Source organism: Scyliorhinus torazame, chromosome X, assembly GCF_047496885.1.
Source record: "Scyliorhinus torazame isolate Kashiwa2021f chromosome X, sScyTor2.1, whole genome shotgun sequence".
In the NCBI taxonomy this organism is placed as follows: domain Eukaryota; kingdom Metazoa; phylum Chordata; class Chondrichthyes; order Carcharhiniformes; family Scyliorhinidae; genus Scyliorhinus; species Scyliorhinus torazame.
This window is the reverse complement of record NC_092738.1, coordinates 35,973,070-37,126,502: the sequence shown is the minus strand read 5'-3', so window position 1 is coordinate 37,126,502 and position 1,153,433 is coordinate 35,973,070. Positions and strand designations below refer to the sequence as shown.

The 1,153,433-nt window shown below is 51.4% G+C and overlaps 4 protein-coding genes and 2 long non-coding RNA genes across 12 annotated transcripts; 3 read left to right on the top strand and 3 right to left on the bottom strand.

Moving 5' to 3' along the window:
• Nucleotides 1-49,244: 49,244 nt before the first annotated feature.
• On the bottom strand, nucleotides 49,245-221,845 carry LOC140405531 (sterol O-acyltransferase 2-like). 2 transcript variants are annotated; one of them, XM_072494088.1, is made up of 16 exons: nucleotides 221,580-221,845; nucleotides 200,900-200,989; nucleotides 199,748-199,806; nucleotides 143,845-143,981; nucleotides 141,376-141,435; nucleotides 124,048-124,155; nucleotides 107,651-107,933; nucleotides 99,353-99,428; nucleotides 81,302-81,386; nucleotides 77,933-77,978; nucleotides 64,942-65,071; nucleotides 58,562-58,659; nucleotides 57,078-57,176; nucleotides 52,194-52,329; nucleotides 51,696-51,841; nucleotides 49,245-49,454 (listed from the first exon to the last, which is right to left on the bottom strand). In XM_072494088.1, exons 2-16 carry the CDS (start codon nucleotides 200,979-200,981, stop codon nucleotides 49,398-49,400), a joined length of 1,602 nt encoding a protein of 533 aa, XP_072350189.1. In that variant the 5' UTR covers nucleotides 200,982-200,989; nucleotides 221,580-221,845; the 3' UTR covers nucleotides 49,245-49,397. The 2 variants fall into 2 exon arrangements, with proteins under 2 accessions (XP_072350189.1, XP_072350188.1); XM_072494087.1 differs by having other exon boundaries at nucleotides 221,584-221,844.
• Nucleotides 221,846-236,937: 15,092 nt separating this feature from the next.
• igfbp6b (insulin-like growth factor binding protein 6b) lies at nucleotides 236,938-253,378 on the bottom strand. 2 transcript variants are annotated; one of them, XM_072494089.1, is made up of 4 exons: nucleotides 253,048-253,378; nucleotides 249,757-249,953; nucleotides 245,723-245,842; nucleotides 236,938-238,682 (listed from the first exon to the last, which is right to left on the bottom strand). In XM_072494089.1, the coding sequence occupies exons 1-4, from the start codon at nucleotides 253,376-253,378 to the stop codon at nucleotides 238,545-238,547; spliced, it is 786 nt and encodes a 261-aa protein (XP_072350190.1). In that variant the 3' UTR covers nucleotides 236,938-238,544. The 2 variants fall into 2 exon arrangements, with proteins under 2 accessions (XP_072350190.1, XP_072350191.1); XM_072494090.1 differs by lacking the exon at nucleotides 245,723-245,842.
• LOC140405533 (uncharacterized) lies at nucleotides 253,339-273,385 on the top strand. Its single transcript, XR_011938631.1, has 2 exons — nucleotides 253,339-253,479; nucleotides 273,052-273,385. It is a non-coding gene; the product is annotated as an uncharacterized lncRNA (long non-coding RNA).
• A 24,676-nt stretch (nucleotides 273,386-298,061) lies between these two features.
• spryd3 (SPRY domain containing 3) lies at nucleotides 298,062-770,456 on the top strand. Of its 2 annotated transcripts, XM_072494085.1 has the most exons (11): nucleotides 298,062-298,180; nucleotides 306,592-306,735; nucleotides 307,510-307,585; nucleotides 312,600-312,724; nucleotides 318,880-319,015; nucleotides 333,004-333,192; nucleotides 425,504-425,653; nucleotides 706,134-706,191; nucleotides 750,973-751,092; nucleotides 767,112-767,251; nucleotides 770,098-770,456. In XM_072494085.1, exons 2-11 carry the CDS (start codon nucleotides 306,608-306,610, stop codon nucleotides 770,230-770,232), a joined length of 1,257 nt encoding a protein of 418 aa, XP_072350186.1. In that variant the 5' UTR covers nucleotides 298,062-298,180; nucleotides 306,592-306,607; the 3' UTR covers nucleotides 770,233-770,456. The 2 variants fall into 2 exon arrangements, with proteins under 2 accessions (XP_072350186.1, XP_072350187.1); XM_072494086.1 differs by lacking the exon at nucleotides 750,973-751,092.
• Nucleotides 770,457-781,527: 11,071 nt separating this feature from the next.
• On the bottom strand, nucleotides 781,528-969,129 carry LOC140405525 (calcitonin gene-related peptide type 1 receptor-like). Of its 4 annotated transcripts, none has more exons than XM_072494077.1 (14): nucleotides 968,627-969,129; nucleotides 955,483-955,571; nucleotides 937,868-937,967; nucleotides 932,315-932,465; nucleotides 928,908-929,018; nucleotides 926,125-926,237; nucleotides 914,382-914,473; nucleotides 875,247-875,373; nucleotides 821,219-821,372; nucleotides 789,443-789,503; nucleotides 788,101-788,167; nucleotides 786,434-786,652; nucleotides 785,386-785,427; nucleotides 781,528-783,893 (listed from the first exon to the last, which is right to left on the bottom strand). In XM_072494077.1, the coding sequence occupies exons 3-14, from the start codon at nucleotides 937,928-937,930 to the stop codon at nucleotides 783,687-783,689; spliced, it is 1,407 nt and encodes a 468-aa protein (XP_072350178.1). In that variant the 5' UTR covers nucleotides 937,931-937,967; nucleotides 955,483-955,571; nucleotides 968,627-969,129; the 3' UTR covers nucleotides 781,528-783,686. The 4 variants fall into 4 exon arrangements, with proteins under 4 accessions (XP_072350178.1, XP_072350179.1, XP_072350180.1 ...); XM_072494078.1 differs by having other exon boundaries at nucleotides 955,489-955,571; XM_072494079.1 differs by having other exon boundaries at nucleotides 968,705-969,129.
• Nucleotides 969,130-1,057,046: 87,917 nt separating this feature from the next.
• LOC140405527 (uncharacterized) lies at nucleotides 1,057,047-1,149,707 on the top strand. Its single transcript, XR_011938629.1, has 3 exons — nucleotides 1,057,047-1,057,148; nucleotides 1,062,726-1,062,748; nucleotides 1,149,438-1,149,707. It is a non-coding gene; the product is annotated as an uncharacterized lncRNA (long non-coding RNA).
• Nucleotides 1,149,708-1,153,433: the final 3,726 nt, after the last annotated feature.

The window sequence follows — 1,153,433 nt, the reverse complement described above, 5'->3', positions numbered from 1 at the left end:
TGTGTTAACCTCGTGCTCATTCTTCTCAGTAAATTACATCATTCGGATGCATAATGGCCTCTCCAATCAACGTTTTACTGCACGCACTTGGAGATATGTGAAGTTATTACACTCTCTGTCTCTTTGTCTCTCTGTCTCTTTCTCTCTACATTTTCTCCCTCTTTCTTTCTGTTTTTTTATCTCTCTCTGTCTCTTCTTTTCTCCATCTTTCTCTCTCTCTACCTCTCTCCCTCCAGGTCTCTCTCACACACACACAGACAGATACTCACACACGTAGAGACACACATAGAGGGACACAGTCACACACATGAATACATGTACACTCTTATGATGCATCATGAGATGGTCATGTGTTAACATTAGTATGGTCATACAGATTACATTGCACAAAAATATGACAACATCTAACATGAGCTGTTTGTTTAAATAACTGGAAATAATATCCTAAATAATTACTGAGTTGTCACACAGGAGACTTCACTCAATTAAATATTCAAAACACTTTGAATGATTGATGAAGCACAATTCAGAGCCTGTGCAACGAACGTCAATCAGTATAATCCCTTTTGAAGGAAAATTCACCAACCAGCAAATGGTTTGATTTATGCGAATTGATCCCGATTCCCGGAAAGTGATGAAACTGACAGATTTTCCAGGGCACTTTGATGTTCAATGGGATTATCCTGGGTATGGAGAGATTGTCTTATGAGCAAAGGTTGAGATTCGACACTTTGGGATTTAGCAGAATGAGGGCTGATCACATTGAAACATGTCAGATTTTTAAAGGGGCTGACAGGGTAAATGCTGAGAGGATATTTCCCCTCGTGGGAGAGACGGCGCGATCGACCGGCCACACTGCGGTGGAAAAGCAGCGTGCCGCGGCACAACGTGCCTGGTAAATGACGGGAGACTCAGTCCCGGGATCTACCCTGCTCGTTAAGCCTTGCGAGATCTAACGCGATCTCACCACACATCACAATGTGAAGCCCATTCATTGTGGGTGGCATCACTTTGTGGCAAATCTGCATATTCGAGTTGGGATCTATCCCCTCGCCTCGGAGACCTCGGGCGAACGCTGTCCTGTGTTGGTCTCCACAAACAGGGACCAGACAGAACGGCACTCATGGGGGTTCTCCAAGGGGATCGGAGACCTCCAGGTGTATCCTCTCTGGGCAGGGTGGTGCCCTGGCACTGCTGGTGCCACCTGGGCACCCTGGCACAGTGTCACCTGGTTGCCAGGCTGGCACACTGTAGCCATCTGGGGTGGCCAGGTCCCGAATACAAAATGGACACCCGCAAAGACTGCAGGGAAAATTGGACAATGCTAAGAAACCAGCAGGTGCAAGGTCTGTCTGTTGATTAGAACCTTAAGCTCTCAGACAGGACAGAAACTGCCAAACAATTTACATACTAATGAGCCATCTCCGGGGACAAAACATTTAGATACACAATGTTAGGACAGACTCCCCGGCGCCAGAAGAAGCTAAGACAAAGCTGACTGACAGTCACCAGGACACGCCCAGCGATCAGGGAACCACCCCTCTATGGAGGAAGATCGATACCGATGATTGGGAAAGACCCAATTAATTGAGGCCAAGTTCGAGGCCCGTCCAAAAGAGCGCGAAGCCCTTTTCAGTATAAGAGGAATCACCCAAGGGAGAACGCCCTCCTTTGGCTTTGGCTCTCAGCGAAGAGAGAGACCAGCCTAGCAGCTACAGCAGACCAAGTAAGTTCCAAGTCAACGCACGCTACGAGATAGACGCTCCTAGTTGCTACTCTGTAAACAGCTCAACCCAGCAGCCTCAGAACCGAGCAACGGCCATTGTTCCTCTGACTGAGTGGGCGCCCAAAGCTAAGTATAGGCTTTAGTAATAGTGGTAGTTTAGTTTGTAGAGTTTATGCATGAGTAGATTTGACTGTGTGTAAATAAATGAGCATTGCTTTGGAACTTACTAACTGGTGTATCGAGTCATTGATCAGTATTCGGTTCTGAACCTTGTGGCGGTGTCGAAAGATACCCGGCGACTCTTGAGCAAACGTAATTAAACAGCCAAATTAAGAAACAACAGCCAAAGTTAGCAACAACACTGCCAAGGTGCCCAGGTTGGCAGGGCCACTGCCAAGGTGCCAGGCTGACATATCTTTGTGGCGGTGATTGGGAAGGGGGGTGCCCTGCGTGTGTGAGGGGGGCCCAGGCGGACCCTATTTCAGTGAGGTGGGGCCATGTGTTCCCCGCTAAGGCCTGGATCTAATCGGAGTCAGGTTAGATAGCGTTGTGTTTCTTGGCACTGCGAAACATACTGCCAAATGCGCTAGCTTTGGGACATTGTCCCCATTTGGTTAAATCATGCCCATATTCTCAGACTAAAGGGGAGCTAATTTAAGACTGAGATGAGGAGGAATTGCTTCCTGGAGTGTTGTGAATCTTTGGAACTCCTTGTCACAGAGAGCAGTGGGGACAGAGTCCGTGTGTATGTTTAAGGCTGAGATAGATTCCCGATCAGTCAGGGAATCAAGGGTTACGGGGAAAAGGCAGGAAAGTGGGCGTGAGGAATGTCGGATCAGCCATGATCCGATTGAATTGTGGAGCAGGCTCGAGGGGCCGAATGGCCTCCTCCTGTTCCTATTTCTTATGGGATGAGTGTATTTGTGTTGGATCTAAGGAAGCAACCGTAATTTGGAGCGTAAAGGATACAAAGGTTTATTTAAACATTGAATGAAAACTCTATACACCTCCTCTCCCCGAAGAGACTCCTGCAACCGGCCCAAACCCGGGCCAGGGGCTTTATGTCCAGGTTTGGTCCCTGCTAATGAGGGAGCTCTGTCCCCTCAGTGGGGTAACTCGTATTCCTCGAAAGTCACGGGGTACCTAATCGGCCTGGTATCGTGGCTGTCATGTAGGCTATAACATTCCTCCCCCCACCAAGTCTGAGCATGGATCCACTGAAAAAGGGGCATGGGGGAGGACCTCCGTACTTTATAGCTCGACCATCATATCCCCGGCATCACCCGGAGGCGGCATCTCCATCTCGGAGTCTGAATCACCAGCATCGGGCATCTCAACGTCAAAAACCTCATCAGATTGCGGTGAGAGTGATGGCGGCAGCAGTGGTGGTGGTGGCATCCCCAAGGGCTGTGTGGGGCCCTCCAAAAGGGCGTCACCTAATACGGATGTTCGGCTGCGGAGATGGTCCAAGTGCCTGTTGGACCCCTGGCTCCGTACACGAAACCGGTACAATACATCTTTGAAAGTTGCCACTCAAGTGGATAGAGCTGTGAAGAAGGCCTATGGTGTGCTCGCGTTCATTAACAGAGGGATTGAATTTAAGAGCCGTGAGGTGATGATGCAGCTGTACAAAACTTTGGTAAGGCCACATTTGGAGTACTGTGTACAGTTCTGGTCGCCTCATTTTAGGAAGGATGTGGAAGCTTTGGAAAAGGTGCAAAGAAGATTTACCAGGATGTTGCCTGGAATGGAGAGTAGGTCTTACGAGGAAAGGTTGAGGGTGCTAGGCCTTTTCTCATTAGAACGGAGAAGGATGAGGGGCGACTTGATAGAGGTTTATAAGATGATCAGGGGAATAGATAGAGTAGACAGTCAGAGACTTTTTCCCCGGGTGGAACAAACCATTACAAGGGGACATAAATTTAAGGTGAAAGGTGGAAGATATAGGAGGGATATCAGAGGTAGGTTCTTTACCCAGAGAGTAGTGGGGGCATGGAATGCACTGCCTGTGGAAGTAGTTGAGTCGGAAACATTAGGGACCTTCAAGCAGCTATTGGATAGGTACATGGATTACGGTTAAATGATATAGTGTAGATTTATTTGTTCTCAAGGGCAGCACGGTAGCATTGTGGATAGCACAATTGCTTCACAGCTCCAGGGTCCCAGGTTCGATTCCGGCTTGGGTCACTGACTGTGCGGAGTCTGCACGTCCTCCCCGTGTCTGCGTGGGTTTCCTCCGGGTGCTCCGGTTTCCTCCCACAATCCAAAGATGTGCAGGTTAGGTGAATTGGCCAATGATAAATTGCCCTTAATGTCCAAATTGCCCTTGGTGTTGGGTGAAGGTGTTGAGTTTGGGTAGGGTGCTCTTTCCAAGAGCCGGTGCAGACTCAAAGGGCCGAATGGCCTCCTTCTGCACTGTAAATTCAATGATAATCTATGATTAATCTAGGACAAAGGTTCGGCACAACATCGTGGGCCGAAGGGCCTGTTCTGTGCTGTATTTTCTATGTTCTATGTTCTAATACCGGCCCCATCTGTCGGACAACGGTGCCCGTGACCCACATCGGCCCATCACCAAACCTTTGTACATGGACTGCGTCCTCTGGTGCAAAATGGAGAGCAGCGTACATCCGCCAGGCCCATGTTCTAACCGGTCCTGACCGCGGCCAATATTCCCGCCGAATAGCGTGAGACTGAGACGGGTCCAGAGTCGACAACCCATAATTAGCTCTGCCAGCACCATGCCTGTGGTAGCGTGGGGCATAGAGCAGTAACTGAAGGGAAAACGCGCTCAACACGTGTCGAGGGACCCTGTCATCTGTTTGCACATTCCATCCTCGTCGCCAGCATTTGGTCCAAGGAAGTGACTACACGGGAGCGTAAAGGATACAAAGGTTTATTTAAACTATGAATGAAAATTCTGTACACCACATTCCCCGAAGAGACTCCCACGACCAGCCCAAACCCGAGCCGGGCTTTTTATGTCCCGGTTTGTTCCCCGCAAGTGAGGGAGCTCTGCTCCATCAGCTGGGTAATTCCTTGCGAGACATGGGGACCTAATGGGCCCGGTCTTGTGGCTCTCATATAGGTTATAATAGTTTGCTTTTATGCAACTAATATTGGCACGCTTCCAGTCTTGAATATTAACAGGATTATTATTATTCGTTGAGGCTGCTTCCAGGCCTCAAGCTCATGGTTAATAAAACTAAGGCAAGCAGTATGGAACAGCACTGATAAGGAGCGATCAGACATGCCACCTGGTTTGGACTGGTCACCAGATCTGGGGGAGTGATCACTGGGGCTTGGGACTGAGTGATGGGTTTGGGGCAGTGATCATCAAATGTGTGGAACTGAGGAACTTGTGTTCAAGGATGGGACTGAGTACCAGGCCCGGGGGAGTTGAGCGACGAATGTGATCTGGTGAAAGTGCAGAAATGTATCTGAGTATCTGCTCTGGGCGAGTGGGACTGAAAACTGGACCTGTGTAAATGTCACTAACCACCGACCATGGGGAATGAGGCATTTGATTTGATTTGATTTATTGTCACATGTACCGAAGTACAGTGAAAAGTATTTTTCTGCGGCTGAGGAACGTACACAGTGCGTACATAGTGGACACAAGAATAATCAACAGAGAACATTGACAAATGGTACATCGAGAAACAGTGATTGGTTACAGTGCGGAACAAGGGGCCAAACAAAGCAAATACATGAGCAAGAGCAGCATAGGGTGTCGTGAATAGTGCTCTTACAGGGAACAGATCAGTCCGAGGGGGAGTCGTTGAGGAGTCTTGTAGCTGTGGGGAAGAAGCTGTTCCTGTGTCTGGATGTGCGGGTCTTCCGACTTCTGTACCTTCTGCCTGATGGAAGGGTCTGGAAGAGGGCAATGCCTGGGTGGGAGGGGTCTCTGATAATGCTGTCTGCCTTCCTGAGGCAGCGGGTGTATACAGAATCAATGTGCAGATGGCAAGCTTGTGTGATGCATTGGGCTGAGTTCACTACAGTCTTTAGTTTCTTGCGATCTTGGACCGAGCAGTTGCCATACCAGGCTGTGATGCAGCTGGATAGGATGCTCTCTATCGCACATCTGTAGAAGTTTGTGAGAGTCGATGCAGACATGCCGAATTTCTTTAGCTTCCGTAGGAAGTAGAGACGTTGTTGGGCTTTCTTGACTGTTGCATCAACGTGAGTGGACCAGGACAGACTGTTGGTGATGGTGACCCCCAGGAACATAAAGCTATCGACCATCTCCACTTCGGAGCCATTGATGTAGACGGGAGTGTGTGTCGTGCTGCGCTTCCTGAAGTCGATGATCAGTTCCTTGGTCTTTCCAACATTTAGAGAGAAGTTGTTTTCGGTACATCGCAACCAAGTGATTTATCTCCCCCTGTAGTCTGATTCGTCGTTGTTTGAGATACGACCCACCACAGTCGTATCATTCGCAAACTTATGGATTGAGTTGGAGTAGTGGTGGAAATGGGGCTGGTCAGCATGTCTGGGAGCTAAAGGTCCTCATACTGACCCCTGCCAAGTCCTGCTGTACACACCCCTCCAGCCTGAATCAAAACATTCCTATCACACAATCGATCTCGTATCCACACTTCTACTCTTCCTTCAGTTAATTTGCCAGAAATCCTTTAACACGGCATTTTATCAAGTGTCTTTTTGGAAATCCATGCACGTCACATCAGCAGGGTTACCTCATCAAAAACTCAAACAAGCTTGTTTCACTTTGATTTCCCTGAACAAATCCCTGTTCCCATTCCTCAATGAACCCATATTTGTACAAGCGACTGCTAGCTCTGTCTCAAACTGCCCTTTCTAAAGGTTCCCCCACCACCCATGTTGAACTGATTGGCCAAGAGTAGTATCGTGACGGGTACAGGCTTGGAGGGCTGAAGGGCCTGTTCCTGTGCTGTATTGTTCTTTGTTCTTTGTTCCTGTTAATAATAATCTTTATTGTCACAAGTAGGCTTACATTAACACTGCAATGAGGTTACAGTGAAAAGCCCCTCGTCGCCACATTCCGGCGCCTGTTCGGGTCACAGAGGGAGAATTCAGAATGTCCAATTCACCCAACAGCACGTCTTTCGGGACTTGTGGGAGGAAACCGGAGCACCCGGAGGAAATCCACGCAGACACGGGGAGAACATGCAGACTCCTCACGGACAGTGACCCAAGCCGGGAATCGAACCCGGGACCCTGGCGCTGTGAAGCAACCGTGCTAACCACTATGCTACCGTGCCGCCCACTGTGCTCACTGATTTTAACCTTACACCCTTGTTTGATCAAGTGCGCAACATCCTCAATCATCTGGATCAAGCCCTGCATCTATGAAGGATTGGAAGATTATGGGCAGGGCATCTACAGTTTCCACCTTTAATTAACTCGATGCATCTCATTCGGCTCTGGTCTCTTACAAAACCTAAATTTAATACCTCCTCTTTTTTCCATTTTAGCTCATCCATTGTCTCAACAACCTCCTCCGCCAATGTGACTTGGCAAACATCTTCTTTCTGGGTAAGGTACACATTTAGCACCTCAGCCATAACCTCCGTTTCAATGCATAGATCCCCATTACATCGCTAACTTGCCCCAATCTCCCTTTTGCCACCCTTGTATTAATTATATGCCACGAGAATACTTTTTAATCCCCTTCTATGTTAGCTGCTAGTCTCTACTCATACTCTCTCATTGCTGCTTTTATTTGTTTGTTGATTCACTTCCCCGCTGAACCTTTGTTATTCAGCATGTTTGTCAATTGTATGTTCCGCCTGCCATCTTTCATCTGCACCCTGTTTTTCTGTTTCATTTTGCTCTCTAATCCTTTCGACATCTAGGTATGTCTGCCTTGTTTAGCCAACCTTTCTCCCTCATGGGACTATGTATCTTAACTAGACCCAAACTACACTCTGTTTAAAGGCAGCTCATTGTTCCATTATAGTCTTGCCTGCTTTAGACTCAGGTGTCCACACTGGGTAAGAATAAAGAACTTTGGTTTATTTCCAGTTAAGTTATACACAACTCCAAGTGGCTCCCTACTGAGCCTCTCCTCGGTTGACCTTACTGGCTGACCTTTTATACATAGCGGAATGGAATTTCCCCGCCCCTTAGCGGGGGAGCTCGTACTCCGTGAGAACCACTGGAAGATAATAATCCCCATCCCGTACGTCCCGTGCGGGATATGATACCTACAATTCTTTGATCACAATTTCCATGGGCCAGTTCCATTCTCACCCCATTGAATTTGATCCTCCACCAATGAGCAATTTCACCCTGGATTGTTCCTTAGAACATGTAGAACATCGAACATACAGTGCAGTTGGAGGCCGTTCGGCCCACTGAGTCTGCACCGACCCACTTCCACCCTAACGCTGTAACCCAATAACCCCTCCTAACCTTTTTTGGTCACTAAGGGTAATATAGCATGGCCAATCCACCTAACCTGCACATCTTTCGGGACTGTGGGAGGAAACCGGAGCACCAGGAGGAAACCCACGCACACACGGGGAGAACGTGCAGACTCCGCACAGACAGTGGCCCAGCGGGGAATCGAACCTGGGACCCTGGCGCTGTGAAGCAATTGTGCTAACCACTGTGCTACCATGCTGCCCTTGTCCCTTTACATAGCTCATCTAATCGTTAGGTTGCCACGATCATGGTCCTTTATTTGGTCCCCTACTGACACCTGACCCACTTGGCGCACCTCATTCCCCAGAACCAGATCCAATATGCAGAAGCCCCATTCCTGTGTTAACAAATAATCTAGCCCTTCACTGATGATCGTGGGCGGGATTCTCCGGTTTCCCAGTCGCGTGTTTCTCGGCGGCGCGCCATTCGCTGGCGGCGGGAATCTCTACTCCCGTCGCTTGTCAACGGGATTTCCCATGAAGCCACCCCCACACCGGCGGGAAACCCGTGGAAGTGCACTGCCGGCAGGGAATGGAATCCCAAAGCCCGGGGCCAGTATTGTTCTAGTTCCTTACGTGCTCAGACATCCTGTCCTCATCAAGGCCTGTTATTACAAAGTGTCTGTCACCAATCACCGTCAGCCCCCTGAATATCACTCCAACCCACGTGACTGTCAGTTGTTATTTTGTTTGTCCATGTTTTGTTCCACTTCCTGCCATTATTCTATAGGTGCATCGATATTCTGCTGCATGTTTTAGTTGATTCGGTTTATTGCTCTCACAGTTGTCATCCCTTACCTGCTCTATGTCTTTCTGATTTGTGATTGATTTGTTTTTGAGTGTATTGGAGTGACTGTATCATTCAAGGATTCAAAATATTTATTTGCTAATTTATGTTGGCAGCCTCTGTGATTTCTGTCATATTCCCACATGTATTTAAATTGATTTCAGCACATTTCACCCTGGCCTTATAATTGTGACAGACTGATAAGGTGAACATAGAACATAGAACATACAGTACAGAAGGAGGCCATTTGGCCCATCGAGTCTGCACCAACCCACTTAAGTCCTCACTTCCACCCTATCCCCGTAACCCAATAACCCCTCCTAACCTTTTTTGGACACTTCCGCCAATTGATCATGGCTAATCCACCTCGCCTGCACGTCTTTGGACTGTGGGAGGAAACCGGAGCACCCGGAGGAAACCCACGCAGACACGGGGAGAACGTGCAGACTCCACACAGACAGTGACCCAGCGGGGAATCGAACCTGGAACCCTGCCGCTGTGAAGCCACAGAGCTATCCACTTGTGCTACCGTGCCGCCCTTGTTCTGTGAAACCGCCTCTTTTCACAGTATTACACAACACTAATTTCAGTCTCACTAAAACTGACAAAACTCTGTTTTCCTTTGTGTCAGGCTAGTTATTTAATAATTTCTCTTCTTTGATAGGTAATATAATGGCAATTGCATTTCTATCTCGAGGAAAGTGTGGCCTCTCCAAGTGTATCACTTGCTACCTGATGGCTATTGCAGACCTATTGGTGGTTCTCACCAGTGTGTTGCTGAATTCAATGATCGCTGTTTATTTCCCGGACAGCTTCCTGTCCATTACTCCAGTGTGTGCTCTGAAAAACAGAGCTTAAGACAGTTCCGTCTGGTTCACGGGCGCTTTCATCTTTGATCGATGTGTGGAGATTTGCTGCCTGAAGCTGAAAAATTAACCTTGCACCAAACAAATGGCAGCTGCCGTTTTGGGGATGGTGTGCATACTGCGCTGTTTAAGAAACATCCCTTGGTACTTTGTATTAGAACCTCTGTATACTATTAACAATGTACTGTTGTACTGCAGATTCAAATCTAGCTTTTACACAGGATCTCCATAGGATAACATTTTCCCACCTTTCCAATATTTTAACCCCTTTATTGCCATTGATATTCATTTTCCTGCTGAATGCCCTCACCTTGATGTCTATTATACTGGCTAATCAAGTCTAGAGGGGTCTCCATAGCAAAAAATGTGGTGAATATGACAATGATCCCGAGATGGAGAATCGAAGAAAATCCATTATTTTACTTCTTACTGTATCAGGAAGTTTCATATTCTTGTGGATGACATTTACTGTACATTATATATATTTTCGAATTATCAGCCCTTACAGTTACACAGGATATAATGATCCTCTGTTCATCCTTCAAGAAGCCGGGTATTTGCTACTCCTTTTAAGTTGCTGCACCAACACCTGTATTTATGCAGTGATTCAGAACAAGTTCAGAGAGGAGATCAAAGAGGCATTGAAATATCCGTTTAGGATCCCTTTCATTAACAAAAATAGTATTTCAGTTCTTGATGTTATTGTTGCGTTAGGAAGATAAGGAGCTGGTTTCTCCAGTCCCCGAGCGGTATGTTTCTCAGCCGCATTCCCATTGTGACCTCCCCACACCACCGGGAAACCCATTAAACTGGAGTGACCATGATCAATTGCCCCTCAGTGTCCAAAGATGTGCAGGTTAGATGGATTGGCCATGTTAAATTGTCCCTTAGTGTCCAAAGATGTACAGGTTTGGTGGATTGACCATGATCAATTGCCCCTCAGTGTCCAAAGATGTGCAGGTTAGGTGGATTGGCCGTGATCAATTGCCCCTCAGTGTCCAAAGATGTGCAGGTTAGGTGGATTGGCCATGATAAATTGTCCCTTAGTGTCCAAAGATGTACAGGTTAGGTGGATAGGCCATGTTAAATTGTCCCTTAGTGTCCAAAGATGTGCAGGTTAGGTGGATTGGCCATGATAAATTGTCCCTTAGTGACCAAAGATGTGCAAGTTAGGTGGATTGGCCATGTTAAATTGCCCCTTAGTGTCCAAAGATGTGCAAGTTAGGTGGATTGGCCATGTTAAATTGTCCCTTAGTCTCCAAAGATGTGCAGGTTAGGTGGTTTGGCCATGTTAAATTGTCCCTTAGTGTCCAAAGATGTGCAGGTTAGGTGGATTGGCCATGTTAAATTGTCCCTTAGTGTCCAAAGATGTGCAGGTTAGGTGGATTGGCCATGATAAATTGTCCCTTAGTGTCCAAAGATGTGCAAGTTAGGTGGATTGGCCATGTTAAATTGTCCCTTAGTGTCCAAAGATGTGCAGGTTAGGTGGATTGGCCGTGTTAAATTGTCCCTCAGTGTCCAAAGATGTGCAGGTTAGGTGGATTGGCCATGATAAATTGTCCCTTAGTGTCCAAAGATGTGCAGGTTAGGTGGATTGGCCATGATAAATTGTCCCTTAGTGTCCAAAGATGTACAGGTTAGGTGGATTGGCCATGTTAAATTGTCCCTTAGTGTCCAAAGATGTGCAGGTTAGGTGGATTGGGCATGTTAAATTGTCCCTTAGTGTCCAAAGATGTGCAGGTTAGGTGGATTGGCCGTGTTAAATTGGCCCTTAGTGTCCAAAGATGTACAGGTTAGGTGGATTGGCCATGTTAAATTGTCCCTTAGTGTCCAAAGATGTGCAGGTTGGGTGGATTGGCCATGATAAATTGTCCTTAGTGTCCAAAGATGTACAGGTTAGGTGGATTGGCTATGCTAAATTGTCCCTTAGTGTCCAAAGATGTGCAGGTTAGGTGGATTGGCCATGTTAAATTGTCCCTTAGTGTCCAAAGATGTGCAGGTTAGGTGGATTGGCCATGTTAAATTGTCCCTTAGTGTCCAAAGATGTGCAGGTGAGGTGGATTGGCTATGATCAATGCGCGGGGGATAGGCTGGGGGAGTGGGCCGAGGTACGATGCTCTTTCAGGGGGTCGGTACAGACTCGATGGGCCAAGTAGCCTCTCTCTGCACTGCAGGGATTCTATGGAAGCCCAAAAGCTGTACATTTGTCACAATGATCACAAACAGACAGACAATATCACTTCTGCCATCAGTGTCACAGCCATTCTGATTTGGAGTTCTGTGGCATTGCTGTGTTTGAGTGTCACACTTCAGCTTTGACCTGTGCACACAGATCCATATTGCGCCAGCAGGACGGGCACTGAAGAAGTTGCACATTTCTTGCAGATGCATGGCACTTAATGTTGATACTTCCATGGTAAATGCTGTCCAGAAAATTGGATTGCACCTGTATTCCCTTCAAGGAGGAAGACTTTGAAGCAATGTAAGGCAGCGAAGCTCTATTTGAAGCACCCCCAGCCCCGACCCGACCCCCCCTTGTCGGGTTCAATACCGTGCGTTGAGAGCTTGTCACCGAGGAATGTGATCTCAGTTACTCCAAATTGGTGCATTTGCTTGTTGAGCCTCAGCCCATTTCTCCTGACGCTCATTAGAACGTTAAGCAACCTCATATTGTGCTCTTCTATGGTTGAGCCCCAAACGGTAATATCACCCATGTACACACGTACACCTTCGATGCCTTTGATTATGTGCTCTATGGCACGGTGAAAATTTTCTGATGTCGAAATTATGCCAACTGGCATTCTCAGAAAGCAGTACCATCTAAATGGCATATTAAAAGTGCAGTATTTTGTACTTTGTTCCTCTAGCTTTAGTCGCCAGAAACCCTGAGATGCGTCAAGTTTCGTAAAGAATTGTGCACCAGCCATCTCAGATGTAATTTCCTCACGCTTTGGTATTTGGTAATGTTTTCTTTTGATATTCTCGTTAAGGTCTTTAGGATCCATGCGTATACGAATATCGCCATTCTTTTTCTTCACACAAACCAGGGAGTTTGCCCAGTCGGTAGGTTCTTCTATCTTTCTGATTACTTTTAATTTTGTCATTCTTTCTGGCTCCTTTTTGAGGTGCTCCCGTAGAGCTGCAGGTACTTTTCTGGGTGCCTGTGTCACAGGTTTTGCATCCGCTTTGAGTTGTATTGTGCAGGTGAATGGTAGTGTTCCAAAACTGTGAACACGTCGCTGAATTTGCTGATAATGTTCTCTGAATCGTTGGAGTGTTGATCCAATTTGTTGTGGATGCTGCACACCAACTGCACTAGACGTAATTCTTCACAGGACTGATCACCTAATAATGAATCCAAGCTCTTAGATACAATATAGAATGGGACTGAATAAACTATGTTCTTCACCACCACACTCAGGTCACAAGCACCATAACATTTAATGCTCGAACCATTATAATCTCTCAGAGATATTTTGTGATTTCTTCCAATCGGCTAAATTTTTAGATTTTTAAAATCAGTCATGCTGATTAAATTGGCTTTGGTACCAGTGTCTAACTTGAATCGTGATGTGGAGATGCCGGCGTTGGACTGGGGTGAGCACAGTACGAAGTCTTACAACACCAGGTTAAAGTCCAACAGGTTTGTTTCGATGTCACTAGCTTTCGGAGCGCTGCTCCTTCCTCAGGTGAATGAAGAGGTCTGTTCCAGAAACACATATATAGACAAATTCAAAGATGCCAAACAATGCTTGGAATGCGAGCATTAGCAGGTGATTAAATCTTTACAGATCCAGAGATGGGGTAACCCCAGGTTAAAGAGGTGTGAATTGTATCAAGCCAGGACAGTTGGTAGGGTTTCGCAGGCCTTGAATCGGACCACTGTACCGTTCACTTCAAGTGGTAGCAGCCATTTGTCCTCATCAACCTCACTTACTTTAAATGGAGTATCAGTTTTCATTTTTTTAAACGCTGGAGAATTTTTTTGATGTCTCCAAAAAATTATTGCTCCAACAAGCAATGATGTTTTACACTGGAGGCTGTGTCTTCCACCGTGCTGACTGATCTGGGGTTGAGCTTAGAGTAACAATTCTGAGAAAAGTGATTTTTTTCCTTTGCATCTGGAACAAAACTTGCCAAACGCTGGACACGGCCGTAATTTGTGCCTTTGACCACATCTTTTACACAGAGATACTTTGTCCCGATTTTAACCTGTTTGTTGGTGTGCGAGGAGCTGCAGGAACTTTCTCGCCTTTTGAAGCTTCCCGCGTTTTGGAAAAAGGGCAGCAACCAGAGTGCTTTCCTCCAAGAAGACGAATTACTGAGAAACATTTTAGAGTGCTGTGCTGCTAGCTCGTGAGCCTGACAAATCTTAACTGTTTGTTCCAAGACAGCTCTGATTCCCTCTGAAACCGTTCCCTCAGCTTATTTTCATTCACACCAAACACAATCTGGTCCCGAATCAGGGAAGATCCCACCGCAGAAAAATTACAGGTTTTAGCTTTTAACTTTAAATCAGCGATGGGATGATCTATGGACTCCCTTGTATTCTGTAAACGTTATCTAAACACATAGCATTCATAAATTTCATTTTTTCTGGGGCTGCAATGGGCATCACATCTTCAAATTACTTTGTTAGAATTTTTAGACTCCGCCCCAGTGAAGACTCCACCCCCAGTGAAGACTCCATCCCAGTGAAGACTCCGCCCCAGTGAAGACTCCGCCCCAGTGAAGACTCCACCCCAGTGAAGACTCCGCTGCAGTGACGACTCAACCCCCAGTGCAGTCTCCACCCCAATGATGACTCCGCCCCAGTGAAGACTCCACCACAGTGAAGATTCCACCCCAGTGAAGATTCCGCCCCACTGAAGACTCCGCACCCAGTGAAGACTCCACCCCAGTGAAGACTCCACCCCAGTGAAGACTCCACCCCAGTGAAGACTCCACCCCAGTGAAGACTCTGCCCCCAGTTACGACTCCATACCAGTGAAGACTCCATCCCAGTGAAGACTCAACCCCAGTGAAGACTCCGCCCCAGTGAAGACTCCACCCCAGTGAAGACCTACCCCAGTGAAGACTCCACCCCAGTGAAGACTCCGCCCCCAGTGAAGACTCCACCCCAGTGAAGACTCCGCCCCAGTGAAGAATCCATCCCAGTGAAGACTCCGCCCCAGTGAAGATTCCGCCCCAGTGAAGACTCTGCCCCAGTGAAGACTCCGCCTCAGTGAAGACTACGCACCCAGTGAAGACACCACCCCAATGAAGACTCCACCCCCAGTGAAGACTGCACCCCAGTGAAGTCTCCACCCCAGTGAAGACTCCGCCCCAGTGAAGACTCCATCCCAGTGAAGACTCCATCCCAGTGAAGACTCCACCCCAGTGAAGACTCCACCCCAGTGAAGACTCCATCCCAGTGAAGACTCCGCCCCAGTGAAGATTCCGCCCCAGTGAAGACTCCGCCCCAGTGAAGACTCCGCCCCAGTGAAGACTCCGCCCAGTGAAGACTCCACCCCAGTGAAGACTCCACCCCAGTGAAGACTCCGCCCCAGTGAAGACTCCATCCCAGTGAAGACTCAACCCCAGTGAAGACTCCGCCCCCAGTGAAGACTCCAACCCAGTGAAGACTCCAACCCAGTGAAGACTCCACCCCAGTGAAGACTCCGCCCCCAGTGAAGACTCTGCCCCCAGTGAGGACTCCGCCCCCAGTGAAGACTCCGCCCCCAATGAAGACTCCACCCCAATGAAGACTCCACCCCCAGTGAAGACTTCATACCCAGCGAAGACTCCATCCCAGTGAAGAGTCCACCCCAGTGAAGACTCCGCTCCAGTGATGACTCCACCGCAGTGAAGACTCCACCCCAGTGAAGACTCCACCCCCAGTGAAGACTTCATCCCCAGCGAAGATTCCATCCCAGTGAAGACTCCACCCCAGTGAAGACTCCGCCCCAGTGAAGACTCAACCCCAGTGAAGACTCCACCCCAGTGCAGACTTCATCCCCAGTGAAGACTCCACCCCAGTGAAGACTCCGCCCCAGTGAAGGCACCACCCCAGTGAAGACTCCGCCCCAGTGAAGGCACCACCCCAATGAAGACTCCACCCCCAGTGAAGACTGCACCCCAGTGAAGTCTCCACCCCAGTGAAGACTCCGCCCCAGTGAAGACTCCATCCCAGTGAAGACTCCATCCCAGTGAAGACTCCACCCTAGTGAAGACTCCACCCCAGTGAAGACTCCATCCCAGTGAAGACTCCGCCCCAGTGAAGATTCCGCCCCAGTGAAGACTCCGCCCCAGTGAAGACTCCGCCCAGTGAAGACTCCACCCCAGTGAAGACTCCACCCCAGTGAAGACTCCGCCCCAGTGAAGACTCCATCCCAGTGAAGACTCCACCCCAGTGAAGACTCCGCCCCCAGTGAAGCCTCCACCCCAGTGAAGACTCCAACCCAGTGAAGACTCCACCCCAGTGAAGACTCCGCCCCCAGTGAAGACTCTGCCCCCAGTGAAGACTCCGCCCCCAGTGAAGACTCCGCCCCCAATGAAGACTCCACCCCAGTGAAGACTCCACCCCCAGTGAAGACTTCATACCCAGCGAAGACTCCATCCCAGTGAAGAGTCCACCCCAGTGAAGACTCCGCTCCAGTGATGACTCCACCGCAGTGAAGACTCCACCCCCAGTGAAGACTCCACCCCCAGTGAAGACTTCATCCCCAGCGAAGATTCCATCCCAGTGAAGACTCCACCCCAGTGAAGACTCCGCCCCAGTGAAGACTCAACCCCAGTGAAGACTCCACCCCAGTGCAGACTTCATCCCCAGTGAAGACTCCACCCCAGTGAAGACTCCGCCCCAGTGAAGGCACCACCCCAGTGAAGACTTCACCCCAGTGAAGACTCCACCCCCAGTGAAGACTCCACCCCCAGTGAAGACTCCACCCCAGGGAAGACCCTGCCCCAGTGAAGACTCCACCCCCAGTGAAGACTCCACCCCAGTGAAGACTCCATCCCAGTGAAGACTCCACCCCCCAGTGAAGACTCCATCCCAGTGAAGACTCTGCCCCAGTGAAGACTCCGCCCCAGTGAACACTCAACCCCAGCAAAGACTCCATCCCAGCGAAGACACCGCCCCAGTGAAGACTCCGCCCCAGTGAAGACTCCATCTCCAGTGAAGACTCCGCCCCAGTGGAGACTCCACCCCCAGTGAAGACTCCGCCCCAGTGAAGACTCCGCCCCAGTGAAGACTCCACCCCAGTGAAGACTCCACCCCCAGTGAAGACTCCATCCCAGTGAAGACTCCGCCCCAGTGAAGACTCCACCCCAGTGAAGACTCCACCCCAGTGAAGACTCCACCCCCAGTGAAGACTCCACCCCAGTGAAGACTCCACCCCCAGTGAAGACTCCATCCCAGTGAAGACTCCGCCCCAGTGAAGACTCCACCCCAGTGAAGACTCCACCCCCAGTGAAGACTCCATCCCAGTGTAGACTCCGTCCCAGTGAAGACTCCGCCCCAGGGATGAGTAAACATAGTGACAACAGGAGCGGGCATGCAAGACGCACGTTCGTGAAGAAGGCCCTGAGTTCAGAGGCAAGCTGACCGGACAAGGCTGAGCTCCGCCTAGAGTCTTCCCCGACGGTGCACCCTGGCCAAGCCCAACTGCACGGGTAGTGTCAGAGTCTCAGATAGACAACATAGTATTAATAAGTTAGTTCCAGTGTTTAGAATCGTTGTGAATAGAGTTTGGATAATAAGGTTCAGCAATAACATCCGGTTGAACCTCAAATCCACTCTTGTCATTCGTTTCCTTCATGAGTAAGGGCAGCTGGGTAAACGGGGTTTAAGACAATTGGTCAAAGTGTCCAACGTTTTCAGACAATGTTGAACACTTTGTCAAGCAGCGACAGTAGAGAATCCCTCCTCCAGCGAACGGCGCGGCAAGATTCTCCGTCCTCGCTCACAGTTGTATCGGGGGGGGGGACCCGCAACAGAGAATTCAGCCCTGAACAAAGTTCACTGGACACTTAAGATTATCTGATATTATCTCTCTCTCTCTATCTGTTTCCCTCTCTCTCTATCTGTCTCCCTCTCTCCCTCTCTCTCTCTGTCTCTCTCTCCCCCTCTCTCTTCCTCACACATAAATGTACAATGGGTGGGATTCTCCACTCCCCCAGCGGTGCCTCAGTGGCACACCGTGAATCTATTTTCCCGCTGCTTGTCAATGAGATTTCCCAATGTAACCATCCCATGCTGCCGGGAAACGCGTGGGTGGGGGTGCGATGCCGGCGGGAAAAGTGGATGACAACGATGGGAGAGTTGTGACCAATATATAGACATGCACACACTTATATACACATATAAAGATACATACATAGGTACACACAGAGAAACAGAACAGTATGTTCACATCGAGATTGTGTAAGTTACACAACTGCCTAAAACATGACGACATCCATCATAGGCTGTTTGTTCAAATAACTGTAAATAATATCCCAAATGGTCGCCTAATTGTGTCGCATGAGGCTTCACTCAAGTATATATTAGATACTCTTCCAATAATTGATTAGGTCCTTGTCAGAGTCACTGTGTCTCGTATGAACAGAAGCCATTGTACCTGCCAGGAATGCATGAACCAGTTAATGGTCTTGTGTATGCAATTTGTTATCCTGTTCTTGCAGCTCTCGGTATTCCAGGTAAGTGGTGATGGTGCAGATTGTTCATTACCCAGACACGTGTTAAACTGATGTTTGGTCTTCCTAATGTAACAATATGTGTATTGTAAGGAATACAAAGGGTTAACAATAAGGTAACAATACTTCTCACCACCAGATGGGGGCTAAGGATCAGTGATATAAATATCATGTGACTTCTGGGATTCTGGGAGATGGCTGAAAGGCCAGGTCTCCAACTTCGGGGGCTTTGAGTCCCTCCAAGCTAATAGTATCCGTCTCCGGGCTACCGGGGAAGCAAAGGGCAGAACGTCTGCCTCTTTCTCCTCCTGGATTCCCGGATCTTCCGACACCCCAAAAATCGCCACCTCTGGACCCAGTGCCACCCTTGTTTTTATAACCTTGGACATGACATCCGCAAACCCCTGCCAAAATCCCCTAAGCTTTGGACATGCCCAGAACATGTGGACATGGTTCGCTGGTCCTCCCGCACATTTTGTGCACCTATCTTCCACCCCAAAGAATCTGCTCATCTGGGCACCTGTCATGTGAGCCCGGTCACAACCTTAGTACTCCGAAATGTTAACAGGAGAAAGTGTTGTGAAAACAAACAACATGGCTGACGCCCTTGAAGCTGTGGCGCACTTGAAAAAACTGTGCGCAACAGACGGCGGCCATTTCGCGAATGACGCAACCGGCAAACTTTGCGGCCACGCAGTGAAAAAATACCCAGCCTTCGGGAAAGTGTGCGTGACGTGTCGCAGGCAGAATCACTTTGCTGCGCAGTGCCGCACGGTTACGAAAACATCTCCGTTTACTCAAAGAAGTTTATTGAGTGAAAAGAAAACTGTTCAGAGTGTTCGTAAAGATAATAATGCATGACAAGTGAGCAAACCTGACATCGTTCCAGACATGTACAACCTGGAAGATACATTCTTTGGAGGAATTGTAGAAAAGATTGAAGCTACTTCAAATTGTTTTTCAACACGGCAAAATCTGAAACAAATCTCCACAGTGCACAACACAGATGACTGGACAATTCCATTGACAGTGAATGGAACGGACATTTTATTGAAGTTAGCCACAGGTGCTCATACGAATCTTATAAACAAATTAAGTCAACAACTTACCATTCATGACACTGACTGTCAACTATGTGATTATAATGGTAATGGAATCAATACATGGGGTACATGCGATCTAACAGTGCAACATAAAGACGCAAGGATGCATTTGAAGTTTGAAATAGTAGTTCCCAAAAGATCATCACCACTCGGTGTGCAGGCATGTGAGTCATTGCGATTCGTGGAAAGAATTCACAGTGTTGACCAGATTTCAGTCCATGCACACGATGAAACTGATGCTATCATTGAAATATTTCCAAATGTCTTTCAAGGGTGGCTATACTTCCATTCCAGTATAAGATTCAGTTAAACGAGAATGCCAATCTGGTGATTCACCACCGAGGAGGATTCCAGCTCCAATTCGAGAACGCCTAAAACAGGAACTCAACCGCATGCAGCTGATCCGAATCATCACGAAAGTGATAGAGCCAGCGACTGGGTCAGTTCAATGGTATGCAGAAAGAAACCGAATGGAGATCTCAGAATCTGTATTGATCCAAAAGACCTCAATCAGAATGTTAAAAGGGAACATTATCCCATCCCATCACTGGTGACCAGTGGTATCCCGCAGGGATGTGGGGCAAAATTCTCCAATATCGGCGCGATGCCTGTCGCGCCGCCCCAAAGGTGCGGAATGCTCCGTATCTTTGGGGGCCGAGCCCCAACCTTAAGGGGCTCGGCCTGCGCCGGACAGATTTCCGCCCCGCCAGCTGGCGGAAAAGGCCTTTGGTGCCCCGCCAGCTGGCGCGGAAATGACATCTCGGGGCGGCGCATGCGCGGGAGCGTCAGCGGCCGCTGACAGTTTCCCGCACATGCACAGTGGAGGGAGTCTCTTCCGCCTCCGCCATGGTGGAGACCGTGGCGAAGGCGGAAGGGAAAGAGTGCCCCCACGGCACAGGCCCGCCCGCGGGTCGGTGGGCCCCGATCGCGGGCCAGGCCACCATGGGGGCACCCCCCGGGGCCAGATCGCCCCACGCCCCCCCCCCCAGGTCCCCGGAGCCCGCCCGCGCCGCCTTGTCCCGCCGGTAAGGTAGGTGGTTTAATCTACGCCGGCGGGACAGGCATTTTAGCGGCGGGACTTCGGCCCATCCGGGCCGGAGAATCACCGGGGGGGGGGCCCGCCAACCGGCGCGGCGCGATTCCCGCCCCCGCCGAATCTCCGGTGCCGGAGAATTCGGCAACCGGCGGGGGCGGGATTCACGCCAGCCCCCGGCGATTCTCCGACCCGGCGGGGGGTCGGAGAATCTCGCCCCTGTTCTGGGACCTCTGCTGTTTGTGGTTTTTATAAATGACTTGGATGAGGAAGTGGAAGGGTGGGTTAGTAAGTTTGCCGATGACACGAAGGTTGGGGGAGTTGTAGATGGTGTTGAGGGCTGTTGCAGGTTACAACAGGACATTGACAGGATGCAGAGCTGGGCTGAGAAGTGGCAGATGGAGTTCAACCGAGATAAATGTGAAGTGATTCATTTTGGAAGGTCGAATTTAAATGCTGAATACAGGGTTAAAGGCAGGACTCTTGGAAGTGTGGAGGAACAGAGGGATCTTGGGGTCCACGTACATAGATCCCTCAAAGTTGCCACCCAGGTTGATAGGGTTGTTAAGAAGGCGTATGGTGTGTTTGCTTTCATTAACAGGGGGATTGAGTTTAAGAGCCGCGAGGTTTTGCTGCAGCTTTTGAAAACCCTGGTTCGACCACACTTGGAATATTGTCCAGTTCTGGTCGCCTCATTATAGGAAGGATGTGGATGCTTTGGAGAGGGTACAGAGGAGATTTACCAGGATGATGCCTGGACTGGAGGGCATGTTTTATGAAGAAAGGTTGAGGGAGCTAGGGCTTTTCTCACTGGAGCGAAGAAGGCAGAGAGGTGACTTGATAGAGGTGTACAAGGTGATGTGAGGCATGGATAGAGTGGATAGCCAGAGACTTTTCCCCAGGGTGGAAATGGCTGTCACGAGGGGACATAATTTTAAGGTGATTGGAGGAAGGTATAGGGGAGATGTCAGAGGTCGGTTCTTTACACAGAGAGTGGTGGGTGTGTGGAATGCACTGCCAGCAGAGGTGGTGGAGTCAGAGTCATTCGGGACATTTAAGCGACTCTTAGACAGGCACACGGACAGCAGCAAATTGAAGGGGTGTAGGTTAGATTGATCTTAGATTAGGATAAATGGTCGGCACAACATTGTGGGCTGAAGGGCCTGTACTGTGCTGTACTGTTCTATGTTCGATGTTCAAAGCATGAAGGAGTTACCAGTGAGATGGTGAATGCAAAACGTTTTTCCAAACTAGATGCCTCAAAAGCTTTCTGGCAGTTAAAACTGGACGGTTCCAGTCAGAAGTTATGCATATTCAATACTCCCTATGGTCGATATTGCTTCAATAGAATGCTCTTTGGAATTATATCTGCCTTGGAGATATTCCATCGTGCAATGGAGCAAATGACTGAAGGAATTGAAGGTGTGCGAGTTTACGTAGACGATATAATTATATGGTCAGCGACCCGTGACGAGCATAATGCAAAACTTCTACAGATACTACAGCGAGCAGACAAATTTGATTTGAAACTCAACCGGATCAAATGCCAATTTGGGATATCTAAGTTTGCATTCTTGGGAGATCAAATCTCTGCGTAAGGTGTACAACCTGATGATGAGAAGATTGCAGCTCTAAACAGGATGTCCAAACCCAAGGATAAGAAAGCAATCCTCAGTTTGCTCGGTGTTGTTGATTTCCTCGGGAAACTTATTGCAAACTTCTCTTCTAGAACGACAGCATTGAGACAACTCATGAAGGAGAATGTTCGATTCTCCTTGACAGCTGAATGAGTGGTCTGATTTGAAAACTGCACTGACCACTGCACTAGTGTTATCATTCTTCAGCCTGATGAAGGATACAAAAATCTCTGGTGAGACCAGTAAGGATGGCATTAAAGTGGTGTTGCTTCAGAGAAATTCTGAGGAGCATTGGCGACCTGTTACTTACGCTTCCAGAGTGATGACGCCAACAGAACAGAGATACGCTCAGATAGAGAAGGAATGTTTATGTCCTCTAACAGGCATTGAAAAATTCCATGACTATGTCCACGGATTACCACCGTTCACAGTAGAGACTGATCATTGTCCATTGGTACATATCATAAAGAAGAATCTAAATGAACATAGAACATACAGTGCAGAAGGAGGCCATTCGGCCCATCGAGTCTGCACCAACCCACTTAAGCCCTCACTTCCACCCTATCCCCGTAACCCAATGACCCCTTCTAACCTTTTTTTGGACACAAAGGGCAATTTAGCATGGCCAATCCACCTAACCTGCACATCTATGGACTGTGGGAGGAAACCGGAGCACCCGGAGGAAACCCACGCAGACACGGGGAGAACGTGCGTACTCCACACAGACAGTGACCCAGCGGGGAATCGAACCTGGGACCCTGGCGCTGTGAAGCAACAGTGCTAACCACTGTGCTACCATGAATAAATATATTACAAACTTCTAACACTAACTAAGTATCCTTGAGCCAGGGCAGCACGGTGGCGCAGTGGTTAGCACTGCTGCCTCACGGCGCCGAGGTCCCAGGTTCGATCCCGGCTCTGGGTCACTGTCCGTGTGGAGTTTGCACATTCTCCCCATGATTGCGTGGGTTTCACCCCCACAACCCAAAGATGTGCAGGGGAGGTGGATTGGCCACGCTAAATTGCCCCTTAATTGGAAAAAATGAATTTGGTGCTCTAAATTTATTTTTAAAAAGTATTCTTGAGCTACTGCAAAATACACTTATTCACCAACCCAACTTACTCCGAGGCACAGGGTCACGTGGTAGGTTTACACTGCCACCTGCTGGTCGGAGGTCGTGTGTATTATTATATACAAGATTGTTTATGCATATCATCACATCCCCTTTCCTTTGGAAATGTAGTTATCTACATTCATAACTCAATTTTTAACAATGCAATATGATATGCATAAATCTTTAGAGCATTTAACTATTTACAGTCCATCACAAATTCAGTCTCTCAGGTTTGCCTTGTTGATCTTCTGAGTGGTGGTTGAATTTGTGAAATGACGTCATGTTCTTTTGTGGTTGTGGATGTTGCTTGTTGTTCTTCTTGTATTGGTGTGTCTGTATCTTGTTGTTGTGGCTGGGGGCTGTTGTCTATGTTGAACTGTATCTTCTTCAGCTGTCTGAGGATTACTCACCACTTCTTCTTGCAGTTACATTACAACAGGTTTCCGAACTTTCAGCCGAGCTCTTCTGTTTCTCCTTAAGTGTTGATTAGATATGAATTAAGCCTTTTGTCGTGTTCTTCCCGTGTTGATCCCCAGATGATCATATCATCAACACAAACTCTGACTCCTCGAACCCCCCCGTGGCTGCGCATGCGCACGGTGACGACCTGCAGCGACCGCGCTGTACAACATGGCGCCGGCCGTGCGCAGACACGACCTGCCAGATAGTGCCCCCCGACACCCCCTCGCCACCCCCCCACCAGGCCCCCAGCCCTCGCCGAAGCCCCCCCCCCCCCCCCGGCCAGCAGCACGGCTCCCGCCCAACTATTGCCGGCGCTGGACACAGTCTGCAGCCGCCACGCCGGGTTCCTGACCGCTGAGACCACACGTCAACCGCGCGGCCGGGAACTCGCCCCATCAGAGGCAGAGCATCGGGGGAGGGGCTTCAGGTGATGGCCTGAGGCCGTCCCAACGGCGTGCAGCACTGCTCAATGATGCCTTTGTGGAGAGGGCGGAGTATCCGAAGACAGGCGCCGCCCCCGATTTAGTCGTAAACAGGGATTCTCCGCCCGAACGCCGATTACCATATCGGCGTGGGGGAACGGAGAATCCTGCCCAATATCTTCCGAAAGGTGTGGTGAAAGTACACAGCTTTGGGCATTCTTTGCCTAATTGAAGCTACCAGAAGCCTTGTGATGCATCTAACGTCCAGCTCCGTTTCCCAGGATATTGACAGTGGGGGATTCAGTGAAGGTAATGTCATTCAACATCACATGGGAATTCCACCCCCATTCCTAGGTTGATAATGTTTCCCAATAAACTGAATAACAGGCGGAGCTTAGATCTGTATGGCACCATCTGTTTTGCGCTATTGGCCAACTCAAATTTCAATCATCTTTTTATTTACAGGAATGCCAAAAAATGTGTTTTTTCCCATAAGACTGGCTAATTATATACTTGTTTGTTTTTGACAGGCAACATAATCGCGATTGTGATTCTTACCCGAGGGAAGTGTGGTCTCTCCAAATGCATCACTTGCTACTTGGTGGCAATGGCTGTAGCAGATCTATTAGTCGTTCTCACTAGTGTGGTGTTAAATCGCATAATTACTGTCTACTTCCCAGGCAGCTTTCTATCCATTACCCCAGTGTGTGCTCTGAAGTCCTCACTGGTTTACGCTGCCAAAGACAGTTCCGTCTGGTTAACGGTCGCATTCACCATTGATCGATATGTGGCGATTTGCTGCCAGAAGCTTAAATACAAATGTTGCACCAAAGAAGTGGCAGCTGGGGTTGTGGTGACAGTGTTTGTGCTGAGCTGTTTACGGAATATTCCCTGGTACTTTGCAATGGAGCCGTTGTATCTAAATAACAATGTACCCTGGTCCTGCAACATCAAATCAAACTTTTACACTGAAACTCCATGGATAGCATTTTCATACCTTACCCATGCATTAACCCCAATTGTCCCGTTAATTTTAATTGTGCTGTTAAATACCCTCACCGTGAGGTCTATTGTGGTGGCAAATCGAGTCCGGAGAGCTTTGTGCGACAAGAAATATGGCAAAGATGATCCCGAGATGGAGAATCGAAGAAAATCCATTATTTTACTTCTTACTGTATCAGGAAGTTTCATATTCTTGTGGATGACATTTACTGTACATTACATATATTTTCGAATTATCAGCCCTTACAGTTACACAGGATATAATGATCCTCTGTTCATCCTTCAAGAAGCCGGGTATTTGCTACTCCTTTTAAGTTGCTGCACCAACACCTGTATTTATGCAGTGATTCAGAACAAGTTCAGAGAGGAGATCAAAGAGGCATTGAAATATCCGTTTAGGATCCTTTTAAAAATGTTCAAGGGGGAGTCGGTGGTGTAGTGGTAATGCCAACGGGCTCGTAATCCACAGGGCTCGTAATCCACAGGGCTCGTAATCCACAGGGCCTGGCTAATGCACTGGGGACGTAAGGGCGATTAAATTCAATCAATGAAATCTGGGATTGAAAGCTCGTCTCAGTCCTAGTAACCATGAAACTCTCATCGAATGTTCTCAAAGCCCATCCGATTCACTACTGTCTTTTAGTGAAGGAAATCTGCCATCCTTAACCAGTCTGGCCTACAAGTGACTCCAGATCCCACCACAATGATGTTGACTCTTAACTGTCCCCTGAAATGTCCGAGCGAACCAGTCAGTTCAAAGGCAATTAGGGATGGGCAACAAATGCTGGCCCAGTCAACGAAGCCCACATCCCTGAGAATACTACATTAAGGAAATGTGACATTTGTGTTCAAATTGTTGCTACCATTGAAATTTGGTATTCTTGTGTCTGTGCTGATGAGTGCAAGGTGGAAAGCTTCGGCAGCATGTCTCTTTTCCCAGAAATACATTAAAAGACCAAGTTCATTCCTTGTCCCTGGTTGGTGGCCTGCTGTGGGCGGTGGAGGTTGGGAGGTACATTAAATATAAACAATTGACCGCCAGTTGTACAAAGCGGCCATTTCCTTTCCTGTCAAATTAAGTGAAATAAAAATTCGGCAGGTTGTCCCATGGGAGGTGAATTCTATATCGACCAGATCACACAACCATACAGAGATATTATCACATAAGCGTTGGCATTAATTGGCACAGGGCAGTGTATGTGCCATGTCAATGCACGCTGGGTGGTCTTCACTGCATTGCATTTATGTAACCTGAATCTTTCAACTGTTAGTCTACACTGCTTGTAAGCCAACATGTACAGGGCGCTACACAATGTTAGTTCAGGGCTGCACGGTTGCATAGTGGTTAGCACTGTGGCTTCACAGCGCCAGGGTCCCGGGTTCGATTCCCCGCTGGGTCAGTGTCTGTGCGGAGTCTGCACGTTCTCCCCGTATCTGCGTGGGTTTCCTCCGGGTGCTCCGGTTTCCTCCCACAATCCAAAGATGTGCAGGTTAGGTGGATTGGCCGCGCTAAATTGTCCCTTAATGTTCAAAAAGGTTAGGAGAGGTTATTGGGTTATGGGGATAGGGTGGAAGTGAGGGCTTAAGTGGGCCGGTGCAGACTCGATGGGCCGAATGGCCTTCTTCTGCACTGTATGTTCTATGTTCTACGTTGTTGAGTAAAGTCAAGAGTTCTGCTTCTTTCCCAAACACCTTTATTTTTCCTTGAACACACGCCACACAAAACTCACCCCAAGTGCCACCTGCAACCCCTTTACATATCAGTGGATACTTAACACCAATTTGACATGTAATTGGAATGTCTCTTAACCCATTCCTTAACAGTCTCCCCTTCCTTGGAGAAAAAAAATAATAACTTGGTAAATATGGGTTTCCCCCAGAAAACAAAATTACAAGAAACTTAAAAACACACACAAATTCCTACCCTCCCCCTCCCCCCCCCACACCCTCACTTTTTTTTTCTTTAATTCATTTCTGGAAGGAAACAAAACAGTCACAGAAACAGGCGCCCTTCGTTAATAATGTCCAAAAGTCTCTGTGAACTCGCCCTTCTCTACGTAAAACAATCAGATAACTGATAGCTATTGTCGACCAAGTTAATTTTTGCTATCTCCCCTTTGTCCAGCATCTGCTTCAAACTGGCGATGTCTATCCTTAACCTGTTCACCTGTTCCCATTCACACTTCTTGTAGAGTGCACATTTTCCCACAGGGATTTATTGTCAATGTGACACTCAGTGGGTATGTTCCCCAAATCCCCTAATCCCAAAATGTCTGTCAATATCTGAGATATATAAAGGGCCATATCCACCGCCTCTACAAGGCTTAAAGTCTCAGCAGCCAAAGTGCTTTTGACCACTCTCCTTATTTTCTTTGTTTCCCACACAAGTGGGCAACATTTACCATTGTTCCCCATAAGAAAAATTATAAAATCTCCTGCGCTTGAAACCCCATCACATAAATTTGGATGGGACGCATCACTATAAACTATGAGTTTCAAGTGCCTAAGATCACCTAAAACCGGGAACCTCAAAACACACTCCTGCATTTTTAGTTTGACCAATGCTTTATTTGCTCTCATTATGTCTTCCACTTTGGGATCATTCATTTTTGTACTCAACTCTAAGACATCAAAACTCACGTCCGGTCTAGTCTGTCTACCTTACCAATTCAGTTGCCCAATTAAACTACGCAGTTGCTCTTTATCCACCTTTTAAGCCATTGCGTCTTTTTGTGAAAACCCGGCCACGACTAATTGCTATTGGGCTGATGCTTTCCAAATAAGATTGCTGACGTGAAGTTGCCCCTAACTCATTCTGTCCAATTTTCAGTCCAATATATTTAAATGCACCGGAAGCCTGACTTCCAACCCGGAATTCTTTCCTCAAATCAGAGATTACAATAGCTTCGAAATCACTAGTCCCACTCCACAAAAAATCATCGACATGCATCATAAAGATGCCAGAAAGATTTCCTTTATAGTGCCAGTAAAACATTGTCAGATCTGCTTTCAACTGGCAACAGCCTAACTTTAACAAAACTGACTTTACTAAAGATACCAGACTCTAGATGCATCATTTAATCCGTATACATATTTGTTCAACTTCCAGAGTACCCCTTCTGTGTTAGCTGCCTCTTTAGGAGGACGGAGAAAAATGTCTCTCTGAAGCTGATGCCCCTGTAAAAAGGCAGCTTTTATATCTATAGATTTGCATTCCCATGCCTTTGTGGCTAATAGAGCCAAGAAGATCTTTAAAATAACCTTTCCTGTCATAGGTGAATCCACCTTAAATCCTGATCTTCTAAGTTTTCTTCAAATCCCTTGCCACAAGCCTGGCCTTGGCCTTATATGTTCCATCCGGACGAACCTATTCTGTGCAAATCCATCTGTGGGATAGAGCTCTTTGTCCCCTATCCGCTACTTCCGTGTATACCCTAAATTCAATCCAACTATGCTGTTCTTGCTGTTTGGCATCTTTGATAACTTTTTCATCTAATTTATTTGAAGCCACCAAAATCTCACGTGCATGTGGGCTTCTACTCCTATTAGTATTCGTAGTCTTACTCATGTTCTGAGATCTTGACAAACTACGTCCCTTATCCCATCTTGTATCTTGTTCTGTACTGCTACTGTTTGATCTTGCACTCCTGCTGTGGGATGTCCTTTCAATAGTTCTCGATCTTTTCCTGTGAACCTGATCCAACTTACTTTCTGAACTGGCACTGCGTTTCTGTGCCCTCCATTTTTTAACTTTGTGTTCCCAATCAATTGTCTTGACTCCCTCCCCTGAATGCTGAACATTCAACCAACGTTGATACTTTCCAGTGGCCTTCCCTGCTCGACTAATAACGGTTGCATCCTTCCATTGACTAGACCCTTCAGGCAAAATGTCACTTTTGTACCAACTTTTGGCAGTTGTCCTTTCGTAAAAATGGCCTGTTCTATTTCATCAGAAGTATTGTGTTCCTCTACAGAAACCATGTCTGTATCAGGTAACTGATCCTCATAGTTCTGTAACAAGTGCGTACCAGTTGACCCTGGTTCCTCATCATGTCTGTCTGCTCTTTCTAAGTTTGAAAGCTTGTAATCTGTACCCATTATCCTTGATGAATGGACCCTAACAGTTTGTTTGCCATGTTGCAGAAAAAATGTTTTGCCATCTATGCCTATGATCTTCCCTGGGCCTTTCCATTCATTAAAATTGCCTCTCTTTTAGTATACATGTCTCCTTGCTGAAAAACGGTATTTGATGGCCGTACATTATGCCTTAAAGCTCTGTGAATTCTTTCAGAGACTTCTGCTTCCAAAAAAGCTTTTCTACTGCTATTTAATGCATTTAAATGCTCAGCAATGGCAGAGCTAATTGTAGTACCTTCCCAAGTTGGAGACTGGTCATCCAAAATGGATGGAATTTTAGGATTTCTACCAAACACTAATTAATACGGACTGTAACCCCCAACCACCTGCAACAAATTATTTGCATGTACCGCCCATGCTAAGACTGAATTTAACTTGCAATTTGGTCTATCTGCCAAAGTTTTCCAGAGCATGTCATCTATTACAGCATGCTTTCTTTCACACACACCATTACTAAATGGGCTTTCCATAGCCGTATTCATAACTGTGATATTCACATTTTCACACATATCCTTAAAATCATTAGCAAATCCCCCCCCCCCCATTGTCTGTAAGGAATTTTGCCGGTGGGACCATTCCTGTCCCTATCCATTTTTCCAAGATCTGATCCAGAATTACTCTCTTTTCTTTACTTCGTACAATGGTTGATTGGCTAAATCTGGTCACTAAATCTACAAAATGTAAAATAAATATGTTGTTAGCTTGATCCCAAATCTTAAGGTCCATGGCCACAATGTCGTTAAAATCCCTGGCCAAAGGTAGGGTTACTATCGGTCGTGCTGGTGTCCTTCTGTACTTCCTCCAAACCTCACAGCAGTCACTAACCTGTTCCATCAGTTTAGTATGGTCTTCATCCCTTACCCCTGCATCCTTTAATACATTTTTCAGCCTCCGAGGAGATGGATCAGCAAATTGCCTATGTGGCTTTCATACAACAAACTTTTCATCAGCTAAAGTCCCATTTTCAACTGCCATTAACACATCCTTAACAACTGCACCTGAAATATTATTTGTCAATAATGGAATACAATAGTGTCCCGACTGTGTAAATTACAAGTCCACCGTCTTTCCAAAAACTGTTGCCTTACCCTGTTCCATATCCAGTTTCATGTGTGCTTTCTTCATCGACGGTCTGCTCAGAAGTAAAGATACAACATCCGTGCTAATGAAATGATTCACTCCGGCAATATTGCAAGGGATCGCCACTCTTTTCAGCGACTTATCATCCCCAAACCTGAAACTTGTGGAACTTTCAAATTCCTTAACCTTGTTACGATTTTCAGCATTCAAAGAGTCCAGATAACATTTTAACCAGTCAATTCCACACACAGTAGATGTGCAGCCACTGTCCAATACAGCACAGTTGAAGGATTCTGCAATGAACACCCTCATTACCGCCGTAAAACTGCTTGTCAATAGGACAATGCCTTCTTTCTGGTCACTATCTTTTTCCTCTTCAGACTTTTCCGTGTCATGTGTCGCTTCAAACACTCTATTATAACGAGTTGGACAGTTGAAAGCATAATGGTATTGAGAGTCACATCGAAAACATCGATTTATCATGCCCCGTGCATTTCTGGGGTTCATCTTCCTATTTCCATTCTCCAAGAGCCGGTGCAGACTCGATGGGCTGAATGGCTTCCTTCTGCTCTGTAAATTCTATGATAAACCTATGATGTCCCTCCTCCTGTTATAAGTTTTAAATGGGTTCCTGTCCTCATGATTTCCGGGTCCCCATTTCCACCCATACTCTCGTAACCTGTTTGTAGCCGAACGATCTCGCCATCCTGTCAGTAGTGTATCTTCCACAGTCTGCTTTATTGCAGACTGACCCATTTGTGACATGAGAGCCGTAGGAATTGAATATTTCCCCAGAAACCTTTTTAAGGCATCTATCATCTGATCGAATAAGTTATCATTATCCGCAAACCTAACTCCTGTCAAAACCAGGAGCCTATCCATATTGGTCGTTCTAGCACAGTCTAGTAACTTAAATGCCAACACAAACTGTGGAAATTCCAGGCGGTGTTTGTGCAGCCTTCTGTATAGTCTGCTGAATTCCATTATATAGTCCTCAATAGAGATAGCCTCTGTTTTCCGGAATCTAGCAAATTCTGACCAGGCTTCATACGCACTTAACAAGTCATCGTTTTGATAAATCTTATCCATAAACTGTAGTAGAGTCTGCAGACCTGCTTCTGAGTCTCTTCCAATTCCAGCTCAGAAAACACTTTGCTTTGGATTTTACTCTCATAAGGTAGAGAAAGAGCCAATAACATACCTTGTTTCCTCTTTCCCAAGGCAGTTACCTGAGTACACTTAACAACTTCACTCCTCCATTGGTCGTATGATCCTATTTCAGAAGATAATGGCGGATAGTCATATCCAGACATCTTTATTCTATGGTTCAGCAATATTTTTTTTTCTTCTCACTTACCCTTGGTTGATGCAGAATTTCTTTTTCTTCTGGAAAAGTTGTATCTTTCAAACCCTTTACCTTTGACCAACGACCATCCTCTGCTACCACTGTACGCCTCTGGCTGCTATTGAATAAAGAGTTCTGCTTCTTTCCCAAACACCTATATTTTTCCGAGAACACACTCCATACAAAACTCTATCACCACCCCAAGTGTCACCTGCAACCCCTTTACATATCAGTGTCAATTATTGGATACTGAACATCAATTTGACATTTAACTGGAATGTCTCTTAACCCATTCCCAACACACATGAATCTCCCATCCTGAAGGTCCACCCAATATTGGGCCTCATTTAGATTAGAACAACGGGCGCAGATCAATTGCAAATTGTTCTATTGCCGTCAGTGGAGGCCCCTGTTGTAAGGTCAAGTGTGATGAGGAGGGAGGGGTGGCTGGGAGAGGGGGAGGGCGATGAGGCGAGTGGTCACTGGAAGAGGGGACGACAGAGATTGAGCAGGGCGGGGAAATCAGTCTGATTGATGCAGGAATGGTCATGAATTGCATGTGAGCAAGACGCCCGCCTTACCGGGATGCAACATCACCCGCGTACAGAACCAGTCCGCTGGGGCAGATGGATATTGATGGCAGCCATATTGCATTGGCAAGAGGCACAGTGGCTCAGAATCTCTATTCTGTACAGTTCACTACCCCAAGGGGAGCCAAAGCCTCATTATTAACCTGTGAGGAGAAGGCATTGATTTGAATGATAATGTAGAGTCGTTGTTCTATAACCGAAAGCAAATGTCAAATTTAGCAAAAAGGCATTTCGGCAGCAGTGAAATGCGGGCAGGGAAATAACAAGTTTACACACAAGAGAAGGAAGAATGAAGATGTGAGAGAAGAGAATTTGAATCGATTCCCATTGTGGGCACCCCACAGCGCTGGAAAACCCACAGGCGTGGGTGCATTGCCAGCGCAACCGAGAATCCCGCCGAAGGAGAATCCCGCCGACGGAGAATCCCGCCGATGGAGAATCCCGCCGATATATCTGCCGTTGGCCTGTAACCATGAATATCTTTGCTGAGCAAAAATCTATCTATCTCAGATGTAAAATTAACAACTATTCCAGCTTCAACTGCTGTGTGTGGGAGAGTTCCAAACCTCTACCACACTTTGAGTGAAGAAGTTCTTCCAACATCTCTCCTGAATACTGGACACTTGGAAAATAATGGTAGGAATGGGGAGAGTCGACAGGGATTTCTATAGGGAAGTTATGTTTAACAAAGTTATGTTATGTTATGTTAGGAGGGGTTACTGAGTTACGGGGATAGGGTAGAAGTGAGGGCTTAAGTGGGTCGGTGCAGACTCGATGGGCCAAATGGCCTCCTTCTGCACTGTATGTTCTATGGTCTATGGTCTAAACCAGTCTTTTTTAGGATGTAACCAACAGAATAGAGAAGGGGGAAGTAATATATTTGCATTTTCAGAACGTTTTTACAAGGTCCCACATGTGGAGCCCCTCCCCTAATGATGTTCAGCCCATCCCCCAATGATGTAGAGCCCCTCCCCCAATGATGTTCAGCCCATCCCCCAATGATGTAGAGCCCCTCCCCCAATGATGTAGAGCCCCTCCACAAATGATGGACAGCCATCCCCCAATGATGCACAGCCCATCCCCCAATGATGTACAGCCCCTCCCCCAATGGTGTATGGCTCTCCCAGAATGATGTAGAGCCCCTCCCCCAATGATGTAGAGCCCCTGCCCAATGGTGTAGAGCCCCTCCCCCAATGATATACAGTCCCTCCCCCATGATGTACAGCCCCTCCCCCAATGGTGTATGGCTCTCCCCCAATGATGTAGAGCCCCTCCCCCAATAATGTAGAGCCCCTCCCCCAATGATGTAGAGCCCCTCCCCCAATGATATACAGTCCCTCCCCCATGATGTACAGCCCTTCCCCCAATGGTGTATGGCTCTCCCAGAATGATGTAGAGCTCCTCCCACAATGATGTAGAGCCCTTCCCCAATAATGTAGAGCTCCTCCCCCAATAATGTAGAATCCTTCCCTAAATGATGTGGAGCTCCTCCTTCAATGATGTAGAGCCCCTCCCCCAATGATGGTGAGCCACGCCCCAATGACATCAAACCCCACCCCAATGCCATTGCGTCCCACCCCCGTGATGTCAAACCCCACCCCAATGCCATTGCGTCCCACCCCCGTGATGTCAAGCCCTGCCCCAATGCCATTGAGCCCCACCCAATGGCATCTAGAACTGTCCCAATGATGTTGAGCCCCGCACAATGACATCAAGCCCCGCCCCAATGATGTCGAGCAAAAATGTGGAAGATCGAATACAATCCAGAGAAATTCCAATGATGTACGTGGGATTAATACTGCAGTGTAATTAGAGCTCAGTGATATATCTGGGGTTAATACTGCAGTGTAATAGAGTTGCAGTGTTCTCTCTGGGAGAAATACTGCAGTGTAATAGAGTTCAGTGATATATCTGGGATTAATACTGCAGTGTAATAGAGTTCAGTGATATATCTGGGATTAATGCTGCAGTGTAATAGCGTTCAGTGTTATATCTGGGAGTAATACTGCAGTGTAATAGAGCTCAATGCTATATCTGGGAGTAATACTGCAGTGTAATAGAGTTCAGTGATATATCTGGGAGTAATACTGCAGTGTAATAGAGTTCAGTGTTATATCTGGGATTAATGCTGCAGTGTAAGAGTTCAGTGTTATATCTGGGAGTAATACTGCAGTGTAATAGAGCTCAATGCTATATCTGGGAGTAATACTGCAGTGTAATAGAGCTCAATGCTATATCTGGGAGTAATACTGCAGTGTAATAGAGTTCAGTGATATATCTGGGGTTAATACTGCAGTGTAATAGAGCTCAGTGTCATATCTGGGAGTAATACTGCAGTGTAATAGAGCTCAGTGTTATATCTGGGAGTAATACTGCAGTGTAATAGAGTTCAGTGCTGTATCTGGGAGTAATACTGCAGTGTAATAGAGCTCAGTGCTATATCTTGGAGTAATACTGCAGTGTAATAGAGCTCAGTGTTATATCTGGGAGTAATACTGCAGTGTAATAGAGTTCAGTGTTATACCTGGGAGTAATACTGCAGTGTAATAGAGTTCAGTGTTATATTTGGGAGTAATACTGCAGTGTAATAGAGTTCAGTGTTATACCTGGGAGTAATACTGCAGTGTAATCGAGTTCAGTGCTGTATCTGGGGGCAATACTGCAGTGTAATAGAGTTCAGTGCTGTATCTGGGAGTAATACTGCAGTGTAATTGAGTTCAGTGTTATATCTGGGAGTAATACTGCAGTGTAATAGAGTTCAGTGTTATAACTGGGAGTAATACTGCAGTGTAATAGAGTTCAGTGCTGTATCTGGGGGTAATACTGCAGTGTAATAGAGTTCAGTGTTATATCTGGGAGTAATACTGCAGTGTAATAGAGTTCAGTGCTGTATCTGGGAGTAATACTGCAGTGTAATAGAGCTCAATGCTATATCTGGGAGTAATACTGCAGTGTAATAGAGTTGCAGTGTTATATCTGGGAGAAATACTGCAGTGTAATAGAGTTCAGTGATATATCTGGGATTAATACTGCAGTGTAATAGCGTTCAGTGTTATATCTGGGAGTAATACTGCAGTGTAATAGAGCTCAATGCTATATCTGGGAGTAATACTGCAGTGTAATAGAGTTCAGTGATATATCTGGGGTTAATACTGCAGTGTAATAGAGCTCAGTGTCATATCTGGGAGTAATACTGCAGTGTAATAGAGCTCAGTGTTATATCTGGGAGTAATACTGCAGTGTAATAGAGTTCAGTGCTGTATCTGGGAGTAATACTGCAGTGTAATAGAGCTCAGTGCTATATCTTGGAGTAATACTGCAGTGTAATAGAGCTCAGTGTTATATCTGGGAGTAATACTGCAGTGTAATAGAGTTCAGTGTTATACCTGGGAGTAATACTGCAGTGTAATAGAGTTCAGTGTTATATTTGGGAGTAATACTGCAGTGTAATAGAGTTCAGTGTTATACCTGGGAGTAATACTGCAGTGTAATCGAGTTCAGTGCTGTATCTGGGGGCAATACTGCAGTGTAATAGAGTTCAGTGCTGTATCTGGGAGTAATACTGCAGTGTAATTGAGTTCAGTGTTATATCTGGGAGTAATACTGCAGTGTAATAGAGTTCAGTGTTATAACTGGGAGTAATACTGCAGTGTAATAGAGTTCTGTGTTATATCTGGGAGTAATACTGCAGTGTAATAGAGCTCAGTGTCATATCTGGGAGTAATACTGCAGTGTAATAGAGTTCAGTGCTGTATCTGGGGGTAATACTGCAGTGTAATAGAGTTCAGTGCTGTATCTGGGAGTAATTCTGCAGTGTAATAGAGTTCAGTGCTGTATCTGGGAGTAATAATGCAGTGTAAAGGAGCTCAGTGTTATATCTGGGAGTAATACTGCAGTGTAATAGAGCTCAGTGTTATATCTTGGAGTAATACTGCACTATAATAGAGTTCTGTGTTATATCTGGGAGTAATACTGCAGTGTAATAGAGCTCAGTGTCATATCTGGGAGTAATACTGCAGTGTAATAGAGTTCAGTGTTATACCTGGGAGTAATACTGCAGTGTAATAGAGCCTGGTGTTATATCTTGGAGTAATACTGCAGTGAAATAGAGTTCAGTGTTATACCTGGGAGTAATACTGCAGTGTAATAGAGTTCAGTGTTATATCTGGGAGTAATAATGCAGTGTAATAGAGTTCATAGCTGTATCTGGGAGTAATACTGCAGTGTAATAGAGTTCAGTGCTGTATCTGGGAGTAATACTGCAGTGTAATTGAGTTCAGTGTTATATCTGGGAGTAATACTGCAGTGCAATAGAGTTCAGTGTTGTATCTGGGAGTAATACTGCTGTGTAATAGAGCTTAGTGTAATATCTGGGAGTAATACTGCAGTGTAATGGAGCTCAGTGCTGTATCTGGGAGTAATACTGCAGTGTAATAGAGTTCAGTGCTGTATCTGGGAGTAATACTGCAGTGTAATAGAGCTTAGTGCTGTATCTGGAGGTAATACTGCAGTGTAATAGAGTTCAGTGTTATATCTGGGAGTGATACCGCAGTGTAATAGAGCTCAGTGTTATATCTGGGAGTGATACCGCAGTGTAATAGAGCTCAGTGTTATATCTGGGAGTAATACTGCAGTGTAATAGAGCTCGGTGTTATATCTTGGAGTAATACTGCAGTATAATAGAGTTCTGTGTTATATCTGGGAGTAATACTGCAGTGTAATAGAGCTCAGTGTCATATCTGGGAGTAATACTGCAGTGTAATATAGCTCGGTGTTATATCTGGGAGTAATACTGCAGTGTAATAGAGTTCAGTGTTATATCTGGGAGTAATACTGCAGTGCAATAGAGCTCAGTGTCATAACTGGGAATAATACTGCAGTGTAATAGAGTTCAGTGTTATATCTGGGATTAATACTGCAGTGTAATAGAGTTCGGTGTTATGTCTGGGATTAATACTGCAGTGTAATAGAGTTCAGTGTTATATCTGGGAGTAATACTGCAGTGTAATAGAGCTTAGTGTCATATCTGGGAGTAATACTGCAGTGTAATAGAGCTCAGTGTAATATCTGGGAGTAATCCTGCAGTGTAATAGAGTTCAGTGTTATATATGGGATTAATACTGCAGTGTAATAGAGTTCAGTGTGATATCTGGGAGTAATACTGCAGTGTAATAGAGCTCAGTGCTGTATCTGGAGGTAATACTGCAGTGTAATAGAGTTCAGTGTTATATCTGGGAGTGATACCGCAGTGGAATAGAGCTCAGTGTTATATCTGGGAGTAATACTGCAGTGTAATAGAGCTCAGTGTCATATCTGGGAGTAATACTGCAGTGTAATAGAGCTCAGTGTTATATCTGGGAGTAATACTGCAGTATAATAGAGTTCAGTGTTATATCTGGGGGTAATACTAAAGTGTAATCGAGTTCAGTGTTATATCTGGGAGTAATACTGCAGTGTAATAGAGTTCAGTGTTATATCTGGGATTAATACTGCAGTGTAATAGAGTTCAGTGTGATATCTGGGAGTAATACTGCAGTGTAATAAAGTTCAGTGTTATATCTGGGAGTAATACTGCAGTGTAATAGAGCTCAGTGCTGTATATGGAGGTAATACTGCAGTGTAATAGAGTTCAGTGTTATATCTGGGAGTGATACCGCAGTGTAATAGAGCTCAGTGTTATAACTGGGAGTAATACTGCAGTGTAATAGAGTTCAGTGCTGTATCTGGGGGTAATACTGCAGTGTAATAGAGTTCAGTGCTGTATCTGGGAGTAATTCTGCAGTGTAATAGAGTTCAGTGCTGTATCTGGGAGTAATACTGCAGTGTAATAGAGCTCAGTGTTATATCTGGGAGTAATACTGCAGTGTAATAGAGCTCGGTGTTATATCTTGGAGTAATACTGCACTATAATAGAGTTCTGTGTTATATCTGGGAGTAATACTGCAGTGTAATAGAGCTCAGTGTCATATCTGGGAGTAATACTGCAGTGTAATAGAGCTCAGTGTTATACCTGGGAGTAATACTGCAGTGTAATAGAGTTCAGTGTTATATCTGGGAGTAATACTGCAGTGTAATAGAGCTCAGTGTCATATCTGGGAGTAATACTGCAGTGTAATAGAGTTCAGTGTTATACCTGGGAGTAATACTGCAGTGTAATAGAGCTTGGTGTTATATCTTGGAGTAATACTGCAGTGAAATAGAGTTCAGTGTTATACCTGGGAGTAATACTGCAGTGTAATAGAGTTCAGTGTTATATCTGGGAATAATAATGCAGTGTAATAGAGTTCATAGCTGTATCTGGGAGTAATACTGCAGTGTAATAGAGTTCAGTGCTGTATCTGGGAGTAATACTGCAGTGTAATTGAGTTCAGTGTTATATCTGGGAGTAATACTGCAGTGTAATAGAGTTCAGTGTTATATCTGGGAGTAATACTGCTGTGTAATAGAGCTTAGTGTAATATCTGGGAGTAATACTGCAGTGTAATGGAGCTCAGTGCTGTACCTGGGAGTAATACTGCAGTGTAATAGAGTTCAGTGCTGTATCTGGGAGTAATACTGCAGTGTAATAGAGCTTAGTGCTGTATCTGGAGGTAATACTGCAGTGTAATAGAGTTCAGTGTTATATCTGGGAGTGATACCGCAGTGTAATAGAGCTCAGTGTTATATCTGGGAGTAATACTGCAGTGTAATAGAGCTCGGTGTTATATCTTGGAGTAATACTGCAGTATAATAGAGTTCTGTGTTATATCTGGGAGTAATACTGCAGTGTAATAGAGCTCAGTGTCATATCTGGGAGTAATACTGCAGTGTAATAGAGCTCGGTGTTATATCTGGGAGTAATACTGCAGTGTAATAGAGTTCAGTGTTATATCTGGGAGTAATACTGCAGTGCAATAGAGCTCAGTGTCATAACTGGGAATAATACTGCAGTGTAATAGAGTTCAGTGTTATATCTGGGATTAAGACTGCAGTGTAATAGAGTTCGGTGTTATGTCTGGGATTAATACTGCAGTGTAATAGAGTTCAGTGTTATATCTGGGAGTAATCCTGCAGTGTAATAGAGTTCAGTGTTATATCTGGGATTAATATTGCAGTGTAATAGAGTTCATTGTGATATCTGGGAGTAATACTGCAGTGTAATAGAGCTCAGTGCTGTATCTGGAGGTAATACTGCAGTGTAATAGAGTTCAGTGTTATATCTGGGAGTGATACCGCAGTGTAATAGAGCTCAGTGTTATATCTGGGAGTAATACTGCAGTGTAATAGAGCTCAGTGTCATATCTGGGAGTAATACTGCAGTGTAATAGAGCTCAGTGTTATATCTGGGAGTAATACTGCAGTGTAATAGAGTTCAGTGTTATATCTGGGGGTAATACTAAAGTGTAATCGAGTTCAGTGTTATATCTGGGAGTAATACTGCAGTGTAATAGAGTTCAGTGTTATATCTGGGATTAATACTGCAGTGTAATAGAGCTCAGTGTGATATCTGGGAGTAATACTGCAGTGTAATAAAGTTCAGTGTTATATCTGGGAGTAATACTGCAGTGTAATAGAGCTCAGTGCTGTATATGGAGGTAATACTGCAGTGTAATAGAGTTCAGTGTTATATCTGGGAGTGATACCGCAGTGTAATAGAGCTCAGTGTCATATCTGGGAGTAATACTGCAGTGTAATAGTGCTCAGTGTTATATCTGGGAGTAATACTGCAGTGTAATAGAGTTCAGTGTTATATCTGGGGGTAATACTGCAGTGTAATAGAATTCAGTGTTATATCTGGGAGTAATGCTGCAGTGTAATAGAGTTCAGTGTTATATCTGGGAGTAATACTGCAGTGTAATAGAGTTCAGTGTTATATCTGGGAGTAATACTGCAGTGTAATAGAGTTCAGTGTTATATCTGGGAGTAATACTGCAGTGTAATAGAGCTCAGTGCTGTATCTGGGAGTGATACCGCAGTGTAATAGAGCTCAGTGTCATATCTGGGAGTAATACTGCAGTGTAATAGAGGTCAGTGCTGTATCTGGGAGTAATACTGCAGTGTAATAGAGTTCAGTGTTATATCTGGGAGTAATACTGCAGTGTAATAGAGCTCAGTGTTATATCTGGGAGTAATACTGCAGTGTAATAGAGTTCAGTGTTATATCTGGGAGTAATACTGCAGTGTAATAGAGTTCAGTGCTATATCTTGGAGTAATACTGCAGTGTAATAGAGCTCAGTGTCATATCTGGGAGTAATACTGCAGTGTAATAGAGCTCAGTGCTGTATCTGGGAGTAACACTGCAGTGTAATAGAGCTCAGTGTTATATCTGGGAGTAATACTGCAGTGTAATAAAGTTCAGTGTTATATCTGGGAGTAATACTGCAGTGTAATAGAGCTCAGTGCTGTATATGGAGGTAATACTGCAGTGTAATAGAGTTCAGTGTTATATCTGGGAGTGATACCGCAGTGTAATAGAGCTCAGTGTCATATCTGGGAGTAATACTGCAGTGTAATAGAGCTCAGTGTTATATCTGGGAGTAATACTGCAGTGTAATAGAGTTCAGTGTTATATCTGGGGGTAATACTGCAGTGTAATAGAGTTCAGTGTTATATCTGGGAGTAATGCTGCAGTGTAATAGAGTTCAGTGTTATATCTGGGAGTAATACTGCAGTGTAATAGAGCTTAGTGTCATATCTGGGAGTAATACTGCAGTGTAATAGAGCTCAGTGTAATATCTGGGAGTAATCCTGCAGTGTAATAGAGTTCAGTGTTATATCTGGGATTAATATTGCAGTGTAATAGAGTTCATTGTGATATCTGGGAGTAATGCTGCAGTGTAATAGAGCTCAGTGCTGTATCTGGAGGTAATACTGCAGTGTAATAGAGTTCAGTGTTATATCTGGGAGTGATACCGCAGTGTAATAGAGCTCAGTGTTATATCTGGGAGTAATACTGCAGTGTAATAGAGCTCAGTGTCATATCTGGGAGTAATACTGCAGTGTAATAGAGCTCAGTGTTATATCTGGGAGTAATACTGCAGTGTAATAGAGTTCAGTGTTATATCTGGGGGTAATACTAAAGTGTAATCGAGTTCAGTGTTATATCTGGGAGTAATACTGCAGTGTAATAGAGTTCAGTGTTATATCTGGGATTAATACTGCAGTGTAATAGAGCTCAGTGTGATATCTGGGAGTAATACTGCAGTGTAATAAAGTTCAGTGTTATATCTGGGAGTAATACTGCAGTGTAATAGAGCTCAGTGCTGTATATGGAGGTAATACTGCAGTGTAATAGAGTTCAGTGTTATATCTGGGAGTGATACCGCAGTGTAATAGAGCTCAGTGTCATATCTGGGAGTAATACTGCAGTGTAATAGTGCTCAGTGTTATATCTGGGAGTAATACTGCAGTGTAATAGAGTTCAGTGTTATATCTGGGGGTAATACTGCAGTGTAATAGAGTTCAGTGTTATATCTGGGAGTAATGCTGCAGTGTAATAGAGTTCAGTGTAATATCTGGGAGTAATACTGCAGTGTAATAGAGTTCAGTGTTATATCTGGGAGTAATACTGCAGTGTAATAGAGTTCAGTTTTATATCTGGGAGTAATACTGCAGTGTAATAGAGCTCAGTGCTGTATCTGGGAGTGATACCGCAGTGTAATAGAGCTCAGTGTCATATCTGGGAGTAATACTGCAGTGTAATAGAGGTCAGTGCTGTATCTGGGAGTAATACTGCAGTGTAATAGAGTTCAGTGTTATATCTGGGAGTAATACTGCAGTGTAATAGAGCTCAGTGTTATATCTGGGAGTAATACTGCAGTGTAATAGAGTTCAGTGTTATATCTGGGAGTAATACTGCAGTGTAATAGAGTTCAGTGCTATATCTTGGAGTAATACTGCAGTGTAATAGAGCTCAGTGTCATATCTGAGGGTAATACTGCAGTGTAATAGAGCTCAGTGCTGTATCTGGGAGTAACACTGCAGTGTAATAGAGCTCAGTGTTATATCTGGGAGTAATACTGCAGTGTAATAAAGTTCAGTGTTATATCTGGGAGTAATACTGCAGTGTAATAGAGCTCAGTGCTGTATATGGAGGTAATACTGCAGTGTAATAGAGTTCAGTGTTATATCTGGGAGTGATACCGCAGTGTAATAGAGCTCGGTGTCATATCTGGGAGTAATACTGCAGTGTAATAGAGCTCAGTGTTATATCTGGGAGTAATACTGCAGTGTAATAGAGTTCAGTGTTATATCTGGGGGTAATACTGCAGTGTAATAGAGTTCAGTGTTATATCTGGGAGTAATGCTGCAGTGTAATAGAGTTCAGTGTTATATCTGGGAGTAATACTGCAGTGTAATAGAGTTCAGTGTTATATCTGGGAGTAATACTGCAGTGTAATAGAGTTCAGTTTTATATCTGGGAGTAATACTGCAGTGTAATAGAGCTCAGTGCTGTATCTGGGAGTGATACCGCAGTGTAATAGAGCTCAGTGTCATATCTGGGAGTAATACTGCAGTGTAATAGAGGTCAGTGCTGTATCTGGGAGTAATACTGCAGTGTAATAGAGTTCAGTGTTATATCTGGGAGTAATACTGCAGTGTAATAGAGCTCAGTGTTATATCTGGGAGTAATACTGCAGTGTAATAGAGTTCAGTGTTATATCTGGGAGTAATACTGCAGTGTAATAGAGTTCAGTGTTATATCTGGGGGTAATACTGCAGTGTAATAGAGTTCAGTGCTATGTCTTGGAGTAATACTGCAGTGTAATAGAGCTCAGTGTCATATCTGGGAGTAATACTGCAGTGTAATAGAGCTCAGTGCTGTATCTGGGAGTAACACTGCAGTGTAATAGAGCTCAGTGTTATATCTGGGAGTAATACTGCAGTGTAATAGAGTTCAGTGTTATATCTGGGAGTAATACTGCAGTGTAATAGAGTTCAGTGTTATATCTGGGAGTAATACTGCAGTGTATTAGAGTTCAGTGTTATATCTGGGAGTAATACTGCAGTGTAATAGAGTTCAGTGTTATATCTGGGAGTAATACTGCAGTGTAATAGAGTTCAGTGTTATAGCTGGGAGTAATACTGCAGTGTAATAGAGCTCAGTGTCATATCTGGGAGTAATACTGCAGTGTAATAGAGCTCAGTGTTATATCTGGGAGTAATACTGCAGTGTAATAGAGTTCAGTGTTATATCTGGGGGTAATACTAAAGTGTAATCGAGTTCAGTGTTATATCTGGGAGTAATACTGCAGTGTAATAGAGTTCAGTGTTATATCTGGGATTAATACTGCAGTGTAATAGAGCTCAGTGTGATATCTGGGAGTAATACTGCAGTGTAATAAAGTTCAGTGTTATATCTGGGAGTAATACTGCAGTGTAATAGAGCTCAGTGCTGTATATGGAGGTAATACTGCAGTGTAATAGAGTTCAGTGTTATATCTGGGAGTGATACCGCAGTGTAATAGAGCTCAGTGTCATATCTGGGAGTAATACTGCAGTGTAATAGTGCTCAGTGTTATATCTGGGAGTAATACTGCAGTGTAATAGAGTTCAGTGTTATATCTGGGGGTAATACTGCAGTGTAATAGAATTCAGTGTTATATCTGGGAGTAATGCTGCAGTGTAATAGAGTTCAGTGTTATATCTGGGAGTAATACTGCAGTGTAATAGAGTTCAGTGTTATATCTGGGAGTAATACTGCAGTGTAATAGAGTTCAGTTTTATATCTGGGAGTAATACTGCAGTGTAATAGAGCTCAGTGCTGTATCTGGGAGTGATACCGCAGTGTAATAGAGCTCAGTGTCATATCTGGGAGTAATACTGCAGTGTAATAGAGGTCAGTGCTGTATCTGGGAGTAATACTGCAGTGTAATAGAGTTCAATGTTATATCTGGGAGTAATACTGCAGTGTAATAGAGCTCAGTGTTATATCTGGGAGTAATACTGCAGTGTAATAGAGTTCAGTGTTATATCTGGGAGTAATACTGCAGTGTAATAGAGTTCAGTGCTATATCTTGGAGTAATACTGCAGTGTAATAGAGCTCAGTGTCATATCTGGGAGTAATACTGCAGTGTAATAGAGCTCAGTGCTGTATCTGGGAGTAACACTGCAGTGTAATAGAGCTCAGTGTTATATCTGGGAGTAATACTGCAGTGTAATAAAGTTCAGTGTTATATCTGGGAGTAATACTGCAGTGTAATAGAGCTCAGTGCTGTATATGGAGGTAATACTGCAGTGTAATAGAGTTCAGTGTTATATCTGGGAGTGATACCGCAGTGTAATAGAGCTCAGTGTCATATCTGGGAGTAATACTGCAGTGTAATAGAGCTCAGTGTTATATCTGGGAGTAATACTGCAGTGTAATAGAGTTCAGTGTTATATCTGGGGGTAATACTGCAGTGTAATAGAGTTCAGTGTTATATCTGGGAGTAATGCTGCAGTGTAATAGAGTTCAGTGTTATATCTGGGAGTAATACTGCAGTGTAATAGAGCTTAGTGTCATATCTGGGAGTAATACTGCAGTGTAATAGAGCTCAGTGTAATATCTGGGAGTAATCCTGCAGTGTAATAGAGTTCAGTGTTATATCTGGGGGTAATACTAAAGTGTAATCGAGTTCAGTGTTATATCTGGGAGTAATACTGCAGTGTAATAGAGTTCAGTGTTATATCTGGGATTAATACTGCAGTGTAATAGAGCTCAGTGTGATATCTGGGAGTAATACTGCAGTGTAATAAAGTTCAGTGTTATATCTGGGAGTAATACTGCAGTGTAATAGAGCTCAGTACTGTATATGGAGGTAATACTGCAGTGTAATAGAGTTCAGTGTTATATCTGGGAGTGATACCGCAGTGTAATAGAGCTCAGTGTCATATCTGGGAGTAATACTGCAGTGTAATAGTGCTCAGTGTTATATCTGGGAGTAATACTGCAGTGTAATAGAGTTCAGTGTTATATCTGGGGGTAATACTGCAGTGTAATAGAGTTCAGTGTTATATCTGGGAGTAATGCTGCAGTGTAATAGAGTTCAGTGTTATATCTGGGAGTAATACTGCAGTGTAATAGAGTTCAGTGTTATATCTGGGAGTAATACTGCAGTGTAATAGAGTTCAGTTTTATATCTGGGAGTAATACTGCAGTGTAATAGAGCTCAGTGCTGTATCTGGGAGTGATACCGCAGTGTAATAGAGCTCAGTGTCATATCTGGGAGTAATACTGCAGTGTAATAGAGGTCAGTGCTGTATCTGGGAGTAATACTGCAGTGTAATAGAGTTCAGTGTTATATCTGGGAGTAATACTGCAGTGTAATAGAGCTCAGTGTTATATCTGGGAGTAATACTGCAGTGTAATAGAGTTCAGTGTTATATCTGGGAGTAATACTGCAGTGTAATAGAGTTCAGTGCTATATCTTGGAGTAATACTGCAGTGTAATAGAGCTCAGTGTCATATCTGAGGGTAATACTGCAGTGTAATAGAGTTCAGTTTTATATCTGGGAGTAATACTGCAGTGTAATAGAGCTCAGTGCTGTATCTGGGAGTGATACCGCAGTGTAATAGAGCTCAGTGTCATATCTGGGAGTAATACTGCAGTGTAATAGAGGTCAGTGCTGTATCTGGGAGTAATACTGCAGTGTAATAGAGTTCAGTGTTATATCTGGGAGTAATACTGCAGTGTAATAGAGCTCAGTGTTATATCTGGGAGTAATACTGCAGTGTAATAGAGTTCAGTGTTATATCTGGGAGTAATACTGCAGTGTAATAGAGTTCAGTGTTATATCTGGGGGTAATACTGCAGTGTAATAGAGTTCAGTGCTATGTCTTGGAGTAATACCGCAGTGTAATAGAGCTCAGTGTCATATCTGGGAGTAATACTGCAGTGTAATAGAGCTCAGTGCTGTATCTGGGAGTAACACTGCAGTGTAATAGAGCTCAGTGTTATATCTGGGAGTAATACTGCAGTGTAATAGAGTTCAGTGTTATATCTGGGAGTAATACTGCAGTGTAATAGAGTTCAGTGTTATATCTGGGAGTAATACTGCAGTGTATTAGAGTTCAGTGTTATATCTGGGAGTAATACTGCAGTGTAATAGAGTTCAGTGTTATATCTGGGAGTAATACTGCAGTGTAATAGAGTTCAGTGTTATATCTGGGAGTAATACTGCAGTGTAATAGAGTTCAGTGTTATATCTGGGAGTAATACTGCAGTGTAATAGAGTTCAGTGTTATATCTGGGATTAATACTGCAGTGTAATAGAGTTCAGTGTTATATCTGGGATTAATACTGCAGTGTAATAGAGTTCAGTGTTATACCTGGGAGTAATACTGCAGTGTAATAGAGTTCAGTGTTATATCTGGGAGTAATACTGCAGTGTAATAGAGTTCAGTGCTGTATCTGGGATTAATACTGCAGTGTAATAGAGTTCAGTGTTATATCTGGGATTAATACTGCAGTGTAATAGAGTTCAGTGTTATATCTGGGAGTAATACTGCAGTGTAATAGAGTTCAGTGTTATATCTGGGATTAATACTGCAGTGTAATAGAGTTCAGTGTTATATCTGGGATTAATACTGCAGTGTAATAGAGTTCAGTGTTATATCTGGGAGTAATACTGCAGTGTAATAGAGTTCAGTGTTATATCTGGGATTAATACTGCAGTGTAATAGAGTTCACTGTTATATCTGGGATTAATACTTCAGTGTAATAGAGTTCAGTGTTATATCTGGGAGTAATACTGCAGTGTAATAGAGTTCAGTGTTATATCTGGGAGTAATACTGCAGTGTAATAGAGTTCAGTGTTATATCTGGGATTAATACTGCAGTGTAATAGAGTTCAGTGTTATATCTGGGAGTAATACTGCAGTGTAATAGAGATCAGTGTTATATCTGGGAGTAATACTGCAGTGTAATAGAGTTCAGTGTTATATCTGGGATTAATACTGCAGTGTAATAGAGTTCAGTGTTATATCTGGGAGTAATACTGCAGTGTAATAGAGCTCAGTGTTATATCTGGGATTAATACTGCAGTGTAATAGAGTTCAGTGTTATATCTGGGATTAATACTGCAGTGTAATAGAGTTCAGTGTTATATCTGGGAGTAATACTGCAGTGTAATAGAGTTCAGTGTTATATCTGGGAGTAATACTGCAGTGTAATAGAGTTCAGTGTTATATCTGGGATTAATACTGCAGTGTAATAGAGTTCAGTGTTATATCTGGGAGTAATACTGCAGTGTAATGGAGTTCAGTGTTATATCTGGGAGTAATACTGCAGTGTAATAGAGTTCAGTGTTATATCTGGGAGTAATACTGCAGTGTAATGGAGTTCAGTGTTATATCTGGGAGTAATACTGCAGTGTAATAGAGTTCAGTGTTATATCTGGGAGTAATACTGCAGTGTAATAGAGTTCAGTGTTATATCTGGGATTAATACTGCAGTGTAATAGAGTTCAGTGTTATATCTGGGAGTAATACTGCAGTGTAATGGAGTTCAGTGTTATATCTGGGAGTAATACTGCAGTGTAATAGAGCTCAGTGGCCTACCTCGGACGGACAGTGGAATTAAGAGAGTTTGGCATTTTGGTTGAATTCTGCTGTGTGGAAGATTGCAGTGTTCGGAATGTTCCGCAGTTTTGTGGTGGTGTTCACGTTCCCGAGGGACACATTTGCAGCGTTGTCTTGAACAGGTTAAAGATGGTTTCATGCTGAAATTTGGTCAGATGTTAGGATGTGGTGTATTTTGAGTGATTAGCAGTAGCCTGCCTCAAGGTGGTCATGTGTTGTCTCTGATGTGTGATGTGAACACTGCTGCCTGTTATTGATTCTGCTCCTCTGGCATTCGTGCTTGTCTAGATGGATCTTTTCATGCTCTACGTGTGCCTCATGCTCTGTTGAAAAGTTTAATTTATAAGCTTCCCAATGGACATTCCCATGCTTTCTTGCCCCGTTACATTCCTTGCCTGCCACCCCACTCCTGCAGGAATGCAGGAGGGATTTTTTACCTCTGAATTATAATCGATGATCGACAGCATGGTAGCACAGTGGTTAGCACTGTTGCTTCACAGCGCCAGGGTCCCAGAGGCAGCACGGTAGCATTGTGGGTAGCACAATTGCTTCACAGCTCCAGGGTCCCCGGTTCGATTCCGGCTTGGGTCACTGTCTGTGCGGAGTCTGCACGTTCTCCCCGTGTCTGCGTGGGTTTCCTCCGGGTGCTCCGGTTTCCTCCCACAGTCCAAAGACGTGCAGGTTAGGTGGATTGGCCATGGATCGATGCACGTGGATAGGGCGGGAGTGGGCCTGGGTAGGGTGCTCTTCGGAGGATCGGTGCAGACGCGATGGGCCGATTGGCCTCCTTTTGCACTGTCGGGATTCTAAGGTCCTATGGACTAAAAACTCCATTCCCCAGAAATCTTTGCTTTGTCCTTTCCTAAGCATCAACAGGCAAACTAAAGCTGATGTTGTCACTTTGGGTGCTTGCTCGCTCTTCATGCCTGTTTCACTGACGGAAGGTCATCGCCCTGAAACGTTAACTCTGTTTCTCTCTCCACATAGGCTGCAGGACCAGCTGCGTATTGCCAGCATTTTCGGTTTCTTCAGTGTGAATTTATAACTGAAAAGCTCAACGCAAAAATCTACTTCTCCAAAATCATCAAATGGTTGAAATAAAAGCTTTGAGATTCAAGCCCCAGTTTTCTTCAAAGCCTTTTGGGAAAAGTAAAATATCTCACGGGATGAGGGAATGTACCATTCCACTATAACAGCAGTATTCCCAAATACTTCTAGTTCCTAATAACAAACAGCCTGCAGTTCAATCAGGAAACAGGCTGACCCAGGACCACTCCCGAGCAAACGGACAAATAGACACTGCAAAATGCTGCAGGTGAAGCGAGTAATTTATTGGCATAAATAACACAGCACAGTCTCACTGAATCAGAATTACACACAGAAACACTGTCACTCTTCACTCACATTGATCCAATTGGTGATACACAAAGATTTCACGGTAAACGGCATGCTCAGGCACCGCCTTAGGCTTCTAACCGACAAGACCATGACCGTGGTGTCACCAGCTCCCAGAAGGTTCTCTGAATCAAAGGAGAAAACAAATTCAACATCAAGGACCAAGGGGTGCGCATGTGTGTGCGCGAGCTAGTTTGAGTGTGTGTACGCAAGCTAGTTTGAGTGTGTGTATGCGAGCTAGTTTGAGTGTGTGTGCGTGAGCTAGTTTGAGTTTGTGTATGCGAGCTAGTTTGAGTGCATTTGCAAGCTAATTTGAGTGTGTGTGCGAGCTAGTTTGAGTGTGTGTATGCGAGCTAGTTTGAGTTTGTGTATGCGAGCTAGTTTGAGTGTGTATGCAAGCTAATTTGAGTGTGTGTGCGAGCTAGTTTGAGTGTGTGTATGCGAGCTAGTTTGAGTGTGTATGCAAGCTAATTTGAGTGTGTGTACGCAAGCTAGTTTGAGTGTGTGTATGCGAGCTAGTTTGAGTGTGTGCGCGAGCTAGTTTGAGTGTGTGTATGCGAGCTAGTTTGAGTGTGTGTATGCGAGCTAGTTTGAGTGTGTGTGCGTGAGCTAGTTTGAGTTTGTGTATGCGAGCTAGTTTGAGTGCGTATGCAAGCTAATTTGAGTGTGTGTGCGAGCTAGTTTGAGTGTGTGTATGCTAGCTAGTTTGAGTTTGTGTATGCGAGCTAGTTTGAGTGCGTATGCAAGCTAATTTGAGTGTGTGTGCGTGAGCTAGTTTGAGTTTGTGTATGCGAGCTAGTTTGAGTGCGTATGCAAGCTAATTTGAGTGTGTGTGAGAGCTAGTTTGAGTGTGTGTATGCGAGCTAGTTTGAGTTTGTGTATGCGAGCTAGTTTGAGTGTGTATGCAAGCTAATTTGAGTGGTGTGCGAGCTAGTTTGAGTGTGTGTATGCGAGCTAGTTTGAGTTTGTGTATGCGAGCTAGTTTGAGTTTGTGTATGCGAGCTAGTTTGAGTGCGTATGCAAGCTAATTTGAGTGTGTGTGCGTGAGCTAGTTTGAGTTTGTGTATGCGAGCTAGTTTGAGTGCGTATGCAAGCTAATTTGAGTGTGTGTGCGAGCTAGTTTGAGTGTGTGTATGCGAGCTAGTTTGAGTGTGTGTGCGTGAGCTAGTTTGAGTTTGTGTATGCGAGCTAGTTTGAGTGTGTGTGCGTGAGCTAGTTTGAGTTTGTGTATGCGAGCTAGTTTGAGTGCGTATGCAAGCTAATTTGAGTGTGTGTGCGAGCTAGTTTGAGTGTGTGTATGCGAGCTAGTTTGAGTTTGTGTATGCGAGCTAGTTTGAGTGTGTATGCAAGCTAATTTGAGTGGTGTGCGAGCTAGTTTGAGTGTGTGTATGCGAGCTAGTTTGAGTTTGTGTATGCGAGCTAGTTTGAGTTTGTGTATGCGAGCTAGTTTGAGTGCGTATGCAAGCTAATTTGAGTGTGTGTGCGTGAGCTAGTTTGAGTTTGTGTATGCGAGCTAGTTTGAGTGCGTATGCAAGCTAATTTGAGTGTGTGTGCGAGCTAGTTTGAGTGTGTGTATGCGAGCTAGTTTGAGTGTGTGTGCGTGAGCTAGTTTGAGTATGCGAGCTAGTTTGAGTGCGTATCCAAGCTAATTTGAGTGTGTGTGCGAGCTAGTTTGAGTGTGTGTATGCGAGCTAGTTTGAGTTTGTGTATGCGAGCTAGTTTGAATGTGTATGCAAGCTAATTTGAGTGTGTGTGCGAGCTAGTTTGAGTGTGTGTATGCGAGCTAGTTTGAGTTTGTGTATGCGAGCTAGTTTGAGTGCGTATGCAAGCTACTTGAGTGGGTGTATGCGAGCTAGTTTGAGTGTGTGTATGCGAGCTAGTTTGAGTGTGTGTATGCGAGCTAGTTTGAGTGTGTGTATGCGAGCTAGTTTGAGTGTGTGTATGCGAGCTAGTTTGAGTGTGTGTATGCGAGCTAGTTTGAGTGGGTGTATGCGAGCTAGTTTGAGTGTGTGTATGCGAGCTAGTTTGAGTGTGTGTATGCGAGCTAGTTTGAGTGTGTGTATGCGAGCTAGTTTGAGTGGGTGTATGCGAGCTAGTTTGAGTGTGTGTATGCAAGCTAATTTGAGTGTGTATGAGTGTGAGCTCATTTGAGAGAGAGTCACTCACTTTCATGCATGTGCATGCGCACAGACACTCACTCATACACACACTGATTCATGCGCACAAGAGACAGCGAGAGCGCGTGTAAGAGTGTGTGCGCGTGAGAGGGATGAGACTCTTGCGCGTGCAGAGAGAGAGAGTGAGAAAGAGACAGCGTGTGTGTACGAGTGAGTGAGTACAGGCGAGATTGGTTGTCAGACACTCACCTCTCTGATGGGACAGTGGATCTGAGCATACCATTCCTGGCAGTACAGACACACCTGGATACCCTGACCAATGAATAGGAAAACCCACATCATAATATTCCAGACAGGGCTCGTTCTCTTGTCATTGAAAACAAAGTTGAAAAATACTGGGGGGGGAAAAAGGACATTTATTGTCACGAAGGTGATAGACACAATACACAGAGCATATTTAAGGTGGCCATTCGGCCCATCTTAGTTCATTCATCCACAAAGAAGGCCCCTGCATTTGCTCCAATTCTTATCTAATTGCTCCAGAAATGGTTGTAGGATTAAAAGGGATAAATTGCCCCTTAGTGTCCAAAGATGTGCAGTTTAGACAGGGTTAGGGGCATAGGGTGGGGGCGTGGGCCTAGGTAGGGTACTCTTTCAGAAGGTCGGTGCAGACTCGATGGGCTGAATAGCCTCCTTCTGTACTGTCGGAAATCTATGATTCAATGAAAACCCGTGTGTATCACTTACCTCCAAAGATGGCAAAGAGGCAGAACATAACCGGGTAGAAGTAGCCCAGGCAAAGTGTGAGGACATACTCGTGAACAACTGCCGACAGAATGAAGACTGAAAGCATTGCAGCCACACGGAACCTCCGCCCAGATATCTGCAAGAAGACAGGAGCAACGGAATGTGTTACACTGCCCGCCAATGACATCAATGCTCAGCGGTTTGTTGAATTGTGTGGAAACACCCACTTTAGAAATGCTGTAAGTGTGTAAAAGCTCAAACAGTGTGAGACGGAGCCACGCGGGTCTGGAAGATTCCAGGCTAAAAGGCCTGACTCAGCCAGAATGCAGTCAGCGCAGTTACAACTAATCGCCACATTCAGGCCGAGAGAGCCGCCAACAGCAGCTGGCCTTCACGTCACTGTCCATTCACTCTGTTCCAGCGTGTGTAGCTGGTGAGGACAGAATCCGATTTGGTTACAATACACAATGGAACCACAGTACTTAAGATTGGCCTTATTGACAATCCTGTAAACAAGGCCCAATGTTCACCGTGCAAGCTTGCCGCTGAAACAGGGCCGCGCCAAAGCTATCCTGCAGGAGAACGGATACCCTGATCAGGTGATCAGATATTTGCTCGCTCAGTGTCACGCAAACTCATGAATGGGTCATAAAGCTGTCAGCTTCGGTAAAAATGTTGACCTCAAGTTACCCTGGTTGAGTAAGGTATCTCAAACGTGAAGTCGAAGAGGTGAAGTCAGCCACTTTTCTCCACCAGCAGGGTGCTATGTCAAACCGAAAAGACATTCTGTCTAGCTCACAAATAAGTCATTGTGGTATATCAATTTCAATGTCAGTGTGATGCCAGCTATGTAAACCGTATCTTCCAATAATAAGAGTCAGAAGGTGTAGAGGGGACATGAGGAAGAATATTTTTACGCAGAGGGCAGTGGGAGTCTGGAATTCGCTGCCCGAGTTGGTGGTGGAGTCAGAGACCCTAAACTCTTTTAAACAGTACCTGGATCTGCAATGTAAGTGCTGTAAAATACAGGGTTAGGGATCGGGTTCAGGAAGGTGGGATTAGAAACGACACCTGTGTCCTGTGTGTGTGAAGTGGTGTGTATGAACCTGTGTGTGTGTGTGTGTGTGTGTGTGTGAATCTAGGTGCGTGTGAATTGGTGTGTGTGTGTGTGAATTGGTGTGTGTGTGTGCGTGTGAATCAGTGTGTGTGTGTGTGTGTGAGAATCGGTGTGTGCGTGAATCGGTGTGTGTGTGAATCGGTGTGTGCGTGAATCGGTGTGTGTGTGTGTGAATCGGTGTGTGCGTGAATCGGTGTGTGCGTGAATCGGTGGGTGCGTGAATCGGTGTGTGAATCGGTGTGTGTGTGAATCGGTGTGTGTGTGTGTGTGAATCAGTGTGTGTGTGTGTGTGTGAATCGGTGTGGGTGGGTGTGAATCGGTGTGTGCGTGAATCGGTGTGTGGATGAATCGGTGTGTGTGTGTGTGAATCAGTGTGTGTGTGTGTGTGTGTGTGTGTGTGAATCGGTGTGGGTGGGTGTGAATCGGTGTGTGCGTGAATCGGTGTGTGGATGAATCGGTGTGTGCGTCTGTGAATCAGTGTGTGTGTGTGTGTGTGCGTGAATCGGTGTGTGCGTGAATCGGTGTGTGCGTGTGTGAATCGGTGTGTGCGTGTGTGTGTGTGTGTGTGAATCGGTGTGTGCGTGAATCGGTGTGTGCGTGTGTGAATCAGTGTGTGTGCGTGAATCGGTGTGTGCGTGAATCGGTGTGTGCGTGAATCGGTGTGTGCATGTGTGAGTCAGTGTGTGTGTGAATCGGTGTGGGTGGGTGTGAATCGGTGTGTGTGTGAATCGGTGTGTGCGTGAATCGGTGTGTGTATGAATCGGTGTGGGTGTGTGTGAATCGGTGTGTGTGCATGTGAATCAGTGTGTGTTTGTGTGTGTGAATCGGTGTGTGCGTGAATCGGTGTGTGCGCGAATCGGTGTGTGCGTGAATCGGTGTGTGCGTGCGTGAATCGGTGTGTGTGTGTGAGAATCGGTGTGGGTGGGTGTGAATCGGTGTGTGTGTGTGAATCGGTGTGTGTGAGAATCGGTGTGGGTGGGTGTGAATCGGTGTGTGCGTGAATCGATGTGTGCGTGAATCGGTGTGTGCGTGAATTGGTGTGTCTGTGTGTGAATCGGTGTGGGTGGGTGTGAATCGGTGTGTGTGTGTGTGAATTGGTGTGGGTGGGTGTGGATCGGTGTGTGTGTGTGTGAGAATCGGTGTGTGTGTGAATCGGTGTGTGCGTGAATCAGTGTGTGTGTGTGTGTGCGTGAATCGGTGTGTGCGTGAATCGGTGTGTGCGTGAATCGGTGTGTGTGTGTGAATCAGTGAGTGTGTGTGTGTGTGAAGCGGTGTGTGCGTGAATCGGTGTGTGCGTGAATCGGTGTGTGCGTTAATCGGTGTGTGTGTGAATCAGTGTGTGCATGAATCGGTGTGTGTGTGTGTGTGAATCAGTGTGTGTGTGTGTGAATCGGTGTGGGTGGGTGTGAATCGGTGTGTGCATGAATCGGTGTGTGCGTGAATCGGTGTGTGCATCTGTGAATCAGTGTGTGTGTTTGTGCGTGAATCGGTGTGTGCGTGAATCGGTGTGTGCGTGTGTGAATCAGTGTGTGTGTGTGTGTGTGTGTGTGTGTATCGGTGTGTGCGTGAATTGGTGTGTGTGTGAATCGGTGTGTGCGTGAATCGGTGTGTGCGTGAATCGGTGTGTGCGTGAACCGGTGTGTGAGTGTGTGAGTCAGTGTGTGTGTGTGTGTGAATCGGTGTGGGTGGGTGTGAATCGGTGTGTGTGTGAATCGGTGTGTGCGTGAATCGGTGTGTGTGTGAATCAGTGTGTGTGAGAATCGGTGTGGGTGTGTGTGAATTGGTGTGTGTGCGTGTGAATCAGTGTGTGTTTGTGTGTGTGAATCGGTGTGTGCGTGAATCGGTGTGTGCGCGAATCGGTGTGTGCGTGAATCGGTGTGTGCGTGCGTGAATCGGTGTGTGTGGGTGTGAATCGGTGTGGGTGGGTGTGAATCGGTGTGTGTGTGTGAATCGGTGTGGGTGGGTGTGAATCGGTGTGTGCGTGAATCGGTGTGTGCGTGAATCGGTGTGTGCGTGAATTGGTGTGTGTGTGAATCGGTGTGGGTGGGTGTGAATCGGTGTGTGTGTGCGTGAATCGGTGTGGGTGGGTGTGAATCGGTGTGTGTGTGTGTGAATTGGTGTGGGTGGGTGTGAATCGGTGTGGGTGGGTGTGAATCGGTGTGTGTGTGTGAATCGGTGTGTGTGTGAATCGGTGTGTGTGGGTGTGAATCGGTGTGTGTGTACGTGAATCGGTGTATGTGTGTGTGTGTGAATCGGTGTGGGTGGGTGTGAATCGGTGTGTGTGTGTGAATCGGTGTGTGCGGGTGTGAATCGGTGTGTGTGTGTGTGAATCGGTGTGTGTGTGAATCGGTGTGTGTGTGTGTGAATCGGTGTGGGTGGGTGTGAATCGGTGTGTGTGTGAATCGGTGTGGGTGGGTGTGAATCGGTGTGGGTGTGAATCGGTGTGGGTGGGTGTGAATCGGTGTGTGTGTGCGTGAATCGGTGTGTGTGTGTGTGAATCGGTGTGGGTGGGTGTGAATCGGTGTGTGTGTGTGAATCGGTGTGTGCGGGTGTGAATCGGTGTGTGTGTGTGTGAATCGGTGTGTGTGTGTGTGAATCGGTGTGGGTGGGTGTGAATCGGTGTGTGTGTGAATCGGTGTGGGTGGGTGTGAATCGCTGTGGGTGTGAATCGGTGTGGGTGGGTGTGAATCGGTGTGGGTGGGTGTGAATCGGTGTGGGTGGATGTGAATCGTGTGTGTGAATCGGTGTGGGTGGGTGTGAATCGGTGTGGGTGTGAATCGGTGTGGGTGTGTGTGAATCGGTGTGGGTGGGTGTGAATCGGTGTGTGTGTGAATCAGTGTGGGTGGGTGTGAATCGGTGTGTGTGTGAATCGGTGTGGGTGGGTGTGAATCGGTGTGGGTGGGTGTGAATCGGTGTGGATGGGTGTGAATCGGTGTGGGTGGGTGTGAATCGTGTGTGTGAATTGGTGTGGGTGGGTGTGAATCGGTGTGGGTGTGAATCGGTGTGGGTGTGTGTGAATCGGTGTGGGTGGGTGTGAATCGGTGTGGGTGGGTGTGAATCGGTGTGGATGGGTGTGAATCGGTGTGGGTGGGTGTGAATCGGTGTGTGTGTGAATCGGTGTGCGTGGGCGTGAATCGGTGTGGGTAGGTGTGAATCGGTGTGTGTGGGTGTGAATCGGTGTGGGTGTGAATCGGTGTGGGTGTGAATCGGTGTGGGTGTGAATCAGTGTGGGTGGGTGTGAATCGGTGTGGGTGGGTGTGAATCGGTGTGGGTGGGTGTGAATCGGTGTAGGTGGGTGTGAATCAGTGTGGGTGTGTGTGAATCGGTGTGGGTGGGTGTGAATCGGTGTGGGTGGGTGTGAATCGGTGTAGGTGTGTGTGAATCAGTGTGGGTGTGTGTGAATCGGTGTGGGTGGGTGTGAATCGGTGTGGGTGGGTGTGAATCGGTGGAGGTGGGTGTGAATTAGTGTGGGTGTGTGAATCAGGGGCTGGTTTCGCACAGGGCTAAATCGCTGGCTTTGAAAGCAGACCAAGGCAGGCCAGCAGCACGGTTCAATTCCCGTACCAGCCTCCCCGAACAGGCGCCGGAATGTGGCGACTAGGGGCTTTTCACAGTAACTTCATTTGAAGCCTACTTGTGACAATAAGCGATTTTCATTTCATTTCATTTCATTTGAATCTGAATCACAGTGTATTGAGGTTTGTGTTCTGTTTGTGGCTCTCTGTTGCTCCGAGGGGCAGCTGGATGTGCTGGTGTGGTCTTCTTACCCGCAGGAAATCACTGTATGTGTAGCAGTAAAGCCAATCGTGGACCACTACATTCCAGGTCCTGTAGTAGTTAGCGAAGGAGGTTGAATTCCACCAATCCTGGAGCACAAAAAAAGAGAATTCATTACCGGGGATACAGCTGCTGAGGGAATGTCCTTATCAAAACGCGTCTTCCTCAAACCACCGGAGAGATTACATTGATCACCAACTTCAATGTGTGCCGCTGACCTCTGCCACACAGTGGGAGATGGCAAGAGGGGAAAGCTGTTAATTATTGGCCTGATAGCTGGAAGAGGTGACAACAAAGAGTTCCACTGAAGAGTGAGAGGAACATGAAGAAGAGAGGTATTGGAGAAGCATCGTGTGTGAATATGCTGGATCTCCCTCACCATGGTTGGGAGTAGAGTATATATTGAACCTGGGGGGAAAAATATTGCCCAGTGATTTCTTACGGTCTTGGGGAAACTTGGCAATGATGGAAGACGAGTTGGGGCAAGGGCAAAGCGACCCCATTTCCAATAGGGTGCAGAGGATGGAAGTCAATTGAGGAGGGAACCGGATCTCCGAGCTAGACTGGCATTTCAGTGACGGGCACAGCCAGGTTGAAAAAGGAGCAACATTGCCAAGGTGGAAGAATACAATCTGGCAATGGAACAGAGGTGGAGCAAGGCGTCAAGATTCACATTTCTGCTTTGAACACGAGGAGGTGAATGGATTCAATTTGATCACTGGTAAAGCTGGGAGTTGAAAGCCATGGAATGCTGGATTGACTGGTATATTGGATCTACTAGTACACCAGATCTGCTAGTATACAGGATTTTTCATATACGTGACCTACTGGTATACCAGATCTGTCACTGTACAGGATCTGCCTGTATATACGATCTGCCGGTATACACAATCTGCCGGTATACACGATCCGCCGGTATACACGATCCACCAGTATACACAATCTATCGGTACACACAATCTGCTGGTATACCCAATCTGCTAGTATACAGGATTTTTCATACACATGATCTACTGGTATACCATATCAGCCAGTACACAGGATTTGTTGGTATACAGGATCTACTGGTACATCTGCAGGTTCCCCTCCAAGTCACTCACCACCCTGACTGGGAAATATATCGGCCGTTCCTTCACTGTCGCTGGGGCAACATCCTGGAACTCCCTCCCTAACAGCACAGTGGGTGTACCTACACCACAGGGACTGCAGCGGTTCAAGACGGCGGCTCACCACCACCTTCTCAAGGGGCAATTAGGGACGGGCAATAAATGCTGGCCTAGCCAGTGAGGCCCACATCTCATGAAGACATTTTTCAATTTGGTGCACACCAGAATCAATCTGGACATAACCTCTGGCTTCTTCCCTTCACTTTATATCTTTCTCCCCTGCCCCCTCCCCCCACCCCTCACAGGACATTGACCACTGCCCTCGGTCATGTGACCTAGCAGCCATCTTTTATTTTTAGCCCCGTTACCTTGTAGAACATTCTGTCCCCGAAACGTAGCATCTCAGCAAAGGCGTTGAGCCAGCAATGGAGGAAGGCAAAGAAAGTCAGTAGAAGCAGGAAGGTACCTGGAGGAGAGATCAAATCAGGTCAGTCATCAGCCTGCCCAGCAACCCGCCATTTCCGAGCTCTGTAATTAAATTCAAATAACGCAGGCGCGAGATATCCCGAGGTTGTGAAAAGCACGACAGAAATTCAAATCTTTCTCTCTTTTCAAAATACAGCAAATTTACTGAAGCGATATGTCACCTGACTAACATGAGGTAAAATATCGCACATGTTATTGCGGCTGAGATCTCAGAGGCTGGAATACTTGACAACTTGACAAAACTTGCTTCAGATACCAGAGCTATCCACATCCTGGGGGTTACCATTGACCACAAACTGAACTGGACCCAGACACATTAATACTGTGGCTACCAGAGCAGGTCAGAGGCTGGGAATCCTGCTGGGAGTAACTCACCTCCTGACTCCCCAAAGCCTGTCCACCATCTACAAGGCACAAGTCAGGAATGTGATGGAATACTCTCCACTTGCCTGGATGAGTGCAGCTCCAACAACACTCAAGAAGCCCAACACCATCCAGGACAAAGCAGCCACTTGATTGCTCCCCTTCCACAAACATTCACTCCCTCCACCACCGACACACAGTGGCAGCCGTGTGTACCATCTACAAGATGCACTGCAGTAACTCACCAAGGCTCCTTAGGCAGCACCTTCCAAACCCACGACCACTACCATCTAGAAGGACAAGAGCAGCAGATACCTGGGAGTCCCACCACCTGGAGGTTCCCCTCCAAGTCACTCACCATCCTGACTTGGAAATATATCGCCGTTCCTTCACTGTCGCTGGGGCAACATCCTGGAACTCCCTCCCTAACAGCACAGTGGGTGTACCCACACCACATGGACTGCAGCGGTTCAAGATGGCGGCTCACCCCCACCTTCTCGAGGGACAATTAGGGATGGGCAATAAATGTTGGCCTAACCAGCGACGCCCAGATCCCATAAATTTTTTAAACCCTTCGTTCTCAGTGATTCAAATTCTAAAATGCTCTAACTCCCATGATGCAGCAGGTCCAGGGGGACGTTATTTAACAACAGACAGTGGAACTACCGGTATCCGGGTAGTCAAGACTGGAGTCCACCTTTATGGTAAGGTTTTGGTGAGTTCCCCAATTCAAGTAACCCAGGCAGGTGCCCACACCACCAGGCACATCCCCAGTTCCTACCTACACCACATGCCACACACTTGGAAAAGTGCCAGTTCAGGAGAGAATACCAGGGACCTCACCCACCCAAGAACATTAATAAACAGAAGCCATGGACCCCTGTTATAAAAGGGCATTGAGAAAAGTAATAAAAAGAAAGATTTACTTCATATAGTGTCTTACAGGACCACTGGACAGGTGCTTTACGGTCAATGAAGTACGTTTTGTAGTCACTGTTGAAATGTGGGAAATGGCAGCCAATTTGCACACTGGAAGATTTTGCAAATAGGAGAGTGATAACGATCCGATAATCTGTTTTATTATGTTGGTTGAGGAATAAATATTGGCCAGGACAGAATCACACAGCACAGAAGAGACCCTTCTGCCCATCAAGTCTGCACTGACACATGGAAAACACCTGAGCTGCCCACCTAACCCCATTGGCCAGCACTTGGTCCATAGCCTTGAATGCTGTGACGTGCCAAGTGCTCATCCAGGTACGTTTTAAAGGATGTGAGGCATCCCGCCTCTCCCACCCTCCCAGGCCGTGCGTTCCAGACCCTCACCGCCCTCTGGGGAAAAAGGTTAAATCCCCCCAAACCTCCTGCCCCTCACCTTGAACTTGTGTCCTCTCAAACTGACCCTTCAACAGGTCACTGGGGAGAACTCCCCTAATCTTTAAAGAAGGGCCGTGGGATCTTTAATATCCACCCATGAGGGCAGCTGGGGGCTTCGTTGTAACATCTCAACTGGAAAGGGCACCTCCAACGGTGCAGCTGAAGTGAGCCTCACCTCCTGGCTAGGGCAAGCTGAATCGTTGCCCTACCAACAGCCTGTGAGGGCAAAACCTTAGGATTTGGAGGCCTCACCCTAAGCCTCTCGCAACACCCACCCCACATACGGCCAAGCAGACATGACAAGGATAGAAGTGGGCCTGTGATGAATATAGGAATTTCAGATATATTGGACGGGATTCTCTGAACCCGCGCCGTGTCGGAGAATCGCCGGTGACGCGGGAAATTCATCGCGCCCGCGCGGTTGATGCGTCACCAGTCGGGGGCCGCTGAAAGTAGCTCCCGCGGCGATTCTCAGCGGGCGACCAGCCAAATTTCCGCCGGCGTGGTTCACATATGGTACCACCCGTCGGGAGCTCGGACCCGCGGCCGCGGCGAACGTCCTGGTGGGGGGTGCGGGGGGATCTGACTCCAGGGGGGGGCCTCCACTGTGTCCAGGTCCGTGATCGGGGGGCTACCGATTGGCGGGCGCCCGCGATTTGTAGGGGGCCTACCTCCTTCCGCGCGGGCCTGCTGTAGGTCTCCGCCACATTGCTCGGCGTCGGCGCAGAGACAGCCCTCGCGCGCATGTGAGGATCCGCGCCGGCAGTGCAGGGCTGCTTTTGGCACCGACGCTGCGAGCAGCACGGCAGCACCATGCTGGCCCCCTGAGGACCGCTGAATCGCTGGGCCAGGAGGCCCGTTGACACTGGCGTGCACCACTCCGATGTTTACATTGGCGTCAATACTTGGCCGTGATTTTGGAGAATCCCGGCCATTGTATTATAGGTATTTGATGCAGTAAGGGAGCCTGGGATAAAGTGTGTTTGACTGCTGCAGCAATGTTTTTAAAGAATCCTGGTTTGAAAGGTTTTGAGAGCCAGAGGCGCAATTAAAGCATCGTAAAAGCTTGGGCTAATGGAGTTTTTTTTGGATTAAGGGGATTCCCAGTGGAGTTGGTTAGATATATTAGGTTGGATTCTCTGGTCACCGATGCTGAAATCCCGTTCAGCGATCGGCCAGAGAATCACAGTTCCCAACCAAATCGGGGGCATATGGTACCACCCGTCGGGAGCTCGGACCCGCGGCCGCGGCGAACGTCCTGGTGGCGGGTGCGGGGGGATCTGACTCCAGGAGGGGCCTCCACTGCGTCCAGGCCCGTGATCGGGGGGCTACCGATTGGCGGGCGCCCGCGATTTGTAGGGGGCCTACCTCCTTCCGCGCGATCGTCCGCCCCCTCCAAAGCGGCGTAGTTGGAGACTACACCGCGCCACATATCGACGGCCTCAAGACGTTGCCTGAGGCCCATCCCCCGATGCTCCACCCCCAACCGGCCGAGTTCCCGACGCCGTGGGTCTTTCCTGGTCTCACCCGTCGGGCACTCAGCATGGTGGCTGCAAACTCTGTCTAGCGCCGCCACAGTCGGGGGAGGGGCGATTCGCTGGCGGGGGGAACTGCATTAGGGGCTCGGGTCTCTGTGGGGGGTTGGTCAGGGGCGTGCGAGCCTGCCAAAGGGGGGCTCTATTTCGCAGGCCGGGTTCGTGAGCGGCCGCCGCCATGAAGCACGACGTGGACGCTGCAGGCCGCCACCATGCGCATGCGCAGTCACGGACATGGCAATTCTCCGGGCGCTCTACGCTGCCGGCATGCTAGCCGCCAGCAAAACGGGGAATGAGTGGGCATTTTACACCCTCTTTTCTGGTGTAAAATACCACTGTTCCCACGCCAGCGTGGGAACACAGCCCCCGAATTGGAGAATCCAGCCCATTGTGTTTCAACTTGGCAAGATGATGTCATGCTAAATTCGTGTTCAAAAAGGTTGGGGAGGGTGGGGTGTGGGCATGGGTAGGGTGCTCTTTCCAAGAGCCGGTTCATCCTTGAGCCGAATGGCCTCCTTCTGCTCTGTAAATTCTATGCAATAACCTAACCTGCACGTCTTTGGACACTAAGGGACAATTTAACATGGCCAATCCACCTAACCTGCACATCTTTGGACACTAAGGGACAATTTAACATGGCCAATCCGCCTAACCTGCACATCTTTGGACACTAAGGGACAATTTATCCTGGCCAATCCATCTAACCTGTGCACATCTTTGGACACTAAGGGACAATTTAACATGGCCAATCCACCTAACCTGTACATCTTTGGACACTAAGGGACAATTTATCCTGGCCAATCCACCTAACCTGCACATCTTTGGACACTAAGGGACAATTTAACATGGCCAATCCACCTAACCTGTACATCTTTGGACACTAAGGGACAATTTATCATGGCCAATCCACCTAACCTGCACATCTTTGGACACTAAGGGACAATTTAACATGGCCAATCCACCTAACCTGTACATCTTTGGACACTAAGGGACAATTTATCCTGGCCAATCCACCTAACCTGCACATCTTTGGACACTAAGGGACAATTTAACATGGCCAATCCACCTAACCCGCACATCTTTGGACACTAAGGGACAATTTAACATGGCCAATCCACCTAACCCGCACATCTTTGGACACTAAGGGACAATTTAACATGGCCAATCCACCTAACCTGCACATCTTTGGACACTAAGGGACAATTTAACATGGCCAATCCACCTAACCTGCACATCTTTGGACACTAAGGGACAATTTAGCATGGCCAATCCACCTAACCTGCACATCTTTGGACACTAAGGGACAATTTAGCATGGCCAATCCACCTAACCTGTACATCTTTGGACACTAAGGGACAATTTAACATGGCCAATCCACCTAACCTGCACATCTGTGGACACTAAGGGACAATTTAACACGGTCAATCCACCTAACCTGTACATCTTTGGACACTAAGGGACAATTTAGCATGGCCAATCCACCTAACCTGCACATCTTTGGACACTAAGGGACAATTTATCACGGCCAATCCACCTAACCTGCACATCTTTGGACACTAATGGACAATTTAACATGGCCAATCCACCTAACCTGCACATCTTTGGACACTAAGGGACAATTTAACATGCCAATCCACCTAACCTGCACATCTTTGGACACTAAAGGGCAATTTATCACTGCCAATCCACCTAACCTGCACATCTTTGGACATTAAGGGACAATTTAGCACGGCCAATCCACCTAACATGCACATCTTTGGACACTAAGGGACAATTTAACATGGCCAATCCACCTAACCTGCACATCTTTGGACACTGAGGGACAATTTAACATGGCCAATCCACCTAACCTGCACATCTTTGGAGACTAAGGGACAATTTAACATGGCCAATCCACCTAACCTGCACATCTTTGGACACTAAGGGGCAATTTAGCACGGCCAATCCACCTAACCTGCACATCTTTGGACACTAAGGGGCAATTTAGCACGGCCAATCCACCTAACCTGCACATCTTTGGACACTAAGGGACAATTTATCATGGCCAATCCACCTAACCTGCACATCTTTGGACACTAAGGGACAATTTAACATGGCCAATCCACCTATCCCGCACATCTTTGGACACTAAGGGGCAATTTATCACGGCCAATCCACCTAACCTGCACATCTTTGGACACTAAGGGACAATTTATCATGGCCAATCCACCTAACCTGCACATCTTTGAACAGATTAACAACTTTGATGTTGGGATAGAAAGTCACATATCCAATATAGATAAGTGGCATTGTGCACAATTTAGTTAGCATTGTGAAACTACAAAGAGGTATTGATAGATTAAAGTGGAGAAGCAAAACTGGCAAATGGATTGGAATGTGGGACGGTGAGAGGTAATCCACTTAGGACCGAAAAAGGAGAGTACAGGGTATTTTCTAAATGGTGATAAACTCGAAACAGTGGAGGAACAAAGAGACATGCGGGTCCAGGTACACAAATCATCAAAATGTCACAGAGTGCTGAACTCTCCAACGAGAGGACTAGAATACAAGGGGCTGGAAGGAGAGCTTCAGCCCTTCTGCGATCACACCAGGAGTCACTGTGAACAGCTCTGGCCATCACCACCGCAAGTACGACCTATTGAGCTTTGGAGGGAGTGCGGCATAGATTGACCAGAGTGATCCTGGGCCTGCGAGGGTTAAACTACGAGGAGAGGTTACACAAACCCATGTTGTATTGCTCGGAACTCCGAACGTAGGTGGTAATTTCGCCAAAGCTTTGAACATATTGTCGGGGACAGGCAGGGTAGATTGGAAGGAGCAATTTCTGTTAAATGGGGAGTCGAGGACAAGGGACCATCTTCTAAATATTCCAGCCAAACTTTTCAAGAGTGATACTGATAAAGTGCTGGAGACATTTGGAACTCCTGCTAAAGCTGCTCTTTCGCCTGGTCAATCTAAACAGACCCATAGCTTCCCACCACTCGTACCTGGTAACGTTGCATTGAATATCGACAGGACAAGCGTCTTGGTGCTCAACGGCTGCTTGCTCATATTGGTGAACACTGGGATGCACAGCCTGACCAGGATGAAGTAACAATACAAGAGGCAACCGAGAACCTGTGGGCGAAGAAGAGAAATTTCACAGTCCTGCAGATCAAGAGGTTCCGGGTGGAGAATGGGCCGAGCGTCAGCAAACCCTCTCCGCGCATCGCCATTCATTTCACCTTCAAGAGAGAATGATCTGATTTGATTTGATTTATTATCACATGTACCAAAGTACAGTGAAAAGTATTTTTTCTGCGGAGAACATTGACAAATGGTACATCGACAAACAGTGATTGGTTACAGTGCGGAACAAGGGGCCAAACAAAGCAAATTCATGAGCAAGAATAGGTGGATGTCATTCTGCCACTGTCCCCTCACACATACAATCACCTGGCTCACTTCCCACCAACTAAATTCGATTGGAAACACCCTTTCTTGTCGCTCAGGTCGCTATACCCGTGTGACAAAAGGTGAAGTCACACGGGATCAGGGGTGAGCTGGCAAGGTGGATACAGAACTGGCTAAGCCATAGAAGGCAGAGAGTAGCAATGGAAGGGTGCTTTTCGGAATGGAAGGTTGTGACTAGTGGTGTTCCGCAGGGATCAGTGCTGGGGCCTCTGTGATTTGTGGTGTACATAAATGATTTGGAGGAAAATGTTGCCGGTCTGATTAGTAACTTCGCAGATGACACCAAGGTTGGTGGAGCGGCAGATAGTGTTGAGGAGAAAGAGGGCAGCAACGAGGGAAATAGGAGGAATTAGAGACGAAAGGGGAGACACGGTGCGAAGGGCAGGAAAGATAAATGAGGTGTTCAAGACCTTCTATGAGGAACTGTATAGGTCTCAACCCCCAGAGGGAGAGGAGGGGATGCGGCAGTTCCTGGACCAATTGAGGTTCCCGAAAGTGGAGGAGCGGGGGGTGGTAGGCCTGGGGGCACCGATTGGGGTGGACGAGGTTATTAAGGGACTGGGAAGCATGCAAGCAGGGAAGGCCCCAGGACCAGACGGGTTCCCGGTGGAGTATTACAGAAAATATGTGGACTTGTTGGCCCCGTTGATGGTGAGGACGTTCAATGAGGCCAGGAAAGGGGGGACTCTACCCCCGACGATGTCGGAGGCGACGATATCGTTAATTTTGAAGAGGGATAAAGATCCGTTGCAGTGCGGGTCCTATAGACCCATTTCATTGTTGAACGTGGACGCCAAATTGTTGGCAAAGGTACTGGCATCGAGGATAGAGGACTGTGTCCCGGGGGTGGTGCACGAAGATCAGACAGGGTTCGTAAAAGGGAGACAACTGAATGTTAACGTGCGACGACTATTAGGGGTGATAATGATGCCCCCAGTGGAGGGGGAGGCAGAGATAGTGGCGGCAATGGACGCAGAGAAGGCATTTGATAGGGTGGAGTGGGAGTATTTATGGGAAGTGTTAAGGAGGTTTGGGTTTGGGAACGGGTTTATTAGCTGGGTTAGACTTCTTTATGGGGCTCCAACGGCAAGCGTAGTTACAGGTCGACATAGATCGGAGTATTTCCGACTATATAGGGGAACAAGACAGGGATGCCCGCTGTCTCCATTGTTGTTCGCGTTGGCAATTGAACCTCTGGCCATGGCGTTGAGAGACTCCAGGAAATGGAGAGGGGTGATTAGAGGGGGAGAAGAACACCGAGTCTCGTTATATGCGGATGACCTATTGTTATACGTGTCGGACCCAGCGGGGGGAATGATAGAGGTTATGCGAATTTTGAGGGGGTTCGGGGATTTCTCGGGGTATAGGCTAAACATGGGAAAGAGTGAATTATTTGTGATACATCCAGGGGACCAGAGTAGAGAGATAGAAGGCTTGCCTCTAAGGAAAGTGGAAAGAAACTTCCGATACCTGGGGATTCAGATCGCTAGGAGCTGGGGAGCCTTGCACAGACTTAATCTGACACGGTTGGTAGAACAAATGGAGGAGGACTTCAAGAGGTGGGACATGCAGCCTCTATCGCTGGCGGGCAGGGTGCAAGCAATTAAGATGATGGTCCTCCCGAGGTTCTTATTTGTATTTCAATGTCTCCCTATACTAATCACTAAGACCTTTTTTAATAAAATAGACAGGAGCATCACGAGCTTCGTGTGGGCAGGGAAAGTTCCGAGAGTAAGGAGGGGGTTCCTTCAGCGTAGTAGGGACAGAGGAGGATTGGCACTACCGAACTTGGGCGATTACTATTGGGCTGCCAATGTGGCAATGATACGTAAATGGATGATGGAGGGTGAGGGAGCGGCGTGGGAAAGACTGGAGAGAAAGTCCTGTAAAGGGACGAGTTTAGAGGCGCTGGTGACGGCGCCGCTACCGATCTCACCTAAAAAGTTTACCACGAACCCGGTGGTGGCGGCAACATTGAATATCTGGGGACAGTGGAGGCGACAGAGAGGGGTGCGGGGAGCCCTGGTGGGGTCCCCAATCAGGAACAACCATAGGTTCGCCCCAGGAAGAATGGATGGAGGATTTCAGAGCTGGTTCCAGTTGGGAATTAGGAGGGTGGGAGATTTATTTATAGATGGGACTTTTGCGAGCTTGGGAGCATTGGAGGAAAAGTATAAGTTGCCCCGGGGAAATTTCTTGAGATATATGCAGGTGAGGGCATTTACTAGACAACAGGTGAGGGAATTTCCATTGCTCCCGACACAGGGGATACAGGACAGGGTGCTTTCAGGGGTGTGGGTCGGAGAGGGCAAGGTGTCAGAGATTTACCGAGAGATGAGGGAAGAGGGGGAGGAGTCGGTGGGCGAACTAAAAGGAAAGTGGGAAGAAGAACTAGGGGAGGAGATAGAGGAGGGTATGTGGGCTGATGCCCTAAGCAGGGTAAATTCCTCTTCCTCATGCGCCAGGCTTAGCCTGATTCAATTTAAGGTGCTACATAGAGCACACATAACGGGAGCAAGATTGAGCAGGTTCTTTGGAGTGGAGGACAAATGTGGGAGGTGTGGCGGGAGCCCGGCAAACCACGCACATATGTTTTGGGCGTGCCCGGCACTGGAAGGGTATTGGAAGGGAGTGACGGGAGTGATTTCGCGGGTGGTGAAGGCCCGGGTCAAACCAGGCTGGGGGTTAGCTCTATTTGGAGTTGCGGAAGAGCCGGGAGTGCAGGAGGCGAAAGAGGCCGACGTTGTGGCCTTTGCGTCCCTAGTAGCCCGGCGCAGGATCCTACTCATGTGGAAGGAGGCGAAACCCCCCGGACTGGAGGCCTGGGTAAATGATATGGCGGGGTTCATTAAACTGGAGCAGATAAAGTTTGCCCTGAGAGGATCGGCTCAAGGGTTCACCAGGCGGTGGCAGCCATTTCTCGACTACCTAGGGGAACGTTAGAGGGAAGACAGATGACCAGCAGCAGCAACCCAGGGGGAGGGGGGGGGCGGAGGGGGGGTTTAGTTTAGGTCAAAGATAAAGGGGTTTTGTTACTTGTGTATTGTTTAAAATTTCTGTATTGTTATTGTTGCGTTTGCTTTGTAAGAGGGGAAAAATTGTTGTTTGGGAAAAAAATTTCAATAAAACATTTATATAAAAAAAAAAAAGATAGTGTTGAGGATTGTCAGAAGATGCAGCAGGACATAGATAGGTTGGAGACTTGGGCAGAGAAATGGCAAATGGAGTTTAATCCGGACAAATGTGAGGTAATGCATTTTGGTAGGTCTAACATAGAGGGGAAATATACCGGAAATGGCAAAACTCTCAGGAATATAGAAAGTCAGAGAGATCTGGGCGTGCAGGTCCACAGATCTTTGAAAGTGGCAACACAAGTGGACAAGGTAGTCAAGAAAGCAGACGGAATGCTCGCCTTCATTGGACGGGGCATCGAGTATAAAAACTGGCAAGTCAGGCTGCAGTTGGATAGAACCTTGGTAAGGCCCCACTTGGAATATTGCTTGGAATGTTTTGAGGAGGTGTGCGAGGCAGGTTTTTTACACAGAGGGTGGTGAGTGCCTGGAACGCGTTGCCAGGGGAGGTTGTGGAAGCAGATACATTAACGGCGTTCAAAAGGCATCTTGACAAATACATGGACAGGACGGGTATAGAGGGATACGGCACAAGGAAGTGCTGAGGGGTTTGGCCAAGGCTGGTATCATGGCCGGTACAGGCTTGGAGGGCCGAATGGCCTGTTCCTGTGCTGTATTGTTCTTTGTGCTTTATATACACATAATTCACACAGTTACTGGGTTAGCCAACCTCCTATACTCCAGCCATTTTGTTAAAAGTTAATCCAAGCTCGAAGTCTATATCCTGAGTCATCAGTGGGACACGGGTTCAAATCCTTTGGGCAATCAGAACAAATGTACCTCAAGTATTTGGCAAAACCATGGGGGAGTTAAAATCAAACAGGTATGTCCAATCAATACTGTACTTCATCATTCCATGTGATCACTCTGCGATCCATCCATGACTCTGCAATCCTTCCATGACTCTGCAATCCACCCATTACTCTGCAATCCATCCATAACTCTGCAATCCATTCATCACTGTGGAATCCATCCATAACTCTGCAATCCATCCATTACTCTGCAATGCATCCATCACTCTGTCCTCTATCAATCACTCTGAAATCCATCCATCACTCTGCGCTCTATCCATCACTCTGCGCTCTATCCATCACTCTGCGCTCTATCCATCACTCTGCGCTCTATCCATCACTCTGCACTCTATCCATCACTCTGCACTCTATCCATCACTCTGCACTCTATCCATCACTCTGCACTCTATCCATCACTCTGCACTCTATCCATCACTCTGCACTCTATCCATCACTCTGCACTCTATCCATCACTCTGCAATCCATCCATCACCCTGCAATCCATCCATCACTCTGCAATCCATCCATCACTCTGAATCATAGAATCATAGAATTTACAGAGCAGAAGGAGGCCATTCAGCCCATCGAGTCTGCACTGGCTCTTTGAAAGAGCACCCTACCCAAGCCCACACCTCCACCCTATCCCCATAAACCAGTAACCCCACCTTGACTATCCTTGACTCTGCCCTCTATCCATCACTGTACAATCCATCTATCACTCTGCACTCTATCGATCACTCTGCAATCTATCCATCACTCTGCAATCCATCCATCACTCTGAATCTATCCATGACTCTGCGCTCTATCCATCACTGTACAATCCATCTATCACTCTGCACTCTATCGATCACTCTGCAATCTATCCATCACTCTGAATCCATCCATCACTCTGCCCTCTATCCATCATTCTGCAATCCATCCGTCACTCTGCAATCCATCTGTCACTCTGCAATCCATCTGTCACTCTGCAATCCATCCGTCACACTGCACTCTATCCATCACTCTGCAATCCATCCATCACTCTGCCCTCTATCCATCATTCTGCAATCCATCCGTCACTCTGCAATCCATCTGTCACTCTGCAATCCATCTGTCACTCTGCAATCCATCCGTCACACTGCACTCTATCCATCACTCTGCAATCCATCCATCATTCTGCACTCTATCCATCATTCTGCACTCTATCCATCATTCTGCACTCTATCCATCATTCTGCACTCTATCCATCATTCTGCACTCTATCCATCATTCTGCACTCTATCCATCATTCTGCACTCTATCCATCATTCTGCACTCTATCCATCATTCTGCACTCTATCCATCACTCTGCAATCCATCCATCACTCTGAATCCATCCATCACTCTGCAATCCATCCATCACTCTGCAATCCATCCATCACTCTGCAATCCATCCATCACTCTGCAATCCATCGATCACTCTGCAATCTATCCATGACTCTGCAATCTATCCATGACTCTGAATCCATCCATGACTCTGCCCTCTATCCGTCACTCTGCAATCCATCCGTCACTCTGCAATCCATCCGTCACTCTGCAATCCATCCGTCACTCTGCAATCCATCCGTCACTCTGCAATCCATCCGTCACTCTGCAATCCATCCGTCACTCTGCAATCCATCCGTCACTCTGCAATCCATCCGTCACTCTGCAATCCATCCGTCACTCTGCAATCCATCCGTCACTCTGCAATCCATCCGTCACTCTGCAATCCATCCGTCACTCTGCAATCCATCCGTCACTCTGCAATCCATCCGTCACTCTGCAATCCATCCGTCACTCTGCAATCCATCCGTCACTCTGCAATCCATCCGTCACTCGGCAATCCATCCGTCACTCGGCAATCCATCCGTCACTCGGCAATCCATCCGTCACTCGGCAATCCATCCGTCACTCTGCAATCCATCCGTCACTCTGCAATCCATCCGTCACTCTGCAATCCATCCGTCATTCTGCACTCTATCCATCATTCTGCACTCTATCCCTCACTCTGCAATCCATCCCTCACTCTGCAATCCATCCCTCACTCTGCAATCCATCCATCACTCTGCACTCTATCCATCACTCTGCACTCTATCCATCACTCTGCAATCCATCCATCACTCTGCAATCCATCCATCACTCTGCAATCCATCCATCACTCTGAATCCATCCATCACTCTGAATCCATCCATCACTCTGAATCCATCCATCACTCTGAATCCATCCATCACTCTGAATCCATCCATCACTCTGACTCCATCCATCACTCTGACTCCATCCATCACTCTGAATCCATCCATCACTCTGAATCCATCCATCACTCTGAATCCATCCATCACTCTGAATCCATCCATCACTCTGAATCCATCCATCACTCTGAATCCATCCATCACTCTGAATCCATCCATCACTCTGAATCCATCCATCACTCTGAATCCATCCATCACTCTGAATCCATCCATCACTCTGAATCCATCCATCACTCTGTCATCTATCCATCACTCTGCACTCTATCCATCACTCTGCACTCTATCCATCACTCTGCACTCTATCCATCACTCTGCACTCTATCCATCACTCTGCACTCTATCCATCACTCTGCACTCTATCCATCACTCTGCACTCTATCCATCACTCTGCACTCTATCCATCACTCTGCACTCTATCCATCACTCTGCACTCTATCCATCACTCTGCACTCTATCCATCACTCTGCACTCTATCCATCACTCTGCACTCTATCCATCACTCTGCACTCTATCCATCACTCTGCACTCTATCCATCACTCTGCACTCTATCCATCACTCTGCTATCTATCCATCACTCTGAATCCATCCATCACTCTGAATCCATCCATCACTCTGACTCCATCCATCACTCTCACTCCATCCATCACTCTGAATCCATCTATCAATCTGCAATCCATCCATCACTCTGAATCCATCTATCAATCTGCAATCCATCCATCACTCTGAATCCATCCAACACTTTGCAATCCATCCATCCGTCACTCGGAATCCACCCATCACTCTGCACTCTATCCTTTACTCTGCACTCTATCTATCACTCTGCAATCCATCCGTCACTCTGCAATCCGTCCGCCACTCTGCAATCCGTCCGTCACTCTGCAATCCGTCCGTCACTCTGAATCCGTCCGTCACTCTGAATCCGTCCGTCACTCTGAATCCGTCCGTCACTCTGAATCCGTCCGTCACTCTGAATCCGTCCGTCACTCTGAATCCGTCCGTCACTCTGAATCCATCCATCACTCTGAATCCATCCATCACTCTGCCCTCTATCCATCCATCACTTTGCAATCCATCCATCACTCTGCAATCCATCCATCACTCTGTCATCTATCCATCACTCTGCACCCTATCCATCACTCTGAATCCTATCCATCACTCTGCACCCTATCCATCACTCTGCACCCTATCCATCACTCTGCACCCTATCCATCACTCTGCACCCTATCCATCACTCTGCACCCTATCCATCACTCTGCACCCTATCCATCACTCTGCACCCTATCCATCACTCTGCACCCTATCCATCACTCTGCACCCTATCCATCACTCTGCACCCTATCCATCACTCTGCACTCTATCCATCACTCTGCACTCTATCCATCACTTTGAATCCATCCATCACTCTGAATCCATCCATCACTCTGTCCTCTTTCCATCACTCTGCACTCTATCCATCACTCTGCACTCTATCCATCACTCTGCACTCTATCCATCACTCTGCACCCTATCCATCACTCTGCACCCTATCCATCACTCTGCACCCTATCCATCACTCTGCACCCTATCCATCACTCTGCACCCTATCCATCACTCTGCACCCTATCCATCACTCTGCACCCTATCCATCACTCTGCACCCTATCCATCACTCTGCACCCTATCCATCACTCTGCACCCTATCCATCACTCTGCACCCTATCCATCACTCTGCACCCTATCCATCACTCTGCACCCTATCCATCACTCTGCACTCTATCCATCACTCTGCACTCTATCCATCACTCTGCACTCTATCCATCACTCTGCACTCTATCCATCACTCTGAATCTATCCATCACTCTGAATCCATCCATCACTCTGTCCTCTTTCCATCACTCTGTCCTCTATGCATCACTTGGCACTCTATTCATCACTCTGCATTCTATCCATCACTCTCCACTCTATCCATCACTCTCCACTCTATCCATCACTCTCCACTCTATCCATCACTCTGCACTCTATCCATCACTCTGCACTCTATCCATCACTCTGCACTCTATCCATCACTCTGCACTCTATCCATCACTCTGCACTCTATCCATCACTCTGCACTCTATCCATCACTCTGCACTCTATCCATCACTCTGCTATCTATCCATCACTCTGCTATCTATCCATCACTCTGAATCCATCCATCACTCTGAATCCATCCATCACTCTCACTCCATCCATCACTCTCACTCCATCCATCACTCTGAATCCATCTATCAATCTGCAATCCATCCATCACTCTGAATCCATCTATCAATCTGCAATCCATCCATCACTCTGAATCCATCCAACACTTTGCAATCCATCCATCCGTCACTCGGAATCCACCCATCACTCTGCACTCTATCCTTTACTCTGCACTCTATCTATCACTCTGCAATCCATCCGTCACTCTGCAATCCGTCCGTCACTCTGCAATCCGTCAGTCACTCTGAATCCGTCCGTCACTCTGCAATCCGTCCGTCACTCTGCAATCCGTCCGTCACTCTGCAATCCGTCCGTCACTCTGAATCCATCCATCACTCTGAATCCGTCCGTCACTCTGCCCTCTATCCATCCATCACTTTGCAATCCATCCATCACTCTGCAATCCATCCATCACTCTGTCATCTATCCATCACTCTGCACCCTATCCATCACTATGAATCCTATCCATCACTCTGCACCCTATCCATCACTCTGCACCCTATCCATCACTCTGCACCCTATCCATCACTCTGCACCCTATCCATCACTCTGCACTCTATCCATCACTCTGCACTCTATCCATCACTCTGCACTCTATCCATCACTCTGCACTCTATCCATCACTCTGCACTCTATCCATCACTCTGCACTCTATCCATCACTCTGCACTCTATCCATCACCCTGCACTCTATCCATCACCCTGCACTCTATCCATCACCCTGCACTCTATCCATCACTCTGCACTCTATCCATCACTCTGCACGCTATCCATCACGCTGCACTCTATCCATCACGCTGCACTCTATCCATCACGCTGCACTCTATCACTCTGAATCCATCCATCACTCTGAATGTATCCATCACTTTGCAATCCATCCATCACTCTGAATCCATCCATCACTCTGAATCCATCCATCACTCTGCCCTCTATCCATCACTCTGCCCTCTATCCATCACTCTGCCCTCTATCCATCACTCTGCCCTCTATCCATCACTCTGCCCTCTATCCATCACTCTGCACTCTATCCATCACTCTGCACTCTATCCATCACTCTGCACTCTATCCATCACTCTGCACTCTATCCATCACTCTGCACTCTATCCATCACTCTGCACTCTATCCATCACTCTGCACTCTATCCATCACTCTGCACTCTATCCATCACTCTGCACTCTATCCATCACTCTGCACTCTATCCATCACTCTGCACTCTATCCATCACTCTGCACTCTATCCATCACTCTGCACTCTATCCATCACTCTGCACTCTATCCATCACTCTGCACTCTATCCATCACTCTGCACTCTATCCATCACTCTGCACTCTATCCATCACTCTGCACTCTATCCATCACTCTGCACTCTATCCATCACTCTGCACTCTATCCATCACTCTGCACTCTATCCATCACTCTGCACTCTATCCATCACTCTGCACTCTATCCATCACTCTGCACTCTATCCATCACTCTGCACTCTATCCATCACTCTGCACTCTATCCATCACTCTGCACTCTATCCATCACTCTGCACTCTATCCATCACTCTGCACTCTATCCATCACTCTGCACTCTATCCATCACTCTGCACTCTATCCATCACTCTGCACTCTATCCATCACTCTGCACTCTATCCATCACTCTGCACTCTATCCATCACTCTGCACTCTATCCATCACTCTGCACTCTATCCATCACTCTGCACTCTATCCATCACTCTGCACTCTATCCATCACTCTGCACTCTATCCATCACTCTGCACTCTATCCATCACTCTGCACTCTATCCATCACGCTGCACTCTATCCATCACGCTGCACTCTATCCATCACGCTGCACTCTATCCATCACGCTGCACTCTATCACTCTGAATCCATCCATCACTCTGAATGTATCCATCACTTTGCAATCCATCCATCACTCTGAATCCATCCATCACTCTGAATCCATCCATCACTCTGAATCCATCCATCACTCTGCACTCTATCCATCACTCTGCACTCTATCCATCACTCTGCACTCTATCCATCACTCTGCACTCTATCCATCACTCTGCACTCTATCCATCACTCTGCACTCTATCCATCACTCTGCACTCTATCACTCTGAATCCATCCATCACTCTGCATTCCATCCATCACTCTGCAATCCATCCATCACTCTGCAATCCATCCATCACTCTGCAATCCATCCATCACTCTGCAATCCATCCATCACTCTGCCCTCTATCCATCACTCTGCCCTCTATCCATCACTCTGAATCATCCGTCACTCTGCAACCCATCCATCACTCTGCAATCCATCCGTCACTCTGCACTCTATCCATCACTCTGCACCCTATCCATCACTCTGCACTCTATCCATCACTTTGCAATCCATCCATCACTCTGAATCCATCCATCACTCTGAATCTATCCATCACTCTGAATCTATCCATCACTCTGCCCTCTATCCATCACTCTGCCCTCTATCCATCACTCTGCCCTCTATCCATCACTCTGCCCTCTATCCATCACTCTGCCCTCCATCCATCACTCTGAATCCATCCATCACTCTGAATCCATCCATCACTCTGAATCCATCCATCACTCTGTCCTCTTTCCATCACTCTGTCCTCTTTCCATCACTCTGCACTCTATCCATCACTCTGCACTCTATCCATCACTCTGCACTCTATCCATCACTCTGCACTCTATCCATCACTCTGCACTCTATCCATCACTCTGCACTCTATCCATCACTCTGCACTCTATCCATCACTCTGCACTCTATCCATCACTCTGCACTCTATCCATCACTCTGCACTCTATCCATCACTCTGCACTCTATCCATCACTCTGCACTCTATCCATCACTCTGCACTCTATCCATCACTCTGCACTCTATCCATCACTCTGCACTCTATCCATCACTCTGCACTCTATCCATCACTCTGCACTCTATCCATCACTCTGCACTCTATCCATCACTCTGCACTCTATCCATCACTCTGCACTCTATCCATCACTCTGCACTCTATCCATCACTCTGCACTCTATCCATCACTCTGCACTCTATCCATCACTCTGCACTCTATCCATCACTCTGCACTCTATCCATCACTCTGCACTCTATCCATCACTCTGCACTCTATCCATCACTCTGAATCCATCCATCACTCTGAATCCATCCATCACTCTGAATGTATCCATCACTTTGCAATCCATCCATCACTCTGAATCCATCCATCACTCTGAATCCATCCATCACTCTGAATCCATCCATCACTCTGCCCTCTATCCATCACTCTGCCCTCTATCCATCACTCTGCCCTCTATCCATCACTCTGCCCTCTATCCATCACTCTGCACTCTATCACTCTGAATCCATCCATCACTCTGCCACTCTGAATCCATCCATCACTCTGAATCCATCTATCACTCTGCAATCCATCCATCACTCTGCAATCCATCCATCACTCTGCCCTCTATCCATCACTCTGCCCTCTATCCATCACTCTGAATCCATCCGTCACTCTGCAATCCATCCGTCACTCTGCAATCCATCCGTCACTCTGCAATCCATCCGTCACTCTGCAATCCATCCGTCACTCTGCAATCCATCCGTCACTCTGCAATCCATCCGTCACTCCACCCTCTATTCTGCAATCCACCCATCACTCTGAAGTCCATCCATCATACTTGTTACTTCTCCTCTGCTGATATTTCTTTCTGTGGAAATACAGGTTTTCCAATCCGAATGGGTCATTTCATGACAAGGAAACATTTCCAGGGTGATGTGGAGAGTGTGGGAGAGTGGGAGTGGCTGAGTTGCTCTTCGAGAGGGGCAGCACTGAGCTGATGGGCTGAATGGTCTGTTGTGCTATAACCATTCCATACCTTCAGTCACAATGTCTGGCGCCCAATGTCATGTCTGGGGGAATTGGCTGGGAGTTTGGGGCTGTGGAGGGAGTTTGTGGAGCAAAGCCAATCTCTACCCCTTCAAATATATAAATGGAGCTTCCTTGTGGATTGGACAGGGGAGTCAGTGGAACTCCCTTGGGCCTCCCTGTTCAGCTCACTCACTCTTGCACCCATCGCCAGTCGTTCACCTGACCGCATGAGGTATTTAGATTTTAAAATTCCATGTCGTTCTCACCTGAGCAAAATTCAGTGCCACGTACTTCCACCTGATCCTTGGAGTTCTGCAATAAAACGCCCGGAATGAAATTGAAAAGGATGTTTTTCCATTTCAGCTATGCCAATCATAACTCCGACATTTCAAAGAGCTACACAGCCAATGAAGGTGGCAAAGTGGTTAGCACTGCTGCTTCACAGCGCCAGCTGTTTAAAGTAACCAACAGTGTGGCAATCCTGTTACATGGGAACTGAGTGTCAGCTTGGATTTTGTCCTCGTCTTTCTGGAGTGGGTCTGGAGCACACCCAGTCTTCTGTTTCAGAAGCCAGGGTGCTACACACACAGAGGGGGCACTCGATACTTCCTGTGAAAATACAGGCAGGAAGGAGCCAGCTATACTAGCTGGATAGGAATGAAGATCAGTACCACTGATACTGGCATTTTACCAGGGAGATACAATGGGTAGACATGGTATTGAATGATGAGATGAACAATGGGAAAAATGCATTTAAAATGGAAAAAAAATTAGATCATAGAATAGAATTTACAATGCAGAAGGAGACCATTCGGCCCATCAAGTCTGCACCGGCTCTGGGAAAGAGCGCCCCACTTAAGCCCCACACCTCCACCCTATCCCCGTAACTCAGTAACCCCACCTAACCTAAGGGCAATTTATCCTGGCCAATCCACCTAACCTGCACATCTTTGGACTGTGGGAGGAAACCGGAGCCCCCGGAGGAAACCCACGCAGACACGGGGAGGACGTGCAGACTCCGCACAGACAGTGACCCAAGCCGGAATCAAACCTGGGACCCTAGAGCTGTGAAGCAACTGTGCTAACCACTGTGCTACCATGCGGTGTATTGAATGAACTAAACAAACCCAAAATTACAAAACTCCTGGTCCAGATAATAATATAATAATCTTTATTGTCACAAGTAGGCTTACATTAACACTGCAATGAAGTTACTGTGAAAAGCCCCTAGTCGCCACATTCCGGCGCCTGTTCGGGTCACAGAGGGAGAATTCAGAATGTCCAAATTACCTAACAAGCACGTCTTGGGCAGCACGGTAGCACAGTGGTTAGCACTGTGGCTTCAGAGCGCCAGGGTCCCGGGTTCGATTCCCGGCTGGGTCACTGTCTGTGCGGAGTCTGCACGTCCTCCCCGTGTGTGCGTGGGTTTACTCCGGGTGCTCCCGTTTCCTCCCACAGTCCAAAGACGTGCAGGTTAGGTGGATTGGCCGTGATAAATTGTCCCTTTGTGACCAAGAAAAGGTTAGGAGGGGTTATTGGGTTACGGGGATAGAGCGGAAGTGAGGGCTTAGATGGGTCGGTGCAGACTCGATGGGCCGAATGACCTCCTTCTGCACTGTATGTTCTATGTCTTTCGGGACTTGTGGGAGGAAACCAGAGCACCCGGAGGAAACCCAGGCAGACACGGGGAGAACATGCAGACTCCGCACAGACAGTGACCCAAGCCGGGAATCGAACCTGGGACCCTGGAGCTGTGAAACGATAGTGCTAACCACTGTGCTACCATGCTGCCTGATAGATTGCAGATGTGCATTTTGAAAGATTCTGGGGAAGAAATGGCAGAGATATTCGCATTCATATTTATTAATTCATCAGAAAAAGGACTGGCAGATAACTAATGGCATTCCTAACAGAATATGTCCAGGGAATCATAGGGCAGTCAATGTTAGAAAAAATAGCGGAATCTTTACTGAAAGAAAGAATAGAAGGACTTCTAGAAATGAGAAATAGAATGATGATAGTCAGCAGGGATTTCAAAAGAGGAAAGCTTGTTTGTACCAACCTTGTTGAATTTTCTGAGGAGCGAACCGAGAGAGTAGACAATGGTAATGTAGTAGATGACATTTATCTGGATTTTCAAAAGGCCTTTGATAAGGTTCCCCACAGTAGACAAGCGAATAAGGTGAGAGAATGTGGAGCCAGTGAACAAGTGGTGGAATGGAGTGCGAACTAGCTTCAAGACAGAAAGCAGAGTGTAGGAATAAAGGTCTGTTACTCAGAGAGGCAGAAGGTGGGAAGTAGTGATGCACAAGGATCAGTACCAGGTTCATTGCTGTCCACAATTTACATTCACCATTTGGAGTTTGGAATCAAATCTCTAAATTTGTGGGTGACACCAAATTGTGAGGGAGTTGGTCAACACTGACGAAGACTGCAATAAATTACAGGAGGACATTGCAGAACAGGCTAATAATTGACAAGTGAAGTTTAACATACATTTTGGAGGGAAGAATAGGGAGGTCACTTATTACTTGGAAGGTGCAAGTCTAGATGGGGGAGATGAACGAAGGGATTCTCAGATACGAATACACCAATCACTAAAATCACAGGTTAGTGAGGTCATAAAAAAGCAAGCCCAGCATTAACAGAGGGATAGAATTGAAAAGTAGGTGAGTTATAGTCTGTTTTGAAACTTGGTTCGATCACACTTGGAGCACTGTGTACAGTTCTGGTCTCCATGTTATTAAAGGATATCGAGGCACTGGAGGGGGTGCAGAGAACATTGACAAGGATGATCCCAGTAATGTGCGGGTTTACCTGTCAGGAAAGGGTGGACAGGCCAGGTCTTTACTCTCCGGGAGAAAGGAAGACTGAGGGGTGACCTCACAGAGGTGTTTAAAATTCGGAAAGGTTTTTGATGGAGTGGATCCAGAGAGAAGGTTCCCTCTTGTGGGGCAGAGGATCACCAGAGATCATCAATATCAGATAATCACCACGAAATCCAATCGGAGGAACTTGTGACTCCAGCTGCAAACAGGCGTGTGTAAGTGTGTACTTACCCTGTCAGGCAGCTCAGAGTGGAGCATACCTCTGGCAGTCAAATGAGGAAAATGTACTCTGCAGGATGTGACACAGGAGGGGGATCTGGGATACTGGTGGATAAAGGCCTGAAGCCATCGGCAGAGTGCGGTAACTAGAACGCAAATCAGGCTTTGGACTTTATGCCCAGGGGGACGGAGCAGAAACCTCAGGGAGTATCGATTTTGTAGTGAGCTCTTGCCCAGCCTCACCCGGAGTACTGACAACAGCTCTGGGCTCCGTGTCGTGGGAAAGGCAGCAAAGAGAGAGAGCAGCGAAGGACAATGGAACTGAGGTTTGAGGCAAGGCCCCAGGTTACAGGGAGAGGCTCCAGGAATCGGGAATGTTCACACGAGCGAGGAGAATTGAAATCATGAAATGAGAAATTCAGGACGGATTCGGATATGTATCTGTAGGAATATTTAATCAAGGGGATAGGTTCTAGATGGACCATTCCAGGTCAAATCATTCCTGAATCAAGGTCACAGTTGAATTAAAGAGCAGCAGGGAGCGGATCCCCTTTTTCCAATAGGAGAGGAAGGAGAAACACTACATACCTAGGATAAGACTCCCGATAGATGAGCGTGGGACAGAACAGGAAGTAGAGGTAACTCGAGAACTTTTGCACCTGAAGCACTTCCCCTAATAAATAAAAGACAGAGACTTAAATCATGTTTCATTCCACTATTTCAGTAAGTCAGGTTAGTTTCAGACAGAGGTCAAAGGCCATGGGCTGTTGTCTTGAGACAGAGAAGCAGGGTAAGAGGTGAGGGGTGAACACTGGATCAGGGTCAGAGGTGAGGTATGGCCAATGGGTGAACACTGGATCAGGGTCAGAGGTGAGGAATGGCCAATGGGTGAACACTGGATCAGGGTCAGAGGTGAGGAATGGCCAATGGGTGAACACTGGATCAGGGTCAGAGGTGAGGTGTGGCCAATGGGTGAACACTGGATCAGGGTCAGAGGTGAGGAATGGCCAATGGGTGAACACTGGATCAGGGTCAGAGGTGAGGTGTGGCCAATGGGTGAACACTGGATCAGGGTCAGAGGTGAGGAACGGCCAATGGGTGAACACTGGATCAGGGTCAGAGGTGAGGAATGGCCAATGAGTGAACACTGGATCAGGGTCAGAGGTGAGGAATGGCCAATGAGTGAACACTGGATCAGGGTCAGAGGTGAGGAATGGCCAATGGGTGAACACTGGATCAGGGTCAGAGGTGAGGTGTGGACGCTGGGTGAACACTGGATCAGGGTCAGAGGTGAGGAATGGCCAATGGGTGAACACTGGATCAGGGTCAGAGGTGAGGAATGGCCAATGGGTGAACACTGGATATGGGTCAGAGGTGAGGAATGGCCAATGGGTGAACACTGGATCAGGGTCAGAGGTGAGGTATGGCCAATGGGTGAACACTGGATCAGGGTCAGAGGTGAGGAATGGCCAATGACTGAACACTGGATCAGGGTCAGAGGTGAGGAATGGCCAATGGGTGAACACTGGATCAGGGTCAGAGGTGAGGTGTGGACGCTGGGTGAACACTGGATCAGGGTCAGAGGTGAGGAATGGCCAATGGGTGAACACTGGATCAGGGTCAGTGGTGAGGCGTGAACACTGGATCAGGGTCAGAGGTGAGGCGTGAACACTGGATCAAACACTCCCAGGACAGGTACAGCACGGGGTTAGATACAGAGTAAAGCTCCCTCTACACTGTCCCCATCAAACACTCCCAGGACAGGTACAGCACGGGGTTAGATACAGAGTAAAGCTCCCTCTACACTGTCCCCATCAAACACTCCCAGGACAGGTACAGCATGGGGTTAGATACAGAGTAAAGCTCTCTCTACACTGTCCACATCAAATACTCCCAGGACAGGTACAGCACGGGGTTAGATACAGAGTAAAGCTCCCTCTACACTGTCCCCATCAAACACTCCCAGGACAGGTACAGCACGGGGTTAGATACAGAGTAAAGCTCCCTCTACATTGTCCCCATCAAACACTCCCTGGACAGGTACAGCACGGGGTTAGATACAGAGTAAAGCTCCCTCTACACTGTCCCCATCAAACACTCCCAGGACAGGTACAGCACGGGGTTAGATACAGAGTAATGCTCCCTCTACACTGTCCCCATCAAACACTCCCAGGACAGGTACAGCACGGGGTTAGATACAGAGTAAAGCTCCCTCTACACTGTCCCCATCAAACACTCCCAGGACAGGTACAGCACGGGGTTACGTACAGAGTAAAGCTCCCTCTACACTGTCCCCATCAAACACTCCCAGGACAGGTAGAGCACGGTGTTAGATACAGAGTAAAGCTCCCTCTACACTGTCCCCATCAAACACTCCCAGGGCAGGTACAGCACGGGGTTAGGTACAGAGTAAAGCTTCCTGTACACTGTCCCCATCAAACACTCCCAGGACAGGTACAGCACGGGGTTAGATACAGAGTAAAGCTCCCTCTACACTGTCCCCATCAAACACTCCCAGCACAGGTACAGCACGGGGTTAGATACAGAGTAAAGCTCCCTCTACACTGTCCCCATCAAACACTCCCAGGACAGGTACAGCACGGGGTTAGATGCAGAGTAAAGCTCCCTCTACACTGTCCCCATCAAACACTCCCAGGACAGGTACAGCACGGGGTTAGATACAGAGTAAAGCTCCCCCGACACTGTCCCCATCAAACACTCCCAGGACAGGTCCAGCACGGGGTTAGATACAGAGTAAAGCTCCCTCTGCACTGTCCCCATCAAACACACCCAGGACAGGTACAGCATGGGGTTAGGTACAGAGTAAAGCTCCCTCTACACTGTCCCCATCAAACACTCCCAGGACAGGTACAGCACGGGGTTAGATACAGAGTAAAGCTCCCTCTGCACTGTCCCCATCAAACACACCCAGGACAGGTACAGCATGGGGTTAGGTACAGAGTAAAGCTCCCTCTACACTGTCCCCATCAAACACTCCCAGGACAGGTACAGCACGGGGTTAGATACAGAGTAAAGCTCCCTCTACACTGTCCCCAGCAAACACCCCCAGGACAGGTACAGCACGGGGTGAGATACAGAGTAAAGCTCCCTCTACACTGTCCCCATCAAACACTCCCAGGACAGGTACAGCACGGGGTTTGATACAGAGTAAAGCTCCCTCTACACTGTCCCCATCAAACACTCCCTGGACAGGTACAGCACGGGGTTAGATACAGAGTAAAGCTCCCTCTACACTGTCCCCATCAAACACTCCCAGGACAGGCACAGCACGGGGTTAGATACAGAGTAAAGCTCCCTCTACACCGTCCCCATCAAACACTCCCAGGACAGGTACAGCACGGGGTTAGATACAGAGTAAAGCTCCCTCTACACTGTCCCCATCAAACACTCCCAGGACAGGTACAGCACGGGGTTAGATACAGAGTAAAGCTACCTCTACACTGTCCCCATCGAACACTCCCAGGACAGGTACAGCACGGGGTTAGATACAGAGTAAAGCTCCCTCTACACTGTCCCCATCAAACACTCCCAGGACAGGTACAGCACGGGGTTAGATACAGAGTAAAGCTCCCTCTACACTGTCCCCATCAAACACTCCCAGGACAGGTACAGCACGGGGTTAGATACAGAGTAAAGCTCCCTCTACAGTGTCCCCATCAAACACTCCCAGGACTGGTACAGCACGGGGTTAGATACAGAGTAAAGCTCCCTCTACACTGTCCCCATCAAACACTCCCAGGACAGGTACAGCACGGGGTTAGATACAGAGTAAAGCTCCCTCTACACTGTCCCCGTCAAACACTCCCAGGACAGGTACGGCACGGGGTTAGATACAGAGTAAAGCCCCTCTACACTGACCCCATCAAACACTCCCAGGACAGGTACAGCACGGGGTTAGATACAGAGTAAAGCTCCCTCTACGCTGTCCCCGTCAAACACTCCCAGGACAGGTACGGCACGGTGTTAGATACAGAGTAAAGCCCCTCTACACTGACCCCATCAAACACTCCCAGGACAGGTACAGCACGGGGTTAGATACAGAGTAAAGCTCCCTCTACACTGTCCCCATCAAACACTCCCAGGACAGGTACGGCACGGGGTTAGATACAGAGTAAAGCTCCCTCGACACTGTCCCCATCAAACACCCCCAGGACAGGTACAGCACGGGGTGAGATACAGAGTAAAGCTCCCTCTACACTGTCCCCATCAAACACTCCCAGGACAGGTACAGCACGGGGTTTGATACAGAGTAAAGCTCCCTCTACATTGTCCCCATCAAACACTCCCAGGACAGGTACAGCACGGGGTTAGATACAGAGTAAAGCTCCCTCTACACTGTCCCCATCAAACACTCCCAGGGCAGGTACAGCACGGGGTTAGATACAGAGTAAAGCTCCCTCTATACTGTCCCCATCAAACACTCCCAGGACAGGTACAGCACGGGGTTAGATACAGAGTAAAGCTCCCTCTACACTGTCCCCATCAAACACTCCCTGGACAGGTACAGCACGGGGTTAGATACAGAGTAAAGCTCCCTCTACACTGTCCCCATCAAACACTCCCAGGACAGGCACAGCACGGGGTTAGATACAGAGTAAAGCTCCCTCTACACCGTCCCCATCAAACACTCCCAGGACAGGTACAGCACGGGGTTAGATACAGAGTAAAGCTCCCTCTACACTGTCCCCATCAAACACTCCCAGGACAGGTACAGCACGGGGTTAGATACAGAGTAAAGCTACCTCTACACTGTCCCCATCGAACACTCCCAGGACAGGTACAGCACGGGGTTAGATACAGAGTAAAGCTCCCTCTACACTGTCCCCATCAAACACTCCCAGGACAGGTACAGCACGGGGTTAGATACAGAGTAAAGCTCCCTCTACACTGTCCCCATCAAACACTCCCAGGACAGGTACAGCACGGGGTTAGATACAGAGTAAAGCTCCCTCTACAGTGTCCCCATCAAACACTCCCAGGACTGGTACAGCACGGGGTTAGATACAGAGTAAAGCTCCCTCTACACTGTCCCCATCAAACACTCCCAGGACAGGTACAGCACGGGGTTAGATACAGAGTAAAGCTCCCTCTACACTGTCCCCGTCAAACACTCCCAGGACAGGTACGGCACGGGGTTAGATACAGAGTAAAGCCCCTCTACACTGACCCCATCAAACACTCCCAGGACAGGTACAGCACGGGGTTAGATACAGAGTAAAGCTCCCTCTACGCTGTCCCCGTCAAACACTCCCAGGACAGGTACGGCACGGTGTTAGATACAGAGTAAAGCCCCTCTACACTGACCCCATCAAACACTCCCAGGACAGGTACAGCACGGGGTTAGATACAGAGTAAAGCTCCCTCTACACTGTCCCCATCAAACACTCCCAGGACAGGTACGGCACGGGGTTAGATACAGAGTAAAGCTCCCTCGACACTGTCCCCATCAAACACTCCCAGGACAGGTACAGCACGGGGTTAGATACAGAGTAAAGCTCCCTCTACACTGTCCCCAACAAACACTCCCAGGACAGGTACAGCATGGGGTTAGATACAGAGTAAAGCTCCCTCGACACTGGCCCTATCAAACACTCCCAGGACGGGTACAGCACGGGGTTAGATACAGAGTAAAGCTCCCTCTACACTGTCCCCATCAAACACTCCCAGGACAGGTACAGCACGGGGTTAGATACAGATTAAAGCTCCCTCGACACTGTCCCCATCAAACACTCCCAGGACAGGTACAGCACGGGGTTAGATACAGAGTAAAGCTCCCTCTACACTGTCCCCATCAAACACTCCCAGGACAGGTACAGCACGGGGTTAGATACAGAGTAAAGCTCCCTCTACACTGTCCCCATCAAACACTCCCAGGACAGGTACAGCACAGGGTTAGATACAGAGTAAAGCTCCCGCTACACTGTCCCCATCAAACACTCCCAGGACAGGCACAGCACGGGGTTAGATACAGAGTAAAGCTCCCTCTACACTGTCCCCATCAAACACTCCCAGGACAGGTACAGCACGGTGTTAGATACAGAGTAAAGCTCCCTCTACACTGTCCCCATCAAACACTCCCAGGACAGGTACTGCACGGAGTTAGATACAGTGTAAAGCTACCTCTACACTGTCCCAATCAAACACTCCCAGGACAGGTACAGGCCGCGGTTAGATACAGTGTAAAGCTACCTCTACACTGTCCCCATCAAACACTCCCAGGACAGGTACAGCACGGGGTTAGATACACAGTAAAGCTCCCTCTACACTGTCCCCAACAAACACTCCTAGGACAGATACAGCACGGGGTTAGATACACAGTAAAGCTCCCTCTACACTGTCCCCAACAAACACTCCCAGGACAGGTACAGCACAGGGTTAGATACAGAGTAAAGCTCCCTCTACACTGTCCCCATCAAACACTCCCAGGACAGGTACAGCACGGGGTTAGATACAGAGTAAAGCTCCCTCTGCACTTCCCCCATCAAACACTCCCAGGACAGGTCCAGCACGGGGTTAGATACAGAGTAAAGCTCCCTCTTCACGGTCCCCATCAAACACTCCCAGGACAGGTACAGCACGGGGTTAGATACAGAGTAAAGCTCCCTCTGCACTGCCCCCATCAAACACTCCCAGGACAGGTACAGCACGGGGTTAGATACAGAGTAAAGCTCCCTCTACACTGTCCCCATCAAACACTCCCAGGACAGGTACAGCACGGGGTTAGATACAGAGTAAAGCTCCCTCTACACTGTCCCCATCAAACACTCCCAGGACAGGTACAGCACGGGGTTAGATACAGAGTAAAGCTCCCCCTACACTGTCCCCATCAAACACTCCCAGGACAGGTACAGCACGGCGTTAGATACAGAGTAAAGCTCCCCCTACACTGTCCCCATCAAACACTCCCAGGACAGGTACAGCACGGCGTTAGATACAGAGTAAAGCTCCCTCTACACTGTCCCCATCAAACATTCCCAGGACAGGTACAGCACGGGGTTAGATACAGAGTAGAGCTCCCTCTACACTGCCCCCATCAAACACTCCCAGGACAGGTACAGCACGGGGTTAGATACAGAGTAAAGCTCCCTCTACACTGTCCCCATCAAACACTCCCAGGACAGGTACAGCACAGGGTTAGATACAGAGTAAAGCTCCCGCTACACTGTCCCCATCAAACACTCCCAGGACAGGCACAGCACGGGGTTAGATACAGAGTAAAGCTCCCTCTACACTGTCCCCATCAAACACTCCCAGGACAGGTACAGCACGGTGTTAGATACAGAGTAAAGCTCCCTCTACACTGTCCCCATCAAACACTCCCAGGACAGGTACTGCACGGAGTTAGATACAGTGTAAAGCTACCTCTACACTGTCCCAATCAAACACTCCCAGGACAGGTACAGGCCGGGGTTAGATACAGTGTAAAGCTACCTCTACACTGTCCCCATCAAACACTCCCAGGACAGGTACAGCACGGGGTTAGATACACAGTAAAGCTCCCTCTACACTGTCCCCAACAAACACTCCTAGGACAGGTACAGCACGGGGTTAGATACACAGTAAAGCTCCCTCTACACTGTCCCCAACAAACACTCCCAGGACAGGTACAGCACAGGGTTAGATACAGAGTAAAGCTCCCTCTACACTGTCCCCATCAAACACTCCCAGGACAGGTACAGCACGGGGTTAGATACAGAGTAAAGCTCCCTCTGCACTTCCCCCATCAAACACTCCCAGGACAGGTCCAGCACGGGGTTAGATACAGAGTAAAGCTCCCTCTTCACGGTCCCCATCAAACACTCCCAGGACAGGTACAGCACGGGGTTAGATACAGAGTAAAGCTCCCTCTGCACTGCCCCCATCAAACACTCCCAGGACAGGCACAGCACGGGGTTAGATTCAGAGTAAAGCTCCCTCTGCTCTGTCTCCATCAAACACTCCCAGGACAGGTACAGCACGGGGTTAGATACAGAGTAAAGCTCCCTCTACACTGTCCCCATCAAACACTCCCAGGAGAGGTACAGCACGGGGTTAGATACAGAGTAAAGCTCCCCCTACACTGTCCCCATCAAACACTCCCAGGACAGGTACAGCACGGGGTTAGATACAGAGTACAGCTCCCTCTACACTGTCCCCATCAAACCCTCCCAGGACAGGCACAGCACGGGGTTAGATTCAGAGTAAAGCTCCCTCTACACTGTCCCCATCAAACACTCCCAGGACAGGTACAGCACGGGGTTAGATACAGAGTAAAGCTCCCCCTACACTGTCCCCATCAAACACTCCCAGGACAGATACAGCACGGGGTTAGATACAGAGTAAAGCTCCCTCTACACTGTCCCCATCAAACACTCCCAGGACAGGTACAGCACGGGGTTAGATACAGAGTAAAGCTCCCTCTACACTGTCCCCATTAAACACTCCCAGGACAGGTACAACACAGGGTTAGATACAGAGTAAAGCTCCCTCTACACTGTCCCCATCAAACACTCCCAGGACAGGTACAGCACGGGGTTAGATACAGAGTAAAGCTCCCTCTACACTGTCCCCAGCAAACACCCCCAGGACAGGTACAGCACGGGGTGAGATACAGAGTAAAGCTCCCTCTACACTGTCCCCATCAAACACTCCCAGGACAGGTACAGCACGGGGTTTGATACAGAGTAAAGCTCCCTCTACATTGTCCCCATCAAACACTCCCAGGACAGGTACAGCACGGGGTTAGATACAGAGTAAAGCTCCCTCTACACTGTCCCCATCAAACACTCCCAGGGCAGGTACAGCACGGGGTTAGATACAGAGTAAAGCTCCCTCTATACTGTCCCCATCAAACACTCCCAGGACAGGTACAGCACGGGGTTAGATACAGAGTAAAGCTCCCTCTACACTGTCCCCATCAAACACTCCCTGGACAGGTACAGCACGGGGTTAGATACAGAGTAAAGCTCCCTCTACACTGTCCCCATCAAACACTCCCAGGACAGGCACAGCACGGGGTTAGATACAGAGTAAAGCTCCCTCTACACCGTCCCCATCAAACACTCCCAGGACAGGTACAGCACGGGGTTAGATACAGAGTAAAGCTCCCTCTACACTGTCCCCATCAAACACTCCCAGGACAGGTACAGCACGGGGTTAGATACAGAGTAAAGCTACCTCTACACTGTCCCCATCGAACACTCCCAGGACAGGTACAGCACGGGGTTAGATACAGAGTAAAGCTCCCTCTACACTGTCCCCATCAAACACTCCCAGGACAGGTACAGCACGGGGTTAGATACAGAGTAAAGCTCCCTCTACACTGTCCCCATCAAACACTCCCAGGACAGGTACAGCACGGGGTTAGATACAGAGTAAAGCTCCCTCTACAGTGTCCCCATCAAACACTCCCAGGACTGGTACAGCACGGGGTTAGATACAGAGTAAAGCTCCCTCTACACTGTCCCCATCAAACACTCCCAGGACAGGTACAGCACGGGGTTAGATACAGAGTAAAGCTCCCTCTACACTGTCCCCGTCAAACACTCCCAGGACAGGTACGGCACGGGGTTAGATACAGAGTAAAGCCCCTCTACACTGACCCCATCAAACACTCCCAGGACAGGTACAGCACGGGGTTAGATACAGAGTAAAGCTCCCTCTACGCTGTCCCCGTCAAACACTCCCAGGACAGGTACGGCACGGTGTTAGATACAGAGTAAAGCCCCTCTACACTGACCCCATCAAACACTCCCAGGACAGGTACAGCACGGGGTTAGATACAGAGTAAAGCTCCCTCTACACTGTCCCCATCAAACACTCCCAGGACAGGTACGGCACGGGGTTAGATACAGAGTAAAGCTCCCTCGACACTGTCCCCATCAAACACCCCCAGGACAGGTACAGCACGGGGTGAGATACAGAGTAAAGCTCCCTCTACACTGTCCCCATCAAACACTCCCAGGACAGGTACAGCACGGGGTTTGATACAGAGTAAAGCTCCCTCTACATTGTCCCCATCAAACACTCCCAGGACAGGTACAGCACGGGGTTAGATACAGAGTAAAGCTCCCTCTACACTGTCCCCATCAAACACTCCCAGGGCAGGTACAGCACGGGGTTAGATACAGAGTAAAGCTCCCTCTATACTGTCCCCATCAAACACTCCCAGGACAGGTACAGCACGGGGTTAGATACAGAGTAAAGCTCCCTCTACACTGTCCCCATCAAACACTCCCTGGACAGGTACAGCACGGGGTTAGATACAGAGTAAAGCTCCCTCTACACTGTCCCCATCAAACACTCCCAGGACAGGCACAGCACGGGGTTAGATACAGAGTAAAGCTCCCTCTACACCGTCCCCATCAAACACTCCCAGGACAGGTACAGCACGGGGTTAGATACAGAGTAAAGCTCCCTCTACACCGTCCCCATCAAACACTCCCAGGACAGGTACAGCACGGGGTTAGATACAGAGTAAAGCTACCTCTACACTGTCCCCATCGAACACTCCCAGGACAGGTACAGCACGGGGTTAGATACAGAGTAAAGCTCCCTCTACACTGTCCCCATCAAACACTCCCAGGACAGGTACAGCACGGGGTTAGATACAGAGTAAAGCTCCCTCTACACTGTCCCCATCAAACACTCCCAGGACAGGTACAGCACGGGGTTAGATACAGAGTAAAGCTCCCTCTACAGTGTCCCCATCAAACACTCCCAGGACTGGTACAGCACGGGGTTAGATACAGAGTAAAGCTCCCTCTACACTGTCCCCATCAAACACTCCCAGGACAGGTACAGCACGGGGTTAGATACAGAGTAAAGCTCCCTCTACACTGTCCCCGTCAAACACTCCCAGGACAGGTACGGCACGGGGTTAGATACAGAGTAAAGCCCCTCTACACTGACCCCATCAAACACTCCCAGGACAGGTACAGCACGGGGTTAGATACAGAGTAAAGCTCCCTCTACGCTGTCCCCGTCAAACACTCCCAGGACAGGTACGGCACGGTGTTAGATACAGAGTAAAGCCCCTCTACACTGACCCCATCAAACACTCCCAGGACAGGTACAGCACGGGGTTAGATACAGAGTAAAGCTCCCTCTACACTGTCCCCATCAAACACTCCCAGGACAGGTACGGCACGGGGTTAGATACAGAGTAAAGCTCCCTCGACACTGTCCCCATCAAACACTCCCAGGACAGGTACAGCACGGGGTTAGATACAGAGTAAAGCTCCCTCTACACTGTCCCCAACAAACACTCCCAGGACAGGTACAGCATGGGGTTAGATACAGAGTAAAGCTCCCTCGACACTGGCCCTATCAAACACTCCCAGGACGGGTACAGCACGGGGTTAGATACAGAGTAAAGCTCCCTCTACACTGTCCCCATCAAACACTCCCAGGACAGGTACAGCACGGGGTTAGATACAGATTAAAGCTCCCTCGACACTGTCCCCATCAAACACTCCCAGGACAGGTACAGCACGGGGTTAGATACAGAGTAAAGCTCCCTCTACACTGTCCCCATCAAACACTCCCAGGACAGGTACAGCACGGGGTTAGATACAGAGTAAAGCTCCCTCTACACTGTCCCCATCAAACACTCCCAGGACAGGTACAGCACAGGGTTAGATACAGAGTAAAGCTCCCGCTACACTGTCCCCATCAAACACTCCCAGGACAGGCACAGCACGGGGTTAGATACAGAGTAAAGCTCCCTCTACACTGTCCCCATCAAACACTCCCAGGACAGGTACAGCACGGTGTTAGATACAGAGTAAAGCTCCCTCTACACTGTCCCCATCAAACACTCCCAGGACAGGTACTGCACGGAGTTAGATACAGTGTAAAGCTACCTCTACACTGTCCCAATCAAACACTCCCAGGACAGGTACAGGCCGCGGTTAGATACAGTGTAAAGCTACCTCTACACTGTCCCCATCAAACACTCCCAGGACAGGTACAGCACGGGGTTAGATACACAGTAAAGCTCCCTCTACACTGTCCCCAACAAACACTCCTAGGACAGATACAGCACGGGGTTAGATACACAGTAAAGCTCCCTCTACACTGTCCCCAACAAACACTCCCAGGACAGGTACAGCACAGGGTTAGATACAGAGTAAAGCTCCCTCTACACTGTCCCCATCAAACACTCCCAGGACAGGTACAGCACGGGTTTAGATACAGAGTAAAGCTCCCTCTGCACTGCCCCCATCAAACACTCCCAGGACAGGCACAGCACGGGGTTAGATTCAGAGTAAAGCTCCCTCTGCTCTGTCTCCATCAAACACTCCCAGGACAGGCACAGCACGGGGTTAGATACAGAGTAAAGCTCCCTCTACACTGTCCCCATCAAACACTCCCAGGAGAGGTACAGCACGGGGTTAGATACAGAGTAAAGCTCCCCCTACACTGTCCCCATCAAACACTCCCAGGACAGGTACAGCACGGGGTTAGATACAGAGTACAGCTCCCTCTACACTGTCCCCATCAAACCCTCCCAGGACAGGCACAGCACGGGGTTAGATTCAGAGTAAAGCTCCCTCTACACTGTCCCCATCAAACACTCCCAGGACAGGTACAGCACGGGGTTAGATACAGAGTAAAGCTCCCCCTACACTGTCCCCATCAAACACTCCCAGGACAGATACAGCACGGGGTTAGATACAGAGTAAAGCTCCCTCTACACTGTCCCCATCAAACACTCCCAGGACAGGTACAGCACGGGGTTAGATACAGAGTAAAGCTCCCTCTACACTGTCCCCATTAAACACTCCCAGGACAGGTACAACACAGGGTTAGATACAGAGTAAAGCTCCCTCTACACTGTCCCCATCAAACACTCCCAGGACAGGTACAGCACGGTGTTAGATACAGAGTAAAGCTCCCTCTACACTGTCCCCATCAAACACTCCCAGGACAGGTACTGCACGGAGTTAGATACAGTGTAAAGCTACCTCTACACTGTCCCAATCAAACACTCCCAGGACAGGTACAGGCCGGGGTTAGATACAGTGTAAAGCTACCTCTACACTGTCCCCATCAAACACTCCCAGGACAGGTACAGCACGGGGTTAGATACACAGTAAAGCTCCCTCTACACTGTCCCCAACAAACACTCCTAGGACAGGTACAGCACGGGGTTAGATACACAGTAAAGCTCCCTCTACACTGTCCCCAACAAACACTCCCAGGACAGGTACAGCACAGGGTTAGATACAGAGTAAAGCTCCCTCTACACTGTCCCCATCAAACACTCCCAGGACAGGTACAGCACGGGGTTAGATACAGAGTAAAGCTCCCTCTGCACTTCCCCCATCAAACACTCCCAGGACAGGTCCAGCACGGGGTTAGATACAGAGTAAAGCTCCCTCTTCACGGTCCCCATCAAACACTCCCAGGACAGGTACAGCACGGGGTTAGATACAGAGTAAAGCTCCCTCTGCACTGCCCCCATCAAACACTCCCAGGACAGGCACAGCACGGGGTTAGATTCAGAGTAAAGCTCCCTCTGCTCTGTCTCCATCAAACACTCCCAGGACAGGTACAGCACGGGGTTAGATACAGAGTAAAGCTCCCTCTACACTGTCCCCATCAAACACTCCCAGGAGAGGTACAGCACGGGGTTAGATACAGAGTAAAGCTCCCCCTACACTGTCCCCATCAAACACTCCCAGGACAGGTACAGCACGGGGTTAGATACAGAGTACAGCTCCCTCTACACTGTCCCCATCAAACCCTCCCAGGACAGGCACAGCACGGGGTTAGATTCAGAGTAAAGCTCCCTCTACACTGTCCCCATCAAACACTCCCAGGACAGGTACAGCACGGGGTTAGATACAGAGTAAAGCTCCCCCTACACTGTCCCCATCAAACACTCCCAGGACAGATACAGCACGGGGTTAGATACAGAGTAAAGCTCCCTCTACACTGTCCCCATCAAACACTCCCAGGACAGGTACAGCACGGGGTTAGATACAGAGTAAAGCTCCCTCTACACTGTCCCCATTAAACACTCCCAGGACAGGTACAACACAGGGTTAGATACAGAGTAAAGCTCCCTCTACACTGTCCCCATCAAACACTCCCAGGACAGGTACAGCACGGGGTTAGATACAGAGTAAAGCTCCCTCTACACTGTCCCCAGCAAACACCCCCAGGACAGGTACAGCACGGGGTGAGATACAGAGTAAAGCTCCCTCTACACTGTCCCCATCAAACACTCCCAGGACAGGTACAGCACGGGGTTTGATACAGAGTAAAGCTCCCTCTACATTGTCCCCATCAAACACTCCCAGGACAGGTACAGCACGGGGTTAGATACAGAGTAAAGCTCCCTCTACACTGTCCCCATCAAACACTCCCAGGGCAGGTACAGCACGGGGTTAGATACAGAGTAAAGCTCCCTCTATACTGTCCCCATCAAACACTCCCAGGACAGGTACAGCACGGGGTTAGATACAGAGTAAAGCTCCCTCTACACTGTCCCCATCAAACACTCCCTGGACAGGTACAGCACGGGGTTAGATACAGAGTAAAGCTCCCTCTACACTGTCCCCATCAAACACTCCCAGGACAGGCACAGCACGGGGTTAGATACAGAGTAAAGCTCCCTCTACACCGTCCCCATCAAACACTCCCAGGACAGGTACAGCACGGGGTTAGATACAGAGTAAAGCTCCCTCTACACTGTCCCCATCAAACACTCCCAGGACAGGTACAGCACGGGGTTAGATACAGAGTAAAGCTACCTCTACACTGTCCCCATCGAACACTCCCAGGACAGGTACAGCACGGGGTTAGATACAGAGTAAAGCTCCCTCTACACTGTCCCCATCAAACACTCCCAGGACAGGTACAGCACGGGGTTAGATACAGAGTAAAGCTCCCTCTACACTGTCCCCATCAAACACTCCCAGGACAGGTACAGCACGGGGTTAGATACAGAGTAAAGCTCCCTCTACAGTGTCCCCATCAAACACTCCCAGGACTGGTACAGCACGGGGTTAGATACAGAGTAAAGCTCCCTCTACACTGTCCCCATCAAACACTCCCAGGACAGGTACAGCACGGGGTTAGATACAGAGTAAAGCTCCCTCTACACTGTCCCCGTCAAACACTCCCAGGACAGGTACGGCACGGGGTTAGATACAGAGTAAAGCCCCTCTACACTGACCCCATCAAACACTCCCAGGACAGGTACAGCACGGGGTTAGATACAGAGTAAAGCTCCCTCTACGCTGTCCCCGTCAAACACTCCCAGGACAGGTACGGCACGGTGTTAGATACAGAGTAAAGCCCCTCTACACTGACCCCATCAAACACTCCCAGGACAGGTACAGCACGGGGTTAGATACAGAGTAAAGCTCCCTCTACACTGTCCCCATCAAACACTCCCAGGACAGGTACGGCACGGGGTTAGATACAGAGTAAAGCTCCCTCGACACTGTCCCCATCAAACACCCCCAGGACAGGTACAGCACGGGGTGAGATACAGAGTAAAGCTCCCTCTACACTGTCCCCATCAAACACTCCCAGGACAGGTACAGCACGGGGTTTGATACAGAGTAAAGCTCCCTCTACATTGTCCCCATCAAACACTCCCAGGACAGGTACAGCACGGGGTTAGATACAGAGTAAAGCTCCCTCTACACTGTCCCCATCAAACACTCCCAGGGCAGGTACAGCACGGGGTTAGATACAGAGTAAAGCTCCCTCTATACTGTCCCCATCAAACACTCCCAGGACAGGTACAGCACGGGGTTAGATACAGAGTAAAGCTCCCTCTACACTGTCCCCATCAAACACTCCCTGGACAGGTACAGCACGGGGTTAGATACAGAGTAAAGCTCCCTCTACACTGTCCCCATCAAACACTCCCAGGACAGGCACAGCACGGGGTTAGATACAGAGTAAAGCTCCCTCTACACCGTCCCCATCAAACACTCCCAGGACAGGTACAGCACGGGGTTAGATACAGAGTAAAGCTCCCTCTACACCGTCCCCATCAAACACTCCCAGGACAGGTACAGCACGGGGTTAGATACAGAGTAAAGCTACCTCTACACTGTCCCCATCGAACACTCCCAGGACAGGTACAGCACGGGGTTAGATACAGAGTAAAGCTCCCTCTACACTGTCCCCATCAAACACTCCCAGGACAGGTACAGCACGGGGTTAGATACAGAGTAAAGCTCCCTCTACACTGTCCCCATCAAACACTCCCAGGACAGGTACAGCACGGGGTTAGATACAGAGTAAAGCTCCCTCTACAGTGTCCCCATCAAACACTCCCAGGACTGGTACAGCACGGGGTTAGATACAGAGTAAAGCTCCCTCTACACTGTCCCCATCAAACACTCCCAGGACAGGTACAGCACGGGGTTAGATACAGAGTAAAGCTCCCTCTACACTGTCCCCGTCAAACACTCCCAGGACAGGTACGGCACGGGGTTAGATACAGAGTAAAGCCCCTCTACACTGACCCCATCAAACACTCCCAGGACAGGTACAGCACGGGGTTAGATACAGAGTAAAGCTCCCTCTACGCTGTCCCCGTCAAACACTCCCAGGACAGGTACGGCACGGTGTTAGATACAGAGTAAAGCCCCTCTACACTGACCCCATCAAACACTCCCAGGACAGGTACAGCACGGGGTTAGATACAGAGTAAAGCTCCCTCTACACTGTCCCCATCAAACACTCCCAGGACAGGTACGGCACGGGGTTAGATACAGAGTAAAGCTCCCTCGACACTGTCCCCATCAAACACTCCCAGGACAGGTACAGCACGGGGTTAGATACAGAGTAAAGCTCCCTCTACACTGTCCCCAACAAACACTCCCAGGACAGGTACAGCATGGGGTTAGATACAGAGTAAAGCTCCCTCGACACTGGCCCTATCAAACACTCCCAGGACGGGTACAGCACGGGGTTAGATACAGAGTAAAGCTCCCTCTACACTGTCCCCATCAAACACTCCCAGGACAGGTACAGCACGGGGTTAGATACAGATTAAAGCTCCCTCGACACTGTCCCCATCAAACACTCCCAGGACAGGTACAGCACGGGGTTAGATACAGAGTAAAGCTCCCTCTACACTGTCCCCATCAAACACTCCCAGGACAGGTACAGCACGGGGTTAGATACAGAGTAAAGCTCCCTCTACACTGTCCCCATCAAACACTCCCAGGACAGGTACAGCACAGGGTTAGATACAGAGTAAAGCTCCCGCTACACTGTCCCCATCAAACACTCCCAGGACAGGCACAGCACGGGGTTAGATACAGAGTAAAGCTCCCTCTACACTGTCCCCATCAAACACTCCCAGGACAGGTACAGCACGGTGTTAGATACAGAGTAAAGCTCCCTCTACACTGTCCCCATCAAACACTCCCAGGACAGGTACTGCACGGAGTTAGATACAGTGTAAAGCTACCTCTACACTGTCCCAATCAAACACTCCCAGGACAGGTACAGGCCGCGGTTAGATACAGTGTAAAGCTACCTCTACACTGTCCCCATCAAACACTCCCAGGACAGGTACAGCACGGGGTTAGATACACAGTAAAGCTCCCTCTACACTGTCCCCAACAAACACTCCTAGGACAGATACAGCACGGGGTTAGATACACAGTAAAGCTCCCTCTACACTGTCCCCAACAAACACTCCCAGGACAGGTACAGCACAGGGTTAGATACAGAGTAAAGCTCCCTCTACACTGTCCCCATCAAACACTCCCAGGACAGGTACAGCACGGGTTTAGATACAGAGTAAAGCTCCCTCTGCACTGCCCCCATCAAACACTCCCAGGACAGGCACAGCACGGGGTTAGATTCAGAGTAAAGCTCCCTCTGCTCTGTCTCCATCAAACACTCCCAGGACAGGCACAGCACGGGGTTAGATACAGAGTAAAGCTCCCTCTACACTGTCCCCATCAAACACTCCCAGGAGAGGTACAGCACGGGGTTAGATACAGAGTAAAGCTCCCCCTACACTGTCCCCATCAAACACTCCCAGGACAGGTACAGCACGGGGTTAGATACAGAGTACAGCTCCCTCTACACTGTCCCCATCAAACCCTCCCAGGACAGGCACAGCACGGGGTTAGATTCAGAGTAAAGCTCCCTCTACACTGTCCCCATCAAACACTCCCAGGACAGGTACAGCACGGGGTTAGATACAGAGTAAAGCTCCCCCTACACTGTCCCCATCAAACACTCCCAGGACAGATACAGCACGGGGTTAGATACAGAGTAAAGCTCCCTCTACACTGTCCCCATCAAACACTCCCAGGACAGGTACAGCACGGGGTTAGATACAGAGTAAAGCTCCCTCTACACTGTCCCCATTAAACACTCCCAGGACAGGTACAACACAGGGTTAGATACAGAGTAAAGCTCCCTCTACACTGTCCCCATCAAACACTCCCAGGACAGGTACAGCACGGGGTTAGATACAGAGTAAAGCTCCCTCTACACTGTTGAACTCTGTGGGAGGGGATCGCGGTTTCTCGGAAGATCCAGCTCGCTTGCCGGTTCCAGGCGATTGGGGCTGGGATGAGGTTGTTCCCCAGGTGATGGTGATGTACATTCAGTGATGGGGGTCACTGCCCTTTCCTCCCTCACCTTCCTGCACCTTTGCATTCAGCACTTTCGGAACATTTTCTCGAATGAAAGAGTAACTCTTCATCATAAAACGAATCTGTTGAAAAACAAAACCAAGAAATCATTTGTGTGTCACTCAAACTCTGCTTGAACGCTTCTCAATAAAAACCATTCAAGGTGCTGTAAGATCACTGTGTCTCACTTCCATTTGTACACCGTGGCATTTCAGGATTCAGAAGCGGGAGTGGTAATAATTCGACACAGGACGGGGCGTGGGACAGGGAAACACAGGTTCCTTCTCAATGAGCTATTCAGCTTCTTGCTGGGAAATGTTTGGGTCCGACAAACAGATCAGGAATTATCTACTGAAGAGCTGACGGGACAAAGAACTGTGTCAGTCACCAGGTAAGACAGGCATCCAAATATGCCCGTGTCAATAAACGCAAATTACTGTGGATGTTGGAAAACAGGAAATGCTGCAATGAACACAGCTGGTGTGACAGCGTCTGTGGAGAGAGAAACAGAGTTAACGCTTAGAGCCCAATATGAGTGTGTGAGTGAGTGAATGTGGGTGAGTGGGTGTGTGAGTGAGTGTGTACCTGCTATGTGTGTGGGTTTGTGTGGGTGTGTATATCTGTGTGTGTGGGTGTGTGAGTGAGTGTGTGTACCTGCTGTGTGTCTGGGTGTGTGTTGGTGTGTGTATATCTGGCTGTGTGAGTGAGTGAGTGTACCTGCTATGTGTATATCTGGGTGTGTGAGTGAGTGCGTGTACCTGCTATGTGTATATCTGGCTGTGTGAGTGAGTGTACCTGCTGTGTGTCTGGGTGTGTGTTGGTGTGTGTATATCGGGCTGTATGAGTGAGTGCGTGTACCTGCTATGTGTATATCTGGGTGTGTGAGTGAGTGTGTGTACCTGCTATGTGTATATCTGGCTGTGTGAGTGAGTGAATGTACCTGCTATGTGTATATCGGGCTGTGTGAGTGAGTGTACCTGCTGTGTGTGTTGGTGTGTGTATATCTGGCTGTGTGAGTGAGTGAGTGTACCTGCTATGTGTATATCGGGCTGTGTGAGTGAGTGAGTGTACCTGCTGTGTGTCTGGGTGTGTGTTGGTGTGTGTATATCTGGCTGTGTGAGTGAGTGAGTGTACCTGCTGTGTGTCTGGGTGTGTGTTGGTGTGTGTATATCTGGCTGTGTGAGTGAGTGAGTGTACCTGCTGTGTGTCTGGGTGTGTGTATATCTGGCTGTGTGAGTGAGTGCGTGTACCTGCTATGTGTATATCTGGGTGTGTGAGTGAGTGTACCTGCTATGTGTATATCTGGCTGTGTGAGTGAGTGTACCTGCTATGTGTATATCTGGCTGTGTGTGTGAGTGAGTGTACCTGTTATGTGTATATCTGGCTGTGTGAGTGGGTGTAGCTGTATGTGTATATCTGGCTGTGTGTGTGAGTGAGTGTACCTGCTATGTGCCTGGGTGTGTGTTGGTGTGTGTATATCTGGCTGTGTGTGTGAGTGAGTGTACCTGCTATGTGTATATCTGGCTGTGTGTGTGAGTGAGTGTGCCTGCTATGTGCCTGGGTGTGTGTATATCTGGGTGTGTGAGTGAGTGTACCTGCTAAGTGTATATCTGGCTGTGTGAGTGAGTGAGTGTACCTGCTAAGTGTATATCTGGCTGTGTGAGTGAGTGAGTGTACCTGCTATGTGTATATCTGGCTGTGTGAGTGAGTGAGTGTACCTGCTATGTGTATATCTGGCTGAGTGAGTGAGTGCGTGTACCTGCTATGTGTATATCTGGCTGTGTGTGTGAGTGAGTGTACCTGCTATGTGTATATCTGGCTGTGTGTGTGAGTGAGTGTACCTGCTATGTGCCTGGGTGTGTGGCTGTGTGAGTGAGTGAGTGTACCTGCTATGTGTATATCTGGCTGTGTGAGTGAGTGCGTGTACCTGCTATGTGTATATCTGGCTGTGTGAGTGAGTGCGTGTACCTGCTATGTGTATATCTGGCTGTGTGTGTGAGTGAGTGTACCTGCTATGTGCCTGGGTGTGTGGCTGTGTGAGTGAGTGAGTGTACCTGCTATGTGTATATCTGGCTGTGTGAGTGAGTGAGTGTACCTGCTATGTGTATATCTGGCTGTGTGAGTGAGTGAGTGTACCTGCTATGTGCCTGGGTGTGTGGCTGTGTGAGTGAGTGAGTGTACCTGCTGTGTGTATATCTGGCTGTGTGAGTGAGTGAGTGTACCTGCTATGTGCCTGGGTGTGTGAGTGAGTGAGTGTACCTGCTATGTGCCTGGGTGTGTGAGTGAGTGAGTGTACCTGCTATGTGTATATCTGGCTGTGTGAGTGAGTGAGTGTACCTGCTATGTGCCTGGGTGTGTGAGTGAGTGAGTGTACCTGCTATGTGCCTGGGTGTGTGAGTGAGTGAGTGTACCTGCTATGTGTATATCTGGCTGTGTGTGTGTGTGAGTGAGTGTACCTGCTATGTGCCTGGGTGTGTGGCTGTGTGAGTGAGTGAGTGTACCTGCTATGTGTATATCTGGCTGTGTGAGTGAGTGTACCTGCTATGTGCCTGGGTGTGTGTTGGTGTGTGTATATCTGGGTGTGTGAGTGAGTGTACCTACTATGTGTATATCTGGGTGTGTGAGTGAGTGTACCTGCTAAATGTATATCTGGCTGTGTGAGTGAGTGAGTGTACCTGCTATGTGTATATCTGGCTGTGTGAGTGAGTGAGTGTACCTGCTGTGTGTATATCTGGCTGTGTGAGTGTGTGAGTGTACCTGCTATGTGCCTGGGTGTGTGTGTGAGTGAGTGTACCTGCTATGTGTATATCTGGCTGTGTGAGTGAGTGTACCTGCTATGTGTATATCTGGCTGTGTGAGTGAGTGAGTGTACCTGCTGTGTGTATATCTGGCTGTGTGAGTGTGTGAGTGTACCTGCTATGTGCCTGGGTGTGTGTGTGAGTGAGTGTACCTGCTATGTGTATATCTGGCTGTGTGAGTGAGTGAGTGTACCTGCTATGTGCCTGGGTGTGTGAGTGAGTGAGTGTACCTGCTGTGTGTATATCTGGCTGTGTGAGTGAGTGTACCTGCTGTGTGCCTGGGTGTGTGTTGGTGTGTGTATATCTGGGTGTGTGAGTGAGTGTACCTGCTATGTGTATATCTGGCTGTGTGAGTGAGTGTACCTGCTGTGTGCCTGGGTGTGTGTTGGTGTGTGTATATCTGGGTGTGTGAGTGAGTGTACCTGCTATGTGTATATCTGGCTGTGTGAGTGAGTGCGTGTACCTGCTATGTGTATATCTGGGTGTGTGAGTGAGTGTGCCTGCTGTGTGTCTGGGTGTGTGTTAGTGTGTGTATATCTGGCTGTGTGTGTGAGTGAGTGTACCTGCTATGTGCCTGGGTGTGTGGCTGTGTGAGTGAGTGAGTGTACCTGCTATGTGTATATCTGGCTGTGTGAGTGAGTGCGTGTACCTGCTATGTGTATATCTGGCTGTGTGAGTGAGTGAGTGTACCTGCTGTGTGTATATCTGGCTGTGTGAGTGAGTGAGTGTACCTGCTATGTGCCTGGGTGTGTGTTGGTGTGTGTATATCTGGCTGTGTGAGTGAGTGAGTGTACCTGCTATGTGTATATCTGGGTGTGTGAGTGAGTGTGCCTGCTATGTGCCTGGGTGTGTGTTGGTGTGTGTATATCTGGGTGTGTGAGTGAGTGTACCTGCTATGTGTATATCTGGCTGTGTGAGTGAGTGAGTGTACCTGCTGTGTGTCTGGGTGTGTGTTGGTGTGTGTATATCTGGCTGTGTGAGTGAGTGAGTGTACCTGCTGTGTGTATATCTGGCTGTGTGAGTGAGTGTACCTGCTGTGTGTCTGGGTGTGTGTTGGTGTGTGTATATCGGGCTGTGTGAGTGAGTGAGTGTACCTGCTATGTGTATATCTGGCTGTGTGAGTGAGTGCGTGTACCTGCTATGTGTATATCTGGCTGTGTGAGTGAGTGTACCTGCTGTGTGTCTGGGTGTGTGTTGGTGTGTGTATATCTGGCTGTGTGAGTGAGTGAGTGTACCTGCTATGTGTATATCTGGCTGTGTGAGTGAGTGAGTGTACCTGCTATGTGCCTGGGTGTGTGTTGGTGTGTGTATATCTGGCTGTGTGAGTGAGTGAGTGTACCTGCTATGTGTATATCGGGCTGTGTGAGTGAGTGAGTGTACCTGCTATGTGCCTGGGTGTGTGAGTGAGTGCGTGTACCTGCTGTGTGTATATCTGGCTGTGTGAGTGAGTGAGTGTACCTGTTATGTGTATATCTGGCTGTGTGAGTGAGTGTACCTGCTGTGTGTCTGGGTGTGTGTTGGTGTGTGTATATCTGGCTGTGTGAGTGAGTGAGTGTACCTGTTATGTGTATATCTGGCTGTGTGAGTGAGTGCGTGTACCTGCTATGTGTATATCTGGCTGTGTGAGTGAGTGTACCTGCTGTGTGTCTGGGTGTGTGTTGGTGTGTGTATATCTGGGTGTGTGAGTGAGTGAGTGTACCTGCTATGTGTATATCTGGCTGTGTGAGTGAGTGAGTGTACCTGCTATGTGCCTGGGTGTGTGTTGGTGTGTGTATATCTGGCTGTGTGAGTGAGTGAGTGTACCTGCTATGTGCCTGGGTGTGTGTTGGTGTGTGTATATCTGGCTGTGTGAGTGAGTGAGTGTACCTGCTATGTGTATATCGGGCTGTGTGAGTGAGTGAGTGTACCTGCTATGTGCCTGGGTGTGTGAGTGAGTGCGTGTACCTGCTGTGTGTATATCTGGCTGTGTGAGTGAGTGAGTGTACCTGTTATGTGTATATCTGGCTGTGTGAGTGAGTGCGTGTACCTGCTATGTGTATATCTGGGTGTGTGAGTGAGTGAGTGTACCTGCTATGTGTATATCTGGCTGTGTGAGTGAGTGTACCTGCTATGTGTATATCTGGCTGTGTGAGTGAGTGAGTGTACCTGCTATGTGCCTGGGTGTGTGTTGGTGTGTGTATATCTGGCTGTGTGAGTGAGTGTACCTGCTATGTGTATATCTGGCTGTGTGAGTGAGTGCGTGTACCTGCTATGTGTATATCTGGGTGTGTGAGTGAGTGTACCTGCTATGTGTATATCTGGCTGTGTGAGTGAGTGAGTGTACCTGCTATGTGCCTGGGTGTGTGTTGGTGTGTGTATATCTGCCTGTGTGAGTGAGTGAGTGTACCTGCTATGTGCCTGGGAGTGTGTTGGTGTGTGTATATCTGGCTGTGTGAGTGAGTGAGTGTACCTGCTATGTGTATATCGGGCTGTGTGAGTGAGTGAGTGTACCTGCTATGTGCCTGGGTGTGTGAGTGAGTGCGTGTACCTGCTGTGTGTATATCTGGCTGTGTGAGTGAGTGAGTGTACCTGTTATGTGTATATCTGGCTGTGTGAGTGAGTGCGTGTACCTGCTATGTGTATATCTGGGTGTGTGAGTGAGTGAGTGTACCTGCTATGTGTATATCTGGGTGTGTGAGTGAGTGTACCTGCTATGTGTGTATCTGGCTGTGTGAGTGAGTGCGTGTACCTGCTATGTGTATATCTGGGTGTGTGAGTGAGTGTACCTGCTATGTGTATATCTGGCTGTGTGAGTGAGTGAGTGTACCTGCTATGTGCCTGGGTGTGTGGCTGTGTGAGTGAGTGCGTGTACCTGCTATGTGTATATCTGGCTGTGTGAGTGAGTGAGTGTACCTGCTATGTGCCTGGGTGTGTGAGTGAGTGTGTGTACCTGCTATGTGTATATCTGGCTGTGTGAGTGAGTGAGTGTACCTGCTATGTGCCTGGGTGTGTGTTGGTGTGTGTATATCTGCCTGTGTGAGTGAGTGAGTGTACCTGCTATGTGCCTGGGTGTGTGTTGGTGTGTGTATATCTGGCTGTGTGAGTGAGTGAGTGTACCTGCTATGTGTATATCGGGCTGTGTGAGTGAGTGAGTGTACCTGCTATGTGCCTGGGTGTGTGAGTGAGTGCGTGTACCTGCTGTGTGTATATCTGGCTGTGTGAGTGAGTGAGTGTACCAGTTATGTGTATATCTGGCTGTGTGAGTGAGTGCGTGTACCTGCTATGTGTATATCTGGGTGTGTGAGTGAGTGAGTGTACCTGCTATGTGTATATCTGGGTGTGTGAGTGAGTGTACCTGCTATGTGTATATCTGGCTGTGTGAGTGAGTGCGTGTACCTGCTATGTGTATATCTGGGTGTGTGAGTGAGTGTACCTGCTATGTGTATATCTGGCTGTGTGAGTGAGTGCGTGTACCTGCTATGTGTATATCTGGCTGTGTAAGTAAGTGAGTGTACCTGCTATGTGCCTGGGTGTGTGGCTGTGTGAGTGAGTGCGTGTACCTGCTGTGTGTATATCTGGCTGTGTGAGTGAGTGTACCTGCTGTGTGTCTGGGTGTGTGTTGGTGTGTGTATATCTGGGTGTGTGAGTGAGTGAGTGTACCTGCTATGTGTATATCTGGCTGTGTGAGTGAGTGTACCTGCTGTGTGCCTGGGTGTGTGTTGGTGTGTGTATATCTGGGTGTGTGAGTGAGTGAGTGTACCTGCTATGTGTATATCTGGCTGTGTGAGTGAGTGTACCTGCTGTGTGTCTGGGTGTGTGTTGGTGTGTGTATATGGGTGTGTGAGTGAGTGTACCTGCTATGTGTATATCTGGCTGTGTGAGTGAGTGCGTGTACCTGCTATGTGTATATCTGGCTGTGTGAGTGAGTGAGTGTACCTGCTGTGTGTATATCTGGCTGTGTGAGTGAGTGTGTGTACCTGCTGTGTGTATATCTGGCTGTATGAGTGAGTGAGTGTACCTGTTATGTGTATATCTGGCTGTGTGAGTGAGTGTACCTGCTATGTGTATATCTGGCTGTGTGAGTGAGTGTGTGTACCTGCTGTGTGTATATCTGGCTGTATGAGTGAGTGAGTGTACCTGTTATGTGTATATCTGGCTGTGTGAGTGAGTGTACCTGCTATGTGTATATCTGGCTGTGTGAGTGAGTGAGTGTACCTGCTATGTGCCTGGGTGTGTGAGTGAGTGAGTGTACCTGCTATGTGCCTGGGTGTGTGGCTGTGTGAGTGAGTGCGTGTACCTGCTATGTGTATATCTGGCTGTGTGAGTGAGTGAGTGTACCTGCTGTGTGTATATCTGGCTGTGTGAGTGAGTGAGTGTACCTGCTATGTGCCTGGGTGTGTGGCTGTGTGAGTGAGTGTACCTGCTATGTGTATATCTGGCTGTGTGAGTGAGTGTGTGTACCTGCTGTGTGTATATCTGGCTGTATGAGTGAGTGAGTGTACCTGTTATGTGTATATCTGGCTGTGTGAGTGAGTGTACCTGCTATGTGTATATCTGGCTGTGTGAGTGAGTGAGTGTACCTGCTATGTGCCTGGGTGTGTGAGTGAGTGAGTGTACCTGCTATGTGCCTGGGTGTGTGGCTGTGTGAGTGAGTGAGTGTACCTGCTGTGTGTATATCTGGCTGTGTGAGTGAGTGAGTGTACCTGCTATGTGCCTGGGTGTGTGAGTGAGTGAGTGTACCTGCTATGTGCCTGGGTGTGTGGCTGTGTGATTGAGTGAGTGTACCTGCTATGTGTATATCTGGCTGTGTGAGTGAGTGAGTGTACCTGCTCTGTGCCTGGGTGTGTGAGTGAGTGAGTGTACCTGCTGTGTGTATATCTGGCTGTGTGAGTGAGTGTACCTGCTATGTGCCTGGGTGTGTGAGTGAGTGAGTGTACCTGCTGTGTGTATATCTGGCTGTGTGAGTGAGTGAGTGTACCTGCTGTGTGTATATCTGGCTGTGTGAGTGAGTGAGTGTACCTGCTATGTGCCTGGCTGTGATTCAATACACTGAGTGTAGGTTTTTGTGAGACACTAACCCCTGATTTACTGACAAATCTTAAATTGACAAACTACAGGAATTATTAAAAATTCATTCCCAGACGTTGGCTTCGCTGGGCTGGGCCCAGCATCGATTGTCCATCCCGAATCACCCTGGAACCGAGTGGCTCACTGATCCATTTCAGAGGGGTATTTAAGAGACAACCACATTGCTGTGGGTCTGGAGTCACATGTAGGCCAGACCGGGGAAAGACGGCAGATTTCCTCCCCTAAAGGACATGGAACCAGATGGGTTTTTACAACAATCAACAATAGTTGCCATGGTCACCATTACTGAGACTAACTTTCGATTCCAGATTTATTAATTGAGTTTAAATTCCCACCAGCTGCCGTGGGGGGATTTGAACCCATGTCCCCAGAGCATTCGCCTGGGCCCCTGGAAGCCTAGTCCAGTTAGTATTTACAGAGCTGTAAAATGGGGGCTGTACCTGTTCAAGTATCACGATGAATCTTGAGGCTGGAGGCAGGTGGTAATGAATGACAGCGTAGATGGGATAGATTCCGAGGACACACACTTGGCAGAACACAATCAGCAACCCAAGGGCCAGCGTGTAGACACGAGGATATCTAACTTGGTGATAGCAGCTTCCCCACATGTTCAGTGCTTTATATGGGATTATCAGAGTGTACAAGAAGAGGCAACCCCAGACAAACACCACAGACGGAAACCTTCCAAACGCAAAAACCAGCAGGTCAAACTCCAGGATCAAACTGAAATGTAAAAGGAAACAAGTTCGGAGACAGACTCCAAATCTCTTTGATTAACAGAACAGCAGAGGGTGATGTGAGACAGCCAGAGAAAGAGACATAGGCACCTTGCGCCTGAGCACAAATCATTGCAGTGAGTGTCTGACACTCCACAGGCAAGCTGGCTTTACACAGTCATCTGTTCAATCTGTCCAACGGAACTCAAAACACTGGCAAAGGTTTTGCTGCCGGAGGAGGTGGTGGAAGCAGGGACGACAGTGACGTTTAAGGGGCATCTTGACAAATACATGAATAGGATGGGAATAGAGGGATACGGAACCCGGAAGTGTAGAAGATTGTAGTTTAGTCGGGCAGCATGGTCGACACGGGCTTGGAGGGCCGAAGGGCCTGTTCCTGTGCTGTACATTTCTGTGTTCTACAAATAATCTGCTTGATACTCAGAAATCAAATCCTATTGATAAGTCATTCAATATATAAACCAGCCGAAAGATTAGATTCCAGTCTGTATCTCACTCTCGGGTATCTGTTATTCTATATATAAACCACCCTGAACCCCTCGATTAGATTCCAGTCTGTAACTCACTCCCGGGTATCTGTTATTCTATATATAAACCACCCTGAACCCCTCGATTAGATTCCAGTCTGTAACTCACTCCCGGGTATCTGTTATTCGAAATATAAACCACCCTGAACCCCTCGATTAGATTCCAGTCTGTAACTCACTCCCGGGTATCTGTTATTCTATATATAAACCACCCCGAACACCTCGATTAGATTCCAGTCTGTTCCTCACTCCCGGGTATCTGTTATTCAATATATAAACCACCCTGAAACCCTCGATTAGATTCCAGTCTGTAACTCACACCCGGGTTTCTGTTATTCTATATATAACCATCCCAAACCCCTCGATTAGATTCCAGTCTGTAATTCACTCCCGGGTATCTGTTATTCTATATATAAACCACCCTGAACCCCTCGATTAGATTCCAGCCTGTAACTCACTCCCGCGTATCTGTTATTCTATATATAACCACCCCAAACCCCTCGATTAGATTCCAGTCTGTAATTCACTCCCGGGTATCTGTTATTCTATATATAAACCACCCTGAACCCCTCGATTAGATTCCAGCCTGTAACTCACTCCCGCGTATCTGTTATTCTCTATATAAACCACCCTGAACCCCTCGATTAGATTCCAGTCTGTAACTCACTCCCTGTTATCTGTTATTCTATATATAAACCACCCTGAACCCCTCGATTAGATTCCAGTCTGTAACTCACTCCCGGGTATCTGTTATTCTATATATAAACCACCCCGAACCCCTCGATTAGATTCCAGTCTGTAACTCACTCCCGGGTATCTGTTATTCTATATATAAACCACCCCGAACCCCTCGATTAGATTCCAGTCTGTAACTCACTCCCGGGTATCTGTTATTCTAAATATAAACCACCCTGAACCCCTCGATTAGATTCCAGTCTGTAACTCACTCCCGGGTATCTGTTATTCTATATATAAACCACCCCGAACCCCTCGATTAGATTCCAGCCTGTAACTCACTCCCGGGTATCTGTTATTCTATATATAAACCACCCTGAAACCCTCGATTAGATTCCAGTCTGTAACTCACACCCGGGTTTCTGTTATTCTATATATAACCATCCCAAACCCCTCGATTAGATTCCAGTCTGTAATTCACTCCCGGGTATCTGTTATTCTATATATAAACCACCCTGAACCCCTCGATTAGATTCCAGTCTGTAACTCACTCCCGGGTATCTGCTATTCTCTATATAAACCGCCCCGAACCCCTCGATTAGATTCCAGTCTGTAACTCACTCCCGGGTATCTGTTATTCTATATATAAACCACCCTGAACCCCTCGATTAGATTCCAGTTTGTAACTCACTCCCGGGTATCTGTTATTCTATATATAAACCACCCCAAACCCCTCGATTAGATTCCTGTCTGTAACTCAATCCTGGGTGTCTGTTATTCTATATATAAACCACCCCAAACCCCTCGATTAGATTCCAGTCTGTAACTCACTCCCGGGTATCTGTTATTCTATATATAAACCACCCTGAACCCCTCGATTAGATTCCGGTCTGTAACTCACTCCCGGGTATCTGTTATTCTATATATAAACCTCCCCGAACCCCTCGATTAGATTCCAGTCTGTAACTCACTCCCGGGTATCTGTTATTCTATAAATAAACCACCCCGAACCCATTCGATTAGATTCCAGTCTGTAACTCACTCCCGGGTATCTGTTATTCTATATATAAACCACCCGGAACCCCTCGATTAGATTCCAGTCTGTAACTCACTCCCGGGTATCTGTTATTCTATATATAAACCACCCCAAACCCTTCGATTAGATTCCGGTCTGTAACTCACTCCCGGGTATCTGTTATTCTATATATAAACCTCCCCGAACCCCTCGATTAGATTCCAGTCTGTAACTCACTCCCGGGTATCTGTTATTCTATAAATAAACCACCCCGAACCCCTCGATTAGATTCCAGTCTGTAACTCACTCCCGGGTATCTGTTATTCTATATAAAAACCACCCCGAACCCCTCGATTAGATTCCAGTCTGTAACTCACTCCCGGGTATCTGTTATTCCATATATAAACCACCCCGAACCCCTCGATTAGATTCCAGTCTGTAACTCAATCCTGGGTGTCTGTTATTCTATATATAAACCACCCCGAACCCCTCGATCAGATTCCAGTCTGTAACTCAATCCTGGGTGTCTGTTATTCTATATATAAACCACCCCAAACCCCTCGATTAGATTCCAGTCTGTAACTCACTCCCGGGTATCTGTTATTCTATATATAAACCACCCCAAACCCCTCGATTAGATTCCAGTCTGTAACTCACTCCCGGGTATCTGTTATTCTATATAGAACACACCCTGAACCCCTCGATTAGATTCCAGTCTGTAACTTACTCCCGGGTATCTGTTACTCTATATATAAACCATCACGAACCCCTCGATTAGATTCCAGACTGTAACTCACTCCCGGGTATATGTTATTCTATATATAAACCACCCTGAACCCCTCGATTAGATTCCAGTCTGTAACTCACTCCCGGGTATCTGTTATTCTATATATAAACCACCCTGAACCCCTCAATTAGATTCCAGTCTGTAACTCACTCCCGGGTATCTGTTATTCTATATATAAACCACCCCGAACCCCTCGATTAGATTCCAGTCTGTAACTCAATCCTGGGTGTCTGTTATTGTATATATAAACCACCCCGAACCCCTCGATTAGATTCCAGTCTGTAACTCACTCCCGGGTATCTGTTATTCTATATATAAACCACCCCAAACCCCTCGATTAGATTCCAGTCTGTAACTCTCTCCCGGGTATCTGTTATTCTATATATAAACTACCCTGAACCCCTCGATTAGATTCCAGCCTGTAACTCACTACCGGGTATCTGTTATTCTATAAATAAACCATCCCGAACCCCTCGATTAGATTCCAGTCTGTAACTCACTCCCAGTATCTGTTATTCTATAAATAAACCACCCTGAACCCCTCGATTCGATTCCAGTCTGTAACTCACTCCCGGGTATCTGTTATTCTATAAATAAACCATCCCGAACCCCTCGATTAGATTCCAGTCTGTAACTCACTCCCGGTATCTGTTATTCTATAAATAAACCACCCTGAACCCCTCGATTAGATTCCAGTCTGTAACTCACTCCCGGGTATCTGTTATTCTATATATAAACCACCCCGAACCCCTCGATTAGATTCCAGTCTGTAACTCGCTCCCGGGTATCTGTTATTCTATAAATAAACCATCCCGAACCCCTCGATTAGATTCCAGTCTGTAACTCACTCCCGGGTATCTGTTATTCTATATATAAACTACCCTGAACCCCTCGATCAGATTCCAGTCTGTAACTCACTCCCGGGTATCTGTTATTCTATATATAAACCACCCCGAACCCCTCGATTGGATTCCAGTCTGTAACTCACTCCCGGGTATCTGTTATTCTATATAGAACACACCCTGAACCCCTCTATTAGATTCCAGTCTGTAACTCACTCCCGGGTATCCGTTATTCTTTGTATAAACTACCCTGAACCCCTCGATTAGATTCCAGTCTGTAACTCACTCCAGGGTATCTGTTATTCTATATATAAACCACCCCGAACCCCTCGATTAGATTCCGGTCTGTAACTCACTCCCGGGTGTCTGTTATTCTTTATATAAACTACCCTGAACCTCTCGATTAGATTCCAGTCTGTAACTCACTCCCGGGTGTCTGTTATTCTATAAATAAACCACCCCGAACCCCTCGATTAGATTCCAGTCTGTAACTCGCTCCAGGTATCTGTTATTCTATAAATAAACCACCCCGAACCCCTCGATTAGATTCCAGTCTGTAACTCACTCCCGGGTATCTGTTATTCTTGATATAAACCACCCCGAACCCCTCGATTAGATTCCAGTCTGTAACTCACTCCCGGTATCTGTTATTCTATATATAAACCACCCCGAACACCTCGATTAGATTCCAGTCTGTAACTCACTCCCGGTATCTGTTATTCTATATATAAACCACCCCGAACACCTCGATTAGATTCCAGTCTGTAACTCACTCCCGGTACCTGTTATTCTATATATAAACCACCTCGAACCCCTCGATTAGATTCCAGTCTGTAACTCACTCCCGGTATCTGTTATTCTATATATAAACCGCCCGAACCCCTCGATTAGATTCCAGTCTGTAACTCACTCCCGGGTATCTGTTATTCTACATATAAACCACCCCGAACCCCTCGATTAGATTCCAGTCTGTAACTCACTCCCGGGTATCTGTTATTCTATATATAAACCACCCCGAACCCCTCGATTAGATTCCAGTCTGTAACTCACTCCCGGGTATCTGTTATTCTATAAATAAACCATCCCGAACCCCTCGATTAGATTCCAGTCTGTAACTCACTCCCGGGTATCTGTTATTCTATATATAAACTACCCTGAACCCCTCGATCAGATTCCAGTCTGTAACTCACTCCTGGGTATCTGTTATTCTATATATAAACCACCCCGAACCCCTCGATTGGATTCCAGTCTGTAACTCACTCCCGGGTATCTGTTATTCTATATATAAACCACCCTGAACCCCTCGATTAGATTCCAGTCTGTAACTCACTCCCGGGTATCTGTTATTCTATATATAAACCACCCTGAACCCCTCGATTAGATTCCAGTCTGTAACTCACTCCCGGGTATCCGTTATTCTTTATATAAACTACCCTGAACCCCTCGATTAGATTCCAGTCTGTAACTCACTCCCGGGTATCTGTTATTCTATATATAAACCACCCCGAACACCTCGATTAGATTCCAGTCTGTAACTCACTCCCGGTATCTGTTATTCTATATATAAACCACCCCGAACACCTCGATTAGATTCCAGTCTGTAACTCACTCCCGGTATCTGTTATTCTATATATAAACCACCTCGAACCCCTCGATTAGATTCCAGTCTGTAACTCACTCCCGGTATCTGTTATTCTATATATAAACCGCCTGAACCCCTCGATTAGATTCCAGTCTGTAACTCACTCCCGGGTATCTGTTATTCTACATATAAACCACCCCGAACCCCTCGATTAGATTCCAGTCTGTAACTCACTCCCGGGTATCTGTTATTCTATATATAAACCACCCCGAACCCCTCGATTAGATTCCAGTCTGTAACTCACTCCCGGGTATCTGTTATTCTATATATAAACCACCCCGAACCCCTCGATTAGATTCCAGTCTGTAACTCCCTCCCGGGTATCTGTTATTCTATATATAAACCACCCCAAACCCGTCGATTAGATTCCAGTCTGTAACTCACTCCCGGGTAACTGTTATTCTATATATAAACCACCCCGAACCCCTCAATTAGATTCCAGTCTGTAACCCACTCCCGGGTATCTGTTATTCGATATATAAACCACCCCAAACCCCTCGATTAGATTCCAGTCTGTAACTCACTCCCGGGTATCTGTTATTCTATATATAAACCACCCCGAAACCCTCGATTAGATTCCAGTCTGTAACTCACTCCCGGGTATCTGTTATTCTATATATAAACCACCCCGAAACCCTCGATTAGATTCCAGTCTGTAACCCACTCCCGGGTATCTGTTATTCGATATATAAACCACCCCAAACCCCTCGATTAGATTCCAGTCTGTAACTCACTCCCGGGTATCTGTTATTCTATATATAAACCACCCTGAACCCCTCGATTAGATTCCAGTCTGTAACTCACTCCCGGGTATCTGTTATTCTTTTTTTTTTATTAAATATTTTATTGAAAATTTTTGGTCAACCAACACATTACATTGTGCATCCTTTACACAATATTATAACAACACAAATAACAATGACCTATTTTATAAACAAAAAATGAATAAATAATAAATAACAAAAATGAAAACTAGCCCTAATTGGCAACTGCCTTGTCACAAGTAACACTCTCCAAAAATATAATTTAACAGTCCAATATATAATTATCTGTAGCAGCGACCTATACATACTATACAGTATATATTAACAACCCTGAGAGTCCTTCTGGTTCCTCCCCCCCCCCACCACCACCGCACCCCCCCCCCCCCCCCCCCCCGATCCTGGGCTGCTGCTGCTGCCTTCTTTTTCCCATTCCGTCTATCTTTCTGCGAGGTATTCGACGAACGGTTGCCACCGCCTGGTGAACCCTTGAGCCGACCCCCTTAGGACGAACTTAATCCGCTCTAGCTTTATAAACCCCGCCATGTCATTTATCCAGGTCTCCACCCCCGGGGGCTTGGCTTCTTTCCACATTAGCAATATCCTGCGCCGGGCTACTAGGGACGCAAAGGCCAAAACATCGGCCTCTCTCGCCTCCTGCACTCCCGGCTCTTGTGCAACCCCAAATATAGCCAACCCCCAGCTTGGTTCGACCCGGACTCCTACTACTTTTGAAAGCACCTTTGTCACCCCCATCCAAAACCCCTGTAGTGCCGGGCATGACCAAAACATATGGGTATGATTCGCTGGGCTTCTCGAGCACCTCGCACACCTATCCTCCACCCCAAAAAATTTACTGAGCCGTGCTCCAGTCATATGTGCCCTGTGTAATACCTTAAACTGAATCAGGCTTAGCCTGGCACACGAGGACGACGAGTTTACCCTGCTTAGGGCATCTGCCCACAGCCCCTCCTCGATCTCCTCCCCCAGCTCTTCTTCCCATTTCCCTTTTAGTTCATCTACCATAGTCTCCCCTTCGTCCCTCATTTCCCTATATATATCTGACACCTTACCATCCCCCACCCATGTCTTTGAGATCACTCTGTCCTGCGCCTCTTGTGTCGGGAGCTGCGGGAATTCCCTCACCTGTTGCCTCGCAAAAGCCCTCAGTTGCATATACCTGAATGCATTCCCTTGGGGCAACCCATATTTCTCGGTCAGCGCTCCCAGACTCGCGAACTTCCCATCCACAAACAGATCTTTCAGTTGCGTTATTCCTGCTCTTTGCCACATTCCATATCCCCCATCCATTCCCCCCGGGGCAAACCTATGGTTGTTTCTTATCGGGGACCCCCCCAAGGCTCCAGTCTTTCCCCTATGCCGTCTCCACTGTCCCCAAATCTTCAGCGTAGCCACCACCACCGGGCTTGTGGTGTAGTTCCTCGGTGAGAACGGCAATGGGGCTGTCACCATAGCCTGTAGGCTAGTCCCCCTACAGGACGCCCTCTCTAATCTCTTCCACGCCGCTCCCTCCTCCTCTCCCATCCACTTACTCACCATTGAAATATTAGCGGCCCAATAATACTCACTTAGGCTCGGTAGTGCCAGCCCCCCCCTATCCCTGCTACGCTGTAAGAATCCCTTCCTCACTCTCGGGGTCTTCCCGGCCCACACAAAACCCATGATGCTCTTTTCAATCCTTTTAAAAAAAGCCTTCGTGATCACCAACGGGAGGCACTGAAACACAAAGAGGAATCTCGGGAGGACCACCATCTTAACCGCCTGCACCCTCCCTGCCAGTGACAGGGATACCATATCCCATCTCTTAAAATCCTCCTCCATTTGTTCCACCAACCGCGTTAAATTTAACCTGTGCAATGTGCCCCAATTCTTGGCTATCTGGATCCCCAGGTAACGAAAGTCCCCTGTTACCTTCCTCAACGGTAGGTCCTCTATTTCTCTACTCTGCTCCCCTGGATGCACCACAAACAACTCACTTTTCCCCATGTTCAATTTATACCCTGAAAAATCCCCAAACTCCCCAAGTATCCGCATTATTTCTGGCATCCCCTCCGCCGGGTCCGCCACGTATAGTAGCAAATCGTCCGCATACAAAGATACCCGGTGCTCTTCTCCTCCCCTAAGTACTCCCCTCCACTTCTTGGAACCCCTCAACGCTATCGCCAGGGGCTCAATCGCCAGTGCAAACAATAATGGGGACAGAGGGCATCCCTGCCTTGTCCCTCTATGGAGCCGAAAATATGCAGATCCCAGTCCATTCGTGACCACGCTTGCCATCGGGGCCCTATACAACAGCTGCACCCATCTAACATACCCCTCTCCAAAACCAAATCTCCTCAACACCTCCCACAAATAATCCCACTACACTCTATCAAATGCTTTCTCGGCATCCATCGCCACTACTATCTCCGTTTCTCCCTCTGGTGGGGCCATCATCATTACCCCTAACAACCTCCGTATATTCGTGTTCAGCTGTCTCCCCTTCACAAACCCAGTTTGGTCCTCGTGGACCACCCCCGGGACACATTCCTCTATTCTCATTGCCATTACCTTGGCCAGGACCTTGGCATCTACATTTAGGAGGGAAATAGGTCTATCGGACCCGCATTGTAGCGGGTCCTTTTCCTTCTTTAAGAGAAGCGATATCGTTGCTTCAGACATAGTCGGGGGCAGTTGTCCCCTTTCCTTTGCCTCATTAAAGGTCCTCGTCAGTACCGGGGCGAGCAAGTCCACATATTTTCTATAGAATTCGACTGGGAATCCATCCGGTCCCGGGGCCTTTCCCGCCTGCATGCTCCTAATTCCTTTCACCACTTCTTCTACCTCGATCTGTGCTCCCAGTCCCACCCTTTCCTGCTCTTCCACCTTGGGAAATTCCAGCCGATCCAAGAAGCCCATCATTCTCTCCCTCCCATCCGGGGGTTGAGCTTCATATAATTTTTAATAAAATGTCTTGAACACTCCATTCACTCTCTCCGCTCCCCGCTCCATCTCTCCTTCCTCATCCCTCACTCCCCCTATTTCCCTCGCTGCTCCCCTTTTCCTCAATTGGTGTGCCAGCAACCAACTGCAGGCCTTCTCCCCATATTCGTACTGTACACCCTGTGCCTTCCTCCATTGTGCCTCTGCAGTGCCTGTAGTCAGCAAGTCAAATTCTACATGTAGCCTTTGCCTTTCCCTGTACAGTCCCTCCTCCGGTGCTTCCGCATATTGTCTGTCCACCCTCAAAAGTTCTTGCAGCAACCGCTCCCGTTCCTTACTCTCCTGCTTCCCTTTATGTGCCCTTATTGATATCAGTTCCCCTCTAACCACCGCCTTCAACGCCTCCTAGATCACTCCCACCTGGACCTCCCCATTATCATTGAGTTCCAAGTACTTTTCAATGCACCCCCTCACCCTTAGACACACCCCCTCATCTGCCATTAGTCCCATGTCCATTCTCCAGGGTGGGCGCCCTCCTGTTTCCTCCCCTATCTCCAAGTCCACCCAGTGTGGAGCGTGATCCGAAATGGCTATAGCCGTATACTCCGTTCCCCTCACCTTCGGGATCAATGCCCTACCCAGCACAAAAAAGTCTATTCGCGAGTAGACTTTATGGACATAGGAGAAAAACGAGAACTCCTTACTCCTAGGTCTGCTAAATCTCCACGGGTCTACACCTCCCATCTGCTCCATAAAATCTTTAAGTACCTTGGCTGCTGCCGGCCTCCTTCCAGTCCTGGACTTCGACCTATCCAGCCCTGGTTCCAACACCGTATTAAAATCTCCCCCCATTATCAGCTTTCCCATCTCTAGGTCCGGAATGCGTCCTAGCATCCGCCTCATAAAATTGGCATCATCCCAGTTCGGGGCATATACGTTTACCAAAACCACCGTCTCCCCCTGTAGTTTGCCACTCACCATCACGTATCTGCCCCCGTTATCCGCCACTATAGTCTTTGCCTCGAACATTACCCGCTTCCCCACTAATATAGCCACCCCCCTGTTTTTCGCATCTAGCCCCGAATGGAACACCTGCCCCACCCATCCTTTGCGTAGCCTAACCTGGTCTATCAGTTTCAGGTGCGTTTCCTGTAACATAACCACATCTGCCTTAAGTTTCTTAAGGTGTGCGAGTACCCGTGCCCTCTTTATCGGCCCGTTCAGCCCTCTCACGTTCCACGTGATCAGCCGAGTTGGGCGGCTTCCTACCCCCCCCCCCTTGTCGATTAGCCATCACCTTTTTCCAGCTCCTCACCCGGTTCCCACGCAGCTGTATCTCCCCCAGGCGGTGCCCCCCCGCCCATCCTCTCCCATACCAGCTCCCCCCTCTCCCCAGCAGCAGCAACCCAGTAATTCCCCCCTCCCACCCCCCCCCCGCTAGATCCCCCGCTAGCGTAATTACTCCCCCCATGTTGCTCCCAGAAGTCAGCAAACTCTGGCTGACCTCGGCTTCCCCCCGTGACCTCGGCTCGCACCGTGCGACGCCCCCTCCTTCCTGCTTCTCTATTCCCGCCATGATTATCATAGCGCGGGAACCAAGCCCGCGCTTCTCCCTTGGCCCCGCCCCCAATGGCCAACGCCCCATCTCCTCCATCTCCCCTCCTCCCCCCATCACCACCTGTGGGAGAGAGAAAAGTTACCACATCGCAGGATTAGTACATAAAACCCCTCTTTGCCCCCCACATTCGCCCCACCACTTTGTTCGAACATTCTTTTTAATAACCCGCTCATTCCAGTTTTTCTTCCACAATAAAAGTCCACGCTTCATCCGCCGTCTCAAAGTAGTGGTGCCTCCCTTGATATGTGACCCACAGTCTTGCCGGTTGCAGCATTCCAAATTTTATCTTCTTTTTATGAAGCACCGCCTTGGCCCGATTAAAGCTCGCCCTCCTTCTCGCCACCTCCGCACTCCAGTCTTGATAAACGCGGATCACCGCGTTCTCCCATTTACTGCTCCGAGTTTTCTTCGCCCATCTAAGGACCATTTCTCTATCCTTAAAATGGAGGAATCTCACCACTATGGCTCTGGGAATTTCTCCTGCTCTCGGTCCTCGCGCCATCACTTGGTATGCTCCCTCCACCTCCAACGGACCCGCCGGGGCCTCCGCTCCCATTAACGAGTGCAGCATCGTGCTCACATATGCCCCGACGTCCGCTCCCTCCACACCTTCAGGAAGACCAAGAATCCTCAGGTTGTTCCTCCTTGCGTTGTTTTCCAGTGCCTCCAACCTTTCCACACATCGTTTCTGATGTGCCTCATGCATCTCCGTCTTCACCACCAGGCCCTGTATATCGTCCTCATTCTCGGCTGCCTTTGCCTTCACGACCCGAAGCTCCCGCTCCTGGGTCTTTTGTTCCTCCTTTAGCCCTTCGATCGCCTGTAGTATCGGGGCCAACAGCTCTTTCTTCATTTCCTTTTTGATCTCTTCCACACAGCATTTCAAGAACTCTTGTTGTTCAGGGCCCCATGTTAAACTGCCACCTTCCGACGCCATCTTGGTTTTTGCTTGCCTTCCTTGCCGCTGCTCCAAAGGATCCACTGCAATCTGGCCACTCTCTCCTCCTTTTTCCATCCGTATCCAGGGGGGATTCCCTTCTGGTTTACGGCACAGTGTTTTTAGCCGTCAAAATTGCCGTTGGGGCTCCTATCAAGAGCCCAAAAGTCCGTTTCACAGGGAGCTGCCGAAACGTGCGACTCAGCTGGTCATCGCCGCACCCGGAAGTCGGGTATCTGTTATTCTAAAACCACCCCAAAACCCTCGATTAGATTCCAGTCTGTAACTCACTCCCGGGGATCTGTTATTCTAAAACCACCCCAAAACCCTCGATTAGATTCCAGTCTGTAACTCACTCCCGGGTATCTGTTATTCTATATATAAACTACCCTGAACCCCTCGATTAGATTCCAGTCTGTAACCCACTCCCGGGTATCTGTTATTCTATATAAACCACCCCGAACCCCTCGATTAGATTCCAGTCTGTAACTCACTCACAGGTATCTGTTATTCTATATATAAACCACCCCGAACCCCTCGATTAGATTCCAGTCTGTAATTCACTCTCGGGTATCTGTTATTCTATATATAAACCACCCTGAACCCCTCGATTAGATTCCAGTCTGTAACTCACTCCCGGGTATCTGTTATTCTATATATAAACCACCCCGAACCCCTCGATTAGATTCCAGTCTGTAATTCACTCTCGGGTATCTGTTATTCTATATATAAACCACCCTGAACCCCTCGATTAGATTCCAGTCTGTAACTCACTCCCGGGTATCTGTTATTCTATATATAAACCACCCCGAACCCCTCGATTAGATTCCAGTCTGTAACTCAATCCTGGGTGTCTGTTATTCTATATATAAACCACCCCGACCCCTCGATTAGATTCCAGTCTGTAACTCACTCCCGGGTATCTGTTATTCTATATATAAACTACCCTGAACCCCTCGATTAGATTCCAGTCTGTAACTCACTCCCGGGTATCTGTTGTTCTATATATAAACCACCCCAAACCCCTCGATTAGATTCCAGTCTGTAACTCACTCCCGGGTATCTGTTATTCTATATATAAACTACCCTGAACCCCTCGATTAGATTCCAGTCTGTAACTCACTCCCGGGTATCTGTTATTCTATGTATAAACCACCCCGCACCCCTCGATTAGATTCCAGTCTGTTACTCACTCCCGGGTATCTGTTATTCTATATATAAACTACCCTGAACCCCTTGATTAGATTCCATACTGTAACTCACACCCGGGTATCTGTTATTCTATATATAAACCACCCCAAACCCCTCGATTAGATTCCAGTCTGTAACTCAATCCTGGGTGTCTGTTATTCTATATATAAACCACCCCGACCCCTCGATTAGATTCCAGTCTGTAACTCACTCCCGGGTATCTGTTATTCTATATATAAACTACCCTGAACCCCTCGATTAGATTCCAGTCTGTAACTCACTCCTGGGTATCTGTTATTCTATATATAAACCACCCCGACCCCTCGATTTGATTCCAGTCTGTAACTCACTCCTGGGTATCTGTTATTCTAAAACCACCCCAAAACCCTCGATTAGATTCCAGTCTGTAACTCACTCCCGGGTATCTGTTATTCTATATATAAACTACCCTGAACCCCTCGATTAGATTCCAGTCTGTAACTCACTCCCGGGTATCTGTTATTCTATATATAAACCACCCCGACCCCTCGATTAGATTCCAGTCTGTAACTCACTCCCGGGTATCTGTTATTCTAAAACCACCCGAAAACCCTCGATTAGACTCCAGTCTGTAACTCACTCCCAGGTATCTGTTATTCTATATATAAACTACCCAAACCCCTCGATTAGATTCCAGTCTATAACTCACTCCCGGGTATCTGTTATTCTATATATAAACCACCCCGCACCCCTCGATTAGATTCCAGTCTGTAATTCACTCCCGGGTATCTGTTATTCTATATATAAACCACCCCGAACGCCTCGATTAGATTCCAGTCTGTAACTCACTCCCGGGTATCTGTTATTCTATATATAAACTACCCTGAACCCCTCGATTAGATTCCAGTCTGTAACCCACTCCCGGGTATCTGTTATTCTATATATAAACCACCCCGAACCCCTCGATTAGATTCCAGTCTGTAATTCACTCCCGGGTATCTGTTATTCTATATATAAACCACCCCGAACCCTTCGATTAGATTCCAGTCTGTAACTCACTCTCGGGTATCTGTTATTATATATTTAAACCACCCCGAACCCCTCGATTAGATTCCAGTCTGTTACTCACTCCCGGGTATCTGTTATTCTATATATAAACCACCCTGAAGCCCTCGATTCGATTCCAGTCTGTAACTCACTCCCGGGTTTCTGTTATTCTATATATAAACCACCCCGAACCCCTCGATTAGATTCCAGTCTGTAACTCACTCCCGGGTATCTGTTATTCTATATATAAACCACCCCGAACCCCTCGATTAGATTCCAGTCTGTAACTCACTCCCGGGTATCTGTTATTCTATATATAAACCCCCCCCAAACCCCTCGATTAGATTCCAGTCTGTAACTCACTCCCGGGTATCTGTTATTCTATATATAAACCACCCTGAACCCCTCGATTAGATTCCAGTCTGTAACTCACTCCCGGGTATCTGTTATTCTATATATAAACCACCCTGAACCCCTCGATTAGATTCCAGTCTGTAACTCACTCCCAGGTATCTGTTATTCTATATATAAACCACCCCGAACCCTTCAATTAGATTCCAGTCTGTAACTCACTCCCGCGTATCTGTTATTCTATATATAAACCATCCCGAACACCTCGATTAGATTCCAGTCTGTAACTCACTCCCAGGTATCTGTTATTCTATATATAAACCACCCCGAACCGCTCGATTAGATTCCAGTCTGTAACTCACTCACAGGTATCTGTTATTCTATATATAAACCATCCCGAACCCCTCGATTAGATTCCAGTCTGTAACTCACTCCCGGGTATCTGTTATTCTATATATAAACCATCCCGAACACCTCGATTAGATTCCAGTCTGTAACTCACTCCCAGGTATCTGTTATTCTATATATAAACCACCCCGAACCGCTCGATTAGATTCCAGTCTGTAACTCACTCCCAGGTATCTGTTATTCTATATATAAACCACCCCGAACCCCTCGATTAGATTCCAGTCTGTAACTCACTCCCGGGTATCTGTTATTCTATATATAAACCACCCTGAACCCCTCGATTAGATTCCAGTCTGTAACACACTCTCGGGTATCTGTTATTCTATATATAAACCACCCTGAACCCCTCGATTAGATTCCAGTCTGTCACTCACTCCCGGGTATCTGTTAATCTATATATAAACCACCCCAAACCCCTCGATTAGATTCCAGTCTGTAACTCACTCCCGGGTATCTGTTATTCTATAAATAAACCACCCCAAACCCCTCGATTAGATTCCAGTCTGTAACTCACTCCCGGGTATCTGTTATTCTATATATAAACCACCCTGAACCCCTCGATTAGATTCCAGTCTGTAACTCACTCCCAGGTATCTGTTATTCTATATATAAACCACCCCGAACCGCTCGATTAGATTCCAGTCTGTAACTCACTCCCAGGTATCTGTTATTCTATATATAAACCACCCCGAACCCCTCGATTAGATTCCAGTCTGTAACTCACTCCCGGGTATCTGTTATTCTATAAATAAACCACCCCAAACCCCTCGATTAGATTCCAGTCTGTAACTCACTCCCGGGTATCTGTTATTCTATATATAAACCACCCCAAACCCCTCGATGAGATTCCAGTCTGTAACTCACTCCCGGGTATCTGTTATTCTATATATAAACCACCCCGAACCCCTCGATTAGATTCCAGTCTGTAACTCACTCCCGGGTATCTGTTATTCTATAAATAAACCACCCCAAACCCCTCGATGAGATTCCAGTCTGTAACTCACTCCCGGGTATCTGTTATTCTATATATAAACCACCCCAAACCCCTCGATTAGATTCCAGTCTGTAACTCACTCCCGGGTATCTGTTATTCTATAAATAAACCACCCCAAACCCCTCGATTAGATTCCAGTCTGTAACTCACTCCCGGGTATCTGTTATTCTATAAATAAACCACCCCAAACCCCTCGATTAGATCCAGTCTGCAACTCACTCCCAGGTATCTGTTATTCTATATATAAACCATCCCGAACCCCTCGATTAGATTCCAGTCTGTAACTCACTCCCGGGTATGTGTCAGATAAGAGGAAGCGAGGAATAAGGCTGAGTTGAGCTGTGATCGGAAGCGGTGATTCGACCTGCGCACAGTATTCTCACCTGCCTTCATCGATGAATTCTACGGCCATTGTACTCACAACAAAGACAATCAACAGAGCGATGAACATGTGATATATTGTCCGAATGTGGGGACTCTCGAACAATTCACTGGAAAAGAAGAAGCAATCAGCCAGTTTGGGTAAGTTTAAACAAAGAGAAGAATTTTACCCTCAAAAGCAACAGCACTCCCAGTCTGGTATTTAAACAGCTGGATCTAATCAGGATTCAGCACGTAGCCCCCACCCCCTCACCCACACACCCTCACCCACACCCCCTCACCCACACCCCCTCACCCACACCCACACCCCTCACCCACACACCCACTCCCCCTCACCCCCACACCCTCACCCACACCCCCAACCCCTCACCCCCACACCCTCACCCACACCCCCAACCCTTCACCCACACACACACTCCCCCTCACCCCCACACCCTCACCCACACACCACACCCTCACCCACACCCCACCCCCTCACACCCACACCCTCACCCACACCCCCAACCCCTCACCCACACCCCCACTCCCCCTCACCCCCACACCCTCACCCACACCCCACCCCCTCACACCCACACCCTCACCCACACCCCCAACCCCTCACCCACACCCCCACTCCCCCTCACCCCCACACCCTCACCCACACCCCACCCCCTCACCCCCACACCCTCACCCACACCCCAACCCCTCACCCACACACCCACTCCCCCTCACCCCCACACCCTCACCCACACCCCACACCCTCACCCCCACACCCTCACCCACACCCCAACCCCTCACCCACACACCCACTCCCCCTCACCCACACCCTACCCCCTCACCCACACCCCACCCCCTCACCCACCCCCTCACCCACACCCCACCCCCAACCCCTCACCCACACACCCACTCCCCCTCACCCACACCCCACCCCCTCACCCCCACACCCACGCCCCCTCACCCACACCCCACCCGCTCACCCCCACACCCTCACCCACACCCTCACCCACACCCCACACCCTCACCCCCAACCCCTCACCCACACACCCACTCCCCCTCACCCACACCCCACACCCTCATCCCCACACCCACTCCCCCTCACCCACACCCCACCCCCTCACCCTCACCCCCACACCCACTCCCCCTCACCCACACCCCCTCACCCCCACACCCACTCCCACTCACCCCCTCACCCACACCCCTCACCCCCAACCCCTCACCCACACACCCACTCCCCCTCACCCACACCCCACCCCCTCACCCTCACCCCCACACCCACACCCCCTCACCCACACCCCCTCACCCACTCCCACTCACCCACACCCCACCCCCTCACCCCCACACCCTCACCCACACCCCCAAACCCTCACCCACACACCCACTCCCCCTCACACCCTCACCCACACCCCACACCCTCACCCACACCCCACCCCCTCACCCCCACACCCTCACCCACACCCCAACCCCTCACCCACACACCCACTCCCCCTCACCCCCACACCCTCACCCACACCCCCAACCCCTCACCCCCACACCCACACCCACATCCCCAACCCCTCACCCACACACCCACTCCCCCTCACCCCCACACCCTCACCCACACCCTCACCCACACCCCACCCCCTCACCCACACCCCACCCCCTCACCCACACCCTCACCCACACCCCACCCCCTCACCCCCAACCCCTCACCCACACACCCACTCCCCCTCACCCACACCCCACCCCCTCACCCCCACACCCACTCCCCCTCACCCACACCCCACCCCCTCACCCCCACACCCTCACCCACACCATCACCCACACCCCACCCCCTCACCCCCACACCCTCACCCACACCCTCACCCACACCCCACCCGCTCACCCCCAACCCCTCACCCACACACCCACTCCCCCTCACCCACACCCTCACCCCCACACCCACTCCCCCTCACCCCACCCCCTCACCCACACCCCCTCACCCCCACACCCACTCACCCACACCCCACCCCCTCACCCACACCCCCTCATCCCCACACCCACTCCCACTCACCCACACCCCATCCCCTCACCCACACCCCCTCACCCCCACACCCTCTCCCCCTCACCCACACCCCACCCCTCACCCCCACACCCACTCCCCCTCACCCACACCCCACGCCCTCATCCCCACACCCACTCCCCCTCACCCACACCCCACACCCTCGCCCCCACACCCACTCCCCCTCACCCACACCCCACACCCTTGCCCCCACACCCACACCCCCTCACCCACACCCCACACCCTCACCCGCACCCCCTCACCCACACCCTCACCCACACCCCCTCACCCACACCCTCACCTCACGCCCTCACCCCCACACCCACTCCCCCTCACCCACACCCCACACCCTTGCCCCCACACCCACTCCCCCTCACTCCACACCACCCCCTCACCCCCACTCCCCCTCACCCACACCCTACACCCTCACCCACACCCCCTCACCCACACCGTCACCCACATCCCACATCCCCTCACCCACACCCTCACCCCACGCCCTCATCCACAGCCCCTCACCCACACCCCACACCCTCACCCACATCCCCTCACCCACACCCTCACCCCACGCCCTCACCCACACCCCCTCACCCACACCCCCTCACCCCCACCCCCTCACCCCCACTCCCTTACCCCCACTCCCTCACCCCAGCCCGCCCCCTCAGCCACACACCCTCACCCCCACTCCCTCACCCCCACTCCCTCACCCCCAGCACACCCCCTCACCCACAACCCCTCGCCCACACCCCCTCACTCCCACCCCCTCACCCCCTCACCCACACCCCCACACCCTCACCCCATCCTCTCACCCCCACACCCTCACCCCCACACCCTCACTCACACCCCCTCACCCCAACCCCTCTCACCCCCTCACCCACACCCCCACACCCTCACCCCCACCCCACCCTCTCACCCCCACACCCTCACCCCCGCACCCTCACCCACACCCCCTCACCCCAACCCCTCACCCCCACCCTCACAACCAACCCCTTACCCCCCACCTCACCAACAGCCCCACCCTATCCTCACCCCCTCAACCCACCCCTATCACTGCCCCAGCCCCCACCCCATACCCACCCCCTTCCCCCCCCCCCCCCCGACCTCTATCGCCGGAATTAAATTCCCCACCAGCGAGAAAGGAGAACCTTCACATTTACGACTGTATATAATTGGCGAGCACAGAGTGAGGTAGACTTCTTCCATGATTAACAGTAAGTTGCCGCTGCATTGTCCTCTTCGGAGAATCTGTGTATACGGCAGCCGATGCTTCAGACCGATGGTGGCAGTGCAAGTTGTGTGGCGGATGACCGAGGGGGGGGGGGGGAATGGTAGCGGGGAGGGTGGAGCAGTGATGGGGCAAAGGTGGAAAGGACAGTGCAGGCTGCATGGGTCCCCATTAAATACGATGCCCCCTGAGATAAAGGTGGGGCGACAACTTCCGCCAGCCAGTGACAATTGGCAAGCTCCTCACGGAGGCAGATGGAATGAGCAGCCCAGTGCAGAATTGTGCTTACTGAGGGAGAGGTGGTATTTGGAGGGACAGTGCTGAGGGAGAGGAGGATATTTGGAGGGACAGTGCTGAGGGAGAGGTGGTATTTGGAGGGACAGTGCTGAGGGAGAGGAGGATATTTGGAGGGACAGTGCTGAGGGAGAGGAGGATATTTGGAGGGACAGTGCTGAGGGAGAGGTGGTATTTGGAGGGACAGTGCTGAGGGAGAGGAGGATATTTGGAGGGACAATGCTGAGGGAGAGGAGATATTTGGAGGGACAGTGCTGAGGGAGAGGAGGATATTTGGAGGGACAATGCTGAGGGAGGGGAGGATATTTGGAGGGACAGTGCTGAGGGAGAGGTGGTATTTGGAGGGACAGTGCTGAGGGAGAGGAGGATATTTGGAGGGACAGTGCTGAGGGAGAGGAGGATATTTGGAGGGACAATGCTGAGGGAGGGGAGGATATTTGGAGGGACAGTGCTGAGGGAGAGGTGGTATTTGGAGGGACAGTGCTGAGGGAGAGGTGGTATTTGGAGGGACAGTGCTGAGGGAGAGGTGGTATTTGGAGGGACAGTGCTGAGGGAGAGGTGGATATTTGGAGGGACAGTGCTGAGGGAGAGGAGGATATTTGGAGGGACAGTGCTGAGGGAGAGGAGGATATTTGGAGGGACAGTGCTGAGGGAGAGGAGGATATTTGGGGGGACAATGCTGAGGGAGGGGAGGATATTTGGAGGGACAGTGCTGAGGGAGAGGTGGTATTTGGAGGGACAGTGCTGAGGGAGAGGTGGTATTTGGAGGGACAGTGCTGAGGGAGAGGAGGATATTTGGAGGGACAGTGCTGAGGGAGAGGTGGTATTTGGAGGGACAGTGCTGAGGGAGAGGTGGTATTTGGAGGGACAGTGCTGAGGGAGAGGTGGTATTTGGAGGGACAGTGCTGAGGGAGAGGTGGTATTTGGAGGGACAGTGCTGAGGGAGAGGTGGTATTTGGAGGGACAGTGCTGAGGGAGAGGAGGATATTTGGAGGGACAGTGCTGAGGGAGAGGTGGTATTTGGAGGGACAGTGCTGAGGGAGAGGAGGATATTTGGAGGGACAATGCTGAGGGAGAGGAGATATTTGGAGGGACAGTGCTGAGGGAGAGGAGGATATTTGGAGGGACAGTGCTGAGGGAGAGGAGGATATTTGGAGGGACAATGCTGAGGGAGGGGAGGATATTTGGAGGGACAGTGCTGAGGGAGAGGTGGTATTTGGAGGGACAGTGCTGAGGGAGAGGTGGTATTTGGAGGGACAGTGCTGAGGGAGAGGTGGTATTTGGAGGGACAGTGCTGAGGGAGAGGTGGATATTTGGAGGGACAGTGCTGAGGGAGAGGAGGATATTTGGAGGGACAGTGCTGAGGGAGAGGAGGATATTTGGAGGGACAGTGCTGAGGGAGAGGAGGATATTTGGAGGGACAATGCTGAGGGAGGGGAGGATATTTGGAGGGACAGTGCTGAGGGAGAGGTGGTATTTGGAGGGACAGTGCTGAGGGAGAGGTGGTATTTGGAGGGACAGTGCTGAGGGAGAGGTGGTATTTGGAGGGACAGTGCTGAGGGAGAGGTGGTATTTGGAGGGACAGTGCTGAGGGAGAGGTGGTATTTGGAGGGACAGTGCTGAGGGAGAGGTGGTATTTGGAGGGACAGTGCTGAGGGAGAGGTGGTATTTGGAGGGACAGTGCTGAGGGAGAGGTGGATATTTGGAGGGACAGTGCTGAGGGAGAGGTGGTATTTGGAGGGACAGTGCTGAGGGAGAGCAGGATATTTGGAGGGACAGTGCTGAGGGAGAGGAGGATATTTGGAGGGACAGTGCTGAGGGAGAGGTGATATTTGGAGGGACAATGCTGAGGGAGAGGAGATATTTGGAGGGACAGTGCTGAGGGAGAGGTGGTATTTTGAGGGACAGTGCTGAGGGAGAGGAGGATATTTGGAGGGACAGTGCTGAGGGAGAGGTGGTATTTGGAGGGACAGTGCTGAGGGAGAGGAGGATATTTGGAGGGACAATGCTGAGGGAGAGGAGATATTTGGAGGGACAGTGCTGAGGGAGAGGAGGATATTTGGAGGGACAGTGCTGAGGGAGAGGAGGATATTTGGAGGGACAATGCTGAGGGAGGGGAGGATATTTGGAGGGACAGTGCTGAGGGAGAGGTGGTATTTGGAGGGACAGTGCTGAGGGAGAGGTGGTATTTGGAGGGACAGTGCTGAGGGAGAGGTGGTATTTGGAGGGACAGTGCTGAGGGAGAGGTGGATATTTGGAGGGACAGTGCTGAGGGAGAGGTGGTATTTGGAGGGACAGTGCTGAGGGAGAGCAGGATATTTGGAGGGACAGTGCTGAGGGAGAGGAGGATATTTGGAGGGACAGTGCTGAGGGAGAGGTGATATTTGGAGGGACAATGCTGAGGGAGAGGAGATATTTGGAGGGACAGTGCTGAGGGAGAGGTGGTATTTGGAGGGACAGTGCTGAGGGAGAGGTGGTATTTGGAGGGACAGTGCTGAGGGAGAGGAGGATATTTGGAGGGACAGTGCTGAGGGAGAGGTGGTATTTGGAGGGACAGTGCTGAGGGAGAGGAGGATATTTGGAGGGACAGTGCTGAGGGAGAGGAGGATATTTGGAGGGACAGTGCTGAGGGAGAGGAGGATATTTGGAGGGGCAGTGCTGAGGGCGAGGAGGATATTTGGAGGGACAGTGCTGAGGGAGACGAGGATATTTGGAGGGACAGTGTTGAGGGAGGGGAGGATATTTGGAGGGACAGTGCTGAGGGAGACGAGGATATTTGGAGGGACAGTGCTGAGGGAGAGGAGGATATTTGGAGGGACAGTGCTGAGGGAGAGGAGGATATTTGGAGGGGCAGTGCTGAGGGCGAGGAGGATATTTGGAGGGACAATGCTGAGGGAGAGGAGGATATTTGGAGGGACAATGCTGAGGGAGAGCAGGATATTTGGAGGGACAGTGCTGAGGGAGAGGAGATATTTGGAGGGACAGTGCTGAGGGAGAGGTGGTATTTGGAGGGACAGTGCTGAGGGAGAGGTGGTATTTGGAGGGACAGTGCTGAGGGAGAGCAGGATATTTGGAGGGACAGTGCTGAGGGAGAGGAGGATATTTGGAGGGGCAGTGCTGAGGGCGAGGAGGATATTTGGAGGGACAATGCTGAGGGAGAGGAGATATTTGGAGGGACAGTGCTGAGGGAGGGGAGGATATTTGGAGGGACAGTGCTGAGGGAGAGGTGGTATTTGGGGGGACAGTGCTGAGGAAGAGGTGGTATTTGGAGGGACAGTGCTGAGGGAGAGGAGATAATTGGAGGGACAGTGCTGAGGGAGACGAGGATATTTGGAGGGACAGTGCTGAGGGAGAGGTGGTATTTGGAGGGACAGTGCTGAGGGAGAGGAGGATATTTGGAGGGACAATGCTGAGGGAGAGGAGGATATTTGGAGGGACAGTGCTGAGGGAGAGGTGGTATTTGGAGGGACAGTGCTGAGGGAGAGGTGGTATTTGGAGGGACAGTGCTGAGGGAGAGGAGGATATTTGGAGGGACAATGCTGAGGGAGAGGAGGATATTTGGAGGGACAGTGCTGAGGGAGAGGTGGTATTTGGAGGGACAGTGCTGAGGGAGAGGTGGTATTTGGAGGGACAGTGCTGAGGGAGACGAGGATATTTGGAGGGACAGTGCTGAGGGAGAGGTGGTATTTGGAGGGACAGTGCTGAGGGCGAGGAGGATATTTGGAGGGACAATGCTGAGGGAGAGGAGATATTTGGAGGGACAGTGCTGAGGGAGAGGAGCATATTTGGAGGGACAGTGCTGAGGGAGAGGTGGTATTTGGAGGGACAGTGCTGAGGGAGAGGTGGTATTTGGAGGGACAGTGCTGAGGGAGAGGAGGATATTTGGAGGGACAATGCTGAGGGAGAGGAGGATATTTGGAGGGACAGTGCTGAGGGAGAGGTGGTATTTGGAGGGACAGTGCTGAGGGAGAGCAGGATATTTGGAGGGACAGTGCTGAGGGAGAGGAGATAATTGGAGGGACAGTGCTGAGGGAGACGAGGATATTTGGAGGGACAGTGCTGAGGGAGAGGTGGTATTTGGAGGGACAGTGCTGAGGGAGAGGAGATATTTGGAGGGACAGTGCTGAGGGAGACGAGGATATTTGGAGGGACAGTGTTGAGGGAGAGGAGGATATTTGGAGGGACAGTGCTGAGGGAGAGGTGATATTTGGAGGGACAGTGTTGAGGGAGAGGAGGATATTTGGAGGGACAGTGCTGAGGGAGAGGAGGATATTTGGAGGGACAGTGTTGAGCGAGAGGAGGATATTTGGAGGGACAGTGCTGAGGGAGAGGTGGTATTTGGAGGGACAGTGTTGAGCGAGAGGAGGATATTTGGAGGGACAGTGCTGAGGGAGAGGTGGTATTTGGAGGGACAGTGCTGAGGGAGAGGAGGATATTTGGAGGGACAGTGCTGAGGGAGAGGAGATATTTGGAGGGACAGTGCTGAGGGAGAGGAGGATATTTGGAGGGACAGTGCTGAGGGAGAGGTGGTATTTGGAGGGACAGTGTTGAGCGAGAGGAGGATATTTGGAGGGACAGTGCTGAGGGAGAGGTGGTATTTGGAGGGACAGTGCTGAGGGAGAGCAGGATATTTGGAGGGACAGTGCTGAGGGAGAGGAGATATTTGGAGGGACAGTGCTGAGGGAGAGGAGATATTTGGAGGGACAGTGTTGAGGGAGAGGAGGATATTTGGAGGGACAATGCTGAGGGAGAGGAGGATATTTGGAGGGACAGTGCTGAGGGAGAGGTGGTATTTGGAGGGACAGTGCTGAGGGAGAGGTGGTATTTGGAGGGACAGTGCTGAGGGAGAGGAGGATATTTGGAGGGACAATGCTGAGGGAGAGGAGGATATTTGGAGGGACAGTGCTGAGGGAGAGGTGGTATTTGGAGGGACAGTGCTGAGGGAGAGGAGGATATTTGGAGGGACAGTGCTGAGGGAGAGCCGGATATTTGGAGGGACAGTGCTGAGTGAGAGGAGGATATTTGGAGGGACAGTGCTGAGGGAGAGGTGATATTTGGAGGGACAGTGCTGAGGGAGAGGAGGATATTTGGAGGGACAGTGTTGAGCGAGAGGAGGATATTTGGAGGGACAGTGCTGAGGGAGAGGTGGTATTTGGAGGGACAGTGCTGAGGGAGAGGAGGATATTTGGAGGGGCAGTGCTGAGGGAGAGCAGGATATTTGGAGGGACAGTGCTGAGGGAGAGGAGATATTTGGAGGGACAGTGCTGAGGGAGAGGTGATATTTGGAGGGACAGTGCTGAGGGAGAGGTGGTATTTGGAGGGACAGTGCTGAGGGAGAGGAGGATATTTGGAGGGACAGTGCTGAGGGAGAGCAGGATATTTGGAGGGACAGTGCTGAGGGAGAGGAGATATTTGGAGGGACAGTGCTGAGGGAGAGGTGATATTTGGAGGGACAGTGTTGAGGGAGAGGAGGATATTTGGAGGGACAATGCTGAGGGAGAGGAGGATATTTGGAGGGACAGTGCTGAGGGAGAGGTGGTATTTGGAGGGACAGTGCTGAGGGAGAGGTGGTATTTGGAGGGACAGTGCTGAGGGAGAGGAGGATATTTGGAGGGACAATGCTGAGGGAGAGGAGGATATTTGGAGGGACAGTGCTGAGGGAGAGGTGGTATTTGGAGGGACAGTGCTGAGGGAGAGGAGGATATTTGGAGGGACAGTGCTGAGGGAGAGCCGGATATTTGGAGGGACAGTGCTGAGGGAGAGGAGATAATTGGAGGGACAGTGCTGAGGGAGAGGAGATATTTGGAGGGACAGTGCTGAGGGAGACGAGGATATTTGGAGGGACAGTGTTGAGGGAGAGGAGGATATTTGGAGGGACAGTGCTGAGGGAGAGGTGATATTTGGAGGGACAGTGTTGAGGGAGAGGAGGATATTTGGAGGGACAGTGCTGAGGGAGAGGAGGCTATTTGGAGGGACAGTGTTGAGGGAGAGGAGGATATTTGGAGGGACAGTGCTGAGGGAGAGGTGGTATTTGGAGGGACAGTGCTGAGGGAGAGAAGGATATTTGGAGGGACAGTGCTGAGGGAGAGCAGGATATTTGGAGGGACAGTGCTGAGGGAGAGGAGATATTTGGAGGGACAGTGCTGAGGGAGACGAGGATATTTGGAGGGACAGTGTTGAGGGAGAGGAGGATATTTGGAGGGACAGTGCTGAGGGAGAGGTGATATTTGGAGGGACAGTGTTGAGGGAGAGGAGGATATTTGGAGGGACAGTGCTGAGGGAGAGGAGGATATTTGGAGGGACAGTGTTGAGGGAGAGGAGGATATTTGGAGGGACAGTGCTGAGGGAGAGGAGATATTTGGAGGGACAATGCTGAGGGAGAGCAGGATATTTGGAGGGACAATGCTGAGGGAGAGGTGGTATTTGGAGGGACAGTGCTGAGGGAGAGGTGATATTTGGAGGGACAGTGCTGAGGGAGAGGAGGATATTTGGAGGGACAATGCTGAGGGAGAGGAGGATATTTGGAGGGACAGTGCTGAGGGAGAGGTGGTATTTGGAGGGACAGTGCTGAGGGAGAGGTGGTATTTGGAGGGACAGTGCTGAGGGAGAGGAGGATATTTGGAGGGACAATGCTGAGGGAGAGGAGGATATTTGGAGGGACAGTGCTGAGGGAGAGGTGGTATTTGGAGGGACAGTGCTGAGGGAGAGGAGGATATTTGGAGGGACAGTGCTGAGGGAGAGCAGGATATTTGGAGGGACAGTGCTGAGGGAGAGGAGATACTTGGAGGGACAGTGCTGAGGGAGACGAGGATATTTGGAGGGACAGTGCTGAGGGAGAGGTGGTATTTGGAGGGACAGTGCTGAGGGAGAGGAGATATTTGGAGGGACAGTGCTGAGGGAGAGGAGGATATTTGGAGGGACAGTGCTGAGGGAGACGAGGATATTTGGAGGGACAGTGCTGAGAGAGAGGAGGATATTTGGAGGGACAGTGCTGAGGGAGAGGAGGATATTTGGAGGGACAATGCTGAGGGAGAGGAGGATATTTGGAGGGACAGTGCTGAGGGAGAGGTGGTATTTGGAGGGACAGTGCTGAGGGAGAGGTGGTATTTGGAGGGACAGTGCTGAGGGAGAGGAGGATATTTGGAGGGACAATGCTGAGGGAGAGGAGGATATTTGGAGGGACAGTGCTGAGGGAGAGGTGGTATTTGGAGGGACAGTGCTGAGGGAGAGGAGGATATTTGGAGGGACAGTGCTGAGGGAGAGCAGGATATTTGGAGGGACAGTGCTGAGGGAGAGGAGATACTTGGAGGGACAGTGCTGAGGGAGACGAGGATATTTGGAGGGACAGTGCTGAGGGAGAGGTGGTATTTGGAGGGACAGTGCTGAGGGAGAGGAGATATTTGGAGGGACAGTGCTGAGGGAGACGAGGATATTTGGAGGGACACTGTTGAGGGAGAGGAGGATATTTGGAGGGACAGTGCTGAGGGAGAGGTGATATTTGGAGGGACAGTGTTGAGGGAGAGGAGGATATTTGGAGGGACAGTGCTGAGGGAGAGGAGGATATTTGGAGGGACAGTGTTGAGGGAGAGGAGGATATTTGGAGGGACAGTGCTGAGGGAGAGGTGGTATTTGGAGGGACAGTGCTGAGGGAGAGGAGGGTATTTGGAGGGACAGTGCTGAGGGAGAGCAGGATATTTGGAGGGACAGTGCTGAGGGAGAGGAGATATTTGGAGGGACAGTGCTGAGAGAGACGAGGATATTTGGAGGGACAGTGTTGAGGGAGAGGAGGATATTTGGAGGGACAGTGCTGAGGGAGAGGTGATATTTGGAGGGACAGTGTTCAGGGAGAGTAGGATATTTGGAGGGACAGTGCTGAGGGAGAGGAGGATATCTGGAGGGACAGTGTTGAGGGAGAGGAGGATATTTGGAGGGACAGTGTTGAGGGAGAGGAGATATTTGGAGGGACAGTGCTGAGGGAGAGGAGGATATTTGGAGGGACAGTGCTGAGGGCGAGGAGGATATTTGGAGGGACAATGCTGAGGGAGAGGAGATATTTGGAGGGACAGTGTTGAGGGAGACGAGGATATTTGGAGGGACAGTGCTGAGGGAGACGAGGATATTTGGAGGGACAATGCTGAGGGAGAGGAGATATTTGGAGGGACAGTGCTGAGGGAGAGCAGGATATTTGGAGGGACAGTGCTGAGGGAGACGAGGATATTTGGAGGGACAATGCTGAGGGAGAGCAGGATATTTGGAGGGACAGTGCTGAGGGAGAGGTGGTATTTGGAGGGACAGTGCTGAGGGAGAGGAGGATATTTGGAGGGACAGTGCTGAGGGCGAGGAGGATATTTGGAGGGACAGTGTTGAGGGAGAGGAGGATATTTGGAGGGACAGTGCTGAGGGAGAGGTGATATTTGGAGGGACAGTGCTGAGGGAGACGAGGAAAGTTGGAGGGACAGTGCTGAGGGAGAGCAGGATATTTGGAGGGACAGTGTTGAGGGAGAGGAGGATATTTGGAGGGACAGTGCTGAGGGAGAGGAGGATATTTGGAGGGACAGTGCTGAGGGAGAGGTGATATTTGGAGGGACAGTGCTGAGGGAGAGGAGGATATTTGGAGGGACAGTGTTGAGGGAGAGGAGGATATTTGGAGGGACAGTGCTGAGGGAGACGAGGATATTTGGAGGGACAGTGCTGAGGGAGAGCAGGATATTTGGAGGGACAGTGCTGAGGGAGAGCAGGATATTTGGAGGGACAGTGTTGAGGGAGAGGAGGATATTTGGAGGGACAGTGCTGAGGGAGAGGAGGATATTTGGAGGGACAGTGCTGAGGGAGAGCAGGATATTTGGAGGGACAGTGCTGAGGGAGAGGACGATATTTGGAGGGACAGTGCTGAGGGAGAGCAGGATATTTGGAGGGACAGTGCTGAGGGAGAGGAGATATTTGGAGGGACAATGCTGAGGGAGAGCAGGATATTTGGAGGGACAGTGCTGAGGGAGACGAGGATATTTGGAGGGACAGTGTTGAGGGAGAGGAGGATATTTGGAGGGACAGTGTTGAGCGAGAGGAGGATATTTGGAGGGACAGTGCTGAGAGAGACGAGGATATTTGGAGGGACAGTGCTGAGTGAGAGCAGGATATTTGGAGGGACAGTGCTGAGGGAGAGCAGGATATTTGGAGGGACAATGCTGAGGGAGAGGAGATATTTGGAGGGACAGTGCTGAGGGAGAGCAGGATATTTGGAGGGACAGTGCTGAGGGAGAGCAGGATATTTGGAGGGACAATGCTGAGGGAGAGGAGATATTTGGAGGGACAGTGCTGAGGGAGAGGAGATATTTGGAGGGACAATGCTGAGGGAGAGCAGGATATTTGGAGGGACAGTGCTGAGGGAGAGCAGGATATTTGGAGGGACAGTGCTGAGGGAGAGGAGATATTTGGAGGGACAGTGCTGAGGGAGAGGAGATATTTGGAGGGACAATGCTGAGGGAGAGCAGGATATTTGGAGGGACAGTGCTGAGGGAGAGGAGATATTTGGAGGGACAGTGCTGAGGGAGAGCAGGATATTTGGAGGGACAGTGCTGAGGGAGCGGTGATATTTGGAGGGACAGTGTTGAGGGAGAGGAGATATTTGGAGGGACAATGCTGAGGGAGAGCAGGATATTTGGAGGGACAGTGCTGAGGGAGAGCAGGATATTTGGAGGGACAGTGCTGAGGGAGAGGAGATATTTGGAGGGACAGTGCTGAGGGAGAGGAGATATTTGGAGGGACACTGCTGAGGGAGAGCAGGATATTTGGAGGGACAGTGCTGAGGGAGAACAGGATATTTGGAGGGACAGTGCTGAGGGAGAGGAGATATTTGGAGGGACAGTGCTGAGGGAGAGCAGGATATTTGGAGGGACAGTGCTGAGGGAGAGGAGATATTTGGAGGGACAATGCTGAGGGAGAGCAGGATATTTGGAGGGACAGTGCTGAGGGAGAGGTGATATTTGGAGGGTCAATGCTGAGGGAGAGGAGGATATTTGGAGGGACAGTGCTGAGGGAGCGGTGATATTTGGAGGGACAGTGTTGAGGGAGAGGAGATATTTGGAGGGACAATGCTGAGGGAGAGCAGGATATTTGGAGGGACAGTGCTGAGGGAGAGCAGGATATTTGGAGGGACAGTGCTGAGGGAGAGTAGATATTTGGAGGGACAGTGCTGAGGGAGAGGAGATATTTGGAGGGACACTGCTGAGGGAGAGCAGGATATTTGGAGGGACAGTGCTGAGGGAGAGCAGGATATTTGGAGGGACAGTGCTGAGGGAGAGGAGATATTTGGAGGGACAGTGCTGAGGGAGAGCAGGATATTTGGAGGGACAGTGCTGAGGGAGAGGTGATATTTGGAGGGTCAATGCTGAGGGAGAGGAGGATATTTGGAGGGACAGTGCTGAGGGAGAGGAGATATTTGGAGGGACAATGCTGAGGGAGAGCAGGATATTTGGAGGGACAGTGCTGAGGGAGAGGTGATATTTGGAGGGTCAATGCTGAGGGAGAGGAGGATATTTGGAGGGACAGTGCTGAGGGAGAGGAGATATTTGGAGGGACAGTGCTGAGGGAGAGCAGGATATTTGGAGGGACAGTGCTGAGGGAGAGGAGGATATTTGGAGGGACAGTGCTGAGGGAGAGGAGATATTTGGAGGGACAGTGCTGAGGGAGAGCAGGATATTTGGAGGGACAGTGCTGAGGGAGAGGAGATATTTGGAGGGACAGTGCTGAGGGAGAGCAGGATATTTGGAGGGACAGTGCTGAGGGAGAGGAGGATATTTGGAGGGACAGTGCTGAGGGAGAGGAGATATTTGGAGGGACAGTGCTGAGGGAGAGCAGGATATTTGGAGGGACAGTGCTGAGGGAGAGCAGGATATTTGGAGGGACAGTGCTGAGGGAGAGGAGGATATTTGGAGGGACAGTGCTGAGGGAGAGGAGGATATTTGGAGGGACAGTGCTGAGGGAGAGCAGGATATTTGGAGGGACAGTGCTGAGGGAGAGGAGATATTTGGAGGGACAGTGCTGAGGGAGAGCAGGATATTTGGAGGGACAGTGCTGAGGGAGAGGAGGATATTTGGAGGGACAGTGCTGAGGGAGAGGAGATATTTGGAGGGACAGTGCTGAGGGAGAGGTGGTATTTGGAGGGACAGTGCTGAGGGAGAGGAGGATATTTGGAGGGACAGTGCTGAGGGAGAGCATTATATTTGGAGGGACAGTGCTGAGGGAGAGGAGGATATTTGGAGGGACAGTGTTGAGGGAGAGGAGGATATTTGGAGGGACAGTGCTGAGGGAGAGGAGGATATTTGGAGGGACAGTGCTGAGGGAGAGCAGGATATTTGGAGGGACAGTGCTGAGGGAGAGGAGATATTTGGAGTTGAAAAAGACAGAGCTCCCAGGGTGCCGCAGGTTATCGGCAGCAGTGAATCAGTCACGATTACTCGCAATGTTTTTTTGAGCTTTAACTAAACGCGGCGATCGGCCCATGATTGAGGTACGTCCTCTGGCAGAAATCATTCTCCGTTTGCAAAGTACAGGAGAGCGAGCCCTCGAATGTTGGCGATCAAAAGCTGGTGGCGTTTGCACAGCAGACCTGCAAGCGTTTGCGCGGGAAGGGTTTGCGTGAGCTTTCCGACACCTGCCTCCCTCTGTTCACGGGGCAGCGGAACCCAGGAGCAGGAAAACTTCCGGGTGACTGGGGATAGGATGCCTTTCAGTTACTGAGTGATGATGGAATTCCGGACTGTCCACAGGGGCTGGTTTAGCACAGGGCTAAATCGCTGGCTTTGAAAACAGACCAAGGCAGGCCAGCAGCACGGTTCAATTCCCGTACCAGCCTCCCCGAACAGGCGCCGGAATGTGGCGACTAGGGGCTTTTCACAATAACTTCATTTGAAGCCTACTTGTGACAATAAGCGATTATTATTATTACAATTATTATTCTCGGTTGACTCTGGAATTCCGGCAGGCGAGGGTTCCCAGTTCCCGGTTCCCGGGTGACTCTGGAATTCCGGCTGGCGAGGGTTCCCAGTTCCCGGTTCCCGGGTGACTCTGGAATTCCGGCTGGCGAGGGTTCCCGGTTCCCGGGCGACTCTGGAATTCCGGCAGGCGAGGTTTCCCGGTTCCCGGGTGACTCTGGAATTCCGGCAGGCGAGGGTTCCCAGTTCCCGGTTCCCGGGTGACTCTGGAATTCCGGCAGGCGAGGGTTCCCGGTTCCCGGGTGACTCTGGAATTCCGGCAGGCGAGGTTTCCCGGTTCCCGGGTGACTCTGGAATTCCGGCAGGCGAGGGTTCCCGGTTCCCGGGTGACTCAGGAATTCCGACAGGCGAGGTTTCCCGGTTCCCGGGTGACTCTGGAATTCCGACAGGCGAGGTTTCCTGGTTCCCGGTTCCCGGGTGACTCTGGAATTCCGGCAGGCGAGGGTTCCCGGTTCCCTGTTCCCGGGTGACTCTGGAATTCCGGCAGGCGAGGTTTCCCGGTTCCCGGGTGACTCTGGAATTCCGGCAGGCGAGGTTTCACGGTTCCCGGGTGACTCTGGAATTCCGGCAGGCGAGGGTTCCCGGTTCCCGGGTGACTCTGGAATTCCGGCAGGCGAGGTTTCCCGGTTCCCGGGTGACTCTGGAATTCCGGCTGGCGAGGGTTCCCGGTTCCTGGGAGACTCTGGAATTCTGGCAGGCGAGGGTTCCCGGTTCCTGGGAGACTCTGGAATTCCGGCAGGCGAGGGTTCCCGGTTCCCGGGTGACTCTGGAATTCCGGCTGGCGAGGGTTCCCGGTTCCTGGGAGACTCTGGAATTCCGGCAGGCGAGGGTTCCCGGTTCCCGGGTGACTCTGGAATTCCGGCAGACGAGGGTTCCCGGTTCCCGGATCCCGGGTGACTCTGGAATTCCGGCAGGCGAGGGTTCCCGGTTCCCGGGTGACTCTGGAAGTCCGACAGGCGAGGGTTCCCTGTTCCCGGGTGACTCTGGAATTCCGGCAGACGAGGGTTCCCGGTTCCCGGATCCCGGGTGACTCTGGAATTCCGGCAGGCGAGGGTTCCCGGTTCCCGGATCCCAGGTGTCTCTGGAATTCCGGCTGGTGTGGAATGCTGCTCCTTGCGCAGGTTCACGTTGGAATCATCAACATTTCTGTAGGAGAAAGGGAGTTGGGAATGAGAGCACGCCGCTTTGATGCAGCCCGTTGGGAGGAGCTCGGAGAACAGATTGAACTCCCTGCGGCTGGCAGCTATCACGGAGTGTATCAATACCCCACTTCCTGAGAATTCCTTGCCATCCCAACAAGCAGAGAATTCCGGCCAATGTCTTTTCTTTATCCCATACTCCGCCTCCACCCAGGATCATAAGAAGAACATAAACACTAGGAGCAGGAGCTGACCATTCAGCCCCTCGAGTCAATACCATCATGGCCGATGTATCTCAACTCCCACATTACCCCCGTATCCCATGATTCCCTTGGTGTCCAATTGGAATGAACCAGCACAGATTGTGACCACTTGGTTATCCAATCAGCTGTCCTCTCCCAATATCCCTGCAGAGATCCCCCCCCCCCCCCCCTCAAGTCTCTCCAATTCCTTTTTGGCAATAATTTTTAATCCCTCTTCCACTGTGCTTTCAGCCATCACACTCCAACGACCCCAAGCTAAAATAAAAGGCTCATCTCTCTATTGTCCCCACAAGGGAATTGTCAGTGTTCACCATGCAACGTTTGCAGAATTACGCCTCGAATAAGTCAGCAGATAGAGAGATCTCGTACAGGCGGAAAAATGTTTGCAGTTACATCGCTGACAGTAAAAGCAGTCGTACTTACTCAAGCATTGAGCGGCGATTCACAAAGATCTTTCCTTTCTCTGTTGCAAGTTTATCGGGCCTTGGGACAAACACGATGACGTTAACAGTGCAGCCACCTCATCAATAGTCACAATGCGGAGCAGAACGCTCGTGACAGACGGAGAGAGAAAGAAAAGGTGAGTGAGAGGCAGGCAGGGGGAGAGAGAGGAAATAAGATGCATTGAAGGTGTGAAGAGAGACGGGTAAAAAGAGAGAGGCATGGCAAGAGGGAACGTGAAATATGAGAAACGGACAAGTCAATAGACTGAGAGCTGGTGAAAGTGAGGGAGAGTGACACACAGCAGAGGCCACGAGAAAGAGAAAGACAATAAGAGAAAGGCAGAGAGAGAGAGACTGGGACAGAGAGAGGTAGAGAGATACTAGCACACACACTGACAAACACACACACACTAATACACACACGAACACACACACGAACACACACACACTAACACACACACACTGACAAATACACACACACACTGACAAACACACACTGACAAACACACACGAACACACACACGAACACACACACACGAACACACACACACTGACAAACACACACGAACACACACACACGAACACACACACACTGACAAATACACACACACACTGACAAACACACACTAACACACACACACTGACAAACACACACACACACTGACAAACACACACACTGACAAACACACACACACTAACACACACACTGACAAACACACACTGACAAACACACACTGACAAACACACACACACACTGACAAACACACACGAACACACACACACTGACAAACACACACACACTGACAAACACACACACACTGACAAACACACACACACACTGACAAACACACACGAACACACACACGAACACACACACACTGACAAACACACACTAACACACACACACTGACAAACACACACACACACTGACAAACACACATGAACACACACACTAACACACACACACTGACAAACACACACTAACACACACACACTGACAAACACACACACACACTGACAAACACACATGAACACACACACGAACACACACACACTGACAAACACACACACACTGACAAACACACTGACAAACACACACACACGAACACACACACACGAACACACACACACGAACACACACACGAACACACACACACGAACACACACACACTGACACATACACACACACACTGACAAACACACACTAACACACACACACTGACAAACACACACACACACTGACAAACACACACACTGACAAACACACACACACTAACACACACACTGACAAACACACACTGACAAACACACACTGACAAACACACACACACACTGACAAACACACACGAACACACACACACTGACAAACACACACACACTGACAAACACACACACACTGACAAACACACACGAACACACACACGAACACACACACACTGACAAACACACACTAACACACACACACTGACAAACACACACACACACTGACAAACACACATGAACACACACACTAACACACACACACTGACAAACACACACTAACACACACACACTGACAAACACACACACACACTGACAAACACACATGAACACACACACACTGACAAACACACACACACTGACAAACACACACACACTGACAAACACACTGACAAACACACACACACTGACAAACACACTGACAAACACACACACACGAACACACGAACACACACACACTAACACACACACACGAACACACACACACAACCTAACACACACACTAACACACACAACCTAACACACACACACGCACTCGAACACACACTGATGCACAGACTAACACAGACAAACACACTAATACACACACACTAACACACACACACTCTCACACACACACACACATGCACACTTACTTTCACACTCACATACACACTCATACACACTCACACATACACACTCACGCAGATAAAAGTACCGAGGCAGATAGAGACACACAAAGAACAAGCTAAACAGCCAACCGCTGAGTGTTTAACTGGAGTGCAGACACTACACCTGGTTTGACCCCGTTCGGTGCTGCATTTTCTCATCACAAAGACAGGATGAGGATATCCCAGTCCTCGATGGAATGATGGAACGTCACTCCGACAACCTGCAGGGCAGTACGCACCACCCCACATGGGAGGCCGCTGGGGGAGTGATGCCAGTGGCATGACTCCATTTGCTCGCGATGGTGCTGAGATTTGAGGCAGGGTTAAGTCCAGAGCAGATAATCTGCTGGATAGCTCAGTCCGCTACACGAGGAGCAGAGCTGTGCACCAGGAGTTATAGGCACGAGGAACCGGCCAAGCAGTGTATATATCAATCAGCAACAGCTATGTCCTGAGTTTTAACCAGTTTCCCCACAGCAGTGACACCCTCTCAGTAACTCCACAACAACACAAAGCTCTCTGCAAAGAGCTCTCGATACCTGTTCCTGTGTCCTGGATCCTGGCACTTGGTCATTTGTTTACACTCTGATTGGTATGCAATGGATTCCTCTATAGCTTTGTCCAGCAGCTCACTCAGCTGGGCTTTGAACTGGTCCAACAATTCTATTTTCATATCCTGGGGCAGAGACAAAAAAGCGTTTCTGTCAACATGAAGTCAACGTCATTGATCAAATTCAGTCTCAAGGGCTGAGGCCTAGTAACAGGTGGGAACATGTGGGCTAGTCAAGGGCAGCAGCATGGTCCCAATCAGAAGCCCAGTCACAAACAAGTGGCACAGTCAGAACAGCGGCTTAGTCAGGACAGCGGCTTAGTCAGGACAGCGGCTTAGTCAGGACAGCGGCTTAGTCAGGACAGCGGCTTAGTCAGGACAGCGACTTAGTCAGGACAGTGACTTAGTCAGGACAGTGACTTAGTCAGGACAGCAGCTTAGTCAGGACAGCAGCTTAGTCAGAACAGCAGCTTAGTCAGGACAGCAGCTTAGTCAGGACAGCAGCTTAGTCAGGACAGCAACTTAGTCAGGACAGTGACTTAGTCAGGACAGCAGCTTAGTCAGGACAGCAGCTTAGTCAGGACAGCAGCTTAGTCAAGACAGCAGCTTAGTCAGGACAGTGACTTAGTCAGAACAGCAGCTTAGTCAGGACAGCAACTTAGTCAGGACAGTGACTTAGTCAGAACAGCGGCTTAGTCAGGACAGCGGCTTAGTCAGAACAGCAGCTTAGTCAGGACAGCAGCTTAGTCAGAACAGCGGCTTAGTCAGGACAGCAGCTTAGTCAGAACAGCAGCTTAGTCAGGACTGCAGCTTAGTCAGGACAGTGACTTAGTCAGGACAGAGGCTGAGTCAGGACAGTGACTTAGTCAGGACAGCAGCTTAGTCAGGACAGCAGCTTAGTCAGGATAGCAGCTTAGTCAGAACAGCAGCTTAGTCAGAACAGTGACTTGGTCAGAACAGCAGCTTAGTCAGAACAGCAGCTTAGTCAGAACAGCAGCTTAGTCAGAACAGCAGCTTAGTCAGGACAGTGACTTAGTCAGGACAGCAGCTTAGTCAGAACAGCAGCTTAGTCAGGACAGCAACTTAGTCAGGACAGTGACTTAGTCAGAACAGCAGCTTAGTCAGGACAGCAGCTTAGTCAGAACAGCGGCTTAGTCAGGACAGCGGCTTAGTCAGGACAGTGACTTAGTCAGAACAGCAGCCGAGTCAGGACAGTGACTTAGTCAGAACAGCAGCTTAGTCAGAACAGCAGCTTAGTCAGAACAGCAGCTTAGTCAGGACAGTGACTTAGTCAGGACAGCAGCTTAGTCAGAACAGCAGCTTAGTCAGGACAGCAACTTAGTCAGGACAGTGACTTAGTCAGAACAGCAGCTTAGTCAGGACAGCAGCTTAGTCAGAACAGCGGCTTAGTCAGGACAGCGGCTTAGTCAGGACAGTGACTTAGTCAGAACAGCAGCCGAGTCAGGACAGTGACTTAGTCAGAACAGCAGCTTAGTCAGAACAGCAGCTTAGTCAGAACAGCAGCTTAGTCAGGACAGTGACTTAGTCAGGACAGCAGCTTAGTCAGAACAGCAGCTTAGTCAGGACAGCAACTTAGTCAGGACAGTGACTTAGTCAGAACAGCAGCTTAGTCAGGACAGCAGCTTAGTCAGAACAGCGGCTTAGTCAGGACAGCGGCTTAGTCAGGACAGTGACTTAGTCAGAACAGCAGCTTAGTCAGGACAGCAGCTTAGTCAGAACAGCAGCTTAGTCAGGACAGCAGCTTAGTCAGAACAGCAGCTTAGTCAGAACAGCGGCTTAGTCAGGACAGTGACTTAGTCAGGACAGTGACTTAGTCAGGACAGCAGCTTAGTCAGAACAGCGGCTTAGTCAGGACAGCAGCTTAGTCAGAACAGCAGCTTAGTCAGGACAGCAGCTTAGTCAGGACAGTGACTTAGTCAGGACAGTGACTTAGTCAGGACAGCAGCTTAGTCAGAACAGCAGCTTAGTCAGAACAGCAGCTTAGTCAGGACAGCAGCTTAGTCAGGACAGCAGCTTAGTCAGGACAGCAGCTTAGTCAGAACAGCGGCTTAGTCAGAACAGCAGCTTAGTCAGGACAGTGACTTAGTCAGGACAGCGGCTTAGTCAGGACAGCGGCTTAGTCAGGACAGCGGCTGAGTCAGGACAGTGACTTAGTCAGGACAGTGACTTAGTCAGAACAGCAGCTTAGTCAGAACAGCAGCTTAGTCAGGACAGTGACTTGGTCAGGACAGCGACTTAGTCAGGACAGTGACTTAGTCAGAACAGCAGCTTAGTCAGAACAGCAGCTTAGTCAGGACAGCAGCTTAGTCAGAACAGCGGCTTAGTCAGGACAGCGACTTAGTCAGGACAGTGACTTAGTAAGAACAGCAGCTTAGTCAGGACAGCGGCTTAGTCAGGACAGCGGCTTAGTCAGAACAGCAGCTTAGTCAGGACAGCAGCTTAGTCAGAACAGTGACTTAGTCAGGACAGTGACTGTTATAACCTGCCTACTGACGATTGGCTGGGGACTAATGATTATCCCACAATCCTAAGGGAGTATGAACTTCCCCAATGAGGGGGGCGGAGAAACTCCTACTATAAATAAGCTGGCCAGTCCAGGAACCAGGAGGAAGGAGAAGGTAGCAAGGGAAGTTACTGCTACTACTATGTATATATTGTTATAGTAAATAAACTTTATTATTTTGTATCCTTAAAACTCGTGCTGGATTCTTCGGGGCCTTTACAAAAGTGACTTAGTCAGAACAGCGGCTTAGTCAGAACAGCAGCTTAGTCAGGACAGCGGCTTAGTCAGGACAGCGACTTAGTCAGGTCAGCGGCTTAGTCAGGACAGCGGCTTAGTCAGGACAGCGGCTTAGTCAGGACAGCGGCTTAGTCAGGACAGCGGCTTAGTCAGGACAGCGGCTTAGTCAGGACAGCGACTTAGTCAGGACAGCAGCTTAGTCAGGACAGCAGCTTAGTCAGGACAGCAGCTTAGTCAGGACAGTGACTTAGTCAGGACAGCGGCTTAGTCAGGACAGCGGCTTAGTCAGAACAGCGGCTTAGTCAGAACAGCGGCTTAGTCAGAACAGCAGCTTAGTCAGGACAGCAGCTTAGTCAGAACAGTGACTTAGTCAGGACAGTGACTTAGTCAGGACAGCTGCTTAGTCAGAACAGCTGCTTAGTCAGGACAGCAGCTTAGTCAGAACAGCAGCTTAGTCAGAACAGCAGCTTAGTCGGGACAGTGACTTAGTCAGGACAGCAGCTTAGTCAGAACAGCAGCTTAGTCAGAACAGCAGCTTAGTCGGGACAGTGACTTAGTCAGGACAGCAGCTTAGTCAGGACAGCAGCTTAGTCAGGACAGCGGCTTAGTCAGAACAGCAGCTTAGTCAGGACAGCGGCTTAGTCAGAACAGCAGCTTAGTCAGGACAGCAGCTTAGTCAGGACAGCAGCTTAGTCAGAACAGTGACTTAGTCAGGACAGTGACTTAGTCAGAACAGCGGCTTAGTGAGGACAGCTGCTTAGTCAGGACAGTGACTTAGTCAGGACAGCAGCTTAGTCAGGACAGCGACTTAGTCAGGACAGCAGCTTAGTCAGGACAGAGGCTTAGTCAGGACAGCAGCTTAGTCAGGACAGCGACTTAGTCAGGACAGCAGCTTAGTCAGGACAGAGGCTTAGTCAGGACAGAGGCTTAGTCAGGACAGAGGCTTAGTCAGGACAGCAGCTTAGTCAGGACAGCGACTTAGTCACGACAGCGACTTAATCAGGACACCAGCTCAGTCAGGACAGCAGCTTAGTCAGGACAGTGACTTAGTCAGGACAGCAGCTTAGTCAGGACATCTACTTAGTCAGGACAGCAGCTTAGTCAGGACAGCAGCTTAGTCGGGACAGTGACTTAGTCAGGACAGTGACTTAGTCAGGACAGCAGCTTAGTCAGGACAGCAACTTAGTCAGGACAGCAGCTTAGTCGGGACAGTGACTTAGTCAGGACAGCAGCTTAGACAGGACAGCAGCTTAGTCAGGACAGCAGCTTAGTCAGGACAGCAACTTAGTCAGGACAGCAGCTTAGTCGGGACAGTGACTTAGTCAGGACAGCGACTTAATCAGGACAGCGACTTAGTCAGGACAGTGACTAAGTCAGGACAGCAGCTTAGTCAGAACAGTGACTTAGTCAGGACAGCAGCTTAGTCAGGACAGCAGCTTAGTCAGGACAGCAGCTTAGTCAGGACAGCAGCTTAGTCAGGACAGCAGCTTAGTCAGGACAGCAGCTTAGTCAGGACAGTGACTTAGTCAGGACAGCAGCTTAGTCAGGACAGCAGCTTAGTCAGCACAGTGACTGAGTCAGGACAGCAGCTTAGTCAGAACAGTGACTTAGTCAGAACAGTGACTTAGTCAGAACAGTGACTTAGTCAGAACAGTGACTTAGTCAGGACAGCAGCTTAGTCAGGACAGCAGCTTAGTCAGGACAGCAGCTTAGTCAGGACAGTGACTTAGTCAGGACAGCAGCTTAGTCAGGACAGTGACTTAGTCAGAACAGTGACTTAGTCAGGACAGTGACTTAGTCAGGACAGCGACTTAGTCAGGACAGCAGCTTAGTCAGGACAGTGACTTAGTCAGGACAGCAGCTTAGCCAGGACAGCGACTTAGTCAGAACACTGATTTAGTCAGGACAGTGACTTAGTCAGAACAGTGACTTAGTCAGGACAGCAGCTTAGTCAGGACAGTGACTTAGTCAGGACAGCTGCTTCATCAGCACAGTGACTTAGTCGGGACAGTGACTTGTCAGGACAGTGACTTAGTCAGGACAGCGACTTAGTCAGGACAGTGACTTAGTCAGGACAGTGACTTAGTCAGGACAGCGACTTAGTCAGGACAGTGTCTTAGTCAGGACAGTGACTTAGTCAGGACAGTGACTTAGTCAGGACAGTGACTTAGTCAGGACAGCAGCTTAGTCAGGACAGCGGCTTAGTCAGGACAGCGGCTTAGTCAGGACAGCAGCTTAGTCAGGACAGCAGCTTAGTCAGGACAGCAGCTTAGTCAGGACAGCAGCTTAGTCAGGACAGCGGCTTAGTCAGGACAGCGGCTTAGTCAGGACAGCGGCTTAGTCAGGACAGCGGCTTAGTCAGGACAGCAGATTAGTCAGGACAGCAGCTTAGTCAGGACAGCAGATTAGTCAGGACAGTGACTTAGTCAGGACAGCAGCTTAGTCAGGACAGCAGCTTAGTCAGGACAGCTGATTAGTCAGGACAGCGGCTTAGTCAGGACAGCGACTTAATCAGTACACCAGCTCAGTCAGGACAGCAACTTAGTCAGGACAGCAGCTTAGTCAGGACAGCAACTTAGTCAGGACAGCAGCTTAGTCGGGACAGTGACTTAGTCAGGACAGCGACTTAGTCAGGACAGCAGCTTAGTCAGCACAGTGACTGAGTCAGGACAGTGACTTGTCAGGACAGTGACTTGTCAGGACAGTGACTTAGTCAGAACAGTGACTTAGTCAGGACAGCAGCTTAGTCAGGACAGCAGCTTAGTCAGGACAGCAGCTTAGTCAGGACAGTGACTTAGTCAGGACAGCAGCTTAGTCAGGACAGTGACTTAGTCAGGACAGTGACTTAGTCAGGACAGTGACTTAGTCAGGACAGCGACTTAGTCAGGACAGCGGCTGAGTCAGGACAGTGACTTAGTCAGGACAGCAGCTGAGTCAGGACAGTGACTTAGTCAGGACAGTGACTTAGTCAGGACAGCAGCTTAGTCAGGACAGTGACTTAGTCAGGACAGCAGCTTAGTCAGGACAGCGACTTAGTCAGGACAGCAGCTTAGTCAGGACAGCAGCTTACTCAGGACAGAGGCTTAGTCAGGACAGCAGATTAGTCAGGACAGTGACTTAGTCAAGACAGTGACTTAGTCAGGACAGCTGCTTAGTCAGGACAGCAGCTTAGTCAGGACAGCGACTTAGTCACGACAGCGACTTAATCAGGACACCAGCTCAGTCAGGACACCAGCTCAGTCAGGACAGCGACTTAGTCAGGACAGCGATTTAGTCAGGACAGCGACTTAGTCAGGACAGCGACTTAGTCAGGACAGCGACTTAGTCAGGACAGCGACTTAGTCAGGACAGCGGCTTAGTCAGGACAGCGACTTAGTCACGACAGCGACTTAATCAGGACACCAGCTCAGTCAGGACAGCAGTTTAGTCAGGACAGCAGTTTAGTCAGGACAGCGACTTAGTCAGGACAGCAGCTTAGTCAGGACAGCAGCTTAGTCAGGACAGCAGCTTAGTCAGAACAGTGACTTAGTCAGAACAGTGACTTAGTCAGGACAGCAGCTTAGTCAGGACAGCAGCTTAGTCAGGACAGCAGCTTAGTCAGGACAGTGACTTAGTCAGGACAGCAGCTTAGTCAGGACAGTGACTTAGTCAGGACAGTGACTTAGTCAGGACAGCGACTTAGTCAGGACAGCAGCTTAGTCAGGACAGTGACTTAGTCAGGACAGCAGCTTAGACAGGACAGCGACGTAGTCAGAACACTGATTTAGTCAGGACAGTGACTTAGTCAGAACAGTGACTTAGTCAGGACAGCAGCTTAGTCAGAACAGTGACTTAGTCAGAACAGTGACTTAGTCAGGACAGCAGCTTAGTCAGGACAGCAGCTTAGTCAGGACAGCAGCTTAGTCAGGACAGTGACTTAGTCAGGACAGCAGCTTAGTCAGGACAGTGACTTAGTCAGGACAGTGACTTAGTCAGGACAGCGACTTAGTCAGGACAGCAGCTTAGTCAGGACAGTGACTTAGTCAGGACAGCAGCTTAGCCAGGACAGCGACTTAGTCAGAACACTGATTTAGTCAGGACAGTGACTTAGTCAGAACAGTGACTTAGTCAGGACAGCAGCTTAGTCAGGACAGTGACTTAGTCAGGACAGCTGCTTCATCAGCACAGTGACTTAGTCGGGACAGTGACTTGTCAGGACAGTGACTTAGTCAGGACAGCGACTTAGTCAGGACAGTGACTTAGTCAGGACAGTGACTTAGTCAGGACCGTGACTTAGTCAGGACAGTGTCTTAGTCAGGACAGTGTCTTAGTCAGGACAGTGACTTAGTCAGGACAGTGACTTAGTCAGGACAGCAGCTTAGTCAGGACAGTGACTTAGTCAGGACAGCGGCTTAGTCAGGACAGCGGCTTAGTCAGGACAGCAGCTTAGTCAGGACAGCAGCTTAGTCAGGACAGCAGCTGAGTCAGGACAGTGACTTAGTCAGGACAGTGACTTAGTCAGGACAGCAGCTCAGTCAGGACACCAGCTCAGTCAGGACAGCAACTTAGTCAGGACAGCAACTTAGTCAGGACAGCAGCTTAGTCAGGACAGCAGCTTAGTCAGGACAGCAACTTAGTCAGGACAGCAGCTTAGTCGGGACAGTGACTTAGTCAGGACAGCGACTTAGTCAGGACAGCAGCTTAGTCAGCACAGTGACTGAGTCAGGACAGTGACTTGTCAGGACAGTGACTTAGTCAGAACAGCAGCTTAGTCAGGACAGCAGCTTAGTCAGAACAGCGGCTTAGTCAGGACAGCGACTTCGTCAGTACAGTGACTTAGTCAGGACAGCAGCTTAGTCAGGACAGCAGCTTAGTCAGGACAGTGACTTAGTCAGGACAGCAGCTTAGTCAGGACAGTGACTTAGTCAGGACAGTGACTTAGTCAGGACAGTGACTTAGTCAGGACAGCGACTTAGTCAGGACAGCAGCTGAGTCAGGACAGTGACTTATTCAGGACAGCAGCTGAGTCAGGACAGTGACTTAGTCAGGACAGTGACTTAGTCAGGACAGCAGCTTAGTCAGGACAGAGGCTTAGTCAGGACAGCAGATTAGTCAGGACAGCAGATTAGTCAGGACAGTGACTTAGTCAGGACAGCAGCTGAGTCAGGACAGTGACTTAGTCAGGACAGTGACTTAGTCAGGACAGCAGCTTAGTCAGGACAGTGACTTAGTCAGGACAGCAGCTTAGTCAGGACAGCGACTTAGTCAGGACAGCAGCTTAGTCAGGACAGAGGCTTAGTCAGGACAGCAGCTTAGTCAGGACAGCAGCTTAGTCAGGACAGCAGCTTAGTCAGGATAGAGGCTTAGTCAGGACAGAGGCTTAGTCAGGACAGCAGATTAGTCAGGACAGCAGCTTAGTCAGGACAGCGACTTAGTCACGACAGCGACTTAATCAGGACACCAGCTCAGTCAGGACACCAGCTCTGTCAGGACAGCAGCTTAGTCAGGACAGCAACTTAGTCAGGACAGCAGCTTAGTCAGGACAGCAGCTTAGTCGGGACAGCAGCTTAGTCAGGACAGCAGCTTAGTCAGGACAGCAGCTTAGTCAGGACAGCAACTTAGTCAGGACAGCAGCTTAGTCGGGACAGTGACTTAGTCAGGACAGCGACTTAGTCAGGACAGCGACTTAGTCAGGACAGCAGCTTAGTCGGGACAGTGACTTAGTCAGGACAGCAACTTAGTCAGGACAGCAGCTTAGTCGGGACAGCAGCTTAGTCGGGACAGCAGCTTAGTCAGGACAGCAGCTTAGTCAGGACACCAGCTCAGTCAGGACACCAGCTCAGTCAGGACAGCAACTAAGTCAGGACAGTGACTTAGTCAGGACAGCAGCTTAGCCAGGACAGCGACTTAGTCAGAACACTGATTTAGTCAGGACAGTGACTTAGTCAGAACAGTGACTTAGTCAGGACAGCAGCTTAGTCAGGACAGTGACTTAGTCAGGACAGCTGCTTCATCAGCACAGTGACTTAGTCGGGACAGTGACTTGTCAGGACAGTGACTTAGTCAGGACAGCGACTTAGTCAGGACAGTGACTTAGTCAGGACAGTGACTTAGTCAGGACAGTGTCTTAGTCAGGACAGTGTCTTAGTCAGGACAGTGACTTAGTCACGACAGTGACTTAGTCAGGACAGCAGCTTAGTCAGGACAGTGGCTTAGTCAGGACAGAGGCTTAGTCAGAACAGCAGCTTAGTCAGGACAGCAGCTTAGTCAGGACAGCAGATTAGTCAGGACAGTGACTTAGTCAGGACAGCAGATTAGTCAGGACAGCAGATTAGTCAGGACAGTGACTTAGTCAAGACAGTGACTTAGTCAGGACAGCTGCTTAGTCAGGACAGCGGCTTAGTCAGGACAGAGGCTTAGTCAGGACAGCGGCTTAGTCAGGACAGCGGCTTAGTCAGGACAGAGGCTTAGTCAGGACAGCAGATTAATCAGGACAGAGGCTTAGTCAGGACAGTGACTTAGTCAGGACAGCGACTTAGTCACGACAGCGACTTAATCAGGACACCAGCTCAGTCAGGACACCAGCTCAGTCAGGACAGCGACTTAGTCAGGACAGCAGCTTAGTCAGGACAGCAGCTTAGTCAGGACAGCAACTTAGTCAGGACAGCAGCTTAGTCGGGACAGTGACTTAGTCAGGACAGCGACTTAGTCAGGACAGCAGCTTAGTCAGCACAGTGACTGAGTCAGGACAGCAGCTTAGTCAGGACAGTGACTTAGTCAGGACAGTGACTTAGTCAGGACAGTGACTTAGTCAGGACAGCAGCTTAGTCAGGACAGCGACTTAGTCAGGACAGCAGCTTAGTCAGCACAGTGACTGAGTCAGGACAGCAACTTAGTCAGGACAGCTGCTTAGTCAGGACAGCAGCTTAGTCAGGACAGCAGCTTAGTCAGGACAGCAGCTTAGTCAGGACAGCAGCTTAGTCAGGACAGTGACTTAGTCAGGACAGTGACTTAGTCAGGACAGTGACTTAGTCAGGACAGTGACTTAGTCAGGACAGCGACTTAGTCAGGACAGCAGCTGAGTCAGGACAGTGACTTAGTCAGGACAGCAGCTGAGTCAGGACAGTGACTTAGTCAGGACAGTGACTTAGTCAGGACAGCAGCTTAGTCAGGACAGTGACTTAGTCAGGACAGCAGCTTAGTCAGGACAGCGACTTAGTCAGGACAGCAGCTTAGTCAGGACAGCAGCTTAGTCAGGACAGCGACTTAGTCACGACAGCGACTTAATCAGGACACCAGCTCAGTCAGGACACCAGCTCAGTCAGGACAGCGACTTAGTCAGGACAGCGACTTAGTCAGGACAGCGACTTAGTCAGGACAGCGACTTAGTCAGGACAGCGACTTAGTCAGGACAGCAGCTTAGTCAGGACAGCTGCTTAGTCAGGACAGCAGTTTAGTCAGGACAGCAGTTTAGTCAGGACAGCAGCTGAGTCAGGACAGTGACTTAGTCAGGACAGCAGCTTAGTCAGGACAGCAGCTTAGTCAGCACAGTGACTGAGTCAGGACAGCAGCTTAGTCAGAACAGTGACTTAGTCAGAACAGTGACTTAGTCAGGACAGCAGCTTAGTCAGGACAGCAGCTTAGTCAGGACAGTGACTTAGTCAGGACAGCAGCTTAGTCAGGACAGTGACTTAGTCAGGACAGTGACTTAGTCAGGACAGCGACTTAGTCAGGACAGCAGCTTAGTCAGGACAGTGACTTAGTCAGGACAGCAGCTTAGCCAGGACAGCGACTTAGTCAGAACACTGATTTAGTCAGGACAGTGACTTAGTCAGGACAGTGACTTAGTCAGGACAGCAGCTTAGCCAGGACAGCGACTTAGTCAGAACACTGATTTAGTCAGGACAGTGACTTAGTCAGAACAGTGACTTAGTCAGGACAGCAGCTTAGTCAGGACAGTGACTTAGTCAGGACAGCTGCTTCATCAGCACAGTGACTTAGTCGGGACAGTGACTTGTCAGGACAGTGACTTAGTCAGGACAGCGACTTAGTCAGGACAGTGACTTAGTCAGGACAGTGACTTAGTCAGGACAGTGACTTAGTCAGGACAGTGTCTTAGTCAGGACAGTGTCTTAGTCAGGACAGTGACTTAGTCAGGACAGTGACTTAGTCAGGACAGCAGCTTAGTCAGGACAGTGACTTAGTCAGGACAGCGGCTTAGTCAGGACAGCGGCTTAGTCAGGACAGCAGCTTAGTCAGGACAGCAGCTTAGTCAGGACAGCAGCTGAGTCAGGACAGTGACTTAGTCAGGACAGTGACTTAGTCAGGACAGCAGCTCAGTCAGGACACCAGCTCAGTCAGGACAGCAACTTAGTCAGGACAGCAACTTAGTCAGGACAGCAGCTTAGTCAGGACAGCAGCTTAGTCAGGACAGCAACTTAGTCAGGACAGCAGCTTAGTCGGGACAGTGACTTAGTCAGGACAGCGACTTAGTCAGGACAGCAGCTTAGTCAGCACAGTGACTGAGTCAGGACAGTGACTTGTCAGGACAGTGACTTAGTCAGGACAGCAGCTTAGTCGGGACAGTGACTTAGTCAGAACAGCAGCTTAGTCAGGACAGCAGCTTAGTCAGAACAGCGGCTTAGTCAGGACAGCGACTTAGTCAGAACAGTGACTTAGTCAGGACAGCAGCTTAGTCAGGACAGCGGCTTAGTCAGGACAGCAGCTTAGTCAGGACAGTGACTTAGTCAGGACAGCAGCTTAGTCAGGACAGTGACTTAGTCAGGACAGTGACTTAGTCAGGACAGTGACTTAGTCAGGACAGCGACTTAGTCAGGACAGCAGCTGAGTCAGGACAGTGACTTAGTCAGGACAGCAGCTGAGTCAGGACAGTGACTTAGTCAGGACAGTGACTTAGTCAGGACAGCAGCTTAGTCAGGACAGTGACTTAGTCAGGACAGCAGCTTAGTCAGGACAGCAGCTTAGTCAGGACAGAGGCTTAGTCAGGACAGTGACTTAGTCAAGACAGTGACTTAGTCAGGACAGCTGCTTAGTCAGGACAGTGACTTAGTCAGGACAGTGACTTAGTCAGGACAGTGACTTAGTCAGGACAGAGGCTTAGTCAGGACAGCAGCTTAGTCAGGACAGCGACTTAGTCACGACAGCGACTTAATCAGGACACCAGCTCAGTCAGGACACCAGCTCAGTCAGGACAGCGACTTAGTCAGGACAGCGACTTAGTCAGGACAGCGACTTAGTCACGACAGCGACTTAATCAGGACACCAGCTCAGTCAGGACAGCTGCTTAGTCGGGACAGCAGCTTAGTCAGAACAGCAGCTTAGTCAGGACACCAGCTCAGTCAGGACACCAGCTCAGTCAGGACAGCAACTTAGTCAGGACAGCAGCTTAGTCAGGACAGCAGCTTAGTCAGGACAGCAGCTTAGTCAGAACAGCAACTTAGTCAGGACAGCAGCTTAGTCGGGACAGCGACTTAGTCAGGACAGCGACTTAGTCAGGACAGCAGCTTAGTCAGCACAGTGACTGAGTCAGGACAGTGACTTGTCAGGACACTGACTTAGTCAGAACAGTGACTTAGTCAGGACAGCAGCTTAGTCAGGACAGCAGCTTAGTCAGGACAGCAGCTTAGTCAGGACAGTGACTTAGTCAGGACAGCAGCTTAGTCAGCACAGTGACTGAGTCAGGACAGTGACTTGTCAGGACAGTGACTTAGTCAGAACAGCAGCTTAGTCAGGACAGCAGCTTAGTCAGAACAGCGGCTTAGTCAGGACAGCGACTTAGTCAGAACAGTGACTTAGTCAGAACTGCGACTTAGTCAGGACAGCAGCTTAGTCAGGACAGCAGCTTAGTCAGGACAGCAGCTTAGTCAGGACAGTGACTTAGTCAGGACAGCAGCTTAGTCAGGACAGTGACTTAGTCAGGACAGTGACTTAGTCAGGACAGTGACTTAGTCAGGACAGCGACTTAGTCAGGACAGCAGCTGAGTCAGGACAGTGACTTATTCAGGACAGTGACTTAGTCAGGACAGCAGCTTAGTCAGGACAGTGACTTAGTCAGGACAGCAGCTTAGTCAGGACAGCAGCTTAGTCAGGACAGAGGCTTAGTCAGGACAGCAGTTTAGTCAGGACAGTGACTTAGTCAGGACAGTGACTTAGTCAGGACAGCAGCTTAGTCAGGACAGTGACTTAGTCAGGACAGCAGCTTAGTCAGGACAGCAGCTTAGTCAGGACAGCAGCTTAGTCAGGACAGCAGCTTAGTCAGGACAGCAGCTTAGTCAGGACAGCAGCTTAGTCAGGACAGCAGCTTAGTCAGGACAGCAGCTTAGTCAGGACAGAGGCTTAGTCAGGACAGCAGCTTAGTCAGGACAGCAGCTTAGTCAGGACAGCAGCTTAGTCAGGACAGCAGCTTAGTCAGGACAGCAGCTTAGTCAGGACAGCAGCTTAGTCAGGACAGAGGCTTAGTCAGGACAGCAGTTTAGTCAGGACAGCAGATTAGTCAGGACAGTGACTTAGTCAAGACAGTGACTTAGTCAGGACAGCAGCTTAGTCAGGACAGAGGCTTAGTCAGGACAGCAGATTAGTCAGGACAGTGACTTAGTCAAGACAGTGACTTAGTCGGGACAGCTGCTTAGTCAGGACAGCAGCTTAGTCAGGACAGCGACTTAGTCACGACAGCGACTTAATCAGGACACCAGCTCAGTCAGGACACCAGCTCAGTCAGGACAGCGACTTAGTCAGGACAGCGACTTAGTCAGGACAGCGACTTAGTCACGACAGCGACTTAATCAGGACACCAGCTCAGTCAGGACAGCTGCTTAGTCAGGACAGCAGCTTAGTCAGGACAGAGGCTTAGTCAGGACAGTGACTTAGTCAGGACAGCAGCTTAGTCAGGACAGTGACTTAGTCAGGACAGCAGCTTAGTCAGGACAGCGACTTAGTCAGGACAGCAGCTTAGTCAGGACAGAGGCTTAGTCAGGACAGCAGATTAGTCAGGACAGCAGCTTAGTCAGGACAGCGACTTAGTCACGACAGCGACTTAATCAGGACACCAGCTCAGTCAGGACACCAGCTCTGTCAGGACAGCAGCTTAGTCAGGACAGCAACTTAGTCAGGACAGCAGCTTAGTCAGGACAGCAGCTTAGTCGGGACAGCAGCTTAGTCAGGACAGCAGCTTAGTCAGGACAGCAGCTTAGTCAGGACAGCAACTTAGTCAGGACAGCAGCTTAGTCGGGACAGTGACTTAGTCAGGACAGCGACTTAGTCAGGACAGCGACTTAGTCAGGACAGCAGCTTAGTCGGGACAGTGACTTAGTCAGGACAGCAACTTAGTCAGGACAGCAGCTTAGTCGGGACAGCAGCTTAGTCGGGACAGCAGCTTAGTCGGGACAGCAGCTTAGTCAGGACAGCAGCTTAGTCAGGACACCAGCTCAGTCAGGACACCAGCTCAGTCAGGACAGCAACTTAGTCAGGACAGTGACTTAGTCAGGACAGCAGCTTAGCCAGGACAGCGACTTAGTCAGAACACTGATTTAGTCAGGACAGTGACTTAGTCAGAACAGTGACTTAGTCAGGACAGCAGCTTAGTCAGGACAGTGACTTAGTCAGGACAGCTGCTTCATCAGCACAGTGACTTAGTCGGGACAGTGACTTGTCAGGACAGTGACTTAGTCAGGACAGCGACTTAGTCAGGACAGTGACTTAGTCAGGACAGTGACTTAGTCAGGACAGTGTCTTAGTCAGGACAGTGTCTTAGTCAGGACAGTGACTTAGTCACGACAGTGACTTAGTCAGGACAGCAGCTTAGTCAGGACAGTGGCTTAGTCAGGACAGCGGCTTAGTCAGGACAGCGGCTTAGTCAGGACAGCAGCTTAGTCAGGACAGCAGCTTAGTCAGGACAGCAGCTTAGTCAGGACAGTGACTTAGTCAGGACAGCAGCTTAGTCAGGACAGTGACTTAGTCAGGACAGTGACTTAGTCAGGACAGTGACTTAGTCAGGACAGTGACTTAGTCAGGACAGCGACTTAGTCAGGACAGCAGCTGAGTCAGGACAGTGACTTAGTCAGGACAGCAGCTGAGTCAGGACAGTGACTTAGTCAGGACAGTGACTTAGTCAGGACAGCAGCTTAGTCAGGACAGTGACTTAGTCAGGACAGCAGCTTAGTCAGGACAGCGACTTAGTCAGGACAGCAGCTTAGTCAGGACAGCAGCTTACTCAGGACAGAGGCTTAGTCAGGACAGCAGATTAGTCAGGACAGTGACTTAGTCAAGACAGTGACTTAGTCAGGACAGCTGCTTAGTCAGGACAGCAGCTTAGTCAGGACAGCGACTTAGTCACGACAGCGACTTAATCAGGACACCAGCTCAGTCAGGACACCGGCTCAGTCAGGACAGCGACTTAGTCAGGACAGCGACTTAGTCAGGACAGCGACTTAGTCAGGACAGCGACTTAGTCAGGACAGCGACTTAGTCAGGACAGCGGCTTAGTCAGGACAGCGACTTAGTCACGACAGCGACTTAATCAGGACACCAGCTTAGTCAGGACAGCGACTTAGTCAGGACAGCGACTTAGTCAGGACAGCGACTTAGTCAGGACAGCGACTTAGTCAGGACAGCAGCTTAGTCAGGACAGCTGCTTAGTCAGGACAGCAGTTTAGTCAGGACAGCAGTTTAGTCAGGACAGCAGCTGAGTCAGGACAGTGACTTAGTCAGGACAGCAGCTTAGTCAGGACAGCAGCTTAGTCAGCACAGTGACTGAGTCAGGACAGCAGCTTAGTCAGAACAGTGACTTAGTCAGAACAGTGACTTAGTCAGGACAGCAGCTTAGTCAGGACAGCAGCTTAGTCAGGACAGTGACTTAGTCAGGACAGCAGCTTAGTCAGGACAGTGACTTAGTCAGGACAGTGACTTAGTCAGGACAGTGACTTAGTCAGGACAGCGACTTAGTCAGGACAGCAGCTTAGTCAGGACAGTGACTTAGTCAGGACAGCAGCTTAGCCAGGACAGCGACTTAGTCAGAACACTGATTTAGTCAGGACAGTGACTTAGTCAGGACAGTGACTTAGTCAGGACAGCAGCTTAGCCAGGACAGCGACTTAGTCAGAACACTGATTTAGTCAGGACAGTGACTTAGTCAGAACAGTGACTTAGTCAGGACAGCAGCTTAGTCAGGACAGTGACTTAGTCAGGACAGCTGCTTCATCAGCACAGTGACTTAGTCGGGACAGTGACTTGTCAGGACAGTGACTTAGTCAGGACAGCGACTTAGTCAGGACAGTGACTTAGTCAGGACAGTGACTTAGTCAGGACAGTGTCTTAGTCAGGACAGTGTCTTAGTCAGGACAGTGACTTAGTCAGGACAGCAACTTAGTCAGGACAGCAGCTTAGTCAGGACAGCAGCTTAGTCAGGACAGCAACTTAGTCAGGACAGCAGCTTAGTCGGGACAGCAGCTTAGTCAGGACAGCAGCTTAGTCAGGACAGTGACTTAGTCAGGACAGCAGTTTAGTCAGGACAGCAGCTTAGTCAGGACAGCAGCTGAGTCAGGACAGTGACTTAGTCAGGACAGTGACTTAGTCAGGACAGCAGCTGAGTCAGGACAGTGACTTAGTCAGGACAGTGACTTAGTCAGGACAGCAGCTTAGTCAGGACAGCAGCTTAGTCAGGACAGCGACTTAGTCAGGACAGCAGCTTAGTCAGGACAGAGGCTTAGTCAGGACAGCAGATTAGTCAGGACAGCAGCTTAGTCAGGACAGCGACTTAGTCACGACAGCGACTTAATCAGGACACCAGCTCAGTCAGGACACCAGCTCTGTCAGGACAGCAGCTTAGTCAGGACAGTGACTTAGTCAGGACAGCAACTTAGTCAGGACAGCAGCTTAGTCAGGACAGCAGCTTAGTCGGGACAGCAGCTTAGTCAGGACAGCAGCTTAGTCAGGACAGCAGCTTAGTCAGGACAGCAACTTAGTCAGGACAGCAGCTTAGTCGGGACAGTGACTTAGTCAGGACAGCGACTTAGTCAGGACAGCGACTTAGTCAGGACAGCAGCTTAGTCGGGACAGTGACTTAGTCAGGACAGCAACTTAGTCAGGACAGCAGCTTAGTCAGGACAGCAGCTTAGTCGGGACAGCAGCTTAGTCAGAACAGCAGCTTAGTCAGGACACCAGCTCAGTCAGGACACCAGCTCAGTCAGGACAGCAACTTAGTCAGGACAGCAGCTTAGTCAGGACAGCAGCTTAGTCAGGACAGCAGCTTAGTCAGAACAGCAACTTAGTCAGGACAGCAGCTTAGTCGGGACAGCGACTTAGTCAGGACAGCGACTTAGTCAGGACAGCAGCTTAGTCAGCACAGTGACTGAGTCAGGACAGTGACTTGTCAGGACACTGACTTAGTCAGAACAGTGACTTAGTCAGGACAGCAGATTAGTCAGGACAGTGACTTAGTCAAGACAGTGACTTAGTCAGGACAGCAGCTTAGTCAGGACAGAGGCTTAGTCAGGACAGCAGATTAGTCAGGACAGTGACTTAGTCAAGACAGTGACTTAGTCGGGACAGCTGCTTAGTCAGGACAGCTGCTTAGTCAGGACAGCGACTTAGTCACGACAGCGACTTAATCAGGACACCAGCTCAGTCAGGACACCAGCTCAGTCAGGACAGCGACTTAGTCAGGACAGCGACTTAGTCAGGACAGCGACTTAGTCACGACAGCGACTTAATCAGGACACCAGCTCAGTCAGGACAGCTGCTTAGTCAGGACAGCAGCTTAGTCAGGACAGAGGCTTAGTCAGGACAGTGACTTAGTCAGGACAGCAGCTTAGTCAGGACAGTGACTTAGTCAGGACAGCAGCTTAGTCAGGACAGCGACTTAGTCAGGACAGCAGCTTAGTCAGGACAGAGGCTTAGTCAGGACAGCAGATTAGTCAGGACAGCAGCTTAGTCAGGACAGCGACTTAGTCACGACAGCGACTTAATCAGGACACCAGCTCAGTCAGGACACCAGCTCTGTCAGGACAGCAGCTTAGTCAGGACAGCAACTTAGTCAGGACAGCAGCTTAGTCAGGACAGCAGCTTAGTCGGGACAGCAGCTTAGTCAGGACAGCAGCTTAGTCAGGACAGCAGCTTAGTCAGGACAGCAACTTAGTCAGGACAGCAGCTTAGTCGGGACAGTGACTTAGTCAGGACAGCGACTTAGTCAGGACAGCGACTTAGTCAGGACAGCAGCTTAGTCGGGACAGTGACTTAGTCAGGACAGCAACTTAGTCAGGACAGCAGCTTAGTCGGGACAGCAGCTTAGTCGGGACAGCAGCTTAGTCGGGACAGCAGCTTAGTCAGGACAGCAGCTTAGTCAGGACACCAGCTCAGTCAGGACACCAGCTCAGTCAGGACAGCAACTTAGTCAGGACAGTGACTTAGTCAGGACAGCAGCTTAGCCAGGACAGCGACTTAGTCAGAACACTGATTTAGTCAGGACAGTGACTTAGTCAGAACAGTGACTTAGTCAGGACAGCAGCTTAGTCAGGACAGTGACTTAGTCAGGACAGCTGCTTCATCAGCACAGTGACTTAGTCGGGACAGTGACTTGTCAGGACAGTGACTTAGTCAGGACAGCGACTTAGTCAGGACAGTGACTTAGTCAGGACAGTGACTTAGTCAGGACAGTGTCTTAGTCAGGACAGTGTCTTAGTCAGGACAGTGACTTAGTCACGACAGTGACTTAGTCAGGACAGCAGCTTAGTCAGGACAGTGGCTTAGTCAGGACAGCGGCTTAGTCAGGACAGCGGCTTAGTCAGGACAGCGGCTTAGTCAGGACAGCGGCTTAGTCAGGACAGCGGCTTAGTCAGGACAGCGGCTTAGTCAGGACAGCAGCTTAGTCAGGACAGAGGCTTAGTCAGGACAGCAGATTAGTCAGGACAGCAGATTAGTCAGGACAGTGACTTAGTCAGGACAGTGACTTAGTCAGGACAGCAGATTAGTCAGGACAGCAGATTAGTCAGGACAGTGACTTAGTCAAGACAGTGACTTAGTCAGGACAGCTGCTTAGTCAGGACAGCGGCTTAGTCAGGACAGAGGCTTAGTCAGGACAGCGGCTTAGTCAGGACAGCGGCTTAGTCAGGACAGAGGCTTAGTCAGGACAGCAGATTAATCAGGACAGAGGCTTAGTCAGGACAGTGACTTAGTCAGGACAGCGACTTAGTCACGACAGCGACTTAATCAGGACACCAGCTCAGTCAGGACACCAGCTCAGTCAGGACAGCAACTTAGTCAGGACAGCAGCTTAGTCAGGACAGCAGCTTAGTCAGGACAGCAACTTAGTCAGGACAGCAGCTTAGTCGGGACAGTGACTTAGTCAGGACAGCGACTTAGTCAGGACAGCAGCTTAGTCAGCACAGTGACTGAGTCAGGACAGCAGCTTAGTCAGGACAGTGACTTAGTCAGGACAGTGACTTAGTCAGGACAGTGACTTAGTCAGGACAGCAGCTTAGTCAGGACAGCGACTTAGTCAGGACAGCAGCTTAGTCAGCACAGTGACTGAGTCAGGACAGCAACTTAGTCAGGACAGCTGCTTAGTCAGGACAGCAGCTTAGTCAGGACAGCAGCTTAGTCAGGACAGCAGCTTAGTCAGGACAGCAGCTTAGTCAGGACAGTGACTTAGTCAGGACAGTGACTTAGTCAGGACAGTGACTTAGTCAGGACAGTGACTTAGTCAGGACAGCGACTTAGTCAGGACAGCAGCTGAGTCAGGACAGTGACTTAGTCAGGACAGCAGCTGAGTCAGGACAGTGACTTAGTCAGGACAGTGACTTAGTCAGGACAGCAGCTTAGTCAGGACAGTGACTTAGTCAGGACAGCAGCTTAGTCAGGACAGCGACTTAGTCAGGACAGCAGCTTAGTCAGGACAGCAGCTTAGTCAGGACAGCGACTTAGTCACGACAGCGACTTAATCAGGACACCAGCTCAGTCAGGACACCAGCTCAGTCAGGACAGCGACTTAGTCAGGACAGCGACTTAGTCAGGACAGCGACTTAGTCAGGACAGCGACTTAGTCAGGACAGCGACTTAGTCAGGACAGCAGCTTAGTCAGGACAGCTGCTTAGTCAGGACAGCAGTTTAGTCAGGACAGCAGTTTAGTCAGGACAGCAGCTGAGTCAGGACAGTGACTTAGTCAGGACAGCAGCTTAGTCAGGACAGCAGCTTAGTCAGCACAGTGACTGAGTCAGGACAGCAGCTTAGTCAGAACAGTGACTTAGTCAGAACAGTGACTTAGTCAGGACAGCAGCTTAGTCAGGACAGCAGCTTAGTCAGGACAGTGACTTAGTCAGGACAGCAGCTTAGTCAGGACAGTGACTTAGTCAGGACAGTGACTTAGTCAGGACAGCGACTTAGTCAGGACAGCAGCTTAGTCAGGACAGTGACTTAGTCAGGACAGCAGCTTAGCCAGGACAGCGACTTAGTCAGAACACTGATTTAGTCAGGACAGCGACTTAGTCAGAACAGTGACTTAGTCAGGACAGCAGCTTAGTCAGGACAGCGGCTTAGTCAGGACAGCAGCTTAGTCAGGACAGTGACTTAGTCAGGACAGCAGCTTAGTCAGGACAGTGACTTAGTCAGGACAGTGACTTAGTCAGGACAGTGACTTAGTCAGGACAGCGACTTAGTCAGGACAGCAGCTGAGTCAGGACAGTGACTTAGTCAGGACAGCAGCTGAGTCAGGACAGTGACTTAGTCAGGACAGTGACTTAGTCAGGACAGCAGCTTAGTCAGGACAGTGACTTAGTCAGGACAGCAGCTTAGTCAGGACAGCAGCTTAGTCAGGACAGAGGCTTAGTCAGGACAGTGACTTAGTCAAGACAGTGACTTAGTCAGGACAGCTGCTTAGTCAGGACAGTGACTTAGTCAGGACAGTGACTTAGTCAGGACAGTGACTTAGTCAGGACAGAGGCTTAGTCAGGACAGCAGCTTAGTCAGGACAGCGACTTAGTCACGACAGCGACTTAATCAGGACACCAGCTCAGTCAGGACACCAGCTCAGTCAGGACAGCGACTTAGTCAGGACAGCGACTTAGTCAGGACAGCGACTTAGTCACGACAGCGACTTAATCAGGACACCAGCTCAGTCAGGACAGCTGCTTAGTCGGGACAGCAGCTTAGTCAGAACAGCAGCTTAGTCAGGACACCAGCTCAGTCAGGACACCAGCTCAGTCAGGACAGCAACTTAGTCAGGACAGCAGCTTAGTCAGGACAGCAGCTTAGTCAGGACAGCAGCTTAGTCAGAACAGCAACTTAGTCAGGACAGCAGCTTAGTCGGGACAGCGACTTAGTCAGGACAGCGACTTAGTCAGGACAGCAGCTTAGTCAGCACAGTGACTGAGTCAGGACAGTGACTTGTCAGGACACTGACTTAGTCAGAACAGTGACTTAGTCAGGACAGCAGCTTAGTCAGGACAGCAGCTTAGTCAGGACAGCAGCTTAGTCAGGACAGTGACTTAGTCAGGACAGCAGCTTAGTCAGCACAGTGACTGAGTCAGGACAGTGACTTGTCAGGACAGTGACTTAGTCAGAACAGCAGCTTAGTCAGGACAGCAGCTTAGTCAGAACAGCGGCTTAGTCAGGACAGCGACTTAGTCAGAACAGTGACTTAGTCAGAACTGCGACTTAGTCAGGACAGCAGCTTAGTCAGGACAGCAGCTTAGTCAGGACAGCAGCTTAGTCAGGACAGTGACTTAGTCAGGACAGCAGCTTAGTCAGGACAGTGACTTAGTCAGGACAGTGACTTAGTCAGGACAGTGACTTAGTCAGGACAGCGACTTAGTCAGGACAGCAGCTGAGTCAGGACAGTGACTTATTCAGGACAGTGACTTAGTCAGGACAGCAGCTTAGTCAGGACAGTGACTTAGTCAGGACAGCAGCTTAGTCAGGACAGCAGCTTAGTCAGGACAGAGGCTTAGTCAGGACAGCAGTTTAGTCAGGACAGTGACTTAGTCAGGACAGTGACTTAGTCAGGACAGCAGCTTAGTCAGGACAGTGACTTAGTCAGGACAGCAGCTTAGTCAGGACAGCAGCTTAGTCAGGACAGCAGCTTAGTCAGGACAGCAGCTTAGTCAGGACAGCAGCTTAGTCAGGACAGCAGCTTAGTCAGGACAGCAGCTTAGTCAGGACAGCAGCTTAGTCAGGACAGAGGCTTAGTCAGGACAGCAGCTTAGTCAGGACAGCAGCTTAGTCAGGACAGCAGCTTAGTCAGGACAGCAGCTTAGTCAGGACAGCAGCTTAGTCAGGACAGCAGCTTAGTCAGGACAGAGGCTTAGTCAGGACAGCAGTTTAGTCAGGACAGCAGATTAGTCAGGACAGTGACTTAGTCAAGACAGTGACTTAGTCAGGACAGCAGCTTAGTCAGGACAGAGGCTTAGTCAGGACAGCAGATTAGTCAGGACAGTGACTTAGTCAAGACAGTGACTTAGTCGGGACAGCTGCTTAGTCAGGACAGCAGCTTAGTCAGGACAGCGACTTAGTCACGACAGCGACTTAATCAGGACACCAGCTCAGTCAGGACACAAGCTCAGTCAGGACAGCGACTTAGTCAGGACAGCGACTTAGTCAGGACAGCGACTTAGTCAGGACAGCGACTTAGTCACGACAGCGACTTAATCAGGACACCAGCTCAGTCAGGACAGCTGCTTAGTCAGGACAGCAGCTTAGTCAGGACAGAGGCTTAGTCAGGACAGTGACTTAGTCAGGACAGCAGCTTAGTCAGGACAGTGACTTAGTCAGGACAGCAGCTTAGTCAGGACAGCGACTTAGTCAGGACAGCAGCTTAGTCAGGACAGAGGCTTAGTCAGGACAGCAGATTAGTCAGGACAGCAGCTTAGTCAGGACAGCGACTTAGTCACGACAGCGACTTAATCAGGACACCAGCTCAGTCAGGACACCAGCTCTGTCAGGACAGCAGCTTAGTCAGGACAGCAACTTAGTCAGGACAGCAGCTTAGTCAGGACAGCAGCTTAGTCGGGACAGCAGCTTAGTCAGGACAGCAGCTTAGTCAGGACAGCAGCTTAGTCAGGACAGCAACTTAGTCAGGACAGCAGCTTAGTCGGGACAGTGACTTAGTCAGGACAGCGACTTAGTCAGGACAGCGACTTAGTCAGGACAGCAGCTTAGTCGGGACAGTGACTTAGTCAGGACAGCAACTTAGTCAGGACAGCAGCTTAGTCGGGACAGCAGCTTAGTCGGGACAGCAGCTTAGTCGGGACAGCAGCTTAGTCAGGACAGCAGCTTAGTCAGGACACCAGCTCAGTCAGGACACCAGCTCAGTCAGGACAGCAACTTAGTCAGGACAGTGACTTAGTCAGGACAGCAGCTTAGCCAGGACAGCGACTTAGTCAGAACACTGATTTAGTCAGGACAGTGACTTAGTCAGAACAGTGACTTAGTCAGGACAGCAGCTTAGTCAGGACAGTGACTTAGTCAGGACAGCTGCTTCATCAGCACAGTGACTTAGTCGGGACAGTGACTTGTCAGGACAGTGACTTAGTCAGGACAGCGACTTAGTCAGGACAGTGACTTAGTCAGGACAGTGACTTAGTCAGGACAGTGTCTTAGTCAGGACAGTGTCTTAGTCAGGACAGTGACTTAGTCACGACAGTGACTTAGTCAGGACAGCAGCTTAGTCAGGACAGTGGCTTAGTCAGGACAGCGGCTTAGTCAGGACAGCGGCTTAGTCAGGACAGCGGCTTAGTCAGGACAGCGGCTTAGTCAGGACAGCGGCTTAGTCAGGACAGCGGCTTAGTCAGGACAGCAGCTTAGTCAGGACAGAGGCTTAGTCAGGACAGCAGATTAGTCAGGACAGCAGATTAGTCAGGACAGTGACTTAGTCAAGACAGTGACTTAGTCAGGACAGCTGCTTAGTCAGGACAGCGGCTTAGTCAGGACAGCGACTTAGTCACGACAGCGACTTAATCAGGACACCAGCTCAGTCAGGACACCAGCTCAGTCAGGACAGCAACTTAGTCAGGACAGCAGCTTAGTCAGGACAGCAGCTTAGTCAGGACAGCAGCTTAGTCAGGACAGCAACTTAGTCAGGACAGCAGCTTAGTCGGGACAGTGACTTAGTCAGGACAGCGACTTAGTCAGGACAGCAGCTTAGTCAGCACAGTGACTGAGTCAGGACAGTGACTTGTCAGGACAGTGAGTTAGTCAGGACAGCAGCTTAGTCAGGACAGCAGCTTAGTCAGGACAGCAGCTTAGTCAGGACAGTGACTTAGTCAGGACAGCAGCTTAGTCAGGACAGTGACTTAGTCAGGACAGTGACTTAGTCAGGACAGTGACTTAGTCAGGACAGTGACTTAGTCAGGACAGCGACTTAGTCAGGACAGCAGCTGAGTCAGGACAGTGACTTAGTCAGGACAGCAGCTGAGTCAGGACAGTGACTTAGTCAGGACAGTGACTTAGTCAGGACAGCAGCTTAGTCAGGACAGTGACTTAGTCAGGACAGCAGCTTAGTCAGGACAGCGACTTAGTCAGGACAGCAGCTTAGTCAGGACAGCAGCTTACTCAGGACAGAGGCTTAGTCAGGACAGCAGATTAGTCAGGACAGTGACTTAGTCAAGACAGTGACTTAGTCAGGACAGCTGCTTAGTCAGGACAGCAGCTTAGTCAGGACAGCGACTTAGTCACGACAGCGACTTAATCAGGACACCAGCTCAGTCAGGACACCGGCTCAGTCAGGACAGCGACTTAGTCAGGACAGCGACTTAGTCAGGACAGCGACTTAGTCAGGACAGCGACTTAGTCAGGACAGCGACTTAGTCAGGACAGCGGCTTAGTCAGGACAGCGACTTAGTCACGACAGCGACTTAATCAGGACACCAGCTTAGTCAGGACAGCGACTTAGTCAGGACAGCGACTTAGTCAGGACAGCGACTTAGTCAGGACAGCGACTTAGTCAGGACAGCAGCTTAGTCAGGACAGCTGCTTAGTCAGGACAGCAGTTTAGTCAGGACAGCAGTTTAGTCAGGACAGCAGCTGAGTCAGGACAGTGACTTAGTCAGGACAGCAGCTTAGTCAGGACAGCAGCTTAGTCAGCACAGTGACTGAGTCAGGACAGCAGCTTAGTCAGAACAGTGACTTAGTCAGAACAGTGACTTAGTCAGGACAGCAGCTTAGTCAGGACAGCAGCTTAGTCAGGACAGTGACTTAGTCAGGACAGCAGCTTAGTCAGGACAGTGACTTAGTCAGGACAGTGACTTAGTCAGGACAGTGACTTAGTCAGGACAGCGACTTAGTCAGGACAGCAGCTTAGTCAGGACAGTGACTTAGTCAGGACAGCAGCTTAGCCAGGACAGCGACTTAGTCAGAACACTGATTTAGTCAGGACAGTGACTTAGTCAGGACAGTGACTTAGTCAGGACAGCAGCTTAGCCAGGACAGCGACTTAGTCAGAACACTGATTTAGTCAGGACAGTGACTTAGTCAGAACAGTGACTTAGTCAGGACAGCAGCTTAGTCAGGACAGTGACTTAGTCAGGACAGCTGCTTCATCAGCACAGTGACTTAGTCGGGACAGTGACTTGTCAGGACAGTGACTTAGTCAGGACAGCGACTTAGTCAGGACAGTGACTTAGTCAGGACAGTGACTTAGTCAGGACAGTGTCTTAGTCAGGACAGTGTCTTAGTCAGGACAGTGACTTAGTCAGGACAGCAACTTAGTCAGGACAGCAGCTTAGTCAGGACAGCAGCTTAGTCAGGACAGCAACTTAGTCAGGACAGCAGCTTAGTCGGGACAGCAGCTTAGTCAGGACAGCAGCTTAGTCAGGACAGTGACTTAGTCAGGACAGCAGTTTAGTCAGGACAGCAGCTTAGTCAGGACAGCAGCTGAGTCAGGACAGTGACTTAGTCAGGACAGTGACTTAGTCAGGACAGCAGCTGAGTCAGGACAGTGACTTAGTCAGGACAGTGACTTAGTCAGGACAGCAGCTTAGTCAGGACAGCAGCTTAGTCAGGACAGCGACTTAGTCAGGACAGCAGCTTAGTCAGGACAGAGGCTTAGTCAGGACAGCAGATTAGTCAGGACAGCAGCTTAGTCAGGACAGCGACTTAGTCACGACAGCGACTTAATCAGGACACCAGCTCAGTCAGGACACCAGCTCTGTCAGGACAGCAGCTTAGTCAGGACAGTGATTTAGTCAGGACAGCAACTTAGTCAGGACAGCAGCTTAGTCAGGACAGCAGCTTAGTCGGGACAGCAGCTTAGTCAGGACAGCAGCTTAGTCAGGACAGCAGCTTAGTCAGGACAGCAACTTAGTCAGGACAGCAGCTTAGTCGGGACAGTGACTTAGTCAGGACAGCGACTTAGTCAGGACAGCGACTTAGTCAGGACAGCAGCTTAGTCGGGACAGTGACTTAGTCAGGACAGCAACTTAGTCAGGACAGCAGCTTAGTCAGGACAGCAGCTTAGTCGGGACAGCAGCTTAGTCAGAACAGCAGCTTAGTCAGGACACCAGCTCAGTCAGGACACCAGCTCAGTCAGGACAGCAACTTAGTCAGGACAGCAGCTTAGTCAGAACAGTGACTTAGTCAGAACAGTGACTTAGTCAGGACAGCAGCTTAGTCAGGACAGCAGCTTAGTCAGGACAGTGACTTAGTCAGGACAGCAGCTTAGTCAGGACAGTGACTTAGTCAGGACAGTGACTTAGTCAGGACAGTGACTTAGTCAGGACAGCGACTTAGTCAGGACAGCAGCTTAGTCAGGACAGTGACTTAGTCAGGACAGCAGCTTAGCCAGGACAGCGACTTAGTCAGAACACTGATTTAGTCAGGACAGTGACTTAGTCAGGACAGTGACTTAGTCAGGACAGCAGCTTAGCCAGGACAGCGACTTAGTCAGAACACTGATTTAGTCAGGACAGTGACTTAGTCAGAACAGTGACTTAGTCAGGACAGCAGCTTAGTCAGGACAGTGACTTAGTCAGGACAGCTGCTTCATCAGCACAGTGACTTAGTCGGGACAGTGACTTGTCAGGACAGTGACTTAGTCAGGACAGCGACTTAGTCAGGACAGTGACTTAGTCAGGACAGTGACTTAGTCAGGACAGTGTCTTAGTCAGGACAGTGTCTTAGTCAGGACAGTGACTTAGTCAGGACAGCAACTTAGTCAGGACAGCAGCTTAGTCAGGACAGCAGCTTAGTCAGGACAGCAACTTAGTCAGGACAGCAGCTTAGTCGGGACAGCAGCTTAGTCAGGACAGCAGCTTAGTCAGGACAGTGACTTAGTCAGGACAGCAGTTTAGTCAGGACAGCAGCTTAGTCAGGACAGCAGCTGAGTCAGGACAGTGACTTAGTCAGGACAGTGACTTAGTCAGGACAGCAGCTGAGTCAGGACAGTGACTTAGTCAGGACAGTGACTTAGTCAGGACAGCAGCTTAGTCAGGACAGCAGCTTAGTCAGGACAGCGACTTAGTCAGGACAGCAGCTTAGTCAGGACAGAGGCTTAGTCAGGACAGCAGATTAGTCAGGACAGCAGCTTAGTCAGGACAGCGACTTAGTCACGACAGCGACTTAATCAGGACACCAGCTCAGTCAGGACACCAGCTCTGTCAGGACAGCAGCTTAGTCAGGACAGTGACTTAGTCAGGACAGCAACTTAGTCAGGACAGCAGCTTAGTCAGGACAGCAGCTTAGTCGGGACAGCAGCTTAGTCAGGACAGCAGCTTAGTCAGGACAGCAGCTTAGTCAGGACAGCAACTTAGTCAGGACAGCAACTTAGTCAGGACAGCAGCTTAGTCGGGACAGTGACTTAGTCAGGACAGCGACTTAGTCAGGACAGCGACTTAGTCAGGACAGCAGCTTAGTCGGGACAGTGACTTAGTCAGGACAGCAACTTAGTCAGGACAGCAGCTTAGTCAGGACAGCAGCTTAGTCGGGACAGCAGCTTAGTCAGAACAGCAGCTTAGTCAGGACACCAGCTCAGTCAGGACACCAGCTCAGTCAGGACAGCAACTTAGTCAGGACAGCAGCTTAGTCAGGACAGCAGCTTAGTCAGGACAGCAGCTTAGTCAGAACAGCAACTTAGTCAGGACAGCAGCTTAGTCGGGACAGCGACTTAGTCAGGACAGCGACTTAGTCAGGACAGCAGCTTAGTCAGCACAGTGACTGAGTCAGGACAGTGACTTGTCAGGACACTGACTTAGTCAGAACAGTGACTTAGTCAGGACAGCAGATTAGTCAGGACAGTGACTTAGTCAAGACAGTGACTTAGTCAGGACAGCAGCTTAGTCAGGACAGAGGCTTAGTCAGGACAGCAGATTAGTCAGGACAGTGACTTAGTCAAGACAGTGACTTAGTCGGGACAGCTGCTTAGTCAGGACAGCTGCTTAGTCAGGACAGCGACTTAGTCACGACAGCGACTTAATCAGGACACCAGCTCAGTCAGGACACCAGCTCAGTCAGGACAGCGACTTAGTCAGGACAGCGACTTAGTCAGGACAGCGACTTAGTCACGACAGCGACTTAATCAGGACACCAGCTCAGTCAGGACAGCTGCTTAGTCAGGACAGCAGCTTAGTCAGGACAGAGGCTTAGTCAGGACAGTGACTTAGTCAGGACAGCAGCTTAGTCAGGACAGTGACTTAGTCAGGACAGCAGCTTAGTCAGGACAGCGACTTAGTCAGGACAGCAGCTTAGTCAGGACAGAGGCTTAGTCAGGACAGCAGATTAGTCAGGACAGCAGCTTAGTCAGGACAGCGACTTAGTCACGACAGCGACTTAATCAGGACACCAGCTCAGTCAGGACACCAGCTCTGTCAGGACAGCAGCTTAGTCAGGACAGCAACTTAGTCAGGACAGCAGCTTAGTCAGGACAGCAGCTTAGTCGGGACAGCAGCTTAGTCAGGACAGCAGCTTAGTCAGGACAGCAGCTTAGTCAGGACAGCAACTTAGTCAGGACAGCAGCTTAGTCGGGACAGTGACTTAGTCAGGACAGCGACTTAGTCAGGACAGCGACTTAGTCAGGACAGCAGCTTAGTCGGGACAGTGACTTAGTCAGGACAGCAACTTAGTCAGGACAGCAGCTTAGTCGGGACAGCAGCTTAGTCGGGACAGCAGCTTAGTCGGGACAGCAGCTTAGTCAGGACAGCAGCTTAGTCAGGACACCAGCTCAGTCAGGACACCAGCTCAGTCAGGACAGCAACTTAGTCAGGACAGTGACTTAGTCAGGACAGCAGCTTAGCCAGGACAGCGACTTAGTCAGAACACTGATTTAGTCAGGACAGTGACTTAGTCAGAACAGTGACTTAGTCAGGACAGCAGCTTAGTCAGGACAGTGACTTAGTCAGGACAGCTGCTTCATCAGCACAGTGACTTAGTCGGGACAGTGACTTGTCAGGACAGTGACTTAGTCAGGACAGCGACTTAGTCAGGACAGTGACTTAGTCAGGACAGTGACTTAGTCAGGACAGTGTCTTAGTCAGGACAGTGTCTTAGTCAGGACAGTGACTTAGTCACGACAGTGACTTAGTCAGGACAGCAGCTTAGTCAGGACAGTGGCTTAGTCAGGACAGCGGCTTAGTCAGGACAGCGGCTTAGTCAGGACAGCGGCTTAGTCAGGACAGCGGCTTAGTCAGGACAGCGGCTTAGTCAGGACAGCGGCTTAGTCAGGACAGCAGCTTAGTCAGGACAGAGGCTTAGTCAGGACAGCAGATTAGTCAGGACAGCAGATTAGTCAGGACAGTGACTTAGTCAAGACAGTGACTTAGTCAGGACAGCTGCTTAGTCAGGACAGCGGCTTAGTCAGGACAGCGACTTAGTCACGACAGCGACTTAATCAGGACACCAGCTCAGTCAGGACACCAGCTCAGTCAGGACAGCAACTTAGTCAGGACAGCAGCTTAGTCAGGACAGCAGCTTAGTCAGGACAGCAACTTAGTCAGGACAGCAGCTTAGTCGGGACAGTGACTTAGTCAGGACAGCGACTTAGTCAGGACAGCAGCTTAGTCAGCACAGTGACTGAGTCAGGACAGTGACTTGTCAGGACAGTGACTTAGTCAGAACAGTGAGTTAGTCAGGACAGCAGCTTAGTCAGGACAGCAGCTTAGTCAGGACAGCAGCTTAGTCAGGACAGCAGCTTAGTCAGGACAGCGACTTAGTCACGACAGCGACTTAATCAGGACACCAGCTCAGTCAGGACACCAGCTCTGTCAGGACAGCAGCTTAGTCAGGACAGCAACTTAGTCAGGACAGCAGCTTAGTCAGGACAGCAGCTTAGTCGGGACAGCAGCTTAGTCAGGACAGCAGCTTAGTCAGGACAGCAGCTTAGTCAGGACAGCAACTTAGTCAGGACAGCAGCTTAGTCGGGACAGTGACTTAGTCAGGACAGCGACTTAGTCAGGACAGCGACTTAGTCAGGACAGCAGCTTAGTCGGGACAGTGACTTAGTCAGGACAGCAACTTAGTCAGGACAGCAGCTTAGTCGGGACAGCAGCTTAGTCGGGACAGCAGCTTAGTCGGGACAGCAGCTTAGTCAGGACAGCAGCTTAGTCAGGACACCAGCTCAGTCAGGACACCAGCTCAGTCAGGACAGCAACTTAGTCAGGACAGTGACTTAGTCAGGACAGCAGCTTAGCCAGGACAGCGACTTAGTCAGAACACTGATTTAGTCAGGACAGTGACTTAGTCAGAACAGTGACTTAGTCAGGACAGCAGCTTAGTCAGGACAGTGACTTAGTCAGGACAGCTGCTTCATCAGCACAGTGACTTAGTCGGGACAGTGACTTGTCAGGACAGTGACTTAGTCAGGACAGCGACTTAGTCAGGACAGTGACTTAGTCAGGACAGTGTCTTAGTCAGGACAGTGTCTTAGTCAGGACAGTGACTTAGTCACGACAGTGACTTAGTCAGGACAGCAGCTTAGTCAGGACAGTGGCTTAGTCAGGACAGCGGCTTAGTCAGGACAGCGGCTTAGTCAGGACAGCGGCTTAGTCAGGACAGCGGCTTAGTCAGGACAGCGGCTTAGTCAGGACAGCGGCTTAGTCAGGACAGCAGCTTAGTCAGGACAGAGGCTTAGTCAGGACAGCAGATTAGTCAGGACAGCAGATTAGTCAGGACAGTGACTTAGTCAAGACAGTGACTTAGTCAGGACAGCTGCTTAGTCAGGACAGCGGCTTAGTCAGGACAGCGACTTAGTCACGACAGCGACTTAATCAGGACACCAGCTCAGTCAGGACACCAGCTCAGTCAGGACAGCAACTTAGTCAGGACAGCAGCTTAGTCAGGACAGCAGCTTAGTCAGGACAGCAACTTAGTCAGGACAGCAGCTTAGTCGGGACAGTGACTTAGTCAGGACAGCGACTTAGTCAGGACAGCAGCTTAGTCAGCACAGTGACTGAGTCAGGACAGTGACTTGTCAGGACAGTGACTTAGTCAGAACAGTGAGTTAGTCAGGACAGCAGCTTAGTCAGGACAGCAGCTTAGTCAGGACAGCAGCTTAGTCAGGACAGTGACTTAGTCAGGACAGCAGCTTAGTCAGGACAGTGACTTAGTCAGGACAGTGACTTAGTCAGGACAGTGACTTGTCAGGACAGTGACTTAGTCAGAACAGTGAGTTAGTCAGGACAGCAGCTTAGTCAGGACAGCAGCTTAGTCAGGACAGCAGCTTAGTCAGGACAGCAGCTTAGTCAGGACAGCGACTTAGTCACGACAGCGACTTAATCAGGACACCAGCTCAGTCAGGACACCAGCTCTGTCAGGACAGCAGCTTAGTCAGGACAGCAACTTAGTCAGGACAGCAGCTTAGTCAGGACAGCAGCTTAGTCGGGACAGCAGCTTAGTCAGGACAGCAGCTTAGTCAGGACAGCAGCTTAGTCAGGACAGCAACTTAGTCAGGACAGCAGCTTAGTCGGGACAGTGACTTAGTCAGGACAGCGACTTAGTCAGGACAGCGACTTAGTCAGGACAGCAGCTTAGTCGGGACAGTGACTTAGTCAGGACAGCAACTTAGTCAGGACAGCAGCTTAGTCGGGACAGCAGCTTAGTCGGGACAGCAGCTTAGTCGGGACAGCAGCTTAGTCAGGACAGCAGCTTAGTCAGGACACCAGCTCAGTCAGGACACCAGCTCAGTCAGGACAGCAACTTAGTCAGGACAGTGACTTAGTCAGGACAGCAGCTTAGCCAGGACAGCGACTTAGTCAGAACACTGATTTAGTCAGGACAGTGACTTAGTCAGAACAGTGACTTAGTCAGGACAGCAGCTTAGTCAGGACAGTGACTTAGTCAGGACAGCTGCTTCATCAGCACAGTGACTTAGTCGGGACAGTGACTTGTCAGGACAGTGACTTAGTCAGGACAGCGACTTAGTCAGGACAGTGACTTAGTCAGGACAGTGTCTTAGTCAGGACAGTGTCTTAGTCAGGACAGTGACTTAGTCACGACAGTGACTTAGTCAGGACAGCAGCTTAGTCAGGACAGTGGCTTAGTCAGGACAGCGGCTTAGTCAGGACAGCGGCTTAGTCAGGACAGCGGCTTAGTCAGGACAGCGGCTTAGTCAGGACAGCGGCTTAGTCAGGACAGCGGCTTAGTCAGGACAGCAGCTTAGTCAGGACAGAGGCTTAGTCAGGACAGCAGATTAGTCAGGACAGCAGATTAGTCAGGACAGTGACTTAGTCAAGACAGTGACTTAGTCAGGACAGCTGCTTAGTCAGGACAGCGGCTTAGTCAGGACAGCGACTTAGTCACGACAGCGACTTAATCAGGACACCAGCTCAGTCAGGACACCAGCTCAGTCAGGACAGCAACTTAGTCAGGACAGCAGCTTAGTCAGGACAGCAGCTTAGTCAGGACAGCAACTTAGTCAGGACAGCAGCTTAGTCGGGACAGTGACTTAGTCAGGACAGCGACTTAGTCAGGACAGCAGCTTAGTCAGCACAGTGACTGAGTCAGGACAGTGACTTGTCAGGACAGTGACTTAGTCAGAACAGTGAGTTAGTCAGGACAGCAGCTTAGTCAGGACAGCAGCTTAGTCAGGACAGCAGCTTAGTCAGGACAGTGACTTAGTCAGGACAGCAGCTTAGTCAGGACAGTGACTTAGTCAGGACAGTGACTTAGTCAGGACAGTGACTTAGTCAGGACAGTGACTTAGTCAGGACAGCGACTTAGTCAGGACAGCAGCTGAGTCAGGACAGTGACTTAGTCAGGACAGCAGCTGAGTCAGGACAGTGACTTAGTCAGGACAGTGACTTAGTCAGGACAGCAGCTTAGTCAGGACAGTGACTTAGTCAGGACAGCAGCTTAGTCAGGACAGCGACTTAGTCAGGACAGCAGCTTAGTCAGGACAGCAGCTTACTCAGGACAGAGGCTTAGTCAGGACAGCAGATTAGTCAGGACAGTGACTTAGTCAAGACAGTGACTTAGTCAGGACAGCTGCTTAGTCAGGACAGCAGCTTAGTCAGGACAGCGACTTAGTCACGACAGCGACTTAATCAGGACACCAGCTCAGTCAGGACACCGGCTCAGTCAGGACAGCGACTTAGTCAGGACAGCGACTTAGTCAGGACAGCGACTTAGTCAGGACAGCGACTTAGTCAGGACAGCGACTTAGTCAGGACAGCGGCTTAGTCAGGACAGCGACTTAGTCACGACAGCGACTTAATCAGGACACCAGCTTAGTCAGGACAGCGACTTAGTCAGGACAGCGACTTAGTCAGGACAGCGACTTAGTCAGGACAGCTGCTTAGTCAGGACAGCAGTTTAGTCAGGACAGCAGTTTAGTCAGGACAGCAGCTGAGTCAGGACAGTGACTTAGTCAGGACAGCAGCTTAGTCAGGACAGCAGCTTAGTCAGCACAGTGACTGAGTCAGGACAGCAGCTTAGTCAGAACAGTGACTTAGTCAGAACAGTGACTTAGTCAGGACAGCAGCTTAGTCAGGACAGCAGCTTAGTCAGGACAGTGACTTAGTCAGGACAGCAGCTTAGTCAGGACAGTGACTTAGTCAGGACAGTGACTTAGTCAGGACAGCGACTTAGTCAGGACAGCAGCTTAGTCAGGACAGTGACTTAGTCAGGACAGCAGCTTAGCCAGGACAGCGACTTAGTCAGAACACTGATTTAGTCAGGACAGTGACTTAGTCAGAACAGTGACTTAGTCAGGACAGCAGCTTAGTCAGGACAGTGACTTAGTCAGGACAGCTGCTTCATCAGCACAGTGACTTAGTCGGGACAGTGACTTGTCAGGACAGTGACTTAGTCAGGACAGCGACTTAGTCAGGACAGTGACTTAGTCAGGACAGTGACTTAGTCAGGACAGTGTCTTAGTCAGGACAGTGTCTTAGTCAGGACAGTGACTTAGTCAGGACAGCAACTTAGTCAGGACAGCAGCTTAGTCAGGACAGCAGCTTAGTCAGGACAGCAACTTAGTCAGGACAGCAGCTTAGTCGGGACAGCAGCTTAGTCAGGACAGCAGCTTAGTCAGGACAGTGACTTAGTCAGGACAGCAGTTTAGTCAGGACAGCAGCTTAGTCAGGACAGCAGCTGAGTCAGGACAGTGACTTAGTCAGGACAGTGACTTAGTCAGGACAGCAGCTGAGTCAGGACAGTGACTTAGTCAGGACAGTGACTTAGTCAGGACAGCAGCTTAGTCAGGACAGCAGCTTAGTCAGGACAGCGACTTAGTCAGGACAGCAGCTTAGTCAGGACAGAGGCTTAGTCAGGACAGCAGATTAGTCAGGACAGCAGCTTAGTCAGGACAGCGACTTAGTCACGACAGCGACTTAATCAGGACACCAGCTCAGTCAGGACACCAGCTCTGTCAGGACAGCAGCTTAGTCAGGACAGTGACTTAGTCAGGACAGCAACTTAGTCAGGACAGCAGCTTAGTCAGGACAGCAGCTTAGTCGGGACAGCAGCTTAGTCAGGACAGCAGCTTAGTCAGGACAGCAGCTTAGTCAGGACAGCAACTTAGTCAGGACAGCAGCTTAGTCGGGACAGTGACTTAGTCAGGACAGCGACTTAGTCAGGACAGCGACTTAGTCAGGACAGCAGCTTAGTCGGGACAGTGACTTAGTCAGGACAGCAACTTAGTCAGGACAGCAGCTTAGTCAGGACAGCAGCTTAGTCGGGACAGCAGCTTAGTCAGAACAGCAGCTTAGTCAGGACACCAGCTCAGTCAGGACACCAGCTCAGTCAGGACAGCAACTTAGTCAGGACAGCAGCTTAGTCAGGACAGCAGCTTAGTCAGGACAGCAGCTTAGTCAGAACAGCAACTTAGTCAGGACAGCAGCTTAGTCGGGACAGCGACTTAGTCAGGACAGCGACTTAGTCAGGACAGCAGCTTAGTCAGCACAGTGACTGAGTCAGGACAGTGACTTGTCAGGACACTGACTTAGTCAGAACAGTGACTTAGTCAGGACAGCAGCTTAGTCAGGACAGCAGCTTAGTCAGGACAGCAGCTTAGTCAGGACAGTGACTTAGTCAGGACAGCAGCTTAGTCAGGACAGTGACTTAGTCAGGACAGCGACTTAGTCAGGACAGCGACTTAGTCAGGACAGCAGCTTAGTCAGGACAGCGACTGAGTCAGGACAGCAGCTTAGTCAGGACAGCAGCTTAGTCAGAACACTGATTTAGTCAGGACAGTGACTTAGTCAGAACAGTGACTTAGTCAGGACAGCAGCTTAGTCAGGACAGTGACTTAGTCAGGACAGCTGCTTCATCAGCACAGTGACTTAGTCGGGACAGTGACTTGTCAGGACAGTGACTTAGTCAGGACAGCGACTTAGTCAGGACAGTGACTTAGTCAGGACAGTGACTTAGTCAGGACAGTGTCTTAGTCAGGACAGTGACTTAGTCAGGACAGCAGCTTAGTCAGGACAGTGACTTAGTCAGGTCAGCAGCTTAGTCAGGACAGTGACTTAGTCAGGACAGCAGCTTAGTCAGGACAGTGACTTAGTCAGGACAGCAGCTTAGTCAGGACAGCGGCTTAGTCAGGACAGTGACTTAGTCAGGACAGCAGCTTAGTCAGGACAGCGGCTTAGTCAGGACAGTGACTTAGTCAGGACAGCAGCTTAGTCAGGACAGTGACTTAGTCAGGACAGCGACTTAGTCAGGACAGCGACTTAGTCAGGACAGCAGCTTAGTCAGGACAGCGACTGAGTCAGGACAGCAGCTTAGTCAGGACAGCAGCTTAGTCAGAACACTGATTTAGTCAGGACAGTGACTTAGTCAGAACAGTGACTTAGTCAGGACAGCAGCTTAGTCAGGACAGTGACTTAGTCAGGACAGCTGCTTCATCAGCACAGTGACTTAGTCGGGACAGTGACTTGTCAGGACAGCAACTTAGTCAGGACAGCAGCTTAGTCAGGACAGCAGCTTAGTCGGGACAGCAGCTTAGTCAGAACAGCAGCTTAGTCAGGACACCAGCTCAGTCAGGACACCAGCTCAGTCAGGACAGCAACTTAGTCAGGACAGCAGCTTAGTCAGAACAGTGACTTAGTCAGAACAGTGACTTAGTCAGGACAGCAGCTTAGTCAGGACAGCAGCTTAGTCAGGACAGTGACTTAGTCAGGACAGCAGCTTAGTCAGGACAGTGACTTAGTCAGGACAGTGACTTAGTCAGGACAGTGACTTAGTCAGGACAGCGACTTAGTCAGGACAGCAGCTTAGTCAGGACAGTGACTTAGTCAGGACAGCAGCTTAGCCAGGACAGCGACTTAGTCAGAACACTGATTTAGTCAGGACAGTGACTTAGTCAGGACAGTGACTTAGTCAGGACAGCAGCTTAGCCAGGACAGCGACTTAGTCAGAACACTGATTTAGTCAGGACAGTGACTTAGTCAGAACAGTGACTTAGTCAGGACAGCAGCTTAGTCAGGACAGTGACTTAGTCAGGACAGCTGCTTCATCAGCACAGTGACTTAGTCGGGACAGTGACTTGTCAGGACAGTGACTTAGTCAGGACAGCGACTTAGTCAGGACAGTGACTTAGTCAGGACAGTGACTTAGTCAGGACAGTGTCTTAGTCAGGACAGTGTCTTAGTCAGGACAGTGACTTAGTCAGGACAGCAACTTAGTCAGGACAGCAGCTTAGTCAGGACAGCAGCTTAGTCAGGACAGCAACTTAGTCAGGACAGCAGCTTAGTCGGGACAGCAGCTTAGTCAGGACAGCAGCTTAGTCAGGACAGTGACTTAGTCAGGACAGCAGTTTAGTCAGGACAGCAGCTTAGTCAGGACAGCAGCTGAGTCAGGACAGTGACTTAGTCAGGACAGTGACTTAGTCAGGACAGCAGCTGAGTCAGGACAGTGACTTAGTCAGGACAGTGACTTAGTCAGGACAGCAGCTTAGTCAGGACAGCAGCTTAGTCAGGACAGCGACTTAGTCAGGACAGCAGCTTAGTCAGGACAGAGGCTTAGTCAGGACAGCAGATTAGTCAGGACAGCAGCTTAGTCAGGACAGCGACTTAGTCACGACAGCGACTTAATCAGGACACCAGCTCAGTCAGGACACCAGCTCTGTCAGGACAGCAGCTTAGTCAGGACAGTGACTTAGTCAGGACAGCAACTTAGTCAGGACAGCAGCTTAGTCAGGACAGCAGCTTAGTCGGGACAGCAGCTTAGTCAGGACAGCAGCTTAGTCAGGACAGCAGCTTAGTCAGGACAGCAACTTAGTCAGGACAGCAACTTAGTCAGGACAGCAGCTTAGTCGGGACAGTGACTTAGTCAGGACAGCGACTTAGTCAGGACAGCGACTTAGTCAGGACAGCAGCTTAGTCGGGACAGTGACTTAGTCAGGACAGCAACTTAGTCAGGACAGCAGCTTAGTCAGGACAGCAGCTTAGTCGGGACAGCAGCTTAGTCAGAACAGCAGCTTAGTCAGGACACCAGCTCAGTCAGGACACCAGCTCAGTCAGGACAGCAACTTAGTCAGGACAGCAGCTTAGTCAGGACAGCAGCTTAGTCAGGACAGCAGCTTAGTCAGAACAGCAACTTAGTCAGGACAGCAGCTTAGTCGGGACAGCGACTTAGTCAGGACAGCGACTTAGTCAGGACAGCAGCTTAGTCAGCACAGTGACTGAGTCAGGACAGTGACTTGTCAGGACACTGACTTAGTCAGAACAGTGACTTAGTCAGGACAGCAGATTAGTCAGGACAGTGACTTAGTCAAGACAGTGACTTAGTCAGGACAGCAGCTTAGTCAGGACAGAGGCTTAGTCAGGACAGCAGATTAGTCAGGACAGTGACTTAGTCAAGACAGTGACTTAGTCGGGACAGCTGCTTAGTCAGGACAGCTGCTTAGTCAGGACAGCGACTTAGTCACGACAGCGACTTAATCAGGACACCAGCTCAGTCAGGACACCAGCTCAGTCAGGACAGCGACTTAGTCAGGACAGCGACTTAGTCAGGACAGCGACTTAGTCACGACAGCGACTTAATCAGGACACCAGCTCAGTCAGGACAGCTGCTTAGTCAGGACAGCAGCTTAGTCAGGACAGAGGCTTAGTCAGGACAGTGACTTAGTCAGGACAGCAGCTTAGTCAGGACAGTGACTTAGTCAGGACAGCAGCTTAGTCAGGACAGCGACTTAGTCAGGACAGCAGCTTAGTCAGGACAGAGGCTTAGTCAGGACAGCAGATTAGTCAGGACAGCAGCTTAGTCAGGACAGCGACTTAGTCACGACAGCGACTTAATCAGGACACCAGCTCAGTCAGGACACCAGCTCTGTCAGGACAGCAGCTTAGTCAGGACAGCAACTTAGTCAGGACAGCAGCTTAGTCAGGACAGCAGCTTAGTCGGGACAGCAGCTTAGTCAGGACAGCAGCTTAGTCAGGACAGCAGCTTAGTCAGGACAGCAACTTAGTCAGGACAGCAGCTTAGTCGGGACAGTGACTTAGTCAGGACAGCGACTTAGTCAGGACAGCGACTTAGTCAGGACAGCAGCTTAGTCGGGACAGTGACTTAGTCAGGACAGCAACTTAGTCAGGACAGCAGCTTAGTCGGGACAGCAGCTTAGTCGGGACAGCAGCTTAGTCGGGACAGCAGCTTAGTCAGGACAGCAGCTTAGTCAGGACACCAGCTCAGTCAGGACACCAGCTCAGTCAGGACAGCAACTTAGTCAGGACAGTGACTTAGTCAGGACAGCAGCTTAGCCAGGACAGCGACTTAGTCAGAACACTGATTTAGTCAGGACAGTGACTTAGTCAGAACAGTGACTTAGTCAGGACAGCAGCTTAGTCAGGACAGTGACTTAGTCAGGACAGCTGCTTCATCAGCACAGTGACTTAGTCGGGACAGTGACTTGTCAGGACAGTGACTTAGTCAGGACAGCGACTTAGTCAGGACAGTGACTTAGTCAGGACAGTGACTTAGTCAGGACAGTGTCTTAGTCAGGACAGTGTCTTAGTCAGGACAGTGACTTAGTCACGACAGTGACTTAGTCAGGACAGCAGCTTAGTCAGGACAGTGGCTTAGTCAGGACAGCGGCTTAGTCAGGACAGCGGCTTAGTCAGGACAGCGGCTTAGTCAGGACAGCGGCTTAGTCAGGACAGCGGCTTAGTCAGGACAGCGGCTTAGTCAGGACAGCAGCTTAGTCAGGACAGAGGCTTAGTCAGGACAGCAGATTAGTCAGGACAGCAGATTAGTCAGGACAGTGACTTAGTCAAGACAGTGACTTAGTCAGGACAGCTGCTTAGTCAGGACAGCGGCTTAGTCAGGACAGCGACTTAGTCACGACAGCGACTTAATCAGGACACCAGCTCAGTCAGGACACCAGCTCAGTCAGGACAGCAACTTAGTCAGGACAGCAGCTTAGTCAGGACAGCAGCTTAGTCAGGACAGCAACTTAGTCAGGACAGCAGCTTAGTCGGGACAGTGACTTAGTCAGGACAGCGACTTAGTCAGGACAGCAGCTTAGTCAGCACAGTGACTGAGTCAGGACAGTGACTTGTCAGGACAGTGACTTAGTCAGAACAGTGAGTTAGTCAGGACAGCAGCTTAGTCAGGACAGCAGCTTAGTCAGGACAGCAGCTTAGTCAGGACAGCAGCTTAGTCAGGACAGCGACTTAGTCACGACAGCGACTTAATCAGGACACCAGCTCAGTCAGGACACCAGCTCTGTCAGGACAGCAGCTTAGTCAGGACAGCAACTTAGTCAGGACAGCAGCTTAGTCAGGACAGCAGCTTAGTCGGGACAGCAGCTTAGTCAGGACAGCAGCTTAGTCAGGACAGCAGCTTAGTCAGGACAGCAACTTAGTCAGGACAGCAGCTTAGTCGGGACAGTGACTTAGTCAGGACAGCGACTTAGTCAGGACAGCGACTTAGTCAGGACAGCAGCTTAGTCGGGACAGTGACTTAGTCAGGACAGCAACTTAGTCAGGACAGCAGCTTAGTCGGGACAGCAGCTTAGTCGGGACAGCAGCTTAGTCGGGACAGCAGCTTAGTCAGGACAGCAGCTTAGTCAGGACACCAGCTCAGTCAGGACACCAGCTCAGTCAGGACAGCAACTTAGTCAGGACAGTGACTTAGTCAGGACAGCAGCTTAGCCAGGACAGCGACTTAGTCAGAACACTGATTTAGTCAGGACAGTGACTTAGTCAGAACAGTGACTTAGTCAGGACAGCAGCTTAGTCAGGACAGTGACTTAGTCAGGACAGCTGCTTCATCAGCACAGTGACTTAGTCGGGACAGTGACTTGTCAGGACAGTGACTTAGTCAGGACAGCGACTTAGTCAGGACAGTGACTTAGTCAGGACAGTGTCTTAGTCAGGACAGTGTCTTAGTCAGGACAGTGACTTAGTCACGACAGTGACTTAGTCAGGACAGCAGCTTAGTCAGGACAGTGGCTTAGTCAGGACAGCGGCTTAGTCAGGACAGCGGCTTAGTCAGGACAGCGGCTTAGTCAGGACAGCGGCTTAGTCAGGACAGCGGCTTAGTCAGGACAGCGGCTTAGTCAGGACAGCAGCTTAGTCAGGACAGAGGCTTAGTCAGGACAGCAGATTAGTCAGGACAGCAGATTAGTCAGGACAGTGACTTAGTCAAGACAGTGACTTAGTCAGGACAGCTGCTTAGTCAGGACAGCGGCTTAGTCAGGACAGCGACTTAGTCACGACAGCGACTTAATCAGGACACCAGCTCAGTCAGGACACCAGCTCAGTCAGGACAGCAACTTAGTCAGGACAGCAGCTTAGTCAGGACAGCAGCTTAGTCAGGACAGCAACTTAGTCAGGACAGCAGCTTAGTCGGGACAGTGACTTAGTCAGGACAGCGACTTAGTCAGGACAGCAGCTTAGTCAGCACAGTGACTGAGTCAGGACAGTGACTTGTCAGGACAGTGACTTAGTCAGAACAGTGAGTTAGTCAGGACAGCAGCTTAGTCAGGACAGCAGCTTAGTCAGGACAGCAGCTTAGTCAGGACAGTGACTTAGTCAGGACAGCAGCTTAGTCAGGACAGTGACTTAGTCAGGACAGTGACTTAGTCAGGACAGTGACTTGTCAGGACAGTGACTTAGTCAGAACAGTGAGTTAGTCAGGACAGCAGCTTAGTCAGGACAGCAGCTTAGTCAGGACAGCAGCTTAGTCAGGACAGCAGCTTAGTCAGGACAGCGACTTAGTCACGACAGCGACTTAATCAGGACACCAGCTCAGTCAGGACACCAGCTCTGTCAGGACAGCAGCTTAGTCAGGACAGCAACTTAGTCAGGACAGCAGCTTAGTCAGGACAGCAGCTTAGTCGGGACAGCAGCTTAGTCAGGACAGCAGCTTAGTCAGGACAGCAGCTTAGTCAGGACAGCAACTTAGTCAGGACAGCAGCTTAGTCGGGACAGTGACTTAGTCAGGACAGCGACTTAGTCAGGACAGCGACTTAGTCAGGACAGCAGCTTAGTCGGGACAGTGACTTAGTCAGGACAGCAACTTAGTCAGGACAGCAGCTTAGTCGGGACAGCAGCTTAGTCGGGACAGCAGCTTAGTCGGGACAGCAGCTTAGTCAGGACAGCAGCTTAGTCAGGACACCAGCTCAGTCAGGACACCAGCTCAGTCAGGACAGCAACTTAGTCAGGACAGTGACTTAGTCAGGACAGCAGCTTAGCCAGGACAGCGACTTAGTCAGAACACTGATTTAGTCAGGACAGTGACTTAGTCAGAACAGTGACTTAGTCAGGACAGCAGCTTAGTCAGGACAGTGACTTAGTCAGGACAGCTGCTTCATCAGCACAGTGACTTAGTCGGGACAGTGACTTGTCAGGACAGTGACTTAGTCAGGACAGCGACTTAGTCAGGACAGTGACTTAGTCAGGACAGTGTCTTAGTCAGGACAGTGTCTTAGTCAGGACAGTGACTTAGTCACGACAGTGACTTAGTCAGGACAGCAGCTTAGTCAGGACAGTGGCTTAGTCAGGACAGCGGCTTAGTCAGGACAGCGGCTTAGTCAGGACAGCGGCTTAGTCAGGACAGCGGCTTAGTCAGGACAGCGGCTTAGTCAGGACAGCGGCTTAGTCAGGACAGCAGCTTAGTCAGGACAGAGGCTTAGTCAGGACAGCAGATTAGTCAGGACAGCAGATTAGTCAGGACAGTGACTTAGTCAAGACAGTGACTTAGTCAGGACAGCTGCTTAGTCAGGACAGCGGCTTAGTCAGGACAGCGACTTAGTCACGACAGCGACTTAATCAGGACACCAGCTCAGTCAGGACACCAGCTCAGTCAGGACAGCAACTTAGTCAGGACAGCAGCTTAGTCAGGACAGCAGCTTAGTCAGGACAGCAACTTAGTCAGGACAGCAGCTTAGTCGGGACAGTGACTTAGTCAGGACAGCGACTTAGTCAGGACAGCAGCTTAGTCAGCACAGTGACTGAGTCAGGACAGTGACTTGTCAGGACAGTGACTTAGTCAGAACAGTGAGTTAGTCAGGACAGCAGCTTAGTCAGGACAGCAGCTTAGTCAGGACAGCAGCTTAGTCAGGACAGTGACTTAGTCAGGACAGCAGCTTAGTCAGGACAGTGACTTAGTCAGGACAGTGACTTAGTCAGGACAGTGACTTAGTCAGGACAGTGACTTAGTCAGGACAGCGACTTAGTCAGGACAGCAGCTGAGTCAGGACAGTGACTTAGTCAGGACAGCAGCTGAGTCAGGACAGTGACTTAGTCAGGACAGTGACTTAGTCAGGACAGCAGCTTAGTCAGGACAGTGACTTAGTCAGGACAGCAGCTTAGTCAGGACAGCGACTTAGTCAGGACAGCAGCTTAGTCAGGACAGCAGCTTACTCAGGACAGAGGCTTAGTCAGGACAGCAGATTAGTCAGGACAGTGACTTAGTCAAGACAGTGACTTAGTCAGGACAGCTGCTTAGTCAGGACAGCAGCTTAGTCAGGACAGCGACTTAGTCACGACAGCGACTTAATCAGGACACCAGCTCAGTCAGGACACCGGCTCAGTCAGGACAGCGACTTAGTCAGGACAGCGACTTAGTCAGGACAGCGACTTAGTCAGGACAGCGACTTAGTCAGGACAGCGACTTAGTCAGGACAGCGGCTTAGTCAGGACAGCGACTTAGTCACGACAGCGACTTAATCAGGACACCAGCTTAGTCAGGACAGCGACTTAGTCAGGACAGCGACTTAGTCAGGACAGCGACTTAGTCAGGACAGCTGCTTAGTCAGGACAGCAGTTTAGTCAGGACAGCAGTTTAGTCAGGACAGCAGCTGAGTCAGGACAGTGACTTAGTCAGGACAGCAGCTTAGTCAGGACAGCAGCTTAGTCAGCACAGTGACTGAGTCAGGACAGCAGCTTAGTCAGAACAGTGACTTAGTCAGAACAGTGACTTAGTCAGGACAGCAGCTTAGTCAGGACAGCAGCTTAGTCAGGACAGTGACTTAGTCAGGACAGCAGCTTAGTCAGGACAGTGACTTAGTCAGGACAGTGACTTAGTCAGGACAGCGACTTAGTCAGGACAGCAGCTTAGTCAGGACAGTGACTTAGTCAGGACAGCAGCTTAGCCAGGACAGCGACTTAGTCAGAACACTGATTTAGTCAGGACAGTGACTTAGTCAGAACAGTGACTTAGTCAGGACAGCAGCTTAGTCAGGACAGTGACTTAGTCAGGACAGCTGCTTCATCAGCACAGTGACTTAGTCGGGACAGTGACTTGTCAGGACAGTGACTTAGTCAGGACAGCGACTTAGTCAGGACAGTGACTTAGTCAGGACAGTGACTTAGTCAGGACAGTGTCTTAGTCAGGACAGTGTCTTAGTCAGGACAGTGACTTAGTCAGGACAGCAACTTAGTCAGGACAGCAGCTTAGTCAGGACAGCAGCTTAGTCAGGACAGCAACTTAGTCAGGACAGCAGCTTAGTCGGGACAGCAGCTTAGTCAGGACAGCAGCTTAGTCAGGACAGTGACTTAGTCAGGACAGCAGTTTAGTCAGGACAGCAGCTTAGTCAGGACAGCAGCTGAGTCAGGACAGTGACTTAGTCAGGACAGTGACTTAGTCAGGACAGCAGCTGAGTCAGGACAGTGACTTAGTCAGGACAGTGACTTAGTCAGGACAGCAGCTTAGTCAGGACAGCAGCTTAGTCAGGACAGCGACTTAGTCAGGACAGCAGCTTAGTCAGGACAGAGGCTTAGTCAGGACAGCAGATTAGTCAGGACAGCAGCTTAGTCAGGACAGCGACTTAGTCACGACAGCGACTTAATCAGGACACCAGCTCAGTCAGGACACCAGCTCTGTCAGGACAGCAGCTTAGTCAGGACAGTGACTTAGTCAGGACAGCAACTTAGTCAGGACAGCAGCTTAGTCAGGACAGCAGCTTAGTCGGGACAGCAGCTTAGTCAGGACAGCAGCTTAGTCAGGACAGCAGCTTAGTCAGGACAGCAACTTAGTCAGGACAGCAGCTTAGTCGGGACAGTGACTTAGTCAGGACAGCGACTTAGTCAGGACAGCGACTTAGTCAGGACAGCAGCTTAGTCGGGACAGTGACTTAGTCAGGACAGCAACTTAGTCAGGACAGCAGCTTAGTCAGGACAGCAGCTTAGTCGGGACAGCAGCTTAGTCAGAACAGCAGCTTAGTCAGGACACCAGCTCAGTCAGGACACCAGCTCAGTCAGGACAGCAACTTAGTCAGGACAGCAGCTTAGTCAGGACAGCAGCTTAGTCAGGACAGCAGCTTAGTCAGAACAGCAACTTAGTCAGGACAGCAGCTTAGTCGGGACAGCGACTTAGTCAGGACAGCGACTTAGTCAGGACAGCAGCTTAGTCAGCACAGTGACTGAGTCAGGACAGTGACTTGTCAGGACACTGACTTAGTCAGAACAGTGACTTAGTCAGGACAGCAGCTTAGTCAGGACAGCAGCTTAGTCAGGACAGCAGCTTAGTCAGGACAGTGACTTAGTCAGGACAGCAGCTTAGTCAGGACAGTGACTTAGTCAGGACAGCGACTTAGTCAGGACAGCGACTTAGTCAGGACAGCAGCTTAGTCAGGACAGCGACTGAGTCAGGACAGCAGCTTAGTCAGGACAGCAGCTTAGTCAGAACACTGATTTAGTCAGGACAGTGACTTAGTCAGAACAGTGACTTAGTCAGGACAGCAGCTTAGTCAGGACAGTGACTTAGTCAGGACAGCTGCTTCATCAGCACAGTGACTTAGTCGGGACAGTGACTTGTCAGGACAGTGACTTAGTCAGGACAGCGACTTAGTCAGGACAGTGACTTAGTCAGGACAGTGACTTAGTCAGGACAGTGTCTTAGTCAGGACAGTGACTTAGTCAGGACAGCAGCTTAGTCAGGACAGTGACTTAGTCAGGTCAGCAGCTTAGTCAGGACAGTGACTTAGTCAGGACAGCAGCTTAGTCAGGACAGTGACTTAGTCAGGACAGCAGCTTAGTCAGGACAGCGGCTTAGTCAGGACAGTGACTTAGTCAGGACAGCAGCTTAGTCAGGACAGCGGCTTAGTCAGGACAGTGACTTAGTCAGGACAGCAGCTTAGTCAGGACAGTGACTTAGTCAGGACAGCGACTTAGTCAGGACAGCGACTTAGTCAGGACAGCAGCTTAGTCAGGACAGCGACTGAGTCAGGACAGCAGCTTAGTCAGGACAGCAGCTTAGTCAGAACACTGATTTAGTCAGGACAGTGACTTAGTCAGAACAGTGACTTAGTCAGGACAGCAGCTTAGTCAGGACAGTGACTTAGTCAGGACAGCTGCTTCATCAGCACAGTGACTTAGTCGGGACAGTGACTTGTCAGGACAGTGACTTAGTCAGGACAGCGACTTAGTCAGGACAGTGACTTAGTCAGGACAGTGACTTAGTCAGGACAGTGTCTTAGTCAGGACAGTGACTTAGTCAGGACAGCAGCTTAGTCAGGACAGTGACTTAGTCAGGTCAGCAGCTTAGTCAGGACAGTGACTTAGTCAGGACAGCAGCTTAGTCAGGACAGTGACTTAGTCAGGACAGCAGCTTAGTCAGGACAGCGGCTTAGTCAGGACAGCGACTTAGTCAGGACAGCGGCTTAGTCAGGACAGCAGCTTAGTCAGGACAGCGGCTTAGTCAGGACAGCAGCTTAGTCAGGACAGCAGCTTAGTCAGGACAGCAGCTTAGTCAGGACAGTGACTTAGTCAGGACAGTGACTTAGTCAGGACAGTGACTTAGTCAGGACAGCAGCTTAGTCAGGACAGCAGCTTAGTCAGCACAGCAGCTTAGTCAGGACAGAGACTTAGTCAGGACAGCTGCTTAGTCAGGACAGCAGCTTAGTTAGGACGGCGACTTAGTCAGGACGGTGACAGTCAGGATAGCGACAGGGTGGCCTCTTTCTGCGCCATAAACCTTTTACGAATCTGCGACTGAGCCACGGAGGTCTTGTTGCGCAATGGGATAGAGTCCACTATCTCTGAGCCAAAGCAGGTCGAGTATTTCCAACGCACACTAGTGACAGGCGTTAAAGGCAGGAGAGACGTCTGGTCCGCCACGTGATGGAGCCTGTACCATAGGCCCAGACTGCAGTATTTGACACAGCAAATCAGACTGTGCTGGAAATCCATAGAACCCTTACAGTGCATAAGAAGGGTAGCAAGGATAATCCAGGGAACTACAGGCCGGTGAGCCTTACTTCAGTGGTAGGGAAATTACTGGAGAGAATTCTTTGAGCCAGGATCTACTCCCATTTGGAAGCAAATGGACGTATTAGTGAGAGGCAGCATGGTTTTGTGAAGGGGAGGTCGTGTCTCACTAACTTGATAGAGTTTTTCGAGGAGGTCACTAAGATGATTGTTGCAGGTAGGGCAGTGGATGTTGTCTATATGGACTTCAGTAAGGCTTTTGACAAGGTCCCTCATGGTAGACTAGTACAAAAGGTGAAGTCACACGGGATCAGGGGTGAGCTGGCAAGATGAATACAGAACTGGCTAGGTATAGGGGAGGAGAGGGACCAACGCCCGTTGTGGAGGTTGGATGTGGGACTGCTGGCAGACGAGGAAGTGTGTGGGGGTGTATTGAAAGGTATCTGGAGGCCAACGACAACAGGGAGGTGCAGGTGGGAGTAGTATGGGAGGCACTGAAGGCGGTGGTCAGGGGAGAGTTAATCTCCATCAGGGCTCACAGGGTGAAGAGCGAGGGCAGGGAAAGGGAGAGGTTAGTGGGGGAGATTTTAAGGGTGGACAGGAGCTATGCAGAGGCTCCGGATGAGGGGCTACTCTGGGAGAGGCGAAGTCTCCAGACGGAGTTCGACCTGTTGACCACAGGGAAGGCAGAGGCACAGTGGAGGAAGGCACAGGGGGCGATATACGAATATGGGGAGAAGGCGAGCCGGATGCTGGCACATCAGCTCCGTATGAGGATGGCAGTGAGGGAAATAGGCGGAGTCAAGGATGGAAGGGGAACTACGGTGCGGAGTGCGGGGAAAGTGAATGAGGCATTCAAGGCCTTCTACGAGGAGCTGTATAGGTCCCAGCCCCCAGGGGGAAAGGAGGGGATGCGACGATTCTTGGACCAACTGAGGTTCCCGAGGGTGGAGGAGCAGGAGGTGGCTGGTTTGGGGGCGCCAATTGGGGTGGAGGAGCTGGTTAAAGGACTGGGAAGCATGCAGGCAGGGAAGGCCCCGGGACCGGATGCGTTCCCGGTGGAGTTTTATAGGATGTTTGTAGACCTGTTAGCCCCGTTGCTGGTGAGGACTTTCAATGAGGCAAGGAGGGGGGGACCCTGCCCCCGACAATGTCGGAGGCGACGATCTCTTTGATCCTGAAGCGGGATAAGGACCCACTGCAATGTGGGTCGTATAGGCCGATCTCGCTCCTCAACGTAGATGCTAAGTTGCTGGCAAAAGTGTTGGCTACGAGGATCGAGGACTGTGTCCCGGGGGTGATTCACGAGGACCAGACGGGATTTGTAAAGGGCAGGCAACTAAACACCAATGTGCGGAGGCTCCTAAATGTGATTATGATGTCATCGGTGGAGGGAGAGGCGGAGATAGTGGCAGCTATGGACGCGGAGAAGGCCTTTGACCGAGTAGAGTGGGAGTATCTCTGGGAAGTGTTGCGGAGGTTTGAGTTCGGGGGAGGGTTTATTAGCTGGGTTAAGCTCCTTTATAGAGCCCCGGTGGCGAGTGTGGTTACGAATCGGCGGAGGTCGGAGTACTTCCAGCTGTATCGAGGGACGAGGCAGGGGTGCCCCCTGTCCCCCCTGTTGTTTGCATTAGCAATTGAACCTTTGGCCATGGCGTTAAGGGAGTCCAGGAAATGGAGTGGGGTAGTTCGAGGGGGAGAGGAGCATCGAGTGTCGCTGTATGCAGACGACCTGTTGCTGTGGCGGACCCGGTGGAAGGGATGGTTGAGGTAATGCAGATCCTACGGGAGTTTGGAGACTTTTCGGGCTATAAGCTCAATGTGGGAAAGAGTGAGCTCTTTGTGGTGCATCCGGGGGATCAGGGAAGAGGGATAGACGACCTACCGTTGAGGGGGGCGGAAAGGAGCTTTCGATACTTGGGGATCTAGGAGCTGGGGGGCCCTGCACAAACTTAATTTGACCCGGCTGGTGGAGCAGATGGAGGAGGACTTTAAATGATGGGACATGCTGCCACTCTCGCTAGCGGGCAGGGTACAGTCGATTGAAATGGTGGTCCTCCCGAGGTTTCTTTTTGTATTCCAGTGCCTTCCAATTGTGATCACCAAGGCCTTTTTTAAGAGGGTAGGCAGGAGCATTATGGGTTTTGTGTGGGCGAGTAAGACCCCGAGGGTAAGGAGGGGGTTCCTGGAGCGTAGCAGAGATAGAGGAGGGTTGGCGTTGCCGAATCTGGGTGGCTACTATTGGGCAGCCAACGTGGCGATGATCCGTAAGTGGGTGATGGAGGGAGAGGGGGTGACGTGGAAGAGGTTGGAGATGGCGTCCTGTAAAGGAACGGGCCTGGGGGCGCTGGTGACGGCACCGCTGCTGCTCTCGCCGACAAGGTACACCGCGAGTCCGGTGGTGGCGGCAACGCTAAAGATCTGGGGGCAGTGGAGACGGCACAGGGGTGCGATGGGAGCCTCGGTGTAGTCCCCGATCAGAGACAACTATCGGTTTGTCCCGGGGAGGATGGACAGGGGGTTTCGGAGCTGGCATCGGGCAGGGATTAGAAGAATGGGGGACCTGTTCATTGATGGGACGTTTGCGAGCCTAGGGGCGCTGGAGGAGAAGTTTGGTCTACCCCGGGAAACGCTTTCAGGTACATGCAAGTGAGGGCGTTTGTGAGGTGGCAGGTGAGGGAATTCCCGCTGCTCCCGGCACAGGGGATTCAAGACAGGGTGATTTTGGGCGTATGGGTCGGGGAGGGCAAGGTGTCGGCGATGTACCAGGAGATGAAAGTTGAGGGGGAAGCGTTGGTAGAGGAGCTGAAGGGTAAATGGGAGGAGGAGCTGGGGGAGGAGATTGAGGAGGGGCTGTGGGCTGATGCCCTAAGTAGGGTTAATTCCTCTTCTTCGTGTGCCAGGCTCAGCCTGATATAATTTAAGGTGGTCCACAGAGCGCACTTGACGGGGGCGAGGTTGAGTAGGTACTTTGGGGTAGAGGACAGATGTGGAAGGTGCTCGGGGAGCCCGGCGAACCACGTCCATATGTTTTGGTCGTGCCCGGCACTGGAGGGGTTCTGGAGGGGAGTTGCGAGAGCAATATCTCAGGTGGTGAAAGTCCGGGTCAAGCCAAGCTGGGGGCTCGCAATATTTGGAGTAGTGGACGAACCGGGAGTGCAGGAGGCGAAAGAGGCCGGCATTCTGGCCTTTGCGCACCTGGTAGCCCGGCGAAGGATCTTGTTAGTGTGGAAAGATGCGAAGCCCCCCAGTGTGGAAGCCTGGATAAATTATATGGCTGGGTTTATCAAGTTGGAAAGGATAAAATTTGCCTTGAGAGGGTCTGCGCAGGGGTTCTCCAGGCGGTGGAAGTCAAAGAGATCTAGGAGTACAGGTCCACAGGTCACTGAAAGGGGCAACACAGGTGGAGAAGGTAGTCAAGAAGGCATACGGCATGCTTGCCTTCATTGGCCGGGGCATTGAGTATAAGAATTGGCAAGTCATGTTGCAGCTGTATAGAACCTTAGTTAGGCCACACTTGGAGTATAGTGTTCAATTCTGGTCGCCACACTACCAGAAGGATGTGGAGGCTTTAGAGAGGGTGAAGAGATTTACCAGAATGTTGCCTGGTATGGAGGGCATTAGCTATGAGGAGCGATTGAATAAACTCGGTTTGTTCTCACTGGAACGACGGAGATTGAGGGGTGACCTGATAGAGGTCTACAAAATTATGAGGGGCATAGACAGAGTGGATAGTCAGAAGCTTTTCCCCAGGGTAGAGGGGTCAATTACTCGGGGGCATAGGTTTAAGGTGCGAGGGGCAAGGTTTAGAGGAGATGTACGAGGCAAGTTTTTTACACAGAGGGTAGTGGGTGCCTGGAACTCGCTACCGGAGGAGGTGGTGGAAGCAGGGACGATAGTGACATTTAAGGGGCATCTTGACAAATACATGAATAGGATGGGAATAGAGGGATACGGACCCCGGAAGTGTAGAAGATTGTAGTTTAGTCGGGCAGCATGGTCGGCACGGGCTTGGAGGGCCGAAGGGCCTGTTCCTGTGCTGTACATTTATTTGTTCTTTGTTAAGGCCATTCAGCCCATCGAGTCTGCACCAACCTCTGAAAAAGTACCCTATCTGGCCCCACTCCCCCGCCCTATCCCTGTTACCCACACATCTTTGAACTGTGAGAGGAAACCAGCGCACTCGGAGCAAAGCCACGCACACACGGGGAAATCTCTGTAGTCCTGTAGTATCTGACTCACAGTGCACACCAGTATTCACAGAGTCATAGAGTTTTACAGATAGAGGCTGTTTGGCCCATCCTCTCTGTACAGTATCCCCGTCTGAAGTTTCAATGGGAATGTGGGATGATCCCAAAAGAAATTTGGAGCCCAGATCAGAAGGTGTTTTCAGATGAGGAAGGCCTTTCCAAGTTGACCCAATGTGTCCCTGATTGTAACGTCCACCTTCAGCCCTGGCTCCTCCTCTCCTGCCTCTGAGCCAGAAGGTTGTAGGTTCAAGTCCAGGCTGAATCTCCAGTGCGATACTAAGAGGGTGCTGCACCGTCAGGATGCCATCAGAAAGGGCCCCTCCTGCCCTCTCGGCTGGCTGTGAAAGACCCTGTGGCACTATTCTGTGCAAGAGAAGGGGGTATGGGGGGTGGGGTTCTCCTCAGTGTCCTGCCCAATGTTAACCAACATCGCAAACACAGGTGACCTGGCCACATTACTGCTTTGGGATCTTGCTGTGTGAAAACTGGCCTTCCTTGGCCTTCATTGGCAGTACAGCTTTGAAGTGCCTCACAGGTCATCGCAGGAGATATGGAAACGCAAGTTTATTCCGTCTTCTTCCTTTCAATCTTTCTTCCTGAAATCATTCCAGGCCCAGCTCCTCTATCCGAGGAGCCTATTCCCTGATCTCACACCTAAATTTGCTTTTGACTCGTTTCACCCCGTGACGTCCCCCTCTCCCATCTTCTCCATTCATTTAACTATAGTCCTGACAGATTCACAAGGAGACTGGTTGGAAAGGGACGTCCTATACTGCTCAGCGATTATTAATTTAACTCTTTTTTAAAAATCATTCATTTACGGGGCGTGGGTGTCGCTGGTTGGCCCAGCATTTGTTGCCCGTCCCTAATTGCCCCTGGAGAAGGTGGGGGTGAGCCGCCTTCTTGAACCGCTGCAGTCCCTGAGGTGTAGGTACACCCACTGTGCTGTTAGGGAGGGAGTTCCAGGATGTTGCCCCAGCGACAGTGAAGGAACGGCCGATATATTTCCAAGTCAGGGTGGTGAGTGACTTGGAGGGGAACCTCCAGGTGGTGGGGTTCCCAGGTATCTGCTGCTCTTGTCCTTCTAGATGGTAGAGGTCGTGGGTTTGGAAGGTGCTGTCTGAGGAGCCTTGGTGAGTTGCTGCAGTGCATCTTGTAGATGGTACACACGGCTGCCACTGTGCGTCGGTGGTGGAGGGAGTGAATGTTTGTGGAAGGGGAGCAATCAAGTGAGGCTGCTTTGTCCTGGATGGTGTCGGGTTTCTCTCCAACATCACCTCTCAGATGGTCCCCTCCATGTTCCACCAATTGTCAGCAGCCAATGCCACTTGCGTCGGAACTGGTATTGGCTTGAAAAATATGGGCAGGTATATCAGTTAAAGACATGGATGCTGGGATGACATCAGAGCGAGATGTCCTTCCTGTGACTTGCATCCATTTTTCAGGGTCATCAGTCTGCCTCCGTATCACCCGGCAACCCCCTGGAATGCGGCAGTACAGTACGGTCACAGGATGAAGGTGCTGAGGTGAAGAAACCTGCCCAGTTAAACGATTGTTAATCCTCCCTCAGATTTCAAACATGACCTTGAGTTTTGAGAGCTGATAAGCACACTATCTCTCTTTATGAGGACTGAATGCCATCAATCCGTGATGCAGGCCTTGACCCACAGTTACCTGCAAAGCACCTCACAATTTAACCCTTCTTTTCTCAAAGATTGAGGGAGCAGTGCGGTGGCGCAGTGGTTAGCACTGCTGCCTCACAGCGGCCCGTGTTCGATTTCCCCGCTGGGTCATTGTCTGTGCGGAGTCTGCACGTTCTCCCCGTGTCTGCGTGGGTTTCCTCCGGGAGCTCCGGTTTCCTCCCACAAGTCCCGAAAGACGTGCTGTTAGGTGAATTGGACATTCTGAATTCTCCCTCTGTGACCCGAACAGGCGCCGGAATGTGGCGACTAGGGGCTTTTCACAGTAACTTCATTGCACTGTTAATGTAAGCTGACTTGTGACAATAAAGATTCTTATAGTTTTGAATGGGTTTAATTTAGTATTTGTGTGTAAGGAACAGTAAACCTATAGTTAGATTCAGGTTTGACAAAGGGAGTTTTCATTTCAATTCAAACTGTATTTCTATTGTGCTGAGAGAAGGTTTAGCATGAAAATAAATGAAAGTTTGCAGAAGCATAAAGTCGTTGCTTAGCAACTGGGGGGGCTTTAGGGTAGGGAGGCGTTTTGAGTTTAGCTGTAGCTGGATACATAGCAGTTGGGGCTAGCTAGTGAGAGAGAAGGCAGCTCACAACTCTGCTAGACGCAGTTGGTTTCAGAGTGGGGAGTCATCTTTGGAAACTGTACTTGCGAAGCATTTGATTTTTGATAAATGTTTTTTTTCTTGCTGTTGAAAACTAATTTAGTGGTTCTGTCTGTTCCTGCACGTTTTCTAAAGAAGTAAAAGTTATGAGCCAGGGGTCCAATCAGGCTGAAGAATTCACACAGACAGAAAACCAGGAAGTGAAAAAACATGGAATATAATTCAATTTTTAGTCATTCAACAAAAGGCAAAATGAAATCTGGGGCATGCACCTGGGATGGAGGTGGAAGCCGCAATATCATGAACAGACTTTCAACAAAATAAAATATTTTTTTAATGGTAAAAGCATGGGAGCTTTAAATATTATTGCAAGGGAATGCGGCTCCACACTTTGAAAGCGCATTGTGTAAAGAAATTGACATTCATGTTAAACCGCTGATTTTGTGCTGATTCCATCTGTCCAGACTGCTCTGGAGAAGCAGGAATCCCTGACAGTAACTCCTGGATGCCCGCATTTAAGCATGCATGTGTGGATTCCGGAAGTTGCTGTCGGTTGTACACAGTCGTGACGGTGTGCGCTGTCAGTTTCACTGTCATTACAACCACAAATTCCGCCACAAAACTTTCTGTTTTGTTTCAGATTCCAGCATCCGCTGTAATTTGCTTTTATCTTTGTGTTTAATTCTCCACCAATTGCGATACAATTTGCATGGATCTTCCCCCACTTGCTTTGCCACCTATGACAAAAATTCTTATTCACTGGGAGTCTCCCTATTAAATTGAATTGGGATTGCAATATTGCTGGATTTATGACATTAGTATGAATGATTGGTGCGTTAGTCATTCTGGGTGATAATCAATGTTGCAAATTAAGTGGACCTTGATCTTTTTTTGATCAGCAGTCCCAATGTTGCATTAGCTCCATAGATTATGGGTAAAGAATGTTTCAACATTTCATACACCAACCCTGACATTCGCTCATCAACCTCTCAAGGAATGTTTCCAAAAATGTATGGTGACGATATATTGTGACACCAATGGTGAGCGTAACGGTTCAACTAATGTTGTTTGCTAAACTCAGCACGGCAGCAATTGGTGGCTCACTGATATGGGCAGGGAATTGTTCAAATTAAAGCAGCAAATGATTCCTTGCAATTGGCAGTGGGTGCCAGCTCGAGGTGTGCCAACCTGTGCGCCAGGTCCAGGTGTGCCAGCTTGTGTACTAGCTCAAGGTGTGCCAACTTGTGTACTAGCGCAAGGTGTGCTAACTTGTGCGCCAGGTCCAGGTGCGCGAGCTACAGGGGGGCCAGCTGGAGGTGTGGCAACTTGTGCACCAGCTCCAGGTGTGCCAGCTTGTGTACTAGCGCAAGGTGTGCAACTTGTGCGCCAGGTCCCGGTGGGCCAGCTCCAGGTTTCCCAACTCGGGGTGTGCCAACTTGTGCACCAGCCCCAGGTGTCGCAACTTGTGCGCTTTCTCCAGGTGCATCAGCTCCAGATGCGTCAACTCCAGGTGCGGCAGCTCGAGAAGTGCCAGCTCAATGTGTGCCAACGTGTGCACCATCTCAAAGTGTGCCAACTTGTGCTCACCATCTCTTGGTGTGCCAGCTCGATGTGTGCCAACTGCTGCACCATCTCGTGGCGTGCCAGCTTGATGTGTGCCAACTGCTGCACCATCTCGTGGCGTGCCAGCTTGATGTGTGCCAACTGCTGCACCATCTCGTGGCGTGCCAGCTTGATGTGTGCCAACTGCTGCACCATCTCGTGGTGTGCCAGCTTGATGTGTGCCAACTGCTGCACCATCTCTTGGTGTGCCAGCTCGATGTGTGCCAACTGCTGCACCATCTCAAAGTGAGCACCAGCTCAAAGTGAGCCAACTTGTGCACCATCTTGTGGTATGCCAGCTTAATGTGTGCCAACTACTGCACCATCTCAAAGTGAGCGCCAGCTCAATATGTGCCAACTTGTGCACCATCTCAAAGTGAGCGCAGCTCAATGTGTACCAACTTGTGCACCAGCTCGTGGTGTGCCAGCTCAATGTGTGCCAACTGCTGCACCATCTCAAGGTGTGCCAACTTTTGCACCATCACAAAGTGTGCCAACTTGTGCAACATCTCAAGGTGTGCCAACTTTTGCACCATCACAAAGTGTGCCAACTTGTGCAACATCCCAAGGTGTGCCAACTTGTGCATCATCACAAAGTGTGCCAACTTGTGCACCATCTTGTGTTGTGCCAACTTGTGCACCATCTCGTGGAGTGCCAACTTGTGCACCATCACAAAGTGTGCCAACTTGTGCACCAGCTCGATGCGTGCCAGCTCAATGCGTGCCAGCTTGTGCAACATTTCAAAGTGAGCGCCAGCTCAAGGTGTGCCAGCTTGTGCACCATCTCATGGTGTGCCAGCTCGAGCTGTGCCAACTCATGTTCCATTTATGGTTTCCAGCTGAGTGTGTGCCAGCTTGTGTACCAATTTGAGGTGTTCCAGCTCCATGTGTTGTATCAGGAAGTCCTCAGTCCTGTTAATTTAACTGGAAGGAAAGTCCACATCAATCGCCTTGTGATTCTAACAATTCACATCTCCTACCTCAATGTTCCTCTTCCAGGTCATTGGATGGTCAAATTCATTGTCAGAGACGGCTGAACCTTTAAGGAAAGAAAGAAAATGGTCACCCTCCAGCCTTCTTTCCTGCTCTGGTGAATTCATAGAGAAAAGTTCCTTTTAGGTTTCGACTTGCAGGAGTTCAGGCCCAGCCCTTTCCTCTGAAAAACGTTGGGCCCCAGGCTTCATTACCATCCAGCCATTTATCAGAGACACGATTGAGTTGAGAGGTGATTAGGATTGTGGAGAGAGCATAATTGAATTGGGAGAGGGGAGGTGATTGGAATGCTGGGTGACTTAGAGGGGAACCTCCAGGTGGTGGAGTTCCCAGGTATCTGCTGCTCTTGTCCTTCTAGATGGTAGCGGTCGTGGGTTTGGAAGGTGCTGTCTGAGGAACCTTGGTGAGTTGCTGCAGTGCATCTTGTAGATGGTACACACGGCTGTCACTGTGCGTCGGTGGTGGAGGGAGTGAATGTTTGTGGAAGGGGGAGCAATCAAGCGGGGCTGCTTTGTCCTGGATGGTGTTGAGCTTCTTGAGTGTTGTTGGAGCTGCGCTCATCCAGGCAAGTGGGGAGTATTCCATCACACTCCTGACTTGTGCCTTGTAGATGGTGGACAGGCTTTGGGGGGTCAGGAGGTGAGTTACTCTCCGCAGGATTCCCAGCCTCTGACCTGCTCTTGTAGCCACATTATTAATGTGTCTGGGTCCAGTTTACTGTTACTTATTTAACTTAATAATAATACAAAGAACAAAGAACAGTACAGCACAGGAACAGGCCCTTCGGCCCTCCAAGCCCGTGCCGACCATGCTGCCCGACTAAACTACAATCTTCTACATGGGTCCGTATCCCTCTATTCCCATCCTATTCATATATTTGTCAAGATGCCCCTTAAACCTCACTATCATCCCTGCTTCCACCACCTCCTCCGGCAGCGAGTTCCAGGCACCCACTACCCTCTGTGTAAAAAACTTACCTCGTACATCTCCTCTAAACCTTGCCCCTCGCACCTTAAACCTATGCCCCCGAGTAATTGACCCCTCTACCCCGGGGAAAAGTCTATGCCCCTCATAATCTTTATTATTGTCACAAGTAACATTAACCCTGCAATGACGTTACTGTGAAAACCCCTTCTTACCATTTGCTAGGGTGCTTTGCATTGCATTTTCTTTCAATTGTTTCTTTCTTTCTCGCACTTCTGTACACTTCTCCATCCTCATTTGAAGTCCTGAAAATACAGAAGAAAGAAATGCCACGTGAAAGCAGCAGAAGGTGGATGTAGACTGTGTTGTTTGGTATCTTTCATGGTCGCATCTACCCTGTAATATGTGTACTGTCAATGATGTGTCCCATGGGCTGTAGGTACTGTTTACTGAGTGCAGTATACATGGCATGTACTCTGTGCCACATGTACCTTGTGCTCCACACAGAAGGCCCCGTGAGATATTCCTTGATAACCAAAGTGGAAACACAGAGAGAGTTCTGGAAAGGGGGTGCATGGAATTCCTGGCTATGAGGTCGTTAGACTTCTGGGAAATTAGCCAACTTGAGGCTGCTAAGGAGACAGAGTTGAGATACAAGGCGAAACAATGAATTGGGCTGCAACTTAGCACTGCTATGGAGATGGGAGCTTGATAACTAGAAAGGGCAAATAGCAACTAAGTGGGGTATCGGGGTACATCTTGTGGTGTTGCGCACATGGACGCAGAATTGTTCATCTGATTCAGTTATGCAGCACAAGGGAGACGAGAGAAGGCACATTTACCAGGAGCGGTGTGTGTATGTAATAGAGTTAAATGACAGTCAGCAGAAGGCAGCGTTAGAGCAGGGGTTGTGAATTGGGCAGTTTTAGAGCTGCTGTTCCCGTGCTGCCAGGGACGTTAAGACCACTTGGTGGGATTTATGAAAGGAGTAGGACAGTGGAGCCTCGGGGGAATCTGTGCCATCAAGACTGACACGGACCGAGCTGAAGAGACTCCGGAAGGAGTGTGCCAGATGGGTACCATATCTAGGGACCTCAGGACAAATATGGCCTGCTACTGAAAGTGACTCAAAAGCCAAACCCATTGATGCGAAAACTGAGAGAGCCTGCCAAAGATGGAGTTGGAAAGATGGTGAGATTCCACATGATAACACATCTGTGCAGTGAGTAATGGGAGGTGCTTGTAATTTCTTGAGGTATATATTTCTTGGAATGACGAGTTGGAGTAAAATTAATCAAATGCTAAATCATTTGCCTGTTTAAACCTGCTTCATTTCATGTTGATTTTAGGATTTCAGTAAAAGATTTAAGAAGTGAATTCTCCTCCATCGATTCTGATTGTTATTGGGAGATTCTTTATTTTCAGGTTACAATTTTACGCTTGTTACAAAATTGTATAATTTATGCTTTACTGTCTTTCTATATTCGTCTTCCCAAAGTCCATCACTCCTCCACACTGAACTCCGTATTCCTGCCCCGTTTTCCATCATGTCGGGTACCCGAAAGACTAAAACTATCCCCATCCCTTGACTCAAGGTTCAAAATATTTACGAATGGAAGAATTCTGCTCCCGACACCAAAGTCTAGGTTGTTTACAAAAATTGTGAGGAAGAAAGGATCAAAAACTGATTATTGGTAATTACCATTGAAAGCTATTAACAAAATCCACCCATCACCACCCTCTGCTTCCCGTACCAGCCTCCCCGAACAGGCGCCGGAATGTGGCGACTAGGGGCTTTTCACACTAACTTCATTGAAGCCAACTCGTGACAATAAGCGATTTTCATTTCATTTCATTACTGAGCCAATCCTGTGTCTATAAGGTTAGGTGGATTGGCCATGTTAAATTGCCCCTTAGTGTCCAAAGATGTGCAGGTTAGGTGGATGGGCCGTGTTAAATTGCCCCTTAGTGTCCAAAGATGTGCAAGTTAGGTGGATTGGCCTTGTTAAATTGCCCCTTAGTGTCCAAAGATGTGCAGGTTAGGTGGATTGGCCTTGATAAATTGTCCCTTAGTGTCCAAAGATGTGCAGGTTAGGTGGATTGGCCATGTTAAATTGTCCCTTAGAGTCCAAAGATGTGCAGGTTAGGTAGATTGGCCATGTTAAATTGTCCCTTAGTGTCCAAAGATGTACAGGTTAGGTGGATTGGCCATGTTAAATTGCCCCTTAGTGTCCAAAGATGTGCAGGTTAGGTGGATTGGCCATGTTAAATTGTCCCTTAGAGTCCAAAGATGTGCAGGTTAGGTGGATTGGCCATGTTAAATTGTCCCTTAGTGTCCAAAGATGTGCAGGTTAGGTGGATTGGCCGTGTTAAATTGCCCCTTAGTGTCCAAAGATGTGCAGGTTAGGTGGATTGGCCTTGATAAATTGTCCCTTAGTGTCCAAAGATGTGCAGGTTAGGTGGATTGGCCATGTTAAATTGTCCCTTAGTGTCCAAAGATGTGCAGGTTAGGTGGATTGGCCATGTTAAATTGTCCCTTAGTGTCCAAAGATGTGCAGGTTAGGTGGATTGGCCATGCTAAATTGCTCTTAGTGTCCAAAGATGTGCAGGTTAGGTGGATTGGCTATGATAAATTGCCCCTTAGTGTCCAAAGATGTGCAGGTTAGGTGGATTGGCCATGTTAAATTGTCCCTTAGTGTCCAAAGATGTACAGGTTAGGTGGATTGGCCATGATAAATTGTCCCTTAGTGTCCAAAGATGTGCAGGTTAGGTGGATTGGCCGTGTTAAATTGCCCCTTAGTGTCCAAAGATGTGCAGGTTAGGTGGATTGGCCGTGTTAAATTGCCCCTTAGTGTCCAAAGATGTGCAGGTTAGGTGGATTGGCCATGTTAAATTGTCCCTTAGTGTCCAAAGATGTACAGGTTAGGTGGATTGGCCTTGTTAAATTGCCCCTTAGTGTACAAAGATGTGCAGGTTAGGTGGATTGGCCTTGATAAATTGTCCCTTAGTGTCCAAAGATGTGCAGGTTAGGTGGATTGGCCATGTTAAATTGTCCCTTAGTGTCCAAAGATGTGCAGGTTAGGTGGATTGGCCGTGTTAAATTGCCCCTTAGTGTCCAAAGATGTGCAGGTTAGGTGGATTGGCCTTGTTAAATTGCCCCTTAGTGTCCAAAGATGTGCAGGTTAGGTGGATTGGCCTTGATAAATTGTCCCTTAGTGTCCAAAGATGTGCAGGTTAGGTGGATTGGCCATGTTAAATTGTCCCTTAGAGTCCAAAGATGTGCAGGTTAGGTAGATTGGCCATGTTAAATTGTCCCTTAGTGTCCAAAGATGTACAGGTTAGGTGGATTGGCCATGTTAAATTGCCCCTTAGTGTCCAAAGATGTGCAGGTTAGGTAGATTGGCCATGTTAAATTGTCCCTTAGTGTCCAAAGATGTGCAGGTTAGGTGGATTGGCTATGATAAATTGCCCCTTAGTGTCCAAAGATGTGCAGGTTAGGTGGATTGGCCATGTTAAATTGTCCCTTAGTGTCCAAAGATGTACAGGTTAGGTGGATTGGCCATGATAAATTGTCCCTTAGTGTCCAAAGATGTGCAGGTTAGGTGGATTGGCCGTGTTAAATTGCCCCTTAGTGTCCAAAGATGTACAGGTTAGGTGGATTGGCCATGTTAAATTGCCCCTTAGTGTCCAAAGATGTGCAGGTTAGGTAGATTGGCCATGTTAAATTGTCCCTTAGTGTCCAAAGATGTGCAGGTTAGGTGGATTGGCCATGTTAAATTGTCCCTTAGTGTCCAAAGATGTGCAGGTTAGGTGGATTGGCCATGCTAAATTGCTCTTAGTGTCCAAAGATGTGCAGGTTAGGTGGATTGGCTATGATAAATTGCCCCTTAGTGTCCAAAGATGTGCAGGTTAGGTGGATTGGCCATGTTAAATTGTCCCTTAGTGTCCAAAGATGTGCCGGTTAGGTGGATTGGCCGTGTTAAATTGCCCCTTAGTGTCCAAAGATGTACAGGTTAGGTGGATTGGCCATGATAAATTGTCCCTTAGTGTCCAAAGATGTGCCGGTTAGGTGGATTGGCCGTGTTAAATTGCCCCTTAGTGTCCAAAGATGTGCAGGTTAGGTGGATTGGCCGTGTTAAATTGCCCCTTAGTGTCCAAAGATGTGCAGGTTAGGTGGATTGGCCATGTTAAATTGTCCCTTAGTGTCCAAAGATGTACAGGTTAGGTGGATTGGCCTTGATAAATTGTCCCTTAGTGTCCAAAGATGTGCAGGTTAGGTGGATTGGCCATGATAAATTGTCCCTTAGTGTCCAAAGATGTGCAGGTTAGGTGGATTGGCCATGTTAAATTGCCCCTTAGTGTCCAAAGATGTGCAGGTTAGGTGGATTGGCCATGATTAATTGTCCCTTAGTGTCCAAAGATGTACAGGTTAGGTGGATTGGCCTTGATAAATTGTCCCTTAGTGTCCAAAGATGTGCAGGTTAGGTGGATTGGCCATGTTAAATTGTTCCTTAGTGTCCAAAGATGTGCAGGTTAGGTGGATTGGCTATGATAAATTGCCCCTTAGTGTCCAAAGATGTGCAGGTTAGGTGGATTGGCCATGTTAAATTGTCCCTTAGTGTCCAAAGATGTACAGGTTAGGTGGATTGGCCGTGTTAAATTGCCCCTTAGTGTCCAAAGATGTGCAGGTTAGGTGGATTGGCCGTGTTAAATTGCCCCTTAGTGTCCAAAGATGTGCAGGTTAGGTGGATTGGCCATGTTAAATTGTCCCTTCGTGTCCAAAGATGTGCAGGTTAGGTGGATTGACCATGTTAAATTGCCCCTTAGTGTCCAAAGATGTACAGGTTAGGTGGATTGGCCATGTTAAATTGCCCCTTAGTGTCCAAAGATGAGCAGGTTAGGTGGATTGGCCATGTTAAATTGCCCCTTAGTGTCCAAAGATGTACAGGTTAGGTGGATTGGCCATGTTAAATTGCCCCTTAGTGTCTAAAGATGTGCAGGTTAGGTGGATTGGCCATGTTAAATTGTCCCTTCGTGTCCAAAGATGTGCAGGTTAGGTGGATTGACCATGTTAAATTGCCCCTTAGTGTCCAAAGATGTACAGGTTAGGTGGATTGGCCATGTTAAATTGCCCCTTAGTGTCCAAAGATGAGCAGGTTAGGTGGATTGGCCATGTTAAATTGCCCCTTAGTGTCCAAAGATGTACAGGTTAGGTGGATTGGCCATGTTAAATTGCCCCTTAGTGTCCAAAGATGTGCAGGTTAGGTGGATTGGCCATGATAAATTGTCCCTTAGTGTCCAAAGATGTGCAGGTTAGGTGGATTGGCCATGTTAAATTGCCCCTTAGTGTCCAAAGATGTGCAGGTTAGGTGGATTGGCCATGATAAATTGTCCCTTAGTGTCCAAAGATGTACAGGTTAGGTGGATTGGCCTTGATAAATTGCCCCTTAGTGTCCAAAGATGAGCAGGTTAGGTGGATTGGCCATGTTAAATTGCCCCTTAGTGTCCAAAGATGTACAGGTTAGGTGGATTGGCCATGTTAAATTGCCCCTTAGTGTCCAAAGGTGTACAGGTTAGGTGGATTGGCCATGTTAAATTGCCCCTTAGTGTCCAAAGATGTGCAGGTTAGGTGTATTGGCCGTGTTAAATTGCCCCTTCGTGTCCCAAGATGTACAGGTTAGGTGGATTGGCCATGTTAAATTGCCCCTTAGTGTCCAAAGATGTACAGGTTAGGTGGATTGGCCGTGTTAAATTGCCCCTTAGTGTCCAAAGATGTGCAGGTTAGGTGGATTGGCCGTGTTAAATTGCCCCTTAGTGTCCAAAGATGTGCAGGTTAGGTGGATTGGCCATGTTAAATTGTCCCTTAGTGTCCAAAGATGTGCAGGTTAGGTGGATTGGCCATGTTAAATTGCCCCTTAGTGTCCAAAGATGTACAGGTTAGGTGGATTGGCAATGTTAAATTGCCCCTTAGTGTCCAAAGATGAGCAGGTTAGGTGGATTGGCCATGTTAAATTGCCCCTTAGTGTCCAAAGATGTACAGGTTAGGTGGATTGGCCATGTTAAATTGCCCCTTAGTGTCCAAAGATGTACAGGTTAGGTGGATTGGCCGTGTTAAATTGCCCCTTAGTGTCCAAAGATGTGCAGGTTAGGTGTATTGGCCGTGTTAAATTGCCCCTTAGTGTCCAAAGATGTACAGGTTAGGTGGATTGGCCACGATAAATTGTCCCTTAGTGTCCAAAGATGTACAGGTTAGGTGGATTGGCCATGTTAAATTGCCCCTTAGTGTCCAAAGATGAGCAGGTTAGGTGGATTGGCCACGTTAAATTGCCCCTTAGTGTCCAAAGATGTACAGGTTAGGTGGATTGGCCATGTTAAATCGTCCCTTAGTGTCCAAAGATGTGCAGGTTAGGTGGATTGGCCATGTTAAATTGCCCCTTCGTGTCCAAAGATGTACAGGTTAGGTGGATTGGCCATGTTAAATTGGCCCTTAGTGTCCAAAGATGTGCAGGTTAGGTGGATTGGCCACGATAAATTGTCCCTTAGTGTCCAAAGATGTGCAGGTTAGGTGGATTGGCCATGTTAAATTGGCCCTTAGTGTCCAAAGATGTGCAGGTTAGGTGGATTGGCCGTGATAAATTGTCCCTTAGTGTCCAAAAGGTTATGTGGGGTCACGGTGATAGGGCAGGGGGAGTGGGCCTAGGCGGGGTGCTCTTTCAGAGGGTTGGTGCAGACGCAATGGGCCGAATGGCCTCCTTGAGCACGGTTGCAATTCTAGGGTTCTATGGAATACGGATATGAACCTGTGATGCCAACACCACTGAAGCAGAAGAAATCTGTCTTCATCTCCTCGAGGGCCTGCTGTGATACTGACTCCGTAGGACTGGACCTCCGTACCTCCGAGTGGCACTGAGGATAACTCTTCTCACATCGTAGTCTTGCTCGTCTGAGTCTACAGGAGCCAGTGCTGTGAACCGTTCTCAAAAGTAGTTTGCTCCAGAGAGATTATGCACTGTTTGCACTTAACTCCCAGATGTCCTTCACCAAATGGAATTGACTTTGACCTGGAGATAACCATCTGCAGACAGAAGTCCACCTTCCCTGTGCTCCACTTGTATTGAATAGCCAGTGTTGAACAATAGTGATAGATCTGCTCAGAACCAAACACCCAGCTCAAGGTGGGTTTGGCCAGAGCTCTGAATTTGAACATCTGGACTGGGAGCAGGAGTAGGTCACTCAGCCCCTCGAGCCTGCTATCCCATTCAATATGATCACAGCTGATCTGATTGTAACCTCAACCCCACATTCCTGCTGACCCCCCAATAACCTTTCACCCCACTTGTGAATCAAGAATCTAACTGGCTCGGCCTTCAAAGTGTTCAAAGATTCTGCTTCCGCGGCGCTTTGAGGACGAGAGTCCCAGAGACTCACCCCCTCTGAGAGAAAACATTTCTCCCCATCTCCGTTTGAAATGACAGCCCCTTATTTTTAAACAGTGACCCCGAGCTCTAGATTCTCCCACAAGAGGAAACATCCTCTCCACACCCACCCTGTCAACACTCCTCAGGATGTTAAAGGTTCCAATCAAGTCGCCTCCTACTCGTCAAAACTCCAGTGGGTACAAACCCAACCTCTCCAAACTTTCCTCATCAGACAGCCCGCCCATTCCTGGTATCGTCCAGTAAACCGTCTCTGAACTGCTCCTAACGCATTTCCCATCTTTCCTTAGATAAGGAGACCAATACTGTTCACAATACTCCAGATGTGGTCTCACCATGTCCTGTACAACTGAAACATCGCCTCCCTGCTTTTATATTCAATTCCCCTCACAGTAAACAATAACATTCCATTAACTTTCCTAATTACTTGCTGTACCTGCAGACTAACCTTTTGTGATTCATGCACTCGGACCCCCAGATCCCTCTGTATCTCAGAGCTCGGCAATCTCTCACCATTTAGAGAATCAGCTTCTTTTTTATTCTTCCTGCCAAAATGGCCCTTTGAAGTCTCCTTATGTCCGCTTCACAATTTACTTTACTCAATTTGGCCCATCGAGTCTGCACTGACCCTTCAAAAGACCACTCAACTTAGGTCCAATCCCCCCCCCCCCTAACCCTGAAACCCCACCCAACCTTTGGATATTTAGGGGTAAATTAGCATAGCCAATCCATCTAACCTGCCCATCTTTGCACTGTGGGAGGAAACCGGAGCCGGGCCCTGGCGCTGTGAGGCAGCAGTGCTAACCACTGTGCCGCTGTTAGCTAATCAATCTTCTATCCATGCCAATATATTACCCCCCACACCTTGAGCTTTTATTTTATGCAATAACCTTTGATGTGACATCTTATCAAATGCCTTCTGGAAATCTAAGTCCATCCAGTACATCCACCGGTTCCCCTTAATCCACAGTACAGGTGGCTCCTTCAAAGAACTCCAATGGGTTGGTTCAACATGATTTCCCTTTCACAAGACCATGTTGACTCTGCCTGTTTGCCTTGAACTTATCTAAGTACCCTGCGATAACATCTTTAATAATGGCTTCTAATATTTCCATACAACTGATGTTAGAGTAACTGGCCTGTAGGTGCCTACTTTCTGTCTCCCTCCCTTTTTGAATAAATTAGTTACATATATAATTTAAATATGACGAACATTTGACATCCTGGCTGGAATTTCCTGGCTGTTAATGCTGGCGGGATCTTCCGGTCCTCCCAATGGTGCACGGATTTCCCGGAAGCAAGGGGTGCATTCAACGGGAAACCTCATTAACAATGGTGAGAACAGAAGATCCCGCCCCCGGCCAATGGCTGGCTGACTCCACTGCCATGAAACACGCGGTGGATTGCGTGGAAAGCCCTGCCCATTGATCTAAGTTTTGCCAGCACAGTTTGGTTGAGTGCAGTCCGTACATATATTCACAGACAGGGACCTGTCCCTCTGCAAGCAAAAGTAATATGTCCAGGCATTGCACCTTATCTGACTAAACAAAAGCATGGGGGACAATAGCTCCTTGGGGCATTCGATTTGGAAATATCTCGACCAATCAGAGCCGACTTGTCAACCAATCAGCACTCCTTTTCTAATGCACCATTGATTGTTATTCCCTTTGAAACTTGGCATTCTTGCATCTGTCCTGATGGATACAAGATGAAAAGCTTCAACGGATGTCTCTTTTTTTTCAGAAATATTCACAATCCTGTGCTACCGACTGATCATTTGCACACCATCCTGACTTGGAAATATATCGGCCGTTCCTTCACTGTCACTGGGTCAAAATCTTGGAACTCCCTCCCTAACAGCACAGTGGGTGTACCTACACCACATGGGCTGCAGCGTTTCATGAAGGCAGCTCACCCCCACCTTCTCAAGGGCAATTAGGGATGGGTAACAAATACTGGGCCCAGCCCACTTCCCATGAACTCAATAAAAAAATCCCAGGCATCGTTGCAGTGTAAGGTCGGGGCTAATTGTTCTGTCTTAAAGTCTACTATTTCTACGCTGCAATTGATTTCTCCATACTGCGATAATATTAATCTTTAATCTACCTGATAAGCAGAGAAAGTTAATTTAAATTATCACTGGGACTGTGGGGTTTTCGCTACTTCAGTAAACATCATTTTAAAAATGCCAGCTGTAGCCACCTGGGCCGGCCACTTCCCGACTTAAAATGGAGGTCCGCAAAGACTACAGGGAAATTCAGCCAACACAGGCAAAAACTAGCAGGTGCAAAGTCTCCTGTGTATTAGAACTTGCAAAAGCCCAGACAGCACTAAAACTCACAGCCAACTGCATACTAATGAGCGATCCCCGGGAACAATTGGAAACAGTTAAGGTAAACAAGGCCAAGCCAGACTCCTCGGCGCCAGCAGGAGCCAACACAAAGGAAGGCCAACGGACACTCAGGAACCGCCCAGCGATCAGGGAACAGCTCCAGTATTGGAGAAATCAATCCAAGTGATCGGAACCTAGTCCAATCACTTGGAACCAGGTACGGGGTCCGCCCAAAAGGGCGTGAAGCCCCTGGGGACTATAAAATAGAGTCCCCAAGTTCAATTCGTCCTTCTTGGCAGGGTCATTCAGCAACTCGAACCAACCCTTGACCGTGACCTGCCTAGCTGCCGCAACAGCCAAGTAAGTCTCCATTCAACGCTCGCTACGGGATAGGCGCTCCGAGCTACCAGTCCCTACCAGCTTTGAATCCCGCAGACTCAGAATCGAACGAAAGGCCATTTGTTCCCCTGACCTGGTGGGCCAGTTCCAAAGCTAAGTATAGGCCTTTTAGTGTTAGAGATAGTCTAGTAAGTAGAGTTTTATGCATGAGTAGTGATTGACTGTGTATAATAAATGTGTTTTGATTTGAATCTTACTAATTGGTGTGTTGAGTTATTGATCAGTACTTGAACTTGAACCTTGTGGTGGTATCATAAAGATACCTGGCGACTCTCGAGCAAAGGTTATAGAAACAGAGCAAATTAAGTAAAGATACAACGGGCAACATTTAAGAGCCAACCAAAAGTTAGCAACACAGGCCATGCTGACTTATATTTCAGAGAATCTTAATCAGTGGCGAACACGTTCAGAAAATCAGTTCGTTCTGTGCATCTGGACAGAGATCATCCTGTGAATTGAAGCTGGGAAAAAAATGGCCGGGGATGTTACAAAACGAGGATTCACTTGATGAAATAGCAATTCTAGTTAACAAGAGTGAAACTGTTGATAAGATAACAAAGTGAAGGACTATGCTTCTATGATCTTGTGACTATTGTGAAGAAAGGTCTTGTTGATTAAGGGCAGACGATCATAGTTCAGGGACAAATGAATTAAATTCTCCTTGTGTTTTAGTCTGTGTGTGTTGGCCAAGGAAGTTGCATTCGTAACGCTGCCAACCAGGTTGATTATCAACTTGTAAATCCTTCCAACACGCACGGGCGGTAAGAGCGGTAGACATACCTGGTCAGCCATGCGATGGAGCGAATATTGGAGCCTATGCCATCAATCATTGTCCATATCTCCAGCTGCAACATGTGTGTTATGTGACAGCAACTCGGACTCCTTGGGGTAGGGACGGGGTGGGTAAGGGGGGTACGGTTGGCTCAGTTGCCCGGGAGACCAGTGTGCATCAGATTGGTGCCAACAGCATGGGGCCCGATCCCTGTCTTAGGTGGATTCAGGACCTGTCTTCTGGTCCTAACTACTGGAGGTCATGGGTCAGATCGACCTTTGTTCAGATAACTGAAGATCATTTATTTCCCAATTAAGAGGCAATTTAGCGCGGCCAATCCACCTACCCTGCACATCTTTTGGGTTGTGGGGGTGAGACCCACACAGACACGGGGAGAATGTGCAAACTCCACACGGACAGTGACCCAGAGCCGGGATCGAACCTGGGGCCTCAGCGCCGTGAGGCAGCAGTGCTAACCACTGCGCCTCCATGCTGCCCCCCTGAAGAAGATAATTAAGTTGTGCAGAAAAAATTGGATTTTCACCTGGAGGGAGAGCGAGAGACTTTTAAATATTGCCGATTTGGATTCTTAACGGGCAAAGTTGAGCTCAACACTGTCACGTGGTTTGAATGTATAAATAATACCATTGATTTCAGGGATAAATGATCAATAAGATTCCCTTCTCCAGCATGATCACTTCCTGTTCTCTCCACTCGCAGGCCAGGGACTTGTGAAGAATGGGTCTTTACTGGCTCCCTGTAACTGCCAGCCCTCCTCACCCCCACACACAAAACCTTTTCTTTCCACACTTTTTGTAATCGAATCATTTCCAACAACGTTTATCTATCTGAGCCGCATCTCACCACCGAGCCATCTGTAACGGAGCTGAGAGGCACTGAAGCCCATCTCACAGCCAACCACTGTGTGCAGGAGCTAACACTGAGACACACGCAGGCCTTGGCGTCGTCAGTCACAATACCCATTGTCAGACTGACCCGTGACAGCCCTGGAAGGCCGCAGCCTCAGCAGAAGTTGACGGTGACAGGGGTTGGATTACAATGTCCTTCAGTGGTGCCCCCTCCCCCACCCCCTTCCACCCCGGTGCCGATACTCACTGCCCTTGCTCAGTTAAGAGGGTGGGGCATTCGAACATCTGAATTCGGAGCACGAGGAGGCCACTCGGCCCCTCGAGCCTGCTATCCCATTCAATAAGATTGTGCCTGATCTGATTGCAACCTCAACCTCATATTCCAGCCGACCCCCAGTAGCCTTTCACCCGCCCTCCCCCTCGTAAATCAAGAATCTGTCCCCCTCGGCCTTAAAAATAGTCAAAGATTCTGCTTCCGTGGCCTTTTGAGGACGAGAGTTCCAGAAACTCGCCCCCTCTGAGAGAAAACATTTCTCCCCATCTACGTTTGAAATGGACGACCCCGTATTTTTAAACAGTGACCCCCCCCCCCTCATCCTAGACTCCCCCACAAGAGGAAACATCCTCTCCACACCCACCCTGTTGTCATGTTCTTGTGCACTGGCTGGTAGGAATGATGCACTACCGAACATCGAGTTCTTGACAAGTTAAGATAATTTATTATAAATCAAATGCGTGGTAAAAATAACTGGAGCAAATATATTACAAACTATTAACACTGACTAACTATGCTAGAGCTACTGCAAAATATGTCTATCCACCAACACGACTTACTCCCAGCTTCCCGAGGCATATGGTAGGTTTACACTGCCACCTACTGGTCGGCGGTCGTGTACATTATTTTCATTTGGATTTAGATTGGTTTGGTTTGTTTATTGTCATGTGTACCGAGGGACAGTGAAAAGTATTGTTTTACGTGCAGCTCAGACAGATCATTCCGTACATGAAAAGAAAATACATAAAATACATAATGTAAATACATAGGCACAGGCATCGGGTGAAGCTTACGGAGTGTGGTACAATTCAGTAGAGAAGATGTGTGAAGAGATCAGCTCAGTCCATAAGAGGGTCATTTAGGAGTCTGGTGACAGTGGGGGAGAAGCTGTTTTTGAGTCTGTTCGTGCGTGTTCTCAGACTTCTGTATCTCCTGCCCGATGGAAGAAGTTGGAAGAGTGAGTAAGCCGGGTGGGAGGGATCTTTGATTATGCTGCCCGCTTTCCCCAGGCAGCGGGAGATGTAGATGGAGTCAATGGATGGGAGGCAGGTTCGTGAGATGGACTGGGCGGTGTTCACGACTCTCTGAAGTTTCTTGCGGTCCTGGGCCGAGCAGTTGCCATACCAGGCTGTGATGCAGCCCGATAGGCTGCTTTCTATGGTGCATCTGTAAAAGTTGGTCAGGGTTAATGTGGACATGCCGAATTTCCTTAGTTTCCTGAGGAAGTATAGGCGCTGTTGTGCTTTCTTGGTGGTAGCGGCGACGTGGGTGGACCAGGACAGATTTTTGGAGATGTGCACCCCTAGGAATTTGAAACTGCTAACCATCTCCACCTCGGCCCCGTTGATGCTGACAGGGGTGTGTACAGTACTTTGCTTCCTGAAGTCAATGACCAGCTCTTTAGTTTTGCTGGCATTGAGGGAGAGATTGTTGTCGCTACACCTCTCCACTAGGTTCTCTATCTCCCGCCTGTATTCGGACTCGTCGTTATTCGAGATCCGGCCCACTATGGTCGTATCGTCAGCAAACCTGGAGATGGAGTTGGAACCAGGTTTTGCCACGCAGTCGTGTGTGTACAGGGAGTAACCAAGTTTTGCCACGCAGTTGTGTGTGTACAGGGAGTAGAGTAGGGGGTTAAGTACGCAGCCTTGCGGACTTGTTGAGGACTATTGTGGAGGAGGTGTTGTTGTTCATTCTTACTGATTGTGGTCTGTTGGTCAGAAAATCGAGGATCCAGTTGCCGAGTGGGGAGCCAAGTCCTAGGTTTTGGAGCTTTGATATGAACTTGGCTGGGATTATGGTGTTGAAGGCGGAGCTGTAGTCAATAAATAGGAGTCTAATGTAGGAGTCCTTGTTTTCGAGATGCTCTGGGGATGAGTGTAGGGCCAGGGAAATGGTGTCTGATGTGGACCGGTTGCAGCAGTATGCGAATTGCAGTGGATCAAGGCGTTCTGGGAGTATGGAGGTGATGCGCTTCATGATCAACTCTCGAAGCACTTCATTACGACTGAAGTCAGGGCCACTGGTCGGTAGTCATTGAGGCGCATTGCCTGGCTCTTCTTTGGTACCGGTATGATGGTGGAAGCAAGTGGGGACCTCGGAGTGGAGTAGGGACAGGTTAGCGAACACCTCTGCCAGCTGGTCCGCGCAGGCTCTGAGTGCACGACCAGGGATCCCGTCTGGGCCCGTCTCCTTCCGAGGGTTCACTTTCAGGAAGGCCAATCTGACTTCGGAAGCTGTGATGGTGGGTATGGGTGAATTATGGGCTGCTGGGGCACTCGCCAGCGGATTGTTGGTTACCTGCTCGAACCGAGCATAGAATGCATTGAGTTCATCGGGGAGGGGTGTGCTGCTGCCAGAGATACTGCTCGGCTTCGCTTTGTAGCCCGTTATGTTGTTTAGTCCTTGCCACAACCGAGAAGAGTCTGTAACGCTAGTCTGTGACTCCAGCTTGGTCTGAGATTCTCTCTTGGCACCCCTGCTATACACAAGATTGCTTATGCCTATCCTCACACCTGTCAGTACTCCTCAGGATCTTATATGTTTCAATCAAGCAGGATAAACCCAGCCCAGCCAATTACCACCCCATCAGTTTACTATCAATCATCAGTAAAGTGATGGAAGGAGTCATCAACAGTGCCATCAAGCGGCACTTACTCAGCAATAACCTGCTCACGGACACTCAGTTTGGGTTCTGCCAGAGTCACTCAGCTCCTGATCTCGTTACAGCCTTGGTTCAAACATGGACAAAGAGCTGAATGCCAGAGGTGAGGTGAGAGTGACTGCCCTTGACATCAAGGCAGCATTTGACCGAGTGTGGCATCAAGGAGCCCGAGCTAAACTGGAGTCAATGGGAATCAGGGGGAAACTCTCCGCTGGTTGGATCATACCCGGCACAAAGGAAGATGGTTGTGGTGGTTGGAGGTCAATCATCTCAGCTCCAGGACATCACTGCAGGAGTTCCTCAGGGTCGTGTCCTCGGCCCAACCATCTTCAGCTGCTTCATCAATGACCTTCCTTCCATCATAAGGTCAGAAGTGGGGATGTTTGCAGATGACTGCACAAAGTTCAGCGCCATTCGCGACTCCTCAGATACTGAATCAGTCCCTGTCCAAATGCAGCAAGACCCGGACAATATCCAGGCTCGGGGCTGACAAGTTACATTCGCGCCACACAAGTGCCAGACAATGACCATCTCCTACAAGAGAGGATCTAACCATTGTCCCCTTGACATTCAGTGACATTACCATCGCTGAATCCCCCACAGTCCACATCCTGGGGGTTACCATTGATCAGAAACTGAACTGGACCCAGCCACATTAATACTGTGGCTACCAGAGCAGGTCAGAGGCTGGGAATCCTGCGGAGAGTAACTCACCTCCTGACCCCCCAAAGCCTGTCCACCATCTACAAGGCACAAGTCAGGAGTGTGATGGAATACTCCCCACTTGCCTGGATGAGCGCAGCTCCAACAACACTCAAGAAGCTCGACACCATCCAGGACAAAGCAGCCCCGCTTGATTGCTCCCCTTCCACAAACATTCACTCCCTCCACCACCGCCAAACATAAAACATAGAACATACAATGCAGAAGGAGGCCATTCAGCCCATCAAGTCTGCACCGACCCAGCCAAGCCCTCACTTCCACCCCATCCCCGTAACCCAGTAACCCCTCCCAACCTTTTTTGGTCACTAAGGGCAATTTATCATTAATGACCAAAAAAGTGGCAGCCGTGTGCACCATCTACAAGATGCACTGCAGCAACTCTCCAAGGTTCCTTAGGCAGCACCTTCCAAACCCACGGCCACTACCATCTAGAAGGACAAGAGCAGCAGATACCTGGGAACCCCACCACCTGGAGGTTCCCCTCCAAGTCACTCACCATCCTGACTTGGAAATATATCGGCCGTTCCCCTTCAAAACAAGTATACCGTTTTGGATGCTGTTGGGGGGGATGACCTACCGGGGGAAGGCCCTAGCGGCCAGGTCTCTGGCACTGAGTCTGGCTCTGGGGCTCAGAAGGGAAGGGGGAGAATAGAAAAGCAATAGTTGTAGGAGATTCAATGGTTAGGGGAATAGATAGGAGATGCCTGTGGAAGTAGTTGAGTCGGAAACATTAGGGACCTTCAAGCAGCTATTGGATAGGTACATGGATTACGGTTAAATGATATAGTGTAGATTTTTGTTCTTAAGGGCAGCACGGTAGCATTGTGGATAGCACAATTGCTTCACAGCTCCAGGGTCCCAGGTTCGATTCCGGCTTGGGTCACTGACTGTGCGGAGTCTGCACGTCCTCCCCGTGTCTGCGTGGGTTTCCTCCGGGTGCTCCGGTTTCCTCCCACAATCCAAAGATGTGCAGGTTAGGTGAATTGGCCAATGATAAATTGCCCTTAATGTCCAAATTGCCCTTGGTGTTGGGTGAAGGTGTTGAGTTTGGGTAGGGTGCTCTTTCCAAGAGCCGGTGCAGACTCAAAGGGCCGAATGGCCTCCTTCTGCACTGTAAATTCAATGATAATCTATGATTAATCTAGGACAAAGGTTCGGCACAACATCGTGGGCCGAAGGGCCTGTTCTGTGCTGTATTTTCTATGTTCTATGTTCTATGTTCTATTCTGTGGTCGCGAGCGAGACTCCCGGAAGGTATGTTGCCTCCCGGGTGCCAGGGCCAGGGATGTCTCGGATCGTGTCTTCAGGATCCTTAAGGGGGAGGGTGAGCAGCCAGAAGTCGTGGTGCACATTGGTACCAACATTGGTACCAACGACATAGGTAGGAAAAGGGGTGTGGAGGTAATAAACAAGTTTAGGGTGTTAGGCTGGAAGTTAAAAGCCAGGACAGACAGAGTTGTCATCTCTGGTTTGTTGCCGGTGCCACGTGATAGCGAGGCTAGGAATAGGGAGAGAGTGCAGTTGAACACGTGGCTGCAGGAATGGTGTAGGAGGGAGGGCTTCAGGTATTTGGATAATTGGAGCGCATTCTGGGGAAGGTGGGACCTGTACAAGCAGGACGGGTTGCATCTGAACCAGAGGGGCACCAATATCCTGGGAGGGAGGTTTGCTAGTACTCTTCGGGAGGGTTTAAACTAATTTGGCAGGGGAATGGGAACCTGATTTGTAGTCCAGCAACTAAGGTAGCCGATATTCAGGACGCGAAAGCGTGTAATGAGGCAGTGGGGAAGGGAACACTGACAAAGGAGAGTACTTGCAGGCATGGAGATGGGTTGAAGTGTGTATACTTCAACGCAAGAAGCATCAGGAATAAGGTGGGTGAACTTAAGGCATGGATCGGTACTTGGGACTACGATGTGGTGGCCATCACGGAAACTTGGATAGAAGAGGGGCAGAAATGGTTGTTGGAGGTCCCTGGTTATAGATGTTTCAATAAGATTAGGGAGGGTGGTAAAAGAGGTGGGGGGGGTGGCATTATTAATTAGAGATAGTATAACAGCTGCAGAAAGGCAGTTCGAGGAGTATCACCCTATTGAGGTAGTATGGGTTGAAGTCAGAAATAGGAAAGGAGCAGTCACCTTGTTAGGAGTTTTCTATAGGCCCCCCAATAGTAGCAGAGATGTGGAGGAACAGATTGGGAAACAGATTTTGGAAAGGTGCAGAAGTCATAGGGTAGTAGTCATGGGCGACTTTAACTTCCCAAATATTGAGTGGAAACTCTTTAGATCAAATAGTTTGGATGGGGTGGTGTTTGTGCAGTGTGTCCAGGAAGCTTTTCTAACACAGTATGTAGATTGTCCGACCAGAGGAGGGGCAATATTGGATTTAGTACTGGGTAATGAGCCAGGGCAAGTGATAGATTTGTTAGTGGGGGAGCATTTTGGAGATAGTGACCACAATTCTGTGACTTTCACTTTAGTAATGGAGAGGGATAGGTACGTGCAACAGGGCAAGGTTTACAATTGGGGGAAGGGTAAATACGATGTTGTCAGACAAGAATTGAAGTGCATAAGTTGGGAACATAGGCTGGCAGGGAAGGACACAAGTGAAATGTGGAACTTGTTCAAGGAACAGGTGCTACGTGTCCTTGATATGTATGTCCCTGTCAGGCAGGGAAGAGATGGTCGAGTGAGGGAACCATGGTTGACAAGAGAGGTTGAATGTCTTGTTAAGAGGAAAAAGGTGACTTATGTAAGGCTGAGGAAACAAGGTTCAGACAGGGCATTGGAGGGATACAAGATAGCCAGGAGGGAACTGAAGAAAGGGATTAGGAGAGCTAAGAGAGGGCATGAACAATCTTTGGCGGGTAGGATCAAGGAAAACCCCAAGGCCTTTTACACATATGTGAGAAATATGAGAATGACTAGAGCAAGGGTAGGTCCGATCAAGGACAGTAGCGGGAGATTGTGTATTGAGTCTGAAGAGATAGGAGAGGTCTTGAACGAGTACTTTTCTTCTGTATTTACAAATGAGAGGGGCGATATTGTTGGAGAGGACAGTGTGAAACAGATTGGTAAGCTCGAGGAAATACTTGTTAGGAAGGAAGATGTGTTGGGCATTTTGAAAAACTTGAGGATAGACAAGTCCCCCGGGCCTGACGGGATATATCCAAGGATTCTATGGGAAGCAAGAGATGAAATAGCAGAGCCGTTGGCAATGATCTTTTCGTCCTCACTGTCAACAGGGGTGGTACCAGGGGATTGGAGAGTGGCGAATGTCGTGCCCCTGTTCAAAAAAGGGACTAGGGATAACCCTGGGAATTACAGGCCAGTTAGTCTTACTTCAGTGGTAGGCAAAGTAATGGAAAGGGTACTGAAGGATAAGATTTCTGAGCATCTGGAAAGACACTGCTTGATTAGGGATAGTCAGCACGGATTTGTGAGGGGTAGGTCTTGCCTTACAAATCTTATTGAATTCTTTGAGGAGGTGACCAAGCATGTGGATGAAGGTAAAGCAGTGGATGTAGTGTACATGGATTTTAGTAAGGCATTTGATAAAGTTCCCCATGGTAGGCTTATGCAGAAAGTAAGGAGGCATGGGGTAGTGGGAAATTTGGCCAGTTGGATAACGAACTGGCTAACCGATAGAAGTCAGAGAGTGGTGGTGGATGGCAAATATTCAGCCTGGATCCCAGTTACCAGTGGCGTACCGCAGGGATCAGTTCTGGGTCCTCTGCGGTTTGTGATTTTCATTAATGACTTGGGTGAGGGAGTTGAAGGGTGGGTCAGTAAATTTGCAGACGATACGAAGATTGGTGGAGTTGTGGATAGTAAGGAGGGCTGTTGTCGGCTGCAAAGAGACATAGATAGGATGCAGAGCTGGGCTGAGAAGTGGCAGATGGAGTTTAACCCTGAAAAGTGTGAGGTTGTCCATTTTGGAAGGACAAATATGAATGCGGAATACAGGGTTAACGGTAGAGTTCTTGGCAATGTGGAGGAGCAGAGAGATCTTGGGGTCTATGTTCATACATCTTTGAAAGTTGCCACTCAAGTGGATAGAGCTGTGAAGAAGGCCTATGGTGTGCTCGCGTTCATTAACAGAGGGATTGAATTTAAGAGCCGTGAGGTGATGATGCAGCTGTACAAAACTTTGGTAAGGCCACATTTGGAGTATTGTGTACAGTTTTGGTCGCCTCATTTTAGGAAGGATGTGGAAGCTTTGGAAAAGGTGCAAAGAAGATTTACCAGGATGTTGCCTGGAATGGAGAGTATGTCTTACGAGGAAAGGTTGAGGGTGCTAGGCCTTTTCTCATTAGAACGGAGAAGGATGAGGGGCGACTTGATAGAGGTTTATAAGATGATCAGGGGAATAGATAGACAGTCAGAGACTTTTTCCCCGGGTGGAACAAACCATTACAAGGGGAAATAAATTTAAGGTGAAAGGTGGAAGATATAGGAGGGATATCAGAGGTAGGTTCTTTACCCAGAGAGTAGTGGGGGCATGGAATGCACTGCCTGTGGAAGTAGTTGAGTCGGAAACATTAGGGACCTTCAAGCAGCTATTGGATAGGTACATGGATTAAGGTAAAATGATATAGTGTAGATTTATTTATTCTCACGGGCAGCACGGTAGCATTGTGGATAGCACAATTGCTTCACAGCTCCAGGGTCCCAGGTTCGATTCCGGCTTGGGTCACTGTCTGTGCGGAGTCTGCACGTCCTCCCCGTGTCTGCGTGGGTTTCCTCCGGGTGCTCCGGTTTCCTCCCACAGTCCAAAGATGTGCGGGTTAGGTGAATTGGCCAATGATAAATTGCCCTTAATGTCCAAATTGCCCTTGGTGTTGGGTGGAGGTGTTGAGTTTGGGTAAGGTGCTCTTTCCAAGAGCCGGTGCAGACTCAAAGGGCCGAATGGCCTCCTTCTGCACTGTAAATTCAATGATAATCTATGATTAATCTAGGACAAAGGTCCGGCACAACATCGTGGGCTGAAGGGCCTGTTCTGTACTGTATTTGCTATGTTCTATATCGGCCGTTCCTTCACTGTCGCTGGGGCAACATCCTGGAACTCCTTCCCTAACAGCACAGTGGGTGTACCTACACCACAGGGACTGCAGCGGTTCAAGACGGCAGCTCACCCCCACCTTCTCAAGGGGCAATTAGGAACGGGCAATGCTGGTCTAACCAGCGACGCCCACATCACATAAAAATATATAAAAAATAAACCATGTCTAAACTCTAGCCTAACCTCTTCTTGTAAGACAGCACACCCAGTCCAGGTTTTGAGGGAGAGAATCATGTTAGAAACAAGCCTTTTGAAACTATTAAGCAGCTGAATCAGGAGGAGAAAAATCAGACTTATCACTCAACTGTTCTCGTCGAATGCGATTGGATTTTGGGTGTTTGGGTAAGTTGGTTTTTTGACGTACTTACAGAGGTTTCTGCTGACAGCTGACCCTCCCGTCTTTCTGCTGCTCTCTGTGCTTCCTGCTTTATGTTGGGGAATCACACAGATCGTGTTCAGAGAGCACTGTTCTTTGTACTACCTCCCAGAGATAGGCGGCTTGTTGTAATCCTAGAGGAGCTTGTAGCTATGACCTTCCAATCAGAAAGATACGTATGAGCACTTTGGCCTCATTCTTGGGACTATTTTTGTTTAACCCTCTCCTCCCTGATGTGTGGATTTCTTTTAACCACTTTGCGATGTGCAGGCTCGAATTGGCATTGCCAGATCGTTAGAAGAAAGGATTTTCATTGGCATGGCATGTTTCACAATGGAGCAGTCCTGTTGAAGTGGAGTCCCCGTTATAATGGCAGCAATCCAGCAGGGGGAGCTGGCAGTGTCGTGGTCATGTCATTAGACTGTTAATTCAGCAATTTAGGTTAATATTCTGGGAGCGTGTGTTCCAATCCCATTGCAGACTCGATGGGCCGAGTGGCCTAATTCTGCTCCTATGTTTTCTAGTCTACAGCAGCTGATAGAATTTCAATTCAGTGGATACAATCTGTGATTTAAATCTCATCTCAGTAATGGCTCCCTGAAACTAACGTCACTTTCTGTTACCGTGGGAACAAAACTGATAGGTGAAAAGTGATAAAAGGAATGAAACTGGCCGGATCACCCGGCATCGACCCAGGCACCGGAAACAAACCCAGTCCCGTTGATCCTGCAAAGCCCTCCTTAGTAAAGTCTGGGGGCTTGTGCCAAAGTTGGGAGAGCTTCTCACAGACTAGTTAAGGAGCAGCTTGATGCAGTCATACTCACAGAATCACACCGTACAATGTCCCAGACACCACTATCACCATTCCTGGGTGTGTCCTGTCTCACCCGCAGGGCAGACCCAGCAGAGCTGGCGGGCAGCATAGTGGTATACAGTCGGGAGGGAGTTGTCCTGGGAGTCCTCAACATCGACTCTGGACCCCATGAAGTCTCACAGCTTCAGGTTAAACATGGGCAAGGAAACCTCCTGCTGATTGCCACGTACCGGCCACCATCAGCTGATGAATCAGTAATCCTCCATGTTGAACACGACTTGGAGGAAGCACTGAGGGTGGCAAGGGTGCAGAATATGCTCTGGGTGGGGTCAATGTCCATCACCAAGAGTGGCTCGGTAACGCCACCACAGACCGAGCTGGTGAGTCTGGGGCCTGGGGCAAGTGGTAAGGGAAAAACAGACACAACCCTGTCCTCACCAATGCATCCAGTGCGTCTGCCCATGACAATATTGGAGTCACCACTGTTTATGTGAATATGAAGACCCATCTCAATTGCTTTGCATTAACTCAGTGCTGGAAGATTCAGAACAGATCTAGTAGCTTAAACCTAACCTATGACAGGTTGTGGGCCATCAGCACCCCCCACTCGACCATGACCACCCAGCCAGGGGATCACCCCTAGTTCAAAGAAGAGTGCAGGAGAGCGTGGCAGGAGCAACATCAGACAGACCCAAAAATGAGGTGTCACCCTGGTGAAGCTACAACACAGGACTACTTGTGAGCCAAACAGCATAAGCATAAGTCATGCATAGGCTGTAAAGTATTTGAGAGTCATATAGTCTGGCAGCACAGAAAGAGGCCATTCGCCCAATGTGTCTGTGCTGGCCATCAAGCACCCATATTCTAATCCCATCTTGCAGCACTCGGTCTGTAGCCTTGTGTGTTGGGGTGTTTCAAGTGGTCATCGAAATGCTTCTTAAATGTTGTGGTTTGCTGCCTCCACCTCCCTATCAGGCAGCGAGTTCCAGACTCCCAGGTTTTTCCTCAAATTGCCTTCCCCTTACCTTAACTATATGCCCCCTGGATGTTCCATACAATCCCTACAGTGCAGAAGGAGGCCATTCGGCCCATTGAGTCTGCACTGACCCTCTGAAAAAGCATCCTACCAAGGCCCATTCCCCTGCCCTATGCCTGTAACCCCACTTAACCTGCACATCTTTGGACACTAAGGGACAATTTAACACGGCCAATCCACCTAACCTGCACATCTTTGGACACTAAGGGACAATTTAGCATGGCCAATCCACCTAACCTGCACATCTTTGGACACTAAGGGGCAATTTAGCACGGCCAATCCACCTAACCTGTACATCTTTGGACACTGAGGGACAATTTAACATGGCCAATCCACCTAACCTGCGCATCTTTGGACACTAAGGGACAATTTAGCATGGCCAATCCACCTAACCTGCACATCTTTGGACACTAAGAGACAATTTAGCATGGCCAATCCACCTAACCTGCACATCTTTGGACACTAAGGGCAATTTATCACGGCCAATCCACCTAACCTGCGCATCTTTGGACTGTGGGAGGAAACCGGAGCGCCTGGAGGAAACCCACGCAGACAGCCACCCGAGACCAGAGTGGAACCTGGGTCCCTGGCGCTGTGAGGCAGCAGTGCCAACCACTGTGCCGTCCCCTCTACCAAGGGGAAAGGTCTCTTCCTATCTATCTATGCCTGTCATAGTTTGTGATCACTTGAAGTGACCAAAGGTGTAGAAACACGAGTTAATTCATTTCCCTGGCACACCATCTCCTGTCAAACCCACTCAGTCTGTGCTGCCCACTCCTCCCTCTAGCCTACTCCTTACCCTGGAACTCTTTTAAAGGGTTAATGCAGGTGGATTTGCCATTGAATCAGAGGTGCCCTGGATGACAGCACAATCCATTTCATTTTGCGGATTGCACTGCCGCTCATTTGAAATTGTTGTATGTTCCAGTTGGCCATCTTTTGTCGGAATGGAATGTATTTGGAAATGTACAAAAAACATTTTTTGCAAGTACAAATTCCACTTGGCACTAATCTTGAGCTCTGAGCGGTGTCAAGGGCAATGTGTCAACAGATGGAAAGGAGTTAATTATTACTTCTTCGGCAGGCTTTGCTCGATGACAAGAGGACTGGAGTTTCACGGCATCAGAGTTTGTTTGTTTTTTGAGGAATATGTCAAGTTCTGCACTTTGGTAGGAAGAATAAAGAAGCTTAATATTATTTAAATGGAGAGAGATTGCAGAAAGCTGCAGCACAGAGGGACCTGAGGGTCCTCGTGAATACATCACAAACAGCTAGCTTGCAAGTTCAGCAGGTAATTGGGAACGCAAATGGAACGTTGGCCTTTATTTCAAAGGGAATGGAGTGTAAAAGTAGGGAAGTCCTGTTAAAAATGGGCTGCACGGTAGCACAGTGGTTAGCACTGTTCCTTCACAGCGCCAGTGACCTGGGTTTGATTCCCGACTTGGGTCACAGTCTGTGCGGAGTCTGCACGTTCTCCCCGTGTCTGCGTGGGTTTCCTCCGGGTGCTCCGGTTTCCTCCCACAAGTCCCGAAAGACGTGCTGTTAGGTAATTTGGACATTCTGAATTCTCCCTCTGTGTACCCGAACAGGCGCCGGAATGTGGCGACTAGGGGCTTTTCACAGTAACTTCATTGCAGTGTTAGTGTAAGCCAACTTGTGACACTAAAGATTATTATGAAACTGTACAAGGCTCTCGTTGGACTGCACCTGGAATACTGTGAACTGTTTTTTTTCCCTTATCTAAGGAAAGATATACCGGCATTGGAGGCAGCCCAGAGAAGGTTCACTCGGTCGATCCCGGGTATGGAGGGATTTTGTTATGAGGAGAGGTTGAGTAGGTTGGGCCTGTCCTCATTGGAGTTTAGAATAATGAGAGGCGACCTTATTGAGACATATCAGATTCTCAGGGGGCTTGACAGGGTCGATGCTGAGAGGTTGTTTCCCCTTGTCTAGGACCAGAGGGCAGAGTCTCAGAGTGAGGGGTCGCCCATTTCAGACAGAGATGAGGAGGTGGGCAGCACGGTAGCCTTGTGGATAGCACAATTGCTTCACAGCTCGAGGGTCCCAGGTTCGATTCCGGCTTGGGTCACTGTCTGTGCGGAGTCTGCACATCCTCCCCGTGTCTGCGTGGGTTTCCTCCGGGTGCTCCGGTTTCCTCCCACAGTCCAAAGATGTGCGGGTTAGGTGGATTGGCCATGATAAATTGCCCTTCGTGTCCAAAATTGCCCTTAGTGTTGGGTGGGGTTACTGGGTTATGGGGATAGGGCGGAAGTGTTGACCTTGGGTAGGGTGCTCTTTCCAAGAGCCGGTGCAGACTCGATGGGCCGAATGGCCTCCTTCTGCACTGTAAATTCTATGATAATCTATGAATCTCAGAGGGGAGTGAATCTGTGGAATTCTTTACCGCAGAGAGCTGTAGAGGCCGGCTCGGTAAGTATGTTCACGGCTGAGATTGTTAATCAGTGAGGGAATCGAGGGTTATAGGGATAAGAGTGAGGGGATCGAGGGTTATGGGGGTAAGAGTGAGGGGATCGAGGGTGATGGGGATTAGAGTGAGGGGATCGAGGGTTATGGGGATAAGAGTGAGGGGATCGAGGGTTATGGGGATAAGAGTGAGGGGATCGAGGGTTATGGGGATAAGAGTGAGGGGATCGAGGGTTATGGGGATAAGAGTGAGGGGATTGAGGGTTATGGGGATAAGAGTGAGGAGATCGAATGTTATGGGGATAAGAGTGAGGGGATCGAGGGTTATGGGGATAAGAGTGAGGGGATCGAGGGTTATGGGGATAAGAGTGAGGGGATCGAGGGTGATGGGAATAAGAGTGAGGGGATCGAGGGTGATGGGGATAAGAGTGAGGGGATCGAAGGTTATGGGGATAAGAGTGAGGGGATCGAGGGTGATGGGGATAAGAGTGAGGGGATCGAGGGTTATGGGGATAAGAGTGAGGGGATCGAGGGTTATGGGGATGAGTGAGGGGATCGAGGGTTATGGGGATAAGAGTGAGGGGATCGAGGGTTATGGGGATAAGAGTGAGAGGATCGAGGGTTATGGGGGTAAGAGTGAGGGGATCGAGGGTGATGGGGATTAGAGTGAGGGGATCGAGGGTTATGGGGATAAGAGTGAGGGGATCGAGGGTTATGGGGATAAGAGTGAGGGGATCGAGGGTGATGGGGATAAGAGTGAGGGGATCGAGGGTTATGGGGATAAGAGTGAGGGGATCGAGGGTGATGGGGATTAGAGTGAGGGGATCGAGGGTTATGGGGATAAGAGTGAGGGGATCGAAGGTTATGGGGATAACAGTGAGGGAATCGAGGGTTATGGGGATAAGAGTGAGGGGATCGAGGGTTATGGGAATAAGAGTGAGGGGATCGAGGGTCATGGGATAAGAGTGAGGGGATCGAGGGTTATGGGGATGAGAGTGAGTGGATCGTGGGTTCTGAGAATAAGAGTGAGGGGAATCGAGGGTTATGGGGATAAGAGTGAGGGGATCGAGGGTTATGGGGATAAGAGTGAGGGGATCGAGGGTTATGGGGATAAGAGTGAGGGGATCGAGGGTTATGGGGATAAGAGTGAGGGGATCGAGGGTTATGGGGATGAGAGTGAGGGGATCGAGGGTTATGGGGATAAGAGTGAGGGAATCGAGGGTTATGGGGATAAGAGTGAGGGGATCGAGGGTTATGGGGATAAGAGTGAGGAGATCGAATGTTATGGGGATAAGAGTGAGGGGATCGAGGGTTATGGGGATAAGAGTGAGGGGATCGAGGGTTATGGGGATAAGAGTGAGGGGATCGAGGGTGATGGGGATAAGAGTGAGGGGATCGAGGGTGATGGGGATAAGAGTGAGGGGATCGAGGGTTATGGGGATAAGAGTGAGGGGAATCGAGGGTTATGGGGATAAGAGTGAGGGGATCGAGGGTTATGGGGATAAGAGTGAGGGGATCGAGGGTTATGGGGATGAGAGTGAGTGGATCGTGGGTTCTGAGAATAAGAGTGAGGGGAATCGAGGGTTATGGGGATAAGAGTGAGGGGATCGAGGGTTATGGGGATAAGAGTGAGGGGATCGAGGGTTATGGGGATAAGAGTGAGGGGATCGAGGGTTATGGGGATAAGAGTGAGGGGATCGAGGGTTATGGGGATGAGAGTGAGGGGATCGAGGGTTATGGGGATAAGAGTGAGGGAATCGAGGGTTATGGGGATAAGAGTGAGGGGATCGAGGGTTATGGGGATAAGAGTGAGGGGATCGAGGGTTATGGGGATAAGAGTGAGGGGAGCGAGGGTGATGGGAATAAGAGTGAGGGGATCGAGGGTTATGTGGATAAGAGTGAGGGGATCGAGGGTTATGGGAATAAGAGTGAGGGGAATCGAGGGTTATGGGGATAAGAGTGAGGGGATCGAGGGTTATGGGGATAAGAGTGAGGGGATCGAGGGTTATGGGGATAAGAGTGAGGGAATCGAGGGTTATGGGGATAAGAGTGAGGGGATCGAGGGTCATGGGATAAGAGTGAGGGGATCGAGGGTGATGGGGATAAGAGTGAGGGGATCGAGGGTTATGGGGATAAGAGTGAGGGGACCGAGGGTCATGGGATAAGAGTGAGGGGATCGAGGGTGATGGGGATAAGAGTGAGGGGATCGAGGGTTATGGGGATAAGAGTGAGGGAATCGAGGGTGATGGGGATAAGAGTGAGGGGATCGAGGGTTATGGGGATGAGAGTGAGGGGATCGATGGTTATGGGGATAAGAGTGAGGGAATCGAGGGTTATGGGGATAAGAGTGAGGGGATCGAGGGTTATGGGGATAAGAGTGAGGGGATCGAGGGTGATGGGGGTAAGAGTGAGGGGATCGAGGGTTATGGGGATAAGAGTGAGGGGATCGAGGGTCATGGGATGAGAGTGAGGGGATCGAGGGTTATGGGGCTAAGAGTGAGGGGATCGAGGGTTATGGGGATAAGAGTGAGGGAATCGAGGGTTATGGGGATAAGAGTGAGGGGATCGAGGGTCATGGGATAAGAGTGAGGGGATCGAGGGTCATGGGATAAGAGTGAGGGGATCGAGGGTTATGGGGATAAGAGTGAGGGGATCGAGGGTTATGGGGATAAGAGTGAGGGGATCGAGGGTTATGGGGATAAGAGTGAGGGGATCGAGGGTTATGGGGCTAAGAGTGAGGGGATCGAGGGTTATGGGGATAAGAGTGAGGGAATCGAGGGTTATGGGGATAAGAGTGAGGGGATCGAGGGTTATGTGGATAAGAGTGAGGGAATCGAGGGTTATGTGGATAAGAGTGAGGGGATCGAGGGTTATGGGGCTAAGAGTGAGGGGATCGAGGGTTATGGGGATAAGAGTGAGGGAATCGAGGGTGATGGGGATAAGAGTGAGGGGATCGAGGGTTATGGGATAAGGCGGGAAAGTGGAGTTGAGGATTATATCAGATCGGTCATGATCTCATTGAACGGCAGAGCAGACTCGATGGGCCGAGTGGCCTACTTCTGCTCCCATCTCTTATGTTTGAAAATGAGGAACATGGGACTTTGGTTTCCACGGAGACTGAAGGAGCTGGGATTGTTCTCCTTTAACAGAGAAAGTTAAGAGGACATTTAATTCAACAGTAGAAGAGGTTTTGATCAAGTGATTAAGAAGAACCAGTTCCCACTGGCAGGTGATCCCGTGGACACAGGTTTAAGATTATTAGGAAGAGAATCTGTGACGGGGTTGGTGTGGGAGGGAGGAAAAAACTTTTATACGCAACTAATCGTGATATACAAGAACGTAATAGGAAGAGACCATTCGGCCCATCGAGACTGCTCCACCAGTCAATACGATCATGACTGATCTCGGGCTTCAACTCTATTTTCCCGCTCACTCCCCATAATTCCGAGAGACCACAAATCTATCTCGGCCTTAATTATGTTCAATATGAGCACCCAATCCTCTGGGGTGGAGAATTCCAAAGATTCACAACCTTTTGAGCGAAGGAATTTCTCCGCATCTCAGTCCCAAACGGCCGACCTCTTATCCCGAGACTGTGACCCCCGTGTTGTAGATTCCCCAGCCAGGGGGAAACAATCTCTCAGTATCCACCCTGTCAAACCCCAGCCAGGGAGAAACAATCTCTCAGTATCCACCCTGTCAAACCCCAGCCAGGGGGAAACAATCTCTCAGTATCCACCCTGTCAAACCCCAGCCAGGGGGAAACAATCTCTCAGTATCCACCCTGTCAAACCCCAGCCAGGGGGAAACAATCTCTCAGTATCCACCCTGTCAAACCCCAGCCAGGGGGAAACAATCTCTCAGTATCCACCCTGTCAAACCCCAGCCAGGGGGAATCAATCTCTCAGTATCCACCCTGTCAAACCCCAGCCAGGGGGAAACACTCTCTCAGTATCCACCCTGTCACACCCCAGCCAGGAGGAAACAATCTCTCCGTATCCACCCTGTCAAACCCCAGCCAGGAGGAAACAATCTCTCAGTATCCACCCTGTCAAACCCCAGCCAGGGGGAAACAATCTCTCCGTATCCACCCTGTCAAACCCCAGCCAGGAGGAAACAATCTCTCAGTATCCACCCTGTCAAACCCCAGCCAGGAGGAAACAATCTCTCAGTATCCACCCTGTCAAACCCCAGCCAGGGGGAAACAATCTCTCCGTATCCACCCTGTCAAACCCCAGCCAGGGGGACACAATCTCTCAGTATCCACCCTGTCAAACCCCAGCCAGGGGGAAACAATCTCTCTGTATCCACCCTGTCAAACCCCAGCCAGGGGGAAACAATCTCTCAGTATCCACCCTGTCAAACCGCAGCCAGGAGGAAACAATCTCTCAGTATCCACCCTGTCAAACCCCAGCCAGGGGGAAACAATCTCTCAGTATCCACCCTGTCAAACCCCAGCCAGGGGGAAACAATCTCTCTGTATCCACCCTGTCAAACCCCAGCCAGGGGGAAACAATCTCTCAGTATCCACCCCAGCCAGGGGGAAACAATCTCTCTGTATCCACCCTGTCAAACCCCAGCCAGGGGGAAACAATCTCTCAGTATCCACCCTGTCAAACCCCAGCCAGGGGGAAACAATCTCTCAGTATCCACCCTGTCAAACCCCAGCCAGGGGGAAACAATCTCTCCGTATCCACCCTGTCAAACCCCAGCCAGGGGGAAACAATCTCCCCGTATCCACCCTGTCAAACCCCAGCCAGGGGGAAACAATCTCTCAGTATCCACCCTGTCAAACCCCAGTCAGGGGGAAACAATCTCCGTATCCACCCTGTCAAACCCCAGCCTGGGGGAAACAATCTCTCCGTATCCACCCTGTCAAACCCCAGCCAGGGGGCAACAATCTCTCAGTATCCACCCTGTCAAACCCCAGCCAGGGGAAACAATCTCTCAGTATCCACCCTGTCAAACCCCAGCCAGGGGGAAACAATCTCTCAGTATCCACCCTGTCAAACCTCAGCCAGGGAGAAACAATCTCTCAGTATCCACCCTGTCAAACCCCAGCCAGGGGGAAACAATCTCTCAGTATCCACCCTGTCAAACCCCAGCCAGGGGGAAACAATCTCTCAGTATCCACCCTGTCAAACCTCAGCCAGGGAGAAACAATCTCTCAGTATCCACCCTGTCAAACCCCAGCCAGGGGGAAACAATCTCTCAGTATCCACCCTGTCAAACCCCAGCCAGGGGGAAACAATCTCTCAGTATCCACCCTGTCAAACCCCAGCCCGGGGGAAACAATCTCTCAGTATCCACCCTGTCAAACCCCAGCCAGGAGGAAACAATCTCTCAGTATCCACCCTGTCAAACCCCAGCCAGGGGGAAACAATCTCTCAGTATCCACCCTGTCAAACCCCAGCCAGGGGGAAACAATCTCTCAGTATCCACACTGTCAAACCCCAGCCAGGGGGAAACAATCTCTCAGTATCCACCCTGTCAAACCCCAGCCAGGGGGAAACAATCTCTCAGTATCCACCCTGTCAAACCCCAGCCAGGGGAAAACAATCTCTCCGTATCCACCCTGTCAAACCCCTTCAGAATCTTCTATGTTTCAATGGGATCACCTGTCATTGTTCCAAACTCCAGAAATATTGACCCAATTTACTCAGACTCTCATCATAGGACAACCCCTCAGCCCAGTGACCAATCCAATGAATCTTCACTGTCGCACCCCCAATGCCAGTATATCCTTAAATATGGAGACCAAAACTGCACCCAGAATTCCAGATGTGGCCTCACCAAAACCCTGTCCAATTGTAGCAACCCTGTCCAATTGTAGCAAGAGTTATTTCTTCCAGTACTCCAATCCCCTTGGCATAAAGGATAATGTGCCATTTGTCAACCTAATTGCTTGTTGTACCTGCATGTTAACGGGCGGCACGGTAGCCCAGTGGTTAGCACTGTGGCTTCACAGCACCAGGGACCCGAGTTCGACTCCGGCTTGGGTCACAGTCCGTGTGGAGTCTGCACGTTCTCCCTGTGCCTGCGTGGGTTTCCTCTGGGTGCTCCGGTTTCCTCCCACAGTCCAAAGACGTGCAGGTTAGGTAGATTGGCCATGATAAATTGTCCTTAGTGACCAAAAAGGTTAGAACATAGAACATAGAAAATACAGCACAGAACAGGCCCTTCGGCCCACGATGTTGTGCCGAACCTTTGTCCTAGATTAATCATAGATTATCATTGAATTTACAGTGCAGAAGGAGGCCATTCGGCCCTTTGAGTCTGCACCGGCTCTTGGAAAGAGCACCCTACCCAAACTCAACACCTTCACCCAACACCAAGGGCTATTTGGACATTAAGGGCAATTTATCATTTGCCAATTCACCTAACCCACACATCTTTGGATTGTGGGAGGAAACCGGAGCACCCGGAGGAAACCCACGCAGACACGGGGAGGACGTGCAGACTCCGCACAGACAGTGACCCAAGCCGGAATCGAACCTGGGACCCTGGAGCTGTGAAGCAATTGTGCTATCCACAATGCTACCGTGCTGCCCTTGAGAACAAATAAATCTACACTATATCATTTAACCGTAATCCATGTACCTATCCAATAGCTGCTTGAAGGTCCCTAATGTTTCCGACTCAACTATTTCCACAGGCAGTGCATTCCATGCCCCCACTACTCTCTGGGTAAAGAACCTACCTCTGATATCCCTCCTAAATCTTCCACCTTTCACCTTAAATTTATGTCCCCTTGTAATGGTTTGTTCCACCTGGGGAAAAAGTCTCTGACTGTCTACTCTATCTATTCCCCTGATCATCTTATAAACCTCTATCAAGTCGCCCCTCATCCTTCTCCGTTCTAATGAGAAAAGGCCTAGCACCCTCAACCTTTCCTCGTAAGACCTACTCTCCATTCCAGGCAACATCCTGGTAAATCTTCTTTGCACCTTTTCCAAAGCTTCCACATCCTTCCTAAAATGAGGCGACCAGAACTGTACACAGTACTCCAAATGTGGCCTTACCAAAGTTTTGTACAGCTGCATCATCACCTCACGGCTCTTAAATTCAATCCCTCTGTTAATGAACGCGAGCACACCATAGGCCTTCTTCACAGCTCTATCCACTTGAGTGGCAACTTTCAAAGATGTATGAACATAGACCCCAAGATCTCTCTGCTCCTCCACATTGCCAAGAACTCTACCGTTAACCCTGTATTCCGCATTCATATTTGTCCTTCCAAAATGGACACCCTTACACTTTTCAGGGTTAAACTCCATCTGCCACTTCTCAGACCAGCTCTGCATCCTATCTATGTCTCTTTGCAGCCGACAACAGCCCTCCTTACTATCCACAACTCCACCAATCTTCGTATCGTCTGCAAATTTAGTGCCCCACCCTTCAACTCCCTCATCCAAGTCATTAATGAAAATCACAAACAGCAGGGTACCCAGAACTGATCCCTGCGGTACGCCACTGGTAACTGGGATCCAGGCTGAATATTTGCCATCCACCACCACTCTCTGACTTCTATCGGTTAGCCAGTTCGTTATCCAACTGGCCAAATTTCCCACTATCCCATGCCTCCTTACTTTCTGCATAAGCCTACCATGGGGAACTTTATCAAATGCCTTACTAAAATCGATGTACACTACATCCACTGCTTTACCTTCATCCACATGCTTGGTCACCTCCTCAAAGAATTCAATAAGATTTGTAAGGCAAGACCTACCCCTCACAAATCCGTGCTGACTATCCCTAATCAAGCAGTGTCTTTCCAGATGCTCAGAAATCCTATCCTTCAGTACCCTTTCCATTACTTTGCCTACCACCGAAGTAAGACTAACTGGCCTGTAATTCCCAGGGTTATCCCTAGTCCCTTTTTTGAACAGGGGCACGACATTCGCCACTCTCCAATCCCCTGGTACCACCCCTGTTGACAGTGAGGACGAAAAGATCATTGCCAACGGCTCTGCTATTTCATCTCTTGCTTCCCATAGAATCCTTGGATATATCCCGTCAGGCCCGGGGGACTTGTCTATCCTCAAGTTTTTCAAAATGCCCAACACATCTTCCTTCCTAACAAGTATTTCCTCGAGCTTACCAATCTGTTTCACACTGTCCTCTCCAACAATATCGCCCCTCTCATTTGTAAATACAGAAGAAAAGTACTCGTTCAAGACCTCTCCCATCTCTTCAGACTCAATACACAATCTCCCGCTACTGTCCTTGATCGGACCTACCCTCGCTCTAGTCATTCTCATATTTCTCACATATGTGTAAAAGGCCTTGGGGTTTTCCTTGATCCTACCCGCCAAAGATTGTTCATGCCCTCTCTTAGCTCTCCTAATCCCTTTCTTCAGTTCCCTCCTGGCTATCTTGTATCCCTCCAATGCCCTGTCTGAACCTTGTTTCCTCAGCCTTACATAAGTCACCTTTTTCCTCTTAACAAGACATTCAACCTCTCTTGTCAACCATGGTTCCCTCACTCGACCATCTCTTCCCTGCCTGACAGGGACATACATATCAAGGACATGTAGCACCTGTTCCTTGAACAAGTTCCACATTTCACTTGTGTCCTTCCCTGCCAGCCTATGTTCCCAACTTATGCACTTCAATTCTTGTCTGACAACATCGTATTTACCCTTCCCCCAATTGTAAACCTTGCCCTGTTGCACGTACCTATCCCTCTCCATTACTAAATTGAAAGTCACAGAATTGTGGTCACTATCTCCAAAATGCTCCCCCACTAACAAATCTATCACTTGCCCTGTCTCATTACCCAGTACTAAATCCAATATTGCCCCTCCTCTGGTCGGACAATCTACATACTGCGTTAGAAAAGCTTCCTGGACACACTGCACAAACACCACCCCATCCAAACTATTTGATCTAAAGAGTTTCCACTCAATATTTGGGAAGTTAAAGTCGCCCATGACTACTACCCTATGACTTCTGCACCTTTCCAAAATCTGTTTCCCAATCTGTTCCTCCACATCTCTGCTACTATTGGGGGGCCTATAGAAAACTCCTAACAAGATGACTGCTCCTTTCCTATTTCTGACTTCAACCCATACTACCTCAGTAGGCTGATACTCCTCGAACTGCCTTTCTGCAGCTGTTATACTATCTCTAATTAATAATGCCACCCCCCCCACCTCTTTTACCACCCTCCCTAATCTTATTGAAACATCTATAACCAGGGACCTCCAACAACCATTTCTGCCCCTCTTCTATCCAAGTTTCCGTGATGGCCATCACATCGTAGTCCCAAGTACCGATCCATGCCTTAAGTTCACCCACCTTATTCCTGATGCTTCTTGCGTTGAAGTATACACACTTCAACCCATCTCCGTGCCTGCAAGTACTCTCCTTTGTCAGTGTTCCCTTCCCCACTGCCTCATTACACGCTTTGGCGTCCTGAATATCGGCTACCTTAGTTGCTGGACTACAAATCCGGTTCCCATTCCCCTGCCAAATTAGTTTAAACCCTCCCGAAGAGTACTAGAAAACCTCCCTCCCAGGATATTGGTGCCCCTCTGGTTCAGATGCAACCCGTCCTGCTTGTACAGGTCCCACCTTCCCCAGAATGCGCTCCAATTATCCAAATACCTGAAGCCCTCACTCCTACACCATTCCTGCAGCCACGTGTTCAACTGCACTCTCTCCCTATTCCTAGCCTCGCTATCACGTGGCACCGGCAACAAACCAGAGATGACAACTCTGTCTGTCCTGGCTTTTAACTTCCAGCCTAACTCCCTAAACTTGTTTATTACCTCCACACCCCTTTTCCTACCTATGTCGTTGGTACCAATGTGCACCACGACTTCTGGCTGCTCACCCTCCCCCTTAAGGATCCTGAAGACACGATCCGAGACATCCCTGGCACTGGCACCCGGGAGGCAACATACCTTCCGGGAGTCTCGCTCGCGACCACAGAATCTCCTATCTATTCCCCTAACCATTGAATCTCCTACAACTATTGCTTTTCTATTCTCCCCCCTTCCCTTCTGAGCCCCAGAGCCAGACTCAGTGCCAGAGACCTGGCCGCTAGGGCCTTCCCCCGGTAGGTCATCCCCCCCAACAGCATCCAAAATGGTATACTTGTTTTGAAGGGAAACGGCCACGAGGGATCCCTGCACTTTCTGCCTGTTTGTTTTTTTCCCCCTGACTGTAACCCAGCTATTCTTGTCCTGTACCTTGGGTGTGGTTACCTCCTTGTAACTCTTCTCAATCACCCCCTCTGCCTCCCGGATGATCCGAAGTTCATCCAGCTTCAGCTCCAGTTCCCTAACACGGTCTTTGAGGAGCTGAAGTTGGGTGCACTTCCCGCAGGTATAGTCAGTGGGGACACTGGTGGTATCCCTCACCACCCACATCCTACAGGAGGAGCATGTAACTGGCCTAGCCTCCATCCCCTCTTACCTGACAGAATATAGCTGCCCTGTGGACTAACTAGATCTCCGCCCTCCGACCCTGCTCCCAGTCAGCTACACTTTCTGTAAACTCCTGGCTCGGAGGGGTTATCGGGTTACGGGGATAGGGTGGAAGTGAGGGCTTAAGTGGGTCGGGGCAGACTCGATGGGTCGAATGGCCTCCAGCTGCACTGTATGTTCTAAAGTTCTAAAGTAAAGTTAACTCTCATGTTCCTTGCATGAACACAGAGGTCGCTTTGAACATCTGGAAGTCTCCGGAATGAATTGCTTGAAAGGGTCGGTGAGGTAGACGGAACAGCAACTTTCAAAAAGGGGACTGGATACATACTTGAAGAGGGGAAAGGGCAGGGCGAGGGGGGAGTAATTGGATCGCACTTTCCAAGAACCAGCCCAGGCGCAGTGGATCAAATGGTCTCCTTCTACCCCCGTCATTTGACAACGTGTAATAACGAGGACCAACTGTCCCTCCCATTGCCTCGCCTCCGGAGTTTCAAGAGTGTTCGGTGCCAGTCAGGCGCTCCCTCCTTTGATCAGCTCTGAGGAGGGGCCTGGTCAAAATGGCCACCATTTTGCTGCAATCAAGGGCTGTGCGCACCCAAACTACCCCCCCCCCCACAGAGGACAAACGTGACATTCAGAAAAATTAAAAGGTGAGATTTTATTAAATAAGACATTGCAAGGACAAATCCCAAATTTCAAAGCAACACCAATTTATCACAAAGAAGCATTTATTGATTTCAGACATTCTACATTTCACTATTTCTGTTCTTGAAATTTAAATATATAATTGCATCATATTCCCCAGTAAAAAAATACATAGTGCTTATCAAGTCCTCTGGAGTGATGTAAAGTTTCACGGGCTCTGTGCCCACACCAAGTTACATCCACAGAGACATCAAGGGGCAGTGCGTTGCCCAAGAAATATCCTGACCCTGTTAGCCGGGAACGAAGAGTCAAGAGCCAAGATTCTCCCTTCAGAGTCCGACCCGCTACCAGCGAGAAGAAAACGGCCAGTCGCTGGAGCAGGAACGGAGTCCCATCGGTATGAACGGATGGAGAATCCCGGTCTCGATGTTAAATTAAACAATTTCGAAATTGTTTTCTGGGTGTCAAGTGGGAGAGGTGGCAAAACAAAATGGAGGCTACCGAGGTCTGGCGGGCAGCATTGTGCAAGTGGGCAGCCTCCACCTTCACCCTGAACATTCAAGAAGTAAAATTAAACAAAAAGGTTTGAATATATCCGATTTGAAAACGTGCCCGCAAACCGCATGGAGGAGCCAAGTCAAACACTCCAGACCCGCTGGGTTTACGGGGGACAAATGGGTGCTGCCACTCAAGTTATGCGGGCAGACATCTGGGGCCAGACATTTTGGGCCATCGGGACTCCCCATCTCCGGTGGGAGTGCACCCCCGCCCACGGGTTTCCCGGCAGCGTGGGGTGGCTTCAATGGGAATTCCCAGCGAGCAGGCGCACCGCCAGGGATCACGCGGCTGGGGGGATGCACATCCCTGCCCCTGGTTATCGGTTGAAATCAGGCGAGGTTTCCAGATTGCTGCTTCAGCAGCTTACAACCACACCTCCTGCATCCATGAAGTACGTCTGTACTTTCCCCTCTCCCGAAGGTGCTCCACCATCACCACAGCGTGCGAGGGAGCAAAGAGAGCTATGCAACTGAGGGGGGCATCACAATGACAAAATGTGCACTTTCCTGCAGGGGTCACTGGGCAGTGATCAGGTGTTACAGCTGGCCTGCCCGGCTTGGTGCCAATTCAGCTGGCACGACCACCCCACTGAGCTACCAGGGTGTCACCGTTCAATGACGCTGCAGGACCAGACCTAACCCGAGTCTTCTACCAGAAACATCTTCACCAGCAGGACTTCCTCTTTGTTACGACTCGATGTTTGTGCTGGAAAGGGAGCCAAACTGGGGGGGGGGGGGGGGGGGGGGGGAAGCATGGAAGCTATGCCAGTGCGATGTGTTAATGCCAGGCACTGAAGCACATTTGATACGAGTAGGAATCAGAATTAAAGGTTGGATTTCAGAAGACCTTGTTACACGTTTTCTAAGCTTTAAACTAAACTACTTCCAGCATGTGTGATTCCAGGTGAAGCCTGGAGGTCACTGTAGGAATGGACCTCCAGCAAGAGAGCAAGGCTGATTGGAGACATTCTCTTTCTAGTTTAATCTTCTCGTCAGAAACTTCAGGCAGTGCTGCCCTCTGGGGGACAGTAGCCCCGGTACCGATTAATATGCAACCTCTTCCGAGGACGCACTCTGCCCACACGACACAGGCTTTTTCCTGCGCACAGGCCCAGGAAGCGAATGGCCATATTTGTCCACACACCAGCAGTGGCCCCGTTTTCTGCCTCTCGATGGCTTGCACTAGGAAACAGGGAAAACAGCGGCTGTTAACGGAAGGGGGGAAAATACAAAATACTTCAGAAATATTACAGCTAATGTTTGCACCCACAGACAGCAGTGTGACAGCGATCAGTAATGTAGGCCCTGGACCCTCACACGCAATCAGAGCAGTTGTGGACCATTCGGCCCATCGAGCCTGCTTTGCCAGCCAATACCACCATGACTTATCTCGGGGTTCAACTCCACTTTCCCGCCCAGTCCCCATTACCCATAATTCCCAGAGACCATAAATCTATCTCGGCCTTAAATATATCCAACGATGGAGCACCCACAATCCTCTGGGGTGGAGAATTCCAAAGATTCACACCCCTTTGAGCGAAGAAATTTCTCCTCATCTCAGTCCTAAATGATCGTTTTCTTATCCCGAGACTGTGACCCCGTGTTGTAGATTCCCCAGCCAGGGGGAAACAATCTCTCCGTATCCACCCTGTCAAACCCCAGCCAGGGGGAAACAATCTCTCAGTATCCACCCTGTCACACCCCAGCCAGGGGGAAACAATCTCTCAGTATCCACCCTGTCAAACCCCAGCCAGGAGGAAACAATCTCTCAGTATCCACCCTGTCAAACCCCAGGCAGGGGGAAACAATCTCTCAGTATCCACCCTGTCAAACCCCAGCCAGGGGGAACAATCTCTCAGTATCCACCCTGTCAAACCTCAGCCAGGGGAAACAATCTCTCAGTATCCACCCTGTCAAACCTCAGCCAGGGAGAAACAATCTCTCAGTATCCACCCTGTCAAACCCCAGCCAGGGGGAAACAATCTCTCAGTATCCATCCTGTCAAACCCCAGCCAGGGGGAACAATCTCTCAGTATCCACCCTGTCACACCCCAGCCAGGGGGAAACAATCTCTCAGTATCCACCCTGTCAAACCCCAGCCAGGGGGAAACAATCTCTCAGTATCCATCCTGTCAAACCCCAGCCAGGGGGAACAATCTCTCAGTATCCACCCTGTCAAACCCCAGCCAGGGGGAAACAATCTCTCAGTATCCACCCTGTCAAACCCCAGCCAGGGGGAAACAATCTCTCAGTATCCACCCTGTCAAACCCCAGCCAGGGGGAAACAATCTCTCAGTATCCACACTGTCAAACCCCAGCCAGGGGGAAACAATCTCTCAGTATCTACCCTGTCAAACCCCAGCCAGGGGGAAACAATCTCTCCGTATCCACCCTGTCAAACCCCAGCCAGGGGGAAACAATCTCTCAGTATCCACCCTGTCAAACCCCAGCCAGGGGGAAACAATCTCTCCGTATCCACCCTGTCAAACCCCAGCCAGGAGGAAACAATCTCTCAGTATCCACCCTGTCAAACCCCAGCCAGGGGGAAACAATCTCTCAGTATCCACCCTGTCAAACCCCAGCCAGGGGGAAACAATCTCTCAGTATCCACCCTGTCAAACCCCAGCCAGGGGGAAACAATCTCTCAGTATCCACCCTGTCAAACCCCAGCCAGGGAGAAACAATCTCTCAGTATCCACCCTGTCAAATCCCAGCCAGGGGGAAACAATCTCTCCGTATCCACCCTGTCAAACCCCAGCCAGGGGGAAACAATCTCTCAGTATCCACCCTGTCAAACCCCAGCCAGGGGGAAACAATCTCTCAGTATCCACCCTGTCAAACCCCAGCCAGGGGGAAACAATCTCTCCGTATCCACCCAGTCAAACCCCAGCCAGGGGGAAACAATTTCTCAGTATCCACCCTGTCAAACCCCAGCCAGGGAGAAACAATCTCTCCATATCCACCCTGTCAAACCCCAGCTAGGAGGAAACAATCTCTCAGTATCCACCCTGTCAAACCCCAGCCAGGGGAAAACAATCTCTCAGTATCCACCCTGTCAAACCCCAGCCAGTGGGAAACAATCTCTCAGTATCCACCCTGTCAAACCCCAGCCAGGGGGAAACAATCTCTCAGTATCCACCCTGTCAAACCCCAGCCAGTGGGAAACAATCTCTCAGTATCCACCCTGTCAAACCCCAGCCAGGGGGAAACAATCTATCAGTATCCACCCTGTCAAACCCCAGCCAGGGGGAAACAATCTCTCAGTATCCACCCTGTCAAACCACAGCCAGGGGGAAACAATCTCTCAGTATCCACCCTGTCAAACCCCAGCCAGGGGGAAACAATCTCTCAGTATCCACCCTGTCAAACCCCAGCCAGGGGGAAACAATCTCTCAGTATCCACCCTGTCAAACCCCAGCCAGGGGGAAACAATCTCTCAGTATCCACCCTGTCAAACCCCAGCCAGGGGGAAACAATCTCTCAGTATCCACCCTGTCAAACCCCAGCCAGGGGGAAACAATCTCTCAGTATCCACCCTGTCAAACCCCAGCCAGGGGGAAACAATCTCTCAGTAGCCACCCTGTCAAACCACAGCCAGGGGGAAACAATCTCTCAGTATCCACCCTGTCAAACCCCAGCCAGGGGGAAACAATCTCTCAGTATCCACCCTGTCAAACCCCAGCCAGGGGGAAACAATCTCTCAGTATCCACCCTGTCAAACCCCAGCCAGGGGGAAACAATCTCTCAGTATCCACCCTGTCAAACCCCAGCCAGGGGGAAACAATCTCTCAGTATCCACCCTGTCAAACCCCAGCCAGGGGGAAACAATCTCTCAGTATCCACTCTGTCAAACCCCAGCCAGGGGGAAACAATCTCTCCGTATCCACCCTGTCAAAATCCAGCCAGGGGGAAACAATCTCTCAGTATCCACCCTGTCAAACCCCAGCCAGGGGGAAACAATCTCTCAGTATCCACCCTGTCAAACCCCAGCCAGTGGGAAACAATCTCTCAGTATCCACCCTGTCAAACCCCAGCCAGTGGGAAACAATCTCTCAGTATCCACCCTGTCAAACCCCAGCCAGTGGGAAACAATCTCTCAGTATCCACCCTGTCAAACCCCAGCCAGGGGGAAACAATCTCTCAGTATCCACCCTGTCATACCCCAGCCAGGAGGAAACAATCTCTCAGTATCCACCCTGTCAAACCCCAGCCAGGGGGAAACAATCTCTCCGTATCCACCCTGTCAAACCCCAGCCAGGGGGAAACAATCTCTCAGTATCCACCCTGTCAAACCCCAGCCAGGGGGAAACAATCTCTCAGTATCCACCCTGTCAAACCCCAGCCAGGGGGAAACAATCTCTCCGTATCCACCCTGTCAAACCCCAGCCAGGGGGAAACAATCTCTCCGTATCCACCCTGTCAAACCCCAGCCAGGAGGAAACAATCTCTCAGTATCCACCCTGTCAAACCCCAGCCAGGGGGAAACAATCTCTCAGTATCTACCCTCCCAAACCCCAGCCAGGGGGGAAACAATCTCTCCGTATCCACCCTGTCAAACCCCAGCCAGGGGGAAACAATCTCTCAGTATCCACCCTGTCAAACCCCAGCCAGGGGGAAACAATCTCTCAGTATCCACCCTGTCAACCCCCAGCCAGGGGGAAACAATCTCTCAGTATCCACACTGTCAAACCCCAGCCAGGGGGAATCAATCTCTCAGTATCCACACTGTCAAACCCCAGCCAGGGAGAAACAATCTCTCAGTATCCACCCTGTCAAACCCCAGCCAGGGGGAAACAATCTCTCAGTATCCACCCTGTCAAACCCCAGCCAGGGGGAAACAATCTCTCAGTATCCACCCTGTCAAACCCCAGCCAGGGGGAAACAATCTCTCAGTATCCACCCTGTCAAACCCCAGCCAGGGGGAAACAATCTCTCAGTATCCACCCTGTCAAACCCCAGCCAGGGGGAAACAATCTCTCAGTATCCACCCTGTCAAACCCCAGCCAGGGGGAAACAATCTCTCCGTATCCACCCTGTCAAACCCCAGCCAGGGGGAAACAATCTCTCAGTATCCACCCTGTCAAACCCCAGCCAGGGGGAAACAATCTCTCAGTATCCACCCTGTCAAACCCCAGCCAGGGGGAAACAATCTCTCCGTATCCACCCTGTCAAACCCCAGCCAGGGGGAAACAATCTCTCAGTATCCACCCTGTCACACCCCAGCCAGGGAGGAAACAATCTCTCCGTATCCACCCTGTCAAACCCCAGCCAGGGGGAAACAATCTCTCCGTATCCACCCTGTCAAACCCCAGCCAGGGGGAAACAATTTCTCAGTATCCACCCTGTCAAACCCCAGCCAGGGGTAACAATCTCTCAGTATCCACCCTGTCAAACCCCAGCCAGGGGGAAACAATCTCTCAGTATCCACCCTGTCAAACCCCAGCCAGGGGGAAACAATCTCTCAGTATCCACCCTGTCAAACCCCAGCCAGTGGGAAACTATCTCAGTATCCACCCTGTCAAACCCCAGCCAGGGGGAAACAATCTCTCCGTATCCACCCTGTCAAACCCCAGCCAGGGGGAAACAATCTCTCAGTATCCACCCTGTCAAACCCCAGCCAGTGGGAAACTATCTCAGTATCCACCCTGTCAAACCCCAGCCAGGGGGAAACAATCTCTCCGTATCCACCCTGTCAAACCCCAGCCAGGGGGAAACAATCTCTCAGTATCCACCCTGTCAAACCCCAGCCAGTGGGAAACTATCTCAGTATCCACCCTGTCAAACCCCAGCCAGGGGGAAACAATCTCTCCGTATCCACCCTGTCAAACCCCAGCCAGGGGTAACAATCTCTCAGTATCCACCCTGTCAAACCCCAGCCAGGGGGAAACAATCTCTCAGTATCCACCCTGTCAAACCCCAGCCAGGGGGAAACAATCTCTCAGTATCCACCCTGTCAAACCCCAGCCAGTGGGAAACAATCTCTCAGTATCCACCCTGTCAAACCCCAGCCAGTGGGAAACAATCTCTCAGTATCCACCCTGTCAAACCCCAGCCAGTGGGAAACAATCTATCAGTATCCACCCTGTCAAACCCCAGCCAGGGGGAAACAATCTCTCAGTATCCACCCTGTCATACCCCAGCCAGGAGGAAACAATCTCTCAGTATCCACCCTGTCAAACCCCAGCCAGGGGGAAACAATCTCTCAGTATCCACCCTGTCAAACCCCAGCCAGGGGGAAACAATCTCTCAGTATCCACCCTGTCAAACCCCAGCCAGGGGGAAACAATCTCTCCGTATCCACCCTGTCAAACCCCAGCCAGGAGGAAACAATCTCTCCGTATCCACCCTGTCAAACCCCAGCCAGGGGGAAACAATCTCTCAGTATCCACCCTGTCAAACCCCAGCCAGGGGGAAACAATCTCTCAGTATCCACCCTGTCAACCCCCAGCCAGGGGGAAACAATCTCTCAGTATCCACACTGTCAAACCCCAGCCAGGGGGAATCAATCTCTCAGTATCCACACTGTCAAACCCCAGCCAGGGAGAAACAATCTCTCAGTATCCACCCTGTCAAACCCCAGCCAGGGGGAAACAATCTCTCAGTATCCACCCTGTCAAACCCCAGCCAGGGGGAAACAATCTCTCAGTATCCACCATGTCAAACCCCAGCCAGGGGGAAACAATCTCTCAGTATCCACCCTGTCAAACCCCAGCCAGGGGGAAACAATCTCTCAGTATCCACCCTGTCAAACCCCAGCCAGGGGGAAACAATCTCTCAGTATCCACCCTGTCAAACCCCAGCCAGGGGGAAACAATCTCTCCGTATCCACCCTGTCAAACCCCAGCCAGGGGGCAACAATCTCTCAGTATCCACCCTGTCAAACCCCAGCCAGGGGGAAACAATCTCTCAGTACCCACCCTGTCAAACCCCAGCCAGGGGGAAACAATCTCTCAGTATCCACCCTGTCAAACCCCAGCCAGGGGGAAACAATCTCTCCGTATCCACCCTGTCAAACCCCAGCCAGGAGGAAACAATCTCTCAGTATCCACCCAGTCAAACCCCAGCCAGGGGGAAACAATCTCTCAGTATCCACCCTGTCAAACCCCAGCCAGGGGGAAACAATCTCTCAGTATCCACCCTGTCAAACCCCAGTCAGGGGGAAACAATCTCTCAGTATCCACCCTGTCAAACCCCAGCCAGGGGGAAACAATCTCTCCGTATCCACCCTGTCAAACCCCAGCCAGGGGGAAACAATCTCTCAGTATCCACCCTGTCACACCCCAGCCAGGGAGGAAACAATCTCTCCGTATCCACCCTGTCAAACCCCAGCCAGGGGGAAACAATCTCTCCGTATCCACCCTGTCAAACCCCAGCCAGGGGGAAACAATTTCTCAGTATCCACCCTGTCAAACCCCAGCCAGGGGTAACAATCTCTCAGTATCCACCCTGTCAAACCCCAGCCAGGGGGAAACAATCTCTCAGTATCCACCCTGTCAAACCCCAGCCAGGGGGAAACAATCTCTCAGTATCCACCCTGTCAAACCCCAGCCAGTGGGAAACTATCTCAGTATCCACCCTGTCAAACCCCAGCCAGGGGGAAACAATCTCTCCGTATCCACCCTGTCAAACCCCAGCCAGGGGGAAACAATCTCTCAGTATCCACCCTGTCAAACCCCTTCAGAATCTTCCATGTTTCAATGGGATCACATCTCATTGTTCCAAACTCCAGAGAATATCTACCCAATTTACTCCAGGGTGGCCCGCCGACTACCCACACCCCTCACCCTGGCCTGCCCACACTTACCTGGGCTTCGGAGCCTGGTAAGACTGACTGTAGTCCCAACAATGGCCAGCACTCCCAGTGGCACTGCCAGAACTACAGAGCTGCTGGTCATCTAATTGGCTGGCAGCTCTCTCGAGTGGGACTTTCCCGCGAGGAAGTGGGAGTGGGACATCATCCATCTTGAACTACTCAATGCTGCGCCCTTGTTAAATTGTTCCAAGGCAGCATTCAGGAAGGTAGGCGACATATCCTTCCCGCGCCACCCCCACTGCGACCCCAATTGTTTTGCTGATGGGGTAAGGATTATGTCACCCTGTTCAGTCCAGCTCCTGCTGTCTTATTCTCTCTCCCATTACACACATTTCACCATAGGTGGGTGAGGGGTTTCTCATTGTAACTGATTAACTGCGCAAAAGGCGGCGTTAGGATCACTATTTACTTGTTTGCTCCGGTAGAATCCTCTCTTATCACAGTTCGGGATGTAGATGTCCTCTGGGCTGCGGAACAACTCTGGCTTCAGGTCCTGGAGAATAGATTCCATTTCTCGGCGACATGGGCCCTAAGTCCAGACAAAACAACTGGTTCAAATCCAAAGTCAGGTCCGTGACAAAGGCTCATTTGTCCATCAAAGTCCAACCCTCCCACTGCATCCCATTAACCATGAGCTCTTTGCCCCACTGAAGCCTCACAGCTGCCCAGCTACATTTGCAACACCCTCCAGGGAGATTATCTCCACCACACAGTATATAAATCACTGGCTTTGAAAGCAGACCAAGGCAGGCCAGCAGCACGGTTCAATTCCCATACCGGCCTCCCTGAACAGGTGCCGGAATGTGGCGACTAGGGGCTTTTCACAGTAACTTCATTTGAAGCCTACTTGTGACAATAAGCGATTTTCATTTCATTTTCATATTATTCAAAATGGTCACAGTAAAATGCTCTTCACAATGTTTTTGGTCCCTCAACAAGCTATTAATTTTGACTGAATTAAAAATGCATGTGTTTGTCAGAGAATCATACAGCACAGAATAGGCCCTTCTGCCCATCAACAACAACAAAAAATCTGATCTCCACTAATCCCACTTCCCAGACTTGGCCCATGGCCCTGAACGTTACGACATTTCAAGTGTTCATCCAAGTTCTTTTTTAAATAAATTTAATGTGCCTAATTCATTATTTTTTCCAATTAAGAGGCAATTTAGCGTGGCCAATCCACCTACCCTGCACATCTTTGGGTTGTGGGGGTGAGACCCACGCAGACACGGGGAGAATGTGCAAACTCCACACGGACAGTGACCCAGAGCCGGGATCGAACCTGGGACCTCGGCGCCGTGAGGCAGCAGTGCTAACCCACAGTGACACCGTGCCGCCCAATCCAAGTACTTTTTAAAGGTTGTGAGATTTCCTGCCCCTACTACCCTCCCAGGCCGTGCATCCCAGATTCCCACCACCCTCTGGCTGAAAAGGTTTTTACTCAAATCCCCTCTAACCCTCCTGCCTTTCACCTTAAAATTATGCCCCCTCCATATTGATCCTTCAACTAAGGGAAACAGCTGCTTCCTATCCACACCCTGTCCATACCCCTCAACATTTTATACACCTCGATCAGGTCCCCTTGCCGCCTTTTCTACTCCAACCCGAGGTTATCCAGCCTCCCCTCATAGCTCACATGCTCCATCCCGGTGAACCTCCTCTGCACCCTCTCCAGTACAATCGCATCCAACTGTCTGACTGACCTGGAAAGCTTTAACTGCCCCAGGGCAGCATGGTGGCACACAGCTGCCTCACAGCTCCAGGGTCCCAGGTTCGATTCCCGGCTTGGGTCACTCTCTGTGCGGAGTCTGCACGTCCTCCCCGTGTCTGCGTGGGTTTCCTCCGGGTGCTCCGGTTTCCTCCCACAGTCCAAAGACGTGTGGGTTAGGTGGATCGGCCATGATAAATTGCCCTTAGTGTCCAAAAGGTTAGGTGGGGTTACGGGATAAGGTGGGGGGCGTGGACCTAGGTAGGGTGCACTTTCGGAGGGTCAGGTGCAGACTTGCTGGGCCGAATGGCCTCCTTGTGCCCTGTAAATGTGATGATTCTATGACACAGTTCAAGTTTAAGATGGAGACGAGGATAATTTCCTTCTCCGGGCGTTGTTAGTCTGTGGAATTGCCTTCCTCAGAGAGCTGAGGAAGCCAGGTCATTGAATCTATTCAAGGCTGGGTGAGATGGATTTTTGATTGACCAGGACAGTCGAGGATTATAACAGGAGAAATGGAGTTCCATGGGCAACCAGATCAGTTGTGATTTTATCGGATGACGGAGCAGGTCCGAGAATTGAATGGCCCGTTTCCGTCCTCTCCTCCTGACACCCCCATTTCTCAACATCATCACACTCACTGAGAACTTTGTCAAAGGAGACAATCTGGAGCAATTCAATTAACTGGTGGTTTTTGGAGAATATTTGTTCTCACCCTTGGGATTCGTGTTTCTGCATTACACCAACACTATTTCATCAATATATTCGGCCATAACAACGCTCAGGGTTAGTTCCTATCTGCACTTGGGTTATACAGTTGAATCAACGGGGAGAGGGAGATGATTCTGATTTATAAAGGGAACGTTTTTAATAATATAATAATAATCTTTATTGTCACAAGTGCGCTTACATTAACACTGCAAAGAGGTTACTGGGAAAAGCCCCTAGTTGCCACACTCCGGCGCCTGTTCGGGTCACAGAGAGAGAATTCAGAATGTCCAATTCACCCAACAGCACGTCTTTCGTGACATGTGGGAGGAAACCGGAGCACCCGGAGGAAACCCACACAGACACGGGGAGAACGTGCAGACTCCGCACAGACAGTGACCCAAGCCGGGAATCGAACCTGGGACCTTGGAGCTGTGAAGCCACAGTGCTAACCACTGTGCTACCGTGATGCTACCCTTCCACAAACATTCACTCCCTCCACCACCGACGAACAGTAGCAGCCGTGTGTACATCTACAAGATGCACTGCAGCAACTCACCAAGGTTCCTCAGACAGCACCTTCCAAACCCACGACATCTACCATCTAGAAGGACAAGAGCAGCAGATACCTGGGACCCCCACCACCTGGAGGTTCCCCTCCAAGTCACTCACCACCCTGACTTGGAAATATATCGGCCGTTCCTTCACTGTCGCTGGGGCGACATCCTGGAACTCCCTCCTTAACAGCACAGTGGGTGTACCTACACCTCAGGGACTGCAGCGATTCAAGGCGGCGACTCACCACCACCTTCTCAAGGGTAACTAGTGATGGGCAACAAATGCTGGCCTAGTCAGCGACACCCACATCCTGTAAATGAATTTTTAAAAAAACATTGTAAAAGAGACTTTAGTAGGTCAGGAGTGGTGGGTTGAAGAGGAGATTGAAGAGTCAACTTGAACTGATGAAAACACTGGGCCATCCATAGTGGCTCCATTTCACTGGGCACCACTTTCCTGATGCCCATCTTTTGCCCACAACATTTTGCAGAGGGACATAGGGTATGTCTCCTCCCACAAATCCAGTCAGTATCACCTACAGATTCCGGCAAATCAAAGGCTTTCTTCATCGCAAGGTGGTGTCGTACACAGCAATGATTCTGGAGACTCTCACAGGGCCACACTGCCAGAACCTCACTGGATACGTCCAATCACATCAATGAAAATGAGACCCCCACTGTCCCTGCTCACTCATGCTTCTTTAACGCCAAAGGCCACATTGTCCCAGACACGGAGAAACGCCCAGATACGGAGAAAAGCATGCTCGAATTAACAACGAGACTCACATCTACAATATCATTTTGTGCATCGCACTCCAATTGGTTGCCACTTTTTTGCCATTGCAACACTCCAAAAAGGTACATAGAGTGGGTCCCCGTTTTACGCCGCCCTGCTTCAAGTCATTTCGCTTTAAAAGTTGCGCGCAGTTTTATAGGGTTGCTCGTCCCGATTTGCGTCTTCCAAATTCGATTTAACCTTTTGCGTCATTGCGTGCCATTTTGCGGCATGCTGCGCTGCTTTGCATCAAGGAGGTCGGTCTGATGATCCGATCGACGCCGTTCTGAAGCCAGTGCGATCGGAGGCATTCAGCGGTTTTTAAAACCGTGATCATTAAAAAGAAAACTGAGGCAAAGTTCTTAACAAAGAATATCCAAACTCGGGGGGGGGGGGGGGGGGGGGGCGGGGGGGGGGGGGGGGGGGGGGGGGGGGGGGTTGCCTGATTAATTTTGGAGCCCCCCCCCCCCCTTCAGAACATTTCACACTCTCTTTAGTTCTGATGAAGAGACAAAGGACTCGAGACATTAATCTCTCTTTACAGATGCTGCCAGAACCGCTGGGTTTTCTCAGCATCCTCTGTTGTTGCTCTAACTTTAAGTTCTCCTGGACAGGAATTCAATGCACTTTAAACCTGGCTGGAACTCATTCAGTTCCCCATGCTCCCTGCCAATCCCAAACCTGGCACTTACATATTCAGAATCTGCCATAGGCGTGCTGACAGCTGGCAGTTTGGATGGGTTCACTACGGTGGGCTTTGAATGGCGATTTCCACGATGCGGTTTCGCTGCCAAATGCTGGCTAGGATTTGCCAGTCGCATGCCCTGGTTTTTACCACCGTGATCCCTATTTGCCATGGAATATTTCTCCTCACCATCCAGGGGCTTTCCTGCGGGAATAATGAACAGATCAGGTCAGGCCAGGAGTCACTCCTGTCCAATGCAAGGAATATGCAACATTTCCAATTCCATTTAAGCACAATTGCTTCACACAGACCACATCCAACCCGCTCCATACCCCAGTTTACTCCCGTCTCGGAGTATATCACTCAATTGTGACGGAGCCCGAATTGGGTTCAACACTCCGGGGTTGAGGGGGAATAAAAACATTTGGACAATATTGGGCTCGGTTAGCAATTCCACGTTTACACAAATGGTAGCATACCCCGCTGCAGTTGCAATAAAAATCTTTGCAAACAGAACACAAATCATTTCTGTGTCGCACTGAATGAGTTCCACTCTCAGGGCTGCTTTCTTTTGCAGTACCAGCTCTTGTCAGCAGAGGGAACTCAAGTGGATTTCATCTCACAAAAGATGTTCCCCCTCCCCTGCAAACCCGGCAGAGATAACTTATCGGCCCCGAATCCTCTGCGCCCTGGATCACCCAACACGTGGTGTATGCTAGGAGATGCGCATCAGGACGCTGCAGAGGGTCAGACACAACAGCTCCAGGGTCCCAGGTTTGATTCCCGGCCTTGGGTCACTGCCTGTGTGGAGTCTGCACGTTCTCCCCGTGTCTGCGTGGGTTTCCTCCGGGTGCTCCGGTTTCCTCCCACAAGTCCCGAAAGACGTGCTGTTAGGTGAATTGGACATTCTGAATTCTCCCTCTGTGACCCGAACAGGTGCCGGAGTGTGGCGACTAGGGGCTTTTCACAGTAATTTCATTGCAGCTACTTGTGACACTAATAAAGATTATTATTATAAGAACAGCTGAGATAGCTTGGTGGCGCAGTGGTTAGCACTGTTGCCTCACAGCTCCAGGGTCCCAGGTTCGATTCCCGGCTTGGGTCACTGTCTGTGCGGAGTCTGCACGTTCTCCCAGTGTGTGCGTGGGTTTCCTCCGGGTGCTCCGGTTTCCTCCCACAGTCCAAAGATGTGCAGGTTAGGTGGATTGGCCATGATCAATTGCCCCTTAAGTGTCCAAAAAGGTTAGGTGGGGTTACTGGGTTACGGGGATAGGGTGGAGGTGTGGGCTTAGGGTCGGGTGCTCTTTCCAAGGGCCGGTGCAGACTCGATGGGCCAAATGGCCTCCTGCACTGTAAATCCTATGATTCTATGAACCTGAGTATTGCCCCCCACCACCCGCTTGTCCATTCGCTCACCCACACTCAATTCATTCCAAGACTTTTCAACAAAAACGTACCTGATTCAGGCAGCTGTCATATCAAGGAAGCAATCACCCCCGCCCTTGACCCCCACCCTAAGTATGTTGAACTTACCCTGGAGATTCTGCACTGCCCAGTTCTGTTTCAATGGTGATCGGAAGATGCAGCTGAAAATGGTTGGCAGCAAGAGTGCGAGGAATTGCTGGCGCCTGGCATTGCGGCTCTCTGCAAGATCTAGGCCAACGTTTTTTTGATAAGGACGGTTGCCATCTGTATCTGGGAGTGAAGAGGCCCCCACTCCGGAGACTGGAGGGACACAGAACCCAGGCTACCCCTCCAGTGCAGTGCCAAGGGAGTGTTTCAGTGCTTATGGTAACACAACTACTTTAATCTGTCAGAGGTCTGTGCCTGGACACGTTAACATCTGGAACAGCTCCCTCCCAGCGTCCTCACAGTGTTCAGATCACTCCTTATGGAAAGAAAACTTACTTCAGGACTGGAGAATTCCTCACCTCCTTCAATCTCGTCTATGACTATAATCCACAGTTTCAAAGAAAGCCCCCCCCCCCCCCCCCCCAAGCACAATTCTGAACTTGGGATATTCAACCGGGAAGTGCATTGTGGTCAAGCCTTGGGCACCAGTGTTTCATAGCTGTGGGCAGCTGTTCTTATATTTTTTTTAAAATAAATTTAGCGTACCCAATTAATTATTTCCAATTAAGGGACAATTTAGCGTGGCCAATCCACCTACCCTGCACATCTTTGGGTTGTGGGGGCGAAACCCACGCAGACACGGGGAGAATGTGCAAACTCCACACGGACAGTAACCCAGAGCCGGGATCGAACCCGGGACCTCGGCGCCGTGAGGCAGCAGTGCTAACCACTGTGCTACCAAGCTATCTCAGCTGTTCTTATAATAATAATCTTTATTATTGTCACAAGTAGCTGCAATGAAGTTACTGTGAAAAGCCCCTAGTCGTCACATTCCCGGTGCCTGTTCGGGTCACTGAGGGAGAATTCAGAATGTCCAATTCACCTAACAAGCACGTCTTCCGGGACTTGTGGGAGGAAACCGGAGCACCCGGAGGAAACCCACGCAGACACGGGGAGAACGTGCAGACTCCGCACACCCAGTCACCCAAGCCGGGAATCAAACCTGGGACCCTGGTGCTGTGAAGCAACAGTGATAACCACTGTGCTACCGTTGGTACCTTACCATAGAATAGAATCCCTACAGTGCAGGAGGCCACCATTCGGCCCATTGAGTCCACACCAACCCTCTGAATGAGCACCCTATCTATGCTCACTCCCCCAACATTATCCCAGTAACCCCATCTAATCATTGGACACTAAGGACAATTTAACATGGCCAATCCACCTAACCTGCACATCTTTGGACTGTGGGAGGAAACCGGAGCACCCGGAGGAAACCCACACAGACATGGGGAGAGCGTGCAGACTCCACACAGACAGTGACCCGAGGTCAGAATCAAACCCGGATCCCTGGTGCTGCGAGGCAGCAGTGCTAAACAGTGCCTGAGACAGTGTCCACTCGGTGTCAGCTGTATTAGTGAGCATTGCCAGGAGATTGAATAGTGAGCACAGCCAAACTCCCATTCCTTCATTCTCAATTAGTCAATACTGACACACAAATACACACATTGCCGTTCCTGGCTTCATTCATTTCAAAACCTTCAAACATCTTGTACTTCTCTAAACTGGTTCCTCCCCCCCCCCAAAAACTGTCTCAAAGCTTTGGTCATTTTGCAATGATGGAAACCGATCGTGCAACTGTGGAAACTGACTCTGTGGAAATTGACTTGCGCACACATTAACCTCTGGCTATTTGAACACATTCTGCCACAATGCCTGGACTCACCCGTCAGCTGGACCTGGTTCCTCCGCTTGAGGCTGCGGCACATGCCCCGTCCGTGCAGCAGCGCCTGGAGCGGCGCTTTGTCGCCGCTGCGGGGGACGCACCTGAGCCCAGAAGCGCAACTCTCGGTGTAAACTCCGCACGCCGCTCCCTCCGCCAGCGCGCATGTCAGGCAGCAGCCACAGCCGGACTCTCTCACCAGCTCGCAGCCCCTGGGGGGGTGGCAGGCAGACATGGCCCTCTCGTTGCACGGGGCACACTCGATCATCGCCCCCAGTGCACCCAGCTGACTGGGCAGAGCCGAGCAGGCGAGCAGTAAGCAGATCCTCAGCATGGTTTGCAGCAACTTGACTCGCTCCACCACATTGCCCAGCTTGTTGGTCCCCCTCTTTTTAAATAGGCAAGCAGGGCCAGGCCCCGGAACCTGGATAATAGGTAAGTGAGCAGTGAAATGACACAGGGGGTGGGAGGATTACAGGAGCCCCCCTCTTACCCGCCCTGAAAACTTGTCAACAGGGTGCCCAAAGAGGCAGCACCAAAGTTTACTCTTTGCTTTTTAACTTTTCCCATTTGTTTTCAGACACGTGTTATCTGTGCTCTTGGATGAGGATTTTTGTTCATTTCAATGACTGGGATTTTCGGTTCTAAATCACCTTCGTTGATCAGTATTTGAGTATATAAAATAATAGTTTCTTGTAAATAAATACTTATTGCAGATAAGTATAAATAATCCTTATTGATCAGTATTTGAGTATATAAAATAATAGTTTCTTGTAAATAAATACTTATTGCAGATAAGTATAAATAATCCTTATTGATCAGTATTTGAGTATATAAAATAATAGTTTCTTGTAAATAAATACTTATTGCAGATAAGTATAAATAATCCTTATTGATCAGTATTTGAGTATATAAAATAATAGTTTCTTGTAAATAAATACTTATTGCAGATAAGTATAGATAATCCTTATTGGTCAGCATTTGAGTATATAAAATAATATTTCTTGTAAATATATATTTATTGCAGATACGTATAAATAATCCTTATTGATCAGTATTTGAGTATATAAAATAATAGTTTCTTGTAAATAAATACTTATTGCAGATAAGTATAAATAATCCTTATTGATCAGTATTTGAGTATATAAAATAATATTTCTTGTAAATAAATACTTATTGCAGATAGGTATAAATAATCCTTATTGATCAGTATTTGAGTATATAAAATAATAGTTTCTTGCAAATATATACTTATTGCAGATACGTATAAATAGTCCTTACTGATCAGTATTTGAGTATGTAAAATAATATTTCTTGTAAATAAATACTTATTGCAGATAAGTATAGATAATCCTTACTGATCAGTATTTGAGTATATAAAATAATAGTTTCTTGTAAATAAATACTTATTGCAGATAAGTATAAATAATCCTTATTGATCAGTATTTGAGTATATAAAATAATAGTTTCTTGTAAATAAATACTTATTGCAGATACGTATAAATAATCCTTATTGATCAGTATTTGAGTATATAAAATAATATTTCTTGTAAATAAATACTTATTGCAGATAAGTATAAATAATCCTTATTGATCAGTATTTGAGTATATAAAATAATATTTCTTGCAAATAAACACTTATTGCAGATAAGTATAAATAATCCTTATTGATCAGTATTTGAGGATGTAAAGTAATTACTTCTTGTAAATAAATATTTATTGCAGATAGGTATACATATTCCTTATAGATCAGTGTTAGTGAATAGAAATTAAGAGTACCCAATTCTTTTTTCCCAATGAAGGGGCAATTTAGTGTGGCCAATCCACCTACCCTGCACATCTTTGTGTTGTGGGGGTGAGACGCACACAGACACGGGGAGAATGTGTAAACTCCACACGGACAGTGACCCGGGGCCGGGATTGAACCTGGGTCCTCGGCACCATGAGGCAGCAGTGCTAACCACTGCCCCACCAAACTGCCCCCGAGAATATAAAATATTTTTTTCTTGTAAATAAATATTTATTTCAAATAAGTTTAAATATTGCTTATAGATCAGTATTTCAGAATACAATATAATGATTTATTGTAAGTAAATAGTTGTTGCAGATAAGTACAAATATTCCTTATTGGCCAGTATAAGTATTTCTTGTAAATAAATATTTATTGCAGATCAGTGTAAGTATTCCTTATGGGTAAGTATGTGAGAATACAAACATTTGTTAAGTATTTTTTCTTCTTACAACAATCATTTAATGTCAATAAGTTTTTATTTATTCATAACATGTTTTATAGACAGTTATTTCTTATGGATTAGAATTTTCACACATAAGATTATTTAAAATTCATTCTCGGGATGTGAGAGTCCCTCACAAAGTTAGCATTTGTTGCCCACCCCTAGGGGGCGATTCTCCAAAATGGCGACTAAGTGTTTGCGCCGTCATGAACGCCGTCGCGTTTCACAACAGTGCGAAACGGACACGGGGACGACCGATTCTGTCCCCCACAAGGGGCCAGCATGGCGCTGGAGCAGTTCATGCCACTCCAGCCTCCCTTCCCGGTGCCAAATGGGCACCGTGCCAACCCACGCACCCGCAGTTGGGCCACGCCAACCCGCGCATGCGCGGGGACTTCTTCAGCGCCCCGGCCCCTAAGCAACATGGCGCGGGGGTTCTGGGTCCGGAAGCGGAACAAAGTAGGCCCGGGGCGGGGAGAGGCCGGCCCCCCGATCGGTGAGCCCCGATCGCGGGCAGACCCCATCGGAGGCCCCCCCCCCAGTGAAGGAGCGCTTTTCCCTGCCCCACAGGCCGCCCCCCGACCCTTCGCGCACTGTTCCTGCCGGCAGCGACCAGGGGTGAATGGCGCCGGCGGGACTCTGCCGTTTCCGCTCGGCCCGTTCGGGCCGGAGAATCGGCGGCCCCGGCGCGTACAGCGGCCCGCGACCGACGCCGTGCCAAACACGCCGGCGCAAAGAATCGCCCGCCGGCTTCGGGGCGGCGTGGCGCGGTTGCGGCAATTCTCCGGCCCGGCGCGGGTCTCGGAGAATCGCGCCCCTAATTTTCCTTGAGAAAGTGGTGAGCCGCTGCAGTCCCTGTGGTGTAGGTGCACCCACTGTGCTGTTAGGGAGGGAGTTGCAGGATGTTGCCCCAGCGACAGTGAAGGAACGGCGATATATTTCCAAGTCAGGATGGTGAGTGACTTGGAGGGGAACCTCCAGGTGGTGGGGTTCCCAGGTATCTGCTGCTCTTGTCCTTCTAGATGGTAGAGGTCGTGGGTTTGGAAGGTGCTGCCTAAGGAGCCTTGGTGAGTTGCTGCAGTGCATCTTGTAGATGGTACACACGGCTGCCACTGTGCGTCGGTGGTGGAGGGAGTGAATGTTTGTGGAAGGGGAGCAATCAAGCAGGGCTGCTTTGTCCTGGATGGTGTTGAGCCTCTTGAGTGTTGTTGGAGCTGCGCTCATCCAGGCAAGTGGAGCGTGTTCCATCACACTCCTGACTTGTGCCTTGTAGATGGTGGACAGGCTTTGGGGGGTCAGGAGGTGAGTTACTCACCACAGAATAATGCTGATAAGTATTTTTGCGCAGGTAAGTACTTTTCGTAAACCAGTAGTTTTGTAATTTTAAAATGCCGAATAAAATGTTCCATAGCTGCTAGTTTTCATTGTCCTGATGATAGTTAATATGTTATTCATAGAATCATCATAGAATTTACAGTGCAGAAGGAGGCCATTCGGCCCATCGGGTCTGCACCGGCTCTTTGAAAGAGCACCCTACCCAAACCCACACCTCCACCCTATCCCCGTAACCCAGTAACCCCACCCAACACTAAGGGCAATTTTGGACACTAACGGACAATTTAACACGGCCAATCCACCTAACCTGCACATCTTTGGACACTAAGGGGCAATTTAACACGGCCAATCCACCTAACCTGCACATCTTTGGACACTAAGGGGCAATTTATCATGGTCAATCCACCTAACCTGTACATCTTTGGACACTAAGGGACAATTTAACATAGCCAACCCACCTAACCTGCACATCTTTGGACACTAAGGGGCAATTTAACATGGCCAATCCACCTAACCTGCACACCTTTGGACACTAAGGGACAATTTATCATGGCCAATCCACCTAACCTGCACATCTTTGGACTGTGGGAGGAAACCGGAGCACCCGGAGGAAACCCACGCACACACGGGGAGGATGTGCAGACTCCACACAGACAGTGACCCTAGCTGCAAATGTGAACAATAACATGGTAACTATTAAGCCTTGGTGGTGTCTGCCACAAACTCAACTCTGTTCCCAAGCTAGCCCCCCCCCATCCCCCACCCCGGCCCCCCACCACCGCCATTTTAAAATTCTCATCCTTATTTTCAAAGTTCGACCTAACTTTGTAACCTCCCGCAGCACGACACAAATTCCCGGCCACTCCAATTCTGGTCTCTTGAATATCGGCAGTTTCCTTTGACCTGACATTTACAGACATGCCTTCAGTTGCGTTCTCTCTGAGCTCTGGAATTCCACCCCCCCCCCTTCCACCGACTCACCAAACCCTCGACCTCTTCTCCACTCACTCATTCCGAAGCTGCTGAAACCCTACGACTGCGTTCACTCATCTGTGCTGACAGCTCGTCCGTCTGCCCACTCTCAGTGTTTGTCTGCTTACGCTCCTCTGAAGTAAGGTAGGACCTGGTGGCCCATCGAAGGTGCAACAGAAATGCAGGTTGTTGTCACGTCGAAACATACGTAGAAATTAAGAGCAGGAGGATGCCATTCGGCCCTTCGAGCCTGCTCTGCCATTCATTATGATCATGGGAGGAAACCGGAGCACCCGGTGGAAACTCATGCAGACACGGGGAGAACGTGCAGACTCCACACAGACAATGACCCAAGCCGGGAATCGAACCTGGGACCCTGGAGCTGTGAGGCAACAGTGCTAGCCACTGTGCCGCCCTGCCTCCCCCTATTAGGGTGAAATCTAACACCGCGGCTTCCTCCATTAAACTTTTTTGGTCGGACGTGATTCTCCAGTTTTATTTCCTATCCATTATCTGAGTTCCACTGCCCTTTGGGGAGTTGCATTTGGGTAATAAATGCACTCGGTGCCTGGAAGCCATGCAAGGTCCTTGTCATGATATGCACTCATGCACATAATGAGATACAGACAGGCAGTGACAGGCACCCAGTACAGCCAATCAACACACAGGACAGAACACAACCAATCACCAGGCAGAACACTAGAGGGTGGTCTCCCACTATAAAACACATGAGGCATCAGCACTCTGCCTCTTTCCACTGATGACAACTGCAGTGACAGTCAGGGTGTACAAATCATTCAACACCTTCTACGCGTGGCTCAGAGCTAGTCTGGGTCTAGTTAGTTATAGTAAGCACACTGAGATTAGTAGAGTGTCAACCCACAGCGAACTGTGTGCACTGCTTAACAAGTTCAATAAAGGGTATTGAACTAACATCACAACGTGGAGTCTACTTTCAAGTACAACTGCATCCAGTTGCAGTCCGTGTTACCCCAGGGTGAATAACACAACAGTCCTTTTCACACTCCCCGTGGCGTATGAATCCAGCACAGCAAACCGCTGTTGCTCAATAGGCAGAGTATGGTTAAAGAGATCAATTCTTGTCCGCATCTCAATAAGAGAGGAAATAACTGTGATTCTTCAAGGAAAAAAACGGTGCTGATCATAATGTTTCTCATGGAAAGGATACAAACGAGAACCATTTCTCATCGGTATGGTACACGTCTGGTGTGGGCAGAGAATTAGAATTGGTGTGTTGCACCTATGATTGCTAAAAACAGAACATTTCAATGAATGGCTGGACACTAGGAAGCTCAGAGGAACAGAGGGATCTTGTGCTTGTTCACAGATACCTGAATGCAGCAGAACAGGCTAATAGGGTGGTTAAGAAGGGCATACAGGACACTTGCCTTTATCAGTTGTGGCATAGATTGCAAGAGGTTATGTTGGAGCTGTACAGGACTTTGATGAGGCCACAGCTGGAGTACTGGTGCAGTTCTGGTCACCACACTATAGGAAGGATGTGATTGCACTGAAGAGGGTGCAGAGGAGATTCACCGGGATGGAGCATTTGAGCTATGAAGAGAGGCTGGATAGGCTCGGGTTTTCCTTCGAGCAGAGAAGGCTGAGGGTGGACCTGATTGAGGTGGATAAGATTGTGAGCGGTATGGACAGGGTGGATAGGGAACAACTGTTCCCCTTAGTTGAGGGGTCAATAATAAGGGGGCACAATTTTAAGGTGGGGGCAGGAGATTTAGAGGGGATTTGAGGAAAACCTTTTCTCCCAGAGGGTGATGGGAGTTGGAACGCACAGCCTGGAGGGTGGTGGAGACAGGAAACCTCACAGCCTTTGAAACGTTGGTGGATGAGCACTTGAAATGCCATAACGTTCAAGGCAATGGACCAAGTGTTGGGAAGTGGGATCAGTGTCGACCTAAGCCGGGATTCTCTGCTGGGAGATGGCCCCGCTATCGCTGCGAGCGAGGACGGGGAATTTGGCGCTGAACCAAATCTCCCATTCAGTGCAGCGGAACCGGAGAATCCCGCGAATGTGAACGTACAGAGAATCCCGCCTGTCAGTGCAGACTCGATGGGCAGAAGGGCCTTTCTTGGACTGTATGACTCTGGGACTGGGACTCTCAGCTGGGCGAGGAATAAACCTGCAACTTTATTTTGGAAGATTATCTCTTTGTATATTATGAATTTTCATATCCAGGCCACCATTTTATATTTGTAATGTTCCATCTTTAATGGTAGGATTTAGGTGAAGGTACAGTGTCCTCTTGTTCAAAATCCCCCAGTTAACGGTGCAATTCATACAGAGACCCTCAAGCACATTCCACCAGTCACTGGACTCGTGGCAAATCCGTATTTTAATTCTCTCCGGCCACCTTGGTATTGTACCATCTACAGCCGTGTTGGATCATTTGTGCATCAGAACAGCCAACACGACACCTTGACCACCCGGATGCAATGGAAAATGAGTCATCTGGGCTTGCAAACCTCCAGTGGGCACCAGCCTCAAAGAGAGTTTCCGATTTTTTGACTTTGTGAGAAGGAAAGTTTCCAGGCATCATTCCCCAACAACCAAGTTCAACACAGAAACATAGAAATGAATGAGGATCAGGAACCACTCAGTCCCTCCAACCTGCCCCGCAGATTCTGAGGTACTATGCCCTGGTCACGGAGTATTCAACGTAAGATTGAGGAAGACTTATTAAGTTGACCGAGCTCCTTTGACACCTCCGCAAACTATTTTCACTCCAGCAACAAGTGCAAACGGATTTGGAAATTGACTGCGAAACAGATATTTCCCGAAGACTTCAAGCTGATCTGCATTCAATCCTCTAGGTGGCAGTCTACTCCGTTATTCAATCATCTCAGTGAGACTGAAACACTCAACTCAGTGTTTCTTCCACAAGAAGCACTCTCAGCAAAGGCAGCAATACACAATGATCAGAGTGGAGACTGTGTCTGTGATTCTCACACACACAGGAACAGCACAGGGTTAGATTCAGAGTAAAGCTCCCTCTACACTGTCTGCATCAAACACTCCCAGGACAGGTACAGCACGGGGTTAGATACAGAGTAAAGCTCCCTCTACACTGTCCCCATCAAACACACCCAGGACACGTACACCACGGGGTTAGATACAGAGTAAAGCTCCCTCTACACTGTCCCCATCAAACACTCCCAGGTCAGGTACAGCACGGGGTTAGATACAGAGTAAAGCTCCCTCTACACTGTCCCCATCAAACACTCCCAGGACAGGTACAGCACGGGGTTAGATACAGAGTAAAGCTCCCTCTACACTGTCCCCATCAAACACTCCCAGGACAGGTACAGCACGGGGTTAGATACAGAGTAAAGCTCCCTCTGCACTGACCCCATCAAACACTCCCAGGACAGGTACAGCACAGGGTTAGATACAGAGTAAAACTCCCTCCACACTCTCCCCATCAAACACTCCCAGGACAGGTACAGCACGGGGTTAGATACAGAGTAAAGCTCCCTCTACACTGTCCCCATCAAACACTCCCAGGACAGGAACAGCACATGGTTAGATTCAGAGTAAAGCTCCCTCTACACTGTCCCCATCAAACACTCCCAGGACAGGTACAGCATGGGGTTAGATACAGAGTAAAGCTCCCTCGACACTGTCCCAATCAAACACTCCCAGGACAGGTACAGCACGGGGTGAGATACAGAGTAAAGCTCCCTCTCCACTGTCCCCATCAAACACTCCCAGGACAGGTACAGCACGGGGTTAGATACAGAGTAAAGCTCCCTCTACACTGTCCCCATCAAACACTCCCAGGACAGGAACAGCACGGGGTTAGATTCAGAGTAAAGCTCCCTCTACACTGTCCCCATCAAACACTCCCAGGACAGGTACAGCACGGGGTTAGATTCAGAGTAAAGCTCCCTCTACACTGTCCCCATCAAACACTCCCAGGACAGGTACAGCACGGGGTTAGATACAGAGTAAAGCTCCCTCTACACTGTCCCCATCAAACACTCCCAGGACAGGAACAGCACAGGGTTAGATTCAGAGTAAAGCTCCCTCTACACTGTCCCCATCAAACACTCCCAGGACAGGTACAGCACGGGGTTAGATACAGAGTAAAGCTCCCTCTACACTGTCCCCATCAAACACTCCCAGGACAGGTACAGCACGGGGTGAGATACAGAGTAAAGCTCCCTCTACACTGTCCCCATCAAACACTCCCAGGACAGGTACAGCACGGGGTTAGATACAGAGTAAAGCTCCCTCTACACTGTCCCCATCAAACACTCCCAGGACAGGTACAGCACGGGGTTAGATTCAGAGTAAAGCTCCCTCTACACTGTCCCCATCAAACACTCCCAGGACAGGTACAGCACGGGGTTAGATTCAGAGTAAAGCTCCCTCTACACTGTCCCCATCAAACACTCCCAGGACAGGTACAGCACGGGGTTAGATACAGAGTAAAGCTCCCTCTACACTGTCCCCATCAAACACTCCCAGGACAGGTACAGCACAGGGTTAGATACAGAGTAAAGCTCCCTCTACACTGTCCCCATCAAACATTCCCAGGACAGGTACAGCACGGGGTTAGATACAGAGTAAAGCTCCCTCTACACTGTCCCCATCAAACACTCCCAGGACAGGTACAGCACGGGGTTAGATACAGAGTAAAGCTCCCTCTACACTGTCCCCATCAAACACTCCCAGGACAGGTACAGCACGGGGTTAGATTCAGAGTAAAGCTCCCTCTACACTGTCCCCATCAAACACTCCCAGGACAGGTACAGCACGGGGTTAGATTCAGAGTAAAGCTCCCTCTACACTGTCCCCATCAAACACTCCCAGGACAGGTACAGCACGGGGTTAGATTCAGAGTAAAGCTCCCTCTACACTGTCCCCATCAAACACTCCCAGGACAGGTACAGCACGGGGTCAGATACAGAGTAAAGCTCCCTCTACACTGTCCCCATCAAACACTCCCAGGACAGGTACAGCACAGGGTTAGATTCAGAGTAAAGCTCCCTCTACACTGTCCCCATCAAACACTCCCAGGACAGGTACAGCACGGGGTTAGATACAGAGTAAAGCTCCCTCTACACTGTCCCCATCAAACACTCCCAGGACAGGTACAGCACGGGGTTAGATACAGAGTAAAGCTCCCTCTGCACTGACCCCATCAAACACTCCCAGGACAGGTACAGCACAGGGTTAGATACAGAGTAAAACTCCCTCCACACTCTCCCCATCAAACACTCCCAGGACAGGTACAGCACGGGGTTAGATACAGAGTAAAGCTCCCTCTACACTGTCCCCATCAAACACTCCCAGGACAGGAACAGCACATGGTTAGATTCAGAGTAAAGCTCCCTCTACACTGTCCCCATCAAACACTCCCAGGACAGGTACAGCATGGGGTTAGATACAGAGTAAAGCTCCCTCTACACTGTCCCAATCAAACACTCCCAGGACAGGTACAGCACGGGGTTAGATACAGAGTAAAGCTCCCTCTACACTGTCCCCATCAAACACTCCCAGGACAGGAACAGCACAGGGTTAGATTCAGAGTAAAGCTCCCTCTACACTGTCCCCATCAAACACTCCCAGGACAGGTACAGCACGGGGTTAGATACAGAGTAAAGCTCCCTCTACACTGTCCCCATCAAACACTCCCAGGACAGGTACAGCACGGGGTTAGATACAGAGTAAAGCTCCCTCTACACTGTCCCCATCAAACACTCCCAGGACAGGTACAGCACGGGGTTAGATTCAGAGTAAAGCTCCCTCTACACTGTCCCCATCAAACACTCCCAGGACAGGTACAGCACGGGGTTAGATTCAGAGTAAAGCTCCCTCTACACTGTCCCCATCAAACACTCCCAGGACAGGTACAGCACGGGGTTAGATACAGAGTAAAGCTCCCTCTACACTGTCCCCATCAAACACTCCCAGGACAGGTACAGCACAGGGTTAGATACAGAGTAAAGCTCCCTCTACACTGTCCCCATCAAACATTCCCAGGACAGGTACAGCACGGGGTTAGATACAGAGTAAAGCTCCCTCTACACTGTCCCCATCAAACACTCCCAGGACAGGTACAGCACGGGGTTAGATACAGAGTAAAGCTCCCTCTACACTGTCCCCATCAAACACTCCCAGGACAGGTACAGCACGGGGTTAGATTCAGAGTAAAGCTCCCTCTACACTGTCCCCATCAAACACTCCCAGGACAGGTACAGCACGGGGTTAGATTCAGAGTAAAGCTCCCTCTACACTGTCCCCATCAAACACTCCCAGGACAGGTACAGCACGGGGTTAGATACAGAGTAAAGCTCCCTCTACACTGGCCCCATCAAACACTCCCAGGACAGGTACAGCACAGGGTTAGATTCAGAGTAAAGCTCCCTCTACACTGTCCCCATCAAACACTCCCAGGACAGGTACAGCACGGGGTTAGACACAGAGTAAAGCTCCTCTACACTGTCCCCATCAAACACTGCCATTACAGGTACAGCACGGGGTTAGATACAGAGTAAAGCTCCCTCTACACTGTCCCCATCAAACACTCCCAGGACAGGTACAGCACGGGGTTAGATACAGAGTAAAGCTCCCTCTACACTCTCCCCATCAAACACTCCCAGGACGGATACAGCACGGTTTAGATACAGAGTAAAGCTCCCTCTACACTGTCACCATCAAACACTCCCAGGACAGGTACAGCACGGGGTTAGATACAGAGTAAAGCTCCCCCTACACTGTCCCCATCAAACACTCCCAGGACAGGTACAGCACGGGGTTAGATACAGAGTAAAGCTCCCTCTACACTGTCCCCATCAAACACTCCCAGGACAGGTACAGCACGGGGTTAGATACAGAGTAAAGCTCCCTCCGCACTGTCCCCATCAAACACTCCCAAGACAGGTCCAGCATGGGGTTAGATTCAGAGTAAAGCTCCCTCTACACTGTCCCCATCAAACACTCCCAGGACAGGAATAGCACGGGGGTAGATACAGAGTAAAGCTCCCTCTACACTGTCCCCATCAAACACTCCCAGGATAGGTACAGCACGGGGTGAGATACAGAGTAAAGCTCCCTCTACACTGTCCCCATGAAACACTCCCAGGACAGGTACAGCACGGTGTTAGATACAGAGTAAAGCTCCCTCTGCACTGTCCCCATCAAACACTCCCAGTACAGGTACAGCACGGGGTTAGATACAGAGTAAAACTCCCTCTACACTGCCCCATCAAACACTCCCAGTACAGGTACAGCACGGGGTTAGATACAGAGTAAAGCTCCCTCTACACTGTCCCCATCAAACACTCCCAGGACAGGTACAGCACGGGGTTAGATACAGAATAAAGCTCCTTCTACACTGTCCCCATCAAACACTCCCAGGACAGGTACAGCACGGGGTTAGATACAGAGTAAAGCTCCCTCTACACTGTCCCCATCAAACACTCCAAGGACAGGTACAGCACGGGGTTAGATACAGAGCAAATCTCCCTCTACACTGTCCCCATCAAACACTCCCAGGACAGGAACAGCCCGGGCTAGATACAGAGGAAAGCTCCCTCTTCACTGTCCCCATCAAACACTCCCAAGACAGGTCCAGCATGGGGTTAGATACAGAGGAAAGCTCCCTCTACACTGTCCTCGTCAAAAACTCCCAGGACAGGTACAGCACGGGGTTAGATACAGAGTAAAGCTCCCTCCACACTGTCCCCATCAAACGCTCCCAGGACAGGTACAGCACGGGGTTAGATACAGAGTAAAGCTCCCTCTACACTGTACCCATCAAACACCCGCAGGACAGGTACAGCACGGGGATAGGTACAGAGTAAAGCTCCCTCTACCCTGTCTCCATCAACCACTCCCAAGACAGGTACAGCACGGGGTTAGATACAGAGTAAAGCTCCTTCTACACTGTCCCCATCAATCATTCCCAGGACAGGTACAGCACAGGGTTAGATACAGAGTAAAGCTCCTTCTACACTGTCCCCATCAAACACTCCCAGGACAGGTACAGCACGTGGTTAGATACAGAGTGAAGCTCCCTCTACCCTGTCCCCATCAAACACTCCCAGGACAGGTACAGCACGGGGTTAGACACAGAGTAAAGCTCCCTCTACACTGTCCCCATCAAACACTCCCAGGACAGGTACAGCACGGGGTTAGATACAGAGTAAAGCTCCCTCTACACTGTCCCCAACAAACACTCCCAGGACAGGTACAGCACGGGGTTAGATACAGAGTAAAGCTCCCTCTGCACTGCCCTCATCAAACACTCCCAGGACAGGTACAGCACGGGGTTAGATGCAGAGTAAAGCTCCCTCTACACTGTGCCCATCAAACACTCCCAGGACAGGTACATCACGGGGTTAGATACAGAGTAAAGCTCCCTCTACACTGTCCCCATCAAACACTCCCAGGACAGGTACAGCACGGGGTTAGATACAGAGTAAAGCTCCCTCTCCACTGTCCCCATTAAACACTCCCAGGACGGGTTCAGCACGGGGTTAGATACAGACTAAAGCTCCCTCTACACTGTCCCCATCAAACACTCCCAGGACAGGTACAGCACGGGGTTAGATACAGAGTAAAGCTCCCTCTACACTGTCCCCATCAAACACTCCCAGGACAGGTACAGCACGTGGTTAGATACAGAGTAAAGCTCCCTCTACACTGTCCCCAACAAACACTCCCAGGACAGGTACAGCACGGGGTTAGATACACAGTAAAACTCCCTCTACACTGTCCCCAACAAACACTCCCACGACAGGTACTGCACGGGGTTAGATACACAGTAAAGCTCCCTCTACACTGTCCCCATCAAACACTCCCAGGACAGGTACAGCACGTGGTTAGATACAGAGTAAAGCTCCCTCTACACTGTCCCCAACAAACACTCCCAGGACAGGTACAGCACGGGGTTAGATACACAGTAAAACTCCCTCTACACTGACCCCATCAAACACTCCCAGGACAGGTACAGCACGGGGTTAGATACAGAGTAAAGCTCCCTCTACACTGTCCCCATCAATCACTCCCAAGGCAGGTGCAGCACGTGGTTAGATACAGAGTAAAGCTCCCTCTGCACTGCCCCTATCAAACACTCCCAGGACAGGTACAGCACGGGGTTAGATACAGAGTAAAGCTCCCTCTACACTGTCCCCATCAAACACTCCCAGGACAGGTACAGCATGGGGTTAGACACAGAGTAAAGCTCCCTCTACACTGTCCCCATCAAACACTCCCAGGACAGGTACAGCACGGGGTTAGATACAGAGTAAAGCTCCCTCTACACTGTCCCCAACAAACACTCCCAGGACAGGTACAGCACGGGGTTAGATACAGAGTAAAGCTCCCTCTGCACTGCCCCCATCAAACACTCCCAGGACAGGTACAGCACGGGGTTAGATACAGAGTAAAGCTCCCTCTACACTGTGCCCATCAAACACTCCCAGGACAGGTACATCACGGGGTTAGATACAGAGTAAAGCTCCCTCTACACTGTCCCCATCAAACACTCCCAGGACAGGTACAGCACGGGGTTAGATACAGAGTAAAGCTCCCTCTCCACTGTCCCCATTAAACACTCCCAGGACGGGTTCAGCACGGGGTTATATACAGACAAAAGCTACCTCTACACTGTCCCCATCAAACACTCCCAGGACAGGTACAGCACGGGGTTAGATACAGAGTAAAGCTCCCTCTACACTGTCCCCATCAAACACTCCCAGGACAGGTATAGCACGTGGTTAGATACAGAGTAAAGCTCCCTCTACACTGTCCCCAACAAACACTCCCAGGACAGGTACAGCACGGGGTTAGATACACAGTAAAGCTCCCTCTACACTGTCCCCATCAAAGACTCCCAGGACAGGTACAGCACGGGGTTAGATACAGAGTAAAGCTCCCTCTACACTGTCCCCAACAAACACTCCCAGGACAGGTACAGCACGGGGTTAGATACAGAGTAAAGCTCCCTCTACACTGTCCCCATCAAAGACTCCCAGGACAGGGACAGCACGGGGTTAGATACAGAGTAAAGCTCCCTCTACACTGTCCCCAACAAACACTCCCAGGACAGGTACAGCACGGGGTTAGATACAGAGTAAAGCTCCCTCTACACTGTCCCCATTGAACACTCCCAGGACGGGTACAGCACGGGGTTAGATACAGAGTAAAGCTCCCTCTACACTGTCCCCATCAAACACTTCCAGGACAGGTACAGCACGGGGTTAGGTACAGAGTAAAGATCCCTCTACACTGTCCCCATCAAACACTCCCAGGACAGGTACAGCACGGGGTTAGATACAGAGTAAAGCTCCCTCTACACTGTCCCCATCAAACACTCCCATTACAGGTACAGCACGGTGTTAGATACAGAGTAAAGCTCCCTCTACACTGTCCCCATCAAACACTCCCAGGACAGGTACAGCACGGGGTTAGATACAGAGTAAAGCTCCCGCTACACTGTCCCCATCAAACACTCCCAGGGCAGGCACAGCACGGGGTTAGATACAGAGTAAAGCTCCCTCTACACTGTCCTCATCAAACACTCCCAGGACAGGTACAGCACGGTGTTAGATACAGAGTAAAGCTCCCTCTACACTGTCCCCAACAAACACTCCCAGGACAGGTACAGCACAGGGTTAGATACACAGTAAAACTCCCTCTACACTGTCCCCATAAAACACTGCAAGGACAGGTCCTGCACGGGGTTAGATACAGAGCAAATCTCCCTCTACACTGACCCCATCAAACACTCCCAGGACAGGTACAGCACGGGGTTAGATGCAGAGTAAAGCTCCCTCGACACTGTCCCCATCAATCACTCCCAAGGCAGGTGCAGCACGGGGTTAGAAACAGAGTAAAGCTCCCTCTACACTGTCCCCATCAATCACTCCCAAGGCAGGTGCAGCACGTGGTTAGATACAGAGTAAAGCTCCCTCTGCACTGCCCCTATCAAACACTCCCAGGACAGGTACAGCACGGGGTTAGATACAGAGTAAAGCTCCCTCTACACTGTCCCCATCAAACACTCCCAGGACAGGTACAGCATGGGGTTAGACACAGAGTAAAGCTCCCTCTACACTGTCCCCATCAAACACTCCCAGGACAGGTACAGCACGGGGTTAGATACAGAGTAAAGCTCCCTCTACACTGTCCCCAACAAACACTCCCAGGACAGGTACAGCACGGGGTTAGATACAGAGTAAAGCTCCCTCTGCACTGCCCCCATCAAACACTCCCAGGACAGGTACAGCACGGGGTTAGATACAGAGTAAAGCTCCCTCTACACTGTCCCCAACAAACACTCCCAGGACAGGTACAGCACGGGGTTAGATACACAGTAAAGCTCCCTCTACACTGTCCCCATAAAACACTCCAAGGACAGGTCCAGCACGGGGTTAGATACAGAGCAAATCTCCCTCTACACTGACCCCATCAATCACTCCCAGGACAGGTACAGCACGGGGTTAGATGCAGAGTAAAGCTCCCTCTCCACTGTCCCCATCAAACACTCCCAGGACAGGTACAGCACGTGGTTAGATACAGAGTAAAGCTCCCTCTGCACTGTCCCCAACAAACACTCCCAGGACAGGTACAGCACGGGGTTAGATACACAGTAAAGCTCCCTCTACACTGTCCCCAACAAACACTCCCAGGACAGGTACAGCACGGGGTTAGATACACAGTAAAGCTCCCTCTACACTGTCCCCATAAAACACTCCAAGAACAGGTTCAGCACGGGGTTAGATACAGAGCAAATCTCCGTCTACACTGACCCCATCAATCACTCCCAGGACAGGTACAGCACGGGGTTAGATGCAGAGTGAAGCTCCCTCTACACTGTCCCCATCAATCACTCCCAAGGCAGGTGCAGCACGGGGTTAGATACAGAGTAAAGCTCCCTCTACACTGTCCCCATCAATCACTCCCAAGGCAGGTGCAGCACGGGGTTAGATACAGAGTAAAGCTCCCTCTGCACTGCCCCTATCAAACACTCCCAGGACAGGTACAGCACGGGGTTAGATACAGAGTAAAGCTCCCTCTACACTGTCCCAATCAAACACTCCCAAGACAGATACAGCACGGGGTTAGATACAGAGTAAAACTCCCTCTACACTGCCCCCATCAAACACTCCCAGGACAGGTACAGCACCGGGTTAGATACAGAGTAAAGCTCCCTCCACAGTGTCCCCATCAAACACTCCCAGGACAGGTACAGCATGTGGTTAGATACAGAGTGAAGCTCCCTCTACCCTGTCCCCATCAAACACTCCCAGGACAGGTACAGCACGGGGTTAGACACAGAGTAAAGCTCCCTCTACACTGTCCCCATCAAACACTCCCAGGACAGGTACAGCACGGGGTTAGATACAGAGTAAAGCTCCCTCTACACTGTCCCCAACAAACACTCCCAGGACAGGTACAGCACGGGGTTAGATACAGAGTAAAGCTCCCTCTGCACTGCCCCCATCAAACACTCCCAGGACAGGTACAGCACGGGGTTAGATACAGAGTAAAGCTCCCTCTACAGTGTGCCCATCAAACACTCCCAGGACAGGTACATCACGGGGTTAGATACAGAGTAAAGCTCCCTCTACACTGTTCCCATCAAACACTCCCAGGACAGGTACAGCACGGGGTTAGATACAGAGTAAAGCTCCCTCTCCACTGTCCCCATTAAACACTCCCAGGACGGGTTCAGCACGGGGTTATATACAGACTAAAGCTACCTCTACACTGTCCCCATCAAACACTCCCAGGACAGGTACAGCACGGGGTTAGATACAGAGTAAAGCTCCCTCTACACTGCCCCCATCAAACACTCCCAGGACAGGTACAGCACGGGGTTAGATACAGAGTAAAGCTCCCTCTACACTGTCCCCATCAAACACTCCCAAGACAGGTACAACACGGGGTTAGGTACAGAGTACAGCTCCCTCTACACTGTCCCCATCAAACACTCCCAGGACAGGTACAGCACGGTGTTAGATACTGAGTAAAGCTCCCTCTACACTGTCCCCATCAAACACTCCCAGGACAGGTACAGCACGGGTTTAGATACAGAGTAAAGCTCCCTCTGCACTGTCCTCATCAAACACTCCCAGGACAGGCACAGCACGGGGTTAGATACAGAGTAAAGCTCCCTCTACACGTCCCCATCAAACGCTCCCAGGACAGGTACAGCACGGGGTTAGATACAGAGTAAAGCTCCCTCTACACTGTCCCCATCAAACACTCCCAGGACAGGTACAGCACGGAGTTAGATACAGAGTAAAGCTCCCTCTACACTGTCCCCATCCAACACTCCCAGGACAGGTACAGCACGGGGTTAGATACAGAGTAAAGCTCCCTCTACACTGTCCCCATCAAACACTCCCAAGACAGGTACAGCATGGGGTTAGATACAGAGTAAAGCTCCCTCTACACTGTCCCCATCAAACACTCCCAGGACAGGTACAGCATGTGGTTAGATACAGAGTGAAGCTCCCTCTACCCTGTCCCCATCAAACACTCCCAGAACAGGTACAGCACGGGGTTAGACACAGAGTAAAGCTCCCTCTACACTGTCCCCATCAAACACTCCCAGGACAGGTACAGCACGGGGTTAGATACAGAGTAAAGCTCCCTCTACACTGTCCCCAACAAACACTCCCAGGACAGGTACAGCACGGGGTTAGATACAGAGTAAAGCTCCCTCTGCACTGCCCCCATCAAACACTCCCAGGACAGGTACAGCACGGGGTTAGATACAGAGTAAAGCTCCCTCTACACTGTGCCCATCAAACACTCCCAGGACAGGTACATCACGGGGTTAGATACAGAGTAAAGCTCCCTCTACACTGTCCCCATCAAACACTCCCAGGACAGGTACAGCACGGGGTTAGATACAGACTAAAGCTACCTCTACACTGTCCCCATCAAACACTCCCAGGACAGGTACAGCACGGGGTTAGATACAGAGTAAAGCTCCCTCTACACTGTCCCCATCAAACACTCCCAGGACAGGTACAGCACGGGGTTAGATACAGAGTAAAGCTCCCTCTACACTGTCCCCATCAAACACTCCCAAGACAGGTACAACACGGGGTTAGGTACAGAGTACAGCTCCCTCTACACTGTCCCCATCAAACACTCCCAGGACAGGTACAGCACGGTGTTAGATACTGAGTAAAGCTCCCTCTACACTGTCCCCATCAAACACTCCCAGGACAGGTACAGCACGGGTTTAGATACAGAGTAAAGCTCCCTCTGCACTGTCCTCATCAAACACTCCCAGGACAGGCACAGCACGGGGTTAGATACAGAGTAAAGCTCCCTCTACACGTCCCCATCAAACGCTCCCAGGACAGGTACAGCACGGGGTTAGATACAGAGTAAAGCTCCCTCTACACTGTCCCCATCAAACACTCCCAGGACAGGTACAGCACGGAGTTAGATACAGAGTAAAGCTCCCTCTACACTGTCCCCATCCAACACTCCCAGGACAGGTACAGCACGGGGTTAGATACAGAGTAAAGCTCCCTCTACACTGTCCCCATCAAACACTCCCAGGACAGGCACAGCACGGGGTTAGATACAGAGTAAAGCTCCCTCTACACTGTTCCCATCAAACACTCCCAGGATAGGTACAGCACGGGGTTAGATACAGAGTAAAGCTCCCTCTACACTGTCCCCATCAAACACTCCCAGGACAGGTACAGCACGGGGTTAGATACAGAGTAAAGCTCCCTCTACACTGTCCCCATCAAACACTCCCAGGACAGGTACAGCACGGAGTTAGATACAGAGTAAAGCTCCCTCTACACTGTCCCGATCAAACACTCCCAGGACAGGTACAGCACGGGGTTAGATACAGAGTAAAGCTCCCTCTACACTGTCCCCATCAAACACTCCCAGGACAGGTACAGCACGGGGTTAGATACAGAGTAAAGCTCCCTCTACACTGTCCCCATCAAACACTCCCAGGACAGGTACAGCACGGGGTTAGATACAGAGTAAAGCTCCCTCTACACTGTCCCCATCAAACACTCCCAAGAGAGGATGAATCTTTGACTCTGTGCAGGTTCTTTGTTTATGTTTTCCCAAATCATGGTGCATGGGCGCGCAAGTGTTCAGGGCAAATTATGACTTTTGTCCGCTCTGAATTGTGCTTTCTGGTTGAAATGGAAACTGCCATCACGTGGAGACCAGTATTCAGTCCAGCCGTCAATCCATATTGATGCTGTCTTGCTGCAGGTGAACGTGCTTTGTTACGGTTTCAGATTTGTTGGTGTCCATTGAACAACCTTGCCTTTTCCGGTAATAACACGATTTAGCCTAAGAAATTGTATTTCAAACATAAATCGAGTTTGTGTCCTCACTAAGACATGGCGCCATGAAGCCAGCCAGAAGTAACCTTCGTCAGCTTTTTCTATGGAGTTATTTATACTCATTCTTTTCCAGAATCGGAATCCTCCATTGCTACAATCAATCCACTTCTCCTTCTGGTGCGAACTTGTTCCGGAACAGATAGACGAGAACAGACTGCCAGAGGATTCAAACAGCTAAGTCATGGAACTGCAAACCATTAACGTTTTAAGTTAGATCGTCACAACTAAGTCATGGTCATCAGTCGTTTATCAGCACAGAACCAGGCCCTACGGCCCATCATGTCTGCACCTATCTATTCATGTACAAAACTCATTCAGCCAGCCTGCCCCTCCTTTCTACTAGGCTGCACATTGTAACTGAAGGATTTGTTTAACCTGATGAAGAATTAAATATAAATGTCACTGAATTGCTGCTTTAATTTTCTGCCCTTCCATCTGCCTCAGTGAGCATTCTCCTGTTTCAGTCTGATCTTCAAACGGAGATGACTTTGGAGCTAAGGTCCTGTTCCCTCCCTGCCTTTATAGGCACTTACTTTCCAATCGTAGTGATCAACAGGAGGGATGCTGATTGACTCTTCCTCTTCTTAACTCAGGGACCACGAGGAGCGACGGTAGAACCTGACGTCACCCAATTCACCCCAAGGGATAGAACCCGGCAACTTCCAAGGCTGTGAGGTTCAGAAATCCTAGCCGCACTCCCTGAGTGCAGGCCAGTGCAGAATTACTCCTCGTTTCTTCTCAGCTTGAAGTATCAAAGACTTGGCTCTCTGCAATGTAACACAGCGGGAGCCAATACCCACTACAATGGAATCCCTTCCATTGTGTTCTTCTCTACCTTGGATTTCACTAAAACTGAGACACAAACAAAATGGTAGCTTTATTTGTAGTGATTGTATTGGAACACAGATGAAATCATATGCATCTGTATGACCTGACGGATTAGAATCATAGAATCCCTACAGCGCAGGAGCCATTCAGCCCATCGAGTCTGCACCAGCCCTCTGAAATATCACCCTAGCTACGGCCACACACTAGCCCCATAATCCCACCTAACCTGCACATCTTTGGACACTAAGGGACAATTTAACATGGTCAATCCACCTAACCTGTACATCTTTGGTCACTAAGGGACAATTTAACATGGTCAATCCACCTAACCTGTACATCTTTGGACACTAAGGGACAATTTAACATGGCCAATCCACCTAACCTGCACATCTTTGGACACCAAGGGGCAATTTAACACGGCCAATCCACCTAACCTGCACATCTTTGGACACGAAGGGACAATTTAACATGGCCAATCCACCTAACCTGCACATCTTTGGACACTAAGGGACAATTTAACATGGCCAATCCACCTAACCTGCACATCTTTGGACACTAAGGGACAATTTATCATGGCCAATCCACCTAAGCTGCACATCTTTGGACACTAAGGGACAATTTAACATGGCCAATCCACCTAACCTGCACATCTTTGGACACTAAGGGACAATTTATCATGGCCAATCCACCTAACCTGCACATCTTTGGACACTAAGGGACAATTTAGCATGGCCAATTCACCTAACCTGCACATCTTTGGACACTAAGGGACAATTTAACATGGTCAATCCACCTAACCTGCACATCTTTAGACACTAAGGAGCAATTTATCATGGCCAATCCACCTAACCTGTACATCTTTGGACACTAAGGGACAATTTACCATGGCCAATCCACCTGATCTGCACATCTTTGGACACTAAGGGGCAATTTAGCATGGCCAGTCCACCTAACCTGCACATCTTTGGACACGAAGGGACCAGTTATCATGGCCAATCCACCTAAGCTGCACATCTTTGGACACTAAGGGACAATTTAACATGGCCAATCCACCTAACCTGCACATCTTTGGACACTAAGGGACAATTTATCATGGCCAATCCACCTAACCTGCACATCTTTGGACACTAAGGGACAATTTAGCATGGCCAATCCACCTAACCTGTACATCTTTGGACACTGAGGGACTATTTAACATGGCCAATCCACCTAACCTGCACATCTTTGGACACTAAGGGACAATTTAACATGGCCAATCCACCTAACCTGCACATCTTTGGACACTAAGGGACAATTTATCATGGCCAATCCACCTAACCTGCACATCTTTGGACACTAAGGGACAATTTAGCATGCCCAATCCACCTAACCTGTACATCTTTGGACACTAAGGGACAATTTACCATGACCAATCCACCTAATCTGCACATCTTTGGACACTAAGGGGCAATTTAGCATGGCCAATCCACCTAACCTGCACATCTTTGGACACTAAGGGACCAGTTATCATGGCCAATCCACCTAACCTGCACATCTTTGGACACTAAGGGACAATTTAACATGGCCAATCCACCTAAGCTGCACATCTTTGGACACTAAGGGACAATTTAACATGGCCAATCCACCTAACCTGCACATCTTTGGACACTAAGGGACAATTTAACATGGCCAATCCACCTAACCTGCACATCTTTGGACACTAAGGGACAATTTATCATGGCCAATCCACCTAACCTGCACATCTTTGGACACTAAGGGACAATTTAGCATGGCCAATCCACCTAACCTGTACATCTTTGGACACTGAGGGACTATTTAACATGGCCAATCCACCTAACCTGCACATCTTTGGACACTAAGGGACAATTTAACATGGCCAATCCACCTAACCTGCACATCTTTGGACACTAAGGGACAATTTATCATGGCCAATCCACCTAACCTGCACATCTTTGGACACTAAGGGACAATTTAGCATGCCCAATCCACCTAACCTGTACATCTTTGGACACTAAGGGACAATTTACCATGACCAATCCACCTAATCTGCACATCTTTGGACACTAAGGGGCAATTTAGCATGGCCAATCCACCTAACCTGCACATCTTTGGACACTAAGGGACCAGTTATCATGGCCAATCCACCTAACCTGCACATCTTTGGACACTAAGGGACAATTTAACATGGCCAATCCACCTAAGCTGCACATCTTTGGACACTAAGGGACAATTTAACATGGCCAATCCACCTAACCTGCACATCTTTGGACACTAAGGGACAATTTATCATGGCCAATCCACCTAACCTGCACATCTTTGGACACTAAGGGACAATTTAGCATGGCCAATCCACCTAACCTGTACATCTTTGGACACTGAGGGACAATTTAACATGGCCAGTCCACCTAACCTGCACATCTTTGGACACTAAGGGACAATTTAACATGGCCAATCCACCTAACCTGCACAACTTTGGACACTAAGGGACAATTTTCCATGGCCAATCCACCTAACCTGCACATCTTTGGACACTAAGGGACAATTTAACATGGCCAATCCACCTAACCTGCACATCTTTGGACACTAAGGGACAATTTACCATGGCCAATCCACCTAACCTGCACATCTTTGGACACTAAGGGGCAATTTAGCATGGCCAATCCACCTAACCTGCACATCTTTGGACACTAAGGGACAATTTATCATGGCCAATCCACCTAACCTGCACATCTTTGGACACTAAGGGACAATTTAGCATGCCCAATCCACCTAACCTGTACATCTTTGGACACTGAGGGACAATTTAACATGGCCAATCCACCTAACCTGCACATCTTTGGACACTAAGGGACAATTTAACATGGCCAATCCACCTAACCTGCACATCTTTGAACACTAAGGGACAATTTAGCATGGCCAATCCACCTAACCTGCACATCTTTGGACACTAAGGGACAATTTAACATGGCCAATCCACCTAACCTGCACATCTTTGGACACTAAGGGACAATTTACCATGGCCAATCCACCTAACCTGCACATCTTTGGACACTAAGGGGCAATTTCGCATGGCCAATCCACCTAACCCGCACATCTTTGGACACTAAGGGACAATTTAACATGGCCAATCCACCTAACCTGCACATCTTTGGACACTAAGGGACAATTTAGCATGCCTAATCCACCTAACCTGTACATCTTTGGACACTGAGGGACAATTTAACATGGCCAATCCACCTAACCTGCACATCTTTGGACACTAAGGGACAATTTAACATGGCCAATCCACCTAACCTGCACATCTTTGGACACTAAGGGACAATTTAGCATGGCCAATCCACCTAACCTGCACATCTTTGGACACTAAGGGACAATTTAACATGGTCAATCCACCTAACCTGCACATCTTTGGACACTAAGGAGCAATTTATCATGGCCAATCCACCTAACCTGTACATCTTTGGACACTAAGGGACAATTTACCATGGCCAATCCACCTGATCTGCACATCTTTGGACACTAAGGGGCAATTTAGCATGGCCAATCCACCTAACCTGCACATCTTTGGACACTAAGGGACAATTTAACGTGGCCAATCCACCTAACCTGCACATCTTTGGACACTAAGGGACAATTTAACATGGCCAATCCACCTAACTTGCACATCTTTGGACACTAAGGGACAATTTATCATGGCCAATCCACCTAACCTGCACATCTTTGGACACTAAGGGAAAATTTAGCATGGCCAATCCACCTAACCTGTACATCTTTGGACACTGAGGGGCAGTTTAACATGGCCAATCCACCTACCCTGCACATCTTTGGACACTAAGGGACAATTTAACATGGCCAATCCACCTACCCTGCACATCTTTGGACACTAAGGGACAATTTAACATGGCCAATCCACCTACCCTGCACATCTTTGGACACTAAGGGACAATTTAACATGGCCAATCCACCTAACCTGCACATTTTTAGACACTAAGGGACAATTTATCATGGCCAATCCACCTAACCTGCACATCTTTGGACACTAAGGGCAATTTGTCATGGCCAATCCACCTAACCTGCACATCTTTGGACTGTGGGAGGAAACCGGAGCACCCGGAGGAAACCCACGCAGACACGGGGAGAACGTGCAGACTCCGCACAGATAGTCACCCGAGGCTGGAATTGAACCCGGTGCCTAGCGCTGTGAGGCAGCATCTCCATTTTAAATGAACGACCCCTTATTTTTAAACAGTGACCCCGAGTTCTAGATTCTCGCACAAGAGGAAACATCCTCTCCACACACACCCTGTCAACACCCCCCTCAGGATAGTAGTGCGAATGGTACATCCCAACCTGGCGCAATGTGAGCTGTCAAGTCGTCGGGCAAGATTTTTCGGTCATTCCCGTCGGGAGGGGGGTGGGGGGGCGGGGGGGGGGGGGGGGGGGGGGGTATTCCAGTCCCGGTGTGAACAATGGGAAACCCCATTGACAGCAGTGGTACAGGAGGATCCTGCTGTCAGCTAATAGCGGGACACCTCCACTGCCACAAGACACGGCGCAGAGGGAGGAAGGGGCGGCGGGGGGGCCTGCCATTTCTGGAAGAACATAAAAATTCGGTGCAGGAATCAGCCATTCCGCCCCTCAAGCCTGCTCTACCATTCCATACATTCATAGCTGACCTTGTACCTTAATTCCACTTTCCCGTCTGCTCCCCATTTATCTCTCTTTGAGAGATTTATTTATTTATCTTTGAGGCCAAAAATGTATCGATCTCAGTCTTAAATCTATTCAGCGATGGAGCACCCACAACTCTCTGGGATCGGGAATTCCAAAGATTCACAATCCTGTGAGTGAGGAAATCTCTCCTCATCACAGTCAGGACCACTGCACTGAAAGCTTAGCCGCCCAATTCACCCGAAAAAGGAGCACAGTCATGAAGGGTCGAGATTATTATCTTTACTTAGCAACAGTTCAGCAGTCTGTGTATTTTGATCATGTGCAATCAGCAAAATTTTCCACCGTGGATTGAAGTTGACGAGTAGAGGGTGTGCCCCTTCGCCCAGTGAACATTTGAGAGTTTCACTTTTTCCAAAATGTTTCCTTCGCAATGAGGGGCCGATTATTTCAGGAAAGTCTGTTCAAATTGGTGAGGCCTGTCATTTTTCCATTCAAAAGTCCTATGCCAGCCATCCCAATGGGATTTTCCATTTGAATTGTGTACACATCTGGTGACTTCGGCCCAGTGAAGTGATTTTCCCATCAACGTGCCTGCCTTGCAGTTCCGTACACTGGCCACTAGGTGATAACATGGAAGAGGTTTGTTCACCTTCAGCTGGAGATTTTAGTCACACAACTTGTGTTTATGTAGCACCTTTGACATTATAAAACATCCCGAGGTGCTTCCCAGGAGCATAATTAAGCACGGTATGATACTGAGCCATAAAAGAAATATGAGGGGCTGGTGACAAAACACCTGGTCAATGAGGTTGGTTTTAAGCAGTGTCTTAAAGGGGACAAAGTGAGGTCGAGAAAGGGTGGAGAGGTTTCGGGAGGGAATTCCAGAGCGTGAGGTCCAGGCAGCTGAAGACACAGTTGCCAATGCCGGAGCGATTAAAATCAGGAATGAACACGAGGCCGGAATTAGAGAGGCACAGAGATTTCGGAGGGTTGTGAGGCTAGAGGAGATTCCAGAGATAGGGAGGGGGAGAGGACATGGAAGGGTTTGAAAACAAGGGTGAGAATTTTTAAAATTAAGACGTGGATTGACTGGGAGCCCGTGTAGGTCAGCGAGCATAGTGGGTGAGAGGGGAATGGGACTTGATGCTAGTTAGGACACAGGGCAGCAGAGATTTAGATAACCTCAGGTTTACGGAGGATAGAATGTGGGGGGGGGCAGCCAGGAGAGTGAGGGAATAGTCAAGTCTGGAGGTAATAAAGGCATGGATGAGGGTTTCAGCAGCCGATCAGCTGAGGCGAGGGCAGAGTTGAGTGATAACATGGAGGTGGCGGCGAAAGGAGCTGAGTGACCCTGGTGGAATCCAAACTGAGCCTCAGTGAGCAGGTTATTGCTGAGTAAATGCTGCTTGAAAGCACTCTTGATGACTCCTTCCATCACTTTACTGATGATTGAGAGTAGACTGTTAGGGCGGTAATTGGCCTGTATCTTGTGTGCATTATCAGACTGCAAAGCTTTGGAGGACAGCTGATTGTTTTCTAGTCTCCAAAGAGGCCCATCCTACTCACAGGTTTTGTGAGACCCAAGAAAAGGTGTTTGCTGCTCTCTGCACTTCTCTTGAAGCTGACATCGGGAGAAGATCATGACTACCGTGTATCTGCCTACTCTGAAGCCACATTGTACCTCTGGACATATTCTACTGGGTACTTGATGGAACCTCATTAGATTGACACTGGCAAAGGCCTTCCCAGTGATTCTGAGGAACAAGATGGTAGTTGTTGCAATCCCCTCGATTGTATAATGTGATGATGTTTGCGTCATGCGTATTCTGTGGGATAGAGCCTTCTCTCAAACAGAGGAGGAGGTCTTGAAGATATGGAGATAAGTGGGACATTCCCTCAAGGCATTGAGTACAAAAACAGGGAAGTTATGCTGAACCTTTATAAAACTCTGGTTAGGCCACAACTAGAGTATTGTGTCCAGCTCTGGTCACCACACTTTAGGAAGGGTGCGAGGGTCCTCGAGCGGGTGCGGAGGGAGATTTACCAGAATGGTTACAGGGATGAGGGGTTTCAGCCCCAAGTTAGGGTTGGAAAAGCTGGGATTGTTCTCCTTGGAGTGAAGGAGATTGAGGGGAGATTTGACAGAGGTGAATAGAAATTAGATAAGATAGACAACGTGAAGCTGTTCCCGTTAGCTGATGGTACAAGGACTGGGGGAAAACAGATTTCAGGTTTTGGGCAAAATAAACAGTGGGGGACCGGTGGGGGTGGGGGGGGGGACCTTTTTACACCGTGAGTGACAATGAGCTGGAACTCGCTGCCTACGAGGGGTGCGGCAGCAGAGTCGATGAACGATTTCAAAAGGAAATTGGATGGCTGTTTGGGGGAAATAAGAACAAAAGAACAAAGAACAATACAGCACAGGAACAGGTCCTTCAGCCCTCCAAGCCTGTACCAGTCATGATACCAACCTTGGCCTCCATTTGCAATATCCACGATTCTGTGAATGATAGCAGTGATTATCGTGTGAGAGATAGCAGTGGGAATAATAACTGCTCTTCGTGTTTTCCTTATACTGGTTAGAAAATAGCATCTGTTTACAAAGAATGATTTTGTTTCTATTCATTTATTGCGTTGGTTTGTGTATCCGCAATTAAGAAATCTCTCCTGAATCATTTTTGAAGCCCAATGTTTTCGCAAAAACTTGGAAACAGCATAAACAGTGAGCTTTTCTGAGGCACGCTTTTGTTTGTTTGTGGAAACTTATGTCTGGCAAACTCCGAAACTGTTCTGCTCCTGTGCTCCTGGCTCCGGCTGGGAACATGCATCGGGAATCTACACGTCGTCCTTGGCTCAGTGCTGTCGCTTTTCCATATGAGTCAGCAAGTTGTGGGTTCAAGTCCCTCTCCAGAAACCTGAGCACGCAATCGAGGTCGGCACTCCAGCGCAATACTGAGGGGCTTGCCACGGTCTTACAGCTTGGGCAGTTAAACTGGGACCATGGCTGCCCGCTCAGGTGATTGGGAAAGGTCTCATGCCACTATTTAATAATCTTTATTGTCACAAGTAGGCTTACATTAACACTACAATGAAGTTACTGGGAAAAGCCCCTAGTCGCCACATTCCGGCGCCTGTTCGGGTCACAGAGGGAGAATTCAGAATGTCCAATTCACCCAACAAGCACGTCTTTCGGGACTTGTGGGAGAAACCGGAGCACCCAGAGGAAACCCACGCAGACACGGGGAGAACGTGCAGACTCCACACAGACAGTGAACCAAGCCGGGAATTGAACCGGGGTCCCTGGTGCTGTGAAGCAACAGTGCTAACCACTGTGCTACCATACCGGCTCTCTGTGGAAGCCAATACTTATCCCTCCATCAACACGACTAATCCAAATTATCTGAACATCAGGGGTGGAACAGTGGTTAGCACTGCTGTCTCACAGCGCCAGGGACCCGGGTTCGATTCCCAGCTTGGGTCACGGTCTGTGCGGAGTCAGCACGTTCTCCCCGTGTCTGCGTGGGTTTCCTCCGGGTGCTCCGGTTTCTACAGTGCAGAAGGAGCCATTCAGCCCATCGAGTCTGCACCAGCCCTCTGAAATATCACCCTAGCTACACCCACACTCTAGCCCCGTAATCCCACCTAACCTGCACATCTTTGGACACTAAGGGACAATTTATCATGGCCAATCCACCTAACCTGCACATCTTTGGGCACTAAGGGGCAATTTATCATGGCCAATCCACCTAACCTGTACATCTTTGGGCACTAAGGGGCAATTTATCATGGCCAATCCACCTAATCTGTACATCTTTGGACACTAAGGGACAATTTAACATGGCCAATCCACCTAATCTGCACATCTTTGGACACTAAGGGACAATTTACCATGGCCAATCCACCTAACCTGCACATCTTTGGACACTAAGGGACAATTTAACATGGCCAATCCACCTAACCTGCACATCTTTGGACACTAAGGGACAATTTATCATGGCCAATCCACCTAACCTGTACATCTTTGGGCACTAAGGGGCAATTTATCATGGCCAATCCACCTAATCTGTACATCTTTGGACACTAAGGGACAATTTAACATGGCCAATCCACCTAATCTGCACAACTTTGGACACTAAGGGACAATTTACCATGGCCAATCCACCTAACCTGCACATCTTTGGACACTAAGGGACAATTTAGCACGGCCAATCCACCTAATCTGCACATCTTTGGACACTAAGGGACAATTTAACACGGCCAATCCACCTAACCTGCACATCTTTGGACACTAAGGGACAATTTAGCATGGCCAATCCACCTAACCTGATCATCTTTGGATGAGAATATGGTTGATTGTTGGGAAGTATGTTTCCCGAGGTGTTTATTCCGTTTTGATACATGTTTATAATAAAATACCTTTTTAAAAAAAATCTTTGGATGAGAATTGTTTGGGAGTTTTAATCTCTTTTTAAAGTTTCCTATCCAACTTAAATACCCTTCACCAACTTCTTTCTGGTTTCCAGTCATGAGCAGGAGTGCCGCTTTTGTGCAAATGGGAGATTTTCCACACTTGCTGAGCAAATCCCAAATATTTAAATAACTGTTCAAGTGCTGTTTTCAATTTAAATAATACAGCACTCTCCAACTTTGAAAAAGCCGTTTACTTCTTCAAACCTATTATGGAAGGAGGGAAAGGATTCTATTTCTTAGTTTGTGACCAGACCACAAAGGAAGTGGAAAATCTTCCGTTATGCTGTTATATCGCCCTGGGCTCGGCGCAGTCAATTGCAGCCCCATGTGCCCCGGGGTCCCAACACAAGCGAATTCACCAATAATTCTGAGAAAAATACCCGATAATTCCAGTCACCAGGTTTATAAGTTTAAACACGATTACTGTTTATTTATGTCAAGAGCTATCATGAAATATGCAGTAAATCCACCTGATAACGACAAGTTAATACCTATTATCCACTTTTACTGTCCCTACCTCTACCCACACACACAAGACAGACAAACACAGAGGGGTGGAAAGGGGTAAAAAAATAATAAGGATGAAGGTCAAAGGATAAGTCCTTGATTCAAATGGTGCATCTTTAGCACACATTTCTCACAGCACGCTTGCAGATTAGAGTCTTTGGTTTGCAGCTGGTAATGGCCTTTCATTCAGGGTCCCTGTAGTTGAGAAAATGCAGTACCCACAGGCAGCAGGCTTTCTGGAGAGACACCTTATTTCGCATCAAACTGGGGCTTCAGTTCAAGGTTCGCATTCAGGCCTATATCTTTCTGCAGAGAGCATTGGTCAGTTCTGCCTTTCAGGACAGAGAGTTGGTCGGTTCTGTACTCTGCCTGTACGTAGGTTCATCCAGATTGTCTGCCAGTTCAGGAACACAGCCTTCCTGGAGAAAAGCGGAGAGGGGAAGATAGCAGATCCTTTCCTGGAGCTGCCAAGATCGCAACTGAAACCAAACTTAACCCTTGGAGCTCTGAAAAACATTCCAGTGGGATCAGATCCCATCACCACCTGTTACCGGGCAGAGCACAGCCTTTTGGGCCAATTCACTGGCCACCAGCCACATCAAGCAAACTGAGTCCCAGCCAATCTCTATCCTTGGTGCCAGCCAGTCTACAACCCCAGTATGAACCAGCTCAGACTCGCACAGTGACCTCTCCTGCTGCAGAAATCCTCTGCTTGAATTAAAGGCACAGGCCACTTGCCTTAAAGGCACACGTCCATTAATCATCCACAAAACAAAAATGTAATTGCAAAAATAAGGGAATAAACAGGAAGAACCCTTATAAAGTGTTGAACAGCTATTTTAAGAAAGATATCTAAGTCGTGGAGATAGTGTGCAAGAGATTCACCAATATGATCCCAGTTATACGAGGAGAAACTAGAGAAATGAAGGTTTTCATTTGTGGAGATGCTGGTGTTGGACTGGGGTGAGCACAGTACGAAGTCTTACAACACCAGGTTAAAGTCCAACAGGTTTGTTTCAAACACTAGCTTTCGGAGCGCTGCTCCTTCCTCAGGGGAATGAGGAAGCTCTACATACCTCTTCATTCACCTGAGGAAGGAGCAGTGCTCCGAAAGCTAGTGTTTGAAACAAACCTGTTGGACTTTAACCTGGTGGTGTGAGACTTCTTACGGTTTTCATTTGAACAAGGAACTTCGAGGATATCTAACAGAAATAGGCTGGGAGTTTGCTAGCCTTTTCCCACTTCCTTTGTATTAAATGCCATCTTATCATGCAAGCACAGAGATACTTTCAAAACGTGCTGACCAACAAGCCATATCCAAAGTGACAGATGCTATCCAAGCTGTAGCCTAATCTCAGTGTTAGTGTGTGACCATGCAACTCACTGTTCAAATGATCTGATGTGTGATATCTCTTGGAAGATGTCGGTATGCCAAGGATATCAAGAATAATAGTAAGAAGGGTATTTTATTTAAGAAACACATTCGCTGCCCGAAGATTGAATTTTTTCTAGATTTTTATCTGGACAAAATAATTGGTATTTCCTTACGTAGTACCTTCCAAACCAATGATCTCAACTGAGGGACAAGGGCGGCAGATACCTGGGACCCCCACCACCTGGAGGTTCCCCTCCAAGTCACTCACCACCCTGACTGGGAAATATATCGGCCGTTCCTTCACTGTCGCTGGGGCAAAATCCTGGAACTCCCTCCCTAACAGCACAGTGGGTGTACCTACACATCAGGGACTGCAGCGGTTCAAGACGGCAGCTCACCACCACCTTCTCAAGGGGTAATTAGGGATGGGCAATCAATGTTGGACCAGCCATGAAAACCACATCCCATGAAAGATTGAAAAAACATACAAATATGTAACAATCATGTTGTAACAAAAAATAGACAAACAAATTGAGCAGGTAATGGGGAAGTGATGAATGGGATATTAATAAAGGGTATTATTGAATTAAAATTTTTATTTATTCTTTCATGGGTGTGGGTCTCACAGGCGAAGCCAGCATTTCTTACCCATCCCTAATTACCCTTGAAGTGAGCATTTCAAAGAGCAGTTAAGAGTCAACCACATTGCTGTGGGTCTGGAGTCACATGTAGGCCAGACCGGGTAAGGACGGCAGATTTCCTTCCCTAAAGGACATTAGTGAACCAGATGGGGTTTTAAGACAAAACAAAATGATAATTTCACGGGTTCCATTACTGGGACTAGTTTTGTAGTCCAGATTTATTAATTGAATTTATCATAGAATCATAGACTTTACAGTGCAGAAGGAGGCCATTTGGCCCATCAAGTCTGCACCAGCCCTTGGAAGGAGCACCCCACTTAAGCCCACACCTCCACCCTATCCCCGTAACCTCACCAAACCTTTTGGATACAAAGGGCAATTTATCATGGCCAATCCACCTAACCTGCACATCTTTGGACACTAAGGGACAATTTAACATCGCCAATCCACCTAACCTGCACATCTTTGGACACTAAGGGGTAATTTAGCATGGCCAATCCACCTAACCTGCACATCTTTGGACACTAAGGGACAATTTATCATGGCCAATCCACCTAACATGCACATCTTTGGACACTAAGAGACAATTTAACATGGCCAATCCACCTAACCTGTACATCTTTGGACACTAATGGGTAAATTATCATGGCCAATCCACCTAACCTGCACATCTTTGGACACTAAGGGGTAAATTATCATGGCCAATCCACCTAACCTGCACATCTTTGGACTGTGGGAGGAAACCGGAGCAACTGGAGGAAACCCACGCAGACACGGGGAGAACGTGCAGATTCCACACGGACAGATTTGAAGCCATACCCCTAGACTAGAGCCTGGGTTGCTGCATTACTAGTCCAGTGACATTACCACTGTGCCACCCCCCTCCCTAATTCCAAACTACAAACCAATACACCATTCCTGCATTACAGGCACTGAGGTATATATGCACATTTCATCATTTAAGTGTTTAATTGAGGACCTGATCCATGGAGGGAATGGGGCTACATTCCATCCTGCAACTGACGGTGTTGAATTTAGATGGATTTCTGTGTTGTGTGGTTTGCTTTGAGCATGCTGAGGGTTTCGGTTTTGTGACATGAAGGATAATGTTGTACGCCAGGTCACGTACGTCAATCTCATTGTGTGCTTGACATGTCCTTTCAGTCTGGGCAGTCTCTGCATGTGAGGTCAGGGTGTTATCCAGGCACTGCGCGTTCAACCAAGGGATGGATGTAGCCAGTGCTCTCTCACCACATGTCCAACAAACAGAAAGGTGTTTTTGATTTACTTCCCCCTTTATAACGGGTGATGTATTTACCAACCCCTCAGTTTTGTCAGTCTGGGTTCTGAAATGCAGATGGCCTTTGTATAGTTCTCAATGAATTTGGGCTCTGCAGCCCACAGGGTGTCCTCAGAGATATACGAGTTATAAATCTCTTCGAAACTGCCAGGCAGCTTCTTTTTTCAGGAGTTACCGACAGACCTAGATGCAGCCATTTTAAAACATCTTTGTCCAGTTTTAAAAATGTTACAAATATCTACAAGGATATTTTGTAAAAAACTAGAGTGTCAGGTCTTAGTCCCGTTACAGTAGGCAGACTCGATGGGCTGAATGGCCTCCTTCTGCACTGTAAATTCTATGAACTGCAAGCTCCTAAGGCTCCAATGAGAAAGATTCTCTTGACTGGGACTTCAGCTCTGAATTATCTTCTCTCTTTGCACGTTTGCCCACGTTTGTTACAGGTACCAGAAACTCCTCATTCGTCAGACCAGCCAGTCCTCAGGTTACCACAGGTCCTCGAGTAGATGACAGTCAAGAGAGGAACCAGCTTAGCCTCAACATCCAGCTCCGATGCCAGTTGGAGAGATTGTCCATGAGGACCACAGAGCAGAAACTGCAATCCCCAAGCCAGCATGAAAAATGCCATAACTGATGCTGGAACCCAAGTATCAGCCATCCATTGAAGACAGCACACAGTCAAACACTGGCGGTGAGCTGACTAGCAAGTCGCATCCTCACAATAGGAAGAGCCATCTTCTATCCCAGGGCATGGTGAGCCGCACGGAGGAAGAAGAGAAACAAAAGAGAAGATAAGCCCTGAGTTCCTCCGCCCCATAAAGAGTAGGAGAAAGAGTGTGGCTCATCTGAATCTTCACCGTCTTCAGAATCATCCCCTTCATGTACTCATCATCCGAGGAGATATGTGATGAATGTAGGGATTTCATATATATATATATTGCATTTGTATCTGGTGCAGTAATGGTTTTAAAGGCCTGAGTTAGCGTGTGTATATCTGCTGCAGTAATATGTTTTTAAACCCTGGTTTAAAAGACAGGCAGACATTGTGGTTTCAGAAGGTGTAATTAAGATGTTGCAAATGTGGGATCATCATTATTTATGTTTACAATGCCTAATGAGATTCTGTTGTGATTTCTGGGGATTCCCTGGGGAGTAGATAGTTAGAGACTGTTTAAACTTAAGTAGGTAATGGAATTTTGAATGGTTGGTGGGAGGCGCCAGGTCTGGGGCTGGAAGGGCTGCTGAGAAGCAGTTTCTGCAGAAGGTTGTCAGAGATTCTGTATTATTCTTCTGACAGGCTCTCTCTGTTCAAGTAGTGTATCAAAAGATCTCTTCCCAATATTTGGCAAGTAATCCTGTGTTTGTTACTGCTACTTAAAAATGGGTTTTGACCTGTGATGGGTTTTGCTTGATTGGAGAAAAAGGAGGAATCAGTTAGGAGTTAAAGAGTTTCATTTTATTGTTAAGCATTGTTTAACTGGTAATTGTAAATTATATTTCTGTGATGTGAGGGTAGTTTAATACTGGATTAATACTAAAGTTTGTTCAATATACCATATCCCTATTTGTGTGGACTCATTCCTGGAACGAAGTATCCTTTCCTGACAGTTTTACAAATTAAAACAAAGTATTGGGGTTTCTGGCTGGTATCCTAGCAAATGTTGGGGTCTGGAATCGTAATAGGTTTCTAATTCCTCAATATCTTCCTCTGGCAACACATCCCCTCTTTGAAATGCAAGGTTGTGCAGGATACAGCAAACAACAATGGCGCAGGAGACTCTCTATGGTGAATATTGGAGCACCCTGCCTGACATGTCCAAACAGCGGAAACGCATCTTCAGGAGGCCAATCTTTGCTTTATGAAGGACCTTGTGGTTTTTAAAAAATGTATTCATTCATGGGATGTGGTCATCGCGGGCTGGGCCAGCATTCATTGCCCATCCCTGAGCGCAGTTAAGAGTCAACCACATTGCGGTGGATCTGGAGTCACATGTAGGCCAGACCAGGTAAGGACGGCAGATTTCCTTCCCCAAAGGACATTAGTGAACCAGATAGGTTTTTACGACAATTGGCATTGATTTAACGGTCATCTTTAGACTTTTAATTCCAGATTTTAAAAATTGAATTCAAATTTCACCATCTGCCCTGGTGGGATTTGTACCCTGGTCCCCAGAGCCTGACTCTGGGTCACTGGATTACTAGCCCAGCAACAATACCCTTCCGCCACCGCCTCCTCTAATGGTGGAATGTGCTGCATTGTATCTTTCCTCAGGCACACTCTGTGGCCAACAAACTAGAGTCATTAACCATGTCTTTTGGGGCTACGTCTCACTCAGAAACCAAGCCTCTCAGTGTCGAGATTCCTGAGGGCTTCCTTGCAATTAATAAATCTTACTCACAGCTTTTCCAGCAGAGGTCCCTGGCTTACATCAACCTGCTCTGCAGAGAGAGTTAACAGATTCCGGGTTCTGCTTGCATCAGCCTTTTCTGCAGGGAGAGTTAGTTCCCACAGTGGTCTTTTGGTGAGAATTAGCTAGTTATTTCTGGATCAAATAGAGTGGAAAGAAGGGAAGTTTTCTCCCTTAGCTGCCAAAAGCGAAACTGAAAGCTCTTTCGGTCTCTGAACCATTTCAGCGGAAACAGATCCAATCACCACCTGTTACTGGGCAGAGAACCACCTTTTAGGCCAATCCATCGTCCACCAGCCACATCAATTAATCCGGGTCATCACTGATGTCAGTCTAAAATAGCACAGCTATCCGCATCTTCCTGCCTGAACAGCAAAAATAAAAGAAAGGGACAATAAGTGAATAAACAGGAACAAACAGGAAGGACCCTTACAATAAATCCTACCAACTGTCCTGGCTTGATACAATTCACACCTCTTTAACCTGGGGTTACCCCATCTCTGGATCTGTAAAGATTTAATCACCTGCTAATGCTCGCATTCCAAGCATTGTCTGGCATCTTTGAATCTGTCTATATACGTGTTTCTGGAACATACCTCTTCATTCACCTGAGGAAGGAGCAGCGCTCCAAAAGCTAGTGACATCGAAACAAACCTGTTGGACTTTAACCTGGTGTTGTAAGACTTCTTACTGTGCTTACAATAAAGAGAATAGAATAGAACCTAGTCAGTGCAGAAGGAGGCCATTTGGCCCATCTAGTCTGCATCGCCCCTCGGAAAGAGAACCCTATCTAGGCCCACTCCCCCACCCTATCACCATAACCCCACCTAACCTGCACATGTTTGGACACTATAGGGAAATTTAGCATAGCCAATCCACCTAATCTTTGGATTGTGGGAGAAAACCGGAGCACGCGGAGGAAACCTATGCAGCCACGGGGAGAACATGCAAGTTCCACACAGGCAGTTACCCGAGGTCAGAATCGAACCCGGGCCCTGGCGCTGTGAGGCAGCAGTGCTAACCACCGTGCCAACATGCCGGGGCTTCCTGGGGCCTCGCTGGCTCTTGTTCCTCTGGTAATGGCGAGGGGCCCTTCTTCTCCTCATTCTTATCATAGCCATCGACAAGGCAGTGTTGCCTGCAGCCTACATCCTCCACTCCTCATTGTATCTATGAACGGATACAATTGAGAAATCAATAGTAGCTTCCTTTGAATGGTCTCACTCCATCAAGGGCAGCATGGTAGCACAGTGGCTAGCACTGTGGCTTCACAGCTCCAAGGTCCCTGGTTCGATTCCCGGCTTGGGTCGCTGTCTGTGCGGAGTCTGCACGTTCTCCCCGTGTCTGCGTGGGTTTCCTCCGGGTGCTCCGGTTTTCTCCCACAGTCCAAAGATGTGCAGGTAAGGTGGATTGGCCATGTTAATTTACTCCTAAGTGTCCAAAGGTTGGGTGGGTTACTGGGCCTAGGTAGGATGGTCTTTCGAAGGGCTGGTGCAGACTCGTTGGGCCGAATGGTCCTCTCAACCACTGCCCCTGTGGAGGCATGACTCCTATTGTACCTCTCCTCCATAGAATCCCTACAGTGCAGAAGGAGGCCATTCGGCCCAACAGGTCTGCACCGACCCTCCGAAATAACACCTACCTAGCCCACTCTCCCACAAGAGAGGATCTAACCATCGCCCCTTGACATTCAATGCCATTACCATCGCTGAATCCCCCACAATCCACATCCTGGGGGTTACCATTGATCAGAAACTGACTGGACCCAGCCACATTAATACTGTGGCTACCAGGGCAGGTCAGGGCTGGGAATCCTGCGGTGAGTAACTCACCTCCTGACCCCCCTAAAGCCTGTCCACCATCTACATATCGCAAGTTCAACTCCACATTTCCTCCCATCCCCATATCCCATAATTACAGGAGACCAAAACTCTGTCTATCTCGGCCTTAAATCTATTCAGCGATGGAGCACCCACAATCCTCTGGGGTGGAGAATTCCAAAGATTCACAGCCCTTTGAGTGAAGAAATTTCTCCTCATCTCCGTCCTAAATGATTGTTTCCTTATCCCGAGACTGTGACCCCCGCGTTGAAGATTCCCCAGCCGGGGGAAACAATCTCTCAGTATCCACCCTGTCAAACCCCAGCCAGGGGGGAAACAATCTCTCAGTATCCACCCTGTCAAACCCCAGCCAGGGGGAAACAATCTCTCAGTATCCACCCTGTCAAACCCCAGCCAGGGGGAAACAATCTCTCAGTATCCACCCTGTCAAACCCCAGCCAGGGGGAAACAATCTCTCAGTATCCACCCTGTCAAACCCCAGCCCGGGCTAAACAATCTCTCAGTATCCACCCTGTCAAACCCCAGCCAGGGGGAAACAATCTCTCAGTATCCACCCTGTCAAACCCCAGCCAGGGGAAACAATCTCTCAGTATCCACCCTGTCAAACCCCAGCCAGGGGGAAACAATCTCTCAGTATCCACCCTGTCAAACCCCAGCCAGGGGGAAACAATCTCTCAGATCCACCCAGTCAAACCCCAGCCAGGAGGAAACAATCTCTCAGTATCCACCCTGTCAAACCCCCAGTGTTGTAGATTCGACAGCCAGGGGGAACGAATCTCTCTGTATTCACCCTGTCAAACCCCAGCCAGGGGGAAACAATCTCTCAGTATCCACCCTGTCAAACCCCAGCCAGGGGGAAACAATCTCTCAGTATCCACCCTGTTAAACCACTTCAGAATTTTCTATGTTTCAATGTAATCACCTCTCATTATCCTAAACTCCGGAGCTTATCAACCCAATTTACGCAGACTCTCATCATAGGACAACCTCCTCATCCCAGGCACCAATCCAGTGAATCTTCACTATCCCACCCCCAATGCCAGTATATCCTTCCTTAAATATGGAGACCAAAACCGTGCCCAGTATTCCAGATGTGGTCTCACCAAAATCTTGTCCAATTATAGCAAGACTTCTTTATTCGTGTACATCAACCCCCTTGGAATAAAGGCCAACACTTGCCTTTCAAATTGCTTGCGGTACCTGCATGCTACGTTCCTTGTGCAAGCTATACCCCGTAGTTGGGTATCATCTGCAAATTTTGCTATTGAATTATATGTTCGTTAGTGCAAATCATTCACGTCAATTGTGAATAACAGTGGTTCAGCAATGATCCTTGTTGGAACACTGATTTCTACCTTCCTCCAGTCTGTATAACTATCCTTTTCCCTCTAAGATTGTGGTTTTCTTTATTTTTGCCAATTTGCTATCCATTCAGCTATGTGTCACCTGACTCAACCTGCCCTAAGCTTTGTCTTTTGAAATCATGTATTTTAAATCATATTTTTCTGTCTTCTCTCACTTTATCATGTTGATTCCAGTCTTTTCCTTCTTCAGAGATCTCTCGCTATTGAGTATGATTTTCCCGTAAGAAACTCTGTGTCACTGGTCATGGGTTCTGTGGGTCCTTGCGTAGCTGATGAGCCTGGTCCTAGAGTGGCATCTTCGACCGCACACTTGGCGGGTGTTTCCGGAAGGTGGGATCAGTCCTTGGACTCTAGGTATTCCTTTCTCAGGCTCCTTTTCCAGGTCTCCTCTTGCCGTTGGGTGTTCTTGAAGAATTGTGTCCCTTCAATCAGGACGTTCCTCTCAGTCGGTCTCTTCTGAGCAAGGGTTGATGTCTCGGTTGCATTTCTTGAGGTAGGCCTTCAGGGTGTCTTTCCTATCACTGATGTTGAACGAATGGATGGCACAGTGGTTCGCACTGCTGCACATCGCCTGGGACCTGGGTTCAATTCTGAACTTGGGTGACTGTGCGGAGTCTGCACGCTCTCCCCATGTCGGCGTGGGTTTCCTCCGGGTGCTCCGGTTTTCCTCCTGCAGTCCAAAGATGTGCAGGTTAGGTGGATTGACCATGATAAATTGTCCCTCAGTGTCCAAAGATGTGCAGGATAGGTGGATTGGCCATGTTAATTTGTCCCTTAGTGTCCAAAGATGTGCAGGTTAGGTGGATTGGCCATGATAAATTGTCCTTTAGTGTCCAAAGATGTGCAGGTTAGGTGGATTGGCCATGTTAAATTGTCCCTTAGTGTCCAAAGATGTGCAGGTTAGGTGGATTGGCCATGATAAATTGCCCTTAGTGTCCAAAGATGTACAGGTTAGGTGGATTGGCCATGATAAATTGTCCCTTAGTGTCCAAAGATGTCCAGGTTTGGTGGACTGGCCACGATAAATTGTCCTTTAGTGTCCAAAGATGTGCAGGTTAGGTGGATTGGCCATGCTAAATTGTCCCTCAGTGTCCAAAGATGTGCAGGTTAGGTGGATTGGCCATGATAAATGGCCCTTAGTGTCCAAAGATGTACAGGTTGGGTGGATTGGCCATGTTAAATTGTCCCTTAGTGTCCAAAGATGTGCAGGTTAGGTGGATTGGCCATGCTAAATTGTCCCTTAGTGTCCAAAGATGTGCAGGTTAGGTGGATTGACCATGATAAATTGTCCCTCAGTGTCCAAAGATGTGCAGGATAGGTGGATTGGCCATGTTAAATTGTCCCTTAGTGTCCAAAGATGTGCAGGTTAGGTGGATTGGCCATGATAAATTGTCCTTTAGTGTCCAAAGATGTGCAGGTTAGGTGGATTGGCCATGTTAAATTGTCCCTTACTGTCCAAAGATGTGCAGGTTAGGTGGATTGGCCATGATAAATTGCCCTTAGTGTCCAAAGATGTACAGGTTAGGTGGACTGGCCACGATAAATTGTCCTTTAGTGTCCAAAGATGTGCAGGTTAGGTGGATTGGCCATGATAAATTGCCCTTAGTGTCCAAAGATGTACAGGTTGGGTGGATTGGCCATGTTAAATTGTCCCTTAGTGTCCAAAGATGTGCAGGTTAGGTGGATTGGCCATGATAAATTGCCCTTAGTGTCCAAAGATGTACAGGTTGGGTGGATTGGCCATGTTAAATTGTCCCTTAGTGTCCAAAGATGTGCAGGTTAGGTGGATTGGCCATGCTAAATTGCCCTTAGTGTCCAAAGATGTGCAGGTTAGGTGGATTGGCCATGATAAATTGTCCCTTAGTGTCCAAAGATGTGCAGGTTAGGTAGATTGGCCATGTTAAATTGTCCCTTAGTGTCCAAAGATGTGCAGGTTAGGTGGATTGGCCATGTTAAATTGTCCCTTAGTGTCCAAAGATGTGCAGGTTAGGTAGATTGGCCGTGTTAAATTGTCCCTTAGTGTCCAAAGATGTACAGGTTAGGTGGATTGGCCATGTTAAATTGTCCCTTAGTGTCCAAAGATGTGCAGGTTAGGTGGATTGGCCATGATAAATTGTCCCTTAGTGTCCAAAGATGTGCAGGTTAGGTAGATTGGCCATGTTAAATTGTCCCTTAGTGTCCAAAGATGTGCAGGTTAGGTGGATTGGCCATGTTAAATTGTCCCTTAGTGTCCAAAGATGTGCAGGTTAGGTAGATTGGCCGTGTTAAATTGTCCCTTAGTGTCCAAAGATGTACAGGTTAGGTGGATTGGCCATGTTAAATTGTCCCTTAGTGTCCAAAGATGTGCAGGTTAGGTGGATTGGCCATGATAAATTGTCCCTTAGTGTCCAAAGATGTGCAGGTTAGGTAGATTGGCCATGTTAAATTGTCCCTTAGTGTCCAAAGATGTGCAGGTTAGGTGGATTGGCCATGTTAAATTGTCCCTTAGTGTCCAAAGATGTGCAGGTTAGGTGGATTGGCCATGTTAAATTGTCCCTTAGTGTCCAAAGATGTGCAGGTTAGGTGGATTGGCCATGATAAATTGCCCTTAGTGTCCAAAGATGTACAGGTTAGGTGGATTGGCCATGATAAATTGTCCCTTAGTGTCCAAAGATGTCCAGGTTTGGTGGACTGGCCACGATAAATTGTCCTTTAGTGTCCAAAGATGTGCAGGTTAGGTGGATTGGCCATGCTAAATTGTCCCTCAGTGTCCAAAGATGTGCAGGTTAGGTGGATTGGCCATGATAAATGGCCCTTAGTGTCCAAAGATGTACAGGTTGGGTGGATTGGCCATGTTAAATTGTCCCTTAGTGTCCAAAGATGTGCAGGTTAGGTGGATTGGCCATGCTAAATTGTCCCTTAGTGTCCAAAGATGTGCAGGTTAGGTGGATTGACCATGATAAATTGTCCCTCAGTGTCCAAAGATGTGCAGGATAGGTGGATTGGCCATGTTAAATTGTCCCTTAGTGTCCAAAGATGTGCAGGTTAGGTGGATTGGCCATGATAAATTGTCCTTTAGTGTCCAAAGATGTGCAGGTTAGGTGGATTGGCCATGTTAAATTGTCCCTTACTGTCCAAAGATGTGCAGGTTAGGTGGATTGGCCATGATAAATTGCCCTTAGTGTCCAAAGATGTACAGGTTAGGTGGACTGGCCACGATAAATTGTCCTTTAGTGTCCAAAGATGTGCAGGTTAGGTGGATTGGCCATGATAAATTGCCCTTAGTGTCCAAAGATGTACAGGTTGGGTGGATTGGCCATGTTAAATTGTCCCTTAGTGTCCAAAGATGTGCAGGTTAGGTGGATTGGCCATGATAAATTGCCCTTAGTGTCCAAAGATGTACAGGTTGGGTGGATTGGCCATGTTAAATTGTCCCTTAGTGTCCAAAGATGTGCAGGTTAGGTGGATTGGCCATGCTAAATTGCCCTTAGTGTCCAAAGATGTGCAGGTTAGGTGGATTGGCCATGATAAATTGTCCCTTAGTGTCCAAAGATGTGCAGGTTAGGTAGATTGGCCATGTTAAATTGTCCCTTAGTGTCCAAAGATGTGCAGGTTAGGTGGATTGGCCATGTTAAATTGTCCCTTAGTGTCCAAAGATGTGCAGGTTAGGTAGATTGGCCGTGTTAAATTGTCCCTTAGTGTCCAAAGATGTACAGGTTAGGTGGATTGGCCATGTTAAATTGTCCCTTAGTGTCCAAAGATGTGCAGGTTAGGTGGATTGGCCATGATAAATTGTCCCTTAGTGTCCAAAGATGTGCAGGTTAGGTAGATTGGCCATGTTAAATTGTCCCTTAGTGTCCAAAGATGTGCAGGTTAGGTGGATTGGCCATGTTAAATTGTCCCTTAGTGTCCAAAGATGTGCAGGTTAGGTAGATTGGCCGTGTTAAATTGTCCCTTAGTGTCCAAAGATGTACAGGTTAGGTGGATTGGCCATGTTAAATTGTCCCTTAGTGTCCAAAGATGTGCAGGTTAGGTGGATTGGCCATGATAAATTGTCCCTTAGTGTCCAAAGATGTGCAGGTTAGGTAGATTGGCCATGTTAAATTGTCCCTTAGTGTCCAAAGATGTGCAGGTTAGGTGGATTGGCCATGTTAAATTGTCCCTTAGTGTCCAAAGATGTGCAGGTTAGGTGGATTGGCCATGATAAATTGTCCCTTAGTGTCCAAAGATGTGCAGGTTAGGTAGATTGGCCATGTTAAATTGTCCCTTAGTGTCCAAAGATGTGCAGGTTAGGTGGATTGGCCATGATAAATTGTCCCTTAGTGTCCAAAGATGTGCAGGTTAGGTGGATTGGCCATGATAAATTGTCCCTTAGTGTCCAAAGATGTGCAGGTTAGGTAGATTGGCCATGTTAAATTGTCCCATAGTGTCCAAAGATGTGCAGGTTAGGTGGATTGGCCATGTTAAATTGTCCCTTAGTGTCCAAAGATGTGCAGGTTAGGTGGATTGGCCATGATAAATTGTCCCTTAGTGTCCAAAGATGTGTAGGTTAGGTGGATTGGCCATGATAAATTGTCCCTTAGTGTCCAAAGATGTGCAGGTTAGGTGGATTGGCCATGTTAAATTGTCCCTTAGTGTCCAAAGATGTACAGGTTAGGTGGACTGGCCATGTTAAATTGTCCCTTAGTGTCCAAAGATGTGCAGGTTAGGTGGATTGGCCATGTTAAATTGTCCCTTAGTGTCCAAAGATGTACAGGTTAGGTGGACTGGCCATGTTAAATTGTCCCTTAGTGTCCAAAGATGTGCAGGTTAGGTGGATTGGCCATGATAAATTGTCCCTTAGTGTCCAAAGATGTGCAGGTCAGGTGGATTGGCCATGTTAAATTGTCCCTTAGTGTCCAAAGATGTACAGGTTAGGTGGATTGGCCATGTTAAATTGTCCTCAGTGTCCAAAGATGTGCAGGTTAGGTGGATTGGCCATGTTAAATTGTCCCTTAGTGTCCAAAGATGTGCAGGTTAGGTGGATTGGCCATGATAAATTGTCCCTTAGTGTCCAAAGATGTGCAGGTTAGGTGGATTGGCCATGTTAAATTGTCCCTTAGTGTCCAAAGATGTGCAGGTTAGGTGGATTGGCCATGATAAATTGCCCTTAGTGTCCAAAGATGTGCAGGTTAGGTGGATTGGCCATGTTAAATTGTCCCTTAGTGTCCAAAGATGTGCAGGTTAGGTGGATTGGCCATGTTAAATTGTCCCTTATTGTCCAGAAGGTTAGGTGAGGTTATGGGGATCGGGCAGGGGAGGGGTTTTGGGTAGGGTGCTCTTTCAGAGGGTCGGTGCAGACTCGATGGGCTTATAGTTTCTGACTGCTCTCGAGTTTCAAGATTTTGTTCTAACTCCTTTTTTGCAGAGAGGCACCTCATTAGCTGTCTGTCAGGCACCGTCTGAATGGAACATCCCAGATGTTAGTGGTCACTCCCAGCTGCCAGACGTTGCATTCCCAGTGAGGGGGCCTGGACACCGTCCCGTCACCATGCAACTTCACTCCTTCGCTGCGCGCGCACCTTCTGCGCGAGACGTTCACAGCGCGCGACAAAGAACCCCGCCCCCCAATTCTCAAGTCCGATTGGTCCACCGCCATCCCCTCCCCCTTCATACCCCTCCCAGCGCGGATGCCAATTGGCTGAGGGGCGCTGTCAATCGCACATCCCGCGGCGGTGTTTCCGCTTCCGGCAGTCAGGTTGGAGCTGCAGGTGCGTCATCCGCCTGCTGAGCGGCAGAGAGGCTGAGCCGGTGCTGCGCCTTCAGTCGAGGCCAGGTAGGCCGAGCGCTCCACCTGTCCGCGGGGCACCGCCAACTCCTTCTTGTGAGGGCCGCCGGGCCGGGGCTGCGCCGGGGGTGGGGCCCAACTTCCAACTGTCAAATCCACCAGCACAGCATGGCAGCTCAACTCGCAGCAAGTAGAGCCAGTCCCCAACTTGGCAACTCCAGGCCGGCCTGCGGGAGACAGCCAGGCGTGGATGGTGGCTGCAGCCTTCTGTGTCCTGTTAAAGTGTGGCATGACATTGTTAAAGAATGAGACACAATCCTCCCCTTTACACCACCATAGCAGTGCAGAATGAGGCCATTCAGCCCATCGAGTCTGCACTGACCCTCCGAAAGAACACCCTAGCCAGGCCCACTCCCCTGCCCTGTCACTAACCCCAACTAACTCTTTTTGGACACTAAGGGACAATTTATCGTGGCCAATCCACCTAACCTGCACATCTTTGGACACTAAGGGGCATCTTTGGACACTAAGGGACAATTTAGCACGGCCAACCCACCTAACCTGCACATCTTTGGACTGTGGGAGGAAACCGGAGCACCCGGAGGAAACCCACGCAGACACGGAGAGGACGTGCAGACTCCACACAGACAGTGACCCAAACTGGGAATCGGACCTGGGACACTGGTGCTGTGAGGTGGCAGTGCCAATCAAACAGTGCTAATTGAGAGAGTTATCTTTCTCTCTTCTCTCTTTCCCCCCCCCCCCTTGGCCTTCTTCCCTCTTTCCCCCCCCCTTTTTTTTTTAATGTTCACTGAGCATCCATTAAGCATTTCCAGGCCAGATACAGTGCTGCAGACACACTGATTTCTGTATCCCCAGCTTTCCTTCTGACCAGCCCTGGACTCAATCAGCTGATAGTTTCTCTCACAGCATACTGTCTCTTATCTGACTTTGAGCCAGATGGATCAATAAAGTATCGCAGCAATTGCTGCTGACAAGTCAGCCTCGCTCTTGATTGCTATTTTGAGATCACTGACTTGAGCCAAATGACTGAAAATGCAGAGGGCAGCCATACTTCTAAATGGCCCAGTCAGCTAGCCTGTGAATTGAGAGTATTTATTACTCAATGCAGTTTTGTTATGAGTCCAAAGGTTGCCCTGATTCAGGACATCAAACTGTCGGTTGAGAGTGCTGCAAATTATGGAAGATGCTGTCTGTCTGTTTCAATGCTTTGGGGATGTTAATAAACCCAGATGACATTCTTTGAATGGCAGCAGGGAGATTTTGGCCAACATCCATCCCTTGGTTGGCCCCATTCATTTGCCTTGTGAAAATGAACTGCTAAATTCAAATTGACATATGATTGCAAAGTGCTTTGCAGAACCCAAGGGCACGAGAAGGTGCTGCGTAAATACAATAACATTGAAGACATATATCTTCATCACTGTAAATTAAAGCTTTGGAAAATGACTCGGATGAGGGGAATGAAGACGTGGTTAGCTAAATATGCAGATGATACAAAGATAGGTCGGAAAGCATGTTGTGAAAAGGACATGAGGTTGCAGATGGTTGTAGAAAGGTTGATTGAGTGGGCAAAGATCTGGCAGTTGGAGTATAATGTGGGAAATTGTGTCGCTGTTCACTTTGGCAGGAAGAATAAAAAAGCAGAGCATTGCTTAAATGGAGAATGACTGCAGAATTCTGAGGTGTGGAGGGATCTAGGTGTTCTCGTGCATGAGTCACAAAACGTTAATGTGCAGGTGCAGCAAGTAATTAAGAAGGCTGATGGAATGCTATCCTTTACTACTAAAGGAATTGAATATAAAAAGTAAGGATGTCAGGATGCTACCCTGAACTTACCCTGACCACCCAGGGGTCTCCAATGGTCCAGGAGACCCCCCCCCCCCCCCCCCCTGTCCCCGGGTGCCTTTCCGCCTGGTCCACGTTTGTGTGGACCAGTGCTGAACGGCACCCAGCTGCAGCATCACTGGGAAGGCCGGAGAATCGACGAGGCCGGTGGATTTTGGGCAGGTAGGTCTTAAGTAGGTTTACGACCTACTTCCGAGAGCGTCATTTGGTCCCATCCCGTTTGGGTGGAGTTCCGACTCCGATGTCTCGAGGGATTTGGGTGAATCTCGCGAGGCGCGGAGGCTGTCGGGAGACCCACTGGAGGGCTCTCCTGGGATTCCCCGGCCACGTTGTGCTCTCGCTTCAGCGCACCGTGGCAAGAGAATTGCACCCAACATCTTGAATACTGTGTGCAGTTTTGGTCTCATTTAAGGAAGGATGTCAATGCATTGGAGTCCGTTCAGAGGAGGTTGACTAGTTTGATAGCTGGAACGAGCGGGTTGAGGAAAGTTTAGACAGACTGTGTTTGTTTCCACTGGAGTTTAGAAGAGTGAGGGGTTGACTTGATCGAAGTATATAAGATCCTGAACGGTCTCAACAAGGTGGATATGGAAAGGATGTTTCCTCTTGTGGGTGAGTCCAGAACTAGTGGATGCTGTTTTAAAATGAGGAGTCACCCTTTCAGGGCAAAGATGAGGAGAATCTTTTCTCCCAGAGGGCTGTGTGACTCTGGGCCCCTCTGCCTCAGAATACGGTGGAGGCGGGGTCACTGAATATTTTTAATGTGGCGATAGATTCTTGTTGAACGAGGGAATCTGAGGTTATCGGTGGTAGATGGGAATGTAGAACGCAACACAAACCGATCAGACATTGAATGGCAGAGCAGGCTTGAGGGGCTGAATGGCCTATTTCTGCTCCTATTTCCTAAGCTCGTAAAACTTGGTGTGGGAACCCTGACTTTAGTGGCAGCACAAGTGCTCCAACAACTCCTCGAGGGTTTCCCTTTTCGTGCACACAAGCAGCTTCTGGTAGCACTGTCCACTATTTCTTTTGGTTGCTGGCAGAGTGCTTCCACCATCACCAGTATCGAACAGTATGCTTGTACAGATGGTTACGAGACTAGGCAGTACGTGTCTGTTCAAAGACGCTTCATCTCTCTCACAGAGTATTCTAATGAGATCTGCTGCTAGGAGCTGATGAGACAGACAGAGTTATAACTTCCAGTCATTGTCAGATGCCAAAAGACTATCGGGCTGCTCAGAAACTTTAGTTCCAGCTGTGCCCATCTTGTCTGCTCAAGTGTTTGAATTGATTTACGGCTCTGATTATCTCACTGCTCAAGGGAGCGGCTGGACCTTCTACAATTCCTCGTTTGCTTTAGCATTGCTGCGTGTGTATCGGGGACCCGTGTCTTAACTTTAAATCAGAAATTGTTTTTTTTTTTTTTGAGAATTTGTTGAGAAATCTTGGATGAATTTCAAACCTTTTCTTTACTTTTCAAGCTAATCGGCCAGTTTATATATAAGTCCAGAAATCGTATTGATTGTATTTGCTGTATCCCTTTAACTTTTATGTATTAATTTACCTGTACATTAATTGTTTAATTCAGTCTCAAGATATTGGTATTGTTAACTGGGCATTTTCCAAGTATGGGATGGATAAAGAACAAGATGTATACAATCCCATTGGCCATTAATCAACAGATTAACACTAAACTGGAAGTTAAAGGGAGGTATTTGATCAACGGGGCCAAAATACTGAACAAAATCTTGAGAAATAAAGTGGCAAGGTTGTAAGCAATAAAGATAATTTATATTTGGAATAGCTTCCTTCACAACCTCGCGGCATCTGAAAATATTTATTTGTCCAAAGTAGTTTTGAATTGTCGTAACTATTTATTTTTTAAAAAATATTTTTATTCTCCTCATTTTCTACTTTTTCAGCAAATATACAACAAACAAAAGATAACCAACAATAACAAATGCAATAACAATCCCCCAACCAGCATCCCCTTCAACATACAAACTCAAACATCACCCTTTATTCCAAATGCAACGAAACAAGAAGGACCAAAAGAGGATCCATGGTCATCCCATACATGGTAAACAGTACATGGTATCCACCATCATCATACTGGACCTGAACCGCCCCCATCCCATTGTTACCATCGAACCCCTCCCAGAATCCCCCCTTCCACTTCCTCTTGAAAACACCTCAGCCAGTATCGATTTCTCCCCCCCCCCCCCCCCCCCCCCCCCCCCCCGCTGCCGCCGCCGCCGTTTCACACCTAGGCCCATTGAAACCTGCTCACCAGGCTCCAGTGTCCGCAACCCCTCCCCCCACCACCCCTCCGTTCACTAACTAACTTAAGCTTGCTAGTGTGGGGGCCCCTGCCCAGGCCCCCCTCCCCTCCCTCCGCCCAGTCCCAGGAAAACAACCAGCAAAAACATGCCCCCCTCATGCTACCCCGTGAAAATATATATATTATATATACATTCTTCCAACTCCCCTCCCCACAGTCCACGCCCAACCCTCAGACCCATTCCTCACTTCTGCCCCAAGCCTTCCACCTTCACAAATGCCTCCGCTGCCTCCACCATCTCGAAGTAAAAGTCTTTGGAGTTGTAGGTCACCCTCCACTTCGCTGGATACACCACACCAAACTGCACCCCACTGTTATACAATGTCGTCTTCACTCGGCCAAAAGCTGCCCGCCTCCTCGCCAGTTCCACAGTTACGTATTGGTAGATACGTACACCGGCTCCAGCCCACTGCACCTCCCACTTCTGCTTCACCCAACTCAGGACCTTCTCCTTCACGTGGTACCTGCGGGAGCAAATAATCACTGCTCTTGGCAGCACATTCACCTTTTGTTTGGGCCTCATCGACCGATGAGTTCATACCGAGGGATCCTCTCCCTCCCCTACCAACTCCGCCAACATTTTGGCAAAATACTCTGTCGACCTTGGGCCCTCCACCCCCTCGCACAGGCCCACAATCCTCAAATTCTGCCGCCTCGATCGATTTTCCAAACACTCCAATTTTGCTCACGGCTGTTTGCCTCGACCACCCTCTGCAGCTCATCCCCCATCGAAGTGAGCTGATCACTGTGCTGCGACATGGCCTCCTCCACTCCCTTCATCTTCTTACCCTGCTCCCTCACCTCGGTCGATGCCATCGACACAGCCACCTTCACTGGGGCGATTGCCTCCTCCACCAACGCCTTCAACGCCACCGTCATCTCCTTTCTCAGCACCTTCATGTGCTTCGCAAACTGCTTCTCCAACTCCAAAGCCATCACCTCGGTCATCTTCTCTGCCTAAAGCAGTGTAGCCCCACCCAGCCTCCGCCATCTTTCCATCTCCCGGGCTGGCCCTTTCACTCGACGGTGAACCCTCACTTCTTCACAGCAGTTTCCTTCTGATTTTTCAAGTTTCCACCTTCCTTATACCTTCCTACACTTGCTCATCAAAGTGGGATAGATCAACTGGCACAGACCTTGCTGTATCATTGTATGATCCACGTTGGCCAGGATTCCAGTATAACAACCCCACTCCCTTCCAAGCAGCGTCACTGGGAGATTTTTCACCCACTTGAGAGGGCAGTCAGGCCTTGGGTTCATTGTCTCATCCACAAGATGGCCCCTCTGGCAGTGCAGCACTCCCTCAGTCCTGCACTGTCAGCCTGGATCTTGTGCTCTGTTCTCTGAGTGAGGGTTGAATCCAGGGCCTTCTGACTCTGGCAAAAGTGCGGTCAGTCAGCTAAAGCTCCTACCTTAAGGAGATTCAAAGGGCTAAGAGTGAACATGAAAAAGGCTAGTAGATGGAATTATAGGAATTGAGGAGGACAGGACCAACTGGAAGTGAAGTGGAAAATCTGTTGGAAGATGAAGCTATTTCAGGATATCAAATTTTTGTCTACAAGAATAATAGAAAGGCGAGTGTAGGTACTCTGAAGTAGAACATCCTGAGGGGTATTGACAGGGTGGATGTGGAGAGGATGTTTCCTCTTGTGGGAGAATTTAAAACTCGGGGTCACTGTTTAACAATACGGGGTCGCCCATTTAAAACCGATGAGTAGAAATGTTTTCTCTCAGAGGGGGTGAGTCTCTGGAACTCTCGTCCTCAAATGGCAGTAGAAGCAGAATCTTTGAATATTTTGAAGGCCGAGGTGGATGGATTCTTGATTTTTTTTTTTTAAAAGTGGGTGGCAGGAATGTGGGGTTGAGGTTCCAATCAGATCAGCCATGATCTAATTGAATGGCGGAACAGGCTCGAGGGGCCGAGTGGCCTCCTCCTAGTTCGTATGTTGGTACATAACATGCAATATTGGAAAATTAATTAGTCTGGAAACGTTAAATGGATCAGCCACTGGGTCCTTACCACTGCGTGTTGGGCTTAGGAAAGAAGCCAAAAGAGAGAACAGAGACTTTCGTCACAGTTGATAAATCTTTAAATAATGTAGGGGCTGTAACACCTCCATTCAGGAAAGAAAAGGAGAAACTGAATAACGATGGACCAGGCAGTCTAGCACCAGTTTCAGGCAAGCTCTTCAAATCCATAATTCTACATCAAGTTAGAATGTGCATGGGTTCATCATTGCCAGCAGCATGCAATTGGCAAAGGCACATTGCATTTGACAAAATTCATATATACACCCGTTTCGGAAGGTGTGCAATAATCTTTATTGTTGTCACAAGTAGTCTTACATTAACACTGCAATGAAGTTACTGTGAAAATCCCCTCGTCGCCGCATTCCGGAGCCTGTTCGGGTCACAGAGGGAGAATTCAGAATGTCCAATTCACCTAACAGCACGTCTTTCGGGACTTGTGGGAGGAAACCGGAGCACCCGGAGGAAACCCACGCAAACACGGGGAGAACGTGCAGACTCCGCACAGACAGTGACCCAAGCCGGGAATCGAACCTGGGACCCTGGAGCTGTGAAGGAACAGAGCTAACCACTGTGCTACCATGCCGCCCTGGACTTTCAGAAAGTGCTTGTTGAGTTGCTTCAAAGGAGGCTAGCTTTTAAAGCAAAAAAATGAAGCCAATTGTCGTAAGGTTTGAGGTCGCAGCAGTTTCCAAAGGCATTCGTTAAGGTTCCACACAAAAAAGTTAATCGGCAAAACAAGGGCTTATGGAGTTGGGGTCGTATATTAACATGGATAGAGGATTCTTTAACAGATAGAAAACAGATAGATAAATGGGGCTTTTTCACATTGGCAGACAGTGAATAGTGAGAACCACAAGGATCAGTGCTGGAGCCTCAGCTATTTACAATCCACATTAATGACAGATGAAAAGACAGAGAGTAATGTACCTAAGTTTGCTAATGAAACCAAACTAGATGGAATGGTAAGCTGTGTGGAGGACACAGAAAGGCCGCAGAGATATATAGACAGGTTAGGTGAGTGGACAGCAAGATGGCAGATGGAGGACAACACTGGGAAATGTGAAGTTATTCACTTTGGTTATAAGAATAAAAACGCAGAATATTTTTACAAGGTGAGAAACGTGCAAGTGTTGATGTTCAAAGATGTTTGGGATGGAGATGAGCAGAAATTTCTTCACTCAAAAGGTTGTGAATCTTTGGAATTCTCTCCCCCGGAGTATTGTGGATGCTCCATCGTCGGATCTATTTAAGGCTGAGATGGACAGATTTTTGGTGTCTTGGGGAATTATGGGATTTGGGGAGCTAGCAGGAAAATGGAGTTGAAGCCTGAGATCAGCCCACGATCGTATTGACTGGTGGAGCATTCTTGATGGGCCGAATGGTGTACTCCTGTTTCTTGTGTTCTTGGGTAGCATCTTGCACACCCGTAGGCTCCACTGTCTAGAAGGACAAGGGCAGCACGCATTTGGGAACCCCACCACCTGGAGGTTCCCCTCCAAGTCACTCACCACCCTGACTTGGAAATATATCGGCCGTTCCTTCACTGTTGCTGGGTCAAAATCCTGGAACTCCCTCCCTAACAGCACTGTGGGTGTACCTACACCACAGCGGTTCAAGACTGCAGCTCACCACCACCTTCCCAAGGGGCAGTTCGGGGTGGGCAAGAAATATTGGCATAGTCAGCGACATCCAAATCCCTTGAAACAATTTTTAAAAATCTGCATTGTAAGGTTTGTTCATTTTGGTCTTTGTGAAATATAATGGTGGCTGTGGAGAATTTGCCAGCTTGGTCTGCTCAAACCCGGGAAATAGATCCTGTCTTTTACTTAAAATGTTGCTGTAATATCAATCATCTCATTTTATATACAGGAAGATGTTAGAAACCTACTACTGAATAATGATGATGTAAGCATAATTCCGCTGCCTGGTGCAATAACCATTTGCTGTGCTTTAAAAAGCTGAGATGTAGTGAATTTGGGTATGGGATTTGTAAACCGCCAAGATTGATCAATGTACCAATTCGATGATTGCCACACCAATTGTTTAACTGGATTGTTTTCAAAATCCAAGTGTCGCTCCTCTCAACCCAATATCTTGGCTTAGCCTTTCTCGGAATTTGGCCCAGGTTTAAGAACTCCAGATCTCAACATCTCAGCTAATTAGATTGAAAGGATTACGACGGTGAATTTTGTCTCTGAAGATTTCTTTGCTCTGCCAGATCCGCAGTTGCGGCAATGGAGGACTTCAACTTACACTACAGGTTCCTAAATTGGAGGCGGCGAATAAGGGAGATAAGAGAAGTGCGAGCAGTCCGTCATCAAGAGAGGTATAAACGCATTCTTGTCGATGGAGACATACTGAGGTAATGTTTCCCCTTGAATGTGAAAGTTGCTCTAATCTCGGAGAAAAGACTCCGTACCGTGTCGGTCGGGTATTACAATGTTGCTGCAGAACGGCGTGGTGATGATGTGCATGTTATTACAACCAGGGACATACATTTCCCTTTTGTTTGTATCCCTCCCTCTCTGGAAGTGGTTTCATACCAAAAGTCTCTGCCTTTCTTTATCGTGTCCTGCAGACACCGTCTTCTGCTGGGTTTACACGATAGCTGTACTCGGCGATCCAAGTTGGTTAACTTGGGGTGCGCATCGGCAGGCGACTTGCGGGGGGGTTGTTTGAATGCCCATCGGCAGCAAGCAGCGATCCAGCCAGAGGTCTGATCCCATCCCTGCCCATCTCTGGTTTTGGACTTGTAGCCCTGGAGCCAAGAATGGGATACGTTTGCCGCCATAGCACACCCCACTGTGACGTCTGTATCCTATATGTGAGAGGAAAGATGGAGGCTTATTTCTAATCATGTTGTACCTGTGGAAGTGTCCTTTTCTGCAAACTGGTGGGCGCTGCAATTCCATATATTTACCGTTTGCTCCTAAATTATCGGGAAGGGGGGGGGGGGGGAGAAAGTGATCAACATGGTTAAAATCGACAGTGAGGCTGACTGGATGTCAAGGCATTGGTGGACAGTCTCACAGCCGAGGTGTAGATGACCTCTCATTGGCTACAATTGCATTAAAGTGTATGATTTCATCAAAATTTCACGCCAAGCTTCTGGACATTAATCTTTGTGGCATTTCAGTTACCATGGGAACTCAGATGAAGTTGGCTGCTACGTGGCCCCTCGCTCTCTGACCAAGGAGAATAATTATTTTGAGGTGAGTGAATCGTAAGTGAGCTCCATTTTGCTGTGCGTCGCTGGCCTTTTGAAACTGGCGCAGCAAAACGATTGAGGCCACGGCCATTTAAATTCAATCCATGTCACTTGTTTTTGTGGAAAGGTGCACTCTCCTAGGGTGAAGTCGCTGTCCAGGGAGGGTTCTGTGCATGCAAAAAACCCCCATTATTTAACTATTTGTTCTTAAATTTCTAAATAACTGCAGAAAAGCCAATAGAACGTTTAGGTCTTTTGGCAGACCCACGTATCTGGTGTTGGTCAAGTCTAAAATCAGCAGAGATAAAGACCTGGTGGCTCAAATGTACATGTGGAATGCGATGGGAAGAAATGGTTTGAAGTAACCTCAGACTTGAACCACAGTTAAGGCAATAAATTCTTTTTATTTTGAGTAACCGTCAGCAAGTGACATTTGGGGCTTCATCTATCCATTGAAGTTCACTGAACATTTTAATCACTTAGAGAGTATGTTTAAATATTAACATAAAGATTGTTTTGAAAAATCCTCAGAGGCCTTCCCTACACGATGCAAAAGATACGTTTATATTGTTCTGTGGGCAAATTGGGCAGCCAGAAAGACTCCACAAACAGTAAATGAGATAGAATCATAGACTTTACAGTGCAGGAGGCGGCCACTCGGTCCATCGAGTCTGCACCGGCTCTTGGAAAGAGCACCCCACTTAAGGCCACCTCCACCCTATCCCCGTAACCCCATGTAACCTAAGGACAATTTATCATGGCCAATCCACCTAACCTGCACGTCTTTGGACTGTGGGAGGAAACCGGAGCACCCGGAGGAAACCCACGCACACACGGGGAGAATGTGCAGACTCCGCACAGACACTGACCCAGCGGAGAATCGGACCCTGGAGCTGTGAAGCAGCTGTGCTAACTGCTGTGCCACCATGCTTCCCATGAAAGCAGAAAATGCTGGATACACTCAGCACATCAGGCAGCATCTGTGGAGAGGGAACCCGAGTTACTGCACGGCGTTTACAACCCCTCCCGCCAGCGAGATTTTCCGATCCTGTCGGAGTCACTAGACTTTTGAATGACCCTGCCTCCAACACGGACAAGCTGTACAATTCTGTCCAATGCTTCAGGTGGAGGACCATTCATCAGATGGAAAGTTAACTCTCTTTCTCTCTCTGCAGACACCGCCATAACCTACTGAGTATTTCCAGCATTTTCTGCTTTTTATGTTAGATTTCCAGCCCCTGCGGATTTGACTTTGGGTAAATGATTTGATTTTTGGTTGAGGGAGGACTGATTGCCAGACCACCAGAAGGTAAGGTGCCACATCAAAAGTTAAAAGCTCGTGGTGCAGGGGGTAACGTATTGGCATGGATTAAAGATTGGCCGGCTAAAAGGAAGCAGAGAGTAGGCATAAATGGGCCCTTTTCAGGCTGGCAGGATGTGTCACAGGGATTTGTGCTCGGACCCCAACTGTTTACAATTTGTACAAATCACTTGAAAGAAGGGTGGCACAGTGGCACGGCGGTTAGCGCCGCTGCCTCACAGCGCCAGGGACCCGGATTCAATTCTGGCCTTGGATGACTGTCTGTGTAGAGTTTGCATGTTCTCCCTGTGCCTGCGTGGGCTTCCTCCGGGTGCTCCGGTTTCCTCCCACAGTCCAAAGATGTGCAGGTTAGGTGGGTTGGCCGTGTTAAATTGTCCCTTAGTGTCCAAAGATGTGCAGGTTAGGTGGATTGGCCATGTTAAATTGTCCCTTAGTGTCCAAAGACGTACAGGTTAGGTGGATTGGCCATGTTAAATTGTCCCTTAGTGTCCAAAGATGTACAGGTTAGGTGGATTGGCCATGTTAAATTGCCCCTTAGTGTCCAAAGATGTGCAGGTTAGGTGGATTGGCCATGTTAAATTGTCCCTTAGTGTCCAAACATGTGCAGATTGGTGGATTGGCCATGATAAATTGTCCCTTCGTGTCCAAAGATGTGCAGGTTAGGTGGATTGGCCATGTTAAATTTCCCCTTAGTGTCCAAAAGGTTAGGTGGGGCTACGGGGATAGGGCCTGGATAAGGTGCTCTTTCGGAGGGTCGGTGCAGACTTGATGGGTCGAGTGGCCGCCTCCTGCATTGTAGGGATTCTATTCTATGAAGTTAGTTGAACAGGGGGTGCTGCCAACAAATCCATACTGTTTTTCCTTAATGAATCCACATTTGTCCGAGTGACACTGAATTTTGTCTCGTATTATCTTCCACTACCAAGGTTAAACTGGCCTGTAGTTATTTGTCCTTGCACCTTTTTTGAAAAAGGGTGTAACATTTGCAATTCCCTATCCCTGTATCTAAGGGACATTGGAAGATTATGGCCGAAAAGTGCCTCTGCAATTTCTCTATAGCTGAGAAACATGCGGTTGGGAGACCGGAGAATACTTTTTAAAATAAATTTATAGAGTACCCAATTCTTTTTTTTTCCAATTAAGCGACAACTTAGCGTGGCCAACCCACCTACCTTGCACATCTTTGGGTTGTGAGGGTGAGACCCAAGCAGGCACGGGGAGAATGTGCAAACTCCACACGGGCAGTGACCCGGGGCTGGGATTGAAACCGGGTCCTTGGCGCCGTGAGGCAGCAGTGCTAACCACTGTACCACCATGCTGCCCCACGAGACCAGAGAATTCTGCCCGCTATCTCTTACTACATCATCCAGGAAGCTTGGGCGTTGGTTGTCCTACCTTTTCCATTATGGGAATGTACCTCAACTGTACCCAAACTTTCTCCCCTTTAAAGGCAGCCCGTTGCTCTGAATATAGCTTTGCCTGCCAATCTTTTTTTAAACATTTTATTAAGGCATTTATGATTTTATAACAGCAAATACATATGTAAACCTAATTCAGTACATAGCACCGCCCCAACCAACAACCATACCCAGCCAACATGGTTTGCCTGCCAATCTTGTCATTGCAATTTATCTGGGCCAGATCTGTTCTCGCCCTCCAAAATGGGCCTTCCTCCAATTAAGCATTTTTACTTTGGATTGTTCCTTGTCCTCTTCCAGAGCTAACCTAAACAATTCGATACGATGATCACTGTCCCAAGCGGCACTTTGGCATAGCGGTTAACACTTCTGCCTCACTGCGCCGAGGACCCGGGTCACTGTCCATGTGGAGTTTGCACATTCTCCCCGTGTCTGCGTGGGTCTCAACCCCACAACCCAAAAACTGTTCAGGGTCGGTGAATTGGCTACGCTAAATTGGCAAAAAAGAATTGGGTACTCAAAATTTATTTAAAAAACGATGATGACTGTCCCTTAAATGTTTCCTTGACACTTAATTTGCAAGGAAGCTATGGAGAGGTACATGAACCATAAAGTAATGACAATAGGCAATTTTAATTATCTTTAATATAGACTGGGATAGTGAGCATGTAAAGGGAAGAGAGGGGGAAGAGTATTCAGGAAATATTCGGGCAGCATGGTAGCATTGTGGATAGCACAATTGCTTCACAGCTCCAGGGTCCCAGGTTCGATTCCGGCTTGGGTCACTGTCTGTGCGGAGTCTGCACATCCTCCCCGTGTGTGCGTGGGTTTCCTCCGGGTGCTCCGGTTTCCTCCCGCAGTCCAAAGATGTGCCGGTTAGGTGGATTGGCCGTGATAAATTGCCCTTAGTGTCCAAAATTGCCCTTCGTGTTGGGTGGGGTGACTGGGTTATGGGGATAGGGTGGAGGTGTGGACCTTGGGTAGGGTGCTCTTTCCAAGAGCCGGTGCAGACCCGATGGGCCGAATGGCCTCCTTCTGCACTGTAAATTCTATGCTAATCTATGAAGCAGTATGTTTCAAGTCCAACGAGATCTTGTTGGATCTCGTTCTAAGAAATGAGGTGGATCAAGTCAATAAGTCTCAATCGGGGAACATTTAGGGAGCAGTGATCATAGCTCAGGTTTCGGGAGGCGATGGAAACAGACAAGGAGCAACGCAGAGTGAAACCAATTCATTAGGGAAGGGCCAATTTCAGTGGCATGAGAACAGATTTGTCGCAGGTAGATCGGAATCGAGAGTTGGCAGGCAAAACTGTAACAGCTGTGGGCTGCCTTTAAAGTGGAAATATTTTGGGTACAGTCAAGGTACAGTAGTACAAACAAAACACCTCACTGGGTGATTAAAGAGTTCATAAGGAAGATGAACCAGAATGGCTGGTTTGGCACAGTGGGCTAAATCACTGGCTTGTAAAGCAGACCAAGGCCAGCAGCACGTACCAGCCTCCCTGAACAGGTGCCGGAATGTGACGACTAGGGGCTTTTCACAGTAACTTCATTTGAAACCTACTTGTGACAAGCAATTTTTATTCATTTCATTTCAAAAAGGGTGGGAACAGCAGGTGGATAATGCAACCGAGAACCAGGCTGAAGAGAGAAAGTTGACAAGGAAAGTGCAAAATCAAATAGAGAAGCAAAGAGAAGAGATGAGCAGCCAACATGAAATACAAAAGTCTTCTATAGATATATAGTGAAGGGTAAAAGGAGGAGTGAGACCAGAAAAGGTGATTCATGCATTGAGGCAGAGGGCATGGCTTAGGAACTGAATGACTACTTTGCACCTGTCTTTATAAAGGAGAAAGATGCTGCAAAAGTCATGTTAAAGAGGAGCGACTTGAGACACCGGAGGGGCTAAAAATTGATAGAGGAGGCATTAGAAAGGCTGGCTGTACTTAACTTGATAAGCCAAGAGCTCCATCGGCTGTTGGACAAGCAACATCTTGATTTTAATACTCTCATCCTTGTGTTTATCTCCTTATCTCTGTAATCTCCTCCAGCCTCACGATCATCTGAGATTGCTGTGCTCTGGTAATGCTGCAATCCTCAGGTTATAGATACAAATTCCCCCTGTGTGACTGTAGGTCTGTGACAAGTCATTCACAACACTATTAGGCCCACTTAAATCAGCGGATAGGGAGGTGGGATATTGTTGAGAAGTCAGACTGGTGTGAACAAATATGCCAGTTTGTTAATGAAATGGGAACTTTGTTTTTCTCCCGGTAGGTATGTATAGTGGATACTGGTGTAAGAGGCACCATTGCAGTCGGGTTAGTCCCTCAGTATTACAAGCTGGATCACCAACCAGGATGGCTTCCGCACTCTGTCGCATACCACGCAGATGATGGCAAGTGAGTAATGCAGAAGAAAACTTGAGATTGAAAATGATCTGCATAAAATATCTCTGTTCTGTTCTATTGCACTGGATGTTATTAAAGTTCTGATTTTTTTTTCCCCCCCTTTTAGTCGTTTGGTAGTACAGAACTTGGAGTATTAGCTCAGCTGGCTGGACAGCTGGTTTGTGATGCAGAACGAGGCCTACAGCATGGGTTCAATTCCTCGTACCGGCTGAGGTTATTCATGAAGGCCCTGCCTTCTCAACCTTGCCCCTTGTCAGGTTAAATCACCACCAGTCAGCTCCCCCCCCCCCCCCTCAAAGGGAAAAGCAGACTATGGCTTATTTGCCTTTTCGGCAACCTTGTAAATAGGGCCCAAGTCATTTGCTCATTGTACCAGCTTGATGCTGAAATAGGGTGCATTAGAGGTGTCCTGTGGAATAATGTCTATCCTGATCAGATCATCAGATCATTTAGCGCTGAACATCACGTAAACTCATAAACGGGCCTAAGGCCTTGAAAAGAGCTCCGTCTACTTCAACATTACCCTTGGGGGGGGGGGGGGGTGTCAAGGTATCTCAAATTTGAGCAACAGGTGAAGCTAACTGAATGAAATGAAATGAAAATTGCTTATTGTCACAAGTAGGCTTCAATGAAGTTACTGTGAAAAGCTGTTTCACGTTGTTAATATTCGCCACTACCGGGATGAATTTCAGTGCCAGTGTAATGCCAGTAGGTTGTATATCCCAACGACTGGCGGATTGTACCAAACAGCATGTCCCTTCCGCTGTTCGCAACGGGTAAGGTACAGACCATACTCAACCAGCCAGTACTTCCAAAACTCAGAACACCGTGTCCAACAATAGATGTGATTCTGCGACTCGACAGCATTTGCTAAATAATCCTCGATGTGCTTAAAATTACACCGACAACCAATTGAAGAATGTCAGTTGGGCCAGCAATGTGCCGTATTTGGGTGTACTGGAAGTGACACATATTAATACATAAGGCCCGCTGGAATGTGGCGACTAGGGGCTTTTCACAGTAACTTAATTTGAAGCCTACTTGTGACAATAAACGATTTTCATTTCAGTTCATTTCAAGGCCCTGTTCTTTGCAGACAGAAAGAACATGTATACACATTGCTCCTGTTTCAGCTAAAGAAAATTAGCGATAGCCATTAGCTGGTTCATTGGTCAAAGCATTGCCCTGAAGAATCAGAATCAAGTTGCCTGGTTTAAATTTTCAAACAATGCTTGGCAGTTAACTGTCAGTCATCATTAACAACGCCTGTCCCAATTGGAGTACACATGTTAACCAATCAGCACCCTCCTCTCATACCATATTCTTGTGATTGTCCTGATGAGTGCAAGACTCTGGGAGTCCTCAACATCGACTCTGGACCCCATGAAGTCTCCTGGCTTCAGGTTAAACATGGACAATTATCATAGAATTTACAGTGCAGAAGGAGGCCATTCAGCCCATCGAGTCTGCACCAGCTCTTGGAAAGAGCACCCTACCCAAGGTCAACACCTCCACCCGATCCCCATAACCCAGTAACCCCACCCAACACTAAGGGCAATTTTGGACACTAAGGGCAATTTATCACGGCCAATCCACCTAACCTGCACATCTTTGGACTGTGGGAGGAAACCGGAGCACCCGGAGGAAACCCACGCACACACTGGGAGAACATGCAGACTCCGCACAGACAGTGACCCAAGCCGGAATCGAACCTGGGACCCTGGAGCTATGAAGCAATTGTGCTATCCACAATGCTACCGTGCTGCCCCTGGCAAGGAAATCTCCTGCTGATTGCCACGTACCGACCACCAACAGCTGATGAATCTGTACTCCTTCATGTTGAATACCACTTGGAGGAAGCACTGTGGGTGGTAAGGGCACAGAATATGAGCTGGGTGGGGACCTTCAATGTCCATCAAGAGTCGCTCAGTAATACCACCACAGACCGAGCTGGCCAGGTCCTAAACGACATCGCTGCTAGACTGGGACTGCAACAGGTGGTGAGGGAATCAACAAGAGGGAAAAACATACTTGACCTCATCCTCACCAACCTGCCTGCCCACAATAGTATTGGTAAGAGTGACCAATGCACGGTCCTTTAAGCAAAGTTTTGTCTCCACATTGAGGATACCCTCCATTGTGTTGTGTGGCACTACCACCGTGCTAAATGGGATAGACTTCAAAGAGATTTAGCAACTCCAGACTGGGCACCCATGAGGCGCTGTGGGCCATTAGCAGCAGCAGAATTGTATCAACCACAGTCTGTAACCTCATGGCCCGGCATATCCCCCACTCTACCATTACCACCCAGCCAGGTGATCAACCCTGGTTCAATGAAGAGTGCAGGAGAGCATGGCAGGAGCAACATCAGGCATACCCAAAAATGAGGCGTCAATCTGATGCCGTTCCAACACAATCATGGTGCCGAGGGCCCGGGTTCGATCCCGGCCCCGGGTCACTGTCCGTGTGGGGTTTGCACATTCTTTCCGTGTCTGCGTGAGTCTCACCCCCGCAATCCAAAAAGATGTGCAATGTAGATGGATTGGCTAGGCTAGGCTAAATTGCACCTTAATTGGAAAATACAGAATTGGGTACTCTAAATTTATGAAAAGATAAAGAAGTTACAACACCAGACTTTCATAAGCAGCACGTGGTAGGCAGAACTGAGCGATTCCACAACCGGATCTAAGCTCTGCAGTCCTGCCACATCCAGCCGTGAATGGTGGTGGACAATTAAACAGCTCACTGGAGGAGGAGGCTCCACAAATATCCCCATCCTCAATGATGGAGGAGCCCAGCACATCTGTGCAAAAGATAAGGCTGCGGCACTCGCAACAATCCTCAGTCAGAAGTGCCGAGTGGATGATCCATCTCGGTCTCCTCCGGAGGTCCCCAGCATCACAGATGTCAGTCTTCAGCCAATACGATTCATTCCAGGTGATAAAGAAATGACTAAAGGCACAGGATACTGCAAAGGCTGTGGGCCCTGACAATATCCCAGCAATAGTACTGAAGGCAAGCTGTCCAGAACTTGCTGCACCCCTAGCCAAGCTGTTCCAGTATAACTACAACACTGGCATCTACCTGGCAATGTGGAAGATTGCCCAGGTATGTCCTGTACACAAGAAACAGGACAAATTGAACCCAGCCAATTACCACCCTAAGGGGCATCTGGACTCGAAACGTTGGCTCTTTTCTTTCCCTACAGATGCTGCCAGACCTGCTGAGATTTTCCAGCATTTTCTCTTTGGTTTCAGATTCCAGCATCTGCAGTAATTTGCTTTTGCCACCCTATCAGTCTACTCTCCATCATTAGCAAAGTGATGGAATGGGTTATCAACAATGCTATCAAGTGGCGCTTACTCAGCAATAACCTGCTCACTCACAGTCAGTTTGGGTTCCGCCAAGGCAGCATTTGACCGAGTGTGGCATCAAGGAGCCCGAGCTAAACTGGAGTCAATGGGAATCAGGGGGAAAACTCTCCGCTGGTTGGAGTCATACCCGGCACAAAGGAAGATGGTTGTGGTGGTTGGAGGTCAATCATCTCAGCTCCAGGACGTCACTGCAGGAGTTCCTCAGGGTAGTGTCCTCGGCCCAACCATCTTCAGCTGCTTCTGTCATAAGTGTGATCACCCTCACGAGGACCATGGGGATCACTGATTGATCTCCCCGTGGGATTGTAGAATACAAGTTCCCGTGGTGAGCGGGTGGAGGTCCGCCTCGCTTGGGCTCGTTAATGGGTCGTTAATGGGACCTTTAAATGTAGCTCCCAGACCCGGAGCGGCAGTTCCCGATAGTCCTGGGCTGGGACATTTGTTTTGTGAGTCGTGGTCGAGGCTTTATTTTCAGTTTAAAATAAACCAGTCCTTTCACCCTGCGCATCCTGGAATTATTACATTAAGGTCAGAAGTGAGGATGTTCGCTAATGACTGCACAATGTTCAGTACCATTTGCAACTCCTTAGATAATGGAAGTTCATAGAAAGACCTGGACAATATCCAGGTTTGGGCTGACAAGTGGCAAGTAAAAGTCATGCCACACATGTGCCAGACAATGACCATCTCCTACAAGAAAGAATCTAACCACCGCCCCATGACATTCAATGGCATTACCATCATTGAATCCTCCACAATCAACATCCTGGGGGTTACCATTGACCAGGAAATGAACTGGGTAAACTATTTAAATACTGTGGCTGCAAGAACAGGTCACAGGCTGGGTATTTTGTGGGAAATAATTCACCTACACCAAGGCGACCCGACAGCACGTGGACTGCAGTCGTTCAAGAAGGTGGCTCACCACCAACATCCCATGAACAATGACAAAACACTCAATTATGTACATTTTTTAAAAATGTACCCAATTATTTTTTTCCAATTAAGGGGCAATTTAGCATGGCCAATCCACCTAACCTGCACATCTTTGGGTTTTGGGGGAGAATGTGCAAACTCCACACGGACAGTGACCCAGAGCCGGGATCGAACCAGGGACCTCGGTGCCGTGAGGCAGCAGTGCTAACCACTGTGCCACCGTGCCGTCCCCAAATATAATTTCAAGGCCCTATCCTATTCCCCTGTTTGACTCCGAATTCTTGGATGTACCCCATCAGCACTTTGTGCTGCTTTAGCTTAACAACATTTTCTCATACTTTCTTTTAGTTGTAAGATTTTTATCTTGCTTTGAACCAAGTCAGGATTAGCCTTCACGCCAATAACCCTTTCTTTTGTTCATACTGTAGAGAGATCCTGCTCATGTATCCTTGCCAATTTTGGAGTGAAAGGGTTTTTTTCTACTTTTTTTTTTCCAGGTTGTTGTCATATTCCACATTAGTGCAGAGCAATAAAGACTGCTGTTTGTTTGCATTGATCCATCCGGGAGCTGTAACAAGTCACTGACTAGATTATTCAAACATATCCCTCTTATTGATCGGGATTGTCTCTTTATCTGTAGATAAAGCTCTCCATGAAAACGCAGCTTTTGAAAATCGCCTGCACATCATTTCTAAATGTCATACTGTCCTTTCCTCAGCATAAGATATCTTTGTTTGATATTGATGCAAAGATCAAATCAAGAACCGTGCAAAAGGATTTAGTAGGACTCTATAATGTGACTTGTGCTGTACCTGTCCTGGGAGTGTTTGATGGGGGCAGTGTAGAGGGAGCTTTACTCTGTATCTAACCCCGTGCTGTACCTGTCCTGGGAGTGTTTAATGGGGACAGTGCAGGGGGAGCTTTACTCTGTATCTAACCCCATGCTGTACCTGTCCTGGGAGTGTTTGATGGGGACAGGGTAGAGGGAGCTTTACTCTGTATCTAACCCCGTGCTGTACCTGTCCTGGGAGTGTTTGATGGGGACAGTGCAGGGGGAGCTTTACTCTGTATCTAACCCCATGCTGTACCTGTCCTGGGAGTGTTTAATGGGGACAGTGCAGGGGGAGCTTTACTCTGTATCTAACACCGTGCTGTACCTGTCCTGGGAGTGTTTGATGGGGACAGTGCAGAGGGAGCTTTACTCTGTATAACCTGTGGGGAGATTTTTGGTTGCTGGTTATTAATGGTGCGCAAACATGCTCTGTCCTGAAACGGTCAGAATTGATTCAGTTTTGGGGGTGATCCTTGTAGTTTGTCTGGAAAACGGCAAAATTCTAATGTTCGAAAAGCACTTTGCAAGTCTGTTGTTGTCCCCCTCGTGTGGATTTGTTGAAGGCCCATTCTTGTCCAGTTTTGGAGGCTGGCTAGGACTCTGTGGGAAGTGCTGCCTCACAGTAAAGGGTGGAAGTTGTGGTGACCACTGTGGCCTGTGCAGCTATCACCCTGCGACTTTTGATGGGACCCAGGAATAGGGTGGCTGATTTCCCTGCTGAATGGTATCATGCAGATGGATCATCAGACAGAAACAATGAATGAGAAAGATGAAAGAAATGCTTTCCTCCCCACGCTGTCTCTGACAGTATTGCTATACTTATATGAATCTTGTTTTCTTCCCTTCATTAAAAAAAAAACTGTTCGACTTCATTCTTAAATGCTGTTTTTTCAAGAGTCCGGTGCCTTATGTCATGGTTGACGCTTTGACCAGCAATGCGCTCTGTTGTGCAGTAATTTGACCTTTGCTCCTTTTTAATGAGCCTTTTCTATTTCATTCTGTAGGTTATTCAATGGAAATGGAGTGGGCCAGCAGTTTGGACCAAAGTGTTTGGCAGGTGATCGAATTGGCTGTGGCGTCCACCCGGAATCCTTTGACAGAGGAATGGCAACTGTGTTTTTCACCAGAAATGGAAAAGAGGTGGGGGGGGAAGTATACTTTATATCCTAGAGAATGACGTTAAATATACTGAGCCCAGGCATACCAGGACGTTGGTCTACTGACCTGCATGTCCAGTCAGAAATCTGAATCTGACAATTTGTTGATCAACGAGTTTGGGTTGGACAGTATTTGGCTATTAAACGGGGTAAAAACGTGCACAGAGTTGCTTTGCAAATTGGCATTGACGTTGGCAATGAATTTGACACTGCAACGTTTTTTCAGAACTTCTATTCTTGCACACTGCGAACAGGACAAATGAGATGACCCCCTTAAATAACCAAATGGTAAAACCAGAAAATGCTGGCTAAACTCAGCAGGTCTGGCAGCATACAAAATTGTGGAAGCTGTTTCTCTCCACAGATGCTGGCAGACCTGCTGAGTTTATCCAGCATTTTCTGGTTTTATTCCAGCATCCGCAGTATTTTGCCCAATTCTGTACTGAATTGCACTGAAGGTGCGTGTCGATGGGGAGATCTGATTTTACTGATATTGGTATTTGTGATGTATTCGCTCCAGTGGCTGTAATGTGAAGTTTGAGATGATAAGCCATGAAGCAGAATAATCTGACCTGAAGTCATGCTGGTAGTGCTTGGCCTGTTCGATTCGGCTTTGTCCTACAGTATTAGCGAGAGGCAGCACGGTTTTGTGAAGGGAGGTCGTGTCTCACTAACTTGATCGAGGAGGTCACAAAGATGATTGATGCGGGTAGGGCAGTGGATGTTGTCTATATGGACTTCAGTAAGGCCTTTGATAAGGTCCCTCATGGCAGACTGGTACAAAAGGTGAAGTCACACGGGATCAGGGGTGAGCTGGCAAGGTGGATACAGAACTGGCTAGGTCATAGAAGGCAGAGAGTAGCAATGGAAGGATGCTTTTCTAATTGGAGGGCTGTGACCAGTGGTGTTCCACAGGGATCAGTGCTGGGACCGTTGCTGTTTGTAGTATATATAAATGATTTGGAGGAAAATGTAACTGGTCTGATTAGTAAGTTTACAGACGACACAAAGGTTGGTGGAATTGCGGATAGCGACGAGGAATGTCAGAGGATACAGCAGGATTTAGATTGTTTGGAGACTTGGGTGGAGAGATGGCAGGTGGAGTTTAATCCGGACAAATGTGAGGTAATGCATTTTGGAAGGTCTAATACAGGTAGGGAATATACAGTGAATGGTAGAACCCTCAAGAGTATTGACAGTCAGAGAGATCTAGGTGTACAGGTCCACAGGTCACTGAAAGGGGCAACACAGGTGGAGAAGGTAGTCAAGAAGGCATACGGCATGCTTGCCTTCATTGGCCGGGGCATTGAGTATAAGAATTGGCAAGTCATGTTGCTGCTGTATAGAATTTTAGTTAGGCCACACTTGGAGTATAGTGTTCAATTCTGGTCGCCACACTACCAGAAGGATGTGGAGGCTTTAGAGAGGGTGCAGAAGAGATTTACCAGGATGTTGCCTGGTATGGAGGGCATTAGCTATGAGGAGAGGTTGAATAAACTCGGTTTGTTCTCACTGGAACAAAGGAGGTTGAGGGGCGACCTGATAGAGGTCTACAAAATTATGAGGGGCATAGACAGAGTGGATAGTCAGAGGCTTTTCCCCGGGGTAGAGGGGTCAATTACTCGGGGGCGTAGGTTTAAGGTGCGAGGGGCAAGGTTCAGAGGAGATGTGCGAGGCAAGTTTTTTACGCAGAGGGTAGTGGGTGCCTGGAACACGCTGCCGGAGGAGGTGGTGGAAGCAGGGACGATAGTGACGTTTAAGGGGCATCTTGACAAATACATGAATAGGATGGGAATAGATTTTAGTTTAGTCGGGCAGCATGGTCAGCGCAGGCTTGGAGGGCCGAAGGGCCTGTTTCTGTGCTGTACTTTTCTTTGTTCTTTGTAGTCCATAGACTAAAAGACAATAATATTGAGAGAGAGGTTAGCAAAGCATATGGCATGTTGGGCTTCAGAAATAGAGGCATTGAGTACAAAAACAGGGAAGTTATGCTGAACCTTTATAAATCTCTGGTTAGGCCACAACTAGAGTATTGTGTCCAGCTCTGGTCACCGCACTTTAGGAAGGGTGCGAGGGTCCTCGAGTGGGTGTGGAGGGAGATTTGCCAGAATGGTTCCAGGGATGAGGGGTTTTAGCCCCAAGTTAGGGTTGGAAAAGCTGGGATTGTTCTCCTTAGACTGAAGGAGATTGAGGGGAGATTTGACAGCGGTGTACACGATTCTGACAAGCTTCGAGCCGGTAGACAAAGACGGCACGGCAGCACAGTGGTTAGTGCTGGTGCCTCACAGCGTCAGGGACCCGTGTTCGATTCTGACCTTGGGTCACTGTGCGGAGTCTGCACTTCTCCCCGTGTCTGCGTGGGTTTCCTCTGGGTGCTCCGGTTTCCTCCCACAGTCTAAAGATGTGCAGGTTAGGTGGATTGGCCATGATAAATTGCCCTTCGTGTCCAAAAAGGTTAGATGGATTGGCCATGTTAAATTGCCCCTTAATGTCCAAAAGATGTGTGTTGGGTGGGGTTACAGGGATGGGGAGGGGGGGCCTAGGTAGGGTGCTCTTTTGACGGGTCGGTGCAGATTCAATGGGCCGAATAGCCTCCTCCACTGTCCGAATTCTATGATTCTAAAAGCTGTTCCCATTGGCTGATAGTCCAAGGATTAGTGGGGGCCGAGGGCACAAATTTTAGGTTTTGGGCAAGAGACACAAGGGGGATACAGCAGAACTGTTTTACACAGTGAGTGGTCATGACCTGGAACATGCTGCCTACATGGGTAGCCATGATGTGGTGATACCGGCGTTGGACTGGGGTGAGCACAGTAAGAAGTCTTCCAACACCAGGTTAAAGTCCAACAGGTTTGTTTCGAATCTCTAGCTTTCAGAGGTTAGTTCCTTCATCAGGTGCGCTCTGAAAGCTAGTCATTCCAAACAAACCTGTTGGACTTTAATCTGGTGTTGTAAGACTTCTTACTGTGCCTACCCGGGTGGTCGGAGCGGAGAGAAATGATTTTGTAAGGAGATTGGATGGGCACTCGAAGTTGTTGGTGTGGAGCATGAAGACCAACATGGAGCTGTTTGGCGGGATGCGTTGTTTCGGTGCTCTTCAGTCTGTGTAATTTGTGCAAGGGCTACACCGTGGTAAGCTCGATGTTTTTGAAGGTTCGGGCTCCATGGCTCTTGTTCCTGAATCCAGTTATTCAAATTACAAATATCGGAACAGGAGCAGACCAATCACGCCCTGGTCCTGCATGTCCATTCGCTAAGATCATTTATCCTAATTCCATCTCTCCTCCAATATCCCGAATGCCCTTGGCTAGTAAACAATCTATAGATCTTCAATTGAAAATGATCAGTTGACCATCCCAATCCAAATGCAAGCCTTGCAATGTCAAAATAATCTACGGCAAGTACCATCTTGTACCCATGGTTGATGCAACGATTTCTTGTTTCCAAATGCTGTTGTCATAGGAACACAATATTACTGATGTGCCTGTTTTGTCTTGCAAAGGAGGCCTGAAACGTATGACCGATTTATTAAAAAAAAAAAAAATTATTAAAGTTTTTAACACAATTTTTCTCCCTTACAAACAATAACCCCCCCCCCCCCCCGGCGGAGCAAGATATATACATGGCAAAATAGTATATTTACATTGCTTTGTACACTGGCTCTCTCCCGTACGTGCCAGTTTCCCCGACTCTTCATGTTGTCTCTTGCTCATCCACCCCCCCAGGCAGCCCCCCCCCCCCCCCCCCCCCCCCCCCGCCCCAGGTTGCTGCTGCTGCTGACCGACCCTCCTAACGCTCCGCGAGATAGTCTAGGAACGGTTGCCACCGCCTGTAGAACCCCTGCGCAGACCCTCTCAAGGCGAACTTAATCCTCTCCAACTTTATGAACCCAGCCATATCGTTTATCCAGGCCTCCACGCTGGGGGGCTTCGCCTCCTTCCACATTAGCAAGATCCTTCGCTGGGCTACTAGGGACGCAAAGGCCAGAATACCGGCCTCTTTCGCCTCCTGCACTCCCGGCTCGTCCACTACTCCAAATATTGCTAGCCCCCAGCTTGGCTTGACCTGGACTTTCACCACCTGAGATATTGCTCCCGCCACTCCTCTCCAGAACCCATCCAGTGCCGGGCATGACCAAAACATATGGACATGGTTCGCCGGGCTCCCTGAGCACCTTCCACATCTGTCCTCTACCCCAAAGAACCTACTCAACCTCGCCCCCGTCAAGTGAGCTCTGTGAACCACCTTAAATTATATCAAGCTGAGCCTGGCACACGAGGAGGAGGAGGAATTAACCCTACCCAGGGCCTCAGCCCACAGACCTTCCTCGATCTCCTCCCCCAGCTCCTCCTCCCATTTACCCTTCAACTCTTCTACTAGCGCTTCCCCTTCTTCTTTCATCTCCTGGTGTATTGCCGAAACCTTGCCCTCCCCGACCCATGCGCCCGAGATCACCCTGTCTTGAATTTCTTGTGCCGGGATCAATAGGAATTCCACCACCGACTTGTCACCTTACAAAAGCCCTCACCTGCATATATCTAAAGGCATTTCCCGGGGGTAACTCGAGCTTCTCCTCCAGTGCCCCTAGGCTCGCAAACGTCCCGTCGATGAACAGGTCCCCCATTCTTCCAATCCCCGCCCGATGCCAGCTCTGGAACCCCCCGTCCATCTTCCCCGGGACAAACCGATGGTTACCCCTGATCGGGGACCACACCGATGCTCCCATTGCACCCCTGTGCCGTCGCCACTGGCCCCAGATCCTTAGCGTTGCCGCCACCACCGGGCTCGTGGTATACTTTGTCGGCGAGAGCAGCAGCGGTGCCGTCACCAACGCCCCCAGACTCGTTCCTTTGCAGGACGCCATCTCCATCCTCTTCCATGCTGCCCCCTCTCCCTCCATAACCCACTTACGGATCATCGACACATTTGCTGCCCAGTAGTAGCTCCCCAGGTTTGGCAGCGCCAACCCTCCTCGGTCCCTACTGCGTTCCAGGAACCCATCCTTGCCCTCGGGGTCTTATTCGCCCACACAAACCCCATAATACTCCTGCCTACTCTCTTAAAAAAGGCCTTAGTGATCACGATGGGAAGGCACTGAAACACAAACAGAAACCTCAGAAGGACCACCATTTTGACCGATTGCACTCTACCCGCCAGCCACAGCGGTAGCATGTCCCATCTTTTAAAATCCTCCTCCATTTGCTCCACCAACCTCGTCAGATTCCGTTTATGTAGGGCCCCCCAACTCCTGGCTACCTGGATCCCCAGATACCGAAAGCTCCCCTCCGCCCTCCTCAGCGGTAGGTCCCCTATCCCTCTTTCTTGGTCCCCCGCCTGTAATACAAAGAGCTCACTCTTCCCTACATTGAGCTTATAGCCCAAAAACTCCCCAAACTCCCTTCGAGTCTGCATGACCTCCACCATCCCCTCCATTGGATCCGCCACATACAGCAACAGGTCATCCGCGTATAGCGACACCGATGCTCTTCTCCCCCTCGGACCCCGCCCCCCCCTCCATTTATTAGACTCTCTCAATGACATGGCCAATGGTTCATTCGCCAATGCGAACAACAGGGGGGGACAGGGGGCACCCCTGCCTCGTCCCTCGGTACAGCCGAAAGTACTCCGACCTCCGCCGGTTCGTCACCACACTCGCCACCGGGGCTCTGTCAAGGAGCTTAACCCAACTGATAAACCCTACCCCAAACCCAAATCTACGCAGCACCTCCCAGAGGTACTCCCACTCTACTCGGTCAAAGGCCTTCTCCGCGTCCATAGCTGCCACTATCTCCGCTTCTCCCTCCACCGATGGCATCATTATCACGTTTAAGAGCCGCCGCACATTGGTGTTTAGCTGCCTACCCTTTACAAATCCTGTCTGGTCCTCGTGAATCACCCCCGGGACACAGTCCTCGATCCTCGTGGCCAGCACTTTTGCCAGCAACTTTGCATCCACATAAAGGAGCGAGATCGGCCTGTACGATCCACATTGCAGTGGGTCCTTGTCCCGCTTTAGGATCAAAGAAATTGTCGCTTCCGACATTGTCGGAGGTAGGGTCCCCTCCTCTCTTGCCTCATTAAAGGTCCTCACCAGTAGCGGGGCCAACAGGTCTACGTACTTCCTGTAGAACTCCACCGGGAACCCGTCCGGTCCCGGGGCCTTCCCCGCCTGCATGCTCCCCAAACCTTTGTTCAGCTCCTCCAACCCAATTGGCGCCCCCAGACCAGCCACTTCTTGCTCCTCCACCCTCCGGAATCTCAGCTGGTCTAGGAATCGTCTCATACCCTCTTCTCCCGTTGGGGGCTGGGATCTGTACAGCTCTTCATAGAAGGCCTTAAATACCTCGTTTATTTTCGTCGTACTCTGAACCGTGGCTTCCCTTCCATCTTTGACTCCCCCTATTTCCCTCGCTGCCATCCTTTTACGGAGCTGGTGTGCCAGCATCCGACTAGCCTTTTCCCCATACTCGTAGGTCGCCCCCTGCGCTTTCCTCCACTGTGTCTCCGCCTTCCCTGTGGTCAACAGGTCAAACTCCGCCTGGAGCCGTCGTCTTTCCCCAAGTAATCTTTCCTCCGGGGCCTCTGCGTATCTCCTGTCCACTCTCAAAATCTCCCCCACTAACCTCTCCCTTTCCATGCCCTCTGTCTTCTCCCTGTGAGCCCTAATGGAGATTAGCTCTCCCCTGACCAACGCCTCCCATACCACCCCCACCTGCACCTCCCCGTTGTCGTTGGCCTCCAAGTGCCTTTCGATACACCCCCTCACCTTCCCACACACCACCTCATCTGCCAGCAGTCCCACATCCAGCCGCCACAATGGGCGTTGGTCCCTCTCCTCTCCCAGCTCCAGTTCCACCCAGTGCGGGGCATGGTCCGAAACGGCTATGGCCGAATACTCCGTCCCCTCCACCCTCTGGGTGAGCGCCCTGCCCAGAACAAAAAATTTTATCCGGGAGTAGGCTTTGTGTGCATGGGAAAAGAAAGACAATTCCCTGGCCTGCGGCCTTGCAAACTGCTATGGGTCCACTCTCCCCGTCTGATCCATAATCCCCCTAAGTACCTTGGCTGCCGCCGGCCTCTTTCCAGTCCTTGATTTGGAGCGGTCCAGTGCTGGGTCCAACACTGTATTGAAGTCCCCTCCTATTATCAGGCCTCCTATCTCCAGGTCCGGAATGCGCCCCAACATGCGCTTCATGAATCCTGCATCATCCCAGTTCGGGGCGTACACGTTTACCAACACCACCCATGTCCCCTGCAGCCTACCGCTCACCATTACATATCCTTTCGGCCAGTGAAGCAGCAACCCCCCCCCCCCCCCCCCCCCCCCCAGACCCCTGTCTAGCTTTTTTGCTCCCCCATGTCACTCCCGTAAGTAAGCTGACACCTGCAGACCCCGGCTTCCCCCACTATCCCATTGACCTCCCCGTGTGGGAGTTCCCCGTCCCACCTTTCTTCCTGCGCGCGGGAAAAACCAAACCCCGCGCTTTCCAAAGTCCGCTCCGCCCCCTCTGGCGCAGCTCCTGTCGCAGCCTTGTCTCTCTCCCCCAGCCCATGTAACATTTCCTGCGCGTGATTGATCCCCTATATATAACAGCCATCACACATCAAACCCCAAATATCCCCCCCCACCCTCACAAACCCTCAGTTAGAGTCCAACTTTTCGGTTTGTATAAATGTCCACGCCTCTTCAGGCGTTTCGAAGTAGTAGTGTTGGCCCTTGTATGTGACCCACAGTCGCGCTGGCTGCAGCATTCCGAATTTCACTTCTTTCTGGTACAACGCCGCTTTGGCCCGGTTGAAACCCGCTCTCCGCTTTGCAACCTCCGTGCTCCAGTCCGGGTATATTCGGATCTCTGCATTGTCCCACTTACTGCTCCGCTCCTTCTTGGCCCATCTCAGGACCCACTCTCTGTCCGTGAACCGGTGGAACCTCACCACCATCGCTCTTGGCGGCTCATTTGCCCGGGGCCTCCTCGCCAGCACCCGGTGTGCCCCGTCCAACTCCAGCGGCCTCGAAGGGGCCTCCTTGCCCAGCATCGCCCTGAGCATTGTGCTCGCGTATGCCCCGGCATCAGCCCCCTCCACTCCCTCAGGGAGACCCAGGATCCGCAGATTCTTTCTCCTCGACCTGTTCTCCAGGTCTTCGAGTCTTCCCGCCCACCTCCTGTGTAGCGCCTCGTTCTGACCAACTCTTTTTTTTTTGTACGTATGATCGATTTTTGACTATTACATTTTTCAAACAGACAAATAGTTTCAGGAACTTTGCTCCATTTCCTTCTCGCAATGGAAGAAGTTCACTGATTTCCTTAAGGTCCTATCTTGCCAAAGTAAAAATGCAGGAAAGGGAGAGAGCCTGAATATCGCCGAGAGACCGGGCACTGCTGCAGCATTGTGTGACACAGCCGCCCAAGGCGTAGGAGCAATCTCGGCTTCGATTTGCCTACAGCAGAGGAATGAGCGGTCTGACCTCCGCTGAAGGAGCCAGTTGGACAGCCGCTGTCAACTTGGACATGTCGGAGGGAGCTGAATCTTTGCTACTCACACCTAAGCAGAGAGGGGTAATCCCAGAACTGCTTCCTCTTGTAGGCAAGTCTTGTCCATGACTGGAATTATTTGGCTGTGTTGGTAGAATCTCTGACCACCTCCAGCTTCTTGGTTGCGGGTGAAGACCATAAGACGTAGGAGCAGAATTAGGCCACTCGGCCCATCGAGCCTGCTCTGCCAGTCAATCATGGCTGATATTTTCTCATCCCCATTCTCCTGCCTTCTCCCCATAACCCCTGATCCCCTTATTAATCACAAACCTATCGATCTCTGTCTTAAAGACACTCAGTGATTTTGGCCTCCACAGCCTTCTGAGGCAAAGAGTTCCACAGATTCACCACCCTCTGGCTGGAGAAATTCCTCCTCATCTCAGTTTTAAAAGGATCGTCCCTTCAGTCTGAGATGGTGTCCTCTGGTTCTAGTTTCTCCTACAAGTGGAAACAACCTCTCCACGGTCCACTCTATCCAGGGCTATGAAGCTCTCCGTTGAATCGGCATGCATTGCACCTCTGGAAACAGCAGCTCACCGATTTTTTGCATAGGTGAAGGTCTCGATTATATTTTCAAAGGGATGAGTGCAAGTCCTCGATAGTCAAAGCAACGTGGCCCTTTGGGTTTATACATATCTGCCAGCTCACAGGGAGACTGGTTGGTGACCAACCAAAATGGAGAAGGTTTATTTGGGAAGGCAATTGAACACATTTTGTTGGAAACATGCAGAGGTGAAGTTGAGGCGTCGGAGGGAGCGCAGGAACCTCCAACCAGCCCGTTTACCCCAACCCTTCAAGCACCACCTGCATTTGGCAGGTCCTGCATTGATCTTGTCGGCCATTTCAGAACCCTTCAAACCAGAATTGAAGCAAGACTTCCTTGGACCCCGAGGGACTGTCTAAAAGGAGGAGAAGCAGAAGATGACTAGAAGGGGCTTCCATTCGATCAATTTGCAGCTTGCTGATCCACATAAAAATAGCACCATGCAGGTCGATGTCGGGTTTTGTTTTAGAAAATATTTTATTGAGGCATTTATAATTTTAACAATTTTACACAGCACATTTTCAACAAAAAGAAAAACACAACAATATAACCAACAAACCCCCCGCGCACCAAACCCCAGCCAACATGGCTTACACAAACAGTGCCATCTTCCCCAACCACCCCTCCCTTGGTTCTCCTGCCCTTACCCTTACTCGTCTCTCTATGCCAGGTTTTTTGATTCCTTCATTGGTTCGGAGCGTCATTGGCAAGGGCAGCATTTCTTGCCCTCCATAATTGCTCTTGAGAAAGTGGGGGTGAGCTGCCTTCTTGAACCGCTGCAGTCTGGTGTAGGTACACCCACAGTGCTCTTAGGGAGGGAGTTCCAGGATGTTGACCCAGCGACAGTGAATATTTCCCAGTCAGGGTGGTGAGTGACTTGGAGGGGAACTTGCAGGTCGTGGTGTTCCCCATCTAAATTTGCCTTTGTCCTTCTAGCTGGTATAGATCAAAGATTTGGAAGGTGCTGCCGAAGGAGCCTTGGAGAGTTGCTGCAGTGCATCTTGTAGATGGTGCACACGGCTGTCACTGTGCGTCGGTGGTGGAGGGAGTGAATGTTTGTGGAAGGGGAGCAATCAAGCGGGGCTGCTTTGTCCTGGATGGTGTTGAGCTTCTTGAGTGTTGTTGGAGCTGCGCTCATCCAGGCAAGTGGAGAGTATTCCATCACACTCCTGACTTGTGCCTTGTAGATGGTGGACAGGCTTTGGGGGGTCAGGAGGTGAGTTACTCTCCGCAGGATTCCCAGCCTCTGACCTGCTCTGGTAGCCACAGTATTTATATGGCTGACTCCAGTCCTGGGTAAGCCCAGTGATGCTTGAAGTGGTGGATTCAGTGATGGTAATACCACTGAATGTCAAGTCAAGATGGCTAGATTCTCTCTTGTTGGACATGGTCATTGCCTGACACTTTTTGGCATCAATGTTATTTGCTACTTATCAGCCCAAACCTGGATATTGTATATTCATCACCAACAGTCATCACTTCTGACTTTATGCTGGAGGAAAGGTCATTAATGAAGCAGGTGAAGATGGTTGGAGCTAGGACACTACCCTGAGGAACTCCTGCAGTGATGTCCTGGGAGTGTAGAGAGAGCTTTACTCTGTATCGAACCCCATGCTGTACCTGTCCTGGGAGTGTTTGATGGGGACAGTGTAGAGGGAGCTTTACTCTGTATCTAACCCCGTGCTGTACCTGTCCTGGGAGTGTTTGATGGGGACAGTGTAGAGGGAGCTTTACTCTGTAACTTACCCCGTGCTGTACTTGTCCTGGGAGTGTTTGATGGGGACAGTGTAGAGGGAGCTTTACTCTGTATCTAACCCCGTGCTGTACCTGTCCTGGGAGTGTTCGATGGGGACAGTGTTGAGGGAGCTTTACTCTGTATCTAACCCCGTGCTGTACCTGTCCTGGGAGTGTTTGATGGGGACAGTGTAGAGGGAGCTTTACTCTGTATCTAACCCCGTGCTGTACCTGTCCTGGGAGTGTTTGATGGGGACAGTGTAGAGGTAGCTTTATTCTGTATCTAACCCCATGCTGTACCTGTCCTGGGAGTGTTTGATGGGGACAGTGTAGAGGGAGCTTTACTCTGTATCTAACCCCGTGCTGTACCTGTCCTGGGAGTGTTTGATGGGGACAGTGTAGAGGGAGCTTTACTCTGTATCGAACCCCATGCTGTACCTGTCCTGGGGAGTGTTTGATGGGGACAGTGTAGAGGGAGCTTTACTCTGTATCTAACCCCGTGCTGTATCTGTCCTGGGAGTGTTTGATGGGGACAGTGTAGAGGGAGCTTTATTCTGTATCTAACCCCGTGCTGTACTTGTCCTGGGAGTGTTTGATGGGGACAGTGTAGAGAGAGCTTTACTCTGTATCTAACCCCGTGCTGTACCTGTCCTGGGAGTGTTTGATGGGGACAGTGTAGAGGGAGCTTTACTTTGTATCTAACTCCGTAGTGTACCTGTCCTGGGAGTGTTTGATGGAGACAGTGTAGAGGGAGCTTTACTCTGTATCTAACCCTGTGCTGTACCTGTCCTGGGAGTGTTTGATGGGGACAGTGTAGAGGGAGCTTTACTCTGTGTCTAACCCCGTGCTGTACCTGTCCTGGGAGTGTTTGATGGGGACAGGGTAGAGGGAGCTTCACTCTGTATCTAACCCCGTGCTGTACCTGTCCTGGGAGTGTTTGATGTGGACAGTGTGGATGGAGCTTTACTCTGTATCTAACCCCGTGCTGTACCTGTCCTGGGAGTGTTTGATGGGGACAGTGTTGAGGGAGCTTTACTCTGTATCTAACCCCGTGCTGTACCTGTCCTGGGAGTGTTTGATAGGGACAGTGTGGGGGAGCTTTACTCTGTATCTAACCCCGTGCTGTACTGGCCTGGGAGTGTTTGATGGGGAAAGTGTAGAGGGAGCTTTACTCTGTATCTAACCCCGTGCTGTACCTATCCTGGGAGTGTTTGATGTGGGCAGTGTAGAGGGAGCTTTACTCTGTATCTAACCCCGTGCTGTACCTGTCCTGGGAGTGTTTGATGTGGACAGTGTAGAGGGAGCTTTACTGTGTATCTAACCCCGTGCTGTACCTGTCCTGGGAGTATTTGATGGGACAGTGTAGAGGGACTTTACTCTGTATCTAACCCCGTGCTGTATCTGTCCTGGGAGTGTTTGATGGGGACAGTGTAGAGGGAGCTTTACTCTGTATCTAACCCCGTGCTGTACCTGTCCTGGGAGTGTTTGATGGGGACAGTGTAGAGGGAGCTTTACTCTGTATCTAACCCCGTGCTGTACCTGTCTTGGGAGTGTTTGATGGGGACAGTGTAGAGGGAGCTTTACTCTGTATCTAACCCCGTGCTGTACCTGTCCTGGGAGTGTTTGATGGGGACAGTGTAGAGGGAGCTTTACTCTGTATCTAACCCCGTGCTGTACCTGTCCTGGGAGTGTTTGATGGGGACAGTGTAGAGGGAGCTTTACTCTGTATCTAACCCCGTGCTGTACCTGTCCTGGGAGTGTTTGATGGGGACAGTGTAGAGGGAGCTTTACTCTGTATCTAACCCGTGCTGTATCTGTCCTGGGAGTGTTTGATGGGGACAGTGTAGAGGGAGCTTTACTCTGTATCTAACCCGTGCTGTATCTGTCCTGGGAGTGTTTGATGGGGACAGTGTAGAGAGAGCTTTACTCTGTATCTAACCCCGTGCTGTACCTGTCCTGGGAGTGTTTGATGGGGACAGTGTAGAGGGAGCTTTACTCTGTATCTAACCCCGTGCTGTACCTGTCCTGGGAGTGTTTGATGGGGACAGTGTAGAGGGAGCTTTACTCTGTATCTAACCCGTGCTGTATCTGTCCTGGGAGTGTTTGATGGGGACAGTGTAGAGGGAGCTTTACTCTGTATCTAACCCGTGCTGTACCTGTCCTGGGAGTGTTGATGGGGACAGTGTAGAGGGAGATTTACTCTGTATCTAACCCCGTGCTGTACCTGTGCTGGGAGTGTTTGATGGGGACAGTGTAGAGGAAGCTTTACTCTGTCCCACAAGTTTTGTTAAGGTTGTCCATGTCTGGGCGGGTGGGGGGGTGTTTACGTGATGTGAGCGCGGGAGCAGCTGCGTTCCTGCGCGCTCCGTCTCTGCTCATCTTTTAATTTGTTTTTTCACCCTGGTGCTTGGTTTATATGGTTTCTGCTCTGCTGGCCCTTCCTTTGGGGTGGTGCTCTGTTGGCCCCTTCTTCTCTGAGACGGGGTTTCCCCTCTTCCGACTGGGAGCTGATATCCTTCTTAACCTCGGGTTGTGGGTGCTAGTTTAATTCCGCCTCATCTCTGGAGTTCTCTGTTGTTTCTTCCTCTGTTACTCTTCTTTGAAGCTATGATGTAACTCTGTGGTTGTTGACTGTTTCCTGCTTTGGTGCAGACGGATCTTGTATCCCTGAAGGGAACACTTTGGGGGTATTGTCCCCAACCCATCCAGTCTCATTCATTCCGATGTTTGCAACAACGTCTGTCATGTGCTGTACCTGTTGTACACTGATACCTCTGGCTTTTTTCTCTTTCTTTTGTTTTGATGCAATAATTGTTCAAACTTGAAAACTTCAATAAAAATACATTAATAAAAAAAAAAAAAAAAAACATTGCCCACGTCTCTCAACCGAGCTTCTTGTCTTTCCCTAATTCCCACAATGGCGACATGGGTGAAAGATGGGTAAGTGGGGTTAAGGGACAGATCGTTTTATTGAATGGCAGAGCAAGAGACTGAATGCCTACTCCTGTTCTGATGACATGGATCTTCAGTTTACTATTGAATAATGCACCCTTTTTCCTGATTGTAAGTTGGATTGGCATGATTTGATTTAGTCTAGTTGGGATAGTATAACACATTGGTATGAAAGACTGGAACCTTTTCCTTTTTGTATTTGTGCAGGTGGGGTCAGTAGTTATGGCCATGTCTCCAGACGGATTGTTCCCAGCGGTTGGGATGCACTCTCTTGGGGAAGAAGTTCGCATCGACCTTCAGGTTGAATGGGGCCTGGATGACGATGACAGTGTGATGATGGTTGACAGCCATGAAGACGAGTGGGGCCGTTTACATGATGTTAAAGTTTGTGGAACAGTAAGTAACTTTTCCGTGAGTATATTTCACAGGGTTTATCTTTGCAACAGGAAGTATTGAGGAGTAACGTGTTCATAAAATCTGTCAGTGGGGAAAAGGAACGGTGTGTTTTCAGAATGGCGTTGTTAGATAATGGAGCTCATCAGAAGATGCCTCGATATTTAGTTTTCTAAGATTAGATTGACATAAGCCTCATCTTTAAATTCGGAAATGTTCGTTTTTATGAAGTCAGCTATGGAAGAGTGCATGACTTCAGAAGTTTCAACTCCACTCTTGGTGGTGTAGCTTGGTGTTGGGGAGAGGATTGAGTTTATTCCCTGTCGCTATTAATTTGCATTCATCTCAAGTTGCTGATACTAATCTATTGGCCCTGGGAGTTTGGTTTAAGTGCATAGGCACGAGTCAGTTAAGTCCAAACCCTGTTCCACCTTTCATGAGCTCATCTGTGAAGGATCAATTCGTTGTTGCACGGTCCTGGCTTACTTGCCATTCTGTTGGAAGAGACACACGGACCGAACTATTCGATAAGATGTTCTCAGTTTACCCAAATTCTCACTAGGTTAGTGCTACATTGCAGAAGGACTCTTACAGTGCTCAATCCAAGCCCCTCTTCACCCGATTTATCGATGACAATCCCGCCAGCATTCTACATGAAGGATTTTGCACTCACCAAATCCCCCGCTTTACACCGCTGCCCATTCCCCAAACCCCCGCCTGCCCTCCAATGAGAGGTTATATCCTAATAGCTCTTTCTGCTTCATCACTGCTGATCAATATCATGGTTATGGTGTCAAAGAAGATTGACAACATACCAGGCCAGATGTGCACACCCGAAAGTTGTCATATAGAGACACATTTGTACTACAACAGCAAAAAGGCAGAGAGAAAGCAAGACATTCAACTGTGCCAAGTAATGGCTCATTCAAATTAAACACAAGCAGCTCGACAGCAACCCGAGAATACACCATAATTTGGGATCATGGCCTTTTACAAGTACCCATGTCACAGAGTCCAGTGTCCCAATACTGATACCAGACACAAAATGGCAAGAAGCAAATAAACACAAATAGGACAATAATACAGTTTTAGTTCAAAACACAAAACATTAGTATCGACACGGCAAACATATGGACAGGAGTAGGCCTTCCAGTCTCACGTGCCTATTCCTCCATCAGTCAATTAGTTCATGGTTGATGCACTCAAGGAATTTCAATCCAGTACCAGTGTGAAAGGACAGTGTGATAACCCACTGTACCCAGTCCCAGAGTGTGAAAGGACAGTGTGATAACCCACTGTACCCAGTCCCAGAGTGTGAAAGGACAGTGCGATAACCCACTGTACCCAGTCCCAGAGTGTGAAAGGACAGTGTGATAACCCACTGTACCCAGTCCCAGAGTGTGAAAGGACAGTGTGATAACCCACTGTACCCAGTCCCAGTGTGTGAAAGGACAGTGTGATAACCCACTGTACCCAGTCCCAGAGTGTGAAAGGACAGTGTGATAACCCACTGTACCCAGTCCCAGAGTGTGAAAGGACAGTGCGATAACCCACTGTACCCAGTCCCAGAGTGTGAAAGGACAGTGTGATAACCCACTGTACCCAGTCCCAGAGTGTGAAAGGACAGTGTGATAACCCACTGTACCCAGTCCCAGAGTGTGAAAGGACAGTGTGATAACTCACTGTACCCAGTCCCAGAGTGTGAAAGGACAGTGTGATAACCCACTGTACCCAGTCCCAGTGTGTGAAAGGACAGTGTGATAACCCACTGTACCCAGTCCCAGAGTGTGAAAGGACAGTGCGATAACCCACTGTGCCCAGTCCCAGAGTGTGAAAGGACAGTGCGATAACCCACTGTACCCAGTCCCAGAGTGTGAAAGGACAGTGTGATAACCCACTGTGCCCAGTCCCAGAGTGTGAAAGGACAGTGTGATAACCCACTGTACCCAGTCCCAGAGTGTGAAAGGACAGTGTGATAACCCACAGTACCCAGTCCCAGAGTGTGAAAGAACAGTGTGATAACCCACTGTACCCAGTCCCAGCGTGTGAACGGACAGTGTGATAACCCACTGTCCCCAGTCCCAGAGTGTGAAAGGACAGTCTGATAACCCACTGTACCCAGTCCCAGAGTGTGAAAGGACAGTGCGATAACCCACTGTACCCAGTCCCAGAGTGTGAAAGGACAGTGTGACAACCCACTGTACCCAGTCCCAGAGTGTGAAAGGACAGTGTGATAACCCACTGTACCCAGTCCCAGAGTGTGAAAGGACAGTGAGATAACCCACTGTACCCAGTCCCAGAGTGTGAAAGGACAGTGTGATAACCCACTGTGTCCACCCTGTCAACCCCCAGCCAGGTGGAAACAATCTCTCAGTATCCACCCTGTCAAACCCCAGCCAGGGGGAAACAATCTCTCCGTATCCACCCTGTCGACCCCCAACCAGGTGGAAACAATCTCTCAGTATCCACCCTATCAAACCCCAGCCAGGGAGAAACAATCTCTCCGTATCCACCCTGTCGACCCCCAACCAGGTGGAAACAATCTCTCAGTATCCACCCTATCAAACCCCAGCCAGGGAGAAACAATCTCTCAGTATCCACCCTGTCAAACCCCAGCCAGGGGAAAACAATCTCTCCGTATCCACCCTGTCAAACCCCTTCAGAATCTTCTATGTTTCAATGGGATCACCTCTCATTGTTCCAAACTCCAGAAATATTGACCCAATTTACTCAGACTCTCATCATAGGACAACCCTTCAGCCCAGTGACCAATCCAGTGAATCTTCACTGTCCCACCCCCAATGCCAGTATATCCTTAAATATGGAGACCAAAACTGCACCCAGAATTCCAGATGTGGCCTCACCAAAACCCTGTCCAATTGTAGCACGAGTTATTTATTCCTGTACTCCAATCCCCTTGGCATAAAGAATAATGTGCCATTTGTCAACCTAATTGCTTGTTCATTGCTAAGTTTCTGCATTCCTTATGCTCGCACACCCCAGACTCTTTGAACATTAATGAACATTCACACTTGTGAGTTTCTCACATTTGAAATATATATTGTGCTTTTTTATTCTTAGACTCTAGTGAATAGCTTTAAAAATATAACACTTCCCTACATTATGCCCCATCTGCCATCTCGCTGCCCACTCACCTAACCGGTCTATATCTCTCTGCACCCCCTTGTGTCCTCCCCACAGCTTACCGTACCATATCGTTTGGTGTCATTAGCAAACTTAGATACATTACCTGTCTCTTCATCTAAGTCGTTAATGTAGATTGTAAATAATACTAATCTTTATTATTGTCACAAGTAGGCTTACATTAACATTGCAATGAAGCGAGCAGCACGGTGGCGCAGTGGTTAGCACTGCTGCCTCACGGCGCCGAAGTCCCAGGTTCGATCCCGGCTCTGGGTCACTGTCCGTGTGGAGTTTGCACATTTTCCCCGTGTTTGCGTGGGTTTCGCCCCACAACACACAGATGTGCAGGGTAGGTGGATTGGCCATGCTGATTTGTCCCTTAATTGGGAAAAATGAATTGGGTACTCCAAGTTTTCTAAAAGAGGGGGGAAGGGGTGAAAGGGGAAAGTAAAGGTAATCTTTATTGTCACAAGTAGGCTTACATTAACGTTGCAATGAAGTTACTGTGAAAATTCCCTAGTCGCCACATTCCAGCGCCTGTTCGGGTACACGGAGAATTTAGAATGTCCAATTCACCTAACCTGCACATCTTTGGACTGTGGGAGGAAACCGGAGCACCCGGAGGAAACCCACGCAGACACGGGGAGAATGTGCAGACTCTGCACAGACAGTGACCCAAGCCGGGAATCGAACTGGGGACCCTGGCGCTGTGAAGCAACAGTGCTAACCACTGTGCTACTGTGGGGTGCAGTATGGACTGGGACCTCCAAGTTGACCACCGTTTCAAAGCAACTTGTGCTGTGCTGCTGTTGGATGAGTTTTTAAAATCTCACAAGAAATCAATGCTGTAAGCACGAAGAATACCCCGAACTCGTCTTGTATGCCCGTCTCCCAAGAGTGTTTTCTCATCTTGCTGTATTCGTCTGCAGATTCTTCTAGAATCTGCTTTTGATTTTGTCACTAATTGGTTCAGACCATTGAGGCAGTTCACTTTCACTGGGCTCTTTTAACATCAAGTGCTTCGACGCTGCTGAATAATAAGTCCTGCACCTTTGGAAATCGAAGTTTTTTTTTGTTTTTTTTTTGTGACGTGGTGACCGAAACAGGACGCAATATTAAAAAGCAGTGCATTGTAATTTGGCGGAATCTTCTGGTCCTGCGGAAGGCGAGGGCCCACGGTGGGTTCCCCGGTGACAAGATGGGCGAACCACACAAAACGGCAGCAGTAAAGATCTACATTGAGGGCCTGAAATCTTAATTTCCAGCGTTGCCCTTCATAATGAACTTCTGGTCAAAGAGGGGTTGTGGCTGATAATACCTGTAATCTGCGAAAGGAAAGTGGACATGAATAATGTAAAAGCTACGCTAAATTATCACTTCCATGTCTTAGAAAAATAAACAGGTATCAGCTCGCAGAATGCAGGCTTTTACTGCTACTGCATTTTTCGACACATGCCGATGTGCCAATCAAATGCTTAATGGTTTATTAATGACAGATGCGGGGTTATGTCATTTGAAGAACGCATGAAGAGGTTCACACACAGCCATGATTAACTTCGTGGTTTCTGAGTGAGGTAAAGTTTGACCAATGACGCCTTTTTTCAAAGCTGTGTTTATTTTTATGAGAAATTATCGCACGCCCTTGCTTGACGAGTTGTCAGGTTGTATTTGAACGTTGTTGTGGGCTGTCACTTAGTTACAGTAGCTGTGGAGACCAAAGGACAGGTGTGAACATTGATTATACTTAATCCAGAAAGGGAAGGCAAGTATCATTTTGGAAATGGTATCGATCAAAGTTTGAATTCTAAATTTAAAATTTAGAGACAAGGCATATTTATATTTTCATTTAATCTCAAAATATTTACCTTGCATTTACACGTTGCTATAGGGTGGTACACTGTGTTATCGCACTGTCCTTTCACACTCTGGGACTGGGTACAGTGGGTTATCACACTGTCCTTTCACACTCTGGGACTGGGTACAGTGGGTTATCACACTGTCCTTTCACACTCTGGGACTGGGTACAGTGGGTTATCACACTGTCCTTTCACACTCTGGGACTGGGTACAGTGGGTTATCACACTGTCCTTTCACACTCTGGGACTGGGTACAGTGTGTTATCACACTGTCCTTTCACTCTCTGGGACTGGGTACAGTGGGTTATCACACTGTCCTTTCACACTCTGGGACTGGGTACAGTGGGTTATCACACTGTCCTTTCACTCTCTGGGACTGGGTACAGTGGGTTATCACACTGTCCTTTCACACTCGGACTGGGTACAGTGGGTTATCACACTGTCCTTTCACACTCTGGGACTGGGTACAGTGGATTATCACACTGTCCTTTCACACTCTGGGACTGGGTACAGTGGGTTATCACACTGTCCTTTCACACTCTGGGACTGGGTACAGTGGGTTATCACACTGTCCTTTCACACTCTGGGACTGGGTACAGTGGGTTATCACACTGTCCTTTCACACTTGGACTGGGTACAGTGGGTTATCACACTGTCCTTTCACACTCTGGGACTGGGTACAGTGGGTTATCACACTGTCCTTTCACACTCTGGGACTGGGTACAGTGGGTTATCACACTGTCCTTTCACACTCTGGGACTGGGTACAGTGTGTTATCACACTGTCCTTTCACTCTCTGGGACTGGGTACAGTGGGTTATCACACTGTCCTTTCACACTCTGGGACTGGGTACAGTGGGTTATCACACTGTCCTTTCACTCTCTGGGACTGGGTACAGTGGGTTATCACACTGTCCTTTCACACTCGGACTGGGTACAGTGGGTTATCACACTGTCCTTTCACACTCTGGGACTGGGTACAGTGGATTATCACACTGTCCTTTCACACTCTGGGACTGGGTACAGTGGGTTATCACACTGTCCTTTCACACTCTGGGACTGGGTACAGTGGGTTATCACACTGTCCTTTCACACTCTGGGACTGGGTACAGTGGGTTATCACACTGTCCTTTCACACTTGGACTGGGTACAGTGGGTTATCACACTGTCCTTTCACACTCTGGGACTGGGTACAGTGGGTTATCACACTGTCCTTTCACACTCTGGGACTGGGTACAGTGGGTTATCACACTGTCCTTTCACACTCTGGGACTGGGTACAGTGGGTTATCGCACTGTCCTTTCACACTCTGGGACTGGGTACAGTGGGTTATCACACTGTCCTTTCACACTCTGGGACTGGGCACAGTGGGTTATCACACTGTCCTTTCACACTCTGGGACTGGGTACAGTGGGTTATCACACTGTCCTTTCACACTCTGGGACTGGGTACAGTGGGTTATCACAATGTCCTTTCACACTCTGGGACTGGGCACAGTGGGTTATCACACTGTCCTTTCACACCCTGGGACTGGGTACAGTGGGTTATCACACTGTCCTTTCACACTCTGGGACTGGGTACAGTGGGTTATCACACTGTCCTTTCACACTCTGGGACTGGGCACAGTGGGTTATCACACTGTCCTTTCACACTCTGGGACTGGGTACAGTGGGTTATCACACTGTATTTTCACACTGGTACTGGATTGAAATTCCTTGAGTGCATCAACCATGAACTAATTGACTGGTGGAGGAATAGGCACGTGAGACTGGAAGGCCTACTCCTGTCCATATGTTTGCCGTGTCGATACTAATGTTTTGTGTTTTGAACTAAAACTGTATTATTGTCCTATTTGTGTTTATTTGCTTCTTGCCATTTTGTGTCTGGTATCAGTATTGGGACACTGGACTCTGTGACATGGGTACTTGTAAAAGGCCATGATCCCAAATTATGGTGTATTCTCGGGTTGCTGTCGAGCTGCTTGTGTTTAATTTGAATGAGCCATTACTTGGCACAGTTGAATGTCTTGCTTTCTCTCTGCCTTTTTGCTGTTGTAGTACAAATGTGTCTCTATATGACAACTTTCGGGTGTGCACATCTGGCCTGGTATGTTGTCAATCTTCTTTGACACCATAACCATGATATTGATCAGCAGTGATGAAGCAGAAAGAGCTATTAGGATATAACCTCTCATTGGAGGGCAGGCGGGGGTTTGGGGAATGGGCAGCGGTGTAAAGCGGGGGATTTGGTGAGTGCAAAATCCTTCATGTAGAATGCTGGCGGGATTGTCATCGATAAATCGGGTGAAGAGGGGCTTGGATTGAGCACTGTAAGAGTCCTTCTGCAATGTAGCACTAACCTAGTGAGAATTTGGGTAAACTGAGGACATCTTATCGAATAGTTCGGTCCGTGTGTCTCTTCCAACAGAATGGCAAGTAAGCCAGGACTGAATGAAGCTGACAAATATTGAAGACCTGAATTGATTTTGCTGCAAATGAAGAGAACAGCGGGATATGACTCCAGTAAACATTGAGTCTTTCCCTCTGGCCTCAGCAGATTGCTGTGCTTCGTACCAGGTCAAAAGTTGATCACATGAATGGCCTTAAATGGGACACCTCGCCATCTCCCCCTCTTGGTTTCGTTCTCACTCCCTCTCTTGTGTGTTTGCTTTATCTCCGTAATTTCTTGCTGAAAAGAACTTTGTTTGTTGGAAAACAATACACTGATTGCAAAGGGTGAATTCAATATGAGGGGAGGACAAGGAGGGGGGAATATTCTTTGTTTTATGGCGATGAAATGAAATGTCCCAGCGAAGCACCTTGGCAATTAAAACAATGGGTTTCACAGACCTGTGGAATTTGAAGAAATGTGTGGAGGAAAAAGGTTGCTTCTCATTTCTAATCCCTGACCTTTTTGGGAAAAATGTGGAAATCCTTATTTGAGGCTGAAGTAATTGTGTTTCGAAAGGCTGCTAATCTGACCTGGAAATTGAATAGCAATATGGGTTGAGATCAAGATTTCCAGTGATGTAAAATGCTATTCAGAGAAAACGTATGCCTTGTTTACTGCCACCTGGGCTGTAATTAAGACTTGAATGGATTGCTTATGTTATCTGTTCTCGTTTAGGAATGCAGTGTAATTAATTCGGCATCTTTCTGGAGATAACTTGGACAAAATGCTGCAGATTTAATTTTTGTATTCATTCTTGTTACACGATACCGAAGGTAATTGTTCAAGGATTAGTTGTCTTGGTATTAAAATAAATTCATATACTGTATATCTGACCACCAGTGAATGTATTCCCAAGATACTCATCTGGTTAATTGGCCAATTCAATGAACTCTTTCTTGAATATTTTAAAGTCTTGCTTCTCCTCTCTCCCTTCATCGAAGGAGCGAGGTTTGCAATCGAGAGGAAGCAAAATGATTGCCGCTGCCCTGTCCGCTCCCGAAACCCCTGTATATGTGTCCGTTTCAGATATTTCAAATGATCTCTTGAAAGATGCATTGGCTCCACCTCAGCTGCTTCCTGTGGCAAAGCATTCTGTGCCCCAACAATCCTCGAATGAGAATAAACGTTGACCCAACACTGATCCCTGGAGTACAGCCCTTCCAACCCTTCTCCAATCCAAGCAATGCTCATTGACTGGAACCATTTTGCTTCCTGTTTATCGATGAACACCCAATTGATGCTGCTAACTTTGTGATAGATTAAAACTGGACTGATAACTCTCTTGCACTGTCCCTCTCACACAGCGATGGATGTTTCACATGAGTCTACCTGCCATCAGCAGATGGTCACAAACCTTGTGCCACATTTGGAATAATGTGTGCAGAAAGAGGCCATTTGGCCCACTGTCTGTGTGCCGCCTCATTGAAAGACCTATCCAGTTAGACCCAATCCTCTGCTCCAGCCCCATAGCCGTTGGAATGTTCCGATTGCATTTGCTTCCAACACACTTTCCGTTTGTGCTTTCCAGATCATCCTGAATAACATTTGCAAAGTGTGACCAGATTCTATAGAGGGAATCTTGCTCTGCATTCAACCAATGCTGTCCTGGTTCTGGGAGTGTTTGATGGGGACAGTGTAGAGGGAGCTTTACTCTGTATCTAACCCCGTGCTGTACCTGTCCTGGGAGTGTTTGATGGGGACAGTGTAGAGGGAGCTTTACTCTGTATCTAACCCCGTGCTGTACCTGTCCTGGGAGTGTTTGATGGGGACAGTGTAGAGGAAGCTTTACTCTGTATCTAACCCCGTGCTGTACCTGTCCTGGGAGTGTTTGATGGGGACAGTGTAGAGGGAGCTTTACTCTGTATCTAACCCCGTGCTGTACCTGTCCTGGGAGTGTTTGATGGGGACAGTGTAGAGGGAGCTTTACTCTGTATCTAACCCCGTGCTGTACCTGTCCTGGGAGTGTCTGATGGGGACAGTGTAGAGGGAACTTCAGTCTGCCTCTAACCCTGTGCTCTACACTTCCTGGGTGTTCTTCACTGTGACGGTTGGTACCTGCAATGGAAAAGTTACATCTTGGGTACTGACTTCCCACTGTTCGATAAGGAGCGTTCCACTCAGCTTGTTGAACAACCCTTAGTTAATTCCCAGTTTAGTTTTCTGTTTGTGTTGCCTTTTGGGCACCTTTGCAATAGATTAATTTGAATGTGGTTTTGAACTGGCAGCAGGAGAATTGTAACTGCCTTATTTCTGCCCTCAAAGTTCATTGTTTTAAATCCAGGCCATATATTCTCCCCTTCTCTTCGTGCTGTTTTGCATTTGTCCCAGTTTTGGGGGAGCCGAAGCTGGGAAGAATGTTTTCTGTGTTTTATTTGAAGCACCCTTAGTAAAATGGGTTGATGCTTCTGGGATTTGGCAACGCGAAGGGATCTTTCACGTGTCTGCAGGAGGGAGGAAAACTGATTTGAACACACATTAACAATGATTGCATTGATGAAACATGAAAATAGTTGATCACCTGATCGTGTTTTAAAAATAGCTGCCTGTCCTGTTTGCGTTTTTGCTTGTTGCCATGTGAACGTTGTTCTTGGCAGCTTTTAGACCCACGCTGTGTACGTGATGTCCGATTGCCTGATTCCGAACCTTTCACACCCATGGGGGGAGAGATACGATTGTCTGGGGCAATCAAATAATTTTGTACCTTGCAGCTTTGTGTCTTTGCAGAGTTTCACATTTTAGGTGGTGGGGGTGGGGGGGGAAGAAGATGTGTTTTGTGGTCCCAAAATAGATTCTTTTTTTTTTCCTTTTAAAATAAATTTAGAGTACCCAATTCATTTTTTTTCCAATTAAGGGGCAATTTAGCGTGGCCAATCCACCTAGCCTGCACATCTTTGTGTTGGGTGAGACCCACGCAACACGGGGAGAATGTGCAAACTCCACACGGACAGTGACCCAGGGCTGGGATCGATCCCGGTTCCTCGGCACCGTGAGGCAGCAGGGCTAACCCACTGCGCCACCGTGCTGCTCCCTCCCCAAATAGATTCTGCAGCTACTGGCAGCATCCAGTAATGAAGTCGGTTAACATACCAAAGACTAATTTAGACCCATTCCAAAATGTGAAATCTCAAATTAAAAAGCTTGCTCTCCGGGTCCTCACCTCAGTCTGGGGTTTACCAGCAGCTAGACTTGGAGCGGAGCTGAATTGTTCGAGCTTCAGAGCCTAACTGAGATGGAGATGTTGTTGCTTTCTCCCATTGCCTCACCTTCCTGAAGTAGGAGACCTAGAATCATAAAATCCCGACACTGCAGGAGGAGGCCATTCGACCCATTGAGTTGGCACCGACCCTCCAAAAGAGCACCCTAGCAAGACCCACACCTCCACCCTATCCACATAACCTTATCTAACCTTTTGAAACTAAGGAGCAATTTAGCATGGCCAATCCACCTAACCTGCACATCTTTGGACTGTGGGAGGAAACCGGAGCACCCGGAGGAAACTCACGCAGACACGGGGAGAACGGACAAACTCCACATAGACCGTCACCCAAGGTCAGAATCGATGTCTTTGCATCCAGGAGAATGCTTCTGCCTCTCAATATATTTATGTGTAAACTCTTACCACTGTTGAGAGAGGACGAGCCCATGAAGGCTGGTTGACACGCACTGTAGTTCCATACTTTAGTGACCATCTTTCTACTACCAAACAGCCAGCAGTGTCAGAAAGCAGCTCTCCATCCCAATAACTCAGCATTCCATTTCACATGGGAAATGAAGCGGCCCACTGTCCGTGGGATAATGTTAAAGGAAAAGGAGGGGAAGAGATTCCTCAACTGTTCAGGAGAACCTCCTTGACAAGTATGTTTGTGGTCCAACTATGAGTGAGACATTCCTTGGATCTGGTGTTGGCGAATGGCCTGGGGTGGAATTTCCTACTCCTGACCGACACTGGATTCGTGGTGAGCAATTGATTTGGCAGGAGGCAAAACATCTGATTTCCAACGGTGGGATAAACTGTTGCGATTTGGGGGCAGCACGGTAGCCTTGTGGATAGCACAATTGCTTCACAGCGCCAGGGTCCCAGGTTCGATTCTGGCTTGGGTCACTGTCTGTGCGGAGTCTGCACATCCTCCCCGTGTCTGCGTGGGTTTCCTCCCACAGTCCAAAGATGTGCAGCTTAGGTGGATTGGCCGTGCGAAATTGCCCCTAGTGTCCAATAAGGTTAAGTGGGGTTACTGGGTTATGGGGATAGGGTGGAAGTGTGGGCTTGGGTAGGGTGCTCTTTCCAAGAGCTGGTGCAGACTCGATGGGCCGAATGGCCTCCTTCTGCACTGTAAATTCTATGATCTATGATTTTGTTCTCCGGAATGGAAAGGCTGGTTAAAAGCGAATCGAGCATTAACATCTCAGGCACGCTCATTGAAAGACCATCTGGCTGGAATTAAGTCCACTCTCCAAATTAAATTCCTCGCCAGTGAGAAATTAGAACGTTTAGTTTTGCGACTATGTTGAGCACCCGGCAAGCTTCACCTCTTTCACGATGTTGAGGTCAGTGGATGCTGTTCTCTCCTCTTTGGGGACCTCCCATAACTTCGCTCATACTGAGTGCCGGTACCAAACGCTGTGCCAAGGCTTGGCAAGGGTGGCAGACAGAGGCTGGAAGGTGAGGTGTGATAGGGTGGAACCGTGGAGCAAAGACTGAACGGGGAGGCAGGCTTACAGAGGAAGGGTGGGGAGAGTACCTGGGAAGGGTGGAGGGAAAGTGTGTCAAGGGCAGGGGAGGTAAGTGGAAGAGGAGAGAAGAGTGTTGGGGGCAGGGGATGCAGGATGGGTTGGATGTGTCTTGGAGTACGGGGTCAGTGTTGATGACAATGGGGGTCCTGGGGGAGAAATCTCAGGGTACTGGTGGTAGGAGGGGACTGTCAAGAGAGAAGGGTGGGATGCGGTGGGGTGGCAGGTCCAGGGTGAGGGTCTGATAGGCGTAGGTCTCATTGGGTGGGTCACTCAGGGAGTCAAGACCGGTGGCTCAGATAACGGGAGGGGAAGGGTCAGGGTGGGAATGAGGACGGTAACGGGTGTCGCCTCTGAGGGGAGGGGAGGGCATGTGGAGGTGGGTAATGGAGGGAGGTTCAAGGGTGACCGAGGGGAGAGGAATGGTCATGTTGTGTGGGATTGTGGGGTGGGGGGGGGGGGGGGGGGGTGACTGGAGGAAAGTAGGAGGTTGTGGAGTGATATTGAAAGATGATGTGCACCATTTTTCCAAACTGACCTCGACCGGGCAGTTAGACCCCTGGAGGTGGGAGAGAGGGTCTTTTCGGGTGAGTGGAGTTCAAGGTCAGCGGGTGGCTGACTAAAAGTACACCCGAATAATTGTGAGGCAATTGGATATCAAAGATGCTCAATTGTGTTCTCCTCTGTGTGGTGAAGACCACATTGCAGCAGCTTTGTTCCTGACTCAAGTGTCTCATAACATCGAGATCCCAGCAAGGAGGGAGCTGCTGTTTGATTCTGTGCCATTTACCCTCAGCTACAGGGACGGACGGAGGGAGGGAGGTGGATGCCTCCAAGGGGCATGGCTGATAGATGGCAGCAAACTCACGGCTCCAAGCCTTCACCTTCCTGGGTAAAGGGTTATTGCTGACGGGGGATCATGTGATTGGTCTTTCTACGCTGCCATGGCAACGGTCTCTCGAGGCTGGTGGAGACAAGTGGAAATATGTCTGCGTGAGGCTTCGTGCACATGGCTCTCATCACCCTGAGCATTGTCTTGGGGCAGCACGGTGATGCAGTGGTTAGCACTGCTGCCTCACGGCGCCGAGGTCCCAGGTTCGATCCCGGCTCTGGGTCACTGTCCGTGTGGAGTTTGCACATTCTCCCCGTGTCTGCGTGGGTTTCACCCCCACAACCCAAAGATGTGCAGGGTAGCTGGATTGGCCACACTGAATTGCCCTTAATTGGAAACAAAATTAATTTGACACTTTAAATTTGTTTTTTAAAAGCATCGTCTCCATTCGCATGCATGTATAGAGACAGAAGAACATAGGAGAAGGCAATTCTGCCCTTTGAAGCTGCTTCACCATTTAACAAGATCATGAAAGATCTTTTACCTCAAAGCCATCTTCACACACTATCTCCGTATCTGTTGATGTCACTGAGATCTAGAAATCTATCCAGCTCTGCCTTAAACATCCTCGTAAGAAGTCTTACAACACCAGGTTAAAGTCCAACAGGTTTGTTTTGATGTCACTAGCTTTCGGAGTGCTGCTCCTTAGGTGAATGAAGAGGTCTGTTCCAGAAACATATATATAGACAGATTCAAAGATGCCAGACAATGCTTGGAATGCGAGCATTAGCGGGTGATTAAATCTTTACAGATCCAGAGATGGGGTAACCCCAGGTTAAAGAGGTGTGAATTGTCTCAAGCCAGGACAGTTGGTAGGATTTCGCAGGCCAGATGGTGGGGGATGAATGTAATGTGACATGAATCTCAGGTCCCGGTTGAGGCCGCACTCATGTGTGCGGAACTTGGCTATAAGTTTCTGCTCGGCGATTCTGCGTTGTCGCAGGTCCTGAAGGCCGCCTTGGAGAACGCTTACCCGGAGATCAGAGGCTGAATGCCCTTGACTGCTGAAGTGTTCCCCGACTGGAAGGGAACATTCCTGCCTGGTGATTGTTGCGCGATGTCCGTTCATTCGTTGTCGCAGCGTCTGCATGGTCTCGCCAATGTACCACGCTTCGGGACATCCTTTCCTGCAGCGTATGAGGTAGACAACGTTGGCCGAGTCGCACGAGTATGTACCGCGTACCTGGTGGGTGGTATTCTCACGTGTAATGGTGGTATCCATGTCGATGATCTGGCACGTCTTGCAGAGATTGCCATGGCAGGGTTGTGTGGTGTCGTGGTCACTGTTCTGAAGACTGGGTAGTTTGCTGCAAACAATGGTCTGTTTGAGGTTGCGCGGTTGTTTGAAGGCAAGTAGTGGGGGGGGGGGGGGGGGTGTCTCCCCACAATTCCTCCTCATCTCACACAAGCCAGGGGAAACATCTTTCCCATCACCCTGTTGAACCCAAAGAATTTTGTACAATGAAGTCAACTCCTTCTTCTAAACTCCAGGGAGTACAGGCCCAGTCTCCTCGATCCTTCCTCATCGGGAATGATCTGCTGAATGTTCACTGCACTTCCTGTCCAGTATATCCTTCCTTAGGGAAGGAGACCAAAACTGTACGCAATGCTTCAGGTGTGGTCTCACCAAGGCTCTGTACAACTGCAGCAAGGTCTCTTTATTGCTGTACTCAAATCTTCTGGCAATAAAGGCCAACACACCATTTGCCTTCCTAATTGCTTGTTGCACCTACACGTTAGCTTTCAGTGACTTAATGAATGAGGACACACTGGTCCCAATCACTCCCCATTTAACATACTCTGTATTTCTGTCCCCAAGAATTGGGGATATATATAAGTGGCTGGGGGAGCAGGATGGCGAGTGGGTGGTGAAGATCAAAGAGGAATGGGAAGCGGAGTTGGGAATGGAGATCAATTGGGGAGTATGGAGTGAGGCACTGCGAAGGGTAAACGGGACCTCCTCGTGCAAGGATGAGCCTGATACAGTTTAAGGTGGTGCACAGAGTGCATATGACTCGGGCGAGAATGAGTGGGTTCTTTCAGGGGGTAACAGATGAGTGTGAGAGGTGTGGGTGGGGGCCAGCGAATCATGCACACGTACTTTGGGGTTGTAAAAAATTGGGAAGATTCTGGGCGGGGGTGTTCGCGGTCTTAGCCAGGATAGTGGAGGAGGGAGTGGACCCGGACCCTTTGGTGGCGATATTTGGGTTTCAGAGAAGCTGGAGCTCATGGAGAGGAGGAAGGCCGATGTCGTGGCCTTCGCCTCTCTGATTGCACGGCAACGCATTTTGCTGGAGTGGCGGTCGGCATCGCCACCGGGGGCAGCAGCATGGTTGGGTGACCTGTACAACTTCCTGTGGTTAGAGAAGATAAAGTATGAGTTAAGGGGCTCAGCAGGGGTGTTTGAGAAAAGGTGGGGGATGTTTGTGACCGTGTTTGAGTGGCTGTTCATCAAGGTGGGGGAAAGGGAATCTGTACAGACTGTATCATTGATTGTTGGGAAGCATGTTTTCCGGGGAGTTTGTTCGCTGTTACCTGTTTTGATTCATGTTTATGATAAAATATGTTTAAAACATAAATGAACCAGCTGTCCAGTGAAACTGGCCCCCTCACTTGTACAGGGCAGATTGAAGAAGTCATTCATGAGATGTGGGCGTCGCTGGCTAGGCCTCTGCTGCCTTTACATTATGTACAACTTCCCATGGGTGGGGAACACTTGTGTTCGCAACTCTGCCTCAACGGGGAAGAGCTTAACTGAACTATTCATTTGGGGTGGGAATGGCTTGCATCCCGTCTCCCAACATTCTATTTGTTCCATATGGGAGTCTGCTGTGATCTGTGGCTGATTCGAAGGGCCCTGTTGGGAAATTCATACTGCATTTCAAAGGCCTGTCTATGAGCATTTGTTAACACTTACCATGTTACAAACTTTAGCGCCAATGGTTTGTTTGCACCCAGCACTGATATCCCCACTGATGAGCATCCACTAATCTTGTATGTTCACTAGTAGAGTGGCTACGGAGTGATGTTGGGCAGATGGGAATGAAAGATTCCCTGTCCTCCCAATGATAGCTGTATCTACAAAGAGAGGTGCCTGTGTCTCACTTTGACACAGTCACTTGCCTGCAGAATTACACCTTCACTTTGGCTTTCCCTTTAGCCTTCAAGTTTATCTGTTGTCTTTTTAGGTTGTCTATTTACCCGCCCCCACCCCCGCGCCTTCTGTTTTGGCAAAGGCTTCTGACGGATTAAAATGCCTTCTGAGCTTTTGCAGCAGCTTTCACAATTTGTGTCACCTCATTCTCCCATTTCACCGCCTCCCATTGCTTTGTATTGTCAGTAGATTTAAACTGAAATGTTTATTTCTGAACACTTGCGATCCAGAACAATTCTCTGCGGGAATCTGCTTGTCAGTGTTCCCAGACACTGCTTTCTCCAAGGGTTGCCATCTCTTGCTTCCTGTTCCTCAGCCATTGTTACGCCAGCTAGTTCGTTTCGTCATTAATCCCATGATCCTTAAAACATGTAATCACACGAGGAACTTCCATCAGCTGCCCTCTGAAAATTCAGGCGAGAACCCATACTTGTTCATCTGCATCTCAGATAGCACTATGGGGCTCGATGGTAGTTTCAAAAATATTTGGAATATAGGGTGGCGCAGTGGTTATCACTGCTGTCTACACGATGAGGACCCAGGTTCGATCCTGGCTCTGGGTCACTGTCCATGTGGAGTTTGCACATTCTCCCTGTGTCTGTGTGGCTCTCACCTCCACAACCCAAAGATGTGCTGGGTAGGTGAATTGGCCACACTAAATTGCCCCTTAATTGGGAAAAAAACCCTCTTTGGAATACAAGTTGTCTTCATTATAAAATGCTGTTACGTTATTTTGCACGGTGTTTGTGGATAGATTGCGTGCTGGGAAGTATTGACTGCTAAAATGGAGATTTACAGGACCACACCTACTTGGAAACCCTGGCAAAAAGGTGTGGAATTGTTGGCATTCTAATTCCAATTTTCAGTTTGTGCTGTGAACAGTACACTGCCATTGAAGTATGCAGTGCATCCATTTTGTTAATAACCACTGTTCCATTATTGATATCAAATCCCACCATCTCGTGACGTTCCAGTTATTTTGGAGTGGTGGTGCATCTTGTTAAATTGGATCGAATGATTATGGTGACCACAAGCCAGTCTTCACAGCTCCCCAGAACACACTGCTGCAGGAGTCCCCAGACCAACCGCCCAAAACCCCTGCCTGGAGAGGTGTGTGGATTGCAGAGGACACTGAAACACCTCCAAGGTACATCAGTGTTATTCAATTAATAAATCTGGAATTTAAAGCTAATCACAGTGACGGTGAATATGAAACTACCAGATTGTGCCAGTCTTTAGCCAATTCGATTCACCTCCCATGATGCAGAAATTGTTGAAGACACAGGATACTGCAAAGGCTATGGGCCCTGCCAACATCCCAGCTGCAGTACTTGTGCTCCAGAACTTGCCGCACCCCGAGCCAAGCTGTTCTAGTACAGCTACAACACTGGCATCTACCCGGCAATGTGGAAAATTGCTCAGGCGTGTCCTGTACACAAGAAACAGGATAAATCCAACCCAGCCAATTACCACCCTATCAGTCTACTCTCTATCATCAGAAAAGTGATGGAAGGAGTCATCAACAGTGCTATCGAGCGGCACTTACTCAGCAATAACCTGCTCACGGACACTCGGTTTGGGTTCCGCCAGGGTCACTCAGCTCCTGACTTCATTACAGCCTTGGCTCAAACATGGACAAAAGAGCTGAATGCCAGATACGAGGTGAGAGTGACTGTCCTTGGCTAAGAACATAAGAATTAGGAACAGGAGTAGGCCATCTGGCCCCTCGAGCCTGCTCCGCCATTTAATGAGATCATGGCTGATCTTTGTGGACTCAGCTCCACTCTCCGGCCCGTACACCATATCCCCGAATCCCTTTATTCTTTAGAAAGGCATCTATCTTTTTCTTAAAAACGTTTAAAGAAGGAGCCTCAACTGCTTCACTGGGCAAGGAATTCCAGAGATTCACAACCCTTTGGGTGAAGAAGTTCCTCCTACACTCCGTCCTAAATCTACCTCCCCTTATTTTGAGGCTATGCCCCCTAGTTCTACTTTCCCCGACCAGTGGAAACAACCTGCCCGCATCTATCCTATCTATTCCCTTCATAATTTTATATGTCTCAATAAGATCCCCCCCCGCATCCTTCTAAACTCCAATGAGTACAGTCCCTCAACTCTGGGATCAACCTAGTGAATCTCCTCTGCACTCCCTCCAGTGCCAATATGTCCTTTCTCAGGTAAGGAGACCAAAACTGAACACAATACTCCAGATGTGGCCTCACCAACACCTTATACAATTGCAGCATAACCTCCCTAGTCTTGAACTCCATCTCTCTAGCAATGAAAGACAAAACTCGATTAGCCTTCTTAATCACCTGTTGCACCTGCACACCAACTTTTTGCGACTCGTGCACCAGCACACCCAGGTCCCTCTGCACAGCAGCATGTTTTAACATCTTACCGTTTAAATAATAATCCATTCTGCTGTTATTCCTCCCAAAATGGATAGCCTCACACTTGGCAACATTGAATTCCATCTGCCAGACCCTACCCCATTCACCTAACCTATCCAAATCCTTCTGCAGACTTCCGGTATCCTCTGCACTTTTTGCTTTACCACTCATCTTAGTGTCGTCTGCAAACTTTGCCACATTGCACTTGGTCCCCAACTCCAAATCATCTATGTAAATTGTGAACAACTGCGGGCCCAACACTGATCCTTGAGGGACCCCACTAGTTACAGGTTGCCAACCAGAGAAACACCCATTTATCCCCACTCTCTGCTTTCTGTTAGTTAACCAATCCTCTACCCACGCTACCACTTTACCCTCAATGCCATGCATCTTTAGTTTATGCAGCAACCTTTTGTGTGGCACCTTGTCAAAAGCTTTCTGGAAATCCAGATATACCACATCCATTGGCTCCCCGTTATCTACTGCACTGGTAACGGCCTCAAAAAATTCTACCAAATTAGTCAGACACGACCTACCCTTTGTGAACCCATGCTGCGTCTGCCCAATGGGACAATTTCCCTCCAGGTGCCCCGCTGCCTTGATGTTGAGTGTAGCATCAAGGGGCCCTAGCAAAATTAGGGTCAATGGGATTTGGGGGGGGGGGGGGGGGGGGAGCTCTGTTGGTTGGAGTCATACCCGGCACAAAGGAAGATGGTTGGAGGTCAATCATCTCAGCTCCAGGACGTCACTGCAGGAGTTCCTCAGGGTAGTGTCCTCGGCCCAACCATCTTCAGCTGCTTCATCAATGACCTTCCCTCCATTATAGGGTCTGAGGTTTGCTGACTGCACAATGTTCAGTTCCAGGCTCAGCCCCTCAGCCACTGGAGCAGTCTGCCCATATGCAGCAAGACCTGGACAATATTCGGGCTTGGGCTGATAAGTGGCAAGTTACATTACAGCAAGCAACGAGACTGTGATCCAATACGTTTGGGCTGGATTTGAACCTTGGTCACAGAGGTGAAAGGTCACCATCTAACCTATTGCACCTCCAATCCATAGAGTAACGTAGTTTAATGGTCCTTTAAAACTGCAATACCAGCAGGGAAATAGTGTATTAAAATTCATATACGAATATTTGTTTTTTGAAGAGAATATGGTTATATTGATGGACATGCCTATTATGTTATTGGTGAGGGGCCAGTATTTTGGAAGAATCGCTGGGACATGAGTGGTGCTAAAATGCTCAAAGCAGATGTTCAACATGTTCTGTTACCTGGCAACTGGAGATGTTGCCTCGGCCCAATCTGTTAGTATTAAGCAGAACTGGAATGAGCTTGCAGTCCCCTGTGTGAAATGTTAAACTTCCTTCGGAAGGGTTTCGTGTGTCTCTTTTCTGGAGCCCAATACGAGAAACGCAGTGGCAGGGAAGGTGTGACTCGCTCAGTATTTCCAGCAATGATAACATTGTAACCGGCTGCAGGATCAGCCTGGGTTGGTGGGCTTATTTTCTCGGCTGGATTGCACAAGTTTTCAGAGAACCATAGACTTCCTACAGTGCAGAATTTTATTTTATTCGGTCCATCAAGCCTGCACTGGCCCTCTGAAAGAGCACCCCACTTAACCTGCATCTTTGGACACTAAGGGACAATTTAACATGGTCAAATCCATCTAACTTGCACATCTTTGGTCTGTGGGAGGAAACCGGAGCACCCGGAGGAAACCCACGCAGACACGAGAATGGACAAACTCCACACAGATGGTCACCCAAGGTCAGAATCGAACCCGGGTCCCTGGTGCTGTGAGGCAGCAGCGCTAACGACTGTGCTGCCCTTCTGTTGGATACTGTGGTGATCCCAGCTCTCTGATATCTCCTGTAGTTACCTATTAATGTGAGAATCTAGACAGCAATTGATGGGCTATTCAAGATGGAGGTGGTTACAGCCGACTCTAATCTTGTTCTTAATGTCTGTATGTGCTCTTCCATCAGGAGCAACTTAACAGTGAACCTACAATGATTTACTCCACTGGGACACTGCGTCCCTGGCGCTGTGGGGCAGCAATGCCACTGGTGCCACCGTGCCACCCCTTTCAAATAAAGTTGGTCTGCAGTCAGCTTCCTCTGATGATAAAAGTCTTCATTTTTTTGAAAAACATTGACAGTGGGGTGGATGCTCCCAGGGAACGGTAAAAATCGACTGCCTTTCCTTGTATTTTGTTGTGGTGTGGCACAGGCCCCACTAACGACAACAACTTGTATTTATATAGCGCTGTTCGTGAAATACATCCCATGGTGCTTCGCAGGAGAATTGTAAAACAAAATTTGACCCAGCAGGAGAGATGAGGTCAGATGATCCAAACGTTTGTCAAAGAGCTCGATTTTAAATGGCCTCTTAAAGGAGGAAAGCACGGTAGAGAAATGGAGAGGTGTACAGGGGGAGTTCTTAAGCTTGGAGCTCGGGTAACTGAAGATGCAGCCGCCAATGGTGGAATAATTAGAATTGCAAATACGCGACGTTCCTCCAGAATTCGAGGAGCGCAGAGGCCTCGGAGGACTTCGGCTATGGAAGAGATGACCGAGGTAGTGAAGGGAGAGGACATCGATGGATTTCAAAACGAGGATGAGAACTTTATTCATAGAATTTACAGTGCAGAAGGAGGCCATTCGGCCCATTGGATCTGCACCGGCCCTTGGAAAGAGTGCCCCACCCTAGCCACACTGCCACCCTATCCCCGTAATCCAGTAACCCCTCCTAACCTTTTTGGACACTAAGGGGCAATTTAGCATGGCCAGTCCACCCAACAGCACGTCTTTGGACTGTGGGAGGAAACCGGAGCACCCAGAAGAAACCCACGCACACACGGGGAGAATGTGCAGACTCCGCACAGACAGTGACCCAAGCCGGAATCGAACCTGGGACCCTGGAGCTGTGAAGCAACAGTGCTAACCACTGTGCTACCGTGCTGCCCCCGAGTCAAGATGTTGCTTGATTGGGAGCCAAGTCGGGGTATCGGGGAATGGGATTTGCTCCAAGTTGAGACACAGGCAGCAAGGGCGGCATGTGGCGCAGTGGTTAGCACTGGAACTGCGGTGTTGAGGACCCGGGTTCGAATCCCGGCCCTGGGTCACTGTCTGTGTGGAGTTTCCACATTCTCCCCATGACTGTGTGGGTTTCACCCCCACAATCCAAAGATGTGTAGGGGAGGTGGATTGGCCATGCCAAATTGCCCTTAAATGGAAAAATAAAAGAATTGGGTATGCTAAATTAAAAAACAAGATCCAGGCAGCAGAGGTTTGGATTGGGTCCAGTTTGCAGAGGGTAGAGTGTGGGAGATCAGCCATATGGGAGGTTGGAATAATCAGGGCTGGAGTGCTGGTCTCAAAGTCTTAAATGAAAGTGTCCTTCTCAAATGAGTTGGCAATCACAGAACACCCTCGCCATTTAAATTATAATACTGTATGAGACTCATTATATGAAAGTTCTTCACATAAAGCGGTGTTTTAACAATGCCTTGAAGAAAATGAGTCTTTACTGACAGATATCAATGCAATGGGTGTGTTTGCTTCCCACTGTAGCATCTGCCTGTCTGTTCTGGCCAGAAGCTCTGAGAGGGCAGAACAAAGGCTAAACGTGTGGTGTGGGGGGGGGGGGGGGGGGGGGGGAGGAGGAGGAAGGAGAGCATCGAGAAAGCACCATGGGGTGTGAAGACCACACCTGCGGTCACCATCCGTTCTCTCTTGACCATGGCGCCCTGGTCAGTCACTCCCGCATAAAGTTGGCCTGTGTCGCCGTCCCCAGTTTGAGAATCATTGGGCGAGAGTTAACAAAGGCGTGGTTGAGAGTTGTTAGCAGCAGAAGGGCTAAGCATGGAGCAGAGCCGAATGATGTCCTGCAGTTGGATGACAAAAGTGATGATCTTGGCGATGACGCATTGAGGTGTAACATTGAATTGTAACACGAACCCTGATGTGACAGGTATAGTATTTGATTGAATTGAACTACACTCATTAAGTATAAAGAAAACCAACCTGCAAACAACCGTTTATATTTCAAAGCTAAAGATAATGGAAACAAATAGTCCAGCTGATCGTACAGAACTTGGGTATTGCTGAGGAAAGGGACATGCTGTCGAAGCTTTGCATCTTGAATCATCAGAACAGACACAAAATGCCAAATTTCAACGAGAGTAACTAGTTATACTGCATGAGAAAAGGGTGAGAGACCCCCCCCGATATCCTCTGACTGTAGCATTCTCGCAGGTCTCCGTTTAAATCATTTTTTGCTTTCCTATTCTCCCTGCTAAAGTGGACAACCTCCGATTTTCCTACATTGTACTCTGTCTGCTGTGTGTATCCCCGCTCACTTGCCCTAACTGCACTCCTGTCTGCTTTGCCCCTTTGTACGCAGAGGGTAACTGTGTCATGTCATCAGCTGGTAATGATGTGACGTGTAAAGGAACCCCGCTATATATTTGATGGAATGCGCTATGAAAAGGGACACACTTGAATTACCAGCAGCCGGTCAAAGATCCAGGGGAAACCTGATCTTCCTGGTCACCAGTCAAATGTGAGAGGAGTCGGGCAGCTTTAGTCCAGTTGTGAGGGAGCCTGGACTGTTGGCGAAAGCAGTCAATGAGGAAAACGGAAATAAGTTTATGCAAAATGACATAATGGATATACTGTTAAGTGGGGTTGGGCAAGGGTTGTATTTTCATGTGGAATATGCTATATATGCGGATTTTCAATGAATAATAAATGGAGGTTCACTTACCTTTTTGGCCTTATTGCAGTTTGAATAGAGTAATTAAAAGTAATGCTGTGTACAAACTGTTGGATTGGATGACGAGGCGCACGTTTCAGGGTTAGTGGGGAGGTGTTCTGAACTTGCACAGCTGCAAGGAGTTCCTGTATCTTAAGGCTATCAAATCTGCCTGTCATTTTCTACCTGTCAAAAAAGTCAAGAACTGTAATAATTCTCTATATTCCACCCTTCCCCCAAATACTGGGTGTGGTACCGGAATGGATGAAGCATTGTCGTCGTTCAGAGTGTTCAAACTGCAATCCTGGAGAATCGCATTTGTTTTCTTTATTACATGAATTATTTGTGCAAACCATTTGTCTTGAGTGTTGCTTGAACGGGAAGAGGCAAGAAACCTGATGAAGCATGGTACATAGCATTGTGATCCAATAAAACCATCTCGCCTTGTTTAACTGACCCAAGTTCAAGCCAAACTAACCAGTATAAGGCCGCTGGTTCTGGGCAAGCACTGCTGATTCACTTCAGGATTTGTCTCCAGCCCTGTACCATGTAAAGCTAACAATGGTGCCAGTTTTGAAGGTGTTATTTATTGCCACTTGATTGGCTGATCCACTGCCTTTGAGTTCGATATCAAAGAGTTGCTCCCACCTCCAAAATAGATGGTTGATGCAAAGTAATCTTTATTGTTATCACAAGTAGGCTTACATTAACACTGCAATGAAGTTACTGTGACAATCCCCTCGTCGCCACATTCCGGCGCCTGTTCGGGTCACAGAGGGAGAATTCAGAATGTCCAATTCACCCAACAGCACGTCTTTCGGGACTTGTGGGAGGAAACCGGAGCACCCGGAGGAAACCCACGCAGACACGGGGAGAACGTGCAGACTCCTCACGGACAGTGACCCAAGCCGGGAATCAAACCTGGGTCCCTGGCGCTGTGAAGCAACAGTGCTAACCACTGTGCTACCGTGCCGCTCAATAGGGCAGTGAGAGCACAGCGCTTTCAAAAGGCGTTGAATTAAAGGTTTTGTTTTATCCTGGTGGTAGAAGGAATAGCTGACCGGCTAAGTGTGTGAACATAGTTTTGAATAAAATTCAGTGGCCGAAAGTTAATATTTCCATCAATTAGTATCACGTTGCTGACGGGAAGGCAAGACACTGGGATTAGTTGCACGTGCTGTTGGGGGTGGCCTGCAGTTTGAAGGCAGCGAGGTATTCTCCGCTACATTTGGAGGCGATAGCCAGCAAAATGGCTGGAAGGCCACGTGGGGGAGGCTGGTGGAGCTACAATAAGAACCAAGGCAGCTGCGCAGGAAGCCAGAATCGAGTAAGCGAGCATGTCCTTCTGAGGCCCAGTGTGTTTGGATGGTGGGGGGGGGGGGAGATACTTGGAGAGATCTTGCAACTGTTCCGAGGGAGAACTACACCCTTTAAATTGAAATGAAAACTAGCATTGCCGATCTCCAGGACAGTGCCCAGCGAATTAAGTGGGAATTAAGACGAGGTGAGAACGATAAGATGTTGCTTTTTTCTGTTTTAAAAATGTAAATTAAAAAAACTGCTCCGTTTGAAGAAGAAATGAAAATGTGAAACTCACACTTACCCTCAAGAAACTAGATGAAATGTTTCAAAGTCAGAACCCACCACCTGGTGGTAGAGATGCAGAATTGCAAACGTGATGATGAGGTGGTTTCAAGTGGAGGAAAACCCCATCAAGGTGGCAGACTGGCGATGTCCAACAAAAGGAATGTGCAACATACACAATTTTAATATATTACTGGTCGACCTCGCGTGGTCTTGCATGCAGCATGTCAGACAATGTGGTGAAGCTTGATAGCTTTTCACTTTTTTTTAACTTTCTCAGTTCTCTCATCTGCTTTTCTTTTTCCCCTCACCCTTTCAGATGGAATGATGTAATATGGCGGCAAAGAAGCCGCCAGTGGCTGTGGAGTGCATTTGGGTGGGGATTGGAGGGAATAGTTGCTTCTCAGCAAGTTCCTTCCAATCCTCTCCTCTCATTACCCCCCCCCCCCCCCCCCCCCCCCCCCCCTCTCCAATCAGTCACCGTCTTCCCACCAAGCCCCTCTTTCTCTCAAGGTGTCCTCAAGTCTTTAACCTTCCCCTTTTTAACCACCCTAATTACCCATACTTCTTCCCTTTTCAACTACCTGTTTAATTCCTGAATCTTCTCCCCTTTGTTCGTTAATCAACTCACCCCAAACCATTCTTCCACTTCTAGTTGCCCCCATCATTGCCAAGGCAAGTGCAAGAGGACAAAGGGCCCTCAATTCCAATGGGTCTTCCTTTCTCTCTATTAGTGCCCATCTCCCCAGTAGTGTCTTTCCCCCTGTCCTTCTCTCGGTTTAGTCTAATGCACTGACATTTGATGTTTTCTAACTGGCCAAGACACAGGTGACAGTAAATCTAGAAAACAATGGCCTTGTCACGTTCAACTTTCGTACTTGTTACTTCCCTGTTTTTCGCCAATGTACTGTTTTGGGCACCGACTCCCGATTGATTCCATACAGAGTTTTACTTTTGTTTATTTCCCTCCACATCTGCAGTTCTACACCAACTGTTTTTTGGTCTGTCTGGCCTTTACCTTTGGAGATTTCATTTCAAAGACACCGGACTCTGGTTTGGGGGTTTCTGCAGATACAGTGAATCCAGTTCCATTATATTTTCTCCTCTACTCTTTCCTGTCGTGTTTCCCCCCCCACCCGATAGTTCCTCGATCTTGATGGCCTGTGATTGTTCCGAGACACTTATTGACAAATATCCTGTCCGGCTGCATCACAGCCTGGTATGGCAACTGCTCGGCCCAAGACCGCAAGAAACTTCAGAGAGTCGTGAACACAGCCCAGTCCATCACACGAACCTGCCTCCCATCCATTGACTCCATCTACACCTCCCGCTGCCTGGGGAAAGCGGGCATCATAATCAAAGATCCCTCTCACCCGGCTTACTCACTCTTCCAACTTCTTCCATCGGGCAGGAGATGCAAAAGTCTGAGAACGCACACGAAGAGACTCAGAAACAGCTTCTTCCCCACTGTTACTAAAGGTTTCGAGTATAGAAGCAGGGATGTGTTGCTGCAATTGTACAGGGCCTTGGTGAGGCCACACCTGGAGTATTGTGTGCAGTTTTGGTCTCCTTCTCTGAGGAAGGGTGTTTTTGCTCTCGAGGGAGCGCAGCGAAGGTTTACCAGACTGATTCCAGGGATGGCGGGACTGTCATATGAGGAGAGATTGACTAGGTTGGGATTTTTCTCGCTGGAGTTCAGAAGAATGAGGAGGGAATCTCATAGAGATTTATAAAATTCTAACAGGACAAGACAGGATAGATGCAGGGAAGATGTTACCAATGATGGGTGTGTCCAGGACCAGGGGTCACAGTCTGAGGATTCAGGGTCAACCATTTCGGACAGAGATAAGGAGACATTTCTTCACACAAAGAGCGGTGAGCCTGTGGACTTCATTACCACAGGAAGTAGTTGATGCTAAAACTTTGAATATATTCGAGAGGCGGCTGGATACAGCACTTGGGGAGAATGGGATCAAAGGCTATGGGGAGAAAGCAGGATTAGGCTATTGAGTTGGATGATCAGCCATGATGGTGATGAATGGCGGAGCAGGCTCGAAGGGCCAAAAGGCCTCCTCCTGCTCCTATCTTCTATGTGTCTATATTACTAGACTCTTAAACGACCCTCCTATGAACTGACCGGATTAACACTTCACCCGATGCTGGTGTTTATGTAGTTACCTGGTGTTGCCCTATTATGTATTTTTAAAATCTTTTCTTCCCACGTACTTAATGATCTGTTGAGCTGCTCGCAGAAAAATACTTTTCACTGTACCTCGGTACACGTGACAATAAACAAATTCAATCCAATCCAAGTATCTGGAAGATGTTTTCTCTCCATGTTCTCCATCAGGAGAAAAGCAAGAGTTTTACAGTGTTGTTGAAGAGGTGCTGTTTGGGAAAAATCTTTTGGGACTCTACATTTTCTTTTGGAGGAAATGGTGTAGTGGAATTGTCACTGGATTAATAATGCAGAGAGTCGGGGTAATGCACTGGGGCATATCAGATGGTGAAATTTGAATTCAATAAAAGTCTATTGATGACCATGAGAACTCTCAATTGGCGTAACAGGATATCTGGTTCACTAATGTCCTTTCGGGGAGGAAATCTGCCGTCCTTACCCGGTCTGGCCTACATGTGACTCCAGACCCACAGCAATGTGGATGTAATGACTGAGCGAAACACTCCATTTAAGGAGCAGTTAGGGGTGGACAATAAATGCTGGACCAGCCAGCAACGCCCACATCTCATGAGCAAATATAAAAAATGGATGCATTTCTTGTGTTTCTTATTCTTGTTTTGGGAAAGCTTTGTCACTGCTTACTAATGACGCTCCAAGAATTTGTCTGCACCCTCAAAGACAGTAAACCCCTCAGAAGGAGGCTATTCGGCCAATCACGTCCATACTGAAGTCCTGTCTTTCCTGCTCATCTGTCAGTCCTGTTCAGCGTATCTTATTGGTTCTGTGATAGATGGATGGTGCCATTGGTGAAGTCCAAGTCATGTAGTTGGGTAAGTACTCCTCATTGTACACCTGAAGCCCTTTACATTATCAGGCCTGTCACCGAAATAAATAACAGAGGCATCTCTGTCGTACTCCAGCTTCCACATCAAGGGGTTACATAAGAACATAAGAACTAGGAGCAGGAGTATGCCATCTGGCCCCTCGAGCCTGCTCCACCATTCAATGCGATCATGGCTGATCTTTTGTGGACTCAGGTCCACTTTCCGGCCCGGACACCATAACCCTTAATCCCTTTATTCTTCAATCCTGTGAGGATTCCTTTGTATGCTGTTCTGGGTGCGCATGTGATTTTTTTTTTTTCTCTTGGGTTATGCTAATAAATTTCTCTGGTGTTCCATGATGCTGTATCAATTTGCACCAGGCATTTTGGTCGACACTATCAAGTGTCTTTTGAAAGTTTACGAGCGTGAGGGGCGAAAAATAGCAGCTGCTGGAAATCTGAAACAGAAACTAAATGTTGGAGACACTCAGCGGCCCAAAACAAAAATTCCTCAACCAGTGACTGTTTTCCCTGCCTGCTGAATATTTCCAGCATTGTCCTATTGTCCTGGCTTTGTTGCAGGTGGTTTGGGGGGGGGGGGGGGTTGGGGTGCGGTTGGGGGGGGGGGGTGGGAGCTGCTTAAAAATGCAACTGCATTAGCTCTGAAATTGAAGGAGTATTAAATGAAACCGCAAAAAGCAACATTAAACAAAATCATTGGTGCAACTGACTGGAAAGAATTGGTCACAATCCAAATTCAACAACAACAACTTGCATTTATATAGCGGGCAGGATCTTCCCACCCTTCCCCCCCCCGGAGGGATCTTCTGGCCCCACTAAAGGCAGACCCGGGGGGGGGGCAGGAAATCCTGCCCAGTGTCTCTCATGTAGCCTTTGACTGTAGCACAACTCTGGGCATAGATATTAAGTTAGGTGGATTGACCATGCTAAAATTGCCCCTTAGTGTTCAAAGATGTGCAGGTTAAGTGAGGTTATGGAGATAGGGCCTAGATTAATAATAATCTTTTTATTGTCACAAGTAGGCTTATATTAACACCGCAATGAAGTTACAAGAACATAACTAGGAGCAGGAGTAGGCCATCTGGCCCTTCGAGCCTGCTCCGCCATTCAATGAGATCATGGCTGATCTTTTGTGGACTCAGCTCCACTTTCTGGCCCGAACACCATAACCCTTAATCCCTTTATTCTTCAAAAAACTATCTGTCTTTATCTTAAAAACGTTTAAAGAAGAAGCCTCTACTGCTTCACTGAGCAAGGAATTCCATAGATTCACAACCCTTTGGATAAAGAAGTTCCTCCTAAACTCAGTCCTAAATCTACTTCCCCTTATTTTGAGGCTATGCCCCCTAGTTCTGCTTTAACCCGCCAGTGGAAACAACCTGTCCGCATCTATCCTGTATATTCCCTTCATAATTTTATATGTTTCTATAAGATCCCCCCCTCATCCTTCTAAGTTGCAACGAGTACAGCCCCAGTCTACTCAACCTCTCCTTGTAATCCAACCCCCTCAACTCTGGGATTAACCTAGTGAATCTCCTCTGCACACCCTCCAGCACCAATACATCCTTTCTCAGGTAAGGAGACCAAAACTGAACACCATACTCCAACACCGTGTACAGTTGCAGCATAACCGCCCTAGTCTTAAACTCCATCCCTCTTGCAATGAAGGACAAAACTCCATTCGCCTTCTTAATCACCTTTTGCACCTGTAAACCAACTTTTTGCGACTCATGCACTAGGACACCAGGTCCCTCTGCACAGTAGCAGGTTTTAATATTCTATCATTTAGATAATCCCTTTTGTTGTTCTTCCTACCAAAGTGTGATAACCTCACATTTGTCAACATGGTATTCCATCTGCCAGACCCTAGCCCATTCACTTAGCCTATCCAAATCCCTCTGCAGACTTCCAGTATCCTCTGCACTTTTTGCTTCACCACTCATCTCAGTGTCGTCTGCAAAATTGGACACATTGCACTTGGTCCCCAACTCCAAATCATCTATATAAATTGTGGGCCCAGCACTGATCCCTGACGGACACCACTAGCTACTGATTGCCAACCAGAGAAACACCTATTAACCCCCACTCTTTGCTTTCTATTAATTAACCAATCCTCTATCCATGCTACTACTTTACCCTTAATGCCATGCATCTTTATCTTATGCAGCAACCTTTTGTGTGGCACCTTGTCTAAAGCTTTCTGGAAATCCAGATATACCACATCCATTGGCTCCCCATTATCTACCGCACTGGTAATGTCCTCAAAAAATTCCACTAAATTAGTTAGGCACGACCTGCCCTTTATGAACCCATGCTGTGTCTGCCCAATGGGACAATTTCCATCCAGATGCCTCGCTATTTCTTCCTTGATGATAGATTCCAGCATCTTCCCTACTACCGAAGTTAAGCTCACTGGCCTATAATTACCCGCTTTCTGCCTACCTCCTTTTTTAAACAGTGGTGTCACGTTTGCTAATTTTCAATCCGCCGGGGCCACCCCAGAGTCAAGTGAATTTTGGTAAATTATCACTAGTGCATTTGCAATTTCCCTAGCCATCTCTTTTAGCACTCTGGGATGCATTCCATCAGGTCCAGGAGACTTGTCTACCTTTAGCCCCATTAGCTTGCCCATCACTACCTCCTTAGTATTAACAATCCTCTCGAGGTCCTCACCTGTCATAGCCTCATTTCCATCAGTCACTGGCATGTTATTTGTGTCTTCCACTGTGAAGACTGACCCAAAAAGCCTGTTTAGTTCCTCAGCCATTTCCTCATCTCCCATTATTAAATCTCCCTTCTCATCCTCTAAAGGACCAATATTTACCTCAGCCACTCTTTTTTTGTTTTTTTGTTTTATATATTTATAGAAACTTTTACTGTCTGTTTTTATATTCTGAGCAAGTTTACTCTCAATCTATCTTACTCTTTCTAGCTTTTTAGTAGCTTTCTGTTGTCCCCTAAAGATTTCCCAATCCTCTCGCCTCCAACTAATCTTTGCCACTTTGTATGCTTTTTCCTTCAATTTGATACTCTCCCTTATTTCCTTAGATATCCACATTCGATTTTCTCTCTTTCTACCGTCCTTCCTTTTTGTTGGTATAAACATTTGCTGAGCACTGTGAAAAATTGCTTGGAAGGTTCTCCACTGTTCCTCAACTGTTTCACCATAAAGTCTTTGCTCTAAGTCTACCTTAGCTAGTTCTCTCATCCCATTGTAATCTCCTTTGTTTAAGCACAAAACACTAGTGTTTGATTTTACTTTCTCACCCTCCATCTGTATTTTAAATTCCACCATATTGTGATCGCTCCTTCCGAGAGGATCCCTAACCACGAGATCATTAATCAATCCTGTCTCATTCCACAGGACCAGACCTAGGACCGCTTGTTCCCTCGCAGGTTCCATTACATACTGTTCTAGGAAACTATCGCGGATACATTCTATAAACTCCTCAAGGCTGCCTTGACCGACCTGGTAAACCAATTGACATGTAGATTAAAATCCCCCATGATAACTGCTGTATCATTTCTACATGCATCAGTGGGCAGCACGGTAGCATAGTGGTTAGCACAATTGCTTCACAGCTCCAGGGTCCCAGGTTCGATTTCCCGCTGGGTCACTGTCTGTGTGGAGTCTGCACATCCTCCCCGTGTCTGCGTGGGTTTCCTCCGGGTGCTCCGGTTTCTTCCCTCAGTCCAAAGATGTGCAGGTTAGGTGGATTGGCCATGATAAATTGCCCTTCGTGTCCGAAATTGCCTTAGTGTTGGGTGGGATTACTGGGTTATGGGGATGGGGTGGAGGTGTGGGTAGGGTGCTGTTCCCGAGAGCCAATGCAGACTTGATGGGCTGAATGGCCTCCTGCACTGTAAATTCTATGAAATCTAGTTCTTTGTTTATTGCCCATTATTGTGAAGTCACAGGACAGTTGGGTGGTGTCATCGCTTTGATCTTTATTGTCCCAAGTGGGCTTACATTAACACTGCAATGAAGTTACTGTGAAAATCCCCTCGTCGCCACACTCCGCACAGACAGTGACCCAAGCCAGGAATCGAACCTGGGACCCTGGCATTGTGAAGCCACAGTGCTAACCACTGTGCTACCATGCTCTTTCAGAGGGTTGGTGCAGACCCGATGGACTGAATGGCCTCCTTCTGCAGTGTAGGGCTTCTAAGTTCAAGGCCAAGTTTTGAGAACAGACTGAGACCTTTAAGTAAAATCTTCAATGAAGTCATGAAAAGGCACAGGACAGTTGGGTGGTGTCATCGCTTTGATTTTTCATTGTAGTTGGCTATTTAGACATTCCAGTTACTGTTGGGGAAAACGGTACTGCAAAAAGAATATTTCGATAACATTTGAGAACTGTGGTAACTCAGTGGCTGCCCTGGCCTTTTGTGCAAACGCCCGCTTCCTTTGCATCACCATTGCAACTGCTTAGGCTCTCAGCTCTGGAATCCTCACCCTAAACCTTTCCCACCTGTCCTCTCTCCTTGAAGGCGCTCCTTAAAACTTACCTCTTGGAGCTAGTGTTCCATCACTAACCCTAATATCTCCTCCTTTGGCTTTGTGTCACTTTTTGCCAGATTGCCTGAAGTGTTTTCAGGCCTCTCACTCTGTTGAAGGTGCTCTGTAACTGCTCGTCTTGTTTTAAAGTCGTGCCATGAAATTTTGAACAAAGGCCCTGACTGCATTCTCAGTTGAATGTCGGCGGTTTAATCTGAAAGGTAACACCTTTGACAGTGTAGCACTCCCTCAGCACCATCCTAGATTCTGCGCTTAAGTCTCACGAAGTGGGACTTGAACCCACGACTTCATGCCTCAGGCAGGAGTGCCACCAACTCAGCCAGCTGACGCTCCGAAGTCAGATCTGAAAGCTGATAAAGCCAGTCAGCACTGGGAGTTTCTCTGAATTTGTTGACAGTCTCGGGATTAAAATAACTTGAAATATTCTGCAATGCTGCACAACTTGTATGGCTATGTGGAACAATGAAACAAAACAGTACCTGTGCCAAACCAGAGCGCGACAACCTGTTTTGCAGGCCACGGACTTGCAGTGGGCTCACCTATGTCACAGAGGGATCTTCACAGTACTCCTTCTAATCCAGATTAAAGGAGGAAAAGTGGGTGCTTATTGTGAATATCTCCTGAACTCAATCTGTGACTGATCATTTGATTGGATCACTTCATACTTCTCCAGTCTGCTTGTTCATGGGATAATGCATGAGAAAATAGCTTGATGGCTCATTTGTTGGTGGATTCGCCTATAAGCAGTACTTTTCTGGCCCTGTTGAAGATTTTGGACCACTGACTAATCTGCTTTGTTGAGTTCTTTGACTTGACGTGAGACATTGTGAAATCAGCACAGCCCCCTCGTATATTCAGCTTGACAGGTCAATGTATGTCCTTGACTGAGCTTCTATAAACGGACAGGTCGAGACAGGAAAGCCATCATGTTTAATGGAGGAAGATGCGATGATGTGCTGTCATGACATAAAGAAAAGAGTGGGCTGGAAATTAATCTCACGCAGGTGGCGGATAGTTTGAACAAGTCGATCATTTGTACAGTAATTCCAGACATCAAAAGGTGCCCCCCACCATGTGTACAAATCAATGAACAAGCCTGTGTAAAGAAGTCCCTCATGTCTATAGATCAGTGAAGCGGTGTGTAGAAAAGGTTTCCCTTCCCTTCCCGTGGGAGTTGAACTGACTCAATCATTTGATAAAGTGTTTGGATGTTTTGTTTCCAATAAACCGTGCTACTTTCGATCCAATGCTAGTTTGCTTCCGTGTCCAAGCTATGTTTATCATACTGTTAAAATCGAGCTTCTGTTCACATTCTGCAGTTCCCTCGATATCTTGGCAGCTTTCTGAGAGTGCTTTGAGGCACAGTGTGCCATTCCACCATTCGAAAGCGAGCCTCGAGCTAAATGTGGAGCCAAGTGCCGTGATGAATTGAATGAGCAAATATTTTGACAATGGAATGTAACCCTGGGCCCTTTTGGATTGCACTGTCTTTAATCCCATTTGTCCGATCTTTTTGGGGATTGTTTCAGTGCATTCGGGTGCACCGAGAGCTGGTTGTCTAATGATACTGTTCTGCCAGAAGGAGCACAATGGGTGTGGGACAGAGTGCAATACTGCTGTACATTGTGGATATTTAGATAAGTGGAGATTGTAAAGGTGTTTCTGGTATAGATTTCTGACTGTTCCGCCAGGAACTCTGCGACGGCATTTTATTTTTGTCCTTTTCTGGACTGCTGCCATTTTGTACACATTATATTGACCACTTTCAGAAATCAATGTTTCGTTCTATTTCTGGTATCTGGGAGCAACCTTTTGAAAGAAGTTGCAGCTTTCAGTTTGCGTGGAAATGTCTAATATGGGCGGTCGTGTGGTTAGCAGCAACACAGGCAAAATTGCAATGTCCAAGGCAAACCGTACTTTTGTTCTCAGTCAGTTGTAACTTTTTCAAAGTTTTAGCTCTATGGATGGGCTAGTCGACCAAAGCTTTCTGGTGTACAGGGAAGATCAATCGAAAATCAGCTGTTCACCATTAGTGGGTGCGCAATGCGGTGATTTTCCCAAGCCACAAATGCAAGAGTTTTCCCAGTAACTTCATTGCAGTGTTAATGTAAGCCTACTTGCGACACCATTAAAAGATTATTATAATAAATGTGGATGAGGTTTAGGTCCGTGGTGGGCAGGCTGCGGCCCAGGGACCACATCTGGGTTCTGAGTGGGGCCCACGAGACATTTTATTGACCGTTACCCACGCGCAGGGTCGCCACATTCCGCTGATTTCCGTCCGGGTAGTGTTTTTTTCCTGCCGGTGTGACTGAAGTGATTCTCACGTAAAGCGAGGTGTGTGCTGATTGCTCACAACATTGAGTGTGAGAGACTCTGTGTCCAAAGTGGAAATATTTCTATTGTTTTCACCATTTGAAGTTGCTGAGCGTTCTATTAATATATAAATGATGAAGCATTTTCTATAACTCGTTATGAAATATCCGCCGTGTATTAAATGTATTTAATCTTATTCATGGGGTGACGGTCAGTGAACAAGCCTGATTTCAATCTTGCGGCCCATTGAGATGAAGGAGGGTCACTCGTGGCCCACTCACTGGCCGGGGTTACCCATCACTGAGTACACAAACATCAGTGCAGAACATTTGTGCATCTTTTGATGCTATTGGGCAGGATCTCACTGTGACCATTTCTGTTGCTTGTGATTTATGCTAAATGCATACACAATTGTCCAACAAAACCAAAATAAATCTTGTGAACGAAAAGGTGAAATTCCCGGCACATAGGCCATCACAGATATTGAACAGCTCAAAGGATTGGGAATTCCAGTTACATAAATAGACTGGCAAAGCTGTGCTTTTCCTCTTAGCGCGTAGAAGGGTGAGAGATTTGATAGAAATGTTTGAAATCAAGAAGGGTTTGGACGGAACAAACAAAGCAAGATTGTTTCCATTGGTGGAGAGGTTGATAGCCAGAGGCGACAGAGGGAAAGCATTTTTTGTTTTAGATGAGCGCTTGGGATTTGGAATGCCCTGCCTGATTGGGGTGGGGAGGGGGGTAGACCTGCCTGATAGGGGGGGTGGGGTGGACCTGCCTGATAGGGGGGTGGACCTGCCTGATCTTGGGGGGGGGGTGGACCTGCCTGATTTTGGCGGGCGGGCGGTGGACCTGCCTGATTTTGGGGAGGGGCGGTGGACCTGCCTGATAGGGGGGGGGGGGGGAGCTGCCTGACTGGGGGGGGGCGAGCTGCCTGACTGACTGGGGGGGGGGGGGGGTGGACCTGCCTGATTTGGGGGGGGGGGGGGGGCGGTGGACCTGCCTGATAGGGGGTGGGGGGGGCGGTGGACCTGCCTGATAGGGGGGGGGGTGGACCTGCCTGATTTGGGGGGGGGGCGGTGGACCTGCCTGATAGGGGGGGGGGGTGGACCTGCCTGATTTGGGGGGGGGGGGGGGCGATGGACCTGCCTGATTTGGGGGGGGGGGGGCGGTGGACCTGCCTGATTTGGGGGGGGGGGGGGCGGTGGACCTGCCTGATTTGGGGGGGGGGGGGCGGTGGACCTGCCTGATTTGGGGGGGGGGGGCGGTGGACCTGCCTGATTTGGGGGGGGGGCGGTGGACCTGCCTGATTTTGGGGGGGGGGCGGTGGACCTGCCTGATTGGGGGGGGGGCGGTGGACCTGCCTGATTGGGGGGGGGGCGGTGGACCTGCCTGATTTGGGGGGGGGGGGGTGGACCTGCCTGATTTGGGGGGGGGGGGTGGTGGACCTGCCTGATTTGGGGGGGGGGGGTGGACCTGCCTGATTTTGGGGGGGGGGGGTGGACCTGCCTGATTTTGGGGGGGGGGGGTGGACCTGCCTGATTTGGGGGGGGGGGTGGACCTGCCTGATTTGGGGGGGGAGGGGGGGTGGACCTGCCTGATTTGGGGGGGGGGGGCGGTGGACCTGCCTGATTTGGGGGGGGGGGGGGCGGTGGACCTGCCTGATTTGGGGGGGGGGGGGGCGGTGGACCTGCCTGATTTGGGGGGGGGCGGTGGACCTGCCTGATTTTGGGGGGGGGGGGGCGGTGGACCTGCCTGATTGGGGGGGGGGCGGTGGACCTGCCTGATTTGGGGGGGGGGGGGGTGGACCTGCCTGATTTGGGGGGGGGGGGGGTGGTGGACCTGCCTGATTTGGGGGGGGGGGGTGGACCTGCCTGATTTTGGGGGGGGGGGGTGGACCTGCCTGATTTTGGGGGGGGGGGGCGGGTGGACCTGCCTGATTTGGGGGGGGCGGTGGACCTGCCTGATAGGAGGGGGTGGGGGGGGTGGGTGGACCTGCCTGATTTGGGGGGAGAGGGGGGGTGGACCTGCCTGATTTGGGGGGGGGGGGGGGTGGACCTGCCTGATTTGGGGGGGGCGGTGGACCTGAATGATAGGGGGGTGGATACAGATTCACTAGTAGCCTTCAAAGAATTGGATAAATGCTTGTCAGACAAAAGGTTATTGGAAAAAGTGGAGGAGTGGAACTCACTGGATTGCCCTTCAAAGTAGCTGGCGTAGACTCCTCCTTTGTTGCTCTGCTGTGCTATTCACAGCCAATTGAAAAGAGAAGTTGGGAAGAGAAGAGGATTTACGTTGTTTAGAACTTGGACATGTAAAGCAAAAAAGAGCAGTGTGTAGTTGATGAAGGGAAATGATTACATATTGATTACTGTCAAACTGCGATGGTGGTGGCTATTTTAGAAGACGGACAGAATCATAGAATCATAGAATTATAGAAGTTTACAGCATGGAAACAGGCCCTTCGGCCCAACCAGTCCATGCCGCCCAGTTTTTTACCATTAAGCTAGTCCCAGTTGCCCGCACTTGGCCCATAACCCTCTATACCCATCTTACCCATGTAACCATCTAAATGCTTTTTGAAAGACACAATTGTACCCGCTTCTACTACTACCTCTGGCAGCCCATTCCAGACACTCACTACCCTCTGAGTGAAGAAATTGCCCCTCTGGGCCCTTCTGAATCTCTCCCCTCTCACCTTAAACCTATGCCCTCTAGTTTTAGACTCCCCTACCTTTGGGAAAAGATGTTGACTAATCCCAGTTCTTGGGATTGATTTCTTAAGTGCACAGCAACTGGAGAATTTTAAGAAAACATGGGCCTTGTTAATGGATTAAAGAGTGAGATGCGAAATAACGGGAAATATATTAGAGAGTAATTTATTGCTGACTGTAATCCTGACCGGCAGGTGGGGAGGGTCTGGGGTATATTCATTTTTGTGCAATCTTCATACTCCCTCATGCCCTTCTTCAGGGCAATTAGGGATATGCAATACATACTCGCTTAGCCAGCGATGCTCATATCCTGTGAAAGAGTAAAACAAAAACACCCAATAAACATCCCCATAATAGGGGCTGGTTTAGCACACTGGGCTAAACAGCTGGCTTGTAATGCAGAACAAGACCAGCAGTGTGGGTCCAATTCCTGTACCAACTTCTGGTCATAAAAGCAACTATTGACTATCACCCTTTGTTTTCTACCAACGAGTAAATTTTGGATGCAACTTGGCACACGCTCTTTGATCCCGTGCACCCTTCGTTTTCTGACCAGTCTGCCATGTGGAACCTTGTCAAAAGCCTTGCTAAAATCATGCATATGCACTTCATCAAAAATGCGACCCACCTTGTTACCTCCTCAAAAAATGTATTCAAGTTTGTCAGGCACAACCTTCCCGTTGTAAATCCATGCTGTGTGTCCTTGATTAATCTGTGCCTTTCTAAGTGATGATTTGTACCGTCTCTCCGAATGTTTCACCCTGGTTAGGCTGACTGACTTGTAATTACTCAAGTCATTCCTTCCTACCTTCTGAAGCAACAGTGCAATGTTAGCACTCCTCCCCCGCCAGACGTGTAGCCAGAGAGGATGGCAAAACGATAATCAGAGCCTCCACTATTTCCTCCCTTGCTTCTCTGCTGCCTAGGAAATGAGTCTTGTGAATCATTCACTTCCAAACCTCTTGAACCCCTTCCTCGGTTTATCCTATCTAATATTTTATACTCAACATCCTTAACTAAATGCCTGTATCCTCCCTGAAAGGGAGGGAATCAATATCCTCCAATTCCGCAGACCAGACAAGACACTCATTTCCATGTTCACTAGTTTATTTGAGCATTTACAGGGAAGCTGTATCCATACATGGAGTATAAGCTTCTCAACTGACTATGAAACATGATTCTTAGACTGTTATACAGCTTGTCATTCATTTGCATTTACCAATCACAAATTAACATGATTGAGTAATACTTTAATACGGTTACTCCATCAATATTCGTAAGTAAGTAAAGTCGCCACAGTCCCAGATGACCATAAACTTCTTTCCCCTTTTGAGGGGGGAGAGCTGACTGGTGGTGGTTTAACCTGAGGGTCACCACACCTCAGGTGAGGGGCAAGGTTGAGAAGATGGGGCCTTCATGGATAACCTTCATGTATATTCATACACATATACAGTCAGGTGGCATATTAGCACAGTGGTTAGCATTGTTGGTTCACAGTGCCAAGGTCCCAGGTTCGATTCCCGGCCTTGGGTGACTGTCTGTGCGGAGTCTGCACGTTTTCCCCGTGTCTGCGTGGGTTTCCTCCGGGTGCTCCGGTTTCCTCCCACAAGTCCCGAAAGACGTGCTGGTTTGGTGAATTGGACATTCTGAATTCTCCCTCTGTGACCCGAACAGGCGCCGGAATGTGGCGACGAGGGGATTCTCACAGTAACTTCATTGCAGTGTTAATGTAAGCCTACTTGTGACAATAAAGATTGTTACCCTTACTTTCCCCTTTCACCCCCTCCCCCCTCTTTTGTGAAGGCAGATACCAAGCATTAATTGAGAACCATGACCATGCCCTCTGCCGCCACACCTTTTTGGTCTCTAATTGGCCCTACTCTTGGTCATCCTCTTGTCCAGTATGTCTTCCTGAAACGTCTGGGTTTGCTCACTGGTTTTAAGCACTGGTTGGTGGACAGCAATGGTAGATCCTGGGATGAAAATATTGCTTATCAAGTGTGAACTTTTAATGAAGGATGATTTTTTTTTTTGGGTAACTCCTGTTTTATGTGTTTTGGGAAATGTGCAGATCACATTTAATTTGAGAAGTATTTTCTGACTATTCCTGATGTTTTGCCCCTCTTCCAGTCATTTCCCTTATTTTTTACTTGCCCCGGAGCCATTGTACCAGGTTTTGCAGATTTCCTTCTGAACTTATTAATGGACCACTCATCGTCCCGTCTGCTTCGAAGACTTGCTTCACTCACCTGTTTTCTCTTTGACTTCTGGGCAGGATAGAGCTAGGAACAGTAGAAATTGGACCAGGTCATTGGGTCATTTGTACTGTGTAAGAACTTCAAATTACATTGAAAGATTTTGCACTTGCTCGATCTTTTTCCAATATGCATTGTGTCTCAGAATACTCTGCAGCCAGGGTGTGTGTGAGGGTGAGTACCTCCGTGAAGAGGGAGGCAGGAGGCATATAGGATCCAGATGCCATCTCCTCCCGGCTGTTCAGGGTTGTAATTTAAATGATCCCGCATCCTTGCAATACTTGTTTTAATGTTTAGATGCCAGATTGGGAATTGATCTGATTGACCATTTCCAGTGCTTCTTTCAAATGTTGACATAGAAGACGTCAATTATCAGGTTTCATTTTCAGAAAAAGGTCAATACTTTCTCAAACATCTTCCACCCCAATACAAGCTACCGTCTTAAAGTCTTTGGTAGTGATTATGTTCGGAAAGAACAAGGGCGGGATTCTCCGCCTCCTGACGCCAAAATCGTGATCGGCGATCGGGCGGAAAATGGGCTCCGGCGCCGGTTTGATGCCAGTCGGGGGGGGGGCTTCTGCGAGGGCTGGTGGGGGGTGGGCTGTGGGATGGCGGGTCGGGTCCGCGCACGGCCGGCACCATGTTGTACGGCGCGACCGCTGCAGGTCGCCGGCGTGCGCATGCGCGGCCCGGGACCCGGCCATTCTCTGGCCGTTATCGGCGCGGGTAGCGGGGGTTTCACTCGGCGCCGGTCCCGAAATCGGTGAGGGTTTCACACCGATTGTTTGATCGTAAAAGACCACACATGCTCCGCTGGCACCTGGCCACTGACACGGAGAATCCAGCCCCTAATCTTTTGATGGTTGATAATGCTCCATTCTGTTTTGATTCCTCTATATTCACGGTGATGTACTAGCCATTTATGTCACGCTTATAACAGTGCGATGTATTGGCCCTACTTTCAGAGACGTGTCCAATCGAGCTCTCCCTTAATATTTTTCACCTGGTGCCGTGAGCATCTGTTACTTTTGTTTCATTTTCCTTTCGTCGGTTTGATAATCATGTTCTCGGAATAGAATCCAAAATGTAAAACTGAAATTGCTCCCAGAGATTTTCCATTGGCTGGTTGCCCTTTTATTACACTGGGTCATTGGCTGCTAATTCAACCCACCTGCTTGGAGTAAGGAGTGGGGTAAATAACACCAGCACAAAATGACAAACTTATCTTTCCAGTGTAAAAAATTACTAATTCTTCACCCCACCCCGCCCCCCCCCCCCTCCCCTGCTCACATAGTGGCAGCCAACTAGAAAAGTGAATTTTGTTGGCTGTTAAGTAATGTGTGGGATGTAATGATGTGGTCTAGCTTCTAAACATACATCTCAGGGTGTAGATATGTTGATGGGCAGGTTGAGGCCTTGGCACAGGAAACATATGAGACAATAGTAGGGATCTCCTTTCTGTATTTCCACATAAGATCATTAGATAATCACAGATGACTAAGACCATTTGGCACGGTTGATCCACCCAGAATGAGGCTACACTCCGTCCCCATTGTAACATCTAACTGTTTTCTAAATGATGGCACTTTTTTCTCTTCCCCCACCCCCACAAACTCTGCCGTCCATATCTTTACCAAGTTGGGTGGGGGGGGGATGGTGTAGTGGTCATGTCGCTGGACTAGTTAATGTTATCGCGCTGGGGACACGAGCCTGAATCCCACCACGGCAGCTGCTGAAGTTTAAATTCAATTAATAAAATCTGGAATTCAAAGCGAAGCTGAGCAATGGTGAGCGTGAAATGATCATCGATTGACCCTTGACCCCCCCCCCCAAAATCTGGTTCACAAAGGAAATATGCTGTCCCTTATAAAACAACCTGGTCTGGCCTACAATGTGGTTGATTCTTGGCTGCCCTCTTAATGGCCGAGTAAGCCACTCCGTTCAAAGGGAAATTAAGGATGGGCCCAGCCAGCAACACCTTGCATCTCATGAAAGAATAAAGGAAAAAATTAATCAAAAAGCCCCACTCACCCATCACCCCCTGTGCCTCCTGATCTACATTGACTCATTGCGCAGGTGAAGGAGACACAGCCAGAATGGGAATTGGAACTTGGTAATTTGGGCAGTGTGGTAATTCGGCGCGGAGTGGGAGGAGGTGCTGTTTCCCTTTTTGTTCTGTTTCCTTTGTTTGGCTTTGTAACTGGTAATCAGCAGGGAGAGATCCAGAGTGCATTCCGGGAAGCAGAGAGAGACCCAGAGAGCAGCCTGGGAAGGTAGGTGATATAAAATCTTACCCCCAGTTTCGAGCGGCCTTCATTTTCGGGAGCGATAGACAGCTGGGGAGCAGCTTGGGTACAGGTAAGTGATAGATATTCTGAGTGATCCGACTTGGGGGGGGGGGGGGGGGGACTGAAAAGTGACATCACAGGAAAGCTGTGTCCTGATTGGCTGATAGGGAATCTGCACTAAATTAAAAAATGAAACTTTGTTAAACTAATTAAACATAATTAATTCATTACTTAATCATCATTTAGAGGGTATCTATGCCAGTGATCGGAGAGTACTGTATTTCGCTTTTACATTTATAGTAGAATTCTAGTGCTAGGAAACATATAGTTAACAGTAACTTAAAAAAAATGTAAATTTAATTTACCAATTAATTAACGTAATGTCAATTAGAGGGGTGCAGTGTTCTGACTGTGAGATGTGGCAGGTCCGGGAGGCTTCCAGCGTCCCGTATGGCTTCATCTGCAGAAAGTGCACCCGATCGGAGCTCCTCACAGACCGCATGGTTCAGTTGGAGCAGCAGTTGGATGCACTTCGGAGCATGCAGGTGGCGGAAAGCGTCATAGATAGGAGTTATAGAGATGTGGTCACACCCAAGGTGCAGGCAGAGAAATGGGTGACCACTAGAAGGGGCAGGCAGTCAGTGCAGGAATCCCCTGTGGTTGTCCCCCTCTCGAACAGGTATACCCCTTTGGATAATGTTGGGGGGAATAGCCTATCAGGGGAAAACAGCAGCAGCCAGAGCAGTGGCACCACGGCTGGCTCTGATGCTCAGCAGGGAGGGTCAAAGCGCAGAAGAGCAATAGTCCTAGGGGACTCTATAGTCAGGGGCACAGAAAGGCGCTTCTGTGGACGTGAAAGAGACTCCATGATGGTATGTTGCCTCCCTGGTGCCAGGGTCCAGGATGTCTCAGAACGGGTAACGGGCATCCTGAAGGTGGAGGGCAAACAGGCAGAGGTCATGGTACATATTGGTACCAACGACATAGGCAGGAAGGGGGATGAGGTCCTGCAGCAGAAGTTCAGGGAACTAGGCAGAAAGTTAAAAGACAGGACCTCCAGGGTTGTAATCTCGGGATTACTCCCTGTGCCACGTGCCAGTGAGGCTAGAAATAGGAAGATAGAGCAGCTAAACACGTGGCTAAACAGCTGGTGTAGGAGAGTGGGTTTCAGTTATCTGGACCACTGGGATCTCTTCCGGGGCAGGTGTGACCTGTATAAGAAGGACGGGTTGCATCTAAACTGGAGAGGCATAAATATCCTGGCCGTGAGGTTTGCTAGTGTCACACGGAAGGGTTTAAACTAGTATGGCAGGGGGGTGGGCACCGGAGCAATAGGTCAGAAGGTGAAAAAATTGAGGGAGAACTAGGCAATAGGGCCAGTATGGCTCTGAGGAAGAGCAGACAGGGAGATGTTGCTGAAAACAGCGGGACTGGTGGCCTGAAGTGTATATGTTTTAATGCAAGAAGTATAACAGGTAAGGCAGATGAACTTCGAGCTTGGATTAGTACTTGGAACTATGATGTTGTTGCCATTCCAGAGACCTGGTTGAGGGAAGGACAGGATTGGCAGCTAAACATTCCAGGATTTAGATGTTTCAGGCGGAATAGAGGGGGAGGTAAAAGGGGCGGAAGAGTTGTGCTACTGATTAGGGAGAATATCACAGTTGTACTGCGGGAGGACACCTCAGAGGGCAGCGAGGCTATATGGGTAGAGATCAGGAATGAGAAGGGTGCAGTCACAATGTTGGGGGTTTATTACAAGCCACCCAACAGCCAGCGGGAGATAGAGGAGCAGATCGGTACACAGATTTTGGAAAAGAGTAAAAGCAACAGGGTTGTTGTGATGGGAGACTTCAATTTCCCCAATATTGACTGGGACTCACTTAGTGCTAGGGGCTTGGACGGGTCAGAGTTTGCAAGGAACATCCAGGAGAGCTTCTTAAAACAATATGTAGATGGTCCAACTAGGGAAGGGGCTGTACTGGACCTGGTATTGGGAAGTGAGCCTGGCCAGGTGGTAGAAGTTTCAGTAGGGGAGCATTTCGGGAACAGTGACCACAATTCAGTAAGTTTTAAAGTGCTGGTGGACAAGGATAAGAATGTTCCTCGGGTGATTGTGCTAAATTCGGGGAAGGCTAATTATAACAATAGATTGGGGGCGGATGTTTGAGGGTAAATCAACATCTGGCATGTGGGAGGCTTTCAAATTTCACGTTGAAAGGAATTCGGGACCGGCATGTTCCTGTGAGGAAGATGGATTAATATGGCAAATTTCGCGATCCTTGGATAACGAGGGGGATATTGTCGGCCTCGTCAAAAAGAAAAAGGAGGCATTTGTCAGGGCTAGAAGGCTGGGACCAGACTAAACCTGTGTGGAATATAAGGAAAGTAGGAAGGAACTTAAGCAAGGAGTCAGGAGGGCTAAAAGGGGTCACGAAAAGTCATTGGCAAATAGGGTAAAGGAAAACTCCAAGGCTTTTTACACGTACATAAAAAGCAAGAGGGTAGCCATGGAAAGAGAGGAAATTGCTGAGGCCTTGACAGAAATCTTTGGATCCTCACTGTCTTCAGGTGATGTCCCGGAGGACTGGAGAATAGCCAATGTTGTTCCTTTGTTTAAGAAGGGTAGCAAGGATAATCCAGGGAACTATAGGCCGGTGAGCCTTACGTCAGTGGTAGGGAAATTACAGGAGAGAATTCTTCGAGACAGGATCTACTCCCATTTGGAAGCAAGGTGTCGTATTAGCGAGAGGCAGCATGGTTTTGTGAATGGGAGGTCGTGTCTCACTAACTTGATAGAGATTTTCGAGGCGGTCACAAAGATGATTGATGCAGGTAGGGCAGTGGATGTTGTCTATATGGACTTCAGTAAGGCCTTTGACAAGGTCCCTCATCGCAGACTGGTACAAAAGGTGAAGTCACACGGGATCAGGGGTGAGCTGGCAAGGTGGATACAGAATTGGCTAGGTCATAGAAGGCAGAGAGTAGCAATGGAAGGGTGTTTTTCTGATTGGAGGGCTGTGACCAGTGGTGTTCCACAGGGATCAGTGCTGGGATCTTTGCTGTTTGAAGTAGATATAAATGATTTGGAGGAAAATGTAACTGGTCTGATTAGTAAGTTTGCAGACGACACAAAGGTTGGTGGAATTGTGGATAGCGATGAGGACTGTCAGAGGATACAGCAGGATTTACTTGGGCGGAGAAATGGCAGATGGAGTTTAATCCGGACAAATGTGAGGTAATGCATTTTGGAAGGTCTAATGAAGGTCGGGAATATATAGTGAATGGTAGAACCCTCAAGAGTATTGTCAGTGAGAGAGATCTTGGTGTACAGGTCCACAGGTCACTGAAAGGGGCAACACAGGTGGAGAAGGTAGTCAAGAAGGCATTTGGCATGCTTGCCTTCATTGGCCGGGGCATTGAGTATAAGAATTGGCAAGTCATGTTGCAGCTGTATAGAACCTTAGTTAGGCCACACTTGGAGTATAGTGTTCAGTTCTGGTCGCCACACTACCAGAAGGATGTGGAGGCTTTAGAGAGGGTGCAGAAGAGATTTACCAGGAATTTTCCTGGTATGGAGGGCATTAGCTATGACGAGAGGTTGAATAAACTCGGTTTGTTCTCACTGGAACGATGGAGGTTGAGGGGGCGACCTGATGGAGGTCGACAAAATTATGAGGGGCATAGACAGAGTGGATCGTCAAAGGCTTTTTCCCAGGGTAGAGGGGTCAATTACTCAGGGGCGTAGGTTTAAGGTGTGAGGGGCAAGGTTCAGAGGAGATGTGCGAGGCAAGTTTTTTACGCAGAGGGTAGTGGGTGGTTGGAACTCGCTACCGGAGGAGGTGGTGGAAGCAGGGACGATAGTGACGTTTAAGGGGCATCTTGACAAATATATGAATAGGATGGGAATAGAGGGATATGGACTCCGGACGTGTAGAAGATTTTAGTTCATATGGGCAACATGGTTGGCACGGGCTTGGAGGGCCGAAGGGCCTGTTCCTGTGCTGTACTTTGTTCTTTGTTCTTTGACTCCGAGCCTGGCAAAGCTTCAATTTTTAAAATTTTCATCCTTGCATTCAATTCCTCCTATGGTCCCCCCCCCCGCCCTATCTCTTAACCTCCTCCAAGATGATTCACTGGCAAAGAATTGCTCTGAAGTACTGTACCTTAGGTAGGCCAACACGACAATCTGCTTTTTATTTTGGTGTTGCTGGTTGAGGGAAAAACATTGGTCAGCGGCCTAGAAAAACTCCCTGTTCTTCCTAAGGGGGCTTGACAGGGTGGATGTGTCGAGGATGTTTCCTCTTGTGGGAGTCCAGAACTAGGGGTCATGGTTTAAAAATAAGAGGCCACCCATTTAAGAGATGAGGAAATCTTTTTTTCTCTCGGAGGGTGATGAGCCTTTTGAACTCTCTCCCTCAGAAGGCAGTGGAAGCAGAGTCTTGATTGTTTATAAGGCTGAGCTGGATAGATACTTGATTAACAAAAGGGAGTGAAAGGTTATCGGAGGGGAGGGGGGGGGGGGGTCGGCAAGAATGTGGGGTTGAGGTTACAATCCGATCAGCCACGATCTTATTGAACGGCACAGCAGCCTCGATGGGCTGAACGGCCTCTCTCTTCTCCTAATTCAAGTCTTTGTACGTTCTTCTATTTGCAGCGCGGCATCTTTTACATCCACCTGAGTCCTGGGGCGGGCAGACCTCACTGGTTTAACATTTCAGCACTCCCACCGATGCAGCACTCCCTCAGTACTGCCAGTAGAGTATCAATCTAGGTTAGGTTTTCAAGCCTTGGTATGCAGGCATTAAGTCCTTGATGCAAAATGAAATGAGATGAGGTGTTGAAGTATAAAGTATTGCACAGAGGGAGGGAAACTAAGTAATTCACACACTTCACAAAAGGTGTGCAGATGAGGAAGATTTCATAGAATTTACAGTGCAGAAGGAGGCCATTCGGCCCATTGAGTCTGCACCGGCTCTTGGAAAGAGCACCCTACCCAAGGTCCACACCTCCACCCTATCCCCATAACCCAGCAACCCCACCCAACACTATGGGCAATTTTGGACACTAAGGGCAATTTAGCATGGCCAATCCACCTAATCTGCACATCTTTGGACTCTGGGAGGAAACCGGAGCACCCGGAGGAAATCCACGCACACACGGGGAGAACGTGCAGACTCCGCACAGACAGTGACCCAAGCCGGAATCGTACCTGGGACCCTGGAGCTGTGAAGCAATTGTGCTATCCACAATGCTACCGTGCTGCCCCAATTTCAGGCAGATGAAGAAGAAACTGAACTGGACACAGCCATATAAATACTGTGGCTACAAGAGCGGGTCATAGGCTAGGAATCCTGCGGTGAGTAACTCACCTCCTGACTCCTCAAAGCCTGTCCACCATCTACAAGGCACAAGTCAGGAGTGTGATGGAATACTCTCCACTTGCCTGGATGAGTGCAGCTCCAATAACACTCAAGAAGCTCGACACCATCCAGGACAAAGCAGCCACTTGATTGCTCCCCCTTCCACAAACATTCACTCCCTCCACCACCGACGAACAGTAGCAGCTGTGTGTACCATCTACAAGATGCACTGCAGTAACTCACCAAGGCTCCTTGGGCAGCACCTTCCAAACCCACGACCTCTACCATCTAGAAGGACAAGAGCAGCAGATACCTGGGACCCCCACCACCTGGAGGGTCCCCTCCGAGTCACTCACCACCCTGACTTGGAAATATATCGGCCGTTCCTTCACTGTCACTGGGTCAACATCCTGGAACTCCCTCCCTAACAGCACTGTGGGTGTACCTACACCACAGGGACTGCAGCGGTTCAAGAAGGCAGCTCACCCCCACCTTCCCAAGGGGCAATTATAGATGGACAATAAATGCTGACCTTGTAGCGAAGCAGTGAATTTTCAAAAAGTTCTGCTCGGGTTGGAAAGGAATACTGAGCGGGGGGGGGGGGGGGGGGGGGTGTGGAGTGGGTAGGTGGAGGTGTGGGGGGTTACACATTGTATTTTTTCTGTACGGTTCAATTGAATGATTAGATGCGAACTGATGCCTTACTCTGGAGAAACCATGTGAATCATTGGGGATTTTTTTTCCATTTCCAAAAAGCCAGCCGTCCGCTGGTTAGAAAGTGCTTTTTTAGTTAACGTTGTTTGAGTATAAGTGTTTCCAGCTGGTTTTGTGTTCTGGTTGTTAGCCAGTGTATTGTGCTTGGCTAAAGTACTGGACTTGAAGAAAAATGTGGATGGCAGAAAGAGACTATTTGCATGGCTTTAACTAATTAGATTTTAATTCTGACCGGCTGTAGAATGGACACCAGAACTGATGTTTAAATCCGCTATCCGAAGCCATTATAGAAATGTTCAAGACACATATTTTTTTTAGCTCTTTTATATGTTCTCAGCAAGGTATGGGATAAGGAAGAATAACTACTGCCGGGGATCTCGAGCACAGGTTCACATTTCAACTGGAAGCCTTCATCACAATACATTGGAAAAGTTTTTTAAAAAATGTTTTTATTCTCCATTTTCCTTCAAAATGTACACCCCATCCAGAGACCGTAAATGGTAACAAATACAAAATCAATCCCCTTAACAATAACAACAATCCCATCCTCCCACCACCCCAAACAACGGCCCACCCGTCAATATATGCATCCAATAAAACAAACCCTCCCACAGTGGAAACAAAAGAGAAAAAGAAAAAGGAGTCCGGGACCGTTCACTGGCCGGCTTAAACCGGCCAGCGTGGAGGCCCCCGCCCGGGTCCCTTTCCCCCTGGCCCAGCCCTAGGAAAGTCCAGAAATCCCCTTTTAGCACACAAACCCCGCCTACACCCCAAAGAGCCCTCATTTCGAGTGAAAGTCCCATCACATCCCTTGTCCAAATATATACAACATTGGCTCCTTTAGCCCATACAGCCGCACACAGTGAAACAAAAAAGAAGAAAATACAGTCCTGAGGTTACATCGGCACATGGCCATTCCTCAATTTGTCAGTTCTGCCACAGTCCTTCTGCTTTCGCAAACTCCTCCGCTGCTTCCGCCGTTCCAAAATAAAAGTCCCTGAGCTTGTAAGTCACCCTCAGCTTCGCTTGATATACAATGCCGCACTGCACCTTGCTAATGTACAGTGCCCTCTTCACCCGGTTGAAGGCAGCCCGCCTCCTCGCCAGCTCCACCGTAAAGTCCTGGTATACACGGATACCAGCTCCAGCCCACTGCACCACCCGCTTCTGCTTGGCCCAGCACAGGACCTTCTCCTTCGCACTGTGCCTATGGAGCACAGAGTCACTGCCCTTGGCGGCTCACTCGCCTTTGGTACAGGCCTCCACGACCGATGAGCCCGATCCAGCTCATATCAGGAGGGATCCTCCCCCTCCCCCAATAGTTTTGCCAGCATCACGGCAAAATACTCAGTCGGCCTCGGTCCTTCAACTCCTTCGGGCAGCCCCACAATCCTCAATTCTGTCGCCTGGATCTGTTTTCCAGGTCTTCCATTTTTCCTCGCAGATCCTTGTTAATCTCCATCACCTTCCGCATCTCCTTCCCCATCGAGGCAAGTTGATCACCGTGCTGCAATAACGTCTCCTCCACTTCCTTCAGCGCCTCCCCTTGCTCCCGCACCTCCGCCACTGCGCTCGCCACCTCTGTCCTCACCGGGGAAACCGCCTCCTCCACCAGCGCACTCAAAACCTCCTTCATCTCCTTCCTCACCGTCTCCATGCATTTTGTAAACTGCCTTTCGAATTCCGCAGCCATCACCTTAGTTATGTCTTCAGCCGTAAGCAATGCGGCCTCCCCTGGTGCTCCAGCCTCCATTTTCCGTGGTGACCCCGTGGTGACCTTTCCACTCCCCAACGGACCTTCAGCTGTTTTTTTACAGCCGTTTTTTTGCTCACCCTCGATTTTTCTTTACTGTGCCTCCTCTGTGCCTTCCTGCTTTTGCCGCCTCCGTGGACCCTGGGGCCGGGCTTAAAGCCCCGAAAATGCTGTTCCCGAACGGGAGCCCTCCATTGTGCGGCTGCCTCCTGCCCGCCGTCACCGGAAGCCCTCTACATCTGAAAAGTTAAACCTGTTTTTCTCTCTCTCAGCTCCTTGCTCTGATCTCCTGTGCTCCTAGCACTAACTTTTTTCAGGACAAACATTTGGGAGACGGATAGACTCTTATTCAAAGCAGTCTGTGGACCCAGAAATAAATAGGTTTCCAGTACCGTTGGGGTTGCACTGTTCCCTTAGTGAGTACTGTCGATGGCGGCAGCACCTTGTACCGTCAATAAAAAGACAGTTCCGTGTTGTTATGCCATAGTTGACCAGTGCTTTGTAGTAGTTGCCACCGTTCAGATATTGTCTGTAAAAAGGGCGAACGGCATTACCCAGCGACCTGGAGTTTCCACTCGTTAGTGCTGATTCTTTCCGCGCAGTTCGCCTGAAATTAATAGAAGCAGATCAAAGAAACATGATTTTTAGCGCAAATTAGGTTCAGCGCAACGCAAGTTCCACAGTTTTTTGGGTTTTTTTTGCAGTTTACAAAAATTGTGCTCAAAGCTACCCCGGATTGGCTCCATCACCGTCGGGAATTTCCACTCATTGTATCTGTTTCCAGCCTTCGAGGAGGCTCTAAACATGAGGGTTTTTTTGGGGAGAGGGGGGTAAGGGCGTCAATACGCACCTTTAGAAACTGATTACTCTTCATCAATATAACTAGCAAATATAAAAAATATCTTTTTTTAATGTTATTTTTTGAAAAGTTCATTCTAAACCCAGGTTCATGCCAAAGTTTCCATTTGCCAATGTTCAAATGGATTTGAGTGAAAACCAGTGGGGGAGGGGTCCCAGCATGTTTGACCATAATAAACCCTTCACGCAGTGATAATGGTTTTAAGCTCTTCCGTCCATTTTGCCCTCTAATTTCCTACTACTGAGATGCTTTTTGTGTCTTCTCCCATGAAGACAGATTCAGAAGCTTTATTCAAAGTGTCTGCCATTTCCTTGATTCCATTGTGAATTCCCCAGTCTCATCCTGTAAGGTACCAATCTACGCTCATCCTTTATATATACTTGCAGAAGCTTTTGCTGTCTTGTTTTTTTTATTTCTTGTGACTTTCATGATCTATTTTCTTTTTTTTTTGTCTTCCTGCGCTGGTTTCTAAATTGTTCCCAATCTTCACAACATTGTATGCCTTTGTTTTCAATTGTATGCCTTCCCTAAATCGGTTTGCTGCGAATGCTGCATCCTTCTCGTGGAGTCTTGAAAATTATAAAATCACCCCTTCATTGTTTCCATTGATTATCTACCATCTGATATTAAATTCTATTTTCTCAGTCCACTGTAGCCAACCTCTGTCTTCGCATTCTTGTACCGCCTCTGTTTAATACTAGTTTACGACCTATGTTTCTTACATGAGGGTATCGTATTATGATCGCTCTTGCCTGGAGGATCATTTACTGAGAGATCATTAGTCCTGTCTCATTACACATTACCAGCTCTAAAATATCCTGTTTGCTGATTGGTTCAACAGTATATTGTTCTCAGTAACTTTGGCCTGAATGCACTCTCTATGAACTCGTCCTCGAGGCTCTATTTGCCAATTTGATTTCTCCAATCTATATGAAGATTAATGTTTCCCACCAATATTGCAGTACCTTTCTTGTAAGCTTCCATTTTTTCTTAATTTATGAGCTGTCCTACAGTGTAGCCACTGTAAGGGGGCCTATCGGCTACTCTCAATGGTGACTTCTTCCCCTTGCTATTTCTTATCCCCACCCAGCCTCATTCTATATCATGATCTTCTGAGCCAAGATCATTTCTCACTACTGATCTCATCCTTGGTACAAAGAATAGCTTTGGGCAGACTGGAAAATATTTTGCAACTTGAAGAGATGTGCGTCGAATCGGAGCCAAGGACATAGCAAAGGGAATGCCTGGAGAGTGTCGAGCAGATTGGGAAGCCGAACCTCGGGGATGATAATCTCAGGAAACCCCAGCCACATGATCCCAGAGTAAGGGACGGAAGATCTGGGTTCAAAGTCTGGCTTAAAGGGCTGCTTCAGGCACTTGTGGGACATTATAGAGTGGATTTGAGGAAGGTGTGAGGGTATTCCACAAGGATGGCCTGCAGCTGAACAGAAAGGAACCGAATGAGCTGAACACGCAAGAAAGGGAACTGGGAAAATGAGTTCAATCCAAAAGATAAAATCAAGAGTGTAGGAATAGACGAGTTAAATAAAAGAAATGAGAAAACACTCCACCAAAAGTGTTTTCCTGCAAGAGGAATAAAGTAAAGGTGGAAAATCAAATTGATCTGTTATAAGCCGGATAAAGACGAGAGTGAAGGTGAAAATCCCCCAGGGAAAAGGAGTAGATTTAAATACCAACTTTGGGAAGACAAAGAGCCTGTATTGCAAAGACACCGAGTGTGGGAAACAAACGGGGCGTTAGAGCTAATGATGTCACAGGAGCAGATAGGTTGAACAACGTGAACAGAAACTTGGCTTCAGACCGAGCAGGAGTGGAAAGTAAACACATTGGGTGTAATATTTTTAGGAGGGACAGAATAGCTAAGAAATGTGGAGGAGGAGTGGCAGTATTACACACTACAAAGCCCCCAATTGTGGAAGAGATCAGACCGAGCAGGGAGATGAGTGAACAAGAAAAGTATTGTTGTGGGAGGTTTTAATGATTGATTTGGCACAGGGAGGGAGTAAACAAAAGAAAGGGGATGGAATTCCTGCAAAGTGCGCACGACGCCCTCCTTTTGAAAAGTGTCCACAATCTTCCCACCCTGCTGCGCCCAGTGCCGATGCGGTTGCGCCGGGTACATACTAGGAGAGGTCCAAAACGGGTTTTGGCTGGGCGCCGTGCCAATCGCAATGCACCCGACCCGCTACGCCCGGCACGATCTGGAGGGCGTGATCCCGATAATCATATTTTAATGAGGCAAATTTAAATATGCGCAATTCGTTTGAGGCCAGAGTCTCCCAGTAATCACCGGCTGTACCAGCGTAGCCTCACTCCAGCGTGGGTTTGTACTGCTCTTTACAAATGAAGACCAAGGATAATGGCCATGCCGAGGGAATTGGAGGCCTTTGGAGCCCCCTTCCCAGGTGGTTGGGGGACAGGGCAGGGCCCTGGCACTGCCAACCTTGTACACTGGTAGTACAGGTTGACACTGCCAAGGGTTCAAGCGGGGTCATGTCCATGAAAGGGGGTGGTGAAGGGTGCTATGAAGGATGGGCCTGTGAAGGAGGGAGGCCCTAAAGGTGGGGGAACCTCAGCGAACCCATAGTGGGGTATGCTCATTGGGTGTGGGCGATGCCCTGATGTGCACGAGGATGGATGGGTGTGGGGCTGGGTCAGCCTGAAGCCTGGGTGGTGGTTGGTGGGGAGGGGGGGGCTGGTCACGTGGACTTGTAGTGATGGGGGGGGGGGACATGATTACAGACATAGAAAGGGTCGAGTACATGGAGGGATTTGACAGCATGGAGGAGAATTTGAAAATCGATACTTTGATTTTCAGGGAGCCAGTGTAGGTCAGCGAGCATGGGGGGTGCTGGCAGAACAGGACCTGGTGTGAGGTAGGACGCGGGCAGCAGAGATTTGGATGATCACAAGTTTACGTCGGGTACAATGTGGGAGAGTAACCAGGAGTGTTGGGATAATCGAGACTGGAGGTAACAAGGGTTGGATGAGGGTTTCAGAGACCAGGGCGAAGTCGGGCAATATTACAGCGGAAGAAGTAGGTTGCCTTCGAGATGACACGCAAGTGTGGTCAGAACCCCATTTTGGGATCAGATATGACACCAAGGTTGTGAACAGATTGGTTTAATCTTAGTCTGTTGCCATGGCAAGGGATATGGTCGGTTCTTAGGGAATGGAGTTTGGAGCAGGGACTGAAATCAATGGAGTTTGGAACAATGAGAGGTGATCCCATTGAAACATAAGATTCTGAAGGGGTTTGACAGGGTGGATACTGAGAGATTGTTTCTCCCTGGCTGGGGTTTGACAGGGTGGATACGGAGAGATTGTTTTCCCCTGGCTGGGGTTTGACAGGGTGGATACTGAGAGATTGTTTCCCCCTGGCTGGGGTTTGACAGGGTGGATACTGAGAGATTGTTTCCCCCTGGCTGGGGTTTGACAGGGTGGATACGGAGAGATTGTTTCCCCCTAGCTGGGGTTTGACAGGGTGGATACTGAGAGATTGTTTCCCCCTGGCTGGGGTTTGACAGGGTGGATACGGAGAGATTGTTTTCCCCTGGCTGGGGTTTGACAGGGTGGATACTGAGAGATTGTTTCCCCCTGGCTGGGGTTTGACAGGGTGGATACTGCGAGATTGTTTCCCCCTGGCTGGGGTTTGACAGGGTGGATACTGAGAGATTGATTCCCCCTGGCTGGGGTTTGACAGGGTGGATACTGAGAGATTGTTTCCCCCTGGCTGGGGTTTGACAGGGTGGATACTGAGAGATTGTTTCCCCCTGGCTGGGGTTTGACAGGGTGGATACTGAGAGATTGTTTCCCCCTGGCTGGGGTTTGGCAGGGTGGATACTGAGAGATTGTTTCCCCCTGGCTGGGGTTTGACAGGGTGGATACTGAGAGATTGTTTCCCCCTGGCTGGGGTTTGACAGGGTGGATACTGAGAGATTGTTTCTCCCTGGCTGGTGTTTGACAGGGTGGATACTGAGAGATTGTTTCCCCCTGGCTGGGGTTTGACAGGGTGGATACAGAGAGATTGTTTCCCCCTGGCTGGGGTTTGACAGGGTGGATACTGAGAGATTGTTTCCCCCTGGCTGGGGTTTGACAGGGTGGATACTGAGAGTTTGTTTCCCCCTGGCTGGGGTTTGACACGGTGGATACTGAGAGATTGTTTCCCCTTGGCTGGGGTTTGACAGGGTGGATACTGAGAGATTGTTTCTCCCTGGCTGGTGTTTGACAGGGTGGATACTGAGAGATTGTTTCCCCCGGTTGGGGTTTGACACGGTGGATACTGAGAGATTGATTCCCCCTGGCTGGGGAATCTACAACACGGGGGTCACAGTCTCGGGATAACGAAACAATCATTTAGGACTGAGATAAGGAGACATTTCTTCACTCAAAGGGCTGTGAATCTTTGGAATTCCCCACCCAGACGAGTGTGGGTGCTCCATTGTTGAGTAGGTTTAAGGTTGGGTTGGTAGATTTATGGGGTCTTCGGGAATTATGGGAAATTGGGAGCAGACGGGCAAATGGAGTTGAAGCCCGAGATCAGTCATGATCGTGGTGAATGGTGGAGCAGGCCCAATGGGCTGAATGGTCTATTCGTGCTCCTGTTTCTTATGTTCTTTTGTGTTAAATGGGAGACCCCCCATTTTGGAATAGTTTCCCCACGTTTTAGATTCCCGCAGGAGAGGAAGTATCGTCTCAGCATCCATCCTGTTGCGCTCCCTCAGAATCTTGTATGTTTCAATAAGATCACTTCTCCTTCTAAACCCCCCTGAGCCGAGGGCCAATCCTCTCCTCATCAGACAAACTCTTCCCAGGAATCAAACGAGTTGACCAAAGGATGAAGGAGTGGGCCTAACTACGTTGCTCTTCCAAGTTGCCGGCAGAGATTTGGTGGGCTGAATGGCCATGTCCTGTGCCATATTACTTCATTCCATTCAACTCCTTACCATGCAACTTTGATTGCATTCGATGTCGAAAAATATCTCCACAGGGTGTATTGTCATCATGCTTAAGGAACATTGAGGGATAAAATTTCCCCAGTGCCTTGCCATTGGAGGACGACTAGTGTTTAGTCACTGTTCTGCTGAGTTTTCCAGGGCTAGGGCCCAATTGCTGTTCTTTTCCGCCATGGTTAGTGAATAGAGTATAGGCCATGCAGATGGCAGATGCAGGAAGAGCAAATGCTAGCTGGCACACTGTACAAAGTGGGACAAGAGTTTCTGTTGCTGCCCTCTGAACATTGCAGACCATTCATTGGCCTGTCAGTAAGAATTTGGCATGTGTTGGATTTCAGACCTTGCCGAATTCTTAATGTTGGTGGTTTCTAGCCCTGTGTGGAACTTGACTGGTCTGATTTTCACAGCTGATCCAGAATTCCAGAAAGATCCTTGGAAAGGAGCTGTCCAATCTTTGTCAGCTTTTGCTGCGGGAGACTGAATCTCTACCCGCGGCTCCTGACTGCATGTTATTCCAGATTTGGTCCCCATGGCATCATAATATAATGTTTATTGTCACAAGTAGGCTTACATTAACACGGCAATGAAGTTACTGTGAAAAGCCCCTAGTCGCCACATTCCGGTGCCTGTTCGGGTACACGGAGGGAGAATTCAGAATATCCAATTCACCCAACAGCACGTCTTTCGGGACTTGTGGGAGGAAACCGGAGCACCCGGAGGAAACCCACGCAAACACGGGGAGAACGTGCAGACTCCGCACAGACAGTGACCCAAGCCGGGAATTGAACCTGGGACCCTGGCGCTGTGAAGTAACAGTGCTAACCACTGTGCTACCGTGCTGCCCCCAGTGGACCTTTATTTATTTTTTTCCAATTAAGCAGCAATTTAGTGTGGCCAAGCCACCTACCCTGGACATCTTTGGGTTGTGGGGCGAAACCCACGCAGACACGGGGAGAATGTGCAAACTCCACACGGACAGTGACTTAGAGCCGGGATCGAACCCGGGTCCTCGCCGCCGTGAAGCAGCAGTGCTAACCACTGCGCCCCTCTGGACCTTTATGTTTGGAAAATTGATGCTTGGCTCGACAATACATGTATGGATGGCTTAGTGAGAAATAAAAATTGTTCAATTCAAGCAATGCTAGGTTACTTTTTTTTTTTAGAAATATTTTTATTCAAATTTTTACATATTTTCAACAATCCTGACGGAAAAAAGAAAAGCAAAGAACAGAAATAAACATCTTACAACTACATCACAAATTCCCCCAATATACAAACCCCCCCATTAAGCAATAATAAACACAGTAGTAAACAGAAAGTACACCACCCCCCCACCCCCCGGGTTGTTGCTGCTGCTGCTGACCACCTCCTAACGCTCCGCTAGAAAGTCCAGGAACGGTTGCCACCGCCTGAAAAACCCTTGCACAGACCCTCTCAAGGCAAATTTTACCCTCTCCAATTTAATAAACCCCATCATATCGCTGATCCAGGCTTCCACGCTTGGGGGCCTCGCATCCTTCCACTGTAGCAGAATCCTCCGCCGGGCTACCAGGGACGCAAAGGCCAGAATACCGGCCTCTTTCACCTCCTGCACGCCTGGCTCGTCTGATACCCCAAATAGTGCTAACCTCCAGCTCGGCTTAACCCGGGTGTTCACCACCTTAGACACCGTCCTCGCAATACCCCTCCAGAACCCATCCAGTGCCAGGCACGCCCAGAACATGTGGGTGTGATTTGCTGGGCTCCCCCAGCACCTCCCACACCTGTCTTCCACTCCAAAGAACCTGCTCAGCCTCGCCCCTGTAATATGCGCTCTGTGGAGAACCTTACATTGTATCAGGCTAAGCCTGGCGCAAGAGGAGGAAGAATTAACCCTACCCAGGGCGTCCGCCCACGTACCCTCGTCTATCTCCTCCCCAAGCTCCTCCTCCCATTTACCCTTTAGCTCCTCCACTGAGGTCTCCTCGTCCTCCTGCATCTCCTGGTAGATCGCCGAGACCCTGCCCTCTCCAACCCACACCCCCGTGAGCACCTATCCTGGATCCTGAGTGCTAGAAGCAGCGGGAACTCCCTCACCTGCCGTCTTACAAATGCCCTTACCTGCATGTACCTGAAGGCATTTCCGGGGGGAAGCCCGAATTTTTCCCCCAGCGCCCCAAGGCTCGCAAACGTCCCATCCAAAAACAGGTCCCCCATCCTTCTAATTCCTGCCCTGTGCCAGCTCAGGAACCCTCCATCCATTCTCCCTGGGACGAACCAATGGTTCTCCCGGATCGGGGACCAAACCGAAACCTCTACCTCACCCCTGTGGCGCCTCCACTGCCCCCAAATTTTCAAAGTCGCTGCGACCACCGGACTCGTGGTGTACCTAGTCAGCGGGAGCGGCAGCGGTGCTGTCACCAGACTCGTGCCCACACAGGACGCCATCTCCAGCCTCTTCCACGCCGCCCCCTCCCCCTCCATTGCCCACTTGCGTATCATCGCCACATTGGCAGCCCAGTAATACCCACACAGATTAGGCAACGCTAACCCTCCTCTGTCCCTACTCCGCTCCAGAAACACCCTTCTCACCCTCTGTCTTTTTCGCCCACACGAATCCCATGGTGATCCTACTGACCCGCTTTAAAAAGGCCTTGGGGATCAGGATGGGGAGGCACTGGAATATAAAAAGGAAGCTCGGGAGCACCGTCATCTTCACCGACTGTACCCTACCCGCCAAGGAGAGTGGCAGCATATCCCACCTTTTAAACTCCTCCTCCATCTGCCCCACCAGCCTCGTCAAGTTGGGCTTGTGTCAGGCCCCCCAGCTCCTGGCCACCTGGATCCCCAGATACCGAAAACTCCTTTCCGCCCTCTTCAATGGAAGCTCGTCGATCCCCCTTCCCAGTTCCTGGACTCCCTTAGAGCCATAGCCAAAGGCTCAATTGCCAATGCAAATAGCAAGGGGGATAGGGGGCACCCCTGCCTCGTCCCCAGGTACAGCCGAAAGTATTTTGACCTCCTCCGATTCGTGGCCACACTCGCCACTGGGGCTTCGTAAAGTAGCCTAACCCAACTAATGAACCCCTCCCCGAACCCAAACCTCCTCAACATTTCCCAGAGGTACCCCCACTCCACCCTATCGAAGGCCTTCTCCGCGTCCATCGCCGCCACTATCTCCGCTTCCCTCTCCACTGCAGGCATCATGATTACATTAAGGAGCCTCCGCACATTGGTATTCAGCTGCCTTCCCTTAACAAAACCCGTCTGGTCCTCGTGAATCACCCCCGGGACATTGTCCTCAATTCTGGTAGCCAACACCTTCGCTAATAGCTTCGCGTCCACGTTGAGGAGAGAGATTGGCCTATACGACCCACACTGTAATGGGTCCTTGTCCCGCTTCAAGATCAGCGAGATCAGCGCCCTGGACATGGTCGGGGGTAGGGCCCCCCACCTCCCTCGCCTCATTGAAAGTCCTCACTAATAGAGGGCCCAGCAGGTCCATGAACTTACGGTAAAATTCCACCGGGAACCCATCTAGCCCCGGTGCCTTTCCCGCCTGCATACTCCCCAGCCCCTTAGTCAGCTCCTACAGCCCTACCGGTGCCCCAATCCCAGCCACCTGCTCCTCCTCCACCCTCCGGAACCTCAGTCGATCCAAAAATTGATGCAACCCCCCCTCCTCCGTCGGGGGCTCAGACCTATACAGCCCCTCATAAAAGTCTCTAAATACCCTATTAATTCCCACCGCACTCCGCACCGTGTTCCCCCTTTATCCCTAACTCCCCCAATCTTCCTCGCTGCCTCTCGCTTCCGAAGCTGGTGTGCCAACATCCGGCTCGCCTTCTCCCCGTACTCATACACCGCCCCTTACGCTTTCCTCCACTGCACCTCTGCCTTCTTGGTGGTCAACAGGTCGAACTCGGCCTGGAGGCTTCGTCGCTCCTTGAGTAGTCCCTCCTCGGGGACCTCTGCATACCTCCTATCCACCCTTAAAATTTCCCCCACCAATCTCTCCCTCTCTCTCCTCTCCTTCTTCTCCTTGTGGACCCTAGTGGAGATTAGCTCTCCCCTAATCACCGCCTTCAGCACCTCCCAGACCACCCCCACCTGCACCTCCCCATTATCATTAGCCTCTAGATAGCTTTAAATGCACCCCCGGATCTGCCTGCTCACCACCTCATCCACCAGCAAGCCCACATCCAGGCGCCACAGCGGGCGCTGGTCCCTCTCCTCCCCGAGCTCCAGCTCCACCCAATGCGGGGCATGGTCTGAGATGGCTATGGCTGAATACTCCGTGTCCTCCACCCTCGGAATTAGAGCCCTGCTCATAACGAAGAAGTCTATCCGGGAGTAGACTTTATGGACATGGGGAAAAAAAAAAGAAAATTCCCTGGCCCCCGGCCTGACAAACCTCCATGGGTCCACTCCTCCCATCTGGTCCATAAACCCCCTCAGCACCTTGGCCGCCGCCGGCCTCTTTCCCGTCCTGGACCTGGAGCGGTCCAATGCTGGATCCAGTACCGTGTTGAAGTCCCCCCCCCATTATCAAGCTCCCTGCCTCCAGGTCCGGAATCCGGCCCAACGTGCGCCACATAAATCTGGCATCGTCCCAATTCGGGGCATATACATTTACTAATACCACCCGCACCCCCTGCTGTTTACACTCACCATCACATACCTACTCCATTGTCTGCCACGATGTTCAGCGCCTCAAACGACACCTTCCCCACCAAAATCACCACCCCTCGATTCTTTGTGTCCAACCCCGAGTGGAAAACCCGCCCAACCCACCCCTAACCTGATCTGCCACCCTCAAATGCGTCTCCTGGAGCATAACCACATCTGCCTTCAGTCCCTTCAGGTGCGCGAACACACGGGCCCTCTTGACCGGCCCGTTCAGGCCTCTCACATTCCAAGTTATCAGCTGGATCAGGGGGCTTCCCGTCCTCCCGTCCCCCTGCCGATTAGCCATCCCCTTTTCTAGGCCAGCCACGTGCCCGCGCCTCCCGCCCTCTCCATTCCCCCTTGTGGCAGACCCCCGCCCGGACTCTCTCCGAATTCCAGCTCACCTTTGGCCAATGCAGCAGCAACCCAGTCTCTCCCCCCCCCCCCCCCCCCCCAAAAGCTGCGTTGCTCCCCCCCCCCCCCCCCCCAATAGCACTCCCGTAAGTCAGCTGACTCCTGCCACTCCATCGACCCCCCAGTGTTGTAGTTTCTCCCCCCCCCCCGGCCCTGCCCGCTTCCTTCTCTAGCGCGGGAAAAAGCCTGCGCTTTCCAACAAACTGGCCCCGCCCTCTCTAGCGCAGCTCTCTTTTGCGGCCTAATCCCAGCTCCCCCACCTCGGGCCTCCCATCTTCCCTCCACCCAACGGGGCCCCGTCCTTCCAACCACTGACGCCCCCACACTCTCAAAACCCCAACTTCGAACCAATTCACCCTACCCCACCCAGCACCCAAGGAAACAAAACCGAACAGAACATCCCCCAAAGCACAGTAACCACAGTAGCCCCCCGCGACCTCCCCTCACAACCGACCCTCAGTCCGTGTCCAACTTTTCGGCCTGAATAAAGGTCCACGCCTCCTCCGGCGTCTCAAAGTAATGGTGCCGGTCCTTAAACGTGACCCACAGTCGCGCCGGCTGCAGCATTCCGAATTTCACCCCCTTGCGATGCAGAACCGCCTTAGCCCAATTGCACCCGGCCCTCTTCTTGGCCACCTCCGCGCTCCAGCCCTGGTATATACGGACCTCTGCATTCTCACACCTGCTGCTCCGCTCCTTTTTTGCCCATCTTAGGACACACTCCCTGTCCACCAAGCGGTGGAACCGCACCAATACCGCCCGCAGCGGCTCGTTAGACTTGGGCCTCCTCGCCAGGACTCGGTGGGCCCCATCCAGCTCCAGGGGCCTCGGGAAGGCACCCGTGCCCATCAACGTGTTCAGCATCGTGACCACATATGCTCCAGCATCCGACCCCTCCACTCCCTCCGGGAGACCCAGAATCCGCAGGTTATTCCTCCTCGGCCGATTCTCCATGTCCTCGAACTTCTGCCATTTCTTATGCAGCGCCTCGTGCGCCTCCACCTTCACCGCCAGGCCCAATATCTCGTCCTCATTCTCCGAGGCCTTCTGCCGCACCTCCCGGATCGCCGCCCCTTGGGCCTTCTGGGTCTCGACCAGCTTGTCGATCGAAGCCTTCATCGGCTCCAGCAGCTCTGCTTTCAGTTCCGTGAAGCAGCGCTCGAGAAACTCCTGCTGCTCTTGCGACCACTGCGCCCACGCTGCCTGGTCTCCACCCGCCGCCATCTTGGCTTTCCTCCCTTGCACTTTTCGCTGCACCAGAATTACTTTTTTCACCGCTCCACTCCTGGTCCAATCCATACAGTGCCGGGGAAATCGTACTGTCACCTTCCCACACTGGGAACCGTTGAACAAATGCCGCTGGGGGCCCTAAAAAGAGCCCAAAAGTCAGTTTCTGGCGGGAGCTGCCGAACGTGCGACTTAGCTCAGCATAGCCACAACCGGAAGTCGAATGCTAGGTTACTTCTCAGGTGACTTTGTGTAAGGGACATCCCGATCTACTCCAGCACTGCTCCACCATTTTACTCTGTAAATGACTTGTTTTTTCCCCTCTACTTATTCTTTCATCGGATGTGGGCATTACTGACAAGGCCAGCATTGTTGCTCATCCTTAATTGACCCTTGAACCGAGTGGCTTGCTTGGCCATTCCAGAGGGGCAGGTAAAGGTCAACCACATTGCTGTGGGTCTGGAGTCACATAAGGACAGTAGATTTCCTTTCCCTCCCATTCGTGAACCAAATGGGTTCTTACAACAATTGATAAGCGACTTTGAACTCTAGATTTTTAAAGTTGATTTTAAATTCCACCAGCTGTCGTGGGATTTGAACCCGTGTCCCCAGTCCATTGGCCTGCACCTCTGGATTGCTAGTTCAGTGACATTACCACTACACCACCGTGAAATGCGCATTTCGGTAGAGTTTGGTGAACATAGGAAAACTGCTTCCGTGCAGTGGTGCTCATACTATGGTTCCGAGCAACTTGAGACCCTCTTCCTGTCACCTGTGGTCCTGGGCACTTGCTGTCTTGTGGCCGCCCATGTCTAACCTGTGAGAAGAGACACTGGGAGGCCAGTGGCCCTCAACAAAGCTCTGCTGAGTAATCCTGATGTGATGTACAGTATAATTTCATATTGCTCAAAGCAGTGATTGTAGTGTTGGAAAGGGATCTGGTGGGTGGAGCATTTAGAAAATGAAATGTTGTAATCTTCCTGCGTCATAGCTTCACACACAAGCCCGATGGCATTCAAATGTTTGTTGATGTTACGGGACTCCCCTTAATTATATTACAGGGTGGTTCCACGAAGCAGGAGGAAGAACAAGATCTCGAGTAGTTTAAAAAACAAACAAACACCTGCTTATTATTTTGATACTTTACAGTTGAGATAAAGTGAGATTTTAAAATGGTCTTTGTATGTTGCATTTACAGATTTCTTTGATTTGGGTGGGGGGGGGGGGGTAGTTTTGGGGAAAATAATACTACTTCCACTCCCAAATGCATTCTTGCTGTTTTTCAAAATAAAGTGTCATGACTCTGCCTAGCAACAGCAGTAAACAAATGTAACAAAACATGATAGGGTGCGAGATGTCCATCAGCAGGTAGAAATCTGCCTAGAGACAGCAGTGGACAGTATTCAAAAAGTCCCATTGATATCCATCTCTCCCAATAATGAAATGAGAAGGTCGTTCAGATAATAATTAGATGTGAATATCTTGTGATCAGTAGCAGCTCATTCACGATTGGGAACACCCATGAGGTATACATATAGTCAAGGAAGTTGTTGGGGGAAGACAGACGAATATTCAGAAGGCATAATCAAAAAGGAAGAAATGTATAATTGACCAAACCCTGAGAAGCCAGGGAGGCAGTTAACGTCCAGCAGTTTCTGAAAGCAGACAGGCCAGTTTCCAGCCACCAAGCCTGAAAGCTAGTTTTCCAGCTAGCAACCTAGAGGTCACGTTTACACAAAACAAGCCTCTGAGGCTTAGGAGTCAAGGCAGTGCAGAAATCCTTCGTAATGACAGTTTTAAAAATGGATGGGGGGTTTCGGAGCTGGCATCGGGCAGGGATTAGAAGAATGGGGGACCTGTTCATCGATGGGACGTTTGCGAGCCTTGGGGCGCTGGAGGAGAAGTTTGGGCTACCCCCGGGAAACGCTTTTGTGAGGCGGCAGGTGAGGGAATTCCCGCTGCTTCCGGCACACGGGATTCAGGACAGGGTGATTTCGGGTGTATGAGTTGGAGAAGGCAAAGATTCGGCAATTTACCAGGAGCTGAAGGAAGAGGAGGAGGCCTCGGTGGAGGAGTTAAAGGGCAAGTGGGAGGAGGAGCTTGGGGAGGAGATAGATGAGGGTCTGTGGGCTGATGCCCTGAGTAGGGTTAATTCTTCCTCCTCTTGCGCCAGGCTCAGCCTAATACAGTTCAAAGTTACTCACAGAGCACATATGACAGGGGCGAGGTTGTGTAGGTTCTTTGGGGTGGAGGACAGATGTGGGAGGTGCTCAATATGTCTGAAAACGTCTTATAGAATTCCACTGGGTAGCCGTCAGGCCCCGGGGCCTTGCCCGACTGCATGCCCTCCAGCCCCTAGATTATTTCCTCAATCTCAATTGGGGCTCCCAGCCCTTCCACCAGATCCTCATCTAACCTCGGAAACCTCAACTGATCCAAAAACTGCTTCATCCCCTCCACCCCAGCCGGGGGCTCCGACTCATATAATTTACTATAGAAGTCCTGAAACACCTCGTTTACCCCCGCTGGGTCCAGGACAGTATTACCGTCTCTAATCTTCACTTTACCTATCTCCCTGGCCGCCTCTCTTTCCCTGAGCTGGTGCACCAACATTCTGCTTGCCTTTTCCCCGTACTCTTAGATCGCCCCGCTTGCCTTCCTCAACTGTTCCACTGCTTTCCCTGGGGTCAACAGCCCAAACTCCGCCTGTAACCTCCGCCGCTCCCTCAGTAGCCCCGCGTCCGGGGCCTCCGAGTATCTCCTGTCCACCTGGAGTATCTCCTCCACTAACCTATCCCTCTCAGCCCGTTCCACCTTTTCTCTGTGGGCCCGTATCGAGATTAATTCCCCTCTGACCACTGCCTTCAAAGCTTCCCAGACCGTCGCTGCAGAGACCTCCCCCGTATCATTTGTTTCCAGGTAGTTCTGGATGGACTTGTTAACCCGCCCGCAGATCGCTTCGTCCGCTAGCAACCCCACATCCAGTCTCCACAGCGGGCGTTGCCCACTCTCCACACTAACCCGTAGATCCACCCAGTGCGGGGCATGATCCGACACTGCAATTGCCGAATACTCAGTATCCACCAGCTTCGGTATTAGCGCCCTGCTCAGAACAAAAAAGTCAATGCGAGAGTATACCTTGTGAACATGTGAAAAAAAGGAAAACTCCTTCGTCCTCGGCCGTGCAAACCTCCAAGGGTCTACTCTCCCCATCTGTTCCATAAAACCTTCAATTCCTTTGCCGCAGCCGGCCTCCTCCCTGTCCTGGATTTTGACCGGTCCAATTCCGGATCAATGACTGTGTTGAAGTCCCCTCCCATGATCAGGTTATGTGACTCTGTGTCTGGGATCTCACCTAACACCCGCCTCATAAATTCCACGTCGTCCCAATTCGGAGCATATATGTTCACAAGTACCACTCGCACCCCCTCCAGCTTCCCACTCACCATTATGTACCTACCCCGCTTGTCTGACACAATTCTCCCTGCCTCAAATGCCACTCGTTTGCTGATCAAGATCGCTCCTCTCTCTCTCTCTTCCCCCCCGCCCCCCCCCCCCCCCCCCCCCGGTCTTTGAGTCCAGTTCTGAGTGGAACACTTGGCTGACCCACCCCTTTCTCCCACTCGGGCAGTCGCCGTTCCCGACCTCCCATTTGTCCCCTAGTAACAGTTCCTCCCCTGTCAGCAAAGCAGCCCCCCCACCCCCCCAGCAACAACACTAGAAACCCAATCCACCAAGTCAAGCTCCAGCTTTAAAAGAAAAAAAAAATGTATTAAAGTTTTTTACCACACAATTTTTCCCCTTACAAACAATAACCCCCCCCGGTAACAAAATAACATAAAATCGCACTGAGCAAGATATATACATGGCAAAATGGTATATTTACATAGCTTTATACACTGGCTCTCCCGCACGTGCCAGTTTCCCCCGCCCTCCATGTTATCTCCTGCTCATCCATCCCCCCCAAGCAATCCCCCATTCCACCCCCCAGGGTTGCTGCTGCTGCTGACCGATTTTCCTCTAACGCTCCGCGAGATAGTCTAGGAACGGTTGCCACCGCCTGTAGAACCCCTGCGCAGACCCTCTCAAGGCAAACTTGATTCTCTCCAATTTTATGAACCCCGCCATGTCGTTTATCCAGGCCTCCATGCTAGGGTGCTTAGCCTCCTTCCACATTAGCAAGATTCTTCGCCGGGCTACTAGGGACGCAAAGGCCAGAATGCCGGCCTCTTTCGCCTCCTGCACTCCCGGTTCGTCCACTGCTCCAAATATTGCTAGCCCCCAGCTTGGCTTGACCCGGACTTTCACCACCTGAGATATTGCTCCCGCCACTCCTCTCCAGAACCCCTCCAGTGCCGGGCATGACCAAAACATATGGACATGGTTCGCCGGGCTCCCTGAGCACCTCCCGCATCTGTCCTCTACCCCAAAGAACCGTCAAGCTCCAGCTTAACACCTGTTCACCCCCCACTGCGCTTCTGAGAGTCAGCTGACCCATGCTGACTTGATAGCACCTGCCCCTGGCACCAAGCAGTCTGTCTCCCTATTGTTCTCCCCCCCCACATGAATAAACATTTTAAAAGCATCACATTCCCCAGTAAACAAACATCAGAAAAAACTGAAGAAACAGTCACTTTGGAAAAATAGTCACCCAAAAAGCAGAACCAAATTCAACCCCCCCCCCCTAACCAGCTCCCTGCAGGACAAAGCAACCTTTAACCATCCACACAGCCCATTATTTCACATAGCGCTACTTAAACTTATACAACCCAGCACAACAAATCACCGCCACAGTACTTCTCCAAGGCTTCAGTGTCCTTTAATTCACCTCCAGCTTCATTTCTTTAATAAAGGTCCATACTTCGTCTGGCGTTTCAAAGTAGAAGTCCCGTTCCTCATGTGTGACCCACAGACGGGCTGGGTACAGCATCTCTAACTTCACCCCCTTCTTAAAGAGGGTCGTTTTTGCCCGATTAAACCCAGCTCGCCTCTTGGCCAAATCGGCTCCCAGGTCCTGATAAATGCGCAACTCGCAGTTCTCCCACTTGCTGCTCCGTTCTTTCTTGGCCCTCCGCAAAACGTGTTCCTTGTCCATGAGACGGTGAAAATGTACCACCATGGCCCTCGGCGGCTCGTTTGCTCTGGGCTTCCTCGCGAGGGCTCTGTGCGTTCTGTTCAATTCCAGGGGCCGAGGGAACGCCCCAGCCCCCATCAACTTCTCCAACATGTCCGTCACATAAGCCCTGGAATCCGATCCCTCACTGCCTTCAGGGAGGCCAACAATTCTGAGATTCTGCCTCCTGGGCCTGTTCTCCAGGTCCTCCAGCTTCTCCTGCATTCTTTTCTGGCGGTCGTTCATCATCCCCACCTTGGTCTCCAGCACGGTTATATGCTCCTCGTGCTCGGACAACTTTTGTTTGACTTCCTGGATCGCTCTCCCGTGGGTTTCCTGATTCTGCACCACTTGATCAATCGAAGCCTTAATCGGGTCCTCCTTCAGCTCGGCGAAGCAATCCTCAAAAAACTTCACCAGCTGCTCCGTCGACCACTGTGCCGTCTCCCCGCGGCACTTGCCCTCCGCCACGCTGTCCCGTGTTACCAGCTCTGCTTGCGTCTCCCTTATAGGACCTTGTCTTCTCACACGGCCACTTCTGGTCCAATTCTCCATACACCGGAGGGGGATTTCTCCTCACTGTCTCACTCTTCACTGCTTCATCCCATAAAATCCGGAAAAGAACGGGGGAAAAAGGTCCAAATGTCCGTTACAGGCGGGAGCTATCAAATGTGCGACCAACCCCTCCATGGCTGCCACCGGAAGTCCGGCAAGGGGCAAAGTTGAGATGGCGGGGCCTTCATGGATAACCACAGCCTGTACGGGGAATTGAACCCACGCTGTTGGCCTCGCTCTGCATCACGAACCAGCTGTCCGGCCAACTGAGCAAAACCCACTCGAGTAAGCCAGCAATGACACAGATGATGGCTCAGTAGACCATGTGATAGGATATGGGTGGCCGAGTTTAGGGTAAGTTTGAATTTGAGGATGGTGGATGATGAAATGTCGAGTAGGATGGTGTTTACCTGTCGAGTCTCATGGTGACAAAAGCAGATATGAAGATTTGAAGGACAAAGACGAGCAATGTTGTGGAGGGAGAAGTGTGCAGCCTTGCCGATAAACCGAATGCGAGGTTTAAAGCTGAGCTTGGGGTTGATCGGGGCACTGGAATGGTGGGGAGTCTGGTTCAGATGAGTGGTGTCGCTGGGGAGGGCAATGGAATCATTGACAGAGAAGCTCAGCTTGTTGGGGCTGAGGACGATGAATTTGGTTTCTTTCCTCTGTTGCCAGAAGCTTTGACCCATCAAAGTGGATGTTGGGGACGCAATCTTGATGGTGGCAGTTGTGGGATATAGAAAAGTAGATTGTGAAACAAGGCTTGGAATCATCAGTGTAAACGTGAAATCTGACCCAGTGCCAATAAGAGACATGACATACAAGAAAGGAAGGGGGGACTTGGAGTCATTTAACAATATTGGGGAGAATAGACAAGCCATCACTTGAGATGTATTGACTGTATTTCGGTAGATAAGAAGAGGCACGAGGATCATAGAATTTACAGTGCAGAAGGAGGCCATTCGGCCCATCGAGTCTGCATCGGCTCTTGGAAAGAGCACCCTACCCAAGCCCACACCTCCACCCTATCCCTGTAACCCAGTAGCCCCACCCAACACTAAGGGCAATTTAGTGCAAACACTAAGGATGGTTGGATGACACCAAAGAAGTATGAGGGGCTAATGCTGAATTTCATGGCTTTGAGTGCTTTTCAGAGGTCAAGGAGAGATAATCTGCCTTTTGTCAGGACCAAAATCGGATTGTGTTGTCAAATAATTGTCGTGTGAACGATGGGGTAAATGAGCATCCAAGCTTTCATTTTTGTGACCTTATGGGAGTGCGGGGCGCTGCACAAAAAGCTTAAAGATGTTCTTGATCATTTGAATTTTGGGTGTTCTGATTGAGCTGCTGTTGTGTCTCAGATTAGCCCTTTCCAAACCCACTGACTCCAACATTCAAATAGTGAGTAAACGTTCGCATTACGAGGAGTAAATTGCCTGGGCTCAGAGGGCTCTAGGTTTGGGTCAAGTTGCACAGAAATCTCTCCGGTGCTTTTTTGGGCTTACTGGGTTCCTCCATCATGATTCTCAGCTTCCTTAACGTTCAACTGCAGTGGGTGCAAGTGGGTCACAACTTACCCGTGCGATCACTTTGCTTTCCATTCGCTTGCCTCATCGGAAATACGATCAGAGTATTTTCACTAAAACATGAAATTGTTTTACTTTGTACCATGTCCACATGCGCTTCAGCTTATTTTAACGTATAAACAACCTGTCTATATTCACATGCACTGACCTTTAGGATGGGAAGTGTGGATGCAAGAGGAGCAACATGAGTCATCTGATAAGTTTCTGTTGAAACAGCCCGTGACCACAATGGAATTCGAAAGCCCAGTTTCATGCTAGAGAGCTGGAAATTCTTTTGTTTGCGAAATCTTCACACACGAATGAGGATAATGTACTGATCTCTATGCTGAGGGAGGGGAGGACACTAAGGAGGTGGAAGGCAGGGTGGGCAGCGATGAGCAGTCAGGATCAGAGAACATAGAATATACAGGGCAGAAGGAGGCCATTCAGCCCATCGAGTCTGCACCGACCCACTTAATCTCTCACTCCACCCTATCCCCGTAACCCAATAACCCCTCCTAACCTTTTTGGACATTAAGGGCAATTTATCATGGCTAATCCACCAAATGTGCACGTCTTTGGACTGTGGGAGGAAACCGGAGCACCCGGAGGAAACCCACGCAGACACGGGGAGAACGAGCAGACTCCGCACAGACAGTGACCCAGCGGGGAATCTAACCTGGGACCATGCCGCTGTGAAGCCACAGTGCTCTCCACTTGTGCTACCATGCCACTTTCTAATGAAGTACTTCATACCCTGCAGCATCCGATGATCTGTTCCCACTGTTGCATGTAAGGGCACATCCTAGGTCATGTCCTTCGTCTGTCTTGACGTTGTCATCTTAATGTTGGCAGATATCAGGGAAAAAATTACCATTTTTGTTTTGCGTTTCTTAGTTGTAAATTAGTTCTGGTTTTCCTGTACAATTCAGTGCTTGTAGAAAGGAATTTCCTTTGTGTTCTTGCTGGAATTCTCTCAATTGATTTTCTATTTAAGTTATTGGCCATTGGGTTTGTTAAATTGATGTCTCCTTGAATATGCAGCGAGCCGAGGCCTATCTCCGTGGACCTGGCAACATTTGACTCTGGGCCAGCCCAAGATTTAGTTGACTGACCCGCACAATACTTGGCCTACGAACCTTCCATTGCTGTATGACTTTATAGATCCTGTTCTGAGCTCCAAGCAAGATCTTCAGTCAGTCAACACGTTCAGCGGAAGGTGATCCAGACAATAAGATTCTCCTCCCGCCCGGCAGGGGTGGTATCCTGAGGCTCAGTAATACAGAAGCACTCTCCAGGGATGCCAGGGATGTCAATGTTGCTATGGTTGCATAAATATCCCTACAAGAATACTTGGACCAATCAGACACATGGAAGATTTGCCACGTTTACCGCACGTTGTTGATTTATCCAATCAGTCATTTATTCACAAATCTCGATTCAATGTGTGAAACGTGATTTGCCTTTAATTAGCCAGCCTGGCTCTCAATTAACCAAAGCCTTTTGAAACACTCTCAAACTTCACCCTGAACTCTTGAGTTGCCCACAGTTGACAAACTCACTGGTCTATAGCTAGAGGGTTTATCCTTCTCGCCAGACTTGAGCAGTGTGGTTACATTGGCTCCTCTCCAGTCCCACAGCACTTTCTGCATTTTTAAGACGGATTGAAAAAATTGGTGCTCAAGCTTCTGCTATCGCATCTTCGACTTCTTTCAGCAGCCGAAAGGACAGCGATTGGGACCCGATTACTTAGCCTGATTACTTTGCTCTGTTTGAAACTCGGGTCTATTTGTGCTGTTGCCTCTAATCATTGTTCTCTATCCGTAAATGCAACTTTATGACTGAATTTGGTAATTGGTTGGGGAGTAAGGATAAAGGTAATGTTCTCTGATTGGCAGAGCGTGGCAGTTGGTGTTTCCCAGGAGGTACCACAGCACTGGCATTTCACTGTATCAATGGCCTGGATAATTTCTACCTCATGGGTATTGCAGGAGATACATGACGGAATTGCAGAAGTGTTGGTCAGAATGTTTCAAAGCTCTCTTTATTTGTAAACTGTGTCATTAGATTGGATATTTGCTGATGTTACTCTTATTTGAGAAGGGTTGGAGAGAGAAATCAAGTAAACACCTGTCAGTTGTGGGGAAGCTACTAGAATTTGGCATTGGCGATGGAGTGAGTGAGCACCTGGACAAATATGAGCTGATCTGAGCCGAACTTTAAGGGTAAGTCATGTCTGACTAATTTCTTCAGGCAGCAACTACTGAGGTGTGTAAGGGAGTGCCGAGGTGTGTAAGGGAGTGCCGAGGTGTGTAAGGGAGTGCCGAGGTGTGTAAGGGAGTGCCGAGGTGTGTAAGGGAGTGCCGAGGTGTGTAAGGGAGTGCCGAGGTGTGTAAGGGAGTGCCGAGGTGTGTAAGGGAGTGCCGAGGTGTGTAAGGGAGTGCCGAGGTGTGTAAGGGAGTGCCGAGGTGTGTAAGGGAGTGCCGAGGTGTGTAAGGGAGTGCCGAGGTGTGTAAGGGAGTGCCGAGGTGTGTAAGGGAGTGCCACTGGGTGTTATTTGTATGGACTTCCAGATTCAATACTGTCCCACACAGGAGATTACTGGAGAAATTACCACTGAATTGGAGGGTTGCCTTTTGACTTGTGTTGGAAATTGGGCGAGGTAGCAGGCATGAGTCGGGATAAAGGGGAGGTGCTGATGAGCAGGATGTGACAGAATGATGTTCCCCAGGGATCTGTACAGAGACCTCAATCCATCGTCAGATTTACTAATGACCGAGGTGAAGGAATCGAGAGTTGTATATCCAAGTTGGTAGATGAACTAAGTTAGGAGGGACGCAGTAGTCGAGATGGGGCGGAGATCAATTGAGTGGGCAAGCTATGGCGAATGGAGTTTGGTAAAGTGTATCAGTCCACTTTGGACCAAAGAAAGTATTTTTTAAATGTTGAGAAACTAGGGAATGGAGCAAAGTGACTTGGGGGTCCAAGCACCCAAATTATCGAGAGGGATGAGACGGGTAGGTAACGTGAACTTGGTTGGATTCTGTTCTCTTTAGAAGTTGAGGGATTGCACCGAACATACAGTGCAGAAGGAGGCCATTCAGCCCATCGAGTCTGCACCGACCCACTTCAGCCCCACTTCCACCGTATCCCCGTAACCCAATAACCCCTCCTAATCTTTTTTGGACACTAAGGGCAATTTATCATGGCCAATCCACCTCGCCTGCACGTCTTTGGACTGTGGGAGGAAACCGGAGCACCCGGAGGAAACCCACGCAGACACGGGGAGAACGTGCAGACTCCGCACAGACAGTGACCCAGTGGGGATTCGAACCTGGGACCCTGGCACTGTGAAGCCACAGTGCTAACCACTGTGCTACCCGATTATCTAATCAAAGTGCTTAAATTAATAAGATTTTATAGAGTAGATGTGGAAATCCTTGTTTTGATCAGGGTATGAAGGGGTATGGAGCAAAAGTGGCAAAAAGGAGTTGGGGGCACAGACTAGCCATGGCAGAGAATGGCAGGACCTGCCCCTGTGCCCATGTTCACCTTCATTCCAGACTTTCAATATTCCTTTTTATTTTGCTGGACTCGCCAATCTTTCGACTCCCTGTTGGAAGAGTGGAAACTTTGTTCCGCAATCATTTGGCTAGCTGTAATGATCCTAATTTGTCAATATTCTGGATCGAAATCTGCCTGATCCTACAAATGTCATATTAATGAGCGCACCGTGTGAAGCTACAGCCGTTCCTTCTGCATTCCTGCCAGACGGAATAAAGCATTAGCGTCCGCCGGTGCTGCAGTCACAACTTCATTGTGTTTTTTCCTTATTCTTTCATGAGATGTGAGCATCGCTGGTATGGCATCCCTAATTGCCCTTGAGAAGGTGGTGGTGTGCCGCCCTTTGGAACCACTGCAGTGCATCTGGTGTGGGTACTCCCACAGTTGGGAGGGAGTGTTGTCATGACATCAGCTGGTGAGGTTTTTTTTGTTGTCATTCTTCAAGGTCTGAGGGAGTTGGTTTCCTGAAAGTTAATACCTCATTATTCCTGCCTCTGTGGATAAACACTTCATAACGTTCAGACTATAAACCGAAAATAGGAGCATGGGTAGACTATTCGGCCTTTCAAGCCTGCTCTGCCAGTCAATATGATCCTGGCTCATCCCCTACCTCAGCGCCATACTTCAGTGCTCTCCCCATACCCTATGACACTCTTAAGAGTCCAGAAATCGATCTATTTCCTTCAGTGATTCAGCCTCCATAGCCTTTGATGGTAGAGAATTCCACAGGCTCGCCTCCCTTTGAGTGATATACACAGAATTTACAGTGCAGAAGGAGGCCATTCAGCCCATCTAGTCTGCACCGACCCTGGAAAGAGCACCCTACCTAAACCCACACCCCTACCCTCCCCGTAACCCAGTAACCCCACCCAACCTAACCTTTTTGGAAACTAAGGGCAATTTAGCATGACCAATCCACCTAACCTGCTCATCTTTGGACTGTGGGAGGAAACCGGAGCACCCGGAGGAAACCCACGCAGACACGGGGAGAACGTGCAGACTCCACACAGACAGTGACCCAGCGGGGAATCGAACCTGGGACCCTGGAGCTATGAAGCAACTGTGCTAACCACTGTGCTACCGTGCAGCCCTCGAGAGGTTTCTCCTCATCTCAGTCCTAAATGGCCCACCCCATATCCTGCGACTGTGACCCTTTGTTCTAGATCCTTCCAGCCAGGAGAAACATCATCCCTGCATCCAGTCTGTCCAGCCCTGTCAGAATGTTATACATTTCAATGCAACCCCGTCTCGTTCTTCCAAACTCCAGTGAATACAGGCCCAGTCGATCCAATCTCTCCTCGTACCACAATCCTGCCACCCCAGCAATCGGTCTGCTGGACCTTTGCTGCACTCCCTGTATTGCAAGTGTACCCTTTCTCAGATATGGAGACCAAAACTGCGCACAATACTCACCAAGGCCAGAACAGCTGCAGGAAGACATCCTTGCTCCTTGACTTATTGCAATGAAGGCCAATTTCCCATTTGCCTTCCTAACTGCTTGCTGTACCTGTACGCCTGCTCTCAGTGACTGGTGTACAAGGACACCCAGGCCCCTTTGTACGTCAATGTTTCCCAATCTATCACCATTTAAACAATACTCTGCCATTCTGTTTCTCTGTCCGACGTGAATAACTTCACTCTTATCCACGTTAAACTGCATGTGCCATGTATTTGCCCACTTACTCTGGGTTATGTTACTTTTCATATTTATCTTTGTGAAACTTGAATTTAATATGAGCATGCAAATACCGGAGGATTTTGAACCTATGAGTCTTTGAGCTCAAGGCATCACTTTCATTTTGGCACCATAGAATCACTACAGTGCAGAAGGAGGCCATTCGGCCCATCACGTCTGCACAGATCCTCTGAAAGAGCATCCTGCCTAGGCCCGTAACCCAGTAACCCCACCTAATCTTTTCGACACTTAAGGGACAATTTAGGATGTCCAATCCACCTAACCTACACATCTTTGGACTGGGGGTGGAAACCGGAGCACCCGGAGGAAACCCACGCAGACACGGCGAGAAAGTGCAAACTGAACACAGTCCCCCAAAGCTGGAATTGAACCCGGGTCCCTGGCGCTGTGAGGTAGCAGTGCTAACCACACTGCTGCCCCAAGAGTTAGTAACTCTATGACTTTAGTTATGAGGAATGAGGACATAAATTAGGCATATTCTCAATGGAAAAAAGAAAGTTAAAAGGTGATAAAGCAGAGGAAGTTATGCTAAATCTGTCCAGCGCTCTGGTTGGACCACATCTGGAGTACTGTGTACAGTTCTGCGAGCTGCCCTTTCGAAAAGATAAATGAGCCTTGGAGGGAGTGCTATGGCAAAATGTTACCAGATCTCCAAGGGTTAAATTATGAAGACGACATTATGCAAACTAGACCCTTAAAGAAGCTTATGGGATGATGTGATCAGGATTTTAAGGATTTTGAAAGGAATTAAAAGGGTAGAGAGAAACCTTTTCTGATGGTGGGGGTGTCTTGCGACAAGGAAATATAACCTTAAAATCAAAGCCAAGCCATTAGGAGAAAAGTTAGAGAACATTTTGTTCACACCAAGGGCAGTCACGGCGTGAAACCTTTTCACAAATAGCAGTCGATGCTAACTCCACGAATCATTTTAAATCTTGAGCACAGTACGAAGTCTTACAACACCAGGTTAAAGTCCAACAGGTTTGTTTCGATGTCACTAGCTTTCGGAGCGCTGCTCCTTCCTCAGGTGAATGAAGAGGTATGTTCCAGAAACATATATATAGACAAATTCAAAGATGCCAAACAATGCTTGGAATGCGAGCATTAGCAGATGATTAAATCTTTACAGATCCAGAGATGGGGTAACCCCAGGTTAAAGAGGTGTGAATTGTACCAAGCCAGGACAGTTGGTAGGATTTTGCAGGCCAGATGGTGGGGGATGAATGTAATGCGACATGAATCCCAGGTCCCGGTTGAGGCCGCACTCATGTGTGCGGAACTTGGCTATAAGTTTCTGCTCGGCGATTCTGCGTTGTCGCGGGTCCTGAAGGCCGCCTTGGAGAACGCTTACCCGGAGATCAGAGGCTGAATGCCCTTGACTGCTGAAGTGTTCCCCGACTGGAAGGGAACATTCCTGCCTGGTGATTGTCGCGCAATGTCCATTCATTCGTTGTCGCAGCGTCTGCATGGTCTCGCCAATGTACCACGCTTCGGGACATCCTTTCCTGCAGCGTATGAGGTAGACAACGTTGGCCGAGTCGCACGAGTATGTACCGTGTTCCTGGTGGGTGGTGTTCTCACGTGTAATGGTGGTATCCATGTCGATGATCTGGAACGTCTTGCAGAGATTGCCATGGCAGGGTTGTGTGGTATCGTGGTTGCTGTTCTGAAGGCTGGGTAGTTTGCTGCAAACAATGGTTTGTTTGAGGTGCGCGGTTGTTTGAAGGCAAGTAGTGGGGGGGTGGGGATGACCTTGGCAAGATGTTCATCGTCATCAATGACGTGTTGAAGGCTGTGAAGAAGATGACGTAGTTTCTCCGCTCCGGGGAAGTACTGGACGACGAAGGGTATTCTGTCGGTTGTGTCCCATGTTTGTCTTCTGAGGAGGTCGGTGCGGTTTTTCGCTGTGGCGCGTTGGAACTGTCAATCGATGAGTCGAGTGCCATATCCCGTTCGTACGAGGGTATCTTTCAACATCTGTAGGTGACTGTTACGCTCCATCTCGTCTGAGCAGATCCTGTGTATACGGAGAGCTTGTCCATAGGGGATGGCTTCTTTAATGTGTTTAGGGTGGAAGCTGGAGAAGTGGAGCATCGTGAGGTTATCCGTGGGTTTGCGGTAAAGCAAAGTGCTGAGGTGACCGTCCTTGATGGAGTCGTTTGTGATTCTTCGCCGTGGGTCCAAAGGAAAAAAATGTCATCGATGTATCTGGTGTATAACGTCGGTTGAAGGTCCTGTGTGGTGAGTAGGTCTTGTTCAAACTTGTGCATGAAGATGTTGGCATATTGGGGTGCGAATTTGGTCCCCATGGCTGTTCCGTGCGCCTGGATGAAGAACTTGTTGTCGAAGGTGAAGACGTTGTGATCCAGAATGAAGCGGATGAGTTGCAGAATTGTCTCTGGAGATTGGCAGTTGTCGGTGTTGAGTACTGAGGCTGTTGCAGCAATGCCGTCGTCATGGGGGATGCTGGTGTAGCGTGAAGAGACGTCCATTGTGACGAGGAATGTTCCTGGTTCAACTGGTCCATGGTTGCTGAGTTTCTGTAGGAAGTCCATCGTGTTGCGACTGAAGCTGGGCGTACCTTGTACGATGGGTTTCAAGATGCCCTCGATGTAGCCAGAGAGGTTCTCACACAAGGTCCCATTGCCTGAAACGATAGGGCGGCCTGGTGTGTTGGCCTTGTGTATTTTCGGGAGGAAGCAGAGATCTCCAATGCGGGGAGTACGTGGGATGAGAGCACGTAGGGTGCTCTGAAGATCTGGATCCAAGGTCTTGATCAGTCTGTTAAGTTGGCGGATGTGTTCCTTGGTCGGATCTGCGGGTAACTGTCTGTAGTGTTCTTGGTTGTTCAGTTGTCGGTATACTTCTTTGCAGTAGTCCGTTCTGTTCAGTATGACAGTGGCCCCTCCTTTGTCTGCTGGTTTGATGACGATGCTGCGGTTGGTCTTGAGAGCGCGGATGGCATTGCGTTGTGCTTGGGTGACGTTCGGGGCTGTCTTGTGAATGCGACTGGCATTGACGCGACTCCTGACGGCTTTAATTCTTGAGATCACTAAGCTTTACTTGTCAAGGATACTAAAGGTTATGGAGCCACGCTGGGAAAGTGGAGTTGGGGTCTAGACCATGCTTGATCTGATTGAATGGTGACAGAACGTGATCAAGGGCTAAGTGAGCTACGCCTGTTCCCAGTTTTAGTTCTTAACCGTGGAAAAGCATAGACTTCAACGGAGTATGATTGAGATATTGAAAATGATGATTAGATTCCATCCCTGTAGATAGGTTATGGGAGCTAGTGAGGCAGGGAACAGAATAGGGGAGACACGAGTACACGCAAAGTGAATATTTAGGTTAGATGTTAGATAGTACATTTTGCAGAGTCATTGCCTGCTGCGATTTGTCACCAGTGTGTGTGGTAATCATGGATATGGTGCAAGGTATAATGACCAGATATTCTGCTTTTGGGGCTGTGGCTGGCAGATGGATATTGGCCAGGATGACTACCTGCTCCTTTTAAAATAATTTTTACATCTGGTTTTGCACCCCTCAAAGGGTGGCACAGTAGCACATTGGTTAGCACTATTGCTTTACAGCGCCAGGGTCCTCAGTTCGATTCCCGGCTTGAGACTCTGTCTGTGCGGAGTCTGCACGTTCTCCCCGTGTCTGCGTGGGTTTCCTCCGGGTGCTCCGGTTTCCTCCCACAAGTCCCGAAAGACAACCTTGTTAGGTAATTTGGACATTCTGAATTCTCCCTCTGTGACCCGAACAGGCGCCGGAATGTGGCGACTAGGGGCTTTTCACCTTAACTTCATTGCAGTGTTAATGTAAGCCGACTTGTGACAATGAAGATTATTATTACGGAACCGCCTACTGTAGGTGCTGAGATGGCACTCTCCCTTGAGGCTGGGGTGCAGTACAAAAAGCCCATGAGCACTTCCAGTCTGGCCCTCGTACCACGGCTCATTTACAGTGGTAATGGGAAGAAGATCAAGCAATGCTCAAGAAATTAAATCAAAGTAAAAATGTTCAGTGCAGTCACCACGTCTATCTCATTGGATCATGGGTTTATCTCCTGTACGCTGGAGATCAAATACACTTAAAGGATGAGGGTAACCCTAATGGGGGCCGGTACCCTTTCATCTACAGTACCATGGCCTCTATTAAGCACATGTTTTTTGATTACAGAATCATCAAAAAAAAAACAAATGGAAAATACACTTGACCTGTCAACTCGATTCTTTTCTTCTCATTGAGCAGAAAACTATTCCAACCTGGAATCTTTTATTCTTGAAGTCGGGAGGTTCGACATCTCAACGGATGAGCTTGCCAGACCTACAGTTTGCCTGTACAATGTGGCTCTCATTACACACAGGACCTTGTCAAACAGGGCGAACAGTTTTCTTTTCATGTGTTGCGTAGTTACAGTTGGCTGCAGTGTTATGGAAAAATGTAAAAAACAACAAGTTAATAATTTGAGAATCAATGTGCGGAAAGTGTTTGCACAACTCCTCACTAATTAGATGTGGCCACACGTTAACCCATTGGCATCACCAGGAACTCTGATTCAATGGTGCCCGCTCCCTTCACTGGGCAGGACGTGACCAGCGACAGGAGGCAGTGGGATGGTGCAACTGTTTTTTTACTTTTTGCAGGCTGTCACTTTAAAATGAATAATTGTCCCTCTTTTATTCGATCATAGAATGATCCAACCTAAAAATAAATAATTGGGTAACTAAGCGATGCCAATGCTCTTTTCACATGAGACCAGTCTAATCCCACTTCCCCCAGCCCCCCCACCCTTTAATATCCCACCCAGTCTAATCCCGCTCCACCCTCAGTCCCCACCCTTTAATATCCCACCCAGTCTAATCCCACTCTCCTCCTCACTCCCCACACCTTTTAATATCCCACCCAGTCTAATCCCACTCTCCCCTCACTCCCCACACCCTTTAATATCCCACCCAGTCTAATCCCAGTCTCCCCCTCACTCCCCACACCCTTTAATATCCCACCCAGTCTAATCCCACTCTCCCCCTCACTCCCCACACCCTTTAATATCCCACCCAGTCTAATCCCACTCTCCCCCTCACTCCCCACACCCTTTAATATCCCACCCAGTCTAATCCCACTCTCCCCTCACTCCCCGCACCCTTTAATATCCCACCCAGTCTAATCCCACTCTCCTCTCACTCCCCACACCCTTTAATATCCCATCCAGTCTAATCTGGTATGGAGGGCATTAGCTATGAGGAGCGGTTGAATAAACTCGGTTTGTTCTCACTGGAACGAAGGAGGTTGAGGGGAGACCTGATTGAGGTATACAAAATTATGAGGGGCATAGACAGAGTGGATAGTCAGAGGCTTTTCCCCAGGGTAGAGGGGTCAATTACTAGGGGGCATAGGTTTAAGGTGAGAGGGGCAAGGTTTAGAGTAGATGTACGAGGCAAGTTTTTTACGCAGAGGGTAGTGGGTGCCTGGAACTCGCTACCGGAGGAGGTGGTGGAAGCAGGGATGATAGTGACATTTAAGGGGCATCTTGACAAATACATGAATAGGATGGGAATAGAGGGATACGGACCCAGGAAGTGTAGAAGATTGTAGTTTAGTCGGGCAGCATGGTCGACATGGGCTTGGAGGGCCGAAGGGCCTGTTCCTGTGCTGTACATTTCTTTGTTCTTTGTTCACTCCCCTCACTCCCCATAACCTTTAATGTCCCACCCAGTCTAATCCCACTCTCCCCCTCACTCCCCGCACCCTTTAATATCCCACCCAGTCTAATCCCACTCTCCCCCTCACTCCCCACAACCTTTAATATCCCACCCAGTCCAATCCCACTCTCCCCTCACACCCCAAACCCTTTAATATCCCACCCAGTCTAATCCCACTCTCCCCATAAACCTTTAGTATCCCACCCAGTCTAATCCAACTCCCCTCACTCCCCAAACCCTTTAATATCCCACCCAGTGTAATCCCACTCTCCACCCTCACTCCCCACACCCTTTAATGTCCCACCCAGTCTAATCCCACTCTCCCCTCACTCCCCACACCCTTTAATATCCCACCCAGTCTAATCCCACTCTCCCCTCACTCCCCACACCTTTTAATATCCCACCCAGTCTAATCCCACTCTCCCCCTCTCTCCCCGCACCCTTTAATATCCCACCCAGTCTAATCCCACTCTCCCCCTCGCTCCCCACACCCTTTAATATCCCACCCAGTGTAATCCCACTCTCCACCCTCACTCCCCACACCCTTTAATATCCCACCCAGTCTAATCCCACTCTCCCCTCACTCCCCACACCTTTTAATATCCCACCCAGTCTAATCCCACTCTCCCCCTCACTCCCCGCACCCTTTAATATCCCACCCAGACTAATCCCACTCTCCCCCTCACTCCCCGCACCCTTTAATATCCCACCCAGACTAATCCCACTCTCCCCCTTACTCCCCGCACCCTTTAATATCCCACCCAGACTAATCCCACTCTCCCCTCACTTCCAACACCTTTTAATATCCCACCCAGTCTAATCCCACTCTCCCCTCACTCCCCACACCTTTTAATATCCCACCCAGACTAATCCCACTCTCCCCCTCACTCCCCGCTCCCTTTAATATCCCACCCAATCTAATCCCCCTCTCCCCCTCACTCCCCACACCCTTTAATATCCCACCCAGTCGAATCCCACTCTCCCCTCACTCCCCGCACCCTTTAATATCCCACCCAGTCTAATCGCACTCTCCCCCTCACTCTCCACACCCTTTAATATCCCACTCTCCCCCTCACTCCCCACACCCTTTAATATCCCACCCTTTAATATCCCATCCAGTCTAATCCCACTCTCCCCTCACTCCCCGCACCCTTTAATATCCCACCCAGTCTAATCCCACTCTCCCCCATCACTCTCCACACCCTTTAATATCCCGCCCAGTCTAATCCCACTCTCCCCTCACTCCCCACACCCTTTAATATCCCACTCACCCTCTCACTCCCCATAACCTTTAATATCCCACCCAGCCCAATCCAACTCACTCCCCGCATCCTTTAATATCCCACCCAGTCTAACCCCACTACCCCCCCCCTCATTCTCCACACCCTTTAATATCCCACCCAGTCTAATCCCGCTCTCCCTCTCACTCCCCACACCCTGTAATATCCCACCCAGTTTAATCCCACTCTCCCCCTCACTCCCCACACCCTTTAATATCCCACCCAGTCTAATCCCACTCTCCCCCTCACTCCCCTCACACTTTAATATCCCACCCAGTCTAATCCCACTCTCCCCTCACTCCCCACACCCTTTAATATCCCACCCAGTCTAATCCCACTCTCCCCTCACTCCCCACACCCTTTAATATCCCACCCAGTCTAATCCCACTCTCCCCCTCACTCCCCACACCCTTTAATATCCCACCCAGTCTAATCCCACTCTCCCCTCACTCCCCACACCCTTTAATATCCCACCCAGTCTAATCCCACTCTCCCCCTCACTCCCCGCACCCTTTAATATCCCACCCAGTCTAATCCCACTCGCCCCCTCATTCCCCACACCCTTTAATATCCCACCCAGTCTAATCCCATGAAGGGGAGTGAAGTCTGGGGCACTGGCTTTTTGAAGGGCTGAACAGAGGAAAGGGGTCTTGGGACATGAGCTCCGGTAGTTTTGGGGGATGGTGGGGCAGGGAAGGAAAGGTCCCATGGAATCACTGGGTGCGGGCGTGTTTATGGAGGTGGGATGTAGACAAGGCTAATGGAAAAACATTTCAATCATCAGTCGCCCTTTGCAACTGAGACCATGTAGTTTGAGCTCAATTGATATGCTTGGAGTCAGACTCGTCACACTTGTGCCCACTGAAGCAGCACTTATTTTTTTTAAAAAAATTGTGGGACGTGGGCATTGCAGGCTGTGCCAGCATTGAGTGCCCATCCCTAATTGTCCTTGAGAGAGCTGTTAAGAGTCAACCACATTGCTGTGGGTCTGGAGTCATATGTAGGCCAGACCGGGTAAGGACAGCAGATTTCCTTCACTAAAGGACATCAGTAAACCAGATGGGTTTTTCCTGACAATCGACAATGGCTTCATGTTCATCAGAAATCAGGGATCCTATAGCATGATCTGGATTGGTTGGGTGAGTGGGCAAATCAAAGGCAGATACAGTATAATTTGGATAAGTGTGAGGTTATTCACTTTTGAAGCAAAAACAGGAAGGCAGATTACTACCATGATTTGTTATGTTGTAGGTGTAACATAAGTGGCTTCCTTGTGGTGCACTTGACAAAGGAAATGTTCAGACGTGGAGACAACTTCAACACGTTTATTAAACTATTTACACTTCTATTACTCGCGTTCAACACTACTGCTAATCCTACTATAGCTACCCAGACTGACTAACCAGCTGCTGCAATCCACGTGGTGGGTGTAATATTAGACCATAAGACCATAAGACATTGGAGCGGAAGTAAGGCCATTCGGCCCATCGAGTCTACTCCAATCATGGCTGATTTCAACTCCATTTACCCGCTCTCTCTCCATAGCCCTTAATTCCTCGAGAAATCAAGAATTTATCAACTTCTGACTTAAAGACACTCAACGTCCCGGCCTCCACCGCCCTCTGTGGCAATGAATTCCACATACCCACCACTCTCTGGCTGAAGAAATTTCTCCTCATCTCTGTTCTAAAGTGACTCCCTTTTATTCTAAGGCTGTGCCCCCGGGTCCTAGTCTCCCCTGCTAATGGAAACAACTTCCCTACGTCCACCCTATCTAAGCCATTCATTATCTTGAAAGTTTCTATTAGATCTCCCCTCTACCTCCTAAACTCCAATGAATATAATCCCTGGATCCTCAGATGTTCATCGTATGTTAGGCCTACCATTCCTGGGATCATCCGTGTGAATCTCCGCTGGACCCGCTCCAGTGCCAGTATGTCCTTCCTGAGGTGTGGGGCCCAAAATTGCTCACAGTATTCTAAATGGGGCCTAACTAGTGCTTTATAAAGCTTCAGAAGTACATCCCTGCTTTTATATTCCAAGCCTCTTGAGATAAATGACAACATTGCATTTGCTTTCTTAATTACGGACTCAACCTGCAAGTTTACCTTGAGAGAATCCTGGACTAGGACTCCCAAGTCCCTTTGCACTTCAGCATTATGAATTTTGTCACCGTTTAGCAAATAGTCCATGTCTCTATTCTTTTTTCCAAAGTGCAAGACCTCGCACTTGCCCACATTGAATTTCATCAGCCATTTCTTGGACCACTCTCCTAAACTGTCTAAATCTTTCTGCAGCCTCCCCAACTCCTCCATACAACCTGCCCCTCCACCTATCTTTGTATCATCGGCAAACTTAGCCAGAATGCCCCCAGTCCCGTCATCTAGATTGTTAACATATAAAGAACACAGCTGTGGCCCCAACACTGAACCCTGCGGGACACCACTCGTCACCGGTTGCCATTCCGAAAAAGAACCTTTTATCCCAACTCTCTGCCTTCTGCCTGACAGCCAATCGTCAATCCATGTTAGTACCTTGCCTCGAATACCATGGGCCCTTATTTTACTCAGCAGTCTCCCGTGAGGCACCTTATCAAAGGCCTTTTGGAAGTCAAGATAGATAACATCCATTGGCTCTCCTTGGTCTAACCTATTTGTTATCTCTTCAAAGAACTCTAACAGGTTTGTCAGGCACGATCTCCCCTTACTAAATCCATGCTGACTTGTCCTAATCCGACCCTGCACTTCCAAGAATTTAGAAATCTCATCCTTAACAATGGATTCTAGAGTCTTGCCAACAACCGAGGTTAGGCTAATTGGCCTACAATTTTCCATCTTTTTCCTTGTTCCCTTCTTGAACAGGGGGCTTACAACAGCGATTTTCCAATCCTCTGGGACTTTCCCTGACTCCAGTGACGTTTGAAAGATCATAACTAACGCCTCCACTATTTCTTCAGCTATCTCCTTTCGAACTCTAGGATGTAGCCCATCTGGGCCCGGAGATTTATCAATTTTTAGACCTCTTAGTTTCTCCAGCACTTTCTCCTTTGTGATGGCTACCATATTCAACTCTGCCCCCTGACTCTCCTGAATTGTTGAGATATTACTCATGTCTTCTACTGTGAAGACTGACGCAAAGTACTTATTTAGTTCCTCAGCTATTTCCTTGTCTCCCATCACTAGATTACCAGTGTCATTTTGGAGCGGCCCAATGTCTACTTTTGCCTCCCGTTTGTTTTTAATGTATTTAAAGAAACTTTTACACTCATTCCTAATGTTACTGGCTAGCCTACCTTCATATTTGATCCTCTCTTTCCTTATTTCTCTCTTTGTTATCCTCTGTTTGTTTTTGTAGCCTTCCCAATCTTCTGACTTCCCACTTCTCTTTGCCACATTATAGGCTTTCTCTTTTGCTTTGATGCATTCCCTAACTTCCTTTGTCAGCCATGGCTGCCTAATCCCCCCTCTGATAACCTTTCTTTTCTTTGGGATGAACCTCTGTACTGTGTTCTCAATTACTCTCAGAAACTCCTGCCATTGCTGTTCTACTGTCTTTCCCACTAGGCTCTACTCCCAGTCAATTTTCGTCAGTTCCTCCCTCATGCCCCTATAGTTACCTTTATTTAACTGTAACACCTTTACATTCTTTCAAATTGGAGATTGAATTCTACCATATTATGATCACTGCCTCCTAAGTGTTCCCTTACTTTAAGATCTTTAATCAAGTCTGGCTCATTACATAACACTAAGTCCAGAATGGCCTGTTCCCTCGTGGGCTCCATCACAAGCTGTTCCAAAAAGCCCTCCTGTAAACATTCAATGAATTCCCTTTCCTTGGGTCCACTGGCAGCATTATTTACCCAGTCCACCTGCATATTGAAGTCCCCCATGATTCACTGTAACCTTGCCTTTCTGACATGCACTTTCTATTTCGTGGTGCATTATGTGCCCCCGGTCCTGACCACTGTTAGGAGGCCTGTACATAACTCCCATTATGTTTTTTTTGCCTTTGTGGTTCCTCAACTCTACCCACACAGACTCCACATCATCTGACCCTATGTCGTTTAGTGCTATTGATTTAATTTCATTCCGAATTAACAATATTGAATCAACCCTGTGTCTGTACTAACTGTCTCCAGTGGAAAGAGGCAGATCATGTGTGTGGTGTCCTTTATATATGGGTTGGTGTAATGCCCTCCTGTGGTCGTGTCACCCCCTTGTGTATCGTGAATGTCTATTGGTCGTATCCTATCTATCTGATCTATTGGTTGAGTGTGTGTGTGTGATGTCACTGGTGCTCCATCTAGTGTCTAGCTAGCCTACATATATTTACATTGATGCACATCACCACATACCCGAATGGTTGTAAATTGGGAGAGGGGAGTGTGCAGTGGGACCTGGGTGTCCTTGTGCACCAGTCGCTGAAGGTAAGCATGCAGGTGCAGCAGGTGGTAAAGAAGGCTAATGGTATGTTGGCCTTCATTGCGAGAGGTTTCGAGTACAGAAGCAGGGATGTGTTGCTGCAATTGTACAGGGCCTTGGTGAGGCCACACCTGGAGTATTGTGGGCAGTTTTGGTCTCCTTCTCTGAGGAAGGATGTTCTTACTCTCGAGGGAGTGCAGCGAAGGTTTACCAGACTGATTCCAGGGATGGCGGGACTGTCAGATGAGGAGAGATTGACTAGGTTGGGATTGTTCTCGCTGGAGTTCAGAAGAATGAGGGGGGATCTCATAGAGACTTATAAAATTCTAACAGGACCGGACAGGGTAGATGCAGGGAAGATGTTACCAATGATGGGTGTGTCCAGAACCAGGGGTCACAGTCTGAGGATTCCGGGTAAACCATTTTGGACAGAGATAAGGAGACATTTCTTCACACAAAGAGCGGTGAGCCTGTGGAATTCATTACCACAGGAAGTAGTTGATGCTAAAACTTTGAATATATTCGAGAGGCGGCTGGATATAGCACTTGGGGAGAATGGGATCCAAGGCTATGGGGAGAAAGCAGGCTTCGGCTATTGAGTTGGATGATCAGCCATGATGGTGATGAATGGCAGAGCAGGCTCGAAGGGCCAAAAGGCCTCCTCCTGCTCCTATCTTCTATGTATGTATCACTAGACTATTAATTTCCGATATTTTATTGAGTTTGAATTCCATCACCTGCCGTGGTGGGATTGGAACCCGGGTTCCCAAACCATTATCCTGGGTCTCTGGATTTATTAATCTAACGACCATACCACTCTGCCACCGCCTCCTTATGTGTGAGAGTGCCACTGATTGCTGCTCAGTATTTAAACCTTGGTGCATGGACTTGCAAATTCAATGATTGCTATGGTGTGGCTGTACCTCAGGCTGACTGAGCAAGCTACATTATCCCTTCAGAAAGGTGGCCGTGGCACGCTGCCCAAGTATAGTGGTCCCAATCCTTGGCTCTATGCTGAAATGTCTCGTGACAAGTGCCCTACATGGACCAGGTTGAGCACATGGACTTGAGAGTGTAGATCAGGACGAGAGCTCAGGATGCAAACCAGGAAGAAATGGGGTTTGCATTGATCTCTGCTTTTCCACAGGTACAGAGTGCCATCGACTGCACCCGTATGCCACTCAGTTGACAGCTTGCTGCCACGGAGCTCTATGTGAACTGCAGGGGCTGCCACACGCTGAATATTCAGCTGGTCCTCGACCATACCAAATGCATCCTGCAGGTGTATACTCGGTTCCTTTGGAGTGGGCACGATTCCTACATTCTGAGCTGCTCTCCAATCTCTGACCATGGAAGCGACAGGAGTGGCTGCTCGAGGACAGGGGCTACCCGCTGAGGGATGACTGATGGCGCCTGTGCGGAGGTCACTGAGTGTAACCGAGACGAGGTACAACGAGTTGCATGCTCCAATTCTCAATCTGGTCCAGCAGACCATCGGGATGCTGAAGCTGTGGTTCCGGTGCCTGGAGCGGTCTGGTGGAGCCTGTAATACAATCTACAGGGGGTCTCGCGCATCGTTGTTGTCTACTGTGCCCTGCGCAACCAGGAGCTGCAACTGAGAAAGGAACTGCCTGAAGAGAAAATGGAGGAATGGCACTTCCCCAATGAGGGGGACATCGATGGAGATGAGGTTGAGGAAGTCCTTGAGAGCGAGGATGTCGGCCATAAGGCCAATGGCGCTGCCTACGCGAGGAAGACGGACACATTGTCGCAAGAATCATGAAGGACGATGAGAGCATCCAGTGAGAACATCCCATTATCTTCACATGACATCTGTGAGCATTGCTCGCTGTCTCACCGATAAGGCTCCTGTCATGGGGAGGGAGTGGTTGCCCATAGTCCCTACATTGCAGGACGAGGATGACAGCTCACAGTGGGTACAGTGCATCGATCCTCACAGAGCTTCTGTGAATGTCTGGCTGGTGGCAGTTTGCTTGCCCTCAATGACCAGGGCCATATCATGACGATGCAGCGGGGAAAGTTTTACCTCCCCTGATCCTGTGGCACTGTTCGTGATCTGAACCCTTGTGGACGACAGTGTCACTGGAGACGGAAGCTGATGGGATGGGGGACCAACTGCGCCTCAAAGGTGCAGAGAGAGCACGGAGAGAATGGCTGAACTATGATGCCAGCCCAGTACATTATGGCAGACATTCCCATCGAGTTACAGACTTGATGCAGCCTAGCAATCCGAGGCGTGCAGCAGACAGCCCTTCCAGATTTTTCCTACCTTTCTTTTGGAGTTCTAACAACAGAGGTATGACTGAGCCCAGAGGCTCCCCATTGGACCCGAGACTCAGATTCCCATCCTCCAGCAATCCTCTGAGTGCCAGCACTCTGGGTTGTCCATCTGCTGTAGATTAAACAGTGCAATGTGCTCACTGGATTGTGACCCGAGCTTCCACCAGGGTGTGCGTCTCTACACTGGTGGAGGGTATGGGTGAACTCTGTGACGGCTTTTATATTTCAGGATCTGTGAATTCCTCTTCTGTGCTGTCGGGTTATCTGCCGCTTTCCCCACCCAAAATCCGACTAGGCCGATTTCTGAGACTATTCTGTCCAAGGTTATATGTATGATGTGCATGGCTCGGTTGAAATTTGAATGGTTGATTTGAGTTCAGGGTATCTACACATTTGGATCAAAGGTGGAGTTGATGCACAAATTCGCCAAGATCTAATTAAATGGAGAATGTACTTGAATGGTCTCTTCCTGTTCCTGTGTTCTGTGTGGAAGAAAAGTAACACCGAGCATTCCACAGCATAGTGTCGCTAATAGGAATGATTTAACTATACTTCCTATTCACATAATGCTGTCCGTTTAACAGAGAAATGTCCCAAGGCAGTTCACGCAGACATGTTTGGAGAAAAGGGCAGTGAGCCATTAGAAATAGACGAGGAGCGTGAGTTTTGAGGAACTTGTTCAGGAAGGGAATTGAAACGTTCACACCTCCAAAGACGGACAAGTGTTAATTGTATATTAAGTGTTCAATTGTATTTGAGCATTGGGCGGTAACTGGCGATTAACCTGTGTGCCGACTGTGATTGTTGGATTGGAGGAGCACGATAAGTAATGTGTCTCTCTGTCAGTGAAAGCTTGTAAATATGACTCGCTTCCAGTGATATCCTTCACTGCCTAGCCACCTGATTTATAAAGTGAAGACACCAAACTTCCTAAATCATCAACACTGAACAGTGCTTCATGATTCTGCTGGGATTGACAGTCTGCCATCAATTATTAACATTGAAATACTGCTCTTGGGCAGAGCAGAGTAAGATTTCACTAAGGCTGACAGGTCCACCCTCAGTCAGCTTCTCCTGACCTTGTTCATGCTTTTGGTGCAAATGCCTCAAAAGCAGTTAAATTGGATCTATTAAAATTGGCCCTTAATCTAACATGTTTCATCTCTGTGCACGTGTGATGTTTGCCAACTATGCTGTACTGATGGATAGGGCAAGAGAAGTCAATGGTTTCTTATTTTGTCATTCGTATACATTTTAAATGCGTTGCATTCACAAACATTAACTGTATGAAATAGATCCCCCATCCCACTTAAATTGGTGGAAGTCATTTCAACTCTTGTATATTAAAAGGTGAGTTATTCCACTCACATGCTTGACGACTCCAAACTGGGGCCAGAACAGTTTGGGGAGGGGGGTGGCACAGTGGTTAGCACTGCTGCTTCACGACGCTGAGGACCCAGGTTCGATCCTGGCTCCGGGTCACTGTCTGTGTGGAGTTTGCACGTTCTCCCCGTGGCTGCGTAGGTCTCACCCCACAACATCGGGTGTCAGTAGGTGGATTGGTCGCGCTAAAATTGCCCCTTAATTGGAATTTGTTTTTGTTTTTGAAAAGAGCAATTTGGTGGATGGTGACGACCATGACCCTTCAGTGTCGTTAATCTGCATGATCTTCTGTGGGACCCAGCTCCCTCGCCATGAAGTAGGAAGTTCCGACCTACCCACCGAATCACAGTCCATGTTCCCTGAGTCCTCTCTCTGCTTCCTTACACCAGTTTCCCTACTTCCATTGGTATCAATGGAGGGAGACTGCAACAAAATGATTATGGAATTTGAAAAATCCAGACATTATAAATGTCCAGTGGCCTGATATTTCCCTTAGTGATGAACTCTGGGTTAATGCACTGGTCATAACCGGCAAAAACTGTGACAGCACGCGGATTATTTTTTTAAGACTATGCAAAAATGATTTAATTCCAGGCTAATGAAGGTGTATGGGGGAGCCTTCTAATTGCATTGTTTGAATTCAACATAGGTAGGACTACAAGTGGAAGAGCTGTTTTTGTAAGGCAGAACTGTAAATATTGCAAGGTTTGGTAGTACACAAGTATGTAGTGCAAAGGTTATCCAGTTTTGACATTGTTCTGTAGTGCAATCAGTTTCTTTGGTACGTATAACTTGACTGTGAATTTTTCTTTAATTTTGAGATATTATCAGACCGCCGTGATATGAAAACTATGTCCTGATGTGTTTCTGTTACTGTAGGAAATTGGCTGTATTTTAGTGCTTTGTGGTGGTGATGTCTCATTTACAACTTAAATGGAAGTGTGAAAGGCAGTCTTTATGCTACTGCTAATGTTAAATTGAGTGACGGGCCAATTAACTTTTCAAAATATCCTTGTAGATTCATGGAGCTCCATGTTCAGATCAGCTGTACGGTTCCCATAGCCAAACTGGCCTGGCACCATTTGTTACGATTCCAGTTCAGTGTCTTTAAGACAGAGATAGATAGGTTCTTGATTAATAAGGTGATCAGGGGTTATGGGGAGAAGGCAGGAGAATAGGGATGGGAAAAATATCAGCCATGATTGACTGGCGGAGCAGACTCGATGGGCCGAGTGGCCTAATTCTGCTCCTATGTCTTATGGTCTAATGAACTGTTTACAACTGGACGGGGAGATTCCAGAATGGAACCCTGGCTCAAAAGACCATTGTCGGGATTCGGCGACGCCGAAATCGGGAAATGCGATTGGGCAAAGAATCAGTTTTTGACACCGAAATCGTGACCGGCACCAGTTTCACAGCAAATCACGGCAATTATCCAGTGCAGCAACAGTGACGTCAGTGCGTTCCACTTCGCACGTACAGTAAACAGCGTCGGCATATAGTTGCTTGGCAGCTAGAGGTCCTTGTAAGGGGTGGTGTAAAACCTGGAATAGATTCCCTGGCATAGGCGGAGCGGAAGGTCTGTTCAATAGAGTCCTTTGGAAAATGTGGAGTGCGTTTTGGAATGCAACCTGCTCATGGAAAGCCTTATTTTGAGAGAAGGTTTTAAAACATGTTTTTGGGAGTGGAGCTTGGAAACCCTCATGTCCCAATCAGATGTGGGATTCGGAGGCGAAATCCAGAAACACTAACTTGGGTTCAGAATGGGGTGTGTTCGACCACAGCCAATTTGTATTTTAAATGTACTGTTATCCATGTTAATCTTAAAATCGGTGAGTAATTCCTAACCTAAGGGAGGGGCAGGATTCTTGGACTTCTTTGACAGCAAAGCCGGCGCCGCACCGGGACCGGTTCAGCGACTGTGGATGGGCTGGCACCAGCACCACGTGCAACACAATCGATTCCAAGGGCAGCACAGTGGTTAGCACTGTGGCTTCACAGCGCCAGGGTTCGATTCCCCGCTGGGTCACTGTCTGTGTGGAGTCTGCACGTTCTCCCCGTGTGTGCGTGGGTTTCCTCCGGGTGCTCCAGTTTCCCCCCACAGTCCAAAGATGTGCAGGTTAGGTGGATTGGCCATTCTAAATTGTCCCTTAGTGTCCAAAGATGTGCAGGTTAGGTGGATTGGCCGTGTTAAATTGCCCCTTAGTGTCCAAAGATGTACAGGTTAGGTGGATTGGCCATGTTAAATTGTCCCTTAGTGTCCAAAGGTGTGCAGGTTAGGTGGATTGGTCATGGTCAATTGCTCTTAGTGTCCAAAAAAATGTTAGGCGGGATTACTGGGTTACGGGGATGGGTTGGAAGTCTGGGTTTAAATGGGGTGCTCTTTCCAAGGGCTGATGCAGACTTGATGGGCCAAATGGCCTCCTCTGCACTGTAAATTCTATGATGCCGCTTGTAATAGACTGCTAATGCTCATCCTTCAGACTCTCATGTGAAAAATGCCTCCATCAATTGAATAGCATAGAGGAATCGGCAACGTGTGGGATGCTTGAAAGGGGCATTTTAAAAGCTTCCTATTTGAGGCATTTTGTCACAGCAACAAATAAATACGGCCTTAAATAATTGTTTTTGGTTTGCTGACTCTCGACCCCAAGTTAATTTTCATCTTTCTTCCTGCCCTGTCACCACCCTTGGCTTGTTTCTAGCTATTAGAATATGTCGGCAAAGGGAAGAGCATCATGGATGTGGGTTTGGCACAAGCACGACATGCCCTCAGCACCAGGAGCCATTATTTTGAAGTGGAGATCGTTGACCCTGGTGAAAAATGCTACATTGCCTTGGGACTGGCAAGAAAGGTAAGTTGCACATGAAGCACATTGTCCATTTCTTTTCTATTGTGACAAATAGTTATGCGAATGGAGGTGAAGGAGATGTTAGTGCTGGGGACTAGGCCAGCCAGTGTCAATACAAAGCATGGCCAGTTCCTATCGAGTTCCCTTTACGCTGCCCCTATGAATGTGCCTTAACTGCAACCCCCGACCAGCAGCCCGAGGGCTTCAATAGAAATATTTTCCATTTCCCACACCAGCTGTCCTCGTTGCCTTTCTGAGTGATGTGGCCAATTTAGCACAAAAGCATTTCTAAACTAATCCCAGACATGCGACTGACTTCCAATTTAAAGTTCTGCGAAACAAAGGAGAAATGCAACCGGAAATTCTTGGCCCTGCGTTTCCAGTGTGCCACTCCCAGTGCTCACGGAGCTGGGCATTGGCTAGCAATTTTACTGAGGACGGCCATGCTGTAGTATTTGGCAGGCCTACTGTAAGCACAGGTTGAGTTTCTGCCAGTTACCTTCTAACTCTTAAGTCGACCTCTGCCGCTCAAAAAGTGCAATTTTAACAGCACACCGTGTTTCACCCGCAAGTATTTCTCAGCACACCGCCGCATTCTTGTATTGCCAAAAGAGGGCTGGAGTTGATTTGTATGCCTGCTGCTTGCTTCGGGCTTTGCAGCGAGGGAAGTGGCTGCCAAGTTGTCCTGCGTGCCTGAATCATCATCCCAATTCATGACCCACTAACCCCACGCAGAGTCACAGACGGGCATTTGTGAGATACTTAAGGCTGCGATTGACAGATTTGTGGTCTCCAGAGGATCGAGTGATATCAGCAGAGGGCGGGAAAGTGGAGTTGAAGCTCCAGATCAGGGATTAGATATGACTTTGAGGTTATGAACTATCTGATAACTGTTACCAGGGAGAAGAATGGTAGCGAGGAAGCAGATTTTGGAGCGGCGACTGGAAACAATGGCTTCAGCCTTCCCAATGTTTAATCGGAGGAAATGTTCGATTTGCTCCCCTGCCAGGTGGCTCAAGAAGTAAGATTCGGGGAAGGGCTGCTTCAGGCACTTGTGGGACATTATAGAGTGGATTTGAGGAAGGTGTGAGGGTATTCCACAAGGATGGCCTGCAGCTGAACAGAAAGGAACCGAATGAGCTGAACACGCAAGAAAGGGAACTGGGAAAATGAGTTCAATCCAAAAGATAAAATCAAGAGTGTAGGAATAGACGAGTTAAATAAAAGAAATGAGAAAACACTCCACCAAAAGTGTTTTCCTGCAAGAGGAATAAAGTAAAGGTGGAAAATCAAATTGATCTGTTATAAGCCGGATAAAGACGAGAGTGAAGGTGAAAATCCCCCAGGGAAAAGGAGTAGATTTAAATACCAACTTTGGGAAGACAAAGAGCCTGTATTGCAAAGACACCGAGTGTGGGAAACAAACGGGGCGTTAGAGCTAATGATGTCACAGGAGCAGATAGGTTGAACAACGTGAACAGAAACTTGGCTTCAGACCGAGCAGGAGTGGAAAGTAAACACATTGGGTGTAATATTTTTAGGAGGGACAGAATAGCTAAGAAATGTGGAGGGGAAGTGACCGTATTGGTGAAGGTGGGAAAACCTGTGTGCAGAGATTAGGCTCAGACAGAATCGTTATCATTTGAGGTTGATGATAAATCGAATCTGTTGAATTAGTGGAATTGTCCTCCCAACCTTCTAATTGTGGAAGGGAAGAGGAAATCTGTAAACCGAGTCAGGAAACGAGATTATTGCTGGGGGAGATTTTAGTTAGCCTCTGATTGATTGACATGGAGGGGGGGGGGAGTAAACAGAACCAAGGGGATGGGAATGTGCAGGACTCCTTCTTTGAGTCTGATGCCGACAAGGGGAGAGGCAGCGCCCCAAAGGCAACAATAACAGCTTGTAGTTATGTAGTGACTTTGATGTACAGTAATGAAACATTCCGAGGCACTTCATAGGAGCATTCTAAAACAAAACATGGCCACGTAAGGGGTATTAGGACAGATGACCAAAAGCTCCACAAGCCTTTTGGCAAAGCTCCTGCAAAACCAACTTTCATGGGCTGGACACTTAAGTCTGGATGGCCACAAAGTGTCTCCCCCACCAGGTCCAGTTTTCTCAACTCTCAAATGGCCAATGTTCCAGGAGAGGACAAAAGAAAATGCTTCAAAGACGCTCGAGCTCTCCTTCAACTGTGGCAGCATTGACATTACTGGCTGGGAGGAGCTGCTCCCAGTTCAAAATGGCGGCGACTTGTCTATCAAGCTGCTTCACATTCGGAGTCACAACATCTTAATGGTGAGGCAGGGTGCTAGCAGAGGAGGAAGGAAAGGGAAGCAAATCCTTCCGGATCCCACTGCTTCACGGGACATCCTGAACACTTGTGCCCAAAGATCAGTGGATCGGGAATCGGTCTGTTCGGTCACGTGAAGATTCATGGCAGCAACTCGCCACCCTGTGTAGACACCATCCTCAAATCGAGGGGCAGCTGACGGCAACAAAGTGAAGGACTATTAAAAGCTGTACCAACCCTAAGCAGCAATCATATTTCCTCATTCCCCAGCTGAGAGGACAGATCGCTGATCATCTCTCGAGTTCCTCTGTTGTGATAAATTCTTTTGCGGTGTGCAAGAGCAGCCTCCAATTTTAACCTCCTTTCTGTGGGGAAACCCTTGTCCATTGAAGAGATTCGCAGGGAGAAGCCGGAGGGCTAGACAGACAGAAGAGAAAATGCTTCCGAGCCATTCCGAAAGATGGTTGGAGTCAACCAAACTCGGGGAGCCAGAGCGAGAAAGCCAGGGGTAAGGGGGCACATGTTACTCTTCCTCCAGTCCATAAAGACCACTTGAGCAGCTTCTTGACTGACTTGCTACCCATTGCAGTCATAGCAACTCATTTGGCCCTTGAAATATTCCATGGGATTGGAAACAATCAAACCAGTATAGTAATAAATGGATTTTTAAAAACTAGCACGGGCAGATAGGGTGGGGCCTGTTCAACCATCTACTCCGTAATCTGGAGTAGCAAATAAAGCAAAGCTCACTGTGTAATGGTTGATTTGAACTTTTAAACAATAGTTAGTAAAAGAATTCCAAATGGGATATTGTGCAGAATAATAAATTAGTTAAGGAAAATGGACAACTCTGGAGAGTTACACTGTCATACTAAGGGGGAAGTCGTAATTGGGACCTCTTGATTCTAAGCTACATAAACGAGCTCGATACAATTTGCAGAAAGATTCATATCAGTTACTCAATTAAGTGAAGAAATGTCAAACTTAATACCGATTCTCTGAGAGATATTGGGAAGTACGGGTCGGGACAGTCTGCTTCCCCCACTGCAAAGATCGGGAATCGGAATCAGGTAGAGAATCCCACGTGAGGCCAAAAACGGGATTGGCACCGAGTGGGAGACCCAGTCCCCAGTCTCTGGTCCCACCCCTCTGGCTATAGCGGGATTCCCGCCACATGCAAACAGCTCCTTTGCATTAATTTGAATGCAATTAACGGGCTGGAAGCCCAAATCGGGAGATGAGCGCCTCACTTGAGATAGGACATCTGCGTTGCATTGGTCACTTGCCGAACTCCATGTCAGCCAGAGCTCTCTCCTCGGCCTTCCCTCGGCAACTTCCACGGCCCTTTCTTCAAAGGGGGTGTGGACCTGTATCTCGGGCATGCCCCGCCCACCTTCTGACCCTCCCTTCAATTCTGGCCAGCTTTATCCTTGGGGACATAGAAAGGACGTAGTGAGATGTAAATACATCAGTTTTATGGGGGATTTTCTAGCTGGTGGTACATGTGGGCAAGGTGCCTGGCCACAGAGGGTAGGGCACAAGTTGGGGGTTCCTGGAGGGTGGGTTCTGAGGGACACGTTGGTAGATGTGTAGTGTTCCTGCATATAAGGATTTGGGGGCAGATATCAGGGGTCTGGGATGGGAGCGTTGCCAGGATCTCACAGGTGGTTTCTCACCGGAGCTGCTCAGAGGAAGTTGTTCATCTTCTTGCATTGCATGCCGGTCCTTTTGGTGAGACAGCGGACAGCCAGCACTCCCTACATCTGCCACCTCTCGTACAGCCTCCCCGAACAGGCGCCGGAATGTGGCGACTAGGGGCTTTTCACAGTAACTTCATTTGAAGCCTACTTGTGACAATAACATTTCATTTCTTCCCAGGCTTGATTGATAATTGCTGGCTGTGGTCTCTGCCCCATCATGGGAAAGAGGGTGTCCCTCCTCTCCTCAACGGCATCCAACATCCCGTGGATGGCTGCATCCAGGAACCCAGGTGCAGATCCTTTAGCAGCCAACATTTTGGCTGGAATGAGAGTCTGGGGTGAATGGAGCACTCAAAAGCTGGTCCAGCTTGTCAGGCTCACAATGGGATTCCTGATCCCAGCGAATCAATTGCCTGGAGATTGGGGACTCGGGCGGGATGCACGTGAGCAGTGCTCTGACCCATTTGCATAAATGGAATCTCGTCTCCTCGGAAAATGTTGCGATTTTCCGCTGGTGGTAGCACTTAGACTCTGAAACAAAGAGTCACGCCGTCCCGGTCAATTGTACATATTGTACAATGCCACATTGAAATAGAATGAGAATTAGTAAAAGGGTCTTATAAGGGGACTCGTTATTTCAATGTCTAGACAATATGGGAAAGTATTAAACAGCAAAGAGAATATTGGGCTACGTGTTTACTGGTGGAGTTGAGTAAAAGTAAAGTCGCCACAGTCCCAGATGACCATAGGCTGCTTTCCCCTTTGAGGGAGAGAGAGCTGACTGGTGGTGGTTTAACCTGAGGGTCACCACACCTCAGGCGAGGGGCAAGGTTGAGAAGGCGGGGCCCCCATGAATAACCTCAGCTGGTGCGGGGGATTGAACCCACGCTGCTGGTCTCGCTCCGCATCACGGACCAACTGTCCAGCCAACTGAGTTAAACCAACCCAGCTAAACTGGGGGAGTTTAAATCTACAGAGATTATGCTGGGGTTTTACAATGTAATAGGCTCATTTAGAATAATGTGTGCAGTTCGGGTTATCGCACAGATTTATTTGCATTGGAGAGAGCAGCTTGAAGCGTGAACTCCAATGTAAAGAGGAGGAACCGTAATGATGGCTTTGAGAAAGTCAAACTTTGCAATCTGAATAAAGAAGAGTTAACGTAGACAAAATAGTATATGGAATTACATTTCACTTGTGTGGAGGACTGATTTCAGCAAAATAAAACTGACTAGAGTGCCGAATTACTGCCCCACGCCACTAGAACAAGGAAATCATTCATTTTAATTTGTGAAAAGTGAATTTAGTATAGATCGTAACACAGATCTTAGATAATAAGGGTGATCACTTATTACTTGGAATGTGCAAGTCTAGGTGGGGTAGTGAAACAAAAGGATCTTGGAGTACACATGCTTCAGTCACTAAAAGCACAGGTTAGCAAGGCCATTTATAAAAAAAAAAGCAAACCAAACGCTGGGCTTTATTTCCAGAGGCGTAGAATTGAAAAGTAGGGAGTGAAACTAGAGAGTGCTGGAAAAACGCAGCGGGTCTGGCAGCATGTGGAGCGAGAAACAGTTACCGTTTCGAGTCCTTATGAAGAACAGTTATAATGGACTCAATGTTAACTCGGCTTCTCTCTCCACAGATGCTGCCAGACCTGCTGAGTTTTTCCAACACTTTCTGATTTTACTTCCGATCACCAGTGTGGCAGTTATGCTAAATTGTATCGAACCTTGGTTAGAGCACTTAGACGGTACTGTGTGCAGTTCTGGTCACTATTACAGAAGGATATTGTGGCACTGGATGCCAGAAATGTGGGGGTTTACCTGTCAGGAAAGGGTGGACAGGCTGGGTCTTTACTCTCCGGGAGAAGGAAGACTGAGGGGTGACCTCACAGAGGTGTTTAAAATTCGGAAAGGTTTTTGATGGAGTGGATCCAGAGAGAAGGTTCCCTCTTGTGGGGCAGAGGATCACCAGAGATCATCAATATCAGATAATCACCACGAAATCCAATCGGGAATTCAGGAGAAACATCTTCACCCAGAGAGTGGGGAGAATGTGGATCTCACTCCCACAGGGAGTGGTTAATGTGCAGGTTCAGTCGACAGTTCGGAAGGCAAATGCAATGTTAGCATTCATGTCAGAGGGCTAGAATACAAGACCAGGGATGTACTTCTGAGGCTGTATAAGGCTCTGGTCAGACCCCATTTGGAGTATTGTGAGCTGTTTTGGGCTCTGTATCTAAGGAAGGATGTGCTGGGGCCTTGGAAAGGGACCAGAGGAGGTTCACAAGAATGATCCCTGGAATTAAGAGCTTGTTGTATGAGGAACGGTTGAGGACTCTGGGTCTGTACTCATTGGGAGTTTAGAAGGATGAGGGGGGATCTTATTGAAACTTACAGGATACTGCGAGGCCTGGATAGAGTGGATGTGAGAGGATGTTTCCACTTGTAGGAAAAACTAGAAGCAGAGGACACAATCTCAGACTAAAGGGACGATCCTTTAAAACAGAGATGAGGAGGAATGTCTTCAGCCAGAGGGAGGTGAATCTGTGGAACTCTTTGCCGCAGAAGGCTGTGGAGGCCAAATCACTGAGTGTCTTTAAGACAGAGATAGATAGGTTCTTGATTGATAAGGGGATCAGGGGTTATGGGGAGAAGGCAGGAGAATGAGGTTAAGAAAATATCAGCCATGATTGAGTGGCGGAGCAGACTCGATGGGCCGAGTGGCCTGATTCTGCTCCGATGTCTTCTGGCCAAATGGCCTGTTTCTATGTTGTAGATCCCATGTAATCTGATGTACTCCGCGGTAGGGTAGTGGCCTCGTAGGGTTGGGGGGGTTGAACCAGCTGAGGGTGCACTAGAGGGATGAGCTTGGTGCGTTTTGTCTTCTGTTTTTGTCCAAAAGTCGGGAAAAGCTATCACATTGAAAGCTTCGGCAGCTGGTGTGCTTTTACAGCTCTCGTACCCTTGTGCTCAGCTGATTTCCGAGCTAACTCTTCCTTGCGGTCTTGGTCCATTTGAGATCTTCCAACTGGAATGTTTTCTTTTGGCATTCTTTTTGTCGAGCTTTCTTGGTCTGCTCGCTTGCTTGTGCTCAGCTAATAATCGACGTAAGACGGGCGGCACGTTAGCGCAGTGGTTAGCACCGCTGCCTCACGGTGCCAAGTTCCCAGGTTCGATCCTGGCCCTGGGTCACTGTCCGTGTGGAATTTTCACATTCTCCCCGTGTCTGCGTGGGTCTCACCCCCACAACCCAAAGATGTGCAGGGTAGGTGGATTGGCCACGCTAAATTGCCATTGCCCTTAATTGGGGGTGGGGGGTGGGGGAGGGGGATGAATAAATAAATAAAATAATCGATATGGGATGAAAACAAACTCATGGTAATTTTGATGCAGATGTGGCCAGTGGTTTGAATGTGCCAACAGTTGCCAACAGTTGACCTGAAACGGAAGGAGATCAATATTAGTAGAGAAATGGTGCTGGGAAAACTGATGGGATTGAAGGCGGATAAATCCCCAGGGCCTGAGAATCTGCATCCCAGAGTGCTCAAGGAGGTGGCTCTGGAAATAGTGGATGCATTGGTGGTCATCTTCCGGGATTCTATAGACTCTGGAACAGTCCCTGCAGATTGGAGGGTAGCTCACGTCACTCCGATATTCAAAAAGGGAGGTAGAGAGAAAGCAGGGAATTATAGACCAGTAAGCCTAACATCGGTAGTGGGGAAAATGCTTGAATCCATTATCAAGGACTTTATAGTGGAACATTTAGAAAGCAGTGGCAGGATCAGTCAGAGTCAGCATGGATTTATGAAGGGAAAATCATGCTTGACAAATCTGTTGGAATTCTTTGAAGATGTAACCAGTACAGTCGACAAGAGGGAGCCTTGGGTTTCCTCCGGGTGCTCCGGTTTCCTCCCACAAGTCCCGAAAGATGTGCTGTTGGGTGAATTGGACTTTCTGAATTCTCCCTCTGTGACCCGAACAGGCGCTGGAATGTGGCGACTAGGGACGTCATTGCAGTGTTAATGTAAGCCTACTTGTGACAATAATAAAGATGATTATTATTTCTGTATGTGAGCCCTCTGGTCTCTTTCCCAGAACCCATTTAAAATTGTACCCCTTAGTTTATATTGCCTCCTCATTATTCCTTTTAAAATCACTTCATACTCCTCTGTGTTAAATTTGAATTGCTATTTCTCTGGCCCATTTCAGCAGACTTTTTGTATTTGTCTCCCCATCACTAATGTTAGGTTACTGCGTGTATCACTTTCTGAACAGGATATGGAACGTTTATTCCACCCCACTGTTTGCTTAAATGTTCTGCACCCCGACTGCAGCCATGGTCATGATAACAAACTGCGCAAGGTCAGCACCATTCACAAATCCTCAGATACTGAAGCAGTCCTTGCCACATGCAACAATGTCTGGACAATATTCAGGCATTGGCTGATAAATGACAAGTAACAGTGATAGGCAATGAACATTTTCAACCAGAGAGAATCTAACCATTCCTTCACTGTCACTGGGTCAAAATCCTGGAACTCCCTCCCTAACAGCACGGTGGGTGCCCCTACACCACACGGACTGCAGCGGCTCAAGAAGACGGCTCCCCACCACTTTCTCAAGGGGCAATTAGGGATGGGCAATAAATCATAGAATCCCAACAGTGCAGAAGGTGGCCCATCAAGTCTGTACCAACCCTCTGAAAGAGCACCTTACCTAGGTCCACTCCACTGCCCTATCCCTGTAACCACATAACCCCACCTAACCTTTGGACACTAAGGGACAATTTAACATGGCCAATCCACCTAACCTGTACATCTTTGGACAGTAAGGGACAATTTATCATGGCCAATCCACCTAACCTGTACATCTTTGGACACTAAGGGGTAATTTAACATGGCCAATCCACCTAACCTGTACATCTTTGGACAGTAAGGGACAATTTATCATGGCCAATCCACCTAACCTGCACATCTTCGGACAGTAAGGGGTAATTTATCATGGCCAATCCACCTAACCTGTACATCTTTGGACACCTAAGGGACAATTTATCATGGCCAATCCATCTAACCTGCACATCTTCGGACAGTAAGGGACAATTTATCATGGCCAATCCACCTAACCTGCACATCTTTGGACAGTAAGGGGTAATTTAACATGGCCAATCCACCTAACCTGTACATCTTTGGACACTAACGGGTAATTTATCATGGCCAATCCACCTAACCTGTACATCTTTGGACACCGAAGGGACAATTTATCATGGCCAATCCATCTAACCTGCACATCTTCGGACAGTAAGGGACAATTTATCATGGCCAATCCACCTAACCTGCACATCTTTGGACACTAAGGGACAATTTATCAAATTCAATCCACCTAACCTGTACATCTTTGGACTGTGGGAGGAAACCGGAGCACCTGGAGGAAACCCACGCAGACACGGGGAGAACGTGCAGACTTCGCACAGACAGTGATCCAAGCCGGGAATCGAACCTGGGACCCTGGAGCTGTGAAGCAACGGTGCTAACCACTGTGCTACCATGCTGCCTATCCACGTGCCTCGTTTCGAAGGGAGCGAATGTTTCGAGTCTGGATGACTCTGTCAAAGCTGCTTTCAAACAGTCATCCACACTCGAAACGTTCGCTTCCCTTCTCTCTCCACAGATGCTGTCAGACCTCCTGGGATTATCCAGCATTTTCTGTTTTTGCTCCTTATTCTGAACCCTGGGAACTCCACTGCACATTCATCGCAACTCTGCTTTGCATCCAAGTTGCTCCAATCCTCCTTTCTTGGGCTTCAGTTTTGCTCATTATGTGCTACTTTATCAAAAGCCTTTTGGAAGACCATTTGCACATTTTATGTTCATTTATTTGTTCATGGGCTGAGGCAGCGCTGGTTAGGCCAGCATTTGTTACCCATCCCTAATTGCCCTTGAGAAGGTGGGGGTGAGCCGCCGCCTTGAACCGCTGCAGTCCGTGTGGTGTAGGTACACCCACTGTGCTGTTAGGGAGGGAGTTCCAGGTTGTTGCCCCAGCGACAGTGCAGGAACGGCCAATATATTTCCAAGTCAGGATGGTGAGTGACTTGGAGGGGAACCTCCAGGTGGTGGGGTCCCCAGGTATCTGCTGCCCTTGCCTTTTGAGATGGTAGGGGTCGCGGGTTTGAAAGGTGCTGTCGAAAGAGCCTTGGTGAGTTGCTGCAGTGTCCCTTTCACCCTGTCTCTCACCTCATCAAAACACTGTTCGTCATATATGAGTAACCCCAAACAAATCTGTGCTGGCTCACCTTTAGTAGCCCATCTTGTCCAAGTGGCTGCTAATTTTCTCCCAGACTATCACCGTGACTGACGTTAGATGGACAGACCTGTTACTCTGATCATTCTCCTGGTTTTTGACTGAGGGTGTAACGATTGCAATCCTCCAGTCCACTGGCACCCCCCCCCCGTACCCATTAGGATTAGAAATAATTGAGTGGATAATATTCTTTTTTCCTTTGAAAGATCCAAATGACATCAAAATGTTTGTGTTTGCTTGCAGTATAAATGTTTCTGACGTCTGTTTGGATAGTTGTATTTCCAGTAAACAATGATAATACTTTGGATTTAAACAGAAACTGAGTCAGTCGTTGAAGTGTTTCTATTTTTATGTGTGTTGTCTAGAGTAGACACTGATTATGTTAACTTAAAAACATAGAAATAATGGAAATATAAAGATTCAGCAAGTTTTAAAGTTTTTGAATCTCATAATTAGCTGCTTCATCCGATTTGTAAAGCCTTTGGAACTGTTAACTGGGTCGGCTCAATCTGACGCTGACCCTGGCGTATGAGCCGTGTGGGTACATAGGTCACATCAGTTAGGAAAGAAGCACGCAGGCGTGACGTTTTACTTTTCTCCTTGCTGGCGAGGAGAAGCGATGAGATACGCAGACAATCCCGGGATGGGTAGGAGTCCTTGCCACGGAAACTGGCGTTTTACTGAGAGCGTGACTCAACTTATCTCCATGCTCCCTCCTGTGGCCTGGCCTGGAGTTGCCCTGGCCTGTCTTGAGTGGCTCCCCCACGAATCCTCTCCCACGGCCGGTCTTCTCTTCCAATGTTGCTGTGTTTACTTCTCTTTCCTGTACAAGCAATGCTGTTGCAGAAAGTGGCATTGCAACAATGGTCTGCCATTTTTGTACACAGTCGCACTATACCCTGCTTCCTCTCCGGCCCCCAACACTTCCTAATCAGCCTGCTTGTTGACCTGCTGGTCTGGCATTCTGCTCCGAATGACAGGGGCTGCAGAGGTATTCTATTGTCAAAACTAGGTGGTTTTTAAAAATGTTTGGAAGCTTTAAGGTGATTGGTGCAGGATGCCACCAAAGTTAAAACGAGTAGGAGGGAAGATGAGGTAAATCTACAAGCAGCAGCTAGCTGATTTCAAGAGCCTGTGGGAGAAAGGGAAAGTCATGTCAAGGAAGCTTTCAGGCCCTCAGAGAGCCAATGAAGTGAGTTTTATTTCGACATTGTGAGGGGGAAGAACATACAGGATGGTGTCATTTGAAGACTGTGAAGAACCGTGTGGCAAGGTTCAGAGAATGCTGAATTAAATGATGAGGTACATAGAACATAGAATTTACAGTGCAGAAGGAGGCTATTGAGCCCATCGAGTCTGCACCGGCCCTTGGGAAGAGCACCCTACTCGAGGTCAACGCCTCCACCCTATCCCCGTAATCCAGTAACCCCACCTAACCTTTTTGGACACTAAGGGACAATTTATCATGGCCAATCCACCTAACCTGTACATCTTTGGACACTTGGGGATAATTTAACATGGCCAGTCCACCTAACCTGCACATCTTTGGACACTAAGGGACAATTTAACACGGCCAATCCACCTAACCTGCACATCTTTGGACACTAAGGGACAATTTAGCATGGCCAATCCACCTAACCTGCACATCTTTGGACACTAAGGGACAATTTAGCATGGCCAATCCACCTAACCTGCACATCTTTGGACACTAAGGGACAATTTATCATGGCCAATCCACCTAACCTGTACATCTTTGGACACTAAGGGACAATTTAGCATGGCCAATCCACCTAACCTGCACATCTTTGGGTTGTGGGGGTGAAACCCACACAGACACGGGGAGAATGTGCAAACTCCACATGGACAGTGACCCGGGGCTGGGATCGAACCTGGGACCTCGGCGCCCTGAGACATCAGTGCTAACCACTGCGCCACCGTGCTGTCCGACTCATCGAATATTTGAGCGTATCAATACAATGTTCCACAGTTGTAAGTGTTCCTTACATTTCATTCAAAAATAGGTCTGAGGTGCTGGAGAAGGCTCCCCAGAAATGGGACCAGAATCCACGTTTTCAGCAACTGGCAGTTTCCATTGAGAAACAATTCAGTGAAGTGTGAATAGCAATTAGTGTAGGTGTGTGCGGGGCAGATAGGATTAAACGCTTAATCAAAGGTCAGAGCATTCCCGTCACATTACAGGAACAGTGTTTTTCGGATTTAATTTGAGTTCCAGCGGTAGTTGCCTGGCACCATTGAAACACAAGATATCCCTAAAGGTCATTAAATGGATCGGAATATGCAGAAGTGCGGGCGAGACAGTTTGGCATTTTGACGGCAAACACTGCGACTCTGAGCTGGACCAGACTTGGGCACTAAAGCGAGATAAAAGTATCAAAGGCTCAGAGTTCTGGAATGGAGGTCACCGCAACATCTCAATAAAAGAAACAAACTGTTGATAGGGTAAGTGAAGAGGAGGCTGCGAGCCAAGGGGGAAAGAAAATTGGAAATGCAAAAGGAAAAAGAAAATGAGAAATCGCCAGGAACAAACATTGCAGTACTGATCAAAGAAACAACAAAGGAAGGGTTATTTTTGGATAACACTTTGCATATTTTGTGTTTTTAATTTTGTGATTAGTTCTGAAGCTAGTCATGAAAATAATCACTTAATATCATGCCAAATTTCTATTGCATGAGTGACTTTCAGTGTGTAGACATCACGCTTAACCATTTATTGCCTATAATGGAGCTCTTGTTCAGGTTTTCCTATTGCTGTGTCACTGACTGACTATCATAATAATAATTAACACTGCAATGAAGTTACTGTGAAAATCCCCTAGTTGCCACACTCCGGCGCCTGTTCGGGTCACAGAGGGAGAATTCAGAATGTCCAAATTACCAAACAAGCACGTCTTTCGGGACTTGTGGGAGGAAACCGGAGCACCTGGAGGAAACCCACGCAGACACGGGGAGAACGTGCAGACTCCACACAGACCGTGACCCAAGCCGGGAATCGAACCTGGGACCCTGGCGCTGTGAAGCAACAGTGCTAACCACTGTGCTACCGTGCTGCCCATCACAGTCTGGAGAGCACAAAACCCACAATTGCTGGAGAAATCCTCCACTCGGCCTCGTTGAAGACTGCGAGCTTCACTTGCGATTTCCTTATTGGCAGGCATCAAGAGATTATGAACGGAACAAATCTTCCGGATATGCTGTTCCTCAGTTCTGCCATTTTGAGCTTCCTGTTTCAAACAGTAAGTGGCTGGCACGGTGATGTGACCCGTTTCAGCCTTTGTCGAACACTTGGGCTGCAAATGGGTGATGATTGTTTCCAGTGGCAGACCAGAACCCTTTGAAATCAGGGCACGGTCTTTACTATATGCCACGTGAGAGTTATTGTAAATCCTGGTCATGATAAATTACTGCTCGGAGATAGAGTGCACGCGACTGGTCAATTCGGGCAGCTAAAGATATCACGCTGTTTGATCACTTTGTATTGGGGGCACAACTATTCCGACTTGTTCACAGAAACAACGATACCCTACAACACCTGCATGAAAAAACTGGAATCGCCCTGCTCGAAGTTAACGACTCCTTTTTTCAAAATATGCATTGAGCCTCCTTCCAATGGAATTGGTTCTGTTGCTGATCTATTTCAGTCTTCTCTTATTCTTTAGTGCAATCTTCAGTCTTTGTGTATCTTTTGGGATATTATGTGGAAAAAAAGGGGGAGTCACAAAGACCCGTGGAGCCTGTTGTGGCTTCACTAGACCTGGCAACCACTGAAAGGGTGGAATCTTGCATTTTTTGTTTCCTTTGAAGATGGCCCTGCATAATCAATGGAACAAAGCCACTGCCCGCATCCTCCTGAGAAATTCAGACGACGTGTATTCGAGGTCAAGCACCCAGCGCCTGTTATAACTTGTAGCCCAGGTCAAATCGCCTTTGTTTTAATTGATTCCGGTCAAATGGAATTTTCCTTTGTTGCAGCCTGTCTCCCGTTTTGTAAATTGCGACAGAATAATCTTTACTTTGATTTTTGAATTCTTTCATTTTTATGAAACCGACAAGATTCTAATTCTTGTCACAACCATGGAAAATGTGTCATTTGACCGTTGCCAAATGGCGGCACGGTAGCATTGTGGTTAGCACGGTTGCTGCACAGTGCCAGGGTCCCAGGTTCGATTCCCGGCTTGGGTCGCTGTCTGTGCGGAGTCTGCACATCCTCCCCGTGTGTACGTGGGTTTCCTCCGGGTGCTCCGGTTTCCTCCCACAGTCCAAAGATGTGCGGGTTAGGTGGATTGGCCATGATAAATTGTCCCTTAGTGTCCAAAATTGCCCTTAGTGTTGGGTGGAGTTACTGGGTTATGGGGATAGGGTGGAGGTGTTGACCTTGGGTAGGGTGCTCTTTCCAAGAGCCGGTGCAGACTCGATGGGCCGAATGGCCTCCTTCTGCACTGTAAATTCTATGATCCTCGTGCCTCTTCTTATCTACCTAAATACAGTCAATACATCTCAAGTGATGGCTTGTCTATTCTCCCCAATATTGTTAAATGACTCCAAGTCCCCCTTCCTTTCTTGTATGTCATCGTTTCAGGCAATGGGACCCTGTGTGAGAACCTCTCTGGCTACATCGAGGGCATCTTGAAATCCATCGTACAAGGTACGCCCAGCTTCTGTCGCGACATGACGGACTTCCTACAGAAACACAGCACCCATGGACCAGTTGAACCAGGAACATTCCTCGTCACAATGGACGTCTCGGCACTCTACACCAGCATCCCCCATGACGACGGCATTGCTGCAACAGCCTCAGTACTCAACACCGACAACTGCCAATCTCCAGACGCAATTCTGCAACTCATCCGCTTCATTCTGGATCACAACGTCTTCACCTTCGACAACAAATTCTTCTTCCAGACGCACGGAACAGCCATGGGGACCAAATTCGCACCCCAATACGCCAACATCTTCATGCACCAGTTTGAACCAGACCTACTCACCGCACAGGACCTTCAACCGACGTTATACACCAGATACATCAATGACATTTTTTTTCCTTTGGACCCACGGCGAAAAATCACTGAAACGACTACACATCAATAAGTTCCATCCAACCATCAGACTCACCATGGACTACTCCAAAATCAGTTGCATTCTTGGACACACTTGTCTTCATCAAGGACGGTCACCTCAGCACTTCGCTTTACCGCAAACCCACGGATAACCTCACAATGCTCCACTTCTCCAGCTTCCACTCTAAACACATTAAAGAAGCCATCCCCTGTGGACAAGCGCTTCGTTTACACAGGATCTGCTCAGACGAGGAGGAGCGTAACAGACATCTACAGGCGTTGAAAGATGCCCTCGTACAAACGGAATATGGCGCTCAACTCATCGATCGACAGTTCCAACGCGCCGCAGCAAAAAAACGCACCGACCTCCTCAGAAGACAAACATGGGACACAACCGACAGAATACCCTTCGTCGTCCAGTGCTTTCCCGGAGCGGAGAAACTACGACATCTTCTTCACAGCCTTCAATACGTCATCGATGAAGATGAACATCTTGCCAAGGTCATCCCCACACCCCCACTACTTGCCTTCAAACAACCGCGCAACCTCAAACAGACCATTGTTTGCAGCAAACTACCCAGCCTTCAGAACAGTGACCACGACACCACACAACCCTGCCATGGCAATCTCTGCAAGACGTGCCAGATCATCGACATGGATACCACCATTACACGTGAGAACACCACCCACCAGGAACGCGGTACATACTCGTGCGACTCGGCCAACGTTGTCTACCTCATACGCTGCAGGAAAGGATGTCCCGAAGCGTGGTACATTGGCGAGACCATGCAGACGCTGCGACAACGAATGAACGGACGTCGCGCAACAATCATCAGGCAGGAATGTTCCCTTCCAGTCGGGGAACACTTCAGCAGTCAAGGGCATTCAGCCTCTGATCTCCGGGTAAGCGTTCTCCAAGGCGGCCTTCAGGACGCGCGACAACACAGAATCGCCGAGCAGAAACTTATAGCCAAGTTCCGCACACATGAGTGCGGCCTCAACCGGGACCTGGGATTCATGTCACATTACATTCATCCCCCACCATCTGGCCTGCGAAATCCTACCAACTGTCCTGGCTTGGTACAATTCACACCTCTTTAACCTGGGGTTACCCCATCTCTGGATCTGTAAAGATTTAATCACCTGCTAATGCTCACATTCCAAGCATTGTCTGGCATCTTTGAATTTGTCTATATATATGTTTCAGGAACATATCTCTTCATTCACCCGAGGAAGGAGCAGCGCTCCGAAAGCTAGTGACATTGAAACAAACCTGTTGGACTTTAACCTGGTGTTGTAAGACTTCGTACTGTGCTTCCAAAATGGACAGTGGGGGCCAGAAAAGGGGGACAACATTTACATTTTGGAAAATAAAGGCTCAAACAGGTTCAGTGGGACACGTTGGGTGTTAAACTGAGGAGTAAATAAACAGGATGAAACGGGAATGATTGCAAGCAGAGGGAAAATATTGAAGATTTTCCTTTTTAACTTAAACAGTGTTCTTCAATCAGAGGTTTATATTATTGCAGCAATAAAGCTATTCCTGGTGATTGAGTAGATTTATTGGAACTTCAGAAGCTAGGAGCAGGAGTAGGCCATTCAGCCTTTGAGCCTGCTCCGTCGTTCAGCAAAAACATGGCTGATTTTCTGCACTAACTCCACCGTCCCTCACTTCCCCTCTGACTCCGGCTTCCTGCCCGCTCTCGATATCCCCTTAATTCCCTTTCATACAAGAATCTACCTGCCTCTGTCTTCAATATACTCGAGGACTGAGCATCCACAGCTCTCTGAGGTAGATTCACGACCCTTTCAGACCCTTTCTCCTCATCTCAGTCCTAACTGATCGTTTCCTTATCCCGAGACTGTGACTCCGTGTTGTAGATTCCCCAGCCAGGGAGAAACAATCTCTCCGTATCCACCCAGTCAAACCCCAGCCAGGGGGAAACAATCTCTCAGTATCCACCCTGTCAAACCCCAGCCAGGGGGAAACAATCTCTCAGTATCCACCCTGTCAAACCCCAGCCAGGGGGAAACAATCTCTCAGTATCCACCCTGTCAAACCCCAGCCAGGGGGAAACAATCTCTCAGTATCCACCCTGTCAAACCCCAGTCAGGGGGAAACAATCTCTCAGTATCCACCCTGTCAAACCCCAGCCAGGGGGAAACAATCTCTCAGTATCCACCCTGTCAAACCCCAGCCCGGGGGAAACAATCTCTCAGTATCCACCCTGTCAAACCCCAGCCAGGGGGGAAACAATCTCTCAGTATCCACCCTGTCAAACCCCAGCCAGGGGGAAACAATCTCTCAGTATCCACCCTGTCACACCCCAGCCAGGGGGAAACAATATCTCAGTATCCACCCTGTCAAACCCCAGCCAGGGGGAAACAGTCTCTCAGTATCCACCCTGTCAAACCCCAGCCAGGGGGAAACAATCTCTCCGTATCCACCCTGTCAAACCCCAGCCAGGGGGAAACAATCTCTCCGTATCCACCCTGTCAAACCCCAGCCAGGGGGAAACAATCTCTCAGTATCCACCCTGTCAAACCCCAGCCAGGGGGAAACAATCTCTCAGTATCCACCCTGTCAAACCCCAGCCAGGAGGAAACAATCTCTCAGTATCCACCCTGTCAAACCCCAGCCAGGGGGAAACAATCTCTCAGTATCCACCTTGTCAATCCCCAGCCAGGGGGAAACAATCTCTCAGTATCCACCCTGTCAAACCCCAGCCAGGGGGAAACAATCTCTCAGTATCCACCCTGTCAAACCCCAGCCAGGGAGAAACAATCTCTCCGTATCCACCCTGTCACACCCCAGCCAGGGGGAAACAATATCTCAGTGTCCACCTTGTCAATCCCCAGCCAGGGGGAAACAATCTCTCAGTATCCACCCTGTCAAACCCCAGCCAGGGGGAAACAATCTCTCAGTATCCACCCTGTCACACCCCAGCCAGGGGGAAACAATCTCTCAGTATCCACCCTGTCAAACCCCAGCCAGGGGGAAACAATCTCTCAGTATCCACCCTGTCAAACCCCAGCCAGGGGGAAACAATCTCTCCATATCCACCCTGTCAAACCCCAGCCAGGGGGAAACAATCTCTCAGTATCCACCCTGTCAAACCCCAGCCAGGGGGAAACAATCTCTCAGTATCCACCCTGTCAAACCCCAGCCAGGGGGAAACAATCTCTCAGTATCCACCCTGTCAAACCCCAGCCAGGGGGAAACAATCTCTCCGTATCCACCCTGTCAAACCCCAGCCAGGGAGAAACAATCTCTCAGTATCCACCCTGTCAAACCCCAGCCAGGGGAAACAATCTCTCAGTATCCACCCTGTCAAACCCCAGCCAGGGGGAAACAATCTCTCCGTATCCACCCTGTCAAACCCCAGCCAGGGGGAAACAATCTCTCCGTATCCACCCTGTCAAACCCCAGCCAGGGGGAAACAATCTCTCCGTATCCACCCTGTCAAACCCCAGCCAGGGGGAAACAATCTCTCAGTATCCACCCTGTCAAACCCCAGCCAGGGGGAAACAATCTCTCAGTATCCACCCTGTCACACCCCAGCCAGGGGGAAACAATCTCTCCGTATCCACCCTGTCAAACCCCAGCCAGGGGGAAACAATCTCTCAGTATCCACCCTGTCAAACCCCAGCCAGGGGGAAACAATCTCTCAGTATCCACCCTGTCAAACCCCAGCCAGGGGGAAACAATCTCTCAGTATCCACCCTGTCACACCCCAGCCAGGGGGAAACAATCTCTCCGTATCCACCCTGTCAAACCCCAGCCAGGGGGAAACAATCTCTCAGTATCCACCCTGTCACACCCCAGACAGGGGGAAACAATCTCTCAGTATCCACCCTGTCAAACCCCAGCCAGGGTGAAACAATCTCTCAGTATCCACCCTGTCAAACCCCAGCCAGGGGGAAACAATCTCTCAGTATCCACCCTGTCAAACCCCAGCCAGGGGGAAAACAATCTCTCCGTATCCACCCTGTCAAACCCCAGACAGGGGGAAACAATCTCTCAGTATCCACCCTGTCAAACCCCAGCCAGGGGGAAACAATCTCTCCGTATCCACCCTGTCAAACCCCAGCCAGGGGGAAACAATCTCTCAGTATCCACCCTGTCAAACCCCAGCCAGGGGGAAACAATCTCTCAGTAACCTGCCTGTCAAACCCCAGCCAGGGGGAAACAATCTCTCCGTATCCACCCTGTCACACCCCAGCCAGGGGGAAACAATCTCTCCGTATCCACCCTGTCAAACCCCAGCCAGGGGGAAACAATCTCTCAGTATCCACCCTGTCACACCCCAGACAGGGGGAAACAATCTCTCAGTATCCACCCTGTCAAACCCCAGCCAGGGGGAAACAATCTCTCAGTATCCACCCTGTCAAACCCCAGCCAGGGGGAAACAATCTCTCAGTATCCACCCTGTCAAACCCCAGCCAGGGGGAAACAATCTCTCGGTATCCACCCTGTCAAACCCCAGCCAGGGGGGAAACAATCTCTCCGTATCCACCCTGTCAAACCCCAGCCAGGGGGAAACAATCTCTCAGTATCCACCCTGTCAAACCCCAGACCGGGGGAAACAATCTCTCAGTATCCACCCTGTCAAACCCCAGCCAGGGGGAAACAATCTCTCCGTATCCACCCTGTCAAACCCCAGCCAGGGGGAAACAATCTCTCAGTATCCACCCTGTCAAACCCCAGCCAGGGGGAAACAATCTCTCGGTATCCACCCTGTCAAACCCCAGTCAGGGGGAAACAATCTCTCAGTATGCACCCTGTCACACCCCAGCCAGGAGGAAACAATCTCTCAGTATCCACCCTGTCAAACCCCAGCCAGGGGGAAACAATCTCTCCGTATCCACCCTGTCAAACCCCAGCCAGGGGGAAACAATCTCTCGGTATCCACCCTGTCAAACCCCAGCCAGGGGGAAACAATCTCTCAGTACCCACCCTGTCAAACCCCAGCCAGGGGGGAAACAATCTCTCGGTATCCACCCTGTCAAACCCCAGCCAGGGGGAAACAATCTCTCCGTATCCACCCTGTCAAACCCCAGCCAGGGGGAAACAATCTCTCAGTATCCACCCTGTCAAACCCCAGCCAGGGGGAAACAATCTCTCAGTATTTATCCTGTCAAACCCCAGCCAGGGGGAAACAATCTCTCAGTATCCACCCTGTCAGACCCCAGCCAGGGGGAAACAATCTCTCAGTATCCACCCTGTCAAACCCCAGCAAGGGGGAAACAATCTCTCAGTATCCACCCTGTCACACCCCAGCCAGGGGGAAACAATCTCTCCGTATCCACCCTGTCAAACCCCAGCCAGGGGGAAACAATCTCTCAGTATCCACCCTGTCACACCCCAGACAGGGGGAAACAATCTCTCAGTATCCACCCTGTCAAACCCCAGCCAGGGGGAAACAATCTCTCCGTATCCACCCTGTCAAACCCCAGCCAGGGGGAAACAATCTCTCAGTATCCACCCTGTCACACCCCAGACAGGGGGAAACAATCTCTCAGTATCCACCCTGTCAAACCCCAGCCAGGGGGAAACAATCTCTCAGTATCCACCCTGTCAAACCCCAGCCAGGGGGAAACAATCTCTCAGTATCCACCCTGTCAAACCCCAGCCAGGGGGAAACAATCTCTCAGTATCCACCCTGTCAAACCCCAGCCAGGGGGAAACAATCTCTCAGTATCCACCCTGTCAAACCCCAGCCAGGGGGGAAACAATCTCTCCGTATCCACCCTGTCAAACCCCAGCCAGGGGGAAACAATCTCTCAGTATCCACCCTGTCAAACCCCAGACCGGGGGAAACAATCTCTCAGTATCCACCCTGTCAAACCCCAGCCAGGATGAAACAATCTCTCCGTATCCACCCTGTCAAACCCCAGCTAGGGAGAAACAATCTCTCAGTATCCACCCTGTCAAACCCCAGCCAGGGGGAAACAATCTCTCCGTATCCACCCTGTCAAACCCCAGTCAGGGGGAAACAATCTCTCAGTATGCACCCTGTCAAACCCCAGCCAGGGGGAAACAATCTCTCAGTATCCACGCTATCAAACCCCAGCCAGGGGGAAACAATCTCTCCGTATCCACCCTGTCAAACCCCAGACAGGGGGAAACAATCTCTCAGTATCCACCCTGTCAAACCCCAGCCAGGGGGAAACAATCTCTCAGTATCCACCCTGTCAAACCCCAGCCAGGGGGAAACAATCTCTCAGTATCCACCCTGTCAAACCCCAGCCAGGGGTAAACAATCTCTCAGTATCCAGCCTGTCAAACCCCAGCCAGGGGGAAACAATCTCTCAGTATCCACCCTGTCAAACCCCAGCCAGGGGGAAACAATCTCTCAGTACCCACCCTGTCAAACCCCAGCCAGGGGGGAAACAATCTCTCCGTATCCACCCTGTCAAACCCCAGCCAGGGGGAAACAATCTCTCCGTATCCACCCTGTCAAACCCCAGCCAGGGGGAAACAATCAGTATCCACCCTGTCAAACCCCAGCCAGGGGGAAACAATCTCTCAGTATTTATCCTGTCAAACCCCAGCCAGGGGGGAAACAATCTCTCAGTATCCACCCTGTCAGACCCCAGCCAGGGGGAAACAATCTCTCAGTACCCATCCTGTCAAACCCCAGCCAGGGGGAAACAATCTCTCCGTATCCACCCTGTCAAACCCCAGCCAGGGGGAAACAATCTCTCAGTATCCACCCTGTCAAACCCCAGTCAGGGGCAAACAATCTCTCAGTATCCACCCTGTCAAACCCCAGCCAGGGGGAAACAATCTCTCCGTATCCACCCTGTCAAACCCCAGCCAGGGGGAAACAACCTCTCAGTATCCACCCTGTCAAACCCCAGCCAGGGGGAAACAATCTCTCAGTATCCACCCTGTCAAACCCCAGCCAGGGGGAAACAATCTCTCAGTATCCACCCTGTCACACCCCAGCCAGGGAGAAACAATCTCTCAGTATCCACCCTGTCAAACCCCAGCCAGGAGGAAACAATCTCTCAGTATCCACCCTGTCAAACCCCAGCCAGGGGGAAACAATATTTCCGTAACCACCCTGTCAAACCCCAGCCAGGGGGAAACAATCTCTCAGTATCCACCCTGTCAAACCCCAGACAGGGAGAAACAATCTCTCAGTATCCACCCTGTCAAACACCAGCCAGGGGGAAACAATCTCTCCGTATCCACCCTGTCAAACCCCAGTCAGGGGGAAACAATCTCTCAGTATCCACCCTGTCAAACCCCAGACAGGGAGAAACAATCTCTCAGTATCCACCCTGTCAAACACCAGCCAGAGGGAAACAATCTCTCAGTATCCACCCTGTCACACCCCAGGTAGGGGGGAAACAATTTCTCAGTATCCACCCTGTCAAACCCCTTCAGAATCTTCTATGTTTCAATGAGATCACCTGTCAGTGAACCTTCACTGCACTCCTCCAAGGCATGTAGATAGTTCTTTAGATAAGGAGACCAAAGCTGTACACCTGATCCCAGGTGTGGTTCCGCCAACGCCCTGTATAATTGTTGTAAGCCTTAATCTTTTACTACAACCCCTGGTGTAAAAGAAAAAGTTATCATACCATTTGTTTTCTAAATTGCTTGTTGTACCTGCATGTTCACTTTCTGTGATTTCAAGTACAAGAACACCCAGGTCCCTCTGAATGCAAACATTTGCCAGTCATTTCAAAAATGTTTTCTATTTTTTACCTTCCCAAGTTGATAACTTCACACTTCCCTACATTAAACTCCACCTGCCATGTTCCTGCCCATTCACTTAATCTGCCTGTATCCCTTCGTAGCTTCTTTGTGTCCTCCTCGCAGCTTACATTCCCAATTAACTTTGTATCATCAACAAACTTAGATTCATTACACTTAGTCCCCTCGTCCAAGTCATTAATCTAGATTGTAAATACCTGAGTCCCAAGCCCTGATCCTTGTGGTATGCAACTACCAATCTAAAAATTAACGGTTTACTCCTATTTTTAGTTTTCTGTCGATTAACCATTAAATGTACGAGGAACACAGCTGCTCTTCCCTGTAGCTCTGCAATGTTTTTCTCTTCATGCCATGATTAAATCTGCCTCCGCCATTCTCTTTCAAGCAGCATATTCCAGATCTGTGCCACTCGTGCGTAAAATGGTTTTTCCTCATGTTGTCTTTGATTCTTTTGCTAATCACCTTCAATCGGTGCTATCTGGTCCTGAAGACGACAGCCAATGGGAACAGTTTATCTCTCTCTACTCACTCCAGGCACTTCATAATTCCGAACACCTCTAAGAAATGCCCTTTCAACCGTCTCTTCGTCAAGGAGGACAGCACCAGCTTCTCAATTCCTTCCACTAACTGAAATCCCTGGATAATAGAATCATAGAATCCCTACGGTACAGAAGGAGGCCCTCCGACCCTTCAAAAGAGCGCTCCATGTATGTCCACTCGCCCATCCACCCCGCCCTATCCCTGTAACCCCATGACCTAATCTTCACATCCCTGGACACTAAGGGTAATTTATCATGGCTAATCCACCCAACCTGCACATCTTTGGACTGTGGGAGGAAACCGGAGCACCCGGAGGAAACCCACGCACACACGGGGAGAACGTGCAGACTCTGCACAGACAGTGACCCAGCGCGGAATCGAACCTGGGACCTTGGAGCTGTGAAGCAGCAGTGCTGATGCCACCGTGCCACCCCTTTCTTTATCAATTTCCTTAATCTTTCTTAATTTTTTTTGGTCATCCTTTGTTGCAGTTCTCCTCCCAAGTCACTTACCGCCCTGACTGGGAAATATATCGGCCGTTCCTTCACTGTCGCTGGGGCAACACCCTGGAACTCCCTCCCTAACAGCACTGTGGGTGTACCTACACCACAAGGACTGCAGCGTTCAAGAAGGCAGCTCACCCCCACCTTCTCAAGGGGCAATTCGGGATGGGCAATAAATGCTGACCTCGCCAGTGAGGCCCACATCCCATGAATGGATACTTTAAAAATTCCAAAATCCACAAGCTGTCAACTCTATTTGGCAATATTGAGCCTCTCACTTCTCTTGTTAGCCCCAATTTCATCACGTTTCCCAGAATGTTTTTATTACTTAAGAGAATGCATATTTGTTGCAAATTATAAACTAATTCCTTAAATGTTTGCCGTTGTTTATCTACCATCATATCTATTAATCTAGTTTGCCAATTGCCTTTGGGCAACGCATCACTCTTGCCGAAGTAGTTTACTCTGTTCAGATTTGAATACCATAGTTTCAGACTCAACTGAATTACTCTTAACTGTTCACAGATGCTTGTTTTAGCAGTGCATGAGCTTAAAGAAATTAAAACAGCCAGTCAGGGGACACAGTTGACAAATTTCAAATCACGGAGAGACACTAGATTTGCCAGTGTTGCAATGTGAAAGCAGCTGTTTAGAATGAATCTCCACTTGATTCCTACAGCTCTGACAATCCTGTCGACTCTGCAATGTCCTCCTTACTAACATCTGGGGCGTGTGCCAAAATTGAGAGATGTCTCATTGAACAGTCAAGTAACAGCCTGACAGAGCCATACTCATGGGATCATGCCTTACAGATAATGTGCCAGGCACCACCATCACCATTCCTGGGTATGTCCTGTCCCATCATCAGAACAGACCCAGCAGAGGTGGCGGACACAGTGTAAACTTTATTTTACAGTTTTGTTTGCACTTCAGCCCCACCCTCCTGATTTACAGGCACCCGGTACAGAGGGGGCCGGAGAAAGAGGAGGAACTCCTAATGGGCCTGGGCCGGGTCAAACTCGCTATCGACAGGTCCAGGCAGTGGGCGACCGAGGGAGTTGCCTGACCCCAGTGTCTGCCCCTCTACTGCGGCGGCATTCGTGGTCGCGTGTCCCTGGAGAGGGAGAATGCGGTGCCCACGGGCACCATCGAAGCCTTCTGTGCTCGCTGGGCACCTTGGGTGCTGGGATGTATTATCGACCCTATTAATCATGTTTTGGTTTGATGTTTGAAGTTTCATTCGTGATTTGCTTTTTGTTTGAGGGGCTGTTCTTTTACTTTGCCCCTCACTTTATTGTTAGACGTTTTAGTTGTTGTGATATGAAGAGTCTAAAGTTCTGTTCCTTTTTCACAAACACACATTTATTTCATTCCAACAGCCTTTGCACAAAACCCTCACGATACATCACCTGACAGAGGCCACCTGAAGCCCCTTTACCTATCAGTGTCAATTAATGGATACTTAACATAAATGAGACAACTAATTGCAATGTCTCTTAACCCATTACTTAACAGTCTCCCCTTCCTTGGAGAAAGTAATAATAATTAGGCGAAAACAACATTTCAAGAAACTCAAAAACACACATGATTTTCCCCTTTTCTTTTTGTTTGGACGAGAAAGGAAAAAAGTCACAGAAACAAGCACCCTTCATTAACAATATCCAAAAGTTTCTGTGAACTCATCCCTCTTTTCATAAAACAGTCTTACAGTTGATAGCTCCTGTCGACGCCTTTAATTTTTGTTATTTCCCCTCTGTCCAACATTTGCTTCAAACTTGCGATGTCTATCCGTAACCTGTTCTCATTGACACTTTTTGTAGAGTGCACATTTTTTTCCCACACGGATTTATTGTCAATGTGACAGTCAATAGGTATATTACCCAAATCCCCTAATCCCAAAATTTCTGTCAATATCATACTTCGATAAAAGGCCATATCCACCGCCTCTACAAGGCTCAACGTCTCAGCAGCCAAAGTGCTTTTTACCACTCTCCTTATTTTCTTTGTTTCCCACACAAGCGGGCAACATTTACCATTGTTCCCTATAAGAAAAATTATAAAACCTCCTGCGCTTGAAACCCCATCACATAAATTTGCATAGGACGCATCACTATAAACTATTGAGTTTCAAGTGCCTACGGTCACCTAAAACCGGAAACTTCAAAACACACTCCTGCATTTTTGGTTTGGCCAACGCTTTATTTGCTCTTATTATGCCTTCCACTTTGGGATCATTCATTTTTGTACTCAACTCTCAGACATCAAAACTCACGTCCCATCTAGTCTGTCTCCCTAACCAGTTCAGTTGCCCAATTAAACTTCGCAGTTGCTCTTTTTCTATCTTTGAAACCATTGCGTCTTTTTGTGAAACTCGGCCACGACTAATTGCTATTGGGCTGATGCTTTCCAAATAAGATTGCTGACGTAAAGTTGCCCCTAACTTAGTCTGTCCAATTTCCAGTCCAATATATTTAAATGCACCGGAAGCCTGACTTCCAACCCTGAATTCTTTCCTCAAACCAGAGATTACAATAGCTTCAAAATCATTAGTCCCACCCCATAAAAAATCATCGACATGCATCATAAAAATGCCAGAAAGATTTACTTTATACTGCCAGTAAAACATTGCAGGATCTGCTTTCAACTGGCAACAGCCTAACTTTAACAAAACTGACCTTACCGAAAAATACCAGACTCTAATGCATCATTTAATCCATATACACATTTGTTCAACTTCCAGAATACCCCTTCTGTGTTAGCTGCTTCTTTAGGAGGACGGAGAAAAATGTCTCTCTGGAGCGGATGCCCCTGCAAAAAGGCAGCTTTTATATCTATAGATTTGCATTCCCATGCCTTTGTGGCTAATAGAGCCAAGAAGATCTTTAAAATAACCTTTCCTGCTGTAGGTGAATCTACCCTTAAATCCTGATCTTCTAAGTTTTCTTCAAATCCCCTTGCCACAAGCCTGGCCTTTGCCTTATAAGTTCCATCCGGAAGAACCTTTTCCGTGCAAATCCATCTGTGGGATAGAGCTCTTTGTCCCCTATCCGGTACTTCCGTGTATATCCCAAATTCACTCCAACTATGCAATTCTTGCTGTTTAGCTTCTTTGATAACTTTTTCATCTAATTTATTTGAAGCCACCAAAATCTCACGTGCATGTGGGCTTCTACTCCTATTAGTATTCGTAGTCTTACTCATGTTCCGAGATCTTGATAAACTACGTCCCCTCTCCCGCCTGGTATCTCGTTCTGTACTGCTACTGCTTGATCTTTCCCTTCTGCTGTGGGATGTCCTTTCAATAGTTCTCTACCTTTTCCTGCGGACCTGTTCACTATCTGATGTACTATCTGAACTGGCACTGCGTTTCTGTGGCCTCCATTTTTGAACTTCATGTTCCCAATCCATTGCCTTGACTCCTTCCCCTGAATGCTGTACATTCAACCAATGTTTATACTTTCCAGTGGCCTTCCCTGCTCTACTAATAACAGTTGCATCCTTCCATTGACTAGACCCTTCAGGCAAGTATGTCACTTTTGTACCAACTTTTAGCAGTTGCCCTTTTGGAAAAATGGCCTGTTCTAATTCATCAGAAGTGTTGTGTTCCTCCACAGAAACCCTGTCTATATCAGTTAATTAGAACATAGAACATTACAGCGCAGTACAGGCCCTTCGGCCCTCGATGTTGCGCCGACCTGTGAAACCACTCTAAAGCCCATCTACACTATTCCCTTATCGTCCATATGTCTATCCAATGACCATTTGAATACCCTTAGTGTTGGCGAGTCCACTACTGTTGCAGGCAGGGCATTCCACACCCTTACTACTCTCTGAGTAAAGAACCTACCTCTGACATCTGTCTTATATCTATCGCCCCTTAATTTAAAGCTATGTCCCCTCGTGCTAGACATCACCATCCGAGGAAAAAGGCTCTCGCTGTCCACCCTATCCAATCCTCTGATCATCTTGCATGCCTCAATTAAGTCACCTCTTAACCTTCTCTCTAACGAAAACAGCCTCAAGTCCCTCAGCCTTTCCTCATAAGATCTTCCCTTCATACCAGGCAACATTCTGGTAAATCTCCTCTGCACCCTTTCCAATACTTCCACATTCTTCCTATAATGCGGCGACCAGAATTGCACGCAATACTCCAAATGCGGCCGCACCAGAGTTTTGTACAGCTGCAACATGACCTCATGGCTCCGAAACTCAATCCCTCTACCAATAAAAGCTAACACACCGTACGCCTTCTTAACAACCCTCTCAACCTGAGTGGCAACTTTCAGGGATATATGTACATGGACACCGAGATCTGTCTGCTCATCCACACTGCCAAGAATCTTACCATTAGCCCAGTACTCTGTCTTCCTGTTATTCCTTCCAAAATGAATCACCTCACACTTTTCTGCATTAAACTCCATTTGCCACCTCTCAGCCCAGCGCTGCAGCTTATCTATGTCCCTCTGTAACTTGTAACATCCTTCCGCACTGTCCACAACTCCACCGACTTTAGTGTCATCTGCAAATTTACTCACCCATCCTTCTACGCCCTCCTCCATTTATAAAAATGACAAACAGCAGTGGCCCCAAAACAGATCCTTGTGGTACGGCACTAGTAACTGGACTCCAGTCTGAACACTTCCCATCAACCACCACCCTTTTGTCTTCTTCCAGCTAGCCAATTTCTGATCCAAACTGCTAAATCTCCCTGAATCCCATGCTTCTGTATTTTCTGCAGTAGTCTACCGTGGGGAACCTTATCAAACGCTTTACTGAAATCCATATACACCACATCAACTGCTTTACCCTCATCCACCTGTTTGGTCACCTTCTCAAAGAACTCAATAAGGTTTGTGAGGCACGATCTACCCTTCATGAAACCGTGTTGACTATGTCTAATCAAATTATTCCTTTCCAGATGATTATACACCCTATCTCTTATAAACCTTTCCAAGATTTTGCCCACAACAGAAGTAAGGCTCACTGGTCTATAGTTACCGGGGTTGTCTCTACTCCCCTTCTTGAACAAGGGGACAACATTTGCTATCCTCCAGTCTTCTGGCACTATTCCTGTAGACAAAGATGACTTAAAGATCAAAGCCAAAGGCTCAGCAATCTCCTCCCTAGCTTCCCAGAGAATCCTAGGATAAATCCCATCCGGCCCAGGGGACTTATCTATTTTCACCCTTTCCAGAATTGTTAACACCTCCTCCTTATGAACCTCAAGCCCTTCTAGTCTAGTAGCCTGAATCTCAGTATTCTCCTCGACAACATTGTCTTTTTCCTGTGTGAATACTGACGAAAAATATTCATTTAGCACCTCTCCTATCTCCTCGGACTCCAAGCACAACTTCCCACTACTGTCCTCATAGTTCTGTAACACATGCGTACCAGATGACTCTGGTTCCTCGTCATGTCTGTCTGCTCTGTCTAAATTTGAAAATTTGTAATCTGTACCCATTATCCATGATGAATGTACCGATTACCATGTTGCAAAATAATTGTTTTGCCATCTATGCCTATGATCTTCCCTGAGCCTTTCCATTCATTAGAATTGTCTCTCTTATAGTATACCATGCCTCCTTGCTGGAAAACGGCATCTGATGGCCGTACGTTATGTCTTAAAGCTCTGCGAATTCTTTCAGAGACTACTGCTTCCAAAAAAGCTTTTCTACTGCTATGTAATGCATTTAAATGTTCAGCAAAACCAGAGCTAATTGTAGTCCCCTCCCAAGCTGGAGGCTGGTCATCCAAAATGGACGGAATTTTAGGATTTCAACCAAACACTAATGGATAAGGACTATAGCCCCCAACCATCTGCAATGAATTCTTTGCATGTACTGCCCATGAGAAAGCTGAATTTAGCCTGCAATTTGGTAGATCTGCCAAAATTTTCCGAAGCATGTCATCGATGACAGCATGATTTCTTTCACAGACACCATTACTAAATGGGCTTTCTGCAGCCATATTCATAACTCTGATATTCATGTTTTCACACATATCCCTAAACTCATCATTAGCAAATTCTCCCCCATTGTCCGTAAGGAATTTTGCCGGTGGACCCATTCCTGTCCCTATCCATTTTTCCACGATTTGATCCAGAATTACTCTCTTTTCTTTACTTCGTACAATCGTTGATTGACTAAATCTGGTTGCTAAATCTACAAAATGCAAAATAAATATATTATTTGCTTTATCCCAGATCTTAAGGTCCATGGCCACAATGTTGTTAAAATCCCTGGCCAAAGGTAGGGTTACTATTGGTCGTGCTGGTGTCCTTCTGTACTTCCTCCAAACCTCACAGCGGTCACTAACCTGTTCTATCAGTTTAGTATAGTCGTCATCCCTTACCCCTGCATCCTTTAATTACATTTTCAGCCTCCAAGGAGACGGATGTGCAAATTGCCTATGCAGTTTTAATACCACAAGCTTTTTATCAGCTAAAGTCCCATTTTCAACTGTCTTTAACACATCCTTAACCACTCTACTTGAAATATTATTTGTCAGTAATGGAATACAATAGTGTCCCGACTGTGTAAATTGTAAGTCCACCGTCTTTCCAAAAACTGTTGCCTTATCCTTGTTCCATATCCAGTTTCATGTGTGCTTTCTTCATCGACGGTCTGCTCAGAAGCAAAGGTATCTCACTTGATACAACATCCGTGCTAATGAAATGATTCACTCCGGCAATATTGTAAGGGATTACCACTCTTTTCAGCGACTTCAGAGTATTATCATCCCCAAACCTGAAACTTGTGGAACTTTCAAATTCCTTAATCTTGTTACGATTTTCAGCATTCAAAGAGTCCAGATAACATTTTAACCAGTCAATTCCACACACAGTAGATGTGCAGCCACTGTCCAATACAGCACAGTTGAAGGATTCTGCAACCAACACCCTCATTACCGGCGTAAAACCGCTTGTCAATAGGACAATGCCTTCTTTCTGGTCACTATCCTTTTCCTCTTTTGACTCTTCCGTGTCATGTGTCGCTTCAAACAGTCTATCAGAACGAGTTGGACAGTTGAAAGCATAATGGGATTGAGAGTCACATCGAAAATATCGATTTATCATGCCCCGTGCATTTCTGGGGTTCATCTTCCTATTGTAGGTTCGAACTGGATTTCTGTCTTCATAATTTCCTTGTCTCGGTCTCCTTCTATAGTCTTGAGCCCTTTTCGTAGCCATACTATTTCGCCATCCTGTTAGTAGTGTATCTTCCATATTCTGCCTTATTGCAGGCTGACCTATTTGGGTCATCAGAGCCATCGGAATCGAATGTTTCCCCAGAAACCTTTGTAAAGCTTTTGTCATCTGTTCGAATAAGGTATCCTTATCAGTAAACTGAACTCCTGTCAAAACCAGGAGCCTATCCATGTTTCTCACTCTAGCACAGTCAAGTAATTTAAAGGCCAACACAGACTGTGGAAATTCCAGATTGTGTTTCTGCAGCCTTTTATATAGTCTGCCAAATTCCATTATATAGTCTTCCATGGAGGTATCCTCCATTTTCCGGAACTTATCAAAATAACGACCATGCTTCATACGCACTTAACAAGTCCTTTCTTATAAATCTTATCCATATAATGTAATAAAGTCTCCAGACCTTCTTCTGCGTCTAACTCTTCCAATTCCAGCTCAGAAAGCACTTTGTTTCGGAGTTTACTGCCATATGGTAGAGAAAGAGCCAATGCCATACCTTGTTTTCTCTTTCCCAAAGCAGTTACCTTAGTCCACATAACTACTGCACTTCTCCATTGGTCGTACGATTCCCTTTCAGAAAATAAGGGAGGATAGTCATGTCCAGCCATCTTTATCCTCAGTTCAGCCATATATCCCTTTTTTTTTCTTTTCTCACTCACTCCTTGGTTTGATCTGGAAAGTTGTATCTTTCAACCCTTCACATTTACACAGCAACCATCCTCTGCTACCAATTGTTAGACATTTTAGTTGCTGTGATATGAAGAGTCTAAAGTTCTTGTTACTTTTCACCAAACACCATTTATTTTACTTCCACAGCCTCTGCACAAAACTCTTAACAACACCCCACCTGACAGAGGCCACCTGAAGCCCCTTTACATATCAGTGTCAATTAATGGATACTTAACATAAATGAGACAACGAATTGCAATGTTTCTTAACCCATTACTTAACATTTATTTGATTTGGTTTTACTTAGTTACTTGATCCAACTTGAATCAGGTATACAGTCGGGAGGGATTTGCCCTGGGAGTCCTCAAGATTGACTCCAGACCCCATCTAGTCCCATAGCACCAGATCAAACCTGGACAAGGAAACCTCCTGCTGATTACCACGTACCAGCCACCATCAGCTGATGAATCAGTAATCCTCCATGTTGAACACCACTTGGAGGAAGCACTGAGGGTGGAAGGGTGCAGAATATGCTCTGGGTGGGGTCAATGTCCATCACCAAGAGTGGCTCGGTAACGCCACCACAGACCGAGCTGGCTGGGTCCTAAAGGACAGAGCTGCTAGACTGGGACTGCAGCAGGTGGTGAGGGAGCCAACAAGAGGGGAAAACATACTTGATCTCATCCTCACCAACCTGCCTGCTGCAGATGTGTCTGTCCATGAGAGTATCAGTAGAAGTGACCACCGCACAGTCCTTGTGGTGGCAAAGCCCCATCTTCACATTGACGATACCCTCCATCGTGCTGTGTGGCACTACCACCGTGTTAATGGGATTGATTCAGAAAAAAATTCTTGTGGCTGAAAAGGGAAATAATTTTTATCTATATAGCTCCTTTCTTGTAATAAAACATCCTGAGGCACGCCACAGAAGCATTATAAAACAACGTATGGCATCAACCCACATAAACAGATATTGGATCCAGTGACCACAAGCTTGGTCAATGAGGTTGGTTTAACGAGTGTCTAAAAGGAGGAAAGTCCGATAGAGAGGTTTCGGGAGGGCTGAGGCAACTGAAGGCACAATCGCCAATGGGGGAACAATTACATTTGGGAATGCACAAGAGGCCCAAATTAGAGGAGCACTGATAGCTGGGGGGGGTTTGTGGGGCTGGAGGAGATTCCAGAGATGGGGAGGAGGAGAGACCATGGAGGGATTTGTAAACAAGGACGAGAATTTTAAAATCAAGACATTTCTTGACCGGGTGGCAGTGTGGGTCAGTGAGCACATGGGTGCCAGGGGAAAGGGGACTTGATGTGAGTTAAGACACGGGCAGCAGACATTTGGATGACCTCCAGTGTAACGACGGTAGTACGTGGGAGGCCAACCAGGAGGGCATTGGAATACTCAAATCTAGGGATAACAAACACACAAATTAGAGCTTCTGTAGCCGATGAACTGCGAAGAACAAAGTTGACAATGTTACTGAGGTGAAAATAGGCGGTCTTCGTGATGGCACGAATATGAGGTCGGAAGCTCAAATGTGACACCAAGGTTGTGAACAGACTGGCTTAATCTCAGACTGTTGCCATGGACAAAGTTAGGGGACAGAGTTTGGAGCGGGGACTGAAAACAATGGCTTCAGTCTTCCCAGTATTTAATTGGGGGGAATTCCTGCTCATCCGGTACTGGGTGTGGGATAAGCAGTCTGCTCATTTCGAGACAGCGGAGGAGGCGAGAGAGGTGGGGGTGAGGTCGAGCTGGCTGTCCTCAGTGTGAAAACTAACGCTGTGCTTTCCGATGATGTCGCTGAGGGACAGCACGTCGATGTGAAATAGGAGGGGGTCAGCGATAGATCCTTGGGGGGGAGGGAGGGACACCAGAGGTAAGGGTGCAACAGGATGTTATTTGTTGATTTGGGGGGGGGGGGGGGGGGGGTGACAATAAAGAGTACTATTATAATATCCAGACGGAGGGCATTAACTGGAGTTTCAACTGTGGAGTTCCCACAGTCCAAAGACATGCAGGTTAGATGGATTGGATATGCGGAAGCAGCAAACTATAGACAGAACGAAGCAATTCCACAAACGATGAATCACATTCCTGCCACATCCAGTCGTGAATGGTGGTGGACAATGCAGCAACTAGGTGGAGATGGAAGTGCCACAAATATTTCCATCCTCAATGATGGGGGAATCCAGCACATTAATGCAAAACACGAGGCCAAAGAGTTTGAAACCGCTTTCAGCCAGAGTGGATGATCCAACTCGGCCTCCTCCTGAGGTGCCAGTCTTCAGCCAATTTGATTCACTCAATGCAATACCAAGAAACGGCTGATGGTTATGGACCCTGACTGCATGTCGGCTGTAGTACTGAGGACTTGGGTTGCAGAACCAGCAATTCCCCTCGCCAAGCTGTTCCAGTGCAGCAAAAATACTGGCACCTATCCAACCATGTGGAAAATTGCCCAGGTACACACGAAACTGGGCAAATCCAACCTGACAAATCACTGCCTCATCTGTCTAATCTAGATCAGCAGCATCATCGGCAGTTATATAACCAGCTCAGCTGCTACAAGGGCCGTTGGGCGCCTGACTCCATTACAGACACGGACAAAAGAGCTGAACTGGGAGGTGAGAGTACCTGCCGTTGACATCAAGGCCAAATTTGACCCAATGTGGGATAGCACAATTGAGGTCAGTGGGAACCAAGAAGCAAATTCTCCGCTGGTTGGAGTCATACCTGGCACAAAGGAAGATTGAAGGGTGGTTGGAGGCCAATTCTCTCAGTCCTGGGAGATCACTGCACGGGCTCCTCAGGGTAGCGTCCTAGGCCCAGCCATCTTCAGCTACTTCATCAACGACCTTCCCTACATCATAAGGTCAGATGTGGGGGTGGGGGTGTTCACTGATGATTGCACAACGTTTAGCACCATTCGCGACTCCTTATGTTCAAATGCAGCAAGACCTGGACAATATTCGGGCTTGGGCTGAAAAGTAGCAAGTAACATTTGAGCCACATAAGTGCCAGGCAATGACCATCTCTAGCACGAGAGAACTTAACCCTCTCCATTTCAAATTCAATGTCATTACCATCACTGAATCCCCCACCAACCACAACCTGGGGGTTACCATTGATCAGAAACTGAACTGGACCAGCCATATAAATACTGTGGCTACAAGAGCAGGTCAGGGCTGGGAATCCTGTAGTGAGTAACTCACCTCCTGACCCCCCAAAGCCTGTCCACCATCTACAAGGCACAAGTCAGGAGTGTGATGGAATACTCTCCACTTGCCTGGATGAGTGCAGCTCCAACAACACCCGAAGCTCAACATCATCTAGGACAAAGCAGCCCCACTTGATCGGCACCCCCTCCACAGTGGCAGCCGTGTGCACCATCTACAAGATGCACTAGAGTAACTCACCAAGGTTCCTTCGGCAGCACCTTCCAAACCCACGACCTCTACCACCTAGAAGGACAAGGACAGCAGATACCTGGGAACCCCACCACCTGGAGGTTCCCCTCCAAGTCACTCACCACCCTGACTTGGAAATATATTGGCCGTTCCTTCACTATCGCTGGGGCAACATCCTGGAACTCCCTCTCTAACAGCACAGTGGGTGTACCTACACCACATGGACTGCGGCGGCTCAAGAAGGCAGCTCACCCCCACCTTCTCCAGGGGCAATTAGGGACGGGCAACAAATGCTGGGCTAACCAGTGGTGCCCACATCCGATGTAAAAATACAAACTGAACATGCCTGCATTTCAAAATGTTTGCTTCAATTTCTATCTCACCTTCCAGGTACTTACATCACCTTGGAAATGTAACTACTGAAAGCACGGTAATGAAACTCAGACTGAGCTTTGTGTCCGTCAACCCACTTTGACTGGAGATTGATTGGGCTCTTCGCTGGCACCAATACCTGCTTACTTTTGTGAGTCGCATTCATATCATTTAAGCTGCACATTTTTGCTCGAGTGCTTTGTAGACGTGGGGGAAAGCTGGGTGTTTTTCTGACCAGCATGAGGTCTTGAGTGCAGCACACGGATCGTTATCTCGTCGGAGGTTGAAGTAACTTGGTGAGAGCAGCTGTTTTCGGTTCTCATGTTGTGACATTAGTGGTTTAGCTCCTCTGTGTAAAATAACAGTGACGCAGAGGTACGTGGAAAATTCACTTTGCCTGGGGCCAACATCCTGGTTAATGTTCTACCTCTCTCTTCTGGGCTGTGACACAGTAATCCTTTCTCTTAGTCACCCTTCAACGGGCTTGATTGACAGTTTGTGTAACCGTGTGAAGCGCTGTGTGCAGAAATATATTGTATTAATATTCATCAAAATATCAAACCACATTGGCCAGATTATTGACCAGATTTAACAGCGATAATGTTTCAATACTTGTTGACTTTGGATCCTATGGCATACAGTTAAACATCCTCCCTCCCCAATTTTGTGAAGCGTTTCATCAGTATCGATACATTTGGTTCTGGAATATAACGAAATATAATATTTGTCCACAGCCTCATCAATTTTAAAACAGGACGAAGTCTTACAACACCAGGTTAAAGTCCAACAGGTTTGTTTCGATGTCACTAGCTTTCGGAGCGCTGCTCCTTCCTCGGGGGAATGAAGAGGTACCTTTAACCTGGTGTTGTAAGACTTCGTACTGTGCTCTCCCCAGTCCAACGCCGGCAATTTTAAAACAATTTATGAATTTCAGCCTCATTTGACTGCACAAATTGCATTGCGGATTCCAGAATCCATAGCTTTCTTCAATGTTAAAAACAGTTGGGTCACATCCCCCCCCCGTCCCCATCCCCATCACTGAGACACTCCACTCAGTACATCCCCATCCCCCATCACTGAGACACTCCACTCAGTACATCCCCATCACTGAGACACTCCACTCAGTACATCCCCATCACTGAGACACTCCACTCAGTACATCCCCATCCCCATCACTGAGACACTCCACTCAGTACATCCCCATCCCCATCACTGAGACACTCCACTCAGTACATCCCCATCACTGAGACACTCCACTCAGTACATTCCCATCACTGAGACACTCCACTCAGTACATTCCCATCACTGAGACACTCCACTCAGTACATCCCCCATCACTGAGACACTCCACTCAGTACATCCCCCATCACTGAAACACTCCACTCAGGACATCTCCCATCACTGAGACACTCCACTCAGTACATCCCCCATCACTGAGACACTCCACTCAGTCCATCCCTATCCCCATCACTGAGACACTCCACTCAGTACATCCCCCATCCCCATCACTGAGACCCTCCACTCAGTACATCTCCATCACTGAGACACTCCACTCAGTACATCCCCCATCCCCATCACTGAGACACTCCACTCAGTACATCCCCCATCACTGAGACACTCCACTCAGTGTATCCCTCTCACTGTGACACTCCACTCAGTACATCCCATCACTGAGACACTCCACTCAGTACATCCCCATCACTGAGACACTCCACTCAATACATCCCCATCCCCCATCACTGAGACACTCCACTCAGTACATCCCCATCACTGAGACACTCCACTCAGTACATCCCCCATCACTGAGACACTCCACTCAGTACATCCCCCATCACTGAGACACTCCACTCAGTACATCCCCATTACTGTGACACTCCACTCAGTACATCCCCACCACTGAGACACTCCACTCAGTACATCCCCATCACTGAGATACTCCACTCAGTACATCCCCATCACTGAGACACTCCACTCAGTACATCCCCCATCACTGAGACACTCCACTCAGCACATTCCCATCACTGAGACACTCCACTCAGTACATCCCCATCACTGAGACACTCCACTCAGTACATCCCCATTACTGTGACACTCCACTCAGTACATCCCCACCACTGAGACACTCCACTCAGTACATCCCCATCACTGAGATACTCCACTCAGTACATCCCCATCACTGAGACACTCCACTCAGTACATCCCCATCACTGAGACACTCCACTCAGTATATCCCCATCCCCATCACTGAGACACTCCACTCAGTATATCCCCATCCCCATCACTGAGACACTCCACTCAATACATCCCCATCACTGAGACACTCCACTCAGTATATCCCCATCCCCATCACTGAGACACTCCACTCAGTATATCCCCATCCCCATCACTGAGACACTCCACTCAGTACATCCCCCATCACTGAGACACTCCACTCAGTACATCCCCCATACCCATCACTGAGACACTCCACTCAGGACATCCCCCATCACTGAGACACTCCACTCAGTCCATCCCTATCCCCTTCACTGAGACACTCCACTCAGCACATCCCCCATCCCCATCACTGAGACACTCCACTCAGTACATCCCCCATCACTGAGACACTCCACTCAGTACATCCCCCATCACTGAAACACTCCACTCAGTACATCCCCCATCACTGAGACACTCCACTCAGTACATCCCCCATCACTAAGACACTCCACTCAGTACATCCCCAATCACTGCGACACTCCACTCAGTACATCCGCCATCACTGAGACACTCCACTCAGTACATCCCCCATACCCATCACTGAGACACTCCACTCAGGACATCCCCCATCACTGAGACACTCCACTCAGTACATCCCCATCACTGAGACACTCCACTCAATACATCCCCATCCCCCATCACTGAGACACTCCACTCAGTACATCCCCATCACTGAGACACTCCACTCAGTACATCCCCCATCACTGAGACACTCCACTCAGTACATCCCCCATCACTGAGACACTCCACTCTGTACATCCCCATCCCCCATTACTGTGACACTCCATTCAGTACATCCCCACCACTGAGACACTCCACTCAGTACATCCCCATCACTGAGATACTCCACTCAGTACATCCCCATCACTGAGACACTCCACTCAGTACATCCCCCATCACTGAGACACTCCACTCAGCACATTCCCATCACTGAGACACTCCACTCAGTACATCCCCATCACTGAGACACTCCACTCAGTACATCCCCATTACTGTGACACTCCACTCAGTACATCCCCACCACTGAGACACTCCACTCAGTACATCCCCATCACTGAGATACTCCACTCAGTACATCCCCATCACTGAGACACTCCACTCAGTACATCCCCATCACTGAGACACTCCACTCAGTATATCCCCATCCCCATCACTGAGACACTCCACTCAGTATATCCCCATCCCCATCACTGAGACACTCCACTCAGTACATCCCCATCACTGAGACACTCCACTCAGTACATCCCCATCACCGAGACACTCCACTCAGTACATCCCCATCACTGAGACACTCCACTCAGTATATCCCCATCCCCGTCACTGAGACACTCCACTCAGTATATCCCCATCCCCATCACTGAGACACTCCACTCAGTACATCTCCCATCACTGAGACACTCCACTCAGTACATCCCCCATCCCCATCACTGAGACACTCCACTCAGGACATCCCCCATCCCCATCACTGAGACACTCCACTCAGTCCATCCCCATCACTGAGACACTCCACTCACTCCATCCCCATCACTGAGACACTCCACTCAGTACATCCCCCATCCCCATCACTGAGACCCTCCACTCAGTACATCTCCATCACTGAGACACTTCACTCAGTACATCCCCCATCCCCATCACTGAGACACTCCACTCAGTACATCCCCCATCACTGAGACACTCCACTCAGTACATCCCCATCACTGAGACACTCCACTCAGTACATCCCCATCACTGAGACACTCCACTCAGTACATCCCCCATCACTGAGACACTCCACTCAGTACATCCCCCATCACTGAGACACTCCGCTCAGTGTATCCCCATCCCCATCACTGAGACACTCCACTCAGTACATCCCCATCACTGAGACACTCCACTCAGTACATCCCCCATCACTGAGACACTCCACTCAGTACATTCCCATCATTGAGACACTCCACTCAGTACATCCCCATCACTGAGACACTCCACTCAGTATATCCCCATCCCCATCACTGAGACACTCCACTCAGTACATCCCCCATCACTGAGACACTCCACTCAGTACATCCCCCATCACCGAGACACTCCACTCAGTACATCCCCATCCCCATCACTGAGACACTCCACTCAGTACATCCCCATCACTGAGACACTCCACTCAGTACATCCCCCATCACTGAGACACTCCACACAGTACATCCCCCATCACTGAGACACTCCACTCAGTACATCCCCCATCACTGAGACACTCCACTCAGTACATCCCCCATCACTGAGACACTCCACTCAGTACATCCCCCATCACTGAGACACTCCACTCAGTACATCCCCCATCACTGCGACACTCCACTCAGTACATCCCCCATCACTGAGACACTCCACTCAGTACATCCCCCATACCCATCACTGAGACACTCCACTCAGGACATCCCTATCCCCATCACTGAGACACTCCACTCAGTACATCCCCCATCCCCATCACTGAGACCCTCCACTCAGTACATCTCCATCACTGAGACACTCCACTCAGTACATCCCCATCACTGAGACACTCCACTCAGTACATCCCCATCACTGAGACACTCCACTCAGTACATCCCCCATCACTGAGACACTCCACTCAGTACATCCCCCATCACTGAGACACTCCACTCAGTACATCCCCCATCACTGCGACACTCCACTCAGTACATCCCCATCACTGAGACACTACACTCAGTACATCCCCATCACTGAGACACTCCACTCAGTACATCCCCATCCCCATCACTGAGACACTCCACTCAGTACATCCCCCATACCCATCACTGAGACACTCCACTCAGGACATCCCCCATCACTGAGACACTCCACTCAGTACATCCCCCATCACTGAGACACTCCACTCAGTCCATCCCTATCCCCTTCACTGAGACACTCCACTCAGCACATCCCCCATCCCCATCACTGAGACACTCCACTCAGTACATCCCCCATCACTGAGACACTCCACTCAGTACATCCCCCATCACTGAGACACTCCACTCAGTACATCCCCCATCACTGAGACACTCCACTCAGTACATCCCCCATCACTGAGACACTCCACTCAGTACATCCCCCATCACTGCGACACTCCACTCAGTACATCCCCCATCACTGAGACACTCCACTCAGTACATCCCCCATACCCATCACTGAGACACTCCACTCAGGACATCCCCCATCACTGAGACACTCCACTCAGTACATCCCCCATCACTGAGACACTCCACTCAGTGTATCCCTCTCACTGTGACACTCCACTCAGTACATCCCATCACTGAGACACTCCACTCAGTACATCCCCATCACTGAGACACTCCACTCAGTACATCCCCCATCACTGAGGCACTCCACTCAGTACATCCCCCATCACTGAGACACTCCACTCAGTACATCCCCATCACTGAGACACTCCACTCTGTACATCCCCATCCCCCATTACTGTGACACTCCACTCAGTACATCCCCACCACTGAGACACTCCACTCAGTACATCCCCATCACTGAGATACTCCACTCAGTACATGCCCATCACTGAGACACTCCACTCAGTATATCCCCATCCCCATCACTGAGACACTCCACTCAGTACATCCCCATCACTGAGACACTCCACTCAGTACATCCCCCATCACTGAGACCCTCCACTCAGCACATCCCCATCCCCATCACTGAGACACTCCACTCGGTACACCCCCCATCACTGAGACACTCCACTCAGTACATCCCCATTCCCATCACTGAGACACTCCACTCAGTACATCCCCATCACTGAGACACTCCACTCAGTACATCCCCCATCACTGAGGCACTCCACTCAGTACATCCCCCATCACTGAGACACTCCACTCAGTACATCCCCATCACTGAGACACTCCACTCTGTACATCCCCATCCCCCATTACTGTGACACTCCACTCAGTACATCCCCACCACTGAGACACTCCACTCAGTACATCCCCATCACTGAGATAGTCCACTCAGTACATGCCCATCACTGAGACACTCCACTCAGTATATCCCCATCACCATCACTGAGACACTCCACTCAGTACATCCCCATCACTGAGACACTCCACTCAGTACATCCCCCATCACTGAGACCCTCCACTCAGTACATCCCCATCCCCATCACTGAGACACTCCACTCAGTACATCCCCCATACCCATCACTGAGACACTCCACTCAGGACATCCCCCATCACTGAGACACTCCACTCAGTACATCCCCCATCACTGAGACACTCCACTCAGTCCATCCCTATCCCCTTCACTGAGACACTCCACTCAGCACATCCCCCATCCCCATCACTGAGACACTCCACTCAGTACATCCCCCATCACTGAGACACTCCACTCAGTACATCCCCCATCACTGAGACACTCCACTCAGTACATCCCCCATCACTGAGACACTCCACTCAGTACATCCCCCATCACTGAGACACTCCACTCAGTACATCCCCCATCACTGCGACACTCCACTCAGTACATCCCCCATCACTGAGACACTCCACTCAGTACATCCCCCATACCCATCACTGAGACACTCCACTCAGGACATCCCCCATCACTGAGACACTCCACTCAGTACATCCCCCATCACTGAGACACTCCACTCAGTGTATCCCCCTCACTGTGACACTCCACTCAGTACATCCCCATCACTGAGACACTCCACTCAGTACATCCCCCATTACTGAGACACTCCACTCAGTACATCCCCATCACTGAGACACTCCACTCAGTACATCCCCCATCACTGTGACACTCCACTCAGTACATCCCCCATTACTGAGACACTCCACTCAGTACACCCCCATCACTGAGACACTCCACTCAGTACATCCCCCATCACTGAGACACCCCACTCAGTACATCCCCCATCACTGAGACACTCCACTCAGTACATCCCATCGCTGAGACACTCCACTCAGTACATCCCCCATCCCCATCACTGAGACACTCCACTCAGTACATCCCCATCACTGAGACACTCCACTCAGTACATCCCCATCACTGAGACACTCCACTCAGTGTATCCCCCATCACTGTGACACTCCACTCAGTACATCCCCATCACTGAGACACTCCACTCAGTACATCCACCATCACTGAGACACTCTACTCAGTACATCCCCCATCACTGAGACATTCCACTCAGTACATCCCCATCCCCCATCACTGAGACACTCCACTCAGTACATCCCCATCCCCCATCACTGAGACACTCCACTCAGTACATCCCCATCCCCATCACTGAGACACTCCACTCATTACATCCCCATCCCCATCACTGAGACACTCCACTCAGTACATCCCCCATCACCGAGACACTCCACTCAGTACATCCCCATCCCCATCACTGAGACACTCCACTCAGTACATCCCCATCACTGAGACACTCCACTCAGTACATCCCCCATCACTGAGACACTCCACTCAGTACATCCCCATCACTGAGACACTCCACTCAGTACATCCCCCATCACTGAGACACTCCACTCAGTACATCCCCCATCACTGAGACACTCCACTCAGTACATCCCCCATCACTGAGACACTCCACTCAGTACATCCCCCATCCCCATCACTGAGACACTCCACTCAGGACATCTCCCATCACTGAGACACTCCACTCAGTACATCCCCCATCACTGAGACACTCCACTCAGTCCATCCCTATCCCCATCACTGAGACACTCCACTCAGTACATCCCCCATCCCCATCACTGAGACCCTCCACTCAGTACATCTCCATCACTGAGACACTCCACTCAGTACATCCCCCATCCCCATCACTGAGACACTCCACTCAGTACATCCCCCATCACTGAGACACTCCACTCAGTGTATCCCTCTCACTGTGACACTCCACTCAGTACATCCCATCACTGAGACACTCCACTCAGTACATCCCCATCACTGAGACACTCCACTCAGTACATCCCCCATCACTGAGGCACTCCACTCAGTACATCCCCCATCACTGAGACACTCCACTCAGTACATCCCCATCACTGAGACACTCCACTCTGTACATCCCCATCCCCCATTACTGTGACACTCCACTCAGTACATCCCCTCCACTGAGACACTCCACTCAGTACATCCCCATCACTGAGATACTCCACTCAGTACATGCCCATCACTGAGACACTCCACTCAGTATATCCCCATCCCCATCACTGAGACACTCCACTCAGTACATCCCCATCACTGAGACACTCCACTCAGTACATCCCCCATCACTGAGACCCTCCACTCAGCACATCCCCATCCCCATCACTGAGACACTCCACTCAGTACATCCCCCATCACTGAGACACTCCACTCAGTACATCCCCATTCCCATCACTGAGACACTCCACTCAGTACATCCCCATCACTGAGACACTCCACTCAGTACATCCCCATCACTGAGACACTCCACTCAGTACATCCCCATCACTGAGACACTCCACTGAGTACATCCCCATCACTGAGACACTCCACTCAGTACATCCCCATCACTGAGACACTCCACTCAGTATATCCCCATCCCCATCACTGAGACACTCCACTCAGTACATCCCCCATCACTGAGACACTCCACTCAGTACATCCCCGATCGCTGAGACACTCCACTCAGTACATCCCCATCACTGAGACACTCCACTCAGTACATCCCCCATCACTGAGACACTCCACTCAGTACATCCCCCATCACTGAGACACTCCACTCAGTACATCCCCATCACTGAGACACTCCACTCAGTACATCCCCATCACTGAGACACTCCACTCAGTACATCCCCCATCACTGAGACACTCCACTCAGTACATCCCCCATCACCGAGACACTCCACTCAGTACATCCCCATCACTGAGACACTCTATTCAGTACATCCCCATCACTGAGACACTCCACTCAGTACATCCCCCATCACTGAGTCACTCCACTCAGTACATCCCCATCACTGAGACACTCTACTCAGTACATCCCCATCACTGAGACACTCCACTCAGTACATCCCCCATCACTGAGACGCTCCACTCAGTACATCTCCCATCACTGAGACACTCCACTCAGTCCAACCCCATCACTGAGACACTCCACTCAGTACATCCCCATCACTGAGACACTCCACTCAGTACATCCCCATCCCCATCACTGAGACACTCCACTCAGTCCATCCCCATCACTGAGACACTCCACTCACTCCATCCCCATCACTGAGACACTCCACTCAGTACATCCCCCATCCCCATCACCGAGACCCTCCACTCAGTACATCTCCATCACTGAGACACTTCACTCAGTACATCCCCCATCCCCATCACTGAGACACTCCACTCAGTACATCTCCCATCACTGAGACACTCCACTCAGTACATCCCCCATCACTGAGACACTCCACTCAGTACATCCCCCATCACTGAGAGACTCCACTCAGTACATCCCCATCACTGAGACATTCCACTCAGTACATCCCCCATCACTGAGACACTCCACTCAGTACATCCCCATCACTGAGACACTCCACTCTGTACATCCCCATCCCACATCACTGTGACACTCCACTCAGTACATCCCCATCACTGAGACACTCCACTCAGTACATCCCCACCACTGAGACACTCCACTCAGTACATCCCCATCACTGAGATACTCCACTCAGTACATCCCCATCACTGATACACTCCGCTCAGTGTATCCCCATCCCCATCACTGAGACACTCCACTCAGTACATCCCCATCACTGAGACACTCCACTCAGTACATCCCCCATCACTGAGACACTCCACTCAGTACATCCCCATCATTGAGACACTCCACTCAGTACATCCCCATCACTGAGACACTCCACTCAGTATATCCCCATCCCCATCACTGAGACACTCCACTCAGTACATCCCCCATCACTGAGACACTCCACTCAGTACATCCCCCATCACTGAGACACTCCACTCAGTACATCCCCATCACTGAGACACTCCACTCAGTGTATCCCCCATCACTGTGACACTCCACTCAGTACATCCCCATCACTGAGACACTCCACTCAGCACATCCACCATCACTGAGACACTCTACTCAGTACATCCCCCATCACTGAGACATTCCACTCCGTACATCCCCATCCCCCATCACTGAGACACTCCACTCAGTACATCCCCATCCCCCATCACTGAGACACTCCACTCAGTACATCCCCATCCCCATCACTGAGACAATCCACTCAGTACATCCCCACCCCCATCACTGAGACACTCCACTCAGTACATCCCCCATCACCGAGACACTCCACTCAGTACATCCCCATCACTGAGACACTCCACTCAGTACATCCCCCATCACTGTGACACTCCACTCAGTACATTCCCATCACTGAGACACTCCACTCAGTACATCCCCCATCACTGAGACACTCCACTCAGTACATCCCCCATCACTGAGACACTCCACTCAGTACATCCCCCATCCCCATCACTGAGACACTCCACTCAGGACATCTCCCATCACGGAGACACTCCACTCAGTACATCCCCCATCACTGAGACCCTCCACTCAGTCCATCCCTATCCCCATCACTGAGACACTCCACTCAGTACATCCCCATCACTGAGACACTCCACTCAGTACATCTCCATCACTGAGACACTCCACTCAGTACATCCCCCATCCCCATCACTGAGACACTCCACTCAGTACATCCCCATCACTGAGACACTCCACTCACTCCATCCCCATCACTGAGACACTCCACTCAGTACATCCCCCATCCCCATCACTGAGACCCTCCACTCAGTACATCTCCATCACTGAGACACTTCACTCAGTACATCCCCCATCCCCATCACTGAGACACTCCACTCAGTACATCTCCCATCACTGAGACACTCCACTCAGTACATCCCCCATCACTGAGACACTCCACTCAGTACATCCCCCATCACTGAGACACTCCACTCAGTACATCCCCCATCACTGAGACACTCCACTCAGTACATCCCCATCACTGAGACACTCCACTCAGTACATCCCCCATCACTGAGAGACTCCACTCAGTACATCCCCATCACTGAGACATTCCACTCAGTACATCCCCCATCACTGAGACACTCCACTCAGTACATCCCCCATCACTGAGACACTCCACTCAGTACATCCCCCATCCCCATCACTGAGACCCACCACTCAGTACATCTCCATCACTGAGACACTCCACTCAGTACATCCCCCATCCCCATCACTGAGACACTCCACTCAGTCCATCCCCATCACTGAGACTCTCCACTCAGTACATCCCCATCACTGAGACACTGCACTCAGTACATCCCCCATCCCCATCACTGAGACACTCCACTCAGTATATCCCGATCACTGAGACACTCCACTCAGTCCATCCCCATCACTGAGACACTCCACTCAGTACATCCCCATCATTGAGACACTCCACTCAGTACATCCCCCATCACTGAGACACTCCACTCAGTACATCCCCATCACTGAGACACTCCACTCAGTACATCTCCATCACTGAGACGCTCCACTCAGTACATCCCCCATCCCCATCACTGAGACCCTCCACTCAGCACATCTCCATCACTGAGACGCTCCACTCAGTATATCCCCCATCCCCATCACTGAGACACTCCACTCAGTACATCCCCCATCACTGAGACACTCCACTCAGTACATCCCCCATCACTGAGACACTCCACTCAGTGTATCCCCCTCACTGTGACACTCCACTCAGTACATCCCCCATCACTCAGACACTCCATTCAGTACATCCCCATCACTGTGACACTCCACTCAGTCCATCCCCATCCCCCACCACTGAGACACTCCACTCAGTACATCCCCATCACTGAGACACTCCACTCCGTACATCCCCCATCACTGAGACACTCCACTCAGTACATCCCCCATCCCCATCACTGAGACCCTCCACTCAGTACTTCTCCATCACTGAGACACTGCACTCAGTACATCCCCCATCCCCATCACTGAGACACTCCACTCAGTACATCCCCCATCACTGAGACACTCCACTCAGTACACCCCCCATCACTGAGACACTCCACTCAGTACATCCCCCATCACTGAGACACTCCACTCAGTACATCCCCATCACTGAGACACTCCACTCAGTACATCCCCCATCACTGAGACACTCCACTCAGTACATCCCCATCCCCCATCACTGAGACACTCCACTCAGTACATCCCCATCCCCCATCACTGAGACACTCCACTCAGTACATCACCATCACTGAGACAATCCACTCAGTACATCCCCCATCACTGAGACACTCCACTCAGTACATCCCCATCACTGAGACACTCCACTCAGTACATCACCATCACTGAGACAATCCACTCAGTACATCCCCATCACTGAGACACTCCACTCAGTACATCTCCATCACTGAGACACTCCACTCAGTACATCCCCATCTCCATCACTGAGACACTCCACTCAGTACATCCCCATCCCCATCACTGAGACACTCCACTCAGTCCATCCCCATCACTGAGACACTCCACTCAGTCCATCCCCATCACTGAGACACTCCACTCAGTCCATCCCCATCACTGAGACACTCCACTCAGTACATCCCCATCACTGAGACACTCCACTCAGTACATCCCCATCACTGAGACACTCCACTCAGTCCATCCCCATCACTGAGACACTCCACTCAGTACATCCCCATCACTGAGACACTCCGTACATCCCCCATCACCGAGACACTCCACTCAGTACATCCCCATCACTGAGACACTCCACTCAGTACATCCTCATCACTGAGACACTCCACTCAGTACAACCCCATCACTGAGACACTCCACTCAATACATCCCCATCACTGAGACACTCCACTCAGTACATCCCCATCACTGAGACACTCCACTCAGTACATCCCCCATCACTGAGACACTCCACTCAGTACATCCCCATCACTGAGACACTCCACTCAGTACATCCCCCATCACTGAGACACTCCACTCAGCACATCCCCCATCACTGCGACACTCCACTCAGTCCATCCTCATCACTGAGACACTCCACTCAGTACATCCCCATCACTGAGACACTCCACTCAGTACATCCCCCATCACTGAGACACTCCACTCAGTACATCCCCATCACTGAGACACTCCACTCAGTACATCCCCATCACTGAGACACTCCACTCAGTACATCCCCATCACTGAGACATTCCACTCAGTACATCCCCATCACTGAGACATTCCACTCAGTACATCCCCATCACTGAGACACTCCACTCAGTACATCCCCCATCCCCATCACTGAGACATTCCACTCAGTACATCCCCATCACTGAGACATTCCACTCAGTACATCCCCCATCACTGAGACAATCCACTCAGTACATCCCCCATCACTGAGACACTCCACCCAGTACATCCCCATCACTGAGACACTCCACTCAGTACATCCCCATCACTGAGACATTCCACTCAGTACATCCCCATCACTGAGACACTCCACTCAGTACATCCCCCATCACTGAGACACTCCACTCAGTACATCCCCCATCACAGAGACAATCCACTCAGTACATCTCCATCACTGAGACACTCCACTCAGTACATCCCCATCACTGAGACATTCCACTCAGTACATCCCCCATGACTGAGACACTCCACTCAGTACATCCCCATCACTGAGACACTCCACTCAGTACATCCCCATCACTGAGACACTCCACTCAGTACATCCCCCATCACTGAGACACTCCACTCAGTACATCCCCCATCACTGAGACACTCCACTCAGTACATCCCCATCACTGAGACACTCCACTCAGTACATCCCCCATCACTGAGACACTCCACTCAGTACATCCCCATCCCCATCACTGAGACACTCCACTCAGTACATCCCCATCACTGAGGCACTCCATTCAGTACATCCCCATCACTGAGACACTCCACTCAGTACATCCCCCATCACTGAGACACTCCACTCAGTGCATCCCCATCCCCCATCACTGAGACACTCCACTCAGGACATCCCCATCACTGAGACACTCCACTCAGTACATCCCCATCACTGAGACACTCCACTCAGTACATCCCCCATCACTGAGACACTCCACTCAGTACATCCCCATCACTGAGACACTCCACTCAATACATCCCCATCACTGAGACACTCAACTCAGTACATCCCCATCACTGAGACACTCCACTCAGCACATCCCCATCACTGAGACACTCCACTCAGTACATCCCCATCACTGTGACACTCCACTCAGTACATCCCCATCACTGAGACACTCCATTCAGTACATCCCCATCACTGAGATACTCCACTCAGTACATCCCCATCACTGAAACACTCCACTCAGTACATCCCCATCACTGAGACACTCCACTCAGTACATCCCCCATCACTGAGACACTCCACTCAGTACATCCCCCATCACTGAGACACTCCACTCGTTACATCCCCATCACTGAGACACTCCACTCAGTACATCCCCATCCCCATCACTGAGACACTCCACTCAGTACATCCCCATCCCCATCACCGAGTAACTCCACTCAGTACATCCCCATCACTGAGACACTCCACTCAGTACATCCCCATCACTGAGACACTCCACTCAGTACATCCCCATCACTGAGACACTCCACTCAGTACATCCCCATCACTGAGACACTCCACTCAGTACATCCCCATCACTGAGACACTCCACTCAGTACATCCCCATCACTGAGACACTCCACTCAGTACATCCCCATCACTGAGACACTCCACTCAGTACATCCCCATCACTGAGACACTCCACTCAGTACATCCCCATCACTGAGACACTCCACTCAGCACATCCCCCATCACTGAGACACTCCACTCAGTACATCCCCATCCCCATCACTGAGACATTCCACTCAGTACATCTCCATCACTGAGACACTCCACTCAGTACATCCCCATCACTGAGACACTCCACACAGTACATCCCCCAGCACTGAGACACTCCACTCAGTACATCCCCATCACTGAGACACTCCACTCAGTACATCCCCATCCCCATCACTGAGACACTCCACTCAGTACATCCCCATCACTGAGACACTCGACCCAGTACATCCCCCATCACTGAGACACTCCACTCAGCACATCCCCATCACTGAGACATTCCACTCAGTACATCCCCATCACTGAGACACTCCACTCAGTGCATCCCCCATCACTGAGAGACTCCACTAAGTACACCCCCATCCCCATCACTGAGACACTCCACTCAGTACATCCCCCATCACTGAGACACTCCACTCAGTACATTCCCATCCCCCATCACTGAGACACTCCACTCAGTACATCCCCATCACTGAGACACTCACCTCAGTACATCCCCATCCCCATCACTGAGACACTCCACTCAGTACATCCCCATCACTGAGACACTCCACTCAGTACATCCCCATCACTGAGGCACTCCATTCAGTACATCCCCATCACTGAGACACTCCACTCAGCACATCCCCCATCACTGAGAGACTCCACTCAGTACATCCCCCATCACTGAGAGACTCCACTCAGTACATCCCCCATCACTGAGACACTCCACTCAGCACATCCCCCATCACTGAGAGACTCCACTCAGTACATCCCCCATCACTGAGAGACTCCACTCAGTACATCCCCCATCACTGAGACACTCCACTCAGTACATCCCCCATCACTGAGAGACTCCACTCAGTACATCCCCATCAATGTAATTTGTAATAGATATAGGACAGAGGTCAAAGGTTGGTTCTTTACGCCAAGAGTGGTGAGGCCGTGGAATGCCCTACCTGCGGCAGTAGTGAACTCGCCAACATTGTGTGCATTAAACGATTTATTGGATAAGCATATGGATGATAATTGCAAAGTGTAGGTTAGATGGCTTTTGTTTCGGTGCAACATCGTGGGCCGAAGGGCCTGTACTGCGCTGTATCGTTCCATGTTCTATGTTCTATCACTGAGACACTCCACTCAGTACATCCCCATCACTGAGACACTCCACTCAGTACATCCCCATCCCCATCACTGAGACACTCCACTCAGTACATCCCCATCACTGAGACACTCCACTCAGTACATCCCCATCACTGAGACACTCCACTCAGTACATCCCCATCACTGAGACACTCCACTCAGTACATCCCCCATCACTGAGACACTCCACTCAGTACATCCCCCATCACTGAGACACTCCACTCAGTACATCCCCCATCACTGAGACACTCCACTCAGTACATCCCCATCCCCCATTACTGTGACACTCCACTCAGTACATCCCCATCACTGAGACACTCCACTCAGTACATCCCCATCACTGAGACACTCCACTCAGTACATCCCCCATCACTGAGACACTCCACTCAGTACATCCCCATCACTGAGACACTCCACTCAGTACATCTCCATCACTGAGACACTCCACTCAGTCCAGCCCCATCACTGAGACACTCCACTCAGTACATCCCCATCACTGAGACACTCCACTCAGTACATCCCCATCACTGAGACACTCCACTCAGTACATCCCCCATCACTGAGACGCTCCACTCAGTACATCCCCATCACTGAGACACTCCACTCAGTACATCCCCATCACTGAGACACTCCACTCAGTACATCCCCCATCACTGAGACACTCCACTCAGTACATCCCCATCACTGAGACACTCCACTCAGTACATCCCCATCACTGAGACACTCCACTCAGTACATCCCCATCACTGAGACACTCCACTCAGTACATCCCCGATCACTGAGATACTCCACTCAGTACATCCCCATCTCCATTACTGAGACGCTCCACTCAGTACATCCCCATCACTGAGACACTCCACTCAGTACATCCCCATCACTGAGACACTCCGTACATCCCCCATCACTGAGACACTCCACTCGGTCCATCCCCATCACTGAGACACTCCACTCAGTACATCCCCCATCACTGAGACACTCCACTCAGTACATCCCCATCACTGAGACACTCCACTCAGGACATCCCCCATCACTGAGACACTCCACTCAGTACATCCCCCATCACTGAGACACTCCACTCAGTCCATCCCCATCACTGAGACACTCCACTCAGTACATCCCCCATCACTGAGACATTCCACTCAGTACATCCCCATCACTGAGACACTCCAGTCAGTCCATCCCCATCACTGAGACACTCCACTCAGTACATCCCCCATTCCCATCCCTGAGACACTCCACTCAGTACATCCGCATCACTGAGACACTCCACTCAGCACATCCCCCATCACTGAGACACTCCACTCAGTACATCCCCCATCACTGAGAGACTCCACTCAGGACATCCCCATCAATGTAATTTGTAATAGATATTGGACAGAGGTCAGAGGTAGGTTCTTTACGCCAAGAGTGGTGAGGCCGTGGAATGCCTTACCTGCGGCAGTAGTGAACTCGCCAACATTGAGTGCATTAAAAGATTTATTGGATAAGCATATGGATGATAATTGCAAAGTGTAGGTTAGATGGCTTTTCTTTTGGTGCAACATCGTGGGTCGAAGGGCCTGTACTGCGCTGTATCGTTCCATGTTCTATGTTCTATCACTGAGACACTCCACTCAGTACATCCCCATCACTGAGACACTCCACTCAGCACATCCCCCATCACTGAGACACTCCACTCAGTACATCCCCCATCACTGAGACACTCCACTCAGTACATCCCCATCCCCATCACTGAGACACTCCACTCAGTACATCCCCATCACTGAGACACTCCACTCAGTACATCCCCATCACTGAGACACTCCACTCAGTACATCCCCATCACTGAGACACTCCACTCAGTACATCCCCATCACTGAGACACTCCACTCAGTACATCCCCATCACTGAGACACTCCACTCAGTACATCCCCATCCCATCACTGAGACACTCCACTCAGTACATCCCCATCACTGAGACACTCCACTCAATACATCCCCATCCCCATCACTGAGACACTCCACTCAGTACATCCCCCATCCCCATCACTGAGACCCTCCACTCAGTACATCCCCATCACTGAGACACTCCACTCAGTACATCCCCCATGACTGAGTCACTCCACTCAGTACATCCCCCATCACTGAGACACTCCACTCAGTACATCCCCCATCACTGAGACACTCCACTCAGTACATCCCCCATGACTGAGTCACTCCACTCAGTACATCCCCCATGACTGAGTCACTCCACTCAGTACATCCCCCATCACTGAGACACTCCTCTCAGTACATCCCCCATCACTGAGACACTCCACTCGGTACATCCCCCATCACTGAGACACTCTACTCAGTACATCCCCATCACTGAGACACTCCACTCAGTACATCCCCCATGACTGAGTCACTCCACTCAGTACATCCCCCATCACTGAGACACTCCACTCAGTACATCCCCCATCACTGAGACACTCCACTCGGTACATCCCCCATCACTGAGACACTCTACTCAGTACATCCCCATCACTGAGACACTCCACTCAGTACATCCCCATCACTGAGACACTCCACTCAGTCCATCCCCATCACTGAGACACTCCACTCAGTACATCCCCCATCACTGAGACACTCCACTCAGTACATCCCCATCCCCATCACTGAGACACTCCACTCAGTACATCCCCATCACTGAGACACTCCACTCAGTACATCCCCATCACTGAGACACTCCACTCAGTACATCCCCATCACTGAGACACTCCACTCAGTACATCCCCATCACTGAGACACTCCACTCAGTACATCCCCATCCCATCACTGAGACACTCCACTCAGTACATCCCCATCACTGAGACACTCCACTCAATACATCCCCATCCCCATCACTGAGACACTCCACTCAGTACATCCCCCATCCCCATCACTGAGACCCTCCACTCAGTACATCCCCATCACTGAGACACTCCACTCAGTACATCCCCCATGACTGAGTCACTCCACTCAGTACATCCCCCATCACTGAGACACTCCACTCAGTACATCCCCCATCACTGAGACACTCCACTCAGTACATCCCCCATGACTGAGTCACTCCACTCAGTACATCCCCCATGACTGAGTCACTCCACTCAGTACATCCCCCATCACTGAGACACTCCTCTCAGTACATCCCCCATCACTGAGACACTCCACTCGGTACATCCCCCATCACTGAGACACTCTACTCAGTACATCCCCATCACTGAGACACTCCACTCAGTACATCCCCCATGACTGAGTCACTCCACTCAGTACATCCCCCATCACTGAGACACTCCACTCAGTACATCCCCCATCACTGAGACACTCCACTCGGTACATCCCCCATCACTGAGACACTCTACTCAGTACATCCCCATCACTGAGACACTCCACTCAGTACATCCCCATCACTGAGACACTCCACTCAGTCCATCCCCATCACTGAGACATTCCACTCAGTACATCCCCCATCACTGAGACACTCCACTCGGTACATCCCCCATCACTGAGACATTCCACTCAGTACATCCCCATCACTGAGACACTCTACTCAGTACATCCCCATCACTGAGACACTCCACTCAGTACATCCCCCATCACTGAGACATTCCACTCAGTACATCCCCCATCACTGAGGCACTCCACTCAGTACATCCCCATCACTGAGACACTCCACTCAGTACATCCCCCATCACTGAGACACTCCACTCAGTACATCCCCCATGACTGAGTCACTCCACTCAGTACATCCCCCATCACTGAGACACTCCACTCAGTACATCCCCCATCACTGAGACACTCCACTCAGTACATCCCCATCACTGAGACACTCCACTCAGTCCACCTCCATCACTGAGACACTCCACTCAGTACATCCCCATCACTGAGACACTCCACTCAGTACATCCCCATCACTGAGACACTCCACTCAGTACATCCCCATCACTGAGACACTCCACTCAGTACATCCCCATCCCCATCACTGAGACACTCCACTCAGTACATCCCCATCACTGAGACACTCCAGTCAGTACATCCCCATCACTGAGACACTCCACTCAGTACATCCCCATCACTGAGACACTCCACTCAGTACATCCCCATCACTGAGACACTCCACTCAGTACATCCCCATCACTGAGACACTCCACTCAGTACATCCCCATCCCCATCACTGAGACACTCCACTCAGTACATCCCCATCACTGAGACACTCCACTCAGTACATCCCCCATCACTGAGACACTCCACTCAGTACATCCCCCATCACTGAGACATTCCACTCAGTACATCCCTATCACTGAGACACTCCACTCAGTACATCCCCATCACTGAGACACTCCACTCAGTACATCCCCATCCCCATCACTGAGACACTCCACTCAGTACATCCACCATCACTGAGACACTCCACTCAGTACATCCCCATCCCCATCCCTGAGACACTCCACTCAGTACATCCCCATCACTGAGAGACTCCACTCAGTACATCCCCATCCCTGAGACACTCCACTCAGTACTTCCCCATCACTGAGACACTCCACTCAGTACATCCCCCATCACTGAGACACTCCACTCAGTACATCCCCATCACTGAGACACTCCACTCAGTACATCCCCATCCCCATCACTGAGACACTCCACTCAGGACATCCCCATCACTGAGACACTCCACACAGTACATCCCCCAGCACTGAGACACTCCACTCAGTACATTCCCATCCCCTATCACTGAGACACTCCACTCAGTACATCCCCATCACTGAGACACTCCACTCAGTACATCCCCATCACTGAGACACTCCACTCAGTACATCCCCATCCCCATCACTGAGACACTCCACTCAGTACATCCCCATCACTGAGACACTCGACTCCGTACATCCCCATCACTGAGACACTCGACCCAGTACATCCCCCATCACTGAGACACTCCACTCAGCACATCCCCATCACTGAGACATTCCACTCAGTACATCCCCATCACTGAGACACTCCACTCAGTACATCCCCCATCACTGAGAGACTCCACGAAGTACACCCCCATCCCCATCACTGAGACACTCCACTCAGTACATCCCCATCCCCCATCACTGAGACACTCCACTCAGTACATCCCCATCACTGAGACACTCCACTCAGTACATCCCCATCCCCATCACTGAGACACTCCACTCAGTACATCCCCATCACTGAGACACTTCACTCAGTACATCCCCATCACTGAGGCACTCAACTCAGTACATCCCCATCACTGAGACACTCCACTCAGTACATCCCCATCCCCATCACTGAGACACTCCACTCAGTACATCCCCCATCACTGAGACACTCCATTCAGTACATCCCCATCACTGAGACACTCCACTCAGTACATCCCCATCACTGAGACACTCCACTCAGTACATCCCCATCCCCATCACTGAGACACTCCACTCAGTACATCCCCATCCCCATCACTGAGACACTCCACTCAGTACATCCCCCATCACTGAGAGACTCCACTCAGTACATCCCCATCCCTGAGACACTCCACTCAGTACTTCCCCATCACTGAGACACTCCACTCAGTACATCCCCATCACTGAGACACTCCACTCAGTACATCCCCATCCCCATCACTGAGACACTCCACTCAGTACATCCCCCATCACTGAGAGACTCCACTCAGGACATCCCCCATCACTGAGAGACTCCACTCAGTACATCCCCCATCCCCATTACTGAGACACTCCACTCAGTACATCCCCCATCACTGAGAGACTCCACGAAGTACACCCCCATCCCCATCACTGAGACACTCCACTCAGTACATCCCCATCCCCCATCACTGAGACACTCCACTCAGTACATCCCCATCACTGAGACACTCCACTCAGTACATCCCCATCCCCATCACTGAGACACTCCACTCAGTACATCCCCATCACTGAGACACTTCACTCAGTACATCCCCATCACTGAGGCACTCAACTCAGTACATCCCCATCACTGAGACACTCCACTCAGTACATCCCCATCCCCATCACTGAGACACTCCACTCAGGACATCCCCATCACTGAGACACTCCACTCAGTACATCGCCCATCACTGAGACACTCCATTCAGTAAATCCCCATCACTTAGACACTCCACTCAGTACATCCCCCATCACTGAGACACTCCACTCAGTACATCCCCCATCACTGAGACACTCCACTCAGTACATCCCCCATCACTGAGACACTCCACTCAGTACATCCCCATCACTGAGACACTCCACTCAGTACATCCCCCATCACTGAGACACTCCACTCAGTACATCCCCATCTCCATCACTGAGACACTCCACTCAGTACATCCCCATCTCCATCACTGAGACACTCCACTCAGTACATCCCCATCCCCATCACTGAGACACTCCACTCAGTACATCCCCATCACTGAGACACTCCACTCAGTACATCCCCATCTCCATCACTGAGATGCTCCACTCAGTACATCCCCATCACTGAGACACCACTCAGTCCATCCCCATCACTGAGACACTCCACTCAGGACATCCCCCATCACTGAGACACTCCACTCAGTACATCCCCATCACTGAGACACTGCCTACATCCCCCATCACTGAGACACTCCACTCAGGACATCCCCCATCACTGAGACACTCCACTCAGTACATCCCCATCACTGAGACACTCCACTCAGTACATCCCCATCACTGAGACACTCCGTACATCCCCCATCACTGAGACACTCCACTCGGTCCATCCCCATTACTGAGACACTCCACTCAGTACATCCCCCATCACTGAGACACTCCACTCAGTACATCCCCATCACTGAGACACTCCACTCAGGACATCCCCCATCACTGAGACACTCCACTCAGTACATCCCCCATCACTGAGACACTCCACTCAGTCCATCCCCATCACTGAGACACTCCACTCAGGACATCCCCCATCACTGAGACACTCCACTCAGTACATCCCCCATCACTGAGACATTCCACTCAGTACATCCCCATCACTGAGACACTCCACTCAGTACATCCCCATCACTGAGACACTCCAGTCAGTCCATCCCCATCACTGAGACACTCCACTCAGTACATCCCCCATTCCCATCCCTGAGACACTCCACTCAGTACATCCGCATCACTGAGACACTCCACTCAGCACATCCCCCATCACTGAGACACTCCACTCAGTACATCCCCCATCACTGAGACACTCCACTCAGTACATCCCGTCACTGAGACACTCCACTCCGTACATCCCCCATCCCCATCACTGAGACACTCCACTCAGCACATCACCCATCACTGAGACACTCCACTCAGTGCATCCCCCATCACTGAGACACTCCACTCAGTACATCCCCATCACTGAGACACTCCACTCAGTGTATCCCCCTCACTGTGACACTCCACTCAGTACATCCCCCATGACTGAGACACTCCACTCATTACGTCCCCCATAACTGTGACACTCCACTCAGTACATCCCCCATCACTGAGACAATCCACTCAGTACATCCCCATCCCCCATCACTGAGACACTCCACTCAGTACATCCCCATCACTGAGACACTCCACTCAGCACATCCCCATCACTGAGACATTCCACACCCATCACTGAGACACTCCCCTCGTTACATCCCCATCACTGAGACACTCCACTCAGTACATCCCCCATCACTGAGAGACTCCACTCAGGACATCCCCATCACTGAGACACTCCACTCAGGACATCCCCCATCACTGAGACACTCCACTCAGTACATCCCCCATCACTGAGACACTCCACTCAGTCCATCATCATCACTGAGACACTCCACTCAGGACATCCCCCATCACTGAGACACTCCACTCAGTACATCCCCCATCACTGAGACATTCCACTCAGTACATTCCCATCCCCATCACTGAGACACTCCACTCAGTACATCCCCATCACTGAGACACTCCACTCTGTACATCCCCATCCCCCATCACTGAGACAGTCCACTCAGTACATCCCCATCCCCATCACTGAGACACTCCACTCAGTACATCCCCATCACTGAGACACTCCACTCAGTACATCCCCATCCCCATCACTGAGACACTCCACTCAGTACATCCCCATCACTGAGACACTTCACTCAGTACATCCCCATCACTGAGGCACTCAACTCAGTACATCCCCATCACTGAGACACTCCACTCAGTACATCCCCATCACTGAGACACTCCACTCAGTACATCCCCCATCACTGAGACACTCCATTCAGTACATCCCCATCACTGAGACACTCCACTCAGTACATCCCCATCACTGAGACACTCCACTCAGTACATCCCCATCCCCATCACTGAGACACTCCACTCAGTACATCCCCATCCCCATCACTGAGACACTCCACTCAGTACATCCCCCATCACTGAGAGACTCCACTCAGTACATCCCCATCCCTGAGACACTCCACTCAGTACTTCCCCATCACTGAGACACTCCACTCAGTACATCCCCCATCACTGAGACACTCCACTCAGTACATCCCCATCACTGAGACACTCCACTCAGTACATCCCCATCCCCATCACTGAGACACTCCACTCAGTACATCCCCCATCACTGAGAGACTCCACTCAGGACATCCCCCATCACTGAGAGACTCCACTCAGTACATCCCCATCACTGAGACACTCCACTCAGTACATCCCCCATCACTGAGAGACTCCACTCAGTACATCCCCATTACTGAGACACTCCACTCAGTACATCCCCCATCACTGAGATACTCCACTCAGTACATCCCCATCACTGAGAGACTCCACTCAGTACATCCCCCATCACTGAGAGACTCCACTCAGTACATCCCCATCAATGTAATTTGTACTAGATATAGGACAGAGGTCAAAGGTTGGTTTGTTACGCAAAGAGTGGTGAGGCCGTGGAATGCCCTACCTGCGGCAGAAGTGAACTCGCCACCATTGTGTGCATTAAACGATTTATTGGATAAGCATATGGATGATAATTGCAAAGTGTAGGTTAGATGGCTTTTGTTTCGGTGCAACATCGTGGGCCGAAGGGCCTGTACTGCGCTGTATCGTTCCATGTTCTATGTTCTATCACTGAGACACTCCACTCAGTACATCCCCCATCACTGAGACACTCCACTCAGTACATCCCCCATCACTGAGACACTCCACTCAGTACATCCCCATCACTGAGACACTCCACTCAGTACATCCACCATCACTGAGACACTCCACTCAGTACATCCCCATCACTGAGAGACTCCACTCAGTACATCCCCATCCCTGAGACACTCCACTCAGTACTTCCCCATCACTGAGACACTCCACTCAGTACATCCCCCATCACTGAGACACTCCACTCAGTACATCCCCATCACTGAGACACTCCACTCAGTACATCCCCATCCCCATCACTGAGACACTCCACTCAGGACATCCCCATCACTGAGACACTCCACACAGTACATCCCCCAGCACTGAGACACTCCACTCAGTACATCCCCATCCCCATCACTGAGACACTCCACTCAGTACATCCCCATCACTGAGACACTGCCTACATCCCCCATCACTGAGACACTCCACTCAGGACATCCCCCATCACTGAGACACTCCACTCAGTACATCCCCATCACTGAGACACTCCACTCAGTACATCCCCATCACTGAGACACTCCGTACATCCCCCATCACTGAGACACTCCACTCGGTCCATCCCCATCACTGAGACACTCCACTCAGTACATCCCCCATCACTGAGACACTCCACTCAGTACATCCCCATCACTGAGACACTCCACTCAAGACATCCCCCATCACTGAGACACTCCACTCAGTACATCCCCCATCACTGAGACACTCCACTCAGTCCATCCCCATCACTGAGACACTCCACTCAGGACATCCCCCATCACTGAGACACTCCACTCAGTACATCCCCCATCACTGAGACATTCCACTCAGTACATCCCCATCGCTGAGACACTCCACTCAGTACATCCCCATCACTGAGACACTCCAGTCAGTCCAACCCCATCACTGAGACACTCCACTCAGTACATCCCCCATTCCCATCCCTGAGACACTCCACTCAGTACATCCGCATCACTGAGACACTCCACTCAGCACATCCCCCATCACTGAGACACTCCACTCAGTACATCCCCCATCACTGAGACACTCCACTCAGTACATCCCGTCACTGAGACACTCCACTCCGTACATCCCCCATCCCCATCACTGAGACACTCCACTCAGCACATCACCCATCACTGAGACACTCCACTCAGTGCATCCCCCATCACTGAGACACTCCACTCAGTACATCCCCATCACTGAGACACTCCACTCAGTGTATCCCCCTCACTGTGACACTCCACTCAGTACATCCCCCATGACTGAGACACTCCACTCATTACGTCCCCCATAACTGTGACACTCCACTCAGTACATCCCCCATCACTGAGACAATCCACTCAGTACATCCCCATCCCCCATCACTGAGACAGTCCATTCAGTACATCCCCATCACTGAGACACTCAACTCATTACATCCCCCATCACTGAGACACTCCACTCAGCACATCCCCATCACTGAGACATTCCACTCAGTACATACCCATCACTGAGACACTCCCCTCGTTACATCCCCATCACTGAGACACTCCACTCAGTACATCCCCCATCACTGAGAGACTCCACTCAGGACATCCCCATCAATGTAATTTGTAATAGATATTGGACAGAGGTCAGAGGTAGGTTCTTTACGCCAAGAGTGGTGAGGCCGTGGAATGCCTTACCTGCGGCAGTAGTGAACTCGCCAACATTGAGTGCATTAAAAGATTTATTGGATAAGCATATGGATGATAATTGCAAAGTGTAGGTTAGATGGCTTTTCTTTTGGTGCAACATCGTGGGCCGAAGGGCCTGTACTGCGCTGTATCGTTCCATGTTCTATGTTCTATCACTGAGACACTCCACTCAGTACATCCCCATCACTGAGACACTCCACTCAGCACATCCCCCATCACTGAGACACTCCACTCAGTACATCCCCCATCACTGAGACACTCCACTCAGTACATCCCCATCCCCATCACTGAGACACTCCACTCAGTACATCCCCATCACTGAGACACTCCAGTCAGTACATCCCCATCACTGAGACACTCCACTCAGTACATCCCCATCACTGAGACACTCCACTCAGTACATCCCCATCACTGAGACACTCCACTCAGTACTTCCCCATCACTGAGACACTCCACTCAGTACATCCCCCATCACTGAGACACTCCACTCAGTACATCCCCATCACTGAGACACTCCACTCAGTACATCCCCATCCCCATCACTGAGACACTCCACTCAGTACATCCCCATCACTGAGACACTCCACTCAGTACATCCCCATCCCCATCACTGAGACACTCCACTCAGTACATCCCCATCACTGAGACACTCCACTCAGTACATCCCCCATCACTGAGACACTCCACTCAGTACATCCCCCATCACTGAGACACTCCACTCAGTACATCCCCATCACTGAGACACTCCACTCAGTACATCCACCATCACTGAGACACTCCACTCAGTACATCCCCATCACTGAGAGACTCCACTCAGTACATCCCCATCCCTGAGACACTCCACTCAGTACTTCCCCATCACTGAGACACTCCACTCAGTACATCCCCCATCACTGAGACACTCCACTCAGGACATCCCCATCACTGAGACACTCCACACAGTACATCCCCCAGCACTGAGACACTCCACTCAGTACATTCCCATCCCCCATCACTGAGACACTCCACTCAGTACATCCCCATCACTGAGACACTCCACTCAGTACATCCCCATCACTGAGACACTCCACTCAGTACATCCCCATCCCCATCACTGAGACACTCCACTCAGTACATCCCCATCACTGAGACACTCGACTCCGTACATCCCCATCACTGAGACACTCGACCCAGTACATCCGCCATCACTGAGACACTCCACTCAGCACATCCCCATCACTGAGACATTCCACTCAGTACATCCCCATCACTGAGACATTCCACTCAGTACATCCCCCATCACTGAGAGATTCCACTAAGTACACCCCCATCCCCATCACTGAGACACTCCACTCAGTACATCCCCCATCACTGAGAGATTCCACTAAGTACACCCCCATCCCCATCACTGAGACACTCCACTCAGTACATCCCCATCCCCCATCACTGAGACACTCCACTCAGTACATCCCCATCACTGAGACACTCCACTCAGGACATCCCCATCCCCATCACTGAGACACTCCACTCAGTACATCCCCATCACTGAGACACTTCACTCAGTACATCCCCATCACTGAGGCACTCCATTCAGTACATCCCCATCACTGAGACACTCCACTCAGTACATCCCCATCACTGAGACACTCCACTCAGTACATCCCCCATCACTGAGACACTCCACTCAGTACATCCACCATCACTGAGACACTCCACTCAGTACATCCCCCATCACTGAGACACTCCACTCAGTACATCCCCATCCGCCGTCACTGAGACACTCCACTCAGTACAACCCCATCCCCCATCTCTGAGACACTCCACTCAGTACATCCCCATCCCCATCACTGAGACACTCCACTCAGTACATCCCCATCACTGAGACACTCCACTCAGTACATCCCCATCTCCATCACTGAGACACTCCACTCAGTACATCCCCATCCCCATCACTGAGACACTCCACTCAGTACATCCCCATCCCCATCACTGAGACACTCCACTCAGTACATCCCCCATCACTGAGAGACTCCACTCAGTACATCCCCATCCCTGAGACACTCCACTCAGTACTTCCCCATCACTGAGACACTCCACTCAGTACATCCCCCATCACTGAGACACTCCACTCAGTACATCCCCATCACTGAGACACTCCACTCAGTACATCCCCATCACTGAGACACTCCACTCAGTACATCCCCCATCACTGAGACACTCCACTCAGTACATCCCCATCACTGAGACACTCCACTCAGTACATCCCCCATCACTGAGACACTCCACTCAGTACATCCCCCATCACTGAGAGACTCCACTCAGTACATCCCCATCCCCATCACTGAGACACTCCACTCAGTACATCCCCCATCACTGAGAGACTCCACTCAGTACATCCCCATCCCTGAGACACTCCACTCAGTACATCCCCCATCACTGAGAGACTCCACTCAGGACATCCCCCATCACTGAGAGACTCCACTCAGTACATCCCCATCAATGTAATTTGTATTAGATATAGGACAGAGGTCAAAGGTTGGTTCGTTACGCAAAGAGTGGTGAGGCCGTGGAATGCCCTACCTGCGGCAGAAGTGAACTCGCCAACATTGTGTGCATTAAACGATTTATTGGATAAGCATATGGATGATAATTGCAAAGTGTAGGTTAGATGGCTTTTGTTTCGGTGCAACATCGTGGGCCGAAGGGCCTGTACTGCGCTGTATCGTTCCATGGTCTATGTTCTATCACTGAGACACTCCACTCAGTACATCCCCATCACTGAGACACTCCACTCAGTACATCGCCCATCACTGAGACACTCCACTCAGTACATCCCCCATCACTGAGACACTCCACTCAGTACAACCCCATCACTGAGACACTCCACTCAGTACATACCCCATCACTGAGACACTCTACTCAGTACATCCCCCATCACTGAGACACTCCACTCAGTACATCCCCATCACTGAGACACTCCACTCAGTAGATCCCCATCACTGAGACACTCCACTCAGTACATCGCCCATCACTGAGACACTCCATTCAGTAAATCCCCATCACTGAGACACTCCACTCAGTACATCCCCCATCACTGAGACACTCCACTCAGTACATCCCCATCCCCATCACTGAGACACTCCACTCAGGACATCCCCATCACTGAGACACTCCACTCAGTACATCGCCCATCACTGAGACACTCCATTCAGTAAATCCCCATCACTTAGACACTCCACTCAGTACATCTCCATCACTGAGACACTCCACTCAGTACATCCCCCATCACTGAGACACTCCACTCAGTACATCCCCCATCACTGAGACACTCCACTCAGTACATCCCCCATCACTGAGACACTCCACTCAGTACATCCCCATCTCCATCACTGAGACACTCCACTCAGTACATCCCCATCTCCATCACTGAGACACTCCACTCAGTACATCCCCATCCCCATCACTGAGACACTCCACTCAGTACATCCCCATCACTGAGACACTCCACTCAGTACATCCCCATCTCCATCACTGAGATGCTCCACTCAGTACATCCCCATCACTGAGACACCACTCAGTCCATCCCCATCACTGAGACACTCCACTCAGGACATCCCCCATCACTGAGACACTCCACTCAGTACATCCCCATCACTGAGACACTGCCTACATCCCCCATCACTGAGACACTCCACTCGGTACTTCCCCATCCCCATCACTGAGACACTCCACTCAGGACATCCCCCATCACTGAGACACTCCACTCAGTACATCCCCATCACTGAGACACTCCAGTCAGTACATCCCCATCACTGAGACATTCCACTCAGTACATCCCCATCACTGAGACACTCCACTCAGCACATCCCCATCACTGAGACACTCCACTCAGCACATCCCCATCACTGAGACACTCCGCTCAGTACATCCTCACCACTGACAAACTCCACTCAGCACATCCCCCATCACTGAGACACTCCACTCAGTACATTCCCATCATTGAGACACTCCACTCAGTACATCCCCATCACTGAGACACTCCACTCAGTATATCCCCATCCCCATCACTGAGACACTCCACTCAGTACATCCCCCATCACCGAGACACTCCACTCAGTACATCCCCATCCCCATCACTGAGACACTCCACTCAGTACATCCCCATCACTGAGACACTCCACTCAGTACATCACCCATCACTGAGACACTCCACACAGTACATCCCCCATCACTGAGACACTCCACTCAGTACATCCCCCATCACTGAGACACTCCACTCAGTACATCCCCCATCACTGAGACACTCCACTCAGTACATCCCCCATCACTGAGACACTCCACTCCGTACATCCCCATCACTGAGACACTTCGCTCAGTACATCCCCCATCACTGAGACACTCCACTCAGTACATCCCCCATCACTGAGACACTCCACTCAGTACATCCCCATCACTGAGACACTCCACTCAGTACATCCCCATCACTGAGACACTTCGCTCAGTACATCCCCCATCACTGAGACACTCCACTCAATACATCCCCATCACTGAGACACTCCACTCAGTACATCCCCATCACTGAGACACTCGACCCAGTACATCCCCATCACTGAGACACTCCACTCAGCACATCCCCATCACTGAGACATTCCACTCAGTACATCCACATCACTGAGACACTCCACTCAGTACATCCCCCATCACTGAGAGACTCCACTCAGTACATCCCCATCCCCCATCACTGAAACACTCCACTCAGTACATCCCCATCACTGAGACACTCCACTCAGTACATCCCCCATCACTGAGACACTCCACTCAGTACATCCCCATCCCCATCACTGAGACACTCCACTCAGTACATCCCCCATCACTGAGACACTCCACTCAGTACATCCCCATCACTGAGACACTCCACTCAGTACATCCCCATCACTGAGACACTCCACTCAGTACATCCCCATCCCCATCACTGAGACACTCCACTCAGTACATCCCCCATCACTGAGACACTCCACTCAGTACATCCCCATCACTGAGACACTCCACTCAGTACATCCCCATCACTGAGACACTCCACTCAGTACATCCCCATCCCCATCGCTGAGATACTCCACTCAGTACATCCCCATCACTGAGACACTCCACTCAGTACATCCCCATCACTGAGACACTCCACTCAGTACATCCCCATCACTGAGACACTCCACTCAGTACATCCCCATCACTGAGACACTCCACTCAGTACATCCCCATCACTGAGACACTCAACTCAGTACATCCCCATCACTGAGACACTCCACTCAGTACATCCCCATCACTGAGACACACCACTCAGTACATCCCCATCACTGAGACAGTCCACTCAGCACATCCACCATCACTGGGACACTCCACTCAGTACATCCCCATCATTGAGACACTCCACTCAGTACATCCCCCATCACTGAGACACTCCACTCAGTACATCCCATCACTGAGACACTCCACTCAGTACATCCCCATCCCCATCACTGAGACATTCCACTCAGTACACCTCCATCACTGAAACACTCCACTCAGTACATCCCCATCACTGAGACACTCCACTCAGTACATTCCCATCCCCATCACCGAGACACTCCACTCAGTACATCCCCATCACTGAGACACTCCACTCAGTACATCCCCATCACTGAGACACTCCACTCAGTACATCCCCATCACTGAGACACTCCACTCAGTACATCCCCATCACTGAGACACTCCACTCAGTACATCCCCATCACTGAGACACTCCACTCAGTACATCCCCATCACTGAGACACTCCACTCAGTACATCCCCATCACTGAGACACTCCACTCAGTACATCCCCATCACTGAGACACTCCACTCAGTACATCCCCATCCCCATCACTGAGACATTCCACTCAGTACATCTCCATCACTGAGACACTCCACTCAGTACATCCCCATCCCCATCACTGAGACACTCCACTCAGTACATCCCCATCACTGAGACACTCCACTCAGTACATCCCGATCACTGAGACACTCCACTCAGTACATCCCCATCACTGAGACACTCCACTCAGTACATCCCCATCACTGAGACACTCCACTCAGTACATCCCATCACTGAGACACTCCACTCAGTACATCCCCATCCCCATCACTGAGACACTCCACTCAGTACATCCCCATCACTGAGACACTCCACTCAGTACATCCCCCATCACTGAGACACTCCACTCAGTACATCCCCATCACTGAGGCACTCCATTCAGTACATCCCCATCACTGAGACACTCCACTCAGTACATCCCCCATCACTGAGAGACTCCACTCAGTACATCCCCCATCACCGAGAGACTCCACTCAGTACATCCCCATCACTGAGACATTCCACTCAGTACATCCCCATCACTGAGACACTCCACTCAGTACATCCCCATCACTGAGGCACTCCATTCAGTACATCCCCATCACTGAGACACTCCACTCAGTACATCCCCCATCATTGTGACACTCCACTCAGTACATCCCCCATCACTGAGACACTCCACTCAGTACATCCCCATCCCCCATCACTGAGACACTCCACTCAGTACATCCCCATCACTGAGACACTCCACTCAGTACATCCCCCATCACTGAGACACTCCACTCAGTACATCCCCATCACTGAGACACTCCACTCAGTACATCCCCATCACTGAGACACTCAACTCAGTACATCCCCATCACTGAGACACTCCACTCAGCACATCCCCATCACTGAGACACTCCACTCAGTACATCCCCATCACTGTGACACTCCACTCAGTACATCCCCATCACTGAGACAGTCCACTCAGTACATCCCCCATCACTGAGACACTCCACTCAGTACATCCCCCATCACTGAGACACTCCACTCAGTACATCCCCCATCACTGAGACACTCCACTCAGTACATCCCATCACTGAGACACTCCACTCAGTACATCCCCCATCCCCATCACTGAGACAATCCACTCAGTACATCCCCATCACTGAGACACTCCACTCAGTACATCCCCCATCACTGAGACACTCCACTCGTTACATCCCCATCACTGAGACACTCCACTCGTTACATCCCCATCACTGAGACACTCCACTCGTTACATCCCCATCACTGATACACTCCACTCAGTCCATCCCCATCCCCATCACTGAGACACTCCACTCAGTACATCCCCATCCCCATCACTGAGACACTCCACTCAGTACATCCCCCATCACTGAGACACTCCACTCCGTACATCCCCCATCACTGAGACACTCCACTCAGAACATCCCCCATCACTGAGACACTCCACTAAGTACATCCCCATCCGCCGTCACTGAGACACTCCACTCAGTACAACCCCATCCCCCATCTCTGAGACACTCCACTCAGTACATCCCCATCCCCATCACTGAGACACTCCACTCAGTACATCCCCATCACTGAGACACTCCACTCAGTACATCCCCATCACTGAGACACTCCACTCAGTACATCCCCATCACTGAGACACTTCGCTCAGTACATCCCCCATCACTGAGACACTCCACTCAGTACATCCCCCATCACTGAGACACTCCACTCTGTACATCCCCATCACTGAGACACTCAACTCAGTACATCCCCCATCACTGAGACACTCGACCCAGTACATCCCCCATCACTGAGACACTCCACTCAGCACATCCCCATCACTGAGACATTCCACTCAGTACATCCCCATCACTGAGACACTCCACTCAGTACATCCCCCATCACTGAGAGACTCCCCTCAGTACATCCCCATCCCCCATCACTGAGACACTCCACTCAGTACATCCCCATCACTGAGACACTCCACTAAGTACATCCCCATCCGCCGTCACTGTGACACTCCACTCAGTACAACCCCATCCCCCATCACTGAGACACTCCACTCAGTACATCCCCATCCCCATCACTGAGACACTCCACTCAGCACATCCCCATCACTGAGACACTCCACTCAGCACATCCCCATAACTGAGACACTTCGCTCAGTACATCCCCCATCACTGAGACACTCCACTCAGTACATCCCCCATCACTGAGACACTCCACTCAGTACATCCCCCATCACTGAGACACTCCACTCAGTACATCCCCCATCACTGAGACACTCCACTCAGTACATCCCCCATCACTGAGACACTCCACTCAGTACATCCCCCATCACTGAGACACTCCACTCAGTACATCCCCCATCACTGAGACACTCCACTCAGTACATCCCCCATCACTGAGACACTCCACTCAGTACATCCCCATCCCCATCACTGAGACACTCCACTCAGTACATCCCCATCACTGAGACACTCCACTCAGTACATCCCACATCACTGAGACACTCCACTCAGTACATCCCCATCACTGAGACACTCCACTCAGTACATCCCCATCACTGAGACACTCCACTCAGTACATCCCCATCCCCATCACTGAGACACTCCACTCAGGACATCCCCCATCACTGAGACACTCGACTCAGTCCATCCCCCATCACTGAGACACTCCACTCAGGACATCCCCCATCACTGAGACACTCCACTCAGGACATCCCCATCACTGAGACACTCCACTCAGGACATCCCCATCACTGAGACACTCCACTCAGTACATCCCCATCACTGAGACAATCAACTCAGTACATCCCCATCACTGAGACACTCCACTCAGGACATCCCCATCACTGAGACACTCCACTCAGTACATCCCCATCACTGAGACACTCCACTCAGCACATCCCCATCACTGAGACACTCCACTCAGTACATCCCCATCCCCCATCACTGAGACACTCCACTCAGTACATCCCCATCACTGAGACACACCACTCAGTACATCCCCATTACTGAGACAGTCCACTCAGCACATCCACCATCACTGGGACACTCCACTCAGTACATCCCCATCATTGAGACACTCCACTCAGTACATCCCCCATCACTGAGACACTCCACTCAGTACATCCCATCACTGAGACACTCCACTCAGAACATCCCCATCCCCATCACTGAGACATTCCACTCAGTACATCTCCATCACTGAAACACTCCACTCAGTACATCCCCATCACTGAGACACTCCACTCAGTACATCCCCATCCCCATCACTGAGACATTCCACTCAGTACATCTCCATCACTGAGACACTCCACTCAGTACATCCCCATCACTGAGACACTCCACACAGTACATCCCCCAGCACTGAGACACTCCACTCGGTACATTCCCATCCCCCAGCACTGAGACACTCCACTCGGTACATTCCCATCCCCCATCACTGAGACACTCCACTCAGTACATCCCCATCCCCATCACTGAGACACTCCACTCAGTACATCCCCATCACTGAGACACTCGACTCCGTACATCCCCATCACTGAGACACTCAACCCAGTACATCCCCCATCACTGAGACACTCCACTCAGCACATCCCCATCACTGAGACATTCCACTCAGGACATCCCCATCACTGAGACACTCCACTCAGTACATCCCCATCACTGAGACACTCCACTCAGTACATCCCCCATCACTGAGACACTCCACTCAGTACATTCCCATCCCCCATCACTGAGACACTCCACTCAGTACATTCCCATCCCCCATCACTGAGACACTCCACTCAGTACATCCCCATCACTGAGACACTCCACTCAGTACATTCCCATCCCCCATCACTGAGACACTCCACTCAGTACATCCCCATCACTGAGACACTTCACTCAGTACATCCCCATCACTGAGGCACTCCATTCAGTACATCCCCATCACTGAGACACTCCACTCAGCACATCCCCATCACTGAGACACTCCACTCAGCACATCCCCATCACTGAGACACTCCACTCAGTACATCCCCATCACTGAGACACTCCACTCAGTACATCCCCCATCACTGAGACACTCCACTCAGTACATCCCCATCACTGAGACACTCCACTCAGTACATCCCCATCACTGAGACACTCCACTCAGTACATCCCGATCCCCATCACTGAGACACTCCACTCAGTACATCCCCATCACTGAGACACTCCACTCAGTACATCCCCATCTCCATCACTGAGACACTCCACTCAGTACATCCCCATCCCCATCACTGAGACACTCCACTCAGTACATCCCCATCACTGAGACACTCCACTCAGTACATCCCCATCACTGAGACACTCCACTCAGTACATCCCCATCCCCATCACTGAGACACTCCACTCAGTACATCCCCATCACTGAGACATTCCACTCAGTACATCCCCATCACTGAGACACTCCACTCAGTACATCCCCATCACTGAGACACTCCACTCAGTACATCCCCATCACTGAGACACTCCACTCAGTACATCCCCATCCCCATCACTGAGACACTCCACTCAGTACATCTCCATCACTGAGACACTCCACTCAGTACATCCCCATCACTGAGACACTCCACTCAGTACATCCCCATCACTGAGACACTCCACTCAGTACATCCCCATCACTGAGACACTCCACTCAGTACACCCCCATCACTGAGACACTCCACTCAGTGTATCCCCCATCACTGTGACACTCCACTCAGTACATCCCCATCCCCATCACTGAGACACTCCACTCAGTACATCCCCCATCACTGAGACACTCCACTCAGTACATCCCCCATCACTGAGACACTCCACTCAGTACATCCCCATCACTGAGACACTCCACTCAGTACATCCCCATCACTGTGACACTCAACTCAGTACATCCCCCATCACTGAGACACTCCACTCAGTACATCCCCATCACTGAGACACTCCACTCAGTACATCCCCATCACTGAGACACTCCACTCAGTACATCCCCCATCACTGAGACACTCCACTCAGTACATCCCCATCACTGAGACACTCCACTCAGTACATCCCCATCACTGAGACAGTCCACTCAGCACATCCACCATCACTGGGACACTCCACTCAGTACATCCCCATCATTGAGACACTCCACTCAGTACATCCCCCATCACTGAGACACTCCACTCAGTACATCCCATCACTGAGACACTCCACTCAGAACATCCCCATCCCCATCACTGAGACATTCCACTCAGTACATCTCCATCACTGAAACACTCCACTCAGTACATCCCCATCACTGAGACACTCCACTCAGTACATCCCCATCCCCATCACTGAGACATTCCACTCAGTACATCTCCATCACTGAGACACTCCACTCAGTACATCCCCATCACTGAGACACTCCACACAGTACATCCCCCAGCACTGAGACACTCCACTCGGTACATTCCCATCCCCCAGCACTGAGACACTCCACTCGGTACATTCCCATCCCCCATCACTGAGACACTCCACTCAGTACATCCCCATCCCCATCACTGAGACACTCCACTCAGTACATCCCCATCACTGAGACACTCGACTCCGTACATCCCCATCACTGAGACACTCAACCCAGTACATCCCCCATCACTGAGACACTCCACTCAGCACATCCCCATCACTGAGACATTCCACTCAGGACATCCCCATCACTGAGACACTCCACTCAGTACATCCCCATCCCCCATCACTGAGACACTCCACTCAGTACATCCCCATCACTGAGACACTCCACTCAGTACATCCCCCATCACTGAGACACTCCACTCAGTACATTCCCATCCCCCATCACTGAGACACTCCACTCAGTACATCCCCATCACTGAGACACTCCACTCAGTACATTCCCATCCCCCATCACTGAGACACTCCACTCAGTACATCCCCATCACTGAGACACTTCACTCAGTACATCCCCATCACTGAGGCACTCCATTCAGTACATCCCCATCACTGAGACACTCCACTCAGCACATCCCCATCACTGAGACACTCCACTCAGTACATCCCCCATCACTGAGACACTCCACTCAGTTTATCCCCAGCCCCATCACTGAGACACTCCACTCAGTACATCCCCCATCACTGAGACACTCCACTCAGTACATCCCCATCCCCATCACTGAGACACTCCACTCAGTACATCCCCATCACTGAGGCACTCCATTCAGTACATACCCATCACTGAGACACTCCACTCAGTACATCCCCCATCACTGAGACACTCCACTCAGTTTATCCCCAGCCCCATCACTGAGACACTCCACTCAGTACATCCCCATCACTGAGACACTCCACTCAGCACATCCCCATCACTGAGACACTCCACTCAGTACATCCCCCATCACTGAGACACTCCACTCAGTTTATCCCCAGCCCCATCACTGAGACACTCCACTCAGTACATCCCCCATCACTGAGAGACTCCACTCAGTACATCCCCATCAATGTAATTTGTAATAGATATAGGACAGAGGTCAAAGGTTGGTTTGTTACGCAAAGAGTGGTGAGGCCGTGGAATGCCCTACCTGCGGCAGAAGTGAACTCGCCAACATTGTGTGCATTAAACGATTTATTGGATAAGCATATGGATGATAATTGCAAAGTGGAGGTTAGATGGCTTTTGTTTCGGTGCAACATCGTGGGCCGAAGGGCCTGTACTGCGCTGTATCGTTCCATGTTCTATGTTCTATCACTGAGACACTCCACTCAGTACATCGCCCATCACTGAGACACTCCACTCAGTACATCCCCATCACTGAGACACTCCACTCAGTACATCCCCATCACTGAGACACTCCACTCAGTACATCCCCATCACTGAGACACTCCACTCAGTACATCCCCATCACTGAGACACTCCACTCAGTACACCCCCCATCACTGAGACACTCCACTCAGCACATCCCCATCACTGAGACACTCCACTCAGTACATCCCCATCACTGAGACACTCCACTCAGTACATCCCCATCACTGAGACACTCCACTCAGTACATCCCCATCTCCATCACTGAGACACTCCACTCAGTACATCCCCATCCCCATCACTGAGACACTCCACTCAGTACATCCCCATCACTGAGACACTCCACTCAGTACATCCCCATCACTGAGACACTCCACTCAGTACATCCCCATCCCCATCACTGAGACACTCCACTCAGTACATCCCCATCACTGAGACATTCCACTCAGTACATCCCCATCACTGAGACACTCCACTCAGTACATCCCCATCACTGAGACACTCCACTCAGTACATCCCCATCACTGAGACACTCCACTCAGTACATCCCCATCCCCATCACTGAGACACTCCACTCAGTACATCTCCATCACTGAGACACTCCACTCAGTACATCCCCATCACTGAGACACTCCACTCAGTACATCCCCATCACTGAGACACTCCACTCAGTACATCCCCATCACTGAGACACTCCACTCAGTACACCCCCATCACTGAGACACTCCACTCAGTGTATCCCCCATCACTGTGACACTCCACTCAGTACATCCCCATCCCCATCACTGAGACACTCCACTCAGTACATCCCCCATCACTGAGACACTCCACTCAGTACATCCCCCATCACTGAGACACTCCACTCAGTACATCCCCATCACTGAGACACTCCACTCAGTACATCCCCATCACTGTGACACTCAACTCAGTACATCCCCCATCACTGAGACACTCCACTCAGTACATCCCCATCACTGAGACACTCCACTCAGTACATCCCCATCACTGAGACACTCCACTCAGTACATCCCCCATCACTGAGACACTCCACTCAGTACATCCCCATCACTGAGACACTCCACTCAGTACATCCCCATCACTGAGACCCTCCACTCAGCACATCCCCATCTCTGAGACACTCCACTCAGTACATCCCCATCACTGTGACACTCCACTCAGTACACCCCCATCACTGAGACACTCCACTCAGCACATCCCCCATCACTGAGACACTCCACTCAGTACATCCCATCACTGAGACACTCCACTCAGTACATCTCCATCACTGAGACACTCCACACAGTACATCCCCATCACTGAGACACTCCACTCAGTACATCCCCCATCACTGAGACACTCCACTCGTTACATCCCCCATCACTGAGACACTCCACTCAGTACATCCCCCATCACTGAGACACTCCACTCAGTACATCCCCCATCACTGAGACACTCCACTCAGTACATCCCATCACTGAGACACTCCACTCAGTACATCCCCCATCCCCATCACTGAGACAATCCACTCAGTACATCTCCATCACTGAGACACTCCACACAGTACATCCCCATCACTGAGACACTCCACTCAGTACATCCCCCATCACTGAGACACTCCACTCGTTACATCCCCATCACTGAGACACTCCACTCAGTACATCCCCATCCCCATCACTGAGACACTCCACTCAGTACATCCCCATCCCCATCACCGAGACACTCCACTCAGTACATCACCATCACTGAGACATTCCACTCAGTACATCCCCATCACTGAGACACTCCACTCAGTACAACCCCATCACTGAGACACTCCACTCAGTACATCCCCATCACTGAGACACTCCACTCAGTACATCCCCATCACTGAGACACTCCACTCAGTACATCCCCATCACTGAGACACTCGACTCCGTACATCCCCATCACTGAGACACTCAACCCAGTACATCCCCCATCACTGAGACACTCCACTCAGCACATCCCCATCACTGAGACATTCCACTCAGTACATCCCCATCACTGAGACACTCCACTCAGTACATCCCCCATCACTGAGAGACTCCACTAAGTACACCCCCATCCCCATCACTGAGACACTCCACTCAGTACATCCCCCATCACTGAGACACTCCACTCAGTACATTCCCATCCCCCATCACTGAGACACTCCACTCAGTACATCCCCATCACTGAGACACTCCACTCAGTACATCCCCATCCCCATCACTGAGACACTCCACTCAGTACATCCCCATCACTGAGACACTCCACTCAGTACATCCCCATCCCCATCACTGAGGCACTCCATTCAGTACATCCCCATCACTGAGACACGCCACTCAGTACATCCCCCATCACTGAGAGACTCCACTCAGTACATCCCCCATCACTGAGACACTCCACTCAGTACATCCCGATCCCCATCACTGAGACACTCCACTCAGTACATCCCCATCACTGAGGCACTCCACTCAGTACATCCCCATCTCCATCACTGAGACACTCCACTCAGTACATCCCCATCCCCATCACTGAGACACTCCACTCAGTACATCCCCATCACTGAGACACTCCACTCAGTACATCCCCATCTCCATCACTGAGACACTCCACTCAGTACATCCCCATCCCCATCACTGAGACGCTCCACTCAGTACATCCCCATCACTGAGACACTCCACTCAGTGTATCCCCCTCACTGAGACACTCCACTCAGTACATCCCCATCACTGAGACACTCCACTCAGTCCATCCCCATCACTGAGACACTCCACTCAGGACATCCCCCATCACTGAGACACTCCACTCAGTACATCCCCATCACTGAGACACTCCGTACATCCCCCATCACTGAGACACTCCACTCCGTACATCCCCCATCCCCATCACTGAGACACTCCACTCAGTACATCCCCATCACTGAGACACTCCACTCAGTGTATCCCCCTCACTGTGACACTCCACTCAGTACATCCCCCATTACTGAGACACTCCACTCGTTACGTCCCCCATAACTGTGACACTCCACTCAGTACATCCCCCATCACTGAGACACTCCACTCAGTACATCCCCATCACTGAGACACTCCACTCAGTACATCCCCATCACTGAGACACTCCACTCAGTACATCCCCCATCACTGAGACACTCCACTCAGTACATCTCCATCACTGAGACACTCCACTCAGTACATCCCCATCACTGAGACACTCCACTCAGAACAACCCCATCACTGAGACTCTCCACTCAGGACATCCCCATCACTGAGACACTCCACTCAGTACATCCCCATCCCCTTCACCGAGACACTCCACTCAGTACATCCCCATCCCCATCACCGAGACACTCCACTCAGTACATCCCCATCACTGAGACACTCCACTCAGTACGTCCCCATCACTGAGACACTCCACACAGTACATCCCCCAGCACTGAGACACTCCACTCAGTCCATGCCCATCACTGAGACACTCCACTCAGTACATCCCCATCGCTGAGACACTCCACTCAGTACATCCCCATCACTGAGACACTCCACTCAGTACATCCCCCTCCCCATCACCGAGACACTCCATTCAGTACATCCCCATCACTGAGACACTCGACTCCGTACATCCCCATCACTGAGACACTCAACCCAGTACATCCCCCATCACTGAGACACTCCACTCAGCACATCCCCATCACTGAGACATTCCACTCAGTACATCCCCATCACTGAGACACTCCACTCAGTACATCCCCCATCACTGAGAGACTCCACTAAGTACACCCCCATCCCCATCACTGAGACACTCCACTCAGTACATCCCCCATCACTGAGACACTCCACTCAGTACATTCCCATCCCCCATCACTGAGACACTCCACTCAGTACATCCCCATCACTGAGACACTCCACTCAGTACATCCCCATCCCCATCACTGAGACACTCCACTCAGTACATCCCCATCACTGAGACACTCCACTCAGTACATCCCCATCCCCATCACTGAGGCACTCCATTCAGTACATCCCCATCACTGAGACACGCCACTCAGTACATCCCCCATCACTGAGAGACTCCACTCAGTACATCCCCCATCACTGAGACACTCCACTCAGTACATCCCGATCCCCATCACTGAGACACTCCACTCAGTACATCCCCATCACTGAGGCACTCCACTCAGTACATCCCCATCTCCATCACTGCGACACTCCACTCAGTACATCCCCATCCCCATCACTGAGACACTCCACTCAGTACATCCCCATCACTGAGACACTCCACTCAGTACATCCCCATCTCCATCACTGAGACACTCCACTCAGTACATCCCCATCCCCATCACTGAGACGCTCCACTCAGTACATCCCCATCACTGAGACACTGCACTCAGTGTATCCCCCTCACTGAGACACTCCACTCAGTACATCCCCATCACTGAGACACTCCACTCAGTCCATCCCCATCACTGAGACACTCCACTCAGGACATCCCCCATCACTGAGACACTCCACTCAGTACATCCCCATCACTGAGACACTCCGTACATCCCCCATCACTGAGACACTCCACTCCGTACATCCCCCATCCCCATCACTGAGACACTCCACTCAGTACATCCCCATCACTGAGACACTCCACTCAGTGTATCCCCCTCACTGTGACACTCCACTCAGTACATCCCCCATCACTGAGACACTCCACTCAGTACATCCCCATCACTGAGACACTCCACTCAGTACATCCCCATCACTGAGACACTCCACTCAGTACATCCCCCATCACTGAGACACTCCACTCAGTACATCTCCATCACTGAGACACTCCACTCAGTACATCCCCATCACTGAGACACTCCACTCAGAACAACCCCATCACTGAGACTCTCCACTCAGGACATCCCCATCACTGAGACACTCCACTCAGTACATCCCCATCCCCATCACCGAGACACTCCACACAGTACATCCCCATCCCCATCACCGAGACACTCCACTCAGTACATCTCCATCACTGAGACACTCCACTCAGTACGTCCCCATCACTGAGACACTCCACACAGTACATCCCCCAGCACTGAGACACTCCACTCAGTCCATCCCCATCACTGAGACACTCCACTCAGTACATCCCCATCACTGAGACACTCCACTCAGTACATCCCCATCACTGAGACACTCCACTCAGTACATCCCCCTCCCCATCACCGAGACACTCCATTCAGTACATCCCCATCACTGAGACACTCCACTCAGTACATCCCCATCACTGAGAAACTCCACTCAGTACATCCCCATCACTGAGACACTCCACTCAGTACATCCCCATCCCCATCACTGAGACACTCCACTCAGTACATCCCCCATAACTGAGACACTCCACTCAGTACATCCCCCATAACTGAGACACTCCACTCAGTACATCCCCCATAACTGAGACACTCCACTCAGTACATCCCCCATCACTGAGACACTCCACTCAGTACATCCCCATCCCCATCACTGAGACACTCCACTCAGTACATCCCCATCCCTGAGACACTCCACTCAGTACATCCCCCATCACTGAGACACTCCACTCAGTACATTCCCCATCACTGAGACACTCCACTCAGTACATTCCCATCCCCCATCACTGCGACACTCCACTCAGTACATCCCCATCACTGAGACACTCCACTCAGTACACCCCCATCCCCATCACTGAGACACTCCACTCAGTACATCCCCCATCACTGAGACACTCCACTCAGTACATTCCCATCCCCCATCACTGCGACACTCCACTCAGTACATCCCCATCACTGAGACACTCCACTCAGTACATCCCCATCACTGAGATACTCCACTCAGTACATCCCCATCACTGAGACACTCCACTCAGTACATCCCCATCACTGAGACACTCCACTCAGTACATCCCCATCCCCATCACTGAGACACTCCACTCAGTACATCCCCATCACTGAGACACTCCACTCAGTACATCCCCATCACTGAGACACTTCACTCAGTACATTCCCATCCCCCATCACGGAGACACTCCACTCAGTACATCCCCATCACTGAGACACTCCACTCAGTACATCCCCATCACTGAGACACTCCACTCAGTACATCCCCATCCCCATCCCCATCACCGAGACACTCCACTCAGTACGTCCCCATCACTGAGACACTCCACTCAGTACATCCCCATCACTGAGACACTCCACTCAGTACATCCCCATCACTGAGACACTCCACTCAGTATATCCCCATCACTGAGACACTCCACTCAGTACATCCCCATCCCCATCACTGAGACACTCCACTCAGTACATCCCCCATAACTGAGACTCTCCACTCAGTACATCCCCCATCACTGAGACACTCCACTCAGTACATCCCCATCCCCATCACTGAGACACTCCACTCAGTACATCCCCATCACTGAGACACTCGACTCAGTACATCCCCATCACTGAGACACTCGACCCAGTACATCCCCCATCACTGAGACACTCCACTCAGCACATCCCCATCACTGAGACATTCCACTCAGTACATCCCCATCACTGAGACACTCCACTCAGTACATCCCCCATCACTGAGAGACTCCACTAAGTACACCCCCATCCCCATCACTGAGACACTCCACTCAGTACATCCCCCATCACTGAGACACTCCACTCAGTACATTCCCATCCCCCATCACTGAGACACTCCACTCAGTACATCCCCATCACTGAGACACTCCACTCAGTACATCCCCATCCCCATCACTGAGACACTCCACTCAGTACATCCCCATCACTGAGACACTCCACTCAGTACATCCCCATCCCCATCACTGAGACACTCCACTCAGTACATCCCCCATCACTGAGACACTCCACTCAGTACATCCCCATCACTGAGACACTTCACTCAGTACATCCCCATCACTGAGGCACTCCACTCAGTACATCCCCATCACTGAGACACTCCACTCAGTACATCCCCATCACTGAGACACTCCACTCAGTACATCCCCATCCCCATCACTGAGACACTCCACTCAGTACATCCCCATCACTGAGACACTCCACTCAGTACATCCCCCATCACTGAGACACTCCACTCAGTACATCCCCATCACTGAGAAACTCCACTCAGTACATCCCCATCACTGAGACACTCCACTCAGTACATCCCCATCAATGAGACACTCCACTCAGTACATCCCCCATCACTGAGACACTCCACTCAGTACATCCCCATCACTGAGACACTCCACTCAGTACATCCCCATCAATGAGACACTCCACTCAGTACATCCCCCATCACTGAGACACTCCACTCAGTACATCCCCATCACTGAGACACTCCACTCAGTACATCCCCATCACTGAGACACTCCACTCAGTACATCCCCATCACTGAGACACTCCACTAAGTACATCTCCCATCACTGAGACACTCCACTCAGTACATCCCCCATCACTGAGACACTCCACTCAGTACATCCCCATCAATGAGACACTCCACTCAGTACATCCCCCATCACTGAGACACTCCACTCAGTACATCCCCATCAATGAGACACTCCACTCAGTACATCCCCCATCACTGAGACACTCCACTCAGTACATCCCCCATCACTGAGACACTCCACTCAGTACATCCCCCATCACTGAGACACTCCACTCAGTACATCCCCATCACTGAGACACTCCACTCAGTACATCCCCATCACTGAGACACTCCACTCAGTACATACCCATCCCCATCACTGAGACACTCCACTCAGTACATCTCCATCACTGAGACACTCCACTCAGTACATCCCCATCACTGATACAGTCAGCTCAGTACATCCCCATCACTGAGACACTCCACTCCGTACATCCCCCATCACTGAAACACTCCACTCAGTACATCCCCATCACTGAGACACTCAACTCAGTACATCCCCCATCACTGAGACACTCCACTCAGCACATCCCCATCACTGAGACATTCCACTCAGTACATACCCATCACTGAGACACTCCACTCAGCGCATCCTCCATCACTGAGACACTCCACTCAGTGCATCCCCATCCCCATCACTGAGACACTCCACTCAGTACATCCCCCATCACTGAGACACTCCACTCAGTACATCCCCATCACTGAGACACTCCACTCAGTACATCCCCATCACTGAGACACTCAACTCAGTACATTCCCCATCACTGAGACACTCGACTCAGTACATCCCCATCACTGAGACACTCCACTCAGTACATCCCCATCACTGAGACACTCCACACAGTACATCCCCCAGCACTGAGACACTCCACTCAGTACATCCCCCATCACTGAGACACTCCATTCAGTACATTCCCATCCCCCATCACCGAGGCACTCCACTCAGTACATCCCCATCACTGAGACACTCCACTCAGTACATCCCCATCACTGAGACACTCCACTCAGTACATCCCCCATCACTGAGACACTCCACTCAGTACATCCCCCATCACTGAGACACTCCACTCAGTACATCCCCATCCCCATCACTGAGACACTCCACTCAGTACATCCCCCGTCACTGAGACACTCCACTCAGTACATCCCCCATCACTGAGACACTCCACTCAGTACTTCCCCATCAGTGAGACAGTCCACTCAGTACATCCCCATCACTGAGACACTCCACTCAGTACATCCCCCATCACTGAGACACTCCACTCAGTACATCCCCCATCACTGAGACACTCCACTCAGTACATCCCCATCACTGAGACACTCCACTCAGTACATCCCCCATCACTGAGACACTCCACTCAGTACATCCCCATCACTGAGACACTCCACTCAGTACATCCCCCATCACTGAGACACTCCACTCAGTACATCCCCGTCACTGAGACACTCCACTCCGTACATCCCCCACCCCCATCACTGAGACACTCCACTCAGCACATCCCCCATCACTGAGACACTCCACTCAGTACATCCCCCATCACTGAGACACTCCACTCAGTACATCCCCATCACTGAGACACTCCACTCAGTACATTCCCATCCCCCATCACTGAGACACTCCACTCATTACCTCCCCATCACCGAGACACTCCACTCAGTACATCCCCATCCCCATCACTGAGACACTCCACTCAGTACATCCCCCATCACTGAGACACTCCACTCAGTACATCCCCATCACTGAGACACTCGACCCAGTACATCCCCATCACTGAGACACTCGACCCAGTACATCCCCATCACTGTGACACTCCACTCAGTACATCCCCCATCACTGAGACACTCCACTCAGTACATCCCCATCACTGAGACACTCCACTCAGTACATCCCACATTACTGAGACACTCCACTCAGTACATCCCCCATCACTGAGACACTCCACTCAGTACATCCCCATCACTGAGACACTCCACTCAGTACATCCCCATCCCCATCACTGAGACACTCCACTCTGTACATCCCCATCACTGAGACACTCCACTCAGTACATCCCCATCCCCATCACTGAGACACTCCACTCAGTACATCCCCATCACTGAGACACTCAACTCAGTACATCCCCCATCACTGTGACACTCCACTCAGTACATCCCCATCACTGAGACACTCCACTCAGTACATCCCCCATCACTGAGACACTCTACTCAGCACATCCCCATCACTGAGACATTCCACTCAGTACATCCCCCATCACTGTGACACTCCACTCAGTACATCCCCATCACTGAGACACTCCACTCCGTACATCCCCCATCACTGAGACACTCCACTCAGTACATCCCCATCACTGAGACACTCAACTCAGTACATCCCCCATCACTGAGACACTCTACTCAGCACATCCCCATCACTGAGACATTCCACTCAGTACATACCCATCACTGAGACACTCCACTCAGTACATCCCCATCACTGAGACACTCCACTCAGTACATCCCCCATCACTGAGACACTCCGCTCAGTACATCCCCATCACTGAGACACTCCACTCAGTACATCCCCATCACTGAGACACTCCACACAGTACATCCCCCAGCACTGAGACACTCCACTCAGTACATTCCCATCCCCCATCACTGAGGCACTCCACTCAGTACATCCCCATCACTGAGACGCTCCACTCAGTACATCCCCATCACTGAGACACTCCACTCAGTACATCCCCCATCACTGAGACACTCCACTCAGTACATCCCGTCACTGAGACACTCCACTCCGTACATCCCCCACCCCCATCACTGAGACACTCCACTCAGCACATCCCCCATCACTGAGACACTCGACTCAGTACATCCCCATCACTGAGACACTCGACCCAGTACATCCCCCATCACTGAGACACTCCACTCAGTACATCCCCATCACTGAGACACTCCACTCAGTACATCCCACATTACTGAGACACTCCGCTCAGTACATCCCCATCACTGAGACACTCCACTCAGTCCATCCCCATCACTGAGACACGCCACTCAGTACATCCCCCATCACTGAGACACTCCACTCAGGACATCCCCCATCACTGAGACACTCCACTCAGTACATCCCCCATCACTGAGACACTCCACTCAGCACATCCCCATCACTGAGACATTCCACTCAGTACATACCCATCACTGAGACACTCCACTCAGCGCATCCTCCATCACTGAGACACTCCACTCAGTACATCCCCATCACTGAGACACTCAACTCAGTACATTCCCCATCACTGAGACACTCGACTCAGCACATCCCCATCACTGAGACACTCCACTCAGTACATCCCCATCACTGAGACACTCCACTCAGTACATCCCCATCACTGAGACACTCCACTCAGTACATCCCCATCACTGAGACACTCCACTCAGTACATCCCCATCACTGAGACACTCAACTCAGTACATTCCCCATCACTGAGACACTCGACTCAGCACATCCCCATCACTGAGACACTCCACTCAGTACATCCCCATCACTGAGACACTCCACTCAGTACATCCCCATCACTGAGACACTCCACTCAGTACATCCCCCATCACTGAGACACTCCACTCAGTACATCCCCCATCACTGAGACACTCCACTCAGTACATCCCCATCCCCATCACTGAGACACTCCACTCAGTACATCCCCCGTCACTGAGACACTCCACTCAGTACATCCCCCATCACTGAGACACTCCACTCAGTACTTCCCCATCAGTGAGACACTCCACTCAGTACATCCCCATCACTGAGACACTCCACTCAGTACATCCCCCATCACTGAGACACTCCACTCAGTACATCCCCCATCACTGAGACACTCCACTCAGTACATCCCGTCACTGAGACACTCCAATCCGTACATCCCCCACCCCCATCACTGAGACACTCCACTCAGCACATCCCCCATCACTGAGACACTCCACTCAGTACATCCCCCATAACTGAGACACTCCACTCAGTACATCCCCCATCACTGAGACACTCCACTCAGTACATCCCCATCCCCATCACTGAGACACTCGACTCAGTACATCCCCATCCCTGAGACACTCCACTCAGTACATCCCCCATCACTGAGACACTCCACTCAGTACATTCCCCATCACTGAGACACTCCACTCAGTACATTCCCATCCCCCATCACTGCGACACTCCACTCAGTACATCCCCATCACTGAGACACTCCACTCAGTACACCCCCATCCCCATCACTGAGACACTCCACTCAGTACATCCCCCATCACTGAGACACTCCACTCAGTACATTCCCATCCCCCATCACTGCGACACTCCACTCAGTACATCCCCATCACTGAGACACTCCACTCAGTACATCCCCATCACTGAGATACTCCACTCAGTACATCCCCATCACTGAGACACTCCACTCAGTACATCCCCATCACTGAGACACTCCACTCAGTACATCCCCATCCCCATCACTGAGACACTCCACTCAGTACATCCCCATCACTGAGACACTCCACTCAGTACATCCCCATCACTGAGACACTTCACTCAGTACATTCCCATCCCCCATCACGGAGACACTCCACTCAGTACATCCCCATCACTGAGACACTCCACTCAGTACATCCCCATCACTGAGACACTCCACTCAGTACATCCCCATCACTGAGACACTCCACTCAGTACATCCCCATCACTGAGACACTCCACTCAGTACATCCCCATCCCCATCACTGAGACACTCCACTCAGTACATCCCCCATCACTGAGACACTCCACTCAGTACATCCCCATCACTGAGACACTCCACTCAGTACATCCCCATCCCCATCACTGAGACACTCGACTCAGTACATCCCCATCACTGAGACACTCGACCCAGTACATCCCCCATCACTGAGACACTCCACTCAGCACATCCCCATCACTGAGACATTCCACTCAGTACATCCCCATCACTGAGACACTCCACTCAGTACATCCCCCATCACTGAGAGACTCCACTAAGTACACCCCCATCCCCATCACTGAGACACTCCACTCAGTACATCCCCCATCACTGAGACACTCCACTCAGTACATTCCCATCCCCCATCACTGAGACACTCCACTCAGTACATCCCCATCACTGAGACACTCCACTCAGTACATCCCCATCCCCATCACTGAGACACTCCACTCAGTACATCCCCATCACTGAGACACTCCACTCAGTACATCCCCATCCCCATCACTGAGACACTCCACTCAGTACATCCCCCATCACTGAGACACTCCACTCAGTACATCCCCATCACTGAGACACTTCACTCAGTACATCCCCATCACTGAAGCACTCCACTCAGTACATCCCCATCACTGAGACACTCCACTCAGTACATCCCCATCACTGAGACACTCCACTCAGTACATCCCCCATCACTGAGACACTCCACTCAGTACAACCCCATCACTGAGACACTCCACTCAGTACATCCCCATCACTGAGACACTCCACTCAGTACATCCCCATCACTGAGACCCTCCACTCAGTCCATCCCCATCACTGAGACACTCCACTCAGTACATCCCCATCACTGAGACACTCCACTCAGTACATCCCCATCCCCATCACTGAGACACTCCACTCAGTACATCCCCATCACTGAGACACTCCACTCAGTACATCCCCCATCACTGAGACACTCCACTCAGTACATCCCCATCACTGAGAAACTCCACTCAGTACATCCCCATCAATGAGACACTCCACTCAGTACATCCCCCATCACTGAGACACTCCACTCAGTACATCCCCATCACTGAGACACTCCACTCAGTACATCCCCATCACTGAGACACTCCACTCAGTACATCCCCATCACTGAGACACTCCACTAAGTACATCTCCCATCACTGAGACACTCCACTCAGTACATCCCCCATCACTGAGACACTCCACTCAGTACATCCCCATCAATGAGACACTCCACTCAGTACATCCCCCATCACTGAGACACTCCACTCAGTACATCCCCATCAATGAGACACTCCACTCAGTACATCCCCCATCACTGAGACACTCCACTCAGTACATCCCCCATCACTGAGACACTCCACTCAGTACATCCCCCATCACTGAGACACTCCACTCAGTACATCCCTATCACTGAGACACTCCACTCAGTACATCCCCATCACTGAGACACTCCACTCAGTACATACCCATCCCCATCACTGAGACACTCCACTCAGTACATCTCCATCACTGAGACACTCCACTCAGTACATCCCCATCACTGAGACACTCCACTCGGTACATCCCCGTCACTGAGACTCTCCACTCAGTACATCCCCATCACTGAGACACTCCACTCAGTACATTCCCATCACTGAGACACTCCACTCAGTACATCCCCATCACTGAGACACTCCACTCAGTCCATCCCCCATCACTGAGACACTCCACTCGGTACATCCCCGTCACTGAGACTCTCCACTCAGTACATCCCCCATCACTGAGACACTCCACTCAGTCCATCCCTATCCCCATCACTGAGACACTCCACTCAGTACATCCGCATCACTGAGACACTCCACTCGGTACATCCCCGTCACTGAGACTCTCCACTCAGCACATCCCCCATCACTGAGACACTCCACTCAGTACATCCCCATCACTGAGACACTCCACTCAGTACATCCCACATTACTGAGACACTCCACTCAGTACATCCCCCATCACTGAGCCACTCCACTCAGGACATCCCCCATCACTGAGACACTCCAGTCAGTACATCCCCATCACTGAGAAACTCCACTCAGTACGTCCCCATCCCCATCACTGAGACACTCCACTCAGTACATCCCCATCACTGAACACTCCACTCAGTACATCCCCATCACTGATACAGTCAGCTCAGTACATCCCCATCACTGAGACACTCCACTCCGTACATCCCCCATCACTGAAACACTCCACTCAGTACATCCCCATCACTGAGACACTCAACTCAGTACATCCCCCATCACTGAGACACTCCACTCAGCACATCCCCATCACTGAGACATTCCACTCAGTACATACCCATCACTGAGACACTCCACTCAGCGCATCCTCCATCACTGAGACACTCCACTCAGTGCATCCCCATCCCCATCACTGAGACACTCCACTCAGTACATCCCCCATCACTGAGACACTCCACTCAGTACATCCCCATCACTGAGACACTCCACTCAGTACATCCCCATCACTGAGACACTCAACTCAGTACATTCCCCATCACTGAGACACTCGACTCAGTACATCCCCATCACTGAGACACTCCACTCAGTACATCCCCATCACTGAGACACTCCACACAGTACATCCCGCAGCACTGAGACACTCCACTCAGTACATCCCCCATCACTGAGACACTCCATTCAGTACATTCCCATCCCCCATCACCGAGGCCCTCCACTCAGTACATCCCCATCACTGAGACACTCCACTCAGTACATCCCCATCACTGAGACACTCCACTCAGTACATCCCCCATCACTGAGACACTCCACTCAGTACATCCCCCATCACTGAGACACTCCACTCAGTACATCCCCATCCCCATCACTGAGACACTCCACTCAGTACATCCCCCGTCACTGAGACACTCCACTCAGTACATCCCCCATCACTGAGACACTCCACTCAGTACTTCCCCATCAGTGAGACAGTCCACTCAGTACATCCCCATCACTGAGACACTCCACTCAGTACATCCCCCATCACTGAGACACTCCACTCAGTACATCCCCCATCACTGAGACACTCCACTCAGTACATCCCGTCACTGAGACACTCCACTCCGTACATCCCCCACCCCCATCACTGAGACACTCCACTCAGCACATCCCCCATCACTGAGACACTCCACTCAGTACATCCCCCATCACTGAGACACTCCACTCAGTACATCCCCATCACTGAGACACTCCACTCAGTACATTCCCATCCCCCATCACTGAGACACTCCACTCATTACATCCCCATCACCGAGACACTCCACTCAGTACATCCCCATCCCCATCACTGAGACACTCCACTCAGTACATCCCCCATCACTGAGACACTCCACTCAGTACATCCCCATCACTGAGACACTCGACCCAGTACATCCCCATCACTGAGACACTCGACCCAGTACATCCCCATCACTGTGACACTCCACTCAGTACATCCCCCATCACTGAGACACTCCACTCAGTACATCCCCATCACTGAGACACTCCACTCAGTACATCCCACATTACTGAGACACTCCACTCAGTACATCCCCCATCACTGAGACACTCCACTCAGTACATCCCCATCACTGAGACACTCCACTCAGTACATCCCCATCACTGAGACACTCCACTCAGTACATCCCCCATCACTGAGACACTCCACTCAGTACATCCCCATCACTGAGACACTCCGCTCAGTACATCCCCATCACTGAGACACTCCACTCCGTACATCCCCCATCACTGAGACACTCCACTCAGTACATCCGCATCACTGAGACACTCAACTCAGTACATCCCCCATCACTGTGACACTCCACTCAGTACATCCCCATCACTGAGACACTCCACTCAGTACATCCCCCATCACTGAGACACTCTACTCAGCACATCCCCATCACTGAGACATTCCACTCAGTACATCCCCCATCACTGTGACACTCCACTCAGTACATCCCCATCACTGAGACACTCCACTCCGTACATCCCCCATCACTGAGACACTCCACTCAGTACATCCCCATCACTGAGACACTCAACTCAGTACATCCCCCATCACTGAGACACTCTACTCAGCACATCCCCATCACTGAGACATTCCACTCAGTACATACCCATCACTGAGACACTCCACTCAGTACATCCCCATCACTGAGACACTCCACTCAGTACATCCCCCATCACTGAGACACTCCACTCAGTACATCCCCATCACTGAGACACTCCACTCAGTACATCCCCATCACTGAGACACTCCACACAGTACATCCCCCAGCACTGAGACACTCCACTCAGTACATTCCCATCCCCCATCACTGAGGCACTCCACTCAGTACATCCCCATCACTGAGACGCTCCACTCAGTACATCCCCATCACTGAGACACTCCACTCAGTACATCCCCCATCACTGAGACACTCCACTCAGTACATCCCGTCACTGAGACACTCCACTCCGTACATCCCCCACCCCCATCACTGAGACACTCCACTCAGCACATCCCCCATCACTGAGACACTCGACTCAGTACATCCCCATCACTGAGACACTCGACCCAGTACATCCCCCATCACTGAGACACTCCACTCAGTACATCCCCATCACTGAGACACTCCACTCAGTACATCCCACATTACTGAGACACTCCACTCAGTACATCCCCCATAACTGAGACACTCCACTCAGTACATCCCCATCACTGAGACACTCCACTCAGTCCATCCCCATCACTGAGACACGCCACTCAGTACATCCCCCATCACTGAGACACTCCACTCAGGACATCCCCCATCACTGAGACACTCCAGTCAGTACATCCCCATCACTGAGAAACTCCACTCAGTACATCCCCCATCACTGAAACACTCCACTCAGTACATCCCCCATCACTGAGACATTCCACTCAGTACACCCACATCACTGAGACACTCCACTCAGTACATCCCCCATCACCGAGACACTCCACTCAGTCCATCCCCATCACTGATACACTCCGCTCAGTACATCCCCATCACTGAGACACTCCACTCCGTACATCCCCCATCACTGAAACACTCCACTCAGTACATCCCCATCACTGAGACACTCAACTCAGTACATCCCCCATCACTGAGACACTCCACTCAGCACATCCCCATCACTGAGACATTCCACTCAGTACATACCCATCACTGAGACACTCCACTCAGCGCATCCTCCATCACTGAGACACTCCACTCAGTGCATCCCCATCCCCATCACTGAGACACTCCACTCAGTACATCCCCCATCACTGAGACACTCCACTCAGTACATCCCCATCACTGAGACACTCCACTCAGTACATCCCCATCACTGAGACACTCAACTCAGTACATTCCCCATCACTGAGACACTCGACTCAGTACATCCCCATCACTGAGACACTCCACTCAGTACATCCCCATCACTGAGACACTCCACACAGTACATCCCCCAGCACTGAGACACTCCACTCAGTACATCCCCCATCACTGAGACACTCCATTCAGTACATTCCCATCCCCCATCACTGAGGCACTCCACTCAGTACATCCCCATCACTGAGACACTCCACTCAGTACATCCCCATCACTGAGACACTCCACTCAGTACATCCCCCATCACTGAGACACTCCACTCAGTACATCCCGTCACTGAGACACTCCAATCCGTACATCCCCCACCCCCATCACTGAGACACTCCACTCAGCACATCCCCCATCACTGAGACACTCCACTCAGTACATCCCCCATCACTGAGACACTCCACTCAGTACATCCCCATCACTGAGACACTCCACTCAGTACATTCCCATCCCCCATCACTGAGACGCTCCACTCATTACATCCCCATCACCGAGACACTCCACTCAGTACATCCCCATCACTGAGACACTCCACTCAGTACATCCCCCATCACTGAGACACTCCACTCAGTACATCCCCCATCACTGGGACACTCCACTCAGTACATCCCCATCACTGAGACACTCCACTCAGTACATCCCCATCCCCATCACTGAGACACTCCACTCATTACATCCCCATCACCGAGACACTCCACTCAGTACATCCCCATCCCCATCACTGAGACACTCCACTCAGTACATCCCCCATCACTGTGACACTCCACTCAGTACATCCCCCATCACTGAGACACTCCACTCAGTACTTCCCCATCAGTGAGACACTCCACTCAGTACATCCCCATCACTGAGACACTCCACTCAGTACATCCCCATCACTGAGACACTCCACTCAGTACATCCCCCATCACTGAGACACTCGACCCAGTACATCCCATCACTGAGACACTCCACTCAGTACATCCCCCATCACTGAGACACTCGACCCAGTACATCCCCATCACTGAGACACTCCACTCAGTACATCCCCCATCACTGAGACACTCCACTCAGTACATCCCCATCACTGAGACACTCCACTCAATACATCCCCATCACTGAGACACTCCACTCAGTACATCCCCCATCACTGAGACACTCCACTCAGTACATCCCCCATCACTGAGACACTCCACTCAGGACATCCCCCATCACTGAGACACTCCACTCAGTACATCCCCCATCACTGAGACACTCCACTCAGGACATCCCCCATCACTGAGACACTCCACTCAGTACATCCCCATCACTGAGACACTCCACTCAGTACATCCCCATCACTGAGACACTCCACTCAGTACATTCCCATCACTGAGACACTCCACTCAGTACATCCCCATCACTGAGACACTCCACTCAGTACATCCCCATCCCCATCACTGAGACACTCCACTCAGTACATCCCCATCACTGAGACACTCAACTCAGCACATCCCCATCACTGAGACACTCCACTCAGGACATCCCCATCACTGAGACACTCCACTCAGTACATCCCCATCACTGAGACACTCCACTCAGTACATCCCCCATCCCCATCACTGAGACACTCCGCTCAGCACATCCCCCATCTCCATCACTGAGACACTCCACTCAGTACATCCCCCATCTCCATCACTGAGACACTCCACTCAGTACATCCCCCATCCCCACCACTGAGACACTCCACTCAGTACATCCCCCATCACTGAGACACTCCACTCAGTACATCCCCCATCACTGAGACACTCCACTCAGTACATCCCCCATCACTGAGACACTCCACTCAGTACATCCCCATCACTGAGACACTCCACTCAGTACATCCCCCATCACTGAGACACTCCAGTCAGTACATCCCCATCACTGAGACACTCCACTCAGTACATCCCCCATCACTGAGACACTCCACTCAGTCCATCCCCATCACTGAGACACTCCACTCAGTACATCCCCCATCACTGAGACACTCCACTCAGTACATCCCCATCACCGCGACACTCCACTCAGTACATCCCCATCACTGAGACACTCCACTCAGTACATCCACATCACTGAGACATTCCACTCAGTACATCCCCATCACTGAGACACTCCACTCAGTACATCCCCCATCACTGAGACACTCCACTCAGTACATCCCCATCACCGCGACACTCCACTCAGTGCATCCCCATCACTGAGACACTCCACTCAGTACATCCCCATCACTGAGACACTCCACTCAGTACATCCCCCATCACTGAGACACTCCACTCAGTACATCCCCATCACTGAGACACTCCACTCAGTACATCCCCCATCACTGAGACACTCCACTCAGTACATCCCCATCACTGAGACACTCCACTCAGTCCATCCCCATCACCGCGACACTCCACTCAGTACATCCCCATCACTGAGACACTCCACTCAGTACATCCCCATCACTGAGACACTCCACTCAGTACATCCCCCATCACTGTGACACTACACTCAGTACATCCCCATCACTGAGACACTCCACTCAGTACATCCCCCATCACTGAGACACTCCACTCAGTACATCCCCCATCACTGAGACACTCCACTCAGTACATCCCCCATCACTGAGACACTCCATTCAGTACATCCCCATCACTGAGACACTCCACTCAGTCCATCCCCATCGCTGAGACACTCCACTCAGTACATCCCCATCACTGAGACAATCCACTCAGTACATCCCCCATCACTGAGACACTCCACTCAGTACATCCCCATCACTGAGACACTCCACTCAGTACATCCCCATCACTGAGACACTCCACTCAGTACATCCCCATCACTGAGACACTCCACTCAGTACATCCCCATCACTGAGACACTCCACTCAGTACATCCCCATCACTGAGACACTCCACTCAGTACATCCCCCATCACTGAGACACTCCACTCAGTACATCCCCATCACTGAGACAATCCACTCAGTACATCCCCCATCACTGAGACACTCCACTCAGTACATCCCCATCACTGAGACACTCCACTCAGTACATCCCCATCACTGAGACACTCCACTCAGTACATCCCCATCACTGAGACACTCCACTCAGTACATCCCCATCACTGAGACACTCCACTCAGTACATCCCCCATCACTGAGACACTCCACTCAGTACATCCACATCACTGAGACACTCCACTCAGTACATCCCCATCATTGAGACACTCCACTCAGTACACCCCCATCGCTGAGACACTCCACTCAGTACATCCCCATCACTGATACACTCCACTCAGTACATCCCCCATCACTGAGACACTCCACTCAGTCCATCCCCATCACTGAGACACTCCACTCAGTACATCCCCATCACTGAGACACTCCGCACAGTACATCCCCATCACTGAGACACTCCACTCAGTACATCCCCATCCCCATCACTGAGACACTCCACTCAGTACATCCCCATCCCCATCACTGAGACACTCCACTCAGTACATCACCATCACTGAGACACTCCACTCAGTACATCCCCATCACTGAGACACTCCACTCAGTACAACCCCATCACTGAGACACTCCACTCAGTACATCCCCATCACTGATACACTCCACGCAGTACATCCCCAGCACTGAAGCACTCCACTCAGTACATCCCCATCACTGAGACACTCCACTCAGGACATCCCCATCACTGAGACACTCCACTCAGGACATCCCCATCCCCATCACTGAGACACTCCACTCGGTACATCCCCCATCACTGAGACACTCCACTCAGTACATCCCCATCACTGAGACACTCCACTCAGTACATCCCCATCACTGAGACACTCCACTCAGTACATCCCCATCCCCATCACTGAGACACTCCACTCAGTACATCCCCATCACTGAGACACTCCACTCAGTACATCCCCATCCCCATCACTGAGACACTCCACTCAGGACATCCCCATCCCCATCACTGAGACACTCCACTCAGGACATCCCCATCCCCATCACTGAGACACTCCACTCGGTACATCCCCCATCACTGAGACACTCCACTCAGTACATCCCCATCACTGAGACACTCCACTCAGTACATCCCCATCACTGAGACACTCCACTCAGTACATCCCCATCCCCATCACTGAGACACTCCACTCAGTACATCCCCATCACTGAGACACTCCACTCTGTACATCCCCATCCCCCATCACTGAGACAGTCCACTCAGTACATCCCCATCCCCATCACTGAGACACTCCACTCAGTACATCCCCATCACTGAGACACTCCACTCAGTACATCCCCCATCACTGAGACACTCCACTCAGTACATCCCCCATCACTGAGACACTCCACTCAGTACATCCCCCATCACTGAGACACTCCATTCAGTACATCCCCATCACTGAGACACTCCACTCAGTCCATCCCCATCGCTGAGACACTCCACTCAGTACATCCCCATCACTGAGACAATCCACTCAGTACATCCCCCATCACTGAGACACTCCACTCAGTACATCCCCATCACTGAGACACTCCACTCAGTACATCCCCATCACTGAGACACTCCACTCAGTACATCCCCATCACTGAGACACTCCACTCAGTACATCCCCATCACTGAGACACTCCACTCAGTACATCCCCATCACTGAGACACTCCACTCAGTACATCCCCCATCACTGAGACACTCCACTCAGTACATCCCCATCACTGAGACAATCCACTCAGTACATCCCCCATCACTGAGACACTCCACTCAGTACATCCCCATCACTGAGACACTCCACTCAGTACATCCCCATCACTGAGACACTCCACTCAGTACATCCCCATCACTGAGACACTCCACTCAGTACATCCCCATCACTGAGACACTCCACTCAGTACATCCCCCATCACTGAGACACTCCACTCAGTACATCCACATCACTGAGACACTCCACTCAGTACATCCCCATCATTGAGACACTCCACTCAGTACACCCCCATCGCTGAGACACTCCACTCAGTACATCCCCATCACTGATACACTCCACTCAGTACATCCCCCATCACTGAGACACTCCACTCAGTCCATCCCCATCACTGAGACACTCCACTCAGTACATCCCCATCACTGAGACACTCCGCACAGTACATCCCCATCACTGAGACACTCCACTCAGTACATCCCCATCCCCATCACTGAGACACTCCACTCAGTACATCCCCATCCCCATCACTGAGACACTCCACTCAGTACATCACCATCACTGAGACACTCCACTCAGTACATCCCCATCACTGAGACACTCCACTCAGTACAACCCCATCACTGAGACACTCCACTCAGTACATCCCCATCACTGATACACTCCACGCAGTACATCCCCAGCACTGAAGCACTCCACTCAGTACATCCCCATCACTGAGACACTCCACTCAGGACATCCCCATCACTGAGACACTCCACTCAGGACATCCCCATCCCCATCACTGAGACACTCCACTCGGTACATCCCCCATCACTGAGACACTCCACTCAGTACATCCCCATCACTGAGACACTCCACTCAGTACATCCCCATCACTGAGACACTCCACTCAGTACATCCCCATCCCCATCACTGAGACACTCCACTCAGTACATCCCCATCACTGAGACACTCCACTCAGTACATCCCCATCCCCATCACTGAGACACTCCACTCAGGACATCCCCATCCCCATCACTGAGACACTCCACTCAGGACATCCCCATCCCCATCACTGAGACACTCCACTCGGTACATCCCCCATCACTGAGACACTCCACTCAGTACATCCCCATCACTGAGACACTCCACTCAGTACATCCCCATCACTGAGACACTCCACTCAGTACATCCCCATCCCCATCACTGAGACACTCCACTCAGTACATCCCCATCACTGAGACACTCCACTCTGTACATCCCCATCCCCCATCACTGAGACAGTCCACTCAGTACATCCCCATCCCCATCACTGAGACACTCCACTCAGTACATCCCCATCACTGAGACACTCCACTCAGTACATCCCCATCCCCATCACTGAGACACTCCACTCAGTACATCCCCATCCCCCATCACTGAGACACTCCACTCAGTACAGCCCCCATCACTGAGACACTCCACTCAGTACATCCCCATCACTGAGACACTCCACTCAGTACATCCCCACCACTGAGACACTCCACTTAGTACATCCCCATCACTGAGACACTCCACTCAGTACATCCCCATCACTGAGACACTCCACTCAGTACATCCCCATCACTGAGACACTCCAGTCAGTACATCCCCATCACTGAGACACTCCACTCAGTACATCCGCATCACTGAGACACTCCACTCAGTACATCCCCATCCCCATCACTGAGACACTCCAGTCAGTACATCCCCATCACTGAGACACTCCACTCAGTACATCCCCATCACTGAGACACTCCACTCAGTACATCCCCATCCCCATCCCCATCACTGAGACACTCCACTCAGTACATCCCCATCCCCCATCACTGAGACACTCCAGTCAGTACATCCCCATCACTGAGACACTGCACTCAGTACATCCCCATCACTGAGACACTCCACTCAGGACATCCCCATCCCCATCACTGAGACACTCCACTCAGGACATCCCCATCCCCATCACTCAGACACTCCACTCGGTACATCCCCCATCACTGAGACACTCCACTCAGTACATCCCCATCACTGAGACACTCCACTCAGTACATCCGCATCACTGAGATACTCCACTCAGTACATCCCCATCACTCAGACGCTCTACTCAGTGTATCCCCCATCACTGAGACACTCCACTCAGTACATCCCCATCACTGTGACACTCCACTCAGTACATCCCCATCCCCATCACTGAGACACTCCACTCAGTACATCCCCCATCACTGAGACACTCCACTCAGTACATCCCCATCACTGAGACACTCCACTCAGTACATTCCCATCACTGAGACACTCCACTCAGTACATCCCCCATCACTGAGACACTCCACTCAGTACATCCCCATCACTGAGACACTCCACTCAGTACATCCCCATCATTGAGACACTCCACTCAGTACATCCCCATCACTGAGACACTCCACTCAGTACATCCCCCATCACTGAGACACTCCACTCAGTACATCCCCATCACTGAGACACTCCACTCAGTACATCCCCCATCACTGAGACACTCCACTCAGTACATCCCCCATCACTGAGACTCTCCACTCAGTACATCCGCATCACTGAGACACTCCACTCAGTGCATCCCCATCACTCAGACACTCCACTCAGTACATCCCCATCACTGAGACACTCCACTCAGTACATCCCCCTTCCCCATCACTGAGACACTCCACTCAGTGCATCCCCATCACTGAGACACTCCACTCAGTGTATCCCCCATCACTGAGACACTCCACTCAGTACATCCCCATCACTGAGACACTCCACTCAGTACATCCCCATCCCCATCACTGAGACACTCCACTCAGTACATCCCCCATCACTGAGACACTCCACTCAGTACATCCCCATCACTGAGACACTCCACTCAGTACATTCCCATCACTGAGACACTCCACTCAGTACATCCCCCATCACTGAGACACTCCACTCAGTACATCCCCATCACTGAGACACTCCACTCAGTACATACCCATCATTGAGACACTCCACTCAGTACATCCCCCATCACTGAGACACTCCACTCAGTACATCCCCATCACTGAGACACTCCACTCTGTACATCCCCCATCACTGAGACACTCCACTCAGTACATCCCCATCCCCATCACTGAGACACTCCACTCAGTACATCCCCATCACTGAGACACTCCACTCAGTACATCCCCATCCCCATCACTGAGACATTCCACTCAGTACATCCCCATCACTGAGACACTCCACTCAGTACATCCCCATCCCCATCACTGAGACACTCCACTCAGTACATCCCCCATCACTGAGACACTCCACTCAGTACATCCCCATCACTGAGACACTCCACTCAGTACATCCCCCATCACTGAGACACTCCACTCAGTACATCCCCCATCACTGAGACACTCCACTCAGTACATCCCGTCACTGAGACACTCCAATCCGTACATACCCCACCCCCATCACTGAGACACTCCACTCAGTACATCCCCATCACTGAGACACTCCACTCAGTACATCCCCATCACTGAGACACTCCACTCAGTACATCCCCACCACTGAGATACTCCACTCAGTACATCCCCATCACTAAGACACTCCAGTCAGTACATCCCCATCACTGAGACACTCCACTCAGTACATCCCCATCACTGAGACACTCCACTCAGTACATCCCCATCACTGAGACACTCCAGTCAGTACATCCCCATCACTGAGATACTCCACTCAGTACATCCCCATCACTGAGACACTCAACTCAGTACATCCCCCATCACTGAGACACTCCACTCAGCACATCCCCATCACTGAGACATTCCACTCAGTACATACCCATCACTGAGACACTCCACTCAGCGCATCCTCCATCACTGAGACACTCCACTCAGTGCATCCCCATCCCCATCACTGAGACACTCCACTCAGTACATCCCCCATCACTGAGACACTCCACTCAGTACATCCCCATCACTGAGACACTCCACTCAGTACATCCCCATCGCTGAGACACTCATCTCAGTACATTCCCCATCACTGAGACACTCGACTCAGTACATCCCCATCACTGAGACACTCCACTCAGTACATCCCCATCACTGAGACACTCCACACAGTACATCCCCCAGCACTGAGACACTCCACTCAGTACATCCCCCATCACTGAGACACTCCATTCAGTACATTCCCATCCCCCATCACTGAGGCACTCCACTCAGTACATCCCCATCACTGAGACACTCCACTCAGTACATCCCCATCACTGAGACACTCCACTCAGTACATCCCCCATCACTGAGACACTCCACTCAGTACATCCCCATCCCCATCACTGAGACACTCCACTCAGTACATCCCCCGTCACTGAGACACTCCACTCAGTACATCCCCCATCACTGAGACACTCCACTCAGTACTTCCCCATCAGTGAGACACTCCACTCAGTACATCCCCATCACTGAGACACTCCACTCAGTACATCCCCCATCACTGAGACACTCCACTCAGTACATCCCCCATCACTGAGACACTCCACTCAGTACATCCCGTCACTGAGACACTCCAATCCGTACATACCCCACCCCCATCACTGAGACACTCCACTCAGCACATCCCCCATCACTGAGACACTCCACTCAGTACATCCCCCATCACTGAGACACTCCACTCAGTACATCCCCATCACTGAGACACTCCGCTCAGTACATTCCCATCCCCCATCACTGAGACGCTCCACTCATTACATCCCCATCACCGAGACACTCCACTCAGTACATCCCCATCACTGAGACACTCCACTCAGTACATCCCCCATCACTGAGACACTCCACTCAGTACATCCCCCATCACTGAGACACTCCACTCAGTACATCCCCCATCACTGGGACACTCCACTCAGTACATCCCCATCACTGAGACACTCCACTCAGTACATCCCCATCCCCATCACTGAGACACTCCACTCATTACATCCCCATCACCGAGACACTCCACTCAGTACATCCCCATCCCCATCACTGAGACACTCCACTCAGTACATCCCCCATCACTGAGACACTCCACTCAGTACATCCCCCATCACTGAGACACTCCACTCAGTACTTCCCCATCAGTGAGACACTCCACTCAGTACATCCCCATCACTGAGACACTCCACTCAGTACATCCCCATCACTGAGACACTCCACTCAGTACATCCCCCATCACTGAGACACTCGACCCAGTACATCCCATCACTGAGACATTCCACTCAGTACATCCCCCATCACTGAGACACTCGACCCAGTACATCCCCATCACTGAGACACTCCACTCAGTACATCCCCCATCACTGAGACACTCCACTCAGTACATCCCCATCACTGAGACACTCCACTCAATACATCCCCATCACTGAGACACTCCACTCAGTACATCCCCCATCACTGAGACACTCCACTCAGTACATGCCCCATCACTGAGACACTCCACTCAGGACATCCCCCATCACTGAGACACTCCACTCAGTACATCCCCCATCACTGAGACACTCCACTCAGTACATCCCCCATCACTGGGACACTCCACTCAGTACATCCCCATCACTGAGACACTCCACTCAGTACATCCCCATCCCCATCACTGAGACACTCCACTCATTACATCCCCATCACCGAGACACTCCACTCAGTACATCCCCATCCCCATCACTGAGACACTCCACTCAGTACATCCCCCATCACTGAGACACTCCACTCAGTACATCCCCCATCACTGAGACACTCCACTCAGTACTTCCCCATCAGTGAGACACTCCACTCAGTACATCCCCATCACTGAGACACTCCACTCAGTACATCCCCATCACTGAGACACTCCACTCAGTACATCCCCCATCACTGAGACACTCGACCCAGTACATCCCATCACTGAGACATTCCACTCAGTACATCCCCCATCACTGAGACACTCGACCCAGTACATCCCCATCACTGAGACACTCCACTCAGTACATCCCCCATCACTGAGACACTCCACTCAGTACATCCCCATCACTGAGACACTCCACTCAATACATCCCCATCACTGAGACACTCCACTCAGTACATCCCCCATCACTGAGACACTCCACTCAGTACATCCCCCATCACTGAGACACTCCACTCAGGACATCCCCCATCACTGAGACACTCCACTCAGTACATCCCCATCACTGAGACACTCCACTCAGTACATCCCCATCCCCATCACTGAGACACTCCACTCAGTACATCCCCCATCACTGAGACACTCCACTCAGTACATCCCCCATCACTGAGACACTCCACTCAGTACGTCCCCCATCACTGAGACACTCCACTCAGGACATCCCCCATCACTGAGACACTCCACTCAGTACATCCCCCATCACTGAGACACTCCACTCAGGACATCCCCATCACTGAGACACTCCACTCAGTACATCCCCATCACTGAGACACTCCACTCAGTACATCCCCATCCCTGAGACACTCCACTCAGTACATCCCCCATCACTGAGACACTCCACTCAGTACATCCCCATCACTGAGACACTCCACTCAGTACATCCCCATCACTGAGACACTCCACTCAGTACATCCCCATCACTGAGACATTCCACTCAGTACATCCCCATCACTGAGACACTCCACTCAGTACATCCCCATCCCCATCACTGAGACACTCCACTCAGTACATCCCCATCACTGAGACACTCAACTCAGCACATCCCCATCACTGAGACACTCCACTCAGGACATCCCCATCACTGAGACACTCCACTCAGGACATCCCCATCACTGAGACACTCCACTCAGTACATCCCCATCCCCATCACTGAGACACTCCACTCAGTACATCCCCATCACTGAGACACTCCACTCAGTACATCCCCCATCCCCATCACTGAGACACTCCGCTCAGCACATCCCCCATCTCCATCACTGAGACACTCCACTCAGTACATCCCCCATCTCCATCACTGAGACACTCCACTCAGTACATCCCCCATCCCCATCACTGAGACACTCCACTCAGTACATCCCCCATCACTGAGACACTCCACTCAGTACATCCCCCATCACTGAGACACTCCACTCAGTACATCCCCCATCACTGAGACACTCCACTCAGTACATCCCCATCACTGAGACACTCCACTCAGTACATCCCCCATCACTGAGACACTCCACTCAGTACATCCCCATCACTGAGACACTCCACTCAGTACATCCCCATCACTGAGACACTCCACTCAGTACATCCCCATCACTGAGACACTCCACTCAGTACATCCCCCATCACTGAGACACTCCACTCAGTCCATCCCCATCACTGAGACACTCCACTCAGTACATCCCCCATCACTGAGACACTCCACTCAGTACATCCCCATCACCGCGACACTCCACTCAGTACATCCCCATCACTGAGACACTCCACTCAGTACATCCACATCACTGAGACATTCCACTCAGTACATCCCCATCACTGAGACACTCCACTCAGTACATCCCCCATCACTGAGACACTCCACTCAGTACATCCCCATCACTGAGACACTCCACTCAGTACATCCCCATCACTGAGACATTCCACTCAGTACATCCCCATCACTGAGACACTCCACTCAGTACATCCCCATCACTGAGACACTCCACTCAGTACATCCCCATCACTGAGACACTCCACTCAGTACATCCTCATCACTGAGACGCTCCACTCAGTACATCCCCATCACTGAGACACTCCACTCAGTACATCCCCATCACTGAGACACTCCACTCAGTACATCCCCCATCACTGAGACACTCCACTCACTCCATCCCCATCACTGAGATACTCCACTCAGTACATCCCCCATCACTGAGACACTCCACTCAGTACATCCCCATCACCGCGACACTCCACTCAGTACATCCCCATCACTGAGACACTCCACTCAGTACATCCCCATCACTGAGACACTCCACTCAGTACATCCCCCATCACTGAGACACTCCACTCAGTACATCCCCATCACTGAGACACTCCACTCAGTACATCCCCCATCACTGAGACACTCCACTCAGTACATCCCCATCACTGAGACACTCCACTCAGTACATCCCCATCACCGCGACACTCCACTCAGTACATCCCCATCACTGAGACACTCCACTCAGTACATCCCCATCACTGAGACACTCCACTCAGTACATCCCCCATCACTGAGACACTCCACTCAGTACATCCCCATCACCGCGACACTCCACTCAGTACATCCCCATCCCCATCACTGAGACACTCCACTCAGTACATCCCCCATCACTGTGACACTACACTCAGTACATCCCCATCACTGAGACACTCCACTCAGTACATCCCCCATCACTGAGACACTCCACTCAGTACATCCCCCATCACTGAGACACTCCACTCAGTACATCCCCCATCACTGAGACACTCCATTCAGTACATCCCCATCACTGAGAAACTCCACTCAGTACATCCCCATCCCCATCGCTGAGACACTCCACTCAGTACATCCCCATCACTGAGACACTCCACTCAGTACATCCCCATCACTGAGACACTCCACTCAGTACATCCCCCATCACTGAGACATTCCACTCAGTACATCCCCCATCACTGAGACACTCCACTCAGTACATCCCCATCACTGATACACTCCACTCAGTACATCCCCCATCACTGAGACACTCCACTCAGTCCATCCCCATCACTGAGACACTCCACTCAGTACATCCCCATCACTGAGACACTCCGCACAGTACATCCCCATCACTGAGACACTCCACTCAGTACATCCCCATCCCCATCACTGAGACACTCCACTCAGTACATCCCCATCCCCATCACTGAGACACTCCACTCAGTACATCCCCATCACTGAGACACTCCACTCAGTACATCCCCATCACTGAGACACTCCACTCAGTACAACCCCATCACTGAGACACTCCACTCAGTACATCCCCATCACTGATACACTCCACGCAGTACATCCCCATCACTGAAGCACTCCACTCAGTACATCCCCATCACTGAGACACTCCACTCAGGACATCCCCATCACTGAGACACTCCACTCAGGACATCCCCATCCCCATCACTGAGACACTCCACTCAGGACATCCCCATCCCCATCACTGAGACACTCCACTCGGTACATCCCCCATCACTGAGACACTCCACTCAGTACATCCCCATCACTGAGACACTCCACTCAGTACATCCCCATCACTGAGACACTCCACTCAGTACATCCCCATCACTGAGACACTCCACTCAGTACATCCCCATCACTGAGACACTCCACTCAGTACATCCCCATCACTGAGACACTCCACTCAGTACATCCCCATCACTGAGACACTCCACTCAGTACATCCCCATCCCCATCACTGAGACACTCCACTCAGTACATCCCCATCACTGAGACACTCCACTCTGTACATCCCCATCCCCCATCACTGAGACACTCCACTCAGTACATCCCCATCCCCATCACTGAGACACTCCACTCAGTACATCCCCATCCCCATCACTGAGACACTCCACTCAGTACATCCCCATCACTGAGACACTCCACTCAGTACAGCCCCCATCACTGAGACACTCCACTCAGTACAGCCCCCATCACTGAGACACTCCACTCAGTACATCCCCATCACTGAGACACTCCACTCAGTACATCCCCATCCCCATCACTGAGACACTCCACTCAGTACATCCCCATCACTGAGACACTCCACTCTGTACATCCCCATCCCCCATCACTGAGACAGTCCACTCAGTACATCCCCATCCCCATCACTGAGACACTCCACTCAGTACATCCCCATCACTGAGACACTCCACTCAGTACAGCCCCCATCACTGAGACACTCCACTCAGTACATCCCCATCACTGAGACACTCCACTCTGTACATCCCCATCCCCCATCACTGAGACAGTCCTCTCAGTACATCCCCATCCCCATCACTGAGACACTCCACTCAGTACATCCCCATCCCCATCACTGAGACACTCCACTCAGTACATCCCCATCACTGAGACACTCCACTCAGTACAGCCCCCATCACTGAGACACTCCACTCAGTACATCCCCATCACTGAGACACTCCACTCAGTACATCCCCATCACTGAGACACTCCACTCAATACATCCCCATCACTGAGACACTCCAGTCAGTACATCCCCATCACTGAGACACTCCACTCAGTACATCCGCATCACTGAGACACTCCACTCAGTACATCCCCATCCCCATCACTGAGACACTCCAGTCAGTACATCCCCATCACTGAGACACTCCACTCAGTACATCCCCATCACTGAGACACTCCACTCAGTACATCCCCATCACTGAGACACTCCACTCAGGACATCCCCATCCCCATCACTGAGACACTCCACTCAGGACATCCCCATCCCCATCACTGAGACACTCCACTCGGTACATCCCCCATCACTGAGACACTCCACTCAGTACATCCCCATCACTGAGATACTCCACTCAGTACATCCCCATCACTCAGACGCTCTACTCAGTGTATCCCCCATCACTGAGACACTCCACTCAGTACATCCCCATCACTGAGACACTCCACTCAGTACATCTCCATCCCCATCACTGAGACACTCCACTCAGTACATCCCCCATCACTGAGACACTCCACTCAGTACATCCCCATCACTGAGACACTCCACTCAGTACATTCCCATCACTGAGACACTCCACTCAGTACATCCCCCATCACTGAGACACTCCACTCAGTACATCCCCATCACTGAGACACTCCACTCAGTACATCCCCATCATTGAGACACTCCACTCAGTACATCCCCATCACTGAGACACTCCACTCAGTACATCCCCCATCACTGAGACACTCCACTCAGGACATCCCCATCACTGAGACACTCCACTCAGTACATCCCCCATCACTGAGACACTCCACTCAGTACATCCCCCATCACTGAGACACTCCACTCAGTACATCCCCCATCACTGAGACTCTCCACTCAGTACATCCGCATCACTGAGACACTCCACTCAGTGCATCCCCATCACTCAGACACTCCACTCAGTACATCCCCATCACTGAGACACTCCACTCAGTACATCCCCCTTCCCCATCACTGAGACACTCCACTCAGTGCATCCCCATCACTGAGACACTCCACTCAGTGTATCCCCCATCACTGAGACACTCCACTCAGTACATCCCCATCACTGAGACACTCCACTCAGTACATCCCCATCCCCATCACTGAGACACTCCACTCAGTACATCCCCCATCACTGAGACACTCCACTCAGTACATCCCCATCACTGAGACACTCCACTCAGTACATTCCCATCACTGAGACACTCCACTCAGTACATCCCCCATCACTGAGACACTCCACTCAGTACATCCCCATCACTGAGACACTCCACTCAGTACATACCCATCACTGAGACACTCCACTCAGTACATCCCCCATCACTGAGACACTCCACTCAGTACATCCCCACCCCCATCACTGAGACACTCCACTCAGGACATCCCCATCACTGAGACACTCCACTCAGGACATCCCCATCCCCATCACTGAGACACTCCACTCAGGACATCCCCATCACTGAGACACTCCACTCGGTACATCCCCCATCACTGAGACACTCCACTCAGTACATCCCCATCACTGAGACACTCCACTCAGTACATCCCCATCACTGAGACACTCCACTCAGTACATCCCCCATCACTGAGACACTCCACTCGGTACATCCCCATCACTGAGACACTCCACTCTGTACATCCCCATCCCCCATCATTGAGACACTCCACTCAGTACATCCCCATCACTGAGACACTCCACTCAGTACATCCCCATCCCCATCACTGAGACACTCCACTCAGTACATCCCCATCACTGAGTCATTCCACTCAGTACATCCCCATCACTGAGACACTCCACTCAGTACATCCCCATCACTGAGTCATTCCACTCAGTACATCCCCATCACTGAGAAACTCCACTCAGTACATCCCCATCACTGAGACACTCCACTCAGTACAACCCCATCCCCATCACTGAGACTCTCCACTCAGTACATCCCCCATCACTGAGACACTCCACTCAGTACATCCCCATCACTGAGACACTCCACTCAGTACATCCGCATCACTGAGATACTCCACTCAGTACATCCCCCATCACTGAGACACTCCACTCAGTACATCCCCATCACTGCGACACTCCACTCAGTACATCCCCATCACTGAGAAACTCCACTCAGTACATCCCCATCCCCATCGCTGAGACACTCCACTCAGTACATCCCCATCACTGAGACAATCCACTCAGTACATCCCCCATCACTGAGACACTCCACTCAGTATATCCCCATCACTGAGACACTCCACTCAGTACATCCCCATCCCCATCACTGAGACACTCCACTCAGTACATCCCCCATGACTGAGACACTCCACTCAGTACATCCCCATCACTGAGACACTCCACTCAGTACATCCCCTTCCCCATCACTGAGACACTCCACTCGGTACATCCCCATCACTGAGACACTCCACTCAGTACATCCCCACCACTGAGACACTCCACTCAGTACATCCCCATCAATGAGACACTCCACTCAGTACATCCCCATCCCCATCACTGAGACACTCCACTCAGTACATCCCCATCACTAAGACACTCCAGTCAGTACATCCCCATCCCCATCACTGAGACACTCCACTCGGTACATCCGCATCACTGAGAGACTCCACTCAGTACATCCCCATCCCCATCACTGAGACACTCCACTCAGTACATCCCCATCACTGAGACACTCCACTCAGTACATCCGCATCACTGAGAGACTCCACTCAGTACATCCCCATCCCCATCACTGAGACACTCCACTCAGTACATCCCCATCACTGAGACACTCCACTCAGTACATCCCCATCCCCATCACTGAGACACTCCACTCAGTACATCCCCATCACTGAGACACTCCACTCAGTACATCCCCATCCCCATCACTGAGACATTCCACTCAGTACATCCCCATCACTGAGACACTCCACTCAGTACATCCCCATCCCCATCACTGAGACACTCCACTCAGTACATCCCCCATCACTGAGACACTCCACTCAGTACATCCCCATCACTGAGACAATCCACTCAGTACATCCCCATCACTGAGACACTCCACTCAGTACATCCCCACCACTGAGATACTCCACTCAGTACATCCCCATCACTGAGACACTCCACTCAGTACATCCCCATCACTAAGACACTCCAGTCAGTACATCCCCATCACTGAGACACTCCACTCAGTACATCCGCATTACTGAGACACTCCACTCAGTACATCCCCATCCCCATCACTGAGACACTCCACTCAGTACATCCCCCATCACTGAGACACTCCACTCAGTACATCCCCATCACTGAGACACTCCACTCAGTACATCCGCATCACTGAGATACTCCACTCAGGTCATCCCCATTACTCAGACGCTCTGCTCAGCACATCCCCATCACTGAGACACTCCACTCAGTACATCCCCACCACTGCGACACTCCACTCAGTACATCCCCATCACTGAGACACTCCACTCAGTACATCCCCCATCACTGAGACACTCCACTCAGTACATCCCCCATCACTGAGACACTCCACTCAGTACATCCCCCATCACTGAGACTTTCCACTCAGTACATCCGCATCACTGAGACACTCCACTCAGTACATCCCCCTTCCCCACCACTGAGACACTCCACTCAGTACATCCCCATCACTGAGACACTCCACTCAGTACATCCCCCATCACTGAGACACTCCACTCAGTACATCCCCCATCACTGAGACACTCCACTCAGTACATCCCCATCACTGAGACACTCCACTCAGTATATCCCCCATCACTGAGACACTCCACTCAGTACATCCCCCATCACTGAGACACTCCACTCAGTACATCCCCATCACTGAGACACTCCACTCAGTACATCACCCATCACTGAGACTTTCCACTCAGTACATCCGCATCACTGAGACACTCCACTCAGTGCATCCCCATCACTCAGACACTCCACTCAGTACATCCCCATCACTGAGACACTCCACTCAGTACATCCCCCTTCCCCACCACTGAGACACTCCACTCAGTACATCCCCATCACTGAGACACTCCACTCAGTACATCCTCATCACTGAGACACTCCAATCAGTGTATCCCCCATCACTGAGACACTCCACTCAGTACATCCCCATCACTGAGACACTCCACTCAGTACATCCCCCATCACTGAGACACTCCACTCAGTACATCCCCCATCACTGAGACACTCCACTCAGCACAACCCCATCCCCATCACTGAGACACTCCACTCAGTACATCCCCCATCACTGAGACACTCCACTCAGTACATCCCCATTACTGAGACACTCCACTCAGTACATCCCCCATTACTGAGACACTCCACTCAGTACATCCCCCATCACTGAGACACTCCACTCAGTACATCCCCCATCACTGAGACACTCCACTCAGTACATCCCCATCACTGCGACACTCCACTCAGTACATCCGCATCACTGAGACACTCCACTCAGTGCATCCCCATCACTCAGACACTCCACTCAGTACATCCCCATCACTGAGACACTCCACTCAGTACATTCCCCTTCCCCATCACTGAGACACTCCACTCAGTACATCCCCATCACTGCGACACTCCACTCAGTACACCCCCATCACTGAGACACTCCACTCAGTACATCCCCACCACTGAGACACTCCACTCAGTACATCCCCATCACTGAGACACTCCACTCAGTACATCCCCCATCACTGAGACACTCCACTCAGTACATCCCCCATCACTGAGACACTCCACTCAGTACATCCCCCATCACTGAGACTCTCCACTCAGTACATCCGCGTCACTGAGACACTCCACTCAGTGTATCCCCCATCACTGAGACACTCCACTCAGTACATCCCCATCACTGAGTCATTCCACTCAGTACATCCCCATCACTGAGACACTCCACTCAGTACATCCCCCATCACTGAGACACTCCACTCAGTACATCCCCATCACTGAGACACTCCACTCAGTACATCCCCCATCACTGAGACACTCCACTCAGTACATCCCCATCACTGCGACACTCCACTCAGTACATCCCCATCACTGAGACACTCCACTCAGTACATCCCCCATCACTGTGACACTCCACTCAGTACATCCCCATCACTGAGACACTCCACTCAGTACATCCCCCATCACTGAGACACTCCACTCAGTACATCCCCCATCACTGAGACACTCCACTCAGTACATCCCCATCACTGAGACAGTCCACTCAGTACATCCCCATCCCCATCACTGAGACACTCCACTCAGTACATCCCCCATGACTGAGACACTCCACTCAGTACATCCCCATCACTGAGACACTCCACTCAGTACATCCCCATCCCCATCACTGAGACACTCCACTCGGTACATCCCCATCACTGAGACACTCCACTCAGTACATCCCCATCACTGAGACACTCCACTCAGTGTATCCCCCATCACTGAGACACTCCACTCAGTACATCCCCATCACTGAGTCATTCCACTCAGTACATCCCCATCACTGAGACACTCCACTCAGTACATCCCCATCCCCATCACTGAGACACTCCACTCGGTACATCCCCATCACTGAGACACTCCAGTCAGTACATCCCCCCATCACTGAGACAGTCCACTCAGTACATCCCCCATCACTGAAACACCCCCCTCAGTACACCCCCATCCCCATCACTGAGACACTCCACTCAGTACATCCCCCATGACTGAGACACTCCACTCAGTACATCCCCATCACTGAGACACTCCACTCAGTACATCCCCATCCCCATCACTGAGACACTCCACTCGGTACATCCCCATCACTGAGAAACTCCACTCAGTACATCCCCATCACTGAGACACTCCACTCAGTGTATCCCCCATCACTGAGACACTCCACTCAGTACATCCCCATCACTGAGACACTCCGCTCAGTACATCCCCATCACTGAGACACTCCACTCAGTACAACCCCATCACTGAGACACTCCAGTCAGTACATCCCCCCATCACTGAGACAGTCCACTCAGTACATCCCCCATCACTGAGACACCCCACTCAGTACATCCCCCATCACTGAGACACTCCACTCAGTACATCCCCCATCACTGAGACACTCCACTCAGTACATCCCCCATCACTGAGACTCTCTACTCAGTCCATCCCCCATCCCCATCAGTGAGACACTCCACTCAGTACATCCCCATCACTGAGATACTCCACTCAGTACATCCCCCATCACTGAGACACTCCACTCAGTACATCCCCATCACTGAGACACTCCACTCAGTACATCCCCATCACTGAGACACTCCACTCAGTACATCCCCATCACTGAGACACTCCACTCAGTACACCCCCATCACTGAGACACTCCACTCAGTACATCCCCATCACTGAGACACTCCACTCAGTACATCCCCATCACTGAGACACTCCACTCAGTACATCCCCATCACTGAGACACTCCACTCAGTACATCCCCCATCACTGAGACACTCCACTCAGTACATCCCCCATCACTGAGACTCTCTACTCAGTCCATCCCCCATCCCCATCAGTGAGACACTCCACTCAGTACATCCCCATCACTGAGATACTCCACTCAGTACATCCCCCATCACTGAGACACTCCACTCAGTACATCCCCATCACTGAGACACTCCACTCAGTACATCCCCATCACTGAGACACTCCACTCAGTACATCGCCATCACTGAGACACTCCACTCAGTACACCCCCATCACTGAGACACTCCACTCAGTACATCCCCATCACTGAGACACTCCACTCAGTACATCCCCATCACTGAGACACTCCACTCAGTACATCCCCATCACTGAGACACTCCACTCAGTACATCCCCCATCACTGAGACACTCCACTCAGTACATCCCCCATCACTGAGACTCTCTACTCAGTCCATCCCCCATCCCCATCAGTGAGACACTCCACTCAGTACATCCCCATCACTGAGATACTCCACTCAGTACATCCCCCATCACTGAGACACTCCACTCAGTACATCCCCATCACTGAGACACTCCACTCAGTACATCCCCATCACTGAGACACTCCACTCAGTACATCCCCCATCACTGAGACACTCCACTGAGTACATCCCCATCACTGAGACAGTCCACTCAGTACATCCCCATCCCCATCACTGAGACACTCCACTCAGTACATCCCCCATGACTGAGACACTCCACTCAGTACATCCCCATCACTGAGACACTCCACTCAGTACATCCCCATCCCCATCACTGAGACACTCCACTCGGTACATCCCCATCACTGAGACACTCCACTCAGTACATCCCCATCACTGAGACACTCCACTCAGTGTATCCCCCATCACTGAGACACTCCACTCAGTACATCCCCATCACTGAGTCATTCCACTCAGTACATCCCCATCACTGAGACACTCCACTCAGTACATCCCCATCCCCATCACTGAGACACTCCACTCGGTACATCCCCATCACTGAGACACTCCAGTCAGTACATCCCCCCATCACTGAGACAGTCCACTCAGTACATCCCCCATCACTGAAACACCCCCCTCAGTACACCCCCATCCCCATCACTGAGACACTCCACTCAGTACATCCCCCATGACTGAGACACTCCACTCAGTACATCCCCATCACTGAGACACTCCACTCAGTACATCCCCATCCCCATCACTGAGACACTCCACTCGGTACATCCCCATCACTGAGAAACTCCACTCAGTACATCCCCATCACTGAGACACTCCACTCAGTGTATCCCCCATCACTGAGACACTCCACTCAGTACATCCCCATCACTGAGACACTCCGCTCAGTACATCCCCATCACTGAGACACTCCACTCAGTACAACCCCATCACTGAGACACTCCAGTCAGTACATCCCCCCATCACTGAGACAGTCCACTCAGTACATCCCCCATCACTGAGACACCCCACTCAGTACATCCCCCATCACTGAGACACTCCACTCAGTACATCCCCCATCACTGAGACACTCCACTCAGTACATCCCCCATCACTGAGACTCTCTACTCAGTCCATCCCCCATCCCCATCAGTGAGACACTCCACTCAGTACATCCCCATCACTGAGATACTCCACTCAGTACATCCCCCATCACTGAGACACTCCACTCAGTACATCCCCATCACTGAGACACTCCACTCAGTACATCCCCATCACTGAGACACTCCACTCAGTACATCCCCATCACTGAGACACTCCACTCAGTACACCCCCATCACTGAGACACTCCACTCAGTACATCCCCATCACTGAGACACTCCACTCAGTACATCCCCATCACTGAGACACTCCACTCAGTACATCCCCATCACTGAGACACTCCACTCAGTACATCCCCCATCACTGAGACACTCCACTCAGTACATCCCCCATCACTGAGACTCTCTACTCAGTCCATCCCCCATCCCCATCAGTGAGACACTCCACTCAGTACATCCCCATCACTGAGATACTCCACTCAGTACATCCCCCATCACTGAGACACTCCACTCAGTACATCCCCATCACTGAGACACTCCACTCAGTACATCCCCATCACTGAGACACTCCACTCAGTACATCGCCATCACTGAGACACTCCACTCAGTACACCCCCATCACTGAGACACTCCACTCAGTACATCCCCATCACTGAGACACTCCACTCAGTACATCCCCATCACTGAGACACTCCACTCAGTACATCCCCATCACTGAGACACTCCACTCAGTACATCCCCCATCACTGAGACACTCCACTCAGTACATCCCCCATCACTGAGACTCTCTACTCAGTCCATCCCCCATCCCCATCAGTGAGACACTCCACTCAGTACATCCCCATCACTGAGATACTCCACTCAGTACATCCCCCATCACTGAGACACTCCACTCAGTACATCCCCATCACTGAGACACTCCACTCAGTACATCCCCATCACTGAGACACTCCACTCAGTACACCCCCATCACTGAGACACTCCACTCAGTACATCCCCATCACTGAGACACTCCACTCAGTACATCCCCCATCACTGAGACACTCCACTCAGTACATCCCCCATCACCGAGACACTCCACTCAGTACATCCCCATCCCCATCACTGAGACACTCCACTCAGTACGTCCCCATCACTGAGACACTCCACTCAGTACATCCCCATCACTGAGACACTCCACTCAGTACATCCCCCATCACTGAGACACTCCACTCAGTACATCCCCCATCACTGAGACACTCCACTCAGTACATCCCATCACTGAGACACTCCACACAGTACATCCCCCATCACTGAGACACTCCACTCAGTACATCACCCATCACTGAGACACTCCACTCAGTACATCCCCCATCACCGAGACACTCCACTCAGTACATCCCCATCCCCATCACTGACACTCCACTCAGTACATCCCGTCACTGAGACACTCCACTCAGTACATCCCATCACTGAGACACTCCACACAGTACATCCCCCATCACTGAGACACTCCACTCAGTACATCACCCATCACTGAGAGACTCCACTCAGTACATCCCCATCACTGAGACACTCCACTCAGTACATCCCCATCACTGAGACACTCCACTCAGTACATCCCCCATCACTGAGACACTCCACTCAGTACATCCCCATCACTGAGACACTCCACTCAGTGTATCCCCCATCACTGAGACACTCCACTCAGTACATCCCCATCACTGAGTCATTCCACTCAGCACATCCCCATCACTGAGACACTCCACTCAGTACATCCCCATCACTGAGACACTCCAGTCAGTACATCCCCATCACTGAGACACTCCACTCAGTACATCCCCCATCACTGAGACACTCCACTCAGTACATCCCCATCCCCATCACTGAGACACTCCACTCAGTACATCCCCCATCACTGAGAGACTCCACTCAGTACATCCCCATCACTGAGACACTCCACTCAGTACATCCCCATCACTGAGACACTCCAGTCAGTACATCCCCATCACTGAGACACTCCACTCAGTACATCCCCCATCACTGAGACACTCCACTCAGTACATCCCCATCCCCCATCACTGAGACACTCCACTCAGTACATCCCCCATCACTGAGAGACTCCACTCAGTACATCCCCATCACTGAGACACTCCACTCAGTACATCCCCATCACTGAGACACTCCAGTCAGTACATCCCCATCACTGAGACACTCCACTCAGTACATCCCCCATCACTGAGACACTCCACTCAGTACATCCCCATCCCCCATCACTGAGACACTCCACTCAGTACAGCCCCCATCACTGAGACACTCCACTCAGTACATCCCCATCACTGAGACACTCCACTCAGTACATCCCCACCACTGAGACACTCCACTCAGTACATCTCCATCACTGAGACACTCCACTCAGTACATCCCCATCCCCATCACTGAGACACTCCACTCAGTACATCCCCATCACTGAGACACTCCACTCAGTACATCCGCATCACTGAGATACTCCACTCAGGTCATCCCCATCACTGAGACACTCTGCTCAGCACATCCCCATCACTGAGACACTCCACTCAGTACATCCCCACCACTGAGACACTCCACTCAGTACATCCCCATCACTGAGACACTCCACTCAGTACATCCCCCATCACTGAGACACTCCACTCAGTACATCCCCCATCACTGAGACACTCCACTCAGTACATCCCCCATCACTGAGACTCTCCACTCAGTACATCCGCATCACTGAGACACTCCACTCAGTACATCCCCATCACTGAGACACTCCACTCAGTACATCCCCCATCACAGAGACACTCCACTCAGTACATCGCCACCCCCATCACTGAGACACTCCACTCAGTACATCCCCATCACTGAGAAACTCCACTCAGTGCATCCCCATCACTCAGACACTCCACTCAGTACATCCCCATCACTGAGACACTCCACTCAGTACATCCCCCTTCCCCATCACTGAGACACTCCACTCAGTACATCCCCATCACTGAGACACTCCACTCAGTACATCCCCATCACTGAGACACTCCACTCAGTACACCCCCATCACTGAGACACTCCACTCAGTACATCCCCATCACTGAGACACTCCACTCAGTACATCCCCATCACTGAGACACTCCACTCAGTACATCCCCATCACTGAGACACTCCACTCAGTACATCCCCCATCACTGAGACACTCCACTCAGTACATCCCCCATCACTGAGACTCTCTACTCAGTCCATCCCCCATCCCCATCAGTGAGACACTCCACTCAGTACATCCCCATCACTGAGATACTCCACTCAGTACATCCCCCATCACTGAGACACTCCACTCAGTACATCCCCATCACTGAGACACTCCACTCAGTACACCCCCATCACTGAGACACTCCACTCAGTACATCCCCATCACTGAGACACTCCACTCAGTACATCCCCCATCACTGAGACACTCCACTCAGTACATCCCCCATCACCGAGACACTCCACTCAGTACATCCCCATCCCCATCACTGAGACACTCCACTCAGTACGTCCCCATCACTGAGACACTCCACTCAGTACATCCCCATCACTGAGACACTCCACTCAGTACATCCCCCATCACTGAGACACTCCACTCAGTACATCCCCCATCACTGAGACACTCCACTCAGTACATCCCATCACTGAGACACTCCACACAGTACATCCCCCATCACTGAGACACTCCACTCAGTACATCACCCATCACTGAGACACTCCACTCAGTACATCCCCCATCACCGAGACACTCCACTCAGTACATCCCCATCCCCATCACTGACACTCCACTCAGTACATCCCGTCACTGAGACACTCCACTCAGTACATCCCATCACTGAGACACTCCACACAGTACATCCCCCATCACTGAGACACTCCACTCAGTACATCACCCATCACTGAGAGACTCCACTCAGTACATCCCCATCACTGAGACACTCCACTCAGTACATCCCCATCACTGAGACACTCCACTCAGTACATCCCCCATCACTGAGACACTCCACTCAGTACATCCCCATCACTGAGACACTCCACTCAGTGTATCCCCCATCACTGAGACACTCCACTCAGTACATCCCCATCACTGAGTCATTCCACTCAGCACATCCCCATCACTGAGACACTCCACTCAGTACATCCCCATCACTGAGACACTCCAGTCAGTACATCCCCATCACTGAGACACTCCACTCAGTACATCCCCCATCACTGAGACACTCCACTCAGTACATCCCCATCCCCATCACTGAGACACTCCACTCAGTACATCCCCCATCACTGAGAGACTCCACTCAGTACATCCCCATCACTGAGACACTCCACTCAGTACATCCCCATCACTGAGACACTCCAGTCAGTACATCCCCATCACTGAGACACTCCACTCAGTACATCCCCCATCACTGAGACACTCCACTCAGTACATCCCCATCCCCCATCACTGAGACACTCCACTCAGTACATCCCCCATCACTGAGACACTCCACTCAGTACATCCCCATCACTGAGACACTCCACTCAGTACATCCCCATCACTGAGACACTCCAGTCAGTACATCCCCATCACTGAGACACTCCACTCAGTACATCCCCCATCACTGAGACACTCCACTCAGTACATCCCCATCCCCATCACTGAGACACTCCACTCAGTACATCCCCCATCACTGAGAGACTCCACTCAGTACATCCCCATCACTGAGACACTCCACTCAGTACATCCCCATCACTGAGACACTCCAGTCAGTACATCCCCATCACTGAGACACTCCACTCAGTACATCCCCCATCACTGAGACACTCCACTCAGTACATCCCCATCCCCCATTACTGAGACACTCCACTCAGTACATCCCCCATCACTGAGACACTCCACTCAGTACATCCCCATCACTGAGACACTCCACTCAGTACATCCCCCATCACTGAGACACTCCACTCAGTACATCCCCATCCCCCATCACTGAGACACTCCACTCAGTACAGCCCCCATCACTGAGACACTCCACTCAGTACATCCCCATCACTGAGACACTCCACTCAGTACATCCCCACCACTGAGACACTCCACTCAGTACATCTCCATCACTGAGACACTCCACTCAGTACATCCCCATCCCCATCACTGAGACACTCCACTCAGTACATCCCCATCACTGAGACACTCCACTCAGTACATCCGCATCACTGAGATACTCCACTCAGGTCATCCCCATCACTGAGACACTCTGCTCAGCACATCCCCATCACTGAGACACTCCACTCAGTACATCCCCACCACTGAGACACTCCACTCAGTACATCCCCATCACTGAGACACTCCACTCAGTACATCCCCCATCACTGAGACACTCCACTCAGTACATCCCCCATCACTGAGACACTCCACTCAGTACATCCCCCATCACTGAGACTCTCCACTCAGTACATCCGCATCACTGAGACACTCCACTCAGTACATCCCCATCACTGAGACACTCCACTCAGTACATCCCCCATCACAGAGACACTCCACTCAGTACATCGCCACCCCCATCACTGAGACACTCCACTCAGTACATCCCCATCACTGAGAAACTCCACTCAGTGCATCCCCATCACTCAGACACTCCACTCAGTACATCCCCATCACTGAGACACTCCACTCAGTACATCCCCCTTCCCCATCACTGAGACACTCCACTCAGTACATCCCCATCACTGAGACACTCCACTCAGTACATCCCCATCACTGAGACACTCCACTCAGTACACCCCCATCACTGAGACACTCCACTCAGTACATCCCCATCACTGAGACACTCCACTCAGTACATCCCCATCACTGAGACACTCCACTCAGTACATCCCCATCACTGAGACACTCCACTCAGTACATCCCCCATCACTGAGACACTCCACTCAGTACATCCCCCATCACTGAGACTCTCTACTCAGTCCATCCCCCATCCCCATCAGTGAGACACTCCACTCAGTACATCCCCATCACTGAGATACTCCACTCAGTACATCCCCCATCACTGAGACACTCCACTCAGTACATCCCCATCACTGAGACACTCCACTCAGTACATCCCCATCACTGAGACACTCCACTCAGTACATCCCCATCACTCAGACTCTCCACTCAGTACACCCCCATCACTGAGACACTCCACTCAGTTCATCCCCATCACTGAGACACTCCACTCAGTACGTCCCCATCACTGAGACACTCCACTCAGTACATCCCCATCACTGAGACACTCCACTCAGCAGATGCCCCATCACTGAGACACTCCACTCAGTATATCCCCATCACTGAGACACTCCACTCAGTACATCCCCATCACTGAGACACTCCACACAGTACATCCCCCATCACAGAGACATTCCACTCAGTACATCCCGTCACTGAGACACTGCACTCAGTACATCCCCATCACTGAGACACTCCACTCAGTACATCCCCCATCACTGAGACACTCCACTCAGTACATCCCCATCCCCCATCACTGAGACACTCCACTCAGTACAGCCCCCATCACTGAGACACTCCACTCAGTACATCCCCATCACTGAGACACTCCACTCAGTACATCCCCACCACTGAGACACTCCACTCAGTACATCCCCATCAATGAGACACTCCACTCAGTACATCTCCATCACTGAGACACTCCACTCAGTACATCCCCATCCCCATCACTGAGACACTCCACTCAGTACATCCCCATCACTAAGACACTCCAGTCAGTACATCCCCATCACTGAGACACTCCACTCAGTACATCCGCATCACTGAGGCACTCCACTCAGTACATCCCCATCACTGAGACACTCCAGTCAGTACATCCCCATCACTGAGACACTCCACTCAGTACATCCGCATCACTGAGACTCTCTACTCAGTCCATCCCCCATCCCCATCAGTGAGACACTCCACTCAGTATATCCCCATCACTGAGACACTCCACTCAGTACATCCCCATCCCCATCACTGAGACACTCCACTCAGTACATCCCCCATGACTGAGACACTCCACTCAGTACATCCCCATCACTGAGACACTCCACTCAGTACATCCCCATCCCCATCACTGAGACACTCCACTCGGTACATCCCCATCACTGAGACACTCCACTCAGTACATCCCCATCACTGAGACACTCCACTCAGTGTATCCCCCATCACTGAGACACTCCACTCAGTACATCCCCATCACTGAGTCATTCCACTCAGTACATCCCTGTCACTGAGACACTCCACTCAGTACATCCCCATCCCCATCACTGAGACACTGCACTCAGTCCATCCCCATCACTGAGACACTCCACTCAGTACATCCCCATCACTGAGACACTCCGCTCAGTACATCCCCATCACTGAGACACTCCACTCAGTACAACCCCATCACTGAGACACTCCAGTCAGTACATCCCCCCATCACTGAGACAGTCCACTCAGTACATCCCCCATCACTGAGACACCCCACTCAGTACATCCCCCATCACTGAGACACTCCACTCAGTACATCCCCCATCACTGAGACACTCCACTCAGTACATCCCCCATCACTGAGACTCTCTACTCAGTCCATCCCCCATCCCCATCAGTGAGACACTCCACTCAGTACATCCCCATCACTGAGATACTCCACTCAGTACATCCCCCATCACTGAGACACTCCACTCAGTACATCCCCATCACTGAGACACTCCACTCAGTACATCCCCATCACTGAGTCATTCCACTCAGCACATCCCCATCACTGAGACACTCCACTCAGTACATCCCCATCACTGAGACACTCCACTCAGTACATCCCCATCACTGAGACACTCCACTCAGTACATCCCCCATCACTGAGACACTCCACTCAGTACATCCCCCATCACTGAGACTCTCTGCTCAGTCCATCCCCCATCCCCATCAGTGAGACACTCCACTCAGTACATCCCCATCACTGAGATACTCCACTCAGTACATCCCCCATCACTGAGACACTCCACTCAGTACATCCCCATCACTGAGACACTCCACTCAGTACATCCCATCACTGAGACACTCCACACAGTACATCCCCCATCACTGAGACACTCCACTCAGTACATCACCCATCACTGAGACACTCCACTCAGTACATCCCCCATCACTGAGACACTCCACTCAGTACACCCCCATCCCCATCACTGAGACACTCCACTCAGTATGTCCCCATCACTGAGACACTCCACTCAGTACATCCCCATCACTGAGACACTCCACTCAGTACATCCCCCATCACTGAGACACTCCACTCAGTACATCCCCCATCACTGAGACACTCCACTCAGTACATCCCATCACTGAGACACTCCACACAGTACATCCCCCATCACTGAGACACTCCACTCAGTACATCACCCATCACTGAGAGACTCCACTCAGTACATCCCCCATCACCGAGACACTCCACTCAGTACATCCCCATCCCCATCACTGACACTCCACTCAGTACATCCCGTCACTGAGACACTCCACTCAGTACATCCCATCACTGAGACACTCCACACAGTACATTCCCCATCACTGAGACACTCCACTCAGTACATCACCCATCACTGAGAGACTCCACTCAGTACATCCCCATCACTGAGACACTCCACTCAGTACATCCCCATCACTGAGACACTCCACTCAGTACATCCCCCATCACTGAGACACTCCACTCAGTACATCCCCATCACTGAGACACTCCACTCAGTGTATCCCCCATCACTGAGACACTCCACTCAGTACATCCCCATCACTGAGTCATTCCACTCAGCACATCCCCATCACTGAGACACTCCACTCAGTACATCCCCATCACTGAGACACTCCAGTCAGTACATCCCCATCACTGAGACACTCCACTCAGTACATCCCCCATCACTGAGACACTCCACTCAGTACATCCCCATCCCCATCACTGAGACACTCCACTCAGTACATCCCCCATCACTGAGAGACTCCACTCAGTACATCCCCATCACTGAGACACTCCACTCAGTACATCCCCATCACTGAGACACTCCAGTCAGTACATCCCCATCACTGAGACACTCCACTCAGTACATCCCCCATCACTGAGACACTCCACTCAGTACATCCCCATCCCCCATCACTGAGACACTCCACTCAGTACATCCCCCATCACTGAGAGACTCCACTCAGTACATCCCCATCACTGAGACACTCCACTCAGTACATCCCCATCACTGAGACACTCCAGTCAGTACATCCCCATCACTGAGACACTCCACTCAGTACATCCCCCATCACTGAGACACTCCACTCAGTACATCCCCATCCCCCATCACTGAGACACTCCACTCAGTACAGCCCCCATCACTGAGACACTCCACTCAGTACATCCCCATCACTGAGACACTCCACTCAGTACATCCCCACCACTGAGACACTCCACTCAGTACATCTCCATCACTGAGACACTCCACTCAGTACATCCCCATCCCCATCACTGAGACACTCCACTCAGTACATCCCCATCACTGAGACACTCCACTCAGTACATCCGCATCACTGAGATACTCCACTCAGGTCATCCCCATCACTCAGACACTCTGCTCAGCACATCCCCATCACTGAGACACTCCACTCAGTACATCCCCACCACTGAGACACTCCACTCAGTACATCCCCATCACTGAGACACTCCACTCAGTACATCCCCCATCACTGAGACACTCCACTCAGTACATCCCCCATCACTGAGACACTCCACTCAGTACATCCCCCATCACTGAGACTCTCCACTCAGTACATCCGCATCACTGAGACACTCCACTCAGTACATCCCCATCACTGAGACACTCCACTCAGTACATCCCCCATCACAGAGACACTCCACTCAGTACATCGCCACCCCCATCACTGAGACACTCCACTCAGTACATCCCCATCACTGAGAAACTACACTCAGTGCATCCCCATCACTCAGACACTCCACTCAGTACATCCCCATCACTGAGACACTCCACTCAGTACATCCCCCTTCCCCATCACTGAGACACTCCACTCAGTACATCCCCATCACTGAGACACTCCACTCAGTACATCCCCATCACTGAGACACTCCACTCAGTACACCCCCATCACTGAGACACTCCACTCAGTACATCCCCATCACTGAGACACTCCACTCAGTACATCCCCATCACTGAGACACTCCACTCAGTACATCCCCATCACTGAGACACTCCACTCAGTACATCCCCATCACTGAGACACTCCACTCAGTACATCCCCCATCACTGAGACACTCCACTCAGTACATCCCCCATCACTGAGACTCTCTACTCAGTCCATCCCCCATCCCCATCAGTGAGACACTCCACTCAGTACATCCCCATCACTGAGATACTCCACTCTGTACATCCCCCATCACTGAGACACTCCACTCAGTACATCCCCATCACTGAGACACTCCACTCAGTACATCCCCATCACTGAGACACTCCACTCAGTACATCCCCATCACTGAGACTCTCCACTCAGTACACCCCCATCACTGAGACACTCCACTCAGTTCATCCCCATCACTGAGACACTCCACTCAGTACGTCCCCATCACTGAGACACTCCACTCAGTACATCCCCATCACTGAGACACTCCACTCAGTACATCACCATCACAGCGACACTCCACTCAGTACATCCCCATCACTGAGACACTCCACTCAGCAGATGCCCCATCACTGAGACACTCCACTCAGTATATCCCCATCACTGAGACACTCCACTCAGTACATCCCCATCACTGAGACACTCCACACAGTACATCCCCCATCACTGAGACATTCCACTCAGTACATCCCGTCACTGAGACACTGCACTCAGTACATCCCCATCACTGAGACACTCCACTCAGTACATCCCCATCACTGAGACACTCCACTCAGTACATCCCCCATCACTGAGACACTCCACTCAGTACATCCCCATCACTGAGACACTCCACTCAGTGTATCCCCCATCCCTGAGACACTCCACTCAGTACATCCCCATCACTGAGTCATTCCACTCAGCACATCCCCATCACTGAGACACTCCACTCAGTACATCCCCATCACTGAGACACTCCAGTCAGTACATCCCCATCACTGAGACACTCCACTCAGTACATCCCCATCACTGAGACACTCCACTCAGTACATCCCCATCCCATCACTGAGACACTCCACTCAGTACATCCCCCATCACTGAGACACTCCACTCAGTACATCCCCCATCACTGAGAGACTCCACTCAGTACATCCCCATCACTGAGACACTCCACTCAGTACATCCCCATCACTGAGACACTCCAGTCAGTACATCCCCATCACTGAGACACTCCACTCAGTACATCCCCATCACTGAGACACTCCACTCAGTACATCCCCCATCACTGAGACACTCCACTCAGTACATCCCCATCCCCCATCACTGAGACACTCCACTCAGTACATCCCCCATCACTGAGAGACTCCACTCAGTACATCCCCATCAATGAGACACTCCACTCAGTACATCTCCATCACTGAGACACTCCACTCAGTACATCCCCATCCCCATCACTGAGACACTCCACTCAGTACATCCCCATCACTGAGACACTCCACTCAGTACATCCGCATCACTGAGATACTCCACTCAGGTCATCCCCATCACTCAGACACTCCACTCAGTACATCCCCATCACTGAGACACTCCACTCAGTACATCCCCACCACTGAGACACTCCACTCAGTACATCCCCACCACTGAGACACTCCACTCAGTACATCCCCATCACTGAGACACTCCACTCAGTACATCCCCCATCACTGAGACACTCCACTCAGTACATCCCCCATCACTGAGACTCTCCACTCAGTACATCCGCATCACTGAGACACTCCACTCAGTACATCCCCATCACTGAGACACTCCACTCAGTACATCCCCCATCACAGAGACACTCCACTCAGTACATCCCCATCCCCCATCACTGAGACACTCCACTCAGTACATCCCCCATCACTGAGACACTCCACTCAGTACATCCCCCATCACTGAGACTCTCCACTCAGTACATCCGCATCACTGAGACACTCCACTCAGTACATCCCCATCACTGAGACACTCCACTCAGTACATCCCCCATCACAGAGACACTCCACTCAGTACATCGCCACCCCCATCACTGAGACACTCCACTCAGTACATCCCCATCACTGAGAAACTCCACTCAGTGCATCCCCATCACTCAGACACTCCACTCAGTACATCCCCATCACTGAGACACTCCACTCAGTACATCCCCCTTCCCCATCACTGAGACACTCCACTCAGTACATCCCCATCACTGAGACACTCCACTCCGTGTATCCCCCATCACTGAGACACTCCACTCAGTACATCCCCATCACTGAGTCATTCCACTCAGTACATCCCCATCACTGAGACACTCCACTCAGTACATCCCCATCACTGAGACACTCCACTCAGTACATCCCCCATCACTGAGACACTCCACTCAGTACATCCCCCATCACTGAGACACTCCACTCAGTACATCCGCATCACTGAGACACTCCACTCAGTACATCCCCATCACTGCGACACTCCACTCAGTACATCCCCATCACTGAGACACTCCACTCAGTACATCCCCCTTCCCCATCACTGAGACACTCCACTCAGTACATCCCCATCACTGCGACACTCCACTCAGTACACCCCCATCACTGAGACACTCCACTCAGGACATCCCCATCACTGAGACACTCCACTCAGTACATCCCCCATCACTGAGACACTCCACTCAGTCCATCCCCATCACTGAGACACTCCACTCAGTACATCCCCATCCCTGAGACACTCCACTCAGTACATCACCATCACTGAGACACTCCACTCAGTACATCCCCCATCACTGAGACACTCCACTCAGTCCATCCCCATCACTGAGACACTCCACTCAGTACATCCCCATCCCCATCACTGAGACACTCCACTCAGTACATCCCCCATCACAGAGACACTCCACTCAGTACATCGCCACCCCCATCACTGAGACACTCCACTCAGTACATCCCCATCACTGAGAAACTCCACTCAGTGCATCCCCATCACTCAGACACTCCACTCAGTACATCCCCATCACTGAGACACTCCACTCAGTACATCCCCATCACTGAGACACTCCACTCAGTACATCCCCATCACTGAGACACTCCACTCAGTACATCCCCATCACCGCGACACTCCACTCAGTACATCCCCATCACTGAGACACTCCACTCAGTACATCCCCCATCACTGAGACACTCCACTCAGTACATCCCCCATCACTGAGACTCTCTACTCAGTCCATCCCCCATCCCCATCAGTGAGACACTCCACTCAGTACATCCCCATCACTGAGATACTCCACTCAGTACATCCCCCATCACTGAGACACTCCACTCAGTACATCCCCATCACTGAGACACTCCACTCAGTACATCCCCATCACTGAGACACTCCACTCAGTACATCCCCATCACTGAGACTCTCCACTCAGTACACCCCCATCACTGAGACACTCCACTCAGTTCATCCCCATCACTGAGACACTCCACTCAGTACGTCCCCATCACTGAGACACTCCACTCAGTACATCCCCATCACTGAGACACTCCACTCAGTACATCACCATCACTGCGACACTCCACTCAGTACATCACCATCACTGCGACACTCCACTCAGTACATCCCCATCACTGAGACACTCCACTCAGCAGATGCCCCATCACTGAGACACTCCACTCAGTATATCCCCATCACTGAGACACTCCACTCAGTACATCCCCATCACTGAGACACTCCACACAGTACATCCCCCATCACTGAGACATTCCACTCAGTACATCCCGTCACTGAGACACTGCACTCAGTACATCCCCATCACTGAGACACTCCACTCAGTACATCCCCATCACTGAGACACTCCACTCAGTACACCCCCATCACTGAGACACTCCACTCAGTACATCCCCATCACTGAGACATTCCACTCAGTACATCACCATCACTGAGACACTCCACTCAGTACATACCCCATCACTGAGACACTCCACTCAGTACACCCCCATCACTGAGACACTCCACTCAGTACATCCCCATCACTGAGTCACTCCACTCAGTGTATCCCCCATCACTGAGACACTCCACTCAGCACATCCCCATCACTGAGACACTCCACTCAGTACATACCCCATCACTGAGACACTCCACTCAGTACACCCCCATCACTGAGACACTCCACTCAGTACATCCCCATCACTGAGTCACTCCACTCAGTGTATCCCCCATCACTGAGACACTCCACTCAGTACATCCCCATCCCCATCACTGAGACACTCCACTCAGTACATCCCCATCACTGAGACACTCCACTCAGTACATCCCCATCACTGAGACACTCCACTCAGCACATCCCCATCACTGAGACACTCCACTCAGTACATCCCCATCACTGAGACACTCCACTCAGTACATCCCCCATCACTGAGACACTCCACTCAGTACATCACCATCACTGCAACACTCCACTCAGTACATCCCCATCACTGAGTCACTCCACTCAGTGTATCCCCCATCACTGAGACACTCCACTCAGCACATCCCCATCACTGAGACACTCCACTCAGTACATCCCCATCACTGAGACACTCCACTCAGTACATCCCCATCACTGAGACACTCCACTCAGTACATCCCCATCACTGAGACTCTCCACTCAGTACACCCCCATCACTGAGACACTCCACTCAGTTCATCCCCATCACTGAGACACTCCACTCAGTACGTCCCCATCACTGAGACACTCCACTCAGTACATCCCCATCACTGAGACACTCCACTCAGTACATCACCATCACTGCGACACTCCACTCAGTACATCCCCATCACTGAGACACTCCACTCAGCAGATGCCCCATCACTGAGACACTCCACTCAGTATATCCCCATCACTGAGACACTCCACTCAGTACATCCCCATCACTGAGACACTCCACACAGTACATCCCCCATCACTGAGACATTCCACTCAGTACATCCCGTCACTGAGACACTGCACTCAGTACATCCCAATCACTGAGACACTCCACTCAGTACATCCCCATCACTGAGACACTCCACTCAGTACACCCCCATCACTGAGACACTCCACTCAGTACATCCCCATCACTGAGACATTCCACTCAGTACATCACCATCACTGAGACACTCCACTCAGTACATACCCCATCACTGAGACACTCCACTCAGTACACCCCCATCACTGAGACACTCCACTCAGTACATCCCCATCACTGAGTCACTCCACTCAGTGTATCCCCCATCACTGAGACACTCCACTCAGCACATCCCCATCACTGAGACACTCCACTCAGTACATACCCCATCACTGAGACACTCCACTCAGTACACCCCCATCACTGAGACACTCCACTCAGTACATCCCCATCACTGAGTCACTCCACTCAGTGTATCCCCCATCACTGAGACACTCCACTCAGCACATCCCCATCACTGAGACACTCCACTCAGTACATCCCCATCCCCATCACTGAGACACTCCACTCAGTACATCCCCATCACTGAGACACTCCACTCAGTACATCCCCATCACTGAGACACTCCACTCAGCACATCCCCATCACTGAGACACTCCACTCAGTACATCCCCATCACTGAGACACTCCACTCAGTACATCCCCCATCACTGAGACACTCCACTCAGTACATCACCATCACTGCAACACTCCACTCAGTACATCCCCCATCACTGAGACACTCCACTCAGTACATCCCCCATCACTGAGACACTCCACTCAGTAAATCCCCATCACTGAGACACTCCACTCAGTACATCCCCATCACTGAGACACTCCACTCAGTACATCCCCATCACTGAGACACTCCACTCAGTACATCCCCATCACTGAGACACTCCACTCAGTACATCCCCATCACTGAGACACTCCACTCAGTGTATCCCCCATCACTGAGACACTCCACTCAGTACATCCCCCATCACTGAGACACTCCACTCAGTACATCCCCATCACTGAGTCATTCCACTCAGTACATCCCCATCACTGAGACACTCCACTCAGTACATCCCCATCACTGAGTCACTCCACTCAGTACAGCCCCCATCACTGAGACACTCCACTCAGTACATCCCCATCACTGAGACACTCCACTCAGTACATCCCCCATCACTGAGACACTCCACTCAGCAGATCCCCATCACTGAGACACTCCACTCAGTACATCCCCATCACTGAGACACTCCACTCAGTACATCCCCCATCACTGAGACACTCCACTCAGTACATCCCCATCACTGAGACACTCCACTCAGTACAACCCCATCACTGAGAGACTCCACTCAGTACATCCCCATCACTGAGACACTCCACTCAGTACATCCCCCATCACTGAGACACTCCACTCAGTACATCACCATGACTGCGACACTCCACTCAGTACATCCCCCATCACTAAGACACTCCTCTTAGTACATCCCAGATCAGTGAGACACTCCACTCAGTACATCCCCCATCACTGAGACACTCCACTCAGTACATCCCCCATCACTGAGACACTCCACTCAGTAAATCCCCATCACTGAGACACTCCACTCAGTACATCCCCATCACTGAGACACTCCACTCAGTACATCCCCCATCACTGAGACACTCCACTCAGTACATCACCATCACTGCGACACTCCACTCAGTACGTCCCCCATCACTGAGACACTCCTCTTCGTACATCCCAGATCAGTGAGACACTCCACTGAGTACATCCCCCATCACTGAGACACTCCACTCAGTATATCCCCATCCCCATCACTGAGACACTCCACTCAGTACATCCCCACCACTGAGACACTCCACTCAGTACATCCCCCATCACAGAGACACTCCACTCAGTACATCGCCACCCCCATCACTGAGACACTCCACTCAGTACATCCCCATCACTGAGAAACTCCACTCAGTGCATCCCCATCACTCAGACACTCCACTCAGTACATCCCCATCACTGAGACACTCCACTCAGTACATCCCCCTTCCCCATCACTGAGACACTCCACTCAGTACATCCCCATCACTGAGACACTCCACTCCGTGTATCCCCCATCACTGAGACACTCCACTCAGTACATCCCCATCACTGAGACACTCCACTCAGTACATCCCCCATCACTGAGACACTCCACTCAGTACATCCCCCATCACTGAGACACTCCACTCAGTACATCCGCATCACTGAGACACTCCACTCAGTACATCCCCATCACTGCGACACTCCACTCAGTACATCCCCATCACTGAGACACTCCACTCAGTACATCCCCCTTCCCCATCACTGAGACACTCCACTCAGTACATCCCCATCACTGCGACACTCCACTCAGTACACCCCCATCACTGAGACACTCCACTCAGGACATCCCCATCACTGAGACACTCCACTCAGTACATCCCCCATCACTGAGACACTCCACTCAGTCCATCCCCATCACTGAGACACTCCACTCAGTACATCCCCATCCCCATCACTGAGACACTCCACTCAGTACATCCCCATCACTGAGACACTCCACTCAGTCCATCACCATCACTGAGACACTCCACTCAGTACATCCCCCATCACTGAGACACTCCACTCAGTACATCCCCATCACTGAGACATTCCACTCAGTACATCACCATCACTGAGACACTCCACTCAGTACATACCCCATCACTGAGACACTCCACTCAGTACACCCCCATCACTGAGACACTCCACTCAGTACATCCCCATCACTGAGTCACTCCATTCAGTGTATCCCCCATCACTGAGACACTCCACTCAGCACAACCCCATCACTGAGACACTCCACTCAGTACATCCCCATCCCCATCACTGAGACACTCCACTCAGTACATCCCCATCACTGAGACACTCCACTCAGTACATCCCCATCACTGAGACACTCCACTCAGCACATCCCCATCACTGAGACACTCCACTCAGTACATCCCCATCACTGAGACACTCCACTCAGTACATCCCCCATCACTGAGACACTCCACTCAGTACATCACCGTCACTGCAACACTCCACTCAGTACATCCCCCATCACTGAGACACTCCACTCAGTACATCCCCCATCACTGAGACACTCCACTCAGTAAATCCCCATCACTGAGACACTCCACTCAGTACATCCCCATCACTGAGACACTCCACTCAGTACATCCCCATCACTGAGACACTCCACTCAGTACATCCCCATCACTGAGACACTCCACTCAGTACATCCCCATCACTGAGACACTCCACTCAGTGTATCCCCCATCACTGAGACACTCCACTCAGTACATCCCCCATCACTGAGACACTCCACTCAGTCCATCCCCATCACTGAGACACTCCAGTCAATACATCCCCATCACTGAGGCACTCCACTCAGTACATCCCCATCACTGAGACACTCCACTCAGTACATCCCCCATCACTGAGAGACTCCACTCAGTACATCCCCATCACTGAGACACTCCACTCAGTACATCCCCATCACTGAGACACTCCACTCAGTACATCCCCCATCACTGAGACACTCCACTCACTACATCCCCCATCACTGAGACACTCCACTCAGTACATCCCCCGTCACTGAGACACTCCACTCAGCAGATCCCCATCACTGAGACACTCCACTCAGTACATCCCCATCACTGAGACACTCCACTCAGTACATCCCCCATCACTGAGACACTCCACTCAGTACATCCCCATCACTGAGACACTCCACTCAGTACATCCCCCATCACTGAGAGACTCCACTCAGTACATCCCCATCACTGAGACACTGCACTCAGTACATCCCCCATCACTGAGACACTCCACTCAGTACATCACCATGACTGCGACACTCCACTCAGTACATCCCCCATCACTAAGACACTCCTCTTAGTACATCCCAGATCAGTGAGACACTCCACTCAGTACATCCCCCATCACTGAGACACTCCACTCAGTACATCCCCCATCACTGAGACACTCCACTCAGTAAATCCCCATCACTGAGACACTCCACTCAGTACATCCCCATCACTGAGACACTCCACTCAGTACATCCCCCATCACTGAGACACTCCACTCAGTACATCACCATCACTGCGACACTCCACTCAGTACGTCCCCCATCACTGAGACACTCCTCTTCGTACATCCCAGATCAGTGAGACACTCCACTCAGTACATCCCCCATCACTGAGACACTCCACTCAGTATATCCCCATCCCCATCACTGAGACACTCCACTCAGTACATCCCCACCACTGAGACACTCCACTCAGTACATCTCCATCACTGAGACACTCCACTCAGTACATCTCCATCACTGAGACACTCCACTCAGTACATCCCCATCCCCATCACTGAGACACTCCACTCAGTACATCCCCATCACTAAGACACTCCAGTCAGTACATCCCCATCACTGAGACACTCCACTCAGTACATCCGCATCACTGAGGCACTCCACTCAGTACATCCCCCATCACTGAGACACTCCACTCAGTACATCCCCATCACTGAGACACTCCACTCAGTACATCCCCATCACTGAGACACTCCACTCAGTACATCCCCATCACTGAGACACTCCACTCAGTACATCCCCATCCCCATCACTGAGACACTCCACTCAGTACATCTCCATCACTGAGACACTCCACTCAGTACATCTCCATCACTGAGACACTCCAGTCAGTACATCCCCATCACTGAGACACTCCACTCAGTACATCCGCATCACTGAGATACTCCACTCAGGTCATCCCCATCACTGAGACACTCCACTCAGTACATCCCCATCACTGAGACACTCCACTCAGTACATCCCCCATCACTGAGACACTCCACTCAGTACATCCCCCATCACTGAGACACTCCACTCAGTACATCCCCCATCACTGAGACTCTCCACTCAGTACATCCGCATCACTGAGACACTCCACTCAGTACATCCCCATCACTGAGACACTCCACTCAGTGCATCCCCATCACTCAGACACTCCACTCAGTACATCCCCATCACTGAGACACTCCACTCAGTGTATCCCCCATCACTGAGACACTCCACTCTGTACATCCCCATCACTGAGACACTCCACTCAGTACATCCCCCATCACTGAGACACTCCACTCAGTACATCCCCCATCACTGAGACACTCCACTCAGTACATCCCCCATCACTGAGACACTCCACTCAGTACATCCCCCATCACTGAGACACTCCACTCAGTACATCCCCATCACTGCGACACTCCACTCAGTACATCCCCATCACTGAGACACTCCACTCAGTACATCCCCATCACTGAGTCACTCCACTCAGTGTATCCCCCATCACTGAGACACTCCACTCAGCACATCCCCATCACTGAGACACTCCACTCAGTACATACCCCATCACTGAGACACTCCACTCAGTACACCCCCATCACTGAGACACTCCACTCAGTACATCCCCATCACTGAGTCACTCCACTCAGTGTATCCCCCATCACTGAGACACTCCACTCAGCACATCCCCATCACTGAGACACTCCACTCAGTACATCCCCATCCCCATCACTGAGACACTCCACTCAGTACATCCCCATCACTGAGACACTCCACTCAGTACATCCCCATCACTGAGACACTCCACTCAGCACATCCCCATCACTGAGACACTCCACTCAGCACATCCCCATCACTGAGACACTCCACTCAGTACATCCCCATCACTGAGACACTCCACTCAGTACATCCCCCATCACTGAGACACTCCACTCAGTACATCACCATCACTGCAACACTCCACTCAGTACATCCCCCATCACTGAGACACTCCACTCAGTACATCCCCCATCACTGAGACACTCCACTCAGTAAATCCCCATCACTGAGACACTCCACTCAGTACATCCCCATCACTGAGACACTCCACTCAGTACATCCCCATCACTGAGACACTCCACTCAGTACATCCCCATCACTGAGACACTCCACTCAGTACATCCCCATCACTGAGACACTCCACTCAGTGTATCCCCCATCACTGAGACACTCCACTCAGTACATCCCCCATCACTGAGACACTCCACTCAGTACATCCCCATCACTGAGTCATTCCACTCAGTACATCCCCATCACTGAGACACTCCACTCAGTACATCCCCATCACTGAGTCACTCCACTCAGTACAGCCCCCATCACTGAGACACTCCACTCAGTACATCCCCATCACTGAGACACTCCACTCAGTACATCCCCCATCACTGAGACACTCCACTCAGCAGATCCCCATCACTGAGACACTCCACTCAGTACATCCCCATCACTGAGACACTCCACTCAGTACATCCCCCATCACTGAGACACTCCACTCAGTACATCCCCATCACTGAGACACTCCACTCAGTACAACCCCATCACTGAGAGACTCCACTCAGTACATCCCCATCACTGAGACACTCCACTCAGTACATCCCCCATCACTGAGACACTCCACTCAGTACATCACCATGACTGCGACACTCCACTCAGTACATCCCCCATCACTAAGACACTCCTCTTAGTACATCCCAGATCAGTGAGACACTCCACTCAGTACATCCCCCATCACTGAGACACTCCACTCAGTACATCCCCCATCACTGAGACACTCCACTCAGTAAATCCCCATCACTGAGACACTCCACTCAGTACATCCCCATCACTGAGACACTCCACTCAGTACATCCCCCATCACTGAGACACTCCACTCAGTACATCACCATCACTGCGACACTCCACTCAGTACGTCCCCCATCACTGAGACACTCCTCTTCGTACATCCCAGATCAGTGAGACACTCCACTGAGTACATCCCCCATCACTGAGACACTCCACTCAGTATATCCCCATCCCCATCACTGAGACACTCCACTCAGTACATCCCCACCACTGAGACACTCCACTCAGTACATCCCCCATCACAGAGACACTCCACTCAGTACATCGCCACCCCCATCACTGAGACACTCCACTCAGTACATCCCCATCACTGAGAAACTCCACTCAGTGCATCCCCATCACTCAGACACTCCACTCAGTACATCCCCATCACTGAGACACTCCACTCAGTACATCCCCCTTCCCCATCACTGAGACACTCCACTCAGTACATCCCCATCACTGAGACACTCCACTCCGTGTATCCCCCATCACTGAGACACTCCACTCAGTACATCCCCATCACTGAGACACTCCACTCAGTACATCCCCCATCACTGAGACACTCCACTCAGTACATCCCCCATCACTGAGACACTCCACTCAGTACATCCGCATCACTGAGACACTCCACTCAGTACATCCCCATCACTGCGACACTCCACTCAGTACATCCCCATCACTGAGACACTCCACTCAGTACATCCCCCTTCCCCATCACTGAGACACTCCACTCAGTACATCCCCATCACTGCGACACTCCACTCAGTACACCCCCATCACTGAGACACTCCACTCAGGACATCCCCATCACTGAGACACTCCACTCAGTACATCCCCCATCACTGAGACACTCCACTCAGTCCATCCCCATCACTGAGACACTCCACTCAGTACATCCCCATCCCCATCACTGAGACACTCCACTCAGTACATCCCCATCACTGAGACACTCCACTCAGTCCATCACCATCACTGAGACACTCCACTCAGTACATCCCCCATCACTGAGACACTCCACTCAGTACATCCCCATCACTGAGACATTCCACTCAGTACATCACCATCACTGAGACACTCCACTCAGTACATACCCCATCACTGAGACACTCCACTCAGTACACCCCCATCACTGAGACACTCCACTCAGTACATCCCCATCACTGAGTCACTCCATTCAGTGTATCCCCCATCACTGAGACACTCCACTCAGCACATCCCCATCACTGAGACACTCCACTCAGTACATCCCCATCCCCATCACTGAGACACTCCACTCAGTACATCCCCATCACTGAGACACTCCACTCAGTACATCCCCATCACTGAGACACTCCACTCAGCACATCCCCATCACTGAGACACTCCACTCAGTACATCCCCATCACTGAGACACTCCACTCAGTACATCCCCCATCACTGAGACACTCCACTCAGTACATCACCGTCACTGCAACACTCCACTCAGTACATCCCCCATCACTGAGACACTCCACTCAGTACATCCCCCATCACTGAGACACTCCACTCAGTAAATCCCCATCACTGAGACACTCCACTCAGTACATCCCCATCACTGAGACACTCCACTCAGTACATCCCCATCACTGAGACACTCCACTCAGTACATCCCCATCACTGAGACACTCCACTCAGTACATCCCCATCACTGAGACACTCCACTCAGTGTATCCCCCATCACTGAGACACTCCACTCAGTACATCCCCCATCACTGAGACACTCCACTCAGTACATCCCCATCACTGAGTCATTCCACTCAGTACATCCCCATCACTGAGACACTCCACTCAGTACATCCCCATCACTGAGTCACTCCACTCAGTACAGCCCCCATCACTGAGACACTCCACTCAGTACATCCCCATCACTGAGACACTCCACTCAGTCCATCCCCATCACTGAGACACTCCAGTCAATACATCCCCATCACTGAGGCACTCCACTCAGTACATCCCCATCACTGAGACACTCCACTCAGTACATCCCCCATCACTGAGAGACTCCACTCAGTACATCCCCATCACTGAGACACTCCACTCAGTACATCCCCATCACTGAGACACTCCACTCAGTACATCCCCCATCACTGAGACACTCCACTCACTACATCCCCCATCACTGAGACACTCCACTCAGTACATCCCCCGTCACTGAGACACTCCACTCAGCAGATCCCCATCACTGAGACACTCCACTCAGTACATCCCCATCACTGAGACACTCCACTCAGTACATCCCCCATCACTGAGACACTCCACTCAGTACATCCCCATCACTGAGACACTCCACTCAGTACATCCCCCATCACTGAGAGACTCCACTCAGTACATCCCCATCACTGAGACACTGCACTCAGTACATCCCCCATCACTGAGACACTCCACTCAGTACATCACCATGACTGCGACACTCCACTCAGTACATCCCCCATCACTAAGACACTCCTCTTAGTACATCCCAGATCAGTGAGACACTCCACTCAGTACATCCCCCATCACTGAGACACTCCACTCAGTACATCCCCCATCACTGAGACACTCCACTCAGTAAATCCCCATCACTGAGACACTCCACTCAGTACATCCCCATCACTGAGACACTCCACTCAGTACATCCCCCATCACTGAGACACTCCACTCAGTACATCACCATCACTGCGACACTCCACTCAGTACGTCCCCCATCACTGAGACACTCCTCTTCGTACATCCCAGATCAGTGAGACACTCCACTCAGTACATCCCCCATCACTGAGACACTCCACTCAGTATATCCCCATCCCCATCACTGAGACACTCCACTCAGTACATCCCCACCACTGAGACACTCCACTCAGTACATCCCCATCAATGAGACACTCCACTCAGTACATCTCCATCACTGAGACACTCCACTCAGTACATCCCCATCCCCATCACTGAGACACTCCACTCAGTACATCCGCATCACTGAGGCACTCCACTCAGTACATCCCCATCTCCATCACTGAGACACTCCACTCAGTACATCCGCATCACTGAGATACTCCACTCAGGTCATCCCCATCACTCAGACGCTCTGCTCAGCACATCCCCATCACTGAGACACTCCACTCAGTACATCCCCACCACTGAGACACTCCACTCAGTACATCCCCATCACTGAGACACTCCACTCAGTACATCCCCCATCACTGAGACACTCCACTCAGTACATCCCCCATCACTGAGACACTCCACTCAGTACATCCCCCATCACTGAGACTCTCCACTCAGTACATCCGCATCACTGAGACACTCCACTCAGTACATCCCCATCACTGAGACACTCCACTCAGTACATCCCCATCACTGAGACACTCCACTCAGTGCATCCCCATCACTCAGACACTCCACTCAGTACATCCCCATCACTGAGACACTCCACTCAGTGTATCCCCCATCACTGAGACACTCCACTCTGTACATCCCCATCACTGAGACACTCCACTCAGTACATCCCCCATCACTGAGACACTCCACTCAGTACATCCCCCATCACTGAGACACTCCACTCAGTACATCCCCCATCACTGAGACACTCCACTCAGTACATCCCCCATCACTGAGACACTCCACTCAGTACATCCCCATCACTGCGACACTCCACTCAGTACATCCCCATCACTGTGACACTCCACTCAGTACATCCCCATCACTGAGACACTCCACTCAGTACATCCCCATCACTGAGACACTCCACTCAGTACATCCCCCATCACTGAGACACTCCACTCAGCACAACCCCATCCCCATCACTGAGACACTCCACTCAGTACATCCCCCATCACTGAGACACTCCACTCAGTACATCCCCATTACTGCGACACTCCACTCAGTACATCCCCATCACTGAGACACTCCACTCAGTACACCCCCATCACTGAGACACTCCACTCAGTACATCCCCATCACTGAGACACTCCACTCAGTACATCCCCCATCACTGAGACACTCCACTCAGTACATCCCCCATCACTGAGACACTCCACTCAGTACATCTCCATCCCCATCACTGAGACACTCCACTCAGTACATCCCCATCACTGAGACACTCCACTCAGTACATCCCCCATCACTGAGACACTCCACTCAGGACATCCCCATCACTGAGACACTCCACTCAGTACATCCCCCATCACTGAGACACTCCACTCAGTCCATCACCATCACTGAGACACTCCACTCAGTACATCACCATCACTGAGACACTCCACTCAGTACATCCCCCATCACTGAGACACTCCACTCAGTACACCCCCATCACTGAGACACTCCACTCAGTACATCCCCATCACTGAGACACTCCACTCAGTACATCCCCATCACTGAGACACTCCACTCAGTACATCCCCCATCACTGAGACACTCCACTCAGTACATCCCCATCACTGAGACACTCCACTCAGTACATCCCCCATCACTGAGACACTCCACTCAGTACATCACCATCACTGCGACACTCCACTCAATACGTCCCCCATCACTGAGACACTCCACTCAGTACATCCTCCATCACTGAGACACTCCACTCAGTAAATCCCCATCACTGAGACACTCCACTCAGTACATCCCCATCACTGAGACACTCCACTCAGTGTATCACCCCATCACTGAGACACTCCACTCGGTACATCCCCATCACTGAGTCATTCCACTCAGTACATCCCCATCACTGAGACACTCCACTCAGTACATCCCCATCACTGAGACACTCCACTCAGTACATCCCCATCCCCATCACTGAGACACTCCACTCAGTACATCCCCATCACTGAGACACTCCACTCAGTACATCCCCCATCACTGAGACACTCCACTCAGTACATCCCCCATCCCCATCACTGAGACACTCCACTCAGTACATCTCCATCACTGAGACACTCCACTCAGTACATCCCCATCACTGAGACACTCCACTCAGTACATCCCCATCACTGAGATACTCCACTCAGTACATCCCCATCATTGAGACACTCCACTCAGTACATCCCCATCACTGAGACACTCCACTCAGTACATCCCCATCACTGAGACACTCCACTCAGTACATCCCCCATCACTGAGACACTCCACTCAGGACATCCCCATCACTGAGACACTCCACTCAGTACATCCCTCATCACTGAGACACTCCACTCAGTCCATCCCCTTCACTGAGACACTCCACTCAGTACATCACCATCACTGAGACACTCCACTCAGTACATCCCCCATCACTGAGACACTCCACTCAGTACACCCCCATCACTGAGACACTCCACTCAGTACATCCCCATCACTGAGACACTCCACTCAGTACATCCCCCATCACTGAGACACTCCACTCAGTAAATCCCCATCAGTGAGACATTCCACTCAGTACATCCCCATCACTGAGACACTCCACTCAGTACGTCCCCATCACTGAGACACTCCACTCAGTGTATCCCCCATCACTGAGACACTCCACTCAGTACATCCCCCATCACTGAGACACTCCACTCAGTACATCCCCATCCCCATCACTGAGACACTCCACTCAGTACATCCCCATCACTGAGACACTCCACTCAGTACATCCCCATCACTGAGACACTCCACTCAGTACATCCCCCATCACTGAGACACTCCACTCAGTACATCCCCATCACTGAGACACTCCACTCAGTACATCCCCATCACTGAGACACTCCACTCAGTACATCCCCCATCACTGAGACACTCCACTCAGTACATCCCCATCACTGAGACACTCCACTCAGTACATCCCCATCACTGAGACTTTCCACTCAGTACACCCCCATCACTGAGACACTCCACTCAGTACATCCCCCATCACTGAGACACTCCACTCAGTGTATCCCCCATCACTGAGACACTCCACTCAGTACATCCCCATCACTGAGTCACTCCACTCAGTGTATCCCCCATCACTGAGACACTCCACTCAGCACATCCCCATCACTGAGACACTCCACTCAGTACATCCCCATCCCCATCACTGAGACACTCCACTCAGTACATCCCCATCACTGAGACACTCCACTCAGTACATCCCCCATCACTGAGACACTCCACTCAGTACATCCCCATCACTGAGACACTCCACTCAGTACATTCCCATCACTGGGACACTCCACTCAGTACATCCCCATCACTGAGACACTCCACTCAGTACATCACCATCACTGAGACACTCCACTCAGTACATCCCCCATCACTGAGACACTCCACTCAGTACATCCCCCATCACTGAGACACTCCACTCAGTACATCCCCATCTCTGAGACACTCCACTCAGTACATCCCCATCACTGAGACACTCCACTCAGTACATCCCCATCACTGAGACACTCCACTCAGTACATCCCCATCACTGAGACACTCCACTCAGTACATCCCCATCACTGAGACACTCCACTCAGTACATCCCCCATCACTGAGACACTCCACTCAGTACATCCCCATCACTGAGACACTCCACTCAGTACATCCCCTATCACTGAGACACTCCACTCAGTACATCCCCCATCACTGAGACACTCCACTCAGTACATCACCATCACTGCAACACTCCACTCAGTACATCCCCCATCACTGAGACACTCCACTCAGTACATCCCCATCACTGAGACACTCCACTCAGTACATCCCCATCACTGAGACACTCCACTCAGTAAATCCCCATCAGTGAGACACTCCACTCAGTACATCCCCATCACTGAGACACTCCACTCAGTACATCCCCATCACTGAGTCACTCCACTCAGTACATCCCCATCACTGAGACACTCCACTCAGTACATCCCCATCACTGAGACACTCCACTCAGTACATCCCCATCACTGAGACACTCCACTCAGTGTATCCCCCATCACTGAGACACTCCACTCAGTACATCCCCATCACTGAGACACTCCACTCAGTACATCCCCCATCACTGAGACACTCCACTCAGTACATCCCCATCACTGAGACACTCCACTCAGTACATCCCCATCACTGAGACACTCCACTCAGTACATCCCCATCACTGAGACACTCCACTCAGTACATCACCCAGCACTGAGACACTCCACTCAGTCCATCCCCATCACTGAGACACTCCACTCAGGACATCCCCATCACTGAGACTCTCCACTCAGGACATCCCCATCACTGAGTCACTCCACTCAGTCCATCCCCATCACTGAGACACTCCGCTCAGGACATCCCCATCACTGAGTCACTCCACTCAGTCCATCCCCATCACTGAGACACTCCACTCAGTACATCCCCATCACTGAGACACTCCACTCAGTACATCCCCATCACTGAGACACTCCACTCAGTACATCCCCATCACTGAGACACTCCACTCAGTACATCCCCCATCACTGAGACACTCCACTCAGGACGTCCCCATCACTGAGTCACTCCACTCAGTCCATCCCCATCACTGAGACACTCGACTCAGTACATCCCCATCCCCATCACTGAGACACTCCACTCAGTACATCCCCATCACTGAGACACTCCACTCAGTACATCCCCCATCACTGAGACACTCCACTCAGTACATCCCCCATCCCCATCACTGAGACACTCCACTCAGTACATCTCCATCACTGAGACACTCCACTCAGTACATCCCCATCACTGAGACACTCCACTCAGTAAATCCCCATCAGTGAGACACTCCACTCAGTACATCCCCATCACTGAGACACTCCACTCAGTACATCCCCATCACTGAGTCACTCCACTCAGTACATCCCCATCACTGAGACACTCCACTCAGTACATCCCCATCACTGAGACACTCCACTCAGTACATCCCCATCACTGAGACACTCCACTCAGTGTATCCCCCATCACTGAGACACTCCACTCAGTACATCCCCATCACTGAGACACTCCACTCAGTACATCCCCCATCACTGAGACACTCCACTCAGTACATCCCCATCACTGAGACACTCCACTCAGTACATCCCCATCACTGAGACACTCCACTCAGTACATCACCCAGCACTGAGACACTCCACTCAGTCCATCCCCATCACTGAGACACTCCACTCAGGACATCCCCATCACTGAGACACTCCACTCAGGACATCCCCATCACTGAGTCACTCCACTCAGTCCATCCCCATCACTGAGACACTCCGCTCAGGACATCCCCATCACTGAGTCACTCCACTCAGTACATCCCCATCACTGAGACACTCCACTCAGTACATCCCCATCACTGAGACACTCCACTCAGTAAATCCCCATCAGTGAGACACTCCACTCAGTACATCCCCATCACTGAGACACTCCACTCAGTACATCCCCATCACTGAGTCACTCCACTCAGTACATCCCCATCACTGAGACACTCCACTCAGTACATCCCCATCACTGAGACACTCCACTCAGTACATCCCCATCACTGAGACACTCCACTCAGTGTATCCCCCATCACTGAGACACTCCACTCAGTACATCCCCATCACTGAGACACTCCACTCAGTACATCCCCCATCACTGAGACACTCCACTCAGTACATCCCCATCACTGAGACACTCCACTCAGTACATCCCCATCACTGAGACACTCCACTCAGTACATCCCAATCACTGAGACACTCCACTCAGTACATCACCCAGCACTGAGACACTCCACTCAGTCCATCCCCATCACTGAGACACTCCACTCAGGACATCCCCATCACTGAGACACTCCACTCAGGACATCCCCATCACTGAGTCACTCCACTCAGTCCATCCCCATCACTGAGACACTCCACTCAGTACATCCCCATCACTGAGACACTCCAGTCAGTACATCCCCATCACTGAGACACTCCACTCAGTACATCCCCCATCACTGAGACACTCCACTCAGTACATCACCATGACTGCGACACTCCACTCAGTACATCCCCCATCACTGAGACACTCCACTCAGTACATCCCCATCACTGAGACACTCCACTCAGTACATCCCCATCACTGAGACACTCCACTCAGTACATCCCCCATCACTGAGACACTCCACTCAGTACATCCCCATCACTGAGACACTCCACTCAGTACATACCCCCATCACTGAGACACTCCACTCAGTACATCCCCATCACTGAGACACTCCACTCAGTACATCCCCCATCACTGAGACACTCCACTCAGTACATCACCATCACTGCGACACTCCACTCAGTACGTCCCCCATCACAGAGACACTCCTCTTCGTACATCCCAGATCAGTGAGACACTCCACTCAGTACATCCCCCATCACTGAGACACTCCACTCAGTACATCCCCCATCACTGAGACACTCCACTCAGTACATCCCCCATCACTGAGACACTCCACTCAGTAAATCCCCATCACTGAGACACTCCACTCAGTACATCCCCATCACTGAGACACTCCACTCAGTACATCCCCATCACTGGGACACTCCACTCAGTACATCCCCCATCACTGAGACACTCCACTCAGTACATCACCATCACTGCGACACTCCACTCAGGACGTCCCCATCACTGAGACACTCCTCTTCGTACATCCCAGATCAGTGAGACACTCCACTCAGTACATCCCCCATCACTGAGACACTCCACTCAGTACATCCCCCATCACTGAGACACTCCACTCAGTAAATCCCCATCACTGAGACACTCCACTCAGTACATCCCCATCACTGAGACACTCCACTCAGTACATCCCCATCACTGAGACACTCCACTCAGTAAATCCCCATCACTGAGACACTTCACTCAGTACATCCCCATCACTGAGACACTCCACTCAGTACATCCCCATCACTGAGTCATTCCACTCAGTACATCCCCATCACTGAGACACTCCACTCAGTACATCCCCATCACTGAGACACTCCACTCAGTACATCCCCATCCCCATCACTGAGACACTCCACTCTGTACATCCCCATCACTGAGACACTCCACTCAGTACATCCCCATCACTGAGACACTCCACTCAGTACATCCCCCATCACTGAGACACTCCACTCAGTACATCCCCATCACTGAGACACTCCACTCAGTACATCCCCATCACTGAGACACTCCACTCAGTACATCCCCCATCACTGAGACACTCCACTCAGTACATCACCATCACTGCAACACTCCACTCAGTACATCCCCCATCACTGAGACACTCCACTCAGTACATCCCCCATCACTGAGACACTCCACTCAGTAAATCCCCATCAGTGAGACATTCCACTCAGTACATCCCCATCACTGAGACACTCCACTCAGTACATCCCCATCACTGAGACACTCCACTCAGTACATCCCCATCACTGAGACACTCCACTCAGTACATCCCCATCACTGAGACACTCCACTCAGTACATCCCCATCACTGAGACACTCCACTCAGTACATCCCCATCACTGAGACACTCCACTCAGTACATCCCCATCACTGAGACACTCCACTCAGTACATCCCCCATCACTGAGACACTCCACTCAGTACATCCCCCATCACTGAGACACTCCACTCAGGACATCCCCATCACTGAGACACTCCACTCAGTACATCCCCCATCACTGAGACACTCCACTCAGTCCATCACCATCACTGAGACACTCCACTCAGTACATCACCATCACTGAGACACTCCACTCAGTACATCCCCCATCACTGAGACACTCCACTCAGTACACCCCCATCACTGAGACACTCCACTCAGTACATCCCCATCACTGAGACACTCGACTCAGTACATCCGCATCACTGAGACACTCTAGTCAGTACATCCCCCATCACTGAGACACTCCACTCAGTACATCCCCATCACTGAGACACTCCACTCAGTACATCCCCCATCACTGAGACACTCCACTCAGTACATCACCATCACTGAGACACTCCACTCAGTACATCCCCATCACTGAGTCACTCCACTCAGTGTATCCCCCATCACTGAGACACTCCACTCAGTAAATCCCCATCACTGAGACACTCCACTCAGTACATCCCCATCACTGAGACACTCCACTCAGTACATCCCCATCACTGAGACACTCCACTCAGTACATCCCCCATCACTGAGACACTCCACTCAGTACATCACCATCACTGCGACACTCCACTCAATACGTCCCCCATCACTGAGACACTCCACTCAGTACATCCCCCATCACTGAGACACTCCACTCAGTACATCACCATCACTGCGACACTCCACTCAATACGTCCCCCATCACTGAGACACTCCTCTTCGTACATCCCAGATCAGTGAGACACTCCACTCAGTACAACCCCATCACTGAGACACTCCACTCAGTACATCCCCCATCACTGAGACACTCCACTCAGTACATCCTCCATCACTGAGACACTCCACTCAGTAAATCCCCATCACTGAGACACTCCACTCAGTACATCCCCATCACTGAGACACTCCACTCAGTGTATCACCCCATCACTGAGACACTCCACTCGGTACATCCCCATCACTGAGTCATTCCACTCAGTACATCCCCATCACTGAGACACTCCACTCAGTACATCCCCATCACTGAGACACTCCACTCAGTACATCCCCATCACTGAGACACTCCACTCAGTACACCCCCATCCCCATCACTGAGACACTCCACTCAGTACATCCCCATCACTGAGACACTCCACTCAGTACATCCCCCATCACTGAGACACTCCACTCAGTACATCCCCCATCCCCATCACTGAGACACTCCACTCAGTACATCTCCATCACTGAGACACTCCACTCAGTACATCCCCATCACTGAGACACTCCACTCAGTACATCCCCATCACTGAGATACTCCACTCAGTACATCCCCATCATTGAGACACTCCACTCAGTACATCCCCATCACTGAGACACTCCACTCAGTACATCCCCATCACTGAGACACTCCACTCAGTACATCCCCCATCACTGAGACACTCCACTCAGGACATCCCCATCACTGAGACACTCCACTCAGTACATCCCTCATCACTGAGACACTCCACTCAGTCCATCCCCTTCACTGAGACACTCCACTCAGTACATCACCATCACTGAGACACTCCACTCAGTACATCCCCCATCACTGAGACACTCCACTCAGTACACCCCCATCACTGAGACACTCCACTCAGTACATCCCCATCACTGAGACACTCCACTCAGTACATCCCCCATCACTGAGACACTCCACTCAGTAAATCCCCATCAGTGAGACATTCCACTCAGTACATCCCCATCACTGAGACACTCCACTCAGTACGTCCCCATCACTGAGACACTCCACTCAGTGTATCCCCCATCACTGAGACACTCCACTCAGTACATCCCCCATCACTGAGACACTCCACTCAGTACATCCCCATCCCCATCACTGAGACACTCCACTCAGTACATCCCCATCACTGAGACACTCCACTCAGTACATCCCCATCACTGAGACACTCCACTCAGTACATCCCCCATCACTGAGACACTCCACTCAGTACATCCCCATCACTGAGACACTCCACTCAGTACATCCCCATCACTGAGACACTCCACTCAGTACATCCCCCATCACTGAGACACTCCACTCAGTACATCCCCATCACTGAGACACTCCACTCAGTACATCCCCATCACTGAGACTTTCCACTCAGTACACCCCCATCACTGAGACACTCCACTCAGTACATCCCCCATCACTGAGACACTCCACTCAGTGTATCCCCCATCACTGAGACACTCCACTCAGTACAGCCCCATCACTGAGTCACTCCACTCAGTGTATCCCCCATCACTGAGACACTCCACTCAGCACATCCCCATCACTGAGACACTCCACTCAGTACATCCCCATCCCCATCACTGAGACACTCCACTCAGTACATCCCCATCACTGAGACACTCCACTCAGTACATCCCCCATCACTGAGACACTCCACTCAGTACATCCCCATCACTGAGACACTCCACTCAGTACATTCCCATCACTGGGACACTCCACTCAGTACATCCCCATCACTGAGACACTCCACTCAGTACATCACCATCACTGAGACACTCCACTCAGTACATCCCCCATCACTGAGACACTCCACTCAGTACATCCCCCATCACTGAGACACTCCACTCAGTACATCCCCATCTCTGAGACACTCCACTCAGTACATCCCCATCACTGAGACACTCCACTCAGTACATCCCCATCACTGAGACACTCCACTCAGTACATCCCCATCACTGAGACACTCCACTCAGTACATCCCCATCACTGAGACACTCCACTCAGTACATCCCCCATCACTGAGACACTCCACTCAGTACATCCCCATCACTGAGACACTCCACTCAGTACATCCCCTATCACTGAGACACTCCACTCAGTACATCCCCCATCACTGAGACACTCCACTCAGTACATCACCATCACTGCAACACTCCACTCAGTACATCCCCCATCACTGAGACACTCCACTCAGTACATCCCCATCACTGAGACACTCCACTCAGTACATCCCCATCACTGAGACACTCCACTCAGTAAATCCCCATCAGTGAGACACTCCACTCAGTACATCCCCATCACTGAGACACTCCACTCAGTACATCCCCATCACTGAGTCACTCCACTCAGTACATCCCCATCACTGAGACACTCCACTCAGTACATCCCCATCACTGAGACACTCCACTCAGTACATCCCCATCACTGAGACACTCCACTCAGTGTATCCCCCATCACTGAGACACTCCACTCAGTACATCCCCATCACTGAGACACTCCACTCAGTACATCCCCCATCACTGAGACACTCCACTCAGTACATCCCCATCACTGAGACACTCCACTCAGTACATCCCCATCACTGAGACACTCCACTCAGTACATCCCCATCACTGAGACACTCCACTCAGTACATCACCCAGCACTGAGACACTCCACTCAGTCCATCCCCATCACTGAGACACTCCACTCAGGACATCCCCATCACTGAGACTCTCCACTCAGGACATCCCCATCACTGAGTCACTCCACTCAGTCCATCCCCATCACTGAGACACTCCGCTCAGGACATCCCCATCACTGAGTCACTCCACTCAGTCCATCCCCATCACTGAGACACTCCACTCAGTACATCCCCATCACTGAGACACTCCACTCAGTACATCCCCATCACTGAGACACTCCACTCAGTACATCCCCATCACTGAGACACTCCACTCAGTACATCCCCCATCACTGAGACACTCCACTCAGTACATCCCCATCACTGAGACACTCCACTCAGTACATCCCCTATCACTGAGACACTCCACTCAGTACATCCCCCATCACTGAGACACTCCACTCAGTACATCACCATCACTGCAACACTCCACTCAGTACATCCCCCATCACTGAGACACTCCACTCAGTACATCCCCATCACTGAGACACTCCACTCAGTACATCCCCATCACTGAGACACTCCACTCAGTACATCCCCATCACTGAGACACTCCACTCAGTAAATCCCCATCAGTGAGACACTCCACTCAGTACATCCCCATCACTGAGACACTCCACTCAGGACATCCCCATCACTGAGACACTCCACTCAGGACATCCCCATCACTGAGTCACTCCACTCAGTCCATCCCCATCACTGAGACACTCGACTCAGTACATCCCCATCCCCATCACTGAGACACTCCACTCAGTACATCCCCATCACTGAGACACTCCACTCAGTACATCCCCCATCACTGAGACACTGCACTCAGTACATCCCCCATCCCCATCACTGAGACACTCCACTCAGTACATCTCCATCACTGAGACACTCCACTCAGTACATCCCCATCACTGAGACACTCCACTCAGTAAATCCCCATCAGTGAGACACTCCACTCAGTACATCCCCATCACTGAGACACTCCACTCAGTACATCCCCATCACTGAGTCACTCCACTCAGTACATCCCCATCACTGAGACACTCCACTCAGTACATCCCCATCACTGAGACACTCCACTCAGTACATCCCCATCACTGAGACACTCCACTCAGTGTATCCCCCATCACTGAGACACTCCACTCAGTACATCCCCATCACTGAGACACTCCACTCAGTACATCCCCCATCACTGAGACACTCCACTCAGTACATCCCCATCACTGAGACACTCCACTCAGTACATCCCCATCACTGAGACACTCCACTCAGTACATCACCCAGCACTGAGACACTCCACTCAGTCCATCCCCATCACTGAGACACTCCACTCAGGACATCCCCATCACTGAGACACTCCACTCAGGACATCCCCATCACTGAGTCACTCCACTCAGTCCATCCCCATCACTGAGACACTCCGCTCAGGACATCCCCATCACTGAGTCACTCCACTCAGTACATCCCCATCACTGAGACACTCCACTCAGTACATCCCCATCACTGAGACACTCCACTCAGTAAATCCCCATCAGTGAGACACTCCACTCAGTACATCCCCATCACTGAGACACTCCACTCAGTACATCCCCATCACTGAGTCACTCCACTCAGTACATCCCCATCACTGAGACACTCCACTCAGTACATCCCCATCACTGAGACACTCCACTCAGTACATCCCCATCACTGAGACACTCCACTCAGTGCATCCCCCATCACTGAGACACTCCACTCAGTACATCCCCATCACTGAGACACTCCACTCAGTACATCCCCCATCACTGAGACACTCCACTCAGTACATCCCCATCACTGAGACACTCCACTCAGTACATCCCCATCACTGAGACACTCCACTCAGTACATCCCCATCACTGAGACACTCCACTCAGTACATCACCCAGCACTGAGACACTCCACTCAGTCCATCCCCATCACTGAGACACTCCACTCAGGACATCCCCATCACTGAGACACTCCACTCAGGACATCCCCATCACTGAGTCACTCCACTCAGTCCATCCCCATCACTGAGACACTCCGCTCAGGACATCCCCATCACTGAGTCACTCCACTCAGTCCATCCCCATCACTGAGACACTCCACTCAGTACATCCCCATCACTGAGACACTCCAGTCAGTACATCCCCATCACTGAGACACTCCACTCAGTACATCCCCCATCACTGAGACACTCCACTCAGTACATCACCATGACTGCGACACTCCACTCAGTACATCCCCCATCACTGAGACACTCCTCTTAGTACATCCCAGATCAGTGAGACACTCCACTCAGTACATCCCCCATCACTGAGACACTCCACTCAGTACATCCCCCATCACTGAGACACTCCACTCAGTAAATCCCCATCACTGAGACACTCCACTCAGTACATCCCCATCACTGAGACACTCCACTCAGTACATCCCCATCACTGAGACACTCCACTCAGTACATCCCCCATCACTGAGACACTCCACTCAGTACATCACCATCACTGCGACACTCCACTCAGTACGTCCCCCATCACAGAGACACTCCTCTTCGTACATCCCAGATCAGTGAGACACTCCACTCAGTACATCCCCCATCACTGAGACACTCCACTCAGTACATCCCCCATCACTGAGACACTCCACTCAGTACATCCCCCATCACTGAGACACTCCACTCAGTAAATCCCCATCACTGAGACACTCCACTCAGTACATCCCCATCACTGAGACACTCCACTCAGTACATCCCCATCACTGGGACACTCCACTCAGTACATCCCCCATCACTGAGACACTCCACTCAGTACATCACCATCACTGCGACACTCCACTCAGGACGTCCCCCATCACTGAGACACTCCTCTTCGTACATCCCAGATCAGTGAGACACTCCACTCAGTACATCCCCCATCACTGAGACACTCCGCTCAGTACATCCCCCATCACTGAGACACTCCACTCAGTAAATCCCCATCACTGAGACACTCCACTCAGTACATCCCCATCACTGAGACACTCCACTCAGTACATCCCCATCACTGAGACACTCCACTCAGTAAATCCCCATCACTGAGACACTTCACTCAGTACATCCCCATCACTGAGACACTCCACTCAGTACATCCCCATCACTGAGTCATTCCACTCAGTACATCCCCATCACTGAGACACTCCACTCAGTACATCCCCATCACTGAGACACTCCACTCAGTACATCCCCATCCCCATCACTGAGACACTCCACTCTGTACATCCCCATCACTGAGACACTCCACTCAGTACATCCCCATCACTGAGACCCTCCACTCAGTACATCCCCCATCACTGAGACACTCCACTCAGTACATCCCCATCACTGAGACACTCCACTCAGTACATCCCCATCACTGAGACACTCCACTCAGTACATCCCCCATCACTGAGACACTCCACTCAGGACATCCCCATCACTGAGACACTCCACTCAGCACATCCCTCATCACTGAGACACTCCACTCAGTCCATCCCCATCACTGAGACACTCCACTCAGTACATCACCATCACTGAGACACTCCACTCAGTACATCCCCCATCACTGAGACACTCCACTCAGTACACCCCCATCACTGAGACACTCCACTCACTACATCCCCATCACTGAGACACTCCACTCAGTGTATCCCCCATCACTGAGACACTCCACTCAGTACATCCCCATCACTGAGTCATTCCACTCAGCACATCCCCATCACTGAGACACTCCACTCAGTACATCCCCATCCCCATCACTGAGACACTCCACTCAGTACATCCCCATCACTGAGACACTCCACTCAGTACATCCCCATCACTGAGACACTCCACTCAGTACATCCCCCATCACTGAGACACTCCACTCAGTACATCCCCATCACTGAGACACTCCACTCAGTACATCCCCATCACTGAGACACTCCACTCAGTACATCCCCATCACTGAGACACTCCACTCAGTACATCCCCCATCACTGAGACACTCCACTCAGTACATCACCATCACTGCAACACTCCACTCAGTACATCCCCCATCACTGAGACACTCCACTCAGTACATTCCCCCATCACTGAGACACTCCACTCAGTAAATCCCCATCAGTGAGACATTCCACTCAGTACATCCCCATCACTGAGACACTCCACTCAGTACATCCCCATCACTGAGACACTCCACTCAGTACATCCCCATCACTGAGACACTCCACTCAGTACATCCCCATCACTGAGACACTCCACTCAGTACATCCCCATCACTGAGACACTCCACTCAGTACATCCCCATCACTGAGACACTCCACTCAGTACATCCCCATCACTGAGACACTCCACTCAGTACATCCCCCATCACTGAGACACTCCACTCAGTACATCCCCATCACTGAGACACTCCACTCAGTACATCCCCATCACTGAGACACTCCACTCAGTACATCCCATCACTGAGACACTCCACTCAGTCCATCCCCATCACTGAGACACTCCACTCAGGACATCCCCATCACTGAGACACTCCACTCAGGACATCCCCATCACTGAGTCACTCCACTCAGTCCATCCCCATCACTGAGACACTCCACTCAGGACATCCCCATCACTGAGTCACTCCACTCAGTCCATCCCCATCACTGAGACACTCCACTCAGTACATCCCCATCACTGAGACACTCCAGTCAGTACATCCCCATCACTGAGACACTCCACTCAGTACATCCCCCATCACTGAGACACTCCACTCAGTACATCACCATGACTGCGACACTCCACTCAGTACATCCCCCATCACTGAGCCACTCCTCTGAGTACATCCCAGATCAGTGAGACACTCCACTCAGTACATCCCCCATCACTGAGACACTCCACTCAGTACATCCCCCATCACTGAGACACTCCACTCAGTAAATCCCCATCACTGAGACACTCCACTCAGTACATCCCCATCACTGAGACACTCCACTCAGTACATCCCCATCACTGAGACACTCCACTCAGTACATCCCCCATCACTGAGACACTCCACTCAGTACATCCCCCATCACTGAGACACTCCACTCAGTAAATCCCCATCACTGAGACACTCCACTCAGTACATCCCCATCACTGAGTCATTCCACTCAGTACATCCCCATCACTGAGACACTCCACTCAGTACATCCCCATCACTGAGACACTCCACTCAGTACATCCCCCGTCACTGAGACACTCCACTCAGTACATCACCATCACTGCGACACTCCACTCAGTACGTCCCCCATCACTGAGACACTCCTCTTCGTACATCCCAGATCAGTGAGACACTCCACTCAGTACATCCCCCATCACTGAGACACTCCACTCAGTACATCCCCCATCACTGAGACACTCCACTCAGTAAATCCCCATCACTGAGACACTCCACTCAGTACATCCCCATCACTGAGACACTCCACTCAGTACATCCCCATCACTGAGACACTCCACTCAGTAAATCCCCATCACTGAGACACTCCACTCAGTACATCCCCATCACTGAGACACTCCACTCAGTACATCCCCATCACTGAGTCATTCCACTCAGTACATCCCCATCACTGAGACACTCCACTCAGTACATCCCCATCCCCATCACTGAGACACTCCACTCTGTACATCCCCATCACTGAGACACTCCACTCAGTACATCCCCATCACTGAGACCCTCCACTCAGTACATCCCCCATCACTGAGACACTCCACTCAGGACATCCCCATCACTGAGACACTCCACTCAGTACATCCCTCATCACTGAGACAGTCCACTCAGTCCATCCCCATCACTGAGACACTCCACTCAGTACATCACCATCACTGAGACACTCCACTCAGTACATCCCCCATCACTGAGACACTCCACTCAGTACACCCCCATCACTGAGACACTCCACTCACTACATCCCCATCACTGAGACACTCCACTCAGTGTATCCCCCATCACTGAGACACTCCACTCAGTACATCCCCATCACTGAGTCATTCCACTCAGCACATCCCCATCACTGAGACACTCCACTCAGTACATCCCCATCCCCATCACTGAGACACTCCACTCAGTACATCCCCATCACTGAGACACTCCACTCAGTACATCCCCATCCCCATCACTGAGACACTCCACTCAGTACATCCCCATCCCCATCACTGAGACACTCCACTCAGTACATCCCCATCACTGAGACACTCCACTCAGTACATCCCCATCACTGAGACACTCCACTCAGTACATCCCCCATCACTGAGACACTCCACTCAGTACATCCCCATCACTGAGACACTCCACTCAGTACATCCCCATCACTGAGACACTCCACTCAGTACATCACCATCACTGCAACACTCCACTCAGTACATCCCCCATCACTGAGACACTCCACTCAGTACATCCCCCATCACTGAGACACTCCACTCAGTAAATCCCCATCAGTGAGACATTCCACTCAGTGTATCCCCCATCACTGAGACACTCCACTCAGTACATGCCCATCACTGAGTCATTCCACTCAGCACATCCCCATCACTGAGACACTCCACTCAGTACATCCCCATCCCCATCACTGAGACACTCCACTCAGTACATCCCCATCACTGAGACACTCCACTCAGTACATCCCCCATCACTGAGACACTCCACTCAGTACATCCCCATCACTGAGACACTCCACTCAGTACATCCCCATCACTGAGACACTCCACTCAGTACATCCCCCATCACTGAGACACTCCACTCAGTCCATCCCCATCACTGAGACACTCCACTCAGGACATCCCCATCACTGAGACACTCCACTCAGGACATCCCCATCACTGAGTCACTCCACTCAGTCCATCCCCATCACTGAGACACTCCGCTCAGGACATCCCCATCACTGAGTCACTCCACTCAGTACATCCCCATCACTGAGACACTCCACTCAGTACATCCCCATCACTGAGACACTCCACTCAGTAAATCCCCATCAGTGAGACACTCCACTCAGTACATCCCCATCACTGAGACACTCCACTCAGTACATCCCCATCACTGAGTCACTCCACTCAGTACATCCCCATCACTGAGACACTCCACTCAGTACATCCCCATCACTGAGACACTCCACTCAGTACATCCCCATCACTGAGACACTCCACTCAGTGTATCCCCCATCACTGAGACACTCCACTCAGTACATCCCCATCACTGAGACACTCCACTCAGTACATCCCCCATCACTGAGACACTCCACTCAGTACATCCCCATCACTGAGACACTCCACTCAGTACATCCCCATCACTGAGACACTCCACTCAGTACATCCCCATCACTGAGACACTCCACTCAGTACATCACCCAGCACTGAGACACTCCACTCAGTCCATCCCCATCACTGAGACACTCCACTCAGGACATCCCCATCACTGAGACACTCCACTCAGGACATCCCCATCACTGAGTCACTCCACTCAGTCCATCCCCATCACTGAGACACTCCGCTCAGGACATCCCCATCACTGAGTCACTCCACTCAGTCCATCCCCATCACTGAGACACTCCACTCAGTACATCCCCATCACTGAGACACTCCAGTCAGTACATCCCCATCACTGAGACACTCCACTCAGTACATCCCCCATCACTGAGACACTCCACTCAGTACATCACCATGACTGCGACACTCCACTCAGTACATCCCCCATCACTGAGACACTCCTCTTAGTACATCCCAGATCAGTGAGACACTCCACTCAGTACATCCCCCATCACTGAGACACTCCACTCAGTACATCCCCCATCACTGAGACACTCCACTCAGTAAATCCCCATCACTGAGACACTCCACTCAGTACATCCCCATCACTGAGACACTCCACTCAGTACATCCCCATCACTGAGACACTCCACTCAGTACATCCCCCATCACTGAGACACTCCACTCAGTACATCACCATCACTGCGACACTCCACTCAGTACATCCCCATCACTGAGACACTCCACTCAGTACATCACCCAGCACTGAGACACTCCACTCAGTCCATCCCCATCACTGAGACACTCCACTCAGGACATCCCCATCACTGAGACACTCCACTCAGGACATCCCCATCACTGAGTCACTCCACTCAGTCCATCCCCATCACTGAGACACTCCGCTCAGGACATCCCCATCACTGAGTCACTCCACTCAGTACATCCCCATCACTGAGACACTCCACTCAGTACATCCCCATCACTGAGACACTCCACTCAGTAAATCCCCATCAGTGAGACACTCCACTCAGTACATCCCCATCACTGAGACACTCCACTCAGTACATCCCCATCACTGAGTCACTCCACTCAGTACATCCCCATCACTGAGACACTCCACTCAGTACATCCCCATCACTGAGACACTCCACTCAGTACATCCCCATCACTGAGACACTCCACTCAGTGTATCCCCCATCACTGAGACACTCCACTCAGTACATCCCCATCACTGAGACACTCCACTCAGTACATCCCCCATCACTGAGACACTCCACTCAGTACATCCCCATCACTGAGACACTCCACTCAGTACATCCCCATCACTGAGACACTCCACTCAGTACATCCCCATCACTGAGACACTCCACTCAGTACATCACCCAGCACTGAGACACTCCACTCAGTCCATCCCCATCACTGAGACACTCCACTCAGGACATCCCCATCACTGAGACACTCCACTCAGGACATCCCCATCACTGAGTCACTCCACTCAGTCCATCCCCATCACTGAGACACTCCGCTCAGGACATCCCCATCACTGAGTCACTCCACTCAGTCCATCCCCATCACTGAGACACTCCACTCAGTACATCCCCATCACTGAGACACTCCAGTCAGTACATCCCCATCACTGAGACACTCCACTCAGTACATCCCCCATCACTGAGACACTCCACTCAGTACATCACCATGACTGCGACACTCCACTCAGTACATCCCCCATCACTGAGACACTCCTCTTAGTACATCCCAGATCAGTGAGACACTCCACTCAGTACATCCCCCATCACTGAGACACTCCACTCAGTACATCCCCCATCACTGAGACACTCCACTCAGTAAATCCCCATCACTGAGACACTCCACTCAGTACATCCCCATCACTGAGACACTCCACTCAGTACATCCCCATCACTGAGACACTCCACTCAGTACATCCCCCATCACTGAGACACTCCACTCAGTACATCACCATCACTGCGACACTCCACTCAGTACGTCCCCCATCACAGAGACACTCCTCTTCGTACATCCCAGATCAGTGAGACACTCCACTCAGTACATCCCCCATCACTGAGACACTCCACTCAGTACATCCCCCATCACTGAGACACTCCACTCAGTACATCCCCCATCACTGAGACACTCCACTCAGTAAATCCCCATCACTGAGACACTCCACTCAGTACATCCCCATCACTGAGACACTCCACTCAGTACATCCCCATCACTGGGACACTCCACTCAGTACATCCCCCATCACTGAGACACTCCACTCAGTACATCACCATCACTGCGACACTCCACTCAGGACGTCCCCCATCACTGAGACACTCCTCTTCGTACATCCCAGATCAGTGAGACACTCCACTCAGTACATCCCCCATCACTGAGACACTCCGCTCAGTACATCCCCCATCACTGAGACACTCCACTCAGTAAATCCCCATCACTGAGACACTCCACTCAGTACATCCCCATCACTGAGACACTCCACTCAGTACATCCCCATCACTGAGACACTCCACTCAGTAAATCCCCATCACTGAGACACTTCACTCAGTACATCCCCATCACTGAGACACTCCACTCAGTACATCCCCATCACTGAGTCATTCCACTCAGTACATCCCCATCACTGAGACACTCCACTCAGTACATCCCCATCACTGAGACACTCCACTCAGTACATCCCCATCCCCATCACTGAGACACTCCACTCTGTACATCCCCATCACTGAGACACTCCACTCAGTACATCCCCATCACTGAGACCCTCCACTCAGTACATCCCCCATCACTGAGACACTCCACTCAGTACATCCCCATCACTGAGACACTCCACTCAGTACATCCCCATCACTGAGACACTCCACTCAGTACATCCCCCATCACTGAGACACTCCACTCAGGACATCCCCATCACTGAGACACTCCACTCAGCACATCCCTCATCACTGAGACACTCCACTCAGTCCATCCCCATCACTGAGACACTCCACTCAGTACATCACCATCACTGAGACACTCCACTCAGTACATCCCCCATCACTGAGACACTCCACTCAGTACACCCCCATCACTGAGACACTCCACTCACTACATCCCCATCACTGAGACACTCCACTCAGTGTATCCCCCATCACTGAGACACTCCACTCAGTACATCCCCATCACTGAGTCATTCCACTCAGCACATCCCCATCACTGAGACACTCCACTCAGTACATCCCCATCCCCATCACTGAGACACTCCACTCAGTACATCCCCATCACTGAGACACTCCACTCAGTACATCCCCATCACTGAGACACTCCACTCAGTACATCCCCCATCACTGAGACACTCCACTCAGTACATCCCCATCACTGAGACACTCCACTCAGTACATCCCCATCACTGAGACACTCCACTCAGTACATCCCCATCACTGAGACACTCCACTCAGTACATCCCCCATCACTGAGACACTCCACTCAGTACATCACCATCACTGCAACACTCCACTCAGTACATCCCCCATCACTGAGACACTCCACTCAGTACATCCCCCATCACTGAGACACTCCACTCAGTAAATCCCCATCAGTGAGACATTCCACTCAGTACATCCCCATCACTGAGACACTCCACTCAGTACATCCCCATCACTGAGACACTCCACTCAGTACATCCCCATCACTGAGACACTCCACTCAGTACATCCCCATCACTGAGACACTCCACTCAGTACATCCCCATCACTGAGACACTCCACTCAGTACATCCCCATCACTGAGACACTCCACTCAGTACATCCCCATCACTGAGACACTCCACTCAGTACATCCCCCATCACTGAGACACTCCACTCAGTACATCCCCATCACTGAGACACTCCACTCAGTACATCCCCATCACTGAGACACTCCACTCAGTACATCCCATCACTGAGACACTCCACTCAGTCCATCCCCATCACTGAGACACTCCACTCAGGACATCCCCATCACTGAGACACTCCACTCAGGACATCCCCATCACTGAGTCACTCCACTCAGTCCATCCCCATCACTGAGACACTCCACTCAGGACATCCCCATCACTGAGTCACTCCACTCAGTCCATCCCCATCACTGAGACACTCCACTCAGTACATCCCCATCACTGAGACACTCCAGTCAGTACATCCCCATCACTGAGACACTCCACTCAGTACATCCCCCATCACTGAGACACTCCACTCAGTACATCACCATGACTGCGACACTCCACTCAGTACATCCCCCATCACTGAGCCACTCCTCTGAGTACATCCCAGATCAGTGAGACACTCCACTCAGTACATCCCCCATCACTGAGACACTCCACTCAGTACATCCCCCATCACTGAGACACTCCACTCAGTAAATCCCCATCACTGAGACACTCCACTCAGTACATCCCCATCACTGAGACACTCCACTCAGTACATCCCCATCACTGAGACACTCCACTCAGTACATCCCCCATCACTGAGACACTCCACTCAGTACATCCCCCATCACTGAGACACTCCACTCAGTAAATCCCCATCACTGAGACACTCCACTCAGTACATCCCCATCACTGAGACACTCCACTCAGTACATCCCCATCACTGAGCCACTCCACTCAGTAAATCCCCATCACTGAGACACTCCACTCAGTACATCCCCATCACTGAGACACTCCACTCAGTACATCCCCATCACTGAGACACTCCACTCAGTACATCCCCATCACTGAGACACTCCACTCAGTACATCCCCCATCACTGAGACACTCCACTCAGTACATCCCCATCACTGAGACACTCCACTCAGTACATCCCCATCACTGAGACACTCCACTCAGTAAATCCCCATCACTGAGACACTCCACTCAGTACATCCCCATCACTGAGTCATTCCACTCAGTACATCCCCATCACTGAGACACTCCACTCAGTACATCCCCATCACTGAGACACTCCACTCAGTACATCCCCCATCACTGAGACACTCCACTCAGTACATCACCATCACTGCGACACTCCACTCAGTACGTCCCCCATCACTGAGACACTCCTCTTCGTACATCCCAGATCAGTGAGACACTCCACTCAGTACATCCCCCATCACTGAGACACTCCACTCAGTACATCCCCCATCACTGAGACACTCCACTCAGTAAATCCCCATCACTGAGACACTCCACTCAGTACATCCCCATCACTGAGACACTCCACTCAGTACATCCCCATCACTGAGACACTCCACTCAGTAAATCCCCATCACTGAGACACTCCACTCAGTACATCCCCATCACTGAGACACTCCACTCAGTACATCCCCATCACTGAGTCATTCCACTCAGTACATCCCCATCACTGAGACACTCCACTCAGTACATCCCCATCCCCATCACTGAGACACTCCACTCTGTACATCCCCATCACTGAGACACTCCACTCAGTACATCCCCATCACTGAGACCCTCCACTCAGTACATCCCCCATCACTGAGACACTCCACTCAGGACATCCCCATCACTGAGACACTCCACTCAGTACATCCCTCATCACTGAGACAGTCCACTCAGTCCATCCCCATCACTGAGACACTCCACTCAGTACATCACCATCACTGAGACACTCCACTCAGTACATCCCCCATCACTGAGACACTCCACTCAGTACACCCCCATCACTGAGACACTCCACTCACTACATCCCCATCACTGAGACACTCCACTCAGTGTATCCCCCATCACTGAGACACTCCACTCAGTACATCCCCATCACTGAGTCATTCCACTCAGCACATCCCCATCACTGAGACACTCCACTCAGTACATCCCCATCCCCATCACTGAGACACTCCACTCAGTACATCCCCATCACTGAGACACTCCACTCAGTACATCCCCATCCCCATCACTGAGACACTCCACTCAGTACATCCCCATCACTGAGACACTCCACTCAGTACATCCCCATCACTGAGACACTCCACTCAGTACATCCCCCATCACTGAGACACTCCACTCAGTACATCCCCATCACTGAGACACTCCACTCAGTACATCCCCATCACTGAGACACTCCACTCAGTACATCACCATCACTGCAACACTCCACTCAGTACATCCCCCATCACTGAGACACTCCACTCAGTACATCCCCCATCACTGAGACACTCCACTCAGTAAATCCCCATCAGTGAGACATTCCACTCAGTGTATCCCCCATCACTGAGACACTCCACTCAGTACATGCCCATCACTGAGTCATTCCACTCAGCACATCCCCATCACTGAGACACTCCACTCAGTACATCCCCATCCCCATCACTGAGACACTCCACTCAGTACATCCCCATCACTGAGACACTCCACTCAGTACATCCCCCATCACTGAGACACTCCACTCAGTACATCCCCATCACTGAGACACTCCACTCAGTACATCCCCATCACTGAGACACTCCACTCAGTACATCCCCCATCACTGAGACACTCCACTCAGTCCATCCCCATCACTGAGACACTCCACTCAGGACATCCCCATCACTGAGACACTCCACTCAGGACATCCCCATCACTGAGTCACTCCACTCAGTCCATCCCCATCACTGAGACACTCCGCTCAGGACATCCCCATCACTGAGTCACTCCACTCAGTACATCCCCATCACTGAGACACTCCACTCAGTACATCCCCATCACTGAGACACTCCACTCAGTAAATCCCCATCAGTGAGACACTCCACTCAGTACATCCCCATCACTGAGACACTCCACTCAGTACATCCCCATCACTGAGTCACTCCACTCAGTACATCCCCATCACTGAGACACTCCACTCAGTACATCCCCATCACTGAGACACTCCACTCAGTACATCCCCATCACTGAGACACTCCACTCAGTGTATCCCCCATCACTGAGACACTCCACTCAGTACATCCCCATCACTGAGACACTCCACTCAGTACATCCCCCATCACTGAGACACTCCACTCAGTACATCCCCATCACTGAGACACTCCACTCAGTACATCCCCATCACTGAGACACTCCACTCAGTACATCCCCATCACTGAGACACTCCACTCAGTACATCACCCAGCACTGAGACACTCCACTCAGTCCATCCCCATCACTGAGACACTCCACTCAGGACATCCCCATCACTGAGACACTCCACTCAGGACATCCCCATCACTGAGTCACTCCACTCAGTCCATCCCCATCACTGAGACACTCCGCTCAGGACATCCCCATCACTGAGTCACTCCACTCAGTCCATCCCCATCACTGAGACACTCCACTCAGTACATCCCCATCACTGAGACACTCCAGTCAGTACATCCCCATCACTGAGACACTCCACTCAGTACATCCCCCATCACTGAGACACTCCACTCAGTACATCACCATGACTGCGACACTCCACTCAGTACATCCCCCATCACTGAGACACTCCTCTTAGTACATCCCAGATCAGTGAGACACTCCACTCAGTACATCCCCCATCACTGAGACACTCCACTCAGTACATCCCCCATCACTGAGACACTCCACTCAGTAAATCCCCATCACTGAGACACTCCACTCAGTACATCCCCATCACTGAGACACTCCACTCAGTACATCCCCATCACTGAGACACTCCACTCAGTACATCCCCCATCACTGAGACACTCCACTCAGTACATCACCATCACTGCGACACTCCACTCAGTACATCCCCATCACTGAGACACTCCACTCAGTACATCCCCATCACTGAGACACTCCACTCAGTACATCCCCCATCACTGAGACACTCCACTCAGTACATCCCCCATCACTGAGACACTCCACTCAGTACATCCCCCATCACTGAGACACTCCACTCAGTACATCCCCATCACTGAGACACTCCACTCAGTACATCCCCCATCACTGAGACACTCCACTCAGGACATCCCCATCACTGAGACACTCCACTCAGCACATCCCTCATCACTGAGACACTCCACTCAGTCCATCCCCATCACTGAGACACTCCACTCAGTACATCACCATCACTGAGACACTCCACTCAGTACATCCCCCATCACTGAGACACTCCACTCAGTACACCCCCATCACTGAGACACTCCACTCACTACATCCCCATCACTGAGACACTCCACTCAGTGTATCCCCCATCACTGAGACACTCCACTCAGTACATCCCCATCACTGAGTCATTCCACTCAGCACATCCCCATCACTGAGACACTCCACTCAGTACATCCCCATCCCCATCACTGAGACACTCCACTCAGTACATCCCCATCACTGAGACACTCCACTCAGTACATCCCCCATCACTGAGACACTCCACTCAGTACATCCCCATCTCCATCACTGAGACACTCCACTCTGTACATCCCCATCACTTAGACACTCCACTCAGTACATCCCCATCACTGAGACACTCCACTCAGTGTATCCCCCATCACTGAGACACTCCACTCAGCACATCCCCATCACTGAGACACTCCACTCAGTACATCCCCATCCCCATCACTGAGACACTCCACTCAGTACATCCCCCATCACTGAGAGACTCCACTCAGTACATCCCCATCACTGAGACACTCCACTCAGGACATCCCCATCACTGAGACACTCCACTCAGTAAATCCCCATCACTGAGACACTCCACTCAGTACATCCCCATCACTGAGACACTCCACTCAGTACATCCCCATCCCCATCACTGAGACACTCCACTCAGTACATCCCCATCACTGAGACACTCCACTCAGGACATCCCCATCACTGAGACACTCCACTCAGTACATCCCCATCACTGAGACACTCCACTCAGTACATCCCCCATCACTGAGACACTCCACTCAGTACATCCCCATCACTGAGACACTCCACTCAGTACATCCCCATCACTGAGACACTCCACTCAGTACATCCCCATCACTGAGACACTCCACTCAGTACATCCCCCATCACTGAGACACTCCACTCAGTACATCACCATCACTGCAACACTCCACTCAGTACATCCCCCATCACTGAGACACTCCACTCAGTACATCCCCCATCACTGAGACACTCCACTCAGTAAATCCCCATCAGTGAGACATTCCACTCAGTACATCCCCATCACTGAGACACTCCACTCAGTACATCCCCATCACTGAGACACTCCACTCAGTACATCCCCATCACTGAGACACTCCACTCAGTACATCCCCATCACTGAGACACTCCACTCAGTACATCCCCATCACTGAGACACTCCACTCAGTACATCCCCATCACTGAGACACTCCACTCAGTACATCCCCATCACTGAGACACTCCACTCAGTACATCCCCCATCACTGAGACACTCCACTCAGTACATCCCCATCACTGAGACACTCCACTCAGTACATCCCCATCACTGAGACACTCCACTCAGTACATCCCATCACTGAGACACTCCACTCAGTCCATCCCCATCACTGAGACACTCCACTCAGGACATCCCCATCACTGAGACACTCCACTCAGGACATCCCCATCACTGAGTCACTCCACTCAGTCCATCCCCATCACTGAGACACTCCACTCAGGACATCCCCATCACTGAGTCACTCCACTCAGTCCATCCCCATCACTGAGACACTCCACTCAGTACATCCCCATCACTGAGACACTCCAGTCAGTACATCCCCATCACTGAGACACTCCACTCAGTACATCCCCCATCACTGAGACACTCCACTCAGTACATCACCATGACTGCGACACTCCACTCAGTACATCCCCCATCACTGAGCCACTCCTCTGAGTACATCCCAGATCAGTGAGACACTCCACTCAGTACATCCCCCATCACTGAGACACTCCACTCAGTACATCCCCCATCACTGAGACACTCCACTCAGTAAATCCCCATCACTGAGACACTCCACTCAGTACATCCCCATCACTGAGACACTCCACTCAGTACATCCCCATCACTGAGACACTCCACTCAGTGCATCCCCCATCACTGAGACACTCCACTCAGTACATCACCATCACTGCGACACTCCACTCAGTACGTCCCCCATCACTGAGACACTCCTCTTCGTACATCCCAGATCAGTGAGACACTCCACTCAGTACATCCCCCATCACTGAGACACTCCACTCAGTACATCCCCCATCACTGAGACACTCCACTCAGTAAATCCCCATCACTGAGACACTCCAGTCAGTACATCCCCATCACTGAGACACTCCACTCAGTACATCCCCCATCACTGAGACACTCCACTCAGTACATCACCATGACTGCGACACTCCACTCAGTACATCCCCCATCACTGAGACACTCCTCTTAGTACATCCCAGATCAGTGAGACACTCCACTCAGTACATCCCCCATCACTGAGACACTCCACTCAGTACATCCCCCATCACTGAGACACTCCACTCAGTAAATCCCCATCACTGAGACACTCCACTCAGTACATCCCCATCACTGAGACACTCCACTCAGTACATCCCCATCACTGAGACACTCCACTCAGTACATCCCCCATCACTGAGACACTCCACTCAGTACATCACCATCACTGCGACACTCCACTCAGTACGTCCCCCATCACAGAGACACTCCTCTTCGTACATCCCAGATCAGTGAGACACTCCACTCAGTACATCCCCCATCACTGAGACACTCCACTCAGTACATCCCCCATCACTGAGACACTCCACTCAGTACATCCCCCATCACTGAGACACTCCACTCAGTAAATCCCCATCACTGAGACACTCCACTCAGTACATCCCCATCACTGAGACACTCCACTCAGTACATCCCCATCACTGGGACACTCCACTCAGTACATCCCCCATCACTGAGACACTCCACTCAGTACATCACCATCACTGCGACACTCCACTCAGGACGTCCCCCATCACTGAGACACTCCTCTTCGTACATCCCAGATCAGTGAGACACTCCACTCAGTACATCCCCCATCACTGAGACACTCCGCTCAGTACATCCCCCATCACTGAGACACTCCACTCAGTAAATCCCCATCACTGAGACACTCCACTCAGTACATCCCCATCACTGAGACACTCCACTCAGTACATCCCCATCACTGAGACACTCCACTCAGTAAATCCCCATCACTGAGACACTTCACTCAGTACATCCCCATCACTGAGACACTCCACTCAGTACATCCCCATCACTGAGTCATTCCACTCAGTACATCCCCATCACTGAGACACTCCACTCAGTACATCCCCATCACTGAGACACTCCACTCAGTACATCCCCATCCCCATCACTGAGACACTCCACTCTGTACATCCCCATCACTGAGACACTCCACTCAGTACATCCCCATCACTGAGACCCTCCACTCAGTACATCCCCCATCACTGAGACACTCCACTCAGTACATCCCCATCACTGAGACACTCCACTCAGTACATCCCCATCACTGAGACACTCCACTCAGTACATCCCCCATCACTGAGACACTCCACTCAGGACATCCCCATCACTGAGACACTCCACTCAGCACATCCCTCATCACTGAGACACTCCACTCAGTCCATCCCCATCACTGAGACACTCCACTCAGTACATCACCATCACTGAGACACTCCACTCAGTACATCCCCCATCACTGAGACACTCCACTCAGTACACCCCCATCACTGAGACACTCCACTCACTACATCCCCATCACTGAGACACTCCACTCAGTGTATCCCCCATCACTGAGACACTCCACTCAGTACATCCCCATCACTGAGTCATTCCACTCAGCACATCCCCATCACTGAGACACTCCACTCAGTACATCCCCATCCCCATCACTGAGACACTCCACTCAGTACATCCCCATCACTGAGACACTCCACTCAGTACATCCCCATCACTGAGACACTCCACTCAGTACATCCCCCATCACTGAGACACTCCACTCAGTACATCCCCATCACTGAGACACTCCACTCAGTACATCCCCATCACTGAGACACTCCACTCAGTACATCCCCATCACTGAGACACTCCACTCAGTACATCCCCCATCACTGAGACACTCCACTCAGTACATCACCATCACTGCAACACTCCACTCAGTACATCCCCCATCACTGAGACACTCCACTCAGTACATCCCCCATCACTGAGACACTCCACTCAGTAAATCCCCATCAGTGAGACATTCCACTCAGTACATCCCCATCACTGAGACACTCCACTCAGTACATCCCCATCACTGAGACACTCCACTCAGTACATCCCCATCACTGAGACACTCCACTCAGTACATCCCCATCACTGAGACACTCCACTCAGTACATCCCCATCACTGAGACACTCCACTCAGTACATCCCCATCACTGAGACACTCCACTCAGTACATCCCCATCACTGAGACACTCCACTCAGTACATCCCCCATCACTGAGACACTCCACTCAGTACATCCCCATCACTGAGACACTCCACTCAGTACATCCCCATCACTGAGACACTCCACTCAGTACATCCCATCACTGAGACACTCCACTCAGTCCATCCCCATCACTGAGACACTCCACTCAGGACATCCCCATCACTGAGACACTCCACTCAGGACATCCCCATCACTGAGTCACTCCACTCAGTCCATCCCCATCACTGAGACACTCCACTCAGGACATCCCCATCACTGAGTCACTCCACTCAGTCCATCCCCATCACTGAGACACTCCACTCAGTACATCCCCATCACTGAGACACTCCAGTCAGTACATCCCCATCACTGAGACACTCCACTCAGTACATCCCCCATCACTGAGACACTCCACTCAGTACATCACCATGACTGCGACACTCCACTCAGTACATCCCCCATCACTGAGCCACTCCTCTGAGTACATCCCAGATCAGTGAGACACTCCACTCAGTACATCCCCCATCACTGAGACACTCCACTCAGTACATCCCCCATCACTGAGACACTCCACTCAGTAAATCCCCATCACTGAGACACTCCACTCAGTACATCCCCATCACTGAGACACTCCACTCAGTACATCCCCATCACTGAGACACTCCACTCAGTACATCCCCCATCACTGAGACACTCCACTCAGTACATCCCCCATCACTGAGACACTCCACTCAGTAAATCCCCATCACTGAGACACTCCACTCAGTACATCCCCATCACTGAGACACTCCACTCAGTACATCCCCATCACTGAGCCACTCCACTCAGTAAATCCCCATCACTGAGACACTCCACTCAGTACATCCCCATCACTGAGACACTCCACTCAGTACATCCCCATCACTGAGACACTCCACTCAGTACATCCCCCATCACTGAGACACTCCACTCAGTACATCCCCATCACTGAGACACTCCACTCAGTACATCCCCATCACTGAGACACTCCACTCAGTACATCCCCATCACTGAGACACTCCACTCAGTAAATCCCCATCACTGAGACACTCCACTCAGTACATCCCCATCACTGAGTCATTCCACTCAGTACATCCCCATCACTGAGACACTCCACTCAGTACATCCCCATCACTGAGACACTCCACTCAGTACATCCCCCATCACTGAGACACTCCACTCAGTACATCACCATCACTGCGACACTCCACTCAGTACGTCCCCCATCACTGAGACACTCCTCTTCGTACATCCCAGATCAGTGAGACACTCCACTCAGTACATCCCCCATCACTGAGACACTCCACTCAGTACATCCCCCATCACTGAGACACTCCACTCAGTAAATCCCCATCACTGAGACACTCCACTCAGTACATCCCCATCACTGAGACACTCCACTCAGTACATCCCCATCACTGAGACACTCCACTCAGTAAATCCCCATCACTGAGACACTCCACTCAGTACATCCCCATCACTGAGACACTCCACTCAGTACATCCCCATCACTGAGTCATTCCACTCAGTACATCCCCATCACTGAGACACTCCACTCAGTACATCCCCATCCCCATCACTGAGACACTCCACTCTGTACATCCCCATCACTGAGACACTCCACTCAGTACATCCCCATCACTGAGACCCTCCACTCAGTACATCCCCCATCACTGAGACACTCCACTCAGGACATCCCCATCACTGAGACACTCCACTCAGTACATCCCTCATCACTGAGACAGTCCACTCAGTCCATCCCCATCACTGAGACACTCCACTCAGTACATCACCATCACTGAGACACTCCACTCAGTACATCCCCCATCACTGAGACACTCCACTCAGTACACCCCCATCACTGAGACACTCCACTCACTACATCCCCATCACTGAGACACTCCACTCAGTGTATCCCCCATCACTGAGACACTCCACTCAGTACATCCCCATCACTGAGTCATTCCACTCAGCACATCCCCATCACTGAGACACTCCACTCAGTACATCCCCATCCCCATCACTGAGACACTCCACTCAGTACATCCCCATCACTGAGACACTCCACTCAGTACATCCCCATCCCCATCACTGAGACACTCCACTCAGTACATCCCCATCACTGAGACACTCCACTCAGTACATCCCCATCACTGAGACACTCCACTCAGTACATCCCCCATCACTGAGACACTCCACTCAGTACATCCCCATCACTGAGACACTCCACTCAGTACATCCCCATCACTGAGACACTCCACTCAGTACATCACCATCACTGCAACACTCCACTCAGTACATCCCCCATCACTGAGACACTCCACTCAGTACATCCCCCATCACTGAGACACTCCACTCAGTAAATCCCCATCAGTGAGACATTCCACTCAGTGTATCCCCCATCACTGAGACACTCCACTCAGTACATGCCCATCACTGAGTCATTCCACTCAGCACATCCCCATCACTGAGACACTCCACTCAGTACATCCCCATCCCCATCACTGAGACACTCCACTCAGTACATCCCCATCACTGAGACACTCCACTCAGTACATCCCCCATCACTGAGACACTCCACTCAGTACATCCCCATCACTGAGACACTCCACTCAGTACATCCCCATCACTGAGACACTCCACTCAGTACATCCCCCATCACTGAGACACTCCACTCAGTCCATCCCCATCACTGAGACACTCCACTCAGGACATCCCCATCACTGAGACACTCCACTCAGGACATCCCCATCACTGAGTCACTCCACTCAGTCCATCCCCATCACTGAGACACTCCGCTCAGGACATCCCCATCACTGAGTCACTCCACTCAGTACATCCCCATCACTGAGACACTCCACTCAGTACATCCCCATCACTGAGACACTCCACTCAGTAAATCCCCATCAGTGAGACACTCCACTCAGTACATCCCCATCACTGAGACACTCCACTCAGTACATCCCCATCACTGAGTCACTCCACTCAGTACATCCCCATCACTGAGACACTCCACTCAGTACATCCCCATCACTGAGACACTCCACTCAGTACATCCCCATCACTGAGACACTCCACTCAGTGTATCCCCCATCACTGAGACACTCCACTCAGTACATCCCCATCACTGAGACACTCCACTCAGTACATCCCCCATCACTGAGACACTCCACTCAGTACATCCCCATCACTGAGACACTCCACTCAGTACATCCCCATCACTGAGACACTCCACTCAGTACATCCCCATCACTGAGACACTCCACTCAGTACATCACCCAGCACTGAGACACTCCACTCAGTCCATCCCCATCACTGAGACACTCCACTCAGGACATCCCCATCACTGAGACACTCCACTCAGGACATCCCCATCACTGAGTCACTCCACTCAGTCCATCCCCATCACTGAGACACTCCGCTCAGGACATCCCCATCACTGAGTCACTCCACTCAGTCCATCCCCATCACTGAGACACTCCACTCAGTACATCCCCATCACTGAGACACTCCAGTCAGTACATCCCCATCACTGAGACACTCCACTCAGTACATCCCCCATCACTGAGACACTCCACTCAGTACATCACCATGACTGCGACACTCCACTCAGTACATCCCCCATCACTGAGACACTCCTCTTAGTACATCCCAGATCAGTGAGACACTCCACTCAGTACATCCCCCATCACTGAGACACTCCACTCAGTACATCCCCCATCACTGAGACACTCCACTCAGTAAATCCCCATCACTGAGACACTCCACTCAGTACATCCCCATCACTGAGACACTCCACTCAGTACATCCCCATCACTGAGACACTCCACTCAGTACATCCCCCATCACTGAGACACTCCACTCAGTACATCACCATCACTGCGACACTCCACTCAGTACATCCCCATCACTGAGACACTCCACTCAGTACATCCCCATCACTGAGACACTCCACTCAGTACATCCCCCATCACTGAGACACTCCACTCAGTACATCCCCCATCACTGAGACACTCCACTCAGTACATCCCCCATCACTGAGACACTCCACTCAGTAAATCCCCATCACTGAGACACTCCACTCAGTACATCCCCATCACTGGGACACTCCACTCAGTACATCCCCCATCACTGAGACACTCCACTCAGTACATCACCATCACTGCGACACTCCACTCAGGACGTCCCCCATCACTGAGACACTCCTCTTCGTACATCCCAGATCAGTGAGACACTCCACTCAGTACATCCCCCATCACTGAGACACTCCACTCAGTACATCCCCATCACTGAGTCATTCCACTCAGTACATCCCCATCACTGAGACACTCCACTCAGTACATCCCCATCACTGAGACACTCCACTCAGTACATCCCCATCCCCATCACTGAGACACTCCACTCTGTACATCCCCATCACTGAGACACTCCACTCAGTACATCCCCATCACTGAGACCCTCCACTCAGTACATCCCCCATCACTGAGACACTCCACTCAGTACATCCCCATCACTGAGACACTCCACTCAGTACATCCCCATCACTGAGACACTCCACTCAGTACATCCCCCATCACTGAGACACTCCACTCAGGACATCCCCATCACTGAGACACTCCACTCAGCACATCCCTCATCACTGAGACACTCCACTCAGTCCATCCCCATCACTGAGACACTCCACTCAGTACATCACCATCACTGAGACACTCCACTCAGTACATCCCCCATCACTGAGACACTCCACTCAGTACACCCCCATCACTGAGACACTCCACTCACTACATCCCCATCACTGAGACACTCCACTCAGTGTATCCCCCATCACTGAGACACTCCACTCAGTACATCCCCATCACTGAGTCATTCCACTCAGCACATCCCCATCACTGAGACACTCCACTCAGTACATCCCCATCCCCATCACTGAGACACTCCACTCAGTACATCCCCATCACTGAGACACTCCACTCAGCACATCCCCATCACTGAGACACTCCACTCAGTACATCCCCATCCCCATCACTGAGACACTCCACTCAGTACATCCCCCATCACTGAGAGACTCCACTCAGTACATCCCCATCACTGAGACACTCCACTCAGGACATCCCCATCACTGAGACACTCCACTCAGTAAATCCCCATCACTGAGACACTCCACTCAGTACATCCCCATCACTGAGACACTCCACTCAGTACATCCCCATCCCCATCACTGAGACACTCCACTCAGTACATCCCCATCACTGAGACACTCCACTCAGGACATCCCCATCACTGAGACACTCCACTCAGTACATCCCCATCACTGAGACACTCCACTCAGTACATCCCCCATCACTGAGACACTCCACTCAGTACATCCCCATCACTGAGACACTCCACTCAGTACATCCCCATCACTGAGACACTCCACTCAGTACATCCCCATCACTGAGACACTCCACTCAGTACATCCCCCATCACTGAGACACTCCACTCAGTACATCACCATCACTGCAACACTCCACTCAGTACATCCCCCATCACTGAGACACTCCACTCAGTACATCCCCCATCACTGAGACACTCCACTCAGTAAATCCCCATCAGTGAGACATTCCACTCAGTACATCCCCATCACTGAGACACTCCACTCAGTACATCCCCATCACTGAGACACTCCACTCAGTACATCCCCATCACTGAGACACTCCACTCAGTACATCCCCATCACTGAGACACTCCACTCAGTCCATCCCCATCACTGAGACACTCCACTCAGGACATCCCCATCACTGAGTCACTCCACTCAGTCCATCCCCATCACTGAGACACTCCACTCAGTACATCCCCATCACTGAGACACTCCACTCAGTACATCACCATGACTGCGACACTCCACTCAGTACATCCCCCATCACTGAGCCACTCCTCTGAGTACATCCCAGATCAGTGAGACACTCCACTCAGTACATCCCCCATCACTGAGACACTCCACTCAGTACATCCCCCATCACTGAGACACTCCACTCAGTAAATCCCCATCACTGAGACACTCCACTCAGTACATCCCCATCACTGAGACACTCCACTCAGTACATCCCCATCACTGAGACACTCCACTCAGTACATCCCCCATCACTGAGACACTCCACTCAGTACATCACCATCACTGCGACACTCCACTCAGTACGTCCCCCATCACTGAGACACTCCTCTTCGTACATCCCAGATCAGTGAGACACTCCACTCAGTACATCCCCCATCACTGAGACACTCCACTCAGTACATCCCCCATCACTGAGACACTCCACTCAGTAAATCCCCATCACTGAGACACTCCACTCAGTACATCCCCATCACTGAGACACTCCACTCAGTACATCCCCATCACTGAGACACTCCACTCAGTAAATCCCCATCACTGAGACACTCCACTCAGTACATCCCCATCACTGAGACACTCCACTCAGTACATCCCCATCACTGAGACACTCCACTCAGTACATCCCCCATCACTGAGACACTCCACTCAGTACATCCCCATCACTGAGACACTCCACTCAGTACATCCCCATCACTGAGACACTCCACTCAGTACATCCCCATCACTGAGACACTCCACTCAGTAAATCCCCATCACTGAGACACTCCACTCAGTACATCCCCATCACTGAGTCATTCCACTCAGTACATCCCCATCACTGAGACACTCCACTCAGTACATCCCCATCACTGAGACACTCCACTCAGTACATCCCCCATCACTGAGACACTCCACTCAGTACATCACCATCACTGCGACACTCCACTCAGTACGTCCCCCATCACTGAGACACTCCTCTTCGTACATCCCAGATCAGTGAGACACTCCACTCAGTACATCCCCCATCACTGAGACACTCCACTCAGTACATCCCCCATCACTGAGACACTCCACTCAGTAAATCCCCATCACTGAGACACTCCACTCAGTACATCCCCATCACTGAGACACTCCACTCAGTACATCCCCATCACTGAGACACTCCACTCAGTAAATCCCCATCACTGAGACACTCCACTCAGTACATCCCCATCACTGAGACACTCCACTCAGTACATCCCCATCACTGAGTCATTCCACTCAGTACATCCCCATCACTGAGACACTCCACTCAGTACATCCCCATCCCCATCACTGAGACACTCCACTCTGTACATCCCCATCACTGAGACACTCCACTCAGTACATCCCCATCACTGAGACACTCCACTCAGTGTATCCCCCATCACTGAGACACTCCACTCAGCACATCCCCATCACTGAGACACTCCACTCAGTACATCCCCATCCCCATCACTGAGACACTCCACTCAGTACATCCCCATCACTGAGACACTCCACTCAGTACATCCCCATCCCCATCACTGAGACACTCCACTCAGTACATCCCCATCACTGAGACACTCCACTCAGTACATCCCCATCACTGAGACACTCCACTCAGTACATCCCCCATCACTGAGACACTCCACTCAGTACATCCCCATCACTGAGACACTCCACTCAGTACATCCCCATCACTGAGACACTCCACTCAGTACATCACCATCACTGCAACACTCCACTCAGTACATCCCCCATCACTGAGTCATTCCACTCAGCACATCCCCATCACTGAGACACTCCACTCAGTACATCCCCATCCCCATCACTGAGACACTCCACTCAGTACATCCCCATCACTGAGACACTCCACTCAGTACATCCCCATCACTGAGTCATTCCACTCAGCACATCCCCATCACTGAGACACTCCACTCAGTACATCCCCATCCCCATCACTGAGACACTCCACTCAGTACATCCCCATCACTGAGTCATTCCACTCAGCACATCCCCATCACTGAGACACTCCACTCAGTACATCCCCATCCCCATCACTGAGACACTCCACTCAGTACATCCCCATCACTGAGACACTCCACTCAGTACATCCCCATCACTGAGACACTCCACTCAGTACATCCCCCATCACTGAGACACTCCACTCAGTACATCCCCATCACTGAGACACTCCACTCAGTGTATCCCCCATCACTGAGACACTCCACTCAGTACATCCCCATCACTGAGTCATTCCACTCAGCACATCCCCATCACTGAGACACTCCACTCAGTACATCCCCATCCCCATCACTGAGACACTCCACTCAGTACATCCCCATCACTGAGACACTCCACTCAGTACATCCCCATCACTGAGACACTCCACTCAGTACATCCCCCATCACTGAGACACTCCACTCAGTACATCCCCATCACTGAGACACTCCACTCAGTACATCCCCATCACTGAGACACTCCACTCAGTACATCCCCATCACTGAGACACTCCACTCAGTACATCCCCCATCACTGAGACACTCCACTCAGTACATCACCATCACTGCAACACTCCACTCAGTACATCCCCCATCACTGAGACACTCCACTCAGTACATCCCCCATCACTGAGACACTCCACTCAGTAAATCCCCATCAGTGAGACATTCCACTCAGTACATCCCCATCACTGAGACACTCCACTCAGTACATCCCCATCACTGAGACACTCCACTCAGTACATCCCCATCACTGAGACACTCCACTCAGTACATCCCCATCACTGAGACACTCCACTCAGTACATCCCCATCACTGAGACACTCCACTCAGTACATCCCCATCACTGAGACACTCCACTCAGTACATCCCCATCACTGAGACACTCCACTCAGTACATCCCCCATCACTGAGACACTCCACTCAGTACATCCCCATCACTGAGACACTCCACTCAGTACATCCCCATCACTGAGACACTCCACTCAGTACATCCCATCACTGAGACACTCCACTCAGTCCATCCCCATCACTGAGACACTCCACTCAGGACATCCCCATCACTGAGACACTCCACTCAGGACATCCCCATCACTGAGTCACTCCACTCAGTCCATCCCCATCACTGAGACACTCCACTCAGGACATCCCCATCACTGAGTCACTCCACTCAGTCCATCCCCATCACTGAGACACTCCACTCAGTACATCCCCATCACTGAGACACTCCAGTCAGTACATCCCCATCACTGAGACACTCCACTCAGTACATCCCCCATCACTGAGACACTCCACTCAGTACATCACCATGACTGCGACACTCCACTCAGTACATCCCCCATCACTGAGCCACTCCTCTGAGTACATCCCAGATCAGTGAGACACTCCACTCAGTACATCCCCCATCACTGAGACACTCCACTCAGTACATCCCCCATCACTGAGACACTCCACTCAGTAAATCCCCATCACTGAGACACTCCACTCAGTACATCCCCATCACTGAGACACTCCACTCAGTACATCCCCATCACTGAGACACTCCACTCAGTACATCCCCCATCACTGAGACACTCCACTCAGTACATCACCATCACTGCGACACTCCACTCAGTACGTCCCCCATCACTGAGACACTCCTCTTCGTACATCCCAGATCAGTGAGACACTCCACTCAGTACATCCCCCATCACTGAGACACTCCACTCAGTACATCCCCCATCACTGAGACACTCCACTCAGTAAATCCCCATCACTGAGACACTCCACTCAGTACATCCCCATCACTGAGACACTCCACTCAGTACATCCCCATCACTGAGACACTCCACTCAGTAAATCCCCATCACTGAGACACTCCACTCAGTACATCCCCATCACTGAGACACTCCACTCAGTACATCCCCATCACTGAGACACTCCACTCAGTACATCCCCCATCACTGAGACACTCCACTCAGTACATCCCCATCACTGAGACACTCCACTCAGTACATCCCCATCACTGAGACACTCCACTCAGTACATCCCCATCACTGAGACACTCCACTCAGTAAATCCCCATCACTGAGACACTCCACTCAGTACATCCCCATCACTGAGTCATTCCACTCAGTACATCCCCATCACTGAGACACTCCACTCAGTACATCCCCATCACTGAGACACTCCACTCAGTACATCCCCCATCACTGAGACACTCCACTCAGTACATCACCATCACTGCGACACTCCACTCAGTACGTCCCCCATCACTGAGACACTCCTCTTCGTACATCCCAGATCAGTGAGACACTCCACTCAGTACATCCCCCATCACTGAGACACTCCACTCAGTACATCCCCCATCACTGAGACACTCCACTCAGTAAATCCCCATCACTGAGACACTCCACTCAGTACATCCCCATCACTGAGACACTCCACTCAGTACATCCCCATCACTGAGACACTCCACTCAGTAAATCCCCATCACTGAGACACTCCACTCAGTACATCCCCATCACTGAGACACTCCACTCAGTACATCCCCATCACTGAGTCATTCCACTCAGTACATCCCCATCACTGAGACACTCCACTCAGTACATCCCCATCCCCATCACTGAGACACTCCACTCTGTACATCCCCATCACTGAGACACTCCACTCAGTACATCCCCATCACTGAGACACTCCACTCAGTGTATCCCCCATCACTGAGACACTCCACTCAGCACATCCCCATCACTGAGACACTCCACTCAGTACATCCCCATCCCCATCACTGAGACACTCCACTCAGTACATCCCCATCACTGAGACACTCCACTCAGTACATCCCCATCCCCATCACTGAGACACTCCACTCAGTACATCCCCATCACTGAGACACTCCACTCAGTACATCCCCATCACTGAGACACTCCACTCAGTACATCCCCCATCACTGAGACACTCCACTCAGTACATCCCCATCACTGAGACACTCCACTCAGTACATCCCCATCACTGAGACACTCCACTCAGTACATCACCATCACTGCAACACTCCACTCAGTACATCCCCCATCACTGAGACACTCCACTCAGTACATCCCCCATCACTGAGACACTCCACTCAGTAAATCCCCATCAGTGAGACATTCCACTCAGTGTATCCCCCATCACTGAGACACTCCACTCAGTACATGCCCATCACTGAGTCATTCCACTCAGCACATCCCCATCACTGAGACACTCCACTCAGTACATCCCCATCCCCATCACTGAGACACTCCACTCAGTACATCCCCATCACTGAGACACTCCACTCAGTACATCCCCCATCACTGAGACACTCCACTCAGTACATCCCCATCACTGAGACACTCCACTCAGTACATCCCCATCACTGAGACACTCCACTCAGTACATCCCCCATCACTGAGACACTCCACTCAGTACATCACCATCACTGCAACACTCCACTCAGTACATCCCCCATCACTGAGACACTCCACTCAGTACATCCCCCATCACTGAGACACTCCACTCAGTAAATCCCCATCAGTGAGACATTCCACTCAGTACATCCCCCATCACTGAGACACTCCACTCAGTACATCCCCCATCACTGAGACACTCCACTCAGTAAATCCCCATCAGTGAGACATTCCACTCAGTACATCCCCTTCACTGAGACACTCCACTCAGTACATCCCCCATCACTGAGACACTCCACTCAGTACATCCCCATCACTGAGACACTCCACTCAGTACATCCCCATCACTGAGACACTCCACTCAGTACATCCCCCATCACTGAGAAACTCCACTCAGTACATCCACATCCCCATCACTGAGACACTCCACTCAGTACATCCCCATCACTGAGACACTCCACTCAGTACATCCCCCATCACTGAGAAACTCCACTCAGTACATCCACATCCCCATCACTGAGACACTCCACTCAGTACATCCCCATCACTGAGACATTCCACTCAGTACATCCCCCATCACTGAGACACTCCACTCAGCCCATCCCCATCACTGAGACACTCCACTCAGTACATCACCATCACTGAGACACTCCACTCAGTACATCCCCCATCACTGAGACACTCCACTCAGTACACCCCCATCACTGAGACACTCCACTCAGTACATCACCATCACTGCGACACTCCACTCAGTACATCCCCATCACTGAGACACTCCACTCAGTACATCCCCATCACTGAGACACTCCACTCAGTACATCCCCCATCACTGAGACACTCCACTCAGTACATCACCATCACTGCGACACTCCACTCAGTACATCCCCCATCACTGAGACACTCCACTCAGTAAATCCCCATCACTGAGACACTCCACTCAGTACATCACCATGACTGCGACACTCCACTCAGTACATCCCCCATCACTGAGACACTCCTCTTAGTACATCCCAGATCAGTGAGACACTCCACTCAGAACATCCCCCATCACTGAGACACTCCACTCAGTACATCCCCCATCACTGAGACACTCCACTCAGTAAATCCCCATCACTGAGACACTCCACTCAGTACATCCCCATCACTGAGACACTCCACTCAGTACATCCCCCATCACTGCGACACTCCACTCAGTACGTCCCCCATCACTGAGACACTCCTCTTCGTACATCCCAGATCTGTGAGACACTCCACTCAGTCCATCCCCCATCACTGAGACACTCCACTCAGTAAATCCCCATCACTGAGACACTCCACTCAGTACATCCCCATCACTGAGACACTCCACTCAGTACATCCCCATCACTGAGACACTCCACTCAGTACATCCCCCATCCCCATCACTGAGACCCTCCATTCAGTACATCCCCATCACTGAGTCATTCCACTCAGTACATCCCCATCACTGAGTCATTCCACTCAGTACATCCCCATCACTGAGACACTCCACTCAGTACATCCCTCATCACTGAGACACTCCACTCAGTCCATCCCCATCACTGAGACACTCCACTCAGTACATCACCATCACTGAGACACTCCACTCAGTACATCCCCCATCACTGAGACACTCCACTCAGTACACCCCCATCACTGAGACACTCCACTCAGTACATCCCCATCACTGAGACACTCCACTCAGTGTATCCCCCATCACTGAGACACTCCACTCAGTACATCCCCATCCCCATCACTGAGACACTCCACTCAGTACATCCCCATCACTGAGACACTCCACTCAGTACATCCCCCATCACTGAGACACTCCACTCAGTACATCACCATCACTGCAACACTCCACTCAGTACATCCCCCATCACTGAGACACTCCACTCAGTACGTCCCCATCACTGAGACACTCCACTCAGTGTATCCCCCATCACTGAGACACTCCACTCAGTACATCCCCATCACTGACACACTCCACTCAGTACATCCCCATCACTGAGTCACTCCACTCAGTACATCCCCATCACTGAGACACTCCACTCAGTCCATCCCCATCCCCATCACTGAGAGACTCCACTCAGTACATCCCCATCACTGAGACACTCCACTCAGTACATCCCCATCACTGAGACACTCCACTCAGTACATCCCCATCACTGAGACACTCCACTCAGTACATCACCCATCACTGAGACACTCCACTCAGTACATCACCATCACTGCGACACTCCACTCAGTACGTCCCCCATCACTGAGACACTCCACTCAGTACATCCCCCATCACTGAGACACTCCACTCAGTAAATCCCCATCAGTGAGACATTCCACTCAGTACATCCCCATCACTGAGACACTCCACTCAGTACGTCCCCATCCCCATCACTGAGACACTCCACTCATTACATCTCCATCACTGAGACACTCCACTCAGTACATCCCCATCACTGAGACACTCCACTCAGTACATCCCCATCACTGAGTCATTCCACTCAGCACATCCCCATCACTGAGACACTCCACTCAGTGTATCCCCCATCACTGAGACACTCCACTCAGTACATCCCCATCACTGAGTCATTCCACTCAGCACATCCCCATCACTGAGACACTCCACTCAGTACATCCCCATCCCCATCACTGAGACACTCCACTCAGTACATCCCCATCACTGAGACACTCCACTCAGTACATCCCCCATCACTGAGACACTCCACTCAGTACATCCCCATCACTGAGACACTCCACTCAGTACATCCCCATCACTGAGACACTCCACTCAGTACATCCCCCATCACTGAGACACTCCACTCAGTACATCCCCATCCCCATCACTGAGACACTCCACTCAGTACATCCCCATCACTGAGACACTCCACTCAGTACATCCCCCATCACTGAGACACTCCACTCAGTACATCACCATCACTGCAACACTCCACTCAGTACATCCCCCATCACTGAGACACTCCACTCAGTACGTCCCCATCACTGAGACACTCCACTCAGTGTATCCCCCATCACTGAGACACTCCACTCAGTACATCCCCATCACTGACACACTCCACTCAGTACATCCCCATCACTGAGTCACTCCACTCAGTACATCCCCATCACTGAGACACTCCACTCAGTCCATCCCCATCCCCATCACTGAGAGACTCCACTCAGTACATCCCCATCACTGAGACACTCCACTCAGTACATCCCCATCACTGAGACACTCCAATCAGTACATCCCCATCACTGAGACACTCCACTCAGTACATCACCCATCACTGAGACACTCCACTCAGTACATCACCATCACTGCGACACTCCACTCAGTACGTCCCCCATCACTGAGACACTCCACTCAGTACATCCCCCATCACTGAGACACTCCACTCAGTAAATCCCCATCAGTGAGACATTCCACTCAGTACATCCCCATCACTGAGACACTCCACTCAGTACGTCCCCATCCCCATCACTGAGACACTCCACTCATTACATCTCCATCACTGAGACACTCCACTCAGTACATCCCCATCACTGAGACACTCCACTCAGTACATCCCCATCACTGAGTCATTCCACTCAGCACATCCCCATCACTGAGACACTCCACTCAGTGTATCCCCCATCACTGAGACACTCCACTCAGTACATCCCCATCACTGAGTCATTCCACTCAGCACATCCCCATCACTGAGACACTCCACTCAGTACATCCCCATCCCCATCACTGAGACACTCCACTCAGTACATCCCCATCACTGAGACACTCCACTCAGTACATCCCCCATCACTGAGACACTCCACTCAGTACATCCCCATCACTGAGACACTCCACTCAGTACATCCCCATCACTGAGACACTCCACTCAGTACATCCCCCATCACTGAGACACTCCACTCAGTACATCACCATCACTGCAACACTCCACTCAGTACATCCCCCATCACTGAGACACTCCACTCAGTACATCCCCCATCACTGAGACTCTCCACTCAGTAAATCCCCATCAGTGAGACATTCCACTCAGTACATCCCCCATCACTGAGACACTCCACTCAGTACATCCCCCATCACTGAGACACTCCACTCAGTAAATCCCCATCAGTGAGACATTCCACTCAGTACATCCCCTTCACTGAGACACTCCACTCAGTACGTCCCCATCACTGAGACACTCCACTCAGTACATTCCCATCACTGAGACACTCCACTCAGTACATCCCCCATCACTGAGACACTCCACTCAGTACATCCCCATCACTGAGACACTCCACTCAGTACATCCCCATCACTGAGACACTCCACTCAGTACATCCCCATCACTGAGACACTCCACTCAGTACATCACCATGACTGCGACACTCCACTCAGTACATCCCCCATCACTGAGACACTCCTCTTAGTACATCCCAGATCAGTGAGACACTCCACTCAGAACATCCCCCATCACTGAGACACTCCACTCAGTACATCCCCCATCACTGAGACACTCCACTCAGTAAATCCCCATCAGTGAGACATTCCACTCAGTACATCCCCTTCACTGAGACACTCCACTCAGTACGTCCCCATCACTGAGACACTCCACTCAGTACATTCCCATCACTGAGACACTCCACTCAGTACATCCCCCATCACTGAGACACTCCACTCAGTACATCCCCATCACTGAGACACTCCACTCAGTACATCCCCATCACTGAGACACTCCACTCAGTACATCCCCATCACTGAGACACTCCACTCAGTACATCACCATGACTGCGACACTCCACTCAGTACATCCCCCATCACTGAGACACTCCTCTTAGTACATCCCAGATCAGTGAGACACTCCACTCAGAACATCCCCCATCACTGAGACACTCCACTCAGTACATCCCCCATCACTGAGACACTCCACTCAGTAAATCCCCATCACTGAGACACTCCACTCAGTACATCCCCCATCACTGAGACACTCCACTCAGTACATCCCCATCACTGAGACACTCCACTCAGTACATCCCCATCACTGAGACACTCCACTCAGTACATCCCCCATCACTGAGACACTCCACTCAGTACATCACCATCACTGCAACACTCCACTCAGTACATCCCCCATCACTGAGACGCTCCACTCAGTACATCCCCCATCACTGAGACTCTCCACTCAGTAAATCCCCATCAGTGAGACATTCCACTCAGTACATCCCCCATCACTGAGACACTCCACTCAGTACATCCCCCATCACTGAGACACTCCACTCAGTAAATCCCCATCAGTGAGACATTCCACTCAGTACATCCCCTTCACTGAGACACTCCACTCAGTACGTCCCCATCACTGAGACACTCCACTCAGTACATTCCCATCACTGAGACACTCCACTCAGTACATCCCCCATCACTGAGACACTCCACTCAGTACATCCCCATCACTGAGACACTCCACTCAGTACATCCCCATCACTGAGACACTCCACTCAGTACATCCCCATCACTGAGACACTCCACTCAGTACATCACCATGACTGCGACACTCCACTCAGTACATCCCCCATCACTGAGACACTCCTCTTAGTACATCCCAGATCAGTGAGACACTCCACTCAGAACATCCCCCATCACTGAGACACTCCACTCAGTACATCCCCCATCACTGAGACACTCCACTCAGTAAATCCCCATCACTGAGACACTCCACTCAGTACATCCCCATCACTGAGACACTCCACTCAGTACATCCCCCATCACTGCGACACTCCACTCAGTACGTCCCCCATCACTGAGACACTCCTCTTCGTACATCCCAGATCTGTGAGACACTCCACTCAGTCCATCCCCCATCACTGAGACACTCCACTCAGTAAATCCCCATCACTGAGATACTCCACTCAGTACATCCCCATCACTGAGACACTCCACTCAGTACATCCCCATCACTGAGACACTCCACTCAGTACATCCCCCATCCCCATCACTGAGACCCTCCACTCAGTACATCCCCATCACTGAGTCATTCCACTCAGTACATCCCCATCACTGAGTCATTCCACTCAGTACATCCCCATCACTGAGACACTCCACTCAGTACATCCCCCATCACTGAGACACTCCACTCAGTACATCCCCTTCACTGAGACACTCCACTCAGTGTATCCCCCATCACTGAGACACTCCACTCAGTACATCCCCATCCCCATCACTGAGACACTCCACTCAGTACATCCCCATCACTGAGACACTCCACTCAGTACATCCCCCATCACTGAGACACTCCACTCAGTACATCACCATCACTGCAACACTCCACTCAGTACATCCCCCATCACTGAGACACTCCACTCAGTACGTCCCCATCACTGAGACACTCCACTCAGTGTATCCCCCATCACTGAGACACTCCACTCAGTACATCCCCATCACTGAGTCATTCCACTCAGTACATCCCCATCACTGAGACACTCCACTCAGTACATCCCCATCACTGAGTCACTCCACTTAGTACATCCCCATCACTGAGACACTCCACTCAGTCCATCCCCATCCCCATCACTGAGAGACTCCACTCAGTACATCCCCATCACTGAGACACTCCACTCAGTACATCCCCATCACTGAGACACTCCACTCAGTACATCCCCATCACTGAGACACTCCACTCAGTACATCACCCATCACTGAGACACTCCACTCAGTACATCACCATCACTGCGACACTCCACTCAGTACGTCCCCCATCACTGAGACACTCCACTCAGTACATCCCCCATCACTGAGACACTCCACTCAGTACATCCCCCATCACTGAGACACTCCACTCAGTAAATCCCCATCACTGAGACACTCCACTCAGTACATCCCCATCCCCATCACTGAGACACTCCACTCAGTACATCCCCATCACTGAGACACTCCACTCAGTACATCCCCATCACTGAGACCCTCCACTCAGTACATCCCCCATCACTGAGACACTCCACTCAGTACATCCCCATCACTGAGACACTCCACTCAGTACATCCCCATCACTGAGACACTCCACTCAGTACATCCCCCATCACTGAGACACTCCACTCAGTACATCCCCATCCCCATCACTGAGACACTCCACTCAGTACATCCCCCATCACTGAGAGACTCCACTCAGTACATCCCCCATCACTGAGAGACTCCACTCAGTACATCCCCATCACTGAGACACTCCACTCAGGACATCCCCATCACTAAGACACTCCACTCAGTACATCCCCCATCACTGAGACACTCCACTCAGTACATCCCCATCCCCATCACTGAGACACTCCACTCAGTACATCCCCCATCACTGAGAGACTCCACTCAGTACATCCCCATCACTGAGACACTCCACTCAGGACATCCCCATCACTGAGACACTCCACTCAGTAAATCCCCATCACTGAGACACTCCACTCAGTACATCCCCATCACTGAGACACTCCACTCAGTACATCCCCATCCCCATCACTGAGACACTCCACTCAGTACATCCCCATCACTGAGACACTCCACTCAGTACATCCCCATCACTGAGTCACTCCACTCAGTACATCCCCATCACTGAGACACTCCACTCAGTACATCCCCATCACTGAGTCATTCCACTCAGTACATCCCCATCACTGAGACACTCCACTCAGTACATCCCCATCACTGAGTCACTCCACTCAGTACATCCCCATCACTGAGTCATTCCACTCAGTACATCCCCATCACTGAGACACTCCACTCAGTACATCCCCATCACTGAGTCACTCCACTCAGTACATCCCCATCACTGAGACACTCCACTCAGTACATCCCCATCACTGAGACACTCCACTCAGTACATCCCCAGCACTGAGACACTCCACTCAGTCCATCCCCATCACTGAGACACTCCACTCAGTCCATCCCCATCACTGAGACACTCCACTCAGTCCATCCCCATCACTGAGACACTCCACTCAGTACATCCCCATCACTGAGACACTCCACTCAGTACATCCCCATCACTGAGACACTCCACTCAGTACATCCCCATCACTGAGACACTCCACTCAGTACATCCCCCATCACTGAGACACTCCACTCAGTACATCACCATCACTGAGACACTCCACTCAGTACATCCCCATCACTGAGACACTCCACTCAGTACATCCCCCATCACTGAGACACTCCACTCAGTACATCCCCATCACTGAGACACTCCACTCAGTACATCCCCATCACTGAGACACTCCACTCAGTACATCCCCATCACTGAGACACTCCTCTGAGTACATCCCAGATCAGTGAGACACTCCACTCAGTACATCCCCCATCACTGAGACACTCCACTCAGTACATCCCCATCACTGAGACACTCCACTCAGTACATCCCCATCACTGAGACACTCCACTCAGTACATCCCCATCACTGAGACACTCCACTCAGTACATCCCCCATCACTGAGACACTCCACTCAGTACATCCCCCATCACTGAGAGACTCCACTCAGGACATCCCCCATCACTGAGAGACTCCACTCAGGACATCCCCATCACTGAGTCACTCCACTCAGTCCATCCCCATCCCCATCACTGAGACACTCCACTCGGTACATCCCCATCACTGAGACACTCCAGTCAGTACATCCCCATCACTGAGACACTCCACTCAGTACATCCCCCATCACTGCGACACTCCACTCAGTACATCCCCATCACTGAGACACTCCACTCAGTACATCCCCATCACTGAGACACTCCACTCAGTACATCCCCATCACTGAGACACTCCACTCAGTACATCCCCCATCACTGCGACACTCCACTCAGTACATCCCCATCACTGAGACACTCCACTCAGTACATCCCCATCACTGAGACACTCCACTCAGTACATCCCCCATCACTGCGACACTCCACTCAGTACATCCCCATCACTGAGACACTCCACTCAGTACATCCCCCATCACTGAGACACTCCACTCAGTACATCCCCATCACTGAGACACTCCACTCAGTACATCCCCATCACTGAGACACTCCACTCAGTACATCCCATCACTGAGACACTCCACTCAGTCCATCCCCATCACTGAGACACTCCACTCAGGACATCCCCATCACTGAGACACTCCACTCAGGACATCCCCATCACTGAGTCACTCCACTCAGTCCATCCCCATCACTGAGACACTCCACTCAGGACATCCCCATCACTGAGTCACTCCACTCAGTCCATCCCCATCACTGAGACACTCCACTCAGTACATCCCCATCACTGAGACACTCCAGTCAGTACATCCCCATCACTGAGACACTCCACTCAGTACATCCCCCATCACTGAGACACTCCACTCAGTACATCACCATGACTGCGACACTCCACTCAGTACATCCCCCATCACTGAGCCACTCCTCTGAGTACATCCCAGATCAGTGAGACACTCCACTCAGTACATCCCCCATCACTGAGACACTCCACTCAGTACATCCCCCATCACTGAGACACTCCACTCAGTACATCCCCATCACTGAGACACTCCACTCAGTAAATCCCCATCACTGAGACACTCCACTCAGTACATCCCCATCACTGAGACACTCCACTCAGTACATCCCCATCACTGAGACACTCCACTCAGTAAATCCCCATCACTGAGACACTCCACTCAGTACATCCCCATCACTGAGACACTCCACTCAGTACATCCCCATCACTGAGACACTCCACTCAGTACATCCCCCATCACTGAGACACTCCACTCAGTACATCCCCATCACTGAGACACTCCACTCAGTACATCCCCATCACTGAGACACTCCACTCAGTACATCCCCATCACTGAGACACTCCACTCAGTAAATCCCCATCACTGAGACACTCCACTCAGTACATCCCCATCACTGAGTCATTCCACTCAGTACATCCCCATCACTGAGACACTCCACTCAGTACATCCCCATCACTGAGACACTCCACTCAGTACATCCCCCATCACTGAGACACTCCACTCAGTACATCACCATCACTGCGACACTCCACTCAGTACGTCCCCCATCACTGAGACACTCCTCTTCGTACATCCCAGATCAGTGAGACACTCCACTCAGTACATCCCCCATCACTGAGACACTCCACTCAGTACATCCCCCATCACTGAGACACTCCACTCAGTAAATCCCCATCACTGAGACACTCCACTCAGTACATCCCCATCACTGAGACACTCCACTCAGTACATCCCCATCACTGAGACACTCCACTCAGTAAATCCCCATCACTGAGACACTCCACTCAGTACATCCCCATCACTGAGACACTCCACTCAGTACATCCCCATCACTGAGTCATTCCACTCAGTACATCCCCATCACTGAGACACTCCACTCAGTACATCCCCATCCCCATCACTGAGACACTCCACTCTGTACATCCCCATCACTGAGACACTCCACTCAGTACATCCCCATCACTGAGACACTCCACTCAGTGTATCCCCCATCACTGAGACACTCCACTCAGCACATCCCCATCACTGAGACACTCCACTCAGTACATCCCCATCCCCATCACTGAGACACTCCACTCAGTACATCCCCATCACTGAGACACTCCACTCAGTACATCCCCATCCCCATCACTGAGACACTCCACTCAGTACATCCCCATCACTGAGACACTCCACTCAGTACATCCCCATCACTGAGACACTCCACTCAGTACATCCCCCATCACTGAGACACTCCACTCAGTACATCCCCATCACTGAGACACTCCACTCAGTACATCCCCATCACTGAGACACTCCACTCAGTACATCACCATCACTGCAACACTCCACTCAGTACATCCCCCATCACTGAGTCATTCCACTCAGCACATCCCCATCACTGAGACACTCCACTCAGTACATCCCCATCCCCATCACTGAGACACTCCACTCAGTACATCCCCATCACTGAGACACTCCACTCAGTACATCCCCATCACTGAGTCATTCCACTCAGCACATCCCCATCACTGAGACACTCCACTCAGTACATCCCCATCCCCATCACTGAGACACTCCACTCAGTACATCCCCATCACTGAGACACTCCACTCAGTACATCCCCATCACTGAGACACTCCACTCAGTGTATCCCCCATCACTGAGACACTCCACTCAGTACATCCCCATCACTGAGTCATTCCACTCAGCACATCCCCATCACTGAGACACTCCACTCAGTACATCCCCATCCCCATCACTGAGACACTCCACTCAGTACATCCCCATCACTGAGACACTCCACTCAGTACATCCCCATCACTGAGACACTCCACTCAGTACATCCCCCATCACTGAGACACTCCACTCAGTACATCCCCATCACTGAGACACTCCACTCAGTACATCCCCATCACTGAGACACTCCACTCAGTACATCCCCATCACTGAGACACTCCACTCAGTACATCCCCCATCACTGAGACACTCCACTCAGTACATCACCATCACTGCAACACTCCACTCAGTACATCCCCCATCACTGAGACACTCCACTCAGTACATCCCCCATCACTGAGACACTCCACTCAGTAAATCCCCATCAGTGAGACATTCCACTCAGTACATCCCCATCACTGAGACACTCCACTCAGTACATCCCCATCACTGAGACACTCCACTCAGTACATCCCCATCACTGAGACACTCCACTCAGTACATCCCCATCACTGAGACACTCCACTCAGTACATCCCCATCACTGAGACACTCCACTCAGTACATCCCCATCACTGAGACACTCCACTCAGTACATCCCCATCACTGAGACACTCCACTCAGTACATCCCCCATCACTGAGACACTCCACTCAGTACATCCCCATCACTGAGACACTCCACTCAGTACATCCCCATCACTGAGACACTCCACTCAGTACATCCCATCACTGAGACACTCCACTCAGTCCATCCCCATCACTGAGACACTCCACTCAGGACATCCCCATCACTGAGACACTCCACTCAGGACATCCCCATCACTGAGTCACTCCACTCAGTCCATCCCCATCACTGAGACACTCCACTCAGGACATCCCCATCACTGAGTCACTCCACTCAGTCCATCCCCATCACTGAGACACTCCACTCAGTACATCCCCATCACTGAGACACTCCAGTCAGTACATCCCCATCACTGAGACACTCCACTCAGTACATCCCCCATCACTGAGACACTCCACTCAGTACATCACCATGACTGCGACACTCCACTCAGTACATCCCCCATCACTGAGCCACTCCTCTGAGTACATCCCAGATCAGTGAGACACTCCACTCAGTACATCCCCCATCACTGAGACACTCCACTCAGTACATCCCCCATCACTGAGACACTCCACTCAGTAAATCCCCATCACTGAGACACTCCACTCAGTACATCCCCATCACTGAGACACTCCACTCAGTACATCCCCATCACTGAGACACTCCACTCAGTACATCCCCCATCACTGAGACACTCCACTCAGTACATCACCATCACTGCGACACTCCACTCAGTACGTCCCCCATCACTGAGACACTCCTCTTCGTACATCCCAGATCAGTGAGACACTCCACTCAGTACATCCCCCATCACTGAGACACTCCACTCAGTACATCCCCCATCACTGAGACACTCCACTCAGTAAATCCCCATCACTGAGACACTCCACTCAGTACATCCCCATCACTGAGACACTCCACTCAGTACATCCCCATCACTGAGACACTCCACTCAGTAAATCCCCATCACTGAGACACTCCACTCAGTACATCCCCATCACTGAGACACTCCACTCAGTACATCCCCATCACTGAGACACTCCACTCAGTACATCCCCCATCACTGAGACACTCCACTCAGTACATCCCCATCACTGAGACACTCCACTCAGTACATCCCCATCACTGAGACACTCCACTCAGTACATCCCCATCACTGAGACACTCCACTCAGTAAATCCCCATCACTGAGACACTCCACTCAGTACATCCCCATCACTGAGTCATTCCACTCAGTACATCCCCATCACTGAGACACTCCACTCAGTACATCCCCATCACTGAGACACTCCACTCAGTACATCCCCCATCACTGAGACACTCCACTCAGTACATCACCATCACTGCGACACTCCACTCAGTACGTCCCCCATCACTGAGACACTCCTCTTCGTACATCCCAGATCAGTGAGACACTCCACTCAGTACATCCCCCATCACTGAGACACTCCACTCAGTACATCCCCCATCACTGAGACACTCCACTCAGTAAATCCCCATCACTGAGACACTCCACTCAGTACATCCCCATCACTGAGACACTCCACTCAGTACATCCCCATCACTGAGACACTCCACTCAGTAAATCCCCATCACTGAGACACTCCACTCAGTACATCCCCATCACTGAGACACTCCACTCAGTACATCCCCATCACTGAGTCATTCCACTCAGTACATCCCCATCACTGAGACACTCCACTCAGTACATCCCCATCCCCATCACTGAGACACTCCACTCTGTACATCCCCATCACTGAGACACTCCACTCAGTACATCCCCATCACTGAGACACTCCACTCAGTGTATCCCCCATCACTGAGACACTCCACTCAGCACATCCCCATCACTGAGACACTCCACTCAGTACATCCCCATCCCCATCACTGAGACACTCCACTCAGTACATCCCCATCACTGAGACACTCCACTCAGTACATCCCCATCCCCATCACTGAGACACTCCACTCAGTACATCCCCATCACTGAGACACTCCACTCAGTACATCCCCATCACTGAGACACTCCACTCAGTACATCCCCCATCACTGAGACACTCCACTCAGTACATCCCCATCACTGAGACACTCCACTCAGTACATCCCCATCACTGAGACACTCCACTCAGTACATCACCATCACTGCAACACTCCACTCAGTACATCCCCCATCACTGAGACACTCCACTCAGTACATCCCCCATCACTGAGACACTCCACTCAGTAAATCCCCATCAGTGAGACATTCCACTCAGTGTATCCCCCATCACTGAGACACTCCACTCAGTACATGCCCATCACTGAGTCATTCCACTCAGCACATCCCCATCACTGAGACACTCCACTCAGTACATCCCCATCCCCATCACTGAGACACTCCACTCAGTACATCCCCATCACTGAGACACTCCACTCAGTACATCCCCCATCACTGAGACACTCCACTCAGTACATCCCCATCACTGAGACACTCCACTCAGTACATCCCCATCACTGAGACACTCCACTCAGTACATCCCCCATCACTGAGACACTCCACTCAGTACATCACCATCACTGCAACACTCCACTCAGTACATCCCCCATCACTGAGACACTCCACTCAGTACATCCCCCATCACTGAGACACTCCACTCAGTAAATCCCCATCAGTGAGACATTCCACTCAGTACATCCCCCATCACTGAGACACTCCACTCAGTACATCCCCCATCACTGAGACACTCCACTCAGTAAATCCCCATCAGTGAGACATTCCACTCAGTACATCCCCTTCACTGAGACACTCCACTCAGTACATCCCCCATCACTGAGACACTCCACTCAGTACATCCCCATCACTGAGACACTCCACTCAGTACATCCCCATCACTGAGACACTCCACTCAGTACATCCCCCATCACTGAGAAACTCCACTCAGTACATCCACATCCCCATCACTGAGACACTCCACTCAGTACATCCCCATCACTGAGACACTCCACTCAGTACATCCCCCATCACTGAGAAACTCCACTCAGTACATCCACATCCCCATCACTGAGACACTCCACTCAGTACATCCCCATCACTGAGACATTCCACTCAGTACATCCCCCATCACTGAGACACTCCACTCAGCCCATCCCCATCACTGAGACACTCCACTCAGTACATCACCATCACTGAGACACTCCACTCAGTACATCCCCCATCACTGAGACACTCCACTCAGTACACCCCCATCACTGAGACACTCCACTCAGTACATCACCATCACTGCGACACTCCACTCAGTACATCCCCATCACTGAGACACTCCACTCAGTACATCCCCATCACTGAGACACTCCACTCAGTACATCCCCCATCACTGAGACACTCCACTCAGTACATCACCATCACTGCGACACTCCACTCAGTACATCCCCCATCACTGAGACACTCCACTCAGTAAATCCCCATCACTGAGACACTCCACTCAGTACATCACCATGACTGCGACACTCCACTCAGTACATCCCCCATCACTGAGACACTCCTCTTAGTACATCCCAGATCAGTGAGACACTCCACTCAGAACATCCCCCATCACTGAGACACTCCACTCAGTACATCCCCCATCACTGAGACACTCCACTCAGTAAATCCCCATCACTGAGACACTCCACTCAGTACATCCCCATCACTGAGACACTCCACTCAGTACATCCCCCATCACTGCGACACTCCACTCAGTACGTCCCCCATCACTGAGACACTCCTCTTCGTACATCCCAGATCTGTGAGACACTCCACTCAGTCCATCCCCCATCACTGAGACACTCCACTCAGTAAATCCCCATCACTGAGACACTCCACTCAGTACATCCCCATCACTGAGACACTCCACTCAGTACATCCCCATCACTGAGACACTCCACTCAGTACATCCCCCATCCCCATCACTGAGACCCTCCATTCAGTACATCCCCATCACTGAGTCATTCCACTCAGTACATCCCCATCACTGAGTCATTCCACTCAGTACATCCCCATCACTGAGACACTCCACTCAGTACATCCCTCATCACTGAGACACTCCACTCAGTCCATCCCCATCACTGAGACACTCCACTCAGTACATCACCATCACTGAGACACTCCACTCAGTACATCCCCCATCACTGAGACACTCCACTCAGTACACCCCCATCACTGAGACACTCCACTCAGTACATCCCCATCACTGAGACACTCCACTCAGTGTATCCCCCATCACTGAGACACTCCACTCAGTACATCCCCATCCCCATCACTGAGACACTCCACTCAGTACATCCCCATCACTGAGACACTCCACTCAGTACATCCCCCATCACTGAGACACTCCACTCAGTACATCACCATCACTGCAACACTCCACTCAGTACATCCCCCATCACTGAGACACTCCACTCAGTACGTCCCCATCACTGAGACACTCCACTCAGTGTATCCCCCATCACTGAGACACTCCACTCAGTACATCCCCATCACTGACACACTCCACTCAGTACATCCCCATCACTGAGTCACTCCACTCAGTACATCCCCATCACTGAGACACTCCACTCAGTCCATCCCCATCCCCATCACTGAGAGACTCCACTCAGTACATCCCCATCACTGAGACACTCCACTCAGTACATCCCCATCACTGAGACACTCCACTCAGTACATCCCCATCACTGAGACACTCCACTCAGTACATCACCCATCACTGAGACACTCCACTCAGTACATCACCATCACTGCGACACTCCACTCAGTACGTCCCCCATCACTGAGACACTCCACTCAGTACATCCCCCATCACTGAGACACTCCACTCAGTAAATCCCCATCAGTGAGACATTCCACTCAGTACATCCCCATCACTGAGACACTCCACTCAGTACGTCCCCATCCCCATCACTGAGACACTCCACTCATTACATCTCCATCACTGAGACACTCCACTCAGTACATCCCCATCACTGAGACACTCCACTCAGTACATCCCCATCACTGAGTCATTCCACTCAGCACATCCCCATCACTGAGACACTCCACTCAGTGTATCCCCCATCACTGAGACACTCCACTCAGTACATCCCCATCACTGAGTCATTCCACTCAGCACATCCCCATCACTGAGACACTCCACTCAGTACATCCCCATCCCCATCACTGAGACACTCCACTCAGTACATCCCCATCACTGAGACACTCCACTCAGTACATCCCCCATCACTGAGACACTCCACTCAGTACATCCCCATCACTGAGACACTCCACTCAGTACATCCCCATCACTGAGACACTCCACTCAGTACATCCCCCATCACTGAGACACTCCACTCAGTACATCCCCATCCCCATCACTGAGACACTCCACTCAGTACATCCCCATCACTGAGACACTCCACTCAGTACATCCCCCATCACTGAGACACTCCACTCAGTACATCACCATCACTGCAACACTCCACTCAGTACATCCCCCATCACTGAGACACTCCACTCAGTACGTCCCCATCACTGAGACACTCCACTCAGTGTATCCCCCATCACTGAGACACTCCACTCAGTACATCCCCATCACTGACACACTCCACTCAGTACATCCCCATCACTGAGTCACTCCACTCAGTACATCCCCATCACTGAGACACTCCACTCAGTCCATCCCCATCCCCATCACTGAGAGACTCCACTCAGTACATCCCCATCACTGAGACACTCCACTCAGTACATCCCCATCACTGAGACACTCCACTCAGTACATCCCCATCACTGAGACACTCCACTCAGTACATCACCCATCACTGAGACACTCCACTCAGTACATCACCATCACTGCGACACTCCACTCAGTACGTCCCCCATCACTGAGACACTCCACTCAGTACATCCCCCATCACTGAGACACTCCACTCAGTAAATCCCCATCAGTGAGACATTCCACTCAGTACATCCCCATCACTGAGACACTCCACTCAGTACGTCCCCATCCCCATCACTGAGACACTCCACTCATTACATCTCCATCACTGAGACACTCCACTCAGTACATCCCCATCACTGAGACACTCCACTCAGTACATCCCCATCACTGAGTCATTCCACTCAGCACATCCCCATCACTGAGACACTCCACTCAGTGTATCCCCCATCACTGAGACACTCCACTCAGTACATCCCCATCACTGAGTCATTCCACTCAGCACATCCCCATCACTGAGACACTCCACTCAGTACATCCCCATCCCCATCACTGAGACACTCCACTCAGTACATCCCCATCACTGAGACACTCCACTCAGTACATCCCCCATCACTGAGACACTCCACTCAGTACATCCCCATCACTGAGACACTCCACTCAGTACATCCCCATCACTGAGACACTCCACTCAGTACATCCCCCATCACTGAGACACTCCACTCAGTACATCACCATCACTGCAACACTCCACTCAGTACATCCCCCATCACTGAGACACTCCACTCAGTACATCCCCCATCACTGAGACTCTCCACTCAGTAAATCCCCATCAGTGAGACATTCCACTCAGTACATCCCCCATCACTGAGACACTCCACTCAGTACATCCCCCATCACTGAGACACTCCACTCAGTAAATCCCCATCAGTGAGACATTCCACTCAGTACATCCCCTTCACTGAGACACTCCACTCAGTACGTCCCCATCACTGAGACACTCCACTCAGTACATTCCCATCACTGAGACACTCCACTCAGTACATCCCCCATCACTGAGACACTCCACTCAGTACATCCCCATCACTGAGACACTCCACTCAGTACATCCCCATCACTGAGACACTCCACTCAGTACATCCCCCATCACTGAGACACTCCACTCAGCCCATCCCCATCACTGAGACACTCCACTCAGTACATCACCATCACTGAGACACTCCACTCAGTACATCCCCCATCACTGAGACACTCCACTCAGTAAATCCCCATCACTGAGACACTCCACTCAGTACATCACCATGACTGCGACACTCCACTCAGTACATCCCCCATCACTGAGACACTCCTCTTAGTACATCCCAGATCAGTGAGACACTCCACTCAGAACATCCCCCATCACTGAGACACTCCACTCAGTACATCCCCCATCACTGAGACACTCCACTCAGTAAATCCCCATCACTGAGACACTCCACTCAGTACATCCCCATCACTGAGACACTCCACTCAGTACATCCCCCATCACTGCGACACTCCACTCAGTACGTCCCCCATCACTGAGACACTCCTCTTCGTACATCCCAGATCTGTGAGACACTCCACTCAGTCCATCCCCCATCACTGAGACACTCCACTCAGTAAATCCCCATCACTGAGATACTCCACTCAGTACATCCCCATCACTGAGACACTCCACTCAGTACATCCCCATCACTGAGACACTCCACTCAGTACATCCCCCATCCCCATCACTGAGACCCTCCACTCAGTACATCCCCATCACTGAGTCATTCCACTCAGTACATCCCCATCACTGAGTCATTCCACTCAGTACATCCCCATCACTGAGACACTCCACTCAGTACATCCCCCATCACTGAGACACTCCACTCAGTACATCCCCTTCACTGAGACACTCCACTCAGTGTATCCCCCATCACTGAGACACTCCACTCAGTACATCCCCATCCCCATCACTGAGACACTCCACTCAGTACATCCCCATCACTGAGACACTCCACTCAGTACATCCCCCATCACTGAGACACTCCACTCAGTACATCACCATCACTGCAACACTCCACTCAGTACATCCCCCATCACTGAGACACTCCACTCAGTACGTCCCCATCACTGAGACACTCCACTCAGTGTATCCCCCATCACTGAGACACTCCACTCAGTACATCCCCATCACTGAGTCATTCCACTCAGTACATCCCCATCACTGAGACACTCCACTCAGTACATCCCCATCACTGAGTCACTCCACTCAGTACATCCCCATCACTGAGACACTCCACTCAGTCCATCCCCATCCCCATCACTGAGAGACTCCACTCAGTACATCCCCATCACTGAGACACTCCACTCAGTACATCCCCATCACTGAGACACTCCACTCAGTACATCCCCATCACTGAGACACTCCACTCAGTACATCACCCATCACTGAGACACTCCACTCAGTACATCACCATCACTGCGACACTCCACTCAGTACGTCCCCCATCACTGAGACACTCCACTCAGTACATCCCCCATCACTGAGACACTCCACTCAGTACATCCCCCATCACTGAGACACTCCACTCAGTAAATCCCCATCACTGAGACACTCCACTCAGTACATCCCCATCCCCATCACTGAGACACTCCACTCAGTACATCCCCATCACTGAGACACTCCACTCAGTACATCCCCATCACTGAGACCCTCCACTCAGTACATCCCCCATCACTGAGACACTCCACTCAGTACATCCCCATCACTGAGACACTCCACTCAGTACATCCCCATCACTGAGACACTCCACTCAGTACATCCCCCATCACTGAGACACTCCACTCAGTACATCCCCATCCCCATCACTGAGACACTCCACTCAGTACATCCCCCATCACTGAGAGACTCCACTCAGTACATCCCCCATCACTGAGAGACTCCACTCAGTACATCCCCATCACTGAGACACTCCACTCAGGACATCCCCATCACTGAGACACTCCACTCAGTACATCCCCCATCACTGAGACACTCCACTCAGTACATCCCCATCCCCATCACTGAGACACTCCACTCAGTACATCCCCCATCACTGAGAGACTCCACTCAGTACATCCCCATCACTGAGACACTCCACTCAGGACATCCCCATCACTGAGACACTCCACTCAGTAAATCCCCATCACTGAGACACTCCACTCAGTACATCCCCATCACTGAGACACTCCACTCAGTACATCCCCATCCCCATCACTGAGACACTCCACTCAGTACATCCCCATCACTGAGACACTCCACTCAGTACATCCCCATCACTGAGTCACTCCACTCAGTACATCCCCATCACTGAGACACTCCACTCAGTACATCCCCATCACTGAGTCATTCCACTCAGTACATCCCCATCACTGAGACACTCCACTCAGTACATCCCCATCACTGAGTCACTCCACTCAGTACATCCCCATCACTGAGTCATTCCACTCAGTACATCCCCATCACTGAGACACTCCACTCAGTACATCCCCATCACTGAGTCACTCCACTCAGTACATCCCCATCACTGAGACACTCCACTCAGTACATCCCCATCACTGAGACACTCCACTCAGTACATCCCCAGCACTGAGACACTCCACTCAGTCCATCCCCATCACTGAGACACTCCACTCAGTCCATCCCCATCACTGAGACACTCCACTCAGTACATCCCCATCACTGAGACACTCCACTCAGTACATCCCCATCACTGAGACACTCCACTCAGTACATCCCCCATCACTGAGACACTCCACTCAGTACATCACCATCACTGAGACACTCCACTCAGTACATCCCCATCACTGAGACACTCCACTCAGTACATCCCCCATCACTGAGACACTCCACTCAGTACATCCCCATCACTGAGACACTCCACTCAGTACATCCCCATCACTGAGACACTCCACTCAGTACATCCCCATCACTGAGACACTCCTCTGAGTACATCCCAGATCAGTGAGACACTCCACTCAGTACATCCCCCATCACTGAGACACTCCACTCAGTACATCCCCATCACTGAGACACTCCACTCAGTACATCCCCATCACTGAGACACTCCACTCAGTACATCCCCATCACTGAGACACTCCACTCAGTACATCCCCCATCACTGAGACACTCCACTCAGTACATCCCCCATCACTGAGAGACTCCACTCAGGACATCCCCCATCACTGAGAGACTCCACTCAGGACATCCCCATCACTGAGTCACTCCACTCAGTCCATCCCCATCCCCATCACTGAGACACTCCACTCGGTACATCCCCATCACTGAGACACTCCAGTCAGTACATCCCCATCACTGAGACACTCCACTCAGTACATCCCCCATCACTGCGACACTCCACTCAGTACATCCCCATCACTGAGACACTCCACTCAGTACATCCCCATCACTGAGACACTCCACTCAGTACATCCCCATCACTGAGACACTCCACTCAGTACATCCCCCATCACTGCGACACTCCACTCAGTACATCCCCATCACTGAGACACTCCACTCAGTACATCCCCATCACTGAGACACTCCACTCAGTACATCCCCCATCACTGCGACACTCCACTCAGTACATCCCCATCACTGAGACACTCCACTCAGTACATCCCCATCACTGAGACATTCCACTCAGTACATCCCCATCACTGAGACACTCCACTCAGTACATCCCCCATCACTGAGACACTCCACTCAGTACATCCCCCATCACTGAGACACTCCACTCAGTCCATCCCCATCACTGAGACACTCCACTCAGTACATCCCCCATCACTGAGAGACTCCACTCAGGACATCCCCATCACTGAGTCACTCCACTCAGTCCATCCCCATCCCCATCACTGAGACACTCCACTCAGTACATCCCCATCACTGAGACACTCCAGTCAGTACATCCCCATCACTGAGACACTCCACTCAGTACATCCCCCATCACTGAGACACTCCACTCAGTACATCACCATCACTGCAACACTCCACTCAGTACATCCCCCATCACTGAGACACTCCACTCAGTACGTCCCCATCACTGAGACACTCCACTCAGTGTATCCCCCATCACTGAGACACTCCACTCAGTACATCCCCATCACTGAGTCATTCCACTCAGTACATCCCCATCACTGAGACACTCCACTCAGTACATCCCCATCACTGAGTCACTCCACTCAGTACATCCCCATCACTGAGACACTCCACTCAGTCCATCCCCATCCCCATCACTGAGAGACTCCACTCAGTACATCCCCATCACTGAGACACTCCACTCAGTACATCCCCATCACTGAGACACTCCACTCAGTACATCCCCATCACTGAGACACTCCACTCAGTACATCACCCATCACTGAGACACTCCACTCAGTACATCACCATCACTGCGACACTCCACTCAGTACGTCCCCCATCACTGAGACACTCCACTCAGTACATCCCCCATCACTGAGACACTCCACTCAGTACATCCCCCATCACTGAGACACTCCACTCAGTAAATCCCCATCACTGAGACACTCCACTCAGTACATCCCCATCCCCATCACTGAGACACTCCACTCAGTACATCCCCATCACTGAGACACTCCACTCAGTACATCCCCATCACTGAGACCCTCCACTCAGTACATCCCCCATCACTGAGACACTCCACTCAGTACATCCCCATCACTGAGACACTCCACTCAGTACATCCCCATCACTGAGACACTCCACTCAGTACATCCCCCATCACTGAGACACTCCACTCAGTACATCCCCATCCCCATCACTGAGACACTCCACTCAGTACATCCCCCATCACTGAGAGACTCCACTCAGTACATCCCCCATCACTGAGAGACTCCACTCAGTACATCCCCATCACTGAGACACTCCACTCAGGACATCCCCATCACTGAGACACTCCACTCAGTACATCCCCCATCACTGAGACACTCCACTCAGTACATCCCCATCCCCATCACTGAGACACTCCACTCAGTACATCCCCCATCACTGAGAGACTCCACTCAGTACATCCCCATCACTGAGACACTCCACTCAGGACATCCCCATCACTGAGACACTCCACTCAGTAAATCCCCATCACTGAGACACTCCACTCAGTACATCCCCATCACTGAGACACTCCACTCAGTACATCCCCATCCCCATCACTGAGACACTCCACTCAGTACATCCCCATCACTGAGACACTCCACTCAGTACATCCCCATCACTGAGTCACTCCACTCAGTACATCCCCATCACTGAGACACTCCACTCAGTACATCCCCATCACTGAGACACTCCACTCAGTACATCCCCCATCACTGAGACACTCCACTCAGTACATCCCCATCACTGAGACACTCCACTCAGTACATCCCCATCACTGAGACACTCCACTCAGTACATCCCCATCACTGAGACACTCCACTCAGTACATCCCCCATCACTGAGACACTCCACTCAGTACATCCCCCATCACTGAGAGACTCCACTCAGGACATCCCCCATCACTGAGAGACTCCACTCAGGACATCCCCATCACTGAGTCACTCCACTCAGTCCATCCCCATCCCCATCACTGAGACACTCCACTCGGTACATCCCCATCACTGAGACACTCCAGTCAGTACATCCCCATCACTGAGACACTCCACTCAGTACATCCCCCATCACTGCGACACTCCACTCAGTACATCCCCATCACTGAGACACTCCACTCAGTACATCCCCATCACTGAGACACTCCACTCAGTACATCCCCATCACTGAGACACTCCACTCAGTACATCCCCCATCACTGCGACACTCCACTCAGTACATCCCCATCACTGAGACACTCCACTCAGTACATCCCCATCACTGAGACACTCCACTCAGTACATCCCCCATCACTGCGACACTCCACTCAGTACATCCCCATCACTGAGACACTCCACTCAGTACATCCCCATCACTGAGACATTCCACTCAGTACATCCCCATCACTGAGACACTCCACTCAGTGCATCCCCCATCACTGAGACACTCCACTCAGTACATCCCCATCACTGCGACACTCCACTCAGTACATCCCCCATCACTGAGACACTCCACTCAGTACATCACCGTCACTGCGACACTGCACTCAGTACATCCCCCATCACTGAGACACTCCTCTGAGTACATCCCAGATCAGTGAGACACTCCACTCAGTACATCCCCCATCACTGAGACACTCCACTCAGTACATCCCCATCACTGAGACACTCCACTCAGTACATCCCCATCACTGAGACACTCCACTCAGTACATCCCCATCACTGAGACACTCCACTCAGTACATCCCCCATCACTGAGACACTCCACTCAGTACATCCCCCATCACTGAGACACTCCACTCAGTCCATCCCCATCACTGAGACACTCCACTCAGTACATCCCCCATCACTGAGAGACTCCACTCAGGACATCCCCATCACTGAGTCACTCCACTCAGTCCATCCCCATCCCCATCACTGAGACACTCCACTCAGTACATCCCCATCACTGAGACACTCCAGTCAGTACATCCCCATCACTGAGACACTACACTCAGTACATCCCCCATCACTGCGACACTCCACTCAGTACATCCCCATCACTGAGACACTCCACTCAGTACATCCCCATCACTGAGACACTCCACTCAGTACATCCCCCATCACTGAGACACTCCACTCAGTACATCCCCCATCACTGAGACACTCCACTCAGTACATCCCCCATCACTGAGACACTCCACTCAGTAAATCCCCATCACTGAAACACTCCACTCAGTACATCCCCATCACTGAGACACTCCACTCAGTACATCCCCATCACTGAGACACTCCACTCAGTACATCCCCCATCACTGAGACACTCCACTCAGTACATCCCCATCACTGAGACACTCCACTCAGTACGTCCCCCATCACTGAGACACTTCTCTTAGTACATCCCAGATCACTGAGACACTCCACTCAGTACATCCCCCATCACTGAGACACTCCACTCAGTAAATCCCCATCACTGAGACACTCCACTCAGTACATCCCCATCACTGAGACACTCCACTCAGTACATCCCCATCACTGAGACACTCCACTCAGTGTATCACCCTATCACTGAGACACTCCACTCAGTACATCCCCATCACTGAGTCATTCCACTCAGTACATCCCCATCACTGAGACACTCCACTCAGTACATCCCCATCACTGAGACACTCCACTCAGTACATCCCCATCAATGAGACACTCCACTCAGTACATCCCCATCACTGAGACACTCCACTCAGTACATCCCCATCACTGAGACACTCCACTCAGTACATCCCCCATCACTGAGACCCTCCACTCTACATCCCCCATCACTGAGACACTCCACTCAATACATCCCCATCACTGAGACACTCCACTCAGTACATCCCCATCACTGAGACACTCCACTCAGTACATCCCCCATCACTGAGACACTCCACTCAGGACATCCCCATCACTGAGACACTCCACTCAGTACATCCCCCATCACTGAGACACTCCACTCAGTACATCCCCATCACTGAGACACTCCACTCAGTACATCACCATCACTGAGACACTCCACTCAGTACACCCCCATCACTGAGACACTCCACTCAGTACGTCCCCATCACTGAGACACTCCACTCAGTGTATCCCCCATCACTGAGACACTCCACTCAGTACATCCCCATCACTGAGACACTCCACTCAGTACATCCCCATCACTGAGACACTCCACTCAGTACATCCCCCATCACTGAGACACTCCACTCAGTACATCACCATCACTGCAACGCTCCACTCAGTACATCCCCCATCACTGAGACACTCCACTCAGTACATCCCCATCACTGAGACACTCCACTCAGTACATCCCCATCAGTGAGACACTCCACTCAGTACATCCCCCATCACTGAGACACTCCACTCAGTACATCCCCCATCACTGAGACACTCCACTCAGTACATCCCCCATCACTGAGACACTCCACTCAGTACATCCCCATCACTGAGACACTCCACTCAGTGTATCCCCATCACTGAGACACTCCACTCAGTACATCACCATCACTGCAACACTCCACTCAGTACATCCCCCATCACTGAGACACTCCACTCAGTACATCCCACTGAGACACTCCACTCAGTACATCCCCATTACTGAGACACTCCACTCAGTACATCACCATCACTGCAACACTCCACTCAGTACATCCCCCATCACTGAGACACTCCACTCAGTACATCCCCCATCACTGAGACACTCCACTCAGTAAATCCCCATCAGTGAGACATTCCACTCAGTACATCCCCATTACTGAGACACTCCACTCAGTACATCCCCATCCCCATCACTGAGACACTCCACTCAGTACATCCCCATCCCCATCACTGAGACACTCCACTCAGTACATCCCCATCACTGAGTCATTCCACTCAGCACATCCCCATCACTGAGACACTCGACTCAGTACATCCCCATCCCCTTCACTGAGACACTCCACTCAGTACATCCCCATCACTGAGTCATTCCACTCAGCACATCCCCATCACTGAGACACTCCACTCAGTACATCCCCATCACTGAGACATTCCACTCAGTACATCCCCATCACTGAGACACTCCACTCAGTGCATCCCCCATCACTGAGACACTCCACTCAGTACATCCCCATCACTGCGACACTCCACTCAGTACATCCCCCATCACTGAGACACTCCACTCAGTACATCACCGTCACTGCGACACTGCACTCAGTACATCCCCCATCACTGAGACACTCCTCTGAGTACATCCCAGATCAGTGAGACACTCCACTCAGTACATCCCCCATCACTGAGACACTCCACTCAGTACATCCCCATCACTGAGACACTCCACTCAGTACATCCCCATCACTGAGACACTCCACTCAGTACATCCCCATCACTGAGACACTCCACTCAGTACATCCCCCATCACTGAGACACTCCACTCAGTACATCCCCCATCACTGAGACACTCCACTCAGTCCATCCCCATCACTGAGACACTCCACTCAGTACATCCCCCATCACCGAGAGACTCCACTCAGGACATCCCCATCACTGAGTCACTCCACTCAGTCCATCCCCATCCCCATCACTGAGACACTCCACTCAGTACATCCCCATCACTGAGACACTCCAGTCAGTACATCCCCATCACTGAGACACTACACTCAGTACATCCCCCATCACTGCGACACTCCACTCAGTACATCCCCATCACTGAGACACTCCACTCAGTACATCCCCATCACTGAGACACTCCACTCAGTACATCCCCCATCACTGAGACACTCCACTCAGTACATCCCCCATCACTGAGACACTCCACTCAGTACATCCCCCATCACTGAGACACTCCACTCAGTAAATCCCCATCACTGAAACACTCCACTCAGTACATCCCCATCACTGAGACACTCCACTCAGTACATCCCCATCACTGAGACACTCCACTCAGTACATCCCCCATCACTGAGACACTCCACTCAGTACATCCCCATCACTGAGACACTCCACTCAGTACGTCCCCCATCACTGAGACACTTCTCTTAGTACATCCCAGATCACTGAGACACTCCACTCAGTACATCCCCCATCACTGAGACACTCCACTCAGTAAATCCCCATCACTGAGACACTCCACTCAGTACATCCCCATCACTGAGACACTCCACTCAGTACATCCCCATCACTGAGACACTCCACTCAGTGTATCACCCTATCACTGAGACACTCCACTCAGTACATCCCCATCACTGAGTCATTCCACTCAGTACATCCCCATCACTGAGACACTCCACTCAGTACATCCCCATCACTGAGACACTCCACTCAGTACATCCCCATCAATGAGACACTCCACTCAGTACATCCCCATCACTGAGACACTCCACTCAGTACATCCCCATCACTGAGACACTCCACTCAGTACATCCCCCATCACTGAGACCCTCCACTCTACATCCCCCATCACTGAGACACTCCACTCAATACATCCCCATCACTGAGACACTCCACTCAGTACATCCCCATCACTGAGACACTCCACTCAGTACATCCCCCATCACTGAGACACTCCACTCAGGACATCCCCATCACTGAGACACTCCACTCAGTACATCCCCCATCACTGAGACACTCCACTCAGTACATCCCCATCACTGAGACACTCCACTCAGTACATCACCATCACTGAGACACTCCACTCAGTACACCCCCATCACTGAGACACTCCACTCAGTACGTCCCCATCACTGAGACACTCCACTCAGTGTATCCCCCATCACTGAGACACTCCACTCAGTACATCCCCATCACTGAGACACTCCACTCAGTACATCCCCATCACTGAGACACTCCACTCAGTACATCCCCCATCACTGAGACACTCCACTCAGTACATCACCATCACTGCAACGCTCCACTCAGTACATCCCCCATCACTGAGACACTCCACTCAGTACATCCCCATCACTGAGACACTCCACTCAGTACATCCCCATCAGTGAGACACTCCACTCAGTACATCCCCCATCACTGAGACACTCCACTCAGTACATCCCCCATCACTGAGACACTCCACTCAGTACATCCCCCATCACTGAGACACTCCACTCAGTACATCCCCATCACTGAGACACTCCACTCAGTGTATCCCCATCACTGAGACACTCCACTCAGTACATCACCATCACTGCAACACTCCACTCAGTACATCCCCCATCACTGAGTCACTCCACTCAGTACATCCCACTGAGACACTCCACTCAGTACATCCCCATTACTGAGACACTCCACTCAGTACATCACCATCACTGCAACACTCCACTCAGTACATCCCCCATCACTGAGACACTCCACTCAGTACATCCCCCATCACTGAGACACTCCACTCAGTAAATCCCCATCAGTGAGACATTCCACTCAGTACATCCCCATTACTGAGACACTCCACTCAGTACATCCCCATCCCCATCACTGAGACACTCCACTCAGTACATCCCCATCCCCATCACTGAGACACTCCACTCAGTACATCCCCATCACTGAGTCATTCCACTCAGCACATCCCCATCACTGAGACACTCGACTCAGTACATCCCCATCCCCTTCACTGAGACACTCCACTCAGTACATCCCCATCACTGAGTCATTCCACTCAGCACATCCCCATCACTGAGACACTCGACTCAGTACATCCCCATCCCCATCACTGAGACACTCCACTCAGTACATCCCCATCACTGAGACACTCCACTCAGTACATCCCCCATCACTGAGACACTCCACTCAGTACATCCCCATCCCCATCACTGAGACACTCCACTCAGTACATCCCCATCACTGAGACACTCCACTCAGTACATCCCCATCACTGAGACACTCCACTCAGTACATCCCCATCACTGAGACACTCCACTCAGTACATCCCCATCACTGAGACACTCCACTCAGTACATCCCCCATCACTGAGACACTCCACTCAGTACATCCCCATCCCCATCACTGAGACACTCCACTCAGTACATCCCCATCACTGAGACACTCCACTCAGTACATCCCCATCACTGAGACACTCCACTCAGTACATCCCCATCACTGAGACACTCCACTCAGTACATCCCCATCACTGCAACACTCCACTCAGTACATCCCCCATCACTGAGACACTCCACTCAGTACATCCCCCATCACTGAGACAGTCCACTCAGTAAATCCCCATCAGTGAGACATTCCACTCAGTACATCCCCATCACTGAGACACTCCACTCAGTACATCCCCCATCACTGAGACACTCCACTCAGTACATCCCCCATCACTGAGACACTCCACTCAGCACATCCCCCATCACTGAGACACTCCACTCAATACATCCCCATCACTGAGACACTGCACTCAGTACATCCCCATCACTGCAACACTCCACTCAGTACATCCCCCATCACTGAGACACTCCACTCAGTACATCCCCCATCACTGAGACACTCCACTCAGTAAATCCCCATCAGTGAGACATTCCACTCAGTACATCCCCATCACTGAGACACTCCACTCAGTACATCCCCCATCACTGAGACACTCCACTCAGTACATCCCCCATCACTGAGACACTCCACTCAGCACATCCCCCATCACTGAGACACTCCACTCAATACATCCCTATCACTGAGACACTCCACTCAGTACATCCCCATCACTGCGACACTCCACTCAGTACATCCCCATCCCCATCACTGAGACACTGCACTCAGTACATCCCCATCACTGCAACACTCCACTCAGTACATCCCCCATCACTGAGACACTCCACTCAGTACATCCCCCATCACTGAGACACTCCACTCAGTAAATCCCCATCAGTGAGACATTCCACTCAGTACATCCCCATCCCATCACTGAGACACTCCACTCAGTCCATCCCCATCACTGAGACACTCCACTCAGTACATCCCCATCACTGAGACACTGCACTCAGTACATCCCCATCACTGAGACACTCCACTCAGCACATCCCCATCACTGAGACACTCCACTCAGTACATCCCCCATCACTGAGACACTCCACTCAGTACAACCCCCATCACTGAGACACTCCACTCAGTACATCCCCATCACTGAGACACTCCACTCAGTACATTCCCATCACTGAGACACTCCACTCAGTACATCCCCATCACGGAGACACTCCACTCAGTACATCCCCATCACTGAGACACTCCACTCAGTACATCCCCATCACTGAGACACTCCACTCAGTACATCCCCATCACTGAGACACTCCACTCAGTACATCCCCATCACTGAGACACTCCACTCAGTACATCCCCATCACTGAGACACTCCACTCAGTACATCCCCATCACTGAGACACTCCACTCAGTACATCCCCATCACTGAGACACTCCACTCAGTACATCCCCATCACTGAGACACTCCACTCAGTACATCCCCATCATTGAGACACTCCACTCAGTACATCCCCATCACTGCAACACTCCACTCAGTACATCCCCCATCACTGAGACACTCCACTCAGTACATCCCCCATCACTGAGACACTCCACTCAGTACATCCCCATCACTGAGACACTCCACTCAGTACATCCCCATCACTGAGACACTTCACTCAGTCCATCCCCCATCACTGAGACACTCCACTCAGTACATCCCCATCACTGAGACACTCCAGTCAGTACATCCCCATCACTGAGACACTCCACTCAGTACATCCCCCATCACTGAGACACTCCACTCAGTGCATCCCCATCTCTGAGACACTCCACTCAGTACATCCCCATCACTGAGACACTCCACTCAGTACATCCCCATCACTGAGACACTCCACTCAGTACATCCCCATCACTGAGACACTCCACTCAGTACATCCCCCATCACTGAGACACTCCACTCAGTCCATCCCCATCACTGAGACACTCCACTCAGTACACCACCATCACTGAGACACTCCACTCAGTACATCCCCATCACTGAGTCATTCCACTCAGCACATCCCCATCACTGAGACACTCCACTCAGTACATCCCCATCACTGAGACACTCCACTCAGTACATCCCCATCACTGAGACACTCCACTCAGTACATCCCCCATCACTGAGACACTCCACTCAGTACATCCCCATCCCCATCACTGAGACACTCCACTCAGTACATCCCCATCACTGAGACACTCCACTCAGTACATCCCCATCCCCATCACTGAGACACTCCACTCAGTACATCCACATCACTGAGACACTCCACTCAGTACATCCCCATCACTGAGACACTCCACTCAGTACATCCCCATCACTGAGACACTCCACTCAGTACATCCCCCATCACTGAGACACTCCACTCAGGACATCCCCATCACTGAGACACTCCACTCAGTACATCCCCCATCACTGAGACACTCCACTCAGTACATCCCCCATCACTGAGACTCTCCACTCAGCACATCCCCCATCACTGAGACACTCCACTCAGTACATCCCCATCACTGAGACACTCCACTCAGTACATCCCCATCACTGAGACACTCCACTCAGTACATCCCCCATCACTGAGACACTCCACTCAGTACATCCCCATCACTGAGACACTCCACTCAGTACATCCCCATCACTGAGACACTCCACTCAGTACATCCCCCATCACTGAGACACTCCACTCAGTAAATCCCCATCAGTGAGACATTCCACTCAGTACATCCCCATTACTGAGACACTCCACTCAGTACATCCCCATCACTGAGACACTCCACACAGTACATCCCCATCACTGAGACACTCCACTCAGTACATCCCCATCACTGAGACACTCCAGTCAGTACATCCCCATCACTGAGACACTCCACTCAGTACATCCCCATCCCCATCACTGAGACACTCCACTCAGTACATCCCCATCCCCATCACTGAGACACTCCACTCAGTACATCCCCATCACTGAGTCATTCCACTCAGCACATCCCCATCACTGAGACACTCGACTCAGTACATCCCCATCCCCATCACTGAGACACTCCACTCAGTACATCCCCATCACTGAGTCATTCCACTCAGCACATCCCCATCACTGAGACACTCCACTCAGTACATCCCCATCCCCATCACTGAGACACTCCACTCAGTACATCCCCATCACTGAGACACTCCACTCAGTACATCCCCCATCACTGAGACACTCCACTCAGTACATCCCCATCCCCATCACTGAGACACTCCACTCAGTACATCCCCATCACTGAGACACTCCACTCAGTACATCCCCATCACTGAGACACTCCACTCAGTACATCCCCATCACTGAGACACTCCACTCAGTACATCCCCATCACTGAGACACTCCACTCAGTACATCCCCCATCACTGAGACACTCCACTCAGTACATCCCCATCCCCATCACTGAGACACTCCACTCAGTACATCCCCATCACTGAGACACTCCACTCAGTACATCCCCATCACTGAGACACTCCACTCAGTACATCCCCCATCACTGCGACACTCCACTCAGTACATCCCCATCCCCATCACTGAGACACTCCACTCAGTAAATCCCCATCAGTGAGACATTCCACTCAGTACATCCCCATCCCATCACTGAGACACTCCACTCAGTCCATCCCCATCACTGAGACACTCCACTCAGTACATCCCCATCACTGAGACACTGCACTCAGTACATCCCCATCACTGAGACACTCCACTCAGCACATCCCCATCACTGAGACACTCCACTCAGTACATCCCCCATCACTGAGACACTCCACTCAGTACAACCCCCATCACTGAGACACTCCACTCAGTACATCCCCATCACTGAGACACTCCACTCAGTACATCCCCATCACTGAGACACTCCACTCAGTACATTCCCATCACTGAGACACTCCACTCAGTACATCCCCATCACGGAGACACTCCACTCAGTACATCCCCATCACTGAGACACTCCACTCAGTACATCCCCATCACTGAGACACTCCACTCAGTACATCCCCATCACTGAGACACTCCACTCAGTACATCCCCATCACTGAGACACTCCACTCAGTACATCCCCATCACTGAGACACTCCACTCAGTACATCCCCATCACTGAGACACTCCACTCAGTACATCCCCATCACTGAGACACTCCACTCAGTACATCCCCATCACTGAGACACTCCACTCAGTACATCCCCATCATTGAGACACTCCACTCAGTACATCCCCATCACTGCAACACTCCACTCAGTACATCCCCCATCACTGAGACACTCCACTCAGTACATCCCCCATCACTGAGACACTCCACTCAGTACATCCCCATCACTGAGACACTCCACTCAGTACATCCCCATCACTGAGACACTTCACTCAGTACATCCCCCATCACTGAGACACTCCACTCAGTACATCCCCATCACTGAGACACTCCAGTCAGTACATCCCCATCACTGAGACACTCCACTCAGTACATCCCCCATCACTGAGACACTCCACTCAGTGCATCCCCATCTCTGAGACACTCCACTCAGTACATCCCCATCACTGAGACACTCCACTCAGTACATCCCCATCACTGAGACACTCCACTCAGTACATCCCCATCACTGAGACACTCCACTCAGTACATCCCCCATCACTGAGACACTCCACTCAGTCCATCCCCATCACTGAGACACTCCACTCAGTACACCACCATCACTGAGACACTCCACTCAGTACATCCCCATCACTGAGTCATTCCACTCAGCACATCCCCATCACTCAGACACTCGACTCAGTACATCCCCATCCCCATCACTGAGACACTCCACTCAGTACATCCCCATCACTGAGACACTCCACTCAGTACATCCCCCATCACTGAGACACTCCACTCAGTACATCCCCATCCCCATCACTGAGACACTCCACTCAGTACATCCCCATCACTGAGACACTCCACTCAGTACATCCCCATCCCCATCACTGAGACACTCCACTCAGTACATCCACATCACTGAGACACTCCACTCAGTACATCCCCATCACTGAGACACTCCACTCAGTACATCCCCATCACTGAGACACTCCACTCAGTACATCCCCCATCACTGAGACACTCCACTCAGGACATCCCCATCACTGAGACACTCCACTCAGTACATCCCCCATCACTGAGACACTCCACTCAGTACATCCCCATCACTGAGACACTCCACTCAGTACATCCCCCATCACTGAGACACTCCACTCAGTACATCCCCCATCACTGAGACTCTCCACTCAGCACATCCCCCATCACTGAGACACTCCACTCAGTACATCCCCATCACTGAGACACTCCACTCAGTACATCCCCATCACTGAGACACTCCACTCAGTACATCCCCCATCACTGAGACACTCCACTCAGTACATCCCCATCACTGAGACACTCCACTCAGTACATCCCCATCACTGAGACACTCCACTCAGTACATCCCCCATCACTGAGACACTCCACTCAGTACATCCCCATCACTGAGACACTCCACTCAGTACATCCCCATCACTGAGACACTCCACTCAGTACATCCCCCATCACTGAGACACTCCACTCAGTACATCCCCCATCACTGAGACACTCCACTCAGTACATCCCCATCACTGAGACACTCCACTCAGTACATCCCCATCACTGAGACACTCCACTCAGTACATCCCCATCACTGAGACACTCCACTCAGTACATCCCCATCACTGAGACACTCCACTCAGTACATCCCCATCACTGAGACACTCCACTCAGTACATCCCCATCACTGAGACACTCCACTCAGTACATCCCCCATCACTGAGACACTCCACTCAGTACATCCCCATCACTGAGACACTCCACTCAGTACATCCCCATCACTGAGACACTCCACTCAGTACATCCCCATCATTGAGACACTCCACTCAGTACATCCCCATCACTGCAACACTCCACTCAATACATCCCCCATCACTGAGACACTCCACTCAGTACATCCCCCATCACTGAGACACTCCACTCAGTACATCCCCATCACTGAGACACTCCACTCAGTACATCCCCATCACTGAGACACTTCACTCAGTACATCCCCCATCACTGAGACACTCCACTCAGTACATCCCCATCACTGAGACACTCCAGTCAGTACATCCCCATCACTGAGACACTCCACTCAGTACATCCCCCATCACTGAGACACTCCACTCAGTGCATCCCCATCTCTGAGACACTCCACTCAGTACATCCCCATCACTGAGACACTCCACTCAGTACATCCCCATCACTGAGACACTCCACTCAGTACATCCCCATCACTGAGACACTCCACTCAGTACATCCCCCATCACTGAGACACTCCACTCAGTCCATCCCCATCACTGAGACACTCCACTCAGTACACCACCATCACTGAGACACTCCACTCAGTACATCCCCATCACTGAGTCATTCCACTCAGCACATCCCCATCACTCAGACACTCGACTCAGTACATCCCCATCCCCATCACTGAGACACTCCACTCAGTACATCCCCATCACTGAGACACTCCACTCAGTACATCCCCATCCCCATCACTGAGACACTCCACTCAGTACATCCACATCACTGAGACACTCCACTCAGTACATCCCCATCACTGAGACACTCCACTCAGTACATCCCCATCACTGAGACACTCCACTCAGTACATCCCCCATCACTGAGACACTCCACTCAGGACATCCCCATCACTGAGACACTCCACTCAGTACATCCCCCATCACTGAGACACTCCACTCAGTACATCCCCATCACTGAGACACTCCACTCAGTACATCCCCCATCACTGAGACACTCCACTCAGTACATCCCCCATCACTGAGACTCTCCACTCAGCACATCCCCCATCACTGAGACACTCCACTCAGTACATCCCCATCACTGAGACACTCCACTCAGTACATCCCCATCACTGAGACACTCCACTCAGTACATCCCCCATCACTGAGACACTCCACTCAGTGCATCCCCATCACTGAGACACTCCACTCAGTACATCCCCATCACTGAGACACTCCACTCAGTACATCCCCCATCACTGAGACACTCCACTCAGTACATCCCCATCACTGAGACACTCCACTCAGTACATCCCCATCACTGAGACACTCCACTCAGTACATCCCCCATCACTGAGACACTCCACTCAGTACATCCCCCATCACTGAGACACTCCACTCAGTACATCCCCCATCACTGAGACACTCCACTCAGTACATCCCCATCACTGAGACACTCCACTCAGTCCATCCCCCATCACTGAGACACTCCACTCAGTACATCCCCCATCACTGAGACACTCCACTCAGTACATCCCCATCACTGAGACACTCCACTCAGTACATCCCCATCACTGAGACACTCCACTCAGTACATCCCCCATCACTGAGACACTCCACTCAGTACATCCCCATCACTGAGACACTCAACTCCGTACATCCCCATCACTGAGACACTCCACTCAGTACATCCCCATCACTGAGACACTCCACTCAGTACATCCCCATCACTGAGACCCTCCACTCAGTACATCCCCCATCACTGAGACACTCCACTCAGTACATCCCCTATCACTGAGACGCTCCACTCAGTACATCCCCCATCACTGAGACACTCCACTCAGTACATCCCCATCACTGAGACACTCCACTCAGTACATCCCCCATCACTGAGACACTCCACTCAGTACATCCCCCATCACTGAGACACTCCACTCAGTACATCCCCATCACTGAGACACTCCACTCAGTACATCCCCCATCACTGAGACCCTCCACTCAGTACATCCCCCATCACTGAGACACTCCACTCAGTACATCCCCCATCACTGAGACACTCCACTCAGTACATCCCCCATCACTGAGACTCTCCACTCAGCACATCCCCCATCACTGAGACACTCCACTCAGTACATCCCCATCACTGAGACACTCCACTCAGTACATCCCCCATCACTGAGACACTCCACTCAGTACATACCCATCACTGAGACACTCCACTCAGTACATCCCCATCACTGAGACACTCCACTCAGTACATCCCCCATCACTGAGACACTCCACTCAGTACATCCCCATCACTGAGACACTCCACTCAGTACATCCCCATCACTGAGACACTCCACTCAGTACATCCCCCATCACTGAGACACTCCACTCAGTACATCCCCCATCACTGAGACACTCCACTCAGTACATCCCCCATCACTGAGACACTCCACTCAGTACATCCCCATCACTGAGACACTCCGCTCAGTCCATCCCCCATCACTGAGACACTCCACTCAGTACATCCCCCATCACTGAGACACTCCACTCAGTACATCCCCATCACTGAGACACTCCACTCAGTACATCCCCATCACTGAGACACTCCACTCAGTACATCCCCCATCACTGAGACACTCCACTCAGTACATCCCCATCACTGAGACACTCCACTCAGTACATCCCCCATCACTGAGACACTCCACTCAGTACATCCCCCATCACTGAGACACTCCACTCAGTACATCCCCCATCACTGAGACACTCCACTCAGTACATCCCCATCACTGAGACACTCCACTCAGTACATCCCCAATCCCCATCACTGAGACACTCCACTCAGTACATCCCCATCCCCATCACTGAGACACTCCACTCAGTACATCCCCATCCGCATCACTGAGACACTCCATTCAGTACATCCCCATCACAGAGACACTCCACTCAGTACATCCCCATCCCCATCACTGAGACACCCCACTCAGTACATCCCCATCACTGAGACACTCCATTCAGTACATCCCCATCACTGAGACACTCCACTCAGTACATCACCATCCCCATCACTGAGACACTCCACTCAGTACATCCCCATCATTGACACACTCCACTCAGTACATCCCCATCACTGAGACACTCCACTCAGTACATCCCCATCACTGAGACACTCCACTCAGGACATCCCCCATCACTGAGACACTCCACTCAGTTCATCCCCATCCCCATCACTGAGACACTCCACTCAGTACATCCCCATCCCCATCACTGAGACACTCCACTCAGTACATCCCCCATCACTGAGACACTCCACTCAGGACATCCCCATCACTGAGACACTCCACTCAGTACATCCCCCATCACTGAGACACTCCACTCAGTACATCCCCATCCCCATCACTGAGACACTCCACTCAGTACATCCCCATCACTGAGACACTCCATTCAGTACATCCCCATCACTGAGACACTCCACTCAGTACATCCCCATCCCCATCACTGAGACACTCCACTCAGTCCATCCCCATCACTGAGACACTCCACTCAGTACATCCCCCATCACTGAGACCCTCCACTCAGTACACCCCCATCACTGAGACACTCCACTCTGTACATCCCCATCACTGAGACACTCCACTCAGTACATCCCCATCACTGAGACACTCCACTCAGTACATCCCCCAACACTGAGACACTCCACTCAGTACATCCCCCATCACTGAGACACTCCACTCAGTACATCCCCATCACTGAGACACTCCACTCAGTACATACCCCATCACTGAGACACTCCACTCAGTCCATCCCCATCAGTGAGACACTCCACTCAGTACATCCCCATCCCCATCACTGAGACACTCCACTCAGTACATCCCCCATCACTGAGACACTCCACTCAGGACATCCCCATCACTGAGACACTCCACTCAGTACATTCCCATCACTGAGACACTCCACTCAGTACATCACCCCATCACTGAGACACTCCACTCAGTACATCCCCCATCACTGAGACACTCCACTCAGTACATCCCCATCACTGAGACACTCCACTCAGTCCATCCTCATCCCCATCACTGAGACACTCCACTCAGTTCATCCCCCATCACTGAGACATTCCACTCAGTACATCCCCATCACTGAGACACTCCACTCAGTACATCCCCATCACTGAGACACTCCACTCAGTACATCCCCATCCCCATCACTGAGACATTCCACTCAGTACATCCCCCATCACTGAGACACTCCACTCAGTACATCCCCATCACTGAGACACTCCACTCAGTACATCCCCCATCACTGAGACACTCCACTCAGTACATCCCCCATCACTGAGACACTCCACTCAGTACATCCCCATCACTGAGACACTCCACTCAGTACATCCCCATCACTGAGACACTCCACTCAGTACATCCCCCATCACTGAGACACTCCACTCCGTACATCCCCCATCACTGAGAGACTCCACTCAGTCCATCCCCATCACTGAGACACTCCACTCAGTACATCCCCATCACTGAGACACTCCACTCAGTACATCCCCCCATCACTGAGACACTCCACTCAGTTCATCCCCCATCACTGAGACACTCCACTCAGTACTTCCTCATCCCCATCACTGAGACACTCCACTCAGTACATCCCCCATCACTGAGACACTCCACTCAGTACATCCCCCCATCACTGAGACACTCCAGTCAGCACATCCTCCATCACTGAGACACTCCACTCAGTACATCCTCCATCACTGAGACACTCCACTCAGTACATCCCCCATCACTGAGACACTCCACTCAGTACATCCCCATCACTGAGACACTCCACTCAGTACATCCCCCATCACTGAGACAATCCACTCAGTACATCCCCATCCCCATCACTGAGACACTCCACTCAGCACATCCCCATCACTGAGACACTCCACTCAGTACATCCCCATCACTGAGACACTCCACTCAGTACATCCCCATCCCCATCACTGAGACACTCCACTCAGTACATCCCCATCACTGAGACACTCCACTCAGTGTATCCCCCATCACTGAGACACTCCACTCAGTACATCCCCATCACTGAGTCATTCCACTCAGCACTTCCCCATCACTGAGACACTCCACTCAGTACATCCCCATCACTGAGACACTCCACTCAGTACATCCCCATCACTGAGACACTCCACTCAGTACATCCCCATCACTGAGACACTCCACTCAGTACATACCCATCACTGAGACACTCCACTCAGTACATCCCCATCACTGAGACACTCAACTCCGTACATCCCCATCACTGAGACACTCCACTCAGTACATCCCCATCACTGAGACACTCCACTCAGTACATCCCCATCACTGAGACCCTCCACTCAGTACATCCCCCATCACTGAGGCACTCCACTCAGTACATCCCCTATCACTGAGACACTCCACTCAGTACATCCCCCATCACTGAGACACTCCACTCAGTACATCCCCCATCACTGAGACACTCCACTCAGTACATCCCCATCACTGAGACACTCCACTCAGTACATCCCCCATCACTGAGACACTCCACTCAGTACATCCCCCATCACTGAGACACTCCACTCAGTACATCCCCATCACTGAGACACTCCACTCAGTACTTCCCCCATCACTGAGACCCTCCACTCAGTACATCCCCCATCACTGAGACACTCCACTCAGTACATCCCCCATCACTGAGACACTCCACTCAGTACATCCCCCATCACTGAGAGACTCCACTCAGTACATCCCCATCACTGAGACACTCCACTCAGTACATCCCCCATCACTGAGACACTCCACTCAGTACATCCCCCATCACTGAGACACTCCACTCAGTACATCCCCCATCACTGAGACACTCCACTCAGTACTTCCCCCATCACTGAGACACTCCACTCAGTCCATCCTCATCCCCATCACTGAGACACTCCACTCAGTTCATCCCCCATCACTGAGACACTCCACTCAGTACATCCCCATCCCCATCACTGAGACACTCCACTCAGTACATCCCCCATCACTGAGACACTCCACTCAGTACATCCCCCATCACTGAGACACTCCACTCAGTACATCCCATCACTGAGACACTCCACTCAGTACATCCCCATCACTGAGACACTCCACTCAGTACATCCCCCATCACTGAGACAATCCACTCAGTACATCCCCATCCCCATCACTGAGACACTCCACTCAGTACATCCCCATCCCCATCACTGAGACACTCCACTCAGTACATCCCCATCCCCATCACTGAGACACTCCATTCAGTACATCCCCATCACTGAGACACTCCACTCAGTACATCCCCCATCACTGAGACACTCCACTCAGTACATCCCCCATCACTGAGACAATCCACTCAGTACATCCCCCATCACTGAGACAATCCACTCAGTACATCCCCATCACTGAGACACTCCACTCAGTACATCCCCCATCACCGAGACACTCCACTCAGTACATCCCCATCACTGAGACACTCCACTCAGTACATCCCCCATCACTGAGACAATCCACTCAGTACATCCCCATCACTGAGACACTCCACTCAGTACATCCCCCATTACTGAGACAATCCACTCAGTACATCCCCATCACTGAGACACTCCACTCAGTACATCCCCATCACTGAGACACTCCACTCAGTACATCCCCAATCCCCATCACTGAGACACTCCACTCAGTACATCCCCATCCCCATCACTGAGACACTCCACTCAGTACATCCCCATCCGCATCACTGAGACACTCCATTCAGTACATCCCCATCACAGAGACACTCCACTCAGTACATCCCCATCCCCATCACTGAGACACTCCACTCAGTACATCCCCATCACTGAGACACTCCACTCAGTACATCCCCCATCACTGAGACAATCCACTCAGTACATCCCCATCCCTATCACTGAGACACTCCACTCAGTACATCCCCATCCCCATCACTGAGACACTCCACTCAGTACATCCCCATCACTGAGACACTCCATTCAGTACATCCCCATCACTGAGACACTCCACTCAGTACATCACCATCCCCATCACTGAGACACTCCACTCAGTACATCCCCATCATTGACACACTCCACTCAGTACATCCCCATCACTGAGACACTCCACTCAGTACATCCCCATCACTGAGACACTCCACTCAGGACATCCCCCATCACTGAGACACTCCACTCAGTACATCCCCATCCCCATCACTGAGACACTCCACTCAGTACATCCCCATCCCCATCACTGAGACACTCCACTCAGTACATCCCCCATCACTGAGACACTCCACTCAGGACATCCCCATCACTGAGACACTCCACTCAGTACATCCCCCATCACTGAGACACTCCACTCAGTACATCCCCATCCCCATCACTGAGACACTCCACTCAGTACATCCCCATCACTGAGACACTCCATTCAGTACATCCCCATCACTGAGACACTCCACTCAGTACATCCCCATCCCCATCACTGAGACACTCCACTCAGTCCATCCCCATCACTGAGACACTCCACTCAGTACATCCCCCATCACTGAGACCCTCCACTCAGTACACCCCCATCACTGAGACACTCCACTCTGTACATCCCCATCACTGAGACACTCCACTCAGTACATCCCCATCACTGAGACACTCCACTCAGTACATCCCCCAACACTGAGACACTCCACTCAGTACATCCCCCATCACTGAGACACTCCACTCAGTACATCCCCATCACGGAGACACTCCACTCAGTACATACCCCATCACTGAGACACTCCACTCAGTCCATCCCCATCAGTGAGACACTCCACTCAGTACATCCCCATCCCCATCACTGAGACACTCCACTCAGTACATCCCCCATCACTGAGACACTCCACTCAGGACATCCCCATCACTGAGACACTCCACTCAGTACATTCCCATCACTGAGACACTCCACTCAGTACATCACCCCATCACTGAGACACTCCACTCAGTACATCCCCCATCACTGAGACACTCCACTCAGTACATCCCCATCACTGAGACACTCCACTCAGTCCATCCTCATCCCCATCACTGAGAAACTCCACTCAGTTCATCCCCCATCACTGAGACACTCCACTCAGTACATCCCCATCACTGAGACACTCCACTCAGTACATCCACCATCACTGAGACATTCCACTCAGTACATCCCCATCACTGAGACACTCCACTCAGTACATCCCCATCACTGAGACACTCCACTCAGTACATCCCCATCCCCATCACTGAGACATTCCACCCAGTACATCCCCATCACTGAGACACTCCACTCAGTACATCCCCATCACTGAGACACTCCACTCAGTACATCCCCATCACTGAGACATTCCACTCAGTACATCCCCATCACTGAGACACTCCACTCAGTACATCCCCCATCACTGAGACAGTCCACTCAGTACATCCCCATCACTGAGACACTCCACTCAGTACATCCCCATCACTGAGAGACTCCACTCAGTACATCCACCATCACTGTGACACTCCACTCAGTACATCCCCATCACTGTGACACTCCACTCAGTACATCCCCATCACTGAGACACTCCACTCAGTACATCCCCATCACTGAGACACTCCACTCAGTACATCCCCATCACTGAGACACTCCACTCAGTACATCCCCATCCCCATCACTGAGACACTCCACTCAGTCCATCCTCATCCCCATCACTGAGACACTCCACTCAGTACATCCCCCATCACTGAGACACTCCACTCAGTACATCCCCATCACTGAGACACTCCACTCAGTACATCCCCATCACTGAGACACTCCACTCAGTACATCCCCCATCACTGAGACACTCCACTCATTACATCCCCATCACCGAGACACTCCACTCAGTACATCCCCATCACTGAGACACTCCACTCAGTACATCCCCATCCCCATCACTGAGACACTCCACTCAGTACATCCCCCATCACTGAGACACTCCACTCAGTACATCCCCCATCACTGAGACCCTCCACTCAGTACATCCCCATCACTGAGACACTCCACTCAGTACATCCCCATCCCCATCACCGAGACACTCCACTCAGTACATCCCCCATCACTGAGACACTCCACTCAGTACATCCCCCATCACTGAGACACTCCACTCAGTACATCCCCCATCCCCATCACTGTGACACTCCACTCAGTACATCCCCATCCCCATCACTGAGACACTCCACTCAGTCCATCCTCATCCCCATCACTGAGACACTCCACTCAGTACATCCCCATCACTGAGACACTCCACTCAGTACATCCCCATCCCCATCACTGAGACACTCCACTCAGTACATCCCCCATCACTGAGACACTCCACTCAGTACATCCCCATCACTGAGACACTCCACTCAGTACATCCCCATCACTGAGACACTCCACTCAGTACATCCCCCATCACTGAGACACTCCACTCATTACATCCCCATCACCGAGACACTCCACTCAGTACATCCCCATCACTGAGACACTCCACTCAGTACATCCCCATCACTGAGACACTCCACTCAGTCCATCCTCATCCCCATCACTGAGACACTCCACTCAGTACATCCCCCATCACTGAGACACTCCACTCAGTACATCCCCATCACTGAGACACTCCACTCAGTACATCCCCCATCACTGAGACACTCCACTCAGTACATCCCCCATCACTGAGACACTCCACTCAGTACATCCCCCATCACTGAGACACTCCACTCAGTACATCCCCCATCACGGAGACATTCCACTCAGTACATCCCCATCACTGAGACACTCCACTCAGTACATCCCCCATCACTGAGACACTCCACTCAGTACATCCCCATCACTGAGACACTCCACTCAGTACATCCCCCATCACGGAGACACTCCACTCAGTATATCGCCATCACTGAGACACTCCACTCAGTACATCCCCCATCACTGAGACACTCCACTCAGTACATCCCCATCACTGAGACATTCCACTCAGTACATCCCCATCACTGAGACACTCCACTCAGTACATCCCCCATCACTGAGACACTCCACTCAGTACATCCCCCATCACTGAGACACTCCACTCAGTACATCCCCCATCACTGAGACACTCCACTCAGTACATCCCCCATCACTGAGACACTCCACTCAGTACATCCCCATCACTGAGACACTCCACTCAGTACATCCCCATCACTGAGACACTCCACTCAGTACATCCCCATCACTGAGACACTCCACTCAGTACATCCCCATCACTGAGACACTCCACTCAGTACATCCCCCATCTCTGAGACACTCGACTCAGTACATCCCCATCCCCATCACTGAGACACTCCACTCAGTACATCCCCATCCCCATCACTGAGACACTCCACTCAGTACATCCCCATCACTGAGACACTCCACTCAGTACATCCCCATCACTGAGACACTCCACTCAGTACATCCCCATCACTGAGACACTCCACTCAGTGTATCCCCATCACTGAGACACTCCACTCAGTACATCCCCATCACTGAGACACTCCACTCAGTACATCCCCATCACTGAGACACTCCACTCAGTACATCCCCATCACTGAGACACTCCACTCAGTACATCCCCCATCTCTGAGACACTCGACTCAGTACATCCCCATCCCCATCACTGAGACACTCCACTCAGTACATCCCCATCCCCATCACTGAGACACTCCACTCAGTACATCCCCATCACTGAGACACTCCACTCAGTACATCCCCATCACTGAGACACTCCACTCAGTACATCCCCATCACTGAGACACTCCACTCAGTGTATCCCCATCACTGAGACACTCCACTCAGTACATCCCCATCACTGAGACACTCCACTCAGTACATCACCATCACTGAGACACTCCACTCAGTACATCCCCATCACTGAGACACTCCACTCAGTACATCCCCATCACTGAGACACTCCACTCAGTACATCCCCATCACTGAGACACTCCACTCAGTACATCCCCCATCACTGAGACACTCCACTCAGTATATCCCCCATCACTGAGACACTCCACTCAGTACATCCCCATCACTGAGACACTCCACTCAGTACATCCCCCATCACTGAGACACTCCACTCAGTACATCCCCATCACTGAGACACTCCACTCAGTACATCCCCCATCACTGAGACAATCCACTCAGTACATCCCCATCCCCATCACTGAGACACTCCACTCAGCACATCCCCATCACTGAGACACTCCACTCAGTACATCCCCATCACTGAGACACTCCACTCAGTACATCCCCATCCCCATCACTGAGACACTCCACTCAGTACATCCCCATCACTGAGACACTCCACTCAGTGTATCCCCCATCACTGAGACACTCCACTCAGTACATCCCCATCACTGAGTCATTCCACTCAGCACTTCCCCATCACTGAGACACTCCACTCAGTACATCCCCATCACTGAGACACTCCACTCAGTACATCCCCATCACTGAGACACTCCACTCAGTACATCCCCATCACTGAGACACTCCACTCAGTACATACCCATCACTGAGACACTCCACTCAGTACATCCCCATCACTGAGACACTCAACTCCGTACATCCCCATCACTGAGACACTCCACTCAGTACATCCCCATCACTGAGACACTCCACTCAGTACATCCCCATCACTGAGACCCTCCACTCAGTACATCCCCCATCACTGAGGCACTCCACTCAGTACATCCCCTATCACTGAGACACTCCACTCAGTACATCCCCCATCACTGAGACACTCCACTCAGTACATCCCCCATCACTGAGACACTCCACTCAGTACATCCCCATCACTGAGACACTCCACTCAGTACATCCCCCATCACTGAGACACTCCACTCAGTACATCCCCCATCACTGAGACACTCCACTCAGTACATCCCCATCACTGAGACACTCCACTCAGTACTTCCCCCATCACTGAGACCCTCCACTCAGTACATCCCCCATCACTGAGACACTCCACTCAGTACATCCCCCATCACTGAGACACTCCACTCAGTACATCCCCCATCACTGAGAGACTCCACTCAGTACATCCCCATCACTGAGACACTCCACTCAGTACATCCCCCATCACTGAGACACTCCACTCAGTACATCCCCCATCACTGAGACACTCCACTCAGTACATCCCCCATCACTGAGACACTCCACTCAGTACTTCCCCCATCACTGAGACACTCCACTCAGTCCATCCTCATCCCCATCACTGAGACACTCCACTCAGTTCATCCCCCATCACTGAGACACTCCACTCAGTACATCCCCATCCCCATCACTGAGACACTCCACTCAGTACATCCCCCATCACTGAGACACTCCACTCAGTACATCCCCCATCACTGAGACACTCCACTCAGTACATCCCATCACTGAGACACTCCACTCAGTACATCCCCATCACTGAGACACTCCACTCAGTACATCCCCCATCACTGAGACAATCCACTCAGTACATCCCCATCCCCATCACTGAGACACTCCACTCAGTACATCCCCATCCCCATCACTGAGACACTCCACTCAGTACATCCCCATCCCCATCACTGAGACACTCCATTCAGTACATCCCCATCACTGAGACACTCCACTCAGTACATCCCCCATCACTGAGACACTCCACTCAGTACATCCCCCATCACTGAGACAATCCACTCAGTACATCCCCCATCACTGAGACAATCCACTCAGTACATCCCCATCACTGAGACACTCCACTCAGTACATCCCCCATCACCGAGACACTCCACTCAGTACATCCCCATCACTGAGACACTCCACTCAGTACATCCCCCATCACTGAGACAATCCACTCAGTACATCCCCATCACTGAGACACTCCACTCAGTACATCCCCCATTACTGAGACAATCCACTCAGTACATCCCCATCACTGAGACACTCCACTCAGTACATCCCCATCACTGAGACACTCCACTCAGTACATCCCCAATCCCCATCACTGAGACACTCCACTCAGTACATCCCCATCCCCATCACTGAGACACTCCACTCAGTACATCCCCATCCGCATCACTGAGACACTCCATTCAGTACATCCCCATCACAGAGACACTCCACTCAGTACATCCCCATCCCCATCACTGAGACACTCCACTCAGTACATCCCCATCACTGAGACACTCCACTCAGTACATCCCCCATCACTGAGACAATCCACTCAGTACATCCCCATCCCTATCACTGAGACACTCCACTCAGTACATCCCCATCCCCATCACTGAGACACTCCACTCAGTACATCCCCATCACTGAGACACTCCATTCAGTACATCCCCATCACTGAGACACTCCACTCAGTACATCACCATCCCCATCACTGAGACACTCCACTCAGTACATCCCCATCATTGACACACTCCACTCAGTACATCCCCATCACTGAGACACTCCACTCAGTACATCCCCATCACTGAGACACTCCACTCAGGACATCCCCCATCACTGAGACACTCCACTCAGTACATCCCCATCCCCATCACTGAGACACTCCACTCAGTACATCCCCATCCCCATCACTGAGACACTCCACTCAGTACATCCCCCATCACTGAGACACTCCACTCAGGACATCCCCATCACTGAGACACTCCACTCAGTACATCCCCCATCACTGAGACACTCCACTCAGTACATCCCCATCCCCATCACTGAGACACTCCACTCAGTACATCCCCATCACTGAGACACTCCATTCAGTACATCCCCATCACTGAGACACTCCACTCAGTACATCCCCATCCCCATCACTGAGACACTCCACTCAGTCCATCCCCATCACTGAGACACTCCACTCAGTACATCCCCCATCACTGAGACCCTCCACTCAGTACACCCCCATCACTGAGACACTCCACTCTGTACATCCCCATCACTGAGACACTCCACTCAGTACATCCCCATCACTGAGACACTCCACTCAGTACATCCCCCAACACTGAGACACTCCACTCAGTACATCCCCCATCACTGAGACACTCCACTCAGTACATCCCCATCACGGAGACACTCCACTCAGTACATACCCCATCACTGAGACACTCCACTCAGTCCATCCCCATCAGTGAGACACTCCACTCAGTACATCCCCATCCCCATCACTGAGACACTCCACTCAGTACATCCCCCATCACTGAGACACTCCACTCAGGACATCCCCATCACTGAGACACTCCACTCAGTACATTCCCATCACTGAGACACTCCACTCAGTACATCACCCCATCACTGAGACACTCCACTCAGTACATCCCCCATCACTGAGACACTCCACTCAGTACATCCCCATCACTGAGACACTCCACTCAGTCCATCCTCATCCCCATCACTGAGAAACTCCACTCAGTTCATCCCCCATCACTGAGACACTCCACTCAGTACATCCCCATCACTGAGACACTCCACTCAGTACATCCACCATCACTGAGACATTCCACTCAGTACATCCCCATCACTGAGACACTCCACTCAGTACATCCCCATCACTGAGACACTCCACTCAGTACATCCCCATCCCCATCACTGAGACATTCCACCCAGTACATCCCCATCACTGAGACACTCCACTCAGTACATCCCCATCACTGAGACACTCCACTCAGTACATCCCCATCACTGAGACATTCCACTCAGTACATCCCCATCACTGAGACACTCCACTCAGTACATCCCCCATCACTGAGACAGTCCACTCAGTACATCCCCATCACTGAGACACTCCACTCAGTACATCCCCATCACTGAGAGACTCCACTCAGTACATCCACCATCACTGTGACACTCCACTCAGTACATCCCCATCACTGTGACACTCCACTCAGTACATCCCCATCACTGAGACACTCCACTCAGTACATCCCCATCACTGAGACACTCCACTCAGTACATCCCCATCACTGAGACACTCCACTCAGTACATCCCCATCCCCATCACTGAGACACTCCACTCAGTCCATCCTCATCCCCATCACTGAGACACTCCACTCAGTACATCCCCCATCACTGAGACACTCCACTCAGTACATCCCCATCACTGAGACACTCCACTCAGTACATCCCCATCACTGAGACACTCCACTCAGTACATCCCCCATCACTGAGACACTCCACTCATTACATCCCCATCACCGAGACACTCCACTCAGTACATCCCCATCACTGAGACACTCCACTCAGTACATCCCCATCCCCATCACTGAGACACTCCACTCAGTACATCCCCCATCACTGAGACACTCCACTCAGTACATCCCCCATCACTGAGACCCTCCACTCAGTACATCCCCATCACTGAGACACTCCACTCAGTACATCCCCATCCCCATCACCGAGACACTCCACTCAGTACATCCCCCATCACTGAGACACTCCACTCAGTACATCCCCCATCACTGAGACACTCCACTCAGTACATCCCCCATCCCCATCACTGTGACACTCCACTCAGTACATCCCCATCCCCATCACTGAGACACTCCACTCAGTCCATCCTCATCCCCATCACTGAGACACTCCACTCAGTACATCCCCATCACTGAGACACTCCACTCAGTACATCCCCATCCCCATCACTGAGACACTCCACTCAGTACATCCCCCATCACTGAGACACTCCACTCAGTACATCCCCATCACTGAGACACTCCACTCAGTACATCCCCATCACTGAGACACTCCACTCAGTACATCCCCCATCACTGAGACACTCCACTCATTACATCCCCATCACCGAGACACTCCACTCAGTACATCCCCATCACTGAGACACTCCACTCAGTACATCCCCATCACTGAGACACTCCACTCAGTCCATCCTCATCCCCATCACTGAGACACTCCACTCAGTACATCCCCCATCACTGAGACACTCCACTCAGTACATCCCCATCACTGAGACACTCCACTCAGTACATCCCCCATCACTGAGACACTCCACTCAGTACATCCCCCATCACTGAGACACTCCACTCAGTACATCCCCCATCACTGAGACACTCCACTCAGTACATCCCCCATCACGGAGACATTCCACTCAGTACATCCCCATCACTGAGACACTCCACTCAGTACATCCCCCATCACTGAGACACTCCACTCAGTACATCCCCATCACTGAGACACTCCACTCAGTACATCCCCCATCACGGAGACACTCCACTCAGTATATCGCCATCACTGAGACACTCCACTCAGTACATCCCCCATCACTGAGACACTCCACTCAGTACATCCCCATCACTGAGACATTCCACTCAGTACATCCCCATCACTGAGACACTCCACTCAGTACATCCCCCATCACTGAGACACTCCACTCAGTACATCCCCCATCACTGAGACACTCCACTCAGTACATCCCCCATCACTGAGACACTCCACTCAGTACATCCCCCATCACTGAGACACTCCACTCAGTACATCCCCATCACTGAGACACTCCACTCAGTACATCCCCATCACTGAGACACTCCACTCAGTACATCCCCATCACTGAGACACTCCACTCAGTACATCCCCATCACTGAGACACTCCACTCAGTACATCCCCCATCTCTGAGACACTCGACTCAGTACATCCCCATCCCCATCACTGAGACACTCCACTCAGTACATCCCCATCCCCATCACTGAGACACTCCACTCAGTACATCCCCATCACTGAGACACTCCACTCAGTACATCCCCATCACTGAGACACTCCACTCAGTACATCCCCATCACTGAGACACTCCACTCAGTGTATCCCCATCACTGAGACACTCCACTCAGTACATCCCCATCACTGAGACACTCCACTCAGTACATCCCCATCACTGAGACACTCCACTCAGTACATCCCCATCACTGAGACACTCCACTCAGTACATCCCCCATCTCTGAGACACTCGACTCAGTACATCCCCATCCCCATCACTGAGACACTCCACTCAGTACATCCCCATCCCCATCACTGAGACACTCCACTCAGTACATCCCCATCACTGAGACACTCCACTCAGTACATCCCCATCACTGAGACACTCCACTCAGTACATCCCCATCACTGAGACACTCCACTCAGTGTATCCCCATCACTGAGACACTCCACTCAGTACATCCCCATCACTGAGACACTCCACTCAGTACATCACCATCACTGAGACACTCCACTCAGTACATCCCCATCACTGAGACACTCCACTCAGTACATCCCCATCACTGAGACACTCCACTCAGTACATCCCCATCACTGAGACACTCCACTCAGTACATCCCCCATCACTGAGACACTCCACTCAGTATATCCCCCATCACTGAGACACTCCACTCAGTACATCCCCATCACTGAGACACTCCACTCAGTACATCCCCATCACTGAGACACTCCACTCAGTACATCCCCATCACTGAGACACTCCACTCAGTACATCCCCATCACTGAGACACTCCACTCAGTACATCCCCCATCACTGAGACACTCCACTCAGTATATCCCCCATCACTGAGTCACTCCACTCAGTGTATCCCCCATCACCGAGACACTCCACTCAGTACATCCCCCATCACTGAGACACTCCACTCAGTACATCCCCCATCACTGAGACACTCCACTCAGTACATCCCCATCACTGAGACACTCCACTCAGTACATCCCCATCACTGAGACACTCCACTCAGTACATCCCCATCACTGAGACACTCCACTCAGTGTATCCCCATCACTGAGACACTCCACTCAGTACATCCCCATCCCCATCACTGAGACACTCCACTCAGTACATCCCCATCACTGAGACACTCCACTCAGTACATCCCCATCACTGAGACACTCCACTCAGTGTATCCCCATCACTGAGACACTCCACTCAGTACATCCCCATCACTGAGACACTCCACTCAGTACATCCCCATCACTGAGACACTCCAGTCAGTACATCCCCATCACTGAGACACTCCACTCAGTACATCCCCATCACTGAGACACTCCACTCAGTACATCCCCATCACTGAGACACTCCACTCAGTACATCCCCATCACTGAGACACTCAACTCCGTGCATCCCCATCACTGAGACACTCCACTCAGTACATCCCCATCACTGAGACACTCCACTCAGTACATCCCCATCACTGAGACCCTCCACTCAGTACATCCCCCATCACTGAGACACTCCACTCAGTACATCCCCTATCACTGAGACACTCCACTCAGTACATCCCCCATCACTGAGACACTCCACTCAGTACATCCCCCATCACTGAGACACTCCACTCAGTACATCCCCATCACTGAGACACTCCACTCAGTACATCCCCCATCACTGAGACACTCCACTCAGTACATCCCCCATCACTGAGACACTCCACTCAGTACATCCCCATCACTGAGACACTCCACTCAGTACATCCCCCATCACTGAGACCCTCCACTCAGTACATCCCCCATCACTGAGACACTCCACTCAGTACATCCCCCATCACTGAGACACTCCACTCAGTACATCCCCCATCACTGAGAGACTCCACTCAGTACATCCCCATCACTGAGACACTCCACTCAGTACATCCCCCATCACTGAGACACTCCACTCAGTACATCCCCCATCACTGAGACACTCCACTCAGTACATCCCCCATCACTGAGACACTCCACTCAGTACTTCCCCCATCACTGAGACACTCCACTCAGTCCATCCTCATCCCCATCACTGAGACACTCCACTCAGTACATCCCCATCACTGAGACACTCCACTCAGTTCATCCCCCATCACTGAGACACTCCACTCAGTACATCCCCATCCCCATCACTGAGACACTCCACTCAGTACATCCCCCATCACTGAGACACTCCACTCAGTACATCCCCCATCACTGAGACACTCCACTCAGTACATCCCATCACTGAGACACTCCACTCAGTACATCCCCATCACTGAGACACTCCACTCAGTACATCCCCATCACTGAGACACTCCACTCAGTACATCCGCATCACTGAGACACTCCACTCAGTACATCCCCCATCACCTGAGACACTCCACTCAGTACATCCCCATCACTGAGACACTCCACTCAGTACATCCCCCATCACTGAGACAATCCACTCAGTACATCCCCATCCCCATCACTGAGACACTCCACTCAGTACATCCCCATCCCCATCACTGAGACACTCCACTCAGTACATCCCCATCCCCATCACTGAGACACTCCATTCAGTACATCCCCATCACTGAGACACTCCACTCAGTACATCCCCCATCACTGAGACACTCCACTCAGTACATCCCCCATCACTGAGACAATCCACTCAGTACATCCCCCATCACTGAGACAATCCACTCAGTACATCCCCATCACTGAGACACTCCACTCAGTACATCCCCCATCACCGAGACACTCCACTCAGTACATCCCCATCACTGAGACACTCCACTCAGTACATCCCCCATCACTGAGACAATCCACTCAGTACATCCCCATCACTGAGACACTCCACTCAGTACATCCCCCATTACTGAGACAATCCACTCAGTACATCCCCATCACTGAGACACTCCACTCAGTACATCCCCATCACTGAGACACTCCACTCAGTACATCCCCATCACTGAGATACTCCACTCAGTACATCCCCAATCCCCATCACTGAGACACTCCACTCAGTACATCCCCATCCCCATCACTGAGACACTCCACTCAGTACATCCCCATCCGCATCACTGAGACACTCCATTCAGTACATCCCCATCACAGAGACACTCCACTCAGTACATCCCCATCCCCATCACTGAGACACTCCACTCAGTACATCCCCATCACTGAGACACTCCATTCAGTACATCCCCATCACTGAGACACTCCACTCAGTACATCACCATCCCCATCACTGAGACACTCCACTCAGTACATCCCCATCATTGACACACTCCACTCAGTACATCCCCATCACTGAGACACTCCACTCAGTACATCCCCATCACTGAGACACTCCACTCAGGACATCCCCCATCACTGAGACACTCCACTCAGTACATCCCCATCCCCATCACTGAGACACTCCACTCAGTACATCCCCATCCCCATCACTGAGACACTCCACTCAGTACATCCCCCATCACTGAGACACTCCACTCAGGACATCCCCATCACTGAGACACTCCACTCAGTACATCCCCCATCACTGAGACACTCCACTCAGTACATCCCCATCCCCATCACTGAGACACTCCACTCAGTACATCCCCATCACTGAGACACTCCATTCAGTACATCCCCATCACTGAGACACTCCACTCAGTACATCCCCATCCCCATCACTGAGACACTCCACTCAGTCCATCCCCATCACTGAGACACTCCACTCAGTACATCCCCCATCACTGAGACCCTCCACTCAGTACACCCCCATCACTGAGACACTCCACTCTGTACATCCCCATCACTGAGACACTCCACTCAGTACATCCCCATCACTGAGACACTCCACTCAGTACATCCCCCAACACTGAGACACTCCACTCAGTACATCCCCCATCACTGAGACACTCCACTCAGTACATCCCCATCACTGAGACACTCCACTCAGTACATACCCCATCACTGAGACACTCCACTCAGTCCATCCCCATCAGTGAGACACTCCACTCAGTACATCCCCATCCCCATCACTGAGACACTCCACTCAGTACATCCCCCATCACTGAGACACTCCACTCAGGACATCCCCATCACTGAGACACTCCACTCAGTACATTCCCATCACTGAGACACTCCACTCAGTACATCACCCCATCACTGAGACACTCCACTCAGTACATCCCCCATCACTGAGACACTCCACTCAGTACATCCCCATCACTGAGACACTCCACTCAGTCCATCCTCATCCCCATCACTGAGACACTCCACTCAGTTCATCCCCCATCACTGAGACACTCCACTCAGTACATCCCCATCACTGAGACACTCCACTCAGTACATCCACCATCACTGAGACATTCCACTCAGTACATCCCCATCACTGAGACACTCCACTCAGTACATCCCCATCACTGAGACACTCCACTCAGTACATCCCCATCCCCATCACTGAGACATTCCACTCAGTACATCCCCATCACTGAGACACTCCACTCAGTACATCCCCATCACTGAGACACTCCACTCAGTACATCCCCATCACTGAGACATTCCACTCAGTACATCCCCCATCACTGAGACACTCCACTCAGTACATCCCCCATCACTGAGACACTCCACTCAGTACATCCCCCATCACTGAGACACTCCACTCAGTACATCCCCCATCACTGAGACACTCCACTCAGTACATCCCCATCACTGAGACACTCCACTCAGTACATCCCCCATCACTGAGACACTCCACTCAGTACATCCCCCATCACTGAGACACTCCACTCAGTACATCCCCATCACTGAGACACTCCACTCAGTACATCCCCATCACTGAGACACTCCACTCAGTACATCCCCCATCACTGAGACACTCCACTCCGTACATCCCCCATCACTGAGAGACTCCACTCAGTCCATCCCCATCACTGAGACACTCCACTCAGTACATCCCCATCACTGAGACACTCCACTCCGTACATCCCCCATCACTGAGACACTCCACTCAGGACATCCCCATCACTGAGACACTCCACTCAGTACATCCCCATCACTGAGACACTCCACTCAGTACATCCCCCCATCACTGAGACACTCCACTCAGTTCATCCCCCATCACTGAGACACTCCACTCAGTACTTCCTCATCCCCATCACTGAGACACTCCACTCAGTACATCCCCCATCACTGAGACACTCCACTCAGTACATCCCCCCATCACTGAGACACTCCAGTCAGCACATCCTCCATCACTGAGACACTCCACTCAGTACATCCTCCATCACTGAGACACTCCACTCAGTACATCCCCCATCACTGAGACACTCCACTCAGTACATCCCCATCACTGAGACACTCCACTCAGTACATCCCCCATCACTGAGACAATCCACTCAGTACATCCCCATCCCCATCACTGAGACACTCCACTCAGCACATCCCCATCACTGAGACACTCCACTCAGTACATCCCCATCACTGAGACACTCCACTCAGTACATCCCCATCCCCATCACTGAGACACTCCACTCAGTACATCCCCATCACTGAGACACTCCACTCAGTGTATCCCCCATCACTGAGACACTCCACTCAGTACATCCCCATCACTGAGTCATTCCACTCAGCACTTCCCCATCACTGAGACACTCCACTCAGTACATCCCCATCACTGAGACACTCCACTCAGTACATCCCCATCACTGAGACACTCCACTCAGTACATCCCCATCACTGAGACACTCCACTCAGTACATCCCCATCACTGAGACACTCCACTCAGTACATCCCCATCACTGAGACACTCAACTCCGTACATCCCCATCACTGAGACACTCCACTCAGTACATCCCCATCACTGAGACACTCCACTCAGTACATCCCCATCACTGAGACCCTCCACTCAGTACATCCCCCATCACTGAGACACTCCACTCAGTACATCCCCTATCACTGAGACACTCCACTCAGTACATCCCCCATCACTGAGACACTCCACTCAGTACATCCCCCATCACTGAGACACTCCACTCAGTACATCCCCATCACTGAGACACTCCACTCAGTACATCCCCCATCACTGAGACACTCCACTCAGTACATCCCCCATCACTGAGACACTCCACTCAGTACATCCCCATCACTGAGACACTCCACTCAGTACATCCCCCATCACTGAGACCCTCCACTCAGTACATCCCCCATCACTGAGACACTCCACTCAGTACATCCCCCATCACTGAGACACTCCACTCAGTACATCCCCCATCACTGAGAGACTCCACTCAGTACATCCCCATCACTGAGACACTCCACTCAGTACATCCCCCATCACTGAGACACTCCACTCAGTACATCCCCCATCACTGAGACACTCCACTCAGTACATCCCCCATCACTGAGACACTCCACTCAGTACTTCCCCCATCACTGAGACACTCCACTCAGTCCATCCTCATCCCCATCACTGAGACACTCCACTCAGTACATCCCCATCACTGAGACACTCCACTCAGTTCATCCCCCATCACTGAGACACTCCACTCAGTACATCCCCATCCCCATCACTGAGACACTCCACTCAGTACATCCCCCATCACTGAGACACTCCACTCAGTACATCCCCCATCACTGAGACACTCCACTCAGTACATCCCATCACTGAGACACTCCACTCAGTACATCCCCATCACTGAGACACTCCACTCAGTACATCCCCATCACTGAGACACTCCACTCAGTACATCCGCATCACTGAGACACTCCACTCAGTACATCCCCCATCACTGAGACACTCCACTCAGTACATCCCCATCACTGAGACACTCCACTCAGTACATCCCCCATCACTGAGACAATCCACTCAGTACATCCCCATCCCCATCACTGAGACACTCCACTCAGTACATCCCCATCCCCATCACTGAGACACTCCACTCAGTACATCCCCATCCCCATCACTGAGACACTCCATTCAGTACATCCCCATCACTGAGACACTCCACTCAGTACATCCCCCATCACTGAGACACTCCACTCAGTACATCCCCCATCACTGAGACAATCCACTCAGTACATCCCCCATCACTGAGACAATCCACTCAGTACATCCCCATCACTGAGACACTCCACTCAGTACATCCCCCATCACCGAGACACTCCACTCAGTACATCCCCATCACTGAGACACTCCACTCAGTACATCCCCCATCACTGAGACAATCCACTCAGTACATCCCCATCACTGAGACACTCCACTCAGTACATCCCCCATTACTGAGACAATCCACTCAGTACATCCCCATCACTGAGACACTCCACTCAGTACATCCCCATCACTGAGACACTCCACTCAGTACATCCCCAATCCCCATCACTGAGACACTCCACTCAGTACATCCCCATCCCCATCACTGAGACACTCCACTCAGTACATCCCCATCCGCATCACTGAGACACTCCATTCAGTACATCCCCATCACAGAGACACTCCACTCAGTACATCCCCATCCCCATCACTGAGACACTCCACTCAGTACATCCCCATCACTGAGACACTCCACTCAGTACATCCCCCATCACTGAGACAATCCACTCAGTACATCCCCATCCCTATCACTGAGACACTCCACTCAGTACATCCCCATCCCCATCACTGAGACACTCCACTCAGTACATCCCCATCACTGAGACACTCCATTCAGTACATCCCCATCACTGAGACACTCCACTCAGTACATCACCATCCCCATCACTGAGACACTCCACTCAGTACATCCCCATCATTGACACACTCCACTCAGTACATCCCCATCACTGAGACACTCCACTCAGTACATCCCCATCACTGAGACACTCCACTCAGGACATCCCCCATCACTGAGACACTCCACTCAGTACATCCCCATCCCCATCACTGAGACACTCCACTCAGTACATCCCCATCCCCATCACTGAGACACTCCACTCAGTACATCCCCCATCACTGAGACACTCCACTCAGGACATCCCCATCACTGAGACACTCCACTCAGTACATCCCCCATCACTGAGACACTCCACTCAGTACATCCCCATCCCCATCACTGAGACACTCCACTCAGTACATCCCCATCACTGAGACACTCCATTCAGTACATCCCCATCACTGAGACACTCCACTCAGTACATCCCCATCCCCATCACTGAGACACTCCACTCAGTCCATCCCCATCACTGAGACACTCCACTCAGTACATCCCCCATCACTGAGACCCTCCACTCAGTACACCCCCATCACTGAGACACTCCACTCTGTACATCCCCATCACTGAGACACTCCACTCAGTACATCCCCATCACTGAGACACTCCACTCAGTACATCCCCCAACACTGAGACACTCCACTCAGTACATCCCCCATCACTGAGACACTCCACTCAGTACATCCCCATCACTGAGACACTCCACTCAGTACATACCCCATCACTGAGACACTCCACTCAGTCCATCCCCATCAGTGAGACACTCCACTCAGTACATCCCCATCCCCATCACTGAGACACTCCACTCAGTACATCCCCCATCACTGAGACACTCCACTCAGGACATCCCCATCACTGAGACACTCCACTCAGTACATTCCCATCACTGAGACACTCCACTCAGTACATCACCCCATCACTGAGACACTCCACTCAGTACATCCCCCATCACTGAGACACTCCACTCAGTACATCCCCATCACTGAGACACTCCACTCAGTCCATCCTCATCCCCATCACTGAGACACTCCACTCAGTTCATCCCCCATCACTGAGACACTCCACTCAGTACATCCCCATCACTGAGACACTCCACTCAGTACATCCACCATCACTGAGACATTCCACTCAGTACATCCCCATCACTGAGACACTCCACTCAGTACATCCCCATCACTGAGACACTCCACTCAGTACATCCCCATCCCCATCACTGAGACATTCCACTCAGTACATCCCCATCACTGAGACACTCCACTCAGTACATCCCCATCACTGAGACACTCCACTCAGTACATCCCCATCACTGAGACATTCCACTCAGTACATCCCCATCACTGAGACACTCCACTCAGTACATCCCCCATCACTGAGACAGTCCACTCAGTACATCCCCATCACTGAGACACTCCACTCAGTACATCCCCATCACTGAGAGACTCCACTCAGTACATCCACCATCACTGTGACACTCCACTCAGTACATCCCCATCACTGTGACACTCCACTCAGTACATCCCCATCACTGAGACACTCCACTCAGTACATCCCCATCACTGAGACACTCCACTCAGTACATCCCCATCACTGAGACACTCCACTCAGTACATCCCCATCCCCATCACTGAGACACTCCACTCAGTCCATCCTCATCCCCATCACTGAGACACTCCACTCAGTACATCCCCCATCACTGAGACACTCCACTCAGTACATCCCCATCACTGAGACACTCCACTCAGTACATCCCCATCACTGAGACACTCCACTCAGTACATCCCCCATCACTGAGACACTCCACTCATTACATCCCCATCACCGAGACACTCCACTCAGTACATCCCCATCACTGAGACACTCCACTCAGTACATCCCCATCCCCATCACTGAGACACTCCACTCAGTACATCCCCCATCACTGAGACACTCCACTCAGTACATCCCCCATCACTGAGACCCTCCACTCAGTACATCCCCATCACTGAGACACTCCACTCAGTACATCCCCATCCCCATCACCGAGACACTCCACTCAGTACATCCCCCATCACTGAGACACTCCACTCAGTACATCCCCCATCACTGAGACACTCCACTCAGTACATCCCCCATCCCCATCACTGTGACACTCCACTCAGTACATCCCCATCCCCATCACTGAGACACTCCACTCAGTCCATCCTCATCCCCATCACTGAGACACTCCACTCAGTACATCCCCATCACTGAGACACTCCACTCAGTACATCCCCATCCCCATCACTGAGACACTCCACTCAGTACATCCCCCATCACTGAGACACTCCACTCAGTACATCCCCATCACTGAGACACTCCACTCAGTACATCCCCATCACTGAGACACTCCACTCAGTACATCCCCCATCACTGAGACACTCCACTCATTACATCCCCATCACCGAGACACTCCACTCAGTACATCCCCATCACTGAGACACTCCACTCAGTACATCCCCATCACTGAGACACTCCACTCAGTCCATCCTCATCCCCATCACTGAGACACTCCACTCAGTACATCCCCCATCACTGAGACACTCCACTCAGTACATCCCCATCACTGAGACACTCCACTCAGTACATCCCCCATCACTGAGACACTCCACTCAGTACATCCCCCATCACTGAGACACTCCACTCAGTACATCCCCCATCACTGAGACACTCCACTCAGTACATCCCCCATCACGGAGACATTCCACTCAGTACATCCCCATCACTGAGACACTCCACTCAGTACATCCCCCATCACTGAGACACTCCACTCAGTACATCCCCATCACTGAGACACTCCACTCAGTACATCCCCCATCACGGAGACACTCCACTCAGTATATCGCCATCACTGAGACACTCCACTCAGTACATCCCCCATCACTGAGACACTCCACTCAGTACATCCCCATCACTGAGACATTCCACTCAGTACATCCCCATCACTGAGACACTCCACTCAGTACATCCCCCATCACTGAGACACTCCACTCAGTACATCCCCCATCACTGAGACACTCCACTCAGTACATCCCCCATCACTGAGACACTCCACTCAGTACATCCCCCATCACTGAGACACTCCACTCAGTACATCCCCATCACTGAGACACTCCACTCAGTACATCCCCATCACTGAGACACTCCACTCAGTACATCCCCATCACTGAGACACTCCACTCAGTACATCCCCATCACTGAGACACTCCACTCAGTACATCCCCCATCTCTGAGACACTCGACTCAGTACATCCCCATCCCCATCACTGAGACACTCCACTCAGTACATCCCCATCCCCATCACTGAGACACTCCACTCAGTACATCCCCATCACTGAGACACTCCACTCAGTACATCCCCATCACTGAGACACTCCACTCAGTACATCCCCATCACTGAGACACTCCACTCAGTGTATCCCCATCACTGAGACACTCCACTCAGTACATCCCCATCACTGAGACACTCCACTCAGTACATCCCCATCACTGAGACACTCCACTCAGTACATCCCCATCACTGAGACACTCCACTCAGTACATCCCCCATCTCTGAGACACTCGACTCAGTACATCCCCATCCCCATCACTGAGACACTCCACTCAGTACATCCCCATCCCCATCACTGAGACACTCCACTCAGTACATCCCCATCACTGAGACACTCCACTCAGTACATCCCCATCACTGAGACACTCCACTCAGTACATCCCCATCACTGAGACACTCCACTCAGTGTATCCCCATCACTGAGACACTCCACTCAGTACATCCCCATCACTGAGACACTCCACTCAGTACATCACCATCACTGAGACACTCCACTCAGTACATCCCCATCACTGAGACACTCCACTCAGTACATCCCCATCACTGAGACACTCCACTCAGTACATCCCCATCACTGAGACACTCCACTCAGTACATCCCCCATCACTGAGACACTCCACTCAGTATATCCCCCATCACTGAGACACTCCACTCAGTACATCCCCATCACTGAGACACTCCACTCAGTACATCCCCATCACTGAGACACTCCACTCAGTACATCCCCATCACTGAGACACTCCACTCAGTACATCCCCATCACTGAGACACTCCACTCAGTACATCCCCCATCACTGAGACACTCCACTCAGTATATCCCCCATCACTGAGACACTCCACTCAGTGTATCCCCCATCACCGAGACACTCCACTCAGTACATCCCCCATCACTGAGACACTCCACTCAGTACATCCCCCATCACTGAGACACTCCACTCAGTACATCCCCATCACTGAGACACTCCACTCAGTACATCCCCATCACTGAGACACTCCACTCAGTACATCCCCATCACTGAGACACTCCACTCAGTGTATCCCCATCACTGAGACACTCCACTCAGTACATCCCCATCCCCATCACTGAGACACTCCACTCAGTACATCCCCATCACTGAGACACTCCACTCAGTACATCCCCATCACTGAGACACTCCACTCAGTGTATCCCCATCACTGAGACACTCCACTCAGTACATCCCCATCCCCATCACTGAGACACTCCACTCAGTGTATCCCCATCACTGAGACACTCCACTCAGTACATCCCCCATCCCCATCACCGAGACACTCCACTCAGTACATCCCCCATCACTGAGACATCCACTCAGTGGTACCTATTGGAACTTGCTTTACTCACAGATGACAATGGTGTGTTTGTTTGGCCTGCACTTTGAAGTAGAAAGCTCGTGAACGCCAACCCTGAATGGAATAATGTGCACCTGAAAGTGACAGCACCCTGTGAATGTGGGGTACGCAGACTGGAAAGAGTCGCAGTCACTGCGGTCGGTGTCTGGAGAAAGGCTGAGGGATCGTATCTGGGAGAGGGGAGGATAATGGTGACTGGGCGAGGAGAGGCTGGGGCAATTGGAATGCATGTTGTCCCACAAAATGCCTGGGAAGGCAATGAGGAAAATGTTTGAGTGACACCAAATCGCTGGGAGATGGGCGGTCTGGCGGGCCCGGCGTCTCGTGTTACTCAGCATTATGGTGGATTCACATCTGGCTTGCTCAACTAATGAGAGAACTTTTCCATTTGGTCTGCCATGTTTCCACATCTGTATCACATCAGCTCAGCTAAGGTTCACCTTTCAACAGAACTCTAAAGCCTGACATTTCAGAATGGTGTGATTTTCCAGGTTAATTTTAATTGACTCTTCCATCTGTTTTATCCCAAACTCTTGCTCTGTTCTCCTTGCCGCTGACATTCTTTTGGGAAGAGCCAATCGGCTTCCACGCGATTTAAAAGACCCAATTAAATTTGAGCCGTTTTAATGTGTAGGATCCTGAATGGACGTTTCAACCTGTTCTGCCATTCGGTTACATTGGGTTGATCAGCTCCATTTACCTCCCTTTGCTCCATATCCATTAATACCCTTTTCAAACAAAAGGCTTTCCATCCCAGTCATCAAAATTTAAATGAAAATGCTGGGTTCTTTGTTTATGAAGCGTAAAATGGTCAGCTTAAGACAAATTATGGGTAGGCTGGATATTTGGTGGCAAATTCCATTTGACACCAGGAGCCATGTTTAAAGTGGTTCACTATAACTATTGGGCAATGCCAACCAGTGTGGTCCACAGTGTTGTACAGCGTCTGACAGCTGGAAAGGGTGTTCTTGGTTTTTGACCCAGTACCAATGAAGGAACAGTGATACATTTCGAAGTTCGGATGTGAGTGGTTTGGAAGGGAACTTTTGCAGGTGGTGTTATTCGCTGCTGCCCATGTCCTTCGAGGTGGTAGAAATTGTGTGTTTAGAATGTGCTGTCAAAAAAGACTTGGCAAGTTGCTGCAGTGCATCTTGTGGATGGTACATGCTACTGGCACTGTGCATCGGTGGTGGAGGGAGTGAATGTTTAAGTTGGTGGATGAGGTGTTAGTGAAGCGGGGCTGCTTTGTCCTGGATGGTGTTGAGCTTCTTGAGTGTTGTTGGAGCTGCGCCCATCCAGGCAAGAGGAGAGTATTCCATCACACTCCTGACTTGTGCCTTGTAGATGGTGGACAGGCTTTTGGGGGGGGGTGGTCAGGAGGTGAATTACTCTGCGCAGGATTCCCAGCCTCTGACCTGCCCTGGTAGCCACAGGATTTATATTGCTAGTCCAGTTGAGTTTCTGATCAATGGTAACCCCCAGAATGTAGATAATGGGGAATTCAGCAATGGAAACGTCATTGAATGACATGGGGTGACGGTTTGATTTTCTCTTGTTGGAGATGGTCATTGCCTGGCACTTGTGTGGCACAAATGTAACTTGCCACTTGTCAGCCCCAATTCTGGATATTGTCCGGGTCTTGCTGCATTTGGACAGGGACTGCTTCAGTATCTGAGGAGTCGCGAATGGTGCTGAACTTTGTGCAGTCATCCGCAAACATCCCCACTTCTGACCTTATGATGGAAGGAAGGTCATTGATGAAGCAGCTGAAGATGGTTGGGCCGAGGACACGACCCTGAGGAACTCCTGCAGTGATGTCCTGGAGCTGAGATGATTGACCTCCAACCACCACAACCATCTTCCTTTGTGTCAGGTATGACTCCAACCAGCGGAGAGTTTTCCCCCTGGTTCCCATTGACTCCAGTTTAGCTCGGGCTCCTTGATGCCACACTCGGTCAAATGCTGCCTTGATGTCGAGGGTTAAGGTTAGAGTTAGCTAGGTGGTATTCCGTAGAATGTTTCCTTTCCCATGTTTTACTTAACACAGTCTGGAGTCAATGTTGAGGATTCCCAGGACAACTTCTTCTGCCTCTGCGTGTCTGTCCTGCTAGTGGGACAGGGCAAACTAAACATGGTGATGGTGGTGTCCAGGACATTGACAGTAATGTATGTTTCAGTAAGTGTCACTATGTAAGGCTTTTGCTTGATCGGTCTGTGGTACAGCTCTCCCGATTGTGGGTCAAGCCAGATGTTTGTAAGGAGGACTCTGCAGGGTTGACTGTGGCGTTGTTGTTTCCTCGGTTGTTGCCAGGTAGCCTGTCCTGACCTGTCCCTGCCAGCAGTGTACCCAGTATTATACATTGACCAGACTGGGTTGGGTCTGAAGGGTGTGTGTGTGAGTGGGTGGAGGGTTTGTGGGATCGCTGGTGGCTTGGCGTCTATGTTGGCAGGAGGGAAACGGTGGTCTGTAGTGCCTCGCTCAAGTTGACACTTTCAACAACCGCACTGATGAAGTCAGAGTACCTCTGAATTCTGGACAAAAGCCTCGCAGTTATATTAAGCGTGTTGTGTCTGACGAATCCATGCCCAAATCCCAAACTTTGGTTATAGAAAGTAACCGCAAAGTTTCACACTGAATGGTGTCAAGATGTCTATTGAGTAAATGTGGGGCAGGACTTTGCGGCTGTCCTGCCCATGGCAACAACCTCATCGCCAGTTCCCAGACGACGGAGGGTGCAAACCCCAATGAGCAGCGGCGGGGCCGTAAGATCCCGTCGGCAGCCAATGGTGGGCCGCCCGGAAAATCCCGTGAAGTCAATTTGACGTTATTGTGGGGAAGGCATTTATCCCAATTGGCACTTGGCTGGTTGAGTCATGTTCTGCAAGAGTAATTAGAGTCTTTAAGATCACTGAGGTGTTGAGCTGGCGGAACATGAGAAGGATTGGGTTGGTCCCATTTCAGCATTGAGCAGAACAGGAAACCTCAGCACATCCGTGAGAATGAAGACCGAGTCGAGGGTGGACTGCAATGTTTGCAAACCTTGGAGGGAGCTCTGTCGAGACGGAATTAGCCTCAGGACTGACCTGAGCACCTTCACAAGCAAAGCAGCAGAAAATGTTGAGTAAAATTGCCTTCTCGGTGTGAATTGAAGTTCAAACGAATGCCTTGCTATTGTAATTTTGTGTGATGAGAGTTCCAGGAAGGAAGAGATGAATATGGGGTGGCTGTTCCCTCGATGACTTCAACACCATCTGAGACACCGGGATCGGAGAGGAAAAGGAAAGGCCGTGAACTGTTTTTCCATGTCTGTATGTGTGGGAAAAGAATCTTCCAGAAAACAAACCGTCATATGTCTTGGAGTTCATTCTCGTTTCTACAGTTTTAATTTTTAAAACTTGCAGTATTCAGTTGGAAACTTTCAAACCCAATTTTTAAGTCATTTGCTGTCGATGGTTAGGCCACGGGTGCAATGTGTTTGCACCTTGTGCTCCCTGAACCTAGTAGCTGCAGAAGAATTATAGGATTAGAATCCATAGAATCCCTACAGTGCAGAAGGAGGCCATTCGGCCCATCATGCCTGCACCAACCCTCTGGAAGAGCACACTACCCAGGCCCACTCCCCCGCCCTATCCCCATAACCCCACCTAACCTGCACATCTTTGGACACTAAGGGACAATTTATCACGGCCAATCCACCTAACCTGCACATCTTTGGACACTCAGGGACAATTTAACTTGGCCAATCCACCTAACCTGCACATCTTTGGACACTAAGGGACAATTTAACATGGCCAATCCACCTAACCTGCACATCTTTGGACATTAAGGGACAATTTAACATGGCCAATCCATCTAACCTGTACATCTTTGAACACTAAGGGGCAATTTAACACGGCCAATCCATCTAACCTGCACATCTTTTACACTAAGGGACAATTTAGCATGGTCAATCCACGTAACCTGCGCATCTTTGGACTGTGGGAGGAAACCGGAGCACCCGGAGGAAAGCCACGCAGACACTGGGAGAACGTGCAGACTCCGCACAGGCAGTGACCCGAGGCTGGAATCGAACCCGGGTCCTTGCACTGTGAGGTCAGACTTTGTTTCACTGATCATTGCTATGTCATTATACCTCAATACCAGCCACCTGGAATATTCACAAGAACATAGGAAACAGGAGCACGAGTAAACCATTCGGCCCATCGAGCCTGCTCCACAGGTCAATACGATCATGGCTGATCTTGGGCTTCAACTCCACTTTCCCACCCACTCCCCATATCCCATAATTCCCCGAGACCAAACCCAACCTTGCATCTGGGTAGCAGCAATCATAATTAGATCGAATTTTATATTTGCTTTGATGGAGAGAAAAGTGGGCCCACCACTAGTATTTTAAACTTAAATAAGGGCAGTTATGTGGGAATGAAAGCAGAGCCAGTTAAAGCGAAAGAATGTTGGGGGAACATGTCCATAGCGATCCAGTGGCAGACATTTAAAGGGATACTTCAGAATAGACACTCCGATGACAAAATTCTTTAAAAAAAAATTTAGAGTACCCAATTCATTTTTTTTTTCCAATTAAGGGGAAATTTAGCGTGGCCAATCCACCTATCCTGCACATCTTTGGATTGTTGGGGCAAAACCCACGCACACACAGGGAGAACGTGCAAACTCCACACAGACAGTGACCCAGAGCCAGGATCGAACCTGGGACCTCGGCGCCGTGAGGCAGCAGGGCTAACCCACTGCGCCACCGTGCTGCCCCCGATGAGGAAATTCTAAGGAGAGGACCCACCATCCGTGGGCAGCACAGTAGCACTGCTGCCTCACAGCTCCAGGGTCCCGGGTTCGATTCCCCGCTGGGTCACTGTCTGTGCGGAGTCTGCACGTTCTCCCGTGTCTGCGTGGGTTTCCTCCGGGTGCTCCGGTTTCCTCCCACAGTCCAAAGATGTGCAGGTTAGGTGGATTGGTCATGATAAATTGCCCCTCGTGTCCAAAAAGGTTGGGTGGGTTACTCGTTATGGGGATAGGGTGGGGATGTGGGCTTAGGTAGGATGCTCGTTCCAAGGGCTGGTGCAGACCCGATGAGCCGAATGGCCTCCTTCTGCACTGTAAATTCTATGATAACGAGAAGTCACACAAAGACTGGTGGCAGGTCAGAAGATTGGACAGAATAAAGACCAGAAAAGAACGACAAAAAGATTAATAAGGAGGGAAAAATTCAAGTATGAGCCATGAATATAGATTGTAAATAGCCAAGGCCCCAGCACTGAGATCACAGCCTGCCGTTTATTCCAAATCTTTGCTCCCTGTCCGTTAACCAATTCTTTATCCATATTAACATGTCATCCCCAACGCCGTGAGCCCTTCTCTTGTGCTGTTTCTTATTGAATGCCTTTGTAAAATCCAAGATTGCTACATCTACTGGTTCCTGTGTATCCACCCTACTCGTTACATCCTCGCTTGCCACCCACCTGAAGGACACATGAGCTTTGTTCAGAGCACCTTGTGGGCCTTTGTCCTTTCCACTTGCGATCAGTGCCTATTGCAAGGGATAGGTTCTTTACTGACCAGAGACCCCATTCCAAATAGTCCGAGATCTACGTAGCTGGAAAGCCCAGAAACAGGTCTTCATATCAATGCGCTTTAGAAAGGAGCTGACTGGGATCTTTCCCACCTAGATCATTCATTCTTCACTTATTCAATGACCACACTGCTGCTGAAGGGCATTGGAAGGAGGGGATAATGCAGTTTAGATTTGCCAGATTGGACTCTTAAGGGTTAAATTACAGGAAAAGATTATACAAACTAGGTTTGTATTCCCTTGAATTTGGGCGGTTAAGGGATAATTTGGTCACTGTTTCTAGCTATTGGCCGGAATTCTCCGGTTGTTGCGGTTCCCTGTTCTCGCTAACAGCGTACCGCCATCCGCTGGTTTCCTGGAAGCGTGGGGTAGCTTCAATGGGAAATGCTGTTGACGACAGCAGGAGCAGGGAATCCCGCTGCAAGTGATAGGTGCACCATCGAGGAACACTGGGCATGGGGAACAGAGAATCCAGCCCATTAAGCGAATTGGATAGAGCAGACAGAAACTATTTCTGTTGGTTGTCATAGAACTAGGCAGCATGGTCAAAAGATTAGAGCCAAACCTTTGGAGTGAAGTTAGGAACCATTTCTACACACAAAAGGGTGGTAGGAGTTTGGAACTCTTCCAGAAACGGCAATTAATGCTAAATCAATTAACTTTAAAACTGAGATCGATTTTGTTACCTAAAGATAATGAAGAATGTGGGGCAGTTAACTTGCAAATCAGCCATGATCATGAGATACTGTGGAACAGTTGCAAGGGGCTGAATGGCCTCCTCCACTTCCTGTATTGCTATAAAAGTGGGATGCTCTGGTGTAGTGCCAAGAAGCCCCATTTCAGATAGTGTTTGAAATCTACAGACTCATACACATGATCCGCCTTCCTAAAGTGCTGTAAATGGTAGCAGCCAGCTTAACCTCGCCAGTGAATGTTGAACAAGAGGGCATAAGTACAGGATTAAACCTTCCCAGGACTAGAAAAGAACACGTCTCCCAACGAATGGGGGAACAGACAGTGAGCAAAAGCACGGAATAGCTTGTCAGATATTCAACTTTTAGTAGTGGCCTTACTCTTCACGAAACTCATTCAGCTGTTCTCCTTCCTGTTAAATAGTCCATCTGGAAAGGTCCTGAGAATTTGTTGGATGTGTGCCTCCTCCATTTGTCAGTAAAGTATGATCGATTAATATCCTGTAAGTTTGGGCTGATCTAAATCACATCATATAGATGCTTAATCAGTGTCGATGTTACATTGGAATGTACCTTGTATGTATGTTCAGCAAAGTAGGCCTTTTAAATCTTCATCTCCTAGTTAATGGTATTGTCCAGACCCCTCATGCGTTTTCTGTATTCAGCTTGAAGTTTTTCCCTGTACCTGCATGTGTAAATACGTACGTTTTTTCCTTTGTGTGCATGTTCTCGTTTGAACAATTGAACATGCCAATTGCTGTTTAAAATGGAGAAGGGATAGATTGTTAGGGGCTGGTTTAGCACAGTGGGCTAAACAGCTGGCTTGTAATACACAACAAGGCCAGCAGCACGGGTTCAATTCCCGTACCAGCCTCCCCGAACAGGCGCCGGAATGTGGTGACTAGGGGCTTTTCACAGTAACTTCATTGAAGCCCACTCGTGACAATAAGCGATTATTATTATTATTGTCCATCTGTGGTTTATCTGTGGATGGGATTACCTCGATACAGGGAGTCATAGGTCGGTGCAGAAAATTTCCAGTTTGTTTTTGCAGAAGCCCTGGCCTTTAAATTTCAATCTGCAACTTCACATGATCCGATAATAAACAGGCTGGCATTTACTGCTGACTCCTTATTTTGTTGGCCTTCAAAGTCTGGCGAATAAAGTTGAGCTTTTCTTGCTTGTTCAGTCTGTCGGCTCCCAGGATTTGGTGTGTCTGGTCTCCTGGCCTCACTAAAAATACTCAACCTTGGCTGCACTTTCTGCCCTTTGAAAGCTGCGACTGTTTCCTTCCGAGCTGACCTTTCAACCACATGTTCTCACGTTACATCCGTCCTGGGAATTCCCTGTCAATACAGTGACACAGTGAGTCAGTACTGGGCTGAATGAAGAAGTTCAGGATAGTATCGAATTGAAAGAAACACTGGGCGAAATGTTCCGTTTGGGAGACTATGTCCTCTCGCTGGAGGAGAATTGCTACCGATTTACATTCCCCCTGGGAGCGCAACTCCGGAGACAATTCACTATTCCTCACCATGCAAATTTATGCATGGCGAGAAATAGGTGGGATTCCCGCTATCAGGCCACCATTTTGAGCAGACGGCCCGATAGCAAGGTTCCGCAGCTGCAAAGCAGTTCACCATCCCAGATTATCTGGGTGCCCCCCCCTTTTCCCAAAGTACGGGGGTGACCCGACCCCGAAGAATCAGAGATGCCAAAGGAGGCCATTTGGCCTATCGCTTCTGCACCAGCCCCTGGACCCGACTTAAGCCCACTCTATCCCCGTAACCCAGTAACCCCACCTAACCTTTTGGACACTAAGCGACTTAAGCCCACTCTATCCCCGTAACCCAGTAACCCCACCTAACCTTTTGGACACTAAGCGACAATTCAGCATGGCCAATCCACCGAATCTGTACATCTTTGGACTGTGGGAGGAAACCGGAGCACCCGGAGGAAACCCACGCAGACACGGGGAGAACGTGCAGACTCCGCACAGACAGTGACCCAAGCCGGGAATCGAACCTGGGACCCTGGAGCTGTGATGCAGCAGTGCCAACCACTGTGCCAGCCATAATTGGGGGGATTGCCCCCCAGGGGCTCCCTAAATAGAGCGACCCCCCACAGAGGAGCTCGCTAAGTGGAAGGACCCACCACAGGCCCCCCCCCCTTAATGGGGAGACCCCCACAGAGAGCTCCTAACTAAAGGGACTCTTTCTCCCACCACCCCTCTCCCAAAGAAAGACCCCTGTCTGGATGCTAGAGAGCAGTCCAGACCAAGGCAGTGACAGAAATTATAGTTCTTTTTTTTTTATTAAATATTTTATTGAAAATTTTTGGTCAACCAACACAGTACATTGTGCATCCTTTACACAATATTATAACAACACAAATAACAATGACCTATTTTATAAACAAAAAATGAATAAATAATAAATAACAAAAATGAAAACTAGCCCTAATTGGCAACTGCCTTGTCACAAGTAACACTCTCCAAAAATATAATTTAACAGTCCAATATATAATTATCTGTAGCAACGACCTATACATACTATACAGTATATATTAACAACCCTGAGAGTCCTTCTGGTTCCTCCTCTCTCTCTCTCTCTCCCCCCCCCCCCCCTCCTGCACCTCTTGTGTCGGGAGCTGCGGGAATTCCCTCACCTGTTGCCTCGCAAAAGCCCTCAGTTGCATATACCTGAATGCATTCCCTTGGGGCAACCCATATTTCTCGGTCAGCGCTCCCAGACTCGCGAACTTCCCATCCACAAACAGATCTTTCAGTTGCGTTATTCCTGCTCTTTGCCACATTCCATATCCCCCATCCATTCCCCCCGGGGCAAACCTATGGTTGTTTCTTATCGGGGACCCCCCCAAGGCTCCAGTCTTTCCCCTATGCCGTCACCACTGTCCCCAAATCTTCAGCGTAGCCACCACCACCGGGCTTGTGGTGTAGTTCCTCGGTGAGAACGGCAATGGGGCTGTCACCATAGCCTGTAGGCTAGTCCCCCTACAGGACGCCCTCTCTAATCTCTTCCACGCCGCTCCCTCCTCCTCTCCCATCCACTTACTCACCATTGAAATATTAGCGGCCCAATAATACTCTCTTAGGCTCGGTAGTGCCAGCCCCCCCCTATCCCTGCTACGCTGTAAGAATCCCTTCCTCACTCTCGGGGTCTTCCCGGCCCACACAAAACCCATGATGCTCTTTTCAATCCTTTTAAAAAAAAGCCTTCGTAATCACCACCGGGAGGCACTGAAACACAAAGAGGAATCTCGGGAGGACCACCATCTTAACCGCCTGCACCCTCCCTGCCATTGACAGGGATACCATATCCCATCTCTTGAAATCCTCCTCCATCTGTTCCACCAACCGCGTTAAATTTAACCTATGCAATGTGCCCCAATTCTTAGCTATCTGGATCCCCAGGTAACGAAAGTCCCTTGTTACCTTCCTCAACGGTAGGTCCTCTATTTCTCTACTCTGCTCCCCTGGATGCACCACAAACAACTCACTTTTCCCCATGTTCAATTTATACCCTGAAAAATCCCCAAACTCCCCAAGTATCCGCATTATTTCTGGCATCCCCTCCGCCGGGTCCGCCACGTATAGTAGCAAATCGTCCGCATACAAAGATACCCGGTGCTCTTCTCCTCCCCTAAGTACTCCCCTCCACTTCTTGGAACCCCTCAACGCTATCGCCAGGGGCTCAATCGCCAGTGCAAACAATAATGGGGACAGAGGGCATCCCTGCCTTGTCCCTCTATGGAGCCGGAAATATGCAGATCCCCGTCCATTCGTGACCACGCTCGCCACTGGGGCCCTATACAACAGCTGCACCCATCTAACATACCCCTCTCCAAAACCAAATCTCCTCAACACCTCCCACAAATAATCCCACTCCACTCTATCAAATGCTTTCTCGGCATCCATCGCCACTACTATCTCCGTTTCTCCCTCTGGTGGGGCCATCATCATTACCCCTAACAACCTCCGTATATTCGTGTTCAGCTGTCTCCCCTTCACAAACCCAGTTTGGTCCTCGTGGACCACCCCCGGGACACATTCCTCTATTCTCATTGCCATTACCTTGGCCAGGACCTTGGCATCTACATTTAGGAGGGAAATAGGTCTATAGGACCCGCATTGTAGCGGGTCCTTTTCCTTCTTTAAGAGAAGCGATATCGTTGCTTCAGACATAGTCGGGGGCAGTTGTCCCCTTTCCTTTGCCTCATTAAAGGTCCTCGTCAGTACCGGGGCGAGCAAGTCCACATATTTTCTATAGAATTCGACTGGGAATCCATCCGGTCCCGGGGCCTTTCCCGCCTGCATGCTCCTAATTCCTTTCACCACTTCTTCTACCTCGATCTGTGCTCCCAGTCCCACCCTTTCCTGCTCTTCCACCTTGGGAAATTCCAGCCGATCCAAGAAGCCCATCATTCTCTCCCTCCCATCCGGGGGTTGAGCTTCATATAATTTTTTATAAAATGTCTTGAACAATCCATTCACTCTCTCCGCTCCCCGCTCCATCTCTCCTTCCTCATCCCTCACTCCCCCTATTTCCCTCGCTGCTCCCCTTTTCCTCAATTGGTGTGCCAGCAACCTGCTCGCCTTCTCCCCATATTCGTACTGTACACCCTGTGCCTTCCTCCATTGTGCCTCTGCAGTGCCTGTAGTCAGCAAGTCAAATTCTACATGTAGCCTTTGCCTTTCCCTGTACAGTCCCTCCTCCGGTGCTTCCGCATATTGTCTGTCCACCCTCAAAAGTTCTTGCAGCAACCGCTCCCGTTCCTTACTCTCCTGCTTCCCTTTATGTGCCCTTATTGATATCAGCTCCCCTCTAACCACCGCCTTCAACGCCTCCCAGACCACTCCCACCTGGACCTCCCCATTATCATTGAGTTCCAAGTACTTTTCAATGCACCCCCTCACCCTTAGACACACACCCTCATCTGCCATTAATCCCATGTCCATTCTCCGGGGTGGGCGCCCTCCTGTTTCCTCCCCTATCTCCAAGTCCACCCAGTGTGGAGCGTGATCCGAAATGGCTATAGCCGTATACTCCGTTCCCCTCACCTTCGGGATCAATGCCCTACCCAGCACAAAAAAGTCTATTCGCGAGTAGACTTTGTGGACATAGGAGAAAAACGAGAACTCCTTACTCCTAGGTCTGCTAAATCTCCACGGGTCTACACCTCCCATCTGCTCCATAAAATCTTTAAGTACCTTGGCTGCTGCCGGCCTCCTTCCAGTCCTGGACTTCGACCTATCCAGCCCTGGTTCCAACACCGTATTAAAATCTCCCCCCATTATCAGCTTTCCCATCTCTAGGTCCGGAATGCGTCCTAGCATCCGCCTCATAAAATTGGCATCATCCCAGTTCGGGGCATATACGTTTACCAAAACCACCGTCTCCCCCTGTAGTTTGCCACTCACCATCACGTATCTGCCCCCGTTATCCGCCACTATAGTCTTTGCCTCGAACATTACCCGCTTCCCCACTAATATAGCCACCCCCCTGTTTTTCGCATCTAGCCCCGAATGGAACACCTGCCCCACCCATCCTTTGCGTAGCCTAACCTGGTCTATCAGTTTCAGGTGCGTTTCCTGTAACATAACCACATCTGCCTTAAGTTTCTTAAGGTGTGCGAGTACCCGTGCCCTCTTTATCGGCCCGTTCAGCCCTCTCACGTTCCACGTGATCAGCCGAGTTGGGGGGCTTCCGACCCCCCCCCCTTGTCGATTAGCCATCACCTTTTTCCAGCTCCTCACCCGGTTCCCACGCAGCTGTATCTCCCCCAGGCGGTGCCCCCCCGCCCATCCTCTCCCATACCAGCTCCCCCCTCTCCCCAGCAGCAGCAACCCAGTAATTCCCCCCTCCCACCCCCCCCGCTAGATCCCCCGCTAGCGTAATTACTCCCCCCATGTTGCTCCCAGAAGTCAGCAAACTCTGGCTGACCTCGGCTTCCCCCCGTGACCTCGGCTCGCACCGTGCGACGCCCCCTCCTTCCTGCTTCTCTATTCCCGGCATAATTATCATAGCGCGGGAACCAAGCCCGCTCCCTTGGCCCCGCCCCCCATGGCCAACGCCCCATCTCCTCCACCTCCCCTCCTCCCCCCATCACCACCTGTGGGAGAGAGAAAAGTTACCGCATAGCAGGATTAGTACATAAAACCCCTCTTTGCCCCCCACATTCGCCCCACCACTTTGTTCGAACGTTCTTTTTAATAACCCGCTCATTCCAGTTTTTCTTCCACAATAAAAGTCCACGCTTCATCCGCCGTCTCAAAGTAGTGGTGCCTCTCTCGATATGTGACCCACAGTCTTGCCGGTTGCAGCATTCCAAATTTTATCTTCTTTTTATGAAGCACCGCCTTGGCCCGATTAAAGCTCGCCCTCCTTCTCGCCACCTCCGCACTCCAGTCTTGATAAACGCGGATCACCGCGTTCTCCCATTTACTACTCCGAGTTTTCTTCGCCCATCTAAGGACCATTTCTCTATCCTTAAAATGGAGGAATCTCACCACTATGGCTCTGGGAATTTCTCCTGCTCTCGGTCCTCGCGCCATCACTCGGTATGCTCCCTCCACCTCCAACGGACCTGCCGGGGCCTCCGCTCCCATTAACGAGTGCAGCATCGTGCTCACATATGCCCCGACGTCCGCTCCCTCCACACCTTCAGGAAGACCAAGAATCCTCAGGTTGTTCCTCCTTGCGTTGTTTTCCAGTGCCTCCAACCTTTCCACACATCGTTTCTGATGTGCCTCCTGCGTCTCCGTCTTCACCACCAGGCCCTGTATATCGTCCTCATTCTCGGCTGCCTTTGCCTTCACGACCCGAAGCTCCCGCTCCTGGGTCTTTTGTTCCTCCTTTAGCCCTTCGATCGCCTGTAGTATCGGGGCCAACAGCTCTTTCTTCATTTCCTTTTTGATCTCTTCCACACAGCATTTCAAGAACTCTTGTTGTTCAGGGCCCCATGTTAAACTGCCACCTTCCGACGCCATCTTGGTTTTTGCTTGCCTTCCTTGCCGCTGTTCTAAAGGATCCACTGCAATCTGGCCACTTCCCTCTCCTTTTTCCATCCGTATCCAGGGGGGATTCCCTTCTGGTTTACCGCACAGTGTTTTTAGCCGTCAAAATTGCCGTTGGGGCTCCTATCAAGAGCCCAAAAGTCCGTTTCACAGGGAGCTGCCGAAATGTGCGACTCAGCTGGTCATCGCCGCACCCGGCAGAAATTATAGTTCTAACACTTACCTAGAGGTACAGTGTGTCCATTCCTAGAAGGAGAACAGCTGTGACCTGTGTTTAAGCCCCTCAGACCTGCAAGCCATTCATTCAGCTCTGTAGTGGGTTGTGATTGACAGCTTCACAAAACAGCTGCAGCCTTGATTCATTCATCTCCTTTCATGGGTGAGTGACTCTATGTGCTGCAACCCCAATGTTTACAAACGTCAAGCACATCAAAGGGAGGGAAGTATATTCCAATCACTCAAGCATGCTCCCTAGCTTCCAGACAGGTGTCTCTTTTTTAAGGGGGGGTCCTCTAGTTAGAGGGTCTCTGTGGGGGTTCCTTTAGTTAGGGGGTCTCTTTAGGGGGGTGGGGGGGGCTCCTTCAGTTAGGAGGACCCTGGAGGGGATTCCTATTAATGGGGTTCCTGGAGGTCTCCCTATTTAGGGGACCTCTTGGGGGCCTCCCATTTTAGGGGGTCTCTGGCGGGGGCTGGTATAGGTGTGGTGGGCAAGTCGTGTATTGTTGGGGGGGCCCCTCGGATGGACTTTGGGAGTAACTCTACCCCCTTGGCCGAGGACCACCATGTCAGGCTCACGTTTGGTGAGACCCGTAGTAATCCCCACCCACATCATTGCCTGCCCGGAGGACAAGAGAATAGGGTGCCCAGCCTGCTAAATGGATGTAAATGAGCCATTAAGATCAATTTGCATTCCCCTGCCAGCAGCGGGTCGGAGCGTCATGATCGGACCAATGCCCGCTGATGCCAGGCGCCGATCTGATTTTTTGATTCTCCGCCGCATCGGGGACCCCGCTACCGGCGGAGGAGGGCGGCGCCAGCGAACCCAGGCCCTGTACCGATCTGTAAAGGTTAGTAGTCGGTCAGAAGATTGGACAGATTTTAAGAACCAGCAAAAAATTACTTTAAAAAAAATAGAGGGAGAAACAAGAGTTTGATCAAAAACTAGCCAGTAATATAGACGCTGATAGTAAGCGTTTCGGCAAGTATTTCAGCAGGAAAAGAGTAGCTAATATAACACTTCTATTGAAGAAAGCAGGGAGACAGAAAACAGGAAACAACAGGCCTGTTGGTCTAATATCTGTAATCGGGAAACTGCGAGAATCCATTATTAAGGGAATTGTAGCAGGATAATTAGAAAATGGTACTTTGGTCAGGTAGAGTCGATGTGGGGTTTTGAAAGGGAAATCCTGTTTAACCACTATTTGAGTTCTTTTGAGGTAGTAACAAGCAAGGTGGATAAAGGGCACTCTATAGATGTAGTGTACTTGGATTTCCAGAAGCCATCAAAGGTGACTGTACAAGATAAGATTGCATGGTGTAGGGGCTAATATATTGGCATGGATAAAGGATTGGTTAACTAACAGGAAGTGAAGAGTCAGGATAAGTGGGTCTTTTTGGGCTGGTAAACTTTAACCAGTGGAGTGCCACAAGGGTCAGTGCTGGGCCTCAACTATTTACAATCCACATCAATGATTTGGATAAGGGACCTAATGTGCAGTCGCTAAATTTGCCGATGACACCAAGGTAGGTTGTCAAAGAGGAAGTAGACAGTCTGCAAAGGGATATGGACGGGTGAAGTGAGTGGGCAAAAATTTGGCCGATGGAGTATAATGTGGGACAATGTGAACTTGTCCACATTGACAGGAAGAATAGAAGAGCCAGATGTTATTTATATAGAGAGAGATTGCAGAACTCGTTGGTACAGAGGGATCTGGGTGTCCTGGTACATGAATCACAAAACGTTTGTGTGCAGGTACAGCGAGTGATTAGGGAGGTGAATGAAATGTTGGTGTTTGTTGTTGGGGGGGGGGGTATATAAAAGTAGGGGTGTTTTGCTACAGTTATACAGGGCCTTGGTGAGACGCCGGGCAGAATCTTGCGCTCTTGTGAAAACGGGCGTGTAGCTCCTGTGTGGTGCTATGGGGCAGTGCCAGGCCACTGCCTGGGCATGTCCCTCCCCCCCTGGGGCTATACTCACCGTAGCGCCCGCAGCATGTTCCCTTTGACTGCTTCCCGTTTTTCATGTCGGAAGGGGAAAATTCCTTACCTGGAGGAACACATGGTAGGGAAGCCCTTTCGATACATGTACATTTATTTCAACTCATTGGACAGGAATCCCGTTACGTCACCGGCGAGGGACGGGGAAAATCGGAAAACAAGATCTCTCTGGTGAGAATCACGCTTTGTGATTCCCCCGGGATTTTGACTCCACGTCGCCCTTTGCGTTTGCGGCGAACACAAGTGCAAAATGGTGCCCCACATCTGGAGGACTGTGCACAGTTTTGATCTTATTTGGAAAAACAAACCTATAATTGAGTGAGGGGCAACAGAGAAGTTTCACTCGACCCATTTCCTGGGATGAGGGTCTATGAGGAAAGGTTGACCAAGTTGGAGTTCAGAAGAATGAGAGGTGATCTTACTGAGGCATACAAGATCCTGAGGAGGCTTGATAGGGTAGATACCGTGGCAGGGGGGCATTGTTCCTGTCATTGTTAATATATGACCCTGAACTTGGGCAGAGGGTCCTATTGTTGAAATTTGTAGGTGGCACCAAAACTGGGAGCGTACGGGTTAGAGCGCAGTCAGCGAACTCAGGAAGATGTTGATGAATTGGACAGAGAGATATCAGACACAATTCAATGTGGAGGAATAGGAGGAGGGAGAATACACACTAAATAGTAGAACTTTGAAGAAAAGCAGCGATATTTAGTAGTTGAGACACACAGATTTTTAACAGTGGAGGGGTTAAGTTCACGCTGTTTTTAAAAGGCATCGGGAATCCAAGGTTTATTTTAGTGTGAAAGAGTGCAGAGATAGTTTAGTGGAGATGTGGGATTGAACTTTTTGCCCATAAGTGAGTCTATAACCAAAATAATAAAGACTTATTTTATTAATAAGCTGACACACGCCATTTGTGGATGGGCTCTCTTGCCCGAGGACTGTTTGGTCTGGCTCACTTATGGTATAAAAGCTCATCTCTGCTGGCAACCACTTATCCACTAATTTGTTCTTCCAATAAAGCTTGATTGACACCCTGTATGAATCATCAGTGGGTGTTTCCGCATTTCACCTCTGATAATGCAATAGAAATTTAGATTTCACTAACCGCACTATCTGGTGTCCACAATATACCACCTGAATGTTGAGGAGACGCTTAACTTCCCCAGCTGGTTCAGCAAGTCCGTGCACTGCCTACGATGTGCTGCTGAGTCGTCCAGACCACAAGGTTCCTGGTTTCATCCCTAGTTTGTGCCAAGGCAATGAGGCTGGTTAGGGAGAGGGAAAACGCTCCCAGGGCTCCTGCTCCTGCTGACTCACCGCTGTTAGTAACGAGTATTTACATTTCATATCAGCATAATCCGGATAATTAGAAGCTTCAAAATCTGACTTGCTTCACAAACTCCATGTATGCTGAGGGAAGTTGCAGTCTTTGTCCGTTCAATACGTTCCTAGAAAACAAATCAGCTCTCTAGATCAGCTGTCTGATTTGTCTTTGACCAATCTACCTACCTCTGACCATCTTACACCTTCCTTGACCACTTCCCCCACCCTCTCCCTCTGGCGCCCTCCCTCACCCTCTGATCCCTCACCCTCTGATCCCTCACCCTCTGACCCCTTCCCTCCCCCCCTCACCCTCTGGCCTCCTCCCTCCCCCTCTGGCCTCCTCCCTCGCTCTCTCCTCTCCCTCTCTCCCTCCGCTCGCGCGCTCTCTACCCTCCCTCGCGCGCTCTCTACCCTCCCTCGCGCGCTCTCTACCCTCCCTCGCGCGCTCTCTACCCTCCCTCGCGCGCTCTCTACCCTCCCTCGCGCGCTCTCTACCCTCCCTCGCGCGCTCTCTACCCTCCCTCGCGCGCTCTCTACCCTCCCTCGCGCGCTCTCTACCCTCCCTCGCGCGCTCTCTACCCTCCCTCGCGCGCTCTCTACCCTCCCTCGCGCAGCTCTCTACCCTCCCTCGCGCGCTCTCTACCCTCCCTCGCGCGCTCTCCTACCCTCCCTCGCGCGCTCTCTACCCTCCCGCTGAGCGCTCTCTACCCTCCCTCGCGCGCTCTCTACCCTCCCTCGCGCGCTCTCTACCCTCCTCGCGCGCTCTCTATACCCTCCCTCGCGCGCTCTCTACCCTCCCCTCGCGCGCTCTCTACCCTCCCTCGCGCGCTCTCTACCCTCCTCGCGCGCTCTCTACCCTCCCTCGCGCGCTCTCTACCCTCCCTCGCGCGCTCTCTACCCCTCCCTCGCGCGCTCTCTACCCTCCCTCTGCGCGCTCTCTACCCTCCCTCGCGCGCTCTCTACCCTCCCTCGCGCGCTCTCTATACCCTCCCTCGCGCGCTCTCTACCCTCCCTCGCGCGCTCTCTACCCTCCCTCGCGCGCTCTCTACCCTCCCTCGCGCTCTCTACCCTCCCTCGCGCGCTCTCTACCCTCCCTCCGCGCGCTCTCTACCCTCCCTCGCGCGCTCTCTACCCTCCCTCGCGCGCTCTCTACCCTCCCTCGCGCGCGCTCTCTACCCTCCCTCGCGCGCTCTCTACCCTCCCGCGCGCGCTCTCTACCCTCCCGCGCGCGCTCTCTACCTCCCTCGCGCGCTCTCTACCCTCCCTCGCGCGCTCTCTACCCTCCGGGCTCTCTACCCTCCCGCGCGCGCTCTCTACCCTCCCGCGCGCGCTCTCTACCCTCCCCGCGCCGCGCTCTCTACCCTCCCGCGCGCGCTCTCTACCCTCCCTCGCGCGCTCTCTACCTCCCGCGCGCGCTCTCTACCCTCCCTCGCGCGCGCGCTCTCAATCCTCCATCGCGCGCGCTCTCTCTACCCTCCCTCGCGCGCGCGCGCTCTCTACCCTCCCGCGCGCGCTCTCTACCCTCCCCGCGCGCGCTCTCTACCCTCCCTCGCGCGCTCTCTACCCTCCCTCGCGCGCGCGCTCTCAACCCATCCATCGCGCGCGCGCTCTCTCTACCCTCCCTCGCGCGCGCGCCGCTCTCTACCCTCCCTCGCGCGCGCGCGCGCGCTCTCTTCCCTCCCTCTGCGCGCGCGCGCTCTCTACCCTCCTCGCGCGCGCGCGCTCTCTACCCTCCCTCGCGCGCGCGCTCTCTACCCTCCCTCGCGCGCGCGCGCTCTCTACCCTCCCTCGCGCGCGCGCTCTCTACCCTCCCTCGCGCGCGCGCTCTCTACCCTCCCTCGCGCGCGTGCTCTCTGCCCTCCCTCGCGCGCTCTCTACCCTTCCTCGCGCGCTCTCTACCCTCCCTCGCGCGCGCGCTCCTCTACCCCTCCCTCGCGCGCGCGCTCTCTACCCTCCCTCGCGCGCCGAGCGCTCTCTACCCTCCCTCGCGCGCCGCGCTCTCTACCCTCCCTCGCGCGCGCGCTCTCTCCCTCCCCTCGCGCGCTCTCTCCCTCCCTCGCGCGCCCTCTCTCCCTCCCTCGCGCGCCCCATCCCTCCCCCTCCCCTCCTCGCGCGCCCTCTCCCTCCCTCGCGCGCCCTCTCCCTCCCTCGCGCGCCCTCTCCCTCCCTCGCTGCGCCCTCTCCCTCCCTCGCGCGCCCTCTCCCTCCCCTCGCGCGCCCTCTCCCTCCCCTCGCGCGCCCTCTCCCCTCCCTCGCGCGCCCTCTCCCTCCCTCGCCTCGCCGCCCCTCTCCCCTCCCTCGCCGCGCGCCTCTCCCCTCCCTCGCGCGGCGCGCTCCCTCCCTCCCTCGCGCGCCCTCCTCCCCTCCCTCGCGCGCCCTCCCCCCTCCCTCGCGCGCCCTCCCCCTCCCTCGCGCGCCCTCCCCCCTCCCTCGCGCGCCCTCCCCCCTCCCTCGCGCGCCCTCCCCCTCCCTCGCGCGCCCTCCCCCTCCCTCGCGCGCCCTCCCCCTCCCTCGCGCTCCCTCCCCCTCCCTCGCGGCGCCCTCCCCCTCCCTCAGCGCGCCCCTCCCCCTCCCTCGCGCGCCCTCCCCCTCCCTCGCGCGCCCTCCCCCTCCCTCGCGCGCCCTCTCCCTCCCTCGCGCGCCCTCCCCCTCCCTCGCGCGCCCCTCCCCCTCCCCTCGCGCGCCCCTCCCCCTCCCTCGCGCGCCCTCCCCCTCCCTCGCGCGCCCTCCCCCTCGCGCGCCCTCCCCCCTCCCTCGCGCGCCCTCCCCCTCCCTCGCGCGCGCCTCCCCCCTCCCTCGCGCGCCCTCCCCCTCCCTCGCGCGCCCTCCCCCTCCCTCGCGCGCCCCTCCCCCTCCCTCGCGCGCCCTCCCCCTCCCTCGCGCGCCCCTCCCCCTCCCTCGCGCGCTTCTCCCCCTCCCTCGCGCGCCCCCTCCCCCTCCCCTCGCGCGCCCTCCCCCCTCCCTCGCGCGCCCTCCCCCTCCCTCGCGCGCCCCTCCCCCTCCCTCGCGCGCCCTCCCCCTCCCTCGCGCGCCCCTCCCCCCTCCCTCGCGCGCCCCTCCCTCGCGCGCCCTCCCCCTCCCTCGCGCGCCCTCCCCCTCCCTCGCGCGCCCTCCCCCTCCCTCGCGCGCCCTCCCCCTCCCTCGCGCGCCCTCCCCCTCCCTCGCGCGCCCTCTCCCTCCCTCGCGCGCCCTCCCCCTCCCTCGCGCGCTCTCTCCCTCTCCCTCTCCTCCCTCGCGCGCTCTCTCCCTCTCCCTCTCCCTCCCTCGCGCGCCCTCTCCCTCCCTCGCGCGCCCTCTCCCTCCCTCGCGCGCCCTCTCCCTCCCTCGCGCGCCCTCTCCCTCCCTCGCGCGCCCTCTCCCCTCCCTCGCGCGCCCTCACCCCCTCCCTCGCGCGCCCTCCCCCTCCCTCGCGCGCTCTCTCCCTCTCCCTCTCCCTCCCTCGCGCGCTCTCTCCCTCTCCCTCTCCCTCCCTCGCGCGCTCTCTCCCTCTCCCTCCCTCGCGCGCTCTTCTCCCTCTCCCTCCCTCGCAGCGCTCTCTCTCCCTCTCCCTCCCTCGCGCGCTCTCTCCCTCTCCCCCTCCCTCCCTCGCGCGCTCTCTCTCCCTCCCCTCGCGCGCTCTCTCCCTCTCCCTCTCCCTCCCTCGCGCGCTCTCTCCCTCTCCCTCCTTCGCGCGCTCTCTCCCTCCCCTCTCCCTCCCTCTCCCTCCCTCCTCCCTCCCCTCGCGCGCTCTCTCCCTCTCCCTCCCTCGCGCGCTCTCTCCCTCTCCCTCTCCCTCCCTCGCGCGCTCTCTCCCTCTCCCTCCTCGCGCGCTCTCTCCCTCTCCCTCCCTCGCGCGCTCTCTCCCTCTCCCTCCCTCGGCGCGCTCTCTCCCTCTCCCTCTCCCTCCCTCGCGCGCTCTCTCCCTCCCTCGCTCGCGCGTTCTCTTGCGCTCTCTCTCTTGCTCCCTCGCTCCTCCTTGCACTCTCTCTCTGTGATCTCTCCTTTGATCGGTCTCTCCCTTTGTCCACACATTCTCTGCCTCTCTCTCTCTCCCTTGCGCTCTCTCTCTCCTTGGTCTCTCTCGCTCTCTTTATTCCCTTGCCACACTCACTCTCTCCCTCGCACTCTCGCTTTCTCCCTTGCGCTCTCTCTCTCCCTTGCGCGCTCCCTCTCTCACAGCATTCACCTGCCCCAGTCTCTGTTCTGCCTCAGCACAGTTTAGTTGCAGATGAGTCCAATGCACCAGCTATGTAAATGATACAACCATTAATGCAGAGCACATTGTGGTCAATCTGGAAGTGGTTTTGGGGGCTGTGATGGGTTAGGGTTAGGGTTGCCTCATTGTGTAGGTTCATGGAGACAGAGAAGAGTGAGGGATAGAAGTACCTCTTTGTTTTTGGGCCTTTTGGGAAGGAATGAGTCAGAACGGGATCTGATTTTGAGGAAGCCTGTGTGTGCTGGGGCAATATATTGGTATTGTCGGAGGAGAAGTTCACAGGAGCACTGATCAGCGAGAGAGAGACAGACACACACCGCATCGCCTATTGTGGACGATGAGACGTTGCTGGCTTACTGGAAGGGCGAGATCGGTCACACCGTTGTTAACCTTTTACTTGCATTCGGGTTCAAGAATTTCACCGATGGGAGCCCTGTTCAAACCTCAGGCAGGTTTCGGGTGTGGACGGGAAAAAGGCCGAGAAAGGAAATGTGAACTTTGTGGAGGCAGCTTTAGCAAAGGAAGATGTGGGAGTTCCATTTGAGAACAGTGGTGCCAAAAACATTGATGGAGGAGGACAGGGGGTGGAGTCTTCAAAGGTAAGGAGTGGGAGCTGTTGTTAGACTGGGACATGAGAAAAAGCATGCCTTTGAAGAATGAGAGAAAGTGCTCCATTGAAGGGCCTGGAGGTACTGGCAATGGAATTTGACTGCCGTAAATTCCACTAGTGGCGACTGGACCTTGGATAATGACTTTGTGATGTGTGTTTTGCAGCGTGTTGGAGCACGGTTCGCTATGTGTGAATTGAGGTTATCTTTACAGAATATCCCAGTTAAGCTTGAAAGTTTATTTACAATAGGTTTGTGCCAAAGGACAGTTAAACAGACACAACAAAGTCCGGCGAGGAGACAAAGTGGAACCGGCACAGATCAACACAGTACTGCCTGGAATATTCCAAATTCTTTCTCGGCGATACTGCCTATTTCCGAATGATAGCGAGCATTTCAGTACAATGTGCAAAATGCTCCTCTCCCAGCGGCCAAGCTACAATGAATGAGTGCAATTCAGAATCTAGATGGATCGCTCCCCCTAATGGCTCATTAGTGTGGGACGATGCCAGACCCCCAACAACAACTTGTATTTATGTAGCACCTTTAGCGTAATCCGTCCCAAGGCGCCTTTGCAGAGATGTTATTAAACAAAATACAACACCGAGCCACATTAGTGAGATATTAGGTCAAAGAGCCAGGTTGTCAGGACTGCCTTGAAGGAGCAAAGCAAGACCGAGGTGGAGGAAGACCATTCCAGTGCTTGTCCAGTGCAGTCATTCACCTGATGAAGGAGCTACGCTCGAAAGCTAGTGATTCTTAGTGATTCAAAAAACTCCGTTGGACTTTAACCTGCTGTTGTAAGACTTCTTACTGTGCCCACCCAGTCCCAACGCCGGCATCTCCACATCATGGCTGATGGTTAGTCATGGAGCACATCCGAGCCAGAGGCCAATGTCTTCACTTCATGAAGACACAAACGCTAGAGCAGTGGTCAGTCATCAGGAGCAGAAAGCTTGGCTAACGTTAGACTCTGGGACATTGAGGTTCCCCAGCTGTATTGTCTTATTGCTGCTCAAGCTGAGATCAGTTACCTCTGTGTGGAGTGAGAGATGGAACCTGGAGCCATACTCAGCACCTCCCTGAATTGTTCAGGTACCTATTAAGCCAGTAGTGGAAACGGCCTTTGCATGTCCGTTATTTCAGGGATAACTTCTCTGCAAAAAGTGAAAGGCCAACTCGTGGTGAAGCTGAAATGTAAATATTGAGAACTAATAATGTTTATTATTGTCACAGTAGGCTTACATTAACACTGCAATGAAGTTACTGTGAAAATCCCCTCGTCGCCACATTCCGGCGCCTGTTCGGGTCACAGAGGGAGAATTCAGAATGTCCAATCCAACCCAACAGCACGTCTTTCGGGACTTGTGGAGGAAAACCGGAGCACCCGGAGGAAACCCACGCAGACATGGGGAGAACATGCAGGACTCCGCACAGACAGTGACCCAAGCCGGAATCGAACCTGGGACCCTGGAGCTGTGATGCAACCGTGCTAACCACTGTGCTACTGTGCCGTCCTATCCCCGTGCCGCCCTATCCGCCCTTTATCCACTCGCCTCGGACTCGTCTGTGGTCACTAAAAGCATGATCGCAGAGTCCGAGCAATCCTGAAATTCTTACAGGATGCAGGCCTAACATGGGAACGAGAAATGTGAGTTCACCAAACCCATGAGCCAAGTTTCCTGGTCACACAGAACAAGCCACTGGGATCACAGTTGATCCACAAAAAGGAAAGGTTATCCGGGTATTCCCCACAACCCAGAAATGCAATGGACTTCAAAGCTTCCTCGGGATGACCAAACAAGTAGGCAAGTTCCTACCAAATTTCAATGAGGTCTTGAGATAGCTGTTGAGACAGGGTGAACAGTGCTTACGGAATGTGGGCCAGCAGAATGCTTTCAAAAGGATTAAACAACTTTTAATCTCTCCTGAAATCTCGGCACATTCCGACCCAGAATTACTGACCCCACGAGCAGCACCTGCATCATCGGCCAGTCTGGGTCAGTTTTTTATTTCAAGTGCAAAAAAGACAGCAAGAATATACCAGTCTACTCTGCCTCTAGGTCACAAAGAGAATATATTTTCATTCATGGGACGTGTGTGTTGCTGCGAGGCCAAGCATTTATTGCCCCTTGAGAAGGTGGGGGTGCAGCCGCCGCCTTAAACCGCTGCAGTCCGTGTGGTGGTAAGGTACACCCACCGTGCTGTTAGGGAGGGAGTTCCAGGATGTTGCCCCAGCGACAGTGAAGGAACGGCGATACTATTTCCAAGTCAGGATGGTGACGTGACTTGGAGGGGAACCTCCAGGTGGTGGGGTTCCCAGGTATCTGCTGCCCTTGTCCTTCTAGATGGTAGTGGGTTTGGCAGATGCTTTTGAAGGAGCCTTGGTCGGGTTCCTGCATTGCATCTGTAGACGGTGGGCACGACTGCTACTGTGCGTCAGTGGTGGAGGGAGTGAATGTTTGTGGAAGGGGAAGCATCAAATGGGCAGCACGGGTAGCACAGGGGTTAGCACGGTTGCATCACAGCTCCAGGGTCCCAGGTTTGATTCCCGGCTTGGGTCACTGTCTGTGCGGAGTCTGCACGTTCTCCCCGTGTCTGCGTGGGTTTCCTCGGGTGCTCCGGTTTCCTCCCACAAGTCCCGAAAGACGTGCTTGTTAGGTAATTTGGACATTCTGAATTCTCCCTCTGACCCGAACAGGTGCCGGAATGTGGCGACTAGGGGCTTTTCACAGTAACTTCATCGCAGTGTTAATGTAAGCCCACTTGTGACACTAAAGATTATTATAAATGGCTGCTCTGTCCAGGATGGTGTCGAGCTTCTTGAGTGTTGTTGGAGCTGCGCTCATCCAGGCAAGTGGAGAGTATTCCATCACACTCCTGACTTGTGCCTTGTAGATGGTGGACAGGCTTCGGGGAGTCAGGAGGTGAGTTACTCGTGAGAGAAGTAAGAGAGATGTGGAAGGGGGAGAAGCACAAATCTTGTGTCGAGGTCCAATGTGTAAACACTTGCTGTAAATAAAGAGTAATGGGTTAAAAAGACAGTGGAATCAAGCAGCATACTTTGGGAGAGTGGACAATCCCCCAAACGCCTGTGTAGACCCCGACCACACAACAAAACAAATCTCTGAGGAAGGTACCTGAACCCCAGGGCAGACAATGTACAGGAAAGTTCTCCGATCAAGACACTCTTCTAAGAATACCAGATTGTTTCATTTCTCGTCTTGGAATATGCCTCGTGTATAAGTGAGGCACATCACTGAGTATGTAATGGAAGCTGCCTTGGGTAAGAGGATCTACTATATGTCTGAATAATTAGGTTAAAGAGCGATATCCAGAACATTTTGACTAACTGAAAGTTGATAATACAGAACTTGCATGTTGCTGAAGCTTTTACACCTTGCACTTGCCAGGACTCGAGTAAGAATACCGATCGGCACACATTTCTGCTGCAGTACAAATTCTTGTGCTTGTTTGAAATTTGGCATTCTTGTGTTTGTCCCGATCAGGCTAAGACAAAAAAACTCCAGCAACAAAAAACTCCAGCAACATTTTATTTTTCTGACTGTTAATTATAACAGAAAGGGCAGATCACTATTGCGCATGTCGTCACCGTGATGCTGAATAACTAGCATGTGACATACTGCACGCAGGAGGTGTGATTCAGTGTAAAGTGAGAATGGCGTGGTCAAGAAAACGTAGCTGCCAGCTTCAAAAGATGTTTTCCAGCTTGAGGACCAATTGGTAAAGAAACATCTGTGTTACGTTCAGTACGCCAGTTGGTATTTTCCACTGCGGGTGAAGGTAGGGCACGTATAAAGGAACACAAAGATATCACAAAACATAAAAGCTGCTATTGCAGCCCATTCTAAGTCAGTCTGTTGCTGATTTTTGTTTTGCCCAATACAAACCTGGCCATGCAGTCAGTGGGTATGAAAAACGGACATTACTGAACAGTGTCTCTATATTTATTACAAACTCAATAATGTGGTGTCACATCTGCATTGTAGGACATCTGTGCATCTGATAAAATCTCGGCTGCTGAAAATGTTCTGCTGCGCTACATTGCACACGTGTAGTTTCCACCTTCTCACTGTTCCCAGATAGTGTTTAGAATATATGGCCATCTCTGCATTCCAAACAATATTCCTGTCAAGCTCGTAGAAAACAGGATTGAGCTGGTGTGACGTAAGTAAGATGAATGATTGAGGCTCTTGTCTAAATACAATTGGGAACCCGTACCCTTGTGATTAATGATGTGGAGATGCCAGCGTTGGACTGGGGTGGGCACAGTAAGAAGTCTTCCAACAGCAGGTTAAAGTCCAACAGGTTTGTTTAGAATCACTAGGTTTCGGAGCGCTGCTCCTTCCTCAGGTGCGCTCCGAAAGCTAGTCATTCGAGAAATGAAAAGAAAATCGCTTATTGTCACAAGTAGGCTTCAATGAAGTTACTGTGAAAAGCCCCTAGTCGCCACATTCCGGCGCCTGTTTCGGGAGGCGGTACGGGAATTGAACCGTACTGCTGGCCTGCCTGGGTCTGCTTTAAAAGCCAGCGATTTAACCCTGTGCTAAACCAGCCTCTTTCTACACAAACTTGTTTGACTTTAACCTGGTGTTGTAAGACTTCTACTCGTGATTTCTGTCCCAGGAATGAAACCAATCTATGGATGGAATAGATCAGTGTCCCATTTTACAGGGCAATTTCTGAATTTTTCAGGGGATGTGCGCCTTGGGCATCCAAGAAGAATGGCTCATTCTTCATTGTTTGAATTTCAGTTTGGTTTTTGGGTGGGGGGGGGGGGGGGGGGGGAATAAGGGGGAGGAGGAGGAGGAGGACAAAAGTACACCTTGCAAGGGGCCCCCAGAAACAGCCAGCCTTACCTTTGATGAAGGCAGCTTTGGACTTGGCTTTGATTTCAATGATCCGATGCTCTGTTGAGATTTGCACACCGTTTGAGCAAAGGGGTCAGAGGGTGCCTGTGGTAATAGTCAATACCATTGAAGAGTGAGGAGATTGAAGGTAAAAATGAATGATTCGTAAATCATAGAATTTACAGTGCCAGAAGGAGGCCATTCGGCCCATCGAGTCTGCACCGGCTCTTGGAAAGAGCACCCTACCCCAAGGTCAACACCTCCACCCTATCCCCATAAACCCAGTAACCCCCATCTAACCTTTTTGGGACACTAAGGACAATTATATCATTGGCCAATCCACCTAACCTGCACATCTTTGGACTGTGGGAGGAAACCGGATCACCCGGAGGAAACCCACGCACACACGGGGAGAACGTGCAGACTCCGCACAGACAGTGACCCAAGCCGGAATCGAACCTGGGGACCATGGAGCTGTGAAGCAACAGTGCTAACCACTGTGCTACCGTGATGCCCATCAGTCTCCAGGGCATGACCGGCCACTTAAGTGAGAAAGGGACATGGTTTATTCTCTGAATGCTGCTAATGATCTGATTACCGGTGGAGGTAAGTTTGAGGTTGGCAGAGTTGGTGAAAAGGCCAACACCGGGACTGGGACGTAGATTTCACTGGGTCAGGATGGAGCAGAAGGAGCTGAGATTCACACTTTGCTCCCTGGGATGTTTGCTCCTTTCTGTGCTCGTGAACCCTACCTGCTTCTGGCTATTCCACGCATTTCAGACCGCTAATTTTGCAATTAGTTTGTCTTGAGAAGCTGTTTGTTAACGAAAAGATGCCACCACAGTGTTTCCAAAGTTCAAACATGTAATTTATCTGTGTAATTACGTGTGAGACTGTTTTATAATCCGGAGTGCGAGGTGGAACAATACAGCACTGTGCTGGTCTCAGCTACTGAGATTGCACAGGTTCACAAGTGTCTAGCAGCCAGTAGAAAAGATGAAGCTTATCCAATGTACCAGGTTAACATCGTGTCGAGATTAGAACATTCGGTTATTATAAATGAGTAAGTACTTGGCATTGAAGTGCCCCCCCCCCCCCCCCCCCCCCCCCAATCCCAAGGTGTTTTTTTATTTTTTTGACAATAAACTCTAATGTATCCTGTTGACATTCCGTTTGCCTTTCTTTTCGAAAGCTATTGTGCTCCCATCTAAACCAGACGTCACTTCTTCAATACCTCCTCCCCATTCCTCTTGCGACTAATCTCAATTATCGCCCTTTCCTTGTGATGCTGAGCTCTGTGCTGCCCTCCATGTAAATGGAAGGATCCCACTTGCGCCCATTTCTGCGTAGACTTTGGTTGCTATGTCAGACCCAAACCTTTTCCGGGCCCTGTCCTGTTCTCCTCATCCACCTGTTCCCCCCTTCCCAAATAGCATGCCTTTATTCTCCTTGCCACTCAATACCGTTTGTCAATCTTCCTCTGCCCCTGCCAGTATCTCAGGCTAAAGCCCCTCTTGAACAAGCTCACCACCCACCGGAGCACGTTTGCCACACTCCTCATTTAAATGATTTCTACACCTCGTTTCCACCGAGTGCCGCATCGTCATTCACCTCTTCATGCCCTCAAGCCTTGCGTACCTGATCTCAGTCACTCGTGGCCAAACATGGCTCAACCTTGTCAAGGCTTAGCATCCATTTCTGTGTTACCAAAACCTCCAGGGTCATGTTGGGGGGCAAGGACAAATCTAGATTCCTGCTCTTCCTGATTAAGTTGCCAACAGTTTTCTCATGCCCCTCGAACTAGGATTCACTGCCAATAGCGTGAGTGGTAGCTTCTAGCTTGTACATGCCTGCAGCATTGAGGAAGGATAGTGAAATGCTCTCAATGAAAATTGGAAAGATTGGATTTTCATGGCCACCTACTTAAACTTGGCACCTTTGCGACAGACACCATCCAGTGTCCCCACTTGGTGTTTCACAGGTGGTGTCATCCTGTTAATTTAATTTAATAATCTTTATTGTCACAAGTAGGCTTACATTAACACTGCAATGAAGTTACTGTGAAAAGCCCCTAGTCGCCACATTCCGGCGCCTGTTCGGGTCACAGAGGGAGAATTCAGAATGTCCAATTCACCCAACAAGCATGTCTTTCGGGACTTGTGGGAGGAAACCGGAGCACCCGGAGGAAACCCACGCAGACAACGGGGAGAACGTGCAGACTCCGCACAGAGAGTGACCCCAGCGGGGGAATCGAACCCGGTCCCTGGAGCTGTGAAGCAACAGTGCTAACCACTGTGCTACCGTGACATGAAGTTGCGATTCCGATCTTTCACCCTATGCTTCACCCATCGCTTTTGTTCTGTCTCTGCAACATTGACCAAAGTTGTTCTGTCACTGAAACCTTTGCTGTTTGGCACGGCTAACATGAGTCAATCCAATGTCATCCGTATTCACCTTCCATTCTACAACAAAAGTGTCCCAAACACAGATGCTTGTGTCTGATTGTACCATTGCAGCCATTCATAAGAGCTTACACTCTGAACACAGCATCGGGAATACAGTCTAAGGGTTTGAGTCTTTAGAAAACATAGAAAATAGGAACAGGAGGAAGCTATTTATCCCTGCTCCACCATTCATTATGATCATACCTGATGTCACCAACTCAATGAAGGCCAACACACCATTTGGGAATAGAGGGATACGGACCCAGGAAGTGCAGAAGATTGTAGTTTAGTCGGGCAGCATGGTCGGCACGGGCTTGGAGGGCCGAAGGGCCTGTTCCTGTGCTGTACATTTCTTTGTTCTTTGTTTGTTTATTAAAACTTCTTTTAATCCCAGATTTTCTTTTTATTGAATTCAAATTTTGGTGGTGGTGGGATTGGAACCTGGGTCCTCCGAGCATTACCCTGGGTCTCTGGATTACTAATCCAGTGCGAATACCACTACAGCACTGCCTCCCCATATGCCAATCAATCAGCGCACTCTTCCCATGCAATGTAAATTGTTGCTGCCTGGCCAATTGGAATGCTTGCGATTTGGCGTGATGAGTGCAAGATGATCAGCTTCGGCAGCATGTGTCTATTTTTCAGTGCTACTCTCTGTGCTACCAAACATTTAAACCCATAATTCATCTGACAGTCAAATGAGACGTCAAACCCCAGGCCCTGTCACCGTTCTTAGCTAGAAAAGACCCATGGCACTGTTTTGAAAAAGATCAGGGGAGTTCTCCCCAGTATCCTGGTCAATATTTATCCCTCATTTAGATTATTTGATCATTTATCTCATTGCTGTTCGTGGGAGCTTCCTGCGCACAAATTGGCTCCTGCCGTTTCTATATCACAACAGCAGCTACACTTCATCGATTGGGAAAACCCGAGGTTGTGAAAGGTGCTATAGAAATGCAATTCTGTCTTTTCCCCCCTGCAACCGCGAAAGTGGTCCAGAGGAAGTATTTTTGTCAAAAGATAAAATTAATGCAGGGGAGTGCCTGAAAAGAATTCTGTTGTTAAACAACCTGCTTTGGTTTCTAACAGTCAACAAAGAAACCACAGCCGCTCGAATCAAGGGTGTTGTCTCTGTAAGCAGTTCAGAATAGAAAAGGAGCAATAAATCATACCTTGAAATATTGTCACTTCCTGAAATAAAGCTTTGAGAATGCAATCTCCAGTTTTTTTCACAATCCTGTGGACAAAAACAGGGAAACTGTGCGCTGCCCACCGACCCTTGCACCTTGACTTTCTCTTCATGGACAGATTGCATACTGGAGAACTCCACAAACTGCACCTAATGTGCAAAATTACTCGGGATGTCTACCTGTAGTCAACCAAACATCTCTGCTGAAACCAAGACGACTGAGACAGGCTAAAAGCCTTGAAGTGAAAAGGGTAATGCAGGCAATGAAAGGCACAAATGACAACGCACGGACTAAATGTCATCACCATCAAGAAATGAGTATTTCTTCATTAAAAGCCCTTAATATAATACTGAACACAATCAAGTAGCTGCTTGGGGAATGGGAAATTGTCTCGTTGATTCAACAGGCAGTATTCTTCTCAGAATTGCGCAGAGAACCTGGCAGTGTTTGATGGGGACAGTGTAGAGGGAGTTTTACTCTGTATCTAACCCCGTGCTGTACCTGTCCTGGGAGTGTTTGATGGGGACAGTGTAGAGGGAGCTTTACTCTGGATCTAACCCCGTGCTGTACCTGTCCTGGGGGTGTTTGATGGGGGCAGTGTAGAGGGAGTTTTACTCTGTATCTAACCCCGTGCTGTACCTGTCCTGGGAGTGTTTGATGGGGACGGTGTAGAGGGAGCTTTACTCTGTATCTAACCCCGTGCTGTACCTGTCCTGGGGGTGTTTGATGGGGGCAGTGTAGAGGGAGCTTTACTCTGTATCTAACCCCGTGCTGTACCTGTCCTGGGAGTGTTTGATGGGGACAGTGTCGAGGGAGCTTTACTCTGTATCTAACCCCGTGCTGTACCTGTCCTGGGAGTGTTTGATGGGGAAAGTGTAGAGGGAGTTTTACTCTGTATCTAACCCCATGCTGTACCTGTCCTGGGAATATTTGATGGGGACAGTGTAGAGGGAGCTTTACTCTGTATCTAACCCCGTGCTGTACCTGTCCTGGGAGTGTTTGATGGGGACAGTGTAGGGGAGCTTTACTCTGTATCTAACCCCGTGCTGTACCTGTCCTGGGAGTGTTTGATGGGGACAGTGTAGAGGGACCTTTACTCTGTATCTAATCCCGTGCTGTACCTGTCCTGCGAGTGTTTGATGGGGACAGTGTAGAGGGAGCTTTACTCTGTATCTAACCCTGTGCTGTACCTGTCCTGGGAGTGTTTGATGGGGACAGTGTAGAGGGACCTTTACTCTGTATCTAACCCCGTGCTGTACCTGCCCTGGGAGTGTTTGATGGGGACAGTATAGAGGGAGCTTTACTCTGTGTCTAACGCAGTGCTGTACCTGTCCTGGGAGTGTTTGATGGGGACAGTGTCGAGGGAGCTTTACTCTGTATCTAACCCCGTGCTGTAACTGTCCTGGGAGTGTTTGATGGGGACATTGTAAAGGGAGCTTTACTCTGTATCAAACCCCGTGCTGTACCTGTCCTGGGAGTGTTTGATGGGGACAGTGTCGAGGGAGCTTTACTCTGTATCTAACCCCGTGCTGTACCTGTCCTGGGAGTGTTTGATGGGGACATTGTAAAGGGAGCTTTACTCTGTATCAAACCCCGTGCTGTACCTGTCCTGGGAGTGTTTGATGGGGACAGTGTAGAGGGAGCTTTACTCTGTATCTAACCCCATGCTGTACCTGTCCTGGGAGTGTTTGATGGGGACAGTGTAGAGGGAGCTTTACTCTGTATCTAACCCGTGCTGTACCTGTCCTGGGAGTGTTTGATGGGGACAGTGTAGAGGGAGCTTTACTCTGTATCCAACCCCGTGCTGTACCTGTCCTGGGAGTGTTTGATGGGGACAGTGTAGAGGGAGCTTTACTCTGTATCTAACCCCGTGCTGTACCTGTCCTGGGAGTGTTTGATGGGGACAGTGTAGAGGGAGCTTTACCCTGTATCTAACCCCGTGCTGTACCTGTCCTGGGAGTGTTTGATGGGGACAGTGTAGAGGGAGCTTTACTCTGTATCTAACCCCGTGCTGTACCTGTCCTGGGAGTGTTTGATGGGGACAGTGTAGAGGGAGCTTTACTCTGTATCTAACCCCGTGCTGTACCCGTCCCTCTGGGAGTGTTAAATGGGGACAGTGTAGAGGGAGCTTTACTCTGTATCTAACCCCGTGCTGTGCCTGTCCTGGGAGTGTTTGATGGGGACAGTGTAGAGGGAGCTTTACTCTGTATCTAACCCCGTGCTGTGCCTGTCCTGGGAGTGTTTGATGGGGACAGTGTAGAGGGAGCTTTGCTCTGTATCTAACCCCGTGCTGTACCTGTCCTGGGAGTGTTTGATGGGGACAGTGTAGAGGGAGCTTTGCTCTGTATCTAACCCCGTGCTGTACCTGGTGCTGGGTGTCTGGAATGGGAAGCCGCCCGTTCTTCACCACTGACATTTGTAACCTTGACACAAAATAATTATCTGAAGGAATGTGGACATTCCAACATTTGCACAGGTTTTCCTTTCAACCTGAAACTGGCTAAACTGTTGCACAGGAAGCATAAACGATCAATCTCTAAGTAAGCCATTGATTCTTGTTGTAGAACAAGCAAGCTGTGGGGTCTGTCTATTGATGTTCGGAACGTTGTACGACCCTCCACCGAAAAGCCCTCAGCAAAGTATTTGATTCCTTCTCGTTTCCTTTTTTAGGACTACCCAAAAAACCGGCACCCTGGCTGGAGTCGAGGATCAGTGGCCTATCATGCAGGTATGAAACTGAGTCTTAGCATTTCTGGGAGCTGGGCCCAGTGCTCTTCAATATGATTCTCTGTGACTGTGTGAAGACGAGGGCAGGACTGGCCTTTGCCCTCCTGCATTGCTCTATTAACACTGCAGCCTGTTTAGTGCTGGCACAGACCAATTCTGTTCTTCCCAAACACCCTCATCCTCCTGTTAACCTGTCACGTGGCATTGCCTGGAGCACTTTTTGATGCTTTTTTTCTATACCAGTGGGCCACCCCACGTGCTGCAATGAGGCCAAAGAGTGAAAGGGAAAAGGTTCAAGGAGGTAATTGAGAGCTGTGTTAAAGAGGGGACTTTTGATGCATAATGCAACGGATCGAGGTGTGTCGTGTTTGAGTATGCAGGAGGTGAGGGAAGATAAATCGCGAGTGGGCCAGGGAGAGAACTTTAAACAAACATGTATATGATTTAGCACAGTGGGCTAAACAGCTGGCTTGTAATACACAACAAGGTCAGCAGCACGGTTCAATTCCCGTACCAGCCTCCCCGAACAGGTGCCGCAATGTTGCGACTAGGGGCTTTTCACAGTAACTTCATTGAAGCCTACCTGTGACAATAAGCGATTATTATTATGGGGGAACCTGATAGGGGGGCTGCTGGCTCTGGCCTAATGGAGGAGACCTGTTCATCGTTGTATGACCGTTACATGCTTGGAGGGCCGAAGGGGCCTGTTCCTATGCTGTATTGTTTTGGATTGTATCGTGCGAGGTTTGAACATCCTTGTAGTTGAGGTGCATGTGGCTGCAAGTACCACCATCTGGGGGAGCACAATTTCTTTGTACGAAGGGTTGAAATACTTGGATTTGAAGAAGCTGAGCAAGAGTCGCGGTGTGGAGCCCAAAGTGGGGGGCAGGTAGGCTGCCTCGTGACCATGGCAAGACTACACGGCGTATAGAAAGTGTATTTTCTAAAAGCCTGGAGAAAAGAAAAATCCCCCAAACTGGCAGTCCAAAATAATACATTTCAAAGTTCACCATCAGTTTACCACAATGTAAAATAATCCGTTGGAAAATCAGCTTTTCTTTTTGGTGGAGCCCGGAGAGCACCACAGTGCCACCAGCTGTTCACCTGTTGTAATTACAACAGGACCAGTTTGCATCGAGTGTAGAAATGTGGCCACGGGGGATTTATCATGACATCAAATGTGACTAGAGATTTGGTTTTGTGAACAGAAAATGTATGGAAGCTATACCGTTTTTTAACAAGTGTCACTTTCTGGAGACTGTACCATTTCCCTCCAGCGTTTATATGACTAGTAACTGATCTCACTGCGGTTCCACTCCCAGGATTTGCTTGTGTCAGCATCGCTGTCTGCCATCGCTCCTGCCTGCAGCACAATGCAATGAAAATTGGAAGCAGTACAAAGTTCCCTTCGTGTTCCATTCTCTGGGAGTTCCACATTTTTGCATGTGATATATGTTTGCAAAGAGTGCTACCTCCAAAGCAATGTGCTAGCGTTAGTTAGTCAGGCTGCTTGCATTGAATTTAGTCAATAGGACTGTTACTTTTTTTAAATTATAAATTTAGAATACTCAATTCTTGTTTTCCCAATGAAGGGGCAATTTATCGTGGCCAATCCTCCTACTCTGCACATCTTTGGGTTGTGGGGGTGAGACCCACACAGACACGGGGGAGAATGTGAAAACGCCACACGGACAGTGACCCAGAGCCGGGATCAAACCCGGGTCCTCGGCGCAGTGAGGCAGCAGGGCTAACCACTGTGCCTCCGTGCCGCCCCTCGTTTTTAGCATCTTCTCTGCTGTGGATTATTTTATTCCCCACCTTAGACCATCCTTGTGGTCAACTGCCCAACTCCATTTCAAGAGAGCACTTTGTCTTGTCAGTATGAAATGAAATGAAAATGGCTTATTGTCACAAGTAGGCTTCAATGAAGTTACTGTGAAACGCCCCTAGTCGCCACATTCCGGCACCTGTTCGGGGAGGCTGGTACGGGAATTGCACCGTGCTGCTGGCCTGCCTTGGTCTGCTTTCAAGCCAGCGATTTAGCCCAGTGCTAAACCAGCCCCTCATTGTGCCAGAGTTTGAACAGCGTGCGCTGATTATGTTTAGCTCCAGGGTCCAGCCTTTGAAATCGGTCGAGCACCAGACCAGATCTTGTTTTGAAGTTTGAAAATAGCCAGTGAATTTATTTTGCATTTGATAGACAGGCATGTCAGCAACTGTTTGACAAGATAGCCATACTTTTCAAGTGGCGGAATGAAGATTGCAAACCAGAACTAAACTAACTCTTTGTAAATATTTTAAAAATAGTTTTGTAATCCTGTCCAGCTTGACGAACCGTTTGTTTATATTGGGTGAAAGATTTAGTGGAGGTTTATTACAGTGGCTGGGTGTGTCCATTCACTGACATGGAGGGGCTCAACTGTGCTCGGGGCTGCCAAAGAGGGGAGGGGAAGGAAAATATTCATGACTTGGATACGGGCTGTGGGAGGGGTGTAAGCCTGAGTGGAGGGATTCAAACGTGGAGTTGGGACGAAGCTGGGGATGTCTTGGGAGGCGGTCACTTGCCGTGGAGCAGTCAAGAATTTGGTTGGGGGGGGGGGGGTAGTTTGGAAGGACCAGAAGGGTCAAGGATGTTTCCTTTGGGAGGGGTGGGAGCGGCGAGGATGTTGGCGTGATGTTGGCACATTTAAAGCAGCAGTATGCAGGACCTGAGGAAAGGGAGCTGTTAACAATGTCAACTAACACAGAGATCTGGAAGAGAGATTTGGTCAGCAGTTGAGTGGGAATAGGGTCGACGGGGAGCAGGAGGTGGATGTCATGGACAAGAGCTTGGAGCGGGCACAAGGGGAGATGGAGGGAAAAACTAGAAAAGGATGTGGGTTCGGGAGGGGGAAGCTTGACTTGCTTGTCAAAGGGAACCAACTGACAGTTCAGTGCCGTACTGAGGGCATGCTGCACTGTTGGACGTGCCGTCTTTCAGGTAAAGTGTTTTGCCATCTGCACTCTCGGGTGCGTGGAAAAGATGGCACAAACCTTTTCAAAGAAGAACAGGGGCACTCTCTCCAGTGTACTGACCTATATTGCTCTGCCAACCAACATCACTGAAACAGATTATATCTGGTTGTTCACCTCCTGCCGGTAAGACCTCATGGTGCGTAGTTTACAACACTGGCTATACTACAAGAAAATACTTAATTAGCTGTGAAGCACTTTGGGACATGCTGAGATTGTGACAGGCGCTACAGAAATGCGAGTCTGTCCTTTCTTTCTTTGTTTCCTTCCTGAGATTGAGAGAGAAGGAACCGGAAGGAAACACAGAGAAGAAGGGTGCCCTATTGGCTCAACTCTCTCATACTCTTTAAATAATTGAGCGCAGACATCTCCCAAGGAGGGAAATTTTTTTTAAAAGCGAACGTTCCACAGAAACCTTCCCGTTTTCTAGACCACGGTTTAATTCTCCTCCTATAAAGCAGTCAAACTCCCAAGTTTGCTTTTACCGAGAGGTGTGCTCTTGAGGACGAATGCCTGAAACTGTCTTTAGTGACGTGAATCCCTGGTGACAGGGCAGTAATGCTGTCCAAATGAATTACAGCTCAAATAAGGACGAACTTGATCTGACATGCGTTCGCCTTGATTACCAGATGAAACATGTGGAGCTGCTTGAAGTTTCCATAGTGTTTTGTGTGTTAATGAGACTGTCTAATCTGTGCTGGGAGCCCGGACACAGGAGCGCTCTGCTGCCCAGTCTGTTGAATTCTTTTGCAATAGTTGTTGTTGCGACAAGGCTTTTCGTGTTGCACAGAAAGGAAGTGAGAAACCTGTTCCCACCCGCGATGCATCTAACTGGGTCTGTCATTGTTTTCCGCTCGTCTCCATAGTGACCAGGGAAACATTTACTAACCCTTGCAAGCAGCTGAATGTGGACAGATGTGAGGATATATGCAGATGCAATCCTGGCTCTGGGTTTCATTCCGAACTCGCTCACACGCACAATTCCAACTCGAGGAAAAGGGTGTGATGGGGTCTGGGAGCGAAGTTGATGGGTGTGCTGATTGGGAGAATGACGGCGACAATACTAATCTTTATTAGTGTCAGAAGTAGGCTTACATTAACACTGCAACAAAGTTACTGTGAAAAGCTCCTGTCTGCTCCAAAGTCAGAAGATTTAAAGTCAAATAGTTTTGCTGTCAGTCAACACAGCAGCAACATCCTTTAGGATGTTTCAAGCTAAGTCTACGTGATGTTGCCACGCAGCAATAAACCCACGCAGGGGTCACAGACAGGAGGGCGGTCAATTTAACCTGCTCTGGTTCCCCACTCAACCCATCCATAAACTGAAAGTGTTTTTTTTTAATGTCGATTCCCCCCTTTATAAATGGTGTACATTTTCCCCAAACCTTAAATTAGAAAGTGCTCCAATTCTCTGTTGTTGATAATCTGCACAGTAAACTCAAGGTCAGACGAAATAAAAAGGGTGGGTTTATTTTCCCGCATACGCACGCGGGAAGGCATTTTGCAGCACCCACCCCTTTTGCGCTCACAGTAAATGGGGGGTGGGAAGGAAGAGCATTCAGGGTACGGCCACAAGAAAATACAAGTTAGGATTTAACATGCGTCCAGAATCGGGAGTCCACTGGAATGGTCTTTCTGAGGGGAGGTGAGCTGATTGTAGTGACACTTCCACGATTGGAGAAGGCAGATAGAGTGAGTTAGTTTGCAGGCACGGGTTCCGAGGTCCCAGCAGTTGGCAGGTTTCATGAGGGTCAGAGCTGTTTCTGCTGCCACCGTTTTTTTAAATAATCTTTATTGTCACAAGTAACTTACATTAACACTGCAATGAAGTTACTGTGAAAAGCCCCTAGTCGCCACATTCCGGCGCCTGTTCGGGTCACAGAGGGAGAATTCAGAATGTCCAATTCACCTAACAGCACGTCTTTCGGGACTTGTGGGAGGAAACCGGAGCACCCGGAGGAAACCCACGCAGACACGGGGAGAACGTGCAGACTCCGCACAGACAGTGACCCAGCGGGGAATCGAACCTGGGACTCTGGCGCTGTGAAGCCACAGTGCTAACCACTGTGTTAATGTGCCGCCCATGTTATGGTCCACAGCACAGGCTGTTGCCTGGAGTTCTGTTCACATTGAGAGATCAGACGTAACTGCTGGCATTCAGCTCCACCAGACAATATCACGGTGCCGGGATAACTAACCGACACTTTCTTTATCGAAACCGTTGTGTTGGGACGACTAATACTTCGGCCATTAGCACCATGATGGGAGGTTAAGACCTGCAAAGGTTTTCCTTTGTTGGGAGTTGGCTGGACCAGATCCCCCATCCCCGTGGCCGTTGTTACTCAGCTGGAGGTATGTTGTTAGCTCAGCAATTTTCCATTTTTTTAAAAACAGCACAAAACAAACGGCTTACAGTTTGCTGCCTGGCAAACAATTGAGCGCGATCTTTAATAGAACCAGGAAATGTTGGAAACACGCAGCAGGTCTGGCAGCATTGCTGGGGAAAGAGAAACCCAAATGAATAATTCCGGCTCTGTCTTTCTCTCTTCGCAGATGCTGTCTGACCTGCTCAATATTTCCAGCAGGTTCTGTTTGTATTTTTGATTCCCAGTGTCTGCGAGGCTTTGCTTTGTTGTGAATGTTTTGTTCACTTTGCTGTTGTGAGGATGGGGGAAGAGCCCATCTCCAATTATTTACTGGAACAACTGGCCCTAACGCACAGAGAGAAAAATCCATCCAATAGAATGTGATATCTTCCAAGAGGAGGGATAGTAAAGATGAGAAAGGAAGCGGAATGGACACATTGGTTAAAGAATGCAGACTGCTCGGGGGGGGGGGGGGGGGGGGGGGGGAGAGAGATATGGTTGAAATGAAAGATTAAAAAAGGATTTGCTGCATTAATTGGGCAGACCTCCAAACTGTGGCAAACATATTGAAGAGGAGATCAACCTGTAAACAAATGAGGAAGGAAAGAGGACGAAGGGCGAGGGGAACAAGGCTGGGAAATGAAGGGACAATTTAACATGGCCAATCCACCTAACCTGCACATCTTTGGACACTGAGGGACAATTTAACATGGCCAATCCACCTAACCTGCACATCTTTGGGCACTAAGGGACAATTTAACATGGCCAATCCACCTAACCTGCACATCTTTGGACACTGAGGGACAATTTATCATGGCCAATCCACCTAACCTGCACATCTTTGGGCACTAAGGGACAATTTAACATGGTCAATCCACCTAACCTGTACATCTTTGGACACTAAGGGACAATTTAACATGGCCAATCCACCTAACCTGCACATCTTTGGACACAGAGGGACAATTTAACACGGCTAATCCACCTAACCTGTACATCTTTGGACACTAAGGGACAATTTATCATGGCCAATCCACCTAACCTGCACATCTTTGGACACTAAGGGACAATTTATCGTGGCCAATCCACCTAACCTGCACATCTTTGGACACTAAGGGACAATTTAACATGGCCAATCCACCTAACCTGCACATTTTTGGACACTAAGGGACAATTTAACATGGCCAGTCCACCTAACCTGCACATCTTTGGACACTAAGGGACAATTTATCATGGCCAATCCACCTAACCTGCACATCTTTGGAAATTTGTCATTATAAGTGGTGCAAAGTTATTTAAGTTGTCTCCATGGATCAGGTTTCACTCTGAGGTGCTTCAATACAATTGTGTAATATTCACTGGATACATTCAGTGTGAGTCATTCAGCCCGAGGGTTTTCTATTGAGATTCCCTCCCCTCAGTTAACTATGACTGACAGCTCCAGGAGTACCTCATGGTGTCTCATAATCTTGGAGCGTCTTGTGATCTGACTGGGTGGTGCAATCCGATTGCAAAGGAACATTTAAAACGCATTTCGGCACGTATTTGAAGAGAACTCCTTTGCAAGGCTTGTGAAAAGGCTGGAGTTTCGGACTAAATTGGATGGTTCTTTTAAAGATCCGGCAGACGCAAAAGGACTGTTAACTTTGGCAATTTGAGACGTAGAGTTATTTACAAACTAACGGGCGTAATTCTCCACCCGCTCACCATCAGCGCCGGCGGTGGAGACGGGCAGCTCGCGATCGTCCGCTGACGGTATCTTCCATTCTCGCAAAGCCGAGAGCGAAGTACTGGCTGGGTGGATCCCGCCCGCAGGGAGGGCTCGGGTATTCCACACACACAGCAAAACAGCACAGCCCATTGAAACAAAATGGGCTTTGAAGGACCTTTTGATTAGAAAAACATCTCAAAGGCACTTCCAGAGCGTAATCAGACACAGACACCGAAACAAAGAAAGAACAATCAAGACAAGTGACCTAAAGCTGAGACAAAGAATGGATTTGAAGGAGAATCAAAAAGGGGCAGTTTGGAAGTGTTATTTACTTCCATGGTGTGGGACTTCGACCCCAATGGGGAGATGGTGGTGTCGGGTTAATGTTCCTGGAATGAACAGCAAGTTATTGGACCAGTAAATTCAAACAGCGGGACAACTTTTCACCTGTTGGGGCAGGTCAAGCCTCACAAGCCTCATTGAATTCTTTGAGGATGTGACGAGACACATTGATGAAGGTCGGGCAGTGGATGTGGTGTATATGGATTTCAGTAAGGCATTTGATAAAGTTCCCCATGATAGGCTCATTCAGAAAGTTGGGGGGCATGGGATACAGGGAAATTTGGCTGTCTGGGTACAGAATTGGCTGGCCGAGAGAAGACAGCGAGTGGTAGTGGATGGGAAGTATTCCGCCTGGAGGTCGGTGACCAGTGGTGTCCCGCAGGGATCTGTTCTGGGACCCCTGCTCTTTGTGGTTTTTATAAATGACTTGGATGAGGAAGTGGAAGGGTGGGTTAGTAAGTTTGCCGATGACACGAAGGTTGGGGGAGTTGTAGATAGTGTTGAGGGCTGTAGCAGGTTACAGCAGGACATTGACAGGATGCAGAGCTGGGCTGAGAAGTGGCAGATGGAGTTCAACCTCGATAAATGTGAAGTGATTCATTTTGGAAGGTCGAAATTGAATGCTGAATACAGGGTTAAAGGCAGGACTCTTGAAAGTGTGGAGGAACAGAGGGGTCTTGGGGTCCACGTACATAGATCCCTCAAAGTTGCCACCCAGGTTGATAGGGTTGTTAAGAAGGCGTATGGTGTGTTGGCTTTCATTAACAGGGGGATTGAGTTTAAGAGCCGCGAGGTTTTGCTGCAGCTTTATAAAACTCTAGTTAGACCACACTTGGAATATTGTGTCCAGTTCCGGTCGCCTCATTATAGGAAGGATGTGGATGCTTTGGAGAGGGTGCAGAGGAGATTTACCAGGATGCTGCCTGGACTGCAGGGCATGTCTCATGAAGAAAGGGTGTGGGAGCTGGGGCTTTTCTCACTGGAGTGAAGAAGGCAGAGAGGTGACTTGATAGAAATGAAATGAAATGAAAATCGCTTATTGTCACAAGTAGGCTTCAATGAAGTTACTGTGAAAAGCCCCTAGTCGCCACATTCCGGTGCCTGTTTGGGGAGGCTGGTACGGGAATCAAACCGTGCTGCTGGCCTGCATTGGTCTGCTTTAAAAGCCAATGATTTAGCCCAGTGAGCTAAACCAGCCCCTGTGAGATGTACAAGGTGATGTGAGGCATGGATAGAGTGGATAGCCAGAGACTTTTCCCCAGGGTGGAAATGGCTGTCACGAGGGGACATAATTTTAAGGTGATTGGAGGAAGGTATAGGGGAGATGTCAGAGGTTCTTTACACAGAGAGTGGTGGGTGTGTGGAATGCACGGCCAGCAGAGGTGGTGGAGTCAGAGTCATTCGGGACATTTAAGCGACTCTTGGACAGGCACATGGACAGCAGTGATTGAAGGGGTGTAGGTTAGGTTGATCTTAGATTAGGATAATTGGTCGGCACATTGTGGGCCAAAGAGCCTGTACTGTTCTATGTTGTTTGAGAGGCTAATAGGACACAGACTTGAATATGGATTGCAAGGTAGGACAGGTCAATCAAAAGAATTGGAATCCTCGACTATTCCACACATTCGGCATGAGGAGCATGCACTTCAGCCAGTACCAGACACTCCCTCGATTGGCCTGCGCTGGATTCAAACCCTCAATCCAGAGGTGCAGGGACAGCATGTCGCCCGGCACAAGTTTGTACTGTTGTTGGAGGACAGACTCAAAACCAGTAGTCAACTGTGTGTGGGCCATTCTCAGTGATCCAGTCATGGACGTCCCGACACCAGGGATGGGAGCGGGTTGGAAGCCACGCAGATGTTTGCTTTCATGTCCAGAAAGGTTCTGGTGCCAAGAAAGAATAGGTCCAGTGTGAGGAGATTGTCAACAGTACGGCATCACTTAGTTAACCTTTCACTCCAAAAGCAGCTTGGGTTTTGGAAAATGGAGTCCATAATTTCTGAATTTGGTGCCATTGGCAGATCTGATTTGGTGCTGTCCTCAATTGCCAGTGCGGATTCTGTACTGGGTTAACAGCGCTCACCCTCTCCTGTTAACATCAGCATTGTTAATCTCAGCTACTCTTAACGTTGATGTTCACTTCCCAACAGACAGTCTAAATTTAATGCTTCTCTCTGCTAACTGGGTTTTCAAACAGCTGGTTAATCTCTGCATTTGCTTGTGTCAATCAGCACTGAGCAGAGCTGCCGACTCAGCAGGAGGCCATTCAGCCCCTCGAGCCTGTTACACAGGAACAGCAGGAGGCCATTCAGCCCCTCGAGCCTGGTACACAGGAACAGGAGGCCATTCAGCCCCTCGCGCCTGTTACACAGGAACAGGAGGCCATTCAGCCTCTCGAGCCTGTTACACAGGAACAGGAGGCCATTCAGCCCCTCGAGCCTGTTACACAGGAACAGGAGGCCATTCAGCCCCTCGAGCCTGTTACACAGGAACAGGAGGCCATTCAGCCCCTCGCGCCTGTTACACAGGAACAGGAGGCCATTCAGCCTCTCGAGCCTGTTACACAGGAACAGGAGGCCATTCAGCCCCTCGAGCCTGTTACACAGGAACAGGAGGCCATTCAGCCCATCGCGCCTGTTACACAGGAACAGGAGGCCATTCAGCCCCTCGAGCCTGGTACACAGGAACAGGAGGCCATTCAGCCCCTCGAGCCTGTTACACAGGAACAGGAGGCCATTCAGCCCCTCGAGCCTGTTACACAGGAACAGGAGGCCATTCAGCCCCTCGCGCCTGTTACACAGGAACAGGAGGCCATTCAGCCCACTCGAGCATGTTACACAGGAACAGGAGGCCCATTTAGCCCACTCGAGACTGTTACACAGGAACAGGAGGAGGCCCATTCAGCCCCTCGCGCCTGTTACACAGGAACAGGAGGCCATTCAGCCCCTCGCGCCTGTTACACAGGAACAGGAGGCCATTCAGCCCCTCGAGCCTGTTACACAGGAACAGGAGGAGGCCCATTCAGCCCCTCGAGCCTGTTACACAGGAACAGGAGGCCATTCAGCCCCTCGAGCCTGTTACACAGGAACAGGAGGCCATTCAGCCCCTCGAGCCTGTTACACAGGAACAGGAGGCCATTCAGCCCCTCGAGCCTGGTACACAGGAACAGGAGGCCATTCAGCCCCTCGAGCCTGTTACACAGGAACAGGAGGATCCCATTCAGCCCCTCGAGCCTGTTACACAGGAACAGGAGGAGGCCAATTCAGCCCCTCGAGCCTGGTACACAGGAACAGGAGGAGGCCCATTCAGCCCACTCGAGACTGTTACACAGGAACAGGAGGCCATTCAGCCCCTCGAGCCTGTTACACAGGAACAGGAGGCCATTCAGCCCCTTCAGCCTGGTACACAGGAACAGGAGGAGGCCCATTCAGCCCCCTCCTCGAGTCTGTTACACAGGAACAGGAGGATCCCATTCAGCCCCCTCCTCGAGCCTGGTACACAGGAACAGGAGGAGGCCCATTCAGCACACTCGAGCCTGTTACACAGGAACAGGAGGAGGCCCATTCAGCACACTCGAGCCTGTTACACAGGAACAGGAGGAGGCCCATTCAGCCCCTCGAGCCTGTTACACAGGAACAGGAGGAGGCCCATTCAGCCCCTCGAGCCTGTTACACAGGAACAGGAGGCCATTCAGCCCGTCGAGCCTGGTACACAGGAACAGGAGGCCCATTCAGCCCCTCGAGCCTGTTACACAGGAACAGGATGAGGTCATTCAGACCCTCGAGCCTGTTACACAGGAACAGGAGGCCATTCAGCCTCTCGAGCCTGTTACACAGGAACAGGAGGCCATTCAGCCCCTCAAGCCTGGTACACAGGAACAGGAGGCCCATTCAGCCCCTCGAGCCTGTTACACAGGAACAGGATGAGGTCATTCAGACCCTCGAGCCTGTTACACAGGAACAGGAGGCCAATCAGCCTCTCGAGCCTGTTACACAGGAACAGGAGGCCATTCAGCCCCTCGAGCCTGTTACACAGGAACAGGAGGAGGTCATTCAGCCCCTCGGGCCTGTTACACAGGAACAGGAGGCCCTTCAGCCCCTCGAGCCTGTTACACAGGAACAGGAGGAGGCCATTCAGCCCCTTGAGCCTGGTACACAGGAACAGGAGGAGGCCCATTCAGCCCCTCGAGCCTGTTACACAGGAACAGGAGGAGGCCCATTCAGCCCCTCGAGCCTGTTACACAGGAACAGGAGGCCCATTCAGCCCCTCGAGCCTGGTACACAGGAACAGGAGGCCATTCAGCCCCTTGAGCCTGGTACACAGGAACAGGAGGAGGCCCATTCAGCACACTCGAGCCTGTTACACAGGAACAGGAGGAGGCCCATTCAGCCCCTCGAGCCTGTTACACAGGAACAGGAGGAGGCCCATTCAGCCCCTCGAGCCTGTTACACAGGAACAGGAGGCCATTCAGCCCCTCGAGCCTGGTACACAGGAACAGGAGGCCCATTCAGCCCCTCGAGCCTGTTACACAGGAACAGGATGAGGTCATTCAGACCCTCGAGCCTGTTACACAGGAACAGGAGGCCATTCAGCCTCTCGAGCCTGTTACACAGGAACAGGAGGCCATTCAGCCCCTCAAGCCTGGTACACAGGAACAGGAGGCCCATTCAGCCCCTCGAGCCTGTTACACAGGAACAGGATGAGGTCATTCAGACCCTCGAACCTGTTACACAGGAACAGGAGGCCAATCAGCCTCTCGAGCCTGTTACACAGGAACAGGAGGCCATTCAGCCCCTCGAGCCTGTTACACAGGAACAGGAGGAGGTCATTCAGCCCCTCGGGCCTGTTACACAGGAACAGGAGGCCCTTCAGCCCCTCGAGCCTGTTACACAGGAACAGGAGGAGGCCATTCAGCCCCTGGAACCTGGTACACAGGAACAGGAGGCCCATTCAGCCCCTCGAGCCTGTTACACAGGAACAGGAGGAGGCCATTCAGCCCCTCGCGCCTGTTACACAGGAACAGGAGGCCATTCAGCCCCTCGCGCCTGTTACCCAAGAACAGGAGGAGGCCCATTCAGCCCCTCGAGCCTGTTACACAGGAACAGGAGGCCATTCAGCCCCACGAGCCTGGTACACAGGAACAGGAGGCCATTCAGCCCCTCGAGCCTGTTACACAGGAACAGGAGGAGGTCATTCTGCCCCTCGAGCCTGTTACACAGGAACAGGAGGAGGTCATTCAGCCCCTCGAGCCTGTTACACAGGAACAGGAGGCCATTCAGCCCCTCGAGCCTGTTACACAGGAACAGGAGGCCCATTCAGCCCCTCGAGCCTGTTACACAGGAATAGGAGGCCATTCAGCCCCTCGAGACTGTTACACAGGAACAGGACGAGGATCCCATTCAGCCTACTCGAGACTGTTACACAGGAACAGGAGGAGGCCCATTCAGCCCCTCGAGCCTGTTGCACAGGAACAGGAGGCCATTCAGCCCCTCGAGCCTGTTACACAGGAACAGGAGGCCCATTCTGCCCCTCGAGTCTGTTACCCAAGAACAGGAGGAGGCCCATTCAGCCCACTCGAGACTGTTACACAGGAACAGGAGGCCCATTCAGCCCACTCGAGCCTGTTACCCAAGAACAGGAGGAGGCCATTCAGCCCCTCGAGCCTGTTACACAGGAACAGGAGGAGGCCCATTCAGCCCACTCGAGCCTGTTACACAGGAACAGGAGGAGGCCCATTCAGCCCACTCGAGTCTGTTACACAGGAACAGGAGGAGGCCCATTCAGCCCACTCGAGACTGTTACACAGGAACAGGAGGCCCATTCAGCCCACTCGAGCCTGTTACACAGGAACAGGAGGCCCATTCAGCCCCTCGAGCCTGTTACACAGGAGCAGGAGGCCATTCAGCCGCTCGAGCCTGGTACACAGGAACAGGAGGCCCATTCAGCCCCTCGAGCCTGTTACACAGGAACAGGAGGCCATTCAGCCCCTCGAGCCTGTTACACAGGAACAGGAGGCCATTCAGCCCCTCGAGCCTGGTACACAGGAACAGGAGGCCCATTCAGCCCCATCGAGCCTGTTACACAGGAACAGGAGGAGGTTATTCAGCCCCTCGAGCCTGTTACACAGGAACAGGAGGCCCATTCAGCCCCTCGAGCCTGTTACACAGGAACAGGAGGCCCATTCAGCCCCTCGCGCCTGTTACACAGGAACAGGAGGTCATTCAGCCCCTCGCGCCTGTTCGCCAAGAACAGGAGGAGGCCCATTCACCCCCTCAAGCCTGTGACACAGGAACAGGAGGCCATTCGGCCCCTCGAGCCTGGTACACAGGAACAGGAGGCCCATTCAGCCCCTCGAGCCTGTTACACAGGAACAGGAGGCCATTCAGCCCCTCGAGCCTGTTATACAGGAACAGGAGGCCATTCAGCCCCTCGAGCCTGGTACACAGGAACAGGAGGCCCATTCAGCCCCTCGAGCCTGTTACACAGGAACAGGAGGCCATTCAGCCCCTCGAGACTGTTACACAGGAACAGGAGGAGGATCCCATTCAGCCCCTCGAGCCTGTTACACAGGAACAGGAGGCCATTCGGCCCCTCGAGCCTGGTACACAGGAACAGGAGGCCCATTCAGCCCCTCGAGCCTGTTACACAGGAACAGGAGGAGGCCCATTGAGCCCACTCGAGACTGTTCCACAGTAACAGGAGGCCCATTCAGTCCACTCGAGACTGTTACACAGGAACAGGAGGATCCCATTCAGCACCTCGAGTCTGTTACACAGGAACAGGAGGATCCCATTCAGCACCTCGAGTCTGTTACACAGGAACAGGAGGAGGCCCATTCAGCCCACTCGAGAGTGTTTCACAGGAACAGGAGGATCCCATTCAGCCCACTCGAGCCTGTTACACAGGAACAGGAGGCCATTCAGCCCCTCGAGCCTGTTACACAGGAACAGGAGGAGGCCCATTCAGCACACTCGAGTCTGTTACACAGGAACAGGAGGAGGCCCATTCAGCCCCCTGCTCGAGTCTGTTACACAGGAACAGGAGACCCATTCAGCCCACTCGGAACTGTTACACAGTAACAGGAGGAGGCCCATTCAGCCCACTCGAGCCTGTTACACAGGAACAGGAGGAGGCCCATTCAGCCCCTCGAGCCTGTTATACAGGAACAGGAGGCCCATTCAGCCCACTCGAGCATGTTACACAGGAACAGGAGGCCCATTTAGCCCCTCGAGCCTGTTACACAGGAACAGGAGGAGGCCCATTCAGCCCACTCGAGCCTGTTACACAGGAACAGGAGGCCCATTCAGCCCCTCGAGCCTGTTACACAGGAACAGGAGGCCATTCAGCCCCTCGAGCCTGTTACACAGGAACAGGAGGAGGCCCATTCAGCCCACTCGAGACTGTTGCACAGGAACAGGAGGAGGCCCATTCAGCCCCTCGAGCCTGTTACACAGGAACAGGAGGCCCATTCAGCCCCCCGCGCCTGTTACACAGGAACAGGAGGTCATTCAGCCCCTCGCGCCTGTTCGCCAAGAACAGGAGGAGGCCCATTCACCCCCTCGAGCCTGTGACACAGGAACAGGAGGCCATTCAGCCCCTCGAGCCTGTTACACAGGAACAGGAGGCCATTCGGCCCCTCGAGCCTGGTACACAGGAACAGGAGGCCCATTCAGCCCCTTCTCCAGCCTGTTACACAGGAACAGGAGGAGGCCCATTCAGCCCCTCGAGCCTGTTACACAGGAACAGGAGGAGGCCCATTGAGCCCACTCGAGACTGTTCCACAGGAACAGGAGGCCCATTCAGTCCACTCGAGACTGTTACACAGGAACAGGAGGATCCCATTCAGCACCTCGAGTCTGTTACACAGGAACAGGAGGATCCCATTCAGCACCTCGAGTCTGTTACACAGGAACAGGAGGAGGCCCATTCAGCCCACTCGAGAGTGTTTCACAGGAACAGGAGGATCCCATTCAGCCCCTCAAGCCTGTTACACAGGAACAGGAGGCCATTCAGCCCCTCGAGCCTGTTACACAGGAACAGGAGGCCATTCAGCCCCTTGAGCCTGTTACACAGGAACAGGAGGAGGCCCATTCAGCACACTCGAGTCTGTTACACAGGAACAGGAGGAGGCCCATTCAGCCCCCTGCTCGAGCCTGTTAGACAGGAACAGGAGGCCCATTCAGCCCACTCGAGCATGTTACACAGGAACAGGAGGCCCATTTAGCCCACTCGAGACTGTTACACAGGAACAGGAGGCCCATTCAGCCCACTCGAGCATGTTACACAGGAACAGGAGGCCCATTTAGCCCACTCGAGACTGTTACACAGGAACAGGAGGCCCATTCAGCCCCTCGAGCCTGTTACACAGGAACAGGAGGCCCATTCAGCCCCTCGCGCCTGTTACACAGGAACAGGAGGTCATTCAGCCCCTCGCGCCTGTTCGCCAAGAACAGGAGGAGGCCCATTCACCCCCTCGAGCCTGTGACACAGGAACAGGAGGCCATTCAGCCCCTCGAGCCTGTTACACAGGAACAGGAGGCCATTCGGCCCCTCGAGCCTGGTACACAGGAACAGGAGGCCCATTCAGCCCCTCGAGCCTGTTACACAGGAACAGGAGGAGGCCCATTGAGCCCACTCGAGACTGTTCCACAGGAACAGGAGGCCCATTCAGTCCACTCGAGACTGTTACACAGGAACAGGAGGATCCCATTCAGCACCTCGAGTCTGTTACACAGGAACAGGAGGATCCCATTCAGCACCTCGAGTCTGTTACACAGGAACAGGAGGAGGCCCATTCAGCCCACTCGAGAGTGTTTCACAGGAACAGGAGGCCATTCAGCCCCTTGAGCCTGTTACACAGGAACAGGAGGCCATTCAGCCCCTTGAGCCTGTTACACAGGAACAGGAGGAGGCCCATTCAGCACACTCGAGTCTGTTACACAGGAACAGGAGGAGGCCCATTCAGCCCCCTGCTCGAGCCTGTTAGACAGGAACAGGAGGCCCATTCAGCCCACTCGAGCATGTTACACAGGAACAGGAGGCCCATTTAGCCCACTCGAGACTGTTACACAGGAACAGGAGGCCCATTCAGCCCCTCGAGCCTGTTACACAGGAACAGGAGGCCCATTTAGCCCACTCGAGACTGTTACACAGGAACAGGAGGCCCATTCAGCCCCTCGAGCCTGTTAGACAGGAACAGGAGGCCATTCAGCCCACTCGAGCATGTTACACAGGAACAGGAGGCCCATTCAGCCCACTCGAGCATGTTACACAGGAACAGGAGGCCCATTTAGCCCACTCGAGACTGTTACACAGGAACAGGAGGAGGCCCATTCAGCCCCTCGAGCCTGTTACACAGGAACAGGAGGCCATTCAGCCCCTCGAGCCTGTTACACAGGAACAGGAGGCCCATTCAGCCCACTCGAGCCTGTTACACGCGAACAGGAGAAGGTCATTCAGCCCTCTCGAGCATATTACATAGGAGGAGGCTACACAGATCCTTGAGGCTATTGCATTCGGGAGAAGGCAATCCGTTCCCTCGATCATGTTTCGCAGAAACAGGAAAATGCCATTTCACCCCCTCAACCTGTCAGAGGAACAGGAGAAGGCCAGTCAGCCCCTTGAACTTTACTCTGTATCTAACCCCGTGCTGTACCTGTCCTGGGAGTGTTTGATGGGGACAGTGTAGAGGAAGCTTTACTCTGTATCTAACCCTGTGCTGTACCTGTCCTGGGAGTGTTTGATGGGGACCGTGTAGAGGGAGCTTTACTCTGTATCTAACCCCGTGCTGTCCCTGTCCTGGGAGTGTTTGATAGGGCAGTGTAGAGGGAGCTTTACTCTGTATCTTACCCCGTGCTGTACCTGTCCTGGGAGTGTTTGATGGGGACAGTGTAAAGGGAGCTTTACTCTGTATCTAACCCCGTGCTGTACCTGTCCTGGGAGTGTTTGATGGGGACAGTGTCGAGGGAGCTTTACTCTGTATCTAACCCCGTGCTGTACCTGTCCTGGGAATGTTTGATGGGGACGGTGTAGAGGGAGCTTTACTCTGTATCTAACCCCGTGCTGTACCTGTCCTGGGAGTGTTTGATGGGGACAGTGTAGAGGGAGCTTTACTCTGTATCTAACCCCGTGCTGTACCTGTCCTGGGAGTGTTTGATTGGGACAGTGTAGAGGGAGCTTTACTCTGTATCTAACCCCGTGCTGTACCTGTCCTGGGAGTGTTTGATTGGGACAGTGTAGAGGGAGCTTTACTCTGTATCTAGCCCCGTGCTGTACCTGTCCTGGGAGTGTTTGATGGGGACAGTGTAGAGGGAGCTTTACTCTGTATCTAACCCCGTGCTGTACCTGTCCTGGGAGTGTTTGATGGCGACGGTGTAGAGGGAGCTTTACTCTGTATCGAACCCCGTGCTGTACCTGTCCTGGGAGTGTTTGATGGAGACCGTGTAGAGGGAGCTTTACTCTGTATCTAACCCCGTGCTGTATCTGTCCTGAGAGTGTTTGATTGGGACAGTGTAGAGGGAGCTTTACTCTGTATCTAACCCCGTGCTGTACCTGTCCTGGGAGTGTTTGATTGGGACAGTGTAGAGGGAGCTTTACTCTGTATCTAGCCCCGTGCTGTACCTGTCCTGGGAGTGTTTGATGGGGACAGTGTAGAGGGAGCTTTACTCTGTATCTAACACCGTGCTGTACCTGTCCTGGGAGTGTTTGATGGCGACGGTGTAGAGGGAGCTTTACTCTGTATCGAACCCCGTGCTGTACCTGTCCTGGGAGTGTTTGATGGAGACCGTGTAGAGGGAGCTTTACTCTGTATCTAACCCCGTGCTGTATCTGTCCTGAGAGTGTTTGATGGGGAAAGTGTTGAGTGGGGTTATCCAACATACGGCCTGTGCACCAAAGTCCGACGTGCCAAAGGTTTTTATCCAGCCCCCCACTGAGCTCCGTCCAAGCAGTCGGTTGAAAGCCATCCTGCTACCAGGAATTTGGAGGATCAGCCAGCCTCCCGACAATATCCCGGCATCCCTTCTGATAAATGTCCAGGCAACGGGGGCACACTGTAATGTTCGTGGCTGATGTGTTATTCATGGTGGCGGCCAGTTGATAGTGGGAATCCTTGCAGCTGGCGAGTGAGGTATTGAGTAACTTCTCTTCGTTGTGAGAAGCCTTCGACCAGGAGCCGTCATTTGTCGAGGAAATTAAGCTTTCACTGCTGCATGTGGGGTGTGTGGGTTTCTCGCTCCCAGCGACCCGAGAATAACAATTCAACACTTCAAGAAGTGAACGCCAGACCTCTGAACATTCACTTACTCACAAACTTTGTCCAGGACAAAGCAGCCCCGCTTGATTGCTCCCCTTCCACAAACATTCACTCCCTCCACCACCGCCGCACAGTGACAGTCGTGTGCACCATCTACAAGATGCACTGCAGCAACTCACCAAGGTTCCTCAGGCAGCACCTTCCAAACCCACGACCTCTACCATCTAGAAGGACAAGAGCAGCAGATACCTGGGACCCCCACCACCTGGAGGTTCCCCTCCAAGTCACTCACCACCCTGACTTGGAAATATATCGCCGTTCCTTCACTGTCGCTGGGGCAACATCCTGGAACTCCCTCCCTAACAGCACAGTGGGTGTACCTACACCACACGGACTGCAGCGGTTCAAGGAGGCAACTCACCGCCTCCTTCTCAAGGGGCAACTAGGGATGGGCAATAAATGCCCTAACCAGCGACACCCACATCCCGTAAATGAATTTTAAAAACGTTAATGTTTCTCACTCTATCATGGTTTTGTGAGGTTGTGTCTTTTCGAGGAAGTTACGAAGATGATTGATGCAGGTAGGGCAGTGGATGTTGTCTATATGGACTTCAGTAAGGCCTTTGACAAGGTCCCTCATGGTAGACTAGTACAAAAGGTGAAGTCACACGGGATCAGGGGTGAGCTGGCAAGATGGATACAGAACTGGCTAGGCCATAGAAGGCAGAGAGTAGCAATGGAAGGATGCTTTTCTAATTGGAGGGCTGTGACCAGTGGTGTTCCACAGGGATCAGTGCTGGGGCCTTTGCTGTTTGTAGTATATATAAATGATTTGGAGGAAAATGTAACTGGTCTGATTAGTAAGTTTGCAGACGACACAAAGGTTGGTCGAATTGCGGATAGCGATGACGACTGTCGGAGGATACAGCAGGATTTAGATTGTTTGGAGACTTGGGCGGAGAGATGGCAGATGGAGTGTAATCCGGACAAATGTGAGGTAATGCATTTCGGAAGGTCTAATACATGTGGGAAATATACAGGGCGCGATTCTCTGAAATGGAGACAGAGTGTTCACGACGGCGCAAAACGGCCCCTATCGCGACTGATTCTGGGCCCGAAAATGGGCTAGGAGCGACGCCGCTTCATTTACGCGCGCCAGGCGGCGCCGCATACATGACGTCACCCGCGCATGCGTGGTTGCCGTCCTCCCTGAGTCCGCCCCGCAAGAAGATGTCCGATGGATCTTGAGGGGCTGCGGAAGAAAGGAGGTCCTCCTTCACAGAGGCCGGCCCAACGATCGGTGGGATGCCCCCCCCCCCCCCCCCCCCCCCACCCCACCCCCCCGCAGGCCGCCCCCTCAGCGATCCCGCGCTGTTCCCGCCGGCAGCGACCAGGTGTGGACGGCGCCGGGGGGAACCCGCCGTTTTGGGCAGGCCGCTCGGCCCATCCGGCACTGAGAATTGCTGGGGTACCGGAGAATCGCCATTTTGGCTGTCTCTGGCGATTCACTGGACCGCGCCGCGCAAAACGCGATTGTGCCGATCTGGCCGCTTCCGTGAATTCACGGGAGGGGGTCGGACCAGCCTCGCGGGAAAATTTGGCGACCCAGGCGATTCTCTGAAACGGCGCGGGAGCGGAGAATCGCGCCCACAGTATATGGCAGAACCGTTAAGGGTATTGATAGGCAGTGGGATCTGGGTGTACAGGTCCACAGGTCACTGAAAGGGGCAACACAGGTGGAGAAGGTAGTCAAGAAGGCATACGGCATGCTTGCCTTCATTGGCCGGGGCATTGAGTATAAGAATTGGCAAGTCATGTTGCAGCTGTATAGAACCTTAGTTAGGCCACACTTGGAGTATAGTGTTCAATTCTGGTCGCCACACTACCAGAAGGATGTGGAGGCTTTAGAGAGGGTGCAGAAGAGATTTACCAGGATGTTGCCTGGTATGGAGGGCATTAGCTATGAGGAGCGGTTGAATAAACTCGGTTTGTTCTCACTGGAACGAAGGAGGTTGAGGGGAGACCTGATAGAGGTCTGCAAAATTATGAGGGGCATAGACAGAGTGGATAGTCAGAGGCTTTTCCCCAGGGTAGAGGGGTCAATTACTAGGGGGCATAGGTTTAAGGTGCGAGGGGCAAGGTTTAGAGGAGATGTACGAGGCAAAAGAGGGTAGTGGGTGCCTGGAACTCACTGCCGGAGGAGGTGGTGGGAGCAGAGACGATAGTGACATTTAAGGGGCATCTTGACAAATATATGAATAGGATGGGAATAGAGGGATACGGACCCAGGAAGTGTAGAAGATTGTAGTTTAGTCGGGCAGCATGGTCGGCGCAGGCTTGAAGGGCCGAAGGGCCTGTTCCTGTGCTGTACATTTCTTTGTTCTATCGACTTCAAAATTCTTAATTTAAAGTATCAGTATGTACCCGGTATGTCTTTCAAACAGTGGGCACCAAGATGGCGGCTCCATCGATTACAGGCAAGAAAAGCAAAATTGATACTGAACATGAGGTCATTTCTTTCAAAGTTTGTTCCCCGGCCCCTTAAGTGAGAAAAAAGTTGAAATGTGGCCCCTGAACGCGAAAACCCTGTGTGCACAGGGAGCTTGGCAGTGCCTCGATATTACCCATGCTGGATGTGATTTGGGAGTGTTTGATGGTCAGAGTGTTTAATTTGCCAGTATTGAGAATGCCGAAAGTTCAAAACAAATATGTGCGGAACTAACTTCAGCTTCCCCAAAATCTCCTAATTAGGCAGCATTGACTTTCTAGCTCACATCAACAGCAGACAATCATTAAAAAGTTGAAATTGCATGTCAAGTTCTTGAGAACTGCTGCTGTAAATACTGTGTCCAAATGCAGTGGTTCTTCTGGCATCGGTGTTGTTTTCTAGTCAAACTATTTCTAATATGGAGGAGTAGAATTAATTAATCACCAGTTAAGATTGCAGTGGGGGGGGGACTTCCGGGTGCGGCAATGACCAGCTGAGTCGCACGTTTCGGCACCTCCCGTTGGAACGGACTTTTGGGCTCTTGATAGGAGCCCCAACGGCAATTTAAATGGCCAAAATCACTGTGCGGTAAACTAGAAGGGAATCCCCCCGGACACACATGGAAAAAGGAGAGGATAGCGGCCGGATTGCAGAAGATCCTCTGGAGCAGCGGCAAGGAAGCTCGAAGCAAGATGGCGTCGGAAGGTGGCCGTTTGTTATGGGGCCCGGAGCAACAAGAGTTCCTGCGGCGCTGTGTGGAAGAGCTGAAGAAGGAGTTGAAAAAGGAGGTGTTGGCCCCGATATTACAGGCGATTGAAGGGCTAAAGGAGGAGCAGAGGACCCAGGAGCTGGAGCTTCGGGTCGTGAAGGCAAAGGCTGCTGAAAACGAGATGAAATACAGGGCCTGGTGGTGAAGACAGAGACACACGAGGCACAGCACAAAAGGTGTGTGGAGAGGTTGGAAGCACTGGAGAATAATTCGAGGAGGAAGAATTTAAGAGTCCTGGGTCTTCCCGAAGGCGCAGAGGGGGCGGACGTCAGGGCATATGTAAGCACGATGCTTCACTCACTAATGAGATCGGAGGCCCCGACGGGCCCCTTGGAGGTGGAGGGAGCCTATCGAGTTCTGGCGCAAAGACCAAAGGCTGGAGAAATACCTCGAGCTATAGTGGTGAGGTTTCTCCACTACAACGACAGAGAGATGGTCCTAAGATGGGCGAAGAAAACTCGGAGCTGCAGGTGGGAGAACGCGGTGATCCGCGTATACCAGGATTGGAGTGCGGAGGTGGCGAGAAGGAGGGCGAGTTTCAATCGGGCTAAGGCGGTGCTTCACAAAAAGAAGGTTCAATTTGGAATGTTGCAACCGGCGAGACTGTGGGTCACACACCAAGGGAAGCACCACTACTTTGAGACGGCAGAAGAGGCGTGGACATTCTTTTTTTAAAAAGAAATATTTTATTGAAAATTTTTGGTCAACCATCACAGTACATTGTGTATCCTTTACACAATAATATAACAGTATAAATAACAATGACCTGTTTTATAAACAAAGAATAAATAATATACAACAAAAACGAAAACTAAAACTAAATGGCAACTGCCTTGTCTCAGATAAACACTCTCCAGTAATATGGTTTAACAATCCAATATACAATTATTTATAGCAACGACCTATACATATTATACATATATATTAATAACCCTGAGACTCCTTCTGGTTCCTCCCCCTCTTCCTCCCCCTCTTTTCCCCCCCCCCCTGGGCTGCTGCTGCCTTCTTCTTTTCCATTCCCTCTATCTTTCTGTGAGGTTGTCGACGAACGGTTGCCACCGCCTGGTGAACCCTTGAGGCGATCCCCTTAGGACGAACTTAATCTGTTCCAGCTTTATAAACCCTGCCATGTCATTTATCCAGGTCTCCACCCCCGGGGGCTTGGCTTCCTTCCACATCAACAGTATCCTGCGCCGGGCTACTAGGGACGCAAAGGCCAAAACATCGGCCTCTCTCGCCTCCTGCACTCTCGGCTCTTGTGCAACCCCAAATATAGCCAATCCCCAGCTTGGTTCGACCTGGACCCCCACCACCTTCGAAAGCACCTTTGTCACCCCCACCCAAAACCCCTGTAGTGCCGGACATGACCAGTACACGTGGGTGTGATTCGCTGGGCTTCTCGAGCATCTTGCACACCTATCCTCTACCCCCAAAAATTTACTGAGCCGTGCTCCAGTCATATGCGCCCTGTGTAACACCTTAAATTGAATCAGGCTTAGCCTGGCACGCGAGGACGATGAGTTTACCCTACTTAGGGCATCCGCCCACAGCCCCTCCTCAATCTCCTCCCCCAGCCCTTCTTCCCATTTCCCTTTCAGCTCATCTACCATAATCTCCCCCTCGTCCCTCATTTCCCTATATATATCTGACACCTTACCGTCCCCCGCCCATGTCTTTGAGATTACTCTGTCCTGCACCTCATGCGTCGGGAGCTGCGGGAATTCCCTCACCTGCTGCCTCGCAAAAGCCCTCAGTTGCATATACCGGAATGCATTCCCTTGGGGCAACCCATATTTCTCGGTCAGCGCTCCCAGACTTGCGAACTTCCCATCCACAAACAGATCTTTCAGTTGCGTTACTCCTGATCTTTGCCATATTCCAAATCCCCCATCCATTCTCCCCGGGGCAAACCTATGGTTATTTCTTATCGGGGACCCCACCAAGGCTCCCGTCTTTCCCCTATGCCGCCTCAACTGTCCCCAAATTTTCAAAGTCGCCACCACCACCGGGCTTGTGGTGTATTTCTTCGGTGAGAACGGCAATGGGGCCATCACCATAGCTTGTAGGCTAGTCCCCCTACAGGACGCCGTCTCCAATCTCTTCCACGCCGCTCCCTCCTCTTCTCCCATCCACTTACTCACCATTGAGATGTTGGCGGCCCAGTAGTACTCACTTAGGCTCGGTAGTGCCAGCCCCCCCCCTATCCCTACTACGCTGTAAGAATCCCTTCCTCACTCTCGGGGTCTTCCCGGCCCACACAAAACTCATGATACTCTTTTCGATCCTTTTGAAAAAAGCCTTCGTGATCACCACCGGGAGGCACTGAAACACAAAGAGGAATCTCGGGAGGACTACCATTTTAACCGCCTGCACCCTCCCTGCCAGTGACAGGGATACCATGTCCCATCTCTTGAAGTCCTCCTCCATTTGTTCCACCAATCGCGTTAAATTTAACCTATGCAATGTACCCCAATACTTGGCTATCTGGATCCCCAAGTAACGAAAGTCCCTTGTTACCTTCCTCAGCGGAAAGTCCTCTATTTCTCTGCTCTGCTCCCCTGGATGCACCACAAACAACTCACTTTTCCCCATGTTCAGTTTATATCCTGAGAATTCTCCAAACTCCCGAAGTGTCCGCATTATCTCTGGCATCCCCTCCGCCGGGTCCGCTACATATAGCAATAAATCATCCGCATACAGAGATACCCGGTGTTCTTCTCCTCCTCTAAGTACTCCCCTCCACTTCTTGGAACCCCTCAATGCTATTGCCAGGGGCTCAATCGCCAGTGCAAACAGTAATGGGGACAGAGGGCATCCCTGCCTTGTCCCTCTATGGAGCCGAAAGTATGCAGATCCCCGTCCATTCGTGACCACACTCGCCACTGGGGCCCTATACAACAGCTGCACCCATGCAACATACTCATCTCCAAAACCAAATCTCCTCAGCACCTCCCACAAATAATCCCACTCCACTCTATCAAATGCTTTCTCGGCATCCATCGCCACCACTATCTCCGCTTCCCCCTCTGGTGGGGGCATCATCATTACCCCTAGCAGCCTCCGTATATTCGTATTCAGCTGTCTCCCCTTCACAAACCCAGTTTGGTCCTCATGGACCACCCTCGGGACACAATCCTCTATCCTCGTTGCCATTACCTTGGCCAGAATCTTAGCGTCTACATTTAGGAGGGAAATAGGTCTATAGGACCCGCATTGCAGCGGGTCCTTTTCCTTCTTTAGGAGAAGCGATATCGTTGCCTCTGACATAGTCGGGGGCAGCTGTCCCCTTTCCTTTGCCTCATTAAAGGTCCTCATCAGTAGCGGGGCGAGCAAGTCCACATATTTCCTGTAAAATTCAACTGGGAATCCATCCGGTCCCGGGGCCTTCCCCGCCTGCATGCTCCTAATTCCTTTCACTACTTCCTCTATTTCAATCTGTGCTCCCAGTCCCACCCTTTCCTGCTCCTCCACCTTGGGAAATTCCAGCCGGTCCATAAAGCCCATCATTCTCTCCCTCCCATCCGGGGGTTGAGCTTCGTATAATTTTTTATAAAATGCCTTGAACACTCCATTCACTCTCTCCGCTCCCCGCTCCATCTCTCCTTCCTCATCCCTCACTCCCCCTATTTCCCTCGCTGCTCCCCTTTTCCTCAATTGGTGGGCCAGCAACCTGCTCGCCTTCTCCCCATATTCGTACTGTACACCCTGTGCCTTCCTCCACTGTGCCTCTGCAGTACCCGTTGTCAGCAAGTCAAATTCTACGTGTAGCCTTTGCCTTTCCCTGGACAGTCCCTCCTCCGGTGCCTCCGCATATTGCCTGTCCACCCTCAGAAGTTCTTGCAGCAACCGCTCCCGTTCCCTACTCTCCTGCTTTCCTTTATGTGCCCTTATTGATATCAGCTCCCCTCTAACCACTGCCTTCAGCGCCTCCCAGACCACTCCCACCTGGACCTCCCCATTATCATTGAGTTCCAAGTACTTTTCAATGCACCCCCTCACCCTTAGACACACCCCCTCATCTGCCATTAGTCCCATGTCCATTCTCCAGGGTGGGCGCCCTTCTGTTTCCTCCCCTATCTCCAAGTCCACCCAATGTGGAGCGTGATCCGAAATGGCTATAGCCGTATACTCCGTTCCCCTCACCTTCGGGATCAACGCTCTTCCCAAAACAAAAAAGTCTATTCGCGAATAGACTTTGTGGACATAGGAGAAAAACTAAAATTCCTACTCCTAGGTCTGCTAAATCTCCACGGGTCTACTCCTCCCATCTGCTCCATAAAATCTTTAAGCACCTTGGCTGCTGCCGGCCTCCTTCCAGTCCTGGACCTCGACCTGTCCAGCCCTGGTTCCAACACCGTATTGAAATCTCCCCCCATTACCAACTTTCCCATCTCAAGGTCCGGAATGCGTCCTAGCATACGCCTCATAAAATTGGCATCATCCCAGTTCGGGGCATACACGTTTACCATAACCACCGTCTCCCCCTGTCGTTTGCCACTCACCATCACGTATCTGCCCCCGCTATCCGCCACTATAGTCTTTGCCTCAAACATTACCCGCTTCCCCACTAATATAGCCACCCCCCTGTTTTTCGCATCTAGCCCCGAATGGAACACCTGCCCCACCCAACCTTTGCGTAGTCTCACCTGGTCTATCAGTTTCAAGTGCGTTTCCTGTAACATAACCACGTCTGCCTTAAGTTTCTTAAGGTGTGCGAGTACCCGTGCCCTCTTTATCGGCCCGTTCAGCCCTCTCACGTTCCACGTGATCAACCGGGTTGGGGGGCTTTTTACCCCCCCCCCTTGTCGATTAGCCATCCCCTTTTTCCAGCTCTTCACCCGGTTCCCACGCAGCTGTGTCCCCCCCAGGCGGTGCCCCCCCGCCCATCCCACCCCATACCAGCTCCCCCCTCTCCCCAGCAGCAGCAGCCCAATAATTCCCCCCTCCCACCCCCCCCCCCCCCCGCTAGATCCCCCACTAGCGTAGTTACACCCCCCATGTTGCTCCCAGAAGTCAGCAAACTCTGGCCGACCTCGGCTTCCCCCCGTGACCTCGGCTCGCACCGTGCGTCCTGCTTCCCTATTCCCGCCATGATTATCATAGCGCGGGAACCGAGCCCGCGCTTCCCCCTTGGCCCCGCCCCCAATGGCCAACGCCCCATCTCTTCCACCTCCTTTCCTCCCCCCACCACCTCCTGTGGAAGAGCGAAAAGTTACCACATCGCAGGATTAATAACATAAAACTCATCTTTCCCCCCCTTTTTCCCCCCTCTTCGCCCCCCCATACTCGCCCCACCACTTTGTTTCAAACGTTCTTTTTTTAAATAACCCGCTCATTCCAATTTTTCTTCCACGATAAAAGTCCACGCCTCATCCGCCGTCTCAAAGTAGTGGTGCCTCCCTTGATATGTGACCCACAGTCTTGCCGGTTGCAGCATTCCGAATTTTATCTTCTTTTTGTGAAGCACCGCCTTGGCCCGATTAAAGCTCGCCCTCCTTCTCGCCACCTCCGCACTCCAGTCTTGGTATACGCGGATCACCGCGTTCTCCCACTTACTGCTCTGAGTTTTCTTTGCCCATCTAAGGACCATCTCTCTGTCCTTAAAACGGAGGAATCTCACCACTATGGCTCTGGGAATTTCTCCTGCTCTCGGTCCTCGCGCCATCACTCGGTATGCTCCCTCCACCTCCAGCGGACCCGCCGGGGCCTCCGCTCCCATTAACGAGTGCAGCATCGTGCTCACATATGCCCCGACGTCCGCTCCCTCTGCACCTTCAGGAAGACCAAGAATCCTCAGGTTGTTCCTCCTTGCGTTGTTCTCCAGTGCCTCCAGTCTTTCCACACATCGTTTATGTTGTGCCTCGTGCATCGCCGTCTTCACCACCAGGCCCTGTATGTCGTCCTCATTCTCAGCAGCCTTTGCCTTCACGACCCGAAGCTCCCGCTCCTGGGTCTTTTGCTCCTCCTTTAGCCCTTCGATCGCCTGTAATATCGGGGCCAACAGCTCCTTCTTCATTTCCTTTTTGAGTTCTTCCACGCAGCGTTTCAAAAACTCGTGTTGTTCAGGGCCCCATATTAAACTGCCACCTTCCGACGCCATCTTGGTTTTTGCTTGCCTTCCTTGCCGCTGCTCTAAAGGATCCACCGCAATCCGGCCAACTTCCTCTCCTTTTTTCATCCGTATCCAGGGGGGATTCCCTTCTGTTTCACCGCACAGTACTTTTAGCCGTTAAAATTGCCGTTGGGGCTCTTATTAAGAGCCCAAAAGTCCGTTCCACCGGGAGCTGCCGAAACGTGCGACTCAGCTGGTCATCGCCGCACCAGGAAGTCCGAGGCGTGGACATTCATTGTGGACGAGAAGCTGGAATAGTCGGGCAAGAGAAAGAGCTTCTGGGACCAAGTGGTGGGGTGATTATGTGGGGCGAGGAAGGGGAAGGGGGGGGGGGTGATTTTTCAATTTGTTAATCCTTCGACCCTGTAACTTTTCTCTCTTCCCCTCGTTTTGGGGGGGGGGGGGGGGGGGGGGGGGAGTGGAGTATGAGGAACTGTGGGCGCCGGTGGGAAGGAAAGGGGAAGGAGAAGGGAAATGCGCCATTAGGGGCGGGGCCGAGTGGGAAACGCGGGCTTTGCTCCCGCGCTATGGTAATTGTGGCGGGAACAGGGACGCAGGAAGGAGGGGGCCTCGCACAGTGAAGGGCCGAGGGCAAAGGGGGAAGCCGAGGTCAGCCAGAGTTCGCTGACTTCTGGGAGCAACATGGGGGGTGCAACTACGCTAGAGGGGGATCTAGCGGGGGCGGGGGGAGTTAACTGGGTTGCTGCTGCTAAGGAGAAGGGGGAGCTGTTATGGGACGGGGTGGTCGAGACGGGGGGGGCACCGTCGGTGGGATATACAGGTACGTGGGAACCGGGTGAGGAGCTGGGTTAAAAAAAGGGATGGCTAGTCGACAAGGGGGGGGGGGGGGTAAAGAGCCCCCCAACCCGGCTGATCACGTGGAACGTGAGAGGGCTGAACGGGCCGATTAAAAGGGCACGGGTACTCGCACACCTAAAGAAATTAAAGGCAGATGTGGTTATGTTGCAGGAGACGCATCTGAAACTGATAGACCAGATCAGACTACGTAAAGGATGGGTGGGACAGGTGTTTCATTCGGGTTTGGATGCGAAGAATAGGGGTGTGGCTATCTTAGTGGGGAAACGGGTACTGTTTGAGGCAAAGACCGTAGTGGCGGATAGTGAGGGTAGATATGTGATGGTGAGTGGCAGATTGCAAGAGGAGGCGGTGGTTCTGGTCAACGTATACGCCCCAAACTGGGATGATGCAAACTTTAGGAGGCGTATGTTGGGGCGTATCCCGGACCTGGAGGCGGGAAAGTTGGTAATGGGGGGAGACTTCAGTACGGTGCTTGATCCAGGGCTGGACCAGTCGAGGTCCAGGACTGGGAGGAGGCCGGCAGCGGCCAGGGTGCTCAAGGACTTCATGGAGCAGATGGGAGGAGTAGACCCCTGGAGATTTATTAGGCCTAAGAGTAAGGAGTTCTCATTTTTCTCCCATGTTCACAAGGTATATTCACGGATAGACTTTTTTGTCTTGGGAAGGGCATTGATTCCGAAGGTGACATGGACGGAGTATACGGCCATAGCCATTTCGGACCACGCTCCACATTGGGTAGACCTGGAGGTAGGAGAGGAAAAAGAACAGCACCCACTCTGGAGAATGGATATGGGCTTATTGGCGGTTGAGGGGGTATGTCTAAGGGTGAGGGGGTGTATCGAAAGGTACTTGGAGCTTAATGACAACGGGGAGGTTCAGGTGGGAGTGGTCTGGGAGGCGTTGAAGGTGGTGGTCAGAGGGGAACTGATATCCATAAGGGCAAATAAAGGGAAGCAAGAGGGTAAAGAAAGGGAGCGATTGTTGAGAGAACTTCTGAGGGTGGACAGGCAATATGCAGAGGCACCGGAGGAGGGACTGTACAGGGAAAGACAAAGGTGACATGTGGAATTTGACCTGCTGACCACGGGTAAGGCAGAGGCACAGTGGAGGAGGGCACAGGGTGTACAGTATGAGTATGGAGAGAAGGCGAGTCGGCTACTGGCCCACCAATTGAGGAAGAGGGGAGCGGCGAGGGAGATCGGTGGAGGGAGAGATGGAACGGGGAGCGGAGAGAGTGAACGGGATGTTCAAGGCATTCTATGAGAGGCTATATAAGGCTCAGCCCGGAAGGGAAGGAGGGAATGATGTGTTCCCTGGATCAGCTGGAATTCCCGAAGGTGGAGGAGCAGGAGAGGGCGGGACTGGGAGCACAGATTGAGATGGAGGAGGTGGTAAAGGGAATTGGGAGCATGCAGGCGGGGAAGGCCCCGGGACTGGATGGGTTCCCGGTAGAATTTTCTAGAAAATATACGGACCTACTGGCCCCGCTTTTGACGAGAACCTTTAATGAGGCCAGGGAAAGGGGGAAGTTGCCCCCGACTATGTCAGAGGCGACGATATCGCTACTTTTGAAGAAGGAAAAAGACCCGCTGCAGTGTGGGTCCTACAGGCCCATTTCCCTTTTGAACGTAGATGCTAAGCTCCTGGCCAAGGTGATGGCGACGAGGATAGAGGATTGTGTCCCGGGGGTGGTCCACGAGGATCAAATTGGGTTCGTTAAGGGGAGACAGCTGAACACGAACATACGGAGGCTGCTAGGGGTGATGATGATGCCCCCACCAGAGGGGGAGGCGGAGATAGTGGTGGCAATGGACGCCGAGAAAGCATTCGACAGAGTGGAGTGGGACTATCTGTGGGAAGTGTTGAGGAGATTTGGCTTTGGAGAAGGGTTTATTGGATGGGTACAGCTGCTGTATAGGGCCCCGGTGGCAAGTGTGGTCACGAACAGGCAGAGGTCTGACTACTTCCGTCTTTATAGAGGGACGAGGCGGGGTGTCCCCTGTCTCCGTTACTGTTTGCATTGGCAATTGAGCCCCTGGCTATAGCACTGAGGGGCTCCAGGAAGTGGAGAGGAATACTCAGGGGAGGAGAACACCGGGTATCATTGTATGCAGAATGTTGCGGACCCAGTGGAGGGGATGCCTGAGATAATGTGGACACTCAGGGAGTTTGGGGAATTTTCGGGGTAGAAATTGAATCTGGGGAAGAGTGAGTTGTTTGTGGTGCATTCGGGGAGCAGAGCAGGGGAATAGATGATTTACCGCTGAGGAAGGTAACAAGAGATTTCCGGTACTTAGGGATTCAGATAGCCAGGAGTTGGGGAACCTTACATAGGCTTAATCTAACACGATTGGTGGAACAGATGGAGGAGGATTTTAAGAGATGGGACATGGTGCCCCTGTCACTGGTGGGTCGGGTGCAGGCGGTCAAAATGGTAGTCCTCCCGAGATTCCTTTTTGTGTTTCAGTGCCTCCCGGCGATGGTCACGAAGGCTTTTTTCAAGAAAATCGAGAAAAGTGTCATGAGTTTTGTGTGGGTTGGGAAGACCCCGAGAGTGAGGAGGGGGTTTTTGCAGCGTAGCAGGGATAGGGGGGGGACTGGCACTTCCGAACTAAAGTGAGTACTATTGGGCCGCCAATATCTCAATGGTGTGTAAGTGGATGGGAGAAGGGGAGGGAGCGGCGTGGAAGAGATTGGAAATGGCGTCCTGCAAAGGAACCAGCCTACAAGCACTGGCGACGGCGCCGTTGCCGTTCACCCCGAAGAAATACACCACAAGTCCAGTGGTGGTGGCAACACTAAACATTTGGGGGCAGTGGAGACGGCATAGGGGAATGACGGGTGCCTCGGTGTGGTCCCCGATAAGAAATAATCATAGGTTTGTCCCGGGGAGAATAGATGGGGGATTTAGAACATGGCAGAGAGCTGGGGTTGTGCAACTGAGGGATCTGTTCTTAGACGGGACGTTTGCGAGTCTGGGAGCGCTGACCGAGAAATATGGGTTGCCCCAAGGGAATGAATTTCGATACATGCAACTGAGGGCTTTTGCGAGGCAACAGGTGAGGAATACCCGCAGCTCCCGACGCAGGAGGTTCAGGATAGAGTGATCTCAGGGACATGGAGGGGGATGGTAGGGTGTCGGATATATACAGGGAAATGAGAGACGAGGGGGAGATCATGGTGGATGAGCTGAAGGGAAAATGGGAAGAAGAGCTGGGGGAAGAGATTGAAGAGGGGCTGTGGGCAGATGCCCTACGTAGGGTAAACTCGTCGTCCTCGTGCGCCAGGCTAAGCCTGATACAATTCAAGGTTTTGCACAGGGCGCATATGACCGGAGCAAGGCTCAGTAAATTTTTCGGGGTAGAGGATAGGTGTGGGAGATGCTCGAGAAGCCTGGCAAACCACACCCACATGTTTTGGTCATGCCCGGCACTGCAGGGGTTCTGGGTGGGGGTGGTGAATGTGCTTTCAAAGGTGGTGGGGGTCCGGGTCGAGCCAAGCTGGGGGTTGGCTATATTTGGGGTTGAAGAAGAGCCGGGAGTGCAGGAGGCGAGAGAGGCTGATGTTTTGGCCTTTGCGTCCCTAGTAGCCCGGCGAAGGATATTGCTTATGTGAAGGAAGCCAAACCCCCGGGCGTGGAGACCTGGATAAATGACATGGCAGGGTTTATAAAACTAGAACGGATAAAGTTTGCACTAAGGGGTTCGGCGCAAGGGTTCACCAGGCGGTGGCAACCGTTCATTGACTACCTCGCAGAACGATAAAGGAAACGGGAAGGTAACAGCAGCAACGAGGGGCGGGGGGGGGGGGGGGGGGCGGGCGGGTCCTCAGGGGTGTTTATGTATAGATATTTGTACTTGGTTATGTATATTGGATTGTTTGATTTTATTATTTGAGAGAGTTATTATTTTTATTATGGCAGTTGCCATTTAGTATATATAATATTTACTTATTTGTTAAAAAACGGTCGCTGTTATTTATATTGTTTTGTTGCTGTAAAAAGGGTAAAACCTTTGTACTGTTTTGTTTGGCCGAAAAATTTGAATAAAATATATATATATATATTTTTTAAAAGATTGCAGTGTGGGGGGGGGAGCAAGGCAGGAGTGGGAGGGACGAGGGTGAGTGTGGGGGGAGCAAGGCAGGAGTGGGAGGGACGAGGCGGGGCGGGGAGTCGAGCAGTTATTTTCAATATTTATTAGCCTCAGGGGTGGCACGGAAGCACAGTGGTTAGCACTGTTGATTCACATCACCAGAGTCCCAGGTTCGATTCCCGGCTTGGGTCACTGTGCGGAGTCTGCACGTTCTCCCCGTGTCTGCGTGGGTTTCCTCCGGGTGCTCCGGTTTCCTCCCACAAGTCCCGAAAGACGTGCTGTTGGTGAATTGGACATTCTGAATTCTCCCTCTGTGACCCGAACAGGCGCCGGAATGTGGCGACGAGGGGATTTTCACCGTAACTTCATCGCAGTGTTAATGTAAGACTACTTGTGACAATGATTTTAAACAATTTTTAAAGCTTTACATATGTTTTACATTTTGCAGTGCTATTTTTAGTAACGAGAAGAAACTTCCGGAAGGAACTATCTGGGACTATTTTGTCTGTGTTTTAAACAAAAGGTCATTTCGAAGTTCAAGTTGTGTATTTGGCAGATGGACTTCGATATTGCTAAATGCGATTTCGTAGGAAGAATAAGCCGGTCACATCTCTAAACGGGACAGAGGGACAGGGACTTCAGGGTACGGACACCAATCGTTAAAAGTAGCTGCACAGGTTAACGAGGAAAAGGTGATGGCCTAGTGGTATTGTCAGTGGTCTAGTAATCCAGAGAGAGAGAGCCAGGGTAATGGGGTCAAATCCCACCATGGCAGATGGTGACATTTGAATTAAATTTTTTTTTAATCTGAAATTAGAAAGCCACAAAACCATTACCGATTGTTGTAAAAACTGCATCTGGTTCATGAATTAATGAAGGAAATCTGCCGTCCTTACCCGGTCTGGCCTGCATGTGACTCCAGACCCACAGCAATGTGGTTGACTGTTAAATGCCCTCTGAACAAGGGGCAATTAGGGATGGGCAATAACTGCCAGCCTAGCCAACGATGCCCTCATCTAATGAATGAGGGGGAAAAGGCAAATAAAACACTGGTGTTCCTTCCAAGAGGGAAAGGATTAAACCATAAAAAAGATATAAAAATACATTGTAAAAATGATATTGAGGTACTATTGCAAAAGCGACTTGTGGGAAGGACACCAGAACTAAGGGGATGCATCTGTCAGGAGAGCTGAAGCAGGCGGGGGCTTTTCTCTCTCAAAAAGCGAAGGTTATGAAAGGGTAAACGTAGAGGAGATGTTTCCACTCGAGGGTGGGACCAGAACTTCGGAACATTGAAATATAAGATAAGCACAAATCACTCCAATGTGTGAATTCAGGAGAAATCTCTTCACGCAGAGAGTGCTGAGAATCATAGAATCCCTACAGTGCAGGAGTCTGACTGACACTTCGAATGAGCACTTTTACCGAAATCCACCCTGCCCTATCCTCATAACCCCGTAACCCCACCAGCACATCCCTGGACACTAAGGGACAATTTAGCATGGCCAATCCACCTAACCTGCACATCTTTGGACACTAAGGGACAATTTAGCATGGCCAATCCACCTAACCTGCACATCTTTGGACACTAAGGGACAATTTAACACGGCCAATCCACCTAACCAGCACATCTTTGGACACTAAGGGACAATTTATCATGGCCAATCCACCTAACCTGCACATCTTTGGACACTAAGGGACAATTTAGCATGACCAATCCACCTAACCTGCACATCTTTGGGCACTAAGGGACAATTTATCATGGCCAATCCGCCTAACCAGCACATCTTTGGACACTAAGCGACAATTTAACATGGCCAATCCACCTAACCTGCACATCTTTGGACACTAAGGGACAATTTAACACGGCCAATCCACCTAACCAGCACATCTTTGGACACTAAGGGACAATTTATCATGGCCAATCCACCTAACCTGCACATCTTTGGACACTAAGGGACAATTTATCATGGCCAATCCACCTAACCTGCACATCTTTGGACACTAAGGGACAATTTAGCATAGCCAATCCACCTAACCTGCACATCTTTAGACACTAAGGGACAATTTAAGACGGCCAATCCACCTAACCTGCACATCTTTGGACACTAAGGGACAATTTATCATGGCCAATCCACCTAACCTGCACATCTTTGGACACTAAGGGACAATTTAACATGGCCAATCCACCTAACCTGCACATCTTTGGACACTAAGGGACAATTTATCATGGCCAATCCACCTAACCTGCACATCTTTGGACACTAAGGGACAATTTAGCATAGCCAATCCACCTAACCTGCACATCTTTAGACACTAAGGGACAATTTAACATGGCCAATCCACCTAACCTGCACATCTTTGGACACTAAGGGACAATTTATCATGGCCAATCCACCTAACCTGCACATCTTTGGACACTAAGGGACAATTTAACACGGCCAATCCACCTAACCTGCACATCTTTGGACTGTGGGAGGAAACCGGAGCACCCGGAGGAAACCCACGCACACACGGGGAGAACGTGCAAATTCTACACAGACAGTCACCCAAGGCCGGAACTGAACCCGGGTCCCTGGAGCTGTGAGGCAGCAGTGCCAAGCCACTGTGCCACCCCAAATGTGGTAGTTGAAGTGAATCATTATCGATACATTGAAAGGGAAGCTGGATATGTGCACGGGAGATAGGCACTGAAGGATATGTTGATGGGCTTAGATGAAGAGGGTCGTGTGATGCATTTCCAGCAACCTGGATCAGTTGGGCAGAAGAGCATGTTTCTGGGCTATAAATTCTTTGTGTGTTTATTTATTAAAACGATTTGAAGTCCACATAGATTTGTCACGCGGCATTCATTGATACATACAGATAAAAAGAAACGTGTGCGTGTGGATAGCGTGACACTTAACTGGGGTTTGTGGCAGGTGTCTACAGGGTAAGAAAGGAAGTAACAGGATGTACAAGGCTTTGGGTTTCACTGGGATTGAGAGTTGAGGATGTGGCCAAGACGGGCGAGGCAGCTGCCCAAGAACTGCCCAATGTGGACTCTGCTTCAGGATTGGAGAGCTGGGATCTTTTATTGAACATACCTGACTTATGCCAAGTTCTGCATGAAGAATCTGCGAACCACAAAGTCTTTCCATTAACCGATGGCATCTTTCCAGACATTCCAACCTCGTACCCTGTGAGCTCTGCCAAAGGTTCCAAGGAAGATTGAGAAAGAGGAGGCTCCAGTTGCATCCAAGCTGATCCAATTCAGGATGTCAAAGGTGTCAGCTTCCTTTGGTGCCAAAGTTCTCGAGCCCAACAAATTGACCTGAAAGTTTTCCTCTTTCCATGCCCACAGTCACGATGGGTGAGCAGCCAGGAAACACTGGGAAAAGATTGTTTGCCGTGTGCTGGATAAATTCTCCATGTGGGTTCAATTCGGCTTTGCATATTTCCTTGACTTAGGCTGGAGGTAAATAGCTCTAAATAAGGCCATTTGTATTTGCATAGCACCTTTAGAGTAGGAACGTGTCACATTCGAGGTTACGAAGCTGGTGAGAAGGTAAAGGTAAGAATTGTGACGTCGAGGTAGTGCCAGACTGGAAGCCACTGCCCGTCAGTGAACATGTGTGAATGAGACTTGTTTCTCCGTTCCTTCATGCCGGCGGAATTCTCCATTCCTGCTGCAGTGAATGGAGATTTGGCTGAGTGCCAAATTCTCCATCCTCATTGGCAGCAGTAGTGAACAGAGTCTCGCCGGAGAATCCCGCCCATGGTCTGACTTTGGATACGGACAACAGAGTTTTGGATGATAAGTTTTGGAGGGCAGAAGATAGGAGGCAGGCTCGGAGAAGATTGAAATAGTCGAGTTTAAAGGCAACAAAAGGCAGGATTTCAGCAGTGGCCGAGCCGAGGCTGGGGCGACGGGGCAATGGAGGTGGGAGTAAGTGGATTTTGTCTTGGAAAGGATGTGGAGTGAGAAGCTAGGCTTGGGATCAACTCAAATGCAGAAGCTACAAACCGTCTGGTTCAGCCTGAGACAGTTGCTGAGTAAAGGGATGGACTTGGCAGCCAGGGAAGAGCGTTTGTGGTCGGGACCGAATATAATGGGCGCGATCTACCGGCCGCAGTGCGACCAAACAGGCGCTGCCAGGAGTGGCCTCCCCCAACAGCCGGTACACCTCGCGAGATCTACCCAGATCTCGCGCGTTATCACGATCAGGATCCTGCCCACAATGGGCGGGACCAAGCCTTGCATTCCTAAAATTAAATAATCTTTATTGTCACAAGTAGGCTTACATTAACACTGCAATGAAGTTACTGTGAAAATCCCCTAGTCGCCACATTCCGGTGCCTGTTCGGGTCACAGAGGGAGAATTCAGAATTCCCAGCTGGTACGGGAATTGAACTCGATTTGCTGGCCTTGTTCTACATCACAAACTAGTTGTCCAGCCCACTGAGCTAAACCAGCCCCTAAGTAGGTTTAAGACCCGCTTACGGTTGCTGACCCGGAATCTATCAGGCTCCCGGCATCTACCAGCCTCCCAGGGAGACCCCAGCTGGGCTCCGTTCAGTACTGGTCCACACAAGCAGCAGGTGAAATGGCACCTTGTGGACCTCCTGGGCCATCGGAGGACCCTGGGTGGTCAGGGGCAGGGCAGGGTGGCTCTCTGGCCCACCCCCTTGAACATGAGCACCTTGGCACTGCAAAGCCGTCAGGAGCACTGCCAGGGTGGCACTGCCAACAGTCAGGGCCTGAGGGGTCCATGCCAATGAAAGGTGGGTGGAGGAGGGGTATGGAGGTGGTTGGAGGGGAGGGGGTGCAGGGCAGCTACGAAGGGGCCTCCAGACGGTTGGGGGGGAGGGGGGGGTGAAAGGTGGGCTTCCTGGAAGGATGGGAGCATTGAAGGGGGCATGGAAAAGCCTAGCAAACCCATAGCGGGGTGTCATCACTGGGTGGGGGCGGTGGGGGGGGGGTGGGGTAATGCTCATGTATTGTTGGGGGGGGAGGGAAGGATGACATTGCCATGGGGCTGGGGGTGTGGGGGACCCACAAGCTCGATCAGGGCACCCTTTCAAAATGGCGGCCCGATCTCTGAGGAGCTGGTCTGGCCAGCGGGTTCAGCTCCCCAGTGATGAAAATAATTCTAAGTGTGGGCTCGACTGAGGAGAAACTCCCCAGGGCCCAAAAAGTGTGGTTAGATAGCGGTGCGGAACTCGCCGACAGAGCCAGGAGAGAAACCCCCAGCAAAACCCGCCACAAATGACACTTAGGGCAGCACGGTGACACAGTGGTTAGCACTGTGGCCTCATGCACCGAGGTCTCAGGTTCGATCCCGGCCCTGGTTCACTGTCCGTGTGGAGTTTGCACATTCTCCCCGTTCACCCCCACAACCCAAAGATGTGCAGCGTAGGTGGATTGGCCACGCTAAATTGCCCCTTAATTGGAAAAATGAATTGGGTACTCTAAATTTATTTTTAAAAAGAGTTGGGTATCACAGTGTACATGGTGGATCCTGATGTTTTCAGCTGATGTTGCCGAGGGGCAGGATGTCGATGAGGAATATCTTGGGGCTGAGGATAGATCCTTGGACAATTCTGGAGGTAACAGTGCAGGAATGGGGACATAAGCCATTGTAAGAGTTTCTCTAGTTCCGAATGACAATTTAGACTTGGTCCAGGAGGACAGTACCACCCAATTGGACAACAGAACAGAAGCATTCAGGGAGGACGGTGTGGGTAACCTTGTCAAAGTCTGCAGAAGGCCATGTCTGGGATCATTTACCACAGCCATAGTCTTAGAGGATGTAACTTGTGACTTTGATTGCAACTGTTTTCAGTACTGTAGCGGAACAGAAAGTCAAACTTGAAATTGCAGGAAAGAGGGACACAGATTTGAGAAGAGGCAACACATTGAAAGACTTGGGAGAGGAACAGGCGATTGGAGGTGGAGTGGTGGTTTGTGAGGACAGAGGGAAGACATGTATTTTTAAGAGCAGCCATTGCTGATTCAGTCAGGATCCTGGGGCTGACCAAGTAAGACGACTGGAAAAAGTGGGCGTAAACACCCAATCCAGGGCAACGCAATTCTATATGAGGCCTAAATGGAGTATTCCATTATTGGTCACAGGTAACCAATGCCTTTTTAAGGCTTAATATGCATTTTAAAGTTCCATTGGTTAGCATTTTACTCAAGTATTTAACTGATGTGACTTATTAAGTCGAGGGGAAATTGAAAACATCTCGGCTCCTGATTTGAGCAGGAATGTTGGTATTTTCTGTTTTGTTTTTGTAACCGATCCTATTAAAAACTTGTGCTGTTTGTTTTTTCTTTGAATTCCTTCATTTGGACTTGCTTCTGCTTATTGCTTTGCTCGTGCAGTGTCAGTGTTTCCATGACATACAGCACGTAGGTAAGATGTCAGCGGACATGGGATACCAGACAAGTATGCAAAGTTTGGCTCAATAAATGAGAAGTTGCATTGTGGGATTAGATGTAAAGCTGTGGAAATGTGAAGTCCAATAAAAAGCAGCTGTTTCGGAATATGGCTACATTGGAATTGTAAAAATGAGCGTTAATCTTAAATTTGGGGTAAATCAGATATCCTTTTATCCCCCACCAGTGGCTTGGCAGGTCTGGGAATATTTTCCATATTTCCGCAGTCTCTACATCCAGTAACTTGGCTGATTCTCATTGAAGTTCTCTCCACTTTCCCAGCATTGATTTTTGGCAGTGAACGTGACTCAGTAGGCCGACCTGTCACCACGTGTCCACAGGCCCGAGGCTGCGGTTCACTCATGAAGAGTGGTGCCCCTGCTCAGGCAAGGGAAGTCGGCCAAGCTTTCAACTTTTGACTACTCTCCAGTGACCACCCCACCCCTGCTGGGAATTGCAAATGTCTGTGATCATTGGGCGGAAACTGGGGCAGACTTTAACAGGTCGGAGCAACATCCAGGGCCGAAGGGCCTGTACTGCGCTGTTATGTTCCATGTTCTTAACCGTCCCAGTCGTCCTCCCATCGGCATTTGGCTGACGTGTCAGATTCACTGGGGCTGTACCCCAGCAAGGACCTGACTGCTTCAGGGAAGGATGTGAGGAATGGGCAGAGGAACAGCAGAGTGACCGATGATGATGCTGGCCACATAAGCCTGCTGTTTCACCTTCTGAACCTTACATTTGAATTATTTGGTCAGCCTCACTGTGGAAATTAACATGTCGGTAGGGAGGTATCGAGTATTTCATATCATTTCAAAAATGAGAAAAATGTCAAAGGCACCTTTTAGTTGACAAAACCAAATCTCTTTGACTTGCAGATTGTAATGTCAGTGAGTTTCCTGAGTCACGTTCATATGAACAGTCAGAATGAACCTTTTCCCCAGCAAGTGTCTCCAGCTGTTTGAGTTCGAGCTCAGGATTTCTGAGCTTGGCGGGGCAGCTGGTGTCACTGTGGAGCATTAAGGAGGATGAGAGTTTCCTGGGTACATTCCAGGAGGTGCCCAGCCCACCGGCGGTGAGCGGTCAGGATTGTAGAGTAGGACGAGGCAGGAAGCATAGGAGTCTTTTTTGGGAGTGTGTGCTCAGCACTGGAGACTGCTCTGGGGATGGCAATACCTTGAAAGGCGTGCTGTCCAGACCACGGCATCAATGGACAAGGGACTAAACAAGAAAGAACTGCAAAGTGTGGAAATGACTTGGAAGAAGGCTGGATTGATCTGTGCAAAGAAACAAGCTCATTGCAGCAAATAGCCTTTTATAATTGCTGAAATATATGTAAAACATACATGTAACAATGAGCCAGAGCAGCAATGCCTGTGACGTAGCAGCACCAAGCTGGCACCGGAGTGTGGCGACTCTCAGCAAGCTCTCCCCCATAGATCCCCTTCCTACATCACTTATAACCATATTAACCTTTTAAAGCTTAATTCTAAAACTACATTGTGTATTCATTGTATGTCCCATGTTTTTCATGTATGGATCGATCTGTCTGGACTGTACGCAGAATAATACATTTCACTGTACCTCGGTACATGTGACAATAAATCAAATCTAAGCCCAAATGTGTATGTTTAATGGCACCAATCCATGTAATGAAACGCTCGTGTACGAAGGTGCATATACCACAGGATTGCATATAATGCAAGGGCATCAATATCCAACCGTGCATGTATAATTGGCAACAATGCGTGTACATGTAATGCAACAGCATTGATGCACAATCCAACAGTATAATGTATATAATGTAATGACGTTAGTGTGGAAAGGTGTATATAATTGTACCAGTGCATGTAATGCAGCAGTGCGCAACGGTGTATATCTAACAGTACCAATGCATGTAATGTAACAGCACCAATGCACAAAGGTGTATATACAACAGCACCAATGCATGTAATATAATGGCACTAATGCGCAAGTGTAGGTTGTATAACAGCAATCATGCATATAATGTGATGGCACCAATGCATAAAGGTGTATATACAACAGCGCCAATGCATGTAATGGCATCAATACGTAAAGGTACGTATATAACAGCGCAAATGCACGTAATGCAATGGCACCAATGCATAACGGGATAATAGCGGTAACCGCACCAATGCATGTAATGTAATGCACCCATGCAAAAAGGTGTGTATATATAAGAGCGCCAATGCACAAAGGTGTATATATTACAGCACCAATGCATGTAATCCCATCAATACGCAACGGTACGTATGTAACAACCCAACACCAATGCACGTAATGCCATGGCGCCAATGCATAAAGACAAATTTATATAACAGCACCAATGCCAAAAGGGTGTGTATATATAACAGCGCCAACGCACAAAGGTGTATATACAACAGCGCCAATGCATGTAATGGCATCAATACGCAAAGGTAAGTATAGAACAGCGCAAATGCACGTAATGCAATGGCACCAATGCATAACGGAAACAGCGGTAACAGCACCATTGCATGTAATGTAATGGCACCCATGCAAAAAGGTGTGTATATATAACAGCGCCAATGCACAAAGGTGTATATATTACAGCACCAATGCATGTAATCCCCTCAATGCGCAACGGTACGTATGTAACAACCCAACACCAATGCACGTAATGCAATGGCACCAATGCATAAAGGTGTATATATAACAGCGGCGACAGCACAAATGCATGTAATGTAAGGGCACCAATGCACAAAGATGTATATGTAACAGCGCCAATGTACACAGGTGTATATATAACAGCACCAATGCATGTAATGCCATCAATAAGCAAAGGTAAGTATATAACAGCACCAATGCACATACCAATGCATAAAGGTGAATTTATGTAACAACACCAATGCATGTAATGTAAAGGCACCAATGCACAACGGTGTATATATAACCCCGCCAATGCGTGTAATATAATGGTGGCAATGTGCAGAATTGTACATTCGACCGTGTCAATGCATGCAATGGCACCAATGTGGAAAGGTGTACATATAAAACCGTGCCGATGCATGTAATGCATTGACACCAATGCACACAGGTGTATGAGATAATAGTGCAATGCATGTAATGTAACCAATGCATAAAGGTGCATATAGAACAGCACCAATGCATAATAGTGTATATATAACAGCACCAGTGCATGTAATGGAGCCAATGCATAAAGGTGCATACGTAACAGTGCCAATGTGTGTAATGGCACCATTGCGTCAAGGTGTACACCGATACGTGCCAATGCGTGTAATGTAATGGCTGGCGCCAATACTTAAAGGTGTATAGAACAGCACCAATGCATAAAAGTGCACATATAACAGGACCAATGTATGTGATGTAACAGCATCACTATGTGTAGACTAACGGCACCACTACATATGTATAATCGAGCACGGTTCATTCACAAGTATCAAAGCACCAGTGTGAGTAATGGTTTGATTGTGTATGTGGCACTGTGTGATTGAGACAGACAGGCTGTACCTGTGTGAGTGTTGGTGAGATGGCCATTGTGATTAGAAGCAGATGTGTCGAATTGTGTGTGATAATGCTTTTATAAAAGTGATACATTGCCTCAGACTAAAGCTGAGGCCTAACCAATCATTTATAAAGTTATACCATGGACCTCTTGCCTATATTCGATTCCTCTATTCATAAACCCCAGTAACCCTTTTGTTTTCTTGATCACATTATCAACCAGGTGTTCCACCTTTAAGGATTCGGGTATTTGGATACCATGGTCTTGCTGGACACCTCAATTAATTAAGCATTTATACTTTACTGTTTTTCGCCATCAGTCCTCCCAGATTCTTATCACTTCACACTTCTCCACACCAAAAGGAATGTATCTGTGTTTCTGCCCCTTTAACCCTGAAACCAATCGCATTCCTCATCACTATCTACAACATTGCCACGTTTTGTATCATTTACAAACTTTTAAACAAAATTTAGAGTATCCAATTTATTTTTTCCAATTAAGGGGCAATTTAGCGTGGCCAATCCACCTACCCTGCACATCTTTGGGTTGTGGGGGCGAAACCCACGCAGACACAGGGAGAATGTGCAAACTCCACATGGACAGTGACCCAGAGCCGGGATCGAACATGGGACCTCGGTGCTCCGGTTTCCTCCCATGGTCCAAAGATGTGCAGGTTAGGTGGATTGGCCATGTTAAATTGTCCTTAGTGTCCAAAAAGGTTAGGTGGGGTTATGGGGATGGGGTGGAGATGTGGGCTTAGGTAGGGTGCTTTTTCCAAGGGCCGGTGCAGACTCGATGGGCCAAATGGCCTCTTGCTCTGTAAATTCTATGATCATTACCTCTCCTTTCTGCGATGTTCTCTAGCTCCCTCCTTCTGTCAGTTAGTTCAAACCCTCAACCACAGTGCTAGTTAACCAGCGAGTTAACATAGTAAAACATCCCACAGTGTTCTAACAGGAGAGCGAACGGACAAAACTGTGATACTGAGCCACAGGATTTATTAGTGCCAAAAGCTTGAATAAAGACAACTTCTCGAGCTTCCAGGAACTTGGCAGTTGAAGGCATGGCCGCCACTGGTGGAGCTGAGATTTTGGAATGTGATAGAGATCGGGAGGGACCAGACCATGAGGTAGTTGAAAATAGAAATGAGAATTTTAAAAACCAAGTTATTACCAAACCGTATAGATGTGTTAATGGGGGCTATATGGTGGGAGGCTGACCTCACATGCACTGCAGTCAGCAAATTGATAAATAACAAAGGCACGAATGGAAGTGTGGTTTTCTCTGTGTGAGAGCTGCATTATCCACGTTTAGACACGTGTGTGTCAGACATTGCCTGTCTGCATATCAAGCTGCCTATCTGAAAGAGACACATTCCTAATGGTTGGGGAACTTCTCCACATATAATCTATCCCTACAATCCTCCAGGATCTCCATGTTCCTCCTATTCTGACCTCTTGCACACCCCTGACCACAAGTGACCATACCTTCACTTGCCAAGGCATGAAGCCTTGGAATTCCCTCTCGAAACATCTGCCTCTCTCTACCTCTCTCTCTCTTTCTTTAAGGCACAGCTTAAACCTACTCCTTTGGCCAGGCTTTGAGTCACTTGTCCGAATATCTCCTCACCAGGTTTTGTCTGATCACGCTGCCGTGCAGCAACTTGGGATGCGGTTCTATGTCAAAGGGCCAAATGAATGAACGTTGTTGTTGTAATGTGCCTGCGTGAGAGTCCGAGAGGATTCCAGAAAGGATCCATTCAGCCCATTGAGTCCTCGTGCAGGTTCTGCTGTCCCCGTAGAGGTGTGTGTGTGAGAGTGCATGCACACATTGTCAGAGAGAAAGACGGTGTGTGTGTTAGTGTTACTGAATTCTCTGATTTCTTTTCTCAGATGATGGTAAGCTTTTCCAAGGAAGTGGAGTGGGAGATCCCTTTGGCCCTCGCTGCTACAAGGGTGATATCATGGGTTGTGGTATCATGTTTCCTCGAGATTATATTTTAGACAGTGATGGTAAGAACATTGTTAGTAATATATATTACTGTCTGCAAATTGGGCTCAACTGATTCCTGAGTGAGAATGGAGGACTGACAACCCAGGGAGCATTGCAACATTCAATGTTTTTCTTTTTCGAGAGGTCACAGCGCATAAAGAGCCCAGTTGACCCATTTACCTTGCCACTCTCGCTGCAGGGGCTATCCTATTAGTGTCATTACTCTTCACCTTTCCCCATTGCCCACTGTATTGCTGCCCTCTCTGAAAGAGCATTCCTCCGCGCTCCTTCTCCTATAAACCCCACCACACCGGAGCCCAGTGTCAAGCAGGCCCCTTGTGATCAATAACACAACTAATCAGCCACATCAATGGCTTGGCTACGAGAGAGATCAGAGGCTCGGCACTACAGCAAGAGGCTCACCTGAACTCACTTTCTAACAGCATCGTGGAAAAACCTTCATGTGATAGACTCGAGCAGTTGAAGGAGCTGACTCACATCTCAGCCAACTTCTCAAGTGTAACTAGGGAAGGGGATTAATTAGCAACCCTCTCACTGACACCTATCTGTCCACAATGATATTTTCCATAAGGTTCAATTCCCCTGTCCTTCCCCATTCTCCCTGTGCTCTCTCTCTCCTGAAGAGCTCAGTCCCATTCCCCCCGTGCTCTCCTGAAGAGTTCAGTCCCATTCTCTCCGTGCTCTCTCCTGAAGAGCTCCGTCCCATTCTCCCCGTGCTCTCTCTCTTGAAGAGCTCAATCCCATTCTCCCCGTGCTCTCCTGAAGAGCTCCGTCCCATTCTCCCCGTGCTCTCTCTCTTGAAGAGCTCAATCCCATTCTCCCCGTGCTCTCCTGAAGAGTTCAGTCCCATTCTCTCCGTGCTCTCTCCTGAAGAGCTCCGTCCCATCCCCCTGTGCTCTCTCCTGAAGAGCTCAGTCCCATTCCCCCGTGCTCTCCTGAAGAGCTCCGTCCCATCCCCCTGTGCTCTCTCCTGAAGAGCTCAGTCCCATTCCCCCCGTGCTCTCCTGAAGAGTTCAGTCCCATTCTCTCCGTGCTCTCTCCTGAAGAGCTCCGTCCCATTCTCCCTGTGCTCTCTCTCTCCTGAAGAGCTCCGTCCCATCCCCCTGTGCTCTCTCCTGAAGAGCTCAGTCCCAGTCCCCCCGTGCTCTCCTGAAGAGCTCAGTCCCATTCTCTCCGTGCTCTCTCCCCTGAAGAACTCAGTCCCATTCTCCCCGTGCTCTCTCTCTCCTGAAGAGCTCCGTCCCATTCTCTCTCTCTCTCTCTCTCTCTCTCCCCCCCCCCCCCCCCCCCCCCATTCTCTCTCTCCTGATGAGTTCTCCACTTCGCCCCATTTCCTGCCCTTTCCCCAGTTCCGTGTACGTCACCATGCCCTGTTCCTTTACTCTGAAAGAATGTTTGCATTAGTCCATCTTCTGCCTGATTCCACGACCCCTTTTGGATCTTTCTCTTTTGAATATTTATCCACGTCCCTTTTCAAAGCGAGGATAGATTCTGTTTCTCTCGTTCTTTCTGTTTGGACATTCGATTGTGCAGCAGTAGTCAGTATAGTTCTTTGAACCTCCTTTTATTCGATTGGTAATGATACATTATTTCCTCCCACTCACTGACACCAGTGTAAAATGTGTTTGCCCGTTTCTATTGGGAACGTACCTGGTAAGTTTGGCCATGTATATGAAGCTTCTCACCCCCCCCTACGTTCTGTAAATTTGAGCTGATCCACAATTCTGCAACCAGTATCCGAACAAGCTCGCTCGCCACTGACCAACCTTCCTCCTCGTTTCCCAAAGCTTCCAATTAAAATTCTCATCCTTCCTTTAAAGATGCTGCACCTTCCTATTTTACTGACCTACTCTGTGCCTCCCCAATGTCTCCATTCCTTTGATTCTAGCCCACGTGGTCGTGCCCAAGTTGCTGTGTGCGTTTGCTCGCGTGCGTAGTTTGGAGGCGACATAGATTCCACACTCAGAAATTTTCTTCCACCCTCTTCCCCCCCCCCCCTTTAAAGCCTTCCTTAAACCCTCTGTTTTTGACCAAGCTTTTTGATCAGCTATCCTAATTCCTACTTGCATCCGAATTAGGAGAAGGCCACTCGGCCCCTCGAACCTGCTACCCCATTCAGTAGGATCGTTGCTGATCTGATTGTAACCTCAACCCCACATTCCTGCTAACCCCCCCGATAACCTCTTCCCCCCCCCCCGCGTTAATGAAGAATCTATCCACCTCGGCCTTCAAAATATTCGAAGATTCTGCTTTACTGCCTTTTGAAGACGAGAGTTCCAGGGATTCTCCCCCCTCAGAGAAAACATTTCTCCTCACCTCTGAGCGACCCCTCGTTCGAAAGTTCTACTTTTTTGCCTCAATGTCAATTTTCTCTTCTTACACATCTGTGCTGGAATTTGTGATGTTTTTCACTTCTGAAGGGTTATATGAATGCAAGTTATTGTGGTCCTTTTTAACTTTCCTTTGAAGTTCTCCCATCATCCACTGAACTCCAGCTCTTGCGGCATCTTTTTTGTATTCAGTGTCTCGTCCAATCATCTCCTGTTTGAACGATTCCCATTGTTTGCGTAGCTAGGCCTCATCCCTCTTCATCAAATTGAAATGGGCTTCTTGCTGTGAAATATTGTTCCCTCGTGAGGAAACTCTTCATGGCAGCATCGCTTCTGCAGGTCGCCGTCACCAAACCCTCCAATCCAGCATGTGGGGAAGAATAGAACCCAGAATTCCGTACATAGGAACAAGAGCCATTCAGCCCCTCCAGCCTGCTGTACCAGTCAATTAAATCCGATCTGGTCTGTATCTGAACTTCATTCACCCACCTTGGTCCCATAACCCCAGTTATCCTTGCTGAACTAAAATCTCAGTTTTGAAACTTGACCTCCAGCTTCAACAGCTTTTTGTGGGCGCGAGTTCCAGATTTTGTAACACTGTTTCTGGAAGAAGTGCTTCGTGATCCACCCTGAACAGCCGGGCTATAATTTTAAGGTTCTGCTGTTCTCGATCTGGACTAACCCCCATCCCCTGGAAGAAGTAGTTTCTCTCCGCCTACCCTATCAAATTCTTTGATCATCTTAAATGCCTCAATCAGCCCTTCAACTTCCATCCTTAAGGCACTACAGACCCAGTCTGTTCAACCCGTCCTCGTAATTTAACCCTTGTAGCCCCAATACAACTGTGTCAGTCATGGATCAGTTGGTAGCACTCTTGCCCTGAATCATAGAATTTACAGTACAGAAGGAGGCCATTCAGCCCATCGAGTCTACACCAGCCCCTGAAAGAGCACCCCACCTAAGCCCACACCTCCACCCTAACCTGTAACCCAGCAACCCCACCTAACTTTTGGACACTACGGGGCAATTTTAAAAAAAAAACTTTTTTTATAAATTTAGAGTACCCAATTCATTTTTTCAATTAAGGGGCAATTTAGTGTGGCCAAGCCACTGTCCACCGAGCAGGCTGCTTTGGGGTCGGACGGGACCCGAGAGGGCCCGTTCCACCCAGCACAATTTAGCACCCCAGACTTGTTCAATTTCTCAGGGGACTGACCCCCTGCTTCTTAGGTTCTTTGCGGGTTACAGTTTGGAAGGCCCTCTGTCCCAGCCGGTGTCTTTGGGCATCTCTGCCACCACCCCGGACCTGTTTCCGGAGTTAATTTTGAGGCCTTCCAGTGACCAGGTGGCGGGGGCGGAGCAGGCATCTGCACCACCGCCTCCCACTGGCCCGGAGCCCGGGAGGAGCCTGAGGAGATCCCGCCTGTCGATGATCCCGGATCAAGGCAGGCCCTGGGTTGGTTGGTGGGCCCGTGTCGCCCGCCGCACTCCATGTGCTGGAGGATTCGGGCCCGGAGGGCGACTGTCCAAAGGCTGTCAGCTGCCCAGTGTCGGGAGCGCAGGGTGCACGAGACGCTCTGTAGCGGGCTGCGGGTCTCACTCGTGCCTGACACTGAGTCGCCCCTCACCCCCTCTGGGGTACTCCCGGAATCTGGCACATCATAATTGAAGGTCCTTTTGTTTTTCTGCCTCCATAGATAGTTCCGGCAGTGTCCTATTGCCCCCCTCCTGCACCAACACCTCCCTCCCTCCCCACCACCCTCCTTTCCCCTCTCTCCCCACCACCCCCTTCCTTTCCCTTCTGTTGGTACAGAGGCGAGGGTATCTGGTCTCTCCAGCCCAGAGTTTAGTGTGTACCATTTGGTTTGTGTAGAAATGTGTTGTGAACTGTTTTAATAATCAGAGTATTCCCCCCCCCTCCCCGTACATTGGGACTGAGGGGATGGTGCCCTGTTTCTCCAACACACAATTAGTGTTTGTACCGTTTGGCCTTGTACATATTTTTAAATGTTTTAATAAAAAGATATGGCCAATCCAGCTACCCTGCACATCTTTGGGTTGTGGTGGTGAAACCCACGCAGACACGGGGAGAATGTGCAAACGCCACACGGACAGTGACCCAGAGCCGGGATCGAACCTGGGACCTCGGTGCCGTGAGGCAGCAGTGCTAACCACTGCACGCCGTGCTGCCCTACTACGGGGCAATTTAGCGTGACCAAACCACCTAACCCGCACATCTTTGGACTGTGGGAGGAAACCGGAGCACCCAGAGGAAACCCATGCACACACGGGGAGAACGTGCAGACTCCGCAAAGACAGTGACCCAAGCCAGGAATCGAACCTGGGACCCTGGAGCTGTGAGGCAGCAGTGCTAACCACCGTGATAGCGTACCACCCCTCTCAGAAGGTTTTGAGTTCCAGTCCCACCCCAGGACCCGAAGACCAACGTCTAGGCTGGCAATGCAGTGGGAGGGCTGCATTGTCAGAGGTGCCAATTTTTGGATGCGACATTAGAACAAAGAACATAGAGGTCAGAAGGAGGCCATTCAGCCCATCGAGTCTGCACCGACCCACTTAAGCCCTCACTTCCACCCTATCCCCGTAACCCAATAACCCCTCCTAACCTTTTTGGTCACTAAGGGCAATTTATCACGGCCAATCCGCCTAACCTGCACGTCTTTGGACCGTGGGAGGAAACCGGAGCACCCGGAGGAAACCCACGCAGACACGGGGAGAACGTGCAGACTCCGCACAGTCAGAGACCCAGCGGGAATTGAACCTGGGACCCTGGCACTGTGAAGCCACAGTGCTAACCACTGTGCTACCGTGCTGCCCACAAAACGAGGTTGCGTCTACCTTTTCGAGTGGATGTAAAAGATCCCATGGCGCTGTTTTGACAAAGACTAGGGGAATTCTCCCCAATGGCCTGGCCAATATTTATCCTTCAGTTAACATCACTCAATCAGATTATCTGGCCATCATTGTGTTGCTGTGTGTGGGAGCTTGCTTTGCGCAAATTCGCTGCTGTGTTTCCATCATAACAACAGTGACTACATTCCAGAAGTACTCCATTGGCTGGAATCCACTTTGGGATATCATGTGACTTTGCAAGATGCAATATAAACGCAAGTTTCATTTTCTTATATCATTCTGATTAATCTGCGCTCTCTCCTCGACCATGTGACACTTCCTGTGTCCTTACGGTAGGTTCTTTTATCTGAAGATTAGTATCAATATATACAAGTTACAAGACAAGTATACAGGACAATACAAATATGTCTAAAGTTGCGATTCAACAAACACTTACATAGTCTGCTGGTCACATGCTGCTTCACATCCTGGTTCTGCGATGACACATCCACTAATTAAATATTCTCTTTAAGTAACATGGCAACATTCCGCTATTTTCCCCAAAGATAAACTTTGAGTCAGAGTACATGTACATACTATCGGGTGGTTGTGGAAATTATTTGCACAAAAGATTCAGCATCTAAGAGTCTCAACAATGTACAGGTGGTTTACTAATCTTTCCAGATCTCATGACGGTATAACCTTCCTGAGATCTAGGGCGGGATTTTCCTGTCCCAGGACCATGGGCATTGTTGCGGGCAGGATGGGAAAATTGGCTCCCCCAGGTCCGTTGACATTACTGGAAATTCCCAGCCCGCGGCTCGTCACTTTGGTATCATTTGGGGGCTTCTGACCTGCCAGTATCCTGTATCATCCCAGTGCTGATTGTTTCTCGAGTGTTCTTCCACACTTTCACGCTCCAAGTTCATCTTGGAATGATGCAATTAGACTGCTGGGCTGGTATACTGGGCAATTCTCTCAACTGGCTTCTGTTCCTCCTTAACATCACCTCATTCGGTGTGTGCCTCACGGCGCGCGCACTTCTGCGGCAAAGCCAGACTCTCTGGGCGGGGTGTATAACCCAAACATTTTGTCCGTGATGCAGACTAGGCAGTTCCACACCTGCAGGTTAGCCATGTGCAGTCTTCATTTGCCCTTGTTTATCGAGACGTTTCTCTTGTTGTATTTGAACAGGTGATGGCTTGGCAAGGTTTTCTAACTTGCCTCCCAAACATGATTTGCATTGGTGATGGTAAGCCCGTGTCTAAAGATGTTTATTTATTCACTCCTGGGTTGTGGGCATCACTGGCTAGGCCAGCATTTATTGCCCATCCCTAATTCCCTCTGCAGTCCCTGTGGTGTAGGCACACCCACAGTGCTGTTAGGGAGGGAGTTCCAGGATGTTGCACCAGCGACAGTGAAGGAACGGCTGAAATCATAGAATTTACAGTGCAGAAGGAGGCCATTCAGCCCATCGAGTCTGCACCGGCTCTTGGAAGGAGCACCCTACTTAAGCCCACACATCCACCCCATCCCCATAATCCAATAGCCCTACCTAACCTTTTTTCGACACTAAGGTCAATTTAGCATGGCCAATCCACCTAACCTGCACATCTTTGGACTGTGGGAGGAAACCGGATCACCCAGAGGAAACCCACGCACACACGGGGAGAACGTGTAGACTCCGCACAGACAGTGACCCAAGCCGCGAATCGAACCTGGGACCCTGGAGCTGTGAAGCAACTGTGCTAACCACTGTGCTACCATGCCACCCATATATTTCCAAGTCAGGGTGGTGAGTGACTTGGAGGGGAACCTCCAGGTGGTGGGGTCCCCAGGTATCTGCTGCTCTTGTCCTTCTAGATGGTAGAGGTCGTGGGTTTGGAAGGTGCTGCCTAAGGAGCCTTGGTGAGTTACTGCAGTGCTTCTTGTAGATGGTGCACACGGCTGTCACTGTGCGTCGGTGGTGGAGGGAGTGAATGTTTGTGGAAGGGGAGCAACCCCCTGGGCTAGTACACAGTAAATTCCAGCCCCACTTCACCCAGAGTCGCAACACAATTGAAATTAATAAATAATTCTTAGGAAAACACCCAACGTCTTTGGCTCTTAGCGGCCCAATAATTACAGTCACCAGGTTCGTAAATTTAAACACAATTAATTTTATGAATAATTTAAGGGTCCTTCCTGTTTGCTCTTGTTCATTCCCTTATTTTCCCTTTCTTTTATTTTTGCCATTCATTTTTGATGCATAGATTATTTATGGACATGTGTCTTTCATGCAGCCTGTGCCTTTAATTCAAGCAGAAGAAAGCAGTGGTCTGTGCCTTTAATTCAAGCAGAAGAAAGCAGTGGTCTGTGCCTTTAATTCAAGCAGAAGAAAGCAGTGGTCTGTGCCTTTAATTCAAGCAGAAGAAAGCAGTGGCCTGTGCCTTTAATTCAAGCAGAAGAAAGCAGTGGCCTGTGCCTTTAATTCAAGCAGAAGAAAGCAGTGGTCTGTGCCTTTAATTCAATCAGAGGATTTCAGCAGCAGGAGAGGTCACTGTGCGAGTCTGAGCTGGTTCATACTGGAGTTGGCGACTGACCGGCACCAATGACAGTGATTGGCTAGAACTCGGGTTGATTGATTTGGCTGACGGCCAATGAATTGGCCCAAAGGGCTGTGCTCTGCCCGGTAACAGGTGGTGATTGGATATTATTCCATTGGAATACTTTTCAGAGTCCTGAGGTTCCAGTTTCATTTCAGTTTTGATTCTAGCAGCCTGCTGGAGGGATCGAAATAACTCTCTCCAAAAATAGGTCCAACTAAAGGCCACTGTGGGGCTGGCTCTCTCTCCAGCAAGTCTGAGAGTCTGTCTCTTGAGGCTGAAGAGGCCTGAAGTGAAACCACGAGCTGAAAGCAAGGTTTGATGTGAAATAGAGTGTCTCTTCAGAAAGATAGAGGCCTGAAGGCGAACCTCAAGCTTGTTGAATGACCTTGGGGTATCAAGAGGTGAATTATTCGCTGCAGAATTGCCAGCCTGCTCTTGTATTAATATGTCTGGGTCCAGTCAGTTTCTGATCAATGGTAACCCCCAGGATGTTGAATGTGGGGGATTCAGCGATGGTAATGGCATTGAATGTCATGGGGCGGTGGTTAGATTCTCTCTCATTGTGGAGATGGTCATTGCCTGGCACTTGTGTGGTGTGAATGTAACTTGTCAGCCCAAGCCTGGATATTGTCCAGGTCTTGCTGCATTTGGACAGGGACTGCTTCAGTATCTGAGGAGTGGCGAATGGTGCTGAACATTGTGCAGTCATCTGCAAATAACCCCACTTCTGACCTTATAATGGAAGGGAGATCATTGATGAAGCAGCTGAAGATGGTTGGGCCGAGGACACGACCCTGAGGAACTCCTGCAGTGATGTCCTGGAGCTGAGATGATTGACCTCCAACCACCACAACCATCTTCCTTTGTGCCGGGTATGACTCCAACCAGCGGAGAGATTCCCCCTGATTCCCATTGACTCCAGTTTAGCTCGGGCTCCTTGATGCCACACTCGGTCAAATGCTGCCTTGATTCACTCTCACCTCACCTCTGGCATTCAGCTCTTTGTCCATGTTTGAACCAAGGCTGTAACGAGATCAGGAGCGGAGTGACTCTGGCAGAACCCAAACTGAGCATCAGTGAGCAGGTTATTGCTGAGTAAGTGCCGCTTGACAGCACTGTTGATGACTCCTTCCATCACTTTGCTGATGATGGAGAGTAGACTGATAGGGCGGTAATTGGCTGGGTTGGATTTGTCCTGTTTCTTGTAAACAGGACACGCCTGGGCAATTTTCCACATTTCCGGTTAGAGTGCAGGTCTTCACCACACTCAGTGGCTCTCTTGCTACGTGCTGTTCGTCCTTCGCCCTGCCCATGAAGTGGTTTTGCACAGGAACAGTACCCAAGGACACCACTGCCTGACCTTGAAGCAACTCATTGCTACCCTCCAATCAGGTACTCACTGCTGTGCCCGAACAGTGTGTGTGTGTGTGGAGGGAACCCTGACTCCGAGGTTTCAGTGCACACTAATCCCCCACTTTAACTACATATATGTGGCCACACACACACACACACGACAAATATACAGAGGGTAAAATAATAAGTCAAATCTTTGTTTCAGATGGTTGTTTCCAGCACACTGTCCTTCAAACCAGGCTTTCAGGTCAAGATTTCTGTTTTCCAGTCTAATGGTTTTCACTGTAGATTGTTTCAGGTCTCTGCAGTCTCCGAAATACAGCAGCTTTTCCGGGGAAAACACGTGAGAGAGAGAGAGAGAGCAGATCCTTTCCCCTGAGTGTCCACGGACCCGACTCTCTGGAAAACATTCCACTTAAACAGGATCCAATCACCACCTGTTATGGTGCAGAATACGGCCATTTGGCCAATTCATTGGCCACCAGCCAACCAATTGAACCGAGTCCCAGCCCATCTCTCGGGTGCCACAAAGTCTGAGTTTTGCGGTCCATAGCTAGCAGAGTGTTCTATGTTGTAACATTTGAATTCCTCATTTCCCCTGCTCAACTTAAAGGTATGTGTCCGTTCAGCATCATAGATCAAAATGATAATGGCAAAAAAATAAATATAGGAGAAATAAGGGAATCATCAGGAAGGATTCTTACAATGTATACTAGTTACAGGAGAGCTCAACAAACATGTCTAACCTAGAGATTCAACAAACACACACGAACATCTCCACACAAAAAATGCGCACACACAAAACCTCTTGCATACACATAAAAACACCCATACACACACAATCTCTCATTCACACACACACACACACTCTCTCTCTCTCTCTCTCTCTCGCGCACAAACAGCCAAACACTCTCTCTCACACACACTCTCTCTCTCTCTCTCTCTGTCGCGCACAAACAGCCAAACACTCTCTCTCACACACACTCTCTCTCACACATACACTTTCTCTCACACTCACACACACTCCCTCACACTCACACATGCACTCTCTCTTAAACACACACAAACGCCCAAACTCTCTCTCTCGCGCACCCATACTCGCACGGACACTCATAACGCTCACACACGCCCAAACCCCTTCTCGCGTCCTTTCTCGCACACGCCAATACTCTCGCGCGTGCACACAAAGATGCAGACACACAAACTCACACATAAATCTACACACAAACCCACAGATACACGCACACAAACTCACACGTGCACACAAGCCACAACACCCACGCACTCTCACGCAGACAGGCGCACGGAGTTGCACAACACAGACAGGCACGCAGACTCACAACGCAGGCACGCAAACCCACCCGCATAGACTCTCTCAATGCAGGCGGGTGCACGGACTTGCGCACACAAACTCTTGGCACCCACGCACACCCACACAAACACAGGCATGCACTCTGCTTGTCACATGCTGTTTTACATCCTGGTTCCGCGATGACACGTGTACATATTTGCATATTTACTTATTGATATTACAACTGAGCTGTATCTTCTTTCTGAGGTGTAATGCCCCAGAATTGGATGCACTTCCTCCAGCTGGGGGCTCTGCACAGCTTTAGCATAACTTCCACCACCTTTTCATATAATTTGTTCATAAGATGCGAACGTCATTGGCAAATCCTTTGCAAATCCAAAAAATACTTTTCACTGTACCTCGGTACACGTGACAATAAACAAATCCAATCCAAATCCTCTCCTAGATGTTCTTTAGAAGGCGGTGATGAGCTGCCTTTTTGAACCGCTGCAGTCTGTGTGATATAGGTACAGCCACAGTGCTGTTAGGGAGGGAGTTCTCGGATTTTGACCCAGCGACAGTGAAGGTCATTTCCTGATTCATGAGAGTTTTAATCATAATCATGGCTAAAATATCTTATTAAACATTACAACATTCAAGAGCATGCATTAACATAGAAGATGCTTCAGAGGATTTACACCTACTGTTCCCAAAAGTTTCTTTTATACTAGGGATAAAGCATCCACAAATAAGGTTTTCTCTCCCAGCCACATGAAAGATTTTTTAGTTCAATGGTTGCAATTGCAAACTCCGTCGGAATAAATTTCAACGGGTTGTGGTCTGTATGTAAGATTGTCGCTGCTGGATTGCTGGCTAGACATAAGTCTCAATGTTATTCTTTCTCAATGGTCGAATTCTTCTGCTGGTAATGATTTAATTTCTTTGCAAAATATCCCATTGGATTCTCAAGGCCTTGTATGTCTTTTTGCAGTAACACAGCTCCTACACCAATGTCACTCGATTCGGAGACCAGCTTAAATTGGGTGCTGCCAACACCGGGTTTGCCGTCAATGCGGTTTTGAAATGGTTGAATATCCGTGCAGTTAGGGTGCTTGCTCTTCTTTCAGAGCTCTGTGAGTGGTGCTACCACACTGCTAAAGTTTGGCGCAAACTTGCGGTAGAAGTTGCTCCTGCCCAGAAATCTTAAAATCTCTTTTCTGTTGCTGGGTTCGGGGAAATCCCAAATGGGCTGTATGTTTGCATCTCATGGGGCCATTTGGTCATGTCCCACTATGTATCCCAAATATGAAATTTGGTCCTTAACAACTTGCTTTTTTTGCTCGATTCATCACAATATTAGCTGTCAAACAGTTCTTTTAAGTGGTGTAAATGCTTTTCCCAACTCTGGCTGAACACCACTAAATCATCACTGTATATGGCGCAATGACTCGAGCCTTGAATTATTCCGTTTTTGTGAGCCTCTGGGATGTTGCGGGAATGATCTTCATCCCGAATGGCATAGCTTTGAATTGGTAAAATCCTTGGGGTGTCACAAAAGCGAGAGATCTCCTTTGCCCTCTCAGTCAAAGGTACTTGCCAATAAGCCTTTAGCAAGTCTATTTTGGAGATGAATTTCGACCGTCCAACACTTTTGATGCATGCAGTTTTCCAAATGCAAAATAGGAAACGAATCCCTCTGGGCTATGGAATTCACCCGCCTGTGGTCCATACACCAGTCTCTGGCTCCCATCAGGTTTGGACACCATGATGATAAGGAAGCTCCAATCACTAGGACTCAATTTAATAAGGTCATTCTGGAGCTTATACCTAATTCCCTTCTGTACCTGCGATAACTTAGCTGGACTTAACCACACATGTTGTTTGATTGGAACAGTGTCCCCCACATCTACATCAGGCTACTCTAACCCTGTTCTACCCAGTTTATTCCCCCAAATATATTTATAGGACTGCATTTCATTCTGGCTGTTATCTGGGCGATGACTTAACCACGGGTTTAGGTTTCCCAGTACTTCCTCATTGCCCAAATGAATGACACGGAAGTCACTATCAGAATTTGACCCTTTGCTTTGTTACAAACAAGACATCATGCTTGTTCTCATCTTCCCTAACCCAATACTTCTCTAACATCTTAACATAACATACTCTGTGTGATTTGCATCTACCTGGGGTTCGTACCAGATAGTTTACCTTGCTCCATTTCCTTTCAATGGGATATGGTCCACTGCATCTAGCTTTCAAGGGTTCACATACACAGGTAATAACACGAGCACTCCTCTTGCTGTAAAACTATGAGTCTGGGCCTTCCCATCAGCCCTTGCTTTCATCCCTACAGGGCTGTCATTCACTGTTTTCTCACCACCTCACAGGCCCCATTCAGTCTTTCCCTGAAATTTAAGTAGTAGCCTAAAAAGGTAGTCTCTGATTTTATATTTAAGAACTTTTCACAAATCAATTTTGGTGATCCTCTGATGTCTAAATGTTGCTGCAGCCCTCCTCTGTGTTAACTAGCCCCCTTCTCCCTCTCTCGGTGTCAGCTTTGAAGTTTTAAATTGTGCTCACAATTCCTGAATCTAAGTGTAATTAGTGAACGGCAGTAGTCCCAGTCCCAATCCTTCTGGAGGTTTCTGCCTGTAGAGAGTGAAGGACAACACTGACCCGAGGGGGAGAGTTACTTCTCTCCACTCGCCAAACGTCCTTTAGCCAATAGTTTTCTGTCCTTTAGCCAACTTCCAATTCCATTTACTCATATATCTTGTGCGCTAATAGCTACACTAACAACCAATTTAAGATAATCAAACTAGCTCATAACGAAGCTCATTTATGCTTCCTCAAAGTGCCATACATTCATACACAGGCACCCGTTCACTGCAAAAAAAGGAATATGTTCAAGCCTTGCACCTTTTTTTAAATTACCCAGGAGCTTGGGTAGCCCATAGTTCACCATTGCTTTCTTCATGGCAACACCTCCGCCAATCAGCACTTTCTCCTGCAGTATAAATTGTGATTGTTTGAAATTTGGTATTCTTGTGTTTGTCCTGATGAGTCCAAGACAAAAAACTTTGACGACAGTAGACTTTTCAGCAATAGACATTGTTATTAATGCACAGTACTGTTGTATTCCTTTTGTCCAGTGTTGCTAAGAAGTTAGGGTGTGATTTTACATTTTAACAAACTTAGTGCAGTCAATCACCAAGATTATGGTGCTGTGGGGGAGTGGGTATGTCAATGCAGCTGGAAGCTCACGGCCAACATTCAACGTAGCCTGACCTAGCAAGGTCTGTGGGCTGTGTGTGTGGGGCTGCGAGAACCCGGTAAGTCCTGCATAACCCCGGAGCCCCAACCACAGACAAAACACATCCAAATCTTAGTGCATTATTTCTCGGGCTCCTATTTCAAAACCAAACTTGCTAAGAGTTGGAATGTTTTCTGCATTGTTGCCATTAGAATGGGCACATTTTGGGCAGGACAAAAGCTGCCTGATTTTGTCAAATGTCATTTCTTACAAACATAACAGCAGAATTTCCGCTTGAAATAATCTTCATAACTTTATGAACTAATTGGAATAAGCGAGGATTTGCTTTTCTGCTGGCCTGTCGAATCAGACCAGCAGGGCCGCCCTTCCCTTTCAAGGACTAGTTTGAATTGTAACTTGGGAGCAATATAGGCTCACTCCTTATAGAGACTGGTCAATTTATTCAATCTAAGAAATCCTCCATGCAGTTACAGGTAGTATTCAACTTCATGATGATTAGGAATTGATACCCTTTTTCAGCCGTACAATACCGCCGGTTTCGACTTTCCAAGGCCACGCCAGGGAACAGTTAGTCTTTACTAACTGTTTTTCTTTATGTTCCGCCTTTCGCAACCTCAGTAAGGGCAGCTTGCTTCTCAGATACGGTATCGAAGTATCTTTGCCAGTGTAGGCACTTTATATACTGCTGGAAGGCAGTACTGAGGCAAGATCTCCCAAACCTTTTAGTATTCAGGACCCGATCCCCCTCTTTTATAACATTATTCCGATGGTAAAACCGACGTAGAACGTTTCAAGACATTGGGGCGGATGTGGCCAAGTGCCGGGCTGAGTCCAGTGGTGCCAAGGCAGCTCGAGGTACGGTTCAGGATGCTGTACCCAGCCACACTCTGGGTGATTTATGGAAATGGGCAACACTAGGGTGAGGCACAGGGAGTTCCGCAAGAGCAGGCTGGGAAAGCAGCAACAGTAATGGACACGTATGGACCATTAACAATGGCAATGTTCCTTCATTTATTAACTATGGCACGTCCTTTTTTGGGGGGGCGGGGGCCGGGGGGGGGGGGGGGGGGGGGGGAGAAGCTAAGGGGCACCATGACGAGGAAGGGGTAGAGAACAGGACACTTGGGGAGTCGCTCCCGGGGAGGGAACCAACATGCTGGTTGGTGGGGCGACTTCAACTGTGTACAGGGCCCAGAGCTGACAAATCCAGCCTCAAAGCGGGGGAACAAGCAGCCCTGGCGAGGGAACTGCGTGCCTTTATGGAGAAGATGGGGAAATGGACCCATGGAGGTGAAGGGCAAATGTGAATGGTGCCAGGGTGGCCCAGCTAACCACACCCGCATGTTCTAGTCTAGCCCCAGACTCGTTGGGCACTGGACAGCCTTCTTCGAGGTGATGTCCAAAGTTGTGGGGGTGAGGGTGGAGCCATGCTAGCTAGTGGCGATCTTCGGGGTATCGGAGCAGCCAGAGCTCTTTATGGCGAGAGGGGCAGATGCCCTAACCTTTGCTTCCCTTATCATCCGCCAAAGACTCCTGCTCGCCAGGCGATCAGCAGTGCCATCCAAGGCCGCAGACAGGCTGTCCAACTTGGCAGAGTATCTCAAATTGGAAAGAATAAAATAAACCATTTGGAGATTGGAGGAAGGCTTCCACAGCATGTGATATGTGGGGGGAGGAGCGCGCGGAGGAAGGGGAGAGGGAGAGGGGGTGAAGACGCTGAGGCAAACACAGGCCAAGCACAGCAGGGGAGCCAGAGGGGCAAAGGAACGCATGTGGGGGCAACCCCCCCCTCCCTCCGGTATGTTCCAGTCCCGGGGACAGCAGGGACATCAATACGGTTGCAGCAACTGGCTCCCGGGGGGCCTCCCATACCTGTACATAGGTCCATTTGCGTTTGTATACCCATTTTGTCGATTCCCTTTTTCTTTCTTATTGTGTGTTGTCCACAGCAAATGTTACTGTAAATAATTGTAAAACCAATAAAAATATAATTTTTAAATACGTCGAAGGACTGCCTGTGTTTCATTGTAACTTTTGAGTGCTGTTATTTGGCCGAAATGTCATGAAAATAATCACACATCAATCTCAAAAGCTTGACGGAAACGAGTTGAAGCAAAACAGGGTGCACACGGTAGCCACGTTGCACAATAAGTGCCTGTCTTATAGAAATTCATATTCGTGCGGCGTTAACTGATGAACCAGTCCCAGTTTGAGAGCATCCTACAACCTAACTGTTCCCAGTTTATAAAGGCCCCTCTCATCGTTTGAAAGTTTGCCTGCACCTTTCCCTCTGAGTGCTCTGTCCTGACTGATGTCCGTTTCTTCCTCCCAGCCGACAGTGACGACTGTGTTGACGCCGCAGAAGTGAAATCCAAACAGAGGCACGTGAGGAACATCATGTATTTTAATGATGAGGAGGAAGAGGACGAAGGAGAGGAAATGGAACAAGAATATGATGGAAAGAAAGTAACGGTACGGGCGTCTTCACGCCCTCTCCCTATCTCTCTCTCTCCCCTGTGTCCCGCAGTCAGCTCTTCTCTCTGCCTCTGCCGAATGCAGTGTCTAGCAGGCCAGATTGTAATAGAGACAAGTTATGTGAGCTGATGTGCAGTCCTGCTGCTTGTGAATGGAGAACTGGGACTTTTAAACATAACACGCTGGCATTTAGCACCGTTTTGTAAAGTCATCTGTCTCACCTTTTTGGTTCTTTCCAGTGTACATCATTGGTTGAACAAGATCTCTGAGAAATCCTGTATTCCCCTCTTGCAGAGACCTTTTGTGCCCTGACGGTGCTAACACACAATATGCAGCAGGGAACTGGTGGCTGTTGATTCTGCTCCTTCGAGGTTATTTGGGGTACCACCCAAGATGAGTTAGTTGCAATGAGGGAGATGGTTCTGTACATGGACTAAGTTCTGTTATTCTGATCCACTTTTTGAAATGTCAGGAAGTTCCTGTGGAGCCAGGATGGTTATAGATTGAGAGGGGAATGAGCAGCTCAACTTGGGTGTCATTGTACACCAGTCACTGAAGGCATAGGTTAAGGGCCGTGGGGCAAAGTTTAGAGGAGATGTGCGAGGCAGGTTTTTTTACACAGAGGGTGGTGAGTGCCTGGAACGCGTTGCCAGGGGAGGTTGTGGAAGCAGATACATTAACGGCGTTCAAAAGGCATCTTGACAAACACATGGACAGGACGGGTATAGAGGGATACGGCACAAGGAAGTGCTGAGGGTTTTGGCCAAGGGTGGTATCATGGCCGGTACAGGCTTGGAGGGCCGAATGGCCTGTTCCTGTGCTGTATTGTTCTTTGTGCTTTGTAAGCATGCAGGTACAGCAGGCGGTAAAGAAGGCAAATGGCATGCTGGCCTTCATTGCGAGAGGATTCGAGTACAGGAGCAGGGATGTGTTGCTGCAATTGTACAGGGTCTTGGTGAGGCCACACCTGGAGTATTGTGGGCAGTTTTGGTCTCCTTCTCTGAGGATGTTCTTGCTCTCGAGGGAGCGCAGCGAAGGTTTACCAGACTGATTCCAGGAGTGGCAGGACTGACGTATGAGGAGAGATTGAATCAGTTAGGTTTATATTTGCAGGAGTTTAGAAGAATGAGGGGGGATCTCCTCGAAACCGGACAAAGCATAGATTGGATTGGATTTGTTTATTGTCACGTGTACCGAGGTACAGTGTAAAGTATTTTTCTGCGAGCAGATCAAACAGATCATTTAATACATGAAAAGAAAAAGAAAATACATAATAGGGCAACACAACATATACAATGTAACTACATAAGCACTGGCATCGGATGAAGCATACAGGGTGTAGTGTTAATGAGGTCAGTCCATAAGAGGGTCATTTAGGAGTCTGGTGACAGTGGGGAAGAAGCTGTTTTTGAGTCTGTTCGTGCGTGTTCTCAGACTTCTGTATCTCCTGCCCGATGGAAGAAGTTGGAAGAGTGAGTAAGCCGGGTGGGAGGGATCTTTGATTATGCTGCCCGCTTTCCCCAGGCAGCGGGAGGTGTAGATGGAGTCAATGGATGGGAGGCAGGTTCGTGTGATGGACTGGGCGGTGTTCACGACTCTCTGAAGTTTCTTGCGGTCCTGGGCCGAGCAGTTGCCATACCAGGCTGTGATGCAGCCCGATAGGATGCTTTCTGTGGTGCATCTGTAAAAGTTGGTAAGAGTAGATGCAGGAAGGATGTTCCCGATGGTGAGGGTGTCCAGAACCAGGGGTCACAGTCTGAGGATACGGGGTAGACCATTTAGGACACAGATGAAGAGAAATTGCTTCACCCAGACACTTGTGAACCTGTGGAATCCGCTACCACAGGAAGCAGTTGAGGCCAAAACTTTGTATGTTTTCAAGAAGGAATTAGATCTCGCACTTGGGGCGAAGGGGTCAAAGGATATGGGGGGGGGAGGGGGGGAAGTGGGAACATGTTACTGAGTTGGATGATCAGCCATGATGATAGTAAATGATTGACAGAGCAGGCCTGAAGGGCCGAATGGCCTCCTGCTGTTTCAGAGAGTAGACTCAGTACCTCAGTGGTGGACAGATAGGTGTCTGCTTCTGTTGACAGCCATGCTGCTTGAAGGTCGTCCCAGGGTGCAGAGAGTAGCTGCCGCTCACCGACATCAGTGATGAATCGCAGTTTGATAAAGAGGGACTGTCAATCTAATGGAGCGGTAAAAGAGGTGAGGTCAAAGCAGCAAGGGATGATTAGATTCTGTCAAATTGGGGGTTAAAAGCCTGCAAATTGCAGGAGTTGCAGAGTTTGAAAGTCCCTGGGAAGAATAGTGTCGGAGGCAGTGTGGCGAGTCTTGTTATGATCGCAGGAAGATTACACTGAAGTGAGAGGATGTCAGGGCAGAATTGCCTAACAGTCAACCTTGTGTTCTCACCTGTCCTGCGCAGAAGCGGGAAAACCTTGCCTAGCTTTGGGGTGTTGGTCAAGACATAGAGAACGGAGTGAAGTGTTACCCGTTGCTCAGTTAGCAGCACACTCCCCTCTTCGTCACAAAGATGCGCATTCACGTTCCACTCCCGAGAACTTGTGCACAACTTGAGGAGGTGCTGCACTGCCTTGTGCGGAGAGGTAAAACAGACTGACCGCTACCCTGGCCAATATTTATCCTTCAGCCAGCGTCACTGCAGTGGTACCCATTCTGATCGTCGCTTCTGGGACCTTGCTGCCTGGCGATCGGCAGCTGCGTTCCAGTGACTCCACTGTGAAACATTTTGGGGATTTCCTGCGAGGGGTGGTAGGATGTAAATTTCTTTGGAGAGAACAGAACCGTGCACGTTTTCATTTGCCAATCTCTTTCAGGTTTTTTTCACTCGAAACGGAAAGATAATTGGCAGGAAGGAAGCGCCAGTACCATCCGGAGGGTTCTACCCCACCATCGGAATGCTGAGCAACGGCGAGAAGGTTAAAGTCGACTTGCATCCGCTAAGCGGCTGAGCGGTTCATCCACTGCCCTCTGAACACAGCATGTTCGTCTCCCTACTGCCATCTACTGGCTGTGATTGAGCCCCTAACACCACAGCAATATTGACCATTATGTTGGGCCATTTTATGTAACTCTGCGATTCCAATGGCGTATTTAACAAAGTTACATAGGACAAGTGTCTATTTTGATTGTTTTCCTTCGTTATCTGTTAAATCCTGCTTTCAAACACTAAAAATCCGTTGCTGCTTTCAAACCTTTTGCAGTTATTATCACCCAAGTTGAATTGATTACCTCAGCGACACACCCTTGGCATTTGATGAGCCCAGTACCTGAAGCTGCTGTTTATGCGCACAGCCAGAGCTTTTGAACCATCATTGCTCAACACCAAATTAGAAGGTGATCTGAATTTGTTCCCCCCTTGTTTACTGGCTATAAGCTGCTTTCAGAGGGGTGTTTCTGAGGAGTCTCCTGTCCTGTCAGTACAGCTCTCCAGTGTTCTGTAACCAGCAGAATACAAGTTCACTAGGTCTAGATGTGAGCTCCCGTGCTCATCAGCTAAGCACTAAGATGTGAACTCTCCTCTCCCAGCACTTGAGTTCTGTGTAGAGTGCCTTACCCACACTACTAACAAGGCTGCCATTCTGACCCTGATGTTACCATTACAGTCCACCAGCACAAAGTAAGACCAATGATCCAGTTCGGAAATAGCCCCACTAATATCTGCCCCCTTTTTGCTTTGTACCTGCTGCAAATGGAGCATTTCCTGTCCTTCCCTTCTATTCCACCGTCGGTCTGTATTGTTAAAATGTTTCCAGGAGTATGCCGTTTCTCGATTTGTACCTCCTGACGTTTCTTTGGTGCATCTGGACGAGACTGGGGAAGCTGTGGAGCGTTGGTCCGAAGCTTTGTGTTGCTATTGGAGCATGTACATATGGTTAATGTACACTAAGAACACTGTGGGGGGGGGGGGGGGGGGGCTGACTTCTTTGTCACTGAACTCTGGCAATATCAGGGCGGTGTGATCGAGGGGAGGACTTTATGACATGGTTCAGCTGTAGATGTTGCTGTCTATAACTAGGGACCTGTCAGTGAAAGAAAGAGGACAGTGTCTAACGGACGTCAGCATTTCATCAAAACTTGATTGCTCTTCAGACTAAGCTGACTTCAGGTGCTTTTTGAGTCGATTTCCCTCCACACACTTTATTGTCACACACCTCCTAAAGCAAAACCCTCACCCCCCTGATACCTCACAACAGATCAACTTCATGAAGCTTTTGCAACTTCGAAACAAATCGCTCAGTTCTCCAATGTTGAGATGTGCCGAATTCCTACATGTTTGGAAAGGTTTCTTGACGCAGTTCCTGCTTGTGTTCAATTTCCTGCATTTACAAAGGCCTTTGACCCCCTTCGGGTGTAGGTCAGTTTACATCTCAATGCATTGCTGAAGTAGGTCAGCTTGTGACCCTAACACTGACCAGCGGGGGTGGGTGAACAGCAATCTGGAGCAGAGGCCTTGACTGAGGTCTGCCCCCAATTAACCCAGGATGCTGAGGACGATCAATTCATCCACTGTTGTCAGGGTGAGATCAGCAGCAACACCAGGGTCAATGTTTTCCCCCAATACAGAACTTTAATTCTCGAGTTTCATGTTTGAGAAGACAATATTTTACTGAGCGTGGGAAGCATTGGGTGTGGCATTAAAGTGTTTTTCAGACTTGCTGCATGATGTAAAAAGAAACTTCGGAAGAAGTGCATCTCGTCCCTCACGGGCGGAATGCTGGATGGTGAAATGTGGATTAGGAGTGACAGCTATCTTCATTCAGCCGTTATTTGGACTTCCCCTCTTTCCAGCTGCCAAAATGATTTTGATATTCGGGATCTGACCTGACTCAGAGAAGTGTGGCATAGAGAACGTGACTTGCCTTGGAGCAGAGACAGATTAGTTTGAGACAATGCTGGAGGTATTGGGCTATTTTGGAGCATTTCGAAAACGTCCTCTTTTAACTGCTGCGTTACAGATGTGGAGTGAACCCTGCTAAAGACCTCGCCGGCCCACCTCACCTTTTCCCCCCGAATGCCGTTTTGCTATTTTCTGCAGCTTTCTATGTTTTTTCTCTTGCTTGTTTGAGGTGATGATGGCCTGGACCAGTTCTAGCGCCCTGATCATGCTGTGCCCCCCCCCTGTAGTAAGAAGTTTGACACTTTGCATTTGATGTTCGACCCTTCCAGCCAGCAGGCCAAGGAGATGTTTATCCTGCCTGACTCGGAGCTGGATTTGTTGATGCACTGCACTATGTGAACACAAGGTGGCACTGAAGCACCGGCTGTGAATGCTGGTAACGGGACTTTGGGGCGGAAACCATTTCATTTTCTGTCTAATTTTTCAGAGATTTCTGTAACGTGTGTTAAATGGAGGTTCGCTGAAAGAGAATGAAACACTGAGTTCAAAGGAAAAGATGGTTCCAATTTCTCACCCCACACTACCCTACCCTCCCCCCACCTGATCTTTGATATAATTTGAGTGTTGTAAATTGCTTATTGATTGTGGATATTTTTGAGAAACAACTTTAGCATGTGGCAGTATCCTACCAACTCTTTTCTATCAATAGAAAATTGTGCACTATATTATATCAAAGATATGTACATAATTCAGATGTTTATATGCTTTAAATAAAAGATATTTCCATAATTGTCCGTTCTTCTCTCTGATCCCACAGCACTCCGCGCTACTGTGTAAAATGCATCAACGCTGAAGCTATTAGGTTGCATGGCGGCCTGGATTCAACCCGAGAGATCTCGGGGTTCATGTCCACAGATCTCTGAAGGTTGCCACTCAAGTGGATAGAGCCGTGAAGAAGGCCGATAGTGTGTTAGCGTTTATTAACAGGGGGCTTGAGTTTAAGAGCCGCGAGGTTATGCTGCAACTATACATGACCTTGGTGAGACCACATTTGGAGTATTGTGTGCAGTTCTGGTCACCTCACTATAGGAAGGATGTGGAAGCATTGGAAAGGTGCAAAGGAGATTTACCAGGATGCTGCCTGGTTTACAGGATAGGTCTTATGAGGAAAGGTTGTGGGAGCTAGGGCTTTTCTCTTTGGAGCGGAGGAGGGTGAGAGGAGACTTAATAGAGGTTTATAAGATGATGAGGGGGATGGATAGAGTGGACGTTCAGAGACTATTTCCTTGGGTGGATGTAGCTGTTACAAGGGGGCATAACTATAAGGTTCAGGGTGGGAGATATAGGAGGGATGTCCGAGGTAGGTTCTTTACTCAGAGAGTGGTTAGGGTGTGGAATGGACTGCCTGCTGTGATAGTGGAGTCGGACTTTAGGAACTTTCAAGCGGTTATTGGATAGGCACATGGAGCACACCAGAATGACAGGGAGTGGGATAGCTTGATCTTGGTTTTGGACAAGGCTCGGCACAACATCGAGGGCCGAAGGGCCTGTTCTGTGCTGTACTGTTTTAACCCCCCCCCCACTCCAGCCACAGGTCGCAGGCCAGCGTTCCCAGCACTGAGGGAACACTTCATTGTCACAAACGCCATCTTATGGATGAGATGTTAAACTGCTGGCTCTCAGATGGGCGCTAAAGATTCCCATGGCAGTTTTCAAAGGCGAGCAAGTGAATTGTCGCCCACTGTTCCTCCGCCAATGTGAAATCCGGTTTGTGGCATCTTGCTGTGCACAAGTCAGCTGCCGAGTTTCCCGCATTGCAGCATGTGGCTACACTTTCCCGTAAATAAAAGTACCTCATTGGCTGCCGAAACGCCACTCGCCCCTGCGACTGAGTGAGGAGGTGGACGAGCCTCAGTTAATGAGTGAGCGCGAAGGATTTGCATGTCTTTGGGTGAATATTCCATTTTTTTATTGTTAGGTTTGTTTCTTGTGCTTGGTTTAACAGCTTATGCAAGAAGCAGCAATACATTGTAAATCAACAATAGCATAATATAATATATTCACAAAGAGCAGACCGTCAGAATGGCTATTTCCTTGCTGCATCTGGAGCTTGTCTCATTTCAAGGATAGATTCCCTGAGGGGGAGTTTGAAACTAACTTTGCGGGCGGGTGGGGTGTCAGGATGGGCACCAGTATGACCGGTTCGAGCAGAGTAATAAAGCTGCACAGAGAACTGGAGGAGACAAATAGTTCAGAAATAGGAGGGATCAGGAAAATGCGAAGCTGTCTGTATTGGTTTGAGCAGGGGGAAGCATTTTGAGCCAGCTCTGCCATCCAATAACATCAGGGCTGATCTGATTGTGGTGACATCTCCACTTTCCTATCTGTCCTCCCATAACCTCGGACCCCCTCAGAAATCTGTCCGACTGGGCCTTGAATATATATATTTTTTAAAGATATTTTATTCCAAACATATTCAACATAATAACACAACCTTAACATCCAGCAGAGTTTACTTCTTATACATTTTTCCCCCATTCACTTCCTCTTTCCCCCCCCCCCCCCATGACAAACCGCTCCTCAAATATAGTCATCAACAGCCTCCACCAGAGCCCGAAGCCGCCCTCTGACCCCCTCAGGGCAAATGTGATTCTCTCCAACCTGAGAAACTTGTGCCAGTCTCCCAGCTAGGTCGCAACCCCCGGAGGCGTGGCCAAACTCCAATTGAAAATTACCCATCGGCGGGCGGGCAATCAGAGAGGTGAAGGCCACGGCATCGACCGCCTTCCCTTCCACCAGCTCCCGACACCCCTAAGATCGCCACCATCGGGTCCAGCTTCATTTCAGCCCCTACAATCCTCGATAGGGAGCTGAACACCGCCTCCCAAACGCTTTACAACTCCTCAACCCCAGAACATATGGGCATGGTTCACTGGCCCCCCTCCCACACCTCTTGCACCCCCGTCCGCTACCCCCGGAAAAAATATCCCTGACCTGCTGTAACCCCGCCTCCCCCAATCCCCTATACATTCCTCCCACCCACGTGGCGTAAACCTATGATTCCCACACAGAGGAGTCATCACTAACATCTGACCCAGTTTAAAGTGCCTCCTCAGCTGGTTCCATATTGTTCTAGACGACTCCACCACCGGACGCCGTACACTTCCTCGGGGGGAACGGCAGCGAAACCGTCACCAAAGCCCTCAGACTCGTACCCTCGCAGGACTGCTCCTCTAACCTGACCCAATCAGCCCCCAACCCACCCACCATCATTCCCACGTTCGCTGCCCAATAATAATACAATAAATTCAGGAGTGCCAGCCTGCCTCTGCCCTTGTAACAGAGCCCACTTCACCGTCGGCACTTCCCTGCCCACACAGATTCCAAGATTAATGCATTTACCGTCCAAAAAAAGGCCATGGGGAGGCAAGTCGAGAGGGACTGAAACACAAACAGTATGTTCACCTTGACCACCTGCACCCTCCCCACCAATGTCAGGGGCAGCGCATCCCACCTTTTAAGGTTCCCACTTAACCGCCACCAACCGTGCCAAATTCCACCTATGCATCGCGGCCCACTCGTGCGTTACCTGAATCCCCCAAGTACCAGAACCGCTCCCTTGCCACCTTAAACGGCAGTGCCCCCAGGTTCGCCCCCTGCCCCACTGCATTCACCGCGAACACCTCGCTTTGCCCTACATCCAATCTATCGCCGAAAAGGCCCCAAGCCTCTCCAGTGAGCCCATAATTCTGCCCATGCTTTTTAAAGGGTCTGTCACAAACAGCAACATGTCTTCGGCATACAATGTCACCGGGTGCTCCCTGCGCCGCCACTCCCCAATCCCCTGCCACTCAGCCGAGGCCCAAAGTGCCTTCGCCAACACGAACAATAGCGGGGACCCTTGCCTCATCCCCCTGCGCAGCCCAAAGTACCCCAGGTTTTTCTCATCCATTCCAATGGGGGACGCATACAGAAACCGAACCCACGCCACAAGTCTCAGCCCGAACCCAAACCTCCCCAGGAGGATCTACTCACCTGGTCAAAGGCCTTCTCTGTGTCCATCGACACAATCACCTCTGGTACTGCCGCTCCCCCCACCGACACGCGTCATAATTATGTTTAACAACCTTCTAATATTACTAGAGACTCCCCACTCCCCCTTCACAAACACTGGTTTGATCCTCCGAGACCACCTCTGACTCGCCCCTCCAACTTTCTCACCAATACCTTTGTCAGGACTTTCACATCCTTATTCAGCAGCGCGATGGGCCGATAGTAGCCGCACTCCAAAGGATCTTTCCCCTTTTTCGGGATCAGTGAAATCGACGCCTGCCCCTTCTCCACCACCTCATTAAACATGCCCAACAGATGGTCGCAAACTACTTATAAAAATCCGCCGGGAAGCCATCCGGCCCCGGCTCCTAACCTGACTGCATCATGCCAATGCACTCCATCACCTCCCTAGTCAACCCCGTTGTCTTAATCAGCAGTATGGCGATCCACTCGATTTCGAGTCAAACCCTGAGTGCCTCACCCACCTCTTCCTCAACCTCATCTGATCTTTCACCCGGAGGTGTGTCTCCTGCAGGAAAATCACCTCAGCTCTCAAACTTTTCAAGGACTGCTTACCGGCCCATTTCGGCCGCGGACATTCCATGTCACGATTCTCACCGGAAGCTTCTGCCTCCCCTAGAGTTCGCCAGCATCACCCTTAGGCTCCGCCTAAATGTCCTGATAAATTCGGATTTGGTTTCCTTCCCAATCACAATCCCATTGTGTCCTGGCCCACCTCACATTCGTTTCCTTGTCCTGGAACTTGTACATGTGCACACTCACCACCCGCTGCGGCTCCTCCGCTCTTGGCTTCTGCCCCAGGGGCCTACGGGCCTGATCCACCTCTGGGACCTTGTCCAGCACCTTCTCAACTACTAACCTGGCCAGCATCCTCGCGACGTAGCCCATTGCACTCGTTCCCCCCACTCCTTCCGGTAGGCCCACGATCCTCCGATCTTGCCGCCTGGTCAGACACCACCACCTCCACCTCCTGCATCGTTGCCCCCTTGCACCTCCAGGCTCTTCTCCACCCGTTCCAAAGTCCCGCAAAGAGGTGCCACTGCCCCCTCTATCACCTTTGACCAGTCGTTCTGCATTTCTTTACGCTGCTGCTGAAATTCATCCTGAATGAATCCCTCAATCAAAGGCTATGGGGAGAAAGCAGGATTAGGCTATTGAGTTGGATGATCAGCCATGATGGTGATGAATGGCGGAGCAGGCTCGAAGGGCCAAAAGGCCTCCTCCTGCTCCTGTCTTCTATGTATCTATAACTGCTCCATTGGCAACTTTCCAGTCGATGGCGATCCTTCCCCCTCCGCCATTTTTGCAATTGATGCCGTGCCACAAGTCTCCTCCAACTCTTTAGCCAGAGCTCTCGCTGTCTTCTGTCGAGTTTGGCAAGTCGCAGACATATCCATCAGGGGGAGAACTAGTCACTCTCCGCACGACGTTTCCGCCAAAATTCCCCAAAGTTCAGGCAAAATGGACCTAAACCTTCCCGCAGGAGCCACCCTGGGGGGTCGCTCACTCCATGGTCGTCCCCGGCCATGATTATATTCAATGACTCCGCCTCCACTGCTCTCCGGGGGAAGGGAATTCCAAAGACGAACAACCCTCTGAGCAAAATATTATCCTCATCTCCATCTCAAAATAGAAACCTTTTTTTTCTTACGCCCAACACTGGAGAGGGATGATGTAGAACATAGAAAAATACAGCACAGAACAGGCCTTTCGGCCCACGATGTTGTGCCGAACCTTTGTCCTAGATTAATCATAGATTATCATAGAATTTACAGTGCAGAAGGAGGCCATTCGGCCCATCAAGTCTGCACCGGCTCTTGGAAAGAGCACCCTACCCAAAGTCAACACCTCCACCCTATCCCCATAACCCAGTAACCCCACCCAACACTAAGGGCAATTTTGTACACTAAGGGCAATTTAGCATGGCCAATCCACCTAACCTGCACATCTTTGGACTGTGGGAGGAAACCGGAGCACCCGGAGGAAACCCACGCGTACACGGGGAGGACGTGCAGACTCCGCACAGACAGTGATCCAAGCCGGAATTGAACCTGGGACCCTGGAGCTGTGAAGCAATTGTGCTATCCACAATGCTATCGTGCTGCCCTTAAGAACAAATTAACCTACACTATATAATTCTACCGTAATCCATGTACCTATCCAATAGCTGCTTGAAGGTCCCTAATGTTTCCGACTCAACTACTTCCACAGGCAGTGCATTCCATGCCCCCACTACTCTCTGGGTAAAGAACCTACCTCTGACATCCCCCCTATATCTTCCACCATTCACCTTAAATTTATGTCCCCTTGTAATGGTTTGTTCCACCCGGGGAAAAAGTCTCTGACTGTCTATCTATTCCCCTGATCATCTGATAAACCTCTATCAGGTCGCCCCTCATCCTTCTCCGTTCTAATGGGAAAAGGCCTAGCACCCTCAACCTTTCCTCGTAAGATTCTCCATTCCAGGCAACATCCTGGTAAATCTCCTTTGCATCTTTTCCAAAGCTTCCACATCCTTCCTAAAATGAGGCGACCAGAACTGTACACAGCACTCCAAATGTGGCCTTACCAAAGTTTTGTTCAGCTGCATCATCACCCCACGGCTCTTAAATTCAATCCTTCTGTTAATGAACGCTAGCACACCATAGGCCTTCTTCACAGCTCTATCCACTTGAGTGGCAACTTTCAAAGATGTATGAACATAGACCCCAAGATCTCTCTGCTCCTCCACATTGCCAAGAACCCTACCGTTAACCCTGTATTCCGCATTCATATTTGTCCTTCCAAAATGGACAACCTCACACTTTTCAGGGTTAAACTCCATCTACCACTTCTCAGCCCAGCTCTGCATCCTATCTATGTCTCTTTGCAGCCGACAACAGCCCTCCTCACTATCCACAACTCCACCAATCTTCGTATCGTCTGCAAATTTATTGACCCACCCTTCAACTCCCTCATCCAAGTCATTAATGAAAATCACAAACAGCAGAGGAGCCAGAACTGATCCCTGCGGTACGCCACTGGTAACTGGGATCCAGGCTGAATATTTGCCATCCACCACCATTCTCTGACTTCTATCGGTTAGCCAGTTCGTTAACCAACTGGCCAAATTTCCCACTATCCCATGCCTCCTTACTTTCTGCAGAAGCCTACCATGGGGAACCTTATCAAATGCCTTACTAAAATCCATGTACACTACATCCACTGCTTCACCTTCATCCACATGCTTGGTCACCTCCTCAAAGAATTCAATAAGACTTGTAAGGCAAGACCTACCCCTCACAAATCCGTGCTGACTATCCCTAATCAAGCAGTGTCTTTCCAGATGCTCAGAAATCCTATCCTTCAGTACCCTTTCCATTACTTTGCCTAACTGGCCTGTAATTCCCAGGATTATCCCTAGTCCCTTTTTTGAACAGGGGCACGACATTCGCCACTCTCCAATCCCCTGGTACCACCCCTGTTGACAGTGAGGATGAAAAGATCATTGCCAACGGCTCTGCAATTTCATCTCTTGCTTCCCATAGAATCCTTGGATATATCCCGTCAGGCCCGGGGGACTTGTCTATCCTCAAGTTTTTCAAAATGCCCAACACATCTTCCTTCCTAACAAGTATTTCCTCGAGCTTACCAGTCTGTTTCACACTGTCCTCTCCAGCAATATGGCCTCTCTCATTTGTAAATACTGAAGAAAAGTACTCGTGTAGTTGAGGGCTCAAAGACAGAATCAATGTGGTCACAATTAAGGAGCTATAAAAAAGGTTTTATGCTGCTGGTCATCAAATAGTGGGACAGAGGCAGATAGCAAATTTGCAGACAAATGACTGAGAGTCGAGGTTTAAAGAGTAGTGATAATCGGAGACTCCAAATATCTGAATATGGACTGGGATAGTAACAGTGTAAATGGCAAAGAGGCAATAATTCCTGAAATATGTACAAGAGAACTTTCTCGTTCACTGTGTTTCCAGCCCAATGTGGAAGGAAACATTGCTGGAACTAGTTCAGGGAATGAAATGGGGAGTAAGGGAAGTATGATTCAGTGAGAGAGCCTTTGGGAAACAGTGATCATAACATCATCAGGTTTAGATAGTTGCAAAAAAGAACAAGGGGCGGCACGGTGGTTAGCACTGCTGCCTCACAGCGCCAGGGACCCAGGTTCGATTCCGACCTTGGGTGATTGTGTGGAGTTTGCACATTCTTCCTGTGTGCGCGTGGGTTTCCTCCGGGTGCTCCAGTTTCCTCCCACAGTCCAAAAATGTGCAGGTTAGGTGGATTGACCGAGCTAAATTGCCTCTAGGTGGGGTTATGGGGATAGGGTGGGGGAGTGGGCCTAGATAGGGCGCTCTTTCAGAGGGTCGGTGCAGACTCGATGGGCCGAATGGGCTCCTTCTGCACTAGAGATTCTATGATCGGGCAAAAAATAATTAACTGAGGCAGTTTAACTACAGTGAGTTGAAAAAGGATTTGGCCCAGGTGGATTGGAATCAAACATTGGTACGGGAAACAGTAACTGAACAATGGGAGGCCTTCAAAGAGGAGATGGTACGGGTACAGACACATTCCCATGATGGGGGCATCCAAAACAGGAGCTCCCAGGTGACTAAAGATACAGATGAAAATGTGACAAGAAACGGATGCTACTGAGAATTATAAAGGTTCATACGATAAGAGAAGCAAGTTAATTAGAGAAAATAGAGGACATTTTGAAAAGAGAATAAGAAAGGCAAAGAGAAATGATGCGAATACGTTTGTGACTAACATAAAAGAGAATCCAAAACTCTTCGAAACAACAGCAGATGCTGCGAGGGTTTCTCGGACTGTTCACAGCAGCGAGATTCTCTTGCCCCGCTGCACTGAATGGGAGATGTGACTGAGCACCAGATTCTCCGTCCTTGCTCACAGTGTTTAAAGGGCGGACGCGCAACGGAGAATCCCGGCCTGGGGCTGGATTCTCCCAAAATGGGACTATGTCCCCATGCCGGCGTTAAAACGCTGGAGTTTTACTCCAGAGATTGCTGGAATAAAAGTACAGCTAATTCTGAGCCCTGCAGGGAACTAGCAGGGACCCGGTGTAAATCTCGCAGCTTTCGCTGCGGATACGGGCCCATCGCACCTCCGGTCCAGAGTCCACGCATGCGCACGGCGGCGGCCTCCCGCAGCTCCATGGCGGACTGGGACCGCGGAGCCAGACGCAAAAATTAGACCTCCCCGATCGGCCGCGTGCCCAAGCATCTAACCGCACACAAGCACTCCCTGGCCGCCTATAAGGCCAGCCCCCCCCCCCCCCCCCCCCCCCCCCCGATGTCCGATCCCCCCGCCCCCCACCAGGGCAGCTGCGGACTGAGTGGTGTTTCAACTGCTGATCTGAATGTTATGTCCCACCTCCACCACCCTTTCAGGCAGCGAGTTCCAGATCCCCACCCTCTGGGTGAAAGGTCTTTCCTCCAATCTCTAAATCCCCTGCTCCTCACCTTAAATCTATGCCCCCTTGTATTGACTCCTCGACTAAGGGGAACGGTTCCTTCCTATCCCATCTATGTCCCTTATAATTTTGTACACCTCCATCAGGCCCCCCCCCGCTCAGCCTTCTCTGCTCTAAGGAGAATAATCTCAGCCTATCCAGTCTCTCATCACAGCTGAAACGATCCACCCCAGGCAACATCCTGGTGAATCTCCTCTGCACCCCCTCCAGTGCAATCACATCCTTCCTATAATGTGGTGACCAGAACTGCACACAGTACTCCAGCTGTGGCCCAATGAGCGTTTTATACAGCTCCATCTTAACCTCCCTGCTCTTATATTCTCTGCCTCGGCTAATAAAGGGCAATTATCCCATATGCCTTTTTGACCACCTTATCTACCTGTCCTGCTACCTTCAGGGACCTCTGGACTTGAACCCCGAGATCCCACTGGTCCTCTGTAGAACCGAGCATCCTACAGTTCAGTGTCTATTCCCTTGCCTTGTTAATCCTCCCAAAATCCATCACCTCACACTTTTCAGGGTTAAATTCCACTGCTCCGCCCATTTGGCCAACCCGTCTAGATTGCCCTGCAATCTCAGGTTTTCCTGCTCGCTATTTCCAACGCCACCAATGTTTGTGTCATCTGCGAACTTACTGATCATACTCCCCACATTCCCATTCAGACCACTCGCTGTGGCTCCTTTCAGTTTGCAAAGTCACTGAGGCCAGACTGACCGGCATCACAGCTACCAATAATTCCATGGATTATTGTCCCTTACGGTTTCGCAAACAAGACCAACAAAAACTGCCGGAATCAATGCCCTGTTTATAGATCCAGACTCCACGTTGTCGGATTTCACACACCCCTGAAATCTGGGGGGGCTCTTAAATATCGGGGAGAAGCTTCCAGAACAGCAGCAACCAGTATCTGACTCCCGAGTTTCCCCTAAAATATGTCCAAATTGACAAGAGATCACCCCCTGAGAGAAAGGGGCATCAACATATCAGGAAAACATCAGACGGAGGGAGTATTTGCGTCTGAATAGTAAGATTCTGGGCGGTGAGCAGAAATCCCTTGAATCCATTCATTAAAGAGGATACAGGGAGGCCTGAGTAAATAATCTTTTCAATAATTCAGCTGGTACCTGCTAGCTGGCCTGTGCATTCCTAGGAATAGTGTGTTCAAGGCAGGATCACTGTTTACTGGAACTCGAGACAATTAAATGGAAAATATTCAAAGCAAGCTGTCACATTTCCCCACAAAAGGCCAGTTCTGAAGTACACTGAAGCATAACGAGAGATCCCGAGGCCTTGGAATGGTGCCATAAAAATGCACAATCCTTTGTTCTGCCTTGTACGTAACTGGCTCTAGTCCAGCAGTCACTGCCCATAGAACCAGGAAACATAAAGACCAGCTTTGTCACAAGCTCCTCAAGGTATCCAGCAATGAGAGACACGTTTCTCTCGAAGCAGAAATACAAATCAGCATCTAAATGATTCAGTGGCTTCTGAACTCCCAATCTTACAGCCGGTTTAGCTCAGTTGGCTGGCAGCTGGTTTGTGATGCAGAGGGATGTCAACAGCACGGGTTCAATTCCCCGGACCGGCTGAGGGTATTCATGAAGGTCCCGCCTTCTCAACCTCGCCTGAGGTGTGGTGACCCTCGGGTTAAATCACCGCCAGTCAACTCTCCCCCCTCACAGGGGAAAGAAGCCCACGGTCATCTGGGACTGTGGCGACTTTACTTTATTCCTGAACATTTTGGTCACAGGCCTGTCACACAGTTCAGAAGATCGCTCACTGAATGAGTCATGGGGAGAGAGAGCAAACCAACTGCTCAAGCAATGTCTACATATATATTCGCGGCATAAAGACTACACATCAAGTTCCTTGTAACGAGAGCACAGAGAGATTCCTGAGACACAGATTAAGGCACTCTATCAAGGGAAAAGGCTTTTTTTTCTCGATATAGCAGGCACGAAAACGCAGTTTGTAAAGTCTGGGTGGTGTCTCGATAAGGGAGTGTCCCTCACATGGGGACGCCAGGAACTTGCAGTGCTACAAACTCCGAGCAGGTCTTGCCATTGGTGCGGTTGTTATTGATGGACTGTGTGGGGGAGTATTGGTTGACCTCTGTCACAGATGTCACGTTGGAGTGAGAGCCCTCTGCGTTCATTAACTGGTGGCTGTACTGGACTTTGTACTGCGACCACTGCCTCTTAAACACACTTTGCACCTGAAATGAAAAGCACCAGTTAATTTGCGCACATCTCAGAATGGCAGCAATCTCCAACCCTTCCCACTCCGGGATGCCCCCAAACCATCCCTGGGATTCCCATTGGGGTTGCCAACCCTCCCAGGGTTGATCTGGAGTCACCAGGAATTGACGATCAATCTCCAGGCTGTGAGCATCCCTGGAGAGAAATCACCAGGGCATGAAAAAAGATTGTTTTTTTTGTCATTTTCTTTGACCATTTCTCTTTATCAGACATAAAAAATATTGAAAATGAGAGGGGGGTGGGGGGGGGGGGGGCTGGTTTCCTGATGGTCAAGCATCACCCAATTGGGTAATGAGTCTTTTTGCTTTCCAATTGGTGTAGGAATGTCAGTGTGTTACAAGGATGGATAGTGTTGCCCAACTAATGGCTGGAGTGTGAGGGAAAATGCTGTGATAGAACCTCCAGGAATATATTTCCTCACACTTGGCAACCCTAACTTCTTGTTCTATAAATTAAAGCAAGGTTTTATGAGACACAAATCGACACACTGGCATTGAAAAACTGCTGGCGCAAGAAGTGCTGCCTGTGTTCATCAGAAACTGTTCACCACTGGCCAGTTTTTGCAAAAACTCTCTGGGCTGGGTTTTCCTCGGGGAATCCCCAAGTTGGGATGTATTGCGTGGAAACAACGCAAGGGTCTAGCGCAGAGGCCCACCTACACCTCCCCACCCCGAGCTAGAGTTTCCTCCCCCTACCCAACAGAGGAGGTCACTGCTCACTGTCCCACTGGATGAATGAGAATCCGACGACACAGCAGCATATTTCAGGGAAAGATCTCTCTCTGTTTCCTGCTGCTTTTCAGGGATAACAGGCCAAGTTTGAACGATCCGTCTTTGAGATTCAACAGGACAGAATAGGACCATAGAAGCACAACAGTGCAGAAGGAGGCCATTCAGCCCCTCGAGTCTGCACTGACCCTCTGATAGAACACCCTACCCAGGCCCAGCCCCCCCCTCCCCACCCTCTCTCCGTAACCCCACCTAACCTTTGGACACTTAGAGACAATTTAGTATGGCCGATCCACCTAACCTGAACATCTTTGTTCTTCTGCTATTCTTAACAGCAGCTGACACCTACGTCCAGTGGTGGAGATCCTCCCATGAGCCCATGCTGCACAACTGAGCAGTCGCTAAGGAGACACCCAGGCGGGCATCATGCCAGGGTCAGGGACCCAGATCCATTGCAGGATGGCCAGTCTAGTCCCCTGGGTACAGTGGGCACTTGCCTTGGTGTTTTGCCACCGACAGCACAGATTGGGAACTGGGGCACAGAGGTTGGGCATCTCCAATTCCTTCTCATCCGCGGGCAGGAGTTCCCACTGACATTCCTGCCCCAATTCCTGATCAGCAAGCTTGACAGGAGAAACTCCAGACAGACCAGAGCTCCCACCGGAATGGGTGCGGCCCAACACTCAGTATCTGGCACAGATGCAATGGAAGTCAAACTCACCTCTCTGTTGCAGAAGCAGAATATCATTGTCACCGGTATACCCTGTGAAACACAACAGATTATTCTGTCATTTATCTGTGCTGGGAGCGATCAGAACAGGCACATTGTAATTCCCCCCCCAGTTCAACCTTTAGGCCACACCAACAACTCCCATTTTCAGCTATTCTGGCACAACTTCAAGTCAGTGGTCTGCAAGAATGAAGAGTCATTTGTGAGACCCCCAGCCACCAGCTGGTAGCTTTAGACAGCCGGCAATAGAAATGCAGGGCTCCCACGTGTGATTCACAGGACGCTCCCTCTTGGGAGGGGGGGGTCTTGTTTGGGTGTTTCTCCACTGTTGTGCTGTTGCAACGTGGTGTCAAGTCGAGAGCACTCGACAAACCCCGGCACGTCGGTCGGGATAACCACAGGAAAACCTGGGGAAGAGAGCCGGCTGGATGGACAAGTTGCAGAAGGAGCGAGGACGGTCAGAGGCTGATGCACAGTAAGCTCCAAGGTTGAGTCCTAGGTCACCAACTGTTAACTATGAATTGTAATGGTCATTACACACGATCTATTACCTGGGTGTTGAGCTCATGAGGTGTCGCCTCCCCACGCAAACCCACCCCTCCACCCTATCCCCGTAACCCCACCTAACCTTTTTGGACGCGAAGGGACAATTTATCATGGCCAATCCACCTAACCTGCACGTCTTTGGACTGTGGGAGGAAACCGGAGCACCCGGAGGAAACCCACGCAGACACGGGGAGAACGTGCAGACTCCGCACAGCCAGTGACCCGGCGGGGAATCGAACCTGGGACCCTGGAGCTGTGAAGCAACTGTGCTAGCCACTGTGCCACCGTGCTGCCCTTCATTGCTGATGATTGGCTGTATCCCCCAAACTCATTACTCAAATAGTTTGTGAATGGTTGAAGCAGTTTAATCGCAGTTGCATTATCATTGGGAACATTTAAAAAGTAGTAGTAGGATCAAGCCCCCGGCCCTCCCCTGCCCCAGCCCCCAACACAGGAACCTGGCTGTGCATAAGAGGCATTGAAGGCACTTTACCTGATAATGTATGAAGATGTGTATCACATGATCATAAATCTCTCCCGTCAGACGTCCTTCGGGTCTATATGGAAGCAGAACAAACTGGATCCCCATCAGAGGCACAAGGATGAGCGTTGCTCGGACAACCGCCATGTAGGCGTCGGACTGCGCTTGGTGAGTGACCCTCAGTTTGGTGATAAGAACACGAACAATGTTGAGCAGAAAGAACAGATTGACCTGGGGGAACCGACAGTTACAAGAGATGAGGAAACATCAAAGTGAGACCAGGGCTTGCCTCCTCGTCCCCCTCACCCCCTCCTCCCCTCCCCCATTCTCCCCTCACTCCTTCCCATGCCACTGCCTTGTGAGACCCCAAGTGTCATCTCTTTTCAGTAAATCATGCAATTCAGAAGAGTTGTTTGGTCACACAGAACTTGAACATCACTGATGTGTTGCTGAAGTTTTTTGTTTTGGACTCATCAGGACATGCACAAGAATGCCAAATTTCAAACAATTGCAATTATTTACACTACTGCAAAAAAGGGTGCGGATTGGTTGGCAAGTCATTTCTGATTGGCTAAGGCATTACCATGGAGAAAGCAGCCAACAACTAAAGGCTCCCCAAGCTCCCAGGCAATTCAAAAAAGGCACAAGGCCTGATCCCAGTGTGTGAAGGTCTGTCGCTTATAGCATGTGTAACTGGGCCACATTACGAGTTAGACTGACAGCACGGCAGCACAGTGGTTAGCACAATTGCTTCACAGCTCCAGGGTCCCAGGTCGATTCCCGGCTTGGGTCACTGTCTGTGCAGAGTCTGCACATCCTCCCCGTGTGTGCGTGGGTTTCCTCCGGGTGCTCCGGTTTCCTCCCACAGTCCAAAGATGTGCAGGTTACTGGGTTATGGGGATAGGGTGGAGGTGTGGGCTTGGGTAGGGTACTCTTTCCAAGAGGTGGTGCAGACTCGATGGGCCGAATGGCCTCCTTCTGCACTGTAAATTCTATGATTCCTAAATTCTTAGTTAGTGGAGCGCACTCAGGGTTGTTCAGCAAGTGCTGCTCAATTGTGGAATCACATTGAACAGGAAACATTTTGTTTTAGACTTTGCAAGCTCGGGCTGGTTCCTAACGGTATGTCCTCTGCTTATCACAGACAACCAATGGAGCACGCTGTTTGATTCAATCAGCCAAACATTGCCATGTACGGCCAAACTACCTGGCAGTAAAATCCATACACGACGTCGCTCAGTTGTGTGGTCGGCAAAACGTCTTTTTGGACTGACGGCTGCATCCTGTTAGTGGAAAATATCACTTGTGTAGCCACGGCATAGTAACAGCGTGAAACGGCTTGCTTGACCTGTTGCTCAAATGTTTGAGATACTTTGCCTTTCCAGGGTAATTTGAGGTAAACAAGGCACTTTTCATGTCCCAAGGTGGCAGCCTTGGTCCATTAGCGAGTTTGCACAATACACAGGAACCATTATTTGATCAGGATAGCCATTGTCACACAGGATAGCTTTGCCGCGCTCCTTCTGTGTCAAGCTTGCAAGATGAGCAAGCGGCTAGGGCTTTATTTATAAGGTTGCTGATAAAACCAATCTTGTAGCATGTGCAGTGAACATGTCCCTCGGGAACATGTCGTTCCATTCAGCAATATTCAGTTTTTAAAAATGGTATAACATACATACCAGTAAGGCTGCATAGATTGGGCCATGGACAATGCGCAGGAGCTGAGTGTCTGAACTGATCCAGCAACTAGAGAGAAGGAAAGAGCAGATTTACACCCTGGCATAGGTCAATCCCCAACGTTTTTCATCCAGTCACTGCCCAGACACAGCATCAGACCATAAGACATTGGAGCAGAATTAGGCCACTCGGCCCATCGAGTCTGCTCCACCATTCAATCATGGCTGATATTTTCTCATCCCCATTCTCCTGCCTTCTCCCCATAACCCCTGATCCCCTTATTAATCAGGAACCTATCTATCTCTGTCTTAAAGACACTCAGTGATTTGGCCTCCACAGCCTTCTGCGGCAAAGAGTTCCACAGATTCACCTCCCTCTGGCTGAAGAAATTCCTCCTCATCTCTGTTTTAAAGGATCGTCCCTTTAGTCTGAGAAGGTGTCCTCTGGTTCTAGTTTTCCTACAAGTGGAAACATCCTCTCCACGTCCACTATATCCAGGCCTCGCAGTATCCTGTAAGTTTCAATAAGATCCCCCCTCATCTTTCTAAACTCCAACGAGTACAGACCCAGAGTCCTCAAACGTTCCTCATACGACAAGCTCTTCATTCCAGGGATCATTCTTGTGAACCCCTCTGGACCCTTTCCAAGGCCAGCACATCCTTCCTTATATACGGGGCCCAAAACTGCTCACAATACTCCAAATGGGGTCTGACCAGAGCCTTATACAGCCTCAGAAGTACATCCCTGCTCTTGTATTCTAGCTCTCTGACATGAATGCTAACATTGCATTCGCCGCCTTAACTGCCGACTGAACCTGCACGTTAACCTTCGAATCATAGAATTTACAGTGCAGAAGGAGGCCATTTGGCCCAACGAGTCTGCACCGGCCCTTGGAAAGAGCCCCCCACCCAAGCCCACACCTCCCCCCTATCCCCATAACCCCACCCAACCTTTTTTGGACACTAAGGGCAATTTAGCACGGCCAATCCACCTAACCTGCCCATCTTTGGACTGTTTGAGGAACCCGGAGGACCCGGAGGAAACCCACGCAGACACGGGGGAGAAAGTGCAAACTCCGCTCAGGCAGTGACCCAAAGCCGGATTGAACCCGGGTCCCTGGCGCTGTGAGGCAGCAGTGCTAACCACTGTGCCACCGTGCCGTAATCAGTTATTTCTCCTTTCTCACTTTTTCCTTGACTCTTTGCACAGTCTTTTCTCCCTATCCCCATTTTAACTGCTTGCCCATTTTGGGGAAGGTTTGGATATCCTCGGTTTCCCTGGAACTGTGATATCTGACAGTACCAAAACGGAGTTCCCGCTCAGGACAATTAAAGATCTGCTTACTTGTCATTGAAGTATATGCTCCTGGCTACTGTGTGTATGATGGTTGGAACCAATGGGAAGCCTGGAAACAGACAACAATGTGTCAATTCCTGCCCACAATCAGAGAAATCGACAAAATGACACTGGGCCGCAAACAATTTCCTCCAATTATTTAAAGTGTCAAGTGTAGCGCGGAAATGGTGAGACGGTTTCTGCGTAGAGAAATGAAGGACAGGAACCACACGATGTGAAGAGAGGAGCAATTAGCCTCCATTTTACAAATACTGAATTATTGGAAAGGCCATGAGGAGCCATAAGACCACCAGAAATAGGAACAGGAGGAGGCCATTCGGCCCCTCGAGCCTGCTCCACAATTCAATCGGATCATGGCTGATCCGACATTCCTCACGCCCACTTTCCTGCCTTTTCCCCGTAACCCTTGATTCCCTGACTGATCGGGAATCTATCTCAGCCTTAAACATACACACGGACTCTGTCCCCACAGCTCTCGGTGACACGGACTCTGCCCCACAGCTCTCTGTGACAAGGAGTTCCAAAGATTCACAACCCTCCAAGAAGCAATTCCTCCTCATCTCAGTCTTAAATTGGCTCTTTATTCTGGGACTGTGCTCTCTGGTCCTAGACTCTCCCACGAGGGGAAACGTCCTCTCAGCATTTACCCTGTCAGCCCCTTAAGAATCTGATACGTTTCAATGTGATCAGCTCTCATTCTCCTAAATCTCAATCAGTCTGTTTAACCTTTGCTCATAAGACAGTCCCTCCGTACCGGGAATCATCCCAACCTTCTCTGAACCGACTCCAATTAAATAATAGCCGGGATTCTCCATTTAACCCCCCCCCGCGGAAAACGGGTTCGGCACCCGGCCCCCGGCCCCAATCCCATCGTTATGCCCCGATCCCTCGCTGCCAGTGCGCTACCCGCCCCGCGCCAGGGGGAACATGTAAATCGCTGTTAAACATGCGCATGCAGGCAATTAACGGGCTTGAAGCCCCCACCATGATGCTCCGACCTTCTCACGGGAGCTCCAGCGGGTGGGCCAAGCGTAGCCCTGCTGTGGTGGAGCCCGCGGGCAGTCAAGAGGGGTCAGGGTACTGATGAAGTGCCTCTCTGCCACTGCCAGGCTCCAGGGGCAGGTCCCCCAGGAGTCCTGGGGGTTGGATACCCCCCCCCCCCCAACAGACCCCACACCATCAGACCCGCCATCACTCACCCCCATCAGAGTCCTCTGCCTTAAAGCTGACAGCAGTCCAGGCGGTAAAATCACTGCATGTTTACCTACCCTTCCCAAACATCTGCTGCCTCAGACAAAAATGTTCGACGTGGCAGCTGTTACAAGTGTCAGAGGCTTGCTCAAAAGCCAAGTACGCTTGAAAGGGCTTCAAATCCCGACAGCCTTTGAAATGCAAATCTTCCATTCAATTTCACACAGCAATAGATTGCATTAGCCAGTGATTGCCAGTTTTATTGGTCCAGGCACAGGCGCTTGTTGTATTGTTCTCCATTACCTTGCTTTGATGCCAACCACATTGTTTATAGACACTCTTGCTATGATTGACAGCTCCTCGCCACATCAAAAGCAGCTAAGTGGCTTCACCTCTATTTCCCAGCAGACAGCAGTTCTCTGATTTTCGGCGGTGGAGATGAGTAGTGATTCCCCACAGCCTCAGCTGCTGGAGGAGAGAATACTGTGAGCTGGTAGAATCCAGCTTCAAACTGCCCCGCAGCTGGCCGGGTGCATTGCGTATTGTTTAGCGCCTGGCGCAAACTCCGTTTAGGGGCGCTCCCACTATTTTCCTGACATAGCGGGATTTGCGCTGGACACAATGTGGCTGGGGAATCGCCGCCCCCTCTCAAGCCCTGCCCCTTGGCCGTGCCCCTTTGCACCATGGCGGTGCCACCATGGCAGTGCCAACCTGGCTATGTCCCCAACATTCAGAGGGCTCCAATGGCGCCCCCCCCAGCATGGTCAACATGTCTGGTCTCTGTTGATGGTAACCGGCAGTGATTCCAGCCGGCCTCACGGTGCGCTGCCAGGGGGTGGAGAATCCCGGGAGCCGGGAAACCCGGGCGAAAACCCGGAAATACATATTCAAATAAGTTTAAATATTCATTTAGATATGCGAGTCTGGCTCACGCCCCGCAAGGGCAGAAACCAAATTGTGTCCAGTGTGGCGGGCCGGGAGCATAGCACTCCATTCTGCACCCGCGCAAATCCTGTCTGGGTGCCCGCCTGCTATTCTCTGGGAATAGCGGATGGTGCACCGGGCACAACGCAGGGGGAGAATCGCCCCCACAGATTCTGCCAACATGGATTTAAAAATGGAATCCCGGGGTAAAATTCTCCCGAAACGGCGCGATGTCCGCCGACTGGCGCCCAAAACGGCGCAAATCAGTCCGGCATCGCGCCGCCCCAAAGGTGCGGAACGCTCCGCATCTTGGGGGGCCGAGCCCCAACCTTAAGGGACTCGGCCCGCGCCGGACTGATTTCCGCCCCGCCAGCTGGCGGAAAAGGCCTTTGTTGCCCCGCCAGCTGGCGTGGAAATGACATCTCCGGGCGGCGCATGCGCGGGAGCGTTAGTGGCCGCTGACGGCATTCCCGCGCATGCGCAGTGGAGTCTCTTCCGCCTCCGCCATGGTGGAGACCGTGGCGAAGGCGGAAGGAAAAGAGTGCCCCCACGGCACAGGCCCGCCCGCGGATCGGTGGGCCCCGATCGCGGGCCAGGCCACCGTGGGGGCACCCCCCGGGGCCAGGACCCCAGAGCCCGCCTGCGCCGCCTTGTCCCGCCGGTAAGAGAAGTGGTTTAATCTACGCCGGCGGGACAGTCATTCCAGCAGCGGGACTTCGGCCCATCCGGGCCGGACAATCGCGGGCGGGGGGGGGGGGGGGCCGCCAACCGGCGCGGCGCGATTCCCGCCCCCGCCGAATATCCGGTGCCGGAGAATTCGGCAACCGCCGGGGGCGGGATTAACGCCAGCCCCCGGCGATTCTCCAACCCGGCGGGGGGTCGGAGAATCTCGCCCCCGATCTCTCAAGCCCCCCTCCCCCAACACCCCCATTCACAAATAAGAGGGTCGTCAGGCCCCCAGTCCCGATCCCGGCACGGGCAAAATGCCAGCCTGACACCCTGGCAGTGCCAGACTGACACCTGAGTGGCACTGCCAGGGTGCCAGATTGGCAGTGCCAAGATGCCCGGGTGGCACCAGCAGTACCAGGGTGCCGCCGTGCCTGGGGGCCTCTGATCATCTGGAGAATCCCCTCCAGGTACCGTGGCGCCTGGTACCCGTTAGTGGGGACCAGTACTGAATGGTGCCCGGCTGGGTATCCTGGGCAAGGCCGATTGATGTCAGGTGGCCGTTCAGTTAAGTGGGGTTTTTAATGGGACCCGCCCATGGTGGGCAGGATCCAGATCGTGAAGTCTCGTGAGATCTGGATAGAGCTCATGCGGTGCATCAACTGTCGGGAATCCTGCGGGAAGCCTTTCTCGGGATCTACTGGTCGTGTCTCTCACTGGTTCTGTCGATCGCACCTTTAGTCATTTTTTTGGACCTTGGGGAGTTTCGAAGTGTGGGCTTGAAAGGGTACTCTAATCTCAAAGTGAGTTTGAGGACCCCCACACCCCCCCCAACCACAGGCAATGTCACCCTCCACACACATGGTCATTGCCCCACCCCCCCAAGTGAGGACACTCTACTGTGGGGTCACTGAGGGCCTGCACCTTTTCAGGCCTTCCCACCCCCCCCCCCTTTTTGACCTCCACCCTTTAACCCCCCCTACCTTTGTGAGGCCCCGACATACCCGCCCTTCAATCACCGTGCCCTCCCGAAAATCCCTCATCTCCCCTTTTATGGGGAAGGGCCCCCCCCCTCAAACGCTGACCACTGGCAGTGCCACCCTGGTACCCTACCACTACCACCCAGACACCTTGGCAGTACCAAGGTGCCAGAGGGAGAGCCCGGGAGCCACGCTGCTCTGTCCCCGACCACCCAATGGTCTCCAGTGGCCTGGGGAACCCCACCCAGGTGCTGCTACGCCTGGACCATGTTTGTGTGGACCCGTACTAACGGCACTGGGACTAGGCCTCACTGGGGAGGCCGTTAGTTCCCAGGCGCTGGGACAACCCGGCACAATATAGTTAAATCAGCCAGACACTTGAATCTTGCGAGACGTCTCGAGAGTCGCAAATCTCTTGCGATTCAACAGCCTCGTCGCATCACCAAGTTTTGTGGCCTTTAAATTGCATTCAGCACCTCTAACGGCATTCCCTCAGTACTGACTCTCTGACAGTGCAGCACTCCCTCAGTACTGACTCTCTGACAGTGCAGCACTCCCTCAGTACTGACCCTCTGACAGTGCAGCACTCCCTCAGGACTGACCCTCTGACAGTGCGGCACTCCCTCAGTACTGACCCTCTGACAGTGCAACACTCCCTCAGTACTGACCCTCTGACAGTGCGGCACTCCCTCAGTACTGACTCTCTGACAGTGCGGCACTCCCTCAGTACTGATCCTCTGACAGTGCAGCACTCCCTCAGTACTGACCCTCTGACAGTGCAACACTCCCTCAGTACTGACTCTCTGACAGTGCGGCACTCCCTCAGTACTGACCCTCTGACAGTGCAGCACACCCTCAGTACTGACCCTCTGACAGTGCGGCACTCCCTCAGTACTGACCCTCTGACAGTGCGGCACTGCCTCAGTACTGACCCTCTGACAGTGCAGCACTCCCTCCGTACTGACCCTCTGACAGTGCAGCGCTCCCTCAGTACTGACCCTCTGACAGTGCGGCACTCCCTCAGTACTGACCCTCTGACAGTGCAGCACTCCCTCAGTACTGACCCTCTGACAGTGCGGCACTCCCTCAGTACTGACCCTCTGACAGTGCGGCACTGCCTCAGTACTGACCCTCTGACAGTGCAGCACTCCCTCCGTACTGACCCTCTGACAGTGCAGCGCTCCCTCAGTACTGACCCTCTGACAGTGCGGCACTGCCTCAGTACTGACCCTCTGACAGTGCAGCACTCCCTCCGTACTGACCCTCTGACAGTGCGGCACTCCCTCAGTACTGACCCTCTGACAGTGCAGCACTCCCTCCGTACTGACCCTCTGACAGTGCGGCGCTCCCTCAGTACTGACCCTCTGACAGTGCGGCACTCCCTCAGTACTGACCCTCTGACAGTGCGGCACTCCCTCAGTACTGACTCTCTGACAGTGCGGCACTCCCTCAGTACTGACCCTCTGACAGTGCAGCACTCCCTCAGTACTGACCCTCTGACAGTGCAGCACTCCCTCAGTACTGACCCTCTAACAGTGCAGCACTCCCTCTGTACTGACCCTCTGACAGTGCGGCACTCCCTCAGTACTGACCCTCTGACAGTGCGGCACTCCCTCAGTACTGACCCTCTAACGGCATTCCCTCAGTACTGACTCTCTGACAGTGCAGCACTCCCTCAGTACTGACCCTCTGACAGTGCAGCACTCCCTCAGTACTGACCCTCTGACAGTGCGGCACTCCCTCAGTACTGACCCTCTAACAGTGCAGCACTCCCTCAGTACTGACCCTCTGACAGTGCGGCACTCCCTCAGTACTGACCCTCTGACAGTGCGGCACTCCCTCAGTACTGACCCTCTAACAGTGCAGCACTCCCTCAGTACTGACCCTCTGACAGTGCAGCACTCCCTCAGTACTGACCCTCTGACAGTGCGGCACTCCCTCAGTACTGACTCTCTGACAGTGCAGCACTCCCTCAGTACTGACCCTCTGACAGTGCAGCACTCCCTCAGTACTGACCCTCTGACAGTGCAGCACTCCCTCAGGACTGACCCTCTGACAGTGCGGCACTCCCTCAGTACTGACCCTCTGACAGTGCAACACTCCCTCAGTACTGACTCTCTGACAGTGCGGCACTCCCTCAGTACTGACCCTCTGACAGTGCAGCACTCCCTCAGTACTGACCCTCTGACAGTGCGGCACTCCCTCAGTACTGACCCTCTGACAGTGCGGCACTGCCTCAGTACTGACCCTCTGACAGTGCAGCACTCCCTCCGTACTGACCCTCTGACAGTGCAGCGCTCCCTCAGTACTGACCCTCTGACAGTGCGGCACTCCCTCAGTACTGACCCTCTGACAGTGCAGCACTCCCTCAGTACTGACCCTCTGACAGTGCGGCACTCCCTCAGTACTGACCCTCTGACAGTGCGGCACTGCCTCAGTACTGACCCTCTGACAGTGCAGCACTCCCTCCGTACTGACCCTCTGACAGTGCAGCGCTCCCTCAGTACTGACCCTCTGACAGTGCGGCACTGCCTCAGTACTGACCCTCTGACAGTGCAGCACTCCCTCCGTACTGACCCTCTGACAGTGCGGCACTCCCTCAGTACTGACCCTCTGACAGTGCAGCACTCCCTCCGTACTGACCCTCTGACAGTGCGGCGCTCCCTCAGTACTGACCCTCTGACAGTGCGGCACTCCCTCAGTACTGACCCTCTGACAGTGCGGCACTCCCTCAGTACTGACTCTCTGACAGTGCGGCACTCCCTCAGTACTGACCCTCTGACAGTGCAGCACTCCCTCAGTACTGACCCTCTGACAGTGCAGCACTCCCTCAGTACTGACTCTCTGACAGTGCGGCACTGCCTCAGTACTGACCCTCTGACAGTGCGGCACTCCCTCAGTACTGACCCTCTGACAGTGCAGCACTCCCTCAGTACTGACTCTCTGACAGTGCAGCACTCCCTCAGTACTGACCCTCTGACAGTGCGGCACTCCCTCAGTACTGACCCTCTGACAGTGCGGCACTCCCTCAGTACTGACCCTCTGACAGTGCAGCACTCCCTCAGTACTGACTCTCTGACAGTGCAGCACTCCCTCAGTACTGACTCTCTGACAGTGCAGCACTCCCTCAGTACTGACCCTCTGACAGTGCGGCACTCCCTCAGTACTGACCCTCTGACAGTGCGGCACTCCCTCAGTACTGACCCTCTGACAGTGCAGCACTTCCTCAGTACAGACCCTCTGACAGTGCAGCACTCCCTCAGTACTGACCCTCTGACAGTGCGGCACTCCCTCAGTACTGACCCTCTGACAGTGCAGCACTCCCTCAGTACTGACCCTCTGACAGTGCGGCACTCCCTCAGTACTGACCCTCTGACAGTGCAGCACTCTCCCAGTACTGACCCTCTGACAGTGCAGCACTCCCTCAGTACTGACTCTCTGACAGTGCGGCGCTCCCTCAGTACTGACCCTCTGACAGTGCAGCACTCCCTCAGTACTGACCCTCTGACAGTGCGGCACTCCCTCAGTACTGACCCTCTGACAGTGCAGCACTCCCTCAGTACTGACCCTCTGACAGTGCGGAGCTCCCTCAGTACTGACCCTCTGACAGTGCGGAGCTCCCTCAGTACTGACCCTCTGACAGTGCGGCACTCCCTCAGTACTGACCCTCTGACAGTGCGGCACTCCCTCAGTACTGACCCTCTGACAGTGCAGCACTCCCTCAGTACTGACCCTCTGACAGTGCGGCACTCCCTCAGTACTGACCCTCTGACAGTGCAGCACTCCCTCAGTACTGACACTCTGACAGTGCGGCGCTCCCTCAGTACTGACCCTCTGACAGTGCAGCACTCCCTCAGTACTGACCCTCTGACAATGCGGCACTCCCTCAGTACTGACCCTCTGACAGTGCAGCACTCCCTCAGTACTGACCCTCTGACAGTGCGGCACTCCCTCAGTACTGACCCTCTGACAGTGCGGCTCTCCCTCAGTACTGACCCTCTGACAGTGCGGCGCTCCCTCAGTACTGACCCTCTGACAGTGCGGCGCTCCATCAGTACTGACCCTCTGACAGTGCGGCACTCCCTCAGTACTGACCCTCTGACAGTGCGGCACTCCCTCAGTACTGACCCTCTGACAGTGCGGCACTCCCTCAGTACTGACCCTCTGACAGTGCAGCACTCCCTCAGTACTGACCCACTGACAGTGCGGCACTCCCTCAGTACTGACCCTCTGACAGTGCAGCACTCCCTCAGTACTGACCCTCTGACAGTGCAGCACTCCCTCAGTACTGACCCTCTGACAGTGCGGCACTCCCTCAGTACTGACCCTCTGACAGTGCGGCACTCCCTCAGTACTGACCCTCTGACAGTGCGGCACTCCCTCAGTACTGACCCTCTGACAGTGCAGCACTCCCTCAGTACTGACCCTCTGACAGTGCGGCACTCCCTCAGTACTGACCCTCTGACAGTGCGGCACTCCCTCAGTACTGACCCTCTGACAGTGCAGCACTCCCTCACTACTTACTCTCTGACAGTGCGGCACTCCCTCAGTACTGACCCTCTGACAGTGCGGCACTCCCTCAGTACTGACCCTCTGACAGTGCGGCACTCCCTCAGTACTGACCCTCTGACAGTGCAGCACTCCCTCAGTACTGACCCTCTGACAGTGCGGCACTCCCTCAGTACTGACCCTCTGACAGTGCGGCACTCCCTCAGTACTGACCCTCTGACAGTGCAGCACTCCCTCACTACTTACTCTCTGACAGTGCGGCACTCCCTCAGTACTGACCCTCTGACAGTGCGGCACTCCCTCAGTACTGACCCTCTGACAGTGCGGCGCTCCCTCAGTACTGACCCTCTGACAGTGCGGCACTCCCTCAGTACTGACCCTCTGACAGTGCGGCACTCCCTCAGTACTGACCCTCTGACAGTGCGGCACTCCCTCAGTACTGACCCTCTGACAGTGCGGCACTCCCTCAGTACTGACCCTCTGACAGTGCGGCGCTCCCTCAGTACTGACCCTCTGACAGTGCGGCACTCACTCAGTACTGACCCTCTGACAGTGCAGCACTCCCTCAGTACTGACCCTCTGACAGTGCAGCACTCACTCAGTACTGACCCTCTGACAGTGCGGCACTCCCTCAGTACTGACCCTCTGACAGTGCGGCGCTCCCTCAGTACTGACCCTCTGACAGTGCGGCACTCCCTCAGTACTGACCCTCTGACAGTGCAGCACTCCCTCAGTACTGACCCTCTGACAGTGCAGCATTCCCTCAGTACTGACCCTCTGACAGTGCAGCACTCCCTCAGTACTGACCCTCTGACAGTGCGGCGCTCCCTCAGTACTGACCCTCTGACAGTGCGGCACTCCCTCAGTACTGACCCTCTGACAGTGCAGCACTCCCTCAGTACTGACCCTCTGACAGTGCGGCACTCCCTCAGTACTGACCCTCTGACAGTGCAGCACTCCCTCAGTACTGACCCTCTGACAGTGCGGCACTCCCTCAGTACTGACCCTCTGACAGTGCGGCACTCCCTCAGTACTGACCCTCTGACAGTGCGGCACTCCCTCAGTACTGACCCTCTGACAGTGCGGCGCTCCCTCAGTACTGACCCTCTGACAGTGCGGCACTCACTCAGTACTGACCCTCTGACAGTGCAGCACTCCCTCAGTACTGACCCTCTGACAGTGCAGCACTCACTCAGTACTGACCCTCTGACAGTGCGGCACTCCCTCAGTACTGACCCTCTGACAGTGCGGCGCTCCCTCAGTACTGACCCTCTGACAGTGCGGCGCTCCCTCAGTACTGACCCTCTGACAGTGCAGCACTCCCTCAGTACTGACCCTCTGACAGTGCAGCATTCCCTCAGTACTGACCCTCTGACAGTGCGGCACTCCCTCAGTACTGACCCTCTGACAGTGCGGCACTCCCTCAGTACTGACCCTCTGACAGTGCAGCACTCCCTCAGTACTGACCCTCTGACAGTGCAGCACTCCCTCAGTACTGACCCTCTGACAGTGCAGCACTCCCTCAGTACTGACCCTCTGACAGTGCGGCACTCCCTCAGTACTGACCCTCTGACAGTGCGGCACTCCCTCAGTACTGACCCTCTGACAGTGCGGCGCTCCCTCAGTACTGACCCTCTGACCGTGCGGCACTCCCTCAGTACTGACCCTCTGACAGTGCGGCACTCCCTCAGTACTGACCCTCTGACAGTGCGGCACTCCCTCAGTGCTGACACTCTGACAGTGCAGCACTCCCTCAGTACTGACCCTCTGACAGTGCGGCATTCCCTCAGTACTGACCCTGTGACAGTGCGGCACTCCCTCAGTACTGACCCTCTGACAGTGCGGCACTCCCTCAGGACTGACCCTCTGACAGTGCGGCACTCCCTCAGTACTGACCCTCTGACAGTGCGGCACTCCCTCAGTACTGACCCTCTGACAGTGCGGCACTCCCTCAGTACTGACCCTCTGACAGTGCGGCACTCCCTCAGTACTGACCCTCTGACAGTGCGGCACTCCCTCAGTACTGACCCTCTGACAGTGCAGCACTCCCTCACTACTTACTCTCTGACAGTGCGGCACACCCTCAGTACTGACCCTCTGACAGTGCAGCACTCCCTCAGTACTGACCCTCTGACAGTGCAGCACTCCCTCAGTACTGACCCTCTGACAGTGCGGCACTCCCTCAGTACTGACCCTCTGACAGTGCGGCACTCCCTCAGTACTGACCCTCTGACAGTGCGGCACTCCCTCAGTACTGACCCTCTGACAGTGCGGCACTCCCTCAGTACTGACCCTCTGACAGTGCAGCACTCCCTCAGTACTGACCCACTGACAGTGCGGCACTCCCTCAGTACTGACCCTCTGACAGTGCAGCACTCCCTCAGTACTGACCCTCTGACAGTGCAGCACTCCCTCAGTACTGACCCTCTGACAGTGCGGCACTCCCTCAGTACTGACCCTCTGACAGTGCGGCACTCCCTCAGTACTGACCCTCTGACAGTGCGGCACTCCCTCAGTACTGACCCTCTGACAGTGCAGCACTCCCTCAGTACTGACCCTCTGACAGTGCGGCACTCCCTCAGTACTGACCCTCTGACAGTGCGGCACTCCCTCAGTACTGACCCTCTGACAGTGCAGCACTCCCTCACTACTTACTCTCTGACAGTGCGGCACTCCCTCAGTACTGACCCTCTGACAGTGCGGCACTCCCTCAGTACTGACCCTCTGACAGTGCGGCACTCCCTCAGTACTGACCCTCTGACAGTGCAGCACTCCCTCAGTACTGACCCTCTGACAGTGCGGCACTCCCTCAGTACTGACCCTCTGACAGTGCGGCACTCCCTCAGTACTGACCCTCTGACAGTGCAGCATTCCCTCACTACTTACTCTCTGACAGTGCGGCACTCCCTCAGTACTGACCCTCTGACAGTGCGGCACTCCCTCAGTACTGACCCTCTGACAGTGCGGCGCTCCCTCAGTACTGACCCTCTGACAGTGCGGCACTCCCTCAGTACTGACCCTCTGACAGTGCAGCACTCCCTCAGTACTGACCCTCTGACAGTGCGGCACTCCCTCAGTACTGACCCTCTGACAGTGCGGCACTCCCTCAGTACTGACCCTCTGACAGTGCGGCGCTCCCTCAGTACTGACCCTCTGACTGTGCGGCACTCACTCAGTACTGACCCTCTGACAGTGCAGCACTCCCTCAGTACTGACCCTCTGACAGTGCAGCATTCCCTCAGTACTGACCCTCTGACAGTGCAGCACTCCCTCAGTACTGACCCTCTGACAGTGCGGCACTCCCTCAGTACTGACCCTCTGACAGTGCGGCTCTCCCTCAGTACTGACCCTCTGACAGTGCGGCGCTCCCTCAGTACTGACCCTCTGACAGTGCGGCGCTCCATCAGTACTGACCCTCTGACAGTGCAGCACTCCCTCAGTACTGACCCTCTGACAGTGCAGCACTCCCTCAGTACTGACCCTCTGACAGTGCGGCACTCCCTCAGTACTGACCCTCTGACAGTGCGGCACTCCCTCAGTACTGACCCTCTGACAGTGCGGCACTCCCTCAGTACTGACCCTCTGACAGTGCGGCGCTCCCTCAGTACTGACCCTCTGACCGTGCAGCACTCCCTCAGTACTGACCCTCTGACAGTGCGGCACTCCCTCAGTACTGACCCTCTGACAGTGCGGCACTCCCTCAGTGCTGACACTCTGACAGTGCAGCACTCCCTCAGTACTGACCCTCTGACAGTGCGGCATTCCCTCAGTACTGACCCTGTGACAGTGCGGCACTCCCTCAGTACTGACCCTCTGACAGTGCGGCACTCCCTCAGGACTGACCCTCTGACAGTGCGGCACTCCCTCAGTACTGACCCTCTGACAGTGCGGCACTCCCTCAGTACTGACCCTCTGACAGTGCGGCACTCCCTCAGTACTGACCCTCTGACAGTGCGGCACTCCCTCAGTACTGACCCTCTGACAGTGCAGCACTCCCTCACTACTTACTCTCTGACAGTGCGGCACACCCTCAGTACTGACCCTCTGACAGTGCAGCACTCCCTCAGTACTGACCCTCTGACAGTGCGGCACTCCCTCAGTACTGACCCTCTGACAGTGCGGCACTCCCTCAGTACTGACCCTCTGACAGTGCAGCACTCCCTCACTACTTACTCTCTGACAGTGCGGCACTCCCTCAGTACTGACCCTCTGACAGTGCGGCACTCCCTCAGTACTGACCCTCTGACAGTGCGGCGCTCCCTCAGTACTGACCCTCTGACAGTGCGGCACTCCCTCAGTACTGACCCTCTGACAGTGCGGCACTCCCTCAGTACTGACCCTCTGACAGTGCGGCACTCCCTCAGTACTGACCCTCTGACAGTGCGGCACTCCCTCAGTACTGACCCTCTGACAGTGCGGCGCTCCCTCAGTACTGACCCTCTGACAGTGCGGCACTCACTCAGTACTGACCCTCTGACAGTGCAGCACTCCCTCAGTACTGACCCTCTGACAGTGCAGCACTCACTCAGTACTGACCCTCTGACAGTGCGGCACTCCCTCAGTACTGACCCTCTGACAGTGCGGCGCTCCCTCAGTACTGACCCTCTGACAGTGCAGCACTCCCTCAGTACTGACCCTCTGACAGTGCAGCACTCCCTCAGTACTGACCCACTGACAGTGCAGCACTCCCTCAGTACTGACCCTCTGACAGTGCGGCACTCCCTCAGTACTGACCCTCTGACAGTGCAGCACTCACTCAGTACTGACCCTCTGACAGTGCGGCACTCCCTCAGTACTGACCCTCTGACAGTGCGGCGCTCCCTCAGTACTGACCCTCTGACAGTGCAGCACTCCCTCAGTACTGACCCTCTGACAGTGCAGCATTCCCTCAGTACTGACCCTCTGACAGTGCAGCACTCCCTCAGTACTGACCCTCTGACAGTGCGGCGCTCCCTCAGTACTGACCCTCTGACAGTGCGGCACTCCCTCAGTACTGACCCTCTGACAGTGCAGCACTCCCTCAGTACTGACCCTCTGACAGTGCGGCACTCCCTCAGTACTGACCCTCTGACAGTGCAGCACTCCCTCAGTACTGACCCTCTGACAGTGCGGCACTCCCTCAGTACTGACCCTCTGACAGTGCGGCACTCCCTCAGTACTGACCCTCTGACAGTGCGGCACTCCCTCAGTACTGACCCTCTGACAGTGCGGCGCTCCCTCAGTACTGACCCTCTGACAGTGCGGTACTCACTCAGTACTGACCCTCTGACAGTGCAGCACTCCCTCAGTACTGACCCTCTGACAGTGCAGCACTCACTCAGTACTGACCCTCTGACAGTGCGGCACTCCCTCAGTACTGACCCTCTGACAGTGCGGCGCTCCCTCAGTACTGACCCTCTGACAGTGCGGCGCTCCCTCAGTACTGACCCTCTGACAGTGCAGCACTCCCTCAGTACTGACCCTCTGACAGTGCAGCATTCCCTCAGTACTGACCCTCTGACAGTGCGGCACTCCCTCAGTACTGACCCTCTGACAGTGCGGCACTCCCTCAGTACTGACCCTCTGACAGTGCAGCACTCCCTCAGTACTGACCCTCTGACAGTGCAGCACTCCCTCAGTACTGACCCTCTGACAGTGCAGCACTCCCTCAGTACTGACCCTCTGACAGTGCGGCACTCCCTCAGTACTGACCCTCTGACAGTGCGGCACTCCCTCAGTACTGACCCTCTGACAGTGCGGCGCTCCCTCAGTACTGACCCTCTGACCGTGCGGCACTCCCTCAGTACTGACCCTCTGACAGTGCGGCACTCCCTCAGTACTGACCCTCTGACAGTGCGGCACTCCCTCAGTGCTGACACTCTGACAGTGCAGCACTCCCTCAGTACTGACCCTCTGACAGTGCGGCATTCCCTCAGTACTGACCCTGTGACAGTGCGGCACTCCCTCAGTACTGACCCTCTGACAGTGCGGCACTCCCTCAGGACTGACCCTCTGACAGTGCGGCACTCCCTCAGTACTGACCCTCTGACAGTGCGGCACTCCCTCAGTACTGACCCTCTGACAGTGCGGCACTCCCTCAGTACTGACCCTCTGACAGTGCGGCACTCCCTCAGTACTGACCCTCTGACAGTGCAGCACTCCCTCAGTACTGACCCTCTGACAGTGCGGCACTCCCTCAGTACTGACCCTCTGACAGTGCGGCACTCCCTCAGTACTGACCCTCTGACAGTGCAGCACTCCCTCACTACTTACTCTCTGACAGTGCGGCACTCCCTCAGTACTGACCCTCTGACAGTGCGGCACTCCCTCAGTACTGACCCTCTGACAGTGCGGCACTCCCTCAGTACTGACCCTCTGACAGTGCAGCACTCCCTCAGTACTGACCCTCTGACAGTGCGGCACTCCCTCAGTACTGACCCTCTGACAGTGCGGCACTCCCTCAGTACTGACCCTCTGACAGTGCAGCATTCCCTCACTACTTACTCTCTGACAGTGCGGCACTCCCTCAGTACTGACCCTCTGACAGTGCGGCACTCCCTCAGTACTGACCCTCTGACAGTGCGGCGCTCCCTCAGTACTGACCCTCTGACAGTGCGGCACTCCCTCAGTACTGACCCTCTGACAGTGCAGCACTCCCTCAGTACTGACCCTCTGACAGTGCGGCACTCCCTCAGTACTGACCCTCTGACAGTACGGCACTCCCTCAGTACTGACCCTCTGACAGTGCGGCGCTCCCTCAGTACTGACCCTCTGACTGTGCGGCACTCACTCAGTACTGACCCTCTGACAGTGCAGCACTCCCTCAGTACTGACCCTCTGACAGTGCAGCATTCCCTCAGTACTGACCCTCTGACAGTGCAGCACTCCCTCAGTACTGACCCTCTGACAGTGCGGCACTCCCTCAGTACTGACCCTCTGACAGTGCGGCTCTCCCTCAGTACTGACCCTCTGACAGTGCGGCGCTCCCTCAGTACTGACCCTCTGACAGTGCGGCGCTCCATCAGTACTGACCCTCTGACAGTGCAGCACTCCCTCAGTACTGACCCTCTGACAGTGCAGCACTCCCTCAGTACTGACCCTCTGACAGTGCGGCACTCCCTCAGTACTGACCCTCTGACAGTGCGGCACTCCCTCAGTACTGACCCTCTGACAGTGCGGCACTCCCTCAGTACTGACCCTCTGACAGTGCGGCGCTCCCTCAGTACTGACCCTCTGACCGTGCAGCACTCCCTCAGTACTGACCCTCTGACAGTGCGGCACTCCCTCAGTACTGACCCTCTGACAGTGCGGCACTCCCTCAGTGCTGACACTCTGACAGTGCAGCACTCCCTCAGTACTGACCCTCTGACAGTGCGGCATTCCCTCAGTACTGACCCTGTGACAGTGCGGCACTCCCTCAGTACTGACCCTCTGACAGTGCGGCACTCCCTCAGGACTGACCCTCTGACAGTGCGGCACTCCCTCAGTACTGACCCTCTGACAGTGCGGCACTCCCTCAGTACTGACCCTCTGACAGTGCGGCACTCCCTCAGTACTGACCCTCTGACAGTGCGGCACTCCCTCAGTACTGACCCTCTGACAGTGCGGCACACCCTCAGTACTGACCCTCTGACAGTGCAGCACTCCCTCAGTACTGACCCTCTGACAGTGCAGCACTCCCTCAGTACTGACCCTCTGACAGTGCGGCACTCCCTCAGTACTGACCCTCTGACAGTGCGGCACTCCCTCAGTACTGACCCTCTGACAGTGCGGCACTCCCTCAGTACTGACCCTCTGACAGTGCGGCACTCCCTCAGTACTGACCCTCTGACAGTGCAGCACTCCCTCAGTACTGACCCACTGACAGTGCGGCACTCCCTCAGTACTGACCCTCTGACAGTGCAGCACTCCCTCAGTACTGACCCTCTGACAGTGCAGCACTCCCTCAGTACTGAACCTCTGACAGTGCGGCACTCCCTCAGTACTGACCCTCTGACAGTGCGGCACTCCCTCAGTACTGACCCTCTGACAGTGCGGCACTCCCTCAGTACTGACCCTCTGACAGTGCAGCACTCCCTCAGTACTGACCCTCTGACAGTGCGGCACTCCCTCAGTACTGACCCTCTGACAGTGCGGCACTCCCTCAGTACTGACCCTCTGACAGTGCAGCACTCCCTCACTACTTACTCTCTGACAGTGCGGCACTCCCTCAGTACTGACCCTCTGACAGTGCGGCACTCCCTCAGTACTGACCCTCTGACAGTGCGGCACTCCCTCAGTACTGACCCTCTGACAGTGCAGCACTCCCTCAGTACTGACCCTCTGACAGTGCGGCACTCCCTCAGTACTGACCCTCTGACAGTGCGGCACTCCCTCAGTACTGACCCTCTGACAGTGCAGCACTCCCTCACTACTTACTCTCTGACAGTGCGGCACTCCCTCAGTACTGACCCTCTGACAGTGCGGCACTCCCTCAGTACTGACCCTCTGACAGTGCGGCGCTCCCTCAGTACTGACCCTCTGACAGTGCGGCACTCCCTCAGTACTGACCCTCTGACAGTGCAGCACTCCCTCAGTACTGACCCTCTGACAGTGCGGCACTCCCTCAGTACTGACCCTCTGACAGTGCGGCACTCCCTCAGTACTGACCCTCTGACAGTGCGGCGCTCCCTCAGTACTGACCCTCTGACAGTGCGGCACTCACTCAGTACTGACCCTCTGACAGTGCAGCACTCCCTCAGTACTGACCCTCTGACAGTGCAGCACTCACTCAGTACTGACCCTCTGACAGTGCGGCACTCCCTCAGTACTGACCCTCTGACAGTGCGGCGCTCCCTCAGTACTGACCCTCTGACAGTGCGGCACTCCCTCAGTACTGACCCTCTGACAGTGCAGCACTCCCTCAGTACTGACCCTCTGACAGTGCAGCACTCCCTCAGTACTGACCCTCTGACAGTGCGGCACTCCCTCAGTACCGACCCTCTGACAGTGCGACACTCCCTCAGTACTGACCCTCTGACAGTGCGGCGCTCCCTCAGTACTGACCCTCTGACAGTGCGGCGCTCCCTCAGTACTGACCCTCTGACAGTGCGGCACTCCCTCAGTACTGACCCTCTGACAGTGCGGCACTCCCTCAGTACTGAACCTCTGACAGTGCAGCACTCCCTCAGTACTGACCCTCTGTCAGTGCAGCACTCCCTCAGTACTGACCCTCTGACAGTGCAGCACTCCCTCAGTACTGACCCTCTGACAGTGCAGCACTCCCTCAGTACTGACCCACTGACAGTGCGGCACTCCCTCAGTACTGACCCTCTGACAGTGCGGCACTCCCTCAGTACTGACCCTCTGACAGTGCAGCACTCCCTCAGTACTGACCCTCTGACAGTGCGGCACTCCCTCAGTACTGACCCTCTGACAGTGCGGCACTCCCTCAGTACTGACCCTCTGACAGTGCGGCACTCCCTCAGTACTGACCCTCTGACAGTGCAGCACTCCCTCAGTACTGACCCTCTGACAGTGCGGCACTCCCTCAGTACTGACCCTCTGACAGTGCGGCACTCCCTCAGTACTGACCCTCTGACAGTGCAGCACTCCCTCACTACTTACTCTCTGACAGTGCGGCACTCCCTCAGTACTGACCCTCTGACAGTGCGGCACTCCCTCAGTACTGACCCTCTGACAGTGCGGGACTCCCTCAGTACTGACCCTCTGACAGTGCAGCACTCCCTCAGTACTGACCCTCTGACAGTGCGGCACTCACTCAGTACTGACCCTCTGACAGTGCAGCACTCCCTCAGTACTGACCCTCTGACAGTGCAGCACTCACTCAGTACTGACCCTCTGACAGTGCGGCACTCCCTCAGTACTGACCCTCTGACAGTGCGGCGCTCCCTCAGTACTGACCCTCTGACAGTGCGGCACTCCCTCAGTACTGACCCTCTGACAGTGCAGCACTCCCTCAGTACTGACCCTCTGACAGTGCAGCACTCCCTCAGTACTGACCCTCTGACAGTGCGGCACTCCCTCAGTACCGACCCTCTGACAGTGCGACACTCCCTCAGTACTGACCCTCTGACAGTGCGGCGCTCCCTCAGTACCGACCCTCTGACAGTGCGGCGCTCCCTCAGTACTGACCCTCTGACAGTGCGGCACTCCCTCAGTACTGACCCTCTGACAGTGCGGCACTCCCTCAGTACTGAACCTCTGACAGTGCAGCACTCCCTCAGTACTGACCCTCTGTCAGTGCAGCACTCCCTCAGTACTGACCCTCTGACAGTGCAGCACTCCCTCAGTACTGACCCTCTGACAGTGCAGCACTCCCTCAGTACTGACCCACTGACAGTGCGGCACTCCCTCAGTACTGACCCTCTGACAGTGCGGCACTCCCTCAGTACTGACCCTCTGACAGTGCAGCACTCCCTCAGTACTGAACCTCTGACAGTGCGGCACTCCCTCAGTACTGACCCTCTGACAGTGCGGCACTCCCTCAGTACTGACCCTCTGACAGTGCGGCACTCCCTCAGTACTGACCCTCTGACAGTGCAGCACTCCCTCAGTACTGACCCTCTGACAGTGCGGCACTCCCTCAGTACTGACCCTCTGACAGTGCGGCACTCCCTCAGTACTGACCCTCTGACAGTGCAGCACTCCCTCACTACTTACTCTCTGACAGTGCGGCACTCCCTCAGTACTGACCCTCTGACAGTGCGGCACTCCCTCAGTACTGACCCTCTGACAGTGCGGGACTCCCTCAGTACTGACCCTCTGACAGTGCAGCACTCCCTCAGTACTGACCCTCTGACAGTGCGGGACTCCCTCAGTACTGACCCTCTGACAGTGCGGCACTCCCTCAGTACTGACCCTCTGACAGTGCAGCATTCCCTCAGTACTGACCCTCTGACAGTGCGGCACTCCCTCAGTACTGACCCTCTGACAGTGCAGCATTCCCTCACTACTTACTCTCTGACAGTGCGGCACTCCCTCAGTACTGACCCTCTGACAGTGCGGCACTCCCTCAGTACTGACCCTCTGACAGTGCGGCGCTCCCTCAGTACTGACCCTCTGACAGTGCGGCACTCCCTCAGTACTGACCCTCTGACAGTGCAGCACTCCCTCAGTACTGACCCTCTGACAGTGCGGCACTCCCTCAGTACTGACCCTCTGACAGTGCGGCACTCCCTCAGTACTGACCCTCTGACAGTGCGGCACTCCCTCAGTACTGACCCTCTGACAGTGCGGCACTCCCTCAGTACTGACCCTCTGACAGTGCGGGACTCCCTCAGTACTGACCCTCTGACAGTGCAGCACTCCCTCAGTACTGACCCTCTGACAGTGCGGCACTCCCTCAGTACTGACCCTCTGACAGTGCGGCACTCCCTCAGTACTGACCCTCTGACAGTGCAGCACTCCCTCACTACTTACTCTCTGACAGTGCGGCACTCCCTCAGTACTGACCCTCTGACAGTGCGGCACTCCCTCAGTACTGACCCTCTGACAGTGCGGGACTCCCTCAGTACTGACCCTCTGACAGTGCAGCACTCCCTCAGTACTGACCCTCTGACAGTGCGGGACTCCCTCAGTACTGACCCTCTGACAGTGCGGCACTCCCTCAGTACTGACCCTCTGACAGTGCAGCATTCCCTCAGTACTGACCCTCTGACAGTGCGGCACTCCCTCAGTACTGACCCTCTGACAGTGCAGCATTCCCTCACTACTTACTCTCTGACAGTGCGGCACTCCCTCAGTACTGACCCTCTGACAGTGCGGCACTCCCTCAGTACTGACCCTCTGACAGTGCGGCGCTCCCTCAGTACTGACCCTCTGACAGTGCGGCACTCCCTCAGTACTGACCCTCTGACAGTGCAGCACTCCCTCAGTACTGACCCTCTGACAGTGCGGCACTCCCTCAGTACTGACCCTCTGACAGTGCGGCACTCCCTCAGTACTGACCCTCTGACAGTGCGGCGCTCCCTCAGTACTGACCCTCTGACTGTGCGGCACTCACTCAGTACTGACCCTCTGACAGTGCAGCACTCCCTCAGTACTGACCCTCTGACAGTGCAGCATTCCCTCAGTACTGACCCTCTGACAGTGCAGCACTCCCTCAGTACTGACCCTCTGACAGTGCGGCACTCCCTCAGTACTGACCCTCTGACAGTGCGGCTCTCCCTCAGTACTGACCCTCTGACAGTGCGGCGCTCCCTCAGTACTGACCCTCTGACAGTGCGGCGCTCCATCAGTACTGACCCTCTGACAGTGCAGCACTCCCTCAGTACTGACCCTCTGACAGTGCAGCACTCCCTCAGTACTGACCCTCTGACAGTGCGGCACTCCCTCAGTACTGACCCTCTGACAGTGCGGCACTCCCTCAGTACTGACCCTCTGACAGTGCGGCACTCCCTCAGTACTGACCCTCTGACAGTGCGGCGCTCCCTCAGTACTGACCCTCTGACCGTGCAGCACTCCCTCAGTACTGACCCTCTGACAGTGCGGCACTCCCTCAGTACTGACCCTCTGACAGTGCGGCACTCGCTCAGTGCTGACACTCTGACAGTGCAGCACTCCCTCAGTACTGACCCTCTGACAGTGCGGCATTCCCTCAGTACTGACCCTGTGACAGTGCGGCACTCCCTCAGTACTGACCCTCTGACAGTGCGGCACTCCCTCAGGACTGACCCTCTGACAGTGCGGCACTCCCTCAGTACTGACCCTCTGACAGTGCGGCACTCCCTCAGTACTGACCCTCTGACAGTGCGGCACTCCCTCAGTACTGACCCTCTGACAGTGCGGCACTCCCTCAGTACTGACCCTCTGACAGTGCAGCACTCCCTCACTACTTACTCTCTGACAGTGCGGCACACCCTCAGTACTGACCCTCTGACAGTGCAGCACTCCCTCAGTACTGACCCTCTGACAGTGCAGCACTCCCTCAGTACTGACCCTCTGACAGTGCGGCACTCCCTCAGTACTGACCCTCTGACAGTGCGGCACTCCCTCAGTACTGACCCTCTGACAGTGCGGCACTCCCTCAGTACTGACCCTCTGACAGTGCGGCACTCCCTCAGTACTGACCCTCTGACAGTGCAGCACTCCCTCAGTACTGACCCACTGACAGTGCGGCACTCCCTCAGTACTGACCCTCTGACAGTGCAGCACTCCCTCAGTACTGACCCTCTGACAGTGCAGCACTCCCTCAGTACTGAACCTCTGACAGTGCGGCACTCCCTCAGTACTGACCCTCTGACAGTGCGGCACTCCCTCAGTACTGACCCTCTGACAGTGCGGCACTCCCTCAGTACTGACCCTCTGACAGTGCAGCACTCCCTCAGTACTGACCCTCTGACAGTGCGGCACTCCCTCAGTACTGACCCTCTGACAGTGCGGCACTCCCTCAGTACTGACCCTCTGACAGTGCAGCACTCCCTCACTACTTACTCTCTGACAGTGCGGCACTCCCTCAGTACTGACCCTCTGACAGTGCGGCACTCCCTCAGTACTGACCCTCTGACAGTGCGGCACTCCCTCAGTACTGACCCTCTGACAGTGCAGCACTCCCTCAGTACTGACCCTCTGACAGTGCGGCACTCCCTCAGTACTGACCCTCTGACAGTGCGGCACTCCCTCAGTACTGACCCTCTGACAGTGCAGCACTCCCTCACTACTTACTCTCTGACAGTGCGGCACTCCCTCAGTACTGACCCTCTGACAGTGCGGCACTCCCTCAGTACTGACCCTCTGACAGTGCGGCGCTCCCTCAGTACTGACCCTCTGACAGTGCGGCACTCCCTCAGTACTGACCCTCTGACAGTGCAGCACTCCCTCAGTACTGACCCTCTGACAGTGCGGCACTCCCTCAGTACTGACCCTCTGACAGTGCGGCACTCCCTCAGTACTGACCCTCTGACAGTGCGGCGCTCCCTCAGTACTGACCCTCTGACAGTGCGGCACTCACTCAGTACTGACCCTCTGACAGTGCAGCACTCCCTCAGTACTGACCCTCTGACAGTGCAGCACTCACTCAGTACTGACCCTCTGACAGTGCGGCACTCCCTCAGTACTGACCCTCTGACAGTGCGGCGCTCCCTCAGTACTGACCCTCTGACAGTGCGGCACTCCCTCAGTACTGACCCTCTGACAGTGCAGCACTCCCTCAGTACTGACCCTCTGACAGTGCAGCATTCCCTCAGTACTGACCCTCTGACAGTGCAGCACTCCCTCAGTACTGACCCTCTGACAGTGCGGCGCTCCCTCAGTACTGACCCTCTGACAGTGCGGCACTCCCTCAGTACTGACCCTCTGACAGTGCAGCACTCCCTCAGTACTGACCTTCTGACAGTGCAGCACTCCCTCAGTACTGACCCACTGACAGTGCGGCACTCCCTCAGTACTGACCTTCTGACAGTGCAGCACTCCCTCAGTACTGACCCACTGACAGTGCGGCACTCCCTCAGTACTGACCTTCTGACAGTGCAGCACTCCCTCAGTACTGACCCTCTGACAGTGCGGCACTCCCTCAGTACTGACCCTCTGACAGTGCGGCACTCCCTCAGTACTGACCCTCTGACAGTGCAGCATTCCCTCAGTACTGACCCTCTGACAGTGCAACATTCCCTCAGTACTGACCCTCTGACATTGCGGCACTCCCTCAGTACTGACCCTCTGACAGTGCGGCGCTCCCTCAGTACTGACCCTCTGACAGTGCGGCACTCCCTCAGTACTGACCCTCTGACAGTGCGGCACTCCCTCAGTACTGACCCTCTGACAGTGCGGCACTCCCTCAGTACTGACCCTCTGACAGTGCGGCGCTCCCTCAGTACTGACCCTCTGACAGTGCGGCACTCACTCAGTACTGACCCTCTGACAGTGCAGCACTCCCTCAGTACTGACCCTCTGACAGTGCAGCACTCACTCAGTACTGACCCTCTGACAGTGCGGCACTCCCTCAGTACTGACCCTCTGACAGTGCAGCACTTCCTCAGTACTGACCCTCTGACAGTGCGGCACTCCCTCAGTACTGACCCTCTGACAGTGCAGCACTCACTCAGTACTGACCCTCTGACAGTGCAGCACTCCCTCAGTACTGACCCTCTGACAGTGCGGCACTCCCTCAGTACTGACCCTCTGACAGTGCGGCACTCCCTCAGTACCGACCCTCTGACAGTGCGACACTCCCTCAGTACTGACCCTCTGACAGTGCGGCGCTCCCTCAGTACTGACCCTCTGACAGTGCGGCGCTCCCTCAGTACTGACCCTCTGACAGTGCGGCACTCCCTCAGTACTGACCCTCTGACAGTGCGGCGCTCCCTCAGAACTGACCCTCTGACAGTGCGGCACTCCCTCAGTACTGACCCTCTGACAGTGCGGCACTCCCTCAGTACTGAACCTCTGACAGTGCAGCACTCCCTCAGTACTGACCCTCTGTCAGTGCAGCACTCCCTCAGTACTGACCCTCTGACAGTGCAGCACTCCCTCAGTACTGACCCTCTGACAGTGCAGCACTCCCTCAGTACTGACCCTATGACATTGCGGCACTCCCTCAGTACTGACCCTCTGACAGTGCAGCACTCCCTCAGTACTGACCCTATGACATTGCGGCACTCCCTCAGTACTGACCCTCTGACAGTGCGGCACTCCCTCAGTACTGAACCTCAGTACTGACCCTCTGTCAGTGCAGCACTCCCTCAGTACTGACCCTCTGACAGTGCAGCACTCCCTCAGTACTGACCCTCTGACAGTGCAGCACTCCCTCAGTACTGACCCTATGACATTGCGGCACTCCCTCAGTACTGACCCTCTGACAGTGCGGCACTCCCTCAGTACTGACCCTCTGACAGTGCAGCACTCCCTCAGTACTGACCCTCTGACAGTGCAGCACTCCCTCAGTCCTGACCCTCTGACAGTGCAGCACTCCCTCAGTACTGACCCTCTGACAGTGCAGCACTCCCTCAGTACTGACCCTATGACATTGCGGCACTCCCTCAGTACTGACCCTCTGACAGTGCGGCACTCCCTCAGTACTGACCCTCTGACAGTGCAGCACTCCCTCAGTACTGACCCTCTGACAGTGCAGCACTCCCTCAGTCCTGACCCTCTGACAGTGCAGCACTCCCTCAGTACTGACCCTCTGACAGTGCAGCACTCCCTCAGTCCTGACCCTCTGACAGTGCAGCACTCCCTCAGTACTGACCCTCTGACAGTGCAGCACTCCCTCAGTACTGACCCTCTGACAGTGCAGCACTCCCTCAGTACTGACCCTCTGACAGTGCGGCACTCCCTCAGTACTGACCCTCTGACAGTGCAGCACTCACTCAGTTCTGACCCTCTGACAGTGCAGCACTCCCTCAGTACTGACCCTCTGACAGTGCAGCACTCCCTCAGTTCCGCACTGGGAGTGTGAGCCTGGAGTGTTTTGGCGAAGCCTTGGAATGGGATTTGAACCCTCAGCCTCCTGACTCGGAGGTGGGAATGCGACCAACCCAACCGTAGCCAGCGCTTCAATCCCAGAATGGGAATATGTGGGGACGGGCTGGAGGAAGATCGAGGCCTGATTTTCATGCCTGTCGTGGCACATACGCTGAGTGGGCACACGTGCTGAGTGGGCACACGCTGAGTGGGCACACGCTGAGTGGGCACACGCGCTGAGTGGGCACACGCGCTGAGTGGGCACACGCTGAGTGGGCACATGCTGAGTGGGCACACGCTGAGTGGGCACACGTGCTGAGTGGGCACACGTGCTGAGTGGGCACACGCTGAGTGGGCACATGTGCTGAGTGGGCACACGTGCTGAGTGGGCACACGCTGAGTGGGCACACGCTGAGTGGGCACACGCTGAGTGGGCACACGTGCTGAGTGGGCACACGCTGAGTGGGCACACGCTGAGTGGGCACATGCTGAGTGGGCACACGTGCTGAGTGGGCACACGCTGAGTGGGCACACGCTGAGTGGGCACACGCGCTGAGTGGGCACACATGCTGAGTGGGCACGCGCTGGGTGGGCACACGCTGAGTGGGCACACGCGCTGAGTGGGCACATGCGCTGAGTGGGCACACGCGCTGAGTGGGCACACGTGCTGGGTGGGCACACGCTGAGTGGGCACACGTGGTGAGTGGGCACACGCGCTGAGTGGGCACATGCTGAGTGGGCACACGTGCTGAGTGGGCACACGCTGAGTGGGCACACGCGCTGAGTGGGCACACACTGAGTGGGCACACGCTGAGTGGGCAGACGCTGAGTGGGCACACGCGCTGAGTGGGCACACGCTGAGTGGGCAGACGCTGAGTGGGCACACGCGTTGAGTGGGCACGAGCTGAGTGGGCACACGCTGAGTGGGCACACGCTGAGTGGGCACACGCTGAGTGGGCACACGCTGAGTGGGCACACGTGCTGAGTGGGCACACGCTGAGTGGGCACACGCTGAGTGGGCACACGCGCTGAGTGGGCACACGCTGAGTGGGCACACGCTGAGTGGGCACACGCGTTGAGTGGGCACGAGCTGAGTGGGCACACGCTGAGTGGGCACACGCTGAGTGGGCACACGTGCTGAGTGGGCACACGCTGAGTGGGCACACGCTGAGTGGGCACACGCTGAGTGGGCACACGCGCTGAGTGGGCACACGCTGAGTGGGCACACGCTGAGTGGGCACACGCGTTGAGTGGGCACGAGCTGAGTGGGCACACGCTGAGTGGGCACACGCTGAGTGGGCACACGCTGAGTGGGCACGAGCTGAGTGGGCACGCGCTGGGTGGGCACACGCTGAGTGGGCACATGCTGAGTGGCACACGTGCTGAGTGGGAACACGTGCTGAGTGGGCACACACGCTGAGTGGGCACACGCTGAGTGGGCACACGCTGAGTGGGCACACGTGCTGAGTGGGCACACACACTGAGTGGGCACACGCGCTGGGTGGGCACATACGCTGAGTGGGCACATGCGCTGAGTGGGCACACGCGCTGGGTGGGCACACGCGCTGAGTGGGCACACGCACTGAGTGGGCACACGCTGAGTGGGCACACGCGCTGAGTGGGCACATACGCTGAGTGGGCACACGCGCTGAGTGGGCACATACGCTGAGTGGGCACATGCGCTGAGTGGGCACGCACTGAGTGGGCACACGCTGAGTGGGCACACGCGCTGAGTGGGCACACATGCTGAGTGGGCACACGTGCTGAGTGGGCACACGCGCTGAGTGGGCACACGCTGAGTGGGCACACGCTGAGTGGGCACACGCGCTGAGTGGGCACATGCTGAGTGGGCACACGTGCTGAGTGGGCACACGTGCTGTGTGGGCACATGCTGAGTGGGCACATGCGCTGAGTGGGCACACGCTGAGTGGGCACACGCGCTGAGTTGTCACGCGCTGAGTGGGCACACGCTGAGTGGGCACACGCGCTGAGTGGGCACACGCGCTGAGTGGTCACACGCGCTGAGTGGGCACACGCGCTGAGTGGGCACACACGCTGAGTGGGCACACGCGCTGAGTGGGCACATGCTGGGTGGGCACACGCTTAGTGGGCACATGCTGAGTGGGCACACGTGCTGAGTGGGCACACGCGCTGGGTGGGCACACGCGCTGAGTGGGCACACATGCTGAGTGGGCACATACGCTGAGTGGGCACACGCTCTGAGTGGGCACACGTGCTGGGTGGGCACACGCGCTGAGTGGGCACATACGCTGAGTGGGCACACGCGCTGAGTGGGCACATACGCTGAGTGGGCACACGCGCTGAGTGGGCACACGAGCTGAGTGGGCACACGCGCTGAGTGGGCACATACGCTGAGTGGGCACACGCGCTGAGTGGGCACATACGCTGAGTGGGCACACGCGCTGAGTGGGCACACGAGCTGAGTGGGCACACGCGCTGAGTGGGCACATACGCTGAGTGGGCACACGCGCTGAGTGGGCACACGCTGAGTGGGCACATACGCTGAGTGGGCACACGCGCTGAGTGGGCACACGCTGAGTGGGCACACGCGCTGGGTGGGCACACGCTGAGTGGGCACACGCGCTGGGTGGGCACACGTGCTGAGTGGGCACACGCGCTGAGTGAGCATGAAACGCATTCCAGGCCACAAAGCGGCAGTTAACGGCCACTAGCGTGTACTCCGTGAATGGCTGGGCTTTGCTGGCGAGGGTAGGAGGAGGGTGGCACCGAGAAGGAGGGTGCAGGCTGGCATTTCCAATGTGCTCCCTCGGTGGGGGGGGGGGGGGGGGAGGGCAGCCATTGTGGATGTGTCTCAGGGAGCTGCTGACCCGTAAATAATAAATTGCAGTGGAAAAACTATGCAAAGAGGGTGCAGGCAGCACATTCGGGCACAAACCTCACGAGACCCACGGGGACGGCCCGATTAATGTGCCCGAGAGCCTCGTGGAGTATGAGCTCCCTTTTCTGAGGGGGCGGAGGCCCATTTGCGAGATAGTTAACTCAGGACAATAAAAGCTGGCCCAGGCAGGAGTCGAGTTGCGGAATAGTCCCGACTGGGATTGGAACTTGTAAATATGTTTGGTTCTAAACCGTTCGTTTGACTCTCCTTTCCGGACTCCTCTGTGACGACTAAACTGGCGATGAGGATAAAGCAGAACTACAGCCGGCACTGCTCACCATTTGGAGAACAACCGCCTCCCTTCATGAAGGTTCTACCTTCCGCATTGCTCTTTGGCAGATTCAAAGCGGGTGCAGAGGACTGAACTCAGTACGCGGAGCCTTTGTCCTATTTTTTAAAGGCGAGCACTATCATGGGGATGACCACAAGACGATAATTCTCCTGACTGCCTGTGAGGCTCCCGCTTTCAGCGTCATGAAGAGCCTGACATACCCCACGGCCCCAGACTCCAAGACGTTCGAAGAGCTGATGGCACTCATGACAAACCACTCCAACCCCAAGCCGTCAGTTATCGTACAGAGGTACCGATTGAGTATGGCCAAGAGGAGTGCAGCGGACTCCGTTACTGGGTTTCTGGTGCAAATTAGCAGAGTTGTGCGACTATGGGCCATCCCTACCCAAGATGCTATGAGATCTGTATGCAAAGTTAGCGAGCCATGCCTGTCTCCAGCTGGAGCTCCACACCGATTCCAGGCGTTATGTGACCATTAATATCCACTAAGGCCTGTATGAATACAGAAGGTTACCATTTGGGGTGTCAGCTTTCAGTGTGTTCTGGAGAATATTCTGAGAGAGCTACCATGCGTGGCGGTCTATTTGGACAAGGTCATGGTCACCACAGCCTCGGAAAGAGAGCACCTGAGCAACCAGGAGGAAGTCCTCCGCCGGTTTTCCGAGACGTGGGTCTGCCTCAAGAAGGGGAATTGTTTTCTGCACCAAGGAAATGACACACTTGGGGTATTCTGCGGATCGGGACAGACTATACCCGGGAGAGGAGAAGGTGCGGGCGAGTCAGCAAGCCCCCACTCCGGGAAACGTGACAGAGCTATGGTCGTTCTGAAGTCTCGTAAACTGCTGTTGGAAATTTATTCCTGGCCCAGCGACCATCCTTGCCCCAGTGCCCGCAGTGCTGAAGAAGCTCCAAGAGTGGGCGTGGAGAGTGCCTCAGAAGGAGGCCTTTGCCAGCATAAAGCAGCAGCTAACGTCATCCGGATTATTGACACATTCCGAGCCCTCCCAGACTCTTTTGGTGATGTGCGATGCCTCACCTTACGGGACCGGAGCTGTATTTTCCCACCGTAGGGCTGACCAAAGAGAAAGACCGATAGCGCTCACGTCCAGGACATTGGTCACAGGCGAGTGAAATTACACTCGGGGCGAAAAAGGGTTGGCCGTTATATTCACAGTGAAGAAATTTCGCCAGTATGTTTCTGGGTGTTGATTCACCGTGGTGTCGGACCATAAAGCATTGCTCAGGCTTTGGAAAGAGGACGAGGCTGTCCCGCCAATAGCGTCCGCCCAGATTCAGCGATGGGCTCTGTTGCTAGCAGCGTATGAGTACAACTTTGAGCATCGTCCGGGCACAAAAATCACAAACACAGACACGCTCAGCAGGCTCCCGCGGTACTGACCATCCACACTGCCCCGTATCACCCTCCCTCCAACGGGCAGGCCAAGCGAGCGGTACTGACCATCCACACTGCCCCGTATCACCCTCCCTCCAACGGGCAGGCCAAGCGAGCGGTACTGACCATCCACACTGCCCCGTATCACCCTCCCTCCAACGGGCAGGCCAAGCGAGCGGTACTGACCATCCACACTGCCCCGTATCACCCTCCCTCCAACGGGCAGGCCAAGCGAGCGGTACTGACCATCCACACTGCCCCGTATCACCCTCCCTCCAACGGGCAGGCCAAGCGAGCGGTACTGACCATCCACACTGCCCCGTATCACCCTCCCTCCATCGGGCAGGCCAAGCGAGCGGTACTGACCATCCACACTGCCCCGTATCACCCTCCCTCCAACGGGCAGGCCAAGCGAGCGGTACTGACCATCCACACTGCCCCGTATCACCCTCCCTCCAACGGGCAGGCCAAGCGAGCGGTACTGACCATCCACACTGCCCCGTATCACCCTCCCTCCAACGGGCAGGCCAAGCGAGCGGTACTGACCATCCACACTGCCCCGTATCACCCTCCCTCCAACGGGCAGGCCAAGCGAGCGGTACTGACCATCCACACTGCCCCGTATCACCCTCCCTCCATCGGGCAGGCCAAGCGAGCGGTACTGACCATCCACACTGCCCCGTATCACCCTCCCTCCAACGGGCAGGCCAAGCGAGCGGTACTGACCATCCACACTGCCCCGTATCACCCTCCCTCCATCGGGCAGGCCAAGCGAGCGGTACTGACCATCCACACTGCCCCGTATCACCCTCCCTCCAACGGGCAGGCCAAGCGAGCGGTACTGACCATCCACACTGCCCCGTATCACCCTCCCTCCAACGGGCAGGCCAAGCGAGCGGTACTGACCATCCACACTGCCCCGTATCACCCTCCCTCCAACGGGCAGGCCGAGCGAGCGGTACTGACCATCCACACTGCCCCGTATCACCCTCCCTCCAACGGGCAGGCCGAGCGAGCGGTACTGACCATCAAGAGAGGGATAAAGAAACAGACCACGGGCTCCGTGGAGACACAATTGACAGGGTTTTTGTTCAGCTATCAGACCACGCTGTATCTGTGACTGGTATAGCGCTGGTGGAACTGTTGGTGGGTCGGATGCTGAGGCCCCGCCTCAGCCACCCGTTCCCCGATATTGGCGGGACTTGGGGGCCCCGGGGTGTCGCCCCCTGGGGGATGCGAGAGCTGGTGGACTGAGACTCGGAAATGGAGACCCCGGAATCTGTGCTTCCGGCGGTGACCTGGCCAGGGATCAGTACGCCCCAGACGGTCATCGAGGAACCACGGTTCCCGTCGCGCTCTACACCCCCTGACCCAGCCCCACAGCCGCTGGAAGTGCCGTGCGGACAAAGAGGACAGATGTCCTCCTGCTCCACCTTCTTCAGAGGGACTTACAAACTTCAGGGCGGGAGGGGGGGCATGGGGGGGATGTTATAACCCCAATGAGAGCCTTGGGGACGACCCAATTAACCTTCCCGTGTGCCTCGTGGAGCACAAGCTCCCCCACTTTAGGGCAGTACGGTAGCATTGTGGATAGCACAATTGCTTCACAGCTCCAGGGTCCCAGGTTCGATTCCGGCTTGGGTCACTGTCTGTGCGGAGTCTGCACGTCCTCCCCGTGTGTGCGTGGGTTTCCTCCGGGTGCTCCGGTTTCCTCCCACAGTCCAAAGATGTGCGGGTTAGGTGAATTGGCCAATGATCAATTGCCCTTAATGTCCAAATTGCCCTTGGTGTTGGGTGGAGGTGTTGAGTTTGGGTAGGGTGCTCTTTCCAAGAGCCGGTGCAGACTCAAAGGGCCGAATGGCCTCCTTCTGCACTGTAAATTCAATGATAATCTATGATTAATCTAGGACAAAGGTTCGGCACAACATCGTGGGCCGAAGGGCCTGTTCTGTGCTGTATTTTCTATGTTCTAACAGGCGGAGGCCCTTCAGCGGGCGAGTTAACTCAGGACATTAAAGCCGGCCCAGGTAGGGTTCGAGATGCACAGAGCCGCCCTGGCTGCGAATGGTACTTTACTTTTGGCAACAAACCATTCATCTGACTCTCCTTCCCAGACTCCTCTGTGACGACTCAACCAGACATATTTGTGCATTTGATTTCAGCCCGGACAGTCCATGCACCCTGGATCGAGGCGGAAGCTAAAACGTCACAGCTGTGTGGCCAATTCGACCCTCCCGATGCCTGTACAAGCAGACGCGACTCATCAAATCCGTCACTTGCTGCTTAATTCCTCGAAACTTGTCTCTCATTTGTCAGCGATTCCGACTCGCGGACACACCCACTGACAAAAATATCGTGCGACTGCGCAATGACATCAGGACGTGCGCCTGAAATTTACACGTCAAATTCTGGCTTTGGTGGTTTAATCTCCCTGAACAAATGGCGTGCGCCGGTCACAGTGAACAATGTCCGTGCTGATCATCAGTACTGCGTTTCTTACAGTACCTACCCCATCCGAGAATGTAGTACCAGAATATCTTCTGCTCCTCCACAAACACGACCACGATGATCAGCGTGTGCAGGTAAATCCCCTCACAAAGCATCCAGAAGTAATTGCAGCCCGTCAAATACAAGTGCAAGAACAGCAACACTTTACAGCCCACCTGCGGACAGGACACACACACAGACACGTCAGAGGCAGCGGACTGCCCAAAGCACGGCTCGCAAACAGCTCAACCCATTTTCAATCTGGACAGCTCTGAGGCAGACAACACGAACCACTGCCCAGCCCCCAATCAATTCACACACTCACTCGGCCCGGAGAAAACAATACACATTCAATTTCCCCCGCAATGAGAGACTTTTACTCTGTATCTAACCCCGTGCTGTGCCTGTCCTGGGAGTGTTTGATGGGGACTGTGTAGAGGGAGCTTTACTCTGTATCTAACCCCGTGCTGTACCTGTCCTGGGAGTGTTTGATGGGGACAGTGTAGAGGGAGCTTTACTCTGTATCTAACCCCGTGCTGTACCTGTCCTGGGAGTGTTTGATGGGGACAGTGTAGAGGGAGCTTTACCCTGTATCTAACCCCGTGCTGTACCTGTCCTGGGAGTGTTTGATGGGGACAGTGTAGAGGGAGCTTTACTCTGTATCTAACCCCGTGCTGTACCTGTCCTGGGAGTGTTTGATGGGGACAGTGTAGAGGGAGCTTTACTCTGTATCTAACCCCGTGCTGTACCTGTCCTGGGAGTGTTTGATGGGGACAGTGTAGAGGGAGCTTTACCCTGTATCTAACCCCGTGCTGTACCTGTCCTGGGAGTGTTTGATGGGGACAGTGTAGAGGGAGCTTTACTCTGTATCTAACCCCGTGCTGTACCTGTCCTGGGAGTGTTTGATGGGGACAGTGTAGAGGGAGCTTTACTCTGTATCTAACCCCGTGCTGTACCTGTCCTGGGAGTGTTTGATGGGGACAGTGTAGAGAGAGCTTTACTCTGTATCTAACCCCGTGCTGTGCCTGTCCTGGGAGTGTTTGATGGGGACAGTGTAGAGGGAGCTTTACTCTGTATCTAACCCCGTGCTGTACCTGTCCTGGGAGCGTTTGATGGGGACAGTGTAGAGGGAGCTTTACTCTGTATCTAACCCCGTGCTGTACCTGTCCTGGGAGTGTTTGATGGGGACAGTGTAGAGGGAACTTTACTCTGTATCTAACCCCGTGCTGTACCTGTCCTGGGAGTGTTTGATGGGGACAGTGTAGAGGGAGCTTTACTCTGTATCTAACCCCGTGCTGTACCTGTCCTGGGAGTGTTTGATGGGGACAGTGTAGAGAGAGCATTACTCTGTATCTAACCCCGTGCTGTGCCTGTCCTGGGAGTGTTTGATGGGGACAGTGTAGAGGGAGCTTTACTCTGTATCTAACCCCGTGCTGTACCTGTCCTGGGAGTGTTTGATGGGGACAGTGTAGAGGGAGCTTTACTCTGTATCTAACCCTGTGCTGTACCTGTCCGGGGAGTGTTTGTTGGGGACAATGAAGAGGGAGCTTTACTCTGTATCTCACCCCGTGCTGTACCTGTCCTGGGAGTGTTTGATGGGGACAGTGTAGAGGGAGCTTTACTCTGTATCTAACCCCGTGCTGTACCTGTCCTGGGAGCGTTTGATGGGGACAGTGTAGAGGGAGCTTTACTCTGTATCTAACCCCGTGCTGTACCTGTCCTGGGAGTGTTTGATGGGGACAGTGTAGAGGGAACTTTACTCTGTATCTAACCCCGTGCTGTACCTGTCCTGGGAGTGTTTGATGGGGACAGTGTAGAGGGAGCTTTACTCTGTATGTAACCCCGTGCTGTACCTGTCCTGGGAGTGTTTGATGGGGACAGTGTAGAGGGAGCTTTCCTCTGTATCTAACCCCGTGCTGTACCTGTCCTGGGAGCGTTTGATGGGGACAGTGTAGAGGGAGCTTTACTCTGTATCTAACCCCGTGCTGTACCTGTCCTGGGAGTGTTTGATGGGGACAGTGTAGAGGGAACTTTACTCTGTATCTAACCCCGTGCTGTACCTGTCCTGGGAGTGTTTGATGGGGACAGTGTAGAGGGAGCTTTACTCTGTATCTAACCCCGTGCTGTACCTGTCCTGGGAGTGTTTGATGGGGACAGTGTAGAGGGAGCTTTACCCTGTATCTAACCCCGTGCTGTACCTGTCCTGGGAGTGTTTGATGGGGACAGTGTAGAGGGAGCTTTACTCTGTATCTAACCCCGTGCTGTACCTGTCCTGGGAGTGTTTGATGGGGACAGTGTAGAGGGAGCTTTACTCTGTATCTAACCCCGTGCTGTACCTGTCCTGGGAGTGTTTGATGGGGACAGTGTAGAGAGAGCTTTACTCTGTATCTAACCCCGTGCTGTGCCTGTCCTGGGAGTGTTTGATGGGGACAGTGTAGAGGGAGCTTTACTCTGTATCTAACCCCGTGCTGTACCTGTCCTGCGAGTGTTTAATGGGGCCAGTGTAGAGGGAGCTTTACTCTGTATCTAACCCCGTGCTGTACCTGTCCTGGGAGTGTTTGATGGGGACAGTGTAGAGGGAGCTTTACTCTGTATCTATCCCCGTGCTGTACCTGTCCTGGGAGTGTTTGATGGGGACAGTGTAGAGGGGCTTTACTCTGTATCTAATCCCGTGCTGTACCTGCCCTGGGAGTGTTTGATGGGGACAGTGTAGAGGGAGCTTTACTCTGTATCTAACCCCGTGCTGTACCTGTCCTGGGAGTGTTTGACGGAGACAGTGTAGAGGGAGCTTTACTCTGTATCTAACCCCGTGCTGTACCTGTCCTGGGAGTGTTTGATGGGGACAGTGTAGAGGGAGCTTTACTCTGTATCTAACCCCGTGCTGTATCTGTCCTGGGAGTGTTTGATGGGGACAGTGTAGAGGGAGCTTTACTCTGTATCTAACCCCGTGCTGTACCTGTCCTGGGAGTGTTTGATGGGGACAGTGTAGAGGGAGCTTTACTCTGTATCTAACCCTGTGCTGTACCTGTCCGGGGAGTGTTTGTTGGGGACAATGAAGAGGGAGCTTTACTCTGTATCTCACCCCGTGCTGTACCTGTCCTGGCAGTGTTTGATGGGGACAGTGTAGAGGGAGCTTTACTCTGTATCTAACCTCGTGCTGTACCTGTCCTGGGAGTGTTTGATGGGGACAGTGTAGAGGGAACTTTACTCTGTATCTAACCCCGTGCTGTACCTGTCCTGGGAGTGTTTGATGGGGACAGTGTGGAGGGAGCTTTACTCTGTATCTAACCCCGTGCTGTACCTGTCCTGGGGGTGTTTGATGGGGACAATGTAGAGGGAGCTTTACTCTGTATCTAACCCCGTGCTGTACCTGTCCTGGGAGTGTTTAATGGGGCCAGTGTAGAGGGAGCTTTACTCTGTATCTAACCCCGTGCTGTACCTGTCCTGGGAGTGTTTGATGGGGACAGTGTAGAGGGAGCTTTACTCTGTATCTATCCCCGTGCTGTACCTGTCCTGGGAGTGTTTGATGGGGACAGTGTGGAGGGGCTTTACTCTGTATCTAATCCCGTGCTGTACCTGCCCTGGGAGTGTTTGATGGGGACAGTGTAGAGGGAGCTTTACTCTGTATCTAACCCCGTGCTGTATCTGTCCTGGGAGTGTTTGATGGGGACAGTGTAGAGGGAGCTTTACTCTGTATCTAACCCCGTGCTGTACCTGTCCTGGGAGTGTTTGACGGAGACAGTGTAGAGGGAGCTTTACTCTGTATCTAACCCCGTGCTGTACCTGTCCTGGGAGTGTTTGATGGGGACAGTGTAGAGGGAGCTTTACTCTGTATCTAACCCCGTGCTGTACCTGTCCTGGGAGTGTTTGATGGAGACAGTGTAGAGGGAGCTTTACTCTGTATCTAACCCCGTGCTGTACCTGTCCTGGGAGTGTTTGATGGGGACAGTGTCGAGGGAGCTTTACTCTGTATCGAACCCCGTGCTGTACCTGTCCTGGGAGTGTTTGATGGGGACAGTGTAGAGGGAGCTTTACTCTGTATCTATCCCCGTGCTGTACCTGTCCTGGGAGTGTTTGACGGAGACAGTGTAGAGGGAGCTTTACTCTGTATCTAACCCCGTGCTGTACCTGTCCTGGGAGTATTTGATGGGGACAGTGTCGAGGCAGATACTCTGTATCTAATCCCGTGCTGTACCTGTCCTGGGAGTGTTTGATGGGGACAGTGTAGAGGGAGCTTTACTCTGTATCTATCCCCGTGCTGTACCCGTCCTGGGAGTGTTTGACGGAGACAGTGTAGAGGGAGCTTTACTCTGTATCTAACCCCGTGCTGTACCTGTCCTGGGAGTGTTTGATGGGGACAGTGTAGAGGGAGCTTTACTCTGTTTCTAACCCCGTGCTGTACCTGTCCTGGGAGTGTTTGATGGGGACAGTGCAGAGGGAGCTTTACTCTGTATCTAACCCCGTGCTGTACCTGTCCTGGGAGTGTTTGATGGGGACAGTGCAGAGGGAGCTTTACTCTGTATCTAACCCCGTGCTGTACCTCTCCTGGGAGTGTTTGATGGGGACAGTGTAGAGAGAGCTTTACTCTGTATCTCACCCCGTGCTGTACCTGTCCTGGGAGTGTTTGATGGGGACAGTGTAGAGGGAGCTTCACTCTGTATCTAACCCCGTGCTGTACCTGTCCTGGGAGTGTTTTGTGGGGACCGTGTAGAGGGAGCTTTACTCTGTATCTAACCCCGTGCTGTACCTGTCCTGGGAGTGTTTGATGGGGACAGTGTAGAGGGAGCTTTACTCTGTATCTAACCCCGTGCTGTACCTGTCCTGGGAGTGTTTGATGGGGACAGTGTAGAGAGAGCTTTACTCTGTATCTAACCCCGTGCTGTGCCTGTCCTGGGAGTGTTTGATGGGGACAGTGTAGAGGGAGCTTTACTCTGTATCTAACCCCGTGCTGTACCTGTCCTGGGAGCGTTTGATGGGGACAGTGTAGAGGGAGCTTTACTCTGTATCTAACCCCGTGCTGTACCTGTCCTGGGAGTGTTTGATGGGGACAGTGTAGAGGGAACTTTACTCTGTATCTAACCCCGTGCTGTACCTGTCCTGGGAGTGTTTGATGGGGACAGTGTAGAGGGAGCTTTACTCTGTATCTAACCCCGTGCTGTACCTGTCCTGGGAGTGTTTGATGGGGACAGTGTAGAGAGAGCATTACTCTGTATCTAACCCCGTGCTGTGCCTGTCCTGGGAGTGTTTGATGGGGACAGTGTAGAGGGAGCTTTACTCTGTATCTAACCCCGTGCTGTACCTGTCCTGGGAGTGTTTGATGGGGACAGTGTAGAGGGAGCTTTACTCTGTATCTAACCCTGTGCTGTACCTGTCCGGGGAGTGTTTGTTGGGGACAATGAAGAGGGAGCTTTACTCTGTATCTCACCCCGTGCTGTACCTGTCCTGGGAGTGTTTGATGGGGACAGTGTAGAGGGAGCTTTACTCTGTATCTAACCCCGTGCTGTACCTGTCCTGGGAGCGTTTGATGGGGACAGTGTAGAGGGAGCTTTACTCTGTATCTAACCCCGTGCTGTACCTGTCCTGGGAGTGTTTGATGGGGACAGTGTAGAGGGAACTTTACTCTGTATCTAACCCCGTGCTGTACCTGTCCTGGGAGTGTTTGATGGGGACAGTGTAGAGGGAGCTTTACTCTGTATGTAACCCCGTGCTGTACCTGTCCTGGGAGTGTTTGATGGGGACAGTGTAGAGGGAGCTTTCCTCTGTATCTAACCCCGTGCTGTACCTGTCCTGGGAGCGTTTGATGGGGACAGTGTAGAGGGAGCTTTACTCTGTATCTAACCCCGTGCTGTACCTGTCCTGGGAGTGTTTGATGGGGACAGTGTAGAGGGAACTTTACTCTGTATCTAACCCCGTGCTGTACCTGTCCTGGGAGTGTTTGATGGGGACAGTGTAGAGGGAGCTTTACTCTGTATCTAACCCCGTGCTGTACCTGTCCTGGGAGTGTTTGATGGGGACAGTGTAGAGGGAGCTTTACCCTGTATCTAACCCCGTGCTGTACCTGTCCTGGGAGTGTTTGATGGGGACAGTGTAGAGGGAGCTTTACTCTGTATCTAACCCCGTGCTGTACCTGTCCTGGGAGTGTTTGATGGGGACAGTGTAGAGGGAGCTTTACTCTGTATCTAACCCCGTGCTGTACCTGTCCTGGGAGTGTTTGATGGGGACAGTGTAGAGAGAGCTTTACTCTGTATCTAACCCCGTGCTGTGCCTGTCCTGGGAGTGTTTGATGGGGACAGTGTAGAGGGAGCTTTACTCTGTATCTAACCCCGTGCTGTACCTGTCCTGCGAGTGTTTAATGGGGCCAGTGTAGAGGGAGCTTTACTCTGTATCTAACCCCGTGCTGTACCTGTCCTGGGAGTGTTTGATGGGGACAGTGTAGAGGGAGCTTTACTCTGTATCTATCCCCGTGCTGTACCTGTCCTGGGAGTGTTTGATGGGGACAGTGTAGAGGGGCTTTACTCTGTATCTAATCCCGTGCTGTACCTGCCCTGGGAGTGTTTGATGGGGACAGTGTAGAGGGAGCTTTACTCTGTATCTAACCCCGTGCTGTACCTGTCCTGGGAGTGTTTGACGGAGACAGTGTAGAGGGAGCTTTACTCTGTATCTAACCCCGTGCTGTACCTGTCCTGGGAGTGTTTGATGGGGACAGTGTAGAGGGAGCTTTACTCTGTATCTAACCCCGTGCTGTATCTGTCCTGGGAGTGTTTGATGGGGACAGTGTAGAGGGAGCTTTACTCTGTATCTAACCCCGTGCTGTACCTGTCCTGGGAGTGTTTGATGGGGACAGTGTAGAGGGAGCTTTACTCTGTATCTAACCCTGTGCTGTACCTGTCCGGGGAGTGTTTGTTGGGGACAATGAAGAGGGAGCTTTACTCTGTATCTCACCCCGTGCTGTACCTGTCCTGGCAGTGTTTGATGGGGACAGTGTAGAGGGAGCTTTACTCTGTATCTAACCTCGTGCTGTACCTGTCCTGGGAGTGTTTGATGGGGACAGTGTAGAGGGAACTTTACTCTGTATCTAACCCCGTGCTGTACCTGTCCTGGGAGTGTTTGATGGGGACAGTGTGGAGGGAGCTTTACTCTGTATCTAACCCCGTGCTGTACCTGTCCTGGGGGTGTTTGATGGGGACAATGTAGAGGGAGCTTTACTCTGTATCTAACCCCGTGCTGTACCTGTCCTGGGAGTGTTTAATGGGGCCAGTGTAGAGGGAGCTTTACTCTGTATCTAACCCCGTGCTGTACCTGTCCTGGGAGTGTTTGATGGGGACAGTGTAGAGGGAGCTTTACTCTGTATCTATCCCCGTGCTGTACCTGTCCTGGGAGTGTTTGATGGGGACAGTGTGGAGGGGCTTTACTCTGTATCTAATCCCGTGCTGTACCTGCCCTGGGAGTGTTTGATGGGGACAGTGTAGAGGGAGCTTTACTCTGTATCTAACCCCGTGCTGTATCTGTCCTGGGAGTGTTTGATGGGGACAGTGTAGAGGGAGCTTTACTCTGTATCTAACCCCGTGCTGTACCTGTCCTGGGAGTGTTTGACGGAGACAGTGTAGAGGGAGCTTTACTCTGTATCTAACCCCGTGCTGTACCTGTCCTGGGAGTGTTTGATGGGGACAGTGTAGAGGGAGCTTTACTCTGTATCTAACCCCGTGCTGTACCTGTCCTGGGAGTGTTTGATGGAGACAGTGTAGAGGGAGCTTTACTCTGTATCTAACCCCGTGCTGTACCTGTCCTGGGAGTGTTTGATGGGGACAGTGTCGAGGGAGCTTTACTCTGTATCGAACCCCGTGCTGTACCTGTCCTGGGAGTGTTTGATGGGGACAGTGTAGAGGGAGCTTTACTCTGTATCTATCCCCGTGCTGTACCTGTCCTGGGAGTGTTTGACGGAGACAGTGTAGAGGGAGCTTTACTCTGTATCTAACCCCGTGCTGTACCTGTCCTGGGAGTATTTGATGGGGACAGTGTCGAGGCAGATACTCTGTATCTAATCCCGTGCTGTACCTGTCCTGGGAGTGTTTGATGGGGACAGTGTAGAGGGAGCTTTACTCTGTATCTATCCCCGTGCTGTACCCGTCCTGGGAGTGTTTGACGGAGACAGTGTAGAGGGAGCTTTACTCTGTATCTAACCCCGTGCTGTACCTGTCCTGGGAGTGTTTGATGGGGACAGTGTAGAGGGAGCTTTACTCTGTTTCTAACCCCGTGCTGTACCTGTCCTGGGAGTGTTTGATGGGGACAGTGCAGAGGGAGCTTTACTCTGTATCTAACCCCGTGCTGTACCTGTCCTGGGAGTGTTTGATGGGGACAGTGCAGAGGGAGCTTTACTCTGTATCTAACCCCGTGCTGTACCTCTCCTGGGAGTGTTTGATGGGGACAGTGTAGAGAGAGCTTTACTCTGTATCTCACCCCGTGCTGTACCTGTCCTGGGAGTGTTTGATGGGGACAGTGTAGAGGGAGCTTCACTCTGTATCTAACCCCGTGCTGTACCTGTCCTGGGAGTGTTTTGTGGGGACCGTGTAGAGGGAGCTTTACTCTGTATCTAACCCCGTGCTGTACCTGTCCTGGGAGTGTTTGATGGGGACAGTGTAGAGGGAGCTTTACTCTGTATCTAACCCCGTGCTGTACCTGTCCTGGGAGTGTTTGATGGGGACAGTGTAGAGGGAGCTTTACTCTGTATCTAACCCCGTGCTGTACCTGTCCTGGGAGTGTTGATGGGGACAGTGTAGAGGGAGCTTTACTCTGTAGCTAACCCCGTGCTGTACCTGTCCTGGGAGTGTTTGATGGGGACAGTGTAGAGGGAGCTTTACTCTGTATCTAACCCCGTGCTGTACCTGTCCTGGGAGTGTTTGAGGGGGACAGTGTAGAGGGAGCTTTACTCTGTATCTAACCCCGTGCTGTACCTGTCCTGGGAGTGTTTGATGGGGACAGTGTAGAGGGAGCTTTACTCTGTATCTAACCCCGTGCTGTACCTGTCCTGGGAGTGTTTGATGGGGACAGTGTAGAGGGAGCTTTACTCTGTATCTAATCCCGTGCTGTCCCTGTCCTGGGAGTGTTTGACGGAGACAGTGTAGAGGGAGCTTTACTCTGTATCTAACCCCGTGCTGTACCTGTCCTGGGAGCGTTTGACGGAGACAGTGTAGAGGGAGCTTTACTCTGTATCTAACCCCGTGCTGTACCTGTCCTGGGAGTGTTTGATGGGGACAGTGTAGAGGGAGCTTTACTCTGTATCTAACCCCGTGCTGTACCTGTCCTGGGAGTGTTTGATGGGGACAGTGTAGAGGGAGCTTTACTCTGTATCTAACCCCGTGCTGTACCTGTCCTGGGAGTGTTTGATGGGGACAGTGTAGAGGGAGCTTTACTCTGTATCTAACCCCGTGCTGTACCTGTCCTGGGAGTGTTTGATGGGGACAGTGCAGAGGGAGCTTTACTCTGTATCTAACCCCGTGCTGTACCTGTCCTGGGAGTGTTTGATGGGGACAGTGCAGAGGGAGCTTTACTCTGTATCTAACCCCGTGCTGTACCTCTCCTGGGAGTGTTTGATGGGGACAGTGTAGAGAGAGCTTTACTCTGTATCTAACCCCGTGCTGTACCTGTCCTGGGAGTGTTTGATGGGGACAGTGTAGAGGGAGCTTCACTCTGTATCTAACCCCGTGCTGTACCTGTCCTGGGAGTGTTTTGTGGGGACCGTGTAGAGGGAGCTTTACTCTGTATCTAACCCCGTGCTGTACCTGTCCTGGGAGTGTTTGATGGGGACAGTGTAGAGGGAGCTTTACTCTGTATCTAACCCCGTGCTGTACCTGTCCTGGGAGTGTTTGATGGGGACAGTGTAGAGGGAGCTTTACTCTGTATCTAACCCCGTGCTGTACCTGTCCTGGGAGTGTTGATGGGGACAGTGTAGAGGGAGCTTTACTCTGTAGCTAACCCCGTGCTGTACCTGTCCTGGGAGTGTTTGATGGGGACAGTGTAGAGGGAGCTTTACTCTGTATCTAACCCCGTGCTGTACCTGTCCTGGGAGTGTTTGAGGGGGACAGTGTAGAGGGAGCTTTACTCTGTATCTAACCCCGTGCTGTACCTGTCCTGGGAGTGTTTGATGGGGACAGTGTAGAGGGAGCTTTACTCTGTATCTAACCCCGTGCTGTACCTGTCCTGGGAGTGTTTGATGGGGACAGTGTAGAGGGAGCTTTACTCTGTATCTAATCCCGTGCTGTCCCTGTCCTGGGAGTGTTTGATGGGGACAGTGTAGAGGGAGCTTTACTCTGTATCTAACCCCGTGCTGTACCTGTCCTGGGAGCGTTTGACGGAGACAGTGTAGAGGGAGCTTTACTCTGTATCTAACCCCGTGCTGTACCTGTCCTGGGAGTGTTTGATGGGGACAGTGTAGAGGGAGCTTTACTCTGTATCTAACCCCGTGCTGTACCTGTCCTGGGAGTGTTTGATGGGGACAGTGTAGAGGGAGCTTTACTCTGTATCTAACCCCGTGCTGTACCTGTCCTGGGAGTGTTTGATGGGGACAGTGTAGAGGGAGCTTTACTCTGTATCTAACCCTGTGCTGTACCTGTCCGGGGAGTGTTTGTTGGGGACAATGAAGAGGGAGCTTTACTCTGTATCTCACCCCGTGCTGTACCTGTCCTGGGAGTGTTTGATGGGGACAGTGTAGAGGGAGCTTTACTCTGTATCTAACCCCGTGCTGTACCTGTCCTGCGAGTGTTTAATGGGGCCAGTGTAGAGGGAGCTTTACTCTGTATCTAACCCCGTGCTGTACCTGTCCTGGGAGTGTTTGATGGGGACAGTGTAGAGGGAGCTTTACTCTGTATCTATCCCCGTGCTGTACCTGTCCTGGGAGTGTTTGATGGGGACAGTGTAGAGGGGCTTTACTCTGTATCTAATCCCGTGCTGTACCTGCCCTGGGAGTGTTTGATGGGGACAGTGTAGAGGGAGCTTTACTCTGTATCTAACCCCGTGCTGTACCTGTCCTGGGAGTGTTTGACGGAGACAGTGTCGAGGGAGCTTTACTCTGTATCTAACCCCGTGCTGTACCTGTCCTGGGAGTGTTTGATGGGGACAGTGTAGAGGGAGCTTTACTCTGTATCTAACCCCGTGCTGTACCTGTCCTGGGAGTGTTTGATGGAGACAGTGTAGAGGGAGCTTTACTCTGTATCTAACCCCGTGCTGTACCTGTCCTGGGAGTGTTTGATGGGGACAGTGTAGAGGGAGCTTTACTCTGTATCGAACCCCGTGCTGTACCTGTCCTGGGAGTGTTTGATGGGGACAGTGTAGAGGGAGCTTTACTCTGTATCTAACCCTGTGCTGTACCTGTCCGGGGAGTGTTTGTTGGGGACAATGAAGAGGGAGCTTTACTCTGTATCGAACCCCGTGCTGTACCTGTCCTGGGAGTGTTTGATGGGGACAGTGTAGAGGTAGCTTTACTCTGTATCTAACCCCGTGCTGTACCTGTCCTGGGAGTGTTTGATGGGGACAGTGTGGAGGGAGCTTTACTCTGTATCTAACCCCGTGCTGTACCTGTCCTGGGGGTGTTTGATGGGGACAATGTAGAGGGAGCTTTACTCTGTATCTAACCCCGTGCTGTACCTGTCCTGGGAGTGTTTAATGGGGCCAGTGTAGAGGGAGCTTTACTCTGTATCTAACCCCGTGCTGTACCTGTCCTGGGAGTGTTTGACGGAGACAGTGTAGAGGGAGCTTTACTCTGTATCTAACCCCGTGCTGTACCTGTCCTGGGAGTGTTTGATGGGGACAGTGTAGAGGGAGCTTTACTCTGTATCTAACCCCGTGCTGTACCTGTCCTGGGAGTGTTTGATGGAGACAGTGTAGAGGGAGCTTTACTCTGTATCTAACCCCGTGCTGTACCTGTCCTGGGAGTGTTTGATGGGGACAGTGTCGAGGGAGCTTTACTCTGTATCGAACCCCGTGCTGTACCTGTCCTGGGAGTGTTTGATGGGGACAGTGTAGAGGGAGCTTTACTCTGTATCTATCCCCGTGCTGTACCTGTCCTGGGAGTGTTTGACGGAGACAGTGTAGAGGGAGCTTTACTCTGTATCTAACCCCGTGCTGTACCTGTCCTGGGAGTATTTGATGGGGACAGTGTCGAGGCAGATACTCTGTATCTAATCCCGTGCTGTACCTGTCCTGGGAGTGTTTGATGGGGACAGTGTAGAGGGAGCTTTACTCTGTATCTATCCCCGTGCTGTACCCGTCCTGGGAGTGTTTGACGGAGACAGTGTAGAGGGAGCTTTACTCTGTATCTAACCCCGTGCTGTACCTGTCCTGGGAGTGTTTGATGGGGACAGTGTAGAGGGAGCTTTACTCTGTTTCTAACCCCGTGCTGTACCTGTCCTGGGAGTGTTTGATGGGGACAGTGCAGAGGGAGCTTTACTCTGTATCTAACCCCGTGCTGTACCTGTCCTGGGAGTGTTTGATGGGGACAGTGCAGAGGGAGCTTTACTCTGTATCTAACCCCGTGCTGTACCTCTCCTGGGAGTGTTTGATGGGGACAGTGTAGAGAGAGCTTTACTCTGTATCTAACCCCGTGCTGTACCTGTCCTGGGAGTGTTTGATGGGGACAGTGTAGAGGGAGCTTTACTCTGTATCTAACCCCGTGCTGTACCTCTCCTGGGAGTGTTTGATGGGGACAGTGTAGAGAGAGCTTTACTCTGTATCTAACCCCGTGCTGTACCTGTCCTGGGAGTGTTTGATGGGGACAGTGTAGAGGGAGCTTTGCTCTGTATCTATCCCCGTGCTGTACCTGTCCTGGGAGTGTTTGATGGGGACAGTGTAGAGGGGCTTTACTCTGTATCTAATCCCGTGCTGTACCTGCCCTGGGAGTGTTTGATGGGGACAGTGTAGAGGGAGCTTTACTCTGTATCTAACCCCGTGCTGTACCTGTCCTGGGAGTGTTTGACGGAGACAGTGTCGAGGGAGCTTTACTCTGTATCTAACCCCGTGCTGTACCTGTCCTGGGAGTGTTTGATGGGGACAGTGTAGAGGGAGCTTTACTCTGTATCTAACCCCGTGCTGTACCTGTCCTGGGAGTGTTTGATGGAGACAGTGTAGAGGGAGCTTTACTCTGTATCTAACCCCGTGCTGTACCTGTCCTGGGAGTGTTTGATGGGGACAGTGTAGAGGGAGCTTTACTCTGTATCGAACCCCGTGCTGTACCTGTCCTGGGAGTGTTTGATGGGGACAGTGTAGAGGGAGCTTTACTCTGTATCTAACCCTGTGCTGTACCTGTCCGGGGAGTGTTTGTTGGGGACAATGAAGAGGGAGCTTTACTCTGTATCGAACCCCGTGCTGTACCTGTCCTGGGAGTGTTTGATGGGGACAGTGTAGAGGGAGCTTTACTCTGTATCTAACCCCGTGCTGTACCTGTCCTGGGAGTGTTTGATGGGGACAGTGTGGAGGGAGCTTTACTCTGTATCTAACCCCGTGCTGTACCTGTCCTGGGGGTGTTTGATGGGGACAATGTAGAGGGAGCTTTACTCTGTATCTAACCCCGTGCTGTACCTGTCCTGGGAGTGTTTAATGGGGCCAGTGTAGAGGGAGCTTTACTCTGTATCTAACCCCGTGCTGTACCTGTCCTGGGAGTGTTTGACGGAGACAGTGTAGAGGGAGCTTTACTCTGTATCTAACCCCGTGCTGTACCTGTCCTGGGAGTGTTTGATGGGGACAGTGTAGAGGGAGCTTTACTCTGTATCTAACCCCGTGCTGTACCTGTCCTGGGAGTGTTTGATGGAGACAGTGTAGAGGGAGCTTTACTCTGTATCTAACCCCGTGCTGTACCTGTCCTGGGAGTGTTTGATGGGGACAGTGTCGAGGGAGCTTTACTCTGTATCGAACCCCGTGCTGTACCTGTCCTGGGAGTGTTTGATGGGGACAGTGTAGAGGGAGCTTTACTCTGTATCTATCCCCGTGCTGTACCTGTCCTGGGAGTGTTTGACGGAGACAGTGTAGAGGGAGCTTTACTCTGTATCTAACCCCGTGCTGTACCTGTCCTGGGAGTATTTGATGGGGACAGTGTCGAGGCAGATACTCTGTATCTAATCCCGTGCTGTACCTGTCCTGGGAGTGTTTGATGGGGACAGTGTAGAGGGAGCTTTACTCTGTATCTATCCCCGTGCTGTACCCGTCCTGGGAGTGTTTGACGGAGACAGTGTAGAGGGAGCTTTACTCTGTATCTAACCCCGTGCTGTACCTGTCCTGGGAGTGTTTGATGGGGACAGTGTAGAGGGAGCTTTACTCTGTTTCTAACCCCGTGCTGTACCTGTCCTGGGAGTGTTTGATGGGGACAGTGCAGAGGGAGCTTTACTCTGTATCTAACCCCGTGCTGTACCTGTCCTGGGAGTGTTTGATGGGGACAGTGCAGAGGGAGCTTTACTCTGTATCTAACCCCGTGCTGTACCTCTCCTGGGAGTGTTTGATGGGGACAGTGTAGAGAGAGCTTTACTCTGTATCTAACCCCGTGCTGTACCTGTCCTGGGAGTGTTTGATGGGGACAGTGTAGAGGGAGCTTTACTCTGTATCTAACCCCGTGCTGTACCTCTCCTGGGAGTGTTTGATGGGGACAGTGTAGAGAGAGCTTTACTCTGTATCTAACCCCGTGCTGTACCTGTCCTGGGAGTGTTTGATGGGGACAGTGTAGAGGGAGCTTTACTCTGTATCTAACCCCGTGCTGTACCTGTCCTGGGAGTGTTTGATGGGGACAGTGTAGAGGGAGCTTTACTCTGTATCTAACCCCGTGCTGTACCTGTCCTGGGAGTGTTTGATGGGGACAGTGTAGAGGGAGCTTTACTCTGTATCTATCCCCGTGCTGTACCTGTCCTGGGAGTGTTTGATGGGGACAGTGTAGAGGGGCTTTACTCTGTATCTAATCCCGTGCTGTACCTGCCCTGGGAGTGTTTGATGGGGACAGTGTAGAGGGAGCTTTACTCTGTATCTAACCCCGTGCTGTACGTGTCCTGGGAGTGTTTGACGGAGACAGTGTAGAGGGAGCTTTACTCTGTATCTAACCCCGTGCTGTACCTGTCCTGGGAGTGTTTGATGGGGACAGTGTAGAGGGAGCTTTACTCTGTATCTAACCCCGTGCTGTACCTGTCCTGGGAGTGTTTGATGGAGACAGTGTAGAGGGAGCTTTACTCTGTATCTAACCCCGTGCTGTACCTGTCCTGGGAGTGTTTGATGGGGACAGTGTAGAGGGAGCTTTACTCTGTATCGAACCCCGTGCTGTACCTGTCCTGGGAGTGTTTGATGGGGACAGTGTAGAGGGAGCTTTACTCTGTATCTAACCCTGTGCTGTACCTGTCCGGGGAGTGTTTGTTGGGGACAATGAAGAGGGAGCTTTACTCTGTATCTCACCCCGTGCTGTACCTGTCCTGGGAGTGTTTGATGGGGACAGTGTAGAGGGAGCTTTACTCTGTATCTAACCTCGTGCTGTACCTGTCCTGGGAGTGTTTGATGGGGACAGTGTAGAGGGAACTTTACTCTGTATCTAACCCCGTGCTGTACCTGTCCTGGGAGTGTTTGATGGGGACAGTGTGGAGGGAGCTTTACTCTGTATCTAACCCCGTGCTGTACCTGTCCTGGGGGTGTTTGATGGGGACAATGTAGAGGGAGCTTTACTCTGTATCTAACCCCGTGCTGTACTTGTCCTGGGAGTGTTTAATGGGGCCAGTGTAGAGGGAGCTTTACTCTGTATCTAACCCCGTGCTGTACCTGTCCTGGGAGTGTTTGATGGGGACAGTGTAGAGGGAGCTTTACTCTGTATCTATCCCCGTGCTGTACCTGTCCTGGGAGTGTTTGATGGGGACAGTGTGGAGGGGCTTTACTCTGTATCTAATCCCGTGCTGTACCTGCCCTGGGAGTGTTTGATGGGGACAGTGTAGAGGGAGCTTTACTCTGTATCTAACCCCGTGCTGTATCTGTCCTGGGAGTGTTTGATGGGGACAGTGTAGAGGGAGCTTTACTCTGTATCTAACCCCGTGCTGTACCTGTCCTGGGAGTGTTTGACGGAGACAGTGTAGAGGGAGCTTTACTCTGTATCTAACCCCGTGCTGTACCTGTCCTGGGAGTGTTTGATGGGGACAGTGTAGAGGGAGCTTTACTCTGTATCTAACCCCGTGCTGTACCTGTCCTGGGAGTGTTTGATGGAGACAGTGTAGAGGGAGCTTTACTCTGTATCTAACCCCGTGCTGTACCTGTCCTGGGAGTGTTTGATGGGCACAGTGTCGAGGGAGCTTTACTCTGTATCGAACCCCGTGCTGTACCTGTCCTGGGAGTGTTTGATGGGGACAGTGTAGAGGGAGCTTTACTCTGTATCTATCCCCGTGCTGTACCTGTCCTGGGAGTGTTTGACGGAGACAGTGTAGAGGGAGCTTTACTCTGTATCTAACCCCGTGCTGTACCTGTCCTGGGAGTATTTGATGGGGACAGTGTCGAGGCAGATAATCTGTATCTAATCCCGTGCTGTACCTGTCCTGGGAGTGTTTGATGGGGACAGTGTAGAGGGAGCTTTACTCTGTATCTATCCCCGTGCTGTACCCGTCCTGGGAGTGTTTGACGGAGACAGTGTAGAGGGAGCTTTACTCTGTATCTAACCCCGTGCTGTACCTGTCCTGGGAGTGTTTGATGGGGACAGTGTAGAGGGAGCTTTACTCTGTTTCTAACCCCGTGCTGTACCTGTCCTGGGAGTGTTTGATGGGGACAGTGCAGAGGGAGCTTTACTCTGTAACTAACCCCGTGCTGTACCTGTCCTGGGAGTGTTTGATGGGGACAGTGCAGAGGGAGCTTTACTCTGTATCTAACCCCGTGCTGTACCTCTCCTGGGAGTGTTTGATGGGGACAGTGTAGAGAGAGCTTTACTCTGTATCTAACCCCGTGCTGTACCTGTCCTGGGAGTGTTTTGTGGGGACCGTGTAGAGGGAGCTTTACTCTGTATCTAACCCCGTGCTGTAACTGTCCTGGGAGTGTTTGATGGGGACAGTGTAGAGGGAGCTTTACTCTGTATCTAACCCCGTGCTGTACCTGGCCTGGGAGTGTTTGATGGGGACAGTGTAGAGGGAGCTTTACTCTGTATCTAACCCCGTGCTGTACCTGTCCTGGGAGTGTTGATGGGGACAGTGTAGAGGGAGCTTTACTCTGTAGCTAACCCCGTGCTGTACCTGTCCTGGGAGTGTTTGATGGGGACAGTGTAGAGGGAGCTTTACTCTGTATCTAACCCCGTGCTGTACCTGTCCTGGGAGTGTTTGAGGGGGACAGTGTAGAGGGAGCTTTACTCTGTATCTAACCCCGTGCTGTACCTGTCCTGGGAGTGTTTGATGGGGACAGTGTAGAGGGAGCTTTACTCTGTATCTAACCCCGTGCTGTACCTGTCCTGGGAGTGTTTGATGGGGACAGTGTAGAGGGAGCTTTACTCTGTATCTAATCCCGTGCTGTCCCTGTCCTGGGAGTGTTTGACGGAGACAGTGTAGAGGGAGCTTTACTCTGTATCTAACCCCGTGCTGTACCTGTCCTGGGAGCGTTTGACGGAGACAGTGTAGAGGGAGCTTTACTCTGTATCTAACCCCGTGCTGTACCTGTCCTGGGAGTGTTTGATGGGGACAGTGTAGAGGGAGCTTTACTCTGTATCTAACCCCGTGCTGTACCTGTCCTGGGAGTGTTTGATGGGGACAGTGTAGAGGGAGCTTTACTCTGTATCTAACCCCGTGCTGTACCTGTCCTGGGAGTGTTTGATGGGGACAGTGTAGAGGGAGCTTTACTCTGTTTCTAACCACGTGCTGTACCTGTCCTGGGAGTGTTTGATGGGGACAGTGCAGAGGGAGCTTTACTCTGTATCTAACCCCGTGCTGTACCTGTCCTGGGAGTGTTTGATGGGGACAGTGCAGAGGGAGCTTTACTCTGTATCTAACCCCGTGCTGTACCTCTCCTGGGAGTGTTTGATGGGGACAGTGTAGAGAGAGCTTTACTCTGTATCTAACCCCGTGCTGTACCTGTCCTGGGAGTGTTTGATGGGGACAGTGTAGAGGGAGCTTCACTCTGTATCTAACCCCGTGCTGTACCTGTCCTGGGAGTGTTTTGTGGGGACCGTGTAGAGGGAGCTTTACTCTGTATCTAACCCCGTGCTGTACCTGTCCTGGGAGTGTTTGATGGGGACAGTGTAGAGGGAGCTTTACTCTGTATCTAACCCCGTGCTGTACCTGTCCTGGGAGTGTTTGATGGGGACAGTGTAGAGGGAGCTTTACTCTGTATCTAACCCCGTGCTGTACCTGTCCTGGGAGTGTTGATGGGGACAGTGTAGAGGGAGCTTTACTCTGTAGCTAACCCCGTGCTGTACCTGTCCTGGGAGTGTTTGATGGGGACAGTGTAGAGGGAGCTTTACTCTGTATCTAACCCCGTGCTGTACCTGTCCTGGGAGTGTTTGAGGGGGACAGTGTAGAGGGAGCTTTACTCTGTATCTAACCCCGTGCTGTACCTGTCCTGGGAGTGTTTGATGGGGACAGTGTAGAGGGAGCTTTACTCTGTATCTAACCCCGTGCTGTACCTGTCCTGGGAGTGTTTGATGGGGACAGTGTAGAGGGAGCTTTACTCTGTATCTAATCCCGTGCTGTCCCTGTCCTGGGAGTGTTTGATGGGGACAGTGTAGAGGGAGCTTTACTCTGTATCTAACCCCGTGCTGTACCTGTCCTGGGAGCGTTTGACGGAGACAGTGTAGAGGGAGCTTTACTCTGTATCTAACCCCGTGCTGTACCTGTCCTGGGAGTGTTTGATGGGGACAGTGTAGAGGGAGCTTTACTCTGTATCTAACCCCGTGCTGTACCTGTCCTGGGAGTGTTTGATGGGGACAGTGTAGAGGGAGCTTTACTCTGTATCTAACCCCGTGCTGTACCTGTCCTGGGAGTGTTTGATGGGGACAGTGTCGAGGGAGCTTTACTCTGTATCTAACCCCGTGCTGTACCTGTCCTGGGAGTGTTTGATGGGGACAATGTAGAGGGAGCTTTACTCTGTATCTCATCCCGTGCTGTACCTGTCCTGGGAGTGTTTGATGGGGACAGTGTAGAGGGAGCTTTACTCTGTATCTAACCCCGTGCTGTACCTGTCCTGGGAGTGTTTGATGGGGACAGTGTAGAGGGAGCTTTACTCTGTATCTAACCCCGTGCTGTACCTGTCCTGGGAGTGTTTGATGGGGACAGTGTAGAGGGAGCTTTACTCTGTATCTAACCCTGTGCTGTACCAGTTTTGGGAGTGTTTGATGGGGACAGTGTAGAGGGAGCTTTACTCTGTATCTAACCCCGTGCTGTAGCGGTCCTGGGAGTGTTTGAAGGGAACAGTGTCGAGGGAGCTTTACTCTGTACCTAACCCCGTGCTGTACCTGTCCTGGGAGTGTTTGATGGGGACAGTGTAGAGGGAGCTTTACTCTGTATCTAACCCCGTGCTGTACCTGTCCTGGGAGTGTTTGATGGGGACAGTGTAGAGGGAGCTTTACTCTGTATCTAACCTCGTGCTGTACCTGTCCTGGGAGTGTTTGATGGGGACAGTGTAGAGGGAGCTTTACTCTGTATCTAACCCCGTGCTGTACCTGTCCTGGGAGTGTTTGATGGGGGACAGTGTGGAGGGAGCTTTACTCTGTATCTAACCCCGTGCTGTACCTGTCCTGGGGGTGTTTGATGGGGACAGTGTAGAGGGAGCTTTACTCTGTATCTAACCTCGTGCTGTACCTGTCCTGGGAGTGTTTGATGGGGACAGTGTAGAGGGAGCTTTACTCTGTATCTAACCCCGTGCTGTACCTGTCCTGGGAGTGTTTGATGGGTACAGTGTAGAGGGAGCTTTACTCTGTATCTAACCCCGTGCTGTACCTGTCCTGGGAGTGTTTGATGGGGACAGTATGGAGGGAGCTTTACTCTGTATCTAACCCCGTGCTGTACCTGTCCTGGGGGTGTTTGATGGGGACAGTGTAGAGGGAGCTTTACTCTGTATCTAACCTCGTGCTGTACCTGTCCTGGGAGTGTTTGATGGGGACAGTGTAGAGGGAGCTTTACTCTGTATCTAACCCCGTGCTGTACCTGTCCTGGGAGTGTTTGATGGGGACAGTATGGAGGGAGCTTTACTCTGTATCTAACCCCGTGCTGTACCTGTCCTGGGAGTGTTTAATGGGGCCAGTGTAGAGGGAGCTTTACTCTGTATCTAACCCCGTGCTGTACCTGTCCTGGGAGTGTTTGATGGGGACAGTGTAGAGGGAGCTTTACTCTGTATCTATCCCCGTGCAGTACCTGTCCTGGGAGTGTTTGATGGGGACAGTGTAGAGGGGCTTTACTCTGTATCTAATCCCGTGCTGTACCTGCCCTGGGAGTGTTTGATGGGGACAGTGTTGAGGGAGCTTTACTCTGTATCTAACCCCGTGCTGTATCTGTCCTGGGAGTGTTTGATGGGGACAGTGTAGAGGGAGCTTTACTCTGTATCTAACCCCGTGCTGTACCTGTCCTGGGAGTGTTTGATGGGTACAGTGTAGAGGGAGCTTTACTCTGTATCTAACCCCGTGCTGTACCTGTCCTGGGAGTGTTTGATGGGGACAGTATGGAGGGAGCTTTACTCTGTATCTAACCCCGTGCTGTACCTGTCCTGGGGGTGTTTGATGGGGACAGTGTAGAGGGAGCTTTACTCTGTATCTAACCTCGTGCTGTACCTGTCCTGGGAGTGTTTGATGGGGACAGTGTAGAGGGAGCTTTACTCTGTATCTAACCCCGTGCTGTACCTGTCCTGGGAGTGTTTGATGGGGACAGTGTAGAGGGAGCTTTACTCTGTATCTAACCCCGTGCTGTACCTGTCCTGGGAGTGTTTGATGGGGACAGTATGGAGGGAGCTTTACTCTGTATCTAACCCCGTGCTGTACCTGTCCTGGGAGTGTTTAATGGGGCCAGTGTAGAGGGAGCTTTACTCTGTATCTAACCCCGTGCTGTACCTGTCCTGGGAGTGTTTGATGGGGACAGTGTAGAGGGAGCTTTACTCTGTATCTATCCCCGTGCAGTACCTGTCCTGGGAGTGTTTGATGGGGACAGTGTAGAGGGGCTTTACTCTGTATCTAATCCCGTGCTGTACCTGCCCTGGGAGTGTTTGATGGGGACAGTGTAGAGGGAGCTTTACTCTGTATCTAACCCCGTGCTGTATCTGTCCTGGGAGTGTTTGATGGGGACAGTGTAGAGGGAGCTTTACTCTGTATCTAACCCAGTGCTGTCCCTGTCCTGGGAGTGTTTGATGGGGACAGTGTAGAGGGAGCTTTACTCTGTATCTAACCCCGTGCTGTACCTGTCCTGGGAGTGTTTGACGGAGACAGTGTAGAGGGAGCTTTACTCTGTATCTAACCCCGTGCTGTACCTGTCCTGGGAGTGTTTGATGGGGACAGTGTAGAGGGAGCTTTACTCTGTATCTAACCCCGTGCTGTACCTGTCCTGGGAGTGTTTGATGGAGACAGTGTAGAGGGAGCTTTACTCTGTATCTAACACCGTGCTGTACCTGTCCTGGGAGTGTTTGATGGGGACAGTGTAGAGGGAGCTTTACTCTGTATCGAACCCCGTGCTGTACCTGGCCTGGGAGTGTTTGATGGGGACAGTGTAGAGGGAGCTTTACTCTGTATCTATCCCCGTGCTGTACCTGTCCTGGGAGTGTTTGACGGAGACAGTGTAGAGTGAGCTTTACTCTGTATCTAACCCCGTGCTGTACCTGTCCTGGGAGTTTTTGATGGGGACAGTGTAGAGGGAGCTTTACTCTGTTTCTAACCCCGTGCTGTACCTGTCCTGGGAGTGTTTGATGGGGACAGTGCAGAGGGAGCTTTACTCTGTATCTAACCCCGTGCTGTACCTGTCCTGGGAGTGTTTGATGGGGACAGTGTAGAGAGAGCTTTACTCTGTATCTAACCCCGTGCTGTACCTGTCCTGGGAGTGTTTGATGGGGACAGTGTAGAGGGAGCTTCACTCTGTATGTAACCCCGTGCTGTATCTGTCCTGGGAGTGTTTGATGGGGACCGTGTAGAGGGAGCTTTACTCTGTATCTAACCCCGTGCTGTACCTTTCCTGGGAGTGTTTGATGGGGACAGTGTAGAGGGAGCTTTACTCTGTATCTAACCCCGTGCTGTACCTGTCCTGGGAGTGTTGATGGGGACAGTGTAGAGGGAGCTTTACTCTGTAGCTAACCCCGTGCTGTACCTGCCCTGGGAGTGTTTGATGGGGACAGTGTAGAGGGAGCTTTACCCTGTATCTAACCCCGTGCTGTACCTGTCCTGGGAGTGTTTGAGGGGGACAGTGTAGAGGGAGCTTTACTCTGTATCTAACCCCGTGCTGTACCTGTCCTGGGAGTGTTTGATGGGGACAGTGTAGAGGGAGCTTTACTCTGTATCTTACCCCGTGCTGTACCTGTCCTGGGAGTGTTTGATGGGGACAGTGTAGAGGGAGCTTTACTCTGTATCTAACCCCGTGCTGTACCTGTCCTGGGAGTGTTTGATGGGGACAGTGTAGAGGGAGCTTTACTCTGTATCTAACCCCGTGCTGTACCTGTCCTGGGAGTGTTTGATGGGGACAGTGTAGAGGGAGCTTTACTCTGTATCTAACCCCGTGCTGTACCTGTCCTGGGAGTGTTTGATGGGGACAGTGTGGAGGGAGCTTTACTCTGTATCTAACCCCGTGCTGTACCTGTCCTGGGAGTGTTTAATGGGGCCAGTGTAGAGGGAGCTTTACTCTGTATCTAACCCCGTGCTGTACCTGTCCTGGGAGTGTTTGATGGGGACAGTGTAGAGGGAGCTTTACTCTGTATCTATCCCCGTGCAGTACCTGTCCTGGGAGTGTTTGATGGGGACAGTGTAGAGGGGCTTTACTCTGTATCTAATCCCGTGCTGTACCTGCCCTGGGAGTGTTTGATGGGGACAGTGTAGAGGGAGCTTTACTCTGTATCTAACCCCGTGCTGTACCTGTCCTGGGAGCGTTTGATTTGGACAGTGTAGAGGGAGCTTTACTCTGTATCTAACCCCGTGCTGTCCCTGTCCTGGGAGTGTTTGATGGGGACAGTGTAGACGGAGCTTTACTCTGTATCTAACCCCGTGCTGTACCTGTCCTGGGAGCGTTTGATGGGGACAGTGTAGAGGAAGCTTTACTCTGTATCTAACCCCGTGCTGTACCTGTCCTGGGAGCGTTTGATTTGGACAGTGTAGAGGGAGCTTTACTCTGTATCTAACCCCGTGCTGTACCTGTCCTGGGAGTGTTTGATGGAGACAGTGTAGCGGGAGCTTTACTCTGTATCTAACACCGTGCTGTACCTGTCCTGGGAGTGTTTGATGGGGACAGTGTAAAGGGAGCTTTACTCTGTATCGAACCCGTGCTGTACCTGTCCTGGGAGTGTTTGATGGGGACAGTGTAGAGGGAGCTTTACTCTGTATCTATCCCCGTGCTGTACCTGTCCTGGGAGTGTTTGACGGAGACAGTGTAGAGTGAGCTTTACTCTGTATCTAACCCCGTGCTGTACCTGTCCTGGGAGTTTTTGATGGGGACAGTGTAGAGGGAGCTCTACTCTGTTTCTGACCCCGTGCTGTACCTGTCCTGGGAGTGTTTGATGGGGACAGTGCAGAGGGAGCTTTACTCTGTATCTAACCCCGTGCTGTACCTGTCCTGGGAGTGTTTGATGGGGACAGTGTAGAGGGAGCTTTACTCTGTATCTATCCCCGTGCTGTACCTGTCCTGGGAGTGTTTGATGGGGACAGTGTAGAGGGGCTTTACTCTGTATCTAATCCCGTGCTGTACCTGCCCTGGGAGTGTTTGATGGGGACAGTGTAGAGGGAGCTTTACTCTGTATCTAACCCCGTGCTGTACCTGTCCTGGGAGTGTTTGACGGAGACAGTGTCGAGGGAGCTTTACTCTGTATCTAACCCCGTGCTGTACCTGTCCTGGGAGTGTTTGATGGGGACAGTGTAGAGGGAGCTTTACTCTGTATCTAACCCCGTGCTGTACCTGTCCTGGGAGTGTTTGATGGAGACAGTGTAGAGGGAGCTTTACTCTGTATCTAACCCCGTGCTGTACCTGTCCTGGGAGTGTTTGATGGGGACAGTGTAGAGGGAGGTTTACTCTGTATCGAACCCCGTGCTGTACCTGTCCTGGGAGTGTTTGATGGGGACAGTGTAGAGGGAGCTTTACTCTGTATCTAACCCTGTGCTGTACCTGTCCGGGGAGTGTTTGTTGGGGACAATGAAGAGGGAGCTTTACTCTGTATCTCACCCCGTGCTGTACCTGTCCTGGGAGTGTTTGATGGGGACAGTGTAGAGGGAGCTTTACTCTGTATCTAACCCCGTGCTGTACCTGTCCTGGGAGTGTTTGATGGGGACAGTGTGGAGGGAGCTTTACTCTGTATCTAACCCCGTGCTGTACCTGTCCTGGGGGTGTTTGATGGGGACAATGTAGAGGGAGCTTTACTCTGTATCTAACCCCGTGCTGTACCTGTCCTGGGAGTGTTTAATGGGGCCAGTGTAGAGGGAGCTTTACTCTGTATCTAACCCCGTGCTGTACCTGTCCTGGGAGTGTTTGACGGAGACAGTGTCGAGGGAGCTTTACTCTGTATCTAACCCCGTGCTGTACCTGTCCTGGGAGTGTTTGATGGGGACAGTGTAGAGGGAGCTTTACTCTGTATCTAACCCCGTGCTGTACCTGTCCTGGGAGTGTTTGATGGAGACAGTGTAGAGGGAGCTTTACTCTGTATCTAACCCCGTGCTGTACCTGTCCTGGGAGTGTTTGATGGGGACAGTGTCGAGGGAGCTTTACTCTGTATCGAACCCCGTGCTGTACCTGTCCTGGGAGTGTTTGATGGGGACAGTGTAGAGGGAGCTTTACTCTGTATCTATCCCCGTGCTGTACCTGTCCTGGGAGTGTTTGACGGAGACAGTGTAGAGGGAGCTTTACTCTGTATCTAACCCCGTGCTGTACCTGTCCTGGGAGTATTTGATGGGGACAGTGTCGAGGCAGATACTCTGTATCTAATCCCGTGCTGTACCTGTCCTGGGAGTGTTTGATGGGGACAGTGTAGAGGGAGCTTTACTCTGTATCTATCCCCGTGCTGTACCCGTCCTGGGAGTGTTTGACGGAGACAGTGTAGAGGGAGCTTTACTCTGTATCTAACCCCGTGCTGTACCTGTCCTGGGAGTGTTTGATGGGGACAGTGTAGAGGGAGCTTTACTCTGTTTCTAACCCCGTGCTGTACCTGTCCTGGGAGTGTTTGATGGGGACAGTGCAGAGGGAGCTTTACTCTGTATCTAACCCCGTGCTGTACCTGTCCTGGGAGTGTTTGATGGGGACAGTGCAGAGGGAGCTTTACTCTGTATCTAACCCCGTGCTGTACCTCTCCTGGGAGTGTTTGATGGGGACAGTGTAGAGAGAGCTTTACTCTGTATCTAACCCCGTGCTGTACCTGTCCTGGGAGTGTTTGATGGGGACAGTGTAGAGGGAGCTTTACTCTGTATCTAACCCCGTGCTGTACCTCTCCTGGGAGTGTTTGATGGGGACAGTGTAGAGAGAGCTTTACTCTGTATCTAACCCCGTGCTGTACCTGTCCTGGGAGTGTTTGATGGGGACAGTGTAGAGGGAGCTTTACTCTGTATCTAACCCCGTGCTGTACCTGTCCTGGGAGTGTTTGATGGGGACAGTGTAGAGGGAGCTTTACTCTGTATCTAACCCCGTGCTGTACCTGTCCTGGGAGTGTTTGATGGGGACAGTGTAGAGGGAGCTTTACTCTGTATCTATCCCCGTGCTGTACCTGTCCTGGGAGTGTTTGATGGGGACAGTGTAGAGGGGCTTTACTCTGTATCTAATCCCGTGCTGTACCTGCCCTGGGAGTGTTTGATGGGGACAGTGTAGAGGGAGCTTTACTCTGTATCTAACCCCGTGCTGTACGTGTCCTGGGAGTGTTTGACGGAGACAGTGTAGAGGGAGCTTTACTCTGTATCTAACCCCGTGCTGTACCTGTCCTGGGAGTGTTTGATGGGGACAGTGTAGAGGGAGCTTTACTCTGTATCTAACCCCGTGCTGTACCTGTCCTGGGAGTGTTTGATGGAGACAGTGTAGAGGGAGCTTTACTCTGTATCTAACCCCGTGCTGTACCTGTCCTGGGAGTGTTTGATGGGGACAGTGTAGAGGGAGCTTTACTCTGTATCGAACCCCGTGCTGTACCTGTCCTGGGAGTGTTTGATGGGGACAGTGTAGAGGGAGCTTTACTCTGTATCTAACCCTGTGCTGTACCTGTCCGGGGAGTGTTTGTTGGGGACAATGAAGAGGGAGCTTTACTCTGTATCTCACCCCGTGCTGTACCTGTCCTGGGAGTGTTTGATGGGGACAGTGTAGAGGGAGCTTTACTCTGTATCTAACCTCGTGCTGTACCTGTCCTGGGAGTGTTTGATGGGGACAGTGTAGAGGGAACTTTACTCTGTATCTAACCCCGTGCTGTACCTGTCCTGGGAGTGTTTGATGGGGACAGTGTGGAGGGAGCTTTACTCTGTATCTAACCCCGTGCTGTACCTGTCCTGGGGGTGTTTGATGGGGACAATGTAGAGGGAGCTTTACTCTGTATCTAACCCCGTGCTGTACCTGTCCTGGGAGTGTTTAATGGGGCCAGTGTAGAGGGAGCTTTACTCTGTATCTAACCCCGTGCTGTACCTGTCCTGGGAGTGTTTGATGGGGACAGTGTAGAGGGAGCTTTACTCTGTATCTATCCCCGTGCTGTACCTGTCCTGGGAGTGTTTGATGGGGACAGTGTGGAGGGGCTTTACTCTGTATCTAATCCCGTGCTGTACCTGCCCTGGGAGTGTTTGATGGGGACAGTGTAGAGGGAGCTTTACTCTGTATCTAACCCCGTGCTGTATCTGTCCTGGGAGTGTTTGATGGGGACAGTGTAGAGGGAGCTTTACTCTGTATCTAACCCCGTGCTGTACCTGTCCTGGGAGTGTTTGACGGAGACAGTGTAGAGGGAGCTTTACTCTGTATCGAACCCCGTGCTGTACCTGTCCTGGGAGTGTTTGATGGAGACAGTGTAGAGGGAGCTTTACTCTGTATCTAACCCCGTGCTGTACCTGTCCTGGGAGTGTTTGATGGAGACAGTGTAGAGGGAGCTTTACTCTGTATCTAACCCCGTGCTGTACCTGTCCTGGGAGTGTTTGATGGGGACAGTGTCGAGGGAGCTTTACTCTGTATCGAACCCCGTGCCGTACCTGTCCTGGGAGTGTTTGATGGGGACAGTGTAGAGGGAGCTTTACTCTGTATCTATCCCCGTGCTGTACCTGTCCTGGGAGTGTTTGACGGAGACAGTGTAGAGGGAGCTTTACTCTGTATCTAACCCCGTGCTGTACCTGTCCTGGGAGTATTTGATGGGGACAGTGTCGAGGCAGATACTCTGTATCTAATCCCGTGCTGTACCTGTCCTGGGAGTGTTTGATGGGGACAGTGTAGAGGGAGCTTTACTCTGTATCTATCCCCGTGCTGTACCCGTCCTGGGAGTGTTTGACGGAGACAGTGTAGAGGGAGCTTTACTCTGTATCTAACCCCGTGCTGTACCTGTCCTGGGAGTGTTTGATGGGGACAGTGTAGAGGGAGCTTTACTCTGTATCTAACCCCGTGCTGTACCTGTCCTGGGAGTGTTTGATGGGGACAGTGCAGAGGGAGCTTTACTCTGTATCTAACCCCGTGCTGTACCTCTCCTGGGAGTGTTTGATGGGGACAGTGTAGAGAGAGCTTTACTCTGTATCTAACCCCGTGCTGTACCTGTCCTGGGAGTGTTTGATGGGGACAGTGTAGAGGGAGCTTTACTCTGTATCTAACCCCGTGCTGTACCTCTCCTGGGAGTGTTTGATGGGGACAGTGTAGAGAGAGCTTTACTCTGTATCTAACCCCGTGCTGTACCTGTCCTGGGAGTGTTTGATGGGGACAGTGTAGAGGGAGCTTTACTCTGTATCTAACCCCGTGCTGTACCTGTCCTGGGAGTGTTTGATGGGGACAGTGTAGAGGGAGCTTTACTCTGTATCTAACCCCGTGCTGTACCTGTCCTGGGAGTGTTTGATGGGGACAGTGTAGAGGGAGCTTTACTCTGTATCTATCCCCGTGCTGTACCTGTCCTGGGAGTGTTTGATGGGGACAGTGTAGAGGGGCTTTACTCTGTATCTAATCCCATGCTGTACCTGCCCTGGGAGTGTTTGATGGGGACAGTGTAGAGGGAGCTTTACTCTGTATCTAACCCCGTGCTGTACGTGTCCTGGGAGTGTTTGACGGAGACAGTGTAGAGGGAGCTTTACTCTGTATCTAACCCCGTGCTGTACCTGTCCTGGGAGTGTTTGATGGGGACAGTGTAGAGGGAGCTTTACTCTGTATCTAACCCCGTGCTGTACCTGTCCTGGGAGTGTTTGATGGAGACAGTGTAGAGGGAGCTTTACTCTGTATCTAACCCCGTGCTGTACCTGTCCTGGGAGTGTTTGATGGGGACAGTGTAGAGGGAGCTTTACTCTGTATCGAACCCCGTGCTGTACCTGTCCTGGGAGTGTTTGATGGGGACAGTGTAGAGGGAGCTTTACTCTGTATCAAACCCTGTGCTGTACCTGTCCGGGGAGTGTTTGTTGGGGACAATGAAGAGGGAGCTTTACTCTGTATCTCACCCCGTGCTGTACCTGTCCTGGGAGTGTTTGATGGGGACAGTGTAGAGGGAGCTTTACTCTGTATCTAACCTCGTGCTGTACCTGTCCTGGGAGTGTTTGATGGGGACAGTGTAGAGGGAACTTTACTCTGTATCTAACCCCGTGCTGTACCTGTCCTGGGAGTGTTTGATGGGGACAGTGTGGAGGGAGCTTTACTCTGTATCTAACCCCGTGCTGTACCTGTCCTGGGGGTGTTTGATGGGGACAATGTAGAGGGAGCTTTACTCTGTATCTAACCCCGTGCTGTACCTGTCCTGGGAGTGTTTAATGGGGCCAGTGTAGAGGGAGCTTTACTCTGTATCTAACCCCGTGCTGTACCTGTCCTGGGAGTGTTTGATGGGGACAGTGTAGAGGGAGCTTTACTCTGTATCTATCCCCGTGCTGTACCTGTCCTGGGAGTGTTTGATGGGGACAGTGTGGAGGGGCTTTACTCTGTATCTAATCCCGTGCTGTACCTGCCCTGGGAGTGTTTGATGGGGACAGTGTAGAGGGAGCTTTACTCTGTATCTAACCCCGTGCTGTATCTGTCCTGGGAGTGTTTGATGGGGACAGTGTAGAGGGAGCTTTACTCTGTATCTAACCCCGTGCTGTACCTGTCCTGGGAGTGTTTGACGGAGACAGTGTAGAGGGAGCTTTACTCTGTATCTAACCCCGTGCTGTACCTGTCCTGGGAGTGTTTGATGGGGACAGTGTAGAGGGAGCTTTACTCTGTATCTAACCCCGTGCTGTACCTGTCCTGGGAGTGTTTGATGGAGACAGTGTAGAGGGAGCTTTACTCTGTATCTAACCCCGTGCTGTACCTGTCCTGGGAGTGTTTGATGGGCACAGTGTCGAGGGAGCTTTACTCTGTATCGAACCCCGTGCTGTACCTGTCCTGGGAGTGTTTGATGGGGACAGTGTAGAGGGAGCTTTACTCTGTATCTATCCCCGTGCTGTACCTGTCCTGGGAGTGTTTGACGGAGACAGTGTAGAGGGAGCTTTACTCTGTATCTAACCCCGTGCTGTACCTGTCCTGGGAGTATTTGATGGGGACAGTGTCGAGGCAGATAATCTGTATCTAATCCCGTGCTGTACCTGTCCTGGGAGTGTTTGATGGGGACAGTGTAGAGGGAGCTTTACTCTGTATCTATCCCCGTGCTGTACCCGTCCTGGGAGTGTTTGACGGAGACAGTGTAGAGGGAGCTTTACTCTGTATCTAACCCCGTGCTGTACCTGTCCTGGGAGTGTTTGATGGGGACAGTGTAGAGGGAGCTTTACTCTGTTTCTAACCCCGTGCTGTACCTGTCCTGGGAGTGTTTGATGGGGACAGTGCAGAGGGAGCTTTACTCTGTAACTAACCCCGTGCTGTACCTGTCCTGGGAGTGTTTGATGGGGACAGTGCAGAGGGAGCTTTACTCTGTATCTAACCCCGTGCTGTACCTCTCCTGGGAGTGTTTGATGGGGACAGTGTAGAGAGAGCTTTACTCTGTATCTAACCCCGTGCTGTACCTGTCCTGGGAGTGTTTGATGGGACAGTGTAGAGGGAGCTTCACTCTGTATCTAACCCCGTGCTGTACCTGTCCTGGGAGTGTTTTGTGGGGACCGTGTAGAGGGAGCTTTACTCTGTATCTAACCCCGTGCTGTAACTGTCCTGGGAGTGTTTGATGGGGACAGTGTAGAGGGAGCTTTACTCTGTATCTAACCCCGTGCTGTACCTGTCCTGGGAGTGTTTGATGGGGACAGTGTAGAGGGAGCTTTACTCTGTATCTAACCCCGTGCTGTACCTGTCCTGGGAGTGTTGATGGGGACAGTGTAGAGGGAGCTTTACTCTGTAGCTAACCCCGTGCTGTACCTGTCCTGGGAGTGTTTGATGGGGACAGTGTAGAGGGAGCTTTACTCTGTATCTAACCCCGTGCTGTACCTGTCCTGGGAGTGTTTGAGGGGGACAGTGTAGAGGGAGCTTTACTCTGTATCTAACCCCGTGCTGTACCTGTCCTGGGAGTGTTTGATGGGGACAGTGTAGAGGGAGCTTTACTCTGTATCTAACCCCGTGCTGTACCTGTCCTGGGAGTGTTTGATGGGGACAGTGTAGAGGGAGCTTTACTCTGTATCTAATCCCGTGCTGTCCCTGTCCTGGGAGTGTTTGACGGAGACAGTGTAGAGGGAGCTTTACTCTGTATCTAACCCCGTGCTGTACCTGTCCTGGGAGCGTTTGACGGAGACAGTGTAGAGGGAGCTTTACTCTGTATCTAACCCCGTGCTGTACCTGTCCTGGGAGTGTTTGATGGGGACAGTGTAGAGGGAGCTTTACTCTGTATCTAACCCCGTGCTGTACCTGTCCTGGGAGTGTTTGATGGGGACAGTGTAGAGGGAGCTTTACTCTGTATCTAACCCCGTGCTGTACCTGTCCTGGGAGTGTTTGATGGGGACAGTGTAGAGGGAGCTTTACTCTGTTTCTAACCACGTGCTGTACCTGTCCTGGGAGTGTTTGATGGGGACAGTGCAGAGGGAGCTTTACTCTGTATCTAACCCCGTGCTGTACCTGTCCTGGGAGTGTTTGATGGGGACAGTGCAGAGGGAGCTTTACTCTGTATCTAACCCCGTGCTGTACCTCTCCTGGGAGTGTTTGATGGGGACAGTGTAGAGAGAGCTTTACTCTGTATCTAACCCCGTGCTGTACCTGTCCTGGGAGTGTTTGATGGGGACAGTGTAGAGGGAGCTTCACTCTGTATCTAACCCCGTGCTGTACCTGTCCTGGGAGTGTTTTGTGGGGACCGTGTAGAGGGAGCTTTACTCTGTATCTAACCCCGTGCTGTACCTGTCCTGGGAGTGTTTGATGGGGACAGTGTAGAGGGAGCTTTACTCTGTATCTAACCCCGTGCTGTACCTGTCCTGGGAGTGTTTGATGGGGACAGTGTAGAGGGAGCTTTACTCTGTATCTAACCCCGTGCTGTACCTGTCCTGGGAGTGTTGATGGGGACAGTGTAGAGGGAGCTTTACTCTGTAGCTAACCCCGTGCTGTACCTGTCCTGGGAGTGTTTGATGGGGACAGTGTAGAGGGAGCTTTACTCTGTATCTAACCCCGTGCTGTACCTGTCCTGGGAGTGTTTGAGGGGGACAGTGTAGAGGGAGCTTTACTCTGTATCTAACCCCGTGCTGTACCTGTCCTGGGAGTGTTTGATGGGGACAGTGTAGAGGGAGCTTTACTCTGTATCTAACCCCGTGCTGTACCTGTCCTGGGAGTGTTTGATGGGGACAGTGTAGAGGGAGCTTTACTCTGTATCTAATCCCGTGCTGTCCCTGTCCTGGGAGTGTTTGATGGGGACAGTGTAGAGGGAGCTTTACTCTGTATCTAACCCCGTGCTGTACCTGTCCTGGGAGCGTTTGACGGAGACAGTGTAGAGGGAGCTTTACTCTGTATCTAACCCCTTGCTGTACCTGTCCTGGGAGTGTTTGATGGGGACAGTGTAGAGGGAGCTTTACTCTGTATCTAACCCCGTGCTGTACCTGTCCTGGGAGTGTTTGATGGGGACAGTGTAGAGGGAGCTTTACTCTGTATCTAACCCCGTGCTGTACCTGTCCTGGGAGTGTTTGATGGGGACAGTGTCGAGGGAGCTTTACTCTGTATCTAACCCCGTGCTGTACCTGTCCTGGGAGTGTTTGATGGGGACAATGTAGAGGGAGCTTTACTCTGTATCTAATCCCGTGCTGTACCTGTCCTGGGAGTGTTTGATGGGGACAGTGTAGAGGGAGCTTTACTCTGTATCTAACCCCGTGCTGTACCTGTCCTGGGAGTGTTTGATGGGGACAGTGTAGAGGGAGCTTTACTCTGTATCTAACCCCGTGCTGTACCTGTCCTGGGAGTGTTTGATGGGGACAGTGTAGAGGGAGCTTTACTCTGTATCTAACCCTGTGCTGTACCAGTTTTGGGAGTGTTTGATGGGGACAGTGTAGAGGGAGCTTTACTCTGTATCTAACCCCGTGCTGTACCGGTCCTGGGAGTGTTTGAAGGGAACAGTGTCGAGGGAGCTTTACTCTGTACCTAACCCCGTGCTGTACCTGTCCTGGGAGTGTTTGATGGGGACAGTGTAGAGGGAGCTTTACTCTGTATCTAACCCCGTGCTGTACCTGTCCTGGGAGTGTTTGATGGGGACAGTGTAGAGGGAGCTTTACTCTGTATCTAACCTCGTGCTGTACCTGTCCTGGGAGTGTTTGATGGGGACAGTGTAGAGGGAGCTTTACTCTGTATCTAACCCCGTGCTGTACCTGTCCTGGGAGTGTTTGATGGGGGACAGTGTGGAGGGAGCTTTACTCTGTATCTAACCCCGTGCTGTACCTGTCCTGGGGGTGTTTGATGGGGACAGTGTAGAGGGAGCTTTACTCTGTATCTAACCTCGTGCTGTACCTGTCCTGGGAGTGTTTGATGGGGACAGTGTAGAGGGAGCTTTACTCTGTATCTAACCCCGTGCTGTACCTGTCCTGGGAGTGTTTGATGGGTACAGTGTAGAGGGAGCTTTACTCTGTATCTAACCCCGTGCTGTACCTGTCCTGGGAGTGTTTGATGGGGACAGTATGGAGGGAGCTTTACTCTGTATCTAACCCCGTGCTGTACCTGTCCTGGGGGTGTTTGATGGGGACAGTGTAGAGGGAGCTTTACTCTGTATCTAACCTCGTGCTGTACCTGTCCTGGGAGTGTTTGATGGGGACAGTGTAGAGGGAGCTTTACTCTGTATCTAACCCCGTGCTGTACCTGTCCTGGGAGTGTTTGATGGGGACAGTGTAGAGGGAGCTTTACTCTGTATCTAACCCCGTGCTGTACCTGTCCTGGGAGTGTTTGATGGGGACAGTATGGAGGGAGCTTTACTCTGTATCTAACCCCGTGCTGTACCTGTCCTGGGAGTGTTTAATGGGGCCAGTGTAGAGGGAGCTTTACTCTGTATCTAACCCCGTGCTGTACCTGTCCTGGGAGTGTTTGATGGGGACAGTGTAGAGGGAGCTTTACTCTGTATCTATCCCCGTGCAGTACCTGTCCTGGGAGTGTTTGATGGGGACAGTGTAGAGGGGCTTTACTCTGTATCTAATCCCGTGCTGTACCTGCCCTGGGAGTGTTTGATGGGGACAGTGTAGAGGGAGCTTTACTCTGTATCTAACCCCGTGCTGTATCTGTCCTGGGAGTGTTTGATGGGGACAGTGTAGAGGGAGCTTTACTCTGTATCTAACCCCGTGCTGTCCCTGTCCTGGGAGTGTTTGATGGGGACAGTGTAGAGGGAGCTTTACTCTGTATCTAACCCCGTGCTGTACCTGTCCTGGGAGTGTTTGACGGAGACAGTGTAGAGGGAGCTTTACTCTGTATCTAACCCCGTGCTGTACCTGTCCTGGGAGTGTTTGATGGGGACAGTGTAGAGGGAGCTTTACTCTGTATCTAACCCCGTGCTGTACCTGTCCTGGGAGTGTTTGATGGAGACAGTGTAGAGGGAGCTTTACTCTGTATCTAACACCGTGCTGTACCTGTCCTGGGAGTGTTTGATGGGGACAGTGTAGAGGGAGCTTTACTCTGTATCGAACCCCGTGCTGTACCTGGCCTGGGAGTGTTTGATGGGGACAGTGTAGAGGGAGCTTTACTCTGTATCTATCCCCGTGCTGTACCTGTCCTGGGAGTGTTTGACGGAGACAGTGTAGAGTGAGCTTTACTCTGTATCTAACCCCGTGCTGTACCTGTCCTGGGAGTTTTTGATGGGGACAGTGTAGAGGGAGCTTTACTCTGTTTCTAACCCCGTGCTGTACCTGTCCTGGGAGTGTTTGATGGGGACAGTGCAGAGGGAGCTTTACTCTGTATCTAACCCCGTGCTGTACCTGTCCTGGGAGTGTTTGATGGGGACAGTGTAGAGAGAGCTTTACTCTGTATCTAACCCCGTGCTGTACCTGTCCTGGGAGTGTTTGATGGGGACAGTGTAGAGGGAGCTTCACTCTGTATGTAACCCCGTGCTGTATCTGTCCTGGGAGTGTTTGATGGGGACCGTGTAGAGGGAGCTTTACTCTGTATCTAACCCCGTGCTGTACCTTTCCTGGGAGTGTTTGATGGGGACAGTGTAGAGGGAGCTTTACTCTGTATCTAACCCCGTGCTGTACCTGTCCTGGGAGTGTTGATGGGGACAGTGTAGAGGGAGCTTTACTCTGTAGCTAACCCCGTGCTGTACCTGCCCTGGGAGTGTTTGATGGGGACAGTGTAGAGGGAGCTTTACCCTGTATCTAACCCCGTGCTGTACCTGTCCTGGGAGTGTTTGAGGGGGACAGTGTAGAGGGAGCTTTACTCTGTATCTAACCCCGTGCTGTACCTGTCCTGGGAGTGTTTGATGGGGACAGTGTAGAGGGAGCTTTACTCTGTATCTTACCCCGTGCTGTACCTGTCCTGGGAGTGTTTGATGGGGACAGTGTAGAGGGAGCTTTACTCTGTATCTAACCCCGTGCTGTACCTGTCCTGGGAGTGTTTGATGGGGACAGTGTAGAGGGAGCTTTACTCTGTATCTAACCCCGTGCTGTACCTGTCCTGGGAGTGTTTGATGGGGACAGTGTAGAGGGAGCTTTACTCTGTATCTAACCCCGTGCTGTACCTGTCCTGGGAGTGTTTGATGGGGACAGTGTGGAGGGAGCTTTACTCTGTATCTAACCCCGTGCTGTACCTGTCCTGGGAGTGTTTAATGGGGCCAGTGTAGAGGGAGCTTTACTCTGTATCTAACCCCGTGCTGTACCTGTCCTGGGAGTGTTTGATGGGGACAGTGTAGAGGGAGCTTTACTCTGTATCTATCCCCGTGCAGTACCTGTCCTGGGAGTGTTTGATGGGGACAGTGTAGAGGGGCTTTACTCTGTATCTAATCCCGTGCTGTACCTGCCCTGGGAGTGTTTGATGGGGACAATGTAGAGGGAGCTTTACTCTGTATCTAACCCCGTGCTGTACCTGTCCTGGGAGCGTTTGATTTGGACAGTGTAGAGGGAGCTTTACTCTGTATCTAACCCCGTGCTGTCCCTGTCCTGGGAGTGTTTGATGGGGACAGTGTAGACGGAGCTTTACTCTGTATCTAACCCCGTGCTGTACCTGTCCTGGGAGCGTTTGATGGGGACAGTGTAGAGGAAGCTTTACTCTGTATCTAACCCCGTGCTGTACCTGTCCTGGGAGCGTTTGATTTGGACAGTGTAGAGGGAGCTTTACTCTGTATCTAACCCCGTGCTGTACCTGTCCTGGGAGTGTTTGATGGAGACAGTGTAGCGGGAGCTTTACTCTGTATCTAACACCGTGCTGTACCTGTCCTGGGAGTGTTTGATGGGGACAGTGTAAAGGGAGCTTTACTCTGTATCGAACCCGTGCTGTACCTGTCCTGGGAGTGTTTGATGGGGACAGTGTAGAGGGAGCTTTACTCTGTATCAATCCCCGTGCTGTACCTGTCCTGGGAGTGTTTGACGGAGACAGTGTAGAGTGAGCTTTACTCTGTATCTAACCCCGTGCTGTACCTGTCCTGGGAGTTTTTGATGGGGACAGTGTAGAGGGAGCTTTACTCTGTTTCTGACCCCGTGCTGTACCTGTCCTGGGAGTGTTTGATGGGGACAGTGCAGAGGGAGCTTTACTCTGTATCTAACCCCGTGCTGTACCTGTCCTGGTAGTGTTTGATGGGGACAGTGCAGAGGGAGCTTTACGCTGTATCTAACCCCGTGCTGTACCTCTCCTGGGAGTGTTTGATGGGGACAGTGTAGAGAGAGCTTTACTCTGTATCTAACCCCGTGCTGTACCTGTCCTGGGAGTGTTTGATGGGGACAGTGTAGAGGGAGCTTCACTCTGTATGTAACCCCGTGCTGTACCTGTCCTGGGAGTGTTTGATGGGGACCGTGTAGAGGGAGCTTTACTCTGTATCTAACCCCGTTCTGCACCTTTCCTGGGAGTGTTTGATGGGGACAGTGTAGAGGGAGCTTTACTCTGTATCTAACCCCGTGCTGTACCTGTCCTGGGAGTGTTTGATGGGGACAGTGTAGAGGGAGCTTTACTCTGTATCGAACCCCGTGCTGTACCTGTCCTGGGAGTGTTTGATGGGGACAGTGTAGAGGGAGCTTTACTCTGTATCTAACCCCGTGCTGTACCTGTCCTGGGAGTGTTGATGGGAACAGTGTAGAGGGAGCTTTACTCTGTAGCTAACCCCGTGCTGTACCTGTCCTGGGAGTGTTTGATGGGGACAGTGTAGAGGGAGCTTTACTCTGTATCTAACCCCGTGCTGTACCTGTCCTGGGAGCGTTTGATGGGGACAGTGTAGAGGGAGCTTTACTCTGTATCTACCCCCGTGCTGTACCTGTCCTGGGAGTGTTTGATGGGGACAGTGTAGAGGGAGCTTTACTCTGTATCTAACCCCGTGCTGTGCCTGTCCTGGGAGTGTTTGATGGGGACAGTGTAGAGGGAGCTTTACTCTGTATCTAACCCCGTGCTGTACCTGTCCTGGGAGTGTTTGATGGGGACAGTGTAGAGGGAGCTTCACTCTGTATGTAACCCCGTGCTGTACCTGTCCTGGGAGTGTTTGATGGGGACCGTGTAGAGGGAGCTTTACTCTGTATCTAACCCCGTGCTGTACCTTTCCTGGGAGTGTTTGATGGGGACAGTGTAGAGGGAGCTTTACTCTGTATCTAACCCCGTGCTGTACCTGTCCTGGGAGTGTTGATGGGGACAGTGTAGAGGGAGCTTTACTCTGTAGCTAACCCCGTGCTGTACCTGCCCTGGGAGTGTTTGATGGGGACAGTGTAGAGGGAGCTTTACCCTGTATCTAACCCCGTGCTGTACCTGCCCTGGGAGTGTTTGAGGGGGACAGTGTAGAGGGAGCTTTACTCTGTATCTAACCCCGTGCTGTACCTGTCCTGGGAGTGTTTGATGGGGACAGTGTAGAGGGAGCTTTACTCTGTATCTTACCCCGTGCTGTACCTGTCCTGGGAGTGTTTGATGGGGACAGTGTAGAGGGAGCTTTACTCTGTATCTAACCCCGTGCTGTACCTGTCCTGGGAGTGTTTGATGGGGACAGTGTAGAGGGAGCTTTACTCTGTATCTAACCCCGTGCTGTACCTGTCCTGGGAGTGTTTGATGGGGACAGTGTAGAGGGAGCTTTACTCTGTATCTAACCCCGTGCTGTACCTGTCCTGGGAGAGTTTGATGGGGACAGTGTGGAGGGAGCTTTACTCTGTATCTAACCCCGTGCTGTACCTGTCCTGGGAGTGTTTAATGGGGCCAGTGTAGAGGGAGCTTTACTCTGTATCTAACCCCGTGCTGTACCTGTCCTGGGAGTGTTTGATGGGGACAGTGTAGAGGGAGCTTTACTCTGTATCTATCCCCGTGCAGTACCTGTCCTGGGAGTGTTTGATGGGGACAGTGTAGAGGGGCTTTACTCTGTATCTAATCCCGTGCTGTACCTGCCCTGGGAGTGTTTGATGGGGACAGTGTAGAGGGAGCTTTACTCTGTATCTAACCCCGTGCTGTACCTGTCCTGGGAGCGTTTGATTTGGACAGTGTAGAGGGAGCTTTACTCTGTATCTAACCCCGTGCTGTCCCTGTCCTGGGAGTGTTTGATGGGGACAGTGTAGACGGAGCTTTACTCTGTATCTAACCCCGTGCTGTACCTGTCCTGGGAGCGTTTGATGGGGACAGTGTAGAGGAAGCTTTACTCTGTATCTAACCCCGTGCTGTACCTGTCCTGGGAGCGTTTGATTTGGACAGTGTAGAGGGAGCTTTACTCTGTATCTAACCCCGTGCTGTACCTGTCCTGGGAGTGTTTGATGGAGACAGTGTAGCGGGAGCTTTACTCTGTATCTAACACCGTGCTGTACCTGTCCTGGGAGTGTTTGATGGGGACAGTGTAAAGGGAGCTTTACTCTGTATCGAACCCGTGCTGTACCTGTCCTGGGAGTGTTTGATGGGGACAGTGTAGAGGGAGCTTTACTCTGTATCTATCCCCGTGCTGTACCTGTCCTGGGAGTGTTTGACGGAGACAGTGTAGAGTGAGCTTTACTCTGTATCTAACCCCGTGCTGTACCTGTCCTGGGAGTTTTTGATGGGGACAGTGTAGAGGGAGCTTTACTCTGTTTCTGACCCCGTGCTGTACCTGTCCTGGGAGTGTTTGATGGGGACAGTGCAGAGGGAGCTTTATTCTGTATCTAACCCCGTGCTGTACCTGTCCTGGTAGTGTTTGATGGGGACAGTGCAGAGGGAGCTTTACGCTGTATCTAACCCCGTGCTGTACCTCTCCTGGGAGTGTTTGATGGGGACAGTGTAGAGAGAGCTTTACTCTGTATCTAACCCCGTGCTGTACCTGTCCTGGGAGTGTTTGATGGGGACAGTGTAGAGGGAGCTTCACTCTGTATGTAACCCCGTGCTGTACCTGTCCTGGGAGTGTTTGATGGGGACCGTGTAGAGGGAGCTTTACTCTGTATCTAACCCCGTTCTGTACCTTTCCTGGGAGTGTTTGATGGGGACAGTGTAGAGGGAGCTTTACTCTGTATCTAACCCCGTGCTGTACCTGTCCTGGGAGTGTTTGATGGGGACAGTGTAGAGGGAGCTTTACTCTGTATCGAACCCCGTGCTGTACCTGTCCTGGGAGTGTTTGATGGGGACAGTGTAGAGGGAGCTTTACTCTGTATCTAACCCCGTGCTGTACCTGTCCTGGGAGTGTTGATGGGAACAGTGTAGAGGGAGCTTTACTCTGTAGCTAACCCCGTGCTGTACCTGTCCTGGGAGTGTTTGATGGGGACAGTGTAGAGGGAGCTTTACTCTGTATCTAACCCCGTGCTGTACCTGTCCTGGGAGCGTTTGATGGGGACAGTGTAGAGGGAGCTTTACTCTGTATCTACCCCCGTGCTGTACCTGTCCTGGGAGTGTTTGATGGGGACAGTGTAGAGGGAGCTTTACTCTGTATCTAACCCCGTGCTGTGCCTGTCCTGGGAGTGTTTGATGGGGACAGTGTAGAGGGAGCTTTACTCTGTATCTAACCCCGTGCTGTACCTGTCCTGGGAGTGTTTGATGGGGACAGTGTAGAGGGAGCTTTACTCTGTATCTAACCCCGTGCTGTACCTGTCCTGGGAGTGTTTGATGGGGCCAGTGTAGAGGGAGCTTTACTCTTTATCTAACCCCGTGCTGTGCCTGTCCTGGGTGTGTTTGATGGGGACAGTGTAGAGTGAGCTTTACTCTGTATCTAACCCCGTGCTGTACCTGTCCTGGGAGTGTTTGATGGGGACAGTGTAGAGGGAGCTTTACTCTGTATCTAACCCCGTGCTGTACCTGTCCTGGGAGTGTTTGATGGGGCCAGTGTAGAGGGAGCTTTACTCTGTATCTAACCCCGTGCTGTACCTGTCCTGGGAGTGTTTGATGGGGACAGTGTAGAGGGAGCTTTACTCTGTATCTAACCCGGTGCTGTACCTGTCCTGGGAGTGTTTGATGGGGACAGTGTAGTGGGAGCTTTACTCTGTATCTAATCCCGTGCTGTACCTGTCCTGGGAGTGTTTGATGTGGACAGTGTAGAGGGAGCTTTACTCTGTATCTAACCCCGTGCTGTACCTGTCCTGGGAGTGTTTGATGGGGACAGTGTAGAGGGAACTTTACTCTGTATCTAATCCCGTGCTGTACCTGTCCTGGGAGTGTTTGATGGGGGCAGTGTAGAGGGAGCTTTACTCTGTATCTAATCCCGTGCCGTACCTGTCCTGGGAGTGTTTGATGGGGACAGTGTAGAGGGAGCTTTACTCTGTATCTAACCCCGTGCTGTACCTGTCCTGGGAGTGTTTGATGGGGACCGTGCAGAGGGAGCTTTACTCTGTATCTAACCCCGTGCTGTACCTCTCCTGGGAGTGTTTGATGGGGACAGTGTAGAGAGAGCTTTACTCTGTATCTAACCCCGTGCTGTACCTGTCCTGGGAGTGTTTGATGGGGACAGTGTAGAGGGAGCTTCACTCTGTATCTAACCCCGTGCTGTACCTGTCCTGGGAGTGTTTTGTGGGGACCGTGTAGAGGGAGCTTTACTCTGTATCTAACCCCGTGCTGTACCTGTCCTGGAAGTGTTTGATGGGGACAGTGTAGAGGGAGCTTTACTCTGTATCTAACCCCGTGCTGTACCTGTCCTGGGAGTGTTTGATGGGGACAGTGTAGAGGGAGCTTTACTCTGTATCTAACCCCGTGCTGTACCTGTCCTGGGAGTGTTTGATGGGGACAGTGTAGAGGGAGCTTTACTCTGTATCTAATCCCGTGCTGTACCTGTCCTGGGAGTGTTGATGGGGACAGTGTAGAGGGAGCTTTACTCTGTAGCTAACCCCGTGCTGTACCTGTCCTGGGAGTGTTTGATGGGGACAGTGTAGAGGGAGCTTTACTCTGTATCGAACCCCGTGCTGTACCTGTCCTGGGAGTGTTTGATGGGGACAGTGTAGAGGGAGCTTTACTCTTTATCTAACCCCGTGCTGTGCCTGTCCTGGGAGTTTTTGATGGGGACAGTGTTGAGGGAGCTTTACTCTGTATCTAACCCCGTGCTGTACCTGTCCTGGGAGTGTTTGATGGGGACAGTGTAGAGGGAGCTTTACTCTGTATCTAACCCCGTGCTGTACCTGTCCTGGGAGTGTTTGATGGGGACAGTGTAGAGGGAGCTTTACTCTGTATCTAACCCCGTGCTGTACCTGTCCTGGGAGTGTTTGATGGGGACAGTGTGGAGGGAGCTTTACTCTGTATCTAACCCCGTGCTGTACCTGTCCTGGGAGTGTTTAATGGGGCCAGTGTAGAGGGAGCTTTACTCTGTATCTAACCCCGTGCTGTACCTGTCCTGGGAGTGTTTGATGGGGACAGTGTAGAGGGAGCTTTACTCTGTATCTATCCCCGTGCAGTACCTGTCCTGGGAGTGTTTGATGGGGACAGTGTAGAGGGGCTTTACTCTGTATCTAATCCCGTGCTGTACCTGCCCTGGGAGTGTTTGATGGGGACAGTGTAGAGGGAGCTTTACTCTGTATCTAACCCCGTGCTGTATCTGTCCTGGGAGTGTTTGATGGGGATAGTGTAGAGGGAGCTTTACTCTGTATCTAACCCCGTGCTGCCCCTGTCCTGGGAGTGTTTGATGGGGACAGTGTAGAGGGAGCTTTACTCTGTATCTAACCCCGTGCTGTACCTGTCGTGGGAGTGTTTGACGGAGACAGTGTAGAGGGAGCTTTACTCTGTATCTAACCCCGTGCTGTACCTGTCCTGGGACTGTTTGATGGGGACAGTGTAGAGGGAGCTTTACTCTGTATCTAACCCCGTGCTGTACCTGTCCTGGGAGTGTTTGATGGAGACAGTGTAGAGGGAGCTTTACTCTGTATCTAACACCGTGCTGTACCTGTCCTGGGAGTGTTTGATGGGGACAGTGTAGAGGGAGCTTTACTCTGTATCGAACCCCATGCTGTACCTGTCCTGGGAGTGTTTGATGGGGACAGTGTAGAGGGAGCTTTACTCTGTATCTATCCCCGTGCTGTACCTGTCCTGGGAGTGTTTGACGGAGACAGTGTAGAGTGAGCTTTACTCTGTATCTAACCCCGTGCTGTACCTGTCCTGGGAGTTTTTGATGGGGACAGTGTAGAGGGAGCTTTACTCTGTTTCTGACCCCGTGCTGTACCTGTCCTGGGAGTGTTTGATGGGGACAGTGCAGAGGGAGCTTTACTCTGTATCTAACCCCGTGCTGTACCTGTCCTGGGAGTGTTTGATGGGGACAGTGCAGAGGGAGCTTTACTCTGTATCTAACCCCGTGCTGTACCTCTCCTGGGAGTGTTTGATGGGGACAGTGTAGAGAGAGCTTTACTCTGTATCTAACCCCGTGCTGTACCTGTCCTGGGAGTGTTTGATGGGGACAGTGTAGAGGGAGCTTTACTCTGTATCTAACCCCGTGCTGTACCTGTCCTGGGAGTGTTGATGGGAACAGTGTAGAGGGAGCTTTACTCTGTAGCTAACCCCGTGCTGTACCTGTCCTGGGAGTGTTTGATGGGGACAGTGTAGAGGGAGCTTTACTCTGTATCTAACCCCGTGCTGTACCTGTCCTGGGAGCGTTTGATGGGGACAGTGTAGAGGGAGCTTTACTCTGTATCTACCCCCGTGCTGTACCTGTCCTGGGAGTGTTTGATGGGGACAGTGTAGAGGGAGCTTTACTCTGTATCTAACCCCGTGCTGTGCCTGTCCTGGGAGTGTTTGATGGGGACAGTGTAGAGGGAGCTTTACTCTGTATCTAACCCCGTGCTGTACCTGTCCTGGGAGTGTTTGATGGGGACAGTGTAGAGGGAGCTTTACTCTGTATCTAACCCCGTGCTGTACCTGTCCTGGGAGTGTTTGATGGGGCCAGTGTAGAGGGAGCTTTACTCTTTATCTAACCCCGTGCTGTGCCTGTCCTGGGTGTGTTTGATGGGGACAGTGTAGAGTGAGCTTTCCTCTGTATCTAACCCCGTGCTGTACCTGTCCTGGGAGTGTTTGATGGGGACAGTGTAGAGGGAGCTTTACTCTGTATCTAACCCCGTGCTGTACCTGTCCTGGGAGTGTTTGATGGGGCCAGTGTAGAGGGAGCTTTACTCTGTATCTAACCCCGTGCTGTACCTGTCCTGGGAGTGTTTGATGGGGACAGTGTAGAGGGAGCTTTACTCTGTATCTAACCCGGTGCTGTACCTGTCCTGGGAGTGTTTGATGGGGACAGTGTAGTGGGAGCTTTACTCTGTATCTAATCCCGTGCTGTACCTGTCCTGGGAGTGTTTGATGTGGACAGTGTAGAGGGAGCTTTACTCTGTATCTAACCCCGTGCTGTACCTGTCCTGGGAGTGTTTGATGGGGACAGTGTAGAGGGAACTTTACTCTGTATCTAATCCCGTGCTGTACCTGTCCTGGGAGTGTTTGATGGGGGCAGTGTAGAGGGAGCTTTACTCTGTATCTAATCCCGTGCCGTACCTGTCCTGGGAGTGTTTGATGGGGACAGTGTAGAGGGAGCTTTACTCTGTATCTAACCCCGTGCTGTACCTGTCCTGGGAGTGTTTGATGGGGACCGTGCAGAGGGAGCTTTACTCTGTATCTAACCCCGTGCTGTACCTCTCCTGGGAGTGTTTGATGGGGACAGTGTAGAGAGAGCTTTACTCTGTATCTAACCCCGTGCTGTACCTGTCCTGGGAGTGTTTGATGGGGACAGTGTAGAGGGAGCTTCACTCTGTATCTAACCCCGTGCTGTACCTGTCCTGGGAGTGTTTTGTGGGGACCGTGTAGAGGGAGCTTTACTCTGTATCTAACCCCGTGCTGTACCTGTCCTGGAAGTGTTTGATGGGGACAGTGTAGAGGGAGCTTTACTCTGTATCTAACCCCGTGCTGTACCTGTCCTGGGAGTGTTTGATGGGGACAGTGTAGAGGGAGCTTTACTCTGTATCTAACCCCGTGCTGTACCTGTCCTGGGAGTGTTTGATGGGGACAGTGTAGAGGGAGCTTTACTCTGTATCTAATCCCGTGCTGTACCTGTCCTGGGAGTGTTGATGGGGACAGTGTAGAGGGAGCTTTACTCTGTAGCTAACCCCGTGCTGTACCTGTCCTGGGAGTGTTTGATGGGGACAGTGTAGAGGGAGCTTTACTCTGTATCGAACCCCGTGCTGTACCTGTCCTGGGAGTGTTTGATGGGGACAGTGTAGAGGGAGCTTTACTCTTTATCTAACCCCGTGCTGTGCCTGTCCTGGGAGTTTTTGATGGGGACAGTGTAGAGGGAGCTTTACTCTGTATCTAACCCCGTGCTGTACCTGTCCTGGGAGTGTTTGATGGGGACAGTGTAGAGGGAGCTTTACTCTGTATCTAACCCCGTGCTGTACCTGTCCTGGGAGTGTTTGATGGGGACAGTGTAGAGGGAGCTTTACTCTGTATCTAACCCCGTGCTGTACCTGTCCTGGGAGTGTTTGATGGGGACAGTGTGGAGGGAGCTTTACTCTGTATCTAACCCCGTGCTGTACCTGTCCGGGGAGTGTTAAATGGGGCCAGTGTAGAGGGAGCTTTACTCTGTATCTAACCCCGTGCTGTACCTGTCCTGGGAGTGTTTGATGGGGACAGTGTAGAGGGAGCTTTACTCTGTATCTATCCCCGTGCAGTACCTGTCCTGGGAGTGTTTGATGGGGACAGTGTAGAGGGGCTTTACTCTGTATCTAATCCCGTGCTGTACCTGCCCTGGGAGTGTTTGATGGGGACAGTGTAGAGTGAGCTTTGCTCTGTATCTAACCCGGTGCTGTACCTGTCCTGGGAGTGTTTGATGGGGACAGTGTAGTGGGAGCTTTACTCTGTATCTAATCCCGTGCTGTACCTGTCCTGGGAGTGTTTGATGTGGACAGTGTAGAGGGAGCTTTACTCTGTATCTAACCCCGTGCTGTACCTGTCCTGGGAGTGTTTGATGGGGACAGTGTAGAGGGAACTTTACTCTGTATCTAATCCCGTGCTGTACCTGTCCTGGGAGTGTTTGATGGGGGCAGTGTAGAGGGAGCTTTACTCTGTATCTAATCCCGTGCCGTACCTGTCCTGGGAGTGTTTGATGGGGACAGTGTAGAGGGAGCTTTACTCTGTATCTAACCCCGTGCTGTACCTGTCCTGGGAGTGTTTGATGGGGACCGTGCAGAGGGAGCTTTACTCTGTATCTAACCCCGTGCTGTACCTCTCCTGGGAGTGTTTGATGGGGACAGTGTAGAGAGAGCTTTACTCTGTATCTAACCCCGTGCTGTACCTGTCCTGGGAGTGTTTGATGGGGACAGTGTAGAGGGAGCTTCACTCTGTATCTAACCCCGTGCTGTACCTGTCCTGGGAGTGTTTTGTGGGGACCGTGTAGAGGGAGCTTTACTCTGTATCTAACCCCGTGCTGTACCTGTCCTGGAAGTGTTTGATGGGGACAGTGTAGAGGGAGCTTTACTCTGTATCTAACCCCGTGCTGTACCTGTCCTGGGAGTGTTTGATGGGGACAGTGTAGAGGGAGCTTTACTCTGTATCTAACCCCGTGCTGTACCTGTCCTGGGAGTGTTTGATGGGGACAGTGTAGAGGGAGCTTTACTCTGTATCTAATCCCGTGCTGTACCTGTCCTGGGAGTGTTGATGGGGACAGTGTAGAGGGAGCTTTACTCTGTAGCTAACCCCGTGCTGTACCTGTCCTGGGAGTGTTTGATGGGGACAGTGTAGAGGGAGCTTTACTCTGTATCGAACCCCGTGCTGTACCTGTCCTGGGAGTGTTTGATGGGGACAGTGTAGAGGGAGCTTTACTCTTTATCTAACCCCGTGCTGTGCCTGTCCTGGGAGTTTTTGATGGGGACAGTGTAGAGGGAGCTTTACTCTGTATCTAACCCCGTGCTGTACCTGTCCTGGGAGTGTTTGATGGGGACAGTGTAGAGGGAGCTTTACTCTGTATCTAACCCCGTGCTGTACCTGTCCTGGGAGTGTTTGATGGGGACAGTGTAGAGGGAGCTTTACTCTGTATCTAACCCCGTGCTGTACCTGTCCTGGGAGTGTTTGATGGGGACAGTGTGGAGGGAGCTTTACTCTGTATCTAACCCCGTGCTGTACCTGTCCTGGGAGTGTTAAATGGGGCCAGTGTAGAGGGAGCTTTACTCTGTATCTAACCCCGTGCTGTCCCTGTCCTGGGAGTGTTTGATGGGGACAGTGTAGAGGGAGCTTTACTCTGTATCTAACCCCGTGCTGTACCTGTCGTGGGAGTGTTTGACGGAGACAGTGTAGAGGGAGCTTTACTCTGTATCTAACCCCGTGCTGTACCTGTCCTGGGACTGTTTGATGGGGACAGTGTAGAGGGAGCTTTACTCTGTATCTAACCCCGTGCTGTACCTGTCCTGGGAGTGTTTGATGGAGACAGTGTAGAGGGAGATTTACTCTGTATCTAACACCGTGCTGTACCTGTCCTGGGAGTGTTTGATGGGGACAGTGTAGAGGGAGCTTTACTCTGTATCGAACCCCATGCTGTACCTGTCCTGGGAGTGTTTGATGGGGACAGTGTAGAGGGAGCTTTACTCTGTATCTATCCCCGTGCTGTACCTGTCCTGGGAGTGTTTGACGGAGACAGTGTAGAGTGAGCTTTACTCTGTATCTAACCCCGTGCTGTACCTGTCCTGGGAGTTTTTGATGGGGACAGTGTAGAGGGAGCTTTACTCTGTTTCTGACCCCGTGCTGTACCTGTCCTGGGAGTGTTTGATGGGGACAGTGCAGAGGGAGCTTTACTCTGTATCTAACCCCGTGCTGTACCTGTCCTGGGAGTGTTTGATGGGGACAGTGCAGAGGGAGCTTTACTCTGTATCTAACCCCGTGCTGTACCTCTCCTGGGAGTGTTTGATGGGGACAGTGTAGAGAGAGCTTTACTCTGTATCTAACCCCGTGCTGTACTTGTCCTGGGAGTGTTTGATGGGGACAGTGTAGAGGGAGCTTCACTCTGTATCTAACCCCGTGCTGTACCTGTCCTGGGAGTGTTTTGTGGGGACCGTGTAGAGGGAGCTTTACTCTGTATCTAACCCCGTGCTGTACCTGTCCTGGAAGTGTTTGATGGGGACAGTGTAGAGGGAGCTTTACTCTGTATCTAACCCCGTGCTGTACCTGTCCTGGGAGTGTTTGATGGGGACAGTGTAGAGGGAGCTTTACTCTGTATCTAACCCCGTGCTGTACCTGTCCTGGGAGTGTTTGATGGGGACAGTGTAGAGGGAGCTTTACTCTGTATCTAATCCCGTGCTGTACCTGTCCTGGGAGTGTTGATGGGGACAGTGTAGAGGGAGCTTTACTCTGTAGCTAACCCCGTGCTGTACCTGTCCTGGGAGTGTTTGATGGGGACAGTGTAGAGGGAGCTTTACTCTGTATCGAACCCCGTGCTGTACCTGTCCTGGGAGTGTTTGATGGGGACAGTGTAGAGGGAGCTTTACTCTTTATCTAACCCCGTGCTGTGCCTGTCCTGGGAGTTTTTGATGGGGACAGTGTAGAGGGAGCTTTACTCTGTATCTAACCCCGTGCTGTACCTGTCCTGGGAGTGTTTGATGGGGACAGTGTAGAGGGAGCTTTACTCTGTATCTAACCCCGTGCTGTACCTGTCCTGGGAGTGTTTGATGGGGACAGTGTAGAGGGAGCTTTACTCTGTATCTAACCCCGTGCTGTACCTGTCCTGGGAGTGTTTGATGGGGACAGTGTGGAGGGAGCTTTACTCTGTATCTAACCCCGTGCTGTACCTGTCCTGGGAGTGTTTAATGGGGCCAGTGTAGAGGGAGCTTTACTCTGTATCTAACCCCGTGCTGTACCTGTCCTGGGAGTGTTTGATGGGGACAGTGTAGAGGGAGCTTTACTCTGTATCTATCCCCGTGCAGTACCTGTCCTGGGAGTGTTTGATGGGGACAGTGTAGAGGGGCTTTACTCTGTATCTAATCCCGTGCTGTACCTGCCCTGGGAGTGTTTGATGGGGACAGTGTAGAGGGAGCTTTACTCTGTATCTAACCCCGTGCTGTATCTGTCCTGGGAGTGTTTGATGGGGACAGTGTAGAGGGAGCTTTACTCTGTATCTAACCCCGTGCTGTACCTGTCCTGGGACTGTTTGATGGGGACAGTGTAGAGGGAGCTTTACTCTGTATCTAACCCCGTGCTGTACCTGTCCTGGGAGTGTTTGATGGAAACAGTGTAGAGGGAGCTTTACTCTGTATCTAACACCGTGCTGTACCTGTCCTGGGAGTGTTTGATGGGGACAGTGTAGAGGGAGCTTTACTCTGTATCGAAACCCATGCTGTACCTGTCCTGGGAGTGTTTGATGGGGACAGTGCAGAGGGAGCTTTACTCTGTATCTAACCCCGTGCTGTACCTGTCCTGGGAGTGTTTGATGGGGACAGTGCAGAGGGAGCTTTACTCTGTATCTAACCCCGTGCTGTACCTCTCCTGGGAGTGTTTGATGGGGACAGTGTAGAGAGAGCTTTACTCTGTATCTAACCCCGTGCTGTACTTGTCCTGGGAGTGTTTGATGGGGACAGTGTAGAGGGAGCTTCACTCTGTATGTAACCCCGTGCTGTACCTGTCCTGGGAGTGTTTGATGGGGACCGTGTAGAGGGAGCTTTACTCTGTATCTAACCCCGTGCTGTACCTTTCCTGGGAGTGTTTGATGGGGACAGTGTAGAGGGAGCTTTACTCTGTATCTAACCCCGTGCTGTACCTGTCCTGGGAGTGTTTGATGGGGACAGTGTAGAGGGAGCTTTACTCTGTATCGAACCCCGTGCTGTACCTGTCCTGGGAGTGTTTGATGGGGACAGTGTAGAGGGAGCTTTACTCTGTATCTAACCCCGTGCTGTACCTGTCCTGGGAGTGTTGATGGGAACAGTGTAGAGGGAGCTTTACTCTGTAGCTAACCCCGTGCTGTACCTGTCCTGGGAGTGTTTGATGGGGACAGTGTAGAGGGAGCTTTACTCTGTATCTAACCCCGTGCTGTACCTGTCCTGGGAGTGTTTGATGGGGACAGTGTAGAGGGAGCTTTACTCTGTATCTAACCCGGTGCTGTACCTGTCCTGGGAGTGTTTGATGGGGACAGTGTAGAGGGAGCTTTACTCTGTATCTAATCCCGTGCTGTACCTGTCCTGGGAGTGTTTGATGGGGACAGTGTAGAGGGAGCTTTACTCTGTATCTAACCCCGTGCTGTACCTGTCCTGGGGGTGTTTGATGGGGACAGTGTAGAGGGAACTTTACTCTGTACCTAATCCCGTGCTGTACCTGTCCTGGGAGTGTTTGATGGGGGCAGTGTAGAGGGAGCTTTACTCTGTATCTAATCCCGTGCCGTACCTGTCCTGGGAGTGTTTGATGGGGACAGTGTAGAGGGAGCTTTACTCTGTATCTAACCCCGTGCTGTACCTGTCCTGGGAGTGTTTGATGGGGACCGTGCAGAGGGAGCTTTACTCTGTATCTAACCCCGTGCTGTACCTCTCCTGGGAGTGTTTGATGGGGACAGTGTAGAGAGAGCTTTACTCTGTATCTAACCCCGTGCTGTACCTGTCCTGGGAGTGTTTGATGGGGACAGTGTAGAGGGAGCTTCACTCTGTATCTAACCCCGTGCTGTACCTGTCCTGGGAGTGTTTTGTGGGGACCGTGTAGAGGGAGCTTTACTCTGTATCTAACCCCGTGCTGTACCTGTCCTGGAAGTGTTTGATGGGGACAGTGTAGAGGGAGCTTTACTCTGTATCTAACCCCGTGCTGTACCTGTCCTGGGAGTGTTTGATGGGGACAGTGTAGAGGGAGCTTTACTCTGTATCTAACCCCGTGCTGTACCTGTCCTGGGAGTGTTTGATGGGGACAGGGTAGAGGGAGCTTTACTCTGTATCTAACCCCGTGCTGTACCTGTCCTGGGAGTGTTGATGGGGACAGTGTAGAGGGAGCTTTCCTCTGTAGCTAACCCCGTGCTGTACCTGTCCTGGGAGTGTTTGATGGGGACAGTGTAGAGGGAGCTTTACTCTGTATCGAACCCCGTGCTGTACCTGTCCTGGGAGTGTTTGATGGGGACAGTGTAGAGGGAGCTTTACTCTGTATCTAACCCCGTGCTGTACCTGTCCTGGGAGTGTTTGATGGGGACAGTGTAGAGGGAGCTTTACTCTGTATCTAACCCCGTGCTGTACCTGTCCTGTGAGTGTTTGATGGGGACAGTGCAGAGGGAGCTTTACTCTGTATCTAACCCCGTGCTGTACCTCTCCTGGGAGTGTTTGATGGGGACAGTGTAGAGAGAGCTTTACTCTGTATCTAACCCCGTGCTGTACTTGTCCTGGGAGTGTTTGATGGGGACAGTGTAGAGGGAGCTTCACTCTGTATGTAACCCCGTGCTGTACCTGTCCTGGGAGTGTTTGATGGGGACCGTGTAGAGGGAGCTTTACTCTGTATCTAACCCCGTGCTGTACCTTTCCTGGGAGTGTTTGATGGGGACAGTGTAGAGGGAGCTTTACTCTGTATCTAACCCCGTGCTGTACCTGTCCTGGGAGTGTTTGATGGGGACAGTGTAGAGGGAGCTTTACTCTGTATCGAACCCCGTGCTGTACCTGTCCTGGGAGTGTTTGATGGGGACAGTGTAGAGGGAGCTTTACTCTGTATCTAACCCCGTGCTGTACCTGTCCTGGGAGTGTTGATCGGAACAGTGTAGAGGGAGCTTTACTCTGTAGCTAACCCCGTGCTGTACCTGTCCTGGGAGTGTTTGATGGGGACAGTGTAGAGGGAGCTTTACTCTGTATCTAACCCCGTGCTGTACCTGTCCTGGGAGTGTTTGATGGGGACAGTGTAGAGGGAGCTTTACTCTGTATCTAACCCGGTGCTGTACCTGTCCTGGGAGTGTTTGATGGGGACAGTGTAGAGGGAGCTTTACTCTGTATCTAATCCCGTGCTGTACCTGTCCTGGGAGTGTTTGATGGGGACAGTGTAGAGGGAGCTTTACTCTGTATCTAACCCCGTGCTGTACCTGTCCTGGGAGTGTTTGATGGGGACAGTGTAGAGGGAACTTTACTCTGTACCTAATCCCGTGCTGTACCTGTCCTGGGAGTGTTTGATGGGGGCAGTGTAGAGGGAGCTTTTCTCTGTATCTAATCCCGTGCCGTACCTGTCCTGGGAGTGTTTGATGGGGACAGTGTAGAGGGAGCTTTACTCTGTATCTAACCCCGTGCTGTACCTGTCCTGGGAGTGTTTGATGGGGACCGTGCAGAGGGAGCTTTACTCTGTATCTAACCCCGTGCTGTACCTCTCCTGGGAGTGTTTGATGGGGACAGTGTAGAGAGAGCTTTACTCTGTATCTAACCCCGTGCTGTACCTGTCCTGGGAGTGTTTGATGGGGACAGTGTAGAGGGAGCTTCACTCTGTATCTAACCCCGTGCTGTACCTGTCCTGGGAGTGTTTTGTGGGGACCGTGTAGAGGGAGCTTTACTCTGTATCTAACCCCGTGCTGTACCTGTCCTGGAAGTGTTTGATGGGGACAGTGTAGAGGGAGCTTTACTCTGTATCTAACCCCGTGCTGTACCTGTCCTGGGAGTGTTTGATGGGGACAGTGTAGAGGGAGCTTTACTCTGTATCTAACCCCGTGCTGTACCTGTCCTGGGAGTGTTTGATGGGGACAGGGTAGAGGGAGCTTTACTCTGTATCTAACCCCGTGCTGTACCTGTCCTGGGAGTGTTGATGGGGACAGTGTAGAGGGAGCTTTACTCTGTAGCTAACCCCGTGCTGTACCTGTCCTGGGAGTGTTTGATGGGGACAGTGTAGAGGGAGCTTTACTCTGTATCGAACCCCGTGCTGTACCTGTCCTGGGAGTGTTTGATGGGGACAGTGTAGAGGGAGCTTTACTCTGTATCTAACCCCGTGCTGTACCTGTCCTGGGAGTGTTTGATGGGGACAGTGTAGAGGGAGCTTTACTCTGTATCTAACCCCGTGCTGTACCTGTCCTGGGAGTGTTTGATGGGGACAGTGTAGAGGGAGCTTTACTCTCTATCTAACCCCGTGCTGTACCTGTCCTGTGAGTGTTCGATGGGGACAGTGTAGAGGGAGCTTCACTCTGTATCTAACCCCGTGCTGTACCTGTCCTGGGAGTGTTTATGTGGGGACCGTGTAGAGGGAGCTTTACTCTGTATCTAACCCCGTGCTGTACCTGTCCTGGAAGTGTTTGATGGGGACAGTGTAGAGGGAGCTTTACTCTGTATCTAACCCCGTGCTGTACCTGTCCTGGGAGTGTTTGATGGGGACAGTGTAGAGGGAGCTTTACTCTGTATCTAACCCCGTGCTGTACCTGTCCTGGGAGTGTTTGATGGGGACAGTGTAGAGGGAGCTTTACTCTGTATCTAACCCCGTGCTGTACCTGTCCTGGGAGTGTTGATGGGGACAGTGTAGAGGGAGCTTTACTCTGTCGCTAACCCCGTGCTGTACCTGTCCTGGGAGTGTTTGATGGGGACAGTGTAGAGGGAGCTTTACTCTGTATCGAACCCCGTGCTGTACCTGTCCTGGGAGTGTTTGATGGGGACAGTGTAGAGGGAGCTTTACTCTGTATCTAACCCCGTGCTGTACCTGTCCTGGGAGTGTTTGATGGGGACAGTGTAGAGGGAGCTTTACTCTGTATCTATCCCCGTGCTGTACTTGTCCTGGGAGTTTTTGATGGGGACAGTGTAGAGGGAGCTTACTCTGTATCTAACCCCGTGCTGTACCTGTCCTGTGAGTGTTTGATGGGGACAGTGTAGAGGGAGCTTTACTCTGTATCTAACCCCGTGCTGTACCTGTCCTGGGAGTGTTTGATGGGGACAGTGTAGAGGGAGCTTTACTCTGTATCTAACCCCGTGCTGTACCTGTCCTGTGAGTGTTTGATGGGGACAGTGTAGAGGGAGCTTTACTCTGTATCTAACCCCGTGCTGTACCTGTCCTGGGAATGTTTAATGGGGACAGTGTAGAGGGAGCTTTACTCTGTACCTAACCCCGTGCTGTGCCTGTCCTGGGAGTGTTTGATGGTGACAGTGTCGAGGGAGCTTTACTCTGTATCTAACCCCGTGCTGTACCTGTCCTGGGAGTGTTTGATGGGGACAGTGTAGAGGGAGCTTTACTCTGTATCTAACCCCGTGCTGTACCTGTCCTGGGAGTGTTTGATGGGGACAGTGTAGCGGGAGCTTTACTCTGTATCTAACCCCGTGCTGTACCTGTCCTGGGAGTGTTTGATGGGGACAGTGTCGAGGGAGCTTTACTCTGTATCTAATCCCGTGCTGTACCTGTCCTGGGACGGTCTCAGTCCAATTTTGCAGCGAGCTTTCTGCACGTGCCGAATTCTGGAATATTTTTTCACTTCCCTTTGTAAATGTCCCCACAATTGCTTTGCGTCTGAGTGATCCATTGGGTGTTGGAGACGGGCGTTGACTTGACCGTTGGCCTATTGGAACCCTGATGGACCAGGGGCCTGAACAGAGACCTGGTGCTCGCTGTCAATGGCACCCAATGTATCGCAACACAGCTCGCAGTTACCCTGTAACCTTTAACGTTCCTGACAGGGCTGTCATTGCGTTTCAGCGCGGGATTTCAGCGCAAGGTTGGCCGTTTGCGAGAAAGCATTTTGGATTGCTGTGCAAATGTTTCTCCGAGAATGTTGCCCGGTCTGACTGACTACGGCCTGTTGTCTGCACCATTCTCCTCAACTTGCTGTTCCGCTCTTGCCCTGTGACAGGCTAAAGCTGAACACCCCAATTGCCTGTTTACATTTTTTTAGAGGTGCCGTGTGACACTAGTGCCTCGCTCTGAGCGGACATCTCGACGCTGAAATGTCCTTTGAAGCTTGAAGCGGTTCCAACTTACAGGGTTCTGAGCAACCAAATCCTGGTTATTGGCCACTGCTGATAGCCATATGATCGTGACGATGGAGTTGAGGATGTACGATATGAAGAGGCTTTTGTGCAGCGACACCCTCTGGCAGCTGAGACTCCTGTAGGAGGAAACAAGGTTCCGTTTTAGTGTGTGAGAGCCCAAGTCCGCTTGCTGGGTGGAAAGCTGACAATGTGAGCTCTTGGATCACCCAGTGCCACGTGTGAGCAGTCACCAGCCCAGGCTGGGCTTTGGCGTGACACCTTCGCTGGCCAAATAGCCCGCAACACAGGTGTAGAAACGTCCTGATCAGAGCACAGACCAGCCAACGGGTTCTTCATTCAGTGCTGGAATGTAGGCGTCGCAACGGGCATTTATTGCCCGTCCCTAATCGCCCTTGAGCTGAGTGTCTGCCTCGGCCATTTTGGAGGTTTTTAAGAGTCACCCACATTTCTGTGGGTCTGGAGTCACGTGTGGGCCAGACCGGGTAAGGACGGCAGATTTCCTTCCCGAAAGGACATTAGTGAACCAGATGGGTTTTTACGACAATCGAAAATGGTTTTATGGTCATCAAAATGTTTTAAAGTTTCACCAGCTCCTGTGGTGGGATTCGAACCCGGGTTTTCAGAGCATCACCCGGGCTCTCTGGATTAGTAGGTGCAGTGACAATCCCACTGCACCCTCGCTCGCTCACCACGTATTGCCCGTCCCTAATTGCCCCTTGGGAAGGTGGGGGTGAGCTGCCTTCTTGAACCGCTGCAGTCCATGTGGTGTAGGTACACCCACTGTGCTGTTAGGGAGGGAGTTCCAGGATGTTGCCCCAGCGACAGTGAAGGGACGGCCGATATATTTCCCAGTCAGGGTGGTGAGTGACTTGGAGGGGAACCTCCAGGTGGTGGGGGTCCCAGGTATCTGCTGCTCTTGTCCTTCTAGATGGTAGAGGTCGTGGGTTTGGAAGGTGCTGTCTGAGAAGCCTTGGTGAGTTGCTGCAGTGCATCTTGTAGATGGTACACACGGCTGCCACTGTGCGTCGGTGGTGGAGGGAGTGAATGTTTGTGGAAGGGGAGCAATCAAGTCACATAGAAATTTTTTTTTTTTTTACATAGAATTTACAGTGCAGAAGGAGGCCATTCGGCCCATCGAGTCTGCACCAGCTCTTGGAAAGAGCACCCTACCCAAGCCCACACTTCCACCCTATCCCCATAACCCAGTAACCCCACTTTACCTTATTGGACACTAAGGGCAATTTCGCACAGCCAATCCACCTAACCTGCACGTCTTTGGGCACTAAGGGACAATTTAACATGGCCAATCCACCTAACCTGTACATCTTTGGACTGTGGGAGGAAACCGGAGCACCCGGAGGAAACCCACGCACACACGGGGAGGATGTGCAGACTCCGCACAGACAGTGAACCAGCGGGGAATCGAACCCGGGACTTTGGAGCTGTGAAGCAACCGTGCTAACCACTGTGCTACCGTGCTGCTCTAAGTGGGCTGCTTTGTCCTGGATGGTGTTGAGCTTCTTGAGTGTTGTTGGAGCTGCGCTCATCCAGGCAAGTGGGGAGTATTTCCAAACTGATTGGTTAAATGCTGGTGTTGTGCATTGTTTTGGAGCCCAGAGCAGTCCGGACAGCAGCTGCAGGCTCGTATGGCCGGCCTCCCGTTGTCCTTCTCTTCCCTGGGACTTAGCCAAGGGCCCCGCACCTCCCGAAACAGGGAATGCCCCAACTGACAATGGGTGAGCTGCTTCTGGAAGCAAAGTTCCGGTAACGCACCCAGGTGATTGAAAGAAGGTTCACGGCCTATTTTCCTGAGTTGGCCTTGGGCCTTGCTTAGAAGCAAGGTGCAAGGCATGTTTACTTTTTCCTGCCTTTTCTCCCCAATGAGACAGAAACAAGAGGACGGCAGAATTGTTTTTAACACAGTTTCCTGGAATTCTTCTGGTCCTGATCACAAGAAGAATTACGGGAAACGTTCAAAACACAATTGCGCTCACAAGGAGACTGATGAGAATATCGAATTCCCTGCCAAATATCACTGCTCAGGCGCAGAGTCCATTCATTCTGCAAAGGGAATTCGAGAGAGTGACTGGAAACAGAGAAACATGAAAGGGCAAGAGAGTGGAGTTAGACTGGGTGGGATATTAAAGGGTGAGGGGAGTGAGGGGAGAGTGGGATTAGACTGGGTGGGATATTAAAGGGTGTGGGGAGTGAGGGGGGCAGTGGGATTAGACTGGGTGGGATATTAAAGGCTGTGGGGAGTGAGGGGGAGAGTGGGATTAGACTGGGTGGGATATTAAAGGGTGTGGGGAGTGAGGGGGAGAGTGGGATTAGACTGGGTGGGATATTAAAGGGTGCGGGGAGTGAGGGGAGAGTGGGATTAGACTGGGTGGGTTATTAAAGGTTATGGGGAGTGAGGGGGAGAGTGGGATTAGACTGGGTGGGATATTAAAGGCTGTGGGGAGTGAGGGGGAGAGTGGGATTAGACTGGGTGGGATATTAAAGGGTGTGGGGAGTGAGGGGGAGAGTGGGATTAGACTGGGTGGGATATTAAAGGGTGTGGGGAGTGAGGGGGAGAGTGGGATTAGACTGGGTGGGATATTAAAGGGTGCGGGGTGTGAGGGGAGAGTGGGATTAGACTGGGTGGGATATTAAAGGGTGTGGGGAGTGAGGGGGGCAGTGGGATTAGACTGGGTGGGATATTAAAGGCTGTGGGGAGTGAGGGGGAGAGTGGGATTAGACTGGGTGGGATATTAAAGGGTGTGGGGAGTGAGGGGGAGAGTGGGATTAGACTGGGTGGGATATTAAAGGGTGCGGGGAGTGAGGGGAGAGTGGGATTAGACTGGGTGGGTTATTAAAGGTTATGGGGAGTGAGGGGGAGAGTGGGATTAGACTGGGTGGGATATTAAAGGGTGTGGGGAGTGAGGGGAGAGTGGGATTAGACTGGGTGGGATATTAAAGGCTGTGGGGAGTGAGGGGGAGAGTGGGATTAGACTGGGTGGGATATTAAAGGGTGTGGGGAGTGAGGGGAGAGTGGGATTAGACTGGGTGGGATATTAAAGGGTGTGCGGAGTGAGGGGAGAGTGGGATTAGACTGGGTGGGATATTAAAGGGTGTGGGGAGTGAGGGGAGAGTGGGATTAGACTGGGTGGGATATTAAAGGGTGTGGGGAGTGAGGGGAGAGTGGGATTAGACTGGGTGGGATATTAAAGGGTGCGGGGAGTGAGGAGGAGAGTGGGATTAGACTGGGTGGGATATTAACGGGTGCGGGGAGTGAGGGGAGAGTGGGATTAGACTGGGTGGGATATTAAAGGGTGTGGGGAGTGAGGGGAGAGTGGGATTAGACTGGGTGGGATATTAAAGGGTGTGGGGAGTGAGGGGGAGAGTGGGATTAGACTGGGTGGGATATTAAAGGGTGTGGGGAGTGAGGGAAGAGTGGGATTAGACTGGGTGGGATATTAAAGGGTGCGGGGAGTGAGGGGAGAGTGGGATTAGACTGGGTGGGATATTAAAGGGTGTGGGGAGTGAGGGGGAGAGTGGGATTAGACTGGGTGGGATATTAAAGGGTGCGGGGAGTGAGGGGGAGAGTGGGATTAGACTGGGTGGGATATTAAAGGGTGTGGGGAGTGAGGGGAGAGTGGGATTAGACTGGGTGGGATATTAAAGGTTATGGGGAGTGAGGGGGAGAGTGGGATTAGACTGGGTGGGATATTAAAGGGTGTGGGGAGTGAGGGGAGAGTGGGATTAGACTGGGTGGGATATTAAAGGCTGTGGGGAGTGAGGGGGAGAGTGGGATTAGACTGGGTGGGATATTAAAGGGTGTGGGGAGTGAGGGGAGAGTGGGATTAGACTTGGTGGGATATTAAAGGGTGTGGGGAGTGAGGGGAGAGTGGGATTAGACTTGGTGGGATATTAAAGGCTGTGGGGAGTGAGGGGGAGAGTGGGATTAGACTGGGTGGGATATTAAAGGGTGTGGGGAGTGAGGGGAGAGTGGGATTAGACTGGGTGGGATATTAAAGGGTGCGGGGAGTGAGGAGGAGAGTGGGATTAGACTAGGTTGGATATTAACGGGTGCGGGGAGTGAGGGGAGAGTGGGATTAGACTGGGTGGGATATTAAAGGGTGTGGGGAGTGAGGGGAGAGTGGGATGAGACTGGGTGGGATATTAAAGGGTGTGGGGAGTGAGGGGGAGAGTGGGATTAGACTGGGTGGGATATTAAAGGGTGTGGGGAGTGAGGGGAGAGTGGGATTAGACTGGGTGGGATATTAACGGGTGCGGGGAGTGAGGGGAGAGTGGGATTAGAATGGGTGGGATATTAAAGGGTGTGGGGAGTGAGGGGAGAGTGGGATTAGACTGGGTGGGATATTAAAGGGTGTGGGGAGTGAGGGGAGAGTGGGATTAGACTGGGTGGGATATTAAAGGGTGTGGGGAGTGAGGGGAGAGTGGGATTAGACTGGGTGGGATATTAAAGGGTGTGGGGAGTGAGGGGAGAGTGGGATTAGACTGGGTGGGATATTAAAGGGTGTGGGGAGTGAGGGGAGAGTGGGATTAGACTGGGTGAGATATTAACGGGTGCGGGGAGTGAGGGGAGAGTGGGATTAGACGGGGTGGGATATTAAAGGGTGTGGGGAGTGAGGGGGAGAGTGGGATTAGATTGGGTGGGATCTTCAAGGGTGTGGGGAGTGAGGGGAGAGTGGGATTAGACTGGGTGGGATATTAAAGGGTGCGGGGAGTGAGGGGGGAGTGGGATTAGACTGGGTGGGATATTAAAGGGTGCGGGGAGTGAGGGGGAGAGTGGGATTAGACTGGGTGGGATATTAAAGGGTGAGGGGGAGAGTGGGATTAGATTGGGTGGGATCTTCAAGGGTGTGGGGAGTGAGGGGAGAGTGGGATTAGACTGGGTGGGATATTAAAGGGTGTGGGGAGTGAGGGGAGAGTGGGATTAGACTGGGTGGGATATTAAAGGGTGTGGGGAGTGAGGGGAGAGTGGGATTAGACTGGGTGGGATATTAAAGGGTGTGGGGAGTGAGGGGAGAGTGGGATAAAACTGGGTGGGATATTAAAGGGTGTGGGGAGTGAGGGGAGAGTGGGATATTAAAGGGTGTGGGGAGTGAGGGGGAGAGTGGGATTAGACTGGGTGGGATATTAAAGGGTGGGGGGAGTGAGGGGAGAGTGGGATTAGACTGGGTGGTATATTAAAGGGAGCGGGGAGTGAGGGGAGAGTGGGATTAGACAGGGTGGGATATTAAAGGGTGTGGGGAGTGAGGGGGAGAGTGGGATTAGACAGGGTGGGATATTAAAGGGTGCGGGGAGAGAGGGGGAGAGTGGGATCAGACTGGGTGGGGTATTACAGGGTGTGGGGAGCGAGGGGGAGAGTGGGATTAGACTGGGTGGGATATTAAAGGGGGTGGGGAGTGAGGGGGAGAGTGGGATTAGACTGGGTGGGATATTAAAGGGTGCGGGGAGAGAGGGGGAGAGTGGGATCAGACTGGGTGGGATATTACTGGGTATGGGGAGCGAGGGGGAGAGTGGGATTAGACTGGGTGGGATATTAAAGTTTATGGGGAGTGAGGGGAGAGTGGGATTAGACTGGGTGGGATATTAAAGGGTGCGGGGAGTGAGAGAGAGAGTGGGATTAGACTGGATGGGATATTAAAGGGTGCGGGGTGTGAGGGGAGAGTGGGATTAGACTGGGTGGGATATTAAAGTGTGCGGGGAGTGAGGGGGAGAGTGGGATTAGACTGGATGGGATATTAAAGGGTGCGGGGTGTGAGGGGAGAGTGGGATTAGACTGGGTGGGACATTAAAGGATGTGGGGACTGAGGGGAGAGTGGGATTAGACTGGGTGGGATATTAAAGTTTATGGGGAGTGAGGGGAGAGTGGGATTAGACTGGGTGGGATATTAAAGGGTGCGGGGAGTGAGAGAGAGAGTGGGATTAGACTGGATGGGATATTAAAGGGTGCGGGGTGTGAGGGGAGAGTGGGATTAGACTGGGTGGGATATTAAAGGGTGTGGGGAGGGAGGGGAGTGTGGGATTAGACTGGGTTGGATATTAAAGGGTGTGGGGACTGAGGGGAGAGTGGGATTAGAATGGGTGGGATATTAAAGGGAGCGGGGAGTGAGGGGAGAGTAGGATTAGACTGGGTGGGATATTAAAGGGTGTGGGGACTGAGGGGAGAGTGGGATTAGAATGGGTGGTATATTAAAGGGAGCGGGGAGTGAGGGGAGAGTGGGATTAGACAGGGTGGGATATTAAAGGGTGTGGGGAGTGAGGGGGAGAGTGGGATTAGACAGGGTGGGATATTAAAGGGTGCGGGGAGAGAGGGGGAGAGTGGGATCAGACTGGGTGGGATATTACAGGGTGTGGGGAGCGAGGGGGAGAGTGGGATTAGACTGGGTGGGATATTAAAGGGGGTGGGGAGTGAGGGGGAGAGTGGGATTAGACTGGGTGGGATATTAAAGGGTGCGGGGAGAGAGGGGGAGAGTGGGATCAGACTGGGTGCGATATTACTGGGTGTGGGGAGCGAGGGGGAGAGTGGGATTAGACTGGGTGGGATATTAAAGGGAGCGGGGAGTGAGGGGAGAGTGGGATTAGACAGGGTGGGATATTAAAGGGTGTGGGGAGTGAGGGGGAGAGTGGGATTAGACAGGGTGGGATATTAAAGGGTGCGGGGAGAGTGGGATCAGACTGGGTGGGATATTAAAGGGGGTGGGGAGTGAGGGGGAGAGTGGGATTAGACTGGGTGGGATATTAAAGGGTGTGGGGAGTGAGGGGAGGGTGGGATTAGACAGGGTGGGATATTAAAGGGTGTGGGGAGTGAGGGGGAGAGTGGGATTAGGCAGGGTGGGATATTAAAGGGTGCGGGGAGAGAGGGGGAGAGTGGGATTAGAATGGGTGGGATATTAAAGGGAGCGGGGAGTGAGGGGAGAGTGGGATTCGACTGGGTGGGATATTAAAGGGTGTGGGGACTGAGGGGAGAGTGGGATTAGAATGGGTGGTATATTAAAGGGAGCGGGGAGTGAGGGGAGAGTGGGATTAGACAGGGTGGGATATTAAAGGGTGTGGGGAGTGAGGGGGAGAGTGGGATTAGACAGGGTGGGATATTAAAGGGTGCGGGGAGAGAGGGGGAGAGTGGGATCAGACTGGGTGGGATATTACAGGGTGTGGGGAGCGAGGGGGAGAGTGGGATTAGACTGGGTGGGATTTAAAGGGTGTGGGGAGAGAGGGGGAGAGTGGGATCAGACTGGGTGGGATATTACTGGGTGTGGGGAGCGAGGGGGAGAGTGGGATTAGACTGGGTGGGATATTAAAGTTTATGGGGAGTGAGGGGAGAGTGGGATTAGACTGGGTGGGATATTAAAGGGTGCGGGGAGTGAGGGGGAGAGTGGGATTAGACTGGATGGGATATTAAAGGGTGCGGGGAGTGAGGGGAGAGTGGGATTAGACTGGGTGGGATATTAAAGGTTATGGGGAGTGAGGGGGAGAGTGGGATTAGACTGGGTGGGATATTAAAGGGTGTGGGGAGTGAGGGGAGAGTGGGATGAGACTGGGTGGGATATTAAAGGCTGTGGGGAGTGAGGGGGAGAGTGGGATTAGACTGGGTGGGATATTAAAGGGTGTGGGGAGTGAGGGGAGAGTGGGATTAGACTTGGTGGGATATTAAAGGGTGTGGGGAGTGAGGGGAGAGTGGGATTAGACTGGGTGGGATATTAAAGGGTGTGGGGAGTGAGGGGAGAGTGGGATTAGACTGGGTGGGATATTAAAGGGTGTGGGGAGTGAGGGGAGAGTGGGATTAGACTGGGTGGGATATTAAAGGGTGCGGGGAGTGAGGAGGAGAGTGGGATTAGACTGGGTTGGATATTAACGGGTGCGGGGAGTGAGGGGAGAGTGGGATTAGACTGGGTGGGATATTAAAGGGTGAGGGGAGAGTGGGATGAGACTGGGTGGGATATTAAAGGGTGTGGGGAGTGAGGGGGAGAGTGGGATTAGACTGGGTGGGATATTAAAGGGTGTGGGGAGTGAGGGGAGAGTGGGATTAGACTGGGTGGGATATTAACGGGTGCGGGGAGTGAGGGGAGAGTGGGATTAGAATGGGTGGGATATTAAAGGGTGTGGGGAGTGAGGGGAGAGTGGGATTAGACTGGGTGGGATATTAAAGGGTGTGGGGAGTGAGGGGAGAGTGGGATTAGACTGGGTGGGATATTAAAGGGTGTGGGGAGTGAGGGGAGAGTGGGATTAGACTGGGTGGGATATTAAAGGGTGTGGGGAGTGAGGGGAGAGTGGGATTAGACTGGGTGGGATATTAAAGGGTGTGGGGAGTGAGGGGAGAGTGGGATTAGACTGGGTGGGATATTAAAGGGTGTGGGGAGTGAGGGGGAGAGTGGGATTAGACTGGGTGGGATATTAAAGGGTGTGGGGAGTGATGGGAGAGTGGGATTAGACTGGGTGGGATATTAACGGGTGCGGGGAGTGAGGGGAGAGTGGGATTAGACTGGGTGGGATATTAAAGGGTGTGGGGAGTGAGGGGGAGAGTGGGATTAGATTGGGTGGGATCTTCAAGGGTGTGGGGAGTGAGGGGAGAGTGGGATTAGACTGGGTGGGATATTAAAGGGTGCGGGGAGTGAGGGGGAGAGTGGGATTAGACTGGGTGGGATATTAAAGGGTGAGGGGGAGAGTGGGATTAGATTGGGTGGGATATTAAAGGGTGTGGGGAGTGAGGGGAGAGTGGGATAACACTGGGTGGGATATTAAAGGGTGAGGGGAGAGTGGGATTAGACTGGGTGGGATATTGAAGGGTGCGGGGAATGAGGGGGAGAGTGGGATTAGACTGGGTGGGGTATTAAAGGGTGAGGGGAGAGTGGGATTAGACTGTGTGGGATATTAAAGGGTGCGGGGAGTGAGGGGAGAGTGGGATTAAACTGGGTGGGATATTAAAGGGTGCGGGGAGTGAGGGGAGAGTGGGATTAGACTGGGTGGGATATTAATGGGTGTGGGAAGTGAGCGGGAGAGTGGGATTAGACTGGGTGGGATATTAAAGTTTATGGGGAGTGAGGGGAGAGTGGGATTAGACTGGGTGGGATATTAAAGGGTGCGGGGAGTGAGGGGGAGAGTGGGATTAGACTGGGTGGGATATTAAAGGGTGTGGGAAGTGAGCGGGACTGTGGGATTAGACTGGGTGGGATATTAAAGGGCGTGGGGAGTGAGGGAAGAGTGGGATTAGACTGGGTGGGATATTAAAGTTTATGGGGAGTGAGGGGAGAGTGGGATTAGACTGGGTGGGATATTAAAGGGTGCGGGGAGTGAGAGAGAGAGTGGGATTAGACTGGATGGGATATTAAAGGGTGCGGGGTGTGAGGGGAGAGTGGGATTAGACTGGGTGGGATATTAAAGGGTGTGGGGAGGGAGGGGAGGGTGGGATTAGACTGGGTGGGATATTAAAGGATGTGGGGACTGAGGGGAGAGTGGGATTAGAATGGGTGGGATATTAAAGGGAGCGGGGAGTGACGGGAGAGTGGGATTAGACTGGGTGGGATATTAAAGGGTGTGGGGACTGAGGGGAGAGTGGGATTAGAATGGGTGGTATATTAAAGGGAGCGGAGAGTGAGGGAGAGTGGGATTAGACAGGGTGGGATATTAAAGGGTGTGGGGAGTGAGGGGGAGAGTGGGATTAGACAGGGTGGGATATTAAAGGGTGCGGGGAGAGAGGGGGAGAGTGGGATCAGACTGGGTGGGATATTACAGGGTGTGGGGAGCGAGGGGGAGAGTGGGATTAGACAGGGTGGGATATTAAATGGGGTGGGGAGTGAGGGGGAGAGTGGGATTAGACTGGGTGGGATATTAAAGGGTGCGGGGAGAGAGGGGGAGAGTGGGATCAGACTGGGTGGGATATTACTGGGTGTGGGGAGCGAGGGGGAGAGTGGGATTAGACTGGGTGGGATATTAAAGGGAGCGGGGAGTGAGGGGAGAGTGGGATTAGACAGGGTGGGATATTAAAGGGTGTGGGGAGTGAGGGGGAGAGTGGGATTAGACAGGGTGGGATATTAAAGGGTGCGGGGAGAGTGGGATCAGACTGGATGGGATATTAAAGGGTGCGGGGTGTGAGGGGAGAGTGGGATTAGACTGGGTGGGATATTAAAGGGTGTGGGGAGTGAGGGGAGGGTGGGATTAGACTGGGTGGGATATTAAAGGGTGTGGGGAGTGAGGGGAGGGTGGGATTAGACTGGGTGGGATATTAAAGGGTGTGGGGACTGAGGGGAGAGTGTGATTAGAATGGGTGGGATATTAAAGGGAGCGGGGAGTGAGGGGAGAGTGGGATTAGACTGGGTGGGATATTAAAGGGTGTGGGGACTGAGGGGATAGTGGGATTAGACTGGGTGGGATATTAAAGGGTGTGGGGAGTGAGGGGGAGAGTGGGATTAGAATGGGTGGTATATTAAAGGGAGCGGGGAGTGAGGGGAGAGTGGGATTAGACAGGGTGGGATATTAAAGGGTGTGGGGAGTGAGGGGGAGAGTGGGATTAGACAGGGTGGGATATTAAAGGGTGCGGGGAGAGAGGGGGAGAGTGGGATCAGACTGGGTGGGGTATTACAGGGTGTGGGGAGCGAGGGGGAGAGTGGGATTAGACTGGGTGGGATATTAAAGGGGGTGGGGAGTGAGGGGGAGAGTGGGATTAGACTGGGTGGGATATTAAAGGGTGCGGGGAGAGAGGGGGAGAGTGGGATGAGACTGGGTGGGATATTACTCGGTGTGGGGAGCGAGGGGGAGAGTGGGATTAGACTGGGTGGGATATTAAAGTTTATGGGGGGTGAGGGGAGAGTGGGATTAGACTGGGTGGGACATTAAAGGATGTGGGGACTGAGGGGAGAGTGGGATTAGAATGGGTGGGATATTAAAGGGAGCGGGGAGTGAGGGGAGAGTGGGATTAGACTGGGTGGGATATTAAAGGGTGTGGGGACTGAGGGGAGAGTGGGATTATAATGGGTGGTATATTAAAGGGAGCGGGGAGTGAGGGGAGAGTGGGATTAGACTGGGTGGGATATTAAAGGGTGTGGGAAGTGAGCGGGACAGTGGGATTAGACTGGGTGGGATATTAAAGGGAGCGGGGAGTGAGGGGAGAGTAGGATTAGACTGGGTGGGATATTAAAGGGTGTGGGGACTGAGGGGAGAGTGGGATTAGAATGGGTGGTATATTAAAGGGAGCGGGGAGTGAGGGGAGAGTGGGATTAGACAGGGTGGGATATTAAAGGGTGTGGGGAGTGAGGGGGAGAGTGGGATTAGACAGGGTGGGATATTAAAGGGTGCGGGGAGAGAGGGGGAGAGTGGGATCAGACTGGGTGGGATATTACAGGGTGTGGGGAGCGAGGGGGAGAGTGGGATTAGACTTGGTGGGATATTAAAGGGGGTGGGGAGTGAGGGGGAGAGTGGGATTAGACTGGGTGGGATATTAAAGGGTGCGGGGAGAGAGGGGGAGAGTGGGATCAGAATGGGTGCGATATTACTGGGTGTGGGGAGCGAGGGGGAGAGTGGGATTAGACTGGGTGGGATATTAAAGGGAGCGGGGAGTGAGGGGAGAGTGGGATTAGACAGGGTGGGATATTAAAGGGTGTGGGGAGTGAGGGGGAGAGTGGGATTAGACAGGGTGGGATATTAAAGGGTGCGGGGAGAGTGGGATCAGACTGGGTGGGATATTACAGGGTGTGGGGAGCGAGGGGGAGAGTGGGATTAGACTGGGTGGGATATTAAAGGGGGTGGGGAGTGAGGGGGAGAGTGGGATTAGACTGGGTGGGATATTAAAGGGTGTGGGGAGTGAGGGGAGGGTGGGATTTAACAGGGTGGGATATTAAAGGGTGTGGGGAGTGAGGGGGAGAGTGGGATTAGGCAGGGTGGGATATTAAAGGGTGCGGGGAGAGAGGGGGAGAGTGGGATTAGAATGGGTGGGATATTAAAGGGAGCGGGGAGTGAGGGGAGAGTGGGATTAGACTGGGTGGGATATTAAAGGTTGTGGGGACTGAGGGGAGAGTGGGATTAGAATGGGTGGTATATTAAAGGGAGCGGGGAGTGAGGGGAGAGTGGGATTAGACAGGGTGGGATATTAAAGGGTGTGGGGAGTAAGGGGGAGAGTGGGATTAGACAGGGTGGGATATTAAAGGGTGCGGGGAGAGAGGGGGAGAGTGGGATCAGACTGGGTGGGATATTACAGGGTGTGGGGAGCGAGGGGGAGAGTGGGATTAGACTGGGTGGGATATTAAAGGGGGTGGGGAGTGAGGGGGAGAGTGGGATTAGACTGGGTGGGATATTAAAGGGTGTGGGGAGAGAGGGGGAGAGTGGGATCAGACTGGGTGGGATATTACTGGGTGTGGGGAGCGAGGGGGAGAGTGGGATTAGACTGGATGGGATTTTAAAGGGTGCGGGGTGTGAGGGGAGAGTGGGATTAGACTGGGTGGGATATTAAAGGGTGCGGGGAGTGAGGGGGAGAGTGGGATTAGACTGGGTGGGATATTAAAAGGTGTGGGGAGTGAGGGGAGAGTGGGATTAGACTGGGTGGGATATTAAAGGGTGCGGGGAGTGAGGGGGAGAGTGGGATTAGACTGGATGGGATTTTAAAGGGTGCGGGGTGTGAGGGGAGTGTGGGATTAGACTGGGTGGGATATTAAAGGATGTGGGGACTGAGGGGAGAGTGGGATTAGAATGGGTGGGATATTAAAGGGAGCGGGGAGTGAGGGGAGAGTGGGATTAGACTGGGTGGGATATTAAAGGGTGTGGGGACTGAGGGGAGAGTGGGATTAGAATGGGTGGGATATTAAAGGGAGCGGGGAGTGAGGGGGAGAGTGGGATTAGACAGGGTGGGATATTAAAGGGTGCGGGGAGAGTGGGATCAGACTGGGTGGGATATTACAGGGTGTGGGGAGCGAGGGGGAGAGTGGGATTAGACTGGGTGGGATATTAAAGGGTGTGGGGAGTGAGGGGAGAGTGGGATTAGACTGGGTGGGGTATTACAAGATGTGGGGAGTGAGGGGGAGAGTGGGATTAGACTGGGCGGGATATTAAAGGGTGTGGGGAGTGAGGGGGAGAGTAGGATTAGACTGGGTGGGATATTGAAGGGTGTGGGTAGTGAGGGGAGAGTGGGATTAGACTGGGTGGGATATTAAAGGGTGTGGGGAGAGAGGGGGAGAGTGGGATTAGACTGGGTGGGATATTAAAGGGTGTGGGGAGTGAGGGGGAGAGTGGGATTAGACTGGGTGGGATGTTAAAGGGTGAGGGGAGAGTGGGATTAGACTGGGTGGGATATTGAAGGGTGAGGGGAGAGTGGGATTAGACTGGGTGGGATATTAAAGGGTGAGGGGAGAGTGGGATTAGACTGAGTGGGATATTAAAGGGTGTGGAGAGTGAGGGGAGAGTGGGATTAGACTGGGTGGGATATTAAAGGGTGCGGGGAGTGAGGGGAGAGTGGGATTAGACTGGGTGGGATATTAAAGAGTGTGGGGAGTGAGGGGAGAGTGGGATTAGACCGGGTGGGATATTAAAGGGTGTGGGGAGTGTGCGGGAGAGTGGGATTAGACTGGGTGGGATATTAAAGGGTGTGGGGAGTGAGGGGAGAGTGGGATTAGACTGGGTAGGGTATTAAAGGGTGCGGGGAGTGAGGGGGAGAGTGGGATTAGACTGGGTGGGATATTAAAGGGTGAGGGGGAGAGTGGGATTAGATTGGGTGGGATATTAAAGGGTGTGGGGAGTGAGGGGAGAGTGGGATAACACTGGGTGGGATATTAAAGGGTGAGGGGAGAGTGGGATTAGACTGGGTGGGATATTGAAGGGTGCGGGGAATGAGGGGGAGAGTCGGATTAGACTGGGTGGGGTATTAAAGGGTGAGGGGAGAGTGGGATTAGACTGTGTGGGATATTAAAGGGTGCGGGGAGTGAGGGGAGAGTGGGATTAAACTGGGTGGGATATTAAAGGGTGCGGGGAGTGAGGGGAGAGTGGGATTAGACTGGGTGGGATATTAATGGGTGTGGGAAGTGAGCGGGAGAGTGGGATTAGACTGGGTGGGATATTACAGTTTATGGGAAGTGAGGGGAGAGTGGGATTAGACTGGGTGGGATATTAAAGGGTGCGGGGAGTGAGGGGGAGAGTGGGATTAGACTGGGTGGGATATTAAAGGGTGTGGGAAGTGAGCGGGACTGTGGGATTAGACTGGGTGGGATATTAAAGGGCGTGGGGAGTGAGGGAAGAGTGGGATTAGACTGGGTGGGATATTAAAGTTTATGGGGAGTGAGGGGAGAGTGGGATTAGACTGGGTGGGATATTAAAGGGTGCGGGGAGTGAGAGAGAGAGTGGGATTAGACTGGATGGGATATTAAAGGGTGCGGGGTGTGAGGGGAGAGTGGGATTAGACTGGGTGGGATATTAAAGGGTGTGGGGAGGGAGGGGAGGGTGGGATTAGACTGGGTGGGATATTAAAGGGTGTGGGGACTGAGGGGAGAGTGGGATTAGAATGGGTGGGATATTAAAGGGAGCGGGGAGTGACGGGAGAGTGGGATTAGACTGGGTGGGATATTAAAGGGTGTGGGGACTGAGGGGAGAGTGGGATTAGAATGGGTGGTATATTAAAGGGAGCGGAGAGTGAGGGAGAGTGGGATTAGACAGGGTGGGATATTAAAGGGTGTGGGGAGTGAGGGGGAGAGTGGGATTAGACAGGGTGGGATATTAAAGGGTGCGGGGAGAGAGGGGGAGAGTGGGATCAGACTGGGTGGGATATTACAGGGTGTGGGGAGCGAGGGGGAGAGTGGGATTAGACTGGGTGGGATATTAAATGGGGTGGGGAGTGAGGGGGAGAGTGGGATTAGACTGGGTGGGATATTAAAGGGTGCGGGGAGAGAGGGGGAGAGTGGGATCAGACTGGGTGGGATATTACTGGGTGTGGGGAGCGAGGGGGAGAGTGGGATTAGACTGGGTGGGATATTAAAGGGAGCGGGGAGTGAGGGGAGAGTGGGATTAGACAGGGTGGGATATTAAAGGGTGTGGGGAGTGAGGGGGAGAGTGGGATTAGACAGGGTGGGATATTAAAGGGTGCGGGGAGAGTGGGATCAGACTGGATGGGATATTAAAGGGTGCGGGGTGTGAGGGGAGGGTGGGATTAGACTGGGTGGGATATTAAAGGGTGTGGGGAGTGAGGGGAGGGTGGGATTAGACTGGGTGGGATATTAAAGGGTGTGGGGACTGAGGGGAGAGTGTGATTAGAATGGGTGGGATATTAAAGGGAGCGGGGAGTGAGGGGAGAGTGGGATTAGACTGGGTGGGATATTAAAGGGTGTGGGGACTGAGGGGATAGTGGGATTAGACTGGGTGGGATATTAAAGGGTGTGGGGAGTGAGGGGGAGAGTGGGATTAGAATGGGTGGTATATTAAAGGGTGTGGGTACTGAGGGGATAGTGGGATTAGACTGGGTGGGATATTAAAGGGTGTGGGGTGTGAGGGGAGGGTGGGATTAGACTGGGTGGGATATTAAAGGGTGTGGGGACTGAGGGGATAGTGGGATTAGACTGGGTGGGATATTAAAGGGTGTGGGGAGTGAGGGGGAGAGTGGGATTAGAATGGGTGGTATATTAAAGGGAGCGGGGAGTGAGGGGGAGAGTGGGATTAGACAGGGTGGGATATTAAAGGGTGCGGGGAGAGAGGGGGAGAGTGGGATCAGACTGGGTGGGGTATTACAGGGTGTGGGGAGCGAGGGGGAGAGTGGGATTAGACTGGGTGGGATATTAAAGGGGGTGGGGAGTGAGGGGGAGAGTGGGATTAGACTGGGTGGGATATTAAAGGGTGCGGGGAGAGAGGGGGAGAGTGGGATGAGACTGGGTGGGATATTACTCGGTGTGGGGAGCGAGGGGGAGAGTGGGATTAGACTGGGTGGGATATTAAAGTTTATGGGGAGTGAGGGGAGAGTGGGATTAGACTGGGTGGGATATTAAAGTGTGCGGGGTGTGAGGGGAGAGTGGGATTAGACTGGGTGGGACATTAAAGGATGTGGGGACTGAGGGGAGAGTGGGATTAGAATGGGTGGGATATTAAAGGGAGCGGGGAGTGAGGGGAGAGTGGGATTAGACTGGGTGGGATATTAAAGGGTGTGGGGACTGAGGGGAGAGTGGGATTATAATGGGTGGTATATTAAAGGGAGCGGGGAGTGAGGGGAGAGTGGGATTAGACTGGGTGGGATATTAAAGGGTGTGGGAAGTGAGCGGGACAGTGGGATTAGACTGGGTGGGATATTAAAGGGCGTGGGGAGTGAGGGAAGAGTGGGATTAGACTGGGTGGGATATTAAAGGGTGCGGGGAGTGAGGGGAGAGTGGGATTAGACTGGGTGGGATATTAAAGGGTGTGGGGAGTGAGGGGAGAGTGGGATTAGACTGGGTGGGATATTAAAGGGTGCGGGGAGTGAGAGAGAGAGTGGGATTAGACTGGATGGGATATTAAAGGGTGTGGGGTGTGAGGGGAGAGTGGGATTAGACTGGGTGGGATATTAAAGGGTGTGGGGAGGGAGGGGAGGGTGGGATTAGACTGGGTGGGATATTAAAGGGTGTGGGGACTGAGGGGAGAGTGGGATTAGAATGGGTGGGATATTAAAGGGAGCGGGGAGTGAGGGGAGAGTAGGATTAGACTGGGTGGGATATTAAAGGGTGTGGGGACTGAGGGGAGAGTGGGATTAGAATGGGTGGTATATTAAAGGGAGCGGGGAGTGAGGGGAGAGTGGGATTTAACAGGGTGGGATATTAAAGGGTGTGGGGAGTGAGGGGGAGAGTGGGATTAGGCAGGGTGGGATATTAAAGGGTGCGGGGAGAGAGGGGGAGAGTGGGATTAGAATGGGTGGGATATTAAAGGGAGCGGGGAGTGAGGGGAGAGTGGGATTAGACTGGGTGGGATATTAAAGGTTGTGGGGACTGAGGGGAGAGTGGGATTAGAATGGGTGGTATATTAAAGGGAGCGGGGAGTGAGGGGAGAGTGGGATTAGACAGGGTGGGATATTAAAGGGTGTGGGGAGTGAGGGGGAGAGTGGGATTAGACAGGGTGGGATATTAAAGGGTGCGGGGAGAGAGGGGGAGAGTGGGATCAGACTGGGTGGGATATTACAGGGTGTGGGGAGCGAGGGGGAGAGTGGGATTAGACTGGGTGGGATATTAAAGGGGGTGGGGAGTGAGGGGGAGAGTGGGATTAGACTGGGTGGGATATTACTGGGTGTGGGGAGCGAGGGGGAGAGTGGGATTAGACTGGGTGGGATATTAAAGTTTATGGGGAGTGAGGGGAGAGTGGGATTAGACTGGGTGGGATATTAAAGGGTGCGGGGAGTGAGGGGGAGAGTGGGATTAGACTGGATGGGATATTAAAGGGTGCGGGGTGTGAGGGGAGAGTGGGATTAGACTGGGTGGGATATTAAAGGATGTGGGGACTGAGGGGAGAGTGGGATTAGAATGGGTGGGATATTAAAGGGAGCGGGGAGTGAGGGGAGAGTGGGATTAGACTGGGTGGGATATTAAAGGGTGTGGGGACTGAGGGGAGAGTGGGATTAGAATGGGTGGTATATTAAAGGGAGCGGGGAGTGAGGGGGAGAGTGGGATTAGACAGGGTGGGATATTAAAGGGTGCGGGGAGAGTGGGATCAGACTGGGTGGGATATTACAGGGTGTGGGGAGCGAGGGGGAGAGTGGGATTAGACTGGGTGGGATATTAAAGGGGGTGGGGAGTGAGGGGAGAGTGGGATTAGACTGGGTGGGATATTAAAGGGTGCGGGGAGAGAGGGGGAGAGTGGGATCAGACTGGGTGGGATATTACAGGGTGTGGGGAGCGTGGGGGAGAGTGGGATTAGACTGGGTGGGATATTAAAGGGTGTGGGGAGTGAGGGGAGAGTGGGATTAGACTGGGTGGGGTATTACAAGATGTGGGGAGTGAGGGGGAGAGTGGGATTAGACTGGGCGGGATATTAAAGGGTGTGGGGAGTGAGGGGGAGAGTAGGATTAGACTGGGTGGGATATTGAAGGGTGTGGGTAGTGAGGGGAGAGTGGGATTAGACTGGGTGGGATATTAAAGGGTGTGGGGAGTGATGAAGTGAGTGGGATTAGACTGGGTGGGATATTAAAAGGTGTGGGGAGAGAGGGGGAGAGTGGGATTAGACTGGGTGGGATATTAAAGGGTGTGGGGAGTGAGGGGGAGAGTGGGATTAGACTGGGTGGGATATTAAAGGGTGAGGGGAGAGTGGGATTAGACTGGGTGGGATATTGAAGGGTGAGGGGAGAGTGGGATTAGACTGGGTGGGATATTAAAGGGTGAGGGGAGAGTGGGATTAGACTGAGTGGGATATTAAAGGGTGTGGAGAGTGAGGGGAGAGTGGGATTAGACTGGGTGGGATATTAAAGGGTGCGGGGAGTGAGGGGAGAGTGGGATTAGACTGGGTGGGATATTAAAGAGTGTGGGGAGTGAGGGGAGAGTGGGATTAGACCGGGTGGGATATTAAAGGGTGTGGGGAGTGTGCGGGAGAGTGGGATTAGACTGGGTGGGATATTAAAGGGTGTGGGGAGTGAGGGGAGAGTGGGATTAGACTGGGTAGGGTATTAAAGGGTGTGGGGAGTGAGGAAGTGAGTGGGATTACACTGGGTGGGATATTAAAGGGTGTGGGGAGAGTGCATCTAAACCCCCTCAAGAGGCATAAATATCCTGGCTGCGAGGTTTGCTAGTGTCACACGGGAGGGTTTAAACGCGTATGGCAGGGGGGTGTGCACGGGAGCAATTGGTCAGAAGGTGAGAGCATTGAGGGAGAACTAGGGAATAGGGACAGTGTGACTCTGAGGCAGAGCAGACGGGGAGAAGTTGCTGAACACAGCGGGTCTGGTGGCCTGAAGTGCATATGTTTTAATCCAAGAAGTATTACTGGTAAGGCAGATGAATTTAGAGCTTGGATTAGTACTTGGAACTATGATGTTGTTGGCATTACAGAGACCTGGTTGAGGAAAGGGCAGGATTGGCAGCTAAATGTTCCAGGATTTAGATGTTTCAGGCGGGATAGAGGGGGATGTAAAAGGGGAGGCGGAGTTGCGCTACTGGTTCGGGAGACTATCACAGCTGTACTGCGAGAGGACACCTCAGAGGGCAGTGAGGCTATATGGGTAGAGATCAGGAATAAGAAGGGTGCAGTCACAATGTTGGGGGTTTACTACAGGCCTCCCAACAGCCAGCGGGAGATAGAGGAGCAGATAGGTAGACAGATTTTGGAAAAGAGTAAAAACAACAGGGTTGTGGTGACGGGAGACTTCAACTTCCCCAATATTGACTGGGACTCACTTAGTGCCAGGGGCTTAGACGGGGCGGAGTTTGTAAGGAGCATCCAGGAGGGCTTCTTAATACAATATGTAGACAGTCCAACTCGGGAAGGGGCGGTACTGGACCTGGTATTGGGGAATGAGCCCGGCCAGGTGGTAGATGTTTCAGTAGGGGAACATTTCGGTAACAGTGACCACAATTCAGTAAGTTTTAAAGTACTGGTGGACAAGGATAATAGTGGTCCTAGGATGAATGTGCTAAATTGGGGGAAGGCTAATTAAAACAATATTAGGCGGGAACTGAAGAACATAGATTGGGGGCGGATGTTTGAGGGCAAATCAACATCTGACATGTGGGAGGCTTTCAAGTGGCAGTTGAAAGGAATTTAGGACCGGCATGTTCCTGTGAGGAAGAAGGATAAATACGGCAATTTTCGGGAACCTTGGATGACGAGAGATATTGTAGGCCTCGTTAAAAAGAAAAAGGAGGCATTTGTCAGGGCTAAAAGGCTGGGAACAGACGAAGCCTGCGTGGAATATAAGGAAAGTAGGAAGGAACTTAAGCAAGGAGTCAGGAGGGCTAGAAGGGGTCACGAAAAGTCATTGGCAAATAGGGTTAAGGAAAATCCCAAGGCTTTTTACACGTTCATAAAAAGCAAGAGGGTAGCCAGGGAAAGGGTTGGCCCACTGAAGGATAGGCAAGGGAATCTATGTGTGGAGCCAGAGGAAATGGGCGAGGTACTAAATGAATACTTTGCATCAGTATTCACCAAAGAGAAGAAATTGGTAGATGTTGAGTCTGGAGAAGGGTGTGTAGATAGCCTGGGTCACATTGAGATCCAAAAAGACGAGGTGTTGGGTGTCTTAAAAAATATTAAGGTAGATAAGTCCCCAGGGCCTGATGGGATCTACCCCAGAATACTGAAGGAGGCTGGAGACTAAATTGCTGAGGCCTTGACAGAAATCTTTGGATCCTCGCTGTCTTCAGGGGATGTCCTGGAGGACTGGAGAATAGCCAATGTTGTTCCTCTGTTTAAGAAGGGTAGCAAGGATAATCCCGGGAACTACAGGCCGGTGAGTCTTACTTCAGTGGTAGGGAAATTACTGGAGAGAATTCTTCGAGACAGGATCTACTCCCATTTGGAAGCAAATGGACGTATTAGTGAGAGGCAGCACGGTTTTGTGAAGGGGAGGTCGTGTCTCACTAACTTGATAGAGTTTTTCGAGGAGGTCACTAAGATGATTGATGCAGGCAGGGCAGTGGATGTTGTCTATATGGACTTCAGTAAGGCCTTTGACAAGGTCCCTCATGGTAGACTAGTACAAAAGGTGAAGTCACACGGGATCAGGGGTGAGCTGGCAAGGTGGATACAGAACTGGCTAGGCCATAGAAGGCGGAGAGTAGCAATGGAAGGATGCTTTTCTCATTGGAGGGCTATGACCAGTGGTGTTTCACAGGGATCAGTGCTGGGACCTTTGCTCTTCGTAGTATATATAAATGATTTGGAGGAAAATGTAACTGGTCTGATTAGTAAGTTTGCAGACGACACAAAGGTTGGTGGAATTGCGGATAGCGATGAGGACTGTCGGAGGATACAGCAGGATTTAGATTGTTTGGAGACTTGGGCGGAGAGATGGCAGATGGAGTTTAATCCGGACAAATGTGAGGTAATGCATTTTGGAAGGTCTAATGCAGGTAGGGAATATACAGTGAATGGTAGAACCCTCAAGAGTATTGAAAGTCAAAGAGATCTAGGAGTACAGGTCCACAGGTCATTGAAAGGGGCAACACAGGTGGAGAAGGTAGTCAAGAAGGCATACGGCATGCTTGCCTTCATTGGCCGGGGCATTGAGTATAAGAATTGGCAAGTCATGTTGCAGCTGTATAGAACCTTAGTTAGGCCACACTTGGAGTATAGTGTTCAATTCTGGTCGCCACACTACCAGAAGGATGTGGAGGCTTTAGAGAGGGTGCAGAAGAGATTTACCAGAATGTTGCCTGGTATGGAGGGCATTAGCTATGAGGAGCGGTTGAATAAACTCGGTTTGTTCTCACTGGAACGAAGGAGGTTGAGCGGAGACCTGATAGAGGTATACAAAATTATGAGGGGCATAGACAGAGTGGATAGTCAGAGGCTTTTCCCCAGGGTAGAGGGGTCAATTACTAGGGGGCATGGGTTTAAGGTGAGAGGGGCAAGGTTTAGAGTAGATGTACGAGGCAAGTTTTTTACGCAGAGGGCAGTGGGTGCCTGGAACTCGCTACCGGAGGAGGTGGTGGAAGCAGGGACGATAGTGACATTTAAGGGGCATCTTGACAACACATGAATAGGATGGGAATAGAGGGATACGGACCCAGGAAATGTAGAAGATTGTAGTTTAGTCGGGCAGCATGGTCGGCACGGGCTTGGAGGGCCGAAGGGCCTGTTCCTGTGCTGTACATTTCTTTGTTCTTTGTTCTTTGTTCTTGGGTGGGATATTAAAGGGTGTGGGGAGTGAGGGGGAGAGGGGGATTAGACTGGGTGGGATATTAAAGGGTGTGGGGAGTGAGGGGGTGAGTGGGATTATACTGGGTGGGATATTAAAGGGTGCGGGGAGTGAGGGGGTGAGTGGGATTAGACTGGGTGGCATATTAAAGGGTGCGGGGAGTGAGGGGTGTCATGATATTTAGATCAGCATATCATGGTGCAATCAAATACACACTGATAGACATGCAGTAGGACCAACCAACACACACACCAGTGAGAGCACACGCACTATAAAAACAGGGGACACTACAGTTCCCGCTCATTCCCGCAGCAGCCAGCTCAGAGCACCGAGCTCAGAGCCTGCCACTCAGACGTTCACCATGTGCTGAGTGCCTCACCCAGATAGTGACAGGACAGGGTCCACAGATTAGCTGGTAATGCACGTACCCAGGTTAGCAGTGTGCTGTTATAGTTAAGTAGTAAATAAAACAGAGTTGCACCATCTCCAGCCGTGTTGGATCGTTTGTACATCAGAACACCCAACACGACATGATACCAGAAGTGGACGCAAGCCAGCGCCTGTGAGACCTACCTGCAACGTATCAGCAATCCGCCGTCCTGCACCATGGAGAACATCACCCCGCCGCCGCCGCTCCGAATCGCTGGTAATCTTGGCGTAAACTGGAAGCTGTTTAAACAGCGCTTCCAACTCTCCCTCGAGGCCACAGACAGGGAGAATGCATCGGACACCAGGAAAATCGCCCTCCTCCTCTCCACGGCGGGGCAACACGCCATCCACATCTTTAACCCCCTTACATTTACGGACGGCGAGGACAAAACCAAATACAAGGCTGTGCTCCTGAAGTTCGACGAACACGTCAGCGTTGAAGTAAACGAGAGCTTCGAGAGGTACCTGTTCCAGCAGCGCCTGCAGGGTAAGGACGAACCTTTCCAGCCTTACTTAACACACCTCCGCATCCTCGCGCAGTCCTGCGGCTATGGGACCACCTCTGACTCCATGATACGGGACCAGATAGTTTTCGGAGTGATGTCAGACACCCTGCGCCAGCAGCTCCTTCGGGTCAAGCAACTCACCCTGGCGACTGCCGTCGAGACCTGCGTCCTGCATGAGAACGCCACCAGCCGGTACTCACACATCCAGGCGGCCGAAACGGCGCGGCAGGGGCCCCACGAGACGGAGCGGGTCCAGACGATCGAGTACCTCCCGCGCCGGCCATTTTGCGCGCTTTCCGAGGACTCCCGCGCTTGTACGCGCCAAAAGAGGGGACGCTAATGCAGAGGAACGCACTACGCAAGACCGCACCGCGCATGCGCGATGGCGCAACGAACGCACTGCGTCACGACGTGCGGCAACTGTGGCTCCACCCATTTAAAGCGGCAATGTCCTTCCAAAGCGCGACAATGCCTACGCTGTGTCAGGTTGGGTCACTGCGCTGCCTGCTGTCGAGCAGCTCACCCTGCCAACTCGTACCCGTTTAACCAGCCTCGCAGAAACGTTCGGGCAATTCAACCCACGTTCACCGAGTCCGATCCCGACGTCACACAGACCAGTGACACTGAGGACAGGGAGCCCTTCCGCGTTGCTGTCATCAACAAGAACAAGCTGTCCCCGAGTCGAATGCACCAGCCGCTGTCAGTGCACAGCATTGATCCGGACGACGAGTGTTGCGCCAATCTCAGTGGTGCCTCCGCCAATCTCCTCGCATGGTCAGCATTCCAGACCCTGAAGGTTAAACCACCTATTCTGCCATCCAACTGTCAACGCGTTGACTATACTGGCAACGGCATCCCCGCCGCGGGGTTATGCCAGCTCGAAGTGACACACAACTCACGTAAAGCCACACTACCATTCGAAATCGTGGGATCCTCAAAGGACTCTCTGCTGGGCGCACAGGCGTGCAAAATGATCCACCTCGTTCGGCGTGTACATTCTCTCTCTCCAGAAGTCACGTCCGATTTCCCAGATGTAGACTTTAAGGCACAGCTCAACTCGATCCTCACACACAACCAGGATATTTTCGAGGGCATGGGCACACTGCCCTACACGTACAAAATCCGGCTTAAACAGGATGCCACCCCGGTAGTTCACGCACCTCGCAGAGTCCCAGCACCCCTCAAGGACCGCCTCAAGCAGCAGCTGCAGGACCTGCAGGACCAAGGAGTGCTTTCCCGGGTCACGGAGCCGACTCCATGGGTTTGCTTCGTTGGGACATTAAAGGGTGAGGGGAGAGTGGGATTAGACTGGGTGGGATATTAAAGGGTGCGGGGAGTATGGGGAGAGTGGGATTAGACTCGTTGGGACATTAAAGGGTGCGGGGAGTGAGGGGGAGAGTGGGATTAGACTGGGTGGGATATTAAAGGGTGTGCGGAGTGAGGGGAGAGTGGGATTAGACTGGGTGGGATATTAAAGGGTGCGGGGAGTGAGGGGAGAGTGGGATTAGACTGGGTGGGATATTAAAGGGTGTGGGGAGTGAGGGGGAGAGTGGGATTAGACTGGGTGGGATATTAAAGGGTGTGGGGTGTGAGAGAAGAGTGGGATTAGACTGGGTGGTATATTAAAGGGTGTGGGGAGTGAGGGGGAAAGTGCGATTAGACTGGGTGGTGTATTAAAGGGTGCGGGGAGTAAGGGGAGAGTGGGATTAGACTGGGTGAATTATTAAAGGGTGTGGGGAGGGAGGGGAGAGTGGGATTAGATTGGGTGGGATATTAATGGGTGCGGGGAGCGAGGGGAGAGTGGGATTAGACTGGGTAGGATATTAAAGGGTGTGGGGAGTGAGGGGAGAGTGGGATTAGACTGGGTGGTATATTAAAGGCTGCGGGGAGTGAAGGGGAAAGTGCGATTAGACTGGGTGGTATATTAAAGGGTGCGGGGAGTGAGGGGAGAGTGGGATTAGACTGGGTGGGATATTAAAGGGTGCGGGGAGTGACGGGAGAGTGGGATTAGACGGGGTGGGATATTAAAGGGTGCGGGGAGTGAGGGGAGAGTGGGATTAGACTGGGTGGGATATTAAAGGGTGTGGGGAGTGAGGGGAGAGTGGGATTAGACTGGGTGGGATATTAAAGGGTGCGGGGAGTGACGGGAGAGTGGGATTAGACGGGGTGGGATATTAAAGGGTGCGGGGAGTGAGGGGAGAGTGGGATTAGACTGGGTGGGATATTAAAGGGTGTGGGGAGTGAGGGGGAGAGTGGGATTCGTCTGGGTGGGATATTAAAGGGTGTGGGGAGCGAGGGGAGAGTGGGATTAGACTGGGTGGGATATTAAAGGGTGTGGGGAGTGACGGGAGAGTGGGATTAGACTGGGTGGGATATTAAAGGGTGTGGGGAGTGAGGGGGAGAGTGGGATTAGACTGGGTGGGATATTAAAGGCTGCGGGGAGTGAGGGGGAAAGTGCGATTAGACTGGGTGGTATATTAAAGGGTGCGGGGAGTAAGGGGAGAGTGGGATTAGACTGGGTGGGATATTAAAGGGTGCGGCGAGTGACGGGAGAGTGGGATTAGACTGGGTGGGATATTAAAGGATGTGGGGAGTGAGGGGAGAGTGGGATTAGACTGGGTGGGATATTAAAGGGTGTGGGGAGTGAGGGGGAGAGTGGGATTAGTCTGGGTGGGATATTAAAGGGCGTGGGGAGTGAGTGGAGAGTGGGACTAGACTGGGTGGGATATTAAAGGGCGTGGGGAGTGAGGGGAAAGTGGGATTAGACTGGGTGGGACATTAAAGGGTGCGGGGAGTGAGGGGAGAGTGGGATTAGACTGGGTGGGATATTAAAGGGTGAGGGGAGAGTGGTATTAGACTGGGTGGGATATTAAAGGGTGCGGGGAGTGAGGGGAGAGTGGGATTAGACAGGGTGGGATATTAAAGGGTGTGGGGAGTGAGGGTAGAGTGGGATTAGACTGGGTAGGATATTAAAGGGTGCGGGGAGGGAGGGGAGAGTGGGATTAGACTGGGTGGGATATTAAAGGGTGGGGGGAGTGAGGGGAGAGTGGGATTAGACTGGGTGGGATATTAAAGGGTGCGGGGAGTGAGGGGAGAGTGGGATTAGACTGGGTGGGATATAAAGGGTGTGGGGAGTGAGGGGAGAGTGGGATTAGACTGGGTGGGATATTCAAGGGTGCGGGGAGAGAGAGGAGAGTGGGATTAGACTCGTTGGGACATTAAAGGGTGCGGGGAGTGAGGGGGAGAGTGGGATTAGACTGGGTGGGATATTAAAGGGTGTGGGGAGTGAGGGGAGAGTGGGATTAGACTGGGTGGGATATTAAAGGGTGCGGGGAGTGAGGGGAGAGTGGGATTAGACTGGGTGGGATATTAAGGGTTATGGAGAGTGAGGGGGAGAGTGGTATTAGACTGGATGGGATATTAAAGGGTGTGGGGAGTGAGGGGAGAGTGTGATTAGACTGGGTGGGATATTAAAGGGTGTGGCGAGTGAGGGGGAGAGTGGGATTAGACTGGGTGGGATATTAAAGGGTGCGGGGAGTGAGGGGAGAGTGGGATTAGACTGGGTGGGATATTAAAGGGTGTGGGGAGTGAGGGGAGAGTGGGATTAGACTGGGTGGGATATTCAAGGGTGCGGGGAGAGAGAGGAGAGTGGGATTAGACTCGTTGGGACATTAAAGGGTGCGGGGAGTGAGGGGGAGAGTGGGATTAGACTGGGTGGGATATTAAAGGGTGTGGGGAGTGAGGGGAGAGTGGGATTAGACTGGGTGGGATATTAAAGGGTGCGGGGAGTGAGGGGAGAGTGGGATTAGACTGGGTGGGATATTAAGGGTTATGGAGAGTGAGGGGGAGAGTGGTATTAGACTGGATGGGATATTAAAGGGTGTGGGGAGTGAGGGGAGAGTGTGATTAGACTGGCTGGTATATTAAAGGGCGAGGGGAGTGAGGGGAGAGTGGGATTAGACTGGGTAGGATATTAAAGGGTGTGGCGAGTGAGGGGGAGAGTGGGATTAGACTGGGTGGGATATTAAAGGGTGCGGGGAGTGAGGGGAGTGTGGGATTAGGCTGGATGGGATATTAAAGGGTGCGGGGAGTGAGGGGGAGAGTGCGATTAGACTGGGTGGGATATTAACGGGTGTGGGGAGTAGGGGGAGAGTGGGATTAGACTGAATGGGATATTAAAGGGTGTGGGGAGTGAGGGGAGAGTGGGATGGGATTGGTTGGGATATTAAAGGGTGTGGGGGGTGAGGGGAGAGTGGGATTAGACTGGGTGGGATATTAAAGGGTGTGGGGAGTGAGGGGGAGAGTGGGATTAGACTGGGTGGGATATTTAAGGGTGTGGGGTGTGAGGGGAGAGTGGGATTAGACTGGATGGGATATTAAAGTGTGAGGGGGTGAGTGGCATTAGACTTGGTGGGATATTAAAGGGTGCGAGGAGTGAGGGGAGAGTGGGATTAGACTGGGTGGGATATTAAAGGGCGCGGGGAGTGAGGGGAGAGTGGGATTAGACTGGGTGGGATATTAAAGGGTGAGGGGAGAGTGGGATTAGACTGGGTGGGATATTAAAGGGTGCGGGGAGTGAGGGGAGAGTGGGATTAGACTGGGTGGGATATTAAAGGTTATGGGGAGTGAGGGCAGAGTGGGATTAGACTGGGTGGGATATTAAAGGCTGCGGGGAGTGAGGGGAGAGTGGGATTAGACTGGGTGGGATATTAAAGGGTGAGCGGAGAGTGGGATTAGACTGGGTGGGATATTAAAGGGTGTGGAGAGTGAGGGGGAAAGTGGGATTAGACTGGGTGGGATATTAAAGGGTGCGGGGAATGAGGGGAGAGTGGGATTAGACTGGGTGGGATATTAAAGGGTGTGGGGAGTGAGGGGGAGAGTGGGATTAGACTGGGTGGGATATTAAAGGGTGCGGGGAGTGAGGGGAGAGTGGGATTAGACTGGGTGGGATATTAAAGGGTGTGGCGAGTGAGGGGAGAGTGGGATTAGACTGGGTGGGATATTAAAGGGCGTGGGGAGTGAGGGGGAGAGTGGGATTAGACTGGGTGGGATATTAAAGGGTAAGGGGAGAGTGGGATTAGACTCGGTGGGATATTAAAGGCTGCGGGGAGTGAGGGGAGAGTGGGATTAGACTGGGTGAGATATTAAAGGGAGCGGGGAGTGAGGGGAGAGTGGGATTAGACTGGGTGGGATATTAAAGGGTGCGGGGAGTGAGGGGAGAGTGGGATTAAACTGGGTGGGATATTAAAGGCTGCGGGGAGTGAGGGGAGAGTGGGATTAGACTGGGTGGGATATTAAAGGGTGTGGGGAGTGAGGGGAGAGTGGGATTAGACTGGGTGGGATATTAAAGGGTGCGGGGAGTGAGGAGGAGAGTGGGATTAGACTGGGTGGGATATTAAAGGGTGAGCGGAGAGTGGGATTAGACTGGGTGGGATATTAAAGGGTGAGGGGAGAGTGGGATTAGACAGGGTGGGATATTAAAGGGTGTGGGGAGTGAGGGGGTGAGTGGGATCAGACTGGGTGGGATATTAAAGGGTGTGGGGTGTGAGGGAAGAGTGGGATTAGACTGGGTGGTATATTAAAGGGTGTGGGGAGTGAGGGGAGAGTGGGATTAGACTGGGTGGGATATTAAAGGGTGAGCGGAGAGTGGGATTAGACTGGGTGGGATATTAAAGGGTGCGGGGAGTGAGGGGAGAGTGGGATTCGACTGGGTGGGATATTAAAGGGTGCGGGGAGTGAGGGGAGAGTGGGATTAGACTGGGTGGGATATTAAAGGGTGTGGAGAGTGAGGGGGAAAGTGGGATTAGACTGGGTGGGATATTAAAGGGTGCGGGGAGTGAGGGGAGAGTGGGATTAGACTGGGTGGGATATTAAAGGGTGTGGGGAGTGAGGGGGAGAGTGGGATTAGACTGGGTGGGATATTAAAGGGTGCGGGGAGTGAGGGGAGAGTGGGATTAGACTGGGTGGGATATTAAAGGGTGTGGCGAGTGAGGGGAGAGTGGGATTAGACTGGGTGGGATATTAAAGGGCGTGGGGAGTGAGGGGGAGAGTGGGATTAGACTGGGTGGGATATTAAAGGGTGAGCGGAGAGTGGGATTAGACTGGGTGGGATATTAAAGGCTGCGGGGAGTGAGGGGAGAGTGGGATTAGACTGGGTGAGATATTAAAGGGAGCGGGGAGTGAGGGGAGAGTGGGATTAGACTGGGTGAGATATTATAGGGTGAGGGGAGAGTGGGATTAGACTGGGTGGGATATTAAAGGGTGTGGGGAGTGATGGGGAGAGTGGGATTAGACTGGGTGGGATATTAATGGGTGCGGGGAGTGAGGGGAGTGTGGGATTAGACTGGGTGGGATATTAAAGGGTGTGGCGAGTGAGGGGAGAGTGGGATTAGACTGGGTGGGATATTAAAGGGTGCGGGGAGTGAGGGGAGAGTGGGATTAGACTGGGTGGGATATTAAAGGGTGTGGGGAGTGAGGGGGAGAGTGGGATTAGACTGGGTGGGATATTAATGGGTGCGGGGAGTGAGGGGAGAGTGGGATTAGACTGGGTGGGATATTAAAGGGTGTGGCGAGTGAGGGGAGAGTGGGATTAGACTGGGTGGGATATTAAAGGGTGCGGGGAGTGAGGGGAGAGTGGGATTAAACTGGGTGGGATATTAAAGGCTGCGGGGAGTGAGGGGAGAGTGGAATTAGACTGGGTGAGATATTATAGGGTGCAGGGAGTGAGGGGAGAGTGGGATTAGACTGGGTGGGATATTAAAGGGTGTGGGGAGTGAGGGGGTGAGTGGGATCAGACTGGGTGGGATATTAAAGGGTGTGGGGTGTGAGGGAAGAGTGGGATTAGACTGGGTGGGATATTAAAGGGTGTGGGGAGTGAGGAGGAGAGTGGGATTAGACTGGGTGGTATATTAAAGGGTGTGGGGAGTGAGGGGAGAGTGGGATTAGACTGGGTGGGATATTAAAGGGTGAGGGGAGAGTGGGATGAGACTGGGTGGGATATTAAAGGTTATGGGGAGTGAGGGTAGAGTGGGATTGGACTGGGTGGGATATTAAAGTGTGTGGGGAGTGAGGGTGAGTGGGATTAGACTGGGTGGTATATTGAAGGGTGCGGGGAGTGACGGGGAGAGTGGGATTAGACTGGGTGGGATATTAAAGGGTGTGGGGAGTGAGGAGGAGAGTGGGATTAGACTGGGTGGGATATTAAAGGGTGTGGGGAGTGAGGAGGAGAGTGGGATTAGACTGGGTGGTATATTAAAGGGTGTGGGGAGTGAGGGGAGAGTGGGATTAGACTGGGTGGTATATTAAAGGGTGTGGGGAGTGAGGGGAGAGTGGGATTAGACTGGGTGGGATATTAAAGGGTGTGGGGAGTGAGGAGGAGAGTGGGATTAGACTGGGTGGTATATTAAAGGGTGTGGGGAGTGAGGGGAGAGTGGGATTAGACTGGGTGGGATATTAAAGGGTGAGGGGAGAGTGGGATGAGACTGGGTGGGATATTAAAGGTTATGGGGAGTGAGGGTAGAGTGGGATTGGACTGGGTGGGATATTAAAGTGTGTGGGGAGTGAGGGTGAGTGGGATTAGACTGGGTGGTATATTGAAGGGTGCGGGGAGTGACGGGGAGAGTGGGATTAGACTGGGTGGGATATTAAAGGGTGTGGGGAGTGAGGGGAAGAGTGGGATTAGACTGGGTGGGATATTAAAGGGCGTGGGGAGTGAGTGGAGAGTGGGATTAGACTGGGTGGGATATTAAAGGGTGTGGGGAGTGAGGGGAGAGTGGGATTAGACTGGGTGGGATATTAAAGGGTGTGGGGAGTGAGGGGGAGAGTGGGATTAGACTGGGTGGGATATTAAAGGGTGCGAGGAGTGAGGGGAGAGTGGGATTAGACTGGGTGGGATATTAAAGGGTGCGGGGAGTGAGGGGAGAGTGGGATTAGACTGGGTGGGATATTAAAGGGTGCGGGGAGTGAGGGGGAGAGTGCGATTAGACTGGGTGGGATATTAACGGGTGTGGGGAGTAGGGGGAGAGTGGGATTAGACTGGATGGGATATTAAAGGGTGTGGGGAGTGAGGGGAGAGTGGGATGGGATTGGTTGGGATATTAAAGGGTGTGGGGTGTGAGGGGAGAGTGGGATTAGACTGGGTGGGATATTAAAGGGTGTGGGGAGCGAGGGGGAGAGTGGGATTAGACTGGGTGGGATATTTAAGGGTGTGGGGTGTGAGGGGAGAGTGGGATTAGACTGGGTGGGATATTAAAGGGTGCGGGGAGTGAGGGGAGAGTGGGATTAGACTGGGTGGGATATTAAAGGGTGCGAGGAGTGAGGGGAGAGTGGGATTAGACTGGGTGGGATATTAAAGGGCGCGGGGAGTGAGGGGAGAGTGGGATTAGACTGGGTGGGATATTAAAGGGTGAGGGGAGAGTGGGATTAGACTGGGTGGGATATTAAAGGGTGCGGGGAGTGAGGGGAGAGTGGGATTAGTCTGGGTGGGATATTAAAGGTTATGGGGAGTGAGGGCAGAGTGGGATTAGACTGGGTGGGATATTAAAGGCTGCGGGGAGTGAGGGGAGAGTGGGATTAGACTGGGTGGGATATTAAAGGGTGCGGGGAGTGAGGGGAGAGTGGGATTAGACTGGGTGGGATATTAAAGGGTGTGGAGAGTGAGGGGGAAAGTGGGATTAGACTGGGTGGGATATTAAAGGGTGCGGGGAGTGAGGGGAGAGTGGGATTAGACTGGGTGGGATATTAAAGGGTGTGGGGAGTGAGGGGGAGAGTGGGATTAGACTGGGTGGGATATTAAAGGGTGCGGGGAGTGAGGGGAGAGTGGGATTAGACTGGGTGGGATATTAAAGGGTGTGGCGAGTGAGGGGAGAGTGGGATTAGACTGGGTGGGATATTAAAGGGCGTGGGGAGTGAGGGGGAGAGTGGGATTAGACTGGGTGGGATATTAAAGGGTGAGGGGAGAGTGGGATTAGACTGGGTGGGATATTAAAGGCTGCGGGGAGTGAGGGGAGAGTGGGATTAGACTGGGTGAGATATTAAAGGGAGCGGGGAGTGAGGGGAGAGTGGGATTAAACTGGGTGGGATATTAAAGGCTGCGGGGAGTGAGGGGAGAGTGGAATTAGACTGGGTGGGATATTAAAGGGTGTGGGGAGTGAGGGGTGAGTGGGATCAGACTGGGTGGGATATTAAAGGGTGTGGGGTGTGAGGGAAGAGTGGGATTAGACTGGGTGGGATATTAACGGGTGGGGGGAGTGAGGGGAGAGTGGGATTAGACTGGGTGGGATATTAAAGGGTGAGGGGAGAGTGGGATGAGACTGGGTGGGATATTAAAGGGTGTGGGGAGTGAGGGGGAGAGTGGGATTAGACTGGGTGGGATATTAAAGGGTACGGGGAGTGAGGGGAGAGTGGGATTAGACTGGGTGGGATATTAAAGGGTGTAGCGAGTGAGGGGAGAGTGGGAGTAGACTGGGTGGGATATTAAAGTGTGAGGGAGTGAGGAGAGAGTGGGGTTAGACTGGGTGGGATATTAAAGGGTGTGGGGAGTGAGGGGAGAGTGGGATTAGACTGGGTGGGATATTAAAGGGTGTGGGGAGTGAGGGGGAGAGTGGGATTAGACTGGGTGGGATATTAAAGGGTGCGGGGAGTGAGGGGAGAGTGGGATTAGACTGGGTGGGATATTAAAGGCTGCGGGGAGTGAGGGGAGAGTGGGATTAGACTGGGTGAGATATTAAAGGGAGCGGGGAGTGAGGGGAGAGTGGGATTAGACTGGGTGGGATATTAAAGGGTGCGGGGAGTGAGGGGAGAGTGGGATTAAACTGGGTGGGATATTAAAGGGTGCGGGGAGTGAGGGGAGAGTGGGATTAAACTGGGTGGGATATTAAAAGCTGCGGGGAGTGAGGGGAGAGTGGAATTAGACTGGGTGAGATATTATAGGGCGCAGGGAGTGAGGGGAGAGTGGGATTAGACTGGGTGGGATATTAAAGGGTGTGGGGAGTGAGGGGGTGAGTGGGATCAGACTGGGTGGGATATTAAAGGGTGTGGGGTGTGAGGGAAGAGTGGGATTAGACTGGGTGGGATATTAAAGGGTGGGGGGAGTGAGGGGAGAGTGGGATTAGACTGGGTGGGATATTAAAGGGTGTGGGGAGAGTGGGATGAGACTGGGTGGGATATTAAAGGTTATGGGGAGTGAGGCGAGAGTGGGATTGGACTGGGTGGGATATTAAAGTGTGTGGGGAGTGAGGGTGAGTGGGATTAGACTGGGTGGTATATTAAAGGGTGCGGGGAGTGACGGGGAGAGTGGGATTAGACTGGGTGGGATATTAAAGGGTGCGGGGAGTGAGGGGGAGAGTGGGATTAGACTGGGTGGGATATTAAAGGATGTGGGGAGTGAGTGGAGAGTGGGATTAGACTGGGTGGGATATTAAAGGGTGTGGGGAGTGAGGGGAGAGTGGGATTAGACTGGGTGGGATATTAAAGTGTGTGGGGTGTGAGGGGGTGAGTGGGATTAGACTTGGTGGGATATTAAAGGGTGCGAGGAGTGAGGGGAGAGTGGGATTAGACTGGGTGGGATATTAAAGGGTGCGGGGAGTGAGGGGAGAGTGGGATTAGACTGGGTGGGATATTAAAGGGTGCGGGGAGTGAGGGGAGAGTGGGATTAGACTGGGTGGGATATTAAAGGTTATGGGGAGTGAGGGCAGAGTGGGATTAGACTGGGTGGGATATTAAAGGCTGTGGGGAGTGAGGGGAGAGTGGGATTAGACTGGGTGGGATATTAAAGGGTGTGGGGAGTGAGGGGGAGAGTGGGATTAGACTGGGTGGGATATTAAAGGGTACGGGGAGTGAGGGGAGAGTGGGATTAGACTGGGTGGGATATTAAAGGGTGTAGCGAGTGAGGGGAGAGTGGGATTAGACTGGGTGGGATATTAAAGGGTGCGGGGAGTGAGGGGAGAGTGGGATTAGACTGGGTGGGATATTAAAGGCTGCGGGGAGTGAGGGGAGAGTGGGATTAGACTGGGTGAGATATTAAAGGGAGCGGGGAGTGAGGGGAGAGTGGGATTAGACTGGGTGGGATATTAAAGGGTGCGGGGAATGAGGGGAGAGTGGGATTAGACTGGGTGGGATATTAAAGGCTGCGGGGAGTGAGGGGAGAGTGGGATTAGACTGGGTGAGATATTAAAGGGAGCGGGGAGTGAGGGGAGAGTGGGATTAGACTGGTGGGATATTAAAGGGTGCGGGGAATGAGGGGAGAGTGGGATTAAACTGGGTGGGATATTAAAGGCTGCGGGGAGTGAGGGGAGAGTGGAATTAGTCTGCGTGAGATAATATAGGGTGCGGGGAGTGAGGGGAGAGTGAGATTAGACTGCGTGGGATATTAAAGGGTGTGGGGAGTGAGGGGGTGAGTGGGATCAGACTGGGTGGGATATTAAAGGGTGTGGGGTGTGAGGTAAGAGTGGGATTAGACTGGATGGTATATTAAAGGGTGTGGGGAGTGAGGGGAGATTGGGATTAGACTGGGTGGGATATTAAAGGGTGAGGGGAGAATGGGATGAGAGTGGGTGGGATATTAAAGGTTATGGGGAGTGAGGGGAGAGTGGGATTAGACTGGGTGGGATATTAAAGGGTGTGGGGAGTGAGGGGAGAGTGGGATTAGACTGGGTGGTATATTAAAGGGTGCGGGGAGTGACGGGGAGAGTGGGATTAGACTGGGTGGGATATTAAAGGGTGTGGGGAGTGAGGGGAAGAATGGGATTAGACTGGGTGGGATATTAAAGGGCGTGGGGAGTGAGTGGAGAGTGGGATTAGACTGGGTGGGATATTAAAGGGTTTGTGGAGTGAGGGGAGAGTGGGATTAGACTGGGTGGGATATTAAAGGGTGCGCGGAGTGAGGGGGAGAGTGGGATTGGACTGGGTGGGATATTAAAAGCTGTGGGGAGTGAGAGGGCGAGTGGGATTAGACTGGGTGGGATATTAAAGGGTGTGGGGAGTGAGGGGGGAGAGTGGGATTAGACTGGGTGGGATATTAAAGAGTGGGGGGAGTGAGGGGGGAGTGGGATTAGACTGGGTGGGATATTAAAGGGTGTGGGGAGTGAGGGGAGATTGGGAGTAGACTGGGTGGGATATTAAAGGGTGAGGGGAGAATGGGATGAGAGTGGGTCGGATATTAAAGGTTATGGGGAGTGAGGGGAGAGTGGGATTAGACTGGGTGGGATATTAAAGGGTGTGGGAATGAGGGGAAGAGTGGGAGTAGACTGGGTGGGATATTAAAGGGTGTGGGGAGTGAGGGGAGAGTGGGATTAGACTGGGTGGGATATTAAAGGGTGCGGGGAATGACGGGAGAGTGGGATTAGACTGGGTGGGATATTAAAGGGTGTGGGGAGTGAGGGGGAGAGTGGGATTAGACTGGGTGGGATATTAAAGGGTGCGGGGAGTGAGGCGGAGAGTGGGATTAGACTGGGTGGGATATTAAAGGGTGTGGGGAGTGAGGGGGCGAGTGGGATTAGACTGGGTGGGATATTAAAGGGTGTGGGGAGTGAGGGGGAGAGTGGGATTAGACTGGGTGGGATATTAAAGAGTGGGGGGAGTGAGGGGGAGGAGTGGGATTAGACTGGGTGGGATATTAAAGGGTGTGGGGAGTTAGGGGGAGAGTGGGATTAGACTGGGTGGGATTTTAAAGGGTGTGGGAATGAGGGGGAGAGTGGGGTTAGACTGGGTGGGATATTAAAGGGTGTGGGGAGTGAGGGGGGCAGTGGGATTAGTCTGGGTGGGATATTAAAGGGTGCGGGGAGTGAGGGGGCAGTGGGATTAGACTGGGTGGGATATTAAAGATTGTGGGGAGTGAGGGGGAGAGTGGGAATAGACTGGGTGGGATATTAAAGGGTGTGGGGTGTGAGGGGAGAGTGGGATTCACTGGGTGGGATATTAAAGGGTGTGGGGAGTGAGGGGAGAGTGGGATGAGACTGGGTGGGATATTAAGGTTACGGGGAGTGAGGGGAGAGTGGGATTAGACTGGGTGGTATTTTAAAGGGTGCGGGGAGTGAGGGGGAAAGTGCGATTAGAGTGGGTGGTATATTAAAGGGTGCGGGGAGTGAGGGGAGAGTGGGATGAGACTGGGTAGGATATTAAAGGGTGTGGGGAGTGAGGGGAGAGTGGGATTAGACTGGGTGGGATATTAAACGGTGAGGGGGAGAGTGGGATTAAACTGGGTGGAATATTAAAGGGTGTGGGGAGTGAGGGGAGAATGGGATTCGACTGGGTGGGATATTAAAGGCTGAGGGGAGAGTGGGATTAGACTGGGGGGGATATTAAAGGGTGTGGGGAGTGAGGGGGAGAGTGGGATTAGACTGGGTGGGATATTAAAGAGTGGGGGGAGTGAGGGGGGAGTGGGATTAGACTGGGTGGGATATTAAAGGGTGTGGGGAGTGAGGGGGCGAGTGGGATTAGACTGGGTGGGATATTAAAGGGTGTGGGAATGAGGGGGAGAGTGGGGTTAGACTGGGTGGGATATTAAAGGGTGTGGGGAGTGAGGGGGCAGTGGGATTAGACTGGGTGGGATATTAAACGGTGCGGGGAGTGAGGGGGCAGTGGGATTAGACTCTGTGGGATATTAAAGGGTGTGGGGAGTGAGGGGGAGAGTGGGATTAGACTGGGTGGGATATTAAAGGCTGTGGGGAGTGAGGGGAGAGTGGGATTAGACTGGGTGGGATATTATAGGGTGTGGGGCGTGAGGGGGAGAGTGGGATTAGACTGGGTGGGATATTAAAGAGTGCGGGGAGTGAGGGGGGGGAGTGGGATTAGACTGGGTGGGATATTAAAGGGTGTGGGGAGTGAGGGGGAGAGTGGGATTAGACTGGGTGGGATATTAAAGGGTGCGGGGAGTGAGGGGGAGGGTGGGATTAGACTGGGTGGGATATTAAACGCTGTGGGGAGTGAGGGGGAGAGTGGGATTAGACTGGGTGGGATATTAAAGGGTGTGGGGAGTGAGGGGGAGAGTGGGATTAGACTGGGTGGGATATTAAAGAGTGGGGAGAGTGAGGGGGAGAGTGGGATTAGACTGGATGGGATATTAAAGGGTGTGTGGAGTAAGGGGAGAGTGGGATTAGACTGGGTGGGATATTAAAGGGTGTGGGAATGAGGGGAAGAGTGGGAGTATACTGGGTGGGATATTAAAGGGTGTGGGGAGTGAGGGTAGAGTGGGATTAGACTGGGTGGGATATTAAAGGGTGCGGGGAATGAGGGGAGAGTGGGATTAGACTTGGTGGGATATTAAAGGGTGTGGGGAGTGAGGAGGAGAGTAGGATTAGACTGGGTGGGATATTAAAGGGTGTGGGGAGTGAGGGGGAGAGTGGGATTAGACTGGGTGGGATATTAAAGGGTGCGGGGAGTGAGGGGGAGAGTGGGATTAGACTGGGTGGGATATTAAAGGGTGTGGGGAGTGAGGGGAGAGTGGGATTAGACTGGGTGGGATATTAAAGGGTGTGGGGAGTGAGGGGGAGAGTGGGATTAGACTGGCTGGGATATTAAAGGGTATGGGGAGTGAGGAGGAGAGTGGGATTAGACTTGGTGGGATATTAAAGGGTGTGGGGAGTGAGGGGGAGAGTGCGATTAGACTGGGTGGGATATTAAATGGTGTGGGGAGTGAGGGGGAGAGTGGGATTAGACTAGGTGCGATATTAAAGAGTGGGGGGAGTGAGGGGGGAGTGGGATTAGACTGGGTGGGATATTAAAGGCTGTGGGGAGTGAGGTGGAGAGTGGGATTAGACTGGGTGGGATATTAAAGGGTGTGGGGAGTGAGGGGGAGAGTGGGATTAGACTAGGTGCGATATTAATGAGTGGGGGGAGTGAGGGGGAGAGTGGGATTAGACTAGGTGCGATATTAAAGAGTGGGGGGAGTGAGGGGGAGAGTGGGATTAGACTGGGTGGGATATTAAAGTGTGAGGGGAGTGAGGGGGAGAGTGGGATTAGACTGGGAGGGATATTAAAGGCTGTGGGGAGTGAGGGGGAGAGTGGGATTAGACTGGGTGGGATATTAAAGGGTGTGGGGAGTGAGGGGGAGAGTGGGATTAGACTAGGTGCGATATTAAAGAGTGGGGGGAGTGAGGGGGGGAGTGGGATTAGACTGGGTGGGATATTAAAGGGCGTGGGAATGAGGGGGAGAGTGGAGTTAGACTGGGTGGGATATTAAAGGGTGTGGGGAGTGAGGGGGGCAGTGGGATTAGACTGGGTGGGATATTAAAGGGTGCGGGGAATGAGGGGAGAGTGGGATTAGACTGGGTGGGATATTAAAGGTGATGGGGTGTGAGGGGAGAGTGGGATTAGACTGGGTGGGATATTAAAGGGTGTGGGGAGTGAGGGGGAGACTGGGATTAGACTGGGTGGGATATTAAAGGGTGCGGGGAGTGAGGGGAGAGTGGAATAGACTGGGTGGGATATTAAAGGGTGTGGGGAGTGAGGGGAGAGTGGGATTAGACTGGCTGGGACATTAAAAGGTGCGGGGAATGAGGGGAGAGTGGGATTAGACTGGGTGGGGTATTTCACTCCAAATTCCCTCTGAAGGCACTGTTGTTTCCAGATATTTGACAGTGCAGAATCTTTTGTGGACATTCAATTCTGAACAGATCCCTCTGATTGACAGAATTGAAGAAGTGAGGTTAGCAGGGTGACCAGGTATCTGGGCTGAAGGAACATCGTTTCCTCTCACAAATCCAGGGAATTGCTCCTCTGTCATATATCTGGGTTTGTGGGAAAAGTGAGTGTGTGTTTAGCCCATACCCCCCTATTTCTCTTCCTGCTCCAAATAACAAATATGCCAAAAGTCCCACTGGAATACCCATGATGCAACACAGGCAGAGTTCAACCTCTTGGGAGAACAATTTGTGAGAGAAATGCTGCCAAAATAATCCCGAAATCAGAAGCTGGCAATAGATAGCTCTGTCCTCGGGGGGCCCATCATTTCATGTGGGGAACAAGTGGGGGCTGTCCTTTAAATGCAACCATCCAATGAGAACTGAACCCAGTCCAGCTTGGCATCGGCCTGCTGGGAATCATGGGAGGTTGGTCCATCTTCATTCGCCAATCCAAGTGAACCGCCTGCCTGTTTGTGACAAGGGCCTTCTGCCCCCGATGCCTCCGTGATAGCGCACTGCCACGTGGGAAGTACAGAACCTGTGTCAATTATCACAACACGGCTTCACGTGAAGACCAGGAATTGAACTAGGGATTAGTTTGTGTCCTGCCACTGTGACCTACCCAGACTGTTTCTGCCTGGACATTATATTTAACCTACAGGAACAACAGGCCAGGTAAAAAGCCATAGATGACCTGTCCTTGTCCATTCAGAGAGATTGCTCACTGGGCTCCAAATATTTAGGTTCAATGTGTTTTTTCTGGTAGAAATATTTGCAAATGATAAGCTTACTTGAAGTAGAAGAAGACACACAGAGAAAGCAGCAAACACACGATCGAGATTCCATGGCCTGTAATGGCCAAAACATACTGGTTCCACACTGTCTGCAGAGATATAAAGAGTAAAATCCGATAGCCATTGGAATCTTGAGTAGACGATAAAGGTGAAAAAGGCCACCAATTTTTACAGCCACTTGTACATTCATTTGAACAGTTTCAGTCACCCGTCTGCTCTCCTGCATGCAGTATGGGAGTCGAAATAGCTTTCTGTCACACCATCTGAGTTCCAAGTCAGAAGCAAGACACAGATTGGGAGTTTAAGACTGGCCAGTTATCATCCAACTTTCCAAAACGGACATCGGTGTAACAAAAACTGTAATAAAATCTGCTGCTGCAAATCTGGCCAGTTACACTCTAGATTAATAAGATGAAAGTTTCCAGTATCCAGCTCCGTGCTGTACCTGTCCTGGGGGTGTTTGATGGGGACAGTGTAGCGGGAGCTTTACTCTGTATCTAACCCCGTGCTGTACCTGTCCTGGGAGTGTTTGATGGGGACAGTGTAGAGGGAGCTTTACTCTGTATCTAACCCCGTGCTGTACCTGTTCTTGGAGTGTTTGATGGGGACAGTGCAGAGGGAGCTTTACTCTGTATCAAACCCCGTGCTGTACCTGTCCTGGGAGTGTTTGATGGGTACAGTGTAGAGGGAGCTTTACTCTGTACCTAACCCCGTGCTGTACCTGTCCTGGGAGTGTTTGATGGGGACAGTGTAGAGGGAGCTTTACTCTGTATCTAACCCCGTGCTGTACCTGCCCTGGGAGTGTTTGATGGGGACAGTGTAGAGGGAGCTTTACTCTGTATCTAACCCCGTGCTGTACCTGTCCTGGGAGTGTTTGATGGGGACAGAGTAGAGGGAGCTTTACTCTGTACCTAACCCCGTGCTGTACCTGTCCTGGGAGTGTTTGATGGGGACAGTGTAGAGGGAGCTTTACTCTGTATCTAACCCCGTGCTGTACCTGTCCTGGGAGTGTTTGATGGGGACAGTGTAGAGGGAGCTTTACTCTGTATCTAACCCCGTGCTGTACCTGTCCTGGGAGTGTTTGATGGGGACAGAGTAGAGGGAGCTTTACTCTGTACCTAACCCCGTGCTGTACCTGTCCTGGGAGTGTTTGATGGGGACAGTGTAGAGGGAGCTTTACTCTGTATCTAACCCCGTGCTGTACCTGTCCTGGGAGTGTTTGATGGGGACAGTGTAGAGGGAGCTTTACTCTGTATCTAACCCCGTGCTGTACCTGTCCTGGGAGTGTTTGATGGGGACAGTGTAGAGGGAGCTTTACTCTGTATCTAACCCCGTGCTGTGCCTGTCCTGGGAGTGTTTGATGGGGACAGTGTAGAGGGAGCTTTACTCTGTATCTAACCCCGTGCTGTACCTGTCCTGGGAGTGTTTGATGGGGACAATGTAGAGGAGCTTTACTCTGTATCTAACCCCGTGCTGTACCTGTCCTGGGAGTGTTTGATGGGGCCGGGTAGAGGGAGCTTTACTCTGTATCTATCCCCGTGCTGTACCTGTCCTGGGAGTGTTTGATGGGGACAGTGTAGAGGGAGCTTTACTCTGTATCTAACCCCGTGCTGTACCTGTCCTGGGAGTGTTTGATGGGGACAGTGTAGAGGGAGCTTTACTCTGTATCTAACTCCGTGCTGTGCCTGTCCTGAGAGTGTTTGATGGGGACAGTGTAGAGGGAGCTTTACTCTGTATCTAACCCCGTGCTGTACCTGTCCTGGGAGTGTTTGATGGGGACAATGTAGAGGAGCTTTACTCTGTATCTAACCCCGTGCTGTACCTGTCCTGGGAGTGTTTGATGGGGCCGGGTAGAGGGAGCTTTACTCTGTATCTAACCCCGTGCTGTGCCTGTCCTGGGAGTGTTTGATGGGGACAGTGTAGAGGGAGCTTTACTCTGTATCTAACCCCGTGCTGTACCTGTCCTGGGAGTGTTTGATGGGGACAATGTAGAGGAGCTTTACTCTGTATCTAACCCCGTGCTGTACCTGTCCTGGGAGTGTTTGATGGGGCCGGGTAGAGGGAGCTTTACTCTGTATCTAACCCCGTGCTGTACCTGTCCTGGGAGTGTTTGATGGGGACAGTGCAGAGGGAGCTTTACTCTGTATCTAACCCCGTGCTATACCTGTCCTGGGAGTGTTTGATGGGGACAGTGTAGAGGGAGCTTTACTCTGTATCTAACCCCGTGCTGTACCTGTCCTGGGAGTGTTTGATGGGGACAGTGTAGAGGGAGCTTTACTCTGTATCTAATCCCGTGCTGTACCTGTCCTGGGAGTGTTTGATGGGGACAGTGTAGAGGGAGCTTTACTCTGTATCTAACCCCGTGCTGTACCTGTCCTGGGAGTGTTTGATGGGGCCGGGTAGAGGGAGCTTTACTCTGTATCTAACCCCGTGCTGTACCTGTCCTGGGAGTATTTGATGGGGACAGTGTAGAGGGAGCTTTACTCTGCATCTAATCCCGTGCTGTACCTGTCCTGGGAGTGTTTGATGGGGACAGTGTAGAGGGAGCTTTACTCTGTATCTAACCCCGTGCTGTACCTGTCCTGGGAGTGTTTGATGGGGCCGGGCAGAGGGAGCTTTACTCTGTATCTAACCCCGTGCTGTACCTGTCCTGGGAGTGTTTGATGGGGACAGTGCAGAGGGAGCTTTACTCTGTATCTAACCCCGTGCTGTACCTGTCCTGGGAGTGTTTGATGGGGACAGTGTAGAGGGAGCTTTACTCTGTATCTAACCCCGTGCTGTACCTGTCCTGGGTGTGTTTGATGGGGACAGTGTAGAGGGAGCTTCACTCTGTATCTAACCCCATGCTGTACCTGTCCTGGGAGTGCTTGATGGGGACAGTGTAGAGGGAGCTTTACTCTGTATCTAACCCCGTGCTGTACCTGTCCTGGGAGTGTTTGATGGGGCCGGGTAGAGGGAGCTTTACTCTGTATCTAACCCCGTGCTGTACCTGGCCTGGGAGTGTTTGATGGGGACAGTGCAGAGGGAGCTTTACTCTGTATCTAACCCCGTGCTGTACCTGTCCTGGGAGTGTTTGATGGGGACAGTGTAGAGGGAGCTTTACTCTGTATCTAACCCCGTGCTGTACCTGTCCTGGGTGTGTTTGATGGGGACAGTGTAGAGGGAGCTTTACTCTGTATCTAACCCCGTGCTGTACCTGCCCTGGGAGTGTTTGATGGGGACAGTGTAGAGGGAGCTTTACTCTGTATCTAACCCCGTGCTGTACCTGTCCTGGGAGTGTTTGATGGGGACAGAGTAGAGGGAGCTTTACTCTGTACCTAACCCCGTGCTGTACCTGTCCTGGGAGTGTTTGATGGGGACAGTGTAGAGGGAGCTTTACTCTGTATCTAACCCCGTGCTGTACCTGTCCTGGGAGTGTTTGATGGGGACAGTGTAGAGGGAGCTTTACTCTGTATCTAACCCCGTGCTGTACCTGTCCTGGGAGTGTTTGATGGGGACAGTGTAGAGGGAGCTTTACTCTGTATCTAACCCCGTGCTGTGCCTGTCCTGGGAGTGTTTGATGGGGACAGTGTAGAGGGAGCTTTACTCTGTATCTAACCCCGTGCTGTACCTGTCCTGGGAGTGTTTGATGGGGACAATGTAGAGGAGCTTTACTCTGTATCTAACCCCGTGCTGTACCTGTCCTGGGAGTGTTTGATGGGGCCGGGTAGAGGGAGCTTTACTCTGTATCTATCCCCGTGCTGTACCTGTCCTGGGAGTGTTTGATGGGGACAGTGTAGAGGGAGCTTTACTCTGTATCTAACCCCGTGCTGTACCTGTCCTGGGAGTGTTTGATGGGGACAGTGTAGAGGGAGCTTTACTCTGTATCTAACTCCGTGCTGTGCCTGTCCTGAGAGTGTTTGATGGGGACAGTGTAGAGGGAGCTTTACTCTGTATCTAACCCCGTGCTGTACCTGTCCTGGGAGTGTTTGATGGGGACAATGTAGAGGAGCTTTACTCTGTATCTAACCCCGTGCTGTACCTGTCCTGGGAGTGTTTGATGGGGCCGGGTAGAGGGAGCTTTACTCTGTATCTAACCCCGTGCTGTGCCTGTCCTGGGAGTGTTTGATGGGGACAGTGTAGAGGGAGCTTTACTCTGTATCTAACCCCGTGCTGTACCTGTCCTGGGAGTGTTTGATGGGGACAATGTAGAGGAGCTTTACTCTGTATCTAACCCCGTGCTGTACCTGTCCTGGGAGTGTTTGATGGGGCCGGGTAGAGGGAGCTTTACTCTGTATCTAACCCCGTGCTGTACCTGTCCTGGGAGTGTTTGATGGGGACAGTGCAGAGGGAGCTTTACTCTGTATCTAACCCCGTGCTATACCTGTCCTGGGAGTGTTTGATGGGGACAGTGTAGAGGGAGCTTTACTCTGTATCTAACCCCGTGCTGTACCTGTCCTGGGAGTGTTTGATGGGGACAGTGTAGAGGGAGCTTTACTCTGTATCTCATCCCGTGCTGTACCTGTCCTGGGAGTGTTTGATGGGGACAGTGTAGAGGGAGCTTTACTCTGTATCTAACCCCGTGCTGTACCTGTCCTGGGAGTGTTTGATGGGGCCGGGTAGAGGGAGCTTTACTCTGTATCTAACCCCGTGCTGTACCTGTCCTGGGAGTATTTGATGGGGACAGTGTAGAGGGAGCTTTACTCTGCATCTAATCCCGTGCTGTACCTGTCCTGGGAGTGTTTGATGGGGACAGTGTAGAGGGAGCTTTACTCTGTATCTAACCCCGTGCTGTACCTGTCCTGGGAGTATTTGATGGGGCCGGGCAGAGGGAGCTTTACTCTGTATCTAACCCCGTGCTGTACCTGTCCTGGGAGTGTTTGATGGGGACAGTGCAGAGGGAGCTTTACTCTGTATCTAACCCCGTGCTGTACCTGTCCTGGGAGTGTTTGATGGGGACAGTGTAGAGGGAGCTTTACTCTGTATCTAACCCCGTGCTGTACCTGTCCTGGGTGTGTTTGATGGGGACAGTGTAGAGGGAGCTTCACTCTGTATCTAACCCCATGCTGTACCTGTCCTGGGAGTGCTTGATGGGGACAGTGTAGAGGGAGCTTTACTCTGTATCTAACCCCGTGCTGTACCTGTCCTGGGAGTGTTTGATGGGGCCGGGTAGAGGGAGCTTTACTCTGTATCTAACCCCGTGCTGTACCTGGCCTGGGAGTGTTTGATGGGGACAGTGCAGAGGGAGCTTTACTCTGTATCTAACCCCGTGCTGTACCTGTCCTGGGAGTGTTTGATGGGGACAGTGTAGAGGGAGCTTTACTCTGTATCTAACCCCGTGCTGTACCTGTCCTGGGTGTGTTTGATGGGGACAGTGTAGAGGGAGCTTTACTCTGTATCTAACCCCGTGCTGTACCTGTCCTGGGAGTGTTTGATGGGGACAGTGTAGAGGGAGCTTTACTCTGTATCTAACACCGTGCTGTACCTGTCCTGGGAGTGTTTGATGGGGACAGTGTAGAGGGAGCTTTACTCTGTATCTAACCCCGTGCTGTACCTGTCCTGGGAGTGTTTGATGGGGACAGTGTAGAGGGAGCTTTACTCTGTATCTAACCCCGTGCTGTACCTGTCCTGGGAGTGTTTGATGGGGACAGTGTAGAGGGAGCTTTACTCTGTATCTAACCCCGTGCTGTACCTGTCCTGGGAGTGTTTGATGGGGACAGTGTAGAGGGAGCTTTACTCTGTATCTAACCCCGTGCTGTATCTGTCCTGGGAGTGTTTGATGGGGACAGTGTAGAGGGAGCTTTACTCTGTGTCTAATCCTGTGCGGTACCTGTCCTGGGAGTGTTTGATGGGGACAGTGGAGAGGGAGCTTTACTCTGTATCTAACCCTGTGCTGTACCTGTCCTGGGAGTGTTTGATGGGGACAGTGTAGAGGGAGCTTTACTCTGTATCTAACCCCGTGCTGTACCTGTCCTGGGACTGTTTGATGGGGACAGTCGAGAGGGAGCTTTACTCTGTATCTAACCCCGTGCTGTACCTGTCCTGGGAGTGTTGATGGGGACAGTGTAGAGGGAGCTTTACTCTGTATCTAACACCGTGCTGTACCTGTCCTGGGAGTGTTTGATGGGGACAGTGTAGAGGGAGTTTTACTCTGTATCTAACCCTGTGCTGTACCTGTCCTGGGGGTGTTTGATGGGGACAGTGTAGAGGGAGCTTTACTCTGTATCTAACCCCGTGCTGTACCTGTCCTGGGAGTGTTTGATGGGGACAGTGTAGAGGGAGCTTTACTCTGTACCTAACCCCGTGCTGTACCTGTCCTGGGAGTGTTTGATGGGGACAGTGTAGAGGGAGCTTTACTCTGTATCTAACCCCGTGCTGTACCTGTTGTCATGATATTCAAACACACACATCATGATGGACACACTAACAGGCAAATCAGAGTACACAACACCACAACCAATCACAGACAAGAACACCAACCACATAAAAAGCACGAGCACGACACCTGGAGGTCAGTAGGTCTGGGGAGAAGGAAGCATGAAAGAGCTGTTGAAACACCACAAGCAGGGAGCCCCCCACGTGCAGAGTGCAAAGACCAAGTTGTAAATAGTGAGTTTAAATAAACAAGTGTTGTACCATATGCAACTGTGTTGGCTCTTCTGTGTGTTAGAACACCCAACACCACATGGTACAGGAGTGGATCGATACCTGCCTACCAACCTGCCATTCTGGACATGGACCACACCGGCAAACCGCAGCCGATGCAAGTCACGGGGAACCTAGGCACCAACTGGAAGCTCTACAGGCAGCGATTTGACCTGTACATCCGTGCCACCGAAAAACAGAATGTCTCGGATGATTCGAAGATTGCAATGCTCCTCTTCTACGCAGGCCCCCACCCAAATGATGTCTTTAATTCACTGGTGTTCGAGGAAGGCGAAAACCAGGCCAAATATGACACGGTCATCCTCAAAATGGACCAGCACTTTCAAACTGAAGTAAACGAAACTTTCGAAAGATACATCTTTCAGCAACGCCTGCAAGGTAAGGAGGAGCTTTTTCAACCCTTTTTGACGCACCTCCGGATTCTAGCGCAGTCCTGCGGTTACGGCACCACCACAGAGTCCATGATCAGGGACCAGATTGTTTTTGGCGTTGCCTCCAGTGGCCTACGCCAGCAGCTTCTTAAAATAAAGAGCCTCACCTTAGCGTCTGCTGTGGAAGCCTGTGTCCTCCATGAAAATGCGACCTGCCGTTTTGCCCGATTTCAGGCGTCCGAGTTGGCACGGAGGGGGTCCCCAGCCGTCGAATCGGCAAGCCAGGCCGCCCACGACGTTGAACGCATCCAGGCCGTCGATTTCTTCCCGCCCCACGGCCCGGACGACAGCGGCCGCTTCCCGCGCTTTTCGCGGTCTCCCGCGCAGGTGCGCGCCAAGAATAACGGCCACAACGAGGGACGCACTGCGCAGGCGCGCCCACCGCAAGATCGCACTGCGCATGCGCAGTGGCGCAACGAACGCCGTGACGTCATGACGTGCAGCAAGTGTGGAGGTCTACACTTAAAAGGGCAATGTCCTGCAAAATACCAACAGTGCAACAGATGTGCCATGATAGGCCACTACGCAGCCCGCTGTCGTGCGGCTCAACCCATGGATCCGGCGCATCCTCGACAACCTCGCACACGAGTCAGGACCGTCCAGCCCACGCATCAAGACTTCCAGTTAAGTGATGCAGATGACCAGGATGACTTCAGAGTTGCCGTCATTGATGTCAACAAGGTCAATGCCATCAATCCAGACGATGAGTGGTGTGCCACCCTGACGGTCAACCGATCGCGCGTCGCCTTCCGTCTGGACACCGGCGCATCCGCCAACCTGATTGCTTACTCTGCAGTCCAGGCCATGAAGGTCAAACCACTCATCACACCATCCCGGCTTACGATGGTTGACTATAACGGGAACGTTATCCCGTCCGTAGGATCTTGCCAGCTACAGGTGACTCACAAGGGGTACACGGCCACACTCCCCTTCGAAGTTGTGGGCTCATCAAAGGACTCGTTACTGGGCGCACAAGCGTGTAAGGTCCTTCACCTGGTACAGCGCATCATGTCTCTCTCTCCAGATGAGATATCCGACTTCCCGGATGCTGAGTTCCACGCGAATCTCCATTCCCTCCTCGCTCACAACCAGGAGGTTTTTGAAGGCATGGGGACATTGCCACACACGTACAAGATTCGACTCAGACCGGACGCCATCCCTGTCGTTCACGCACCTCGCAGGGTTCCTGCGCCTCTCAAAGACCGCCTCAAGGCACAACTGCAGATTCTTCAGGACCAAGGGGTCCTATCCAAGGTCACGGAGCCCACGCCATGGGTCAGCTCCATGGTCTGTGTAAAGAAGCCCTCTGGCGAGCTCCGTATATGTATAGATCCAAAAGATCTGAACAACAACATCATGCGGGAACACTATCCCATCCCAAAACGAGAAGACCTCACCAGCGAGATGGCGCGAGCCAACATATTCACTAAATTGGATGCGTCCAAAGGATTCTGGCAGATCCAACTGGACCCGGCCAGCCGAAGACTATGCACATTCAACACCCCTTTTGGCAGATTCTGCTACAACCGGATGCCATTCGGCATCATTTCGGCATCTGAAGTATTCCACCGCATTATGGAGCAGATGATGGAAGGCATCGAAGGGGTACGTGTATATGTGGACGATATCATCATTTGGTCCACCACTCCGCAGGAACACATGCATCGTCTTCGACGTGTCTTCACCCGCATACGGCAAAATGGCCTGCGTCTCAACCGTGCGAAGTGTGCTTTCGGCCAGACGGAGCTGAAATTCCTCGGGGACCACATCTCAAGGTCCGGGGTCCGTCCCGATGCAGACAAGGTTAGCGCCATCACAGCCATGCCACGACCGGCTGACAAGAAGGCTGTCTTAAGATTCCTGGGCATGGTCAACTTCCTTGGGAAGTTCATTCCCAACCTGGCTTCTCATACAACAAACATGCGCCATCTCGTAAAAAAATCGACGGAATTCAACTGGCACCAGTCGCATCAGCAGGAATGGGAGGAGCTCAAGCACAAACTGGTCACGGCACCAGTGCTGGCCTTCTTTGACGCGACTCGCCCTACAAAGATCTCAACAGACGCCAGCCAATCTGGTATTGGAGCGGTACTCCTGCAAAAAGACAGCACGTCATCATGGGCCCCGGTTGCGTATGCCTCACGAGCCATGACCCCTACCGAACAGCGCTACGCGCAAATCGAAAAAGAATGCCTGGGCTTGTTAACTGGACTGGACAAGTTCCACGACTATGTGTATGGCCTGCCACGATTCACGGTCGAAACTGACCACCGCCCCCTGGTCAACATCATTAACAAAGACCTGAACGACATGACTCCTCGCCTCCAGCGCATCTTACTCAAACTCAGGAGGTACGATTTTGAACTGATCTACACTCCGGGGAAGGAACTCATAGTGGCGGACACTCTTTCCCGAGCAGTGAGCACACCACCAGATGCGGAGGGGTTCGTGCGTCAAATTGAGGCACACGTGACTCTGACAGCAGCAAATATGCCAGCTGATGATCCTTGTCTGGCCCACATACGCGCAGAGACGGCGACTGACCCTCTGCTGCAGCGAGTGATGCGCCACATGACGGAAGGGTGGCTAAAAGGGCAGTGCCCCCAGTTTTACAATGTGCGAGATGATCTCACCAATATAGACGGGGTCCTTATGAAATCGCATAGGATCGTCATTCCACACAGTGTGCGCCAGATGATTCTTCGTCAACTACACGAAGGCCACCTGGGTGTCGAAAAATGCAGACGAAGGGCCCGGGCGGCGGTATATTGGCCGGGTATTAATGAAGACATAGCCAACATGGTGCTCAACTGCACAACCTGTCAGAGGTTTCAGCCGGCGCAACCTCCGGAAACACTTCTACCACACGAGATGGTGACGTCCCCCTGGGCGAAGGTGGGTGTTGACCTATTTCACGCGCTCGGCAGAGATTACATTGTTATTATAGACTACTTCTCAAACTACCCGGAAGTCATGCCTCTCCATGATCTGACGTCGTCCGCAGTCATTGGGGCCTGCAAGGAAACGTTTGCTCGCCATGGCATTCCAAGGACTGTCATGTCAGACAATGGACCTTGTTTTGCCAGCCGTGAATGGTCGTCCTTTGCCGCAGCATATGGTTTCACTCATGTGACATCCAGCCCTCTGCATCCACAATCGAACGGGAAGGCTGAAAAGGGTGTCCACATTGCAAAGCGGCTCCTGTGCAAGGCGGCTGATGCCGGATCGGACTTTAACCTTGCCTTGCTGGCCTATCGATCGGCCCCGTTATCCACGGGCCTCTCGCCAGCGCAGCTACTAATGGGTCGCTCCCTCAGGACGACGGTACCTTCCGTCCTGGCACCGACAACAGACCATGAGGCGGTTCTTCGGGACATGCAACTGCAGCGTGATCGCCAGAAAGGTCGGTACGACACACGAGCGACGGACCTGCCCCCCCTGTCCTCCGGAGACAAAGTACGCGTCCATCAACCGTATGGTGGCTGGTCAGCACCGGCCGAAGTCCTCCGACAAGTGGCTCCCCGCTCGTTCCTGGTTCGCATGCCGGATGGTTCCGTGCGTCGCCGCAATCGGCGCGCCCTTCGCCGACTTCCACGTTCACAGCCACACAACACGCCAGATCCTCAACAGGCTTCCGAGGATGACTTTGTGGAGCTGCCGCACATCACGCCCTTTCCATCGCCACCCATGGCCATGCCTGCACAGCAGCCGGTGGTTCTTGATCCACCCTTAAGGCGGTCAACCCGAATTCGTCGCAAACCCATTAGAATGGACTTATAATACAGTTCATATGTTTAATAAGTTGGACAATTTTACATGATAACCTGTTGTTGTTTATCGTTCCAGATGTCGTCTGACTGGACAACTGTTCAAAATTTTTTTTCTTCTTCTCTCGTTCGAATTTCTGTTATGTTATGGTACAACTGGATTCATGTGACGCACTCGACATCGCCCCATGTACATAGTTCCGTCATAGACACATGCTGCACACGACACACACACACTCTTAGATGCACTCACGTCACGATCATATTTATTACCACGTAGGCACATATCTTTGTAAAAAGGGGGGATGTCATGATATTCAAACACACACATCATGATGGACACACTAACAGGCAAATCAGAGTACACAACACCACAACCAATCACAGACAAGAACACCAACCACATAAAAAGCACGAGCACGACACCTGGAGGTCAGTAGGTCTGGGGAGAAGGAAGCATGAAAGAGCTGTTGAAACACCACAAGCAGGGAGCCCCCCACGTGCAGAGTGCAAAGACCAAGTTGTAAATAGTGAGTTTAAATAAACAAGTGTTGTACCATATGCAACTGTGTTGGCTCTTCTGTGTGTTAGAACACCCAACACCACACCTGTCCTGGGAGTGTTTGATGGGGACAGTGTAGAGGGAGCTTTACTCTGTATCTAACCCTGTGCTGTAACCCCCCCCCCCCCCACCCCCTCCCTCCCACTCCCGGGACCTATCTCAACTGTGCTCCCAGGACTCAGTTCCAGGCAGGACCCTGCAGTGCCTCTTCTGACCACTGCAGCGCTATGCTGGCTGGGTGGCAGAGCTGTCGATGAAGGGCGGACAGAAGTCCCGTCCGCTGCCAATCAATTTAGCGTGAAATAACGGCCCCAGATTTGATTGGAATCTCTCACCTTGCGATTGTCCCTGGTGTAGGCTGTACACTGCGTGTAGTTTGTCCATGTCCGGTTGCTCTCAGGGTGTTGGAACCACACGCCATTTTCAGAACAGATCTTGCTCACTTTTTCTGACAGGGGAAAGAGAGAGGTGTGGACAGCTTACACAAACAACTGATCTGAGTCACTGTACAGAGCAGAATCTGGGAATATTTTTCAGGCAGTGCTTAGATTCTTGATTAACGATGGGGGTGAAAGGTCATCGGGGGGTCAGCAGGAAGGTGAGGTTGAAGTTACAGTCAGATCAGCCACGATCTTATTCAATGGTGGAGCAGGCTCGAGGGGCCGAATGGCCTCCTCCTGCTCCCAGTCCAGATGTTGGGATGTGCTGTCTGTGGGTTGAAACCGGGTGGAGATGGACGGTATTTTGCTGCGTTAAGACGTGATCAGTCTTTGTGGTGGGAGAGTATACGGGGTTTCGACATTCCGCTCGAGGTCCAATCGGATGCTGAGGTTGTGTTCAGCCTGCTCAGGGATTGGTGGGGTTTGGGCAAAGGTTCCCAGCTTCCTCGGGATGACCGTGTCGCTCTTCCAGGACTGAGAATTCAAATCAAAAAGTAGAAAGTGCTGGAACTGCTCAGCAGATCTGGCAGCGTCCGTGGAGAAAGAAACAAAGTTAATGGGCACGAATCAACGGGAATGAATCTATGTCCGGTTTTGGGCACGTTTAGCAGGGTGTTTCCCGGCGGCACTGCCAGGGTGCCAGGTTGGCATTGCCTGGGCGTCAGGTGCCAGAGGGAGTGCCAGGGTGCCACCTTGCTCTGTCCCTGACCACCCAGGTATCTATAATGGCCGGTGAGGACCCCTCCCTCCCCAGGTGCCATTATGACTGGTCCACTTTTGTGTAAACCAGTACAAAATGGCGCCCTGACGAGGTCTCCCAGGCGCAGTCATTACGTCCCGGGCGCTGTGAGAATCCCGCAAATGCATATTTAAATGAACCGCGTGGATAATTTAAATATGCAGATCTGGGTCCCACCCAGTGAGGGCGAAATCCAGATCGTGATGTCTCCGTTAAATTTCGTGAGGCGTTTTGAGCATCGCAAATCCCGCGAGGGGCCTCTCGCGAGATCAACGGCCTCGTCGCGACACCAAGTCAGGCGTGACAAGGCCATTAAATCACGACCAATATTTCAGCTCAACGATCTTTTGTTATATATTTGTTGTTGCTACAAAGAGGAAGGAATAGAGACATCACGATGGTGAACCCCCCGAAACCCCGCAAACCTCTCTGCTGACATCACTGCGGAACACGTGATGCAACCAATAGTGTTGCTTGAATACATTAACGCCTTTTTTCAGAACCAGGAAGCTTGAGAAATGAAATCGGGTTTAAGCAGGGGAAATGGTGGAGGGTGGAAAACAGAACCAAATGGAAGGTCTGTGATAGGGGGGGAAGACAGGTGAGAAAAATGATGGAAGCGATCATGGTGCAAGGCCGAAGGAAGTGATAATCAGACAAGTAAAGAAACAAAAATGTGTCGAGGAGGTGTAAATGGCAGAACAGCTGCCGTATAAAAGAAAAACAAGAACAATTAGAGTAAAATCAAACCCAGCAAAGAGAAATGGAACAAGATGGCGGTCGAGATTGGGGTCTGAATTCCATCTTAAGTCCAGAGGGCTGTAAAGTGTCAGGGTGAAAGATGAGGTGGTGTCCCTCGAGCTTATATGGAAGCTGACTGGAACAGTGTAAGCAGGCCAAGGACAGAAAGGTCAGAGTGTGAGCAAGGTGGGAAATTTAAATGGCGGGCGACAGGAAGCTCGCAAATGCAGACTGGACAGAGGCGTCCTGCAAAAGTGATCACCCAGTCTGCATTTGGTCTCCACAATGTAGAGGAGATCACACGTGAACAGCGAATGGAAGGAGTGTTTGGGGCAGTGGAGGGTAAGAGAGAAGGTGAAAGGTCAGGTGCTGTGTCGCCACCTGTGCTGGCATGGAAAGGTGCCACAGGGTTGGGAGGGGTTGTCAGGGGTGCTTGAGGAGTGGACCAGTGTCACAGAGGGAATGTTCCCTTCGGACCTCTGAAAGGAAAAAGAGGGGAAGATGGCGGCATCATACTGGAGGTGAGGTAGATAATCCATTGACTCTGGAGGTTGGCGGGGTGGAAGGTGAGAATGAGAGGAACGTTATCACCGTTCTGGGAGAGCGGGGAAGGGGTGAGAACAGAAATGCATGAAATGTGCCACACACAGTGGAGGACCCTGTCAACCACACTGGATGACAATCCTCGGCTGAGGAAAAGGATGACGTTTTGGAAGAACGGATGTGGAAGGCAGACTTATCAGAACAGGCATAGTGAAACTGGACTCCTTACAGGAAGCAGTGTGAGGAAGTGTAGTGACGATAGCTGCGAGAACCCGTGGGCTTGTGGTGAATATTATTCAATAGAAATCGAGGAAGGGATGTGACGAGTGAAAGAATGCTGGAAATGAGAAGCAAAGATGGGTAAATGTTCCAGTTGATGGTTACCCTTGTACATTCGTGATGAGAAATGAGAGTGAAGGAATGTTGTATTATAGTCAAACTTTTCAGGTTGAGTTGAATATTTTCTTTTCATGTTAAAATCTAATTGGCAGTCCTGTGAATTATTTCCTCCACGTTTTCTAAAACAAAGGCAAGCGTTCCGGAATCCTGAGACAGGGTTCAATTCTGGGAGCTCCCCATCCACTTCTAACATCAATTGGGATCGGAACAAATATGTAAGGGGATGGGATGTATAAATGTCTGTTTTTAGACTTACCAGCATGATCAAAGTCTTGAAAGTAATCAGGGCATAGCTGGTTAACCATTGATTTAGAAGGTGCATCTTCCCAGCACAACCATCCGTCCCAGGTACGATTACAGTATGAACCTGTGGGGTATTCAAAGCCAGCGTTATCAAATGACGTCTTTCTGCCAATTGCTCGTCCTAAACTTTCAACCTGCTATGCTGCCCCCTCCCCAAGCCAGGTCATGGAGATCCAGAAGCGTCTCAATATCTCAAGGAACAGGCAGTCACATAAGAACCTTTCAGAGAAACTTGACAGTTGCCCGTGTACTGTGAGTATGAGGATGATTGGGCCTACTTCAGGGATATAGTGCATCGCACAGTGTTGGAGAGCCCTGGGCCCTGCTCTCTCAATCATCAAGTTTGGTTCGAGGAAAACAATGAGGTGATCCAAAAACTGCTGAAGGGGAACATCACCTCGACAGGGATTACCTCTACCATGTCAGACTCAGGTCCTATGGCAAACTGCTGTTCAACTTAAAATCTTAACAGACTGCAAAATTACAGGTAGACCTGGCTCCTCCCATTAATTACATCATCTGTATCCTACTAGGTTCCACGACCTGCTTAGTCCTCAAGAATTATCTACACTCTAAGGAACCATCCAAAATATTAACAATGTTCCATTAGCCCTTTATCTGGTTGGAATGAATGATTACCCCACATTTTACAACACCTTAATTACAGTTTTAGCAGACATACTGCTTGTATGTATTTTAAACCAAGGTTTTTAATAACATGACTACAACAAATATCAAATATAATATCCAGCAACTGCTACATTAATCACATAACCCAGAGCGATGCTGAAGCAGAAATCAGATTAACATCAGCTGGACAGCAAGCACAAAGAGTGCCAGAGATTCTACTGCTGTTCTGAAGTTTGTCTCCGAGCCCCAGTCTACTTCAGCATCAATCCCTCAGTGTCGATGGGTCAGCACTGCTCACAGGAAACGCCCAAATTCAGTCGGCCCGTATCCATCAGTGAAAGAGCAATCACCAGGCTGCCATCAACTGGTCTCTTAACAATCCTCCCACATTGTTCAAAATGAGAAACGCAATTAAACCCCTGCAAAGCTACGAGAGGCGAAGTTATCCCAGCTGAGGTTTACCAGGCTGGAGATCAGTGCCTGCCCAAGTAGCTCGTTGAACCTGCTCAGCCCGTGTGGGAGCGCCGAACCATCCTGAAAGAATACAAAAGATGTCTTCACCTGTGCAGGCAAAATAAGGAACCCACCAATCCAGTGACAACCATCGGGGATTCTCACTCCATCCAATCACCAAATCGTCACCAAAATCCTTCCAAGGCCCTTGTGCGCAGCATCTCGACCAGGATCCATGCCAGGGAGTCAGTAGAACACATTCGGCCCATCGAGTCTGCGCCGACCCACATTAAGCCCTCACTACCATCCTATCTCCTAACCCAATAACCCCTCCTAACCTTTTTGGTCACTAAGGACAATTTATCACGGCCAATCCACCTAACCTGCACGTCTTTGGACTGTGGGAGGAAACCGGAGCACCCGGAGGAAACCCACGCACACACGGGGAGGATGTGCAGACTCCGCACAGACAGTGACCCAAGCCGGAATCGAACCTGGGACCCTGGTGCTGTGAAGCCACAGTGCTAACCACTGTGCTCCCGTGCTGCAGAACCATTTCAGAAATGGTTGAGGAAACACTGATATAACACAACTCCAGGACTGATGGCAACAACAAAAGGTAAATCTCTTCAGCATGGTTGTTGACCTAACCAAGGCCTTTGACACGGCCAGCTGTGAGGAAGGTAATAGAGGGAGTTCAGCTCCCCTGAGGAATTCATCACAATGCTTGTCTAGGTTCTCAGTGTCACACTCCCGCGTGTCCCGGATGATGGTGACTCTTCTGAAATATTCCCAGTGACTGGTGTTAGTGCAAACCCTCCTCAGCTTGTTTATCTCTGCATTGCCCCCCAGGATGGTAATCCTGGCATCAGAAATCCAATATGGGCCAGAAGCTGCTCAATCTGAGATGATTACAGGCAAAAAACAAGGTATCCAAAGACATACTTTGTGATTTTTCAGTTTGTCGATTAGTGTGAACGAGCTGTGGGTTCAGTCTGGACATCATCGACTTCTCTATTGTACGTGATCACTTCAGCCGAACGGTCAGTGTGAAGTGATGAATCAGCCTCCTCCAGGAAAGCCCTACCTCAGGCCCAATGTTCCAGAAGCTGTTAGCGATGGTTAAATTCCTCTTCGCAGCACACTCTCCCCAGAACTGTCTATGTTGTTGATGAGACACATGCAAGGATTTTCCAGCCAAGTGTAGCCTTCGACAGACTTTGAACATCAGTGTGGGAATGAAGAGTAAGTCTGTTCCCAAACTGAAATTCTCCAGCGCAATAGTCCTGCCCATTCTGCTCTCCATGTGAGAGACGTGGGCAGTGCCCCAGACTCCAAGAAAAGCAACAGCTTCCACTTGCGGTGCCTTTCAACTTTTGAACATGAGGTGCCAGGACGAGGCACGCAACACTGAGAGGCTCACCCGAGCTCACACCCACACCATGCCAAACACCCACACCATGCCAAACAGCCACACCATGCCAAACACCCACACCATGCCAAACACCCACACCATGCCAAACACCCACACCATGCCAAACACCCACACCATGCCAAACACCCACACCATGCCAAACACCCACACCATGCCAAACACCCACACCATGCCAAACACCCACACCATGCCAAACACCCACACCATGCCAAACACCCACACCATGCCAAACACCCACACCATGCCAAACACCCACACCATGCCAAACACCCACACCATGCCAAACACCCACACCATGCCAAACACCCACACCATGCCAAACACCCACACCATGCCAAACACCCACACCATGCCAAACACCCACACCATGCCAAACACCCACACCATGCCAAACACCCACACCATGCCAAACACCCACACCATGCCAAACACCCACACCATGCCAAACACCCACACCATGCCAAACACCCACACCATGCCAGACACCCACACCATGCCAGACACCCACACCATGCCAAACACCCACACCATGCCAAACACCCACACCATGCCAAACACCCACACCATGCCAAACACCCACACCATGCCAAACACCCACACCATGCCAAACACCCACACCATGCCAAACACCCACACCATGCCAAACACCCACACCATGCCAAACACCCACACCATGCCAAACACCCACACCATGCCAAACACCCACACCATGCCAAACACCCACACCATGCCAGACATTCAGCCTGTGTATTGGAAAATCTTTTCTGAAGTATTTCAATGTTAAATGTTGGATGTGGGAGTGGTTGCACTGTGCAGGCTGTGTTTGCTCCTGGTGTACATACCTTCTGTATGATATGGTGGGTCACTGATAATTTTTAGGTAGCACTCATATTGAGCCGATATGATTCGAACCCGCGACCCACTGAGTTCCGTGAGCATTATTTCTGTTGTGTATTGAGGAGGCGTCTGGGCTTCGTGCAGGCAACCTGTTGACTGGAAAGATAAAGCATTTACTTGCGACTGAATATATTGACTGTCTTTAGGTAGGATGTCATTTTCAGTGGATTACACAGGAGGTAGGTCCCAGATTCTGTCCACTCTACTTACCCAGTCCATGCTGATGTTTATGTTCCACCTGAACTTCACCCCATCTTTCCCCTCCATTCTGCTCACACTCATATCCTTGTCTAGTTTCCCCTTCTATCCATCCACACTATCCACTTCCACCACTCCCTGTGGGAGTGAGATCCACATTCTCCCCACTCCCTCTGGGTGAAGACATTTCTCCTGAATTCCCGATTGGATTTCGTGGTGATTATCTGATATTGATGATCTCTGGTGATCCTCTGCCCCACAAGAGGGAACCTTCTCTCTGGATCCACTCCATCAAAAACCTTTCCGAATTTTAAACACCTCTGTGAGGTCACCCCTCAGTCTTCCTTTCTCCCGGAGAGTAAAGACCTGGCCTGTCCACCCTTTCCTGACAGGTAAACCCGCACATTACTGGGATCATCCTTGTCAATGTTCTCTGCACCCCCTCCAGTGCCTTGGTATCCTTTAATAACATGGAGACCAGAACTGTACACAGTGCCCCAAGTGTGCTCAAACCAAGTTTCAAAACAGACTATAACTCACCTACTTTTCAATTCTATCCCTCTGTTAATGCTGGGCTTGCTTTTTTATGACCTCACTAACCTGTGATTTTAGTGATTGGTGTATTCGTATCTGAGAATCCCTTCGTTCATCTCCCCCATCTAGACTTGCACCTTCCAAGTAATAAGTGACCTCCCTATTCTTCCCTCCAAAATGTATGTTAAACTTCACTTGTCAATTATTAGCCTGTTCTGCAATGTCCTCCTGTAATTTATTGCAGTCTTCGTCAGTGTTGACCAACTCCCTCACAATTTGGTGTCACCCACAAATTTTGTCTTGAAGCTCGTTCGCACTCGGTTCCACCACTGGCTCCACATTCTCTGACTTTATTCGTTCCTTCTCAAAGGCCTTTTGAAAATCCAGATAAATGACTTCAACTACATTACCATTGTCTACTCTCTCGGTTCGCTCCTCAGGAAATTCAACAAGGTGGGAGAAGCAAGCTTTTTCCTTCGCACCCACACTTTAGCGGTGTCTCGCTGAACACTCTCATCCTGGAGGGTCCCGGCCTGCCCCAGTCCGGCCTTCCCCAGCCCCGGCTTTCCTCAGCCCGGCCTCCCCCAGCCCCGGCCTTCCCCAGCCCCAGCCCCGGCCTCCCCCAGCCCAGGCCTCCCCCAGCCCCGGCCTCCCCCAGCCCAGGCCTTCCCCAGCCCCGGCCTTCCCCAGCCCCAGCCCCGGCCTCCCCCAGCCCAGGCCTTCCCCAGCCCCGGCCTTCCCCAGCCCCAGCCCCGGCCTCCCCCAGCCCAAGCCTCCCCCAGCCCCGGCCTCCCACAGCCCCGGCCTCCCCCAGCCCAGGCCTTCCCCAGCCCCGGCCTTCCCCAGCCCCAGCCCCGGCCTCCCCCAGCCCAGGCCTCCCCCAGCCCAGGCCTCCCCCAGCCCCGGCCGCCCCCAGCCCCGGCCTCCCCCAGCCCAGGCCTTCCCCAGCCCCAGCCTCCCCCAGCCCCGGCCTTCCCCAGCCCCAGCCCCGGCCTCCCCCAGCCCAGGCCTCCCCCAGCCCCGGCCTCCCCCAGCCCCGGCCTCCCCCAGCCCAGGCCTCCCCCAGCCCAGGCCTTCCCCAGCCCCGGCTTTCCTCAGCCCGGCCTTCCCTAGCCCCAGCCCCGGCCTCCCCCAGCCCAGGCCTTCCCCAGCCCCGGCCTTCCCCAGCCCCAGCCCCGGCCTCCCGCAGCCCAGGCCTTCCCAAACCCGGCCTCCCACAGCCCCAGCCCCCCCCGCCCCCCCCCCCCCCCCACCACCACCCCCAGCAAAGGCCTTCCCCAGCCCCGGCCTTTCCCAGCCCTGGCCTTCCCCAACCCCAGCCCCGGCCTGCCCCAGTCCGGCCTCGGCCTTCCCCAGACCCGACCGTCCCCAGCCCCAGCCCCGGTTTTCCCCTAGCCGGACTTCCCAGCCCCAACCTTCCCCGTTCCGGCCTTCCCCAGCCCCCTTTCCCCAGCCCAGGCCTCCCCCAGCCCCCGCCCCAGCCTCACCAGTCCCGGTCTTCCCCAGCCCCAGTATTACCCAGCCCCACTCTTCCCCAGCCCCGGCTTTCCCCAGCCACGGTCTTTCCCAGCCCCGGCCCTCCCCAGCCCCAGGCCCGGCCTTCCCAGCCCCAACCCCAACCTCCCCCAGCCCAGGCCTCCCCAGCCCCGGCTTTCCCCAGCCCGGCCTTCCCCAGCCCCAGCCCCGGCCTCCCCCAGCCCAGGCCTTCCACAGCCCCGGCCTTCCCCAGCCCCGGCCTTCCCCAGCCCCAGCCTCCCCCAGCCCCGGCCTTCCCCAGCCCCAGCCCCGGCCTTCCCCAGCCCCGGCCTTCCCCAGCCCGGCCTTCCCCAGCCCCAGGCCCGGCCTTCCCCAGTCCCAGCCCCGGTTTTCCCCAAGCCGGCCTTCCCAGCCCCGAACTTCCCCGTTCCGGCCTTCCCCAGCCCCATTTCCCCAAGCCGGCCTTCCCAGCCCCGAACTTCCCCGTTCCGGCCTTCCCCAGCCCCCTTTACCCAGCCCGGCCTTCCCCAGCCCCAGCCTCACCAGCCCCGGTCTTCCCCAGACCCAGTATTCCCCAGCCCCACTCTTCCCCAGCCCCGGCCTTCCCCAGCCCGGCCTTCCCCAGCCCCAGGCCCGGCCTTCCCAGCCCCAACCCCAACCTCCCCCAGCCCAGGCCTCCCCCAGCCCAGGCCTCCCCAGCCCCGGCCTTCCCCAGCCCCAGCTTTCCCCAGCCCGGCCTTCCCCAGCCCCAGCCCCGGCCTCCCGCAGCCCAGGCCTCCCCCAGCCCCGGCCTTCCCCAGCCCCAACCCCAGCCTCCCCCAGCCCAGGCCTCCCCCAGCCCCGGCCTTCCCCAGCCCCAGCCCCGGCCTCCCCCAGCCCCGGCATTCCCCAGCCCCAGCCCCGGCCTGCCTCAGTCCGGCCTTCCGCAACCCCGGCCTCCCCCAGCCCCGACTGTCCCCAGCCCCAGCCCCGGGTTTCCCCAAGCCGGCCTTCCCAGCCCCGGCCTTCCCCGTTCCGGCCTTCCCCAGCTCCAGCCCCAGCCCCGGCCTCGCCCAGCCCCGGCCTTCCCCAGCTCCCTTTCCCCAGCCCCAGCCTTCCCCAGTTCGGCCTTCTCCAGCCCCGGCCCCGGCCTTCCCCAGTTCGGCGTTCCCCAGCCCCAGCATTCCCCAGCCCCGGCCTTCCCCAGCCCCGGCCTTCCCCAGCCCCGGCCTTCCGCAGCCCCGGCCTTCCCGAGCCCCGGCCTTCCCCAGCCCCGGCCTTCCCCAGCCCCGGCCTTCCCCAGCCCCGGCCTTCCCCAGCCCCGGCCTTCCGCAGCCCCGGCCTTCCCCAGCCCCGGCCTTCCCCAACCCGGCCTTCCCCAGTTCGGCTTTCCCCAGTCCCGCCTCCCCCAGCCCCAGCCCCGGCCCCAGCCTTCCCCAGCCCCGGCCCCGGCCTTCCCCAGCCCCGGCCTTCCCCAGCCCCGGCCTTCCCCAGCCCCGGCCTTCCCCACCTCGGCCTTCCCGCGCAACATGGCTGACCCACACCGCGGACCGGCCCCCACAATATAGCCCCCGATCGCAAGCCTGGCCATCCTGGATGCACCCCCCCCCCACTCTCCTCCCGGTGACAGATCTCCCCGCCCCCCCCCCACCAGGGTCTGCAGCTGCTACCCCGAGTGCCCGCCGGGTGGAACCATGCCGGCGGGAACACGGCCAGCTGCCGGTGGTGAATCGCCTTGGGGCCCTCTTTCAATGGCCCCCGACCGGCGCCACGTCGACCGCGCGCGTGACTGGCTGCGATGCTCCGGTCCGCGGAGAATCGCGGGAAGGCGGCGGACGCCCAATTCTCCACCCACGCGCCGAGCGCGGAGGCTCGGAGAATGCCGCCACAAGGTCTCCGACACTCGGAGGACAACTGGGGAAGACGCCCAAGCCAGTGTCTGATGGTTAGCCTTCGGAAGCGGTCATGGACAAGTTGGTGAAGATGTGCCCAGAGGCATGGGAACAGAGTGGCACAGCGAGGTGGAGGAGTCTGCCCACCTGCTCTCTGATGTAGTCATGGCATGTGCGTACAATATAGTGTTCAATTCTGGTCGCCACACTACCAGAAGGATGTGGAGGCTTTAGAGAGGGTGCAGAAGAGATTTACCAGAATGTTGCCTGGTATGGAGGGCATTAGCTATGAGGAGCGATTGAATAAACTCGGTTTGTTCTCACTGGAACGAAGGAGGTTGAGGGGCGACCTGATAGAGGTCTACAAAATTATGAGGGGCATAGACAGAGTGGATAGTCAGAGGCTTTTCCCCAGGGTAGAGGGGTCAATTACTAGGGGGCATAGGTTTAAGGTGCGAGGGGCAAGGTTTAGAGTAGATGTACGAGGCAAGTTTTTTACACAGAGGGTAGTGGGTGCCTGGAACTCGCTACCGGAGGAGGTAGTGGAAGCAGGGACGATAGGGACATTTAAGGGGCATCTTGACAAATATATGAATAGGATGGGAATAGAGGGATACGGACCCAGGAAGTGTAGAAGATTGTAGTTTAGTCGGGCAGTATGGTCGGCACGGGCTTGGAGGGCCGAAGGGCCTGTTCCTGTGCTGTACATTTCTTTGTTCTTTGTTCTTTGTACATTCAGGTCTCCATGGCGAGGATGGCGGATGCCATGGAGATCCTAACCCAGCAGTTTCTGCCGAAGATGCACTCAGACCATCGTTGTAGCCACTTCCGCAGTGGCTACGGAAGCAGGGGACGAGGCTCCTTGACCTCTCTCCGGGTGCTCCTTCTCCTCCATGAGTCAGGGACAGGCCCTCGGGCACCCAAAGGGAGGAGTAGCGACAGGCCGACACCCCCGCAGCTTGCACCCAGGACTGTCCAATGGCGTCCAGGTATTCTGAGTCCCATCTGCCTGCGACCCAATCAGCTCCAGCCGCTGGGAACCACTGCACCTGCCCTAGAGCAGGAGACCCAGAGAAGGCCGAGCCCCCAGGCCTCGGGCCTCCACAGGATGTACGCCAGAGACAAGAGGTCAGGGTGGCATTTAAAAATGGCGCCTCGGTCTCTTCCTGCACTGAGCTCGTCAGTGCAGGAAATAAAGTCAGTGTGGCCTCGGCGGAATGTTCCTCACTGAGGCCAAAAAATATCCCAGAGTCCTGATTGACAGTGGGGGGGTTTCTTGGCACTGCAGGAGCAGAGAATCACCCTGCTATTCACACCCAGAACGGGACTCTTTCTTATTCATTAAATCACTTCCTGCATGTTTTGAAAAAAGAGCTGGATATAGCATTAAATGCTTCATGGAAATTGTTTATTTCTCACCTGTGTAAGAATTGCAGCCACGAGGAAGCAGACAGGACAACTTCCCATCGGAATCTCAAACATCCTGGTCAGACTGGGGAGGAGGTCCAGCTTTGGCAATCTGTGAACACAGCACAGAGCTGAGAGTTAGAAACCCCCTCTGACCCTCCAGCATCCTCACTCCCAGCACCACGGCCCCTCTGACCCTCCAGCATCCTCACTCCCAGCACCACAGCCCCTCTGACCCTCCAGCATCCTCACTCCCAGCACCACAGCCCCTCTGACCCTCCAGCATCCTCACTCCCAGCACCACGGCCCCTCTGACCCTCCAGCATCCTCACTCCCAGCACCACGGCCCCTCTGACCCTCCAGCATCCTCACTCCCAGCACCACAGCCCCTCTGACCCTCCAGCATCCTCACTCCCAGCACCACGGCCCCTCTGACCCTCCAGCATCCTCACTCCCAGCACCACAGCCCCTCTGACCCTCCAGCATCCTCACTCCCAGCACCACAGCCCCTCTGACCCTCCAGCATCCTCACTCCCAGCACCACGGCCCCTCTGACCCTCCAGCATCCTCACTCCCAGCACCACGGCCCCTCTGACCCTCCAGCATCCTCACTCCCAGCACCACGGCCCCTCTGACCCTCCACTGAATTGTGGATTCAGGAATCGGGGGTATTGTGGATTCAGGAATCGGGGCATTGTGGATTCAGGAATCAGGGGCATTGTGGATTCAGGAATCGGAGGCATTAGGTGATTCAGGAATCGGGGGCATTGAGGATTCAGGAATCAGGGGCATTGTGGATTCAGGAATCGGAGGCATTAGGTGATTCAGGAATCGGGGGCATTGAGGATTCAGGAATCAGGGGCATTGTGGATTCAGGAATCGGAGGCATTAAGTGATTCAGGAATCAGGGGCATTGTGGATTCAGGAATCAGGGGCATTGTAGATTCAGGAATCAGGGGCATTGTGGATTCAGGAATCGGGGGCATTGAGGATTCAGGAATTGGGGGCATTGAGAATTCAGGAATCAGGGGCACTGTGGATTCAGGAATCGGAGGCATTAGGTGTTTCAGGATTCGGGGGCATTGAGGATTCAGGAATCAGGGGCATTGTGGATTCAGGAATCGGGGTCATTGAGGATTCAGGAATCAGGGACATTGTGGATTCAGGAATCGGGGGCATTGAGGATTCAGGAATCGGGGGCATTAGATGATTCAGGATTCGGGGGCATTGAGGATTCAGGAATCAGGGGCACTGTGGATTCAGGAATCGGAGGCATTAGGTGTTTCAGGATTCGGGGGCATTGAGGATTCAGGAATCAGGGGCATTGTGGATTCAGGAATCGGGGTCATTGAGGATTCAGGAATCAGGGACATTGTGGATTCAGGAATCGGGGGCATTGAGGATTCAGGAATCGGGGGCATTAGATGATTCAGGAATCAGGGGCATTGTGGATTCAGGAATCGGGGGCATTGAGGATTCAGGAATCGGGCGCATTGTGGATTCAGGAATCAGGGGCATTGTGGATTCAGGAATCGGGGACATTGTGGATTCAGGAATCGGGCGCATTGTGGATTCAGGAATCGGGGGCGTTGTGGATTCAGGAATCAGGGGCATTGTGGATTCAGGAATCGGGGGCATTGTGGATTCAGGAATCGGGGGCATTGAGGATTCAGGAATCAGGGGCATTGAGGATGCAGGAAACGGGGGCATTGAGAATTCAGGAATCAGGGGCATTGTGGATTCAGGAATCGGGGGCATTGAGGATTCAGGAATCGGGGGCATTGTGGATTCAGGAATCAGGGGCATTGAGGATTCAGGAATCGGGGGCATAGTGGATTCAGGAATCAGGGGCATTGTGGATTCAGGAATCGGGGGCGTTGTGGATTCAGGAATCGGGGGCATTGTGGATTCAGGAATCAGGGGCATTGAGGATTCAGGAATCGGGGGCATTGAGGATTCAGGAATCAGGGGCATTGTGGATTCAGGAATCGCGGGCATTGAGGATTCAGGAATCAGGGGCATTGAGGATTCAGGAATCGCGGGCATTGAGGTTTCAGGAATCGGGGGCATTGTGGATTCAGGAATCAGTGGCATTGAGGATTCAGGAATCAGGGGCATTGTGGATTCAGGAATCGGGGGCATTGAGGATTCAGGAATCAGGGGCATTGAGGATTCAGGAATCGGGGATATTGAGGGTTCAGGAATCAGGGGCATTGTGGATTCAGGAATCAGGGGCATTGTGGATTCAAGAATCGGGGGCATTGTGGATTCAGGAATCAGGGGCATTGAGGATTCAGGAATCAGGAGCATTGAGGATTCAGGAATCGGGGATATTGAGCGTTCAGGAATCAGGGGCATTGTGTATTCAGGAATCGGGGGCATTGAGGATTCAGGAATCGGGGGCATTGAGGATTCAGGAATCGGGGGTATTGAGGGTTTCGGAATCGGGGGCATTGAGGATTCAGGAATCAGGGGCATTGTGGATTCAGGAATCGGGAGCGTTGTGGATTCAGGAATCAGGGGCATTGTGGATTCTGGAATCAGGGGCATTGTGGATTCCTGAATCAGGGGCATTGTGGATTCAGGAATCAGGGGCATTGAGGATTCAGGAATCAGGGGCATTGTGGATTCAGGAATCAGGGGCATTGTGGATTGAGGAATCGGGGGCGTTGTGGATTCAGGAATCGGGGGCATTGAGGATTCAGGAATCGGGGGCATTGAGGATTCAGGAATCAGGGGCATTGTGGATTCAGGAATCAGGGGCATTGTGGATTCCGGAATCAGGGGCATTGTGGATTCAGGAATCAGGGGCATTGAGGATTCAGGAATCAGGGGCATTGTGGATTCAGGAATCGGGGGCATTGAGGATTCAGGAATCGGGGGCATTGAGGATTCAGGAATCAGGGGCATTGTGGATTCAGGAATCAGGGGCATTGAGGATTCAGGAATCTGGGGCATTGCGGATTCAGGAATCGGGGGCATTGAGGACTCAGGAATCGGGGGCATTGAGCATTCAGGAATCGGGGGCATTGAGGATTTAGGAATCAGGGGCATTGTGGATTCAGGAATCGGGGGTATTGTGGATTCAGGAATCGGGGGCATTGTGGATTCAGGAATCGGGGGCGTTGTGGATTCAGGAATCAGGGGCATTGTGGATTCTGGAATCAGGGGCATTGAGAGTTCAGGAATCAGGGGCATTGAGAATTCAGGAATCAGGGGCATTGAGGATTCAGGAATCAGGGGCATTGTGGATTCAGGAATCTGGGGCGTTGTGGATTCAGGAATCGGGGGTGTTGTGGATTCAGGAATCAGGGGCATTGTGGATTCCTGAATCAGGGGCATTGTGGATTCAGGAATCAGGGGCATTGAGGATTCAGGAATCAGGGGCATTGTGGATTCAGGAATCAGGGGCATTGTGGATTGAGGAATCGGGGGCGTTGTGGATTCAGGAATCGGGGGAATTGAGGATTCAGGAATCGGGGGCATTGAGGATTCAGGAATCAGGGGCATTGTGGATTCAGGAATCAGGGGCATTGAGGATTCAGGAATCTGGGGCATTGCGGATTCAGGAATCGGGGGCATTGAGGACTCAGGAATCGGGGGCATTGAGGATTCAGGAATCGGGGGCATTGAGGATTTAGGAATCAGGGGCATTGTGGATTCAGGAATCGGGGGTATTGTGGATTCAGGAATCGGGGGCGTTGTGGATTCAGGAATCAGGGGCATTGTGGATTCTGGAATCAGGGGCATTGAGGGTTCAGGAATCAGGGGCATTGAGAATTCAGGAATCAGGGGCATTGAGGATTCAGGAATCAGGGGCATTGTGGATTCAGGAATCGGGGGCGTTGTGGATTCAGGAATCAGGGGCATTGTGGATTCTGGAATCAGGGGCATTGAGGGTTCAGGAATCAGGGGCATTGAGAATTCAGGAATCAGGGGCATTGAGGATTCAGGAATCAGGGGCATTGTGGATTCAGGAATCTGGGGCGTTGTGGATTCAGGAATCGGGGGTGTTGTGGATTCAGGAATCAGGGGCATTGTGGATTCCTGAATCAGGGGCATTGTGGATTCAGGAATCAGGGGCATTGAGGATTCAGGAATCAGGGGCATTGTGGATTCAGGAATCAGGGGCATTGTGGATTGAGGAATCGGGGGCGTTGTGGATTCAGGAATCGGGTGCATTGAGGATTCAGGAATCAGGGGCATTGAGGATTCAGGAATCAGGGGCATTGAGGATTCAGGAATCAGGGGCATTGAGGATTCAGGAATCGGAGGCATTGAGGATTCAGGAATCAGGGGCATTGTGGATTCAGGAATTGGAGGCATTGAGGATTCAGGAATCAGGGGCATTGTGGATTCAGGAATCAGGGGCATTGTGGATTCAGGAATCTGGGGCATTGTGGATTCAGGAATCGGGGGCGTTGTGAATTCAGGAATCGGGGGCATTGAGGATTCAGGAATCAGGGGTATTGTGGATTCAGGAATCGGGGTCAATGAGGATTCAGGAATCAGGGGCATTGTGGATTCAGGAATCGGGGGCATTGAGGATTCAGGAATCAGGGGCATTGAGGATTCAGGAATCAGGGGCATTGAGGATTCCGGAATCGTTGGCATTGTGGATTCAAGAATCGGGGGCATTGAGGATTCAGGAATCGGAGGCATTGAGGATTCAGGAATCAGGGGCATTGTGGATTCAGGAATCGCAGGCATTGAGGATTCAGGAATCAGGGGCATTGTGGATTCAGGAATCGGGGGCACTGAGGATTCAGGAATCGGGGGCACTGAGGATTCAAGAATCAGGGGCATTGAGGATTCCGGAATCGTTGGCATTGTGGATTCAATAATCGGGGGCGTTGTGGATTCAGGAATCAGGGGCATTGTGGATTCAGGAATCGTTGGCATTGTGGATTCAGGAATCGGGGGCATTGTGGATTCAGGAATCAGGGGTATTGTGGATTCAGGAATTGGGGGCATTGTGGATTCAGGAATCAGGGGTATTGTGGATTCAGGAATTGGGGGCATTGTGGATTCAGGAATCTGGGGCATTGTGGATTCAGGAATCGGGGGCGTTGTGAATTCAGGAATCGGGGGCATTGAGGATTCAGGAATCAGGGGTATTGTGGATTCAGGAATCGGGGTCATTGAGGATTCAGGAATCAGGGGCATTGTGGATTCAGGAATCGGGGGCATTGAGGATTCAGGAATCAGGGGCATTGAGGATTCAGGAATCAGGGGCATTGAGGATTCCGGAATCGTTGGCATTGTGGATTCTGGAATCAGGGGCATTGTGGATTCAGGAATCAGGGGCATTGTGGATTCAAAAATCGGGGGCATTGAGGATTCAGGAATCGGAGGCATTGAGGATTCAGGAATCAGGGGCATTGTGGATTCAGGAATCGCAGGCATTGAGGATTCAGTAATCAGGGGCATTGTGGATTCAGGAATCGGGGGCACTGAGGATTCAGGAATCAGGGGCATTGAGGATTCCGGAATCGTTGCATTGTGGATTCAATAATCGGGGGCGTTGTGGATTCAGGAATCGGGGGCATTGAGGATTCAGGAATCGGGGGCATTGAGGATTCAGGAATCAGGGGCATTGTGGATTCAGGAATCGGGAGCGTTGTGGATTCAGGAATCAGGGGCATTGTGGATTCTGGAATCAGGGGCATTGTGGATTCCTGAATCAGGGGCATTGTGGATTCAGGAATCAGGGGCATTGAGGATTCAGGAATCAGGGGCATTGTGGATTCAGGAATCAGGGGCATTGTGGATTGAGGAATCGGGGGCGTTGTGGATTCAGGAATCGGGGGCATTGAGGATTCAGGAATCGGGGGCATTGAGGATTCAGGAATCAGGGGCATTGTGGATTCAGGAATCAGGGGCATTGTGGATTCCGGAATCAGGGGCATTGTGGATTCAGGAATCAGGGGCATTGAGGATTCAGGAATCAGGGGCATTGTGGATTCAGGAATCGGGGGCATTGAGGATTCAGGAATCGGGGGCATTGAGGATTCAGGAATCAGGGGCATTGTGGATTCAGGAATCAGGGGCATTGAGGATTCAGGAATCTGGGGCATTGCGGATTCAGGAATCGGGGGCATTGAGGACTCAGGAATCGGGGGCATTGAGCATTCAGGAATCGGGGGCATTGAGGATTTAGGAATCAGGGGCATTGTGGATTCAGGAATCGGGGGTATTGTGGATTCAGGAATCGGGGGCGTTGTGGATTCAGGAATCAGGGGCATTGTGGATTCTGGAATCAGGGGCATTGAGGGTTCAGGAATCAGGGGCATTGAGAATTCAGGAATCAGGGGCATTGAGGATTCAGGAATCAGGGGCATTGTGGATTCAGGAATCGGGGGCGTTGTGGATTCAGGAATCAGGGGCATTGTGGATTCTGGAATCAGGGGCATTGAGAGTTCAGGAATCAGGGGCATTGAGAATTCAGGAATCAGGGGCATTGAGGATTCAGGAATCAGGGGCATTGTGGATTCAGGAATCTGGGGCGTTGTGGATTCAGGAATCGGGGGTGTTGTGGATTCAGGAATCAGGGGCATTGTGGATTCCTGAATCAGGGGCATTGTGGATTCAGGAATCAGGGGCATTGAGGATTCAGGAATCAGGGGCATTGTGGATTCAGGAATCAGGGGCATTGTGGATTGAGGAATCGGGGGCGTTGTGGATTCAGGAATCGGGGGAATTGAGGATTCAGGAATCGGGGGCATTGAGGATTCAGGAATCAGGGGCATTGTGGATTCAGGAATCAGGGGCATTGAGGATTCAGGAATCTGGGGCATTGCGGATTCAGGAATCGGGGGCATTGAGGACTCAGGAATCGGGGGCATTGAGGATTCAGGAATCGGGGGCATTGAGGATTTAGGAATCAGGGGCATTGTGGATTCAGGAATCGGGGGTATTGTGGATTCAGGAATCGGGGGCGTTGTGGATTCAGGAATCAGGGGCATTGTGGATTCTGGAATCAGGGGCATTGAGGGTTCAGGAATCAGGGGCATTGAGAATTCAGGAATCAGGGGCATTGAGGATTCAGGAATCAGGGGCATTGTGGATTCAGGAATCGGGGGCGTTGTGGATTCAGGAATCAGGGGCATTGTGGATTCTGGAATCAGGGGCATTGAGGGTTCAGGAATCAGGGGCATTGAGAATTCAGGAATCAGGGGCATTGAGGATTCAGGAATCAGGGGCATTGTGGATTCAGGAATCTGCGGCGTTGTGGATTCAGGAATCGGGGGTGTTGTGGATTCAGGAATCAGGGGCATTGTGGATTCCTGAATCAGGGGCATTGTGGATTCAGGAATCAGGGGCATTGAGGATTCAGGAATCAGGGGCATTGTGGATTCAGGAATCAGGGGCATTGTGGATTGAGGAATCGGGGGCGTTGTGGATTCAGGAATCGGGTGCATTGAGGATTCAGGAATCAGGGGCATTGAGGATTCAGGAATCAGGGGCATTGAGGATTCAGGAATCAGGGGCATTGAGGATTCAGGAATCGGAGGCATTGAGGATTCAGGAATCAGGGGCATTGTGGATTCAGGAATTGGAGGCATTGAGGATTCAGGAATCAGGGGCATTGTGGATTCAGGAATCAGGGGCATTGTGGATTCAGGAATCTGGGGCATTGTGGATTCAGGAATCGGGGGCGTTGTGAATTCAGGAATCGGGGGCATTGAGGATTCAGGAATCAGGGGTATTGTGGATTCAGGAATCGGGGTCAATGAGGATTCAGGAATCAGGGGCATTGTGGATTCAGGAATCGGGGGCATTGAGGATTCAGGAATCAGGGGCATTGAGGATTCAGGAATCAGGGGCATTGAGGATTCCGGAATCGTTGGCATTGTGGATTCAAGAATCGGGGGCATTGAGGATTCAGGAATCGGAGGCATTGAGGATTCAGGAATCAGGGGCATTGTGGATTCAGGAATCGCAGGCATTGAGGATTCAGGAATCAGGGGCATTGTGGATTCAGGAATCGGGGGCACTGAGGATTCAGGAATCGGGGGCACTGAGGATTCAAGAATCAGGGGCATTGAGGATTCCGGAATCGTTGGCATTGTGGATTCAATAATCGGGGGCGTTGTGGATTCAGGAATCAGGGGCATTGTGGATTCAGGAATCGTTGGCATTGTGGATTCAGGAATCGGGGGCATTGTGGATTCAGGAATCAGGGGTATTGTGGATTCAGGAATTGGGGGCATTGTGGATTCAGGAATCAGGGGTATTGTGGATTCAGGAATTGGGGGCATTGTGGATTCAGGAATCTGGGGCATTGTGGATTCAGGAATCGGGGGCGTTGTGAATTCAGGAATCGGGGGCATTGAGGATTCAGGAATCAGGGGTATTGTGGATTCAGGAATCGGGGTCATTGAGGATTCAGGAATCAGGGGCATTGTGGATTCAGGAATCGGGGGCATTGAGGATTCAGGAATCAGGGGCATTGAGGATTCAGGAATCAGGGGCATTGAGGATTCCGGAATCGTTGGCATTGTGGATTCTGGAATCAGGGGCATTGTGGATTCAGGAATCAGGGGCATTGTGGATTCAAGAATCGGGGGCATTGAGGATTCAGGAATCGGAGGCATTGAGGATTCAGGAATCAGGGGCATTGTGGATTCAGGAATCGCAGGCATTGAGGATTCAGTAATCAGGGGCATTGTGGATTCAGGAATCGGGGGCACTGAGGATTCAGGAATCAGGGGCATTGAGGATTCCGGAATCGTTGCATTGTGGATTCAATAATCGGGGGCGTTGTGGATTCAGGAATCGGGGGCATTGTGGATTCAGGAATCGGGGGCATTGTGCATTCAGGAATCGGGGGCATTGAGGATTCAGGAATCGGGGGCATTGAGGATTCAGGAATCGGGGGGATTGAGGGTTTCGGAATCGGGGGCATTGAGGATTCAGGAATCGGGGGCATTGAGGATTCAGGAATCGGGGGCATTGAGGATTCAGGAATCGGGGGCATTGAGGATTCAGGAATGAGGGGCATTGTGGATTCAGGAATCGGGGGCGTTGTGGATTCAGGAATCAGAGGCATTGTGGATTCTGGAATCAGGGGCATTGAGGGTTCAGGAATCAGGGGCATTGAGAATTCAGGAATCAGGGGCATTGAGGATTCAGGAATCAGGGGCATTGTGGATTCAGGAATCTGGGGCGTTGTGGATTCAGGAATCGGGGGCGTTGTGGATTCAGGAATCAGGGGCATTGTGGATTCCGGAATCAGGGGCATTAAGGGTTCAGGAATCGGGGGCATTGAGGATTCAGGAATCAGGGGCATTGTGGATTCAGGAATCGGAGGCATTGTGGATTCAGGAATCAAGGACATTGTGGATTCAGGAATCGGGGGCATTGAGGATTCAGGAATCAGGGGCAGTGAGGATTCAGGAATCAGGGGCATTGAGGATTCCGGAATCGTTGGCATTGTGGATTCAAGAATCGGGGGCATTGAGGATTCAGGAATCAGGGGCATTGAGGATTCAGGAATCAGGGGCATTGAGGATTCCACAATCGGGGACATTGTGGATTCAGGAATCAGGGGCATTGTGGATTCAGGAATCGGGGGCATTGTGGATTCAGGAATCTGGTGCATTGTGGATTCAGGAATCGGGGGTATTGTGGATTCAGGAATCGGGGGCATTGAGGATTCAGGAATCAGGGGCATTGTGGATTCAGGAATCGGGGGCATTGAGAATTCAGGAATCAGGGTCATTGAGGATTCAGGAATCAGGGGCATTGAGGATTCCGGAATCGTTGGCATTGTGGATTCAAGAATCGGGGGCATTGAGGATTCAGGAATCGGAGGCATTGAGGATTCAGGAATCAGGGGCATTGTGGATTCAGGAATCGCAGGCATTGAGGATTCAGTAATCAGGGGCATTGTGGATTCAGGAATCGGGGGCACTGAGGATTCAGGAATCAGGGGCATTGTGGATTCAGGAATCAGGGGCATTGAGGATTCCGGAATCGTTGGCATTGTGGATTCAATAATCGGGGGCGTTGTGGATTCAGGAATCAGGGGCATTGTGGATTCAGGAATCGGGGGCATTGTGGATTCAGGAATCGGGGGCATTGAGGATTCAGGAATCAGGGGCATTGAGGATTCAGGAATCGGGGGTATTGAGGGTTTCGGAATTGGGGGCATTGAGGATTCAGGAATCGGGGGCGTTGTAGATTCAGGAATCGGGGGCATTGAGGATTCAGGAATCAGGGGCATTGTGGATTCAGGAATCGGGGGCGTTGTGGATTCAGGAATCAGGGGCATTGTGGATTCTGGAATCAGGGGCATTGAGAGTTCAGGAATCAGGGGCATTGAGAATTCAGGAATCAGGGGCATTGAGGATTCAGGAATCAGGGGCATTGTGGATTCAGGAATCTGGGGCGTTGTGGATTCAGGAATCGGGGGTGTTGTGGATTCAGGAATCAGGGGCATTGTGGATTCCTGAATCAGGGGCATTGTGGATTCAGGAATCAGGGGCATTGAGGATTCAGGAATCAGGGGCATTGTGGATTCAGGAATCAGGGGCATTGTGGATTGAGGAATCGGGGGCGTTGTGGATTCAGGAATCGGGGGCATTGAGGATTCAGGAATCGGGGGCATTGAGGATTCAGGAATCAGGGGCATTGTGGATTCAGGAATCAGGGGCATTGAGGATTCAGGAATCTGGGGCATTGCGGATTCAGGAATCGGGGGCATTGAGGACTCAGGAATCGGGGGCATTGAGGATTCAGGAATCGGGGGCATTGAGGATTTAGGAATCAGGGGCATTGTGGATTCAGGAATCGGGGGTATTGTGGATTCAGGAATCGGGGGCGTTGTGGATTCAGGAATCAGGGGCATTGTGGATTCTGGAATCAGGGGCATTGAGGGTTCAGGAATCAGGGGCATTGAGAATTCAGGAATCAGGGGCATTGAGGATTCAGGAATCAGGGGCATTGTGGATTCAGGAATCGGGGGCGTTGTGGATTCAGGAATCAGGGGCATTGTGGATTCCGGAATCAGGGGCATTGAGGGTTCAGGAATCAGGGGCATTGAGAATTCAGGAATCAGGGGCATTGAGGATTCAGGAATCAGGGGCATTGTGGATTCAGGAATCTGGGGCGTTGTGGATTCAGGAATCGGGGGTGTTGTGGATTCAGGAATCAGGGGCATTGTGGATTCCTGAATCAGGGGCATTGTGGATTCAGGAATCAGGGGCATTGAGGATTCAGGAATCAGGGGCATTGTGGATTCAGGAATCAGGGGCATTGTGGATTGAGGAATCGGGGGCGTTGTGGATTCAGGAATCGGGTGCATTGAGGATTCAGGAATCAGGGGCATTGAGGATTCAGGAATCAGGGGCATTGAGGATTCAGGAATCAGGGGCATTGAGGATTCAGGAATCAGGAGCATTGAGGATTCAGGAATCGGAGGCATTGAGGATTCAGGAATCAGGGGCATTGTGGATTCAGGAATTGGAGGCATTGAGGATTCAGGAATCAGGGGCATTGTGGATTCAGGAATCAGGGGCATTGTGGATTCAGGAATCTGGGGCATTGTGGATTCAGGAATCGGGGGCGTTGTGAATTCAGGAATCGGGGGCATTGAGGATTCAGGAATCAGGGGTATTGTGGATTCAGGAATCGGGGTCAATGAGGATTCAGGAATCAGGGGCATTGTGGATTCAGGAATCGGGGGCATTGAGGATTCAGGAATCAGGGGCATTGAGGATTCAGGAATCAGGGGCATTGAGGATTCCGGAATCGTTGGCATTGTGGATTCAAGAATCGGGGGCATTGAGGATTCAGGAATCGGAGGCATTGAGGATTCAGGAATCAGGGGCATTGTGGATTCAGGAATCGCAGGCATTGAGGATTCAGGAATCAGTGGCATTGTGGATTCAGGAATCGGGGGCACTGAGGATTCAGGAATCGGGGGCACTGAGGATTCAAGAATCAGGGGCATTGAGGATTCCGGAATCGTTGGCATTGTGGATTCAATAATCGGGGGCGTTGTGGATTCAGGAATCAGGGGCATTGTGGATTCAGGAATCGTTGGCATTGTGGATTCAGGAATCGGGGGCATTGTGGATTCAGGAATCAGGGGTATTGTGGATTCAGGAATTGGGGGCATTGTGGATTCAGGAATCAGGGGTATTGTGGATTCAGGAATTGGGGGCATTGTGGATTCAGGAATCTGGGGCATTGTGGATTCAGGAATCGGGGGCGTTGTGAATTCAGGAATCGGGGGCATTGAGGATTCAGGAATCAGGGGTATTGTGGATTCAGGAATCGGGGTCATTGAGGATTCAGGAATCAGGGGCATTGTGGATTCAGGAATCGGGGGCATTGAGGATTCAGGAATCAGGGGCATTGAGGATTCAGGAATCAGGGGCATTGAGGATTCCGGAATCGTTGGCATTGTGGATTCTGGAATCAGGGGCATTGTGGATTCAGGAATCAGGGGCATTGTGGATTCAAGAATCGGGGGCATTGAGGATTCAGGAATCGGAGGCATTGAGGATTCAGGAATCAGGGGCATTGTGGATTCAGGAATCGCAGGCATTGAGGATTCAGTAATCAGGGGCATTGTGGATTCAGGAATCGGGGGCACTGAGGATTCAGGAATCAGGGGCATTGAGGATTCCGGAATCGTTGCATTGTGGATTCAATAATCGGGGGCGTTGTGGATTCAGGAATCGGGGGCATTGTGGATTCAGGAATCGGGAGCATTGTGCATTCAGGAATCGGGGGCATTGAGGATTCAGGAATCGGGGGCATTGAGGATTCAGGAATCGGGGGTATTGAGGGTTTCGGAATCGGGGGCATTGAGGATTCAGGAATCGGGGGCATTGAGGATTCAGGAATCGGGGGCATTGAGGATTCAGGAATCGGGGGCATTGAGGATTCAGGAATCAGGGGCATTGTGGATTCAGGAATCGGGGGCGTTGTGGATTCAGGAATCAGAGGCATTGTGGATTCTGGAATCAGGGGCATTGAGGGTTCAGGAATCAGGGGCATTGAGAATTCAGGAATCAGGGGCATTGAGGATTCAGGAATCAGGGGCATTGTGGATTCAGGAATCTGGGGCGTTGTGGATTCAGGAATCGGGGGCGTTGTGGATTCAGGAATCAGGGGCATTGTGGATTCCGGAATCAGGGGCATTAAGGGTTCAGGAATCGGGGGCATTGAGGATTCAGGAATCAGGGGCATTGTGGATTCAGGAATCGGAGGCATTGTGGATTCAGGAATCAAGGACATTGTGGATTCAGGAATCGGGGGCATTGAGGATTCAGGAATCAGGGGCAGTGAGGATTCAGGAATCAGGGGCATTGAGGATTCCGGAATCGTTGGCATTGTGGATTCAAGAATCGGGGGCATTGAGGATTCAGGAATCAGGGGCATTGAGGATTCAGGAATCAGGGGCATTGAGGATTCCACAATCGGGGACATTGTGGATTCAGGAATCAGGGGCATTGTGGATTCAGGAATCGGGGGCATTGTGGATTCAGGAATCTGGTGCATTGTGGATTCAGGAATCGGGGGTATTGTGGATTCAGGAATCGGGGGCATTGAGGATTCAGGAATCAGGGGCATTGTGGATTCAGGAATCGGGGGCATTGAGGATTCAGGAATCAGGGTCATTGAGGATTCAGGAATCAGGGGCATTGAGGATTCCGGAATCGTTGGCATTGTGGATTCAAGAATCGGGGGCATTGAGGATTCAGGAATCGGAGGCATTGAGGATTCAGGAATCAGGGGCATTGTGGATTCAGGAATCGCAGGCATTGAGGATTCAGTAATCAGGGGCATTGTGGATTCAGGAATCGGGGGCACTGAGGATTCAGGAATCAGGGGCATTGAGGATTCAGGAATCAGGGGCATTGAGGATTCCGGAATCGTTGGCATTGTGGATTCAATAATCGGGGGCGTTGTGGATTCAGGAATCAGGGGCATTGTGGATTCAGGAATCGGGGGCATTGTGGATTCAGGAATCAGGGGCATTGAGGATTCAGGAATCAGGGGCATTGAGGATTCAGGAATCGGGGGTATTGAGGGTTTCGGAATTGGGGGCATTGAGGATTCAGGAATCGGGGGCGTTGTAGATTCAGGAATCGGGGGCATTGAGGATTCAGGAATCAGGGGCATCGTGGATTCAGGAATCGGGGGCGTTGTGGATTCAGGAATCAGGGGCATTGTGGATTCTGGACTCAGGGGCATTGAGGATTCAGGAATCAGGGGCATCGTGGATTCAGGAATCGGGGGCGTTGTGGATTCAGGAATCAGGGGCATTGTGGATTCTGGACTCAGGGGCATTGAGGGTTCAGGAATCAGGGGCATTGAGAATTCAGGAATCAGGGGCATTGAGGATTCAGGAATCAGGGGCATTGTGGATTCAGGAATCTGGGGCATTGTGGATTCAGGAATCGGGGCATTGTGGATTCAGGAATCAGGGGCATTGTGGATTCCGGAATCAGGGGCATTGTGGATTCAGGAATCAGGGGCATTGAGGATTCAGAAATCAGGGGCATTGTGGATTCAGGAATCAGGGGCATTGTGGATTCAGGAATCGGGGGCATTGAGGATTCAGGAATCGGGGGCATTGAGGATTCAGGAATCGGGGGCATTGAGGATTCAGGAATCAGGGGCATCGTGGATTCAGGAATCGGGGGCGTTGTGGATTCAGGAATCAGGGGCATTGTGGATTCTGGAATCAGGGGCATTGAGGGTTCAGGAATCAGGGGCATTGAGAATTCAGGAATCAGGGGCATTGAGGATTCAGGAATCAGGGGCATTGTGGATTCAGGAATCTGGGGCGTTGTGGATTCAGGAATCGGGGGCGTTGTGGATTCAGGAATCAGGGGCATTGTGGATTCCGGAATCAGGGGCATTGAGGGTTCAGGAATCGGGGGCATTGAGGATTCAGGAATCAGGGGCATTGTGGATTCAGGAATCGGAGGCACTGTGGATTCAAGAATCGGGGGCATTGAGGATTCAGGAATCAGGGCCATTGAGGATTCCTGAATCGGGGACATTGTGGATTCAGGAATCAGGGGCATTGTGGATTCAGGAATCGGGGGCATTGTGGATTCAGGAATCTGGGGCATTGTGGATTCAGGAATCGGGGGTATTGTGGATTCAGGAATCGGGGGTATTGAGGAATCAGGAATCAGGGGCATTGTGGATTCAGGAATCGGGGGCATTGAGGATTCAGGAATCATGGGCATTGAGGATTCAGGAATCAGGGGCATTGAGGATTCCGGAATCGTTGGCATTGTGGATTCAAGAATTTGGGGCATTGAGGATTCAGGAATCGGAGGCATTGAGGATTCAGGAATCAGGGGCATTGTGGATTCAGGAATCGCAGGCATTGAGGATTCAGTAATCAGGGGCATTGTGGATTCAGAAATCGGGGGCACTGAGGATTCAGGAATCAGGGGCATTGAGGATTCAGGAATCAGGGGCATTGAGGATTCCGGAATCATTGGCATTGTGGATTCAGGAATCGGGGGCATTGTGGATTCAGGAATCAGGGGCATTGAGGATTCAGGAATCGGGGGTATTGAGGGTTTCGGAATTGGGGGCATTGAGGATTCAGGAATCGGGGGCGTTGTGGATTCAGGAATCGGGGGCATTGAGGATTCAGGAATCAGGGGCATCGTGGATTCAGGAATCGGGGGCGTTGTGGATTCAGGAATCAGGGGCATTGTGGATTCTGGAATCAGGGGCATTGTGGATTCTGGAATCAGGGGCATTGAGGGTTCAGGAATCAGGGGCATTGAGAATTCAGGAATCAGGGGCATTGAGGATTCAGGAATCAGGGGCATTGTGGATTCAGGAATCTGGGGCATTGTGGATTCAGGAATCGGGGCATTGTGGATTCAGGAATCAGGGGCATTGTGGATTCCGGAATCAGGGGCATTGTGGATTCAGGAATCAGGGGCATTGAGGATTCAGAAATCAGGGGCATTGTGGATTCAGGAATCAGGGGCATTGTGGGTTCAGGAATCGGGGGCATTGAGGATTCAGGAATCAGGGGCATTGTGGATTCAGGAATCGGGGGCATTGAGGATTCAGGAATCAGTGGCATTGAGGGTTCAGGAATCGGGGGCATTGAGGATTCAGGAATCAGGGGCATTGTGGATTCAGGAATCGGAGGCATTGTGGATTCAGGAATCAAGGGCATTGTGGATTCAGGAATCGGGGGCATTGAGGATTCAGGAATCAGGGGCAGTGAGGATTCAGGAATCAGGGGCATTGAGGATTCCGGAATCGTTGGCATTGTGGATTCAAGAATCGAGGGCATTGAGGAATCAGGAATCAGGGGCATTGAGGATTCAGGAATCAGGGGCATTGTGGATTCAGGAATCGGGGCATTGTGGATTCAGGAATCTGGGGCATTGTGGATTCAGGAATCAGGGGCATTGTGGATTCAGGAATCGGGGGCATTGAGGATTCAGGAATCAGGGGCAGTGAGGATTCAGGAATCAGGGGCATTGAGGATTCCGGAATCGTTGGCATTGTGGATTCAAGAATCGAGGGCATTGAGGAATCAGGAATCAGGGGCATTGAGGATTCAGGAATCAGGGGCATTGTGGATTCAGGAATCGGGGGCATTGTGGATTCAGGAATCTGGGGCATTGTAGATTCAGGAATCAGGGGCATTGTGGATTCAGGAATCGGGGGCATTGTGGATTCAGGAATTGGGGGCATTGTGGATTCAGGAATCTGGGGCATTGTGGATTCAGGAATCGGGGGTATTGTGGATTCAGGAATCGGGCGCATTGTGGATTCAGGAATCAGGGGCATTGAGGATTCAGGAATCGGGGGCGTTGTGGATTCAGGAATCAGGGGCATTGTGGATTCAGGAATCGGGGGTATTGTGGATTCAGGAATCAGGGGCATTGAGGATTTAGGAATCGGGGGCATTGTGGATTCAGGAATCTGGGGCATTGTGGATTCAGGAATCAGGGGCATTGTGGATTCAGGAATCGGGGGCATTGTGGATTCAGGAATTGGGGGCATTGTGGATTCAGGAATCTGGGGCATTGTGGATTCAGGAATCGGGGGTATTGTGGATTCAGGAATCGGGCGCATTGTGGATTCAGGAATCAGGGGCATTGAGGATTCAGGAATCGGGGGCGTTGTGGATTCAGGAATCAGGGGCATTGTGGATTCAGGAATCGGGGGTATTGTGGATTCAGGAATCAGGGGCATTGAGGATTCAGGAATCGGGGGCATTGTGCATTTACAGACTGAAGGACTGAGTCGCATGAAATTGCGTTCAGCGGGACCGAGGCAGCGACTGGAAAGTGTCCCCCTTTTGACCTCTGGGCACCAGGCCACTCCGTACCCTGCCTGTCATATCCGCCACACATCAGGCCACCGGCGGGATCGCTTCGATCTCTGTCACCCTCTCTCTGGCCCACACTCTGCTGTGCTCAGCAGGAAAGCAGAAGTGCCAACTTTCCCTTTAAGAAGCCAGACAGCTATAAACTCACCCTGACCGAGGCCCAGTCAGCAGACACAGGAAACAGCTGGGGAAATGTTTACAGTGCAGAGAACCTCGGTCCCAGTCATTCACTGCAACCTCGCCAAGTGAGGGAGAAATGAGGGGCATTAGCAAAAAGACTTACCCGTACCCAGACTTATTCTGACATGCTTTCAAATCATGGCGGCACACAGCAGACCTGATTGAAGATGGGCAGGGCCTCGTGGCTTTTACCTGCCGATATAGAGTCGGGTGTTACTGCAGGAAATAAGTAGCACCATCAGCTGATGTATATCTGAGAGATAGTCAAGTGGACAAGGGAGCACTGGGCCCGATACATCGCTCCCTAAACTCCGTGTTCCGTGCTTCTCCCAGGACTGGGCAATCCACACACCCACCTCCTCACCCCGTCATCAGGCTGATGTCAAAGCAAAACCTGACTGAACTTCCCCCTTCTCAGTTTCTGGGTTTGAGGGGCTGGGATCGTCGGAAACACCATCCGGAAGCTCAAAGCTACAGACCTTTGACCAAAGCAGGAGCGGGACTGATTTGCCAATGGCGGGGGACGTTACAGAGGCAAAAAATGTTTTTCTCCCAAACTTTCCTCCATCTCCATACATAATGCTTGGAAACACAGGGGTACCTGCGGCAGGGGTATCGACTCAAAGGGTATTCACACTTGGCAGGCGAAACTGAGAAGACCCAGCAACGATAAAGAGAATAACTCCCCAACGAACATCAGGAACAGCAGCCCAGCACCAATCAGCTGTCGCGGTGAGATTACAAAATACCGACCCCATCATCAAAGCTGCAGAGATCCCACCCAGGATTTAGAGAGTCCCCATCAAACACTCCCACTACAGGTACATAGAACATGGAACATACAGTGCAGAAGGAGGCCATTCGGCCCATCGAGTCTGCACCGACCCACTTAAGCCCTTACTTCCACCCTATCCCTGCAACCCAACAAACCCTCCCAACATCTTTGGACACTAGGGGACAATTTAGCGTGTCCAATTCACCTAACCTGCAGGTCTTTGGACAGTGGGAGGAAACCGGAGCACCCGGAGGAAACCCACGCAGACACGGGGAGAACGTGCAGACTCTGCACAGACAGTGACCCAGCCGGGGATCGAACCTGGGATCCTGGCGTTGTGAAGCAACAGTGCTAACCACTGCGCTACCGTGCTGCCCAACAGCACGGGGTTAGATACAGAGGAAAGCTCCCTCTACACTGTCCCCATCAAACACTCCCAGGACAGGTACAGCACGGGGTTAGATACAGAGTAAAGCTCCCTCTACACTGTCCCCATCAAACACTCCCAGGACAGGTACAGCACGGGGTTAGATACCGAGTAACGCTCACTCTACACTGCCCCCATCAAACACTCCCAGGACAGGGACAGCACGGGATAGATACAGAGTAAAGCTCCCTCTACACTGTCCCCATCAAACACTCCCAGGACAGGTACAGCACGGGGTTAGATACAGAGTAAAGCTCCCTCTACATTGTCCCCATCAAACACTCCCAGGACAGGTACAGCACGGGGTTAGATACAGAGTAACGCTCCATCTACGCTGTCCCCATCAAACACTCCCAGGACAGGTACAGCACGGTGTTAGATACAGAGTAAAGCTCCCTCTACACTGTCCCCATCAAACACTCCCAGGACAGGTACAGCACGGGGTTAGATACAGAGTAAAGCTCCCTCTACACTGTCCTCGTCAAACACTCCCAGGACAGGTACAGCACGGGGTTAGATACAGAGTAAAGCTCCCTCTACACTGTCCCCATCAAACACTCCAAGGACAGGTACAGCACGGGGTTAGATACAGAGTAAAGCTCCCTCTACACTGTTCCCATCAAACTCTCCCAGGACAGGTACAGCACGGGGTTAGATACAGAGTAAAGCTCCCTCTACACTGTCCCCATCAAACACTCCCAGGACCGGTACAGCACGGGGTTAGATACAGAGTAAAGCTCCCTCTACACTGTCCCCATCAAACACTCCCAGGACAGGTACAGCACGGGGTTAGGTACAGAGTAAATCTCCCTCTACACTGTCCACATCAAACACTCCCAGGACAGGTACAGCACGGGGTTAGATACAGAGTAAAGCTCCCTCTACACTGTCCCCATCAAACACTCCCAGGACAGGTACAGCACGGGGTTAGATACAGAGTAAAGCTCCCTCTACAGTGTCCCCATCAAACACTCCCAGGACAGGCACAGTAGGGGTTAGATACAGAGTAAAGCTCCCTCTACACTGTCCCCGTCAAACACTCCCAGGACAGGTACAGCACGGGGTTAGATACAGAGTAAAGCTCCCTCTACACTGTCCCCATCAAACACTCCCAGGACAGGTATAGCACGGGGTTAGATACAGAGTAAAGCTCCCTCTACACTGTCCCCATCAAACACTCCCAGGACAGGTACAGCACGGGGTTAGAGACAGAGTAAAGCTCCCTCTACAGTGTCCCCATCAAACACTCCCAGGACAGGCACAGTAGGGGTTAGATACAGAGTAAAGCTCCCTCTACACTGTCCCTGTCAAACACTCCCAGGACAGGTACAGCACGGGGTTAGATACAGAGTACAGCTCCCTCTACACTGCCCCCATCAAACACTCCCAGGACAGGTACATCACAGTGTTAGATACAAAGTAAAGCTCCCTCTACACTGCCCACATCAAACATTCCCAGGACAGGTACAGCACGGGGTTAGATAGAGTAAAGCTCCCTCTGTACTGTCCCCATCAAACACTCCCAGGACAGGTACAGCACGGGATTAGATACAGAGTAAAGCTCCCTCTACACTGTCCCCATCAAACACTCCCAGGACAGGTACAGCACGGCGTTAGATACAGAGTAAACCTCTCTCTACACTGTCCCCATCAAACACTCCCAGGACAGGTACAGCACGGGGTTAGATACAGAGTAAAGCTCCCGCTACACTGCCCCCATCAAACATTCCCAGGACAGGTACAGCACGGGGTTAGATACAGAGTAAAGCTCCCTCTACACTGTCCCCGTCAAACACTCCCAGGACAGGTACAGCACGGGGTTAGATACAGAGTAAAGCTCCCTCTACACTGTCCCCATCAAACACTCCCAGGACAGATACAGCACGGGGTTAGATACAGAGTAAAGCTCCCTCCACACTGTCCCCATCAAACACTCCCAGGACAGGTACAGCACGGGGTTAGATACAGAGTAAAGCTCCCTTTACACTGTCCCCATCAAACACTCCCAGGACAGGTACAGCACGGGGTGAGATACAGAGTAAAGCTCCCTCTACACTGTCCCCATCAAACACTCCCAGGACAGGTACAGCACGGGGTTAGATACAGAGTAAAGCTCCCTCTACACTGTTCCCATCAAACTCTCCCAGGACAGGTACAGCACGGGGTTAGATACAGAGTAAAGCTCCCTCTACACTGTCCCCATCAAACACTCCCAGGACCGGTACAGCACGGGGTTAGATACAGAGTAAAGCTCCCTCTACACTGTCCCCATCAAACACTCCCAGGACAGGTACAGCACGGGGTTAGGTACAGAGTAAATCTCCCTCTACACTGTCCACATCAAACACTCCCAGGACAGGTACAGCACGGGGTTAGATACAGAGTAAAGCTCCCTCTACACTGTCCCCATCAAACACTCCCAGGACAGGTACAGCACGGGGTTAGATACAGAGTAAAGCTCCCTCTACAGTGTCCCCATCAAACACTCCCAGGACAGGCACAGTAGGGGTTAGATACAGAGTAAAGCTCCCTCTACACTGTCCCCGTCAAACACTCCCAGGACAGGTACAGCACGGGGTTAGATACAGAGTAAAGCTCCCTCTACACTGTCCCCATCAAACACTCCCAGGACAGGTATAGCACGGGGTTAGATACAGAGTAAAGCTCCCTCTACACTGTCCCCGTCAAACACTCCCAGGACAGGTACAGCACGGGGTTAGATACAGAGTAAAGCTCCTTCTACACTGTCCCCATCAAACACTCCCAGGACAGGTACAGCACGGGGTTAGTTACAGAGTAAAGCTCCCTCTGCACTGTCCCCATCAAACACTCCCAGGACAGGTACAGCACAGGGTTAGATACAGAGTACAGCTCCCTCTACACTGTCGCCATCAAACACTCCCAGGACAGGTACAGCACGGGGTTAGATACAGAGTAAAGCTCCCTCTACACTGTCCCCATCAAACACTCCAAGAACAGGTACAGCACGGGGTTAGATACAGAGTAAAGCTCCCTCTACACTGTCCCCATCAAACACTCCCAGGACAGGTACAGCACGGGGTTAGATACAGAGTAAAGCTCCCTCTACACTGTCCCCATCAAACACTCCCAGGACAGGTACATCACGGGGTTAGATACAAAGTAAAGCTCCCTCTACACTGCCCCCATCAAACATTCCCAGGACAGGTACAGCACGGGGTTAGATAGAGTAAAGCTCCCTCTACACTGTCCCCGTCAAACACTCCCAGGACAGGTACAGCACGGGGTGAGATACAGAGTAAAGCTCCCTCTCCACTGTCCCCATCAAACACTCCCAGGACAGGTACAGCATGGGGTTAGATACAGAGTAAAGCTCCCTCTACACTGTCCCTGTCAAACACTCCCAGGACAGGTACAGCACGGGGTTAGATACAGAGTACAGCTCCCTCTACACTGCCCCCATCAAACACTCCCAGGACAGGTACATCACAGTGTTAGATACAAAGTAAAGCTCCCTCTACACTGCCCACATCAAACATTCCCAGGACAGGTACAGCACGGGGTTAGATAGAGTAAAGCTCCCTCTGTACTGTCCCCATCAAACACTCCCAGGACAGGTACAGCACGGGATTAGATACAGAGTAAAGCTCCCTCTACACTGTCCCCATCAAACACTCCCAGGACAGGTACAGCACGGCGTTAGATACAGAGTAAACCTCTCTCTACACTGTCCCCATCAAACACTCCCAGGACAGGTACAGCACGGGGTTAGATACAGAGTAAAGCTCCCGCTACACTGCCCCCATCAAACATTCCCAGGACAGGTACAGCACGGGGTTAGATACAGAGTAAAGCTCCCTCTACACTGTCCCCGTCAAACACTCCCAGGACAGGTACAGCACGGGGTTAGATACAGAGTAAAGCTCCCTCTACACTGTCCCCATCAAACACTCCCAGGACAGATACAGCACGGGGTTAGATACAGAGTAAAGCTCCCTCCACACTGTCCCCATCAAACACTCCCAGGACAGGTACAGCACGGGGTTAGATACAGAGTAAAGCTCCCTTTACACTGTCCCCATCAAACACTCCCAGGACAGGTACAGCACGGGGTGAGATACAGAGTAAAGCTCCCTCTACACTGTCCCCATCAAACACTCCCAGGACAGGTACAGCACGGGGTTAGATACAGAGTAAAGCTCCCTCTACACTGTTCCCATCAAACTCTCCCAGGACAGGTACAGCACGGGGTTAGATACAGAGTAAAGCTCCCTCTACACTGTCCCCATCAAACACTCCCAGGACCGGTACAGCACGGGGTTAGATACAGAGTAAAGCTCCCTCTACACTGTCCCCATCAAACACTCCCAGGACAGGTACAGCACGGGGTTAGGTACAGAGTAAATCTCCCTCTACACTGTCCACATCAAACACTCCCAGGACAGGTACAGCACGGGGTTAGATACAGAGTAAAGCTCCCTCTACACTGTCCCCATCAAACACTCCCAGGACAGGTACAGCACGGGGTTAGATACAGAGTAAAGCTCCCTCTACAGTGTCCCCATCAAACACTCCCAGGACAGGCACAGTAGGGGTTAGATACAGAGTAAAGCTCCCTCTACACTGTCCCCGTCAAACACTCCCAGGACAGGTACAGCACGGGGTTAGATACAGAGTAAAGCTCCCTCTACACTGTCCCCATCAAACACTCCCAGGACAGGTATAGCACGGGGTTAGATACAGAGTAAAGCTCCCTCTACACTGTCCCCATCAAACACTCCCAGGACAGGTACAGCACGGGGTTAGAGACAGAGTAAAGCTCCCTCTACACTGTCCCCATCAAACACTCCCAGGACAGGCACAGTAGGGGTTAGATACAGAGTAAAGCTCCCTCTACACTGTCCCCGTCAAACACTCCCAGGACAGGTACAGCACGGGGTTAGATACAGAGTAAAGCTCCTTCTACACTGTCCCCATCAAACACTCCCAGGACAGGTACAGCACGGGGTTAGTTACAGAGTAAAGCTCCCTCTGCACTGTCCCCATCAAACACTCCCAGGACAGGTACAGCACAGGGTTAGATACAGAGTACAGCTCCCTCTACACTGTCGCCATCAAACACTCCCAGGACAGGTACAGCACGGGGTTAGATACAGAGTAAAGCTCCCTCTACACTGTCCCCATCAAACACTCCAAGAACAGGTACAGCACGGGGTTAGATACAGAGTAAAGCTCCCTCTACACTGTCCCCATCAAACACTCCCAGGACAGGTACAGCACGGGGTTAGATACAGAGTAAAGCTCCCTCTACACTGTCCCCATCAAACACTCCCAGGACAGGTACATCACGGGGTTAGGTACAAAGTAAAGCTCCCTCTACACTGCCCCCATCAAACATTCCCAGGACAGGTACAGCACGGGGTTAGATAGAGTAAAGCTCCCTCTACACTGTCCCCATCATACACTCCCAGGACAGGTACAGCACGGGATTAGATACAGAGTAAAGCTCCCTCTACACTGTCCCCATCAAACACTCCCAGGACAGGTACAGCACGGCGTTAGATACAGAGTAAAGCTCTCTCTACACTGTCCCCATCAAACACTCCCAGGACAGGTACAGCACGGGGTTAGATACAGAGTAAAGCTCCCGCTACACTGCCCCCATCAAACATTCCCGGGACAGGTACAGCACGGGGTTAGATACAGAGTAAATCTCCCTCTACACTGTCCCCGTCAAACACTCCCAGGACAGGTACAGCACGGGGTTAGATACAGAGTAAAGCTCCCTCTACACTGTCCCCATCAAACACTCCCAGGACAGATACAGCACGGGGTTAGATACAGAGTAAAGCTCCCTCCACACTGTCCCCATCAAACACACCCAGGACAGGTACAGCACGGGGTTAGATACAGAGTAAAGCTCCCTTTACACTGTCCCCATCAAACACTCCCAGGACAGGTACAGCACGGGGTGAGATACAGAGTAAAGCTCCCTCTACACTGTCCCCATCAAACACTCCCAGGACAGGTATAGCACGGGGTGAGATACAGAGTAAAGCTCCCTCTACACTGTCCCCATCAAACACTCCCAGGACAGGTACAGCACGGGGTTAGATACAGAGTAAAGCTCCCTCTACACTGTCCCCATCAAACACTCCCAGGACAGGTACATCACGGGGTTAGGTACAAAGTAAAGCTCCCTCTACACTGCCCCCATCAAACATTCCCAGGACAGGTACAGCACGGGGTTAGATAGAGTAAAGCTCCCTCTACACTGTCCCCATCATACACTCCCAGGACAGGTACAGCACGGGATTAGATACAGAGTAAAGCTCCCTCTACACTGTCCCCATCAAACACTCCCAGGACAGGTACAGCACGGCGTTAGATACAGAGTAAAGCTCTCTCTACACTGTCCCCATCAAACACTCCCAGGACAGGTACAGCACGGGGTTAGATACAGAGTAAAGCTCCCGCTACACTGCCCCCATCAAACATTCCCAGGACAGGTACAGCACGGGGTTAGATACAGAGTAAATCTCCCTCTACACTGTCCCCGTCAAACACTCCCAGGACAGGTACAGCACGGGGTTAGATACAGAGTAAAGCTCCCTCTACACTGTCCCCATCAAACACTCCCAGGACAGATACAGCACGGGGTTAGATACAGAGTAAAGCTCCCTCCACACTGTCCCCATCAAACACTCCCAGGACAGGTACAGCACGGGGTTAGATACAGAGTAAAGCTCCCTTTACACTGTCCCCATCAAACACTCCCAGGACAGGTACAGCACGGGGTGAGATACAGAGTAAAGCTCCCTCTACACTGTCCCCATCAAACACTCCCAGGACAGGTATAGCACGGGGTGAGATACAGAGTAAAGCTCCCTCTACACTGTCCCCATCAAACACTCCCAGGACAGGTACAGCACGGGGTTAGATACAGAGTAAACCTCCCTCTACACTGTCCCCATCAAACACTGCCAGGACAGGTACAGCACGGGGTTAGATACAGAGTAAAGCTCCCTCTACACTGTCCCCATCAAACACTCCCAGGACAGGTACAGCACGGGGTTAGATACAGAGTAAAGCTCCCTCTACACTGTCCCCATCAAACATTCCCAGGACAGGTACAGCACGGGGTTAGGTACAGAGTAAAGCTCCCTCTACACTGTCCCCATCAAACACTCCCAGGACAGGTACAGCACGGGGTTAGATACAGAGTAAAGCTCCCTCTACACTGTCCCCATCAAACACCCCCAGGACAGGTACAGCACAGGGTTAGATACAGAGTAAAGCTCCCTCTACACTGTCCCCATCAAACACTCCCAGGACAGGTACAGCACGGGGTTAGATAGAGTAAAGCTCCCTCTACACTGTCCCCATCATACACTCCCAGGACAGGTACAGCACGGGGTTAGATACAGAGTAAAGCTCCCTCTACACTGTCCCCATCAAACACTCCCAGGACAGGTACAGCACGGGGTTAGATACAGAGTAAAGCTCCCTCTACACTGTCCCCATCAAACACTCCCAGGACAGGTACAGCACGGGGTTAGATACAGAGTAAAGCTCCCTCTACACTTTCCCCATCAAACACTCCCAGGACAGGTACATCACGGGGTTAGATACAAAGTAAAGCTCCCTCTACACTGCCCCCATCAAACATTCCCAGGACAGGTACAGCACGGGGTTAGATAGAGTAAAGCTCCCTCTACACTGTCCCCATCATACACTCCCAGGACACGTACAGCACGGGATTAGATACAGAGTAAAGCTCCCTCTACACTGTCCCCATCAAACACTCCCAGGACAGGTACAGCACGGCGTTAGATACAGAGTAAAGCTCCCTCTACACTGTCCCCATCAAACACTCCCAGGACAGGTACAGCACGGGGTTAGATACAGAGTGAAGCTCTCTCTACACTGTCCCCATCAAACACTCCCAGGACAGGTACAGCACGGGGTTAGATACAGAGTAAAGCTCCCGCTACACTGCCCCCATCAAACATTCCCAGGACAGGTACAGCACGGGGTTAGATACAGAGTAAAGCTCCCTCTACACTGTCCCCGTCAAACACTCCCAGGACAGGTACAGCACGGGGTTAGATACAGAGTAAAGCTCCCTCTACACTGTCCCCATCAAACACTCCCAGGAGAGATACAGCACGGGGTTAGATACAGAGTAAAGCTCCCTCTTCACTGTCCCCATCAAACACTCCCAGGACAGGTACAGCACGGCGTTAGATACAGAGTAAAGCTCTCTCTACACTGTCCCCATCAAACACTCCCAGGACAGGTACAGCACGGGGTTAGATACAGAGTAAAGCTCCCGCTACACTGCCCCCATCAAACATTCCCAGGACAGGTACAGCACGGGGTTAGATACAGAGTAAAGCTCCCTCTACACTGTCCCCGTCAAACACTCCCAGGACAGGTACAGCACGGGGTTAGATACAGAGTAAAGCTCCCTCTACACTGTCCCCATCAAACACTCCCAGGACAGATACAGCACGGGGTTAGATACAGAGTAAAGCTCCCTCCACACTGTCCCCATCAAACACTCCCAGGACAGGTACAGCACGGGGTTAGATACAGAGTAAAGCTCCCTTTACACTGTCCCCATCAAACACTCCCAGGACAGGTACAGCACGGGGTGAGATACAGAGTAAAGCTCCCTCTACACTGTCCCCATCAAACACTCCCAGGACAGGTATAGCACGGGGTGAGATACAGAATAAAGCTCCCTCTACACTGTCCCCATCAAACACTCCCAGGACAGGTACAGCACGGGGTTAGATACAGAGTAAACCTCCCTCTACACTGTCCCCATCAAACACTGCCAGGACAGGTACAGCACGGGGTTAGATACAGAGTAAAGCTCCCTCTACACTGTCCCCATCAAACACTCCCAGGACAGGTACAGCACGGGGTTAGATACAGAGTAAAGCTCCCTCTACACTGTCCCCATCAAACATTCCCAGGACAGGTACAGCACGGGGTTAGGTACAGAGTAAAGCTCCCTCTACACTGTCCCCATCAAACACTCCCAGGACAGGTACAGCACGGGGTTAGATACAGAGTAAAGCTCCCTCTACACTGTCCCCATCAAACACCCCCAGGACAGGTACAGCACAGGGTTAGATACAGAGTAAAGCTCCCTCTACACTGTCCCCATCAAACACTCCCAGGACAGGTACAGCACGGGGTTAGATAGAGTAAAGCTCCCTCTACACTGTCCCCATCATACACTCCCAGGACAGGTACAGCACGGGGTTAGATACAGAGTAAAGCTCCCTCTACACTGTCCCCATCAAACACTCCCAGGACAGGTACAGCACGGGGTTAGATACAGAGTAAAGCTCCCTCTACACTGTCCCCATCAAACACTCCCAGGACAGGTACAGCACGGGGTTAGATACAGAGTAAAGCTCCCTCTACACTGTCCCCATCAAACACTCCCAGGACAGGTACATCACGGGGTTAGATACAAAGTAAAGCTCCCTCTACACTGCCCCCATCAAACATTCCCAGGACAGGTACAGCACGGGGTTAGATAGAGTAAAGCTCCCTCTACACTGTCCCCATCATACACTCCCAGGACACGTACAGCACGGGATTAGATACAGAGTAAAGCTCCCTCTACACTGTCCCCATCAAACACTCCCAGGACAGGTACAGCACGGCGTTAGATACAGAGTAAAGCTCCCTCTACACTGTCCCCATCAAACACTCCCAGGACAGGTACAGCACGGGGTTAGATACAGAGTGAAGCTCTCTCTACACTGTCCCCATCAAACACTCCCAGGACAGGTACAGCACGGGGTTAGATACAGAGTAAAGCTCCCGCTACACTGCCCCCATCAAACATTCCCAGGACAGGTACAGCACGGGGTTAGATACAGAGTAAAGCTCCCTCTACACTGTCCCCGTCAAACACTCCCAGGACAGGTACAGCACGGGGTTAGATACAGAGTAAAGCTCCCTCTACACTGTCCCCATCAAACACTCCCATGAGAGATACAGCACGGGGTTAGATACAGAGTAAAGCTCCCTCCACACTGTCCCCATCAAACACTCCCAGGACAGGTACAGCACGGGGTTAGATACAGAGTAAAGCTCCCTTTACACTGTCCCCATCAAACACTCCCAGGACAGGTACAGCACGGGGTGAGATACAGAGTAAAGCTCCCTCTACACTGTCCCCATCAAACACTCCCAGGACAGGTATAGCACGGGGTGAGATACAGAGTAAAGCTCCCTCTACACTGTCCCCATCAAACACTCCCAGGACAGGTACAGCACGGGGCTAGATACAGAGTAAAGCTCCCTCTACACTGTCCCCATCAAACACTGCCAGGACAGGTACAGCACGGGGTTAGATACAGAGTAAAGCTCCCTCTACACTGTCCCCATCAAACACTCCCAGGACAGGTACAGCACGGGGTTAGATACAGAGTAAAGCTCCCTCTACACTGTCCCCATCAAACACTCCCTGGACAGGTACAGCACGGGGTTAGGTACAGAGTAAAGCTCCCTCTACACTGTCCCCATCAAACACTCCCAGGACAGGTACAGCACGGGGTTAGATACAGAGTAAAGCTCCCTCTACACTGTCCCCATCAAACACCCCCAGGACAGGTACAGCACAGGGTTTGATACAGAGTAAAGCTCCCTCTACACTGTCCCCATCAAACACTCCCAGGACAGGTACAGCACGGTGTTAGATACAGAGTAAAGCTCCCTCTACACTGTCCCCATCAAACACTCCCAGGACAGGTACAGCACGGGGTTAGATACAGAATAAAGCTCCCTCTACACTGTCCCCATCAAACACTCCCAGGACAGGTACAGCACGGGGTTAGATACAGAGTAAAGCTCCCTCTACACTGTCCCCATCAAACACTCCCAGGACAGGTACAGCACGGGGTTAGGTACAGAGTAAAGCTCCCTCTACACTGTCCCCATCAAACACTCCCAGGACAGGTACAGCACGGGGTTAGATACAGAGTAAAGCTCCCTCTACACTGTCCCCATCAAACACCCCCAGGACAGGTACAGCACAGGGTTAGATACAGAGTAAAGCACCCTCTACACTGTCCCCATCAAACACTCCCAGGACAGGTACAGCACGGTGTTAGATACAGAGTAAAGCTCCCTCTACACTGTCCCCATCAAACACTCCCAGGACAGGTACAGCACGGGGTTAGATACAGAGTAAAGCTCCCTCTACACTGTCCCCATCAAACACTCCCAGGACAGGTACAGCACGGGGTTAGATACAGAGTAAAGCTCCCTCTACACTGTCCCTATCAAACACTCCCAGGACAGGTACAGCACGGGGTTAGGTACAGAGTAAAGCTCCCTCTACACTGTCCCCATCAAACTCTCCCAGGACAGGTACAGCACGGGGTTAGATACAGAGTAAAGCTCCCTCTACACTGTCCCCATCAAACACCCCCAGGACAGGTACAGCACGGGGTTAGATACAGAGTAAAGCTCCCTCTACACTGTCCCCATCAAACACTCCCAGGACAGGTACAGCACGGGGTTAGATACAGAGTACAGCTCCCTCTACACTGCCCCCATCAAACACTCCAAGGACAGGTACAGCACGGGGTTAGATACAGAGTAAAGCTCCCTCTACACTGTCCCCATCAAACACCCCCAGGACAGGTACAGCACGGGGTTAGATACAGAGTAAAGCTCCCTCTACACTGTCCCCATCAAACACTCCCAGGACAGGTACAGCACGGTGTTAGATACAGAGTAAAGCTCCCTCTACACTGTCCCCATCAAACCCTCCCAGGACAGGTACAGCACGGGGTTAGATACAGAGTAAAGCTCCCTCTACACTGTCCCCATCAAACACTCCCAGGACAGGTACAGCACGCGGTTAGATACAGAGTAAAGCTCCCCCTACACTGTCCCCATCAAACACTCCCAGGAGAGGTACAGCACGGGGTTAGATACAGAGTAAGATTGAGTCTTGCAGAGGGAGTGATCAGCGGGGCACTGTAGGACAACACTGAAATTGTTCGATCACTGAGGGTAACTGTGACTTACTCGCTCTCTTTGTTCTTAATGGAGATGAATGCAGTGGATATCGCTTCCTCTTTCTATCTTATTGTCGTGGTGTCTTACCCTCAGTACTGCCCTGTTGCGCTGGTAAAGATGAGCAGGTCTTCAAGAGTTTATCATCGTTGAACGGCTGTGGTTGCTGGGATGAGGAGGGTGGGCACGCTGTCTCGCAGTTCAGTGTCTGTACCACCCGGACACTCTCCCTGTGATCAGGGTGTAGCAGATGTGAAAGTCTTTGTGATCTGCAGAACGTGGAAATAATCCAATCCAGATGGATTCAAACCTTACCCCCTCACTCCCCAACATTCCAGCCCATTTTGCTGAGCCTTGTGTGAAGCTGTCTGTGGGACCCTTCTTCTGACAAATTCTTCCTTCAACAAAGAGCTTTCTAAAATTAGCTGCAATGTTCAGCACACAACAGGAAATGGATTCGCAGTTTGCGATCTCTCTATCAGGGACTGTCAGTCACGGCCGTTTGATAGAAATCTGCTGTTTCCCAGAGGCCAGCTGCAAGCCATTTCCTGCAAGACTTTTGACTTTTGCCCATGAGAAGTTCTCCTCCGCCGAGGCTTTTCCCTGGGAAATAACCAGCCCCGGACAGCCCAAGCCAGGATCTGGAGAGGCTTCGAGGAGCTCAAACCAGTGACTTTTGCCCCTGCATATTTTTGACTGGGATGCAGGGAGTGGTGGGGGAGTATCTTTGCTGTAGATGTCGATGACATGCCCATTTCGCCAACCCCCCCCCCCCCCCCCCCCCCCCCCACCCCCCATTACGGACAGCCCAGGGAACTCACTATGAGATGCCAACGGGGCCATTGGCCAGGTTACTAGGGGAGTGTGTGGGCCCTGGTTGCCGACTCCACTTCCTGTGCTTTGCAAGATGCCCTCGCCATCTGGGAGCTGGGTCTGGATTCTCCGCTTCTCAGTCTAAGTGCTGATGCTGATGTGGGAACGGTGGCGTTTTATGTCCGAAAAACTGCGCAAAATGCCCACCGATCCCCCGTCTGGTGGGGGGGGGGGGCTAGCGGGCAGGCAGCGGAGAGAGCCCGACTCGAGCCGCCCATACGGCTGGAGAATTGCCGGGTATGTGGCCGCGCACGGCGGAGGCCACGCGTGGACCTGGCCTGCCAAATACTGCCCCCCTTTGGCCAGGGTCGCCACTCCTGGGCCACCCCCCGTCAGTGCCCCCAGCCATCGGCAAAGCCCCCCCCCCCCCCCCCCCCCCGTCTATGATGGCGCTGGACGCAGTCCGCAACTGCAACGCTGCGTTCCCCAAAGAGTGAGTGAGCGAGTGAGCGAGTGAGTGAGTGAGTGAGTGAGTGTGAGTTAGCGAGTGAGAGTGAGTGAGTGAGTGAGTGTGAGTGAGTGAGTGAGTGTGTGAGTTAGCGAGTGAGCGAGTGAGTGAGTGAGTGAGTGTGAGTTAGCGAGTGAGAGTGAGTGAGTGAGTGAGTGTGAGTGAGTGAGTGAGTGTGAGTGAGTGAGCGAGTGACTGAGTGACTGAGTGAGTGTGAGTTAGCGAGTGAGAGTGAGTGAGTGAATTAGTCAGTCAGTGAGTGAGAGAGTGTGTGAGTGAGAGAGTGAGTGAGTGAGCGAGTGAGAGTGAGTGAGTGAGTTAGTCAGTCAGTGAGTGAGAGAGTGTGTGAGTGAGTGAGTGAGTGAGTGAGTGAATGAGTGAGAGAGTGAGTGAGTGAGTGAGTGAGTGAGTGAGCGAGTGAGAGTGAGTGAGTGAGTTAGTCAGTCAGTGAGTGAGAGAGTGTGTGAGTGAGTGAGTGAGTGAGTGAATGAGTGAGTGAGAGAGTGAGTGAGTGAGTGAGTGAGTGAGAGTGAGTGAGTGAGTGAGTGAGTGAGAGAGTGAGTGAGTGAGCGAGTGAGTGAGTGTGCGAGTGAGTGAGTGAGTGAGAGTGAGTGAGTGAGAGTGAGTGAGTGAGTGAGAGTGAGTGAGTGAGTGAGTGAGTGAGTGAGCGAGTGAGAGTGAGTGAGTGAGTTAGTCAGTCAGTGAGTGAGAGAGTGTGTGAGTGAGTGAGTGAGTGAATGAGTGAGAGAGTGAGTGAGTGAGTGAGTGAGTGAGCGAGTGAGAGTGAGTGAGTGAGTTAGTCAGTCAGTGAGTGAGAGAGTGTGTGAGTGAGTGAGTGAGTGAATGAGTGAGTGAGAGAGTGAGTGAGTGAGTGAGTGAGAGTGAGTGAGTGAGTGAGTGAGAGAGTGAGTGAGTGAGCGAGTGAGTGAGTGTGCGAGTGAGTGAGTGAGTGAGAGTGAGTGAGTGAGTGAGTGAGTGAGCGAGAGAGTGAGTGAGTGAGCGAGTGAGTGAGTGTGCGAGTGAGTGAGTGAGAGTGAGTGAGCGAGTGAGTTAGTGAGTGAGTGAGTGAGTGTGAGTTAGCGAGTGAGAGTGAGTGAGTGAGTTAGTCAGTCAGTGAGTGAGAGAGTGTGTGAGTGAGTGAATGAGTGAGTGAGAGAGTGAGTGAGTGAGTGAGTGAGTGAGAGTGAGTGAGTGAGTGAGTGAGAGAGTGAGTGAGTGAGCGAGTGAGTGAGTGTGCGAGTGAGTGAGTGAGTGAGAGTGAGTGAGTGAGTGAGTGAGAGTGAGTCAGTGAGTGAGTGAGTGAGTGAGCGAGTGAGAGTGAGTGAGTGAGTTAGTCAGTCAGTGAGTGAGAGAGTGTGTGAGTGAGTGAGTGAGTGAATGAGTGAGAGAGTGAGTGAGCGAGTGAGTGAGTGAGCGAGTGAGAGTGAGTGAGTGAGTTAGTCAGTCAGTGAGTGAGAGAGTGTGTGAGTGAGTGAGTGAGTGAATGAGTGAGTGAGAGAGTGAGTGAGTGAGTGAGTGAGAGTGAGTGAGTGAGTGAGTGAGTGAGAGAGTGAGTGAGTGAGCGAGTGAGTGAGTGTGCGAGTGAGTGAGTGAGTGAGAGTGAGTGAGTGAGTGAGTGAGCGAGAGAGTGAGTGAGTGAGCGAGTGAGTGAGTGTGCGAGTGAGTGAGTGAGAGTGAGTGAGCGAGTGAGTTAGTGAGTGAGTGAGTGAGTGTGAGTTAGCGAGTGAGAGTGAGTGAGTGAGTTAGTCAGTCAGTGAGTGAGAGAGTGTGTGAGTGAGTGAGTGAGTGAGTGAGCGAGTGAGAGAGTGAGTGAGTGAGTGAGTGAGTGGGGCAGTGAGTGAGAGTGTGTGTGAGTGAGTTATTGTGTGAGGGAGTGAGTGAGTGAGTGAGTGAGTGAGCGAGTGAGAGTGAGTGAGCGAGTGAGTGAGTGAGTGAGTGAGTGAGAGTGAGTGAGTGAGTGAGCGAGTGAGTGAGTGAGTGAGTGAGTGTGAGTTTGCGAGTGAGAGTGACTGAGTGAGTGAGTGAGTGAGTGGGGCAGTGAGTGAGAGAGTGAGCGAGTGAGTGAGTGAGTGAGTGGGGCAGTGAGTGAGAGAGTGTGTGAGTGAGTTATTGTGTGAGGGAGTGAGTGAGTGAGTGAGTGAGTGAGCGAGTGAGAGTGAGTGAGTGAGCGAGTGAGTGAGTCAGTGAGTGAGCGAGTGAGTTAGTGAGTGAGTGAGTGTGTGAGTTAGCGAGTGAGAGTGAGTGAGTGAGTGAGTGAGTGTGAGTGAGCGAGTGAGTGTGAGTGAGTGAGTGAGCGAGTGAGTTAGTGAGTGAGTGAGTGAGTGTGAGTGAGCGAGTGAGAGTGAGTGAGTGAATGAGTGAGTGAGAGAGTGAGTGAGTGAGAGTGAGTGAGTGAGTGAGTGAGTGAGTGAGTGAGTGAGCGAGTGAGTGAGTGTGCGAGTGAGTGAGTGAGTGAGAGTGAGTGAGTGAGTGAGTGAGCGAGAGAGTGAGTGAGTGAGCGAGTGAGTGAGTGTGCGAGTGAGTGAGTGAGAGTGAGTGAGCGAGTGAGTTAGTGAGTGAGTGAGTGAGTGTGAGTTAGCGAGTGAGAGTGAGTGAGTGAGTTAGTCAGTCAGTGAGTGAGAGAGTGTGTGAGTGAGTGAATGAGTGAGTGAGAGAGTGAGTGAGTGAGTGAGTGAGTGAGAGTGAGTGAGTGAGTGAGTGAGAGAGTGAGTGAGTGAGCGAGTGAGTGAGTGTGCGAGTGAGTGAGTGAGTGAGAGTGAGTGAGTGAGTGAGTGAGAGTGAGTGAGTGAGTGAGTGAGTGAGTGAGTGAGCGAGTGAGAGCGAGTGAGTGAGTTAGTCAGTCAGTGAGTGAGAGAGTGTGTGAGTGAGTGAGTGAGTGAATGAGTGAGAGAGTGAGTGAGTGAGTGAGTGAGTGAGTGAGCGAGTGAGAGTGAGTGAGTGAGATAGTCAGTCAGTGAGTGAGAGAGTGTGTGAGTGAGTGAGTGAGTGAATGAGTGAGTGAGAGAGTGAGTGAGTGAGTGAGTGAGAGTGAGTGAGTGAGTGAGTGAGTGAGTGAGAGAGTGAGTGAGTGAGCGAGTGAGTGAGTGTGCGAGTGAGTGAGTGAGTGAGAGTGAGTGAGTGAGTGAGTGAGCGAGAGAGTGAGTGAGTGAGCGAGTGAGTGAGTGTGCGAGTGAGTGAGTGAGAGTGAGTGAGCGAGTGAGTTAGTGAGTGAGTGAGTGAGTGTGAGTTAGCGAGTGAGAGTGAGTGAGTGAGTTAGTCAGTCAGTGAGTGAGTGAGCGAGTGAGAGAGTGAGTGAGTGAGTGAGTGGGGCAGTGAGTGAGAGTGTGTGTGAGTGAGTTATTGTGTGAGGGAGTGAGTGAGTGAGTGAGTGAGTGAGCGAGTGAGAGTGAGTGAGTGAGTGAGTGAGTGAGTGAGAGTGAGTGAGTGAGTGAGCGAGTGAGTTAGTGAGTGAGTGAGTGAGTGTGAGTTCGCGAGTGAGAGTGAGTGAGTGAGTGAGTGAGTGAGTGGGGCAGTGAGTGAGAGAGTGAGCGAGTGAGTGAGTGAGTGAGTGGGGCAGTGAGTGAGAGAGTGTGTGAGTGAGTTATTGTGTGAGGGAGTGAGTGAGTGAGTGAGTGAGTGAGCGAGTGAGAGTGAGTGAGTGAGCGAGTGAGTGAGTGAGTGAGCGAGTGAGTTAGTGAGTGAGTGAGTGTGTGAGTTAGCGAGTGAGAGTGAGTGAGTGAGTGAGTGTGAGTGAGCGAGTGAGTGTGAGTGACTGAGTGAGCGAGTGAGTTAGTGAGTGAGTGAGTGTGAGTGAGCGAGTGAGAGTGAGTGAGTGAGTGAGTGAGTGAGCGAGTGAGAGAGTCAGTGTGAGTGAGTGAGCGAGTGAGTGAGTGAGCGAGTGAGTGAGTGAGCGAGTGAGTTAGTGAGTGAGTGTGAGTTAGCGAGTGAGAGTGAGTGAGTGAGTGAGTGTGAGTGAGCGAGTGAGTGTGAGTGAGTGAGCGAGTGAGTGAGTGAGTGAGTGAGTGAGTGAGCGAGTGAGTGAGTGAGTGAGTGAGTGAGAGTGAGTGAGAGTGAGTGAGTGAGTGAGTGAGCGAGCGAGTGAGTGAGTGAGTGAGTGAGAGTGAGTGAGTGAGTGAGTGAGTGAGAGTGAGTGAGTGAGTGAGTGAGTGAGCGAGTGAGTTAGTGAGTGAGTGAGTGAGTGTGAGTTAGCGAGTGAGAGTGAGTGAGTGAGTGTGAGTGAGCGAGTGAGTGTGAGTGAGCGAGTGAGTGAGTGAGTGTGAGTGAGCGAGTGAGAGTGAGTGAGTCAGTGAGAGTGAGTGAGTGAGTGAGTTAGTCAGTGAGTGAGTGAGTGAGCGAGTGAGAGTGAGTGAGTGAGTGAGTGTGAGTGAGCGAGTGAGAGTGAGTGAGTCAGTGAGTCAGTGAGTGAGTTAGTGAGTGAGTGAGTGAGTGTGAGTGAGTGAGTCAGTGAGTGAGTGAGTGAGTGAGTGAGAGTGAGTGAGTGAGTGAGTGTGTGTGTGTGAGTGAGTGAGTGAGCGAGTGAGTGAGTGAGTGAGCGAGTGAGTGTGAGTGAGCGAGTGAGTGAGTGATTGAGTGAGCGAGTGAGTGTGAGTGATTGAGTGAGTGAGTGAGAGTGAGTGAGTGAGTGAGTGAGTGAGTTAGTGAGTTAGTGAGTGAGTGAGTGAGTGAGTGAGTGATTGTGTGAGTGAGTGAGCAACTGAGTGAGTGTGTTGTTGTGTGAGTGAGTGAGTGAGTGTGTGAGTGAGTGAGTGAGCTAATTATTGTGTCAGTGAGTGAGTGAGTGTATGAGTGAGTGAGCGAGTGAGTGGGTGTGAGTGAGAGTTATTGTGTGAGTGAGTGAGTTATTGTGTGAGTGAGTTATTGTGTGAGTGAGTGTGTGAGTGAGTGAGCGAGTGAATGAGTGTGAGTGAGTGTGTGTGAATGAGTGAGAGAGTGAGTGAGTGAGTGAGTGAGCGAGTGAGTGAGCAGGTGAGTGAGCGAGCGAGTGAGTGAGAGAGTGAGCGAGTGTGTGAGTGAGTGAGCGATTGTGTGAGTGAGCGAGAGTGTGAGTAAATGAGTGAGTGAGCGAGTGTGTGTGAGTGATTGTGTGAGCGAGTGAGTGAGTGAGTGAGTGAGTGAGCGAGTGTGTGAGTGGGTGAGTGAGTGAATGAGCGAGTGAGCGAGCGGGTGAGTGAGCAAGTGAGAGAGAGTGAGAGAGTGAGTGAGCGAGTGAGTGAGCGAGTGAGCCAGTGAGTGAGTGAGTGAGTGAGTGTGTCAGTGAGTGAGTGAGCGAGTGAGTGAACGAGTGAGCAAGTGAGCGAGTGAGTGAGCGAGTGAGTGAGCCAGTGAGTGAGTGAGCGAGTGAGTGACTGAGCGAGTGAGCAAGCGAGTGAGCCAGTGAGTGAGCGAGTGAGTGAGTGAGTCCGTGAGTGAGTGGGCGAGTGTGTGAGCGAGTGAGCGAGTGAGTGTGAGTGAGCGAGTGAGTGAGTGAGCGAGCGAGTGAGCGAGTGTGTGAGTTATTGTGTGAGTGAGTGAGTGATTGTGTGAGCGAGTGAGCGAGTATATGTGAGTGAGTGAGCTAATTATTGTGTGAGTGAGTGTATGAGTGAGTGAGCGAGTGTGTGAGTGAGTGAGTTATTGTGTGAGTGAGTGAGCTAATTATTGTGTGAGTGAGTGAGTGTGTGAGTGAGTGAGTGAGAGAGTGAGCGAGTGTGTGAGTGAGAGAGTGAGCGAGTGTGTGAGTGAGCGAGTGTGTGAGCGAGTCAGTGAGTGAGCGAGTGAGCGAGCAAGTGGACTAGTGAGCGAGTGAGTGAGCGTGTGAGTGAGCGAGCGAGTGAGTGAGTGAGTGAGTGAGCGAGTGAGTGAGCGAGTGAGCGAGTGAGTGAGCGAGTGAGTGTGTGAGTAACTGAGCCAGTGAGTGAGTGAGTGAGTGTGAGTGAGTGAGTGGGCGAGTGTGTGAGCGAGTGAACGAGTGAGCGTGTGACTGAGTGAGTGAGTGAGCGAGTGTGTGTGAGTGAGTCAGTGAGCGAGTGAGTGAGCGAGTGTATGAGTTATTGTGTTTGTGAGTGAGCGAGTGTGAGTGAGTGAGCGAGTGAGTGAGTGAGAGAGTGAGCGAGTGTGTGAGTGAGTTATTGTGTGAGTGAGTGAGCGAGTGTGTGAGTGAGTGAGCGAGTGAGTGAGAGAATGAGCGAGTGTGTGAGTGAGTTATTGTGTGAGTGAGTGAGTGAGTGTGTGAGTGAGTGAGTGATTGTGTGAGCGGGTGTGTGAGTGAGTGAGTGATTGTGTGAGCGGGTGTGTGAGTGAGTGAGTGAGTGAGTTATTGTGTGAGTGAGTGAGTTATTGTGTAAGCGAGTGAGTGAGTGAGTTATTGTGTGAGTGAGCGAGTGTGTGAGTGAGTGTGTGAGTGAGTGAGTGAGAGAGTGAGCGAGTGTGTGAGTGAGTTATTGTGTGAGCGAGTGAGCGAGTGTGTGAGTGAGTGAGTAATTGTGTGAGCGGGTGTGTGAGTGAGTGAGCGAGTGTGTGAGTGAGTGAGCGAGTGAGTGAGAGAATGAGCGAGTGTGTGAGTGAGTTATTGTGTGAGCAAGTGAGCGAGTGTGTGAGTGAGTGAGTGATTGTGTGAGCGGCTGTGTGAGTGAGTGAGTTATTGTGTGAGTGAGTGAGTGATTGTGTGAGCGAGTGAGTGATTGTGTGAGCGAGTGAGTGAGTGAGTTATTGTGTGAGTGAGTGAGCGAGTGTGTGAGTGAGTGAGCGAGTGAGCGAGTGAGTGAGTGAGTGAGAGAGTGAGCGAGTGTGTGATTGAGTTATTGTGTGAGTGAGAGAGTGAGTGAGCGAGTGAATGAATGATCGAGTGAGTGAGTGAGTGAGTGAGTGAGAGAGTGAGTGAGCGAGTGAGCGAGTGAATGAGTGAGCGAGTGAGTGAGTGAGTGAGCGAGTGAGAGAGTGAGTGAGCGAGTGAGAGAGTGAGTGAGCGAGTGAGCGAGTGAATGAGTGAGCGAGTGAGTGAGCGAGTGAGTGAGTGAGTGTGTGAGCGAGTGAGCGAGTGAGTGAGGGTGAGTGAGTGAGTGAGTGAGCGAGTGAGCGAGTGAGTGAGTGAGTGTGTGTGAATGAGTGAGCGAGTGAGCGAGTGAGCGAGTGAGTGAGCGAGTGAGCGAGTGAATGAGTGAGCGAGTGAGTGAGTGAGTGAGCGAGTGAGTGTGAATGAGTGAGCGAGTGTGTGTGAGTGAGCGAGTGAGTGAGCGAGTGAGCGAGTGAGTGAGTGAGTGTGTGTGTGTGTGAATGAGTGAGCGAGTGAGTGAGCGAGTGAGTGAGAGTGAGTGAGCGAGTGAGCGAGTGAATGAGTGAGCGAGTGAGCGAGTGAGTGAGTGAGTGAGCGAGTGAGTGAGTGTGAATGAGTGAGTGAGTGAGTGAGCGAGTGAGTGCGTGCGTGTGAATGAGTGAGCGAGTGTGTGAGTTATTGTGTGAGTGAGTGAGTGTGTGAGTGAGTGTGTGAGCGAGTGAGCGAGTGAGTGAGCGAGTGAGAGAGTGAGTGAGCGAGCTAATTATTGTGTGAGCGAGTGAGTGTGTGAGCGCGTGTGAATGAGTGAGCGAGTGTGTGTGAGTGAGTGAGCGAGTGAGTGAGTGTGTGCGTGTGAATGAGTGAGCGAGTGTGTGAGTTATTGTGTGAGTGCGAGTGTGTGAGTGAGCGACTGTGTGAGTGAGTGAGAGAGTGAGTGAGTGAGCGAGTGTGTGAGCGAGTAAGCGACTGTGTGAGTGAGTGAGAGAGTGAGTGAGTGAGCTAATTATTTTGTGAGCGAGTGAGTGTGTGAGCGCGTGTGAAGAGTGAGCGAGTGTGTGAGTGAGTGAGTGAGCGAGTGAGTGAGTGTGTGCGTGTGAATGAGTGAGCGAGTGTGTCAGTTATTGTGTGAGTGAGAGAGTGAGTGAACGAGTGTGTGAGTGAGTGAGAGAGTGAGTGAGTGAGTGACTGAGTGAGCGAGTGAGTGAGCAAGTGTGTGAGTTATTGTGTGAGTGAGTGAGCGAGTGTGTGTGAGTGACTGAGCTAATTATTGTGCGAGCGAGTGAGTGTGTGAGCGAGTGAGTGAGCGAGTGAGTGTGAATGAGTGAGCGAGTGTGTGTGAGTGAGCGAGTGAGTGAGCGAGTGAGCGAGTGAGTGAGTGAGTGTGTGTGTGTGTGAATGAGTGAGCGAGTGAGTGAGAGTGAGTGAGCGAGTGAGCGAGTGAATGAGTGAGCGAGTGAGCGAGTGAGCGAGTGAGTGAGTGAGTGAGTGAGTGAGTGAGCGAGTGAGTGAGTGTGAATGAGTGAGTGAGTGAGTGAGCGAGTGAGTGCGTGTGAATGAGTGAGTGAGTGAGTGAGCGAGTGAGTGCGTGTGAATGAGTGAGCGAGTGTGTGAGTGAGCGAGTGTGTGAGTTATTGTGTGAGTGAGTGAGTGTGTGAGTGAGTGTGTGAGCGAGTGAGCGAGTGAGTGAGCGAGTGAGAGAGTGAGTGAGTGAGCTAATTATTGTGTGAGCGAGTGAGTGTGTGAGCGCGTGTGAATGAGTGAGCGAGTGTGTGAGTGAGTGAGTGAGCGAGTGAGTGAGTGTGTGCGTGTGAATGAGTGAGCGAGTGTGTGAGTGAGCGAGTGTGTGAGTTATTGTGTGAGTGAGTGAGTGTGTGAGTGAGTGTGTGAGCGAGTGAGCGAGTGAGTGAGCGAGTGAGAGAGTGAGTGAGTGAGCTAATTATTGTGTGAGCGAGTGAGTGTGTGAGCGCGTGTGAATGAGTGAGCGAGTGAGTGAGTGAGTGAGCGAGTGAGTGAGTGTGTGCGTGTGAATGAGTGAGCGAGTGTGTGAGTTATTGTGTGAGTGAGCGAGTGTGTGAGTGAGCGACTGTGTGAGTGAGTGAGAGAGTGAGTGAGTGAGCGAGTGTGTGAGCGAGTGAGCGACTGTGTGAGTGAGTGAGAGAGTGAGTGAGTGAGCTAATTATTGTGTGAGCGAGTGAGTGTGTGAGCGCGTGTGAATGAGTGAGCGAGAGTGTGAGTGAGTGAGTGAGCGAGTGAGTGAGTGTGTGCGTGTGAATGAGTGAGCGAGTGTGTGAGTTATTGTGTGAGTGAGAGAGTGAGTGAGCGAGTGTGTGAGTGAGTGAGAGAGTGAGTGAGTGAGTGACTGAGTGAGCGAGTGAGTGAGCAAGTGTGTGAGTTATTGTGTGAGTGAGTGAGCGAGTGTGTGTGAGTGACTGAGCTAATTATTGTGCGAGCGAGTGAGTGTGTGAGCGAGTGAGTGAGTGAGTGTGTGTGAATGAGTGAGTCAGTGAGCAAGTGAGTGAGCGAGTGAGTGAGCGAGTGAGTGAGCGAGTGAGTGAGCAAGTGAGTGAGCGAGTGTGTGAGCGAGTGAGTGAACGAGTGAGAGAGTGAGCGAGTATGTGTGAGCAAGTGTGTGAGTGAGCGAGTGAGCGAGTGAATGAGTGAGCGAGTGAGTGTGTGAGTGAGTGATTGTGTGAGCGAGCGACTGAGTGAGCGAGTGTATGTGAATGAGTGAATGAGTGAGCGAGTGAGTGAGAGAGTGAGCGAGTGAGCGAGTGTGTGAGTGAGTGAGTGATTGTGTGAGCGAGTGAGTGAGTGAGCGAGTCTGTGTGAATGAGTGAATCAGTGAGCGAGTAAGCGGGTGAGTGCGCGAGCGAGTGAGTGAGAGAGTGAGCGAGTGTGTGAGTGAGCGATTGAGCGAGTGAGTGAGCGAGTGAGCGAGTGAGTGAGCGGGTGAGTGCGCGAGCGAGTGAGTGAGAGAGTGAGCGAGTGGGTGAGTGAGCGATTGAGCGAGTGAGCAAGCGAGTGAGTGTGTGAGCGAGTGTGTGAGCGAGCGTGTGAGTGAGCGAGTGTGTGAGTGACTGAGTGAGCGAATGTGTTAGTGAATGAGTGACTGAGTGAGCGAGTGTGTTAGTGTGTGAGCGAGTGTGTGAGCGAGTGAGTGTGTGAGCGAGTGTGTGAGTGAGTGAGTGAGTGAGCGAGTGAGTGTGTGAGTGAGTGAGTGAGTGTGTGAGCGAGTGTGTGAGTGAGTGAGTGATTGTGTGAGCAAGTGAGTGAGTGAGCGAGTGAGTGTGTGAGCGAGTGAGTAGGTGTGTGAGTGAATGAGTGAGTGAGTGAGCGAGTGTCTGAGTGAGTGAGTGATTGTGCGAGTGAGTGAGTGAGTGTGTGAGCGAGTGAGTGAGCAAGTGTGTGAGTGAGTGAGTGATTGTGTGAGCGAGTGAGTGAGTGTGTGAGTGAGTGAGTGATTGTGTGAGCGAGTGAGTGAGTGAGCGAGTGAGTGTGTGAGCGTGTGAGTGATTGTGTGAGTGAGTGAGTGAGTGTCTGAGCGAGTGAGTGAGTGAGTGTGTGAGCGAGTGAGTGAGTGAGCGAGCGAGTGTTTGAGTGAGTGTGTGAGTGAGCGAGCGAGTGTTTGAGCGAGTGTGTGAGCGAGCGAGTGAGTGAGCGAGTGTGTGTGAGTAAGTGATTGTGTGAGTGAGTGAGTGAGCGAGTGTGTGTGAATGAGTGAATCAGTGAGCGAGTGAATGATTGTGTGAGCGAGCGAGTGAGTGAGCGAGTGAGTGTGTGAGCGAGCGAGTGAGTGAGCGAGTGAGTGTGTGAGCGAGCGAGTGAGTGAGTGAGTTATTGTGTGAGTGAGCTAATTATTGTGTGAGTGAGTAAGTGAGTGAGTGAGTGTGTGAGTGAGTGAGTGTGTGAGTGAGTGAGTGATTGTGTGAGCGAGTGAGTGAGTGAGTGTGTGAGCGAGTGAGTGAGTGAGTGAGTGAGCGAGCGAGTGTGTGAGCGAGTGTGTGAGCGAGCGAGTGAGTGAGCGAGTGTGTGAGTGAGCGAGCGAGTGTGTGAGTGAGTGTGTGAGTGAGTGAGCGAGTGAGCGAGTGAGTGAGTGAGTGAGTGAGTGAGCGAGTGCGTGTGAGTAAGTGATTGTGTGAGTGAGTGAGTGAGCGAGTGTGTGTGAATGAGTGAATCAGTGAGCGAGTGAATGATTGTGTGAGCGAGCGAGTGAGTGAGCGAGCGAGTGAGTGAGTGAGTTATTGTGTGAGTGAGCTAATTATTGTGTGAGTGAGCAAGTGTGTGAGTGAGCAAGTCAGTGAGTGAGTGAGTGAGTGAGTGAGCGAGCGAGTATGTGCGTGAGTGAGTGAGCGAGTGTGTGAGTTATTGTGTGAGTGAGTGAGTGATTGTGTGAGTTATTGTGTGAGTGAGTGAGTGATTGTGTGAGTTATTGTGTGAGTGAGCGAGTGATTGTGTGAGTGAGCGAGTGAGCGAGCGAGTATGTGTGTGAGTGAGTGAGCGGGTGTGTGTTATTGTGTGAGTGAGTGAGTGATTGTGTGAGTGAGTGAGTGTGCGAGTGTGTGAGTGAGTGAGTTATTGTGTGAGTGAGTGAGCGAGTGAGCTAATTATTGTGCGAGTGAGTGAGTGCGTGAGTGAGTGAGCGAGTGTGTGAGTGAGTGAGTTATTGTGTGAGTGAGTGAGCGAGTGGGTGAGTGAGCTAATTATTGTGTGAGTGAGTGTATGAGTGAGCGAGCGAGTGGGTGCGTGAGCTAATTATTGTGTGTGAGCGTGTGTGAGTGAGTGAGTGATTGTGTGAGTGAGTGACCGAGTGTATGAGTGAGTGAGTTATTGTGTGTGAGTGAGTGATTGTGTGAGTGAGTGAGCGAGTGAGTGTATGAGTGAGCGAGCGAGTGGGTGCGTGAGCTAATTATTGTGTGAGTGAGTGAGTGAGCTAATTATTGTGTGAGTGAGTGAGTGTGTGAGTGAGTGAGCGAGTGTGTGAGTTATTGTGTGAGTGAGTGAGTGATTGTGTGAGTGAGCGAGCGAGTGTGTGAGTGAGTTGTTGTGTCAGTGAGTGAGTGTCTGAGTGAGTGAGTGAGCGAGTGTGTGAGTGAGTGAGTGAGCTAATTATTGTGATTGAGTGAGTGTATGAGTGAGTGAGTCAGTGAGCAAGTGAGTGAGCGAGTGATTGTTTGAGCGAGTGTGTGAGCTCATTATTGTGCGAGTGAGTGAGTGTGTGAGTGAGTGAGCGAGTGTGTGAGTTATTGTGTGAGTGAGTGAGTGATCGTGTGAGCGAGTGTGTGAGTGAGTGTGTGAGTGAGTGAGCGAGTGTGTGAGTTATTGTGTGAGTGAGTGATTGTGTGAGTGAGTGAGCGAGTGTATGAGTGAGTGAATTATTGTGTGTGAGTGAGTGATTGTGTGAGTGAGTGAGCGAGTGAGTGTATGAGTGAGCGAGCGAGTGGGTGCGTGAGCTAATTATTGTGTGAGTGAGCAAGTGTGTGAGTGAGCAAGTGAGTGAGTGAGCGAGTGAGTGAGTGAGTGAGTGTGTGAGTGAGTGAGTGTGTGAGTGAGTGAGTGGTTGTGTGAGCGAGTGAGTGAGTGAGTGATTGTGTGAGTGAGCTAATTATTGTGTGAGTGAGCAAGTGAGTGAGTGAGTGTGTGAGTGAGTGAGTGAGTGAGTGAGCGAGTGAGTGAGTGTGTGAACGAGTGAGTGAGTGAGTGAGCGAGTGAGCGAGTGTGTGAGTGTGTGAGTGAGTGATTGTGTGAGTGAGCTAATTATTGTGTGAGTGAGCAAGTGAGTGAGTGAGTGTGTGAGTGAGTGAGTGAGTGCGCGAGTGAGTGAGTGAGTGTGTGAGCGAGTGAGTGAGTGAGTGAGCGAGTGAGCGAGTGTGTGAGCGAGTGTGTGAGCGAGTGTGTGAGCGAGCGAGTGAGTGAGCGAGTGAGTGAGTGAGTGTGTGAGTGAGTGAGTGTGTGAGTGAGCGAGTGTGTGAGTGAGTGAGTAAGTGAGTGAGAGAGTGAGCGAGTGTGTGAGTGAGTGAGTGATTGTGTGAGCGAGTGAGTGAGCGAGTGAGTGTGAGTGAGTGATTGTGTGAGCGAGTGAGTGAGTGAGCGAGTGTGTGTGAATGAGTGAATGAGTGAGCGAGTGAGTGAGCGGGTGAGTGCGCGAGCAAGTGAGTGAGAGAGTGAGCGAGTGTGTGAGTGAGTGAGCGAGTGAGCGAGCGAGTGAGAGAGCGAGTGAGTGTGTGAGTGAGCGGGTGAGTGAGTGAGAGAGTGAGAGAGTGAGAGAGTGAGTGAGTGAGTGAGCGAGTGAGTGGGCGAGTGTGTGAGCGAGTGAGCGAGTGAGTGAGCGGGTGAGTGAGTGAGAGAGTGAGAGAGTGAGTGAGTGAGTGAGCGAGCGAGCGAGTGAGAGAGCGAGTGAGTGTGTGAGTGAGTGAGTGGGCGAGTGTGTGAGCGAGTGAGCGAGTGAGTGAGCGAGTGAGCGAATGAGTGAGTGAGCGAGTGAGCGAGCGAGTGTGTGAGTGAGTGAGCGAGTGTGTGAGTGAGTCAGTGAGTGAGTGTGTGAGCGAGTGAGCGAGTGTGTGAGTGAGCGAGTGTGTGAGTGAGTGAACGAAGTGAGCGAGTGAGTGAGCTAATTATTGTGCGAGTGAGTGGTGTGTGAGTGAGTGAGTGAACGAGCGAGTATGTGCGTGAGTGAGTGAGCGAGTGTGTGAGTGAGTGAGTTAGTGAGTGAGTGAGTGAGTGAGTGAGTGAGTGAGTGAGCGAGCGAGTATGTGCGTGAGTGAGTGAGCGAGTGTGTGAGTTATTGTGTGAGTGAGTGAGTGATTGTGTGAGTTATTGTGTGAGTGAGTGAGTGATTGTGTGAGTTATTGTGTGAGTGAGCGAGTGATTGTGTGAGTGAGCGAGTGAGCGAGCGAGTATGTGTGTGAGTGAGTGAGCGGGTGTGTGTTATTGTGTGAGTGAGTGAGTGATTGTGTGAGTGAGTGAGTGAGCGAGCGAGTATGTGTGTGAGTGAGTGAGCGGGTGTGTGTTATTGTGTGAGTGAGTGAGTGATTGTGTGAGTGAGTGAGTGTGCGAGTGTGTGAGTGAGTGAGTTATTGTGTGTGAGTGAGCGAGTGAGCTAATTATTGTGCGAGTGAGTGAGTGTGTGAGTGAGTGAGCGAGTGTGTGAGTGAGTGAGTTATTGTGTGAGTGAGTGAGCGAGTGGGTGAGTGAGCTAATTATTGTGTGAGTGAGTGTATGAGTGAGCGAGCGAGTGGGTGCGTGAGCTAATTATTGTGTGTGAGCGTGTGTGAGCGAGTGAGTGAGCTAATTATTGTGCGAGTGAGTGAGTGTGTGAGTGAGTGAGTGATTGTGTGAGTGAGTGAGTGATTGTGTGAGTGAGTGAGCGAATGTATGAGTGAGTGAGTGTGTGAGTGAGTGAGTGATTGTGTGAGTGAGTGAGCGAGTGTATGAGTGAGTGAGTTATTGTGTGTGAGTGAGTGATTGTGTGAGTGAGTGAGCGAGTGAGTGTATGAGTGAGCGAGCGAGTGGGTGCGTGAGCTAATTATTGTGTGAGTGAGTGAGCTAATTATTGTGTGAGTGAGTGAGTGTGTGAGTGAGTGAGCGAGTGTGTGAGTTATTGTGTGAGTGAGTGAGTGATTGTGTGAGTGAGCGAGCGAGTGTGTGAGTGAGTTGTTGTGTGAGTGAGTGAGCGAGTGTCTGAGTGAGTGAGCGAGTGTGTGAGTGAGTGAGTGAGCTAATTATTGTGTGTGAGTGAGTGTATGAGTGAGTGAGTCAGTGAGCAAGTGAGTGAGCGAGTGATTGTGTGAGCGAGTGTGTGAGCTCATTATTGTGCGAGTGAGTGAGTGTGTGAGTGAGTGAGCGAGTGTGTGAGTTATTGTGTGAGTGAGTGAGTGATTGTGTGAGCGAGTGTGTGAGTGAGTGTGTGAGTGAGTGAGCGAGTGTGTGAGTTATTGTGTGAGTGAGTGAGTGATTGTGTGAGTGAGTGATTGTGTGAGTGAGTGAGCGAGTGTATGAGTGAGTGAGTTATTGTGTGTGAGTGAGTGATTGTGTGAGTGAGTGAGCGAGTGAGTGTATGAGTGAGCGAGCGAGTGGGTGCGTGAGCTAATTATTGTGTGAGTGAGTGAGTGAGCTAATTATTGTGTGACTGAGTGAGTGTGTGAGTGAGTGAGCGAGTGTGTGAGTTATTGTGTGAGTGAGTGAGTGATTGTGTGAGTGAGCGAGCGAGTGTGTGAGTGAGTTGTTGTGTGAGTGAGTGAGCGAGTGTCTGAGTGAGTGAGTGAGCGAGTGTGTGAGTGAGTGAGTGAGCTAATTATTGTGTGTGAGTGAGTGTATGAGTGAGTGAGTCAGTGAGCAAGTGAGTGAGCGAGTGATTGTGTGAGCGAGTGTGTGAGCTCATTATTGTGCGAGTGAGTGAGTGTGTGAGTGAGTGAGCGAGTGTGTGAGTTATTGTGTGAGTGAGTGAGTGATTGTGTGAGCGAGTGTGTGAGTGAGTGTGTGAGTGAGTGAGCGAGTATGTGAGTTATTGTGTGAGTGAGTGAGTGATTGTGTGAGCGAGTGAGCGAGTGTGTGAGTGAGCTAATTATTGTGAGTGAGCGAGTGAGTGTGTGAGTGAGTGAGCGAGTGTGTGAGTGAGTGAGTGAGTGAGCGAATGAGTGTATGAATGAGTGAGCGAGTGAGTGTGTGAGTGAGTGAGCGAGGTAGCGAGTGAGTGTGTGAGCGAGTGTGTGAGTGAGTGAGTGTGTGAGTGAGTGAGTCAGTGAACAAGTGAGTGAGCGAGTGATTGTGTGAGCGAGTGTGTGAGTGAGTGTGTGAGTGAGTGAGTGTGTGAGTGAGTGAGTCAGTGAGCAAGTGAGTGAGCGAGTGATTGTGTGAGCGAGTGTGTGAGCTAATTATTGTGCGAGTGAGTGAGTGTGTGAGTGAGTGAGCGAGTGTGTGAGTTATTGTGTGAGTGAGTGAGTGATTGTGTGAGTGAGCGAGCGAGTGTGTGAGTTATTGTGTGAGTGAGTGAGTGATTGTGTGAGTGAGCGAGCGAGTGTGTGAGTTATTGTGTGAGTGAGTGAGTGATTGTATGAGCGAGTGTGAGTGAGCTAATTATTGTGAGTGAGCGAGTGAGTGTGTAAGTGAGTGAGTGAGCGAGTGTGTGAGTGAGTGAGTGTGAACGAGTGAGTGTGTGAGTGAGTGAGTGTGTGAGTGCGCGAGTGAGCGAGTGAGTGTGTGAGTGAGTGAGCGAGTGTGTGAGTGAGCGAGTGAGTGAGTGAGCGAGTGTGTGAGTGAGTGAGTGAGCGAGTGTGTGAGTGAGCGAGTGAGCGAGTGAGCGAGTGAGTGAGTGAGTGAGCGAGTGTGTGAGTGAGTGTGTGAGTGAGTGTGTGAGTGAGTGAGTGTGTGAGTGAGTGAGTATGTGAGTGAGTGTGTGAGTGAGTGAGTGTGTGAGTGAGTGAGTGTGTGAGTGAGTGAGTGTGTGAGTGAGTGTGTGAGTGAGTGTGTGAGTGAGTGAGTGTGTGAGTGAGTGAGTATGTGAGTGAGTGTGTGAGTGAGTGAGTGTGTGAGTGAGTGAGTGTGTGAGTGAGTGATTCCATCAGTGGAGCAGCCACGTTACAAAACTTTTCCACAAATGTTCGATCAAATCCACTCCTACCAAGAAATCGCATTATTTCCCTTTGACTTGAAGGTATCGGAAACACCTCAAGGAAAGTAACGTGGGCTTTTCCAAATCCACTTTTGGCTAGGTTTATCACCAAACCCGCCTCCTGAAGTCAATCGAATAACTCCATCAGACATTTTAAATGTTCTTTCCATGTCTGGCTGAAAATGACCAGATCGTCGATGTATACCGCACAATTGGGTAATCCTGAAACGACTGTGTTAGTTAACCATTTAAATGTGGCTGGGGTGTTTTTCATGCCAAATGGCATAACTCTGAATTGGTATATACCATCTGGGGTCACAAAAGCTGAAATCTCCTTCGCCCTTTCGGATAAAGGTACCTGCCAGTAACCTTTAAGTAAATCCAGTTTGGAAATAAGAGCTGATTGTCCCACTTTCTCAATGCAATCCTCCAAATGTGGGATAGGATAAGAGTCCGTTCTTGTAACTGCATTAACCTTTCTATAGTCCACACACAACCGTTGGGTACCGTCTGGTTTTGGTACCATCACTATGGGTGAGCTCCATTGGCTGCAACCCACATCAATTATGCCATTTTTAAGCATACTCTCGATCTCTTTTTAACCTGTGCCAATTTTAAAGGGTTAAGTCTATACGGATGTTGTTTGATTGGAACAACATTTCCCACATCTACATCATGTATAGCCATTTTAGTACGTCCCAATTTATCTCTACAAACTTGCCCATGTGATATCAATAACTCTTTCAGGTCAGTCCGTTTTTCCTCTGGAAGGAAACTCAACAATTTATCCCAATTTTTAAGAACATCCTCATTTTCCAATTTAATTTGAGGTATGTCAAATTCACAGTCATCTGGATTTGGTTCGTCACTTTGAGTTAGAATCATTAAAACCTCCTCCTTTTTCTCTCCTTCCCTTTCAAAGAACCTTTTAAGCATATTCACATGACACACTCGGTGAATCTTCCTTCTATCTGGTGTTTTTACCACATAATTCACCTCACTTAATTTCCTTTCAATCTGATAAGGTCCACTAAACCTAGCTTTTAAAGGTTCACCTACCACTGGTAACAACACTAAAACTTTATCCCCACTGGCAAAACTACGAACTTTGGATTTCTTGTCCGCTACCCGTGTCATCACATTTTGTGCAAACTTTAAATATTGTCCAGCGCAATTCACCTGCTCTATTTAATCATTCCCTGAAATTTGACACGTAATCCAATAATGTAAGTTCTGATTTCTCACCCACCAATTTTTCCTTCATCAATTTAAGTGGTCCTCTTACCTCATGACCAAAAATTAGTTCAAAAGGACTAAATTTGGTAGACTCATTAGGTGCATCCCTAATTGCAAACAATACGAATGGAATTCCTTTATCCCAATCCTCTGGATAATCTTGACAATACGCCCTCAACATTGTCTTTAATGTCTGATGCCACCTTTCTAATGCTCCCTGCGATTCTGGATGGTACACAGTTGATTTAAATTGTTTTATTCCTAAGCTACCCATAACTTCTTTGAATAACCTTGAGGTAAAATTTGATCCTTGATCCGATTGTATTTCTGTGGGTAGTCCATATCTAGTAAAGAATTTAAGTAACTCCCCCACAATCTTTTTAGCTGTAATAGTACATACTGGACTGGCCTCTGGAAACCTAGTAGACACGTCCATTATAGTCAAAAGGTATTGATTCCCACTTTTCGTTTCAGGAAGCGGTCCTACGCAATCAATTAGGACCCTCGTAAAAGGTTCCTCAAATGCTGGAATGGGTATTAAGGGCGCTGGTTTTATCACTGCATGAGGTTTCCCTGTCACTTGACATGTGTGACATTATTGACAAAATTTAACTACATCTTTATGTCGTCCAGGCCAATAAAAATGTTTTTGGATTTTAGCTTGAGTTTTCCTTATTCCCAAATGACCTCCCACTGGTACCTCATGTGCCACTCGTAACACCTCCTTTCTATACCCTACCGGCAATACTACTTTAACTTCTGCCCACTTTTCATCCACCTGCATATGTAAAGGTCTCCATTTTCTCATCAAGACATCACTTTTACGGTATTAACACCCTGGTATACACGCAGGTTCTGTTGTAACTCCGCCAATTTTCCTGAACTAAAAATATCCGCCTCTCCTCCTTCTTGTTCTTTTTCAACCATCTGATCAAAAATCGTTTCTGATAATTACACTTCAACTTCATCTTCACTCTTTGATTTTTCCTCTTGTCTTAACCTGTGACTTTGCGACCTTGTTACTACACAATCCGGAAAATCCCAGGATATTCATCCATCAACACTTCAATTGTCTGATTTTCCACTGGCTTATCCATCCACCACAGTGGGCATCACTCCCACCTGCGATCCAGTTATATCATTACCCAAGATAAACTGTATTCCTGGACAAGATAGCTTCTCTATTACTGCTACTACCACTTCACCACTCTTCACTGGACTTTCCAACTTTACCTTATATAATGGAACACTACTCCTCTCACCCTGAATTCCACATATTACCACCTTTTCTGGCAATATTCTTCCCAATCTACATAACTCCTCATCTCTTACCATTAAAGATTGACTAGCTCCCGTTTTTCTTAAAATTGTGACTTCTTTATCTGCTCTTCCTGATACACATGAGTAAACTTTACCCACACAAGTAAATTCTTTAAAGACATCTGGCACCTTCTTATCAATCACCTCTTGATCAGGCTGTACAATCGTTTGCACCTCCTTTGCTTCACTTGGGCTTTCCTTTACCACTTTAACAAACCCCACTGTCTTATCCTGTTTTACCACATCAGCCTTCCCAGTGCTTTTCTTCAACCACCAACACTGTGACTTTACATGGCCTAGTTTATTAGAGTGAAACATTTGAAATGTTTCATTTCTTTTCCACTGTCCTGGATTTCTTTTTTAGTCTGAGGTACACTCTCCTTATTATCTCCCATCAGATCACCTTTACCTTTACCACTTGAGTATTTCTCATGTCCCCAGTTTCTATCCCTCACAGGCTGAAACTGGTGTTGGAAACCAAGCTTTGATTTATGAACAAATTTATAATCATCTGCCATTTCTGCTGCTAACCTCGCAGTTTTAACCCTCTGCTCTTCCACATGAGTTCTCACTACATCAGGAATTGAACTTTTAAACTCCTCCAAAAATATAATTTCTCTGAGAGCTTCATACGGTTGGTCTATTTCAAAGCCCTTATCCACCTATCAAAATTACTCTGTTTGGCCCTTTCAAACTCCATGTATGTTTGACCAAATTCTTTCCTTAAATTTCTAAACCTTTGTCTGTAGGCTTCAGGCACTAGTTCATATGCACCCAAGATGGATTCTTTCACCTCCTCATACGTCCCAGATACCTCCTCCGGTAGTGATGCACTAGCCCTACCTATCAGCTTTGTTTGAATCAGTAATATCCACATGTCCTGTGGCCATTTCATTTGTTTAGCTACCTTCTCAAATGAAATGAAAAAGGCTTCTACCTCCTTCTCGTCAAACATTGGCAATGCTTGGACATATTTAAATAGATCCCCACCAAGCCTTCGACTATGACGCTCTTTCTCACTATCCTCATCACTATCCTCCAACTGTACATTTCCCTTTACGTCTGCCAATTTTAACTGACTGTTATGTTTCATAGTCATTTTCTGAAGTTCAAACTCTCACTCTTTTTCCCTTTCCTCTCTATCTCTTTCTTTGTTTCTTTCTTCTGTCTCCTTTTCTTTTTCCCTGATCTGTATCTCCCTTTCTCTTTCCTTTTCTCTCATTGCATATTCAAACTGCTTTAATTCTTTTTCATATTCAAGTTGCTTAATCTGCAACTGGATCTTTGCCATTTCTAATGAGTCAGACTGCATCTCAGGCAATTTTAAATTCTTAGCCCCCGCCATAATTACCTCATCTTTTCGCATTTTGTCAGGTAATGTTAACTGCAATGTTTTTGCCAAATCTAACAGTCTGCTTTCAGTCTCTATCCATAAGGTACTGCGTGTGACCGTCTCCACCCCCAAAAACTTCAAAGCCTCTGAAAGAGCCATTGTGCACAACACACTCCCTACTTAAACTGAAATACCACACCTGAAAAGCAACCACAATATGCTCACCCCTCACCATCCTTACGTTCACTAAGCCAATCCAATAGATAGACCTTTATCCCCCTCGAGCCCCCAATTTGTTATGGGCCAGGGTTTAGAGAACCCCAAAGTGTATCATGGAGTTCACCTGACCCACAAGTTTTACTAGATTGTGGTATGGGGAGCACACGGCCCACTCGACAGGTGTGGTACAGCAGAAATGGAAAAGTATTGTTTTAAAGCAAAACAATGTTTATTCTATGAACTCAAGTTAACCTTTTTAAAACATTCAGTGAACATCTTAGCAACCATCAATTCAAATACACCCCCCAAAGAATACAACACTCAGTAATCCTTTAAGCTTTCCTTTTAACATCCAGAAGACTTTTTTAAAAATGTTAAAACAGAAGCACATCAGGTTAAAGTCACTACTGAGAGCAGTTATTGGTTTTAAATCACCAAAGGATTGATTTACATTCTTTAGATGACAGAGAGAGACTCATACACCTTCTGGCTGTGACTGCAGCTATCCAGCTCTGAAAATGAAACTAAAACACACCCGGCAGCAAACAGCCTAAAACGAAAGTAAAAAACTGACAGCAGACAGCCCAGCTCCACCCACTCTCTGACATCACTGATAAACACTCATTTCTTAAAGGTACTCTCACATGACAAGTGAGTGAGTAAATGGGTGTGTGAGTGAGTGAGTGAGTATCTCCCTCTGAATTATCCGTGCTGGACAACAGTAAGGCTCGCCACTACGTTTTCTCCCACACACCGCAGTCGGTGCCTATCAGTGTACACCCTGCGCCCCTCCAGCCATGTCCCCCAGTTCTATCTGACGGTGCTGGTGTCAGCTGTCAGGTCAAAGAGCCCAATTCCCCGGACTGCAGACTTCTCACTTCCAGCAAACGTCAGGACCCAATTCGAGCTATCTTCGTATCGACCCTCATTGTCAATGTCACATCTCAGGCGAAATGAGCAACACTCAAGGTCACAGATTTAGCATCATTTAATCTTCCATGATGGCCAACTCACCAACATGCGCAATCTGACCTTTAGCACAACCCCCTGTTGCCCCGCCCAGGTCAGCTGACCCCATATGTAGTACAAGTATCTTATCCAAGTACAACATGGTATCCCACACTCAAGTCCTTGCACACAATGGGGTGGCACAGTGGTTAGCACTGCCGTCTCTCCCATATTGCCTCCCCAGCAGCACGGTTCAATTCCCGTACCAGCCTCCCCAAACAGGCGCCGGAATGTGGCGACTAGGGGCTTTTCACAGTAACTTCATTTGAAGCCTACTTGTGACAATAAGCGATTTTCATTTCATGTAGAGAGCAGAATTTGGGCGTCGTTGGGCTGCCAGCGGGTCTGGAAGGACCGAATCCAACGGAATATATGTCGCAGCTGTTTGGGAAGAGGGTGGGCGAGGGTGGAATAGCCTCGAGTTGGATTGGGCCCACAGGTCACTCAGGCAGAAGCCCTGTTCTGGTGAATAGTCCCGTGTGATCATCGTGCATTTTCACAGTTACCAAGAAAAAGAATTGGGGACTTGAAATTTAAAAAAGAATTCATGAAGGTCCCGCCTCCTCAACCTTGACCCTCGCCCTGAGGTGTGGTGACCCTCGGGTTAAATCACCACCGGTCAGCTCTCCCCCTCAAAGGGGAAAGCTGCCTATGGTCATCTGGGACTGTGGCGACTTTACTTTTACCTGATCGGCCGCCATTGGGGAGTCTATTGATTTTAATAGGAGTGAGAATATCTCACCTTCCACCATAGAACATGGAACATACAGAGCAGAAGGAGGCCATTCAGCCCATCGAGTCTGCACCGACCCACTGAAGCCCTCACTTCCACCCTATCCCCGTAACCCAGTAATCCTGCCTAATTTTGGTCACGAAGGGCAATTTATCACGGCCAATCCACCTAACCTGCACATCTTTGGACACTAAGGGACAATTTATCACGGCCAATCCACCTAACCTGCACATCTTTGGACACTAAGGGACAATTTATCATGGCCAATCCACCAAACCTGCACATCTTTGGACACTAAGGGACAATTTATCATGGCCAATCCACCTAACCTGTACATCTTTGGACACTAAGGGACAATTTAACATGGCCAATCCACCTAACCTGCACATCTTTGGACACTAAGGGACAATTTATCACAGCCAATCCACCTAACCTGTACATCTTTGGACATAAAGGGACAATTTATCACGGCCAATCCACCTAACCTGCACATCTTTGGACACAGAGGGACAATTTAACACGGCCAATCCACCTAACCTGCACATCTTTGGACATAAAGGGACAATTTATCACGGCCAATCCACCTAACCTGCACATCTTTGGACTGTGGGAGGAAACCGGAGCACCCGGAGGAAACCCACGCACACACGGGGAGGATGTGCAGACTCCGCACAGACAGTGACCCAAACCGGGAATCGAACCTGGGACCCTGGAGCTGTGAAGCCACGGTGCTAACCACTTGTGCTACCGTGCTGCCCATAATGCAGCACGGTAGGCTGCGATATGGGAGGCTCTGAAGGCAATCATTAGGGGGGAGATAATATGGAGAGAAGGCTAGTCACCTGATGACAGGAGGCTTCCCGGGGAACAGTGCAGGTGAAGGGCCCAGGTGGTAAGGTTGGTCTACGCCCCCGGAAAGGTCAATGCAGCTTTTACAAGTCGGAGCTCCCACAGGAGACGTGAACTTTTGGATGGTTGGCCATCCCAGTGGTAGAGAGAAGGAGGAGTTGGAGTCCCCTTTAAGCCGGGAGGAGATCATGAAATGTATGGGTCTAATGCAATCGGGTAAGGCTCCGGGCCCAGATGGATTCCCAGTTGAGTTTTATAAGACGTTTTGGGGTCAGCTGATCCCATTGCTGTTAGAGATGTTTAATGATTCCTTGTCCCGGGGGTATTGCCGATCACACAGGTGCCGACATCGATCCCCTTCATTTTGAAGGAGGATGAGATCCTGTCAGAGTGTGGATCATCCTATTTTGTTACTGAACCCTGACGCTAAGCCGTTGGTGACGGTTCTGGCAATGCGCTTGGCACCCTGCGTTCCCACAAGTGATTTCGCAGGAGCAGACTGGGTTTGTGAAGGGCAGACAGCTTTCAGCCAAAGTACGACGACTGCCTAATATTATCTTGTCCCCCTCAAATCCCTCAGCCAGGGGTGATTATTTCAATGGATGCTGAAAAGGCATTTGATAGGGTGGAATTTATTTATTCGAGATCCTTGGAATGTTCGGTTTTAGGCCTAGATTGATATCTTGGGCCCGTCTTTTATACAGAGCCCTCACCGCGAGTGTTCGTACAGATGCCCTGAGCTCGGAATACTTCCAGTTAAATGGCAATCGAACCTCTGGCATTGAGGTCACCGCCAGGATGAAGGGGAACAGAGAAGAGGGGAGGGAGGGAGGATAGTGTGTCCTTGTTTTGGCTCCTTCTCGGGGTACAAGTTTGATGCACGATCAATTACACAAAGACGAGAGTAGGATGTAATTGAGGCTTTATTACGCTGAGATGTGTGGCCTCCTACAGCAGCTGACGAAATGGCTGCTGTACTGGGAGCACACATATTTATACTCCGTCTACTGGGCGGAGCCAGCAGGCAGGAATCTGTAGTACAGGGGCCTTACCGTAAAGCACCGATATCAACATCCTATATATACAATATATACATCAGTGGTGACTACCACAAAGTTGAATCTGGACAAAAACGAATAGTTTCTGGTGAATTTTCCGGGGAGGGGAGCGGATTTAGGAATGTTGTCTTTTCACTTGGCCAAGTCTAGCTTTCGTTGTCTGGCAATCCGGGTGGCCCACGATGGGGCCCAGATTTCCTTCCCAAGTCTTTTTTTGTAGAGATTAATCAAATGATATTTTCCATTATTTGGGCGGGCAAGACCCCAAGGAATTGTCGGCGGTTTCTGCAGAGGGAGAAGCAATTGAAGAGCCTCGCTCGGCCGAATTTGTTATTTTACTAGTGGGCAGTGAACACTGAGAAAGTGCGGGGGTGGTTTAAGGATCCGGATTGCACATGGGGGCAGATGGAGGTGAGGGCCTGTGGAGGGACTGGTTTGAGGGCCTTGGTTGCGGCTCCGATTCCGTTTCCCCCCCGTAAAGTTTACGTCAAACCCGGTGATGGTCACTCTGTGGATTTGGAGACAGTTTTGGAACATTTAAATTGGGCGTCGTGTCAATATTAGCCCCAACCTGCAGGAATCATCGCCTTGTTTCACTGGTTTCCGACTCGTCATTGGGTCATGGGGGAGGGGGAGGTTTGGGACATGTTTATAGAGGGGACGTTCGTCGGTTTTGAGGATTGGTTGGGTAAATTCCAACTTCCGAAGTCTAATCTGTTTAGGTTTTTTCAGGTCCGTGACTTTTTGCGCCAGGAGATTCCTTCCTCTTCCCTTGGCACCCGCTCCCCCCCTGTTGGACAGGGTCCATTCGCTGGCCGGGTTGGGTGAGGGGACGATTTCAGACCTTTATAGCCCGATCCTGTGGGCGGAGCAGGCTCCACTGGATGAGGTAAAGAGGAAGTGAGAGGGAGAGCTGGGTCTGGTTTTTAATGGGGCGGTGGGGGGGGCGTGTGGAGTGAGGCTCTTCACAGGGTCATCTCCACCTCCTCCTGTGCTAGGCCCAGCTTGATTCAGTTCAAGGTGGGCCACAGGGCGCATCTGACCAGGACGCGGATGCGTGCGTTTTTCCGGGAGTGGATAAGTGCGAGCGGTGTTCCCGTGGGCTGGCAAATCACACACATGTGTTCTGGTCACCTCTGAAACTGGTGAACTTTTGGGTCTCTTTCGTCAACACCAAGTCCGGGATTCTTGGGATTGAGCTGGAGTTTTGCCCTCTGGTGGCCATTTTGGGGGTATCAGACTCGCCGGAGCTGCAGACGGGGGTGAATGCGGAGGCCCTCGCCTCGCTGACAGCCCGGAGGCAAGTTCCGCTTGGGTAGAGGACTCCAGTTCTCATTGTGGTTCAGTGACCTTATGGAGTTTTTGTACTTTGAGAAGGTCAGGTAGGGGATCGGCAGAAGGCTTCTCCTCAAGATGGCAACATTTCAATTCTTATTTCAGAGAGCTGGTCACCGTCAGATGTGGGGGGCGGGGGGGGGTATTTTTTTGGTTTCGATTCATTTTCGTTTTGGGGGGGTGGAGAGGAGGGAGGATAAATTTGGGACTGTGTTTGTTTTGTGTTTCTTCTGTGTTATAATGAAATTTTCTCAATAAAAATATATATTTTTAAAAGCATTGCTGCCTCACAGCGCCAGGGACCCAGGTTCAATTCTGGCCTCGGGTTACTGTTTGTGTGGAGTCTGCACGTTCTCCCCGTGTCTGCATGGGTTTCCTCCGGGTGCTCCGGTTTCCTCCCACAGTCCAAAGATGTGCAGGTTAGGTGGATTGGCCATGATAAATTGTCCCTTAGTGCCCAAAGATGTGCAGGTTAGGTGGATTGGCCATGTTAAATTGTCCCTTAGTGTCCAAAGATGTGCAGGTTAGGTGGATTGGCCATGATAAATTGTCCCTTAGTGTCCAAAGATGTGCAGGTTAGGTGGATTGACCATGTTAAATTGTCCCTTAGTGTCCAAAGATGTGCAGGTTAGGTGGATTGGCCATGCTAAATTGTCCCTTAATATCCAAAGATGTGCAGGTTAGGTGGATTGGCCATGTTAAATTGTTCCTTAGTGTCCAAAGATGTACAGGTTAGGTGGATTGGCCATGCTAAATTGTCCATTAGTGTCCAAAGGTGTGCAGGTTAGGTGGATTGGCCATGCTAAATTGTCCCTTAGTGTCCAAAGATGTGCAGGTTAGGTGGATTGGCCATGCTAAATTGTCCCTTAGTGTCCAAAGATGTACAGGTTAGGTGGATTGGCCGTGTTAAATTGTCCCTTAGTGCCCAAAGATGTGCAGGTTAGGTGGATTGGCCGTATTAAATTGTCCCTCAGTGTCCAAAGATGTGCAGGTTAGGTGGATTGGCCGTGTTAAATTGTCCCTTAGTGTCCAAATATGTACAGGTTAGGTGGATTGGCCATGATAAATTGTCCCTTAGTGTCCAAAGATGTGCAGGTTAGGTGGATTGGCCATGATAAATTGTCCCTTAGTGTCCAAAGATGTACAGGTTAGGTGGATTGGCCATGTTAAATTGTCCCTTAGTGTCCAAAGATGTGCCGGTTAGGTGGATTGGCCGTGTTAAATTGTCCCTTAGTGTCCAAAGATGTGCAGGTTAGGTGGATTGGCCATGTTAAATTGTCCCTTCATGTCCAAAGGTTCGGCAGGGTTACGGGGAAAGGGCTGGGGAGTGGGCCTAGGTAAGGTGCTCTGGTTGGTGCAGGCTCGATGGGACGACTGGCCTCCTTCTGCACCTTTGGAATTCTATGAATTAGCTTTGATTATAACTTTGATTTGAGTATAAGAATTGGCAAGTCATGTTGCAGCTGTATAGAACCTTAGTTAGGCCACACTTGGAGTATAGTGTTCAATTCTGGTCGCCACACTACCAGAAGGATGTGGAGGCTTTAGAGAGGGTGCAGAAGAGATTTACCAGAATGTTGCCTGGTATGGAGGGCATAAGCTATGAGGAGCGATTGAATAAACTCGGTTTGTTCTCACTGGAACGAAGGAGGTTGAGGGGCGACCTGATAGAGGTATACAAAATTATGAGGGGCATAGACAGAGTGGATAGTCAGAGGCTTTTCCCCAGGGTAGAGGGGTCAATTACTAGGGGGCATAGGTTTAAGGTGAGAGGGGCAAAGTTTAGAGTAGATGTACGAGGCAAGTTTTTTACGCAGAGGGTAGTGGGTGCCTGGAACTCACTACCGGAGGAGGTAGTGGAGGCAGGGATGATAGGGACATTTAAGGGGCATCTTGACAAATATATGAATAGGATGGGAATAGAAGGATACGGACCCAGGAAGTGTAGAAGATTGTAGTTTAGTCGGGCAGTATGGTCGGCACGGGCTTGGAGGGCCGAAGGGCCTGTTCCTGTGCTGTACATTTCTTTGTTCTTTGTTCTTTGTTCTTTGAGGGCATTGAAGGGACTGGAATATTGTGGGAACGGTGAGACAACTGGAAGAAGCTGAAACAAAGTGAGTTTGGATCAGGTGAAGAATATTCCTCTTAGCCTTGACAATAAAGCAGGATCAAACACCTGATAGACTCGAGGCTGCAAAGCATGGAGAAAGCAGTCTGTCCCCAACATTGACAGCTCTCATTAAACATGCAATTAATCAACAGAAACGCCCGCCTGAGTGGAAACATCGCATTCAGTCCCTTGAGAAAGTGTCTCTGCGTTTCCATGTAATTCCTCCAAAAAACAGTCCTCAACACCAGCAGAAATATGGCTCAGAATCAGACCATGAATCTGACGGCTCACTCTGCCCTTGAACAGGCTGACCCAATTGATAAAAATAGCTCCTATTCAATTCTAATTTAAGAATCCATTTCAAGTTGAAAGACTGCGGCCTGCCCCCACATCGAGCCAGCCATTTCTCATTCAACGTGTATCTTCCTATTAACACATTCTGCTGTCTTACCTCTATGCCGCATTCAGCACTTTCTACAGTCCGTAACACTTTGAAATGTTCTGCTCTGCCACCCCCCCCCCCCCCTTCCCTGGTGACGGAGGTGGTCACCAAATGTTGGTGGGTTCCATAGCAGCATGGCCAGGCCCCTTGAGAAGGTGGGGGTGAGCTGCCTTCTTGAACTGCCGCAGCCCCCGTGGTGTCGGCATGCCCACAGCACTAACTCTGTGCCAGTTTGGCACAATGGGTGACTTTCTCGGCCTTTTCAGAGGGCACTTAGAGTTAATGACATTGGTGTGGATCTGATTTAAATTCCCTCCCTCCCCTGCTGGGATTCGAAGCCAGGTGTCTGAGTGATGAGCATTAGGCTGGGCCCCTGGGTTACTGCTTCATGACATTATCACCATGTTACCTTCCCCAGTCTTTACAACACAACCGTTGGACAGCTGGGCTGTGATATTACCATAGCAACAGCACGTCAAAGCACCAACCACCAGGCCAATGAGTCGGTGGCTTCAGCTGCAACAGTTAAAGGCCCCCGACAAAGAACAAAGAAAAGTACAGCACAGGAACAGGCCCTTCGGCCCTCCAAGCCCGTGCCGACCATGCTGCCCGACTAAACTACAATCTTCTACACTTCCTGGGTCCGTATCCTTCTATTCCCATCCTATTCATATATTTGTCAAGATGCCCCTTAAATGTCACTATCGTCCCTGCTTCCACCACCTCCTCCGGTAGTGAGTTCCAGGTACCCACTACCTTCTGTGTAAAAACTTGCCTCGTACATCTAATGTTGTCCCTTTGTTTAAGAAGGGTAGCAGGGATAATCCAGGGAATTATAGACCTGTGAGCTTGACGTCAGTGGTAGACAAACTGTTGGAGAAGGTTTCCATCACGGAAACTTGGATAGAAGAGGGGCAGAAATGGTTGTTGGAGGTCCCTGGTTATAGATGTTTCAATAAGATTAGGGAGGGTGGTAAAAGAGGTGGGGGGGTGGCATTATTAATTAGAGATAGTATAACAGCTGCAGAAAGGCAGTTCGAGGAGTATCACCCTATTGAGGTAGTATGGGTTGAAGTCAGAAATAGGAAAGGAGCAGTCACCTTGTTAGGAGTTTTCTATAGGCCCCCCAATAGTAGCAGAGATGTGGAGGAACAGATTGGGAAACAGATTTTGGAAAGGTGCAGAAGTCATAGGGTAGTAGTCATGGGCGACTTTAACTTCCCAAATATTGAGTGGAAACTCTTTAGATCAAATAGTTTGGATGGGGTGGTGTTTGTGCAGTGTGTCCAGGAAGCTTTTCTAACACAGTATGTAGATTGTCCAACCAGAGGAGGGGCAATATTGGATTTAGTACTGGGTAATGAACCAGGGCAAGTGATAGATTTGTTAGTGGGGGAGCATTTTGGAGATAGTGACCACAATTCTGTGACTTTCACTTTAGTAATGGAGAGGGATAGGTACGTGCAACAGGGCAAGGTTTACAATTGGGGGAAGGGTAAATACGATGCTGTCAGACAAGAATTGAAGTGCATAAGTTGGGAACATAGGCTGGCAGGGAAGGACACAAGTGAAATGTGGAACTTGTTCAAGGAACAGGTGCTACGTGTCCTTGATATGTATGTCCCTGTCAGGCAGGGAAGAGATGGTCGAGTGAGGGAACCATGGTTGACAAGAGAGGTTGAATGTCTTGTTAAGAGGAAAAAGGTGACTTATGTAAGGCTGAGGAAACAAGGTTCAGACAGGGCATTGGAGGGATACAAGATAGCCGTCAGATGTGGGTGGCGGGGGGGCGGGGGGGGGGGGGGGGGGGGGGCGGTATTTTTTTGGTTTCGATTCATTTTCGTTTTGGGGGGGTGGAGAGGAGGGAGGATAAATTTGGGACTGTGTTTGTTTTGTGTTTCTTCTGTGTTATAATGAAATTTTCTCAATAAAAATATATATTTTTAAAAGCATTGCTGCCTCACAGCGCCAGGGACCCAGGTTCAATTCTGGCCTCGGGTTACTGTTTGTGTGGAGTCTGCACGTTCTCCCCGTGTCTGCGTGGGTTTCCTCCGGGTGCTCCGGTTTCCTCCCACAGTCCAAAGATGTGCGGGTTAGGTGAATTGGCCAATGATAAATTGCCCCTAATGTTTAAATTGCCCTTGGTGTTGGGTGGAGGTGTTGAGTTTGGGTAGGGTGCTCTTTCCAAGAGCTGGTGCAGACTCAGGGGGCCGAATGGCCTCCTTCTGCACTGTAGATTCAATGATAATCTATGATTAATCTAGGACAAAGGTTCGGCACAACATCGTGGGCCGACGGGCCTGTTCTGTGCTGTATTTTCTATGTTCTATGTACTGAGGGACAGGATCTATTCACATTTGGAAGAAAATAGACTTATCAGTGATAGGCAGCATGGTTTTGTGCAGGGAAGGTCATGTCTTACAAACCTAATAGAATTGTTTGAGGAAGTGGCAAAGTTAATTGATGAGGGAAGGGCTGTAGATGTCATATACATGGACTTCAGTAAGGCGTTTGACAAAGTTTCCCATGGCAGGTTGATGGATAAAGTGAAGTTGTATGGGGTTCAGGGTGTACTAGCTAGATGGATAAAGAACTGGCTGGGCAACAGGAGACAGAGAGTAGTGGTGGAAGGGAGTGTCTCAAAATGGAGAAAGGTGACTAGTGGTGTTCCACAGGGATACGTGCTCGGACCACTGTTTGTGATATACATAAATGATCTGGACGAAGGTATAGGTCTGATTAGCAAGTTTGCAGATGATACTAAGATTGGTGGAGTTGCAGATAGCGAGGAGGACTGTCAGAGAATACAGCAAAATATAGATAGATTGGAGAGTTGGGCAGAGAAATGGCAGATGGAGTTCAATCCAGGCAAATGCGAGGTGATGCATTTTGGAAGATCTAATTCAAGAGCGGACTATACGGTCAATGGAAGAGTCCTGGGGAAAATTGATGTACAGAGAGATCTGGGAGTTCAGGTCCATTGTACCCTGAAGGTGGCAACGCAGGTCGATAGAGTGGTCAAGAAGGCATACAGCATGCTTGCCTTCATCGGACGGGGTATTGAGTACAAGAGTCGGCAGGTCATGTTACAGTTGTCTCGGACTTTGGTTAGGCCACATTTAGAATACTGCGTGCAGTTCTGGTCACCACATTACCAGAAGGATGTGGATGCTTTACAGAGGGTGCAGAGGAGGTTCACCAGGATGTTGCCTGGTATGGAGGGTGCTAGCTATGAAGAAAGGTTGAGTAGATTAGGATTGTTTTCGTTGGAAAGACGGAGGTCGAGGGGGGACCTGCTTGAGGTCTACAAAATTATGAGAGGTATGGACAGGGTGGATAGCAACAAGGCTTTTCCAAGAGTGGGGGTGTCGATTTTAAGGGGTCACAATTTCAAGGTGAGAGGGGGAAAGTTTAAGGGAGATGTGCGTGGAAAGTTTTTTACGCAGAGGGTGGTGGGTGCCTGGAACGCTTTGCCAGCGGAGGTGGTAGAGGCGGGCACGATAGCGTCATTTAAGATGCATCTAGACAGATATATGAACGGGCGGGGAACAGAGGGAAGTAGATCCTTGGAAAATAGGCGACAGGTTTAGATAAAGGATCTGGATCGGCACGGGCTTGGAGGGCCGAAGGGCCTGTTCCTGTGCTGTCATTTTCTTTGTTCTATCTCCTCTAAACCTTGCCCCTCGCACCTTAAACCTATGCCCCCTAGTAATTGACCCCTCTACCCTGGGGAAAAGCCTCTGACTATCCACTCTGTCTATGCCCCTCATAATTTTGTAGACCTCGATCAGGTGGCCCCTCAACCTCCTTCGTTCCAGTGAGAACAAACCAAGTTTATTCAACCGCTCATCACTGTTGCCATGAGGCTATATCAACTGGCACACCCACCTAAAAGCTCTGGGAAATACACAATGGGTGAATTATTTCACGGCAAAACTGCCCTGCTGCAAGAGAGAGATCCTAAGTGATACAAGCGGTGTCAAGAATGTGTTCAGCAGAGGAAAGCGGCTCTCTCCCGCTTTTGGAATAAGTGTGTTTCTGCCACAAACCTCCCAGCAAACTGAAAATCTGAGAACAATTGCATCATCTTCAACATCTGACCACATCCAAGCAACCGGCCAATTCAAATCATCCTTTGATGGTTGAATAGCACAGTTTTCAGTCACATACACACAAGCACTCACATATCCTCACAAATACACACAAACACACATAGACAGTCACGCACAAACACACACTCGTGCCTCTCACATCTCACGACACTCACACGTCTCACTCCCACTCCCCCCCCCACACACCACTCACCCCTCTCACACACCACCCCCCCCTCCCTCCACACACACACACCCACACCCACACACCCCCCTCTCACACCCTCCACCCCTCCCACACTCACCCCCCTCACCCCCACCCTCACACACCACCACTCCCCCCCTCTCCCACCACACACACCCCCCCCTCTCACACACACACTCCCCCTCACCCCACACACTCACCCCTCCACCCCCACCCCTCCCACACTCACCCCCCTCCCACACCACCACCCCTCCACCCCCTCCCCACACACCACTCACCCCCTCCCACACACACTCCCCACCCCCTCCCACACACCTCACCCCCCCCTCCCACCCTCCACACTCCCCCCCTCCCACACACACTCCCCCCCTCCCACCCCACTCTCCCCCCCCACACACTCACCCCCTCCCACACCACACTCCCCCCTCCCACCACCCACTCACCCCCACCCACACCCACTCACCCCCCACACCACCCCCCCCACCCCACCACTCCCCCTCCCACACACTCACCCCCTCCCACACACCTCACCCTCCCCCACACACACACTCACCCCCTCCCACACACACACACACACTCACCCCCTCCCACACACACACTCACCCCCTCCCACACACACACATTCAGCCCCCTCCCTCTCACACACACATTCACCCCCCTCCCTCTCACACACACACACACTCACCCCCTCTCTCACTCACACACTCAGCCCCTCCCTCACACACACTCATCCCTCTCTCTCTCACATACACACACACCCTCTGTCACACACACACACTCACCCCTCTCTCACACACACACACTCACCCCTCTCTCACACACACACACTCACCCCTTTCTCACACACACACTCATCCCTCTCTCACACACACACACTCATCCCTCTCTCACACACACACTCACCCCTCTCTCACACACATACTCACCCCTCTCACACACACACACTCACCCCTCTCTCACACACACACTCACCCCTCTCTCACACACACACACACTCACCCCTCTCTCACACACACACTCACCCCTCTCTCACACACACACTCACCCCTCTCTCACACACACACACTCACCCCTCTCACACACAAACACTCACCCCTCTCTCACACACACACACACTCACCCCTCTCTCTCACACACACACACTCACCCCTCTCTCACACACACACACTCACCCCTCTCTCACACACACACACTCACCCCTCTCTCACACACACACACTCACCCCTCTCTCACACACACACACTCACCCTCTCTCACACACACACTCACCCCTCTCTCACACACACACTCACCCCTCTCTCACACACACACACTCACCCCTCTCACACACAAACACTCACCCCTCTCTCACACACACACACACTCACCCCTCTCTCACACACACACACTCACCCCTCTCTCACACACACACACTCACCCCTTTCTCCCACACACACTCACGCCCCTTTCTCTCACACACACACACTCACCCCTCTCTCACACACACACACTCACCCCTTTCTCACACACACACTCATCCCTCTCTCACACACACACACTCACCCCTTTCTCACACACACACTCATCCCTCTCTCACACACATACTCACCCCTCTCACACACACACACACACCCTCTCTCACACATACTCACCCCTCTCTCACACACACACACGCACCCCTCTCTCACACACACACTCACCCTCCCTCTCTCACACACTCACCCCCCTCTCACACACACACTCACCCCCTCTCTCTCACACACACACTCGCCCCCTCCCTCATACACACACTCACCCCCTCTCACACACACACTCACCCCCTCTCTCTCACACACACACTCGCCCCCTCCCTCATACACACACACACCCCCCTCTCACACACACACATTCACCTCCTCCCTCACACACACATTCACCTCTCTCTCTCTCACACACACACTCACCTCTCTCACTCCTCCACACACACTAACCCCCCTCTCACAAACACACACAATTACCCCTCTCTAACACATAGTCACCCCTCTCTCTCACACACACACACACACACATTGAGAGAGCTGTCTCACAGACTCGTTAAGTAACAGCCTGACATGGCCATACTCACTGTGGCTACCAGAGCAAGTCAGAGGCTGGGAATCCTGTGGTGAGTAACTCACCTCCTGACCCCCCAAAGCCTGTCCACCATCTGCAAGGCACAAGTCAGGAGTGTGATGGAATACTCTCCAATTGCCTGGATGAGCACAGCTCCAACAACACTCAAGAAGCTCAACACCATCCAGGACAAAGCAGCCCCGCTTGATTGCTCCCTCTTGTGTGTACCATCTACAAGATGCAATGTAGTAACTCTCCAAGGTTCCTTTGACAGCACCTTCCAAACCCACGACCACTACCATCTAGAAGGACAAGAGCAGCAGATACCTGGGAACCCCACCACCTGGAGGTTCCCCTCAAAGTCACTCACCACCCTGACTTGGAAATATATTGGCCGTTCCTTCACTGTCGCTGGGGCAACATCCTGGAACTCCCTCCCTAACAGCACAGTGGGTGCACCTACACCACATGGACTGCAGCGGTTCAAGAAGGCAGCTCACCCCCACCTTCTCCAGGGGCAATTAGGGACGGCAATAAATGCTGGGCTAACCAGCGACGCCCACATCCCGCAAAATAATTTTTAAAAACACACACACACTTAAACACACTCTCACACACTCAGACTCTCTCACACACTCAGACTCTCTCACACACTCAGACTCTCACGCACTCTCACAAACACACACTCACAGATACAAACACAAGCACAGTCGTACACACTCACTCACACACACATACTCACACTCTCACACACATACTCTCACACACACTCTCTCACACACACTCACACACACACACTCTCACACACACACTCTCACACACACACTCTCACACACACACTCTCACACACACACACTCTCACACACACACTCTCACACACACTCACACACACTCACACACACACTCTCACACACACACTCTCACACACACACTCTCACACACACAGTCTCACACACACACTCACACACACTCTCACACACACATATACTCTCACACACACACACTCACACACACATACTCTCACACACACACTCTCACACACACTCTTAAACACACACACTCTCACACACACATATACTCTCACACACATACTCTCACACACACACTCTTAAACACACACATACTCTCTCACACACACTCTCACACACACTCTCACACACACACACTCTCACACACACACTCTCACACACACACACTCTCACACACACACTCTCACACACACTCACACACACACACACTCACACACACTCTCACACACACACTCTCACACACACATTCTCACACACATACTCTCACACACACTCTCTCACACACACTCACACACACACACACTCACACACACTCTCACACACACTCTCACACACACACTCTCACACACACACTCTCACACACACTCACACACACACACACTCACACACACTCTCACACACACATATACTCTCACACATATACTCTCACACACACACTCTCACACACACACTCACACACACTCTCACACACACATATACTCTCACACATATACTCTCACACACACAGTCTCACACACACACTCTCACACACACATATACTCTCACACACACACACACTCACACACACATACTCTCACACACACACTCTCACACACACTCTTAAACACACACACTCTCACACACACATATACTCTCACACACATACTCTCACACACACACTCTTAAACACACACATACTCTCTCACACACACTCTCACACACACTCTCACACACACACACTCTCACACACACACTCTCACACACACATATACTCTCACACACATACTCTCACACACACACATTCTTAAACACACACACACTCTCACACACACTCTCACACACACACTCACACACACACTCACACACACTCTCACACACACATATACTCTCACACACATACTCTCACACACACACTCTCATTCACACATATACTCTCACACACATACTCTCACACACACTCTTAAACACACACACTCTCACACACACATATACTCTCACACACAAACTCTCACACACACAATCTTAAACACACACATACTCTCACACACACACTCTCACACACACACTCTCACACACACTCTCACACACACACTCTTAAACACACACATACTCTCACACACACACACACTCACACACACATATACTCTCACACACACACTCTCACACACACATTCTCGCACACACTCTCACACACACACTCTTAAAAACACACATACTCTCACACACACACTCTCACACACACACTCTCACACACACTCTCACACACACACTCTTAAACACACACATACTCTCACACACACACACTCACACACACATATACTCTCACACACACACACTCACACACACATATACTCTCACACACATACTCTCACACACACTCTTAAACACACACACTCTCACACACACACTCTCACACGCATACTCTCACACACACTCACACACACATATACTCTCACACACACACTCTCATTCACACACACACTCTCACACACATACTCTCACACACACACACACTCACACACACATATACTCTCACACACATACTCTCACACACACACTCTCATTCACACACACACACTCTCACACACATACTCTCACACGCACTCACACACACATATACTCTCACACACATACTCTCACACACACTCTTAAACACACACACTCTCACACATACATATACTCTCACACACATACTCTCACACACACACTCTTAAACACACACACTCTCACACACACACTCTCACAAACACATATACTCTCACACACACACTCTCACACACACACTCTTAAACACACACTCTCACACACACACTCTCACACACACTCTCACACACATATACTCTCACACACACACACTCACGCACACATACTCTCACACACACACTCTTAAACACACACACTCTCACACACACATATACTCTCACACACACACTCTCACACACACACTCACACACACATATACTCTCACACACACACTCTTAAACACACATACTCTCACACACACACTCTTAAACACACACATACTCTCACACACACTCTCACACACACACTCTCACACACACATATACTCACACACATACTCTCTCACACATACTCTCTCACACACTCTCTCACACACATACTCTCACACACACACACACTCTCACACACACACTCTCGCACACTCTCACACACACACTCTCACACACTCACACACACACTCTCACACACATACTCTCACACACACACTCTCATTCACACACACACTCTCACACACATACTCTCACACACACTCACACACACATATACTCACACACACACACTCACTCTCACACACTCACTCTCACACACACACTATCACACACACACTCTCACACACACATACTCTCACACACATACTCTCACACACACACTCTTAAACACACACATACTCTCACACACACACTCTCACACACACACTCTCACACACACACTCTCACACACACATATACTCTCACACACATACTCTCACACACACACTCTTAAACACACACTCTCACACACACATATACTCTCACACACACACTCTCACACACACTCTCACACACACATACTCTCACACACACACACTCACACACACACATATACTCTCACACACACACACTCTCACACACACATATACTCTCACACACATACTCTCATACACACACTCCTAAACACACACATACTCTCACACACACTCTCACACACACACTCTCACACACACTCTCACACACACACTCTCACACACACACTCACACACACATATACTCTCACACACACACTCTTAAACACACACACTCTCACACACACATATACTCTCACACACACTCTCACACACACACTCTCACACACACACACACTCTCACACACACACTCTCACACACACACTCTCTCACACACACACACTCTCACACACACACTCTCACACACACACACACTCACACACACACTCTCACACACATACTCTCACACACACTCTCACACACATACTCACACACACACTCTCATTCACACACACACTCTCACACACATACTCTCACACACACACACTCACACACACATATACGCTCACACACACACTCTCACACACACATATACTCTCACACACATACTCTCACACACACACTCTCACACACACACTCTCACACACACACATACTCTCATACACATACTCTCACACACACACTCTTAAACACACACATACTCTCACACACACACTCTCACACACACACTCTCACACACATACTCTCACACACACACTCACACACACACACTCTCACACACACATACTCTCACACACATACTCTCACACACACACTCACACACACACTCTCACACACACACATACTCTCACACACATACTCTCACACACAGACTCTTAAACACACACATACTCTCACACACACTCTCACACACACACTCTCACACACACGCTCTCACACACATACTCTCACACACACACTCACACACACACACTCTCACACACACATACTCTCACACACATACTCTCACACACACACTCACACACACACTCTCACACACACACTCTCACACACACACTCTTAAACACACACATACTCTCACACACACACTCTCACACACACACTCTTAAACACACACATACTCTCACACACACACTCTCACACACACACTCTCACACACACACATACTCTCACACACATACTCTCACACACACACTCTTAAACACACACATACTCTCACACACTCTCTCACACACACACTCTCACACACACATATACTCTCACACACATACTCTCACACACACACTCTTAAACACACACATACTCTCACACACACACTCTCACACACACTCTCACACACACATATACTCTCACACACACTCTCACACACACACTCTCACACACACTCTCACACACACACTCACACACATATACTCTCACACACATACTCTCACACACACACTCTTAAACACACACATACTCTCACACACACACACTCTCACACACACTCTCATACACACATATACTCTCACACACATACTCTCACACACACACTCTTAAACACACACATACTCTCACACACACACTCTCACACACACACTCTCACACACACATATACTCTCACACACATACTCTCACACACACACTCTTAAACACACACATACTCTCACACACACACTCTCACACACACTCTCACACACACATATACTCTCACACACATACTCTCACACACACACTCTCACACACACACACACTCACACACACACTCTCACACACATACTCTCACACACACTCTCACACACATACTCACACACACACTCTCATTCACACACACACTCTCACACACATACTCTCACACACACACACTCACACACACATATACGCTCACACACACACTCTCACACACACATATACTCTCACACACATACTCTCACACACACACTCTCACACACACACTCTCACACACACACATACTCTCATACACATACTCTCACACACACACTCTTAAACACACACATACTCTCACACACACACTCTCACACACACACTCTCACACACATACTCTCACACACACACTCACACACACACACTCTCACACACACATACTCTCACACACATACTCTCACACACACACTCACACACACACTCTCACACACACACATACTCTCACACACATACTCTCACACACAGACTCTTAAACACACACATACTCTCACACACACTCTCACACACACACTCTCACACACACACTCTCACACACATACTCTCACACACACACTCACACACACACACTCTCACACACACATACTCTCACACACATACTCTCACACACACACTCACACACACACTCTCACACACACACTCTCACACACACACTCTTAAACACACACATACTCTCTCACACACACACTCTCACACACACACTCTTAAACACACACATACTCTCACACACACACTCTCACACACACACTCTCACACACACACTCTTAAACACACACATACTCTCACACACACACTCTCACACACACACTCTCACACACACACATACTCTCACACACATACTCTCACACACACACTCTTAAACACACACATACTCTCACACACTCTCTCACACACACACTCTCACACACACATATACTCTCACACACATACTCTCACACACATACTCTCACACACACACTCTTAAACACACACATACTCTCACACACACACTCTCACACACACACTCTCACACACACACATACTCTCACACACATACTCTCACACACACACTCTTAAACACACACATACTCTCACACACACACTCTCACACACACACTCTCACACACATACTCTCACACACACACTCACACACACACACTCTCACACACACATACTCTCACACACATACTCTCACACACACACTCACACACACACTCTCACACACACACATACTCTCACACACATACTCTCACACACAGACTCTTAAACACACACATACTCTCACACACACTCTCACACACACACTCTCACACACACGCTCTCACACACATACTCTCACACACACACTCACACACACACACTCTCACACACACATACTCTCACACACATACTCTCACACACACACTCACACACACACTCTCACACACACACTCTCACACACACACTCTTAAACACACACATACTCTCTCACACACACACTCTCACACACACACTCTTAAACACACACATACTCTCACACACACACTCTCACACACACACTCTCACACACACACATACTCTCACACACATACTCTCACACACACACTCTTAAACACACACATACTCTCACACACTCTCTCACACACACACTCTCACACACACATATACTCTCACACACATACTCTCACACACACACTCTTAAACACACACATACTCTCACACACACACTCTCACACACACTCTCACACACACACACTCTCACACACACACTCTCACACACACTCTCACACGCACATATACTCTCACACACATACTCTCACACACACACTCTTAAACACACACACTCTCACACACACACTCTCACACACACACTCTCACACACACACTCACACACACACACACACTCTCACACACACACTCACACACACACACACACACTCACACACACACTCTCACACACACATATACTCTCACACACATACTCTCACACACACACTCTTAAACACACACACTCTCACACACACACACTCGCACACACACACTCTCTCTCACACACACTCTCACACACACACTCTCACACACACACTCTCACACACACTCACACACACACTCTCACACACACACTCTCACACACACACTCTCACACACACACTCTCACACACACACTCTCACACACACACTCTCACACACACATATACTCTCACACACACTCTCTCACACACACTCTCACACACACACACTCACACACATTCTCACACACACACTCTCACACACACACTCTCACACACACACTCTCACACACACACTCACACACACACACACACTCACACACACACTCACACACACACACACACACACTCACACACACACTCTCACACACACATATACTCTCACACACATACTCTCACACACACACTCTTAAACACACACACTCTCACACACACACACTCTCACACACACACTCTCACACACATCACTCTCACACACACACTCTCACACACACACATACTCTCATACACATACTCTCACACACACACTCTTAAACACACACATACTCTCACACACACACTCTCACACACACACTCTCACACACATACTCTCACACACACACTCACACAGCACGACCACTCTCACACACACATACTCTCACACACATACTCTCACACACAGACTCTTAAACACACACATACTCTCACACACACTCTCACACACACACTCTCACACACACAGCTCTCACACACATACTCTCACACACACACTCACACACACACACTCTCACACACACATACTCTCACACACATACTCTCACACACACACTCACACACACACTCTCACACACACACTCTCACACACACACTCTTAAACACACACATACTCTCACACAGCACACTCTCACACACACACTCTTAAACACACACATACTCTCACACACACACTCTCACACACACACTCTCACACACACACATACTCTCACACACATACTCTCACACACACACTCTTAAACACACACATACTCTCACACACTCTCTCACACACACACTCTCACACACACATATACTCTCACACACATACTCTCACACACACACTCTTAAACACACACATACTCTCACACACACACTCTCACACACACTCTCACACACACATATACTCTCACACACACTCTCACACACACACTCTCACACACACTCTCACACACACACTCACACACATATACTCTCACACACATACTCTCACACACACACTCTTAAACACACACATACTCTCACACACACACTCTCACGCACACTCTCACACACACATATACTCTCACACACATACTCACAACACACACTCTTAAACACACACATACTCTCACACACACACTCTCACACACACACTCTCACACATACTCTCACACACACACTCTTAAACACACACATACTCTCACACACACTCTCTCACACACACATACTCTCACACACACTCTCACACACACACTCTCACACACACTCTCACACACACATATACTCTCACACACACTCTCTCACACACACACACTCACACACATTCTCACACACACACTCTCACACACACACTCTCACACACACACTCTCACACACACACTCACACACACACACACACTCTCACACACACACTCTCACACACACACACACACACTCACACACACACTCTCACACACACATATACTCTCACACACATACTCTCACACACACACTCTTAAACACACACACTCTCACACACACACACTCTCACACACATACTCTCACACACACACTCTCACACACACACTCTCACACACACACATACTCTCATACACATACTCTCACACACACACTCTTAAACACACACATACTCTCACACACACACTCTCACACACACACTCTCACACACATACTCTCACACACACACTCACACACACACACTCTCACACACACATACTCTCACAACACATACTCTCACACACAGACTCTTAAACACACACATACTCTCACACACACTCTCACACACACACTCTCACACACACGCTCTCACACACATACTCTCACACACACACTCACACACACACACTCTCACACACACATACTCTCACACACATACTCTCACACACACACTCACACACACACTCTCACACACACACTCTCACACACACACTCTTAAACACACACATACTCTCACACACACACTCTCACACACACACTCTTAAACACACACATACTCTCACACACACACTCTCACACACACACTCTCACACACACACATACTCTCACACACATACTCTCACACACACACTCTTAAACACACACATACTCTCACACACTCACACACACACTCTCACACACACATATACTCTCACACACATACTCTCACACACACACTCTTAAACACACACATACTCTCACACACACACTCTCACACACACTCTCACACACACATATACTCTCACACACACTCTCACACACACACTCTCACACACACTCTCACACACACACTCACACACATATACTCTCACACACATACTCTCACACACACACTCTTAAACACACACATACTCTCACACACACACACTCTCACACACACTCTCATACACACATATACTCTCACACACATACTCTCACACACACACTCTTAAACACACACATACTCTCACACACACACTCTCACACACACACTCTCACACACACATATACTCTCACACACATACTCTCACACACACACTCTTAAACACACACATACTCTCACACACACACTCTCACACACACTCTCACACACACATATACTCTCACACACATACTCTCACACACACACTCTTAAACACACACATACTCTCACACACACACTCTCACACACACTCTCACACACACATATACTCTCACACACATACTCTCACACACACACTCTTAAACACACACATACTCTCACACACACTCTCACGCACACTCTCACACACACATATACTCTCACACACATACTCACACACACACTCTTAAACACACACATACTCTCACACACACACTCTCACACACACACTCTCACACATACTCTCACGCACACACTCTTAAACACACACATACTCTCACACACACTCTCTCACACACACATACTCTCACACACACTCTCTCACACACACTCTCACACACACAGCACTCACACACATTCTCACACACACACTCTCTCACACACACTCTCACACACACCCTCTTGAACACACACATACTCTCACACACACACTCTCACACACACACTCTCACACACACTCACACACACACTCTCACACACACACTCTCACACACACACACTCTCACACACACACACTCTCACACACACACTCTCACACACACTCTCACACGCACATATACTCTCACACACATACTCTCACACACACACTCTTAAACACACACACTCTCACACACACACTCTCACACACACACTCTCACACACACACTCACACACACACACACACTCTCACACACACACTCACACACACACACACACACTCACACACACACTCTCACACACACATATACTCTCACACACATACTCTCACACACACACTCTTAAACACACACACTCTCACACACACACACTCTCACACACACACTCTCTCTCACACACACTCTCACACACACACTCTCACACACACACTCTCACACACACTCACACACACACTCTCACACACACACTCTCACACACACACACTCTCACACACACACTCTCTCACACACACTCTCACACACACATATACTCTCACACACACTCTCTCACACACACTCTCACACACACACACTCACACACATTCTCACACACACACTCTCTCACACACACTCTCACACACACACTCTTGAACACACACATACTCTCACACACACACTCTCACACACACTCACACACACACACTCACACACACACTCTCACACACACACACTCTCACACACACACTCTCACACACACACTCTCACACACACTCTCACACGCACATATACTCTCACACACATACTCTCACACACACACTCTTAAACACACACACTCTCACACACACACTCTCACACACACACTCACACACACACACACACTCTCACACACACACTCACACACACTCACACACACACTCTCACACACACACTCTCACACACACACACTCTCACACACACACTCTCCCACACACACTCTCACACACACACTCTCACACACACACTCTCACACACACTCACACACACATATACTCTCACACACATACTCTCACACACACACTCTTAAACACACACACTCTCACACACACACTCTCACACACACACTCTCACACACACACTCTCACACACACACTCACACACACACACTCACACACACACACACACTCTCACACACACTCTCACACACACACTCTCACACACACATATACTCTCACACACATACTCTCACACACACACTCTTAAACACACACACTCTCACACACACACTCTCACACACACACTCTCTCTCACACACACTCTCACACACACACACACTCTCACACACACACACACTCTCACACACATGCATAGAAATACACGCTCTCATCCACACACACTCTCATGCACACAGACACACTCTCTCTCACACACTCACATACACACACTCGCACACACTGCAGCCATCTGGGATGGCCACTTCCAGAATACAAAATGGACGCTCACAAAGAATGTAGGGAACTGTGGACAATGCTAGACAACAAGCAGGCACAGAGCCTGAATGTATATTTGGGAAACAGTTACCAGACGGAATCGAAACTCTGGGTCGATTCACATATTGATGACCCATCTCCGAGGAACAAAGGACTAAGACTCAGGTCACCGATACTGTCTCAGACATCCCGGCGCCAGTACCCCAACCGAAAGACACAAACAATGCAAGGCCACCGGCCACCTAGGACACGCCCAGCCATCAGGGCACCCACCCCTTTATTGGTCAAGATCGATAACAATAATCGAGAAGCGGCCTAATTAATTGGGACCAAGTTTAAGGCCCACCTAAAAGCGCGCGACACCCCTCCAAGGATAAGAAGGAACCCCCAGGAGAGATTCGCTCTCTTGGACTTGGCTCTCAAAGCGGAGAGACCCATCCGCCAGCATCACCAGAAGCAAGTAAGTTCAAGGTCAACGCTCGCGACCAGACGGACGACCTTCGCTGTTCTCCTGTGTATCTTCAAACCCAACAGCCTCAGATCCGAACAACGGCCATTGTTCCTCTGACTGTGTGGGCACCCGAAGTTAAGTATAGGCGTAGCATTAGAGATAGTTTAGTTTGTAGTACTGTTGTGCATGAGTAGATCTTACTGTGTGTGTAAATAAATAGTATTGACTTTGAACTAACTAACTGGTGTATTGGCTCTTTGATCGGTATTCGGGTTTGAACCTTGTGGCGGTATCGAGAGATACCTGGCGACTCTAAAAGTAGAAACGTAAACGTAATTAGGATTAAGGAAGGCGACCATATTAACCGCCATATTTATAACCAGATAAACAGAGCAACAACACTCACAAACACACATTCACACACACTCACACACACTCGATCTCACACCCACCCACACCTTCATGCTTTCCGCAATATAGCAGTGACTGTGTAGTGCCTTGGGGGCATCCTGCAGTCCTGCAAGGCGCTATATAAATGCAAGTCTTTGTTTTTGGTGCTTCTGGAATTGCTTTCAACATCAATAAATGTCATGTTTGAAGTACTTTACTGAAAACCGACAGCTCCCAGCAATATCCTGATGCTGCATCGTGAGAGTTTGAGATGGAGCTGTGTGTTCTGGTCATAATATTTACTCAATCATGACTGTCGCTGTTTATATCTTTTAGTAATCTGCTGGCAGATATATCTAAATATCAGCTGGGGTTGGAGGCACTGCAGCATTTCCATAATAGCTGTAATGGTTACAGTCGGCAGCGAGGAGATATCACTCTGAGTTGGATTTCAACCAGCTCCATTTCGAAGAGGAAGATTGCGCAGAGAATGGAGATTAATTTGCTCCTGTGAATTGTGGCCTGATTTACGCTGCCTTTTTCTGCACACATGGGGCTGGTTTAGCACAGGGCTAAATCGCTGGCTTTTAAAGCAGACCAAGGCAGGCCAGCAGCACGGTTCAATTCCCGTACCAGCCTCCCCGAACAGGCGCCGGAACGTGGCGACTAGGGGCTTTTCACAGTAACTTCATTTGAAGCCTACTTGTGACAATAAGCGATTTTCATTTAATTTCATTTCACATTCCCTCCCAAAGGTTGGATTTTTAACTCCTGTGATTTGTATTTCAAAGTACGGCATTTATTTTGCAAGTTTTGTCCTCCAGCAATCGGCCACGGGTCTGTAGTTAGTAACTGCTTCCTCATTTCTCATAGTCATCCTGCCTGACACCAAACTCTTGGCATATTCAGCTCAGCTATGACGATTCGACGTCTAACCCAGATCGACCCCGGGGCCCGTTTTCCAGATTGCCGCTTGCCTCGCACCGAACTTGAATGTTGCTGATAAGGGACATGCTGTCGAAGTTTTTCATCCTGGACCCATCAGGCCAAACACAAGACTGCCAAATTTCAAAGAATCACAGCAATTTATACCACAAGAGAAAAGGTTGCTGATTGATTGGCGAGTTGACATTGATTGGCAGAGGGGTTGTCATGGAGAAAACATCAAAAGGAATATATTCGAGCCTCATAGTTCCCCAATGCCTCAGCCAATCACAGCCCACTTACAAACCAATCTGTAGCATAAATTGTTGTGATCCTTTTGAAATTTGGTATTGAGATTGATAAATGGAGGGTCACAAGCTTTGGTCGCACTTTTTATTGATTTATTTTCTTTCGTTTTCGAAAATATTTTATTGAGGCATTTAGAATTTTGACACTTTTCAACAATAACATCCAATTGAACGCACAACAAACCCCAACCAACATAGCTTATAGAAACATACCACTGGCCCTCCCACCAGTGCTTCCCCTACAACTATTTAATTGATTTATTTTCAAAGAGTCGCCTAATCGTTAGCTTCTTACACAAAAATCACTCCTTGGGTGTGGAATAAATTCCTCGAGAGACTCACCCATGGTAACCGCCCCCCCCCCCCCCACCCCCGGCCCATAGGCAATCCCGACATGGCTGCTATCCCATCGGGAGTTCTCATCGGAAAAATGACTGGGTATAGTGGGTATAGAGGGAAATGGGCCAACTGCGGGCAAGTGAGACCAGCTTAGTGATAGAAACTGGGCAGCATGGACAAGCTGGGCCGAAGGGCCTGTTTCCGTGCTGTAAACATCTCTGTGAACTCCTTTCAGAAGACATAAATAAAAATAACACAAGGACCCAACTTTGATCTTCTGCCAAATGTTCACTCGGAAGGGGCAAAAAGGTGAGGGGGTGGAGGAGGGTGAGGGGGTGGAGGAGGGCGAGGGGATTGAGGAGGATGAGGGGGTGGAGGAGGGTGAGGGGGTGGAGGAGAGTGAGGGGGTGGAGGAGTGTGAGGGGGTGGAGGAGGGTGAGGGGGTGGAGGAGGGTGAGGGGATTGAGGAGGATGAGGGGGTGGAGGAGGGTGAGGGGATTGAGGAGGATGAGGGGGTGGAGGAGGGTGAGGGGGTGGAGGAGGGTGAGGGGGTGGAGGAGGGTGAGGGGGTGGAGGAGGGTGAGGGGGGTGGAGGAGGGTGGAGGGGGTGGAGGATGGTGATGGGGTGGAGGAGGGTGAGGGGGTGGAGGATGGTGAGGGGGTGGAGGAGGGTGATGGGGTGGAGGAGGGTGAGGGGGTGGAGGAGGGTGAGGGGGTGGAGGATGGTGAGGGGATTGAGGAGGATGAGGGGGTGGAGGAGGGTGAGCGGGTGGAGGAGGGTGAGGGGGTGGAGGAGGGTGAGGGGGTGGAGGAGGGTGAGGGGGTGGAGGAGGGTGATGGGGTGGAGGAGGGTGAGGGGGTGGAGGAGGGTGAGGGGGTGGAGGAGGGTGAGGGGGTGGAGGAGGGTGAGGGGATTGAGGAGGATGAGGGGGTGGAGGAGGGTGAGGGGGTGGAGGAGGGTGAGGGGGTGGAGGATGGTGAGGGGTGGAGGAGGGTGAGGGGATTGAGGAGGATGAGGGGGTGGAGGAGGGTGAGGGGGTGGAGGAGGGTGAGGGGGTGGAGGAGGGTGAGGGGGTGGAGGAGGGTGAGGGGGTGGAGGATGGTGAGGGGGTGGAGGAGGGTGATGGGGTGGAGGAGGGTGAGCGGGTGGAGGAGGGTGAGGGGGTGGAGGAGGGTGAGGGGATTGAGGAGGATGAGGGGGTGGAGGAGGGTGAGCGGGTGGAGGAGGGTGAGGGGGTGGAGGAGGGTGGAGGGGGCGGAGGAGGGTGGAGGGGGTGGAGGAGGGTGAGGGGGTGGAGGAGGGTGAGGGGGTGGAGGAGGGTGAGGGGGTGGAGGAGGGTGAGGGGGTGGAGGAGGGTGGAGGGGGTGGAGGATGGTGATGGGGTGGAGGAGGGTGAGGGGGTGGAGGATGGTGAGGGGGTGGAGGAGGGTGATGGGGTGGAGGAGGGTGAGGGGGTGGAGGAGGGTGAGGGGGTGGAGGATGGTGAGGGGATTGAGGAGGATGAGGGGGTGGAGGAGGGTGAGCGGGTGGAGGAGGGTGAGGGGGTGGAGGAGGGTGAGGGGGTGGAGGAGGGTGAGGGGGTGGAGGAGGGTGATGGGGTGGAGCAGGGTGAGGGGGGTGGAGGAGGGTGAGGGGGTGGAGGAGGGTGAGGGGGTGGAGGAGGGTGAGGGGATTGAGGAGGATGAGGGGGTGGAGGAGGGTGAGGGGGTGGAGGAGGGTGAGGGGGTGGAGGATGGTGAGGGGGTGGAGGAGGGTGAGGGGGTGGAGGATGGTGAGGGGTGGAGGAGGGTGAGGGGATTGAGGAGGATGAGGGGGTGGAGGAGGGTGAGGGGGTGGAGGAGGGTGAGGGGGTGGAGGAGGGTGAGGGGGTGGAGGAGGGTGAGGGGGTGGAGGAGGGTGAGGGGGTGGAGGATGGTGAGGGGGTGGAGGAGGGTGATGGGGTGGAGGAGGGTGAGCGGGTGGAGGAGGGTGAGGGGGTGGAGGAGGGTGAGGGGATTGAGGAGGATGAGGGGGTGGAGGAGGGTGAGCGGGTGGAGGAGGGTGAGGGGGTGGAGGAGGGTGGAGGGGGCGGAGGAGGGTGGAGGGGGCGGAGGAGGGTGAGGGGGTGGAGGAGGGTGAGGGGGTGGAGGAGGGTGGAGGATGGTGAGGGGGTGGAGGATGGTGAGGGGGTGGAGGAGGGTGAGGGGATTGAGGAGGATGAGGGGTGGAGGAGGGTGAGGGGGTGGAGGAGAGTGAGGGGGTGGAGGATGGTGAGGGGGTGGAGGAGGGTGAGGGGATTGAGGAGGATGAGGGGGTGGAGGAGGGTGAGGGGGTGGAGGAGGGTGAGGGGGTGGAGGAGGGTGAGGGGGTGGAGGAGGGTGAGGGGGTGGAGGATGGTGAGGGGGTGGAGGAGGGTGATGGGGTGGAGGAGGGTGAGCGGGTGGAGGAGGGTGAGGGGGTGGAGGAGGGTGAGGGGATTGAGGAGGATGAGGGGGTGGAGGAGGGTGATGGGGTGGAGGAGGGTGATGGGGTGGAGGAGAGTGAGGGGGTGGAGGAGAGTGAGGGGGTGGAGGATGGTGAGGGGGTGGAGGAGGGTGAGGGGATTGAGGAGGATGAGGGGGTGGAGGAAGGTGATGGGGTGGAGGATGGTGAGGGGGTGGAGGAGGGTGAGGGGGTGGAGGATGGTGAGGGGGTGGAGGAGGGTGAGGGGTTGGAGGAGAGTGAGGGGGGTGGAGGATGGTGAGGGGGTGGAGGAGGGTGAGGGGATTGAGGAGGATGAGGGGTGGAGGATGGTGAGGGGGTGGAGGAGAGTGAGGGGGTGGAGGATGGTGAGGGAGTGGAGGAGGGTGAGGGGGTGGAGGTGGGTGAGGGGGTGGAGGAGGGTGGGTGGGGTGGAGGATGGTGAGGGGGTGGTGGAGGGTGAGGGGGTGGAGGATGGTGAGGGGGTGGAGGAGGGTGAGGGGGTGGTGGAGAGTGAGGGGATTGAGGAGGATGAGGGGTGGAGGATGGTGAGGGGGTGGTGGAGGGTGAGGGGATTGAGGAGGATGAGGGGGTGGAGGAGGGTGATGGGGTGGAGGAGGGTGGGGTGAGGGGATTGAGGAGGATGAGGGGTGGAGGAGGGTGAGGGGGTGGAGGAGGGTGATGGGGTGGAGGATGGTGAGGGGGGTGGAGGAGGGTGAGGGGGTGGAGGGGGTGGAGGAGTGTGAGGGGGGTGGGGAAGGGGGAGGGGTTGAGGTGATGAGGGGGTGGTGGAGGGTGAGGGGGTGGAGGAGGGTGAGGGGGGTGGAGGTGGTGGTGGGTGGGGGGGGTGTGGGGGTGGTGGGGGTGGGGGGGTGGAGGTGGGTGAGGGGGTGGTGGAGGGTGAGGGGTTGTGGAGGATGAGGGGGGTGGTGTAGGGTGAGGGGGTGGAGGAGGTGTGGGGGTGGAGAATGGTGAGGGGGTGGAGGTGGGTGAGGGGGTGGTGGAGGGTGAGGGGATTGAGGAGGATGAGGGGGTGGAGGAGGGTGAGCGGGTGGAGGAGGGTGAGGGGGGGTGGAGGAGGGTGGAGGGGGTGGAGGAGGGTGGAGGGGATGGAGGAGGGTGAGGGGGTGGTGGAGGGTGAGGGGGTGGAGGAGGGGTGGAGGATGGTGAGGGGGTGGAGGATGGTGAGGGGTGGTGGAGGGTGAGGGGTTGAGGAGGATGAGGGGTGAGGTGGGTGAGGGGGTGGAGGAGGGTGTGGGGGTAGAGGAGGGTGAGGGGGGTGGGGGAGGATGAGGGGGTGGAGGAGGGTGTGGGGGTGGGGGAGAGTGAGGGGGTGGGGGAAGGGGGAGGGGATTGAGGAGAATGAGGGGGTGGAGGAGGGTGAGGGGGTGGTGGAGAGTGAGGGGGTGGAGGAGAGTGAGGGGGTGAGGAGGGGGGAGGGGATTGGGAGATGGGGGGGTGGAGGAGGGTGAGGGGGTGGAGGAGGGTGAGGGGGTGGTGGAGGGGTGGGGGGGTGGAGGAGGGTGTGGGGGGTGGAGGTGGGGAGGGGGTGGAGGATGGGGGGGGTGGAGGGGGTGTGGGGGTGGAGGGGTGTGGGGGTGGAGGTGGTGAGGGGGTGAGGAAGGGGGAGGGGATTGTGGAGATGAGGGGGGTGGTGGAGGGGTGAGGGGGTGGAGGTGGGTGAGGGGGTGGAGGAGGGTGAGGGGGTGGAGGAGGGGTGAGGGGGTGGGAGGGTGGGGGGGTGGTGGATGGGAGGGGGTGGAGGAGGGGTGAGGGGGGTGGTGGGGGTGGGGGTGGGGGGTGGAGGAGGGTGAGGGGGTGGAGGAGGGTGAGGGGGTGGAGGAGGGTGAGGGGGTGGTGGAGGGTGAGGGGGTGGAGGAGGGTGAGGGGGTGGAGGAGGGTGAGGGGGTGGAGGAGGGTGAGGGAGTGGAGGAGGGTGAGGGAGTGGAGGAGGATGAGGGGGTGGAGGAGGATGAGGGGTGGAGGAGGGTGAGGGGGTGGAGGAGGGTGAGGGGGTGGAGGAGGGGTGAGAGGGTGGAGGAGGGTGAGGGGGTGGAGGAGGGTGAGCGGATTGAGGAGGATGAGGGGTGGAGGAGGGTGAGGGTGGAGGAGGGTGAGGGGGTGGAGGAGGGTGAGGGGATTGAGGAGGATGAGGGGGTGGAGGAGGGTGAGGGGGTGGAGGATGGTGAGGGGGTGGAGGAGGGTGAAGGGGTTGGAGGACGGTGAGGGTGTGGAGGAGGGTGTGGAGGAGGGTGAGGGGGTGGAGGATGATGAGGAGATGGAGGAGGGTGAGGGGGTGGAGGAGGGTGAGGAGATGGAGGAGGGTGAGGGGGTGGAGGAGGGTGAGGGGATTGAGGAGGGTGAGGGGGTGGAGGAGGGTGATGGGGTGGAGGATGGTGAGGAGATGGAGGAGGGTGAGGGGGTGGAGGAGGGTGAGGGGGTGGAGGAGGGTGAGGGGGTGGAGGATGATGAGGAGATGGAGGAGGGTGAGGGGGTGGAGGAGGGTGAGGGGATTGAGGAGAATGAGGGGGTGGAGCAGGGTGAGGGGATTGAAGAGGATGAGGGGGTGGAGGAGGGTGAGGGGGTGGAGGAGGGCGAGGGGGTGGAGGAGGGTGAGGGGGTGGAGGAGGGTGAGGGGGTGGAGGAGGGTGGAGGGGGGTGGAGGGGGTGGAGAAGGGTGCGGGGGTGGAGGAGGGTGAGGGGGTGGAGGAGGGTGAGGGGGTGGAGGAGTGTGGAGGAGGGTGGAGGGGTGGAGGAGGGTGAGTGGGTGGAGGAGGGTGAGGGTGTGGAGGAGGGTGAGGGGGTGGAGGATGGTGAGGGGGTAGAGGAGGGTGAAGGGGTGGAGGAGGGTGAGGGGGTGGAGGTGGGTGGAGGGGGTGGAGGAGGGCAAGGTGGTGGAGGAAGGTGAGGGGGTGGAGGAGGGTGAGGGGATTGAGGAAGATGAGGGGGTGGATGAGGGTGAGGGGTGGAGGAGGGTGAGGGGGTGGAGGAGGGTGAGGGGTTGGAGGAGAATGAGCGGGTGGAGGAGGGTGAGGGGATTGAGGAGGATGAGGGGGTGGAGGAGGGTGAGGGGGTGGAGGAGGGTGAGGGGGTGGAGGAGGGTGAGGGGATTGAGGAGGATGAGGGGGTGGAGGAGGGTGAGGGGGTGGAGGAGGGTGAGGGGGTGGAGGAGGGTGAGGGGATTGAGGAGGATGAGGGGGTGGAGGAGGGTGAGGGTGGAGGAGGGTGAGGGGGTGGAGGATGGTGAGGGGGTGGAGGAGGATGAGGGGGTGGAGGAGGGTTTGGGGTGGAGGAGGGTGAGGGAATTTAGGAGGATGAGGGTGTGGTAGAGGGTGAGGGGGTGGAGGAGGGTGAGGAGGTGGAGGAGGGTGAGAGGGTGGAGGAGGGTGACGGGGTGGAGGAGGGTGAGGGGATTGAGGAGGATGAGGGGGTGGAGGAGGTTGAGGGTGGAGGTGGGTGAGGGGGTGGAGGAGGGTGAGGGGATTTAGGAGGATGAGGGAGTGGAGGAGGGTGAGGGGGTGGAGGATGGTGAGGGGGTGGAGGAGGGTGAGGGGATTGAGGAGGATGAGGGGGTGGTGGAGGGTGATGGGGTGGAGGATGGTGAGGGGGTGGAGGAGGGTGAGGGGTTGGAGGAGAGTGAGGGGATTGAGGAGGATGAGGGAGTGGAGGAGGGTGAGGGGGTGGAGGAGAGTGAGGGGGTGGAGGAGAGTGAGGGGGTGTGGAAGGGGGAGGGGATTGAGGAGAATGAGGGGTGGAGGAGGGTGATGGGGTGGAGGAGAGTGAGGGGGTGGAGGAGGGTGAGGGGGTGGAGGAGAGTGAGGGGGTGGAGGATGGTGAGGGGGTGGAGGAGGGTGAGGGGATTGAGGAGGATGAGGGGGTGGAGGAAGGTGATGGGGTGGAGGATGGTGAGGGGGTGGAGGAGGGTGAGGGGGTGGAGGATGGTGAGGGGGTGGAGGAGGGTGAGGGGGTGGAGGATGGTGAGGGGGTGGAGGATGGTGAGGGGGTGGAGGAGGGTGAGGGGATTGAGGAGGATGAGGGGTGGAGGATGTTGAGGGGGGGAAGGAGAGTGAGGGGGTGGAGGATGGTGAGGGGGTGGAGGATGGTGAGGGGGTGGAGGAGGGTGAGGGGATTGAGGAGGATGAGGGGGTGGAGGAGGGTGAGGGGGTGGAGGAGGGTGAGGGGGTGGAGGAGGGTGATGGGGTGGAGGATGGTGAGGGGGTGGAGGAGGGTGAGGGGGTGGAGGATGGTGAGGGGGTGGAGGAGGGTGAGGGGGTGGAGGAGAGTGAGGGGATTGAGGAGGATGAGGGGTGGAGGATGGTGAGGGGGTGGAGGAGGGTGAGGGGATTGAGGAGGATGAGGGGGTGGAGGAGGGTGAGGGGATTGAGGAGGATGAGGGGGTGGAGGAGGGTGATGGGGTGGAGGAGGGTGAGGGGATTGAGGAGGATGAGGGGTGGAGGAGGGTGAGGGGGTGGAGGAGGGTGATGGGGTGGAGGATGGTGAGGGGGTGGAGGAGGGTGAGGGGGTGGAGGAGGGTGGAGGGGGTGGAGGAGAGTGAGGGGGTGGGGAAGGGGGAGGGGATTGAGGAGAATGAGGGGGTGGAGGAGGGTGAGGGGGTGGAGGAGGGTGAGGGGGTGGAGGATGGTGAGTGGGTGGAGGAGGGTGAGGGGGTGGAGGAGGGTGAGGGGGTGGAGGAGGGTGAGGGGATTGAGGAGGATGAGGGGGTGGAGTAGGGTGAGGGGGTGGAGGAGAGTGAGGGGGTGGAGAATGGTGAGGGGGTGGAGGAGGGTGAGGGGGTGGAGGAGGGTGAGGGGATTGAGGAGGATGAGGGGGTGGAGGAGGGTGAGCGGGTGGAGGAGGGTGAGGGGGTGGAGGAGGGTGGAGGGGGTGGAGGAGGGTGGAGGGGGTGGAGGAGGGTGAGGGGGTGGAGGAGGGTGAGGGGGTGGAGGAGGGTGGAGGGGGTGGAGGAGGGTGGAGGGGGTGGAGGAGGGTGAGGGGGTGGAGGAGGGTGAGGGGGTGGAGGAGGGTGGAGGATGGTGAGGGGGTGGAGGATGGTGAGGGGGTGGAGGAGGGTGAGGGGATTGAGGAGGATGAGGGGTGAGGAGGGTGAGGGGGTGGAGGAGGGTGAGGGGGTAGAGGAGGGTGAGGGGGTGGAGGAGGATGAGGGGGTGGAGGAGGGTGAGGGGGTGGAGGAGAATGAGGGGGTGGGGAAGGGGGAGGGGATTGAGGAGAATGAGGGGGTGGAGGAGGGTGAGGGGGTGGAGGAGAGTGAGGGGGTGGAGGAGAGTGAGGGGGTGGGGAAGGGGGAGGGGATTGAGGAGAATGAGGGGGTGGAGGAGGGTGAGGGGGTGGAGGAGGGTGAGGGGGTGGAGTAGGGTGAGGGGGTGGAGGAGGGGAGGGGGTGGAGGATGGCGAGGGGATGGAGGAGGGTGAGGGGGTGGAGGAGGGTGAGGGGGTGGAGGAGGGCGAGGGGGTGGAGGAGGGTGAGGGGGTGGAGGAGGGTGAGGGGGTGGAGGAGGGTGAGGGGGTGGAGGAGGGTGAGGGGGTGGAGGAGGATGAGGGGGTGGAGGAGGGTGAGGGGGTGGAGGAGGGTGAGGGGGTGGAGGGGGGTGAGGGGGTTGAGGAGGGTGAGGGGGTGGAGGAGGGTGAGGGGGTGGAGGAGGGTGAGGGAGTGGAGGAGGGTGAGGGAGTGGAGGAGGATGAGGGGGTGGAGGAGGATGAGGGGGTGGAGGAGGGTGAGGGGGTGGAGGAGGGTGAGGGGGTGGAGGAGGGTGAGAGGGTGGAGGAGGGTGAGGGGGTGGAGGAGGGTGAGCGGATTGAGGAGGATGAGGGGTGGAGGAGGGTGAGGGTGGAGGAGGGTGAGGGGGTGGAGGAGGGTGAGGGGGTGGAGGAGGGTGAGGGGATTGAGGAGGATGAGGGGGTGGAGGAGGGTGAGGGGGTGGAGGATGGTGAGGGGGTGGAGGAGGGTGAAGGGGTTGGAGGAGGGTGAGGGTGTGGAGGAGGGTGAGGGGGTGGAGGATGATGAGGAGATGGAGGAGGGTGAGGGGGTGGAGGAGGGTGAGGAGATGGAGGAGGGTGAGGGGGTGGAGGAGGGTGAGGGGGTGGAGGAGGGTGAGGGGGTGGAGGAGGGTGAGGGGATTGAGGAGAATGAGGGGGTGGAGGAGAATGAGGGGATTGAGGAGGGTGAGGGGGTGGAGGAGGGTGAGGGGGTGGAGGATGGTGAGGAGATGGAGGAGGGTGAGGGGGTGGAGGAGGGTGAGGGGGTGGAGGAGGGTGAGGGGGTGGAGGATGATGAGGAGATGGAGGAGGGTGAGGGGGTGGAGGAGGGTGAGGGGATTGAGGAGAATGAGGGGGTGGAGCAGGGTGAGGGGATTGAGGAGGATGAGGGGGTGGAGGAGGGTGATGGGGTGGAGGAGGGCGAGGGGGTGGAGGAGGGTGAGGGGGTGGAGGAGGGTGAGGGGGTGGAGGAGGGTGGAGGGGGGTGGAGGGGGTGGAGAAGGGTGCGGGGGTGGAGGAGGGTGAGGGGGTGGAGGAGGGTGAGGGGGTGGAGGAGTGTGGAGGAGGGTGGAGGGGTGGAGGAGGGTGAGTGGGTGGAGGAGGGTGAGGGTGTGGAGGAGGGTGAGGGGGTGGAGGATGGTGAGGGGGTAGAGGAGGGTGAGGGGGTGGAGGAGGGTCAGGGGGTGGAGGTGGGTGGAGGGGGTGGAGGAGGGCGAGGTGGTGGAGGAGGGTGAGGGGGTGGAGGAGGGTGAGGGGATTGAGGAGGATGAGGGGGTGGATGAGGGTGAGGGGTGGAGGAGGATGAGGGGGTGGAGGAGGGTGAGGGGTTGGAGGAGAATGAGCGGGTGGAGGAGGGTGAGGGGATTGAGGAGGATGAGGGGGTGGAGGAGGGTGAGGGGGTGGAGGAGGGTGAGGGGGTGGAGGAGTGTGAGGGGATTGAGGAGGATGAGGGGGTGGAGGAGGGTGAGGCGGTGGAGGAGGGTGAGGGGGTGGAGGAGGGTGAGGGGATTGAGGAGGATGAGGGGGTGGAGGAGGGTGAGGGTGGAGGAGGGTGAGGGGGTGGAGGATGGTGAGGGGGTGGAGGAGGAGGAGGGGGTGGAGGAGGGTTTGGGGTGGAGGAGGGTGAGGGGATTTAGGAGGATGAGGGGGTGGTAGAGGGTGAGTGGGTGGAGGAGGGTGAGGAGGTGGAGGAGGGTGAGAGGGTGGAGGAGGGTGACGGGGTGGAGGAGGGTGAGGGGATTGAGGAGGATGAGGGGGTGGAGGAGGTTGAGGGTGGAGGTGGGTGAGGGGGTGGAGGAGGGTGAGGGGATTGAGGAGGATGAGGGGGTGGAGGAGGGTGAGGGGGTGGAGGATGGTGAGGGGGTGGAGGAGGGTGAAGGGGTTGGAGGAGGGTGCGGGGGTGGAGGAGGGTGAGGGGTTGGAGGAGAATGAGAGGGTGGAGGAGAATCAGGGGATTGAGGAGGGTGAGGGGGTGGAGGAGGGTGAGGGGGTGGAGGATGGTGAGGGTGTGGAGGAGGGTGAGGGGGTGGAGGATGGTGAGGAGATGGAGGAGTGTGAGGGGGTGGAGGAGGGTGAGGGAATTGAGGAGAATGAGGGGGTGGAGGAGGGTGAGGGGATTGAGGAGGATGAGGGGGTGGAGGAGGGTGAGGGGGTGGGGGAGGGCGAGGGGGTAGAGGAGGGTGAGGGGGTGGAGGAGGGTGAGGGGGTGGAGGAGGGTGGAGGAGGGTGGAGGGGGTGGAGAAGGGTGCGGGTTGGAGGAGGGTGGAGGGGTGGAGGAGGGTGAGGGGGTGGAGGAGGGTGAGGGGGTGGAGGATGGTGAGGGGGTAGAGGAGGGTGAGGGGGTGGAGGAGGGTGAGGGGGTGGAGGTGGGTGGAGGGGGTGGAGGAGGGTGAGGTGGTGTAGGAGGGTGAGGATGTGGAGGAGGGGGAGGGGATTGAGGAGAATGAGGGGGTGGAGGAGGGTGAGCGGGTGGAGGAGGGTGAGGGGATTGAGGAGGATGAGGGGGTGGAGGAGGGTGAGGGGGTGGAGGAGGGTGAGGGGGTGGAGGACGGTGAGGGGTGGAGGATGGTGAGGGGATTGAGGAGGATGAGGGGGTGGAGGAGGGTGAGGGGTTGGAGGAGAATGAGCGGGTGGAGGAGGGTGAGGGGATTGAGGAGGATGAGGGGGTGGATGAGGGTGAGGGGGTGGAGGAGGGTGAGGGGGTGGAGGAGGGTGAGGGGATTGAGGAGGATGAGGGGGTGGAGGAGGGTGAGGGGGTGGAGGAGGGTGAGGGGGTGGAGGAGGGTGAGGGGGTGGAGGATGGTGAGGGGATGGAGGAGGGTGAGGGGTGGAGGAGGGTGAGGGGGTGGAGGAGGGTGAGGGGGTGGAGGAGGGTGAGGGGGTGGAGGAGGGTGAGGGGGTGGAGGATGGTGAGGGGATGGAGGAGGGTGAGGGGTGGAGGAGGGTGAGGGGGTGGAGGAGGGTGAGGGGATTGAGGAGGATGAGGGGGTGGAGGAGTTTGAGGGGTTGGAGGAGAATGAGAGGGTGGAGGAGGGTGAGGGGGTGGAGGAGGGTGAGGGGGTGGAGGAGGGTGAGGGGGTGGAGGATGGTGAGGAGATGGAGGAGGGTGAGGGGGTGGAGGAGGGTGAGGGGGTGGAGGAGGGTGAGGGGATTGAGGAGGATGAGGGGGTGGAGGAGGGTGAGGGGGTGGAGGAGGGTGAGGGGGTGGAGGAGGGTGAGGGGGTGGAGGAGGGTGAGGGGGTGGAGGATGGTGAGGGGATGGAGGAGGGTGAGGGGTGGAGGAGGGTGAGGGGGTGGAGGAGGGTGAGGGGATTGAGGAGGATGAGGGGGTGGAGGAGTTTGAGGGGTTGGAGGAGAATGAGAGGGTGGAGGAGGGTGAGGGGGTGGAGGAGGGTGAGGGGGTGGAGGAGGGTGAGGGGGTGGAGGATGGTGAGGAGATGGAGGAGGGTGAGGGGGTGGAGGAGGGTGAGGGGTGGAGGAGGGTGAGGGGGTGGAGGAGGGTGAGGGGATTGAGGAGGATGAGGGGGTGGAGGAGGGTGAGGGGGTGGAGGAGGGTGAGGGGGTGGAGGAGGGTGAGGGGGTGGAGGAGGGTGAGGGGGTGGAGGAGGGTGAGCGGGTGGAGGAGGGTGAGGGGGTGGAGGAGGGTGAGGGGGTGGAGGAGGGTGAGGGGGTGGAGGAGGGTGAGGGGTTGGAGGAGAATGAGAGGGTGGAGGAGAATGAGGGAATTGAGGAGAATGAGGGGGTGGAGGAGGGTGAGGGGGTGGAGGAGGGCGAGGGGGTGGAGGAGGGTGAGGGGGTGGAGGAGGGTGAGGGGGTGGAGGAGGGTGGAGGAGGGTGGCGGGGTGGAGAAGGGTGCGGGTTGGAGGAGGGTGAGGGGGTGGAGGAGGGTGAGGGGGTGGAAGAGTGTGGAGGAGGGTGGAGGGGTGGAGGAGGGTGAGGGGGTGGAGGAGGGTGAGGGTGTGGAGGAGGGTGAGGGGGTGGAGGATGGTGAGGGGGTAGAGGAGGGTGAGGGGGTGTAGGAGTGTGGAGGAGGGTGGAGGGGTGGAGGAGGGTGAGGGTGTGGAGGAGGGTGAGGATGTGGAGGAGGTGGATGGGATTGAGGAGAATGAGGGGGTGGAGGAGGGTGAGCGGGTGGAGGAGGGTGAGGGGGTGGATGAGGGTGAGGGGGTGGAGGAGGGTGAGGGGGTGGAGGATGGTGAGGGCATGGAGGAGGGTGATGGGTGGAGGAGGGTGAGGGGGTGGAGGAGGGTGAGGGGATTGAGGAGGATGAGGGGGTGGAGGAGGGTGAGGGGTTGGAGGAGAATGAGCGGGTGGAGGAGGGTGAGGGGATTGAGGAGGATGAGGGGGTGGATGAGGGTGAGGGGGTGGAGGAGGGTGAGGGGGTGTAGGATGGTGAGGGGATGGAGTAGGGTGAGGGGTGGAGGAGGGTGAGGGGGTGGAGGAGGGTGAGGGGATTGAGGAGGATGAGGGGGTGGAGGAGGGTCAGGGGTTGGAGGAGAATGAGAGGGTGGAGGAGGGTGAGGGGTGGAGGAGGGTGAGGGGGTGGAGGAAGGTGAGGGGGTGGAGGATGGTGAGGAGATGGAGGAGGGTGAGGGGGTGGAGGAGGGTGAGGGGGTGGAGGAGGGTGAGGGGTGGAGGAGGGTGAGGGGGTGGAGGAGGGTGAGGGGGTGGAGGATGGTGAGGGGATGGAGGAGGGTGAAGGGATGGAGGATGGTGAGGGGGTGGAGGAGGGTGAGGGGATTGAGGAGAATGAGGGGGTGGAGGTGGGTGAGAGGGTGGAGGAGGGTGAGGGGGTGGAGGAGGGTGAGGGGGTGGTGGAGGGTGAGGGGATGGAGGAGGGTGAGCGGGTAGAGGAGGGTGAGGGGATTGAGGAGGGTGACGGGGTGGAGGAGGGTGAGGGGGTGGAGGAGGGTGAGGGGGTGGAGGAGGGTGAGGGGATTGAGGAGAATGAGGGGGTGGAGGAGGGTGAGGGGATTGAGGAAAATGAGGGGGTGGAGGAGGGTGAGGGCATTGAGGAGAATGAGGGGGTGGAGGAGGGTGAGGGCATTGAGGATGGTGAGGGGGTGGAGGAGGGTGAGGGGGTGGAGGAGGGTGAGGGGGTGGAGGAGGGTGAGGGGATTGAGGAGAATGAGGGGGTGGAGGAGGGTGAGGGGATTGAGGAGGATAAGGGGATGGAGGAGGGTGAGGGGGTGGAGGAGGGTGAGGGGATTGAGGAGAATGAGGGGGTGGAGGAGGGTGAGGGCATTGAGGAGAATGAGGGGGTGGTGGAGGGTGAAGGGGTGGAGGATGGTGGGGGTTGGAGGATGGTGAGGGGGTGGAGGAGGGTGAGGGGGTGGAGGAGGGTGAGGGGGCGGAGGAGGGTGAGGGAGTGGAGGAGGATGAGGGGGTGGAGGAGGATGAGGGGGTGGAGGAGGGTGAGGGGATTGAGGAGGATGAGGGGGTGGAGGAGGGTGAGGGGGTGGAGGATGGTGAGGGGATGGAGGAGGGTGAGGGGGTGGAGGAGGGTGAGGGAGTGGAGGAGGACGAGGGGGTGGAGGAGGGTGAGGGGATTGAGGGTGAGGGGATGGAGGAGGATGAGGAAGTGGAAGGGTGGGTTAGTAGGTTTGCCGATGACACGAAGGTTGGGGGAGTTGTAGATAGTGTTGAGGGTTGTTGCAGGCTACAACAGGACATTGACAGGATGCAGAGCTGGGCTGAGAAGTGGCAGATGGAGTTCAACCTTGATAAATGTGAAGTGATTCATTTTGGAAGGTCGAATTTGAATGCTGAATACCGGGTTAAAGGCAGGATTCTTGGAATTGTGGAGGAACAGAGGGATCTTGGGGTCCACGTACATAGATCCCTCAAGGTTGCCACCCAGGTTGATAGGGTTGTTAGGAAGGCGTATGGTGTGTTGGCTTTCATTAACAGGGGGATTGAGTTTAAGAGCCGCGAGGTTTTGCTGCAGCTTTATAAAACTCTAGTTAGACCACACTTGGAATATTGTGTCCAGTTCTGGTCTCCTCATTATAGGAAGGATGTGGATGCTTTGGAGAGGGTACAGAGGAGATTTACCAGGATGCTGCCTGGACTGGAGGGCATGTCTTATGAAGAAAGGGTGTGGGAGCGAGGGCTTTTCTCACTGGAGCGAAGAAGGCAGAGAGGTGACTTGATAGAGGTGGACAAGGTGATGAGAGGCATGGATAGAGTGGATAGCCAGAGACTTTTCCCCAGGGTGGAAATGGCTGTCACGAGGGGACATAATTTTAAGGTGATTGGAGGAAGGTATAGGGGAGATGTCAGAGGTTCTTTACACAGAGAGTGGTGGGTGTGTGGAATGCACTGCCAGCAGAGGTGGTGGAGTCAGAGTCATTTGGGACGTTTAAGCGACTCTTCGACAGGCACATGGACAGCAGTAAATTGAAGGGGTGTAGGTTAGGTTGATCTTAGATTAGGATAAATGGTCGACACAACATCATGGGCTGAAGGGCCTGCAGTGTTCTATGTTTTATGTTCGATGTTCTGTGACTTGCGAATGGTGCAGGGTACCGTTTTCTGTTTGCCCGGGCGACACCGACAAGGAAGTCCGGCGCCAAGACGACTTCTTGGGGTAGTGGTGGAGGTGCCAGGCTTTTTGCCAGGAGAGCTCACACTCAATGTGGCCACATTGCAGATTGGGGTGCGAGTTGGCAGAGGGTCACTGGGGGTTATCAGCTTGTCTTCTCTTCGGAGACCCAACGATGGTTTGTGATTGGTTATTAGTCGCCTCTGGACCCGAACTGGGTCGGGAGGCGGAGACTTGCCACCTTTGTACCTGAGGGGAGGAGCCACAGGCGGAGCCAGCCTGGACAAGCCCAGGCCTGCACAATACAATACATACAATGCAATAACGTGGTTTACCACATTACTGTAAAGTGTTGCCGTATTGGTGGAACATTTTAACGCCATAATTAACGGCAAGCCCCTCCTTTTCAACTTCTCTCAGCTTCTGAGAGAATCCCGGAAGCAAAGGCAATCGGCCTTTCTGATCCGGCTGCCATTTTCTGGGATAGAACCGCCCCTATCCCGTACAGCGATGCATCACAAGTTAGGACGATTGGTTTTCCCGGGTCAATATGAACCGATTACTGGTGAGATATACCTCCCCCCCCCCCCCACCCCCCCCCCCCCACCCCCCGGTCCTACTCCATCGACGCCGGAAAGTCATCCGCTCTCCAAACGGACAAGAGGGCTTCCACCCCGGCCAATGGATATAGCCCCCTCTCCGGACTTTGGCAGGGGCGGGTGGGGAGGTGCCAGGACCCTCTCGGGGACCACGGACTCTGCTCCATCCAGTTCACCATAATTACTCTTGAGTGCAATGTTACGGGCCAGGGTTTAGAGAACCCCAAAGTGTACCATGGAGTTCACCTGACTCTCAACTTCTAATAGATTGTGGTATGGGGAGCACACGGCCCACTCTACAGGTGTGGGACAGCAGAAATGGAAAAGTATTGTTTAAAACAAAACCATGTTTATTCAATGAACTCAAGTTGACCTTTTTAAAACATACAGTGAACATCTTAGCGACCATTAATTCAAATACAACCCCCAAAGAATACAACTCTAAGTAATCCCTAAACTTTCCTTTTAACATCCATAAGACATTTAAACAAAAACTTTTAACAGAAGCACATCAGGTTTAAATTCTCTACTGAGGACAGTTATCACACTGAATTCACCAAATGATCAAGAGATAGTCTTTAGCTGGCAGAGAGAACATTACACCTTCTTTGGCTGGATCAGCTCCAACACTAAAACGAAACAAAAAAAACAGACACACCCAAGCTTTTCCTCAAAGTGAAACTAAAAAGCAGAGCCAGAGCTCAGCTCCACCCACACTCTGACATCACTGCAGTAACATGAGCAGACAAACATTTCTTAAAGTGACATTCTCATGACAACAATCTCCCCCTGTAATTGGGGGCGGGGATTTCGAACCTCACAGTATAAAAACCCCGAGCTGGGTACAGGTCGAGGAGGGTGGCTCTTCGGGGCAAGAGTTGTTCGTCGTGTATTTTGTGTAAACCTAAATAAAGCAACCGTTCATTTTCTCCGACCGTGCGTTCCTGCCTCTCCTTCACAGGATTCTGGAGAAACGAGCGTTGATTCTCAGTGGAACCTCTGTAAATCTGACAAATAAAACTCCAGGCTTGGACAGGAGGGGGTCGAATTGATCTGAGAGAGAGTTGCTGGGGAAAGGCAATGTCTGTCACTGGTAAAGGACTTGTGTGGGGCTGGGTATGACCCAGCAGGAAGATGTGTAGGTGTCCACTAAGGGTTGGGTGCGGGGGGGGAGGGGGACGAGCTAGTGCATGGAGCAGATGGCAAGGGGGGGGGGGGAGATCGGAAACGCAGCAATGCCCAAATGGGAATGGGAATTTAGAGACGGGAAAAGCAGTTCCCAGGGATTGTGCGAATTTAACAAGCCATGCCGTGTGAACAAGTGAAGTGTTTTCATTTACACATCCTCTCACAGTCACGTCTTCCTGCTGTGGTGATTGATGTTGACCTGAGCATTGAAGAGAGTTCAATCAGCCGTGGCAAGTTATTAATAATCAACATTATCCCCAACATCTTGTTTCTCTTTGTCTAAGGGGCAGATTTTCCTGCTACTGGTGTCTGTTCTTCATTACCTCCAGCGCTACCTCCATTTTAAATTCCCTGCGCATTGCAAATGGCGGAAGAGGGCACCAGAGCGGTGACCCCCCACAGGGCGTCTGGGAGCTGGAACCATGGGGCATCCGTAACCAATCAGGAGGGAGAATTGTGAAGAATCGGCGCAGTGCGTAAACCAGGCGTGTGTGTGTTCACTGATCCCGCGTGTGTGTGTGTTCACTGATCCCGCGTGTGTGTGTGTTCACTGATCCCGCATGTGTGTGTGTTCACTGACCCGCGTGTGTGTGTTCACTGATCCCGCGTGTGTGTGTGTTCACTGATCCCGCGTGTGTGTGTGTTCACTGAACCCGGGTGTGTGAGTGTGTGTGTTCACTGAACCCGGGTGTGAGTGTGTGTGTGTTCACTGAACCCGGGTGTGTGAGAGTGTGTTCACTGAACCCGGGTGTGTGTGAGTGTGTGTTCACTGAACCCGGGTGTGTGAGTGTGAGTGTTCACTGAACCCGGGTGTGTGAGTGTGTGTGTTCACTGAACCCGAGTGTGTGTGTTCACTGAACCCAGGTGTGTGAGTGTGTGTGTTCACTGAACCCGGGTGTGTGTGTTCACTGAACCCGGGTGTGTGAGTTCACTGATCCCGGGTGTGTGTGTTCACTGATCCCGGGTGTGTGAGTGTGAGTGTTCACTGAACCCGGGTGTGTGAGGGTGTGTTCGCTGAACCCGGGTGTGTGAGTGTGTGTTCACTGAACCCGGGTGTGTGAGTGTGTGTGTTCACTGATCCCGGGTGTGAGTGTGTGTGTGTTCACTGATCCCGGGTGTGTGTGTTCACTGAACCCAGGTGTGTGAGTGTGTGTGTTCACTGAACCCGGGTGTGTGAGTGTGTGTTCACTGAACCCAGGTGTGTGAGTGTGTGTGTTCACTGAACCCGGGTGTGTGTGTTCACTGAACCGGGTGTGTGAGTGTGTGTTCACTGATCCCGGGTGTGTGAGTGTGTGTGTTCACTGAACCCGGGTGTGTGTGTTCACTGAACCCGGGTGTGTGAGTGTGTGTGTTCACTGAACCCGGGTGTGTGTGTGTGTGGTCACTGAACCCGGGTGTGTGTGTTCACTGAACCCGGGTGTGTGTGTTCACTGAACCCGGGTGTGTGAGTGTGTGTGTTCACTGAACCCGGGTGTGTGAGTGTGTGTTCACTGAACCCGGGTGTGTGAGTGTGTGTTCACTGAACCCGGGTGTGTGAGTGTGTGTTCACTGAACCCGGGTGTGTGAGTGTGTGTGTTCACTGAACCCGGGTGTGTGAGTGCGTGTGTTCACTGAACCCGGGTGTGTGTGTTCACTGAACCCGGGTGTGTGAGTGTGTGTGTTCACTGATCCCGGGTGTGTGAGTGTTAGTGTTCACTGAACCCGGGTGTGTGTGTTCACTGAACCCGGGTGTGTGTGTTCACTGAACCCGGGTGTGAGTGTGTGTGTTCACTGAACCCGGGTGTGTGTGTGTTCACTGATCCCGCGTGTGTGTGTGTTCACTGATCCCGCGTGTGTGTGTGTTCACTGATCCCGCGTGTGTGTGTGTTCACTGAACCCGGGTGTGTGAGTGTGTGTGTTCACTGAACCCGGGCGTGAGTATGTGTGTGTTCACTGAACCCGGGTGTGTGAGTGTGTGTTCACTGAACCCGGGTGTGTGTGAGTGTGTGTTCACTGAACCCGGGTGTGTGAGTGTGTGTTCACTGAACCCGGGTGTGTGAGTGTGTGTTCACTGAACCCGGGTGTGTGAGTGTGTGTGTTCACTGAACCCGGGTGTGTGTGTTCACTGAGCCCGGGTGTGTGAGTGTGTGTGTTCACTGAACCCGGGTGTGTGCGTGTGAGTGTTCACTGAACCCGAGTGTGTGAGTGTGAGTGTTCACTGAACCCGAGTGTGTGTGTTCACTGAACCCGGGTGTGTGTGTTCACTGAACCCGGGTGTGTGAGTGTGTGTTCACTGAACCCGGGTGTGTGAGTGTGTGTGTTCACTGAACCCGGGTGTGTGTGTTCACTGAACCCGGGTGTGTGTGTTCACTGAACCCGGGTGTGTGAGTGTGTGTGTTCACTGAACCCGGGTGTGTGAGTGTGAGTGTTCACTGAACCCGAGTGTGTGAGTGTGTGTGTTCACTGAACCCGAGTGTGTGTGTTCACTGAACCCAGGTGTGTGTGTTCATTGATCCCAGGTGTGTGAGTGTGTGTGTTCACTGAACCCGGGTGTGTGTGTTCACTGAACCCGGGTGTGTGAGTTCACTGATCCCGGGTGTGTGAGTGTGTGTGTTCACTGAACCCAGGTGTGTGAGTGTGTGTGTTCACTGAACCCGAGTGTGTGTGTTCACTGAACCCAGGTGTGTGAGTGTGTGTTCACTGAACCCGGGTGTGTGAGTGTGTGTGTTCACTGAACCCGGGTGTGTGTGTTCACTGAACCCGGGTGTGTGAGTGTGTGTTCACTGAACCCGGGTGTGTGAGTGCGTGTGTTCACTGAACCCGGGTGTGTGTGTTCACTGAACCCGGGTGTGTGTGTTCACTGAACCCGGGTGTGTGAGTGTGTGTGTTCACTGAACCCGGGTGTGTGAGTGTGAGTGTTCACTGAACCCGAGTGTGTGAGTGTGTGTTCACTGAACCCGGGTGTGTGAGTGTGAGTGTTCACTGAACCCGAGTGTGTGAGTGTGTGTGTTCACTGAACCCGAGTGTGTGTGTTCACTGAACCCAGGTGTGTGTGTTCACTGATCCCGGGTGTGTGAGTGTGTGTGTTCACTGAACCCGGGTGTGTGTGTTCACTGAACCCGGGTGTGTGAGTTCACTGATCCCGGGTGTGTGAGTGTGTGTGTTCACTGAACCCAGGTGTGTGAGTGTGTGTGTTCACTGAACCCGAGTGTGTTTGTTCACTGAACCCAGGTGTGTGAGTGTGTGTGTTCACTGAACCCAGGTGTGTGAGTGTGTGTGTTCACTGAACCCGGGTGTGTGTGTTCACTGAACCCGAGTGTGTGAGTGTGTGTGTTCACTGAACCCGAGTGTGTGAGTTTGTGTGTTCACTGAACCCGAGTGTGTGTGTTCACTAAACCCGGGTGTGTGAGTGTGTGTGTTCACTGAACCCGAGTGTGTGTGTTCACTGAACCCGGGTGTGTGAGTGTGTGTGTTCACTGATCCCGGGTGTGTGAGAGTGTCTTCACTGAACCCGGGTGTGTGAGTGTGTGTGTTTACTGAACCCGGGTGTGAGTGTGTGTGTTCACTGAACCCGGGTGTGTGAGTGTGTGTGTTCACTGAACCCGGGTGTGTGAGTGTGTGTTCACTGAACCCGGGTGTGTGAGTGTGTGTGTTCACTGAACCCGGGTGTGAGTGTGTGTGTGTTCACTGAACCCGGGTGTGTGAGTGTGTGTGTTCACTGATCCCGGGTGTGTGAGTGTGTGTTCACTGAACCCGGGTGTGTGAGTGTGTGTGTTCACTGATCCCGGGTGTGTGAGTGTGTGTTCACTGAACCCGGGTGTGTGTGTGTGTGTTCACTGAACCCGGGTGTGTGAGTGTGTGTGTTCACTGAACCCGAGTGTGTGTGTTCACTGAACCCGGGTGTGTGAGTGTGTGTGTTCACTGAACCCGGGTGTGTGAGTGTGTGTGTTCACTGAACCCGGGTGTGTGAGTGTGTGTGTTCACTGAACCCGGGTGTGTGAGTGTGTGTGTTCACTGAACCCGGGTGTGTGTGTTCACTGAACCCGGGTGTGTGTGTTCACTGAACCCGAGTGTGTGTGTGTGTGTTCACTGAACCCGGGTGTGAGTGTGTGTTCACTGATCCCGGGTGTGAGTGTGTGTGTTCACTGAACCCGGGTGTGAGTGTGTGTTCACTGATCCCGGGTGTGAGTGTGTGCATCCACATGGTGCCACATGTCTGCGAGGGGCGATTCCGGTATCGGTGGTTGTGTAAGACACATCTTTGTAATGTCAGCTATTTAAACGTAGTTTTTCCTTTGAACTCTCATTTGTCAGGGAATCCGTGTTGAATTTCTATTGGTTTTGCTTCATGTCTACTTAACGATACAAAGAGTGAAATCTTGTCGGCAATTATGGGGGAGATTCGGTAAATGTGGTTCTCTGTTTCCCCATGCGGATGGTAACACAGCCGTCAAGGTGTACCTGTACCAGATGGACTGTGGCGGATGGTACGATGGCACAAGTGGTTAGCACTGTTGCTTTCCAGCTCCAGGGTCCCGGGTTCGATTCCCGGCTTGGGTCACTGTCTGTGTGGAGTCTGCACGTTCTCCCCGTGTCTGCGTGGGTTTCCTGCGGGCGCTCCGGTTTCCTCCCACAGTCCAAAGGCGTGCAGGTTAGTGGATTACAGGTTACGGGGATAGGGCAGGGGAGAGGGTCTAGGTCGTATGCTCTTTCGGAGGGCTGGTGCAGACTCGCTGGGCTAATGCAATGTATTGGTGTGTGAAATTGAATGGAACATTTGCATTTCAAAGGCTTTCAAGTGATTTCAAGCCCTTTGAATTGTACTTCGCTTTCAAGGAAGACTCTGACACTTGTAACAGCTGCTGCTTTAAACACTTTTGTCTGAGGCAGCAGATGTTCGGGAAGGGTAAGTGACAATGCAGCAATTTTTCAACCTACTGCCTGCACTGCTCTTCAGATTTCAGACCCCCCCCATCAGACCCCCCCCATGCTGGATGAGGAGTGTCTGATGGCGGGCAGTGCGGCGGGGGGTTCTCCGATGGGAGTCTCTTATGGAGGGTCTGATGGGTGGTCAGTGGGTCGGTCTGATTGGGGTCTCTGTTGGAGGGGGTCTGATGGGAGAGTCTGCTGGGGGTCTGATGGGGGGTCAGATGGGGGTGGCTGATGGGAAAGTCTGTTGGGGGTCTGATGGGGAGTCTGATGTGAGAGTCTGCTGGGGGTCTGATGGGAGAGTCTGCTGGGGGTCTGATTGGGGGGTCTGATGGGGGTCTGGATGAGTGAGGATCGGATGGGGGTCTGAATTGAGAGTCTGCTGGGGCTCTGATGGGGGGGTCTGGATGGGGGAGGTTCTGATGGGGGTCTCTGGGAGGGTTTGATGTGGGGGGCAGTGGGGTTGAGGATTTGTGTAATGGGGGCAGGGGGCACTGCCGACAGACCTCAGTATTGAGCTACCCGCTCCAAATGGGGTTCCGACAGAGTCCCGAACCTCCCCATCCAGTCCTAAATTTGAATGGAAGAGAGGGAATCACTCCTGGATCCCACTCCGAGTGGCAGCGGAGAGCAGGAGCCGATTGTACTCAGAACCCAGTCTCCAGAATGGAGAATCCAGTCTCCGGTCTTTATCTCAGGTCTTGATTCACGGGGAAGCTTGTATTTTAGAGCTGAATTGTTTCCCATTGATGGCGCGGCTTCAGGACAGGGAGGGAAGGGGAGATTGTATCACAGGCTGGTCACGTGGAACTGATTATGGGGGAGATTTCAACACGGTCCTGGATCCAAGGCTGGACCGGTCGAGTTGTAGGTCTGGGAAGGTATCAGCTATGGCAAAAGAGCTCCGGGGATTCATGGAGCACATGGGTGGGTCGGTCCCTGGAGATTCGGGAGGCCAAGGAGTAAGGTGTATTCCCGGTTTTGGTTATGGATAAGGCTCTGCTGGCTGAGGTGGTAGATGCTGAATATTCAGCAATAGCGGTGTCAGACCAGGCCCCGCACTGGGTGGATTTGCGAGTTAGTAAAGGAAAGGCCCAGCGCCCACAATGGAGGCTGGATGTGGGGCTGTTAGCAGAGGAGGAGGAGTGTGAGCGGGTGAGGTCAGCCATTCGGGAATACATAAGGATCAATGATATGGGAAAGGTGTCGGCGGGGGTGGTCTGGGAGGCACTGAAGGTGATTATCAGGGGGGTGTCATAATATACACCAGTATATCATGGTGCAGACGCACACTGATGGACACACAGTGGGACCAATCAACACACACAACACCGCAGCCAATCACCAGTGAGAGCACACGCACTGTAAAGACAGGGGGCATCAGAGTTCCCGCTCATTCCAGTTGCAGCTAGCGAGGAGCACAGAGCTCACAGCCCGCAACACAGACATTCACCATGTGCTGAGTGCATCAACTGGTTAGGACAAGGCAAAGGTCTTTAGTTAAAGCTGGTATTGTATAAACCCACAGTCAGAGTATGTTTAAACAGTTAATGATTCAATAAAATAGTGTTGCACTATTTCAAGTGATGGTGACCTGAATGTGATCCAGAACACCCAACACATCATGATACCAGGAGTGGTTGCATACTAGCACTTCTTAGACCTACCTGCAAGTGATCTACCTTCCGCCAGCATTCCGTCATCCTGCAACCTGGACAACATCAGCCCGCCGCCGCCGCTCCGCATCGCCGGCAACCTCGGGGCCAACTGGAAGATTTTCAAACAGCACTTCCAGCTCTTCCTCGAAGCCACGGACAGGGAGGGTGCCTCGGACACCAGAAAGATTGCTCTGCTCCTCTCCACGGCCGGGGACCATGCCATCCACATTTTCAACTCTCTCACCTTTGCAGATGACGAAGACAAGACGAAGTTCAAGACGGTTCTCCTCAAGTTTGACACTCACTGCAGCGTAGAGGTAAATGAAAGTTTTGAGCGCTATGTGTTCCAGCAGCGTTTGCAGGGTAAGGACGAACCTTTCCAAACCTTTCTAACGCACCTCCGCATCCTTGCGCAATCTTGCAGCTACGGGCCCACCTCCGACTCCATGATACGCGACCAGATCGTTTTCGGTGTTCAGTCGGACCCCCTACGTCAGCAGCTCCTCAAAGTAAAGCAACTCACCCTAGCGACCGCCATCGAGACCTGTGTCCTACATGAAAATGGCACCAGTCGGTACTCCCATGTACAAGCGGCTGAAACGGCGCGGCAAGGTCCCCACGAGGCGGAACGGGCCCAAGTGATTGAGCACCTCCAGGGCCTCAGCCTGGATGAGGGCGGCCATTTCGCGCGCTTTTTGCGAACTCCCGCACTTGTACGCACCAAACGAGGGGACGGCGACGTGGAAGAACGTAATGCGCAGGCGCGCACCACGCATGACCGCACCGCGCATGCGCGGTGGCGCAGCAAACGCGCTGACGTCACGACATGTGGCAACTGTGGCTCCGCCCATTTGAAGCGGCAATGCCCCGCAAAATCTCGACAATGCCTACGATGTGGAAGACTTGGCCACTATGCTGCCTGCTGTCGAGCAGCTCAGCCTTCCAATTCAAATCGCTTCAGCCAGCCTCGCAGGAATGTTCGGGCAATTCAACTCACGGTCACCGGGTCCGATTCCGACCTCCCGCACAGCAGTGACACCGAGGACCCGAAGGCGCCTTTTCGAGTCGGTGTCGGAACGAAAAACAGGCTGTCCCCGAAGCAAAGACACCAGCCGCTGTCGGTGTACAGCATCGATCCAGACGATGAGTGGTGTGCCACCCTGACGGTCAACCGGTCCCAAATACGATTCCGCCTGGACACTGGTGCCTCCGCCAATCTCATGGCGTGGTCTGCTTTGTGTCAAACCAACCATTCTTTCATCGGCCTGCCAGCTATTGGACTACAAGGGCAACATCATTCCTGCTACCGGCTCGTGCCAACTTGAAGTGACGCATAAGTCATGGAAAGCCATCCTTCCTTTCGAGATTGAGGTCTCCTCGAAGGACTCCCTGCTTGGCGCACAGGCGTGCAAGCGGCTAAACCTCGTTCAAAGAGTTCACTCTCTCTCTCCTGATGACACGCCTGCCTTCCAGGACGCTGACTTCAGGGCGCAACTCAACGCCATCATCGACCAGCACCGCGACGTCTTCGAAGGCATGGGCACGCTCCCATATACTTACAAGATCCTACTCAAACAGAACGACACGCCTGTGGTGCATGCACCTCGCAGAGTCCCAGCACCCCTCAAGGACCGCCTCAAGCAGCAGCTGCAGGACCTCCAAGACCAAGGAGTGATCTCCAGAGTTACGGAACCAACCGACTGGGTCAGTTCCATGGTGTGCGTAAAAAAGCCTTCCAACGAGCTCAGAATCTGCATTGATCACAAGGATCTGAATCGCAACATAATGAGGGAGCATTATCCAATTCCCAAGCGCGAAGAGATCACATGCGAGATGGCTCGCGCCAAGCTCTTCACCAAACTCGACGCCTCGAAAGGATTCTGGCAAATCCAGCTCGACAAATCCAGCAGGAAACTGTGTACCTTTAATACCCACTTTGGCAGATATTGTTACAACAGGATGCCGTTTGGGATCATATCTGCTTCAGAAGTGTTCCACAGGATCATGGAACAAATGATGGAAGGCATTGAAGGTGTTCGCGTCTATGTCGACGACATAATCATATCAGTCGCCTCAGCGCGTGTTCAAACGCATACGGGAGCAGGGCCTACGCCTCAACAGAGCCAAATGCTCCTTTGGCCAGACGGAACTCAAGTTCCTAGGGGACCACATCTCCCAGTTGGGTGTGCGGCCGGATGCGGACAAGATGGCTGCCATCACAGCCATGAAAAAGCCAGAGGACAAGAAGGCAGTCCTCCGATTTCTGGGCATGGTCAATTTCCTCGGGAAGTTCATCCCTAACCTCGTCTCTCATACCACGGCTCTCAGGGACATGCTCAGGAAGATGACAGACTTCCAATGGCTTCCTGCCCACGAGCGCGAATGGAGAGAACTTAAAACCAAACTTACCACGGCCCCGGTATTGGCCTTTTTTGATCCAGCGAAAGAGACAAAAATTTCGACCGATGCCAGCCAATCCTGCAATGCGATGAGGCCTCATCATGGTCATGCGCCATGACCCCCACAGAGCAGCGCTACGCACAGATAGAAAAGGAGTGCCTGGGCCTTCTGACCGGTGTCGTCAAGTTTCATGATTATGTCTACGGACTTCCTCAATTCACCATCGAGACCGACCATCGCCCGCTGGTCAATATAATACAGAAAGACTTGAACGACATGACGCCTCGCCTCCAGAGTATTCTTCTCAAGCTCCGGCGATATGACTTCCAGCTGATATACACTCCGGGCAAAGACTTAATCATAGCTGACGCTCTCTCCAGGGCAGTCAACACCCCGTGTGACCCAGCGGGATTCGTCTGCCAGGTTGACGCCCATGTGGCCTTCGTGGCCTCCAATCTACCGGCCACGGATGAACGCCTCGTCCAAATTCGCCGCGAGACAGCGGCTGACCCCTTGCTACAGTGTGTCATGCGCCACCTAACAGACGGGTGGCTCAAGGGCCAATGCCCGCAGTTCTATAATGTCAGAGATGATCTGGCGGTAGTCGATGGTGTCCTCCTGAGGCTGGACCGCATTGATATCCCGCACAGCATGCGCCAGCCCGTCTTGGAACAGCTACACGAGAGCCACCTTGGCGTGGGGAAGAGCCGCCGACGGGCCCGAGAGGCAGTGTACTGGCCCGGCATCGATGAGGACATCGCCAACACAGTGCTCAACTGCCCCACTTGTCACCGGTTCCAGCCGGCCCAACCACGTGAGACCCTACAGCCCCATGAGTTGGTCACGTCACCATGGACCAAGGTCAGCATCGACCTGTTCCACGCGCTGGGCAGGGACTATGTCCTGATTGTAGACTATTTTTCTTTTCTTTTTTAAAAAATATATTTATTAAGATTTTTTAACAACACAATTTTTTCCCCTTACAAACAATAACCGCCCCCCCCCCCCCCTCCCCCCCCGTAACAAAATAACACAAAACCGCATTGAGCAAGATATATACATGGCAAAATGGTATATTTACATAGCTTTATACGCTGGCTCTCCCGCACGTGCCAGTTTCCCCCGCCCTCCATGTTATCTCCTGCTCATCCATCCCCTCAAACACGCTCCGCGAGATAGTCTAGGAACGGTTGCCACCGCCTGTAGAACCCCTGCGCAGACCCTCTCAAGGCAAACTTAATCCTCTCCAGCTTAATGAACCCAGCCATGTCGTTTGTCCAGGCCTCCAGGCCGGGGGGCTTCGCCTCCTTCCACATTAGCAAGATCCTTCGCCGAGCTACTAGGGACGCAAAGGCCAGAATGCCAGCCTCTTTCGCCTCCTGCACTCCCGGTTCGTCCACTACTCCGGATATTGCTAGCCCCCAGCTTGGCTTGACCCGGACTTTCACCACCTGAGATATTGCTCCCGCCACTCCTCTCCAGAACCCCTCCAGTGCAAGGCATGACCAAAACATATGGACATGGTTCGCCGGGCTCCCTGAGCACCTTCCACATCTGTCCTCCACCCCAAAGAACCTACTCAACCTCGCCCCGTAGACTATTTTTCAATCTACCTGGAGGTGGTACGTTTACACGACATCACATCGTCTGCAGTCATCCGTGCCTGTAAGGACACCTTTGCTCGACACGGCATCCCACTCACTGTGATGTCGGACAATGGCCCCTGCTTCGTAAGCCAGGAATGGTCCAACTTTGCCAGGAGGTACAACTTTGTGCCTGTGACACCCAGCCCCCTGTACCCCCAATCCAACGGCAAAGCGGAGAAGGGCGTCCACATAGTCAAACGGCTCATCTGCAAGGCTGCCGATGCTGGGTCCGATTTCTACCTCGCCCTGCTGGCCTATCGCTCCGCCCCACTGTCCACTGGCCTGTCGCCAGCCCAGCTGCTCAGGGTCGCACCCTGAGGACGACGGTGCCGTCCATTCATGTCCCAGACCTCGACCACGTTCCGGTCCTTCGCCAGATGCAACTGTCTCGTGCACAGCACAAGACGGCTCATGACTCCCGTGCAGCTGATCTCCCTGCTCTGGCTCCAGATGACAACGTCCGCATCCATCTTCCGGATGGTGGCTGGTCTGCAACTGCTGTTGTCCTTCGGCAGGTGGCTCCCCGCTCGTTCCTGGTTCGTCTACTGGATGGTCCCATTCTGTGCCGCAATCGACGTGCCCTTCGTCTCGTTCCGCGCTTGCTACGTGATCCTCCACCAGTGCCACGCCCTCCCGTTGTCCCTGACCTGGACTATGCAGAGATTCCGGTTACTCTGCATCCTCCTCACTCGGACGCAGTCCAGCCCGCTCCTCAGCCGGCGGCTCTTGACCCACCCTTGAGGCGGTCAACCCGAATTCGCCGCCCACCTCAGAGACTTAATTTGTGAACTTTGTGGACTCATAGACTTTCTGGTCTGTTCTGTTCTTCCGTTTAATCGTTCAAGTGGTTTGTACATAGTGTTCATCTCGTTATTTGTGTGACACACTGTTTTTTCTGCACCAGGCACCTTCCCATGTAAATAGCTTCGTTTTATGTACATGGTCCTGTAAATATTTCGCACACACGTAGTCAGGAACATTCACTCTACACTATTTATTGTCACGCAGGCACATTTTTATAAAAGGGGGGATGTCATAATATACACCAGTATATCATGGTGCAGACACACACTGATGGACACGCAGTGGGACCAATCAACACACACAACACCGCAGCCAATCACCAGTGAGAGCACACGCACTATAAAGACAGGGAGCATTAGAGTTCCCGCTCATTCGAGTAGCAGCTAGCTAGGAGCACAGAGCTCACAGCCTGCAACACAGACATTCACCATGTGCTGAGTGCATCGACTGGTTAGGACAAGGCAAAGGTCTTTAGTTAAAGCTAGTATCGTATAAACTCACAGTCTAAGTATGTTTAAACAGTTAATGATTCAATAAAATAGTGTTGCACTATTTCGAGTGTTGGTGACCTGCATGTGATCCAGAACACCCAACACATCAGGGGGAACTCATCTCAATTCGGGCCCATAAGGAGAAGGCTGAGCGGGAGGAGTTAGGCTGGTAGGTGAAATGTTACAGATGGACAGTGTGGTGTTCGGTGCTCTGAGGTACAGATGAACCAACACGGTTGTATTTGGTACAACGCTGTTTTATTTCAACTTGTTATTTACAGATCTGTCCTGGTACTCAGCACATGGTGACTCTCTGAGTGTGTTGTTAATCAGGTCCTGTCCTTGTCCTGGTCTCCAGATCTACTGACCACCAGGTGTCGTGTTTCTTCTCTTATACTGTCTCTGTCCTTGTCTATGATTGGCTGTCGTGTTGTGTGTGCTGATTTGTCTATTGGTCTGTCTATCATGATGTGTGTGTTTGAATATCATGACATCCCCCCTTTTTTTACAAGATTATGTGCCTACGTGGCTATAAATATGAATGTGTCCTGAGTGCAGCTAAAAGTGTGTGTGCGTGATATTTACAGCAGGTACATGTGGCGTAGCTATATACATGGGGCGATGTCGGGTGTGTCATGCTAACGAGGTTGTACCATAACAAAACAAGAAGAAAAAACTTTGAAGTGTGGTCCAGTCAAACGAGATCTGGAACGATAAAACAGTAACATGTTACAATACAATAGTTTCTAAACTTTGATGTGTGAACAGTCTCATAAGGCCAATCTAGTAGTTGGGCGACGAATTCGGGTTGACCGTCTCAAGGGTGGGTGGAGAACCACCGGCTGAGGTGCGGCCTGGCCACGGGTGGCGATGGAAGGGGCATGGTATATGGCAGCTCCACGAAGTCACTATCAGGAACCAGTGGAGGACACGGCGTCTGTGTGTGGTTCCGTTGCGAGCGTGCAAGTAGGCGAAGGGCTCGCCGATTGCGCCTACGCACCGATCCATCCGTCATGCGTACCAGGAACGAGGTGGAGTCTTTTTCTTTTTATGTTTGTGGTGGTGCCGTCGGATGGCATCTTGTAGCTGATGGGTCGTTGACATTGAAGAGGTACCATCAATAATATCATTCAAGGTCATGGATGTGCCAGATGTTGAAGTCGGATGAGACTGTGCATGCTGGTTCTGGCCACATGCTGTGCTGGAAGGGTGATTCTGCTGAGAAGCGTTGAAGCTTGTCGCTTTGGAGACAGAATTGCTGCTCGCATCAATGTCTGGTGATGGTGTGAAACTAGAACCTTGCATCTGATAGGAAAATGCTATCTGGCCAGGCTGTGGTGCAGCAAATCCTGGGCAGTAACTAAGGCATCCAGTCTGTAGTGCAGATTGCGCTTGTGGTAGTCCTCCTTCGGTCTTGATTCCATTAGTGGGCAATCCGTAGTGCTGTCCTGTTTGAGAATATGCTGCATAGACTGCTGGCTGCTGCATGCCTGAATACTGGGTTTGTCCAGCATGAGCTGTCATTGGCTGCACTGGTGTGGAACAAACGTGTGGACATAGCTGTGGTGAAAATTGGTGTATTCCTCTTGGCCTGTAGCTGCTGCTTGTTATTGCTGACCCAGTGTGATTGTCACGTGATCCATCTCCTGTCGTTGTGGCATCTGCTGTCACCCCGAGTGTGCCATCACTGAGGTTGCGGCACTCCCTGTCTGGAGTAAAGTCCGGCTTATGTGAATCAGAGTCGGCGTTTGGTTGCTCCCCATCTGGAGTCTGGTCTGTTTTTTGTTGATGCTCCCCGTCCGGAGTCTTAGCAGGTTCACTGGAGACAGCTGAGATTTCTTGAAGCTGCACTTCTGGAGTCGGAACCTGCAGGAGTGCATTGACTAGTGGAGAGGTTCGAGCAATTGAGGGTGGAAGGAGTGTGGTGTCACCGTAGTTACCAGTGGTCTCACCGTGATCGTCGAGTGCCTCTGTACGCACTAGCTGAGGTCTGTCACTTTGCACCTTTTGCATGGGAAGTGGGATGCTGTCGTCACTCGTTTCACATACCGTGGATAGATCCTCAGTAGCTGCTTGCTGTTCACTAGGGTTGGGTAAATTGTCAGAGTTTTCATCTGGTTGTGCAAACCATGTCGGTGGACTGCCATTGTCTTGCCGTTGTCCTTCATTTGGGCTTTTCTTCTTTGGAATTTTAAATCTACCCCCAGACATTGCAGAACCTTGTTCATTTCACTCAATTTCTCCCATATGTAGGGCATCAAATGTTGGATCCAATGTTTCTTTCGTCATTGTACTAGTTTCCAAAGAACAGTCCGTTTCAATTTTCTTCTCAGTTACTTCATATGTATCTTTTTCTAATGTACATGCCTTCATAGTCTCTGGGTCTGATTTTGCTGGGACTGGCATAATCACAGTCTCTCTTTTACTGTTCTCAATTGCCCACATTCTACTCCCCAGACATAAATGCTTAATCTCTGGAGTTAATGTGGTACAATGGATAATCGGGTCGACCTTATCTGCATCTTCACCATCACTGGAAAGCACAATTGGTTCACTTGAAACTGCTGCGGGTTTTAAGTGCTTTGTCTGGCTACTCGATGTCGGTGTCCTCAGGATTCTTGCTCCAATGTTCTGCTCATTTATCAGTGGAGGGTGCAGAGGTTCAATGCGATTAATATTCCCCTCAGGGTTTGAAGAGTCATTACTGACTAACTGCTGGTCTCTGAAGTTGGGACTTTGCGGTTTTGTGTTGAAGGGAGACAGTTGTCCCTGCTGTAGATATGATTCAGGTTGTGTTATTTCCATTAAATGAGGATCAATGTCTTGTCCATTTTTTCGATCCGTACTAAAATAATGGCAATTTTCAGTCTGCTCCTTGCAAGTTAGACATACAAGTAATTTCTTTTGCAAATCCTCAGCATCCTTCTGTGACTGTGCAGCATTATTAATATCTCTTCGGCTATAATGATCCTGAAGGTCAGCGCATAAACCTTTTTTCTTCGGGCTTGGAAGAGGCGATTCCTTTGGCTGGTCTTCATTTGGGCTTGAACAGTCATCAGCGCTGTGCCCTTCATTGTAGCATGATAGACCGTCATGGTCGTCCTGCTGTGCACTGGAGCATGGTAGACTGTCATAGTCTTCTTGCTGTTTACGTGAGCATGGCAGACTTGCATCGTCTGCTGCTAGTTGGTCAGAGGTGGTTGCTAGACCCTCATGGTCTTGTTCCTGCAAGGACTGCGCTCTGGAGTCTTGCGTTTCTTCTATCGTGGAGTCTGTCCACGAGCTCGCTGTGGAGGCTTGTGATACTGGAGTCACTTCTTGTGCATGCAAGGACTGGGGTGTGGAGTCTTGCATGTCTTCTTTCATAGAGTCGGGAACGCTGAGCGGGACGTGGACCGCGCTGTGTGTGGCAGCAGGCCGCTCTCTGTGGGCTTGTACCGCTCTCTTAATTTCAGGCTGCAGCATCATCCTGCACTGATGAGTTGGGATGTCGTACCTGCTGGGTTGAAGATCCTCAAATCAGAAGAATGAATCCGCATCTGCGTCGGATTCAATGTGGGGGTCGCCAATGTTCAACACGAAAGGTTCGTCCGGGTCGTAGTCGTCTAGGACCATGGAGCTGTCATTGGGCTCGCGAGGTCCGGAAAATATGTAAAGATCGGTATCAAAATATTCAAGGTCGGAGTCATCAGTTTGTGCGTAGGTAACTGCTTGTTGCAGGGTTCTTCGGAGGTTAAATTCATTTCCTGGTTCAATTTGAGGCATTGTGCTGTCATTCCAGGTGAAGGAAGGTTGTTTTACAGCTTTAAAAGATTTTTTCTTTGATTTGGGACGTTTCCCCTTTAAATTGGATTTGGGACGTTTCCCCTTTAAATTGGTACGGTCTGGGGCCTCTGATGTCATGACGCGCGTGACGTAGCACGTAGGAAACGATTGCGCATGCGCAGGTCGCTGTTCCTTTACAGGTGGCCATTTTCTTGATTGCGTGTGCTCCGCGTCTTGCGCATGCACAAACGAACCGTCCGGTTATGCGCACTTCTCGCGCAACTGCGCTAGTGTAATACCTTTAGCAAGATGGCCGCCGACCTCGACCCAAATCGCTCTCTGGTCCGGGATTTCGGCCTCGAGGTGAGTACTGGCGCTTCTCTTACCTTTTCTTGCTGGTTGGAGTGTGTTTACCTCACAGTATTTGCCGAATTTGTCCAGGACTGCCTGGAAGTCGTATCTGTTTTGCCCCTTGGAGAACTTGAATTTTTTAAAGATTTCTTCTGCTCTTGCACCGGCGATGGGGAGGAGAAACTCTTCATCATCGGCCAGGTCTTTAAGTTCGGCTGCCACCAGGAAGAATTCAAACGCCTGCCGGAATCGCCGCCAGTTTTCGCGGAGATCGCCGTGGCACTGGAGCGGCTGCGGAACCGGGAGCTCGTACATCTTGCCTGGGTATTGCTGGTTGTCTCTGTACGCTGAGGTATGGCGGCGGGTATCGATCCACTCACTGGTACCATGTGGTGTTCGGTGCTCTGAGGTACAGATGAACCAACACGGTTGTATTTGGTGCAACGCTGTTTTATTTCAACTTGTTATTTACAGATCTGTCCTGGTACTCAGCACGTGGTGACTCTCTGAGTGTGTTGTTAATCAGGTCCTGTCCTTGTCCCAGGTGTCGTGTTTCTTCTCTTATACTGTCTCTGTCCTTGTCTGTGATTGGCTGTCGTGTTATGTGTGCTAATTTGTCTGTTGGTCTGTCTATCATGATGTGTGTGTTTGAATATCATGACAGACAGGAGGTATGCGGAGACTCCAGATGACGGACTTCTGAAGGAACGTCAGAGACTGTAGCTGGAATTTGGGCTCCCGTCCACAGGCAAGGAGGAGAGACAGCTGAGGAGGGTAAAGGGGGCGGTTTATGAATATGGGGAGAAAGCCAGCAGGATGCTGGCGCACCAGCTGTGGAAACAGGAGGCGGCGCGAGTGATAGGGAAAGTGAGGGACACAGCGGGGAAGGTGGTTCTCGGCCCAGCGGGGGTGAATGATGAGTTTCGGGAGTTCTGCAGTAAATTGTATAAATTGGACCCCCCCAGCCGGGGAGGAGGGGATGAAGCAATTTCTAGGGGGGGGGGGGGGGGGGGGGGGGCTAAAGTTCCCGGAGGTGGATGTGGAGATGGTGGAGGATCTGGGAGCCTCAATTGGGCTTGGGGAGGTAATAGGGGGGTTGGAGGCATCGCAATCAGGTAAAGCACCGGGACCAGACGGATACCCAGTGGAATTTTATAAGAAGTTTTCCGAGGTGCTGGAGACACTTTTGGTCGGGGCCTTCATCGAAGCAAAGGATTTGGGAGTGCTCCCCCCCCCCCCCCCCCCCCCCCGACGTTATCGCAGGCATCGATCTCTCTCATCTTCAAACGCAACAACGATCTGGAAAGTTGTGGGTCATATCGACCAACCTCCTTCTTAAATGTGGATGCTAAATTACTGGCAAAGATTTTGGCCACACGGATAGAGGACTGTGTTCCGGGGGTAATAGGGGAGGACCAGGTTCAATTCCCTGCTGGGTCACTGTCTGTGCGCAGTCTGCATGTTCTCCCCGTGTCTGCGTGGGTACCCGGTTCCGGGGGTAATAGGGGAGGACCAGTCTGCACGTTCTCCCCGTGTCTGCGTGGGTACCCGGTTCCGGGGGTAATAGGGGAGGACCAGTCTGCACGTTCTCCCCGTGTTTGCGTGGGTACCCGGTTCCGGGGGTAATAGGGGAGGACCAGTCTGCACGTTCTCCCCGTGTTTGCGTGGGTACCCGGTTCCAGGGGTAATAGGGGAGGACCAGGTGGGATTTGTTAAGGAACAACACCCGGTGTCCAACCTTAGGCGGATTTTTAACGTAATAATGATGCCTGCGGAGGGGTGCGAGGTCGAAGTGGTGGTGGCCATAGATGCAGAAAAGGCCGTTGATCGGGTGGAGTGGACGTACTTGTGGGAGGTCCTGGAAAGGTTTGAGTTCGGGCAGGGATTTGTGGTTTGGGTCGGGGCAGGGATTTGTGGTTTGGGTTGGGGCAGGGATTTGTGGTTTGGGTCCGGGCAGGGATTTGTGGTTTGGGTTCGGGCAGGGATTTGTGGTTTGGGTTCGGGCAGGGATTTGTGGTTTGGGTTCGGGCAGGGATTTGTGGTTTGGGTCGGGGCAGGGATTTGTGGTTTGGGTCCGGGCAGGGATTTGTGGATTGGGTCCGGGCAGGGATTTGTGGTTTGGGTTCGGGCAGGGATTTGTGGTTTGGGTCCGGGCAGGAATTTGTGGTTTGGGTTGGGGCAGGGATTTGTGGTGTGGGTCCGGGCAGGGATTTGTGGTTTGGGTTGGTGCAGGGATTTGTGGTTTGGGTCCGGGCAGGGATTTGTGGTTTGGGTTCGGGCAGGGATTTGTGGATTGGGTTGGGGCAGGGATTTGTGGTTTGGGTTGGGGCAGGGATTTGTGGTTTGAGTTCGGGCAGGGATTTGTGGATTGGGTCCGGGCAGGGATTTGTGGTTTGGGTTCGGGCAGGGCTTTGTGGTTTGGGTCCGGGCAGGGATTTGTGGTTTGGGTCCGGGCAGGGATTTGTGGTTTGGGTTCGGGCAGGGATTTGTGGTTTGGGTTCGGGCAGGGATTTGTGGATTGGGTTCGGGCAGGGATTTGTGGTTTGGGTTCGGGCAGGGATTTGTGGATTGGGTTCGGGCAGGGATTTGTGGTTTGGGTTCGGGCAGGGATTTGTGGTTTGAGTTCGGGCAGGGATTTGTGGTTTGGGTTGGGGCAGGGATTTGTGGATTGGGTTCGGGCAGGGATTTGTGGTTTGAGTTCGGGCAGGGATTTGTGGATTGGGTCCGGGCAGGGATTTGTGGTTTGGGTCCGGGCAGGGATTTGTGGTTTGGGTTCGGGCAGGGATTTGTGTTTTGGGTTGGGGCAGGGATTTGTGGATTGGGTTCGGGCAGGGATTTGTGGATTGGGTTGGGGCAGGGATTTGTGGTTTGGGTTGGGGCAGGGATTTGTGGTTTGAGTTCGGGCAGGGATTTGTGGATTGGGTCCGGGCAGGGATTTGTGGTTTGGGTTGGGGCAGGGATTTGTGGTTTGGGTCCGGGCAGGGATTTGTGGTTTGGGTTGGGGCAGGGATTTGTGGTTTGGGTCCGGGCAGGGATTTGTGGTTTGGGTTCGGGCAGGGATTTGTGGTTTGGATTCGGGCAGGGATTTGTGGTTTGGGTCCGGGCAGGGATTTGTGGTTTGGGTTCGGGCAGGGATTTGTGGTTTGGGTTCGGGCAGGGATTTGTGGTTTGGGTTGGGGCAGGGATTTGTGGATTGGGATCGGGCAGGGATTTGTGGATTGGGATCGGGCAGGGATTTGTGGTTTGGGTCCGGGCAGGGATTTGTGGTTTGGGTCCGGGCAGGGATTTGTGGTTTGGGTTCGGGCAGGGATTTGTGGTTTGGGTTCGGGCAGGGATTTGTGGTTTGGGTTCGGGCAGGGATTTGTGGTTTGGGTTGGGGCAGGGATTTGTGGTTTGGGTTGGGGCAGGGATTTGTGGTTTGGGTTCGGGCAGGGATTTGTGGTTTAGGTTGGGGCAGGGATTTGTGGTTTGGGTTGGGGCAGGGATTTGTGGTTTGGGTTGGGGCAGGGATTTGTGGTTTGGGTTGGGGCAGGGATTTGTGGTTTGGGTTCGGGCAGGGATTTGTGGTTTGGGTCCGGGCAGGGATTTGTGGTTTGGGTCCGGGCAGGGATTTGTGGTTTGTGTTCGGGCAGGGATTTGTGTTTTGGGTTGGGGCAGGGATTTGTGGTTTGGGTTGGGGCAGGGATTTGTGGTTTGGGTTCGGGCAGGGATTTGTGGTTTGGGTTGGGGCAGGGATTTGTGGATTGGGATCGGGCAGGGATTTGTGGATTGGGATCGGGCAGGGATTTGTGGTTTGGGTCCGGGCAGGGATTTGTGGTTTGGGTCCGGGCAGGGATTTGTGGTTTGGGTTCGGGCAGGGATTTGTGGTTTGGGTTCGGGCAGGGATTTGTGGTTTGGGTTCGGGCAGGGATTTGTGGTTTGGGTTCGGGCAGGGATTTGTGGTTTGGGTTCGGGCAGGGATTTGTGGTTTGGGTTCGGGCAGGGATTTGTGGTTTGGGTCGGGGCAGGGATTTGTGGTTTGGGTCCGGGCAGGGATTTGTGGTTTGGGTTCGGGGCAGGGATTTGTGGTTTGGGTTCGGGCAGGGATTTGTGGTTTGGGTTCGGGCAGGGATTTGTGGTTTGGGTTCGGGCAGGGATTTGTGGTTTGGGTTCGGGCAGGGATTTGTGGTTTGAGTTCGGGCAGGGATTTGTGGTTTGGGTTCGGGCAGGGATTTGTGGATTGGGTTCGGGGCAGGGATTTGTGGTTTGGGTTGGGGCAGGGATTTGTGGTTTGGGTTGGGGCAGGGATTTGTGGTTTGGGTTCGGGCAGGGATTTGTGGTTTGGGTCCGGGCAGGGATTTGTGGTTTGGGTTGGGGCAGGGATTTGTGGTTTGGGTTCGGGCAGGGATTTGTGGATTGGGTTCGGGCAGGGGTTTGTGAAAGATGCCCTTGTACGAACGGGATATGGCACTCGACTCATCGATCGACAGTTCCAACGCGCCACAGCGAAAAACCGGACCGACCTCCTCAGAAGACAAACATGGGACACAACCGACAGAATACCCTTCGTCGTCCAGTACTTCCCCGGAGCGGAGAAACTACGTCATCTTCTTCACAGCCTTCAACACGTCATTGATGACGATGAACATCTTGCCAAGGTCATCCCCACACCCCCACTACTTGCCTTCAAACAACCGCGCAACCTCAAACGAACCATTGTTTGCAGCAAACTACCCAGTCTTCAGAACAGTGACCACGACACCACACAACCCTGCCATGGCAATCTCTGCAAGACGTGCCAGATCATCGACATGGATACCACTATTACACGTGAGAACACCACCCACCAGGTACGCGGTACATACTCGTGCGACTCGGCCAACGTTGTCCACCTCATACGCTGCAGGAAAGGATGTCCCGAAGCGTGGTACATTGGCGAGACCATGCAGACGCTGCGACAACGAATGAACGGACATCGCGCAACAATCACCAGGCAGGAATGTTCACTTCCAGTCGGGGAACACTTCAGCAGTCAAGGGCATTCAGCCTCTGATCTCCGGGTAAGTGTTCTCCAAGGCGGCCTTCAGGACCCGCGACAACGCAGAATCGCCGAGCAGAAACTTATAGCCAAGTTCCGCACACATGAGTGCGGCCTCAACCGGGACCTGGGATTCATGTCGCATTACATTCATCCCCCACCATCTGGCCTGCGAAATCCTACCAACTGTCCTGGCTTGGTACAATTCACACCTCTTTAACCTGGGGTTACCCCATCTCTGGATCTGTAAAGATTTAATCACCTGCTAATGCTCGCATTCCTAGCATTGTTTGGCATCTTTGAATTTGTCTATATATGTGTTTCTGGAACAGACCTCTTCATTCACCTGAGGAAGGAGCAGCGCTCCGAAAGCTAGTGACATCGAAACAAACGTGTTGGACTTTAACCTGGTGTTGTAAGACTTTGTACTGTGCTCACCCCAGTCCAACGCCGGCATCTCCACATCATTAGATGTTTCTGGAACATGCCTCTTCATTCACCTGAGGAAGGAGCAGCGCTCCGAAAGCTAGTGATTCGAAGCAAACCTGTTGGACTTTAACCTGGTGTTGTAAGACTTCTTACTGTCATGTCTGAGGTTCTGGAAGGGAGGGTGACTGAGTCCAGAGGTGGCAATATTTGGAGTGTCGGAAGATCCGGAAGCCCAGTGGGGGGGGGGAGAGGCCGATGTTTTGGCCTTTGCAACCCTCATGGCCCGGAGACGGCTTCTGTTTGGATGGAGGGACTTGGAGCCTCCAAAGTCGGGGCTATCGGTCAGTGACATGGTGCGGTTACACAGGTTGGAGAAAATCAAATTCGCCTTCGGGGGGGAAGGCATAGAAGTGACGAATAAGGGTAGGAAAACCAATGAAGGGACGTCCGTGATGGAGTGTGTATGTGGAACATGGTAGTTAGGGCTTATGTTCAGGGTTTTATGTCTTTGATGGATTTTTCTGTTTAAAAGTGTTAAAATTATAAATGCCTTCATAAAATATTTACTAAAAATAAAAATCAGAATGTCTTCCGCGGGCCAATTGGGAAAATGGATATTCGCCGATGAAGCATTGCCCACACAACCATGTTCAATTTGTTTGAAGCTGTCTTCACTCCCCCACCCCCACACCTCCCAGGATGTTGCACATGGCCATGTTGCCACGGTGATGGGTTGGTGACATCACAAGAGCTAGTTGCTGTGGCTACGCAGCACGGACCTCGCAATTCAGTCGGTCTGTTATTGTGCGAAGGACAGCAGCAAAAACACTAACTCGTCCCAACACTGCTTTACTCAACAATATGAGAGCCAAGGTAAGACTAATAGCCAGATCCAAACGCTGCGGCAACAAGATATCACACCGTTACTCAATTAGCCCAACTGCAGTCCACTCACCGAGCAGCAGCATTAAAGAGGGAGATCAATGGGATTAAATAGGATAAAGAGGGAGATCAATGGGATTAAATAGGATAAAGAGGGAGATCAATGGGATTAAATAGGATAAAGAGAGAGATCAATGGGAATAAATAGGATAAAGAGGGAGATCAATGGGAATAAATAGGATAAAGAGGGAGATCAATGGGAATAAATAGGATAAAGAGGGAGATCAATGGGAATAAATAGGATAAAGAGGGAGATCAATGGGAATAAATAGGATAAAGAGAGAGATCAATGGGAATAAATAGGATAAAGAGGGAGATCAATGGGAATAAATAGGCTAAAGAGAGAGATCAATGGGAATAAATAGGATAAAGAGGGAGATCAATGGGAATAAATAGGATAAAGAGGGAGATCAATGGGATTAATTAGGATAAAGAGAGAGATCAATGGGATTAAATAGGATAAAGAGGGAGATCAATGGGATTAAATAGGATAAAGAGAGAGATCAATGGGAATAAATAGGATAAAGAGGGAGATCAATGGGAATAAATAGGATAAAGAGGGAGATCAATGGGAATAAATAGGCTAAAGAGAGAGATCAATGGGAATAAATAGGATAAAGAGGGAGATCAATGGGAATAAATAGGATAAAGAGGGAGATCAATGGGATTAATTAGGATAAAGAGAGAGATCAATGGGAATAAATAGGATAAAGAGAGAGATCAATGGGAATAAATAGGATAAAGAGAGAGATCAATGGGAATAAATAGGATAAAGAGGGAGATCAATGGGATTAATTAGGATAAAGAGAGAGATCAATGGGAATAAATAGGATAAAGAGGGAGATCAATGGGAATAAATAGGATAAAGAGGGAGATCAATGGGAATAAATAGGATAAAGAGGGAGATCAATGGGATTAATTAGGATAAAGAGAGAGATCAATGGGAATAAATAGGATAAAGAGGGAGATCAATGGGAATAAATAGGATAAAGAGAGAGATCAATGGGAATAAATAGGATAAAGAGGGAGATCAATGGGAATAAATAGGATAAAGAGTGAGATCAATGGGAATAAATAGGATAAAGAGGGAGATCAATGGGAATAAATAGGATAAAGAGGGAGATCAATGGGAATAAATAGGATAAAGAGAGAGATCAATGGGAATAAATAGGATAAAGAGGGAGATCAATGGGATTAATTAGGATAAAGAGAGAGATCAATGGGAATAAATAGGATAAAGAGGGAGATCAATGGGAATAAATAGGATAAAGAGGGAGATCAATGGGAATAAATAGGATAAAGAGAGAGATCAATGGGAATAAATAGGATAAAGAGGGAGATCAATGGGAATAAATAGGATAAAGAGGGAGATCAATGGGAATAAATAGGATAAAGAGAGAGATCAATGGGATTAAATAGGATAAAGAGGGAGATCAATGGGATTAAATAGGATAAAGAGAGAGATCAATGGGAATAAATAGGATAAAGAGGGAGATCAATGGGAATAAATAGGATAAAGAGGGAGATCAATGGGAATAAATAGGCTAAAGAGAGAGATCAATGGGAATAAATAGGATAAAGAGGGAGATCAATGGGAATAAATAGGATAAAGAGGGAGATCAATGGGATTAATTAGGATAAAGAGAGAGATCAATGGGAATAAATAGGATAAAGAGGGAGATCAATGGGAATAAATAGGCTAAAGAGAGAGATCAATGGGAATAAATAGGATAAAGAGGGAGATCAATGGGAATAAATAGGATAAAGAGGGAGATCAATGGGATTAATTAGGATAAAGAGAGAGATCAATGGGAATAAATAGGATAAAGAGAGAGATCAATGGGAATAAATAGGATAAAGAGAGAGATCAATGGGAATAAATAGGATAAAGAGAGAGATCAATGGGAATAAATAGGATAAAGAGTGAGATCAATGGGAATAAATAGGATAAAGAGTGAGATCAATGGGAATAAATAGGATAAAGAGGGAGATCAATGGGAATAAATAGGATAAAGAGGGAGATCAATGGGATTAATTAGGATAAAGAGAGAGATCAATGGGAATAAATAGGATAAAGAGGGAGATCAATGGGAATAAATAGGATAAAGAGGGAGATCAATGGGAATAAATAGGATAAAGAGAGAGATCAATGGGAATAAATAGGATAAAGAGAGAGATCAATGGGAATAAATAGGATAAAGAGGGAGATCAATGGGAATAAATAGGATAAAGAGAGAGATCAATGGGAATAAATAGGATAAAGAGAGAGATCAATGGGAATAAATAGGATAAAGAGTGAGATCAATGGGAATAAATAGGATAAAGAGAGAGATCAATGGGAATAAATAGGATAAAGAGAGAGATCAATGGGAATAAATAGGATAAAGAGAGAGATCAATGGGATTAATTAGGATAAAGAGGGAGATCAATGGGATTAAATAGGATAAAGAGGGAGATCAATGGGATTAAATAGGATAAAGAGGGAGATCAATGGGAATCAATAGGATAAAGAGGGAGATCAATGGGAATAAATAGGATAAAGGGAGATCAATGGGAATAAATAGGATAAAGAGGGAGATCAATGGGATTAAATAGGAAAAAGAGTGAGATCAATGGGAATAAATAGGATAAAGAGTGAGATCAATGGGAATAAATAGGATAAAGAGGGAGATCAATGGGAATAAATAGGATAAAGAGTGAGATCAATGGGAATAAATAGGATAAAGAGAGAGATCAATGGGAATAAATAGGCTAAAGAGAGAGATCAATGGGATTAAATAGGATAAAGAGGGAGATCAATGGGAATAAATAGGATAAAGAGGGAGATCAATGGGAATAAATAGGATAAAGAGGGAGATCAATGGGAATAAATAGGATAAAGAGGGAGATCAATGGGAATAAATAGGATAAAGAGAGAGATCAATGGGAATAAATAGGATAAAGAGGGAGATCAATGGGAATAAATAGGATAAAGAGAGAGATCAATGGGAATAAATAGGATAAAGAGGGAGATCAATGGGAATAAATAGGATAAAGAGAGAGATCAATGGGAATAAATAGGATGAAGAGAGAGATCAATGGGAATAAATAGGATAAAGAGAGAGATCAATGGGAATAAATAGGATAAAGAGAGAGATCAATGGGAATAAATAGGATAAAGAGGGAGATCAATGGGAATAAATAGGATGAAGAGCGAGATCAATGGGAATAAATAGGATAAAGAGGGAGATCAATGGGAATAAATAGGATAAAGAGAGAGATCAATGGGATTAATTAGGATAAAGAGAGAGATCAATGGGATTAAATAGGATAAAGAGGGAGATCAATGGGAATAAATAGGATAAAGAGGGAGATCAATGGGATTAAATAGGATAAAGAGAGAGATCAATGGGAATAAATAGGATAAAGAGGGAGATCAATGGGAATAAATAGGATAAAGAGAGAGATCAATGGGATTAATTAGGATAAAGAGAGAGATCAATGGGAATAAATAGGATAAAGAGGGAGATCAAGAGGAATAAATAGGATAAAGAGAGAGATCAAGAGGAATAAATTGGATAAAGAGAGAGATCAATGGGATTAAAGAGAGAGATCAAGAGGAATAAATAGGATAAAGAGTGAGATCAATGGGATTAAATAGGATAAATAGAGAAATCAATGGGATTAAATAGGATAAAGAGGGAGATCAATGGGATTAAATAGGATAAAGAGAGAGATCAATGGGATTAAAGAGAGAGATCAAGAGGAATAAATAGGATAAAGAGGGAGATCAATGGGATTAAATAGGATAAAGAGGGAGATCAATGGGATTAAATAGGATAAAGAGGGAGATCAAGAGGAATAAATTGGATAAAGAGAGAGATCAATGGGATTAAAGAGAGAGATCAATGGGATTAAATAGGATGAATCAAGAGGAATAAATAGGATAAAAAGAGAGATCAAGAGGAATAAATTGGATAAAGAGAGAGATCAATGGGATTAAAGAGAGAGATCAAGAGGAATAAATAGGATAAAGAGAGAAGTCAATGGGAATAAACAGGATAAAGAGAGGGGTCAGTGTCTTTGTCCGTCTGACTGCCCAATAATTACAGTCACCCGGTTTGGCAGTTTAATCACAATTCCTGTTTAGTTATGTGTGACCATCTCGGGCAGCCTGGAGCAATGAAGAGCCGGCAGAGAATGCCCAGCCCTGCATGCCTGGCACTGCCTGCTCTGCGCTGCATGCCCAGCGCTACATGCTCGGCACTGCATGCCCGGCACTGCATGCTCGGCACTGCATGCCCGGCACGGCATGCTTGTTGCTGCATGCCCGGCACTGCATGCTCGGCGCTGCATGCCCAGCGCTACAAGCTCGGCACTGCATGCCCAGCGCTACATGCTCGGCACTGCATGCCCAGCGCTACATGCTCGGCACTGCATGCTCGGCACTGCATGCTCGGCACTGCATGCCCGGCACTGCATGCTCGGCACTGCATGCCTGGCACTGCATGCTCGGCGCTGCATGCCCAGCGCTACATGCTCGGCACTGCATGCCCGGCACTGCATGCCCGGCACTGCATGCTCGGCGCTGCATGCCCAGAGCTACATGCTCGGCACTGCATGCCCGGCACTGCATGCTCGGCGCTGCATGCCCGGCCCTGTCTGCCCGAGGTTGTATGCCCGGCACTGCATCCTTGGCGCTGCATGCCCGGGGCTGCATGCTTGCCACTGCATGCCTGGGGCTGCATGCTTGTTGCTGCATGTCCGGCACTGCATGCCCGGCACTGCATGCTCGGGACTGCATGTCCGGCGCTGCATGCCCGGTACTGCATGCCCGGCAATGCATGCTCGGGGCTGCATGCCCAGCGCTGCATGCTCGGGGCTGCATGCACGGGACTGTATCCTCGGCACTGCATTCTCGGCCCTGCATGCTAGGGGCTGCATCCTAGGGGCTGCATGCTTGGGACTGCATCCTCGGCCCTGCATGCTCGGGGCTGCATGCTCGGGGCTGCATGCTCGGCCCTACATGCTCAGGACCTCTCCCCAAGATGATTTTCTCTTAAGTGTTCAATATATTAAAACAGGACTTAATAATTTCACCCATCAAATGTAATCAGACTGCAATTCTCTCTGGCTGCTGTACATCGATATGTGCCCTGGGGAATGACATACTAAACAGTCCACTCTGGTTTGACAACAGAATTCCATTGTGTGCCCCAACCTGGCATTGGCAGAACTTCGTAGTTTAGAGCACTGTATTGTCAGAATAGTGAGTGTCTACCTCAGCCCTGGGTTTTGAGCAGTACCAATGTAATGTAGATTTGGGGACAGTGAGCATTTATTCTTGTTGATGAGCACTGGGACAAGAATGATGATGTGTGTGTCTATAATTCTGTGCTCAGTGTGGCATGGCCATGTAACGTTTTTGAGGTACTAGATACAGAATTTTTGGTGTCAGAGCTGGGATGGTGATGATGGGGAAGGAATGCTTTCAATACACAATTACTTAATCTCTCCTTTTCCTTGCAGTGGCGAAAGAAGCGGATGCGCAGGTACGTCTCAACCAAGCTAATTAGATGGAGCACCCTCCCCTCCCCCTCCCCCCCGACTTCAGTTAGGTCAGTGACAGAAAGCAGAACATCACGTGGCGCTTTTGAATCGGAATGTTTTGCAATATTCCCTTCAATCTGGAACAGCAAATCTAATTCAAGAAAGAAGGGACAGAGAAAATTGGAAACCATACAGGCCAGTTATCCTGACATCAGTGAATGGGAAAATGCTGGAATCGGCAATTTGGGAAGTCTTAACAATGCACTTAGCAAAAGCATCGTTTGATTAGAACAAGTCAACATGGTTTAACTAAAGGGAAATCCTGTTTGACAATTTTATTCACGTTTTTTGAGGATGTAACCAGTTAGGGTAGATAAAGGAGAACCAGACGATGTGGTATACCTAGATTTCCAAAGGCCATCACTAAGGTGACGCACAAATGGTTAATACACAAGATAAGTGTTCATGGGGTTGATGCTGACATATTAGGATGGAAAGAGGATTGGTTCAAGGCTAGGAAGCAGAAGAGTGGGGATAACAGGGACATTTCGAAGTTGGCAGACTTGGGTACAGATCCCACACACACTGGCTCTCACTGGGGTACGGGTCCCACACACACTGGCTCTCACTGGGGTACGGGTCCCACACACACTGGCACTCACTGGGGTACGGGTCCCACACACACTGGCACTCACTGGGGTACGGGTCCCACACACACACTGGCACTCACTGGGGTACGGGTCCCACACACACTGACACTCACTGGGGTACGGGTCCCACACACACTGACACTCACTGGGGTACGGGTCCCACACACACTGACACTCACTGGGGTACGGGTCCCACACACACTGACACTCACTGGGGTACGGGTCCCACACACACTGACACTCACTGGGATACGGGTCCCACACACACTGACACTCACTGGGATACGGTTCCCACACACACTGACACTCACTGGGATACGGGTCCCACACACACTGACTCTCACTGGGATACGGGTCCCACACACACTGACACTCACTGGGATACGGGTCCCACACACACTGACTCTCACTGGGATACGGGTCCCACACACACTGACTCTCACTGGGATACGGGTCCCACACACACTGACTCTCACTGGGATACGGGTCCCACACACACTGACTCTCACTGGGATACGGGTCCCACACACACTGACTCTCACTGGGATACGGGTCCCACACACACTGACTCTCACTGGGATACGGGTCCCACACACACTGACTCTCACTGGGATACGGGTCCCACACACACTGACTCTCACTGGGATACGGGTCCCACACACACTGACTCTCACTGGGATACGGGTCCCACACACACTGACTCTCACTGGGATACGGGTCCCACACACACTGACTCTCACTGGGATACGGGTCCCACACACACTGACTCTCACTGGGATACGGGTCCCACACACACTGACTCTCACTGGGATACGGGTCCCACACACACTGACTCTCACTGGGATACGGGTCCCACACACACTGACTCTCACTGGGATACGGGTCCCACACACACTGACTCTCACTGGGATACGGGTCCCACACACACTGACTCTCACTGGGATACGGGTCCCACACACACTGACTCTCACTGGGATACGGGTCCCACACACACTGACTCTCACTGGGATACGGGTCCCACACACACTGACTCTCACTGGGATACGGGTCCCACACACACTGACTCTCACTGGGATACGGGTCCCACACACACTGACTCTCACTGGGATACGGGTCCCACACACACTGACTCTCACTGGGATACGGGTCCCACACACACTGACTCTCACTGGGATACGGGTCCCACACACACTGACTCTCACTGGGATACGGGTCCCACACACACTGACTCTCACTGGGATACGGGTCCCACACACACTGACTCTCACTGGGATACGGGTCCCACACACACTGACTCTCACTGGGATACGGGTCCCACACACACTGACTCTCACTGGGATACGGGTCCCACACACACTGACACTCACTGGGATACGGGTCCCACACACACTGACTCTCACTGGGATACAGGTCCCACACACACTGACTCTCACTGGGATACGGGTCCCACACACACTGACTCTCACTGGGATACGGGTCCCACACACACTGACTCTCACTGGGATACGGGTCCCACACACACTGACTCTCACTGGGATACGGGTCCCACACACACTGACTCTCACTGGGATACGGGTCCCACACACACTGACTCTCACTGGGATACGGGTCCCACACACACTGACTCTCACTGGGATACGGGTCCCACACACACTGACTCTCACTGGGATACGGGTCCCACACACACTGACTCTCACTGGGATACGGGTCCCACACACACTGACTCTCACTGGGATACGGGTCCCACACACACTGACTCTCACTGGGATACGGGTCCCACACACACTGACTCTCACTGGGATACGGGTCCCACACACACTGACTCTCACTGGGATACGGGTCCCACACACACTGACTCTCACTGGGATACGGGTCCCACACACACTGACTCTCACTGGGATACGGGTCCCACACACACTGACTCTCACTGGGATACGGGTCCCACACACACTGACTCTCACTGGGATACGGGTCCCACACACACTGACTCTCACTGGGATACGGGTCCCACACACACTGACTCTCACTGGGATACGGGTCCCACACACACTGACTCTCACTGGGATACGGGTCCCACACACACTGACTCTCACTGGGATACGGGTCCCACACACACTGACTCTCACTGGGATACGGGTCCCACACACACTGACTCTCACTGGGATACGGGTCCCACACACACTGACTCTCACTGGGATACGGGTCCCACACACACTGACTCTCACTGGGATACGGGTCCCACACACACTGACTCTCACTGGGATACGGGTCCCACACACACTGACTCTCACTGGGATACGGGTCCCACACACACTGACTCTCACTGGGATACGGGTCCCACACACACTGACTCTCACTGGGATACGGGTCCCACACACACTGACTCTCACTGGGATACGGGTCCCACGCACACTGACTCTCACTGGGATACGGGTCCCACGCACACTGACTCTCACTGGGATACGGGTCCCACGCACACTGACTCTCACTGGGATACGGGTCCCACACACACTGACTCTCACTGGGATACGGGTCCCACACACACTGACTCTCACTGGGATACGGGTCCCACACACACTGACTCTCACTGGGATACGGGTCCCACACACACTGACTCTCACTGGGATACGGGTCCCACACACACTGACTCTCACTGGGATACGGGTCCCACACACACTGACTCTCACTGGGATACGGGTCCCACACACACTGACTCTCACTGGGATACGGGTCCCACACACACTGACTCTCACTGGGATACGGGTCCCACACACACTGACTCTCACTGGGATACGGGTCCCACGCACACTGACTCTCACTGGGATACGGGTCCCACGCACACTGACTCTCACTGGGATACGGGTCCCACGCACACTGACTCTCACTGGGATACGGGTCCCACGCACACTGACTCTCACTGGGATACGGGTCCCACACACACTGACTCTCACTGGGATACGGGTCCCACACACACTGACTCTCACTGGGATACGGGTCCCACACACACTGACTCTCACTGGGATACGGGTCCCACACACACTGACTCTCACTGGCATACGGGTCCCACACACACTGACTCTCACTGGGATACTGTTCCACACACACTGACTGTCACTGGGGTACGGGCCCCACACACACTGGCTCTCACTGGGATACGGGTTCCACACACACTGACTCTCACTGGGATATAGTTACACACACACTGACGCTCACTGGGATACAGTTCCACACACACGGAGCCTCACTGGGGTACGGGTCCCACACACTGACTCTCACTGGGATACGGGTCCCACACACACTGACTCTCACTGGGGTACGGATACCACACACACTGACTCACTGGTGTACAGGTTCCACACACACTGACTCTCACTGGGGTACGGGTCCCACACACACTGACTCACTGGGGTACGGGTTACACATACACTGACTCTCACTGGGGTACGGGTCCCACACACACTGACTCTCACTGGGGTACGGGTCCCACACGCACTGACCCCCACTGGGGTACAGGTCCCACACACACTGACTCTCACTGGGGTACGGGTTCCACACACACTGACTCTCACTGGGGTACGGGTCCCACACACACTGACCCCCACTAGGGTACGGGTCCCCCACACACTGACTCTCACTGGGGTACGGGTCCCACACACACTGACTCTAACTGGGGTACGGATCCCACACACACTGACTCTCACTGGGGTACGGGTTCCACACACACTGACTCTCACCGGGATAGGGGTCCCACGCACACTGACCCTCACTGGCGTACGGGTCCCACACACACTGACTCTCACTGGGGTACGGGTTCCACACACACTGACTCTCACTGGGGTACGGGTTCCACACACACTGACTCTAACTGGGGTACGGGTCCCGCACACACTGACTCTCACTGGGGTACGGGTCCCACACACACTGACTCTCACTGGGATACGGGTCCCACACACACTGACTCTCACTGGCGTACGGGTCCCACACACACTGACTCTCACTGGGGTACGGGTCCCACACACACTGACTCTCACTGGCGTACGGGTCCCACACACACTGACTCTCACTGGGGTACGGGTTCCACACACACTGACTCTCACTGGGGTACGGGTTCCACACACACTGACTCTCACTGGGGTACGGGTCCCACACACACTGACTCTCACTGGGATACGGGTCCCACACACACTGACTCTCACTGGCGTACGGGTCCCACACACACTGACTCTCACTGGGGTATGGGTCCCACACACACTGACTCTCACTGGCGTACGGGTCCCACACACACTGACTCTCACTGGGGTACGGGTTCCACACACACTGACTCTCACTGGGGTACGGGTTCCACACACACTGACTCTCACTGGGGTACGGGTCCCACACACACTGACTCTCACTGGGGTACGGGTCCCACACACACTGACTCTCACTGGGGTACGGGTCCCCCACACACTGACTCTCACTGGGCTAAGGGTTCCCACACACACTGACTCTCACTGGGGTACGGGTCCCACACACACTGACTCTCCCTGGGGTACGGGTTCCACACACACTGACTCTCACTGGGGTACGGGTTCCACACACACTGACTCTCACTGGGGTACGGGTTCCACACACACTGACTCTCACTGGGGTACGGGTTCCACACACACTGACTCTCACTGGGGTATGGGTCCCACACACACTGACTCTCACTGGGGTACGGGTCCCACACACACTGACTCTCAGCGGGGTACGGGTTCCACACACACTGACTCTCACTGGGATACGGGTCCCACACACACTGACCCTCACTGGGGTACGGGTCCCACACACACTGACTCTCACTGGGGTACGGGTCCCACACACACTGACTCTCACTGGGATACGGGTCCCACACACACTGACTCTCACTGGGATACAGTTCCACACACACTGACTGTCACTGGGGTACGGGTCCCACACACACTGGCTCTCACTGGGATACGGGTTCCACACACACTGACTCTCACTGGGATATAGTTCCACACACACTGACGCTCACTGGGATACAGTTCCACACACACGGAGTCTCACTGGGGTACGGGTCCCACACACTGACTCTCACTGAGGTACGGATTCCACACACACCGACTCTCACTGGGATATCGGTTCCACACACACTGACTCTCACTGGGGTACGGGTTCCACACACACTGACTCTCACTGGGGTACGGGTCCCACACACACTGACTCACTGGTGTACGGGTTCCACACACACTGACTCTCACTGGGGTACGGGTCCCACACACACTGACTCACTGGGGTACGGGTTACACACACACTGACTCTCACTGGGGTACGGGTCCCACACACACTGACTCTCACTGGGGTACGGGTTCCACACACACTGACTCTCACTGGGGTACGGGTCCCACACACACTGACCCCCACTAGGGTACGGGTCCCCCACACACTGACTCTCACTGGGGTACGGGTCCCACACACACTGACTCTAACTGGGGTACGGGTCCCACACACACTGACTCTCACTGGGGTACGGGTTCCACACATACTGATTCTCACTGGGGTACGGGTCCCACACACACTGACTCTCACTGGGGTACGGGTTCCACACACACTGACTCTCACTGGGGTACGGGTCCCACACACACTGACACTCACTGGGATACGGGTCCCACACACACTGACACTCACTGGGATACGGGTCCCACACACACTGACACTCACTGGGATACGGGTCCCACACACACTGACTCTCACTGGGATACGGGTCCCACACACACTGACACTCACTGGGATACGGGTCCCACACACACTGACTCTCACTGGGATACGGGTCCCACACACACTGACTCTCACTGGGATACGGGTCCCACACACACTGACTCTCACTGGGATACGGGTCCCACACACACTGACTCTCACTGGGATACGGGTCCCACACACACTGACTCTCACTGGGATACGGGTCCCACACACACTGACTCTCACTGGGATACGGGTCCCACACACACTGACTCTCACTGGGATACGGGTCCCACACACACTGACTCTCACTGGGATACGGGTCCCACACACACTGACTCTCACTGGGATACGGGTCCCACACACACTGACTCTCACTGGGATACGGGTCCCACACACACTGACTCTCACTGGGATACGGGTCCCACACACACTGACTCTCACTGGGATACGGGTCCCACACACACTGACTCTCACTGGGATACGGGTCCCACACACACTGACTCTCACTGGGATACGGGTCCCACACACACTGACTCTCACTGGGATACGGGTCCCACACACACTGACTCTCACTGGGATACGGGTCCCACACACACTGACTCTCACTGGGATACGGGTCCCACACACACTGACTCTCACTGGGATACGGGTCCCACACACACTGACTCTCCCTGGGATACGGGTCCCACACACACTGACTCTCACTGGGATACGGGTCCCACACACACTGACTCTCACTGGGATACGGGTCCCACACACACTGACTCTCACTGGGATACGGGTCCCACACACACTGACTCTCACTGGGATACGGGTCCCACACACACTGACTCTCACTGGGATACGGGTCCCACACACACTGACTCTCACTGGGATACGGGTCCCACACACACTGACTCTCACTGGGATACGGGTCCCACACACACTGACTCTCACTGGGATACGGGTCCCACACACACTGACTCTCACTGGGATACGGGTCCCACACACACTGACTCTCACTGGGATACGGGTCCCACACACACTGACACTCACTGGGATACGGGTCCCACACACACTGACTCTCACTGGGATACAGGTCCCACACACACTGACTCTCACTGGGATACGGGTCCCACACACACTGACTCTCACTGGGATACGGGTCCCACACACACTGACTCTCACTGGGATACGGGTCCCACACACACTGACTCTCACTGGGATACGGGTCCCACACACACTGACTCTCACTGGGATACGGGTCCCACACACACTGACTCTCACTGGGATACGGGTCCCACACACACTGACTCTCACTGGGATACGGGTCCCACACACACTGACTCTCACTGGGATACGGGTCCCACACACACTGACTCTCACTGGGATACGGGTCCCACACACACTGACTCTCACTGGGATACGGGTCCCACACACACTGACTCTCACTGGGATACGGGTCCCACACACACTGACTCTCACTGGGATACGGGTCCCACACACACTGACTCTCACTGGGATACGGGTCCCACACACACTGACTCTCACTGGGATACGGGTCCCACACACACTGACTCTCACTGGGATACGGGTCCCACACACACTGACTCTCACTGGGATACGGGTCCCACACACACTGACTCTCACTGGGATACGGGTCCCACACACACTGACTCTCACTGGGATACGGGTCCCACACACACTGACTCTCACTGGGATACGGGTCCCACACACACTGACTCTCACTGGGATACGGGTCCCACACACACTGACTCTCACTGGGATACGGGTCCCACACACACTGACTCTCACTGGGATACGGGTCCCACACACACTGACTCTCACTGGGATACGGGTCCCACACACACTGACTCTCACTGGGATACGGGTCCCACACACACTGACTCTCACTGGGATACGGGTCCCACACACACTGACTCTCACTGGGATACGGGTCCCACACACACTGACTCTCACTGGGATACGGGTCCCACACACACTGACTCTCACTGGGATACGGGTCCCACACACACTGACTCTCACTGGGATACGGGTCCCACGCACACTGACTCTCACTGGGATACGGGTCCCACGCACACTGACTCTCACTGGGATACGGGTCCCACGCACACTGACTCTCACTGGGATACGGGTCCCACGCACACTGACTCTCACTGGGATACGGGTCCCACACACACTGACTCTCACTGGGATACGGGTCCCACACACACTGACTCTCACTGGGATACGGGTCCCACACACACTGACTCTCACTGGGATACGGGTCCCACACACACTGACTCTCACTGGGATACGGGTCCCACACACACTGACTCTCACTGGGATACGGGTCCCACACACACTGACTCTCACTGGGATACGGGTCCCACACACACTGACTCTCACTGGGATACGGGTCCCACACACACTGACTCTCACTGGGATACGGGTCCCACACACACTGACTCTCACTGGGATACGGGTCCCACGCACACTGACTCTCACTGGGATACGGGTCCCACGCACACTGACTCTCACTGGGATACGGGTCCCACGCACACTGACTCTCACTGGGATACGGGTCCCACGCACACTGACTCTCACTGGGATACGGGTCCCACACACACTGACTCTCACTGGGATACGGGTCCCACACACACTGACTCTCACTGGGATACGGGTCCCACACACACTGACTCTCACTGGGATACGGGTCCCACACACACTGACTCTCACTGGCATACGGGTCCCACACACACTGACTCTCACTGGGATACTGTTCCACACACACTGACTGTCACTGGGGTACGGGCCCCACACACACTGGCTCTCACTGGGATACGGGTTCCACACACACTGACTCTCACTGGGATATAGTTACACACACACTGACGCTCACTGGGATACAGTTCCACACACACGGAGCCTCACTGGGGTACGGGTCCCACACACTGACTCTCACTGGGATACGGGTCCCACACACACTGACTCTCACTGGGGTACGGATCCCACACACACTGACTCACTGGTGTACGGGTTCCACACACACTGACTCTCACTGGGGTACGGGTCCCACACACACTGACTCACTGGGGTACGGGTTACACATACACTGACTCTCACTGGGGTACGGGTCCCACACACACTGACTCTCACTGGGGTACGGGTCCCACACGCACTGACCCCCACTGGGGTACAGGTCCCACACACACTGACTCTCACTGGGGTACGGGTTCCACACACACTGACTCTCACTGGGGTACGGGTCCCACACACACTGACCCCCACTAGGGTACGGGTCCCCCACACACTGACTCTCACTGGGGTACGGGTCCCACACACACTGACTCTAACTGGGGTACGGATCCCACACACACTGATTCTCACTGGGGTACAGGTTCCACACACACTGACTCTCACCGGGATAGGGGTCCCACGCACACTGACCCTCACTGGCGTACGGGTCCCACACACACTGACTCTCACTGGGGTACGGGTTCCACACACACTGACTCTCACTGGGGTACGGGTTCCACACACACTGACTCTAACTGGGGTACGGGTCCCGCACACACTGACTCTCACTGGGGTACGGGTCCCACACACACTGACTCTCACTGGGATACGGGTCCCACACACACTGACTCTCACTGGCGTACGGGTCCCACACACACTGACTCTCACTGGGGTACGGGTCCCACACACACTGACTCTCACTGGCGTACGGGTCCCACACACACTGACTCTCACTGGGGTACGGGTTCCACACACACTGACTCTCACTGGGGTACGGGTTCCACACACACTGACTCTCACTGGGGTACGGGTCCCACACACACTGACTCTCACTGGGATACGGGTCCCACACACACTGACTCTCACTGGCGTACGGGTCCCACACACACTGACTCTCACTGGGGTATGGGTCCCACACACACTGACTCTCACTGGCGTACGGGTCCCACACACACTGACTCTCACTGGGGTACGGGTTCCACACACACTGACTCTCACTGGGGTACGGGTTCCACACACACTGACTCTCACTGGGGTACGGGTCCCACACACACTGACTCTCACTGGGGTACGGGTCCCACACACACTGACTCTCACTGGGGTACGGGTCCCCCACACACTGACTCTCACTGGGGTAAGGGTTCCCACACACACTGACTCTCACTGGGGTACGGGTCCCACACACACTGACTCTCCCTGGGGTACGGGTTCCACACACACTGACTCTCACTGGGGTACGGGTTCCACACACACTGACTCTCACTGGGGTACGGGTTCCACACACACTGACTCTCACTGGGGTACGGGTTCCACACACACTGACTCTCACTGGGGTATGGGTCCCACACACACTGACTCTCACTGGGGTACGGGTCCCACACACACTGACTCTCAGCGGGGTACGGGTTCCACACACACTGACTCTCACTGGGATTCGGGTCCCACACACACTGACCCTCACTGGGGTACGGGTCCCACACACACTGACTCTCACTGGGGTACGGGTCCCACACACACTGACTCTCACTGGGATACGGGTCCCACACACACTGACTCTCACTGGGATACAGTTCCACACACACTGACTGTCACTGGGGTACGGGTCCCACACACACTGGCTCTCACTGGGATACGGGTTCCACACACACTGACTCTCACTGGGATATAGTTCCACACACACTGACGCTCACTGGGATACAGTTCCACACACACGGAGTCTCACTGGGGTACGGGTCCCACACACTGACTCTCACTGAGGTACGGATTCCACACACACCGACTCTCACTGGGATATCGGTTCCACACACACTGACTCTCACTGGGGTACGGGTTCCACACACACTGACTCTCACTGGGGTACGGGTCCCACACACACTGACTCACTGGTGTACGGGTTCCACACACACTGACTCTCACTGGGGTACGGGTCCCACACACACTGACTCACTGGGGTACGGGTTACACACACACTGACTCTCACTGGGGTACGGGTCCCACACACACTGACTCTCACTGGGGTACGGGTTCCACACACACTGACTCTCACTGGGGTACGGGTCCCACACACACTGACCCCCACTAGGGTACGGGTCCCCCACACACTGACTCTCACTGGGGTACGGGTCCCACACACACTGACTCTAACTGGGGTACGGGTCCCACACACACTGACTCTCACTGGGGTACGGGTTCCACACATACTGATTCTCACTGGGGTACGGGTCCCACACACACTGACTCTCACTGGGGTACGGGTTCCACACACACTGACTCTCACTGGGGTACGGGTCCCACACACACTGACTCTCACTGGGGTACGGGTCCCGCACACACTGACTCTCAGCGGGGTACGGGTTCCACACACACTGACTCTCACTGGGATACGGGTCCCACACACACTGACCCTCACTGGGGTACGGGTCCCACACACACTGACTCTCACTGGGGTACGGGTCCCACACACACTGACTCTCACTGGGGTACGGGTTCCACACACACTGACTCTCACTGGGATACGGGTCCCACACACACTGACCCTCACTGGGGCACGGGTCCCACACACACTGACTCTCACTGGGATACGGGTCCCACACACACTGACCCTCACTGGGGTACGGGTCCCACACACACTGACTCTCACTGGGATACGGGTCCCACACACACTAACTCTCACTGGGGTACGGGTCCCACACACACTGACTCTCACTGGGATACAGTTCCACACACACTGACTCTCACTGGGGTACGGGTCCCACACACACTGACTCTCACTGGGGTACGGGTTCCACACACACTGACTCTCACTGGGATACGGGTCCCACACACACTGACCCTCACTGGGGCACGGGTCCCACCACACTGACTCTCACTGGGATACGGGTCCCACACACACTGACCCTCACTGGGGTACGGGTCCCACACACACTGACTCTCACTGGGATACGGGTCCCACACACACTGACTCTCACTGGGGTACGGGTCCCACACACACTGACTCTCACTGGGATACAGTTCCACACACACTGACCCTCACTGGGGTACGGGTCCCACACACACTGACTCTCACTGGGATACAGTTCCACACACACTGACTGTCACTGGGGTACGGGTCCCACACACACTGGCTCTCACTGGGATACGGGTTCCACACACACTGACTCTCACTGGGATATAGTTCCACACACACTGACGCTCACTGGGATACAGTTCCACACACACGGAGTCTCACTGGGGTACGGGTCCCACACACTGACTCTCACTGAGGTACGGATTCCACACACACCGACTCTCACTGGGATATCGGTTCCACACACACTGACTCTCACTGGGGTACGGGTTCCACACACACTGACTCTCACTGGGGTACGGGTCCCACACACACTGACTCACTGGTGTACGGGTTCCACACACACTGACTCTCACTGGGGTACGGGTCCCACACACACTGACTCACTGGGGTACGGGTTACACACACACTGACTCTCACTGGGGTACGGGTCCCACACACACTGACTCTCACTGGGGTACGGGTTCCACACACACTGACTCTCACTGGGGTACGGGTCCCACACACACTGACCCCCACTAGGGTACGGGTCCCCCACACACTGACTCTCACTGGGGTACGGGTCCCACACACACTGACTCTAACTGGGGTACGGGTCCCACACACACTGACTCTCACTGGGGTACGGGTTCCACACATACTGATTCTCACTGGGGTACGGGTCCCACACACACTGACTCTCACTGGGGTACGGGTTCCACACACACTGACTCTCACTGGGGTACGGGTCCCACACACACTGACTCTCACTGGGGTACGGGTCCCGCACACACTGACTCTCAGCGGGGTACGGGTTCCACACACACTGACTCTCACTGGGATACGGGTCCCACACACACTGACCCTCACTGGGGTACGGGTCCCACACACACTGACTCTCACTGGGGTACGGGTCCCACACACACTGACTCTCACTGGGATACGGGTCCCACACACACTGACTCTCACTGGGATACGGGTCCCACACACACTGACTCTCACTGGGATACGGGTCCCACACACACTGACTCTCACTGGGATACGGGTCCCACACACACTGACTCTCACTGGGATACGGGTCCCACACACACTGACTCTCACTGGGATACGGGTCCCACACACACTGACTCTCACTGGGATACGGGTCCCACACACACTGACTCTCACTGGGATACGGGTCCCACACACACTGACTCTCACTGGGATACGGGTCCCACACACACTGACTCTCACTGGGATACGGGTCCCACACACACTGACTCTCACTGGGATACGGGTCCCACGCACACTGACTCTCACTGGGATACGGGTCCCACGCACACTGACTCTCACTGGGATACGGGTCCCACGCACACTGACTCTCACTGGGATACGGGTCCCACGCACACTGACTCTCACTGGGATACGGGTCCCACACACACTGACTCTCACTGGGATACGGGTCCCACACACACTGACTCTCACTGGGATACGGGTCCCACACACACTGACTCTCACTGGGATACGGGTCCCACACACACTGACTCTCACTGGGATACGGGTCCCACACACACTGACTCTCACTGGGATACGGGTCCCACACACACTGACTCTCACTGGGATACGGGTCCCACACACACTGACTCTCACTGGGATACGGGTCCCACACACACTGACTCTCACTGGGATACGGGTCCCACACACACTGACTCTCACTGGGATACGGGTCCCACGCACACTGACTCTCACTGGGATACGGGTCCCACGCACACTGACTCTCACTGGGATACGGGTCCCACGCACACTGACTCTCACTGGGATACGGGTCCCACGCACACTGACTCTCACTGGGATACGGGTCCCACACACACTGACTCTCACTGGGATACGGGTCCCACACACACTGACTCTCACTGGGATACGGGTCCCACACACACTGACTCTCACTGGGATACGGGTCCCACACACACTGACTCTCACTGGCATACGGGTCCCACACACACTGACTCTCACTGGGATACTGTTCCACACACACTGACTGTCACTGGGGTACGGGCCCCACACACACTGGCTCTCACTGGGATACGGGTTCCACACACACTGACTCTCACTGGGATATAGTTACACACACACTGACGCTCACTGGGATACAGTTCCACACACACGGAGCCTCACTGGGGTACGGGTCCCACACACTGACTCTCACTGGGATACGGGTCCCACACACACTGACTCTCACTGGGGTACGGATCCCACACACACTGACTCACTGGTGTACGGGTTCCACACACACTGACTCTCACTGGGGTACGGGTCCCACACACACTGACTCACTGGGGTACGGGTTACACATACACTGACTCTCACTGGGGTACGGGTCCCACACACACTGACTCTCACTGGGGTACGGGTCCCACACGCACTGACCCCCACTGGGGTACAGGTCCCACACACACTGACTCTCACTGGGGTACGGGTTCCACACACACTGACTCTCACTGGGGTACGGGTCCCACACACACTGACCCCCACTAGGGTACGGGTCCCCCACACACTGACTCTCACTGGGGTACGGGTCCCACACACACTGACTCTAACTGGGGTACGGATCCCACACACACTGATTCTCACTGGGGTACAGGTTCCACACACACTGACTCTCACCGGGATAGGGGTCCCACGCACACTGACCCTCACTGGCGTACGGGTCCCACACACACTGACTCTCACTGGGGTACGGGTTCCACACACACTGACTCTCACTGGGGTACGGGTTCCACACACACTGACTCTAACTGGGGTACGGGTCCCGCACACACTGACTCTCACTGGGGTACGGGTCCCACACACACTGACTCTCACTGGGATACGGGTCCCACACACACTGACTCTCACTGGCGTACGGGTCCCACACACACTGACTCTCACTGGGGTACGGGTCCCACACACACTGACTCTCACTGGCGTACGGGTCCCACACACACTGACTCTCACTGGGGTACGGGTTCCACACACACTGACTCTCACTGGGGTACGGGTTCCACACACACTGACTCTCACTGGGGTACGGGTCCCACACACACTGACTCTCACTGGGATACGGGTCCCACACACACTGACTCTCACTGGCGTACGGGTCCCACACACACTGACTCTCACTGGGGTATGGGTCCCACACACACTGACTCTCACTGGCGTACGGGTCCCACACACACTGACTCTCACTGGGGTACGGGTTCCACACACACTGACTCTCACTGGGGTACGGGTTCCACACACACTGACTCTCACTGGGGTACGGGTCCCACACACACTGACTCTCACTGGGGTACGGGTCCCACACACACTGACTCTCACTGGGGTACGGGTCCCCCACACACTGACTCTCACTGGGGTAAGGGTTCCCACACACACTGACTCTCACTGGGGTACGGGTCCCACACACACTGACTCTCCCTGGGGTACGGGTTCCACACACACTGACTCTCACTGGGGTACGGGTTCCACACACACTGACTCTCACTGGGGTACGGGTTCCACACACACTGACTCTCACTGGGGTACGGGTTCCACACACACTGACTCTCACTGGGGTATGGGTCCCACACACACTGACTCTCACTGGGGTACGGGTCCCACACACACTGACTCTCAGCGGGGTACGGGTTCCACACACACTGACTCTCACTGGGATTCGGGTCCCACACACACTGACCCTCACTGGGGTACGGGTCCCACACACACTGACTCTCACTGGGGTACGGGTCCCACACACACTGACTCTCACTGGGATACGGGTCCCACACACACTGACTCTCACTGGGATACAGTTCCACACACACTGACTGTCACTGGGGTACGGGTCCCACACACACTGGCTCTCACTGGGATACGGGTTCCACACACACTGACTCTCACTGGGATATAGTTCCACACACACTGACGCTCACTGGGATACAGTTCCACACACACGGAGTCTCACTGGGGTACGGGTCCCACACACTGACTCTCACTGAGGTACGGATTCCACACACACCGACTCTCACTGGGATATCGGTTCCACACACACTGACTCTCACTGGGGTACGGGTTCCACACACACTGACTCTCACTGGGGTACGGGTCCCACACACACTGACTCACTGGTGTACGGGTTCCACACACACTGACTCTCACTGGGGTACGGGTCCCACACACACTGACTCACTGGGGTACGGGTTACACACACACTGACTCTCACTGGGGTACGGGTCCCACACACACTGACTCTCACTGGGGTACGGGTTCCACACACACTGACTCTCACTGGGGTACGGGTCCCACACACACTGACCCCCACTAGGGTACGGGTCCCCCACACACTGACTCTCACTGGGGTACGGGTCCCACACACACTGACTCTAACTGGGGTACGGGTCCCACACACACTGACTCTCACTGGGGTACGGGTTCCACACATACTGATTCTCACTGGGGTACGGGTCCCACACACACTGACTCTCACTGGGGTACGGGTTCCACACACACTGACTCTCACTGGGGTACGGGTCCCACACACACTGACTCTCACTGGGGTACGGGTCCCGCACACACTGACTCTCAGCGGGGTACGGGTTCCACACACACTGACTCTCACTGGGATACGGGTCCCACACACACTGACCCTCACTGGGGTACGGGTCCCACACACACTGACTCTCACTGGGGTACGGGTCCCACACACACTGACTCTCACTGGGGTACGGGTTCCACACACACTGACTCTCACTGGGATACGGGTCCCACACACACTGACCCTCACTGGGGCACGGGTCCCACACACACTGACTCTCACTGGGATACGGGTCCCACACACACTGACCCTCACTGGGGTACGGGTCCCACACACACTGACTCTCACTGGGATACGGGTCCCACACACACTAACTCTCACTGGGGTACGGGTCCCACACACACTGACTCTCACTGGGATACAGTTCCACACACACTGACTCTCACTGGGGTACGGGTCCCACACACACTGACTCTCACTGGGGTACGGGTTCCACACACACTGACTCTCACTGGGATACGGGTCCCACACACACTGACCCTCACTGGGGCACGGGTCCCACCACACTGACTCTCACTGGGATACGGGTCCCACACACACTGACCCTCACTGGGGTACGGGTCCCACACACACTGACTCTCACTGGGATACGGGTCCCACACACACTGACTCTCACTGGGGTACGGGTCCCACACACACTGACTCTCACTGGGATACAGTTCCACACACACTGACCCTCACTGGGGTACGGGTCCCACACACACTGACTCTCACTGGGATACAGTTCCACACACACTGACTGTCACTGGGGTACGGGTCCCACACACACTGGCTCTCACTGGGATACGGGTTCCACACACACTGACTCTCACTGGGATATAGTTCCACACACACTGACGCTCACTGGGATACAGTTCCACACACACGGAGTCTCACTGGGGTACGGGTCCCACACACTGACTCTCACTGAGGTACGGATTCCACACACACCGACTCTCACTGGGATATCGGTTCCACACACACTGACTCTCACTGGGGTACGGGTTCCACACACACTGACTCTCACTGGGGTACGGGTCCCACACACACTGACTCACTGGTGTACGGGTTCCACACACACTGACTCTCACTGGGGTACGGGTCCCACACACACTGACTCACTGGGGTACGGGTTACACACACACTGACTCTCACTGGGGTACGGGTCCCACACACACTGACTCTCACTGGGGTACGGGTTCCACACACACTGACTCTCACTGGGGTACGGGTCCCACACACACTGACCCCCACTAGGGTACGGGTCCCCCACACACTGACTCTCACTGGGGTACGGGTCCCACACACACTGACTCTAACTGGGGTACGGGTCCCACACACACTGACTCTCACTGGGGTACGGGTTCCACACATACTGATTCTCACTGGGGTACGGGTCCCACACACACTGACTCTCACTGGGGTACGGGTTCCACACACACTGACTCTCACTGGGGTACGGGTCCCACACACACTGACTCTCACTGGGGTACGGGTCCCGCACACACTGACTCTCAGCGGGGTACGGGTTCCACACACACTGACTCTCACTGGGATACGGGTCCCACACACACTGACCCTCACTGGGGTACGGGTGCCACACACACTGACTCTCACTGGGGTACGGGTCCCACACACACTGACTCTCACTGGGGTACGGGTTCCACACACACTGACTCTCACTGGGATACGGGTCCCACACACACTGACCCTCACTGGGGCACGGGTCCCACACACACTGACTCTCACTGGGATACGGGTCCCACACACACTGACCCTCACTGGGGTACGGGTCCCACACACACTGACTCTCACTGGGATACGGGTCCCACACACACTAACTCTCACTGGGGTACGGGTCCCACACACACTGACTCTCACTGGGATACAGTTCCACACACACTGACTCTCACTGGGGTACGGGTCCCACACACACTGACTCTCACTGGGGTACGGGTTCCACACACACTGACTCTCACTGGGATACGGGTCCCACACACACTGACCCTCACTGGGGCACGGGTCCCACCACACTGACTCTCACTGGGATACGGGTCCCACACACACTGACCCTCACTGGGGTACGGGTCCCACACACACTGACTCTCACTGGGATACGGGTCCCACACACACTGACTCTCACTGGGGTACGGGTCCCACACACACTGACTCTCACTGGGATACAGTTCCACACACACTGACTCTCACTGGGGTACGGGTCCCACACACACTGACTCTGACTGGGATACAGTTCCACACACACTGACTCTCACTGGGATACGGGTCCCACACACACTGACCCTCACTGGGGTACGGGTCCCACACACACTGACTCTCACTGGGATACGGGTCCCACACACACTGACTCTCACTGGGATACGGGTCCCACACACACTGACTCTCACTGGGGTACGGGTCCCACACACACTGACTCTCAATGGGGTATGGGTCCCACACACACTGACACTCACTGGGGTACGGGTCCCACACACACTGACTCTCACTGGGTTACAGTTCCACACACACTCACCCTCACTGGGGTATGGATTCCACACACGCTGACTCTGACTGGGATACAGTTCCACACACACTGACTCTCACTGGGGTGCGGGTCCCACACACACTGACTCTCACTGGGGTACGGGTCCCACACACGCTGACTCTGACTGGGATACGGGTCCCACACACACTGACTCTCACTGGGGTACGGGTCCCACACACACTGACTCTCACTGGGATACGGGTCCCACACACACTGACTCTCACTGGGATACGGGTCCCACACACACTGACTCTCACGGGGGTACAGGTTCCACACACACTGACTCTCACTGGGGTACGGGTCCCACACACACTGACTCTCAATGGGGTATGGGTCCCACACACACTGTCTCTCACTGGGTTACAGTTCCACACACACTCACCCTCACTGGGGTATGGATTCCACACACGCTGACTCTGACTGGGATACAGTTCCACACACACTGACTCTCAATGGGGTATGGGTCCCACACACACTGACTCTCACTGGGTTACAGTTCCACCCACACTCACCCTCACTGGGGTATGGATTCCACACACACTGGCTCTCACTGGGATACAGTTCCACACACACTGACTCTCACTGGGGTACGGGTCCCACACACACTGACTCTCACTGGGGTACGGGTCCCACACACACTGACTCTCACTGTGGTACGGGTCCCACACACACTGACTCTCGCTGGGGTACGGGTCCCACACACACTGACTCTCGCTGGGGTACGGGTCCCACACACACTGACTCTCACTGGGGTACGGGTCCCACACACACTGACTCTCACTGGGATACGGGTCCCACACACACTGACTCTCACTGGGGTACGGGTCCCACACACACTGACTCTCACTGGGGTACGGGTCCCACACACACTGACTCTCACTGGGGTACGGGTCCCACACACACTGACTCTCACTGGGGTACAGGTTCCACACACACTGACTCTCAATGGGGTATGGGTCCCACACACACTGACTCTCACTGGGGTATGGGTCCCACACACACTGACTCTCACTGGGATACAGTTCCACACACACTCACCCTCACTGGGGTATGGATTCCACACACGCTGACTCTGACTGGGATACAGTTCCACACACACTGACTCTCACTGGGATACAGATCCACACACACTGACTCTCACTGGGGTACGGGTCCCACACACACTGACTCTCACTGGGGTACGGGTCCCACACACACTGACTCTCACTGGGGTACGGGTCCCACACACACTGACTCTCACTGGGGTACGGGTCCCACACACACTGACTCTCACTGGGGTACGGGTTACACACACACACTGACTCTCGCTGGGGCACGGATTCCACACACACACTGACTCTCATTGGAGTACATGTTCCACACACACACTGACTCTCACTGGGGTACGGGTCCCACACACACTGACTCTCACTGGGGTACGGGTCCCACACACACTGACTCTCACTGGGGTACGGATTCCACACACACACTGACTCTCATTGGGATACGGGTCTCACACACACTGACTCTCATTGGGGTACAGGTTCCACACACACTGACACTCACTGGGGTACGGGTCCCACACACACTGACTCTCACTGGGGTACAGGTTCCACACACACACTGACTCTCACTGGGGTACCGGTTCCACACACACTGACTCTCACTGGGGTACGGGTCCCACACACACTGAGTCTCACTGGATACGGGTCCCACACACACTGACTCTCACTGGGGTATGGGTCCCACACACACTTACTCTCACTGGGGTACGGGTCCCACACACACTGAGTCTCACTGGGGTACGGGTCCCACACACACTGACTCTCACTGGGGTACGGGTCCCACACACACTGACTCTCGCTGGGATACGGGTCCCACACACACTGACTCTCACTGGGGTACGGGTTACACACACACTGACTCTCACTGGGGTACGGGTCCCAAATACACTGACTCCCACTGGGGTACAGGTCCCACACACACTTACTCTCACTGGGGTACGGATTCCACTCACACTTACTCTCACTGTGGTACAGATTCCACACACACTGACTCCCACTGGGGTAGGGATACCACACACACTCACTCTCACTGGGGTACGGGTCCCACACACACTGACTCTCACTGGGGTACGGATTCCACACACACCGACTCTCACTGGGGTACGGGTCCCACACACACTGACTCTCACTGGGGTACGGGTTCCACACACACTGACTCTCACTGGGGTACGGGTTCCACACACACTGACTCTCACTGGGGTACGGGTCCCACACACACTGACTCTCACTGGGGTATGGGTCCCACACACACTGACACTCACTGGGGTACGGGTCCCACACACACTGACTCTCACTGGGGTACGGGTTCCACACACACTGACTCTCACTGGGGTACGGGTCCCACACACACTGACTCTCACTGGGGTACGGGTCCCGCACACACTGACTCTCAGCGGGGTACGGGTTTCACACACACTGACTCTCACTGGGATACGGGTCCCACACACACTGACCCTCACTGGGTTACGGGTCCCACACACACTGACTCTCACTGGGGTACGGGTCCCACACACACTCACTCTCACTGGGGTACGGGTTCCACACACACTGACTCTCACTGGGATACGGGTCCCACACACACTGACCCTCACTGGGGCACGGGTCCCACACACACTGACTCTCACTGGGATACGGGTCCCACACACACTGACCCTCACTGGGGTACGGGTCCCACACACACTGACTCTCACTGGGATACGGGTCCCACACACACTGACTCTCACTGGGGTACGGGTCCCACACACATTGACTCTCACTGGGATACGGGTCCCACACACACTGACTCTCACTGGGGTACGGGTCCCACACACACTGACTCTCACTGGGATACAGTTCCACACACACTGACTCACTAGGGTACGGGTCCCACACACACTGACTCTCACTGGGGTACGGGTCCCACACACATTGACCCTCACTGGGGTACGGGTCCCACACACACTGACTCTCACTGGGATACGGGTCCCACACACACTGACTCTCACTGGGATACGGGTCCCACACACACTGACTCTCACTGGGGTACGGGTCCCACACACACTGACTCTCACTGGGATACGGGTCCCACACACACTGACTCTCACTGGGGTACGGGTCCCACACACACTGACTCTCACTGGGGTACGGGTCCCACACACACTGACTCTCACTGGGGTACGGATTCCACACACACACTGACTCTCATTGGAGTACAGGTTCCACACACACACTGACTTTCACTGGGATACGGGTCTCACACACACTGACTCTCACTGGGGTACAGGTTCCACACACACACTGACTCTCACTGGGGTACCGGTTCCACACACACTGACTCTCACTGGGGTACGGGTCCCACACACACTGAGTCTCACTGGATACGGGTCCCACACACACTGACTCTCACTGGGGTATGGGTCCCACACACACTTACTCTCACTGGGGTACGGGTCCCACACACACTGAGTCTCACTGGGGTACGGGTCCCACACACACTGACTCTCACTGGGGTACGGGTCCCACACACACTGACTCTCGCTGGGATACGGGTCCCACACACACTGACTCTCACTGGGGTACGGGTTACACACACACTGACTCTCACTGGGGTACGGGTCCCACACACACTGACTCCCACTGGGGTACAGGTCCCACACACACTTACTCTCACTGGGGTACGGATTCCACTCACACTTACTCTCACTGTGGTACAGATTCCACACACACTGACTCCCACTGGGGTACGGATTCCACACACACCGACTCTCACTGGGGTACGGGTCCCACACACACTGACTCTCACTGGGGTACGGATTCCACACACACACTGACTCTCATTGGAGTACAGGTTCCACACACACACTGACTTTCACTGGGATACGGGTCTCACACACACTGACTCTCATTGGGGTACAGGTTCCACACACACTGACACTCACTGGGGTACGGGTCCCACACACACTGACTCTCACTGGGGTACAGGTTCCACACACACACTGACTCTCACTGGGGTACCGGTTCCACACACACTGACTCTCACTGGGGTACGGGTCCCACACACACTGAGTCTCACTGGATACGGGTCCCACACACACTGACTCTCACTGGGGTATGGGTCCCACACACACTTACTCTCACTGGGGTACGGGTCCCACACACACTGACTCTCACTGGGGTATGGGTCCCACACACACTGACTCTCACTGGGGTACGGGTCCCACACACACTGACTCTCAGCGGGGTACGGGTTCCACACACACTGACTCTCACTGGGATACGGGTCCCACACACACTGACCCTCACTGGGGTACGGGTCCCACACACACTGACTCTCACTGGGGTACGGGTCCCACACACACTGACTCTCACTGGGATACGGGTCCCACACACACTGACTCTCACTGGGATACAGTTCCACACACACTGACTGTCACTGGGGTACGGGTCCCACACACACTGGCTCTCACTGGGATACGGGTTCCACACACACTGACTCTCACTGGGATATAGTTCCACACACACTGACGCTCACTGGGATACAGTTCCACACACACGGAGTCTCACTGGGGTACGGGTCCCACACACTGACTCTCACTGAGGTACGGATTCCACACACACCGACTCTCACTGGGATATCGGTTCCACACACACTGACTCTCACTGGGGTACGGGTTCCACACACACTGACTCTCACTGGGGTACGGGTCCCACACACACTGACTCACTGGTGTACGGGTTCCACACACACTGACTCTCACTGGGGTACGGGTCCCACACACACTGACTCACTGGGGTACGGGTTACACACACACTGACTCTCACTGGGGTACGGGTCCCACACACACTGACTCTCACTGGGGTACGGGTTCCACACACACTGACTCTCACTGGGGTACGGGTCCCACACACACTGACCCCCACTAGGGTACGGGTCCCCCACACACTGACTCTCACTGGGGTACGGGTCCCACACACACTGACTCTAACTGGGGTACGGGTCCCACACACACTGACTCTCACTGGGGTACGGGTTCCACACATACTGATTCTCACTGGGGTACGGGTCCCACACACACTGACTCTCACTGGGGTACGGGTTCCACACACACTGACTCTCACTGGGGTACGGGTCCCACACACACTGACTCTCACTGGGGTACGGGTCCCGCACACACTGACTCTCAGCGGGGTACGGGTTCCACACACACTGACTCTCACTGGGATACGGGTCCCACACACACTGACCCTCACTGGGGTACGGGTCCCATACACACTGACTCTCACTGGGGTACGGGTCCCACACACACTGACTCTCACTGGGGTACGGGTTCCACACACACTGACTCTCACTGGGATACGGGTCCCACACACACTGACCCTCACTGGGGCACGGGTCCCACACACACTGACTCTCACTGGGATACGGGTCCCACACACACTGACCCTCACTGGGGTACGGGTCCCACACACACTGACTCTCACTGGGATACGGGTCCCACACACACTAACTCTCACTGGGGTACGGGTCCCACACACACTGACTCTCACTGGGATACAGTTCCACACACACTGACTCTCACTGGGGTACGGGTCCCACACACACTGACTCTCACTGGGGTACGGGTTCCACACACACTGACTCTCACTGGGATACGGGTCCCACACACACTGACCCTCACTGGGGCACGGGTCCCACCACACTGACTCTCACTGGGATACGGGTCCCACACACACTGACCCTCACTGGGGTACGGGTCCCACACACACTGACTCTCACTGGGATACGGGTCCCACACACACTGACTCTCACTGGGGTACGGGTCCCACACACACTGACTCTCACTGGGATACAGTTCCACACACACTGACTCTCACTGGGGTACGGGTCCCACACACACTGACTCTGACTGGGATACAGTTCCACACACACTGACTCTCACTGGGATACGGGTCCCACACACACTGACCCTCACTGGGGTACGGGTCCCACACACACTGACTCTCACTGGGATACGGGTCCCACACACACTGACTCTCACTGGGATACGGGTCCCACACACACTGACTCTCACTGGGGTACGGGTCCCACACACACTGACTCTCAATGGGGTATGGGTCCCACACACACTGACACTCACTGGGGTACGGGTCCCACACACACTGACTCTCACTGGGTTACAGTTCCACACACACTCACCCTCACTGGGGTATGGATTCCACACACGCTGACTCTGACTGGGATACAGTTCCACACACACTGACTCTCACTGGGGTGCGGGTCCCACACACACTGACTCTCACTGGGGTACGGGTCCCACACACGCTGACTCTGACTGGGATACGGGTCCCACACACACTGACTCTCACTGGGGTACGGGTCCCACACACACTGACTCTCACTGGGATACGGGTCCCACACACACTGACTCTCACTGGGATACGGGTCCCACACACACTGACTCTCACGGGGGTACAGGTTCCACACACACTGACTCTCACTGGGGTACGGGTCCCACACACACTGACTCTCAATGGGGTATGGGTCCCACACACACTGTCTCTCACTGGGTTACAGTTCCACACACACTCACCCTCACTGGGGTATGGATTCCACACACGCTGACTCTGACTGGGATACAGTTCCACACACACTGACTCTCAATGGGGTATGGGTCCCACACACACTGACTCTCACTGGGTTACAGTTCCACACACACTCACCCTCACTGGGGTATGGATTCCACACACACTGGCTCTCACTGGGATACAGTTCCACACACACTGACTCTCACTGGGGTACGGGTCCCACACACACTGACTCTCACTGGGGTACGGGTCCCACACACACTGACTCTCACTGTGGTACGGGTCCCACACACACTGACTCTCGCTGGGGTACGGGTCCCACACACACTGACTCTCGCTGGGGTACGGGTCCCACACACACTGACTCTCACTGGGGTACGGGTCCCACACACACTGACTCTCACTGGGATACGGGTCCCACACACACTGACTCTCACTGGGGTACGGGTCCCACACACACTGACTCTCACTGGGGTACGGGTCCCACACACACTGACTCTCACTGGGGTACGGGTCCCACACACACTGACTCTCACTGGGGTACAGGTTCCACACACACTGACTCTCAATGGGGTATGGGTCCCACACACACTGACTCTCACTGGGGTATGGGTCCCACACACACTGACTCTCACTGGGATACAGTTCCACACACACTCACCCTCACTGGGGTATGGATTCCACACACGCTGACTCTGACTGGGATACAGTTCCACACACACTGACTCTCACTGGGATACAGATCCACACACACTGACTCTCACTGGGGTACGGGTCCCACACACACTGACTCTCACTGGGGTACGGGTCCCACACACACTGACTCTCACTGGGGTACGGGTCCCACACACACTGACTCTCACTGGGGTACGGGTCCCACACACACTGACTCTCACTGGGGTACGGGTTACACACACACACTGACTCTCGCTGGGGTACGGATTCCACACACACACTGACTCTCATTGGAGTACATGTTCCACACACACACTGACTCTCACTGGGGTACGGGTCCCACACACACTGACTCTCACTGGGGTACGGGTCCCACACACACTGACTCTCACTGGGGTACGGATTCCACACACACACTGACTCTCATTGGGATACGGGTCTCACACACACTGACTCTCATTGGGGTACAGGTTCCACACACACTGACACTCACTGGGGTACGGGTCCCACACACACTGACTCTCACTGGGGTACAGGTTCCACACACACACTGACTCTCACTGGGGTACCGGTTCCACACACACTGACTCTCACTGGGGTACGGGTCCCACACACACTGAGTCTCACTGGATACGGGTCCCACACACACTGACTCTCACTGGGGTATGGGTCCCACACACACTTACTCTCACTGGGGTACGGGTCCCACACACACTGAGTCTCACTGGGGTACGGGTCCCACACACACTGCCTCTCACTGGGGTACGGGTCCCACACACACTGACTCTCGCTGGGATACGGGTCCCACACACACTGACTCTCACTGGGGTACGGGTTACACACACACTGACTCTCACTGGGGTACGGGTCCCACACACACTGACTCCCACTGGGGTACAGGTCCCACACACACTTACTCTCACTGGGGTACGGATTCCACTCACACTTACTCTCACTGTGGTACAGATTCCACACACACTGACTCCCACTGGGGTACGGATTCCACACACACTCACTCTCACTGGGGTACGGGTCCCACACACACTGACTCTCACTGGGGTACGGATTCCACACACACCGACTCTCACTGGGGTACGGGTCCCACACACACTGACTCTCACTGGGGTACGGGTTCCACACACACTGACTCTCACTGGGGTACGGGTTCCACACACACTGACTCTCACTGGGGTACGGGTCCCACACACACTGACTCTCACTGGGGTATGGGTCCCACACACACTGACACTCACTGGGGTACGGGTCCCACACACACTGACTCTCACTGGGGTACGGGTTCCACACACACTGACTCTCACTGGGGTACGGGTCCCACACACACTGACTCTCACTGGGGTACGGGTCCCGCACACACTGACTCTCAGCGGGGTACGGGTTTCACACACACTGACTCTCACTGGGATACGGGTCCCACACACACTGACCCTCACTGGGTTACGGGTCCCACACACACTGACTCTCACTGGGGTACGGGTCCCACACACACTGACTCTCACTGGGGTACGGGTTCCACACACACTGACTCTCACTGGGATACGGGTCCCACAGACACTGACCCTCACTGGGGCACGGGTCCCACACACACTGACTCTCACTGGGATACGGGTCCCACACACACTGACCCTCACTGGGGTACGGGTCCCACACACACTGACTCTCACTGGGATACGGGTCCCACACACACTGACTCTCACTGGGGTACGGGTCCCACACACATTGACTCTCACTGGGCTACGGGTCCCACACACACTGACTCTCACTGGGGTACGGGTCCCACACACACTGACTCTCACTGGGATACAGTTCCACACACACTGACTCACTAGGGTACGGGTCCCACACACACTGACTCTCACTGGGGTACGGGTCCCACACACATTGACCCTCACTGGGGTACGGGTCCCACACACACTGACTCTCACTGGGATACGGGTCCCACACACACTGACTCTCACTGGGATACGGGTCCCACACACACTGACTCTCACTGGGGTACGGGTCCCACACACACTGACTCTCACTGGGATACGGGTCCCACACACACTGACTCTCACTGGGGTACGGGTCCCACACACACTGACTCTCACTGGGGTACGGGTCCCACACACACTGACTCTCACTGGGGTACGGATTCCACACACACACTGACTCTCATTGGAGTACAGGTTCCACACACACACTGACTTTCACTGGGATACGGGTCTCACACACACTGACTCTCACTGGGGTACAGGTTCCACACACACACTGACTCTCACTGGGGTACCGGTTCCACACACACTGACTCTCACTGGGGTACGGGTCCCACACACACTGAGTCTCACTGGATACGGGTCCCACACACACTGACTCTCACTGGGGTATGGGTCCCACACACACTTACTCTCACTGGGGTACGGGTCCCACACACACTGAGTCTCACTGGGGTACGGGTCCCACACACACTGACTCTCACTGGGGTACGGGTCCCACACACACTGACTCTCGCTGGGATACGGGTCCCACACACACTGACTCTCACTGGGGTACGGGTTACACACACACTGACTCTCACTGGGGTATGGGTCCCACACACACTGACTCTCACTGGGGTACGGGTCCCACACACACTGACTCCCACTGGGGTACAGGTCCCACACACACTTACTCTCACTGGGGTACGGATTCCACTCACACTTACTCTCACTGTGGTACAGATTCCACACACACTGACTCCCACTGGGGTACGGATTCCACACACACCGACTCTCACTGGGGTACGGGTCCCACACACACTGACTCTCACTGGGGTACGGATTCCACACACACACTGACTCTCATTGGAGTACAGGTTCCACACACACACTGACTTTCACTGGGATACGGGTCTCACACACACTGACTCTCATTGGGGTACAGGTTCCACACACACTGACACTCACTGGGGTACGGGTCCCACACACACTGACTCTCACTGGGGTACAGGTTCCACACACACACTGACTCTCACTGGGGTACCGGTTCCACACACACTGACTCTCACTGGGGTACGGGTCCCACACACACTGAGTCTCACTGGATACGGGTCCCACACACACTGACTCTCACTGGGGTATGGGTCCCACACACACTTACTCTCACTGGGGTACGGGTCCCACACACACTGAGTCTCACTGGGGTACGGGTCCCACACACACTGACTCTCACTGGGGTACGGGTCCCACACACACTGACTCTTGCTGGGATACGGGTCCCACACACACTGACTCTCACTGGGGTACGGGTTACACACACACTGACTCTCACTGGGGTACGGGTCCCACACACACTGACTCCCACTGGGGTACAGGTCCCACACACACTTACTCTCACTGGGGTACGGATTCCACTCACACTTACTCTCACTGTGGTACAGATTCCACACACACTGACTCCCACTGGGGTACGGATTCCACACACACTCACTCTCACTGGGGTACGGGTCCCACACACACTGACTCTCACTGGGGTACGGATTCCACACACACCGACTCTCACTGGGGTACGGGTCCCACACACACTGACTCTCACTGGGGTACGGGTTCCACACACACTGACTCTCACTGGGGTACGGGTCCCACACACACTGACTCTCACTGGGATACGGGTCCCACACACACTGACTCACTGGGGTACGGGTTCCACACACACTGACTCTCACTGGGATACGGGTCCCACACACACTGACTCTCACTGGGGTACGGGTTCCACACACACTGACTCTCACTGGGGTACGGGTCCCACACACACTGACTCACTGGGGTACGGGTTCCACACACACTGACTCTCACTGGGGTACGGGTTACACACACACTGACTCTCACTGGGGTACGGGTCCCACACACACTGACTCTCACTGGGGTACGGGTCCCACACACACTGACCCCCACTGGGGTACAGGTCCCACACACTCTGACTCTCACTGGGGTACGGGTTCCACATACACTGACTCCCACTGGGGTATAGGTCCCACACACACTGACTCTCACTGGGGTACAGGTCCCACACACACTGACCCCCACTAGGGTACGGGTCCCCCACACACTGACTCTCACTGGGGTACGGGTCCCACACACACTGACTCTCACTGGGGTACGGATCCCACACACACTGACTCTCACTGGGGTACGGGTTCCACACATACTGACTCTCACTGGGGTACTGGTCCCACACACACTGGCTCTCACTGGGGTACTGGTCCCACACACACTGGCTCTCACTGGGGTACGGGTCCCACACACACTGACTCTCACTGGGGTACGGGTCCCACACACACTGACTCTCACTGGGGTACGGGTTCCACACACACTGACTCTCACTGGGGTACGGGTCCCACACACACTGACTCTCACTGGGGTACGGGTCCCGCACACACTGACTCTCAGCGGGGTACGGGTTTCACACACACTGACTCTCACTGGGATACGGGTCCCACACACACTGACCCTCACTGGGTTACGGGTCCCACACACACTGACTCTCACTGGGGTACGGGTCCCACACACACTGACTCTCACTGGGGTACGGGTTCCACACACACTGACTCTCACTGGGGTACGGGTCCCACACACACTGACTCTCACTGGGATACAGTTCCACACACACTGACTCTCACTGGGGTACGGGTCCCACACACACTGACTCTGACTGGGATACAGTTCCACACACACTGACTCTCACTGGGATACGGGTCCCACACACACTGACCCTCACTGGGGTACGGGTCCCACACACACTGACTCTCACTGGGATACGGGTCCCACACACACTGACTCTCACTGGGATACGGGTCCCACACACACTGACTCTCACTGGGGTACGGGTCCCACACACACTGACTCTCAATGGGGTATGGGTCCCACACACACTGACACTCACTGGGGTACGGGTCCCACACACACTGACTCTCACTGGGTTACAGTTCCACACACACTCACCCTCACTGGGGTATGGATTCCACACACGCTGACTCTGACTGGGATACAGTTCCACACACACTGACTCTCACTGGGGTGCGGGTCCCACACACACAGACTCTCACTGGGGTACGGGTCCCACACACGCTGACTCTGACTGGGATACGGGTCCCACACACACTGACTCTCACTGGGGTACGGGTCCCACACACACTGACTCTCACTGGGATACGGGTCCCACACACACTGACTCTCACTGGGATACGGGTCCCACACACACTGACTCTCACGGGGGTACAGGTTCCACACACACTGACTCTCACTGGGGTACGGGTCCCACACACACTGACTCTCAATGGGGTATGGGTCCCACACACACTGTCTCTCACTGGGTTACAGTTCCACACATACTCACCCTCACTGGGGTATGGATTCCACACACGCTGACTCTGACTGGGATACAGTTCCACACACACTGACTCTCAATGGGGTATGGGTCCCACACACACTGACTCTCACTGGGTTACAGTTCCACACACACTCACCCTCACTGGGGTATGGATTCCACACACACTGGCTCTCACTGGGATACAGTTCCACACACACTGACTCTCACTGGGGTACGGGTCCCACACACACTGACTCTCACTGGGGTACGGGTCCCACACACACTGACTCTCACTGTGGTACGGGTCCCACACACACTGACTGTCGCTGGGGTACGGGTCCCACACACACTGACTCTCGCTGGGGTACGGGTCCCACACACACTGACTCTCACTGGGGTACGGGTCCCACACACACTGACTCTCACTGGGATACGGGTCCCACACACACTGACTCTCACTGGGGTACGGGTCCCACACACACTGACTCTCACTGGGGTACGGGTCCCACACACACTGACTCTCACTGGGGTACGGGTCCCACACACACTGACTCTCACTGGGGTACAGGTTCCACACACACTGACTCTCAATGGGGTATGGGTCCCACACACACTGACTCTCACTGGGGTATGGGTCCCACACACACTGACTCTCACTGGGATACAGTTCCACACACACTCACCCTCACTGGGGTATGGATTCCACACACGCTGACTCTGACTGGGATACAGTTCCACACACACTGACTCTCACTGGGATACAGATCCACACACACTGACTCTCACTGGGGTACGGGTCCCACACACACTGACTCTCACTGGGGTACGGGTCCCACACACACTGACTCTCACTGGGGTACGGGTCCCACACACACTGACTCTCACTGGGGTACGGGTCCCACACACACTGACTCTCACTGGGGTACGGGTTACACACACACACTGACTCTCGCTGGGGTACGGATTCCACACACACACTGACTCTCATTGGAGTACATGTTCCACACACACACTGACTCTCACTGGGGTACGGGTCCCACACACACTGACTCTCACTGGGGTACGGGTCCCACACACACTGACTCTCACTGGGGTACGGATTCCACACACACACTGACTCTCATTGGGATACGGGTCTCACACACACTGACTCTCATTGGGGTACAGGTTCCACACACACTGACACTCACTGGGGTACGGGTCCCACACACACTGACTCTCACTGGGGTACAGGTTCCACACACACACTGACTCTCACTGGGGTACCGGTTCCACACACACTGACTCTCACTGGGGTACGGGTCCCACACACACTGAGTCTCACTGGATACGGGTCCCACACACACTGACTCTCACTGGGGTATGGGTCCCACACACACTTACTCTCACTGGGGTACGGGTCCCACACACACTGAGTCTCACTGGGGTACGGGTCCCACACACACTGACTCTCACTGGGGTACGGGTCCCACACACACTGACTCTCGCTGGGATACGGGTCCCACACACACTGACTCTCACTGGGGTACGGGTTACACACACACTGACTCTCACTGGGGTACGGGTCCCACACACACTGACTCCCACTGGGGTACAGGTCCCACACACACTTACTCTCACTGGGGTACGGATTCCACTCACACTTACTCACACTGTGGTACAGATTCCACACACACTGACTCCCACTGGGGTACGGATTCCACACACACTCACTCTCACTGGGGTACGGGTCCCACACACACTGACTCTCACTGGGGTACGGATTCCACACACACCGACTCTCACTGGGGTACGGGTCCCACACACACTGACTCTCACTGGGGTACGGGTTCCACACACACTGACTCTCACTGGGGTACGGGTTCCACACACACTGACTCTCACTGGGGTACGGGTCCCACACACACTGACTCTCACTGGGGTATGGGTCCCACACACACTGACACTCACTGGGGTACGGGTCCCACACACACTGACTCTCACTGGGGTACGGGTTCCACACACACTGACTCTCACTGGGGTACGGGTCCCACACACACTGACTCTCACTGGGGTACGGGTCCCGCACACACTGACTCTCAGCGGGGTACGGGTTTCACACACACTGACTCTCACTGGGATACGGGTCCCACACACACTGACTCTCGCTGGGATACGGGTCCCACACACACTGACTCTCACTGGGGTACGGGTTACACACACACTGACTCTCACTGGGGTACGGGTCCCACACACACTGACTCCCACTGGGGTACAGGTCCCACACACACTTACTCTCACTGTGGTACAGATTCCACACACACTGACTCCCACTGGGGTACGGATTCCACACACACTCACTCTCACTGGGGTACGGGTCCCACACACACTGACTCTCACTGGGGTACGGATTCCACACACACCGACTCTCACTGGGGTACGGGTCCCACACACACTGACTCTCACTGGGGTACGGGTTCCACACACACTGACTCTCACTGGGGTACGGGTTCCACACACACTGACTCTCACTGGGGTACGGGTCCCACACACACTGACTCTCACTGGGGTATGGGTCCCACACACACTGACACTCACTGGGGTACGGGTCCCACACACACTGACTCTCACTGGGGTACGGGTTCCACACACACTGACTCTCACTGGGGTACGGGTCCCACACACACTGACTCTCACTGGGGTACGGGTCCCGCACACACTGACTCTCAGCGGGGTACGGGTTTCACACACACTGACTCTCACTGGGATACGGGTCCCACACACACTGACCCTCACTGGGTTACGGGTCCCACACACACTGACTCTCACTGGGGTACGGGTCCCACACACACTGACTCTCACTGGGGTACGGGTTCCACACACACTGACTCTCACTGGGATACGGGTCCCACACACACTGACCCTCACTGGGGCACGGGTCCCACACACACTGACTCTCACTGGGATACGGGTCCCACACACACTGACCCTCACTGGGGTACGGGTCCCACACACACTGACTCTCACTGGGATACGGGTCCCACACACACTGACTCTCACTGGGGTACGGGTCCCACACACATTGACTCTCACTGGGATACGGGTCCCACACACACTGACTCTCACTGGGGTACGGGTCCCACACACACTGACTCTCACTGGGATACAGTTCCACACACACTGACTCACTAGGGTACGGGTCCCACACACACTGACTCTCACTGGGGTACGGGTCCCACACACATTGACTCTCACTGGGATACAGTTCCACACACACTGACTCTCACTGGGGTACAGGTCCCACACACACTGACTCTCACTGGGGTACGGGTCCCACACACACGGACTCTCACTGGGGTACGGGTTCCACACACACTGACTCTCACAGGGGTACGGGTCCCACACACACTGTCTCTCACTGGGGTACGGGTCCCACACACACTGTCTCTCACTGGGGTACGGGTCCCACACACACTGACTCTCACTAGGGTACGGGTCCCACACACAGACTCTCACTGGGATACGGGTCCCACACACACTGACTCTCACTGGGATACGGGTCCCACACACACTGACTCTCACTGGGATACGGGTCCCACACACACTGTCTCTCACTGGGGTACGGGTCCCACACACACTGTCTCTCACTGGGGTACGGGTCCCACACACACTGACTCTCACTAGGGTACGGGTCCCACACACAGACTCTCACTGGGATACGGGTCCCACACACACTGACTCTCACTGGGGTACGGGTCCCACACACACTGACTCTCACTGGGGTACGGGTCCCACACACACTGACTCTCACTGGGATACGGGTCCCACACACACTGACTCTCACTGGGATACGGGTCCCACACACACTGACTCTCACGGGGGTACAGGTTCCACACACACTGACTCTCAATGGGGTATGGGTCCCACACACACTGTCTCTCACTGGGTTACAGTTCCACACACACTCACCCTCACTGGGGTATGGATTCCACACACGCTGACTCTGACTGGGATACAGTTCCACACACACTGACTCTCAATGGGGTATGGGTCCCACACACACTGACTCTCACTGGGTTACAGTTCCACACACACTCACCCTCACTGGGGTATGGATTCCACACACACTGGCTCTCACTGGGATACAGTTCCACACACACTGACTCTCACTGGGGTACGGGTCCCACACACACTGACTCTCACTGGGGTACGGGTCCCACACACACTGACTCTCACTGTGGTACGGGTCCCACACACACTGACTCTCGCTGGGGTACGGGTCCCACACACACTGACTCTCGCTGGGGTACGGGTCCCACACACACTGACTCTCACTGGGGTACGGGTCCCACACACACTGACTCTCACTGGGATACGGGTCCCACACACACTGACTCTCACTGGGGTACGGGTCCCACACACACTGACTCTCACTGGGGTACGGGTCCCACACACACTGACTCTCACTGGGGTACGGGTCCCACACACACTGACTCTCACTGGGGTACAGGTTCCACACACACTGACTCTCAATGGGGTATGGGTCCCACACACACTGACTCTCACTGGGGTATGGGTCCCACACACACTGACTCTCACTGGGATACAGTTCCACACACACTCACCCTCACTGGGGTATGGATTCCACACACGCTGACTCTGACTGGGATACAGTTCCACACACACTGACTCTCACTGGGATACAGATCCACACACACTGACTCTCACTGGGGTACGGGTCCCACACACACTGACTCTCACTGGGGTACGGGTCCCACACACACTGACTCTCACTGGGGTACGGGTCCCACACACACTGACTCTCACTGGGGTACGGGTCCCACACACACTGACTCTCACTGGGGTACGGGTTACACACACACACTGACTCTCGCTGGGGTACGGATTCCACACACACACTGACTCTCATTGGAGTACATGTTCCACACACACACTGACTCTCACTGGGGTACGGGTCCCACACACACTGACTCTCACTGGGGTACGGGTCCCACACACACTGACTCTCACTGGGGTACGGATTCCACACACACACTGACTCTCATTGGGATACGGGTCTCACACACACTGACTCTCATTGGGGTACAGGTTCCACACACACTGACACTCACTGGGGTACGGGTCCCACACACACTGACTCTCACTGGGGTACAGGTTCCACACACACACTGACTCTCACTGGGGTACCGGTTCCACACACACTGACTCTCACTGGGGTACGGGTCCCACACACACTGAGTCTCACTGGATACGGGTCCCACACACACTGACTCTCACTGGGGTATGGGTCCCACACACACTTACTCTCACTGGGGTACGGGTCCCACACACACTGAGTCTCACTGGGGTACGGGTCCCACACACACTGACTCTCACTGGGGTACGGGTCCCACACACACTGACTCTCGCTGGGATACGGGTCCCACACACACTGACTCTCACTGGGGTACGGGTTACACACACACTGACTCTCACTGGGGTACGGGTCCCACACACACTGACTCCCACTGGGGTACAGGTCCCACACACACTTACTCTCACTGGGGTACGGATTCCACTCACACTTACTCACACTGTGGTACAGATTCCACACACACTGACTCCCACTGGGGTACGGATTCCACACACACTCACTCTCACTGGGGTACGGGTCCCACACACACTGACTCTCACTGGGGTACGGATTCCACACACACCAACTCTCACTGGGGTACGGGTCCCACACACACTGACTCTCACTGGGGTACGGGTTCCACACACACTGACTCTCACTGGGGTACGGGTTCCACACACACTGACTCTCACTGGGGTACGGGTCCCACACACACTGACTCTCACTGGGGTATGGGTCCCACACACACTGACACTCACTGGGGTACGGGTCCCACACACACTGACTCTCACTGGGGTACGGGTTCCACACACACTGACTCTCACTGGGGTACGGGTCCCACACACACTGACTCTCACTGGGGTACGGGTCCCGCACACACTGACTCTCAGCGGGGTACGGGTTTCACACACACTGACTCTCACTGGGATACGGGTCCCACACACACTGACCCTCACTGGGTTACGGGTCCCACACACACTGACTCTCACTGGGGTACGGGTCCCACACACACTGACTCTCACTGGGGTACGGGTTCCACACACACTGACTCTCACTGGGATACGGGTCCCACACACACTGACCCTCACTGGGGCACGGGTCCCACACACACTGACTCTCACTGGGATACGGGTCCCACACACACTGACCCTCACTGGGGTACGGGTCCCACACACACTGACTCTCACTGGGATACGGGTCCCACACACACTGACTCTCACTGGGGTACGGGTCCCACACACATTGACTCTCACTGGGATACGGGTCCCACACACACTGACTCTCACTGGGGTACGGGTCCCACACACACTGACTCTCACTGGGATACAGTTCCACACACACTGACTCACTAGGGTACGGGTCCCACACACACTGACTCTCACTGGGGTACGGGTCCCACACACATTGACTCTCACTGGGATACAGTTCCACACACACTGACTCTCACTGGGGTACAGGTCCCACACACACTGACTCTCACTGGGGTACGGGTCCCACACACACGGACTCTCACTGGGGTACGGGTTCCACACACACTGACTCTCACAGGGGTACGGGTCCCACACACACTGTCTCTCACTGGGGTACGGGTCCCACACACACTGTCTCTCACTGGGGTACGGGTCCCACACACACTGACTCTCACTAGGGTACGGGTCCCACACACAGACTCTCACTGGGATACGGGTCCCACACACACTGACTCTCACTGGGATACGGGTCCCACACACACTGACTCTCACTGGGATAAGGGTCCCACACACACTGTCTCTCACTGGGGTACGGGTCCCACACACACTGTCTCTCACTGGGGTACGGGTCCCACACACACTGACTCTCACTAGGGTACGGGTCCCACACACAGACTCTCACTGGGATACGGGTCCCACACACACTGACTCTCACTGGGGTACGGGTCCCACACACACTGACTCTCACTGGGATACGGGTCCCACACACACTGACTCTCACTGGGGTACGGGTCCCACACACACTGACTCTCACTGGGGTACGGATTCCACACACACACTGACTCTCATTGGAGTACAGGTTCCACACACACACTGACTTTCACTGGGATACGGGTCTCACACACACTGACTCTCACTGGGGTACAGGTTCCACACACACACTGACTCTCACTGGGGTACCGGTTCCACACACACTGACTCTCACTGGGGTACGGGTCCCACACACACTGAGTCTCACTGGATACGGGTCCCACACACACTGACTCTCACTGGGGTATGGGTCCCACACACACTTACTCTCACTGGGGTACGGGTCCCACACACACTGAGTCTCACTGGGGTACGGGTCCCACACACACTGACTCTCACTGGGGTACGGGTCCCACACACACTGACTCTCGCTGGGATACGGGTCCCACACACACTGACTCTCACTGGGGTACGGGTTACACACACACTGACTCTCACTGGGGTACGGGTCCCACACACACTGACTCCCACTGGGGTACAGGTCCCACACACACTTACTCTCACTGGGGTACGGATTCCACTCACACTTACTCTCACTGTGGTACAGATTCCACACACACTGACTCCCACTGGGGTACGGATTCCACACACACCGACTCTCACTGGGGTACGGGTCCCACACACACTGACTCTCACTGGGATACGGATTCCACACACACACTGACTCTCATTGGAGTACAGGTTCCACACACACACTGACTTTCACTGGGATACGGGTCTCACACACACTGACTCTCATTGGGGTACAGGTTCCACACACACTGACACTCACTGGGGTACGGGTCCCACACACACTGACTCTCACTGGGGTACAGGTTCCACACACACACTGACTCTCACTGGGGTACCGGTTCCACACACACTGACTCTCACTGGGGTACGGGTCCCACACACACTGAGTCTCACTGGATACGGGTCCCACACACACTGACTCTCACTGGGGTATGGGTCCCACACACACTTACTCTCACTGGGGTACGGGTCCCACACACACTGAGTCTCACTGGGGTACGGGTCCCACACACACTGACTCTCACTGGGGTACGGGTCCCACACACACTGACTCTCGCTGGGATACGGGTCCCACACACACTGACTCTCACTGGGGTACGGGTTACACACACACTGACTCTCACTGGGGTACGGGTCCCACACACACTGACTCCCACTGGGGTACAGGTCCCACACACACTTACTCTCACTGGGGTACGGATTCCACTCACACTTACTCTCACTGTGGTACAGATTCCACACACACTGACTCCCACTGGGGTACGGATTCCACACACACTCACTCTCACTGGGGTACGGGTCCCACACACACTGACTCTCACTGGGGTACGGATTCCACACACACCGACTCTCACTGGGGTACGGGTCCCACACACACTGACTCTCACTGGGGTACGGGTTCCACACACACTGACTCTCACTGGGGTACGGGTCCCACACACACTGACTCTCACTGGGATACGGGTCCCACACACACTGACTCACTGGGGTACGGGTTCCACACACACTGACTCTCACTGGGATACGGGTCCCACACACACTGACTCTCACTGGGGTATGGGTTCCACACACACTGACTCTCACTGGGGTACGGGTCCCACACACACTGACTCACTGGGGTACGGGTTCCACACACACTGACTCTCACTGGGGTACGGGTTACACACACACTGACTCTCACTGGGGTACGGGTCCCACACACACTGACTCTCACTGGGGTACGGGTCCCACACACACTGACCCCCACTGGGGTACAGGTCCCACACACTCTGACTCTCACTGGGGTACGGGTTCCACATACACTGACTCCCACTGGGGTATAGGTCCCACACACACTGACTCTCACTGGGGTACAGGTCCCACACACACTGACCCCCACTAGGGTACGGGTCCCCCACACACTGACTCTCACTGGGGTACGGGTCCCACACACACTGACTCTCACTGGGGTACGGATCCCACACACACTGACTATCACTGGGGTACGGGTTCCACACATACTGACTCTCACTGGGGTACGGGTCCCACACACACTGACTCTCACTGGGGTACGGGTTCCACACACACTGACTCTCACTGGGATACGGGTCCCACACACACTGACCCTCACTGGGGCACGGGTCCCACACACACTGACTCTCACTGGGATACGGGTCCCACACACACTGACCCTCACTGGGGTACGGGTCCCACACACACTGACTCTCACTGGGATACGGGTCCCACACACACTGACTCTCACTGGGGTACGGGTCCCACACACATTGACTCTCACTGGGATACGGGTCCCACACACACTGACTCTCACTGGGGTACGGGTCCCACACACACTGACTCTCACTGGGATACAGTTCCACACACACTGACTCACTAGGGTACGGGTCCCACACACACTGACTCTCACTGGGGTACGGGTCCCACACACATTGACTCTCACTGGGATACAGTTCCACACACACTGACTCTCACTGGGGTACAGGTCCCACACACACTGACTCTCACTGGGGTACGGGTCCCACACACACGGACTCTCACTGGGGTACGGGTTCCACACACACTGACTCTCACTGGGGTACGGGTCCCACACACACTGACTCTCACTGGGGTACAGGTCCCACACACACTGACTCTCACTGGGGTACGGGTCCCACACACACTGACTCTCACTGGGGTACGTGTCCCACACACACTGACTCTCACTGGGATACGGGTTCCACACACACTGACTCTCACAGGGGTACGGGTCCCACACACACTGTCTCTCACTGGGGTACGGGTCCCACACACACTGTCTCTCACTGGGGTACGGGTCCCACACACACTGACTCTCACTAGGGTACGGGTCCCACACACAGACTCTCACTGGGATACGGGTCCCACACACACTGACTCTCACTGGGATACGGGTCCCACACACACTGACTCTCACTGGGATACGGGTCCCACACACACTGTCTCTCACTGGGGTACGGGTCCCACACACACTGTCTCTCACTGGGGTACGGGTCCCACACACACTGACTCTCACTAGGGTACGGGTCCCACACACAGACTCTCACTGGGATACGGGTCCCACACACACTGACTCTCACTGGGGTACGGGTCCCACACACACTGACTCTCACTGGGATACGGGTCCCACACACACTGACTCTCACTGGGGTACGGGTCCCACACACACTGACTCTCACTGGGATACGGGTCCCACACACACTGACCCTCACTGGGGCACGGGTCCCACACACACTGACTCTCACTGGGATACGGGTCCCACACACACTGTCTCTCACTGGGGTACGGGTCCCACACACACTGACTCTCACTAGGGTACGGGTCCCACACACACTGACTCTCACTGGGATACGGGTCCCACACACACTGACTCTCACTGGGATACGGGTCCCACACACACTGACTCTCACTGGGATACGGGTCCCACACACACTGACTCTCACTGGGATACGGGTCCCACACACACTGACTCTCACTGGGATACGGGTCCCACACACACTGACTCTCACTGGGATACGGGTCCCACACACACTGACTCTCACTGGGATACGGGTCCCACGCACACTGACTCTCACTGGGATACGGGTCCCACGCACACTGACTCTCACTGGGATACGGGTCCCACGCACACTGACTCTCACTGGGATACGGGTCCCACGCACACTGACTCTCACTGGGATACGGGTCCCACACACACTGACTCTCACTGGGATACGGGTCCCACACACACTGACTCTCACTGGGATACGGGTCCCACACACACTGACTCTCACTGGGATACGGGTCCCACACACACTGACTCTCACTGGCATACGGGTCCCACACACACTGACTCTCACTGGGATACTGTTCCACACACACTGACTGTCACTGGGGTACGGGCCCCACACACACTGGCTCTCACTGGGATACGGGTTCCACACACACTGACTCTCACTGGGATATAGTTACACACACACTGACGCTCACTGGGATACAGTTCCACACACACGGAGCCTCACTGGGGTACGGGTCCCACACACTGACTCTCACTGGGATACGGGTCCCACACACACTGACTCTCACTGGGGTACGGATCCCACACACACTGACTCACTGGTGTACAGGTTCCACACACACTGACTCTCACTGGGGTACGGGTCCCACACACACTGACTCACTGGGGTACGGGTTACACATACACTGACTCTCACTGGGGTACGGGTCCCACACACACTGACTCTCACTGGGGTACGGGTCCCACACGCACTGACCCCCACTGGGGTACAGGTCCCACACACACTGACTCTCACTGGGGTACGGGTTCCACACACACTGACTCTCACTGGGGTACGGGTCCCACACACACTGACCCCCACTAGGGTACGGGTCCCCCACACACTGACTCTCACTGGGGTACGGGTCCCACACACACTGACTCTAACTGGGGTACGGATCCCACACACACTGACTCTCACTGGGGTACGGGTTCCACACACACTGACTCTCACCGGGATAGGGGTCCCACGCACACTGACCCTCACTGGCGTACGGGTCCCACACACACTGACTCTCACTGGGGTACGGGTTCCACACACACTGACTCTCACTGGGGTACGGGTTCCACACACACTGACTCTAACTGGGGTACGGGTCCCGCACACACTGACTCTCACTGGGGTACGGGTCCCACACACACTGACTCTCACTGGGATACGGGTCCCACACACACTGACTCTCACTGGCGTACGGGTCCCACACACACTGACTCTCACTGGGGTACGGGTCCCACACACACTGACTCTCACTGGCGTACGGGTCCCACACACACTGACTCTCACTGGGGTACGGGTTCCACACACACTGACTCTCACTGGGGTACGGGTTCCACACACACTGACTCTCACTGGGGTACGGGTCCCACACACACTGACTCTCACTGGGATACGGGTCCCACACACACTGACTCTCACTGGCGTACGGGTCCCACACACACTGACTCTCACTGGGGTATGGGTCCCACACACACTGACTCTCACTGGCGTACGGGTCCCACACACACTGACTCTCACTGGGGTACGGGTTCCACACACACTGACTCTCACTGGGGTACGGGTTCCACACACACTGACTCTCACTGGGGTACGGGTCCCACACACACTGACTCTCACTGGGGTACGGGTCCCACACACACTGACTCTCACTGGGGTACGGGTCCCCCACACACTGACTCTCACTGGGCTAAGGGTTCCCACACACACTGACTCTCACTGGGGTACGGGTCCCACACACACTGACTCTCCCTGGGGTACGGGTTCCACACACACTGACTCTCACTGGGGTACGGGTTCCACACACACTGACTCTCACTGGGGTACGGGTTCCACACACACTGACTCTCACTGGGGTACGGGTTCCACACACACTGACTCTCACTGGGGTATGGGTCCCACACACACTGACTCTCACTGGGGTACGGGTCCCACACACACTGACTCTCAGCGGGGTACGGGTTCCACACACACTGACTCTCACTGGGATACGGGTCCCACACACACTGACCCTCACTGGGGTACGGGTCCCACACACACTGACTCTCACTGGGGTACGGGTCCCACACACACTGACTCTCACTGGGATACGGGTCCCACACACACTGACTCTCACTGGGATACAGTTCCACACACACTGACTGTCACTGGGGTACGGGTCCCACACACACTGGCTCTCACTGGGATACGGGTTCCACACACACTGACTCTCACTGGGATATAGTTCCACACACACTGACGCTCACTGGGATACAGTTCCACACACACGGAGTCTCACTGGGGTACGGGTCCCACACACTGACTCTCACTGAGGTACGGATTCCACACACACCGACTCTCACTGGGATATCGGTTCCACACACACTGACTCTCACTGGGGTACGGGTTCCACACACACTGACTCTCACTGGGGTACGGGTCCCACACACACTGACTCACTGGTGTACGGGTTCCACACACACTGACTCTCACTGGGGTACGGGTCCCACACACACTGACTCACTGGGGTACGGGTTACACACACACTGACTCTCACTGGGGTACGGGTCCCACACACACTGACTCTCACTGGGGTACGGGTTCCACACACACTGACTCTCACTGGGGTACGGGTCCCACACACACTGACCCCCACTAGGGTACGGGTCCCCCACACACTGACTCTCACTGGGGTACGGGTCCCACACACACTGACTCTAACTGGGGTACGGGTCCCACACACACTGACTCTCACTGGGGTACGGGTTCCACACATACTGATTCTCACTGGGGTACGGGTCCCACACACACTGACTCTCACTGGGGTACGGGTTCCACACACACTGACTCTCACTGGGGTACGGGTCCCACACACACTGACACTCACTGGGATACGGGTCCCACACACACTGACACTCACTGGGATACGGGTCCCACACACACTGACACTCACTGGGATACGGGTCCCACACACACTGACTCTCACTGGGATACGGGTCCCACACACACTGACACTCACTGGGATACGGGTCCCACACACACTGACTCTCACTGGGATACGGGTCCCACACACACTGACTCTCACTGGGATACGGGTCCCACACACACTGACTCTCACTGGGATACGGGTCCCACACACACTGACTCTCACTGGGATACGGGTCCCACACACACTGACTCTCACTGGGATACGGGTCCCACACACACTGACTCTCACTGGGATACGGGTCCCACACACACTGACTCTCACTGGGATACGGGTCCCACACACACTGACTCTCACTGGGATACGGGTCCCACACACACTGTGGGACCCGTACAGTGGCGCTGTTTACACACTGACCGCACAGTGGCGCTGTTTACACACTGACCGCAGAGTGGTGCTGTTTACACACTGACTGCACAATGGCGCTGTTTGCACACTGACCGCACAGTGGCGCTGTTCACACACTGACCACCCAGTGGTGCTGTTTACACACTGACCACACAGTGTCGCTGTCTTCACACTGACCGCACAGTGGCGCTGTTTACACACTGACCACACAGTGTCGCTGTTTACACACTGACCACACAGTGGTGCTGTTTACACACTGACCACACAGTGTCGCTGTCTTCACACTGACCACACAGTGTCGCTGTTTACACACTGACCGCACAGTGGCGCTGTTTACACACTGACCACACAGTGTCGCTGTTTACACACTGACCACACAGTGGTGCTGTTCACACACTGACCATACAGTGGCGCTGTTTACACACTGACCGCACAGTGGCGCTGTCTACACACTGACCACACAGTGGCGGTGTCTACACACTGACTGCACAGTGGCGCTGTTTACACACTGACTGCACAGTGGCGCTATTTACACACTGACCGCACAGTGGCGCTGTCTACACACTGACTGCACAGTGGCGCTGTTTACACACTGACCGCACAGTGGTGCTGTCTACACACTGACCACACAGTGGTGCTGTTTACACACTGACCGCACAGTGGCGCTGTCTACACACTGACCACACAGTGGCGCTGTTTACACACTGACCGCACAGTGGCGCTGTTTACACACTGACCGCACGGTGGCGCTGTTTACACACTGACCGCACAGTGGCTCTGTTTACACCCTGACCGCACAGTGGCGCTGTCTACACACTGACCGCACAGTGGCGCTGTTTACACACTGACCACACAGTGGCGCTGTTTACACACTGACCGCACAGTGGCGCTGTTTACACACTGACCACCCAGTGGCGCTGTTTACACACTGACCACACAGTGGTGCTGTCTACACACTGACCGCACAGTGGCGCTGTTTACACACTGACCGCACAGTGGCGCTGTTTACACACTGACCACACAGTGGCGCTGTCTACACACTGACCGCACAGTGGCGCTGTTTACACACTGACCACACAGTGGTGCTGTTTACACACTGATCACACAGTGGCACTGTTTACACACTGACCACACAGTGGCGCTGTTTACACACTGACCGCACAGTGGCGCTGTTCACACACTGACCACACAGTGGCGCTGTTTACACACTGACCAAACAGTGTCGCTGTCTACACACTGACCACACAGTGGCGCTGTCTACACACTGACCACACAGTGGCGCTGTTTACACACTGACCGCACAGTGGCGCTGTTCACACACTGACCACACAGTGTCGCTGTTTACACACTGACCGCACAGTGGCTCTGTTTACACACTGACCGTACAGTGGCGCAGTCTACACACTGACCGCACAGTGGCGCTGTTTACACACTGACCGCACAGTGGCGCTGTTTACACACTGACCACCCAGTGGCGCTGTTTACACACTGACCGCACAGTGGTGCTGTCTACACACTGACCGCACAGTGGCGCTGTTTACACACTGACCGCACAGTGGCGCTGTTTACACACTGACCACACAGTGGCGCTGTCTACACACTGACCGCACAGTTGCGCTGTCGACACACTGACCGCACAGTGGCGCTGTTTACACACTGACCGCACAGTGACCGCACAGTGGCGCTGTTTACACACTGTCCGCAGAGTGGTGCTGTTTACACACTGACCACACAGTGGCGCTGTTTACACACTGACCACACAGTGGCGCTGTTTACACACTGACCACACAGTGGCGCTGTTTACACACTGACCGCACAGTGGCGGTGTTTACACACTGACCACACAGTGTCGCTCTTCACACACTGACCGCACAGTGCTGCTGTTTAAACACTGAACACCCAGTGGCGCTGTCAACACACTGACCACACAGTGTCGCTGTTTACACACTGACCACACAGTGGCGCTGTTTACACACTGACCGCACAGTGGCACTGTCCACACGCTGACCACACAGTGGCGCTGTTTACACACTGACCACACAGTGGCGCTGTTTACACACTGACCGCACAGTGGCACTGTCTACACACTGACCACACAGTGGCGCTGTTCACACACTGACCACACAGTGGCGCTGTTTACACACTGACCACACAGTGGCGCTGTTTACACACTGACCACACAGTGTCGCTGTTTACACACTGACCGCACAGTGGCGCTGTTTACACACTGACCACACAGTGGCGCTGTTCACACACTGACCGCACAGTGGCGCTGTTTACACACTGACCACACAGTGTCGCTGTTTACACACTGATCGCACAGTGGCGCTGTTTACACACTGACCACACATTCGCGCTGTTCACACACTGACCGCACAGTGGCGCTGTTCACACACTGACCACACAGTGGCGCAGTTTACACACTGACCGCACAGTGGCGCAGTTTACACACTGACCACACAGTGGTGCTGTTTACACACTGACCGCACAGTGGCGCTGTTTACACACTGACCGCACAGTGGCGATGTCTACACACTGACCACACAGTGGCGCTGTTTACACACTGACCACACAGTGCTGCTGTTTACACACTGACCGCACAGTGGCGCTGTTTACACACTGACCGCACAGTGGCGCTGTCTACACACTGACCACACAGTGGCGCTGTTTACGCACTGACCGCACAGTGGCGCTGTTAACACACTGACCACACTGTGGCGCTGTTTACACACTGACCACACAGTGGCGCTGTCTACACGTTGACCACACAGTGGCGGTGTTTACACACTGACCGCACAGTGGCGTTGTCTAAACACTGACCACACAGTGGCGCTGTTTACACACTGACCACACAGTGGCGCTGTTTACACACTGACCGCACAGTTTCGCTGTTTACACACTGACCACACAGTGGCGCTGACAACACACTGACCACACAGTGGCGCTGTCTACACACTGACCACACAGTGGCGCTGTTTACACACTGACCGCACGGTGGCGTTGTTTACACACTGACCGCACGGTGGTGCTGTTTACACACTGACCGCACAGTGGCGCTGTTTACACACTGACCACACAGTGGCGCTGTTTACACACTGACCGCACAGTGGCGCTGTTTACACACTGACCGCACAGTGGCTCTGTTTACACACTGACCGCACAGTGGCGCTGTCTAAACACTGACCGCACAGTGGCGCTGTTTACACACTGAGCACCCAGTGGCGCTGTTTACACACTGACCGCACAGTGGCGCTGTTTACACACTGACCACCCAGTGGCGCTGTTTACACACTGACCACACAGTGGTGCTGTCTACACACTGACCGCACAGTGGCGCTGTTTACACACTGACCGCACAGTGGCGCTGTTTACACACTGACCACACAGTGGTGCTGTTTACACACTGATCACACAGTGGCACTGTTTACACACTGACCACACAGTGGCGCTGTTTACACACTGACCGCACAGTGGCTCTGTTCACACACTGACCACACAGTGGCGCTGTTTACACACTGACCACACAGTGTCGCTGTCTACACACTGACCACACAGTGGCGCTGTCTACACACTGACCACACAGTGGCGCTGTTTACACACTGACCGCACAGTGGCGCTGTTCACACACTGACCACACAGTGTCGCTGTTTACACACTGACCGCACAGTGGCTCTGTTTACACACTGACCGTACAGTGGCGCAGTCTACTCACTGACCGCACAGTGGCGCTGTTTACACACTGACCGCACAGTGGCGCTGTTTACACACTGACCACCCAGTGGCGCTGTTTACACACTGACCGCACAGTGGTGCTGTCTACACACTGACCGCACAGTGGCGCTGTTTACACACTGACCGCACAGTGGCGCTGTTTACACACTGACCACACAGTGGCGCTGTCTGCACACTGACCGCACAGTTGCGCTGTCGACACACTGACCGCACAGTGGCGCTGTTTACACACTGATCACACAGTGGCGCTGTTTACACACTGACCGCACAGTTGCGCTGTCTACACACTGAATGCACAGTGGCGCTGTTTACACACTGACCACACAGTGGCGCTGTTTACACACTGACCGCACAGTGGCGGTGTTTACACACTGACCACACAGTGTCGCTCTTCACACACTGACCGCACAGTGCTGCTGTTTAAACTCTGAACACCCAGTGGCGCTGTCAACACACTGACCACACAGTGGCGCTGTTTACACACTGACCGCACAGTGGCACTGTCCACACGCTGACCACACAGTGGCGCTGTTTACACACTGACCACACAGTGGCGCTGTTTACACACTGACCGCACAGTGGCACTGTCTACACACTGACCACACAGTGGCGCTGTTCACACACTGACCACACAGTGGCGCTGTTTACACACTGACCACACAGTGGCGCTGTTCACACACTGACCACACAGTGTCGCTGTTTACACACTGACCGCACAGTGGCGCTGTTTACACACTGACCACACAGTGACGCTGTTCACACACTGACCGCACAGTGGCGCTGTTTACACACTGACCACACAGTGTCGCTGTTTACACACTGATCGCACAGTGGCGCTGTTTACACACTGACCACACATTCGCGCTGTTCACACACTGACCGCACAGTGGCGCTGTTCACACACTGACCACACAGTGGCGCAGTTTACACACTGACCGCACAGTGGCGCAGTTTACACACTGACCACACAGTGGTGCTGTTTACACACTGACCGCACAGTGGCGCTGTTTACACACTGACCGCACAGTGACGATGTCTACACACTGACCGCACAGTGGCGCTGTTTACACACTGACCACACAGTGCTGCTGTTTACACACTGACCGCACAGTGGCGCTGTTTACACACTGACCGCACAGTGGCGCTGTCTACACACTGACCACACAGTGGCGCTGTTTACGCACTGACCGCACAGTGGCGCTGTTAACACACTGACCACACTGTGGCGCTGTTTACACACTGACCACACAGTGGCGCTGTCTACACGTTGACCACACAGTGGCGGTGTTTACACACTGACCGCACAGTGGCGTTGTCTAAACACTGACCACACAGTGGCGCTGTTTACACACTGACCACACAGTGGCGCTGTTTACACACTGACCGCACAGTGGCGCTGTTTACACACTGACCACACAGTGGCGCTGACAACACACTGACCACACAGTGGCGCTGTCTACACACTGACCACACAGTGGCGCTGTTTACACACTGACCGCACGGTGGCGTTGTTTACACACTGACCGCACGGTGGTGCTGTTTACACACTGACCACACAGTGGCGCTGTTTACATACTGACCACACAGTGGCGCTGTTCACACACTGACCACACAGTGTCGCTGTTCACACACTGACCGCACAGTGGTGCTGTTTACACACTGACCGCACAGTGGCGATGTCTACACACTGACCGCACAGTGCCGCTATTTACACACTGACCGCACAGTGGCGCTGTTTACACACTGACCACCCAGTGGCGCTGTTTACACACTGACCACACAGTGGTGCTGTCTACACACTGACCACACAGTGGCGTACGGGTCCCACACACACTGACTCTCACTGGGGTACGGGTCCCACACACACTGACTCTCACTGGGATACGGGTCCCACACACACTGACTCTCACTGGGATACGGGTCCCACACACACTGACTCTCACTGGGATACGGGTCCCAGACACACTGACTCTCACTGGGATACGGGTCCCACACACACTGACTCTCACTGGGATACGGGTCCCACACACACTGACTCTCACTGGGATACGGGTCCCACACACACTGACTCTCACTGGGATACGGGTCCCACACACACTGACTCTCACTGGGATACGGGTCCCACACACACTGACTCTCACTGGGATACGGGTCCCACACACACTGACTCTCACTGGGATACGGGTCCCACACACACTGACTCTCACTGGGATACGGGTCCCACACACACTGACTCTCACTGGGATACGGGTCCCACACACACTGACTCTCACTGGGATACGGGTCCCACACACACTGACTCTCACTGGGATACGGGTCCCACACACACTGACTCTCACTGGGATACGGGTCCCACACACACTGACTCTCACTGGGATACGGGTCCCACACACACTGACTCTCACTGGGATACGGGTCCCACACACACTGACTCTCACTGGGATACGGGTCCCACACACACTGACTCTCACTGGGATACGGGTCCCACACACACTGACTCTCACTGGGATACGGGTCCCACACACACTGACTCTCACTGGGATACGGGTCCCACACACACTGACTCTCACTGGGATACGGGTCCCACACACACTGACTCTCACTGGGATACGGGTCCCACACACACTGACTCTCACTGGGATACGGGTCCCACACACACTGACTCTCACTGGGATACGGGTCCCACACACACTGACTCTCACTGGGATACGGGTCCCACACACACTGACTCTCACTGGGATACGGGTCCCACACACACTGACTCTCACTGGGATACGGGTCCCACACACACTGACACTCACTGGGATACGGGTCCCACACACACTGACTCTCACTGGGATACAGGTCCCACACACACTGACTCTCACTGGGATACGGGTCCCACACACACTGACTCTCACTGGGATACGGGTCCCACACACACTGACTCTCACTGGGATACGGGTCCCACACACACTGACTCTCACTGGGATACGGGTCCCACACACACTGACTCTCACTGGGATACGGGTCCCACACACACTGACTCTCACTGGGATACGGGTCCCACACACACTGACTCTCACTGGGATACGGGTCCCACACACACTGACTCTCACTGGGATACGGGTCCCACACACACTGACTCTCACTGGGATACGGGTCCCACACACACTGACTCTCACTGGGATACGGTTCCCACACACACTGACTCTCACTGGGATACGGGTCCCACACACACTGACTCTCACTGGGATACGGGTCCCACACACACTGACTCTCACTGGGATACGGGTCCCACACACACTGACTCTCACTGGGATACGGGTCCCACACACACTGACTCTCACTGGGATACGGGTCCCACACACACTGACTCTCACTGGGATACGGGTCCCACACACACTGACTCTCACTGGGATACGGGTCCCACACACACTGACTCTCACTGGGATACGGGTCCCACACACACTGACTCTCACTGGGATACGGTTCCCACACACACTGACTCTCACTGGGATACGGGTCCCACACACACTGACTCTCACTGGGATACGGGTCCCACACACACTGACTCTCACTGGGATACGGGTCCCACACACACTGACTCTCACTGGGATACGGGTCCCACACACACTGACTCTCACTGGGATACGGGTCCCACACACACTGACTCTCACTGGGATACGGGTCCCACACACACTGACTCTCACTGGGATACGGGTCCCACACACACTGACTCTCACTGGGATACGGGTCCCACACACACTGACTCTCACTGGGATACGGGTCCCACACACACTGACTCTCACTGGGATACGGGTCCCACGCACACTGACTCTCACTGGGATACGGGTCCCACGCACACTGACTCTCACTGGGATACGGGTCCCACGCACACTGACTCTCACTGGGATACGGGTCCCACACACACTGACTCTCACTGGGATACGGGTCCCACACACACTGACTCTCACTGGGATACGGGTCCCACACACACTGACTCTCACTGGGATACGGGTCCCACACACACTGACTCTCACTGGGATACGGGTCCCACACACACTGACTCTCACTGGGATACGGGTCCCACACACACTGACTCTCACTGGGATACGGGTCCCACACACACTGACTCTCACTGGGATACGGGTCCCACACACACTGACTCTCACTGGGATACGGGTCCCACACACACTGACTCTCACTGGGATACGGGTCCCACGCACACTGACTCTCACTGGGATACGGGTCCCACGCACACTGACTCTCACTGGGATACGGGTCCCACGCACACTGACTCTCACTGGGATACGGGTCCCACGCACACTGACTCTCACTGGGATACGGGTCCCACACACACTGACTCTCACTGGGATACGGGTCCCACACACACTGACTCTCACTGGGATACGGGTCCCACACACACTGACTCTCACTGGGATACGGGTCCCACACACACTGACTCTCACTGGCATACGGGTCCCACACACACTGACTCTCACTGGGATACTGTTCCACACACACTGACTGTCACTGGGGTACGGGCCCCACACACACTGACTCACTGGTGTACGGGTTCCACACACACTGACTCTCACTGGGGTACGGGTCCCACACACACTGACTCACTGGGGTACGGGTTACACATACACTGACTCTCACTGGGGTACGGGTCCCACACACACTGACTCTCACTGGGGTACGGGTCCCACACGCACTGACCCCCACTGGGGTACAGGTCCCACACACACTGACTCTCACTGGGGTACGGGTTCCACACACACTGACTCTCACTGGGGTACGGGTCCCACACACACTGACCCCCACTAGGGTACGGGTCCCCCACACACTGACTCTCACTGGGGTACGGGTCCCACACACACTGACTCTAACTGGGGTACGGATCCCACACACACTGATTCTCACTGGGGTACAGGTTCCACACACACTGACTCTCACCGGGATAGGGGTCCCACGCACACTGACCCTCACTGGCGTACGGGTCCCACACACACTGACTCTCACTGGGGTACGGGTTCCACACACACTGACTCTCACTGGGGTACGGGTTCCACACACACTGACTCTAACTGGGGTACGGGTCCCGCACACACTGACTCTCACTGGGGTACGGGTCCCACACACACTGACTCTCACTGGGATACGGGTCCCACACACACTGACTCTCACTGGCGTACGGGTCCCACACACACTGACTCTCACTGGGGTACGGGTCCCACACACACTGACTCTCACTGGCGTACGGGTCCCACACACACTGACTCTCACTGGGGTACGGGTTCCACACACACTGACTCTCACTGGGGTACGGGTTCCACACACACTGACTCTCACTGGGGTACGGGTCCCACACACACTGACTCTCACTGGGATACGGGTCCCACACACACTGACTCTCACTGGCGTACGGGTCCCACACACACTGACTCTCACTGGGGTATGGGTCCCACACACACTGACTCTCACTGGCGTACGGGTCCCACACACACTGACTCTCACTGGGGTACGGGTTCCACACACACTGACTCTCACTGGGGTACGGGTTCCACACACACTGACTCTCACTGGGGTACGGGTCCCACACACACTGACTCTCACTGGGGTACGGGTCCCACACACACTGACTCTCACTGGGGTACGGGTCCCCCACACACTGACTCTCACTGGGGTAAGGGTTCCCACACACACTGACTCTCACTGGGGTACGGGTCCCACACACACTGACTCTCCCTGGGGTACGGGTTCCACACACACTGACTCTCACTGGGGTACGGGTTCCACACACACTGACTCTCACTGGGGTACGGGTTCCACACACACTGACTCTCACTGGGGTACGGGTTCCACACACACTGACTCTCACTGGGGTATGGGTCCCACACACACTGACTCTCACTGGGGTACGGGTCCCACACACACTGACTCTCAGCGGGGTACGGGTTCCACACACACTGACTCTCACTGGGATTCGGGTCCCACACACACTGACCCTCACTGGGGTACGGGTCCCACACACACTGACTCTCACTGGGGTACGGGTCCCACACACACTGACTCTCACTGGGATACGGGTCCCACACACACTGACTCTCACTGGGATACAGTTCCACACACACTGACTGTCACTGGGGTACGGGTCCCACACACACTGGCTCTCACTGGGATACGGGTTCCACACACACTGACTCTCACTGGGATATAGTTCCACACACACTGACGCTCACTGGGATACAGTTCCACACACACGGAGTCTCACTGGGGTACGGGTCCCACACACTGACTCTCACTGAGGTACGGATTCCACACACACCGACTCTCACTGGGATATCGGTTCCACACACACTGACTCTCACTGGGGTACGGGTTCCACACACACTGACTCTCACTGGGGTACGGGTCCCACACACACTGACTCACTGGTGTACGGGTTCCACACACACTGACTCTCACTGGGGTACGGGTCCCACACACACTGACTCACTGGGGTACGGGTTACACACACACTGACTCTCACTGGGGTACGGGTCCCACACACACTGACTCTCACTGGGGTACGGGTTCCACACACACTGACTCTCACTGGGGTACGGGTCCCACACACACTGACCCCCACTAGGGTACGGGTCCCCCACACACTGACTCTCACTGGGGTACGGGTCCCACACACACTGACTCTAACTGGGGTACGGGTCCCACACACACTGACTCTCACTGGGGTACGGGTTCCACACATACTGATTCTCACTGGGGTACGGGTCCCACACACACTGACTCTCACTGGGGTACGGGTTCCACACACACTGACTCTCACTGGGGTACGGGTCCCACACACACTGACTCTCACTGGGGTACGGGTCCCGCACACACTGACTCTCAGCGGGGTACGGGTTCCACACACACTGACTCTCACTGGGATACGGGTCCCACACACACTGACCCTCACTGGGGTACGGGTCCCACACACACTGACTCTCACTGGGGTACGGGTCCCACACACACTGACTCTCACTGGGGTACGGGTTCCACACACACTGACTCTCACTGGGATACGGGTCCCACACACACTGACCCTCACTGGGGCACGGGTCCCACACACACTGACTCTCACTGGGATACGGGTCCCACACACACTGACCCTCACTGGGGTACGGGTCCCACACACACTGACTCTCACTGGGATACGGGTCCCACACACACTAACTCTCACTGGGGTACGGGTCCCACACACACTGACTCTCACTGGGATACAGTTCCACACACACTGACTCTCACTGGGGTACGGGTCCCACACACACTGACTCTCACTGGGGTACGGGTTCCACACACACTGACTCTCACTGGGATACGGGTCCCACACACACTGACCCTCACTGGGGCACGGGTCCCACCACACTGACTCTCACTGGGATACGGGTCCCACACACACTGACCCTCACTGGGGTACGGGTCCCACACACACTGACTCTCACTGGGATACGGGTCCCACACACACTGACTCTCACTGGGGTACGGGTCCCACACACACTGACTCTCACTGGGATACAGTTCCACACACACTGACCCTCACTGGGGTACGGGTCCCACACACACTGACTCTCACTGGGATACAGTTCCACACACACTGACTGTCACTGGGGTACGGGTCCCACACACACTGGCTCTCACTGGGATACGGGTTCCACACACACTGACTCTCACTGGGATATAGTTCCACACACACTGACGCTCACTGGGATACAGTTCCACACACACGGAGTCTCACTGGGGTACGGGTCCCACACACTGACTCTCACTGAGGTACGGATTCCACACACACCGACTCTCACTGGGATATCGGTTCCACACACACTGACTCTCACTGGGGTACGGGTTCCACACACACTGACTCTCACTGGGGTACGGGTCCCACACACACTGACTCACTGGTGTACGGGTTCCACACACACTGACTCTCACTGGGGTACGGGTCCCACACACACTGACTCACTGGGGTACGGGTTACACACACACTGACTCTCACTGGGGTACGGGTCCCACACACACTGACTCTCACTGGGGTACGGGTTCCACACACACTGACTCTCACTGGGGTACGGGTCCCACACACACTGACCCCCACTAGGGTACGGGTCCCCCACACACTGACTCTCACTGGGGTACGGGTCCCACACACACTGACTCTAACTGGGGTACGGGTCCCACACACACTGACTCTCACTGGGGTACGGGTTCCACACATACTGATTCTCACTGGGGTACGGGTCCCACACACACTGACTCTCACTGGGGTACGGGTTCCACACACACTGACTCTCACTGGGGTACGGGTCCCACACACACTGACTCTCACTGGGGTACGGGTCCCGCACACACTGACTCTCAGCGGGGTACGGGTTCCACACACACTGACTCTCACTGGGATACGGGTCCCACACACACTGACCCTCACTGGGGTACGGGTCCCACACACACTGACTCTCACTGGGGTACGGGTCCCACACACACTGACTCTCACTGGGGTACGGGTTCCACACACACTGACTCTCACTGGGATACGGGTCCCACACACACTGACCCTCACTGGGGCACGGGTCCCACACACACTGACTCTCACTGGGATACGGGTCCCACACACACTGACCCTCACTGGGGTACGGGTCCCACACACACTGACTCTCACTGGGATACGGGTCCCACACACACTAACTCTCACTGGGGTACGGGTCCCACACACACTGACTCTCACTGGGATACAGTTCCACACACACTGACTCTCACTGGGGTACGGGTCCCACACACACTGACTCTCACTGGGGTACGGGTTCCACACACACTGACTCTCACTGGGATACGGGTCCCACACACACTGACCCTCACTGGGGCACGGGTCCCACCACACTGACTCTCACTGGGATACGGGTCCCACACACACTGACCCTCACTGGGGTACGGGTCCCACACACACTGACTCTCACTGGGATACGGGTCCCACACACACTGACTCTCACTGGGGTACGGGTCCCACACACACTGACTCTCACTGGGATACAGTTCCACACACACTGACTCTCACTGGGGTACGGGTCCCACACACACTGACTCTGACTGGGATACAGTTCCACACACACTGACTCTCACTGGGATACGGGTCCCACACACACTGACCCTCACTGGGGTACGGGTCCCACACACACTGACTCTCACTGGGATACGGGTCCCACACACACTGACTCTCACTGGGATACGGGTCCCACACACACTGACTCTCACTGGGGTACGGGTCCCACACACACTGACTCTCAATGGGGTATGGGTCCCACACACACTGACACTCACTGGGGTACGGGTCCCACACACACTGACTCTCACTGGGTTACAGTTCCACACACACTCACCCTCACTGGGGTATGGATTCCACACACGCTGACTCTGACTGGGATACAGTTCCACACACACTGACTCTCACTGGGGTGCGGGTCCCACACACACTGACTCTCACTGGGGTACGGGTCCCACACACGCTGACTCTGACTGGGATACGGGTCCCACACACACTGACTCTCACTGGGGTACGGGTCCCACACACACTGACTCTCACTGGGATACGGGTCCCACACACACTGACTCTCACTGGGATACGGGTCCCACACACACTGACTCTCACGGGGGTACAGGTTCCACACACACTGACTCTCACTGGGGTACGGGTCCCACACACACTGACTCTCAATGGGGTATGGGTCCCACACACACTGTCTCTCACTGGGTTACAGTTCCACACACACTCACCCTCACTGGGGTATGGATTCCACACACGCTGACTCTGACTGGGATACAGTTCCACACACACTGACTCTCAATGGGGTATGGGTCCCACACACACTGACTCTCACTGGGTTACAGTTCCACCCACACTCACCCTCACTGGGGTATGGATTCCACACACACTGGCTCTCACTGGGATACAGTTCCACACACACTGACTCTCACTGGGGTACGGGTCCCACACACACTGACTCTCACTGGGGTACGGGTCCCACACACACTGACTCTCACTGTGGTACGGGTCCCACACACACTGACTCTCGCTGGGGTACGGGTCCCACACACACTGACTCTCGCTGGGGTACGGGTCCCACACACACTGACTCTCACTGGGGTACGGGTCCCACACACACTGACTCTCACTGGGATACGGGTCCCACACACACTGACTCTCACTGGGGTACGGGTCCCACACACACTGACTCTCACTGGGGTACGGGTCCCACACACACTGACTCTCACTGGGGTACGGGTCCCACACACACTGACTCTCACTGGGGTACAGGTTCCACACACACTGACTCTCAATGGGGTATGGGTCCCACACACACTGACTCTCACTGGGGTATGGTTCCCACACACACTGACTCTCACTGGGATACAGTTCCACACACACTCACCCTCACTGGGGTATGGATTCCACACACGCTGACTCTGACTGGGATACAGTTCCACACACACTGACTCTCACTGGGATATAGATCCACACACACTGACTCTCACTGGGGTACGGGTCCCACACACACTGACTCTCACTGGGGTACGGGTCCCACACACACTGACTCTCACTGGGGTACGGGTCCCACACACACTGACTCTCACTGGGGTACGGGTCCCACACACACTGACTCTCACTGGGGTACGGGTTACACACACACACTGACTCTCGCTGGGGTACGGATTCCACACACACACTGACTCTCATTGGAGTACATGTTCCACACACACACTGACTCTCACTGGGGTACGGGTCCCACACACACTGACTCTCACTGGGGTACGGGTCCCACACACACTGACTCTCACTGGGGTACGGATTCCACACACACACTGACTCTCATTGGGATACGGGTCTCACACACACTGACTCTCATTGGGGTACAGGTTCCACACACACTGACACTCACTGGGGTACGGGTCCCACACACACTGACTCTCACTGGGGTACAGGTTCCACACACACACTGACTCTCACTGGGGTACCGGTTCCACACACACTGACTCTCACTGGGGTACGGGTCCCACACACACTGAGTCTCACTGGATACGGGTCCCACACACACTGACTCTCACTGGGGTATGGGTCCCACACACACTTACTCTCACTGGGGTACGGGTCCCACACACACTGAGTCTCACTGGGGTACGGGTCCCACACACACTGACTCTCACTGGGGTACGGGTCCCACACACACTGACTCTCGCTGGGATACGGGTCCCACACACACTGACTCTCACTGGGGTACGGGTTACACACACACTGACTCTCACTGGGGTACGGGTCCCACACACACTGACTCCCACTGGGGTACAGGTCCCACACACACTTACTCTCACTGGGGTACGGATTCCACTCACACTTACTCTCACTGTGGTACAGATTCCACACACACTGACTCCCACTGGGGTACGGATTCCACACACACTCACTCTCACTGGGGTACGGGTCCCACACACACTGACTCTCACTGGGGTACGGATTCCACACACACCGACTCTCACTGGGGTACGGGTCCCACACACACTGACTCTCACTGGGGTACGGGTTCCACACACACTGACTCTCACTGGGGTACGGGTTCCACACACACTGACTCTCACTGGGGTACGGGTCCCACACACACTGACTCTCACTGGGGTATGGGTCCCACACACACTGACACTCACTGGGGTACGGGTCCCACACACACTGACTCTCACTGGGGTACGGGTTCCACACACACTGACTCTCACTGGGGTACGGGTCCCACACACACTGACTCTCACTGGGGTACGGGTCCCGCACACACTGACTCTCAGCGGGGTACGGGTTTCACACACACTGACTCTCACTGGGATACGGGTCCCACACACACTGACCCTCACTGGGTTACGGGTCCCACACACACTGACTCTCACTGGGGTACGGGTCCCACACACACTCACTCTCACTGGGGTACGGGTTCCACACACACTGACTCTCACTGGGATACGGGTCCCACACACACTGACCCTCACTGGGGCACGGGTCCCACACACACTGACTCTCACTGGGATACGGGTCCCACACACACTGACCCTCACTGGGGTACGGGTCCCACACACACTGACTCTCACTGGGATACGGGTCCCACACACACTGACTCTCACTGGGGTACGGGTCCCACACACATTGACTCTCACTGGGATACGGGTCCCACACACACTGACTCTCACTGGGGTACGGGTCCCACACACACTGACTCTCACTGGGATACAGTTCCACACACACTGACTCACTAGGGTACGGGTCCCACACACACTGACTCTCACTGGGGTACGGGTCCCACACACATTGACCCTCACTGGGGTACGGGTCCCACACACACTGACTCTCACTGGGATACGGGTCCCACACACACTGACTCTCACTGGGATACGGGTCCCACACACACTGACTCTCACTGGGGTACGGGTCCCACACACACTGACTCTCACTGGGATACGGGTCCCACACACACTGACTCTCACTGGGGTACGGGTCCCACACACACTGACTCTCACTGGGGTACGGGTCCCACACACACTGACTCTCACTGGGGTACGGATTCCACACACACACTGACTCTCATTGGAGTACAGGTTCCACACACACACTGACTTTCACTGGGATACGGGTCTCACACACACTGACTCTCACTGGGGTACAGGTTCCACACACACACTGACTCTCACTGGGGTACCGGTTCCACACACACTGACTCTCACTGGGGTACGGGTCCCACACACACTGAGTCTCACTGGATACGGGTCCCACACACACTGACTCTCACTGGGGTATGGGTCCCACACACACTTACTCTCACTGGGGTACGGGTCCCACACACACTGAGTCTCACTGGGGTACGGGTCCCACACACACTGACTCTCACTGGGGTACGGGTCCCACACACACTGACTCTCGCTGGGATACGGGTCCCACACACACTGACTCTCACTGGGGTACGGGTTACACACACACTGACTCTCACTGGGGTACGGGTCCCACACACACTGACTCCCACTGGGGTACAGGTCCCACACACACTTACTCTCACTGGGGTACGGATTCCACTCACACTTACTCTCACTGTGGTACAGATTCCACACACACTGACTCCCACTGGGGTACGGATTCCACACACACCGACTCTCACTGGGGTACGGGTCCCACACACACTGACTCTCACTGGGGTACGGATTCCACACACACACTGACTCTCATTGGAGTACAGGTTCCACACACACACTGACTTTCACTGGGATACGGGTCTCACACACACTGACTCTCATTGGGGTACAGGTTCCACACACACTGACACTCACTGGGGTACGGGTCCCACACACACTGACTCTCACTGGGGTACAGGTTCCACACACACACTGACTCTCACTGGGGTACCGGTTCCACACACACTGACTCTCACTGGGGTACGGGTCCCACACACACTGAGTCTCACTGGATACGGGTCCCACACACACTGACTCTCACTGGGGTATGGGTCCCACACACACTTACTCTCACTGGGGTACGGGTCCCACACACACTGACTCTCACTGGGGTATGGGTCCCACACACACTGACTCTCACTGGGGTACGGGTCCCACACACACTGACTCTCAGCGGGGTACGGGTTCCACACACACTGACTCTCACTGGGATACGGGTCCCACACACACTGACCCTCACTGGGGTACGGGTCCCACACACACTGACTCTCACTGGGGTACGGGTCCCACACACACTGACTCTCACTGGGATACGGGTCCCACACACACTGACTCTCACTGGGATACAGTTCCACACACACTGACTGTCACTGGGGTACGGGTCCCACACACACTGGCTCTCACTGGGATACGGGTTCCACACACACTGACTCTCACTGGGATATAGTTCCACACACACTGACGCTCACTGGGATACAGTTCCACACACACGGAGTCTCACTGGGGTACGGGTCCCACACACTGACTCTCACTGAGGTACGGATTCCACACACACCGACTCTCACTGGGATATCGGTTCCACACACACTGACTCTCACTGGGGTACGGGTTCCACACACACTGACTCTCACTGGGGTACGGGTCCCACACACACTGACTCACTGGTGTACGGGTTCCACACACACTGACTCTCACTGGGGTACGGGTCCCACACACACTGACTCACTGGGGTACGGGTTACACACACACTGACTCTCACTGGGGTACGGGTCCCACACACACTGACTCTCACTGGGGTACGGGTTCCACACACACTGACTCTCACTGGGGTACGGGTCCCACACACACTGACCCCCACTAGGGTACGGGTCCCCCACACACTGACTCTCACTGGGGTACGGGTCCCACACACACTGACTCTAACTGGGGTACGGGTCCCACACACACTGACTCTCACTGGGGTACGGGTTCCACACATACTGATTCTCACTGGGGTACGGGTCCCACACACACTGACTCTCACTGGGGTACGGGTTCCACACACACTGACTCTCACTGGGGTACGGGTCCCACACACACTGACTCTCACTGGGGTACGGGTCCCGCACACACTGACTCTCAGCGGGGTACGGGTTCCACACACACTGACTCTCACTGGGATACGGGTCCCACACACACTGACCCTCACTGGGGTACGGGTCCCATACACACTGACTCTCACTGGGGTACGGGTCCCACACACACTGACTCTCACTGGGGTACGGGTTCCACACACACTGACTCTCACTGGGATACGGGTCCCACACACACTGACCCTCACTGGGGCACGGGTCCCACACACACTGACTCTCACTGGGATACGGGTCCCACACACACTGACCCTCACTGGGGTACGGGTCCCACACACACTGACTCTCACTGGGATACGGGTCCCACACACACTAACTCTCACTGGGGTACGGGTCCCACACACACTGACTCTCACTGGGATACAGTTCCACACACACTGACTCTCACTGGGGTACGGGTCCCACACACACTGACTCTCACTGGGGTACGGGTTCCACACACACTGACTCTCACTGGGATACGGGTCCCACACACACTGACCCTCACTGGGGCACGGGTCCCACCACACTGACTCTCACTGGGATACGGGTCCCACACACACTGACCCTCACTGGGGTACGGGTCCCACACACACTGACTCTCACTGGGATACGGGTCCCACACACACTGACTCTCACTGGGGTACGGGTCCCACACACACTGACTCTCACTGGGATACAGTTCCACACACACTGACTCTCACTGGGGTACGGGTCCCACACACACTGACTCTGACTGGGATACAGTTCCACACACACTGACTCTCACTGGGATACGGGTCCCACACACACTGACCCTCACTGGGGTACGGGTCCCACACACACTGACTCTCACTGGGATACGGGTCCCACACACACTGACTCTCACTGGGATACGGGTCCCACACACACTGACTCTCACTGGGGTACGGGTCCCACACACACTGACTCTCAATGGGGTATGGGTCCCACACACACTGACACTCACTGGGGTACGGGTCCCACACACACTGACTCTCACTGGGTTACAGTTCCACACACACTCACCCTCACTGGGGTATGGATTCCACACACGCTGACTCTGACTGGGATACAGTTCCACACACACTGACTCTCACTGGGGTGCGGGTCCCACACACACTGACTCTCACTGGGGTACGGGTCCCACACACGCTGACTCTGACTGGGATACGGGTCCCACACACACTGACTCTCACTGGGGTACGGGTCCCACACACACTGACTCTCACTGGGATACGGGTCCCACACACACTGACTCTCACTGGGATACGGGTCCCACACACACTGACTCTCACGGGGGTACAGGTTCCACACACACTGACTCTAACTGGGGTACGGGTCCCACACACACTGACTCTCAATGGGGTATGGGTCCCACACACACTGTCTCTCACTGGGTTACAGTTCCACACACACTCACCCTCACTGGGGTATGGATTCCACACACGCTGACTCTGACTGGGATACAGTTCCACACACACTGACTCTCAATGGGGTATGGGTCCCACACACACTGACTCTCACTGGATTACAGTTCCACACACACTCACCCTCACTGGGGTATGGATTCCACACACACTGGCTCTCACTGGGATACAGTTCCACACACACTGACTCTCACTGGGGTACGGGTCCCACACACACTGACTCTCACTGGGGTACGGGTCCCACACACACTGACTCTCACTGTGGTACGGGTCCCACACACACTGACTCTCGCTGGGGTACGGGTCCCACACACACTGACTCTCGCTGGGGTACGGGTCCCACACACACTAACTCTCACTGGGGTACGGGTCCCACACACACTGACTCTCACTGGGATACGGGTCCCACACACACTGACTCTCACTGGGGTACGGGTCCCACACACACTGACTCTCACTGGGGTACGGGTCCCACACACACTGACTCTCACTGGGGTACGGGTCCCACACACACTGACTCTCACTGGGGTACAGGTTCCACACACACTGACTCTCAATGGGGTATGGGTCCCACACACACTGACTCTCACTGGGGTATGGGTCCCACACACACTGACTCTCACTGGGATACAGTTCCACACACACTCACCCTCACTGGGGTATGGATTCCACACACGCTGACTCTGACTGGGATACAGTTCCACACACACTGACTCTCACTGGGATACAGATCCACACACACTGACTCTCACTGGGGTACGGGTCCCACACACACTGACTCTCACTGGGGTACGGGTCCCACACACACTGACTCTCACTGGGGTACGGGTCCCACACACACTGACTCTCACTGGGGTACGGGTCCCACACACACTGACTCTCACTGGGGTACGGGTTACACACACACACTGACTCTCGCTGGGGTACGGATTCCACACACACACTGACTCTCATTGGAGTACATGTTCCACACACACACTGACTCTCACTGGGGTACGGGTCCCACACACACTGACTCTCACTGGGGTACGGGTCCCACACACACTGACTCTCACTGGGGTACGGATTCCACACACACACTGACTCTCATTGGGATACGGGTCTCACACACACTGACTCTCATTGGGGTACAGGTTCCACACACACTGACACTCACTGGGGTACGGGTCCCACACACACTGACTCTCACTGGGGTACAGGTTCCACACACACACTGACTCTCACTGGGGTACCGGTTCCACACACACTGACTCTCACTGGGGTACGGGTCCCACACACACTGAGTCTCACTGGATACGGGTCCCACACACACTGACTCTCACTGGGGTATGGGTCCCACACACACTTACTCTCACTGGGGTACGGGTCCCACACACACTGAGTCTCACTGGGGTACGGGTCCCACACACACTGACTCTCACTGGGGTACGGGTCCCACACACACTGACTCTCGCTGGGATACGGGTCCCACACACACTGACTCTCACTGGGGTACGGGTTACACACACACTGACTCTCACTGGGGTACGGGTCCCACACACACTGACTCCCACTGGGGTACAGGTCCCACACACACTTACTCTCACTGGGGTACGGATTCCACTCACACTTACTCTCACTGTGGTACAGATTCCACACACACTGACTCCCACTGGGGTACGGATTCCACACACACTCACTCTCACTGGGGTACGGGTCCCACACACACTGACTCTCACTGGGGTACGGATTCCACACACACCGACTCTCACTGGGGTACGGGTCCCACACACACTGACTCTCACTGGGGTACGGGTTCCACACACACTGACTCTCACTGGGGTACGGGTTCCACACACACTGACTCTCACTGGGGTACGGGTCCCACACACACTGACTCTCACTGGGGTATGGGTCCCACACACACTGACACTCACTGGGGTACGGGTCCCACACACACTGACTCTCACTGGGGTACGGGTTCCACACACACTGACTCTCACTGGGGTACGGGTCCCACACACACTGACTCTCACTGGGGTACGGGTCCCGCACACACTGACTCTCAGCGGGGTACGGGTTTCACACACACTGACTCTCACTGGGATACGGGTCCCACACACACTGACCCTCACTGGGTTACGGGTCCCACACACACTGACTCTCACTGGGGTACGGGTCCCACACACACTGACTCTCACTGGGGTACGGGTTCCACACACACTGACTCTCACTGGGATACGGGTCCCACAGACACTGACCCTCACTGGGGCACGGGTCCCACACACACTGACTCTCACTGGGATACGGGTCCCACACACACTGACCCTCACTGGGGTACGGGTCCCACACACACTGACTCTCACTGGGATACGGGTCCCACACACACTGACTCTCACTGGGGTACGGGTCCCACACACATTGACTCTCACTGGGCTACGGGTCCCACACACACTGACTCTCACTGGGGTACGGGTCCCACACACACTGACTCTCACTGGGATACAGTTCCACACACACTGACTCACTAGGGTACGGGTCCCACACACACTGACTCTCACTGGGGTACGGGTCCCACACACATTGACCCTCACTGGGGTACGGGTCCCACACACACTGACTCTCACTGGGATACGGGTCCCACACACACTGACTCTCACTGGGATACGGGTCCCACACACACTGACTCTCACTGGGGTACGGGTCCCACACACACTGACTCTCACTGGGATACGGGTCCCACACACACTGACTCTCACTGGGGTACGGGTCCCACACACACTGACTCTCACTGGGGTACGGGTCCCACACACACTGACTCTCACTGGGGTACGGATTCCACACACACACTGACTCTCATTGGAGTACAGGTTCCACACACACACTGACTTTCACTGGGATACGGGTCTCACACACACTGACTCTCACTGGGGTACAGGTTCCACACACACACTGACTCTCACTGGGGTACCGGTTCCACACACACTGACTCTCACTGGGGTACGGGTCCCACACACACTGAGTCTCACTGGATACGGGTCCCACACACACTGACTCTCACTGGGGTATGGGTCCCACACACACTTACTCTCACTGGGGTACGGGTCCCACACACACTGACTCTCACTGGGGTACGGGTCCCACACACACTGACTCTCACTGGGGTACGGGTCCCACACACACTGACTCTCGCTGGGATACGGGTCCCACACACACTGACTCTCACTGGGGTACGGGTTACACACACACTGACTCTCACTGGGGTATGGGTCCCACACACACTGACTCTCACTGGGGTACGGGTCCCACACACACTGACTCCCACTGGGGTACAGGTCCCACACACACTTACTCTCACTGGGGTACGGATTCCACTCACACTTACTCTCACTGTGGTACAGATTCCACACACACTGACTCCCACTGGGGTACGGATTCCACACACACCGACTCTCACTGGGGTACGGGTCCCACACACACTGACTCTCACTGGGGTACGGATTCCACACACACACTGACTCTCATTGGAGTACAGTTTCCACACACACACTGACTTTCACTGGGATACGGGTCTCACACACACTGACTCTCATTGGGGTACAGGTTCCACACACACTGACACTCACTGGGGTACGGGTCCCACACACACTGACTCTCACTGGGGTACAGGTTCCACACACACACTGACTCTCACTGGGGTACCGGTTCCACACACACTGACTCTCACTGGGGTACGGGTCCCACACACACTGAGTCTCACTGGATACGGGTCCCACACACACTGACTCTCACTGGGGTATGGGTCCCACACACACTTACTCTCACTGGGGTACGGGTCCCACACACACTGAGTCTCACTGGGGTACGGGTCCCACACACACTGACTCTCACTGGGGTACGGGTCCCACACACACTGACTCTTGCTGGGATACGGGTCCCACACACACTGACTCTCACTGGGGTACGGGTTACACACACACTGACTCTCACTGGGGTACGGGTCCCACACACACTGACTCCCACTGGGGTACAGGTCCCACACACACTTACTCTCACTGGGGTACGGATTCCACTCACACTTACTCTCACTGTGGTACAGATTCCACACACACTGACTCCCACTGGGGTACGGATTCCACACACACTCACTCTCACTGGGGTACGGGTCCCACACACACTGACTCTCACTGGGGTACGGATTCCACACACACCGACTCTCACTGGGGTACGGGTCCCACACACACTGACTCTCACTGGGGTACGGGTTCCACACACACTGACTCTCACTGGGGTACGGGTCCCACACACACTGACTCTCACTGGGATACGGGTCCCACACACACTGACTCACTGGGGTACGGGTTCCACACACACTGACTCTCACTGGGATACGGGTCCCACACACACTGACTCTCACTGGGGTACGGGTTCCACACACACTGACTCTCACTGGGGTACGGGTCCCACACACACTGACTCACTGGGGTACGGGTTCCACACACACTGACTCTCACTGGGGTACGGGTTACACACACACTGACTCTCACTGGGGTACGGGTCCCACACACACTGACTCTCACTGGGGTACGGGTCCCACACACACTGACCCCCACTGGGGTACAGGTCCCACACACTCTGACTCTCACTGGGGTACGGGTTCCACATACACTGACTCCCACTGGGGTATAGGTCCCACACACACTGACTCTCACTGGGGTACAGGTCCCACACACACTGACCCCCACTAGGGTACGGGTCCCCCACACACTGACTCTCACTGGGGTACGGGTCCCACACACACTGACTCTCACTGGGGTACGGATCCCACACACACTGACTCTCACTGGGGTACGGGTTCCACACATACTGACTCTCACTGGGGTACTGGTCCCACACACACTGGCTCTCACTGGGGTACTGGTCCCACACACACTGGCTCTCACTGGGGTACGGGTCCCACACACACTGACTCTCACTGGGGTACGGGTCCCACACACACTGACTCTCACTGGGGTACGGGTTCCACACACACTGACTCTCACTGGGGTACGGGTCCCACACACACTGACTCTCACTGGGGTACGGGTCCCGCACACACTGACTCTCAGCGGGGTACGGGTTTCACACACACTGACTCTCACTGGGATACGGGTCCCACACACACTGACCCTCACTGGGTTACGGGTCCCACACACACTGACTCTCACTGGGGTACGGGTCCCACACACACTGACTCTCACTGGGGTACGGGTTCCACACACACTGACTCTCACTGGGGTACGGGTCCCACACACACTGACTCTCACTGGGATACAGTTCCACACACACTGACTCTCACTGGGGTACGGGTCCCACACACACTGACTCTGACTGGGATACAGTTCCACACACACTGACTCTCACTGGGATACGGGTCCCACACACACTGACCCTCACTGGGGTACGGGTCCCACACACACTGACTCTCACTGGGATACGGGTCCCACACACACTGACTCTCACTGGGATACGGGTCCCACACACACTGACTCTCACTGGGGTACGGGTCCCACACACACTGACTCTCAATGGGGTATGGGTCCCACACACACTGACACTCACTGGGGTACGGGTCCCACACACACTGACTCTCACTGGGTTACAGTTCCACACACACTCACCCTCACTGGGGTATGGATTCCACACACGCTGACTCTGACTGGGATACAGTTCCACACACACTGACTCTCACTGGGGTGCGGGTCCCACACACACAGACTCTCACTGGGGTACGGGTCCCACACACGCTGACTCTGACTGGGATACGGGTCCCACACACACTGACTCTCACTGGGGTACGGGTCCCACACACACTGACTCTCACTGGGATACGGGTCCCACACACACTGACTCTCACTGGGATACGGGTCCCACACACACTGACTCTCACGGGGGTACAGGTTCCACACACACTGACTCTCACTGGGGTACGGGTCCCACACACACTGACTCTCAATGGGGTATGGGTCCCACACACACTGTCTCTCACTGGGTTACAGTTCCACACACACTCACCCTCACTGGGGTATGGATTCCACACACGCTGACTCTGACTGGGATACAGTTCCACACACACTGACTCTCAATGGGGTATGGGTCCCACACACACTGACTCTCACTGGGTTACAGTTCCACACACACTCACCCTCACTGGGGTATGGATTCCACACACACTGGCTCTCACTGGGATACAGTTCCACACACACTGACTCTCACTGGGGTACGGGTCCCACACACACTGACTCTCACTGGGGTACGGGTCCCACACACACTGACTCTCACTGTGGTACGGGTCCCACACACACTGACTCTCGCTGGGGTACGGGTCCCACACACACTGACTCTCGCTGGGGTACGGGTCCCACACACACTGACTCTCACTGGGGTACGGGTCCCACACACACTGACTCTCACTGGGATACGGGTCCCACACACACTGACTCTCACTGGGGTACGGGTCCCACACACACTGACTCTCACTGGGGTACGGGTCCCACACACACTGACTCTCACTGGGGTACGGGTCCCACACACACTGACTCTCACTGGGGTACAGGTTCCACACACACTGACTCTCAATGGGGTATGGGTCCCACACACACTGACTCTCACTGGGGTATGGGTCCCACACACACTGACTCTCACTGGGATACAGTTCCACACACACTCACCCTCACTGGGGTATGGATTCCACACACGCTGACTCTGACTGGGATACAGTTCCACACACACTGACTCTCACTGGGATACAGATCCACACACACTGACTCTCACTGGGGTACGGGTCCCACACACACTGACTCTCACTGGGGTACGGGTCCCACACACACTGACTCTCACTGGGGTACGGGTCCCACACACACTGACTCTCACTGGGGTACGGGTCCCACACACACTGACTCTCACTGGGGTACGGGTTACACACACACACTGACTCTCGCTGGGGTACGGATTCCACACACACACTGACTCTCATTGGAGTACATGTTCCACACACACACTGACTCTCACTGGGGTACGGGTCCCACACACACTGACTCTCACTGGGGTACGGGTCCCACACACACTGACTCTCACTGGGGTACGGATTCCACACACACACTGACTCTCATTGGGATACGGGTCTCACACACACTGACTCTCATTGGGGTACAGGTTCCACACACACTGACACTCACTGGGGTACGGGTCCCACACACACTGACTCTCACTGGGGTACAGGTTCCACACACACACTGACTCTCACTGGGGTACCGGTTCCACACACACTGACTCTCACTGGGGTACGGGTCCCACACACACTGAGTCTCACTGGATACGGGTCCCACACACACTGACTCTCACTGGGGTATGGGTCCCACACACACTTACTCTCACTGGGGTACGGGTCCCACACACACTGAGTCTCACTGGGGTACGGGTCCCACACACACTGACTCTCACTGGGGTACGGGTCCCACACACACTGACTCTCGCTGGGATACGGGTCCCACACACACTGACTCTCACTGGGGTACGGGTTACACACACACTGACTCTCACTGGGGTACGGGTCCCACACACACTGACTCCCACTGGGGTACAGGTCCCACACACACTTACTCTCACTGGGGTACGGATTCCACTCACACTTACTCACACTGTGGTACAGATTCCACACACACTGACTCCCACTGGGGTACGGATTCCACACACACTCACTCTCACTGGGGTACGGGTCCCACACACACTGACTCTCACTGGGGTACGGATTCCACACACACCGACTCTCACTGGGGTACGGGTCCCACACACACTGACTCTCACTGGGGTACGGGTTCCACACACACTGACTCTCACTGGGGTACGGGTTCCACACACACTGACTCTCACTGGGGTACGGGTCCCACACACACTGACTCTCACTGGGGTATGGGTCCCACACACACTGACACTCACTGGGGTACGGGTCCCACACACACTGACTCTCACTGGGGTACGGGTTCCACACACACTGACTCTCACTGGGGTACGGGTCCCACACACACTGACTCTCACTGGGGTACGGGTCCCGCACACACTGACTCTCAGCGGGGTACGGGTTTCACACACACTGACTCTCACTGGGATACGGGTCCCACACACACTGACTCTCGCTGGGATACGGGTCCCACACACACTGACTCTCACTGGGGTACGGGTTACACACACACTGACTCTCACTGGGGTACGGGTCCCACACACACTGACTCCCACTGGGGTACAGGTCCCACACACACTTACTCTCACTGGGGTACGGATTCCACTCACACTTACTCACACTGTGGTACAGATTCCACACACACTGACTCCCACTGGGGTACGGATTCCACACACACTCACTCTCACTGGGGTACGGGTCCCACACACACTGACTCTCACTGGGGTACGGATTCCACACACACCGACTCTCACTGGGGTACGGGTCCCACACACACTGACTCTCACTGGGGTACGGGTTCCACACACACTGACTCTCACTGGGGTACGGGTTCCACACACACTGACTCTCACTGGGGTACGGGTCCCACACACACTGACTCTCACTGGGGTATGGGTCCCACACACACTGACACTCACTGGGGTACGGGTCCCACACACACTGACTCTCACTGGGGTACGGGTTCCACACACACTGACTCTCACTGGGGTACGGGTCCCACACACACTGACTCTCACTGGGGTACGGGTCCCGCACACACTGACTCTCAGCGGGGTACGGGTTTCACACACACTGACTCTCACTGGGATACGGGTCCCACACACACTGACTCTCACTGGGTTACGGGTCCCACACACACTGACTCTCACTGGGGTACGGGTCCCACACACACTGACTCTCACTGGGGTACGGGTTCCACACACACTGACTCTCACTGGGATACGGGTCCCACACACACTGACCCTCACTGGGGCACGGGTCCCACACACACTGACTCTCACTGGGATACGGGTCCCACACACACTGACCCTCACTGGGGTACGGGTCCCACACACACTGACTCTCACTGGGATACGGGTCCCACACACACTGACTCTCACTGGGGTACGGGTCCCACACACATTGACTCTCACTGGGATACGGGTCCCACACACACTGACTCTCACTGGGGTACGGGTCCCACACACACTGACTCTCACTGGGATACAGTTCCACACACACTGACTCACTAGGGTACGGGTCCCACACACACTGACTCTCACTGGGGTACGGGTCCCACACACATTGACTCTCACTGGGATACAGTTCCACACACACTGACTCTCACTGGGGTACAGGTCCCACACACACTGACTCTCACTGGGGTACGGGTCCCACACACACGGACTCTCACTGGGGTACGGGTTCCACACACACTGACTCTCACAGGGGTACGGGTCCCACACACACTGTCTCTCACTGGGGTACGGGTCCCACACACACTGTCTCTCACTGGGGTACGGGTCCCACACACACTGACTCTCACTAGGGTACGGGTCCCACACACAGACTCTCACTGGGATACGGGTCCCACACACACTGACTCTCACTGGGATACGGGTCCCACACACACTGACTCTCACTGGGATACGGGTCCCACACACACTGTCTCTCACTGGGGTACGGGTCCCACACACACTGTCTCTCACTGGGGTACGGGTCCCACACACACTGACTCTCACTAGGGTACGGGTCCCACACACAGACTCTCACTGGGATACGGGTCCCACACGCACTGACTCTCACTGGGGTACGGGTCCCACACACACTGACTCTCACTGGGGTACGGGTCCCACACACACTGACTCTCACTGGGATACGGGTCCCACACACACTGACTCTCACTGGGATACGGGTCCCACACACACTGACTCTCACGGGGGTACAGGTTCCACACACACTGACTCTCAATGGGGTATGGGTCCCACACACACTGTCTCTCACTGGGTTACAGTTCCACACACACTCACCCTCACTGGGGTATGGATTCCACACACGCTGACTCTGACTGGGATACAGTTCCACACACACTGACTCTCAATGGGGTATGGGTCCCACACACACTGACTCTCACTGGGTTACAGTTCCACACACACTCACCCTCACTGGGGTATGGATTCCACACACACTGGCTCTCACTGGGATACAGTTCCACACACACTGACTCTCACTGGGGTACGGGTCCCACACACACTGACTCTCACTGGGGTACGGGTCCCACACACACTGACTCTCACTGTGGTACGGGTCCCACACACACTGACTCTCGCTGGGGTACGGGTCCCACACACACTGACTCTCGCTGGGGTACGGGTCCCACACACACTGACTCTCACTGGGGTACGGGTCCCACACACACTGACTCTCACTGGGATACGGGTCCCACACACACTGACTCTCACTGGGGTACGGGTCCCACACACACTGACTCTCACTGGGGTACGGGTCCCACACACACTGACTCTCACTGGGGTACGGGTCCCACACACACTGACTCTCACTGGGGTACAGGTTCCACACACACTGACTCTCAATGGGGTATGGGTCCCACACACACTGACTCTCACTGGGGTATGGGTCCCACACACACTGACTCTCACTGGGATACAGTTCCACACACACTCACCCTCACTGGGGTATGGATTCCACACACGCTGACTCTGACTGGGATACAGTTCCACACACACTGACTCTCACTGGGATACAGATCCACACACACTGACTCTCACTGGGGTACGGGTCCCACACACACTGACTCTCACTGGGGTACGGGTCCCACACACACTGACTCTCACTGGGGTACGGGTCCCACACACACTGACTCTCACTGGGGTACGGGTCCCACACACACTGACTCTCACTGGGGTACGGGTTACACACACACACTGACTCTCGCTGGGGTACGGATTCCACACACACACTGACTCTCATTGGAGTACATGTTCCACACACACACTGACTCTCACTGGGGTACGGGTCCCACACACACTGACTCTCACTGGGGTACGGGTCCCACACACACTGACTCTCACTGGGGTACGGATTCCACACACACACTGACTCTCATTGGGATACGGGTCTCACACACACTGACTCTCATTGGGGTACAGGTTCCACACACACTGACACTCACTGGGGTACGGGTCCCACACACACTGACTCTCACTGGGGTACAGGTTCCACACACACACTGACTCTCACTGGGGTACCGGTTCCACACACACTGACTCTCACTGGGGTACGGGTCCCACACACACTGAGTCTCACTGGATACGGGTCCCACACACACTGACTCTCACTGGGGTATGGGTCCCACACACACTTACTCTCACTGGGGTACGGGTCCCACACACACTGAGTCTCACTGGGGTACGGGTCCCACACACACTGACTCTCACTGGGGTACGGGTCCCACACACACTGACTCTCGCTGGGATACGGGTCCCACACACACTGACTCTCACTGGGGTACGGGTTACACACACACTGACTCTCACTGGGGTACGGGTCCCACACACACTGACTCCCACTGGGGTACAGGTCCCACACACACTTACTCTCACTGGGGTACGGATTCCACTCACACTTACTCACACTGTGGTACAGATTCCACACACACTGACTCCCACTGGGGTACGGATTCCACACACACTCACTCTCACTGGGGTACGGGTCCCACACACACTGACTCTCACTGGGGTACGGATTCCACACACACCAACTCTCACTGGGGTACGGGTCCCACACACACTGACTCTCACTGGGGTACGGGTTCCACACACACTGACTCTCACTGGGGTACGGGTTCCACACACACTGACTCTCACTGGGGTACGGGTCCCACACACACTGACTCTCACTGGGGTATGGGTCCCACACACACTGACACTCACTGGGGTACGGGTCCCACACACACTGACTCTCACTGGGGTACGGGTTCCACACACACTGACTCTCACTGGGGTACGGGTCCCACACACACTGACTCTCACTGGGGTACGGGTCCCGCACACACTGACTCTCAGCGGGGTACGGGTTTCACACACACTGACTCTCACTGGGATACGGGTCCCACACACACTGACCCTCACTGGGTTACGGGTCCCACACACACTGACTCTCACTGGGGTACGGGTCCCACACACACTGACTCTCACTGGGGTACGGGTTCCACACACACTGACTCTCACTGGGATACGGGTCCCACACACACTGACCCTCACTGGGGCACGGGTCCCACACACACTGACTCTCACTGGGATACGGGTCCCACACACACTGACCCTCACTGGGGTACGGGTCCCACACACACTGACTCTCACTGGGATACGGGTCCCACACACACTGACTCTCACTGGGGTACGGGTCCCACACACATTGACTCTCACTGGGATACGGGTCCCACACACACTGACTCTCACTGGGGTACGGGTCCCACACACACTGACTCTCACTGGGATACAGTTCCACACACACTGACTCACTAGGGTACGGGTCCCACACACACTGACTCTCACTGGGGTACGGGTCCCACACACATTGACTCTCACTGGGATACAGTTCCACACACACTGACTCTCACTGGGGTACAGGTCCCACACACACTGACTCTCACTGGGGTACGGGTCCCACACACACGGACTCTCACTGGGGTACGGGTTCCACACACACTGACTCTCACAGGGGTACGGGTCCCACACACACTGTCTCTCACTGGGGTACGGGTCCCACACACACTGTCTCTCACTGGGGTACGGGTCCCACACACACTGACTCTCACTAGGGTACGGGTCCCACACACAGACTCTCACTGGGATACGGGTCCCACACACACTGACTCTCACTGGGATACGGGTCCCACACACACTGACTCTCACTGGGATAAGGGTCCCACACACACTGTCTCTCACTGGGGTACGGGTCCCACACACACTGTCTCTCACTGGGGTACGGGTCCCACACACACTGACTCTCACTAGGGTACGGGTCCCACACACAGACTCTCACTGGGATACGGGTCCCACACACACTGACTCTCACTGGGGTACGGGTCCCACACACACTGACTCTCACTGGGATACGGGTCCCACACACACTGACTCTCACTGGGGTACGGGTCCCACACACACTGACTCTCACTGGGGTACGGGTCCCACACACACTGACTCTCACTGGGGTACGGATTCCACACACACACTGACTCTCATTGGAGTACAGGTTCCACACACACACTGACTTTCACTGGGATACGGGTCTCACACACACTGACTCTCACTGGGGTACAGGTTCCACACACACACTGACTCTCACTGGGGTACCGGTTCCACACACACTGACTCTCACTGGGGTACGGGTCCCACACACACTGAGTCTCACTGGATACGGGTCCCACACACACTGACTCTCACTGGGGTATGGGTCCCACACACACTTACTCTCACTGGGGTACGGGTCCCACACACACTGAGTCTCACTGGGGTACGGGTCCCACACACACTGACTCTCACTGGGGTACGGGTCCCACACACACTGACTCTCGCTGGGATACGGGTCCCACACACACTGACTCTCACTGGGGTACGGGTTACACACACACTGACTCTCACTGGGGTACGGGTCCCACACACACTGACTCCCACTGGGGTACAGGTCCCACACACACTTACTCTCACTGGGGTACGGATTCCACTCACACTTACTCTCACTGTGGTACAGATTCCACACACACTGACTCCCACTGGGGTACGGATTCCACACACACCGACTCTCACTGGGGTACGGGTCCCACACACACTGACTCTCACTGGGATACGGATTCCACACACACACTGACTCTCATTGGAGTACAGGTTCCACACACACACTGACTTTCACTGGGATACGGGTCTCACACACACTGACTCTCATTGGGGTACAGGTTCCACACACACTGACACTCACTGGGGTACGGGTCCCACACACACTGACTCTCACTGGGGTACAGGTTCCACACACACACTGACTCTCACTGGGGTACCGGTTCCACACACACTGACTCTCACTGGGGTACGGGTCCCACACACACTGACTCTCACTGGGGTACGGGTCCCACACACACTGACTCTCGCTGGGATACGGGTCCCACACACACTGACTCTCACTGGGGTACGGGTTACACACACACTGACTCTCACTGGGGTACGGGTCCCACACACACTGACTCCCACTGGGGTACAGGTCCCACACACACTTACTCTCACTGGGGTACGGATTCCACTCACACTTACTCTCACTGTGGTACAGATTCCACACACACTGACTCCCACTGGGGTACGGATTCCACACACACTCACTCTCACTGGGGTACGGGTCCCACACACACTGACTCTCACTGGGGTACGGATTCCACACACACCGACTCTCACTGGGGTACGGGTCCCACACACACTGACTCTCACTGGGGTACGGGTTCCACACACACTGACTCTCACTGGGGTACGGGTCCCACACACACTGACTCTCACTGGGATACGGGTCCCACACACACTGACTCACTGGGGTACGGGTTCCACACACACTGACTCTCACTGGGATACGGGTCCCACACACACTGACTCTCACTGGGGTATGGGTTCCACACACACTGACTCTCACTGGGGTACGGGTCCCACACACACTGACTCACTGGGGTACGGGTTCCACACACACTGACTCTCACTGGGGTACGGGTTACACACACACTGACTCTCACTGGGGTACGGGTCCCACACACACTGACTCTCACTGGGGTACGGGTCCCACACACACTGACCCCCACTGGGGTACAGGTCCCACACACTCTGACTCTCACTGGGGTACGGGTTCCACATACACTGACTCCCACTGGGGTATAGGTCCCACACACACTGACTCTCACTGGGGTACAGGTCCCACACACACTGACCCCCACTAGGGTACGGGTCCCCCACACACTGACTCTCACTGGGGTACGGGTCCCACACACACTGACTCTCACTGGGGTACGGATCCCACACACACTGACTATCACTGGGGTACGGGTTCCACACATACTGACTCTCACTGGGGTACGGGTCCCACACACACTGACTCTCACTGGGGTACGGGTTCCACACACACTGACTCTCACTGGGATACGGGTCCCACACACACTGACCCTCACTGGGGCACGGGTCCCACACACACTGACTCTCACTGGGATACGGGTCCCACACACACTGACCCTCACTGGGGTACGGGTCCCACACACACTGACTCTCACTGGGATACGGGTCCCACACACACTGACTCTCACTGGGGTACGGGTCCCACACACATTGACTCTCACTGGGATACGGGTCCCACACACACTGACTCTCACTGGGGTACGGGTCCCACACACACTGACTCTCACTGGGATACAGTTCCACACACACTGACTCACTAGGGTACGGGTCCCACACACACTGACTCTCACTGGGGTACGGGTCCCACACACATTGACTCTCACTGGGATACAGTTCCACACACACTGACTCTCACTGGGGTACAGGTCCCACACACACTGACTCTCACTGGGGTACGGGTCCCACACACACGGACTCTCACTGGGGTACGGGTTCCACACACACTGACTCTCACTGGGGTACGGGTCCCACACACACTGACTCTCACTGGGGTACAGGTCCCACACACACTGACTCTCACTGGGGTACGGGTCCCACACACACTGACTCTCACTGGGGTACGTGTCCCACACACACTGACTCTCACTGGGATACGGGTTCCACACACACTGACTCTCACAGGGGTACGGGTCCCACACACACTGTCTCTCACTGGGGTACGGGTCCCACACACACTGTCTCTCACTGGGGTACGGGTCCCACACACACTGACTCTCACTAGGGTACGGGTCCCACACACAGACTCTCACTGGGATACGGGTCCCACACACACTGACTCTCACTGGGATACGGGTCCCACACACACTGACTCTCACTGGGATACGGGTCCCACACACACTGTCTCTCACTGGGGTACGGGTCCCACACACACTGTCTCTCACTGGGGTACGGGTCCCACACACACTGACTCTCACTAGGGTACGGGTCCCACACACAGACTCTCACTGGGATACGGGTCCCACACACACTGACTCTCACTGGGGTACGGGTCCCACACACACTGACTCTCACTGGGATACGGGTCCCACACACACTGACTCTCACTGGGGTACGGGTCCCACACACACTGACTCTCACTGGGATACGGGTCCCACACACACTGACCCTCACTAGGGTACGGGTCCCACACACAGACTCTCACTGGGATACGGGTCCCACACACACTGACTCTCACTGGGGTACGGGTCCCACACACACTGACTCTCACTGGGATACGGGTCCCACACACACTGACTCTCACTGGGGTACGGGTCCCACACACACTGACTCTCACTGGGATACGGGTCCCACACACACTGACCCTCACTGGGGTACGGGTCCCACACACACTGACTCTCACTGGGGTACGGGTCCCACACACACTGACTCTCACTGGGGTACGGGTCCCACACACACTGACTCTCACTGGGGTACGGGTCCCACACACACTGACTCTCACTGGGATACGGGTCCCACACACACTGACCCTCACTGGGGTACGGGTCCCACACACACTGACTCTCACTGGGATACGGGTCCCACACACACTGACTCTCACTGGGGTACGGGTCCCACACACACTGACTCTCACTGGGGTACGGGTCCCACACACACTGACTCTCACTGGGATACGGGTCCCACACACACTGACTCTCACTGGGGTATGGGTCCCACACACACTGACTCTCACTGGGATACGGGTCCCACACACACTGACCCTCACTGGGGCACGGGTCCCACACACACTGACTCTCACTGGGGCACGGGTTCCACACGCACTGACTCTCTCTGGGGTACGGAGTGCCGCACACACTGGCCCTCACTGGGGCACGGGTCCCACACACACTGACTCTCACTGGGGTACGGGTTCCACACATACTGACTCTCACTGGGGCACGGGTCCCACACACACTGACTCTCACTGGGGTACGGGTCCCACACACACTGACTCTCACTGGGGTACGGGTTCCACACACACTGACTCTCACTGGGGTACGGGTTCCACACGCACTGACTCTCTCTGGGGTACGGGTCCCACACACACTGACTCTCACTGGGGTACGGAGTGCCGCAAGGACCAATGATTGACCCTCAGCTATTTACAATCTATATTTATGACCTGGGGTGAAGAGAGTAATGTATGGAAATTTGCTAAAGCTAGGTGAGGAATGTAAGCTGTGAGGAGGATTCAAAGAGTCTGCAAGGAGATATGAACAGGTTGAGTGGGTGAGTAGCAAGGTGACAGGTGGAGTATAGTGTAGGAAAGTTTAGAGTTATTCACTTTATTCGTATGAATGGAAAAATTGATTGTTGCTCTTCAGAGAGACTTGGGTGAGCTTGTACAAGAAACGCACAAAGTTAACATGCAGGTGTAGCAAAGAATTGGGAAGGGAAATGGCATATTGCTCTTTATTACAAGGGGACTGGTGTGTATGAATAACAAAGTCTTGTTATAATTGGACAAGGTTTTGGTGAGGCCACATCTGGAATACTGAGTGTCGTTTTGGTCTCTATATTTGACTGGCATGGGGGGCGGTACAGTGAAGATTCACTGGATTGGTCACTGGGCTGAGGGGTTGTCCTATGATAAGAGTCTGTCGATATTCTCCGGAGTTTGGATCAATGAGAGGTGATCACATTGAAACATAGAAGATTCTGAAGGGGTTTGACAGGGTGGATACGGAGAGATTGTTTCCCCCTGGCTGGGGTTTGACAGGGTGGATACTGAGAGATTGTTTCCCCCTGGCTGGGGTTTGACAGGGTGGATACTGAGAGATTGTTTCCCCCTGGCTGGGGTTTGACAGGGTGGATACTGAGAGATTGTTTCCCCCGGGCTGGGGTTTGACAGGGTGGATACTGAGAGATTGTTTCCCCCTGGCTGGGGTTTGACAGGGTGGATACTGAGAGATTGTTTCCCCCTGGCTGGGGTTTGACAGGGTGGATACTGAGAGATTGTTTCCCCCGGGCTGGGGTTTGACAGGGTGGATACTGAGAGATTGTTTCCCCCTGGCTGGGGTTTGACAGGGTGGATACTGAGAGATTGTTTCCCCCTGGCTGGGGTTTGACAGGGTGGATACTGAGATAGTGTTTCCCCCTGGCTGGGGTTTGACAGGGTGGATACGGAGAGATTGTTTCCCCCTGGCTGGGGTTTGACAGGGTGGATACGGAGAGATTGTTTCCCCCCTGGCTGGGGTTTGACAGGGTGGATACTGAGATAGTGTTTCCCCCTGGCTGGGGTTTGACAGGGTGGATACGGAGAGATTGTTTCCCCCTGGCTGGGGTTTGACAGGGTGGATACTGAGAGATTGTTTCCCCCTGGCTGGGGTTTGACAGGGTGGATACGGAGAGATTGTTTCCCCCTAGCTGGGGTTTGACAAGGTGGATACTGAGAGATTGTTTCCCCCTGTCTGGGGTTTGACTGGGTGGATACTGAGAGATTGTTTCCCCCTAGCTGGGGTTTGACAGGGTGGATACTGAGAGATTGTTTCCCCCTGGCTGGGGTTTGACAGGGTGGATACTGAGAGATTGTTTCCCCCTGGCTGGGGTTTGACAGGGTGGATACTGAGAGATTGTTTCCCCCTGGCTGGGGTTTGACAGGATAAATACTGAGAGATTGTTTCCCCCTGGCTGGGGTTTGACAGGGTGGATACGGAGAGATTGTTTCCCCCTGACTGGGGTTTGACAGGGTGGATACTGAGAGATTGTTTCCCCCCGGCTGGGGTTTGACAGGATGGATACGGAGAGATTGTTTCCCCCTGGCTGGGGTTTGACAGGGTGGATACTGAGAGATTGTTTCCCCCTGGCTGGGGTTTGACAGGGTGGATACGGAGAGATTGTTTCCCCCTGGCTGGGGTTTGACAGGGTGGATACTGAGCGATTGTTTCCCCCTGGCTGGGGTTTGACAGGGTGGATACTGAGAGATTGTTTCCCCCTGGCTGGGGTTTGACAGGGTGGATACGGAGAGATTGTTTCCCCCTGGCTGGGGTTTGACAGGGTGGATACTGAGAGATTGTTTCCCCCTGGCTGGGGTTTGACAGGGTGGATACGGAGAGATTGTTTCCCCCTGGCTGGGGTTTGACAGGGTGGATACTGAGCGATTGTTTCCCCCTGGCTGGGGTTTGACAGGGTGGATACTGAGAGATTGTTTCCCCCTGGCTGGGGTTTGACAGGGTGGATACGGAGAGATTGTTTCCCCTGGCTGGGGTTTGACAGGGTGGATACTGAGAGATTGTTTCCCCCTGGCTGGGGTTTGACAGGGTGGATACGGAGAGATTGTTTCCCCCTGGCTGGGGTTTGACAGGGTGGATACTGAGCGATTGTTCCCCCCTGGCTGGGGTTTGACAGGGTGGATACGGAGAGATTGTTTCCCCTGGCTGGGGTTTGACAGGGTGGATACTGAGAGATTGTCTCCCCCTGGCTGGGGTTTGACAGGGTGGATACTGAGAGATTGTTTCCCCCTGGCTGGGGTTTGACAGGGTGGATACGGAGAGATTGTTTCCCCCTGGCTGGGGTTTGACAGGGTGGATACTGAGCGATTGTTTCCCCCTGGCTGGGGTTTGACAGGGTGGATACTGAGAGATTGTTTCCCCCTGGCTGGGGTTTGACAGGGTGGATACGGAGAGATTGTTTCCCCTGGCTGGGGTTTGACAGGGTGGATACTGAGAGATTGTCTCCCCCTGGCTGGGGTTTGACAGGGTGGATACGGAGAGATTGTTTCCCCTGGCTGGGGTTTGACAGGGTGGATACTGAGAGATTGTCTCCCCCTGGCTGGGGTTTGACAGGGTGGATACTGAGAGATTGTTTCCCCCTGGCTGGGGTTTGACAGGGTGGATACTGAGAGATTGTTTCCCCCTGGCTGGGGTTTGACAGGGTGGATACGGAGAGATTGTTACCCCCTGGCTGGGGTTTGACAGGGTGGATACGGAGAGATTGTTACCCCCTGGCTGGGGTTTGACAGGGTGGATACTGAGAGATTGTTTCCCCCTGGCTGGGGTTTGACAGGGTGGATACTGAGAGATTGTTTCCCCCTGGCTGGGGTTTGACAGGGTGGATACTGAGAGATTGTTTCCCCCTGGCTGGGGTTTGACAGGGTGGATACGGAGAGATTGTTTCCCCCTGGCTGGGGAATCTACAACGCGGGGGTCACAGTCTCAGGATAAGGAAACGATCATTTAGGACGGAGATGAGGAGAAATTTCTTCACTCAAAGGGGTGTGAATATTTGGTGAACCGATGTTTTAAGGTGGAGTCCCCCAGGGGTCAGTGTCAGGATCCCTGGCTTTTCCTGATATCAGTGACCTCGACCTTGCTAGTGGGGGAGAAAACAGGGGAGTGGCACTGTTGGTGAATTGCTCCTTCAGACGGGCTGAATGGTTCACTCCGGCTCCTATTCCTTCTGGTCTCCCAAGTCTCAAGTCGAATCATTTTTGCCATTCGGAAACTTGACGGACCATTTCAATTGGTGCCCTGCTCCAGATTCTCTTTCTCTGTGAAACGATCTCAGTTTGTGCGAATGATGAACAGAGTGCGAGTGATCTCCTTTTCGGTTGTGTACAGGGTTAGGACTCCGTCCCGTACACATTGTTGCGTTTGACAAATGTTCTATGAATCATGAAATCATGTTTCTGCTCCAGGTTGAAACGGAAGAGGAGAAAGATGAGGCAGAGGTCCCAATAACTGACTCAGTACTGACCATCACAACCTGACAGTGGAAACTGGAGACAGTGGAAAGAATCTTATGAACCCCTCAACTCCTGGACTGTTTACTAAACCCAGACACTGGATGAAGATGTTTACAGGACATTTGATTTGTGTTCTGGGACTCCACGAAGGAGCTGCATCACATTAGGAATCGTGCGTTGAAGGAGCACCTTTCAGAAATAAAAGTTTCATTTCTTCTTTAATCTTCCACCTCTTCACTCCTGGGGAAAGAGTTGAACTTCAACCAGGCACAAAAAACTTGGTTGTGGGTTCCACAAGAACACCTGCAAGAGACGCGGGCAAACACAACAGGATATTCACCCAGCTGTTTACACACTGACCACACACTGGCGCTGTTTACACACTGACCGCACAGTGGCGCTGTTTACACACTGACCGCACAGTGGCGCTGTTTACACACTGACCGCACAGTGGCGCTGTTTACACACTGACCGCACAGTGGCGCTGTTTACACACTGACCGCACAGTGGCGCTGTTTACACACTGACCGCACAGTGGCGCTGTTTACACACTGACCGCACAGTGGCGCTGTTTACACACTGACCGCACAGTGGCGCTGTTTACACACTGACCGCAGAGTGGTGCTGTTTACACACTGACTGCACAATGGCGCTGTTTGCACACTGACCGCACAGTGGCGCTGTTCACACACTGACCACCCAGTGGTGCTGTTTACACACTGACCACACAGTGTCGCTGTCTTCACACTGACCGCACAGTGGCGCTGTTTACACACTGACCACACAGTGTCGCTGTTTACACACTGACCACACAGTGGTGCTGTTTACACACTGACCACACAGTGTCGCTGTCTTCACACTGACCACACAGTGTCGCTGTTTACACACTGACCGCACAGTGGCGCTGTTTACACACTGACCACACAGTGTCGCTGTTTACACACTGACCACACAGTGGTGCTGTCTACACACTGACCATACAGTGGCGCTGTTTACACACTGACCGCACAGTGGCGCTGTCTACACACTGACCACACAGTGGCGGTGTCTACACACTGACTGCACAGTGGCGCTGTTTACACACTGACTGCACAGTGGCGCTATTTACACACTGACCGCACAGTGGCGCTGTCTACACACTGACTGCACAGTGGCGCTGTTTACACACTGACCGCACAGTGGTGCTGTTTACACACTGACCGCACAGTGGCGCTGTCTACACACTGACCACACAGTGGCGCTGTTTACACACTGACCGCACAGTGGCGCTGTTTACACACTGACCGCACGGTGGCGCTGTTTACACACTGACCGCACAGTGGCTCTGTTTACACCCTGACCGCACAGTGGCGCTGTCTACACACTGACCGCACAGTGGCGCTGTTTACACACTGACCACACAGTGGCGCTGTTTACACACTGACCGCACAGTGGCGCTGTTTACACACTGACCACCCAGTGGCGCTGTTTACACACTGACCACACAGTGGTGCTGTCTACACACTGACCGCACAGTGGCGCTGTTTACACACTGACCGCACAGTGGCGCTGTTTACACACTGACCACACAGTGGCGCTGTCTACACACTGACCGCACAGTGGCGCTGTTTACACACTGACCACACAGTGGTGCTGTTTACACACTGATCACACAGTGGCACTGTTTACACACTGACCACACAGTGGCGCTGTTTACACACTGACCGCACAGTGGCGCTGTTCACACACTGACCACACAGTGGCGCTGTTTACACACTGACCAAACAGTGTCGCTGTCTACACACTGACCACACAGTGGCGCTGTCTACACACTGACCACACAGTGGCGCTGTTTACACACTGACCGCACAGTGGCGCTGTTCACACACTGACCACACAGTGTCGCTGTTTACACACTGACCGCACAGTGGCTCTGTTTACACACTGACCGTACAGTGGCGCAGTCTACACACTGACCGCACAGTGGCGCTGTTTACACACTGACCGCACAGTGGCGCTGTTTACACACTGACCACCCAGTGGCGCTGTTTACACACTGACCGCACAGTGGTGCTGTCTACACACTGACCGCACAGTGGCGCTGTTTACACACTGACCGCACAGTGGCGCTGTTTACACACTGACCACACAGTGGCGCTGTCTACACACTGACCGCACAGTTGCGCTGTCGACACACTGACCGCACAGTGGCGCTGTTTACACACTGATCACACAGTGGCGCTGTTTACACACTGACCGCACAGTTGCGCTGTCTACACACTGAATGCACAGTGGCGCTGTTTACACACTGACCGCACAGCGGCGCTGTTTACACACTGACCGCACAGTGTCGCTGTTTACACACTGACCGCACAGTGGCGCTGTTTACACACTGACATCACAGTGGCGCTGTTTACACACTGACCGCACAGTGGTGCTGTTTACATACTGACCACACAGTGGCGCTGTCTACACACTGACCGCACAGTGGTGCTGTCTACACACTGACCGCACAGTGGCGCTGTTTACACACTGTCCGCAGAGTGGTGCTGTTTACACACTGACCACACAGTGGCGCTGTTTACACACTGACCACACAGTGGCGCTGTTTACACACTGACCACACAGTGGCGCTGTTTACACACTGACCGCACAGTGGCGGTGTTTACACACTGACCACACAGTGTCGCTCTTCACACACTGACCGCACAGTGCTGCTGTTTAAACACTGAACACCCAGTGGCGCTGTCAACACACTGACCACACAGTGTCGCTGTTTACACACTGACCACACAGTGGCGCTGTTTACACACTGACCGCACAGTGGCACTGTCCACACGCTGACCACACAGTGGCGCTGTTTACACACTGACCACACAGTGGCGCTGTTTACACACTGACCGCACAGTGGCACTGTCTACACACTGACCACACAGTGGCGCTGTTCACACACTGACCACACAGTGGCGCTGTTTACACACTGACCACACAGTGGCGCTGTTTACACACTGACCACACAGTGTCGCTGTTTACACACTGACCGCACAGTGGCGCTGTTTACACACTGACCACACAGTGGCGCTGTTCACACACTGACCGCACAGTGGCGCTGTTTACACACTGACCACACAGTGTCGCTGTTTACACACTGATCGCACAGTGGCGCTGTTTACACACTGACCACACATTCGCGCTGTTCACACACTGACCGCACAGTGGCGCTGTTCACACACTGACCACACAGTGGCGCAGTTTACACACTGACCGCACAGTGGCGCAGTTTACACACTGACCACACAGTGGTGCTGTTTACACACTGACCGCACAGTGGCGCTGTTTACACACTGACCGCACAGTGGCGATGTCTACACACTGACCACACAGTGGCGCTGTTTACACACTGACCACACAGTGCTGCTGTTTACACACTGACCGCACAGTGGCGCTGTTTACACACTGACCGCACAGTGGCGCTGTCTACACACTGACCACACAGTGGCGCTGTTTACGCACTGACCGCACAGTGGCGCTGTTAACACAGTGACCACACTGTGGCGCTGTTTACACACTGACCACACAGTGGCGCTGTCTACACGTTGACCACACAGTTGCGGTGTTTACACACTGACCGCACAGTGGCGTTGTCTAAACACTGACCACACAGTGGCGCTGTTTACACACTGACCACACAGTGGCGCTGTTTACACACTGACCGCACAGTTTCGCTGTTTACACACTGACCACACAGTGGCGCTGACAACACACTGACCACACAGTGGCGCTGTCTACACACTGACCACACAGTGGCGCTGTTTACACACTGACCGCACGGTGGCGTTGTTTACACACTGACCGCACGGTGGTGCTGTTTACACACTGACCGCACAGTGGCGCTGTTTACACACTGACCACACAGTGGCGCTGTTTACACACTGACCGCACAGTGGCGCTGTTTACACACTGACCGCA

Excerpts from the sequence above, each read along its gene's own strand:
- LOC140405531 (XM_072494088.1), bottom strand. The coding sequence starts at position 200,981 with ATGAGGATGGAGAAGTGTACAGAAGTGCGAGAAAGAAAGAAACAATTG. Across the intron at positions 52,330-57,077 it reads CATACAGTGATTTCCTGCGG|ATATCTGGGCGGAGGTTCCG; the intron begins GTAAGAAGACCA and ends GTCTTCTTGCAG. Across the intron at positions 49,455-51,695 it reads TCCACTGTCCCATCAGAGAG|AGAACCTTCTGGGAGCTGGT; the intron begins GTGAGTGTCTGA and ends CCTTTGATTCAG.
- igfbp6b (XM_072494089.1), bottom strand. The coding sequence starts at position 253,378 with ATGCTGAGGATCTGCTTACTGCTCGCCTGCTCGGCTCTGCCCAGTCAG. Across the intron at positions 249,954-253,047 it reads GAACCAGGTCCAGCTGACGG|GAAAGCCCCTGGATGGTGAG; the intron begins GTGAGTCCAGGC and ends TTATTCCCGCAG. Across the intron at positions 245,843-249,756 it reads CTATGGCAGATTCTGAATAT|GGCCCATGTCGCCGAGAAAT; the intron begins GTAAGTGCCAGG and ends GTCTGGACTTAG.
- spryd3 (XM_072494085.1), top strand. The coding sequence starts at position 306,608 with ATGGAGGACTTCAACTTACACTACAGGTTCCTAAATTGGAGGCGGCGA. Across the intron at positions 306,736-307,509 it reads GTCGATGGAGACATACTGAG|TTACCATGGGAACTCAGATG; the intron begins GTAATGTTTCCC and ends GTGGCATTTCAG. Across the intron at positions 706,192-750,972 it reads ATCAGTGGCCTATCATGCAG|ATGATGGTAAGCTTTTCCAA; the intron begins GTATGAAACTGA and ends TTCTTTTCTCAG.
- LOC140405525 (XM_072494077.1), bottom strand. The coding sequence starts at position 937,930 with ATGTTTGAGATTCCGATGGGAAGTTGTCCTGTCTGCTTCCTCGTGGCT. Across the intron at positions 875,374-914,381 it reads TGTGTCTTCTTCTACTTCAA|GAGTCTCAGCTGCCAGAGGG; the intron begins GTAAGCTTATCA and ends TTCCTCCTACAG. Across the intron at positions 786,653-788,100 it reads CAATCTATGCAGCCTTACTG|GTCAATCTGTTCTTTCTGCT; the intron begins GTATGTATGTTA and ends CGGTTCCCCCAG.